Source organism: Rhinatrema bivittatum, chromosome 7, assembly GCF_901001135.1.
Source record: "Rhinatrema bivittatum chromosome 7, aRhiBiv1.1, whole genome shotgun sequence".
In the NCBI taxonomy this organism is placed as follows: domain Eukaryota; kingdom Metazoa; phylum Chordata; class Amphibia; order Gymnophiona; family Rhinatrematidae; genus Rhinatrema; species Rhinatrema bivittatum.
Genome location: NC_042621.1, coordinates 43,529,935 through 44,683,367, shown reverse-complemented (window position 1 = coordinate 44,683,367; position 1,153,433 = coordinate 43,529,935). Strand labels below are relative to the sequence as shown.

The 1,153,433-nt window shown below is 46.2% G+C and overlaps 2 protein-coding genes and 1 pseudogene across 7 annotated transcripts; 2 read left to right on the top strand and 1 right to left on the bottom strand.

Annotated features, from left to right (window-relative positions):
• Positions 1-12,118: 12,118 nt before the first annotated feature.
• LOC115095082 (cytochrome b5) lies at positions 12,119-150,253 on the top strand. The gene is made up of 5 exons (XM_029608303.1): positions 12,119-12,353; positions 107,975-108,103; positions 108,996-109,022; positions 148,237-148,271; positions 149,305-150,253. The coding sequence occupies exons 1-5, from the start codon at positions 12,192-12,194 to the stop codon at positions 149,399-149,401; spliced, it is 450 nt and encodes a 149-aa protein (XP_029464163.1). The 5' UTR covers positions 12,119-12,191; the 3' UTR covers positions 149,402-150,253.
• Positions 150,254-285,681: 135,428 nt separating this feature from the next.
• NFAT5 (nuclear factor of activated T cells 5) lies at positions 285,682-1,137,928 on the top strand. Of its 6 annotated transcripts, XM_029608301.1 has the most exons (15): positions 594,209-594,335; positions 620,216-620,332; positions 625,632-625,693; positions 626,177-626,729; positions 651,478-651,670; positions 703,199-703,389; positions 762,705-762,877; positions 789,626-789,760; positions 789,859-789,911; positions 807,455-807,587; positions 918,061-918,138; positions 941,819-941,967; positions 1,025,775-1,028,136; positions 1,099,450-1,099,696; positions 1,116,560-1,120,099. In XM_029608301.1, exons 4-14 carry the CDS (start codon positions 626,206-626,208, stop codon positions 1,099,686-1,099,688), a joined length of 4,230 nt encoding a protein of 1,409 aa, XP_029464161.1. In that variant the 5' UTR covers positions 594,209-594,335; positions 620,216-620,332; positions 625,632-625,693; positions 626,177-626,205; the 3' UTR covers positions 1,099,689-1,099,696; positions 1,116,560-1,120,099. The 6 variants fall into 6 exon arrangements, with proteins under 6 accessions (XP_029464156.1, XP_029464155.1, XP_029464158.1 ...); XM_029608296.1 differs by lacking the exons at positions 620,216-620,332; positions 625,632-625,693; positions 1,116,560-1,120,099 and adding exons at positions 285,682-285,979; positions 1,136,349-1,137,928 and having other exon boundaries at positions 594,210-594,335; XM_029608295.1 differs by lacking the exons at positions 620,216-620,332; positions 625,632-625,693 and adding an exon at positions 285,683-285,979 and having other exon boundaries at positions 594,210-594,335.
• LOC115095039 lies at positions 369,471-370,027 on the bottom strand (annotated as a pseudogene).
• Positions 1,137,929-1,153,433: the final 15,505 nt, after the last annotated feature.

Genomic DNA, 1,153,433 nt, shown 5'->3' with positions numbered 1-1,153,433 from the left:
TCTTACTCCCTCGGATTCTGTTCTCCAGACATCCTCCACATAGATACACCTTTCTCTTAGGAGGTGTATCGTTTTGGGAGTTGGGTTCCCGTTTTCGGTAATCCTCTCTGAGTCGGCTTACCATGGATTATCCACTGATCAAGCCGCCTCTATTTCTCTAATCACGGAATGAACATATATATTCTCCTTATAAGTCTCATACATTCTACGTTTGAGCCTTTCCATTCCTCTCTTCCACAGTTTGGCAAGGGAACTTCTTTCCCTCTTAATGTCATTCCTGCCAGCAGGGTCCGTGAGTTATGCACTCTTTCCATACTCACCTGACTCCGTTCCTCTGCCACTGAGTAGTTCTACGCATTCAACTTTCTATCCTTTTCAGGTAGATGTTGTATCTCCTTTCCTCAGGAAATACTCTATTAATTTTTCCTAACCTCTCTCTCTCGCCCTAGGGAGAGACTGGGTTTTCCACATTCCTGGACAGTAATGCTGCGCTTACATTCTATCTACATTGCACTGCATTCCATGTGAATTCCACTTGACTCTTTCCTTCATGCAAGGGTTAAGCTGCTACTTCCAGTGGCCACACAGACCTAATCCTTCTGATTAAGTGGTCTATATTTCCTTTCCTACCAACAAGCAGACATTTCACTACAACACTGTGGGTATCCACATACTGTTGTGTCCGTCTTAGCCTTAACAGCTTCCCTTTGGTTACTGCTGCTTGTACTTTTTTATCAGGTTGCAGCCTGGAGTCCTCTCCATACCTTCGCAGCCTATTATTGCTTACATTTGACTAGCTGGCATGCTCCATGTTTGGCCAGTCCGCCTACTCTTACTTTTTTCAATTCACTACCCAACATCCTTCCACGAACCCATTATGGTGTTGCGGATGCCCTCCGTTCCCATTTCCACCTCAGTCGTTACGCCTTTGCGCATCTGCGGTGTATCTGGTGCATTCCCGGGCATCCTCAGCTCGGTACTCACCCATTTGTGAGGACTACCATCCTGCTTGTCCTGTGAGAAAGCAAATGTTGCTTACCTGATGTAACAGGTGTTCTCACAGGACAGCAGGATGTTAGTCCTCACGAAACCCGCCCGCCACCCCGCGGAGTTGGGTCTGTATACTTTTATTTTAGTTTCGCTTGCCCTTTTTAGCTATAAGACGAGACTGAGGGAGACACCTGTGGCTCACAGGGATAATTGCAGGCTGGGCATGCTCAGTGCACCCAGTGTGCCAGTGTCAGTCAAAGCTTGTTGAAACTTTGACAGAAAAGTTTTCCGTACAGGGCTCCATCCTCGATGTCACCCATTTGTGAGGACTAACATCCTGCTGTCCTGTGAGAACACCTGTTACATCAGGTAAGCAACATTTGCTATATCAGTTATATCAGTTATTATATATCAGATATTACCAGATAATCAGTTTATGTTTCGCTACTATATTGTTTTTGTTAATTGTTAATTTTATCACTCTTCAGTTGTCATTGTTTAAAATCTCTCCTGTTTTCCCATCTCCCATGTTCTCGCTCCCTGTTTAATGTAACTTTACCTTTCCACTTAGTTGTTAAATTGGTTTCCCCCTGTTATATTGTAAACCGGTACGATAAGACCTCATCTTGAGTATCGGTATAGTAAAAGAAGTTAAATAAAATAAAATAAATACCAATGTTATTATAGAAGCTTGTTTTCGGCGTATCTCTCAACTCTCCGTCAATATGTATTATTGCGAAATGCAGTACAAATTTATCCGTCGCGGTTATATTTCCGCTAAAGATGCTTATAATTCTAAACTTCCATCCTCACCTCAATGTCAACGTTGTGGAGCGGCTTCTGGCTCTTTATCTCATGCTTTTTGGGCCTGCCCCCCAATTCAGACTTTTTGGCCTAAGGTGTCTCGTTATTTGGAATTGGTGTTAGAACTCCACATTCCCTTTTCCCATTTTTGGTTGCTTTTTGGCTGCTTTTTGGCTGCATTTCGCCCCGCCGCGTGAGAGTTTTGGAATCTCGCCTATTTATACATAAAGCTTGTTTGGTCGCTAAGAAGATTATATTCCTGCATTGGAGAACCACTGACTCGCCATCTTACTGGGCCTGGTGTAATAACTTAGACCGAATGATGCAAATGGAGGCTACGGTGATGCGACAACCGCCACGGCAAAAGAAGAAGTTCCTTGCCATCTGGGGCCCTTATGTGCAGAGACTCCCCTATCGTGCTCGCAGCCTCATATTAAACCTCCATCCCGGCCTCTTAAAAAGTATCTTCTCAACTTCAGAGTATTGTCAATCTTTTTGGGCTCGACAATATTAAAGGGTCGTCTCTATCTTTGTACTATCGGTACCTGCTATAAGGGCTGGCGACGGACTCTTACCAAATCTCGGTGTCTCGTTGGAATAGGGATGGAGTGTTTCAGGTGCCGCCAGCAGTATTCAAGGCCAGTATGACACACCTGACTAAACTCACTAGCGCCATGTACTATAGGGAAATGCAGTACAAGCTGCTTTGCAGGGCATACATAACCCCGCAATTGGCCTTTCATGCCAAGCTGACACCTACAGCCTTGTGTCCACGGTGCCAATCTCATATGGGGACCCTTTCTCATGCCTTTTGGGCCTGCCCCATCATCACTAAGTTTTGGGGGAGGGTTGTGGGCTATCTCAGACGGTTGTTAGGGATTAACCTTCCCCTATCCCCATATATGATTTTATTTGACTGTGTTCCCCGGCCACTTGTTCGGGGTCAGTGTTTGCGGGGGTTTTTGAGAAAGGCCTTTGCGGTGGGGAGGAAGGTTGTCCTTATTACCTGGCAGGACTCAGCCGGCCCCTCCTTTTGGATGTGGCGCATACATCTCCATCGCATGATGCAAATGGACAACTTGGTGTCCAGGACCGACCCATCACACCGGCGCCGCTTTATCCAGCTTTGGAATGGATACTTACAGGCCCTACCGCACCGGGCTCGTAGTTTAATTTTGAACGACTGAGAGGGGCTTTAGACTTCCGAGACCCCTTGCTTGTGGACATTATTTGGACTTTCGGCGGTACGTTGGCAAATGTTCGGGTGGGGGGTGGGAAGGGGGGGGGAACTTCAGTGTTTATTGACAATCAATGTTTTGGTTGCTACTATTGACAGTATCGGGGATATATAAGGGAAAAATATGTCTCTGATGCCGGTTTGTTTCATGATATGTGTCAATTTAATAAAACAGTTTTAACATAAATGAGTGACAGGATTGAGGTGATACTTTCCTCATAAGGTATATTTTGGACATGGCTAGGTGATCTTGTGACTGTCGGGACTTCAGACCTAGGGGTTGGGGGGGGAAGGGTATACAGGGGATTACCATAAGTATGTTAATATACGTCTGGATTTGGACGTATCTCCGGGAATGTATAAGAACCCAACACTCTCTGTATTGTATTTCTCTTTCAACTTAAAATAAAAATTGTTATACATAAAAAAAAAATTGGTCCCAACCTACCAGCCTGAAGGCCCTGAGACGATTTTTGGGGTTCACCAATTATTATAGAAGCTTTATAAAGAATTACTCCTCTTTAACTGTGCTCTTAACTGCCATGACCCAGAAGGGGGCCAAGGTTTCTAAATGGTCTGCGGAAGCCATTTCCGCGTTCGAGAAATTAAAGATTGCCTTTTCCACCGAACCCTGCCTGCGTCATCCAGACCCCAACAAGCCATTCGTCGTAGAGGTCAATGCCTCTGACGTCGGTGTAGGGGCTGTATTGAGCCAAACCGGAGACTCCAAAGTATTACGTCCCTGCTCTTTTTTCTCGCAACGTTTCTCTCCAGCAGCGAAGAACTATGGGATCAGAGATAAAGAGTTCCTGGCTATTAAATTGGCATTCGAGGAATGACAGCCTTGGCTCGAAGGTGTTCAACATCAAATTACCGTATTTACGGATCATATGAATCTAGAGTATCTCCGCCATGCACAACGTCTTAACCATAGACAAGCCAGATGGTCCTTATTTTTGTTAGGGATCTGCTGCTCGAGTTAGCAATCTGTTAGCAAATTGCTGCTGGATGCTCCTGTAAAGGGAGGAGTTAGCAATCTGTTGTGGGATCGGCTGCTAGAGAGAGTAATCGTATGGGATCCTGCTGCTGGATACTCCCACAAGGGGAGGAGCCAGTAATCTGTTGTAATACTGCTAGCGGTTAGCAATCTGTGGATCCATAAAGTCAAGAGGCCGCCAATCTGTGGATCCATAAAGTCAAGAGGCCGCCAATGAAGAGTGGGTGACTCGCCAGAATGATGGCTACTGCCTGGAGACAATACCCTTAGTCAATAAACATACACATGGTTACTGTGACTCCAACATCACTCTAAGATTCAACAGCAAGAGGAAATGTGGAAAAAAGGATTTGCACTCACAAAGACGGAGTAGCTGGCTTGTTACGGCGGTTACTACCCCAAACCAAATATCCAAATTACTACCTCCACCTTCCTCTATTCCTGATGCCTTTCAACTAGCTTGATCACTCCATTCTTATACTTCACTTTCAATGCATATCCAGCATAGTTCTCTGCTTCAACAGCAGGGGAAAAGAAAAACTGTTACTTCACACATCCAGCAGAGCTCTCTGCTTAAACGGCAGGGGAGAAGAAAAAAGGGTCGCACTCACAAAGCGGGGAGTAGCTGGCTTGTTACGGCGGTTACTACCCCAAACCAAATGTACCTGATACTTCACTCTCGACGCATATCCAGCATGGCTCTCTACTTCAACGGCATGGGAGAAAGACTGATACATCACGAATTTCCAGCATAGCTCTCTGCTTCAACGGCAGGGGAAAAGAAAAACTGATACTTCACGCATATCCAGCATAACTTCAACGACAGGGGAGAAGAAAAAAGGATTCACACTCACAAAGCGGGGAGTAGCTGGCTTGTCACGGCGGTTACTACCCCCAAACCAAATGTGCCTGATACTTCACTTTCGATGCATATCCAGCATAGCTCTCTGCTTCAACGGCAGGGGAGAAGAAAAAACTGATACCTCACGCATATCCAGCATAGCTCCCTGCTTCAACGGCAGGGGAGAAGATAAACAACCAATAAGGGCTGTATAACATAATCTGGGTAAAAACAAATAAGCATGGGTGTAGCTTGCTTATTGCGGCGGTTACTACTCCTACTACCTCTAACTAATCAAGCTAGATATTTCACTTGGATGCAGCTCCTCCACCGCTCTCTACATTAATGGCGGGGGTGGAAGGGAATTAGAACCAAGAGCTAAGAGAAACAGATAAGTATGGGAGAAGAAATGAGGGAAGCTTGCTGGGCAGACTGGATGGGCCATTTGGTCTTCTTCTGCCGTCATTTCTATGTTTCTATGTTTCTATGTTTCTATGTTGCAGGGTCTGCGATGCGGATGGGAGGAGCAAGCAGATGCGAATAGCAGTCTGATGGAATTCCCTCCCCTAAGGGAGGAATAGCAATCTGTAGTGAACTGCCTCCTATGGGTCTGCTAAGGAATGGCAATGTTAATGTAGACTGCAGAGTTGGCAATCTGTACCAGTGGAGTACTGGAGATGGTGCTCAGCTGGACAGAAAGTAAATAGGTGAATCCTTGGGCCGATGGCAGATGACAGCGCCCTCAGGAGGGAGTCCCGAGAGGGACCACCGGCTAGGCTGGAGTATGGAGACAGACACAGATAGTTCTTTATTAGATAAGCAGTATAACCACCAGAGGTGGCAGTAGTGAGCTGGTATGCCCGGCAGTGCTGAAGTCCCTCAGATACTGGAACTGCGATTCCTAGGTTGCTGAGCTGCAAAGAGACTGTAGATAGTGAATAGACAGGATATGCAGATATACATAGCCAGTACTAGATGATATCTCTCACAAGGACTTGATTTGGCTCAGTAGTTGGAAAGGGTTAGGCCCTCGAGGAGCGAGTACCTGGTTACAGGGAAAGCTCTGAGGAGAGTGGTGGTCACTCACACTAATCTGTATCTGGAATAGCTTCTAGTCAATAGAGAATCTTCAGAGTGTTCAGGAACATAGGCCCTCGAGGAGCGAGTGCCGGTTCCTATATACCATCTGAAATAGTAACTCACAATGTCTGTACCTGCGATGGCTTCTGGGCAAGGAGAATCTTCAGAGTGTTCAGGAACATAGGTCCGTGAGGAGCGAGTACCGGTTCCTGTCTGTAGTTTTGAGATAATAACTCACAATGTCCGTCTCTTGCGATCACTTCTAGGTAATGGAGAGTCTTCAGAGAGTTTAGGAACATGGGCCCTCGAGGAGCGAGTACCGGTTCCTTTCTGTAATCTGAAATAGAGAAAGAGAATGAGGCCCCCGAGGAGCGGGTACCCCTGGTAGGTCCGGAGAGGCAATGCTGCAAGAGTGAAGCGGGTCTGGAGGGATCCCGCAAACACTCCTGTGGTGCAAGGTAGTCTTTGGACAGCCGGAGCTAGTCCAATTGGAGTCCTTGCTAACTCGAGTCGTTAGCAAAAGAAAAGACCTTTTATGTTGGAAGCGGATGACGTCAATACAGGGAGACGCCCCCGAGGTTCGCCGCCCTTGGTGGTACATATTTTGGAGTGCGAGCGCCCTACGTCATCAGGAACATGGCGGAGCAGCCCTGGATGCATATTGCTACTGACTTGTAGTTGATCTTCCCCCCTCTGGAGGTATGAATACCATCTGGGTCACAGTCGACCGTTTCAGCAAGATGGCCCACTTCGTGGCGCTGCCTGGCTTACTTTCAGCCTTGGAGCTTGCGAAGCTCTTCATAAACCCACATCTTTCGCCTTCACGGCCTATTGAAGCACATAGTATCGGACCGAGATCACAATTCACGGCAAAAATTCTGGAAGGCCTTGTGCAAACTTTTCGACATCTCTCTAGACTATACATCTGCCTATCATCCTCAATCAAATGGCCAAACAGAACAGATGAATAGGACATTGAAACAGTTCATTCGGGCCTATGTGAGTTGCCGTCAGAATAACTGGGCCGAACTGTTACCATGGGCTGAATTCGCCATTAATTGTCATCCAGCAACATCCACTGGATCAACACCTTTTGAAGTGGTATATGGACGTTTACCATCACCACCACTTCCACTGAAGCTCTCAGTGATGTCCCCAGCAGCTCAATTCACTGCTGATGATATCCATCAATTATGGACTCAGACGAAAGAAATGCTACTCAAAGCGAGTGATCGAGCTAAAAGATGTTACGACGCTCACCATTCCAAAGCGCCTATCTTTGAACCTGGAGACAAAGTCTGGCTTTCCACTAAGCACCTTAGACTGAAGTTACCCTCCACTCGATTTGCTCCTCACTATGTTGGACCATTTCATATCCTCTAACGTCTTGGCAACATCACTTAGTCTGAAGCTACCACCTGGATTAAACATCCACAACGCATTTCATGTTTCACTTCTGAAACCATTCATTCTCAGTGAGTTCTTTTCCAAGCCTCAGGAACCATCTTCCATCAATGCAGAAGATGACCTAGAATACAAGGTCGAAGCCATTCTTGATGTCCGAAGACGAGGCAAGACTTGGGAATACCTTCTTTCATGGGAAGGTTTCGGCCCCGAAGAAAATTCTTGGAAGCCTCTGGCAAATATCCTTGACAAAGAGATGCTCCATCAGTTCCTTCTCTCGTATCCTTGGAAACCAAAACCTGGTACCTGCAGAGGAGACTGCCCTTTGAAGGGGGGTACTGTTGCAACCGTCGCAGCCCAATGGCTTCACTCCGCCTACCTTTCTTTTTCTGCGACTCCTCCTGCTCCCTGTGGACGTCTGGCTGCCACGGTGTCTGCCCGCTGTCCTCTCAGGCGTCCCAGACCGGCTTGGGCGCTACCTCCCACCATGCTCCTCAGGTACCTTAGGGCGCGCGTGCTGCGCGGCCCTCATTCTTATTTCCTCTATGGCACGTACCTCAGGGACATCCCCCTGTGATGACATCACGCTGCCCGGATATTTAAGCCTGTTGTTTATTGCTAGCCTTTGAGTTAGCAAGGGTAATTCCTACGATGGGATTCGCTCTCCGAACCCAGCTCTCTGCCTCCAACTTCTATTTGGACTCTTTGCTGTTAACAGGGTACCTGCTCCTCGGGGGCCTCTCTGCTTCTTTCAGGTTGCTATCAGGAACCAGTACCCGCTCCTCGAGGGTCCATGTTCCCTGACTCGCTACCTGTGTCTATCTCCTCTTCTACTTGGAAGAATTCGCTGCAGACACCATCTGTGAGTACTACTACCATCTACTCCTCAGAGCTGTTTCCCTGGAACCAGGTACTCACTCCTCGAGGGCCTGCCTCTGTTCCAGCACCAGTGCCATCTTCCACGGAGAACTGCTGCGTGAGTCCTTGCCAAATCTCTGTGCCCAGGGATCTGGTACTCGCTCCTCGAGGGCCAGCTCTCCCTATCTCAGGGCTTCTCCATACTGGGGACTCTGTGAATATCTCAGTGTACTCATTTTCTCAGTTCTTCTTCCTACAGCGCTGCTACGGGAGAAGCTGCTGTTCCAGCGCCCTGAGGAGTACTAGCCCAGCCGGGCTCCATCTTCTACTCACTACCTCTGGTGGCTTCATAAACTGTCTAATAAAAGATATAATCTGTGTTTGTGTGTCCGGAGCTGAGCCTGACCTGTGGCCTCTCACGGGATTTCCCCCCTTGGGCGTGGTCAGCTGCCACAGTGTCCAAGGGTCAACCCAAACCCTACAAAATATAACACTTCCATCTTTGTAGAGCAAGTTATTAGCCCGTTGGCAAGGACCCTATGAAGTTTTGGAGAAAACAGGGCTTGTGGATTTCAAAATAGCCTAGCTGGATAAACGAAAGAAAAGTCAGATCTACCATGTAAACCTTCTGAAGAAGTGGGTTCCACAGGTATGTGGAGTGATACAAGAAGAGTTTGGTCTGAAGGTCAGATCTGAAGTGGATCAACCCCAGATTCCTTTTGGAGAGCAGCTGTCCACCACACAGACAGCTGAAATAAAGTAGCTGGTGAAAAAAATCTTCTCAAACCTATTGTGTCATATCCACCTGGTGCAGCATGACATAATTACGCCTCCTTGAGTAGTTGTGCAGCAACGACCTTATTGAATTCCTGAGGCCAGGTGCCACATCATTGAGACTGAAGTGAAGGAGATGTTCCAACTCAGAGTTATAGAGGAGTCTTATAGTGATTGGTACTCACCCATAGTGTTGGTGCCGAAGCCAGATGGGAACATGAGGTTCTGTATTGACTTTGAAAAGGTCAACGAGGTCTCAAAAGTTGATGCATATCCAATGCTTCAAGTTGATGAGCTGATTGAGGGGCTGGGATCAGACTAGTTCATTTCTACCCTGGACCTTACAAAAGGTTATTGGCAAGTGCCTCTCACGCCAGTGCCGGAGAAGACTGTGTTTTCAACACCTGGGAGATTTTTCCAGTTCATGGTCCTCCCTTTTGGACTCCATGGTGCCCCTGCAACATTTCAGTGCTTGGTCAAGGGTATGGAGCCACCTAGGTTGGATGACATCTTGGTATACAGCCCAGTTTGGAAGACACATCTAAGCTAACTCCAGGCAATGCTAACCAGCCTGAGGAAATCAGGACTGATGGCCAACCCTAAGAAGTTATTGCTGGGAGGGCAAAAAGTCCAGTGTCTTGGCTACACCCTGGGGAAGGGCAAGGTTCATCCGCAGACTTATAAGATCAAGGCGATCACCTGGGTGCCAGTCCTGCAAACAAAGGTGAAAGTGAGAGTATGTCTAGATCTCATGGGGTATTGCAGAAGGTTTATCCCCATTTACTTAGAGAAGGTGGGGCCTCTCACAAGGCTGTTGTTGAAGAAAGCACCAGAGAAGATCCGGTGGTCAACCGAAGTAGAGGAGGCCTTCCAGGCTCTAAAAGAGGCATTATGCTCTGAACTGGTCCTGATAAGTCCGGACTTCAACAAACCCTTCACAGTGTAGACCGATGCCTCAGAAGTGGGCTTGGGAGAAGCCTTAGTCCAAGAGAAGGATGGCCAAGAACATCCTATGGCATACATTAGCTGGAAGCTGATGCCATGGGAGAGGATTTACTTAACAGTTGAGAAGGAGGCCTTGGCAGTCAAGTTGGCCTTACTTGCTGGGAAGACAGTTTACACTTGTAATGGACCAACCGCTCCTATGGATAACTAGAAATGAGTTCAATGCGAGGGTGATGAGATGGTTCCTAGCCCTACAGCCCTTCGACTATAAAATATAACATAGGGTAGGAAAGGAAAACTTCAATGCAGATTTCCTGTCCAGAGGAACAGGCAGGCACTCGTCCAAATAAGAATAACCTGATGGGGAGGGTATGTGAGTGTACAAGAGACTCCCTCAAACCACCTTCAGGGACTGGCAACAGCTATCCAGCCTGGTCTTCCTTAAGAATCAGCCCCACAAGGGATTCTGGGTGAAGGGAGGCTTCAGGGCCCAGAAAGGATAGACAGGCCCCAGGGAGCAGGCAGGATCCCAGTTTATGCAAAGACCTGCTATGTGTAAGATGAGCTGCATTTATTTTCTGTTTTGTTTTCTCACTCTAAGTAAATTTGCAGAGTCTGTCTCCTTATTCTTTTTGGTTGTTTCCTAAGCCACAACTGGCCACATTGTCACATAGCTGCTAGTGTGATGTACAACAATCGAGGATGAGGCTGCACAGATGTGCAAAGATATTGGCAATGTGATTGCTAAATAACAATGCATATTGTTTTGACTAACAAATTTATTTTTGTATGAACTCCATCCCCAGGTTTAGATTATTTATATCTATCCGTATCTGCGGATCCTGTCCCTTTCCCCTCTCTATCTCCAGACCTCATCCCTGTTTCCCTCCTTCTCTATCTCTTCCTACAGACCTTGCCCCTGTCCCCTCTCTCTCTATCTGCACATATTGTCCCTGGATTATCTCTCTATTTCTATCTGCAGATCCCATCACTGTCCCCTATCAGTGGTCATGTTCTCTGTTTTCTCTCTATATATCTGCAGATATCATCCCTGTCTCCTCTTTCTATCTGCAGACCCCTTTGCTGTCCCTCTCTATCTGTGGTCCTTCTCTCTGTCCCCTCTCTCTTATTCTGAGGACCCCTCATCCCTGTCCCCTCTTTCTGTCTCTACCTGTGGACCCTGTTCCCTGTCCTTATTGTCCCTATCTATCTATGGATCTCTTCCTTATACCCCCTATCTATGGTCCTCCTTCCTATCCCCCCCCCCCCCCCCAATATCTATTTTCCATCCTCCTTCCTATCTCCCCTCTCTATCATCTGCGGTCCTCTTCCCTGTCCCCTCTCTTTATCTGCACACATTGTCTCTTGTCTTCTCTCTCTAGTTCTATCTGCAGATCCCAGTCCCTGTCCCCTCTTTATTTGCAGTCTTTCTCCCTGTCCCCTCTCTCTATTTGTAGATCCTGTCCTCTTCAATGTCCCCTCTCTATTTCTATCCATGCTTTTCCTCTCTGCCCTCCTACTCTATATATGGTTCTTCTTCCTATTCCCCTCTCTTTATCTAAGGTCCTCCTCCATCTCCCTCTTTTTATCTATTTGCGGTCCCCTTCCCTGTCTCTATCTCTGATCCTCCTCCCTGTCCCACTCTATGTCTGAGGTCCTCCTTCCTGTAACCCCTCTGTCTGGTCCTCGTCCCTTGTCTCCTATTTCTATCTTTGGTCCTTCTCCCTTTCCCCCCTATTCTATATATGGTCCTCCTTCCTATTCCCCCCTCTCTCAAGGTCCTCCTCCGTCTACCTCTTTTATCTATCTGCGGTCCTCTTCCCTGTCTCTCTCTCTATCTCTGGTCCTCCCCCCTTTCCCCCCTCTCTATATCTGAGGTCATCCTCCCTGCCTCTATATGCAGGCCTCCTCCTCCCTCCTGTCCCCAACCTCTCTATCTCTGATCCACTACCCAATCACGCTTTCGGACATTTGGAACGTAATGAAAGTTTGCCAATAAATCCGGACAGAACATTATTAGGGGTGTGCGGGAATCTTACATGTGACACACATGAAGACATTTCAGGCTATGCACGACGCTTGCGTCATACCGCCCATTTCCTATTGGTTGACATTGTAGGATTGCCTGCAAACTCAGGAGTTGATTTGGCTGTTGCTAGGAGTCAGGTCGGCGCCTTTCAGCTGTTTGCTGTTCGATAGCATACGGAAGCCGATGCGAGGCGTATGACGTATGCGGCGTTACGTGGAGCGGAGGCAGCGGCATGGCGCAGGAGGAAGGCGGCGGAGCCTCAGATGGGGAGTGCGGCCTGGACCCGCAGGTTACCTATTACAGGTTGGAGGAGGTGAAGAAGCGGAACTCGGCCCAGGAGACATGGCTGGTCCTGCACGGGAGGGTGTACGATGTCACCCGTTTCGTGGAGGAGGTGAGTCCACTCGCTTGCACTTCCTCTGGTCTTGCTGCTGCTCCGGGAATGAGACTAGGCCTCCGCCTTGCAGCTGTTGCTGCTTCTTATTAATTGTATGGCGCATCCCAGGTGTACGCAGCACTGTGCAGACCCATATGTTGGACAGTTCCCACTCCTTGGAGCTTATAGACAGACTGACAAGACACAGACTAAAACCGAACAAGAGTGAGGCCGTGATCAGGAAGAATTTTACCAGGTGTTATAAACATGCGATTAATTGAGGAAGGACAACTGTACCCATCTGTAGATTCAAACGAAATCCCAGCCACACTGATTTATCAGTATTCAACCTTCCTGTGCGCTCACTTATTGTAAGGTCTCTGGGGCAGGCACCAGTTATGGCATGTTGTACTGTGAGGCTGGTAAAGTATATTACGATGCAGCAACATTATAAGCGTTTGGGTTTTTCTACTCCAAACGGGAACAATTTTTAGCTAATTTTCTAAAGGGAAAAAGAATTATTGGATCACCCTGTGTCTGTGTGTGTCTGTCTATCCGTCCCTGTGGTGCCCCCTAATTTAGTGCTTGGTGTCCAGTCTGCATCAGATTTTCAGGCTATATTGGGGGAGGAGGGGGTCCAAAATGAACCTAACTGTTTTGTTTTGTTTTTTGAGGGATCCATGTACATGTGTGGATCCTTGAAATAAAGGGTCAACAAGTGTAAGTGTTACCATTTTATTGGACTAACTTTCAGAAGTTACACTTTAATTGGGTCAGTCGTATTCCATACAACAAAATCAATAAAATGACAGTTGCATTGGTAAACATAAGTAATCCTTCTAATTTTCCCCAGTTTTTGAGCCAAAGGAATATTACAAAGCTAGAAGGAGAAATAGCAAGCAGATATTAGGATAGAGCTCTCATCCAAATTGACACACATATGCTCAAATAATTTTACCCTTAGGAATTGGAGTAATGATCAACAAATAATTAGTTGCCAGAGCTTAACAAAAACTTGAGATTTCTTTCATCTCTGCTCTTAGGGTCTGATTTTTTTTTTTTGTAACTTATATCTTGTATTTGAATTTATTTTGACCAGGATTTATTTAGAAATATTTTTTTTAGTTGCCTACTTTCTGAAGGGAAAACACTTTGACTTATGAGAGCGCTTTGTGTGACCCCTAATAACTTTTGTGTTTAATATCCTGGTCATACTAAATTTTGCGGACATGTCAGGAGGGACATGAGGACTTTGACAGGGTTTTATTTTCAGATCCCACACATCTATGGTCTTGTGGATGCAAGTATCCTAGAAACTGGGCTTGTTTTCAGTAGAGATGGGCCGAAATGTAATTTTGGGCACAAACTTAACCAGATGCTTATTGCGGGGTAGCATTTATTGTATCACATGAAAACAATTACTGAAAAATAAGTGTCCCAAATTTGATTGTTGTTTTTACCCTAATGTTTTGTGGTGGTGGTTTCTTGTGATTTTGGGTCACAGTTCCTGCGATTTAGTAAGTACTGAGGTGATTTATGAATGCAGTCTTTTTACTCATTTCTGGAATCCAGTAGGATTTGTGAGTTCCCTTGAATTTTGCTTACATCTGGCCTATTCACCTTTTTCTATTTCTCCAAGCACATGGTGGTATATTCTGAGAAAGGATGTTAAATGTTAAAATTTGCTTGGAAAAGAGCCATTTAAGGTCTCATGTGGACGATATAAGAAATCTGATTAGTTATCTATCTTAAAGCACAGCCAAGAGCTCAATAATTTAATTCTACCAGATCTCCATGAGAGTATTTATTTAGCCATTTTATATGTTGTTGTTCCAAATAAAGATCACAGCAGTTTACAGCATGGCATACATATACATTGACAAGTATAATGAATTAAGGAGATCAACAAAGATCACAACTCAAACTCCTCTAGCAGGTGATTCATGATCCAAGACTTTGTTCCACAGATACAGATATCGGAATGTTGGCCAGATTTCACCAGATCTCTGCACCCCTGAACCAAACCACGTCAATTTGGAGATATTTAGGTAGCGGCGTAAAATCCAGGGCTGGTCAAGTACTAGGTGGTATATGCTTCACTAGGGTAGCTGGAGCTCAAAGGGGGGGGGGGGGAGTGCACATCGGAAAACCCGATTGTCTTTTCAGAAGTATTACCTCTCCACGGGAAAATGAAGAGAGAGGCTAAACCATATAAACAACTTCAATACATGGCTTAAAATCTGCTGTAAAAAAGGAACATCATTGAACACTTGCTCAACCATGAGATAGAAGGAAAACATGGGTATTATGTGCTAGGGACCCATTCCCTAATACAGTAGTTCTCAACCTTTTTTCTGTCGGGACACACCTGACAGATGGTTCTCACATGCATGACACAGTGGACCCATTATCGTCACAGGGCTAGATGTAAAGTACAATTTGCATCCACGGGAATCCCCCTGACCCACAATAATGGATGTAAAGCAGAATTATGACATTCCCCATACAACTCACCCTACAGAAAGATATTCTGGTTCTGGTGTCATCGCAGTAACAGCAACTCAAACTCCTTAACTCCTTCTACTTTCCAGGCTCAATAGCCCTACTATGAAAAGACAGCAGTTTACCACCAATGCATGTCCTCTTGAGAAAGCACAACAAATAAGACTGATACAAATGCTTACATTGCTAGTAAAATATCTCATCTCGGTAACAGACACAGAACCGACCTAATATACTCCCAGGATCTGTAGTAATGCACATAAAATAATCCGCACACAGTTACACCTGTATTATGGAATATTTATTTATTTTATTTATTTAGAAACTTTATATACCGGTATTAGTGGGGACATCATACCGGTTCACATAATAACTGAAAGATTGGGAAAACACATTTCAACAAGGAGAATACCATCAAACAGGAGCAACCCTATCTATGAAAAGGCAACACTACAAATATTAAATCAGGCCCTTAAAAACCAATACACCTCTTATTAGGAAAACAGAACTAGCAAGCAGCTATAGATCCACACACAGAAATAATTGTAAACCTATACTAATACGCAGAATAAATGTTTCAAAACAGCTATGAACAGAATAACATCCAACAATTAAAAACTATTAAAAATTCTCCAAACACCAATAAAATATTTTAAAAAAGCAGACACATCACATAATATTAAATAATTAAAATGGCAGTCAATCAAGAAAAATAAACTTAAAAAGCCACCTTTACTTACCCCCTCCAGCAGCTCTCCTACTCCTCTTCCATGCAGGCCGTAGCACACACCAGAAGCAGCAGTAGAGGCTAAGCTCTATACTCATGGTCCTCTTTCTTAGGGCCCATGTCTCTCGCACACACACTATACCAGTCATGCCCCCATGACCAGTTTCTGTCTCTCACACACCTATTATCTCCCAGTCTTTGACACACACACACCAGTCACCTTCCAGAACAGTTTTTCTCATGCCGTACACACACACAGGCTTCCCACTCCCGTGTTCTACTTACATATATGGGCTTCTCACTCTCATAATCACTTTCTCTATCTCACACACACTCACCAGTCTCTCACTCCCATGCTTGTTCTCTCCACATGCACAGACTTCTCATGCCCATAATCACTTTCTTTCTCTCTCTCTCTCTCTCACACACACACACACACACCAGTCACCTGATCTCTGTCATGCATACACACACACACACACACACACACACAGGCTTCCCACTCCCATGTTCTTCAAATATACAGGCTTCTCACTCCCATGCTCACTCTTCACATGCACAGGCTTCTCATTCCCATAATCACGGACCAATGGTCGATGCGACGGCATCCCGGACCAGGGTCGATGTGACGACATTGGGAACAAGACGTTGACATGATACAAAGCCTGATGCAACGGCATCCAGGATGAGAAGAGGAACTTGACGAAGTTCAGACGAGAAGCTGGGCGGAAGGACATGGCGGGACTGGCCGACAGACCGCCCTGTCCCGCTGCGCGCCTTACACAGCACGAGGAGGCTGGTCACAGACCACGCTGAGAATGGGACAAGCGCAGGGAAGAATCCAGTCGAAATGGGACTCCGACGACGAAGCCAGATGTCGCCCGAAGCACCACAAAGGCTGGCAGGACATGATAGCTCAGGAGCACAAGACATCAGTCCCGCCTGCCGGCCACTCCACGCTCGGGAAAGACGTCATCCAAGGGAGTCTGGCCTGACAGGACCAGAAGGCTCAGGAGCGCTGAAGCAAACACCAAGAAGGGCAGAAACATCAAGGAACCTGGGACATCAAGAAGCAGAAGATCAAGACAAGACACCTGGACGGGGACCTTGGGCCTACGAACATGACTTGACATGACAAGAAGATGAAACGAAGAGGAGCTCCACGAAGAAGACCTGACGGAGTTTCTGGCAGGCAGGAGCCTCCAGAGTGAAGTAACTCCGATGCAAGGCGAAGACTGAAGTGATGGAGCAGCCCTTTATAGGGCTGGAGCAGGAAATCAGTCCCTTAGGTGGGGCCAGCACGCTTCCTGTGTCTGGCCCTTTAAATTCTGTAGAGAGGCGCGCGTCGGCGCCTAAGGAAGGAAGCAGGAGCTTGTGCAGGACCACGGACAGCTGCCTGCACCGACGTCTTCGCAGGGCTGGCCTGAGAGGCGGGCCTCGATGACGGGCAGCGGCCTCCAGCTCCCAAGACACTGCCAAAAGTCCCTGGTGGTCCAGGGGGTCTGGGAGTGATCTCCTGCAATTGGGCCGTCGGCTGCCAGTAATCAAATTGGCGCCGATTGCCCTTATTATGTCACAGGGCTACCAGTGCCATTGGTCGGCCCGTCACATGGTGGGAGCACCATCGGCGCCATTTTGATTACTGGCAGCCGATGGCCTGAGTGCAGGAGATCGCTCCTAGACCCCCACTGGACCACTAGGGATTGTTGGCAGGTCTTGGGATGGTCAGGAGAGTGGGGGGATTGTAATTAATTAAATTTAAAGGGTTGGGATGGGTTTTTTTTTTTTGGGGGGGGGAGGTTTCCACAGAAAGAGAACGATTCAAGTTTTCTGATCTGGGGAGTGGGCTGAAATGGCCCTCCCCGACCCAAAACGAAATGGGGACAAAAAATTTTTTATGCACTCTCCTAATTTGCTCCATAAGACGCCACAGACGCCCGGGAACAGAGCCGGTTTAGCACACCATTATATTTTATTTTTTTAAATTGTCCCCCTCTGAATCCTAGGTGCATCTTTTGGTCAGATACGTCTTATGGAGCGAAAAATATTTCACCCTGGAGAAAAGAGATATACCTTTTCTTCACCCAGACACAACATGTACAGTGGAATAGATTGTTTTTTTATGTTCTCCAAGGTTGATCTTTAAAAGTTGAAAGCTGTAATTTTTCTAATTTCCTCAATATGTGATCACCACCCAGTACTTCTCAATTTGGACTTTGGGATTGGGTCTCCAGAATTAGCTCATGGAGATTTAATACATCACTGTTGGGTGATAGGAATTTCACTGAGCTGTTGCAAACTACTGTACGCTGCTTTAATTTAGATAATCCAGAACATAATTATACACCAATTTTGCGCTGAGAAACATTTTAAGGCTTATCTCTGGGGAAAATAATTTCTTATGCAAGCTTTTAGAAAAAGGAGAGAAATACAAAATATCGAACGGCTTTTCATAGATATAAGAACCCTTGAAGTGCATCATAAGCAAACTTGCTCCAGTAGAGTGTTAAGGCGCTTGGAGTCTGTTAGGGCAGAACTAGCTTCCCTTGAGGTGGAGGGGATTGAGAAGGCTTTAGAATATACGAGACTCAACTATTATGAGCACGGTAATAAAGCAGGAGTGTTTTTAGGTAGAGCAGTTAAACAAAAAAGGCTAAGGCCCATATTTTGCAAATATTTATTTATTTAAAATTCTTATATACCGCACGAATAAGGCAGGTATCTGCCTGTCTAGGCGGTTTACAATATTACATCATAAAAATAGGACAAATCCCGCAAAATTGAGCGTCCGGTTTTCAACCCGCGAGCCGTTTTCAAAAAGAAGTGTGCCGTGGAAGCAAATACTCAAAACCTTTTTCAGGTACATTCGAAGTAAATAGCCTGCGAGGGAGTCAGTTGGACCAATAGATGATCGCAGGGTAAAAGGAGCACTTAGGGATGATAAAGCCATAGCAGAGATGCTAAATGAATTCTGTGCTTTGGTCTTCACTGAGAAGATTTAAGAGAGAGATACCCATGCCAGAAAAGATATTCAAAGGTGGCAATTGAGAGGAACTGAAACAAATCTCAGTAAACCTAGAAGGTGTGCTAGGGCAAGTTGACAAACTAAAGAGTAGCCAAATCACCTAGACCAGATGGTATACATCCCAGAGTGCTGAAGAACTGAAAAAATGAAATTGCAGACCCGCTATTAGTAATTTGTAAACTATTATTAAAATCGTCCATGGTACCTGAAGACTGGAGGGTTGGTAATGTAATGCCAATTTTTAAAAAGCGATTAAGAGGCAATTCAAAAAACTATAGACAGTGAGAGTCTGACGTCTGTGCCAGGCAAATGGTATATAAACTATCATAAAGAACAAAATTGCCTAAACTAAAGATAGGCATAATTAATGGGACAAGTCAACATGGATTTAGCCAAGGGAAAGTCTTGACTAACTAATCTGCTACTTTTTTTTGTTTTTTTTGAGGATATAACAAACAAGTGGATAAAGGTGATCCAGTTTAAATGGTGTATCTGGATTTCCAGAACGCATTTGACAAAACTCATCATGAGATGCTTCTAAGAAAATTAAAAAGTCATGGGATAAGGGGCAGAGTCCTATTGTGGATTGTGAACAGACTAAATGATAAACAGAGAATAGGGCTAAATGATAAATTTTCCCAATGGAGAAAGATTAATAGCGGGACCACTGTTTCTAATATATTTATAAATGACTTGGAAATGGGAACAACAAGTGAGGTGATCAAATTTGCTAATGACAAAATTATTCAAAGCTATTAAGAAGATTGTGAGAAATTGCAAGAGAACCTTGCAAAACTGGGAGAGTGGGCGTGCAAATGGAAAATGTCCATTATGTTCAGTATGCAAATTATATCCAGCTTTTCTTTCCTATACTGAATAACTTAAATCAGATGTTAAGTGAGATAACAGATAGACATTCTCATCTAATTCACTCATGGATGTCATGTAACCATCTCCTGCTAAAACTTTAGAGAAACCCTGAGGCAATTTGTTTCTCCAAACACTGATAATTTCTCTACACAGCATGCGCTGCATTCTTTTTCTTTTCTAGGTTTCATTGATACTGTTTATAAAACTTTGGCACCCTGTTTGATGGTTAGCTTAATTTCAAAACTCATATTTCTCAAGTTCTTTGATCTGGATTTTACAAACTTGTACATCATTTGAAATTTATTATTAGATCAATCAAATTTTCATATTGTTGTACAATTGTTTGTACTCATGGTTCTAGTTATCACAATTCGCTGAATATAGAACTTCCAAATGCTTCTATTCGTGCCCCTCAGATCCTATAAAATGTAATTGTTAGTGGCCATCTTTGGGATCACATTACACAGATACTAAAAGAGCTTCATTGGCTGCCAATCAAACAGCAAATTGAATTTAATTGCTTTCAGTTAGTTTTTAAATCATAAAATAGGATTGGCCCCAAATTACCTTTCTTCCTTATTAAAATTTTTACCAACATCTCATGTTTTACGTTTCCAAGGGAAGTTTCTAATGGAAGTCCCTCCTATTATAAGGGTGCGGCTAAGACAAACTTGTAATCAAACTTTGTCTTTGGTCCTTCTCATTGGAATTCTTTGCCGGATTCTCTTCGAGCAATTGATGAATATAAAAGTGTTTCATAAACAGCTGAAGGCTTTACTATTTCAGTCAGCTTTTTTGCTATGTTTTACTGCTTGAGTTGTATTTTACTGTTAATTTTAATTAACTTGTTTGTTTACTGTTTAAAATTAGCATTGTATCTCATAATATTTATTTATTTATTTATTTAAGGTTTTTTTTTATACCGGCATTCATGAACTCGTTCACATCATGTCGGTTTACATAAAAAACAGGGGTGCGAAGAATACAACCAAGAACATAAATAAACGTGATGAAGAGATGCAGTTACAATTAACAGGGCTGATGAACTGGGGTAGGAGGAAATAAAGAGAGATAGAGGAGGTTAATTATATACAAGTGTACAATATATATATGGAGTCCAATATATACAGCTTCTGTGTAGAGAATTTATTGGTGGTGCGTTGTCAGGTGGAGTTCGGGAAGGCTTGCCTGAACAGCCATGTCTTGAGTCTTTTCCTAAAGGTTAGGAGGCATGGCTCATTTCTGAGATCTGGGGGGATGGAGTTCCATAACTGTGGGCCTGCTGTGGAAAGGGCTCGGTCTCTTAAGGTGCTGTGACTAGTGGTTTTGGTGGGTGGAACAAGGAGGCATCCTCTGTAGGCTTCTCTGGTCGGTCTTGTGGATTTGTGTAAACGGAGAGGAATTTGTAGGTCGATTATGGTATGTTGGTGAATGATTTTGTATATCAAGGTGCTGGCTTTGTAAATGACTCTGAAATGGATTGGTAACCAGTGGAGGTCTTTTAGGACTGGGGAGATGTGGTCTCTTTTCCTGGAGTTTGTTAGTAGATGGGCTGCTGAGTTTTGAACCATTTGGAGCGGTTTTGTATATGAGGAAGGGAGGCCAAGTAAAGTAGAGTTGCAGTAGTCTAATTTAGAGAAAATGAGGGCTTGGAGGATGGTTCTGAAGTCTTTGGCATGGAAGAGTGGTCTTATCCTTTTTAAAACTTGCCAGTTTTATAGAAGCAGTCTTTGGTAGTTTTCTTGATGTGGGCTTTGAAGTTCAGTTTATTGTCGATTAGCACACCTAGATCCATCACATGAGTGGTTTTGTAGGTTGGTTGGAGGACAAGCGGAGAGATTGTTATCAGGAGTTATGAGTAATACTTCAGTTTTGGAGGAGTTTTAGTACCAGATTTAGGCTATTGAGGAGGCTTTTGAATTTCTAGGTGACAAGATTCCCAGTATTCGAGGGTTTTTTGAGTATGATTTCTTTGATGGGGATCAGGATCTGGATGTCATCTGCATAGAGAAAGTGTATTAATTTGAGGTTGGTAAGGAGTTGGCAGAGTGGTAGGAGGTAAATATTAAAGAGTGTAGGGGATAAAGAGGAACCTTGTGGGACTCCAATGGCCGAGTCGTGGCGTGATGATTCTTTATTCTGGATTTTTACCTTATAACCTCTGTTGGTTAGAAACGATTTGAACCAGGAGAGCGCCAATCCTGAGATTCCTATCGCAGCTAACTGGTTGATGAAGATAGAGTGATGGACTGTATCGAAAGCTGCTGAAAGATCCAGAAGGACCAATAGAAAGGATTGGCCTTTGTCTGTACCTAGGATGAGGAGGTCTGTTAGGGAGGTAAGTAGGGATTCTGTGCCCAGATTTTTGCTGTGAATCCATGTTGTGAGGCGGATAGAAGTTTGTTTTCTTCAATGTAGTCCGATAGTGGGAGTTCACAAGCCTTTCCATAATCTTAGCTATGAAAGGGAGATTGGCTATTGGACGGTAATTGTTGGGGTCTTTTAGTTCCAAGTTGGGTTTTTTTTAAAAGTGGTTTGAGTGAGGCCTGTTTGAGGTCTTCTGGGAAGGAACCGTGTGAGAGCGAACAGTTGATGATGTCCGCCAATGTTTTGGAGATGGTGTCTGGGATTGAGAGGAGAAGTTTTGTGGGAATATGGTCCGCTGGGTGTGAAGATGGTTTCATTCTTCTAAGGATGGTTTGGATTTCGGAGGAGGAGGTAGGTTCAAACATTTCGAGGTGAATGTTTTTGATGTGAGGCATTAGAGCCGATGGTGGGGGGGGCGATCTTAGAGGGAAGTTGAGTAAGAAGATTCGTGACTTTGTTTTGAAAAAAGATAGCGAGTTCTTCTGCTTTAGCTTGAGCTTGATTACTAGGGCATTCTGGTGAGGGTACTTGGGTGAGGGTGGAAACATAGTTGAATAGAGCTTTCGCGTCAAAGACCAAGTTGTGAATTCTGGAAGCAAAAAAGTCTCTTTTTGATTTGGAGGTGCAGGCCTTGTACTGTTGTAGCGTGAGTTTGTAGGCCGAGAGTGTGCTGGCACTTGGAGTTTTCCGCCAGTTAGATTCCTTTTGTCTTAAATTTTGTTTGAGCCTTCTAAGATCGTTGGTGAACCAGGGTTGTTTTTTGGAGGCGTCTGGGTGGGATTTTTTTGTTGTTAAAGGGCAGAGCTTGTTGGCTATGGTTTCTGTGATTGTATTCCAGGAGCGGAGGGCAGTATTGGGATCGGTGAGAACTATAGCGGGAAGGTGTTTGGTCAAATGATCGGTGAGGTCATCAGGGTGGCAAGATTTCCTGTAGGGAAAGGAAGGAGAGGGTGTATGAGGGGCACTAGATTTTTCCAGCAAGAATGAGGTGGAGATCAGGGAGTGATCCGACCAGGGTACCTTCATATTTTTCGGTGGGGAAGGCGATTTTATGCCTTTGTTGATAAAGATCAGGTCCAGCGTATGACCTGCTTTATGTGTAGGATTATTGACTATTTGGGAGAAACCCATTGCTGAGAAGGCTAGGAGTAGTGTTTGGCAGCTGGGGGAGAGAGAAGGGTTGTCTATGTGTAGATTGAAATCTCCTAATATTATTGCTGGGGTGTCCAGGTTGAGGAGTGTTGTGGTTATTTCGATGATGGGTGAGACATCAGATTCTATGAGTCCCGGGGGGGCATAGACGAGAAGGATTTGAAGTTGGTGTGATGTGAAGAAGCCAATTTCAAGTTTGGTATCGGAGTGGACTGGTTGGTGTGAGAATCTGAGGTCTTTTTTCGTTGCAAGGAGGATTCCCCCTCCCCTCTTTTTCAGTCTAGGAAGGGAGAAAATGTCGTAAGTTAGCATCGGTAATTGGTTTATTATTGCGGTATCTGAGGGTTTCAGCCAGGTTTTCTGTTGTTGCGCAGATGTCTGGCTTAGCGTCAGTGAGGGTAGTCATTGAGGATTAGTGATTTTTTTGGTTTATAGATTGCGCATTGAATAGCGATAGGGTTAAATAGGGTGAGGCCCTAGTAGCTGGGTTATCGGAGCTATTAGGATTGGTGTGAGTGTTTTTAGATTGCAATGGTATGCTTGTCTGGTTAGATTTTTCTGTGAGAAACAGTGATTTGGGATTGGGAAGGTTGGATGCATTTTAGAGGCTTGATCAATTTTAAATGTTGGCGTCGTCAGGGAGGATGCTGTATTCGTCTGAGAAGTTTGGTTGTCTGAGTGTGGAGTTGTTGAATGGATGCTGGAGTCCTGGTGAGTCTGGAGTTGTTGAGTGGATGCTGGTTTGTTGAGTGGATGCTGGAGTCCTGGTGAGTCTGGAGTTGTTGAGTGGATGCTGGTTTGTTGAGTGGATGCTGGAGTCCTGGTGAGTCTGGAGTTGTTGAGTGGATGCTGGTTTGAGTGGATGCTGGAGTCCTGGTGAAATGTCAGAGTCAGTGGTTGTCTGAGTCGTCGGTTGTAGAGTGTGTGTACTTCCGGGGTGCAAGAAGGGGCTAACGTGGCCCGCCTGGGTTGGGGTGAGAGTAAAAAGGGCCTAGTGAGAGCGCCTTACCCCGATGTGCCTAGCGTCTGCTGCGAAGCTCTTCCCCTCAGCTCCCTTAGCGGGTCATCCTTCAGTGGTAACGCCGCGTGAAAGGCCGTTGGGTTAGTCGGAGGTAAGAAGATCTTAAGTTGTTCCAATTCTAAAAGGGTGGGCCCTGGACCTGGGGCACTCCAAGGGGCGCGCTAAGGGGCAGGCCCCTTAGGTCGCGCTCCTTAGGTCGCGCTCCTTCGGGCGCGCGATGCTGGGTGTGCGACGCCGCCGTGAGTAGCTTATATTTAAAGGGCTTCAGCGAGCCTTCTGATAGGCCTGAGCCTTGCAGGGGGCGTGGTTAACTCACCGCGTGGTGTAGGAGGCTTCCCTTCACGGCGTCTGGCCTTTCCCTTCTGTTCTCTGATTTAATTGTGGATTGGCGTTCCCGATTGCGTCTCCTCTGCACGGCTCACCTTGGAAAGGTGAGCGGGCTCTTGCCCCGAATGGGCGGCGCCGATCGCGCGAGCCCCGGCAGAGGAGGGGAGAGGAGCTGGAGACGTCGGGCGAAGGAGCGGAATATTAAATTTTATTTATTAAAATATTTATGTGGACAAGTACAAAGTGATGCACTTATGGCCAAATTTTAAATGCCTGGCGTGCATAAAAATTGGTACTTATGCACATGGCCGGGCCCTGCGCACATTTTCAAAAGGGCCCAGGCCATGTGCGTAAGTGCCAGGCCTTGAAAAGGGGGAGGGCCTGGCATGATCTGGGCAAGGAGGACCCAGAAAGCAATAAGGAATGCGATCTATAAAAGCAGAGAGGAAAAACAAAAGTAGAACAGATGCCAAATGTCCTTAAAAGGTACTTTATTTCAATGGAGACGAATTGCATTAAAAATGCCAGACTCTGGCCGAGTTTCGTCACCATATATGTGGCTGCCTCAGGGGCTGTATACGTATAAAATTGGAGTAACAACTTATAATCGTGCTTTATGTAGGACACCTTTGGAAATGCTCAAAAAGGAAACAGTCTTCACAGTATATATCATATTTTAAAATATGGTATATACCGTGGAGATTTTTTCTGGGCGAAGAGGGGCAGGATGGAGGCTGGCTGGAACAGTATGCACCAGCAGCCGACCAGCGTGTGTAAATTACTTCTGTTCCTGAGGAGCAATAAGTAATAAAATAAAAAAATTGAGGAAAGGTTTAAGGGGTGGGGAGTAGAGAGGAAGGGGGAAGGAAAGTTAGTCAGGGGGTTAGGGAAGTTCTATCCCAGTCCACTCCTTAATTGGAGCAGACTGGGAGGGAAATGGGGAAGGCCTGATTGTGTCACCCCCATGGACTTTGCAAAAATGTAACACCCTTGCGCGCCACCTGCACATGCACGTGTGGATTTTATAATCTACGCATGCATGTGCATGCGGCCAACAGATTTTATAACATGCACGTGCCAGCGCGCACATGTTATAAAATCTACCCCTTAGGGGAAGGGTAACCCAAATTATAGCTATACCATGCAAGGTTCCACATTAGGAGTCACCACTCAGGAAAGGAATCTAGGCATCATTGTTATGTTGAAATCTTCTAATTGAAAAAACAGTACAAAACAACTGTCAAACCACTTAGAAAGCAATAGCATTTTATATCTTGCACAACATGGATTCCGCAAACACTACAGTACAAAGACTTTACTACTAGCGCTATCAGACAATATCTTAAGAGGCTTTGATACAGGAACACATTACATTCTGGTTCTATTAGATCTCTGCAGCGTTTGACACTGTAAATCACAAAATACTAATAAATAGACTAAAAGAAATAGGACTCAATAACAAAACAATAAATTGGTTTGAGTCATACTTAAGCAATAGATGTTTCCAAGTACAAATCAAAACACACTTTCAGACAAAGTCAAACTACAAACAGGAGTCCCAAAGGGATCAGCCCTGTCCGCAACACTATTTAACATATACGTACTCCCAATATGTCACCTACTCGCAGGACTTGGAATCATACATTACGTATACGCAGACGATATACAATTACTGTTACCGACCGTAAACACCATTGAAGAAACAATGAAACTAGCCAATATGTATCTTGAAATAATCAAACAGCTCCTAAACCAAATGGAACTGGTAATAAATATTGAGAAAACTGAATTCTTACACCTAGAATGAAAAAATATACACCCTATACAACCTATAATCACAATAAAAAATAATCAAGCCGTGGAGTTAGCAATAAAAGTATGGAACCTAGGGGTAATAATTGACCCCGAGCTAAACATGGAACACCACATCTCTCAGGAATTAAAAGAAGGTTACGCCAAACTAATGATCCTCAGAAGACTGAAACCCCTGCTAACGCTAAACAATTTTCGCACAGTTCTACAGGCAATGATATTCACGAGCACAGACTACTTTAACTCCCTGCTACTAGGGCTAACTCAAGCTACCATTAGACCACTCCAAATATTGCAAAATTCCATTGCTAGAATTTTGACCGGCAAAAAGAAAAGTTACCACATTACAGGAACACTTGCTGAACTACACTGGCTTCCAATTGAACAAAGAATACAATATAAGGCACTGTGCATAATTTATAAACTAATCCACGATGAAAAAGCCGACTGGCTCAACACAGCACGCATGTACATATCCCGCACAGAAACCTGAGATCTGCTAATAAGGCTCTAACTGTCCCTTCTGTTAAATCAGCACACCTCACTCAAGTAAGGGAGAGAGCACTGTCGCTGGCTGGACCTGTTCTATGGAACTCCATGCCACTCGAAATAAGGCTGCAGAGAAATTTGAAACTATTCAAAACTAATCTGAAAACCTGGCTCTTTAAACAAGCTTTTTATAAAGACAAAGAGAAGGAGAAAAACAGTTGATAGATAAGGACGCACCAAGCAATCAGCTTTTTTTCTTTATTATCTACAAATGCATATTAAGGTTAGATTTGAACCGTTTAATAGTTTCCTAACCAACATATAGGCTTAAATGAACACATAGTTAGTGTTCATTTAAGTAACTCCCATACACTTAAGACAGGTTTCAGTTGTAGAATCTCATTACCAAATCATAATCTTTGTAAGTTATACACCATACAATATGCACCATGTAAGTTATGCAATATGCACCATGTAATTTATACACCATGCAATATGCACCATTTATTTATTTATTTAACAGTTTTATATACCGAAGTTCTAGCAACAAAGTTACTAATCAATTCGGTTTACATTGTAACAATAAAAAATTGACAGAATGTAGAAAAATGTCTTACAGAGAACAGGGAAGATTTAACTTGGAAAAATAAAATAACTTAATGAGAGCAATAAATAACTTCAACGGAGCAAGGAGAGTGCAATTTAAATAACAATATAATATAGGAGAATATATGTTCGGAATTGAATGAGTCGGGCCTGAGGTCGAATATTGAAAAGTTCAGAATAGTTATTGGGATTAGGAGAATGCTTGATTAAACAACCAAGTCTTGAGTCTCTTTTTAAAGGTGGGAGTCGATTGTTCCAATCTCAGGTCAGGAGGGAGAGAGTTCCAGAGTTTAGGTCCAGCGGTGGAAAGAGCTCTTTTACTAAGTGAAGTTTTGAGCGGATGGGCCTTTAGCGTGCCTCTCTGGGCTAGCCTCGTTGGACGGGAAGAGGTGTGAAGTTGAAAAGGGATGGTGAGTTCAATTGGAGAAGAGTTTTTGATGACTTTGTGGATTATTGTTATGGTTTTATAGAAGATTCTCTGATTGATGGGGAGCCAGGGAAGGTTCTTTAAGATGGGTGTAATATGTTCCCTTTTGTTGGATTTGGTTAGAATCCTCGCAGTGGCATTTTGTAATAATTGTAGAGGTTTCAAAGTGTTAGCGGGTAGACCAAGCAGTAAAGAGTTACAATAATCTATTTTCGAGAATATTATTGTTTGTAGAACATATCTGAAGTCTTGGAAATATAATAGTAAATATAAATATAAATGTAACATGACTTCCAGATACTCAGCCAGGTTTCAGTTATAGAATCTCACTATCTAATTGTAATCTTTGTAAGTTACTCCCCAGTTCCTTGATCCAAGTTTATTCTCCCAGTTTGATGTAATCGCATTCTTACATGCTTGTTTCTGTTATAATGTAAACCGAAATGATATGTAACTTTGCTACATGAATTTCGGTATATACAAATGTTAACTAAATAGTTACTCTTATTAAAAATATGTTACCGTACTATAATGGCACATGTTTAATTTGTAACCTCTGGGGTAGATTTTCAAAAACGGCGCGTTGGCGTACTTTTGTTGACGCTCCAGGCGCAAACAAAAGTACGCGGGATTTTAGTAGATACGTGCGTAGCCGCTAAAATCCTGGATCGGCGCGCGCAAGGCTACCGATTTCGTGTAGCCGGCGCGCGCCGAGCCGCGCAGCCTACCTCCGTTCCCTCCAAGGCCGCTCCGAAATTGGAGCGGCCTCGGAGGGAATTCGCTAATTCCCTCCCCTCACCTTCCCCTCCCTTCCTCTACCTAACCCCCCCCACCTTTGTTGGGGATTTACGCCTCCCAGAGGGAGAAGTAAATCCCCGCGTGCCAGAGGGCCGCTGGCGCGCCTAGACACAACCCGGGGGCGGTTCCGGAGGGCGCGGCCACGCCCCCGGGCCCGCCCCCGAAACGCCGCGTCCCGCCTCAAAAATGGTGCGCCGCTCAGCCACGCCCCCGACACGCCCCCCTCAGAAAACCCCGGGACTTACGCGAGTCCCGGGGCTCTGCGCGCACCGGTAGGCCTATTGAACATAGGCGCACCGGTGCGCAGGGCTCTGCTCGCTTAAATCCGGGCGGATTTACGCGAGCAGGGCTCTTAAAATCCGCCCCTCTATCAATTATAGTTTTTCCTTATTATGCCTTTCTGTAAACCGTTGTGATGGTGAACTAACTTAACGACGGTATGGAAGAGTTTTTAAATAAATAAATAAAGGAGATAGAATGATTCCCCTGTGAGGAAAGGCTAAAAAGGTTAGGTCTCTTCAGCTTATAGAAGAGATGGATAAGGGATCTATAAAATAATGAGTGTAGTAGAATATGTAAATGTTAAATTGGTTGATTACGCTTTCAAAGGGGACACAAAGTTATTAGGTGATAAATACTAATGGAAAATATTTGTTTACTCAACACATAATTAAGCTCTGGAATTCATTGCCAGAGATTGTGGTGAAAACCATAAGCATAGCTGCATTTAAAAAGGTTTGGACAGTTCTTGGAGGAAAAGTCCATAAACTGAAGAAAGCTAAGAAGAATTAATAAGGCATAAATTACAGTACCTTGATATTTTCTAAGGGTTCCACTTTATCTTTCAGCAGCATCATTTCTATGATTATCTCCCCAAAACTTGTTACTGCGTTGATCTAATCTTGTTTAATATTTATTTCAATTCTTTTCTCTGACTTTAGCCAATACTTCTTCCATTTTGAAAGGCTTATTTTGCCTTTGCCCAGAAAGAGGCTTTCCAGTTCCATCGACTGCTTCCCAAATTGTCTCTAAGATAAATTGCTTCAGATGCTGCAAAGAAGAGAATCCAGAAGAAAATCCCATTTCTAATTTTAAACCTGATGCTGATATGTTTGACATCTCTCCCAAGTTCAGCTTCTTGAAGCAAAAAAGGATCATCCAATCTGAATTGGAACCTCTGTGTACCGAACGTCATCCTTTGCTGTTTCCACTCCTGCACTGCTCTCACCCCCTCCAACTGCTCTGAGATCGCCAGCATCATCACTAAGTGCAGGAGCAGAGGAACGTATGGAGAGGATCTCCATTGCTGGATGAAATGGGAAGGGCCTGTTTCTCAGGACTTAATGTTTCTGTGCCAGGAAGTACCAAAGGCCTACCTGTCCCCTATCGGCAATTCCAAAGGTGAGACTCCAGAGGCCAAGCCCTAGATTCCTGCTTGCTCATGAACCGATTGATGGAGCCAACAAGTGCAGTAGATCTGGGTTTGAAGGGTAAAATTGGAGCCTTACCCTTGCATTTAACCATGGGGCAATTTTTAAAGTAGATAAGCTGGAAAGGTAAGGCAGCACTTGAGAGCATGTAAGGAAAACACTTCCATACTTCTGCTGTGTTCCATGCATTCGCTACTCTTTCCATAAAGGCATACTTTTAGATTTCACCTCTGTCTTCTCCCTTTCACTCTCATCCCATGACCCTTTGTTCCAATGTTTCCTTTCTATTAAAAGAAGATCATTTCCTGTATATGAAAACCTTAGTGTGATTTAGATGTCTCTGTCATATCTCTCTATCTTGCCTTCCTCTTGAATATATAGACAGCCAATCATTTTACTATCTGGACAGATTGCATCCTGTTTATAACCTTTTGAAGGTGCAGTCTCCAGAACTGTACACAGTATTCCAAATTAGGTCTCCCAATGAGTGTTATAAGGGCATTAACACCTTTCCCCCCCCCCCCCCCCACCCCCCACCATTCCTCTTGTGTACCAAAGCATCTTCTGGCTTTTACTGTTAGCCTTCTCCACCTGTTTGGCTACCTTAAGATCATCATAAGAACATGCCATACTGGTCAGACCAAAGGTCCATCAAGCTTAGTATCCTGTTTCCATCAGTGGCCAATCCAGGTCACAAATAACTGACAGGATCCCTGGGATAAGCACTGAGATTTCCCCAAATCCACCTTAATTATGGTTTCTTCAACTATGTTTAAAAGGTATCAATGTTTGAAGATATCATTCCAGAACATTCCACCAGTATCTAGAATGTTATGTCTCATGATTTAAGAAAAAAAGCAGAAGTATGATTTGATTCATCACAAGCAATGTATTTACTAAATTTAACTGATTTCCTGGAAAAACCAGCTACCAATTTGGGAATGCCATTTACTTTGCTGGTTTCTTTGGCATTAGACTGACAGAAACTGGTTACTCCGGATTTATTTTTTCTAAATTTAGAGATGTGACCTATTTTTTAATTGTAAAGAAAGAATGCTAGGAACACGCAACAGAAGCAAAAAGAACTTGTACTGATGCAGTATGGCGTGTTGTTGATTGGGACTCTTTTTAAAAGATCCCTGTAAATGTACATTTAAATACCAATCTATTATTAGCCGCTTGGACAATTACCTGAGGTTGCCTGGGTAAGCCTCCTTATTCTCAATTACTCTGCTAGCTCCGTTCCGGCTTAAGAGGGAGGAGTCTGGAATATAAATTTGCCACGGTACTGCTGGGACGCGGCCGCTTGGACAATTACCTGAGGTTGCCTGGCTCCATTCCGGCTTAAGAGGGAGGAGTCTGGAATATAAATTTGCCGCAGTAGCGGAGCGGTGCGACGCGACCACCAGCGTGACGCCAAAGCCGCGCACAGCTTTGTCCGGCTTAGCCCAGTGAAGACCCTGGAATGATTGATTTGTTTTTCTTTTCTGGTAAAGATTCGCGGCCCACGGAGACACTACTAACTTTTGAGGGTAACTTTGTTGTTTTCTTAAAGCAACTCATTCGTGGCTCTCATTGACTAATTGAGTATTGAGATTTGGTCCTATTATGCCACATACAAAAAAGGAAAGCTCGTTTTAAAGAAATTGCCTCTACCCCTACTTTAAGCATGAGTCAGCCGCGAATTGAAGATTGCTTTGGAAGAACCTCATCAGCTGTTTCGGAACAGCCCGCTGGAGCTTTCAGTTTGGAGCTGGAACTGAGTTCGGGCAAACTGAAACATCATTGAGTCCCGGTTGCCCCAGGGAGACCAGAGCCTCCAATGGGTAGGATTGAAAAAATTAATTTTGAACATTTACCTCTATCTCCAGTACCTGGAGCCCAGAGAGAAACAGATAGGATTTCTGTTTCCTCGGTGGACCCAGGAGAAGGGAATTCTCCCCACCAAGTACGAGAGGCAGCTATGGGAAAGAGATGGGAATGTCAAGGTTGTAGTCCCTACAGAGTTATCTTTGACTTCAAAAAAGTTCTCCTTGGAAGATATAGGAATTATGATTCATAGTATGCAAAAATCTATTAACGATTTAACATTCAAAGTTCAAGATGTTTTAAATCAAAATAAGGAAATGTATCAGAACGTAGAGAAATTAGAAATAACTGTGAAAGTAACTGAAGAGAAAATGACTGAATTTGAAAAAGTTCAATTAAATTTGGTTAGGTCTGAAAAGATTTATTCAGATAAACTTGAACTATTAGAAAATCAAGTGAGAAATTTGAATCTTAAGAGTTTTTAATTTCCCTAAGATTCCCCTTATTCCCCCAAATGATTTGTTTAAAAGTTGTTTGATAAACGTGTTAAAATTTTCTGAATCAGCTATTCCAGTATTTGCTAGGATATATTATTTACCTCAGAGGGAAGGGGCAGGGGGAAATCAGCAATTAGATCAACAAGGTGAATCAGTATTGAACTTAACTGATATACCCTGTTTCCACGAAAATAAGACAGTGTCTTATATTAATTTTTGCTGCCAAAGATGCACTAGGCCTTATTTTCAGGGGATGTCTAATAGAGCTGCTGGCTGCCCCTGCGTCAGCCATGTCCCACCAGTGGCTGTCAGAGAGAGGTAAGAGTGTGCAGCATTCATGGTAGTCAGCTTGGGCTGACTCTGCTGCTTTTGAACCTCTGCACACTGCTTGGAAGGGGTCCCCCGACTGGTACTGCCACCATCCCCAGATGTCAGTGCCACTGTCACTGCTGCCACATGGCTATTGGGGAAGCGCCGATTGCTGCTACTGACACTGAAGCCCATTCTGCTGCCTCCTCTGTGCAGGCCCCGTGGGCTTCCACTTTCTCCATGCTGATCTCGTACATTGTGAGATCTGCATAGAGAAAGTGCTATTCTTGCACATTCCCAAAGATTACATGTGCCAATCACTAAAAAGTAATTTTTTTTTTTTTTTTTTTTTTTTACCTTTGCTGGCTGATGTTAGTTTTCTAATCGGTTGGTCACAGGCTTTTTTTTTTTCCACCTACCCTTTCTTATTTTTTTGCCAATTCCTTTTATATTGTCCTTTTTTCTTCCGTATTTCTTTTCTCTCCATCTTCTTCCCTCAAAACACAGTCAGGTTCTCATTCTCACATGCATTTCTCTCTCTCACACACACACACACAGGCTCTCACTGTCACATGCTGTCTCTCATACAATCATTCATACACACACACAGTCTCTCACTGGCACATGCTGTCTGACTCTCACACACACAGGCTCTCTCTCACTCCCACATGCTGTCTTGCTCAAGCATAGGCTCTCACCATCACACGCTGTCGCTCTCACATGCTTGCCTCTGCAAACATTCAGATCCTCACTCCACCAACCACAATCTCTCAACTCATCTCATACACGCACGCACACACACTCTACAGACCCTCAGCCTCTCTCTCATCTCTGGGCCTCCTCTTCGCGGGTCGCCGCAGGATGGGCTCTGCAGCGGCCCTGACCTTCTCGGGCCGCGGCAGCCCTGCTACCGGGCCTCTTCCTCTCTTGGGCCACTGCGACTTGGGATTCGCAGCAGCCCGCGGCGGCTCCTCTTCTGCACATGCTGATGCTCTTCCTCCTTCCTGCCCACGCGGCTACGGCAACGTTTACTTCCGGGGTCGCACAGGCAGGAAGGAGGAAGAGCATCAGCGCGTTTGAACGTGATCTTTTTCTTCGGGCAAGGAGGCCTCAGCGGGCCGCATGAGCCCTCCTTGCGGCCTGGGGGCATTGGCTCCCCTTGGGATACCACTGTCGCGTCTGCCCCTAATACCTTGGAAACTTTATTAAAAAAAAAAAAAAAAAAAATTGACGTCACAGGATTGCCCAGCCCACCGGCAGAAGCCCGATCCCCCGATAGGTCAATCAGCCCCTGTTTACAAGGGATGGCTTACTTTCGGGGGAGGTCTTATATTTAGGAATTCAGCAAAATCTCTACTAGGTCTTATTTTTGGGGGATGTCTTATTTTCGGGGAAACACGGTATTAGAGAAATCTATTGAAACCAATGTGTCTACTAGGGCTACATTAATTGTTCAATTCGTATTTCTGACTGAACGAGATGCGGTGTTAAGGTTATATTTCAGGAATCATAAATCACATTTTTATGGACAACCTCTTATGAATTTTTCCCGATATTGCCCGCTCTACACAGCTTAGGCGAAGAAAATGTATTTCATTGAGAGCTGAAGCTCTGCAGAGAGGAGCGAAATTCATTCTTAGATTTCCTTGTCTATGTCTAATCCTTTATCAAGGTACTAGATACCTGTTTAATTACCCTGAACAGTTAAGACAATACCTAGACTCCCACTCTTGAAATGTCCCATAGAATTAAAAATTGGGTTTAATAATGGATTTATGATGAGGTATAACAACAAGTTTTACTAAGGAAGACTATTTTAAACCTAAATCACTGCTTGGAAATATTGATATGTATTGTCTCTTTTTCTTTGTATTCATATGAGCATAGAGAATGGGTAATACCCTTCTCTTTATTGTATCTTGTAAATATTGAAACTTCTAAATAAAAAAATACCAATCTATTAAATATTTTTTTGAACCACCCTAGCTTTTTCGAGTGCCAAAGAGGAGCTGAGATCTTCATTTGCTGAATCTTCTGTTATTGAGTTAGCCAATGCAGATCCAGCAAAATACAACAAATGGCTAGATTAGCCACAAATGGTCTTTTTCTGCTGTCATGTTTATTTATTTATTTTATTTATTTAAGTTTTTTTATATACCAACATTCAAGACAAAAGTCCCATCATGCTGGTTCACATGAAACAGGAGTGCAAAATAAACTTAAACTTGAACAATAGTGCGGAAAAAGCAGTACATGTTAAACAAGGAAAAATAGAACTTGGAAGTGAGAAGGAAACAAGGAAAGCAAAACCAGCTAATTACATATAATTACATTGTAAGAGGTAGCTAATAGTGATATTGATGGTGATGTGTGTTGATTGTTAGGAGTTAAATAATATTGGAGTTAGGAAAAGCCTGCATGTTTCAGTCTAGTCTGTGCATCATATCAAGTGTTCGATTTTAATATCCCTACCACTCCCTCAGAAGTCCCCCTGTGTTTATTCCACGCTTTATTGAATGCAGAAGAAACAGTTCTAATCTCCACTATCCTCACTGAAAGGCTGTTCATGCATCCTTTTTTAAATTTCAACAAACATTTTCAAATCTAATTGAAGCAGAAATTGGCGAAATACATAATTTGTTACTTTTGTTCTTATTTTATATCAGGAAAAACAAGATTTTCTCAAAATTTGCCAAGAAATCCGTATTTATGGACATAAACCACAAAAATATCACGTTTAAACTATTTAAACTATTTAAAACCAACATTTTGCATAGGGATAAGCAGCTTCAGTTCTGTGGCCTTGGAAGAAAATTATTCTAATTTACAGTTGTTTGAACCTTTGAATAATCACAAAATAGTTTTTGAGTGTCAGTAAAAAGGGTCAGCCCAGCAGCTCCATGCAGAAAACCTGGGTCAGCTGGGGCTGCTGCAGTGGCCACCTCAGCCATCGCTCAACACCTCATGGCTAGACTAAGGTCCACATTGGGCAGGTTATCGAGAGAGCTGCAGCCTGAGGCCTTTAGTCAAGGACTCCTGCTGCGATGGAAAGGGGAGGTATAAAAACAGGGGGAAATACCCGAGTAATTGTGAATGAAAGCACATGCTTCCGTAGACCAACAGATGCCAGTTCCGACTGAGCTGGAAGGCCAAAGAACCACTGGAACAGTTGGGCAGAAACAAAAGTCAATAAACATCTAAAGAAATTATTTTATCAGCTGGCATACTTGTCATCTGCCTTGTCAAGCACGATGCCATTTTACACTAATTATTTTAATTGCATAAAAGTTCTAAACTGGATTTAAACCTGTTTACTAAGCAAAATCTAATCAAAACACACAAAACTCCTGCCAAGAACAAAGCTGTTTGTTTCTGCTATTTACAGATAACCTTTTAGACACATGCAGGGACAGGACAATCCAACAAGAGCTGACCAAAGCTGCCAGAGGAATATGTAACAGGAGCTGTATCACAGCCACTAACCTTGTAATAAGGCGCGCTCAGTAGAGCACACAATTTTACCCACAGTTGTGCACACATTTTTCTGAGTTTTGTGCACAAAAAAAATGTGCACGTAAATCTGTGCACGCTGCTTTGCGCCCTCACATGGAAATTCCATGATCATGAAGACATTATCCCCAATGCAAAGTGATTGTACTGGCTTTACTTAGGTTTTCTTGGCGCTGGAAATAATATTGTTCGTCAGAGGTGGAATAAAGTTTCAAGTGCTAGTATCAGTCTATGAGTGGAAGCAGGAGTTCTGATGCCGGATCCTGTAGTCAGAATTGCTGCACAGAAAACTTGCTTTAGTGCTCAGCTTCCTGTATTGGCCTGCTAGTTAGAACTTGGAATCATACATTACGTATACTGCTTCAATTTTTTGAAGGGGTTAATAAACATGTGGATAAAGGTGAACCGGTAGATGTAATGTATTTGGATTTTCAGAAGGCTTTTCACAAAGTCCCTCATGAGAGGCTTCTAAGAAAACTAAAAAGTCATGGGATAGGAGGCGATGTCCTTTCGTGGATTGCAAACTGGTTAAAAGACAGGAAAAGGAGAGTAGGATTAAATGGTCAATTTTCACAGTGGAGTGTCTCAGGGATCTGTACTTGGACAGGTGCTTTTCAATACATTTAATAAATGACCTGGAAAGGAATACAATGAGTGAGGTATCAAATTTGCGGATTGATACAAAATTATTCAGTGTAGTTAAATCACAAGAGGATTGTGATACATTACAGGAGACCTTGCAAGACTGGAAGATTGGTCATCCAAATGGCAGATGAAATTTAATGTGGTTAAGTGCAAGGTGTTGCATATAGGGAAAAATAACCCTTGCTGTAGTTACACGATGTTAGGTTCCATATTAGGAGCTACCACCCAGGAAAAAGATCTAGGCATCATAGTGGATAATACATTGAAACAGTCAGCTCAGTGCTGCAGCAACAAAAATCAAACAGAATGTTAGGAAGAGAATGGTTAATAAACGGAAAATGTCATAATGTCATGGTGAGACCGCACCTTGATATCTGTGTACAATTCTGGTCGCCTTATCTAAAAAAAGATATAGTTGCGATGGAGAAAGTACAGAGAAGGGCAACCAAAATGATAAAGGGGATGGAACAGCTCCCCTATGAGGAAAGGCTAAAGAGGTTAGGGCTGTTCAGCTTGGAGAAGAGACGGCTGAGGGGGGGATATGATAGAGGTCTTTAAGATCATGAGAGGTCTTGAACGAGTAGATGTGAATCAGTTATTTAAACTTTCGGATAATAGAAGGACTAGGGGGCATTCCATGAAGTTAGCAAGTAGCACATTTAAGACTAATCGGAGAAAATTCTTTTTCACTCAATGCACAATTAAGCACCGGAATTTGTTGCCAGAGGATGTGGTTAGTGCAGTTAGTGTAGCTGGGTTCAAAAAAAGTTTGGATACGTTCTTGGAGGAAAAGTCCATTAACTGCTATTAATCAAATTTACTTAGGGAATAGCCACTGCTATTAATTGCATCAGTAGCAAGGGATCTTCTTGGTGTTTGGGTAATTGCCAGGTTCTTGTGACCTGTTTGGCCTCTGTTGGAAAAGGATGCTGGGCTTGATGGACCCTTGGTCTGACCCAGCATGGCAAGTTCTTATGTTCTTATTGACCTTTCTTAACCACTTTACTGTTTAAAAAATGCCCCAAATGATATACAGTCATAAAATATACAATTCAATACAATACAGCATACCATAAAATATTACTAACACAGAATTAGCTGACCAGGCAGTTTCACAGATTTTTTCCTTTCATCTTAACAAGATTATTTAACAAATACTATAGGCATTATATAGCTGGATAGCCTTGCATGACTGCACTTCCCACTTCTGAGACTCAGAATGGCCACTGTTGGAGACAGGATGCTGTGCTTGATAGACTGTTGGTCTGCCTTAGCTTGGCACTTCTTGGGGCTGATGCAATATAGTGTGCTTAGCCTAGCACATAGCTGCTTGTGTGCTTGGACATGCGTTTTGGACACTCTGGAATAACTTCAGATACAATAATGGTATTAGCATGTCCAAATTGCACATTCAAACCAGCGCACAGCTAATAGCGCTCTTCACATGTAAATGCAATGTAGATGAGGCTATTAACTAATACCCCAGATGCAAAAAATCACTGTGTCCCCAAGGCGCACATTTTAACATGCGGCCCTGGAGCTGGCGTTAAGTCTTCACCCACTCCAAGCTGCTACAAAAAAGTCAAAAATACTGCTTTTCTGTGGTTCCTCCTATTTAGTATCAATTCTAAGTAGGAGGAACCACAGGAAGCTGTATGAAAAAAAAAAAAATCTTGAGGGCAGTCAGGTTAGGAAAATGGATGCTCATTTTATGAGCGTCCGTTTTCCTAACCCCTGGTTGTGCGTGGGTTAGGTAAACAGACGCACATTGATTGAGCATCTGTTTTCCTAACCAGCACACAGCCACATCTCCTGGGTGGCCGTTGCCATGGATGCGCTAGGCATGCACAATTTATCCCTAGCATGTCCTTTTTAGTGAGACAGCTCATTTGCCTATTGCATCGGGTGCCCAGGAGAGGGGGATATGCACGTGTTGAAAACAGTGCGCCCAGTTTGAATGCACATTTTTTCGCATTTGATATTGCATTGGCTGCCTTATGTTTTTATATCTGTCTTGAGAGATCTTAGCTTTTTGTTTTCAAGGTATTTGTGAAAGATAGACAGACCTCCAGCAGCATTTTCCCCTTCTCAGTAGATCTGTGGATTACACTGGTAGCCATTAAAATCTTTGGGCTGTTCTAGGTATGGATAAATCTGTAATCCTAATGTAGTTTGTATTGCAGCATTTACAATTTGGCCGTCTATTGAATTATAAGTGGAATATGTTCCTGCTTTTGTATACTATGCTATAAATAGGTCTTGGCTCTTTGAGCATTTGCTTGTGATTCTTTGGAATTCAGTTTGAATGAGTGGTATTAAGCAGCTTGATAATACTGATGGTTGAGCTCTGTACTTGAGTTGGAAAGGAGCCATGGAGCTGCAGGAGCTGGTTGAGATTTTGAAGACTGATTTATTTCTGGCTATTGTTTGCTGTATAGCCATTTAGTTTATTCTGTGCTGTCTGTGAACTACTTAATTGCAAGTTGAAATGTCAAGACATGAGTTCCTTTTTAACAGAGACCAAAACAGACACACTTACACGCATACAGCGCAAACCAAGACGTTTGAAGCCACTATGTTTTATTGCTAGCATATGACTCTAACTGCCTATGAGAGCTGGAGATCTAGCAGAGCGTTAGATGTGAATGAAGACCTCTTTAAAACAAATACCTACAAAAGATTCTTGGAATTGGCTGGAAGGACTAAGGCCAGTGAAGAAATCTGAAAAACCAACATGCAGCAGCTTGTCTACACTGGTTAGGCACATTTGTGATTGTTACTCCTGGGGGAATCTGTGCAAAAAAACTTAAATTCTGCAAACTTAATATTGGTCAAAATAACACAATTTACATGACAGTCTTTAAGTAATTACATTTTAAATTAATACAGAAAAAAGTTATTACTTAAAGATGCAGAATTTTTAATATTTTGAGCAGAATTTCCCTAGAAATTCCCTTCCCTTCCACTCGCTCTCCCTACTCCTCTGGCCACTTTGCCCTCTCTGGCCCCAACTCCTCCACCTGCCATTATCTCTCCCCTCCACCTCTAGGCTCAACCCCTTCCACTCTATTGCCAGTCCCAGAGTTTGACCCCGTTCTCAGTACTGCCCCTCACACAGGCTCCCTCTGTCCCTCCCTCCCTCTCTCACACACATGCTTCTTCTCTTTAATACACACACACCCTCATTCAGGCTCCCTCACTCTCGCGCGCACACACACATCCCCTTTTTCATACACATGAGCTACCAATCGCTCACACACAAACACTCCTAAACAATTTCCTCATATAGGCTCCCTCTCTCTGAAACCCACACTCAAGCATCCCCCCCTGCTTTTCTTACCTTCCATGCTCTCTCTCACTCTCCCATCTCACACCCTCCCCTCCCCTCATATAGGCTCCCTCTCTCTGAAACCCACACTCAAGCATCCCCCACCCCCCGTTCTCTTACCTCCCATGCTCTCTCACACCCTTCTCTCTCTCCTTCCATCTTCGCTGTGAGCGGAGCACGTCCTGCGGCACACACGGGACATGCTCCGTTCGCAGCATGCCAGGGTCTCCTGTGCTATTTTCTGTGCAGGGGGGGAATTCTGCGCTACACAGTAGCGCAGAATTCCCCCAGGACTAGATTGTGTATGGATGCCAACTCACAGACCCTATCTGACTCAATCTAGTAGAAACCATTTGATAGAGAGTAACAATGCATCTGAGAAACCTTGAGAAGGAGCATGGAAGAGCACCTTAACTGTTGATGGTGACAGTGCAAGAGAGAAGTTTCCAGTTTCCGCCCAGTATGAAGTTTGAATAAATGAGATAAGCTGTGAAAAAATAATTCTATATCCTCAAGTTTGAAGTATATATCAGAGCGGAAAAGGACATCTAAATTGTTTTTTAAACTGTTATCTAGAACATTTTTTGCTAATACTGCATCTTTACATCAATCAGCTCCCTGCTCTCTGACAACCACCTTGCACTCAACTCCACTAAAACAGAGCTTTTAGCCATTTCACCCTGCAATATATATCTGAACCCTCCCTCACCCAACACAATGCCTTCCTCCCATACATTCGCCCCGCACGTTCGTAGCCTTGGTGTTACCCTAGACAATCAATTCAACGTGAAAAAGTTCATCAACGCTACCCTAAAAGACTGCTACTTCAAACTCCATACTAAACTCAAACCCCTTCTACATCTCCATGATGTCCGCACTGTTCTACAAGCTACCATCCTATCCAAATTAGACTATTGTAATTCCATCCTCTTAGGCCTCCCTAAAAATGCTATCCAACCCCTGCAGATGCTCCAAAACTCGGCTGCCCGTATCCTTACTAATGACCACATTACTCCTGTCTCAAACATTTGCACTGGCTGCCAATCTCTTCCAGAATACTATACAAGACCCTCAATATTATCCACAAATCCTTACATACCAAAAACATGCTCGGGTTTAATAAACACCTCCAATTTCGCACCCATAGCAGACCCACCAGAACCCAACAGTTGGCAACCCTACACACGCCCTCTCATAAAATCGTAAAGCTCAAATGCACCACAGACTGCGCCCTCTCCATAGCAGGTCCTACACTCTGGAACAAAATGCCACCCAGCCTTCGCCATGAACCTTAAGACCTGGCTTTTCAAGCAAACATACACATGACCCTTAACTGCCCTTTCCCCTTTCGACCTCATTTCCCCTGTCCCCGCAGCCTTTACCCTGCATCCACCCTCCCACTTCCAATCAGCTTCCACCCCTCCTCCACCCTCCCCCCGAACTTGACTCCTTAGCCCTTGTCCCACCCTACCTTCCTCCCTTCCTGCTCCCTCCTTCCTCTTCCCCCCCTCCTCATATCCCTCACCTCCCAATTGTAAATACTGCAAAAGTCACATATAACCTCTATACATATGTCATGTATGTACCCGAATCTTTATCAGTACTTAATTTATTTTATCTACTTGTTGTTTTTGCTCCTTGTCCCAAATGTTTCTCCTAGCATTGCTTCCATGCGACTGTTTCAAATGTTCCTGATAAAGTTCTCAAGCGACTGTTCTATATGTACAATTGTTTCAAATGTTCTCTGCATCGTTCTTAAGCCACTGTTTTAAATGTACCTTGTATTCACTGCCTAGCGGCTGTTGTTTCAATGTAAACCGGTGTGATTTGTATTCTATACAAGAACGTCGGTATATAAGAATTTAAAATAAATAAATGTATATTTGACTGTATACTATAGCCTCTGTACATTTGTCATGAAGACTTGACCTTATCCTATAGTAATCTTGATGTTATCCTACAGTTAATGTTGATTTTGATCTTATCCTATAGTTAATTCTGATTCTATCCTATAGTTAACCCCCTCCTTGTCTCTTGCTACCAGCATTTGTATTATTATCCAATGTTCGATGTTTATTGTAAAGCCACTGGCTACATTCCGTGTTCTGTAAATTGATTAGATGTTCCAAACGATTATCGGTATATAAAAAAACTCTAAATAAAAATAAATAGTATTGTTAATGCAGATTATTGCTATTTATTAATGCAGTACATATTTTTCAATGGCGGAGAGGAGATGGGGGAGGAAAGGAGAGAAAGATTTGAGATGGAGGATTCTTGACCAGGGAAAAGAGCAAGGGAAGGAGGATTTGAGATAGAGGAAGGACCGGCAGGAGGAGGGTGGAGAGAAGATCCCCTTTCTCTCTTTCTCACACACACTCTCAACACATACACACCCCCTTATCATACACAACCATATATAACAACCCCAACCCATCCATTCCCTTTATTTCTCACCTACACAAACCCACATTGCCTGTCTTGAGTTGCCCCTCCAGTGCTGAGCCCTTTTTGCACTCATCTAGTCAGCATTTTTCAACCCCTTTTACTTCCCTTTGCCTTGCTGATTCTCATCCTCTTTCTCCCATTTCCCTGTTGATGCTTCTGGTGACAATCTGGACAGGCAGGCAGAATGAGGATATGAACTGCTTACCTTCTCCTAGCTGCTAGCTCAGTTTGGGGAGGAGGACTGTATCACCACGTATGTACTCCTGGCCCCCAGTTCACAGTTCTGCGGGCTATACGGAACTCTTTGGCAAAGGCTGGGTTTTGTGAGAGACTAGGGTGCTAGTCATTCTAATCAATACGTTGTTAGCAGTTCTTTAGAGTGTTTTATACTGTGCAATGCCCTGTCTGAGTGACCATGTGTAACTTTTTAACACAAGTGTCAGGCACTTGAGATGCTCCCCAGTATCAACCTGATGGGTAAAGAAAGTTTTTTATATATGTATGGGGAAAGACTGGTGCCTAGTTCTGAGACAACCTGGTGGAGCCCATTCCTTTAGTCTGAAGCTTGCCAACAGAAACCCCCCACCCCCATTTTCTCTGCTGCTGATTAGGCTGGCAGGAGGAGAGTGGCAGTATATCGGGTCTTGCCCTTCTCCCTTACCATCTGGAGCCTGACTGGCACTTTGAAGTCCATAGCAGTGCAGCGTCCTGTATGGCTTAACGTACCTGTTGGGCCTCAAGCAATAAAAGAGGAGGATGGGGCTCGCTGCACTGCTGCTCTCCACTTGCTGGCTCCGTGGGGGGGAATGAATAAAGGGGGAAAGGGATTGTTGGAGTGGAGAAGCGGAGAGATCAGCTGGAGTGAAGAGGGTTGAATGGAAAAAGGGGTTGAGAGAGAGGCTTAGAGAAGTCATGTGAGAGAGGACGGTTTGTGTATGAGCAGAAGGGCTTGGTGGTAGGGGTTGTGTGTGCAAGAGTGCATGTGGGATTTGGCAGGAAGAGTGGTGATGGAGGAGCAGGAGTAGAACTAGGGCAATGACACGTCTCTTCCCACTCCTCATTCCTCATTCTGTCCCTGGAATCTGCACCCTTTTCCCAGATCCTCCTCCTCCCCCTCACACACATGCACACTTTCATCCTTGGTTCTCTCCTCCTCTTCCCCTTCCCAGGTCTGTCTCTTCCTCCGTACATCCCCTGTGGAGATCCCTCTTTTAAGACAGACTACAGTAATATTCGTGTGTCGTGTGCCATGACAACACGTCAAAGTGGCAGATTTTTAAAATTTGATGTCACTATTAAGAACACCTTTAGAAACTGTTTATTGTTTGGGGGCTCACCTTTCTTGTCAGTTCCTGTACTTTGCAATTACTGAATGTGTTAAAGGGAGCAAAAAGAAGCAGCATGTTAATGAGCAACTTCGGTCTATTTTTACAGTGTGACCTTTTTATTGCCAGAAACCCTGCTGCTTTAGAGGACGTGTGAGTGGTGTGACAGCTTTAACAAGCTGAACTCCTTGCCTGCTGTGGAGTTTAATTACAAAGATTTTATTCTTGATCTCAAAGAAAATCTTTATAAATGAACCAGGTGGCTCAGTTTCACAGCACATCCCCTCTCTTGAGTTGTCATTATGCCAGCTGTACAGTAGTCTCTGCTTTGCTGGGTCTGGACTGTGCCTTGAAGGTGTTCAGTTCCTTTGTGCATCGAAGAAACAGCAGTATAGTGACATGACCGGCTGTCCCAGGCAGGGGAAGGTAATGGACGTCCTGTCTCATGAAGAACAGTAATGTCAGGCTTGGTGGCACCTTGTCAGAAGAGTAGCTACCATAGGAAGTCCCACTGAGTTCAGGTATAGTTTGGCGTTAGCTGCCAATACATAAATATATTGGGATTCAGGATTTCAGAGGGGCATCCATTCAGCAACTCTTTAACTTCCAGGGTGTACCAACGATGGGAATGATTAAGGCAGGCTGGCTGTCAGATTAGTGATTTTGTAATAATGATCCTTGACCCTTTGTATCTACTTAGTAGCCTTGCGATGTTACTCTTTCCTAACTCTCAAGGCAATAACTTCTTCCTTCAGCTCTCAGCTTCATGTGATGTTTGTACCCACAGTGTTCTGGAGTAACAGCTATTGCATAATCCCTGTTGGCCTTCTCCATGTCACTGCACCCTGCTGATAAGGGAGATGATTTGGCTTTCTTCCCTGCTTTGCCAGAGGACAGGAACATGCTGACACATGAAGGCTTGGTGACTGTGTGTTGGATTTTCAGTATGTTTTGGTACAGCTAGTGTGTGTAATTTTAGAACATCGTCCATAGTCATCATTGTGTGATTCCAGTGAGTGAGTTCAGAGTGGAGGGGGGGTCTACAGAGACCATCAAACAAAACAAAAGAGTAAGAGCAGTAAATGAGCATGTCTATGAGAACATGCATAATGTACAGCAGCAAAGAAGATCAGCTCATACAAGAACATATGTAAAAAAAACAACAAAAAACCCCCAGTAATAATAATGCAATTAAATCTTCCTAAGATGGCAGGAGAGACGAGGCAGTCCGTAGAAAATCAGAGGCAACTGGTGCATGGGAGGCAGTATATATAAGCCAGTTTGACAGCATAAACAGTTATGGGGAGGATAATGTTTGAAGCCATTTCTGCAGGTTAATAACAAGTTACTCAGGTAAACTGGGTCTCTAAACATTACCCTCCATTAGTACTACTGAAAATGCATGTGCAGGGGAGGCATTGCAGGGGCAGACACACATCATTCCAAACCATTCGCTTCTGAGCTACCAACGGCTTTCCCCCATCATCTATATCTTTTATTTAAACAATAGACAAGATTCAACAGGATGTAGATTCCAGGATGTCCCTAAACAATAAAAAGTTTTGTGACATGAATCCACGCATCTTATACAATTCCTTAAAAATAAATCCCTGCCATTAAAAAAAAAAAAAAAAAAAAAAAAAAAGCAGCAAACCAACCATCAACCCACTGCATTAAGTTGCCCTTCCCCCCTCTAAATATCTCCAATAGGGGCCCTGTACTCTATCATAGATTTTCTTTTTTTCAGTATGTGTATATAAGTTTCTCTAGCACTGCAATGTTTTGAATCTGTGCAAACCACTGGTCCAAAGAAGGCACTAATTTCCAGAAAGTTGCAACAGCAAAACGCACTGCATGTATAAGATGGTTACACAGTTTATGCAAATCTTTTCCAAGAGCTAGGTCAGACCAAAGTCCTAAGAGAATGTGGGCATGCGGTGAAACCTTCCACCTACTGTTATCCAATTTCGGTCTCCACCCTTCCCCAGAATTCAGACAGTGGTCTACAAGTCACCACACGTGCATGTAAGTTCCAGCTCACCACACCCCCTCCAACACACTCCAGATGCTTGAGGTGAGAAGGCAGTATAGAATGTGGGGTATCGATATGTTCTCCAAACCAATTCATACATTAATTCGAAAGTATTTGGCACCCAGGGTATATACTTCCTTTGCCCCCTCTTGCCCAGTGATCTCTGGTTCCCCTCTCCCCTGCACAGGCTCGCTCTCTCTTGCACACATTTTCACACAATCCTGCATACAGGCTCCCTCTCTCACTCACAAACATACATCCTGACTCTTACACAGATACACTCTCTCTCACTTCTACCCTGCTCCCCATCAGAAGCACAGCAGCAGCTTCCTCCTTCAGCCCCCACGACAGACGGGAACTCTTCATTTTTCTTGAGGCAGCACATGGCTGGTGCGGCTCTACTTCTTGGATTTGCAGTGGGGAGGGTGGGGGGACAGCGCCGTTGCTCTTCCTCTTGCTTCGGGCCGTGACTGCATGATCTTTCCTTCTTCCCGCCCGTGGAGATTCACCATTTCCTCTTCCAGGGGGGCGGGAAGAGAAAAAGTTATGCAGTTGCCAGCTCTAGGCGGCCGCCCAGTGCTCCCACCGCTCGTGCCTTGAGGCCTCCCTCTTCTATCAAGAGCAGGATGGGCTCTGCTCACAGCCAACCTCCTGGCTGTCACCTGGGGTGGACTGCACCCCCGCTTAGTGTGCCACTGCCTTGTGCACCTTTCTTCACATATCTTTCCCCCGCCCCCCCACTCTCTGTCTGTTAGCTGCAAGCTCAAGTCAGCTTTCCATGTATCCATCAGAGCATGAGTGGTTCTTTATCTTCATATGACAATTTGATAGCCTTGTATAAAGGAGATGATATTTTACACCGTATTCCCACCCCTATCAGTATCTTCTCAATCTGCATGGGTTCCCTGCATGTCCATAATGCCCCTTCCCCCTTGGCCAACTGCATTTGGATTCTAGCGTGTACCTCCCTCAACTTTTATGCCATTAAGATCATTATATGAGACCCACCCCTCTGTCTCCCATTCAGAGAAACCTGCATGGAAGGTAGCAATTGATATGCTCTGATTATTTTTTAATACCTCCTCTAATGGGGAGTGGAGGCTCTGGGGTATTTGCAAGTACTTACAGAATGCATACCAGGTCCTTTACAACAATGGCACTGGATCTCAACACACCACAAATTCTTCGGGAATCCGGAGGCATAAAGAGCAGGGGAAGATCTACGCCCTGCACTGCACCCAGGGCTGGTCTGAGGCATGATGAAATCAGAATGGCAAACAAGCCAGTCTAGCCATCCAGTAATAACCAAGCAAGTTCGGCAAAGTAAATCCCACCTACCCTCCCCACCTCCATTTAGTTCACCAAAGGGTACTGAACTTAATGTGGGTCTTCCTGCCCTGCCAAATGAACTGGGAAATAGACCCATTCATATTAGTAAAGAATTGATTGGCAAATGTTGGAACATATACATCAGTTTGAGCAAAATATTAATTTTCAAGAATCCTATCCCACCTGCCCAAGAAATTATCAACCCTGACCACTTCTGCATGTCTTCCTCAATTTTCCTGCATAAAGGGGAATATTTATTTTTATATACATCCTTCCATTATTTTGAGATGTAAATCCCTAGATACCTAAACCCATCTTTGTAAAGCTGGAAATGAGACAGACAGGTATAGAATGCACCGTTGCTCCCCCTATCAGAAACAGTTCTGATTTTTGGTAGTTAATCTTATCTAGATACACTCCCATAGTCCTCCAGTATCTGTAAAAGCTGGGGGGGGAGGGGGGAACGGATTTCGGTACCTGTGTAAGAAAAGTAACATGTCATCCGCAAAAAATAGAAATTCCTTGTGAATGACTGTTAAAGACAAAGCCTTTAAGGTCTGCATCTCTACAAATCATTTGGCTAGAGCTTCGATTGCAAGATCAAAGAGCAGAAGAGACAGAAGGCACCCCTGCTTGGTTCCCTGCCTAATTCGGAAAGGGCACAAAAGGGACCCATTGTAAGAACTCTTGCCATAGGTTGAGAGTATAAAGCAATCACCCAACTATTGAAATCCCCATCAAAATTATAGGACTGTAACACAGCAGAAAGGCCAAGCTCAGCCTATCACAGGCCTTTTCTGCATCCAATGACACTAATAGCCCTGGGGTCTTAAACCACTGGGCCAGCAAAATGTGAAAAGCACGCCACGTGTTGGTGAAGGAAAGTCTGCTCTTTACAAACCCTGTCTGATCTGCTTGTACCAGCTGTGGTAAGAGAGTTTCTATCCTCAGTTGCATTATTTTAGCCATGATTTTTATGTCTGCTTTCAAAAGGGAATGAGCACAATGGCCTCTGTTATTCTATGAGTAGTCTCTGGGTGTGACTTCACTTGTTCAAAGCTTTTGTCATAGGCAATGCCAATTCTAAAAATAATTTTTTATAAAAATCTACCTGGAAGCCATTGAGACCCAGACTCTTTCCCAACAGCAGCATCTGTGTCCCTCTTTGCATCTCCTGCAATGAGATATGTTGTCTAAGCTTCTTATTCTGCTCTGGTGTTATCTTAGGCAACTGAGCCCTAGCTAGAAAAGCGGCGTTGGCCTCCTTTGTGCTCAGGACCTCACCAGCATATAAAGATTCATAAAAGGCTTTAAAGGCATTATTTGTGTCTAGGAGATTGAAAGAGTCTGTACCATTTCCCATGCGAATACCAAGAATCAAGGTACTCTGGTGCTTTTCCTCAGAAAGGTAGCTAAATGTGTCTCCACCTTGTTGCCCTGTTCATAAAATATTTGCCGCATGTACCTTAAAGATTTTTCAATTTGATCTACTTGGAATGCCTCTAATTCCTTTCTATGTATTACCAACTCCCTCCGGAGAACAGGTAACTTTATGAGCATTCTCTAAATGTATGATTTCAGATACAAGAGGTGCCTCCTTAGCCATTTTAATCCTCTTCTGATGGCTAGAATAACAGACTATCTCCCCCTCCCCCCCAAGCACCGCTTTCAGTGTTTCCCAAAGCGTAACAGAGTTGTAGGTGTCTGTGGCATGGATTTCCCCAAAGTCCTTAATCTCCTTCCTAACTATTTCCTGAAAATCATCTCTAACTGATAGATTTAAGTGCCAAGTACCCGCGGCAGACTGCATCAGGCAGAAACCCAGCTCTTCTGGACTGTGATCTGAGATGTGGCACACCAGAATGTCTGCAGACACATCCTTACCCACCAGTCTCTCAGAACAAAAAAACATATCTAACCTGCTATAAGAGTGATGAATGGGGAAGAGAAAGGTATATTCCTACAGGTTGGCTCCCTAGATTGCCAAATATGCACCCATCCAAGACAGTGAACCAGATAGGGTTCCCCCTGATCCCGCCGCTTATCTGATCTTTCTAACCCTGGATCTAAACGTGTCCAGTTCCCTCCGGCAATAACAGAGCACGAGATAAAACCTTTTATAGTGAGCTTGAGGGTGTTGTAGAAAGGGAGATGGTCTTTTTGTTTTGTACCATAGATATTTATTAGCGCTTTTCCTTGTCCATAAAGGGAACCTTCCAGCAGGATAAACTGACCCTTTGGGTCTTTACAGACCTTGTGAATTACTAAGGGTAGGTTCTTGTGTATTAAAGTACAAACCCTCCTACTCTTAGAGCTGAATGAGGAGTAGAAAATCTGTCCCACCCAGTCTCCACAGAGCTGCTCATATTCCTGATCGGTTTAAATGCGTCTCCTGCAGCATTGCATGTGCACTGATTGTTTTTGTCTTTAAGGAGAGAATTCTCTGTCTCTTAATAGAGGAGTCAACCTTTCTAACATTCCAAGAGGTAAGGGTCACCTGTGATTTAACCATAAACATCTGCAATAATCTCTGCCATCTGTTTAGTCATATCAGCAGATACCTTTCTAACCAAGTCTGGGACACAAAACCAACATTGTCACTCCCATCATTTTTAACATTTGCAAACCCCAACTCAAACTCCCAACAAACAGTATAACCCACCAAAACTCCACCCTCATGTCCCTTTTCCCAGGTATGTGAAAAGCTAGCCAGAGCAGCATGAAAACTACCTTTTCCCGTCGATAGCAGGGCTGAATTAGCCATGCTGTTATGGGATCTGTCAATCAGGCCCGGGAGGCGGAGCTTGTCAAAGCAGAGAACAGAGCTTTGCTCTCTGCGGCTGCGCGTGTGTTCCCGCGCAGGAAAGTAACGGAATCTCCTCAGTCTATTTTTTCCGCGAGCGGGATCGCACGCGGAGCTGATTTCTCCTCAGTTTAAAAATAGAATTAAAATGTCAAAACCGGGGTTCAAACCCTGTCAATGTGGGAAAAGAATGTCGGTCACGGACGGACACGACCGATGTTATCAATGTCTCGGACCACATCACAATAGAGAGAATTGTGAGTTTTGCTCTAAGATGTCACCTAGAGCATTAAAACAAAGGGCCTATAGGCTTCAGGAACTTTTTGCCTCACGAGATCCATTGGAGGCTCATTCATCGCCTTCATCGGCTCCATCGAAAAAGAAAACTTTGCCATCTGATCCTAAGTCCTCCACTCTAGGAGGTAAGGGGAAAGCAAAAAATCAAAGGCCAGTGGGTTCTCGAAAATCCCCAGTGCCTATAGAGCCGCAACATACCTCATCGGAGGATGAACCCTCCACGCCGAAGACTTCTGCGCCTATGGCGCCATCGGCGCCGAGGACGGAGTCTGCGCACAACCTACAGCTTCCAGCGCGCATGGCGCCGGAGAAACCTGCGCATAAGGCGCCGGAGAAACCTGTGCGTACGGCGCCGACTACTAAGAAACTTATGTGCACGGCGCCGAACACATTGGCGCCGATAACCCATGTGCGCACCGCATCAAAAATATATGCGCATAAATCTACAACTGCGCACAGATATACAAGTGCGCATAAGTCTACCGTCGCGCATACCTGCGCATAACTCTACATCTGCGCGTAAGCACATATCCGCGCATAGATCTAACTCAGCGCATAGATCAAAATCTGCGCGTGAAAACCATAATTATTCAATCAGAAGATTAACAACGAGCTTGAAGCGGAAACGATACCCTTCACACAGCTCTGCTCCAGACACTGAAACCACGGATACTGATACATCATCTGATGACTATCACAAGTATTCAAGTCACTCCCACCGTAATAAATTACCAAAGAGGAGTGCTACATGGGAGATAAGTCCTTTGACTTCTAAATCATCTCGTAAACCTACTGCCTGCTCAAAAAGAGAAATAGTACAAATATTTTCCTCTAACACCTCTTCAGATTCGGAAGATTTAAGGAATACTTCAGTCAATAGACTACACAAAGATAGGGAAGTTCCTACAACTTCACCTCAAACAAGTATCAAACAACAACAAGACAGTCGTATGGTAATGCCATCTCATACAAGAGAAGCATTTTTTCAACTGTCTCAATCTTTAGCAGGCTTTTACGAGACGCTGCAGTCATCATTCAAAATGAGTAATATTGCTGATGACAATGCTATGAAACATAAAGCACAGTCTAATCAAGAGCAGTCGGCAGAACCACCGACATCTCCCATGATAAACCAACTAGCCTCGCCAACTCATATCCATGAGACATCTTTAGATTTTCCTTCAATCCAAACATCCCCAGCATCATCGGTGGGATGTCTCTCAGATCTGCAGGACCACATACAGGAGCCGTATTCCCCTCCTGAAGCTTACATACCCAAAATTCCTAGAAAAAATGGGTACCATTCTACATCTAGAAGTCCAAAAAGAAACAGACCCTAGGGCAGAAACCCTCGGTCTTCTAAAGATTTTTGATACTCAGGTGGAACCAACTTCTCTTCCACCACAAGATATCCTGCATTCAGTCTTACAAAATCCTGGGAGGCCCCTTATACAATAGCAGCCGTTTCCAGGAAAACAGACATAAAATTTCGTATGAAGAAAACATCACTATACACTGTACCACAATTGCCTCATGCATCAAATTGTAGTAGAGTCGGCGATGCAAAAGTTCAAGAAAACAAAGTTGCATACAACTTTCCCACCGGGGAAAGATAACAAATATTTAGATGAGTTTGGCAGGAAAATATACCAGAACTCAATGTTAACTGCACGAATTATGCAACATCAGTTCTACATGGTACAATACCTCTATGAGTGCATGCAAGCTATGAAAGGTATACATTCCTCCGTTGCGGAACATATACCTCAGCCTCTTCATGACATGGAAGAGTGTTCTCGACACCTCTTGAGGTCAATCTACGAAGCACATGAAACATCATCCAGGGCATCTGCAACAGCCATTGCAGCCCGCAGACTAGCATGGTTACGTTCAAGTTCGATACGTGAAGACATACACGTGAAACTGACAAACCTCCCATGTACAGGAGATAACCTGTTCGGAGAGAAATTCCAGGACGCAGTAAGTAAATTAAAAGACGAAGCTCTAGCAGTACAATCGCTAACATCAAATCCTATTTACTCGACTACACGTCGTTATGTGGGATCTATTCGTAGGCAACCATATGCCAGAAGACCCTATAGATCTTATCAATCTTTTCATACGCAGTCATACCCTGCCTACCAGCGTCCTGCTCCACTAAAACAATACCTCAAATCAACGAAGAGGTAAACCACGTAACCAGAGACAGCAGGCACAACAGCCAACTACTGCAGCAAAAGGACGTCATCTTTTTTAGTTACTCAGCCACCACCACAACATCAAGCTCCTCCAGGCAGAATTCGTGCTTGCCTGAAAGCCTGGGAAAGAATAACATCGGATCAATGGGTTCTGGAGATAGTACGTCAAGGCTACCAACTCCAATTTGTAACAAAACCCATATTGCCTCATCTTTCCACACTCAAGATTTACAATTCCCATCCACAAACTGGGGGAGGGAAATTGCTTTACTTCGCAAACAACAAGCAATTCAACAAATCCACCCACACTCCAATTTAGCAGCATTTTATTCCCCGTACTTCCTCATACCCAAGAAGTCGGGGGGCCTTCGACCCATACTAGACCTAAGGGAGTTGAACAAATTTCTCACCAAGGAGAAATTCAAATGGTATCGTTGAAGTCAATTCTTCCACTCATTCAAACCAACGATTGGATGTGCTCCATCGACCTGAAGGATGCTTACACACACATCCCAATCCATCCATCCTCGTGGCGTTACCTGTGCTTTCGCTACAGACATCAACACTACCAGTACAAAGTTCTTCCCTTTGGGCTATCTGCTGCACCCAGGGTATTCACCAAATGCATGATAGTGGTGGTGGCTCATCTCAGGAAACAAGGTATAACCATTTTTCCATATCTGGACGATTGGCTCATACTAGCCTCAACTCCAAACGTCTTACTGGATCACCTCCATCGGGTGATACACTGTCTACAAGAACTAGGGTTAGTGATCAACTTTCAGAAATCACACCTACAACCAACTCAACAGTTGCAAGTTCATAGGCGCATACCTTCCAGTCGACAGAATATCACATTTCCGTCAACTTCTACACACCTTGAAACATACTCAGAGGCCGTCGGCAAGACGAGTCTTGGTAATTCTGGGCCACATGGCAGCAGCGAACTTCACGGTTCCCAACACCAGGTTACACATGAGACGCCTACAATGGGGTCTAAAGCGCCAATGGAAACAGCATTCACAACCATTGATGCAGAGGGTATCGCTGACCGCAGAAATGAAAAAAAAGATATAGCATGGTGGCTCCTAGATTCCACCCTGTCCAAAGGAGCGTTGTTCAACCCCCCCATCTCACAATGCAGTTCTAACCACAGATGCGTCTCGCAAGGGATGGGGTGCTCACCTCGAGATTTACGAAACCCAAAGGGTTATGGTCACCCTCAGAACAAGAATCTACAAATAAATCTATTGGAACTGAGAGCGTTCGCAATGCATTGCGAGTCTTCCAAGACCACCTGAAGGGACGCAGGGTCATGATCTACACAGACAACCAAGTAGCAATGTTTTACATCAACAAACAAGGAGGGTCCGGCTCATGGTCCCTCTGCAAGGAGACCCTGGCAATCTTCGAACACGCTCACAAGAATTGCATACATCTCCAAGCAACTTACCTACCGGGAGTTGCAAACACAAGAGCGGACAGGCTAAGCCGCAATCTTTCATCCCCACGAATGGACACTCAATACAGAAATAGTACAGGACATATTTCTGCATGTGGGGGACACCTTCCATAGATCTCTTTGCAACAGAGATCAATTCTCAAGTTCCCAATTCTGCTCGATAAGACCAAGCCAATTCAGGATCGCTCAAGATGCCTTCCTCATTCCGTGGACGACAGGCCTTCTGTATGCCTTTCCTCCCATACCTCTCATAACAAGAATAATTCCAGACGTGCATAGCTGACAAAGCTCAACTGATACTCATAGCCCCGGCATGGCCGAGGCAACCATGGTACAGTTTCCTACTTCAACTATCCATCAAGGATCCAATTCTATTACCGAATCGCCAAGATCTTCTCAGTCAAGATCAAGGAACACTACTACACCCACTACATTTATCTCTACACTTGACAGCTTGGAGATTGAAAGGCTCCTTCTGACAGAACAAGGAGTTTCCACTTCACAATTCATTTTGTTACAATCAAGGAAACTCTCAACCAGGAAAAATTATATAAATGGAAACGCTACTCTGCCTGGTGCACTTCCAATGGTGTACCACCATTGGACTGCTCCCCGGAATTGCTCATTGATTATCTTCATACACTATGGGGCGGATTTTAAGAGCCCTGCTCGCCTAAATCCACCTAAATCCGGGCGGATTTAGGCGAGCAGGGCCCTGCGTGCCAGTGCGCCTATTTTACATAGGCCTACCGGCGCGCGCAGAGCCCCGGGACTCGCGTAAGTCCCAGGGTTTTCTGAGGGGGGCGTGTCGGGGGGCGGGCCCGGTCGGCGTGGCGTTTTGGGGGCGTGTCTGCAGCGTTTTGGGGGTGGGCCCGGGGGCGTGGTTACGGCCCGGGGCGGTCCGGGGGCGTGGCCGCGCCCTCCGTACCCGCCCCCAGGTCGCGTCCCGGCGCGCAAGCGGCCCGCTGGCGCGCGGGGATTTACGCCTCCCTCTGGGAGGCGTAAATCCCCCGACAAAGGTAAGGGGGGGGTTTAGACAGGGCCGGGCGGGTGGGGTGTGTTTAGGTAGGGGAAGGGGAGGGGAAGGTGAGGGGAGGGCAAAAGAAAGTTCCCTCCGAGGCCGCTCCGATTTCGGAGTGGCCTCTGAGGGAACGGGGGTAGGCTGCGCGGCTCGGCGCGCGCCGGCTATACGGAATCGATAGCCTTGCGCGCGCCGATCCAGGATTTTAGCGGATACGCGCGGCTACGCGCGTATCTACTAAAATCCCGCGTACTTTTGCTTGCGCCTGATGCGCCAGCAAAAGTACGCCAAATCGCGCTGTTTGAAAATCTACCCCTATATGTAGCTGGTCTAGCAACATCATCCATCAGAGTTCACCTCAGCGCCATAGGCGCCTATCATAGACCAATCAATGACATTCCTTTATCCAATCACCCATTGCTGACTCGTTTCATGAAGGGTTTAACACACATTCGTCCTCCGGTATCCAAACCTCCAGTTCCATGGAACCTCAATATAGTTCTGGAACAGCTCATGCCTTATCCTTTTGAACCCATGGACTCGGCACACATTAAATACCTCACCTGGAAGGTGGTATTCCTGGTTGCAGTAACTTCAGCACGAAGAGTTAGCGAGTTACAAGCTCTGGTCCATTATCCTCCGTACTTGCAATTTCATCAACAGAAGGTAGTTCTATGAACTCACCCATCCTTCCTACCGAAAGTAGGTACCCCATTCCATCTCAATCAGACAATGGAATTACAATTATTTTTCCCTAAACCTCATGCAAACGATAGGGATAGGGAAAAACTACTGCACACACTGGATTGTAAAAGAGCTTTAACACACTACAAAGAAAGAACGAACTCGGACTCCCGTGTTTCTCAACTCTTTGTCTCCTTCGACCCGAAGGCACCTGGATTACCAGTGGCTAAACGCACCATCTCCAGTTGGATAGCACAGTGCATAAAATTCTGCTATGACAAACAAAATTTACATTTACAATCTACTCCTAAAGCTCACCAAGTTAGAGCAGTAGCACCTCCTTAGCACACTTGAACGAGGTACAACCCATAGACATTTGCAAGGCAGCTACATGGTCATCACTGCATACCTTCACATCTCATTACTGCCTTGACCAGCAAGCAGCCACTGATGTGAAGATAGGGCAAGCAATACTGCACTCTCTATCCTCCAACAAACTGTGACTGCCACACTGTCAAAGATCACGTCCAAACACTTATATCACTACTGACGTGATCAAGAGCTTGGGACTCCCATAACAGCATGGCTAATTCAGCCCTGCTATCGACGGGAAAAAGCAAGTTTGCTTACCGTAAACGATGTTTCCGTAGATAGCAGGATGAATTAGCCATGCTGACCCACCCTCCTCCCTGGCAGTCACCAAGTCTTCGACTACAATACAGCTTAATCACAGACTGAGGAGATTCCATTACTTTCCTGCGCGGGAACACACGCGCAGCCGCAGAGAGCAAAGCTCTGTTCTCTGCTTTGACAAGCTCCGCCTCCCGGGCCTGATTGACAGATCCCATAACAGCATGGCTAATTTATCCTGCTATCTACGGAAACATCGTTTACGGTAAGCAAACTTGCTTTTATCCTAACTAGCTTTCCTAGCCATCATGTCCCTCCAAACAATTCCAGATCCCTTTTTCCCTCCAGAGAGGAGCCACTTTGAAGGCCTGAGCTCTGCCCTATCAGCCCTTTTCCCTCCCCCCCCCCCCCCCCCCAATATTGACCTTCTGTGTACACCCCCAATCCCACCGACCCACCCTCATTTAGAACTGTACCTAAAGTCTCTCCAGATCGTTGCCAATTGTCTGTGTCCAAGGCAGCATCATATCCCTATTCCCCTACCACTTCACCACTCACCCCAACACAGCCTTTTTCCAGTCCCACATTCCCAGGTCCATCCGGGCCCCCTGACCCTCCAGTGTCTTTCTTCCATACTTGGCGATAGTGTCCTCATGCCGTGCAAGTCCAGATGGCTTTAAATCTCTTCACTCTTTCTGTCCCATAATGCACATCACTACCTTTCCCTGTGGTTGGAGATGTCATGTATAAAAGAAACAGGACAAGGAAATACACACAAAATAATACTGTACATTCTAAACCTACCCCCTCCTTTCCCTTCCCCCCCCCCCCCCAAGTCACGCACTATCCCCCCTCTCCCCTTCTGATTAACCAAAACCACATCCCGAAACAACCTACTATATACCCTCTCAGGCCAGTTCCCCGATATCTTTCTCTCCTTCTACCAATCTGTTTTCCTAGAGTGTAGCAGATGGACTCAAAACAAGTGGGTATAGTGTGCTCGTACTAGCAGTTGGAGACGGATCTGACATCAGCACGGGTACATATACCCCCGCAGGAAGTGCAGCAATTCAGTAATTTCCGTCTCCAAAGCAGTTTGGAGCTTCCAACGCTCGCTGAGCGTTCATCCAAATTCTACTCGACTAAATTCTTGAAGACTTCCATTTGAAGATCGAGCCCCGCACTCCTGCGGTGATACCCTACAGTCCCTCCCCCAGTTGAGTTCCCGAGGTGATTTCCGTGGTCCCATCGGAGGTGAGAGCCTCGGTCTGGTGGCCGAATCGCGGCAGGGCACCTAGCCCCCCGGGTGAGAAGGGCTCGAGGCGCGGGGTGTGTAGGCGGGCCTCGGTCCCGACCCATGCGCGGTGAGGACTTAGCCCCCGAGTGAAAGGGCTCGGGCGCGCTTAGAGGCAGCAGGTGCACTTCCTCGAGCGTGGCGGTGAATGGGGTACTTACCCTCTCCCCCCGCGGCCCAGAGAACGCCCGGGTCACAACCGGGAAGCGCCGAAGATCAGGTAAGGCGTACATCTTTCTTTGGTCTCCGGATGACGAGGATCAGCGGGGTCGGCCTCTGTGGCGGCCCGCCATTTTTGCCTGCCTGTTCACTTCACGTGTTACGCGCACGTTGTACGCGGCAACGGCTGTTACCCGTACATCCTTACGCGCAGCGTTTTGTTAGGCGCAGGCCGTTAGAGCGCACATAGTTACGCGCACGCTGTTACGCGCACGTTGTTACGCACATGTTGGGCGCACGTTACTAGCATTACGCGCACGCCGCTAGGTTAGGCGCTCGCTGACAGGCGCACATTCATAGGCGCACAGCTTTCGCGCATAGTGATACGATACGCAATGGAGCGTATGAGAGCCCAGGCACCCACGGAGCTGGCGCCTCCAGAATCAGGCATTAGAGCTCTAGGCCTCTGCTCAGCATGCCATCTCAGAGCTACGCAGAGCGAGGAAGCAGATTCCCTATGTGCCCAATGTGAGGAGGCCTTGGGAGTTCCAGGGCAGGGCCGTTCCCAGCCCCTACTAAGTGCCAGTTCCTCAGGGAACACCCCGGACCTAGCAGGCTGAAGTGAGCAGCCGGGGAATCCTAGAGACCTGGTGCCCCTGAGACCAGACTCTGCTTGGACAAAGGATTCATGCCTTTGTCCAAATGCAGGCTGCTCCTCGACTGGATCCATATGTACCTGCTGACCCCGGCCTACTGAAACCTTCCAGGCCTAGGCACTCGCCACCCGGGAGCCCCATTTATAGGGATTCAGATTGCTCTGAGGAAGAAGGTGAGCTTCCGAGCACGGTGAACCTCCCTCGGAAACCGAGCCGTATCGAACCATGAGACGCTTCTTCATTAAGGAGGATCTCCCGGACCTGGTCTCTCAATGCCTGTCTGAGTTGGCTATCCCGGGCCAGGGCACCCCAGGGGAACCGAAATGAACCCCCTGCTAGAGGGCCTTCGTCAGACTACCCACCATTTTCCCCTCCTCCAAGCAGCACAGCAGTTAATCGATCTGGAGTGGAATGTGCCAGAGGCCTCATTCAAAGGGGGTCGGGCCTTATCCGGCATGTACCCCCCTGGACCCGACAACTAAGGAGCTGCTGGCGTGCCCTAGGGTAGACGCCATAGTCTGCGCAATGGTGAAGCGCACGGCCATTCCAGTTGAGGGTGGGGCGGCCCTCAGGGATGCGCTACGACCGGCGCCTGGACGCCATCCTGAGGCAAGCTTTGAGGTGCCCACTATGTCCCTACGAATCGCGACTTGCTGCACCGTAGTGACGCGTTCCTGTTTGTCACAAGCCAGGAACAACACCCGGGGGAAGAGATGGAATCAGCTCTCTCATTCCTCACTGACGCTGCCTCCGACTTAGTGCATACGGCGGCCAAGGAGTGTCCTCATCAGTGGCTGCCAGGAGACAGCTCTGGCTACGGAATTGGGCAGACGACTCTTCTAAAGCACGCCTTACCAGAATGCCTTTCAAGGGTTCTCTTCTGTTCGGCAGCGACCTCGAGAATTGGGCTACCAAGTGGGGTGCCCTCCATTGCCCCGTCTGTCAGAAGACAGGTCAAGAAGGGGGGGCGCTGTTTGCGGCGCATGTGTGCGGACGTGTGAGAGCAGAGCTCCGTCCTCCCACCCACCAAAAGTCCCTCGAAACGGCTCACAAACAGCGCACAAACCGGCGAAATTTCCCCGAACAGTGAGTTCTCACGCGGCGCTCCTCGGGGCCATGGCTACCAAAAGAAAGACAGCTGACTTGCGGCAGTTCTCATATGAGAAGTCGGCAGGGAGAGACAGGACAAGATGGCGCCGCGACGGAGAGCGCTGAGGTGAGCGCTCAGGGGAGGGCCGTTAGAGCAGCAAGCTGAGCAGACAGTGGCTTCCCGGGGGACTCCCAGCCGGAGAGATTATTACTAGGTCTGAAATTAGAACCTGGTTTATGGAGTTAAGGGCTGACATGAAACAACACAGAGCAAGATATTATGGCGTCAGTGGCAGACCTCAAGGAAGATCTAGCTGCACTCGGAAACAGGGTGGACGACGCTGAAAACAGGATAGATTGCCACGGGGAGTCCATTAACTCTATCATTACTAGGCAAGCATCCCTGTCCACCAATTTCACGGATCTGCAAACCAAGGTAGAGGATCTGGAGAATCGGAGCAGGCGTAATAACCTGCGCATCAGGGGAGTGCCGGAGGTGCCTGAATATGCAGAGGCCGCAGAGATCGCATCTCAAATTTGTGCTCATATACTGCTACAAATTCCTGCGACAGAGTCAGTGAATGCAAGTCCCCGTGACCAAAGAGGAACATAAAATTTGAGAGAGCGCACCGGGCGTTGGGGCCTAGAACGGATCAGAGGCCCAGGGATATTGTATTGTGTTTCTCCAGTTTTCCTCTCAAAGAAAGGATCTATGCTGCCGGCTCGCACTTTAAAGGATCTTAAATGGCATAATCATCAGTTAGCTGTCTACCAGGACCTCTCCCCTGTTACTCTGAAGAAGCGCTATGAGCTGCGAGAGGTTACTGCGCAATTGAGAGAGAGGAACATCAAGTACCGGTGGACCTACCCCTTTGGGCTTTCTTTTCAGGGTCCAGGGGGGTGGGATACAAAATCACATCGCTGGAGGACGCATCCGCAGTTTTTACTAAGGCCAGATCCCGGTCTTATTTCAGAAACCCAAAGAGCCCGCCAAGCCAACTCAAAATGGACAATGCTCCCCAGATGGCAAAGGGCGGATAAAGGAGGAAAAAGGCTCAGACGCCATGCAGAAGCACGCGGCTCGGGGCTGCCGGACCATGGGTGACTTTACTTTCTGCGCTGAGTCATGTTGATTCCTTGGTATTTTCCTCTACGCGGAGACGGAGGTCCATGAACCTGCATTTTTTCACGCTGATTTGGACATTTCTGGTTTCCAAGTACTGGCGATCTCGGGGGTTTACCTGAATCGGAAGAAACCTACACAGAGTTTGTTTTCTCAGAAGGGACTTTTGCAGTTTTCTATTTGTTTTCTCAGAAGGGACTTTTGCAGTTTCTATTGCATCTGGTATATTGAGGTGGGTGGGGAGATCACGGAGGGACTGGCACACATTGCATGCGCTACAATAGTCCTCCGGAGGAGATGTATCCCTTTATGGATCAGCGGGATACTGATGGACTAAATAGGGGTTGTCCTGGGGATCCTGGTTGTTTGCAGTGGACTATACGCTTTCTTAAGGGGAAGATTGATGGTGTTGATCTGGGTTTGGGAGGAAACAGTGTGGGGTTGCTCCAGGTGTTGGACTTTCTCGGTTCTTGGGACGCAGACATGATGCTTGCACTTTTATTTGGGATGAATGGCGACTAAGATATTGTCACTTAATGTGAAAGGACTTAATACCCCGAGGAAACGTACCTTATTGCAGAGGGAAATGCAGAGACAAGGGGCAGGGGTGGTATTTGTCCAGGAGACACACGTGAGGCGGCACCATCAGCGGCTCTTGCACTTCCCCCAGTACCCTGTTACACACTGGGCAGCCAGCACAAAAACCACTAAATACGCAGGGGTGGGTATATTGTTTGCCTCCACTTTCGTGCATGAAGCTCTACAGCACGTGTATGACCCACAGGGGCGGTTTGTGCTGGTTAAAATTAGGGTAGGAAAAAGGGTCTACACATTGGTTAATGTTTATTTCCCTAATGTACAAAAAGTTCAGTTTCTTGAAGAACTGGACGCTTTGCTGCACCGCCATCTTGAGGGAGAGCTTATCCTAGGGGGGATTTCAACTTTGTGCAAAATCCGGCGTTGGACTCTAGCTCTGGGAAGATCGCTGACCCTCAGACGCGTCGGAGGTGGCGATCGTTCTTGGAGGATTGGAGCTTGGTAGACATTTGGAGAGACAGATATCCCTTATCACGCGCCTACACTTATTTCTCTCCTGCTCATACCACTTACACTAGGATAGACTGTTTCTTTATACACACAGCAATTCAGAACATGATTTCTAAAACGGATATTGATAACATTACATGGTCCGACCACGCTCCCCTTTGGATGTTATGCCACTTTAAAGACACTGATAAGGGGTTTAGGCCGTGGCGCCTCAATGATAGCCTGCTCAAGGATGGCGCCTTTGTTAGTCGCCTGGAGACCTTCCTACGAGACTACTTTAAGGATAATCAGACGGAGGGTATGTCCCATTTATTGGTTTGGGAGTGTTCCAAAACAGTGGTCCGGGGTGAGTGCATAGCTAGAGCGGCTCATTGCAATAAGGAGCGGGAGGGGCAGAGGCAAGCCTGGCTGAAGGAGTTAACTGCCTTGACCCAATTGCATAGTCGAACTCAAGCCGGCGTGACCTACCAACACATTTTACGGCTTAAGGACAAGCTTCGTTCTCTAGAGGATGCAGCCATTAGCCACCAATTGATGCTGCTTAAACAACAGCATTTTGAGGGGGGCAATAGGGCGGGCAAATATCTGGCTAAACAATTAAAGGCGGCCCAGGCTAGAACAGTGGTCTCTAAGATCCAAAACTCTCAAGGACAAATGGTTACGTCGTCGGAAGGTATTCGAGAGTCCTTTACTGTCTTTTTCTCTACCCTGTATGCATTAGAGCCTTCCATCCGACCGGGAGACATTGAGACGTATCTGAGGTCGGTACAGTTGCCAGCTCTTGCCCCTACCCGGCAAATTCAACTAGATAAGCCCATAGCCATCGATGAAGTGTTGGCCGCTCTTAAACAGCTTAAACCTGGTAAAGCACCCGGGCTGGATGGGTTCACGGGAGGTGTACTATCGTAAATTTTGCTCACATCCTGGCTGAACCCCTGACCGGGGCTTTCAATTCTCTCCTTGAGGGAAAATCTTTTACTAAGGAATCTAACACTGCAGGGATTACCGTTCTGGCTAAGCCTGGTAGGGACCCCTCTAAATGCGGCTCGTACCGTCCCATCTCTCTCATTAATATTGACATGAAAATCTTGGCGAGGGTGTTGGCGGCCAGACTTAATGTAGTCCTCCCGGACTTGATACATAACGATCAGGTGGGTTTTGTGCCCGGGCGTCTGGCTGCGGATAATGTCCGGCGGATAGTAGACATAGTGGACCTGGTACATCAGAGCCAGACACCGGCGATTCTCCTAGCATTAGACGCTGAGAAAGCGTTCGACCTCGTCCATTGGGAGTATTTATTTAAAGTACTGGAAACCATGGGCTTTGGGACTGCTTTTATGACTTGGATACGGAAGCTTTATGAACACCCGTCGGCCAGAGTAAAAGCCAATGGGGGGTATGGGCTTTCCTTTGACATACAGAGGGGTACCAGGCAAGGGTGTCCGCTTTCGCCACTTTTATTTGCTTTGTTCCTTGAGCCCTTTGCTACCAGGGTGCGAGAGGCTATCAATATTAAGGGGGTGAGGGGGGGCAATACACACTCAAAGATTTCATTATTCACCGATGATGTTATGTTAACCCTTTCTGAACCTCAGTCTTCCTTACAAGGCGTTATGGACGAACTGAGGAGTTTCTCAGCAGTATCAGGCATGCGAATTAATTATGACAAATCGGAAATTCTAAATTTGACTTTGCCTGCTGTAGAAGTACAGGGCCTTAAACACAGGTTTCCCTTTTTGTGGGCATCTTCACACCTGAAATACCTGGGTGTTAAGATTGGACCTCGCCCTAGCCAATTGTTTGACCTCAATTATAGCCCCTTGGTGACTAATATAAGGGAAAACTTAAGACGGTGGGATCGCCTTGCATTTTCCTGGTTGGGCAGACTGGCCATTGTTAAGATGAATATCCTTCCTCGCTTTTTATATTTCTTCACTACCATCCCTATCAATATCCCTAGTGTTTTTCTTCAAAAGTGGCAACAGCTCATCTGCAGCTTTATTTGGCGGAAGCGGCCGCCTAGGGTGGCTCGGTCTACCCTCTATTTACCCAAAAATAGGGGAGGCATGCATTTACCCAATTTAGCCTGGTACTTCTATGCTGCTCAACTACGGGCTTTAGTGGCCTTGCATGGGCAGCGGGACACTCCTCAGTGGGTCTCAATTGAACAGGGGTTACTGGGGACTCCCCCTATCGATGCCATGCCATGGCAACCTAGGTCATCCTGGGGTACGCTCGGTTTCTACCCTTATGCCCTGCGCACTACAATGTGTGTGTGGCACCGGTGGAAAGCTGTCTTGATGGGTCCTGAGAGTCATTCTTTAATGACCCATTGTTTTACTAATACAGTAACCCCAACGTTGGAACGGTCTGCGGCTATCCGCAATTGGAGGGCCACTGGGGTCTTTCGCTTGGGCCATGTTCTCCAGCAGGGCAAGATGCTCACGAGACAACAGTTGAGCGACCTTTATCCCGGAAGGATTATAGATTTCTTATTGTATGCTAGGGTCTCCTCGTTCATCCACACAGGGCTGAGACGGAGAACGGTGAGGCCCACCAACACTTTATTGAGACACTATGCCAACATGCTTCCATTATTAAGGGTGTTATATCTAAGATATACGCTATGTTGAGCAATGCAACACCGGTTACTCCCACACACCGGGCAAAGTGGGAACTAGATTTCTCTAAACACCTGGGGGATAGTGATTGGGATCTCATATATGTCATGGCTCATAAGTGTTCTATCTCCACTGGCTTACAAGAAAATTGTTACAAATGCTGGTACCGTTGGCACTACACCTCCGGTCGCGCTGCATAGATTTTATCCGGCTGTGTCTGACAATGCTGGCGAGGCTGTGACCAAGCAGGGCACATACATGCATATATGGTGGACCTGTCCTAGCATTCAGGATTATTGGCAAGGAGTGACCCAATGGATCACGCAATTACTTGACTTACCATGCACTGCTGAGCCATGGCATGTATTGCTGGGTCTTCCCATGACTGAATATAACACTCCCACACAGAAATTGGTTTTACAAATCTTTATTGCTGCCCGGACGGAACTGGCGTTGCACTGGACTCAAGCCACAGCTCCAGCGGTGGCCGCGGTGCAACGCCGACTCTTCTCTTATTTTCAATTGGGTAGACTATCTGCAGTGCACCTGAATCGATTGCCTTCTTTTCAAGCCATGTGGGCCCCATATACCAAATGGTTAGACGCACACAATACCACACCATGATCATAGATTTCACTGTTCCACGGAGGCTAGCCGCATCCCAGATCACACATTATTCCACGAGTACAGAGTATTTATTCCCTATGATATTGTAACAGGACTCCAGTACGGGGTGGGTGGGGGGAGGGTTAGTACTGTTTGTGTAATACTTAGACAACGTTACGTATATGTTCTGCCTATAGCTTTCTGTTTCTGTTTTTATTATCGGTACTGCTTGATGCTGTATAATGGTTGCGGCCTGTCGCTTACCAGTTTAGTGTTTATTGTACTAAATGTTTTCTTTTGGCTTGCAAATAAAAACAGTTTAAATACAAAAAAAAAAAAAGAAGACAGGTCAAGAAGGACCCAGCGCCCTCTGCCTAGGCCATCCAGAGATGGAGGATCTCAACGCTTCAACCCCTACAGGACTCGCTATCAAGCACCTCGTTCTCAGACCAGGAACCAGTCCTTTCGGACCAGGCACATCAAGAAGAGAACCGGCTCGAGTTCCGGCCCCGGCCGCACCCCACAATGACAATCAGCCGACCCATCCGGGGGTAGCAGCCATAGGGGGCAGGCTAACCCTCTTCTACCGCAGGTGGGTCGAGATTACCTCGGACCAGTGGGTCCTCGCCATCATCCGAGAAGGGTATTACCTGGACTTTCTTCGGCTCCCGCCGGACAAGTTTGTGGAATCTCCTTGTTCCCCCCTTCAAGAGGACGGCGTTAGAAGTTACCTTGCGGAGGCTCCTGTCCCTAAAGGCCATAATCCCAGTGCCTGCAGGGGAGATCAATTCTGGGCATTATTCCATTTATTTCATAGTACCCAAGAAGGAGGGCACTTTCAGGCCTGTCCTGGACCTCAAGTCAGTCAACCGACACCTACGGGTCCCCAGCTTTCGCATGGAAACTCTGCGGTCTGTCAAAAATGCAGTACAGCCAGGGGAGTTCCTCACATCCCTAGATCTGTCGGAAGCCTACTTGCATATCCCAATCCATCGGGATCACCAGCGTTATTTACGCTTCAAAGTCCTGAACCAACACTTCCAGTTCCGAGCATTGCCCTTTGGGTTAGCCACCGCACTGCGGACCTTCACTAAGGTCATCGTAGTAGTGGCGGCGTCCCTCAGGAAGGAAGGAATCCTCGTCCATCCCTACCTGGACGATTGGCTGATAAGGGCGAAGTCACCGGAGGAGAGCCACCAGGCAACCAACAGAGTTATAGCTCTTCTGGAAAGCCTAGGATGGGTAGTAAACCTGAAAAAGAGTTCCCTACAGCCTTCTCAGTCGCTAGAATACCTAGGAGTCCGATTCGACACCCAGGAAGACAAGGTCAGTCTGACCTCCAAGAGAAGATCAAAGCTCCGGAATCGTCTGCAAGCCCTGCTGAGTGTCACCCAGCCCACAGCTTGGGATTACTTACAGGTCCTCGGCCTCATGGCATCCACTCTGGAGGTGATACCATGGGCGCGGGCTCATATGAGACCGTTACAACGCGCCCTCCTATCTCGGTGGAGCCCACGATCACAGAACTACGCCACTCACCTACCTCTACCAGCCAGAGTGCGGACTCAGATACAGTGGTGGTTGCAGCCCGGCCATATGAGCCGGGGGTCAAGAATGTCCTCCCCAACCTGGATCCTGCTCACTACAGATGGTCAAGGCTCAATCTACCAGAGCGCAAGCAGCCTCTTGGGCAGAAACTAGGATGCTGTCGCCTGCAGATATATGTAAAGCGGCGACGTGGTCCTCCCTCCATACCTTCTCCAGGTTCTATCGTCTGGACGTCCAGGCCAGGGAGGACACAGCATTTGCGAGGGCAATCCTGAACGGACCTCGTGCAGCCTCCCTCCCAGTCCGGGAGTAGCTTTTGTACATCCCACTTGTTTTGAGTCTATCTGCTACACACTAGGAAATGTTGAGATTACTTACCTGATAATCTCCTTTTCCTTAGTGTATGCAGATGGACTCAGCATCCTGCCCGGCTGCCGGTATACATGGGAATTCACCGACTCACGATAAGCCATGTTTTTCTTATAATAGGGCATCCACTCTGCCGGGTGTCGACGCCTTCCGGTTGAGAACACTGGCGGTCTCCAGCTACTATCAATCGGTCAGGGTAATCCTGTTCATTTAATCGATCGGTCAGCTACAGCTTTTGCAAGGAAGATTACGTCAGATCCGTCTCCAACTGCTAGCACGAGCACACTGTACCCACTTGTTTTGAGTCCATCTGCATACACTAAGGAAAAGGAGATTATCAGGTAAGTAATCTCAACATTCCTCCCCTTTCCTAACTGACCTCCTTCTGACAGCAGTAGTTCTTTATCATATTAGAAAAGATGTGTGGCATCTGAAATGTTGAAAGTCCAGCTGCTGTCAGTTCAACGATCTCCCCAGGAGCCACTTAAGCAAACAAGTCCAAACCAAAACGAGCCATGATATCTTCTTCAGTTATTTGGTTGCTCATCAGCAGCCTAGGAACTTGTAGAGCCACCTGTGATATGCCTTGTCGCGTACCAAGCTAGTGCTTGCAATAAGAGAACTGGCAGAAGCTGACGGGCATGGCTAATCCGCTGCATTCAGGTGTAATGGGATTTAGCAGAACTCACTTGGGGAGTAGCATGCGGTATAGCACTGCTTATGCCACATTCACCTCCAGTCTCTATATCAAGCCTACCACGCCAGTCCCCTTGTCCCGAACTCTCATTGCTGGAAGGAGAGACACTGTTTTGGCAACGTGCTGCCGGAAACACTGAGACTTCATCCAGAGAGTTGAACCCCTTCCACATCCCATCAGTCCAGATCAGAAGTTAGGTAAATTATCTTAAATTTCATATTTTTGTCATGAAGCTGTTTCTTTATTGACACAAAGTCCGCCTTTTTTTCTGCGTAGTCACGCTGTAATCGGGGGGTGGGGAGGGGGATATGATCACAGTTCCCTCGATAGGACAACTGTCCCAGTTATGTGCCTTTCGCGAGACTCATTCTTTTGTTTGAAACTTAATAAATGCTCTGGGGAAATTCATCCCTGGATTCTGATGGCCTGCCACTTGATGATCCCCAATCAATCTCCTAGGAGGGGATCACTGCTTCCAGGCTGCAGCAGATCTTTAAATCAGAGCTCCAGGAACCCTCTCACATTCTGTACTTCTGCCTTCCCTGGTATTCCCAACACCCGTATATTCGACCGCTGGGACCTGTCCTCCATATCAATGACTCTAAATTCCACAGCCTTCACCTGCTTCTTCAATCCAGCAGGAGAGTTCGCTGCGGTCGACTCCCAATCTTCCACTGCTGACCCACAATATTCCACCTCCTCCACCTTCAGGAATAGGGAGTTGATTTGGGCCTTAATTTCGCTTACCGGTGTGTTCATAAGATCCATTTCAGAGTGAAGGCCCCTAATTTTGGCTATAATCTGCACCATCGTATCTTGTGTTGCCACGGCAGTGGCTCCCTCATTTCCCGGCGGGTTTTCCTTGCCTCCGTTAGGTTGTCGGCCTCCTGATAAAAAATCAGTAATGGGCCTGTCTTGTGAATTTCATGTGCACCAGAGACTCAGCACCATTTAGCAAGCCCCCCCCAGATCAATAGATCAAAGTCTTTTTACCTTATGGGGGTCGTCGTTCCACTTAGAAAGTCATATATAGTAATTATCAAAGAAACAACAGGGGGAATTGGTCCAAAAGTGGATGGAGCCTCACAGAGGCACTTCTGTCTCCATGTACAAGCAACAGCCTGTGACCAGATTTTAACTGCTTGGAACATCACATTCAGGAAAAAGGCAAGGCATGGCTCTTCGGCCTGGCTTCCCCTGCAGAGATTCCATCCACTCTGTTCAAGGACTGCAAACCTGTACTCTTTTTTTTTTTTTTTTAATCCAACTGTATATTGAACACCACCGTAATTTGTTTCAGTTGCAGTTTCTGTCCCTAAATTTTGATTGCAGTCCGCCTTGAGGCCATTCTTGGTAAAAGGCAGAATATCAAATGTCTGTAAATGAATTAGCCTATGGTGTTCTCATCCAGACTGCTCTCAAGACGGCATCCACTACGGATGAGGCACATCAGAAACTAGATTCCAGGCTCCTTCGAATTAGTTTCCAAGATTTATCTGTAAACTATATTTGAAGGATTTTAAAATGTATATTATTCTATGTAGGAAGCTTATGTATTACATATTGAGTAATTCGAGTCTGAATCCTGTTGTTTTTTGATTGACCTTAAGATTTGGCCAGAAGGTTCTCTTTCCTTACTTTGCAACTGTGTTACATTCTGGCCAGCCACGGGAAGGCCTTGTGACTAGCTGCACCTGCCTAGAATGCAGCCAGGAACTCTTTGCGGCATGGACACCACCATTGTACTCCGGACCCATCATGCTGCACCTTCTAGGCATGTACACTTGGGTCTCCTTTCAAGGCCCCATGATAGGAAAGTAGGGCCGGCACTCTCTTTGACATCAGCGCGCTGGGGTATTTAAACTCCAGCTGCACTCCTGTCCAGGCCATAGCAACAGGTCTCCTGCCTTGTGAGCAGAAAATGTTGCCTCAGTGTGTTCCTGTATCCTGACTTCATCCAGCCTTGCCCAGCCTGTCTCATTCAGTGTCTTCTCGTGTGTCCTTGTCCACTCCTGGTTTGATCTCCTGGACTCGACTTCTTACATTGAACCTGACCATGCTGCCTGCCCCAATCCTTGGCCTGTCTCCGGTATCTCCAGTCTGCTGCCTGTCCTGACCCCAGTGTGCCTTTCGACGTTTGCTCTCTTTTCCACCCTAGGGAAACACCTAAGTGATGCCAGCCACCAGAACCCAAGAGCTCAATCTGCGGGGGAAGTGGCTGGTATAGGTGAAGCTTCAGACTGTGCTGCCTCAAAGCATGTTTGCCAGCTGTTGCCAGTGTCAACTACACAAACTACATGGTTTAATGGAACAAAGTCAGTATGGCTTTACCCAAGGCAATAACCAAAACTGAAGTCACATATATCACGCAATTCATTGAATAAGGTATATCCTCATAGGTGGGCCGATGTACACTTCTGCTTACCAGTGTTTTTAACTTTTATGCACTGATGCCAATGTGGCTGCCCATTCAAATTACAATCATAGGGTAACCTTTTTTTTCAAACGCGTGATTAATACTGCCGCTTATTTTTTAAGGCAAAACTTTATAATGCCGTTGTTTCTCAATCTCAAATTTAACATAATTTTTTTCAAGAAATTTTTTTTCCAATAACCTCCAACTTGAAATTGTATTCTTGGCAAAAGGTATTCTCATGAATGAATAACTTATCTTTTTCCAGTAGAAGAAAAGCTAGAGTCCATCGAGCTCATCTGCTTGCTCTGCTAACATGCCCGACACCGCTGGTGTTTCGAAGTTTTTCTTCTTTAGGGGCTTGAATGCTGAAAGGGTGGAAAAAAGCATATTAAACACGACTTATAGATGTTTATATCAACAGTCCAAAAATTGAAAACTTACAACGCTGGAGAGTAGTACAATCTATGCGGCAAAGGACCCGCCATCTTGACGCTGACATTTTTAAAGCCACATTTGCATTCAAAACTGACCAATCAGAGAGCTGGCAGACCGAAAACAGACAAAGATTTAAAGGGCTATGGTAATAGCCTTTTAAATAGGTGAAGGCCAATCAATGACATCATTCATGCCCCGAGGCGATTCTGAGCCGAGTTTGAAGATCCATTTCTGCTCTTTATAATTAAGGGTGGAATGAACATCTCCTCTTCTGATGTTCAAGGGAACCATATCTAATATGGTCCATTGTAAATCAGTGAAGTTATGACCTTCTGATAAACAGTGTTTTACCATAGGCGCTTCCAAATTGCTCGTGTTTAGTCTGCTTCTGTATTCTCTGAGACGAATTCTGATAGGTCTGGATGTTCGACCAACATAAAGCATGGGGCAGTTACATTGAATGACATATACGACATGATGGGAGTTGCAGTCTGTTATAAATTTTTTCTTATAGTCAATGTTAGTACATCGGTCTCTCCAAACTTCTCCAGTGATCGCTATTTGGCACATATCACATTTCCCACATGTGGAGTGTGAACCAGTGGATTCTAAAGTAGGGAAAAAAGGTAATGCTGCTCTCACTACATGATTTTTAATATTTAATCCTCTCTGGAAAGAGATCAGTGGAGGTTCTTGAAATGTAGGATGTAATTGGAGAACATGCCAATGTGCATGTATGCTTTTAACGATATCCACAGCTCTGTTAGTATATTGCAACACATAGACATCTTAAGAAATTGATTTCTTATCACGGTATGTTAATAGGGAGTCTCTAGGAGAGTACAGTGCTCTTTTATAAGCTGATTTTACAGTACTCAACGGGTATCCCCTATCAAAAAATCGTTTAGCTAGATTATAGGCTTGACATTTAAAAATCTGTTACTGAGGAACACAAACGTCGCAGTCAAAAAAATTGCCCAACTGGGAGGCCATTTTTAAAGGCCCTCTGATGAAAACTTTGGTACCTCAATAGGTTGTTTCTATCAATTTCTTTACGATATAGTGTTGTCTCGATTGTTGAACCATTTTTGATAATCCAATATATCCAGAAAGGGTAATTGTTGGTCGGCAATTGAGGATGTGAATTTCAAATCATTATCAATCTCATTCAACCATTTTAAAAAACTTTGCAGTTGGATCTTATCTGATTTCCAAAGAAAGAAGAGGTCTTTTATGTATCGAATCCATAAGCAAACTTCTTGGAAAAAAGGAGATTTATAGATGAATTGTGTTTCTATCCGGTTCATGACTAAATTGGCCACCGCAGGGGCAACTGAAGACCCCATGGCGATGCCATGTATTTGAAGAAAAAATTTTTCATTGAAGGAGAAGTAATTTTGTTTCAGTACTAGCACTGTTAATTGTAAAAGAAAAGACTTTGGAATGCGATGTGTGAAAGTTGACAGTTTCTTGTATCACGTCAATCACCACTGCATGGGATACATTTGTATAAAGAGAGATGACGTCCATGGAGACTAATTTCACAGAGTCAGATGGTAATGTTATGTCTGAAAGTTTTTTTAAAAACTTGAGTAGTATCTTGGACGAAAGATTGTGTGTTTCTAACATACGGTTGGAGAAATTTGTCCAAGAAAATTGTTAAAGGTTCCAGTAATGAACCATTACTGGAAATAATGGGTCTCAAAGGTGGGTTAATAAGAGCTTTATGTACTTTAGGGAACCCATATAGTAATGGTACTCTTGGATGAAGAACGGTAAGGAATTGCCGTTCTTTTTTTAGTTAGAAATGGTGTTTTTGCTTCGGTGAGGATAGACTGGATCTGGTCTTGTAATTTTGTCGTAGGATTTTCTTCTAGACGTTGATAGTATTTAGAATCATTCAACTGTTCTTGGAGACTCTGTATGTATTCTTTGGTATCTTGAATGACAGTGCTTCCACCTTTATCCGCCGGTTTTATTGTTATTTCCTGGTTCTTTGACAATGATTTTAACGCTAATTTCATTCGAGAAGAAAAGTTGACAAAGTCATTGAAATTAGAATTCTCAATTTTGTGTAAGTCATGAAGCACAAGATCTCGAAAAGTTGCTATATGATGATCTATAGGGCCTGGGGGGACCCATTTCGACTTAGGACGTACAATAGAAATTTCATCTGACTGCACTTCATTTTCGGTGCAAAACAATTTAATTTGAAGTTTTCTAATAAAGCGGTATAATGAAATTCTACTGTTAAAGGCATCATGAGTACAATAGGGCACAAAGGTGAGACCCAGATCTATGACCTGTTTCTCATCATCAGTGAGGGCTGTATGTGAGATATTAACTATGTTGCTTCTAGTTTCATTTTCAATCTGATCTGAAAAAAGGCAAGTCTTGCCTCACAAATTTGCTTCACTTTTTTGAAGGAGTGCGGATAAAGGTAAACCGGTAGATGTAGTGTACTTGGATTTTCAGAAGGCTTTTGACAAAGTTCCTCATGAGAGGCTTCTAGGAAAAGTAAAAAGTCATGGGATAGGTGGCGATGTCCTTTTGGGGATTACAAACTGGCTAAAGACAGGAAACAGAGAGTAGGATTAAATGGACAATTTTCTCAGTGGAAGGGAGTGGACAGTGGAGTGCCTCAGGGATCTGTATTGGGACCCTTACTTTTCAATATATTTATAAATGATATGGAAATACGACGAGTGAGATAATCAGATTTGCAGATGATACAAAATTGTTCAGAGTAGTTAAATCAGAAGCAGATTGTGATAAATTGCAGGAAGACCTTGTGAGACTGGAAAATTGGGCATCCAAATGGCAGATGAAATTTAATGTGGATAAGTGCAAGGTGATGCATATAGGGAAAAATAACCATGCTATAGTTACATAATGTTAGGTTCCATATTAGGTGCTACCACCCAAGAAAGAGATCTAGGCGTCATAGTGGATAACACATTGAAATCGTCGGTTCAGTGTACTGCGGCAGTCAAAGCAAACAGAATGTTGGGAATTATTAGAAAGGGAATGGTGAATAAAACGGAAAATGTCATAATGCCTCTGTATCGCTCCATGGTGAGACCGCACCTTGAATTCTGTGTACAATTCTGGTCGCTACATCTCAAAAAAGATATAGTTGCGGTGGAGAAGACACAGAGAAGGGCGACCAAAATGATAAGGTGAATGAAACAGCTCCCCTATGAGGAAAGACTATAGAGGTTAGGACTTTTCAGCGTGGAGAAGAGACGGCTGAGGGGGGATATGAAAGAGGTGTTTAAAATCATGAGAGGTCTAGAACGGGTAGATGTGAATCGGTTATTTACTTTTTCAGTTAATAGACTAGGGGGCACTCCATGAAGTTAGCATGTGGCACATTTAAAACTAATCAGAGAAAGTTCTTTTTCACTCAATGCACAATTAAACTCTGGAATTTGTTGCCAGAGGATGTGGTTAGTGCAGTTAGTATAGCTGTGTTTAAAAAAGGATTGGATAAGTTCTAGGAGGAAAAGTCCATTACCTGCTATTAATTAAGTTGACTTAGAAAATAGCCACTGCTATTACTAGCAACAGTAACATGGAATAGACTTAGTTTTTGGGTGCTTGCCAGGTTCTTATGGCCTGGATGGGCCACCAGGATGCTGGGCTTGATGGACCCTTGGTCTGACCCAGTATGACATGTTCTTACACCACAGCATCAAGAGATCATTTCTATGCCACTCATCACAAGCTGTTCTATTTCCTGTAGTGAACTTTCAATTGGCTCTGTAGTTTTAAGGCCTGTGTATCTAACAAGATTTTGTTTTGTCCTGAGCAGTTCAGTGATCCACCCTTCTTCATTGCCAGTGCAATTTCCCTTCCTAGGTTAGTCTTCAAGTTGGAAAAGGGACGGCTGAGAAGGGAACATGATAGTTTATAAAATCATGAACGGGGTAAATGAAGGACTGTTTTATCTTTTCAATCCAGGGACAGCGGAACACTGTTTGGGGGAACATGCAAATTGCCCCCAACTCCGCCTTCTATTTATAATTAGTTATTCTCTCTACATAATTCACTTAAGCCATATAAAGTATAATAGTTTATCCTGTTGCGGAGCGCGCCCTTAGACCCGGTTAGGAGCGTGGAGGCGTGGTCCCATCTAAGGTAGGATGTGAGCCCTTGGGTCACGGTGCGGCTCAGGGAGGAGCCCCAAGACACACTGCAAGAGGTGAGCCAGTACGAGCACGGGTGGAGCCAAGAGCAAGGCTGGAGTGAAGACAAGGCGAGGATTATCCGGATCAGGAATAGGCAGGCTCAGACCTCCACTGGACCTACATGCACCAATGAGATCCAGCAACGCAATGCTGATCTTGAGAGTAGCCCTCCGGCCACTCGATAGCCCTTCCGGACCCGCCGCTTGAGAACGACGAATGCGTGAGGCCAAACGGAGGCTGAGAGCTGGAACATGAAGACTGAGACGAAGACTTGGATACTCCAACAAGGTCTCAGGATACTCGGAAGTTTCAGGCAAGGATTCAGAAGTCAGGCGAAAGTACTGGGTGAGAACTGCATCGTAGCGCATCCTACACAGCCACCCATGGCTGGTCGCGGACCACGCTGAATGCGAAGCAGACTCCAGGCGAAGACGTGGAACTTGAGGCTGGAACATGACGAAGATTCAGTAGAAGCCTGCACCAGGGCACGCCCTGCACAGCCGCCTGTGGCTGATTGTGGACCACGCTGGAGCAGAGCAGGTTCTGGCAGAGTCTTAAGCATGGACGGAAGCAGGCACAAGGGGACTCCGTAGACCGGGACAAGATTCAAGACTCAAGATACTCAGAAGCAAAGCATTAAAAGCAGAAGTCTCCTGAAGGCTTGCGCTGCAGATGAGAAGAAGGCCTTGTACCATGACACAGCCTTCCCATGGGCTGGTCATGGACCATGATATGGCATGCCAAGAAAGGTGGACAGATGAGGGACCTGGGAACTGGACGAAGAGCTGAAGATGAGATGGACGAAGTCAAGACAGGAACATCGGACATCAGGAACAAGGAACATGGCACCTTAGGACATGGGACATCTGGACACGGAGCATCAGGAACAGAAGACAGGTGATGAGGGAGCTCCAATGAGGGACAAGACCAGGAACATCAAGGAGACGAAGTTCAGGAACACGAAAAACATGGAATGAAGATCCATCAAGGCACAGGAGACCACGGAAGACCTGGATCGGAAGGAAGATCACAGACACTGTGTAAACCCGATCCGAAGGCCCTGAAGAACTGAAGCAGGGCCCTTTTATATGGCTGAAGCAGGAATACACTGATGATGTCATCGAGGGCCGCGGGGGCTTTTCCCACCGCTAGCCCTTTAAATGTTGGAGAGAGGCATGCGCCTATGCATAAGCTGGATGAGAGCAGGCACGTCAGTGGCGTCCCTGCCATGTGGGAGGCCCGAGGAGAAGCGACTCCCTGCTGCGAAGACGGAGGAAGAGGCAGGCACTGGGAGAGACTGCTTCCCTGCCGCTCAAGAACCCCAGCAGTGGCTCCAACCCGAGGAGGAAGCATCGGGCGGCTCAGTCCTACCGCACAGAGCAGGAGACAGCTGCGGCGTCCGGGCCGCGGAGGACAGTGTGGGGAGAGGAGCAAGAGGAAAGGGCTGGTGGCAGGTGAGAGAGAAGGAATGGGGGTAGGAAAAAAAGAAGAGGTGACTGAGGGGAGAGAAGAGAGACCTGCTTTCCCCCCACTCCCCACAATAAAAATGATGAAGGCTCTGCAGCCCCAACATAATACTCTCTCAAGAAAAAATAAAAGGTTGGAGGTCCCAACATAATATGGGTAGCCTATTGGGGCTGCCAAACCTTTGTCCTTTTTCTTGCGAGAAGTAGAGCAAGATGAGGGGGGGGAGGGTTGGGGAGAAAGAGAGGGGGAGGTGTGGCAAGAGAAGAGGACTGAAGTAAGAGAATGGCTGGGGTTGAGAGCAAAAGGAGGTGGGGACAGGAGGAGAGAGAAGACAGGTTTGGTGCTGAAATGGAGAGGCCAGGGAGAGGGGTGAGGGTGCTGGTGACAAGGGAAAAGTCTTCATCTCTTCCCCCCTTCAGCACCCCATCTCTCTCCACTATCATTTTATTCTCTCCCACCCTTGCTCTCTTCTACTGCCCCTTCCTCCTCCTTCAGTCTCCCTCTACCACCTCTCCCCTGCTGCAGCTTCCTTGCTGTTCCATTTCCCAGTTTGTACCCCTTCCCCCTACTCTTGCTGTATCCCTCCCTTCTTCCTCTCTTCCAGCCAGTTCCCACCCCCTGCTTCCCAGTCCTCTGTCCACCACCATCCTGTTGGTGTGACTCCCCTACCCCCCATTTCAGAAGAGGCAATGCAGGTCTGGCATTGGCAGCAGCAATCAAGGCAGCTCCTGCAGCTCGGGGCCGCAGCAGGAGAAGGAAGTTCAGGGTGCGATGGCGGCGGCAGCAGCAAGGGAAGGAGCTCTGCCAGTGAAGAGAGCCTATGTATGCACTGCTGCAGTTTAGTTAAGCTTGCTCATGGTAGAGGTTGTGTGTTCCAGATGTAACTTCCACTACGAGCAAGTTGCACACAAGGAAGATTAGAGCACTTGATTACCAATTAACAGAATAGGGTTGGGGAAGCAAAGGGTCACTGCTGCAGCCTGAACAACACAGCTTAGAAACTGCATTTGTCGGCCAAAGTTGGTGGGACCATGGCCTCTTTGGTCATCGCATTCTGATGCCTATGTTCCAAACAAACCTAATTCAAAGAGACACGTTATGAAGCTAACAACCAGAAGATCTACGACAAATTACAGAGAGTACTTTTTCACTTAACACACAATCTAACTGTGGAATCTGTTGCCAGAGGACATGATCAAGACTAGCATAGCAGGACATTTGGACAAGTTCCTGGAGGGAAAGTCTATAATACATTATCAGGCAGGTAGACTAAGGAAAGTGAGTAACAGGAATCAGATCTACTTTAGGGGGTATGCCAAGTACTCGTGAGCCGGTCTGGCCATTGTCAGAGACAGGACGGTGGGCTCGATAGCCCTAGGTCTTGACCCAGCATGGCATTTCCTATGTACATGCATTCTTGCTTTTTTAGCATATTCAGATCCTGGGGAACTATGTAGTTTTGATTTTTTTTTTTTTTTGTTATAAGAAAACTGAAAGACCTCCTGATTTTTTCTTGTTTGTATGCCTCGGTAAAAGAACGATGTTAACGAGAACTTGTTTTGCTTATTTTATTTTATTTATCGAGTTTTATATACAGTCGTTCGGTTTCGCCATCACAATGGTTTACAAAGTTTCGATGATTAACAGAGTTTCCAAAAAGTACATATAGTTGCTAACATAAAAAGATATCAATTTATAAACTTAGTTTAAATGTTACTCTTTACACATTTCAGTTAATTGTTGTTATAATATCATCTTGTGTTGAGTTCACTAGTTTTTTAGCGTTGGAGTTCGAATCATTGGTTGAGTTGATAAGCTTTGGTAAATATCCATGTTTTTAGCTGTTTTTAAAAAGTTTTTAAGTTTTCTTGTGTTCTGAGTTCGATTGGGAGGGTTTCCAGAGTTTAGGGCTTCCTAGAGAAATTGCCCCATTTTGCGTTGAGGTGAGTTGTTTATAGCGAGTAGGTGGAATCTTTAAAAGACCTTTATTTGGGGATGGTTCTATTAGAAATGCCAGTGTGTAATAATCTCCGCAATTTCTCTCTTTCCTTAATTTTCGGTTTGAAAATATACATTGTATGACTGCTCTAACTTCACTTTGTTCTCCCTATTACATAGTAATCACAGGGAAAGTCAAAATATGTGTATACCACTTTTTGGATTGTTTATTGGAGAATGTAAGTAATGATATTCCCTGGAAATTCTCAGACATGTTAATATTGTCTTGTTCAATATAAAGATTAAAAAAAAAAAAAAAAAAAAGACCTTTATTTGCTGATCTGAGGTTTCTGTTTGGAGTATGCAATTTTATGGATGAATTTAGCCAGTTTGTTTGTTTTTCATATATTATTTTATGTATTATGGATAGTATTTTGTATTCTATCCTAAATTTTATTGGGAGCCAGTGTAGTGATATAAGTGTAGGGGTAATGTGATCGTGTTTTTTAGATCCAGTGAGTATTCTTGCCGCTGTGTTCTGCAGGATTTGGAATGGTCGGATGGTGTTAAGAGGTAAGTTGAACAGGAGGGAGTTACAATAGTCCAGGTTGGAGAAGATGAGTAGTTGGAGTACTGATCTGAAGTCGTTGGGGGTGAGGAAAGGTTTTAATTGTCATAGTGTTAGGAGTTTATGATATCCGTCTTTGATTTTAGTTGTGATGTGGTTCTTGAAGGAAAGTTCCTTGTCGATTATGACTCCTAGATTGCGGGCATGATTGACTGGAGAGAGAGTCACATTTTGGTTTATTAGGTTGAGTGGTGGAAGTTGAGGAGTGTTGTTCTTTCTATCCAATAAGATTATTTCAGTTTTATCGAAGTTAAGGATGAGTTTCATGTTGGTTAGTATTTGTTTTATTCTGTTTAGGTAAGTGGCAATTTTTTTGTAGGTTTCTTCTAGTGAGTATATATATGAAGTGTGTCAGATTAAGGTTTGAGAGGAAGTGGCATATCGGAAGGGTCATAATAAATAAATAAACTTGTTTTGCTGAAATACCAACTGTGAGGCAGAAGTGACGGTGGAAGGTTTTGATTTTTCTGCACTAGCAGGGACACTAGCAGGCACACGAGTGCAGAAATATATATATTTTTTTGCAAAGCAGGATGATTGGTCCCTATCAGATTGTTCTAGACTTTGATTGGCAATGTGCAGCAGATTTAAACTTCTAGAGATTGGCCCTGAAGTCTGAATGATATGTGATAAAGTAATGTTCCCAGGACAAGAGTCCTGGCTTGTATCTTCCCATTTAATAACTAATGTGGCAAAAGGCATTTTTTTTTTTAAAGTTAACTGGTTTAGTAATGTAGTTTGAAACATCAGGTAAAGGTATGAGATAATGGCATAAATAGTTTACATTAGGTAAGGCACATAAAACAATAGCATGTATAGATACAGGAATACAAATAATAATAATACAGTATAATTATAAGTGCCCCGTGTAGGGCTAAAATTTGCATTCTCAAAGTACCTGCGGATTTTAGACTGAATTTTCAAAATGGACTTTTACACATAAGTCTGCTTTAAAAATTCTTGGTTGTGTGAGGAACCAGTGCTGACGTATGTGCAGACAATCATACAAGCTCCTGAGCAGGTGCAATTCTGTCAGGCTGATGCAATATCATTCGCATAAAAAAACATGCGTCCAAAGTGGGGACACGTTTTTGAACATGCACACATCCAGCTCTGCTGGGCCTCAATGCAATGCACAAATGAGCTGCTGCGCTAAAAGGGATGCGCAATGGATAATTTTGTGCGTCCCTAGTGCTCTACATCTGGCACCCAGGAGAAGTGGCTGTGCATCCACAACAGCCTGGTCAGAACTCCCTCCCCATCCCCCTGGCAGGGCTGTTGCCAATTGATCCTATTCAAAGGACTAATCCACTTTCAGGACAGCCTTCTGAAAGGGGATTGGTCCTTTCTCTGACATGTGACAGTGAATGGACCAATCGGCAGTAAGTGAAGCAGCGAATAGAGGAATTTTAAGTGCCCTGGGTGCTCAATTTATGAGCGTCTGTTTTATCCTGCAGCAGCTAATTTACTAGTGACTGAAACATCAGCCAAGTATGGCAATTTTGCTAACCTAGGATAAATCGCCAAAACAATCTGAATACTGAAACTTGAAGTCCAGTAGACAAACTCTCATTTTATCATGAAATTCAGACGTGTCAGTACCATCCCTCAAGAAAGCCAGCAGATCTCTGTATGCAGAAGTAGTTGTTGTCGGTGGTCACTACGCATTTCAACACACAGAGCAGCAAATATTTGTAAATTCAAAGGACAGGCGTTAATGAATGTAACTGTTTTCACAGATTCCTCCAAAACAGGCTTCAGGTCAGCAGGCATTTTTTTTTTTTTTTTGTAGCTAGTGCCTCCCCATGGATGCTACAGTGTGTTTTGACTGAAGGAGCCACAGCCTTAATTTGGGCAACAACTCCAGTGTGTTGTCCTAGCATAACACATTTTGTTCAGTAGATGCCATTGTCTTGCATGAAATTATTCTGCACCTCAGGATAGCCCCTGCTGTTGCATGGGTAGGCACTGACTTGCAAAACAAAGTCCTCCTGTATCTCTCCATTGAAGTCATACCTGATGAATGTGAAAATTTGGAAGATTTTGCAATGTTGGTGGACTCATCCATTTACAGAGCATAGTAATAACTTTTGCATATTTGTGACATCAGCCACTTTTCCACCTGGTCAGCCATTTCTTCTGTCCTGCGTTAAACTGTGTTAACTGACAGCGATATTAAATTTATTAGCTTACAGGCTTTCTCTCCTAGCATGGTACGCACCATTTCCTTTCCAGCTGGCAATATTAACCGTGCCACAACAGTGTAAGATTTCCCTGTCTTTATAATCAATAAAGACACCCAATAAGATGCTTCCACAGCCTTTGTGTTGTCGCTGCCTGTGGCCGTATATGGTTTTTGTTTTTTTTTGTTTTTTCTTTCATTGAGTTCCCTCAGTTGTTGAAAAACTCAAGTCGCTTGCCCACAAACTCACTGTGTTTTGTTTCTGTGTGATGACAAAGATTAGCTGGCTTTAAGCTTTCATTTGACAGAACTTTGTAGCACAAGACACACAGTGGTCATGGCTCTTCTTCAGTACCAGTCCAGGCAAATCCCAATTCTAAGTATGTGTCAACTGTATTTTCACATTTTTCATCTGCCTTGCTTCTGTTGCAAAGTGTCACTTGACATTTCACTGTCACTTGGTTCATTTTCACCAGTTTTCCTCTTTAAGGAGCTTGTTTTAATCCATCGATCCATATCTGTTCCTTTCCTGAATACTTTAGTGATTACATTGCCACCTTCTATGTGTGTAATTTTATATAACAGTAATTTATAATTGGTAGTTGCAGATGAAATAATCTGAAATGCCAGCAAAAACCAAATGTTTTCAAACCGATCCATGGCTGACATTTTTTTTTGTTTTTCTTTATTTTTTGTGGTTAGGTTTGAAAACCTCACAGAATGGGTGAGAGAGCTTAAATATCTTTACTTGCATTTATTAGCTTCACCTAACTGGCTAGGTTAGGTTAAGAACATAAGAAAATGCCATACTGGGTCAGACCAAGGGTCCATCAAGCCCAGCATCCTGTTTCCAACAGTGGCCAATCCAGTCCATAAGAACCTGGCAAGTACCCAAAAAAAGTCTATTCCATGTTACCATTGCTAATGGCAGTGGCTATTCTCTAAGTGAGCTTAATAGCAGGTAATGGACTTCTCCTCCAAGAACTTATCCAGTCCTTTTTTAAACACAGCTATACTAACTGCACTAACCACATCATCTGGCAACAAATTCCAGAATTTAATTGTGCGTTGAGTAAAAAAGAACTTTCTCCGATTAGTTTTAAATGTGCCCCATGCTAACTTCATGGAGTGCCCCCTAGTCTTTCTACTATCCGAAAGAGTAAATAACCGATTCACATCTACCCGTTCTAGACCTCTCATGATTTTAAATACCTCTATCATATCCCCCCTCATTCGTCTCTTCTCCAAGCTGAAAAGTCCTAACCTCTTTAGTCTTTCCTGATAGGGGAGTTGTTCCATTCCCCTTATCATTTTGGTAGCCCTTCTCTGTACCTTCTCCATCGCAATTATATCTTTTTTGAGATGCGGCGACCAGAATTGTACACAGTATTCAAGGTGCGGTCTCACCATGGAGCGATACAGAAGCATTATGACATTTTCCGTTTTATTCACCATTCCCTTTCTAATAATTCCCCAACATTCTGTTTGCTTTTTTGACTGCTGCAGCACACTGAGCCGACGATTTCAATGTGTTATCCACTATGACACCTAGATCTTTCTTGGGTTGTAGCACCTAATATGGAACCCAACATTGTGTAATTATAGCATGGGTTATTTTTCCCTATATGCATCACCTTGCACTTATCCACATTAGATTTCATCTGCCAGTTTTAGGTGTCCAAATTTTACTTGGCTAGATTTATAGCAGCTGTTTGTGCAAATGGAGCTGTCTGGCTAAATTTAGCTAGGAAGGCTGAATATCAGCATTGAAAGACTAAACTGGTGGAAAATAAGAGAGTAAGTGACTGGTGAGGATGAACTGGTGGAGAGAGAAACAGACAGGGCTGGACTGATGGGGATAGCCTACAAAGAGTGGCAGTTACAACCCTTTAACACCTTGCTGGGCAGATTTGATGGCTCACTGGCTGCCGGAGACGACATTGAAAGTGGACGTGGTAAGGGTGGTAATGGTGGTCGTCCGTAACCCACTTCAAATGATGTTGATGGCGAATTCAGCCCAGGGCAACAGTTCAGCCCAATCATTTTGGTATGTACCCACATAGGCACGAATGAACTGCTTGAGTGACCTATTCATTCTCTCAGTTTGCCCGTTTGACTGAGAATGGTATGCAGAGGTGAAGTTGAGAGAGATATCAAACTTCTTGCACAATGCTTTCCAGAACTTCGCGGTAAATTGGGCTCCTCTGTCAGAGACTATGTGCTTTGGCATGCCGTGTAGGCGAAAGATGTGAGTGATGAAAAGCTTTGCAAGCTCCATGGCTGTGGGCAAGCTAGGGAGAGCCACAAAGTAAGCCATCTTCTGGAAACGATCCATTGTTACCCAGATGGTATTGTTACCTCCCGAGAGTGGTAAGTCTACCACAAAGTCTGTAGCAATGTGAGTCCAGGGCTCATCTGGCACTGGCAAGGGTTGGAGTAGGCCCCAAGGATGTCCAGGCGGCAGTTTCTGTCTGGCACAATTGGAACAAGAAGCAGCGAGGAGAACGTGTCTTCCTTCATGATGGGCCACCAGTAGTACTTCTGTAGTTTAGCCAGAGTTCTGCATTGACTAGAGTGTCCAGCCAGTTTTGAATCATGAGCCCATGCTAAGTTTTTTTTCTTAGATTCTTGGGTTCAACGGTCTTACCCACAGGTACTGTAGGTAAGACCGTTGAACCCAACTCTTTTCGGGTCGATGATATGTTGGGGTTCATCAGGTATGTCCTCAGAGAGAAATGAGCAATATAGGGCATCTGCTCTGACGTTCTTATCTCCAGGGTGGTATTTCAGCACAAAGTCAAATCTGTTAAAGAACAAGTACCATTTCGCCTGCCTATGGTTTAGGTGCTGTGCGTGACTGAGGTACTCCAGATTTTTATGATCCATAAACACAGTGATCTGATGTTGTGCACCTTCAAGCCAAGGGCGCCACTCCTTGAATGCTATCTTTATTGCCAGTAGTTCTTTATCCCCTATGCCGTAGTTCTTCTCCGCTGTCGAGAAGCATCGGGAGAAATAAAGAACATGGGTGTAAAGTCTTAGTCACCGGACTTAGTCACCGGACTGGCTTAGCACGGCCCCTACGCCTATGTCTGAGGCATCGACCTCTACGATGAAGGGCCGGGTCGGGTCCGGGTGACGGAGGCATGGCTTGCTTGAGAAGGCGTCTTTCAGTTTCTGGAATGCTGTTACTGCCTCCGTAAAACAATTGGCGATGTTGGCACCTTTCTTGGTCATTGCAGTAAGCGGAACGGTTAGTGAGGAGTAGTTCTTGATGAATGTTCTATAGTAGTTGGTAAATCCCAGAAATCGTCTAAGAGCCTTTAGACCTGTGGGTTGTGTCCATTTCTGAATGCTCTCCAGCTTCTGTGATTTCCATCTGGAAACCTTGATTGGAAACAATGTACCCTAAGAAAGGCACTGATTCCTTGTGGAACTCGCACTTTGACAACTTGGCGTATAGGCTGTTCTCGCGGAGTCTTTGCAGCACCCTTTTGATATCCTCCAGATGAGTGTTCATATCTTGGGAGAATATTAAGATGTCATCCAAGTACACAACGACACATTTGTAGAGTAGATCACGCAGAATGTTGTTCATCATGTTTTGGAAGACAGCCGGGGCATTGCACAAGCTGAAGGGCATCACTGGATATTCAAAGTGTCCATCCTGGGTATTGAAGGCTGTCTTCCATTCATCACCAGAGCGAATGCGTACGAGGTTATAGGCTCCCTTGAGGTCAAGTTTGGAGAAAATCTTGGCTCCCTGTAGTCTATCAAATAGCTCTGAGATGAGTGGTAAGGGTTAGCGGTATTTCACAGTGATCTCGTTTAGACCTATGCAGTCAATGCATGGACGCAATGTTCCATCCTTCTTCCCAATAAAGAAGAAGCCTGCGCCAGCAGGAGACTTGGAGGGCCTTATGAAGCCTTTCTGAAGGTTCTCCTGTATGTATTCAGACATAGCTTTATTTTCTACCACGGAGAGAGGGTAAACCTTTCCTTTGGATGGCTCTGTGTTAGGCTTCAAAATTGATGTGCAGTCAAAGGATCTATGTGGAGGTAGTACGTCTGCGGCTTCTATTGGAAAATACATCTTGGAAAGATCATATTGAGGCGGCAACCCAGGCATCAATGGGGTAGTTGGCATGCAGGGTGTAGGAGAAACCTCCATCAGACATTTACCATGGCAATCTGGATCCCAACGTGAAAGTTCCAGTGTAGCCCAATTGAATTGAGGCATATGTTGCTACAGCCACGGTAGCTCCAGTACTACAGGGTGCATGGCCTTCTCTAGTACAAAGAAGGAGTCTCTGAATGGAGAGTACCGGTCTGCAAACCCACTGGTCCGGTGAGCTGGGTTACTTCACCTGGTAAGGGCTCTCTGTGAATTGAAGATAGGAGTAGTGGAGACGTCATAGTGGTGGTGGGAATCTGCAAGTGCTCCACTAATCGTTGCAAAATGAAGTTGCCCCCTGCCCCTGAGTCCACTAGGGCAAGAGTCTGGTATTCTAAGGGTCCGCAGACCAAGAATACAGGAAGAGAGGGTGTAATTAGACCTAAGAAGAGTCCTCCCGCAGGACTTAGGTCTGCCAGTTTCCCAGACATATAGGGCATGTTTTGCACAGCATGCCCAGCTTGTCCACAATACATGCATAGTCCCAACCTCTTCCACGTTCTTCTCTCTTTGGACGTCAGGTGACTGCGGCCTAGTTGCATTGGTTCTTGTTCGCCCGCAACTGGACCCGAGGGAACAGGCCTGGGTGAAGACTTAACTCTAGTTTCACCCTGAAGGGGTCTTCTAGGAGTCTTGGTCTCTTGAACCTTGTCACGAAGTCGGTGATCAATCCTTGTAGCCAACTTCACTAGTTCAGCCAAGGTCTTAGGCATCTCACGAGCTGCCAGCTCGTCTTTCAAATGAGAGTTCAGTCCTTCAAAGAAGAGGATCCTCGGGCATTTAGGGTCCCAATGTAATTCAGACGCCAGTGTCTTGAATTTTATGGCGAAGTCAGATAAAGGTTTACTACCTTGCTTCAGGTGAATCAACGAAGATCCTGCAGTTGTGTGCCGGGCAGGGTCATCAAAAACTGATCTGAACAGTTCAAGGAACCCGGCAAGATCATGTAGGATAGGGTCATCACGCTCCTACAGTGAAGAGGCCCAAGCCATCGCTCTTCCATCTAGATAAGACAAGATGTAGGTGGTCTTGGCATAGGCTGTAGGGAAATGATTAGGTTGCAGGGGAAAAGTGGCATGTAACTTGGTTGATAATCCTCTACATTTCCAAACTTTTCCCTGAGAAGCTGTTGAAGCAGATAGAGGTACATTGTTTTGACTGTTACTACTACTACTTCCGCAGTGTAACTTCTTTACCTGTGGTTGTTGGTGAATTCATCTGTGAGTGCAGCTGGTTGAATGCAGCAGTCAAATTCTCCAGCGCATTCTGTTCGGATATTCGCTGGGCCAGGCCTGGAATGGCCTGCAATGCGGTGAGCTGAGCCAAATCCATGGAGTTAGTAATCTGTTATGGTTTTGAGGCGTTTGGGTGGATTCTCGGGTACTGTGGAAGATGACCATGCCCACGGGGAGGAGCCCCATGGGGAGCCACCAGAAGTGGCATTAGTGAGGTGATTCAGAGAGAGCAGTCCAGGGACCCTCGGCAGAGGGAACCCGTCTCACCACAATGGTAAAGAGAGATCTGGTGTAGGTTTCCCAGCACGGCAAGCTATAGATGAGACACTGAGAATTAGATTACTCACTAGATGGTAGCTGTAAGGTTGGCGATTCCACCAGGCAGAAGTAGATGGTAACAGGGAGAACAGGCCCTCGAGGAGCGAGTATCTGATCCTAGTAAGGCACCTGAAAGAAAGCAAAGGGCCCCTGAGGAGCGGGTACCCAGGTTAGCGAATACCCCGAAGGGCAGAGAGAGGGCTTCCAGCGGCAGCTAGGAAGCAGCTGAGTAGCGTAGACCGGACGAGTCCAATCTGTGTTCCAGTCCTTGCTAACTCGATTAGCTAGCAAGTAAGGGCAGGCTAAATACCTGGATGGCGTAACATTACTTGAGGGGGACGCCCCCGAGGTTCGCGGCATAGCTGGAATAAAGACGTGGGTAGCGCGCACGCATCCTAGGAGGCCCTTAGGAGAAACATGGCGTGAGGCAACGCCATAGCCGTTCCAGGGACTCCGGAGAGAGCGGCTTGCAGACACGGCAGTGGCCACCTTCCCAAGGCTAGCGGGGAGAGCAGAGAAAAAGGTGAGGCACAGGGGTCAAAGCTGTCTGAGACTGGACACAACAATCAGCATGGCTTTAGAAAGGGCCACAGCACTGAATCCTTGCTCCTATCTTCTGTTGACTCTATCTTTAGAGGATTTGACTCCAATACTGATTATATAATAGTCTTCCTAGATATCTCTGCAGTGTTTGACACACTAAATCACAACGTACTATTCTCCAATTTACAGCACATAGTTATCTCTGGTTGTGTGCTACAATGGTTTAAATCATTTCTTGCCAATTGCCCTCAAAAAATCACATATGGTAACTCTAATTCTGATTGGTATTTCACACACACAGGTGTCCCTCAAGGTTCTTCACTCTCCGCCATTTTCTTCAATATTTATCTACTCCCCCTCTGTCATCTTCTTTCTGGTCTTAACCTAGAATTTAAAATTTTCACAGACTATATCCAGTTTATCATTCCCTATGCTGACTCCTGGACAAAAACCTTATCACTGATACAACTATATTTAAATACCATAAACACCTGGCTTTCTCATAATTGTCTAAAATTGAACATAGCAAAAACAGAACTCCTATTCCTTTCCATTATTCCTGAGTCAACTCGCTGCCCACCAGCAAACTTTATCTTTCATAGCCATACTATTTCAATTACAAACTGTGCCCGAAATCTAGGAGTACTGTTAGACTCCAGATTATATATGACTTCTAACATTTCTGCATTAGTTAAAAAAAAACAAAACAAAAAAACTTATTTCAAATTACACCTACTCAAAAACTAAAGCCTCTTCTTTTTCCATCTGATTTTCGCTTAGTTGTACAGGAGCTTATCCTATCAGGTTTAGATTATTGCAACGCCCTATATTTAGGTCTTCCAGCAACCACCATTTATTCGCTTCAACTCATTCAAAACTCCGCCGCTTGTTTAATTTCCAATACCCCATGCAGAGAGCGCATTACTCTGGTCCTACACTCGATCCCTCCATTGGCTTCCTATACACTATCGCATCTATTTCAAGGGACTATCTATTATTCATAACTTAATCTACAACCCCTCAATCACTTGGTTATGTCCCATTTTAAGACTGTATCAGCCACCTCGTCAACTAAGATCCATGGACAAATGCATGTTAGAGGTCCCAACAATAAAAACAGCCAGACTAGACATAACTTGCAGGCGTGCCTTTTCAATTGCTGGACAGATATTATGGAACTCCCTCCCAGACCATATTCGTCTCATCCAAAATTACAAAGATTTCAAAAAGGCTCTTAAGACACATCTCTGATCTATGGCATATGGCAAACTTGAAGGTTCTTAAATAAAATTTTCCTCTATTTTGTTATCTTTTATCTTAATTATTCTGACACTGAATTTTTATTCATTTTTGGTTTTATCTTTATGTATGTACTCTCTGTAAACCACTTAGATCCACCACAATTGTATAGGCGGTATACAAGAACTTTTAAAATAAATCCTATAAAAACACATAATTGGACATCACACAGTCCCATGCAGCTGTCATCAAGGAGTTATCCTATATGACCTGTGACAGGGAAACTACCCTGAAAGTTCAGTCCTGGTGAGATGGCTATTTCCATACCTACCTCTTAATAGATTTTGTCCATGCAGAGACAGAACACACACACACTCATAAAGCAAGAGGCACCACTACTATTACAGTATTATCACACAGTGCTGAGCATGCATGTCAGTGGCGCCTCTAGACAGATCAGAAGGACCTTCTAAGTAACAAAGAAATCCCTGGCCAGTTTCATCCATTCTAGTAAAACTACCACTCAAATTATTCAAAAGCATCAATCAAAATTATTTTATAGGTGTGAAGTCTGAAGTCTATACAAGATAGGACAGAATCTGAATATAAACCCTGTATCTCAAGTTCTACAATACTCTCTGGTCACAGAAACTCCCCCAACAAAGAGTGCAGAGCAGAACAAGTATATTTACCCTTATTACTCACCATAGAAAAATAATATTCAAATTCTGGTGTCATTTCAGTAACAGCAACCAAATGCCTTCCAGCAACACTGTATAATTCAAAGCCCTGCAAAAAAATGTTCTTGGAAACTATAGCAAACTTGCCATAACATAACACAGTATCTGCCAGACTCCCTACTTATGAAAGGCAACAGTGCAAATAATAGCCCATGCCCTAAAACCACAATAAATCTTAGAACAGAACAAATCAGGTACTATAAATCCCTAGGTAGAAACCATACTCTAGCTTGTAAGAATCCCTCACCTCAGTCACACATGCAGAACACAGACTGACTTCACCAAATATAGAATAAAGAGACCATAAAGAGACCATAAAGTAGAAATACAAATGTACAGATAAAAACTGGACTGGAATATGCAGCAAGCCATGCAGAGTAACAGTGGAAAAACAGAAACATAACTATTCCTCATAAAAAATTGAACACAATTGAGAAATCAAAATAGTTAAACCATACTAACAAAAAGAATACATATTTCAAAGCAGCTGATGAACAGAATAATTTAAAGACTTGTATAAAAATGTTTGTGTACCATTTATCAATAAAATATTTCAAAACAGCCAGCACACCAAATAACACCCAATAATTAAAACTAATAAGAATAAACAAATCCCTAGCTCTCCATACCTGGGAACTTTTGATTTCTAGTCATCTTGAGGTTGTTGTGGAGTCGGGTGGGGGAAGCTGTATAAACTTTATCCGCTCTCTGTTATGTACAGAATTCTTCTCTCTCTCTCTGTCTCTCTCTTTCTCTCGCACACAGCGCTCGCTCATTCCAGGCCTTCCCCCTCTCTTCTGGGCTGCTTCTTCAGCACCACTGGGCCTCTTCTTTGCTGCAATAGCACTACTGGGCCTCTTCTTTCCTGGGCTGCTGTGGGATGGGGTCTGCAGTGGCTCTGCTGGGCCTTTTCTTTCTAGGGCTGCCACAGGATGGGGTTTTTTATTCATCCTGGTGACTCAGTGGCCTGAGAAAAAGACTCAGGGCATGGGCCCTGTGCCCAGAGCTGATAACGCCCTGTTCCCTGTCCTTTCCCTCCTGCTCTTTCCCTATGGCTCCTTCCCTTTTGCCTGCATCCTCTTACCCATGGACACTTCCTGAGAGTTACTGACTCCCCAACTTCAGCAGTACTTTCTCTCTTCTTCTCTGCCCCTTTTCCACACCTGCTCCCTCCCTTTGTCCAATGTGGCCCTTTCCCCCATCCTCGTCCCTCTTCCCCCTGTATTCATAATAAAATTCATGTACTTACCTTCTTTGTAGTTGGTAGTCTACTCCACACTCGCACCGCAGCTGTCCTCTTCTCACAGCAGGATTGGGCTTCCGAGTTGCAGCTCTTCCAGGCTCTGGATAGCAGCTATCCTACTTCTGGACCCAAGGGGTACTTTATTTTCTAGCGACAGCAATGCTGCTCTAGACCGCGTTTTGTGATGGACCTCCTGCCCTGCTTCTCACGATGCTCCTCCTTTTGGTGGTTCTCTTTGTAGCCACAATCTGTTTGTCTGTCACTGCAGTGCTCCTCCTTGGTTATCATCATGGTGGTGTTCCTCTTCTGGCTGCAATGATCGACTCCATGCAGCTATCCTGCCTATTCAGACAATGGCAGCGCAGTCCAGTCTGTAGGTGGGATAACTGGCATGGATTCCCAGACCCCTAGGGGTGAAAAGGCCACGACTGGGAACCCCTGCACTAGGCTACTTCTACACTCCTTTAGTGGTGAAGCACCATTAGGCCTGTGACAGTGACTGCTGAGAACAGGAAGGAATAGAAGGATTAAGGCATATAATTGTAATTCCAGGAGTACATTGTACTTTAATTTTGTAGTTTAACACATTCTCCCCACACATGATTGAAGCGCTTAAAGTATTTAAGTGCAAACTCCACTGCCATCTTCGTCCTGTTTGAAATAGTGGACTAGGAGGGTGAATGGACTCCCGGAAACCCAGCACTATTTGCTAACATGGGCAGGCTGCTGGATTAGGCCTCCGTAATGCACAGAGCTTCAGTGAGAGAAAAAGTGAAGCAGCAGTAGGATCCTTAAAGCACTGACAGGCCTGGTTATTGAATCCTTTTCGAGTAGATACCATTTCTTGGAAAAATAGGAAGTTCTTGATATCAAAATCCAAAGGTGCCAGCCAAAATTACTGAAGACTGAGGAGAGAAAAATATTTTTTAAATTCTTTTGCTCTCCTTTATCTTGCTTTATTTTCCTTTTATTTCCTTTCTAATGCTCCCCATCTTTTCTTCTGCACAGCCTGGTGCCAGGTGACCCGCTGCCCAGTGTTTTTGAACCGCGGTCCATATTAGACAAGTTCCACTGACCTGGTGTGATCCATGTCTTGTTGCATCCATAAAAGATCATTTCCTAGTCTGTGTAGCAGCTATTAGGGAAAGAAGTTTCCAGAATACTTGTTGGAAAATGGCTCTCTTATCATCCTTCATGCTGCTTCTGTGTAGTGTCTGTTGTACACACAGAAGCACACGCCATCTGATTTTAGCATTAAGTAGGATAAATCCTCCAAAATTCCTTCCCTCCATGAAGGAGAATTTCATAATCAAAGTTAACCCTGAGAAACCAAAAAATAGTCTTTGAGAGAAGTTTCAAAGAAGCAAAGTCTACTATGGTCTGCCATTCTTGCTGTACAAAAAGATGGCTTTCCCAGTCAGAGTATGCAGTTCAATTCTAATTTTGCTTGGAGCAGGTTATTTTTTTAAAAAGAGACCTGAAAATCGAATGCCCTGGAGATACAGGACTTGAGCTCCTGCAAAGCACAGCCGTAAGAATTCTGGTAAGAGCCAAAGCCACAGATCATATCAAACCAATTGTAGATCAACTTCACTGACTCCCCATCAAAAGCAGGATTAAATTCTCATCTTTAAGTGCATGAATAAACAGGCCCCAGAATACCCACCTCAACTTCTTCTTTCCTACACCCCTACCCTTACAAGAGAGCTACAATCCTCTCAATTGGCTCCTCTGGCCTCTGCTAGATTATCATGTTTATTTAACCAATTTATATTCAGCTAGTCCACCAATCTCAATGGATTACAACTGATGTACACAATAAAAATAATAGTACATCATCAATCATGAAACAAGCTACTTGAACATAACAGTAACTACATAGACAAATTATAGAAATTGCTTGCAGTCAGAGAAACCGAATCACATACTCAATCAGGAAAAGCTAAGAGAAAAAAATATGACTTAAGAGCTTCCTAAACCAAAGCAAATCAATCTGTTATCTGCTGGGAAACTATTCCAAAGTGGTGGACCCACAATATGGAAAATCCACTTTTGAGAAACTTCTAAGCGAGCTTGGGAAATGGAAGGAATCTCTAAAAGATATTGAAATAACAAATGAAGACAGCGGGTGGGACAATATCTATGCATGGAAGAAACAATAGCCAGAGGAGCCAGACCATGGAGAACCTTAAACACCCAAATAAGTGCCTTAAATTTCACCCATCAAGATATAGGAAGCCAATGCAGGTGAGCCAAAAGAGGGGACCTGACCACGCATTGCAGAACCAGAAATAAGGCGTGCAGTGGAATAAGCTGAAGTACTTGTAAACTAAAATATTGCAATACTCCAAACAGGGCAAAATTAAAGATTGAGTTACAGTAGGGAAATCAAAATGATGTAAATAAGGCTTTAAAAGATTGCAATAGCTGCAACTTTGTAATAGGATCATTGAACTAAAGAATCAGTATTGGTCGCAGGAAAGAGAGGAAGCAAACAAACCCCTAAGTCCCGAGCCTTTAACTGAATCTGTATAACATGCCCATCAAGCGAAAAATTCTTCAGGAGTTTCCATCCTAGATAGCAATACTATTTCTCTTTTTGAATGTTGTGCAAATTTGTTGCAAGCAGTTATTCTTTAATTCTAGACAAGCAGGCTGACAATTTATCTAATGCAAAGTCAAAGTGGAAGAAACTGGGGAAAAAATTGAATATCATCATGTAGTCAGTCGCTGGGTCTTCAGCTGCTCTGCCACCAAAGATTTGGAACATGATTCCCCTAACTGCATCGCAAACCCAGCTACCTCACTTTCAGGAAAATTAAATTAAAGCAGGGTGAGTCTTAGACCTTCCCAAAAAAAAACCCTCCTCTGACCCAGACCTGCCTAGCAGTAACCTCTGTTCCATTAGACCAGGGGTCGGGAACCATGGCTCGCGAGCCAGATATGGCTCTTTTGATGGCTGCATCTGGCTCGCAGACAAATCTACTAATCAGTGTGTCGCCACACTTTCCAGTCCCCCGGCTGACCCAGCTGCTCCCCAGTCCTCCTCCGCCCGGGCTTAAAATGCTGTCAGCCCGGCGGAACGCGGCAGAATAGCTGGAGTCGGCGGCACCGGCGTGCTCTCTTCTTCCCCCCCCCCCCCCCCCCCGCGGCCTGGAAGAGGAAGTGGTGAGCAGCAGGTGCGTGCGCGGGAAGAAGAGACCACGCTAGTGTGGTCAGCGTCGGTCCGACGAAAAGAAGACTGTGCAGCGCGGCTTGGAGGAAAAGAAAGAAGAGCTTCAACCGCGGCCGATGGGACTCCTCCTCCGCGAGGGCTGAAAATGAAGGAGATTAGCGTTGGGAGGAGGCTGCTGCTGCCGCCGAGGTCCCGGGGTGGGGGGAGAGAGAGAGAGAGAGAGTGAATGAGCGAGCAAGCATGTGTGTTTGAGATCCTGTGTGTGTGAGTGAGAGATTGCATGTATGTGTGTGTGATTGAGAGTCTGTATATGTGAAAGAGAGTATGTCTGTGATTGAGAGCCTGCCTGTGAGAGAGAGAACATGAATGTAAGTTTACGATTGGGAACCTGTATGTGTAAGTTTGTGATTGAAAACCTGTTTGTGTGAAAGAGTATGTGTGTATGATTGAGATCCTTTGTGTGTGAGATCCTTTGTGTGTGAGAGAGATCATGTGTATGTATGATTAAGAGCCTGTGTGTATAAGTAAGAGAGAGCATGTATGTCTGTGTGTGATTGAGAGCTGGTTTAGGTGATGGAGCATGTGAGTATGTGATTGAGAGCCTGTGTGTAAATGAGATAAAGAGAGAGCATGTTTGTAAGCATGTGAATGAGAGTCTGTGTGTGAGAGAAAAAGACAGCATGTATGTGTGTGATTGAAAGCCTGTGTGTGTGTGTGTAAGTGTGAAAAGATAGACAGCATGTGTGTAAATGTGTAATTAAGAGCCTATATAAGTGAGAGAGAAAAAGCATGTGTATATGTGAGTGATTGAGAGCATGTGTGTATAGGTGCGTAATTGGAGAGCCAGGTGTGAGAGAGAGCGCTGGTATGTGACTGAGAGAGGAGAAAGTTCCAAGCAAACCACCCCTCCTCCTGCTAATTCAGAACAATCTCAGGACACCTGGATATCAAACGTTCCCAGGTATGCAGAGCAAAACATTTTTTGTATCCTTATTATTTTTCATTACTGGGTCCTTTGTGTCTGCTATTTTGAAATATTTTGTTGGTATCTGGAAATTTTTTTATATGAGTTTTTAATTATTGGATATTCTACTCATCAGCTGTTTCGAAATATGTTCTTTTTGTTAGTACAGTTTTACTGCTGATGATTTTATATTTCTTGATTGTTTTATAAGGATGGGTGTTTCTTTTTTCCTTGTTACACTGCATACAGAGACTCTGGCTTGTTGCAGTTTCCAATTCAGTTTTTTTTCTGCATGCTTCTAGTTATGCGTTTTGGTCTCTTTATTCTATGTTAGGTGAGGGTCAGCACGTGATTCAGGTGAGGTTTTCTGCTGGCGTGTAGTTTCTGTGTAGGACTCTATAGCAGCCTGACTTGGTCCGTTTTCCTAATAGGAGATGTATTGGTGTCTTAAGGCCTGGTGTAATATTTTCAGAGACTTATTGTACTTTAAAAGTGTGATCTTACATAAAATGCACACATTTACTTGTATTTAGTTTTAAACATATTGTATGGCTCTCATGGAATTACATTTTAAAATATGTGGCGTTCATGGCTCTCTCAGCCAAAAAGGTTCCTGACCCCTGCACTAGACTGTCTAACTATGCTGGATGCTACTGCTTTACAAATTATCAGAAGCTGGCTGAAAAGCTTTCAAACTGTATAACAACCAAAAAATGCTCATTGACTGATTACATAGTCTGCTTTGAGATCCCTTGTGGTAAAAAGCAGAATATCAAGTGCCTATAAATAAATAAAACACATGTCTTCTCATTGTGCTGATATGGACTAGGTTGGAAAATCAGCATCTTGCACTACTCATGGACTATGGAGACTGAGAGCCCCCAATGCCACTGGAGTGGGCCACACTGTAGGAAGAAGCAGGCAGGTAGGATGGACTGATTGAGATGGGGAAGAAGGAAAGCCTGGGGGTAGAGAGAGGAGAGCATAGAGGAGAAAAAAAGCAAGGAAAGGTTAAAAAAAATATATACCTCAAAGAAACAAAAAAAAAAAAAAAAGTGTTTTGTTCCCCCTGGTTTCTAAACATTTTTGTTGATGCCCAAGACATCTATTTTTCCATTTCAGGGTATGTATCTTCTTCCTTGCTCCAAAACTCCCAACAGTGTGGAAACTGACTTTCCCTGTACATCAAACCATTTGACTTAATTATATTTTGCCTATATGTAAGAAGGAAATATTTCTTTACAGAAAGGATAGTGGATGTATGGAGCAGCCTCTGTGTGGAGATGGAAGAGCTGAGGAACTCTGAAGGAGAAGAATGGAGATGAGGATGGGCCATGCAGTCTTTAATCTGCCGCCTTGTTCTGTAGTTTGTTTCCACATGTCTGCATATGATCCGCACCCTGTCCCTGGGTGGTTCCTGGGTATATGTCCACACTTGCTGTAGAATTGTTGGGACATAGGGTGGCTGCAGTTCCACACAAATGTACTGCAGAGAGAAACTCAAATTTGGTCAGGAGCCTGCCTCCCATAACCCCATGTTCCAGATCCTTTCTGTTGGAAGAGGCTTGCCTTCTGTGCATTTATGTTTTGGAGGTATTTAAACGTGTTTGTCGTATTTCCCCTTTTTCCTTCTTTTCCCTCCTTTAGATCTTTCTTTCCCCATATGCTTTATTATAAAGATGGTTGACTATTTTAGTAGCTGCCCTTTGGACAACTCTATTTATATTCTTTTGAAGGTGCAGTCTCCAGAATTGTACACAGTATTCCAAGTGAAGTCTCAGCAGAGACATAGAGAAGCAATATCGTTTTCCCTTTTCTGCTGTATATTCCTCTCCCTATGCACCTAAGCATCCTGGCTTTTGTTGTCACCTTATCTGTTGATTTGGTCACCTTTAGAACATCGGATATGTTGCTAATTCTTCTCCCAGTTGTATCTTCTGTTTTCCCAGTTCTCTGTAACCTGGTTCCTTGTAATGCCTGTTGCAATCTTGTGTTACACTGTAAACCGATATGATATGTATCTTGCCACATGAATGTCGGTATAGAAAAGTTCAAAATAAATAAATATAATTATCCCCAGATCTTACTCTTGTTTTGTGCACAGAAGAACTTCACTCTCTAGACCAGTGGTTCTCAACAGGTTTGTCGGGACACACTGGACCTGATGGGAGGCTACTCTCACTTCCTTCTCTTCTTTCTGGCCCTGTGGGAGACTGTTTCCTCCTCTACCCAGATCAGAGTGAGATATTGCCAGTTCCTGCTGTTCTGGGCCTGATGAGACACACACTTTATCTTCCCCTGCTGAGTCTGGGAGTGATGCTGCTGATCTCTTCACCCTTTGCAGGGTAGGGGAAAGGAGGTTGGGGATGCAGGGAAGATGAAGATGGAATAGAGAGGGAGTGTGGAGGCTGCTTAGCAGGGAAAGGGTGGGAAACGGGGTCGGGGTAGCTGGGCAGGCAGGGAGATGGGATGAAGGGGGTAGGGAGAGTCAGGGAAGAGGATGTGGGAGATCAGGAATGTGAGCGGATGATTGAAAGGGAGTAATTGGGGAAAAGTGAAGGTTGGTGGAGGCACGGAAGGGGAGTGACGGGGTGCAAGAGACATAATATGTCAGTTTTGGGATTGTGCATTTCTCCTAACTTTGCTTAGTGTATGAGGATATGTATTTCTGTTTCTAGCTCTCCAGTTTTGCACTACATCCAGAATAGCTTTTTGAGGTTTCCATTTCAGTTTTTGTCTCCACATTTGTAATTTGTGGTCTCTTATTCTGTATTTGGTGAAGATCCAATCTGTATGTGTGTGACTGAGGTGAGGTATTTTACTGGTAAGTAGGGATTTGTATCCATCTTCTTTGTTGCATTTTCTCATTCTCAATAGGCTATGCATTGGTGCTGCACTACTGCCTTTTCATAGGAAGGGCTATTGCTGTTTGAGTTCTTGGAATTAGTGTTACAGTGATATGGAAGGTTTGCTACACATGTGCTGAGTGTGTTTGGTTTGTTTTTTTTTGTTTCCAGGTTTTGTATATTACAATGTGCCTGGTACCAAGGGAGTTTGTGTATCTCTTACTGAGATAGCACCAGAATCAGAATATCTTTTTTATATAGCGAGTTGTATTTGAAATATCCTAGTTCTGCTCTGCATCCATTGTTTGGGGGTGGTGGTGGGGCGGCAGCAGAGGCGGCAGGCTTCTGTGAATGCAGAGTATATGCTTACGTTTAGCCCCGTGATAGTCAAGTGTTCAATGTGTCACGCCTGTAAGCATTATCTGCCAGTAGAAAAAAGGTTGAGAACCACTGCCCTAGACAGTACTGCTCCCTTGTTTTTTGCATCCCAAATGCATGATACTGCATTTTTTTAGCATTAAATCTTAGCTGTCAGACCTAGACTGTTCCTCAAGCTTCATTGGATGATCCTCATGTTTTTCAATTTTCCAGATTTTATTCTGTTTCAGATTTTGGTATCATTTTAAAAAAGACAAACTTTGCTGATTAGCCCTTTTACAATATTGCTTATGAAATTGTTGAACAGAAACAGACCGAAGACTGATCCCTGCAGTACACCACTAGTATTTCCTCCCTCCTTGGGTTGAACTCATTTATCACTACCCTTTGTTGCCTGCCATTCAATTTATGTCGCCTATGTGGCCTTACTGAAATCCAAGTACACTGCAACAAGCGCTGTCCCCTGATCCAATTCTCTGGCCACCCAGTCAAAGAAATTATTATATTCATGATGTGTATCTGGTAAAAACTATGCTGCATTGGATCTTGTAATCCATTGGATTTTGGAAACTGCACTATCCTCTGAATCAGCAGTGTTTCCATTGATTTACTCACCAGAGAGGTCAGACTAACTGGCCCATAGCTCCCAGCCTCCTGCTTTCTTCCACATTTGCCTGTCTCTAGGCCTGGAGGGTCCTGGTTGTTAGACATCAAGTCCTTCCTGTGGAGAAGGAGTTAACAGGTCTTTGTGCTGAAGGGTTTTGATTGTGGTAAAACCAGTAAAACTGGCTTATATTTGTTTACAAAGTCTTGCAGCCATTTCTCATTTCACACACTGTGATGTATGGAGGACAGGAGGCTGAAGGTCACTTGATCCTCAGATACTAAATCTGTGAGTTGAATATTTTGTTAACTTGAGGAGAAATTCTCCCAGGACAAGCAGAGATGGTAGTCCTCACATATGGGTGATGTCACTGGACGGAGCCCTATCACGGAAAACTTTTCTGTCAAAGTTTCTAGAAACTTGCACTGGCACACTGAATGCACTCAGCATGCCATGATTCCTGTGTCCACAGGGGTCTCCCTTCAGTCTCCTCTTTTTTTTTTGCTATGTAGTTTCTCACGTTCAGGAGCTCTGTGAGATTTTTCTCACAACTTTTCCTCAAGGAAATACTTGAAGTTTTACTTCACAAATAATTTTTCCCTACACGGGTCTCCCTTCTTATACAATTCATCATCGCTCGGTGAGTTCTATGCCCTCATTCTCAGTCGGTTCCTGTCACCTCACTATAGGTTCCTCCAGGTTACCAACTGAATTGCAGCCCTCTTACTCCCTATGTTTTTCACCCTCTGTCCGCCCCGCAATGCCCGCAAACGTCCTGCGACCTTCCACCGGGTTCATCGGGGTTAGAGGGATAGGGACGTCCACGACCGTTGCCGCCAGGGCTGCCGTCAATGCCATCGATTCTCACATCGATTCCATCGGTGCCTCCATCGATTCCCTTGCTGCCCTCATCCATGCCGTCACTGCCCGTATCGATACCGTCTATGTGCCGTTGACGCCCGCATCGGTGCCATCGATACTACCAAAAGCATCTATACCTCAATCAATGCTCTCGACTAAACAAAACACTCCATACTTTGGGTTCTAAACCAGAGCCCCGTGTAATCCTTGGGCGACAGACAATGCCAGGAGCAGTGGAGGCATGGTAACAGTCCGTCACCAGTGCCATCCATGACATAAGTGGCATCTTCCTCGGTGCTGGAGAATGACCAGGCTGAGCTATGAGAGAAACATCGTCGCCAGCACCGGCGTATTTCACGTTCGGTGCAGGCACTGATACTGCACCGGCATCAATGTCCATTGAGCCAGTTGCGAAGCGGGCCCGGGTACACGAGTCTCTGTGCTCTTCTGCACCCAAGGTACAGAGGCATTCCCCACAGACACCAGTGCCGGGTACTGAGCCACCACAAATAAATGTGCAAGTGCCAGTAATGCCTAGCCTGTCTCCCCTGTAGCTGCACTACCCATACCAGCTTCAGGGTGGAGCTGGACGTTTACGTCCCTCAGGCTGTCCTCGATGCCTCCCGGAATCTACTAACACCGAAGCCATCGATATTCACATCGTTGTGGCACCGCCTCGTTGTGACACCTACCAACAACAACCTAAGTCATCGCCACTGACTCGTCCTTCTGAGCTCCACCACGAAGGGCAATGGACATGCTAATCCCGCTTTGGCACAGATCCCATCGAGACTTGGTCACTAAAACAGGCCAGATGTTCTCTGAAGGTTCGAAGTTGTCACATCTTCCAAGAACCATATGGGTGTCACAATTCACTATTTACCAGTTATGTTTGACACAACACCAAGGGAACCACTTAATCAACATGGATTTAGAAAAGGTCATTCCACAGAAACACTTCTTCTATCCTCTTTTGATACTTTTTTCCGTGCATTCGACTCATATACAGACTACATTATAGTTTTCTTAGATATATCAGCAGCATTCGATACCATTAATCATCAGATACTCATTTCAGGTCTTCAAAACATAGGCATCACAGGTACAGTTTTGAACTGGTTTACATCTTTTCTCTCCAACCGACCTCAACAAGTCAATTATAGTCAGCACTGCTCTTCCCCATATATCATTAATTCCGGCGTTCCTCAGGGCTCATCTCTTTCTCCTATTCTGTTCAACATATATCTACTTCCTTTATGCTACATTCTATCCTCTCTTAATCTTCAGTTCAAAATTTATGCAGACGACATCCAATTTTTTGTCCCTTATAAATCATCCTGGTCAGACACTCTATCTTTAGTTTCTCTATACTTATCTACAATCAACTCTTGGCTCTCCCACAATCAATTAAAACTGAATCCAGCAAAAACTGAGCTCGTATACTTAACTTCCATCTCTGATTCTTCATTAGGTCCACCATCACATCTTACAATCAATAATGTTACTATCCCCATAACACGCTCTGCTATAAGCCTAGGTGTAAACATTAACTCAGATCTTTCTCTAAAACAACACATATCCTCACTTACAAAAAAATCGTTTTTCAAACTACGTCTGTTAAAACATCTTCGTCCTCTACTATTTTACCGAGATTACAGAACCATTCTTCAATCCATAATCTTCTCTGGCTTAGACTATTGTAATGCTCTTTTCCTAGGATTGTCAGACTTCTCTATACCCCCTTCAACTGATCCAAAACTCTGCAGCCCGGATACTAACCAGAACATCTTTACGTCATCATATCACCCCTATTCTACAATCATTACACTGGTTACCCATAAAGTTCAGAATAAAATACAAAATTCTCTCTATTGTCCATAGTTTAATTCATAACCATACTCATACTTCTACCTGGCTTTGTTCAATACTGCGCATATACAAACCGACGCGACACTTAAGATCACTTAACCAAAATTTACTAGATATCCCTTCTCCTAAACAAGCCAGATTAGACCTCACTAGAAAAAGAGCCTTTTCAATAGCCGGTCCAACACTTTGGAACACTTTACCAAACCATCTTCGCTCGATATCCAACCCTGCACATTTCAAAAAATCTCTCAAAACATATCTTTTTCAACTTGCATTCAACACGTCTTCTAATTAAACTCAATCATCAATACCGAACTTACCCTCTTAAACTTAGTTACACCCATTACAATCCCATTTATACTACACATAACTACAACATACCTGCTCATTCACACGTTTCCAACTATCATACTCTTCTCCCTTCTTCCCTTATCTCATATAATTTTTACGCTCTATTTCTCCCACTTCCCCTTCCTCCTCCCGTTCCCCTTCCCCCCCTCTTTCCCCTTTTCCCCCAAACAATAAGCCCATGGTTCCAAACTTTTTATATTTTTAATAACCTTATATACTAGCATTCTGTCTAGTTATTACCAATTTTTATGTAAAGTTTAAAAATTCCATTTTATTTTGATTATTTTATTTTTGGTTTTAAATCTGTGAACCGTTTTTGATAAAATTTCTTTTTTAAAAGATGGTATATAAATACTTTTTAAATAAATAAATAAATAAACCTCTCTGCCAGCAACACGGGATTGCTTAGAGACGTCCTCCCATTGCCAGTAACGGGACTCTGTACTCGATAGTAAACTGGCTTCTGGCCTCTGATTTACGGCTCGAAGTCCAAGATAAACCAGCTGATCTGCCATGCAAAAGATCTAGCAGACAGTGCCTCAATTGCGAGACCTGCGACAGCTCTCTACGTTTCTTGCACAGTAGAGAGGGATGCTGGAAAGACTTTTACCGCTCACGCTCTCGCATGAGACAAACGGATATCCAGATTACACCAGCTCCGCCAGTCGGGAAGGCTCCGGAATTTTTCAACCTTGCCAGACAACAGAGCGGCCATCCCACTGAGGACCAGGTACCGTTCCCTGGGCGCAACAAGGTGGAAGATTTTAATCCCGCTATTTCCTTCTTTCAACAGAAAGCAGACTATCTCCACCATCCTGCACCTCAGAAGCCTCAACAAATTTCTTCAGAAAGAAAAGTTCAGAATGGTGTCTCTCGGCACCATGCTTCCCTTATTACAATAAGTGGGTTGCCTCTATCCTCTGGTCCTTCTCTGCACTTCATAGTGAGTCAACAACATTATTAATACCAAGTTCTGCTGTTCGAACTAGCTTTGACAACTTGTGTATTTCACCAATTGTCTAGCAGTGACTGCCGCTTATCTACAAAGAACAGCATTCTTGCCTTTCCTTACCTGGACGACTGCCTAATAAGGAGTCAATCCAAGCAAGGAGCTAAATTCTCTAACACTCACTATAAATCTCCTAAATTTGGCTGGAATTTCTGATCAACTTTCATAAATATGTAAATAAGATACCTCTGTAAAGATTATATAATTCTTGTCTTTCCCTGTCTCCTTCCTTCCCAGTTTCAACAACCTTGTTATATTGTAACTTTTTTACTTCCTCGACACTGGTTAAAAGAAAGTTATTGCACCCCTTGTTATATGTAAACCAGCATGATATGATTGTATCATGAATGCCGGTATAGAAAAGCTTTAAATAAATAAAATAAAATAAAAATAAAATAAATTCCATATGGAGCAGTTCTGAGCACTACAGCCACAACGGACTTTCTGCCCAACAGCCGCCCAGACATCCTCTCAAATCTCCATATCTCTGCACACGTGCAACATAGCCTCAGCCCATCAGTTCTTTCATTGCTGGGCCACATGGTTTCCACTATCCACGTCACTCCTATGGCCAGACTAGCTATGAGGAGAACTCAATGGATTTTCATATTTCAGTGGCTCTAAGCAGTTCAACCGCTTTCGTCCCTGATCCATATCACCGATCCAGTACCAAATCCTCAGATGATCTTGGCCACGGTTGCATCCATTTTGGGTTGAGGAGCTCATCTCAACACCCTTCGAACCCAAAATGTGTCTACTCCGCTCCATGGAAATTCTCAGATCAACTTCCTGGAGTGTCGAGCCATGCATTATGCCCTTTATGTCTTCAAACACTGCCTCTCACACAAAAATTGTAGATACAAATAGACAACATTGTGGCAATGGGGTACTCGAACAAATGGTGACACACAGGCTCTTATCTGCTCTGCCAGGAAGCCGCGCAGTTCTGGGCCTGGGCCCTTGCACACTCCATGCATCTCCGGGCCACTTATCTAACAGTCATACCGAACGAATTAGCAGATCATCTCAATCGATGTCTCCATCCTCACGAGTGGTCTCTGAATCCATATATAGCGAGCAAAATCTTCTAGCGCTGAGGTCAACCAACCATTGACCTCTTGCGTTCGAATCGAACCACAGAGTGGACAGATTCTACTCCCTACACATGCATCCGAATGAGTTACCATGGATGCCTTTGCTCGCTTCTGCAACAAAGGCCTCCTACCGCACATAGCCAAAACTCTCGTGATGCTACAACAGGACAGGTTTCAATTATTCTCCTAACCACATCCTGCCCTCGACAAGTATGTTTCCCCATACTTCTCGACCTATCACACCAATAACAGGTTTGCCTACCCACAGGTCAGTCTCATAACACGGACTTACTAATATTCTCAGGTACTTGTAGCTTTATGACAACCTTCCTCATGTAAATCTTATCATTCGAAATGGGCAATTTTTACCAACTGGTGGGCACAAAAAGGTATTGCATCCCTTTTTTTCTGCCCCACTCCATCTCTATTAGGCTATCGAGGATACCTTTCGGATTGTGGTCCCCAGACATCCTCCACATGGGTACACCTCACTTCCATCTCAGCGTACCACCAGGGAGTAGGGGATGCCCGGTTAACAGCTCAACCCCTTATGAGTCGGCTTATAATAGGATTTCTATAACTTAAGCCTCCTTTATGATCACCGGTTACGGAATGGGACCTAAATGTAGTGCTTACAAGGCTTTGCATTCCTATAACATTAAAATTCTAACATGGAAAATTATTTTCCTCGTAGCCATCACCTCTGCTAAAAGGGTCAGTGAGTTACAAGCCCTTGTTGCATACTCACCCGACACTAGGTTCCTCCATGACCGAGTGGTCCCCTGTACTCACCCTAAATTTCTTCTTAAGCTGGACACAACTTCCCACTTACTCAGTCTATATTCTGCCCACTCTTTCCCAAGGCCCTCTCTCACCAAGGCAGGAGGGCTTTGCACACCTTGGACTGTATGCATGCACTTGCACTCTACCTAGACCTCACTGCACTCCACAGCAAATCCACCCAGCTCTTTCCTTCTTTGACATAGACGAGCTGTGAGATCCAGTGGGTAAACACTGTGGATCCATAAAGTCAAGAGACCGCCAATGTAGAGTGGGTGGCTCACCAGAACGATGGCTACTGCCCGGAGACAATACCCTTATTAAATAAACATACAGATGCTTACTGTGACTCAAACATCGCTCTAAGCTTCAACGGCAAGAGGAAATGTGGAAAAAAGGATTTGCAATCACAAAGAGGGGAGTAGCTGGCTTGTTACGGCGGTTACTACCCCAAACCAAATAAGCCTAATACTTCACTTTCCAAGCATATACAGCATAGTTCTCTGCTTCAACGGCAGGGGAGAAGAAAAGAGGGTTCGCACTCACAAAGCGGGGAGTAGCTGGCTTATTACGGCGGTTACTACCCCAAACCAAATGTGCCTGATACTTCGCTTTCAATGCATATCCAGCATGGCTCTCTGCTTCATGGCATGGGAGAAAGGCTGATACATCAAGCATTTCCAGCATAGCTCTCTGCTTCAACAGCAGGGGAATAAGAAAAGCTGAGGCTTCACGCATATCCAGAATAGCTTCAACTGCAGGGGAGAAGAAAAAAAAAAAAAAAAAGATTCGCACTCACAAAGTAGGGAGTAGCTGGCTTGTTACGGCGGTTACTACCCTAAACCAAAAGGGCCTGATACTTCACTTTCAATGCATAACCAGCATGGCTCTCCGCTTCAACGGCAGGAGAGAAGAAAAACAACCAATAGGGGCTGTATGACATAGTCTGGGTAAAGGGAATAAACATGGGTGTAGCTTGCTTATTGCAGCGGTTACTACCCCTACTACCCCTAACTAATCAAGCTAGGTATTTCACTTGGATGCAGCTCCATCACTGCTCTCTACATTAATGGTGGGGGTGGAAGGGAAATAGAACCAAGAGTTAAGAGAAAAAGATAAGTATGAGAGAAAAAAATGTGTGAAGCTTGCTGGGCAGACTAGATGGGCCATTTGGTGGTCTTCTGCCGTCATTTCTATGTTTCTATGTTTAAACAAACTCTCTCCAATTGACCTGCAGACTTTATTGCATTCTGATAACGCAGCAGGCCTTCCTCTCTATGTGTGAGTGCAGGCACATTCTGTAATGGCCAGGGTAACATCGGTAGCACACTTTCATTCAATACCAATTGCCGACATCTGCTAGGCTGCGACATGGAGCTCTCTTCACACATTCGCAGCCCTCTACTGCTTATATACGGAAGGCCGTCAAGACTCTGCCTTTCCCCAATCTGTCTTGGCAAACTTGTTCCAGTATAATCCCCAACTCCTTCCACAACCACCTGCTGTGATTTCAGGCTGCCTCATCATTGCCAATAGCACCCCCAATTATTGTGCCTCCGCACGAATTGTCTGCTATTGGTCTGTTGTTTAATGTGAGTCAGCCTGTAGCTTGCTAATCTCCCATATGTGAGGACTACCATCCTGCTTGTCCTGGGAGAAAGCAGAGTTGCTTACCTGTAATAGGTGTTCTCCCAGGACAGCAGGATGTAGTCCTCAGGAAACCTACCCGCCACCCCACGGAGTTGGGTCCGCATATGTTTTATTTTATTTTTCGCTCGCACTTTTTGCTACAAACAAGACTGAAGGGAGACCCCTGTGGACACAGGGATCATGGCATGCTCAGTGCACTCTGTGCCAGTGCCAGTCAAAGTTTCTAGAAACTTTCAGGCCGATACACAGTGTCCTGTGCGCGTGATTCAGTAAACTAAAATATTTAAATTCTGGCCCGCGGTAAAATGAGGCGTTAGGGACACTAGCGCATCCCTAGTGCCTCTTTTTCGACAGGAGCAGCGGCTGTCATCAGGTTTGACAGCCGACGCTCAATTTTGCCGGCATCTGTTCTCCAGCCCGCTGACAGCCACTGGTTCGGAAACCGGATGCCAGCAAAATTGAGAGTCTGGTTTTCAACCCGCGGGCTGCTTTTACATTTATTTATTTATTTTACTTTTTTTTAACTTTTGGGACCGCTGACTTAATATCGCCATTATATTAAGTCGGAGGGTGCACAGAAAAGCAGTTTTTACTGATGACAGCCGCTGCTCCTGTCGAAAAAGCACTAGGGACGCGCTAGTGTCCCCCTTGCATTTGCATGTTGCGGGCGCTATTAGTCTCGGGGGGGGGGCTTGGATGCGCGTTTTCGACATGTTATTACCCCTTACTGAATAAGGGGTAAAGCTAGCGTGTCGAAAACACACTGTACTGTATCGGCCTGTTTGACAGAAAAGTTTTCCGTGATAGGGCTCCGTCCAGTGACGTCACCCATATGTGAGGACTACATCCTGCTGACCTGGAAGAACACCTGTTACAGGTAAGCAATTCTGCTGAGCCATGACAGTAATTGCCCATCAAATGCTATTATACAGAGGCTTAATTTTGGAACTTTCAGAAGCTGACTGAATCTTTAAATCTAACCTTTTACTCTGCTCTTGTATCAGAGTTGCATAATTATATAATCAGATTGGACAAGGACTCGTTCTTCTTCAAACTCCCCCTGCCCCCTCGGATCATCGTTTTATGAATCTCAAAAGGAAAGCCAGGAACTTTGTGGCACTGACACTAGTTTCTTTCATTAAGGGAAAAATGTCCAGATCTGAAGAGGATGATCGTTAGAACTGCTGTATATACATTTTTCCAGGTGAATTTTAAAGCCCTTTCAACAAGTGGCAGTGCTTTGTGGATCTGCTTTGAAGGACCTGAATATAAATGGAATAAATAAATATCCTCATTCTTGGCATTCAGTGTGTGTTTTCCTATGAATGAGTTTAACATCCTTGGTGCTGATCCCTTCGTTTTAATACTTGGTTCTGATTTTGTGTGTGTTTATACAACAACAAAATATATTTCATACTTGGGGACCTTTATTATCAGTTTATAAGCTATTTTTCCCAAGAATTTATCACTGTTTATTATAACCAACAAAAACAGGAGAATATCACTGGAGAAAAAGAGTCGTTTCCTTCCACTGACTTTTCTGTTTGGTTGGTTGTAGTAAACACTGACAAATTCCCAAGAAAAATCAAATAAAAACTGAAAACGAAGCTCCTTAGTCATACTCTTGGGTTTTGTTTATCCTTTCCATGCCCAGTAGTAGTAGTGGTGTACTGTTTACCCTCAGCATCTGCCTTTCCATGTAGGTTTGTGAAATTAGGGGCCATTTTATGTAGTTTGTTCTGGATATCTGTACGACCAAACTGAGCCATGCATGCTCTGCTCAGGGAGTTCTCTGCTCACAGTTTTGCTTTTAAGGCATGCCAGCACACGCGGCCATACCTTTCAGGCAGCAGCCTGTCTTAAAATTACTATCCACACTTCTACCCAGATCCTTTTACAGTGATTGTTATAGTAAATGCAATTTGGGTGGTTGTTTAGCTTGGAACTAACTTTCTACCTTTAGTCATCAAGCTCAGATGTAACAATAGTAAGTAAATTTTCATAGCAATGCTTCACAAACTTAGGAAGATATTAGAGCATAGCAAAAGGAAAAATAAAAGTTGTTTTAATATTCTTTTTTTTGCTTCCAAAATTTCTAAAGTAAGGCCATTTGCATGTGTTGTCTTAAGTACTTGTTCTGGTTTGCTGCTTAGTGACCTGAGTGGGCAGGAAGGTTCCCTTCGAATCTCATCCAAGTTGCTGGTCATCTCATGTATTTCAGCATCCAGGTGGCGAGGAAGTTCTGCTTGAACAAGCTGGCGGGGACGCCACAGAGAGCTTTGAAGATGTTGGACATTCCCCTGATGCTCGAGAGATGCTGAAACAGTACTATATAGGTGACGTTCATCCGGTAAGAGTAGTAGGGATTTTATCCTCACTTTCCATTCCTTGTGTCTTGCCATAAGTTTCGAGCTGAGCAGGTTTGTGTGTGTGTGTGTGTGTGTGTGTGTGTATCTAAATACACACACGAGATGTTAACTGTGCTCTATCTCCCACACACGACTCTCTCTCACGTGCTCTCACACACACACACACACACACGGCTCTCTCTCTCTTTGTGTACAGGGCCTCAGCTTCCCTCTCCCCTCTGGGCCTCCTCTTCTTGGGCTGCCACGAGATGGGATCCACAATGGCCCTGCCACAGATACTGCTCCTTTTCTGCACAAGAGCCGATGCTGCTCCTCCTTTCTGCCCGCAGGGTTTCAGCATTGGCAGGAAGGAGGAGGAGCGCCTGGTTTTTTGGGGCTTCTTCTTTTCTTTAGGCTGTGGTAGAATGGGCTCCACCATGGCCCCGCCAGTCTTCTCCTCACTGTGGGCCATGCTAGAATGCAGTCTTCCCTCACGGGGCGGGCAGAGGGTTAAAAGCTGTGTGTGGCCCCACTCGCGTGCAGCTTAGAGGGAACAGTGCTTGTGATACTATCACATGACTCTTGCACAGACCCAAGAAGGGGTAATAGTGGTGCACACTTAGCCACATCAAGTTGCTAAAGAGGTGTGGACTATGCACACAGCCATTCCAGTCATCTTTCTGGCTCTGAAAGTTTGTGGCTTTAGCTCTTTAGAGTGGGACAAAGGGAGTTTGGCAGTAAAGAACAGGAACACTAAAGAGAGAACTCCTGCAGGAGCCCATATAATTAGTCAGCAAAACTGGGGCCTTTTGCTTCTAAAGATTGCATTTACATCCATTGTAATGATTTTAATAGTGTTTAAGACAGTTGTGCACATTTTTATTTTTCCAACAGGCTGACTGTGTGAATAGTAACTCCAAGGTAAGGAGATGCCTTTTTATGATTCTCTCTGTTTTTCTGGCATAAAATTTGACTTAAAAGTGTGTGGTTTTTACAGAATAGAATTTGTGTTTCTGAGCTGTTCCTGTACGTACCCGGATCAGTCCAGAGAGTGGGTTGAGCCTCCTTTCCAGCAGGTGGAGACAGACTAAAACTTGAAGGATGCCCTATATCAGGACAGAGCCTATCCTCTACCCCTTCAGTATTCGTCTGTCTCCAGCAGGTGCAGCATCTCCCCTTCGGTTCTCTCCTGTAGGCTAGTCAGCCTCTTCTTCTTTCTTTTTCGGCTCAAGCAAGTAGTTCTTTGATTCCCGCTTGTTTTAGAAACAAAGGAAAAAAATCTATGAAGGAAATTTTGCCGCCTTTTAGTGCTTTTACTGTTTTTGTGTGGGAGACATCCGTCTCCCAGCTCTTGCCCGGCTCAGGGGACTTTGCCCCTTTTGCAGGAGGGGGTTCCCTGCATAGTCCTGAGTCCATGGACGCTTCCAGATGTGGGGACCGACACTCTCTGGGCCTCGTTCCCCCTCTGGCTGCCGAGAGGGTTTTTAACCTGCTGCAGCACTCAGTAAAAAAAAAAAAAAAAGTTTAAAAGTTTCAAACTTTCAATAAGTTGCAGGTACTCACCTACCTCTAACTTATTTGCAGCAGTTGACCAGCTTTTTTATTTTTTTCTGGTCAGAGTAGGGTTAGAACCGGCAGCCAGAGAAGCTGAAGGCAGCAGGTTTCCCGCCTGCTCTCTCCTGTTGTGCAGGCTGTCAATCAAGATTTTTTTTCAGCTTTTTTTTCTTCAGCCGCGGCTTAGCTATGTCCCGGCTGGCAGCCTGCCTTTCTTGTGGGCTGCCCTCTTCGCGTTTTTCACAGCAGGGCCTCTGCACTGCTTGCCTGCCGGGTGGGGAAGGTCCCTCCTCGGCAGGACAAGCAAATTTAGCCCGGGGCTTCACTCCTCCCAGCATGGCTAGGCCTTTCCCGGGTCGGCAGAGCCCAGGAACGGCCGCCATCTTGGATTTTTCATCGGGGCTGATTTCAGTGCTCCCTGGGGCTGGGGGGCCAGATTTTTTTTGATTTAACCCCCGATTTGGCCCCCGCGGGTGACCTTCCCTCGCTCCCCCTCTTCCCCCCCGCCAAATCCAGGGTCCCTTTTTCAGCGGATTTCGTCCTCCTCATGCACAAATCTTATCTAGCTAGCCTGCATGAGCTGGACGAAAGCCCCCCCCCCCCCCCCCCCCCCCCCCGCCAAAAATCCCTCGCTCAGCGCCGTTGACCACTGGACCGGCCGCGGAGCCCCAGGGACCAGTTCGGGTGCGGGTGGTCCCGGGGGTGCCTCCCTCCCCCCCCCCCCGGTGTCTCCCGTGTCCTCGGATCCCGCTGCTTCCTCGGATTCGGCGGATGCCCCCCCCCCCCCTAGAGGGGGATGACCCTAGAGCCCTCCGTCTTTTTCGTAAGGAGGAATTAGAGCCCCTCCTCCCTTTTGTTTTGCAGGAGCTGGGTCTGGGAGAGTCCCTCCGTGGATAATCTCATGGCCTCGCTCCCTAAGGATATGAAACCTGGGTCTGGGAAGGCTCCGGGCTCCGGCCTCGGCCTTTCCCTTCCACCCCATGCTTAAGCTCCTTATCCTGCGGGAATGGGAGGCTCCTGAGGGTGCGCTTCAGGTGGGGCGTGCGATGGATAAGCTCTATCCCCTCCCGGAGGAGGGCTTGGAGCTGTTGTGATATCCATCGGTGGATTCTTATGTTTCTGCAGTGGCCAAGCACACCACGATTCCGGTGGAAGGTTCCACGGCCTTGAAGGATTCACAAGATCGTAAGCTGGAGGCTCACCTGAAGCACATCTTCGACGTTCTGGCCCTTGGGGTCCGGGCGTCTTGCTGTAGCAGTCTCATGATGCGAGCGGGCCTCCAGTGGATCCAACATTTACTCTGCGCCCGGGAGCTTCCGCCAGGTGAGGCAGAACAAGCCGAACGTCTGGAGGCAGTCACCGCTTACGTATTGGATGCCCTCTACGATTTGGTCCGTGTCCAGGCGAAGGCGATGGTTTCGGCAGTGGCGGCCCGGAGGCTCCTTTGGCTAGGCCACTGGTCAGCTGATCAGTCCTTGAACACCCGGCTGGGCACGCTGCCCTTCAAAGGTAAGATGCTCTTTGGCGAGGATCTTGAGAAGCTTATGGACTCCTTGGCTGACAACAAGGTCCATAAGCTCCCAGAGGACCGCCCTAAGTCTTCCCGATGCTTCGCGGCCTCTCGCTTCAGGGGCCAGCGTCGCTTCGCTTCTTGGGGGCGGGGCGGTTCTGCGAGGGGGTCTTCTCGTGCGCAGTCCTGGTCACAGTCCTTTCGTGGCAGATGGCCCTTTCGCGAGGGCCAGCCTGTGCGTCAGCCGACCCATTCCTCGGTTCCTTACCTTGGCAGACGCCTCTCCCTGTTCTTCGAGGAATGGGTCAAGATCACGTCGGATCAGTGGGTCCTCGACATTATCAGAGACGGGTACGCTTTTGACCTCATCAGGGAACTTCCAGATCTTTCTTTTCTCGCCTTGCGGCCGGGCCAAGAGGGACGCGGTGGTCCAGACTCTCTCCAAGCTTCTGGATCTGGGAGCGGTGGTCCCAGTCCCGGAAAGGGAAATTGGCGCCGGCCAGTATTCTATTTACTTCACCGTGCCCAAAAAGAACGGGTCCTTCCGCCCAATATTGGACCTCAAGAGGGTCAATCGGGCTCTCAAGATCCCCCACTTCCACATGGAAACCCTGCGGGCGGTCATTGCGGTGGTCCGCCCCGGAGAGTTCCTTGCTTCCCTCAATCTCGCAGAAACTTATTTTCATATTCCCATTCACCGTGACTATCAGAAGTATCTCCGATTCCACATTCTCAACCAGGACTTCCAGTTTCGCGCTCTCCCCTTCGGCCTCGCGACCGCTCCTCGCACCTTCACGAAGGTCATGGTAGTAGTAGCGGCGGCCTTGCGCCGGGAGGGGATTCTCGTCCATCCCTATCTGGACGATTGCCTCATCAGGGCCAAGTTGGAGACCTCTTGCCGGCAGGCGGTAAATCGCTTCTTGGAGCTCCTTGCCTCTCTCGGGTGGATAGTGAACTTTTCCAAGAGCAAGCTTCAGCCCTCCCAGGAGTTGGAATTTCTGGGAGCCCACTTCGACACCCGAGTAGGCAAGGTTTTCTTACCTCGGGCGCGAGCCCTCAAGCTGATCGATCAGGTCCAGACTTTGATTGCCCTACCCTCCCCGACAGCCTGGGGTTATCTCCAAGTCCTGGGATCCATGGCTTCTACCATCGACCTTGTCCCCTGGGCTTTTGCTCATATGCGTCCGTTACAGAAAGCTTTGCTGTCCCGTTGGCAGCCAGTGTCGGAGCAGTTCCACGTAGTCCTTCCGTTCTTGGATTCTACTGCCAACGAATTACAGTGGTGGCTGTCTCTTCCTCATCTTCTGCAAGGGATGCCTCTTCAAGCTCCACAGTGGACAATAGTGACCACGGACGCCAGCCTGTTGGGCTGGGGTGCAGTCTGCCTTTCTCAGTCCACTCAGGGAACATGGTCGCAGACTCAGTCGCGCTGGCACATCAATTGACTGGAAACTTTGGAGGTCCGCCTGGCGCTTCAGGAGTTCCTTCCCCTGATCCGCGGCAAGGCGGTACGAGTCCTGTCCGACAACTCCACCACAGTCGCCTACATCAATCGCCAAGGGGGCACTCGCAGTCCCCTGGTAGCCTTAGAAGCCAGCCGTCTCCTCGCTTGGGCGGAGCGTCACCTACAGTGCCTTGCGGCTTCTCACATCGCCGGAAAAGACAATGTTCAAGCCGACTTCCTCAGCCGGCAGTCGCTCGATCCGGGAGAGTGGGAGCTCTCGGACGCAGCCATGGCTCTGATAGTGGACAGGTGGGGTCCTCCTCACCTCGACCTCATGGTGACTCTGCGCAATGCCAAGGCCAATCGGTTCTTCAGCCGCTGGAGGGAGCACGGCGCAGAGGGCATGGATGCTCTGGCTCTACCTTGGCCAGCGGACGTCCTTCTGTACGTGTTTCCCCCGTGGCCACTGGTGGGGAAAGTTCTCAGGAGAATCGAGCTCCACCAGGGACCGGTGATTCTCGTTGCTCCCGAGTGGCCGCGAAGGCCGTGGTTCGCGGATCTCATCAATCTAGCGGTGGACGGGCCCCTGCGCCTCGGTCATCTTCCTCGTGTCCTCCGGCAGGGGCCTGTATATTTCGACCAGGCCGATCGCTTCTGTCTTGCGGCCTGGCTTATGAACGGCGTCGCCTGAGGCACAAGGTTATAGGGAGGAGGTCATCTCCACCCTGCTGCGAGCCCAGAAGCAGTCGACTTCTCTGGCCTATGTGTGCATCTGGAAAGTTTTTGAGTCTGCGTGTACGGAGGCGGGTGTCCCTGCAAGCTCCGCCTCGATTCCTTTGATTCTTTCTTTTCTTCAGAAGGGTCTCTCTAAGAGCCTCTCCTTCAGTTCTCTACGCGTTCAAGTCTCTGTGCTCGGTTCTCTCCTGGGTCGGGTGGACGGTCATGCCTTAGCAGCTCACCCTGACGTGATTCGTTTCCTGAAGGGCGTTAGACACCTCCGCCCCCCCTCTCGGGCCACGTGTCCGTCGTGGAGTCTCAACCTAGTCCTTCGTGCTCTCTGTGCGGCTCCCTTCGAGCCTCTTCGCCACGCTACGCTCAAGGATCTTACTCTAAAGACTGTCTTTCTGGTCTCTATTTCCTCTGCTCGCTGTATTTCCGAGCTTCAGGCGCTGTCCTGTCGGGAGCCCTTCTTGCGTTTCTCGGATTCCGGGGTTTCTCTCAGGACGGTTCCTTCCTTCTTGCCTAAGGTTGTCTCCGCTTTTCATGTCAACCAGTTGGTAGAACTCCCAGCGTTTCTCCGGAGGAGATTGCGGGTACGGCAGGTGGCGACCCTTCGTCGGCTAGATGTAAAACGAGTCTTGCTTCTCTATCTCCAGGTCACCAATGACTTCCGGGTATCGGACCATCTCTTCGTCCTTTGGAGTGGTCCCAACCGCGGTAAACAGGCTTCTAAGACCACGATTGCGGGGTGGTTGAAGGAAGCCATTTCCTCGGCGTATCTTTGTCAAGGTCGTCCGCTTCCTGAGGGTCTGAAGGCCCATTCTCTGTGTTCTCAGGCTACTTCTTGGGCGGAGAGTCAATCTGTCTCCCCGCAGGAAATTTTCAGGGCCGCCACTTGGACGTCTCTGCACACTTTTGCTCGGCACTACCGTCTGGATGTACACGCTCCGGTGTTCAGTTCCTTTGGGCTGCAAGTGCTTCGAGCGGGACTGTCTCGGTCCCACCCAGTTTAGGGAAGCTTTGGTACATCCCACTGTCTGGACTGATCCGGGTACGTACAGGAAAGGAAAATTAGTTCTTACCTGTTAATTTTCATTCCTGTAGTACCACGGTTCAGTCCAGACGCCCTTCCCTGTCTGTCTTCTGTCCTCTCAAAGCTTGTTTTCTTGCAGGTCTGCAGATTTCCATATATTTCTTTGTGCAAGATTACTGAGCAATTACACCGGAAGCCTTGGTCATTTTCTTATACCAAGTTGATGCAAGAGCGTATTGGTATACCATGTTTTTCTACATTATTCTATATTTGCTCCGTTGAGCTTTACAGTTACTTGCTTGATCCTATTCTTGGGTTGTTTGTTTTCTGCTTTGACATACATTATACTGAAGGGGTAGAGGATAGGCTCTGTCCTGATATAGGGCATCCTGCAAGTTTTAGTCTGTCTCCACCTGCTGGAAAGGAGGCTCAACCCACTGTCTGGACTGATCCGTGGTACTACAGGAACGAAAATTAACAGGTAAGAACTAATTTTCCTTTCTTTGCACCCGGGAGCTGGTGAAAGTAGAAAAGTCATCCCTTGGGTCCGTGGTCGATCGCTGGCAGTGATCTTGGGACTCATTGTGCTTTGTAAAATTTGGCCCCAGGATGGCCTCTATATTTTTTTTTTCTCTTTTAAAAACTTAATTTTTAAAGTTTTTGTCATTCAGATGTGAAAAATACATAAAGCTCAGCGGTGTCTGAGGAATATTCTAGAAAACATTGAAAAATAAAATTTTAAAGTGTTTTATATTTTAGTTTCTCCTTCACTGGTCTCCACAGAGACATGAAGGGAGAAGTCATCTTCCCCTTTCAGTGCTTAAATGCTCCCTTCTCTCCCAACTCATTTAAAAAGGAGCAGTGCTTGAAGAAGTAGAAAATCTCTAGGACTATCTAAAAATCGTATTGACCCAAACCTGTGTGCAGGTCCAGCGAGGTCTTGGAGATCTTGTTTTTTCAAGTAAGATACATTCCATACTGCCTGCCTGGATGAACGGGGGAGCAGCATGCTCTTTTTACTGCCTGCTTTTCCTGTAACTATACTGCCATTGTAGCTTGCTGCTCTAAACTAAGAAGGGTTAAAAAGCACCGGTTATGTCTGGTTCTGGTATTTCATTTTGTAATACCTGCAACTTACCCTTGTGTAACTAATGGAATTTCAAGCCAGTGCAATATGCTCTTCCCTTTTTGGAATGGTTCTTGCTTACCTTGCCTGTTTAAAACTAGTTCTCTAGGGTGAGTTTCTTTAATTCTGGATACAAGCAGAAGCAATGTGTGGGATTCCCAGTGATTGGGAGACCAGCATGTTGTGGGGCTTCGGGACCACCAACTTTGTTACAATGGAGAAATACCTTAAGGAGCTGCTGGCAGAGTGGGAAGCAGAACTGATAGGAGCTATAGCAAGGGCAGTTAATCTTTGTGTTAGGTAAATGCAAGCAAGAGAAAACAGAAACAGGTCTGGTTTTTCAAAGAGATGGCTGAAAAGTTAGGGCAATGAGATCAACATAGAAAGTGTACAAGGTATTTCAGAAAGAGCACAAGGCAAAATATCTGGTAAGGCTGCAAGTAGCATAGAAAGGGATTTAGGAGGACAAAGATGCAAGTGGAAGGAAAGTTAGCTAAGGCAGTAAAGTGAGGTGATATTTTTTTTAGGAATGTCCATGAAAGGAGGAAGTGCAGAAGTGGCATTATACGACTTGGAGGCAAAAAGGAAGACTAAGGAGAGTGTCAAGGAAAAAGCAGAAACACTAAATACATAATTATTGGCCAGGGTACATATGATAGTGGGGTAGAAGAAAACCCATTTATAGAAGAGTGGGATTTTGTGGAATTAGCACAATTGGGGCCAGATGGGATACACCCTAGGATATTAAGGGATCTCAGAGAGGTCCACTGAAGGATATGTTCAATCGATGTTTGGAAACGGGAGTGGTTCTTTAGGACTTGAGACGGGCAAAGGTATTGCTTTTTCATAAAAATAATAATGAAGAGATGAAGGAAGTACAGTTAGTTTGGCCTCGGTGGTAAAACTTGACAGCGATGCTACTGAAGGAAAGGAATTATGTCAAATCCAGAAAGTTGCAGACATTACCAGAGGGCGATTGTGTCAAAGAAATCATATTGATTTATTTGATTGGGTGACCAGACAGTTAGATCAAGGGAGAGAGTGTTTGGATTTGGTATACTTGGATTTCAGCAAAGCTTTTGATTCAGTCTTGCATAGGAGACTCATAAATAAACTGAGGGACTTTGGGGTGGTGGACTGGATTAGAAATGGATTCAATGACAGATAACAGAAGGTGGTGGTAAATAGAATGCAGTCTGAGGAAAGAAGCATAATTTAGTGGAATACATCGGGGATCTGGCCTCGGGCTAGTTCTGTTCAATATCTTTGTGAGTGTTATTGTGGTGGGGGTTAGAAGAAAACATTTGCTTTTTTAAAAAATGATACAAAGATCTGGTTGGTCCAAAAAAAGATATCCGAGCCCAGAAGCATCCAGTTTTAATCTGAAATATCTGTAAACACTTGCATACAAAGTATGGCAGATGTTTCTGTCTTTATGGTATGAAAAGAGAGAGATCCTGTGGGAAGACTCATGGCTACTTTGCTGCAGTCTTATAATAAATTTACCCTGCTCAGTGAACTCATTTTGTTAAACATCAAACCTAAAGACTCTGGAAACCATCTGGCGAACGGTAAAAGTTTAACCTGATTGCTAAAATGATGCGTAACTTTATATAAGAACATAAGATATGCCATACTGGGTCAGACCAAGGGTCCATCAAGCCCATTATCCTGTCTCCAACCTTGGCCAGTTCAAGTAAGAAGTAGCTGGCAAGTATCCAAGCATTAAATACCATGCTACTAATGCCGGAAAAGATCAGTGGCTATTCCCTATTGATTGATAGTTTATGGACTTCTCCAGGAGCTTATCCAACCCTTTTTTAAACCCAGCTACACTTAGCTGCTTTAACCACATCCTCTGGCAATGAATTCCAGTGCTTAATTGTGCACTGAGTGAAAAAGAATTTTCTCTAGTTTGTTTTAAATGTGCTACTAGCTAATTTCATGGCATGCCCCCCTGGTCCTTGTATAATCCAAAAGGGTAAATAACCATTTCATCTTTACTCGTAGAAGTCCTTCCATGATTTTTTTAGACCTCTATTATATCCCCCACCCTCGGTTGTCTCTTCTCCAAGCTGAACAACCCTAACCTCTTTAGCCTTTCCTCATAGGGGAGCCGTTCCATGCCCTTTATCATTTTGTTTGTCCTCTGCACTTTCTCCAGTACAACTACATCTTTTTTGAGTTGTGGCGACCAGAATTGCATACAGTATTCAAGGTGCAGACTAACCATTGAGCGATAGAGGCATTTTGACATCCTCTGTTTTGCCATTCCCTTCCTAATAATTCTCAACATTGTTTGCTTTTTTCGACCACCACAACAAATTGAGCCGACAATTTCAAAGTAATATCAGCTATGACACCCAGATCTTTTTTCTGGGTGGTATCTCCTAAATGGAACCTAACATCATATAGCTACAGCAAGGGTTATTTTTTCATATATGTATCACCTTGCACTTGTCCATATTAAATTTCATAATGCATTTGGACGCCCAGTCTTCCAGCCTCGCAAGATCTTCCTGCAATTTATCACAATCTGCTTGTAATTTAACAACTCTGAATAATTTTCACTTATCTACAAATTTGATCATCTCACTTGTCATACCTTTTTCCACATCATTTTTAAATATATTAAAAAGCACTAGTCCAAGTACAGGTCCCTGAGGCACTCTACTGTTTGTTTTTCCACTGTGAAAACAGACCATTTAATCCTACTCTCTGTTTCCTGTCTTTTAACCAGCTTGCAGTCCACAAAAGGATATCTCCTATGCCATGATTTTTTAGCTTTCTTAGAAGCCTCTCATGAGGGACTTTGTCAAATGCCTTCTGAAAAATCAAATACACCACATCTACTGGTTCACCTTTATCCACATGCTTATTCACCTCTTTGAAAAATGTAGCAGATTTGTGAGGCAAGACTTCTCTTGGGTAAATCCATGCTAGCTGTGTTCCATTAAATCATGTCTTTCTATATGGTCTGTGATTTTATTCTTTATAACTATTTCCACAATTTTTCCTGGCACCGAAGTCAGGCTCACCAGTCTATAGTTTCCTGAATCACCCCTGGTGCTCTCTTTAAATATTGGGGTTACATTGGAAAACCTTTCAGCCTTCAGGTACAATGGGTGATTTTAATGATAGGTTATACATTTTTACTAATAGATCTGAAATTTCATTTTTGAATTCTTTCAGAAACCTGAGGTGTATATCATCTCATTAGGAAGCCCTAAACTCTGGAACACCCTCCCAACAGAATTACGAACACAAGAAAATTAAAAAACTTTCAAAAAAGATCTGAAAACCTAGATGTTTACCAAAGCCTACCAACTCACCCAATGACTAAATCACCACTCCACCCCATTAACACTAAGCAAAAATATTTTGCACCAATGTAAAAATAACATAACAATAAATCCGAAACATGTATAATCTATCCTACGAACTAAGTTCATAAAACTTTAACATCTTTGTAGATTGTGTTTCTATGTTGACAACTATTGGAATGAACCTTTTTGAACTCTATTAAACATCGAAACTTTGTAAACTGTTGTGATGGCGATACCAAATGACAGTATATAAAACTCGACAAATAAAATAAATAAATCTGGTTCAGGTTACAAATCTAACCTACCATATCTTCCAGGTACACCATGGTTTGGTTCAGTTCATCTGAATTGTCACCCTCGATTGGGTATCTCCCCAACATCCTCCTTATAAACACCTAAGCAAAGAATTAATTTAGTTTCTCTGAGATGGGCTTATCTTTTCTAAGTGCCCCTTTAACCCCTTGATCATCTAATGGTCCCACCAACTCACTCGCAGGCTTTCTGCTTCGGATATATTTTAAAAAGTTTTGAGTCAAATTTGTTTTAAAATCTTTTAGCTTGTCTTATCAATGTTTTTCGATTTAACTTGTCAATGCTTATGCTTTTTCCTATTTTCTTCAGATGGATCCTTCTTCCAATTTTTGAAGGAAGATCTTTTGGCTAAAAGTTTTTTTTCGTCGCACCTTTTAACCATACCGGCAATTGTTTGGCCTTCCTTTCACCTTTCTTAATGCTTGAAATACATCTGGACTGCGCTTCTAAGATGGGTTTTTTTGTTTTTTTTTTAACAATGTCTATGCTTGTTCTCACAGGACAAGCAGAATGGTAGTCCTCACATATGGGTGACATCACAGGATGGAGCCCAATCACGGAACACTTTTGTCAAAGTTTCTAGAACTTTGACTGGCACCTACTGGGCATGCCCAGCATGGCACTAAACCTGCAGCCAGCAGGGATCCCCCTTCAGTCTTCTTTTTTCTGCGCAGTAGTAGCCACGAGGGTTAAGGAACTCCACAGAGATTCCTGACAGGAATTTTCCTCACAGAATTACTAAAAACTTTCATACCCCACAGGGGTCCATCCTTTGAATTTTTGACTCCGCGGTATGCCGGTAAGTTTTTACCCGTTTTCAGTTGATTCCAGTTGAGTTTGACCCTCGCGGCCTACTGGCCGTCGACCGTACCGCGGCTAAATTTTTCAAAGGCCATGGCATCGGGGTTCCGTCAGTACCCGATATGTACTCGCACCATGACCATAACAGGCCCACATAAAGTCTGTGTAATGTATCTCGGGTGCGAGCATGATGTCTTAACTTGCACCAAACGTGCCTTAATGACACCAAAAGGTTGCAAAGCCAGAATGGAGAAAATGGAACTTCTCTTCTGTTCTCAAACTCAGACGCTGTCTATTGCATCGACGTTGTCTGAACCGGCACTGTCCACTTCGCGCCAGTATCGACCACCTGGCTGGCGTCGACAACTTCTCGGCCTTCAACTACCTCTACTCCCCCTCAGGACCAAGGGGATCGTAGAGAAAAACATCAGCATCGACACCGGAAGTCTTGGACCATCGATGAAGGAAATCATCAACCTCGCCATCGTCCGAGCCGCCATCGAAGAAACCCCGTCCAGAAAAGGCACCGACCCTTTCTGCGACCGGGTACCAGGAGCTGCAACTCCGCCTTTAACGGTGGTCCCTCCGGCTATGCCTCTGCCTCCTTCTTCCCTTCCGGAGCCGGGGCTGCTTGCTCCAGGTCTCCGTGAAGAACTGGACCGGATGGTTCAGGAGGCCATCGATAAGGTGATGCACAGACTCCACGGTCCCCCGGCTCCGAAATCGGTGCCGGTCGCGGAACCAACCATCGATCCCATTCCGGCAGCATTGGCACCGCTGCTCTCGAAGATGGAAGCGCTTATAGCCGCTTTTCCACTGATGGATCTTGGGTCACCAATGGCTCCGGTGCCTTCCCCACTTACCCTGTCATCGGGAGGGGAAACACCATTCCACATTCCTCCATCGGGAGTCCTTCCAATGCCTCAAGCATCGATGCCAATGCGCCCATCAGTGCCCTCGATGCCTTCATCGGTGCCTCCAGTACTTCCATCGATGCCTTCAGATCCTAGACCAGGACCTTCAGGAATACCATCGTCCCGTCCTTCTCAGGTTCCTACAGGGACAGGTGCTGATCCCTGTGACACCTGGACTGACGATTCATCTCAAGACACCGATGATTTACCATCGCCACCTTCTCCTACTGAAAGTAGGAAGCGTTCTCCTCCAGAGGACTTGTCCTTCATAAATTTTGTGAAGGAAATGTCTGAATTGGTTCCCTTCCAATTACAGACTGAGCAAGATGATAGGCACCAAATGATCGAGTTGTTACAATTCCTGGATGCTCCCAAAGAAATAACCTCCATCCCTATTCACCAGGTTCTTTTGGATCTCCTCAAAAAGAACTGGGAACACCCTGGTTCTGTTGCTCCAGTCAACAGAAAAGCTGATACCACCTATTTGGTCCAGTCAGCCCCAGGATTCCAGAAACCTCAGCTGGATCACCAATCTGTGTTTGTAGAATCTGCCCAAAAGAGGGCAAAAAGTTCAAAACCCCACTCTTCCTTTCCCCTAGGTAAGGAACAGAAATTTCTGGATGCCATTGGCCGGCGTGTCTTCCAGGGATCAATGCTTATCTCTCAGATCGCCTCCTACCAGCTGTATATGACCCAGTACAACAGGGTCTTATTCAAGCAGATACAGGATTTTGCAGAGTCCCTACTTCAGCAATTCCAGGAACAGTTTCAAACCCTGGTACACAAGGGTTTCGAGGCAGGGAAGCATGAAATAAGATCCTCTTATGATATCTTCCACACCGCTTCCAGGGTATCTGCAACTGCTATTTCAGCAAGAAGATAGGCCTGGCTTAAGTCTTCGGACTTGCGCCCTGAAGTACAAGACAGATTATCTGATCTGCCCTGCATAGGAGACAATATGTTTGGCGAACAGATTCAGCGGACGGTGGCGGAACTCAAGGACCATCATGAGACCCTTCGCCAGCTCTCTCTGATGCCCTCTGAGTATTCCTCCAAACAACCTTTCAGGAAGGATACTAAAAAGTCATTCTTCCGTCCAAAGAAGTCCTATCCACTACTGTCTAGAACTCGTTCCACGAGACCTTTCCAAAAGGCCCAGTCTCATCAATCGCGGAAACAAAAGCCGCAGGCACTTCCTCAGCCGGGCCCTGCTTCTGGCTTTTGACTCCTGCATAGAGAGCAGCAGCCAGTTTCCACTGCCTCAGATACCAGTGGGAGGTCGATTGTGCCATTTCAATAACAGGTGGCACACGATCACCTCAGACCAGTGGGTCCTTGCCATAATCTCGCAAGGTTATCACCTGAATTTTCTCTCCATCCCACCGGACTCCCCACCTCTACCGACGTGGAGAACATCCGACCATTCACTTCTCCTGGAGCAGGAGGTCTCCCTCCTCCTCCAGTCCAGAGCAATAGAGCCTGTGCCCAACTCCCAACAAGGCCTAGGATTCTATTCCCAGTACTTTCTTTCTTTCTTTCTTTTTTTTTTTTTTTTATATGTAATTTATGCATGTAAACAGATATCAAGTGTGTACATCTCAAAACATACATGTATGGCAAATGTAACAGAGTTGTGGCTTAAAGAGTAATAATAGTAATAAACCTGAAATGTTGAATAATAAACATGAAATTTTGAATACAGTCTCGTATTGAATGCTTTCGTTTTGTGATTTTCTACCCCCCCCTTCCGTCTCCCTTCCCTACCTCCCCCCCTTCCAATTGCTGTTGTCACGATGCAAACACGTAGCATGCAGTACCAGGAAGAAAAAACATATTACTGTAGTACCTCAGTCCAGGATTACTGTAGTACCTCAGTCCAGGATTTTTTTTCTAAGAGCCATCTGAGCTCTCCCCTGCACTACTGAGAGAATTATTTGAATTTTCGCCGTAAGAACTGCACTTTGAAAGCGGATGGTCGCCGATTTCGCCGCAGTGGGGAGCGGAGCTCTGGTCTCAGGCAGCCATCTCCGTCGGTGACGTCACTTCCTCCCATTCCCGGTACTTTCTAATCCCCAAAAAATCAGGCGGTGTTCGTCCAAGTACCTCCACTGAGAAAAGTTCAAGATGGTGACCTTGGGTTCCCTCCTTCCTCTTCTGCAAAAAGGAGACTGACTGTTCTCTCAGTCTCCAAGACGCGTACACACACATTGCGATAACTCCATCTCATTGCAGGTTCCTGAGATTTCTGGTAGGCCCCCAAGCACTATCAGTACCGAGTGCTACCATTCGGCCTGGCATCTGCACCATGAGTCTTCACCAAGTGCCTCGTAGTAGTAGCAGCCTTCCTCAGGACTCAAGGTGTTCACGTCTACCCCTATCTAGACGATTGGTTGATCAGGGCTCCCACTCAGCAAGCTGCTCTGTCGTCCCTATGTCTTACTTTACACACTCTGATTTCGCTAGGATTTCTCGTCAACTACGTGAAATCCTGCTTAGTCCCATCTCAAACTTTATCATTCATAGGGGCAGACTTGGACACCTTGCAGGCAAAGGCATTTCTGCCTCGACAGCGAGCTCTCACTCTCATCTCTCTCGCACACCAGCTACAGTCTCAGCACCGCACGACTGCACGCCACTTCCTCATCCTGCTAGGACACATGGCGTCCTCAGTACAGGTTACCCCAATGGCCCGCTTGGCCATCAGAGTCATGCAGTGGATTCTAAGGTCACAATGGACTCAGTTCATCCAATCTCTATCGACCACTGTCCACATCACCGACTTACTTAGTCTCTAGCCTGGTGGCAAAATCAGATCAATCTCCTCCAAGGCCTGCCCTTCCAGGCTCCAGACCCTCAAATAATTCTCACCACCGATGCTTCCAAGCTCAGCTGGGGAGCCCATGTCGCCGATTTGCAGACACAAGGAACTTGGTCTCCAGAGGAAGCCAAACACCAAATCAATTTCCTGGAGCTGCGAGCAATCAGATATGCTCTCAGGGTATTTCAGGATCACCTTTTCAACCAGGTCATCCTCATTCAGATGGACAACCAAGTGGCCATGTGGTACATCAGCAAACAGGGAGGGACGGGCTCCTACATACTGTCAGGAGGCTGCGCAGATATGGGCGGAGGCCCTCTCCCATTCGATGTACCTCAGGGCCACCTACTTGCCGGGAGTGGACAATGTGTTGGCGGACAAGCTGAGTCGCGCCTTTCAACCACACGAGTGGTCCCTCAACCCCACTGTAGCGGACTCAATATTCCAGTGTTGGGGTTACCTCCACATAGACCTCTTTGATCACCTCAGAACCGCAAAGTAGAGAACATTTGCTCTTTCACTTGCAGCCAACACTCTCTGCCAAAAGATGCGTTCTCCCTCTCAAGGGCAACAGGTCTCCTATATGCATTCCCTCCACTTCCACTTCTCTCAAAGACTCTCGTGAAGTTACGTCAGGACAAGGGACGCGTGATCCTGATGGCACCTCACTGGCCTTGCCAAGTGTGGTTTCCAATACTTCAGGACGTCTCCATTAGCAGGCACATTCCTTTGGGAAAGGACCCGCTTCTGATCACACAGAACGACTGGTGCCTATGCCACCCCAATCTTCAGGCCTTGTCTCTGACGGCTGGATGTTGAAAGGTTAATTCTTCAGCCACTTAACCTTTCGGAGCCAGTTTCCCGTGTCCTGATTGCTTCACGGAAGACTTCCATGAGAAAATCTTATCTTTACAAATGGAACCGGTTTAAATCATGGTGTTCTTCTCAATCCCTTGATCCCTTTACCTGTTCCACCATGAAGTTTCTAGACTATCTCTGGCACTTGTCAGAATCAGGTCTAAAAACCTCCTCCATCAGAATTCATGTCAGTGCGGTAGCCGCCTTCCATAGAAGTGTCGGGGGTGATCCTATTTCAGTACAACCCCTCGTAACACATTTTCTGAAGGGCTTGCTTCACCTCAAGCCTCCTTTGTGCCCTCCGGCCCCGTCTTGGGACCTCAATCTGGTTTTGGGTCAGCTCATGAAACCACCATTCGAGCCTCTCCAATCCTGTGATCTTCGCTATCTCACATGGAAAGTGATTTTTCTTTTGGCAATAACATCTGCCCGCAGAGTTAGTGAGTTACAGGCCCTAGTTACCTATCTGCCTTACACTAAACTTCTGCTACGCGCGTATCTTATAAAATCCAGCGTACTTTTGTTCGCGCCTGGTGCGTGAACAAAAGTACGAGCACGTGTATGTTTTTAAAATCTACCTCTAAGTGTGCACACTTAGGGAAGAAAGGTGCCGGAGAAACTAAAGTGGGGAAAAAAGAAACTAAGCTGGAATGCAGAAAACAGTCATTTCAGGGTTAAATGTCTGTGCTTTATTTTCTTAAATTAAAAAAATAACTTCCTGTTGGCTTTTCTCCATGGTTGGCTAAGTTACCTGGCTTCCTAACAGAGCTGCTTTAGACTAACTGAGCCAGCCAGAGTGTTTCACAATGGGATTCCAGTGGTAATTGTGTCTGGAGTGTAAGAGCTGATGAATCCAGCTGACGGGGCGGGTTGTTTGTGATTCAACAGCTCTCTTACACTCCAGACGCCACAGACAGTCACTCTGCTTGCAGCTGACAGGGCAGTGTGTGTTTGTGAGGATGTCATTGATAAAGTAGAGTTCCTGTTTTCAGATCTGTACTTATTCTTGTTACGTCTGTTGACTATTTATAGTGGAGTCATTATGGCCAAAAAAGTGACCAGCCTGCTTGGTCAGTTCACAGATCAGTGCTATTTCCTCTCATTTGAAACATACCCATGGCAACGGGATTTTGCTTGTTTTTATAACTATTTTATAGAAATAAAAATTTAAATGGATCCCTATGGCTTGTTGGCAGTCTGTTCTGTGCAGGTTTGGGCTTTAGATATGCTGTGGCGTCGATTCTCAGGCCCTAAGAGGATGGGAGGTCACTTTATTTGGCCTCTAAGAAGGATAACTTACCACCTTTGGCTACCTTTGTTCATCCAGCGTGACCTTTAGGGAAAGGATGAAAGGGACCATAAAACAAGCATATTAACAAATAAGCCCTGTGTTTTCTTTACCATTAACTGACACAATTTTTTTGCTCAGATCCATTTTGAAAATAACTGTTAGAAATTCAAGTCATGAGATAACAAACTGACCCTAAAGTACCGCAAATTTGCTTGCCTTTCTGTAGTGATGTTGTTGTTCTTACCCCATATTCCAGCTTTCTGTCTGATGGAAGGACTGTCTTTTGTGTCCAACTAGAGGGATTACTGTTTTACAAGTAATGTTGTGTAAGATCCTTCATTGGATCCTTCACAGGCTTTGATATTTTTTATTGGATCAGCATAAGCAATATCCAAAGATGGTTCTGTATTTGATCTTTTCTCCACTGGCTTCCTATCAAATACAGAATTCTCTATAAAGTCCTTACTATAATTCACAAAGCCGTACACAATCTCTCCCATTTTGATCTTACCATCCAACTACGTCCTCATACTTCTGTCAGACCGATTAGAAGAGCCTATCAAGGCACTCTATACGCCCCTCCAGCAAAAACATCCTTAAGGAAACGAGCACTATCTACAGCAGGTCCCCAACAATGGAATGCACTCCTTCCGGACCTTCGACAAGATCCATGTCCTGTGTCATTCAAAAAAAAACACCTCAAAACATGGCTCTTCAAACTAGCATTCCTAGAATGAAGACAACTGTTTCATATTTCATGTTCACCTGATCAATTCATTCTACCATGTCTTTACTTTGTTTTCCTTCTTTTCTGGTTTCACTGATCCCACCTAGTGTCTAATTTTTAACCGAGCCCTTATTTATGAGAGTAATTTTCAATAGATCTTTATGTACCCTCAGTGCTAGACTTTAGTTCATGACCTCTGTCTAATATCGCCTTTAGTTTCGCACTCCTAGTTAAGATCCATTGTTAACGTGGAAAGTTTGCCTACACCATTTTTCCATTGGAATTGACATTTATTTTCTGGTTCAGAAATTTATTAATTGTGTTTATTAAGTATTTATCAAGTTCCAATTAAGTATTTATTAACTATTTATTGAGTAATGTTATGTTTCTCAACGGGCAAGTTTGAAGTCTCCTTATACCAGTTATTTACTTGCCTCTCCCTTTTGTTCCATGTAACGCTCACATGCAATGTTATGTTTCATTGTAAACCGGTGTGATTTGTATTCTATACAGGAATGTCGGTATATAAAAGTTAAAAATAAATAAATCTTTTATTTAATACCCTTAAAAGATCTGACCCAAATCATGTTGTTAAAAGTAATAATGGGATAATTGATTATTTGAGAGATGTGTACTATGACCCATACTCAAACGGCTTCACTCTCACAGCAGTTAAGCTAAGAGGTGATATACTGTCCTTTTTATGTGGGCACAAAGTTTTATATAACTCGTTTGACATATATTATTTACTCTAGTTTACTTTGTTCTGGTATGCCCAAGTTTGTTATGACATGCTAAATTCTGGCTGCCACTATGTATGAGTATTTCACTGTATTGATATATAAAAGATATATATATATATATCATCTGATCCATATGTTCAAGGGTATAAAATTCCTGGGTGCCGGGGACTTCCGGCGATGACGTCAGCTGGGTGGCCGCGTCGAGTTTGAGCTCCGCAGCCCTCCCCCCTAACGCGGCCAAAAAAAAGATGTAAAAAGTCGGCGAACTTGCACCCCACCTCGTTCGGAGGGACTGTACGACCGGGGGCAGCGGGGAGATCCAGTTATCTCGGGCGGGCTTCGCCGACAGGACCTCGCTGGAACGGAAGACGGCCGGGGCCTAAACGGCGCTCTGTCACGAGGTCTCTGTGGCGGCGGCTGCAGTGGCGATTTTGCTGGTGAAGCGATCCTCCCTTTTTGACTGGCCTGGGGCAACCGGAATCCGTGCTTTTCCAGGCAGGGGATGCGCCAGCGCAGCCACGGGACCGCGGTTACCCTGCGCCCCCGTGCCTCCAAGATGGCCGCCGCGGTGGAGAGCCCCAAGGTGCAAGCCACCATCTCTGAAGAGGTCATCAGACAAATCACTGGTAGTGTGTCAGCAGCGCTGGAGGTGAGCCTTTTAAAAATCCAAACCTCTATGGATGGGATTCGTGAAACCTTGGAGGGGCAGACCAGGCGCTTGGAGGGCGCAGAGCAAGCTATTTCAAATCAGGGAGACCGGTTGGCGGAGGCGGAGAGGCGGGTGGAGGAACTGCGGACTCAGCAGGCTGCTCTGCTGGCTAAGCTGGAAGATCAGGAGGACAGAAGCCGCAGAAATAATGTTAAGATCATCGGTCTGCCTGAATCCCTCAAGGAGGATGAGCTGGTCAAATTCGTGGAGGCCTGGCTCCCGGACCATCTGGGAGTGGATATCTCAGGGGATCAGCTTCGATGCGAACGAATACACCGCATAGGTCCGGCTAGGGCACCTCAGGAGAGGCCTAGACCGGTGATGGCTCGAATTCTCAACTGGACACACAAAGGTGCTGCTGCTGCGGGCTTATCGCAGGGCGGCCTCCGTGGAGTACCAGGGGCATCGTGTGCTGCTTTTCAATGATTTCTCTGCCGCCACCACAGCTCTACGGAAAGAGATGACCCCCTCCTGCACTGAACTGCACAAACGTGGAATCCGTTTCGCCCTTCTCTACCCGGCAAAATTGCGGGTGCAACATGACAACAGGGTGCTTTTCCTTCACACTAAGGCGGAGGCAACGGCGTTTTTAACCACGCTGCAGCGGGAGAATGCGGCGTGAGGATGTCTTCCTGCGGAATTCTCTTCTCCTTTGGAGCTACACAAATCGCTGAGCCCACGTTTGGGTGGGCACCTGGAGCACGAGACTGTCCCCTCTTCGGGGGGGCTTGGATTCTTTCAGGTCTTGATGCATAGGCAGTTTACCACCACCCTTATGGTGTCCCGATTTTGTATAACCTGGTTGGTTACTGGTGATTTCTCAAAAGGGTGCATATGTTATTGTTCTACTGTTATACTTTGTTGGTGATTACAGTTTGGTTGATGGTTGGGGTGCGGGGGGGGGGGGGGCTGGAGAGAAGGGGGCCCTGGTTTGCCTAGGTGTGGGTCGGGATAGGCGGGGGGCCCCGTGCTTCTTGGAGCTTGGCGGGATGTATGGGATTGTGTGGATGTTGGTATGGATGTGGGATTGGGTGGATGGGGGCAGGGGTATGGGTAGGGGGGGTGGGAGACAGGTTGGGGGTTTTCAGGAAGGGACCAAGGATATGACCACTTGCATGCATATAACTGGGGTTCTAGGGCTTTGGCTGGGAGGCTCTGGAACCCAGAGAGGAACAGCTTTGGGGCCCCGGGGAGGGGCTTAGATACTTCTTCCATACAATGTTAGACATGGAGAGGGTTAAAATTACCTCTCTAAACGTGGATGGGATTCATTCGCCTATTAAGAGGAAGAAATTGCTAACTGTTCCAAAGGGCCAAGGCACAGGTGGTATTCCTACAGGAAACGCACCTCAATGATGTGGAACATGGGAAGTTGAAACGGGGGTGGGTAGGGCATTGTTGGTTTTCCTCCTATACTACGCGTAAAAGAGGAGTAGCTATTCTAATGCACAAGCAGCTTGGCTTTCAGCTCACTCGTTCTTACCATGATCCAGAAGGGAGGTATGTGGTGGTAACCAGTACCCTTAACCAACAGCGGATAGCGTTTTGCAACGTTTATGCGCCAAATACTTACTCGCATGTTTTTTTCACTCAGCTCGTGAAGTTGTTGAGTGCCCTGTCAGGGTACACGTTAATAATGGGCGGGGACTTTAATGTCGTGGCGGATAAGCAGATGGACTGTAGCCCTGCCAAACGGGCTCATGCGTTGGATGGGACTCAGGGGATTTCCTTTTTGTGCCAGGAGCTCCAGCTGCTTGATGTCTGGAGGATCCTGCATCCCATGGAGAGAGACTACACGTTTTTCTCTAACCCCCACCAATCGTACTCCCGGTTAGACTACCTGTTAATATCTGACACAGTGTTTCCAGCAGTGGAGGCGGCAACTATAGGGACCATCGATGTGTCTGATCACGCGCCGATTCATGTGCATTTGGCTCTTGGTGAGAGACAGCGACGGATGTTTTCCTGGCGCATTTGGCCCGACCTGTGTTTAGACAAGGCTTTTCATGCACACCTCCAGGCTTGCTGGAAAGAATATATGGGGTTTAATGATGTACAAGATATATCCCCAGTGACGCTTTGGGAAGCAGGGAAGGCGGTCATGAGGGGGCATATTATTGCCTATACGGCCCGGGTGAATCGACAACGCAACACGGAAATTTTACGCCTTACGGCGGAGTTAAAGAATGCCCAAAGGCGGCATATGAGTGATTTGTCCCCACACAGCAAAGACCAGGTTGAAAAATTGCGGGAGGCGCTTAACTACTGCCTCCACCAGAGGGCGTCTAAATCTTTACGTTATTATAAGTACCAACTCTATAAGCAAGGGAACCGACCTAGTAAAATGATGGCACACCTGGTCCGCCCTAGAAACCAGAAGACAATGATTGTAGGGCTTAGGGATCGAGGGGGACAGTATGTGTCAGCGCAGGCCGAGATTGAGCGTAGGTTTCTGGAGTATTATACTGACCTCTATGGGCAGAAGGGGCAGAATCTAGATCTTACTGCTCAATTTATCCAGGCGATACAATGGCCCCGACTGTCGGTTGAGCAGCAAGTGTCCTTAAACCGGCCCATTACTGACCAGGAGGTGTACTCGGTGATTCAAGGCCTGAAACAAGGGAAAGCTGCGGGGCCGACGGGCTTGGGGCGGAGTACTATAAGATTCTCAAGTTTCACTTCCTATCCCCGTTGGCCAAATTTTATAATGACTTAGTTGATACTATGGCTTTGCCCCCCGGGACAAATCACTCGGTTATTGTGGTTCTGCCCAAAAAGGGTAAGGACCCCGCGGAGGTGGGTTCGTATCGGCCTTTCTCACAGGACAAGCAGGATGGTTGTCCTCACAAATGGGTGACATCGAGGATGGAGCCCAACCACGGAAAACTTCTGTCAAAGTTTCAGGAACTTTGACTGGCCCCTACTGGGCATGCCCAGCACGGCACTAACCCTGCAGCCAGCAGGGGTCTCCCTTCAGTCTTCTTTTTTCTGCGCAGCAGTAGCCACGCGGTCAAAGAGCTCTAAACCACGTTCCTGACAGGAATTCTTCAATTAAAAATTTCTGAAGAAAATTTGCCCCTCAGGGGTCTCCCTTCTTCAAATTTTTTCATCCGCGGAACTTCGGTAAGTTTTTGCCGTCATTTGGTCGACTACCGTCGAGTTTGGCCCTTGAGGCCCGTTGGCAGTCGACAGTCCCGCGGCTAAATTTTTGGCCTATGGCCATGGCGTCGGGGTTCCGTCGATGTCCGGACTGTACCCGAACTATGTCAATCACAGACCCACATAGAGTCTGCGTTTTGTGCCTAGGAAGCGAGCATGATGTCCTGACTTGCACCAAATGTGCCCTAATGACACCAAAAGGTCGCAAAGCCAGAATGGAAAAGATGGGACTCCTCTTCCATGCTCGGACCCCCAACGCCATCGATTGCATCGACGTCATCGGAACTGGCACCGTTGAAGTCTCATCGCCATCGACAGCCCTCCGGTGACCGTCCGCCATTGACGACTTCACGGCCATCGACTCCTGTCCCTTCCCTGATCATCAAGGGGATCGGAAGGAGAAACATCGCCATCGACGTCATAAGTCTCGGCCCGTCGAGGAATCGATGTCATCGACCTCCGTTCCGTCCGAGCCTCCGCCAAAGAAGTCTCAACCAGAAGTGGCACCGTCCACTACTGTCTCGCAGACACCGAGGCAACCCTCACTCCTCCGGGGTTTGGGAGCCGCGATTCCATCTGTAACGGTGGTCCCTCCGGCTCAGCCTCAGCCTCCCTCTTCCGTCGAGCCGTGTCTTGTTACCTCAGGTCTCCGGGCAGAACTGGACCGGCTGGTCCAGAAGGCCATCGACAAGGCGATACTACGGTTCCAGACTCCTCCGGCACCGAGAGTGGAACCGGTCACCGATCCGATTCCAGCAGCACTGGCACCGCTGCTTGCCCAGATGGAAGCGCTCATGAATGCCCTTCCACCGGCAATACCCGGATCACCGACAGCATTCTCATCAGGTGGAGAAACACCGTATCGAATTCCCCCTTCGGGGATAGTTCCATCGGTGCCTTGTCGCCCCTCGCCACCGATACATTCCTCGGGGGCGATACGCACATCAGCTCCACCGAGGATTCCGATGCCGACACCGGTTCCTTCGATGCCGGCGTCGATACTGATACCGGCATCGATTCCACCGAGGACATTCTCGATGCCCCCGGTGATTCCTTCGAGTTTCTCGGAGCCTCAACCGGGGCCTTCAGGTACACAGCCACCTCATGGTCCTAAGGGTCAGCCACCTGATCCTTATGACACTTGGGGTGATGATACCTCAACTGACACCGATGATTTGCCTTCACCACCCTCTCCTCCAGAGAGTAGAAAGCGTTCTCCCCCCTGAGGACCTCTCTTTCATAAACTTTGTGAAGGACATGTCGGAGTTGGTCCCTTTCCAGCTTCAATCTGAACAAGATGACAGGTACCAGATGATGGAATTGCTCCAATTCCTGGATGCCCCTAAGGTCATCACCTCTATTCCAATTCATCAGGTTTTTCTAGACCTTCTCAAAAAGAATTGGGAATCTCCTGGATCTGTTGCTCCGGTAAATAAAAAAGCTGACTCTACCTACCTGGTGCAGTCAGCACCTGGCTTTCAGAAACCACAATTGGACCATCATTCTGTTGTGGTAGAATCAGCTCAAAGAAAGCTAAACGAGTAAGCCACATTCTTCCATACCTCCTACTAAGGAAAATAAATTCCTAGATAGTATAGGTAGGAAGGTATACCAGGGAGCCATGCTGATTTCTAGAATAGCTTCTTATCAGCTGTATATGACTCAATATAATAGTCATCCTTAAACAAATGCAGGAGTTCTCAGATGCCTTACCAGAACAGTTCCAGCCACAGCTTCAATCCCTACTAAATAAAGGATTTGAAGCTGGGAAACATGAAATAAGAACAGCTTATGACATATTTGATGCTTCCACTAGACTTTCTGCTACGGCTATCTCTGCTAGACGCTGGGCTTGGCTCAAGTCATCTGACCTTCGCCCGGAGGTTCAAGACCGGCTCTCTGACTTGCCTTGTCTAGGGGATAACTTGTTTGGTGAGCAAATTCAACAAATTGTTGCTGAATTAAAGGATCATCATGAGACACTTAAACAGCTCTCATCCATTCCTCCTGACTTGCCTTCTAAACAGCCGTTTAGAAAAGACTCCAAAAAGTCTTTCTTCCGGCCACGGAAGTACTATTCCCCACTAACCAAGGCTAGGCCTGCGAGGTCTTACCATAAAACTCAACCTCACCAGTCTCGTAACCAACAAAAGCCCGCACCAGCTCCTCAACCTGGCCCTGCGGCGGGTTTTTGACTGCCATTTAGAGAGCACTTGCCAAACCCCTCTTCCAGCCATACCAGTAGGAGGTCGGCTGTGCCACTTTCTAGAAAAGTGGCATCATATCACCACAGATCAGTGGGTAATAGCGATAATTACACAGGGTTACCATCTCAACTTCATGACTCTACCTCCCGACTCCCCACCCCTGCAGGCGTGGAGACTCACCGATCACTCTGTTCTTTTAGAGCAGGAAGTCTCTCTTCTTCTACAGTCAAATGCTATAGAACCCGTTCCTCTCTTACAAAAAGGACTAGGGTTCTACTCCAGGTATTTCCTGATCCCAAAAAAGTCAGGGGGACATCGTCCCATCTTGGACCTACGGGCCCTCAACAAGTACCTTTACAAGGAGAAGTTCAAGATGGTAACCCTGGGCTCGCTTCTCCCTCTGCTGCAAAGAGGGGATTGGCTCTGCTCTCTAGACCTCAAAGACGCATATACCCACATTGCGATCATGCAATCTCATCGCAAATATCTGTGTTTTCTAGTAGGCCGCAATCATTACCAATATCGAGTGCTACCTTTCGGCCTGGCATCCGCACCACGAGTTTTTACCAAATGTCTCGTGGTAGTGGCAGCCTTTCTGAGGAAGGCAGGTTTCCACGTCTACCCCTACCTGGACGATTGGTTAATCAGGGCCCCAACCCAGCAGATAGCTCGGTCCTCCCTGACCCTAACCATTCAAACTCTGCTTTCTCTAGGGTTTCTTGTCAATTACGACAAATCCTACTTAGTCCCATCTCAGACCTTATCCTTCATTGGGGCAGACTTGGACACCTTACAAGCAAAAGCCTTCCTTCCTCATCCACGGGTTCAAACCCTTGTGTCCCTAGCTCGCCAGCTGCAGTCTCAACCCACAGCTACAGCTTGCCAATTCCTCATTCTACTGGGACACATGGCCTCCTCAGTTTATGTGACTCCCATGGCCCGTCTGGCCATGAGAATCACGCAATGGACTCTGAGACTGCAATGGACACAAGCTGGTTCAGCCTCTGTCCTCCATTGTTCGCGTAACCGATGCACTCCGTCTGTCTCATGCCTGGTGGACAAATCAATCCAACCTCCTACAGGGCTTGCCTTTTCTTCCACCAGATCCCAAAGTACTCCTCACCACCGACGCTTCCAACATCGGTTGGGGAGCCCATGTAAACAATTTACAAACTCAAGGGTTCTGGTCACCAGAGGAAGCCAAACACCAGATAAATTTCCTGGAACTGAGAGCAATCCGATATGCTCTCAGGACCTTTCAAGATTGCCTATCAAACCACACAATCTTAATCTTAATAAATGTAAATGTAAATATTGTGCTGTTCAATTTCTCCCCTTCCATCCCAAGTTTATTTTCCTTGTTTTTTGTAACTTTCCCTCTCCCTTTTTCTGATTCACTGTATTTAAAGTTCAAGGTTCTTATTGAAAATATTGTTTTTTACGTTACGTTATGCTTTACACTCCTTGTTATTTGTAAACCGGGTTGATGTGATGCCTATCATGAAACTCGGTATAACAAAAACAATAAATAAATAAATAAAATAAATAATTCAGACGGACAACCAGGTGGCCATGTGGTACATAAACAAGCAGGGAGGCACAGGCTCCTTCCTTCTGTGTCAGGAAGCTGTGCAGATTTGGGCAGAAGCCCTCTCCCACTCTATGTACCTCAGGGCCACCTACCTGCTGGGAGTAGACAATGTATTGGCAGACCAGCTGAGCCGTGTCTTCCAACCACACGAGTGGTCACTCGACCCCTTGGTAGCGACCTCTCTGTTTCACAAATGGGGTTATCCCCACATAGGCCTCTTTGCGTCCCCTCAGAACCACAAAGTGGACAATTACTGCTCTCTCATTCGGAGCCAGCACTCTCGGCCGAGGGATGCATTCTCCCTCATGTGGACAACCGGTCTGCTCTATGCATTCCCTCCACTTCCTCTTCTATCGAAGACTCTCGTGAAGCTACGTCAGGACAGGGGAACTATGATCCTGATAGCACCGCCAAGTGTGGTTTCCCATACTCCAGGATCTCTCCATCCGCAGGCACATTCCTCTGGGAAAGGACCCGCATCTGATCACTCAAAACGACGGATGCCTCCTCCATCCCAACCTCCAAGCCTTGTCCCTGACGGCATGGATGTTGAAAGGTTAGTCCTTCAACCGTTTGACCTTTCGGATTCAGTTTCTCGTGTCCTGATCGCTTCACGAAAGCCTTCCACAAGGAAATCTTATTCCTACAAATGGAAAAGGTATACATCATGGTGCACTTCTCAGTCCCTTGATCCCCTTTCCTGTCCAATTTCTAAATTCTTGGACTATCTCTGGCATCTATCAAAATCAGGTCTAAAGACCTCTTCCATTAGAATGCATGTCAGTGCGGTAGCAGCCTTCCATATTTCCTATTTCAGTACAACCCCTTGTTACACGTTTTCTTAAAGGATTGCTCCATTTGAAGCCACCTTTACGTCCTCCGGCCCCATCTTGGGACCTTAACCTGGTTCTTGGTTGCCTTATGAAACCACCTTTCGAACCTCTTTACTCCTGTGACTTAAAATATCTCACATGGAAAGTGTTATTCCTTTTGGCTATCACTTCAGCTCGCAGGGTTAGTGAATTACAGGCCCTAGTTACCTATCCGCCTTACACTAAACTCCTGCAGGACCGGGCGGTACTCCGCACTCACCCTAAATTTTTACCTAAGGTAGTTTCGGAGTTTCATATTAATCAATCCATCATACTACCTATCTTCTTTCCCAGGCCCCACTCCAACTCCGGGGAACAGACTCTGCATACCCTAGACTGTAAACGAGCTCTAGCTTTTTATCTAGACCGTACAGTTGCTCACAGGAAGAGCACTCAACTATTCGTCTCTTTCCATCCTAACAAGTTAGGGCAACCTGTGGGTAAGCAGGCTCTTTCCTCCTGGTTGGCGGATTGCATCTCCTTCTGTTATCAGCAGGCTGCCATTCCATTTCAAGACCGTGTTAAAGCACACTCTGTGAGGGCCATGGCGACTTCAGTAGCACACCTTCGATCGGTGCCGCTTCCTGACATCTGCAAGGCTGCAACCTGGAGTTCCCTCCATACATTTGCAGCCCACTACTGTTTGGACAAAGCTGGAAGACAGGATTCCATCTTCGGCCAATCTGTCTTGCGTAACCTTTTTCCAACATGAGGTACCAACACCCTTCCACCTTCCCGGTAGGGTGCGGATGCCCTCTACCAAATTCCACCCCAGTTGTTGTGCCTGTTGCACGCCGTTGGGTACATTTGGTGCATGTTAGGACATCCTCAGCTCGGTACTCACCCATTTGTGAGGACAACTATCCTGCTTGTCCTGTGAGAAAGCAAATGTTGCTTACCTGATGTAACAGGTGTTCTCACAGGACAGCAGGATGTTAGTCCTCACGAAACCCCGCCCGCCACCCCGCGGTGTTGGGTTCGTTTTTATTTTATTTTCGGCACTGCCTGTAGCTTTGAAACAAGACTGAAGGGAGACCCCTGCTGGCTGCAGGGTTAGTGCCGTGCTGGGCATGCCCAGTAGGGGCCAGTCAAAGTTCCTGAAACTTTGACAGAAGTTTTCCGTGGTTGGGCTCCATCCTCGATGTCACCCATTTGTGAGGACTAACATCCTGCTGTCCTGTGAGAACACCTGTTACATCAGGTAAGCAACATTTGCTATCTCCCTGCTCAACGTAGATATAAAAATCTTAGCGGCGGTGTTAGCGGCCCGGCTTAATTGCATCTTACCCACGATAATTGGAGGGGACCAAACTGGTTTTGTTCGGGGGCGCCAGGGGGTACGTAATATACGGCGGCTTATAGCAGCACTGAGCTACCATTCGATGGAGGAAGCCATGATCCTGAGCCTAGATGCCGAAAAGGCGTTTGACTCTGTGTCCTGGGAGTATATGTTCTGGATGCTGGGCCAATACGGCTTCAACAGGGCGTTTGTGGCGTGGCTCCGGGCTTTATATAACTCCCCGTGTGCTCGGCTTTTACTAAATGGGGTCATTACAGAGCCATTTCCGCTTCACTGCGGGGTGAGGCAGGGGTGCCCCTTATCGCCGCTCCTCTTTGTGTTAGCCGTCGAGCCTCTGGCCACTCGTCTGCGCGGGGAAAAGGGTTTTTCAGGGCTTAGCCAGAGTGGACACCCGGCTAAGGTAGCGCTTTTTGCGGACGATATTTTATTGTTTGTCAGACGCCCACGTCGCAGCGTGCCGGTAATTCAACTTTTTGATCAGTTCCGGGAAATCGCAGGACTCAAAATCAATTACTCCAAATCGGAGGCCTTGGCTCTCTCTCCGGGGCTCCAGCGTAGTTGGCAAGGCTCCTTTCCCTTTACCTGGGCGCCTGGGAAGCTTCGATACTTGGGGATCTGGGTCCCAAGGGACCTGCGGCTTATGTATGGCCTTAACATTACCGAAAAAACTGATGCCATTTATCGCAATTGACGGCCTGGAACCTCCTTCCATTAAGTTTTTTTGGGAGGTGTGCGCTGCTTAAAATGATCCTTCTCCCTAAACTCCTTTATTTGCTACATATGATACCCTGTTGGTTAACAGTTAGGGACGTGCAGCGGCTCCGCAGGGGGCTGTCTCGTTTCTTATGGCAGGGGAAACGGGCGAGGATAAAATATAACATGTTGGAACATGCCCGGGAGGTGGGGGGATACGGTTTGCCGGACTTCCGGCTTTACAATGTGGCCTGCCAACTGAGGTTTGTGGGGGAATGGTTAACGGGGAAGTACTGTTATTGTGAAGAAGGGTTGTTAACTTTTATGTCTGCTCCATGGTTGCCACTTTCCCTCCTCCAGGTGGATGCGAAGAAATTACAGGCTTTAGTGTATCCAAGATGCTTGCTGTACCCCTGCATCAAGGCTTGGCGCTGGCTGCGCCAGGTGAGTGGTCTGCGGGGCCTTTCCTCGCTGCTAACACCGTTGCTGGGCAACCTGGACTTTCTGCCGGGGCGTGACTGCCGAGGCAGCTTTCAGTTTTGGGCTTCCAATGGGGTGGTGTATTTGTATCACCTGTTTGACCCAGACACACATGAGCTTTTGGACTTTCAAACCTTTAGCAGAACTTACCAATTGTTGAATAAGCATTTTTTTGGATATCTACAAGCGCGCCATTATGTCCAGACGCTTCACTGGTCCAGGGCGGAGGTGGCTGCGGAACTCTCATTCGCCACTAAACTGTCTGACACTATCTGCCTCGCTAACTCCATTACACGATGGAAACGACTGTGTGTGGATTACAAAAAGATGGACCATCTTGCTGGGCTAGCCTCTAAGTGGTCGACTATTTTGCATAGTGAAGTGACCGCAGAGCAGTTGCGACATTGGTTTCAGTCCCTGCACACTCAAAATCCAGATATGAGCCTTCGGGAGTTACAGTACCGAATCTTCCACTTTTCTTATTATGATGATGTCCGGCGGTTTCGCATGGGTTTTACGGATACCCCGCTTTGTATAAAATGTGGTGTGGAGGAAGGCACCCTGCTACATCGGCTCCTTTTTTGCTCTACCGTTACTCCATTTTGGTCTCAGGTGCGGAATAGCATCGCTCAATGTACTGGCCTTCCAGCCCGCTGTGGGGGAGTTGAACTGCTCACTCATCCGTTGCGAGGATCGCGCCCCTGCCCACTGGCCAAAGCTAAATTTGCACGACTCGCGATGTTGTTGGCTTGTAGGACTATTCTCTCTGTATGGGTGGAGCCCCAGGGCGTGCCCTCAGTGGCAGCCTGGTCTACCAGAATGATGTCGGAACTGCAAATGGAACGTATGGACTGCATCTTGGGACATCGCAAAAGAGACAAACAGTATGAGGCCTGTTGGCAAGCCTATTTTTGCGGCCTCCCTGGAGGGGCACAAGCAACTTTGCTTCTCGCAGGATATGCTAATGACTGGACTTAGGTTCTTTCCTTGGTTTCGGGTTTGGGGGGAGTGGTGGGGGGGGGGAGGGAGTGTGAGTGTGGGACTGGGACGGGGGGTAAGGGGGTTCAGGGGAGGCCGTCGAGGGTGAAGTACCACACCCTGGGCGGCGGTAGCTGGTAGGGGAGGGCTGGGGGGTGTAGTTTGGGATGGGGTCTGTAGATGTGAAAAAGGAAAACGGGGGGTCTAGGGTTTGAGTGCCAAGCAGACCTTCTGGATTTCAAGTTCAGACAATGGAGATTATGCATTGTTACCACTGTTGTTTTTTTTGCTGAGCAACTGCTGATTTGTGGGGGAACGATGTTTGATGTTCGAGTTGTTTATAACCCTTGACTCAATAATTATTGTGCAAAAAAAAAAAAATTCCTGGGTGCCTCACGTTGCTGACCTGATCTGAAGCAAGGAGCCACTGCCATCACTTCAGTGAGATGCTGGCCCAGTGGGAAGTCATTACTGCCGACGTGGACTGTTCCCTGCCCCCATGAAAAAGAAGGCTATAGGGAGAGATTTTAAAAAATCGAGTGGGAAAAAAAAAATCTAAACCTGATAAACTACAAGAAAGCAAAAATGAGAAAAAGCCAAGGAAACAAAAAATAAATAAGCAAAAAGGTAACAAGGGAAAATCATATTTTGCCTTCACTCCTTAAACACATTCTGAGTTTTATAAATATTTTTTCACCCTCTACAAATGAAGAAAAATTTCTTAATAGGCACCAAGCTCCCTGTTTGTGTGTATTTATAAGACAAACTTCACTGCTTTGTTTTGTCCTCTTTTTACAGGACGTTTGTAGCTTTACTAGTGCTATATATAGCTCCAGCCTGGGCACACATGTGCTAGACATAGATCATGACAGCAGATCTCTTGTATAAAATAAATAATTGTGAAGCTTATGAAAAATGTACTGGAGTGGGGGTGGAGTTCTGGAAGTGTTTGTGCCATCAAGGTAAGGATTCAAAATATACTGATGTCGTCATTCATGAAGAAACTCATTTAGAAATTGTCAGTTTTGTTTCTTCTGTGATGCTGTTTGTTCCCTCCCATCACCTCATAGTGCTGCTGGCCCAAGGAGCAAGGCTGGAGATTGTGCCTGTGCATTGCTAAGCACTGAGCTCATCAAGACAGCCTCTGAGCTGAGCAGCTTTGTGTATGGATAATAAACTTTCTGCTTTTGGGGAAGCGGGGATTTGACCACTCCCCAGAAGAGCAGGCTGTTAGTCCTCACACATGGGTGACATCATCAGATGGAGTCCCGGCACGGAAAACTTTTGTCAAAGTTTCTAGAAACTTTAACTGGCACACTGAGCATGCCACTATCCTCGCGTCCACACGGGGTCGCTTTCAGTCTCGTAATATAGAAATATGAAAAAATGAAATAAGCACAACAAAACCCAACTCCGTGGGGTGGTGGGCAGGTTTCTTGAGGACTAGCATCCTGCTGTCCTAGGAGAACAACTGTTACAGGTAAACAACTCTGCTTTCTCCTAGGACAAGCAGGATGGTAGTCCTCACACATGGGTGAATATGTAACTATAGCCTGCTCCTGACCTCTACTAAACCCACAGGCACCTAACCAACGGGCTGATACAGTAAAAATCGCGGGAGAGCGGGCGAGCGCCCGCTCTCCCAGCGCGCGCATAGGACACTTTCCTGTGCGCGCGATACAGTAATTTAATTCATTTAAATGAGGGCCGGCGGTAAAAAGAGGCGCTAGGGACGCGCTAGTGTCCCTAGCGCCTCTTTTCGGACAGGAGCGGCAGCTGTCAGCGGTTTGTCAGCCAACGCTCAATTTTGCTGGCGTCTGTTCTCGAGCCTGCTGACAGCCACGGGTTCTGAAACCGGACACCGGCAAAATTGAGCGTCTGGTTTTCGAGCCGCGGGCCTATTTCAAATTTTTTTTTCTTTTTTCTTTTTTTTTTTTTTAACTTTCGGGACCTCCGACTTAATATCGCCATGATATTAAGTCGGAGGGTACACAGAAAAGCAGTTTTTACTTTTCTGTGCACAGAAAAGCAGTTTTTACTGCTTTTCTGTGCACTTTCCCAGTGCTGGCAGAGATTAATACCTACCTTTGGGTAGGCGCTAATTTCTTAAAGTAAAATGTGCGGCTAGGCTGCTCATTTTACTTACTGAATCGTGCGGGAATACCTAATAGGGCCATCAACATGCATTTGCATGTTGCGGGCGCTATTAGGTTCGGGGGGGTTGGACGTGCATTTTCGACACGCTATTACCCCTTACTGAATAAGGGGTAAAGCTAGCGCGTCGAAAACGCATGTTTGATTGCGGGTTAACAGTGCGCCAGCCAGCCGGTGCCATCTTTAAAGATGGCGCCGGCCATCCAGTGCGGCGCCATCTTTGAGTGGCAGCCGACGGCCCGAGAACGGGAGATCACTCCCAGGACCACCACTGTACCACCAGGTAATTTTAAAATGTTTTAGGGGGATCGGGAGGGTGGGGGAAGCTAAGGGGTAATTTTTAAAGGGTCGGGTGGGTTTGTTTTTTTATCGGGCCATCGGCGCCATTTTTGAGTGGCAGCCAATATATGGCGCCAATGGCCTGAGAGCAGGAGATCGGTCCCCGCACCCCCACTGGACCACCAGGTACTCGTAAAAAGTTTTGGGGGGGTTCGGGAGGGTGGGGGAAGGTAAGGGGTCAATTTTAAAGGGTTGGGCCTCACTAAAAAAAAAAAAAATTAACTATGTGAATCGGAACCGATTCACATCTCCACCGATCAGATTTTTTTTCTCCCTCCAGCCGAACCCAATCGTTAAGACGATCGGGCACATGATTCACATCCCTAGATCCCATGCTTCTGATGCCAGTAGTAGCATTGTCTATTCTCTAAGACAACTTGATTAATATTAGTTAATGGACTTCTCCTCCATGAACTTATCCAAACCTTTTTTAAACCCAGCTACATTAACTGTACTAACCACATCCTCTGGCAACAAATTCTAGAGCTTAATTGTGCGTTTGAGTAAAAAAGAATTTTCTCTGATTAGTTTTAAATGTGCTACTTGCTAACTTCATGGAATGCCCCCTAGTCCTTCTATTATCTGAAATAGTAAATAACCAATTCATATTTACCCGTTCTAGACCTCTCATGATTTTAAAGACCTCTATCATGTCCTCCCTTCAGCCGTCTCTTCTCCAAGCTGAACAGCCCTAACATCTTTAGCCTTTTCTTATAGGGGAGCAGGGAAGTGGCAGCGTCCTGCCACATGGCCAGTCCAGTGGCCTTGATAAGTGCACCGGCTCACGGCATCCCACGAGCCAGGAAACGTAACAGTACTCCCCCTCCACCCTTAAGCCCTTTCCTGAAAATCAGTCTTAGGTTTGGAGGGGAATTGTCTATGAAATTTTCTCACCAGAAAGTGTGCTTTGAGGTCAGTGGCAGGCTCCCAAGAATTCTCCTCTAGTCTGAAGTGTTTCCAGGTGATGAGAGATTCCAGTTTTTTGCCATATATGAGAGTCAATGAGGTGCAAAAGATCCTGATGTGTCCACTTCTGAGGTTATTACCGTAGGTGCGGGTGTCTTCCTGATGGGCCAGAAAAGGACCAGTGACTTGAACAGAGAAATAAGAAACATGTTATGGATACTTGGAGAGATGGGGAGCTTTAGTAAGTAGGTTAACGGTCCCACTTGTCATTGGATGGGATAAGGTCCAATGAATTGTGGTGCCAAGCAGAGCAAGGGAACATAAAGGCGTAAGGGTTTGGTACTTAGCCATACAAGGTCACCCACGTTGAATTGTGGTGCTAGTTGACATCAAGCATCTGCATATTTCTTCGCCTAGGCACCTGCCTGCAAGATCTGTAGATTGGTTTGGTTTGTCTCCAGAGGTCTTGAAGTTTCTCGGTTTTGAGATGGGCTGCTGGAAAGTCCACAGCAAGAAGTAGAGGAAGGGGGGTACTCAAGGGTGCTTGCCATAGACAATCTGGAATGGAGAGGAAACTGTGGCACTGCTTTCATGATTGTCATGTAAGAACTCTGTCCAAGGAAGTAGGATGGCCCAATCATCTTGTATTTTGTTAATATACAATCGGAGAAAGATCCTGAGAACCTAGTTGATCCTTTTCATCTGCCCATTGTCCTGAAGGCACTACCTTAGTTTTCATCACAGCCTGATGCTGAGCTTCTGGCAAGAGAGTCTTCCAATAGCAGGCAGTGAATTGGACACCAGATCAGACAAGATGTGAAATGGTAGACTGTGTAGCCTGAACTCATGCTGAACGAAGAGGCGGGTTAGCTAAGAGCCAAAGGCAGTCCAGAAAGTGGTATAAAGTGAGCCATTTTAGAGATTCTGTCCACTATGACCCATACCACAGTGGAGTTATATGAGAGAGGGAGATCCACAATGAAGTCTGAAGAAATGTGCGTCTAGAGTTCCTTGGGGGCTGGCAATGGCTTTAACAACTCCCGGGATCAGGCACGAACAGGTTTGTTCTGCACACGAGTAGGACAGGAATGCATGTAGTCCTTCATGTGTTTCTTGACTTGGGGCCACCAGTAGTGGCAATGCAAGAGGTCAAGAGTTTGGGCTAGTCTGAGATGACCAGCTAAATAGGAATTGTGCGCCCATTTCAACACTTTTCCTGGAGCCTCTGAGGGACAACCGTCTTCGCAGGAGGAACAGGAGTGGCAAAAGCAAGGATGATTCTTGCAGGATCATTGATGTGCTGTGGTGCTTCTGTGACATCTTCTGATTAAGGAGTGGGGGAGCGTGTCTGCCCGCAGATTATTTGCAGCCACTCAGTCATGGACTCAAAATCAAACTGGCAAATGAAAAGGGACCAGTGAGCCTAACTGGGATTAAGTTGTTGTGCTTGCTAAAGGTAATCTAGGTTCTTGTGGTCTATATAGATGGTAATCTGGTGCTTGGCACCCTCTAAGAGGAGTCTCCATTCTTCCAAGGCTAACTTGACTGCCAGAGGTTTGCAGTCTCCAATCATGTAATTTCTTTCTGCTGTGGAAAACTTCCTGTAGAAAAAGGAGCAAGTAGCAGTGTCCCTTTGGAATTGTGTTGACTGAGGACAGCCCCTACATCGAGGGTAGAGGCATCTATCTCCACAATGAAAGGACGTTTGGTGTCGCAGGCAGGGACCTTGAGGTGTGTTTTAACTCCTGAAAAATGTTGATGACTTCTGGAAACCAGTTCCTGGTGTCCTCCCCTTTTCTAGACCAGTCCTGAGTACAGTAGTGGCGTTAGGGGGAGAGGCAACCATAACAGGAAGAACTGGTTCTGGTGTCAAGACATCCATAGGGATGGCAAATTTCTCTAAGGCTGCAGTAACTTGGTTCAGGATGGGCTGCTGTTCCTGAACATGTTGGGTCAGGCCTGGAATGGCCTGGAGCGATAACAGGACCTCCAGGTCCATGGCCTCAGCAACCTATAAGGATTGTGGACCCTTGGTGCTATGGGGAGGTTGACTTAACCTACAAGGAGAAAGCCCTTGTAGGTTAGGTCAGCTGGCAGGTCTGACTTGGCGGCGGCCATCTTTAAAGATGGCACCGGCCAGCCAGTGCTCCTACCATGTGACAGGGGCCGGCCAATGGCCTGATGTGAGACTGGTCTGTGGCTTCACCTCTACCCAGCTCTGTTCCCCTTAGGTTAAGCCCTCGGGTTTCGGGGGCCAGCAGGACTTAGGCGGCAGTCTGAAGAGTAGTGCGGTGGGAAGTCCCGGATGTGGCTAGGGTCAGAGGCAGGCAGCAGACAGATGGTCCTGGTTCAGGCTGTGGTCAGGTACAGGTGGCAGGCAAAAATTGTCAAGGTCCAGGCTGTGGTCAGTCAGAGTCAGTTTGAAGAAGACAGGGCTAGGAGGGATGAGATAAGCAAGTAGGGTAGGATGCAGGCTGGAGAGACTATCAGGCAAGGTGAGCAGGCAGGTTGGAGAGACGAGCCGGGTAGGCAAGTAGACAGCAGGTACTGGAACAGGTGGCTAGGAACAGAAATCTGTGATGCAGCAACTCAGCACAGCTTAGGATGCAAGCGACCCGTTGCTGAGGCAGTGAGTCAGTGTCAGAAGAGGCTCTTTATAGTGCTAGGCAGATGACATCATCCGTGAGCACCATGGGGCTTTTCCTGCTGTAGTCCCTTGAAATCTGGCCAGGTTGCGCCCCTAAGTGCACACACCTAGGGGGCGCAGCAGGAGGCAGGAAAGCGGTAGCGTCTTGTTTCGCATCAGAGGAGCGGCAGCATCCCGCCACAAGGCCAGTCCAGGGGCCTGGGTGAGTGCACCAGCTCGCAGGGGCATCCCGCAAGCCGACAAACATTTATTTATTTATTTTAAAGATTTTATATACCGAAAACAGTTTGCACATCGTATCGGTTTACAGATAACTTAGAACAATGATAGCTTGAGTATCAAATAGGCATGGCCTTTACAAAGAACAAAAACCAATGGTATACAACAAGAACCTGAAAAAATAGTTAAAATATTCAACTGGGAGTAGCATAAATTGGGAGAGGGGGATAAACAAATGAAAAAGAGGAAAGCTATGTACAAGGTTCAAAAATATATTCATTGTAATTGCTGAATTTTTAGGGGGAAAAACAGGGGAAATTGCATGGCCTAAAGGTAGTACTGCTTAGATTTAAAGGATTTGGCATCAGGCTTAGTTTATATACAAAAAACTAGACATTTGGAGAGATTGTAAAATTTCAGGAGTGCTTTTCGTATTTTCAAACATAATGCAATGAGATTTTTAGCAGTTGGTCACAGAAGGAGTAGAATTAGCGGGGGTAGATAAAGAGGTGTAGGCTTGTAGGAAGAGCCACGTTTCGAGGTTTTTTTTAAATTTGGGTGTGGAAGTTTCAGTGCGTAGGTCAGGGGGCATGGAGTTCCAAAGGGTGGGGCCAGCAAGCGAGAAAGCTCTGTTTGTTGTGGAGATGAGTCTAGTGGATTTGATAGAGGGAATGCAGAGGGTTCCTCAGAGAGAGGAGCATGTTGGTCTTGTGGAAGTTCGAGGAAGGAGCGGGGGATTTATCCAGTGGTAATGCTCATTGGCAATGCTTTTGTGAATGAGGGTAAGAGTTTTGTAGAGGATACGTGATTGTATCGGTAGCCAATGAAGATCAATCAGAGTAGGAGTGATGTGGTCCTTTTTATTGGAGTTTGTGAGGATACGAGCAGTAGCATTCTTAAGGAGTTGCAGAGGTTTAATGTGGGTAGCAGGGAGGCCAAGCAGGAGAGCGTTGCAGTAGTCTATTTTGGAAAAGATAATAGACTGGAGTACTGTACGGAAATCAGAAATATAGTAGAGGTTTGAGTTTTTTAAAGGTTTGCAGCTTGAAATAGCAGTTGCTGAGGATAGATTTGATGAAGGGTTTAAAGGTGAGTTGGTTGTCAAGTATGACACCCAGGTTTCGTGTGTAGGGTAGGGAAAGTAGAAGAGGAGAAGGCGGGAGGGATAGGGATAGGTGAGTGTTTAGAGGAGATGAAAAGGAGTTCAGTTTATATAACACTAAGCTCCTTCTCATAGGCTTTCCTCCAGGCTACTGCCATCTTTGTTTTTGTGCTTAATGTCATTCCTAATTTTTCTCTTTATCCTACCTGTGCTCTTCCATTCTTTCCTCCCCCTTTCTTTAATGCACACATCCCTTGATGCTCTCTTCCCTACATTCACCTTTCCCCACCTCTGACATATTGCCATCCTATCGCATATCCCTCATTTGTCATCTTCTCCACCCTTCCTTCTCTCGCCCCTCTTTCTCCCCTCCTTTTCCTCTTTCTTTCCTCTTGATTTCCCCATCTCTCTCCTTCCTTTCATCCTTCCCCTTCACTCTTTCTTTCTACACATCATCCTTCCACTTTTATCAATTTATTACCCGCTTTTTTGAAAATAAAATTCACCAAAAGTGGTTTACAGCATATTAGAATAGCAGTATCATTCTTCTCTTCCCCATTCCCTTCCCTCTCCTCTCCTCTCTTCTGCATAGTCAGCAGCACAGACCATGTGGATCCAGAGCATGGGCCATACAGCCTCCCTGCTTTGAAATAGGAAGTGCACGAGTAGAGGGAAGGTGGGGCCTAAAGGACCAGCAGCACTGCCCATGCTGTGGATCTCCGTGGCCTGCACTGCTGTGGCCACTTGGTGTGTCCATTCTGCCTACTTTCCACTTTGTAAGGCAGCAAAGCTTCTGGCCAACCACACATGCCACATTCACTGCAGGGCCATAGTGCAAGTGCATCAACTGCTGTGTCCTTTTTCTTCTGGCCTGCATGGGCCCACATGATGCCACTTTCTTATTTTGGATCCGCACAGACTGATTCAGCACTAGAATATTTGAGGAGGCAGTACATAATTGGAAAAGCGGTATATAAAAACTTTTTTAAATAAATAAAATCTGCCTATTTATCAGATTGTTGCCACCTGGGTAACCGTGAGCACGTGCTGCTCTGGTCCCTCCATGTTTTAGTAACTGCTTGCAGTGTGCTGGCAGCATGGCACGTATGACTAAGGTCATATTAGCCATAGGGTCACTACAGCTCTGCCAGAAGGTCATATCAGAGTAGCTGATGGCGTGCCCTTAGCAATTTACCTTGTGATGTCAGAAATGGAAAAGAGAAGAATATGCTGCATGCTGGTAATTTTCTCTTATAGAAACATGATGGCAGAAAAAGATCATATGGCCCATCTAGTCTGCCCATCCCTCCAATTTATGTAGCCCTTACAATTCCCATCACTCTCTCATAGATCCCCTGTATTTATCCCATGCTTTCTTGAATTCAGAGATTGTTTTCATCCCTATCATAAGAACTAGAGATTCTCTGTACCTGAACTGTGCCACTGCCCATATACATATCACTGTCACAAGACGAAGCAAAGTTTGGCAGTCTCTCAAGGTGTCATTGGTAAATGTCCCCGCATTGCTTTGCATCTGACTGTTTGAGAACCCAGCAGGTCAAACTGTTCTGAGAATATGTATTTTTCTTTAACTTTTTTTAGGATCCTTTTGAAGTCGGGTCATCGAGCTTCTCAAGGTACAGTGTGCCATTAGATATTGCTTGTGCATTCTCAGCTATTTCAGATGCATGGCCATTCTGTCTAATAGGATGTAGTTCATGTGAGTCATGTCGTTGGGAGTTATTCCATGAAGTGAGTGTGTGTGCTCCACCGTCCCCAGGCTATGTAAAAGAACCCTTCTTTACTGGGAGACAGGAACCACAGTACCTCCCATACTGCCACACTTCTAGCTGCTTCCTAACTTTTATTTATGAAATGGATTGTTGCTGTCCCCTTCATGTATGGGAATGTTGTGAAATACATGCCTACTCCAGTGATCTGGAGCTGTAGCAGTGTTATTAAAGACTTGGCCCCAAACACCATCTGCCTAGGGCAGAAAATTATTTTGATGATAAAGAAATAGCTTTCACCTGGCCATTTCCAGTGGTGGTCTCATGTGCAATCTGAACAGTTGCATGTGTCTGTTTCTTCTGGAACATTGGATTGCATTTGAAGTCGGTGTTAATGCTCAGTTCTGTTGTCTTTAAATCTTCATGAAGTACTCCGCAAACAAATACTATTGTCCAAGACACTTCCACAGACAATGCAGAAAGCAAGCCTTTTTTTAATAGCAAATCTGCTAAAACCTTTTGGCATCTAGTTTGGGAAGGAGGTGAACATCATAAAGCTTATAGTGATTATGAATGGGCTTGAGAGAGATTGTCATAACATATAAAAGATTCTTAAAAATGTTTATGCAATACATGTTTTTATTCAGCAGGACATTGCTGCTTTCCAGATCTTTCCATAACCTTTTATACATGATTAATTATATTCTAATGGAACAGCTTGGGCCACTTTGCTTGTCTTTTGGGATAAGAAGTGCTCTGTCCTGCAGACAGGATTGCTCTGTAGTGAGGCTCATGATCCATGACTTTACATGGGAGCAGCTCTTACATGTGCTGTGAAGTAAAAGGAAAGAGCATAGGTAATACCAGTCTGTGTTCATCATCAAACAAAATGATTATATTAAATTACTCTAACTGTAACCTTTTTTCTTTTCTCTTCCAGCTTTAGTTCCTGCTCTAACTGGCTGATCCCTGCCATTGCTGTACTCATCATAGGCCTCATGTATCGCTATTACATGTTGGAAGGCAAATCCTCGTGAGCCTTTGACACTACAAGTGTGATGGGATGTCCTGGTTTTGGGCTCTTGCTCTTTCACTGGGTCAAGCTTACTGAGAGCTGGCAGCAATGAGACTTTCACTCATTTTTTTCCCCATCACTTCCAGGCCCTCCCTTGCTCAATGTAAATTTTGGGACCATTTCTATTGCATGCAAATGATTGTATAATGCTGTGGGTTTTTGATACTGTATAATTTTTCTCTTTTTAAATGTTGTACAGAGATGTGATGCCTTCATATTTTAGGAAACATCTAATTCCTGCCTGATTGGTTTCAAGATGCTCCTAGGCAATATCAGGGATTTAATTAATATAAAAATGCAGTTGCCCACACTGGCTCTCGTTTCTGCCTTTATTCCTTAGAAGTGGTGATTTTAAATAATTGGCCAAATACTAAATGAAATGTGGTGTTGAAAGTGTTAGCTGTAGACTTCATGCTGCTATGTCTGTCCCTTGGGGCTGGCCTGATAGCTGAGGGCCAGTGCTGCACACTGCCATGCAGACAGGCATGGTTTCTTCTCTTCAGAACAGCAGTAGCTAAGGTCACGTGCACTCAGGATTCCCAGGCATTGCACAACAGGGGACATCTGAGTGTAGGATTATGGCTTCTGAAGCAAGCCATAATCTGTGGTCTGCTACTGAGGACCATCGCTGTAATGGCTTAAGTTACAGAGGGAGGAGGGTGAGGAAATACCCACAGATGAGCGTGTGAAGGCTTATAGTATCGTAGTCTAATTTGGGCACCTACCAATTGAACTGAAAGCTCAATGGAGCAAGTGGAGGCTGCTAGGGTAAAAAAAAAAAAAAAAAAAGGAATGCTAGTTTTCTGGATAAGAACGTAAGAAATACCATACTCTGTCCAAGTCCGGCATCCTATCTTTGACACTGGTCAAGCCAGGTCATTTGGAATAAGTACCAAACAGATCTTAATGGAGTGAACCATTCTCTGTTGTCCATGCCAAGCTCCCAGCAGTAATAGGAGGTAGTTTCCTAATTTATTGGGTAGTGTAGATAATAATAATAATATAATAGAGCAGCACTAATTACAGGATTCTGTACCTCTTCCTTTAGGCACCACTTTACCAGAAGAGTGGGAACAGATTTCTGGGTTTTTTTAAACTTTCTATTTATAAAATTTCCTTATATACAAAGAATTAACTTTGCATAGAAATACATGGACAAAAATATGAATGTTAATATTAAAGAAAAATACACAATAAAAACTATATCATATCTTTATCCATAAATACAAATTTCAGCAATGGGAAAAGTCAGAAAAATGAGACTATAGAATAGAAAATACAGAAAGTAGCATAACATGTTTATAGATTGTGAATATCTCTATGCCCAAAATATTTTAAGTTGACACAGGAGAAGAGGTTTAGAGGCCTTTTGAAATCCAAAAAAGCCCTTAATTGCTCTGGAGCAAAAAAAAGAAACAATCATTTTTATTCTTAATTACAGGGGTAACAAAGGGAGAAGGAACAATCTAATGAAATAGCCTTTTGTCTAAATGCAAGAAAACCCCTTCTTTCTTGAGTTGAATATGCAAGAAAGATTGACAATAAAATAAAGCAGAAACATTCCTGAAATATTTACGCATAACATTACTTGCATCAAGTGATGATACAAAAGAAACTGATCAAATGGAATGTTCAAGAATTTCAGATGAACTCAAAGAAATTGGTCAGATTAGGAGAAATAGACTCAGATTTAATGTTATTATTTCCAGAAGAAATGGAAGGAAGAAAAATCAATTTAATGATAGATGGCATTTGATCTGACTGAAAATTTTAGTACTTCCAAGAAGTACCTTTTTAAGGTAATATCAGGAATTTCCCCTAAAACCTTTGGAAAATTTAGGAAATATAAGTTCAGATGTCTAGTATAATTCTCCAGTTGCTCAGTCCTTCTAGATAATGTATTACTATCCTTCACCAATACAGACTGAAAAACTTGGGTATCCTTTATCATCTTCAATTTTTGAGACATTATTTAGTAAAACTAGTTGACCATCATATTTGTAACCAATCCGCTCAAATTTGTTGGGTAAAATATCTGTCTTAGAGGAGCAGGCATTTAAGGATTTTCCAAAGCCTGCCATCAGTTCCCAGAGAGGATCTAGTGTAACAACTGCTGGGTGAACAGGAACTGCAAGAGTCTCCTGCTTGATGGTAATAATACTTCACGGGTCAATTCCACAAGTAAGTACATGAGTGCTACCTCATGAGCCCTTCAGTTTTTCTCTCTCTTCTTTTGGGACTGATCATTTTTGTGGGGGTTTTCCCCTCTTTTTCTTTCACTGCTGCCTTGGCAGCCCATCAACACTTGTCAGTGCTATCAAAAAATAAATAAAAGGAAGATAAAGTTAGAAAAAAGAGGAAAGATGCCCAGGCCCAAAAAGCCTACCATCAGTGGCTAAGGACTGCATCTGTAGGCGCAAAATGACTATTATCAGTGGTGCTAGAGATGCCTGGGGGCCATACCATATCTCTTCTTTTTTTTTTTGAATTTGACAATTTTTATTCATTTTAAACCAAATAACAGAGTAAAACAACATGTGAAAATGAGGAGTACGCCGACCCTTTCGGCAATCCCCGTAGCAGGATCCAATCCCCCCACCCCTACCCCAGTCCCCCCGGACAGAATAGCAGAAAACATCCTTAAGGCCATCAAATCACCAGACACATTTCGAGAAGGAGAGATGTATATCATCCTACAAACACATGGCTATGTATAGATCGAAAAACATAAGTGGTACAGAGTATCAAACATATGAAAAATCTGTGAGCATAACAATTATACACGATAGGAAGCTATCCAATGATTGAACAACAGGATAGCCGCTCAAGAGGCAACCAGATACTAGGAATAGTTTAAGACAATCCTAATGCAGCAACAAAAGGCTTCCAGGAGGCTATACAGGAGGGAAGTCGGTGATGTCGAGAGGCTGTTAAGTAGGCCAAGCGATAATATAAATGAAGTTTCCCCTTAATCTCAGTGAGTTTTGGGATGCTCCCTGACTTCCATTGGGCCGCTATAAGGCTACGGGTAGCCACAAACACCTGAGCACATACCCTGTGGTACTTCTTAGGCACATTATCAGGGAAAACCTGTAAGAGAGCTACCGTAACATCGGGGTGAATATCAATTGCTAGCAGGCCCCCCAGCCAGTTAAAAAGCTCACTCCACAAAGGGACCAACTTAGGGCAATACCACCAAATATGCAAATAAGTGCCCACAGCTCCGCAGCCACGCCAGCACCTGTCATCTATGAGGGGGTAGAATTTATGTAACTTGTCAGGGGTAAGATACCACCGATATACCATTTTGTAACAGTTTTCTTGGAGGTTAGCAGAAATCGAGCACTGGCTCGCTAGGGTCAAAATAGCACCCCAAGTGCGGGTCCCCAACTGAGTTTGTAAATCCGCCTCCCATTGTTTAACAAAGGTGCAATGCTCTAAACCCTGAGGGAAAAAAAGTTGATAGAGCTTAGAAATGGCACCCCTGAGAATGTCGCTATACATGAAATAGGACTCTAGAATGGATCTACCTGGTCGAAGCAAGGCCCTGTTTTGCAGTGAGCGAATAAAGTGAGTAAGTTGAGCATATGCTAAAAAACTTAGCGGGGGTAGGTTGTATTTAAGCGCCAACTGATCCAAGGGAAGAAATGACCCCTGCGAAAGAAAGTGCCCAATAGTGAAAATCCCCTTCTCCCGCCAGCTGTGGAAATGGGGAGAATCGTTTCCAGGGGTAAAGCAAGTATTAAAAGCCAGAGATGATTGATAAAAGTATTTAAAGTCCCCTAGTAATTGTTTACGGGTCAGACCCCAGACTCGCAACGTGGTCTCCAGAGCCCAAGGAATGCACTGCACCGGTCTCCAGACATCACGCGGTTGCCAGGGCATGGCTGTAATCGCCATCGTGCCCACCATTGCCTGCTCAAGTTGTGCCCATTGTTTAGGAGAAGTAGAGCGGTTTAAATCTAAAAAAGCCCGCAGTTGGGCAGCCTGGTAATAACGCAGAAGGTGGGGAACTCCCAGTCCTCCCTGCTGCTTTGGTAAATAAAGGAGATTACGAGAAAATCTGGGGGGCCGCCTGCGCCAGATAAAATCAAAAATCTTACGTTGCCACCGACAGAGGGTGTGTACCGGTATGTATACCGGAAGCGAGGAAAACAGATAGAGAAATTTCGGTAGAATACTCATTTTAACAATAGCTATTCTACCGAGCCAAGAATAGTGGCCTCGATTCCATCGACTCATATCGATAGTAATTTTATCAACCAATGGTGAGTAATTCAAGTGAAACAGATCAGGTATATGAGAAGATAACCGCACACCTAAATATTTAATGTGGGATTTAGCCCATTTAAAAGAGAAACGGCCTTTGATCTGTTGCACAGTCTCAGGAGGCAAATTAATATTGAGCAGCTCGGATTTGTCGAGGTTGACTTTTAGCCCAGACACAGCGCTATACGCATCGAGCTCTTGCTTGACCCCATGGAGTGACGACAGAGGATCAGTCAGGAACAGCAGGACATCATCTGCAAACAAGGACAATTTATACCTGGAGCCCCCCACCTCCACTCCCTTAACTGCCAAAGATTCGCGAATTCGAATAGTGAGGGGCTCCAGATACAAAGCGAATAATAGGGGTGATAGAGGGCATCCCTGCCGGGTACCCCTACCAATACTGAAGGCTGAACCATACCCGCTGTTTACCTTGACCCTCGCTTGGGGGTGAGTATATAATTTTTGAATCCACCGAAGAAAGTGAGGGCCAAACGCCATATTTTGTAAGGTGGCAAATAAAAACGGCCAGTGAACCAAGTCAAATGCCTTCTCTGCGTCTAAAGAGAGCAGTACTGCAGGTTCCGTAGTCTTATGGACCCACCATAATAGATCTAACACCTTTCGAATATTATCGGCAGCCATATGATGTGGTACAAACCCCACTTGATCATTATGAATAAGGGTGGGAAGATATTTATTCAAGCGGAGAGCCAGGATGCGCGCTAATATCTTGAGATCGACATTGATGAGGGATATGGGCCTATAGGAGGCGCATTGGGTCGGGTCCCGCCCAGGCTTGGGTAAGATCGTAATGCCCGCTACATTAGCTTGAGTAGCAATGGAACCCTCTGCTCGTAAGCTATTAAAAAAGTGCGCCAACGGGCCGGCTAAAGCATGAGCGCACTTCTTATAATAGACACCCGAAAGGCCGTCCAATCCTGGAGCCTTGCCCGGTTTAAGGGTCTTTATAACGGCTAGTATTTCCGTTTCCGTAATGGGAGCGTCCAGATCCTGCAACTGGGCTATAGTTAGACTCGGCAAGGCCACCCCTTTTAAATACTGTTGTATGCTTTCCGGGCAAATCTGATCGTCTGATAGGTACAATTGGCCATAAAATCTAGAAAATGCCTCTCTAATTTCCTTAGAGGCTGTTAACATTGTACCCTGGGTGCCCTTTATTTTGGAGATATTATTACGGGCCATTTTTGCTTTCAAACTGCGTGCCAGCAGTCTCCCAGCTTTGTCCCCACCCTCATAGTAAGTTTGTTTAGTAATCTCCAAAGCATAAAGCAGTTGAGCATTATCTAATTTATAGAGTTCGGATTTAGCAGCCAATAATTTTTGATAACAGCGGCTGGAGAGGGTTCTCATATGTTCCTGAGAGAGGAGGTGAATGGTATGCATAAGATCCCCCCTGGCTTTCTGTCTACGACGTTTGCACGCCGCCGCCCTGGAAATTATCAAGCCACGGGCAAACGCCTTAGAACAATCCCACACAATACCTGGATTAACATCAGGAGTACCATTAAACTGAAAATATTCAGTAAGCTGGGCTTCGAGCGTTTGTACATAGGTGTCATCCTGTAGTAGGGATTCATTTAGTCTCCAGAAGCTTTCTCCTCTATCTCCATCACTCACATCCAAGTCCAAAACCACAGGGGCATGGTCAGACCAGGATATAACATCCAGATCAGCATGCCGTACCCTATTGCCCAGTTGCTTATCCACTAGAAAATAGTCAATGCGGGAGTAGCTGGCATGTGGATGTGAGTAAAAGGAGTAGGACCGAGACTGAGGGTGGCGAACCCGCCAAATATCCATAAGGGACCAGTCGGCAATTAAGTTTTTGAGTTGTTTGCGTAAAGACTGAGGGGTATGTGAGTGCACCGTTGAGGTATCCAGGGCCTGCTGCAGTGTGATATTAAAATCACCGCCCAGAATTATAAAACCCTCAGCATGAGTTAAAAGCAAATTCTGTACATCCGTCAGAAAAGGGCCACGGGCCTGGTTGGGCGCATATACCGTGACTAAAGTATAAACCTGTGTGCCCAGCTTAATTTTCAACAGAAGATAGCGACCTTTAGGATCTGCTATAAGGGCAATAAATTCATAAACCAGTGAGGCTGAGAGTAGGATCCCCGTCCCAGTATATTTGGCACCCCCACTGCAGCCTGCATGATAAACATGGGGGAAGTATTTTGTCTCCAGGAGGCGCCCATGCCTGGGACGGAGATGCGTCTCCTGCACATACACAATGTCAGCCTTTTGGCGCTGGAGTTCCTTTCTAAGAAGGAAACGCTTCCTATAAGTGTTGAGCCCCTTAACGTTAAGGGAAACTATTCGAATCATAAGAAAAGCATAAGGGACTCGTCAAGCTTAAGAGTGATACTCTGTAATACCGCATATAGAAGTGAAGAAGAAGGATGCAAAAAACCGATCATGATGATCTCCCAACCCTGTACCAAAGTCAGAATGCACTGGGTGATCCGAGCTGGCCAGAAATAAGATTCTGTCATGTGTGGGTATATCACTAAGAGTGTCCGCTGTCTGCTCTCGCGGACCTCAAACCCCTGGGGGACAATGAGCAGTACCAGCGACCTCTCGCCAGCCCCCCCCCCCCCCAAGCCCTGCATATGTAGGTAAAAGCAAGTAATAGGTAACAATATATAACAAATTTAAACAAAACATCTGGGTATGCAGCCCCCAAAACGCAAGAATGAGCGAAAATGTCTATGATGGAAGAAAAATTAACTACCAGCCAAGCCTCGCACTCTGCATGAGGAAAAAGTCCCAACTAGTGGCAGGCACGACAACCGGTGTGCTAGACCGGCTCCAAACGAATTAGAATGCAGTCTATAGCAGACCATTCAGCCTCGATCTGTCGCGGATTGAGTGACTGGGGTGGCCTGTCGCCGCAGGCGGCCTCTACCCGTTCCCGGTCTCTGCCATCTTGGAGTTGCATCTGTGCGGAGCTGTTTGGGAGCAGGCGCCTCGGTGGCGAACGAATGCGCAAGGCCTGCTTCCTGAAAGGTACATGCCGCGTCTGCCAATGTTTTAATCTTATACGAGATCCCCTTGTGCTGGAACAATAAGGCGAACGGAAAAGCCCAACGGTACTTAATCTCCGCCTGGCGAAGGGCCGCTGTAGCCTCACGGAGTTGATAGCGTTTTTGAAGGGTGGAGGGCGCCAAATCGTTATAAAAAGCAAGATGGCAATCCTGCCAGGTCCAACCTGGATGGGACCTAGCCAGAGCGAACACCTCCTCCTTTTGCTGATAATTGAGGAATTTAATCACAATATCCCTCGGTTGGTTGTCTCTCCTTTGCCCTAGTGCGCGATGTGCTCGCTCCAGCACTATCAACGGATCCTGCTGCGGCTCGCTCTCAGGCAGTCTATGTTCAACGATAATAGCCTTGCAAATGGCCACCGCCGTTTGCATGCAGTCTTGAAATAGGTCGGATTCAGGCACCCCACGGATGCGGAGATTAGAGCGTCGTGCCCTGTTCTCGAGGTCCTCTATTTTATCCTGCATCATGTCCATGGTAGACGAGACCTGCTGCGTATGGGTGTTGAGGGAGTCCATGTTAGCACTTTGTGCGTCCAACCTGTTGTCCATATCGTCCACGCGGTGACCCAGGGAATTAAAATCTTCTCTTAATTCGGCCATGCTGGCTAGCAAATCTGCTTTGTGAGTTTTAAGATCCATGCGAATCTCACAAAACCATGACCGAATTTCCGATCGCGTGGGTATATCGGGATGTAGGCCTCCCGTCGTCCGGACCACCGGGGCATCAGAGCTGGAAGCCAATTCGGGTGCGTCCTCTAACTCGCCCCGCTGCTGTGGGGCCTGGTCACTGTCTTCATCCGGGGGCAAGTCGTCAGCAAGCTTGCTGAAGGAAAACCGCTTAAGGTCAGCAGTTTTTTTCTTCGCAGCCATCTGCCCTGTAGGTTCGGCAGACTATGGGGCTCTATTACAAAAGAAAACAGACCCAGGTAACAGCTAAAAAAAAGCAAAAATAGAGGGCTTTGGGAGAGAGCTCGGCTAACACGCGGCCATACCGTAGCGCTGCTCAATATCGCCCCCTCACCATATCTCTTCTAATTGCAACTGTTGTGGCCCGATGTCCCCCAGCACCTAAGATGGCCATGCTCCGAGGACACTGTGGACTCTGTGAAGGCTAAGTCTAGCAGAGGCTCCGGTACCAGAGCCTTACCCACCTGCATTGGGACTGAGCGGCTCATGAAAGTGTTGAGCCTCGGACCATTTGGCTCAAGCTGAGCTCAGGAAGTAGGCATGGGATTCCTCGATACCGTTGGCACAGGATATTGATGCACCGGCCAAGCAGAAGCCCATTGTCTCCAAACCACCAGTAGTGACTGTGACTGTGGTCTGTGCTGCTGAAACCAAAGGATTATGCACAATCTATGCTATCTAAGCATCAGGGCTCCATGCAATCTGCATTGAAGCATGCTGGATTGGTGCTATCAGTCAGAAGAGCCCAGTCGTAGTCACGTCTGGCACTGTCAATGCATATAGGTTCTTTGGCTCCATCACATCATCCAGCTCTAGCAGCGCCATTGATGCTGAAGCACTGGACATTGGTGGAGGGATTGCAGCCAGTGTGGGGAGGTTGTCAGCAGGAGGGGAGCAATGCAGTACTAGTCCCCTCTTTTGGCTAAGAAGTCATTTTGTTTATCTGGACCCCTATGCCTAAGGCAACCCCTTCAGGGTTATCGGAGAGGGACTTAAGCCTAGAACACCATGACTGGAAACTCCAGCTTTCTGTATGTGCCTCCCTCCTTCTAATGGCATCAGCAGACTTTACCCAACAGATTCTCCCAGGAGCTTCTCCATGATGCCCTGGGGAGGCCTCCCAGAATGATATCTCCTCCTGGTTTCTGAAGAAGATGTATTTTCAGGGACATTAATCAGAAAACCAAATGTGGACTTGCTTAAGATGTGTTTTGCATCTTTGACAAGCAGGGGATCCTGCATCCTTGGGATTAGTCCTTTGTTGATTTAGCATTGGAGGACGAAAGGCTGTCAAAAGAAGTGGACCTCACCATCCACAGGAACATGCATCCTCTAGACTAGCCAAGTCCCTATCTTCTCCCCTCCATCGGGATCCACCCTTGTCGGAGTAAAATGAGGGTTTGATCCCCTTCCAGTTCCTCTCCAATGGAAGACTTTTCATATTTGAATGATTTATTTAAAGACACCTTTTAATTTTATATTTTGTTGTCATATTATGTTAAGTTCACTGTTATATTTTGTCTGACTTATGTATGCAGTGATGTACCCCACCCTGAACATTGGAGGGTGCAGGAAAGAATTTTAAATAAAATAAATAAATTCCTGGATTAACTGAGAAAAGCCATTAATGTACTTGTGAAGTCTGAGCCAGTGGTCCTGCCAATCCATAAAATCCTTCAAACCAAAATGAGGGAGAATCCAGCTTCTGGCACATTTTCTTCGCCTCCTTCAGCGTGGACTCCACCACCACCAACTAATGAGGGGAGCTGAACCATTCCAAACCCTGGGCACTACTGTACCCTATATTTAAGATTGAAACATGACGGCAGAAAAAGACCGTATGGCCCATCCAGTCTGCCCATCCATCCAATTTATCAATTTATCTTACAATTCCCATCACTCCATCAGAGATCTTCTATATTTATCCCATGCTTTCTTGAATTCATATACCTTTTGCCTTCATCACCTCCACTGGGAAGGCTATTCCATGATTCCACTACCCTTTCTGTAAAAGAAATATTTCCTAAGATTGCTCTAGAACAAGGTCATATTATGACCTCCTTGTTCTAGCGCCTCCCTTCCATTGAAAGAGGCTTGCTTATTGTGCATGGAAACCGTTGTGATATTTGAATGTATTTCTATCATATCTACCCTACCTATCTCATCTTTCCTCGAGATACATATGTTTAGATTTTTACGTCCCCATATGCTTAGAAGGAAGACCACTGACCCTTTTAGTATCCACCCTCTGGACTGACTCCATCCTGTTTATATCCTTTTGAAGGTGCGGTCTCCAGAATTGTACACAGTATTCCAAGTGAGGTCTCACCAGGGGGCTAATACAGGGGCAATATCAGAGGCTGAAGATTGATCTCTCCCATGTTGCAAAGGGACAGCAGAAGAGTGAAGCCAGCAGACATCTGGGGATTTACAGTGTTGGTGTTTTGAAAATTTGTTTGCGGGCCCTGTGTAAATTTTAAAAATTGCTCACTTCATAAAACTGCATTCTCACCAAAGTATTATCTTGATTAAATTGGATTGAGGAAAGCCAGAGAAGATGGTTTGAGGAAATGGCATTATGTTCAGCACACTCAGATGCAAGCCCATAGGGCATGACAAAACAGCAAGGAAGGCTGCTTAATAAAGCCGTGAGAGCAGAAATACATTTGGCTGCTTATTGTGTATTTCAGCCCATAGGGCATAAAACTGCAAGTTTTCATTTCTGATCTGACTGGTCAGGCTTTCTGTATACAGAGGCTGTCAGAAAAATAAATATTTGTCTACAGTGCATCAAAAGAATTTTTGCCTTCCAGAAATTCGACAGTGATTTGATATTTTGAATACCAGTTTGATCACTCTGGACATGTCAGCAGTTGAGAGGGTATGGACTAAGTCTGCTAAAATGATCAGCTACTGATGTCTACAGAACAGGAAGGAGATTTTGAGGTGATTATATCTGATGATTTCAAGGTCGCAAAACAGTGTGATATGGCAGTACCTAGAATCGGAGGAGTGCGAGGATGGGTGGCATAATTAGTAGAAAAGAGGCGATTAGACTATTTTACAGGTGAAGTTTCATTTAAAGAACTGTATCCATTTCTGGCAGCCATGTCTCCAGAAGAATGTAGACAGAGTGCAGACAGCCTAGAGAAGGGCTACTAGAATGTTGTAGGGTCTGTTCCAGAAGCCCTATGAGATGAGAATTAGGGATCCAGATCTGTCCTCCTTTCAAGAGAGGCGAGACAGAGGAGATTTGACAGAGACCTTCAAATTCCTGAATATTATAATTAGTGCATGAAAAGTAAACCTTTTTCAGTGCAAAGGAAGATCTAGAACAGTGAGTTATATCATGGGGAAGATTCAGGAAATATTGTTTCATGAAAAGTGTGGTGGATATATGGAACAGCCCTTTGGGAGAGAGTGCTGGAAAGTAAAAAGATGACTGACTTGAAAGAAACATGAGAGAAGCGCAGAGAATAGTTGGAGAAAATTGAAGAGAATGGAAGAATTCATTAGCAGCTGGGTCTGTCTGGCAGATGAGTACAGCAGTAACTAGCTAGAGGGCCTAGCAGAACACATGCTTATGTAGTCATGCTGTTTGTGTTGACTGTATGGTGGGTTGATGGTGGCAGAGAACCGTCCTGAAAAGCCACAGGGATTTAGGAGCTGTATGTTTGGGTAACAGCCATGCTAGTGTGGATGGTTGTTTAGAATAATTTACTGTAAGACCTGCATGTTGGCAGAGAGAGGAAAGGGAAGGGGTGTTGCGTGTAAACTCAAAAGGAGAATTTACATTGGATTACAGTGGAATAAGCTGACAAAAGCTATCCTTGATCAGGAGAAATATTTTACAGGTGGTGGCGCTCTATGGATGGCAGCTTGGATAGGACAAACCGGCTATAATGCAGACTGATCCAATTTTTCAAAATATTGATTTTGAGAGGGGCATGTAAGCATTTTACAAAAAGGGTATGAGGTGAGGGGCTGCCCTTACAACATAGAAACATAGAAGTGTTTGAAAGTATGTAAAAGTTAAACTGACAAGTTGCTTATATATATTTTTGAATTTGCTACTGCAAACTCTATGAATGTAAACCGCCTTGACATGTATTTGAAAGTCGGTATATAAAGTTGAATAAATAAATAAATAAAATAAATAAGAGATGGCAGAAAAAGGTCTTATGGCCCATCCAATCTGCCGAACAAGCTCCCATTGTTATCAGTTTCCCAGACTTATCAGTTACTCAGACGCCAAGGTCAGGGCTCTTGTTGGTTACTGTTTGAGTTCAATTTCTGCCCCCCCCCCCCCCCCCCCCCGAAGCAGAGAGCAATGTTGGAGTTGCATTAGGCTTTTTGGTTAAGGGTTCACACAAAAAGCCCTAAGCATTTGGAATAAGTTACCTGAAAATGTGGTTTCTACTGGCACATGAGATCACCGGATATCTACACTGTGTTGCCAGTGATGGAGCCTTCCATCTCTAGGTGGCCCTTTGTAGGGCTGGTCCTGATCTCATGCTACAGGGGGCAGTGTTGACCCTTCATATTTGGAAGATGTGGAATGTGTTAAATTCTTCTCCTTCCTCCAGTGACCTTTGTTTCTGACACCATTCCTTTTCTCTTAACAAAGATCTTTATCCTGATGCTGGAATGTTGAACAGTAAATGCTTGTTACAGCCTTGACATACAATGAGGCACTGTAGGCGGTTTCATTTTTCTTTCTCGTGACAATTGTTCCACTGCCATGGAGAGTGGGTGTGTAAAGGTTCGTTTTCCCTAAGGTAGTATTGGAAAAGGAGAGGTTTCAGGAAAGTGCCTTTTGTGTGAATGGTATAGTCTCTTGAAGGCTGCAGTGCTCAGATTGTAATTTGGGATTGGTTTTATGATGCAGGATCACTGATAGAAGAAACTAAAAGAATAGAGAATCAATGAAGCATTCGCTTGTTGGATCAGATTGAGTCATTGTGCATTTTATTTGTATGTAAAGTGGTGCTTGTAAAATTTAAATGTAGTTATAAATTGATGTTTGGGTTTGTTTTTTTTTGTTTGTTTTTTTGAAGGGAGGTGGGGTGGTTGGTTAGCATGACAGATTGACATAAACTGAAATATTCAGGCAGGACCCACTGATAAAATAACACAGAGGCATTTCAACTGCCATGCAGTATGCATGCATCATGTGTTTTTAGTGCAGTGACTGCATGGGATTTTGATGAGGGTCAGCCAACAATCCCATGCTTTCTTTAGATTAATAGTGGGAATGGCTGAGAGAGATACAGACGTTTGAAACTGCCAATTCAATTACATAAAAAAGAGCGAAAATAGCTCTTAAAAACCTCAAGTTTAATTCTAATACAGAAGACTAACCATTCTGAAAAGTCTCTATACCGATTAAATTTATGGAAAAATCATATTTATTTCACAAAGCATACATGTATAATTTATACACAAACAAGTTGTGCTTGGATACAACTTCAAACAAAACAATCATATAGGAGAATTCAACACAGGTATACAAGATGAGCACATGGTATACCCTGAAGAAGAAACCCCACCCTGTCTCCCCCTGAAAAGTTTCTTCACTGAAATAGGTATACAGGTTCATATCTTTAAAGAGTTAATGATCATACTATGAAGTTGAGCAGTTAGTATATTAAGAAATGGATTCCAAATTTTTAGAAATGTTGCCTATGTTTTACTGTGCTTTTAAGCACAATCTTTCAGTTGTTAGGTTATGCATATGACTCACCACATCTCCAGTGTGTGTGTGTGTGGGGGGGGTGTGTGTGTGTGGGGGGGGGGGGTGTCTGCAGCCAACCATTGCGACATAATACTTTTTTTTTTTTTTTTACACCATATAGCAAGATTTCCACACAAATAATAGATATTTATTAGCCACATTATAATCATCAATATATCCAGCAACCCCATGACATTGCTTAGGGAAACCATATCATCTGCCGAGGAAGAAATAGATGCAGAAATCTTCCCCCAAAGCTGTTATATCACCAGACAGGACCATAAACAATGTACCCTCCACAGACTTACACTTAGGGCAATTTCCATCCATTGTTATCCCAAAATGTTTTACTTTTAACGGGGTGTAATATAGTCTGTGCATGATTTTGAATTGCATTTCTCGCAAGTTAGCAGTAACAATAAACCTCCAAGTACCTTCTATAGAGAACCTCAAGTATGTCTTCTTCCAAGGTCAAATCCATATCTCTTGATCAAGTACCCGTTATTCCCATCAGAGGATCTTCACTCCATTCATTTACTAAATTATGATATAGCTGAGACAGGACTCTCACCTTTAGGGTAAAGCACATAATATTTTGTTGGCATTTTTGTGTCTCGAAAAAGTTTGTTTGTATTTGTAGCAAAGATGTGTTATAATGCTGTACTTGCAAATATGCAAAGAACTCCTTATTGTCCAAATCATATTTCTCTTGTAATGTCTGAAAAGTAACTATTTCCTAGCGTGTAACAGATGGACTCAGGACCAATGGGTATAGTGTGCTCCTGATAGCAGTTGGAGACTGAGTCAGATTTCACTCTGACATCAACACTACATATACCCGTGCAGGAAGCTCTGCTCTTCAGTATTTCTCAGTCTCCTTAGCAGTTTGGTACTATACACATGCTTGCACAGTGTTAGAAAATCCAAACCAAAGAAGAAAATTCCAAAACAAAGAAGAAATAATCTTACCTCCTATAGACGAGCCTCGCTCTCCTGCGGTGATACTTAAGGGGCCTCCCCCAGTCGAGAATTCCTGAGGTGGTTTCCGAGATCCCTCAGAAGTAAGCCTCGGTCCGGTAGCCGGTTTCCGGCATGGACTTAGCCCCCAGGAACAGGAGTGGCTGAGAGGCAGCGAGTGCAATACCGAGTGCGGTGGTGAAGGTATTTTTTCCCTCTCCCCCCCGCAGCCGGAGACCGCCCGGGCCGAGACAAGGTAAGGTAGAGAACTTTCTTAAAGTCTCTGGTCTCCGAGGCTTGGTTAGCCGCACAGATCGCCAGTCGGCGTCTGTCCTATCAGGTTGATCAGCCCCATACGGGCTAGACCCTGATCCGGTACGAGGGTCCTCCCATGTGGAGACCCTCCGGGGGAGGGGGGTGGGTTGCCATCTTGCCCACATGGTCGTTTGTGCCATTTCCCCCCTTCGATCGCCATACTGTCAGCTTAACTGACAGTAGTACAATCCTCATACATTGTATAGAACTTTCATTTATCTCAAGTTTATTGTTATCTCAAGTTTATTGCTATCTCAAGTTTATTGTTATCTGTAAACACTGCTGTGACTACCTATATTGCATAGCGCTGTTGTGAGTTTTTGTTGAATGTAAACCGTTGATATTACTAAACGATTATCGGTATATAAAAGCTTCAAATAAATAAATAAATAAAACTGAGCCGTGCGCACAGCAGCGAGCCGGGCGCATAACCTACTTGTGAGCATAGCGGCGGACGCATCTGTGCGGGGCACACAGCGACACGCACTAGGGTGCCGAGCGCAGAGTGGCACGCCCAACGGTGCTGGGCGCACAAGTTAAGCCTGTGCGCATAGCGGTGCGTGCATCTCCGTAAGCGCACATAGTGGCCTGCACGCATATCATTTTCGGTGCCCACCCGCTCCCAGCTGCAACTTCGCCCCTGCTGAGGCTCGTGCGGCCCATTCGGGGCGAGAGCCCGCTCACCAAACAACGATCAGGTGAGCCGTGCAGGGCGAGACGGGAGGCTAACGGGAAGAAAAACAAACGAAAAGAAAAAACTTAGCCTTACTTCAAAGCGAATCCAACTGGGCTCCTAAGATGCCACGCGGTGAATAAGCCGCGCCCCTTAAGCAAGCAACGAGCCTATCAGAGGGCGGCTTCTGCCCCCTTTAAATTCAGACACATCCCTGTGGCGTTGCGCGTCCGAAGGAGCGCGACCTAAGGTGCCTGCCCCTTAGTGCGCCCCTTTGTGAGCCCCAGGAATCAGGACTGAGGCCCCCCGTTGGTAGACAGCCTCACCCGAACATCGCTACACGTGACCCCCCTGCCAGCATTCGTTCCTACCTCCTTCAGCAGACTCCTCCAGACTCCAGCATTCATCCAGCCTCGCCCAGCATTCACCCAGCTTCCCTCCAACATTCACCCAGCCTCGCCCAACAGATTTCTCCGGACTCCAGTAATTATCCAGCCACATCCAGCATTCATACAATCTCCTCCAGCATTTTTCTAGCACTCAACCGTCCTTGCCTGCACAACTTGATCAGAATGCTTCCGGGATTCCCAATTCCTATTCTTCACCACAGGTTCCTCAACACAGGAAAACCAACAATGCAATATCGACCACGATCCTCCAAAACCCTCATTCCAATCTTGATTTCACCCCTTACACAACTCCTAGGTCTTGCATTATTCTCCCTGACACTCTTCAACGCACAATCCATCACCAAGAAAACTCTGATCCTCAGCGACTATCTCCTAGATGCAAAACCGGACATCTGCGCCATAACAGAAAAATGGCTTAAACCAACAGATATAGCACTAATAAATCAACTTCTACACAGATTTACGACTTCTTTTCCCTCCTCCGACTAAAGAAAAGGGGCGGGGGCATCCTCCTAGCAACCAAAAAAGAGTTGAGAATCTCCCAACTCCCAGCAAATTCTGATTCGAAATTAGAAATAGGCCTCTTCAAAACAGACAAACTCCAAATCCTATTAGTTTACGCACCACCAGGTCTTCTCAACTCAGATGCTTACCCCATCGTAGAAATTATTGCAAAACACTTAAATTTGGACTCCCCCGCCTTGATCCTAGGAGATTTCAACCTCCATGTCGACATCACCACACTCACAACCAACTGCGAAGCTTTACTCTCCACATTTACAGCTATGGGCTTCCAACAGATCATCAACCAGCCCACCCACAAAGCTGGCCACACCCTGGACCTTATTTTTGTCAACTCCAGCATCACACACTCTTCTCCCCCCCCCCCCTCCCCGTATGCACACCGGTCCCTTGGTCAGATCACGCACTAATCTCCACTACCTTCTCAATAAAAGAAACCCGTAACACTCACCCCCTGCAATCTTCATTTCCCTACAGAAGATCCTGCTCTTCAGTTGATCTCAGCAACCTCCTGGCTGAAGAACTTCCACACTTAAACCTTACAGATCTCAATTCAGCCCTATTATCTTGGAGCAATATTACAGAGGAAATAGCAAATAAATTATGCCCACTATCAACAAAAAAACTTAACCCGAACTCCCCAAAGAGGCAACCATAGTTCACCAACAACTTACGAAAACTCAAACAAAACCTCAGACAGAGAGAATACAAATGGCATAAAACTCCTTCCCCCAGCACTCTCTCTGTCTACAAATCCGCCCTCAACCACTATAGGAACGCTACCTTAAAGTCAAAAAGGGATTTCTACGTTCACAAGATTCACGACCTCGCCTTCGACGCAAAAGCCCTCTTCTCCTGTGTATCAGAACTAACACAACCCAACACACTGTCTCTCCCGATCGAACAAGCTCAATCCAAAGCCGATGAACTGGCGCAGTTCTTCCAAAGCAAAATCACCAATCTCTTAACTCTCTTGCCCCAAAGCCCCACATCTCTGATTAGCTCTTACCACCTCCTCAACAAAAGATTCTCGCTGGATTTGTTCGAACCTACCACTGCTTTAGAGATCAAATCACTATTAAAGAAAATGAAACCACCTTCCCATCCCTTCGACCAAATCCCATCAAAATGTCTCCTGCTAATACCGGACACCATCTCTAAACCACTAGCAGACATCATAAACTGTTCCTTAACACAGGGAATCTTCCCTGACGCCCTAAAACTTGCCTCTCTTAAACCTCTCCTTAAAAAAACAGATTTGGATCCCAAGAATTCAAACAACTTCCGCCCAATCTCAAACCTTCCATTTGTAGCCAAGATTATGGAGAAACTTGTCAATTCGCAACTCTCTGATTACCTCGAAGATAACAAAATACTGTACCCTACCCAATATGGGTTCATCAAGGCACTGAATCCCTACTCTTATCGCTAACTGACCATCTCATCATGGGCTTGGACAAAGGACAATCATTCCTCCTAATTCTCCTAGACTTGGTGACTTTCGACACTGTAAATCATACCATCCTCCTCAACCGCCTGTCGGATATTGGAATAACAGGCACGGCCTACTCATGGTTCAAAACTTTCCTCTGTAACAGAGGTTACAAAGTTAGAATCAATAATAAAGAATCCCCCCCCGCTTCAATTCCTCACTAGGAGTCCCTCAAGGTTCCTCACTGTCCCCAACGCTCTTCAACATATACCTCCTTCCGCTCTGCCAACTGTTAACCAACCTTCAACTAAAACATTTCCTATACGCCGACGATGTGCAAATTCTGATCCGCATCAAAGAATCTACCACTAAAACACTCAAATTTTGGGAAAACTGCCTCCAAGAGATCAACCTACTCCTCATAAACTTAAACCTGATTCTAAACGCAGCTAAAACAGAACTCCTTCTCATCTCTCCGGAAATAGGTAATTCCCCATAAAGTGCTCCAGCTAATACCTTTGTTACCCAAGCAAGAGACCTAGGAGTAGTAATAGACAACCACCTGAATTTAAAATCATTCATTAACAACACAATCAAGAGCTGCTTCTGCAAGCTGCAGGTTCTAAAAAGAATAAAACCACTCCTTCACTTTCAAGACTTCAGAACAGTCCTACAATCTGTAATATTCTCCAAGATTGATTATTGCAACTCTTGTCTTACTAGGTCTCCCGTCCTCATCCATAAAACCCCTTCAGATGCTCCAGAATGCGGCAGCCAGAATCCTGACAAATTCCAGAAGAAGAGACCACATCTCTCCCATCCTCAAAAATTTACACTGGTTACCAATACACTTCAGAATTCTACACAAGTCCATCACCATCATCCATAAATCCATTCATACCCAAGCCCCTCTTAACCTACAAATCCCCCTCAGACTACACACATCATCCAGACCCATTAGAGAACCCTACAGAGGGTCCTTATGAATCCCCCCTACTAAATCCACACACCATCTATCACTCAGAGATCGGGCCTTTTCTACAGCGGGACCCTCTCTTTGGAGCACCTTACCACCAGATCTCAGATTGGAACCATGCTTATTAACATTCAGAAAAAGGCTTAAGACTCTTGGTTATTTAAGCAAGCCTTTCCCGAGTCTAAATGAGTCACTAATATCCTTTAAGAGATCCATTAAGAGACCTCTCTGCACAATGTAAATAATTACGTACGTAAAGATGTTTTTTACTCCTGTCTCCTTCCTCTCCCAGTTCCAGCAACCCTGTTTTATTGTAACTTTTTGTTTTCTTTCTCACTTGTTAAATGTATTATGTTTTGCACCCCCTGTTACCTGTAAACCGGCATGATATGATTGTATCATGAATGCCGGTATAGAAAAGCTCTAAATAAATAAATAAATAAATATCTTCGCAGTTTGCGTGCACATCTAAACCGCCCGGTGCGCGCATATAAACGCACAGACCAGTCTTGAACGGCCCTACGCGTCCAAACCATGGCACCACCGGCCAAGAAAGCCAAGTCACAAGTCCTCTGCCCAGCCTGCCACCTACAAGCTGCGAACATGAGGAAGACTCTGCCCTGTGCCTACAGTACGAGGTGGCCCTGGGGGAACCAGGACAAGCCCCCCCCCCCCCCCCCCGGGCCAGCAGAGGAATCCAGCTCCATCAACAATAGTACCCCAGACCTCTCTGTCCTGGCTCTGTCCCTTCTCAGTTGGGCCCCTTGGGGAACGCCGCTGGCTTCAATATGGACCCAGGAACTTTTTCCTGGGTAGAATTCTTCAAAGGGCTGCAAACCTTTGTCCAGGAACAATCGGTGCCACCAGCGACACAGCTACAGCCTCTACCAGAAGACCAAAATCTTCCAGGCCCCTCTCGGCCTCCCCGAGATATGCCCCCTCAAGACAAAATCCTCTTAGGGGACATGGACACCTCTGAGGAAGAACCAGACTCCCTGGAGGAAGGAGAAATCCCTCCATGAACGGAACTATTCCTTACCATGATGCGTTTCTTCTCCAGAGACGAGTTACCAGACCTTGTGTCTCTGAGCCTGAAGGAACTGGCCATCCCAAGCACAAGCACCACAGCGGAACCAAAGACGAACGCTCTTCTGGTTGGGCTCAGTCAGGCCTCACGCCATTTCCTGTTGCTACAAGCCGTACAACAACTGATCAACCTGGAATGGAATGCACCGGAGGCCAGTTTCAAAGGAGGACAGGCCCTAGAAGCCCTATACCCACTGGATCCCAAAGAATTCCTGGTGTTTCCCAAAGTGGACGTCATGGTCTGCGCTGTCACAAAGCGCACTACCATTCCAGTCTGAGGAGCGGCACTCAAGGATGTCCAGGACAGACGTCAGGAATCCATCCTTAAACAGTCATTTGATGCAGCAGCAATGTAACTACAGATCGCTGCCTGCTGTGCCGTGGTGACGCGTGCCTGCTTATCACTTGCCAGGAACGCTACCACGCTCGTTGAAACATTAGAACCAGCGATATCCTTCCTTTCCTCTCCAAGACGAAGCTCACGAGAATGCCCTTTAAAGGAGCCCTCCTGTTCGGAAGCGAACTGGAGAAGTTAGCCGACAAATGGGGCAAATCCCCAGTACCTTGGCTACCAGAGGACAAGAACAAAAGAAGTCAGCGTCCCTCTCCTTGAACATCCAAGGGCAGAGGAGCACAGCACTTTAGACCGTACAAGAATACATACCAAGCACCTTGCCCCGCAGGCAGGGGCCAGTCCTTTTGGAACAAACACAACAAGAGGGGAGCCGGTGCAGGTCCAGGCCCCAGCCGCACCCCACAAAGAGAATCAGCAGACCCATCCACAGGAAGAAGCCATAGGGGGCAGGCTTGCCCTATTCTACCGAAGATGGGTCAAGATAATGTTGGACAAGTGGGTCCGAACCATCATTCGAGAGGGATACTATCTGGACTTCCACAGCATCCCTCCAGACAAGTTTGTGAAATCCCCTTGCCACTCCCCCTCCAAGAGGACAGCAGAGGAAACCACACTGACAAAATTGCTCTCCCTAGAGGCTATAACACCAGTGCCCAAGCACCAACAAAATACTGGGAACTATTCAATCTATTTTATCGGCCCCAAGAAAGAGGGAATGTTCTGGCCCATCCTGGACCTCAAGTCGGTCAGCTGCTACCTGAGGATACCACACTTCCACATGGAAACCCTACATTCAGTCATAAGGGCAGTACAGCTGGGAGAATTCCTGAACTCCCTGGATCTGTCAGAAGCCTATTTGCACATTCCGGTTCATCACGACCATCAGCGCTTCCTGCGGTTCACGATCATGGAACACCACTACCAGTTCAGAGTGCTATCCTTCGGACTAGCCACTGCCCCTCGGACGTTCTCCAAAATCATGGTGGTAGTGGCAGTGACACTGAGGAAAGAAGGAATCCTCGTACACCCGTACCTGGATGATTGGCTGATCAGGGCAAAATCTCCAGAAGAAAGCCATCAGATGACCTAGAGAGTCAAGAACCTACTGCAAAACCTTGGGTGGGTTGTCAACACAACTAAGAGCTGTCTGCAGCCCTCCCAATCTCTAGAATACCTGGGAGGTCCGGTTCGACACCCAACAGGACAAGGTCGTCCTTTCCGTTATAAGGAAAAGGAAATTGATGGACCAGCTGAGAAAACTGTTGAACGGTGCTCGCCCCACGGTATGGGACTACTTCCAAGTCCTAGGACTCATGACATGAACCCTAGAAGTCGTACCATGGGCAAGGGCCCACATGCGACCACTCAATGTTCCCTACTGTCACAATGGAACCCGATGTCCCAGGACTACACCGTCCGCCTCCAGTTGCCGGCGGAGTTACGGACCCAGCTCCTATGGTGGCTACAAGAAGACCATCTGAGCAAGGGAGTAAGACTATCCCCACCGACCTGGGTCTTGCTCACCACGGATGCGAGCCTACGAGGGGAGCCCACTGTCAGGAACTGACGGCCCAGGGGCAATGGGACAAGGAAGAGTCAGGATGGAACATCAACTGACTGGAAGCCTGGGTAGTCAGACTAGCCTGCCTATGATTCAGTCACAGACTACAAAGAGAAGCTGTCAGTCATGTCGGACAACGCATAACAGTGACCTACATCAACCACCAGGGAGGAACCAGAAGCCAACAGGTGTCCATGGAAATAGACCCCCTAATGATGTGGGAAGAAGCAAACCTGCAAGGGATCTCGGCCGCTCACATTGCGGGAAAAGACAACGTCATTGCGGATTACCTCAGCAGCGAAAGTCTAGACCCAGGGGAATGGAGGCTGTCAACCACAGCTTTTCAGTTGATAATAGACTGGTTCTTCTGGCAACTCGATCCAACGTCCAAGTTCCCAAGTTCTTCATTCGCAGACGAGACCCTCAATCCCAGGGGATCGATGCCCTCATCCAAACCTGGCCACAGGAAGACCTGCTGTATTCCTTTCCTCCATGGCCACTACTGGGCAGGATCATCCGCAAGATAGAACACCACAGGGTGCTAGTACTCCTAGTGGCCTCAGACTGGCCAGGAAGGCCGTGGTACGTGGACATGCGAAGTCTTCTGGCGGGGAACACCCTGTGTCTACCTCCACACAGGAACCTGCTCCAGCAAGGACCGATCCTCCACGAAGACCCAACTAGATTCTCTCTTATGGTCTGGCCATTGAGAGGACTCGCCTGAAGAAGAGCAGATACTCGAGGGCAGTAATTGACACCTTGCTCCGAGCACGCAAGTTTTCCACATCTTTAACTTCTATACGAATATGGAGAATATTCGAAGCCTGGTGTGAAGACCGCGACATCCTTCCGCGGACAGTCAAAATTCCCATGATCCTGGATTTCCTGCAGGACGGCCTGAAGAAGGAGTTGTCTCTCAACTCAATCAAGGTTCAACTGGCCGTGCTGGCCTGCTTCAGAAGCAAAGTGGACGGCATCAGTCTATCTTCCCATCCAGACGTCTCCCGCTGCCTGAGAGAGGGGTCAAGCAAATCCGACCACCACTAAAGTGGCCGGTACCCCTATGGAAGTTCAATCTAGTACTCGACTTCCTAGTGGGAGCTTCCTTCAGACCTACATGTGGTCTGTTCCTACGGCTCCTGACCTTGAAGACTGCATTTCTAGTGGCAATATGTTCAGCCCGTTGCATCTCCGAACTTCAAGCGCTATCCTGCCGGGAACCGTTCCTCAGATTCACACCGGGATCCATACAGCTACGCACTGTCCCCTCCTTCCTTCCAAAGGTGGTTTCTCATTTCCATCTAAACCAAACCATCTCGCTGCCATCTCCAGATGTGAATAAGGACTCGGAAGACTCACGCCGTTTATGCCATCTTAACGTCGGCAGACTCCTAGTCCGCTACCTGGAAAGATTGGAATCCATATGAAAGACAGACCACCTATTTATTCTTCACAGCAGGAAAAGACAAGAGGAAGTGGCCTCATGGGCAACCATAGCCCGCTGGATCAAAGAAGTAATCAAGGCGGCCTACGTAGAGGCAGGCAAGCCTCCACCTCTACAAGTCAAGGCCCATTCCACAAGGGCCCAAGCAGTGTCCTGGGCAGAAACCAAGATGCTGTCACCCGCCAAGATCTGTCGGGCGGCGACGTGGTCCTCCATTCACCTTCTCGAGGTTCAGGCCAGGGAGGACACAGCATTCGCTAGGGCAGTACTAAGTGGGCAATGGGCAGCCTCCCACCCAGTTCGGGAATAGCTTTTGTACATCCCATTGGTCCTGAGTCCATCTGCTACACACTAGGAAATGTAGAAATTATTTACCTGATAATTTTGTTTTCTTTAGTGTAGACAGATGCATTCAGTATCCCGCCCATGGCTGCCTCAAAATACGGAAACCTCGGGTAACAATCCCTGAGAGCAAGACAAGCACAGATGAGCCAGACTTATCCCCAGTTAAGACACCCGTAGTTACCAGGTGTTGGCGTTTCTCGGTTGATGACATTGGCGGTCTCCAGCTACAATTCACGTCAACTAGTTCAAGTTAATCAAGTTACCCAAACACACACATATCCACTATTGCTTTTCGAGGAAGAGCAGAGCTTCCTGCACGGGTATATGTAGTGCTGCCGTCAGATTGAAATCTGACTCCGCCTCCAACTGCTATCAGGAGCACACTATACCCATTGGTCCTGAGTCCATCTGTCTACATTAAGGAAAACGAAATTATCAGGTAAGTAATTTCTCCATTTCCTGTCGAGTATCTTTCAGCATTTGACCAGCCATCATGAGCCCCTTTTCTTCCCATCTAGAAAAAACCCAATTCTCTAAACCTGGTTTGAAATTTTGAATGGTCTTTAATAGGTAAAAATACAGACACCCCTGGCTGGAGACTGTATTTACATCTCGCCCATCGCCAGGCTCTCATGATAGGTATATATAAATGAGTCTGTTGCAACCATATAGGCATCTCCAGATATTTCCCATGAAGAAGGTATGTTAAAAACCATGGGAAAAATTAAACTTTTTTTTTTTTTTTTGTAAATATTATTAAACAATTGGTAGCATGATAATATTTCAACTTGTATTCATGGAAATATATTCTATACATACAAAGATAATCAATTGCTTGTAATTGCCTCATTTTCAATAAACATATTGGTAATTAGGACAAAACCCTGGTAACTGATTGTGCAATGTGTTCTCCTATACATACCACCTAGGTCAAGATATCTTCCACAGAAAAGGTCAAGCAGCCACCTAAGACATAAATTAGGATGCAGCCTGCCATAATAAATATGGATTCCAGACCTGTAAAAACCTGGGTAATGTATGATATCTACGGGCTGTCAATTTATATAGCTCACACATCCTATCCAGCTTCAATAGGACTGCATTGAGTGAGGGTACTCTGGACATTTTCCAGTTTGCCGCTAATACACATCTTGTGCCCAGAATATTTTGATGTACCAATACCCCCTCAGTTCTTGAGCAGTCGACTGGTTCATTCATTAATGCCCTCTCAGGGGTCAGCTGTATAGAGGTATGGAGAACCTGCTGAATAAGTAGTGAAACTTCAGTCCATAGCCTCTTAGATTTAGGACACTCCCACCACATATGAATGTATGTCCCCTTTTGACCATAACCCCTCCAACATAAATCATCCTGGCAGAGATGGGCTTTATGAAGTCTGGAGGGAGTGAGATGCCATCGAAGTAATAAGAACATAAGAAATTGCTATGCTGGGTCAGACCAAGGGTCCATCAAGCCCAGCATCCTGTTTCCAACAGAGGCCAAACCAGGCCACAAGAACCTGGCAATTACCCAAACACTGAGAAGATCCCATGCTACTGATGCAATTAATAGCAGTGGCTATTCCCTAAGTAAACTTGATTAATGGCCGTTAATGGACTTCTCCTCCAAGAACTTATCCAAACCTTTTTTGAACCCAGCTACACTAACTGCACTAACCACATCCTCTGGCAACAAATTCCAGAGCTTTATTGTGCGTTGAGTGAAAAATAATTTTCTCCGATTAGTTTTAAATGTGCTACTTGCTAACTTCATGGAATGCCCCCTAGTCCTTCTATTATTCGAAAGTGTAAATAACCGATTCACATCTACTCGTTCAAGACCTCTCATGATCTTAAAGACCTCTATCATATTCCCCCTCAGCCGTCTGTTCTCCAAGCTGAACAGCCCTAACCTCTTCAGCCTTTCCTCATAGGGGAGCTGTTCCATCCCCTTTATCATTTTGGTTGCCCTTCTCTGTACCTTCTCCATCGCAACTATATCTTTTTTGAGATGCAGCGACCAGAATTGTACACAGTATTAAGAACATAAGAACATAAGAAAATGCCATACTGGGTCAGACCAAGGGTCCATCAAGCCCAGCATCCTGTTTCCAACAGTGGCCAATCCAGGCCATAAGAACCTGGCAAGTACCCAAAAACTAAGTCTATTCCATGTAACCATTGTTAATGGCAGTGGCTATTCTCTAAATGAACTTAATAGCAGGTAATGGACTTCTCCTCCAAGAACTTATCCAATCCTTTTTTAAACACAGCTATACTAACTGCACAAACCAAATTCTCTGGCAACAAATTCCAGAGTTTAATTGTGCGTTGAGTAAAAAAGAACTTTCTCCGATTAGTTTTAAATGTGCCCCATGCTAACTTCATGGAGTGTCCCCTAGTCCTTCTACTATCCGAAAGAGTAAATAACCGATTCACATCTACCCGTTCTAGACCTCTCATGATTTTAAACACCTCTATCATATCCCCCCTCAGTCGTCTCTTCTCCAAGCTGAAAAGTCCTAACCTCTTTAGTCTTTCCTCATAGGGGAGTTGTTCCATTCCCCTTATCATTTTGGTAGCCCTTCTCTGTACCTTCTCCATCGCAATTATATCTTTTTTGAGATGCGGCGACCAGAATTGTACACAGTATTCAAGGTGCGGTCTCACCATGGAGCGATACAGAGGCATTATGACATTTTCCGTTTTATTCATCATTCCTTTTCTAATAATTCCCAACATTCTGTTTGCTTTTTTGACTGCTGCAGCACACTGAACCGACGATTTCAATGTGTTATCCACTATGACACCTAGATCTCTTTCTTGGGTTGTAGCACCTAATATGGAACCCAACATCGTGTAATTATAGCATGGGTTATTTTTCCCTATATGCATCACCTTGCACTTGTCCACATTAAATTTCATCTGCCATTTGGATGCCCAATTTTCCAGTCTCACAAGGTCTTCCTGCAATTTATCACAATATTGAAGGTGCGGTCTCACCACGGAGCGATATAGAAGCATTATGACATTCTCCGTTTTATTAACCATTCCCTTCCTAATAATTCCTAACATTGTTTGCTTTTTTGACTTGCAGCACACTGAGCTGACGATTTTAAAGTATTATCCACTATGATGCCTAGATCTTTTTCCTGGGTGGTAGCTCCTAACATGGAACCTAACATCGTGTAACTACAGCAAGAGTTATTTTTCCCTATATGCAACACCTTGCACTTGTCCACATTAAATTTCATCTGCCATTTGGATGCCCAATTTTCCAGTCTTGCAAGGACCTTTATAGCTGTTTTCCAATAATAGTGCAGAGATTGAACTGCGTTTAGTATGAGCAAATATTTGATCCCATTCCTCCTCCATCAATATTCTGCCCAAGTCTTTTTCCCTAGCTAAAATAAAAGCTGGTTTCTGACAGGGGTCTTTTTGAAGAAGGCTGTAAATCTTAGATAGTCCCCCCCTTTGACCTGGGCAGCCTGCTTACACCAACATTCAAATTGAGATTTCCCCAGGTCCCTCCCAACATTCTCCTGCCAACTGAAATGGTGTAATTGTAGGTAAGGGAATGTAGCCCTGGGGGACAACTGGTGTGTGTCTCTTAAATTTTCTAATGCCATAAGCCCTCCAGGCCCCCACACTTTCCCAAATGACGAAATTCCTTTAAGTTTCCATTCCCTAAAAAGGGGAGAGTCCCTCTCTGGAGGAAACTTTTGTATTATGATACAGCGATGTGCTTAAAAAAATACCTCCTGTTACCCACTAATGCATGGCACCATTGCTTCCAGATGCGAAGGGTAGTTTGAGTGGATGGAGAGACGTCAACCTGCACAATCCACATTTCTTGGGGTTGCCAAGTGAGGGCCTGTAATGGCATCTCCCCCATAAGTGCTTGTTCTATGGTTTCCCAGCTTTGTTGCTCTCCTGATTTGTTCCAGGTAATAATAGCACTCAACTGAGCAGCAACATAGTACCAGCTCAACTGGGGCACTCCCAACCCACCCCTCAATTTATGTCTGTACATTACATACTGTGCAACCCTAGGTGGTTTCCTTTTCCATATAAATGCAAAGAGCCGTTTCTGCCAGCATTTCAAGAGAGCAGTAGGGATGTGTATGGACTGACAAAATAAAGGCTAAAAGAACAGCGTTCAAGAAATATAAAAGATCCCAAAGGGAGGAGCACAAAGAAGAATATCTGGTAGAACTGAGGGAGACGAAGAAATTAATCAAGATGGCAAAAAGTCAAGCGGAAGAGAGGATTGCCAAGGAGGTAAAGAGAGGTGTCAAAACATTTTTCAGATACATCAGTGAAAAGAGAAAAGTTCAAAGTAGTATAGTGAAATTGAAAGGTGGAAAGGATCAATGTGTGGAGAGAGATGAAGAAATGACAGAAATATTAAACGAATACTACTGTTCTGTGTTCACTAAGGAGGACCCTGGAGAAGGACCGTCCCTAGTTAACAAGAAACTGGAGGGGAGTGGAGTAGATGTAACTCCATTTACAGTAGAAAATGTATGGGAAGAGCTGGAGAAACTGAAAGTGGACAAAGCCATGGGGCCTGATGAGGTTCATCCCAGGATACTGAGGGAGCTCAGAAATGTGCTGGCGGGTCCGCTGTGTGACCTGTTCAATAGATCCCTAGAAACGGGATGGGTGCCGAGTGATTGGAGAAGAGCGGTGGTGGTCCCGCTTCACAAGAGTGGGAACAGAGAAGAGGCTGGTAACTACAGACCGGTTAGCCTCACTTCGGTGGTGGGAAAAGTAATGGAGTCATTGTTGAAAGAGAGAATAGTGAACTATCTACAGTCGGGAGAATTGATGGACCAGAGGCAGCATGGATTCACCAGGGGAAGATCCTGTCAGACAAATCTGATTGACTTTTTTGACTGGGTAACCAAGGAATTGGATCGAGGAAGAGCACTCGATGTCATCTACTTGGATTTCAGCAAAGCTTTTGATAGGGTCCCGCACAGGAGACTGGTGAATAAAATGAGAATCTTAGGAGTGAGTGCCGAGGTGGTGGCCTGGATTGCAAACTGGTTGACGGACAGAAGACAATGTGTGATGGTAAATGGAACTCTCTCTGAAGAGAGAGCGGTTTTAAGCGGTATACCGCAAGGATTGGTCTTGGGACCGGACCTGTTCAATATCTTTGTGAGCAACATAGCAGACGGGATAGAAGGTACGGTTTGTCTTTTTGCGGATGACACTAAGATCTGCAAAGAGCAGACACGCCGGAAGGAGTGGAGAGAATGAGACGGGATTTAAGGAAGCTGGAAGAGTGGTCGAAGATATGGCAGCTGAGATTCAATGCCAAGAAGTGCAGAGTCATGCATATAGGGAGTGAAAATCCGAAAGAACTGTATTCGATGGGGGGAGAAGGGCTGATGTGCATGGAGCAGGAGAGAGACCTTGGGGTGATAAGTGTCTAATGATCTGAAGTCGGTGAAACAATGTGACACGGCGATAGCTAAAGCCAGAAGAATGCTGGGCTGCATAGAGAGAGGAATATCGAGTAAGAAAAGGGAAGTGATTATCCCCTTGTACAGGTCCTTGGTGAGGCCTCACCTGAAATACTGTGTTCAGTTCTGGAGACCGTATCTCCGAAGAGACAGAGACAAGATGGAGGCGGTCCAGAGAAGGGCGACCAAAAAGGTGGAAGGTCTTCATCGAATGACTTATGAGGAGAGATTGAAGAATCTAAATATGTACACCCTGGAGGAAAGGAGGAGCAGAGGTGATACGATACAGACTTTCAGTTACTTGAAAGGTTTTAATGATCCAAAGACAACGACAAACCTTTTCAGTCGGAAAAAAATCAGCAGAACCAGGGGTCACGATTTGAAGCTCCAGGGAGGGGAAGACTCAGAACCAATGTCAGGAAGTATTTCTTCACGGAGAGGGTGGTGGATGCCTGGAATGCCCTTCCGGAGGAAGTGGTAAAGACCAGAAGCATGTGAGACTTCAAAGGGGCGTGGGATAAACAGCGTGGATCCATAAAGTCTAGAGGATGTGAATGAATGTGGAAAACAAGATTTACATTCACAAAAAAGCAGGGAGTAGCTTGCTTTTTACGGCAGTTACTACCCCAAACCAAATAAGCCTGATACTTCACTTTCAATGCATATCCAGCATAGCTGTCTGCTTCAACGGCAGGGGAGAAAGTCTGATACGTCACATATCCAGCATAGCTCTCTGCTTAAACAGCAGGGGAGAAAGACTGATACTTCACTTTCAATGCATATCCAACATAACTCTCTGCTTCAACGGCAGGTGGAATGAAGAAAAGTGGATCTATATACATACAACCAACAAGGACTGAATTACATAGTCTGGGTAAACAAATAAGCATGGGTGTAGCTTGCTTATTGCAGCAGTTACTACCCCTAACTAATTAAGCTAGATATTTCACTTAGATGCAGCTCCAACACTGCTCTCTACATCAATGGTGGGGGTGGAAGGGAAATAGAACCAAAAGGTTACTAAGAGCCAAGAGAAACAGATAAGTATGAGAAAAAAAAAAGTGCGAAATTTGCTGGTCAGACTGGATAGGCCATTTGGTCTTCTTCTGCCATCATTTCTATGACTGAAATAGGTAATTGAATTTGGGAAGAACGTTCATTTTTATGGAGGCTATTCTTCCTGTCCATGCCAGAGAGAATTTAGCCCAGTTGTCCAAATCCCAGAAGACCTTAGAGACCAGGGGGGTATAATTCAAGCCAAAGAGGTCTTCTAAGTGATTACTGATTAAAATGCCCAGATACTTTATTTTCCGGGCTGCCCATTTAAAGGGATACTGTTGTTGCAGTGGGGTTACTTGAGCCAGCAGGACCGATATATTTAAGACCTCAGACTTATCTAGATTGAGACGAAATCCAGATACTGAACTAAATTCTGTTAAGTTCTACAACTCCAGCCAAGGAGTGTTGCAGTTGAGACAGGGTAAACATTGTCTTCCGCAAAAAGTGACATCTTATAGTCAGTTTTCCCAACCTCTATGCCTGTAATTAAGGGCTGATTCCGAATCTTTATAGCAAAGGATTCTAGAAAGAGTGCAAACAATAGTGGTGATAATGGGCAACCATGCCTTGTCCCTCGTTGGATTGGGAAGGGGTCTGAGTATATCCCATTGATCTTGGTACTTGCCCGCAGATGCTCGTACAGCTTATGTAACCAATTCAAAAACAGGGGCCAAAATTCATTTTTTCTAAAGTTTTGAACAAGTAGGGCCAATGAACCATGTCAAAGGCTTTCTCTGCATCGATGGAGAAGAACACTGCAGAGATCTGTTGCTGCTTTGCCCACCAAAGAAGGTCCAGTATCTTACATACATTGTCTGCAGCCTTTCTGCCTGGGATGAAGCCTGCCTGGCCTGGGTGTATCAATTTGGCCATTACTCTATTTAGACAGTTGGCTAAAAATTTGGCTAAGATTTTCAGGTCAATGTTGATCAGTGATATGGGCCTATATGATCCACATTCTAAGGGATCGTGTCCCTGTTTAGCCAGTATAGTAGTCCTGGTGACATTGGACCCCGGGAAAAAAGATGTGCCATGGTTTATGTCATTAAACATTCCTATTAGGTGGGGGGCTAGGTGGGTTGCAAATTTCTTGTAAAAGTGACCTGTAAATCCATCTAGCCCTGGGGCTTTATTAATTTTAAATTCTTTAATCACCTGCATGATTTTCCCCTGGTGAGATTTCCGTTTCAAAGAACTGCCTTTCATCTTCTGATATTTGGGGGAGGGCCACCTGGTTTAAACATGACTCTATCCCTTCCTGCTGTATATCTGAGTCCGCCTTATATAAATCTCCATAAAATTTTTTAAAGCGGTGCTGAATGTCTTTAGCAGATGACAGCAGCGTACCATCTAGAACTCGTTTCCTGATTATTTGATTTTGTGCTATCTGACGTTTCAGCTTCCGGGCCAATAACCAACTAGCCTTATTGCCCCATTCAAAGTGCTCATGCTTCACCATAGTTAACTGTAATGAGATGGTATCCAGTTGTAGGGCACTAACTGCTTGTCTGACCCTCTGTAATTTTAGATAAACCGATTGAGACTGGTTCTTTTTGTGCAGGCCTTCTAGTTGGGCAATTTCTGCAGTTAATGCTGCTTTACGAGCTACTTTCTCCTTTTTCTTGAATGAGGCTTGTGATATATAAATTTCCCCCCTAAGAACAGCCTTTAGTGACGCCCAGTACAATGATTTATTGGGCGTTTGATCCCCATTATGTTGTTCATAATCTGATATCGCCTCTTGTATTGTGGAACAAAACAGTTCGTCATCTAGCAAAGTATTGTTTAATTTCCAATAATGCCTCCCCGTTTCAATCCCTTGTAGCTGGATACCCAACCATGTGGGAGCATGATCGGTCCAAGTAAATCTGGCCCATGTCGGCCTCAACAACCCTAGAACACAAGAGTTTGTCCACAAAGAAAAAATCGATCCTAGAATAGGAGTTGTGGGGGTGCAAGTAGAATGTATAGTTCCTCTGTTCGGGATTCCTATGTCTCCAGATGTCCAGCAAGTCTCTCCTCTGGATGAAAGTTTTAAGGTGTTTATGCATAGATTTTGCTTCCAGTCCCCCCCCCCCCCCCCCCCCCCGAGGAGTTATCTAACCGAGGTTGTATCGTCAGACTAAAGTCTCCCGCTATTATTAGGTGGCCTTCTGCTTCTGTGTCTAATAATGACCCAACTTCACCCAGAAATGTCTGCTGATCATTATTTGGAGCATAAATATTAAGTAAAGAATACACCTCCTTCGCGATTTCCAATTGTATGAACAGGAAGTGGCCTAATGGATCTTCCCGGGATTTTAACACATGGCACCGTAAGTCTTTATGTAACAAGATTCCCACTCCTGCATAGCACGCCTCCTTAGAAGCTGCGGCAAAGAATTGGCGGGGGAATAAGGGCCACATAAGTAGGCGTTCATGGTGGCATTTCAAATGAGTTTCTTGTAGGAAAATAATAGCTGCTGCTGAGCTTTGCGCCTCAGATCTAAATAGGTGCCTTTTTTGTGGGCTATTGGGTCCCTTTACATTAAGGGATAGAATTTTAATTGTCGTCATCCTGCCCAATATAGTTTAGTGAATGCACTCTGACTCGTTCAGTTGCCTGCTTCGCTTCACCTCCATTTTGCCCCAACCTAAGTGCTACAACCTGTGGTGGAATTTGATCTCTTCTGAGAATGAAGCTGCTTACTATTACATACCAAAGATATGCAGAGCTAACAAACATGCTAACCATTAACACCCCTCTCACCCCCCCCCCCCCCCTTCCCCAGAGCTGTGCTCTCTGCTATTCATCTCTAGCAGATCTGCATCTGCAGATTGGAGTGGATGCATTCGCGAAACATGCTCCAACCCTCCTCGAGCCACACTTGTAACTTATAACCAACCTTATGCTCATCACTTAGAAATCACTAGTAAACATGAAGTTATGCCTGAGTCAATGCTCTTGCACCATTTCCGTTCCCCATGCGGGACTCCCAGCTTGTCAAATCCAGATGTAAGACTGAACTACTATTTATCTCCTCCAACCCAGACAACCACCCTCCACAAACACACCACAGTTATCATCTCACCCTCACTCAAGTAAGAGATCTGGGAGTAATCCTTGACAACCGCCTTAACTTAAAGACCATGATCAATACGACTACCAAAGATTGCTTCCACAGACTACAGGTGTTGAAAAGACTCAAACCCCTCCTTTATTTACACGACTTTAGGACTGTTCTCCAATCCTTAATATTTGCAAAAATAGATTACTGCAGTGCTCTTCTCACTGGCCTTCCCAACTCATCCATCAAACCACTTCAAATGATTCAAAATGCTGCGGCCAGAATTTTAACCAACACCAACCGAAGAGAACATATTACTCCCACTCTCCGAAACCTACACTGGTTACCAATCTACCACAGAATCCTTCACAAATCTCTCACCCTGATACATAAGTCCATCCATAACTATTTTCATCTTGACCTTGAATTCCCTCTCAAACTCCATACTTCCATCAGACCAATTAGAGAAATCCATAAAGGAACGCTACAATCCCCTCCAACCAAAGCTATTCGCCTCGTCTCGACTAGGGTCCGAGCTTTTTCTTTTGCAGGTCCAAACATCTGGAATAGCCTCCCCGCAGACCTCAGGCTGGAACCATGCCTACTAACATTCAAAAAAAAACTTAAGACTTGGCTGTTCCAACAAGCCTTCTCGGATCCTTCAGACTCACAATAGACAAACAACCTATTCACGAGCTACGGAACCATGCTACTATTTTGTTGCCTATTATTATGATTATCCTAACTCCTCAGATAATATTGTTTCCTGTTTAATCTGAATCCATTACAACTTTTGTGTTTAAGTTATTGCCCTTCTTGGGCCTTCTATTCTTCTTACTTCTAAGCTGTAAAGCCTCCAAGTTTATAGTCCTTGTTTAATGTAACTTACTGCTCTCTTCTGATTATTTTGTACTGTTCCATTTCTGTTACAAGTTTTCTCTATCCCCCGTTCGATGTAAACCGATCTGATATGGTATTTAACCATGAAGTTCGGTATAGAAAAAAAAAATGCTAAATAAATAATGTCCTTATTAAAACGTTCATCCCTTCCCATTGTCCTTGTCTTGAGATGAGTCCCCAGAGTTCCGTCGCAGTCTCCAGCCTCCTTTGCGCACTCTTTGCTACCTGGGGGTATCCACATTCAATGTTTGGGATGGGTTCTTTTCTGAAGTTGTTAATTTGATGACGTGGCCTGCCTCTTTCAATATGGCCGCCGCTTCTTCCACAGTTTTCACTTTGGTTGTGGTACCTTGGATCATCATAGCGATGCCAAAAGGGAATAACCACCTGTATTTTATTCCTTCTTTCCTTAATAAAGCTGTAATGTCCCGGAAGTCCATTCGTCACCTGAGAGTTGTCTGTGAAATGTCAGCGAATACCGCAATTGCATGCGAGTCCCACATCCAAGTTTGTTGTTTTCTGGCCGCCCATAATACCTTCTCCTTCACTGTGAAATCGGTTGAAGCAGACCACTATATCTCTCAGCTTGTTACTTAGCTTGGGACCCAATGATATGTGGGCCCTCTCTAGTTCCACGTCAAGTGCGCTATCCTCCTCAGAAGCGCCATTTTGTTGGCTCAGCAGAAAACGACAAATCTTCCTGATTGTTGCCCCACAGTCTGAGAACTCCTCGGTTTCAGGTACTCCACGGAATCTCAGGTTGTTCCGCCTACTCCAATTTTCCAGGTCTTCAATTTTAGCCTGAAGGTCCCCATAATCACTGGAGATTTGGGCATAACTTTTTTTTTGTAGTGTCTCAATTTTCACTGCTTGTGCATCGAGTCTCATGTTGCAATTATCCACTCTTCTTCCAATCTCTGACACCTCCTCTCTCATTTCCGATATTGTGGAAAGTAATTCTTGTTTGTTATCTTTCATTTCTTTTCGCAAGTAGCTAAACCAGTGCCTAAATTCGTCCTTGGTTGGCAATTCAGTAAGGCTCACCGCCGTTCCACCTGTGTCGCAGTCTTCCTCCAGTTCAGTCACACTGGAGGGCGTGGGTTCACGGTCTCCCATTGGCCTGTCCTCGTTGTTCGTGGCTTTTAAGTATGAAAATTGTTTAAAGTCCGGTCCTTTTTTCTTTTGTGCCATCCTGGGTCACTTACACATAGAGGGGTGTCCGAGTGTGAGGCTACAAGGATTATTGCTGCGCGATTTCTTAAATTGTGGCTCAGAGGTAGAACTTGGGATCATGCGTCCATCTTGTTTCGCGGTGCTCGAAAAATTAAACTTTTGTCCAGCACTAGATCAGTCACCACCCCTACTCACTCAGCCAGTCCTCGATTGTATAGAACAAACAAGTCGCATTATGCTATCGTATGTCTGGAAGGTGAATGCCCCACATCCCCCAGACTCCGTTGCAGCCACAGGACACTCATATATGCCTTTTTCCTTTGCCAAATTGCAAAACCAGCTTGTTCCATAATGACATTCTTATTCAAGAACCAAATCAACAAAGTTTGGAAAATATAGAACAATTTTCGCAAAACAATCATCTTCACCAGCTGTTTTTACCCATACCAGAAAATAGGCAGGTGGCGCAACTACTTAAGAATTGCTTTGTCTTGGTCAGCAATGGGTGGTTGTTTAAGTGATAAATTTGAGAAAGATTGCAAGAAATGTGTATCCCCCCCCCCCCCAAAAAAAACCATTCTTTGCCCATTGTAAGAGGAAAGGGCCTTTCCAGGCGATCTGCAATCGCCCATTAATATCCAGTGCTAGGAACTTTTTCAAATTAATCTGGAAACCCGAAACTAACGCAAATTTCTTGCAAAATATGCATCAATGTCATTAAAGATGCGGCCGGATGCGAGAAACCCACCAATAAGTCATCAGCAAAAAGTGCCACTTTAACCTCCAACATTTAATTCTTGCTATCATCTTATCCACCAAAATCTGCCTGAAAAGAGGCTTCAGGCTTAAAATGAACAGAAAAGGAGAGAGGAGATACCCTTGGCACATTCCCCGCTCCAAAGTGAAAAAAAACAAAAAACTCAGAGATCAAACCATTAGCTACCACCCCATTTTAGGAGAAGTATATAAGATTTTTAACACTGCCACATAATCATCACCAAACCTAAAGGTTTGGTGATGATTTGGTTTGGCATTTACGTTCTTTCGATTTAATCCCCTGCTTCTTTTCTATGCTCCAAGTTGTATTACTCCCTTGTTTTATTGTAACTGCATACCTTAGCCTTCTCTTGTTTAATGTTTTATTATTATTATTATTAAGATAAATATTAGTTTTTACCTTTTTTGTTACCTATCCACTTGTTAATTGTAAACCGACATGATGCGATATCTATTGTGAATGCCGGTATAGAAAAACTTAAAATAAATAAATAAATAAATAAAGGCCTATAACACAGTAAACCATCCCATGATAGGTGATCAAATGCCTTTTCTATATCAAAACTGACCAACATAGGTCCAGCATTATGTTGAGAACGTCACGCCAAACTTGCTAATATCCTTCGCATATTTGCAGTCTCCCTGTGACCCTTGACAAAACCAACCTGCTCTGGGGAAATTAAGTTGGGTTAAAGACCCAAGAGCCTATTCACCAAAACTTTGATATACAATTCACATCTGTATTCAAAAGTGATTATAGGCTTATAAAAGTCAGCTGTTCCAGATTCTTGCCTTTCTTTGGAATGACAGTAATAAAAGTTTCCATTATCGAGTCTGGCAATGACCCCTTTTGTATAATGTCAAAAAGCGATTCCAAGGACCCATTATGTGTAATTTCAAATCTCCTAGCATGTAGACAGATGGGTTTATACTCCCCTGCCAGCAGATGGAGACGGAGCAAGCTGACATCACAGTATACATAACCCTGCAATGACCCCAGCCTGCCAGTATTCTCTGCCTCCAGCAGATGGTGGACGTGCATCTCCTTATGGGGATTGCTTTGAGCTTTTTGAAACGAAAGATTTGAAATTCTAAATTCAGGAAAAAAGAAGCCCAGCTCTCCTGTGGTGATACCTAAAGATCCCTCCCCCAGTTGAGAATTCCTGAGGCGATTTCAATGGTCCCTCAGAGGTGTGCCTTGGTCCGGTAGCTGGACTTAGCTGCTAGTTCTGCAGAAAGGCAGTGAGTACAGGAGGCAGAATGAGACGATGACGGCAGATGCCCTCTTCCCCCTGCAGCCGGAGACAGTCTCTGTAATCAGCTGGTAAGTGCTGAGCTCAGGTAAGGTTTAAAAAAAAAAAAGTTTTACCTGAATCAGACAGAGAGTTTCAGGACTTCCTTTTGTCTGTGTTTTCGGCATGCCATGTCAACATTCATGCCTGCTCCCATTGGGGAAGGGGAACTGGGCAGCTTGGTGGGTTGAGCGGCCCCTGGTGAGCTAGGCCTCGCACTTAGGCTTTTTTGTTGCATGCCGAGTGGTAGGTCGCGGCAGCCGTTTTCACTCGCTCTTGTCTGCTGCCCTCTATAGGCAGTTGGTGTGTGCAGTGTGTCGGCTCTGTGCACGTGTTGTGTGCTCAGTTTTTGGGCGCGCTTTTTAGCACATAAACTTTTTTATGCGCTTAACTTGGCGCACAGGTTGTGTGTGCGCCTTGCCGTGCTTTCTTCTAGGTACTTACTTTTTGGGCATATTTCATTTTTGAGGGTGAGCTGTTCTGATGCATATTTACCGCAGTGATGGCGCTGGTAAGCAAGAAGACTAATGGTCTTCCGCTTTGTGTTGCCTGCCATATTAGGGCTTCTCAGCCTAACCTGGCTTCTAACCTATGTCAAGAGTGCTCAAACGCTCAGGGAACGTTGTCTTCCTCGGATTTTGCTAAGCCTGGCTCTTCCCATTTTTTTTTTTTAATTTATGCATTTTTACAATCATAGACAGCAATATAAGCTTGCCAATGAATAGGTCAGGAAATCATATTCCTACAATCAGAGCAATAATTAACAATTCCAATACCAAAGTATAAATTCAAAACAAAAAATATCAATTCAATCTTGCTCATAAGAAACTTTCACCCGTTATAAAGAAATAGGGGGTTCCAGGATTTTTTAACTTAGAGCAATATAAAGAAAAAATTTTTCTAAAGTTATAAAGAAGGTTACAACATTTTTCAAATCTTATCCCGTATTTGGATCAGGTAGCGCTATATTCTGAGAAGAATGAGAATCAAGGAATACACGCAGATCAGGGGGATGAAAAAACACAAATCTTTCATTATTTAATTTGACTACACATTTACTAGGATAATAAACTACCATCTGAGCACCCAGGTTTTTTACTTCCTGGGTCCAGGTATATCCATATTTTTTGCCCGAGATAGAGCTTCTCTCTATTTCGGAGAAATAATTTCATTATAATATCTCTATCATAGCAAACATAAATCTAATACACAGTATCCCCCGATATTCAATATGTTCTTCCGAAGACTGCTCCAAAAAAGCTGTAAGATTTTCCAATTCTTGATGTTGCACATCTCTAGCCTGTTTTTGAATCCCAATTTTCTTCCTAGTATTTATGAAGAAGATCTTAGCTATAGGTGGTATAGCGTCTATGGGAATTTGTAGATTTTCCTGCATATATTTTTTTAATTGTTCAATAGGAGAAATTAACTTAACTCGTGGAAAATTTAACACCTTGTTTCGTTCTCCAGGTTTTCTATTTTCCTTGAGTTTACCGTTTCTCCATGTATTAAGCCAATTTGAATTGACTGTACTTTGAGTTACCTGGTCCTCCAGGCCTTCCAGTTTTTCAGTGTGTGAGAGTAATAATGGGTCTATTTGCTGAATTCGGCTCTGTGTAGCAGTCATAATAGAAGATCGATCTGTTATTGAAGATTTCAATGCTAGTAAGGCAACCCAAACATTTTCCAGTGTTATGTTTTGTGACTCAGTCCCACATGGAAAATCAATAGCGATTACCGCACCTGGACGGCACTCTTGCCTCAGAACTGAGGCCACTGTCTCATCTACTTGCCCCTCCGGTGTAGAGGTCAGCGGGGACCGTGCTTGGGTTTTTTCCTCCGCTCTCTCCCGCATGTTTCTGCTGTGGGTAGTCCAAAAACACCGCGTCCTCTGTGGCCTGCAACTTCGCATCGCTTTCCCCCACTTTCTCCTCAAAAAGACCTGTTACTACTGACCATGCATCGAGAAACGGGTCCAGAATCCAGGGGCTGTGCGAAGTGGGGCGGCAAGGGTGTTACGGGAGCTCCGGGGCTTAACGAGTTGTGAAAGTCCAATGCCGTCGATAACTGCTCCTCCCTGATGGGGCTCTTCCCATTCTGATGATGGGTTGGTCACGGCCGTGACTGGGGGGGATACCAGATCTTGGTTCTCCTTTGACTGGCTTCGCCGCTTGCGAGGGCAGTTCTGTGGGACCAGCTCCAGTTCCTTCTGGGCTTGGTCTGGACCCAGCTGCTTTTTCTTGGGTGGAAATTTTTTCAAGGCTTACAAGCCTTTCTTCAGGTGCAGTCCTCCGCTTCCCCCTTTTCTGTCCTCAGCTGGTGGCTGCTCCTTCTTCCAGTCCTATGCTTAAGTGCCAGGACTCACCCTGGCTCCCTGTGGGTATTTCCAACAGAATTCAGATGGCACTGATGATGTTGATCCAGATTCCCTGGAAGATGGGGAAATTGCTCCAGGGTTGGAACCGTATCAAACCATGTTGCGGTTCTTTCATAGAGATGAACTGCTGGCCCTGTTTTCAAAACCATGAAACAGCGGGGTGTTCCTGGTTCGGATGCTATGTCAGAGCCGAGGAAGAATCCCATTTGGTTTCCTTATGTAAAGCCTCTTGGTTTTTTCCCGGTGATAGATGCCATCCAGGAATTGATCTGGAATGGGATGTCCCAGAGGCAAATATTAAAGGGTATCGGACATTGGAAGGCCTGTACCCCCTGGATCCGGCTGTGAGAGAGCATTTCCATTTTCCCAAATTGGATGCTCTGGTATGTGCAGTGTCTAAGCGGACTACCCCCATAGAGGGAGGAGTAGCCTTGAAGGATGTACATGATAGAAAGATTGAGGCTATTCTTAAGCAAATCTTTGAGGCAGTGGCGATGAATTTACAGATTGCCTTCTGTTGCACCCTAGTGGTGAGATCTTATCTGCTTCTCTCTCAGGAGATTGATGAAGCTCGCCTGTTAAATTGTGGTTATTCCTCTGTGGTAATGGAGCCTGATGCCACCTTTTTGATTTGGTCCGGACCTTGACCAGAGGAGTGGCTTTGGTGATAGCGGCCAGGCATCAACTCTGGTTGCAAAATTGGTCAGCTGTCATACTTCCAAAGCAATTCTTACCAAGATGCCCTTTAAAGGCTCACTCTTGTTTGGGAGTGAGTTGGAGAAACTGGCTAGTAAGTGGGGCGAGTCTCCGGTACCTCAGTTGCTAGAGGATAAGAAACAGTTACAGCACCCTTTTGGTATGAGGGGTCATTTCCGTGGCTCGGGGTGTGTTCGTCGCTACAGACGGATGACCTTTCAGCGGACTCAGCCTTTCAGTAGGACTCAGTCCCTTCGTTCCCGGCACCCCAAGAGAGGAGCAGGCTCAGGTGGTGGACCTTCCTGAGCTTCCTAATTAAGGTTTGCCTACCCTCCTTCCGGAACAGGAAATGGGATGTCTTTCTCTCTCTCTTATCGGAGGAGGGTCGAGATCACATAAGAATATAAGAACATGCCATGTGGGTCAGACCAAGGGTCCATAAAGCCCAGCATCCTGTTTCCAACAGTGGCCAATCCAGGTCATAAGAACCTGGCAAGAACCCAAAAACTAAGTCTATTCCATGTTACTGTTGCTAGTAATAGCAGTGGCTATTTTCTAAGTCAACTTAATTAATAGCAGCTAATGGACCTCTCCTCCAAGAACTTATCCAGTCCTTTTTTAAACACAGCTATACTAACTGCACTACCACATCCGCTGGCAACAAATACCAGAGTTTAATTGTGCATTGAGTGAAAAAGAACTTTCTCCGATTAGTTTTAAATGTGCCACATGCTAACTTCATGGAGTGCCCCCTAGTCTTTCTATTATCTGAAAGAGTAAATAACCAATCCACATCTACCTGTTCTAGACCTCTCATGATTTTAAACACCTCTATCATATCCCCCCCCCCCTCAGCCGTCTCTTCTCCAAGCTGAAAAATCCTTACCTCTCTAGTCTTTCCTCATAGGGGAGTTTATTTATTTATTTAACAGTTTTTTATACCGACCTTCATAGTAAATTACCATATCGGATCGGTTTACAGTTTAACAAAGGGAAAAACTAGAGTAACAAATTCAAGTAAAACGAAAGATAACAATAAGTAGGAATAAGTCAAAGTTACAATCAACAGGGGGAGAGAACTTGGAAGCTTGCAACAAGCTGGAAAGAAGAAAGTTGTTCCATTCCCCTTATCATTTTGGTCGCCCTTCTCTGTACCCTCTCAATCGCAATTTATATCTTTTTTGAGTTGTGGTGACCAGAATTCTACACAGTATTCAAGGTGCGGTCTCACCATGGAGCGCTACAGAGGCATTATGACATTTTCCGTTTTATTCCCCATTCCCTTTCTAATAATTCCCAACATTCTGTTTGCTTTTTTGACTGCCACAGCACACTTAACCGACGATTTCAATTGTTGTCCACTATGAAGTCTAGATTTCTTTCTTGGGTGGTAGCACCTAATATGGAACCTAACATTGTGTAACTATAGCATGGGTAATTTTTCCCTATATGCATCACCTTGCACTTATCCACATTAAATTTCATCTGCCATTTCGATGCCCAATTTTCCAGGCTCACAAGGTCTTCCTGCAATTTATCACAATCTGCTTCTGATTTAACTACTCTGAACAATTTTGTATCATCTGCAAATTTGATTACCTCACTCATTGTATTTCTTTCCAGATCATTTATAAATATATTGAAAAGTAAGGGTCCCAATACAATCCCACTGCCTGCTCTCTTCCACTGCCCACTCCCTTCCACTGCGAAAATTGTCCATTTAATCCTACTCTCTGTTTCCTGTCTTTTAGCCAGTTTGTAATCAACGAAAGGACATCACCACCTATCCCATGACTTTTTACTTTTCCTAGAAGTCTCTCATGAGGAACTTTGTCAAATGCCTGCTGAAAATCCAAGTACACTAATTGGAGAAAATTCTTTTTCATTCAACGAACAATAAAGCTCTGGAATTTGTTGCCAGAGGATGTGGTTAGTGTAGCTGGGTTCAAAAAGGTTTGGATAAGTTCTTGGAGGAGAAGTCCATTTACGGCTATTAATTAAGTTTACTTAGGGAATAGCCACTGCTATTAATTGCATCAGTAGCATGGGATCTTCTTAGTGTTTGGGTAATTGCCAGGTTCTTGTGGCCTGGTTTGGCCTCTGTTGGAAACAGGATGCTGGGCTTGGTCTGACCCAGCATGGCAATTTATGTTCTTAATCAATACCCATGAAAACCTTCTCCAGTATGGGTACCTCCCCAACATCCTCTTCAGTAAACACCGAAGCAAAGAAATCATTTAATCTTTCCGCGATGGCGTTATCTTCTCTAAGTGCCCCTTTAACCCCTCGATCATCTAACAGTCCAACTGACTCCCTCACAGGCTTTCTGCTTTGGATATATTTAAAAACGTTTTTACTATGAGTTTTTGCCTCTACGACCAACTTCTTTTCAAATTCTCTCTTAGCCTATCTTATCAATGTCTTACATTTAACTTGCCAACGCTTATGAATAGTCCTATTTTCTTCTGTTGGATCCTTCTTCCAATTTTTGAATGAAGATCTTTTGGCTAAAATAGCTTCTTTCACCTCCCCTTTTAACCTTGCCGGTAATCATTTTGCCTTCTTTCCACTTTTTTAATATGTGGAATACATCTGGACTGTGCTTCTAGGTTGGTATTTTTTAACAATGACCCACGCCTCTTGCACACATTTTACCTTTGTAGCTGCTCCATTCAGTTTTTTTTCTAACAATTTTTCTCATTTTATCAAAGTTTCCCTTTTGAAAGTTTAGCACGAGAGCCGTGGATTTGCTTACTGTCCCCCTTCCAGTCATTAATTCAAATTTGATCATATTATGATCACTATTGCCAAGCGGCCCCACCACCATTACCTCTCTCACCAAATCTTGTGCTCCACTGAGGATTAAATCTAAAATTGCTCCCTCTCTTGTCTGTTCCTGAACCAATTGCTCCATAAAAGTCATTTATTCCATCCAGGAACTGTATATCTCTAGCGTGTCCCGATGATACATTTACCCAGTCAATATTGAGGTAATTGAAGTCTCATAGTACAGAAAAGTGCAGATTCGTTGTCAATCCTGACAAAGTACTCACAATAGTTTTCAAAGGTCAAAGAGGTTTTTATTCATTCAATCAGGCAACTCCACTGGTTTATACCGCATAGAACTTTACAGCGTCCCCCGACACGGTCCCGTGTTTCGCCTAGAGCTGCATCGGGAGGGCACGCCACCAGGAATTCATATACGAAATACTGAAATACATCAATAAAGAATCAGGATACAATATAGGACTTATAACCGAACAGAAGTACAGAAAAGTTAAACCACAATATTACCTGACAGCTGGTATGCTTAAATTTGGCAGGGAGCGCACTTTCCCTTAACACTGACAGGTATTTAAAGAATGACAATGGCGCCAAAACTACAGGTGAACCAATCACGTGGATCAAAGGACCCCGTTCATTGGTTCCCGTTCCTGTAGCGCACCCAAACAGCATTATACACAACCAACCTTAGTCATAACAGATCTAAGTAAATAAGAACCATTCGATCTCCCGATTGAGTCCCTTAGGAGTAACAGTGTCTAAAATTAAAAAAAAAAAAATCCAACGCTGTTCAATGCGACCAAGCTGTTCAGCATAATGACCACCGCGAACAGGCTGTGGAAACACCTCAATAACGCTGTACATAAGGTCTGAAAGAGTATGGGATTTTTTTAACCAATGGTCAACCAGAGGTTCATTCTCTCTTGAATGCCGAATGTTAGAGCAGTGCTCTATAATACGTGTTTTGACCATACGAGAGGTTTTCCCTACGTATACTAGGGGACAGGGGCAAGTGATCACATAAATAACTCCTGATGTGGTGCAGTCTGAATGTGAGCGAAGCTGAAAAACTTTTTGAGAAACCGGATGAGTAAACGATGTGGTAGAAATTGTATGGGAGCACATTGTGCAATGGCCACATGGGTGATGTCCCAGCGCGTTCACGGGATCCCGTGACTGGGAAAGATCCGCGTGGACAAGTTTGTCTCGTAAGTTTTTACCCCTCCGGTAGGTAAACCGAAGGGGGCCCGGGAACACCGTATCCAGGGACAGAGCACGCCAATGTCTACGGATCATGGTGGTAATCTGTCGGCTAAGGGTAGAGAAAGGCAGAATGCAGTTAGTAACTGAAGTATCGGAACGAGATGGTGGAAGGAACAACAAATCCCGGTCAGTGAATAGCGCACGTTTCATAGCTTGTCTGACCACCCGCCTGGGATACCCTCTAGATAAAAAACGGGATGACATTATTTCAGCTTGGTGAATAAATTCACTCCTAGTGGAACAAAGCCTACGTAATCTAAAAAATTGACCGGTAGGAATATTTCCTCTCAAGGTACTAGGGTGGCAGCTTTGAAAGGATAACAAGGTGTACCTATCCGTGTCTTTTCGATGGATGGTGGTCAAGAATTGGCCATCATGCACCAAAACAAGAATGTCCAAAAAAGCGATCTGAGATCGATGCATACAAAAGTTAAATTGTAAGTTAGGATTACATGTGTTAAGCCAGTCAATAAACATGAATAATTGTATCTCTGTACCCAGCCATACCAGAAAAACATCATCGATGTATCTCAGCCAAATCGCGATGTGTTGAAACCACTCAGAGGGATATACAAACGAGTCTTCAAACTCTGCCACAAAGAGACAGGCCAAATTGGGGGCCATAGTGGCCCCCATCGCCGTTCCTTTTACCTGTAAATAAAATGTGTCATGAAATCTGAAATAATTCTTTGTGAGAGCCAGGTTGGCAAGCATAACTAACAGTGAAATGGGAACCCGTTGAGGATCCGTGCGGGTATTCAAAACTCCTTCAATAACCCTAAGGGCAGCAGACTGGGGAATGTTGGTATACAGTGAAATGATATCAAGGGTAACAAAAACAAACGGCTCAGTAGGAAACGGTATGGAATTCAAAAGGGTAATGAAGTGTGCGGAATCCCTAATGTAGGAGCGAATCAGAGGTACAAATGGCCTCAAGAAAAGGTCCACAAATTGGGACAGAGGTTCCAGAAGTGAACCGATGCCAGCCACGATGGGATGACCAGGAGGTCGTTGTAAATCTTTATGAACCTTAGGTACTGTGTAAAAAACTGAGGTGATGGGATGGTCAGTTATTAAAAATTTGGCCTCACGGGGTGTCAAAATACGATGTTCCACTGCCTGTTCAACGATGGTTTTAATCTGCTGCAACAGCTGGGGAGTGGGGTCCTCCAATAGAGGTTGATAAAAGGAGGTATCATTGAGTTGACTCATAGCTTCCGATATATAGTGGTCCCTGTCTTGGATAACAATCCCCCCTCCCTTGTCAGCTGGTTTTATTACAATCGAATGATCCTTTTGAAGAGACAGCAACGCTTGAGATTCAGACTTAGACAAATTGAATTGAGTATAATGTCGAGTGGAGGCGAGTGCCCTCATGTCCTGGTCAACCAGCCTCTCAAAAGCTAAGAGAAGCGGATCACCAGGGCCAGGGGGAACCCATCTCGACTTAGCACGGACTAGGGAGGGGTCTGGGAGAGAGGGGACATCTGCAAAAAACTGCTTAATTTTCAACAATCTGCAAAAATGATGAAAATGCACTTTATGATCAAATAAATTCAATTTCACTGTAGGCACAAAAGATAAACCCCTAGTCAAAACACTTAGTTCAAGCGGTGAGAGAGACCGTGAAGACAAGTTAAAGACCGAAGGACGATCTAGAGCCACGGGTCGGAGGCTTGATTGGTGGCTCTGGTGGTACGTTGAGACTGTTGTGCACGGCCCCGAGAGCGGGTGTTGCGAATGGGTTTGGAAGGAATGCCTGGATCGGGTGGACGCTGACCAGAATCTAAAAAAGAGGCTGCAATAGATGCATAGCGTGACGAAGATCCATGTGTAGAGGATAAATTTGGGGGAGCAGCAGAAGAGATTACCACGGGGTCCTCGTGTGGGGGCCGTGAGCGCATGGCCTGGATATCTTCGCCTGAAGAATCGCCGGACGAATCATGTGCAAAAGTTACTTTCCTTGCAGGTTGCAGGCGAGGCTTGGACAGCTTGGTCGCATTGAACAGCGTTGGATTTTTATTTTAGACACTGTTACTCCTAAGGGACTCAATCGGGAGATCGAATAGTTCTTATTTACTTAGATCTGTTATGACTAAGGTTGGTTGTGTATAATGCTGTTTGGGTGCGCTACAGGAACGGGAACCAATGAACGGGGTCCTTTGATCCACGTGATTGGTTCACCTGTAGTTTTGGCGCCATTGTCATTCTTTAAATACCTGTCAGTGTTAAGGGAAAGTGCGCTCCCTGCCAAATTTAAGCATACCAGCTGTCAGGTAATATTGTGGTTTAACTTTTCTGTACTTCTGTTCGGTTATGAGTCCTATATTTTATCTTGATTCTTTATTGATGTATTTCAGTATTTCGTATATGAATTCCTGGTGGCGTGCCCTCCCGATGCAGCCCTAGGCGAAACACGGGACCGTGTCGGGGGACGCCGTAAAGTTCTATGCGGTATAAACCAGTGGAGTTGCCTGATTGAATGAATAAAAACCTCTTTGACCTTTGAAAACTATTGTGAGTACTTTGTCAGGATTGACAACGAATCTGCACTTTTCTGTACTATGCGATTTGCTTCAAAGTGCAGTTTGCTCTGGATTGTACTTTTGGTAATTGAAGTCTCCCATTATTACCGTACTACCAATTTGGTTAGCTTCCCTAATTTCTCTTAGCATTTCACTGTCAGTCTCACCATCTTGACCAGGTGGACGGTAGTATACTCCTATCACTATAGTCTTCCCCGACACACAAGGGATTTCTACCCATAAAGATTCAATTGTGCATTTAGTCTCATGCAGGATGTTTATGCTGTTGGACTCTGTGCCATCCCGGACATAAAGCGCCACACCGCCTCCCGGGTGCTCCTCGCTGTCATTGCGATACAATTTGTACCCCGGTATAGCACTGTCCCAGTGGTTGTCCTCCTACCACCATGTCTTTGAGATGCCAATTAAGTCTGTCATCATTCCGTGATATACATTCTAATTCTCCCATCTTACTTCTTAGACTTCTGGCATTAGCATACAAAACATTTCAAAGTTTGTTTTTTGTTTGTATTTTCATTCTGCTTTTTAATTGATAAGGATAAGTTAGAATTTCTTAGCTCTGGTGAGTTTTTCGTTACAGGCACTTGGACTACTTTTCTTATTATTATTCCTTTTTGCAATTTCCCCTTAATCCCCACATGTAATCCATGTTCAATTCCATTCTGGTTCTATATTTGTTCAATTTTGTTCATATTGTTTGCTGTAATTTCCAATTGTTGGTTCTCTGTAAACCGAAGCGATATGTATTTGTACATGATCTCCGGTATAAAAAAGTTTTTAAATAAATAAATTATTGGATCCTCAATGTCGGGATGCCTTAATTCTAATGCATCATTAGTATCCTTTGAAGATACCTCTCTCCGAACCAGTGGGTCCTGGAGGTGATACGTAAAGGGTATTCCCTGGAATTTTGCAGTATTCCTCAGGACGTGTTCATGGTATCCCCTTGCCACTCCCCGCAGAAGAAGCAGGCAGTGGAGTTCACGCTTCAAAGGCTATGGTTCCGGTGCCCACGTCTCAAGAAAGTATGGGGCGATGTTCCTTTTATTTTGTTATGCCCAAAAAGGAGGGCTCCTTTTGAATCTCAAGAGGGTCAACCATTACTTGAAGGTGACTCATTTTCAATGTAAACCTTAAGCTCTGTAATAATGGCAGTCAGGTGGGGGAATTTCTGACCTCCTTGGATCTGTCAGAGCCTTACTTCATATTCCCATCCAATTGGATCACCAACATTTTCTTCGCTTTGCAGTGGTAGTGGTGGCCTTGCGAAAAGAAGGAATTCTGGTGTATCCGTATTTGGACGACTGGCAGATTACAGCCAAGTCTCAGGAAGAGAGCTGCCTGGTGACACTCAAGGCGATTTCCTTATTGCAGGAGATCAGTTGGGTGGTGAAAGTGACCAAGAGCAATCTTAAACCATCCCAGTCGTTGGAGTATCTGGGGGTCCAGTTCAACTTAGGACAGAGTTTTTCTACCTGAAGTTCAGATCCAGAGATTGATTTCTCAAGTGCTTCAGTTGAATACAATACGCCTGATGGTGTGGTCCTACCTACAGGTATTCTGTTTGGCAGCTACCTTGGAAGTAGTGCAATGGGCACGGGAGCATATGCATCCACTTCAGCGCTCTCTGCTATCTCGTTGGAACCCACAGTCTCAGGATTATGTGGTTCGGCTCCACCTGCCGATGGAAATTTGCTCCAGCCTTCAGTGGTAGTTGCTTCACTTTTTTGAAGGAGTTAATAAACATGTGGATAAAGGTGAACCGGTAGATGTAGTATACTTGGATTTTCAGAAGGCGTTTGACAAAGTTCCTCATGAGAGGCTTCTAGGAAAAGTAAAAAGTCATGGGATAGGTGGTGTCCTTTTGTGGATTGCAAACTGGCTAAAAGACACGAAACAGAGAGTAGGATTAAATGGACAATTTTCTCAGTGGAAGGGAGTGGGCAGTGGAGTGCCTCAGGGATCTGTATTGGGACCCTTACTTTTCAATATATTTATAAATGATCTGGAAAGAAATACGACGAGTGAGATAATCAAATTTGCAGATGATACAAAATTGTTTAGAGTAGTTAAATCACAAGCAGATTGTGATAAATTGCAGGAAGACCTTGTGAGACTGGAAAATTGGGCATCAAAATGGCAGATGAAATTTTTTTTTAATTTTTAATTTTCAAAATTTCAAAAATTCTTACATAAATCAATTATGTTGAAATTCAGTACATTTTCTGGTATACATATTTTTATATCATCCAACTAGGATGAAGTAACATATAAACAGCGGCTAAGAAACTAAGAAATACTTCCAGATTATGCACTTAAATATAGGAAATTCTGGGGCAAGTGAAATTACAGAACGAAATAAGCATTTATTACTATATACTACGTATAGATAGGTAGGCAACTATTAATTTAGTCTATCACACTCCGGGAACATCTTGGGAATGGCCTACAAGGAAATCTTGCAGTTTAGGATCAAAGAAAACATAATTATTCTCTTGATACCTGACGCAGCATTTACAGGGAAATTTTAATACATAACGGGCACCCAAATCGATAACCTTTTGCTTCATAACTAAAAAATCTTTCCTGCGCTGCTGCGTTTCCTTAATTACATCAGGATAGGTCCAGATTTTGGCTCCATAAAATAGAGCCAATCTGTTTCTCAAAACATTTTTAAAACATAATTACAGTCAGAAATAAACGCAAAAGTTATCAACATTGCTTTCCTTTCTTTAACCTCTGCTTCCATCGATAACTCTAATATCTCAGACATATCCATAGAAGGTCTGTCTTCTCCTCCAACCTCAGAAGCAGCTTGTGAGAGGTAATAAGCTCTAGTGCAAACCGGTAAAGCAGTTTCTGGTATTTTTAATACATCTTTCAAATATGTTTTAAATAATTCAACTGGGGGAATCAATCTAAGCACTGGAAAGTTTATCACACGTAAATTCAACATCCTTAAATTGTTCTCCAATCTTTCAATTCTTCTTTTTGCCATGATTTCTGACTTAGCAAAATTATGCTGTAAAGACTCCATCTTTTGCAGTCTTTCCTCATGTTGCTGAATTTTCACTTTATTTATGCCAATCATTGTATCATTTTCTTTGGTTTGCTGTTTAACTTCTGTGATAGACTGAGCAATCGATTTTAAAGCTGAATCGATGGCTTTAAGAGCATACCATACTTTCCCCAAAGTTATATCTTCAGGCAGTCCTAAATTAACTTTAACTGCAGAAGATTCCTCTCGTGTTCCACCCAAATCCCGTTGTGTTTCCAGGCAGTGAATGTTATCTGCAATGGTATCAGCAGTGTAGGTCCGTAGTTCTTCTCCCGGACCCGTCTTCAGCAGTCTAAGGGGCTCCACAACTCGTGTGGCGTTCATCTCCCCTCAAATCGACCCAGTGCTCTCACGCCCTGGCTCAGGAGACTCTCGTTCGCTGCCTCATTCAAACTCGAGCGGGGACTCCTCTCCCTGCGCTGGACACGCTGGTCTCGTCGGCTCGCCTGGGGTCAAGGGGGAATGTGTTCATTCTCCCAACATCCCTCCAGCGACCTGCCCTTCAGGCGTTATGGTTGCTAAAATGGCAGGTGAAATTTAATGTGGATAAGTGCAAGGTCATGCATATAGGGAAAAATAACCCATGCTATAGTTACACAATGTTAGGTTCCATATTAGGTGCTACAACCCAAGAAAGAGATCTAGGCGTCATAATGGATAACACATTGAAATCGTTGGTTCAGTGTGCTATGGCAGTCAAAAAAACAAACAGAATGTTGGGAATTATTAGAGAGGGAATGGTGAATAAAACGGAAAATGTCATAATGCCTCTGTATCGCTCCATGATGAGACCGTAACTTGAATACTGTGTACAATTCTGGTCGCCGCATCTCAAAAAAGATATAATTGCGATGGAGAAGGTACAGAGAAGGGCTACCAAAATGATAAGGGGAATGGAACAGCTCCCCTATGAGGAAAGACTAAAGAGGTTAGGACTTTTCAGCTTGGAGAAGAGACGGCTGAGGGGGATATGATAGAGGTGTTTAAAATCATGAGAGGTCTAGAATGGGTAGATGTGAATTGGTTATTTACTCTTTCAGATAATAGAAAGACTAGGGAGCACTCCATGAAGTTAGCATGTGGCACATTTAAAACTAATCGGAGAAAGTTCTTTTTCACTCAACACACAATTAAACTCTGGAATTTGTTGCCAGAGGATGTGGTTAGTGCAGTTAGTATAGCTGTGTTTAAAAAAGGATTGGATAAGTTCTTGGAGGAGAAGTCCATTATCTGCTATTAAGTTGACTTAGAAAATAGCCACTGCTATTACTAGCAATGGTAACATGGAATAGACTTAGTTTTTGGGTACTTGCCAGGTTCTTATGGCCTGGATTGGCCACTGTTAGGAACAGGATGCTGGGCTTGATGGACCCTTGGTCTGACCCAGTATGGCATGTTCTTATTTGAATCAGTCCGTCTCCTTGCCATCCCTGGATAAGATCAGGGATGCAGAGGAATTTCACCTTTTGCGTTCCTTGGATGTTAAGCGTATTGTCGTGCGGTATCTGGAGGTCTCAGAGTCTTTTTTTTGAAAGATGGATTAACTATTCTCCATGGTAGGAGTAAGCAGGGCTCTCCGGCTTTGCGGGCTACCATAGCTCATTGGATTAAGGAGGTGGTCACAGCTGTGTATGTAGATGCTGGAAAGCCATTGCCTATTCAGGTTAGGGCTCAGGCAATGTCATGGGTGGAGGTTAGTCTGTTGTCTCCCGTCGATATTTGCTGAGCTGGGACATTGTTCTCCTTACATACTTTTTCTAGGTTTTATCGTCTGGATGTGTTGGCCTGGGAGGATGCAGCTTTTGCACATGCGGTGTTGACTGGACTGCAGGCAGCTTTCCACCCTGTTGGGGAGTAGCTTTGGTACAACCCACTGCTCCTGAGTCCATCTGTCTACATGCTAGGAAATGGAGAAATTACTTGCCTGATAATTTTGTTTTCCTTAGTGTAGACAGGTGGATTCAGCTTCCCGCCCTCTGCTGCCGCATGAGTGTCAGTCCTCCTGTGGTCCCAAGTGTTCATCCAGTCCCTAACTTGGGGTACCTAGAATCTTATGTGAGTTCAGTGTTTCTTGTTGGTTGAGTACAGTTCTGGTTACCTGTTTTTAATCATTTTTTGCTAGCTGTTCACAGTTGCTTTTGAAGAGAATACTGGCAGGCTGGGGTCACTGCAGGAATATATATACAGTGATGTCAGCTTGCTCCGTCTCCATCTGCTGGCTGGGAGCATAAACCCACTGGTCCTGAGTCCGTCTGTCTACACTAAGGAAAACAAAATTATCAGGTAAGTAATTTCTCCAATCTTAAAAAAAAATCCAAACAAAAAAAACCTGCCATAAACCATATCAGGGCCTGGGATTTTATGATTTGGAAGGTTATTTATAACATATAACATTTCTTCTTTAGTTATAGACTGACCCAGCTTTTCCTGCTGAGCCTATCCCTCTTTGGAAAAAGGGGTTTCACCACAAAAGGATGAACGAGACAGTATTTTGAGTCCCTTTAGAGTATAGCCGAGTATGGAAACAATGTAAAATATCATTTATCTGTTTATTCGAATAACACCTAAGTCCCTCTTTATCTCATAACACTGGTATATATCGAGGTTCCTCCATTGTTTTGACCCACGAAGCAAGTCCTCTGCTCACCTTATTTCCATAGTAAATCTGTTTCTAATCTAGTAAGGTGTTGGTGGTTCGTTGATGTATTAAGTTATTCATTTGGGCTTGTACATTAAAAAAAAAAAAAAAAAAAGTGGGCTTTACTTTCATCTGACATGTCTAGCCAGATTTTTCCTGGCCTGATCCAAACGTTTTTGCAGGTGCATTAACTCTATTCAATTGCTTCTTTATATGAATCGCATAGGAAATATCCCCACATAAGACAGTTTTTGCTGTTTCCCAATGTAACTGTGGGTTATGCTGATGTTGGGCATTATTGTGTGCATATTCTTCCCATTTCTTCCCATTTTTCCTGCAGAAAGACTTTAAACTTTCAACTAAATGCGCCAGCAGACACCATCTATAAATCCTATCCCGTCTATGGAAAGTATATTTCATCTGTACCGCACATGGCCTGATATGGTAAAGAGCCTAATCTTGACCAATTGAATATTGGTCATCAAATGCTCCAACATATAATCTAACCTGCTGTGACACACACATGCTTGTAGACATGTGTAAATTCCTTAACCCCTGGGTTTAGGCAGCGCCAAGCATCCACCAGTTCCAAATGTTTGCATAAAAAGGGAATCCTTTTATCATGTCCCTTCACTGTACTATACCTATCCAAAAGATTATTTGCTATACAGTTAAAATCTCCCCCCAGTATTAATGGATCATCCCCCAAGTCCCTTACCAAGGAAAAAATAAGTTGGAGAAAAAACTGATCATACGTATTAGGAGCATATACTATACCTAGTCCTATGCGTTCCCCAAATGTCTGACCCATCCAAAAGACATACTGCCCATGAACTTCTTTTATCACCCTTTTTTCTGTAATTGCCAAAGATTTATGCAACAAAATTGCTACATCAGATTTCCTAGGGATTGTAGTTGAGGCAGCATAACATTCACCTATTCACTCTTTCTTTAATTTCTGATAAGTGAGTTTATTGTAACAATACTATGCCTGCATCCTCTTTTTATGTAAAGCAATCAGTAACTTATTTCATTTTATTGGAGATCCCACAACAGTAACATTCCAAATAATTACTTTATTAACCATTATCGATATTTCCGACAATTTTTGTTCATCCAAACTGAACAACCCAAGGAGATTGTGCTCCCCAGCCCAAGCACATCCCCTTCACTATAATGAGATTCCACATTGACCATGTATCACCTATCCCATCCATGCCCTCCCCATATTCCCTTCAACCTTCCCCTCCCCCCCCCCCATTACTTCTCCCTTTCCATGCACCATATCACCCCTCAAATTTCTTTGCAGTCAATCCTACTGAAGGACCTAGGATGAAATCTAGTCCATTTACACATAACATACCAAAACATTCCACACCCCAGTCACTCCTCACACATCCAAAACATCCAGACCCACAATGTCAACATTCAGAATTCCACTTCCTTCTATTATCATATCAGATTTTTCCACCATATCAACATAGGAAGGTTAGAAGCTAGAATAATAATCATAATTACATCAAAAAGTGCATCCTCTATGAAGCTGAAAAACGTAAGAGAGAAAAAACGAAAAACAAAACAATGTCAGCCAAAAAAGATCTATCCAATATTCAGGCTTCTTCCACCCTCTCTGTAGAGCTTCATAAATGAAAATTCAAAGATTGAAGTCCCCTCCAACTGCATAGCCAAATTTAAACTTTGTGTTTCTGTGGCCAGATGTTTGGCCCATCTTCGCCTTATAAAAAAATCCTCTGCCAAAAAATACAAATTGAGGATGCGCTGATGTCTTCTCTGACAACTCAATAACACAGCAAATCCAGCTGAACAAAATTTAACTGGAACAAAGGCCATAGTGCAAACATGACTCCAACAATATAAACCAGTCAGAAACGGGGGGATTTACTTAACAGCAAAAGCATCTCCCCTTCATTCTGTCTTGAGATAAGCTTAATTCCTTGCTGCCATTAAACTGGAGTATAAACTCTTAAGTCGCTGCCCACACTGGGTCTTGACTATCGTAAAAATACTTTGCAGCACTTGCAGACTCAAACTTTTGTTGGTGAGTATCCCACTGAAAGTGGGGCATAGCTGGGAAGGATAACATGAATTGCACGTTCTTCCTCACCAGATAGGAACAAAATGGTGCCACTTAGCCCCCACTTTTACCGAGTAGTCATCAAAAAATCAGTACCCAGGTTCCTTGATATTTTAATTCTGCTTGACTTGCAAAATGCTTTTAGTATTTTCTGTTTGTTGCTAAAGTTCAATACTTTTACCATAACATGCCTCGGCCGGTCTGATGAATCTCCCTGAGCTCCCACTCAATGTACACACTCAAAGCATATTGCGGGCAGGGTATTTTCTAGTTGCAATGTTTGGGAGCAGCCATGTGTACAATAACTAATTCAAGCCAGAGTCAGGAATGTTTTCCGTGAAACCAAGCAATTTTAAATTTCTGTGGCTTCGATTCTCCAAATCATCTATTTTATCTTGCGCCACGGTGACTGAATGTTCCGGGCCCGCCACTGTAATTCCAAGGCCTGCACCTTAACATCAGTCTCATGCACGCCCGCCTCTATTTCAGTGAAACATCGGGCAAATTCTGATAGCTTCATGTCAGTCGCCTTAACCGAAGGGTTTAGCAATGCCACTTACTGTCCATGGCTGCAACAACACCATCGGTAACCTCCCATATGGTCTCCACTGTGTCAGTAACAGCTGGAGCTGGAGCGAGAGTCGCCATCTTGCCCTCAGACTATCTCGATTTTGTCGTCTTTTTCTTTATCTTTTCCATTGCCTCTAATGGGCATACTTGACCGGTCCACTTCTACAAACCTTCACTACTCCTCCCTTACTGTGTTTTGCCTCATCAAGTCCAAAATTTGTAGCTTTTAATACAAAGATGGAGACTTGGGTCTGCACGGCTCACTGCATCACGTGATCCTTCGTGATTAAGTTTACATTTTTTTTTCCATCTTTCGTGACTAGTCACTTCAGAGTGAATTACGTGGTCACGTGATGCTATATTAAGAGATGGACGCGGCTTGACTTAGCTGCTCTGGACCAGCGTACATTATCCCTAAATTACCCTTTTAAAATCAGCTGCTTACTACATTGAGAATGTCTAAGAAGTCCTTGCCAGCTTTTTGGGCAGAGCAAACCACCACGAATACAAGTGCACCTCCAGCTGTGGAAAAGAAGAGTGCAGCTGAGGAAGAATGGCTGGAGCGGACATCTGCCTCAGGTAACACTGCAGCAAATGTTTGAGCGCTTTTCCAAAAAATTATCTGCGAACATTACCTCAAAACTTTGGGTAGTGTTTGAAAAATTAGCCCAGCAGGCCTCATGGAAGAGTTGGAATTATCACTAACCTGTGCCGACAGAAAATTGATGTGTTGGAACAGTCAGAGAAAATAGATGATCTGGAAAATAAGGGAAGACGAAAGAATATTAGTTGTCTGATGCCCAGAGGCAGTGGAAGGTAAAGATCTCATAGCTTTCTTGGTAAAAATGGGACTGGACTACAGTAATGGCCTAATCAAAGTCAATAAATATGAAACACTGCTTTACTACACAAAGTCCAACAACAAAGCCAGTGTTCCGTGTAATAGCTTACTTCTGCTTATAAAAATAAATTTATTTATTTATTTATTTATTTATAACTTTTATATACCGGCATTCGTAAAAAAAAACATCATGTCGGTTTACAGACAACTGAGAAAGGAAATTACAAAGATAGATGGAGGAAGGATAGAAAGTTAAAAGGTGACAACTTTACTGTAGAGCCAACGGGCGCCACAGTTATTAAATGAGATTACATATGGTTAACCAAGTTGGACATAATTAATTATATACAAGAGACGACAAAGTGGGGGGTAGCGCGGGGGTGGGGGATGAAGCGCATAGGGGAGGCGGGGTGGGGTAGGAACTGTACAAGGGGGCAGGGGGTGGCGAGGGAAGGAGAGGTGGTGACTGAATATCAGGAAGCCATAAGTTGGATGGGGGGTGGTGAGGGAGAGGGAGGGTGTGTAGGGGGGCGGGGGGACACTGTACTAGGGAGAGGGAAATAATGAGTGTTGAGGAGAAGTCATATGCTAGGGTTGAGAGGCGTTGGGATAGGCCTGTTTAAATAACCAGGTCTTGATTCCTTTTTTGAATTGATTAAGTGAAGGTTCTAGTCGGAGCTCGGTGGGGAGGGAGTTCCAGAGGGTGGGGCCGGCGATGGAGAAGGCTCTCGTTCTGGTGTTTGTGAGGTGAGCAATTTTGAGTGAAGGGGTGTGGAGGGTGCCAGCAAGGGAGTTTCTGGTAGGACGGTTGGCCTGGTGGAAGTGTGGCATATCTTCGATCCAGGGGGAGTTATTTTTGTATAGCGTGTTATGTATGATAGTGAGTGTTTTGTATTGAGAGCGATAGGTGATTGGGAGCCAGTGGAGGTTTTGTAATATGGGAGTAATATGATCAGTCTTTCTTGAGTTTGTAAGGATGCGAGCCATGGCGTTTTGTAAGATTTGGAGGGGTTTGATTGTGGAAGCTGGAAGGCCTATTAGCAGTGAGTTGCAATAGTCAAGTTTTGATAGTATAGTGGTTTGCATAACAGTACGGAAGTCATGTGCGTGGAGGAGAGGCTTAAGTTTTTTGAGGGTTTGGAGTTTATAGAAGCCCCCTTTTAGGAGCGATTTGATGTGGGATTTGAAGCTTAGTTGTGTATCTAAGGATACTCCTAGATCTCTGACAGTGGGCGGGGGTGTGAGATTTTGTGAAGTGTTCTGTTGCAGTTGGTGGATGGATAGGCTGGGTTGATTAGTAATGATTAGGATTTCGGTTTTTGAAGTATTGAGTGCAAGGTGTAGGTTGGAAAGGAGGGCGTTGATAGATGTGAGGCATGTCTCCCAGAAGTGCAGGGTTTCGTTGAGGGATTTTTGGATGGGGATAAGTATTTGTACGTCATCAGCGTACAAGAAGAATTTTAGTCCCAGTTTGGATAATAAGTGGCAAAGAGGGAGAAGATAGATGTTAAAGAGGGTGGAGGAAAGGGAGGAGCCCTGGGGTACGCCTTGTGAGAGAGGAATGTGTGTGGATTCGGATTTATCAAGTTTGACTAAATACTTTCTGTGGTCAAGGTAGGAGGAGAACCATGATAGGGCTGTGTTAGAGATGCCTATCTCTGCTAAGCGTGATATTAAGATTTTGTGGTTCACCGTATCGAAAGCTGCTGAGATATCTAAGAGGGCTAGAATGTATGATTGGCCGTGGTCCATGCCTTTTAGGATGGTGTCTGTTATTGCAAGTAGGAGCTTTTCCGTGCTTCGGTCTTTACGAAAGCCGTACTGGGCGGGGTGGAGGATATTGTTATCTTCTAGGAAGTCTGTAAGTTGTGTGTTGACCACTTTCTCCAGGATTTTAGAAATGAAAGGTAGGTTGGAGATGGGCCTGTAGTTTGCCGGATCATTTTGGTCGAGGGTGGGCTTCTTTAGTAGGGGCTTTACGATGGCGAGTTTAAGCAGGTCGGGAACCGTCCCGAAGGTAAGGGAGCAGTTTATGATATCCGCTAACGGTCTTGCTATGATGGAAGGGATAGTGAGGAGGAGTTTAGATGGGATGTTGTCGGCGATGTGGGTGGCTGGCCGCATCTTTTTTAGGATGGAGTTGACTTCCATCGTAGTGGTGAGATCAAGGGATGTGAGGTTAATGTTGTTGGTGGCGGGTGGGAGGTCGATGTGAGTGGGTTTAGGGGGGAGACGATTGAGAATGTTGGTGATTTTGTTTTTAAAGTGATCTGCTAGTTTATTGCATTTCTCTATGCTATTATCTTCCTGGGGGGAAGGAGTGGTGGACTTTGTGAGTTCTGCTACATAGGAGAATAGGGCGGTAGGGTTGAATTTGTAGCTGTGAATTTTTGCTGCATAGAAGTCACGTTTGGCGTGGAGTGTTGCTTGTCGGTATAGGTGTAGGGTGTGTTTGTAGGCTATTTTGAGTGTGGGGGTGGGTTGTTTACGCCAGGAGCGTTCTTTGGCTCTAAGGTCTTGTTTTAATTTTTTGAGTTCACAGGTGTACCATGGTTTTCTTTCTGTTTGGTTGGGGTTTATTACTTTGTGGATGGTGGGGCAGATGTTATTGGCTATGTCAGCAGTAAGCTTATCCCATGACAGGAGAGCATTATCTGGGTTGGTGAGGTCGAGGTTTTCACTTACGTTATTGAAGGCTTGGGAGAGTTCTTCTGAGGAGCATGGTTTACGGTAGGAAATTGTCTTTTTGTGTGATTTGGTGTTGGAGGCATTTATGTTGGTGTTGATGTTGAGCTGGGCGTTGATGAGGCAATGGTCGGACCAGGGGATGGGTGTGGAGATTGGTGCATGGGGTGTAGAGAAGCTGGTATTAACAAAAAGGAGGTCGAGTGTGTGCCCAGCTTTGTGCGTGGGATTGGTGATGAGCTGTTTAAAGCCCAGGGCTTTGAGAGAGACAGGTAGGGTTTCGCAGGATGTGGTGAGGGGGTGGATGTCTACGTGGAGGTTGAAATCTTCGAGTATTACTGCTGGGGTGTGTGGCTTTATATTGTTAGTAATGTATTCAATGAGGGGGGACGGGTCCTGTTCCAGAATGCCGGGAGGGGCGTAGATGAGGCAGACCTGCAGGGTTTTAGATTTAAAGAGCCCAATCTCGAGTCTCGGGGGGGAGGGGGAGTTGGTCTGTAGTTTGAGGTTCAGGTGTTTCTTGGCGGCAAGGAGAATGCCACCTCCTCTTTTATTTTTGGGCCTAGGGATGGAGAAGATGTCGTATGTCTGTGTTGGGAGTTGGTTGATGAAGACCTGGTCTGAGTTCTTTAGCCATGATTCGGTAATGGCACAGATATCAGGGCTGGTGTCTGTGAGTAGGTCTTGTAGGATTGGTGCTTTCTTTATGATTGATTGGGCGTTGCAGAGGGTGATGGCTAGTGTGGCCAGACCCAGTAGTTGTGTGAGGGGTGTGATCATGATGGGCACTAGTGATTTATGTTGTGTGAGGGTGTGAGTGTGTGTTGGGTGGACAATCCTTCGCATGGGGTAGTGTATGATGGGTATAGTGGGGAGACACATTTCAGGAGGAGGGAGGTGGGTCGTTGAAAGGGTAGAGGGTGCTTGTACTGTGGGTAGCAGTTAAGATTCAAGTTCCTTTCAGTGGTCTGATAAGGAGGAAATGAGAGGCGATGGATTGGGTACTATAGTGGCAGGTTGTGGTTAGCGTTTTCTGAAAGAATAAAGTACAGATAGAATATGGTAAGTTACAGCGTACGTTTCTCTACACATAGGGAAGGGTTAGGTGACTTGCGAGGGTTCACATTGGTTTCAAAATAACAATTTAGGTTACTTGCTGTTAGGAGGATAATGGACGACCCAGCTATTATCATAGTCATGTGAGAAGCTGGTGAAAACCATCGAACATTTAGAGGAAGGATCCATCAATCCGGAAAAGGAATTTTTGTTTAGCCTGGTGTTGCTTGGGCTGGTCATCCGGGAGCTTCACTGTCCATTCCGCGAAAACGGTGCGTGACAACAGAAATGGAAATGCAAACAAGAACCTTGGTAATGCTTAGAGATGTCCGAGCGTGATGGGAGCCACATCTATGTCCTTCTGGGCTGTCTGCAGGGGCTGCTCGAAGGGGCGCTCAAAGGGGCAGGCCCCTCAGTACTGGAGGAAAATGCCACAGGCTAAATCCCAAACCAGTTGGTGCAGTCACCGGTCTGAAAAACCTCTTTCTCTATTTTTGTAAACACATAATTTATTTATTTTAAAAAGCAGTACTGCCATTGAATTTTAAATATCTTGCTGAATCAACTAGCTTGTTAGCAAATTTCCTTCAGCACAATGCTTTCTATTTCTCATTTAATTTCCAGTGGCTCAGCTATAGATGTTAAACAATTACTTTAACTTCACTTATCTTTAAGCCAGTCTTTATAACACCATGATTTCAATGAACGCCAATTTCAGCAAACGCTGATGCTGACAACGTTTCATAGAAAAGTTGTCAGTCTAAAAGCTCATATGTACAAAATACAATCAGGCCGATACAGTACAGTGCGCTCCGGTGGAGCGCACTGTTAACCCACGATTGGACACCCATTTTCGACACGCTAGCTTTACCCCTTATTCAGTAAGGGGTAATAGCGCGTCCATCCCCCCCGAACCTAATAGTTCCCGCAACATGCAAATGCATGTTGATGGCCCTATTAGGTATTCCCGCGTGATTCAGAAAGCAAAATGTGCAGCCAAGCCGCACATTTTACTTTCAGAAATTAGCGCCTACCCAAAGGTAGGTGTTAATTTCTCCGGGCACCGGGAAAGTGCACAGAAAAGCAGTAAAAACTGCTTTTCTGTGCACCTTCTGACTTAATATCATGGCAATATTAAGTCGGAGGTCCCGAAAGTTTAAAAAAAAATTTTGAAATAGGCCCGCGGGTTGAAAACCGGACACTCAATTTTTCCGGCGTCCGGTTTCCGAACCCGTGGCTGTCAGCAGGCTCGAGAACCAACGCCGGCAAAATTGAGCGTCAGCTGTCAAACCCCCTGCAGCCGCCGCTCCTGTCCAAAAAGAGGCGCTAGGGACACGCTCTTTTACCACCGGCCCTAATTTAAATAAATTAATTTACTGTATCGCGTGCACAGGAGAGTGGGCGCTTTCCCGCGATTTTTACTGTATCAGCCCGAATGCTTGATATTTATACAAACACAATTTTTTCATTTTTTAAAAATTTTCATAACACTTATTCTTCTTAATTTCAGCAATACTGAGTCAAGGCTAGCATTTTTTTCAAATATGTGTAAGATGTATCCAGTCAAAGCTTGCTTTCTTACTACCAATCACTGGTTATGTTTGCACTACATTGTTTGGTTCTTTATTTATGGAGCTCGCCACTTAGCTTTCCTCCTAAACAGTCAGGACTTTAACCTATTGGAATCATTCAGTACGAAATTCAAAAGTTCATTCCTACATTCATAAATACTCCAATTGCCTTTTTCTCACTTTGATTGTACAAACATGCATTGTATTTTGAGTGAAAAAAATTCTCAGATTTGTTTTAAATATGCTATTTGCTAACTTCATGAAATGTCCCTCAGTTTTTGTATTTTATAAAGTAAATAACTGATTCACATTAATCCATTCTATTCCATGATTGATTTTATAGACCCCTATCATATCCCCCCTCAGCTGTCTGTTCTCAAAGTTGAATAACCCTAACCTCTTTAGCCTTTCCTCATAGGGGAGCCAATCCATCCTATCATTTTGGTTGCCCTTTTCTCTACTTTTCCCAGTTCAGCTATATCTTTTTTGAGATGCAGTGACCAGAATTGCACACATTACTCCAGGTGCAGCCTAACCATGCAGCGTTGGAGGCATTATGACTTTCTCCATTCCTTTCTTAATAATTCTTAACATTCTATTTGCTTTTCAGAACTCCATTTTTTCATGCTCTTCCAACAGTAGAGTTCAGAGTGTCTTACAGATGGAGAGGTTAATAATAGGTAGTAATATAAATCAGTGAAAATTTCATGGTAGTAATCAAGATTGGCAGGACTCAATGAGCAATGGGGGTACAACCACATAGTGATAACAAGCATGTAGCATTAGCCATAAAGTACAACAAAATATCAAACCATAGGCATAAAGTACAACAAATCATCCACACTTTAATTGGGGATGGGTGATATAATTGGGAACCATGGGTGAAGTTTATAAATAGAAGGTGGGAGAGGGGGGAGTCGCTTTTAGTCTGGAAGAACAGTACAAAGGAAAGGTTGAGGCAGCTTGTTAAAGTGATGCTAGCCTAATGTACACTGAGAGCTAAGACCAGGAAAACATTTAGAGAAGCAACATCTCGAGTTAGCATGGTGAGCTACAAGTAAGTCGAGGATGCTTTCAGCTATGGGCCAAATGCTTCAACAAACAGTCATGAAGCATTTGGCCCATTTGGAGGGGAAATGGAACTAAGGGGTACTAAAAGCCAGGCATAACAAGTATGAGAAAAAAAAGAAAAGAGTGCATGGCTTGCTAGGCAGACTGGATGGGCCATTTGGTCTTCTTCTGCCGTCATTTCTATGTTTCTATGACTTTGATTTTTTCCTAAAGGTGAAATTAAGCATGAGCCTGATGCCCAGTGGTAGAGAGTTCTAGAGGTTGGGGAGCAAAACTAAGAAGGTTCTCTTTTTCATGCTACAGATTCTTATTTCTTTTCTGTGTTGTAGAGCAAAGTGGTCATTGCTGTGTTTATGTGGTGGATGGAATTTTCCCTTACTATTGTAATGCTGTAGACTCCGTTTGATCTCCAGCTTTCACATTAATCCGGTTTTCTTACTGTTTTTGCCTCCACTAGGAGACACTTCCATGTATCCACCACTTTTTTCTATGAAGAAATATTTCCTTATTTTACTCCTGAATCTGCCTCTTTGAGCCTGGCAGGCCTGGATTTAGGCATAGGCAATTGCCCTGGGCATCAAATACCCAGGCCAAAGAGAAGGGCAACAGTGCCAAGGAGAAGCCTGCTCTAGCAGGTTCATTTCAAAGGAGCACTGCTATAGCACTCTAGGACCTTAGGGGGTGCGTATGGAAACCAAATTCTTAAATCTGGTCTTGGAGCCCGGTATCATGACATTCTGTTCTGGACCTACCTTTCAACTAAAAAATGATTTCTTTTTTTACACAGTAATTTTTGCCTCCTTTATTCTTCTGCTATGTACTCTAGCATTCCTCTGGCTTTTGCCAGTGTTTTGTAACATTGAGATCTCGCTCTCATGTTCTTTTGTCACAAGTTATTGATGAGATGTCCAACAGAAATCACAAATTGGTAGGAATCTTGACAGAAGTCTCACGAACCCACCTCTGTACTTGCTTCTCAAAAGAAGTCATCACCTTGCTTTTTCCACATTAACTTTTTCTTCATTTGCACTTTTATGGATTTATTTCTGTGGATTTATTACTTGCCTTTCTGAATAAGAATTTCATCCAAGGCTGGGCACAACATATTAGAAATAGTAACAAATAGCCTTGATGCTCTTTTTTTTTTTTTTTTAAATGTATGCAATTTTCAAAAATGATTAGAAGAAAACATCTTGCATTGAAAAGAAAAATAAGAGAGAATTACAAACATGAGAGAGAAAATCAGGAAATACCAATTACTCTTAAACTTCCAAAGTCCACAAGAGGAGATCCCTTCACATAATTTTAAGAGAGAAAAAAAAATTCCAATGGATAATTAGGAAATAGCAGTAGTTATAAACGGAGATTTCAATTATTAGAGAACACTCAGCCAATCTTAAGAGGGTCTAGTGAAGAAACACATCTTCTGGTTGCTGTGCTACTTTATCACACAAGAACTGAGACAATTGAGATGACAAATAGAAAACATACAAAATACCCTTGAATTTTACTAAACATTTGCAGGGAAATTTTAGTAGGAAAAATGCATCAATTTGTAAAAACTCTGGGCTTCATTAATAAGAACTGTTGTCGTTTCTTCTGGGTTTGTATGGAAACATCTGGATCTATCCTGACCTTTTAACTGCAGAAAGGTATCAAACCGATGTTTAAAATACTCTTAATACCCCATCTCAGCCTGATTCTAATACAAAAGAGACCACCATAGTGGCAGATTCCACCAAAAGCGTATCTGATGTTTCGAGTAACTGAGATATCTATATTAGATGGTACTAATGGTTCAATTTCTTGCAAACCCACTTGTATTTGATTGCCCTTTTTGCAGGAGGGCACCAGCCTTGATGCTTTTTAATGCAACTGCAAAGTTGCACCCCGCTTAGATAGCTAGAGGACTGAAATGGATGGTGTGCAGGTGGGTAACTTCCTGGTGCAGCAGTTACTATCCTTAACAGATGCTCCCCACTTAGACAGCAGGGGGGAAAGAGGAATTGGATTCAAACAGAGGGCCCTGACTTTTACGGTCTGGGATACTGATAGACATAAGGGAAAAAGCACAGGACTGCTTCTATGGCCAATTCCTAAAGGAAATGAAGAAAGCGTGCATGGGAGTAACTTGCTGATGTGATGGTTACTGCCCTTAGCAGAAGGCATGGGATTACTATCCTTAACCAATAAGTTTTGATGCTTTAAATGCAACTGAAACATTGCTCCCTGCTTCCCAAAGATGAATTGGATTCCAACAACCAAGAGGGCCCCAACTTCTATGGTCTGGGGTACTGTTATGTAGACATAAGGGAAAAGCACAGGACTGCTACAGCCAAGTCCATAAGCAAAGCACGTCAAGCAACACTGAATTTTCAAGAAAGCTCATCACCCAGTAAACAGTTACTAGCTGAAATGTTTTTAGGTATCAAAAGGTTAGGCGATAACTGCACAGAGCAACAGTTACTTCCCTTAAGAGAAATATGGGAGTAACCTGCACAGAATGGCAGTTACTACTTTAAGCTTGCTGGGAAGACTGGATGGAGCATTTAGTCCTTTACTACAGAAACATAGAAATGTCAGCAGAAGAGACCAATAGATATAGCAGCCTAACTATTCTAATCAGAAGAAGGGTGGATAAACAACTTGATTTGATAAATTAACAATAGCACTAAACGTTTGCTTTGGTGTTCTGTCCTAATGCTCCCCGTTTCCCTCAGCTTCTCCACATTTTCTTGCTGCTTTCTTCTGTACATTTCCAGTGCTAACCCTTTTGCCCTTTTCAGTCATCTCTTTTTTTTCAAACCATACTGATCTCCCCTCCCCCCCCCTTACTTTACTTCGATAATTTAAAGATTTGCTTAGTTTAGTAAGATATTTTTGGCTTTGATAGGGCAAAGCCATTTCCACATATTTGACAGTTTTATGCATATAAATGGCTTTTATGAAATTGCCCAGGGCTCAGTGTGTGTGTAAGGGGATGCACAAAATGCAGTTTCAGTGTACTTTCAATGTGCATTCTAGGGGCAGAGTTGGGACTTAAGCACATACATTTTTATTTTCAAATGTATTTATGCCCAGTGTATCTTCTCCTACAGATTTCTTTTTTGTTATTAACATTTTATTGATTATATAGAAACAGAACAAAACACAGAAATAAATGTACAGTCCACATCAAAATTAGTTAAACATTCACCAAAAGGTACATTAATCATGCGAATCGTAGGTCGGTGATATACAAACATGAAGTCAGATGAAATGTTCCATTCTGAATCTTTTAAATGTGAAAACCCCAACCCCCCACCCCAATTCCCCCTTTTCCTGACCTTGGACTGCAATCAACAGCTTACAATCCTGAAGCACATAATTGACAAACAAGGTAAAGCAGGGTGGTCAGAAGACTGACCAAACATGCGTCAAATGAATACACACATCGTGGAAACTGCTGTGGTAAGTGTTATCTCCCAGATGCTGGGCACTGGAATGGCATTCGGTACCTGAAGGCGTACAGAACCAAGCGGATAGGGCCTATTGTATTTATAACATAAGGATCAAACAATATACCAAAGACAGGGTGCAGAGTGAAGATTTCCAGAAAAGAGTAGAGGAAGCAGAGAGTGTGAGGAAGCCCATTCATACTCCCTCCGTCAAGCAGAGAGACAACATAATCAACATGGACCTGGAAGGTAATTCCAGATTTTCTGGAAATGTTGGAGAGTGTTATGGCGTATGGTGTAGGTATGCGGTCACTTTTCCAGAATTTAGCCAGAAGGAGCCGTGAGGCTATCCAGACATGTCTGCTGAATTTCTGCTGATCCTTGCCATTTCCCTCTAGGGGACCATTAAGGAGCACTGTTTGACTGAGAGCTTTATAGGAGAGTGAAGTGTTTTGGAAAGCCAACTTTCTATCTCCAACCAGAACCCATGGACCGTTGGGCATGTCCACCAGATATGAAGGAATGATCCAATAGAGCCACAACTCTGCCAGCACAAAGGGGAATTTTGGGCAGAAATAACATGCAAGTGCTCTGGGACCATATGCCATCTGAAGAGTAGCTTGTAACAATTCTCCTGCAGCCGCACCAAAATCGAACATCGACGTGCAGTTTGAAATAGCCGGTCCCATTCTGTAGGTTGCAGGGATTCGCCTAAATCTTTTTCCCAGTTTTGGATATGTTTTGGAGTGGATTGATCTAAGTTGTTTAATAGGCTATATAACTTAGAGGCAACTTTGGTGAGTTTATCCGCTCAGATGCAATAATGTTCGAGAAGAGAGCGTGTGGGTCTCAGGAGCCCTTGTCCGTGTATGAGCCGTATGAAGTGCTGAAGTTGGACATACGGGAGATAATTAAACTTTGAGATGCCATATTGTTGGCTAAGCTGTGGTAAGGAGAGCAATTTGACCCCCTTGTAATATCTGCCCTATGGTCAGAACACCGGCTTGGATCCAAGATTTAAAAAAGGGCGATTCGTATCCAGCTGGAAACTGCGAGGAATGATACAGCGAAGATTGAAAAAAAAATAGGAATAGCGTCCAATCAATTTGGGTTTCCAGGCCTTCCATAATTGTAATGTGGTTCCCAATGCCCACGGAATACAAGCAATGGGCTTCCACGTGGAACGTGGCTGCCAAAATAGAGATTTGAGAGACATGGTACCAAGTATAGCCTGCTCGACTTGAGTCCATTGTTTGGGGGTGTCTTGCTTATGAATGTCCACAATCGCTTTCAGCTGTGCTGCAGCATAGTAGTGTAAGAGATTCGGTACCCCTAGGCCCCCGGTCGCCTTACTATGGTACATCACCCGCTTGGCTACCCGGGGAGGACGTCTCATCCATATGAAATCAAAGATTCTTTTCTGTAATTTCTTCAACATGGATGGGGTCAGATAAATTGGGAGAATGGAGAATAAATAAAAAAGACGCGGAAGAAAGTTCATCTTTATAATGGCAATTCTGCCCAGCCAGGAGAATGGTTTCTGGTGCCATTGAAGGAGATCACGATCTATAGCTTTCAAAAGTGGGATGTAATTTAACTTATAAAGATCCTCTAGAGATGAGTTTAAATGAATTCCTAAGTATTTAAGAGCTTTCTGCGCCCACTTGAAAGGGAAGGTTCTTTTAAGAGCCACGACTTCAGATGGTTTGAGGTTGATGTTAAGTAGTTCAGATTTTTCGAAGTTCACCTTGAAACCAGATACTCAGCTGAAAGCCTCTATTTCCTGCTGCACCGCCTGCAAGGATGTCATAGGGTTAGCCAGTGTGAACATTATATCGTCCGCAAAGAGGGAGATAGTGTATTGTTTATCTTGAAGAGCAATCCCGGTGACTTCTGGCGAGCTCCGAATACGGGTTGCAAAAGGCTCTAAGAAAATGGCAAAGAGCAGCGGTGACAGGGGGCAGCCCTGCCGAGTACCCCGCCCAATTTCAAAGCATGGTCCGTATCTCCTATTTACCTTTACCGTAGCTTTTGGGGAGCTGTAAAGTTGTTGAAGCCATTGAAGAAAAAAGAACCCAAAATTCATAGCTTTAAGCATCTGAAATAGGAAAGGTCAAAGGCCTTTTCTGCATAAACAGCTAATAAAACTGCAGGAGTTTGTTCCCTCTTGACCCACCACATAAGGTCAAGTATTTTGCAGACATTATCCGCTGCCATGCGTTGAGGTATGAAACCCACTTGATCGTTACAGATGAGTTTGGGTAAATAGCGGTTCAGCCTCAGCGCCAGAATGCGAGCCAGAATCTTCAAATCTTGATTAATGAGCGAAATGGGTCTATATGACCCGCACAGGGTGGCGTCCCTGCCTGGTTTGGGGATGACTGTAATGCCTGCGATGTTTGCCTGCGCGTGGAAGGTACCTCCGTCTCGGATGTAGTTGAAAAGAGTTACCAGGGGCCTGCCACCTCGCTAGTGAGAGCTTTGTAGTATTCGTTAGATAACCCGTCCAAGCCCGGTGATTTTCCATTTTTTAGGTGTTTAATAACATCTCGCACTTCGACCTCCGAGATCGGAGAGTCAAGTTAGTCTTTCTGTTCTCTGGTTAACATAGGCAGCAATACTCCCATTAAATAAACATGAATATCAGAGTCCATTATGGTTCCGTCCGCACCATATAGTTGAGCATAGAAATCAACAAAACTTTGGCGGATTTCTGCTGGGTTGGTGGTTAAAGTGCCGTCGGCGCCTGTGATCTTAGGGATCATGTTTTGCAGGGTTCGGATTTTCAACTGTCGCGCTAACATCTTGCCAGCCTTATCATTGCCTTCATAGTAAAATTGCTTGAGCCTGTCTAAATGGAAGGCTGTTTTGTCCGCGTGCAGTTGTAATAAGCTCTGGCGTGCATCCACCAATTCGGAGTAAATTTTCCTTGAGAGCGTTTGCATGTGTAGTTTAGTCAATTTTTCAATTTCCTCTTGCAACTCTCTGCCTTTGGCTTCTCGTCTTAGAGCAGCTGCCCTGGCAATGCACGTGCCTCTAACCACCGCCTTGGAGCACTCCCAGACCGTGCCAATGGAAATCGTCGGGTCGCTGTTAAGCTGAAAAAATTCCCGCACCTGTAAAGTGAGCTGGTCCTTAAAAGTGTTGTCTTTCAGGAGTGAAGTGTTTAATTTCCAGTATATTTGGCCTCCGGGTGCAGTGTCATCTGCAAGTTCCAGCAGAACAGCCCCATGATCGGACCAGGTAATAGGTAAAATGTCCGCAGCTAGAACACTGGGTAGGAGGCACTTGTCCATTAGAAAGAAGTCATGTGGAGTGGAGTAAAAGGTGTATGACTTCGTTGACGGATGGACATATCTCCAGACATCAAGTAATTTCCAGTATTGGATAATGGAGCGAAGAGCTGACCGTGCTCCATGACCTACACGGTGGGATCGTTGTCGCGGACAGCGGGAGCTATCTTTCTCTGGACAGAGTGTGGAGTTGAAGTCCCCACCCAAGATGAGGTATCCTTCCGCCTCCTTAGCGAGTAGGGTCTGGATCTGCTTCCAGAAGGTTGCTTGATCAGAGAGCGGGGCATAAACAGACAGTAGCATATATATAGTAGCGCCCATTTTTATCTTAACAAGGACATATCTCCCCATGGGATCTTGATTCAGCAGTAGCAGCTCAAAGGTGAGCGACGCCGAGATTAAAATTCCTGTCCCAGCATACCTGGAATCCTTATTTGCTGCAGATAAAAAGAGATGAGGGTATTCTTTGTAACGCAACAAGTGTTCATGTCTCTTACGGAGATGAGTTTCTTGGATAAATGCAAAGGTTGCCCTCTTAGATAACAAGTCTCTCAGTAGCATGCCTCTCTTCCCTCGAGTATTAAGGCCCTTCACATTTAAAGAAAAAAGCTTAACCATGACTTATTAAGGAGAGAAGAGTTTACACATTACCCTCCAGGTCCCAGAAAAGCAAAAGCACAGAAGACAGTCTAGGAGAGTCCCACAGCCACTCCCACGAAGCCTCTACCACCAAAAGTGCCTACCATAATTCCTCAGTAAAAGTAAGATTGGCCGGGAAAAGGAATCCCCAGTGTCGAATCCGTACAACCTCCCTATCGGATTCCCTCCTATTGAGTGTGGTCCCGTCCGTCAAGACACCCCGCGCCCCCCCTCCCCCTCCCGCACATATATATCAAACAGTAAAACATTTGTAAATAGCCAAAAACGTTTAACGTTGCTGGAGCAGCTAACCAGTTCAGTGGTTCGAATCATCAAAATATAAGCATACATCACCCCCGATGTATTAGGTTTAAAGAGTTAGAATTCCGGGGAACAGGCCCCTAAGCTTCAGCCCTGGTCCGAAAGATCTTCTGCCGGATCCGCCTGTCGGGTGCGGGGTCTACGTCTGTGCTTCCCCACCTGCTGCCACCGTGCCCGCTCCGGCTGGTGTGATGACGCCTTCACTGGCGGTTGGCCGGGGGGTAGAGTCAGTGGTAATCCCGCCTGGGCAAATACCGTCACCGCTTCAGCCACAGTTTTCAGGCGGTGTGTTATTCCTTGATGTTGAAAAGATAGTGCAAAAGGGAAATGCCAGCGATAGCGAAGATTGGCATCTCGAAGGGCCTGTGTGACTGCCCTGAGTTCGTACCTTTTTTTCAGTGTGCTGGGTGCTAAGTCCTGAAAAAGCGCTATATCCATATCTCTCCATCTCCAGGATTTCTTACTCCTTGCTATCTGCATAATCTTTTCCTTCTGCAAGAAACTTTGAAAATTGATAATAATGTCCCGGGTGCTATTAGGTTTTCGCGGTCCCAGGGACCTATGGGCTCTTTCAATTCGAAAATCTGTATCCGGTGCACTGGTTAAAGCAGATTCAGCTCCTGTTTCTTGTGCCAGAATGAAAGTGCAAATGTCTCTGGCTACAGAAAGACAATCAATATATGCATCAGACTCTAGCACCCCCTTTATTCTTATATTGGAGCGCCTATTTCGATTTTCTAGGTCTTCTATTTTTTCATTTAGCAGAGTTAAGTCCCCCTGTATCTCCTGCTGAGATTGCGTTAGATCCTGGAGGTTGAGCGCATGGCCCTCTACTGTGTTGTCCATTTCATCCACGCTCTGCCCCAAAGCTCTCATCTCCTCCCTAGTCTCTGCAAAAGATTTAAGTAATTCTTCTTTGTTTTGCTTCATGTCTGCTCTAATTTCCAGGAACCAGTCTCTCAGGGTGGCTTTAGTGGGGAGTTCATCGTCTTTAGGCTCGGGATCGCCAATATGCGGAGGTGAAAGAATCGGGGCCTCAGACTCGGAGCTCTCAGCCCCGTCCGCCATTTTGTCAACCCGGGGAGGCCCCATGGCCTGTAGTTCTTGCGCCGCTTTAGTAAAGGAAAACCTTTGTAACCTGCTTGATTTATCCTTGTTTGCCATCCGGGGTGCTTGCTACGTCGTGTGCACTCAATTCGGGGGTGAAACGAGCGTCGAATCTGCTCCAATTTAGTAATCGAGAGGAGGGCTGCCCGGGAGCTCTAGGTGCGCGCGGCCATCCCAGATCGCGGCCCTCCTACAGATTTCTGTCCTTTGTAGACACGTATAATTTTTCCTGCAATGATATTAATAAAAATATTGAAAAGAATATGCCTTAGCATTGAACCCTGTATCACAGTAGACTGTGAGGAATTCCAGGAAGACCTTGCAAGACTGGGGAACTAGGCATCTGAATGGCAGCTGAAACTTAGCATGGACAAGTGTAAAGTGATACACATGGGGAAAAATAATTTTGACTTTGTTTTTTTTACAATATTCTCAATTACTTGTGGAATATTTCTACAATGGTTTTTTCACAATGAATGTGTAGAGTAGGGGTATGCATTTGGCGGCCATTCGTTTCCTGTTATGTGCGTTCCTTGCAGACGTATAATACATGCATAGAAACTTATGCACGTACTCTAGTATGCAGTAGAAACCCGTGGTTGCAGCTGAAAAAACGAATCCAGTCACAATATAATTATTCAGCTGAAAAAGAAACTCTTATGAGATTGTGTTATGCAACCTTCATAAATAGCCACAGTAATTTTTGGCTTATTAGATGAAGCCTGTATGATTCTGGGCTGTTATAATCATGGGTTGCTTAAACACTTAAGTATGCGCTGACCAGCGCTATAGGTATGGCACAATCACTGGGTAATTGATATCGCTAGTGCGTGCACTTATCTTTCGCTTGGTTGAATGCAGGAAAAGGTGGTAAATAGTCCTGAAGCGTAGTCTCCAAGGTGGTAAATAGTCCTGAAGCGTAGTCTCCGACACCGTGGTGTTTCGGAGTATGTCGCTCCTTCCTCAGGGACCTTCAGGTATAACCAAACCTTTTGTGTATTTTCAGCGTCTTTTTGGTCAGTCGTGTTAAATTTAAATCAGCAATGATCTGTGCGGTGCACTTCCAACGTTGACACCTGCCAGCATAGCATTCAAAGACTGAATGCTATGTACTCTAGTATGTGCATAACAGGAAATGAATGCAACAAATGGCCGTCGAATGCACATCCCTAATGTAGTGTATGTTGTGTAAAATGTGAAAATGTGCAAGAATGTGAAGACATTTACAAGGCACTGTATGTACATAATGCTGGGTTCTGTGTTAGGAGTTATCACTCAGGACAAACACCTTGGAGTCTCTGCAGAGACTACCTTGAAATCCTTAGCTTAGAATGCAGCAGCAGTCCCAAAAGCAAATACTATGTTAGGAATTATTTGGAAAGGAATAGAACATAAAATTATGAAAATCATAATGCCTCTATTGTGCCACCATAATAGAAGCAGTTCTGGTCTCCCCATCTCAGCAACATAGTGGAACTAGAAAAGGTGCAGAGAAAAATGATAAAGGGGATAGAATGGCTCTTATGAAAGGCTAAACAGGTTTGGGCTCTTCAGCTTGAGAAGGGAATATGATAAGTTTATAAAATCATGAGTGGAATGGAACAACAAAATAGGATATGATTATTTCCCTTCCCAAACAGTGCTAGGTCTAGGGAACAATCAAAGAAACTAGAAGAATTAAAACAAATATTTCTTCAGTCAACAATTGAACTCATGAATTTGATGCCTCAGCATGTGGTCAAGATTGTTGATATAGCTAGTTTAAAAAAAAGGTTTGGACAGGTTATTTAGTAAATGTTAGCCAGTTAGGCTTGGGGAAGTGCTACTTCTTGCCACTGGGAGGTGGGGGTGAACAACAGGGAATGGAACTGCTGGGTATTACTTGTAAACGACCTCGATTGGTCACAGACTGAGACATGCTAGTAAGCTTGATGGATCATTGGGTCCTACCTAATATGGTTTTCCTTATGTTCTTAACCAGTTCCTCGCCCAGTTAACAAATTTATGTCCTATTCCCACACTTGCTGGTTTCTTTGGTAGTCTTCTGTAGAGCCTTACTGAAGGTCCAGATAGCCAGTATCCACTGCTTCGGTCAAGTACTTAAAGAACTCAGTCGGGTTTATTTGACAAAATCTCTCCTATTGTAAAATTGTTGTCTTGGGTCCTGGAATCTGTTTGTTATAGGAATCTGCACTATGCTTTAATCTAGTAGTGGTTCCATAAGGTTGCCCTCTGTTGAAGTTAGACTGATGGGTCTGTAGTAGCCTGCCTCCTCCATATTGCCCCTTTTGTGGTGTGTGACTCCAGGCCATCAGAGCCTCCCCTACCTTCAAGGGGGGTGTGGTCAGCAGTTTTTGAGCTCTTTCAGTTTTCTCAGGTGATCTCCATCACATCCTGTTGCCTTATCTGCTCTTATTTATGTAATTAGTGTAAGTACTTCCTCCTCTGCAGATGAGTTTGATAATTTCCAGTTAATTGATGCCCCCTCTTTCCTGATTTAAGTTCATCACCACCACCCCTCCCCCTTTATTCTGTAAATGCTGAGCAAAAGAACTTGGTTATATTTCTGTCTTCTGCTGCATCTTCTCCTTGCTAGCCCTGCTTGATATTTTTGGAGGTAATTTTCAAAAGGATCCTTTTGAAAATTACCTTTTTAATCTTTACTCTTCTGCCTTTAGTTTTATGTCTCCCCGTTCTACATCTAAAGAAGATTTTAATCTCCTCATTGAATTATAAGGTGATTTTCTGTTTCTTTGAGCCTTTGCATATCTAACTTACCTGTGGGTGTTAAGGTTGGTTTTATACTTTCTGAATGTCATTTAGTGCTTACTATTTCTGCTGCTTCTTGGTACATTTAGAATTCCTTGACCCTGACCTTTGCCTTTGCTTATATATTAAACCACACTGTTTGATGATCACCGGAGCTCAGGTAACCACCTACTGTGACATTAGAAATAATTTCCCCATTTTCAGGTACCAGTTCCAGTATTGTCTCATCCCTTGTGCTCCAGCATTTTAAACCCACTTGATTTCTATTCTACCTACCAAGCAAGTGCCTCTCTGCTTTTTATAATTCTTGCTGCATGGACCCTTTTCATCAAGCAAACCATTTTTGAAATCCAAGATGGTTTATTTTTTGGATTTAATTATTTGCCTTTCCAAGCCCATGATCAAGGCTAGTTACAGATTCAGGTATGGTAGGTAGGTTCCTGCTCTGGGAGGCTTACAGTCCCAAGTTGGTACTTAAAATGCTAAGTGTTTTATTGTCTTCTGTTCCAAACTCACAGTTCACCTCTTCCATCTGGCTTCTCCTTACTCCTGATTCCTTTGCACTTCTCTTCACTATCTAACGTATTTCTGCTGTAAACCTGTTGCCATTAAAAAAAAAAAAAAAAAGCAGAATGTATATTTATGTATAAGTATGCAGAGTTTGAGTGGAAGGATTTGTTTCATACTCCACCATCCAGAGAAAAATCATTTTCCTGCAGGAGAGCATTGCCTCTAGGATAGCTGCTAGATGTTCCTGCAGGAGTCTGACATTGATTCTTTGCTGTGGGGTTTTCTCTGTTCTCTGAGTTATTTATATTTTGCCATAGAAAAAAGGTTAATATTCTTCCTTTGTTGTGTTTACTTAGAAACAATGCCATTGATTTAATTTCCTTAGAATGGCTGACTGCCATATTATAAAGAGCAACAGGAAATATTATCTTGTTTCTTTAATTAAGTCCAGTGTTTTTGTTGTTGTCAGAATAGTTCCAAACCACACATAACGCATCCAGTACAAACTGCCATTTCTTCTCTCCAAGTGAAGCAAACCCCCTCTTTTCAGGGCTTACACACCCATCTGCCATGCTAGCAAACCTGTTTCAGATAATTCAGGTATTACTTAAACACAATTATATGGAGCTTCTTTTTCTATTCAAGTTTGTATTTTATTTCTTTTCCCATCAACAAGCAGGCTGAATTGGGCATTACATGTGGGTGACATCAACTGGAGGCACCGAATGGACTCATCATTCCAAAATTGCAGAACTTTCCAGTGCTGACTTTATAAAAAAAAAAAAAAAAAAAAGGGAAGGAAAACACCTACCATTGTTTTCCCTCTCTTAGAGGCCTTGCCTCCTCGACATTTTGCAAAAGAAAGAGCCAAAAATGAGTTCATTCAAGCAATGCATATGTGGAAAGATAATACCTATTTCTAACAAATGAGCTGAGCTATATCTGCTTAAGCCCGAAGCACGAGCAACAAAATTGTTATGCCTGTGGATGGATGCCCCTGTGTTCACAACTATCCAGGGCGCATCACATTGAGGAGCTGCATAAATCTCTAAGGAGTTGCAGCAGATCCTTTTCCCACCGTGCAGTGTCTGCCTCACCGAGAAAAGACTTGAGCAGAAACTCTCTGACTCCCTCCATCGGCACAGGACAGAGCCGCAGTGGTCAAGTTCGGGTAGGAAAAGGGTCATTAGTCACTGGAGTTGTTGGAGCCTGCATCAAAAAAGCATGAGTACTTGAAGTGCAGTGCATCAGCACAATCGACGCAACCATCATTTAAGCTGTTGGTACAGTCTGTTTCAACATATGTGGCACATCTACATTGAGACACACGGAGTGTCACCACACTCAAAACACTATGCATTGAAGCACTTGACACATGGTGCAGCAAAGCATTTGGAACATAATGCATCAAGGCATTCGCTGCCTGGTTACTTGATGCACCTTGCATCAAAAGCACCTTGCCTTGTCAATGCATTCTGAAGCATTAGTACTCTGTCTGCTTATTGCGCCCAGATCCATTATCTCAGGTCTGAGATGGGAGCATATGGTGCAGCAGTGATGCAGTTGGCTCTTCCATCGACTCAGATTCGATGCATCATCCTCGATCCCTCAACGTGATCAGAATACCATTCATTGAAACAAGACAAGTCTGAATCTTCAAATTCCTCAAAGCATTCTACTCTGTCAAAGCTCCTGATTTCCTAGCATGTAGCAGATGGACTCAAAACAAATGGTTATAGTGTGCTCGTGCTAGCAGTTGGAGACTGATCTGACGTCAGCACGGGTACATATACCCCCACAGGAAGTGAAGCAATTCAGTAATTTCCGTCTCCAAAGCAGTTTGGAGCTACCCCACGCTCGCTGAGCTTGTTTCCAAATTCTATCGACTAAATTCATAGAAGAAATCTACTGAAGATGAGCCCCGCACTCCTGTGGTGATACCAGGCGGTCACTCACCCAGTTGAGTTTCCCGAGCTGACTTCCGTGGTCCCTCGGAGGTAGGAGCCTCGGTCCGGTGGCCGGTTCGCGGCAGGGACCCAGCCCCAGAGTGAGAAGGGCTCGGGCGCGGCTTGGCCCCCGAGCGGTTCGGGCGCGGCCTAGAGGCAGCCTCGGTCCTGGCGTGGACTTGGCCCCCGAGTGGTTCGGGCGCGGCCTAGAGGCAGCGGGTGCACTTCCTTAAGCGCGGCGGTGAAGGTATCCCCTTTCCCCCCGCAGCCGGAGACCGCCCGGGTCGCAGCCGGGAAGCGCCGAAGACAAGGTAAGGCGTACATCTTTACTTGGTCTCCGAGGAAGTGTGGACTGACTGGGCCTGCCTACGAGGCCGCCCGCCTGAGAGGTCGCCATTTTTGCCTGCCTACTTCTCTTTTCAAATTAAGCGCTTTTGCTTGCTAGGCGCACATTGTTAGCGCACGTGATAGGCGCATGTTGTTAGCGCGCGCTACTAGGATATACATATGCTAAGCATATGTATATCCTAGTGTGCTAAGACATACATATGTATATGTATGTCTTAGCACACATATGCTAAGACGCCCGTTATAGGCGCACGTTTATAAGACGCACGTTTATAGGCGCACGTTTATAAGACGCCCCGTTTATAGGCGCACGTTTATAAGACGCCCGTGTATAGGCACACTGTTTCTAAGACGCCCGCTATAGGCGCACTGTTTCTAAGACGCCCGCTATTGACGCATGCTGTTGAGCGCCCGTGTTAGGCGCACATCGTAGGACGACACCGCATTTCAGGCAAATGGAGCATAAGAATGTCTCTGCGTCTGCAGAGCCTGCACCCCCAGAATCAGGCATGAAGGCTCTAAGCCTCTGCTCAGCATGCAACCTTAGAGCCACACAGAGCGAGGAAGCAGACTCCCTATGCGCCCAATGTGAGGAAGCCATGGCAGTTCCAGGACAAGACCGGTCCCAGCCCAGCGGTTCCTCGGGGACCACACCGGACTTAGCAGGCCGCGGCGAGCAGCCAGGGACTCCGAGAGACCTGGTACCCCTGCGGCCAGATCTGGCTTCGCTTTCCTGGGTGGAATTATTTAAGGGGATTCACGCCTTTGTCCAGATGCAGTCTGCTCCTCGGATGGGTCTTTCTGTCCCGGTTGATCCGGCCCCTGGACCCTCGAGACCTAGGCGCAGCCACTCAGCACCCAACAGCCCCAATCATGGGGTTTCGGATTACTCCCAGGTAAGTGAAGAGCCCCCCGAGGAGAATGAACTTCCCTCGGAGATAGAACCATATCGGACCATGAGACGCTTCTTTCGGAGAGAAGATCTACCGGGCCTGGTCTCACAATGCTTATCGGAGCTGGCCATTCCGGGCCAGGACCCCCCAGGGGGTCCCTGTACAGAACCCTCTGCTAGAGGGCCTGCGCCAAACGGCTCACCACTTTCCCCTCCTACAAGCAGCACAGCAGCTAATCGAGCTGGAATGGAAGGCACCGGAGGCCTCATTTAAAGGGGGTCGGGCCTTGTCTGGCATGTACCCTCTAGATCCGACATCCAAGGAATTGCTGGCGTGCCCCAGGGTAGACACCATAATTAACGCAATCGTGAAACGCACCACCATTCTGGTGGAGGGGGGAGCGGCTCTCAAGGATGCGCATGACCGACGCATGGACACCATTCTGAAACAAGCCTTTGAGGTAGCAGCCATGTCTCTTCGAATCGCGACTTGCTGCACCGTGGTGACGCGCTCCTGTTTATCACAGGCAAGAAACAACACCCCGGGAGAAGACATGGAATCGGCTGTCGCTTTTCTCACAGACGCAGCCTCCGACCTCGTCCGTACGGCAGCCAAGGGAGTGTCCTCCTCAGTGGCAGCCAGAAGACAGCTTTGGCTACGCAATTGGGCGGCCGACTCGTTCTCCAAGACTCGACTCACAAGAATGCCCTTTAAGGGTTCCCTACTGTTCGGCAGCGACCTTGAGAATTGGGCTACTAAATGGGGTGCCTCTCCGTTACCCCGTCTACCAGAAGACAGGTCAAGGAGGAGCCAGCGTCCTGTTTCCAGACCATCCAGAGGTAGAAACTCGCAGCGCTTCAACCCTTACAGGTCTCGCTATCAAGCACCTCGTTCTCAGGCCAGGAATCAGCCCTTTCGGGCTAAGCACACCAAGAAGAGAACCGGCCCGGGTTCTGGCCCCGGCCGTAACCCACAATGACAATCAGCCGACCCATCCGAGGGTAGCACCCATATGGGGCAGGCTAACCCTCTTCTACCGCAGGTGGGTCGAGATCACTTCAGACCAGTGGGTCCTCGCCATCATCCGGGAAGGATATTACCTGGATTTCTTTCGGCTTCCGCCGAACAAGTTTGTGGAATCTCCTTGTTCGCCACTCAAGACAGTGGCACTAGAAGTGACCTTACAGAGACTCCTGGCCCTAAAAGCCATAATCCCAGTACCTGCGGAAGAGGTAACTTCTGGGCATTATTACATTTATTTCATAGTACCCAAGAAGGAGGGCACCTTCAGGCCCGTCCTGGACCTCAAGTCAGTCAATCGATACCTACGGGTCCCCAGCTTTCGCATGGAAACTCTACGGTCTGTCAAGAATTCAGTACAGCCAGGGGAGTTTCTCACCTCCCTAGATCTGTCGGAAGCCTACCTGCATATCCCAATCCATCGAGATCACCAGCACTATTTACGCTTCAAAGTCCTGAATCAGCACTTCCAGTTCCGGGCTTTACCCTTCAGGTTAGCCACCGCGCCACGGATCTTTACCAAGGTAATAGTAGTAGTGGCAGCGGCACTCAGGAAGGAAGGAATCCTCGTCCATCCCTACCTGGACGATTGGCTGATCAGGGCAAAGTCACCGGAGGAAAGTCACCGGGCAACCAACAGAGTTATAGCTCTTCTGGAAAGCCTAGGATGGGTAGTCAACATAAAGAAGAGTTCCCTACAGCCATACCAGTTGCTGGAATACCTAGGGGTCCAATTCGACACCCAAGAAGACAAGGTCAGTCTGACCTCCAAGAGACAGTCAAAACTCCGGTATCATCTGCAGGTCCTGCTGAGCGCCAGCCGGCCCACAGCTCGGGATTATCTACAAGTCCTCGGCCTTATGGCATCCACTCTGGAGGTGGTGCCATGGGCGTGGGCTCATATGAGACCATTGCAACGCGCCCATCTATCTCTATGGAGTCCACGATCACAGGACTACACCATACACCTGCCTCTACCAGCCAGAGTGCGGAATCAACTACGCTGGTGGTTACAGTCCGGCCACATGAGCCGGGGGTTACGAATGTCCTCCCCAACCTGGATTCTGCTCACCACAGATGCCAGCCTGAATGGATGGGGAGCACACTGCGAGGAGCTCACCGCCCAAGGGTGGTGGACCAGAAAAGAGTCAAGTTGGAATATCAACCAACTAGAGGCACGGGCAGTCAGGCTAGCATGCCTGCGATTTGCCCACAGACTTCGCAACAGAGCGGTCAGAGTGATGTCAGACAACGCCACCACGGTGGCATACATCAACCGACAGGGCGGAACCAGAAGCCAACAAGTGTCACTAGAAATAACTCCCCTGATGATTTGGGCAGAAGCCAATCTTCAGGACATCTTCGCCGTACACATCGCCGGGAAGGACAACACTGCGGCAGACTTCCTCAGCAGAGAAAGCCTAAACCCGGGAGAATGGCAGCTGTCACCCACAGCCTTTCAGATAATTGTGGATCACTGGGGGACGCCAGCCATGGACCTATTAGCAGACAGGTCCAATGCTCAAGTTCCTAGATATTTCAGCCGCAGGCGGGATCCTCGAGCTCAGGGGATCGATGCCCTGGTACAGCCATGGCCTCAGGGGATCCTGCTATATGCATTTCCTCCATGGCCCCTGTTGGGCACCATTGTACACAGGATTCAGTGACACAGAGGTCTAGTTCTTCTAGTGGCCCCGGACTGGCCAAGAAGACCCTGGTACGCAGACATGAGAAGACTACTGGCAGGGAATCCTCTACCTCTGCCCCCATACTGGGACCTGCTACGGCAGGGCCCCATTCTCCACGAGGATCCAGCTCAATTCTCTCTTACGGTCTGGCCATTGAGAGGGCTAGACTGAAGAAAAGGGGATACTCGGAGCCGGTGATAGATACACTCCTCCGAGCTTGCAAGTTCTCCACATCACTAACTTATATCAGGATCTGGAGGATTTTTGAAGCCTGGTGCGATTCTCACAGCACCAATTCACATACCGCACCGATTCCTATCATTTTGGACTTCCTGCAGGATGGACTTCAGAAGGGTTTGTCCCTCAGCTCCATCAAGGTTCAGGTAGCAGCACTGTCTTGCTACAGTCCCAGGAGTGATGGCACTACCGTTGCCAAGCACCCAGACGTTTCACGTTTCCTGAAAGGAGTCAAACACATTCGCCCGCCACTAAAGTGGCCAGTGCCCTTGTGGAACCTCAACCTAGTGTTGGAATTTCTAGCGGGATCAGCCTTCAGGCCCCTTCGAGGCCTGTCTCTCCGCTTATTGACCTTGAAGATGGTGTTCTTGCTGGCTGTGCGTTCAGCACGCCGCATCTCAGAGCTACAAGCACTATCCTGTCGTGATCCATTTCTCAGAATTACTCCAGAGGCCATCCATCTTCATACAGTTCCTTCCTTTTTACCCAAAGTGGTCTCACACTTTCACCTCAACCAAACCATATCCTTGCCTACCAAGGAAGGTTTGAAGAAATCGGAAGAAGGTCGAATACTACGTCATCTCGACATCGGCAGACTGCTGTCCAGATACCTGGAAATGTCAGAAGCAGTACGAAAGACGGACCACCTGTTCGTCCTGCACAGCGGGAAGAAGCAAGGGGAAGCGGCCTCACGGCCGACCATCGCCCACTGGATTAAAGAAGTTATCAAGGCAGCCTACGTAGAGGCGGGAAAACCACCACCTCTACAGGTCAAGGCTCATTCTACCAGAGCACAATCAGCCTCTTGGGCAGAAGCTAAGCTGCTGTCGCCTGCAGAGATATGCAAAGCGGCGACGTGGTCCTCCCTCCATACCTTCTCCAGATTCTACCGTCTGGACGTTCAGGCCAGGGAGGACACCGCATTTGCGAGGGCGGTCCTACACGGTCCTCGGGCAGCCTCCCGCCCAGTCCGGGAGTAGCTTTTGTACATCCCATTTGTTTTGAGTCCATCTGCTACACGCTAGGAAATGTTAAGATTACTTACCTAGTAATCTTCTTTTCCTTAGTGTATGCAGATGGACTCAGCATCCCGCCCGGCTGCCGGTATACATGGGGATTTGCTGACTCGCGGTAAGCCATGTTTTGCTTATAATAGGGCTTCCACCCTGCTTGGTGTCGACGCCTTCCGGCTGAGAACACTGGCGGTCTCCAGCTACCATCAATTGGTCAGGGTAATCCTGTTGATTAATCGATCGGTCAGTACACATATAGCTATAACAGCTTTGCAAGGAAGATTACTGAATTGCTTCACTTCCTGTGGGGGTATATGTACCCGTGCTGACGTCAGATCCGTCTCCAACTGCTAGCACAAGCACACTATACCCATTTGTTTTGAGTCCATCTGCATACACTAAGGAAAAGGAGATTACCAGGTAAGTAATCTTAACATTTCAGCAGCTACTCTACCAACACAGTTGTCTACAGCCCATCATAGAGCTGGGGAAGGGGGTAGAGTTTATCCCTTCCTTTTCCAATCACAGCGGCAGCAGAGAAAAAAAAAGGGGAAATCCATAGGTTTTTTTCTTCCCTCTCTCTCTGGGGACCTCTCAGTTCCACCCGCCCACTGAAGCTGGAACAGACCAAGGGGAGTAGCCCCACCTAAGTAGTCAGGGAACAAGCAGTAAGTCGAGGCCGGACAGGCCAGCAAGGGTTTTTTTTTTGTTTTCTCTCTCTTCTATAGAGATACTCAGTCTAGAGTTGCCTCAAGGAACAAAGAGGATGGAGTAAGTGATCCAGATCCTGGCTGCAGGGCAGCAGCAATTGCAAAATGCTATGCGATTGCAAATTTATAGGCAGCAGGCGCTGCAAGAACAGTTAACACAGCAAAGCACAGTGCTGACTCAACTAGCAGAGGCTATGCAGACTGCTCTGACCAGGTTACCACAGATTTTTTTTTATTTATTTATTTATTTATTTATTTAAAAACTCTTCTATACCGTCGAGTTAGATAACCATCACAACGGTTTACAAAAAGGCATGTTAACGAAAAATATGATTGGTATAGATTACAAATTAACCATGTGCCATCATAGAACGGTAACAATTTAGTGTCAAAAACTGTGTGTGTCAGTTAAGCTTATTTGTTCGGAACATATTATGCGGTTTTAATTTAACATTAAAATGCATTTTGTAGGTTAAAAGTAATAACTTCTAGTTTGGTGCGTCCTTATCATTCAACCGTTTTTCTCCTTATCTTTATCTTTGTAAAAGGCTTGTTTAAATAGCCAGGTTTTCAGATTAGTTTTGAATATTTTCAAATTTCTCTGCAGCCTTATTTCGAGTGGCATGGTGTTCCATAGCACAGGGCCAGCCAGCAACAGTGCTCTTTCCCTTACTTGCGTGAGGCGTGCTGATTTGACAGAGGGGACAGTTAGTAAAGCCTTATTAGCAGATCTCGGGTTTCTTTGCGGTACATGTCCGCGCAGTGCAGTGTTGAGCCAGTCTGCTTTTTCATCATGGATTAGTTTATGAATTATACATAGTGTCTTATATTGTATTCTTTGTTCAATTGGAAGCCAGTGTAAATCGGCCAGTGTTCCTGTAATGTGGTCATTCTTTTTTTTTGCCAGTCAAAATTCTACAGCTGAATTTTGTAATATTTGTAGTGGCCGAATAGTAGATTGTGGTAGTCCTAAAATCAGGGAGTTACAATAATCTGTACTTGCGAAGATCATTGCCTGTAGAACTGTGCAAAAATTGTTTAGTGTTAGTAGAGTTAGTAGTCTTCTCAGGATCATTAGTTTCGCGTATCCTTCTTTTATTTTCAGTGAGATGTGTTGTTTCAAGTTTAGCTCAGGGTCGATTATTACTCCTAGATTTCGTACTTTTAATGCTAACTCAACGGTTTGAATATTATTAATTGTGATTGTTGGTTGTGTATGATGTATGTTTTTACGTTCAAGGTGTACGAATTCTGTTTTGTCGATGTTTGTTTATTACCATTTCCATCTGATTTAAGAGCTGTTTGATTATTTCAAGATACATATTGGCAAGTTTCATTGTTTCTTCAATGGTGTTTACAATAGGTAGCAGTAGCTGTATTTCATCTGCGTATATATAATGTATGATTCCGAGTCCTGCTAGTAGGTGACATACTGGAAGTAGATAAAGTCTACTTAAACAATAGATGTTTTCAAGTACAAATTAAAAATACAAAAAATACAAAAAAATTAAAAAAGTCAAACTAGAAACCGGTGTCCCTGCGGGACACCGGTTTCTAGTTTGACTTTGTCTGAAAGTGTATTTTAATTTGTACTTGAAAACATCTATTGTTTAAGTATGACTCAAACCATTTTATTGTTTTGTTAGTGAGTCCAATTTCTTTCAGCCTGTTGATTAGTATTTTGTGATTTACTGTGTCAAATGCTGCGTAGAGATCTAATAGAACTAGAATGTAATGTGCTCCTGTATCGAAACCTCTTAAGATAGTATCTGATAAGGCTAAGAGCAAGGTTTCAGTACTGTAGTGTTTACGAAAACCATGTTGTGCTGGGTAAAATATGTTGTTGCTTTCAATGTGGTTTGACAGTTGTTTTTGTACTGTTTTTTCAATTAGCTTGGCTAATAGGGGTAAGTTGGAAACTGGTCTATAGTTGTTAAGATTTAGGGGGTCGAGGTTCTTTTTCTTAATGATTGGTTTGATTATGGCTCCTTTCGAGGTATCAGGCATTACTCCTTCATCTAGTGAGAGGTTGATGATCTTTGTTAGTGTTGGTGTTATTGTGTTGGCTAGTTTTTTTAGTTCTGTTATGGGAATAGTGTCTATTACGTGGGTAGTGGAGTTCAATTGATTTATCATTTTCTCGACTTCAACCTGTGATACCTCCTCAAATTCTGACCAATTACTAACATCTCTAGTGGGCATCTTAATTCCTTGTTTAGTAGTAATAGGGATTTTTTTTCTCAATTTTTTCTTTAAAGAATTGAGCTACATCATTGCATTGGTTCTCTTGTAGGGTTAAGTGGTTGTTTGTATTGTCACTTGTTAGGTTCTTTACTATGTTAAATAGGGTTCTGGTGGTGTTTGCAAATTTTTCTATTTTTGAGCTGTAGTATTTCTTTTTGGTGTCTAAAATTATTTTTTTGTAGTATGCTAGTTGTTTTCTATACTTTGTTAAATTCTCAGTTGTTTTGTTCTTTTTCCATTCTTTTTCTTTCTTTCTCAGGGTCCATTTCACTTCTTTGATTTGTTCACTATATCATGGATTCTTTAACTTTGGTTCTTTAATACGGGCTATTTGCAGAGGGTTTAATTCGTTAGCTAAAGTAGTGGTTCTATTTAACCAGTCGTTTGTTGCGTTGGGGCTATTTGCATAGTTGATGTGTGTTAGTTCTTCAATTAGTTTGTCTTTAAGAGTATCTGTGTTGAAGGGGGGGCGGTATGAGAATTCAGCTGGTTCTATGTTTTGTTTTTTATTGTTCCTGTGTGCTTGATCTAGGAGTCAGAGGAAGTGGTCTGACCACGGGATTTGTGTTTATTCGTTTTTTATGTTTTCAAGGAGGCTACTGTTAATGAAGGCCAGCTTTGTGTGTTGGTTTTTCTGTGATTAGTTTATTTATTTAGTTTATTTAGTTTATTCATTTAGACATAATGCCGTCATTATGTCTAATAGAGTTTGGCAGGTGTTAGAAGATTAAAGTCACCTAATATTATGGTGGGTTTGGAGGGATTTAGATGAGTTGTGAAAAATTCTATTAGTGGGGAGCTGTTTAGTTCGAGGAGATTGGGTGGGCAGTAGATCCGGCAGATTTGAAATTGGTTAGTGTCGAAAAGGGCAATTTCATGATTCATAGGTGCAGTGATAGAGAGTAATTTAGTTTTAAATATGTTTTCAATAATTAGTATTAATCCGCCGCCTCTTTTATTTATTCTCTGGATCGAGACAACCTCATAGTTTTTGTTTGGGAGCTGGATTTTTAGGACTACATCTGATTTTTTTTAGCCATGATTCTGTTATTGCTATAAAATTAGGCTTTGTGTCATATAGCAGGTCTGTGATGATGGGAAATTTTTTTGTCACTGATTGTGCATTGACTAGAAGAAAGGAGATCATTAGTAGTCTGTTTAAGTTGTTACTGTTAGTACGTTTTACCGGAATTAGGTTATTTGTAGTCATGTTATTTTTTGCTTTGTTGTTGTGATTGTATTTGAGTTGTTGTTTCATTGTGTTTGCATATTTACCTTTTCCTGTGCTTACTTGGATGTTGAATGTAGAGTGCATGATTGTTGGTGTGGTCCCGTTGTTGGGTAGGTCGTGTTCTTTGTCCATTGTATTCTTTCCGGGTCTATGAGGGGCTGTACAAAGGGGCGTACAAAGGGGCATGCCCCTTTGTTGCGCGCCGCCGGTGCACAGAGCCTTCCGGGTCCCTGGTGTTCTTTTATCCCCCGGGGGTCCCTCGATGATGTCACTGAGGGGGAGGGGCACAAGCCGGAAGTCTGTGGGGCTCGAGAGAGCAGTGAAAACCTGTGCTGAGAAACAGAAAGCAGAAAACCTGGGAGACAAAAACAGGAGAAATTAAATGGAAAAAAGCCTCAGTTGGTCCCAGAGGCAGGTAGGCAGATGTCTTTGTTCCCTCACATCCTGTTTAAAATGAAGGCTGGCGAGAACTCGGAGGTCTTCCTGAAAAACTTTGAGAGGACTGCCAAAGCCAGCTGGATGTCCTACTTGACTAACTTGCTCACTAGCAGGAGTCGTGGCTTTCCAAGAAGCCAACATGGATGAGAGAGCTACCTATGCAGATGTCAAGGCCGCTATCCTGGAGAGAACTGGGTACACCTCAGAAACATACCAGCAGCAGTTTCAGCAGGTTCCCTGCAGCCTGGGGAGAGTCCTCAAACTGTTCATCGCCTGAAGGATGCTGGCTGGAAGTGATTGCAGCTGGAGGTAAAGACTGGAATTGAAGTAGCCCAATAAGTGCTTTTGGAACAGTTCCTACATGGACTTGACTGGCCCATGCAGAACTGGGTATACTGACACATAGGCCTATCATTGGAAAGAACCCTAAAATTGGCAGAAGCCTTCAACCAGGTGCAATTAACACCCGGTAGCATAAGGAGGCTAGAAAGGCTGCCCGCACAACTCCCCTGGCGAAACGCAGAGAATGGAGGTCCCCAGCAGCATTCCTCTGAGACAGTTAGCTCTTCTTCCATTCCCAGACCAAGAGCACAGTCTCTTCCACATGCTTTAACTGTGGTCGGAGAGGTCGCTTGGCAAGGGACTGCTGATCTGAGGGAAGTGGAAGTTATGGATGTTGGCCTAGTGACCCATCTAACACTAGAGGGTAAAATACACATGGAGAAAAACAAATTTCCAAAGCAAGGACGACCCTCATGTCGAAGGAAAAAAGGAACTTCGGTGAGGCTGTAGCAACCCAGGAATGCGGGTGTGAATAACCTTTCCTTCTGTGCCCTATGTACAAAGAAAAGTCATGATGAAGATCACTGCCCGTATCGACAGATAGATGATGAAGAGCACTGCCCGTATCGACAGATAGAAAATGAAGAGCCCTTAGGAGAAATGGGCAATACAAAAAGGTGACCTGCTCCGCCGTTCTGCTCTTTCTGTATGTTGGAAGACCATATAGAGGAAGAATGTCTCTAACGTAAAGACCTGGAGTTGGAACGCAAGTTGGTGGAGCAGCATAAAAAGAAACCAGAGGTGGGGATAGAGCCCCAGAATAAGAATGATGACTGGCAGTGTGAATGGGATCATACTTTGTTAAAGCTCCAAAGCAGCAACTTTGTGGATAATGCTCATTCAGAACTCAAGGATTTTGTAATCCAGGTCGAATTGGATGGAATTCCCACCCAAGCGTTTGTGGATTAAGTGAATGGCAAGACTGTTGTTCGTGAGGACTTTCTTCAGAAGGAGCACATCAGCCTAAGAGGAAAGGAACACTTGCCTGTATTCTTAGGGATAAACAGTTGTCCAACTAGTCTGGTCCTGTTAATGACCCCAGCAGGGCAAGCCATGATGGAAGCAGGAGTCTTTCCCAGTCTCCCATCTCCAATAACTCTGGATGAGATTGTCCCCAGTTTTCAACACTCTGGGGGCAGTCCACCTGGAGGGGGAATGTCCTTGAAGAGAAGCCAGGATTGAGCCCTGAGATGGCTGGATGCTTGACCTGACAAGGCCAAGCTGAGGAGGAGAGTATGTTAGGGAGTCTATAAGAAGCTCCCTCAAACCACCTTAAAGGGCCGGCCATAGTTATCTGGCCCGGCCCTCCAAAAGGACCAATACCACAAGGGATTCAGGTCCAAGGGAGTTCCCTCTAGCCTGGGTTAAGTTGGCAGGGCTGAAAGGGATTAGAGGGGCGCGGGGAAGCAAAGAGCATGCTACTGCATGCAAGGACCTTCTGTGTTTAAAGCACTTTGCAATATCTGAAGTAAAGTGAGCTGAATCGTTTATTCTGACTCCCGAAGTGAAGGTGTGCTGCCCTATTAGTTTTGAGTTTGTTTCACTATAAATAAAGTGCACTTAAGGAACAGCCAGAGTTTGCCTCCTGTTTCCTCTGGCTATTATCAAACCACTTACTGCTCAAGCTAACACAACCCCATTCTAACCTACTGGGCCTTCTACACATTCTTGATACTCCATCTGACTCAGTGGCATTATCTGTCCCTGCCATTCTTAATGCTCTACAGATGAGAAAATGGGAGGCAGCTATTTCTGGCAAGCTGACTGCAAGAAAACTAGGCCTGAAGTGCAGGGTTCCACAATTTCCAGAGTTTGGTGTAGTTCAGCTGCAGCACTATTCATGCGTGATCAAATCTGCTGTGAAAAAGGTGAAGACGCGTGTCTGTCAGTCTTTTTTTTTTTTTTTTCAATTTAAAGTTTATTGGTCATAGATCAAACCACACTTATAACCTTATGATAACAACATGAAAAGTATCAGTAATATAAAGTTGCACAAAAAAGAATAATAATCATAATAATTTCAAATCCCCCTCACCCTCCTCCCTCCCCTCCCACAGATTGCAAAAACAGAGTAGCACTCTACAATTAGGTGTAACATGGATCCATTTAGAAAAAGACCACACCACAAATATTTTGATCACTTTGACAAGAAACTGCTTTAAGCTTCCATGCTGACTTCACGTATTACCATTCACCAGTTTTATATGATGCGGTACATCCATGACTGTCTCCAAAAGCTTGAAGCCTAACCTCCAACCTGAGGAAGGATGTACCAGTTATCCTCAGCAAATTTTGAGTGCGGAAGAAGGCATCTGCCATCAATTCTGTTAGTCAACAAAGTTTTCGATTATTTTTCTAGCAGCTCTGCAACATTGATTAGAGCATGTCACATGGCATGGCTTCGGGCCAGCAGCATATGGGAGGACATTCATGAGAAACTCGCGGATTACTATCTCTGGGATAACCTCTTTGGAGGGAAGCTTAGGGAAACAGTCACACAGATAAAAGACCAGAATGTAGCACTTCAATTTCTCTCAACAGGCCTCAAACAACCATCCACACCAAGACTGCCCTTCTATCATTTTAAACTGCTGTATTTTCACAGGTGATCCTTCTGGTCTTATTGGCAGTACCATCTGTAACCTATTCCAGCTTAACCTCAACAGCTTTTTTCCATCAGACAAAGAGAACATCGCCAGCCAAAGACTTCTCAACTGGCCCAGCCTAAGCCTGCCCAATTTTTGATCCTGTGGAACAATCTATATCCATCTGTTCCATTTGGGGGCAGAATCCAACTTTAAGAAATTGCCATGCTGGGACAGACCAAGGGTCCATCAAGCCCAGCATCCTGTTTCCAACAGAGGCCAAACACCAGGCCACAAGAACCTGGCAATTACCCAAACACTAAGAAGAACCCATGCTACTGATGCAATTAATAGCAGTGGCTATTCCCTAAGTATAATTGATTAATAGCCATTAATGGACTTCTCCTCCAAGAACTTATCCAAACCTTTTTTGAACCCAGCTACACTAACTGCACTAACTACCTTCTCTGGCAACAAATTCCAGAGCTTTATTGTGCGTTGAGTGAAAAAGAATTTTCTCCGATTAGTCTTAAATGTGTTACTTGCTAACTTCATGGAATGCCCCCTAGTCCTTCTATTATTCGAAAGTGTAAATAACCGAGTCACATCTACTCATTCAAGACCTCTCATGATCTTAAAGACCTCTATCATATCCCCCCTCAGCCGTCTCTTCTCCAAGCTGAACAGCCCTAACCTCTTCAGCCTTTCCTCATAGGGGTGCTGTTCCATCCCCTTTATCATTTTGGTTGCCCTTCTCTGTACCTTCTCCATCGCAACTATATCTTTTTTGAGATGTGGCGACCAGAATTGTACACAGTATTCAAGGTGCGGTCTCACCATGGAGCGATACAGAGGCATTATGACATTTTCCGTTCTATTAACCATTCCCTTCCTAATAATTCCTAACATTCTATTTGCTTTTTTGACTGCTGCAGCACACTGAGCCGACGATTTTAAAGTATTATCCACTATGATGCCTAGATCTTTTTCCTGGGTGGTAGCTCCTAATATGGAACCTAACATCGTGTAACTACAGCAAGGGTTATTTTTCCCTATGTGCAACACCTTGCACTTGTCCACATTAAATTTCATCTGCCATTTGGATGCCCAATCTTCCAGTCTTGCAAGGTCCTCCTGTAATGTATCACAGTCTGCCTGTGATTTAACTACTCTGAATAATTTTGTATCATCCGCAAATTTGATAACCTCACTATTTGTATTCCTTTCCAGATCATTTATATATATACAAGCCGTAAAGCCCGTTAAAACGGGCTACATCCCTCTGTCTCTCACCTCCCCCTCATTCTCTCTCCCCTCACTCTTCACCACCCCCCTCCCCCACCCACTCCTCTCCACCCTCCCTCTCCTCTCACTCAGTCCCCCCTCTCCCTCACTCCCTCCCACTCAGTCCCCCCCTCTCCCTCCCTCCCACTCACTCAGTCCCCCTCTCCCTCCCTCCCTCCCACTCAGTCCCCCTCTCCCTCCCTCCCTCCACCCACCTCCATTTCCTCCCGGCGCCGTAAGCGCGACTTCCCGCAACCCTCACCCGGCTCCATTAACTCCTCCCGCTCCTGCCGGCAGATCTCGGTGGGGGGGGCGCGGGAGTGACACCCCCCCCCCCGAGATCTGCCGGCAGATCTCGGTGGGGGGGGCGCGGGAGTGACACCCCCCCCCCCGAGATCTGCCGGCAGATCTGGGGAGGAGAAGCAGCGGCACTGCGCGCGGCGCCGCTGCTTCTCCTCCCGCTCCTGCGGCCCCACCGCCATTTTTTTTTCTGATCGACATCCTTGCCCGCACATGCGCAGTAGAGCTGCGCTCTACTGCGCATTTGCGGGCCGTCGGTCACAGGCCATTTATAAGGTAGATATATTGAAAAGCACCGGTCCCAATGCAGATCCCTGAGGTACTCCACTGTTTACCCTTTTCCACTGAGAATATTGACCATTTAATCCTACTCTCTGTTTCCTGTCTTTTAACCAGTTTGTAATCCACGAAAGGACATCGCCTCCTATCCCATGACTTTTTAGTTTTCGTAGAAGCCTCTCATGAGGGACTTTGTCAAACGCCTTCTGAAAATCCAAATACACTACATCTACCGGTTCACCTTTATCCACATGTTTATTAACCCCTTCAACTTTGTCTGGACAAGGGGCACCATATAACCAAGGATCCTTGGGTCCTCTGCATAGCACTATCTAGTTACTGGTTGCGTTTCTCCCGTCTACTACCTCTTCTGCATTGTTTCGTGCTCCAGCTGGATCTATCACATCTGCCGCAGCTTTGCCTGGAAGTTCAGACACTTCTGCAGCAATGTTTGATAGAGCCCCTACTGGCATCTCGTCAAGTGCAGAAGTTTAATTCCAGGTACTTCCTCATTCCCAAGAAAGCAGGGGAGATTGCAGTCTATCTGAACAAGCACCTTCTGCAAGAGAAATTCAAAATCAAGGTGGATACTATCCAATACAGAGTGCTTCCATTTGGCTTGTCAGCTACCCAGAGAGTCTTCTCTAAATGTCTGACAGTGATAGCAGCACATTTGTGATGATAGAGGCTTTGAGTCTTCTCTTATTTGGATGACTGGCTAATCACAGCAAGATCTCAGGAGAATGTGATAAAATCTCTTCACATAGTAATCTCCTTCCTGCAGAGTCCAGGTTTTCTCATCAACTTTGAAAAGTCAAATCTAGGGCCTTCTCAAAGACTGAAATTTAGAAGGGCGTAAATAGACTTGATGTGAGAGAAAGTATTTCCACCCTCTGATCGGATGACCATTATGCACACACTGATCCGCAAATTTTTCTCTTCTCAGCAATTGACAGTGAGATCTTTGCTGGTCATACTGGATCATATGGTAGCAGTTGTGCAGATGGGTTTACTGATCCACCTGCAAATTCAGCATTTTCAATGAGGCCTATGTTTCCAATGAGATTTTCTAACCCAGCCACTCTTCAGTGTAGTCCAGATTTCCCAGGAGATGGTTTAGGAGCTCAGGTGATGGCTACAGCCTCATACCCTTCAAGAGGGTACTCCCCTTCATCAGCTCCTTACCAAATAACGTTGACAATGCCTCAACAAAGAGATGGGATGCTCACGTAGGACCGTGTCGAACCCAGGACACTTTGTCTCCCAAGGAAACACTATATCAGATCAACCTATTGGAATTAAGAGCGATAAGAAACAAGTTGATTGTGTCCACACATCTTCTTTGGGACAAGTGATTCCTGATTCAGACCAACAACCAGGTAGCTATGTTTTACGTCGAGCACAGAGGAACAAGAACATGTCCTCTCTGCCAGAAAGTGCTGAATCTCTGGAATTGGGCAGACAACAATCAGGCCATCATACATGCCTCCTAACTCCCTGGAATCTCCAATACGCTGGAAGATCTTATCAGCAGAATTTTATGTCCACACGCGTGGTCCTACAACAGTGTGTAGTAGATAAAATCTTCAGTTTGTGTGGTCAGCCTTCGGTGGACCTGTTAATGGCTGACCACACAAACCTAAGATTTTGTCTTCAGTTTATGTGGTCAGCAAACAGGAAAACAGCAAGCTAAATTGATTCTTTTCAATCCTCCCAGATGATCTCAGCCTGGGGGAGGACACTTTCCTCCTCAATTTGGAAGACGAAACTCATCTACGCTTTTCCACTATTCCCACTCATTGCCATGACCGTGCAAAAATTTCTTAAAGATCATACTCAACTGATCCTCAAAATTCCAGCATGACCCAGACAAGCACAGTATGCATATCTCATACAACTTTCCAGCAGTCTTCCATTCCTCTGAGAATGACTCAAGAGGATACAACACTGGAAGATTGGGCATCCCAATGGCAGATAAAATTTCAAATAGACAAGTGCAAGGTGATGCATGTAAGGAAAAGTAACCCTTGCTGTGGTTATACGATGTTAGATTCCACATTAGGAGCTACCACCCAGGAAAGAGATCTAGGTGTTATAGTTGTTAACACATTGAAATTGTTGGCTCAGTGTGCTGCTGCAGTCAAAAAAGCAAATAATGTTAGGAATTATTAGGAAGGAAATGGCAAATAAAATGGTGGATGTCATAATGCCTCTGTATTGCTCCATAGTGAGACCGCACATTGAATACTGTGTGCAGTTCTGGTTGCCGCATCTCAAAAAAGATATAGTTGCACTGGAGAAATACAGAAAAGGGCTCCCCTTTGCGAAAAGGCTAAAGAGATTAGGGTTGTTCAGCTTGGAGAAGATCATTTATATATATATATTGAAAAGGGGGAATATGATAGAGGTATACAAAATCAAAACAGGACTTGAACGGGTAAATGTGAATAGGTTATTTACAGGGACTAGAGGGCACTCCATGAAGTTTGCAAGTAGCTGATTTAAAACAAATAGGAGAAAAATTCTTTTTCACTCAACATATAATTTAAGCTCTGGAATTCACTGCCAGAGGATGTGGTTATGGCAGTTAATTTGGCTGGGTTAAAAAAAAATTTTTTTAAGTTCCTAGAGCAGAAGTCCATAAACTGCTATTAATCAATAAGGATGAGTAGCTTGGGATCTTTTTCTTTAATGTTTGGGTACTTTCTAGGTACTTGTGACTTGGTTGGCCACTGTTGGACACAGGATACTGGGCTTGATGGACCCTTGGTCTGACCCAGTATGGCATATTTGTTATCCCAACTTCTCAACCCTCAGCCTAACAGCCTGAATGTTGAATGCTGATTAATTGCTGATCTCCAGTTACCTATGGCAATTATTGACATTGTAATCTCATCGAGAAAACTAACAAGTAGAAGGAATTACAAGTGGTGTCTGCAGAATGCATGTGACCCTTCTCAGTGTCTGCTATGGTATGTTCTTCACCTTTTGAACTCTGGTCTCGTCACTACTTCAGTGCAAGTGCACCTCATCGCTATAGCAGCCTCCCATAATACATTAGAGAGCAAACTCATCTCATTTCATGAAAGGTCTGTGGCACGTTGAAGCCTGGTTCAAAACTTCTTGTGCTGTAGAATCTAAATGTGGTTCTTTCTCAACTAATGAAACCTCCATATGAGACTTTGGCCTTAGCTTTGCTAAAATGTTTAACTTGGAAGGTGACTTTTCTAGTTGCAACCACTTCTGCTAGAAGAGTCTGTGAACTCCAGGCCCTGGTCCACTATCCATCTCTGCAATTATTTCACAACAGAGTGGTTCTCTGCACTCATCCCAAGTTCCTTCCAAAGGAGGTCTCCATTTTCCATGTTAATCAGTCCATCATTGTGCCTACACTTTTTTCAAGGTTATATTCTTATGAAGGTGCAAAAGTCCTCCATTCTTTGGAGTGCAAATGGGCCTTGGCATATTTACAAAAGACTAAATCTGCCCCATCATCAAACCAATCAGTTTGATGATGGGCTATTCTTCAGACCTGAACCATCTGATGATGGGGCTATTCTTCAGACCTGAACCATCTGAAGAATAGCCATCTCTAAGCATATTTTATCTAATTGGTTGGCTTAGAGCATTCATCACTGCTATGCCTTAGCAGGATTACAATTTACAGACTCAGTTAAAACGCATAAACAGAGTATGGTTTCTTATATAGCTTGCCTTCATGAAGTGCCCGTTGAGGATATCTGCAAAGCTGCATCATATATTCAATTCATATCTTCGTGTCCCATTACTATCTTGATAATAGCTCAAAGACTGTCAGTAAATTTTGACAAGCAGTCTTATATAACCTGTTCTTGCTGTAATCCACTCTCCACAGTGTCCAGCCTCCTTATTAAGTAAACACTCTACTGCACCCCTCAGCTTGAGACTTCCCACATGTAATAGCTAATTTAGCCTGCTTGACAATGGCAAAAAAAACCAAGTTTGATTTTCTGTAGATAGCAGGTTGAATTAGCCATTGGATGCATAAAAGCATAAGACGTCTGGTCAAACTGAGGGCCCATCAAGCCCAGCATCCTGTTTCTAACAGTGGCCAATCCAGGTTACAAGTACCTGCAAGTACCCAAACATTAAACAGATCCCATGCTACTAAAGCAGTGGCTATTCCATAAGTCAACTTGAAAAATGGCAATTTATGGTCTTCTCCTCCAGGAACTTATCAAAACTTTTTTTTAAACCCAGCTACACTAACTGCCTTAACCACGATGAATTCCAGAGCTTAATTGTGCATTAAGGGGTAGATTTTTAAAAAGTATGCATGCGCGCGTTCCATCCCCTTTCTCATTTTGGTTCCCCTTCTCTGAACCTTTTCCAGTGCAACTCTTACCTTTTTTGAGATGCAGCAACCAGAACTGCACACAGTACTAAAGCTGCAGTCTCATCATCCCTGCTTTCCTATGAATTAACTTCATTACTAGACTTAGCTCTGATACTGACTGAGGAGACTCAGGGCGCAATGCCTGCCCAGGAATTCCAATAAATGCTAAGTAAAACTCTGAACTCTACTATTCTGCAGAGATGAGTCCACTAGATGATATCACCTAGACAGGGGCGGATTGTGGGAAAATAGTGGCCCGGGGGATTTTTCTCCATACTGGCCCATGGGTACCCAATTACACATACAATTTGGTGAGTCACCAAATACAGAATAAAGGGACCATAAAATATACACAGAAATGCACAGACAAACTAAACTGGAAATCACAACAAGTTAGACTGTATATAATGCAGCAATGGAAAAACAGAAAATACCATCATTCCTCATAAAACATCAAATAATAAAATCAAGAACTATAAAACATCACAATAGGAAAATCATACTAAAAATATATATTTCAAAACTGCTGATGAATAGAACCTCCAGTAATTTAACTCAGGGAAATTTTCAAAAATTTGTATATAACACCAATAAAATATTTCAAAAAGAGCAGACATCAAATGATATTCAATAATTAAAACTAATAAGGATAGAAAAAATCCCCGGTTCTCCATACCTGGGAATTTTTAATTCCAGTCACATTGAGATGGTCATGAATTAGTTGTTCTCTAGCACAGTGGTTCTCAACCTTTTTTCTGTCTGGACACACCTGACGGATGGTTCTTACATGTGTGACACACTGAAAACATGACCATCATAGGGCTAAATGTAAAAGTAGAGTTTGCATCCACAGGAACCCCCCTGATCCACAATTATGGATGTAAAGCAGAATTATGACATTCCCCGTACAACTCACCTTATAAAAAATATATTCTGCTTCTAGTGTCATCTCAGTAACAGCTACATAAACTCCAACTACCAGGCTCAATAGCCCTACTTATGAAAAGACAGCAGTTTACCACCAATGCATGTCCTCTTGAGAAAACACAACAAATAAGACTGATACAAACGCTTACATGCTAGTAAAATATCTCATCTCGGTAACAGACACAGAACCGACCTAACATACTCCTAGGATCTGCAGTAATGCACATAAACTAATCCGCACACAGTTACACCTGTATTATGGAATGCACTCAATCAGTAACAACCCTACCTATGAAAAGGCAACACTACAAATATTAAATCAGGCCCTAAACACCAATACACCTCCTATTAGGAAAACAGAACTAGCCAAGCAGATATAGATCCCAACACAGAAATAATTGTGTAAGTATACTAATAAGCAGAATAAATGTTTCACAACAACTATGAACAGAATAATATCCAACAATTAGAAACTCAAAAATTATTTAAAATTCTCCAAACACCAATAAAATATTTCAAAACAGCAGACACATCACATCGACGGTTGAAGAGCGCCTCACCATCAGGTGCCGGCGAGCGGGGAGGCCACCTTCCATCCTGGGCCCCCGCGAGAACTGAACACCAAACTGAATGGCAGGGGGGAAAAAAGATACGGAACCAACAGCAGGAGGTGAGGGAAATGAATGACTGCGATGCGATGTGTGACCACGCCCCCCCCCCGACGTCACTGGGAGCCCCGGCGACGGTTGAAGAGTGCCTCACCATCAGGCGCCGCGCGCCGAAGGGGCGCGACAAAGGGGCTCTCCCCTTTGTGCACCCCTTCGTGCAACCCTTGTGCTTCTAAAAAAAAAAAAAATCTTTTATATTTTTCTGTAATTTAACCTTTATTCCAATTCTTTACCTTTTCTTTTCACTTGTTAACAATTTTAATTAGAAATGTTCATTGTATTAGACTATGGAAATTTATTTCCTGCTATTCTGTTTTAATGTAAACCGGTATGATTTACATCGGATGTAAGAATGTCGGTATATAAAGATTAAAAATAAATAAATAAATAGAATAAATAATATTCAGTAATTAAAATGGCAGTCAATCAAGAAAAATAAACTTAAAAAGCCACTTTTACTAACACCCCCCCCCCCCCCAGCAGCTCTCCTACTCTTCCATGCAGGCCAGTAGCACACACCAGAAGCAGTAGTGGCTGAACCTCTGTACTCATGGTCCTCTTCCTTAGGGCACATAACCAATCTCTGTGTCACACACACACACACACACACACACACCCTGATCAAGTCTTTCTCTTATGTGCACACACACACACCCCACCCCAATCAAGTCTTTCTCTTACGTACACACACACACATCCCGATCAAATCTTTCTCTTACGTGTGCGCACACACACACACACACACACCCCCGATCAAGTCTTTCTCTTATGTGCGCGCGCACACACACACACACACCCCGATCAAGTCTTTCTCTTACGTGCGCACACACACAGGCTTCCCACTGCCATGCTGTGTCTTACATTTACCCAGGTTTCTTACTCCTATGCTAGCTCTCGCCACATGCACAGACTTCTCATTCCCATAATCATTTTCTTTTTCTCTCACGCACACATACCAGTCACCCTCACATACCAGTTTCTGTCTCTCACACAGCAGTCATCTCATGACCAGTCTTTCTCTTACACATACACCAGTCACCTTCCCGATCAGTCTTTCTCTCTCGTGCATACACACAGGCTTCCCACTCCTATGTTCTATCTTACATATACAGGCTTCTCCTATGCTAGCTCTCGCCACATGCACAGGCTTCTCATTCCCATAATCACTTTCTCTCTCACAGACACACACTGCAGTCATATCCCTGACCAGCCACTTCCATTGTCTCTCCTTTATACACACATCACCTCTCTGACCAGTTTCTCTCAATCACGCACATGCTCTCTCTCACACACTTTACATAGATGATCTCAATCAAATGCTCTCACACACAGGCTCTCACTCACAATTACACATGCCCACTCTCAATCACACATACATGCTCTTACAGACAGGCTAGCTTTCTCTCTCTCTCATTTCCTGTCCCCCCCCCCCCCCCCGAGCACAAATGGTAGCTGCAGCAGCCTCCACCTCTAGCCCCCGCATGCCAAGAAAGAAGAATCCCATCGGCCACAGGAAGCTAATTCTGCTGTCTCCTGTGCCGATTTCTGGCTGCTTCTAATTTTGCTTCGGGCCCACACTACTGCTCAGGGCCGCTGCTGCCGCTGCTATTTTTTTCATGCGGCATGGCTCTTTCTTCCCGCGCACCCCACTGAACGTCACTTCCTGTTCCGGGCTGGGGGGGCAGGTGCGGGAAGAAGAAAAGGCCCAGCCGCAGTTGCCAGCCTCCACTAATACTGCTGCCAGCCCTTATCCCATTCTTCCACCACTGCCAACCTGGGCTCTCCCATTGGCCCATGGCCTCCTTTCCTTTTCTTTGACCGCCACTGGCTTGGGTTCCGCCGGCGGCTCGTGGCCTCTTTTTTTGTTTTCCTCTCAGACGTCACTCTCCCAGGTTCTTGCAGCAACACTTGGGTTTCTCTTCACTTTCTTCAGCCGCCGCTGGCTTGGGCTCCGGTGGCAGCTCATGACCCCTTCTGCTTGGGCTCTGGTGGAGGCTCTGCCGCGGCCTTGCAGGCCTCTCTTCCGGCCCCGCATGACTGTCTTCCGGCTGTGACAGGATGGCTGTACCGCGACCCCGCAGGTTTCTCTTCGGGCTGCAGCGCCAGCAGACCCTCTTCTTGTCTTTGGCCGGGAAGTAAAAAAAAAAAAAAAATCATGTGATGGGAGCGACCGGCCCACCGGGGGAAATCTGATCCCCCGATAGGCCAATCCGCCCCTGCACCTGGACAATGTATCCTGCTATCTATGGAAAACATTTACGGTAAGCAAACTTGCTTCCTGCATCTTATGGACTTCCTACTGGAGCTATATGTGGGCTGAGCCTTTTCACATCTTCCCTTGTCCCCATCTAAGCCAACCATTGCAGTATGAGTCTTTGGCCAGGGACCATAGACACTGCCTTCTCCAGCCAGCTACCCCCACACGTTTCATTGTTCAACAACATACTAAAGCAAGTTTGTTGGTGTAAATTAGCCCCAGATGTGAGCTACAGAGACATAGCTGTAAGCAGCACATGCTGCTGCTTTCAGGGATAAGATGTTACCCTTATGTTGTAGGAGAATAAGAGAACCCTACACCTCCAAAAAAAAACCCCAAAAAAACCTACTGCAAAGATACAGGCAAGAGTGCAGGGATATTTAACCCCAGACAGTAAACATCCCTTCTCAAATGCCTTGAAAGATAAGTGCTTTTGTATTTGGCAAGGGGACTATTTCTTTGTTTCCTCCTCTTTTATAAAGAAGATAGTCTTGGTGCTAGCTCATGTATCTGTTAAGATCCACTGCACAAGCACCTCCTGTGAGAGCACAGACTGCTGAAGAACAACTTCATCAGACTCCATGCACACATCACCCTGATATATGTAAAGCATGAATGAGGCCCATGCATATGTCACATTGGAACATCTAATGCATGGGCCAGCAGGAATATTTTAAACAAGGTGGATGTGACCATATTAGAAAGTGCACCCTTTTATTTTCAAAAGATGTCAAAATATGGTAAATAATGCATAAGAGGACAGAAAAAGACACCTGTGACTGTGAAAAGAAAGGATACATTAAAAATATTGTGGACTTGAACTACAGGCTTAAGGGGTCTGGAGCCTCTAGGGGGGTCATCTTAGACTCCCAACTTACCATAAAACCCAAGATTCAAGTTGACTGTGATGGCAACAGCCTGTGTTTGCTAACCCCCCCCCCCCCCCCCCCCCCAGCACAGGTACAGAGCTGGACCCAGGAAGAGCAGGTCTTTGCAGGATAAGCCTGGCCCAGCACCCAGGATTTTCTGTCTAGACTGGCCACCTCCCCCTTGGGTTGAGCCCCTAGGTTCTGGCAGGTCTTAGCAGAAGGTGCCCACACTTGAGAAATAAAAGGTGCCCACAAAGCAGACGGGGCTGAGCTGGAGCTGAGACAGGAACTAAAGACTGACAGAACAAAGGAATAGGTATCAGGAGGCCACAGAGAAGACTAAGCCAGCTGCCCAAACAGATCAGAATAGAAGGCTACAGTACTAGGGCCAACCAGACTAGAGCAAGGTAGGGTGACAGAAAGCCATGATGACGACCAAGCTTGGAACCAAACTGCTGAATGGTAGTTGGTGTGAGGCAGGCTTCTATTCAGCAGCAGTGTAAGCCACCAGTAAGACATCCATCCTATAGTGAACAGCAGGTAACATGGCCCACTGAGGGCCCATCCTGACTGGAGGGAAGCACTGTACACAGATCCTCACAGTGACCGGAATAGCTTTCTGCCAACTCTGCCTGCTTCACCACCTCCTTTCCCTCTTGGCCAGCACAGCCTTTGCAACAGCCCTCCAAGCCATTGTGATTTCTCACCTGGACTATAGCAACACTATATGCCAGAATCCCAAACACTCCAATCCACTACCTACAACTTATACATAAGAACATAAGTTGCCATACTGGGTCAAGCCCAGTCCATCAAGCCCAGCATACTGCCAGGAAGTCCACATGGGATTCCCACCCAACCAAAACACATGCTATGCTCCTTGTAAGCATCTGGTATCTGAATCTGATGCCCCATCACATTACTTTTATTTGATATCCATTGACCACCTGTGCTCTACTCAGCTCTGTAACATAATGTATTTGCTTTAAACTGACAGCATGTTATTTAGCCTAGCTGCTCTTTTGAGCTCTGTAATAATAATGTATTTGCATAGAGCATAGCACAAAATAGCAGTTTCCTGTCGTGTAGCCAGATGGACTCAGAACAAATGGGTACAGTATGCTCGTGCCAGCAGTTGGAGACGGATCTGATGTCAGCACGGGTATATATACCCCCACAGGAAGCGTAGCAACTTAGTAATTTCCGTCTCCAAAGCAGTTTGGAGAGCCTGCACGCTCGCTGAGCGTGTTTCCAAATCTACTTTCTACTTTCTTCTTACTAAATTTCTACAGCACCATCGAGCCCCGCACTCCTGTGGTGATACCCTAAGGTCCCTCCCCCAGTTGAGTTTCCCGGGGTGATTTCCGTGATCCCCCGGAGGTCTAAGTCCTCGGTCCGGTGGCCGAATCGCAGCAGGGACGTAGCCCCCGGGCGAGGCTCGGGCAGGGTGAATGAGGCGCCTCGGTCCCGGCGTGGACGAGGCAGCGGATGCATTTCCTCAAAGCGCGGCAGTGGAAGGTACTTGCCCTCTCCCCCCGCAGCCGAAGACCGCCTGGGTTCCAGCCGGGAAGCGCCGAGGATCAGGTAAGGCATACATCTCTTACTCTTTGGTCTCCGAGGAACGAGGATTGGCGGCGTGGCCCGTAGGCGGCACGCCGTGGAAGGGCGCCATTTTGTTGGCCTTACTCAGGTATTGAGCGCCCATGATAGGCGCATGTCTATGACTAAGCCGCATGTTGCTGAGAGCATACTGCATATTGTTCAGCGTACATTGCTAAGCCGCATATTGCTGAGAGCATATTGTTCAGCATACATTGCTAAGCCGCCTATTGCTGAGAGCATATTGGATAACATTGAGCGTATATTGCTAGCCGCCTATTGCTGAGGGCATATTGGATAACATTGAGCGTATATTGCTAGCCGCCTATTGCTGAGAGCATATTGGATAACATTGAGCGTATATTGCTAGCCGCCTATTGCTGAGAGCATATTGCATATTGTTCAGCGTACATTGCTCAGCCGCATATTGCTGAGTGCATATTGCATGTCATTGGGCGTATATTGCTGCCGCATATTATTAAGCACCTGTTGTATTCAGCGTATATGGCTGCCGCATATTATTGAGCGCCTGTGGTATTGAACGCCTGTTAGATTAAGCGTATATTGCTGCCGCATATTATTAAACGCCTGTTATATTAAGCGTATATTGCTGCTGCTTATTATTGAGCGCCTGTTATATTAAGTGTATATTGCTGCCGCTTCTCATTAAGCGCATATTTTTCAATGGAACAGAACGCCTCAGCGTCTTCAGCAGGGGCGCCTCTTGCCTCCGGCATTAAAGCCCTCGGCCTCTGCTCTGCATGCCAGCTTAGAGCCACGCACAGTGAAGAGCCAGACTCCCTATGTGCCCAATGTGAGGAGGCCGTGGGACCCGCGGGCCAGGACCAGTCTCAGCCACGATTCGCTGACAGTTCCCCAGGGGCTACCCCGGATTTAGCGGGCAGTCTCGACCAACCTGGAATCCCGGGGGATCTCGTACCCCGGCGGTTAGAGACCGCCTCCATTTCCTGGGTGGATCTCTTTAAGGGGATTCATGTCTTTGTACAGATGCAAACAGCTTCCCGTCCAGGCCCTGCTGTTCCTGCTGTTCTGGCTGCGGCTGCGGCTACGGTTGCGGCTCCAGCAGATCCTGTTCCTGGACCCTCACGCCCTTATCGTCAGCGGGACCTCCCGCCGTTAGACAGTCCGGATCAGTCTGACCAGGAGGTTTCACCGGACGACTCCAAACTCCCGGACGAGGGGGAACTTCCCTCCGGGATTGAGCCATATAGAACCATGAGGCGGTTCTTCCCTAAAGAGGATCTCTCCGACCTGGTGTCTCAGTGCCTGGCGGAGTTGGATATTACAGGTCCCAGCGCTACGGTACCCTCTGCGCAGAACCCCCTGCTGGAAGGTCTTCGTCCTACAGCCCGCCATTTTCCATTCTTGCAAGCGGCACAACATAGAAACATAGAAACATAGAAATGACGGCAGAAGAAGACCAAATGGCCCATCTAGTCTGCCCAGCAAGCTTCACACACATTTTCTCTCATACTTATCTGTTTCTCTTAGCTCTTGGTTCTATTTCCCTTCCACCCCCACCTTTAATGTAGAGAGCAGTGATGGAGCTGCATCCAAGTGAAATATCTAGCTTGATTCGTTAGGGGTAGTAGCCGCCGCAATAAGCAAGCTGCACCCATGCTTATTTGTTTTACCCAGACTATGTTATTAGCCCTTATTGGTTGTTTTTCTTCTCCCCTGCCGTTGAAGCAGGGAGCTATGCTGGATATGTGTGATGTATAAGTCTTCTCCCATGCCGTTGAAGCAGAGAGCCATGCTGGATGTGCATCGAAAGTGAAGTATCAGGCACATTTGGTTTGGGGTAGTAACCGCCGTAACAAGCCAGCTACTCCCCGCTTTGTGAGTGCGAACCCTCTTTTCTTCTCCCCTGCCGTTGAAGCAGAGAGCTCTGCTGGATGTGTGAAGTATCAGTTTTTCTTCTCCCCTGCCGTTGAATCAGAGAACTTTGCTGTATATGCATTGAAAGTGAAGTATCAGGCTTATTTGATTTGGGGTAGTAACCGCCGAAACAAGCCAGCTACTCCCCTCTTTGTGAGTGTGAATCCTTTTTTCCACATTTCCTCTTGCTGTTAGAAACATAGAAATGACGGCAGAAGAAGACCAAACGGCCCATCCAGTCTGCCCAGCTTAGAGCGATGTTGGAGTCACCGTAAGCCTGTGTATGTTTATTTAATAAGGGTATTGACTCCAGGCAGTAGCCATCATTCTGGCAAGTCACCCACTCTTCATTGGCAGCCTCTTGACTTTATGGATCCACAGTGTTTATCCCACGCCCCTTTGAAGTCCTTCACAGTTCTGGTCTTCACCACATCCTCCGGAAGGGCATTCCAGGCATCCACCACCCTCTCCGTGAAGAAATACTTCCTGACATTGGTTCTGAATCTTCCTCCCTGGAGCTTCAAATCGTGACCCCTGGTTCTGCTGATTTTTTTCCTTCGGAAAAGGTTTGTCGTTGTCTTTTGATCATTAACACCTTTCAAGTATCTGAAAGTCTGTATCATATCACCTCTGCTCCTCCTTTCCTCCAGGGTGTACATATTTAGATTCTTCAATCTCTCCTCGTACGTCATCCGATGAAGATCCTCCACCTTCCTGGTCGCCCTTCTCTGTACCGCCTCCATCTTGTCTTTGTCTTTTTGAAGGTACGGTCTCCAGAACTGAACACAGTACTCCAGGTGAGGCCTCACCAAGGACCTGTACAAGGGAATAATCACTTCCCTTTTCTTACTCGATATTCCTCTCTCTATGCAGCCCAGCATTCTTCTGGCTTTAGCTATCGCCTTGTCGCATTGTTTCGCCGACTTCAGATCATTAGACACCATCACCCCAAGGTCCCTCTCCTGCTCCGTGCACATCAGCCTTTCCCCCCCCATCGAATACAGTTCATTCGGATTTCCACTCCCCATATGCATGACTTTGCACTTCTTGGCATTGAATCTCAGCTGCCATATCTTCGACCACTCTTCCAGTTTCCTTAGATCCCGTCTCATTCTCTCCACTCCTTCCGGCGTGTCCACTCTGTTGCAGATCTTAGTGTCATCCGCAAAAAGACAAACCTTACCTTCTATCCCGTCCGCATTGTCGCTCACAAAGATATTGAACAGGACCGGTCCCAACACTGATCCTTGCGGTACACCACTTAAAACCGCTCTCTCTTCAGAGAAGGTTCCATTTACCATCACACGTTGTCTTCTGTCCGTCAACCAATTTGCAATCCAGGTCACCACCTCGGCACTCACTCCCAAGCTTCTCGTTTTATTCACCAGTCTCCTGTGCGGAACCGTATCAAAAGCTTTGCTGAAATCCAAGTATATGATATCGAGTGCTCTTCCTCTATCCAATTCCTTGGTTACCCAGTCAAAAAAGTCAATCAGATTTGTCTGACAGGATCTTCCTCTGGTGAATCCATGCTGCCTCTGGTCCATCAATTCTCCGGACTGTAGATAGTTCACTATTCTCTCTTTCAACAGTGACTCCATTACTTTTCCCACCACTGAAGTGAGGCTAACTGGTCTGTAGTTACCAGCCTCCTCTCTGTTCCCACTCTTGTGAAGAGGGACCACCAATCACTCGGCACCACTCCCGTTTCTAGGGATCTATTGAACAGGTCGCACAGCGGTCCCGCCAGCACATCTCTGAGCTCCCTCAGTATCCTTGGATGAATCCCATCAGGCCCCATGGCTTTGTCCACTTTCAGATTCTTTAGCTCTTCCCATAATTTATCTACTGTAAATGGATTTTCCTCTGTTCCGCTTCCCTCCAGTTTCTTGTTGTGTAGAGATGATCCTTCTCCAGGGTCTTCTTTAGTGAACACAGAGCTGAAGTATTCGTTTAATATTTCTGCCATTTCTTCGTCTCCCTCCACACATTGATCATTTCCACCTTTCAATTTCACTATACCACTTTGGACTTTTCTCTTTTCGCTGATGTATCTGAAAAATGTTTTGTCACCATATTTTATCTCCTTGGCAATCCTCTCTTCCGCTTGACTTTTTGCCAACTTGATTAATTTCTTAGTCTCCCTCAGTTGAATCAGATATTCTTCTTTGTGCTCCTCCCTTTGGGATCTTTTGTATTTCTTGTATGCAGTTCTTTTAGCTTTAATTTTGTCAGCCACCTCCTTTGAGAACCAGATAGGTTTCATTTTTCTTTTGCTTTTCTTTACATTTCTAACATATAGAGCAGTTGCCTTGGCGATTGCTCCTTTTAGATTGGTCCACTGTTGATCCACATCTCTCTCATTTTCCCATCCATTTAGTTCTTCCTCTAGGTACTTCCCCATTTCCTCAAAGTCTGTGTTTTTGAACTGTAAAACTCGGGTCTTTGTGGTTCTTTTCCCTATTCTTTTAGTGATATTAAACCATACCGTTTGATGATCACTGGTGATGAGGTGGGCGCCCACCTTGACATCAGAGACGATTTCTCCATTATTGAGCACTAAGTCGAGAATAGTTCCTTCTCTCGTGGGTTTCAATACCATTTGTTTGAACAAAGATACTTGCATGGCATCCAGTATTGCTCTACTGTTTTTAGATTCTGCAGATGGGATTTTCCAGTCTACATCTGGCATATTAAAGTCACCAATGATCACCACTTCCCCTTTCTTACCTATCTTATGGATGTCTTCAACCAGATCTCTGTCCAGCTCTTCCTTTTGGTTTGGAGGCCTGTAAACCACTCCAATATAAATGGATGCTCCATCATCTGTTTTTAGGTCGACCCATAGTGCTTCTTCCTTGCCCCAACTACCTTGCAGCTCAGATGCTTGGATATTATTTCTGACATAAAGAGCCACACCTCCCCCTTTTCTATCCACTCTGTCCTTCCTTAACAAGTTATAGCCTGGTATTGCCGTGTCCCAATCATGAGATTCTGTGAACCATGTCTCTGTGATAGCAACGATGTCCAATTCTGCCTCTGTCATTAGGGCCTGCAGATTATGGGATTTTATTTCCCAAACTATGAGCATTTGTAGTCATAGCTTTCCAGGTACTCTCTTTACGGTTATTGCTTTTCCTGTACTCCTTATGAGACTTTAGTTGAGATTTGTTATTCACTTTACTCGTTCCTTTTGCAGTTGTGCCATTGATGACAGAGTTATCCATCTCAATGTTTTTCTCTAGAATTTCTTCAGTTAATATAGGGAGGGCTTTATGTTCTTGTTGCATATGATACTGTGTGTGTCTCCTTGTTACAGGTCTAATTCTACCAGAGCCCACTGTGATCCTGTTTTTTAATGATTTACTTGATGAACTGATTGAGTGGGAGGGTGTACTTGTTGGTTTCCCATCTGTCAAGAATGGGTGACTGTGGGACACATGTGTTATCCTACCTGAGTCTACTGTATTTCTTTTTCTTGACTCCTGGTTATTCTTTGGTGTTGGGGAATTATTTTCTGAGTAATGCAATATGGGTGTAATCCTTTTAATTGAAGCTAATTGAGCTTTAACCTCAGTCAGCTCCGTTTTCAAAGAAGAGAGCTGTGCACAGATCGGGCAAGCTCCAAGTCTCCAGATGCTTTCCCTCAGAATAAAGGCTCTACAACAGTTGCATTGGATAGTTCTCATATTGGTTAAGTTTGGGATTGGTATGTCCTTAGCTGTTAACTTACTAATTGATCTTGTTGCTAATGCTAATTTAGACAGTCTATAATAGTAATCTAATCCCAGGGGTGGGTGGGTAGAGGGGTAGGGTGCGAGGGAAACAAACAGTTGAACCTGGGACAAGCAGGACACTTTCTGGAACTTTATTAGTCCTTTAGCTATTAAAGGACCCCCTCAGCACGTCTGTGCCAATATTAACCAGATTATTAAAGAACAGCTATACAATAATAGAAAAGCAGGTATACTGGATCTTAAAAATAACAGTTTGCAAGCAACAATTACAATTATTGTATAATAACAGACCTAGAGAAAAGTATAAAACACAGAAGTTCTACTGCTCAGAGAGCCCAGATGTTAGTGCAGCACAAAGCAATTAATTAGAAGAATAGTGAAAGAAAACAAGCAGGGGTTTTTTTTTTGGTTTTTTTCTTTTTTCCCTCAAGAGCACCACAGAAAAGTAAGAGTCTTTTATCCCCCAGAGAGCACCACAAAAATGTAAAAGAGTCTTATCTGCACAGGAACAGAAGAAGGAACCTTTCTGGGACTGCCTCAAGTAATAGATTTAGAATGGGCTGCACCAGCGGCCTCATTCAAAGGGGGTCGGGCCCTGACGGGCATGTACCCCCTGGCACCGGCTATCCAGGAGCTGCTGGCATGCCCTCAGGTGGACGCCTTGATTAGCGCTGTGGTTAAGCGCACTACCTTTCCAGTTGAAGGGGGGGTGGCCCTCAAGGAGCCTCATGACCGGCGACTGGATGCCATTCTGAAACAGACTTTTGAGGTGGCAGCTTTATCTTTGCGGATCGCAACCTGCTGCACAGTGGTGACGCGTTCCTGTTTGTCACAGGTCAGGAACAACGCTCCAGCAGCGGACATGGAGTCAGCTCTCTCGTTCCTCACGGATGCTGCATCTGACCTAGTCTGGACAACAGCCAAGGAGATCTCATCCTCGGTAGCTGCCAGGAGGGAGCTCTGGATCCGGAAATGGTCAGCCGATGCTCCTTCGAAAACACGCCTCACCAGATTGCCCTTTAAGGGCTCCTTCCTGTTTGGCAGCGACCTTGATAAACTGGCCAGCACATGGGGCGCCCTCTCCAGTACCTCGACTGCCGGAAGATCGGTTCAGAAGGAACCAGCGCGCCTTTCCAAGGCCCTCCAGGGGCAGAAGCTCCCAGCGCTTCATTCCCTACAGGAGTCGCTACCAGGCACCTCGTCCTCAGGCATGGAATCAGTCCATTCGGACCAAGCAGCACAAGAGGGGAGCAGGCCCGGGCTCAGGTCCCGGCCGCACCTCACAATGAGAATCCGCCGATTCATCTGGGGGATGGAGCCATAGGGGGGCAGGTTAACCCTCTTGTACCCCAGATGGGTCGAGATTGCGTCGGACCAGTGGGTACTCGCCATCATCCGAGAGGGGTATTATCTGGACTTTCATCACCTCCCTCCGGACAAGTTTGTGGAGTCTTCTTGTCCCATACACAAGAAGGCAGCATTGGAAGCTACCCTGGCGAGGCTCCTGTCCTTGAAAGCCATCATCCCAGTACCTGCATGGGAAGTGAATTCTGGACACTATTCCATTTCTTTCATGGTACCCAAGAAAGGGGGCACCTTTCGGCCCGTACTGGACCTCAAGTCAGTCAATCGATACTTAAGGGTCCCGAGGTTTCACATGGGAAACTCTGCGCTCCGTCAAGACCGCAGTACAGCCAGGAGAATTCCTCACGGCCTTAGACCTGTCGGAAGCCTACCTGCATATCCCGATCCATCCGGATCATCAGCGCTACCTACGCTTCAAGGTTCTAGGACGCCACTTCCAATTCCGGGCTCTGCCCTTCGGGTTGGCCACGTCACCGCGGACCTTCACCAAGGTGGTCGTAGTGGTAGCAGCGGCACTCAGACGGGAAGTAATCCTGGTCCATCCCTACCTAGACGATTGGCTGATCAGGGCGAAGTCACGAGAGGAGAGCCATCGGACAACCGACAGAGTGATCGCCCTTCTGGAAAGCTTGGGCTGGGTAATCAACCTCAGCAAGAGTTGCTTACAGCCTTCCCAGTCACTGGAATACCTGGGAGTACAGTTCGACACCCAGGCAGACACGGTCAGTCTCACTACCAAGAGAAGGTTAAAACTTCAGACGCGTATCCGGTATTTGATGGGTGCCAGTCGGCCCATGGCTTGGGATTATCTGCAGGTTCTCAGTCTCATGGCATCCACCCTGGAAGTGGTACCCTGGGCAAGGGCCCATATGAGACCTCTGCAACGCTCCCTGCTCTCTCGCTGGAGCCCCCATTTCTGGAACTATTCCACGCACCTACCTCTGCCTGCCAGAGTACGAACCCAGTTACGGTGGTGGTTGCAGTCCAACCACACGAGCAGGGGGTCGAAGATGTCCTCCCCCACGTGGACTCTACTCACCACAGATGCCAGCCTGAGCGGCTGGGGAGCACACTGCGAAGGACTCACCGCACAAGGGCGGTGGAACAGAGAAGAGTCAGCGTGGAACACCAACTATCTAGAGGCTCGGGCAGTCCGATTGGCATGCCTTCGATTTGCTCACAGACTGAAGAACAGAGCAGTCAGAGTGATGTCAGACAACGCCACCATGGTGACATACATCAACCGTCAGGGCGGAACCAGAAGCCGACAAGTATCTCTGGAGATCGCCCCGCTGATGGCTTGGGCAGAGGCGAATCTGCAGGACATCTCCGCCGTCCACATTGCCGGTGTTACGCTTGGGCTCCGGTCAGGAGGCGTGAACACCACCCAGCAGGGTGGCTCCAGGTGGAGAGAGACAGGAAGATAGAAACAGTGTCTGGTTCCAGGCTGGGTCAAGGCAGGCAGCAATAAGCAGTGTCTAGTTCAGGCTGGGTCAGGGCAGGCGGCAATGAGCAGAGTCTAAGTTCAGGCTGGGTCAGGGCAGGCGGCAATGAGCAGAGTCTAAGTTCCGGCTGGGTCAGGGCAGGCGGCAATGAGCAGAGTCTAAGTTCAGGCTGGGTCAGGGCACAGTAAGCAGGGCAAGGCAGGTCAGAAGGCCTGTAGGCCACACACACACAGAAGGCCCGTAGGCCACACACCATAAGCGGGGCAAGGCAGGTCAGAAGGCCCGTAGGCCACACACACACAGAAGGCCCGTAGGCCACACACCATAAGCGGGGCAAGGCAGGTCAGAAGGCCCGTAGGCCACACACACACAGAAGGCCCGTAGGCCACACACCATAAGCGGGGCAAGGCAGGTCAGAAGGCCCGTAGGCTCCACACACACAGACAGAAGGCCCGTAGGCCACACACCATAAGCAGAGCAGGGCAGGTCAGAAGGCCCGTAGGCCACACACACACAGAAGGCCCGTAGGCCACACACCATAAGCAGAGCAAGCAGGTCAGAAGGCCCGTAGGCCACACACACAGACAGAAGGCCCGTAGGCCACACACCATAAGCAGAGCAGGGCAGGTCAGAAGGCCCGTAGGCCACACACACACAGAAGGCCCGTAGGCCACACACCGTAAGCAGAGCAAGCAGGTCAGAAGGCCCGTAGGCCAGGTGAGAACAAGGAGGAAGGAGGCCCGAAGGCCGCGCAAGGCAAGGCAAGGCAAGGCCCGAAGGCCGCGCAGGGCAAGGCAAGGAAAGGCCCGAAGGCCGCGCAAGGCTAGAGCAGGGAGCCCAGGTGAGCTCGATGCCGAAGCACCGAGGCAACTGTCAGGCAGGGTTATAAGGACACACCCAGAGCACAGAGTGGACAGATAAGATGGACTGGGCCTGTCCAGAAAGCCAGCACTAGAGGGACCCCTGGTGGTGAGGCGGTTGCACTGCAGCCAAAACTGTAACAGTACCCCCTCCTCAAGGCCTCCCCCTCCTCCTGGGTCCCATCTTAGCAGGGGGTACTCAAAGATGAGATCTGGCCCCTCCGAGGGCAACAACAGCTGGAGCCATTCAACAGGCTCAGATGGCTGAGTTAGAAAGTCTGTTAGTGGTACCGGTTTGAGCCCCTCTGGGGGTGGCAGCAGGACCGGTTTAGCAGGCTCTTCTCGGGGTAGTGCAGCAGGTTCGGGCCCCTCTCGGGATGAAACAGCAAGCTGGAACACCTCTCCGGGCGTTGTAGCAGGATCGGACCCCTCTCGGGGCGATGCAGCAGGCTTGGCCCCCTCTTGGGGTGATGCAGCAGGCTTGGCCCCCTCTTGGGGCGATGTAGCAGGCTTGGCCCCCTCTTGGGGCGATGTAGCAGGCTTGGCCCCCTCCTGGGGCGATGCAGCAGGCTTGGCCCCCTCTTGGGGCGATGCAGCAGGCTTGGCCCCCTCTTGGGGCGATGCAGCAGGCTTGGTCCCCTCTTGGGGCGATGTAGCAGGCTTGGCCCCCTCCTGGGGTGAGGCAGCAGGCTTGGCCCCCTCTTGGGGCGAGGCAGCAGGCTTGGTCCCCTCTTGGGGCGATGCAGCAGGCTTGGCCCCCTCCTGGGGCGATGCAGCAGGCTTGGCCCCCTCTTGGGGCGATGTAGCAGGCTTGGCCCCCTCTTGGGGCGATGTAGCAGACTTGGCCCCCTCTTGGGGTGATGCAGCAGGCTTGGCCCCCTCTTGGGGAGATGTAGCAGGCTTGGCCCCCTCTTGGGGCGATGTAGCAGGCTTGGCCCCCTCTTGGGGCGATGCAGCAGGCTTGGTCCCCTCTTGGGGCGATGTAGCAGGCTTGGCCCCCTCCTGGGGTGATCCAAGAAAACAAAGAGGTAGGCGATCTATGATAGCCGTCAGGATACAAAAACACAATAGATGCCTCAGTCTTATTTCAGTATTTATTAGAACAGAGATGTGCTCAAAAGTTGCCCGACTCAGGCCGAGTTTCGCAGCTCTTTGGCCGCTGCCTCAGGGGCTACAATCAAACCAAACAAGACATATATTGAATCACATCAAAAATTTAAAAGTAACAATGAATAAATAAATAACATCATTAAGATCTTATAAATATTAAAAAGTTTTTTTTAAATATTCAAAAATCTTTTTAAACAATAATTAAGATCTCAAATATCAAAAAACCAATAATCTTAATAAAAAATGACAACAACACCTATAATTAAAAAAAACACCTATAATTAAAAAACATATAAAGAATATTTTTTACCTTGAACACTTCAAATTCTCAATCGAAATCCACCCAGTGAATTTAATCAAACGTTCAGCCAATGTATGATCAACTAAAAAACAATTATTTACAATGTAAATAATTAAAACACGTTTCATCTTCTATAGTGCACATGTGGTATATAAAAAATTAGAAAACATTAATTGACAGCAGATGTAAAAAATTGATGCAATCATTAATTATGCCTGTTTATAACCAATAATGCTAAACTGAAACGAATATTTCAGCAATGACTTAATAAAAAATTTTTTTTATTTTATGTAAATCCAAAAATAAATTTATGTAAATACAAAAAATCAATTCTGTTTGTGAGTATGCTGTTCAAAAGTACATTAATAAAATGAAATCTGAATCTATCTTAATAAAATATGTATTTTTATGGGGCTTGACATGAGGTAAAGAGGGTTATAAGGACACACCCAGAGCACAGAGTGGACAGATAAGATGGACTGGGCCTGTCCGGAAAGCCAGCACTAGAGGGACCCCTGGTGGTGAGGCAGTTGCACTGCAGCCAAAACTGTAACAGCCGGGAAGGACAACACCACGGCAGACTTCCTCAGCAGAGAAAGCCTAAATCCGGGAGAGTGGCAGCTGTCACCCACAGCCTTCCAGATGATTGTGGATCACTGGGGGATTCCGGACATGGATTTACTGGCGGACAAGTCCAATGCTCAAGTACCCAGCTACTTCAGCCGCAAATGCGATCCGTTCTCACTTGGAATCGATGCCCTGGTCCAGCCATGGCATCCAGGGACTCTGCTATACGCCTTCCCTCCGTGGCCTCTGCTGGGCGCCATCATCCACAAGATTCAGAGACACCGGGGCCTAGTTCTTCTAGTGGCACCAGACTGGCCAAGAAGACCCTGGTATGCGGACATGAGAAGACTACTGCCTCCTCTCCGGGACCTTCTACGTCAAGGTCCCATCCTCCACAAGGATCCAGCTCAATTCTCTCTTACTGTCTGGCCATTGAGAGGGCTAGACCTTCTACGTCAAGGTCCCATCCTCCACGAGGATCCAACTCAATTCTCTCTTACGGTCTGGCCATTGAGAGGGCTAGACTGAAGAAAAGAGGTTACTCGGAGCCCGCAAGTTTTCCACTTCCCTCACCTACGTAAGGATCTGGAGAATATTTGAAGCATGGTGCGACACTCATGGCACCAATCCACATGCGACCACAATCCCTATTGTTCTGGATTTCCTGCAAGATGGGCTTCAGAAGGGTCTCTCCCTCAGCTCCATCAAAGTTCAGGTGGCTGCACTGTCTTGCTATGGTCCCAGGAGGGATGGCAAGACCATTGCCACGCATCCAGATGTGTCTCGCTTCCTGAAAGGAGTTAAGCACATTCGTCCGCCACTGAAGTGGCCAGTGCCTTTGTGGAACCTCAACCTTGTTTTGGATTTCCTCGCGGGATCCACCTTCAGACCCCTTCGGGGCCTGTCTCTCCGTTCTCTAACCTTGAAGATGGTGTTCTTACTGGCGGTGTGTTCAGCACGCCGCGTCTCAGAGCTACAAGCACTGTCCTGCTGTGATCCCTTTCTGAGAATCACTCCAGAGGCTATCCATCTTCGCACGGTTCCCTCCTTTCTACCTAAAGTGGTCTCACAATTTCACCTTAACCAAACTATATCCTTGCCTACCACGGCGGGTTTGAAGAAATCTGAAGAAGGGCGTTTGCTACGCCATCTCGACATAGGCAGAATGCTGCCCAGATATCTGGAAATGGCACAAGAAGTACGAAAGATGGACCATCTGTTCGTCCTGCACAGCGGGAAAAGATAAGGGGAAGCGGCCTCTCGGCCCACCATCGCCCACTGGATTAAAGAAGTTATCAGAGCAGCTTACGTGGAGGCCGGGAAGTCTCCGCCTCTACAAGTCAAGGCTCATTCTACCAGAGCACAAGCGGCATCTTGGGCAGAATCCAGGATGCTGTCGCCTGCAGAAATCTGTAAAGCGGCAACATGGTCCTCCCTCCATACCTTTTCCAGGTTCTACCGTCTGGATGTCCAGGCCAGGGAGGACACCGCATTTGCGAGGGCGGTCCTACATGGTACTCAGGCAGCCTTCCGCCCAGGCTGGGAGTAAAGCTTTTGTACATCCCATTTGTTCTGAGTCCATCTGGCTACACGACAGGAAATGTTGAGATTACTTACCTGATAATCTCCTTTTCCTTAGTGTAGACAGATGGACTCAGCATCCCGCCCAGCTGCCTGTGTACATGGGTTTCACCGATTCAAGGTAAGCCATGTCATCTGTTTCCATAAGAGCGTACACTCTACCAGGTGTCAACGCCTTCCGGTTGGGAATGCTGGCGGTCTCCAGCTACTATCAATCGGTCAGGGGAATCCTGTTTCACTATTTCACTGAGCGTCAGTACACACATCCATAACAGCTTTTGCAAGGAAGATTACTAAGTTGCTACGCTTCCTGTGGGGGTATATATACCCGTGCTGACGTCAGATCCGTCTCCAACTGCTGGCACGAGTATACTGTACCCATTTGTTTTGAGTCCATCTGTCTACACTAAGGAAAAGGAGATTATCAGGTAAGTAATCTCAACATTTTTTCTCCCAGGACAAGCAGGATGGTAGTCTTCACATACGGGTGATGTCACTGGACGGAGTCCTATCACGGAAAACGTTTGGCACACTGAGCATGCCCAGCATGCCATGAACCCTGTTTCCACAGGGGTCTCCCTTCAGTCTCTTTTCCGCGATGCAGTTTGCCTTGCGTTTAGGAGCTCTGTGAGACTTCTCACAACTTTTCCTCATGGAAACACTGAAGTTTTACTTCTCAAATAATTTCCCTTCACGGGTCTCCCTTCGCGCACATTTCATCGAAGTTCGGTGAGTACTATGCCCTGTTTTTCAGTCAGTTCTGGTCACTTCACTAACGGTTTTCCCGGGTTACCAACCGAATTGCAGCCTTTTCACCCTCGGTCCACCCCACGATACCCGCGAGTGTCCTTGCTGCGAACCTCCACCGGGGCTAGAGGGAGTGGGATGTCCACGGTTCCAGTTGCCACCAGGGCCCCCATCGATGCCGTCGGGCCCCGTCGATATTTCCATCGATGCCCTCAACTAAAGAAAATGCTCCATACTTCAGGTTCTAAACCAGAGCCCATTGTAATCCTTGGGCGACAAGCAATGCCAAGAGCAGTAGAGGCACGGTGACCATCTGTCACCAATGCCATCCGAGACAGCGAGGGCATCTTCCTCGGTACTGGAGAATGACCAGGCCGAGCACCAAGGGAAACATCGTTGCCAGCACCGATGTGGTTCTGCGTTTGGTGCCGGCACTGATACCGCACCGGCATCAATGTCCACTGAGCCAGTTGTGAAGCAGGCCCAGGTACAAGAGTCTCCATGCGCCTCTGCATCCAAGGCACTGAGGCATTCCCCCATCAACACCGGTGCCGGGTACTGAGCCACCACAGATTCATGTGGAAGTGCCAGTAACGCCTAGCCTGTCTCCTCCTGTAGCTGCACTACCTATACCAGCTTCCAGGGAGGAGCTGGATGTCCTCGTCCATCAGGCTGTCATCGATGCTTTCCGGAATCTACTAACACCGGAGCCATCGATATTTGCACCATTGTGGCACCGCCTTGTTGTGGCACCTACCAATGACAGCCTAAGTCATCGACACCGACTCGTCCTTCTGAGTCTCTATGAACCTCTATACCTATCCCGGGATCCTCGAGGGGTGATGCGCACTCTAATCCCGCTTTGGCATCGATCCTATCGAGACCTAAGTTAAGGACGTATCTGAAACCATCCCTTTCAACCTGTTTCGGGAGGTTCTAGGTTGTAATATCTTCCAAGAACCATATTGGTGTCACATATTGCAATTTACCAGCTATGTTTGACACAACACCAAGGGAACCTCTCTGCCATCCACATGAAATTCGAGCAACATGTGATTGCTTTGAAACGTCCTCCCGTTGCCAGCAACAGGACTCCATACTAGATGGTAACCTGGCTTATGGCCTCTGATTTATGGCCCAAAGTCCAAGATAATCTAGCTGATCTGCCATGCACTGCAGATAATCTCTTCGTGCATAAGCTCCAGCAGACAGTGGCTCAATTGCAAGACCGCTGCAACACCCTGCAATAGCTCTCTACGTTTCTTGCACATCCTCCCTCCTCGGCTAGAAAACCAGCGAAGAGGCTAGAAGGACCTTTTTACTGGTCCCGCTCCCACGTGAGACCAACTGGTATCCAGATCTCCGCCAGTCGGGCAAGCTCCTGGATTTTTCTATCTTGCCAGAGAACAGAACTGTCCACCCCACTGAGGACCAGGGCTCGAGATACCGTTCCCCAGACACAACAAGGCAGAGGTTTTTAATCCCGCTATTTCCTACTTTCAAAGAAAATAGGCGACCTCCGCCCATCCTGGACCTCAGAAATCTCAATTTCTTTAGAAAGAAAAGTTCAGAATGGTGTCTCTTGGCACCATGCTTCCCTTACTCCAACAAGGGGGTTGCCTCTATTCTCTGGACTTTCTATACGCTTCATAGTGAGTCAATAACATTTTCAATACCAAGTTCTGCCATTCGAACTAGCTTCGACAACTTGTGTTTTTCACCAAATACCTAGCAGTGTCTGCCGTTCATCTACAAAGAACAGCATTCACGCGTTTCCATTCCTGGACGACTGCCTAATAAGGAGTCAATCCAAACAAGGAGCTCTAAATTCTCTATAAATCTAGAGCAGATCTGGACACTATAGTCGCAACGGCCTTCCTGCCCAACGACCGCACAGACATCCTATCAAATTGTCCACATCTCTGCACTGCACGCATGCAACAGCCATTGTACCTGAAGACTGGAGGATAGCAAATGTAACCCCAATATTTAAAAAGGGCTCCAGGGGCGATCCGGGAAACTACAGACCGGTTAGCCTGACTTCAGTGCCAGGAAAAATAGTGGAAAGTGTTCTAAACATCAAAATCACAGAACATATAGAAAGACATGGTTTAATGGAACAAAGTCAGCATGGCTTTACCCAGGGCAAGTCTTGCCTCACAAATCTGCTTCACTTTTTTGAAGCAGTTAATAAACATGTGGATAAAGGTGAACCGGTAGATATAGTATACTTGGATTTTCAGAAGGCGTTTGACAAAGTTCCTCATGAGAGGCTTCTAGGAAAAGTAAAAAGTCATGGGATAGGTGGCGATGTCCTTTCGTGGATTGCAAACTGGCTAAAAGACAGGAAACAGAGAGTAGGATTAAATGGGCAATTTTCTCAGTGGAAGGGAGTGGGCAGTGGAGTGCCTCAGGGATCTGTATTGGGACCCTTACTGTTCAATATATTTATAAATGATCTGGAAAGAAATACGACGAGTGAGATAATCAAATTTGCAGATGACACAAAATTGTGCAGAGTAGTTAAATCACAAGCAGATTGTGATAAATTGCAGGAAGACCTTGTGAGACTGGAAAATTGGGCATCCAAATGGCAGATGAAATTTAATGTGGATAAGTGCAAGGTGATGCATATAGGGAAAAATAACCCATGCTATAATTACACGATGTTGGGTTCCATATTAGGTGCTACAACCCAAGAAAGGGATCTAGGTGTCATAGTGGATAACACATTGAAATCGTCGGTTCAGTGTGCTGCGGCAGTCAAAAAAGCAAACAGAATGTTGGGAATTATTAGAAAAGGAATGATGAATAAAACGGAAAATGTCATAATGCCTCTGCATCGCTCCATGGTGAGACCGCACCTTGAATACTGTGTACAATTCTGGTCGCCGCATCTCAAAAAAGATATAATTGCGATGGAGAAGGTACAGAGAAGGGCTACCAAAATGATAAGGGGAATGGAACAACTCCCCTATGAGGAAAGACTAAAGAGGTTAGGACTTTTCAGCTTGGAGAAGAGACGACTGAGGGGGGATATGATAGAGGTGTTTAAAATCATGAGAGGTCTAGAACGGGTAGATGTGAATCGGTTATTTACTCTTTCGGATAGTAGAAGGACTAGGGGACACTCCATGAAGTTAGCATGGGGCACATTTAAAACTAATCGGAGAAAGTTCTTTTTTACTCAACGCACAATTAAACTCTGGAATTTGTTGCCAGAGAATGTGGTTTGTGCAGTTAGTATAGCTGTGTTTAAAAAAGGATTGGATAAGTTCTTGGAGGAGAAGTCCATTACCTGCTATTAAGTTCACTTAGAGAATAGCCACTGCCATTAGCAATGGTTACATGGAATAGACTTAGTTTTTGGGTACTTGCCAGGTTCTTATGGCCTGGATTGGCCACTGTTGGAAACAGGATGCTGGGCTTGATGGACCCTTGGTCTGACCCAGTATGGCATTTTCTTATGTTCTTATGTTCTTATAGCCTCAGCCCATCAAATCTTTCATTGCTGGGCCACATGATTCCACGATCCACGTCACTCCTATGGCCAGACTAGCCATGAGAAGAACTCAGTGGATTTTAAAATTTCAGTGGCTCTAAGCCGTTCCACCACTTTCATCCCTGCTCCATATCACTGATCCCGTACCAAATCCTCAGATGATCTTGGCCATGGTCGCATCCAACTTGGGTTGGAGAACTCATATCAATACCCTCCAAACCCAAAATGCGTCGACTCTGCTCCATAACAAGTCTCAGATCAACTTCATGGAGCTTAGAGCCTTGCGTTATTTATTTATTTATTTATTTTAATTTTTTCTATACCGGCAATCGTGATAACATCACATCAAGCCGGTTTACAATAAACAATGGGGTAATAACCGGAACCAAGAACAAATATGTAATATACATATTATAAATGCAGTTACAATAAACAAGGAAACATGCAACTGGGAGTAAGAAGAAGAAAAGATAGTAACTTTAACATGGTGTATAAACCTGTAGAAGGTAAAGTTTTCAAAAAAAAAAAAAAAAAAAAAAAAAATTAATTGTATAATTTACAATGAGTTGTTCAGTTCAAAAATGCAGTTTTTAATAATAAAGAAGAAATCATAAGTAATGAAGATACTGGGTGTTTATAAAGTTTAGAAGAAGATTATCAGGATGGTTATAAAAGAAAATTGTTGCTTGGAATTTGAAAATCAGAGAGAATTATTTTTAGTCTGAGTCTGGGAAGGCTTGTTTGAAAAGCCATGTTTTGAGTCTTTTTCTGAATGTCAATAAGCAGGGTTCTTGTCTAAGTTCCGTTGGTATGGAGTTCCAAAGAGTGGGTCCTGCTGTGGAGAAAGCCCTATCTCTATAAGTTATGTGGAAGGAAGTTTTGGAGGGCGGTACCTGCAGAGACTCTTTGTAGTACTCTCTTATGGGTCTGGAGGAAGTATGCTTTATGAAAGGGATTTGTAGGTTGAGAGGAGCGATTTGTTGGATGGATTTATAGATTATGGTGATTGACTTATAAAGAATTCTGAAATGGATTGGCAGCCAGTGTAAATCTTTAAGGATCGGGGTGATGTGCTCTCTTCTCCTTGTATTTGTTAGAATTCTAGCTGCCGTATTTTGAACCATTTGTAGCGGTTTGGTATGTGCTGATGGGGGTACCTAATAATAAAGAATTGCAATAGTCTAGCTTGGAGAAGATTATTGCTTGTAGGATAGTCCTGTAGTCATGAAAGTGGAACAGTGGTCTTATTCTTTTTAGAACATTCAGTTTATGGAAGCAGTCTTTAGTGGTTTGGTTTATGAAAGCTTTTAGGTTAAGCCTATTATCGATTATTATAAAGGGTTATGCCCTTTATGCCTTCAAACACTGCCTCTCACACAAAACTTTGTGGATTCAGACAGACAACATAGTAGCAATGTGGTACTAGAACAAACAGGGACGCACAGGTTCTTATCTGCTCTGCCAGGAAGCTATGCAGTTCTGGGCCTGGGCCCTCACACACTCCATGCATCTCCGGGCCACTTAATCTAACTGGTATACTGAACATACTAACAGACCATCTCAATCGATGTCTCAATCCCCACGAGTGGTCTCTGAATCCATGTGTAGCGAGCAAAATCTTCTAGCGCTGAGGTCAACTAACCATCGACTTCTTGCATCCGAATCGAACCACAGAGTGGACAGATTCTGCTCCCTACACAGGCATACAAATGCATTAGCCAAGGGTGCCTTTGCTCACCCCTGCAACAAAGGCCTTCTATAGGCATCTCTTCCGATACTGCTCATAGCCAAAACTCTCATGAAGCTACAGCAGTACAGGTTTTCAATGATTCTCATAACCCCGTACTGGCCTAGACAAGTATGCTTCCCCATACTTCTCAACCTAGCACTCCAGGAACCAAATCACCTGCCCTCAGGCCAGTCTCATAATAGAGACTCACTGATATTCTCAGGTACTTGTAGCTTCACGACAGCCTTCCACACGTAAATCTTACCATTCTAAATGGACAAGATTTACCAAATGACGTGCACAAAAAGGTATTGGCCCCTTTTTTTCCTGCCCCACTCCATCTCTATTGGGCTATCTAGGATAATTTTTGGGTTCTGGGCCCCAGACATCCTCCGCATGGATACACCTCAGTTCCATCTCAGCGAACAACCAGGGAGTAGGGGATGCCCTGTTAACAGCTCAATCCCTTATGAGTTGGATTATCATAGGTTTTCTACAATTTAAGCCTCCTCTACGATCAACAGTTATGGAATGGGGCCTAAACGTATTATTTACAAGGCTGAGGCATTCTCTGTTTGAGCCTTTGCATTCCTTTAAAATTACATTTCTAACATGGAAAATTATTTTCCTCGTAGCCATGATCTCTGCTAAAAGAGTCAGTGAGTTATAAGCCCTTGTTGCATACTCACCTGACACTAGGATCTTCCGTGACCGACTGGTCCTCCGTATTCACCCTAAATTTCTTCTTAAGGTGGACACAGTCTCTCACCTTACTCAGTCTATAGTCTGCCCACTCTTTCCCAAGGCTTCACTCTCACCAGGGCGAGAAGGTGTTGCGCACCTTGGACTATAAGCGTGCACTTGCATTCTACCTAGATCGCACTGCACTCCATACGAAATCCACCCAATTCTTTGACAAAGACAAGCTATGAGTTCCAGTGGGCAAATAAACTCTCTCCAACTAGCTAGCAGACTGTATCCAATTCTGCTATGAGAAAGCAGGCCTTCCTCTCCAGGGGTGAGTGCAGGCACATTTTGTAAGGGCCATGGCAACATCGTACCAATTGCCGACATCTGCTAGGCTCTACCGCTTAGATAAGGAAGTCCATCAAGACTCTGGCATTGGCTAATCTGTCTTACAGAGCTTTGTTCCAGTATAATCCCAAACTCCTTCCACAACCACCTGTGTGATTTCAGGCTGCCTGTGTACAATTCTGGTCGCCACATCTCAAAAAAGATATAATTGCGATGGAGAAGGTACAGAGAAGGGCTACCAAAATGATAAGGGGAATGGAACAGCTCTCCTATGAGGAAAGACTAAAGAGGTTAGGACTTTTCATCTTGGAGAAGAGACGGCTGAGGGGGGTTATGATAGAGGTGTTTAAAATCATGAGAGGTCTAGAACAGGTAGATGTGAATCGGTTATTTACTCTTTCGGATAATAGAAAGACTAGGGGACACTCCATGAAGTTAGCATGTGGCATATTTAAAACTAATCAGAGAAAGTTCTTTTTCACTCAACGCACAATTAAACTCTGGAATTTGTTGCAAGAGGATGTGGTTAGTGCAGTTAGTATAACTGTGTTTAAAAAAGGATTGGATAAGTTCTTGGAGGAGAAGTCCATTACCTGCTATTAATTAAGTTGACTTAGAAAATAGCCACTGCTATTACTAGCAACGGTAACATGGAATAGACTTAGTTTTTGGGTACTTGCCAGGTTCTTATGGCCTGGATTGGCCACTGTTGGAGAGAGGATGCTGGGCTTGATGGACCCTTGGTCTGACCCAGTATGGCATGTTCTTATGTTCATCATTTCCAATAGCACCCCAATTATTGTGCCTGCTGCACGAGTTGTCTGCTATTGGCCTGTTGTAATATGAGTCAGCCTGTAGCTTGCTAATCACCCATATGTGAGGAGTACCATCCTGCTTGTCCTGGGAGAAAGCAGAATTGCTTACCTGTAACAGGTGTTCTCCCAGGACAGCAGGATGTAGTCCTCACGAAACCCACCCGCCACCCAGCGGAGTTGGGTTCGCTTACATTTTGTTATTTTATTTTTCGCTCGCACTTTTTTGCTACAAATGAGACTGAAGGGAGACCCCTGTGGACACAGGGATCATGGCATGCTGGGCGTGCTCAGTGTGCCAGTCAGTTTCCCATGATAGGGCTCCGTCCAGTGACGTCACCCATATGTGAGGACTACATCCTGCTGTCCTGGGAGAACACCTGTTACAGGTAAGCAACTCTGCTTTCTCTCCATTTAAATGCTCACAAATCAAGTTTGTAGTGCACCACACTAAAAATTTCTGTTTGTAACATGATTTGAGCTCTCTAGTTGAAAAAGTGTGTCATAAATTAACAATAATAATGCTACATTTATAAACCTCAAACCTATCCCTTCTTAGTCCTCTCTTTTCCAAGGTGAAGAGCCCTAAGCTCTTTAGCCTTTCTCCATAAGGGAACATTTCCATTGCCTTTATCATTTTTTCTCTCCTTTCTCTGTACGCTATGTTTTATGAGATGGGTTGACCAGAACTGCACACACTATTCAAAGTGCAGTGGCAGCATTGATTTATACAAAGGCCTCATGATAAATATGAGAGGGGATTAGGTTGGCCATAATCATTCTTACTTTCTTTTAGAATTACTTCTGGTAAAGGAGACGAGGAGAACCCAGCTGTATTGTAACTGAAGCACTTTGCTGCTGTTCACCTTTTGAAGGAGACAAAAAGAACCTAAACAGACAAAGCTGGAGACATGTCGCATCATGAAACTAAGCATCCAGATTCAAAGATATTTTTAAATTACCATTGCCATATAATGAAAATCAGATGCTTTCTCCTCTTGTCTTGGGCTCCTAAACCTGTCTTTTTATGTGGCTCCTGGCATTCTGCAGCAGAATCTGAGCTAAGATAAACGCATGATAAATGCCACCCTGGGGAGAAAAGCCACACTGAAAAAAAGAGATGGCCCAGTTGTAATTATTCATTTTACTTTGGGAAAAATCCCTTTGTGTGCCCTCTGTTACTGCACCATTAAAAAGAATAAGGAAGCCCAAGGGGCTTTCTCTTGAACTAACACTAGTAAACAGTAAGTTTACTGTCCTCTGCCAGTCTTTGCCAAGGCTCTGTGTGCCATTGCAGGAGATTCAGTCATTAGGTGAATGCATTAAACAGATAGCCGCATTATTTGTCTTGTGTAGTATAAAAGGGATTTGTTTCACGTATTGCTTTATTTTTATTAGGTAGTAGGAACGTCTTGTCTGTTTATTTTGGAATTAATATTTTAGAAACCATTCCAGTTTACACTCTTATTTTTGCACTCTAGATGGTTTAGTTTTGCAAATTATATACAATATATTAATCACCATCTTGATTGTGATACATAGAAAAATATGATGGCAGATCAGGAGTGCAAGACCCATCTAGTCTCCATGTTATCCTCCTGCTGCAGCACTGTAAACCCCTCCCAATCTGTCTTTACCCTTCCCTGCCTACTAATCCTCTCTGCTTATAACATGGGTTCTTGAACTCTCATACTGTTTTTGCCTTCATGGGAAGGCTATTCTTGTATTCACCACCTTATTTCTGAAGAAATATTTCTTTTAGTTACTCCTCAAGTTTACTCTCTTTGAACCACATATTATGATCCTTTGTTTTAAAACTTAGTTTCTTTTGAAAAATACTTGCATCTTATATATTATTTGTACTTTTCAGGGGTGTTAGTGCCTGCCTCTTCTCTTCTCTAGGACATATATATTTAGATCCTTAAGTCTCATTTCATAGTGCTTCTAGTTTAGATTCTGCCTCATTTTCCTAGCCCTTTTTGGTTTTCTATCTATTCTCTCCTTTTGGAGAAACAGTCTCCAGACTCGAACAGAATATGCCTTCTGAGATTTCACCAATGATTGGTGCAAAGGTATTATCACCTCCTTTTTTTCTATTTGTTGTAATTCTCCCTATGTACCCTAAAATTCTTCTGGCTGTTGCCATTGCCTTGTCGACCTGTTTTGCAGCCTTGAGATTGTTGGTACAATCACCTTAAGATCCCTCTCTTCTTTTGTACACATCATGTTCTGTATCCTTTGTTTTCTGCACCCCACATGAGTATCTGCAGGTATTTGCATTAAATCATAAGTGTCTAATTCTCAACCTCTCCACAGGCTCTCTTAGATTTGGCTCTGTTTTATCTCTGCATCTGGAATATCTCTCCAAGAAGTGACTAAGTGTGTGCAAACATTTTTGTGTGCACCGATTTTTGAGTACCAATAATAGCTATGCATTTCTGTATATAGCACAAAGAAAATAAGCATGTGCACAACCTTGTAAAACCTGTGAGTGATGCTCTGAAATGTATGAACTCACTCATGTGTTCAGCTTAGAGGGAATTATGCAGCTTGGGTATGCAACATCAGACACTATCACCCCAAGGTTTCTCTCCTAGTCGATGCGTATCAACTCTTTACCTACTACTTCATACCACTTCTGTTGATTTCTGCACCCCAAATGTCTAATTCTGCACCCTTTGGCATTGAATCTTTACTTCCAAATACTAGACCATACCTCAAACTTTCTTAGATAACTTTTTCATTCTGGCCTACTACATCTGGGAAGATGTAGTAGGCCAGATTGACAAACTAAAGAGTAGCAAATCATCTGGACTGGATGGTATGCATCCTAGGGTACTAAAGTAACTCAAAAATGAAATTTCTGATCTATTAGTTAAAATTTGTAACCTATCATTAAAATCATCCATTGTACCTGAAGATTGGAGGGTAGCCAATGTAACCCCAATATTTAAAAAGAGCTCCAGGGGTGAGCCGGGTAACTATAGACCAGTGAGCCTGATGTCAGTGCCGGGAAAAATAGTGGAAACTATTCTAAAGATCAAAATCGTAGAGCATATAGAAAGACATGGTTTAATGGAACACAGTCAACATGGATTCCCTGTACGTACCAGGATCAGTCCAGACTCCTGGGTTTTGCCCCCCCTCTAGCAGATGGAGATAGAAGTTTACAAACAAAAACTCCACCTATATCTAGGCTGGTGCCACCTACAGTCTGGCAGTATTCTTCTGTCTCCTAGCAGGTAGAGAGGGTGCAGTCTGTGTAGGGCCTAAGTGGTTAGGTGTTGTAAAAAAAAAAAAAAAAGAGAAAGGAAAGAAAGTTTAGTTAAAAGGTAGGTGTTGTGGTGCTCAGGAGGGGAAGGACCGCAGAGGCTTGCCTGCTGGTCCCAGTCCCCGCCTCCCAGGGGAAGGTAGGGTCCTGAGGGGACCGTTCCCCCTGGTAGAGGCTGCCGTAGAGTGGGGGAGCCCCATATACCGGCAAATTCAGGCCTGGGGGTGACACCAGGGTTCCCGGCTCACTCCCCCCAGCCGGCTCCAGATCCAAGGTACAGGTTTTTTTTCTGTTGTAAAAAAAAAAAAAAAAGTTGAAAGTGATTCTGTGTCTGTGTGTGGCTGCCTGTTTATTTTGTTTTTTCCTCTTGCTCCTTCGCGGTACCTCGGGACGCGGCGCGTCGGGGAGGTCTCGGGGGGAAGGTGTTTTTCTCTTCGCGGGCTTCCTCTGTCCGCTCCGCGACGTTTTCATGCCCAGGCAGGTGGCGTGCAGGGCCTGCGGGTCCGCAGCAGCGCGGCTGTCGCGAGACAGCCTGGGCTCCGGCTGTGTGGGCGGCGGAGAGGGAGGATCGGCGTTAGCGTCCAGGGCCCGGAGGGGTAAGCAGTCGCGCGCTGGGTCCTCCGCGACGGTTTCGGCCTTTTCGGAGCGTTCGTCTTCGGCGCCGGGGGCAGCCGCCATTTTGTCCGCGTTTTCGGCGGGAACGGCGGCCATTTTCTCGGTGCGGACGGCCGAGACAAGCGCGGGCCTAAGAAACAGCGGGGAGTTTGTGGATCCACCGCGTTTGTCCCCCCAGCAGGGGCCTATGGGGGGGGACAGGCCAGCAGGGGCCAGGGCACTTAGTGAAGATTCCCCCGGGGAAGGGGGGGACGAGGAGGGGTCATCGGACTCCTCTTTTAACTCTCAATTCGTCTTGCTTATGCATAAGGCGCTTAAAGCCCGGCGTTTGGCCAGAAAAAGGAAGCAAGGGACCCCTGCCTCTGAGACTGGGGCTCCGGCGGAGAAAGCACCGAAGCCCGGTCCAGGGAATGGGGTGCCGACTCGGCCCAGACCCCTTCGTTCCCGGGGGGGCGGAAAGTTGTCAGGTCTCCTCTTCGGAGTCAGAGGAGCTAGAGGAGACGGCAGAGGATCTGGAGTTTCCGTCCCAGCCCCCGAGGGGGGTTGAGGGGGACGGTGAGCCGGGGGCTAAAAGTCCCGGAGCACCCCATGGAGCTGAGGGGGATGATCCGAAGGTAGTCAGGTTAATCCGGAAGGATGAGTTAGGACCCCTCATTCCGGAGATCCTGGGGGAGCTGGGAATTCCACTTCCACAGGTTGAGTCTCGTCTGGGGCAGACGGATCCGGTTGTCCTGGGGCTCTGGGGTCCGTCTTCGGCTTTCCCGTTGCACTTCTCGGCCTCGGATTTACTGTTTAAGGAGTGGGATACTCCAGATTTGGGCCTTAAGGTGGCAAAAGCCATGGATAAGTTATATCCCCTGCCAGAGGATGTTCTGGAGCTTTTGCGCCTGCCGAGAATTGATTCAGCGGTGACAAAGAAGACCACCATCCCGGTGACGGGTGGTACGGCGCTGAAGGATATACAGGATAGAAAGTTGGAAGTTCAGCTGAAGCGTATCTTCGAGGTCCCGGCGTTGGGGATCCGTGCAGCGATTTGTAGTAATTTTTCTTTGAGAGAAGGTTTGCGCTGGGCGCAACAGCTTTTAGCCAATGAGTCCCTGTCATCGGACGAGGTGCAGCAGGCCAGTCGGTTAGAGGCGGTCATCGCTTATAGTGTGGATGCTTTTTATGATCTTCTGCGCACTTCCGCAAGAACGATGGTCTCAGTGGTGGCGGCGCGGCAGCTGCTATGGCTCCGTCATTGGGCAGCGGATGGCACCTCCAAGGCTCGGTTGGGTTCCCTCCCATTTAAGGGGAAGTTGCTGTTTGGCAAGGAGTTGGAGGACCTAATTGAATCCTTGGGGGAGAATAAGGTACACCGACTCCCGGAAGATCAACGTTACCGGGGTGCTCCAGCCTCTCGTCCTCGTTTTTGCGGCGGGCGTAGGCCACGGACGACTCGAGGGTCGAACTCTTCGTTTCGTCACAGTGCGACCCGTCAGCAATCGTATTCTCAGTCCTTTCATGGGCGCCGTTTCGGCCGTCAGGGAGCCGGTCAGACTGCGCAAGGCGGTAAACCAGCGCAATGATGTGAGGCCGGTCCATTCCCCCGTTCCCAAGATTGGCGGCAGGCTAAGCCAGTTTTACGAGGAGTGGACCAGAATCACGTCTGATCAGTGGGTACTAGAGGTGATAAACTCGGCTACGCGTTAGATTTTTCACACCGACCGTCTCGATGTTTTCTGGTGTCCCCCTGCGGTTTTTCGGAAAAACGGCGAGCAGTGCGGGCGACTCTGGCTTGGCTACGCGATCTCGGGGCCATAGTACCGGTCCCTCCCGGCGAGTTGCGGGAGGGCCGTTATTCGATTTATTTTGTAGTACCCAAGAAGGAGGGAACGTTTCGTCCCATTCTCGACTTGAAAAGTGTCAACAAGTGTCTAAGGATTCCGCGGTTTCAGATGGAAACGTTGCGGTCCGTAATTGCGTCTGTGAGGAAGGGGGAGTTTCTAGCCTCTTTGGATCTCACGGAGGCATACCTTCACATTGGCATCCGACAGGAGCACCAACGGTTTCTCCGGTTTGCGGTAATGGGGCAGCATTACCAGTTTCAGGCGTTGCCCTTTGGCCTGGCAACGGCTCCGCGCACGTTCACCAAGATTATGGTGGTGGTAGCAGCGAGACTCCACGAAGAGGGGCTGTTGGTGCATCCATACTTGGACGATTGGCTGATTCGGGCCAAGTCGAGAGAACTTTGTCATCTGGCGATTCAGCGAGTACTACAACTGCTACGCTCGCTGGGCTGGGTGGTCAATGTAGCCAAAAGCCATCTCATTCCGTCTCAATCCCTGGAATATTTGGGAGCCTTGTTCGACACGTGTCGGGGCACGGTGTCGCTTACGCAGGATCGAATACTGAAGTTGCAAGCTCAGATTCGACGGTTGTTACACAGACCGCTGCCAATAGTATGGGATTACTTACAAGTGTTGGGCTCTATGAACTCCACGCTGGAGTTGGTCCCTTGGGCGTTCGCTCATATGCGTCCGTTGCAGTCAGCGTTGCTCTCCCGCTGGCGCCCAGTTTCGGAGGAGTACTTCCTTGGCTTACCATTGACTCAGGAAGCCAGAGACAGCTTACCATGGTGGCTCTGCCAGGCCAACTTGAGTCGCGGGGTTTCGTTGGAGACTCCATCATGGACGGTGGTTACCACGGACGCCAGTCTGCTCAGTTGGGGAGCGGTCTGTCTCGGGCAGGCGGTTCAGGGGACTTGGTCTGCTCGGGAGGCGTCGTGGTCCATAAATCGGTTGGAAACGCGAGCGGTGCGGCTGGCTCTGTTGAAATTCCTTCCACTCCTCCGCGGTTGGTCGGTCAGAGTTCTATCGGACAATGCGACCACGGTAGCTTACATCAATCGACAGGGGGGGAACCAAAAGTCAGCCGGTGGCGATCGAAGCCCAGTTGTTAATGATGTGGGCGGAGGCCCACCTGAGCAGTATTGCGGCCTCCCATATAGCCGGGGTAGAGAACGTCCAGGCGGATTTTCTCAGTCGCCACTGGTTGGATCCCGGAGAGTGGGAGCTCGCGGAGGAAGCATTCCGGCTCATCTGCGCTCGGTGGGACACACCAGCGGTAGACCTGATGGCTACGTTCAAGAATGCGAAGGCTCCCCGGTTCTTTGCTCGTCGACGGGAGACGGCGGAAGGAGTAGACGCGCTGGTGGTGCCGTGGCCGACGGATGTATTGCTATATGTGTTCCCTCCGTGGCCTCTCATAGGACGGGTGCTGCGCCGGATAGAAAAGCACCCGGCAGACGTGATCATCGTCGCCCCAGAGTGGCCAAGGAGACCGTGGTTTGCGGATCTTCTGAATCTAGCAGTCAAGGAGCCGCTTCGATTCCCATATTTTCCGGATCTCCTGCACCAGGGGCCCATTTGTTTCGACCTGGTGCATCGCTTTTGTCTAGCGGCATGGCTTTTGAGAGGCAGCGGTTGAGATCAAAAGGGTACGCGGAGACGGTGGTTTCTACTCTCTTGCGTTCCCGAAAGAAGTCTACGTCCATGTCTTATGTACGTGTGTGGAGAGTATTTGAGTCTTGGTGCCTGGAGCGCAGCGTAGTGCCTACCCGCGCGGCTATCCCGGACATACTCCTCTTTCTTCAGGAGGGGTTGTCTAAAGGTCTGTCTTGTAGTTCTTTGCGGGTGCAAGTAGCGGCGTTAGGTTCTTTGCGAGGGCTAGTTCATGGTACCTCGGTAGCGGCGCATCCGGATGTGGTGCGTTTTCTTCGGGGGGGGGGGCAAGGCATTTGCGGCCCCCGTTGCGACAACCTTGTCCGTCTTGGAATTTGAACATTGTTCTTAAAGCATTGTGTGCGGCACCGTTTGAGCCCCTTCGCAGGGTCACGCTTAAGGATTTAACTCTGAAGGTGGTATTCTTGGTGGCCATGGTGTCGGCGCGACGGATTTCTGAGCTTCAGGCTCTGTCGTGTCGAGAGCCTTTTTTACGGATTTCAGATTCGGGAATCTCGTTGCGGACGGTACCGTCTTTTTTACCTAAGGTGGTTTCCTCGTTCCATGTGAATCAGACGGTAGAGTTGCCGTCTTTTGGACAGGTGCAGGCTTCGGATCCTATGGCTAAGGACCTTCATAAGCTGGATGTGCGGTGCGCACTGTTGCATTATTTGGAGGTTACCAATGCCTTCAGGGAATCCGACCATCTGTTCGTCCTCTATGGTGGTGCAAGAGGGGGTAAGGCGGCCTCTAAGACTACGATTGCTCTGTGGTTGAAAGACACCATTCAGTCGGCGTACCTGTTACAGGGGATGTCGTTGCCCACGGGGCTCCGAGCCCATTCTACTCGCGCCCAGGCGGCTTCCTGGGCGGAATGCCACCATATACCTATGGAAGAGATCTGTAGGGCGGCCACCTGGAAATCGGTGCACACCTTTGCCCGGCACTATCGTTTGGATGTGAAAGTGCCAGGGTCGACGGGGTTTGGAGAAGGGGTGCTTAGAGCAGGCCTCTCCGGCTCCCACCCTAAGTAAGGTAAGCTCTGGTACATCCCAGGAGTCTGGACTGATCCTGGTACGTACAGGAAAAAGAAAATTAGGTTCTTACCTTTTGCTAATTTTCGTTCCTGTAGTACCAAGGATCAGTCCAGAGTCCCGCCCAGTGTTGGGATTTTCTGCCGGAAGAGGATGAGTGGTCTGTGTGTGTGTTAACTAAATCAGGAAGGATTCTTGTTGGTTACCTCGAGTTCGGTACCCAGTTGGGTGGAGTTATACTTCGTTTTTGCATAGTTTTGAGGTATGTTAAGCGTTCTAATGATTATATGTTGCGGGTTGTCCTGCTGCTTTGACATTAAGTAATACTGCCAGACTGTAGGTGGCACCAGCCTAGATATAGGCGGAGTTTTTGTTTGTAAACTTCTGTCTCCATCTGCTAGAGGGGGGGCAAAACCCAGGAGTCTGGACTGATCCTCGGTACTACAGGAACAAAAATTAGCAAAAGGTAAGAACCTAATTTTCTTTTTACCGAAGGGAAGTCTTGCCTAACAAATCTGCTTCATTTTTTTGAAGGGGTTAATAAACATGTGGATAAAGGTGAACCAGTAGATGTAGTGTATTTGAATTTTCAGAAGGCGTTTGACAAAGTCCCTCATGAGAGGCTTCTAAGAAAACTAAAAAGTCATGGGATAGGAGGCGATGTCCTTTCGTGGATTACAAACTGGTTAAAAGACAGAAAACAGAGAGTAGGATTAAATGGTCAATTTTCTCAGTGGAAAAGGGTAAACAGTGGAGTGCCTCAGAGATCTGTACGTGGACCAGTGCTTTTCAATATATATATAAATGATCTGGAAAGGAATACGACGAGTGAGGTTATCAAATTTGCGGATGATACAAAATTATTCAGAGTAGTTAAATCACAAGCGGATTGTGATACATTACAGAAGGACTTTGGAATACTGGGCATCCAAATGGCAGATGAAATTTAATGTGGACAAGGGCAAGGTGTTGCACTTGGGGAAAAATAACCCTTGCTGTAGTTACACGCTGTTAGGTTCCATATTAGGAACTACCGCCCAGGAAAAAGATCTAGGCATTATAGTGGATAATACTTTAAAATTGTCAGCGCAGTGTGCTGCAGCAGTCAAAAAAGCAAACAATGTTAGGAATTATTAGGAAGGGAATGGTTAATAAAAACAGAAAATGTCATAATGCTTCTGTATCGCTCCATGGTGAGACTGCACCTTGAATACTGTGTACAATTCTGGTCGCCGCATCTCAAAAAAGATATAGTTGTGATGGAGAAGGTGCAGAGAAGGGGAACCAAAATGATAAAGGGGATGGAACAGCTCCCCTATGAGGAAAGGCTGAAGAGGTTAGGGCTGTTCAGCTTGGAGAAGAGACGGCTGAGGGGGGGGGATATGATAGAGGTCTTTAAGATCACGAGAGGTCTTGAACAAGTAGATGTGAATCGGTTATTTACACTTTCGGATAATAGAAGGACTAGGGGGCATTCCATGAAGTTAGCAAGTAGCACATTTAAGACTAATCGGAAAAAATTCTTTTTCACTCAACGCACAATTAAGCTCTGAAATTTGTTGCCAGAGGATGTGGTTAGTGCAGTTAGTGTAGCTGGGTTCAAAAAAGGTTTGGATAAGTTCTTGGAGGAGAAGTCCATTAACTGCTATTAATCAAGTTTACTTAGGGAATAGCCACTGCTATTAATTGCACCAGTAGCATGGGATCTTCTTGGTGTTTGGGTAATTGCCAGGTTCTTGTGGCTTGGTTTGGCCTCTGTTGGAAACAGGATGCCGGGCTTGATGGACCCTTGGTCTGACCCAGCATGGCAATTTCTTATGTTCTTATGCCTACTCCTTTAGAGGTATCCACTCTAATATCTGTGGCAGATTTTAGTGTCATCCACAATTAGGCAAACGTTTCTCCAAACCCCACCACAATATTGCACATAAAGATATTGAACAGAACTGGTCCCTGAGCCCTCCACTCATTAAGTTTCTTGCTTCAGAGTGAATTCCATTTACCATTACCTTCTGTGGTCTTTCACTCAACCAGTTTGAAATCTAGTGCACCACATTGATAATTACCCTCTCTGATCAGCTGCCTCCCTCTTACATTACATTACACTTTGCATTTATATGTCACCCTCATCCTAAAAGGACACAGATCTGCTTACGACATAGTAATACAAAACTCCAATAGCATATTCACACAATACATCAAAATACAATTATCACACCACTAAATTAACAACCCAACCAACACACACAAAATACATTTGCAAAAAAACGCTATGGAGCACATTTTCAAAGGGTTACGCGCGTAACCCCCGAAAAGCTGCCCCTGCCTGCCCCTGTTCGCGCTGACCCTATATTGCATAGGCTCGGTAGCGCGCACAAGCCCCGGAACGCACATATGTCCTGGGGCTTGCAAAAAGGGGCGGGGTGGGGCGTGGCCTGAGCCTCCAGGCACAGTGGCCATTTGCCTGCCGGGAGGCAGGTGTAACTTCTTCAACAAAGGTAAGGGGGGGGGGGTTAGGTAGGGAAAGGGAGGGGAAGGTGGGGTCGGAAGGAAAGTTCCCTCTGAGGCCGCTCCGATTTCGGAGCGGCCTCAGAGGGAACTGAGGCAGGCTGCACGGCTTGGCGCACGCAAGTCGCACAATTGTGCACCCCCTTGCGCACACCGACCCCCGAATTTATAACATGCGTGCGGCTGTGCGCACATGTTATAAAATCGGGCGTAGATTTGTTCGCACTGGGTTGCGCGAACAAATCTGCGCCCGCGCGCAGGTTTTAAAATCTGCCCCTATGTCTCTCAAAGAAGTTCTAAAAGGGGCCACCCTCTTTGGTTTGCTTCTTCCAGGGGCAACCCAACCTCAGCATCAGGTCTGTTGTCATCAGGGTGCGAGGCCACAGGAAACTGAAGCTGGGTTCCCTGGAGCCAGAAGGGAAGAGTATAAGATGGCAACCTGCTCCCCCCCTCATTTTGTAGGGTTATGCTCTCATGTTTTATCATGGTAGCATCCAGATGTGTATAAGTTTTTCTGGAACAGATTGAACAAGGGAAGATGGGAGGGGTGTGCAGAGGCGAAAGTGGTAGATAAATGGTTCCAGGACTGGAGCCATGTGGGAGAGAAGTTTCATAGGTGTGATATTTTAATGCCTTGTTTTTATTGTTGCTGTTACATTTCATATGAACAAGGACCATGTTTTACATGTTTTTGATGTAATTCAATTATGCTGTACGACTGTAGGCTTAAAAGGCTAAGTAAGTCAGGTGCTGTGACAGGAATGTTGAGCACGATACCATTTGGACTTTTGGTTGTTGGGTGTTGGCCTCCAATGTACAGCCTCAAGACTTCCATTGATGGAGGCAAAAATATATACTGCTAACTGGAAAGAGGATACCAACATCTATATAATGAGGGAGCAAGAACATAGAAGGCAATTTATCTGTAAAAAAATAAATAAAAAAATGGCCTAGTTCTTTTTGTTCTGGGGCGAGGTGGATGGCAGTTTCCTCCTTTTGAGCTTCCAGCTCAGTCAGCACCACAGCTACCCAGAAATTTTTCCATTATTGTGTATTCTTTTCCCATCTCGCTTGGTCCCAACTATTGCAGCAACAGTCCTTGACCAGGGGCCCTGCACCAGAGCTCCTTCTGCAACCCTGCAATTCTGGGGCCTAAATCAGCCATTACTTTATAACTAGGACTCCTCCTGCCCAAGAACTTTGAATGCTATCTTTGCAGCATGCCCTGGCCAGGCCTGGGCAGAAAATTAACTTGGGAAAAGAGGCTCTAGAATGAAAGGTAATGAGATGAAGGTGAAAGGGGGTAGACTTAAGAAATATTTCTTTACAGAGAGGGTGGTGGATGTGTGGAACAGCCTCCCAATGGAAGTGGTAAAGACAAAAACAGTATCCAAATTCAAGAAAGCATGGGATAAATATAAGGGAGCTCTAAGGAAGAGACAAGAATTATAATGCTAAATTAATTGGATGGATGGATGGGAAGACTGCATGCTTCAATGTAAACCTGGGTCCTTTTCATGGCAATGCACAACATTGCCGCTGAACTGTTGGGATGGCCCAGAACAGCGACTTTGTATGCAGTGCTGGCTAACTTGTTTGGGAAGCTTAGAAGTCCATTGCAGGGATTTTGGTAGGTAGATATGGTCACTCAGGGAATGAATGTGCATTGTACAGAAGATGAGATTATTCCAACATCTTACATAATATAGCTCACTTCTCAAGCCAGTTTGCGAGTAGCACAGGGAAGACCAAAGAGGGGATGCCATGGGTGGCTAGAGTAAAGGGCTACAAAACTCTCCCACTAATGCCCCTTGTGACCTTGGGCAAGACACCTTTTATTACCTGGTACCTCAGGTACGCACTCTTTGGGGTAAGGACCTTGTAACTGTATACAAGTTCTTAAAGGTGACCTGAGGTAAACTATATAAATGGCAAAATAAAAGGAAGACCTAACCTGTCAGTAATCATAATTATTAACTTGTGTTAGACAGCTGGTTCCAGCATCACCCATCTAGAATCATTATATTAAAAAAGCTGGGGGTTTACTTTAGCTCCAGTCTCTAACAGCAGGAGGCACTGTAGGTAGTGGTGTAATGGGGGAGTTGACAACTGCAGTTCCAGCCTTTGCCAGCAGGAGTTGTAGTTAATGTGGTAAGCACACTGGTTGTCAGAATTAGCAATGCTTTGTAAGTCAGGTTTTTCCATGTAGAAATAAGAGACAACTATTCTGTCAATTAGCCTGGTCAATATTTCTTATTATTGCTTTTCTAGTTCATTCTGTACCATGTTGGTGATTGGAGGTTAGCAGACTCCCTAGCACAGGCTCAGCAGTTCTGAAAGCTTTTTGGCACAAATACTGTTTTGCATAGAGTTAATTTTTAGCAAGGCTAAAAGGCAGAAGTGTTTAACTTGGAATATCTGAATCTGAAGGCTGCCAGGCACATAGTGCAGAGGAATTCTTTTTAATAAATACTACTGGCTCAGACTAGCTGGGTGCCAGGAGCAGGATGCCCAGTTAGACTTGCCCCCATATCTAAAGAAATTACTCAAAAGGACTCTGCTGGCTGGAGAGGAAGTTTCACTCATAGTATTGTCTGAGCTTGAGAATTTTCAAGCAAAATTTTTACTGTGCAAGACTGAAGTGTTTTAGGGTAGGGAAGCCAGACTCCCAACTTCCTGGGGTTGTAATGCGGTCCATTTCAGAAGATATCTTTGGTGCTCCACAGTTTGGCTGTCCATGGAGGCTCATCAGCTTTCTGTCGGCAAGAAACCAGTCAACAAACCACGACACTACTGTTGGAGGTAAGGCAATTTGATAGGAATGCTCAGAATGTATCTGTAAAAACTGTTAGAGAATTAATCATATCTGGGTAACTTACGCTTCATCTACCCATTGCCAGCCATTGTCCTCTCTGCTTCCAGGAGCACAAGTATCCACTTTAAAGAAATTGTATCTATTGTTTTCTTTATATGTTTATCTTTATACCTCTCTAAAATTCAGGATATGGAGTTCTCATAAAGGCTTAACTCTCTTTTATGTTTATTCCATGAAAAATATATTTATTTAAGGTTCTTTTAAACTGCCTTTTGTATCATTAAAAAAGACTGCTCAAAGCAGTGTAGACAAGTTTAAAAAATACAATACTTGTAAAATAAAAAATTATCATACAAAACAAATCACCTAAAGCCATGCACACCAAAACACAAAGTTGACAGGAACCCACCAGCAATCAATTAAAATCATAACTACCCAGAGACAATCCACTCAGGGGGACCCCCTAAAAATTAAACTTCCTAAAACGGAACCATCAAACTGACTCAAAATGCTGAATCAGATGTAACCAAACTAATATTTGCCAGGGCTTAATTTGTAGACAAAAAGGAAGTGGAACTGTGGAAGAGGATGAAATGGGAGGGGCTGGGGTCTGTGTGGGCATGAACTCGCTCTCTTACCCCCTGCCCCCAAATCAAAGCCATATGGCTGCCCTTGTCATTCCAACAACTCTCTGCTTCCTCCAAGGGCTGGCGAGGCGTGCCTCAATCTATATACTGGTTCTGTTCTGTTTCCTCAGAGGAACCAGCATTGATATACACTACTGCCACTGCTCCACTTCCTTGGATCCCAGAAAAAAGGTGGCAGAACGCCCTTCGGGGAGGATCTGCCAGAAATTAAACCCTTGGTAATGGACCCAAAAAGAGGTTGAATTAGCACAAGTTTAAAAGTTGTGAGCTGTGCATGAAGGCCAGGGTGGAAGCCTTGACAATTGGCAATACTGCTCACAAGTTTCAAACTTGTGCTAATTCAAACTCTTTTTTTTTTGTGCCTGTGGTATGCTCTGCAGTGTCTGCTTCAGTATCACCCTTCCCCTTCAGTTCCCTGCAGGGTGATCCGAGAACCTACAGACCGGTGAGCCTGACTTCAGTGCCAGGAAAAATAGTGGAAACTGTTGTAAAGAACAAGATTACAGAGCATATAGAACGACATGGTTTAATAGGACATAATCAACATGGATTTACCCACGGGAAGTCTTGCCTCACAAATCTACATTTTTTGAAAGGTTAATAAACATGTGAATAAGGGGGAACCAGTCCCTCCTGACAGGCTTCTAAAAAAAACCTAAAGTATCAGCATAGGAGGTGATGTCCTTTGTGGATTGCAAACTGGTTAAAAGACAGGAAACAGAGAGTAGGATTAAATGGTCAATTTTCACAGTGGAAAAAGGTAAATGGAGTGCCTTAGGAATCTGTACTTGGACCGGTGCTTTTCAATATATTATAAATGATCTGGACGAGTGAGGTTGTCAAAGGTACAGATGCCACAAAATTATTCAGAGTAGTTAAACCACAAGTGGATTAATATAAATTGCAGGAGGACTTTGCGAGACTGGAAGTGTGGGTGTCTAAATGGGAGATGAAATTTAATGTGGACAAGCGCAAGGTGATGTATATAGGGGAAAAATAACCCACACTGTAGTTACACAGTTAGACTCCATCTTAGGAGTTACTACCCAGGAAAGAGATCTAGGTGTCATAGTGGATAATACATTGAAATCATTGGCTTAGTGTGCTGCAGCAGTCAAAAAAGCAAATAAATGTTAGGAATTATTAGGAAGGGAATGGTGAATAAAATGGTGGATGTTATAATACCTCTGTATCGCTGCTTGGTGAATACTGTGTGCAATTCTGGTCGCTGCATCTCAAAAAAGATATAGTTGCACTGGAGAAGGTACAGAGAAGGGCGACCAAAATAATAAAGGGGATAGAACAATTCCTCTATGCAGAAAGGCTAAAGAGTTTAGGGCTGTTCAGCCTGGAGAAGAGACAGCTGAGGGGGGATATGTGAAGAGGTCTATAAATCATGAGAGGACTAGAACGAGTAAATGTGAACTGGTTATTTACTGTTTCATATAATAGAAGGACTAGGGAGCATTCCATGAAGTTAGCATGTAGCACATTTAAAGCAAATTGGAGAAAATTATTTTTCTGCCAATACACAATTAAGCTCTGGAATTCATTCCCAGAGGTTGTGGTTAGGGTAGTTAGTGTAACTGGGTTTAAAAAAGGGTTGGATACATTCCTAGAGGAGAGGTTCATAAATTGCTATTAATCTAGTTGATTTAGGGAATAGCCACTACTATTACTGGCAATAGTAGTATGGGATCTATTTAATGTTTGTAGCCTGGATTGGCCACTGTTGGAAACAGGATGCTGAGCTTGATGGACCCTTGCTCTGACCCAGTATGGCAACTTCTTATGTTAGAGATGGGGGCGAGGGGCTGGATTAGGGAGCACAGTGGTTCTTTGTGTGCATAGGCTCACCCCCTTCCCCTTCTCTTCCCTGCAGACTGCCTGGAAGAGAGAGGCTGAAGCAGAATACCCCCGCTGCTCTGCCTCCTAAACCTGAAAAGAAGTGACAGAACTGCGTTCCAGTCCTTTCCCCCACAAATTAAGCCCTGTTATTTGCTAATATGTGTTAACAGGTCCTGTAATCTTGTGTAATTTTCCAAACATGACACAAAGGTAATAATTCTCTTACTGTATATTGCTGGTATTTAGCATGGCATTCCACATATTCTATAGGTCTGAGTAGATCAGTGCCACTATTAGCAATACTCACTTCTCCCTGGGCTACTGTTTATGTAAAACAGACGTGGTCATGTTTCATTAGGTTTGAAATTTTGGCTAGGTTCACCATGCGAACAATGCTGAAACTTCTGTTAATGGCTGTGCAAGAAGCACTAGATCTCTTGTAGTACAATAGTGGCAACATATTCATTTTTTTTCCTTACATAAATATTTTAATTCTATTCAATTTAACTACATGCTGTATCATTAACTTTCAGGGTGAGTTACAATTTATAAAAACATATACAGAAGTTATATGAAACCACATCAATCATTAGAAAACATAAAAGAAAAAAAAATCAATCCTTTCCATATCTGTCCTACAAATTCTTATAATCATCTTCCCCTTAATCAATAAACACAAATATCAATTAATGAAAAAACATGGAACAGACCAGAAAGCCCAATTTGCATAAATACCTTGGAGAGTAAGGCTTTGCGATTGTGGTAGAAAAGCTGGCTAGTGTAGCTCAAGATGAAGAGCAATAGGCATTGAATGGCAGAGCTTTGGAACATAGTAACTAAATGTGTTTTGTCTCATGGACACTAGTTTCACCTGTACTAGCTGAGATAGGTAGAGCACTGCTTGCAGAGAGGAACATAACATTTTTGAAGGATGTTCTGCTAAATCTTTAGATAATCTGCGATGTAATATTTTGAACAGAAGGCAAAAGATTTTGAATATAAATATGCTTTCAACAGTGGAGCTTCTTGAGTAATGGGGCCACGTGGTCTGAACCTAGCATAGTATTTAGCAATGATTGTAATTATCTAATGGTCATCTTTGGTAGACCCTAATACAGCCCATTGGAATAATCAATTCTATTTGTTATAAAAGCTTGTACAATCATCGCCAGATCTTTTTTCTTCAAGAATGAATGACTCTGTCTTATAGTGGAGGATTAGGCTAGTGCTTGGAGCAGCGGGCTAAGAACCAGGGAAACCAGCGTTCAAATCCCACTGTCAATCCTGGTGACCTTGGGCAAGTCACTTTACCCTCCATTGCCTCGCGTACAAAATTAGAGGTTAAGCCCTCTGCTTTGAAGTGCCAAAAAGTGGAATATCAAAATATAAATATAAAATAAATAAAGCAATAGCATGTAAGTTGGAAAATGACATGTATTGTGGTTACAATTTGCTTTTCCATCTGGAAAAACAGGGTCCAACCAAACTCCCAAGGTTTTCCCAAACTCTTTTAGCCTCAGTTTGATACCCTGAATCGAGGGGGGCTCAACTGCGTTCTTTATGCTCAGCCATAGGAACACCCATCAGATCCCCAATAGTTGATTTATTTCCAGCCAGCCAGTCTGCATCTGGCATTGTAGCTGCTTGATCATTCTCAATGGTTGCATTTAGCTGTATGTTGTCAACACATAGATGATGACCAACTTTAAATTCCTTGATCATAGCAACAATCAGGCTGAAGTAGACATTGAATAAAAATGGAGACAGCACTGTGGGATATGACTGAGTGCCTCCCCCTAGAACTGCTTGTCACCTGTCCATTAGGAAAGACTGAAGCCAGATGTGTACCCATGCCTGAAACATGGTAACATTACCAAAAAACCCGCACCAAAAATGCAAACGTTTCCTTATTTCTTTTTTTGTATTTTTTGTTATTATTATATTTTATATTTTTTAAATTAATTTGTAAATGATTCTTTATTGTCACTTTTTTCTGTGTGTTTCCCACGTTATAGTGTAATAATTTAATATAATTCCCTTCATTGATATTTAAAAAAATATTTAATAGGTGTATGGTGATGTTTCATAAAACGCAAGGATCACTATAACAAAAAATACAAAAAAAGAAATAAGGAAAAGTTTGCATTTTTGGTGCGGGTTTTTTGGTAATGTGACATTTGGTTTACCCCCACGTCAGTAGATAAATTGAAACATGGTAACAGCAAGGTACGATTGCTGACATCAAATGCTGCAAAGATTGATAACAGAGGAGTTGTAGCCACATAATCAAAGCATGCCATGAAGTGAGAGAACATATATTTGCAGTAATTAGAAATAATTTTGCCAGTAATATCAAATGAAATATTAAGTAAGAGCATTTACTAAATGTTTTTCAGTTTTTTTTTGTGTGTAAACGTTTTTGCTAAACAATAATGAAATGTACAAAAGTGCCAGCTACTATAGATCAATTCAAGCAATACAATCCGTAAGAAGAAACTACAACATTTTCTCTCTTCATGTTGTTTTCCGCTTTTCATTTTAAACCCTACCCCCTCCCCTATATATCTAATTTAGGCCAGTTGTTATGTTTTCAGTAATAAAATTGTCAAGTGGCACATTTCTTTCTTATGTCCCTGTTAACGCTCTCTTCAGCTCATCTGCAAAGGACCAAAGTGGTGATTGGCCAGATGCTTGATAACTTTCATTAAAGTAGACCAATCCGCTTCAGACTTTGCCTGAATGCTGGCCACTCATGAGCCTGATCCGTAAGCCAAGCACAGGCAAGGTATTGGCATCTTGTTGGTGCTGAACAAATAAAATTTTTCCTTCCCTTTTGCTGTTTTGCCCTCTGATCTTTTCTCTCTACTGAAGTCTTCTGTTTTGTGCCTCTCTATCACGTTGTTATCTTTTTTCTTTTTCTCCTGTTGCTTCCCTCTGCTCTTTCCAGGATTTTTTGGCTTTGCATAGGAGATGGAAGAAAATAAATGAATAAGCTCCTGTCTTTGAAACATTTTACCATCCCAACCTCCATCTGCATCCTAAGAAAACTGCTGATCGATCCCTAGGATCAGGGCTAGAACCATGGCATGAGGACTGTTCCATGGCCCAGCCCCTGGAAAGGGCTTTAGGATTCTATGTGTTCTGCTCTTCCGTACAAGGGTCAGGGAGCGCTCAATGCTGGGGCCAGCTATGTCTACACCTAGAGTAGATATTCAGAATTGCACCCCTGCCCTCCCCTCACATACAGGCCGATACAGTACAGTGTGCTCCGACGGAGCGCACTGTTAACCCGCCACTGGACGTGCGTTTTCCCTTACCCCTTATTCAGTAAGGGGCCGAAAACGCGCGTCCAATCCGCCGAACCTAATAGCGCCCGCAACATGCAAATGCATGTTGATGGCCCTGTTAGGTATTCCCGCGCGATACAGAAAGTAAAATGTGCAGCCAAGCCGCACATTTTACTTTCAGAAATTAGCGCCTACCCAAAGGTAGGCGCTAATTTCTTCGGGCACTGGGAAAGTGCACAGAAAAGCAGTAAAAACTGCTTTTCTGTGCACCCTCCGACTTAATATCATGGCGATATTAAGTCGGAGGCCCCGAAACTTTCCAAAAAAAAAAAAAAAAATTTGAAGTCGGCTGGCGGCTGTCGGATCGAAAACCAGACGCTCAATTTTGCCAGCGTCCAGTTTCCGAGCCCGTGGCTGTCAGCGGGCTCGAGAACAGACGCCAGCAAAATTGAGTGTCGGCTGTCAAACCCGCTGACAGCCGCCGCTCTGGTCCAAAAGGAGGCGCTAGGGACACTCTAGTGTCCCTAGCGCCTCCTTTTGCCCGTTTTTACTGCCGGGCCTCATTTAAATACAGAATTGTGCGCACAGGAGAGTGGGCATTCGCCCGTTCTCCCGCGGACTTTACTGAATCGGCCCGTTTCTAAGTGAATTTTTAGGATTTTCCTTTTTGCAAAAGAAGTGCCTTATCCTAGTACGATCTAGTATGCAAGAAATAGGTTTGGGTTGAAATAGTGTAAGCATGCAAACAGGGCTTAATTTGTGACTCTTTTCAGACTTGAGTCAGAGCAGCAGGGGTGTGCTGCTCCAGTCCCTCCAAAACAGTGCCTCTGTGCCCTAATCCAGCCCTACCCTCCTATTCTGCAGGCAAGCAGGGGGTGGAAGAATGTGAGCCTGAATCTGACACTGCAGCGTACAAGACTCTGAAGCTTGTGAGCAGCAGTGCTAACCCTGGCCTTCATGATTCACACTACGGCATACAAGTTTCGATCTTGTGCTGGTACCCAGAGATTAATTTCTGGAGAATCCTGCAAACTTGGACCTGATGAAGTAGAATAGAGCTGGTGCTGTAAATCCTGTGTCTCCCCCGTAGCAATGTGTGTGTGAAAGAAAGAGTGGATGTTATTTTTTATGGGTGGGGGGAGAGACGAGAGTTCCCACTCGGCTTGGCCCAGCCTTGACACCCAGCCCCTGCTCCACAGTTCCACTTCATTTTCGTCTACACATTTAAGTCCTGCACGTAAATAAAAATTACAAAATAACATGCAATATAATTACCTGTGGTGGCAGCCTGAACACAGCCTCCCTCTTTCTTTTTATCCCAATCTTCCTTTTGCCTAGCAGATCCCTCTCTCTCTTCCCTCCCCCCTTCCTCCACTTTAGTTGTAGTGGCTCTGGCCCAACCTGCTCTCCTCCTGCCTCCTTTGGCAGCGAACTCCTGTGCAGAGGGCACATCTGAGGCCAGGGAACAACTTACAGCAGCCGTTTCCAACAGAAGAAAAACCTTAAGTCCCTGTGACACAACTTCTAACTTGAGTAGCCATAAATTGCTCACTATAACCACTTCACATCAAGTAATAACTACAGTTAGATATTGATATAACTTAAAACCATTTAAAACACATTATAAAATAAATAAGGTGAAAGCAGATCAAATTGTTTGACTGGCTTTGAATGTAAGGGGTGAGCCAGTCTGTTCCTGATCTCCTTTCAATCTGAGTTAAAAAATGAAAGCACTGCTCCTAGGGTGGCCAACCTTTCCACAGACCTGAGCTGGTCACATGACTGGGGTGAGGGGGATCAGAAAGTGCTCCTTCCTCTCATTGCATAAAATATGCTCTTGCTACCCCATACCATACTGAGGGTCCTCCAGTTCCTGCTATTCATGCTCTGGTCCTCACACATGTCCATTTTCTTTTTCTCTCAAGGGTAACCGGACCCCATAGAACCCGGTCAGGCAAGACCAGGGGCCAGTCAGTGGTGGCAGCCTGGCAGCGCTCCAATCACCTGCCTGTTTTCAGGGCGCAGTTTGACTCTCCTCCTCTTCTGCCTCTCCCACAGCTGTGCCACACTTGTTGCTGCTTCGCCCTGTTCTCCTGAGAGTCGCAGAAGAAGAGGAGAGACAAACCGAGCCCCAAAACCAGGCAGGCACAATCTGTCTAGGAAAAACTCCGTGCTCGATTTGAAAGGGAAAAAAGGGAGAGTGGCTGCGGCCGACCTGCCCCCCCCCTAGTGTCCGGTCCTGCTCCATGGAAAAGTTGGCAACCCTAGCGCACACACTCATGCACTCTCTCGCTCCTACTCATTCATACACATTCTCATACACTCTCTGTCACACACACATTTATGCTTTCTCTTTAATCACACGTTCTCACACACTCTGTCTCACACACACACATGTTCATGCTCTCTCTACTCACACATGTTCTCATACTGTTATGACCGTCAGTCGCAGATGGCTGCGACCATGCCTACTCACTTCTTGTACCGTCCTACTTCCTGCTCTGGGCCTGCTCGCAGTTTGGGCTAGTCTCTGCCGCCGCGTTCCCTGTGCCTCCTCGTGGCGGTCAAGTCGACGCCATTCTCCATGCTGACGCTGGGCCTTGATAGGCACGCGTGCACGCCACCAGATCCTCTTTTAAAGCCCCTTCGGCAGGAACCTCGGGAGTGTCCCGGATTGATGATGTCATTACATCAGAATACTTAAGCTCCACCTTCTCCCTCAGCTAGCCGACTTGGCAATGAGTTCCACTACTTCTCTATGAGCTCCTGTCTCTGCGGTTCCTGGTGTGACGCTGTCTTGGACTCTGGTACCCGCTCTTTGGGGGCCAGTGTGCGCACCCTACAGGGACCTTGTCTCCTGGCTAGCCCTGTGCCATCCAGTGAGTCCTATCCTTCTGGCTCTCTGCCCCTTGGGGCCGCCTCTGGGAACACCTTTACCAGTTGGGAGTTCTACCTCCGTGCTTCCCCGCTCCTCGGGGAAGTGTCTACGCTCTTTCCTGTGACTGTGCTTCCGCGCTCCTTGGGCTAGTGCCTACGTTTACCCTTAGGACTATCAGTGCTTGCCCGCTCCTCGGGGCTGCACCTTGACTCTGCTACCGGGCACCACCAGTGCCTCCTGCTCCTCGGGCTGCCCTACGTCATTCGCTGGAGACCTGACTCAGGCTTCCCCACTCTGCGGGTTGGCCTACGTCATCGCACCAAGTACTTCCTTCATTGGGTAGCTCTGCCCCTCGGGGTTGCCTCTCCGGAATACCTCTTGCACATCCTGTGTCGCACTCCCCGCTCTGCGGGCCTGCCTAGTGCCATCTCCTCCGGAGGCCTCTGCCCAGGTGCTGACCTCCAGCCTGTCCCACGATCGGTGGGAACCCCTGCCTTCTGTGTCTCAGCCCTGCTCCTCGGGACCACGCCACAGTCTCTCCCAAGAATTCTCTGCTGAGCTAGACCTCGCCTCCCAATGGTGTAGACCTGTGAGAGCCCCTCCCTACAGGTAGTAACAACACTCACCTTGGACCAAGGGTCCACATGCCCACAAACCATTACATATATGCTCTCTGTCTCACACACACTCTCCCTCTCTCATACTCATAAATTTCCTGGCATGTAGCCAGATGGACTCAGAACGAATGGGTATAGTATCCGCGTGCTAGCAGTTGGAGACGGATCTGACGTCAGCACGGGTGTAAATATACCTCCACAGGAAGCGTAGCAACTTAGTAATTTCCGTCTCCAAAGCAGTTTGGAGTGCCTGCACGCTAGTCGGCGTGCTTTCCAAGACTACTTTAATCTTTTTCTCTTTTCTTATACTTCTAGATTCTACTTTCTGGAAAATCTCGAGCCCCGCGCTCCTGCGGTGATACCAGGAGGTCACTCCCCCAGTTGAGCTGCCCGGGGTGATTCCCGTGATCACCCCGGAGGTGAAGTCCTCGGTCCGGCCGAAGCGCGGCAGGGACACAGCCCCCGGGCGAGGTTCGGGTGAGGCTCCGAGGCGCCTCGGTCCCGGCGTGGACAAGGCAGCGGGTGCAGATCCTCAAACGCGGTGGTGAAGGTAGTTGCCCGCTCTCCCCGCGGCCGGAGACCGCCTGGGTTCCAGCCGAGAAGCGCCGAGATTCAGGTGAGGCGTACATCTCTTGTTTCGGGTCTCCGAAGGAACAGAGAATCGGCGGCGTGGCACGCCAAGGAGGGCGCCATTTTGTGGGCCTCGTTAAGGTAGGGCGCCGGTAATCGGCGCTGGTTTATTCCTCCTTGTGCGTATATGGCCTTATTGTTGAGCATTTCCACTGAGTGTGTATTGCTAACCGCCGGTTCCTGAAAGGTATTGCTGAATGCCTACTGAAAGCTATTGAGCGTGTATGGCTACCGCATATTGCTGAAAGCCTATTGAATGCTATTGTGCGTATATTGCTGGCCGCATATTGCTGAACGCCTATTGAATGCTATTGAGCGTGTATGGCTCCCGCATATTGCTGAAAGCCTATGGAATGCTATTGTGCGTATATTGCTGACTGCATATTGCTGAATGCCTATTGAACGCTATTGAGCGTATATTGCTGCCTGCATATTGCTGAACGCCTATTGAATGCTATTGTGCGTATATTGCTGACCGCATATTGCTGAATGCCTATTGCAAGCTATTGAGCGTGTATTACTAACTGCATATTGCTGAATGCCTATTGAATACTATTGAGCGTATATTGCTAACCGCATATTGCTGACCGCCTATTGACTGCTATTGAGCGTATATTGCTAATTGCATATTGCTGAAAGCCTATTGAATGCCATTGAGCGTATATTGCTCACTGCATACTGCTGAGTGCATCTTGCATACATTTGGGCGGTTTTCTTGGCCGCCTATTGCTGAAAACATTATTAGTATTGTGCGCCTGTTGTATTAAGCGCCCATTGCTGCCGCATATTATTATTATTGTGCGCCTGTTGTATTAAGCGCCCATTGCTGCCGCGTATTATTATTTTTTGTGTGCCTGTTGTATTAAGCGCTCATTGCTGCCGCATATTATTATCCTTCAAAGGGGGCCGGGCTCTGACGAGCATGTACCCATTAGCACTGGCTATCCAGGACCTGCTGGCGTGCCCTCAAGTGGACGCCTTGATTAGCGCCGTGATCAAGCGTACTACCATTCCAGTTGAAGGGGGGACGGCCCTCAGGGAGCTTCATGACCGGCGACTGGACGCCATTCTGAAACAGACCTTTGAGGTGGCAGCTCTATCTTTGCGGATCGCAACTTGCTGCACAGTGGTGACACGTTCCTGTTTGTCACAGGTCAGGAACAACGCTCCAGCGGCAGACATGGAGTCCGCCCTTTCGTTCCTCACGGACGCTGCATCTGACCTGGTCCGGACAACAGCCAAGGGGATTTCTTCCTCCGTAGCTGCCAGGAGGCAGCTCTGGATCCGGAAATGGTCAGCTGATGCGCCTTCCAAGACGCGACTCACCAGATTGCCCTTTAAGGGCTCTTTCCTATTTGGCAGCGACCTTGATAAACTGGCCAGTACATGGGGTGCCTCTCCAGTGCCTAGACTGCCAGAAGATCGGTTCAGAAGGAGCCAGCGCGCCTTTCCAAGACCCTCCAGGGGTAGGAGTTCACAGCGCTTTGTTCCTTACAGGGGTCGCTACCAGGCACCACGTACTCAGGCCAGGAATCAGTCCTTTCGGACCAAGCAGCGCAAGAGGGGAGCAGGACCGGGCTCAGGTCCCGGCCATGCCTCCCAATGAAGTTCCGCCGATTCATCTGGGGGACGGAGCCATAGGGGGCAGGTTAACCCTCTTCTACCCCAGTTGGGTCGAGATTACGTCGGACCAGTGGGTCCTCGCCATCATCCGAGAGGGGTATTATCTGGACTTTCATCATCTCCCTCCGGACAAGTTTGTGGAATCGTCCTGTCCCATACACAAGACGGCAGCATTGGAAGCTACCCTGGCGAGGCTCCTGTCCTTGAAGGCCATCATCCCAGTACCTGCCTGGGAAGTGAATTCTGGACACTATTCCATTTATTTCATGGTACCCAAGAAAGGGGGCACCTTTCGGCCTGTGCTGGACCTCAAGTCAGTCAATCGATACTTGCGGGTACCAAGGTTTCGCATGGAGACTCCATCAAGGCGGCAGTACAGCCAGGGGAATTCCTCACGGCATTGGACCTGTCAGAGGCATACTTGCACATCCCGATCCATCCGGATCATCAGCGCTACCTACGCTTCAAGGTTCTAGGCCGCCACTTCCAGTTTCGGGCTCTGCCCTTCGGGTTGGCCACGTCACCACGGACATTCACCAAGGTGGTCGTAGTGGTAGCAGCTGCACTCAGGAGGGAAGGGATTCTGGTCCATCCCTACCTAGACGACTGGCTGATCAGGGCGAAATCTTGAGAGGAGAGCCTTCGGACGACCGACAGGGTAATCGCCCTTCTGGAAAGCTTGGGCTGGGTAATCAACCTCAGCAAGAGCTGCCTACAGCCTTCCCAGTCTCTGGAATACCTGGGAGTACAGTTCGACACCCGGGCAGACACAGTCAGTCTCACTGCCAAGAGAAAATTGAAACTGCAGCAGCGTATCCAGTATTTGATGGGAGCCAGTTGGCCCATAGCCTGGGATTATTTGCAAGTTCTTGGTCTCATGGCATCCACCCTGGAAGTGGTACCTTGGGCAAGGGCCCATATGAGACCTCTGCAATACTCCCTGCTCTCTCGCTGGAGCCCCTGTCTACTGAACTATTCCACGCATCTGCCAGCCAGAGTGCGGACCCAGTTGCGGTGGTGGTTGCAGTCCCACCACATGAGCAGGGGGTCGAAGATGTCATCACCCACGTGGACTTTGCTCACCACAGATGCCAGCCTGAGCGGCTGGGGAGCACACTGCAAAGAACTCACCGCACAAGGGCGGTGGAACATCAACCGTCTAGAGGCCCGGGCAGTCCGATTGGCATGCCTTCGATTTGCTCACAGACTGAAGAACAGAGCAGTCCGAGTGATGTCCGATAACACCACCACGGTGGCATACATCAACCGTCAGGGCGGAACCAGGAGCAGACAAGTATCTCTGGAGATCGCCCCACTGATGGCTTGGGCAGAGGCGAATCTGCAGGACATCTCCGCCGTCCACATTGCCGGGAAGGACAATACCACAGCAGACTTCCTCAGCAGAGAAAGCCTAAATCCAGGAGAGTGGCAGCTGTCACCCACAGCCTTCCAGATGATTGTGGATCATTGGGGGATTCCGGACATGGATTTACTGGCGGACAAGTCCAATGCTCAAGTGCCCAGATATTTCAGCCGCAAGCGCGACCCGTTCTCGCACGGAATCGATGCCCTGGTCCAGCCATGGCCTCTAGGGACTCTGCTATACGCCTTTCCTCTGTGGCCTCTGCTGGGCGCCATCATCCACAAGATTCAGAAACACCGGGGCCTAGTTCTTCTAGTGGCACCAGACTGGCCAAGAAGACCCTGGTACGCAGACATGAGACGACTACTGGCAGGGGAGCCTCTCCCCCTGCCTCCTCTCCGGGACATTCTACGTCAAGGTCCCATCCTCCACGAGGATCCAGCTCAATTCTCTCATACGGTCTGGCCCTTGAGAGGGCTAGACTGAAGAAAAGAGGTTACTCGGAGCCCGTGATAGATACACTCCTCCGAGCTCGCAAGTTTTCCACATCCCTCACCTACGTTCGCATTTGGAGGGTATTGGAAGCATGGTGCGACACTCATGGCACCAATCCACATGTGACCACAATCCCTATTGTGTTGGATTTCCTGCAGGATGGACTTCAGAAGGGTCTCTCCCTCAGCTCCATCAAGGTTCAGGTGGCTGCGCTGTCTTGCTATGGTCCCAGGAGGGATGGCAAGACCATCGCCAAGCACCCAGATGTTTCTCGCTTCCTGCAAGGAGTCAAGCATATTCGTCTGCCACTGAAGTGGCCGGTGCCTTTGTGGAAACTCAACCTTGTTCTGGATTTCCTCGCGGGATCCACCTTCCAACCCCTTCGGGGCCTGTCTCTCCGTTCTCTAACCTTGAAGATGGTGTTCTTGTTGGCTGTATGTTCAGCCCGCTGCATTTCAGAGCTACAGGCACTGTCCTGCCGTGACCCATTTCTCAGTATCACGCCTGAGGCTATCCATCTTCGTACGGTTCCTTCCTTTCTACCGAAAGTAGTTTCACAGTTCCATCTTAACCAAACCATATCCCTGCCGACCACGGCGGGTCTGAAGAAATCTGAAGAAGGGCGTCTATTACGCCATCTTGACATTGGCAGATTGCTGCCCAGATATTTGGAAGTGACACAACAACTACGAAAGACGGACCATCTGTTCGTCCTGCACAGCGGGAAGAAGCAAGGTGAAGCGGCCTCGCGGCCCACCATCGCCCGCTGGATTAAAGAAGTTATCAGAGCAGCTTACGTAGAAGCCGGGAAGTCTCCGCCTCTACAAGTCAAGGCTCATTCTACCAGAGCACAAGCGACATCCTGGGCTGAATCCAGGCTGCTGTCGCCTACAGAAATCTGTAAAGCGGCGACGTGGTCCTCCCTCCATACCTTCTCCAGGTTCTACCGTCTGGACGTCCAGGCCAGGAAGGACTCCGCATTTGCGAGGGTGGTCCTACATGGTCCTCAGGCAGCCTCCCGCCCAGGCTGGGAGTAAAGCTTTTGTACATCCCATTCGTTCTGAGTCTATCTGGCTACACGCCAGGAAATGTTGAGATTACTTACCTGATAATCTCCTTTTCCTTAGTATAGACAGATGGACTCAGCATCCCGCCCAGCTGCCTGTGTACATGGGTTTCACCGATTCAAGGTAAGCCATGTCATCTGTTTCCATAAGAGCGTACACTCTACCAGGTGTCAACGCCTTCCGGTTGGGAATGCTGGCGGTCTCCAGCTACTATCAATCGGTCAGGGGAATCCTGTTTCACTTTTCACTGAGCGTCAGTACACACATCCATAACAGCTTTTGCAAGGAAGATTACTAAGTTGCTACGCTTCCTGTGGGGGTATATATACACCCGTGCTGACATCAGATCCGTCTCCAACTGCTAGCACGCGGATACTATACCCATTCGTTCTGAGTCCATCTGTCTACACTAAGGAAAAGGAGATTATCAGGTAAGTAATCTCAACATTTCTCTCTCTTCCACTCACAATACATGCTCTCTTACACACAAATATGCTCATGCTCTCTCTTACCCAGCTTCTGCCATTCACATACATACTCTCTCACTCACAGACACACACAGCCTGCCCTCCTCATTCATTTTCCTGACTGGGGCACTGCCTATGTCCCAACAAATAGAAATGGGGAGAGAGGGGCAAGGGAAGCTGAAGAACAGAAGTATTAGAAATAATCCCCTCAACCCTCACCCCTGCAATAGCAACAGGGCTACTTTGCCTGGAGGGAGGCTGGAGCTGGATAGGAGGACAGCAGCGCATAGGCCGAGTGGAGCACGCAAAGGCAGCTTTGTAACTATCAGGCAATAGCACAAAAACCAAAGCTGCAATACCAGAACCATCAGGGAGGATTCACTTGGCTGCAGGGGATATCTCTGTCCATCATGCTTCTCACTTGCTCCAGCCCTGGCCCAGCTCCACATGATGGTGAGCCAGCAGCGCACCCCAGTCAGACAAAAAAATGAGGCAAGCAGGTGGGCCATAGCTGGAGTCTCTGGAGCTATCGTGATAAAGCCAGGCAAGCCACCAGCCATGGAGGAGGCAGGCTGCAGCAGGGTTGAGATAAAGGAACAGAGCTGTGGCAGGCCAGCAGCAGAGGTTGAGTTCAATTGAGAGAGGAGGAAAAGTTGGAAAATGCAATCGCTTAGGGCATGCAAAGCATGTGTCTCCCCTCTCGTCTGCACCTGTGCCAGAGCCACAAGGTAAACAGAAGGCAGCTGATTGGTATTACACTAGTAAGGCCACCTGCTTCCACTACAGATTGGCTACTGGACTGGCTCGATACAGACCAGTCCTTGCTGATCGGGTTTTACAGTGTCTGGATTACTGTTGTAACCGGTCACTGTATAACAAGCTGTAAAACTGGGCTGTCCGGTTAAAAACCATCAGTCGGTCACCCTAGTCTCCATAGCAAGGATCTGCTCTTCTCTCCCCTTCCCACTATCCATCCTTCCCTGTCCATTGCTTATTCTCTCACTCCCCTCCTCCCAGCATAACTTCCACTCTCCCCCACCACTGGCTCTTTCAGACATGCTGGCAGGCTCCTGGCTCCACATCGCTCTCGGTCACTTTGAGCAGCATAAGGCTAGTACTCTGATGTCTTGGCTATCATTACAAGAACCGTGTAAGAGTAAGGGTTCTGCATGCCTCCTGAGAGTCCTGCAGGGCAATGATTACAAGAGCAGAATGCTGTCCTATACAAAGTACTATTTTCAAACCATTGCAGAACAGCTGGAATGGCCAACATGATGGGTGACCACTGTGACGACACCCCCTTAGGCATTACTCCTTGGGCAGGGACCCCCCCTTCACGCATCTCTTCTCCCAGCACTGTACATGTGTCCTGCCTTACATGGTCAGAATGATGTTGGGACACGTAGAATGCAGCTTTTGCAACAACCTGGAAATTGACAAGAATGCCGAATAGGGCATTAATGAATCAAGAAATGAAAAAAGCAGCGTGTTAGATCTAGCAAGATGCAAAAATACAGGCATTAAAAAATAAAACTCGGAATAAGGGCATTTTTAATAGGTCCAGTTTTATATAAATAGGCAGAGACTCTGCCACTGTCTTCAGCTGGTGAAAGCAGCATAGGTCAGAAGCTTGAACTGTAGGCTGTAAACTGGGCAGTGTTTACGGTCCCAGTGCACAAATTAGGGGGACTATTCTGGGTACCAAATCAAGCACAAGTCATCTTCTTTCTCAGACTGCAATATGCAAATCAGCAAGTTTTATTGGGCTCTCTCTTCCTGTGCACAATAAATAGCCTTTTCCTATGCTACATTATCAAACCTTCCTCCCTGGAGTACTGTTCATTACTGAATTTCTCCTTCTTGTAGCATGGAGGAGGAGGAGGCCTAAGAGAGGCCTTAAGATTCCACTGCCTGTCTCACATCAGTCAGAAGAAGAATTTGTGACTATCCTGCAGCCAATTAGAGGGAGCTGGATTAGCTGCCTAGAAATCTCTTGTTTTTATATATGAATTGCTTATGGTCTGCAGAAAAACTCCACAGATAAGACACCTGTAAATAAAAAACAAAATCTGACTCCTGCAGCTGGAGAAAGAATCGAGGACTGGCTCCTCCAGCATCTTTCTCTCAGCTGAAGTGGCTGGAACAGGGGGGAGCTTCATCCATTCATCACAAGACTACCCCAGGTGGAGGAAGCTCCAGTATGTTGCAAGCTGGTCGTGTTTTCAGGCTGACTATTCATGAGATGCAAGTGAGTGCACTGCCTCCATTGCATGCAAATGCATCTCGTGGATATTTATTGGGGTTATCCTGAAAACCCAACTGACTCGTGGCATTCCATGACTGGAGTTGGGTTTTTTATTTAATGAAGGCTAGATTTGCTGTAAACCATTTCAACATCTGGCAGCTGAATTGCAGGAAATGTTTGGGTTTTGCTGAATAACAATTATAAAAGATGATAGCTACAAGATATTTGACACAAAAGAAAGATATGTGGAGCACATTCCATTTACATTCTCTGCTCTGCCCACAAACACTTTTTATTGAAATAACCATGAGCTTTTTATTTGCTACTGGGAAACCACCAGCTTGGAGATAGTCAGGCATAAGCATGTGCCAGAGCACTGCCAAAGACAAAAAGCTGCCATTATTTTTAATAGTAAAGACAGTTGCAATGAAACCTTCTTATTCTGTCATGTAACATCTCATTAAAAAATGTTTTAGAAACTTCCCCCCACATCTAATGAAGGGACCTGTATAGTCTTAAAAGCTCAGCGACAGTACTATATCTTTATTGTTAATCTAATTAAAGGTAGTAGGACTTAGTAGGATTCCAGCAACCTTCCTCTGTCTTTGAGCAAAGATGTAATATGTGAGCTTTTGAGACCACAGAGAACTCGTCTTCAGATGTAACTACAGGGCTAAAGGAAGGAGGCATTTATTACCTGTGTGTTGGGTGAAAACCTGAACAGTAGATGTATTCAGGATATATCAAATGATATTTAAGAAATGGAATATGCCACAAAAATAGCCAGAGAATGTGATAAAGATTCATAAAATCATGTCTGGTAGGGACCCAGTTAATAGGAAACAAGTTATTTTACTCTTTCACACACCGCTTGGATTAGAGGACACTCCATGAACCTAAATGGTAGCAGATTTAAAGCAAATTTAAGAAAATATTTTTCCCGTTGATAGCAGGGCTGAATTAGCCATGCTGTCATGGGATCTGTCAATCAGGTCCGGGAGGCGGAGCTTTAACAAGCAGAGATTAGATTTTTGGTCTCTGCGGCTGCGCATGTGTTCCCGCGCAGGAAAGTAACAGATTCTCCCCCCCCCCCCAAGTCTATTTTTTGCACGAGCGGGATCGCACGCGGGGCTGACTTCACCTCAGCGTTTATTGTTTTTTCTAAAGAAATGTCAAAAAAGTCAGGGTTTAAACCCTGTACCTGTGGCAAGGTAATGTCAGTCACGGATTGCCATGACTGATGTTACTGATGCCTAGGGCCAGAACACAATTTAAAAAATTGTGAATTTTGTGCCCGAATGTCCCCAAGAGCCCCAAAACAGCGGGCTTACAGGATTCGGGAACTTTTCAGTTTTTTTGAGCCATCGGAGGCTCATTCTTCACCTGGCCCCTCGACAACGGCTCCATGACAAAAACGAGTGTCGTCGTGGGATCCTCAACCCTCCAGGCTTGGAGGTAAGGACTCGCCGAAACAACATAGGCCATCAGATCCGAGAGGACCAACAGAGCCTCAGAGGTCGGCGCAGGAAACAACAGCACCTAGAACTTCAGCGCCTAGAACTTATATGCCCAAAGTACCTTCCGCACCTAAATCACCATCGGCGCATAAACCTTCTGCGCCCAAACCAACATCGGCGCACAAGACATCAGCACACAAGGTGCCGGAGACATCTGCACGCACGTTGCCAGACACTTCTGTGTGCTCGGCGCCGGAAACAATGGCGCCGAAGACATCTGCGTGCACGACGCCAAAAACCTATGCGCACAAGTCGACATATGCGCATAATCTACAGAAAACATCTGTGCACATGGCGCCAAAGGCATTGGAGTGCACGACAACAAGGAAATCGAAGCACAGTGAACTTCATCAGTCCAAACACCCATATATAATTCTATACCACATGGGTTAAAACGAAAACAGTCTCCAGAGGTACTGCATTCCACCTCTTCAGATTCCAATTCTGCAGAGGTGAAATCAAAACGTATAAGACTATCGCCGTCAGGAAGTGGAATCCATACAGGATGCCATCACCATAGGTGGTCACGTCACTCACATCAAAAACCTGGGAAGATGAGGGATACATGGGAAGTAAGCCCTTCTACTTCTAGGTCATCCCACACACGAAGTGCAGATAACTTATCTCGTAGAGACATAATACAAATCACTTCCTCTGCTGCCTCTACATCCTCAGATAATTCTGTTAGGACCACAGATGGCAGGAGGGGACAGAAGTATGAGGTGCCAAGTGCTTCCCCTCAAATTCCTCCGGTGCAACCTAAACCATGTGTTACTGAAACAATCTGGTCTTCAACAATGCCTCCTCAAACGAAAGAGGCATTTTTTCAATTATCCCAATCGTTAGCAGGTTTTTACAAAACACTTCAATCATCTTTTAAGATGTCTAGCGAACTATCTGTGAGTTCTCTGGAACAATATACCCCATACCTCTAGAGAACCTTCGGTGGAGCCTCCGGCATCCCCAATAGCACAACGTCCAATTTCACCAATTCAACAGCAAGATACATAAATCGATTCTCTGTCTCCGCAAACATCCCCATTGTCATCTACCGGATTCCCATCAGATCCACAGGAACAACCGCACGAACCGTATTCCCCTCTAGAGGACCTGACGTACCCAAAGTTTTGTAGAAAAACTAGGCACGATATTATATCTGGAGGTACAAAAGGAGACAGACCCTAAATCAGAAACCTTTGGTCTCCTAAAGATTTTTGACGCTCCGGGAGAACTAACATCTCTCCCCACGACAGGAACTGTTACATACAGTTTTACAGAAATCTTGGGAAACACCTTACTCTCTGTCAGCGGTTTTAAGGAAAACTGATATAAAATTTTGCATGCGAAAAACATCACCTTACTCTATGCCACTACTACCACATGCTTCAATTGTGGTAGAGCCTGCAATGCAAAGATTCAAAAAAGCAAAGTTGCATGCCTCATATCCACCAGGCAGAGACAACCGCTATTTAGATGAGTTTGGCAGGAAAATGTACCACAACTCAATGTTGAATGCCCGCATTATGCACCATCAATTCTACATGGTACATTACCTAAATGAGTGCATACAGGCCATAAAAGGTATGCTTTCCTTGATGGCAGATCAGATACCACGCCTCTTCATGAAATGGAGGAGTGTTCTCGACACCACCTGCGGTCAATATATGAGGGATTTGAAACATCTTCTAGAGTGTCTGCAACAGCCATTGCAGCCCGTAGGATGGCATGGTTATGTTCTAGTACGATACGAGAAGATTTACACGAAAAACTAACAAACCTCCCGTGTACAGGAGATAACCTGTTCGGAGAACGATTTCAAGACATAGTCAGCAAATTAAAAGAGGAAGCTCTAGCAGTCCAATCCTTAATATCACAACCTCACTACTCGACCATGCGTCGTTATATTGCATCTACTCGTAGACAATCCTATGCCCGTAGGCCTTACAGGTCTTATCAATCCTTTCGTACACAGACATATCCATCTTACCAGCGTCCTCCGCCGCAACAACACAACTCAGCTCAACGTAGGGGTAAGCCACGTAACCAAAGACAGCAGACACAGCAACCAGCTGCTGCAGTAAAATCAACACCATCTTTTTAATAACCCAGCCACCACCACTACATAAAGCACCTCCTGGCAGAATTCATTCTTGCCTGGCAACGTGGGAGAGAATAACAACCGATCAATGGGTTTTAGACATAGTACGTCACGGCTATCAACTCCAATTCACCACAAAACCCATATTACCTCACTTTTCCACTCTAAAGAGTCAAAGTTTCTAACCCCAACTGGGGGAGGAAATTGCGTTACTTTGCAAACAGCAAGCCATTCGACGATTTCCCCGAAAACCCAAAAGGCGGGATTTTATTCCCCATACTTCCTCATACCCAAAAAGTCGGGTGGCCTTTGCCCTATATGAGATCTACGGGAATTAAACAAATTCCTGACCAAAGAAAAATTCAAAATGGTATCATTGAAATCAATCCTACCTCTAATTCAACCCAACGACTGGATGTGTTCCATCGATCTAAAGGATGCTTACACACATATTCCAATTCATCCATCCTTGTGGCGATACATGTGCTTCCGCTACAGGCATCATCACTACCAGTACAAAGTTCTTCCCTTTGGACTATCGGCTGCACCCAGGGTTTTCACCAAATGTATGGTTGTGGTGGTGGCTCATCTCAGACAACAAGGGATAACAATCTTTCCATATCTGGATGATTGGCTGATAATTGCCTCAACTCAGAGCATCTTAATCGATCACCTCCATTAGGTGATAAGCTGCTTACAGGAATTAGGACTAGTGATCAACTTTCAGAAATCACACCTACAACCAACACAACAACTGCAATTCATAGGAGCATGCCTGGACACCACTCGCAACCGGGCATATCTACCAAACGACAGGATATCACAATTGTGTCATCTTCTCCATGTGTTGGACCATACTCAGAGACCTTTGACGAGACAAATCTTAGTAGTCCTAGGCCACATGGCAGCTGCTATTTTTATGGTTCCCAACACCAAGCTACACATGAGACGCCTGCAATGGGGACCAAAACGTCAATGGAAACAATACTCACAACTGTTGACACAGAAGTTATCATTAACCTCTGAGATGAGACGGGACATAACACTGTGGCTCCTAGACTCCACCCTGTCCAAGGGGGCATTATTCAGTTCCTGTCCTCACAATGCAGTCTTAACCACAGATGCGTCTCGCAAGGGATGGGGAGCACATCTCGAGATTTACGAAACCCAAGGGTTATGGACAATCTCTGAGCAGACCCTACAGATAAATTTATTGGAGCTCAGAGCAATTCAAAATGCGTTACAAGTGTTTCAGGACCACCTGAAAGGTCGCAGGGTCATGATATACACGGACAATCAAATGGCGATGTTTTACATCAACAAACAAGGAGGGTCCGGTTCATGGTCCCTTTGCAAGGAGACCCTAGCAATCTTCGAACATGCTCACTGAAATTGCATACATCTGCAAGCAACTAACCTATCAGGAGTGGCAAATACAAGAGCGGACAGACTAAGCCGCATCTTTCATCCTCACGAATGGGCACTCAATTCGGAAGTCACCCAAGACATCTTCATACAGTGGGGGACGCCTGCGATAGATCTATTTGCAACAGAGATCAACGCTCAAGTTCCCAAATTCTGCTTGATAAGACCAAGCCAGTTCAGGATCGCTCAGGACGCCTTCTTCATTACGTGGACGACAGGCCTCCTATATGCCTTTCTTCCCATACCACTCATAAGGACAATTCAAAAGTGCATAGCAGATAAAGCTCAACTGATACTCGTAGCCCCGGCTTGGCCGAGGCAACCGTGGTACAGTTTCCTTCTCAGACTGTCCATCATGGACCCACTTCGATTACCGAATCGTCCAGATCTACTCTGCCAAGATCAAGGAACGCTCCTACACCCACTACACTCATCACTTCACTTGACAGCGTAGAGATTGAAAGGCTCCTTTTAACAGAACAGGGAGTTTCCCCTTCGGCACAGTTCATCTTGTTAGAATCCAGGAAACTCTCAACGAGGAAAAATTATAGCTGTAAACGGAAACGCTACTCTACCTCGTACACTTCCAAAGGCGTACACCATTGGACTGCTCACCTGAGCTTCTCATGGATTATCTTCATACACTGTACGCAGCTGGTCTAGCAACATCATCCACTAGAGTCCATCTCAGTGCCATAGGCGCATATCATAGACCAGTTAACAATATTCCTATATCCAATTACCCCTTACTATCCCTGTTTCATTAAGGGGTTAACTCACCTTCGTCCTCCGATCTCTAAGCCTCCAGTTCCATGGAACCTCAACATAGTTCTTGAACAGCTCATGCTTTCCCCGTTTGAACCCATGGACTGGGCACACATTAAATACCTCACAAGGAAAGTTGTATTCTTCGTTGCAGTAACATCAGCACGACGAATCAGTGAATTACAGGCCTTGGTCCATTACTCTCCATATTTACAGTTTCATCACCAGAAGGTGGTTCTCCGAACTCACCCATCCTGTCTATCAAAAGTGGTTTCTCAGTTTCATCTCAATCAAACCATAGAGCTACCCATCTTTTTCCCTAAACCGCATGCAAATGATAGGGAAAAATTACTGCATTCACTAGATTGCTAAAGAGCTTTAGCATACTACAAAGACAGAACAAACTCAGACTCCCGAGTTTCTCAACTCTTTGTCTCTTTTGACCCAAAGGCGCCTGGACTACTAGTGGCTAAATGCACCATCTCCAGCTGGATAGCGCAATGCATTACGTTCTGCTACCACCAGCAAAAACTACAGCTAAATTCTGTTCCTAATACTCACCAAGTCAGAGCAGCGGCGGCCTCCTGGGCACACCTTAAGAATGTACAGCCCATAGACATTTGTAATGCAGTTACATGGTCATCGCTCCATACCTTCACATCTCACTACTGCCTTGATCAACAAACAGCCACTGATGCGAAGATAGGGCATGCAATCCTGCAATCTCTATGCTCTTCTACACGGTGACTGCCACACTATTAATGATCACGTACAACCATAGATATCATAAACAACATGATCGGGAGCTTGGAACTCCCATGACAGCATAAGAACATAAATTGCCATGCTGGGTCAGACCAAGGGTCCATCAAGCCCAGCATCCTGTTTCCAATAGAGGCCAAACCAGGCCACAAGAACCTGGCTAATTCAGCCCTGCTATCAACGGGAAAAAGCAAGTTTGCTTACCGTAAACGGTGTTTCCCTAGATAGCAGGATGAATTAGCCATGCTGACCCACCCTCCTCCCTGGCAGTCGCCATCTCTTCGACTATACTACTGCTTAATCAAAGACTGAGGAGAATCTGTTACTTTCCTGCACGGGAACACACGCGCAGCTGCAGAAACCAAAATCTAATCTCTGTTTGTTAAAGCTCCGCCTCCCGGACCTGATTGACAGATCCCATGACAGCATGGCTAATTCATCCTGCTATCTACGGAAACACCGTTTACGGTAAGCAAACTTGCTTTTTCAGCCAACACATAATTAAGATATGGAATTTGCTGCTTGAGGATCTGGTCAAGATTGGTATTATAGCCAGGGTTAAAAAAGATTTGGAAAAGTTTCTGTAGGACAGAATTATTAGACAGATTTGGTGGATCATTGCCTCTTCTCCGAATGATCAACAGGGACTGGGCTCTCTCCTTGCTGGCATCTACATATCACTACTCAAAAGACTCAAGGATCTTCAACTTATGCTTGCCACAGATGAAATGCTGAAAAATATATTCACTGAACCATATATCATAGTCTATAAATCACCTCCCAGCCTCTCCAATGTACTAATCAGTAGCAAACTACCCTCTAACTAAGCAAAAGGACTAAGTGGTGCTTTATCCTGTCAATGCATAACCTGCAAATGCATATACTGACAAACCATCACGCCTACAACATACAATAAACCTAGAGAAGTATACAAAATAATCATTGCAAATCCAGGAACATGGTACACCTCATCCAATACAAGGAGTGTGCTAAGAAAAGATATGTGGGAGAGACAAAACAGGACCCCCAACCCAGGATGACCCAGATACCAACACAACTGTGAAACATCACCACCAGGACACTCCTCCATCTCTGACATATCTGTGTTGTTACTCCATATGGGGGAAAAGGACATTGGAAATGAATTATATTGATTTATTCAGTGGCCTGAATTGGGACATTGGAGGTAGCACTCAAGAGTGGAGGAGTAGCCTAGTGGTTAGAGCAACAGGCTATGACTTGGGGAGACTAGGGTTCAAGTCCCACTGTTGCTCCTTGTGATCTTAGGCAAGTAACTTTACTCTCCATTGCCTCAGGTACAAAATTAGATTGAAAACTGGTGTAACTTATGTGCCAGGGGTTGCAAAATTATTCCCTTAAAGGTTAAGCTTCTGCTGCATGATGCTAATTCACTTTAATCCTGTCACTATTGGATACTTCCTAAAGACCACAACACTAGATACTTTTTATTGAACTGTAAAGTACATGTATCACAACTTACTAAGAATCAATAAAACTCTCACCAAAAGGTTTAAAACAAGGAACCGTGCAATAGTGCAAACTAATGGAAAATTTATAAGCTGAACCGGAGACTTTATCACCAAGACTTGTGCAATCCAAGCATAAGTTGGCTGGGAAGTATTTTTCTCTCACATTTGTTATTTAGAAATGAAATTTAATAAAAACTGTTGTTGTACTTTTTGCACAGCTTAAATGTACTTCAAGAGCACATGAAATCATACTCAAGATGCAGGATTAGAAAGAGGGGTGCAAAGACAAGAACATAAGAAATTAAAATTAAAGTGCACCTCTACATATAACAAGTTCATGGGTCCTTTTTCTTAATTGATTCCACTTTGTTTGCCAAACATTTTGGGGGGATGTCACTCTTTTGTAAATGTGCCTTGAAAGAGCTGTGATATTTTTTTATGATGTTTCTTGAATGATACTAAATATTTCCTCCATTTGGCCTTCTATATTACTGCCAGAGTTCATTCTGCCGCTAACATGAGATGCATTCTAATGCTGTAAACATTGCTATGCATGTTACGCACCACAGCATTCCGGTTCACCTCTCTCAGCTGGTTAAGTTCCTGTTTCTGTTTACACTGGGTGCCTTGCCAGTTCTCATATTCACATAGTTGTCTCAAAGGATAAGTGATTCTTTCCAGAGTATTCACTATACCCATGACACTAGCGCAGGAATATCTCGTTTTAGCCAAACACCAGGGATACATTGTTTTTGCAAGCACCACCATAATATTTTATCATATATTCTTTGAATTCCACAGCTTCTCCTATTTACCCAAATGAACATAGGTGCCAGCTCTGTGGGTGCTTGAGCACCACCAAAGTTAAGCAAACTCCTTCACTGGGTAATCACTCATTTTGAAAAGTGGGCTCCTATGGCTGAACATGGCTTCTGCAGAATGAAGCTGCTACCCTGCAGCCCTCCTGCCAGAAACAGCATTTATGCGGTCCTAGGGTGAAGAATTGCACCTCCCCACACTTCCCCTAACATTTACTGTCACGAGATTCAGTAATGGGGTTCTGATGTATGCGTGCATATAATCTTGCATAAATGGCATGAGGCGGGTGGCACCTTACAGACTAACCAACTGAATCCTGCATATTTCCCATTTCATCCTTAACCTCCTTTACTCATTGATAGAAATGACAAATATTTCTGTGCAGTTTTGTAGTACTGCATGAATTCTTGTCAATCAGTCCCCACCACGATTCGTGTGCTTGAACATTCTGCATCATTTTAATAAAAGGCAAATGCCCAGAGGTACCACTTCTAAAGGTGAAAGGTTAATTCAGTGCAGTCCGTAACCTCTCTACACAGGTATCAATAAAAGTCAAAATTGTGATGGTGCTTTCAGGGCTGTGGATACTTGTCCACAGGACTGAGACTACCTACTCATATTACAGTATCTTGCAAAAGTCTTCACACCCTTGTGCATTTTTCACATTCTGCTTTCTAAAAAGACAAAAGGGGCAACGCAATAAGGCGTGCTGACCTCAGTGCAGGTTTTTACTGAAGTTTTAGTGCATGTTTGTCCAAATTTTTCTGTTGTAAATTAACACTGGTATTTAACAGAGATTTTAACTGCAAAAAATGCACGCTAAACCAGGAGTAAAAACCAGAACTAAAATTGGCATGGATGCATGCAAATCCCTTGTTAAAAAAAGAATTAGCTGTTCCTCAACAATGGAAGGAGGTGTATTAAGGAGCAGACAGCTTATGGCACATTTTCTTAAGGTTGGAAATGTCACTCCTGGGCTAGAGCAGTAGTAAAAAGTAACTCATATTTCTGGTGGCCAGGGGCGGATTGGCCTATCGGGGGATCGGGCTTCCCCCGGTGGGCTGGTCTAGCTGGTCACGTGGTCTCGACCGCATTGCTCTTCCTCAGCCCAGCCTCAGTGCCTCCCAGCCAGCCCCTGCTGGAGACCAAGCCAGCGGGGTCTGAAGAAATAAAAATTGAGGCCGGCGGAGGCCGAAGAAAAGAAGATCAGCCAGCCCCCGTGGGAGACCAAGCCGGCGGGGGCCAAATAAATTAAAATCGAGGTTGGCGGAGGCCGAAGAAAAGAAGATGGGCGCCTCCCAGCCAGCCTCAAGTGGGGGCTGGCTGGGCAGCGCCCATCTTCTTTTCTTTGGCCCCCGCCAGCCTCGATTTTAATTTCTTCGGCCCCCGCCGGCTTGGTGTGTGTGTGCTTGGTCTCCGGCGAGGGCCGAAGAAATTAAAATCGAGGCCGGTGGGGGCCGAAAAAGTGAACACTGGTGCTGCGTGCTAACCACTGCTGGAGACCAGCTGTTCAGCTGGGGGCCTTAGATCGGAAGGGTGCTTTTGTGTGTATGTGAGAAAGGAACGGTGCTTCTGTGTGTTGTGTGTATGAGAAAGGAACGGTGCTTCTGTGTGTTGTGTGTATGAGAAAGGAACGGTGCTTCTGTGTGTTGTGTGTATGAGAAAGGAACGGTGCTTCTGTGTGTGGGTGTATGAGAAAGGAACGGTGCTTGTGTGTGTGTGTGTGTGTGTATGTGTGTGTATGAGAAAGGAACGGTGCTTCTGTGTGTGTGTATGAGAAAGGAACGGTGCGTGCGTGCGTGTGTGTGAGAAAGGAACGGTGCGTGCGTGCGTGTGTGTGAGAAAGGAACGGTGCGTGCGTGTGTGTGTGAGAGGAACGGTGCGTGCGTGTGTGTGAGAGAGAGGAACGGTGCGTGTGTGTGTGTGTGTGTGAGAAAGGAACGGTGCGTGCGTGTGTGACAGGGATGGTGCTCCTGTGTGTGAGGTAGGGAGGGTGCTTGTGTGAGAGAGAGAGATGGAGCATGTTTTTGGCTGCCTTGTGGCTGTGAGAGAGAGGGCATGTGTGTGATTGAGAGAGACTGGCCAGAGAGGTGATGTGTGTATGTGTGAGACTGATCAGGGAGATGACTGGTATGTGTGTGCTTGTGTGTGTGTGTGTGAGAGAGAGAGAGAGAAGAAGACTGGTTGTGGCCCCTAAGGAAGAGGACCGTGAGGACAGCTTCAGCAGCTACTGCTGCTTCTGGTATGGCCTGCAAGGGAAAGGAGTAGGAGAACTGCTGGAGACAGTAAGTAAAGGTGGCTTTTAAAGTTCATTTTTCTTGATTGACTATCATTTTAATTATTGGGTAGTATGTGATGTGTCTGCTGTTTGAAATATTTTATTGGTGTTTGGTAAAGGTTTCAAAATTTGCTTGAGTCTTTAATTATTGGATATTCTATTCATCAGCTGTTCTGAAATTATTTTATTAGTATGATTTTATAATTATGATTCATGATTTATATATCTTGATTTTTTGATTGTTTCATGAGGAATGGTGAAATTTTTGTTTTTCCATTGTTGCACTGTATAGAGTCTGACATACGTTTTACAGTTTATTTTTTGTCTGCACATTTCTATTTATACTTTATGTGGCTTTATTCTGTATTTGGTGAGAGTTTTTGTTCTGCATGCAAAGACTGAGATGAAGCATTCTTTTAGCATGTGGTTTCTCTGTAGGGATCTGTAGTAACTTGGCCTGTTCTGTTTTCCTGATAGGAGGTGTATTGATATTTTAGATTCTGGTATAATATTTGTGGTATTCTTTTTCATAGGTGGGGTTGTTGTTCTTTGAGTTTTGGCAAATAGTACTGTGTTGATACGGGAGGACCATGCCGAAATATAGGGGTGTGTACATATATATGTAAATTATATATGTAAATTATATTGTATATGTAATTGGGTACCCATGGGCCAGTATGGAGAAAAATCCCCCAGGCCACTATTTTCCCACAGTCTGCCCCTGCTGGTGGCCATGATATTCTATTACTGTGTCCAGTGTGGTTGTGTCTAACTGCTTCTACCATATTGGGCACAGCAATAGAATAACATCGGCCACCAGAAATGTGAATTTACTCTACTTTGGATGAAGGAGTTTAATTTCCAGTGTAATCTCTTGATGTGGGCACTTACAAATGAACAGTATGCTGGTGCTGTGCATTCTAACTATAGCATACTGTTTAGCTGTAGGTGCTCGCCCCAGAGAGTTTATGCTTTGATTTTACTTACCATGCTTTGCCAAAATGGCATTGCACGTGAGATTGGGGTCGTGCATCCCAACCTGTGGGCACATTCTCACATCCAAGGCTATTTTGGCAATGACTGGCAAATAAAATCAAAGCATAAGCTCTATGGGGAAGACACCTACAAACTAGATTAATAAAGCACAAGCTATCTGGATGGACACCAGCAGCTGAAGGGTAAGCATTTTGGCACTATACATGTACTCTTCAGGAAAAGCAAGAAACCTGTGACTGGTGCTTGCCTTAGAGATCTTATGCTGGAAATTTAACTTCTGGGTCTGAGGTGAAGTAAGCTCACATTTCTAGTGGCCACTGTTATTCTGTTACTGTGCCCAGTATAGCAGAAACAGCTATATACAACCACATGGGCATAATGACATAAAGTAAACCATACTGGGTCAGTCCGAGGATCCATCAAGCCCAGTATCTTGTTTCCAACAGTGGCCAATCCAAGTCACAAGTACATGGCAAATACCCAAACATTAAATGGATCCCATGCTACTAATGCTGGCAACAAGCAGTGGCAAATTCACTATTGATTAATAGCAGTTTTTGGACTTCTCCAGGAACTTATCCAAACCTTTTTTAAACCCATCTACACTAACTGCCTTAACCACATTCTCTGGCAATAAATTCCAGAGCTTAATTGTGCATTGAGTGAAAAATAATGTTCTCTGATTTATTTTAAATGTGCTACTTGCTAACTTCATGGAGTGCCTCCTAGTCCTTGTACTATACAAAAGAGTAAATAACCAAGTCACTTTTATCCTTTCAAGTCCTTTCATGATTTTGTACTCTCAGCTGTCTTGTCTCCAAGCTGAACAGCTCTAACCTCTTTAGCCTTTCTTCATAGGGGAGCCATTCCATGTCCTTTATATTTTTAGTTGCCCTTCTCTGTACTTTCTCCAGTGCAACTAGATCTTTTTTGAGATGCAGCGACCAGAATTGCACACAGTATTCAAGATGTGGTCTCACCATGGAGCGATACAGAACCGAGAAGATGTGGTAGGCCTGATTGACAAACTGAAGAGTAGTAAATCACCTGTATACACCCCAGAGTTCTGAAGGAATTAAAAAATGAAATTTCAGACCTATTAGTAAAAATTTGTAACCTATCATTAAAATCATCCATTGTACCTGAAGACTGGAGGATAGCAAATGTAACCCCCATATTTAAAAAGGGCTCCAGGGGCGATCCGGGAAACTACAGACCGGTTAGCCTGACTTCAGTGCTAGGAAAAATAGTGGAAAGTGTTCTAAACATCAAAATCACAGAACATATAGAAAGACATGGTTTAATGGATCAAAGTCAGCATGGCTTTACCCAAGGCAAATCTTGCCTCACAAATCTGCTTCACTTTTTTGAAGGAGTTAATAAACATGTGGATAAAGGTGAACCGGTAGATGTAGTATACTTGGATTTTCAGAAGGCGTTTGACAAAGTTCTTCATGAGAGGCTTCTAGGAAAAGTAAAAAGTCATGGGATAGGTGGCGATGTCCTTTCGTGGATTGCAAACTGGCTAAAAGACAGGAAACAGAGAGTAGGATTAAATGGACAATTTTCTCAGTGGAAGAGAGTAGACAGTGAAGTGCCTCAGGGATCTGTATTGGGACCCTTACTTTTCAATATATTTATAAATGATCTGGAAAGAAATACGACGAGTGAGATAATCAAATTTGCAGATGACACAAAATTGTTCAGAGTAGTTAAATCACAAGCAGATTGTGATAAATTGCTGGAAGACCTTGTGAGACTGGAAAATTGGGCATCCAAATGGCAGATGAAATTTAATGTGGATAAGTGCAAGGTGATGCATATAGGGAAAAATAACCCATGCTATAATTACACAATGTTGGGTTCCATATTAGGTGCTACAACCAAAGAAAGAGATCTAGGCATCAGTGGATAACACATTGAAATCATCGGTTCAGTGTGCTGCGGCAGTCAAAAAAGCAAACAGAATGTTGGGAATTATTAGAAAGGGAATGGTGAATAAAACGGAAAATGTCATGCCTCTGTATCGCTCCATGGTGAGACCACACCTTGAATACTGTGTACAATTCTGGTCGTCGCATCTCAAAAAAAGATATAATTGCAATGGAGAAGGTACAGAGAAGGGCTACCAAAATGATAAGGGGAATGGAACAGCTCCCCTATGAGGAAAGACTAAAGAGGTTAGGACTTTTCAGCTTGGAGAAGAGACGGCTGAGGGGGGATATGATAGAGATGTTTAAATTTGAGAGGTCTAGAACGGGTAGATGTGAATCGGTTATTTACTCTTTCGGATAATAGAAAGACTAGGGGGCACTCCATGAAGTTAGCATGGGGCACATTTAAAACTAATTGGAGAAAGTTCTTTTTTACTCAACGCACAATTAAACTCTGGAATTTGTTGCCAGAGGATGTGGTTAGTGCAGTTAGTATAGCTGTGTTTAAAAAAAGTGTTGGATAAGTTCTTGGAGGAGAAGTCCATTACCTGCTATTAAGTTCACTTAGAGAATAGCCACTGCCATTAGCAATGGTAACATGGAATAGACTTAGCTTTTGGGTACTTGCCAGGTTCTTATGGCCTGGATTGGCCACTGTTGGAAACAGGATGCTGGGCTTGATGGACCCTTGGTCTGACCCAGTATGGCATTTTCTTATGTTCTTATGTTCTTATCCTCCGTTTTATTTGCCATTCCCTTCTTAATTCTTAACATTCTGTTTGCTTTATTTTTAAACTCTTTATTTTTTGATTTTTAATCACCAAATATTACAGTGACAACACTTCTTTTCTATAGTACATTACTCCACAGGAATCATACAAATGTCGAGCATCCTGTTTAAACATAATCCCAACTGCTGAATCCCCCTAATAAACAGACGCTCCCTTCTTATTCTCTGTCCCCCTTTCACAACCCATTTTCAACTTATTCCTCTAGCTCTTTTTCTCGCCACACCCAATATGCTGTTTTCTTTTTTTGACTGCCACAGCACATCGAGCCAACGATTTCAATGTAATATCAAATATGACACCCAGATCTTTTTCCTGGGTGTTAACTGTTAATATGGAACCTAACATCATTTAACTACAGCAAGGGTTATTTTTTCCTGTATGCATTACCTTGCACTTGTCCACATTACATTTCATCTGTCATATGGACATCCAATTTTCCAGTCTCTCAAGGTCCTCCTGCATTTTATCACAATCTGCTTGTAATTTAACTACTCTAAACAATTTTGTGTCATCTGCAAATTTGATAACCACACTCGTCTTATTCCTTTCCAGATCATTTATAAATATATTGAAAAGCACTGGTCCAAGTACAGATCCCTGAGGCACTCCACTGTTTACCTTTTTCCACTGAGAAAACTGACCATTAAATCCTACTCTCTGTTTCCTGTCTTTTAACCAGTTTGTAATCCTCTAAAGGGACACTGCCTCCTATCCCATGATTTTTTAGTTTTCTTAGAAGTGTGGGAATGAGCGGTAATTCCCACAGGCCTGGAGACAAACTAGTTTTTTAAGAAATCAGACTTCACACATGCACATCAGTAGACTGTCTTCCCTTGAGAACAGTGTAATCTCTCTTCTCACAGTTTGTATTGCTTCATCTCAGCTTAGTGTTTGGACAGTATTACATTACAGGATCTGCCTTCCTCCTGGAAACCTGGACCTAGTCTGGTTATCCCCACCTGGATCCCAGCTCTTATTCCCCAGACTCTGCTTATATCCCCTAACCATCTGCCCTGCAGGATCCCACCCCTAGAGCATACTCTCTCTAAGGAATTTAAGGTGGACCAGATAGGGGAACACTAGGGTCACTGCCTTACAAGAAGCCTCTCATGAGGGACTTTGTCAAATGCCTTATGAAAATCCAAATACACCACATCTATCAGTCAACCTTTATCCATATGTTTTTTAACCCCTTCAAAAAAATGTAGCAGATTTGTGAGGCAAGACTTCCCTTGGGTAAATCTATGCTGGCTGTGTCCCATTAAACCATGTCTATCTATATGTTCTTTGAATTTATTCTTTATAATAGTTTCCATAATTTTTCCCAGCACTCACCAGTCTATAGTTTCCCAGATCACCTCTAGAGTCCTTTTTAAATATTGGGGGCTATATCAGCCACCTTCCAGTTCTCAGATGCAATGGATAATTTTAATGATAGTTTACAAATTATTTGTAATAGGTCTGAAATTTCATTTATTAGCTCTTTCAGATCCCTGGGGTATATACCATCTGTTCCAGGTGATTTGCTACTCTTCAGTTTATCAGTCTGGTCTACTACATCTTCCAGGTTCACTGTGATTTGGTTTAGTACATCTTAATCATCACCCTTGAAAACTGTCTCCTGAACGGGTATCTCCCCAACATCCTCCTCAGTAAACACCAAAGGAAAGAATTTATAAAGGCGTCAATTTTAAGACCCATGTGCGCACGGTTCCCAGCACGTGCACATGGATGCACTGATTTTATAACATGCGTACACTGTTGCGCGCATGAAATAAAATCCGATGGCCATGCGCATTTGCGGGCGGCCCGTGACTCTCGCACGTGGGGGGGATTTTAGCAAATTACTCGCGGTGTCGCAATTGGGCCTCCCCCAGTTCCCTCCCAGTCCGCTCCTATCCCTAACCCTACCCTTCCTATCTCTACCCCTCCCCTCCCCTCCCCTCCCTCACCCATAACCTAGCTCCACCTATCCCTAATTGTTTTATTTTAATACTTACTGCCAATGTTCCCTCTAATTTTGACATGCTATGTGCGCAAAAACTTTGTTGTGTGCAACTTTTCCGAAACTTAACTTAATGTTGTGCATTCAAACTTACAACTCAACCTACTGGAGTTAAAAAAAAAAATAAGCAAGACCAAGTGAAATGTTAACATGTTTATATACGTCTTAACTAAAGAGGCTACTAAGGTATAGCAAATAGAAAGTGTAACAGTTTATTTGTTCTATACCATATATACTGGGCAACTGTGCCTCATAACTCCGTTCACAACTTCACAGTCCATAATATTTACATTTTTTCCCTGCGGTCTTTGACATTTGTCCATTCGTGTTAGATTTCCGCCATCTAGTTGATAGTTCTTCACACACATGATCATATCCAAATGCTCCGTCTGTAACCGATTCTGCAATTTTGTTTTCATAGCATTCATTAAACTGAAGCTACGTTCACAGTCTACATTGGATACCATGAATGTTCCTCCAATATCCATCAACACAGCGAGGTCTTTGAATTGTTCATTTTGAGTTACAAACGACAACATAGATGACAAATTTGAAACAACTTTGTCTTTGATTTTCTCAGCAACAATGAATTTGAAGTCATTGTATTGATCAATTACTGTTAACTCCTCATGCAGAAACTCTTTATATTGAGCACAAAGTGATTTTATGTTATCAATTCCAAAATCGAAGTCACAATTGACAAGTGACCCAATATCAAATGCAGCCCATGCCTGTACTTCCTCTTCTGGAAACCTTTCATCCAGATGGACACACAAGAGATTGATAAATGTGATCAGTGAGCTTGTGTCGACTGCACTATTGGTTGGTACCTGTAATAGTGCTTTAACACTTTGACTCCACTGAGGTGAGCTTGTTGGATATTGACTTCTGAACTTGTTCAGTTTGCCTCGAGCTAGATGGTGAGCTTCTAGAGTTGTTAAACCCTTCTTCTGAAGAAGAAGAGACAATGAAGCCAAATCTGATAGAATATCATTCAAAATTCCCAGAGCTACCCTAAACTCAGAAGTGCTCAGCTTCTTGAAACAGTATTTGGAAATTGGGTCTTTTCCCCGCTCTTCCTCGAAATATTGTAACAAAACAGCATAGTTTTGAACTATAGCTTGCACAGCAAAATGCCTCGACACTTCATTTAAAGGTCCGAATGCCACAGAATGCTCTGAGGTGTCAATGATTTCTTGAAATTGAACTCTTTTCAAAATAGATCTACTAAACATCGAGTACACAGTTCTGATAAGAGTTTCAATGCCTTGCATCAGTTTGACTTCTTTCCTAAACCTTCACGATGTGCTACACAGAGCTGCTGAATTAGGTGTGGGATTTCTTATTTCAACTGTGCTGCTACTCCATTTTTTCTTCCTAACATAACAGAGGCTCCACCTGATGTAAACATAACCATCTTCCTTAAATCGAGCTTGTTTGCTGTATAAAAGAGTTTGATGGCAGATACGATTAAAGCAGCATCGCAATGTTCTAATCGCAAAATGCCACCAAACGATACTTTGTATCCAAAGCATTGCTAGGCCGATACCTAAAGTATTAAGCATTTGGTCAAAGATATGTCAGTGCTTTCATCAACGGTTAAAGTGTGGAACAATGCCGAAGAAATTTCTTGCATTATATCATTTTGAACAACGCTGTTGATGACTTCAAGAAAATCAACTGCGTAATTTTTACTTCTCCAACTATCTGGCAGCTTTACAAATTTGGCCATGTGTTCATTTATATCTGTAACAGCCAGCATAGAGGAGTTCAATTTGATGGCTAGCAAGACGCTGTCAATCAGGACCTTTATCTCATCTGGATTTAAATGCTTACGTTCTACAACTATTTGCCTCCTTTGCTTTTCTTCTGGAGTCTCTAGTAACAGGTTCTTCAACCCACCGTAATGCGGGCATCCAGGACATCACACTCTCGCATCTGACCTTTTACATTCCAAATAAACATAACTGACAGCAGATTTTTGGGTTAACAAGGCCGCAGCTTTAATAAAAACCCTGGAGGACCGAGCCCCTGAGTTAACATAACAAATGCAAATAACCAACCAACATAATCATCCGCCACTCCTCCAGCAAGACGATCCACGCCAGCCACACGGCTCATCCCTCGGCCCACACAGAGTTCAGACTCCCACCGCCTGCCAGCAAGGAGCCAACCCAGTGTACCCCTGCCGCCAGCCAGCAAGGAGCCAGGCCAGGAGACTCCCACCGCCTGCCAGCAAGGAGCCTGCCACCGACAACTACCCCAGTTGTCCGCCATTTTCAAGTTGCCACATAAAACCATTTATCAGATACCCCATGTATAAGCTGTATCAGCTCGGGCCCTCCGCACGCCTGCCTTCCCTCACCGCTGCGACAACAAGAAACAACACCAGCTACAATCAAAACAATAGAAGGGCGGGTGGGAGGGAAAAACGGCCTGCCGGCTCTCGGGGCAGTCGCGGCGCAGTGCAAGGCTGTCGGCGCACCTGCCCCGAAACTCCTCCCCCTACGAGTTGCTCCGTGCTCGCCGACCAATCCTGGCCGGCCAGCACCTCAGGTGCTCCAAACCTGCCAATCCCTGCTCACTGACAGCAGGAAAATCTCTCCTAGCTGCACCCCTCCCTTCTCTCTGACCCTAGCCTGACCTAACCGCCTTCGCCCCCGCCCCTCTTTATCCACGCGGTATTACCACGGGCCTAGGCAAGCTCTCCCGAGCGTGCCTGGGCCCGCATTATCTTGGCCAACCCGACACAGGGTCGGGCTGACCTCCCGTAATGCGGGCATCCAGGACATCACTCTCTCCCATCCGTCCTTTTACATTCCAAATAAACATAACTGACAACAGATTTTTGGGTTAACAAGGCCGCAGCTTTAATAAAAACCCTGGAGGCCCGAGCCCCTGAGTTAACATAACAAATGCAAATAACCAACCAACATAATCGTCCGCCACTCCTCCAGCAAGACGATCCACGCCAGCCACACGGTTCGTCCCTCGGCCCACACAGAGTTCAGACTCCCACTGCCTGCCAGCAAGGAGCCAACCCGGTGTACCCCCGCCGCCTGCCAGCAAGGAGCCTGCCACCGACAACTACCCCAGTTGTCCGCCATTTTCAAGTTGCCACATAAAACCATTTATCAGATACCCCATGTATAAGCTGTATCGGCTCAGGCCCTCCGCCATAGACACAGGCATAACATGACCCGTGACCCCCAAAGATGCGGCCCTAACTACAAAGGAAACAACTCTTCCAAGGCCTCCTGAATCGAATTAAGGAACATGTCCAACCCGATAAAAGAAAGGTGAACCCCATCCTTCCCAAAAAGCCCCGTGACCTTCCCCCAGGACCACTCATACCTAATGTGCCGTCCACCCAATAAGACCAGCCAAGAGCCAATCTGCTGGTTCGCCTTGGATCTACTTCTGTGCCATATCACCTTATCCAATTCAGCAGGCCTCACGATAATATCTGACCAGAGCAAAACAGTGTTCGGCAACAGCATGGACACCATCATCAAGTCCTTATGGACCATGCTGATGAACTGCCGGCCCGTCATTTTTCCCCAATCGTTGCCACCCAGGTGGATCACCAACGCCCGCGGTGAACCAAGTCGTTCCCGACCCTGTCGCACACAGGGGATCAGTTCATCCCACAACATTCCCAGACGCCCAAGCCAGTGCAAACAAACCCCCCTTTTTTCCAAGTCCAGGTGAGGCCCATAAGGCTGTCCACAGGCATGCCTGTGAGCACAGTAGGTGAAAGAGTGCCCAATGATCCACACAGACTGTCCTGCAGGTTCTGCACCTAAAAAGAAAACAGAGTTAGACACCGCTCAAAACTGTCCTGCACCGGGACAGACATAACCCTTGAAAGAGTCGGACCACCACCGTCCTATTCTGCGAATCACAGTCCCAGGTAACCCTGCGGAAGCTGCAGTGGTCGCTGCTCCAATCCAAAAGGAATGCGTCCCAAAACGACTAACATCCAAGCCCAAAGAGGACAAAGTAGACCGCAGGATGACCTCACATTGGTACTTTGTCAAAGGGCGCAGGTCCGCATGAACCAGGAACTGATCCGCCCCCATCACCCGATATCGACAATACTGCGCCGCATTGCCCACAGGGCAGGAACGTAGACCTGGCACGGCTCGCAGCACAACCGACAACCCCTTACCCTGCTAGTCCGTCTTCGAACGGGGAATACAAATCACCACTGACCGAGTCGAAACCATCACGTGCTTTGCCAATAATCCCGGAAAGTCCACACTCGCTGCGGACCGAGCCACCAGCTCGCTAATCCGGAAAGCCCCGAAAAAAGCAAAGAACCGTTTCATACTGCAAGACGCAAATACCCGGCAGAACGTCCAACAACCTCAACAGAATGTCATGCATGATAGGTAGACGCATGTCCACACTACGTCCTACTTCCCTGGCCCAACCTACCAATACCTGCCGCACAACAAATCTACCCGACGGGCAGCCCTACCCTTGGGCCTTCATGAAAAATAAAAACCCCGCCAGTTGCCTTGCCACCGCCACTTTCGAGCACCCCTCCGCTTTAGACCACTCGAGAAAGCGGAGAAGAGCAGCATCCGATACGGGACCCCCCGCCCAACCCGCTTCCGACAGAAAACCCACCACTTTTTGGGCACCCCCCACGTAACTTGACCACGTTGAAGGGGCTAATGAAGCCCGCAGCATTTTCCAGGCTTCGGGGAACCAAAGCTCCAAAGGGAAGATGGCACCACAGCTCCGCAGGGATCCGCCTCTGGGGCCAGCTCTCGAAACAACTCCCACTTGAAACGAGAAAGAGAATCGGCCACACCATTAGCAACCCCTGGCACATGACTGGCCCATATCGTCACATTTAATGACATGCAACACAATACCAGTTCCCTCAAGAGTTCAGATACCAGGAGGTACTTAGCAGCCCGCTTGTTGATAACTTCTACCACTCCCAAGTTATCACACCAAAATACTACCCTCCTGTCCCTCAAACGCGAACCCCAAACGTGCAACGCCACCACTATCGGAAACAGCTCGAGGAAAGTGATATTTTTTGTGACACCGGACGCCACCCACTCCTCCGGCCAGCTTGCCGCACACCAAGCTCCCTGAAAATAGGCGCCAAAACCTACCGACCCAGCTGCGTCGGTAAATAGGTCCAACTCATGATTAGAAAGCGGGTCCGATTGCCAAAACGCATTCCCATTAAAAGCCACCAAAAATTGGTCCCAGACACGCAAATCTTCCCTCATCAAACTAGTCACGCGAACCCGATGATAACTCTTCCAAACCCCAGCCGTACCGCTTGTTAACCGCCGCAAGAATACCCGACCCATAGGTATCACCCGACAAGCGAAGTTCAAACTACCCACCAATGATTGCAGCTCCACGAGCGTCAACTTAGGCCGATCTAAAGCCGACCGCACCAAACCCCGCAACTGGTCAACCTTGACCCGAGGCAGCCTCGACACCATCGCCACGGAATCGACTTCAATCCCCAGAAATACCAATCTTGTGCTTGGACCTTCCGTCTTGCCCGCCGCCAGAGGAATCCCAAACTCACCAGAGACCTCCTGGAAACAATGCAATAAAGCCACGCAATCCTCTGAACCTGCCGTGCCAACAAACAGAAAATCATCCAAGTAATGAACCAGGTTCGAGGAACCAGACCGCCTCCTTACCACCCAATGTAGGAAGGAACTGAATGCCTCAAAATAAGCGCACGCTATGGAGCAACCCATGGGCATACACTTATCGAAATAGAACTCCTGCTGAAATCGAAAACCTAACAAATGAAAACTCTCAGGATCCACAGGCAGTAGCCGAAAAGCTGCTTGGATGTCAGCCTTAGCCATAAACGTGCCCGGACCGCATCGCAAAAGCACCCACACCGCTGAATCAAATGATGCGTAACGTACCTTACACAAGTCCTTGGGAATGCAGTCATTCATGGAGCCCCCTTCTGGAAACGACAAGTTGTGAATCAAACTATATTTGCCCGGCTCCCGTTTTGGTATCGCTGCCAGGGGTGAAATCACCAAGTCCGGAATAGGGGGCGCCTCGAACGGACCAGCAATTCGACCCAAGGCAATTTCCTCCTGTAGTTTATCCCTTACCACCTGAACCAACCGGTTGACCGAAGGGCAACTCATCCCACCCCCGCTGGAACCCGCCCTAAACACGGGATCCGAAACCCATACGTAAAGCCCCGTGTCAAAACCGCCGCCATGCCTTCCTCCGGGTAAGCCTGCAACCACAGCCGCATCACCTCTATTCGGATAGGCGTGGCCTCCCTACCCAAGCCCTTACTTACCTGATCCCTTGGCACTGGGAGCCGGAGCAATCCTGTCTCCCTGTCGCTTGCCACATCTGGATGCGGGATGCCCTGCTCCACAAGTGGCACACGCGTGCCTAAATTTACAGTCGGTGAACGCGCATGTGGAACGGTTAAACCTCCAACAGACGTCCCCGCCGCCGGTTCCCGCCTTACCCGCGCCACCCGCGGGGAACCCTGCTCGAAATGGCCGATTGAAACCAGTCCCCATGGACGCCCCCGCCACCGAACCTCCCACCGGAACCTTGGACGCCATTTGCGTCAACCACAGACCCACATCCTGCATACCCCAGGACATAAATTTGTTTTACTCCATACTGTCACGGAAGCGCTAGTCGTAGTTCAACCACGACCAACCTTCGTATGTCTTACTCGCTGCCAAAATCGCATCCGTGTACAATAATAAGGGACCGTATTGCGTCGGGTCACGATGGCCAATCACACTCGCCAATCGCAAGAAGGAACGCATCCAGTTATGAATGTTCCGAGCGACCTTCACCTGTGCCCCAGGGAAGCGCTCACTTTTTCCCCTCTTCTTTTTTCCTTTCTGCTTCCCGCGACGCCCCTCCAGCAATCGAAAAATGTCAATAAACTTTTGGCACCGGATCTTCTTTCGAATAGATCTAGGCACCTCCTCCCACAATTCCGTGAGTGCAACCAACGCTGGAGTACCCCGAGCCGCCTCCCCCACCTTGGAGACCATTTTCTCTGATGCCATCGAATTTGACAAAGTGGAAGAGGATGACAACGAAGAGGACGAAGACCCAGAAGAACTGTCTCACGCCCACCGTTTTCTAGACTTGGATTTCCTCCCTCGTCCCCTGGGCCGATCCCCTCTGCCAACCTTTTTCCACTTCTCCCTCCTATATCCACCCCCACCGTGCCTCGACCTGCATCAATTGCCTCCACTTCCTCACGTACTCCATCCCCGGGAAAAAGAATAAACTCACCCTGTAGCGATTGGTCCACAGCCGCCAAGCCTGTAGCGCCGGCATCCTCTGCCGGTGCCCGCCTTCCGCAGGCGCCTCATTCCACCACGCTTCCCGACACGATGGTCCCAGCTCCTCCCACTCCTCATCAGCCGGATTCACCTGCGAAACCAGAGCAGGAGCAGGAGAAGGAACCTGCCCGGGCCCTGAGACCCTCCCTGCAGCCCACCCCGATCCGGATACAGCGACTGAACCGCCCGGCCACCCCTCAAAAGCATGCCCACCATTCCCCGAACCACTAGGCACCCCGGGGAAAGAATCCACCGAAAAGCCTCTGCCCGCCGACGTGGTCCTCGTGGGAGGAGTTCGAGAGATACCAGGCAGAACAGGACGGGAGGCTTGCAGCACCAAACCCTTACCGCACGTGCCCCCCGCATTCCCACCACGGCCCGAAGCAAAAACTTCACGCGCCACAGAGCGCCTCTCATCCCGCCACACTGAGGGCGACTGGCTTGTAGCCCCCATCCATTCCAACCAATGCCCTCCTTCATCAGGCCGCCTCAACTCCCCCAACCCTCTCCCAAGCCCGCCCTAGGCCACCCTGGCTGAAGACCCTGGCTAGGAGGCCTGTGAGGCGAAACCCCGAAAACAGGCAATCCGGAAAGAGGAGGCGGGCCTGCGTCCGGTACTGAAGCGCCTGACACAGCCAGGGGGCGAATACCCAGCTGGCCCCCGCCACCAGATACTGCGCTGCCCCCAGAGGGCCCTCCGTCTACCCCCCTTTCCTGCACTGGGGCCCCATGCCTTTTCCCAAACGCCGCTCTGACCTAGCTGACCCTACTCCTCTGCCTCTCCCCTCTCCCTGCGCACGGGAATGGGGGCAAGAAGCCCGTGGGGCCCTACTCCTGCCAGCACCCCGTGCCACCACTACAGGACAGGGCCCACCAAACCGGCAAAGGACTCCCACCTTCCACACCCCCTTTCTCCCTTGCACAGACCCCAAGCCGTCCACCAATCGCATCAGCCCCATCTGCAAGACAGCTCACCCGGTTCGCCTCCAGCAGCACACCACCTTGCTCCCGATCCGGCATGACTCCGCCCTCTTCCAGATCCCCAGGAACGCAGGCAGCCTCCTCCGACTCCATCGCTCCGCTACTGCGCCTCGCCGCCAGAGTCTCTCACCCAGTCACCGACCCTCCGCAGCAACACGCTCCTGCCCGCCGACACCGGATCCCGACAGCCAGAAGCTCCCTCGATAAGCCCGCCTGCCAGCACCTGCCCTTTCCTCTCTCCGCCTTCAAGCTTAATTATTTATTTTAGTTTATTTATTTATTTTTATGTGAAAGCCGGAGAGAAAAAACGGCCTGCCGGCTCTCGGGGCAGTCGCGGCGCAGTGCAAGGCTGTCGGTGCGCCTGCCCCGAAACTCCTCCCCCTACGAGTTGCTCCGTGCTCGCCGACCAATCCTGGCCGGCCAGCACCTCAGCCGCTCCAAACCTGCCAATCCCTGTTCACTGACAGCAGGAAAATCTCTCCTAGCTGCACCCCTCCCTTCTCTCTGACCCTAGCCTGACCTAACCGCCTTCCCCCCTCCCCCTCTTTATCCACACGGTATTACCACAGGCCTAGGCCAGCTCTCCCGAGCATGCCTGGGCCCACATTATCTTGGCCAACCCGACACAGGGTCGGGCTGATCTCCCGTGAAATAGTGGATTCATATTTTTCAATTTTGTTACACTGTCAATGTGAGATTTACTTACTAGATGTCTTTTGAGAAATCCAGTTTCCAGACCTTGTTCCAACTTTTACCCATAGAAAACTCTCCTACAGCTTTCGCTTCAGGGCAGATCAGACAAATTACTCCTTTATCTTAATCATACGAAAAAAGTTTGCGCAGGGCTACACGAGTTAGGCCATGCGACTTTGCGGCATTAGTTTCAACAGTCTCATCTAGCCATTCGGATTTAAATGATGTAGCTGTTCTCTTGCGTTTAACATCTTTACTCATTTCGGTTTTTATGCGTTCAAATCTTATTATCTTAATTGTAATTACTTAAATATTATCAACTTATTTAAACTTAACCAGTTGACACTATCTTTTTCTAATGTTTTTTATAAATGATTTATATTACTGCATGGCGTCATATACACTCAGTCATCTAGCTGCTGATGCAGAGCATAGATTCTTGTACACGTTGCTAGCATCGGCGGCACGGGACACTTAGTTTTTGGGTACCTGCCGGGCGCTTACGGCCTGTATCGGACGCCGCCGGGCTCGACGGACCCTCGGTCTGACCTACTATGGCCATTTATTGCATCCTGTTCGCGGAGCGGGTAGAAATCAGCAGGGGCTGCGGGGGATCATCGCAGGCCGAGGAGAATATCTGGGGGATGGAAAGGGATGAGCCAGGGGTGGGGACGCATGCGTGCGTACACCCAAGAGAACGGATCGGCGCCGGGTTTACGTACTCGCGCCGGACTGGTCGGGCTACGGAGCAAGACCCGGGACCGGAAGGGGTATGCGTGTGTATTGTGTAGCCTAGCAATGCTAGCATCCCATCCACACTGTGTCGCTGTACCCTGAACTGCTGCAGCTATGCCATGGCCTTGGAGGTTGGGAGCATGAACTCTCCCTGACCTCATCCCATTAATGACCTAGCAGGCTAGCAGTCAGTTCTAAGTAACAGGTGTCTTCCATCATTGCTATGCAAGTATAATGATTTTATGCCTAATAATTTACCTAGTTTTTGGAAAAACTCTAGGATTAAAAACTCAGTGCGCTAAACTTTGTACCATTTGCGCGGCCTTCACGGGCCATGTGCGCGTGCACAACTTAGAGGGAACATTGCTTACTGCTCCCTGAGAGCAGAAGTAAACACTGAGCACCGAAGGGCTGGGCCCTGGAAAAGGGGGGTCCAGGGGCATGGTCTGGGTGGGGAGGGGCACTGTCCTGGCCCACCCCCTTCACCACCCAGACCACGCCCCAGCCCACCCTATTTGCAGGGCCCAGCACTCGGGGGTTACTCGCATGGCTGGGCCCATTCTAAAATGCGCGCGTCACATGCAAGGCCTGGCCATGTGCATAACCCCTGTTTTTTATGCATGTGGCCCTTTTAAAATTGGGCCGTTAGACTTTCCATGATGGCCTTATATTCTCTAGGTGCCCCTTTAACCCCTTGATCATCTTAAGGTCCAACCGACTCCCTCACAGGCTTACTGCTTTGGATATATTGTAAAATGTTTTTATTATTAGTTTTTGCCTCTGTGGCCAACTTCTTTTCAAATTTGATCTTAGCCAAACACACACAAATTGTAAACTATTACCTACCTTTTGGTTTGCTTTTTATAACAAACATACAAACTCTAATCTATGTCTTATCTATGTTTTACATTTAACTTGCCAGTGCTTATGCTTTTTCCTATTTTCTTCAGATGGACCCTTCTTCCAATTTTAGAAGGAAGATCTTTTGGCTAAAATAGCTTCTTTTACCTCACCTTTTAACCATACCAACAACTGTTTGGCCTTCCTTCCACCTTTCTTAATGTGCAGAATACATCTGGACTGCACTTCTAAGATGGTATTTAAAAAAAATGTCCATGCCTGTTGTACACGCTTAACCTTTGTAGCTGCACCTTTCAGTTTTTTCTAACTATTTTTCTTATAAGTTTCTCTTTTGAAATTTTAGAGCTAAAGCTGTAGATTTACTTATTGTCCCCCTTCTAGTCATTAATTCAAATTTGAACATGTTATGATCACTATTGCCAGGAGGCCCCCACCACCATTACCTCTATCACCAAATCCTGTGCTCCACTAAGAATTAAATCTAAAGTACTCCCTCTCTCATTGATTCCTGAACCAAATGCTCCATAAAACTGTCATTTATAGTATCTCATTGAGGAACTTTATCTCTTTAGTATGTCCTGATGTTACATTTACCCAGTCAATACTGGGGTAATTGAAATTTCCCATTATTACTGCACTACCAATTTGGTTAGCTTCCCTAATTTCTCTTAGCATTTCATTGTCTGTCTTATCATTTTGACCAGTAGACAATATTATATTCCTATCACAATACTCTTCCTCAACACACATGGGATTTCTATCCATAAAGATTCTATTGTGCATTTAATCTCTTGCAGGATCTTTATCCTGTTGGACTCTATGCCATCCCAGACAAAAAATGCCACTCCCCCCCCCCCTCCCCCCACACACACACACATACACACAAACACCACCACGTTGCTCCTCCCTATCATTGTGATATAATTTCTATTCTGTTATAGCACTAACCCATTGGTTATCCTCCTTCCACCATGTCTCTGAGATGCCAATTAAGTCTATCTCATCATTCAATACTATACACTGTAACTCTCCCATCTTATTTCTTAGACTTCTGGCATTGGCATACAGACATTTCAAAGTGTGTTTTTATTTTTGTATTAACAACCTGCTTTTCAGTTGACAGGGATAATTTGGAATCTTTTAGCTCAGGTGATTCTTTACCAATAGGCACATGGAGTACTTTTGCTTTTATTGGAAACTCTCTGTTGGGATGCCCTAACTTTCTTGCTTCATTAATATCCTTTGAAGATACCTCCTTCTGAACCATGAGCTGCTGAGCGACTGTCAGATTTCCCCCTTGTTTTGGTTTAAAAGCTGCTCTATCTCCTTTTTAAAGGTTAGTACTAGCAGCTTGGTTCCATCTTGGTTAATGTGGAGTCCATCCCTTTGGAAAAGATTCCTCGCTTCCCCAAAAGGTTGCTCAGTTTCTTAGAAAACTGAATCCCTCTTCCTTGCACCATTGTCTCATCCATGCATTGAGACTCCGGAGCTCTGCTTTGGGATCTGCGCTTGAAGCAAGGAGCATTTCAGAGAATGCTACCCTGGTGGTTCTGGATTTCAGCTTTCTACCTAAAAGCCTAAATTTGGCTACCAGAACCTCCCTACCACATTTTCCTATGTTGTTTGTGCCCACATGCATCATGACAACCATCTCCTCCCCAGCAATGTCTAAAATCCTATCTAGGTGACACATGAGGTCTGCCACTTCGCACCTGGCAGGCATGTTACCAGGCGATCCTCATGTCCACCAGCCACCCGGCTATCTACATTCCTAATAATTGAATTACCAACTATGATGGCTGACCTAACCCTTCCCTTCTGGGCAGAAGTCCTGGGAGACGCATTCTCAATGCAAGAAGACAGTGCATCACCTGGAGAATAGGTCCTTGCTACAGGTTCACTTCCTGCTGTACCAGGATGATGATCTCTGACCAGGAGACCTTCCTCCTCCAAGGCAGCACCAGGGCTGCCAGATGAGCTCAGACTTGGCTACTCTGTCCCTGAAGCTCTCATCTATATACCTGTCTGTCTGCTTCAGCTCATCCAAGTCTTCCACTTAAGCCTCCAGAAATCAGACTTGTTCTCTGAGAGCCAGGAGCTCTTTGCACCGGGTACCCACATACAATCTCACCGACAAGTAAAAAATCATACATGTGACACTCAATGCAGAAGACTGGAAGGCTCCCCTCTTGTTGCTAGATCGCTGCCTTCATCTTAATTTTATTGAGTTCTTAGTTAAGTTTCAGTTGCTAAGGGAGTAGGAATGTGTAAATAAAAGTCCTTTAAATTTATTGGTATATTATTAATCTGCAATGGGATAATTAAACTCTTGGGGTAATGCGGTGTTTTAGATAAAAGGCTGATTGGTTTTTAATGTGAATGTGTTTCTTGCCTATAAATCAAAGGATGAGCTAGGGGATGGGGTGAGAGAGAGACAAAAAACCACACACAAACTGTAAGCCATTACCTACCTTTTGGCTTGCTTTTTATAACACACACAAACACTAAGAGAGTTCCTACTTTTTGGCTTTCTTTTTATAACACAAAAATTCTAAAATATTTCCTACTTTTGATTTGCTTTTTATAACAAACAAACTCTAAGCTATTACCTACTTTTTGGCTTGCTTTTTATAACAAACACCCACACATTAAAGAATATACCCTAATATTTTACCTCTCTCCAAAACTTTTTAAGTTTTAAAGTTTCCCAAAGCAATACTTAAGGATCCTCTTCAGCCACTAGCAAGATGATCTTTTCCTCTCCATGCTCCCACTGGATTGAGGGCTACTGAGCTCTTAGAATATCATGGCCACCAGAAATGTTAGCTTTTACTCCACTTCAGGCCTAGGAGTTACACACACTCTCACACCACACACTCTCTCTCACACACACACTCACACTCGCACTCATCCTCCAGTGCAGCTCAACTATAACACTAACCTCTGGCATTGTAGAACAAAGACTTTGCAAGCTTGCATCCTCAACTAGGTACATTCTTGCATGCAAGGTCATTTGGACAAGGTATGCCAAGTGAAATAAAGGCACAAGCTCTCTTGAGAAGCAGGGCCGGCGGAAGCACTAGGCGAACTAGGCGGTCGCCTAGGGCGCCAGCTTCCCGGGGGCGGCACTGCCCCGGTAAAATTAAGAGAGCTGCGCTCAGCCGCTGCCCCGGTAAAATGAAAAGAGCTGCATTAAGCCGCCGCCCCCCCGATAAAAATAAAAGAGCCGCTGCTGGCAGCCCGCCCCAAAAGACCCATCTGACCTCCCCCAGCGGTTCGCGTGCTCCCGGTCTCTCCCGCTGCTCTTTCTTCCCTGCTGCCGTTGCCGCCGGGCTATCAGCACGTTCAAGCCCAGCGGGAACGGCAGCAGTGCAAAAAAAAAAAAAAGCTGTGGCATCCGCGGCTGCCCTTTTCTTCCTCCCGCCCCCCCGACCCAGAACAGGAAGTGATGCGCGGGAAGGAGAAAGAGCGGTGCCGCATGAAAAAAATAGCAGCGACAGCAGCATCGGCCCCCGAGCAATTGAAGCAGCCAGTAATCGGGAAAGGAGTCAGCAGCATGAGCCTCCCGCGGCCGATGGGATTCTTCCTTTTTGGCCTGCGGGGGCTGGAGGAGGAGGCTGTTGCAGCTACCATTTGTGCTGGGGGGGGGGGAGGAAGTGAGTGAGAGAAAGAGAGAGAAGCAGCCAGCCTGCCTGTGTGTGATTGAGAGAATGTGTGTGTGATTGAGAGCCTGTGTGTAAGTGAGAGAATGTATTTGATCGAGAGCATGTGTGTGTGATTGAGAGAAACTGGTCAGAGAGCTGATGTATGTGTATATGTGAGAGACAATGAAAGTGACTGCTCAAGGAGATGACTGATGTGTGAGAGTGTGAGACAGTCAGGGATGTGACTGATGTGTGTGTGTGTGTGTGTGTGTGTGTGTGTGTGTGTGTGAAAGAGAGAAAAAGCATGGAAGTGAGAACTCTGGGTATGTGAGAAAGCATGGGAGTAAGAAGCCTGGTGTTGTGGGGGTGTATGTGAAAGAAAGCATTGGAGTGAGAAGCCTGATTATGTGAGAGAGAGCATGGGAGTGGGAAGCCTGTGTGTGTGTGCATGTATGAGAGAGAGACTGGTTGGTAAGGTGACGGTGTGTATGTGAATGTGAGAGAGAGAGAATGTGATTCAGGGAATGAGAAGCCTGTGCACCTGGAGAGCGAGCATGGAAATGAGAGAGAGACTGGTGTATGTGTGTGTGTGTGTGTGTGTATAACAGAGAGAAAGTGATTATGGGAATGAGAAGTCTGCATGTGAAGAGAGTGAGCATGGGAGTGAGAACCTGGGTGTGTGTGAGACACAGCATGGGAGGGAGAAGCCTGTATATGTAAGACAGAACAGGTGACTGGTGTGTGTTTGTGTGTATGTGAGAGAGAGAAAGAAAGTGATTATGGGAATGAGAAGCCTGTGCATGTGAAGAGTGAGCAATGGGAGTGAGAAAGCTGGGAGTGTGTGAGATACAGCATGGGAGTGAGAAGCCTGTATATCTGAAAGAGAACATGGGAGTGGGAAGCCTGTGTGTGTGTATGCATGAGAGAGATCAGGTGACTGGTGTGTGTGTTTGTGTATGTGTGTGAGAGAAAGAAAGTGATTATGGGAATGAGAAGCCTGTGCATGTGAAGAGAACAAGCATGAGAGTGAGAGACTGGTGAGTGTGTGTGAGAAAGAGAAAGTGATTATGAGAGTGAGAAGCCCATATATGTAAGTGGAACACGGGAGTGGGAAGCCTGTGTGTGTATGGCATGAGAGAAACTGTTCAGGAACATAAGAAAATGCCATACTGGGTCAGACCAAGGGTCCATCAAGCCCAGCATCCTGTTTCCAACAGTGGCCAATCCAGGCCATAAGAACCTGGCAAGTACCCAAAAACTAAGTCTATTCCATGTAACCATTGCTAATGGCAGTGGCTATTCTCTAAGTGAACTTAATAGCAGGTAATGGACTTCTCCTCCAAGAACTTATCCAATCCTTTTTTAAACACAGCTATACTAACTGCACGAACCACATTCTCTGGCAACAAATTCCAGAGTTTAATTGTGCGTTGAGTAAAAAAGAACTTTCTCCGATTAGTTTTAAATGTGCCCCATGCTAACTTCATGGAGTGTCCCCTAGTCTTTCTAATATCCGAAAGAGTAAATAACCGATTCACATCTACCCGTTCTAGACCTCTCATGATTTTAAACACCTCTATCATATCCCCCCTCAGTCGTCTCTTCTCCAAGCTGAAAAGTCCTAACCTCTTTAGTCTTTCCTCATAGGGGAGTTGTTCCATTCCCCTTATCATTTTGGTAGCCCTTCTCTGTACCTTCTCCATCGCAATTATATCTTTTTTGAGATGCGGCGACCAGAATTGTACACAGTATTCAAGGTGCGGTCTCACCATGGAGCGATACAGAGGCATTATGACATTTTCCGTTTTATTCATCATTCCTTTTCTAATAATTCCCAACATACTGTTTGCTTTTTTTGACTGCCGCAGCACACTGAACCGACGATTTCAATGTGTTATCCACTATGACACCTAGATCTCTTTCTTGGGTTGTAGCACCTAATATGGAACCCAACATTGTGTAATTATAGCATGGGTTATTTTTCCCTATATGCATCACCTTGCACTTATCCACATTAAATTTCATCTGCCATTTGGATGCCCAATTTTCCAGTCTCACAAGGTCTTCCTGCAATTTATCACAATCTGCTTGTGATTTAACTACTCTGAACAATTTTGTGTCATCTGCAAATTTGATTATCTCACTCGTCGTATTTCTTTCCAGATCATTTATAAATATATTGAACAGTAAGGGTCCCAATACAGATCCCTGAGGCACTCCACTGTCCACTCCCTTCCACTGAGAAAATTGCCCATTTAATCCTACTCTCTGTTTCCTGTCTTTTAACCAGTTCGCAATCCACGAAAGGACATCGCCACCTATCCCATGACTTTTTACTTTTCCTAGAAGCCTCTCATGAGGAACTTTGTCAAACGCCTTCTGAAAATCCAAGTATACTATATCTACCGGTTCACCTTTATCCACATGTTTATTAACTCCTTCAAAAAAGTGAAGCAGATTTGTGAGGCAAGACTTGCCCTGGGTAAAGCCATGCTGACTTTGTTCCATTAAACCATGTCTTTCTATATGTTCTGTGATTTTGATGTTTAGAACACTTTCCACTATTTTTCCTGGCACTGAAGTCAGGCTAACCGGTCTGTAGTTTCCCGGATCGCCCCTGGAGCCCTTTTTAAATATTGGGGTTACATTTGCTATCCTCCAGTCTTCAGGAAGGTGACTGGTGTGTTTGTCAAAGACTGTTTGGGAGATGATTGGTGTGTGAGAGACAGAAACTGGTCATGGGGGCATGACTGATATGGTGTGTGTGTGAGAGACATGGGCCTTAAGGAAGAGGACCATGAGTATAGAGCTTAGCCACTACTGCTGCTTCTGGTGTGTACTACAGCCTGCATGGAAGAGGAGTAAGAGAGCTGCTGGAGGGGGTAAGTAAAGATGGCTTTTAAGTTTATTTTTCTTGATTGACTGCCATTTTAATTATTTAATATTATGTGATGTGTCTGCTTTTTTTGTTTGAGCAACAAGTATAGCTTTGGTTTATGTTTATTTATTTTTATTTATTTATTTATAAAAGTTTCTATACCGTCGATAAGACAAATCATCTCAATGGTTTACATGGCATTAAAATGTCAAATAAGTGTTCTGTTATAAATACAGACTTCGTTATTTTCATTAATGCACAATGTAAGTTAATTGTGTGTGGAGGCGGAGGGGGTGGGGGGCAGCATAGCTGACGTTTCGCCTAGGGCGCCTAATACCCTTGCACCAGCCCTGTTGAGAAGGCAACTACAGCCATACAGTTTGCATTCTTTTGTGCCTCAGTCAGGATGCACAGCATTAAATTAATTGTTGTTTGGCTGTATGTGCCTTCCAAGAGACCTTATCCTTTGATTTCACTTGGCATGCCTTGCCCAAATGGTTTTGCATGTAAGATTGTGCCCAAGTCAGAATGCCCAGTGCCAGTTTTTCATGCAAATTCATTTTGATCACACTCCTTACAATTCAAGCACTTACCTCCCTTCTCCTGTTTTAAAGCACTTTCCTGCATATGTGTGGATTTTTAGGAAAACCCATATTTTTAGCGTGATTTTTTTGTAGTCCTGCTTGATTTGCATCCCATTAGCTTACTGCATTGCAAAGTACTGCTGATATCTACCACATGCATTAACCAAAATTTGTTCTAAAATTTAACTCCTGTTTTATTACATCGGAACCAAAATGTATGAAAGTAGGAATTCGTTTCACTGATCATGAACAAACAATGTTATACTTGAACTTGGTTAGTGGGCCCTTGGGTCGTGGAGAGAGCCGACTCCACCCACAGGGAGGAGCCCTGTAGGTATTGCGGCAATGAAGACATATCAGGCAGGATTCATGGCAAGAAGGGAAGTGAAGAGAAGGGCTGACCACTCCCGTGGGTCCCTTTTTATTGTACATACATCCATAGCATACAAATGTGCCATCACATCATTGGCTCCCCTCTCCATAGCATACAGACGTGTCATTACATCATTGGCTCTCCTAGCCATAGCATACAGACATGTCATTAGACCATTGGCTCAGGGGGTGTGTACAGATCATTTCATTGGCTGCTGAAGCTTATACCATATATGTGTCTGCCTTCTGCCTGCAGCTGAATACGTGGCAGCTAGATATCCTCTCCTAGGCAGTGAGGGTTAATTATAAGCTAGAGATTTAAGATGAACTAGTTTTGCTGCATTCAGTGCAAAGGTCAGAGAGAAGGGAAGTTAGAGTTAACCCCTGACATGGCCTGCTGGCAAAGCTCATAATTCCCCACAGTAGGGACTTCTCCACGACAGGTGGGGTCTCAGCAGTGATGGACACAGGAGTCAGAGATATATTTATTATACAGCAAAGAGAAGCCCGAGGAGCGGATTTGCAAACTCAGTCCTTGAGTAGGAAGACCTGAGATGGATTCTCCAGTAGTGGTCAGCAGAGCAGGGTAACCTGTGAAATACTTGCTTCTTGATAGTTCTTGTGCTTGGTAGCTCCGGTAGTGGCCCGCAGCGCAGGGTAAGCCGGAAATAGATGTTGGCAGCAGGCACAAGACAGCGTGGATCCGGTAGTGGTCCGCAAAGCGGGGTAACCCGAGGATCCGTACAGCAGAGAGAAGCAGAGTTGTAGATCAGGTCTAGTACTCACTCCATAGTGTTGCAGTAGAGATATCGTGGTAGCAGCAGCGGAGATCCGGAGCAGAAACACTGAAGAGTCGTCCGTAAAAGTAGCGAGAGGTGCTCACTAAGCTGGTGAAGGTGAGACTCGCAGAGAAGGCTCTCCAAAGAGCAGATAGCCCTGAGTGCAGCAAGGCCCCGAGGAGCGTGTACCTGAGTCACTCAGTATGGAATGCAGGAACAGCGAGGCAAAGCATCTCAGAGGAAAGGAATTGAGCAAGATGGAATCCTTGCTAACTCATTGGTAGGAAGGTCCGGTAGGCTTAAGTATACGTAGGCAGTGATGTGATGCGGAGGGGATGCCCCCGAGGTTCCCGCCATGACGTGGATAAGATGGAGGCAGGTGCGCGCACGTGCCCTAAGTTACACCAGATTCAAGATGGCGACTGGATCGCCCGTGTCATCCCGGGGATGCCAGGGAGGTCGGCATGCAGAGGCAGAGGTGGCCATCTTTGCCAGAATTGGAGCTACAGGGCAAAATGAGGTGAGCAGCAAAGGTCGCAGCCGTCCACGACTGACGGGCACAAAAACCAATTATAGAAGTATTCCAAAAGTAATTAAGAATATTTGAAAAAAAATCTTAATTGCATAAGTCTTCATTCCCATTGCTGGAAGCTCTTTTTGCAGCAGTAACAGCCGTGAGTCATTTAGGAAAAGTATCTACCAACGTTGTACAGCAGGATGGTGCAGGTTTGCCCATTCTTCTTTGTCAAATTGCTCAAGCTTTTTCAGGTTGGCTGGGGATCATTTATGCATTGCAGTCTTCAAGTCTTGTCACACATTTCTTATCAAATTCTGGTCTGGGCTTTGACTAGGCCATTCAAGGAAATGTACTTGCTGAACCACTCCATTGATGCTTTTGCTTTGTGCTTAGAATCATTGTCCTGCTAAAAGGTGAATCTTCTTGTCAGTTGTAAGTCTCTAGCAGACTGGAACAGATTTTCCTCTGGGATCTGCCTGTACTTTGCACCATCCATCTTTACAAGCCTCCTTGTATCTGTTGTTGCAAAGCATCCCCACAACGTAATGCTGCCTCCTCCATGCTTTGCTGTAGGGATGGTGTTGGTGGGGTATGTCCTGTATTTTACACCACACATATCATTGAGACCATAAACGTTCCACAGTTCTCACCAGACCACAAAATCTTCTTTCACATGTGTGCAGTTTCCATAAGTATTTCTTTGCAAATGCTATGTGACACATCATGTGACTTTTCCTCAGCAATGGCTTTCTTCTTCCTACCCTCTTACATAGGCCATGTTTGTGGAATCTTGAAATTGTTGAACAGTCACCTTTTTCCATAATCTCAATCAGAGACATTTTAAAGTATTCTTAGGCCTCATGGGAACTTTCTGTAGCAGTTTCCTTAGCCAACTGCTACTGACTTTGGATGGATGGCATCAGTGCTGGAGCAAGAGTATTTGGCACCCTAAGCAAATCTTTGGCCATGCGCCCTCTCCCAGTTTACCTATTGGTGGCGGTTCCTGCACAGCACTCCATCCTACTGGCGGCAGTGGCTCTAGCAAAACACTGGCTGGCAATGGCTCTGACAAATCCCTCTGGGACTCACACTGGTAGGATTTTGCCACCCCCAAAGATTTGGTGTTCTAGGCAGCCACCCAGTTTGCCTAACGGAAGCACTGGCCCTGGATGGCCTGATCATAGCAGTGTATTTGTGGTGCCAAACTGTTTCCACTTTATAATAACAGATGTGAAAGTGCCCCAAGGGATATTCAAACGATTGAACTTTTCTTATAGCCTTCCCGCAGTCTCTAGCTTTGAATAAAGTTATACTGGAGTTTCTTTTTTGACAGATCTTGGTTTGGCATGTTCTGACCTTTACTTCAAATTCACATCATACAACAGAAGTAGCTTGATTCTTCATCAGGGAATATTCAGATCAGATCAGCTACTGTGATTGGACACAGGTGGTTCTATGTAACTACTTATGGTCTTTCTTAAGGCAATTTGTTGAAACAGAGCTAATTTACATTTGCTATGACAAGGGATGTGAAGACTTATGCAATCAAAACTTTTTGTTTTTTGTTCTTAATTACTTTTGGAATATTTCTATAACTGTTCTTTTATAAAGCGCCTTTATAATCACCTGCCTTAACTGATGATCTGTAATAAGTGTATAGATCAGTTAAAGCATGAGGATTATAAAATGTGCTGGTGGCCCCTAAGTATGCTGCTTAGTGCTCTTGCATGGAAATCTTTAAGCAATTACTCTCCAAAGCAGAGAGGTGCGCTGGCTTAACTCGTTTCCTTAATGCTGGAAATTTGACTCCTGGCCTGAAGTGGAGTAAAGGTTTCAGTGCAAGTGCTAGGCTACCGGTGGAAACTGGAGTTTCAGTGCCAGGACCTGTAGTCAGGATTTCATACACAGAAAATATGCCTTGTGCACAAAAAGCATATTTTCTGCACATAAAATATGATGTAAGGGTACAAAAAATGTTTCCTGTGCTGAAAATATTTTTTGTGTGCATAAATCATATTTTAGGTGCAGAAAACATGATTTGTGGGAATCATGTGATGTGGTGAGCTAGGGTGGACATTTATCTAGGGGCTCCGGGTGCCACACTCTCACCATCCGTAAAGATCAGCTGTTTATAACCAGACCGCAACCAGCTTTTCACTAGATCGGGTTGGTGCATATGTCAGTTGGGCATTATATACAATGATCCCCGCAGTCGATGGCCACCAAGGGCAGAAAAAAGGAGAAAGAAAAATCTTGGGGGCCAGAGGCTAAAATGGTGGCAGGGAGCGAGATGCAATGCGAAACAGCGCAACCGGCTGTCACCATCGCTGAAATCAAAGCAATAGCAGCGTTAGATGAGAAGCTGGCGGGGATCTCTTCTCAGTTGTCAGAGGTAACAACTGAACTTACCGAGTTGGGCCCGCAGCTTGACCACGCTGAAGGCCACATCTCTGTCCTGGAGGATGACTCGTTGCCAGTTTCGACAAAAATAGGGGCATAGGAGAAAACCCTGACTAAGTGTGTCGCAAAACTCGATGATCTGGAGAATTGGACCCTCAGGTCTAACTTGAGCTTCTTGGGGCTCCCGGAGTCCATTGAGGACAGAAACTTGGGAGATTTTCTGGTGTCTTGGCTCCCAACGGCACTCAACCTCCCGGACCTAATAGAGAAGCTATGCATAGAATGAGCTCATCACATCGGGGCCAGGAAGGATTCGGACACAAGGCCACGGGTTGTTATCGCAATGATTTTGAATTTGGCTCACAAACAAGCAATATGGCAAGCTTATCGGAAAAGATCAGCAGTACTTTATAACTCCCAGCGGATCCGCATTTTCCAGGATTATTCGACCCACGTGTTGACTCTCTGACAAAGCTTCTCACCGATTTGCTCCTCACTATTCGATAAACAGATTAAATCCTGGCCAGACTTAAAGTCTGCATGAGGGCCATATAAAATTTTTCGATTCGCCAACATCCGCACAAAAATTTGTGGAAGCCCTAAGTGAGGCATAACACACTACTCAAGTCTGGGCTCTATTTTCGCAGTTTCTCTGACACAGCGCTGGACTTCACTATTGGTAGGCAAAAGAGCAGTTCATCCCGGACTCTCTTTTTTTTCTTTTCTTTTCCTCCTAAGTTTTCACCCCGTGCTGAGTCCTGAGGAGCTGCAAACCAGCAGATGGCAGTTTGTATTCAAGAGTTCTTTGCTTGTTCCAATTGCATTGGACCCTTACTTGGAGTTAAATGTTTGTGGTTTCTGGATGTCTACTGGCCCAACCGGAGCGGGCTTCGGTCTCTTTAAAGATGTCCGCGGTATAGGGGACTTTTCTATTTTTTCCAACACCTTCATTAACTTCAGAGGCATTGGTGTGGAATGCATTTTTCTTTTCTTTTTGTCCACACAAGAGGTTGCCTGTCCCCGAAAGCATATTTGAGAGTGTGTTACTCATCAACATCTAAACATGACTCCTTTCCCTCATTTTGTGAAGGGAGAGATTTGGACAGGGGGTGCGGGGATGAGGGATAGTGAGTTGGGAGGGAGGAGGGAGGAGGGGAAGGGTTATGGGGATTAATGTGTCTGTTTATCTGGTGCTCTATTCTTGAGGAAGGGGCTTGGGGAGGTCAGGGGAGTGATGACATCTGGGAGGATGCATGGTACACTGTTTTTTGTTTAGTAGCCGTGTGTCTGATATATTTGAGACTTCTTTTTGGGCAATGGGAGGCTGATTTTTGGGCAATGGGAGGCTGATTACCCAAAGCCATAATGGCTTTGGGTAATCCATAGTTGTAGGGTGACATGAATACATTAATTTCATGGAATGTTAATGGTTTAGGCTCTCTGATTAAGAGAAAAAAGGTTGTACAACATTTGAAGAGGTCACTTACTTCCATTGCTTGCTTACAAGCAGGGCTGGTCAAGGGTATTGGGCGCCCTAGGCGACCCTTGCGCTACCCCGCCCTGTTTTGGCACCGACTATATGCTTCTCAGGGCCACAAAAACCTTGCGAAGGGATTCATCCACCCCTCTACTTCTCCTGCTGGGGCAGGATTCTTATTTGTGTCCAAGAAAGATGGGTCACTTGACTATTGCGGCCTAAACACCATCACCTGTAAAGACAAGTATCCCCTGCCATTAATTTCCGAACTATTCGATCGTCTTCAGGGAGCATCTATATTCACAAAGTTGGACCTATGCAGAGCGTATAACCTGGTACAAATCCGTCCCTATGACATTTGGAAGACCGCCTTTAACACTTGGGACGGGCACTACGAATACCTGGTGATGCCCTTCGGCCTGCAGTATTCCAACGAATGATGAACGAAATGTTTAGAGATTTGCTGTATACCAAAGTCGTCACCTACCTGGACAATATCCTTGTTTTTTCTAAAGACCTGGACACCCACCGCACTGATGTTCGAACCGTCCTCCAACGCCTTTGCGAGAACCACCTGCTTGCAAAATTGGACAAATGCTTGTTCAAGAAATCTAGCCTGCCTTTCCTTGATTATATTATCTCCCAACAAGGGTTTTCCATGGACCCAGTCAAGTTAAAAGGAATCTGGGATTGGCCACAGCCCGTGGGTCTTAAAGCTCTCCAGCATTCCTGGGATTCCTCAACTACTATCGTCATTTCATCCCACATTACTCTACTCTGGCTGCTCCTATGACGGCCTTAATTTGCAAAGATCGAGATACGCAAAATTGGACTCCAAGACTGTCGCAGCCTTCCACCGCCTCAAAGAAGTCTTCCAGAAGGGGTCTTGTTTACATCATCCCAACCCGAACCATCCATTCCTAGTGGAAGTGGACGCCTCCGCTATTCGGGCTGGGGCAGTCCTGAGTCAGCGCACCACTTCCGGCACTATAGTCCCGTGCTCCTTCTACTCCCATAAATTTTCAGCTGCGGAGCAAAATTACAGCATAGAGGATCGTGAGTTACATGCCATAAAATTGGCTCTCGAAGAATGACGCCCGTGGCTAGAGGGTGTGCAACACAAGTTTACTGTGTTCACCGATCATAAGAACCTGGAACATCTGAGCCAAGCCCAATGTCTTAATGCCCGTCAAGCTTGGTGGGCTCTATTCTTTTCCAGGTTTGATTTTGAGCTTCGTTACCGCCCAGCTGATAAAAATCTCCAGGCAGATGCCCTATCACGATCTTTCGAGCCTGAAGACACTCTGGAAGAACCTAGCCACATAATAGACCCAGCCTCTATTTATCTGCCACTTACCCAGTTCCTGCTGGGAAGATGGTCATGCCCCGATGACTCCAAGAAAGAGTAAGCCGCTGGGCACATGATTCCAAATTTGCCGGTCATCCAGGACGAGCATGGACCTTGGCACTGCTCCAGCGTTGGTTCTGGTGGCCTACTATGGTCTCCGATGCCAAAGTATACATCAAATCGTGTAATATTTGTGCACAGCAAAAACCCCCGGTCGGTCGACCTTTGGGTCTCCTACAACCACTTCCAGCTCCCAAGGACCCATAGACCCATCTGTCTATGGATTTCATCGTGGATTTGCCTCCATCGATGGGTAACCATAGACCGATTTTAAAAAAATGGCCCATTTCGTCCCTCTACTGTCCTACCATCCACTCCAGAGTTAGCACGCCTCTTTTTCCACCATATCTGTAGATTGCATGGCCTACCCAAGGACATTGTTTCAGATAGAGGTCCACAGTTCGTTGCTAGATATTGGTGCGCTCTTTGCCGAAAATTCGGTATTAATATCAGCCTAACAACTGCCTATCATTCCCAAGCTAACAGACAAGCCGAGCGAATGAATCGCTCCTGGAAGGCCTTCCTGCGCGTTTACATCAATGACCGCCAAGACAATTGATCCAAACTTTTATCCTGGGCGGAGTTTTCTCACAACTCCCAATTTGCCACTGCTACAGGCACGTCACTGTTCTCTATTGTCTATGGAAAACAACCACGACCACCGCTGCCCAAACCTCTATCAGTGCCGTCCCCTGCGGCACAGGCTACTGCGGTGTTGCAACCGTCCCTTCCCGAAGGCTTCACTCCGCCTACCTTTCTTGCTCTGCTCCTCCTCTTGCTGTGGATGGATGCCTGGTTGCCACAGCGTCTGCCTGCCATCCTCTCCAGCGTCCCCAGACCGGCTTGGGCGCTGCCTCCCGCCATGCTCCATCAGTACCTTAAGGCACATGCACCATGCGGCCCTCTCTCTTATTTCCTACTTGGCGCGAACCTCAGGGGCGTTCCCCTGTGATGACGTCATGCTGCCCGGATATTTAAAGCCTACGCTGTTTGCTAGCCTTTGAGTTAGCAAGGGAATTCCTTACGGATGGGATTCGCTCTCCATACCCAGCTATTCTGCCTCCAATCTTCCATTGGACTCTTAACACTAACGGGGTACCCGCCCCTCGGAGGCCTCACTTGCTTTTCAGGTCGCTATCAGGAAACCGGTGCTCTCTCCTCAAGGGCCCATGTTCCTGACTCGCTGCCTGCTCCTACCTTCTCTTCTGCCTGGAAGAATTCGCTATCTTCAACCACCAGTGAGTACTACCATCTTCACCTCAGAGCTATTCCCTGGAACCAGGTACTCGCTCCTCGAGGGCCTGCCTCCGTTCCAGCCCTAGTGCCATCTCCTATGTGGAACCGCTGTGTGAGTACATTACCTTCAAGCCTCTCAGCTCTCAGGGATCAGGTACTCGCTCCTCGAGGGCCTGCTCTCCCTATCCTGGGGTTCTCCATACTGGGGCTTTGTGCATATTCCACTGTACTCATTATTCTCAGTTCTTTCCACTACAGCACTGCTACCGGAGGAGTCGCTGTTCCAGCACCTGAGGGATACTAGCCCAGCCGGGCTACTTCATCTGCTCACCACTGCCACCTCTGGTGGCTTCACCACATTGTCTAATAAAAGATCAATCTCTGTGTTTGTGTGTCCTAAGCTGAGCCTGACCTGTGGCCCCTCACGGGACTTCCCCCCGTGGGCGTGATCAGCTGCCACAGTGTCCAAGGGTCTACCCAAACCTCACTAATTATAACATGCGGATGCCCTCAAGACTTTATGGAAGCAGACGAATCTTCGCTTACGTCAGGCCTCTTCCCGGGCCAAGAGAACTGCTGACAGTTGACGTTACTCAGCTCCTGAATTCCTCCCTGGCCAGAAAGTCTGGTTAAGTAGTCAGTATATCCGACTTCGAATACCATCCCAAAAGTTCGCTCTAAGGTATATTGGACCTTTTACGGTCACCCGACGCATTGGACCCATTACATACCAGCTTCGGCTGTCTCCTACACTGGGAATACATAATACATTTCATGTATCACTCTTCAAACCTGTGATCTTATCCTGGCCTGCCCGAAAGACTCCTGAACCACCTCCACTTGTGGCGGAAACTGACACGACATACAAGGTACACAAAGTCCTCGATGTCCGCCATAGGGGCCGCCTGTGGGAATACCTCCTTTCTTGGGAGGGTTACGGACCCGAAGAAAATTCTTGGGAACCAGCTCAGAACATCCTGGACAAAACTTTCCTCCTGAACTATCATCGTGCCCATCCGGGCAAACCCCAACCTCCAAGAGGGGGGTGCAAAGGGGGGGGGGGCACTGTTACGTGTGTCGTCCATGGCAGACCCGCAGCACAGCCCCCTCACCTTTTCACAAGGACTCCAGCTTCTGGTTCCTCCTCGCTAGCGGTGGTGGGCTGCCAGCTCTGACCTCGGGCCTCCCCCAGTGCCTCTGGCTCTGCCATAGTCCCCAGCGTTCCTGGTCCTGCTGCTACTGTTTGTCTGGCCTCTCAGTGTGGCCCGTGGAGAGATGCCACTACCCGCACTGCGCCCCTCCCTGCGGGTGAGCGCATCACTGATCCTTATGTAGGGACCGCGGCGGGAACCTGGCCGCGGCCCCAGATGATGATGTCAACCTCTTCATAGTATTTAAGTTCAGGCCCCGCTCCATAGCATTGCCTTTGCAACAGGTCTCCTCGGTGGTCAAGTACTCGTTGCTACTAAGAGATTCGTATCTACTCTACGTTCCTGATCCTCATTGTTCCTGTTTCCTCATTCCTGCCCTGCCTATGCTTTGGATTGGTTACACAGACTTTGATTTCGCTTCGCCTGACTACACTACAGCCTATCTCCAGACCCTGACCTTCATTTTGTCCGACTATGCTATTGACTTCTCCGTGATCAGACCTCTGCATTGCTTGCGACAGTCCCTGGATTGCCGCCAGCCCTGACTCAAGCCTACCATTAGACGCCTCTTCTGCCTACTCACTGGGCGTGGACTTACCAGGCTTCGGCCTCAGTCTGCCTTTGTTTCATTGGCACCCGAGTTTCCAGAACCTTACCCAGTCTAGAGTAGGATTGCACCATCCCTCGCCTGCTGTCTCTGGGCTGAACCAACCTCTCTTGTTATTCTATATCAAGGCCCACCTAAGCCCTGTCGGCCCTGGCACCCAAAGGCTCAACCCGCAAGGAATGAGGGCTGGTATGGGGGAAGCTCCAGTGGCCTCTGCCTATCAGCCCACTCTACCTGCCAATGGTGGGGACCCGTAGGTCCTTACCTACGGGTTGCAACAACCTACCTCGGCCCAAGGGTCCACCTCCGACGAAACAGCTATTTTCTAAGTCAATTTAATTAATAGCAGGTAATGGACTTCTCCTCCAAGAACTTATCCAATCCTTTTTTAAACCCAGCTACACTAACTGCACTAACCACATCCCCTGGCAGCAAATTCCAGAGTTTAATTGTGAGTGAAAAAGAACACTCTCAGATTAGTTTTAAATGTACCACATGCTAACTTCATGGAGTGCCCCCTAGTCCTTCTATTATCTGAAAGAGTAAATAACCGGTTCACATTTACCCGTTCTAGACCTCTCATGATTTTAAACACCTCTATCATATCCCCTCTCAGCCGTATCTTCTCCAAGCTGAAAAGTCCTAACCTCTTTAGTCTTTCCTCATCCCCTTTATCATTTTGGTCGCCCTTTTCTGTACCTTCTCCATTGCAACTGTTGCATCTGTCGGACCTCTTTCTCTCTCCTTGGGCAAGATGGCTGCCTTCCGTGCAGAGTGCCGAGGGTCTCAGCGTCTCAAACCTAGCATGGGCGTTCCAGTCCGCCATGCTCATTCCCGTGGCCTCCTAGCTCTCCTACCCTCAAATACATTTCATGGTGGGAACCTCGGGGGCGGCCCCACCGCATGACGTCAATACCTCCGGATATAACAAGCCTCCATTTCGCTACCACCTTTGAGTTAGCAAGGACTTCAGTTTAGCTACTCTGACTGCTCTAAGCTGCACGCTTAGATGCCGCTTTCACTCCAAGGGTCTCGCTCCTCTAGAAGCTCTAGACACCCAGTCCTCAGGGGTTTCTTGCTTCCAACTACTCTTCGGGGCCTTTACGAACTAACACAACCGCTCCTCGGGGGGTTTTCTCTCTCTTCTCCATTTCAGGATATTGGACTATCAGGTACTCGCTCCTCGAGGGCCTATCAGCCTATGTATCCTGCACCACGGACCTTCAGTCCCACCATTTCATCATTTATTTATTTATTTATTTAAGGTTTTTTTATACCGGCATTCATCATCAGGAGGATGCCTACATTCCTGTGAGTGCTCCAGCTCCACCCACCAGCCGTGGCGGTACCCGCACTGCGGGCTCCCACCTATGGTGAACATCTGGGTGAGATTATACATCCGAGCCTGTTGAACGTATTGGCACTTCCTGGATCTCAGTGCATTACCTTCCTGCCTACATCATCTATCTACAAGCAGTACAATAAAGCCTCCATCCATACCGTGTCTGCTATTTGAGTTCAGCTTATCGCTGAGGTTCCCCACAGGGCCCCTCCCCGAGGGTTGAGTCATTTCCACAGCGACCAAGGGTCCACAATGCCACAAACACAACAGCAACTGTATCTTTTTTGAGATGTGGCGACCAGAATTGTACACAGTATTCAAGGTGCAGTCTCACCATGGAGCGATACAGAGGCATTATGACATTTTCTGTTTTATTCACCATTCCCTTTCTAATAATGCCCAACATTCTGTTTGCTTTTTTGACTGCCACAGCACACTGAACCGACGATTTCAATTGTTATCCATTATAACACCTAGATCTATTTCTTGGGTGGTAGCTCCTAATATGGAACGAAGCATTGTGTAACTATAGCATGGGTTATTTTTCCCTATATGCATCACCTTGCACTTATCCACATTAAGTTTCATCTGCCACTTGGATGCCCAATTTTCCAGTCTCACAAGGTCTTCCTGCAATTTATCACAATCTGCTTGTGATTTAACTACTGTGAATATTTTGTATCATCTGCAAATTTGATTACCTCACTGGTCGTATTCCTTTCCAGATCATTTATAAATATATTGAAAAGTACAGGTCCCAATACAGATCCCGGAGGCACTCCACTGCCCACTCCCTTCCACTGAGAAAATTGTCCATTTAATCCTACTCTCTGTTTCCTCTCTTTTAGCCAGTTTGTAATCCACAAAAGGACATCGCCACCTATCCCATGACTTTTTACTTTTCCTAAAAGCCTCTCATGAGGAACTTTGTCAAACGACTTCTGAAAATCCAAATACACTACATCTACCGGTTCATCTTTATCTACATGTTTCTTAACTCCTTCAAAAAAATGAAGCAGATTTGTGAGGCAAGACTGGGTAAAGCCATGCTGACTTTGTTTCATTAAACCATGTCTTTCTATATGTTCTGTGATTTTGATATTTAGAACACTTTCCACTATTTTTCCTGGCATTGAAGTCAGGCTAACTGGTCTTTAGTTTCCCGGATCGCCCCTGGAGACCTTTTTAAATATTGGGGTTACATTAGCCATCCTCCAGTCTTCAGGTACAATGGATGATTTTAATGATAGGTTACAAATTTTTACTAATAGGTCTGAAATTTCATTTTTTAGTTCCTTCAGAACCCTGGGGTGTATACTATCTGGTCCAGGTGATTTACTACGCTACAATTTGTCAATCAGACCTGTCACATCTTATAGGTTTACTGTGATTTGGTTCAGTCCATCTGAATAATTACCCATGAAAACCTTCTCCAGTACGGGTATCTCCCCAATATCCTCTTCAGTAAACACCGAAGCAAAGAAGTTGTTTAATCTTTCCATGATGGCCTTATCTTCTCTAAGTGCCCCTTTAACCCCTTGATCATCTAATGGTCCAACTGATTCCCTCACAGGATTTTAGCTTCAGATATATTTTAAAAAGTTTTTACTGGGAGTTTTTGCCTCTACGGCCAACTTCTTTTCAAGTTTTTTCTTAGCCTGTCTTATCAATATCATACATTTAACTTGCCAACGCTTATGCATTATCCTATTTTCTTCTGTTGGATCAGTCTTCCAATTTTTGACTGAAGATCTTTTGGCTAAAATAGCTTCTTTCACCTCACCTTTTAACCATGCCGGTAATCGTTTTGCCTTCCTTCCACCTTTCTTAATGTGTGGAATACATCTGGACTGTGCTTCTAGGATGGTATTTTTTAACAATGACCATGCCTCTTGCACACTTTTTACCTTTGTAGCTGCTCCTTTCAGTTTTTTTCTAACTATTTTTCGCATTTTATCAAAGTTTCCCTTTTGAAAATTTAGCACGAAAGCCGTGGATTTGCTTTCTGTCCCCCTTCATTCATTAATTCAAATTTGATCATATTATGATCACTATTGCTAAGCGGCCCTACCATCGTTACCTCTCTCACCAAATCCTGTGCTCCACTGAGAATTAGATCTAAAATTGCTCTTGCTCTCATCGGTTCCTGAACCAATTGCTACATAAAAATGTCATTTATTCCATCCAGGAACTTTATCTCTCTAGCATATCCCGATGATACATTTACCCAGTCAATATTGGGGTAATTGAAATCTCCCATTATTACTGCACTACCAATTTGGTTAGCTTCCCTAATTTCTCTTAGCATTTCACTGTCTGTCTCACCATCTTGGTCCCAAAAAACAGAGGTAGGCGATCTAGAAAAACCGTTAGGAAAACAAAAAGGATAGATGCCTGGATCTTTTTCAATTCTTTATTGGCGTAGAGACGTGTTTAAAATATATTGCCCAACTCAGGTCAAGTTTCACAGCTTACGCAGCTGCTGCCTCAGGGGCTGTAAGTAAATCATACAAAACATATGATTAACACAATTTAAAATCAATACATAATGGATAACAAACAAAAGCTTATGGATTATAAATAAAATTGTAAAATGGTGACATCTGTCACTATTAAAAGTACAATGTAATCAACTTTAACTTTTACCTATTAGTTAAAAAAGATAAATGTTTATTGTGTACATTAAAACATTTAAAAAAAAAAAATTTTATATAAAAAGTTTTGAAAACATTGAATTAATAGTATCAAATGCAGAATTTTCTCTTAAAAATCTATTTAACTTACAATGACAAACAAAAAAATTTAGCCAAAATCATCATGTATCATTCATCTTTACCTTGAACACTCTTTGGACTCAAAAAAGTTATTTTAGGTGATGTGGATCAAATCTCATGACCTACTATTAATTGTAGGTGAACTGCAGTGGTGATGATTCTATAAAAAATGCACATAACATTAATGGATTATGAATTGTAATTAAAACTTGATCTAACTTTGCTGTGTATTGCTTATCTCATCACAAGCATGTACCTTGTCTCAATCGAATCCAGAAATACTTGATATAATGGATCATCTCATTGCACCTATAAAGATAATAGTGATTATAAATCACTGTCATTAAACCAGTATGGGAAATATCCCGATGTCAGCCTTGAAAATTATGGGGCAGATTTTTAAAAACTACGCGAGCGCGTACTTTTGTTCGCGCAGCAGGCGCGAACAAAAGTACGCTGGATTTTATAAGATACGCACGTATCTTATAAAATCCGGGGTCGGCGCGCGCAAGGGGGTGCACATTTGTGCAACCTAAGAACATAAGAAAATGCCATACTGGGTCAGACCAAGGGTCCATCAAGCCCAGCATCCTGTTTCCAACAGTGGCCAATCCAGGCCATAAGAACCTGGCAAGTACCCAAAAACTAAGTCTATTCCATGTAACCATTGCTAATGGCAGTGGCTATTCTCTAAGTGAACTTAATAGCAGGTAACCTGTGCGCGCCGAGCCCAGCGCGCGCTGCCTGTTCCCTCCGAGGCCGCTCCAATTTCGGAGCGGCCTCGGAGGGAACTTTCCTTCGCCCTCCCACCACCTTCCCCTCCCTTCCCCCCCCTTACCTTTGTCGGCAAAGTTACGCCTGCTGAAAGCAGGCGTAACTTTGCGCGTGTCGGCCGGCTGCCCCGCTCCGCGGTCCGGTCCCAGGGGCTGTTCCGGAGGCCGCGGCCATGCCCCCGGGCCGAAACCACGCCCCCGCCGCCGCCCCCGAAACGCTGCACCCCGCCCCCTAAACGCCGCGTCATCCCGCCACACCCCCCCCCGCCACGCCCCCGACAGGAAGCCCCGGGACTTGTGCACGCCGGCGGCCTATGCAAAATAGGCGCGCCGGCGCGCAGGGGTTTTAAAATCCGCCCCTATGTGTGTAAATATTTATCTGACCATCATTGTTTATTATAAACTTTATTAAATTGATGTTGAGTGAGTCAATGTGATTCAATGCCATGTAAAGTAACAGGAGACCTCAATGTTTATTGATATCGAAATTTGTTCGGCACACGGGTTATAGCAACAATGAACTCAGCGAAGTGGATTTAAAAAATAGTTTGTACAAGCGATTAAAACATTTTTGGCAACTGGTTCAGATATCCGACATTGCATTGAATTGTGAAAAAAAACTTTTATTATTTAAGTATCAAAAGAAATGTATTTATTAAAAAAAATGTTTTAAAATTTCATTGGGCTGCTATGTACTGTGATAAACTCATATTGAACATGTGGAATCGTCTATAATATCACTACAGGGCATTCAATATGACAGCAAGTGATAATTGTTACAGAACAGTGCTCTTATAAAAATTATTATCGAGTTGCTGTCTGGGTCTACTGTTGCGGTCTCCACCGCTTCCCCTCTACCCGCTCTGCACGGCGCTTACCTACAGTGCTGGAAACGCCGCTCCCGCGGCTCTGCCGACCCTTCAGGGCGTCCGCCATTACCGGCTCACTTCCCGGCCGCCACGCGCGCGCGTGAGGACGCGCACTATGGACGCACAGCCGCCGGAAGTCTGGCCACGCCCGGCTTAATGACGCCACGCCCCAAGCCAGATTTAACCGGCGTTCGGTTACCATCTCATGGCCTTGCAACGAGGGTCGCTACTGGATAGTAGTTCTAAGTTGCGCTTCATTTGTTCCACGTTCCTGTTTTGACTTCAGCCTGTTCCTGACTCCGCTTTTGCCTGCCGCCTGCCATTGACTTCAGCCTGTTCCTGACTCCGCTTTTGCCTGCCTCCTGCTATTGACTTCAGCCTGTTCCTGACTCCGCTTCTGCTCGCCGCCGGCCACCGACCTTGCTCGTGCCTGATTCCGCTCCAGCCGGCTGCCGGCCTGTCTTGGGTTCGTCTCCGTTCCTGCTCACAGCTTGCTTCAGTTCTCTGCACGCTACAGACTCCGTTCCTGCTCACAGCTTGCTTCAGTTCTCAGCACGCTACAGACTCCGTTCCTGCTCACAGCTTGCTTCAGTTCTCAGCACGCTACAGACTCTGTTCCTGCTCACAGTCTGTTCCAGTTCTCAGCACGCTACAGACTCCGTTCCTGGTCACAGCTTGCTTCAGTTCTCAGCACGCTACAGACTCCGTTCGTGCTCACGGATTGCTTCAGCGTGCTTCAGTGCTCGGCACGCTAGAGACTCTTTATCTGTTCACCATCTGCTCCAGCATCGCTGGACCCAACTCGGCCACAGTCTACTGGACTTCCTTACCCTTCTCTCTGCCCAGGCCTTCTTCTACTATAGAGACTTACACTGTGCTCCTAAGTCCCAAGGTTCTAGGACCCTACGGGCTCCTCCTGGGGGGTTCCTGGTTCCCGGGTGAAGATCTCTGCCTGTGGCTCCACCTCCCGACCTGCCTATCTTGGGGTAGTTTGGCCCAAGGGTTCACACCTGGTCTGCAGCTTCACAGACTGCAACAGTTTGCAAGGCCATGGACTCGGCGGAGTCTCCTAGTTTACAGGCTATCCCTGGGATGGCGCAACACCTTCAACAACAGCAACATTGCATCGATACTCTTGCTGCCACAGTGGACCAGTTGGTCTCTCGTCTAGAAGCTTCCGCTCGTCAAGGGCCCCCTGCACCGGCGCCTGTTCCTAATACGCAACTGCCTGCTCCGAGCCGGTACGCTGGGGACAGTAAAACATGCCGTGGGTTCCTGAACCAGTGTCAAGTGCGGTTCACCCTGCTACCATCCCAGTTTCCTTCTGAGGCAGCCAAGGTAAGCCTATATCTTTTCCTTACTGGATGGCAAGGCACTAGACTGGGCTTCACCCTTGTGGGAACGCTCCGATCCTCTGCTACAGAATCTCCAGGACTTCCTTCTTCAGTTCCGACTAGCCTTCGATGATCCTGCGCGCCAGTCCACAGCGGCCTCGGAGCTCCTGCATCTCCGACAGGGCACACGCCCGGTGGCGGAATACATTATTAACTTTCGAACCCTGGCCATGGAACAGGCTTGGCAGGACAATTGCCTCAAGGGAATCTTTCTCGAGGGCTTGGCTGGTCGGATTAAGGATGAACTGGCAGGAAGAGAGATCCCTGATGATTTGAACGACCTAATGGACATTGCGGGTAAAGTAGACCGCCGTCTTCAGCAGCGGGACAGAGAGAACCGTTCATCCAGTAGAAGTCTGCACCGCCTGCCAGCCTCCTCGAGGTCACCTCCCCTGAGGGCTTCTACCCCTACATCCGAACCCATGCAACTAGGCAGGTCACCACTTACTCCGGAAGAGAGAAGCCGACGGCGCTCCCTGGGCCTCTGCCTGTATTGCGGGGGCAAGGGACATTTCCTGTCATCCTGCACTGAGCGTCCGGGAAACGCTCGTGCCTAGGTTATACCGAGGAGCTACACCTAGGCGCTACCGGATCAGCTCCTCTCTGCACGCTTCCTGTAACCCTCAAATACCCCGGTGGGGAGATCCAGATTTGGGCCTTCGTCGATTCTGGAGCCGAGGGGAACTTTATTGTGGCCGAGCTGGTGACGCAACTTGCCCTGCCTACCGTACAGAAAGTACCTCCTCTACGGATCTCCTCGATCGAGGGACCTTGCTTCCTGGGATTATCTCTTGTTCCACTGAACCAGTGACTTTGCAGACAGGCCTATTTCACTCCGAGGAGATCTCCTTACTTGTCCTGGAACGAGCAGTGCATCCGCTGGTGTTGGGACTTCCATGGCTTTGTCAGCACTCTCCCGTCATTAGATGGGATGATTTCCAATTAGTCAGCTGGGGTCCTGCCTGCTTTGACCGATGCCTACACCTCCCACGTCCTCCTCACTCTCTGCGTCTCTGCTCCTCGCATCTTCTGCCTGAGGCCTACCAAAGTTTCCAAGATGTTTTCTCCAAAGAGATGGCGGAGATCCTTCCTGAACACAGGCCGTTTGACTGTCCCATTGACCTGGTTCCAGGTACCACACCGCCCCGTGGCCGTGTGTATCCTCTCTCATTGCCCGAAACCAAGGCAATGTCCCAGTACATCTCAGAGAACCTCTCCAAGGGGTTCATCCGGCCATCCCGTTCACCGGCCGGTGCCGGATTCTTTTTCGTGGCCAAGAAGGATGGCTCGCTTCGGCCGTGTATTGATTACCGCGGCCTCAACGCCATCACTAAGCGGGACCGGTATCCTCTTCCGCTTATTCCGGAATTGCTGGACCGTCTCCAAGGGGCTCGTATCTTTACAAAGTTGAACCTTAGAGGAGCCTACAACCTCATCCGCATACGTCCAGGGGACGAATGGAAGACGGCATTCAACACCAGAGACGGGCATTACGAGTACCTCGTGATGCCCTTCAGGCTTTGTAATGCCCCCGCCGTCTTCCAGCACCTCATAAACGAGGTGCTTCGAGAGATGCTCCATTCCCACGTGATAGTTTATCTAGACGACATGCTCATATATTCTAAAGACATGGACTCTCACCGCCAGCATGTCCGCCAGGTCCTTCAGGCCCTCCGAGCTAACCGTCTATACGCCAAGTTGGAGAAGTGTGTCTTTGAGGCCGAGTCTCTGCCTTTCCTGGGCTATATTATCTCTGCTACCGGGTTTTGTATGGACCCAGAGAAAGTAGTGGCCATCACAAAATGGCCCCGGCCCACGGGCCTTAAAGCCCTCCAATGGTTCCTGGGCTTTGCGAACTTTTATAGACATTTTATCTCACGTTACTCTCACCGAGTGGCTCCTCTTACAGCTCTGACCCGAAAAGGAGCTGATGTTAAACACTGGCCTGATGCTGCGGTTGCAGCTTTCTCTGATCTCAAGGAGGCCTTCCTCTCGGACGTCTGCCTCCGGCACCCGGACCCTTCACGACCCTTCATCGTGGAGGTCGATGCCTCCAGTGTCGCAGTGGGGAGCGGTCCTCAGCCAGCATTCCGACTCCGGACAACTTCTTCCTTGCTCATACTTCTCCAGGAAGTTCTCGCCCGCTGAAAGTAATTACTCCATTGGAGATAAAGAGCTGCTAGCAATAAAACTCGCCTTCGAAGAATGGAGACAGTGGCTCGAGGGCTCCTTGCATACCACCACTGTTTATACAGATCACAAGAATTTAGAATTCCTGACCCAGGCTCAACGACTGAACCCTCGCCAAGCCCGCTGGGCCTTGTTTTTCAGTCGCTTCGATTTTGTTCTACAGTATCGCCCTGCGGCCAAAAACCTCCAGGCAGATGCCCTGTCTCGCACCTCCTGTGCCGAAGAGGACCATGAGCCACCTCAATTCATTTTGGACCCCGCTAAGGTTCGTCTGTCTGCCATGACTATTCTCTCGCAAGACAGGACGGTGCTCTCGCGCCGGGACCGGCTGACCGCCTTACGTTGGGCTCACGACTCCTTGATCGGAGGACACGCTGGACGAGAAAGGACCCTGGAACTTGTTAACCGGTATTACTGGTGGCCTAGCATCCGGCGTGATGTTGCTTCCTACATGGCCTCATGTCCTACCTGTGCCTGCCAGAAGCCCAGTCCTGGCTCCCCCTGCGGTCTCCTCCAACCGCTTCCGGTCCCTACTGAGCCATGGACCCATATAGCTACGGACTTCGTAGTTGACCTGCCTTCGTCTAATGGACATACGGTCATCTGGGTCACAGTTGACCGTTTTTCGAAAATGGTCCATCTGGTTCCTCTTCCGAAGCTTCCCTCTGCACCCGAGCTGGCTCACCTGTTTGCCCAACATGTCTTTAAGCTCCACGGTCTTCCCCAGGACATAGTGTCAGACCGAGGTTCTCAGTTCGTAGCCCGCTACTGGAGAGCGCTCTGCAAATGCTTTAGGGTAAAGCTCAGTTTTTCCACAGCCTTCCATCCTCAAAGCAACGGACAGACCGAGAGGATGAATAGGACCTTAAAAGCATACCTCCGGGCCTTCATTAACGAGAGACAAGACAATTGGTCGGAGCTCTTGCCTTGGGCCGAATTCGCATATAACAACCAGGTCCATGCTGCCACTGGCAAGTCACCATTCCATCTGGTGTACGGAAAGCCGTTGCGACCTCCGCTCCCGCTGGAGGCTCCCAGTGCCTCTCCTGCTGTTCAAGTAACTGCCAAGCAGCTTCAGGCCTTGTGGCACCTGACGCAAAAACAGCTACTCAGCGCAGCCGCTAGGGCCAAACAGACGGCCGATCGTCATCGCCGACCAGCCCCCACGTTCCAGCCAGGGGATAGAGTCTGGCTCAGCACGAAGAATCTGCACCTCCGACTTCCCTCTCGGAGATTCACTCCGAGGTTCTGCGGACCCTTTCGAATTGCAGAACGAGTGGGCCTGGTGTCCTATCGGCTTAGATTATCATCTTCCTTCCGGGTTCACAATGTCTTTCACGCCTCACTGCTCAAACCTGTAGTTCTCTCCCGGTACCACCGCACGCCTCCGGACCCTGCGAACACGACCATCGATGATGATCCCACGTATCAAGTGCGAGAGGTCCTAGATATTCGCTTCCACAACTGTAGATGGGAGTACCTGCTGGCCTGGGAGGGCTGTGGTGACGAAGATAACACCTGGGAGCCTAGCCGAAATATCCTGGATAAAGACCTCTTGCACCAGTTCCACCGGGATCACCCAGGAAAACCTGGTCTTCTCAAGAGGGGCCGTAAAGGGGGGGGGTACTGTTGCGGTCTCCACCGCTTCCCCTCTACCCGCTCTGCAAGACGCTTACCTACAGTGCTGGAAACGCCGCTCCCGCAGCTCTGCCGACCCTTCAGGGCGTCCGCCATTACCGGCTCACCTCCCGGCCGCCACACGCGCGCGTGAGGACGCGCACTATGGACGCACAGCCGCCGGAAGTCTGGCCACGCCCGGCTTAACGACGCCACGCCCCAAGCCCGTTTTAACCAGCGTTCGGTTACCATCTCATGGCCTTGCAACGAGGGTCGCTACTGGATAGTAGTTCTAAGTTGCGCTTCATTTGTTCCACGTTCCTGTTTTGACTTCAGCCTGTTCCTGACTCCGCTTTTGCCTGCCTCCTGCCATTGACTTCAGCCTGTTCCTGACTCCGCTTTTGCCTGCTGCCTGCCATTGACTTCAGCCTGTTCCTGACTCCGCTTCTGCTCGCCGCTGGCCACCGACCTTGCTCGTGCCTGATTCCGCTCCAGCCGGCTGCCGGCCTGTCTTGGGTTCGTCTCCGTTCCTGCTCACAGCTTGCTTCAGTTCTCTGCACGCTACAGACTCCGTTCCTGCTCACAGTCTGTTCCAGTTCTCAGCACGCTACAGACTCCGTTCCTGCTCACAGTCTGTTCCAGTTCTCAGCACGCTACAGACTCCGTTCCTGCTCACGGATTGCTTCAGTGCTCGGCACGCTAGAGACTCTGTATCTGTTCACCATCTGCTCCAGCACCGCTGGACCCAACTAGGCCATAGTCTACTGGACTTCCTTACCCTTCTCTCTGCCCAGGCCTTCTTCTACTATAGAGACTTACACTGTGCTCCTAAGTCCCAAGGTTCTAGGACCCTACGGGCTCCTCCTGGGGGGTTCCTGGTTCCCGGGTGAAGATCTCTGCCTGTGGCTCCGCCTCTCGACCTGCCCTATCTTGGGGTAGTTCGGCCCAAGGGTTCACACCTGATCTGCAGCTTCACAGACTGCAACATCTAGTGCAATCTATGCGAACAGTAGTTACTCACAAAATGATGCGGTTTGCAACTTTGTGTTAAAAAAGGAATATCTTAAAAAAGCTTAATGTGTAATGCTGTATGTAATCCATATCGCGTCTAAAAGACTGACATGGGGAACAGGACTCTTATATAGCAAACAAATGCAATTAAATTACATATCGTGTTTCTGAACTCTACAATTTAAAAAGAAAAAGAAATTACCTTGCACCGCGCCATCAAACAATAGGTCTCTACTCTTGAAAAGTAAAACTCAAAGCACTGTCAGTCACCCATTTTTAAAGTGCAATTTGGTGCCAAAACAAATCTTTCTTGTGGGAAAAACCACATTATATATCAATAAATACTGATTCATGTATTCTCAATTTAATCTCATACCTTAAAAAATGTTTATGAAAAACTGTGTTGTATTATTTTTAAAAAATTTGCTAATAATTTTTAGCAGTGTTGAACTGTGCTGTCAATCATTTAAGGAGGCGTGGTCTAAGCAAAGCTGCGAAGAAAAGAGAAAAGGTTTTTTGACAAGTGCAATTGCCAATCTGTACTACATCAGTGTTAGATGTTCCACTTATAAAGTGCATAAATATATCTAAAAATTGGCATGTTTATACTGCCAACCAGTTACTGTAAACGGTGATCGATGTAGAGAGCATGTGTGCATAAAATCTATGAAATCTACCCAAATAAATCGGAATCCATCGTGTTTGAGAAATATACTTAAAGTTTAAAACTGGGGATAAAAATGAAATGGTCCAAACTTAAAAAGAGTGTCGAGATAAAAATATGAATAAAAAATGGCATTAAGGGGTAGAATTTCAAAAAGCGCGCCTTCGCGTACTTTTGTTGGCGCATCAGGCACAAACAAAAGTACGCTGGATTTTAGTAGATACGCGCGTAGCCGCTAAAATCCTGGATCGGCACGCGCAAGGCTGCCGATTTCGTGTAGCCGGCGCGCGCCGAGCCGCGCAGCCTGCCGCTATTCCCTCCCCTCAACTTCCCCTCCCTTCCTCTATCTAACCCACCCCCCCGGCCTTATCTAGACCCCCCCCACCTTTGTTGGGGGATTTACGCCTCCCGGAGGGAGAAGTAAATCCCCGCGCGCCAGCGGGCCTCTAGCGTGCCGAGACGGGACCTGGGGGCGGTTCCGGAGGGCGCGGCCATGCCCCTGGACCGCCCCAGCCCGAAACCACGCCCCCGGGCCCGCCCCCAAAACGCCGCGTCCCGCCCCCAAAACGCCACGCCAATCCGACACGCCCCCCTTGAAAAACCCCGGGACTTACGCGAGTCCCGGGCGGATTTACGCGAGCAGGGCTCTTAAAATCCGCCCCTAAATGTATAAATATGAAAAAAATTCTTAGAGGCTTACAAATAGGTAAAAGCACAAATAATATGAATGAATCCATAATCATGGCTGCAGAAAAAATTAGTAAATCTGTAAAACAACACTATAAAAAAAAACAGTATAGTCCAGTATAGTCCATTAGGAGTCATAGTCTTAAATTCATATATATATTTTTGTTCTGATTGTAATAGAAGTCAGTCAAGATTACCCCCTCTCCAATTGAGAGTGGGTTGCTGAATTACACAAAATTTATATTCATCAAATTTATGATTATGTTGTACAGAATGTTTGACCAGCGGTTTGGATGTTACGCTCCGCTTAATATTGCTTCTATATTCTATAATTCGTTTGCTAAATTCTCTGATTGTTTTACCTATATAAAATTTGTTGCATGGGCAAATAGCTATGTATATCACCCCCTTACTTTTACAGTTAGTGAAAGAATTCAGTCTAAAATATTTCTGTTGTCCAGGTATATACAGCTTATCTGTTTTAATGTTCACGTTGCATACAGATCATTTCCCACATGGCCTGGTGGTCTACTATCACGAACTGGATTGTAAGGCAATGCAGATGGAGCCAATAAGTCCTTTACATTTTTATCTCTTTTATTGGCTACCATTAAATCTTTATCTTTAAAGGCAGGTAATCCCTGTATAATGGGCCAAAAATTCTTTAAGAACAGTGATGATGTTGTGTGACACATGGGAAAAGTTGATAGGGCAAACTGTACGATTAGTTGATTTCTTATCTTTCTTTGTAAGTAATTCTGATCTTATTTGTTTTAATGCCTTCTCATAACCATTCTGTACATGTTTAAGTGGATAATCTTTTTCTAGAAATCTTTGTTTCATCTCTATTGACCTTTTTTGAAAAGTGGATTCAGTGGTACATAGTCGTCTTAATCTTAAGAACTGTGAGTATGGTAAGTTCTTCAACAGTGACTTATTATGACTGCTCATATAATGCAGTAATTTATTTGTGTCAGTCGGCTTCCTGTAGATGTCCGTAACAAACTGACCATTTATTTGAGTAATTTGAATGTCTAGAAATGGGATGGATTCTTTATTGTAACTCATAGTAAAATTCAAATTAGGATCTAAGGAATTCAACCAAACATGGAACCTATTCAAAGTCTCTGTACTGCCTTTCCATAATAAAAAGATATCATCAATAAATCTCTTCCAAAGTATATTGTTTTCTTGGAATTCATGAACCACTAGGAAATCACTTTCGAACTTAGCTACATATAAATTTGCTATTGATGGGGCCATCGTGGACCCCATAGCTACTCCTTTGGTCTGTAGGAAAATATTTCTTTTGAAACTGAAAAAGTTTTTTGTGAGTGCTATTTCCGCTAAATTGATTAAAAACTCATTTGGAATATGTTTGTGTGTTGTACGTTTCTATAATTGGTGAGTGATAATTTCTAATGCTGCCAATTGAGGGATGTTTGTGTATAGGGCTTCTATGTCTAGCATCACCATTGTAGTTTCTTCGTGTAATTCATTAAGGGGCAGATTTTAAAACAGATGCGCGGGCGTAGATTTGTTCGCACAACCCGAGGCAGGCGTAACTTGCGCACGCCGGCCACCTGCTGGCGCGCCATGTTCCGGTCCGGGGGCTGGTCCGGCGGCCACGGCCACGCCCCCGGAATGTCCCTGGGCCAGAACCGCAGCCCCGCCCCCGGAATGCCCCCCAATGATGCACTGGCCGCGACACACCCCCTGACACGCCCCCGACATGCCCCCCCTAGGAAAGCCCTGGGACTTATGCACGTCCCGGGGCTTGCGCACGACGCCGAGCCTATGTAAGATAGGCTCGGCACGTGCAGGGGGTGGAAGGGGCAGCTTTTTGGGGGTTACATGCGTAACCCTTTGAAAATCGGCCCCTAAGTGTTTCTAGTGTAGTCATAAAATCTGAGGAATCACAAATGTAAGATGGTGCTCCTGAAACTTCTGTTTTGAGGAAGGTATCTATAAATGTAGAAAGGGGTTCCAATAAAGACCCTATTGCTAAGACTATAGGTCTACCGGGTGGAATGGTCAAAGATTTATGCACTTTAGGTAGTATGTATAAAGTTGGCATGATCGGATTATCTACCTTGAGGAAATTCAATTCCTTATTGGTAAGAAAACCTCTATTGCCTGCAATTTGTAATAAATCATCTATTTCTTTTTTAATGGTGACAGTTGGATTTTTGTTTAACTTAAGGTAGAAAGATTGATCCAAAAGTTGTCGTTCAATCTCTCTTAGCCTCTGCTCTATATTTTATCCATTGACCCTCTCCTGCAAAATATTGAGCAAGATCTGGCTATTAAGGGCTTTGAAGGTTCCACTCGGTGGTTTAAAACTGCCGTGTTTGCAGATGATGTATCCATCTTTCTTACTCAGTCTTTTTAATTTTTACCGATGCTTCTCAAACGTCAGATGCAGTTTGGGCAATTTGCAGGCCTAAAGATTAACTAAGATAAATCAAAATCCACTGATGTCAGTGATAATATTAGGCCCCAATGGCCAGGTTTTTTCCCTCTGAAATGGGTGACCAAAGAAATGAAATATCTAGGTATAAAAATAGCGATAGATACAGATACCATCTATAAGGCAAACACACAACCCCTTCTCATTGGTACGATTGACTCTCTTGAATGGTGGAGAACCTTGCCCTTATCTTTAGTGGGCAGGATACACCTCCTCAAAATGGTTATTCTTCTTAAGTGGCTTTACAATTCTCCAGCTGTCATGGTACAAGTGGGATAACCAACAGGACCATAAGGTATTTAACTGCGCTCTCAGACTTTTTCTGTGGTGTGGGAAAAAGGCCAGGATACCATGACAGTGTTGATGAAGTCTCTGGATGGGAGTGGCTTGGGGTGCCCAAATTTACTCTTATACAATCTGGCCTGCAATCTACGCTATCTGTGAGACTGGGTGTTCGCTACTTCTCAATTTAAGCCATATGAACCTCTTCTAGACTGGTATGCAGTCCTTTCCTTAAACTTTTTTCTCCAATTGCAAGCAAAATTTGTTCCTCCCTGCTTACGATCTCACTTGCTTTTTTGTACATGCCGGAAAACTTGGCTACAGATGTGTAGGGTAGCTCAGCACTGGTTGATGTCCCAATTAATTATAGTTTATAACGGAATCTTTCAGCCGGGTATGGGAGAATCTATTTTTAAAAGGTGGCACCGGCAGGGCCTCACTTACATTTATCAGCTTTTTGAGGCAGCATCGGGTATTCTTAGTTTTCAAAACCTACAACAATTTTCTCTGCCAAAGCCTGACTTTTTTGCTTATCTGCAGTTACGTCATTTTGTCCAAAGTAGGCTCCCTTCCTTCCAAGAGACCACCTCTTCTAAAAAGATATGGGAGATGATACAACTGGGGAAAAAGCAACATCCCTCAGTGGTCCTTTTTTCTAGGATGTTGATATCTATGGATGGGGCAGATTCTCTTCTGAGTTTATACAGGAAGTGGATGGACTGGACTGCATTTCGCCTCTCTTTCTCTGATTTCAAAAATGGTTTTCTTAGCATAAATGACATTACAGACATTGTACTCTTGTGGGAGACCCAATATAAATTTCTGTGGCAGATTTATATCACCCTCTTAAAGCATTTCAAGCTAGGATGAGTACGTCCATGTTGTGTTCAAAATGCTGAGGAGATGTAGGTACCTACTATCACTGCTTTTGGGATTGCAAGTAATTTCAGCATTTTGGGAGGGCGTCAGCCGACAGTGTGCAACTGTCTTAAAAAGAAAGTTACCATGTGACCCCAACCTTTGGTTATTTGAGTCTTCTATTTTGTCGAACACTGGCTTAGGAGATGAGACCCTGGCATTTATTATGAAAGCCGGGTTGGTAGGTAAGAAAGTGATCCTTGCGGGGTGGGTGGGGCATCAAGGGCCTGATAAAGAGCATTGGTTTAGAAAAATTATAAATTTATGCACACATGAATATCTGTCTGCCCGAACTAGTTCTAAAAAAAAGAGCCAATCTGCTCAGAATCTGGTCTGTTTTTTTAATATATCTCCAATAATGGGGAATGCTATTAGCACTCTGTAATCTTAAATGCGTCTCATTTTGGGGCTCTTTTTCTGAACTAATTATCCTTATGTGCCATGTACACCTACATTGGGCTTGTCTATTGGGAGGGGAGGAAAGGGGGAATAGGGGAGGAATCGTTGGCTGGGGGGGATTCTTCTAAAAACACTTATCTGATTACTGTTACAGTTGCCTGGTGAGATTGTGTTAATGTTTTTGAAAACCCTAACAAAAACAGTTTGGGAAAAAAAACATGATTTGTGCACATAAACCATGTTTTCTGCACATAAAATATGTTCTCCTGTGCGCTAAACATTTTCTCTGCACAGAGTCCAGGGTTTGTGCTCATTTTTAACTCCTAATACATTAGCCTGCCATTAGCTTATTGCATGGTGAGTTAAACAAAATGTAGCTTGTGTTAAGAAATTGTGCAGTGAATTTCAGCTTCTTACATTGGCCCCACCTTTTTTGACCTCCGTGATAAATTTTGTATAAGATGTTGTCTTACTAATTACTGCTGCTTCTCTTTTTCACTGGGATCAAGCTATTAACGTATCCAGTCCCCTGGAGTTTCCTCTTATTTTAAGTTACCAGTTGAGAAAATTACAAAAATTACTCTTACTCCCCGGAGGCAACAATGCAGTGACAGTAGATGAACTAACTTCTTGGTTTCAAACTGTCTCTGAGACTTTCTGCCCAGTTATTTTTTTTTATTTAAATGAAACTAAATCTGAATTGTCTTTCATTTCAGGTTGGATCAGTTGATTTGGTTTGTGTTAGCCATGGGGCTTATTTAAGTGGAATTACATGAAATTCACTGTATGGTGTTCCCTATTCCCCTTTCAGCTTTATGTAGGCAGATGAATTTTGTCTTAAACCAAATGTAATTTATGATTTCACTGGGTCCAAGGACTTTGGCAGCTATTTTGTTTATCAGTGAAGGCTGAGGACCAGCACATAACCCGGGGCTCAGCTCTAGAATCCAAGTGTAGCAGATGCACAAACAGAGCAGAAAGAGTGCCCATTTACCAGGAGAGAGTGGCAGTCTGCTGAGCTGCTCACACTGTGAAATCACTTCACTCTCTCTGCCATGCTAATGGGCAGACATCTATCTGCGCTCACTATTAAAAAAAAAATGAATCTTTTATTAGCATTGTAGGTGCTTTTAAATCTGTGCAGAGAAACTGAAGTGCCCTGTTCAGGGACAGCAGAATGATGATGGAAAGCCAACCGGAGGGCTGCTTCTCTTGTTCTATCAAACATTGGACCTCATTTACTAAGCATTTTTCCCCAGAGATACAAAATAGGAGAAAAGCCTTAGTGAATCAGGCCTTTAGCCTTTTAATGAAGCAAAAGCACAGCTATAGTACATAATTCACAACTGCATTTTAAAGCTGTGCTACTAACTCAAGGCCTGCATTGTTATTTTTTGCTTCTTCAGCTTTCTCTAAGAATCATATTTTTTAAATTTCCTTTCTTGTCCCAATATATTTCTCTACTGACATAGAAAAAATCGGGAAAGAAGCACTGTTGAAAGCACTGTTCATTTCTTATGCACTGCTCTTTTTTAGGACAATGATAGCTGTCCATTATTTCTTGTCATCACATCCCATTTTTTTAAACTTACTTTTTTTTTACTGAGTACAACAACAAGTAGAAACAAATATAAAAATATAAAAATCCCAGGAATTATGAGCACCTACAATCACATACAAGAGGTTTTTTTTTCTCAGTGAATGTGCTCAATTCAGCTCCCCCTTTTCTCCCCTGCCCCATTACATAAAGATTCCACCATGACCAATCAATCCCCCATGCCCTTCCACCATCACCTCTCAGTGACCATGTAGTTCCTCCAAAAATTCAAGAATCTATTTCCATTCCTTCTGTTTACTTTGAAATTTACCTCTAGATTTGGCCAATATTAATTCTTATTCAACAACTGACATCTCCTTATATCATTCTGAATTGTAGGTGAGGTAACAACATTCCATGGTCTTAATATAACCCATCTTCCACCAAAGAGTATTTTTTTTTTAAATAAGGTAAAGATGGGATTATCCACCATGCCCTGTGGCATGAAATATAAAATATATATTCTAGTATCATCAGGCAAAGTAAATTTCAACATTTGCTTAATACATTCCCAAACCTCACCCACAAAATGTTGAATAATTGGACAAATGACTAGGATATGGGACAAATCCCCTCTGTTTCCTGCACTGGTTCTAGCATTGTCCATTGCTTTTAATCTAAGGGTACTGGTGGCAATGCTGCCCTCCTGCCATCAGGGGCCCTCAGTGAGCTATGGTCCTGGCTGCTCTGTCCTCCAGCTCTATGGCTGCCTTGTTTGCAGCATGATTCAGCACTATCACTCCCATTTAAGCCTCTCTTGCTCTCAGCAGCCTTCCTTAGCTTGGAGTCTCTCTACTGCTTGTTGCCTCTCTGTGATCTTGTATCCTGACTAGGCCTCTGTATAGTGGCCTTTCTAGTCTGTTTGTATTTTAGTCCTATTTGTTTCTTCCTGATGTAATTTTAGTCTTCTGTTGTTCCTTGTACTAACACCAGTAAAGTGGCCTTCTGTTGTCTGTCTTTGTCTATTCCTGCACTGTTTGTGCACTCCATTGTCTTGTGTTTCCATATGGGCACCTTTCTGTTCTTATCTGTTTTATTTGTAGCCTTGCTTTGCCTTTGTGGGTGTCCCTGCCCCGTTTCTGTGCACCACCAGTCAAGTCCTGCCGGTCACCAGAATCCAAAGGCTTAACCTGAGGGGGGGACGGCTGGTACAGGTGAATATTCTGTACCTGACCAGTCTTGTCCTGTATCCGGGTCCAGCCTGCTCCTCCGCTGGGGGGTTACCCTGTAACTGGCCATCGTGTCCTGACAGAATCATATTGGAGTTAAGTGTGCTCTGATGAGGAGTTTCTACTGCTTTTCAGTTATAATCTTCCTGCTCAGTTTTTCTCCAACCCCTTATCCCATGCTTCCCAAACTTTTAATGATTTCATCTCTTCTCGCCAGTGTATGTATTTATTTAAAATTACTTTTATTCCGACTTTACTCAAAATGTGGTTCAAGCAGATTACACCTCACACATTCACAACTGTTGCGCTCGGTGGTTTGTGGCACGGGGCAGTGGACTGAGCCCGACCTGTCACCAGCAGACATCTGGGGAGATCCCCGAAGACGCACAAGGCAGCCTGCTGCATGCTGGCCACCTCTGCTGCTTTTGCTCTCGCTCGCCATGCTTAACCAGCCTCCGATGCTGCATCAGACCCAGGTCCTCCTAGGTGCAGGCATGCGCCAGACCTTGCCCTTCTTAAAGGGCCAGCAATGACAAATGAAAATCAGTGCTTCCTGATGACAACACTGCCTGGGGGATATATAAGGCCACTCCTGCAGTTGTTTCTTGCCTTGGCAATAGGTTGACTTCCTGGAAGTAGTGCATTTCCTTAGCATGTTCCCATGTTCCTGTTCCTGGCTTCGTTGTTCCTGGTTTCTGTATTAGCACTCTGGTCCATGTTCCTGAGTTCTCATCTTCTTTGTGGTCAGTCATCAGTCCTTTGTCTTCTTCGTGGTCAGTCTTCAGTGTCTCTGTTCATGCTCATGCTGCTCCTCGCCCCCCGTTTGCCTCTCCATTCCTCCTGGTTCCTTGGGTGGATCTTCGGCTTGACTTCTGCTTGAACATTGACTCTGACCTCTGGCTGCCACAGATGCCTGCCTGGACACCGACTCCGCCTGAGTTCTATCTGTGCTATGCTCTGCCCTGCGTCTTTCCCTTCTTGTTAGATCTTCACCACCTCAGAGGTTCGTGCCAAAGTCCAGCCAGCCCCGGCAACTGAGGGCTCAACTTAAGTGGAATGAGGGCAGATATTGGCGAAGCTCCAGTTGGACCTCTGCTTCCATCAGCTCTGCCAGCTCTCGGTGGGGACCTGCAGGGCTCTTCCCTGCAGGTTGTGCCAACTCTACCTCGGCCCAAGGTCCATGCCCTTAACAACAATAATATAATCAACAAGCATTAATATAACAGATCTCAATTTAACACCACAAAAACATAAACAATAAACAATTGCATTAGTTATATGTTTCATTAAAATACAAAGTCTTCAATTGCTTTCTAAAAATGTCATCCCTTAGACTAGCTGGTAACGCATTCCACAGTTGTGGACCTGCATATGAAATAGTTCTCATTTGTGTTTCCTTAAGAGAAGGAACTTTTAACAATTTTGAAGCACTGGACCGTAGAGCACATGTGGGCACATAAAGCTTCAACTCATTTCCTAATGAACAAAAATTCTCTGAATATAAATACCTATGCAATCATAAAATTGGCTAAACATTTAGTACATTAATGCATTGTTCATGACATCCAAACCCGCAATAAGGTACTTCCATAGTTTAAGAACGCGTGTTAGAGGCTTACAAAAAAAATCCTTGAAAAATAACCATTTCCTTGGGAGCTGGAATCTCTAGTTTGATCTCCTCTGGAGCTTTCATTGCAGTAACTATTTGTGAAGGCCTCAATGTTTTGCATGTCTTAGTATGTCACATAAGCTAGCTTCCCATTCTGTCATCTGTTAACTCAAATAACTGGTGAGGGCATTCTTTGATTATTTCATCCAGAGCCTGTTCCATAGACCATAGCTGACAAATCAGTTATTCTTTTAGTTTTTGCTGTTATGATATCTTTTGTTTTACTTGATTAATACCAGACACCCTTGCTTCTGAAACAAGTTCTATGCCTCCACACAACTCCATAGGGGCTAGCTACTGGATAAGATTCTTTGATCTTTTCTGAACAAGGTGGATTCCATCTAACACTGTGATGTCATGTACTCTTTTCTTCCGCACTCCTAAAGTCCGTGCTACTTCATTTAAATAAAGAACCCCATTGGGAGCAGTTTTGACAAGATCCATGAACTTTGGGACAGGAATACCAGGAATGTCTCAAAACGAGACCTAGGAACTTTAATGTTTTTTTTTCATGGCTGAAAATGTTTATCCTCCTCTCCTCTATGGGTTATTTTCTGTGTCTGTAAACTCTCCACATTGATGGGCGAGTGTGGGTCCTGAACGATGGCTTCCAGTTTGTGCTGCCAGTTCCCTGCATACTCCACAGTGGAGACGGACATGGCAGCATTGGCTGTGGGCTCTGTGCCCCTCATTGCCACCTTGTAATACCACTCTTGTTCACTCCCCATCTCTCCAGATTCCTTCCCTGGCAGTCATGGTGCCGCTTCCTCTTCCTCTTCGCCTCTAGCAGCGCCATCAACGTTACTTTGTAAATTCGATTAAGTTGTCCTTTGGAACGTGTATTTTGAAAAACCTCCTTCTCCAAAACCATCAATGGTTTATATTCTAAATCAACGGCTGTACCTCCTGCCTTGTTTCTAAATTCTACAATTGGAGGTAAGCAAATCTTGGGATACCCTGCAGACCAACCTTTTCACAAAACCTCAGCCATTTACAGAAAATTCCATTGTCAAGAAGTTGTGAGAAACTTTGTAAGGTAGAATTCTGAATCATATTACATATACTTGGTGGCCAGAGCGACCTAAGTTCTTCCAATGCTCCGGAAAGGACTACCATCTTTTAGTTGCAATTAATAGCCCAAAGGTTTTTTTCCTTTTATATCTCCCCCAGAGGTAACAACCACCACATAGTCCAAAGTCTTTCTTTTCAATTTCAATCCAGTGTTGATGAATAGAAGGATTACACCATTGTGAAAGCAAGCCAAAGATGCTAAATAATACCTAGGGAATTCAGGCAAATAAATACAAGTACCTAGGGAAGAGGGGTTAACAACTTTACACTGATTCTTATTGTTAGGAACTGCAGCCCTCAGCTGCTTCCTCCCATTTGCCTGACCTACTGGCATGCAGCTCCTTCCTCCCGACAGAACACTACCAATATGCAGACATGGATAGGCATACAGCAAGGACCTGGCAATAGATGCATTAGGTGTGAGTGCGCTCAACTACACACATGCACCTTGGCAGGAGAACCACTGCAGTTGCCTCGTGTGATGTCACCTGCTTTAGCTACATAAGTCTGCTTGGCCCGGCACTCCTTTCTTCGGCAACAGGTCTCCTGAGCAATCTGCTCTTCACTGCATGTTGCTTCTCCCTGCGTTGTTTGCCTGTATTCCTGGTTCTTTGTCTTCTTGTGTTCCTGCTCCTGTTGTGGTTCTGTGTCCTGGTCTGTTTGCCCTTCCTGGTTCCAGCCCTTTGTGTTTTAGTCTGTTCTTGCCTTCCCTTGTCTTGCCCTGTCTTCTCTGGTGTGACTTCCTGGTTTGACCTCTGCTTGTTCTCTGCCTTCAGGACCGACCCCTTGCTTTGGACCTGACCTTCACTTGTCTGCAGCCTATCCTGACCTTGGCTCGTCTACTGGTTTCCATTGTCTGCTGCCTGCCCCTACTATCGCCTGGGCTTGAACTTTCTCTCCTGCCATTATCCCAGGGACCCCCTCCTAAGACCTGCCAGCCAAGGGCTCAACCTGCGGGAACGATGGTTGGTATAGGCAAAGCTCTGGGGTACGTCTGCCAGTGGCCAGGGTGGGCCTTATGGGCTTGCCTGCCTGGTTATGTATACTGTACCACTGCACAAGGGTGTACATGTTTAACACTCACTTGCTTATTCAGACAGAGAAAACTTGTAATTATCTTATTTAACACCTGAAAAAACATTTAAGGTAATACCAATGGTATCATAAGAACATAAGAACATAACTATTTAAGACAATCTTCCTTAAATGCACGCAGCAGGGGCCTAATTCAAGTGATATAGTTCCTCCAAGTTAGCGGAAATTCCTGCTCCCAAATATTTTATACTTTCATTATTACATTTAAAGGGGCAATCTTTCTCTTTTCAGTGTGCATAATTCCTCCCTATTTAGAGGCTTAATCTCTGATTTATTCACATTATTCTTATATTCCGAAAGCTCCCAGAACTCTTTAAAATATCTAGCAAAGCAGGAATTGAGCGCTCTCTCGGTCAGTAAGATGCTATAATAAGTCATTGGCATACAAAGCAATCTTTTGTTCAGTTCCCTGCACTTGTATCCCCTTAATCAAGAGGAATTTCTTACGTTCCCTGCCATTGGTTGAATTATCAGAGCAAACAATAGTGGTGAGAGTGGGCATTCTTGCCTGTAAAATAATCAGAGGATATCACCTCTGCTCTAGAACACTTAAATAATGCGATGTTTACAAATAGTGTGCACAAAAAATGATAGAGAATAAAACATGAAATTTCAAAATCTTTTCCTGTCGTTTAGTAAAGTTTAAAAAAGATATAAAATGACATAGCCAATCTTGTTGATATTGTCTATGTAGTTTCAAATGATAGCAAATGTTGCTTACTTTGTAACAGGTGTTCTCATAGGACAGCAGGATGTTAGTCCTCACATATGGGTGACATCACAGGATGGAGCCCAATCACGGAACACTTCTATCAAAGTTTCCAGAACTTTGACTGGCCCCTACTGGGCATGCCCAGCATGGCACTAACCCATCAGTCATCAGGGGTCCCCCTTCAGTCTTGTTAAAAAGCTACAGGTAGTGCCGAAAAATAAAATAAAACATTACGAACCCAACACCACGGGGCGGCAGGCGGGTTTCGTGAGGAAAAACATCCTGCTGTCCTGTGAGAACACCTGTTACAGGTAAGCAACATTTGCTTTCTCACAGGACAAGCAGGATGGTAGTCCTCACATATGGGTGAGTACCGAGCTGAGTATGCACCAAATGTACTCAGGCATGCAAGGCATTAGGCCTGGGATGAAATTTGGCCGAGGGCATCCTGAACCCCACCGGGCAAGCGGAAAGGGGTTGGTACGTCACGTTGTAAATAGGTTGCGCAAGACAGATTGGCCAAAGATGGAATCTTGTCTTCTGGCTTTGTCTAAGCAATAATGGGCTGTAAAGGTATGGAGAGAACTCCAGGTGGCAGCCCTGCAAATGTCAGGAAGCGAACTCTGTGAGGGCCATGGCTACTGAAGTCGCCATGGCCCTCACAGAGTGTGCTTTAACCCAGTCTTGAAGTGGAATGCCCGCTTGCTGATAGCAAAAGGATATGCAGTCCACCAACCAGGAGGAGAGAGTCTGTTTACCCACAGACTGCCCCAATTTGATAGGATGGAAAGAGCCAAACAATTGAGTGCTTTTCCTGTGGGCAGCTGTACGGTCTACGTAGAACGCTAGAGCCCGTTTGTAGTCAAGGGTATGCAGAGCCTACTCTCCTGGATTGGAATGGGGCCTGGGAAAAAAGGTAGGTAGTATAATGGATTGATTGAGATGAAACTCCGAAACATCCTTAGGTAAGAATTTAGGGTGAGTGCGGAGTACTGCCTGATCCTGCAGAAGTTTAGTGTAAGGCGGGTAGGTAACTAGAGCCTGTAATTCACTAACTCAGCGAGTGGAAGTGATTGCCAAAAGGAAAATCACTTTCTATGTGAGATATCGAAAGTCACAGGAATGAAGAGGCTCGAATGGTGGTTTCATGAGCCGACCCAAAAGTAGGTTGAGGTCCCAAGAAGGGGCCGGAGGACGCAGAGGAGGCTTGAGGTGAAGCAAGCCTTTCAAAAAACGTGTTACATGGGGTTGTACAGATATGGGAGCATCCCCGACACCTTTATGGAAGGCGGCTACCGCACTGACGTGCATCCTGATGGAGGAAGTTTTTAGACCTGACTCTGACAAGTGTCAGATAGTCCAGAAACTTCGTGATTGGACAGGTAAAGGGGTCAAGGGACTGAGAAGAGCACCATGACGTAAACCTGGTCCATTTGTAAGAATAAGATTTTCTCATGGAAGGCTTCCATGAAGCAATCAGGACACGGGAAACTGGTTCAGAAAGGTTAAGTGGCAGAAGGATTAACCTTTCAACATCCATACCGTCAGGGACCAGGCTTGAAGATTGGGGTGGCGTAGGCACCCATCATTTTGGTGATTAGAAGCGGGTCCTTTCCCAAGGGAATGTGCCTGCGAATGGAGAGATCCTGAAGTATTGGAAACCACACTTGGCGCGGCCAGTGGGGTGCTATCAGGATCATGGTTCCCTTGTCCTGACATAACTTCACAAGAGTCTTCGAGAGAAGTGGAAGTGGAGGGAATGCATATAGGAGACCTGTCGCCTATGATAGGGAGAACGCATCTCTTGGCTGACAGTGTTGGCTGCAAGTGAGTGAGCAGAAGGTGTCTACTTTGCGATTTTGAGGTGACGCAAAGAGGTCTATTTGAGGATAAGCCCATTGGTGGAAAATCGAGTTTGCTACTGAGGGGTTGAGAGACCACTCGTGTGGTTGAAAGGTGCGACTTGGCTTGTCTGCCAACACATTGTCCACTCCCGGCAAGTAGGTGGCCCTGAGGTACATCGCGTGGGAGAGGGTCTCTGCCCATATCTGTGCAGCTTCCTGACATAGAAGGTAGGAGCCCGTCCCTCCCTGTTTGTTGATGTACCACATGGCCACTTGGTTGTCCGTCTGGATCAGGATGACTTAATTGGAGAGGCGATCCTGAAATACCCTGCGAGCATATCTGATTGCTCGTAGCTCCAGGAAATTTATTTGGTGTTTGGCTTCCTCTGGAGACCAAGATCCTTGTGTCTGCAGATCGTCCACGTGGGCTCTCCAGCCGAGGTTGGAAGCATCGGTGGTGAGAGTAATTTGAGGGTCTGGAGCCTGGAAGGGCAAGCCCTGGAAGAGATTGACCTGATTTCTCCACCAGGCTAGAGACTGACGGAGTGAATCGGTTACGTGGACAATGGTCGACAGGGGCTGAATGGATTGAGTCCATTGTGACCTTAGAGTCCACTGCATGACTCTTATGGCCAAGCGGGCCACTGGGGTGACCTGAACTGAGGACGCCATGTGTCTCAGGAGGAAGAGAAAGTGATGTGCAGTCGTGGAATGCTGAGACTGCAGCTGGTGTGCAAGAGACACGAGAGTGAGAGCTCGCTGTTGAGGCAGAAAAGCCTTTTCCTGCAAGGTGTCCAAGTCTGCCCCAAGGAACGATAAGGTTTGAGATGGGACTAAGTAGGATTTGTCGTAGTTGACGAGAAATCCGAGTGAAATTAGAGTGTGTAAAGTAAGATGCAGGAACGACAGAGCAGCTTGCTGAGTGGGAGCCCTGATTAACCAATCATCTAGATAGGGGTAGACATGGACACCTTGAGTCCTGAGGAAGGCTGCAACTATGACCAGGCATTTTGTGAAGACTCGTGGTGCAGACGCAAGGCCAAATGGAAGCACTCGGTACTGATAGTGCTCGGGGCCTACTAGAAACCTCAGGTATTTGCGATGAGATGGAATTATCGCGATATGAGTGTATGCGTCCTGGAGGTCTAGAGAGCAGAGCCACTCTCCTCTTTGTAGACGAGGAAGAAGAGATCCCAAGGTTACCATTTTGAACTTTTCTCGCTGGAGGTACTTGTTGAGGGCGCGTAGGTCCAGAATTGGACGAACACCCCCCGATTTTTGGGGGATTAGAAAGTACCGGGAATAGAACCTTAGGCCATGCTGAGAGTAGGGTACTGGTTCTATTACCTTGGACTGGAGGAGGAGGAAGACCTCCTGTTCCAGAAGGATGGAGTGATCGGATGTTCTCCACGTCTGTAGAGGTGGGGAGTCCGGTGGAATGGAGAGAAAGTTCAGATGATAACCCTGAGCAATTATCGCCAGGACCCACTGGTCTGAGGTGATTGAGTGCCACCTGTTGTTGAAATGGCACAATCGACCTCCCACTGGTATGTGGGGCAATGGAAGCTGGCTGCTGCCCTCTATGCAGGAGTCAAAACCGGTAGCAGGGCCCGGCTGAGGAGCTGCTTGAGATTTTTGTTTTCGTTTGACGAGACTGGGCTTTTTGAAACTGTCTCGTAGAACGGGTTCTAGTTGGTGGCAGGTAGAACTTCTTCGGGCAGAAGAATGACTTCTTAGAGTCCTTCTGGAATGGTTGTTTTGAAGAGTACTCAGAAGGCATCAGAGAGAGCTGTCTCAGGGTCTCATGATGGTCCTTGAGTTCTGCCACCGTCCGTTGAATCTTCTCGCCAAACAGATTGTCTCCTACACAGGGCAGGTCAGACAATCTGTCCTGAACTTCAGGACGAAGGTCTGAAGAATTGAGCCAGGCCCATCGTCTTGCCGAGATAGCAGCTGCAGATACCCTGGTAGCAGTGTCAGATATCGTAAGATGATCTGATCTCATGCTTGCCTGCCTCAAAACCCTTGTTTACTAGGGTTTGGAGTTGCTCTTGAAATTGCTGAGGCAGGGAGTCTGTCTTGTATCTGCTTAAATAAGACCCTATTATATTGGGTCATATAGAGCTGATAAGAGGCAATTCTGGAGATGAGCATTGATCCCTAGAAGACACGGCGACCAATGGCATCTAGAAATTTCTGTTCCTTACCTGGAGGAAAAGAAGTGTGAGGTTTTGATCTCCTTGCTCTTTTCTGGGCAAATTCGACAACCACAGATTGGTGATCCAATTGAGGTTTGCGAAAGCCTGGAGCTTACTGAACGAGATAGGTGGTGTCCGCTTTCCTGTGGACTGGAGCAACAGAGCCAGGATATTCCCAGTTCTTTTTGAGGAGATCCAGAATAACCTGGTGGATAGGGATGGAGGTTATTTCCTTGGGAGCATCCAGGAATTGTAACAGCTCCATCATCTGATGCCTGTCATCTTGTTCAGTCTGCAATTGGAAGGGAACCAATTCAGACATCTCCTTCACAAGATTTATGAAGGAAAGGTCCTCTGGAGGAGAATGCTTTCTGCTTTCAGTAGGTGAAGGTGGTGAAGGCAAATCATCGGTGTCTGGTGAAGAATCATCAGTCCAGGTGTCATAGGGATCAGCACCTGCTCCTCTAGGGACTAGAGGAGGATGGGGCGGTGGGATCCCTGAAGGTCCTGGTCGAGGTTCCGAAGGACTCGAAGGAATAACTGGAGGCACCGATGAGGGCATCGAAGGCACTGGTGCAGGCATCGAGGATATCGATGGATGACTCTGTGGTGCCGATGGACGGATCGGTGGCACTGATGGACGTATCTGCATCGATGGCTGAGGCATCAGCAGAACTCCCGATGGAGGGATGCGGAACAGTGTTTCTCCTCCCGATGACAAAGCAAGCAGGGAGGGCACTGGAGCCATCGGTGGAAAAGCGGCCATAAGCGCTTCCATCCTCGAGAGCAGCAGTGCCACCGCTGCTGGAATCGGGTCAGTGGTGGGTTCTGCAATCGGTACCGGTGTCTGTGCTGGAGGAACCTGGAGTCGATGCATCGCCTTGTCAATGGCCTCCTGAACCATCTGGTCCAGTTCTTCTTGGAGACCTGGAGCTAGCAGCCCTGGCTCCGGAACAGAAGGAGGAGGCAGAGGCATAACCGGAGGGACCACCGTTAAAGGTGGAGTCGCGGCTCCCGATACCCTGTCGGGTGAGGGTTGCCTCAGTGACCTGGTCGCTGAAAAGATCGGTGCTTTTTCTGGACGGGGCTGCTTCGACAGCAGCTCGGACGATGGTGAGGTCGATGATTTCTCTCCCTCAATGGTCCGAGACTTTCGATGCCGATGGCGATGTTTATCTCTACGATCCCCTCGGTCTTGAGGGGGAGTAGAGGGTGTCAAAGGCCGAGAAGTCTTCGATGCCAGACGATCACCAGCTGGAGGTCGATGCTGGCGCAAAGTTGACTGTGCCGGTTCTGACGACATAGATCAATAGACGGCGTCGGGGTTTGAGCACGGAAGAGAAGTTCCATCTTCTCCATTCTAGCCTTGCAACCTTTTGGTGTCATAAGGACACATTTGGTGCAGGTTAGGACATCGTGCTCACATCTGCGACACATTACACAGACCTTGTGAGGGTCTGTGATGAACATGGTGCGATTACAGTCCGGGCACCGGCGGAACCCCGACGCCATGGCCATGAAAAAATTGAGCTTCGGTACGGTCGATGGCCAGTAGGCCGCGAGGGCCAAACTCGACGGTAATCGACGGAAAACGGGTAAAAAACTTACCGGAGTACTGCAGCTTGAAAAAGTTGAAGGAGGGACCCCTGTGGGGTAAATTAAATTTTAGTAATTCCGTGAGGAAAGTTCCTGTCAGGAATCTGTGCAGAGCTCCTTAACCGCGTGGCTACTGCTGCATGGAAAAAAGAAGACTGAAGGGGGACCCCTGCTGGCTGTGGGGTTAGTGCCATGCTGGGCATGCCCAGTAAGGGCCAGTCAAAGTTCTGGAAACTTTGACAGAAGTGTTCCGTGATTGGGCTCCATCCTGTGATGTCACCCATATGTGAGGACTACCATCCTGCTTGTCCTGTGAGAAAGCACATCCCTATTAGCAAGCAATTTGGCGAATATTTTAATATCCGTGTTTAATGGTGAGAGAGGTCGATATGAATCACAATCCTTCCTAGGTTTCCCTTCCTTGTGCATTGGCATGATGGTGGCTTCATACATTGTCAGAAGGAGCAATCCCATCTCTAACACACTATGGAATAGCTGTGCCATTACTGGGGCTAGCTGCAAACCAAGTTTTTCATAATATTCTGTATCAGAGCCATCTCCCCCATAAGCTTTCCTGGATCTAAATGGCCTCTAATGCTTCTGAAACAGTGACTGGAGCATCAGGATTTAGCTGGATCAGACTCCCCCCCCCCCCCCCCCCCCCCCCCCCCCACCTCAGAAACCCACAGCCTTTATTAATATTCACTTCCTCTTGTGAGGTACACAGTTCCTTATAAAATTCTGAAATACTGCACCATATCGTTTGGAGAACTCACCAACTAAATATGTTTAAATAAATGGAATGGGGACTTGGATCCAAGATGGCATAGAGAGAGGACGTGTAGAGAGGATGCTCCTGTGCTGTCTTGATTTCTTTCCCTCTATTTGCCTGCTAATGGTGAAAAGGAAGGGCAGGCTGTAGGGAGTTCCCCCCACTCAGCCTTGGAGCCCTTCAAGTCTCCTTCCTTGTCGGGATTGGTATTCGTTGCCACTGCTGATGGGGGAGCATTGCCGTGGCTAGAATCCAGTGCTAACACCTCCCTGAGTCCTGACGACCAAACCTTTCTCCCTCCATGCGCCTGAGGTTGGCATCACTGTCTGATGCATGCCAGTCTGGAGAATGCCCAGATACAGGCAAGAGGGGGCCGGCAGCATCCATGAATAGAGTGCTGCATTCTATCCAGGGAGCATGTGTGGGACTTCTGTTGCCCACCGCTGGTGACCAGGGGCTCTTATATGAGGCTGGAGCATCACCGGCCAGAGCAGTCTCTCTCTCTTGACCATCTTTGGGTGAGTCTGCATTGGCTGCTGCGTTTGACCTAGCTTTGTGCCCTTCTACTCCTAAGCTTTCTCCAGTAATGTTGGACAGTATTTGGAATGTTTTATCCTCTGTTGAGCAGTCTTTAATTTCCCTAACTACCACTGTTAATTCCCTTATGCCTCGGATACAAACCCAAGAAAGTGTAGTGTCTTCTCATTTGGCTCAACTTGAGAGCCAGGACTCTGGTATGGTGAATTTAACTGATGTTCAGAATACGCTGGTTCAAGATCACACTGTGAGTCATTGCAAGCTTGAGAATTTAGAAAATTATACAAAATCTCTTAATCTCAGAATGATTAATTTTCCAGTGACTTCCCTGATTTCTCCTTTACAACTTTTCAAGACCTCTATGCGGGAGACTCTGGGGCTGCCTCAGCCTGCTTTGCCTTTGACTCATAAATCCTATTATTTGGGCCCTCTTGACCTGGGGAGGCATCCTCATTTGGATGTTTCTGTTATTCTTGAACCAGCGGCAGTTGATGAAACACACAGAGCAACACTTCTTGTGATTTAATTCACCGTTTATATTTCTGTGCTATGCATCTTCTTTTCATGGATTGTAAAGTCTATTTCCTGATTTTTGTAGGGACACATAGATATGTAGGAAGCAATTTTTATGTATGCTTTGGGAGTTCGTTTTTTCCTTCTCTGCCCATGTAAAGAGAAGTTTCACCCACTTTACATTATTCAGGAATTAATTCCCCATTACCACAGAAAAACCAAAAGTCAAGGAAAAAGGGATTTACAGTGGGCTCAGGTAGGATAAGACCTGTGACCCACAGACACCTGTTCTTCACAGCTGTGCAGCCCACAAGTCTACCCCCGACTCACACAGGGCATTAAGGAAATCAAAAAACAAAGGGATTGCAGTGGGCTCTGGTAGAATTAGACCTGTGATGCGGAGACACACGCTGTATCAAGTGACACAAGTACTAAATGCCTTCTCTGTATTAGGTAATGAAGAAGCTCTTGTGAAAGAGATTGAAGTGTTATCTGAGAAGAAAGAAGAAACCCAATGCATACAGAAATTCCATAATACAATCAGTAACCAAAGGAAAAAGCTCATTGTGCTGGGTGACTCTGTCATCAGAGGCACTAATCTGGGAACTCTTAGCGAGGGAAACACTACAGTTAAAAACCTTCCAGGATCATGGGCTAGCAGAAATGCTTTTCAAATAGTCAAAGTGATCAAAGAAGAAAGCAAAGACTCTAAAGTTGATATTATGATCCATCTGGGAACCAACGACCTTGCTAGAAACAGCATCCAAGCGGTACAGAGAGATTTCCAGTCTCTAGCGAAGCAGATTAGTCACATGGTGACAATCATTGCCTTTTCAGAAGTGTTACCTGTTCATGGAAAGGGGAAGGAGAGGCTAAGCCATATTAATAACTTCAATGCATGGCTCAAATCCTGGTGTAAGAAACAAAGTTTTGGATTTATTGGAAGCTGGGGCTGTGTATGGAACAGTAAAAAGCTCTTTGTCAAAGATGTCTGTGGCAGGAAAAAGAATCCTAAGAGATAAATTCAAATCCTATGTAATAAGGCATTTAAACTAGATGCCGGGGGTGGCAGAAAGATATTAGAATGTCATCCCCCAAAAAGAAATGCAATAGAAAAGGGTGAAGTGGATACAAAACTCAACTAAATAAGTCACAAAAGGAGTCCAAGAAAAGCAGTAATGTGAACGAGAAAAGCTGGAAAGCTATGAGCACAAATGATTGTAGTTTGGGCAATAAAATCCCAGATCTGCAAGCCCTAATGGTGGAGGTGGACTTGGACGTTGTTGCTGTCACGGAGACGTGGCTCATGGAATCTCATGATTGGGATACGGCAATACCGGGCTATAACTTGTTAAGGAAGGACAGAGAAGACAGAAAAGGGGGAGGAGTGTCTCTTTATGACAGAAACAATATCCAAGCATGGGGCAAAGAAGAAGCACTATGGGCTGACCTAAAAAAAGATGATGGGGCATCCATTTTTATTGGAGTGGTTTACAGGTCTCCAAATGAAATGGAAGAACTTGACAGAGATCTGGTTGAAGACATCCAAAAGATGAGAAAGAAGGGAGAAGTGGTGATTGTTGGAGATTTTAATCTGCCAGATGTAGACTGGAGAATCCCTTCTGCAGAATCTAACAGTAGTAGAGAGATAGTGGATGCCCTGCAAGGGGCTCTGTTCAAACAAATGGTAATGGAACCCACGAGGGAGGGAGCTATACTCTATTTAGTGCTCATTAATGGAGATAATATCTCTAATGTCCATGTGGGTGCCCACCTCAGCACCAGTGATCATCAAACGGTATGGTTTCATATCACAAATAGGATACAGAGAAGAAGCACGAAGACCCGAGTTTTGCAGTTCAAAAACACAGACTTTGATGAAATGGGGAAATACCTGCAGGAAGAACTAGAAGGCTGGGAGAACAAGAGAGATGTGGAACAACAATGGACCAAACTAAAAGGAGCAATTATCAAGGCAACTAATCTATATGTTAGAAAAGTAAAGAAAAGCAAAAGAAAAATGAAACCTATATGGTTCTCAAAGGAGGTGGCTGACAAAATAAAAGCTAAAAGAACAGCGTTTAAGAAATATAAAGGATCCCAAAGGGAGGAGCACAAGGAAGAATATCTGGTGAAACTGAGGGAGACAAAGAAAGTAATCAAGATGACAAAAAGTCAAGTAGAGGAAAGGATTGCCAAAGAGGTAAAGCAAGGTGACAAAACATTTTTCAGATACATCAGAGAAAGGAGAAAAGTTCAAAGTGATATAGTGAAATTGAAAGGTGAAAAGGATCAATGTGTGGAGAGAGACGAAGAAATGGCAGAAATATTAAATGAATACTTCAGCTCGGTGTTCACTAAAGAGGACCTTGGAGAAGGACCGTCGCTAGCTAACAAGAAACTGGAGGGGCGTGGAGTAGATGTAACTCCATTTACAGAAGAGAATGTATGGGAACAGCTAGGAAAACTGAAAGTGGACAAAGCCATGGTCCACATGAGGTTCATCCCAGGATACTGAGGGAACTCAGAGATTTTATTTATTTATTTATTTGAGATTTTTTTTTCTATACAGGCATTCGCGATGGGAATCGCATCATGCCGGTTTACAATTAACAAGGTGTGACAAAAGGAAATTAATAAGAACAATTAACAGGTGCTAAAAGAAAAAATAGCAGTTACAATAAAACAGGGACAAAATACAACTTGGAGCGGTGAAGAGGCAATAGTAATCTAACAGTGAAAAATAAAAAAGAAAAAAACCTGCCAATTTAAAAGATATTGTAAAATTAAGGAATTGGCAATGTTGTTGATTACCCTATTGGGTGGTCAGAGTTAATTAAGGTGAATTAAGGTTCAGTTGGTGTCTGGAAAGGCTTTCATAAATAACCAGGTTTTAAGTCTTTTTCTTTTTTTTTTTTTTGAAATTTAAGGTTTATTAGAGAAATATAACACCAAAAATACAAGACCATGCAGAATCTGCGAAGCATGTACAATAACAAAAGTAACAGTGAAATAAATACAATAAAAACTTACAACAGAATCTCTGTGTTTCTCAGTTATTACCCAACTGTAATCCCCCCCCTTCACTCCCCGCACCCCCACCCCTCTCCCCTACCACCCCTGGGATCTCCTTCAGAGGAAAACAAGAACACATAAAAGAACCAACCAAAAGAAAAGAAAAATCAGATCTTCGTCTGTTGTTGCTGCCATGTTAGATATAGGGTCCAAGTACGCTGAAACGCCCCTATTTGTTTCTGGCGGTGCGCCGTAATCTTACTAAGGATACAGACCTTGGCCACCCGTGACTGAATCTGAAGCAGAGTGGGTACTCCCTTAGCCTTCCAATGGAGAGCTATCTCGCAACGAGCAGAGGTGACCACCAGTCTAATAAAGCGTTGCTTAGCAATGTCAAGCTGTGGGTACTCTGAATTAAGTAAAGCAACTATGGGAGTCAAAGTAATAGAGATATGCAAAATATCTGAAAGCCACCCAGCCAACCCTCGCCAAAATTGGGAGATAACAGCACACCCCCACCACATATGGTAAAAAGAACCTAGTTCCCCGCAACCTCTCCAGCACCTATCGGAAGTTGTGGGATAAATTTTATGGAGTTTAGAGGGGGTATAATGCCAGCGATAGAGGAGTTTAAAACTATTTTCCAAAAAGGCGGCTGAAATGAGACCCTTACACCCCACAGTAAAAATAGTGTCCCAAAAATCATCACCCTGCGGGGACCCTAGATCTGTCTCCCAGGCGGACCGGAATGTCGGCCGGGTTCCCATACCCTGAATGAGCAACTTATAAATTTTGGACATTAAATGCTGGATTTTGTCAGCCGCTCGGCAGAAATTCTCAAAGAGACTAATCGGCTGAAGCAGATCCTGAGAAATATTGGACGCCCTTGCATAGCTCATGAGTTGTAGGTAGCGGTAAAAGTCCCCCTGCGGCAAGTCATATTTGGCTTGGAGCGTGGGGAACGGCACCCACGAGGGGTGGTCCCAGAAGTGGCTTTAAGTCTTTTTCTAAATGTTGGAAGGCTGGGTTCCTGTCTCAGTTCTGGTGGGATGGAGTTCCACAAAGTAGGTCCTGCTGTGGGTCTGAGAGTCTTATGCTGAAAGGTTTTGGAAGGAGGAACCTGTAGTGAATCTCTGTAGGACTCTCTGATCAGTCTGGCGGAGGTATGTTTTTTAAATGGGATTTGAAGGTTAAGCGGAGAGAGTTGGTGGATAGCTTTGTAGATGGTGGTAATGGACTTATATAAGATTCTATAGTGAACTGGCAGCCAATGCAAGTCTTTGAGAATAGGAGATATGTGGTCTCTTCTTCTTGTGTTTGTCAATATTCTGGCCGCCGTGTTCTGAACCATCTGAAGGGGTTTAGTGTGAGAAGACGGGAGACCTAATAGAATGGAATTGCAATAATCTTAGAGAAGATTATTGATTGCAAGACTGTTCTGTAGTCATGGGAGTGGAAAAGTGGTTTAATTATTTTTAAGACGTGAAGTTTATGAAAGCAGTCCTTAGTAGTTTGATTAATAAAAGATTTTAGATTTAGCCGATTATCAATGATAGCTCCTAGGTCTCTTACTTGTGATGTTTGAAAGCCGGTTGGTGGATTTGAGGCGAGGTTACTGTTTTCGGGGGAAATTGAGAAGTTCGGTTTTTGAAGAGTTTAGGATTAGATTTAGACTGGAGAGAAGGTTGTCAATTTTTTGAAGGCAATTTTCCCAGATTTTAATAGTTTTTGTGAGGGATTCTTTGATAGGGATGACTATCTGGATGTCATCCGCGTATAGAAAGTATTTGAGGTTCGGTTTGGTTAATAGTTGACATAGGGGGAGGAGGTAAATGTTAAAGAGCGTGGGAGAAAGGGAGGAGCCCTGCGGAACTCCTAGCGTGGAAGGATAAAACTGAGATTCTTTGTTATGTATTTTGACTATGTATCCTCTGTTTCCTGTTTCCTCTGCTGGCGGATTCGCTGTGTGACCTGTTCAATAGATCCCTAGAAACGGGAGTGGTGCCAAGTGATTGGAGAAGAGCGGTGGTGGTCCCGCTTCACAAGAGTAGGAGCAGAGAGGAGGCTGGAAACTACAGGCTGGTTAGCCTCACCATGGTGGTGGGAAACATAATGGAGTCACTGCTGAAGGGAAGAATAGTGAACTATCTATAGTCAGAAGAACTGCTGGACCAGAGGCAGCATGGATTCACCAGGGGAAGATCTTGTCAGACAAACCTAATTGACTTTTTTGATTGGGTGACTAGGGAATTAGATCGAGGAAGAGCGCTCGATGTCATCTACTTGGATTTCAGCAAAGCTTTTGATACGGTCCCGCACAGGAGACTTGTGAATAAAATGAGAAGCTTAGGAGTGAGTGCCGAGATGGTGGCCTGGATTGCAAATTGGTTGATGTACAGAAGACAATGTGTGATGGTAAATGGAACTTACTCTGAAGAGAAAGCGGTGTTAAGCGGAGTGCCGCAAGGATCGGTGTTGGGACCAGTCCTGTTCAATATCTTTGTGAGCGACATAGCAGATGGGATAGAAGGTATGGGTTTGTCTTTTTGCGGATGATACTAAGATCTGCAACTGAGTGGACATGCTGGAAGGAGTGGAGAGAATGAGACGGGATTTAAAGAAGCTGGAAGAGTGGTCGAAGATATGGCAGCTGAGATTCAATGCCAAGAAGTGCAGAGTCATGCATATGGGGTGTGGAAATACGAAAGAACTATATTTGATGGGGGGTGAAGGGCTGATGTGCACAGAGCAGGAGAGAGACCTTGGGGTGATAATGTCTAACGATCTAAAGTCAGTGAAACAATGTGACAAGGCGATAGCTAAAGCCAGAAAAGTGCTGGGCTGCATAGAGAGAGGAATATCTAGTAAGAGAAAGGAAGTGAAAATCCCCTTATTCAGGGCCTTGGTGAGGCATCACCTGGAATACTGGGTTCAGTTCTGTAGACTGTATCTCCAAAGGGACAGAGACAGGATGGAGGCAGTCCAGAGAAGGGCGACCAAAAAGGTGGAAGGTCTTCATAAAATGACTTATGAGGAGAGATTGAAGAACCTAAATATGTATACCCTGGAGGAAAGGAGGAGCAGGGGTGATATGATACAGACTTTCAGATACTTGAAAGGTTTTAATGATCCATGGTGAACAACAAACCTTTTCCGTTGGAAAAAAATCAGTAGAACTGGGTGTCACGATTCGAAACTCCAGGGAGGAAGACTCAGATCAATGTCGGGAAGTATTTCTTCACAGAGAGGGTGGTGGATGCCTGGAATGCCTTCCGGAGGAAGTGGTGAAGAGTAAAACTGTGAAGGATTTCAAAGGGGCATGGGATAAACACTGTGGATCCATAAAGGATGGGAATGAAGAGAAGAGCTAGGGGGCTGGCTTGCTGGAATGGAGGCTACTACTTGGTGATTATTACTCTTACTCAATAAGCCTTTGCATGGTTAATGCAACTCCAACATTGCTCTCTACTTCAACAGCAAGGGGAAATGTGGAAAAGAGGATTTGCATTCAGACAACAACCAACAAGGACCGAACTTTGCAGTCTGGGTAAACAAATAAGCGTGGAGGTAGCTTGCTTTTAAGGTGGTTACTACCCTAAACCAATTAAGCCTGATACATCATTTTGAATGCATATACAGCGTTGCTCTCTGATTCAATGGCAGGGGGAAATGTGGAAAAGAGGATTTACATTCAGACAACATCCAACAAGGCATTGATCTGTGCAGTCTGGGTAAATAAAGCATCGCGGTATCTTGCTTGATGCGGCGGTTTGTGAAGCATATTAAGCCTTGTGCTTCACCTTTGGTGCAACTCTAACATTACTCTCTGCATCAATGGTAGGGGGTGGCAGGAAATTTGAATCAAACAGTTACCAACAAGGGCCCTGAACTTGGTGGTCGGAGAAACAGATAAGTATGGGAAAATATGTGTGGGAGCTTGCTGTGTAGACTGGATGGGCCGTTTGGTCTTTTTCTGCCGTCATTTCTATGTTTCTATATAAGATTCGATTCTGCATTTAGTTTCATGCAGGATGTTTATCCTGTTGGACTCTATGCCAACCCATACATAAAGCACCACACCGCCTCCCGGATGCTCCTCTCTGTCATTCCTATATAATTTGTACCCCGGTATAGCACTGTCCCATTGGTTATCCTCCTTCCACCATGTCTCTGAGATGCCAATTAAGTCTATGTCATCATTTACTGCTATACGTTCTATATAGAAATGACATAGAAACATAGAAATGACGGCAGAAGAAGACCAAACGGCCCATCCAGTCTGCCCAGCAAGCTTCACACACTTTTTTCTCATACTTATCTGTTTCTCTTAGCTCTTTGGTTCTATTTCCCTTCCACCCCCACCATTAATGTAGAGAGCAGTGATGGAGCTGCATCCAAGTGAAATATCAAGCTTGATTAGTTAGGGGTAGTAGGGGAAGTAACCGCCGCAATAAGCAAGCTACACCCATGCTTATTTGTTTTACCCAGACTATGTTATTCAGCCCTTATTGGTTGTTTTTCTTCTCCCCTGCCGTTGAAGCAGGGAGCTATGCTGGATATGCGTGAAGTATCAGTTTTTCTTCTCCCCTGCCGTTGAAGCAGAGAGCTATGCTGGATATGCGTGAAGTATCAGTTTTTTCTTCTCCCCTGCCGTTGAAGCAGAGAGCTATGCTGGATATGCGTGAAGTATCAGTTTTTCTTCTCCCCTGCCGTTGAAGCAGAGAGCTATGCTGGATATGCATTGAAAGTGAAGTATCAGGCTTATTTGGTTTGGGGTAGTAACCGCCGTAACAAGCCAGCTACTCCCCGCTTTGTGAGTGTGAATCCTTTTTTTCTTCTCCCCTGCCGTTGAAGCAGAGAGCTATGCTGGATATGCGTGAAGTATCAGTTTTTCTTCTCCCCTGCCGTTGAAGCAGGGAGCTATGCTGGATATGCGTGAAGTATCAGTTTTTCTTCTCCCCTGCCGTTGAAGCAGAGAGCTATGCTGGATATGCGTGAAGTATCAGTTTTTCTTCTCCCCTGCCGTTGAAGCAGGGAGCTATGCTGGATATGCATGAAGTATCAGTTTTTCTTCTCCCCTGCCGTTGAAGCAGGGAGCTATGCTGGATATGCGTGAAGTATCAGTTTTTCTTCTCCCCTGCCGTTGAAGCAGAGAGCTATGCTTGATATGCGTGAAGTATCAGTTTTTCTTCTCCCCTGCCGTTGAAGCAGAGAGCTATGCTGGATATGCGTGAAGTATCAGTGTTTCTTCTCCCCTGCCGTTGAAGCAGAGAGCTATGCTGGATATGCGTGAAGTATCAGTTTTTCTTCTCCCCTGCCGTTGAAGCAGAGAGCGATGCTGGATATGCGTGAAGTATCAGTTTTTCTTCTCCCCTGCCGTTGAAGCAGAGAGCTATGCTGGATATGCATTGAAAGTGAAGTATCAGGCTTATTTGGTTTGGGGTAGTAACCGCCGTAACAAGCCAGCTACTCCCCGCTTTGTGAGTGCAAATCCTTTTTTCCACATTTCCTCTTGCTGTTGTAGCTCAGAGCGATTTTGGAGTCACAGTAACCATGTGTATGTTTATTGAATAAGGGTATTATCTCCAGGCAGTAGCCGTCATTCTGGCGAGCCACCCACTCTTTATTGATGGCCTCTTGATTTTATGGATCCACAGTGTTTATCCCCACGCCCCTTTGAAGTCCTTCACAGTTCTGGTCTTCACCACTTCCTTCGGAAGGGCATTCCAGGCATCCACCACCCTCTCCGTGAAGAAATACTTCCTGACATTGGTTCTGAATCTTCTTCCCTGGAGCTTCAAATCGTGACCCCTGGTTCTGCTGATTTTTTTTCCTACGGAAAAGGTTTGTCGTTGTCTTTGGATCATTAAAACCTTTCAAGTATCTGAAAGTCTGTATCATATCACCTCTGCTCCTCCTTTCCTCCAGGATGTACACATTTAGATTCTTCAATCTCTCCTCATAAGTCATTCGATGAAGACCTTCCACCTTTTTGGTCGCCCTTCTCTGGACCGACTCCATCTTGTCTCTGTCCTCTTCGGAGATACGGTCTCCAGAACTGAACACAATACTCCAGGTGAGGTCTCACCAAGGACCTGTACAAGGGGATAATCACTTCCCTTTTCTTACTCGATATTCCTCTCTCTATGCAGCCCAGCATTCTTCTGGCTTTAGCTATCGCCTTGTCACATTGTTTCGCCGACTTCAGATCATTAGACACCATCACCCCAAGGTCTCTCTCCTGCTCCGTGCACATCAGCCTTTCTCCCCCCATCGAATACAGTTCATTCGGATTTCCACTCCCCATATGCATGACTCTGCACTTCTTGGCATTGAATGTCAGCTGCCATATCTTCGACCACTCTTCCATCTTCCTTAAATCCCGTCTCATTCTCTCCACTCCTTCCGGCGTGTCCACTCTGTTGCAGATCTTAGTGTCATCTGCAAAAAGACCACATCAATTCCTTCAAAATTCAGCAGCCAGGATCCTAACCAATACCAAGAGAATAGAAACATATTACACCGATCCTTAAAGAACTACACTAATTCTCCCATCTTACTTCTTAGACTTCTGGCATTAGCATACGAACATTTCAAAATGTGTTTTTTTTGTATTTTCATTCTGCTTTTTAATTTGATAGGGATAAATTAGAATTTTTTAGCTCAGGTGAGTTTTTAGTTACAGGCACTTGGACTACTTTTCTTATTATTGGAACCTCACTGTTGGGATGCCCTAATTCTAATGCATCATTAGTAGCCTTTAAAGATACCTCCCTCTGAACCATGCTTTGATGAGCGACATGTCTGCTTTCCCCTTTATTCTAGTTTAAAAGCTGCTCTTTTTAAAGGTTAGTGCCAGCAGTCTGGTTCCACCCTGGTTAAGATGTAGCCCATCCCTTGGAAGAGGCTCCCCCTTCCCCAAAAGGTTCCCCAGTTCCTTACAAAACTGAATCCCTCTTCCTTGCACCATCGTCTCATCCATGCATTGAGTCTCTGGAGCTGTACCTGCCTCTGGGGACCTGCACGTGGAACTGGGAGCATTTCAGAGAATGCTACCCTGGAGGTTCTGGATTTCACCTTTCTACCTAAGAGCCTAAATTTGGCTTCCAGAACCTACCTCCCACATTTTCCTATGTCATTGGTGCCCACATGTACCACAACAGCTGGCTCCTCCCCAGCACTGTCTAAAATCCTATCTAGGTGACGCATGAGGTCCGCCACCTTCGCACCAGGTAGGCATGTTACCAGGTGATCCTCACACCCACCAGCCACCTGGCTGTCTACATTCCTAATAATCGATTCACCAACTATGACGGCCAACCTAACCCTTCCCTCCTGGACAGAAACCCTGGGAGACACATCCTCAGTGCGAAACGACAATGCATCACCTGGAGAACAGGTCCTTGCTGCACCAGGTTGATGCTCTCCGATCATGAGACCTTCTTCCTCCAAAGCAGCATCAGGGCTGCCAGTCTGAAGTTGGGACTTGGCTACTATGTCTCTAAAAGTCTCATCTATATACCCTCTTTGTCTGCCTCAGCTCTTCCAGGTCTGCCACTCTAACCTCCAGAGATCGGACTCGTTCTCTGAGAGACAGGAGCTGTTTGCATCGGATGCACACACATCTCACCAGCAGGAAAAAATCATACATTTATTTATTTTGTTGGTTTTTTATACCGACAAAATATTAGTTAAATATCACATCTGTGTACAATTAACTAATCATGCCCCATTGTAGGCATTTAAAAAAACATTCAATTAAAAGAGATACTATTCAATTATAAATGTGATAAAAGCATATAAAACAGCGATAAAAAGATACAACATTCGTTAGAAATAAATAAAATAAAATAAAAATAAAATAAGGTAAAATACAAATAACATTTCTTAAAATCTTAAAACCTAAAGGAAACTAAATTAATTGTAAAACAGAAAATTTAAGAATTAAATTTAAAGCCAAGTTTTTATGCCTTTTTTAAAGGCTTGCATGTTTGGCTCAAGTTGTATCTCTTGTGGAAGGGAATTCCACAACAGTGGGCCAGCAATGGAAAGTGCTGTCTCACGCACTGAATTTAAGTGTGCCAATTTGGGTGATGAAACAGGTAAGAAGTCATTGTTAGCAGACCTGGTGGTTCTCTGTGGAATGTGGAAATGTAATGATGCGGTGAGCCATTCCATTTTGTTATTATAGAGCGTTTTGTGAAATCATGGATAATGCTTTATATTGAATGCGGGTGAGTGATGGGTAACCAGTGTAGTTCTTTAAGGATCGGTGTAATATGTTCTATTCTCTTGGTATTGGTTTAGGATCCTGGCTGCTGAATTTTGAAGGAATTGATGTGGTCTAATTGTGGAATCCCAATAGTAGAACATTACAATAGTCCATCTTTGAGAAGATGAGGGCTTGTAAAACTGTCCTAAAATCTTGTTATGTGTAAAAGAGGTTTTAATCTTTTTAAAACATTTAGTTTGAAGTAGCCATGTTTAATAATGTTGTTTATCCAAGGTTTTAGGTTTATTTCACTGTCTAGTATGACTCCAAGATCTTTGATTTCAAAAGACACTGGATATCTTTTTGCATTTTTTATTACTTCTCCTTTTATCTTTTCAGTCCGTTGGTCACAAATTATTAAAAATTCTGGGGTTTTTTTGGGTTAAGAGATAGACTCATCTGTGTTAAAACTTGTCTTATTGCAGAGAGATAAATTTCCCATAGTTCTAATGTTGCTTCAAGCATCTTGGTATATCGGAATTAAAAATTTGTATGTCGTCTGCTTATATAAAATGGGTTAATCCCAAGCCTGATAAAATCTTGCATAATGGCAACATATAAATATTAAAGAGTGGATGATAAGATGAGCCTTGTGGAACCCCATGTTTTACTGCTAGTTGTTCGGACTCTATGTTGTTAATTTTAACTTTAGATGATCTGTTTTGAAAGATATGAGTTAAACCATTGCAGGGTTAGATCTGTTAATCCTATTTCTCTTAACCTAGTCAGTAATGTATTGTGGTTTACTGTATCAAATGCAGCCGATATATCAATTAATGCTAGTAAGTAAAAAGTATGTTTGCTCATTGTCTAGTCCTCTAAGTGTTGTGTCCATTAGGGATGTGAGCAGTGTTTCTGTATTATTAAAGTCTGCGGAAACCGAATTGTGAGGGGAGAAGGACAATTGACACTCGATGCAAAAGACTGGGAGGGCCCCCCTCTTGCTGCTGGACCTGCTGCCTTCATCTCAAATTTGTTCAGTTCCTAGTTAAGTTTTAGGTTGTTATGGGAGTAGGAATGTGTCCTAATTAGCTAGCGCCTTTAACTTTATTAGTGAATTCACTATATGTCTGGTAGTGGCCTACAGGGGAATGGTCAAACTCTCAATAAGGTGTGGGGAATTTGTGAAGTTAAAAGGCTGATTTGATTTTTTTTTTTTTTTTAGTGTGAAAGTGGCACCTGCCTATAAATTAAAGGATGAGCTAGGGGTGGATGGGTGAGGGGTGGCAGGGTTGGGAAATCAAACACTCTAACTTCTGTTTATTAGCTGCCTTACTATTAAAAGCACAAACACACTAAATAATATACCCCAATAGTTTATTTCTCCCCAATACTTAAAAACAAAATGTTTCCCAAGCAAAACTTACTGATTCCTGTCAGCCACCAGCAAGGTGATCCTTTCTTCTCAGTGCTCCCACTGAATTGTGGGTTACTGAGCTCTTCCCTTGTAATATATATTGTGCTTCTAAAGTAAATTAGTGCAAAACAATCCCTTTGGAGATTTACACTACAGTTAGTTGATCTGAGTGACTCACTGCTGTTCTGATTAACAAATGTTGGTACCTAATCAAACCAATAATGGCCTTAAATAATTGCTATATTCCAAACATTCTTTCTTGGTTTCCGCCCTTTGACAAATCCTGCTTGTCCAATTGAGATCAAATCAGGCAAAATTAACTTCAAGTGATTAGATAGGATTTTTGCAAATAATTTAATTTCAGCAGTGAAATAGGGCGATAGGAAGCAGCTAGCTGAGGGTCCCTACCAGGCTTGGGTAGCACAATAATATGTGCCATTCTCATGGTATTTGATATTTCCCCCTTCTCAACCATCTCTTGGAACAAGTTTTTCAGAGAACCAACTATTTCCCCCACGCAGTAACTTATAAAATAATGCTGTCAGGCCATCTGGCCCTGATGCGTTCAAGGGCATGAGCTCATCTAAAGCGGTGTGAATCTCTACTTCATTGATAGGACAATTCAAAAACTCCAACTGATGAGCTGTTAGTACCTGCAAGGAAATATCAGACAGGTCATCATCCCTATTAGCCACATCAGTATGGTCTTTGAAGTATAATGGGTGATAATATATATTTGGAATACTCTCCCAATTTCCTCTGAAGTAAATACCAAATTGCCCTAATCATCCTTTAAATGCCGTTATAAAGGAGGATCCCACTTTTGGTTTAACTAGCCTTGCCAGGAGGTTGCCAACCTTGTACCGAGTACATACAACTTATGTTTTTAAAGCAATTGCAGACGCAAGGACTCGTGTATGTAATTTAGCATTAGAGTTGTTATGTTGGAGACGCCTTCAAGATGGCTGCCTGAGCAGTCATGCTGTGAGAAGCTCCTGAATTTCCTCGCTATTTTTTTGATTGCCTACTGGAGTATGCCCCATACAAAAAGAAAAGCGAGGGTACGGGGAGTAGAGATTACCTCTATCCTGTTGGAATCCAGTCAACCCTGCATAGGGAGCTTCCTTTCAACGGCAACACCATTAATGCCAGGAGATCTGGTCACTGAGGGGATGGCAGAGGAGCGCAAGCGATCCTCTCTGACTTTAGAAACATCTCTTAGCCCCAGCTCGCCAAGCAGACTGGCACCACCAGGCCACGATTGAAGAAGGAAAGCAGCTGAAGACCGCAGACCCGTCGGGGGGGATCCCCGAGGAAGGGAAGGAGTGGTCTGGCAAGGAATAACATCTGTTGGACTTACCACCTCGGAGCAAACAGCAAAGGTACAGCCCCAGGGGGGTGGTAATGGAGGTATGGACTGTGTACTGCTGACATGCTGGGAATCTCGGGCCTGGGAAATGGTGCCAGTGCAACAGTGGGAGGAGGAGGCGAGGGAAAGGAACTCCCTAAGCTGGAAAGAATTCTACAACCTTACAACAGAAATAACACTTACTACTATATGGATAGCGTTGCAGTTGCTGGAAAAATTAATTGTAGGACTTACAAGGAGTTATCGATATAAAAAATCAAGTTCTCTTGAATACCAATGGTGCTTACTGAAGAGGATGTTGGGTAGGTACCCGTACTGGAGAAGTTTTTCATGGGTAATGATTCAGATGGAACTGAATCAAATCACGGTGAACCTAGAAGATGTAGTAGACCTGATTGACAAACTGAAGAGTAGTAATCACCTGGACCAGATGGTATACATCCCAGAGTTCTGAAGGAACTAAAAAATTAAATTTCAGACCTATTAGTAAAGATTTGTAACCTATCATTAAAATCATCCTTGTACCTGAAGACTGGAGGATAGCTAATGGAACGCCCAATATTTAAAAAGGGCTCCAGGGGCGATCCGGGAAACTACAGACAGGTTAGCCTGACTTCAGTGCCAGGAAAAATAGTGGAAAGTGTTCTAAAATTAAAATCACAGAGGACATATAGAAAGACATGGTTTAATGGAATAAAGTCAGCATGGCTTTACCCAAGGCAAGTCTTGCCTCAACAAATCTGCTTCACTTTTTTGAAGGAGTTAATAAAATGTGGATAAAGTGTTGAACCGATAGATGTAGTATACTTGGATTTCAGAAGGCATTTAAACCGTCCTCATAGAGGCTTCTAGGAAAAGTAAAAAGTCATGGGATAGGTGGCGATGTCCTTTTGTGGATTACAAACTGGCTAAAAGAGAGGAAACAGAGGATTAAATGGACAATTTTCTCAGTGGAAGGGAGTGGGCAGTGGAGTGCCTCAGGGATCTGTATTGGGACCCTTACTTTTCATATATTTATAAATAATCTGTAAAGAAATATAACGAGTGAGATAATCAGATTTGCAGATGATACAAAATTGTTCAGCGTAGTTAAATCACAAGCATATTGTGATAAATTAAGGAAGACCTTGTGAGACTTGGAAAATTGGGCATCAAAATGGCAGATGAAATTTAATGTGGGATATATTGCAAAGTGATGCATGTAGGGAAAATAACCCATGCATAGTTTACACAATGTTAGGTTCCATATTAGGTGCTTACAACCCAAGAAAGGATCGAGGCGTCATAGTGGATAACACATTGAAATCGTCGGTTCAGTGTGCTGCGGCAGTCAAAAAAGCAAAAGAATGTGGGGAATTATTCGAAAAGGAATGGTGAATAAAACGGAAAATGTCATAATGCCTCTATATCACTCCATGGTGAGAACGCACCTGATACTGTGTACAATTCTCGTCGCCGCATCTCAAAAAAAGATATAATTGCGATGGAGAAGGTACAGAGAAGGGCTACCAAAATGATAAGGGGAATGGAACAGCTCCCCTATGAGGAAAGACCTAAAGCGGTTAGGACTTTTCAGCTTGGAGAAGAGACGGCTGAGGGGGGATATGATAGAGGTGTTTAAAATCATGAGAGGTCTAGAACGGGTAGATGTTGAATCGGTTATTTACTCTTTCGGATAATAGAAAGACTAGGGGGCACTCCATGAAGTTAGCATGTGGCACATTTAAAACTAATCGGAGAAAGTTCTTTTTTTACTCAACACACAATTAAACTCTGGAATTTGTTGCCAGAGGATTGTGGGTTTAGTGCAGTTAGTATAGCTGTGTTTAAAAAAGGATTGGATAAGTCTTGGAGGAGAAGTCCATTACCTGCTATAATTAAGTTGACTTAGAAAATAGCCACTGCTATTACTAGCAACGGTAACATGGAATAGACTTAGTTTTTGGGTACTTGCTAGGTTCTTATGGCCTGGATTGGCCACTGTTGGATAAACAGGATGCTGGGCTTGATGGACCTCTTGGTCTGACCAGTTATGGCATGTTCTTATGTTCTAATGGAATAGTACAACAAAACTTAAAATTGGAATCAATGGAAGGACGATTGAAAGAAGTGGAAGAGTTGGAGTCTAATTTAATACAAAGTGAAATTTATTTATTTATTTAAAATCTTTTCTATACCGTCGTTTAGTAGAATACCGTCACACGGTTCACATATAGGGACATATAGTACATTGTATATGCAATTGTTCCTATATTTAGTAATTGAGGTGCCTGATGATCTCGGGTAACATTCATTTCATAGTAGTGGCTAAGAGTTTAGTGATGATTATCTGACCTGTGACTAAGATAAAGACTGTTAAATTATACATTTATTTAGAAGGTGCAATAGACAGACCATGACATACATACAAATAATGTGCTAGTGCTGTATGAAGATTTCATGTGTACAGCTTTCAGTGTTTTTTTTCTCTCTCGCTCTCTTTGTGGAAAGGCTTCTTTTAAGAGCCATGTCTTTAAGCTCTTTTTGAAAGTCTTGAAATCTCTCTGCAGTCTTTATCTCTAGGGGCATGGTGTTCCATAGTAACGGTCCAGCCAATGATAGTGCTCTTTTCTCTGACTTGAGTTAGTTTTGCAGTTTTTCCTGAGGGGATGGTTAGGACGGGCTTTGTTGGCGGATATCAGGTTTCTGTTAGGGACGTGGATGTGGAGTGCTGTGTTTAGCCATTCTGCTTTTTCGTCATGGATTAGTTTATGTATAATGCAAAGGGTTTTATATTTTATCCTGTATTCAACTGGCAGCCAGTGTAGTTCAGCTAGTGTTTCAGTTATATGATCTCTTTTTCTTTTCCTGTCAGTACTCTTGCGGCTGAGTTTTGAGTATTTGGAGTGGTCTTAATGTTGTGTATGGTAATCCTAATAGTAATGCATTGCAGTAGTCAGTGCTTGCAAATATTAAAGCTTGTAGGGACAGTTAGGAAGTTAGTTTGTATTTAGTAAAGGTTTAAGTTTCCTGAGGACCATTAGCTTGGATATCCTTCTTTGACTTTGTAATGATATGTTGTGTTTGAGGCTGAGTTTCTGTGTCTATTATTACACCGAGGTTCCGTACTTTCTTGGTTATTCCAATTTTCTGATTATTTTTTAGTAGGATCGGGATTGGATGACTGTCATGTTTTTTCGTTCAAGATGGAGGAATCAGTTTTCTCGATGTTGATGACTAGATCCATTTGGTTTAGTAGCTGTTTAATAATGTCAAGGTACATGATTGCTAGATTAGTGTTTTTTTCCAGTGAGTCTTCAATTGGTAGTAAAATCTGAATATCCATCAGTGTAATATATAGTGTGGTTAATAAGAGGCTCGAGAATATTGAAAAATTCTCTGAGGGAACATAATATGATCCTGAACTTCCAGTGTTCAGGAATATTTCTCGTTTAGATTTGCTTCAGATTATATATATTATCACAGATTTGAAAGTTCCAGACGAGGCAAAGCCAATAGTGACTAAAGCCTATTATCTCCCATGTGTTTAGTTTAATAATGAAAATATTGAGGAACAATATTGCCTGATGTGACTACATTGCTTGAGTCTTTCGCATTTCTGATGGATAAGAACAATGTATTTAACATTACTTCAGGAATAATCAAGCAGTGTTTTTGGACATAAATATGGTGTTACTTGGATTTGGTAAAATGTACTCAAATAAGAAGAAAATTATTTCTTAATATGAGATCGGAAGCATTGCAAAAGGGGGAGCGCGGTTTAAACTGCGTTTCCCCTGTAAATGTAGTATTATCTATCAGGACCAAAATTATGTTTTTTTTTTTAACAATCACAGCTTCGGTTCTTTCTAGACTCCTCGCTCCTAGATTGCTCCACTGTTTGTTTGGTAAAGGTAGGAAATAAGGTGTTCAATCTTCTTAGGCTACTAATTATATAATGATTGTAATAGTACTTATTGAAAGTTATAACGCTCTGTTACTTAGGTCTCTCCCATATTTCCTTTCCTTACTTAAGTACAGTATGATAATTAGAAATATTACAACTATATTAGTACTTTATAAATTTCTTTCTGTACTTTCAATTACAAAAGCAAGTGGATTACTGTCTGTATAATTAAAATATGATAAATAAAAATTTTTTAAAAAGTGTTATGAAGAGACCAAAGGACTGCTTGTCCACTTCTAGATTGGAATTTAAGAAAATTTTGCTTAGCTTCCTTTACTTTCTGGGTAAGCTCTAAAATATCAATTATCCAACTCCCTTCTTCTTTCGACTAGTATATCCAATATTTCCACCCTCAAAACAGCTTTTGTGTTTCCCAAAAGAGTGTTGCTTGAGAACTATCCTGAGCATTATGATGTGCAGAATCTAAGCATTTCTCTTCAACAAATTGTTTAAAGCCAGTATCTTGCAAACAAGCCACACCAGCATTTTCCAAGTAGAACACCAGGAAACCTTATTCTAGGGTACAGGATACCGGACAGTGATCTGATATTGTCAAGTTTCCAATCTCTGCCTTGGAGCAACGGCCAAATTAAAGTTTTTAGATATAAAGATATAATCCAATCTAGATGTGGAAGGATGAGATCTAGTAATGCGGAAATAATCTTTAGTGTGGAGGGTTTAAAATTGGCCAGATATCCAGGAGTTGCAGCGTATTTACAAAAAAATTAAACCCTTCAGCTACTTTGCGAGAGGACGCAAAATTCACCAGAATATCTATCCACCATGGGATCCTTGACAACAGTTTTAGGTCTCCCCCTAGTACAAGCAGCCCTGTGAAAAAAGCAGGATCATACGTTTTGGACCATAAATAGCTGCCAAGATAGTTGGTAACCCAAATAAAGAACCAGACACCACAACATACCTGCCTTCCTTATCTGTTACTGTTTTATCGGCTATGAAAGGAACCGGACTTCTGCAGCAAGATGGCCATGCCACGACTCTTAGTTGTGCGCTGGGCAGCAAATACCTGCCCTACCCATTTGCATTTGAACTTCATATGTTTTTTTATGAGACATATGTGTCTTGCAGAAAACCCTATAGTACCTTTCAATCTCTGGATATGGAACAACACCTTCTCCTTCTTTACAGGCATACCCAGAACAGCAACATTCCAAGTGATACATTTAACTACCATCCCCAATATTGATATTATACAAAATAGGTGATGGTCGCTACTATGTAGGGGAATGTTAGTGACAGGATTCTCCTTGCAACTGTGAAACTCACAGCTTCCAATTCCATGAACCAGTACTTGGATGGGGTCCAAACAATAGTTTCTTTCCAGTAGTCAGAGGTTTAGCAGGACGTGCAAGCTTTCTGCCTGCCCCCATAGCTCCCTTCCTTCATTACATGTAGTTGTTGCTCCTGCATTGGAGTAGGGGGATAAACACAGGTGCATTCGGGTACCATTCTCCCCTCACTTAAACCTTCTGCAAAATCATAGAAGCAGAACAAACAAAAAAGGTTAAGAACATAGAAATTGCCATACTGGGTCAGACCAAGGGTCCATCAAGTCCACCATCCTATTTCCAACAGTGGCCAATCCAGGCTACAAGTACCTGGCAAGTACCCAAACACTAAGTAGATTCCATGCTACTGATGTCAGTTAGGAAATTAGGGCTATTCCCTAATTGAATTGATTAATAGCAGTTAATGGCTTTCTCCTCCAAGAACTTATAAGAACATAAGAAAATGCCATACTGGGTCAGACCAAGGGTCCATCAAGCCCAGCATCCTGTTTCCAACACTGGCCAATCCAGGCCATAAGAACCTGGCAAGTACCCAAAAACTAAGTCTATTCCATGTAACCATTGCTAATGGCAGTGGCTATTCTCTAAGTGAACTTAATAGCAGGTAATGGACTTCTCCTCCAAGAACTTATCCAATCCTTTTTTAAACACAGCTATACTAACTGCACTAACCACATTCTCTGGCAACAAATTCCAGAGTTTAATTGTGTGTTGAGTAAAAAAGAACTTTCTCCGATTAGTTTTAAATGTACCCCATGCTAACTTCATGGAGTGCCCCCTAGTCTTTCTACTATCCGAAAGAGTAAACAACCGATTCACATCTACCCATTCCAGACCTCTCATGATTTTAAACACCTCTATCATATCCCCCCTAAGTCATCTCTTCTCCAAACTGAAAAGTCCTAACCTCTTTAGTCTTTCCTCATAGGGGAGTTGTTCCATTTCCCTTATCATTTTGGTAGCCCTTCTCTGTACCTTCTCCATCGCAATTATATCTTTTTTGAGATGCGGCGACCAGAATTGTACACAGTATCCAAACCTTTTTTAAACCCAGCTACACTAACTGCACTAACCAAATCCTCTGGCACAAATTTCATAGCTTAATTGTACTTTGAGTGAAAAAGAATGTTCTCTGATTAGTTTTAAATGTATTACTTGCTAACTTCATGGAGTGCCTGCAGTCCTTCTATTAAATGACAGAATAAATAACCGAGTCACATCTACCTGTTCTAGACCTCTCATGATTTAAAAGACCTCTATCATATCCCCCCTCAGCCATCTCTTCTCCAAGCTGAACAAACGTAACCTCCTTAGCCTTTCCTCATGGGGAGCTGTCTATCCATTTGATTGCCCTTCTCTGACCTTCTCCAGTACAACTATATATTTTTGAGATGCGATGACCAGAATTGTACATAGTACTTAATGTTACATGTGCTGGCTGCGGCAGACCTGCGGCCTGGCCCCCTCACCTTTCTCAGGTGAATCCAGTACCTGGTTCCTCATCCCTGGCGGCAGTGGCCGCCGGCTCTGTCCTCGGGCCGCCCCTGGTGCCTCAGCTTCAGATTCCTGTGCTCCGTGTTGGGCCTCTCCGCGTGGCCTGTGGAGAGACCCCACCATCCAGCACTGCGCCCCTCCCTAGGTGCGCACGCATCACTGATTCTTATGAAGGGCCTGCGGCGGGAACTTGGCTGCAGCCCTGGATGATGACATCACCGGAGCTCCAGTACTTAAGGCCGGGCTCGGCTTCCAATGATTGCCTTTGCAACAGGTCTCCACGCTGGTCGTGTACTTGTTGCCTCCTGGTGATTCTCCTGCGTTCCTGGTTCCTGATCCTCCGAAGTTCCCATTCCTGTTCTCCTGTGTTCCTGATTTCTAACCTTTCATCGGATTGCTTTCTCGGACACAACCTCTGCATTGCCTGATTACGCCATTGACTTTCTCCAAGCCGGACCTCTGCATTGCCTGACTACGCCATTGAAGACTCTCACTCCAGCCACGCCCGGACCTCTGCATTGCCTGACTACGCCATTGACTCTCTCCAAGCCGGACCTTTGCGTTGCCTGACTACGCCATTGACTCTCTCCAAGCCCGGACCTCTGCATTGCCTGACTACGCCATTGACTCTCTCCAAGCCCGGACCTCTGCATTGCCTGACTTCGCCATTGACTCTCTCCAAGCCCGGACCTCTGCATTGCCTGACTACCCCATTGACTCTCTCCAAGCCCGGACCTCTGCATTGCCTGACTACGCCATTGACTCTCTCCAAGCCCGGACCTCTGCATTGCCTGACTACGCCATTGACTCTCTCCAAGCCCGGACCTCTGCATTGCCTGACTATGCCATTGACTCTCTCCTCATCCAGACCTCAGCATTGTCTTGCCACCGCTTCTTGATTGCCACGGCCCTGACTCCAGCTTGATCTATGACGCCTCTCAGTCTACGTCCTGGACTTGGCCTATTCAGGCTTCGGCCTATTCAGGCTTTGGCCTGTTCTTGCTTGGGCGCCCCGTCTGACTTTGGTTCTATTGGCACCCTGGTCTCCCCTCGTCCAGTCCATGTTAGACTGTCACTTCCCGACGTCTCCACTCCGCCCTTCTTACCTCTCTGGCGACTACTCCTGCGGTTGATGGACATTTGGCTGCCGCGACGTCTGCCTGCCGTCCTCTCCGGCATCCCGGAACCAGCTTGGGCGCTGCCTCCTGCCATGCTGTTAGCTTGCCTTAGGGCGTTTGCGCCGCGCGGCCCCTGCTTCAAGTACCTTCAGTGGCGCGAAACTCAGGGGCGTCCCCCTGTGATGATGTCATGCATCCAGGATTACAAAAGGGCCCTACGCGATTGCTAGCTAAGCGAGTTAGCAAAGGTTTCCAAATGGATGGGATTCACTCTCCGAACCTTGCTACTCTGCCTCCTGGACCCTACTCTATTTGGGCGGACCCACTCCTTGGGGGCCTCGGTCTGCTCTTTCTTATCTTTCAGGTCGCTGTCTGGAACCGGTACTCTCGCTCCTCTGAGGGCCCATGTTCTGGACTCGCTACCTGGACTTCACTTCTGCCTGGAAGACACCGCTGCTTATAACATCGTGAGTTACCATCTCTATCTCTCAGAGCTGTTTCCTGGAACCAGGTATTCGCTCCTCGAGGGCCTGTCTTTACTTCCAGCTCCTGTGCTCCACACTGAGAGACCGCTGCGTGAGTACATTACCAACGAGGCTCTATTCTGAACTCTGCATATACTGCTACTACTCACTAGCAGGCCGATTCCAGTAAAGTCCGCGGGAAGAGCGGACGAATGCCCGCGGGAGAGTGGACGAATGCCCGCTCTCCCGGCGCGCGCGATTGCAGTATTCAATTAGGTGGCGCGGGTAGAAACGGGGAAAAGGAGGTGCTAGGGACAGCGGGTTGACAGCAGACGCTCAATTTTGCCGGTGTCTGTTCTCGAGCCCGCTGACAGCCACGGGCCGAATTCAATTTATTTTTTTTTACTTTTTTTACTATTCGGGACCTTCGACTTAATATCGCTTTGATATTAAGTCGGAGGGTGCACAGAAAAGCAGTAAAAACTGCTTTTCTGTGCACTTTCCCGGTGCTGGAAGAAATTAGTGCCGAACTTTGGGTCTGTGCTAATTTCTGAAAGTAAAATGTGCGGCTTGTTTACTGTCTTTTAGCCAGTTTGCAGTCCATGAAAGGACATTGCCACCTATCCCATGACTTTTTACTTTTCCTAGAAGCCTCTCATGAAGAACTTTGTCAAATGCCTTCTGAAAATCCAAGTATACTATATCTACCGGTTCACCTTTATCCACATGTTTATTAACTCCTTCAAAAAAGTGAAGCAGATTTGTGAGGCAAGACTTGCCCTGGGTAAGCCATGCTGACTTTGTTCCATTAAACCATGTCTTTCTATATGTTCTGTGATTTTGATGTTTAGAATACTTTCCACTATTTTTCCTGGCACTGAAGTCAGGCTAACCGGTCTGTAGTTTTTCCGGATCGCCCCTGGAGCCCTTTTTAAATATTGGGGTTACATTTGCTATCCTCAGTCTTCAGGTACAATGGATGATTTTAATGATAAGTTACATGTCCTTTCTTGGATTGCAAACTGGCTAAAAGACAGGAAACAGAGAGTAGGATTAAATGGACAATTTTCTCAGTGGAAGGGAGTGGACAGTGGAGTGCCTCAGGGATCTGTATTGGGACCCTTACTTTCCAATATATTTATAAATGATCTGGAAAGAAATACGACGAGTGAGATAATCAAATTTGCAGATGACACAAAATTGTTCAGAGTAGTTAAATCACAAGCAGATTGTGATAAATTGCAGGAAGACCTGTGAGACTGGAAAATTGGGCATCCAAATGGCAGATGAAATTTAATGTGGATAAGTGCAAGGTGATGCATATAGGGAAAAATAACCCCATGCTATAATTACACAATGTTGGGTTCCATATTAGGTGCTACAACCCAAGAAAGAGATCTAGGTGTCATAGTGGATAACACTTTGAAATCGTCAGTTCAGTATGCTGGCGGCAGTCAAAAAAGCAAACAGAATGTTGGGAATTATTAGAAAGGGAATGGTGAATAAAACGGAAAATGTCATAATGCCTCTGTATCGCTCCATGGTGAGACCGCACCTTGAATACTGTGTACAATTCTAGTCGCCGCATCTCAAAAAAGATATAATTGCGATGGAGAAGGTACAGAGAAGGGCTACCAAAATGATAAGGGGAATGGAACAACTCCCCTATGAGGAAAGACTAAAGAGGTTAGGACTTTTCAGCTTGGAGAAGAGATGACTGAGGGGGGATATGATAGAGGTGTTTAAAATCATGAGAGGTCTAGAACGGGTAGATGTGAATCGGTTATTTACTCTTTCGGATAGTAGAAAGACTAGGGGGCATTCCATGAAGTTAGCATGGGGCACATTTAAACTAATCGGAGAAAGTTCTTTTTTACTCAACGCACAATTAAACTTTGGAATTTGTTGCCAGAGGACGTGGTTAGTGCAGTTAGTATAGCTGTGTTTAAAAAAGGATTGTATAAGTTCTTGGAGGAGAAGTCCATACCTGCTATTAAGTTCACTTAGAGAATAGCCACTGTCATTAGCAATGGTTAACATGGAATAGACTTAGTTTTTGGGTACTTGCCAGGTTCTTATGGCCTGGATTGGCCACTGTTGGAAACAGGATGCTGGGCTTGATGGACCCTTGGTCTGACCCCAGTATGGCATTTTCTATGTTCTTATTTTACTTTCTGTATCCCGCGCGCATACCTAATAGGGCCCGCGGGTTGGACGCACGTTTTCCTCCCCGTACTGAATAAGGGGTAAGGGAAAACGCGCGTACAAAGCAGGACGTCCGTTGGAGCGCACTGTACTGTATCGGCACTGAATATCAGTTCTCTCCATTACAGCACAGCCATTGTGGGATTGCTGTACCAGAGGGCTGAGGGAATACAGCCCAACCGGGCTACATTCCAGCTCACTACTGCCACTTCTGGTGGTTCACTAATCCTGTATTATAAAAGAACTAAGTGTGTGTTTGTCTCCTATGCTGAGCCTGACCTGTGGCCCCTCACGGGACTTCCCCCGTGGGCGTGGTCATCTGCCACAGGTCCATGGATCCACCCAAAACCCTTACAAATAATAACAGTACAGACTTCTCCATTCCACTGTTATATCCATAATTTTAGTAGTGCACCCGTGCAGAATTGAGCTAGAAGTGTTTTTCAACTTCTCTCAGGTTCCTGGTTGCATAATTTTGTTTTTAAATACTGTTGTTGCTGTGTCCCGTACATATTTCATTTTATAGAGCTAGGCTGATTGATGTAGAATATCAATAGCACACATTCTTACTTGTTCTGATTTTAGTCACCTTAGTGTGTTTTGGCCATGACTTTTATATACATCTTTATCTTCTAGTATCTCAAATTGAATGAGAATGGAGTCAAAAATTTGGCAGCTTTAAAGATGTATTTCTTTCTTTAGGCTACCACTGAAGTCGTATGGTTGTATTTTTTTTTTTAAGATCCTGTGTGACATTTTTCAAAGATGAAGAGCATCCTGCTATAGTTTGTTCAGTATCAATCCTAGTTTAATTATTTTCTTCATTTTTTATGGTACCAGTCCAATAATCTGTTGTGTTGATGGAAGACTAGCTGCTGCGGCATTTCCTGGCTGTCCTCCTCCGGCGTTCCCGGACTGGCTTGACGCTGCAAGCCGCCATGTTGACCAGATGCCTAATGTACCAGCATTGGGGCAAACCTCAGGGGCGTCCCCCTTAGATGACGTCACCAGCTCCAGCTATTTAAGGTCTCTGTTTTCGTTAACAAGATGAGTTAGCAAGGGCTTCGCTTCCTCCTGGTTGTTGTGGATGGGATTCGCTCTCCACAACCCTAGCTACTCTGCCTTCTTGGACTTCACTAGAGGTACCCGCTCCTCAGGGGCCTCGCTCTCATTTTTTTCCTTTCAGGTCGCAATCCGGAACCGGTACTTGCTCCTCGAGTGCCGACGTCCCGGACTTGCTCCTGAATACCTCTTCTGCTAAGAAGTCATCGCTGCTTCAACATCAGTGAGTTCCATCTATCTCTCAGAGCTTTCCCTGGGTTCAGGTACTCGCACTTCGAGGGCCGAATGTTTACCAACTCCTGGCTGCCTTAAAAGGCTATTGTGTGAGTGCTAGCATCAAGGACTTGTTCCAGAACTCTGCATATACTGCCTACTCACTTTCTTAGTTTCTTTACAGCTCAGTCACCCTGGGATCGCTGTTCCAATACCTGAGGGATTTACAGCCCAGCCTGGTGTTACTGGCTCATTACTGCCACCTTTGGTGGTTTAATGTATTTTTTCTAAGACGTCTTCGTTGCTTAACATCAGTGAGTCTTATCTATCTCTCAGAGCTTTCCTGGAACCAGGTACTCGTTCCTCGAGGGCCTAATGCATACCAACTCCTGGGCTGTCTTAAGAGACTATTGTGGGTGTGTTACATCAAGGACTTGTTCCTGAATGCTGCATGCTTTGCCTACTCACTCTCTCTAAAGCTCAAGCCACACTGGGATCGCTGTTCCAATACCTGAGGGACTAAAGCCCAGCCGGTCACTTCCCGCTCACTACTGCCACCTCTGGTGGTTTACTATATTATCTAATAAAAGAACTAGTGTGTGTCTGTCTCTACACTAAGCCTGACCAGTGGTCCCTCGGGATTTCCCCCGAGGGCGTGGTCATCTGCCACTGGTCCAAGGATCCACCTACAACTATTCATAACAACAGCTTTAACACCAGAGCTTTCTATCGGATTGCTAATTCCCAGCTTTCACCACGGAGCTTTAATGACAGATTGCTAACTCCTAGGACAAAGCAGAACATAACATGGCTTTTTAGTGTTCTTTTTGAGCAATTTTATACTCATTTTTTATGGTACCAGTTAATTATCAGGGGCTTTGTAATGTGTGTTATTTTTTGAGTAATTAATATTTTTTAAAACATTTATAGACACGATTGATGTAATTGTTGACACTTTGATTCTTTATTTGTCAGTATATTAAGGGATATAACGAAGTGATTTCTAAAGTTCACTATATGGAATCAACCTATTTGACTACACTACCATTATAGGTAAATTATGCCACATTGTCATTTACTGTGCTTTGTATGTCATATTTTACACGTGTATCATTTTTTGGGATATATCTGTTTTGGTATATGGTTCTTCGTTAAGTGTTTGTGCAGTTGGTATGTTATTTATTTTAATTTTTAGAAAAATTTTATATATGTATTTCTGTATATTTTAAATGTTTTTATTTGCTACCTTTATCTGTTTATATTTACAATAGCCCCTGAAGCAGCTCATGCATGAGCAAAACTTGGCCTGAGTCTGGAAGTTTGTAAAGATCTGTGATAATAGAGAATCCTTGGTGTTTTTACTGATCCTCTACTTCTGGTCGCTATTTGCAATATTGGATTGGTTTCCGGTTTGTTTCTTTGGACCATACCTTGATGACATCCTTGTCTTCTCCAAGGATCTGGCTACATAACGCACCGATGTCCACACGGTTCTTCAACGTCTCCACGAAAACCATCTTTTCGTGAAATTGGATAAAATGCCTGTTTCAAAAATCCAGTTTGCCCTTTCTTGGATATATAATTTCGCAACAAGGATTCTCTATGGACCCTGAAAAACTCAAAGGAATCCAAGATTGGCCTCAGCCCGTGGGGTCTTAAGGCTCTACAATGATTTCTGGGATTCACGAATTATTATCACCATTTCAGCCCTCATTACTCAACACTGGTGGCTCCTCTTACCGCATTGACCCGTAAGGGCCAAGATACCCGGAACTGGACCCCAGAAGCCATTACAGCCTTCCAACACCTCAAAGAGGCCTTCCTAGTTGGATCTTGTCTCCACCATCCAGACCCCAAACCGACCCCTTCTAGGTTGAGGTGGATGCCTCTGCTATCGGGGCCGGGGTGGTCTTGAGGCTAACATTCAACTTCTGGATCCCTAGTTCCGTGCTCATTCTACTCACGCAAATTCTCTTCTTTAAAACAAAACTACAGCATTGGAGATCGCGAATTGCTTGCTATTAAATTAGCTCTAGAAGAATGGCACCCATGGCTAGAGGTTGCTCAACATAAATTCACCATATTTACAGATCACAAGAATCTGGAACCCTTGAACCGTGCCCAGCGCCTCAACGCCCATCAAGCTCGATGGGCCCTGTTTTTTTCTAGGTTCAACTTCGCTATCACCCAGCTGGAAAAAATCTTCGGGCAGATGCCCTGTCACATTCCTTCAAACCAGAAGATACTCCTGAAGAACCCGGTCACATTATTGACCCAGCTTGTATTTGTTTGTCTATTTCTCACCCAGTTCCGACTGTGAAGACAGTTGTGCCCCATCACCTCTGTGAAAGAGTCCTCTGGTGGGCACGTGACTCTAAATTCGCCGGTCACCCAGGGCAAGCGCGAACCCTAGCGTTGCTCCAGCGGTTCTTCTGGTGGCCCACTATGGTCTCTGACACTAAAGCATATGTCGATTCCTGCAATACTTGCACTCAACAGAAAACCCCCGGTTGGTTGACCATGGGGTTTGCTCCAGCCACTTCCAGCTTCCCGAAGAACCGTGGACACATCTCTCCACAGATTTCATTGTGGACTTACTGCCATCCAGGGGTCACATGGTTATATGGGTTACCATAGATAGATTTCTAAAATGGCCCATTTTGTTCCATTACCGGGCCCTACCATTCTGCTTCCCGAATTGGCAACGCCTGTTCTTTCTCCATATATTTCAGCTACACGGCTTGGCCCAAGGACATTGTCCTCCGACAGGGGTCCACAATTTGTTCCCTGATACTGGCACGCCCCTCTGCAATACATTTGGCATCAACATCAATTTAACAGCATACCATCCGCAGGCCAATGGACAAGCTGAACGAATGAATCACTCCTTAAAATCTTTCCTCCACGCCTACATAAATGACTGTCAAGACAACTGGTCTGAACTCCTTCCTTGGGTGGGAGTTCTCCCACAACTCCCATAATGCCGCTGCCACAGGTACATCGCCCTTTTCTATCGTTTATGGGAAGCAACCAAGACCACCACTAGCCATACCGTTATCGGTGCCCTCTCCTGCTGCACAAGCTACTGCTGATGCCCTCACGGCACTTTGGAATCAGACTAACCTTTGCTTACGCCAAGCCGCATCATGGGCAAGAAGTCTGCGGACAACCGACGCTCTGCTACTGAGTCCTTCCTGGCCAGAAAGTATGGTTAAGCACTCAGTATATTTGGCTTAAAATACCTTCCCAAAGGTTTGCACCAAGGGTACATTGGACCTTTTCCAATCATTCGTGTTGGACCAGTTCCATACCAACTTCAGTTGCCACCCACATTAGGAATCCATAATAAGTTTCACGTATCGCTTCTGAAGCTAGTGGGCCTTCACAAAAAGCTCCCGAACCATCTCCGCTGGTTGCAGAGACCGACACTACCTACAAGTTCATGAAGTCCTTGATGTTCATCATAGGGGCCACCGGTGGGAATACCTCCTTTCCTGGGAGGGTTATGGCCCCGAAGAGCATTAATGGGAACCAGCTCGTAACATCCTGGATAAAAACCCTCCTCCTTCAATTTCATCGTGCCCATCCAGGCAAACCCAGACCTGTAAGGGGGGTTACTGTTATGTGTGCTGGCTGCAGCAGACCCGCAGCCCGGCCCCCCTCATCTCTCTCTAGTGAATCCAGTGCACTGGTCCTCAACCCTGGGTGGCGGTGGGCCACTGGCTCGTCCTCGGGCCGCCTCCTGTGCTCAGCTTCAGCTACAGATTCCTGTGCTCCGTGTTGGGCCTCTCCGCATGGCCTGAGGAGAGTCGCCGCTGTCCAGCGCCGCACCCCTCCCTAGGCGTACGAGCATCACTCATAAGAACATAAGAAAATGCCATTACTGGGTCAGACCAAGGGTCCCATCAAGCCCAGCATCCTGTTTCCAACAGTGGGCAATCCAGGCCATAAGAACCTGGCAAGTACCCAAAAAACTAAGTTCTTAGGAAGGGCCTGCGTCGGGAACTTGGCCGCCAGCCCTGGATGATGATGTTGCCGAAGAAACCGGTACTTAAGGCCGGGCTCGGCTTCCAATGATTGCCTTTGCAACAGGTCTCCACACTGGTCCTGTACTCGTTGCCTCCTGATGATTCTCTTGCGTTCCTGGTTCCTGATCCTCGCAAGTTTCTGTTTCTCCTTCATTCCTGATTCCTAACCTTTCAATCAGATTGCTTTCTCGACACGACCTCTGCATTGCCTGACTACGCTATTGACTTTCTCCAAGCCAGGATTCCTGCATTGCCTGACTATGCCATTGACTCTCTCCAAGCCCAGACCTCTGCATTGCCTGACTACTCCGTTCACTCTCTCAAGCCCGGACCTCTTCATTGCCTGACTACGCCATTGACTGTCTCCAAGCCCGGACCTCTCCAGTTGTTGACTCCGCTACCGACGCTCTCCTCGTCCGGACCCTCAGCCTTGTCTTGCCACCGCTTTTTGATTGCCAGCCGGCCCTGACTCCAGCTTGCTCTATGAGCCTCTTCAGTCTACGTCCTGGACTTGGCCTATTCAGGTTTCGGCGTGTTCTTGCTCGGGCGCCCTCTGTCTGAATTTGGTTCTATTGGCGCCCAGGTCTCTGCCTCGTCCAGTACAGACTTCTCCATTCCACTGTTGCTGCCTCTGGGCTGACCTCTCTGTCCTTCTTTCGACAACGACATATGAAGGCCCATCTAAGTCCAGCTGGTCAAGGTATCCAAAGGATCAACCCGCGGGGAACAAGGGCTGGTATTGGTGGCCAGCCGGCCTCTGGCCTTCAGCCCACTCCGCCTGCCGACGGTGGGAACCCATAAGATCCCTCCTATGGGACCCAAGTGTCCACATCCACCACAACACTCAAGGTGCAGTCTCACCATGGAGGAATATAGAGGCATTATGACATTTTCCGTTTTATTCGCCATTTCCTTCCTAATAATTCCTAACATTGTTTGCTTTTTTGACTGCCGCAGCACACTGAGCTGACTATTTCAATGTATTATCCACTATGATGACAATGTTAGGTTCCTAATATGGAACCTAACATTGTGTAACTACAGCATAGGTAATTTTTCCCTATATGCAACACTTTGCACTTGTCCACATTAAATTTCATCTGCCATTTGGCTGCCCAGTCTTCCAGTCTCACAAGGTCCTCCCCTTATTCAATAAACATTCACACTGTTAATGCGACTCCAACATTGCTCTATGCTTCAACGGCAAGAGGAAATGTGGAAAAGAGGATTTGCATTCAGGCAACAACCAACAAGGCTGCACAGTCTGGGTAAACAAATAAGCATGGGAGTAGCTTGCTTGTTGCGGCGGTTACTACCCCAAACAAATTAAGCCTGATACTTCACTTCAATGCATATCCAGCGTTGATTTCTGCTTCACGGCAGGGGGGAATGAAGATAAGAAGATTTACACTTTAGACAACAACCAACAAGGATTGAATTGCCACAGTCTGGGTAAACAAGCGAGGGAATAGCTTGCTTATTTGGCACTTACTACCCCTAATCAATTAAGCCTGGTACTTCACTTGAATGCTATCCAGAGCAGCTCACTATTTCAATGGCAGGGGGGAATGAAAGAAATAGGATTACATTCTGACAACCAACCAACACAGACTGAATTGCACAGTCTCGGTTAAACAAATAAATGTGGGAGTAGTGTGCTGTTGCGGCGAGTTACTAACCTGAACCAATTAAGCCATATGCTTCACTTTGAATGCATATCCAGCGTAGCTCACTGATTCAGTGGCAGGGGGGATGAAGAAAAGAAGATTTATATTCAGACAAACAACCAACAAGGACTGAATTGTACAGTCTGGGTAAACAAATAGTGTGGGAGTAGCTTGCTTATTGCGGTGGTTACTTCACTTTGAATGCATTGCCAGCACAGCTCCTGTTTCAACAGCACCCCTTGCTGGATATGCATTCAAGGTGAAGTATCAGGCTTGATTGGTTAGGGTAGTAACCGCCGCAATAAGCAAGCTACTTCCACATTTATTTGTTTAACCAAACTGTGCAATTCAGTCCATGTTGGTTGTTGTCTGAATGTAAATCCTATTTCTTCATTCCGCCGAATGCATATACCAGCATGGCTCTCTGCTTCAGCGACAGGAGGGGAATGAGGACAAGAGGATTTACATCCAGACAAACATCTAGCAAGGCACTGATCTGAGCAGTATGAGTATACAACATCGGGGGAAACTTCTTGTTACAAAGGTTACTACCCTCAAACATTACACCTTATACTTCACTTTGATGCAGCTCCAACGCTGCTCTCTGCATCAATGCAGGGGTGGAAGGAAATTGGAATCAAAATGTTGCCAATAAGCGGCCCTGAATTCAGCGGTCAGGGTAACAGAAAGGATGGGAAAATAAGTGTGAGAGCTTGCTGAGCAGGACTGGATGGGTCTGTTTGTCTTCTTCTGCCGTCATTTCTGTGAATGCTAAACGCTTCTAAAGAGTCTGAATCGTTTGCATGCGAGTGGTTAGGCATATCCAGCTTTCAATCAAGTTTTCTGTCAATGGCTTTGTACCATGGCGTCTGTGAGAGTGGAAATCATATGCTCTGTAAAGGCCACTCCGTTCTTCTTCCCCCAGCCATCCAAATTTTTTGTGCTCTGGGGTTTCGTTTTCTTGGCTGTTTTTCACACTGGTTTGGCAGCATTCCACCCTCCAATAACAGAACCAGTTGCCATGCACTGGGATCAAAGAAAGAAAGAAAGCAGCGGAGGTCCTTGAAAGTGTAAAATAAATGGCAATTGGGGGAGCGGGTACCCGGAGCTGGATGGACTAACATCTGCTACGCTTCACAACTGTTATAGCGAACCCCGCCAGAAGGGCGGAGTTAGCAATCTGATATCGACCAACTCTCCAGAGAGGAGGAGTTAGCACTCTGTAATAGCAAACTGCTGCAAGATGCTCCTGTAAAGAGAAGAGTTCGCTATCTATTCTGTTACGCTACTGAAATAGCAATCTATTCATTCTTCCGTTATGAGAGTAGCATCTGTTATTATTATAGGCTGCTTTGGCAAGTCCCAAGAAAGAGGAGTAGCTATCCGTAGATCTTGTTAGGAAGATAGCAATCTATCCCAATCTGTTATGGAGTTAATAATCAGTACAATGCTGTTCCTCTAAGGGAAGGAGTTAGATATTATATATAATACTTCCGTAAGCGGTGTTAGTGGTCGGCCATCCCACAGAGTGACAGTCATAAGAACATAAGAACTGCCATGCTGGGTCAGACCAAGGGTCCATCAAGCCCAGCATCCTGTTTCCAACAGAGGCCAAACCAGGCCACAAGAACCTGGCAATTACCCAAACACCTAGAAGATCCCAAGCTACTGATGCAATTAATAGCAGTGGCTATTCCTTAACTAAACTTGATTAATAGCAGTTAATGGACTTCTCTTCCAAGAACTTATCCAAACCTTTTTTGAACCCAGCTACACTAACTGCACTAACCACATCCTCTGGCAATGAATTCCAGAGCTTTATTGTGCGTGGAGTGAAAATAATTTTCTCCGATTAGTCTTAAATGTGCTACTTGGCTAACTTCATGGAATGCCCCCTAGTCCCTTCTATTATTCGAAAGTGTAAATAATCGAGTCAACATCTACTCGTTCAAGACCTCTTATGATCTTAAAGACCTCTATTAACTCTAGTAACTCTCTCCTCCTTGGCCTACCAGCTTGCACCACAAAACCACTTCAGATGGTCCTGAATGCCTCGGCAAGAATTCTCTCAAATGCCAAAAAAGAGACCATATCACCCCAATCCTGCATCATCTACACTGGCTCCGATAAAATACAGGATCCAATTCAAGTCCTTAATGATGATACATAAGGCCTTACATTAATATCGCTCCACTCAATTTAACATTTCAAATTCAGCTACACACATCAGTGAAACCAAACTAGAAGCGCATATCAGTACAGAATAACCAACAACAGGCGAAATCCTCCCTGAGGAAACGTGCTCTATCCACAGCGGGCCCTTCTCTCTGGAACTCGCTCCCTCCGGACCTTCGCCTTGAACCGTGCCACGCTACATTTAAAAAGAACTTAAGACTTGGTTGTTCGAACAAGCTTTCCCATAGAGTTAATGAGCAAGAAAAAAGGCATTCATATCCTCCGTATCTTCCCAGCTTATATCTCTCTGAAGAAATTACACGAAACTGTACTTAAGCACTATGCAACACTATATTTTATCCTGTTACCAGATTCTATCAAGTTCAATGTTATTTACTTACTTACTTATTTACCTGCCTTTTTAGTTATTAACTGGTTAACCATATTATATACTTTTTCTCAAATTAACTATTTTATGTTTATATGTTTATTTATGTTTTATTATGTTTTCTCAAATTAACTATGTTCAATGTAAACCGCTAAATGTTCAATGTAAACCACTAAATGTTCAATGTAAACCGCTAAATGAAGCGCTAGTTACGGTTCCTTAGCGATTTAGTTATGTTTCCCTTGTAAACCGGTTGTGATATGTATACTATACAGGAACCCCCGGTATATAAATTCTTTAAATAAATAAATAAATATTATATCCCCCCTCATCCGTCTCTTCTCCAAGCTGAAAGCCCCCTAAACCTCTGAGCCTTTCCTCATAGGGGAGCTGTTCCATCCTCTTTATCATGTTGGTTGCCACTTCTCTATATCTTCTCCATTGCAATTATAATCTTTTTCGAGATATGGTATTGATGCTGCTAGTAGAGCTAAGGAATGACCACTTAGAGGAAATGGTTGAATCCCTGGGCCGATGGCAGATGACAGCGCCCCCAGGAGGAGATCTGAGGAACCACGGCTAGGCTGGAATATAAAATAGACACACATAGTTCTTTATTAGGCTGGAATGCTGAACTACCAGTGGTGGCAGTAGTGAGTCGATGTGTCCGGCAGGGCTGAAGTCCTTCTGATACTGGAATTATAATCTCTGGGTTGCTTGAGCTGATATGGTACTGATATGGTACACTCACAATAGATGTCTGCAATGGTCTCTATGCCACAGAGAGTCTTCAGTACATACAGGTACACTAGTTCCTATAAACAGTCTGTAATAAGAACTCACAATAACTGTATATGAAATGGCTTCTAGAGTAGAAGAGAGTCTGTAAAGGATTCTAGGAACAGGGGCCCTCGTAGAGCGAGTACCGGTTCCTATCTGCAATCTTGCCAATATAACTCACGATCTCCTTTACCTGCGATAACGTCTTCGACCAGAAGGGAGTCTTCAGAACTTTAGGAATATAGGCCCTCGTGGAGCGAGAGTACCGATTCCTATCTGCAATAGAACTCACTGTGTTTCACGTCTGCGATCGTTTCCAGGCAATGAGGAGTCTTCTGAGTATTCAGGGACGTAGGCCCTCAAGGAGCGGAGTACCGGATCCCGTCTTGGCAATCTTGAAATCAAGAAGAGAGAGCGGAGCCCCGAGGAGCGGGTACTCCTGGTAGTTTGAAAAGACCGAGCAGTGGAGAAGGATTCCCCTAGCTGACTCTAACGTTGTTGCAAGTAGCGTGGACTGCCGAAGCAAGTCCAGTTGGAGTTCCTTGCTAACTCGTTTGAGGTTAGCAAACAGACTTTTTAAATTGAAAATGGATGACGTCACTAAGGCGGGACGCCCCCGAGGTTCGTGCCCTGGCTGGTACAAAGTCTGGAGCCGCGCGCCCTCTACGTCATCAGGAACATGGCGGAGCCGGAGCGTCAACCCAGCCCGGGGACACCGGGACCAAGAGGCAGGGAGAAGCGCGGCTGCATCTGTCCATCAGAGCCGAAGGGAGTCGCCACCAAGGTAGAGAGGGTGGAGCAAGGGTGAGAAGAGGCACGAACGCAACAACATCATCACGTGACCCCCTCTTATTTATTAAATATTCTGTTTCCCATTCATTAAAGCATTATAATTTGCTTTAAGCCACAAAGCTCTTTAAATGAAGTATCGTGCTCCCCACCCCTACTCTTTATGTCCCTCTTCTTTCTATTGTATAGAGGCTTCTAACTCATCAACTTTGAATTCTCTCAATTTCTTATAAGATGCCAGGGAAATCAAGTTTCCCCTCTTAAAGGAAAATTAGTTCTTACCTGATAATTTTCGTTCCTGTAGTACCACGTATCAGTCCAGACACCTGGGTTGTGACTCCGCACCAGGAGATGGAGACAGAGCAAAACCTGTCGGGCTCCCTACATATAGTAAGGTGCCACCCACAGCCCCTCAGTCGAACGTAATGTCAAAGCAACTAAAGTGCCCGACTAAAACATCTTTAACATAGGCCCAATTCACAAAAAACACCCCCGGCTGGAACCAACCTGCCAGAACCAGAAGCGAACGGCCTTATTCCGAACTTGAATAACGCATTATTCCCAACTTGAATAAAAGAGGACTTAAATCCAACCGAGCGGACTCTCCCTCACTTCAGCGCAAAAAACAGAACATACGGGCGGGAGCCTGGACTGATCCGTGGTACTACAGGAACGAAAATTATCAGGTAAGAACTAATTTTCCTTTCCCTGTACGTACCCGGATCAGTCCAGACACCTGGGATGTACCAGAGCTAATTACCGAGGGTGGGGAAGCAGAGAGTCCCGCTCGGAGAACACTCGCTCCAAACCCCTGAGCCTCAGCTGCATGGACATCAAGCCGGGTAATGTCTAGTAAAGTATGCAACGACTTCCACGTTGCTGCCCTACATATCCCTGTGGGGAAACCTGAGAGACCTCAGCCCAAGAGTGGCTTGAGCACGAGTCGAATTGAGCCCGGAGACCCCTAGGCGCCGATTTTGCCCTGCAGAAGAATACACCGAATCCGATCGCCTCCTTGAGCCAACGTGCAATCGTGGAATGAGAAGCAGCAGACCCCCTCCTTGAACCAGAACAAAGAACAAACAGGTGGTCTGAAACCTCGGAAAGGATTCATAACTTCCAGGTAACGGAAGCAGAATCCTACGGACATCGAGTTTTCTTAAATCTTTCGACCCCTTGTCCATCTGATCCACGGCCGAAAAGGCGGGACGGAGGAGCTCCACAGACTGATTCAAGTGTGAAAGATGACACCACTTTCAGCAGAAAAGACCGGAACCGTTCTCAAGGAAACCCCGGAATCCGAGATTCGCAAAAAACTGTTCTCTACAAAGACAGGCCTGTAATTCCGAAACTCGTCTAGCGGACGTAATCGCGACCAAAAACACCGTCTTCAAAGTAGATCCTTCCGTGTCGCTCGTTTTCAGAGGTTTCAAACGGCACTGCGCAAAGAGCTGACAGGACGCCATGTTCAAAATTCCAGGATGGACAAGGATGGCGCACTGGCGGGCGCAAATGTTTAGCCCCTCGAAGAAAACGCGGCCAACATCCGGATGGCGGCCAAGGACACTCCTTGGACCTTACCTCTGAGACAACCAAGGGCAGCTATCTGGACTCTTAGGGTACTCCAGGACAGCCCTTTCGAGAGACCATCCTGGAGAAAAGCGAGGACCTCAGGCACGGCTGACCGGATAGGGTTCACTTCATGAGAACTGCACCAGTCCTCAAATACCGTCCAACCCGAACATAGGCTAAGGACGTCGACTGCTTTCTAGCTCTCAACAAAGTAGCTACCACCCCGCATCCGAGTACCTTTTAGCCCTCAAGCGTGCCCTCTCAAAAGCCAAGCCGCGAGACAAAAGTGATCCGCATCCTCCAAACAGACGGGTACCTTGACGAAAGAAGGAGCGCGTCCCCGCGAAACCGAAGAGGAGGTTCCGTTGCAAGCTGTAGAAGATCCGCGAACCACGGTCGCCTTGGCCACTCCGGCGCAACCAAGATCACCTCCGACGGATGTAACTCTATTCGCCGCAGCACCTTGCCTATCAGGAGCCACGGAGGGAATACATACAGCCAAGAAAGCACCAACGCATCGACGCCTTCTGACCCCCCGCCGACTGAAGAACCGCGGAGCCTTTGTGTTTTGAGCGGTGGCCATCAGATCCATGCGTGGCTGTCCCCACCTGACACAGATGAGGTGATAAGCTACGTCCGGCAGTTACCATTCTCCTGGGTCCAGACGATGTCGGCTGAGGAAGTCCGCTTGGATGTTGTCTACTCCGGCGATGTGGGACGCCGCGATGCCGCTGAGATGTCGCTCCGCCCAGCACATCAACCGGCTCGCCTCCTCCGCCACCTGCTGGCTCCTTGTTCCGCCTTGGCGATTGATATAGGCCACCGTGGTCGCATTGTCCGACAGTACCTGCACCGCCCGTCCCCGTATCAACGGGAGAAAGGCTCGCAACGCCAACGCTACGGCCCTGGTCTCTAACCGATTGATGGACCACAGCGACTGCTGGATCGACCACTGCCCCTGCACCAAGCGTCCCGACAGACCGCTCCCCCAGCCAGAGAGACTGGCGTCCGTCGCAACAACCGTCCAGCTGGGCATAAGCAGTGAGACTCCGCATGTCAGATGGTCGGGGAGGAGCCACCACTGCAGGCTGGACCTGGCACGGCCTGTGAGGGGGAAGAGGACGAATGATGAACTCCTCCGAGGCTGCCGGCTTCCAGCGGGAAAGTAATGCTGATTTGCAACGGTCGCAAGATGAGCAAAAGCCCAGGGAAACCAAGGCGAGCGTTGATGCCATAGAGCCCAAGACCATCAGGTAATCGCAGACTAGCGGGCACCTCATGATCAACAGACGTCTCACTGACTCTGCAGCTTGACCACTCTCCTGGGACAGCGATACCCTGGCTCTCTCCGTGTCGAACAGGGCCCCAGGTATTCCAACCTCTGAGTAGGCTCCAGCCGACTCTTGGCTAGATTGACCACCCAGCCGAGAGACCGCAAGAGTTGCAACACCCTGGAAACCGCCTGCCGGCACGCGACCTCAGATTTGGCCCAAATGAGCCAATCGTCCAGGTAAGGGTGTACCAGGAGACCTTCCCTCCGGAGCTGGGCAGCCACCACCACCATAACCTTGGTGAAGGGGTGTGGAGCCGTGGCGAGCCCGAAGGGAAGAGCCCTGAACTGATAGTGTCCTGCCCAGGATGCAAAACCTTAAGTATTTGTGATAGGCTGGCTGAATCCCGATGTGCAGGTACGCCTCCATAAGGTCCAGAGACGCTAGGAACTCGCCCGGACCGAACCGAGGCCACACCGAGTGAATCGTCTCCATTTTGAAGCGCGGGACGCGAAGACACCTGTTTGACCCCTTTCAAGTCTAGAATTGGTCGGAACGTGCTCCTTTGTCTTTGGGACCCACGAAGTAAATGGAGTACCTCCCCGTGCCAATCTGTCTTGGGGGGACGGGAAGTAATGGCGCCCAGATCTTCCAAGCGCCGGAGGGTTGCCCTTACCGCTGCGCGCTTGACTAACCCCTTGCATGGTGACACGAGAAACTTGTCCGCCGGCAGACGTGCAAAATCTAATGCGTAACCGCGACTTATTTACGCTGAGGACCCACTGGGTCTGAAGTTATCTTGGTCCATTCCTCGACAAACAACGCTAGCCTTGCTCCCACATTTGGCACGAGTTCCTGAGGCTGCAGCGAGGAATGAACCCTTCTCGTTTCATTGGGCCGACTTGGACCCTGATCCTGACGAGGACCACCCTGTTCTGTTGAACCTTCTTCCCCCGAAAGGACTGGGACCCACGAGGAGGACCTGGACCGGTAGGAAGGCCCTGCCCCGGACAATCTCTGCGGCCGCTGACGCCGGTTTCTCCCCGAAAACGGTTTCTAGATGAGAAAGAGGTTTCTAGGCCTAGGCCTGTCATCTGGCAACTTAAAAGCCTTGTTCTCCCCGAGGAACTGCATCAGATTCATCCAGCTGCTTTCCAAATAATAACTTCCCCTTAAAAGGCAAGGAGCCCAGGTGAGCCTTAGACGTACCGTCCGCAGCCCCAATTTCGAAGCCAGAGGAGGCGGCGAGCAGAGACCGCCAATACCATGGCCCTGGCCGATGTCCTCAGCAAATCATGCATAGCATCCGCGCTGTAAGCGATCACCGCTTCCAGGTGATCAGCCTGCGATGCCTCCCCATCGGAGAGACCTGCATTCGCTTGGAGATTTTGGGCCCAGCGGAGCCCGCCCGCAGCGCAAAATTACTACAAATGGCCGCCCTGACTCCCAGGGCGGACACCTCGAAGACCTTTTGAGTTGCACCTCCAGCTCTCCTATCTTGAATATCTCCTGAGCGCCTGTGGCGCCTGTGACTGGAATGGTGGACCTCTTTGTCACTGCCGACACCGCAGCGTCCACTGCGGGAGGCGCAAGCAGTTCTAAGACATCCTCTGGCAGGGAGGATACAGCTTGTCCATGGCCTTGCTCACCTTCAGACCCAATTCCGGGGTATCCCATTCTCAAAATAGGATATTGGAGGCAGAAAAGTGAAACGGAAAAGCCACCGGCGGACCGGCAAGGCCTAGCAACACCGGATCCATATTGGCCCCTTGGCGGGGATTCCACCGGTGGGGCCTCCACTCCGAGCTCTTCGAGGATGGCCGGGATGAGGGGAGACAGCTCCTCCCTCCGGAACAGGCGCACGACTTTGGGATCATCCCATCCGTCGCCTGCGCTCCTTTGCCGGCCCCCGGCTGGGCTGGACCCTCTTCATCGGGCTCCTGGGGCCCCTGAGGCCGGCTCCTCCTCCTCCGAGGAGGTAGACTCCGTGTCCGAGGCCTGCGGGACTTCCCGCGTCGGCCTCTTCTCCCTCGGAGGGCCCGGCAGGTCCCGATTCCGGGCCGTCCTCTTCTGGGGCTGAGAGTGTCCCTCCCTGCCCCCCGAAGCCTTCCCAGGCTTCTGTTTGGACCTCTTATATTTCACTAGCTTCCGGAGCAACAAAGCAAAATCCGTGGAGAACGAATCTTCTGAGTCCGAGGAACACTCATCCAAACTGTGATTTCCTGAGCCAAGCCCCCCTGGGGCCCGCTGTTGCAGCGAAAGTGGAGGAGGCTGGCCGCCATTATCGATCGCCTTTCCTCGTGGCCTCCCTGACAGACTGCAAAATGGCCGCTGTTCCTGCGCTGAGCAGGAACGGCTCAGAAACCCATGGCCTCCGACTGCACGGTGCGCGGCGGCGAACGGGGACGCCCGAGATTGGCCCCCCCCCCCCCCCGACCAACCTCCGACAATCCCTCGCCCCCCGATACACAATTTGCGCACACCCCTTCACGGGAGACCCGCACGTGCGGCAAGCCGCCCCTTTCGGCATCCCGGGCCGTAGCGCCAAAACCTCGCAGAAGCAAGAGACAACTTTTAAAACAAAGTCGTCCCCCCCCCCCCCCCCGCGAAGCGCCCCGACCGAGTGAGAGAGAGACGGCGCGGCTAAAACAAAAGTCCCGAAACTTTTTTTTTTTTATACTTATGCCGCTGGCCCAGGTCCTGAAATCTTCCGCTCCAGCGGGGGTGAGTGAACCGGGCTCCCCGGTGTCACCCCCGACGCTGCTGCCAGGCACGGCCGGGTCCTCGTCCCTCAGCAGCGGACCTCAACCAGGAGGGATGGTCCCCCTCAGGACCTCCCAACCCCCCTGGGAGGCTCCACCGACGGGAGACTTCCTTTTCTTTTTTTGAATAGAAAGATTAATTCTTATCCTATATTTATTTATTTATTTAATTATTTTAAACTATCCCTGACTAACTACCAAACTACCCCAGGGATCCCAGAGACTGTGGGTGGACCTGCCCCATCTGCTGGAGACAGAGAAAGACTTGAGGGGCTGTGGGTGGCATCTTACTATATGTAGGGAGCACCGACAGGTTTTTTGCTCTGTCTCCATCTGCTCGTGCGGAGTCACAACCCAGGTGTCTGGACTGATCCGGGTATGTACAGGGGAATCAGTTTTCCTGCATCCCATAGCATCTAACATCAACTCCTGGTGTATCAGTATGGAACATAAATCCTCTCATTTATCTACAGAGTCAGGATCCTCAAGGAAGGAATGAGTCAGACTCCATCTCACCTTCCATAACATTCCTGATCCCACTGCTTAGAAAGAATAACTAGCCGCATAATCTGATGCACCATTGGACACTTTACGCTTGGGATGTTCTGTTTAATTGTTTAGGCACTCACTGAACCATCTAAGATATTCCTTTCAGAAGATATTTGAACTAATAGATTTGGAGGGGAAAGGTACATTGCTTATAGGAGGTGATTATAATACAGTTTTGGGATGAATGCTATGATAGATGAGGTACCTTTGTACAGGGAAGAGGACAGAAGGGGGTTAAACCCTTGAAACAGCATGAATTGTGTGGATATTGGCCCAGAGTGAGCCTGCGTGGAAAGATTTTACATTCTTGCTGCTCCACATCGATCTTACTCTACAATAAATATGTAATGGGTAGGAAAGGCTGTTGTGGAGAGTTCTTGGTTGATATAGTGTCTTTCTGCTCGCCAGCTGCTTGTGCTGTAATGTACCACGTGCATGAGTATACTGGGAACTCTCCAGCTATGAACTGGAGCTGTTGGCCTTAGAACTGAAATTCCTGGTCTCTGGCAGTGCTCTAGAATTAAGTTCATGGGGCCTAGGCATGCTCTGTAGATGGTGCACTTAGGCCCACATAGGGATGGTGGCCCCTGATGGAGAATGAGTGATGCTGAGAGGGAACTCTGGAGGAGGAGCACCTGTAGCCTTTGCATCAGAAGATGGAGGAATAAAAATGTGGAATAGGTAACAAGAAAAGTAGAGACTGTACAACAAATGTTTTACATATGTCTTTAATTCTTCCTTTATTGAGCAGGGAAGGGACTGCTTCTCTAAATCCAGGATACTAGCATCTGTCCTTCACAGGAATAATCCACACTCACGATTTTACTACCACTCAGGGCTAATCTTTCCCATAACTGTTCCTCTGCCCCTGAACACCCAACACCACTGTCTTTTGACCTAAGTTTTACAACTGCTCTCCCCTGCAATTCCAGTTCTACTTTGGGTCCGGGTTCTTCCCTGACCCCTCTGTCACACCATGGGTCCAGCCTATGCTTTTCCCCTGATGATTTCTCCACTGAGATCTCACTCCATGGGTGCAGGTCCTTCTTCTGACTGCTATTCCATCCCTGGACCCAATCGCACCACGCTGGAGGCTCAAACACTTTTCCCGGAATACTCTTCCCACCCCCACCCCCCCCCCCCCCATCCCAACACAGCTCTGGGCTCAGGCTCTTCTCTTTACTGCTCCCCCCCCCCTTGGAGATCCAAATGCCACTCTATGGACCCAGGCTCTTCCCCTGACCATTCCTCCTAGCCATAGGTGCAGGGTCAGTGCTTCCATTAGGCAAACTAAGCAGTTGCCTAGAGCACCAAAATTATGGGGGTGGCAAAAGCCTGCCAATGTGAGGCCCAGAGAAGTGCTGTGCCAGAGCCAATACCACCAAAGAAGGGAGAGCACTTTGCTGAAGCTGCCACCATTAGGTTTTAGTTTATTATATTTGATCAATCACTTTTCTTGAGGGAGGGGGTGCATGACCAAATTGTTGCCTAGGACACCAAATATTTTTGCACTAGCCCTCACACTCACCTATCCCAGCATCACTCTGCACGTAGGTTCTTCTTCCCTTGTGCTCCCAGTGCCATTCTGTGGGTTCATCTTCACATAACCACCCCTCTTCTCCCCAGCCCCAGCATCACTCTTCACCTAGCTCTTCCTATTAGTGCTCCCCCCTGCCGGTGATCCAGTGTCACTGAGTCTGGGCTGTTCACGCATCCCAAACCCAGCATCACCCTGTACTCAGTTCCTTTGGAGCCAACTTTTCATAACAAATGGGAGTGCTAATCTTAACACAAACCACGCCAGGTACACATTTATCGTAATGGTAGGGGCGAAGAGCTTGAAACCCACAGAGTAGCACTGAAGGGGGGGGGGGTGAAGCCAGCTCTGTGGGTGCTTGAGCACCCGGTGGTTGCCACCCCTGTGGGTCCAGCCTCTTGCTCACCTATCATTACTCCTAATCCCAGCTTCACCTTGTACCAAACATCTCTTTATTGCTCCACCTCCGGGATCCTGTGTTACTCTGCGGGTCCAGACTTTCTCTTCATCGCTCTCTCTTCTCCAATGCCTGTAGCTTGCTGCGGCTCTTCCTGCGCTCTCCTCCCTTCGGCTTTGTTTGTGTGTTCTCTGCTGTTCCGAGGCATGCTTCTCCCCATCTCGGGAGCCGGAGGCGCATGCGTAGAGCGGAGGGTGGGCGTGCCGTGGCGCTCGGGTTCCGTCAGCCGCGCAGCTCCGGAGAGCCGTCACTCCTGAGGAGAAAATCAGGAGCCCGCTCTCGGTGCCGGTGCCTCCCGTGCAGGGCTGCGGGACGCAAGAGCCGCGGTGGAGCCTCTGCTTGGTGTTCGCGTTTCCGCAGACCTGAGCGTCCCGCCGGGCCGAGCTGCGATGCCCTCGGACTTCATCTCTCTCCTCAGCGCTGACCTCGACTGGAATCTCCTAAATCTCTCTACTCCCGAGGTGAGCGAGGGCCCGAACCGCACCCCTGATCGTACTGCGGCTTCCCGGAGAGCGCCTCCCCCAGGCCAGCTAATACCGCCGCATCCAGGCCTGCCTGCGCCCCTCCCCCCTCCATCTGTGCGTGCCGCTTTCCATAGAGAAGACTACATCTCCCAGCGTGCTGTGTTCGAAAACCAGGCCTGGATCGGGGGAGGTGGCCAGCTCTAACCCTTCTGCTAGAGCAGATAAGACTTTTACGGCTATTCCTTCAGAGATCCCTCATATCTATCCCAAACTTTCTTGAATTCAGATACTATTTTGATTTTCACCACCTTCCACGGTGGTGAAAACCATGCATCAACCCCCTCTGTTAAAAAAAAAAAAGTTTGCTAAGATTACTCCCGAGTTTACCCACTTTCACCCTTATCCCATCACCCCTCATTGTAGAGCCTCTTTTCCATTAAAAAAGGCTCACCTGTTGTGCCTGGAAACCTTTGAGGTATTTGAATGCCTCTATCATATCTCCCCTTTCATCTAGGGTATACATAGTTAGACCTATAAGTCTCTCCCTATTTGCTTTAGAACGAAGACCACAGATATTTTCAGTTGCCATCCTCTGGGCTGATTCCATCCTGTTTATACCCTTTTGGAGGTGAGGACTCCAGAATTGTACACACTGAGGTCTCAGTAGAGTCTTATACAGAGGCAATATCGCCTCCCATGTTCTGCTGACCATTTTTCTCCTTATCAGTGACCAGTAGCTAAACAAATTATAAAGACTGAGAACATATCTAAAAAAAATCAGATTTATGCAAGGGGATGACCCAAGCACATTTTTTGTAAGAATGTTTTTAAAGAAAAAATGCCCCTCCCGTTTAAAAACATTAAGAACATAAGAAAATGCCATACTGGGTCAGACCAAGGGTCCATCAAGCCCAGCATCCTGTTTCCAACAGTGGCCAATCCAGGCCATAAGAACCTGGCAAGTACCCAAAAACTAAGTCTATTCCATGTTACCATTGCTAATGGCAGTGGCTATTCTCTATATAAGGGAACATTCTCTGCTGAATTATATTGTATTTCTAATCATTTATCCCTTGTAAACCGTGAAAAGGACTTTGAAATAATTTCACAAAATTTTAAATTCCAAAAATACTGTATAGTGTCCATACTCCTGAGATCCCAAGTGTGTCCTGACAGTGATTTTTTTTCATCAGCAGAGTGCGTGTTGCCTGCATTTCCCACCCTACATCTTTACCAAAGCATTCTCAACAGCAGATCTTTTAAATCTCAAAAGGATTTTGACTCCTGGGCTCTGGACAAGCTGTTGATTGTGCTGTCTGATGCACTTGATAATTTTTCTCCCTTTGTTAATCTAGTAGATATTCTTGAATTGGGGATGCTCCATTTTTTTTTTTTAAGTATAAATCGCAGAACAAGGTAGGCAGTTGAGTGTTAAACCATTATGTGATTGATTACAGTGCATGGTTTTAATGCTCAGCTTAAAATATTTTTTAATTTGTGATACATCAGGGGTTAAAAAAAAAGTTGCATAAACTTTAAAATGTGCATTTGGCATAATCTGAAAGCACATTTTAACTTGGGAAGATGGGGAAGAAATACCTGACAGGCTATTATCTGAGTAAGTGGTGGCAGCCATTGCCACCACTTATCCGGATAAATGCTGATTTATCTGGCTATATGGCAGTGGGAAAGCAACTGCCAGATAGCTGGATACGTCATTCTTACCTGGTGCGGGTCACCGCTATTTAGCCAGATAAAGCTGCTTTCCATTATCGGGTTGCTGGATAAGTCATTACTTACCCAGTTAAATGACGGTGGCTGCTGGCACTTACCCAGAGTTTCCTGACTTTTGCCCCCTTTTTTTCCCAGGATTTTAATTTACAGTGCTAAAAAAGGTGAGCTGGCCGAATGCAATCTGTGCATTGGGGTGCACTGCTCAGTGCTCTCATTTGCATGGTATTTCTTTGCAAGGGTGATGATCAGTACTCCCATTTAGGAGTGCACATTTTCTGTACGCAAAACTCCTTGCTGCATCACTAATAATTTTTTTGCACAGAAAATGTGCATTTGGCTGAAAGGTGCACCTTTCTGCATTGGCCTATTAATGTGTTACATATATTTTTTTTCAAGCATTGTTTATTAGGAATACTGCAACAAATATTAAGTTAACTACATGTATATTTATATATGAACAGTAAGGCAGTGTTCCTATACATTTTTTTCCCTTTAAGACCCATCCTCTCCTCACCCCATCCCTCCCCCCTGGGAGCTGGAAGAAAGGTATGACCAAAAAGAAAAGAAAAAGAGAATAGTGTCTGTTGTATAGGGATTACAAACCGTCCGATTTTCCCAACTCACGCTAAGGTGTCCAGAGGAAAAAACGACTGAACATTGGCTGATAGTGTTCGATGAAATGCACCCCCAAATGTCCTTAAAGAACAACGTCGTCTTTCGTGAGAAGTGGGAGTACTGCAAAATAGTTGAAATAGTTCTAACATTAGTGATTTCCATGTCTCTTCAGATTGGGGGTGAAGGTTTAGTCCAATGGAATAAAATGCACTTTTTTGCGATTAAACAGGCTTTGGAAATATTATATTATCAACATTTAAAGAGTCCTCTCCACTGTCATTGTGTAAAATACAAAAAGAACGAGACCACTGAACCAATATAGTCGGAAACTTGTTTGCTTACACAATCCCAGAATTTTTGAACAGTTCGCAAGACCACAGACAGTGAATAAGTGTAGCATGAGAGCAGCCACATTTTAGAAATATACTAGAAGCGATTAGGTGAGCTTTGTGGGCGCGGACGGGGGAAAATATTGTTCTATGAAAAATCCTAATTTGCAATTCCCTGAGGTTGACATTAACAGTTAGTTTATTAATAAAAAGATAAGTCAGGAAGCATGATATCATCCAGCTCTCTGGAAAATCTGGTTGCTACTTCCCAAGGAGAGCAGAAAAAATAGTGCGAGATTTCGAAGTTTGATAAAAAGTATATAAGTTTGATAGAGAGCCTTGTTTTAGCTACGAATAGCCGTAATAAAAAGTCATAAGCTGACTTCGTCATTAACCCCAAATTGTTTCTCATATGATGAGCAAAAAAAGCTTTCAATTGGCCATAAAATAAAAACTGTGTGGGCTTAATACCTATTTTTCCCATTGATAGCAGGGCTGAATTAGCCATGCTGTCATGGAAACTGTCATTCAGGGCCCGGGAGGTGGAGCTTCCCAAGCAGAGGTTAGAGCTTTGCTTTCTGCAGCTGCGCGCAGGAAAAACAGAATCTCCTCAGCCTGTTTTTTCCCATGCGCGGAGCTTCATTTTCCTCAGCTTCTTTTTGATTTGATGAGAAAATGTCTAAAAAACAGATGAGACCATCAGGGTTTCAAACCCTGCCATTGCGGAAAAATCATGTCTATCACTGATGGACCTGATAGGTGTTACCGCTGCCTGGGATCCGACCACAATCAAGGAGAATGTGAGCATTGTGGCTGCATGTCGCCGAGGGCCCAGAGACATTGCGCCCAAAAATCGAAGGCTTCAAGAGTGGCATTGGAAGTTCGTATGCCCTCCATCTGAAGTGCACTCTTCACCGGGCCCCTCCAGACAGGCCTGGATCCCAAAATCTCCAGGCCTGGAGACGATGTGGGATCCACAGGTAAACGGAAGAGCCCTCACATGTCTAAGCAGGCCCAGAGGGGAATCATCAATAACGGGGCGGGAATTGTACCCGAAACATACGACGCACAGTGGCGACCATAAAGCTGATTCGCTGATGTCTATGCATCCGAAGAAGATGATACACCCGACGCCGAAGTCTACGCACTCAATACCGAAACCGGCGCTCTCAACACAGAAGAGGGTGCATTCGGCGCACAGCACGGCGCACTCGACGCATTCAACCTCAGAGAGGTCAACGCCAGCGCATTCTCGACAGCCACCATCACCAATGTTGCAGGGCTCTGATAAAACACAAAAATGTCGGTCTGTCACTAGAGGCTGGGACCAGCCTTCTGATGAAACACAGTACTGTCCCTGTTGAACGCCGACACCGGCATGCCAGCCACAAAAGGCATAGGGATGGAACTGGTGACAGAGCCAGAGGGCTAACTAGTCCAGATCTCTCACACTACTCCAGTTCATCATACGGTAAATGGACTCAGAGGGCCACTTCTTGTTCCGAGGAAGAGTGGTGCACGTAACCTCTTCCTCGTCATCCTCACAGGGATTTTCTGAGAGGTCATCTAAATCAAGACCGAGTCCCTTGGACTATGATCTACCAGAACCCTTACCAAAAAAACAAAAAAGTCACGGGTGATATCCTGCCAACGGGAAAAGGATCTGTAAACTTGGACTCTGACATATTGGGCTCAGCAGTGCCACTGCAGAGATCAAGTCTCCCGTAAATACCGCCGCAGACACAACAGGCATTCTCTCAGTTGTCCGAAGCACTGTCTGGTTTCTTCTTCGAAACTCTTCAAACGACATTTCACTTTACCTCAAGCATCTTCATCGAGTTCTCCGGGAACATCACAGCCCACAAGAGAACCATCACCAGAACCCACAAGGTCACCTCAATCGCTCCTGCCCATGTCACAGACTCCCAGGCCACTTTCACCCCGGGATACTGATTCCCCTCAATCCTCACCAAGTTCCTCCACAGGGTATCTGTCAGACCCGCCAGAAGAACTGCAGGAACCATACTCACCATCTGAGGATTTGTCCTATCCAAGATTCTTGGACAAAATAGGAGCAATACTGCACTTGGATATTCAGAAACTCCCTGAAACATTAGGTTTATTAAAAATTTTCGGTGTTCCCGGTGAGACAACCTCCCTACCTCCTCATGAAGTACTGGACGAGGTACTTGAGAAATCCTGGGAAACTCCTTTCTCACTTCCACCAGTCTCCAGGAAAACTGATTTAAAGTTCAGGAAACGTAAATTGCCTTATTAATCTATGCCACCGTTGCCGCACGCATCCATAGTGGTAGAGTCTGCTATGCAGCATGGTAAAAAATCTAAACTGCATGCCTCTATCCCGCCTGGTCATGATAATCGTTATTTGGACGAATTCGCAGAAAGAACATACCAGACCGCCATGCTAGCCTCTCGCATACAGCATCATCAATTTTACATGGTGCAATACCTGTACGAATGTATTCAGGCAACTAAGGGCATGCTCACCTCCACTGCAGACCCGATTCCACAACCACTCCAAGACATGGAAGAGGGTACCAGACATCTGCTTCACACTATTTCAAAGCCTTCACACTGAGGGCTTTGAAACCTCTTCCAGGCTTCGGCTGCGGCTTTTGCAGCTCGACGAATGGTGTGGCTCTGAGCGAGCGCAATAAGGGGAGACCTACATGATAAACTGGCCAATCTGTCATGCACTGGTGATGATTTATTTGGAGACCGCTTTCAAGAGACTGTTACCAGATTAAAAGATCAAGCGGTGGCAGTACAATCCCTAACTACTCCATCCAATAACTCGGGCTCTCTATGGTACTTCGGGTCCTCTCGCCATCAGCAGTTTTTCCTGCGGACCCTATAGGTCTTATCAACCTTATAGACTTTCAACATACCAGCTGTATCAACGTCCACAACATCAACAACAGAACAGGAGAGGCAAACCGAGAACCCAATGACCACAAGGCCAACAACTGGCAGCTTCCACAAAACCGACCCATTCTTTTTAGAGATACTGCTGCCACCACTACATCAAGTGCCTCCGGGAAGGATCACATCTCACTTTCCGGCGTGGGAAGAAATAACATCCGATTGCTGGGTTCTAGACATTGTACAGAAGGGCTATCAGCTCCAATTTACAACCAAACCCTCCCTTCCTCACCTTGCTGTTCAGACAGCAAGGATGTTACATCCCCAACTTGGAGAAGAGGTATCATCACTCCGACATCAACGGGCAATCCGAACCATCCCACCGGATGCCCGGGACAAAGGCTTCTATTCACCATATTTCCTCATTCCCAAGAAATCCGGTGGCCTTCGTCCAATTCTGGATCTCCGCGACTTGAACAAATGTCTCATCAAAGAGAAATTCAAAATGGTATCCCTCATATCCATTCTACCACTCCTTCAACCCAATGACTGGATATGCTCAATAGATCTGAAGGATGCCTATACCCACATTCCTATCCATCCATCCTTGTGGCGCTCCCTGTGTTTCAGATACAAAAATCAACACTACCAATACAAAGTTCTTCCGTTTGGCCTATCAGCAGCCCCCAGAGTTTTCACCAAGTGCATGGTAATGGGGCATGAGAATCTTTCCATACCTGGACGATTGGCTTCTAGTAGCCTCGACTCCCACAACATTCATCGAGCATCTTCAACAGGTGATCGAATGTTTGGACAAGTTGGGACTTGTGATCAACTACCAGAAGTCGACCTTGTGCCCAACTCAAGTTCTACAGTTCATAGGAGCTCGATTAGATACCACACGGAGCAGAGAGTTCCTGCCGGAGGACAGGAAATAGGAGATGTAGTGACTCCTACGCTTCCTCATGATTACGTACAAACCTTCAGCACTTCAAATCCTGACAGTCTTGGGCATCATAAATATGGCTGCTGCCATGTGACCTAACATCAGATTGCATATGTGTCGTCTACAGTGGGGGTTGAAATGACAATGGAAACAACACTCACAACCGTTAATGGTACGTCTAGTACTCACTTCCGAAATGACGAAGGATATAGACTGGTGGCTCAGCAAGTCGACACTATTCAAAGGGGGGGTGTTCAGTCTCTCCCCACATAATGCAGTGCTTATCACGATGCCTCTTGCAAGGGATGGGGATCACATCTAGATCTCTTAGAAACACAAGGGCTGTGGTATCGACAAGAGCAGAACCTACCGATAAACTTGCTAGAACTCAGAGCAATTCAAAACGCCTTGCAAGCATTCCTACAGGGCCGCAGGGTCATGGTCTACACGGACAACCAAGTAGCAATGTTCTCCATAAACAAACAAGGAGGGTCCGGTTCATGGACCCTATGCAAGGAAGCGCTTCTCATCTTTGATCAGACACATTGGCATTCGATCCAACTACAAGCAGCATACCTTCCGGGAATTGTCAATACCCGAGTGGACAGATTGAGCCGAATATTCCACCCTCACGAATGGTCACTCAACCAACAGGTGGCTCAAGAGATATTTGTCCAGTGGGGAGTTCCAACAATGGACCTCTTCGCTACAGAGACAAACGCACACATTCCTCGTTTCTGCTCAGTATGGCCCAGTCAAAAAAGGACAACGCAGGACGCCTTTCTAGTTCCTTGGATGGAGAGCCTAATGTACGCTTTTCTCATTACAAGGACAATACAACAATGCATAGCGGATGCAGCTCAACTAATACTAATAGCTCCGGCTTGGCCCAGACAGCCTGGTACAGCTATCTATTACAGCTCTCCATCGAGGAACCAATTTGATTACCAAATTGACCGGATCTTCTAGTACAAGAAGAGGGAACCCTTCTCCACCCACTACACTTGTCCCTTCGTTTAACAGCGTAGAGATTGAGTGGTTCCTCCTGACGGAACAGGGCATCTCCATTGCAGCCCAAGATGTCATATTGGAATCTAGGACCGATATAAAACAAGAGGGTGGGCGATTTAAAAAAGCCGGGAGGGCAACAAAATGGATTAGATGCCAAGAAATGTCTGTTTAGAAACTTTATTATGGAGACTCGTTCATCCAATAGAAAGCCCGACTCAGGCCGAGTTTTGCCCCCACAATGGGGCTGCCTCAGGGGCTACAATACATAAATGACAAGTATAACTAACAATACAGGACATACATAAATCAATATAAAATCATGGGCACATATAAATGGTAACATATAAAGTGTGACAAATAAATTGAAACATACACAGTGAAAAAAATTATTCCCTGTACGTACCAGGATCAGTCCAGACTCCTGGGTTTTGCCCCCCCTCTAGCAGATGGAGACAGAAGTTTATAAACAAAAACTCCGCCTATATCTAGGCTGGTGCCACCTACAGTCTGGCAGTATTCTTCTGTCTCCTAGCAGGTGGAGTGGGTTGCAAACCCTACAGTCTGTTAGGGCCTAGGTTAGGTGATTGTAAAAAAAAAAAAAAAAAAAAGGATTAATTGTAATTTGGCACAGGTAGGTGTTGTGTTTTTTCGGAGGGGAAGAACCGCAGAGGCTTGCCTGCTGGTCCCAGTCCCCGCCTCCCAGGGGACGGTAAGGTCCTGAGGGGACTATTTCCCCCTGGTAGAGGCAGCCGAGGAGTGGGGGAGCCTCACGTACCGGCTCTTACAGGACTGGGGGTGATACCGGGGGTCCCGGCTCACTCCCCCCAGCCGGCTCCGGATCCGAGGTAAAGTTTTTTTTGTTTAAAAAAAAAAAAAAAAAAAAAAGAAGTTATCCTGTGTGTTTGTTCCTGTCGGTGTGTGAGATTGTTAGTGTTTTTTGGCTTCCTTCCTCGGGGCTGGGGCTCGGCGATCCGGGGAGTTTTTTTTCGGGGAAACTTACTTTTGTTTTCTTTTTTGTTTCTTCGGGCTCTCTTCCGTCTCCGCGGCGTTCTTGATGCTCAGGCAGGCAGCCTGCAGGGCCTGCGGGTCCACGGCGGCACAGCTGTCGCAAGACAGCCTGTGCTCTGGGTGCGTGGGCGGCGGAGAGGGGGGGCCGTCAGCAGCTCCAGGGACCCGGAGGGGCAGGCAGTCGCGCGTTGAGCCCTGCTCCGCGATTTCTTCGTTTTCGGAGCGGTCGTCCTCGGTGCAGTCGGGGGCGGCCACCATTTTGATAGCATTTTCGGCGGGAACGGCGGCCATTTTCTCAGCTGCGGGCAGCTAGATCAGCGCGGGCCGGCGCGGCACAGCAGGCTTGGGTTGATCCTCGCGTTTGTCCCCCCAGCGGGGCCCTACGGGGGGGGGGGACAGGCCGGCAGGGGCTATAGTTACTGATGCTGATTCCCCTGGGGAAGGGGGTGAGGAGGAGGGGTCTTCGGACTCCTCCTTTAATTCTCAATTTGTTTTGCTAATGCACAAGGTCTTTAAGGCCAGACGATTGGCCAGGGAAGGCCGCAGGGGACCCCTGCCGCGGAGTCTGGGGCTCCGGCGGAGAAGAAGGTGAAGAGACCCGGCCCGGGGGAGGAGGGGCCGGCTCGGGTCCGGCCTCTTCGCCCCCGGGGGACTGGGGTTTCTCAAGACTCCTCGTCGGAGTCGGAGGAGCTCGAGGAGCAGGAGGAGGATCTGGGAGTTCCCATCCCAGCCCTCCGAGGGGGGTTGAGGGGGATGGGGAGACGGGAGTTAAAGGTGCCGGGCCCCATGGAGCGGAAGGGGATGACCCGAAGGTAGTCGGCTTTTCCATAAGGAGGAGTTTAGGACCCCTCATTCCGGAAATCCTGGGGGAGCTGGGGATTCCGCTTCCCCAGCTAGAGTCTCGTCTTGGCCAGACGGATCCGGTCGTCCTGGGGCTCCGGGGTCCGTCTTCGGCATTCCCGCCTACACTTTTTTGGCATCGGATTTACACTTTAAGGAGTGGGATACTCCGGATTTGGGCCTGAAGGTTTGCAAAGGCCATGGATAAGTTATATCCACTGCCTGAGGACGTTCTGGAGCTCTTGCGATTGCCACGGATTGATTCCGCGGTCGCAGCGGGTAACCAAAAGACCACCATCCCGGTAACGGGAGGTACGGTGCTGAAGGATATTCAGGACAGGAAGTTGGAAGTGCAACTGAAGCGCATTTTTGAGGTTTCGGCGTTGGGTATCCGTGCAGCAATTTGTAGTAATTTTTCGTTGAGAGCAGGTCTTCGCTGGGCTCAGCAGCTTCTGGCTAATGAGTCCCTGTCACAGGACGAGGCAAGACAGGCCAGTCGGTTGGAGGCGGTCATTAGACTACAGTGCCGATGCTTTTTTATGCATCTCCTGCGCACTTCTGCAAGGACCATGCGTCTCTGCGGTTAGCGGTGCGGCGACTGCTCTGGCTGCCGCCATTGGGCGGCGGATGGCACCTCCAAGGCTAGATTGGGCTCCCTTCCCTTCAAGGAGAAGTTTCTGTTTGGCAAGGAACTGGAAGATTTACTTGAGTCCTTGGGGGAGAATAAGGTGCACCCGTCTCCCGGAGGATAGGACACCGGTACCGGGGGGGTCCCGGGCCTTCCGACCTCGCTTTCGCGGGGTCGTAGATCTCGGGCGTCTCGAGGGTCCAACTCATCGTTTCGTCACAGTGCTACTCGCCAGCAATCGTATTCTCAGTCCTTTCGTGGGCGCTGTTTCGGCCGTCCGGGAGCCGTTCAATCGGCGCAGAGCGGTAAGTCAACGCAATGATGTGAGGCCGGTCCATTCCCCCGTTCCCAAAATTGGCGGAAGATTAAGGCCACTTTTACGAGGAATGGGCCAGGAATCACGTCTGATCAGTGGGTGCTAGAGGTTGATAAGACAAGGCTACGCGTTAGATTTTTCTTACCGCCCACCTAGTGCTTCCTGGTGTCCCTTGCGGGTTTTCCGAGAAGCGTTCAGGCGGTAAGAACGACCTTGGCTTGGCTACGCGAGCTCGGGGCCATAGTGCCGGTCCCTCCTGACGAGCTCCGGCAGGGACGTTATTCCATTTATTTCGTAGTACCCAAGAAGGATGGGAACGTTTCATCCTCCTTCTCGATCTGAAGAGTGTCAACAAGTGTCTACGGGTGCCGCGTTTTCGGATGGAAACCCTGCGGTCTGTAATCGCTGTCCGTAAGGAAGGAGAGTTTTTGGCCTCGCTGGATCTCACGGAGGCGTATCTTCACATTGCCATTCGTCAGGAGCACCAACGGTTTCTCCGGTTTGCGGGTCATGGGGCAGCATTACCAGTTTCAGGCGTTGCTGTTTGGCCTGGCAACGGCTCCGCGCACATTCACCAAGATTATGGTGGTGTGGCAGCGAGGACTCCGCGAGGAGGGGCTGTTGGTGCATCTGTACTTGGACGACTTGGCTGATTCGGGCCAAATCGAGAGAAACTTTGTCATCTGGCGGTCCAGCGAGTTCTACATCTTTTACGCTCGCTGGGTTGGGTGGTCAATGTAGCCAAGAGCCATCTGGTTCCGTCGCAATCCCTGGAATATTTGGGAGCTGTGTTCGACACGTGTCGAGGGTACGGTGACCTTAACGCAGGATCGAATATTAAAATTGCAGGGTCAGATTCAAAGGTGTTACGGCAAACCAGTACCTGTAGTATGGGATATTTACAGGTATTGGGCTCTATGACTCTACGCTAGAGTTAGTTCCAAGGGCGTTTGCGCATATGCGTCCCTTGCAGGTCAGCGTTGCTATCCCGCTGGCGCCCCGTCTTGGAGGAATTTTTCCTCAGCTTGCCATTGACCCAGGACGCCAGAGACAGCTTGCCGTGGTGGCTCTGCCAGGCAAACTTGAGTCGAGGGGTTTCGTTGGAAACTCCATCGTGGACGGTGGTTACCACGGACGCCACTCTGCTCGGTTGGGGAGCGGTCTGTCTCGGGCAGGCAGTTCAGGGAACTTGGTCGGCTCGGGAGGCGTCGTGGGTCCATCAGTTGGTTGGAAACTCGAGTGGTGCGGCTGGCTCTGTTGAATTTTCTCCCACTCGTCCGTGGTCGTTCGGTCAGGATTCTGTCGGACAATGCGACCACGGTTAGCTTACATCACTCGGCAGGGGGGAACCCGGAGTCAGCCGGTAGCGGCAGAAGCTCGGTCGTTGATGATATGGGCGGAAGCCCACCTGAGCAGTATTGCGGCCTCACACATAGCCGGAGTAGAAAACGTCCAGGCGGATTTTCTCAGTCGCCATTGGTTGGATCCCGGAGAGTGGGAGCTCGCGGAGGAAGCATTCCGGCTCGTTTGCGATCGGTGGGGCACACCAGCGGTAGAGACCTGATGGCTACGTTCAAGAATTGCAAAAGCTCCAACGTTTTTTTGCTTCGCTGACGGGAGACGGCGGAAGGGGGTAGACGCGCTGGTGGTCCGGTGGCCGATGAATGGTGTTACTATACGTGTTCCCTCCGTGGCCAGCTCATAGGAAGGGTGCGCGTCGCAAGAGAAGCACCCGGCGCATGTGATCATGGTCGCCCCAGAATGGCCAAGGAGGCCGTGGTTCGCGGATCTACTGAATCTAGCGGTCGATGGGGCCGCTTCGCTTTCCGTTTCTTCCGACCTCCTGCATCAGGGGCCCGTTTGTTTCGACCCCTGGTTCATCGCTTTGTCTAGCGGCATGCTTTTGGATGGGCAGCGGTTGAAGTCGAACGGGTATGCCTGAGTCGGTAGTATCTACACTTTTGCGTCCTGTAAGAAGTCTACGTCATGGCTTATGTGCACGTGTGGAGACTATTTTGAGTCTTGGTGTTTGGAGCGCAGCATAGTGCCTACCCGGGCGGGTATTCCGGACATCCTGCTGTTTCTCCAGGACGGGTTTGTCCAAAGGCTTTTCCTGTAGTTCCTTGAGGGTGCAAGTGGCGGCGTTAGGTTCCTTCCGTGGTCGGGGGCATGGAACTTCGGTGGTGGCGCATCTGGATGTGTGGTACGTTTTCCTTCGGGGCGCGAAGCAGTTGCGCCCTCCGTTTCGACAGCCGGCCTGTCTTGGAATTTGAATATTGTTCTTAAGGCGTTGTGTTCGGCACCTTTTGAACCTCTTCGCCATGCCACCCTTAAGGATTTGACGCTAAAGGTGAGTTATTTTGGTGGCTATGGTTCGGCGCGGCGTATTATGAGCTTCAGGCTCTGTCGTGTCGGGAGCCTTTTTTGCGGATTTACGGATTCAGGAATCTCGTTTGCGGACGGGTACCGTCTTTTACCCAAGGTGGTCTCATCGTTTCACGTGAATCAGACCGGTTATAGAGCTGCCATCTTTTGGGCAGGTGCCGGTCTTCGGACCCTATGGCTAAGGATCTTCGTATATGTTAGATGGCGGCGCGGTGTTGCTACATTATTGGAAGTTACTAAGCCTTCAGGGAGTTTCCCCGACCACCTATTCGTGCTCTATGGTGGTTCACGGAGGCGTAAGGCGGCCTCCAAGACTACGATTGCTCGATGGTTGAAAGAGGCCATTCGGTCGGCATACCTGTTGCAGGGGAGGTCGTTGCCTGTGGGGCTGAGAGCCCACTCTACTCAAGCCCAGGCTGCTTCCTGGGCGGAATGCCACCATATACCTACGGAGGAGATCTGCAGGGCGGCCACCTGGAGATCAGTCCACACTTTTGCCCGGCACTATCGTTTGGATGTGAAAGCGCCAGGGTCGTCGGGGTTTGGAGAAGGGGGTGCTTAGAGCAGGCCTCTCCGGCTCCCACTCTCAGTAAGGTAAGCTCTGGTACATCCCAGGAGTCTGGACTGATCCTGGTACGTACAGGGAAAAGAAAATTAGGTTCTTACCTTTTGCTAATTTTCGTTCCTGTAGTACCAAGGATCAGTCCAGAGTCCCGCCCAGTGTTGGGATTTTCTGCCGGGAGAGGATGTGTGGTCTGTGTGTGTTTTAGCAAAATCAGGAAGAATTATTGTTGGTTACCTCGAGTTCGGTACCCAGTTGGGTGGAGTTATGCTTCGTTTTGCATAGTTTTTGAGGTAATTTTTCAGCGTTCTATGGATTATATGTTGCGGGTTGTCCTGCTGCTTTGACATTACGTAATACTGCCAGACTGTAGGTGGCACCAGCCTAGATATAGGCGGAGTTTTTTGTTTATAAACTTCTGTCTCCATCTGCTAGAGGGGGGGGCAAAACCCAGGAGTCTGGACTGATCCTCGGTACTACAGGAACGAAAATTAGCAAAAGGGAAGAACCTAATTTTCTTTTGCATGACAATCAAAAAAATGTATGATTTTTACCTGTCTCTTGTATATGTATGAAATATGTCTTATACCATCGAGAATTTCAGAAAGTCTGTGGAATGTGCAAAAGATATGATTGATCTTCAAGACAAAATTAAAAACCATCTAATAAAACATCTGATTAAAAATATGCATCAAATAAAGAGGACTAATAGTGGTGCACTCTAAAAATGTGGAGAATCATATTAAAAACAAACTAATAGTGGTTGCCCCTCTTAAAATGTAGAAAAGTATATTTTAAAAATATTTTAAAACAGCCACACTAGAAAAAGGCGAAAAGTAAAAGCACCGGGGCCCTAAAGTGTTTAAACTGCCAAGGGTACAGATATGGAATCTAAGAAGCCATCAACTAGAAGAAATTACAGTTTTAAATGGAAGCGTTACTCTACTGGTGCACGTCCAAAGGAATTCAAGCATTAGTCTGTTCGCCGGAATTGCTTCTGGACTACCTTCATATGTTATATATGTCCAGCTTAGCAACATCCTCAATCAGAATTCACCCTAGCGCTATAGCAGTGTATCATAGACCGCATAGCGGTCAACTGATTTCCACTCACCCTTTGCTGTCTCGATTTCTCAGAGGTCTATCACACCTTCGACCACCGACCTCCAAGCCACCGGTTCTGTGTAACCTGAACGCCGTCTGGAGCAACTCGGGCTATTCCCATTAGAACCAATGGACTCAGCCCACATTAAAATACCTCACGTGGAAAGTAGTCTTCCTCATGGCTAGTAACATCTGCTTGGAGAGTTAGCAAACTACAGGCCTTAGTTCATTATGCTCCGTATCTGCAGTTTTTACCATCACAAGGCAGTTCTCCGGACTCATCCTGCCTTTCTCCCGAAAGTAGTGTCACAGTTCCTCTTGAACCAATCAATAGAAACTACCAACATTCTTCCCCTAAACCACATCACAATGATAGGGAATGCTTGTGGCACACACTGGACTGCAAAGGAGCATTGGGCCCTGCTATAAGGAAAGGACACAATCCAATTCCCGTTCCTCTCAATATTTATCTCTTTCAACCCAAATGCTCTGGGACTACCGGTGTCCAAGCAAATGATCTGAAGCTGGATTGCACAATGTATTCAATTTCTGCTATGAAAAACAAAGTTGCCTCTAGATTCCCATCCAAATGCTCATCAAGTCAGAGCAGTAGCTGCCTCAATAGCGCATCTGAGACAGGTGCAACCCGTGGACATTTGCAAGCGGCTACATGGTCCTCTTTACACACGTTCACGTCCCACTACTGCCTAGATCAGCAGACAGCTGACGATGCCAAACTAGGACGAGCAGTTCTGCAGTCTCTATCGACATAACCATGTCGACTACCACTATGACTAGATCACGTGGGGACAAAAAAACACACATTGCAACGCGTGATCAGGAGCTTGGGACTCCATGACAGCATGGCTAATTCAGCCCTGCTATCAACGGGAAAAAGCAAGTTTGCTTATTGTAAACGGTTGTTTCCGTAGATAGCAGGATGAATTAGCCATGCTGACCTTCCCTCCTCCCTGGTTAGTTGGCCTTCTATCCTGGTTCACATAAGCTTAATTACAGACTGAGGAGATTGTTTTCCTGCGCGGGGAACACATGCGCAGCTGCAGAGAGCAAAGCTCTAACCTCTGCTTAGGAAGTTCCGCCTCCCGGACCCTGAATGACAGTTCTCATGACAGTATGGGAACTGTCATTCAGGGTCCGGGAGGCGGCATCTAAAACAGCACATATATCCGCTAAACCAGCACATATATCGCTAAAAGTAAAAGAAGGCTATGCAAAACTCATGGTACTCAGAAAACTAAAACTACTAACACTAGCTGATTTCAGAACAGCTGATTTCAGAACAGTACTTCAGGCACTAGTTTTCTCCAGCACGGACTACTGTAAAGGTCCTTTTACTAGGACTCCAGAATACAACATTAAGTCCACTTCAAATACTTCAAAACACAGCAGCTAGAATACTAACCGGAAAAAGGAGGAGGAGGGACCATATAACTGAAACCCTGGTGGAATTACATTGGCTACCTATTGAACACAGAATTAAATACAAAGCCCTATGTACCATACATAAACTAATACATGATGAAAAATCAGACTGGCTAAACACAGCATTGCGAGTGCACATCCCACACAGAAACCTTCGATCGGCAAATAAAGCACGCTTAACCATTCCCTCAGTAAAAACAGCGAGATTAACTCAAGTGAGAGGAAAGGGCCTTATCTTTAGCAGGCCCCACACTTTGGAACACAATGCCTCTAGAGATCAGATTACAAAGAGATCTCAAAACCTTTAAGAAAGTTTAAAAACATGGCTTTTTAAACAAGCATTTTATAAAGAGACTGGAGAATGAAAATGTACTGGAATAGGCAAAGAACACCAGCACACAGCACTATTCTAAGAATGTGCATTTTAATAATCTATGAACTCTACCTCACAATAAACGTAATTGTAAACACTGTAAATATGATTGTTACCCGTGAAACAGTACCTTACAGGTACACTTGGTCATGACCTACTTCACTAAAAAAATTGATTGCCTTTAACGATTTATTGTAACGAACCTTTTGTGGCACCTGTTAGAATGTACTATAGTACGCATCCACCTACATTAATTTATGTACCTACATGTAAACCATTGCGATGGTATATAACTTAGCGATGGTATAGAAAAGATTTTAAATAAAATAAATATTAGATAGAAATTGGCTACAAAATATGCTGGATTATAATATCAGTCTCCAGTGTACAGAATGCCTTTTTAATTATACTCTGTACATTTCTGAGAAATCAGGTTAATAATAATTTCTGTGTGGTAATGTACTTAGCCCTCTGTATGGTGTTTGTCTGTCTGGCAAGTTGATGGGGTGCACATGCATATGTCAGCTTGCACAAGCATCCCACCTTCCACTGAAAAGCATAAACTGAGTTAGACATAGAACTTTTGAGCTATGCCCAGAACTTAGGTGGCTGGTGGAGTGGCTGAGAAAATGTATGCACGTAGGTACTGAACAAGGCATATAGTCTGGAATCTATGTGTGTATTTGCTGAGGTATGTGCATATCGCCTCCTGTGGCATTCGGTGTGGCCAGCAGAGAGAGAAGGCCCTGATTAAAGATATAAGTGGGTGGCAGGGTGGTAAGGCCCCACTGTCTGACACAGGCAGTTGGATGATAGAAGAATTTAGTGGGACTGAAATGCGGGTGGGTGGCACAACCAGTGAGGAGACTGGGATTCCACCAGCCCAAGTGGAAGTAATGATGGTTCATGTGTGCAGCATGGCTCCTGAGGAGGCCAGGACCTGTAACCTAACAGAAGGCAACATAGTAGATATACAGACATAATGCACACTCACTGACACACAAAGTGCACGTGCCCCACTCGCTCTCACACACTCTCAAACAGATCACAAACCTTCCACCTACAGATTCCGACACACTCACAAGTGCACATAAACATCCACTCACTTGCATCTGCTCATTTGCATGCACATTCAACCCACATAGCAGCTCATTCACACAAGCTGACACATTCTGACACTCAACTGTCATGACGTGAGTCCTTGGACTGTGTGTGATTGATGCAGCCCAGTGGGCGAATCTGCCAGGTTCACGCTGATAGTAGTCAGAAACACTCAGGTAGGGACTAAGACTAGGCTTCACCTATACCAGCCCCTGCAGGTTGAGCCCTTGGGTTCTGAGATCAGTAGGACTTGGGCAAGAGTCCTGCAAGAGAGCGGTTGGACAGCATCGAAACACAAAAGATATAGAGGCAGGTGGCAATAGGGCGAGGTCCATATCTGGGCAAAGTCAAGTAACGAGATCAGTCAAAGAGGGTAAACATGTGCAAAGATGAAGCAAGGACTGGAACAGGGGCAAGGCATAACTGAAGTGAGGCTGGAGCAGGACCGAGGCACAAAGCAACACACATTGCTGCTGACTGCTCAGTGGCACTTAAAACAGGCAGAGAGTCGCGACTTCATCTAGCATGGTGGCATCCAGATTGTTTGCACCAGAGGTGAATGGGGCCAACAACAGCAGCTGCACATTACAGTACCCCCCTCCTAAGCTCCTGGCTATCGGGGAAAGAGTCTGTGGAACTCCTTAGTGAGACAAGGAGCTTGAATGTTGGAAGCTGGTTCCCAAGTTTTCTCTTCTGGCCCTGAATTCTTTCCAGGAAATGATAGTGCAATTTACCTCTTATGCATGTGGCATCCGAAAGTATGGACTTCATACTCTGTCTTCCGCGATGGCCTTCATAGGCTCAGGAATAGGCTGAGGTGGTCAGGATAGCAAGAGAGGTTTTAGTAAAGCGACCTGGGATATGATATGAATCTCCATCATGGGAGGCAGTTGTAGTTGATAACCGACTGGTCCCACTTGATGGATGAACAGGAAGGGACCTATGAACTATGGCGAGAACTTCATGGAGAGAATTTTTAGATAAAGGTTCTTGGTATTGAGCCATACCATGTCTCCAGGCTTATATTGAGGTGTGGTCAGTACTTTTTATCAGCCTGCTTCTTGCATTTCTCTGCCACCTGGATGAGGAACTGGTGTGTCTTCTTCCAAAGCCCTTGAAACTTTTGGGCTGTGGCATTTGCAGCAAGACACGGGACCGTCTGGGGAATAGGAACAGGGACCTGCGGATATTGGCTGAAGATAATGTTGAATGGGGATGACCCAGATGACTCCCTGATGTAATTATTGTGGCAGAATTTGGCCTAGGGCAGTAGAGGAGCTCTGTTGTCTTGCTGGTGATTCCCATATTACAATTTACGCCCAAGCCTGAGAAGGGGGAAAATCACTAGCTACATAAGCTGCCCACTTTCACACTGCTGCCCTCCTCCACCACCACGTCAAAGCACGCCACAGGCCTCAGGACAACCTCGACTCAGATCCGAGGGGTTGGACAGGTGGCTGGTGTTCATCTCAGCGGCTTTATGCCTGGGAGCCGCTGCAACCAACAACAGGCCCCTGTGACAGCCTCCCCACTGGATCCTACTTAAGTTTCATTTTCTCTGCCACAGCACAAGCTCCCTGGGCTTGCTACCTTAGTAAAAGTCCCCTGTCCCCCCCCCCCCCCACCAGACATATCCACACATATACTTTCAGCTGCGGCAGCAGGAAACAGGCCGGCTGTCTCTCCTTATGTCTGCTGTGCCTTTCTAGGCGGGAGGCACCTAGCATACCTCCAGCTGCTGCCTCAAAAGGCCTCTACTGCTGTCCTCTGCTGATGGCCCGCTCATCCTTGGGCTGCAGCAAAATAGAAAGAATACGGGGGCCTTGCAGTCTGGAAGACCTACAGAAATATTAACTGGAAGCCTACTTATTCTCCCTGGGTACTGCCTGGATTCCCACCAATGTAAGTGAAAACTTTTTTTTTTTTAACTATTTAACTTTTTATCATTGAATCTGTGAGAGACAGTGAGTGTATAAGCACGAATATTTATTTCCCAATTTTTCAGTCGCGCACATACAGTAGGCTGATCTAGGAAGTTTATAATAATAAAATTAAAATACATCAAAAATGCATTTTTTTAAACTATTTATTAATTTCCAAGGCATACATCATCAAAAATTTATTTTAAAACAGTACCTCTCACTAACATAGAAAGAACTGATCTTCATGCCTGCTATGAAGTTGGATAAAGCTATGCCTTCACTTTCTGTGAGCAAGTCTGTGTGTGTCTATAAATCAGTATATTTATCTGTGAGCATGTCACTGAGTGTGTGAGAGTGCATGGGTGAGAACACTTACGTGTGCCAATGACAATGTGTCTCAGCATATTTATGTGAATGTGTGTGTGAGAGAGTGTGTCTGAGTGTATGTCAATGAGAATATGTGTGAGCGAGCGTATATGTCTCTAAGTGAGAGCATATTGTGAATGTTTTAGGGTTTGTGGGTGAATGTATGCAAGAGAGAGAGAAGATCAAGTTGTACACCACCACCAGCCCCCATTTCCTCCTCCCAACTAATCCATAACGATATAAGGATAGGAAGAGTGGATGATTTTAAAATCCTTATTAATTTTAATTGAGTGTTTGAGGCATCTGTTTTTTGAAAAATTTTAGTGCTGTTTGGGAAATTTAAAAAAATGAGTTTTTAATGATTGGATGTTCTATTTGTCAGCTATCTGAAATATTTTTTAGTATGGTTTTATTGTTAAGAATGATTTATATTTCTTGATTGTATTTGGTGTTATGAGAAAACATGACATTTCCGTTGTTGCGCTGCATAATACAGTTTAGCTTGTTGCAGTTTCCAGTCCACTATTATACCTGTATGTTTCTATATATACTTATGATCTCTTTATTCAGTATTCAGTGAGGATCTGTATGTGTTCTGCATGTGTGACTAAGGTGAGGTATTCTGCCAGCATGTGGCTGCAGTATAGGAATCTATATAGTTTGGCTTGTTCTGTGGTAATTGGAGGAGTATTGGTGTTTTAGGGCTGGTGTAATATTGCATTTTCATAGATAGGGTTGCTACTGTTTGAGTGCTGGCAATTAGTGCTGTTTTAGTATAGGAGGTTATACTGTAATTGTAATCTTTACTCATGCTTTGAAGGATTCTGTGTGGCTGAACTGAACTCTGAGAGGGGCAGCTGGCTGTGAAACCAGCGAGTCTCCTGGAGAGTTGCTATGCCAAGAGATGATGGGAATGGGATATGGAATGGACTGCTGCAAAGCTGCTGGAGGGCTGACAGCAAGCAAGAGCTCATACGTTTACATAATGATATTGCAGTGCTGGTTTGGGGGGCACTCAATGAGTGAGCCCATGAGCAGCAGAAAAACAGCAATATGTTTGTATGGGACAGAGTGTTTTGTCTGTCTGGGAAAAGAGTGAGAGAGGAGGTGCATGTGTGGAGGAGAGAGAGAGAGAGGGGAGATTGGAGGTGTGTGTCTGGAAAGAGAGAGGTGTGTGCCTGGGAGAGAGAGGGTATGTATTTGGGGGGGGGGGCATGTATGTCTGGAAGAGAGTGATAGTTTATGTCTGGGAGAGAGGGAGGGAGAGAGGAGTATGTGTCTGTGCCTGGGAGAGGGGAGGGAGTGTGGGCTTCGGGGGGAGTGGGGGGCATAGTGTTTTGGAGGGAGAGAGGGGTGTGTGTGAGAGAGGGAGTGTAGTGTCTTGGAGGGAGAGAGGGAAGTGGGGGGGTGTTTTCTGCTTGTGGGAGAGGGGGGCATGTGTGTGTTCCTGGATGAGAGGGGGAGAAGGGGGGGCGCGTGAGCTTGGATGAGAGAGGAAGAATGGGGGGCGTGAGCCTGGATGAGAGGGAGTGAGAGGGGGTGTGCGCTTGGGGGGGAGAATGAAGGAGAGAGAGAAGGTGTGTGTGGGCCTGGGGGAGGGGAGGGCTAGTGTCTAGGAGGCAGAGAGGGAGTGGGGGGTGTAGGTTCTTGGAGGGAGTGAGGGTGTCTGGAAGGGAGAGAGGGGGTATGTGCGTGCCTGTATGATAGTTGGAGAGGGGTCGTGTGTGTGTTCCTGGATGAGAAGCAGGAGTTGCATCTGCCTGGGAGAGAGAGAGAGGGGAGGGAGGTGCATGTCTGGGAGAGAGGTGCAAGTGTGTGTCTGGATATGAGAGTGAGAAGGGGGGGGGGCATGAGTGCCTGGGAGAGAGAGAGGGAGAAAGGGGGGGGCGTGTGTGCCTGGGAAGACAGTGAGAAAGGGGGGGGGGTATGTCTGTGCCTGGGAGGAGTGGGGGGGGGGAGATGAGGGGGAGAGGGGTGAGGGCTGGGGGGGGGGAGAGTGAGGGGTGTGGGCCGGGGGGGGGGGAGAGTGAGAGGGGGAGCATTGTGTCTGGGAGGGGGGGGCCTAGTGTCTGGGAGGGGGAGGGGGGATGTAGTGTCTTGGAGGGAGTGGGGGGGGTGTAGGTTCTTTGAGGGATAGAGGGGAGAGGGTGTGTGTTCCTGTATGATAGTGGGAAAAGAGGGCAGGTGTGTGTGTTTGTGTTCTTGGATGAGAGGGGGGAGAAGGGGGGGGGAGTCACATCTGCCTGGGAGAGAGAAAGGGAGCGGGTGCATGTCTGGGAGAGAGTGGCGTGTGTGTTCCTCTTGGGTGTAGAGAGGGAAGAAGGGTGGGGGGATCGTGTGTGTTCCTGGGTGAGAGAGGGGAGAAGGGGGGGGGCGTTGTGGTTCCTGGGTGAGAGAGGGGAGGGGGGGGAGCGTGTGCTTGGGTGAGAGAGGGAGACCGGGGGGGGGTGGTGTTTCCTGGGTGAGAGAGGGAGGAAGGGGGCGTGTGTGTTCCTGGGTGAGAGAGGGAGGAAGGGGGGGCGTTGTGTGTTCCTGGGTGAGGAGAGGGAGAAGGAGAAGGGGGGGGGGCGTGTGTGTTCCTGGGTGTGAGAGAGGAGAAGGGGGGGGGGCGTGTGTGTTCCTGGGTGAGAGAGGGAGAAGGGGGGGGCGTGTGTGTTCCTGGGTGAGAGAAGGGAGAAGGGGGGAGGGGCCGTGGTGTGTCCTGGGTGAGAGAGGGAGATAGGGGGGCGTGTGTGTTCCTGGGTGAAGAGAGGGAGAAGGGGGGGGGGCGTGTGGTGTTCCTGGGTGACAGAGAGGGAGAAGGGGGGGGGGCGCGTGTGTGTTCCTGGGTGAGAGAGGGAGGGGGGGGGAGCGTGTGCTTGGGGTGAGGAGAGGGAGATGGGGGGGAGCGTGTGTGTTCCTGGGTGAGAGAGGGAGAAGGGGGGGGGCGCGTGTGCCTGGGTGAGAGAGGGAGAAGGGGGGGGGCGTGTGTGTTCCTGGGTGAGAGAGGGAGAGAAGGGGGGGGCACGTGTGCTTGGGTGGAGATAGGGAGAAGGGGGGGGAAGAACGTGTGCTTGGGTGAGCGAGGGAGAAGTGGGGGGCACATGTGCCTGGGGGAGAGAGGGAGAAGGGGGGGCACATGTGCCTGGGGGAGAGAGAGGGAGGTCGTGTGTGCCTGGGGGAGAGAGTGAGAAGTGGGGGGGGGGGGGGAGTGTGTTCCTGGAGAGAGTGACAGGGTGGCAGCATGTACCTGGGAGAGAAAAGGAACTTCCAAGTTTCTCACGCCCTTTTCTTTTTTTTTTGGAGAACTACAATAGCCCATTATTTGATTTCCGAAGAATAAAACCCATGTTGCAAAGCATAGGCAAACTAAATTTTCAGCAGGTTTAATTGAAATTTCAAAAAGTTAGAACATTCAGTTTCTAATCTGTCAGTGCTAGGGATTTCTCAGTTTTAACTAATAGCTCGAGCTCTGTGATGGGAGCATTCAACATCCTCAAATGCTTATCAACTCTAGGCATCGGCAATCCCTCAAAAAATGAATCTCTGGCCTCACATTCCTCTTATTTACCATATAAAGCTGCATGTTTTATTTTATTTTAAAAGCATTTATAATCAGCCCTTCCTCCTTCAGGGCAGGGTACATTATGAACATACATAGATGAGAAGAACAAGATCATATAACACATTACAAATTCTTGAATGAGGGAACATCTCTTATCAAATGACAAGTCAAAGATGCTGGAGGGGGGGGGACACTATCCATTATCATTTAGGTTTGGGAATGCTTTTCTGAAGAATGTTTTTAGTGCTTTTTCTTTCTCGGAGGCCTTTGGTAAGCTGTTCCATAGGAGCATGCTCTCTGGTTTCATCAAGGTGTGTGAGCTCTGGAGATGGGACATCTAGGATCATTAGGTTTGCTAACATCAGGGACCTTGAGGGAGTGTGAATTTGTAGTATAGAGGATATCCAGGGGGGGTGTAAGTTGTAAATAGTGAGTTTATGATCATGGCGAGTTTGTATTTATATATGGTATGCAATTGAGAGCCAGTGCAGTGTTTCGCGGACAGGGTGTGTACATGGTTGGGAGTGCCAGTTAAGTCTTGCTGCTGAGTTTTGTATCATCTGCAGTGCATAGTAAGTTCTAAAAATTTCTAAAAAATTTTTCAGTATTATCACTGTACCTTGTTTAATGCACTCCGTTTATATATGATTTTTTTCTTTACTCCTTCACAAGATTTGCTTTTGCTCACCTTGTTTCCATATTTATAAATTGAAATTTATACTGATTCATTTAGTGTAGCACTTTAAGATGAATCAGTTTGTTTAAAGAAGTCTTTGTCTGTTCCAATCTCAGTTGTGTTCAAGCAACATAGTATTAACATGCATGTTCTTTAAAATTAGCAATAACATAGTAACAATGGCAGAAAAAAGACCAAATTGTCTATGCAGTCTGCCCAGCAAGTTTCTTAGGGTAGTAACTACTGCTCCATGCAGGTTACCCCCATTTTTCTGTTAAGGGTAGTAATATTTACAATCCAAAACCATGCAACTATCAAACCCATAACAAAAGTACTGCTAGCAGTATTTTTACAGGGTGAGCAGCCTTCCTGGTAATTCAGAGAATGCTGCTTGAATGTTTTTGCTTTTGGACTTGGCTGTAGAGGCAGTCCTGTGCTTTTTTGCTAAAGTCTGCATATCAGTGCTCTGGACCATAAAAGCTGGGGCCCAGCGTTGGCTGTTGTCTGAATCCTATTGCCCTTTTTGCCTATTGCCCTCACCATCGAGGGGAGGACAATATTGTAGTTGCATTAAAAGCATCAAGGCTAATTGATCATGGGTAGTAATCTTAAGCGTATTATTTGCTGCTCTGTGCAGGTTACCCCCATTCATCCTTTTCTTCACTTCTAACCTCTAGCGGTTAGGGATCCGCAGGGTTTTTCCTATGCCCTTTTGAATTTGTTTACTGTTTTCTTCCTTACCACCTCTTCCAGAAGGGCATTCCAGGCAACCACAATCTTCTCCATGAAGAAATATTTCCCGATATTGGTTCTGAGTTCCCCCCCTGGATTTTCATTTTGTGACCCCTGGTTTTCAGTTTCCTTTGCAACGGAAAAGGTTCAAAGTTTGTGCATCATTAAAACCTTTCAGTTTTCTGAAGGTCCTAATCATATCTCCTCTGCACCTCCTCTCCTTCAGGGTGTACATATTTAGATCCTTCAGCCTCTTCTCATAAGTCTTCTAATACAGACCCCACATCATTTTGGTCGCCCTTTTCTGGACAGCACCTGTCCTGACATTCTTTTGTGAGATATGGGTTCCAGAACTGAACATAGTACTCCAGGTGAGACCTCACCAAAATCTGTACAAGGGCTTCCTTTTTCCTGCTGGTTATTCCTCTCTCTATGCAGCCCAGTATTTTTCTGGCTTTAGCTATCGCCTTCTAACATTGCCTCGCCACCTTCATATCGCCAGACATTATTATCCTGAGGTCCCTTTCCCATTCTGTGCACATTAGTCTTTCACTTCCCATCACATATCACTCTTTTGAATTACCGCATCCCAGATGCATGATTCTGCACTTCTTGACATTGAATACCAGCTGCCAAATCTTTGACCACTATTAAAGCTTTCTAAAATCACCTTTCATTCTCTCCATTCTTTCAGGTGTATCTACTCTGCTGCATATCTTAATATCATCTGTAGATAGACAGACTTTACCTTCTATCCCTTCTGCAATGTCACTCATAAAGATACTTTTCTATGGGGAGGGGGTGGCCCTCTAGACTGAAATATGGTACATTGTTGAAATCACAGAGGTTTGGGGGAGTGGTTTTTCTGGTAAGTGTACTACTGGGCTGCTGTTTGACATGTCTGAGTATGGATAGGCATAAATGCTCCATAGCACTGGTTGGCCCTTGAGGAGGGATGTGTGGGAGATAGTTGTTTGGCCTCCTTGTTATACATATCTGGGGCTTCTGCCGTGTACAGAAAGGCTTTCAGAAGTAATCCTATTCTCCTAGGACAAGTAGGATGATAGTCCTCCTACATGGGTGACATCATTGGATGGAGCCCAGCATGGAAAATATGCTGAGCGTGCCCAGCATACCCTAGTCCACGCGACCACGCAGGGTCCCTCTTCACTCTTTTTTCTTCTGCAGAGCTTTCGCATCTCAGTTACTGAGCTCGTGTTCTTTTTTTTTTTTTTGGTAAAAACATTCCTGGAAAACTTTTCACCAATCTTTTTTTGGTGTTTCTTGCAATTTTTCTCAGTGTGAGTCCCTCTCCGGTTCCCTCTTTATCCCCAGTCAGGTTTTTTGGCAGTTCAGTATTTTTCTTTCACTTCTGTTCCCTGTGGCAGCGGTGCCTTGGTGCCTGCTGGCGGCGATTTCCTGCCGTCTCTGTTGTTGTTTTCGCTCCTTTCAGTTCAGGGCCAGCACCGATACCACCAGTGCTTAGGCCTCTAGATGAAGGCCGAGCACCCAGGGCCCCATCCCCTGTTGATTATAGTGAGGATGATGCCCCTTATGACCCCTGGGGGGATGACACTGCGGAATTCTCCTCAGATGACTCGTAGGGTCTCCCCTCAGAACCATCTCCTCCAGAGGAACGAAGAAGGTCTCCGCCTGAGGACCTGACCTTCGCAGGCTTTTGTAAAGGCGATGGCGGAGGCAATCCCATTTTAGTTGATGATAGAGGAGGACGCCAGGCACAAGATGCTGGAAATCCTCCAGTTTGTGGAGGCTCCTAAAGAGATTGTGGAGGTCCTGGTACATGAGATCTTTAAGAAGTTGCTGTTGAGTATTGGGAGTACCCCTTCACGGTTCCTTCTGTGACTAGGAAGGCGGACGGGGTTTTATCTCGTCCAACAGGCTACCGGATTTGAAAAGCGTGAGCTGGCACACCAACCAGTGGTGGTTGAATCCGTTCTGAAGAAGGCCAAGCGCACTCAGCCCCATTCCTCGGAGCCCTTGGGGAGAGATCACAGAGTGCTGGAAGCCCTTGGTAGGAAGGTCTTTTAGGGGTCTATGCTCATTGACCACATTGCCTCCTAACAGCTCTACAACCTTTGGAAGCAAGTGCAGGAGATGGCCGAGCGGCTGCCTCAACAGCAGCAAGACACCTTTTTGTCACCGGTGCATCAGGGCCTGAAGTGTGGAAAACGAGGTGCACGCCACCTATGATGTTTTCAAGACGGCAGTGAGAGTCTCTGCAGCAGGAATCAGCTTCTGCAGAATAGCGTGGCTGCGGGCCTTGGATCTTTGACCGGAGGTACAGGAAAGACTCGCTGACCTGCCGTGCACTGGAGAGAACATCTTTGGCGATAAGGTGAGGGACGCGGAGGCCCAGTTGCGGGATTACCATCAGACCCTCCAACAACTCTGCCAGCACTTCAAACCCACCCTCCTCAGGAGGTCAGTGAGGCACGGTCAGAGGAAGTCTTTCTACCACCAGAAGAAGTACTATCCTCCAGCCCCTCATCCCCATTTTCAGAGGGTGAGCTCTCACGGCCGTCCCGGGCAACAGTGAGCTCCCCAGCCAAATCCTGGGATGGGGTTTTGACTGGATCGCAGGGAGCATTAGCCAGCCGCCCATATCGGGAGCAGGCTACGGTTCTTCGCGAATCGGTGGCCCAGTATAACCTTAGACCAAAGGGTCTTGTCCATCGTCCGCCAAGGGTACACCTTGAGTCTATTGGGTGTCCTGCCATATTCTCCTCCCATTTTGGGGGCCAATAGTACATCAGGAGGTACTGTTAGGGAGCTCTCCGCCCTCTTAATGGCCAGAGCGGTCGAGCCTGTCCCATCAGGGCAAGGAGGGCAGGGATTCTACTCCCGGTACTTCCCGATTCCAGAGAGAACAGGGGGACTCTGTCCCATGCTAGACCACAGGGCCTTGAGCAAGTTTCTAAAAAAAAAAAAAAAGAAAACTTCAAGATGGTTTCCCTGGGCACCCTGATTCCCCTCCTGCAAAAAGGGGACTGGCTATATTCCCTCTATTTATAGGACGCATACACTTACATCGAGATCTTTGCAGGTCACAGGAAATATCTCAGATTTGTGGTGGGAAAACAGCACTTCCAGTACAGAGTGTTGCTGTTTGGGCTAGCATCGACCCCCATGCGTCTTTACAAAGTGTCTGGCCATGGCTGGAAGTGCATGTTTTCCCATACTTGGACGATTGGCTGGTCAAGAGCATCTCTCTGGCAGGGGCAGATTGGTCCTTGCGCTTGACCATCTGGATATTGGAGTCACTAGAGTTTGTCATCAACTACCCAAAGTCCCATCTCAGCCAGTTGGACTTCATAGGAGCCCTGCTAGACATGGCTCAGGCACAAGTCTTCCTGCTGCACTCCAGGGCGGTCACCTTGGCATCCATAGCAGAGGTGATTTAACAGAGCCAGCTGGTGTCAGCTCGGCACATTTTGAGGCTGTTGGGCCACATGGCTGCAGCCGTCCATGTCACTCTCTTGGCACATTTACCAATGCGCAGAGCCCAGTGGCGCCAGGCCACCCAGGATTCAGATTACATCCACATCACTCTGTCTCTCAGGGACTCCTTGTCCTGGTGGCAAATTCTCTTGAATTTGGAGCAGGGAGTATCTTTGTGGGCCTTGCTTCAATTGAAGCCTCACGTTGTGTCTTGGGATCTCAACATGCTACTTGCTCAGCTGATGAAAGCTCCTTTTGAGCTGCTGTGCACCTGTGACCTGAAGTACCTGACCTGGAAGGTCATATTTTTGGTGACTGTCACTTTAGCACGCAGGATCAGTGAGCTTCAGGCCTTAGTGACTTATCCACCTTATACCAAGTTTTATCTTGACAGAGAGGTCCTGCGTAGGCACCCTAAGTTCCTAACTAGTCAGTCGTCCTGCCAACATTCTTTCCCAGGCCCCATTCGCACCAAGGCGAATGAGCACTGTACAGTTTGGATTGCAAGAGAGCTTTAGCCTTGTACCTGGAGCGGACAGAAGCCCATAGACTGTCCACCCAACTTTTCATTTCTTTTGACAGGAATAGATTGGGAGTTGCCGTTGCCAAACAGACACTGTCCAGTTGGCTAGCAGATTGAATCTCCTTCAGTTATGCCTAGGTGAGACTGCATCTTGGAGGTCATGTCAAGGCTCATTCTGTCAGAGCCATGGCAATGTCCATGGCCCACTTGCGAGCAGTTCCCATGGAGGAGATCTGCAAGGCTGCGATGTGGAGTTCTCTCCACATATTCACATCTCACTACTGTCTGGATAGGGATGGCCGACTTGACAGTAGGTTTGGCCAGACTGTCCTCTGGAATCTTTGAGGTGTAGAACCCAGCTCTCCCTGCCTGTGGCCCATTATTTGGGTTTAGGCTGTCTCCCACTCTGCTACCAACAGCACTATGGTTGTTTTGTCTGTTGGCACCTAGTCGGTGCTTCTTGGTCCCCTTTTGTGGTGGGGAGCACCCTGTAGCTAGGGATTCACCCATTTGTGAGGACTGCCATCCTGCCAGTGGAGTTGGGTTTCAGTTATGGTTTATTTATATCGTAATTCTGTGTTATGAGACTGAAGGACTCCATGTGGATGCATGGATTAGGGTATGCTGTGCATGCTCAGTGTGCCTAGTCGATCTTCTAGAAACTTTTGACAAAGTTTTCTGTGCCAGGCTCCATCTGATGATGTCACCCATGTGTGAGGACTAACATCCTGCTGTCCTAGGAGAACACTTGTTACAGGTAAACAGCTTTGCTTTTCCCATCGATAGCAGGGCTGAATTAGCCATGCTGTCTGGGAGCGTGCACGCGACCGGGAGTAGGCGGAGTTTTCCTCAGTGAGACACAGAGCTTTGACTCTGAGCGGCTGCGCGATTGTCTTCCCGTGCGATTCCCCTCCTCAGTCGCTTTTTTTCCACGAACCGTTTCACATGCGGGGTTTTTTCCTCTCACTAATTTTTTCCCTTTTGGAGATTTTTGCGAGTTTTTCGCATCAAGATGGCTCCAAAGCCATCTGGATTTAAATACTGCCAGTGTGGCAAAGTTATGTCCATCACTGATGGACATAACTATTGTTACATTTGTTTAGGGCTGGACCATGACCAAGCCTCATGCAGAGACTGTGGTCGCATGTCCCTAGGGCCCAGCGCCAGCGAGCTGAAAAAAATGGCACGATTGAGAACGGGCTCGTACGTATATATGGATTAAATGCCAAGAAATGTCCGTTTAGAAACTTTATTATGGAGACTCGTTCATCCAATAGATGGACACAACCCAGGAGCTTGGGACTCCCAGACAGCATGGCTAATTCAGCCCTGCTATCGACGGGAAAAAAGCAAGTTTGCTTACTGTAAACGATGTTTCCGTAGATAGCAGGATGAATTAGCCATGCGATCCCTCCCTCCTCCCTAGACAGTCCCATGAAGGGACACCTAATTATTATCTCTCGCTTGGCGACAAAAAGACTGAGGAGAAGAGGGGAATCGCGTGGAAAGACGACTGCGCAGCTGCACAGAGTCAAAGCTCTGTGACTCACTGAGGAAAACTCTGCCTACTCCCAGTCGCGTTCACGCTCCCAAACAGCATGACTAATTCATCCTGCTATCTATGGAAACACTGTTTACGGTAAGCAAACTTGCTTTTTCTCGTTCATACCATTAAGGTATGGCAAGTTGTCAACAATAAAATGATTATATGTACCATTCCTTCCTTGCTGAAAAATCCTCAGCTATCATTGGCCACTTTTTCACCTGATAAGGCTGAATGGAGGGATAGAGGCCTCAAATTTCTTGGACAGCATTTGATGGACTGGCAAGTTAAACCCTTCTTGGAACTAGTAGTGGAGTACGGGGCCACAGACACACGAATTATCTATATATTCCGTTAAGGAGGGATATTCATAATTTAGTGGGCATAGATGATAGGGAAGAAAGTGATGGGATGGAAGAATTGCTTTGTTGTAAAGTAGGGGCTCCTTGTTTGATAACTGAATTATATATTTGTATACAGAAGCAGATAGGTCAAGAGGAGATGTTGCCAAATTTGATCACCTCCTGGAATTGAGATCTAGAAGTTGATCTTGATTGGAAAAATTGGCAGCAGATTTGGCGTGCATCTAAGATAGTCTCTTTCTGCACTAAAAGCCACGAGCTGCTTTTTAAATAAGTACGCCGTTTATACCACACCGCATCATTTTTTGCCAAATTTAGTACCAGTGGTAGTCTGGTGTGGCTGTGGGCAAGTGGGTACTTATCGTCACCTGTAGTGGGAATGCTATGAAATGCATGGGTACAGATTCTGGCTACTATTTAACAGATCTGTGGTTGTGCTCCCCCCTTCCCTCTTTAGACCTTGTGTCTGTCTGTTAGGTTTTTGAAGGAAAATGTCTTGTATGAGGGTGTATAGAAAGCTGACTAATCATCTGTTACATGCGGCATGTCTTGCTGTCGCACATATGTGGAAGTAGACTCCAAGTGTTTCTTGCTGGGTGATTAAAGTGGCAGACATACTATAAGAACATAAAATGCCATACTGGGTCAGACCAAGGGTCCATCAAGCCCAGCATCCTGTTTCCAACAGTGGCCAATCCAGGCCATAAGAACCTGGCAAGTACCTAAAAACTAAGTCTATTCCATGTTACCATTGCTAATGGCAGCGGCTATTCTCTAAGTGATCTTAATAGCAGGTAATGGACTTCTCCTCCAAGAACTTATCCAATCCTTTTTTAAACACCGCTATACTAACTGCACTAACCACATCCTCTGGCAGCAAATTCCAGAGTTTAATTGTGCGTTGAGTAAAAAAGAACTTTCTCCGATTAGTTTTAAATGTGCCCCATGATAACTTCATGGAGTGCCCCCTAGTCTTTCTACTATCCGAAAGATTAAATAACCGATTCACATCTACCCGTTCTAGACCTCTCATAATTTTAAACATTATTATGGAGCAAATGTGTTTTTCCCTATAGGAACAGAGTGGCCAGTATAACACAACATGGTTTGTGTATTGGGGCTGGTACAGAGAAAGGGTAGTAGATTAATATGTGCATACGCTCTACATTGTATGTTTTTAGTATGCTTGTTGCTTTTATTATTTTCATGGCTGTTTGTATTATATGTGCCTTGTTTAAATAAAACAGTTATTTAAAAAAAAAAAAGTATACCGTCTGATGATCGCTAGTGCTCAGATGAGCACCTATCCAGATATTAGAGACATTATCCTTGTTAGAGAACACTAGGTCGAGTATTGCACCCTCTCTCGTGGGTTCCATTAGTATTGTTTGAACAGAGCCTCGTGAAGAGCATCCACTAACTTTCTGCTTCTTGTAGATTTCGCAGAAGGGATACTCTAATCCCCATCCAGCAGATTAAAATTGCCAAGAAGCAACACTTCTTCCTTCTTTCCCGACTTTTGGATGTCCAGTTCTTCTGTTTGTCAGGGGCCTGTAGACCACACCAGTGTAAATGGAAACATCATCTTTTTTTTTTTTTTTTTTTTTAAGTGCAGCCCATAATACTTCTTCCCTACCCCATATCCCTTGCATTTCAGTTGCTTGGATATTGTTTTTGACATAAAGAGCTACTCCTCCCCCTTTTCTGTTCTCTCTATCCTTCCTTAACAAATTATAGCTAGGTATGGCCATATTCCAGTCATGAGACTCTGTGAACCATGTTTCTGTAACAGCAACAATATCCAAGTCTGCCTCCACCATTAAGGCCTGCAGCTTTAGGATTTTATTGCCCAAACTACAAGTATTTGTGATCATAGTTTTCCAACTTTTCTCCCTTGCGGGCCGATACAGTAAGGAGCAGTAGGAAGAGCTGCATTAGTGCCGGGCGCACCCGCGGTTGCCGCACACGCACAGTGCAGCTCAACTACCGCTCGATACTGTATGTAAATAGCTTGCAAATGCAAGCTGCGTCTAAGAAGCGTCCGTGAAGCGTTAAGCCCGTGCAACCCATTTTACTGTATAGAGCGCTATATAGTATCCTGGGTGCGCTGGCCTAACACTTCACGGACACGCTGGTATGTGTCATTTCAAATGTCATTTCAAATGACATTTGAAATGACAGGTACCAGGAAGTGGACGGTTCTCCTACGCTCGGGATTGCCAGTCCTCTCTCCTCTCCTCCCGAAGCAAGCAACAAAAGCAGAAAAAATCGAAAAAGCAAAAAAAAAAAAAGTTGCAAGAGAGAGAGGGGAGAGAGGACGGGCAATCCTACGCTCGGACGTCATGCCTTGAGCGGCCCAATTGCACGCACAGGGGCCGCTTTCGCCCGTGCGATGCGTCTATCTTCGCGGGCAGCTGGAGGCAGGGGAGCCGTGTCCGTCGTTGCCGATGTCCGTCTCCGGAGGGGGGCTGCAAAAAAAGTAAGTTGCTTCGTTGATTTACACTTCTAGTCCCTCTCTCCCCTCCTCCCGAAGCAAGGCGCAAAAAGAGAGAGGCCGGGCAATCCTGAGCGTAGGATTGCCCGGCCTCTCTCCCCTCTCTCTCTCTTGCAACTTTTTTTTTTTCGCTTTTTCGCTTTTTTCCGCTTTCGTTGCTTCGGGAGGAGGGGAGAGGACTGGGGCTGCCCCGGAGACCAGCACCCATGGACGCGGCCAGGGCAGGTGAGCGGGGGTTGGGGGAAAGTTTGCCGCCTACCTTTACCCCTGCCTCTAACGCAGGGGTAAGGGTAGGCGGTAAGTTAGCAGGTTAAACGCGCGGCAAAACGGCAGGGTAAAAAACCGATAGTCGGGGCGCGCGTTACTGTATGGGAGGGATTAGCTAATTTGATCGTTTACATGTAATATACATGCCGCGGGCGGAAGGGGTTACACGGTGATTTAAGGACGTGGTAAGAGTAGGTTAAAGGGGATAGTGTATCGCGGGTTGGACTAACGCGGCCGAAAAGTGGGTAGAAAGCGGGTTAGGAGCAGGGTAACCGCGGCCGCACTTTACTATATTGACCTGTTGGTTTGCTGCTCTTCCTAGTCACCTTTTCTGAGCTGATTGATTTTGTCATTTTCACCTCCCGCTTCCTGTATTGCTTGGGGGTGTCATGCCATTTTCATTGGCTACATTCTCCCATACCCACCCTCTAGTTTAAATGCTTAATTTATGATCTGAATTTCTTGCTAAACATCTTCTTTCCTGCCACAGACAAATATAGTAGTGACAGCAGAAAAGGATCAAATGGTTCATCCGGTCTGCCCAGCAAGCTTCTTAAGGTAGTAACTGCCACTCTGTGCAGGCCACTCCCTTGTTTCTCTTAAGGGCAGTAGCATCCGCTCCGTGCACTCCGTGTCCATTTATCTGAAGAGAGAGCAGTGTTAAGCGGAGTGCCGCAAGGATCGGTGTTGGGACCGGTCCTGTTCAGTATCTATGTGAGTGACATAGCGGACGAGATAGAAGGCAAGGTTTGTCTGTTTGCGGATGACACTAAGATCTGCAACAGAGTGGACACGCCAGAAGGAGTGGAGAGAATGAGACGGGATGTAAGGAAGCTGGAAGAGTGGTCGAAGATATGGCAGCTGAGATTCAATGCCAAGAAGTGCAAAGTCATGAATATGGGGTGGAAATCCAAAAGAACTGTATTCGATGGGGGGTGAAGGGCTGATGTGCAGGGAGCAGGAGAGAGACCTAGGGGTGATAGTGTCTAATGATCTGAAGTCGGCGAAACAATGTGACAAGGCGATAGCTAAAGGCAGAAGAATGCTGGGCTGCGTAGAGAGAGGAATATCGAGTAAGAAAAGGGAAGTGATTATCCCCTTGTACAGGTCCTTGGTGAGGCCTCACCTGGAGTACTGTGCTCAGTTCTGGAGACTGTATCTACAAAGGGACAGACAGGATGGAGGTGGTACAGAGAAGGGCGACCAAAAATGTGGAGGGTCTTTATCAAATGTCTTATGAGGAGAGATTGAAGAATCTAAATATGTACACCCTGGAGGAAAGGAGGAGCAGAGGTGATATGATACAGACTTTCAGATACTTGAAAGGTTTTAATGACCCAAACCTTTTCCGTCGGGGAAAAAAAAATCAGCAGAACCAGGGCTCACGATTTAAAGCTCCAGGGAGGAAGATTCAGAACCAGTATCAGGAAGTATTTCTTCACAGAGAGGGTAGTGGATGCCTGGAATGCCCTTCCAAAGGAAGTGGTGAAGACCTGAACTGTGAAGGACTTCAAAGGGGCGTGGGATAAACACTATAAAGTCTAGAGGATATGTATGAAGAGTGGGTGGCTCGCGGGAATGATGGCTATTACCTGGAGATAATACCCTTATTCAATAAACATACACACAGTTAATGCGACTCCAACATTGCTCTAAGCTTCAACAGCAAGAGGTAATGTGGAAAAAAAAAGGATTTCCATTCACAAAAAATGCGGGGAGTAGCTTGCTGGTTACGGCGGTTACTACTCCTAACCAAATAAGCCTGATACTTCACTTTCAATGCCTATCCAGCATAGCTCTCTGCTTCAACGGCAGGGGAGAAGGTCTGATACTTCATGCATATCCAGCATAGCTCTCTGCTTCAGTGGCAGGGGGGAATGAAGAAAAGTGGATCTATATACAGACAACAACCAACAAGGATTGAATTACATAGACTGGATAAACAAGCATGGTTGTAGCTTGCTTATTGCGGCGGTTACTATCTCTAACTAATTAAGCTATTCACTTAGATGCAGTTCCAACACTGCTCTCTGCATTATGGCGGGGTGGAAGGGATACACAACCAAAAGGTTACTAAGGGCCAAGAGTAACAGATAAGTATGAGAGAGGAGAAAAAAAACAAAGAGTGCGAAGGCTTGCTGGGCAGAGTGGATGGGCCGATTGGTCTTCTTCTGCTGTCATTTCTATGTTTTTATGTTTCTGTGCGCAATTATCCCCAAGCCTTACGATAACCCATAACAATTTCTTCTAGGAACATTTCTTACTGGGTGATGAGCTTTCTTGAAAATTCAGACAGTGCTGCTTGACTTGCTTTGCTTATGGACTTGGCCGTAGAAGCAGTCCTGTGCTTTTTTTTTTTCCCCTTACGTGTCTGTATATGAGTACCCCAGACCGTAGATGTCTGGGTCCTCTTGGTTGTTGTCTGAATCCAATTCCCCTTTTGCTCCCTTGCCGTTGAAGTGGGTAACAATGTTGTAGTAGCATTAAAACCATCAAGGCTTATTGGTTAAGGATAGTAATCTCCATGCCTTTTGCTAAGGGTAGTAACTGCTGCAACAGCAAGTTATCCCCATGTACGCTTTCTTCATTTCCTTTAAGTATTGGCCATAGAAGCAGCCCTGAGCTTTTCCCCCTTGTCTGCATATCTGTACCCCAGACTGTAGAAGTTAGAGCCCTCAGTAGTTGTTTGAATCCAATTCCTCTTTTTCACCTTGCTATCTAAGCGGGGAGCAACATTGCAGTTGCATTACAAGCATAAAGCTTATTGGTTAAGGGTAGTAATCTCCATGCCTACTTCTAAGGGTAGTAACTGCCAAAGCACCAAGTTATCCACCCCCCCGACCACACACTTTTTTTCATTTCTTCCCTCTAGTCTTTAGATAGCTATAGTTCTTATTCCATGTCCCTTTGAATTCTTTGTTTTAGTCTTTACCATCTTCTCCAGAAGGGCATTCCAGGCATCCATCACACTCTCCTTGAAGAAATATTTCCTGATGTTGGTTCTGAGTCATCCTCCCTAGAGATTAATTTTGTGACATCTAGTTCTACTGTTTTCTTTCCAACGGTAAGGGTTCAAAGTTTGCATCATTAAACATGTTTAAAGTATCTGAAGGTCGGTATTATAACTCCCCTCCTGTCTCTATCCTTTTTGAGATGTGGGTTCCAGAACTGAACAGTACTCCACCAAGTACCTCTACAAGGGCATTATCATCTCTTCTTTTTTTTTTTCTTACTAGTTATTCCTGTCCCTATGCAGCCCAGCATACTTTTGGCTTTAGCTATCACCTTGTCACATTGCTTCACCATCTTCAGATCTCCAGACATTATTATTTCAAGGTTCCTCTCTTGGTCTGTGCACATCAATTTTTCGCCCTCCTCCACAATTGCATATTTTGTATTGCCGCACCCCAGATGCATGACTCTGCACTTCTTGGCATTGAATCCCAGCTGCCAATTCTTTGACCACTCTTCAATCTTTCTTTAATCACTTTTCATTCTCTCTACTCCTTCAGGCATGTCCACTCTGTTGCAGATCTTAGTATCATCTGCAAATAGACAAAATTTACCTTCTATCCCTTCTATAATGTCAATCATAAAGATATTGAACAGAATCTGTCCCAAAACCGATCTCTGTGGCATGCCACTTAGCACGATTCTCTCTTCAGAATAGGTTCTATTTACCATTACATTCTCTCTCTTTTCAGTCAACCAGTTTGTAATGCACGTCATCACCGTGGCACTCACTTCCAAGCTTCTCATTTTATTCATAAGACTCCTAAGCAGGACTGTATCAAAAGCTTTGCTGAAATTCAGGAGATCACATCAAGCACTCCTTGATCCAATTCTATAGTCACCTAATCAAAAACATCAATTAGAGTTGTCTGACAGGACCTGCCCTTGGTGAATCCATGCTGCCTCTGGTCCAGCAACCCACTGGATTGTAGATAGATCACTATCCTTTTCTTCAGCAGAGATGTTCCGTTATTATTTGTTTGAGCAGAGCTCCTTGAAGGGCATCTGCTAGCTCTCTTATTTCTTATAGATTCAGCAGAAGGGATACTATAATCCACATCCAATAGATTAAATTCTCCAACGAGCAACACTTCTCCCTTCTTTCCCATCTGTGAGTTTTCTGTCCAGTTCTTCTGTTTGAATCTGTGCCCTGTAGATCAAACCACTAAAAATGGAAGCGCTATCTTCTTTTTTTAGGGTGGACCATAATGCTTCTTGTCAACCCCACGTCCCTTGCAATTCAGTTGCTTAGATATTGTTTTTGACATAAAGGACTACTCCTCCCCCTTTTCTGTCCTCTCTGTCCTTTAACAATTTATAGCCTGGGATGTCCGTATCCCAATCATGAGAATCTGTGAACCATGTCTCCATAACAGCAACAATTATCGACTTCCGCCTCCACTGTTAGGGCCTGCATATCTGGGATTTTGTTGCCCAAACTATGTGCTTTTATTGTCCTAGCTTTCTCCTAGGACAAGCAGGATGGTAGTCCTCACACATGGGTGGTGACATCAGATGAAGCCCAGCATGAATACTTATGTCAAAGTTTCTAAACCTTTGACTAGGCACACTGAGCATGCCACTATCCACGCGTCCACACAGGGTCCCTTTTCAGTCTCTTCTTTTTTCCCGCAGGTAAGCAGGCTGAATTAGCCATGCTATCTGGGAACACCCCTTGGTGGCCCGGAGCAGGAACTTCTCATAGAACATGCAGAGTTTTGTTCCTGCATGCCTGCGTGGTGCCTTCCTGTGCACCAGCCTTCATCGTCTCAGTTTTCTTTCTTGCACAGCAATGGTCGCGGGTTCTTCTCACTCTCACTCTTGCCTCTTCTACTTCTATTTTTTCTATAATCTTTGCTTAGGTGAACCCCAAACGGCACTTTTCAGTGCCATAATGGCCCCTAAGTCGCCGGGATTTAAATTTTGCCAGTGCAAAATAATCTCTATAACTGATGGACATAATTATTGTTATATGTCTTGGCCTGGAACATGACCAGGCATCCTGCCGGGATTGTGGCAAGATGTGTCCACAGGCTCAACGACAAAGGGCCGTGAAGATAGAATAGCTGAGTGCTTAGAAAGGTCCTTCGGGATCGTATGCCCCCAGCCAGTGTTCCATGCAGTCTTCACCGGGCCCAGCAGCCTGATAAATCGGAAAAACAGAAGTGGGTATCATCTTTGTAGCCAGCCTCCAGTAAGTCGGCGAAGGGCAAAATGGGGCATAAAATATCGGTACAGTTTGCTGGAGGCCCTGACATGGTGCACTGCGCTTACCCGGCCGCCCCTGTGTCGAATGTGTCGGCAAAGATGCTTACTACAGACTGATGCGGGAACAAGGATTCAAGATCGACACAAGATTCCAACCGATGCAGGCTAACTGATGAGCCGCGTCGACCGATGCATTCGAAGAAGAAAACTAGTACAAATCATCTTATGTCTGCACATGATATGTATCCAATGCGTACACTGAAGCCTGTAAATCTTAAGGGAGCATCAAAGCACCCAAATATCTTGACGCACCCAGCACATAAACATCATACATTAGAGGGTACCAACAGGAAGTTGCTTGAAGTGCTGTTCATCTCAGACATAGAAGGTTCTGGTACCTCTGAGGGGGATATCCCACGGATTTCCAGATGCTCTTCTTCCTTGGCTGTAGAAAAACATTCAACAGCAAAAGACCACAGGCCCGAGAGCAATCAAAAACACCTGAACGGGACCTGGAACGCTTTATAGAGCGGGTTGGGAAATCTGCTCCCTCCTTAAAAGCTTCTCTGCCAGCCAAAAAGAGGAAGGCATCTACTGTGACTCAAGGTTGCAAAATACAGGTATCCTCCAAACCTTTTTTGACACACTGATTTCCACGCAAGTGACACAAGCCCCCTCTAGCCCATCAGCTAGAGAGTCTGAGCATTCAGTCGCCTCTTCCTCTTCCCCCCCTCCCCCTCCCGGGTGCTGTCGGGGGATGAAGAGCCATTCTTAGAGGAACCAGACACTGACCATGATAAAGAACCGGTATATTCTTCTCCACCATCTTCTGGGTCTTCAATGGGTATGCCATCAGAACCATCATCTCCTCTGGAGGATCTTATGTACTCCAGATTTATAGAGAAACTGGATACTGTCTTGAACCTGGAGACTAAAAAAACTCCCGGATCCTAGAGCAGAGATGCATGGGCTACTTAAAATATTTGATGTCCCTGCGGAGCTGACTGCTTTACCTTCGCACTCTGTTTTAGATAATGTGATGGATAGAGCATGGGAGATAATACCGTTCAGTCACCCCAATTTCTAGAAAGAAAGACCTGAAATCCAGGATGTAAAAATCAAAATACTACAGTCTAGTATAACTTCCGCATGCCTCTATCATCGTGCAGTCTGCGATGAAGAAAGCCAGAAAGACCAGTATTCAAACACTCCTCCTAGGAAAGGATAGTCAATATATTTAGATGATTTTGCAAAGAAGGTATGCCAGGGTGCAATGCTTAATGCTAAAATCAAACAGCACCCATTCTATATAACGCAATATTTATAGAAATGCCTTCAGAAGTTAAAGAGCAATGGAGAACAGGGTGCCAGTGACAGACCACAGAGTCATGAAACGACTGGAAGAGGGATTGCGACACCTACTGCACACAATTTATGAAGCGTTTGACATATCGGCCTGCACGTCGTTAGCAGCTATAGTGGCCAGACAGATCGCCTGGCTCCGAGCTAGCGCAATTCGCAAGGACGTACATGACAAACTGGCAGTCCTCCCATGTAAAGGGGATAGCCTTTTTGATGAAAAGCTTTGGGAGGCTTTTCATCCAGGGTCAGATGGAACTACCAAAAGTTCCATCTGACCCTGTCACCACAGTTGAGCTTCATTGGTGCCCGGCTGGACATGGCTCAGGCCAGAGCCTATCTGCCCTGCGATTGGGCTGTACTGGTATCCCCTCATGGGTCTGGTTTGCCGGAGCCGGAAGGTTTAGGCCCACCTCATGCTCCGCCTTCTGGATCACATGGCTGCCGCTGTCCATGTTACGCCCTTGGCTCGTTGCATATGAGCAGGGCCCAATGGACCCTGTGATCCCAGTGGCAACAGGCCACCAAGAATCTCCACGTGCGCATCCACGTTACTCCACCTCTCCAGGCCTCCTTGTCTTGATGGGAGAGCCTGCCCTATTTGGAGCAGGGGGTTCCTTTCCAGTCTCCCCCTTTCCAGGTTGTACTCACCATGGATGTGTCATCCCTGGAGTGAGGTGCCCATGTGGAGGGCCTCCGCGCGCAGGATCTGTGGTCTGCTCGGGAAGCTCAGTGCCAGATCAACTTCCTGGAGCTTTTTCAACAAGGTGGTCCTTATCCAGCCCGCGGTCAGGTGGCAATGTGGTACATCAACAAACAGGGAGGTACAAGGTCGTTCCTCCTGTGTCAGGAAGCAGTTCAGATATGGTCATGGGCTCGGTCTCAGGGCATTCTGCTCTGAGCTGCATACCTCGTGGGGACGGAGAATGTCATGGCGGACCACCTGAGTTAGGTCTTCAGACCCCACTAGTGATCTCTGAATCCAGCAGTGTTGGACCGGATCTTCCGCTTCTGGGGAGCTCCAGACAGGGATCTCTTCACCTCCCCCTATAACAGCAAGGTGAAAAACTTCTGCTCCCTGTACAGGGGGGACGGCAAACCAGCCACAGACGCCTTTGCCTGCCATTGGGGCAGAGGCCTTCTGTACGCATATCCTCCACTTTCTCTGGGAGGACAAGGGAACCATGATCCCCTCATTGGCCGAGGCAGATCTAGTTCCTGCTCCTGCAGGATCTCTCTATCAGGGACCCAATCAGTCTGGGGACCTCCCACGACCTTGTCACGCAGGATCAGGACAGGCTGTGTCATCCCAGTGTCAGGGCATTGTCCCTAATGGCCTGGATGTTGATAGGCTAATTTTGCAGCCCCTTGACCTGTCGGCTGACGTCTTGTTTCCTGGTAACTTCCAGGAAGCCTTCCGCTAGGAAGTCTTGTGGCCTGAAGTGGAGGAGGTTTGCCATGTGTTGTGAGTGTCACGGCTTGGATCTGTTTTGCTCTACACGGAAACTGCTGGACTATCTGCCTCACCTGTCTGATGCTGGCTTGAAGACCAACTCCATCAGGGTACACCTGAGCCCCATCGGGTACACCTGAGCGCCATCGGTGCCTACCTCCAGGAGGTGGATGACTCTTCCATCTCTATGCAGCCCTTAGTGAGGCATTTTCATGCGAGGTCTGCTTCAATTAAAGCCGCCTCTACATCTTCCTGCTGTGTCCTGGGACCTTAATGTGGTGTTGGCTCAACTCACGAAGGATCCTTTTGAGCCACTGCGCACCTGTAACCTGAAGTACCTGATCTGGAAGATCATGTTTTTGGTTGCGGTCACTTCGGCACGCAGGGTCAGTGAGTTTCAGGCATTGGTGACATTTCCACCATACACGAAGTTCTTTCATCATAGGATGGTTCTGCGTACATACCCTAAATTCCTGCCTAAGGTGGTGATGGATTTCCATCTGAACCAGTCAGTCATCCTGCTCACCTTTTTTCCCAAGCCTCATTCGCACCAGGGCGAAAAGGCTATGCACAGCTTGGATTGCAAGAGAGCCTTGGGCCTTCAACCTGGAGCGGAGAGCAGGTCACAGGCAATCCACGCAACTCTTCATCTCATTTGACAAGAACAGATTGGGAGTTGTGGTTGCCAAGCAAACCCTGTCTAACTGGCTGGCGGATTGCATCTCCTTCTGCTATGCGCAAGCAGGACTGTAGCTTGGGGGCCATGTAAAGGCTCTGTCAGAGCCATGGCGGCTTCGGTGGCCCACTTGAGAGCGGTCCCTGTATCTGAGATCTGCAAGGCTGTGACGTAGCTCCCTCCACACTTTCATTGCTCACTACTGTTTGGACAAGGTTGGCTGGCACGATAGCAGCTTCGGCCAGTCTGTCCTCTGGAATCCCTCCCAGCTGTAGAACCCAACTCTTCCTGTCTAGGGCCCTTTTTTCGGGTTCAGGCTGTTTCCTGCTGTTACAAACAGTACCTGTGTTGTTGTGCCCGTCTGCACCTGGTTCGGTGCCTGTTGGTTTTGCTTGTGTTTGGGAGCAGCCTGTAGCTAGGGATTCGCACATGTGTGAGGACTACCATCTTGCATGTCCTAGGAGAAAGAGTTGCTTACTTGTTACAAGTGTTCTCCTAGGTCAGCAGGATGTTAATCCTCACGAAACCTGCCCGCCACCCTGTGGAGTTGGGCTTCTCCTCTTATTTATTTTATTTTTTCGTAATTCTGTGTTTTGAGACTGAAAAGGGACCCCCGTGTGGATAGTGGCATGCCGGGCTCCATCTGATGATATCTCCCATGTGTGAGGACTAACATCCTGCTGTCCTAGGAGAACACCTGTTACAGGTAAGCAACTCTGTTTTCCTGCTGCTCTTCCTTGTCACCTTTTTTGCTTTTTTTGAACTGATTGATTTTATTACTTTCTCTCCCTTCTTCCTGTTTTGCTTGGGGGTGACATGCGAAATTCACTAGCCACCTCCTGCCACACCCACTCCCTGATAATGTATGATCTGAATTTTTCTCTTTGCATCCTCTTTTCTATTATAGGCAAATGTAGGCCATCCTTACCATATAATTTTTTATTGCTCCATACATGGCCTCAGCCTCTGTTTACCTCTTTGGCCTTCCTTTCTTCCACTTGACCTTTTGCTTTTTTTACTTCTTTCTTTGTCTCCCTCACTTTAACCAGGTATTCTTCCCTGTCTTCCTCTTTTTGGGACCCTTACTACGTCTTTAATGTGGTTTATTTTTGTCTTTATTTTCTCAGCCACCTTCTTTGAGAACCAGATTGGTTTCTTTCTCAGAGGACAAGCAGGATGGTAGTCCTCACACATGGGTAATATCATCAGATGGAGCCCGATACAGAAAACTTTTGTCAAAGTTTTTAGAACTTTAACTAGACACACTGAACATGCCCTAAACCATGTGTCCACGCGGGCTCCCTCTTTTCCCCATGGAGCTATGAGCCTCGCAATTTGAGGTCTAAACTCTTGGCTTTTGCTTTGTGGAAAACTGTGTTTTTTCGCTATTTTTTTCTCTTCGTTCCATCACTGGTGCCTCTTGGTGCCTTCCTGTAGTGTCCCCAGTCAGGGTTTTTAGCAATTCGATAAGTTTTCTTTTGCGGTCAATTCTCTGTGGTAGCAGTGCCTTGGTGCCTGCTGGCCATAGACACCCACCGCCATCGATCGTCTTTTGGCCCTTTTGTTTCTCCTATCATAGCCACGTCCAGTTTTTGACAATGTTCCCAATGCCCAAAGACCCTGTTTATCACTGATCCTCATGAGGTAAATATCCTTTGCCTGGGGGCATTGCATGACATCCACGGTTGCCACTTCTGTGCCCAGATGACCCCGAAGGGATGTTAGCTTCAACTCAACAAGATGGATCAGCTCTTTGGGTTAAGGAAGTCCGAGCCATTGGTATCAGTGGCATGCTCATTGAAAGACCTCTGAGCCGCACCGATGGACACCTTGACATCGGTGGGACCGTCAGTTCCGTTGAGGTCGTTGGTGGATAGAGCTCCGAAGACTGACCCATCCATCCTCCCAGTCAGTGTTGATGTCAGCAACTTTTGAGGAGGAGATGGAGCGTCGAGTCCAGCTTTCAATGGAGTGGATGCTGCAGGGCTTCAGTTTTGTTGTACCGATGGCACTGGATCCTGTACCGCCCATCCTTGTACAGCTTCTGGAAAAGCTCAGTGTGCTCATCAGTGCGTTACTGAACCAGCTGGCGTCGATTCCCAGGATGGCACTGGTGCAGGTGGGATACAGAGTCCTCCCCTTACTGATTAAGGTGGTTATCGCTGGCTCCTCCGAGGCCAGTGGAGACACCGAAGTCTGTAGTCCCCTTTCCAGTTCCATTGGTGCCTTCACCTTGGGATGTAGGCCGAGTACTTAGGGCCCCATTCACTGTAGCTTACAGTGAAGATGAGGGTCCGTATGACCCCCTTGGGGATGATCAAACGGAGTCCTCCGAGGACTTGGATGGTCTCCCATCAGACCCTTTTCCTCCAGATGAGCGAAGGAACACTCTGCCTGAGGACTTGACCTTTGCAGGGTTTGTGAGGGTGATGGCGGAGGTCATCCAATTCCAGCTTTTGACAGAGGAGGATGCTAGGCACAAAATGCTTGAGATTCTTCACTTTGTGGAGCCTCCTAAGAAGATTGTGTCATTCCCGGTATACAGGATCCTTAAGGTGTTGCTGCTGAGGATTTGGGAACACCCCCCTCGCAGTGCTTCCCATTAATAAGAAGGTGGATGGGGTTTAACTCGTCCAGAAGGCTGGCGGATTCGATAATCATCATCTGCCTCACCAATCGATGGCGGTCGAATCTGCCCTCAAGCACTCTCGGACCTATTCCTCAGCGCCCCTGGGGAAGACTTGTAGAGCACTGGATCCTCTTGAGAAGAAGATATTCCAAGGCGCCATGCTTGGTGCCTGCATTGCTGCGTACCAGTTCTACGTGAGCCAATTCTCACGGGACATCTGGAAGCAGATGCAGGAGGTGGATGAGCAACTGCCTCAACAGCAGGAAGACACCCTCATGTCGCTGGTGCAAAAGTGCAGGAAACTTGAGGTTTGTGTGGCTTACAATGTTTTCGAGACAGCATCGAGAGTCTCTGCAGCGGGAATCAGTGCCCACAGAATGGCATGGCTGCAGGCCCCTGATCTCCGATCGGAGGTACAGCAATAACTCTCACTGATGTGCGTGTATGGAGAGAATCTCTTTGGAGATTGTGTGAGGAACTCTGTGGTCCAACTCCAGGACTATCATGAAATTCCTCAACAACTCTCTGCTAGTACTCCGGACCCGTCCTTCTCCTCTAGGAGGCCGTATAAGTCGGGGCCAAGGAATTTTTTCTTTCACCAAAGGAAGTACTATCCTCCGCCTCCTTGCTCTTGTCAACATCATCAGAGCTCCTGCAGCTTTCCCAGGTAGCAGAGAGAGCTTTCAAGCCCTAGCCAGCTCCACAGTCAAACCCAGGGGTGGGGTTTTGACTGGGCTGCAGGGAGCGAAAGCCATCGCCAGTACCTGGGACAATGGACCCTCTGATCGGGGCAGGCTGTGGTTCTTTGTGAACCTGTGGCCCAGCGTAACCTCAGACCAGTGGGTTCTGTCCATCGTCCGTCAGTTGAATCAATTGGGTGTCCCACAAAATTGCCCTCTGTGCCCATATTGGGGGCCGGTAGCGCGTCAGGAGGTAATACTAACAGAGCTCTCCTCTCTCTTAATGGCCAGCACAGTTGAGCCCATACCACCAAGGTATTTCTTGATTCCAAAGAGTACAGGTGGGCTCTGTCCCATCCTAGACCTTAGGGCCTTGAATAAGTTTCTAAAAAAAAAAAAAAGAAAAGTTCAAGATGGTTTCCCTGGGCACCTTGATCCATCTTCTGCAAAAAGGGGACTGACTATGCTCCCTCGACCTAAAGGGTGCATATATCCATAACGAGATATTCCCAAGTCACAGGGCAGTATCTCAGATTCTTGGTGGGAAAACAGCATTTCCAATACCGGGTGTTGCCATCTGGCTCGTATCTACCCCAAAGGTCTTCACAAAATCCTGGCCATGGTGGTGGCGCACCTCCACAGACTGGGAGTGCATGTTTTCCCATATCTGGACGATTGGCTGATCAAGAGCACATCTCTGGCTGGGGCCGCAAGGTCCATGTGCTTGACCATTCGGGTGTTGGAGTCACTAGGATTTGTTCTCAGTTACCCAAAGTCACATTCATTCCGTCACCTCAGTTGGCCTTAATAGGAGCCCTGCTAAGACACGGCTCAGGCCAAGGCCTTTCTGCCTCGCCAAAGGAGCATCGCTTTGGCAACCATTGCAGCAGAGGTTCAACAGAGCCAGCAGGTATCAGCCTGGCACAAGTTGAGGCTGTTGGGTCACATGGCTGCAACCGTCCGTGTCACTCTCTTGGCACGCTTGCACATGCGCAGAGCCCATTGGACCCTGAGGTCACAATGGTGCCAAGCCAGTCAGAGCCTCCAGAATTGCATCTGAGTCACCCCATCTCTCAGGGACTCCTTTTCCTGGTGGCGGGTACTTTCTAATCTGGATCAAGGGATTTCTTTTTGGAGTCTCCCTACTCAAATTGTGCTAACCACAAATGCATCTACCCTGAGGTTGGGAGGTCATGTGGATGGGCTCGGCACCCAAGGCCTGTGGTCCACTCAGGAATATTCTTGTCAAATCAACTTCCTGGAGCTCAGGCCGATCAGGTACACGCTATGGGTTTTCAGAGTTTGGCTGTCCAACAAAGTTGTCCTGATCCAGACCGACAACAGAGTAGCCATGTGGTATGTCAACAAACAGGGAGGCATGGGATGGTACCTCCTATGTCAGGAAGTGGTCCAGATCTGGTTGTAAGCCTTGTCTCATGGGATGGTGCTCAAGGTCGTGTATCTAGCTGGGACAGAGAATGTGGTAGCAGACAGGCTGAGTCATGCCTTCAGACCCCACGAGTAGTTCCTGGACCAGAGGGTAGTGAATCAGATATTCCGCCTCTGGGGGAGCCCGAACATAGATCTGTTTGTGTCCCCCTGTAACAGGAAGGTGCCTCTGTTCTCTTCCCAGTACAGATCAGATGGCAAACCAGCCTCAGACTCCCTGGCCCGTTATTAGAGCAAGGGTCTTCTGTACGCATATCCTTCGATTCCCTTAGTGGTGAAGACTTTCTTGAAGCTTTGTGAGGACAGAGGAACTATGATCCTCATTGGCCAAGACAGGTCTGGTTTCCACTCCAGTGGGAGATGTCTATCTGGAAATCTATCAGTTTGGGGACTTTCCCAGATCTTATCACACAAGATCAGGACAGGCTGCGGCATCCCAACCTCCAGGCTCTGTCGCTCATAGCCTGGATGTTGAGACGTTAATCCTGCAGCCGCTTGATCTTTCTGAGAATGTCTCGGCTTCTAGAAAGTCTTCCACTAGTAAGTCCTATGGACTGAAGTAGAGGAGGTTCTCCATGTGGTGTGAGCAGAAGGCCCTAGATCCTTTCTCCTGCCCCACACAAAAACTGCTTGATTATCTTCTGCACCTATCAGAGGCTGGCTTGAAAACCAACTCTGTCAGAGTTCATCTTTGTGCAATTGGCACATACCACCACAATGTATTGTAGTTGTACGTTTCATGCAGGGCCTGCTTCAATTAAACTCTCCCCTAAGGTCTCCCACTTTGTCTTGAGACCTCAGCATGGTGTTAGCTCAGCTGATGAAAGCTCCTTTTGATTCACACTGCACCTGTGACCTGAAGTACCTGACCTAGAAGATCATGTTTTTGGTGGGGGTCACTTCAGCATGCAGAGTCGGTGAGTTCCAGGCTTTAGTGACTTACTCATCTTATACTAAGTTCTGTCATGTTTTGTTTCACCCATCATAACCGCATCCAGTTTTCGCCAATTCTCCCAGTGCCCAAGGACCCTGTCCATCACTGATTGTCATGAGGTATATATCCTTTATCTCTGGGCATTTTGCATGACGAACAGGGTTGCCGCTTGTGTGCCCAGATGACACCGAAGGGACGTCAGCTTCGACTCGACAAGATGGATCAGCTCTTCGGGTGTCCGAGCAATTGGCATCGGTGGCATGCTCATTGAAGGACCTCTGAGCCTTACCGATGGACACCTCGACATCGGCGTACACACCTTAAGTTCTTGCCTAAGGTGGTGGCGGATTTCCAACGTAACCAGTCAATCGTCTTGCCAGTATTCTTTCCCAGGCCCCATTCACACCAAGGTGAATGAGCACTGCACGATTTGGACTGCAAGCAAGCCTTAGCCTTCTATCTGGAGTGAACAGAAGTCCATAGACAGTCCATCTGACCTTTTGTTTCTATTGATAAGAATAGGTTGGGCATTGTCGTTGCTAAACAGACACTATCCTGTTGGCTAGCAGATTGCATCTCCTATTATGTCCAGGCACTACTGCATTTTGGGGGATATGTGAAGGCTCATTCTGTCAAGAGCCATGGCAACGTCAGTGGCCCACTTGCGAGCAGTTCCCTTGGAGATCTGCAAGGCTTCAACGTGGAGTTCTCTCCACACATTGGCATCCCATTACTGTCTGGATAGGGATGGCCGACACAACAGTAGGTTCAGCCAGTCTGTCCTCCGGAACCTGTTTGAGGTGTAGAACCCAACTCTCCCAATTTAGGGCCCGTTGTTTGGGTTCAGGCTGTCTCCCCCCTCTGTTACCAATAGCACTGGTGTTTTTGTGCCCATTGGCACCTGGTTGGGTGTCTGTTGGTCCTCTTTTCTGTTGGGGCACAGAGATTCACCCATGTGCGAGGACTACCATCCTGCTTGCTCTCTGAGAAAGCAGAGTTGCTTACCTCATGTAGGTGTTCTCCGAGGAAAGCAGGATGTTAGTCCTTACGTAACTCGCCTGCCACTCCACTGAATTGGGTTTCTCTCTTTTAAAATTTTATCATAATTCTATGTTACAAGATTGAAGTGGGCCCTCGCGTGGACATGAAATATAGGGCATGCTCAGTATGCCTAATCAAAGTTCTAGAAACTTAACATAAATTTTCTATATCAGGCTCCATCTGATGTCACCCATGTGTGAGGACTCATATCCTGCTGTCCTCTGAGAACACCTGTCACAAGTAAGCAACTCTGCTTTTTCCTCTTAACTTTGTTTACTTTTCTGACATACAGATTTGTTGCCTTTGTAATAGCTCTTTAATTTGGCCCACTGTTGTTCCACCTCATCCATTTTCTCACATTTTTTCTAGATCTTCTCCAGGTAAGTCCCGATTTTGATGAAGTTCATATTTTTGAAATTCAAAACTCGTAACTTTTGTGATTTCTTTGTATCCTGTCTGCTCTATCAAACCATACTGTCTGATGATCATTGGTGTTTAGGTGGACATTAGAGGCATTATACCCATTAGTGAGCACTAGGTTGAGAATCGCACTCTCTCTCATAGGTTCCATTACCATTTTTTTGAGCAGAGCCCCAAGAGGATAATCTGTCTCTCTACTTCTTGTAGATTGTGCAGAAGGTCCGGCGGATTAAAATCTCCAATGAGCACTTCTTCTTTCTTTCCCACCTTTTGAATGTCTTCGATCAGATCTCTGTTTAGTTCTTCTGTCTGAGATGCAGGCCTGTAGACCACGCCACTGTAAATGGAAGTGCCTTTTTTTTTTTTTTTTTAAATAGGACAGCCCATAATGCTTCTTCCCTACCCCTTGCATTTTAGTTGTTTGGATATTGTTTTGGACCTAAAGAGCTACTCCTCCCTTTTTTCTGTCCTCTGCTTTTCCTTAACAAGTTATAGCTTGGGATGACCATATCCTAGTCATGAGACTCAGTGAAGGCACTAAAATCTTATTTGTTTGTACAGGCTTTTTCACAATGGATTGTTAACTAAATCAGCCAGTATATGTTTATTTGACATTTTCTTATTTGAATTTTATCTGTATTTACTGTATTTTTTGCACTATAAGATGCACCTGACCATAAGACGCACCTAGGATTTAGAGGAGGAAAATAAGAAAAAAAAATTCTGCCCCATGACGGGCTCTGGCCATCCGTGGGATATTTTTTTGGTTTTGTTTTTTATAGTAAGGCAGAGAACATCCACACTGGTACTCACACTCACTGGTTTTCTCTCCCTCACATACATACATACATACATACATACATACATACATACATACATAGGCTCTTTCCCCTCCCCACATATACACACAGGCTCTTTCACACTCACTAGCTCTCTCCCCCACTCCCACACAGGCTCTCGCACATACAAGCTCCCTCCCCACACACACACACTCACCGGCTCTCCCTCACATATACACATACCTACAGACAATCACACACTCTATCTCCCTCATACACACAGCTCTCTCACACCAATTATTTTAAACTTTTATGACTGCTCCAAAGTTCAATAATAAATAGTCAGGACTATATTACATTGATTAGGAGAGCAATTTGCTCCTAATATTTCAATAGGTAGCCACTTAATCAGCACAGGCAGTAATTCTGTTTGCTTTTCATTAATTTCAGCTGTCAAAAACTGCTAATCAGTCTGCAAATCCACATTGCTTCATATGCAAGAAACATCCTGCCACAAATCACTGAACTATACCAAAAAATGCAAAGGTCTGCACCATGTCCTCCATCCCAAGCAGCACACCACCCTCACGATTCTCCAATAAATCCAAACAAATGAGAAAAAAAATGGCCCGCCCCAACCACAAACACCGACGCCATGCATCGTTCCCCACCGGCAGAGCCCGAGCTCCCCACCGGTCCACCGCTCTCGGGACGCATCCCACCATGAAGGTCGGCGTGGCGCAGGTCAAACATCAGCTGCCTGAACCACGTGGGCTACGGAGGCCCCTCCAGTTCAAACAGCTGGTATTTGACCTGCGCCACACTGACCCCCGCAGCAAGATGCACCCCGGGAACAGACCGGCAGGGAGCTCAAGCCCCGCTGGCAGAAGATGAAACACGGCATCAACATCCACGGCCAGGGCAGGCATTCTCCTCCCATCTGCCAGGACACATCAGAAAACCACGAGGGCAATACACTGCCTGGGATACACGACACAAACCGACACACAACACAAACATCCACCTCCCAAGCTCACTGCATAGTTCAGTGATCCACGACAAAAACGTTTCCTGCATTTGACATGCACCACCATGCTGATTGGGCTGAGTTGGGAGGAGGAGGGGGACGGCGCGCGAGAGGGAGAGACGCTACATTTGCTCCATAAGACACACAGACATTTCCGCCCCACTTTGGGGGGAAAAAAAGTGCGTCTTATGGAGCAAAAAATATGGTAGCTATTTTTTATTGTATTTTAAAAAAAATTTGATTTGTAGTTTTTATTACTAATTTTTTTATTTAATCTGTATATTGTTTTGTTAGTGTTGCCTTTTTTATTCGTACATCGCTTTGTTTTACATGTGTAATTGCGATTAATCAAGTATTAATAAACATAAACTTTGTTTCTGTAACAGCAGCAATGTCCAAGTCCGCCTCCACCATTATTGCCCAGACCATGAACATTTGTGGTCATATTCCTGTATTTCTTGGAGGTAACATACCAATTTCACTAGCTACCTCCTTCCCACCCCCACCTTCTAATTGAAATGCCTGTAATGTATGATTCGAATTTTTGCCTAGCATCCTCTTTCTTGCCATAGACAAATGTTGGCCATCCTTACCATATAATCTTTTACTGTTTCATATATGGCCCCTGCCTCCAATTTATCAAAAAATAATTTCTTTATACCAGTCAGTATATGACCTTTCGTTTCCTGCTTGCCCTTGTTGGCAAGCTATCTGGTTTACAAATGAGCTTGTCAAGTAGCGTAGAGAATTTCATAGAGTGGAAAGAAGGTGGCGGAAGACCCATGGTACTGCTATAGAGCAACAATATAAATCAAAATTAATTGCATATAGGCAAAGCTGTACTAATAGGAAATGAACTTACTATTCAGTAAAACCTGAAAAATCTTTAAATCACTCCCAAGTATGCTTTGTGGTAATAAAATTACTAATGAGTAAAGGTACATACAAATAGAGCAATATCCTTCCTGTGAATCATTAGCAGTTTATTTCCAGGATAAAGTGTTGAAAATTCAGACTTCCTTGAGTGCTACTTCTGGGAATATAGGAAATGCAAAGGGTGAAAGAATGATCCTCTTTTAGTATGGTTTCCTTTAGATGAAATTAAAGCAGTGATAGGGAGGTTTAAAATCTTGCTATCTTCTGTTGATCCTTGTCCTTTCACTTCTGTAAAAGGACTACAAAATCTATCTTATGACTTCATTAAGGCCATTATCAAGCAGTCATTGCAATCTGGATATATTCCCCCTTCACTGAAAGAAGCCACTATAAGACCTGTCCAGAAAGATTCCTTTCTCCCTCTAGAGCAACTGTCAATTACTAGCCCATTTCAACTATACCAACCTTGGCCAAAATTCTGGAGAAATATGTGCTCCAACTGGATGATTTCCTGGAGGATAGTAAGTTCTGGACGAACAATAGTTTGGCTTCAGACAGTACTATAATATAGAGCTTCTATTACTTTCCCTGCTAGACTGACTTTTACAGTAAGTTGGATTGAGATAAAACAGGAATCTTAATACACCTGCATCTGTCTTCACCTTTAATGCAATAGACCTTGAAATGATATTAACACGCCTCCATAATTTGGGGATTGGTGGAATGGTTTTATCTTGGTGTAGGACTTACCTAACTGATAGAAAACAAAGTTAAGGTGGGTGACCTATATTCATCTTGGTCTGTTCTGGAGAGAGGAGTACCACAAGGATCTGTTCTATCAGCTGTTTTATTTAATATATATCTTCCACCACTAGGACAGGTCCTAGAAATGTTGGGCTTGGCCAACTATATCTATGCTGATGACATATAGTTTTACATACCCTTTTTAATTAGGGTTTTCCCAAAAGTGTATGGCATTGGCCATGATTAACAATTAGATGAGGTCTAATGTACTTTCTTCAATGTGGGTTGGAAAGAAATTCCCTCATCCTGGCATGCACAGTATGAACCATGAAGGTACCCTGTTACCTTCATGGTAACAGGGTACCTTCATGGTACCTTCAGTTTCTGAAGCCAGGAATTTGGGAAATGTTTTTAGATTCCCAATTAACTTTTAGATTAAGGCATGTGGTAAGGCTATCATTTTACAAGCTGAAAATGTTCAGACTTTTAAGATATTTCTTGAAAAAAAAAAAAAGCTTTTTAGATCAGTGCTACAGGTAATGCTGTATGGTTAACTAGATTACTGTAACTGTCTTTATTTAAGACTCCAAAAGACTCAGATTTGTGCTGCAGCAAGGTTACTCTTTGCCTTAAAACTTACTGATCATATTTCTCCTAATTTTGCTTAGCTTGCATTGGTTACCAATAAATTAGCATGTACGATTTAAGGTGTTGGTCTTAATGCACAAGCTATTGTATAGCGGGGTGCCTTGTAATCTGAGAGAGAGATTGGAGTGTTCTGCATGTGCCCCGTGCTCCACAGAGAGCCATCAATTAATGATTCCCTTTCTCCATGTTCTTAGATTATAAGAGAGAGCTTTCTCATATGTGAGACCAGCTTTGTGGAATGTGCTTCAAGAGAGGTTGCGAGGTGAAAAGGATCTAAAGGTTTTTAGAAAGAAGCTTAAGACTGTATATTTTACTGATGATTATAAAAGTTTTATTACTATTTTATTTCTTAACTTCTATGTATCTGTAGTATTGTGTTTTGATTTGTTTTATATTTATGAATGTTAGGCATGTGATCTGCTCTGAACTGTATCTTTGGAAGCGGCAGAATACAAGCCTGGATGATTAAATAAATAAAGGTTTTGAGCTATGATTTTAAATTATCTATATAGCTTAGCCTTTGCTTTCCCTTTCCGTGAACAGATAATTCTTCAGAAAAAAGCAATAGTCTTTGCCATGTATCTAATCTTCTTCTTCCCTAGATTTTGAAAGTCTTTCTGTACTGGTTGGAAATAATTTCTAGTGAGGTTATTGGTCCCCAGTTGGATAACATTGATATTGGATTCCCTACTTTTTTCCATCATTGCTTTGACTATCTAGTTTGCATTTTTACTAGCTGAGAATCCTGGAAGGCATTTAACTTTTGTGTCCCCATCAAAATGAGTTCCTCTGACTGAGTCTCCCAGCAGAAGAAGCTTTCTTCTGTGACATTTGATAGTGTTTAAGGGTTTATGGGTGCACTGGGTAACTATATCCCTCTGACATCCTTCATATTCTATTGCTGGTGTTTGTTTTCCAATGCAGAAAAGGCGTTATGCAAGGGTAAGAGCATGGAATGAGAATGTCTCTTTATCACAGTCCTAGTTCTGCCAGAGCCCTCTGTAATCCATTTTTTCCTAGCTTGTAGCCAGATGGACTCAGGACCAATGGGTATTGTGCTCTTCTGCTAGTAGATGGGAGACAGAGTCAGATTTCAAAGCTGACGTCATCCTGGGCACATATACCCCTGTACTGACCTCACTTCCTCAGTATCGCTCCGTCTCCTAAGCAGATGCGGACACTATACCACATACTAGATTAGTGTTAACATTTACAGCAAAGAAGAAACAAATTTACCTTTAAGAAGATCGAGCCCCGTTCTTCTGTGGTGAAACCTAAGGGTCCCTCCCCCAGTCAAGAATTCCTGAGGTGATTTCTGAGATCCCACAGAGGTGAGCCTTGGTCCGGTAGCCGGTTCCCGGCGTGGACTTAGTCCCCAGGATGGCTGAAAGGCAGTGGGTGCAGAATCGAGCGCGGTGGTAAAGGTATTTCCCTCTCCCCCCACAGCTGGAGACCGCCCGGCATGCGGCCGGTGTTGCAATTCTGCCCCATTTGGGCAGTATCCCACCTTTTTTTCCTCTCCCCCCCCCCCCCCCCTTTTCTCTGCCGCTTTCTCAGCGCAGCTGGAGCCATGCTGCTGCACCTCAATTGGCCCGGAGGCTGCAGACGTCATCCAGCGCAGCTGGAGCCGCCCCAGTGCAGCTGTGCATTCAGGAGACCGTCAACGGCGTTCCCTATGTGATCCGGAGATCGTAGTTTCGTTCTGCCTGCCTAGTCACCGCCGCAATTCGCAGCAGGGACTCATCGCTGCCTACCTTCTTCCCACGCGGCTGGAGCCGCGCTGCTACATTCTATGCGGCTAGGAGACTGCCTAGGGGCATCTCCATGTGGCCTGGAGGCCACCGACCTACCTTGAGTCCTCCGTGGGGAGAGGGCCATCATCCCCGGCCTTGCCTGGCACCTGGAGCTGCTCTTGGTCCATCCTTCTCAGCAGGGAAGCCGCCTGCCACCTCAGGGCCTGCCCTAAGGCCTAATTCTATCTCCTGCATTCTCCGTGTCTTCATCGCAACAAGGCCGCTGTCCAAGGTCCTGTCTCTTCTTCTTAAGGGGCAAAGCCGTGCCTCCTCTTCCTTCTTAAAGGTACAGTGAGGGAGTGGTGCTCTTCTGACATCATCAAGGGAGTTTCTTCAGCCTTATAAAAAGGGCCTAGCTTCACTTCTCCCTTGCCTTCGCAAGGAGCCAGTCCTCCTTTGGACTTCTCTACAGACTCAGCTTCTCGTTGGCACTCTGTTCCATGTTCTTCGTTGGAATTTCATTTCTCGTCTTCGTCACCTATGGTCTCATGTCTTCATCTTCACCATGGTCTCTCGTCTGGTCCTGTGTTCCCAGACCTTCCTCTTCAGATGTCGTCTTGTATCCTGACCTTCATCTTCTGATGTCTTCAATGCTTCTTCATCCAAACCTTCGAAGTTCCAGATGTCCCGCCACTGGTCCTTCTCTTCTAACCTTCTGATGAACCCTGAAGTTCCAGATGTCCCGTCACTGGGCCTTCTCTTTGAAACTTTCAGATGTCCTTTTCATTCACAGCGCAACCTCCAGAGGAACCTGCTTTTATCTTCCATGCTTCAGGTGCCATACTCTGCGTCCTACCTATGCTCCCGCGCTGAGTCCTGGGCCCCGAGTCCTTGGTTCCTGAGGTCTGTCCCTTAGGTCCTTCTCTAAGGTCCTATTTTAAAGTCCTGAATCCTGTCAGGGTCTTTGGAGTTCCTGCACCTATCTCCATATTGATAATGAATTTTGCATAAAACCTGTTCCACCCGGCATGGTCTGTGCCTTGCCTTGATTGGCTGGGAGGGTGCATCCTGGTACAGGCCTCGTTGAGTCTTGTCATGGGTCATCCTGAATCTTCAAGCAACCTGTGGCTCTTTTGGAATCCTTCCTTTCAACCAACCGTGAGTCCCGTTTCACATCTTCTTTTAACCAACTGTGAGTCCCTTCTCACATCTCCTTCAACCCACCGTGAGTCCCGTCTCACCTTCTCTTCAATCAACCATCACTGACATCTCAACTTTTCAAGCTACTTGCCTTGGGAACTTGTAGCGTGGTCCGTGACCTGCTTTGCTTGGTAGTGTAGAGTGCGTGATGTTGCATTACCACTTCAGAACTCTAAACCTTGTCTTCAAGTCCTCATCTCAACCTTCGGATACCCTGAGTCGCATCTCAGCCCTTCAAGTCTTCGTCTCGACTCTTCATGTAACCAAATCTTCGTGAAGCCCTCATGTATCCAGTGTCTTCGTCATCGTCTGATGTCTTCGCCCTTCAGCCACTGTCCGTCCTGTCGCATTTGCTGCTCCCGTGTGGCAGGACCGAAAGGGCTATCGAGTGGCCAGAGGGCTACCCCGGAGACCAACATTGTGTTGTTGGGTCTCTCTGATGCGTACATGTTCGGCAGAAGCCAGGGCTCTACCTCCAGTACTTCCAGTTTCAGCCCGTGCTTGGACACTCCTTGCCTGCCATGGTGCTTGCTGGAGCTCCTCTGCGGCGGTGTCGTGGCCCAACGGTACACGAAATCCCAGAGATGGGACCGCCTCCAGTGTTCCCACAACAGCCGGTAAGCGCCGAGACCAGGTAAAGTAAAAAATAAATCTTTTAACTGAGGTCTCTGGTCTCCAGAGCTCGGATTGCTGTACTGATCATTTCTTCCAGCAAGGTTAAAGGGACACCGATCGGGTTGAGCAGCCCTATTTGGGCTAGGCCCCGATCCGGTGCAAGGGTCCACACACGTGGAGACCCTTGGGGGGGGGGGGGGCGCCATCTTGCAAGCGGGGTCGTTGGCGCCATACTCCCTCCTTGAGCGGCGGTACGCGTGGGGCAGGCCGGGCAGCCGATGCGCCTAACTTGCGAGCTTCCAATATTGCTGCACGCATAGCTGTGCGCACAGCGATGCGCACAAACTGAAACATGCGCGCAACCTTTGCTCACGGCGTGTGCAACTGAGCTCACCCGGCGTACACAACTGGGCGCGCACAACCATGAGCACAAACTTGTAGAAAACAATGGTATCGCCGCTCAAGAAGGCCAAGGGACACTCCCTTTGCACAGCCTGCCACATAAGAGCCGAGCAGCCTGAATTGGAGTCCTGCCTATGCTAGCTCTGCAACGAAGCCCAGGGGGAGCCAAAACCTGGACCCCTACTGGCGCAAGAGGAGTCCGGAACTACGGGCAATTGCTCCCAGGACCCAGGTATTTCCGGCATGACCGCCCCTCAGGGGGGCATCTCTGGGACCCCTACTCCACCTCTCCCTGGGACCAACATGGACCCAGGGATATTCTCCTGGGTGGAATTTTTCAAAGGGCTGCAAACCTTCGTGCAGGCGCATCCAGCCCCAGCTGCACACCAGGCTCAACCCCCACCGGGAGCTCTAAACCCTCCCAGTCTGGCTCAGATGCCTCGAGACATGCCTCGCCTAACCAAGAACTTCCCTAATAGAGATCCAGACACCTCAGGTGATGAGTGACTCCCTGGAAGAAGGAGAAATCCCTCCAGGGATGGAACCATACTGAACCATGCTTTGCCTTTTCCCCAAGGACGAATTACCTGCCCTTGTTTCTCAGACCCTAAAGACGCTGGGTATTCCGGGTACGGACCCTATGGCGGAACCAAAGAAGAACCCCATCTTGGTGTCCCTTCGTAAGGCCTCATGTTACTTTCCAATGATGGAAGCCAACCAAGAACTGATTGACCTGGAATGGAATGCCTTGGAGGCCAGCTTCAAAGGGGGGGGGGGCATGGGAAGCCTTATACCCTCTGGAACCAAGAGCATGGAGAGAGTGTGTCTCTATCACAGACCTAGTTCTGCCAGAGCCCTCTGTAATTCATTTATTCCTGGTTTCCAGTATCCTAGGTGTCTGACTCTGTGAGAGTAGGGACTGATAAACAGGATTCTGCACATTTGGGGAAATTTGGTGTGTATTCAGCACAGGTCTGGTTCTACCAGAACCCACTGTAAACCATTTATTATTGGGTTTCTGAATCCATTGTGAGTTGGGGGAGATATTTAGATGTTGTAAAGAAGGGGAGGGTTGTTTGTTTGTTTGTTTTTTGAAAGCTGGGCAATTCTTCTTTCAGATAAGTCAGCTCCTTTTTTATTGTAGACAACTGAAGGCAAATTGGACAACCCTTAATCCTCCAAATGGTATGCTTGGGACATGAGCACTACAATTGTTACATTGAATAAAATACATTGTGCTAATATTGACTAGTATACAAGTTGTGAGATTGATATTTAGGTTAACTGATTAATAAGGACCTAAGTCCTTTGGAAGAACTATTTAAGAAGAACATACTTTAGAGGTGGGAGGGAACAAACAATTCTAAGATACCAGCCCTTTTTTTTCCTTTATCCCTTTAATAAAAACAGTTACTTAGACCAGCCGGTGTGTCGAGCACACTACTGTGTTGTGCACTTCCTGGTCTCCTGCTGCTCTTCCCTCCTCCTCCTCCACCCCGAGACGCACACAATTCTTTGACAAACATTGCTGCCATTCCTGCCCAGGCTATCAGCTCATTCAAGCCTGGAGAGGAACTGCAGCAGTGTTCATGGAAGCCAGCAACAGCAACATGGCCCTTTCTTCTTCTTCTTTTTCTTGCCCCTGTGGCCTGGAAAAGGAAGAGATGTTCTGCGGGTGCGTTGGAAGAAGACAGGGCCATTCTGGTACTGCTGCCGCTGCAGAGATCAAGTGTCCCAAGACGCCTTCCAACTGAGAACTTCTGATTCCTTTCTGAAGCAGTCCTTCACCGCTGCAGACCTGGGGCAGCTAATCACTGGATTTCCCTGACAGCTGCGAGGCAGGAAATCCCTGCGGCTGCATTCTCAGCTGACTGCCCCTCTGCTCTGCACCACGATGATCGCCGCACTGCTGAGTGCTGCCTTTTTACCTCTGCGGGCTGGGGGAGTCACTCCTGCTGCGGTTCCTAGCCTGTCACAACTCTGCTTTAATTGCAGCACACCGGCTGTCCTTCTCAGTCACCAGGTGCAAATCCAGGATGCTTCATGTGCCTGGGGAGTGGTGGTGGAGGTGAGTGAGACAGAGAAAGTGAGCCAGCATGTGTATAAATGTGTGAGAGAATGTGTGTGATTGAGACTTTGTGTATAAGTAAGAGAGAGAAGGCATGTGTGAGAGAGAGAAGAGACTGATTAGAGAGGTAACTGTTGTGTGTGTAAGAGAGAGAGACTGCTGGGGAGATGACTGGTGTGTAGAGACAAACTATGTATGTGTGTGAGACAGACTAGTCGTGGGCCCTAAGGAAGAGAGGACCATGAGGTCTGAGCTTCAGCAGCCACTGTTGCTTCTGGTGTGTGCTGTTGCCTGCAAAGGAAAGGAGTAGGAGAGTTGCTGGAGAGGGTAAGTAAAGGTGGCTTTTAAGTTTTATCTTTCTAGATTGACTGTCATTTTAATTATTGGGTATTATTTGTGTCTGCGGTTCGAAAAAAGTTTATTGGTGTTTGGAGAATTTTTAATAATTTTATGTTTTTTAATGATTTGATATTCTATATCAGTTTTGAAATATTTATTCTAGTTTTAGAATTATTTTTATATTCTTGAGGAATATATAAATAGAAATGTACAGACAAAAACTGAACTGCAAACAGCAAGAAGCCAAGCTGTATGCAGTGAAACAATGGAAAAACAAAAAAATTAACTTCATGCCTCAACATGACCAAAACTGAGTGCATCCTCATCAAAAAAAACAACACTGACAAAATCACCCCACTGCCGCCCTTACAAATCGACAGCACAAATATCCAACTGAAGAACAATACTAAAGACCTCGGTATCTGGATAGACAACGAAATTAACCTCAAAAAGAACATGGCAACAAAAACTAAAGACGGATTTTACAAATTACACATACTGAAACACCTAAAACCACTCTTACACCAACAAGAATTCAGAACAGTCCTACAATCTCTTATTTTCAATACTATCGATTACTGTAACTCGCTCTTGATTGGTCTTCCCAAATCGACTTTAAAGCCTCTTCAACTCTTGCAAAATGCTGCAGCCAGGGTCTTAACCGGCAAGAAAAAAACAGACCACATATCACCAGTTCTGAGAATGCTCCACTGGCTTCCAGTTGAACAACGAATCATGTTCAAGACCTTAACTATCCTACACAATGCCATCTACAGAACAGAGAACGACGCACTAGATAACATGATCCAGCTACACAATCCACAACGAACAACAAGAACAACCAGCAAACCACATCTAACAATACCCCCTCTCACTTCAGCTAAGCTCTCCAACACTAGGAACAGAGCCTTCTCCATTGCTGGACCGAAAGCATGGAATTCCCTACCAGACTACTTAATCATGATCAATGACTCCAAATCTTTCAAAAAGGAGCTCAAGACCTGGCTCTTCAGGCAATCTTTCACAGCTGGTGACGACTAAGCTGTCCACCACACTCCGAAGCCGAACGCAAGTTTATATGCATCCAGTGCCCCCATTTCCCAATTTGTCCCTGTATGTACAATGCTGTACTTGCTGTTGTTTCTACTACTATTATTATTTTACATTATTTTACTCCTTCCCTCTTCACGTTGACTTTACATAGAAAAATATTATATGTTAATGTTATCTTTTATTTATTTTATGTATTATAGTATTTATATTATGTGTTAATGTTATCTATTATTTTTTACTCCTGTAATAAGTTGTTTAAAATGTAAACCGGGGAGAAGGCAGCCTGCTATACCTCGGTATATAAACTCTTCTAAATAAATAAATAAAAACTTGATGGTCACTTTATTCTGTATTTGGTGAGGGTCTGTCTGTGTCCTGCATGTGTGACCCAGGTAAGGGCCATTCTGCAAGCTTGTAGTTTCTCTGTAGGGATCTAAAGCAGCTTGGCTTGTTCTGTTTCTAATAGAAGGTGTATTGGTGTTTAGGGCTTGGTTAAATATTTTTTCTTAACATGTGGTTAGATGGATTCAGGACGAATGGGTATGCACCTCTACCAGCAGATGGAGACTGAGCAAAATGACGTCAGTTTATATAGTCCTGCTGTGACATTAGCCTGCCAGTATTCTCTGTCTCCAGCAGATGGTATAGACATGCATTTCCCTACTGAAAGGGATTGCTTCAGAATTTAGAGGAGAATTAATAGGAGCTTTGAGTTGCCCTGCTCTCCTGTGGTGATACCTAATGGTCCCTCTCCCAGTTGAGAATTTCTGAGGTGATTTCTATGGTTCCTCAGATGAGTGTCTTGGTCCGGTAGCTGGTTCTTCAGCCAGCGTGGCTTTAGCTGATTTAAGCCTGGATTTATCAAAATGCACTAAATATCGCATGCAATAGGAAAAGGGGTGTGTTTTATGGTAATAGGCAATTTGCGCTAATACCTATGTGAAGCGCTGCGCAAATTGCGATAACTGTTACATCAATTCTGGCACTTCTCAAAGTATGAATTTCCTACATACAACCACTAGGGGGACCATGTTTAAGCTCCTGGAAAGCCAGCCAAGTTCTTAGGGCCGAGAGAGAGAGCGCCTAGCTATAATGCCCTCACACTAGATTGGTATTTATATCTCTATGGGAAGTCCACCTAGTCACTTGAGATGAGGTTTAGGTATTCGTGTAGGGGTTAGGGGCCACTTTGACATTCAAAGGGAGACATACGAACAGAATAGTGCTCTCTTGTGAAGATTTGATGACCTTCGGAGTGAGGAAACTCACCCAAAGATGAGATTTGTGCAATGTTCTCTCAACCTAGCTTGATGGACTCTCTACCTGGGTAACATCAAGCTAGGTTGAGAGAACACTGTACAAATCGTTATGGCGTTTTTTGCATGCGAAAATGCCATATAGCACTTTGATAAATGACCCCCCCCAAAGCAGCTGAAAGGCAGCGGGTGCAGGAAGCTGAGCGCGGCGGTGATGGTATATGCCCTTTCCCCCTGCAGCCGGAGACTGTCTGTATTCAACTGGGAAAGACTGAGCTCAAGTAAGTTTAAAAAAAAAAAGAAAAAAGTCAGAGACAGAGTTGAGGGGCTGTTGTGGGACTTCCTCCGGTCTCTGTGCTTGGTGTACCGTTCCGACGTTAGTGCCCTCTCCCGTGGGGGTTAAGGGAACTGGGCAGCCTGGTGGGTTGAGCAGCCCGGGTGGGCTTTTTTTTCGGTGCGCCACAGGGTAGGTCACAGCAGCGTTCTCTTGTGCCTTTTTTCTGTGCGATCGGCTGCCCTCTGTGGGACCATCTCTGCATGCAAGTGCATCCAGTTAGGCGTCTCAATCGTGTGTCTAGTTTATTTTGGGCGCGCTGCCTGTGCGCCCATTCTGAAACATATTGGTTGTGTGCCCAGGATTGGCGTGATGACAGTGCAGTTTTGTGGCACATAGCCTTGGGACTCCTAAATTTTGTGCCATAAATTTGTGTGCACTCAAATTTTTTTAGCGTGAATTCGGCTGGACGCACATCTTCAGTAGTCTAAGTGTACTGACGGACTAATGGTGCCTGTGGCTAAGAAACCTAAGTGCCTTTCCCTCTGTGTTGCCTTTCATATTCGGGCATCTCAGCCTGGCGTGCCCTCTAACTTGTGCCAGCGTTGCTTTAGAGGCTCAGGGAGAATTATCTTCCTCTAATTTTACTATGCTTGGTTCTTCCCAGCCTGATGGCCTGGTTAAGGACATGTCAGGAGGGATGCATGGCCTTGGAACTCCCTTGACTGGTTCTTCAGCAGGGGTCGGCAGCTCAGTGGGTGCCACACAGGTGCCTTCTGGTTTTGACATGGATCCTTCTGCCTTTTATGGGGTAAATATTTTTAAGGATTGCAATCCTTTCTTCAGGCGTAGTCCTCAGCCCTGTCCAATCTTGTCAGGTCAGATTCTCAGGCGGTGGCCTCTTCCTCTTCCGGTACTACTGTTAAGTGCCGGAGTTCACCTCGATTGACTGTGAGTACTCCCGATAGGAATCCAGATAGCACTGATAATGAGGCAGATCCTGACTCTCTTGGAGAATAGGGAAATTTCTCTGGCACCGGAACCATATAGAACTACGTTGCGGTTCTTTCATAGAGTTGAATTGCCGGCCCTGATTTCCCAGATGTTGCAGATGCAGGGAGTACCTATCTGAGCCAAAGAAAAATCTCATTTTGTTTTCTTTTCGTAAAGCCTCTTGTTTTTTCCCCCATTATGGAGGCCATTCAAGAATTGATTGATCTTGAGTGGGACACCCCGGAGGCAAATTTTCAAAAGGGGTTGGACCTTGGAAGGCCTGTACCCCCTGGATCCAGTGGTGAGAGCATCTGCATTTTCTGAAAATGGATGCGCTTGTCTGTGCCGTCTCTAAATGGAGACTATCTCAGTGGCGGGAGGAAGCAGCCTGAAGGATGTGCATAAGAAGATTGAGGCCATCTTTAAATAAGCATTTGAAGCAGTGACAATGACCTTGCAGATAGCTGTTTCTTGATCCTTGGTGGCTCGCTCTTGTTTGCTTCTCTCTCAGGAAGTTGATGACTCTGGTGTGAATTCCAGGGCAGTTATGGACCCGCTGCTGCCTTTTTAGCAGATATGGGCTGAGATTTGGTCCATACCTCAGCCAGAGGAGTGGCTTCGGTAATAGTGTCCAGGCATTGGTTGTGGCTGAGAAATTGGTCGGCCGATGCGGCCTCCAAAGCTAATCTTATGAAATTGCCTTTTAAAGGCTCACTCTTGTTTGGGAGCGAGTTGAAGAAACTGACTAGTAAGTGGGGTGAATCCCGGTTCCTCGGTTGCTGGAGGATAAGAAGCAGTCGCTGCACCCCTTTGGTATGAGGGGTCGTCTCGGGGGTTTCAAATTGTTCCGTCCCTAAAGAGGGGCGACCTTTCAGAGGACTTGGCCTTTCGGTATGTCTCAGTCCTTTCAGACAAGACAGACCAGATGGGTTGTGGGCTCGGGTAGTGGAACCTCCCAAGCCTCCCAATGATGGTTTGCCGACCCACCCAGGAACAGGAGATAGGGGGGACATTTCTCTCTCTTATCAGAGGTGGGTCAAAATAACAACGGATCAGTGGGTCCTGGAGGTGATACCAGAGGGGTATGTGCTGGAGTTTCGCAGTGTTTCTTGGGACGTGTTCATTGTGTCTTCCTGCCACTCCTCTCAGAAGAAGCAGGCAGTGGAGCATACACTGTCAAGGCTCCTCAGTCTGAGGTCTGTGGTTCCAGTACCCACGTCTCAAGAAAATGCAGGTTGATATTACATTTATTTCATTGTTCCCAAGAAGGAGGCCTCCTTGCGTCCTATCCTAGATCTCAAAGGGGTCAACTGTCATTTGCGGGTGTCTTATTTTCACATGGAAACTTTGCGCTCAGTCATAATGGCTATGCAGTCAGGGTAATTTCTGACCTTGGATCTGTTTGAGGCTTACCTCCATATTCCTATCTGATTGGAGCACCAATGTTTTCTGCATTTCGCAGTGTTGGGGTGCCATTATCAGTTTCAGGTGCTGACTTTTGGTCTGGCCACCGCTCCCAGAACTTTTTTCAAGGTTATGGTGTTGTTGGTGGCAGAGTTGAGAGAGATCTTGGTACACCTGTATTTGGATGACTGGCTGATTTGGGCCAAATCTCTGGAAGAGAGCCACCTGGTGACCCGCAAGGTGATCTCCCTGTTGCAGGAGCTTGGTTAGGTGGTGAACTTAGCCAAGAGCAGTCTTCAGCCATCTCAGTCGTTGGAGTATTGGGGTGTTAGTTCGACACGAAGCAAGGCTCGTATTCAGAGTTGATGACACAGGTGTGTCTCTTGATGAATACTATATGCCTGACAGTGTGGTCCTATGTGCTGAATGATCGGTTTGATGGCAACCCTGGAAGTGGTGCCATGGGCAAGAGCGTTTATGCATCCTCTTCAGCTTTCCCTGCTATCTCATTGGAACCCGCAGTCTTGGGACTATTCAGTTCGGCCCCACCTGCCGATGGACATCTGCTCTCGCCGCCAGTGGTGGTTGCAAGCAGATCATCTGAGAAAGGGAATTTCCCTTACATTGCCAGACTGGTTGGTACTCTTAACAGATGCAAGCCTCTAGAGTTGCAGAGCTCACTGTCAGGAACTAGGCACAAGGGTGCTGGAATACAGAAGAGTCTCTCTGGAACATCAATTGGCTGGAAGCCTGGGCAGTCCAGTTGTTGTGCTCGCAGTTCAGTGGCAGGCTGCAGGGTTGAGCAGTCTGGGTAATATTGGGCAATGCAACAACGGTGGCTTATGTCAATTGGCAGGGAGGAACCAAGAGCCAGAAAGTTAGCAGGAGATGGGTGGAAGTACATATTCAGGAGATCTCTGCCTCGCACAATGCAGGAAAAGACAATGTAAGAGCAGACTTTCTCAGTGGGGAGAATCTGGACCCAGGAGAATGGGAATGGTCAGATGAGGCATTTCAGCTGATAGTAGATCGTTGGGGCCTTCCATTTCTAGATCTGCTGGCGACATCTTGCAATGTGAAGGTTCCTTGATTCTTCAGTCGCAGGAGAGATCTGAAATCTTGGGTATTGATGCTCTTGTGCAGGTCTGGCCAGAGGACAAGCTGCTGTCTGCCTTTCCCTTGTGGCCCACGTTGGGCAGAATAGTTCAGAGGGTTAAGGTCACAGGAGGATGGTGCTTCTGGTGGCACCGGATTAGTCCAGAGACCATGGTATGCAGATCTGTGAAGGCTCCTGGTAGACTCCCCCCTCCAACTTCTGGTGTACAGGAATTTGTTGCAGCAGGGACCTGTTCTTCACAAAGATCCAACTTGGTTTTGTCTTATGGATATGGCTCTTGAGGGTGCTTGCTTACTGAAGCATGGATATTCTACTGTGGTGATTGCCACCTTGCTACATGCACAAAAGTTATCCACTTTCTTAGCCTATGTGCGGGTTTGGCATGTATTTGAGGCTTGGTGTGAAGATCGAGGAGTGCAGTTAAGATCCAACTCATTTTGGAATTTTGCAGGATGGGTTGAATAAAGGGTTGGCCCTTAATTCTTTGATGGTACAGGTAGTGGCTCTTGCCTGTTTAAGGGGCCAGGTGAATGGTGAATCCTTATTGGCTCAACCAGATGTGGCTTGTTTCTTGAGGGGAGTGAAACATCTTTATCCTCTCTTGTGGTTACTGGTACCCTTGTGGAGTCTTAATCTGGTGTTGGATTTCTTGGTGAGCCCTATGTTTCGACCATTGTGTAGCTTTTCCTTGCAGTTATTGGCCTTGAAAACAGTGTTTGTGGTGGCGATTTGTTCTGCGCGTCGAATCTCCAAGCTGCAGGCCTTGTCTTGCCGGGAGCCATTCCTTCAGATGACTCCAGGAGCGATACAGCTGCATACTGTTCCTTCATTCTTTCCTAAAGTGGTCTCTATTTACACTTGAATCAGTTTGTTTCCTTGCTATCCTTGGATAAGGAAAGAGATGAGGAAGAATATCGCCTGTTGTGTCCCTTGGATGTCGAGAGGCATGTCGTGAGGTATCTGGAGGTTTCTAAACATTTCCAAAAGATGGATTGCCTGTTTGACCTTCATGGTGGAGGAAAACAGGGCAAACCAGCTTCGCAGGCTACAATAGTTCACTGGATTAAGGAGGTGGTCATGGCTGGTATATGTGGCTGCTGAAAAGCTGCTGTCTACTCAGGTTAGGGTTCATTCCACTAGGGCTCAGGCAGTGTTATGGGTGGAGGTTAGATTGTTGTCTCCCGTCGACATTTGCTGAGCTGCAACGTGGTCCTCCTCACACATCTTTTCCAGGTATTATTGTCTGGATGTGCAGGCCCGGGAGGACGCAGTCTTTGCACGGGCTGTGGGAAGACCGTGAATACATCTATCCATACGTTAGGAAATGAAAAATGTATTACTTTCCTGATAATTTCCTTTTCATTAAGGTGGATAGATGGATTCAGCTTCCTGCCCTTGGTTGCCAAATGATTGTGTGATGGTCCTCCTGTAATGACTGGTAAGTGTTCATCCAGTCCCTAGAATAGCATGTATATGTTCTTGCCTGAGTTCAGTGTTTCTTGTTTGAGTACAGAAATGGTTATCTGTTTTTAATAAATTTTTTTTTTAACGTCTTTATTTTAATTTTCTAAATTTTCATACTTATAACAACAGTAATTGGAAACATACATAACACCGAAGTCTTCCTCAGAATACTTCTTTGCCTTGATAAGGACTGTCCATCTCAGCATTCAACCATGGTGATTTTCTCCTGGAAATGTCTTAAGGTCAAGAAAAGTGCTTCTGGCTTTTGCGTTCAGTGACATTATATATGCATGCCATATCCTCAGGAACTTGTTATATTTGGTAGGAGATCCTCTCCTAGCCGATAGCTGTTCAAAAACTGACATTTGATGTAGCTTTAGCTTCCAGTGTGTGTTGCTAGAAATGTCCTCCTTGAGCCAAAAGTCCAGAATCGATTTTTTGGTCAGTAGGAAAGCTTTCTTTGGCTCTCCATGGTTACCCACTTTAAATTGTCCATACACTCAAACATACATAATTGAGAGAATCAGTAATGGTGATTTGAATCCTTACACTAAGACAATTCAAAACGTTACGCCAAAGCCCTCGAATATGACTACAGCTTCAGAAACTGTGAAAAAGAGTTCCTGGTGCTATACCACGCTTTATACATAGGTCACTCGCAGTTAATTTAATCTCATATGCCCGCACCTTGGAAACATACATGTGTCTAAGGAATTTGAATTGTGTCTCCCACATTAATACATTCTGACAGTTTCTTTAGATGCAAAAAACTTGTTTTCAGTATGTTACAGGTGACAGGGTGTCTAATTTCTTGTTCCACTTATCTGCCAAAATCTGGAGCTGCCCATTAGCGTTTATTCCTTTAATAGCCTTGTTCAACAATGCATAAGAAACTTTTGCCCCTTGGGGGGAGAGAAAAATTTCATAACTTTTGAGAATTAAGCAAACTGGACTTAGAGAAGAGATCATGCTCAATGAAATGTCTTGTCTGAAGTTATGCAGAGAAATCCCTATGGGTAAGATCATATTCTTGTCTCAGATTATTGAACGTATGAATTGCTCCCGTGTACCTATGTATAAATTGGTGGAGATATTCTAGCCCTTTATCTGCCCAAACTCTGAACACTGGGTTTTCTAGTCCAGGAAGAAATCGGGGATGTCCAATTATAGATATAAAAGATGAGATTTCCCAGGTGACTCCCAGTCTGCTGCATAACCCTTGCCAGGCCATTCTGCAATATTTAAGAATAGGGTTTTTATTTATTTATTTACAAGTTTTTATATACAGTCATTTGGTGGGTTCCATCATAACTGTTTACAACATGTGCAATACAGTTTCAATTCCTAAAATCATACATAGAAGTATTATAATAAAAGAAAAAAGTAAAATATATAAAAATATTAATAGCACATAAATGAAATATGAACAAGAGTTAATATCAGAGATAAAAATAAAAGGTCATATAAAATTTTCTGTATAAAACTAATAAAATAGTTCAGTTTCTGTATTTAAATGAAAAACAATTCAATGATGAAAGGATCAGTAATCTTTTTGCTGATGGAGGGATTAACTGAATGGTATATATCGTGTTAACATGTTCAAATGTCGTTCATGGTTTACATTATTTACTTCCACTGTTTAATTTGTTCTCTGTAAAGCCTGTTGCAGTTTTAGTTATTTGTGAACCGAGATGATGTTCCCAACGTATCCCGGTATATAAAAACACCTAAATAAATAAATAAATAAATAAATATATTGCTTGAGTGAAAGTCAGTGAATTTCAGAGTATGTCTTCTTGACAACCAATTGTTAATCTCTTTTATTGAAGCTTTTATGTAAGCAAGTTTCAGTAGGTAGTGAATCACTTTGTTGAATCACTTTCAGTAGGGCACCTCCTGAAACATGTAACAAATTTTGTATTTTGAGGATTTCATAACAGGCTTGTAGAAAATTGGAAGGGAAGAAAACTTCCATTCCATACAACAGATCCTGAATATGTCTCAGAAGGCTTGCTAGATTGTAATTTTGAATGTTGGGACAGTCCATACCCCCCTCTTCCCATGGAAGCTGCATCATTTGTAATGCTAAACGAGCCCGTTTCCCTCTCCACAAAAAAATAGCTCAGGCTCCTCTCCAGTTCTTTTACAAGTTTCTTTTTGAGCCAAATTGGTAGCATTTGGAGAAGATATAACCATCTAGGCAGTTCTGTCATTTTAAACAACTGTATCCTTCCTCCCAGCAAAAGGGGTAAATTCTGCCACATATCCAGCCTTTCTTTAGTTTTTGTTAACAGGGGCAGAATGTTACAATTATATATGTTACGTATATCAGTTGGGATTTTAAAACCTAAATATTTCATTTTCCTATCCACCCATCTTAACGGGAAAGAGCCTGGCCATTGATTCCTGAGCACCCCAGTGATGTTGAGAGTCTCAGACTTATCTAAATTTATTTTTAGTCTTGAGAAAATTCTAAACTGTTCCTGATACCCCATGACCCCAGGGAGGGACCGTGTTGGATCGGTTAAAATGACTAAAACGTTGTCTGTGAAGGCAGCAATTTTGAAACTGTACCCTTTGGTCTCAAAACTCCTTATTTCTGGCACAATTACAATTTTCCTTAGTAAAGGGTCTAATGATAGAATATAGAGCAGTAGGGAAGTGGGCATCCCTGTCGAGTACCACGCTTGAGTTCGAATAATTGCGATATGGTTCCATTTTCAAGGATGTAGGAGGTAGATTCCTGATATAGTAGGGAGATATTTCCAATTATATCACCTTCAAAGCCATATCTGCTAAGGACCGAGAAAAGATATTTTCAAACCACTCGGTTGAATGCTTTTTCCGCGTCAAAACCTGCTACCAGTGATGGTTTCCCATTGATTTTACTCTGCAGCATTGCCATCCAGACGCGTAATATATGTTTGCATGGTGACCTCCCTTTGACGAAGCCAACCTGGTCCTGAGGAATCAAGGAGGGCAGAACTGTCTGTAATCTAGTAGCTAGAATTTTGGCAAACAGTTTAAGGTCAAAATTGAGTAGGGAAATCGGTTTGTAAGAGGCCACTGATAGAGGATCTTTCCCTCCCTTAGGGGGAGAATAGTGATATATGCCAATTTCGCTTCCTTGGGGAAGGATCCCTGATTTAAGGCTTCCCTGAAGTATTCCCTAAGGGCCCCGCCAATGTAATAGTCCACATTTAACCCGTCGGGCCCTGGGGCTTTGAGATGTGTTGGTCTTAATTCCATCTAAAATCTCCTGTAGCGAGATTGGTCTATTTAACCATGTTAATTGCTGCGCCGAGATCTGCGGTAGTGACAGCCCTTTAAAAAAAAATTCTGTTCTGCCACTTCCGCCTCTTTGGACTCTATTAAAAAGGTTCTCATAAAAAGACCTAAAAAATTTTGCAGATGTCATCAGCCTATGTCTTTCTCATTCCCCTGAAATCTCTAAGTACTTCAATAAGTTTGGCCCCTTTAGGCTTTAAGCAATGATATTAATTTGCCTGCCTTGTTGTCAAAGCAATATAGTTGATGGGAAGTGAGAAGTTGTTGTTTCTTTGCTTTCTGATGTAAATAGCTGTTAAGGGAGTAACGAGTTTCCCTATATCTCTTTTTTGTGGCCTCTGATTACTTATCATTTTTATTTTTGCCTTCCGTAGCTCTTTTTCTAGTTCTAGGATGCGTTGATTTAATAATTTGTATTTCCTAATCATGTAAGCGGTAATCTCTCCCCTCATGACTGATTTCCTGGCTTCCCAAAATAATAAGGGAGTAGATTTATGTTGACTGTTATTGGTTTGATAATCATTTCATTTTTCTTTAAGATAGGCCTGGAAGTCCACATCACCTGCCATGTGAGACTGGAATCTCCATCGGTTGGGCCCTCCTTTCAACTTTTCCCAGTTCACCTCTACCCATATATATAAGTGGTCAGAGAATTCAGGTTGCCCAGTCTCTGCCCTTTTCATAGTTGCTAAACTGTTTGATATTAAAATATAATCTATCCTTGACATAGTCAAGTGGCCCCGAGAGATATGGATGAAATCTGATTCTTCTGGGTGTAACTTCCTCCATATGTCAAGCAGTTGCAGATGTTTGCAAAGAAAAGGGATGCCTTTATTTTTACCCATGGCTGGGATAGCCACCTGGGAGGATCTATCCAAAATGGGGTCCACTACACAGTTGAAATCACCCATCACTATCTTGTGGCCTTCCGCTTTTGTGGGAAGCTCATTCATTAGTTTCACAAAAAATTGGTGAGAATATGTAGTTTCACGTAGATAAGCAGGATGAATTAGCCATGCTGTCTGGGACGTCCATCCCGTCCTGTAGGTGGTGGAGCTCTCAAAGTAAAGTCTTAAGTCTTGCTGTAGTGTGTGCCTGCTTGGCACCTCCCCCTCCCCTGTGTAGAGTCTCCTCAGTCTGTTTTTTTTCCGCGAGCCTAACAGCCATGGAGCTCTCGGTCTCCTCGAGATTTCCTCACAGGGAAGTTTGATTTGATTAAAAACACAGAAAAAACCTGGAAAAGTAGCTAGGCTTAGCTGCCTTGAAGGAATTCATTGAATTTCATCGAAATGCCTCGTCCAGGATTTAAATTTTGCAGTTGTGGAAAGAACATGTCTGTCACAGACAGACATGTATCTTGTTACTTATGTCTGGGGCCCCAGCATGAGCAATTGACGTGTGCTGCCTGCGGACGGATGTCCCCCAGGGCACAACGTCAAAGAACCGCCAAGATTGAAAATCTGAGGAGAGCTGTGTCAGGATCCTATGCTCCTTCAGAGGAGTCAACGATCCTCTCCGGGGCTCCCTCCTGCGTCGAGGGAGTCGGCCCGGTCACGAGTGACTTCGGAAGGTGTGTCTGTGTCGATCGCGCCGAGAAAAAAGTAGTCATCGACGCACGGAGCGGGCGACTCACCATCAGCTTCCAGAAGACCTGCTGAGTCGACTTGCGTCAGTGCGTCGACTGCCGATGCATCGAAGCATCACTGACGCGCTCATAAGACAGCCCGTACTTCGGGATCAAGGCATTCCCATTCAGCATCGACGCATCGATGCACTTCTGACTCAATACATCATCAATCGACTCAGAAGACTCAAAAACCAAAGAAGCACATATCTGGTCATAAGAAACGTAGGGAGCCATCTCCCCTCATCATCGTGGATGAAGATCCTCTTTCTTCCCCTCCTCCTTTATCCTCTTTGTCTGAACAGAAAGAACCCCTGATCAAAAGACCACGCAAGGCATCTTTAGTCACTGACCAGCCTCACAAACGCCAACCTCATCCAACAGATGTTCCACCATCTACACCATCTCAGGGAGCTTTGGCATCACAGGCGATGTCCCAAATATCTCTGATTTTAGCGCAATTTTTATCCACTGTTGCTAATCAAGGACAGCCTGAACCAGAACCTCTTCCTGAGGAGCCATGGTCTCCGACTAGTAGCCCCATCCCTGCTCCGGCTCCAACATCACCGTCTCTTCCTCCAAATGACATATCACCGATATCATCATCTCCTGGTTCTTCTACTGGTTATCCTTCTGACCCTCCAGAGGACCAGTATCATCTCCTGAGGACTTGACCTATTCAAAGTTCTTAGAAAGGGTTGGACAAACTCTAAATATTGAAACAAGAAAACTACCGGATCCTAGAGCGGACATTCTAGGCCTGTTGAAGGTATTTGAGACCCCTGCTGAACCGGTGGCTCTTCCATCACATGACGTTCTAGACACCTTGATGAAAAGAGCATGGGATACTCCTCTGACTGGCTCCTCGACGTCTAGAAAGTCGGAGCTTAAGTATAGGATGAGACAATCCTCATACTATACCCACGTCCAACTACCTCACTCATCTGTAGTTGTAGAATCTGCAATGCAGAAAGCACGCAAGACCAGGCCAAACTCCAACACCCCACCTGGTCGCAACTCTAAATATCTTGATGACTTTGCAAAGCATGCATAGCAGTCAGGCATGCTGAATGCAAAAATACAGCAGCATCAATTTGCGTTCATGCGATACTTATTTCAATGTCTGCAGAACCTGAAACCTAAGATCAAAGAAGGTTCACCTGACCTTCGTCTGCCTGATGAATTTCATCATATAGAAAAGGGATTACGACGTCTGATTCGCACGATCTATGAGGGGTTTGAGTCCTCTGCCAAGTCGACTGCAAATGCCATTGTAGCCAGAAAAATGGCATGGCTCCGCACCAGTGCAATACGAGAGGATGAGCGAGAGAAATTGGCTAATTTACCTTGCCGGCCTGATAACTTGTTTGGCGATCATTTCAAAGACACTGTCACAAACTAAAAGAACAGAAACTGGTGGTCCAGTCTCTCACTACTCCATCGCCTTTTTCCTACGGTAGAGGCTACTACTCTGGTTACAGAAAACCACAAAATCAACGCCGCCCTTTCCAGCCTTATCCTCCCTCTGGACCGTCTTACTACCCCTCGTCTCGTCCACAAACGTCTCAAGTTCAAGCTCCTAGGCAATGGCAGAGAACCCCCAAGCCTAGGACCCCTCAGGAGCAGAATCCACCTAAACCTTCACAAAGTTTTTAGGACATCACCCACCACCGCTACCAACACCAGTCGGGGGCAGGCTCCTACAATATTTGCCTACATGGGAATCCATCACAACTGACCTCTGGGTTTTAAAGATCATAAAGGAGGGTTATTCCTTAAACTTCAGCACACTTCCTGTTATACCACATTTAGTGCCCAACAGAGAACAACACATACATGCCCAACAAATGCACCTGGAAATCAATATCCTCCTAAAACATTGCATACACCAACTATCTGTGTCTCACCATCACATACAATATTATTCCCAATACTTCCTCATTCCAAAGAAATCAGGAGGGTTCCGTCCTATCTTGGATCTCCGGGAACTCAACAAATACCGTACGACGGAGAAGTTCAAGATGACATCAGTCAAAACCATACTACCCTTCATCCAACCCAGAGATTGGATGTGTTCCATAGACCTCAAGGATGCCTATTCACACATACCGATGCACAAGGCTTCCTGGCGATTCCTTTGCTTCACAGCGATGAATCGGCACTTTCAATACAAGGGTACTTCCATTTGGCCTCTCTTCTGCTCCCAGAGTATTCACAAAATGTTTAGCGGTAGCGGTGGCTCACCTACGTTTCCAGAATATTCAGATATTTCCCTATCTAGACGATTGGCTTCTAGTAGCACCCAGCCCCTCTATTCTCCCGACGAATCTCCTCACAACTATTCAGGGTTTGGAGACATTGTGACTACTAATCAATTATGAAAAGTCGAATTTCCATCTCACGCAAGCGTTGCAGTTCATTGGAGCCCACATCGACACTTTAAAGGACAGAGCATTCCTTCCCGAGCCAAGAGCTATAACACTCACAACTCTAGCTCAGACGCTAAAGCACTTAACCACAGCTCCGGCTCGTCAGGTGTTGAGACTTCTCAGACACATAGCTGCAGTGATCTGTGTGGTCTCCCCCACACGGCAGTGGGGACTGAAAGCTCAATGGAAACAGTTCTCCGACCGCCTCTCTGCTCCTGTCTCCATTACGAACAGCATGAAGCGAGATATAGACTGGTGGCTATTGGCAACACTCCTTACGGTAGGTGCTCCCCTACGTCCACTGATGCATCAAATCATACCATGGATGCCTCCACGATGGGATGGGGAGCCCACCTATCTCGGCTTCAAACTCAAGGATTCTGGTCCACCTGGGAGAGTACTCAACAGATAAATCTCCTGGAACTCAGAGCAATTTGGAATGCTCTCCGAGCCTTTCAGCTCAATCTCACAGGAAAAATAGTGATGATCCACACAGACAACCAAGTGGCAATGTTCTATATAAATAAAGGAGGAGGATCCGGTTCTTGGACTCTATGCAAGGAATCCGTATCCATCCTGGAATGGGCGACCAACAATTCCATTATACTTCAAGTCACCTATCTGCCCGGCATAGACAACACCAGGGCAGACAAGCTAAGCAGAATTTTTCATCCCCACGAATGGGAACTACAGCAAAATGTAGCCCTAAAACTCTTCCGAACCTGGGGCTGGCCTTGTGTTGATCTTTTCGCCACGGAACAGAACCGCAAAGTTCAAACCTTCTGCTTAATATTCCCATCTCTTCAAAGGATGACACAAGATGCATTTCTCATAGATTGGTTGGAGGGCCTACTATTCACCTTTCCACCAATACCACTTATTTCGCGCACAGTGCAGAAATGCATCAAGGACACTGCAGATCTCATACTAATAGCTCCAGCATGGCCAAGACAACCATGGTACGCATACTTCCTTCATCTATCAGTGGCAGTCCAATTCCACTGGGAAACAACTCTCGCCTCCTAACTCAGGACAAGGGAACTCTTCTGCACCCATTCCACTCCTCTCTAAACCTCACAGCGTGGAGATTGAAAGGACACTTTCAAAACCTGAACCTCTCTCCTCAACTGGAAGATATCCTTATTTCCTCTAGAAAGCCTTCTACCACGTTAAACTACAAAATAAAATGGCTGAACTATACCGCTTGGTGCTCAGCCATTAACATAGATCCATTCACATGCCCAGCAAAGAACTTGCTAACATATCTTCACAGTCTTTAACAAAGAGGGCTGGCGACCGCTTCGCTCAGAGTTCACCTCAGCGCTATCTCAGCTTATCATTCTTTATAAAACAATGCATCTATCTCTACTCATCCGCTCGTTTCCAGATTCATGAAAGGGGCTTTGCAACTTCACCCATCGGTATGAAAACCTCCTATACCATGGGATTTGAACCTTGTTCTAGAACAACTCATGCTACCACCCTTTGAACCACTTGAAACCTGTCACCCCCAGATACCTGGCATGGAACGTACTTTTTCTGGTAGCACTCACTTTGGCTAGAAGAGTCAGCGAACTACAAGCTCTAGTCCACTACTCCCTATTCCTGGTTTTCTACCATGATAAGGTCGTTCTACGGCCACATCCTACTTTCCTACCAAAGGTTGTTTCGACTTTCCATCTCAATCAATGCATAACTCTACCAACCTTTCATCCTCATCCTCATACTGATGAGGCTCAACGCAGACTGCATACGTTAGATCAGTGGTTCTCAACCTTTTTTCTGTCGGGACACACCTGACAGATGGTTCTCACATGCGTGACACACTGACCCATGATCGTCACGGGGCTAGATGTAAAAGTACAGTTTGCATCCACGGGAACCCCCCTGACCCACAATAATGGATGTAAAGCAAAATTATGACATTCCCCATACAACTCACCCTACAAAAAAGATATTCTGGTTCTGGTGTCATCGCAGTAACAGCAACTCAAACTCCTTCTACTTCCAGGCTCAATAGCCCTACTTATGAAAAGACAGCAGTTTACCACCAATGCATGTCCTCTTGAGAAAACACAACAAAGACTGATAAAACGCTTACATGCTAGTAAAATATCTCATTTCGGTAACAGACACAGAACTGACCTAACATACTCCCAGGATCTGTAGTAATGCACATAAACTAATCCGCACACAGTTACACCTGTATTATGGAATACACTCAAACAGGAGCAACCCTATCTATGAAAAGGCAACACTACAAATATTAAATCAGGCCCTAAAAACCAATACACCTCTTATTAGGAAAACAGAACTAGCAAGTAGCTATAGATCTCCACCCAGAAATAATTGTAAAACTATACTAATAAGCAGAATAAATGTTTCAAAACAGCTATGAACAGAATAACATCCAACAATTAAAAACTCATAAAAACTATTAATAATTCTCCAAACACCAAAAAATATTTCAAAAAAAGCAGACACATCACATAATATTAAATAATTAAAATGGCACTCAATCAAGAAAAATAAACTTAAAAAGCCACCTTTACTTACCCCCTCCAGCAGCTCTCCTACTCCTCTTCCATGCAGGCCATAGCACACAGCAGAAGCAGCAGTAGAGGCTAAGTTCTATACTCATGGTCCTCTTCCTTAGTCCCATATCTCTCACACACACCATACTAGTCATGCCCCCATGACCAGTTTCTGTCTCTCACACACCAATCATCTCCCAAACAGTCTTTGACACACACACCAGTCACCTTCCTGAACAGTTTCTCTCATGCCATACACACACACACAGGCTTCCCACTCCTGTGTTCTAAGAACATAAGAAAATGCCATACTGGGTCAGACCAAGGGTCCATCAAGCCCAGCATCCTGTTTCCAACAGTGGCCAATCCAGGCCATAAGAACCTGGCAAGTACCCAAAAACTACTTACATATACGGGCTTATCACTCTCATAATCACTTTCTCTGTCTCACACACACACACACACACACACACACACACACACACACACTCACCAGTCTCTCACTCCCATGCTTGTTCTTTCCACATGCACAGGCTTCTCATTCCCATAATCACTTTCTTTCTCTCACAGACACACACAAACACACACCAGTCACCTGATCTCTCTCATGCATACACACACACAGGCTTCCCACTCCCATGTTCTCTTTCAGATATACAGGCTTCTCACTCCCATGCTGTGTCTCACACACACCCAGGTTTCTCACTCCCATGCTCACTCTTCACATGCACAGGCTTCTCATTCCCATAATCACTTTCTCTCTGTTACACACACACATACACCAGTCTCTCTCTCATTTCCATGCTCGCTCTCCACTGCACAGGCTTCTCATTCCCTGAATTACATTCTTTCTCTCACATTCATACACACCAGTCTCTCACACACACCATCACCTTACTAACCAGTCTCTCGCTCATGCATGCACACACACACAGGCTTCCCACTCCCATGCTCTCTCTCACATAATCAGGCTTCTCACTCCCATGCTTTTTCACACACCCCCCCACAACACCAGGCTTCTTACTCCCATGCTTTCTCACATACCCAGATTTCTCACTTCCATGCTTTTTCTCTCTCTCTCTCACACACACACACACACACACACATCAGTCACATCCCTGACTGTCTCACACTCTCACATACACATCAGCCATCTCCTTGAGCAGTCACTTTCATTGTCTCTCACATATACACACACATCAGCTCTCTGACCAGTTTCTCTCACTCACACACATGCTCTCAATCACACGCAGACTGGCTGCTTCTTTCTCACTCACTTCCTCTTCCCCGCCCCTCCCCGAGCACAAATGGTAGCTGCAGCAGCCTCCTCCTCCAGCCCCCGCAGGCCAAGAAAGAAGAATCCCATCGGCCGCAGGAGGCTCATGCTGTCTCCGGCTGCTTCAGTTGCTCGGGGGCTGATGCTGCTGCTGCTGCCGCTGCTACTTTTCCACGCGGCACGGGACGGCTCTTTCTCCTTCCCCGCGCACCGCGTATCACTTCCTGTTCCGGGTCACGGGGGGGGGGGGCACAGGAAGAAAAAAAGGTCAGCCACGGGTGCCAGAGCTTCTTCTAGCGCCGCTGCCGTTCCCGCTGGGCTTGAACGTTCTGATAGCCCAGCGGCAACGGCAGTAGGGAAGGAAGAGCAGCGGGAGAGACTGGGAGCATGCGACACACCAGCCGGTGCTTGGCGACACATTAGTGTGTTGCGACACACCGGTTGAGAATCGCTGCGTTAGATTGCAAGCGAGCGCTGGCATACTCTAAACAATGCACTGCCTCAGCTTCTAGACCTTCTCAACTCTTCCTCTTCTTCAATCCGAATGCACTAGGCTTACCGGTTTCAAAAAGAACTTTGTCATCCTGGATCACCAATTGCATTCAATTTTGCTACCAGCGATGTTCTGAACAGCTATCATCTTCACATAAAGCTCACCAAGTGAGAGCAGTGGCGGCCTCTTTTGCCCACCTACCTACAAGTTGCAAAGCTGCGACTTGGTCATCACTTCATACCTTCACGACTCACTACTGTTTAGACAAACTTGCTTCAACAGATGCATCCATGGGCAAACGGATTTTAACAGCGGGCACCTCCTTATATTTCCTAACAACAAGGACTGTCCGCAGCTTACCTTTGCAACCTGAGCATACAATTCATGGAACATTTAACAAACTATACAGCTCAGGTTGCTAGCTGGGGACTCCCAGACAGCATGGCTAATTCATCCTGCTTATCTATGTGAAAAGAGTAAGTTTGCTTACTCTAGACTGTGTTTTCCGTAGATAGCAGATGAATTAGCCTTGCTGACCCTCCTGCCTCCCCGAACAGTCTTGCATTTTCTACTTGCTTTATTAAGGACAGGGGAGGGGAAGGTGCCAAGCAGGCACACACTACAGCAAGATTTAAGACTTTACTTTGAGAGCTCCGCCACCTACAGGTCGGGAGGGATATCCCAGACAGCATGGCTAATTCATCTGCTAGCTATGGAAAATACCTTTTTATGGTAAGCAAACTTGCTCTTAGGGGCATACACACTACATATAGTAAGAGGGTGGCCTAGAATTTTCCCCACAAGTATTATGTATCGGCCCATTGGATCTTTCATTGTAGAAATCCATTCCCAAGCTAACTGTTTCCCAATAAGAATGGCTACCCTGCCTTTTCTTTGTACTGCGGAGGAATAATACACCTCCCCGACCCAGTCTTTTTCAGCTTGTTATGCTCCAGATCATTTAAGTGAGTCTCCTGAATACACGCTATTTGCGCCTTGCGTCTATGTATGGAAGTCAGAAGTTTTGTATGTTTCACTGGGGAGCCAATACCTGCTACATTCCATGAGAGTAGTCTAATCCCTTCAGCCATATTTTATCCAACTATAGAACTGTTGTTTGTAAGAAAACCATTTTTTGTATAATGAGCGGAGGGTGTTCCGCTTCCCCCAGCCTAAGAGCTGAACACCCTCCCTTCTGTGACCTTTAGCCATGATGGACCTCTCCCCCAAAGTCTCTTAGAAAATTTAGCAAACTGTTTCCCATCCCTGTCCCTCCAGCAGCCCCCCCCCCTCCCAATTCACCATCCATTTGAAAACCCCAACCTGCAAAACAACACACCTCTAAAAAGAAGAGGCTTGGAGACCACATTTTTATCCATTTCAGCTCCCCCTCAGATATTGAGAATATAGTATAATATTTTAAAATTATTTTTCCTGTTCATACAACAGTCAATATGCTTATTGACCCAGGAATAACTAATCCCCACATAGAGAAGCATTTAAGCACCTGCACATCATACACAATGCTATAAATTGTTTACCACGCCTCAGGATTTTGAGATCATTTGTTAATTTGTGTATCAAGGAATTGCTGGGCGCTTGCGGCTGACTCAAATGTGCGTCATGAACCATTGTATTCCATTCTGAGTCTCACAGGATACTGTAGCGAAAACTTTAAGTGCCTCTTAAACAAGTTGGCACAGATCCCAGAAAATTCTTTCTGCTTCATCGAGACCGTGACTGAAAAGTCTTGAAAGATTAAAATCTTAAGTTCTCATGTTGTAGTGTAGATTGTTTTCTATATGCTTGAAGTATAGCCATTTTGTAGGAGTAGTTCAAAAGGCGGGCTATCACAATTCTGGGTCTGGTGCTCCCTGGTATCCGGGTCCCCAACCGATGGGCACGTTCCACAAAGCACTGGCCCTGTAGGGTTGGAAGACCCAGCTCCTCCAGCACCCAGCCTTCCAATAAAGAGTGAATGTCACGGTCTGATATAGCTTCCGAAAAACCCACAAAAAGGAGATTGTTCCTCCGTGACCTGTTTTCTAGGTCTTCTACTTTAGCTTCCAAGACCCTGTACCTGTTGTTCTAGGGCCCCCTGTTTCTGCTGTAGGGCCGAGGTATCTGTTTCCAGACCTGTGATTTTGGTCTGAGTCTCTTCGACTTGCTTTTTTTATTTCGTTTAGAGTTTCGTTGCCAGTGATTATTTGCTGGGATATGGCTTGAAACCGCGTGTCCAGAGCCACAACCAACACCTGTGTCACCTCCTCTACTAAGGTGCTGTTGCTGGAGCCTCCTTGCTGACTCGGGCTCAGCGGGCTGTTGACCATCTTGGAATCTGCTCTCTTACCCAGCAGTTTCTTCTCCCTTTGCAGTTTACTGGCTATCTCACCGCTCCCGTGCCAGAGCTTGTCAATGTGGAGTTGGGAAGCCATGGATGAAGATGTTCTAAGTCGAAATCCTTCAAGAAATTGGGAAAATACCTGCGATTATCGGAGGGGGAACCAAGAGTAAGCTAGATGTGCATGGTCTCGTTTTAATCAAGTTTTTCCTAGTCTGTCCACAGTTGCTTTTAAAGAGAATTCTGGCAGGCTGATGTCTCGTCAGGACTATATATACTAGGGATGTGCATTTGACAGGAAGAATTAGGCAATTTCGCATCGAAATTTCCTAATTTGTCCTGGTTCAGGGACCCCGAAACCTGAACGAATTTTTCCCAAAATTTCGGGAAAAATTCAGTTTTGGGTTAGTGCGCACTAATGTTAAAATGTTAGCTCGTATTAATGGGGAGTTAGTGTGTACTAACCTGAAATTCAGGTCCCCCTGAATTTCAAAGGCCCGAACCATGGGAAATATGTTATTCCTGTAGCGGGCCGAAAATGAAGCTCGAACCAAAAGGTTCGTGCTTTCCACATCCCTAAAATATACTGTGACATCAGTTTGTTCCGTCTCCATCTGCTTGTAGAGTTGCATAACCCATCTATCCACCTTAAGGAAAAGGGAATTATCAGGTAAGTAATAATTTCTTAGTAGTGTTGCCTTTTCATTGGTAGGGTGGTTACTGTTTCAGTACGTTCCATAATGCAGGTGTAACTTTGTATGGATTAGTTTGTGTGCATTATTGTAGATCCTGGGACTATGTTAGGTGCTATATTTCTGTTTCCATTCCTCCAGGTTTGCACTGTATGCAGAGTGGCTTTTTTGGGTTTCCATTCCAGTTTCTGTCTCCATATATGTAATTTGCGGTCTTTCTGTACTTGGTGAAGGTCCGTTATCTGTGTGTGACCAAGGTGAGGTATTTTACTAACATGTAGGCATTTGTATCAATCTTATTTGTTGTGTTTTCTCAATAGGACATTCATTGGTGGTAAATTACTGTCTTTTCTTAAGGAGGGCTATTGCGCCTGGTAGGGAGAGAGTTTATGTTGCTGTTTACTGAGATAACACCAGAAATATCTTTTATATGGTGAATTGTACGGGGAATGTCCTAGTTTTGCCCTGCACCCATTGTTGGGGGATCGGGGAGGTTCCTGTAGATGTAAGTATATGTTTACATGACTGTCATGTATTCAGTGTGTCATGCATGTGAGAACCATGTCAGGTGTGTCCCAACAGAAAAAAAGTTGAGAACCACTGTCTTAAACTAGCATGGATTCTTAAAATTCTGTGTAAAAAAATATAAAGAGATTTCACACAATACACAGACAATGCAGATATTAAAAACCTTTACTATAATAATGATTTGCTATGTGCCTTGTTACCAATTAATGTATGTATCCTAGCAACACTTAAAATGAGTGGGAGATGATTTTAATTCAGGTTTTTGATACTTTTACATTTTATTATGTATATTTTCATTTTTAGGTGCTTTCTTGGTGATATGTTTAAGCTTATAAGTTACTTTGAAATTTTATCTATCTATATAATAGTATTTACATCTAGTAGTATTGGATATCTCTGTTTTTAATGTATTGATGTAAGCTGTGCTTTTATTGTGATGATGTAATCCGTTTTGGGAAGGTGGTATAAAAATAAAAAAAATTAGTTTAAATTGGCTGTGTGGGACCTTTGTGCAGCATGTCAGGACTGCTTTGTCCTACCTATGGAGGGGAAAGTCTGGACCCAAAAATCAGCTACAGTCCACAGCCATTCTGCACAGTGCCAGTTGCCACAGATCTGTAAGATATACAGTGGCTGCAAAAGTATTCCACCTCCTATAAAGTCAGCAGATTTGTGTGGATTACAAATGACACTTTCACAGATTGTTCCAGACAGTATGTTCTTAAACTAAATTTTCAAAGTCACAATTCATTATTTCTTTTATGTATTTTTTTGAAAGAAAATTAAAAACTGAAAAATGCTGCTTGCATAAGTATTCAACCCCTTCAGACTTCTGTTGCAATAACAGCTTTGTCTTTTGGGGTATGTTTCTACCAAATTTGCACACTGTTTGGGAATAATTTTTGCCCATTCTTCCTGGCAGACTTGTTCCAGGCTGTTCAGGTTGGTTGGATGACACTTGTGGCCTGAAATGAATTTTCAGGTGGTGCCACATATTCTCGATTGGATTGAGCTCTGTACTTTGACTTGGCTATTGTAGAACATTCACCTTTTTTGTTGTTCAACCACTCCTTGTGTGGCTTTGGCCTTGTGCTTGGGCTCATTGTCCTGCTGAAAGGTGATCTTTTTACCCAAGTTTTAGTTTTTTTTAGCAGACTGAAGAAGGTTGCCTTGCAGTATCTCCCTGTATGTTGTGCCATCCATCGGTCCTTCAATTTTAACAAGATGCCCAGTTCCTGCTGAGGAAAAGCATCTCCACAACATGATGCTGCCACCCCCATACTTTACTGTTGGGATGGTGTTTGCTGAGGCAGTGTTAGGTTTGCACCATACATAGCGTTTTGAATTGGGGCCAGAATGCTCCATTTTTGTCTCCTCTGACCACAAAACAAAACCATTTTTTAGCTGGGTCACTCTGATGCTTTCTGGCAAACGCCAGATGTGCTTTGATGTCGTTTTTCTTCAGTAATGGCTTCTTTCTAGCCACCCTCCCATGCAGGCCAGTTGTATGCAGAGCTTGATATGGTTGACTGGTGCATCTCCATTCCAGTCTCAGCCACTGAACTGTAGCTCCTTCAAAGTGATTGTTGGCCTCTCTGTGGCTTCCCTTACAAGTCTCCTTGCCAGCTCAGGAAAGGAACCAATGAAGAGGATAAGCCAACAGTTAAGGAATTCTGGGAAAACTACAACTTGAACTCCATTGACAACATTGTTGAGTCCTGGGAGGAACTCAAAACATCAGCTTTGAATGGAGCATGAAGGAAGATATGGCCAGAGTGCGTTCACACTGTTCAGGATTCATAAAACAGAAACCATTCTCCAAATCCATTTGAACATAGTGATACTTGCTAATGTCTGATTTGAAGATGTCCATACAATTGCTACAGTTAGATGGAGAAGATCTGATACAGGGTAGGAAGAGAATGTAGAAGCTCCCCCCCCTCCCCCACACTGCAGTTGAACAAAGAACAAGCTATCTAAAGCCTTTACATACTATGAGGCAGGTTTATAGGTCCTTACAGATGACAATGCCAATTGTGAACTTAGTTGTGATGTTTCCAGAGGAGTACATATTCTCAGCTGTTACAAAGAGAAGACGAGATGTTCAGAGCAGCTGTCTTAGATGCACTTTTTTGAAGAAGAAATTGAGATGACGAACACTTATTCTTGTCCAGAAGAAGAAGAGGCAGATGTTGAACAGGATTCTGTTATCCAGAAGAAGACTAACCCTTCATCTTGTAAAACATATTTGTGGTTATTTCTTGTGCCAGTGTTTTTTGAACATAAATAAACATCTAGGTTTTTATCAAAGTCAATGAAAAAATTAGATTTTGTCATATGGAAAAAAAATTCTGAAAACGTTTCTCTTCTGTATATCAAGGGATTTCTGTATAACGTTTTAGCATTGCTAAGCTCTGATTTGAGGGCCGCCTTCTTTGAGAGATTCTCTGACAGCGATAATTTTCCAAAGCCTGCAGCAGAGTGTTTGTGTTAGTACTACTGGAGTACATCTATAAAGAAAGCATTCTTTGTATGTGTGTTTAGGAAAATACAGTATATGGTGAGAGCTAACTTGTGTAAGCTGAGCAAGCAGACCACTGTATGCAGAGTGGCTTTTTTGGGTTTCCATTCCAGTTTCTGTCTCCATATTTGTAATTTGCGGTTTTTCTGTACTTGGTGAAGGTCCGTTATCTGTGTGTGACCGAGGTGAGGTATTTTACTAACATGTAGGCATGACAAACCTAAGGAGGAGTTGCCATAAAATATATTTAAGGTTTATATTGATAGGTGCTTTGTAAATCTTTTTAAAAATTGTTTATTTAAGAACTTTTCTATACCGGTATTCGTGGGTACATCATATCAGTTTACAGATAACTTAACGTATTATAGAGAGCAAGGGTGGGGGAAACAAGGGAACGATAGAGGAACCAAAGAACAAGGGGAGTGAGGAGGGGTAAAATGGAATAGGATAAACTAATATGAACGAGGAAGCTAGAGGAAGGTAACGGGGAAAAGGGTACTAAAATACACAGGGGAAGAGGATTCAGACAAACAGTGGCGTAACTAATAAATAACGGCTAGATGATACAGGAATAACAAGGCAAAGGAAATACTGAAAAATGGGGCAAAAATATACTGAGATACAAGGCGTAAGAAATACTGACATACAAGACGTAAAATATACTGAAATTCAAAGCATAAAATATACTGAAATACAGGGGGAATAAAGTACAGGACTAAAAATGGATAATATAAAATAAGGTGAATCTAGTAAAGGCAAAAGATAAACTGAAATACATGAGAGAGAATTTACAGGACTAAAACTGGTTGATATAAGATGAATACACTAAACTATATAAAATATGAATACAGTGAAATAATGGGGATGAGGATCGGAAGGAAGGGGGGAGAGGAAGCAAGAAGAATAAAGGGAAGGAAGGGAGGGAAATGGACTCTATTCAGGGTATGCCTGTTTGAAAAGCCATGTCTTAAGCTTTTTCTTAAATTTCTGAGAGCATGGCTCTAAGCGGAGATCGGGGGCATGGGATTCCAGAGGGATGGGCCTGCCAAGGATAGGGCTCATTCTTTAGAAGAGAGGTGTGTAGTTTTCGGGGAGGGAGTGAATAGGCAACCTTTGTAGGCGGATCTAGTTGGGCGGTTAGTAGAGAGGAAGCAGAGGGAGTCATCGAGTCAGTAGATGTTGTGAGCATTTAGGGTTTTGTGGATAATGGTGAGTGTTTTGTAGAGAATGCGAGAGGAGATAGGGAGCCAATAGAGCTCTTTTAGGATAGGGGTAATGTGGTCAGACTTGCGAGTGTTGGTGAGAATTCTAGCTGCTGCATTTTGTAGCATTTGGAGGGTTTAATGTTGGTGAAAGGGAGGCCTAAGAGAAGGGAATTGCAGTAGTCCATTTTAGCAAAAATAGTTGCTTGGAGGACAGTGCGGAAGTCGTGGACATGAAGGAGGGGGTTTGAGAACCTGTAGCTTGAAGAAACCATCTTTCAAGGTTGTGGTGTTATGTTTTTTCAGATTTAGTTGTTGGTCAATAGTGGCGCTGAGATCCCGTACACTGTGCGGGTAAGGGGGAGGAGGGGATCACTGGTGAGACGTGTTATTATGTTATAGTTAGAGGATACGATGAGTAGCTCTGGTTTAGAAGTGTTTAGAGCTAGGTAAAGATTGTTGAGAAGGGTATTAATAGATGAGAAACAGTTATACCAGATTTTTGAGGGCTTTGGATAGGGATTCTTGTATAGGGATAACTATTTGAACATCGTCTGCATAGATAAAGTGTTTGAGGCCAAGTTCAGAGAGGAGTTGGCAGAGGGACAACAGGTATATATTGAAGAGGGTGGAGGAAAGGGAAGATCCTTGGGGGACACGTTGAGTTAATTGGATGGGTAAGGATTCTGAATTGCCAATTTTGACTATGTAGTCTCTTTTCTCAAGATAAGATTTAAACCAGAGATGAGCAGTGCCAGAGATGCCTATTTCCTTCAGACTTTCAGATACTTGAAAGGTTTTAATGATCCAAAGACAACGAGAAACCTTTTCCATCGGAAAAAAATCAGCAGAACCAGGGGTCACGATTTGAAGCTCCAGGGAGGAAGACTCAGAACCAATGTCAGGAAGTATTTCTTTACGGAGAGGGTGGTGGATGCCTGGAATGCCCTTCCGGAGGAAATGGTGAAGACCAAAACTGTGAAGGATTTCAAAGGGGCGTGGGATAAACACTGTGGATCCATAAAGTCTAGAGGATGTGAATGAAGAGAAGAGGCATGGGGGGGTGGCTTGCGGGAATGACAGCTACTACCTGAAGATTAATATCCTTATTCAATAAACATACACACAGTTAATGTGACACCAACATTGCTCTATGCTTCAACGGCAAGAGGAAATGTGGAAAAAAGGATTTGCATCCACAAAAAAGCAGGGGAGTAGCTTGCTTGTTACAGCGGTTACTACCCAGAATCAATTAAGCCTGATACTTCACTTGGAATACATATCCAGCGCAGCTCACTGCTTCAACAGCAGGGAGAATGAAGAAAAGAGGATTTATATTCAGACAACAACCAATAAAAATTGAATTGCACATGCTGGGTAAACAAGGGTGGGAGTAGCTTGCTTATTACGGTGGTTACTACCCCTAAACAATTAGCAAGATACTTCACTTAGATGCAGCACCAGCACATGCTATCTATATTGATGGCGGGGGTGGAAGGGAAATAGAACCAAAAAGTTACTTATAAGGGCCAAGAGTAACAGCTAAGTATGAAAAAAATAAGTGCGAAAGCTTGCTGGGCAGAACGGATGGGCCGTTTGGTCTTCTTCTGCCGTCATTTCTATGTTTCTATATTTCTGATAGCCGGTTCAAAAGGCTATTGTGGTTTATGGTATCAATTGCAGACGAGATGTCAAAGTAGGGCAAGAATGTAGGTTTGGCCCTGCTCAAACCTTTTAAGAATGGTGTCAGTAAGGTTGATTAGGAGGGTTTCAGTGTTGAAGAACTTGCGGAAGCCGAATTGGGACTGGGAGAGGATATTATGGTTTTCTAAGTAGTCTGAGAGTTGGGAATTAACTACCTTTTCCATGACTTTAGCTAGGAAAGGAAGGCTTGAAATAGGCTGGTAATTGGCAGGATCAGCGGGGTCGAGGGAGGGTTTTTTTGAGGAGGGGGGTTTGACTACAGCCTGTTTTAGTGAGTCAGGGACTTTGCCTAGGGAGAGGGAGCAGCTAATTATTTTAGCTAGGGGTTTAGCAATAGCATTAGGAATGGATAAGAGGGATTTGATAGGGATAGTGTCAGATGGGTGAGTGGCAGGTTTAGTTTTCTTTATAATGGATTCTATTTCAGTGGATGAGGTGAGATCAAGTGTTTCTAGTTTGGCGCTGTGTTTTTTTTTTTGTAGAGGGTACATGTGGGTGGTTGTAGGGAAACGGAGCAATAAGTTTTGAATTTTATTGTTGAAGTACTGGGCAAGTTCTTCACTTTTTCTTTTGGACTCCTCATCGGAAATGGGGGGGGGTTGTTTTCGTGAGTTTTGATACAAGTGAGAAAAGGGCTTTGGCGTTGTACTGGTAATCATTTATTTATTTAACGAGTTTTATATACCATCATTCGGAATCATGCCATCATAACGGTTTACAAAATATAAGGTTACAGGGATACGGGGGGGTTAAACAAGGGTTTCAAGGTACAAACTGTTATTAAGCAAAGGGGATAACATGTGTAATGTTATAGTTCAGTTTTATGTTTCACTTCTTATTTATAAAAACATAGATGTGATGTGGATTGGAGTGTAATGTAATTTTGTTGTTCATTGGGTGAGTTGGTATGCTGCTTTGAACACCCACGTTTTTAGATCCTTTTTGAAGGTTTTTAGGTTTTCTTGAGTTCTAAGCTCAGTCAGTAGGGAGTTCCAAAGTTTTGGGCTACCAAGGGAGATTGCTCTTTTTTGGGTTGAGGTGAGTTGATTTGAGTGCGTTGGTGGTGTTTTTAGGAGTCCCTTATTTGCTGATCTAAAGTTTCTTCTTGGGGTATGTAGTTGTATGTAGGGACTTAGCCAATTTTCTTGTTTTTCATATATAATTTTATGTAAAATGGATAGGACTTTGTATTCAATCCTGTATCTTATTGGTAGCCAGTGAAGTGAAATAAGTGTTGGAGTGATGTGGTCATGCTTTTTTGATCCTGTGAAGATTCTTGCAGCTGCGTTCTGCAGGATCTGGAGTGGACGAATGGTGTTTAGAGGTAAGTTGAGAAGAAGAGAGTTGCAGTTGTCTATGTTGGAGAAAATTAGTAATTGAAGGACTGATCTGAAGTTGTTGTTGAACAGAAAAGGTTTTAGATGATGGAGTGCAAGTAGTTTATAGTAACTGTCTTTGATTTTAGTTGATATATGGTTTTTGAAAGAAAGTTCTCTGTCAATAATTAGTCCGAGGTTGCGGGCAGGATTGATTGGAGATATGATCGTATTTTGGTTCATGAGGTTGAGGGGTGGTATTTGAGGAGAGTTGTTCTTTCTGTCTAATAATATTAATTCTGTCTTGTCAAAGTTGAGAATGAGTTTTAGGTTGGCTAGTATTTTCTTTATACTGTTTTAGGTAATTGGCTGTTAATTTGTATGTTTCTTCTAGTGATTTTTTTATTGGGATTAATATTTGAATATCATCAGCATAGATGAAGTGTGTCAGATTCAGGTTTGAAAGGAAGTGGCATAATGGGAGCAGATGTTAAAGAGTGTCACTGATAGAGCAGATCCTTTGGGAACTCCAGTGTTTAGGTTGATTTTCTTTGAGAGGGAATCATTAAGTAGCACTTGGTAGGATCTTTGTGACAGGTACGAGGAGAACCATTGAAGGGTTGTTTTGTTAGCTCTGATTTCAGATAGACGGTTAATCAAGATTGAGTGGTTTACTGTATCAAAGGCTGCTGATAAGTCAAGCAGGATTAGAAGGTAACTTTGGCCTTTTTCAAAACCTTTGAGTATGAAGTCATTCATTACAAGTAGTAGGGTTTCAGTGTTCAGTTGCTTTCTGAAGCCAAATTGAGCGGGTAGGAGGATGTTGTTTTCATCTAGATGGTCGGTGAGCCGAGTGTGGACAACTTTCTCAATGATTTTGGCAATGAATGGGAGGTTTGATATGGGTCGGTAGTTCAGTGGGTTTTCTGGATCTAGATTTATTCTTTTTTAGAATGGGTTTGATGATTGCCGATTTTAGGCATTCAGGGTAGTTTACTTCCATGAGGGAAAGTTTAACAATTTTGTTTAATGTCTTGGTTATTGGTGGTTCAAGATTTTTTATTGTTGTAATGGGTATGGCGTCAATAGGGTGTTAAGCTGGGTTCATTTTTTTTAATGATCATTTGGATTTCTAAGGAAGATGCTGTTTCAAAGTTGGACCAGGTTTTTGTTTGAATGTTCAGTAATTTCTGGTCTTGTGAGTCATTTTTTAGGTTATTCTTTATGAGGATTTTGATTTTTTCATTAAAGAAGTCTGCAAAGTCATTGCTATTGATCTTTGGTATTGAAAGTGATTGATCGTCGTAAGATGAATTTTGTTTGCGTAGTAGTCACGTTTGGTCATGAGGGTGGAGGGCATTTTTATATATGGCTGAATCTTTGGGGGAGGGATGTTTACGCCAAGTTTTCTCTTTTAGTCTGAGGTCAAATTTAAGTTTTTTTTAAATTCCGGGGTATACCAAGGTTTCTTAGATTTGTGTGAATAGGATATTTCTTTGCTGATAATGGGGCATAGTTCATCAGCAATATTGTTGGTGAGGTTCTTCCAGGAGGAGAGTGCGGCATCAGGACTGGTAAGGTCTAGATTATTGAGGTTGTTGGAGAGAGAGGAGGTTAGGTCTTCTTTGGAGCAGCGTTTTCTGAAGTGAATGGTATTATTGTATGTATGGATGTGTGTGGATGAAGTCTTAATAGAGAGAGAAGCTTCAACAAGGGAATGGTCTGACCAAGGGACAGGGGTGCAGTGTGGAGCATATTAGGGCTTTGTATAATGGAGTTGACAAAAATGAGGTTGAGCGTGTGTCCTGCTTTGTGTGATGGGGATGTTATGAGCTGTCTGAAGTCAAGAGCGCTAAGGGCGTTAAGTATTGTTTCATAGGAGGAGGGGGGGGGGGGGGGGATGGAGTCCACGTGGAGATTAAAGTCTCCTAATATGATAGCAGGGGTGTCATTGTTAATGTTATCAGCGATACATTCGATGAGGGAGGGAGAGGTTCTGTTCCAGAAGGCCCGGGGGGGGGGGCACGTAGATGAGGCATATTTGAGTTCTTGAGATTTAAATAGGCCAATTTCAATTCTGGGAGGATTGTTAGTGTTTAGGAGTCTAAGTTTAAAAGGTGTTTTTTGGCTGTTAAGAGGAGCCCACCACCTATTTTATTGGGTCTTGGGATAGAGAAAATAGCATAGGTTTGTGTAGGGAGCTGATTTAATAGAACCATGTCTGTGTGCTTGAGCCATGATTCAGTAACTGCGCATATTTCTGGTTTGCAATCTAAAAGGAGGTCATTGAGGATGGGGGCTTTTTTTGTTAGGGACTGGGCGGTAAAGAGTACAATGGATAGGGTGGTGAAGCCAAGGAACTGAGATCATAATTGGTATCAGGGATTTGCGGTGTGCAGGGGGATGGGGTATAGCTGGTGTGATATATCCCTTCGAGGGGTAGAGGATGCGAGGGTTGGTGAATGAGGTCATGTTGGAAGGTGGGGAAAAACACAGACAGTGGGAGCATTGCTGGATGGCAGGATAGGAGATTCTGCTGCCACAGAGGGGGTAGGCAGGTTGAGTCGGAAGAGCAGGGGCAGGGTCCCAGCAGGGGTAAGCTGGTGAAAAAAGGTTGGCTGACCTTGGCGATCTGTCGCAGATAGTGTAATCTGTGAAGTGTACAGTTTCAGGAGGAAGCTGCCAGCAAAGTCGCCTAGGGAGGGCTCAAAGCGGTGGTTAGGGGAGAGAATGGGGAAATGTAACCCCCCAAGAAGTATGTTCACGGGGTCAGGTGAAGTGCTGGCTCCTGTACTTCACCGAAGGTGGATTTGTTGAGGAATATTACATCAATGGCAGTAAGTTCAGGGTGTCAGTGTTCCGAAGAAACATAGCATGTTGCTTATGGGGAGGTGGGACAGGAATGACCTGAATAAAGTAGGGGGCAGGGCAAAAGTTAGTTATGTAGGGGCTGCAGTAAGGGGCAGGCCCCTTTGTCGCGCTCCTTAGGCGCACGATGCAGGTGCGCAATGCCTGCAGCAGAGAATATTTTAAATAGCTGAATCCAGGCACTCAATGTTGATTGCAGGAGGGCGGGGTTAGCGGCTCCGAGGTGCCGACCCGAGCGGGGGTGTGCGATACGGCGAGATGGCCCTCGTGAGCTCAATCCAGGCCCTGGACCCCGGCGGGTCTGCGCCAAATGCATGGGCAAGGAGAGCAGGGGCATAAGTCTAAAGTATGTACTCCTGCTGGGCTGTTGTACCTGTGTGGGAGTCATATTCTAGTACACTTGCCATTTCACACTAAATTGAATTTAAATAATGCCCAGTCTCCATAAAGAGCATGAGCTATGTAATGGACTGTTGTCCAGAATTGTAGGTAAGGGACTGGGGGCTCGGGCAGGACGTAACCCTGCATAGACAGCTTGAAAGGATCTATCCCCAAAGGAGCAGCAGGGATCCTAGGGGATGTAGAAACAGGACATGAAGAGGGAGATCCTGGGAGGAAGCCCTACCATCGGCAAGATGCATATTCGGGGAACTGACCTGAGAGAGTTGCTGTCTCCTGACAAAAGCTGGTGAATCAGGCATAGATAAAACTGCTGTGTGCAGCAACGCTTCAGAGGGGCATGCCCATTAGCAGCGCTTTAAATCTTTCTCCCTGGATTTGTGGCATCAGAATTAATTTTGGAAAGAAGAGAAAGGAAAGCATGAAGCCATCCCCATCTGTGTCTCAGGTATCCCCCTCTTCATCTGCATAATTGTCTCTGGAAGCTTTTAATTTCTCTAGCTAAGTTTGTCAGGTCGATACTGTAAGGCCGCGTTAGAAAGAGTGCGGCAGTGCCGGGCGCACCCTCGTTCCCCGCACGCACAGTTCACTTCACATACCACTCGATACTCTATGTAAATTGCTTGCAAATGCAAGCTGCGTCTGCGAAGCGTTAGGGAAGCGGTAGGCCCGCGCAACCCATTTTACTGTATAGGCGCTTAATACAGCGCCTATACAGTATCCTGGGTGCGCTGGTACCTGTCATTTCAAATGTCATTTCAACTGACATTTGAAATGACAGGTACCAGGAAGTGGATGATTCCCCCCCTCCCGAAGCAAGGCGCAGGGCGAAAATTAAAACAAAAGGGAATAAAGTGTAAAAAAAAAGTAAACTTACTGGCGGGAGCCGGTGGGCGTGCGTTCGATCCAGGCGGCGGCGGAATCCGGCGGGCGGGTGGGCGGGCACGGGTTAGATCCAGGCGGCGGCGGGAGCAGGCGGGCGGCTGGGCGCCTGTTCATCCAGGCGCGGCGGCGGCGGGTGCCCGTTCATCCAGGTGGCGGCGGGAGCCGGCGGGCGGGTGGGCGTGCATTCATCCAGATGGAGGGAGCCGGCGGCGAAAGCGGCCTCTGGCAGCTCCCGCCGGCAGTGAATGAATGCACGCCTGTGTACGCCCGTGCGATTTCGGCGCTCAAGGCATGACATCACGACGCTTGACGTCACGGCATGTGACATCGGCGTTCGCTAATGCACTGCCTTGAGCGCCGAAATCGCACGGGCGTACACAGGCGTGCATTCATTCACTGGCGGCGGGGGCTGCCGGAGGCTGCTTTCGCCGCCGGCTCCCTCCGCCTGGATGAATGCACGCCCACCCGCCTGCCGGCTCCCGCCGCGGCCTGGATCGAACAGGCGCCCACCCGCCCGCCTATATATATATATATATATATATATATATATATATATATATATATATATATATATATATATATATTAGTATATATGGAGGTCGTCCATGGTGCAGTCCGGTACGTAGCTGTTCGAACACCACACTAACACCAGATAGAGGGTAGGCGGTAAACTAACAGGTTAAGGACGCGGCAAAATAGCGGGTTACAAAGGAGATAATTGGAGCGCGCGTCACAGTATCAGAGGGGAATAGCTAATTCGTTCATTAAATAGCTAATTTGTTCATTTACATATCATATACATGCTGGGTGCGGAAAGGGTTACGTGTCGGTTTCAAGAAGCGCTAAGGACGCGTGAAACCGGAGACTGTATCGCAGGATCGCCCTACGCGTCCGAATTGTGCGCCCACAGCGGGTTACAGACGGGGAATCTCCAATCGCACGTTACAGTATCGAGCTGTTGACTCAGTGGAACTTGGAGCAGGTTTGCTCTCTCAGGATCCTGAAAGCCTTGTGCATTAGATGATCAAGGGTAAAAGGGAGACTTAGGGATGACAAAGCCATAGCAGAGAGACCAAGTCACTGAGGAAGACTTAAGAGAGATACCCATGCCAGAAATGATATTCAGAGGTAATGATTGGGCAGAACTAAAACAAATCTGTGTACCTGGAAGTACACAGATTTGTTTATTTTCGTTTTTTATTGTGAATCGGTTATTTACTCTTTCGGATAGTAGAAAGACTAGGGGGCACTCCATGAAGTTAGCATGGGGCACATTTAAAACTAATCGGAGAAAGTTCTTTTTTACTCAACGCACAATTAAACTCTGGAATTTGTTGCCAGAGAATGTGGTTAGTGCAGTTAGTATAGCTGTGTTTAAAAAAGGATTGGATAAGTTCTTGGAGGAGAAGTCCATTACCTGCTATTAAGTTCACTTAGGGGTAGATTTTCAAATAGCACGAATTGGCTTACTTTTGCTGGCGCATCAGGCGCAAGCAAAAGTAAGCTGGATTTTAGTAGATACGCGCTGCTAAAAAACCTGGATCGGCGCGCGCAAGGCTATTGATTTTGTATAGCCGGCGCGCGCTGAGCCGCGCAGCCTACCCCCGTTCCCTCCGAGGCCGCTCCGAAATCGGAGCGGCCTCGGAGGGAATCCTCTAACTCCCTCCCCTCACCTTCCCCTCCCTTCCTCTACCTAACCCACCTGCCCGGCCCTGTCTAAAACCCCCCCTTACCTTTGTTGGGGAATTTACGCCTCCCGGAGGGAGACGTAAATCCCCGCGCGCCAGCGGGCCTCTTGCGCACCGGGCCGCGACCTGGGGGCGGGTACGGAGGGCGTGGCCATGCCCCCGGACCGCCCCGGGCCGTAGCCACGCCCCCGGGCCCGCCCCCCGGAACGCTCCCAACATGCCCCGAAAATGCCGGTGCGGTTCGGGCCCGCCCCCGACACGCCCCCTCCGAAAACCCCGGGACTTACGCGAGTCCCGGGGCTCTGCGCGCGCCGGTAGGCCTTTGTAAAATAGGCTTACCGGCGCGCAGGGCCCTGCTCGCCTAAATCCACCCGGATTTGGGCGGATTTAGGCGAGCAGGGCTCTGAAAATCCACCCCTTAGAGAATAGCCACTGCCATTAGTAATGGTTACATGGAATAGACTTAGTTTTTGGGTACTTGCCAGGTTCTTATGGCCTGGATTGGCCACTGTTGGAAACAGGATGCTGGGCTTGATGGACCCTTGGTCTGACCCAGTATGGCATTTTCTTATGTTCTTATGTTCTTTATTTTTCCTGGGAATTTATCAGTTTATTTTAACAAGAACAAAAACAAGAGAAAATCAGTTGAAAAACAAAATGCTTCATTATTTTTCCCAGGTAAATATCAGAATTTATTTTGGTGGACAAAATCCAGCACAAAATGTTTAGCAGATTCTCTGACTCATCCACTCAACAGTATCCCCAGGTCTAACCTATCCCCTGCCTAGCATGTCCCTCTCACTCTCCCTCTCCTGCTGAGAATCCCCCTCTTCCCTCCCCTCCACCAATTGCAACAGCATTTATCCTGTACCAGTGGTAGTTTCAGGCTTCTTTTGCCACCTTCAGCAACGTACTTGTTGATACTCCCATTCTCTGCAGCAATGCATGTCTGCTTTTGTGTAGGACCAGGAAGCCTGCCTGAAAGTGCTTCTGGTGGGCAGGATCTACTTCAAATACATTTGCAGTGCCAGACAGCAGGCACTATGACTGCTTAGGGGGTGAGGAGGTGGGACTTGAACATAGCATGTGCTTTGGCGCACAATGGCTTCAGTCAGTGACTGGATGCCTTGAAACGCTACATCAGCAGCTCTAGAGCAGCTTTTTAACTAGCCTAAAATTAGGGTGAATATTGGTTTAAACTGATTGTCATCTTTTGGAAAATCCAGGAATTCATGGGTAAAAATCGGTTTAATCTGAAAACGAAGGACCCTAAAGATATAATTGGGCAAATTGACAAACTAGAGAGTAGCAAATCACCTGGACCAGATGGTATACATCACAGAGTGATGAAAGAACTGAAAAATGAAATTGCAGATCTGTTATTAATAATTTGTAAACTATCATTAAAATTATCTATGGTACCTGAAGAGTGGAGGGTTGCCAATGTAACACCAATTTTTAAAAAGGGATCAAGGGGTGATCTAGGAAACTACAGACCAGTGAGTCTGACATCTGTGCCAGGCAAAATGGTGGAAGCTATCATAAAGAGAAAAATTGCTGAACATATAGATATTCTATATGTTCTATGTAACTTGCATTCTACATGCATGTCTTGTTCAGTTATAATGTAAACCGAGCTGATATGCAATCCTGCATGAAGCCCGGTATATAAAAATGTTAAATAAATAAAATAAATATTGTTTATTGGGACAAAGCCAACATGGATTTAGCCAAGGGAAGTCTTGCCGTACCAATCTGCTACATTTTTTGAGGGCATAAATAAACATGGATAAAGGTGAACCAGTTGATAGTGTATTTGGATTTCCAGAAAGCATTTGACAGTCCCTTATGAGAGACTTTTTAGGAAATTAAAAAGTCATGGGATAGGGGGTAGTATCCTTTTGTGGACTGGAACTAGTAAAATGATGGAAACAGAAAGTAAGGTTAAATGGTAAGTTTTCCCAGTGGAGAAATGTGAATAGTGGAATGCCCCAGGAATCTGTTCTGAGCCTACTGCTTTTTAATATATTTTTAAAAGACCTTGAATGGGAAACGCAAGTGAGGTGATCAAATTTGCCGACGGCACAGAATTATTCAAAGTTGTTAATTCATGAGGATTGTGAAAAATTGCAAGAACACCTTGCAAAACTGGGAGTCTGGGCATGCAAAAGAAATTTAATGTGGACAAATACAAAGTGATGCAATTAGGGAAGAGTAACCCAAATTATAGCTACACAATGCAAGGTTGCATATTAGGAGTCACCATCAGGACAAGGATGTAGACGTAATTGTTGATTTGTTGAAATCTTTTGTTTGGTGCACAGCAGCATCCAAGAAAGCAAATATTGCTAGGGATTATTAGGAAAGGAATGGAGAATAAAACAGACAATATCATAATGCCTCTGTATCACTCCAGTTCATTCTGGTCTTATTAGATATTTCTTCTGCTTTTGATACAGTGGATCATGGCATACTAGTTTCTTGTCTAAGTGCCTTGGGGATTTCATCCACTGTTCACAACTGATTTTGGTTCTTTTCTGGCTGACTTTTCTTTTCAAGTTGCAATCGGAAACAATACTTCTGATTTATATCCACCAGTCACTGGTGCGTGCGCCTTAAGGCTCTTCATACTCTACAGATTTAATATCTATTTGGCTTCTCTCTGCTAAATTTTGGCACATTTAGACATTTCTTTTAAGTTATGTGCAGATTATATTTGTTTCTTTTTTCCAGTCTCTTCCTCTCTTGAGCTTGTACTTAAGAAATTGCCCGTTTTGTTTATCTCAGATTGACACTTGATTCACAGCCACTAAACTCGCACTGAATTTCAACAGAACTGAAATTGTGTTATTGTGGGCTCAGCTAACTAATATTTCTTCTAGCTTTACATTTAATTGTTGCTCTATTCCCATTAGATCACATGCTCTTGCCTTTGGTGGACTCATCCTTGTCACTATGACTCCACTTAAATGCTGTAGTTCATTCATCATACTTTTTTTTTCTTTCTCTGTCACTCTGTTATTTGTACTGTCACCCAGTTGATTATCCCTTTTTTTTTTTTTTTGGACTATTGCAATGCACTGTTAATAGGCCTGCCACAGTCCCACTTAAAGGCATTGCAGTTGATATAAAACTCTGCTGCTCGCTTAATCTCTGGCTCCTCTTTGAGGGAACATAGTCTGATTAATTTGCACTGGCTACCAGTAATGTGGAGGGTAATATTTAAGATCTTCACTTTCATATTTAAAGCCCTTCATGTTCTGGCTGCAAGTTCTATTCAATCTGCAGTCCAAAGATATTCCCTAAAATAGTCCCTCTGCTCTTCTTCAAACATCGAGTAGATGTCCCATGCCTCAAGAATGGGTACTTAGCAGAGTCTAGAGAATGGATATTCAGTACAGTGGGTTCTACTCTCTGGAACGTCTTACTAGAGGAAATAGATCAGAAAATGACTTCCTGCATTTCAGAAAGCTTCCTAAGATCTACCTTTTTTACATTAGCCTTCCCAGCCTGATACTTACTGATTTTTACCTATGACATTTTTGCACTTTTACCACCTAGATTACTGTTTTATTTTATTGTTATGTTTTATCTAATTTTGTTGTCTGACCTGTCTCTGGTGCATAATCTTTGTGCATTTGTTCTCAGTTTACTGTGCTTGTATGTATGTTACCTACTGAGATTGATGGATCAAAGGGCTATAACTTGTTTAAATAAATAAATGTATCACCACGATAATAGCCCTTTGTTAGAAGTCCTTAATCAGAGTTCCAGAGTGGACAGTTCTCTGGCAACAAGCCTATGGGCACAAAGGTATTAACTCCAAATCTGATTTTACAGATAAAGAACAAGCTGTCAGCCAGAACCTCCTCCAATCTGTTCATGGAACACACATTTTCTTGTCATAATTCAGAAAATTGCAGACGACCAAAGAATATTGATAACTGACAAATTTGTTACCGAGTTTGTTTTTATTACTGATCATGACTGGCTTGCAAAGACCCATGCTAAAATTTTAGGTCCCAAACTCTACAAACTAACTCTCAACTTTTCTAACTACATTGTTAAAGGTGTAACTGCTGGCAAGACCAGAATATAAAAGAAAGTTTAGAATTGTGTTGTTTGCTTTATGTAATGCTGTTTGGCCTGGAAATATTTTAGCTATAGTGCTTTTTCATTTTTAATTGATTGTTGCTGTATGTGTTATTTTTTCATGCACTGCTAGTGCCTTTATCAATTTTCCTAATATTGGTTAATTGTATTTTAAAATTTAACTTAGCTTGCTACATTTTTCCTCTTGTTAAAATTGTTAAAATGTTTAATTTTGCTAGTAACAACCATATTGGATGAAAGATGAACTAACCACCTCAATTCAGCTTTAGGCCTAATGTCTATTACAGTTTCTTTCTAGATCACTTTCTCTCCATCTTTTCCTAGCCTGTCTGGATCTCTTTCCCGTCGATCAATATTTATTCCTGGGGAAAATCTATGCAACACAGAATTTGTGCAGTATTCTGTTTACTTTGCAGAATTTGGTAGTGTGGGCCTGAAGACAAAGGAAGGGGTAGCAATCTCAGCCTGCACTGCAGAAGGAGCCTGCAGCATCATCGGCCCACAGCGTTGGAAGGAGAAAACAGTAATATCGGCCACATAGGCTGAAGACACCAGAGACTAAGGGGCAGATTTTTAAAGGCCTGCGTGTGCTGAGCATATTTTGCATAGACTTGAAGACGCGCGCAAGCCCCGGGACGAGCGTCTGTCCCGGGGCTTTGAAAAAGGGGCGGGGTGGGGGGGTGGGTCCGAGGTCTCCGGGACGGCAGCTGTGCTGGGGGATCGCGCGCTGGCCAGCATGCGCAAGTTACGCCTGCCAGAGGCAGGCGTAAATAAGACAACAAAGGTAGGGGGGGGGGTTAGATGGGGGAAGGGAGGGGAAGGTGGGGGGGGGGAGCGGAGGGAACGGGGAAAGCCATCGGGGCTCAGTGTCTGCAAGGTGCACAAGTGTGCACCCCCTTGCGCGCGCCAACCCCGGATTTTATAACATGCGCGCGGCTGCGCGCGCATGTTATAAAATCGGGCATAGATACTAAAATCTGGCCCTAAGGCTGCAGGAGTCTGCTGGGTCTGGAAGATAGAGGGAGCAGTGGGGATTGAGAGAAAGCTGAGTACCTGAACCTAGGGTGTGGAGGAGCAGAAAGAGACCTTTGGTTTGAGCCTTGGAGAAGGGGCAGCATGAGAGAGCTGGGCAGTCGAGCTTGGGGGGGGGGGGGGGGGGGAGTAAAGGCTGTGGGCAGAGAGTGAAAAGGCTGCGTGAATATCAAGCCTGGGGAAAAGGGCCAGAGAGAGAGAAAGCTGGTGCTCCACAGGGTAGGTTTGGGGGAAGAACTGGGGCAGGTTCAACCAGGTTTTTAGGAAGAGGGTGCAGAGAGCTGAAGCCTGGGGAAGGAGTTCAAGTTGAAGTGGGAAGGGTAGAGACAGCTGGAGAAGTTTGGGGGGGAGGTGACGTGTGTTGAGAGAGAAACATAGAAATATGATAACAGAAAAAAACAATTGCACCCTAGCCAGTCTATTTCTGCACACCAGCTACCAGCTTTATGATCCTTTCCACTCTCTTAGAGGTCTTCTATGCTTGTCCCATGCTTTCTTGAATTCAGATATTGTCCTTGTCTCTACTGTCTCCATAGGAAGGCTGATCCTTGCTGCTCTGTAAAGAAATATTTCTTAAGATTACTCCTGAGTCTACCCCTTTCACCCTCATCCCATGACCCCTTGAGGTTTCAGTATGGGCGAAGAGAAATTGGGTGGGTGGGAGGGAGGAGCATGTGAGCTTAGAAGTTTGAGAGAGCGGAGGGAGAAATCTGGCAGGGTCAAGCCTGTGGATATGAAGGGAGAAGAGAGACCAGGCTTAATGTGATTTGTAAGGGTTACATAAACTGGACGGATGTGTAGATAGATGGGAGAGGAGTAGCAGCTTAGTGGTTAGAGCGGCAAACTACAAACTAACAAAACTAGCATTTAAATCCCACTGCCACTCCTTGTGAGCGTGCAGAAATCACTTTACCCTTTGTGCCTTAGGTACAAACTTATGGCCTGACTTACTAAGGCTTTTCTCCCATTTCTGTATCTCTGAGAAAAATGCTTAGTAAATGAATACCTTAGATTGTAAGCCCCTCTGGGGATAAGGAAATACCTGCAGTACCTAAATCTAATTTGCTTTGAAGTGCCAAAAAGTAGAAAATAAATAAAGGCTAGATGGGCCATATGATCTTTTTCTGCCTTTGTTTCCATGTTTCTATAATGGGGAAATTCAGCACAAAAATTAAAAATTCAACTTTTTTCTGTGTTATATTTTAAATTCTTTATTTCTTAAAGAAGGTGATTGTGGTGTGTAGTTTTTGAAAAATAAACTATGCAGAATTTTACATAATGTTTAAGTGCTCTAAATTCCTCCAGGAGTCGATATTGTAGAATTTCTTTTAGAAATCATCCATTTTCTGGGTTTTTTTTTTTTTTTTTACACATGCTGTTTCTGTCATTTGTCAGAATGTTTTAATTTCTCATTCATGGAATAAATATTTAGTACTCTTCAGCAACAAGCAGGCATGAATTGGCCATAATACATAGGGTGCTATTATCCGACATCAGCTCTCAGAACTCGATAGACTTTACTGAACATGCACACTCTGGTGCACTCATGAACCCCCCTCAGTCTTTCTTCCTCTAAGCTACTGTACGTATGTGTCCCAGTTGCTTGTATTTTTTTGGTCTTAGTCTCCTTTTCTGACTCATTAGTTCTTTATTTTTTTGCTACTGATGTAGCAGACCCTCAAACAGAACTATTTTAAGTTCTAACAAAAGTAAAAAAAAACAACCCATAAGAATATAAGAAATGCATTGCTGGGTCAGCCCAAGGTCCTAGCATTCTGTCTTTGACCGTGGTCAGTCCGGGTCAGATCCCTACCAGTGTGTCTCCAGCAGGTAGAAGGAGCTTTGATCTCTCTTTAGCCTTTTAGATTCAGAGTCATGAAAGAACTGTAACATTCCAAACCTCTTCTCAATCAACATCCAGTGACGTGGGACCTCAGTGTAGTCCTAGCTCAACACATGAAATGTCCTTTCAAACCTCTTAAGTTGGTGGACTGGGTTTCTCACCTGGAAAGTGTTGTTTCATGTGGTCTTCTGTTCGTCATGAAGAATAAGTGAAGCTACAGTCTCTGGTTTCATATTCACCAACCCTTCATTTTTTTTTCAGAACAGGATGGCAATATGAACTCTTCCCAAGTTCCTTCTGAAAGTGGCATCTGCATTCCACATTAACCAAGTTCTTTGTGTTATCTGCATTCTTTCCAAGTCCACATGGTACAAAGGAGAAAGGGCTCTTCACTCTTTAGGCTGTAAGCAGACCCTGGCATATTACCTAAAGAGTATTCAACCTCACTGTTAAGCTGCTCAACTCTTTAAGCCCTTTGATTTCAATAGATTGGGAAGAGCAGTTGCCAAATGAACTCTGTCCCATCGGCTAGCGGACTGTATACCATGGTGTTACATTCTGGCTGGCTTATAGATTCTCCATCAAGGCTCATTAAATGAGAGCCAAGGTGACTTCAGTGTCTCATCTCAGGGCAACTTCTATGAAGACATTTGCAAAGCTGTTAATTGGTCATCAGTTGGTACTGAAGGTTATTCTATGGCTGAATGCATAAATCTACATAAGGTGCCATGCTTTTGAATTTGTTTTTATCTTGAGATTCATGTCTGAATCTCTTTCTAAGACAGTATTCCTTTGAGCATTGTAAAGAAGCTTGTTTATAAGGCTATCTCTGATGTAAAATGGAAGGTCAGATTGTGCTGTCAAAAGAACATGTGGTGTCAACTAAACAACCATCCAACTGACAGAATTGTCAATGGTTATGTTTTATAATATCTACTTTGCTTAAAGGACAGGACAAGTGCCCCATTGAAAAATGCAGTTGTTAGCAACTGAAGATTTCTGAATCTGGTAAGATTGGTTTGGGTTAGTCGAGTACCTAGAGGCTGTGATCTAACATTAGTGTTGACCTATATGAAAAGGACTTGATTCATTGATATAGGAGATGAAAATGAACAAGCTTCTGAAAGACTGGGTCAGGAATTAAAACATGATTGGCAAAAGTCTCAGCCTCCTGCATAGATGATGTATCACAAAGCCTTTAAAAGAAATGGAAGTACTCTGACATGTGCAGTGTGATATTTTTTGTGACACTTTTCTACATTTAATTAGTAATTAGTAAATTTACTGCAGCAATGATTCTTAGAAACAATCGGCCATTTTCAGTGGTGAATAATTGTGTTAAAAGAAAACACAATACCATTGATCAGATTTATTGTATTCATTAGCACTTTTCAATATGTCTAAATCATTTCAAAAGCACTTTTCAATCTGCCCATCTGCTTATCTCTCAGAAGACTGATTAACTTTTGTTAAAGTGGCCTAATCCTGACCGTGGTCCTGGAATTTGCTCTATAGAAATTTATTTATTAAAACTTTTATAGGCCACATTATCCTCAGTTCTAAGCAACTTACATCATAAATACAAATAAAATATACACTCACAACAATATAATCCTAGGTTGCCTGCAAAAAATAAGTGAATATGTCTCCATCTAGTATTTCCAAAAATAAACCTGAGGCCTCCCATGTTTCACTGAAATGCTTGGCCAAAAAGATAGATTTTCAATTTGCTTTTTAAAGTTTTTAAAGCAAGCCTCTTTCCGCAGAGTTTCTGGAAGGTCATTCCCTAACAAAGGCCCAGAAACAGTAAGCAATGCCTGGACTTGGTAAGCCACACTGGCCTCAGATAGAACAGCTAACAAACACTGCCCTGGAGATCTTACTTCGCTTTTGTCTGTAATTCTTTAACAAGGACCATCACTATTTAGCACTTTAGAAATCTGATTAGTAAAATGTTGAGAAGCATCACATAATCCATGACTGTATTGTTTCTCACTATCCAATTATTTATTTACTAAAATAAATGCCTCAGAAAAATGATTTGGTACTAGAAGGAATTTCTTAGCAGACGACAGCTCAGGTATTTAAGTATGGATGTGAAACACGGACTTCTGGTAAAGAGATCATGAAGTATATTCAGGAATCTGAATACTGAAGGATGTGATCTCAAATAAAAGAATGCATGATAAGAGGTGGAAGACGTGGCCTAAAGGAAAATGATTTTCAGGTTTACGTAGTGGCTATAGTGCCAGATTAGCTCATCTAATACTGGAGAGCAAAAGAATGAGTCATAGGAAGATGGATGAAACAGAGGAAGGGAAAGCTGAGCACAGAGACGAGTGTACCAGAGTTGCTGATCTGTATCAAAGATGGTACTTGGTGTGATGAATCCCAGAACTAATTTTTTCACATGAGGTAAATTATGCTGTCGAAAATATAGCGGCTCTTTAAAATTCTTGAGTACGACTTTTTAACTTTCTGTTAGAAAAACAGACCTACAACCAGTTCAGCAGGTATGGCTCTGTACGTACATGTTAATAAGAGGGTGACATAATAAAATATATAAATGATAAAGACCAACTGGCCCATCCAGTCAGCCCTGTTGTTTTGGCCTGTACTGCTATAAATATATCCCGGCTGCCAGCTGTGAAAGTTTGACCACTTGTAGGGTATCTCTCTCTATCCGTTAGTGTATTTTGTCTTCCCATCCTGTGTTGAGCTTTTAAACTAGAACAAAGGGGAAAGCTGACAGTCGCTCAGCAGCGCATGGTTCGGAGAGAGGTATCTTTAAAGGATACTAATGATGCATTAGAATTAGGGCATCCCGACAGTGAGGTTCCAATAATTAGAAAAGTAGTCCAAGTGCCTGTAACTAAAAACTCACCTGAGTTAAAAAATTCTAACTTATCCCTATCAATTAAAAAGCAGAATAAAAATACAAACAAAAAACAAACTTTGAAATGTTTGTATGCTAATGCCAGAAGTCTAAGAAGTAAGATGTGAGAATTAGAATGTATAGCAGTAAATGATGACATAGACTTAATTGGCATCTCAGAGACATGGTGGAAAGAGGATAACCAATGGGACAGTGCTATACCGGGGTACAAATTATATCGCAATGACAGAGAGGAGCACTCGGGAGGAGGTGTGGCGCTTTATGTCCGGGATGGCATAGAGTCCAACAGGATAAACATCCTGCATGAGACTAAATACAAAATTGAATCTTTATGGGTAGAAATCCCTTGTGTGTCAGGGAAGGCTACAGTGATAGGGGTATACTACCGTCCACCTGGTCAAGATGGTGAGATGGACAGTGAAATGCTAAGAGAAATTAGGGAAGCTAACCAAATTGGTAGTGCAGTAATAATGGGAGACTTCAATTACCCCAATATAGACTGGGTAAATGTATCATCGGGTCACGCTAGAGAGAGAACGTTCCTGGATGGAATAAATGATAGCTTTATGGAGCAATTGGTTCAGGAACCGACGAGAGAGGGAGCAATTTTAGATCTAATTCTCAGTGGAGCACAGGACTTGGTGAGAGAGGTAACGGTGGTGGGGCCGCTTGGCAATAGTGATCATAATATGATCAAATTTGATTTAATGACTGGAAAAGGAACAGTGTGCAAATCCAAGGCTCTCGTGCTAAACTTTCAAAAGGGAAACTTTGAGAAAATGAGAAAAATTGTTAGAAAAAAACTGAAAGGAGCAGCTACAAAAGTAAAAAATGTCAAAGAGGCGTGGTCATTGTTAAAAAATACCATTCTAGAAGCACAGTCCAGATGTATTCCACATATTAAGAAAGGTGGAAAGAAGGCAAAACGATTACCGGCATGGTTAAAAGGGGAGGTGAAAGAAGCTATTTTAGCCAAAAGATCTTCATTCAAAAATTGGAAGAAGGATCCAACAGAAGAAAATGGGATAAAGCATAAACATTGGCAAGTTAATGTAAGACATTGATAAGACAGGCTAAGAGAGAATTTGAAAAGAAGTTGGCTGTAGAGGCAAAAACTCACAGTAAAAACTTTTAAAAATATATCCGAAGCAGAAAACCTGTGAGGGAGTCAGTTGGACTGTTAGATGATCGAGGGGTTAAAGGGGCACTTAGAGAAGATAAGGCCATCGCGGAAAGATTAAATGATTTCTTTGCTTCTGTGTTTTCTGAAGAGGATGTTGGGGAGGTACCCGTAATGGAGAAGGTTTTCATGGGTAATGATTTAGATGGACTGAATGAAATCACGGTGAACCTAGAAGATGTGGTAGACCTGATTGACAAACTGAAGAGTAGTAAATCACCTGGACCGGATGGTATACACCCCAGAGTTCTGAAGGAACTAAAAAATGAAATTTCAGACCTATTAGTAAAAATTTGTAACTTATCATTAAAATCATCCATTGTACCTGAAGACTGGAGGATAGCAAATGTAACCCCAATATTTAAAAAGGGCTCCAGGGGCGATCCGGGAAACTACAGACCGGTTAGCCTGACTTCAGTACCAGGAAAAATAGTGGAAAGTGTTCTAAACATCAAAATCACAGAACATATAGAAAGACATGGTTTAATGGAACAAAGTCAGCATGGCTTTACCCAGGGCAAGTCTTGCCTCACAAATCTGCTTCACTTTTTTGAAGGAGTTAATAAACATGTGGCTAAAGGTGAACCGGTAGATATAGTATACTTGGATTTTCAGAAGGCATTTGACAAAGTTCCTCATGAGAGGCTTCTAGGAAAAGTAAAAAGTCATGGGATAGGTGGCGATGTCCTTTCGTGGATTGCAAACTGGCTAAAAGACAGAAAACAGAGAGTAGGATTAAATGGGCAATTTTCTCAGTGGAAGGGAGTGGACAGTGGAGTGCCTCGGGGATCTGTATTGGGACCCTTACTGTTCAATATATTTATAAATGATCTGGAAAGAAATACTACGAATGAGATAATCAAATTTGCAGATGACCCAAAATTGTTCAGAGTAGTTAAATCACAAGCAGATTGTGATAAATTGCAGGAAGACCTTGTGAGACTGGAAAATTGGGCATCCAAATGGCAGATGAAATTTAATGTGGATAAGTGCAAGGTGATGCATATAGGGAAAAATAACCCATGCTATAATTACACAATGTTGGGTTCCATATTAAGTGCTACAACCCAAGAAAGAGATCTAGGTGTCATAGTGGATAACACATTGAAATCGTCGGTGCAGTGTGCTGCGGCAGTCAAAAAAGCAAACAGAATGTTGGGAATTATTAGAAAGGGAATGGTGAATAAAACGGAAAATATCATAATGCCTCTGTATCGCTCCATGGTGAGACCGCACCTTGAATACTGTGTACAATTCTGGTCGCCGCATCTCAAAAAAGATATAATTGCGATGGAGAAGGTACAGAGAAGGGCTACCAAAATGATAAGGGGAATGGAACAACTCCCCTATGAAGAAAGACTAAAGAGGTTAGGACTTTTCAGCTTGGAGAAGAGACGACTGAGGGGGGATATGATAGAGGTGTTTAAAATCATGAGAGGTCTAGAATGGGTAGATGTGAATCTGTTATTTACTCTTTCGGATAGTAGAAAGACTAGGGGGCACTCCATGAAGTTAGCATGTGGCACATTTAAAACTAATCGGAGAAAGTTCTTTTTTACTCAATGCACAATTAAACTCTGGAATTTGTTGCCAGAGAATGTGGTTAGTGCAGTTAGTATAGCTGTGTTTAAAAAAGGATTGGATAAGTTCTTGGAGGAGAAGTCCATTACCTGCTATTAAGTTCACTTAGAGAATAGCCACTGCCATTAGTAATGGTTACATGGAATAGACTTAGTTTTTGGGTACTTGCCAGGTTCTTATGGCCTGGATTGGCCACTGTTGGAAACAGGATGCTGGGCTTGATGGACCCTTGGTCTGACCCAGTATGGCATTTTCTTATGTTCTTAAGTTCCCATGCTTATTCTAACACCAGTATTGTAAAACATCTTCCAGGATTTACTTGCTAGGGATAAAATATACTTTCCTAGCAAGTAAATCCTGGAAGAAGTTTTACAATACTGGTGTTAGCCAGATGGCTTCAGGACTAATGGGTATTGTGCTCTCCTGATAGCAGATGGGAGATGGAGTCAGATTTCAAAGCTGACGTCAGCCTACATATACCCGTGCAGCATGCTTAGCTCTTCAGTATTTCTCAGTCTCCCATAGCAGATGCGGACACTATCCAAAAGAGAATAGTGTAACATTTACAAAAAAGAAGAAAGAAGAAAATTTACCTTAAGAAAAGAGCCCCGCTTCTCCTGCGGTGAAACCTAATGGTCCCTCCCCCAGTCAAAACTTTCCTGAGGTCAATTCGATATCCCTCAGAGGTAAGGCTTAGTCCGCGGGCCGATTCCCGGTATGGACGTTGCACCCAGGGTGGCTGAAAGGCAGCAGGTGCAGATTTGAGCATGGCGGTGAAGGTATTTCCCTCTCTCCCCGCAGCTGGAGACCGCCCGGCACGCGACCGGTAAGCGCAGAGACCAGGTAAGGTAGAAACCTTTTCTTCTAAGTCTCTGGTATCCAAGGCTCGAACAGCCGTACTGACTTTCCTCCATGGTTTAAATCAGGTTGAGCAGCCTTCTTCTGGCTAGGCCCTGATCTGGTCGAGGGTCCACACACATGGAGACCCTCCGGGGAGGTTGCCATCTTGTTGCCGGGGTCGTCGGCACCATCTTCCACCCTCGCCATCGGTACACATGGAGCAGGCCAGAAGCTCGAGGAGCCTAACTTGGGCGCGTCTGTAGGGATACACGCTTAACTGCGCGCACATCTGGGTTGTGCACACAGTGGCGCGCATAACTAGGCCACACGCACAACTGTACGCATAACTGGGCCACGCGCACAAAATCCGTCGCATGCACGCATAACTTGTGCGTACGTACTGCGCATAACTTCTGCGCTCCAGAAGCGTACAACTAAGAGCACATCCGCGCACATAACTCTCGTAAGGACGAATTTTTAATCCCTACATGCGCACAAACAATGGCATCACCATCCAAGAAGGCCAAGGGACCCTTCCTTTGCTCAGCCTGCCACTTGACAGCTGCGTAGCCTGAATTAGAATCCTTGCTGTACCAGCAGTGCGAACAGAACCAGGGATAGCCCAATCAAGACCTCCCGCAGCCAGGAGAGGGATCCGGAACCATTGATGATGGCACCCCAGACCTAACTATGTCCAACTCAGCACCCCCACAGGAAAGTTCCTCCGGGGCTACCACTACAATCCCTCCTGGCATCAACCTGGACCCAGGAATCTTCTCCTGGGTGGAATTTTTCAAAGGGCTGCAAACCTTTGTCCAGGTGCAACCAGCCCCGGCTGCCCACTTGCCTCAAACTCTGCTGGAAGCACAAGCACTTCCCAGCACCTCCCGAGGCTCTCAAGACATGCCTCTCCTATCCAAGATCATCCCGGATGGGGAGCCAGACACTTTAGAGGAGGAATCCGACTCCCTGGAAGAAGGGGAAATCCCCCCAGGGATGGAGCCATACCAGACCATGCTCCAATTCTTCCACAAACACAAATTACCAGCCCTTGTGTCCCAAACTATGAAGACACTGGGTCTCCTAGGTACGGACCCTACATTGGAACCTAAAAAGAATCCCATGTTGGTGTACCTCCGTAAAGCTTCATGCTATTTCCTTATGTTGGAGCCCATCAAGGAACTGATTGACCTGGAATGGAATGCACCAGAGGCCAGTTTTAAAGGGGGACAGGCACTAGAAGCCCTATACCTGCTGGAACCCACGACCTGGAATTTCTATGCTTCCCTAAAGTGAACGCTATGATCTGCGGTGTCTCAAAACGCACCACAATCCCTGTGGAGGGAGGAGTGGCACTGAAGGACGCCCAAGATAGAAGGCTGGAAGCCATCCTTAAGCAGTCTTTTGATGTCTCAGCAATGATGCTACAAATTGCCTCCTGCTGCACCTTGGTGGCACGTTCCTGTTTGATCCTCTCCAGAGACGCTACCATGCCCAGAGAAGCGATGGAACCTGCGGTTTTCTTCCTCACCGATGCTACTGTTGACCTTGTGCGCCCATCATCCAGGGGTGTCGCCGCCGCAGTGGCGGTGACACCCCTGGATGATGTCTTCTGGCCGCAGTGGCGGCCAGAAGACAATTATGGCTCCGAAACCGGTCGGCTGACGTGACTTCCAAGGTGAATCTCACAAAAATGCCTTTTAAAGGATCTCTCCTGTTCAGAAGCGAACTGGAGAAGTTAGCCAACAAATGGGGCGAATCCCCAGTACCCCGATTACCTGAAGACAGGAACAAAAAAACATATCAGTGCTCCTCTCCCCGAAGAACCAAGGGTGGAGGATTGCAGCTTTTTAAACCTTACAGGAACACACAGTCCCAAGCACCTCGTACTTCAGGAAGGTTTCAGTCCTTTCGGAACAAGCACATTAAGAGAGGAGCAAGCTCAGGGGCAGGCTCCAGCCGTGCCCCACAACGAGAAGACTCAGACCCATCCACAGGAAGAAGACATAGGGGGCAGGCTTACCCTCTTCTACCAAAGATGGGTCGAAGTAACATTGGACAAGTGGGTCCTAACTATCATTCGCGAGGGGTATGCCCTGGAATTCCAAACTATCCCCTAGACAAATTTGAGATCACTGTGCCACTCCCACTCCAAGAGACGGGCAGTGGAAACCACGCTACCAAGACAGCCTGAAAGCAATAACTCCGGTGCCTACGTCTCAACAAAATACTGGTCACTATTCCATCTATTTTATCGTTCCCAAGAAAGAAGGAACATTCCGACCCATTCTGGACCTCAAGGCCATCAACAGTTACCTGAAGGTATCACACTTCTGCATGGAAACCCTACGCTCCGTGATAATGGCAGTGCAACCGGGAAAATTCTTAACCTCCCTGGACCTATCCAAAACCTACCTTCACATCCTGGTCCATCAGAACCACCAGCGCTTCCTGCACTTTGCGATGCTGGGCAATCATTACCAATTTCGAGCGCTACCCTTTGGACTAGCCACTGCTCCCAGAACCTTCAGCAAAATTATGGTGGTAGTAGTGGCTGCACTGAGGAAAGAAGGAGTTCTGGTACATCCTTACTTGGATGATTGGCTGATCAGAGCAAAGTCTCCGGAAGAGAGTCACCACACGACCACCAGAGACAAGAACTTACTACAAGAACTCAGGTGGGTCATGAACACAGCCAAAAGCTGCCTACAGCCCTCCCAGTCACTAGAATACCTGGGAGTCCGGTTCGATACCAAGCTGGACAAGGTTTACCTCCCCCCTCCAAAGAGAAGGAAACTGATGGGTCAGTTGCAAAACCTGTTGAACTCTGTTCGCTCCAAGGTATGGGACTACCTTCAAGTCCTCTGCCTCATGACCTTAACTCTGGAAGTTGTTCCATGGGCAAGGGCCCATGTGCGACCACTACAACGCTCCCTATTGTCACGATGGAATCCAGTGTCCCAGAACTCAATTCACCAGCTACTGACAGAGGTCCGGCATCAGCTTCAATGGTGGTTACAAGAAGAACACTTAAGCAGAGGGAGGCGTAAACCTATCCGCACCAAAGTGGATCTTGCTCACCAAGGACGCGAGTCTGCAAGGGTGGGGGAGCCCACTGTCAGGAACTAACAGCCCAGGGACAATGGAACAAAGAAGAGGCGGAATGGAACCCAAACAGCCTGGAAGCTCGAGCGGTCAGACTAGTCTGTCTGCGATTCAGCCACAGACTCCGAGGTGAGTCTGTCAGTCATGTCGGACAACGCCACAACCGTGGTCTACATCAACTGCCAGGGAGGAACCAGGAAGCCGGTAGGTGTCTCTGGAAATAGACACTCTCATGGCGTGGGCAGAAACAAACCTACAAGGGATTTCGGCCTCCCACATCGTGGGAAAAGACAACATCTCAGTGTATTATCTCAGCAGAGAGAGACTAGACCCGGGGGAATGGTTGCTGGCGGACACAGCCTTCCAGATGATAGTGAATCGATGGGGTCCCCCAGCCATGGACCTCCTAGCAACTCGTCACAATGCCCAAGTCCCCAGATTCTTCAGCCGCAGACGAGAACCACAGTCTCAAGGAATCAACGCTCTCGTCTAGAATTGGCCAGAGGAAGACCTCCTGCATGCCTTCCCACCTTGGCTGCTACTGGGCAGGGTCATTCACAAGGTAGATCTCCACAGGGAGTAGTTGCCCTGGATTGGCCAAGAAGGCCATGGTATGCGGACATGCGAAGACTATTGGCAGGGAATCCTTTGCGTCTACCGCCATACAGGGACCTTCTTCAGCAGGGACCTATCTCCCACGAAGACCCGGCTCAATTCTCTCTTATGGAATGGCCCTTGAGAGGACAAACCTAAAGAAGCATGGCTACTCAAAAGCACGCAAGTTCTCCACATCTCTGTCTTATATATGAATCTGGAGAGTCTTTGAAGCCTGGTGTGAAGACTGCGCCCTCCTTCCGAGGACAGCCAAGATCCCCACGATCCTAGAATTCCTACAGGACGGCATGCAGAAGGGGTTGTCTCTCGACTCCCTCAAGGTTCAAGTCGCTGCACTGGCCTGTTTCAGGTCCGAAGCGGACGGCATCAGACTATCAACTCATCCTGATGTGCCTCGTTTCCTGAGGTGCCTCTGTGGAACCTCAACCTTGTACTAGACTTCCTAGCAGGGGAGTCCTTCAGTCCCTATGCCTCTTAACCGTAAAGACTGCATTCTTGATCACAATATGCTTAGCACGGCGCATCTCTGATCTTCAAGCATTATCCTGTCAAGAACCGTTCCTCAGGTTCACCCAGGCACCATACAGCTGCGTACGGTAACATCCTTCCTTCCGAAAGTGGTTTCCCAGTTCCATATGAACCAGACCATATCCTTACCATCACCAGATGAACACAGAGATTCGGAAGATTCATGCCTCCTTCGCCACCTGAATGTCGGTAGAATCCTAGTCCGATACCTCAAGAGATCGGAATCCTTGCGTAAAACTGATCACCTGTTCATTCTTCACAATGGAAAGAAACAAGGGGAAGCGGCATCATGGGCGACTATAGCCCGCTGGATCAAAGAAGTCATTAATGCTGCCTACATAGAGGCAGGAAAACCACTACCTCTAAGGTCAAGGCGCATTCTACAAGGGCCCAGGCAGTCTCCTGGGCTGAAACCAGGCTGCTTTCGCCAGCCGAGATCTGTCAGGCGGCAACATGGTCCTCCCTATACACCTCCAGATTCTACCGCCTGGATGTCCAGGCCAGGGAGGATACAGCCTTCACAATGGCAGCACTAAGTGGGCCTCGGGCAGCCTCCCACCCGGTTGGGGAGTTACTTTTGTACATCCCATTGGTCCTGAGTCCATCTGGCTACACGCTAGGAAATGGAGAAATTACTTACCTGATAATTTCGTTTTCCTTAGTGTAGACAGATGGACTCAGCATCCTGCTCACGGGAAAATAGAGAACCTTGGATATCAATCTCGAGACTGTACGGGTAAGCCTCGGCCTACCTTTTGTTATGAAATTGAGGTGTTTGGTGGATTCTTAGGGGCAACAGTGATAGTGACTCCCACAGGGAGGAGCCCTGTAGGGAACTGTAGCACCAGGCTAGACTCAGATGCACAAACACAGAGAATATATCTTTATTATGCAGCTTGTATGTTTCGCCAGAGGTGACAGAAGAGAGTGGATTAGATAGCAACTGTCTGTGATCTTGGGTGGAGGAGACCTGTCCCACAATGGTGGTATAAGGCCCCGATGCAGATATCCAGTAAGGTGCTGTAGGAGAGACAGACTGGCAGATGTTATTACACACTCCCTTGTAGCTGAGTAGATTGAGTTCCCAATAAGCAGTAGAGAGAGGATAGGTAGCAACAGTCTGTGATCCTCGGCAGAGGAGTCCCGTTCCACAATGGTGGTGTAGGGCCCGATGCAGATAGACAATGAGGAGCTGTAGATGAACAGACTGGGAGAAGTAGTACTCACTCTCTGTAGCTGATAGGTAGTGTTCTAGAAGGTAGAAGAATTGGTAGCAGGCACCAGGATAGACACACCGGCCCTCGAGGAGCGAGTACCTGGATTCAGGATAGGCACCTGGAAATAAGCAAAGGGCCCCCGAGAAGCGGGAGCCCAAGTTAGTAGAACCCCGGAGGGTGAAGATAGCTTCCAGAAGCGGCAGAGCAGCTTCAGACCGGAACAAATCCAATCTGTTGCTAACTCAGCGAGAGTCAGCAAATGGGCAACCTTTAGTAGTCGGAAGCAGTGACGTCACTCGAGGGGGACGCCCCTGAGGTTCACGCCAACACTGCTATAAGACGTGAGGCATGCGCGCGCGCCCTAGGAGGCCTCAGGTCAACATGGCGGGACTCCGTGCCAAAGCCGCTCCAGGGACGCCGGAGGGTGTGGCAAGGAGACGCTACGGACGCCATTCTCCCGAGGCTGGTGGAGAAGGCTGAAATAGAGGTGAGGCATGTCTGGCGAAGCCGTCTGAGACCGGACACAACACCTTTATGTTAAGACACCCGCAGTTACCTAGGTGTCGGCGTTTATTGTTTCAGCGCACCGGCGGTCTCCAGTGCCAAAAAGTTTTTTATATATATATATATATATATATATATATATCAGTTGAACCTGTGCGAAGTTAATCAAGTATACTCAAGTGTAATCAAGTATCAAGCAACATATAACCACACTGGCTTTTCGAGGAGAATACTGAAGAGCTAAGCATGCTGCACTGGTATATGTAGGCTGACGACAGCTTTGAAATCTGACTCCATCTCCCATCTGCTATCAGGAGAGCACAATACCCATTGGTCCTGAATCCATCTGACTACACTAAGGAAAACGAAATTATAAGGTAAGTAATTTCTCCATTGCTGTTTAATAACATTGCCTCCACCCCCCAACTAATTTGTTTTGAAGGGGGTGTATGTCAGAAATGCATGGTGAATGCACAGCCCTCAGTCAATCCAATGCAGCCTTCTCGCTCTCTCTCTCTTCCATTCCTTACCTCACTCAGATGCAGTCTTCTTTTTCCCCTTTTCTGACAACCAACATTCACTATTTCCAAGCCCCAATAGGGGCTTAAGGGGGCCTGAAGGGTCCCAAGCCATGATAGGATCTGCTCCTTAAGGTTCCTGATTGGGGACCTGAAGTTTTATATGCCAAGTTTTGGTGAGGGGTTTCCAGTGATTAGTTTTAGACACTCTCTGGATGTCATGTGTACTTGGATGAAAAATAATTTTGTCTCTTAAGATGAACAAAACATCTTTTATGGATAGGAAAAAATGATCCACAAGTAGATCCAGCTGATCTAATATATGATGGAGTTTTATTACAGATAGTTAATGAGGCTAGGATTTCTTTTAGGTACACGATTGACTTGTCACAAATTGAGGATGGTGAAAGTAGGGTTTTTCAAGCTTAAATTACTTAATGTCCCTTAGGCTCTGGCTGGCTAAAGATTTGTTTACATCAGATCTGCATGCTGTGATATTTGGACAAATTAACTATTGCAATAGTCTGTTGGTTGGTTTACCTGCACAATTTATCAGATCATTGCAATTGTTGCAAAATGCAACTCTTAGAATTCTATCTGATGTAAAATGTACTGAGCATATAATCCCTATTTTATGTAATCTTTGTTGACTTCCTATGATGTGGAGAACTCAGTTCAAGTTTTGTCCTGCTACTTTGGACATTTAGCTTAATCAGAACTAGTCTTCAGTGAGGCTACAATACCATGAGCCTTCATTTGCAGCTACCTGTGTGATTGATCCATTACACTGTCCTTGATGAGAAGCACCCAGATTATGAGTGAAATTTTAGAATATGGTGTCTGTTTTTTGGTCGATCTCTAAATAGAATCAATGTGATCAATATGACATCTATCCTTAAGTACCACCATTGTTGTTTTTTTCCTCAGGTCTTAAGCAATACAGTTTAGTAAACATGAAATGTTTATGTGACAACCTGATATATTACAGTGCAATATTTTGCATCAAACATTGTTCAATTTGCACATAACAATGAAATGAAGTATTTTGTGTGAATCCCGAGAAACAAGAATAGAGGCTTGGAGATGTTACACATGGATTGCCTGGCAAAGCAAAATATTTAAGCTCTATTCACCTAAGAGCTCGAGCATAGATCAGAAAGCATTATTTTCATTTATAAAATGCCCATTCTATGGAGAAGAAAGTTCCCTGTGTTATGGACTGAATAAGTTCCAAAGGAAGGCTAATTTACCCAGGTTTTTTCAGATACAATTTATCTGCTATGAAGATTCAGGTTGAAAGTTCATTCGCCTGCAGAAAAATCACATCTCTGAATGAAATCTCATGTTTACAAATCTGTATTTTAGGTTGGTGAGATTTATCCTTACTTCCTTGTTTTTATATTTTTCCTGCAATGCTGTCCTACAAATAAAATGGAGAATCTGCCTGTCTTGCTTTTTCTGCAATCTCTTGTAGTTTATGAATGCTTATCTTTTTTTTTGCTTACCTTTTCAGCTGCTACTTTAGAAAACCATAGTAGCCTCTTTTTCCTCTTTCCTTTATTTACTTTCCTAACAAAATGGTTAATTCTCCTCACAATATCTCCTTTAAGGTTTCCCACTGTTCTACTGTCCCTAGATTTTCCATTCATCTGACAACTCCTTCAGGTACTTCCCATTTTAACAAAGTTTGTTTTCTTAAAGTCTTGGACCCTTGCCCTAGAATGAACCATCTCTGCCTGTGCTCTAATACTGAACTACACCATCCAGTGAGCACTGGATTCCAGATGATCATTCACTATACCATCAGAAACTTTCTGGTATGCACCAGCTCTAATACTTCCCCCTTTTGGGTGGGTTCCAGGGTTCTCCCTTCAGCGAATTCAGGATCTCCTTAGTTGTAGAAGATATTGCAGCTGGGATGTCCAAATCCATACCAGCGATTGAAATCCCCTAGGGATTGCACTCCCCATTCATAGCAGTTTTGTGAATATCATTCATTAAATCTCTATCCATTTCTTCTACCTGCGATGGAGGTCTATATTGTATGTGTACTATGACTAAATGTATTAAACCAAAGGAATCTTCATGCCCAGAATCACTGTGAGTACTTGACTCTGTGCTCATCAGTCCCTTGGTTTCCAGCCTACATTGCATTTCAGGTGACCACAAAAAAATTAAGAAATTTGTATTATCCCAGGACAAGCAGGATGCTAGTCCTCACATATAGGTGACGTCACTGACGGAGCCCTATTGCAGGAAAACTTCTGTCAAAGTTTCTAGAAACTTTTGACTGGCACTGTGAGGCCACGGAGCATGCTGGGCATGCTCCGTGGCCTCACAGTGCCAGTCAAAAGTTTGAGAAAAAACTCTAGTCTTCGTTTTTCCACGCTGCTGTAAGCATCGCGGAGACAAGAGCTCTGTGAGTTTCTTTACTCACTTTTGACTGAAAAAGTCAATTTTTTCACAGAAATTCTCCCATACAGGATCTCACTCTCCTTTTTCTCACCGGATGGTGAGAAATTGTTACCATTTTTTCACATTGTGAGAACGATATTTTTCTCTCACAAAACTTTCTATTTTCATCGACGGCTGTCGATACTGACATGGCTTCGGATTTTAAAAAATGCTCGATTTGTAATCGGACCATGTCAGTCACAGACCCACACCTAGAGTGTGTCGTCTGTTTGGGTGAAAAACATGACATTTCATCCTGCCAACAATGTCAAGAAATGACTCCGAAGGGAAGGAAACTTAGGCAAGAAAAAATGGAACATCTTTTCCACCTACAACTCCTTCCTTCACCTTCGTCGTCCACAAAATCATCCCCAGCAGGAGTTACAAAAAAAGTCCTGCTGAAAAAACGACTGGAAGGATCTGGAGGTAAAGCATCGCCAACACCGTTGACGGCATCCATAAGGTCAGTAACTGAAATAAGGCCTAAGCATCGACATCGTCATGCCTCAACATCACTGTTAGCTCCCTACCCGGGGGAACCGAGCGCGAAGTGGCAAAACCACACGGATACACCGCTACCGTCCGGGCCTACTTCGATACATCCGGTACAGGCATCGCAGGAGATATCGTCTCCTCCACCGGCGCCAGCCGTTCCAGCCATCCCACAGGACTTGTCCATGCTCATCAAAGAAGCAGTAATGCAAGTCCTAAAAGACCAGCTTCCGGCGACCACGCCGATGCCGGCGACATCGCCAATACCGGTGATGTCACCGATGCCGGTAACCTTACTGACTACAATGGCACTCTCGATACCTGTGACATCACCGATGCTGGGATCATTCCCGATGCCGGGGAAAACCCTGATGCCAGTGACGTCGATTCCACTGATGCCCTCGATGTTGATTCAAACATCGATGCCTTCTGTCTTATCAGACAATATGCCGATGTCGATGACTTCATTGGTTCTGGCACCGATGCCAATCTTCACCCTTGCACCGACACAAGGGAAAAAGGGAAAAACATCAGTGACTGCAAGACATCCATCGAAGATACCAATACCTTCGATGCCAAAGCCTTCACCAACGGTGCCACTCCTTCCTGGGGCTCCAGGATCTTCAGAGTCAGCACTGCATAGCATCATTATGAAAAGATATCAGGATTTATTAGATTCTTTACCATCTAATCCAAGAGAGGATAATCCAGAAGACTCTTCTCCTGATGATTCTTTACCAGGACCTTCTGGCCTTCCTCCACCACCTAGGACTTCAGCACCTCCACATCAAACTCAAGATTATGATACTTGGAGTGATACTGCCTCAGAGACATCATCAGAAGATTTTATGTCTGACCTATCACCACCACATCCCAGGAAACAATCTCCTCCAGAGTATTTCACCTTTACTACTTTTGTACAGGAAATGGCGGATTCCATTCCCTTTAAATTAGAAACAGAGCAGGACACCAGGCAACAAACCTTGGAGGTACTCCAGTTTGTCGACCCTCCAAAACAGGTAGTGGCCATTCCTATACATGATGTTCTCTTACAATTGCAACATCGTCTATGGGAACATCCCTGTTCTGTCCCAGCAGTAAATAAGAGAATGGACAGTACCTACCTAGTACAATCCACTCCTGGATACCAGAAGTCACAACTTCCTCACTACTCAGTGGTTGTGGAATCAGCACAAAAAAGGTCAAAAAGAACATGAATGCATTCATCAAATCCCCCAGGAAAAGACCATAGATTTCTGGATTCCCTGGGTCGCAAAGTATTTCAAGGGGCCATGTTAAACTCTCGGATTTCTTCCTATCACCTTTACATGACCCAGTATCAAAGAAATTTATGGAAACAAATTCAAGAATTTGTCCCATCTCTCCCTACTCAATATCAGGAGGCTGCCCAGGCCATCATCCACAAGGGTTTGGAGGCCGGAAAACATGAAGTCAGGGCGGCCTATGATGGCTTCGAAACTGCTTCAAGGGTGGCTGCATCAGTGCCTGAAGATGGGCATGGCTCAAGGCCTCAGACCTTAGGCCGGAAGTTCAAGATAAGTTAGTGGATCTCCTCTGCCTGGGAGACAACCTTTTTGGATCCAAGGTCCAGGATGCTGTGTCTCAGTTAAAAGAACACACGGAACCACTAAGACAGCTGTCTTCCCTCCCACAGGATCCCCCTACACAACTGGGCATAGGCCTCAACGAAAGGACACCAGAAGACCTTTTTACTGCCAGCGGAGATATTACCCTCCAGCATCTTGACCCAGGCCTTCTAGAACACAACAAAGGCCGCAACCACGACATCAGAGAGCAGCTAGGCCTCAACCTGCCCCACAGACAGGACCTGCTGCTGGTTTTTGAAATTTCATCCAGAGAACTCAGCCTTTTCTCAAATCCTCAGCCAGAACTTCCAGTGGGAGGCAGGATATCCAAATTTTTCAATTGGATACCAATAACATCAGACCAATGGGTCCTATCAATAATATATCGAGGATATCAACTCAATTTCCTCTCAATTCCCACAGATTTTCCACCAAGTCAAAGTCATCTCAGCGAAAATCACATGCTTCAATTACAAGTAGAATTATCCACCCTTCTGAAAGCCAGGGCGGTACAGCTGGTGCCCCGGTCTCAGAGAGGCAGAGGATTCTACTCCCGTTATTTCCTCATTCCAAAGAAAACCGGAGGCCTTCGTCCAATCCTAGACCTCAGAAATCTTAACAAATTTCTGAAGAAAGAAAAATTCAGGATGGTTTCTCTAGGCACCATGCTTCCACTTCTTCAAACAGGAGATTGGCTTTGTTCTCTGGATCTACAAGACACTTACGCCCACATTCCAATATTTCCCTCTCATCGCAAGTATCTACGCTTCTTGGTGGGGCAACGGCATTTCCAATACAAGGTTCTGCCATTCGGACTTGCCTCTGCTCCCAGAGTTTTCACCAAATGTCTGGCAGTAATAGCAGCACACTTGCACAAGCAAGGCGTCCATGTGTTTCCATATCTAGACGACTGGCTCATCAGAAGTCAATCTCAACAAGGAGCTCTAGCTTCTGTCAGTCGCACAATTACTGTACTCCACTCTATGGGTTTTCTCATCAATTATCAAACGTCCCATCTTACTCCATCTCGTCTACTTCACTTCATAGGAGCAGAACTAAACACCATCCTTACAAAGGCCTTTCTACCAGAGGATCGAGCAAAAACTCTGTCCCTGCTGGCAAACTCGATTCACTCAAAGAAACAAGCTACAGCTCATCAGTTTCTAACTTTACTAGGCCACGTGGCCTCCACAGTTCACGTTACTCCTATGGCAAGGCTTGCCATGAGAGTAACACAATGGACATTAAGGTCTCAATGGATCCAAGCCATTCAACCACTGTACTCCCCAATTCAAGTAACTCACCAACTACGTTCCTCTCTACTTTGGGTAAACAAGGACAATTTGCGCAAGGGTCTACCCTTTCAACAACCAGTCCACAGATAACGTTAACTACAGATGCATCCACCTTTGGTTGGGGAGCCCACATAGACACTCTCCAAACCCCACATTCCAATATTGGAATGTGGGCGTGTTGCTTCGAGTTGGACAAAACTCGAAGCAACATTTCAAATCAATTTCCTGGAGGTTTGAGCTATACGTTATGTGCTACATGCGTTCAAGGACTGCCTTTCACACAAGACTGTTCTCATCCAAACGGACAACACAGTAGCCATGTGGTACATCAACAAACAAGGAGGTACAGGCTTGTATCTCCTTTGTCAAGAAGCTGCATAGATTTGGGGCTGGGCCCTGAACCACTCAATGTTCCTCCGGGCCACTTATCTGGCAGGCATTCACTAAGTAGTGGCGGATCGCCTCAGTCGTCAATTCCAACCACACGAATGGTCCCTGGATCCCTCAGTAGTGACCAGGATATTTCAACATTGGGGGCAACCAACAATAGACCTCTTTGCATCACATCTGAATCACAAAGTGGACAAATTCTGTTTTCTACACAAACAGAAAAACCAGCCAGCCAAGGACGCCTTTGCTCGCCCTTGGAACTCAGGCCTTCTATACGCGTATCCTCCAATATCACTCATAACCAAAACTCTTGTGAAGCTACAACAGGACAAGGGATCCATGATACTCATAGCCCCCTATTGGCCTCAACAAGTATGGTTTCCCACACTTCTAGACCTCTGTCAGGGATCCCATTCGCCTGGGAGTAGCTTCCACTCTCATAACTCAGGATCAGGGTTGGTTGCGCCATCCCAATCTTCAATCCCTATCCCTAACAGCATGGATGTTGAAAGCTTGATTTTACAACCACTCAATCTTTCAACCAATATATCTCAAGTGCTTGTAGCTTCACGTAAACCTTTAACACGAAAGAATTATTCTTCCAAGTGGAAGAGGTTTACTTTATGGTGCAGGCAAAAGGGTATAGATCCTTTCTCCTGCCCTACACCTTCTCTACTAGGCTACTTATACCATCTTTCAGACTCTGGTCTTCAGACGTCATCTGTAAGAGTACACTTAAGTGCAATCTCTGCTTACCATAACAAGATGGGGGATGTGCCAATATCCACACAACCTCTTGTCAGCAGGTTTATGAGAGGTTTAACTCAAATTAGACCACCAATTCGGCCTCCAGTCACTGAATGGGACCTGAATCTGGTCTTAACAAGACTCGTGCGTTCTCCTTTCGAACCCATAGATTCCTGTGATCTTAAATTTCTCACATGGAAGACTATCTTCCTCATAGCCATTTCATCGGCTAGAAGGGTTAGTGAGCTACAAGCACTTGTCACGTACTCACCCTATACAAAAGTCCTACATGACAGAGTGGTTCTCCATACACATCCAAAATTCTTCCCCAAGGTAGTTACGGAATTCCACTTGAATCAATCCATAGTTTTACCCACATTCTTCCCAAGGCCTCATTCTCGCCAAGGAGAACGGGCCTTACATACCTTGGACTGTAAGCGTGCACTATCTTTCTACTTAAACCGCACGGCAGTCCACAGGAAATCCACACGGCTTGTTTGGATCATAAGATACAAAGGTATCTTATGATCCAAACAAGCCGGGTAAAGCAGTGGGTAAACATACTCTATCCAACTGGTTAGCAGATTGCATACAGTTTTGCTATGAAAAAGCAAGCCTTCCTCTTCAAGGGCGAGTAAAGGCACATTCAGTAAGAGCAATTTCAACCTCAGTATCGCTCAGTGCCAGTTCTTGACATATGTAAAGCAGCAACATGGAGTTCTCTTCACACCTTTGCAGCTCACTACTGTTTGGACAAACAAGGACGACAAGATTAAGCCTATGGACAATCTGTCTTAAAGAACTTATTTCCAGTTTAATCCTAACTCCTTCTACATCCAACCTGCTGTGATCTTCGGCTGACTCATTTTCAACAACAATACTTCACTGTTGCCTCAATCTGAAATGAATCAGCCTCTAGCTTGCTAATCACCCATATGTGAGGACTAGCATCCTGCTTGTCCTGGGATAAAGCGAAATTGCTTACCTTGTAATAGGTGTTATCTCAGGACAGCAGGATGTAGTCCTCACAAAACCCACCCGCCACCCCGCGGAGTTGGGTCTCATACCTTTTATTATTTTATTTTTTGCTAAAGCTTATTGCTACAATACGAGACTAGAGTGAGACCCCTGTGGCAGAGAATATCATGGCATGCTGGGCATGCTCAGTGGCCTCACAGTGCCAGTCAAAAGTTTCTAGAAACTTTGACAGAAGTTTTCCCGCAGTAGGGCTCAGTCAGTGACGTCACCCATATGTGAGGACTACATCCTGCTGTCCTGGGATAACACCTATTGCAAGGTAAGCAATTTCGCTTTGTGACCCTTCTTTTTATATATGTGAATTCTGAAATTAGACCTTGTTTTGAAAATTGTTTCTACACCAGGGACTTTTCAGAGCTGCACAAAAACTGTCGCATCCATTCTTATTGACTCGCTCTGCTCTCAGGATCATTATGTTGGCATTGGAAAAGTCTTCATACAAATTAGAATGCATTAAATAGTTTTTCCAGTGATCTACACAACATATCCTTCAGTTTCATTGTGAAAGAACAATTATAGAAATATTTCAAAAATAATTATTACAAATAAAAAAAAGTCTTGATTGCATAAATCTTCACACCCTTTCCTTTTTGGTTGGACTGAACTCTGGGGTTCAGGAGAGGTGTTTGAACTGTTTCTTTAGTGGCTGATGGGGTTAGGCCTGTAGAGGTGCTGTGGATGGGAAAAAGGAGATGACTGCCACTACTGAAGTGACCAATGTGTGTGCAAGAGCCAAACTCCTAGCATCACAACACTGATGTTCTTTCATTCAGAGAATGTGTCAAATGTGGTCCACAAACAGAGTGTTTAAATGGAAATGTGTAAAGGCATTCTGCCTTGTAGCAATGAATGGAGATGACTGGAGCATTTTATTTGGCCTTGTGGAAACTGCCAGGAATAATAATCAGCTGTGGCATGACTGATGTGTAAGTTGTTTAGTTTCAACTTTAGAAAGATGACTTCCTCCATTTGCCCTGAGAGATACCTTACAGAGGTCTGCTTATCAAGACATTTGCTAAATGAACTGGAGTAATGTGCGGTAGTTCTGATTTACAGACAGTTCTTGCAAGAGTTGATTTCAAGTACTTGTTTCTAGTTTTGATACTTCTTCCCGCAGTATATTGTTTTATCAGTAGTTCCACTAGCAGCAACCTTGTATAGCATTTTCTCATGCCTGTTACTTTGCAGAAAGGTGTTTTCTACAGACTTTGGAACAGTTCACTGACCCAGCCTGCAGAACTTAGTTTTTCCAAGCAGATTTATCAGCATCCAGTATCTTGTGCTATAAAGTATTCAAGCACAGAGCCTGTGTGAAGGGGTGCATTAGAGAGAGACATAGGTAGCCTGTATGAGGATATATGTGTGAGAGAGAAAGGGGGCTTGTATGGATGTGTATGCAAGAAAGAGGGACCCTGTATGAGGGGATGTGTGTGTGCGAGAGAGAGAAGGAGCCTGTATGAGGGTGTGTATGTGCACTAGAGAGAGGGAACGTGTGTGAGAGAGGGAGGGACAGAGGGAGCCTGTGTGAGGGGCAGTATTGAGAACGGGGTCACACTCTGGGACTGGCGATAGAGTGGAAGGGGTTGAGCCTAGAGGTGGAGGGCAGAGATACTGGCAGGTGGAGGAGTTGGGGCCTGAGAGTCAAAGTGGCCAGAGGAGTAGGGAGAGCGAGTGGAAGGGACACTCTTACAGTGAATTTCTAGGGAAATTCTGCTCAAAATATTTAAAATTCTGCATCTTTAAGTAATAACTTTTTTCTGTATTAATTTAAAATGTAATTACTTAAAGACTGTCATGTAAATTGTTATTTTGACCAATATAAAGTTTGCAGAATTTTGCAAAATTAAGTTTTTGTGCCCAGAATTCCCTAGGAGTAACAATCAAAAATGTGCCTAACCAAGTGCAGTGTAGACAAGCTGCTGCATGTTTGTTTTTCATATTTCTTCACTGGCCTTAGTCCTTCCAGCTAACACCAAGAATCTTTTGTAGGTATTTGTTTTTTAAAGAGGTCTTCATTCACATCTAATGGAATGGCGGTAGAGGAGAAGGGCACAGATAGGAGTGACTTGTCTGAGCAGAGTGCTCGAGGAGAGATGAGAAGAGCTAGTGAGGTGCTACAGATTGAAGACATTTGTAGGTGAGAGAGAGGAGCTTGAACTGTATGCAGGAGCAGATAGGGAGCTAATGCATTGACTTCAGAAGAGGGGTTATGTGAATGTAGCGACTTTGGTGAAAGATAAGTCGCCCAGCTGAATTTAGTACAGATTGCAGCGGAGAGAGATGGCTTGCAAGGAGACCTGTGAGGAGTAAGTTGCAATAGTCTAAGCAGGAAGAGATGAGAGAGTAGATAAAGGTTCTGATAGTGGTTGCAAAAAGGAAGGGACAGATTTTGGTGATGTTATAGAGAAAGAAACGGCACATTTTAGCAGAGTTTTGAATATGTGTAGAGAAGGAGTCGAAGATGACTCTTAGGTTATGGGTTGAGGGTACTGTTATCTACAGAAATAGAAGAAGAAGAAGAGGGGAGGTGGGCTTGAGGGGAAAAGATAAGGAACTCTGTCTTGGCCATGTTGAATTTAAAGTGGCAGTGGGACATCCGCGCAGTAATATTAGACAAGCAGGCCGAAATCCGGGACTGGATTTCTGGTGAAATTTCTGGTGTGGAAAGGTAAATCTGGGAGTTATCACAATAAAAATGGTATTAAAAGCCATGAGAGGAAATCAGAGTGCCAAGTGAGTTAGAGAAGAGGGCCCAGGACAGAACCCTGAGGCATATCAATTGATAGTGGAATGGCAATAGAGGAGAAACCACTAGAGGAAATGCTAAAAGTGTGATGGGAGAGGTAAGAAGAGAGAACCAAGATAGGGCAGAGACCTGAAATCCAGGGGAGGACAGAGTATCATGGAGTAGGTGGTGATCAATAGTGCCAAAAGCAGCAGATAGGTCAAGGAGGATAAGGACAGAGTAAAAACCTTTGGCTTTAGCCACAAACATGTGATTGGAAACTTTGGCAAGGGCTGTTTCTGTGGAATGTAGAAGGCGAAAACCAGACTGGAGTGGATCCAGAATGGTTGTAGATGTAAGAAAGTCAAGACAGCGGCGAACAGCCATTCAGGTAGTTTGGATGCAAAAGGGAGCAAGGAGATGGATGATAGTTGGCAGGATAACTATGAAAAGAGCATGATTTTAGGTCAGAAGTTGTGTTCACAATGCATTTATTTGAATGCTTACATTAAAGGGAATCTAAAACTTTGTAATAAATGTTTAGCTTTTTAGTGAGGATGCTTTTTCAAGGTTTCCAGTTCTGTAACTGGAGCTAGATGTGTTCTAATACCTCTCATAGAAAAAAACATTGCTATCTTTGGGAGTGAGTAAGAAGAAACATATCTACTTTTTGGGATGTGCTGGGTACTTTTTACCCAAATTAGCTACTTTTAGAGACAACATGCTAGGCTCAATGGACCTTGGTCTGACCTGACGGAAATTCTTCTGTTCTTTTAAGGATTATATAGTAAGGATTTTTAAGAGAGCGGATAGTCCCCGTTTTAGTTTCCAGTCAACACCTTCTTTTAGAATTTTGGTATTACGCTGTTACCAGCATTCCCTATGGATAGACTTTGTGAAGCTAAAGAAATGTAAAAGACATTTACTCATGCTCTGATAATTTAAATTTATTTGATTAATTTAGCAAGGTTTACTTGAATAATAATAAAGTTAAATCTACTCTTGAGTTTCAGCTGTCCTTTGCTGTTTGTTTGGTATTAATTTCAGGCAGATGTTGCTGTACATATTACCAGATTCACTGTGTTTTTGTTATGGACTTTATCAGAGCAGTATTGTATATAACTTCCAGATTTCTTATTGAAGCAGGAAGGTGGAATCCAGCAGTTAGTAACATAATAGATGACAGCAGATAAAGACTAATTGGTCCATCCAATCTGCCCAGTTATTTCTGTCCACACCGCCAAGGATGTATTCCAACTGCCAGTTTATAGAAATGTTATCACTTACAGGATATTGTTCCTTGTCCAAGTATATGTTGTCTTATTTTCTTCTTCATTGGTTCTACTGCCATCCTGGGTTCCCAGAGGCATAGGATGACGGCTGAACTTGGTGGTGATCAGAAAATTTGCTGCTGCTGTCATGTCACCAACCCTCTGAGCTGCCTCCCCAGCCTGACCTCTGTGGTGAGCAAACTAATGGAATTGCTTGTAAAACAGAGGAGAGTGCAATTTTTGGAATCCAATTGCAAGATCTGAGGCAGCATGGTTTTACCAGAGGTAAATCTTGTCAGATGAATCTGATCAGTTTCTTTGATTGGATGGCCAGAGAGTTGGATGAAGGAAGAGGGCTAGATGTAGTGTACTTGGATTTCAGCAAGGCCTTTCACACGGTTCCCCACTGAAGAGTTGATACATAAATTGTGCGTTCTTGGTATGTATCCTAGAGTGACTGACTGCGTTAGAAACTGGCTAAGTGGGAGGCGACAAAGAGTAGTGAAAAATGGAATTTTCCCCGAGGAGGGGCTTGTTACTAGCAGTATGCCTCAGGGATTAGTACTTGGACCAATTCTTTTCAACATTTTTGTGAGCAACATAACGGACAGGTTGTCGAGAAAGGTTTGTCTTTTTGCCTATGATACCAAAACCTATAGTAGGGTGGATAGCCAGGAAGGAGTGGAAAATGTGAGATTTAGCAAAACTTGAGGAATGCTTTAAGGTCTGGCAGCTAAGATTTATACTAAAAAATGCAGAGTAATGCATTAGGATGCAAAATCCCAAGGGAAAGATACAGTATTGGAAGAGAAATTCTTCTATGCACAGAGTGGGATCTGGGAGTAATTATATCTAATGATCCTAAGACAGCCAAATAGGTTGATATAGCAACATAGTAATGACGGCAGAAAAAGACCAAGATGGTCCATCTAGTCTGCCCAGCAAGCTTCCCAAGGTAGTAACTGCTGCTCCATGCAGGCTACTCCCATGCTTCTCTTAAGGGTAGTAACTGCCGCTCCATGCCAGTTAAGCTTTTTTATTTATTCCCATCCTCTAGCTTTTTAGGGATCCACAGTGTTTATCCCATGCCCCTTTGAAATCCTTCACAGTTTTAATCTTTACCACTTCCTCCGGAAGGGCATTCCAGGTATCCACCACCCTCTCAGTGAAGAAATATTTCCTGACATTGGTGACAGTAAAAGCCAGAAAGTTCCTTGGCTGCATAGGAAGATGAATGGGAGGTGATATTGCTACTGTAAAGTTCGCTGGTGAGACCTCACTTGGAATACTATGTACAATTCTGGAGACCATACCTTCAAAAGGATATAAATAGGATGGAAGAAGTCCAGAGGGTGGCTACTAAAATGGTCATTGGTCTTCATTCTAAAGCAAATGGGATAGACAGATCTAGAAAAGTATTCCCTAAAGGAAAGGCGAGATAGGGAAGATACGATAGAGACATTCAAATATCTCAAAGGTTTCAATGCACAGGCGGTGAGCCTTTTTCAGTGGAAAGGAGGCTCAACATCATGATTGAAAAGGGGTAGATGCAGGAGTAATCTTAGGAAATAGTTCTTCACAGAGAGGGAGGGGGATGTGTGGAACAACCTCCCAGTGGAAGTCGTAGAGACACAAACAGTATCTGAACTAAAAAAAAACCAAAAAAAAAACTATGGGAAAATTGCAGGGGATCTCTAAGGAAGTGATGATAATTATAATGCTAAATTAATTGGATGGATGGGCCATATGGTCTTTCTGCTGTCATGTTTCTATGTCTGTGACATCATCCGTAAAGGCCAAATGTCTCCTTTGACCTGCTAACATGCATGATGTTGAGCCAGTCTTTGATGATATCAGGCTGTGGGAGGTAGTTCAGAGTGTCAGCAGCCCAGAGAAGGAGCAGAGCTTTACTTTATTGGTAACCAGTGCCGGCAGTCAGGAACGGCTCAAGGCATTCTGTCTGAGGTGAGGTATGAGATGAGATGCTTTATCCCTCCACTAGGGTACCCAGAAGGGATGCGCACTCCAAGAGACAGGCTCTCATCAATTCACCATTCGAAAAAAAAAAAAAGATCAAATTCTGGTAATACCTCAATAATAGCCACACCAGACCAGCTTGGAGAAGAGATGGCTGAGGGGGGAAATGATGGAGGTCTTTAAGATCATGAGAGGTCTTGTGAATCGGTTATTCACAAGATGTGAATCGGTTATTTACACTTTCGAATAATAGAAGGACTAGGGGGCATTCCATGAAGTTAGCAAGTAGCATATTTAAGACTAATCGGAGAAAATTCTTTTTCACTCAATGCACAATAAAGCTCTGGAATTTGTTGCCAGAGGATGTGGTTAGTGCAGTTAGTGTAGCTGGGTTCAAAAAAAGGTTTGGATAAGTTCTTGGAGAAGTCCATTAACTGCTATTCATCAAGTTTACTTAGGGAATAGCCACTGCTATTAATTGCACCAGTAGCATGGGATCTTCTTAGTGTTTGGGTAATTGCCAGGTTCTCGTGGCCTGGTTTGATCTCTGTTGGAAACAGGATGCTGGGCTTGATGGACCCTTAGCCTCATACTATAATTGCTATGTTATTTGTTAACTGATATGCTTGTATACTTGTTAACCGATTATGATGCTTGTATCTTTTATGCTCCATTTTATTTGCACTGTTTCTTTGTAAACCCTCTATTTGCACTGTTTTTCTTTGTAAACCCTCTAATATCACTGTTTTTCTTTGTAAACCGATACGATGTGCAAACGGCAATCGGTATACAAAAACCTTTAAAATAAATAAATAAATAGTCTGACCTAACATGGAAATTTCTTATGTTCTTATGTTCCACTGCCAGAAACATTTTGAAGGAACACACAATCCTTTGTTACATTTGCCGATTGCGGGAGCTATCCATGACCTACAGAACTTGCCCCTTTGCTACCGGGGAGATGCCCGGCAAACTCGTTGCAGTAAGACACCGCCATCGCCTAATTTTCCTTTCTTCTCAGTGGGCTGCTGCTAGGCGTGTGTGCACTGCGTCACCTCTTAAGTGGCCCATAGCGGGAACCAGGACTGCCGGCGTCTGTCAATGAAGTCATGTGGCTGGATACTTAAGACCCAGCCGCGCACCCTAGCATTCCCTTATGAATGAGCCCTCTACAGTGGGAAATGCAGTGTTTCTTACTGCTCCTGTTCCTGCGTTCCAGCCTTACCCTGCCTCATCTCTCCAGCCCAGCTTTGACTTCTGGATCTGACCCTTGCCTGGGCTCTGACCACACTTGCCTGCTGCCTGCCTATGACCCTGCCTGGACACTAAACCTGCCAAACCATAACATACTCCCAGGGAGCACTGCAAATAATTACTATAGGCCCTAGAACACCAATACACTTTCTACTGAAAAAACAGAACAAGCTAGACACTATATGCCAGCAGAATCCCTCAGCACACTCAAACACACACACACAAAATAAACCGACCCTTACCTAACAAAATAAAGGCCCACAAATTAAAACAGAAAAATGCAGAAAAAACTGAGAGGAAACCCCAACTCGATGCAGTTCACCATCATCTGTACTCACCCTATCCTTGTCCCATCATCAGCCCCTATTCTGTCCCTGTCACTCATTCCTTCCCTGGCTTCTGGCCCTTTCTTCTGTTACTTACCTCCTACTGACTTCCTATTATCTCTTTTAGCACCGCCCCAGCCCTATTCCTACTCTTTATCCCCCCTTCACAGACCTGTCCCTTTTCTCACACCCCTGCACAGCCCCCCAATCCTCTTCTACAGCCTTTCACCTCTCTCTAGTCCTCCTGGACCATTTACACCACTTTTCAATCCTTCCCCACACTTCAACCTCATCTTTTACTACTATCTCACCCCCTCACTCATACTCCCTCCAGTCAGTCTAATACCCATCACTAGTAACCACCCAATTGCCATTTCCCTACAGTCTCCCACCCCTGCCAAGTCCTGACTCGGATCCCTGCTCTCCATTATTCACAAGTCCCTGCTCTGCCTGCCAACTCTGTCAAAGTTCCAGCTCTTAACCCTGCCCCAATACACAAGTCCCTGCTCTACCGGAGTCCTTTTCCCCTTCCTCTTTAGTCCCCAGATCCTATTCTTCCCATGAGCTTTTCCAGGCCACAAGTCCCATTCTTCTCATGCCCTCACTCCAGCCCCCCTTCCATTTATTCCCCTGATCTCCTCAGTACTTGCCTCCCATTCTTCCCCTGCAGTGCACCTCAGACACTGATTCCCATTCTTCTTCTGTTAGCCCCCCCCCCCCCGAGTCCCTGCTTCCCATTTTTACCTGCTGTCCCCCTTAGTCCCATTCTTCGCCTACACTGTCCCTTTTCTCTCTCTATCCCAACCAACACCTCTAAGGTGATCAGCTGCAGCCCCGCAATAAAACATTCCCTGTTTGAACCGTGGGGGCTCTGTATCTACGGAGCCCCACATGGTTCAGACATCTTTTGTTAGAACTACACAGGGCCACCCAGTTCTGACAGCAGACATATGAACCATGTGGGCTTCTGTAGAACACAGAGCCTTGCAATTCAAATAGGGGATTCTTCACTGCAGGGCTGCAAAAGGGAGTTTGTGCCTGTATTTGAGCTGCAGGGCAACAACTCAAGAGGGGCCTGTTAGGGCAGGAGAAGAATGGGATTTGGGGGAGCACAGAGGAAAATAGGAGGCAGGGGGACTGGTGGGGAGGCGGTTGGGGTGACAGCATCTAAAGTTGGTGATGCACAGCATAACAGTTTTAAAAATTGGTAGTGCCTTTGCACATTTCAAGCTTCTCCTACTCTCCTATAATTGCCTCTCCTCTCTTCTGTCCTTACTCTCCTCATGAACTCTACTCATTAGGCTTTTAATAACAGTTTTACTACTGAGCAGTAATATGTCTAAATCTGATGTTATGACGCATGCATCATTAGCTAAGTCTTTGACCTCACCATTCAACCCTTGCCAATTTTAGATTGTTCGAAGCTGTAAGGAACTTTTTGTAGACCTCATAATTGAGATTTTGAGTTCCTTTCTGACTTAGGATCTAGTGCCAGCTATGTTGAAAAAAGCTCGTGTCCATCCTGTAATTAAGAACTCCTCCCTTGATGCCAATGACTTAGTTATCAACCCATCTCAAATTTACTGTCACTGGCAAAAATGATAGAGAAACGTGTTAAATCAATTACAGGAATTTTTAGATGACAAAATATACTTGATATGCATCAGTCTGTATTTAGAAAGGATCACAGTACTGAAATCCTCTGGTTTTCAGTGTGTAGCTTCTTTCTTCATGAGGTGGACAGTAGTGGCTTAATTTTCATGCTGCTTGACATATCTGTAACTTGACTCTTTTACCTACAAACTGATACTTAATCAACTCGATTGAGATGGGAAAGGAAAGTTATTGCATTGGTTTCAATGTTATTTTTATAAAACAGAACTCAAGAAGTTAAATGGGTAGCAGTTATTCACATGTAAACCGTTGTGATGGCGAAACCGAATGACGGTATATAAAGCTCAATAAATAAATAAATAAAAGAGGTTATATCAGGTATTCCTCAAGGCTCAGCATTATCTGCTGTACCATTTAATGTTTGCGTATACCCTTTGGGGAAACTTATAGATCTATATGGGATGAGATGGAAAATTTATGTGAATATCATCAAATTAAAACATAAGACTGCCATACTGGGCCAGACCAAGGGTCCATCAAGCCCAGTATCCTGTTTTCAGCAGTGGCCAATCCAAGTCACAGATACCTGGCAGAATCCCAAGGGTAGATAGATTCCAAGCTGCTTATCCCAGGGATAAACAGTAGATTTCTGCAACTCTACCTTCATAATGGTTTATGGACTTTTCCTTCAGGAATATGTCCAAACTTTTTTTAAACTCAAATACACTAATAGCTTTCACTACATCCTTTGGCAATGAATTTCAGAGCTTAATTATGCATTGAGAAAAAAATATTTTCTGTTGTTAATTTTAAAATTACAACTTAGTAACGTCAGTGTGTCCCCTGGTCTTTGTACCTTTTGAAAAAGTAAACTGATCTACGTTTACTCATTCTACTCCATTCATTATTTTGTAGACCTTCTATTACTACTCTGTCTTATTTATTTATTTATTTATTTATTTATTTAGCTTTCCTATATCATTTTGTTTGCCCTTCTTGTAATGCCTTATCTACAAGTTGGAGAATAGTCCAGATGCTAGTGTCATGGTTAGTGGAATATATTACCAATGACAGTGAATTAATTCTTGATCTTAAGAAAACTGACATGTTGTGGTTAAGTCTGTGATTTTGGTTTTATTTTTGATTTGTCAGTTTGTAATGACAAATGAATTTAGTGGTAAAGTCAGCTTTTTATAAAATGTGCTTAGTGAGGCATCTCAAATACGTCTTCGCTGAAACTGATTTTAGAAACCTGGTGCAAGCTCTTGTATTAAGCACAGTAAATATTGTAATGCCTTGTGTGTTGGCCTCTCTATGGATCAGTTACAGGTCCTACAACTGATCCAAAACACTGTTTCTCGGTTAATCACAGGCTGTAGTGTGGCGAACACTATTCTGTATCTGAAGGATCTATATTAGCTACTGATAGTTTATAGAGTACAGTTTAAAGTATTGACCATTTTTAAAGCATTCCAAGATGACTCAAGCAGTGTATTTGAAGGCCTCCTTTAAAGTTATTATCTTGCTGTTCATTGTGCTCAGCAGGGAAGTTGTTGACTGTCCCCTTATTTAAAGATTATAAGCTGTAGGTAACCTGTAAAAGGGCATTTTTAATTGTTGGCTCTTTAATATGGACTTATCTCCCCTAAAAGATTAAAGAGGAGCTGGATTTAGGAGCTTTTAAAAAGAAAGTGAAAACATTTGTATTTAAATGGGTCTGTTCCTAGTGTATTTAATCAATGACTGTAACCATTGATGTTTTTCTCTTTTGATTATTTATTCTTGTATAATATGTTGATTTTCAACTGCCAGTGTATGTAACTGTTAGGATTCGTGGGTTTCGTGGACCCTTGGCCTGAGGCGAATGTTGTTACAGCCTGCGGGGAGGAGCTCCACAGGTCCTCACCATCGGGAGGCGTGGTCAGCCGCAGCAAGGAACACCACTGTAGTATAGCGTAGTAACAGAGTCTCTGGTATGGTGACGTAGGGGCTGCCCCAAGGAGCGGGGAAGCACGGAGTCAATCTTAACAGCAGTGACTTAGGCTGCCTCGACGAGTAGGGAAGTGCAGAGGCAGGTTTAGCAGTAGTAATGAAGGCTGCCCTGAGGAGCAGGGAAGCAAGAGCAGAGTCACTCGAGTTGAGATGTAGACACTGCCCCGAAGAGCGGAGAAGCATGGAGCAAGTCGTTGATGTGGAGATGGAGACACTGCCCCGATGAGCGGGGAAGTGCGGAGCAAGTTGCTGGTGTAGCAACATAGACACTGCCCCGAGGAGCAGGAAGGTGTGGAGCAAGTTGCAGAGGTAACGACGTAGACACTGCCCCATGGAGCAGGGAAGAGTGGAGCAAGTCACTGATGTAGAGATGTAGGCACTGACGTAGGCATGACCCCGAGGAGCGGGGAAGTGTGGAGCAAGAGTCTCTGTAAGGCGGTTCCAGGGCGACCCCGAGGAGCGGGGAAGCCAGCACTCAGGACCTCTGGAGAGGTACAGGGACCACCCCCGAGGAGCAGGAAGGTCTGGAGACAAGTCTCTCAGGAAGCGCACGCAGGCCCCCGAGTCGCAGGTACCCTAGTCAGAGTCCAGGAACCATGATAGAGATCCAGGTCAGGAACAAATGTCCAGGCAGACAGGTACAAGCACCAGTAGCGAAGGAACTCATCGCCAAGTCGATTAGTGCAGGCCCCAGGCGGTGCTTATGAATCCCAGCATTGATGTCATCAGTAGGAGATGCCTCTGAGGTTCCTGCCATAGCAACCTTAAAGGTAGACTCAGTGGCGCACGCGCCTAGGAAGACCCGGAAGAGGCTTGGAAGTCGGCAGCGTACCAGCCGCCATGAGAAGTCTCTGGAGATAGACGGCATGCGTCGGCAGCGGCTAGCCACAGCCGTGAGTTTGCCAGGACAGGAGAGCAGGGCAGCACATGACGTGAGTTGGGTCGACCGCGGCTGACGGTCATAACAGTAACTTACTTTTAAGATATTTGTTTTACTCTTATCATCTCAGAATGACCATGAGGTAGAATACAGATTTTAAAAAATAAATTGCATAAAATAAAGAGGAATCTGCATGTAGTAATGCGTATATGAGGTAATTTTATCATTGTGTCTTGACTAGATTATAAGCTCCATGTCTAGTAGTGCTATAGAAAAAAGAGGTGGTGGCAATATATGAGTTGGAACAAGACAAAGTGTTAGGTATATTTTTTGTAGCTGTTACATATATTCCTGTTTTATTCTTATGCACTTTGGACAGTTAAATTAGAATATTGTTTGCTGGCATCAGTAATTTAGAATACATACATATACAGTTTGGTATACACAGGATTTATTACAGCACGAAGAGCCAGTTCAGATAAGTCAGTTTACTTTTTTACCTTAAGCTGAATACAATAGAATTTTTCTGTAGTTAGCAACTCGCCTTCCTCCCTAGTTTGGGACCAGTCATCAAGTTATATCTTATCTGTTTATAGGGCACTTCTCAAAACTATTCACATAGGTGCTAAGTTCAGGGGTACATTTTACCTGCAGACTTTGCAGCAGTTCTTGAAAGGAAAGTATGAGTTATGGGAAACCATTCTTATGCAAACAGTGTGCCTTGGAACGTCCCCATGCAGTGCACCTAAAAGTACAGGTGGTCATTTTCAAAGGCTCTTTTACCTGGGTAAATGGCTTTGGAACGTTGACCTCTTTATAGATTCCTGTGGTAGTGGTAATTTCTTTCTCCCTATTGCCTAGAACATATTACAGTCCAGTCTATTATCTTGTTTGTTTCTCCTAAGCTGCATATCATTGGGTTCGCACATTACCTTCATTCATAGCCCTTCTTTCTTGTAGCAGGCTGCCAAGGTTAGCTACACCAGTTGTTACTTTTTCTAATGTAGTAAGCAAGAAGTTAACATTTCTGTAAGCTTTAATCAAAAGTATGGTTAAAAGCTGTATTTACAACTTCCATAGTAACATAGTAATTGCTGCTAGATAAGGACCTCGTGACCTTGCAAATTGCCACTGCTTACTGAGTCATCAGGGGCTTTACACCAGCTCCATTCACTTCCGTCTCTTCCCTTTCTACTGCCATCTGTATCTGTTCCGTCTGCTAAAATTCTGGCATATTTAATAGAAGGTGTCATAATGAATATGATCATGCAGGAAGAAGTTTGACTTGGACAAAAAAACTAAGATGATCTTAAGGAAAACAGCTAAAGGATAGCTAAAAACAAAAACCATCCAAACTTACTATTTCCTTACTATTTCCTAGCGTGTAGCAGATGGACTCAGGACCAATGGGTATAGCGTACTCCTGATAGCAGTTGGAGACTGATCAGATTTCAATCTGACGTCAGCCCTAGTACATATATCCCTGCAGGAAGTGCAGCTCTTCAATATTTTCCGTCTCCATAGCAGTTAGGGACTCTATGCATGCTCACACAGCGTTAGAGCAATTTTACCAAAGAAATCCAAATTAAGAAGAAATCTTACCTCTACAGACGAGCCCCGCTCTCCTGCGGTGACACCCATTGGGTCCCTCCCTCAGTTGAGAATTCCCGAGGCGATTTCCGTGGTCCCTCGGACGTAAGCCTCGGTCCGGCGGCCGACTCTTGGCGGGGACCTAGCCCCCGACATCGGGTGAGGCTGAGAGGCAGCGGATGAAACCTCGAGCGCGGCGGTGAGGGGAATAGTTAGGAATAAAAAGTAAGTTCAAAGTAAACATACCTTCAAACAATCTACAATATTGTACTGAAACCTCAAATATTCCTCCTCATTTTTGTAGTCTTTTCACTGATTTGTGTGTTTTGTTTTAAGTGGTTGCAATAGTATGGAGCACTAAAAGTGAAACAAATAATTCTAACAAACATTTTTTGTTAAGGGTTTATGAGGAAAAACAGATAAACTTAGGGTAGTAGATAAAGTTTGCCACAAATGGGACATAAAACTAAACTGTCAGGGTTCACCCATGGGAAATGATAGCGATTTTGATAGATGGATGCTCTGTGAGATGTGAAAGAGGGGGAAAAGAGGAAAAAGGGGGATTGACATTTGCAGTTTGGGAAAACAAGCATGGGGGTAACTTGCTGATGCAGCTATTACTAACCTTAATCAATAAATCTGATTAAGTACTTTTGATGTAACTCCAACATTGCTCTCTGCTTCAGTGGCAAGAGGTATCAGGGAATTGGACTCAGACAGCAACCAACAAGGGCCCTGACTTTGATGGTCTGGGAAACTTAAGTATGGGGGTGACCTGTATATTTATTTATTTATTTATTTTTAATTTTTATATCCCGATGTTCCTGTATAATATACATATCGCACCGGTTTACAAGTAACTAACTGACTCCTTGATAAGAGGTTTACATTGAAACATAGAAACAATAACAAAAACAAAATCAATTATCAAATACAAATAAAATGAGTAAACAAATAACATAATAATAATAACAAATAACAGGTAACAGAGAATAAACATGATTAGTTAAATTGCGATCACGAACTGATCAACAACCTTTGTACAGAAGGTGATGGTAGATCCAGGACGATTCATGTGTGGTATTCTTCCGGCTCTTAGATCTCCTGGAATGCTTGTGCAAAAAACCAAGTCTTAAGCTTCTTCTTGAATGTAATGTGGCACGGTTCACTGCGGAGGTCAGGAGGGAGCGCATTCCAGAGTGTTGGGCCGGCTGTGGATAGTGCGCGTTTCCTCAAGGAGGTTTTTGCCGGCTGATTGACTAGCATGTTCTTGTAGGCCCTTCTGGTTGGTCTCTTGGAGATGTGTAGCTGAAGTTGAAATGTTAAGTTGAGAGGAGAGATATTATGTAGGGCCTTGTGTATCATCATAATGGTTTTAAATTGTATTCTGAATTTGATAGGTAGCCAATGTATAGTGCGACAGATGCTACCATAAGCTTGCTGGGCAGTTTAGATGGATCATTTGGTCCTTTTCTGCTGTCATTTCTATGTTTGTAAGACTATCTTAAGAAAGAGGAAGCAAACCATTTAAAAACAGTTTCTGAAAAGCCCAGGGGAAGAGAATAAAGTACATACTGTGATTGACCTTTATCAAAAGTTAGATAGAGGAGAGCTTAGCTTACTTCAAGAGAAACCTGGACTTTGGGCATCTTTATGGCTGTGAGAGGGAACACCTTTCTCAATGAAAGGTTCTAAAAGGAGTCAGTCGAATGAAGCTGATTTCCAGGGTAGTCTCTGATCAAGTTGCTACTCTTTCAAATTTGAATGCTTGTTTACAGGCAGTTGCATAGTGACTACACACAAGAAAACACAAGGAATTTTGGTTTTCCCAAGATTGCTGGATTTCAACTGAAACCAAAAGAAGTGGTTGTTAGCATAATTGTTCAGTTGGATGGGCAACTGACAGTGGGGGTACAGATTTCTCAAGGGGTAAAAACTACCTCTGCTGGCCTCAAATTAGTTTGCAATTACATTCCATTTTGAATAGGAAGAATTTAACTATTCACTTTTCAGTAACTGGGTGAATTGATTACTGGATCTTGCTTTATCAGGGCTTCTCAGGGTTAAGCTTAATTGTCTGCAGCTTTTATAAAACACAGTAGCAAAGTTTCCAACAGGAAAGAAATTTGATCATGGAACACCTATGTTGCAGGTGTTGCATTGACTCCCAACTGAACAGGTAGTCCAAGATTATTTAATTAGTCTTTAAATGTTTTTATTTCTCTTTCCCGGGATATTTAGCCGAACTTCTTTGTTCCTGCCAATTATCTAGAGCGTTAAAATCTTTTCAGCAAGTAGTTTTAGAACACAGGGTCCTGGTAAATGTACCTAGCAAGATTTTTAGAGTTATAACTAATTCTCTGGGCAGGTTACCCCCATACCTTCTGTGTTATGTTTATGGAAGAATGTGAACCCTGGGCTGAGATGAGTGGTGTCTCCGCCTACAGGCGCAGACTCAGTGGCGTGGAACAGCTAGAAGTAGAGACTTTATTATAAATGGAGAAAACAATAATGTCCACAGAATAGCAGATGTAGTAGTACAGTGCTGAGCAATGGGGAATGCCCAGAGTGAAACTAGAGATGATAAGATCTGGTAGTGGCCCACGGAGCAGGTTACGCCGGGGATTCCCTCTGACGAGGGTTGGCACCTCAGTAACACAGATCCAGTAGTGGTCCGTGGAGCGGGGTACGCCGATACTGTCGGTATAGTAGATGTTGAAGAAGTGGTAGAGATGCCGGAACCTGGAAGTGGCTCCTGAAGTTGGTGTGCAGATATTCTGTAGTGCAGGAGAGCTGAATGACTTCTATCGGAGGAAGGCGGTAGTGACCCGGGGTACGGGGTACACTGCGTGGAGTCCTCGGCACAGTTTGTAGAAATCAGTAGAGGTACTCACAGAAGATGGTTCCTGGAGAGACAGAGAGACCTGAGAAGCAGGTCTGAGGCAGTAAGGAAAGTAGGCCCTCCGAGGAGCAGATAGCCGGGAACGCAGGGGAGCCCCCGAGGAGTGGGTACTCAGAGCGTCCAGATGCCAAGACCAAGTCAGGAACCAGAAGTCCTTGAAAGAGGAGAATTCAGCAAGACTGAACTCCTTGCTAACTCAATGAAGGCAAGGGCTGGTTGGATTAAATACGCAAGCAGGTTGACGTCATCGGGAGGGGATGCCCCCGAGGTTCCTGCCATGACGTCTTCAAGAGAGACCCATGTGCGCATGTGCGTGCCTAGGTGAGTCCAGGTCCAAGATGGCGGTCTGCAGTGCCCACACTGTCCCGGGAACGCTGGAGAGGTCAGCGGGGATTGGCAGAGGCAGCCATTCTTCCCAGACTTGATGGAGCGGGGAAAAAAGAGGTTAGCATGAGAGGTTGCAGCAGTCTGTGACCGACAGGCGTAACATTCTGTTTAGAATTTTAATAACCTCTCCATGAATATTACCTTCATTTCCATCTTAGGGATCCTTTATGTGTATCCCATGCCTTCTTGAATTCCAGTACCTTTTCTTCCTCTACTATTTCCACTCGGAGTGCATTCCAAGCATCCATCATCCTTTCTATGAAAAACTATTATCCCAGGACAAGCAGGATGCTAGTCCTCACAAATGGGTGACGTCACTCACGGAGCCCTAATGCGGGAAAACTTCTTGCAAAGTTTCTAGAAGCTTTTAACTGGCAGCCCTGGGCTACTGAGCATGCCCGGCATGCCATGATATTCCCTGCCACAGGGGTCTCACTTCAGTCTTCTTTTTTCCGCGCTGCCATCGACATCGCGGTCACAGGAGCCCTGTGAGGTTTCCTCACAACTTGACAAAAATTATTAAAATTTTCACTGTAAAATTTGCCCATTTCGGGTCTCATAAAGTTTGTCACCGGCCGGTGACAAACAATTTAGTTTTTGCTAAAGAAAATTCCAACTTTCCATCGACGGATGTCGACTGAAAAGATGAAATCAGGCTTCAAAAAGTGCCCAGCCTACAACAGAACTATGTCCATAATGGACCCGCATACCGAATGCGTTCGGTGCCTTGGAGGAGAGCATGACATCGCTGCCTGTCCAAAATGCCAAGAAATGACGGTAAAAGGCAGAAAACTCCGCCAAGAAAAAATGGCACAAATTTTCCAGATTCAATCAGGACCTTCACCGACGACTTCCACAAAATCATCGCCGATAGGCCTCACAAAGAAGATCCTGATCAAGAAAAGACTTCCGGAGGGTTCGGGGGATGCCTCTTCTCCAACACCCTCCACATCATCGACAAGGTCGGTATCCGAACCACGATCGAAGCACAAGCACCGACGGCATCGATCGATCCCGCCGCCGGAGGAACCGACCCCTAAGAAGCAAAGGACTTCCTCAACTGCGATGCCATCGGTTCCGGAATCGATACCGTCGACATCGCAGCAAGTATCAACTCCGATTACTGACTTGACTCCTTTAATCAAACAAATAGTCACTGATGCCTTGCAGCATCAAATTCCGGCGTCATCGTCGATGCCGACCGCCGTGTCGATGCCGACCTCCGTGTCGATGCCGGTGGAATCGCCGATGTCTGTGCCTTCGATACCGGCTTCACAGCCGATGCCGGCGACTCTGCCGATGATGCCGACACCTCACTCGATGCCGGCATATACGCCGATGCCAGAGATGTCTTCATCGATTCCGCTGATGACTTCTTCGATGACTGTTCCGGTTCCATTATACACACCATCGATGCCATCGGTTCCTTTACAATTCCCGATGCCTTCGATGCCAGCCAGACCTATATAAGAACATAAGAACATAAGAAAATGCCATACTGGGTCAGACCAAGGGTCCATCAAGCCCAGCATCCTGTTTCCAACAGTGGCCAATCCAGGCCATAAGAACCTGGCAAGTACCCAAAAACTAAGTCTATTCCATGTAACCATTGCTAATGGCAGTGGCTATTCTCTAAGTGAACTTAATAGCAGGTAATGGACTTCTCCTCCAAGAACTTATCCAATCCTTTTTTAAACACAGCTATACTAACTGCACGAACCACATCCTCTGGCAACAAATTCCAGAGTTTAATTGTGCGTTGAGTAAAAAAGAACTTTCTCCAATTAGTTTTAAATGTGCCCTATGCTAACTTCATGGAGTGCCCCCTAGTCTTTCTACTATCCGAAAGAGTAAATAACCGATTCACATCTACCCGTTCTAGACCTCTCATGATTTTAAACACCTCTATCATATCCCCCCTCAGTCGCCTCTTCTCCAAGCTGAAAAGTCCTAACCTCTTTAGTCTTTCCTCATAGGGGAGTTGTTCCATTCCCCTTATCATTTTGGTAGCCCTTCTCTGTACCTTCTCCATCGCAATTATATCTTTTTTGAGATGCGGCGACCAGAATTGTACACAGTATTCAAGGTGCGGTCTCACCATGGAGCGATACAGAGGCATTATGACATTTTCCGTTTTATTCATCATTCCTTTTCTAATAATTCCCAACATTCTGTTTGCTTTTTTGACTGCCGCAGCACACTGCACCGACGATTTCAATGTGTTATCCACTATGACACCTAGATCTCTTTCTTGGGTTGTAGCACCTAATATGGAACCCAACATTGTGTAATTATAGCATGGGTTATTTTTCCCTATATGCATCACCTTGCACTTATCCACATTAAATTTCATCTGCCATTTGGATGCCCAATTTTCCAGTCTCACAAGGTCTTCCTGCAATTTATCACAATCTGCTTGTGATTTAACTACTCTGAACAATTTTGTGTCATCTGCAAATTTGATTATCTCACTCGTCGTATTTCTTTCCAGATTATTTATAAATATATTGAACAGTAAGGGTCCCAATATAGATCCCTGAGGCACTCCACTGTCCACTCCCTTCCACTGAGAAAATTGCCCATTTAATCCTACTCTCTGTTTCCTGTCTTTTAGCCAGTTTGCAATCCACGAAAGGACATCGCCACCTATCCCATGACTTTTTACTTTTCCTAGAAGCCTCTCATGAGGAACTTTGTCAAACGCCTTCTGAAAATCCAAGTATACTATATCTACCGGTTCACCTTTATCCACATGTTTATTAACTCCTTCAAAAAAGTGAAGCAGATTTGTGAGGCAAGACTTGCCCTGGGTAAAGCCATGCTGACTTTGTACCATTAAACCATGTCTATCTATATGTTCTGTGATTTTGATGTTTAGAACACTTTCCACTATTTTTCCTGGCACTGAAGTCAGGCTAACCGGTCTGTAGTTTCCCGGATCGCCCCTGGAGCCCTTTTTAAATATTGGGGTTACATTTGCTATCCTCCAGTCTTCAGGTACAATGGATGATTTTAATGATAAGTTACAAATTTTTACTAATAGGTCTGAAATTTCATTTTTTAGTTCCTTCAGAACTCTGGGGTGTATACCATCCGGTCCAGGTGATTTACTACTCTTCAGTTTGTCAATCAGGCCTACCACATCTTCTAGGTTCACCATGATTTGATTCAGTCCATCTGAATCATTACCCATGAAAACCTTCTCCATTACGGGTACCTCCCCAACATCCTCTTCAGTAAACACCGAAGCAAAGAAATCATTTAATCTTTCCGCGATGGCCTTATCTTCTCTAAGTGCCCCTTTAACCCCTCGATCATCTAACGGTCCAACTGACTCCCTCACAGGCTTTCTGTTTCGGATATATTTAAAAAAGTTTTTACTGTGAGTTTTTGCCTCTACAGCCAACTTCTTTCAAATTCTCTCTTAGCCTGTCTTATCAATGTCTTACATTTAACTTGCCAACGTTTATGCTTTATCCTATTTTCTTCTGTTGGATCCTTCTTCCAATTTTTGAATGAAGATCTTTTGGCTAAAATAGCTTCTTTCACCTCCCCTTTTAACCATGCCGGTAATCGTTTTGCCTTCTTTCCACCTTTCTTAATGTGTGGAATACATCTGGACTGTGCTTCTAGAATGGTATTTTTTAACAATGACCACGCTTCTTGGACATTTTTTACTTTTGTAGCTACTCCTTTCAGTTTTTTTCTAACAATTTTTCTCATTTTATCAAAGTTTCCCTTTTGAAAGTTTAGCACGAGAGCCTTGGATTTGCACACTGTTCCTTTTCCAGTCATTAAATCAAATTTGATCATGTTATGATCACTATTGCCAAGCGGCCCCACCACCGTTACCTCTCTCACCAAGTCCTGTGCTCCACTGAGAATTAGATCTAAAATTGCTCCCTCTCTCGTCGGTTCCTGAACCAATTGCTCCATAAAGCTATCATTTATTCCATCCAGGAACGTTATCTCTCTAGTGTGACCCGATGATACATTTACCCAGTCTTTATTGGGGTAATTGAAGTCTCCCATTATTACTGCACTACCAATTTGGTTAGCTTCCCTAATTTCTCTTAGCATTTCACTGTCCATCTCACCATCTTGACCAGGTGGACGGTAGTATACCCCTATCACTGTAGTCTTCCCTGACACACAAGGGATTTCTACCCATAAAGATTCAATTTTGTATTTAGTCTCATGCAGGATGTTTATCCTGTTGGACTCTATGCCATCCCGGACATAAAGCGCCACACCTCCTCCCGACTGCTCCTCTCTGTCATTGCGATATAATTTGTACCCCGGTATAGCACTGTCCCATTGGTTATCCTCTTTCCACCATGTCTCTGAGATGCCAATTAAGTCTATGTCATCATTCACTGCTATACATTCTAATTCTCCCATCTTACTTCTTAGACTTCTGGCATTAGCATACAAACATTTCAAAGTTTGTTTTTTGTTTGTATTTTTATTCTGCTTTTTAATTGATAGGGATAAGTTAGAATTTTTTAGCTCAGGTGAGTTTTTAGTTACAGGCACTTGGACTACTTTTCTAATTATTGGAACCTCACTGTCGGGATGCCCTAATTCTAATGCATCATTAGTATCCTTTAAAGATACCTCTCTCCGAACCATGCGCTGCTGAGCGACTGTCGGCTTTCCCCTTTGTTCTAGTTTAAAAGCTGCTCATCGATGATTCCAACACAATCGATGTCTCTCTATACTATGGCACCGTCTACAGTACCTCTGCCAAGAAAAACATCTTCCACTAAAAAATCAGTGGCAAAATTCAAACATTCTTCACTCAAAACTGCTTCCACTCTTCCAGACCCTTCTAGTTCGGAAGCACAGTTACACAGCATCCTCACTAAGAGGTATCAAGACCTTCTGGCTTCATTACCCATAATGCCTGGACAAGAAGAAGAGGAGAGAGAGGCTTCACCGGATCCTCAAGATCCCTTGCAAGGACCCTCAGGAGTACCTCCACCTCAAAGGCCAGAACCTCCTCAGTATCACATACCTATTTCTGATACTTGGTCAGACACACAATCTGAGCCTTCCTCAGAAGATTTCTTGTCTGATGCCTCTCCACCTCAAGCCAAAAAGCAGTCACCTCCAGAGGACCTCTCATTTTCTTCTTTTATTCAGGAAATGTCTGAGTCCATACCCTTTCAACTCCAGGCTGAAAAGGATGAGAGGCAGCAAACACTTGAAATACTGCAATTTGTGAATCCTCCTAAGCACAATCTGGCCATCCCTGTGCACGAAGTGCTTTTACAGCTTCAGCAGAGGATTTGGGAACATCCATGTACAACCCCTGCTGTAAATAAGAGGGTAGACTCTACCTATCTTGTTCAAGCAGCTCCAGGATTTGAAAAGCCTCAACTTCCTCACAATTCCCTTGTGGTGGAATCTGCTCAGGAAAAATCTCACAGAACCAGGACTCATGCCTCTATCCCTCCAGGAAAGGACAGTAGATTCTTAGATCTAATGGGACGGAAAATCTACCAAGGAGCCATGCTCAATTCAAAAATTGCTGCATATCAGCTTTACATGACGCAGCACCAGAAGAATCTCTGGAAGCAGATTGAAGAGTTTTTACCCTCTCTGCCTCAACAAAACCAGGAGGCGGCACAAGTCATCATTCAAAAGGGTTTGGATGCAGGAAAGCATGAGGTAAGGGCAGCCTACGATGCTTTTGAAACATCCTCTAGAACAGCAGCATCCGGCATCAGTGCCAGAAGATGGGCCTGGCTAAAAGCTTCTGATCTGCGCCCTGAAGTCCAGGACAAATTAGTGGACCTTCCCTGTCAGGGAGATAAGTTGTTTGGAACCAAAGTACAGGATGCCGTCGCCCAGCTTCGAGAGCATTCAGAGACACTAAAACAACTCTCTATGCTGCCTCATGTCCCTGTAACCCACACACCTCGCAGGCCATCACGAAGAGAAGCGAAACGTCCCTTCTATCGGCCGAAGAGATACTATCCTCCCGCTTCTAGGCCAAGACCTCCAAGGTCTCAGCTAAGACCACAACAAAGACAACAACGGTCTGCGAGACCCCAACCACCTCCCCAAACAGGATCCACCTCCGGCTTTTGAAACAAATTTCAGAGCACAAAGCCAATATCCCAATCCCTATGCCACCTTGCCAGTCGGAGGGAGAATATCACATTTCTACAAGGAATGGACAAACATAACCACCGATCATTGGGTACTGTCCATAATTCGTCAAGGCTACCGCCTAGACTTCTCATCTCTCCCTCAGGAGTTTCCACCACAAAACTCCCAGCTAAATCACATTCCTCAATTACAAACAGAATTATCCACTCTTCTGAAAGCAAAAGCTGTGGAACATGTACCACACACTCAGAAGGGCAGAGGATTCTATTCCCGGTATTTCCTCATTCCAAAGAAAACCGGAGGCCTACGTCCCATTCTAGATCTCAGAAATCTCAACAAATTCTTAAAAAAAGAAAAGTTCAGGATGGTTTCGCTAGGCACAATGCTTCCACTAATACAAAAGGGAGATTGGCTTTGTTCTCTGGATCTTCAAGATGCTTACACACACATTCCTATATTCCCACCTCATCGCAAGTATCTACGATTCACAGTAGGACATCAGCATTTCCAATACCGAGTGTTACCATTCGGCCTGGCTTCAGCTCCCAGAGTATTCACCAAATGCCTGGCAGTGATAGCAGGACATTTACACAAACAAGGTGTTCATGTGTTTCCTTATCTCGACGATTGGCTAATCAAAAGTCAATCACAACAAGGAGCAATCAATTCTCTGCATTACACAATAGCAATACTTCACAAGCTGGGATTCCTCATCAATTATCAGAAATCCCACCTGAACCCTTCTCATCTACTCCAGTTCATAGGAGCAGAATTAAACACAAATACTGCACAGGCCTTTCTACCAGAAGATCGTGCAGTCACACTGTCCCTGTTGGCGCACTCACTTTCCATGCAACAACAAGCGACAGCCCATCAGTTTCTTACCTTACTAGGCCACATGGCCTCAACAGTTCATGTCACTCCTATGGCACGACTCGCCATGAGAGTAACCCAATGGACTCTTCGAGCACAATGGATCCAAGCCATTCAACCATTACATTATTCCATCCAAGTAACCCACCAATTACACTCATCGCTACACTGGTGGACAATCAAGGACAATTTACGCAAGGGCCTACCCTTCCAAAAACCGGTCCCTCAGATAACATTAACTACAGATGCATCCACCTTGGGCTGGGGAGCTCATTTGAACTCTCTTCAAACTCAAGGAACTTGGACAAAACTCGAAGCTACATATCAAATCAATTTTCTGGAACTTCGAGCTATACGTTATGCGCTTCATGCGTTCAAGGACTGCCTTTCACACAAGACTGTTCTGATCCAAACAGACAATACGGTAGCCATGTGGTACATCAACAAACAGGAAGGTACGGGCTCGTATCTCCTTTGTCAAGAAGCTGCACAAATTTGGGACTGGGCCTTGAACCACTCAATGTTCCTACAGGCCACTTATCTAGCAGGAATTCAAAATGTACTAGCAGACCGACTCAGTCGCCAGTTCCAACCACACGAGTGGTCCCTGAATCCCTCAGTAGCGACCAAGATATTCCAACGTTGGGGACAACCAACAACAGACCTCTTTGCGTCGCATCTGAATCACAAAGTGGACAACTTCTGTTCTCTACACAAACACAAGAACCAGCCAGCCAAGGACGCTTTTGCTCGCCCTTGGAACTCAGGCCTACTATATGCGTATCCTCCAATACCGCTTATAATGAAAACTGTAGTGAAGCTACAGCAAGACAAGGGGACCATGATACTCATAGCCCCATACTGGCCTCGACAAGTATGGTTTCCCACACTGCTAGACCTTTCAGTCAGGGATCCAATACGCCTGGGAGTAGCTCCCAATCTCATAACTCAGGATCAGGGTCGGTTGCGCCATCCCAACCTTCAATCCCTATCCCTGACAGCATGGATGTTGAAAGCTTGATCTTGCAACCACTCAATCTTTCAACCAATGTATCTCAAGTGCTTATAGCTTCACGTAAACCTTCCTCAAGAAAGAATTATTCTTTCAAATGGAAAAGATTCACTTTGTGGTGCAAACAAAACAATATTGATCCTTTCACTTGCCCCACTACTTCTCTTCTAGACTATTTATACCATCTTTCAGACTCCGGTCTTCAGACCTCATCAATCAGAGTACATTTGAGTGCAATCTCAGCTTATCATAACAAGATGGGAGATGCACCTATATCCACACAACCTCTTGTCAGTAGGTTTATGAGAGGTCTAACTCACCTAAAACCACCAATTCGGCCTCCAGCCACACAATGGGACCTGAATCTGGTTTTAACAGCATTAATGCGTTCTCCCTTTGAACCCATTCATTCTTGCGATCTCATATTTCTCACATGGAAGACTATCTTCCTTATAGCCATCACATCAGCGAGAAGGGTTAGTGAGTTACAAGCACTTGTCACGTATGAACCTTATACAAAGTTTCTCCATTTCAGAGTGGTTCTCCGAACACACCCAAAATTCCTTCCTAAGGTAGTTACAGCGTTCCACTTAAATCAAATCATAGTTCTACCCACATTCTTTCCAAGGCCTCATTCTCACCAAGGAGAAAGAGCTTTACACACTTTGGACTGCAAACGTGCGTTGTCCTTTTATCTAAATCGCACTACGTCCCTCAGAAAATCCAATCAGCTTTTTGTCTCTTATGATCCAAATAAGCCAGGTAAAGCAGTGGGTAAACATACTCTGTCCAACTGGTTAGCAGATAGCATACAGTTTTGCTATGAAAAAGCAGGCCTTCCTCTCCAAGGGCGAGTAAAGGCGCATTCAGTAAGAGCAATGTCAACCTCGGTAGCACATTTTCGTTCAGTGCCAATCATTGACATTTGTAAAGCAGCAACATGGAGTTCTCTTCACACCTTTGCAGCTCATTACTGTTTGGACAAAGAAGGACGACAAGATTCAGCCTATGGACAATCTGTCTTAAAGAACTTGTTTCCAGTTTGATCCCAACTCCTTCTACAACCAACCTGCTGTGATCTTCGGCTGCATCATTTCCTCAACAACGCATCACTGCTACCTGCATGGACAATGACTCAGCCTCTAGCTTGCTAATCACCCATATGTGAGGACTAGCATCCTGCTTGTCCTGGGATAAAGCAAAATTGCTTACCTTGTAATAGGTGTTATCCCAGGACAGCAGGATGTAGTCCTCATAGAACCCACCTGCCACCCCGCGGAGTTGGGCCTCAGACTTTTATTATTTTACTTTGCTAACGCTTATTGCTACATACCAGACTGAAGTGAGACCCCTGTGGCAGGGAATATCATGGCATGCCGGGCATGCTCAGTAGCCCAGGGCTGCCAGTTAAAAGCTTCTAGAAACTTTGCAAGAAGTTTCCCCGCATTAGGGCTCCGTGAGTGACGTCACTCATATGTGAGGACTACATCCTGCTGTCCTGGGATAACACCTATTACAAGGTAAGCAATTTTGCTGTTTCTGATGCTGATCCTGAATAACATCATAGCATAGTAATGACAGTAGATAAAGAAGAAATGGTCTAACCAGTCTGCCCAGCAAGTTCATTGTAGTAACTGCTGCTCCGAGCAAGTTACCTCCATGCCTACTGCTAAAAGTAGTAGCTGCTGCTCCATGCAGGTTACCCCATGCTCCCCTTTTTTTTTCATTTCCAACAGCCAGCATCTAGGGATCCACAGTGTTTATCCTATGCACTTTGAAACCGTTTCTAGTTTTTATTCTTGCTACCTCTTCCTGGAGGGCATTCCAGACATCTACTCTCTCCATGAAGAAATATTTCCTGATGTTGGTTCGGAGTCATTTTCCATGGAGTTTCATTTTGTGAGCTCTAGTTTATATAGTTTCCTTTCCAACAGAAAAGATTTGAAGTTTGTATATCATTAATACTTTTCAGATGTCTCCTCTGAACCTCCTCTCTTCCAGGGTGCACATTTTTAGATCCTTTAGCCTCTCCTAATTAGTCTTCTAATACAGACCTCACACCATTTTGGTCGTCCTTCTTTGGATCACCTCCAACCTGTCTCTATCCTTTTTGAGATATGGGCTCCAGTTTTGAACACAGTACTCCAGGTGAGGCCTCACCAAGGTGACCTGTACAGGGGGTGTCACCATCTCCTTTTTCTTACTGGTTATTCCTCTCTCTATGGAACCGGCATCCTTCTGGCTTTAGCTATTGTCTTGTCACATTGCTTCACTACCTTCAGATCCCCAGACACTATTACCTAAGGTCCTTCTCCTGGTCTGTGCACATTAGTCTTTCACTCCTCATCACATACAGCTCTTTTGGATTACCGCACCCCAGGTGCATCACTGCATTTCTTGGCATTGAATCCCAGCTACCAAATGTTCGAAAACTTTTCAAGTTTTCTTAAATCACTTTTCTTTCTTTCTACACTCTCAGGCATGTCCACTTTGTTGCAGATCTTAGTATCATCTACAAAAAAATAAACTTTACCTTCAATCCCTTCCACAATGTCACTCACAAATATATTGAAAAGAATTGATCCCAAAACTGATCCCTGAAGTACTACACTTACGTTCCATTTACCAGTACACACTGTCTCCCCCTTGGTGCATCATATCATCTCCCCTTGTTCCTGAACTTACTTTCTGGAAAAGATACCTTTCAGGTATTATAAGTCTGAATCATATCTGTCCTTTCTCTCCTATCCTCTAGGGTACACATATTTAAATCTTTGTCTCATCTCATATGGTTTCTGATGCAGACCTCATGCAGTTTTAGTTGCTGTTCTATGTACCATTTCTAGTTTCTCTCTGTCCTTTCTGAGATGCAGTTTCAGAACCAAACATAGTATTCCAGGTGAGACCTAACCAGTGACCTGTACAATTGTAGCATCATCTCCTTTTTCCTGCTGGTTATGCCCCTCTCTGTCTCACTGCATCCTAACATCCCTCTGGCTCTAGTTTCTGCCTTGAGGCCAATGCAATACAGTCCGTACATTTAGAGCTACATTATCTAAAATTCCAGAAAAAAGTAAAGGCATAGTTCTTTGAACTTTGTTTCACTTGCGAATATATTTAGATGTGAGAATATTAATGGTTCTGATTTTGGATTATTGATTGCTGTTTTTATGGAGAAATATAATCAAATTGCATTTCATTATATTTATTGTGGATATTGTGAGTGATTTTAAATGCCTTCTAGATTTAATTAAAAGCGGGAAAGAAAGAAAGATATTATCATTAATACATTGTGGCAAAGAGAAACTTGGCCAGGGCAAGAGATCATTGGTAGAATGTACTCGATGCTGAGTCCCAGGAATTCTTCTGACTTGTACTCCAGTGCACTAACCACTTCAATGCACCTTCCCCTAAGCTCATTGGTGCATTTTCCATCAATAAGCAGGCTCCTGGGCAAACATTCTTCTGACTGAACTAATGTTTTCCCATCAAAAATATATTAAATGGTTTTATACTATTAGAACAGTGGAGGACAAGATGGCCGCAGAGTGAGAAGCACACTAGGAAGCATCTCTCTCCGTTTACCTGCTTTCTTCGGATTACCGTTTTTCTTAATGCTTCACACCAAAATGAAAAGCCAAGCTGAGTGAGATCATTACTAGTCCTCCCTTGTTGGACTTGCACCAATCCCAGATAAAAGGGTTCTTCGCTGTGACGCCAGCTGAAATCCTGGTTGCAATGGCCGTTGCGGGGGCAGACAGTGAGTGGAAGTCGCCCCCGCTAGCCGAAGAGATCTCCCTTAGCCTGGGAGCGCTGGCGACCCCATCTCCCCCTTTCCATGGAGTGCTGCTGCCGTTGGACACATCATTGGTCTCCCCAGAGAGTCGGGGAGCTCTGGGTTTGCCGCGAGCAGCAGCAGAGAAAGCAGGAAGCTTTATTTCTTTTCCTGAGAGGGCGGATTTGAATATTGTTGAAGAGAATGCCCCTGTTGTGGGGGCCTTCGGAACGGCGGTTCCTTTGCCTTGACATCAGCCCCTGGAGGTGATGCAGTCAACGTCCTGGCTGGCAAGCTTGGATTGACCAGATCCCTGTGATTACCCTGGAAGTTTTATGGAATGCTCTAGTGACTTTGGAAGCTTCTATTTCATCTTTTACTAAGGTCATCATGGACACAAACAATCAAGCTCTCCTTAATTCAGATTTGGTCTCTTCTCAGGGAACTAAACTTGCTGCTTTGGATGCTCGTGTTACTTCTCTGGAAAAAAATTCAGCAACTCCTCTTAGTGTTTTCTGTTCAAGATCCCGTGTCCGTTATGCGAGGGGGGGGGGGGGGGAGAGGCGCGTGGGATTAGGGGAATATAATGCCTCTAGTTTATATATGCTGTCACTACTGTTGATTTGTTCAACTATTGTTTAATTATTGTTCAATTCTGTGACAATGTTGGTTTTATGTGAAAATCAAAAGATTCTTAAATGTAAAAATTCAGCAAAACCTGGTTCAGTCAGACTAGATATATTCTAGAAAGCTTGAGTCTCAGCGATCCCTTAATTTGAGGGTATTACATTTTCCTGTCTATTAAATCGATTTCCCCTGCAGATTTGTTTAGAAATTATATTTCCCAGCTTTTAAAAATTCCTAATGCTGTGATGCCTGTAATCACCAATGCATATTATTTACCTCAAGATGAAGAAGTCCCAGGTTGTAATTTGCCTCAGGACAATGTCTTGGATTTAACAGATATTCTTGAAAATTCCCAGTCTATCGATGTCCTGCAAAGAGGAAGTCTTTTGTTTATCTTTTGCCTTTTCTTCTGATCGTAACAGTGCCCTTAGGTTTTTCTTTCACAACCATTCCTCATTATTTTATGGACAAAAGTTAAGGATATATCCTGATCTTAGCAGAGTTTCCCAACTTCGTAAGAAAACATTTCTTTCCATGCATTCTGAAGTGTTGTCCAAGGGAGGTCAATTTGTTTTGCGATATCCCTGTAAGTGTTCTATAAGATATCTCGATGTAAATTATTTTATTTATTTATTTAAAACTTTTCTATACCGTCATTTAGTAGAGCACCATCACAACGGTTTACAGTTAGGCACAAATATGTTTGGTTTGGTTTCTAAATTATCCAAAAGGTGCCAGTATTATACGGTTATATAGTTCAATATACTCTAAATGGGGAATGGGTGTGGTTACCATTTATGATTGTTAGCGTTTCCTTTGAACCATTCCAACTGCGGTCGTTCTTAGATTTGTACCCTCAGTAGTCACTCTTGGTTTTTGGCTTATAAATGTGATACTGATGTTCTCACAGGACAAGCAGGATGGGAGTCCTCACATATGAGTGACATCACAGGATGGAACACTTTTGTCAAAGTTTCTAGAACTTTGACTGGTACCTACTGGGCATGCCCAGCATGGCACTAAACCTGCAGCCAGCAGGGGTCCCCCTTCAGTCTTTTTTTTTTCTGCGCAGCAGTAGCCACACGGGTTAAGGAGCTCCACAGAGATTCCTGACAAGAATTTTCCTCATAGAATTACTAAAAACTTTCATACCCCACAGAGGTTCCTCCTTTGAATTTTTGACTCCGCGGTATTCCGGTAAGTTTTTAACCTGTTTTTGGCGTCCTCAGTACAGGTTACCCCAATGGCCTGCTTGGCCATGAGAGTCATGCAGTGGACTCTTAAGGTCACAATGGACTCAGTCCGTCCAATCTCTATCGACCACTGTCCACATCACCGACTCACTTCGTCAGTCTCTAGCCTGGTGGCAAAACCAGATCAATCTCCTCCAAGGCCTGCCCTTCCAGGCTCCAGACCTTCAAATAATTGTCACCACCGATGCTTCCAACATTGGCTGGGGAGCCCATGTCGCCGATTTGCAGACACAAAGAACTTGGTCTCCAGAGGAAGCCAAACACCAATTCAATTTCCTGGAGTTGCGAGCAATCAGATATGCTCTCAGGGTATTTCAGGATCACTTTTCCAACCAGATCATCCTCATTCAGACGGACAACCAGGTGGCCATGTGGTACATCAACAAATAGGGAGGGATGGGCTCCTACCTACTGTGTCAGGAGGCTGCGCAGATATGGGCGGAGGCCCTCTCCCATTCGATGTACCTCAGGCCCACCTACTTGCCGGGAGTGGACAATGTGTTGGCGGACAAGCTGAGTCGCGCCTTTCAACCACATGCGTGGTGCCTCAACCCCACTGTAGTGGACTCAATATTCCAACGTTGGGGTTACCCCACATAGACCTCTTTGCGTCACCTCAGAACCGCAAAGTAGAGAACATTTGCTCTCTCACTTGCAGCCAACACTCTCGGCCAAGAGATGCGTTCTCCCTCTCAAGGGCAACAGGTCTCCTATATGCATTCCCTCCACTTCCACTTCTCTCAAAGACTCTCGTGAAGTTACGTCAGGACAAGGGACGCATGATCCTGATGGAAACCACACTTGGCGAGGCCAGTGTGGTGCTAATACTTCAGGACCTCTCCATTTGCAGGCACATTCCTTTGGGAAAGGACCCGCTTCTGATCACTCAGAACGACAGGTGCCTACGCCACCCCAATCTTCAGGCCTTGTCTCTGATGGCCTGCATATTGAAAGGTTAATTCTTCAGCCACCTAACCTTTCGAAGCCAGTTCCCCGTGTCCTGATTGCTTCACGGAAGCCTTCCACGAGAAAATCTTATCTTTATAAATGGAACCGGTTTAATTCATGGTGTTCTTCTCAATCCCTTGATCCCTTTACCTGTTCCACCACGAAGTTTCTAGACTATCTGTGGCACTTGTTAGAATCAGGTCTAAAAGCTTTCTCCATCAGAATGCATGTCAGTGCGGTAGCCGCCTTCCATAGAGGTGTCAGCTGTGTTCCTATTTCAGTACAACCCCTCGTAACACATTTTCTGAAGGTCTTGCTTCACCTGAAGCCTCCTCTTTTCTCAGTGGAAGGGAGTGGGCAGTGGAGTGCCTCAGGGATCTGTATTGGGACCCTTACTTTTCAATATTTATTTATGAATGATCTGGAAAGAAATACAAAGAGTGAGATAATCAAATTTGCAGATGATACAAAATTGTTCAAAGTAGTTAAATCACAAGCAGATTGTGATAAATTGCAGGAAGACCTTGTGAGACTGGAAAATTGGGCATCAAAAAGTGCAGATGAAATTTAATGTGGATCAGTGCAAGGTGATGCATATAGGGAAAAATAACCCATGCTATAGTTACACAATGTTAGGTTCGATATTAGGTGCTACTACCCAAGAAAGAGATCTAGGCGTCATAGTGGATAACACATCAAAATCGTAGGTTCAGTGTGCTGCGGCAGTCAAAAAAGCAAACATTATTAGAATTATTAGAAAGGGAATGGTGAATAAAATGGAAAATGTCATAATGCCTTTGTAGCGCTCCATGGTGAGACCGCACCTTGAATACTATGTACAATTCTGGTCGCCGCATCTCAGAAAAGATATAATTGTGATGGAGAAGGTACAGAGAAGGGCAACCAAAATGATAAGGGGAATGGAACAGCTCCCCTATGAGGAAAGACTAAAGAGGTTAGGACTTTTGAGCTTGGAGAAGAGACAGCTGAGGGGGGATATGATAGAGGTGTTTAAAATCATGAGAGGTCTAGAACGGGTAGATATGAATTGGTTATTTAGTCTTTCAGATAATAGAAAGACTAAGGGGCACTCCATGAAGTTAGCATGTGGCACATTTAAAACTAATCGGAGAAAGTTCTTCTTCACTCAACGCACAATTAAACTCTGGAATTTGTTGCCAGAGGATGTGGTTAGTGCAGTTAGTATTACTGTGTTTAAAAAAGGATTGGATAAGTTCTTGGAGGAGAAGTCCATTACCTGCTATTAATTAAGTTGACTTAGAAAATAGCCACTGCTATTACTAGCAATGGTAACATGGAATAGACTTAGTTTTTGGGTACTTGCCAGGTTCTTATGGCCTGGATTGGCCACTGTTGGAAACAGATTGCTGGGCTTGATGGACCCTTGGTCTGACCCAGTATGGCATGTTCTTATGTGCCCTTCGGCCCCTTCTTGGGACCTTAATCTGGTTTTGGGTCGGCTCATGAAATCACCATTCGAGCCTCTCCAATCCTGTGATCTTCGCTATCTCACATGGAAATGGAACTTCCTTTTGGCAATAACATCTGCCCGCAGAGTTAGTGAGTTACAGGCCCTAGTTACCTATCTGCCTTACACTAACCTTCTGCAGGGCCGGGCAGTACTCCGCACTCACCCTAAGTTCGTACCTAAGGTAGTATCAGACTTTCACATTAATCAATGCATTATACTACCTACCTTCTTTCCCAGGCCCCACTCCAATCCAGGAGAACAGGCTCTGCATACCCTTGACTGTAAACGTGCTCTAGCATTCTATCTAGACCGTACAGCTGCCCACAGGAAAAGCACTCAATTGTTTGACTCTTTCCATTCCATCAAATTGGGGCAGCCTGTGGGTAAGCAGACTCTCTCCTCCTGGTTAGCGGACTGCATATCCTTTTGCTATCAGCAAGCAGGCATTCCACTTCAAGACCGTGTTAAAGCACACTCTGTGAGGGCCATGGAGACTTCAGTAGCGCACCTACGCTTGGTGCCTCTTCCTGACATTTGCAGGGCTGCTACCTGGAGTTCTCTCCATACCTTTATAGCCCATTATTGCTTAGACAAAGCCGGAAGACCAGAATCCATCTTCGGCCAATCTGTCTTGCGCAATGTTTTTGCAACTTGACGTACCAACACCCTTCCACCTGCCCGTTAGGGTTCAGGATGCCCTCTACCAAATTTCACCCCAGACCTAGTGCCTATTGCACATCTGGGTACATTTGGTGTATTTCTCGGACATCCTCAGCTCGGTACTCACCCATATGTGAGGACTACCATCCTGCTTGTCCTGTGAGAAAGCAAATGTTGCTTACCTGTAACAGGTGTTCTCACAGGACAGCAGGATGTTAGTCCTCACGCAACCTGCCAGCTGCCCTGCGGTGTTGGGTTCGTAACGTTTTCTTATTTTATTTTTCGGCACTTCCTGTAGCTTTAAACAAGACTGAAGGGGGAGCCCTGCTGGCTGCAGGGTTAGTGCCAAGCTGGGCATGCCCAGTAAGGGCCAGTCAAAGTTCTAGAAACTTTGACAAAAGTGTTCTGTGATTGGGCTCCATCCTGTGATGTCACCCATATGTGAGGACTAACATCCCTGCTGTCCTTTGAGAACACCTGTTACAGGTAAGCAACATTTGCTTTATCTTCTCTCCATGCTTTTTTCTTAATTTCATGAAAGTATATATCTGCTTATTTTTCTTTGTCCCTCTCATTTTCCTTTTACCATATGAGGATGCTTGGGTTTATTTTTTTCTCTTTTTTATTTTCATGAAATTGTCCACCATTTTGTTGTATACCTCATGTTACACTACAAGGTATTCTTGTTGTATTTTGTATGCATAATAAAAAAAAAAAAAAAAAAAAAGAACTGTGCACTGTGATTCCAAGGTGTTAGGTAGCAAATGGGACATTATAAGAAACATACGAAATGCCATACTAGGGGACTGATGCAGGAGCAAGGGTGAAAAAATGGGGGTCCAAACTGGGCGCATGTTTTTTCAACAAGCGCACCTCCCCCTCTCCTGGGCGCCTGATGCAATTGTCAGGGGAGCTGCTATGCTGAAAAGGATGCACTAGGGATACATTGTGCGCCCCTAGTGTGTCCATGGCATCGAGTGTCCAGGAGATGTGGCTGCGTGCTGGTTAGGAAAACAGACGTTCAATTAACGAGAGTCTGGTTTCCTAACCTGCGCATAGCCACAGGTTAGGAAAATGCACACTCATAAATTGAGCATCCATTTTCCCAACCTGTCTGCTGTCAAGATTTTTTTTTTCATGCTGCTTCCTGTGGATCCTCTTTCTTAGTATCAAGATGATATTAAATAGGAGGAACCACAGAAAAGCAGTATTTTTGGCTTTTTTGTGGTGGTTTGGAGCGCGTTACGTTTTGCATGTTAAAATGTGCACATTGGACGCATGGTTATTTTTTGCATCGGAGATAATAGTCAATAGCCTCATCTAGATGGCATTTACATGTGATGAGTGCTATTAGCTATGCGCTAGTTTGGACGTGCATTTTGGACACGCTAATCCCATTATTGCATCGGAAGTTATTCTAGCGTATTCAAAACGTGCATCCAACCGTGCGGCAAGCTGTGCATGTGACTGAGCGCACTGTTTTGCATTGGCCTCAAATTCTCCCCAGCACCCTATTTCTGACAGTGACCAATCCAGGTCACAAGTAACCAACAGCTCCCAAAGAATAGATCCAATCCTTGGTTATAACCAGGGATAGGCAGTGGCCTTCCCAAATCTATATGGCTATAGTGGTTTATGACCTTTTCCTCCAGGAACTTGTGGAGGAGTAGCTAATTAAGGAGCGCACTGGGAGGGAACTTTCCTACCCCCCTACCCTAACCTCCCTTTCCCTTCCCCTCTCCTCGCCTCTCCACCCCCATCCCTATCCTATCTACCCCCAATTTTTTTTTTTTTTTTTACCTTTTGCTCCTCAATAGGAGCAGTAGCAAGCTGCGCTCAGGGTGCTGGTACGCATTTCCTTGGCACAGTGGCAAATGGCCGCTGTACCGGCCGCCTCCAGCCCTGTCCCCCAGACCACCCTTTTATCTGGGCTCGGCACTTTAGCGCTTAACGGGGGTTTCGCATGTGGCCGGGCCCCTTTGAAGATGTTTGTGGCGCATGCAAGGCCCGGCCACACATGTAACTTCCGTATTTTACGTGCGCAGGGGAATAAAAATCCGGCCGTTAGATTGTATGCCCTCTGGAAATAGGGAGAATACCGACGGTATCTGAATGTAATTCACTCTGAAGTATCACCAAAGGCAAAATATAAATACAAATTGTTATTCTTATTAAACTTTTTTTAAACCCAGCTACATTCACTGCTTTGATCACATTTTCTGGCAACAAATTCACAGCTTAATATTCAAAATACAAAATGAAGAGACATTTCCGTTGGCAGAATGTTGATTTGTAGTATTTTATTTTATTATTTATTTATTTCTTTTGTATACCGACATTCGATCGAGATATCACATCGGTTTCCAGATAACTAAAGGAATAGGGTGGTAACAGCCCTATTTTACATTATAACATGGTATTAAATAGATATAAGAATATTTTACATTATAACATGGTAATAAATATAACAAGAATATTTTACATTATAACATGGTAATAAATATAACAAGTTGTAACAGAACTAACAGGAGTACATGGAACATTAGACTATAGTATATAACATATGTACATAAATGGCTTGTTGATGAGGATAAATTATGGTAAGGAGAGCAGGGAGTGTAGAGGGGGGAGGGGAGAGGAAGGGATGTGTGGGAGGAAGGTAGTGATAGGGAGGGAAAGGGTGGTGGGAGATGCTTGTGTAGGGAGGGAAAGGTGTGGGGGCGAGATGCTTGTGGAGGGGGCATGGAGTGGATGGTGCGATTGGGCGGGGTTATGTGTCGGGTGGGAAAGCTTTTAAAAATAGCCATGTTTTGAGGTGTTTTTTTGAAGACTTGCAGTGAAGGTTCGTTTCTGAGACAGGTGGGGAGGGTGTTCCATAAGGTGGGGCCCGCTATTGTTATGGCTCGTTTGCGGGTGACGTTGAGGTGTGCAGCTTTGAGATTGGGGACGGCTAGGTGTCCAGTGTTGGTGGATCTGAGAGTTCTTTGAGTGGGGTAAGGTTGTATTCCGTTGTTTAGCCAGTCCATTTTGTTGTTGTTTATTTTTTTGTGCATGAGGGTGAGGGTTTTATACTGGATTCTTTGTGTAATGGGTAGCCAGTGGAGTTCTTTGAGCGTGGGTGTGATGTGAGGGGATTTTTTGTTGTTAGAGATGATTCTGGCGGCAGCGTTCTGTAGAACTTGGAGGGGTTTGATGTGTATTTCTGGTAGTCCGAGGAGGAGGGAGTTGCAGTAGTCGAGTCTTGACAAGATAATTGATTGGAGGACTGTTCTGAAATCATGCTCTTGGAGAAGGGGTTTGAGTTTTTTTAGTGTCTGCAGTTTGAAGAATCCATCTTTGATTGTATTGGAGATGTGTCGTTTAAAGTTGAGTTGGCTGTCAATTGTTACGCCTAGGTTTCTTGTGGACGGCGTGAGTGAGGTTTGTGAGATTTGTGGCACTCCCGGGTTGATTGAGTTTCCTGGGTGGTCAGAGGGGGTGCACATGAGTGGATAGGAGGGATGGTCATCGTGGATGTGAATGATTTCTGTTTTGGCTTGGTTGAGACATAGTGATAATTGAGATAGTAAATGGGATAAGTTTGAGCTGAGTTTGTTCCATTTTTCCATAGTGAGTTGAATGGAGTTGTTTATGGGGAGTAATATTTGTATGTCGTCTGCATAGACAAAGTAGGTGAGGTTTGCCTCTGATAGGTATTTGCATAGTGGGATGAGATATATGTTGAAGAGGGTTGATGATAGGGAAGAACCTTGTGGGACTCCATGAGTGAGGGGCACTTGTGAGGATTTAGATGAGTTCATCTTGACGATGTAAGATCTGTTTGAGAGGTAGGATTTGAACCACTTGATTGTGGTGTCTTGGAGACCAATTTCTTTAAGTCTGGTGAGGAGTGTTCTGTGATTGATGGTGTCGAAGGCGGCTGATATATCAAGAAGTATCAGGAGGAACGATTTGCCTTTGTCGCGGCCTTTGAGGATGGTATCGGTGAGGGAGAGGAGGAGGGTTTCAGTGCTGAAGAGTTTTCTGAAACCATGTTGTGCAGGCTGAAGAACATTAAAGGTTTCAAGGTGGTCTGTGAGTTGATTGTTGACTGTTTTTTCGATGATTTTTGCTAGGAATGGGAGGTTGGAGACTGGTCTGTAGTTTGCTGGGTCGGATTTGTCGAGTTGAGGCTTTTTGATGATTGGTTTGATGAATGCGTTTTTGAGTTTTTCTGGGAAGATTCCTTGTTCTAGGGATAGGTTGATGATGTAGGTTATTGGTTTGACAATAATCTCTCTGATGAGTTTTAGGGTTTTGATGGGGATGGGGTCTAAGGAGTGGGATGCAGGGTTGGTTTTTCTGATGATAGGTTCAATTTCTGTGGTAGCAACGGGAGTGAATTGTGACCATGAGTGGATAGGAGGGGGGGTGTCAATTAAGTCATTGTGGGTTTGCGGAATCTTGGCAATGATGTTGTTGACTTTATCCTTGAAGAATTGTGCTAGTTTTTCACTGGAGATGTTGCTGGAGTTTGGCGTATTGTCATTTTGGATGGGGTTGGTAAGGTCTTTGACATAGGCGAAGAGGGTCCTTGGGTTAAATTGGTAATCGTGAATTCTTGATGTGTGGAAATTACGCTTTGCTGTGTTAAGGTCAGTTGTATAGTTGTGTAGTAGTGTTCTGTATTTGTCTTTCAGATTTGAGGTGGGGGTTCGTCTCCACTGTTTCTCAGTCTGTCTCAGTGTTCGCTTTGAGGTTTTCAGTTCTGGGGTGTACCATGGTGCTCTTTGCTTTGTGGATTGTTTTATTTCCTTTTTTATCATGGGGCATAATGTATTGGCTATGTCTGCGTTGATAGATATCCAGGAGTTTGTGGCTGTGTTGGCGTCATTTAAGTTGATTGTTTTTAGTGCCTCAGGTAACAGTTTGGCGATGTCTTCACTGGAGCATGGTTTGGTGAATTCGATGATTCGGTTGTTTGTTTGTAGTGGGTTTGATTGGAGTTGAAGCTTGGCTTGGATGAGGCTGTGATCAGACCATGGGGTGGGGGTTGTAGATGGTGGTTCAGTTTGCAGATATTTTGTTGTTTATGAATATTAAGTCCAGGGTGTGTCCTGATTTTTGAGTGGGTGAGTTGATGATTTGGGTGAATCCGATGGCAGACATGGTGGATAGGAGCAGTTCGCTTGTGGGGGATGGAGGGTGGGTGTCGATATGGAGGTTAAAGTCTCCTAGTATTATGGCTGGTTCTTGTAAGTTTATGTGGGTTGTGATGGATTCAATCAGGGGGGAAAGGTTGTGCTGTAGGCAACCAGGAGGTGCATATAGGAGGAGAATTTGGAGATGTTTTGATTTGAATAGGTTGGTCTCGATAGGGGGTGGTAAGTTTAGGGAGTGGGAAGAGAATTTAAGTTTTTTGTGAGCTAGGAATAGTAGGCCACCTCCCTTTCTTTTGTTTCTGGGTATGGAGAAAATATTGTATGTGTTTTTGGGCAGTTGATTGAGTAGGACTGTGTCAGAATGTTTTCAGCCAAGATTCGGTTATACAGAATATGTCTGGTTGGTCGTCTGTGAGTATGTCATGGATGATTGGGATTTTTTTGGTGATTGACTGTGCATTAATGAGGAGTAGAGTAATGAGTGTGATTGTGGTATAGGGTATGTTAGGGTTGGGGTGAATTTTGGTGAGACGTCTAGTGGTGGGTGTGGATTTAGGAGTGTGGTGGTTGTTGTGGCGATGGGTTAGTTTGGGGATGTATTGGGCTGAGGCCATTGTGTGAGTTTTGTGTGAGAAGGTTGTTGCTTGGTTGCTGGGTGGGGAGTGAATGGTGGTAGGGGTTGTTAGGTTGTTTGGGAGTTGGATGATTACTTTTCAGAGATTCATATGTTGAGTGTTGGGAAGAATATAATGGGGCTGGTAGTTGTTGAGGGCTGTGGGGGGGGGTTGGAGGGGAGGAACATTGAAGACAGAGGAGCATACGGGAGTACACAAAGGGAGTGCACGAAGGAGCAGGCTCCTTTGGCGTGCTCCTTCGGCGCACGACGCTTGGCGCGCGGCGCCTGGGAGCCTGCTATATTTATAATTAGAGGGTTAATCAGGGTTGTCCCCTGATTGGCTGTGCGTCGGCAGCGTGTCCCTCGGAGGCGGAGGAAGGTCGGCCGATGACGTCAGCGCTTCCCGGAGGAAGGCAGGGGCTGCCTCGTGGTCGGGGTTGGAGGCGGTCGTGGGTAAGTGTAAATTAAGTAGGCCTTTCCAATCTTATGACCGTTATACTGACTTAAATCTTCCAGAATATCAGCAGTCAGGAGCTGATGATTTACTCCTTGGATTTCCTAATGTTTTTGTTTGTGCTGCTAACAAACGGGCCGATACAGTAAAGTCTGCGGGAGAGCACAGGCCACTCTCCTGTGTGCACGATTCAGAATGCAAATTAGGCCCGGCGGTAAAAACAGGCAAAAGGAGGCTCTAGGGACACTAGCATGTCCCTAGCACCTCCTTTTGGACTGGAGCGGCGGCTGTCAGCGGGTTTGACAGCCGATGCTCAATTTTGCCGACGTCGGTTCTCGAGCCCGCTGACAGCCACGGGTCTGGAAACCGGACGCCGGCAAAATTGAGGGTCCAGTTTTCGACCCGTGAGCCGCTGGCAGACTTCAAATTTTTTTTTTTTTAATACTTTTGGCAACTTTCGGGACCTCAGACTTAATATCGCCGCACATTTTGTTTTCTGAATCGCGCGGGAATACCGCATGTTGCGGGTGCTATTAGGTTTCGGGGGGGTTGGATGCGCGTTTTCGGCCCCTTACTGAATAAGGGGTAACGCTAGCGCGTCGAAAACGCGCGTCCAATAGAGGGTTAACAGTGCGCTCCGTCGGAGTGCACTGTACTGTATCGGCCCGAAAGTTTGAAGTTCTAGTTCATTTGAGTTAAAAGTAACATGAAAATATGCCTCTTTAAAAAGGATTTCAAATAATCTTCTACTGGTAAGAAGCTTTTTGTTTATTTTTCAAGTTCATATTTCAGACTTGCTGCTAAATTGCTGTTTTTTAGAGGCCGGTAAAGAGTTTTCTAAGGCATGTGAATGACTACATCTGACATTTTATGCCCATTCTGTCAGGCAGACAAATGTGCGATCCATGATTTTACCATTTTCAGGCTCAATAATTGAAATGCTCAATTGTAATGTCCCTCTTTTTTTTTCTTTGCCCCAGTTGATCTATAATCCGTGAATGACGCTATATGCATGCCCCTTTGATTGCACAGCAAGGAGGAGTGTGAAATCTTATAGGAAGAAGGAATTTTTATTGATTAGATTAAAAAGAGTACTACAGGAGAGTTCTGCCAGAATTGTTCTCCAGTGTGCTCAGTGTATCTTCAGATGTTCATATAATCACATTTATCTATGAATATTGGTATATTAAAAGTTCATAAATAAAAAAAAAAAAATATACTTGTTAATTGTACATGTGTTTATAATACTTATCATTTTAATGATCATAATGAAAGGAAGAGCTGCCTTGTGGTTGTAACACATTGTTCAGGAGCAGGAAAGTCAAAGTTCAAATCCCATTTCTACTACTTGATTGCTGCTTGTGACCTGGGCAAGTCACCTCATCCTTTATTGCTCCAGGTTTCTCTTTGGGGCAGGGATTTATTGTATCTGAATTCTTATCACCAATGTATTGTACTGTGTACGTCGAGTATTTATAGCATTGCTGTGTTCTTTTTTCCATTTTGATGGTATTTTTTAGTACATTCCAATATAATGTACATGGCAAGGAGTAATGGATCACAGGAGTAAGCATGTGCAGAGCTGACAATTTGTAAAATCCTTTAGTTCCTGGGGCAGTTATAAACTGCTGAAGTTAAGCAACGTGGGATTTCGACTTCTGAGAAACAATCAGTTGAGTAGTTTGTATCTTGAATAATAGCCTTTGGATTCCTCTTTGCCTTATACGTTTGATACCACATAGAAAGAGATGTAAAAGTGAGCTAAAAACATGGCTATTCAAAAATGCATATAACCTAACTTAAATCATCAGAAAGTAGAGCGCTACAAAAAAAAAAAAGGAAGGAGAAAAGATACTAAGTGAAGCATGAGGAATAAATTTAACAAGTGAATGTAAGAATCATTTCAATGTACTGATTAAATTTTATTTTATTCTCTGTACTACTCGTCTGTTTTCTAGACTATCAGTCAAATAGATTGAAACATTTAATTTGATAGATATTAATGCCTGTTTACGAACACTACATCTTTAACCAGTCATTATTTGTTGATTTATATCTAAGAATGTTACTTTTGTAAACTGTTGTGATCTTGACTTGGAGCAACGGTATATAAAATGTCTAAGTAAGTAAATATATTCTCTGGTGTTTCTGGCTTCCATGCATCATTAACACATACCTGAAAAAGCAAGTTTGCTTCCAATTTTTCCTTAAAAAAACTTGCAAGCTGAGGTGCCAATAGCTTCCTGAGTGACAGGACACTAGCACGGGACAGGACAGAAACAGTGATTGAAAAACAGCAATTCGAGCCGCTGTTATTGTCTCTCATGATTTTTTGTCAGATGTTGGCAGTGGTGACTGCTGGGCTTTGAGTATTTCAAATGAAGGAGTGTACAAATTTAGCTCTTGTTTCACATGGTCTATAAACGAAGTGGCAGCTTTGGACATGCATTCTGGGACACTAGAGAGAAAATCTTTCCTCTTCAAGTCTGCCATGTTATTTGGGTTATATTATGCTCATTTATTTATGGATGTTTGCTTTATGCTGGAAATGGTACAATATCAATGTCAACAAATATATTTGCAACTACTGGAGATTTTACCCCTATTTCATATCCCCTCTCTACTCCCTCAGCCCAGTCGTTGTGGTGATTGACCTCGGCTGGGGGCCATGTGCCAGAGCTGTTCCTGCTTCCCTGTAGTCATAGACCCTAAATCTCAACCCCAAGGACTGTGAGTTCTGCCTCTGCAGTATCCGAAGTTCTGGCCAACACAGGGAATAGAGCACAGTTCCCCCAGGTTTGCAAGTGAATTTAGAGTGTGTCGCTGTGGTGCTGTGACAGTGCATTTTTGAAATAGTGATGGCTATCACACTGCGAAGTACAGTTGGACTTTTCAGTGGTAAATTCACATAATTTAGCATAATACTGAAAAGCCTATTGTATTTTAGCACTATTTGTGTAAAATGGCATGGCCTACAGGACTTATAAACTGGGTTTGTTCAAACGTCCCATGGTAGAAGCTTTCACCACCCCCTTCATTGTGTACCTGGTTTGTAGATAAATGTAAGTATTGTTAAAGTGGTACATTTCGCACGCTCTAAATACACTAGAAAATAGTAATAAGCTTCCCAATCCGCCCCCTCCCCCCCAAAAACCCCCCAAAAATGACAGAGCTGCGTAATGCTTCCAAGTTAGAAGTTAACAAAAAAGCCAAGTTGATTTCTTAAAGCATGGGATAATTTTGAATCCTAAACTGTAATGAACTTTCTCCTGATGAGAAAAACATCTTCCTTTTGGCAGATCAGTAGAGCTGCTGCCTCTAGGTCAGGTTGTTGTTTCTAGTTTGGCTGAAATGTTTCTTCACAATGGGGCCCAGTTGTGAATCCTTGCAGTTCTTAATTCATTATGGGGCGGATTTTAAAAGGCGCGCGAATAGCCTACTTTTGTTTGCGCTCCAGACGCAAACAAAAGTACGCTGGATTTTAGTAGATACGCGCGGAGCCGCGCGTATCTGCTAAAAACCTGGATCGGCGCGCGCAAGGCTATGGATTTTGTATAGCTGGCGCACGCCGAGCCGCACAGCCTACCCCCGTTCCCTCCAAGGCCGCTCCGAAATCGGAGCGGCCTTGGAGGGAACTTTCCTTTGCCCTCCCCTCACCTTCCCCTCCCTTCCCCTACCTAACCCACCCGCCCGGCCCTGTCTAAACCCCCCCTTACCTTTGTCGGGGGATTTACGCCTCCCGGAGGGAGGCGTAAATCCCTGCGTGCCAGCGGGCCTCCTGCACGCCGGGCCGCGACCTGGGGGCGGGTACGGAGGGCGCGGCCATGCCCCCGTACCGCCCCGGGCCGAAGCCACGCCCCCGTACCCGCCCCCAAAACGCTGCCGACACGCCCCGAAACGCCGCGACGACCGGGCCCGCCCCCGACATGCCCCCCTCGGAGAACCCCGGGACTTACGCGAGTCCCGGGGCTCTGCGCGCGCCGGGAGGCCTATGTAAAATAGGCTTCCCGGCGCGCAGGGCCCTGCTCGCGTAAATCCGCCCGGTTTTGGGCGGATTTACGCGAGCAGGGCTCTGAAAATCCGCCCCTATGTGTGTTTTTCTTCTTCTCATGCCATCTTCTTCTCAAGGCCATCTTGAGCAATAGGCATGTAGGTGTTGTAATTTAATAATGACAATATGAAGAAAGCAGAGTTGCTTTCCTGTATCAGGTGTTCTCCTAGGACAGTAGGATGTTAGTCCTTACATGTGGGTGACATCGTCAGATGGAGCCCGGCACGGAAAACTTTTATCAAAGTTTCTAGTGTTATGCTCGTCGGCTGCGGCAGACCAGCGGCTCGGCCCCCTCACTTCTTTCAAAGTGATCCAGCACCTGGTCCCTCATCTCTGGCGGCTGCTGGCTCTGTTCCCGGGCCGCCCCTGGGGCCTCTGGCTCTGCTACAGTTCCTGATGTTCCGCATCGGGCCTCTCCGCGTGGCCCGCAGAGAGATGCTGTCCCGACCAGCGCCGTGCCCCTCCCTAGGCGCGCATGCGCACAGCTGATTCTTTAATAGGGCCCGCGGCAGGAACCTGGCCACAGCCCCGGATGATGACGTCGGCTAAGCTCCGATAAATAAGGCCGGGCTCCGCTCTCTCAAATTGCCTGACGACGCTGTTGCCTCTCTCTAGCCCCGGACCTCTGTATTGCCTGACTGCTCCGTTGCCTCTCTCTAGCTCTGGACCTCTGTATCGCCTGACCATCCTTTGATTCTCTCCTCGTCTAGACCTCAGTCTTGCTTGCCACTGCCTCCAGACTGTCGCCAGCCCTGAACCCAGCTTGCTTAAAGACGCCTCTTCAGCCTTTGTCCTGGAAGTGGTTCATTACCACTCGAATTAAGACTAATGAAAGATTTAAAACTCTTCAAAAAAAGTTTAAAAACAAGGCTCTTCAAAAAAGCCTTTCACAGTGAGGTCGATGAATAAGAACACATACACACAGTGGAAAGTCACCGAAAAGCAGAATTGCTTACTTTATTATTTTCATCATAATTAAGTATTAAATTAAGAGGACAGTATAAAACATATATGATTATCCTATTAATCATATAAATGGAAATCCCAATCCACTTTCCATATAAAGTATATTATTGAAACATGTAACCGAAAAATTTATTGGCACCCTCTGGATAATTTAGAAACCAAAACCAAACTTATTTCGTGCCTAATTGTAAACCGTTGTGATGGTGCATTACTAAATGACGGTATAGACAATTTTTTAAATAAATAAAATAAATTCAGGCTTTGGTCTGCTCTTGCTCGGGCACCCTCTGTCAGACTGTGTTCCTATTGGCGCCCGGGTCTCTGGGACTCCGCCTCGTCCAGTACAGACTGACATTACACTAGTTGTCTCTGGGCTGACCTCGATCCACCCATTGACGACCACTGATAGAGGCCACCTAAGTCCAGCCGGCCCCAGCACCCAAAGGCTTAACCTGCAGGGAACGAGGGCTGTATTGGTGAAGCGCCAACTGGCCTCTGTCAGCTCTCTCTGCCTGCCAACGGTGGGGACCTGTAGGATTCCTCCTACGGGTAGCGTCAACCCCACCTCGGCCCAAGGGTCCACCTCCAGCGCAACATCTAGAAATGTCTGACCCAGTATGGCATTTCTTATGTTCTTATAACTTTGACTGGCACACTGAGCATTCCCAGCATGCCACTATCCGCACGTCCGTGCGGGGTCCCTCTTCAGTCTTGTAACACAGAATTCACGAGTGAAAAAATAAAACAACAAAATGCTGGAGAACCCAAATCCACAGGGTGGCAGGCAGGTTTCCTGAGGACACCTGTTACAGGTGAACTACTCTTCTTTCTCCTAGGACAAGCAGGATGGTAGTCCTCACATGTAGATGAATACTAAGCTACAGGCTGCTCCTGGATACAACAATGACCAACAGCCCCTAACTGGGTGCCAAAAGGCACAAGAAACTATGGTGCTGTTGGTAACAGAGGGAGCCAGCCTGAATCCTGAACAAGGAGCAGAAGTGGCTCACTTTACTGTTGCAAGGGGAGGCAAAGAAGGCCATGTTGGGGTTTTCCACAGGCGGAAGATCGGGTTCGTTACTGTTGGATGCAGCACCCACTTGTGCAGTCCACAACCACATTCTCTGTCCCTGCTAGGTACACTGCTCATAGGAACTGAACAAAATCACTGTGAACCTGGAAGATGTAGTAGGCCAGATTGACAAACTAAACAGTAGCAAATCACCTGGACTGGATGGTATGCATCCTAGGGTACTGAAGGAACTAAAAAATGAAATTTCTGATTTATTAGTTAAAATTTGTAACCTATCATTAAAATCATCCATTGTACCTGAAGACTGGAGGGTGGCCAGTGTAACCCCAATATTTAAAAAGGCTCCAGGGGCGATCCGGGGTAACTATAGACCAGTGAGCCTGACTTCAGTGCCGCGGACTCTCAGTGTCAATGCCCCCGATGCCGGAGTAGATGGATCAGACGTTTTGGACCCAAAAAGCTTTTTCATTTTATCCAGCCGGGCACAATGGTCTTTGGGAGTCATCTGATCGCAGAGAGCACACCCCCAGATGACATGCGACTCCCCCAGGCAGAGGATACAAACCGCATGCAGATAAGTGATAGACATGGTCCGCGTGCACTGGGGGCATTGTTGAAAAGCGGACGACGCCATGAAAAACATCTGGCAAGCAGTCGATGGCTGGCGGCCACTGAAAAGCAACACACTGGGATTGACCGCAACAAGGGGAAAAATCAACCTACCGTGCCGCAGGAAGAACCCCGACGGGTAGAAGAGGGACCCGGCACAGAAAACCCTCAAAAAACGATAAAAAAAGGACTTTGAAAAACGCATGAAAGAGCAGAGCTCCACTACCGTGAGGCAAACACTGCAAAAAATAAGAGACCGAAGAGGGACTGCACATGGACGCACGGATAGTGGCATGCTGCGCGTGCTCAGTGTTCCAGTCAAAGTTTCTAGAAACTTTGACAAAAGTTTTACATGCTGGGCTCCATGTGATGATGTCACCCACATGTGAGGACTACCATTCTGCTTGTCCTAGGAGAAATAATATATTAAATGTGCTTGGAGTCAAGCACAGAGAAAAATGCGTGGTGGGAGATCAATCCGGCTTCCCCACCAGCAGGCCTTTGGGTGACTAGTAGAGATATTACTGCCTCTGGACCAGAGATATGCTGGTTCTAGTCCTAATTGAGATGTTTCTTCACAGGATGGTGATTTATTGGTGGCTATGCAGACATTTCATTACTTTCTTAACAAATGGTTTGCTTCTCTTTATTGCTAGCTTGAAGAAATTTCCATTCAGTTCAACTTTTGCTTTTATTTTATTCCATTTCTCTTTTGTTTTTTTTGTTTTTTTTTTAGAATCTGTCTATGACCTTCTCCCAAAAGAGCTGCAGTTACCACCATCCAGAGACACATCTGTAGCGCTCATGAGTCAGACAAGTGGAGGCGAGTTGGGATCGCCTCCTCCGGCTGGAGTTGCTCCTGGTATGCCTTCCATTTTACTTTCTCATACACTGTAAGGTGTAAAATACTCAAATGCTCTGGCCAACCTGAACAGTGCTGGCAAAGTTCAATGCAGATCCCCAATAAACCATTAAGGATTCATTTTAGGGAAAGTTTTAAATAGAATAACATAATGGTATCCTTCCACTTGCTGCTTTAGAAAGGCAACAGAGTGGTAAGCGCTAAACTTTTCTTTATTGGCACAGTCCCTAACCCTATGTATTATTTTAGTAAGACAGGATGACGTTTTAGAAATAACATATCTGGAATATCTTGGTTAGACAGAAAAAATTAAATTACAACTTTACAGTACCAGAAAGGGTTCAGGACTGATTTGCACGTCAGGTTCCCACCCTCTTCTAGTCTTGTATTTTACTGGACAATAAAGTTATTGTAATATATAGTTTCCTTTCTGGCTTCAAACTTGTTAAAAATATTTGAAAAATTCAGATTAATTTAGATGCATGGAGTAGAGACATTTTAAATATAAACTACTCTATAGATTCTCTTTAATTCCTGCATTCCTCAGAAACTCCATGGGGTGCTCCATGCAGCAAGGTGCTAAGATTGTAGAAGAGGAATTGTTTTCATTTGAGAATATTTAGTTTTATACACTCGTTGGGGAGCATTTCAAAACTTCATTTTCATTTCATTTCATGAAATTTATCAGTCGCTTCACACAAAAAGGCCAAAGCGATATACAATAAAACATTCATAAAATGGTAAAAGCACACATATAAAACTAAAACAAAACTATATACATACAAACATTCTTTCAACAGCGGATGAAAAATAACATCAACATTTAGATGGAAATATAGTTGACTGATTACTAGGCTTGAAAAACCTGCTGTAAAAGAAATGACTTAAGGCCACATCTGAAAGTTTCACTGCAAAGATTTAATCTTAAGACAGCCGGCAAGGAGTTCCATAAGGAAGGTGCTGCCACAGAAAAAGCTGATTCTCTTGTAGAATCCATGAAATTGAAATGACTTAATTTTGGCAAGTTCTTGTACAATGCCTGTCTTTAGAGAAAAGACTGGGAAAAGACATGCAAAACTTTTCAGCTCGAGAGTGTTTTACATAACACTGCTTATTTTAGGTATTTAAAACAATGCCTTTCATAGATTGTATTCAAGACTTGTGTTTAAAAATACCACAGAGAGAAAAATATTTGCTCTTCACCTAAGTTTGTGAGACTAGCAGTACCCTGCTCAGCATTAAAATCACATAATCGTATGCTCGCGACTCCCAGAACTGCTCGGCTGTGAATTTGGCCTTGCGCTCTCACATAGACAGAAATGCTTTCACCACCACTGAGCATTACAATTGCACAGTTGGTCCATTGCAAAAAAGATGCCGCCATTATCTCTTTGTGTGAGGTAGGATTCAGGAATAGTCCTAATGAATGGGAACGTCAGTGCAGCTATAAGAGCTTTGCCCTGGCATGTACAGTACCCAAAGCTGACTAGCACTGCAACTTTACAGCACTGCTCACTGTTTACTTGCCAGATAGTCTGAATAAGATCTGTGGATTTAATGGTGTTCCTTGAAATTATTGGTCTGAGGTTTTATTTGTGCTTACTTTTTACTGCCTCTAGTTTCAGACTATCTCTGTATATTTTTCTAAACAGTGGTAGTGTAACTTACCAAGTGTTCTGAACCTGTAAGAAAGTTATATCCACAAACGAACTCAATTAAACTTTGTATTAAAAGTTAAATTCTCACACTTTAAATCCACAGACAGAAACTAACTATTCTCTGACTGAATTTTATCAATTATTTAATTTTACTGAATTGCATAATTGGAATTAAGTCTGTTGCTTCAATCCTTCAAGCTCTAATGAAAGCCAATCCTGCTCCTCCATGATGCTGCAAGGCAGAGGAAGGCTGTGAACTAATTACATAGACCATTTTTGGAAGTTTTTAATGAAGGAAGCATCTTTCTCTTATGAAAACAAATCATTAGAGTGAACACTGAACGTAAAGTAGTTTGGTAGACAGAAAACCTTTAGAAGGATAATCTCTGGGACTGCAGTACTAAGGGCCTTTGCTCAGGCAATGTCCTTGGATGGATATTAGTATTTCCAAAATCTAGCATTGTTAAACATTTGTTAGCCTTATAAAGAAAGGTATACTGTCTCCATAACTACTATGATTTCATTTTAACTAATTCTGTTTTTGATAAACGATCACATTGCTCCTTTTTTAAAGTAATTGAACTATTCAGCTTCCTTGGAAATTTTCTGAGACGTTTGAGCTGAATGCAGAAACCAGAAAGTTGATTTTAGACACCCAGCAGTATTTCAGTACTGCAAATGTCTGATTTCTGTTTTGTTAGGTTTTGCATAAATGTTATTTTTTCTCATTTATATAAAATGCTTTTCGATAAACAGAATTAAAGATTTAACATTTTTACCATGACCTGCAGGGGTCATGAATAAAGAGATTTATTCTTATTGGATTTAGGTACACTTTTACATATTTTATGACCTTATCCAGCAAGGCATTTTCCCATAAGCATAAAAGGGGCAAAAGCTCTAAGAGTTACTAGGTGTTGTTTGACTCTGCTTCCTGCTCACTCAGAGCCAGGGCGTTTCATTCTCAACTACCCTGGGATTTTTGTTCTATTTTATATTCCCTGCTTTGGCCCCGTCATTGTAGCAGCAGTCCTTGGCCAGGCCCCATGTACCAGAGCTCCTTCGGGAATCCCACAGTCAGGCCCCAAATCGTCCCACTATGATCAGGACTCCCTCCCCTGAAGGGCCTGTGAATGCTGCCACTGGACTGGCCCTGGGGGGGTTGGCATGCTTCATCTGTTTCCACTTGGAGTCTCAGGTTTTGCTTTGAAACGTCCCAGTTTCTTGGCTGTGAAACTTGTGTTAACATGGACAAATGTTTTTAGTAATTGGAAATTTGGAAAGCAGAAATACAAAAATATATAAAAATCAAAATTGTGGTCAAATATTCAAGGCAAAATCTGCTTCGTAAATTCATAGCAGAGAATACCTTTCAGATGGAGGAGAACAGAAAGAACTAATCTATTTTATTCTTGAAATTTTCTGCCAATATTTCTGTAGATTGCTTGTGTTAATTTTGACCCAGGAATAAAATTATTTCATGATCTAATGGCCCCATGATCTTGTTTAGAGTGACCACTGATGCTGTTTAATTTTGCTTTGCTCATGAAGAGTTTAGACCAGCAAAGTGACTGGTTAGATTTAAACACATGCTGGCCAAGCTTATGTATATACATGCTTTTCTCCTAGGAATTTGCCCCACTTCAAAATGATTTAGACCATAATTATTTTAAGGAACATATCCTTCATAATTGCATCTTGTATCATATGGCCTCTGAAACCCATATCATGATAAATTTTTAGAGAGTAGTTACAAGCCAGGAGAGGTTGGGTGTGGGAGGTGGAAGTGGATGACCATCAGGAAGAGTGTTTGCTCCCTCTTTTTTTACCCCAATAAAAGTGGGGAAAGTTATTCCTCTTTCAGTCTTAGTAGTTGTAAGAGAATTCTAGCTTTTCCCTCTGACACCTGACTCATTGAAAACTTTGTTTAGATTAAGTGTTGTTAAGTGTGGCTTAATGTAACGGTAGACCAAACCCACTCCTCTGTCACTCTGACACTCCCTGCCCCTTTCCTTTCCATAAATAATGCACATTGGAGGTAGGCACATCGATGGAAATAAGTGACTGCAGCTTTTTTTGAATATTACATGGTAAATCCTTTGAAATCAGCATTTCATTATTAACATGAATATTAGCCCCTTTGAGTCAACAATAAACAATTTGTGAAGATCATGCATTCTTTGCTTGTGACTGGCTATATAAGATTGACCTGGTCGATAATCATAGCTTGCCAGACATACCTGTCTATATAAGCCTGTGATTTCCAATAAGTTGCCCACTACTACTATAGTTGCAGCCTGCTAGACAGACCTGGCTGCATTGTTTCACGTTACCACTTTGGACAGACACTGCTGACTTTGGCATGGTGAACACCCTACACTTCTTACTTACAGTGAGCACTTATTGTACCTGATAAACAGGCCGATTCAGTAAAGTCCGCGGGAGAGCGGACGAATGCCCACTCTCCCGGTGCGCGCGAGATGCAGTATTCAAATTAGGTGGCGCAGTAGAAAGGAACGGGGAAAAGGAGGCGCTAGGGACACTAGCGCCTCCTTTTTGACAGGAGCGGCGGCTGTCAGCGGGTTTGACAGCTGACACTCAATTTTGCTGGCGTTGGTTCTCGAGCCCGGCAAAATTCAGCATCCGGTTTTCGACCCAACAGCCCGCGGGCCAAATTCAAATTTTTTTTTTTTTACTTTTTTTACTCTTCGGGACCTCCGACTTAATATCGCTATGATATTAAGTCGGAGGGTGCACAGAAAAGCAGTTTTTACTGCTTTTCTGTGCACATTCCCGGCGCCGGAAGAAATTAGCGCCGACCCAAAGGTCGGCGTTAATTTCTGAATGAAAAATGTGCGGCTTGGCTGCACATTTTACTTTCTGTAATCCCGCGCGCATACCTAATAGGGCCATCAGCATGCATTTGCATGTTGAGGGCGCTATTAGGTGCCGCGGGTTGGACGCGCGTTTTCCTCCCCTACTGAATAAGGGGTAAGGAAAATGCGCGTCCAATAGCAGGCTAACAGTGTACTCCGGAGCGCACTGTACTGTATCGGCCTGTTAGTAATTCACTGTTCTTTTTTCCTTCTGATCCTGAAGTTACTGCGTTTTCCTCTACTCTTGCTCTTTCGGAGAGGGCTGGGAGGGAGTGAATCATCTTTCCCCTCTGCCGGAGTAGAGGCAGTAAGGGACCTAACTGCAGGATCCTCCTTGGCTCCTTCCCTTTGGTTCAGCCTCATTTTCCTTTGGCTCTTCCCCATCAGTCTTGTGTTCACTGGGCAAGCAGGACTGGTCATGTGACTATTTTATAGAGATGCCTTTTCATTGGCATATTCATTAAAAGTCTGATGCTTGGAGATCATGTGATGCGGTAAGCGGAGAGGAAGCATTCTCCTCGCGCACCGGGTGCCCCTCCGCTCTCACTATCTGCTACACGGCAAAATCTTGGCGTAATTTTTCCTGAGTGGCCTGGAACAGTAGAGCTAGCAACTGGGACGGTGAAACCTGAGGAAAATAGACAGTTTAAGACGGAATGCCTATTCGACCACCCAGGAAGGAAAAAGAAAAGCAGGCTAAACCAGACGCTAAGATGGCCGCTGCAATGCCCGCTAGCCCAGAAAACGCAAGAAATACCTCCTCCACAGTGTCGATAACGGCAGCGGTAGTAGCTGCTCTTAATCCTAAATTTGAAGAAATCTCCTCCCCAAATCGCCGATGTCCGCAATTCACTAGCGGACTATAACTCGCGTATGGAGGTAATGGAGGGCCGCATCACGTGGTAGAGGACGACTCCCTCGCGCTCCAAGCGAAAATGGCGAAAATTGGAAAAAACTAGTAACGGCGCAGGAATAAAAAAATTGGTGACCTGGAAAATAGGTCGCGCCGATCAAATCTGCGATTTGTGGGCCTGGACGAGCAGGTATTGTAAAGTAATATAATTAATCTGCTTGAAACATGGCTGCCGACTGAGCTGGGACTTCCTGAATTAGTGGGCCAGCTAAAATTAGTGGAAAGAACACTCTGCATAGGGGCTAAGCAACTGGAAAGAAAATCCCCTCGAGTGGTAGTGGCTCAAATATTACATTATGGGCACAAAGTACAACTTCTGCAAGCATATCACAGGAAAAAAGATCTGCTTCATGGAGGGAAGAGGCTTTTAATATTTCAAGATTTTTCCACCACCGTAGCACAGCTGACACAGGCATTCGCACCCGTTTGCAATAACATGGTGAATCGTAAAATTAAATTTGCCATCCTCTACCCAGCCAAACTCATAATATGGGCACTCGTGACCACACTCGCTCGTCTCCCTTCATTCATTTCTCAATAATTTCCAATAGACATAGTCGGGTTAAATAAGGCCGCAGCTTTATTGATCCACCGGCCCGAGCCGTCATTTAACAATATACATAACATCCGGGTTTCAGCATCCCCGCACCCCGACCATCCGCCGCTCCCGGCAGGATGGTCATTACCAGCCGTCCGGCTCACTGTTCCGGCCTCACACCCCCGGTTCGCACTCCCGCCACTTGCTTGCAAGGAGCCGAACCCGGGTGGGCTCCCGCCGCCCACTTGCAAGGAGCCAGGCCCCCGGGGTCTCCCGCCACCTTACTAGCAAGGAGCCCCCGTCGTTGACAACAGCCCCCCGTTGTCAACCTCCGTCCCGTACCAGCTGAAACCCCATAGTCTGACAACAACAACATTACGGCTCGGGCCAACCGCCCCTGCTGCGACAACACAACAACTTACCCAAACAGTTGAACATAAAGGGCGGGAGGGAGGGAACAAAATTCCCCAGCCGCTCTCCGCTGCGCCGCCGCACGAGTCTGCTCGTCGCGCGCACGCCCTCCTGACCCCCCATCTCGTCCCCTCCCGCGACTCCACCCCCCCCCTGCCAACCCCAGCCCCTCGTTCCCCTGGTAACCCCTCCACTGCCCAATCGCCGGCCCCTCCTAGGCGTCCTTTCCTAACCCCCCCCCTCCTTATCTGACCGCGAGCTGACCCTACCTTGCGGGGCCCCCCGCTTACCCCCCCCTTTCCCCCGTTCCCTACTCGCCGCGGCATGGGCCCACATTACCTAGCCCGCCCGGAAACAAGTTCCAGCCGAGCTTCCATAATATGGGCACTCGTGACCACACTCGCTCGTCTCCCTTCATTCATTTCTCAATAATTTCCAATAGACATAGTCGGGTTAAATAAGGCCGCAGCTTTATTGATACACCGGCCCGAGCCGTCATTTAACAATATACATAACATCCGGGTTTCAGCATCCCCGCACCCCGACCATCCGCCGCTCCCGGCAGGATGGTCATTACCAGCCGTCCGGCTCACTGTTCCGGCCTCACACCCCCGGTTCGCACTCCCGCCACTTGCTTGCAAGGAGCCGAACCCGGGTGGGCTCCCGCCGCCCACTTGCAAGGAGCCAGGCCCCCGGGGTCTCCCGCCACCTTGCTAGCAAGGAGCCCCCGTCGTTGACAACAGCCCCCCGTTGTCAACCTCCGTCCCGTACCAGCTGAAACCCCATAGTCTGACAACAACAACATTACGGCTCAGGCCAACCGCCATAGACACGGGCATACCATGCCCGTGCCCCCCAAAGATGCGGCCACCACCTAACGCGGGAACAGTTCCTCGAGAACCTCCTGAATGGTGATCAGAAAGAGGTCCGTCCCCAGAAAGGATAGGTGAACACCATCCTCCCGGAACAACCCCGAGACCTGCCCCCACAACCACGCATGCCGGATATGCCGGCCCCCCAGACGGGCCAACCAGGACCCGATCTGCTGGTTGGCCTTCGACCGGCTCCTGCGCCACATAACCTGGTCCCCAAGCGCCGGTCGCACAATGATGTCCGACCAACACAACACCGTGGTCGGCAGCAGGATGGACACCGTCATCAAGTCCTTCCGGACTATACTGATGAAGTGCTTCCCTGACATTGTACCCCAATCGTTGCCTCCCAAATGAACCACCAGGGCCCGCGGCGACCCCAGTCGCGCGCGCTCCCTGCGAACACAGGGGATCAACTCCTCCCAGCTCATGCCCCGCCGCCCCAACCAGTACACCCGCACCCCTCTGCATGTCAAGTCCAAGTGTGGCCCGTAAGGTCGTCCGCAGGCATGTCTGTAGGCCCAGTGCACATACGAGTGCCCCAAGATCCATACGGACGTCCCCTCGGCCGCCGCACCTGCAAGGAAACAAGCGTTAGTCTACCACCAGGAGGACCCGGGCCCCGGGCGAATATACCCCTGGAACGCCTGCGACCTCCACCTCCCAATCCGCCGGATTACCCCCTCCTCTAGCCCCGCGTGCGCCGCCGCAGTCGCCGCTCCAATCCTAAAGGAATGAGTCCCAAACCTGCTCGCATCCAGCCCTACAGCTCCCAACGCCCGGCGCATTAACGCCGTGAACTGATATCGCGTCAACGGGCGCCGATCCGGTGCCACCAAAAATGCCGCCCTGAGCGTCCGGCCGCACCTGGCAATAACTCACCGCGTTCGCCACCGGACAAGTCCGTAAGCCGGGAACCGCCGTAAGCGCCCACCGCCATCCCCCTACCTTGCTGGTCCGTTTTAGACCGCGGAATCCGGATCACCACCGAGCTACTGGTCATCACCACGTGACAAGCCAGCAAACCCAGGCTGTCCGCCACTCCCCGCTGCTCTGGCCACCAACTCGCTAACTCGAAAGGCGCCGAAAAAAAGCGAACACAAAACGCCACTCGGAACAGCAATGATTCATACTCTGACGCACACAAACCCGCCAGCGCGTCCCAGAGCTGCTCTAAAATGTCGTGTGTAATAGGTAATCTACCATCCCTCGGGCGTCCCGCCATGCGCAGCCAGCCCGCCATCAACCGCCGCACTACGAAGCGCCCTGAAGGGAAACCCCACCCGTGGGCCCTCATAAAAAAGGAGAAGCCCGCCAACTGTCTCCCCACGGCTGCTCGTGTGCGACCCCCCCTTCCTGGCCCATACCACATAGTGCACAAACGCCGCGTCCGATACTGGTCCCCCCTGCCACCCCAAGGCAGCAAAGAACCCCGCCACCGTTCTGGCGCCCCCTACATAACCTGACCAAGTCGACGGGGCTAGCGAGGCCCGCAGCAGTTCCCATGCTTCAGGGCATCAAACCTCCAAAGGGAAGGCGGCACTGGAGCTCCATACATGTCCGCCTCCGGTGCCAGTTCTCGAAACAACTCCCACTTGAAACGAGAAAGGGAGTCAGCCACACTATTGTCCACCCCCGGTACACGCCGGGCCCAAACAGTCACGTTAATCATCATGCAACATAATACCAGTTCCCGTAACAATTCGGACACCAACAGACACCGAGCCGCCCTTTTGTTAATGACTTCTACCACTCCCTGATTATCACACCAGAACACCACCCGCATGCCCCTAAGCCGCTCCCCCCAAAACATGCAGGGCCACCACTATAGGAAACAATTCCAGGAACGTTATATTACTTGTGACCCCCGCACTCGCCCAGTCCTCCGGCCATCGGGCCGCACACCATGCCCCTTGAAAGTACGCCCCAAACCCCACCGAACCCGCTGCGTCAGTCCACAACTCTAGCGTGTGATTGGCCAGGGGACTCGACTGCCAAATGGCTTCCCCGTTGAACCCTTGGAGAAACGTATCCCACAGCCTCAAATCCACGCGCATCGGCGCCGTTATCCGAATCCGATAGTGCCTCCGAACCCCGGACATCGCGTGTGAGAGACGCCGCAGGAACGCCCGTCCCATCGGGATCACCCAACACGCGAAATTGAGACTGCCCACCAAGGACTGAAGTTCTACCAACGTCGTCTTAGGCCGTTCCATCGCTACTCGCACCGTCCCACGCAACTTCTCCACTTTATCCCGAGGCAACCGTGACACCATCGCCTCCGAGTCCAGTTCTATCCCGAGGAACACCAGCCTGGTCCTAGGCCCCTCGGTCTTGTCCGCCGAAAGCGGAACCCCGAACTCCTGTGCCACCGCTTGAAAACAGCCCAAACTCTCCTGACACACACCCGATGACGCCCTCCCTACGAAAAGGAAGTCGTCCAAATAGTGGACAATATCCGCCGAACCCGTCCGCTGCGCCACCACCCAATGAAGGAAGGTACTGAACGCCTCGAAATACGCGCACGCAATCGAGCAGCCCATCGGCATGCACTTATCAAAGTAAAACTCGCTTTGAAAGCGAAAACCCAGCAGATGAAAACTCTCCGGGTGCACCGGCAGCAACCGAAACGCCGCCTCCACGTCCGCCTTCGCCATCAAAGCCCCTCGACCACAACGCCGCACCACCTGCACCGCCGAGTCGAAGGAAGCGTACCGTACCGCACAGCGCTCCCGCGGAATACCGTCATTCACAGAGCGCCCCTCAGGGAATGAAAGGTTGTGGATCAGCCGAAACTTCCCTACCTCCTTCTTAGGGATGACTGCCAACGGGGTCAGCACCAAGTTAGGAAACGGCGCCACCGCGAACGGCCCCGCGATCCGACCCAACTCGATCTCCCCCCGTAACTTGTCCCGCACCACCTGCACCAACCGCCGAACCGATGGACAATTTGCCCCCCCCGCCCTCCACCCCCCCCTCAGGACTCGGAATCTGGAAACCCGCTGTGAACCCCTCCCTCAAAAGTGGCAGCCACCCGCCCGTCCGGATACGACCAAAGCCAGGGAAGCATAGCCGCCACCCACACAGGCGTGACGGCTAGTCGCGACAGGCTACTTCCCGGAGCCTTTAGCAGCGAGAGTGACTCCCGTGCCCTCGCTGGCCGCTTACCGCACCGCACCGCGGGTGTGACTCGCTCCACAGGCGGAACACGCATGCCGGAACTTGCAGTCTGGGAAGAGGCAAGTGGCACGATTTGTAACGCCAGCAAACATTCGCTGCGTCCCGAGCTCGGCCTGGCCCCCCCCACCGCGGGCGTCCCACTCCGAAAGGGCCGCGTCCCACCTCCCCCTCCCGCCGCCACCCCCAGACCGGAAGCCCCCGGCGACACCTTGGCAGCCATCTGCGTTAACCACAGCCCCACATCCTGGGAACCCCAGGACATTGAACCTGTTCTCCTCCATGCGATCACGGAAGCGCTCGTCGTAGTTTAACCACGACCAGCCCTCGTATGTCTTACTTGCCGCCAAGATCCCATCCGCGTACGCCAGTAGCGGCCCGTACTGCGCAGGATCCCGATGCCCCACTACACTAGCTAAGCGTAGGAACGAGCGCATCCAATTATGGATGTTGCGCGCCACCTTCTGCGAACCCCCCCCCGCCTGGGCGCTCTTCTTGCGCCGCTTCTTCCCCTTCCGGCGCCCCCCACGCCCCTCCATTAACTGGAAAATATCTATGAATTGGCGCCGCTGGATCCGACGCCGCAACGACCGAGGCACCTCCTCCCACAACTCTGTAAGGGCCACGAGCGCAGGAGCGCCCGGCACCGCCGGCCCCTTGTCCCCCACAACCACCGCCGCCTGCTCGCGCGAGGAGGACGATGAAGAGGACGATGAAGAGGAGCTGGACGACGAGGAGTCCGTAGAACTCCCCCTGTCCCGTCTCCGGCGCTTCCGACCCCTACCCCTCCTGCCCCCCCTCCCCGTGGCCCCCCCCACCGCCGCCGCACCCGACCCCCGCACCTCATCGCCACCCCGCATGACCCTCGACGCTCCTCCAACCCCCACCACGCCGATAGTCGCCCCCTACCCGCACACCCCCAAGCGGACGCGGAAAAAAGAACAGACTCACCTGCCGCTCCAGGGTCCCCCAGTCCTGCTCCTGGCTCCGGGGTCCGCACCGCCTGTCCTGGCCGCCCGACCCCAGGCGCCACGTTCCGCCAAGCCTCGCGACTGGACGACCCCGCCTCCGCGAGGTCCTCCTCCGCAGCTGCCCCCTGCAATGACAGTACAGCCAGCGAGGGGGAGGGCGCCCCAACCCGCCCCATCACCCCACCCCTCCGCCGGACCACTACCTGCCCCCCCCTCCCCCTGCCTACCTGGCCACCCCCCCCCAAGGCCCCCCCACACCTCCCCCACTGGCCCCCCTCGGCACCCCCGACCATCACCAAAGCCCAGAGGGTCCGCCCTCCGCAGCCTCCAGCTGCTCCGACCACCCCTCCCTCGCCGAGCTACTGCTCTTTTCCCCTTACCCCCTCCCGCGGCTGCCGCAGCTCGCTCCTCTGAGCCAACCGCCCCCACTCTCACCACCCTGGGTCCCACGCCCCCGGCCCCCCACCATCCGCAGCCCCAAGAACACGCCGCTCTCGACCTACACGCCGCCCGGGCCCCGCTCCCGAACACGCCTGCCCAACCCTCAGCCGCGCGGCTCTCCGCGCCCAATGGCCCCCCTCGCCCCACACTCCCCAAATCCTCCCGGCCCGGCCAGGCCCCCACGCTGCACCTCTCTGCCCCGGCCCCGCGAGCGCGAGACCCGCGAACCCGGCCCCCAGCCTCGCCGGCCTGACTCCGCCTCGCACCACGGCCCCAAGCCCCCACCGGCACTAACGGCGCCGCCCCCCCCAGCCCAACGAAGGCCCATCCGGCGCCCCCCCCCGGCACCCCAGGCCTCCCCAGCATCCGCACCGCTGCTCACCCGATCCAGCACCGCCATGCCGCGCCTGTAAATTGCCACGCCGACGGGCTCCCCCTCCGACTCCGCACTGTCCTCCTCCTCGCAGCCAGGTACCCACGCCGCCTCCTCCGAATCTGCGCCGCTTGGGCCTTCTTCCACCCGCTCCCGGGCCGCCATTGCACGCCGCTCCGCCGACTCTCGACCACCGCGCCCCCAACGCCGCCCGATTCGCACCCCGGCCCGCTCAACAAAATTCCCCAGCCGCTCTCCGCTGCGCCGCCGCACGAGTCTGCTCGTCGCGCGCACGCCCTCCTGACCCCCCATCTCGTCCCCTCCCGCGACTCCACCCCCCCCCTGCCAACCCAGCCCCTCGTTCCCCTGGTAACCCCTCCACTGCCCAGTCGCCGGCCCCTCCTAGGCGTCCTTTCCTAACCCCCCCCCCTCCTTATCTGACCGCGCGCTGACCCTACCTTGCGGGGCCCCCTGCTTACCCCCCCCTTTCCCCCGTTCCCTACTCGCCGCGGCACGGGCCCACATTACCTAGCCCGCCCGGAAACAAGTTCCAGCCGAGCTTCCAAAATTTGGACTGACTCTGGTTGTCAGTTTTTTGATTCTCCTAAAGAGGTGGAAACTTCCATCCATACTATCTCAGAGAACACTTCCTAATGGAGCAAGGCTCGGTAGGTGTTAAAAATGGCTTGTGACACCTAGCAAAAGCTGAGCTCCAGGGCTGAGATCCTATGAAGGCTAGTCAGCCCGGACAAGCTGATGTCACACAGTTCAAGTTGTTTTGTATTAGGTTTAGCACTGTTTACATTCTTATTTACTTGTCGGTTTACAAACAGGGTAACTATTTGCTGATAACTATCTGTCTATGTAATGACCAGTTGCTGTTATGCTAAAAGGTTTCGGTTGCAAAATAGCTAATATTGGTAAATCTCGATTAGAGATGGGCAAGGTTATTGTTATTTAGTGGAGGGGCACCCAAGCGCTCCATGAGTGATTTCTAAAGAAGGGAATGGTTCCCTTTGGCAAATGGTGGAGGGGGGGGGGGAGGGTTCCAGGGAGGGCGGGCAGAGGATAAAAACCAATGTGGAGAGATAAAGCATAAGGGATTTAAATGCAGATCAAAGAGTTGCACTGGTGGCTGGAGGCAGGTGTCCAAGGAGACCTTCCAGTGGGGGTATCACATTGAGGGCCGGATTCCGAGCAGTCTGTACTATCTGGGTGAATATCCCAGCCAACCGAACCTTCAATGGTACAGGACCCACTGCTGGCATCTCATATTTTATTTTATTGTATAAATGAGTGATTGTGTGAAATATTTGACATGGAACATTGACGGGTTTGGGCACCCCAATCAAACGGGAAAAAGTGCTTTCAAATGTCAGTAGACTAAAAGGTACAATTCTTTTCCTACAGGAGACACATATGAAAGCAAATGCCCATTTAAAACTTAAAAAGAAGGGATTTAATCAGATTTTTGTGGCACATTGGTCCTCCCATAGTAGAGGAGTGGCAATAGTGCTTCATACATCTGTCTCCTTTCAACAACAAAAAACCTTAGTCGACCTGATTGTTGAAGGTCTGCTTTTTGGTAAATCAATCATATTAGCATTAATTTATGGCCCTAACCACTATGATCATAAAACAAATAAGGGTAAAACAAATAAGTAAATAAGTAAAACAAATAAGTAAATAAGTAAATAAGGGTAAAACAAATAAGGGTAAAACAAATAAGCATGGGTGTAGCTTGCTTATTGCGGCGGTTACTACCCCTACTACCCCTAACTAATCAAGCTAGATATTTCACTTGGATGCAGCTCCATCACTGCTCTCTACATTAATGGTGGGGGTGGAAGGGAAATAGAACCAAAGAGCTAAGAGAAACAGATAAGTATGAGAAAAAATGTGTGAAGCTTGCTGGGCAGACTGGATGGGCCGTTTGGTCTTCTTCTGCCGTCATTTCTATGTTTCTATGTTTCTATAAGATAATGTCACTTACCCAAGCACCTACAATCATCGGTGGAGACTAATTGTGTAGCAGACCCTGTTCTGGATCGAGTATCTTGCTCCCAAACTAGGCTGTTTGGCCTTAACAAGGGCATTCCCTTCCTCTGTGACTCGCTACAAGTATTAGATACATGGCGAATGTTAAACCCTGGCAGTAAAGAATTTACCCATTTGGCAAGGGCATCGAATACAAAATCTAGGCTAGACTATATTTTAATTTCTGCTTCCCCTTTCTCACAACTACAGGACTCCAGAATAGAACCCTTGGTAATTTTGGACCACAGTCCAATCTCCTGTAGTATGCGGAGAAAAGGAATAACCAAAGACCCAGCAACATGGAAAATGCCAGCTTGGCTGATTCAGGATAAAAACTTTAGAGAATTTCTGCTTACCAAATGGAAGGAATATAAGCTCTTCAATGCGGCCAACCAATCTACCCCTATTTTGTTCTGGGAGGCTGCCAAAGCAGCATTGAGAGGCAATATCATTGAATATTCAATAAGCCGTAAAAAAGAGTTAGATAAATAATCATGGATTTAACGTCCAAACTAAATGCCTGTAAAATAGAAATTATCCCGAAGGATACCCTAGCTTCCCAAAAGGAATTTAATTTAATTCGCACAGAACTTAACGAGTTACTTCACCTCTATGGCAATAAGGTAGGGAGAATGTTATCCCATCTCATAAAAGGCGAAAAGAAATCAAGTCACATAGTGCACCTCAAAGACCCCTCAGGCAAATGGGCAACTACAGCAGAGCACATAGCCAATCTATTTCATAACTACTATCGCAACTTATATAGTGCAGACAAAGAGGATGTAGGGGAGAGAGAGCGCTTTATGTAGTCCATTAACTTACCCAGACTTGCTGTTGAGCAGCTGGCTCATTTGAATGCCCCAATACGGGAGGGGGAGATTCAACAGGTGATCCAGGGTTTACAAAATCTAAAGGCCCCCGGGCCTGATGGGCTTTCTCCATTCTTCTATAAAGTCCTCCAACCTGAGCTTGGGAATATCATGTCCTCGCTTTTTAATGACATAGTGAGCAAGGGCATGATTTATTTATTTATTATTATTTTTTTATATACCGACATTCGATCTCAATCGAGATATCACACTAGTTTACATTCAGTTACAGTAGGTATTTCTCTATCCCCAGAGGGCTTACAATCTAAGTTGTTTTTTTTTTTTTTTTGTACCTGAGGCAATGGAGGGTAAAGTGACTTGCCCAAGGTCACAAGGAGCTCAAACCCTGGTCTCCTGGTTCATAGTCCACTGCTCTAACTACTAGGCTATGCCAGAATCGCTCCGAATGGCTACTATTTTAGTACTTCCCAAACCTGTTGAGTGCTGGACATGCCCTCAGCATACCGCCCAATTTCCCTACTGAATGTAGACATTAAGATATTTGCTAAAGTCTTAGTGAATGGACTTGGAAACATCTTACCTTCACTGGTCAGCTGGGCAGGCAGGATTTGTCAAGGGGCCTAGATCCAGCATCAGTATCTGTAGACTAGCTCAAACCCTTCACCTTTGTCAACAGCACAAGTTTGTTGACCCAGTTCTCGTGGGATTTGATGCAGAAAAGGCTTTTGACAGTGTCTTGGTTTTTTCTTCAAAATACTTTAGACAAAATGGGCTTTGTGGGCTTTTATTTCCAGGCCATCCAGGTCCTCTGTTCCAATCCAGGGCACGGATAATGGCAAATGGTTGCTTATCGAAACCCTTTTCATTAATGAGAGGAACATGGCAGGGGTGCCCAATTTCACCTTTATTGTTTATATTGTCACTGGAACCTTTAGTTCATACCATACAACACATTCTGGATAAGATTACCATTCACAAGGGGCTAGTGCTTCCCAATACCTTTTTGTTTGCCGATGACATACTGCTCTTTGTCCCACATGCGCCCACAATTCTCCTCAAAATTTTGCAGATCTTTACGACATTTGGCTTATTCTCAGGTCTCAAACTGAATTTAGACAAATCTGAGGTATTGGATATTATGGGTCACTTACAGGTCTCTTGGCCCGACCTCCCTCTTCGCTGGGTTAATCAGTCTCTTAAATACTTGGGTATATATGTATCGGACAATCCCACACATTGGTATGCTTTAAACATACCCCCTATCATAGAAAAAATTAGAAAATTGATGGTTGGTTGGATGGAGCTTCCTCTTTCCCTGATGGGAAGAATAGCGCTGTTTAAGATGGCTCTTCTCCCGAAACTACTCTATGTTCTACAATTATTGCTTTTAATCTTAACCAGTCTGGACACCCGTAAGATACAGAGAATTTGTACCGCCTTCATGTGGCAAAAGCGAAATGCGAGGATCGCCTTCAAGAACCTGATGGTTTCATTTGCTCTGGGAGGATGGGGATTCCCGAACATTACTTTCTACAACCAGGCATGTGCATTGCGATCGGTAGGGAATTGGTTATGTGGTAGCACTTGCTTTTCAGATGTACATTTAGACAGTAAGATAGCCCAGCCAACTAATTTAAGATTCATTCTTCATGTCTTTCAAAGACTGAAGCGGCAAGGCACTGCCACATTTGCAGACCTTATGGATCCAAGCACTTCCAAATTATATGCATTTTCTTGTTGCCAAGACTTGTTCGGCTGGGGCCCTCACGATTTTCTATACTACCTCCAGATTGCGAGTTTTGTAGCTAAAACTTTCGGGCCCAGTGTGACCAACGTAACATCTGGGCCATTTCAGAGGCTAATGGCTCTTTTCAAAACACGGAGATAATCTCTAGCATCTCTCTATAGATTGCTACAGGAAATGGTGGCCTCTGATGGGATGCGAATCCTGGCTGATCTATGGAGCAGAGACCTGGAGACTACGTTGACTGCAGCGGAACTACTAGAGGCACTCCATTCATTCAAGAAAGCTATGCTGCCAGTTCAGGGACGTGAACAATACCTGCGTATACTTCACCGAGTCACGATTTCACCTTTGCGAGCGTATCAAATGAGACTTGTTTCTCAGCCAGACCGCCCCAAATGTCAAGATAAGGCAGCTTCATTAACTCATGGACTGTGGACATATCCGCCGATCCAGGACTTTTGGACCAAGATGTGGTTATACATGGCAGAGATTCTGGGTGGATTGCCCCCCCTGGTGGCCGAAACGGCAGTCCTTGGCATAGAGCCTACCGAGGCTGAGAGGAAAGGAAACAATACCTTATTAATCGATAAGGCCTTAGGTTTGGCGAGGAAATGCATCTTAGCAAAGTGGATTCAGCAGGACTCTCCATCCCCGGATTTTTGGTTAACTGAGATGTTTACTTTATTACAGCTGGATTACTGTACTTGGATACTATCGGAACCTCGCAAATCAGGGGCATTTGCCAAAATATGGAACCCCTTTCTCCATCATCTCTCGAAGGACTGGCACGACAAATTTGCAGAGAGTTCGGAAATGGTAGCCTAACCCCTTTAGATCGGTGGGGACCGAGTGTGGTGATCTCCTCTGGAAAGTCAATATATCTCAATAGTAATCTCATTGCTCTTCATTATAATCTTTTTATGCGCATATACATATACTCTTCAACCTTGTGCAAATGTATAATTGTACATATATCTATCCTCTTGGGGGGGGGGGGGAGGAGGAGGTAGGGAGGGGAAAAATCCTGTAAATGGTTCATCCACACAAGTGTAAGCCAGAAGAATGCTGGGCTGCATAGAGAGAGGAATATCGAGTAAGAAAAGGGAAGTGATTATCCCCTTGTACAGGTCCTTGGTGAGATCTCACCTGGAGTATTGTGTTCAGTTCTGGAGACCGTATCTCCGAAGAGACAGAGACAAGATGGAGGCAGTCCAGAGAAGGGTGACCAAAAAGGTGGAAGGTCTTCATCAAATGACTTATGAGGAGAGATTGAAGAATCTAAATATGTACACCCTGGAGGAAAGGAGGAGCAGAGGTGATATGATACAGACTTTCAGATACTTGAAAGGTTTTAATGATCCAAAGACAACGACAAACCTTTTCCATAGGAAAAAAATCAGCAGAACCAGGGGTCACGATTTGAAGCTCCAGGGAGGAAGATTCAGAACCAATGTCAGGAAGTATTTCTTCACGGAGAGGGTGGTGGATGCCTGGAATGCCCTTCCGAAGGAAGTGGTGAAGACCAGAACTGTGAAGGACTTCAAAGGGGCATGGGATAAACACTGTGGATCCATAAAATCAAGAGGCCGTCAATAAAGAGTGGGTGGCTAGCCAGAATGACGGCTACTGCCTGGAGACAATACCCTTATTCAATAAACATACACATGGTTACTGTGACTCCAACATCACTCTAAGCTACAACAGCAAGAGGAAATGTGGAAAAAAGGATTCGCACTCACAAAGCGGGGAGTAGCTGGCTTGTTACGGCGGTTACTACCCCAAACCAAATAAGCCTGATACTTCACTTTCAATGCATATCCAGCATAGCTCTCTGCTTCAACGGCAGGGGAGAAGAAAAACCGATACTTCACGCATATCCAGCATGGCTCCCTGCTTCAACGGCAGGGGAGAAGAAAAACTGATACTTCACGCATATCCAGCATGGCTCTCTGCTTCAACGGCAGGGGAGAAGAAAAACTGTTACTTCACGCATATCCAGCATAGCTCTCTGCTTCAACGGCAGGGGAGAAGAAAAACTGATACTTCACGCATATCCAGCATAGCTCTCTGCTTCAACGGCAGGGGAGAAGAAAAAAGGATTCGCACTCACAAAGCGGGGAGTAGCTGGCTTGTTACGGCGGTTACTACCCCAAACCAAATAAGCCTGATACTTCACTTTCAATGCATATCCTGCTTCAACGGCAGGGGAGAAGAAAAACTGATACTTCACGCATATCCAGCATAGCTCTCTGCTTCAACGGCAGGGGAGAAGAAAAACTGATACTTCACGCATATCCAGCATAGCTCTCTGCTTCAACGGCAGGGGAGAAGAAAAAAGGATTCGCACTCACAAAGCGGGGAGTAGCTGGCTTGTTACGGCGGTTACTACCCCAAACCAAATAAGCCTGATACTTCACTTTCAATGCATATCCTGCTTCAACGGCAGGGGAGAAGAAAAACTGATACTTCACGCATATCCAGCATGGCTCTCTGCTTCAACGGCAGGGGAGATGAAAAACTGATACTACAAGCATATCCAGCATAGCTCCCTGCTTCAACGGCAGGGGAGAAGAAAAACAACCAATAAGGGCTGAATGGCACGGTCTGGGTAAAGCAGATGGGCATGGGTGTAGCTTGCTTATTGCGGCGGTTACTTCCCCTACTTCCCCTACTTCCCATAACTAATCAAGCTTGATATTTCACTTGGTTGCAGCTCCATCACTGCTCTCTACATTAATGGTGGGGGTGGAAGGGAAATAGAACCAAAGAGCTAAGAGAAACAGATAAGTATGAGAAAAAAATGTGAAGCTTGCTGGGCAGACTGGATGGGCCGTTTGGTCTTCTTCTGCCGTCATTTCTATGTTTCTATCTATGTTTCTATAAAAGCATATATGTTCTGTAATGTTTGCTGAAGTACTGAATAAACTGTTTGAACCAAAAAAAAAAAAAAGTCTGATGCTTTGAGACATGTGACAGATGCTTACAGGGTCCTGTGATCAGACACTGATGTGATAAAAATGTCCTTTTGTGCTCTTGGCAGACATATCTTAGAAGAAAACATGCAGGGGAAGTTATGGCTCTTCTTGACTCAGATTTCCCTGGGAGCACTACTGAAGGACAGTGTTTATTTTTTTTAAGGCAATTCAAAATCATCTTGTGTTCTCATTCTGAATTCTCTTGACAGGTTTGGCTGAGAATACTTTTGATGTACTTGTTTAGCTCTTTATTTTTTTATTTTTGTTTTTACTTTTGATGCTAGAAAATAATTGATTTGCTTGTCACCCTGCCTGATAGATCTCATTCAGGTGTTTATTTACTGACAGATAATCAGCTAGGTCTAGGACGTACACCTGACAATACACAGACTAGCTTGCTGGAGAGGATCAGAGTTCTTGTCCTGTGATAGTACAGCATGCTCTATTCTTCAAGATGCAGTGCCTATGAGCCGATCTGTTCCTGTTTCTCAGCAATATGGCAAAGGAGATTTCCTAATCCATTATTTGAAGTTGAAGAATTGAACCAGTTAACTAGCAAGAGGAGCAGGGAGGTTGCATTTCTTTGATAGCTTTATCCCGTTTAGCAGACATCTGAATACAAACAGATCTGGAAGCAAAGGCTGAATATGTGCAGCTTGGCTGAATATGTGCAGCTTAGAGACTCCCTAGACTTTTTATTTTATTTTGGTTAAACACTATGTTGACTATTTAACAAATTGTTAACAATTTCAGAATCTAAACCAATAGAAGGTAAAGTGGTTTTACCTATTCTTAACTGTCAGAATTATTGAAGATGGATTAATGTGTAAATAGAGTATTGCCTTAGAACAGTGATGCGCAACAAGGGTTGTGTACCCCTGGGGATACTCGGAAGCCTGTCAGGAGGTACACAGTCAGACCACCATCACCACACTGGAGAGGGGAGCCCAACTTGCCACACAAATCTGTTAGCTGCTGTGTTCTGAACTGGATAAGAAAAATGGAGATTTGTGGTAGCTGTGCTACTACCCGGGAGAGGGGACCCTGAGAATTCCATCACTAGCCCAAGAGAAGCAGGAAATACAGCTGGCTGCAGAACAGGCACCACAGAGAACAATGCAAGTACTGCGTTTCCTGTCCCCACAGCTGTCTTTTCTTCCTCCTGTATCCCTATTGTACAACATTCTTGATTGGAAATAAAGCCTATACAAGGCTAGGAGGAGGAGGCAATCATGGGGACAGAAAATGCAGCACTTTCACTGTCTCCTGCAGTGCCTGCTGCCTCTGCTTTGGTCGTGTGGCTGACTGCTTCTCCTGAGTCTCACTGCTCCCATGCTTATGGTGACTGCTCTGCTGCGGTTCTCTGATTGCCACAGGAGAGAGATCAGGATTAGGGAAGTGGAGATGGGAGCTGTGAGTTGAACAGAGCAAATAGGATGCAATGGTGAGAGAGATCAAGAGAAGGAATTTGGAAGACTGGTTGATGGGTTGCGGGGAGAGGGAGAGATTTAATTGAAGGAGGTATAAAATTTATAGGAAGAAAGGATAATGGAGGACTGGGAGGTTTGGGGAAGAAGAGGTGAGGAGAAAGTGAGCTGGAGAGCTGGCAGATGTAGGGGAAAGAATCAAAGGAAGATTGAGGGCTAGTATGGGAGAGTGTGGTGGGGATGAGAGTTGTAGAGTGGAGGAGCAGCAGGCTGCAAACAGGTAAGCTGGGGTTAAGAACATAAGAACATGCCATACTGGGTCAGACCAAGGATCCATCAAGCCCAGCATCCTGTTTCCAACAGTGGCCAATCCAGGCCATACGAAACTGGCAAATACCCAAAAACTAAGTCTATTCCATGTTACTGTTGCTAGTAATAGCAGTGGCTATTTTCTAAGTCGACTTAATTAATAGCAGGTAATGGACATCTCCTCCAAGAACTTATCCAATCCTTTTTTAAACACAGCTATACTAACTGCACTAACCACATCCTCTGGCAACAAATTCCAGAGTTTAATTGTGCGTTGAGTGAAGAAGAACTTTCTCCGATTAGTTTTAAATGTGCCACATGCTAACTTCATGGAGTGCCCCCTAGTCTTTCTATTATCTGAAAGACTAAATAACCAATTCATATCTACCCGTTCTAGACCTCTCATGATTTTAAACACCTCTATCATATCCCCCCTCAGCTGTCTCTTCTCCAAGCTCAAAAGTCCTAACCTCTTTAGTCTTTCCTCATAGGGGACCTGTTCCATTCCCCTTATCATTTTGGTTGCCCTTCTCTGTACCTTCTCCATCACAATTATATCTTTTCTGAGATGCGGCGACCAGAATTGTACATAGTATTCAAGGTGCGGTCTCACCATGGAGCGCTACAAAGGCATTATGACATTTTCCATTTTATTCACCATTCCCTTTCTAATAATTCTAATAATGTTTGCTTTTTTGACTGCCGCAGCACACTGAACCTACGATTTTGATGTGTTATCCACTATGACGCCTAGATCTCTTTCTTGGCTGGTAGCACCTAATATGGAACCTAACATTGTGTAACTATAGCATGGGTTATTTTTCCCTATATGCATCACCTTGCACTTATCCACATTAAATTTCATCTGCCATTTCGATGCCCAATTTTCCAGTCTCACAAGGTCTTCCTGCAATTTATCACAATCTGTTTCTGATTTAACTATTGTGAACAATTTTGTATCATCTGCAAATTTGATTACCTCACTCGTTGTATTTCTTTCCAGATCATTTATAAATGTATTGAAAAGTAAGGGTTCCAATACAGATCCCTGAGGCACTCCACTGCCCACTCCCTTCCACTGAGAAAATTGTCCATTTAATCCTACTCTCTGTTTCCTGTCTTTTAGCCAGTTTGTAATCCACGAAAGGACATCGCCACCTATCCCATGACTTTTTACTTTTCCTAGAAGCCTCTCATGAGGAACTTTGTCAAATGCCTTCTGAAAATCCAAGTACACTACATCTACTGGTTCACCTTTATCCACATGTTTATTAACTCCTTCAAAAAAGTGAAGCAGATTTGTGAGGCAAGACTTGCCTTGGGTAAAGCCATGCTGACTTTGTTCCATTAAACCATGTCTTTCTATATGTTCTGTGATTTTGATGCTTAGAACACTTTCCACTATTTTTCCTGGCACTGAAGTCAGGCTAACCGGTCTGTAGTTTCCCGGATCGCCCCTGGAACCCTTTTTAAATATTGAGGTTAAATTAGCTATCCTCCAGTCTTCAGGTACAATGGATGATTTTAATGACAGGTTACAAATGTTTACTAATAGGTCTGAAATTTCATTTTTTAGTTCCTTCAGAACCCTGGGGTGTATACCATCTGGTCCAGTTGATTTACTACTCCAGTTTATCAATCAGGCCTACCACATCTTTTAGGTTCACCGTGATTTGGTTCAGTCCATCTGAATCATTACCCATGAAAACCTTCTCCGGAATGGGTATCTCCCCAACATCCTCTTCAGTAAACAGCGAAGCAAAGAAATCATTTAATCTTTCCGCGATGGCCTTATCTTCTCTAAGTGCCCCTTTAACCCCTCTATCATCTAACGGTCCAACTGACTCCCTCACAGGCTTTCTGCTTCGGATATATTTTTAAAAGTTTTTACTGGGAGTTTTTGCCTCTACGGCCAACTTTTTTTCAAATTCTCTCTTAGCCTGTCTTATCAATGTCTTACATTTAACTTGCCAACGCTTATGCATTATCCTATTTTCTTCTGTTGGATCCTTCTTCCAATTTTTGAGTGAAGATCTTTTGGCTAAAATAGTTTCCTTCACCTCCCCTTTTAACCATGCCAGTAATTGTTTTGCCTTCTTTCCACCTTTTTTAATGTGTGGAATACATCTGGACTGTGCTTCTAGGATGGTATTTTTTAACAATGACCACGCCTCTTGCACACTTTTTACCTTTGTATCTGCTCCTTTCAGTTTTTTTCTAACAATTTTTCTCATTTTATCAGTTTCCCTTTTAAAAGTTTAGCACGAGAGCCGTGGATTTGCTTACTATCCCCCTTCCAGTCATTAATTCAAATTTGATCATATTATGATCACTATTGCCAAGTGGCCCCACCACTGTTACCTCTCTCACCAAATCCTGTGCTCCACTGAGAATTAGTTCTAAAATTGCTCCCTCTCTTGTCGGTTCCTGAACCAATTGCTCCATAAAAATGTCATTTATTCCATCCAGGAACTTTATCTCTCTAGCGTGTCCCGATAATACATTTACCCAGTCAATATTGGGGTAATTGAAGTCTCCCATTATTACCGCACTACCAATTTATTTATTTATTTAACACTTTTCTATACCGACCTTCATGGTTAAAAGACCATATCAGATCGGTTTACATCGAACTGGGGGACTGAACCAAAGACAATAGTAAAAACAGGAAAAAACAAAGTTACATTCAACAAGGAAAATAAAACTTGGAGGCATAGACTGCTGGAAGAGAAAAGGCCTAGGAACGCAGAAAGCAAGTATAAACGATTGGTGAGTCAGGGGAGGATCTTATTGGAAACTTGGAGGTATGGTGATACATAAAAACCTCGGCTAATGTGTATCAGGGGGATCTGAGAAGGCTTGGCGGAATTTGGTTAGTTTCCCTAATCCCACTGCTACTCCTTGTGGCCTTGGGCAAGTCACTTCACCCTCCATTGCTTCAGGTACAAATTTAGATTGTGAGCCCTCTGGGGACAGAGGAATACCCACAGTACCTGAATGTAATCTGCTTTGAAGTGCCTGAAAAAGCACAATTAAAATCAAATAAATAAATGGAGCGGTAGTGCTGGGAGGTGTAGAGGAAGAGGATGATAGGAGAAAATGGAAAGGAGGGCTGAGAGCAAAAAAGAGATGGAAGGCTCAGAGGGGTCAACAGGAGAAGAGAACGAAGTGGTAGAATAGGAAATCAATTAATCAATTATACTTAGGGAATAGCCACTGCTATTAATTGCATCAGTAGCATGGGTTCTTCTTAGTGTTTGGGTAATTGCCAGGTTCTTGTGGCCTGGTTTTGGCCTCTGTTGGAAACAGGATGCTGGGCTTGATGGACCCTTGGTCTGACCCAGCATGGCAATTTCTTATGTTCTTAAATCAAGAGATGAAGGATGAGAAATTACTGAAGAAAGAAGTAAAGCAGAGAGAAAATTGTAGAAGATGGAGAGAAATGAAATTAGAGAGAGAGATCCAAGACAGGTGATGGAGAAAGGAGACCAGCATAGAAGGAAAGAGAAAAAGACAAGAAGAACCAAGAAACAAAGTTAGAAGGCAGACGATGAAAGTGGAGAAGAGACCCAGAGGATAAATCCTTACAATCAAATTAGAGAAAAAAACAAAACAAAGTCGAGTAGTTAAATGTTTGTGAGCCAGGAGATACACAAAGCACCCGTTACAGAAAGTGAGCATTATTTTCCCCACATTGTGATGGGATAGATTATTTCCTGGAGCCTGCGTTGAACAGGTTACGATGAGAGAATTGTCCATGTCCCAGACTGGAGGCCATATGATCCAAGCATGATATAATAGCCATTGCCTCTCATTAGATTGACTTGGGTGACTCTTGGCACAAGCAATGTTCTCACAATAATGCCCACTTCACTTAATTATGGTTCAGTCCTTTCCACATGCCTTAAATTGCTGCAGCACTGCTTCAGATTACTGGGGCAGTAGGATTGGCTGGTATCAGTTCTGAGGACTGGAGGAAACAGACTTCTAGGCAGGTTTGTTGCACAAGTTAAATAGATTTAAACTTAAGTTTGCTGCCTTGCTATTGGGGTTTTCATAAATACCCTTGATGCATTTAATGTAAAAAAAAAAGTATATTTGGTTTGAGTTTTACTTAAGAATTTGATAATTTAAAAGATGGAATTATACATATATGATTTAATGCATTACTCGTTTAAAATACGCTGGATTTAAACTATTTGAACTTGTCAATTAAAATAATCAGTCTACCTAGAATCTCTATGTACTAATTGAACTGGATTGCTTATTATATTTGCTGGGATGCTAGCTGTTTTCTCTATTAATACACTTAACTTGCATTCTAGCTCCGCCATTCAGAGACAGGCATCGTGTGGTGGGTTGTGTGACAGTGTCTGTCTGTCAGTAGTGAAGACAAATAGTGCCAGAGACACTTAACCCATCCAATCTCACCCAGGGTGTAGGTCGGTCTCGTTTTCAGACTTCTTACTAAGTCTTTTTTTTCTCTCTTGCTTTCTTTTTTTTTTTCTTTTTTGTTAAAGTTTTTGAAATAGATTAATATTGATTTAAAAAAAAACAAAAAAAAACAAAACCTTTTTTGGTAAAGATTTTGACTTTGTCATTAATATTAAGAGAAGCAATAGTAGAAATCTGAGGTTGGCATGGAAAATGCTGGAAACAGGTTTGCAGCCGCTTTGTGTCTTGTGGTTCATTTTTTAATCCTGCAGGAACACAACCTGGAAATTCAGCTCAGAATGTACCTGCTTTGTTTTGAAACATCGTTTGTTAAATGTGAAAATAGTGACAAAGATACACAATATTACTTAAAATATGTCAAGAAAGCCACACAATGCAAATTCTCTTTGTATCTGAAGTGTGAAAACCTAGATTTTCTAGAGATCTTGTCCTATCCATTTGCCCACCTCATATGCCTGTAGTCTGGCAAGTGTCTTAAAAGTTGTTTGTGTGCAAGCAGCTACTGAAAGCATGGACATCAGATCTCTCTTTAGTGGTAGCAGTTGGGAGTGTGTTTTGACTAGCGCTGTATTGAGCTTGTGATAATGACACTTGTTTTTTCTGGAGGGCTTTGAAATTGCTCAGAGTAGTGAAGGATTGTTGTGAAAAAGAGCAGCAGCATGTGAGCCACAATAGCACCTCTCAATATAGCCTATCAGAGGAGAGAAAAACTTGCCCCAGGAACAATTGCCTAATAAGAACATGCCATGCTGGGTCAGACCAAAGGTCCATCTAGCCCAGCATCCTGTTTCCAACAGTGGCCAGGCCAGGGCACAAGTACCTGAATAGATCCCATGCTAGCATAGGTCTGGACCCTTTCTAGCGTTTTTGAATCCCATTTTCTCTTACTCCTGCACTTGCTTCTGGCAGCCCTGTTTTGATACCCATTAACAGAATCTGTTGCCTTGCCCTCCTCACTGCCTTCCCGTTTCTGCTTTCTGTGAATTGTGCCCTCTGCATTTATTCTGACTACATCTTGGCTGATTCAAACTTTAGAAACCAGTCAGCCATCTGTTAATGGAAAAAACTAAAGAAATTTCTCAAGCTTCATGGTAAAGGGGACAGAACGAGGCAACGGGATCATTGGGCAGCTTAGGTGTTAGAGCTAAAGATGGAGAAACCTGGTGGCCATGGCTCTGTATTATGTTACTGCTCGTTTTAATGTGTCTGTTTCTTATTTGCATTATCAGTTTATACAATTAACCAGCATGCAGAACGGCAGATCTCTAGATACCATCTTTCAGTTACCCAGGCTCCTACTTGAAAAGACATTTTGGTTTGGGGAAAGTTGAGAGCAACAGGCAGATAATATAGAACACTTAAAGAGCAATGTGGGCACTTGGAGAATAACACCTGGTTGCCTACTTGGCCATCTTCTGAGAGGGATATGATTGCCACTGCTGAAAGTAAGAAGTAGTACAAGGGCAGGAAGGTTATTAATGGGAAAGCCTGTCTTACAGCAGAAATTTCATCATTTGATGCCACTAACTGCTCAGGAAGATCCAATTTTACTTTCCTTCAAGGGTAACTTTTATGTCCCTACAAGTGAGAATGTTGCCTTGACTACCTACCAATTTACAAATAATGGACCAAAGTAAAGTGTGAACTGAATCTTTTGAAAGGGGAAGCAGTTCTCCGCTGCTTAGTTAGTTGTAATTGAGCTACTTTTCTTCTAGATTCATTTTCTCACTTGTGTTTTTGGTCCTCTTGGCTTTATTTCTCATTTCCTGACTTCTCTTCATCCCTTTTTGTTCTTTACCTAGTCAGCCCCGTTCCTTTAACCTTTCCTCTGCTCCCACAGTGGTGGTGTTTGCAGGCTTGTAGAACGTGTACATTCTATTGTGGCATGCCCATGGAAAGGCTTTTTTGCTACTTTCTCAGATACAGAGGGAGAAGTGATCGACAGGACTTGCTGGTTTGATGTTTCTTTCAGAGCCTGTTGGGGTTTCTGAATGTAGACCTCTTCATGGCCTCTGCTATCTACATCCCACTGCTAGTCCACTTTGTGTGCCTAAGTCCTCCTCTACTAAATGAACAATTTTTCAGGATTAACAGAAGGTAAAACACAAATGTCCTGAATTTGTTTTAGCCTTATCTGCAAGCCTCATATTTACAGTTTCTAAGTATAATTTCTTTGCAGAAGTAAGCTTCCTTCTCGTGGCCTAAATTAATAATCATTTGTTCTTGGGAAATGAATTGTATTTGTTTGTAGAAGGCACAGCACCTGCATGTAAATGTGTAAAATGTTAATGTTTGGTTGTACTGTTGGCAAAGTGGACAGGATGCAGCTTCCTCAGAATGTTGCCCCTTCGTTTCCAAAGGCAAGCATGCCGTCCGTGTCTAATTGCTTATCTGTTTTGGGCAAGATTCCCTGACAGAATCATATTGTGCATTGTGTTTTGCTTGATGATTGAAGTTAACATTTGGAATGTTACAACAGAATATCCACCTAAGATTAAATGTACTGTCCCTTGGGTGGTGTGAAGTCTCTGCATGTTTCAGAGCACGGCTGCAAGCAGGAAAGACAAGCTGGTCTCTTTCTTCATCTTGTCTAGGCTTTTATTCAGGCACTGTGCTGCTGGGCTACCTGACCTTGACCAACTACTAAAACTGCTTCAGAAATCCAGGTCTGAACTTTAGGATGGCTGCAGTGGAGAATCATGAGACGTGTTTGTTTGGGAACCAGGTTCATTTTGGTTTCTGTCAGAACCAGACCTGCTTAGCACTAGATCTAGAATTACTGTGTTAAGACATGATTCTCATTGTGTTAATGGAAACATGCTTAGTATGTCTGCTCTATTTTAGATTCACAAAGATGTGTTCCAGGTGAGTTGTAGGTCAGCATTAAAATCTAAAAGTTTATAATCACTCCACATAACACAACAACATAAGTCAATAAACACAGTTTTTGCTTTTTATCAAATGAAACAGAGGACAGTTTAGATACTGTTCCGTCATAGTCATTCCTAAAAATGACCTTGCATAGATTTAAAAATCAAAGCATCCACCCATTTCTCCATTTACCCATTTCTTGTGGTCTTAGTGATTCAGATACCCCCTAAGAAAACTTCTGGGGTTTTTACCCGAGCCATGACTATAGAGCAGACCTGATTACCCAAATGAATGCTGAAACAGGAGAGTTTTAACATGTTTGCTGAAGGGCAAGTAAATCCTCTGGCACTTCTACTGTATGTGGGTGGTGTCGAGCAGACTGATTAGTGCAGATGGTCTTTATCTGCTGTCACCTACTATGTTATGTTTTTACCTAGAGGTTCAGCACTATAAAATGCAGACCAGAATTTTCATCATTTAAATCTGGATATAGTGCTAAGATATTTGCTGTGGCTTGCTTAGATGAGTGTAGTATGCAAAGCTTAATTATGAGTACTGCTATGACTGCAAAATATCCAATCCTGTTTTAAATGTTTTCTGTATGGATACGGAGCCGGCCTGGTTAATCAGTGCTCAGTATTTTACAGAGTGTTTGTAATCCAAAGGGAAAAGGGTCTTATGACCTTATTTTGAATTAGCCAAGTTTACCTATGTGATACATTTTTGCTTAGTTGCTATTCATAACACCTAACTAAAAAATAAAGACAGTGTTTTTATTGGATTTTAAGAACCTTTTGCTAATGGTGGTAATATAATGACATAATAACATAAGCAGATGTTACAAGGTGGCTGAAGAGTCACCCAGTAGAGTCTAACTTAGCATTTATTTATAGTTAGCAATGCCAAGTACATCATCAAGCTCATGTTCAGGATGATGTGTGCAGTATTTGGAGTGAGCGCAGTGTTATCTTAAAATAAACAAAATGTGCCAACAACCCTCTCAACTCAAAGTGGCTGCAAACCAGTTCCTCAATCATTTTACTGACAATGTCTAGATTTAGTACTAAGAACAAACATTATTTTTAGAAAAATAGTTTTCAACAAAACTAAGCATTTATTTAATGCATGATGCAAAAGATTGAATGAGATTTTCTTTAAATGTCAATGCCATAGAAAGCAACGGGTTCCTCTGATTTTAGCCGTTGCTTTAGGGAAGAACAGAAACTGTGGAAAATGGAACTGATGCTCTCTCAGCTGCCCCCATGGGGTCATGAAGGGATAGGACATCTCATCTTTCCAGGTGGTTAGGAGCAGCGCTCATTGAAAGACAGCACTGATCGTTCACTACTCCTTTGACTGTTAAGACTGTTAGTTTATTTTGGAAGAAAACCAGTCAGGAATTGTAGTGATATATGAGTGAACTTTTAATTGTCCTTCTTATTTCTTTAGTATTTTAGCGCCTTTTCTGATATATCCTAACATGATCTTACAGTCTGCATGGTCTAAAAAATATTTTGGTTGGTTTTTCCATGTTTATTGCCAAAGTCTTACTGGAAGTTAATGAGATGAAACTGTTATGAGTTCCTGTATTTTGGATTACACGCTGCTGAGAACAAGCTTTTCAGTTCAGCGAATATAAATGTTTTAATAAACAAGTGAAGTAGAATGTTAAGCTTGTTTTCAAGAGATCTGACTTGTTGAAACCTAAATAGCCATTTCACCTGTTAAACTAATTGGATTTAAAAAGATCAATGGGAAGAAGATATATATGGTCAGTGAATTTGATGGAGGGCATTGACTGTCCAGTCCTTCAAGTATTTTCACATCATTAGTAGCAGTGATGATCAGAAAGCAGTGGCAGCAGTTCAGTCAGAGAGAGGGCCTTGTCTGTTTAGAAAGCAAATGCTGTTGAAGCATAAAGACCTGCCAGTTCAATGAGCTCATCTGCTCTCTCTAATGATATTCTAGGGTTTTGTCACTAATGTAACTTTTCTTCTTAAACCTTTTGTCCCAGGGTGAACAGCTCAATTGTTTTTTGTTTGAGATGAGACAGAGTGTAAAAACCTTTCTTGCAAAATTTGAAAACTTAGCTCTAGAAGAGTTTGCTAACTTTTTATACAGATTCCGTCCAGTGTTTGTGCATTTAACCCCTTTTTACTTCAAATTAACCTTCGAAGTCAGTGAATTTCATGGTGAGGAGCGGGGCTTTAGGCTTTTGATACCCTGCTCAGGTTTGACTTCTAGTGTCAAGCAGGTCTTGAAATCAAACCCAGGACACTGATTGGTATCAGTTCCATTTTGCCTGCAGTTCAATTTATTTTGTATTCCTTTTGAATTATTTTTCTCATTTTTAAAATTGATATCTGCAATAATCAGCAGCTGTTTCTCATTTATTTTCTCATATTTTTATTCCAGGAATTGCCTCTGAAGCAGGGAGTGTCTGCATTAAAAATGACCTGTAGTTCTCTGCTTCATAGGTTAGAAACTTACTTTAATATTTTGTGGCTAAGCACAGTCCCACCTTTTCAAAAAAAAAAAAAATAAATAAAAATTGATGAATGTTTTAATTGGCATTGAATGTGGACTACAAGCATACATTTTGCAATGGGGGTTACCTTTTTATCCTAGTTAAAAATAAAAGCCAAAATAAAATTACTGGTGGCAAAGAAAGCTCTATTATTTGCTTGCAGCCTTTAAAGACTAATTTTAAGTATAGACTTTATTTTTATAATTGGTTGCTAGACAGCAAAAATTTAAGTGAATACTGTTTGGCCCCTTTTAAACAAAACATGCATTACATAGGCTTTTTGTACTGCTTGAAGCATTTGCATTCTAAAACATACCAAATTCCAAATGTTCATTTGGGGAGAAAATCTGTTCTCAAATCACCTAATTTCAATGGGACTGCTAGCCAGTGCAGATGAAAATGTGTATATTTACTCTGAAATTGTACACCACAGATGCATCTTCATCTTCCTCCTCTTCCTCCATGGGCGGTGCTTGCAGCTCCTTTACCACCATTTCCAGCCATACCATATACTCTACCTCTGTCACCGACTCCAAAGCTATGCAAGTGAAGAGCTGCACAGCTGTGGAGGTAAGTAACCATGGGGTAAGTGAAAAGCAGTTAACCAGTCAAACAGTCCAGCAGCACCAATCCATGCCGCAGCGATGGACAGTCCTGAACATCTCACCACCACCAGAGGACTTACTGGATAACAGTCAGATGTCCTGCCAGGACGAGGGGAGTGGATTGGATTCCGAGCAGAGCAGCATGTGGATGGAGGAGTCCACGTCTAACTTCAGCAATATGAGCACCAGTTCCTACAATGATAACACGGAGGTACCACGTAAGTCACGTAAGCGCAATCCAAAGCAGAGGCCTGGAGTCAAACGCCGAGATGGAGAAGAATCCAGCTTGGATGTATTTGATGCCGACAGTGCTAGAGGGCCTCACTATGTGCTTTCCCAGCTCACCTCAGACAACAAGATCAGCTCCCAAGCAGGCAATGGGTTCGTATCCATATTTTCATATTACCTTTGACAAAACTGCAGTTTACATTCTTTTTGTTTTTATCAGACACATTCATACATATTGCTGTAGCAGATACCAGTTTTGTGATTTTAGCAAATCCAAGTGGCAATGCAAGGCTATAGTGAAAGATGTATGATAGGTCTTGGGAAAGACACTGTCAAATTAACACTGTCTAATCTCTCTGGATCTTTAGTGTAGTTTGGATTGAGACTGTAATTTTGGGATTATTTTTTAAGCATTTTTCAGTGCAGTACATAGATTCACTTTAGAAATGGATGAAGGATTTTTCAAAGCTGTCAGAGTTCATATCGAAGAGTCTAGCCATAGTCCTGCACTCCTAGTATTATGTGAGGATCTGGGCCTGTACCTCTTTTTCTAATAACTAGCAGTGAAGTTCAGATGTTGAGACTTTTCTAGCCTGAAATAAGTAATAATATTTTATTTTGAAATAACATAGACTTTTATGCCAAACCAGAGGTTCTCAAACCTGTCCTGGAAGACCCCCATCCAGTCAGGTTTTCAGGATATCCACAATGAATATTTAGGAGATCAAATTTGCATGCAGATTTATCTCATGCATATTCATTATGGATATCCTGCAAACTTGACAGGCTGGGGGTCCTCCAAGACAGGTTTGGGAGCCATTGTGTTTATGGAAATGCACTTGGTTTTTAGAACTAAGTCTCTAATTAATTTTTTGTGGGCTGTTTGTTAATTTTACTTTTTGAAAATTAATCTGTTTTATTTACTACCAATTGGCAATTCTCCTCTGGATTCTTTGCAGTGGGCTCTGATGCTTTTTGTTGGTTTGACAGAATTATCCAGAGATGGTAGATATGAGGTTTCAAGACCACTTAGATTCCTTCTTGATATGTCCTCAGAAATTTCTTCAGAAGTGGTCTGTGGGGTCTTAAAAGTGTATGTAACTCATTTTTGGAGAATTCTTAAACTAGTCCAGTAAAAGCTATCTTAATCTGCAAAGGTTCCAGGTCTTTCCAAGACCTGTATACTTCTTAGAACTCCACACTGGTGGTTTTCCTCTGTAAATAGTCGTGTGGTTGCCAGATTAATCCATGCAAGTACAAAGGAATATTTCTGTATATCTGTGTGAACCAACATAGCTTCTTTGAGGACACGCAGGATGGTAGTCCTCACAGATAGATGACATCATCAGATGGAGCCTGGCACGGAAAACTTTTGACACAGTTTCTGGAATTTTGACTGGCACACTGAGCATACCCAGCATACCACTATCCGCGCGAAGTAACTGCCTCGCGGTGGTGGAGCTACTGCTCTTAGGGGTAGATTTTAAAAGGTTGCACACGGGCGTATATGTGCGTGTGCTACCCAGCGCGTGCACATGTACACCCAATTTTATAACATGCATGCGCAGGCGCGCACATGTTATAAAATCCTGGGTCGGCGCACGCAAGGGGGTGCACAATTGTGCACCTTGCGCTCACCGAGCCGCACTGCCTTCCCCCTAGCCTGACCTTCCTACTCCTTCCCCTAACATTTTCCCCCCAGCACTACTCTAACCCCCCCCCCCCCCCAATACCTTTATTTTACCTTTTGCGCCTGCTGGCCAACTGCCGGCACGTGATCCCCGGCACAGCAGCAAATATGGTCGCTGTGCCAGGAGCCTGACCCCCACCCCGCCCCCAGACCGCCCCGCCTCTTTAGTAAAGCCCCAGGACTTACACGCATCTCGGGGCTTTACGCGCATCGCTGGGCCTTTTGAAATAGGCCCGGCGAGCGGAACCTTTTTAAAATCCGGCCCTTAGTGTCTTTCTAAACTTTTCTACCTGTTTTTTTTTTTTTTTTCCCCCGGCTTGTCAGCATCTGGTCCCTCTTCAGTTGGTGCCCCATTCAGCGGCATGGTAGGTCTTTCTTTTTCCCTTCTTTGCGCTCGATTCCCGGCGTGTCGCTCCCTGGTGGCTGCCAGCCATCTACCATCCACTCACTGGCTGTTTTTCATGGCATCGTCCGGTTTTCGATGGTGCTCCCGGTGCCCACGGACCTTGTTGATTACTGATACGCATGAGGTGTGTATCTTCTGCCTGGAGGCATTGCACGATGTCCGCAGGTGTCATTTGTGTGATCAAATGACCCCCAAGGGCCGTCATGCCTGGCTGGATAAGATGGAGAAACATTTTGGGTCCAAAATGTCTGCTCCATCCACTCCAGTATTGGAGACATTGACACCTAGGGGCCGAGGGGAGCCATTGGATACACTGTCCCTTTCCATTCCCCCCGGCGGGCCCATCTTGAGAGAGAGGGGCGGGTGATAGGCCGTCTCCAGTGTCATCGCACTCCAGGACATTGGGCTCTTTAGCTTCCTTGGCGCCAGGGAAAGACTGGGCCGAGCATCGCGGGAAGTCCTGCAAACTTCGTCACCAGTTGCCATTGGCGTACGGCTATGGAACCGGTGCGGCATCGGCAGCTGCCATGCCACCACCAAAGCGACCCCGTGGAGAGGAGGACTCTTCTATCAGACCTGGGAGACCCAGGCATTCCCCACTGGTGTCAGTGCTGGACACCAAGCCTCCGAGGAGGCTCAAATAAGCCTGTTCCTCCTCCTCCGCTGCCCATCTTAATTTCACCAGACTTTCAGGAGGAGTTGGACCGCAGGGTTCAGATGGAGGTGCGCTGAGCCCTGTGGGGTATCAAGCTGCCTCTGGCACCAGTTCCTATGCCAGTGCCGGGCCCTGCGTGCTCTCTCTTGCCGCCCTTGCTAGAGCGTCTGGATATCCTGTTAGAATATAAGAACATAAGAAATTGTCATGTGGAGTCAGACCAAGGGTCCATCAAGCCCAGCATCCTGTTTCCAACAGAGACCAAACCAGGCCACAAGAACCTGGCAAGTAACCAAACACCAAGAAGATGCCACACAATTGGCAGCCATCGATTACCTCCTCTGGAGTGATTTCCATTTTACTACGACCATCGGTGCCTTCGAGTCCGCTGGTCCCACGTCCGGAGTTTCCTGATCCTGTTCCTGGTCCATCGGGGGTCTTGGGGCCCTAGGTGCCAAAATGAGCTTGGATAGGGGCCATCCACGCCAGCCCCAGGGGACCTTAGTGAGGAAGAACCCTGGTATGACCCCTAGGGTGATGATACCACGGGATTCTTCTGAAGACTCCGGTGATGTCCTTTCGGAACCTTCGTCACCAGATGAGAGGCATCGATCTCCCCCCCCCCCCCCCCCCCCCCCCGGAATCTCTCCTTCGAGGCTTTGTCCGAGCCATGGCTGAAGCCACCCCCTTTCAGCTCCTCACAGAAGAGGATGCTCGGCATAAAATGCTGGAGGTCTTCCAGTTATTCGATGCCCCAAAGGAGATAGTGACTATCCCAGTCCACGATATTTTTAAGGAACTCCTCAGGATTTGAAAACATCCCATTTCCATGCCTCCCATTAATAGAAATGAAGATGCCAACTATCTAATCCGACAGGCATTGAAGTTTGAGAGAAGCCATCTTCCACACCAATCCGTGGTAGTGGATGTTAGGATTTGTAGGTATATGGGCCCTGGGCTGAGGTGAGAGATGGTACCACCCACAGGGAGGAGCCCTGTGAACCTCACCGTCGGGAGGCGAGGTCTCAGCGGACGTCAGACATAGCTGTGGAATAGAGTCTTTATTAGAGAGATAGAGAGGCACTGCCCGTGAAGCGGGGCATGCAGGGGAAAGACAAAGAGTCTGTGCAATGGGGTATACCCAAGGGGAATACCTCTGTAGTGAAGATATGGCAATAGTCCACGGAGCGGGGTACACCGATGAGTAGAGATGTTACGGTAGTGGTCCGTGGAGCAGGGCACACCAGTGAAGGGTCCTCAGGAGAGATGACACAGTAGTGGTCCGCAGCGCGGGGTACACCGATGAGGGTTCCTCACTAGAGATGGTAAGGTAGTGGTCCGTAGAGTGGACTACTGGGGAATGGGGCAAGCAGTAGTCCAAGGCAAAAGGCCCTCCGAGGAGCAGATAGCCAGAGACTAGGAAGGGCCCCCGAGGAGCGGGTACCCAGAGCGTCTCACGCCAAAGCAGCAGGAACTGGAACGGGAAATCCGTAGAGAGCAAAGCGGATTCAGCAATGAGGGAACTCGTTGCCAAGTCGTAGGTAGGCAGGGCCAGCCGGCTTAAATGTCCTGGAAGGACGATGTCATCCAGAGGGGGACTCCCCTAAGGTTCCCGCCATGACGTACTTAAGACTGGCCCGCACGCGCGCGCCTAGGGGATTTCGAGGGCAAGATGGCGGTCGGCAGCGTCTGCAGCATCTAGGAACGGTAGACAGGCCGGCGATAGCTGGCGGAAATCGCAAGTCTTCCCAACGGAGTCAAAGCTGCAAAGAAGGAGGTGAGCAACAGTGGTCGCAGCCGTCTGCGACCAACGGGCATAACCAAACCCCCCTTTCCAGGGGGTTTGGTTTTCTTGGGTGAGAAGTATGGAACTGTTTGATCAGCTCTTTATCGAGGATATTGACTGCAGGCTCCCAGCTGTTCTCTTTGGGGCCAAATCCTTCCCACGAGATTAGATATTCCCAATGCTTTCCGCACTTCCTTACATCCAAGATGTCCTCAAACTGATACATTATATTCTCTTCAGCAGCCAGAGGTTGGGGTTCAGGCGGTTTCTGAGAGAATTCAGATAGGATGAGCGGCTTTAATAGCGAGATGTGGAAGGCATTATGTATTTGAGCGAAGTGGGTAGATGAAGGCTATAAGTGACCGGGCAAAGCCATGAAGTACGGGGAAAAGCCCGATGTATCTGGGAGCGAAGCAATCTGAGGGCAGTTTCAGACAAATAAAGCGGGTGGTGTGCCACACTTTGTCTCCGGGGTTCAACTGAGGAGCTACCTGATGATGGGCACCATAGAACTTCTTTGTTTTCTGACCAGCTTGCTGTAGAAGTTGTTTGCTGTGTTCCCAAAGTTGTTGTAACTCTTGTGCAGAAGCCTGTGCCGTCCGTATACTATTTGGAAGGGCAAAGATCCAGTAGAAGCAGACTGGTAGCAGTTTAAGGCAAACTCGGCCCAGGGTAGTAAGTCGGACCAGTCTTTCTGCCGAGAGTTCACATATGCTTGAGCGTCTTTTTTCATGGTTGGCCACCAGTAGAATCTCTGGAGAGTGGAAAGAGTTCTAGCTTGTCCGGGGTGGCTTGCGAACAAGGAATTATGTGCCCAGCGGAGGATTTTCCTTCTGAGTGGTTGGGGAACCACTGTCTGTGTGGCGGAGAGGAGAACTCTTGTTGGGTCGATGATGTGCCGTGGAACATCTGGAACATCTTCCGTAGTGAATGAACGGGAGAGTGCATTGGCTTGGGTGTTCTTATTGGCTGGCCGGTATCGCAAGAGGAAATTGAACTGGGTAAAAAAAAGAGACCAGTGGGCCTGCCTGTGATTAAGGCGTTGAGCATGATGTAAGTTCTCGAGGTTCTTGTGGTCAGTGTATACCGTGATTTGGTGCTGCGCTCCCTCGAGCCAGGGACACCACTCCTCGAAGGCCAGTTTAATCGCCAATAATTCCTTGTCCCTGATTCCATAATTTTGCTCTGCCGGAGAGAAGCGTCGGGAGAAGAACGAGTATGGGTGCAAGGTGTGAGTGGCTGAATGCTGGCTGAGGACGGTACCAACACCAATGTCTGAAGCATCCACTTCGATGAAGAAGGGTCGTCTGGGATCTGGGTGACGTAAGCATGCTTCTCACAGGAACGCCTCCTTCAGTTCTTGGAAGGCATTCATGGCTTCAGATGACCACTGGGAGGGATTGGCTTTCTTTCGAGTCATAGCAGTGTCAGTGTTGAATAATGGGGGATGAACGACTTGTAATAGTAAAGCCAAGGAATCTTCGAAGCACCTTCAGACCTGTTGGTTGAGGCCAATCCCGGATACTCTTAGTCTTTTGTGGATCCATCTGGAACCCCTGGCTTGAGACCACATAGCCCAGAAAAGGGACAGATTCCTGGTGAAAGGAACATTTCTCCAGTTTGGCATATAACTGGTTATCCCTTAAGCATTGTAGAACGTTGGCAACGTCCAAGTGGTGGCTCTGAAGGTCTTGTGGAAATACCAGGATGTCATCCAGATAAACCACGACACAACTGTAGAGCATGTCTCTGAAGATTTCGTTCATCATTTTCTGAAATACTGCCGGCATGTTGCAGAGGTAAAATGGCATTCCAAATATTCAAAATGGCTGTCGTGAGTGTTAAATGCAGTTTTCCATTTGTCGCCCCAGTGTATCCTGACCAAATTATATGCTCCTCTGAGGTCCAATCTGGTAAATATCTTGGCTCCTTGGAGCCTGTCAAAAAGTTCAGAGATTAATGGCAAGGGGTAGCGATCCTTCTGGGTAATTTCATTTAAGCCGCAGTAATCTATGCATGGCTGGAGGGAGCCGTCTTTTTTTCCTACAAAAAAGAACCCGGCTCCAGCAGGCAACTTAGAAGGCCGAATGAAGCCTTTCATCAAATTCTCTTGTATATATTCAGACATGGCCTTTGTCTCAGTCAGAGAAAGTGGGTAAACCCTTCCTCGGGGAGGCTCAGTGTTGGGTAATAAGTTTATTGTGCAATCAAATGAGTGGTGAGATGGTAAAGTGTCCGCGGCTTTCTTGGAGAACACGTCTTTAAAGGAGGAGTACTGCAGCGGAAGACCCGGAATGGATGTTGTTGTAACTAGGCAAGGCATCGGAGACATGACCTCCAAGCACTTTCCATGGCAGGAGTTGCCCCAGTGGGACAATTGTAAGGTGCTCCAATCGAATTGTGGTGTGTGCAATTGTAACCATGGCAGTCCAAGTACCACAGGGTGTATAGCCTTGTCCAGTATTAAGAAGGAAATGGTCTCCGTGTGTAGTGACCCGGTGCGACGTTGAATGGGGACCGTGGAAAAAGTAACTTTGCCTGGTAACGGGTCGCCATGAATAGAAGAAAGTATCAACGGCGTAGGTGTCCGGATGGTGGGGATCCGAAGGTGTTCCATGAGTTGCCTGATTATAAAATTTCCACCAGCCCCGGAGTCCACCAGTGCCAGGGTGTGAAATTCCAGGGCATCAGAGTTAATTGAAACAGGCAGTGTCAACAGAGGAGAGGGTGCGGTCAGGCCTAAGAGGAGTCCTTCGGCAGAACCTAGGCCTGGGAGTTTCCCGGACAGAGTGGACAGGAGGGTACTGCATGTCCCGGTTAGCCACAATACAAGCAAAGACCTGATCTTTGCCGATGATGCTTCTCCTTTGCGGATAGATGGCTGTGACCCATTTGCATTGGTTCCTCTTCCTCGGAGCTTAGCGTAGGAGCGGTCTGGCTGGATGGTGGTGGGCGAATGTGTGGAACACCTGAAGACATCCTCTTGGATCCCCTAGCCTCGTGCAATCGCTCAGGCAGACGGCGATCAATGCGACCGGCGAGGTTAATGAGAGAATCCAATGCCTCAGGGAGTTCTCATGCTGCTAATTCGTCCTTGATGCGTGAAATTAGACCTTCTAGGAATATGGCACGCATGGAGCCCAGATCCCAGTGTAGTTCTGAAGAGAGAGTCCTAAACTCGATGACATAATTGGTCAGTGATCTGGCACCTTGTTGTAGATGCAGGAGTGTAGATCCGGCGATGGTTTTGCGACTGGGGTCATCAAATACGGAGCGAAATAGGGCAAGGAAGCCTGGCAAGTTGTTGAGGATCGGATCCATTCACTCCCAAAGGGGTGATGCCCAGGCCAAGGCTTTTCCGTCCAGGAGGGACAAGATGTACATCGGGGAAATATGCAGGTTGTAAGGAAAAATGCATGCTGCATTGGTTCAAGAAGCCCCTACACAACAAGGGGTCACCTGCGAAACAAGGAGGTGCCGGCAAGGGCACTGGAGGCTGGAATGGTGCTGCATGTGAAGCAAGGCTTGGCTTGACAGGCATTGGGACAAAGTCCAGCCGATTACTCAGTTGATTTATAGCGTTAGCCAAAGTCTCTAATACCTTTTGCTGCTCTGTAATTTACTGGGCCAGGCCAGGGATGGCCTGAATCGCCAAGACCTGTGCTGGATCCATGGACTTGGCAATCTGTTAGGATTTGTAGGTATGTGGGCCCTGGGCCGAGGTGAGAGATGTTACCGCCCACAGGGTGGAGCCCTGTGAGCCTCACCATCGGGAGGCGAGATCTCAGCGGACGTCAGACACAGCTGTGGAATAGTCTTTATTAGAGAGATAGAGAGGCACTGCCCATGAAGCGGGGAGTGCAGGAGAAAGACAAGGAGTCACTACAGAGGTATTCCAAGGGGAATACCTCTGTAGTGAAGATACGGCAATGGTCCGCGGAGCGGGGTACACCGATGAGGCTCCTCAGTAGAGATGATACGGTAGTGGTCGTGGAGCAGGGTACACTGATGAGGGTTCCTCTCTAGAGATGGTGTGGTAGTGGCCTGCAGCGCAGGGCACACCGATGAGAGTTCCAAACTAGAGATGGCGCGGTACTGGTCCGTAGCAAGCAGTAGTCCAAGGCAAAAGGCCCTCTGAGGAGCAGATAGCCAGAGACGAGGAAGGGCCCCCGAGGAGCGGGTACCCAGAGTGTCTCACGCCAAAGTAGCAGGAACTGGAACGGGAAGTCCGTAGTGAGCGAAGCGGATTCAGCAATGAGGGAACCCATTGCTAAGTTGTAGGTAGGCAGGGCCAGCTGGCTTAAATGTCCTGGAAGGAGGGGACGCCCCCGATGTTCCCGCCATGACGTGCTTAAGACTGGCCCGTGCACGCGTGCCTAGGGGATTCCGAGGGCAAGATGGCGGTCGGCGGCGTCCAGGGAGGCCCGGGAATGGTAGGCAGGTTGGCGATAGCTGGCAGAGGCCGCAAGTCTTCCCAACGGAGTCAAAGCTGCAAAGAAGGAGTTGAGCAACAGCGGTCACAGCCATCTGCGACAGACGGACGTAACAGTGGAGTCCGTTCTCAAAAAAAGCCAAGCGCTCCCACTCCCACGTCTCTGCCCCTCCAGGCTGGGATCACAAGGTGCTGAATGCCCTGGGTATGAAGGTATATCAGGGCACTATGCTCATCGCCTGTATCACCTCCTACCAATTATACATGACCTGATACAACTGCAACCTGTGGAAGCAGGTCCAGGAGCTAGCGGAACACCTACCACAACAGCAACAGGATGCGTTCTCAGCAGTGGTACAGTGGGGCCTGGAGGCAGGAAAACACGAGGTGAGGTCCACCTACGATATTTTTGAAACAGCGGCGAGGGTAGCTGCAGCGGACATTGGTACCTGTAGAATGGCCTGGCTCCATGCTTCGGATCTCAGCCTGCAAGTCCAGGAGAAGCTGGCAGACCTGCCCTGCATGGGAGAGAATCTCTTAGGGGATAAGTTCAGAGATGCGGTGGCCCAATTGAAGGACCAGCATAAGACCCTTCAGCAACTGTTGGCTAGCATTTCCGAACCACCATCCTCAGTCAGGAAGTCCTCATGGCAAGGTTCGAGGAAATACTTCTATCATCAAAGGAAATATCCACTGGCCTCTCAGGCTTGTATGCCCTGCGCTAGTTCTAGGGGTCGTTCCTGCCAGCAGCGGATCCCCAGGCCTCAGCCCGCCCCCCAGCAGAGCCCCGCTATGGGGTTTTGACTTGGGGGTAAGGGAGCGTGAGTTGGTTTGCTGTATCCTCGGCATTCTGCCCTCCGGTCGGGGGCAGGCTCAGTCGTTTCACTCCCAGCTGATCCCTAATTATGTCAGACCAGTGGGTTCTTTCTATCGTTCGCTGAGGGTACTGGCTGAATTTCAGGACATCCCGGTGGACTTTCCCCCATGACCATCATGGGTTTTGTCCGCTCCTCAGGAAACACTTTTGACAGAGCTCTCTGCCCTGTTAATGGCAAGAGCGGTGGACTCTGTTGCCCTCCACCAGCAGGGCAGAGGGTTCTACTCTCTGTATTTTCTGATACCAAAGAGAACTGGGGGTCTCCGTCCTATTCTCGATTTGAGAGCCTTGAACAAATTTCTTCAAAGAGAAAAATTCAAGATGGTCTCATTGGGCACCCTGATTCTGCTCCTAAGAAAAGGAGACTGACTCTGCTCCCTTGATCTGAAAGATGCCTACGCCCACATAGTGATCTTCCCGAGTCACAGAAATGGCATGTTCTTATGTTCTTAAAGTTTCTTCGCTTTGTGGTGGGAAAGGACCACTTCCAGTATCGGATGTTACCAAACAGCCGTCCGTCAGCCCTTTGGGTCTTTACCCAAGTGCCTGGCAGTGGTGGGGGCACAACTCAAGCGTCAAGGGATGCATGTGTTCCCTTACTTGGATGACTGGCTGATAAAAAGCACTTCCCAACAGGGAGCACTTTGTTCGTTATATCTGTCCATCCAGGTGCTGCAGTCTCTGGAGTTTGTCATCAATTATCCCAAATCCCACTTCTGCCCATTGGCTTGCCTGGACTTCATAGGAGCCAGGCTGGATACAGTACAGGCCAAGGCATTCCTACCCCGCGATCGGGCACTTGCCCTGTCATCACTGGTGAGTGTGATCCGCAGCCGCCTATGGGTTTCTGTTTGGTCGGTGCTTTGTCTTTTGGGTCACATGGCTGCATCTGTTCGTGTCACCCCGTTGGCCTGCCTGTGCATGCGCAGGGCGCAGTGGACCCTGCAGTCACAGTGGCAGCAGGCGACCCAGGACCTCGAAGTGTGTGTTTCCATCACACCACCCCTCCAGGTCTCCCTGTCCTGATGGGAGAATCTATCCAACCTGGAGCAAGGCGTTCCTTTTCAGGTTGCCCCGCCTCAAGTGGTGCTTACCACCGACGCCTCCCTCCTCGGTTGGGGGGTGCATGTGGACAACCTCCATACGCAGAGTCGGTAGACGACTCAGGAGTCTCTGTCAGATCAACTTCCTGGAACTTTGTGTGATCTATTATGCCCTTTGGGTGTTTCGAGACTGCTTGTCCCACAAGGCAGTCCTGATCTGAACGAACAATCAGGTAGCAATGTGGTACATCAACAAGCAGGGAGGCACAGGGTTGTTCCTCCTCTGTCAGGAGCCGGTGCAGATTTGGTCCTGGGCTCTGTCGCAGGGTATGCTTCTAAGGGCTACGTACCTAGCTGGAGCAGAGAATCTGCTGGCAGACCGTCTGAGTTGTGCGTTCCAGCCACACGAATGGTCAGTGGATCCGGCAGTGGCAGGCTGAGTTTTCTGCCTGTTGGGAACTCTGGATGTGGATCTACTTGCCTCCCCCCTACAACTGCAAGGTGAGCAAATTCTGCTCCCTGTTCAGGATAGATAGACTTCAGCCTCGGACACGTTTGCCCAAAATTGGGGCACAGGTCTCCTTTATTTTATTTATTTATTTATTTATTTAAGGTTTTTCTATACCGGCATTCATGAAAGCGTTCACATCATGCCGGTTTACATGAAACAGGGGTGTGAAGAACAAACCAAGAACATAACTAAACGTGATGAAGAGATGCAGTTACAATTAACAGGGGCTGTAAACTGGGAGGAGGAAAAATAGAGAGAGAAAGAGGAGGTTAATTATATACAATAGTACAGTATATATACATAATCCGAAATATATAGTTGCTGAGTGGAGTCTTTAATGGTTGGCGTGTTAAGTGGAGTTCGGGAAGGCTTGCCTAAACAGCCATGTCTTAAGTCTTTTCCTAAAAGTTAGGAGGCATGGCTCATTTCTGAGATCTGGTGGGATAGTGTTCCATAATTGTGGGCCTGCTGTGGAGAAGGCTCCACAATTATGTATCCATCTCTTCTGCTGGTCATGAAGACTCTTTTGAAGCTCCAGCAGGACCAGGGGACCATTATTCTCATGGCCCCATACTGACCCAGACAAGTTTGGTTTCCGCTCCTTCGGGTTTTGTCAGTCAGAGAGCCCATCCATCTAGGGACCTCGCCCGATCTGATAACGCAGGATCGGGGCAGACTGCGCCATCCAAATCTCCAAGCGTTAGCATTGACAGCCTGGATGTTGAGCGCTTCGTTCTGACGTGTCTCAGGAGTTGGTAGCTTCTAGGAAACCTTCCACCAAGAAGACTTACAGCTGAAGTGTAGGAGTTTCTTCATGTGGTGTGAGGGGCTTGGCTTTGATCCCTTTGCCTGTCTCACTCCGAGATTTCTGGACTATCTGTGGCACCTCTTTGAGACTAGGTTGGAAACCACCTTGGTCAAGGTCCACCTGAGTGCCATTAGCTGGTATGCCCATCTCTGTGCAGCTCATAATGGGATGGTTTATGCAGGGCCTGCTTCAACTGTAGCCCCCTCTCTGGCTTCCTATTGTGTCCTGGGACCTCAGTGTGGTGTTGGTGCAGCTCATGCAAGATACTTTCGAGCCCATGCACTCCTGCAATCTGAAGTTCCTCACCTGGAAGGTTCTCTTCCTGGTGGCAGTCACTTCCGTAGGATTAGTGAGCTTCAGGCCTTGGTTACGTATCCACCCTGCACAAAATTCTTTCATGATAGGTTGGTTCTGCAATCGCACCCTAAGTTCCTACCTAAGGTGGTGATTGATTTTCATCTCAATCAGTCTATCGTTCTGCCCACCTTTTTTCCAAGGCCCCCTTCTCACCAGGGCGAATGGGCTCTACACACGGACTGCAAGAGGGCCTTAGCTTTCTATTTAGATCGCACAGCAGGCCACAGACAGTCCACTCAGCTCTTCATATCTTTCAACAAGAATAGATTGGGAGCTGCGGTGGGCAAGCAAACCCTGTCCAACTGGCTGGCGGATTCTATTGCCTTCTGCTATGCACAGGTTGGCCTTCAGTTTGGAGGCTGTGTTAAGACTTACTCTGTGAGAGCGATGGCAGCGTCGGCCCACTTGCGGGCAGTTCCTGTCGCTGAAATTTGCAGGGCTATGACGTGGAGTTCTCAACATACATTCGCTGCCCACTACTGCTTGGACAAAGTTGGTCGACAAGACAGTAGCTTCGGCCAATCTGTCCTTCGCTACCTGTTCCAGGCTTAAACCCAACTCTCCCTACCTAGAGCCCACTGTTTGGGTTCAGGCTGTCTCCCTAAGTTATCAACAGCACCACAGTTATTTTTTATAACCTTTGGCACCCGGTTCGGTGTCTGTTGGACATAGTGGTTGTCTGGAGCAGCCTATAGCTTGTTATTCACCCATCTGTGAGGACTTCCATTCTACTTGTCCTAGGAAAAAGCAGAGTTGCTTACCTGTAACAGCTGTTCTCCTAGGACAACAGGATGTTAGGAAACCTGCCCGCCACCCTGCGGAGTTGGGTTCTCCTCTCGTTTTGTTATTTTATTTTTTCGCTCGTGAATTCTATATTACGAGACCGAAGAGGGACCCCACGTGGACACACGAATAGTGGCATGCTGGGCATGCTCAGTGTGCCAGTCAGAGTTCTAGAAACTTAGACAAAAGTTTTCCATGCCAGGCTCCATCTGATGATGTCACCCATCTGTGAAGACTAACATCCTGCTATCCTAGGAGAACACCAGCTACAGGTAAGCAACTCTGCTAATCACACTATTTAATTCAAGATGAAAAATGTTGCATACGGCCATAGAAAGAGGCAACCTAATTTATTTTCTTAAATGTGATGTATCTGGGTGCTTGCAGATTCTGGTGAAAACCATAAATCAGCAGTCATAAAAACCAGCAGGCAGACTATACCCCTCTCTGGGGGGATGTGTACCATCAAGTAATGTTGGAATCTGACTTCAAGTGCTTTTGGATAGAGTGGACCCAATTTAATAAGGCTCTACATTTTAGGGGTATTAGGGTGGGAGCAGAGTAAACAGATTAGTTTCTGTCACAATCAACTTATTCTTTTAGCTTTCTTAAGTAGTAGACCCTGCAGCAACAAGCTCCACCATTGGAGGATAATCTTATCTCCAAGAGAGAAGCACTGAACATACAGAGAGAGCATCAAACATGCAACATATCCCACTGCTTAAGGGTCTATCACATTTAGAACATGGAATTAAAAACACTTTCTTATATTCTGAACAAATCTGGTGCAAATTATGGAGCCAGCACCGACATATAGGCACCAGGATAGATTTATCAGCCACCACCCTTAAACAGTCCCCATACCTAGCTGGCAAGAGGAAGAAGAGCAACCTCCCTCCCTCCTGCTGGCTGCCATTTGCCACTTCCACTGCTGTCCAAATTTCATATTTTAAACCGTGCGTAGCTCATAGATGTAAAGCAGGAGGTAAGAGTGGCACAGTGTATTTCTAGGTAATGTGCCAATCTGACACCTGAGATTTGTCCACCCTTGATTTTATTAAATGTTTTTCTTAGTTGTAAACTGCTGCATCAATTCTGAGCTGTCATTCAGTACTGAATAAGATAATTCATGTACTTACAAGTGTCCCTATCCAAAAGAGCTTACAGAACAGGCTAAAGTTGACACATGCAGTGTAAGGGAGCTAAAATAAATGAAGGTGGGACATTAGGTTTGCAGCCCTCTGCTGCACTGTCATATAATACTCAGAGAATCTCACTACTGACTGAAAATCTGTGTTTATTCTCAAGAGGAAATGATAAATCTTTTGATTGCTGATATCCAGGTGTTTGAAGATAAGAGCAGCCTGAGGATAAGAACTTAGCATCAGCACTTCTGAAAAGTCAAATTGTTTATCTTATCGTGCAGAGATGATTAGAATGAGGCATGCCCTGATAGATGGATATTGATTTTATGACACACAGTGTAATCTTGTGAGCAGCCTCACATCCCTGGACCCAGGCATGCCATGCAGTTTCCTCTGGCAGTGTGGACACTGCCATTCTGACCCCTCGAGGTGCGCCACATGCCAGCTTAAGAAGGCTCCACAGCAGTAAAACTTAAGCCAGTGCTACCTGATGTCATCAGCATGCCTGGGTTTTTAAACCCTAGCTGCACTTCAGCAGGTGCCTCAGCAACAGGTCGCCTGCAGCCTTGCAGTGCGTGTGCTTTCTGGATCCTGTCAAGCTCCAGTTCCTTTACCAGTTTGCCTTACCTTGTCCAGCCTGCCCTGCCCCAATGCTATCCTCACCTTGCTCAGACTCCATCTTGCCGCCTTTCAGTCCCACACGTGCCTGTTCTCCTGGTATTGACCACTGCTATGAATCTGGACCTCTCTCTCTTGCTTGCTGCTTGCCACTGACCACTGTTACAGACACCGACTATGCCTTGATCACCACCTGCCCTGATCCTCAACTTGAACCTGGTAACTGTCTGATCGCCGTCTGCCCTGACCTTAGCCTAACTCTGGATTCTCTAATTTTGACCGCTCCTTGGGACATTTTCCTAAGTCCTGCTGGTACCTGGAACCCAAGAGCTCAACCTGCAGGGAATCGAGCTGGTATAGGTGAAGGTGCAGCTCGGTCCAAGCCAAAGGCATGTCCGCCAGCTGTCAGCATGAGCCTAGTGGGTTCTTCCACTAGGCTGCATCAACCATGCCACAGAACAAGGACTCACAACCACGACAGTTTGCTGAGGCCATGAACCTGGCAGACCGTCCTCAGTTCAGGCCATATCTGGATTGGCCCAGCACAGTTAGCAGTAATAGGAGCTGCTAAATCAAGTAAGTGACCTGCTCAAGTGTCTTGAGGTATATATGGATGCTATGCAGGCTCAACTATAAGCACCTGTCCTAGCTCTGGTGATTCCTTCTCCAGCCATGCCTGTCTGTGTTTTAGGGCCTATGCCACATCTTCTGTCTCCTCACAGGTATCTCAGAAACCCTAAGGAATCCAGAGGATTTATTAATCAAACAGAATGTATTTTGAACTCCAGGTGGCCCTCTTTTCATCAGACCACACTAAGATCACCTACATGCTTTTCTTGATTGGTGGTCCTGCACTTGCCTGGGCCTTTCCCCTGTGGGAACAAGACATTCCACTTCTTGAGAACTTGGACAGTTTCCTTCAACAGTTTCATCTTGTGTTTGAAGAGCCAGGTTGTGCCACCTCTGCAGCCATGGGAGCTACTGTGAATCTGCCAAGGTACCCACACCATGGGCGAGTATGCTATTCACTTCCACACCTTAGCCTCTGAACTCCGCTGGGGTGAAAATATTCTGATAGCCATTTTTGGCAGAGGTTATCAGGCAGAATAAAAGATGAGCGGACAGGTCGAGATACTCCTTCCACTTGGAAGGCTTGGTTGCCTGGACTTTCGGCTGGACCTAAGGTTCTAAGAATGTGCACAGGAAAGCAGGGCTTCCCGCTGTCCCATTTGCCTGGCTCCCAGGTTCCAGTGCTCCTTGGTGCCCTCATCTGTTACAGAATTGCCAGTCTCTTCCGACGAACCCAAGCAGCTGGGTTGTTCTAAGCCCATGAAGGAAGAGACAAGAAGACAGTAACAATTAAACCTAAGTCTCTGTTGTGCTGGCCCGGGACATTTTGCCAATCACTGCCCCAAGAAGCTAGGAAACTCACAGACCTAGGGTTGGTCAGAGAGGCAACCCTAGACTGAACTTCTCCCTCTCCACAACTACTGGTACCTGTCTGCCTCACTATCGGGGAGATCACAGTCTGACCAGAGGCAATCTTGGACTCTGGGGCAGGTGGTAACTTTATTGAGGAGTTGCTGGTTCGCCAACATAACCGGCTCATTATGACCTTGGCCAACTCCCTTACCATCTCCTTAGTCTACAGCGAACTGCTGCCCAGTCGACTGACTGTGGTTACTGTCCCCATCATCAGACAGGCCTCCTCCATACTGAAAGCATCGACTTCTGCATTTTACCTTAGGCAGTTAATCCTGTCATTCTGTCTTCCCTGGCTCCGACCTCACCCACCATAGACTGGGAGATGCTGCAAATTGCCTGTTGTGGGTTCCTCCTGTGTGGAGAACTGCCTTTCTAAGGTCTTACTCCCAGTCACCATGGCGCTAACCAGTGCCTCTGACTTATCGGGCTTGCCATCTCAGTAGGCTGCTTTTAAGGACATCTTCAGCAAACAGCAGGCTAAATCCCTACCACCTCACTAATCTTACAATTGCCCGATAGTCTTCTTACCTGGGATAACCCTAGAGGCCGGGTCTATCTCCTATCGCCACAGAGGCCATGTCCAAGTACATTCATGAGAATTTGGAGAGAGGATTCATCCACTCCTCCTCATCTCTTGTAGGAGCAGGCTTTTTCTTTGTAAAGGCAAAGGATGGTTCACTCAGACCCTGCATAGATTATATGGGTCTCAGTGGAAAAATCAGTATCCTTTGCCCCTCATCACAGAGGAGCACAAATCTTCACGAAACTCTATCTCCATGGGGCATATAACTTGATCCGTATCCAAGAGTGTGACAATTGGAAGACAGCCTTCAACACCAGGGATGGCTGTTATGAATACTTGTAACATCCCCACCCCTTTGTAACATCCCCACCATCTTCCAACTTACGGTCAACGAGATCTTTCGAGACCTTTTATACTCACACTTAATGGTTTATCTAGATGATATTCTCATCTTTTCACGAGCCCTGCCCAGCACAGTGAAAATGAAAAACATGTTTTACAGTGCCTTCGGGAGCACCACTTATATGCCAAACTTGAAAAGTGCACATTTGAACAAGAAGAACTACCATTCCTGAGTTAAATCATTTCCCAGTACGGGCTCTCAGTAGATCCAGAGACGCTAAAAAGCCATTCAGGATGGGCTGCAACCTGTTGGACTCGAGGCCTTACAATGCTTCCTGGGCTTTGCAAATTGTTACAAGCAGTTTGTGCACAGATACTCCTCCATGGCTGCTCCCCTCACTGCCCTTACTAAAAAAGGCACTGACACAAGACATTGGTCAGAAGAGGCCATCCAGGCCTTTAACTGTTTCAAACAGGAGTTCCTATAGGATCCATGTCTCCATCACCCTGGACATATCTAAGCTCTTCACCTTGGAGATAGATGCCTTGGCCATTGGGATTGGGGCTGTCCTTGCTCAACATAATGACCAAGGGACTTTCATGCCTGTGCAACCTGTTCAATAGATCCCTAGAAACGGGAGTGGTGCCGAGTGATTGGAGAAGAGCGGTGGTGGTCCCGCTTCACAAGAGTGGGAACAGAGAGGAGGCTGGTAACTACAGACCAGTTAGCCTCACTTCGGTGGTGGGAAAAGTAATGGAGTCACGGTTGAAAGAGAGAATAGTGAACTATCTACAGTCCGGAGAATTGATGGACCAGAGGCAGCATGGATTCACCAGAGGAAGATCATGTCAGACAAATCTGATTGACTTTTTTGACTGGGTAACCAAGGAATTGGATCAAGGAAGAGTGCTCGATGTCATCTACTTGGATTTCAGCAAAGCTTTTGATACGGTTCCGCACAGGAGACTGGTGAATAAAACGAGAAGCTTAGGAGTGAGTGCTGAGGTGGTGACCTGGATTGAAAACTGGTTGACGGACAGAAGACAATGCGTGATGGTAAATGGAACTTTCTCTGAAGAGAGAGCGGTTTTAAGTGGTGTACCGCAAGGATCAGTGTTGGGACCGGTCCTGTTCAATATCTTTGTGAGCGACATTGCGGACGGGATAGAAGGTAAGGTTTGTCTTTTTGCGGATGACACTAAGATCTGCAACAGAGTGGACACGCTGGAAGGAGTGGAGAGAATGAGACGGGATTTAAGGAAACTGGAAGAGTGGTCGAATATATGGCAGCTGAGATTCAATGCCAAGAAGTGCAAAGTCATGCATATGGGGAGTGGAAATCCGAATGAACTGTATTCGATGGGGGGGGGAAAGGCTGATGTGCACGGAGCAGGAGAGAGACCTTGGGGTGATAGTGTCTAATGATATGAAGTCTGCGAAACAATGCGACAAGGCGATAGCAAAAGCCAGAAGAATGCTGGGATGCATAGAGAGAGGAATATCGAGTAAGAAAAGGGAAGTGATTATCCCCTTGTACAGGTCCTTGGTGAGGCCTCACCTGGAGTACTGTGTTCAGTTCTGGAGACCGTATCTACAAAGAGACAAGGACAAGATGGAAGCGGTACAGAGAAGGGCGACCAGGAAGGTGGAGGGTCTTCATCGGATGACATACGAGGAGAGATTGAAGAATCTAAATATGTACTCCTTGGAGGAAAGGAGGAGCAGGGGTGATATGATTCAGACTTTCAGATACTTGAAAAACTTTAATGATCCAAAGACAACGACAAACCTTTTCCGTCAGAAAAAAATCAGCAGAACCAGAGGTCACGAGCTGAGGCTCCAGGGAGGAAGACTAAGAACCAATGTCAGGAAGTATTTCTTCACGGAAAGGGTGGTGGATGCCTGGAATGCCCTTCCGGAGGAAGTGGTGAAGTCTAAAACTGTGAACGACTTCAAAGGGGTGTGGGATAAACACTGTGGATCCATTAAGTCTAGAGGGCGTGAATAAAGTGGAGGCAGCAAAACACTGCACGGAGTGGCAGTAGCCACAGAGGCATTCAAACACTGCACGGAGCGGCAGTAGCCACAGAGGCATTCACGGATCGGGATGCCAGTGGCCAGTAGTTAGTGTTCCACCTTCACAGAGCGGAAGGATGGAGGGCTGCTATCTCAAAAAAAAAATAATAAAAAAACAAACAAAAAAATAAAAACAGGGGTGGGTAAGAGTATGGGGCAAGGGTGTGGCCTGCTTGTTACAGCGGTTGCTTCCCCTAATTGAGCTGGATGTCACTTGGATGCAGATACGGAGCTGCTCTCTAAATTGGTGGTGGGGTGGAGGGGAATTAGGGCTGGAGGGTACTGGAAGCCAATAATAACAGGTGGGAGAGAGAAAAAGGGAAAAAAAAATGGATAAAGTGCGTAGCTTGCTGGGCAGACTGGATGGGCCGTTTGGTCTTCTTCTGCCGTCATTTCTATGTTTCTATGCCGTGCTTTTACTTCTCCAAAAGATTCACCCCTACTGAAAAGAATTATATGATCGGAGATTGTGAACTTCTGGCACTGAACTTGGCATTGGAGGAGTGGCACCATCTACTAGAGGGGGCTAGACATCAAATCACCATTTATACGGATCACAGGAATTTGGAATACCTGCAACAGACCCAGTATTTGAATCCTTGACAGGCCCATTGTTGTTCAGCTGTTTCGACTTCAAACTACGCTATCACACAGCAGAAACGAACCAACGGGCTGATGCCCTTTCATGGTCTTTCGAGACAGAAGACATACTGGAGCCTCCTTGCCATATCAAAGATACGGCACAGATCGTGCTTGATACAGCTATACCTGTACCACCCAGAAAAACAGTGGTTCCCAAATGACTCAGGGAAAAGGTACTCAAATTGGCTCATGATTCCTCTCTGGCAGGGTATTTCGGCATCACCAGAACTCTGGAACTAACTCTCTGCCACTATTGGTGGCTTCAAGTGAAGCAAGACGTGAAACCTTTGGGGAATCCTGCACCACCTTGTGCGATGCATAAGAGTTGTCATGCTCGCCTTTGGGGGCTGTTAAAGCCATTGCCATCCCCGAGGAACCTTGGACCCACCTGGCCACTGACCTTCCCCTCTCTAATGGTCATACCACTATATTAGTAGTGGTGGATCGTTTCTCTAAGATGGCTCACGTCACACCGCTCCCCGGCCTTCTGTCTGTACCAGAAATGGCCCGTCTCTTTGTGCAACATATCTTCTGCCTGTATGTGCTACCTTTCCATATTCTATTGGTCTAAGGAGTTTAGTTCACAGCTTGATTCTGGAAGAGCCTGTATAAAAGATTTGGTATCAAGTTGACTTCACCTTTGTATACCATCTACAGAGTAATGGACAAATGGAAAGGGTCAACCAGACCCTCTAAAGTTTCTTTAGAGCATGCATTAATGAATGCCAAGACAACTGGGCTACTTTACTCCAGTGGGCAGAGTTCTGCCACAAAAATTGTTTGGAGCTCTTCTGGATCTTCACCCTTCTAGATAGTCTTCCACTGTCATCCCAGGGTACCACTGCTAGTTCCATTCTCTGTTTCCTGTCCAGTGCCACGAGTCACGACCTTAAGAACATAGGCAGAGAGCCCATTGGCTTCTTGTTTCAGTCGCCAACCAGTTCAAGAAACAGACTGACAAAAAGCACTGACCGGCATCACAATTTAAGACTGGGGAATTGGTGTGGCTGAGCACCTGAAACCTAAGTCTCAAGATGCCTTTTACAAAGTTTGCACCCAGATTTGTGGATCCATTCCCTGTCACCTGCCAGGTAGGACTGGTGGCCTACCAGCTGAAGATTAATTCCACACTGTTTTCCCATGTATCTCTTCTTAAACTAGCAGTTGTGTCTTGGCGATCAAGACCTCCTCCTAAATCTGTGGAAATAATTTCTGAATAAGACACATTATACCAAGTCCAGGAGATTTTAGACTCCAGAATAGTCAGAAATAAGTTGTAATATCTCATTTCCTGGTGGGGTTTCGGCCCAGAAGATGACGTTTGGAAGCCAGCGTCCAGCTTCCAAGTGCCCCAATTAGGAAGAGAATTCCACCAGAATTTCCCCAGAAGCCTAAATCTAGAGGAAAGGGTTTAGAAAGGTGGGTACTGTATTGTTTGGCTATTTGCAGGGTGGTCCCATAAGCATTCTCACTTACCCGGACCCTGGCATACCGCACCGCTTCCTTCAGTGCTGAGGACACCGCCGTTTTGGGTTTTCAAACGCTGGCCTTCCTAGGCACGTGCACACACTGTGCGCCAGATTAAGAATGCTCCACAATGGGAAACCTCAAGCTGGTACGCCCTGATGATGTCAGCACAGTTAGGTATTTAAACCCCAGCCGCGCTCAGCCTTTTGCCTCAGCAGGTCCCCTGCAGCTTTGCAGTGCGTGTTGCTCTCCAGATCTCATTGTGTTCCAGCCTGCTTTGCATTGTCCAGCCTGCCCTGTTTCGTTCAGCGTGCCCTGCCCCAGTGCCATCCTTGCATTGCTTCTACTCCCTGCTTTGCATCCTTTCGACCCCAAATCTGCCTGCTTGGTTGTCGCCTGCCACTGATCTTTCTCTTGGTTGTCACCTTTCTCTTGGTTGTCGCCTGCCACTGGCCACTGCTACGGACACCGACGACGCCTTGATCACTGCCTGCCCTGACCCTATCCCAACTCTGGACTCTCATTCTGACCAACCCTTGGGTCATTCGCCTAAGTCCTGCCGGCCCCTGGAACCCAAAGAATCAATCTGCGGAGATTGGGGCTTGATAGGTGAAGGTCCAGCTTGGTCCCAGCCAAGGGTGTGTCTGCCAGCTGTTGGTATGGGCCTAGTGGGTTCACCTACTAGGCTGTGTCAACCATGCCACAAAACAGGAGCTCACAACTGCGACACATGGAAATCTATAGAAACATTGTTGATGCCAACACTTAAGCATCTCTTTGCTTGGTCAGTTGCCCTGGGTAGTGTTACCACAAGCCTTACTTTATCTCTGATTCTCTCCCTTCCCTGCTTATATCATGGCCCTTTGCATCTGCCTCAAGCATATTCTTTTAGTTTCCACCACTTATACTGGTAGCTATTCTAGGCAGCTTGCATCCTCTGAGGAAAGCAATATTTCTTCTCATGTCCTCTGAGCCTTCCTCCTTCCAGCTTCATATCATCAACCTTCACCTGAGAGCTTCTGTTAAGACGGTCTTTTTTTGTTTTTAATCCAGCAGTTTGCCCTTTCAGTTCAGTGAGACCTAGGGCTTGGAATTCATGTCAGAAGTTTTTATTCCCAGCTATTCATGAATTTTCCTCCTATTTTTATCTTCCCCATTATACCTAATCTGATTATTTTAGTGACATCCCTGAATCTGGCAATGACCATACCCCGGCTGACCCTTCACCTATCTTCTCAGATTTGTTGTACTGAATATATCAATAATAACTAGAATAGAACGAGTTTTTAACAGAAGTTTTTTTTTCATTTTGTTTGTGTAAAGTTTAATACTCTTTCCTTTACTAACCAGGGGAACTTTACATACTGCCACAAGACTGTGTTAAAAATATGATTTTTTTAATGGGTTATAAGAGTTTGCTGGATTCAGAATATTATAGTTCTGTTGGTTTCAAGTTCTGTGCTTTCTGTGCATTTAAGTTATCAGACAAAATGCAGAACATTTGGGGGAGATGGAAGAGGAAAGCAGTAGGACCATTGCACCCTGCTCAAATGTCCTGGCTGGACAAGTTTGCAAGCGCTCTTAGTCAGCAGAGGTTAGCCTATGGGTTCTTATTTACCCTCATCTTCAAATCACTCTTTCACTGTCCCTGCTGCAGCCTATGAGAAGGAAATTGAAAATCAATAAGAAATAATTACTGAAAACATCTGTAGCATAATATTTCAGCGTTCCTAAGTAATTGAAGGCCACTCAGTTTTACTTTTTTGGAAATTGCATATTTTCAGAATATGCTAAAAGATGTTATTCTACAGCAGACACTATATGGGTTTCTTTTACAAGTCACTTTTAATTCATGTATCTAGTAAACATCGTTAATAGTGAATGGGCACTAAATATTCTCAATTTGTTCTGTCCAAAACCATTTAAGACAATTTGACCATTTGTTTGTAAAACCAGTAGTTACTTTCCAAATGTATATCACCATAAAGCATCCTTGCTGCCCATGTCTAGCTTTAAACGGACACAGTTTGACTCCCACTGCCATATTGTACTACTCTTCTTTCTATTTCAGAATTTATTTGATTGAATAATAATAAGAGAACAATTTTTGTCATCTCGTAGGGAATCTTTCTTTTCTCTAACAATAAGAGGTCAATATTTAAAAAAACATATAACAGCATATCCAGCTAAAATTAGCCGAATAAGTAAGTTATCAAGGATATTCTATGGGATAAACTTTACTCGAAGATATTCATTGGTAAGTTATCTGGGTATATGTAACCAGATAATTTGGAAACCTAACTGGCTATGTTTATCATCACTTTACCTTAATCAACTTTATTCATATGCTTCAAGAATATAGCCAGTTAATGGGTGATGAGCCCAAAAACAAACCTCAACTTAGCAGGCCTACTGGCCCCATTTCCTTCTCTCTTCCCCCCCCCCCCCCCATTGAAACAAATGTCTGGCCTTTTGTGGATGATCCCTTGTCCCCTCAAGCACCCCCCCCCCCAAATATGTAGTGGGCCTGTAGATACAAAAGCTTCCCCTCCCCCCACCCAAATTTGCAAAATATAAATTTGTTAGGCCCCCTACAATTTATTGCAGTTGTCCAGCTGTTGGCACATCCATTATTGCTGTCAGAGTGTTACTTTGACAGCAGCGCTGGATGTGCTGGGAGCTGGATGATTGAACAAGCTCCTGGTGCTGGTAAGGGGTTTGGGGGAGGTTCTTGGTGGGACAGTGAGGGTTAGGGGTAGAGGGGAGGCTTTTCAGGCCTATAAGCCGCTATATTTTTGCCATATTTTGGGGGTAAGATGGTGTCGCTCACATTGGTTTACTGGGGTGAAGGGGATGGGGGATCGGGCCAAAAGGCACTACATTTGTTTTAATTTTTGTTTTGGGTTGGGGGGGGGGGGATTGTTGCCACTTTTGAATATAGTCTGTTAAAGCTACCTGGAAACACTTACTATGTCAGCTCCACCCTGAAACACTTATAAGTTATCCAGATAATAATTTAGCCGGATAGGTGCAGAAGATATTCAAAACTCCACATTTATTCAGATAACTCAAGTTTTCAATGCAAATGCCTTTTTGAGTATTTTTGAGGCATTTCCACCGATGGGATCACTTGATCTGTCTCTGAATCCATGCTTCCTTCTTTATATTTCTTTCCATTGCTTTTTTTTTGTGTGCTTTCGTCTTGTTGGAAAATCTGTTAAATGTTTCCATGGTATGATTTACTATTTTTATAGAGCATCTGAAAGCCAAAAGGGTCTGGGTGGGAAGAAGAGCCCCATGCTATGTGGTCAGTATCCTAGCAAAAGTGATGGCAAAGAGCTGAAAATAATTGTGCAGCCAGAGACCCAGCACCGTGCTCGGTACCTGACTGAAGGGAGCCGGGGTTCGGTAAAAGATCGGACACAACAAGGCTTTCCAACTGTAAAGGTACGTAGTTGGGTGTGTGAGGGCCTCCCTTACATGCTGCCCAGAGAGTCCAGATAATTGTTTCACAAACTTGTCCTTGTATAAGTTCATTTGCATTCAAAATATACTTTATAGTGGTGCAAATATGAAACAAGAGAATGCTTCTCTGTATACACAGTTCAGAAGTGACACATCAGTGTGGTTAATTGCAGGACTCAAAATAAGTGAATGGAGTGTCAGAGAGCAGAAACGTTATGTGGTTCCCCATTCACTAATACTGTATAATCTGCTGACACAAGTTATCAATTGCACTAATTTTAGCCTCATGATCCTTTAGAATTCACTTAAACTTTATTTTTCATTTATATATAAAAATTAGATATTCCACCTGTCCAAACCAAATGGATTACAATCAGATTGCATTTATCAACAGCAGAAAGGTGGAATAATTTCATTTATCAACAGCAGAAAGGTGGAATTTCATTATTATCGTGAATGAAAGAACTTTGAGGACTAGGGTTCAAAGGAATTGTTCCAAATTAAGACATATTAATGACCTATTTTTCCCTCTTGTCACCCCTGCCCTAGACAACAAGATCCTTCACTGGCCAGGGTAATATCCTTCAGCCAGTGGAAGTAGCTGTAGTAGTAGCCACTGCCTTCCCGGGCTCCACAGTACACAGACCTTCACCACTTGCAGGACATTTGAACCCAAATCTCTTGCATTGCTACAGCCTAGACCACAGAAAATGTAAATGGAATTTCTTAGTGTTCAGAAAGGTGGATCCAGAAACAATGAGTTATGCACCTCTATGAGCAGTTGGAGATGGAGCAAAGCTGATGTCATGGTATATATACTCCTACACTGACATCAGTCTGCCAGTATTCTTAGTCTCCATCAGATGGTGGACGAGCATCACCCTACTGGGGATTGCATTGAAGTTTAATAGAAGGAGAAAGAAGGATAGAAGTTTTGTCCCTCCCTCAGTCGAGATTTCCTGAGGTAATTTCTCAGTTGAGTGCCTTGGTCCAGAAGCTGTTTTTTCTGGCATGGACTTAGCTGTAAAAAACAGCTGAAAGGCAGGCGGGTGCAGGAAACAGAGCGCGGCAGTGAAGGTACGTGCCCCCTCTCTCTGTAGCCAGAGACAGACTCCATTCTTGGCTGGGACAGGCTGAGCTCAGGTAAAGAGTTTAAAAAAAAAAAAAAAAAAGGAAATGAAAGAGGGGGAGTTGATTTTAGGGATTCCTCTCCCATCCAGTCTCTGTGTTTGGCACACCAGTCCGACGTCTGTTCCTGCCTCCGGGGGAGTTGTGGAACTTGAGCAGCCTGGTGGGTTGAGCAGTCTTTTGGGCTAGGCCTGCTCTCAGGCTCAGAATTTTGCCATGTGGAAGGCCATGGTGGCTTTCACGCAGTTTTCCTCGGCGTATAAGTCTGCTCTCTTCAGGACTTCGGTTTGCGCTGGATGCCCGGCTGTGCGTCTAATAGTGTGCCTAGCTGAATGCCCAGTTGAGCGTATATGGATGCACAGTTGTGCGCATAGGACACCTTCTGGAGTGCTTGGTAGTGAACCTGAGGGTGCCTAGTTGGACGCTCAACGGTGTGCTTCAGGGCGCCTGAGTTGGACGCATGGGAAATTGGGCATCCAGCTGCTTGGGTATAATGGGCGCCTAATTTTTGGGTGTCCAATCCTTTTCAAGCAACGAGCTCAGCCAGGCACACAATCATGGAGTCAGTTGAGAGTGTGTGATTTATTATGGTGCATATAGCAAAGAAGCCTAAGTGCCTTGCCCTGTGTGCTGCTTGCCATATTTGGTATCCACAAAAAACTACACAATCACAAAATACATTGGCTCGACAGCTCTCTCCGCTTCCTCTCCCCCAACCGACCCACCAGAACAGCCTACAAAGGTACACTATATGCGCCCTCCCCTAAGACCACCCACCTCAACCTCACCAGAGAGCAAGCCATTTCTGTTGCAGGCCCCACTCTTTGGAATTCCATGCTCTCTGAACTCCACTTAGAGCCTTGTACCCAAAAATTAAAAAAAAAAACAAACTAAAGACTTGGCTCTTTAAACAGGCATATCCTGAAATCACGTCAGACCAATGGGTGCTGGAGGTTACGCTCTGAAGTTTCGCACTGTTCCTTGGGACGTCTTCATGGTGTCTCCATGCAACTCTCCGCAGAAGAGACAAGCAGTGGAGTGTACATTATCAATACTCCTTAGCTTGCAGGCTGTAGTCCCGGTGTCCAGGTCTCAAGAAAATATGGGCTGATATTCCATTTACTTCATTGTGCCGAAGAAAGAAGGCGCCTATCACCCCATCCTAGATCTCAAGGGAGTCAAACATCATTTGCAGGTGACTCGATTTTGCATGGAAACCTTATGTTCAGTGATAATGGCAGTACTTTCGGGAATTTCTGACGTCACTGGATTTGTCAGAAGCGTACCTTCATGTTCTCATCCGACTAAAGCATCAGTGATTTCTACATTTTGCTGGGTTGGTGCGATACTATTAGTCCTGGGCACTACCTTTTGGTCTGGCCACCATGCTCAGAATCTTTTCCAAAGTTATGGTGGTGGTTGTGGCAGTGTTAAGAAAAAATGGCATTCTGGTTCAAATGGTTTTTATTTATTTATTTATTTATTTATTTGTTTGTTTTTATATACTGATGTTCGATCTGGCATATCACAACGGTTTACATTATAACAGTGTTCAATAAGAGTAAGGCTTCTTATTTTACATTGAAACTTTGTATCGTCTGTAACAATATAATTTAGGTTAAAAGAAGTAGGAACGACATGGCTTAGAATCAGGCAAGAGTAACAGGTAACAATTGATAGTAACAAGTAATAGTGGCAACAACATGGTTTAGGTTCATAAAAGAGTAACAAGAATTTTAACAGATTGGTTTAGGGTAGTATATACAAATTTTATAAATCGCCTAGGACGATTGCAGGGGTATCCATGTTGATGTTGGAAGTGATGGTTTCGATTAATGTGGACAGGTTGTGTTGGAGTGCTCCAGGTGGGGCGTATAGTAGGAGAATTTGTAGATATTTTGATTTGAATAAACTTATTTCTATAGGAGGTGGTAGGATTGATGGGGTGGATTTTGAGTTTGTGTTTCTTTAGAGCCATGAGTAGGATACCACCTCCTTTTCTTTTGGGTCTTGGGACGGAGAATATATTGTAAATGGATCTAGGTAGCTGGTTGATGAGGGCGACGTCTATGCTTTTGAGCCATGATTCAGTAACACAGAGTATGTCTGGGTGGGTGTCGAGTAGGAGGTTGTGTATTATTGGAATCTTTTTGGTTATGAATTGTGCATTGATTAAGAGTAGGGTTAGGGGAGGCGGAGAGGAAAAGAGACAGTGACCGTATTTAGTGGCCTACCGGGGGTGCTGGAGTCATTGGCCCTGATGGGGTCCTGCTGGGACATGCCTACGTCATCTCTGAGAGGCGGTAAGAGGCTTTAAAACCCGTCCTTCAGCAGCGCACAGCCGGCACGTCGCCGAAGCCACGCACGCCAAAGGGGCACATGGCTTTGTTCTGTTTGAACTGGAGGGTCTCTGCAAATTAGGTATTGCTGTTTAATATAATCTACGTTTTAATTTTTTGGAGATTTAATTGTCCCTGATCCTCGAAGCCTCAACATTGATTTTACTGATTTAAGTATAGTTGTTAAGCAGAGAAGGCATCATTGTCTGTTATTATTTCATATTTGTGATTAGTATAATACCTCATACCGCCCACAAATGAAGAGCTAAGGAGAGGGTAGATCCTGCTAATCTCCCGGAAGCTTTAGTTTGCGGGCCAATGGATGCCCATGTCCAGTGGAGTAGTAAATCGGAGGGGTCGCAGTTGGCTATGGAGGACGTAAATTTTCAAGCGTCCTCCTTGCCAGACCTATCGACATCTCTGTCCCCGATTTACAGGGAACCACCAGTTAATCCAGCATCCTCCAGGGCCCAAGGTTTACTGTCAGAGGGTACACAAGTGGAGGTCGCTGAAGCGAGCTCACGAGCAGCAGGTCCAGTGAATCCCGGAGAAACTGGAGAAGAAAAGCGGATAAGTCCCATGGAGGGACCAGCAAGCCTGTCAATAGGAGTGAATGGCTTGCCACCACAGGAATTAAGAATTATTGATGATAATTTTCCTTTAAAAGAATATGATCCCCCAGTTCTGACGAGGCCTGAGTCTGTTACCTTGGACACTATCTGGGAAACTATTGCTAGTTTGAATAATTCCATGGTCACACAGATAAATCCCATTGTGAATAAAATTAACAAGTTACAGGACAGGGTAATTGATTTAGAAAATTCTAGAAAAGTAACAAGTGAAATTGAAAAAGTTAAATTAGAATGTGTCAAATGGAAACCAGTACAGGATTCAATGATAATTGAAAATAAGGTTCTACAAATGAAAATAGAAAACTTGGAAAATGCTAATAGGAAAAAGAACTTAAGATTTATAAATTTTCCCATGTTACCATACATGACTCCTAAAGACATGTTCAAGAAATATCTTGTGGAGGTATTTAAAGTTGCTGAAGAAATAGTTCCCCCAATTTCAAAAATATATTATTTAACATCATATAAAAAACAAGAAGGGCCTGAACAAGGCCAAGAGGGTAAACAAGTTATGGATGGAATATCTGTAAATTTAGATATATCTCAAGTGTTACAGACTTCTGACACTGAATTAGTACAAGCAGCAACATTAATTGTATCCTTTGTTCTGGAACCAGACAGAGATTGGGTACTTAGGTTATTCTTTAAATATCACCTTGTAGAGTTCTTTAATTTAAAAGTTAGAGTGTATCCTAATGTGTCAAAACAGACACAAAAAAGAAGACAACAATTTTTGATATTAAGACCAAAGGTTACTCAGATAGGGGGAATCTTTTTGTTGAGATACCCATGTAAATGTTGCGTAAAATATAAAGGTGAATCGTACGTGTTTTTTACTCCTCCTCAGTTATCCTTTTTCTTAAGTGATAAACCACCTTTGGAATAAATGCGTTGTGGAGTCCATATTATCCTATATATGATTAGGCAACCCTGATATACATTGTAAACCGCTGTAATTACTGCTTTAACAATTACTAATTGTAGGATGATAATGTTTTTGTTAGTACATTTTTTTCAATCTTAGATTAGTATATAGTATTGTGGACTACCTTGAAAAAGAAGTAGTTTATAGAAGTATATAATATAAGAATTGCAATACTGATTTGTAAATTCTTTTTTCTATTTTGTACAAGAGTTTCTTGTAATGGTTTTGTTAAAAAACGGATAAATAAAGAATTAAAAAAAAAAAAGAGCAGGGTTAGTACAGTGAGGGTTGTGATTTGGGCATTTGGATTGATTGGGATTGTGATGAGCTTTCGTGGATTGCGTGGGTTGATTGAAGGTATAGTTCTTGTGCTTTTGGATGTCCAGTTCTTGTTGTTTGTTGTCTATCTGCATTCCATGTTGTGGGTAGGGAATAGGAAAGGGATGTTAGTAGGATAGAATTTGAGCATCTGGAAAGTGCTTGTATGTGGAGTTGTTTCTGGGGGGTTCAAGAGGGATTCGGGGGTTATTTTGAAAGGTGGGGTTGGTGCTGGCTTTTTGGTGTGGTTGATCAGGTGGGGGGGGGATGGGAAGAGGTTTCGGGAATTCTGGTAGGGGAGGAGGTAGTAGTCTGAGGGGAGACACAAAGGGGCGCACTAAGGGGCAAGCCCCTTTGGTTGCACCCCTTTGGAGTGCGGCACCTGCGGCCTGTGCTTTTGTCTGGCAGCAGCATGTCTCGATGAGCTCACGGGGGGGGGCTCGAGCTGGTCTCGGTGGCATTTTCGGCGGCTGGGTTAGTGGTCGTCGGGGGCTCTCGCGCACTCCTGATCCCGGCGGATCAGCGCCGGCCGCGCGGAGCTGCTGCGTGGGACGGTCGAGCCAATTGGACGATTGGTTGATTTGTGCCAAGAGCCTGGATGACTGCCTTCTCATGCAATGTGATCTCCTTATTGCAGGAACTAGGCTGGATGGTGAACTTGGCTAAGAGCAAGCTGCAGCCATCCCAAACACTGGAGTACCTAGGTGTTCGCTTTGACACGAAGCAAGGCAGAGAGTTCCTGCTGGAGATCCACATTCAGAAGCTAATGGCGCAGGTGCAATTATTGACAGAATCAGTGCACCTGACTGTGTGGTCTTATGTACAGGTGCTCAGGCTGATGGCAGCCACCCTAGAAGTGGTCCGTGGGGCAGAGCGCATATGTGTCTTCTTCAGCACACCCTGCAGGCTCTTTGGAGTTCTCAGTCTCAAGACTATTTGATTTAGCTTCACCTTCCAATGAAAATCAGCATACAGTTGCAGTGGTGGTTGCAAGCAGACCATCTAAGGAAAGGGATTTCCCTATGATCACCGGACTGGCTAGTACTCACGACAGATACGAGCCTCCAGGGTTGTGAGGCGCTCTTTCAGGAGTTGATGGCGCAAGGGCATTGGAGTACTGTTGTGTCCGTCGGTGCCCAACGCCCTCTCTCCGCCTTCCTTACCTCTCTGGTGCCTCCCTCTCCGCAGTGGGAAGACTGGCTACCGCGGTGTTCTCCTGCCACTTGTCCTCGGGCATTCCCGGACCGGCTCAACCCTGCAACCGCCATGTTTCCTGGAGGCCCCAATCAAAATACCGGCATTGGTGTGAATCTCGGGGGCGTCCCCCGAAGATGACATCACCCGCGACGGATATTTAAGGTCTTGGAATTTGCTAACACAGCGAGTTAGCAAGGGTTTCGCTACCTAAGCTACTCTGCCTCCTCGGACTTACCAGAGGTGCCCACTCCTCGGAGGCCTCGCTCTCTCTTTGTTTTTTCAGGTGACAATCTGGAACCGGTACTCGCTCCTCGAGGGCCCTCATCCCAGACTTACTTCGTATACTCTTCTGCCTGGAAGTTTTCACTACCAACTATCTCAGCTACATCAGTGAGTTACCAACGTTCTCTCTGAGCTTTCCCTGGAACCAGGTACTCGCTCCTTGAGGCCCTATACTTTCCAGCTCATGGGCTTCATTGGGACATTGTGTGAGTGTTACGTCTGCATAACCTGCTTACTCACTATATCTTAATCTTCAGCTCAGCCTCCAGGGTTCACTGTTCCAGTATCTGAGGGACTACAGCCCAGCCGGGCTTGCCAGCTCACTACTGCCATCTCTGGTGGTTCAGTATTCTGTCTAATAAAGAACTAGTGTGTGTTTGTCTCCTAACTCTGAGCCTGACCAGTGGTCCCTCTCGGGATCATTCCCCGGGGGCGTGGTCATCTGCCACTGGTCCAAGGATCCACCCTTAACTATCTGATTGCTCCTCCCATCGGGCATCAGATCAATAACAGATTGCTAACTCCAAGCAGACTGTTAACTCCGAAAATAACAAGTACAGAAGAGTCTCTCTGGAGTATCAATCTCCTGAAAGCCTGGGCCTTCCGGTTGGCGTGCTTACAATTTGTGGACTGATTGCAGGGTCAAGCGGTCCGGATAATTTCAGACAATGCCTTGACAGTGGCTTACATCAATATCCAGGGAGGAACCAAGAGCAGCAAGTGTCACAGGAAATAGCCCAACTCATGGAAAGGGCGGAAGTGCATCTTCAGGAGATTTCAGCCTCCCACATTGCTGGAAAAGACAAAGTAAGAGCTGATTTTCTCAGCAGACAGAGTCTGGACCCAGGAGAATGGGAATTGTTGAACAAGGCATTCCAGCTCATAGTGGACCACTGGGGTCTCCTGTATCTAGACCTTCTGGCGACATCTCACAATGCAAATGTTTCTCGCTTCTTCAGTCACAGGAGAGACAAAAAGTCCTTGGGCATCGATGTCCTCGTACTGGAGTGGCTGATGGGCCATGGGCTGTGGCCCATGTTGGGTAGAATCATTCAGAGGATCGAGAGTTACATGGGAATGGTACTTCTTATGGCGCCAGATTGGCCCAGGAGGCCATGGTATGGAGATCTACAAAGGCTCTGGGTGGACCCTCCTATCCGATTACCGTCTCACAGGGATCTGCTGCGACAGGGCCCTGTTCTTCACGAAGATCAGACTCAATTTTGTCTTATGAGAGGGCTCGAATGCTGAAGCATGGGTTTTCTGCTGCAGTGATTGCTACTTTGCTATGAACAAGAACGTTCTCCACTTCCTTAGCCTATGTGCGGGTTTGGTGAGTGCTTGAGGCTTGGTGTGAGGATTGAGGGGTCCTCTATCATTCAGTTAATATTCCACTCATTCTGGACTTTTTGCAGGATGGATTGAAAATTCATTGAAAATACAGGTGGCAACTCTCAGCTGTTTTCGAGGTCAGGTGAATGGCGGATCCTTGTCGGCTCATCCAGATGTGGCTTGCTTCTTAAAAGGTGTGAAGCTTATTTGTCCTCCCCTAAGGTTGCCAGTGCCTTTGTGGAGTCTTAATCTGCTTTTGGATTTCTTGGTGGGTTTCACCTTCCAACTGTTGCGTAGCCTGTCATTGAGGTTACTTATGTTGAAAACGGTGATTTTTTTATGGCAGTTTGTTTTGCACGAAGAATCTCCGAACTGCAGGCATTGTCTTGCCGGGAGCTGTTCCTGAGAGTGACTCTGGGGTGATACAGATACGTACTGTTCTGTCTTTTTTGCCAAGGATGGTCTCAGGTTTTCATTTGAATCAATCAGTTTCCCTGCTGTCTCTGGACAGAGAGAAAGAGAGAGATACGATAAATATCGCCTGTTATGATGCTTGGATGTTAAGAGGCATATATTGAGGTATTTGGAGGTTTCTGAACCTCTCAGGAAGATGGACTGGCTGTTTATACTCCATAGTGGGAGTAAGGGCAAACCAGCGTAATGGGCTACAATAGCCTGCTGGATTAAGAAGGTAGTCACGGCTGCGTATGTGGATGCTGAGTAGCCGTTGCCTAGTCAGGTTAGGGCTCATTCCACTAGGGTTCAGGCAGAGATTAGATTGCTGTCTTCTGTTGAGATTTGCCAAACTGTGACATGGTCCTCCTTTCATGCCTATTCCAGGCATTATCGCTCAGATGTTCAGGCCCAGGAGGCCGCAGCCTTCGCATGTGCGGTTTTGACTGGACCGTGGGCAGCCTCCCACCTTTTTTGGAAGTAGCTCTGGTATATCCCTCACTGGTTCTGGATCCTCCTGTCTGAACGTCAAGAAAGGAGAAATTACTACTTACCTGATAATTTCCTTTTCTTTAGTACAAGCAGGTGGATCCACCCTCCCGCCCTTGGCTGCTGAATGGTTGTGCTATGGTTCTCCTATGTGGCTGCATGTTCCATGGAGTATTGGTAAGTATCAATCCAGTCCCTAGATCAGTGTTATTGCACGCCTTGTCTGAGCTCAGTGGTTTCCTGTTGGTTGAGTACTGGAGTGGTTGTTTAATAATTGAGTTTTTTTTGTCCACAGTTGGATTTTGCAGAGAATACTGGCAGGTTGATGTCAGTGCAGGGGTATATATACCGTTATGTCAGCTTTGCTCTGTCTCCATCTGCTGGTAGAGGTGCATAACCCACTGATTTGGATCCACATGTCTGTACTAAAGAAAAGGAAATTATCAGGTAAGTAGCAATTTCTCCTTTATTTTTAGTATCTTTAGGTTAAAAAGAAGCTTGGATCCATAGACTCAAACTTAAAAAAAAAACATTTTCTGGGATGCCAAGATACTCACTAGTGTAAGCAGTGTTAGTATCTGAAACGGCCATGTCACGGGCAAGAAATCTGCTGGGAAAAATCTTTTGTTGCTAATCATAACGGACTATAATGTAGAAAGTCAGTGGTTATCACTGGGTTGTACAGCTGTGCTTCAACCATCCTGCAGAAGAACCAGATAATGCTGCATGTGCTTAAATCTGGATATGTAATCCTGTATTATTCCCTTGAATTTCTAGAAAAGCAGGTTTGCTTACCATAAACGGTGTTTTCCTTAGATAGCAGATGAATTAGCCATGCTGTCTGGGTACGTCTTCCGTGCCACTAGGTGGCGGAGCTCTCTAAGATTAGTAAAGTCTTTCAGCTAGGTGCTCCCTCTTGTATCTTCATGCACTTGCCTGAGGCTCCTCAGTCCGTATCAAAGCAAGTAGTATACCATGTCAGAACTGTCCGGGGAGGCGGGCGGGTCACATGGCTAATTCATCTGCTATCTATGGAAAACACCGTTTACTGTAAGCAAACATGTTTTTTTCACGTAGATAAGCAGCTGAATTAGGCATGCTGTCTGGGAGTCCCCAGCATATTGAGCATATTGATGTGAGCGTGGTCTGTTTATTTTACTCAATTCGGGAATTATAGGCGGATAGTTCCTATGAAGGCATTTTATGTGTGGAACATGTGCTCTTCTGCAGTATAGTCCACCCCATGTGTGCATCATCCGCAGTTTGTTTGTCTAAACAGTAATAGGATGTGAAAGTATGCAGTGATGACCACGTTGCCACTTTACAGATGTCTATGAGTGGCACTTCATGGAGGTGGGCAACTGAAGCAGCCATCGCACGCACTTGATGCGCTTTTGGTGTCGCAGATAGCTGTTTTGAACGCTTTTGATAGCAGAATTGTATGCAGTTGGATATCCAGGAAGATAAAGTTCTTTTTGTCATTGGACGGCCTGACACATTCGGGTTGAAAGAAAGGAAGAGTTGTGAGGGTCTGTTGGGTGAATGGGTGCACTTTTTGTAGTAGGCAAGCGCACACTTACAATCTAGAGTGTGAAGTTTCCGCTCATTGTCATTTGCATGAGGTTTTGGATGAAAGGTAGGTAAGGAGACGGTTTGGTTAATGTGAAAACTGGAAATCACCTTTGATAGAAAATTGGGGTGTGTGCACAATGTCACTTTGACATGGTGAAATTGCAGATAAGGAGGGAAGTGAACTAAGGCTTGAAGCTCACTAACTCTCCTTGCTGATGTGAGGGCAGTTAAGAGTACTTTCCATGAAAGGTATCGTAGGTGACAAGTGTTCAGTGGTTCAATGGTGGTAGCATCAGTTGTTCAAGGACTATGTTAATGTCCCATGGCATTGGCGGTTTCTTTATCGGTGGACGTAAGTGTAATACCCCTTTCATGAATCTGGACACGAGAAAATGACATGATATGGGTTCCCCGTTTAGGGGAGTATTCTAAGCTTGTATAGCACTTAAATGCATTTGGAGTGAGGCCGTGGCTAGGCCTTCGCTGAAGAGAAGATGGAGGTATGTCAGAAGGTGTTCTGGTGGGCAGGTGATTGGGTCCATGCCCGCCGTTGAACACCAGGAAGTGTAGTGAGACCACTTTCTTTTGTAGTTGAGTCTGGTCAATGGTTTTCTCGAGGAGACTAGTATGTCCTGAAGAGAAGGAGGAATGTTTAAGTTTTGGTACACAAGCCTTTCAATCTCCATGCCGTGAGGTGCAGCGAGGAGTGAAGAGGATGAAGTAGTGATCCGTTCTCCTGGGTAAGGAACTGAGGGCTGTTGCCCAGGGGAATTGGGTTGTGAATTGATAGCTGTATGAGGTAGCTGTACCATGGTTGTCTTGACCATGCTGGCGCGATTAAAATCTGATCCGCCTGGTTGTCGCATCTCTGAATCGTGCGAGAGATGAGTGGTATCGGAGGGAATGCATACAGTAGATTGTGAGACCAGCTTATGAGGAATGCGTCTTGAGCTAGTCTGAGTGAGCGCTGGTAAACTGAGCAAAAGTTCTCCACTTTCCTGTTGCATTCTGTCGCGAAGAGATAGATGGAAGGAAGGCCACAAGTGGAGAATATGTGATGTGCAACCTCTTGATGTAGTTCCCATTCGTGGGGGTGAAATATTCTGCTGAGTTTGTCTGCTCTGGAATTGCTGATTCCGGGCAAGTAAGTTGCTTGCAGAGAGATGGATCTGTGGTGGGCCCACTCCAGTATCTGGACTGTTTCCCTACAGAGGTTCCAAGAACTGGACCCTCCTTCCTTGTTTATGTAGAACATTGTGACTTGGTTGTCTGTGTGAACCATCAATGTTTTCCCTTGTAGGGGTTTTTCGAAGGCTTGAAGGGCGTTTCTGACCACTCTGAGTTCTAGAAGATTTATGTGTAGCGTGTGTTCCTTTGTGGATCATAGTCATTGAGTTTTAAGATGGTCTAGGTGAACTCCCCATCCCTTGGTAGAGGCGTCTGTGGTGAGTATTATCTGATGTCGAGGGGGTCGTAGAGGTGATCCCGTTAGTAATGTCGATGGGAATAGCCACCATTGCAGGTCTCTTTTCATGCTGATGGGAGTCGACAATGGATGGAGGAACTGGATCCATTGATTCTTCAGACTCAATTGTAAGCAACGCATGTGTAGTCGCGTATGTGGGACTACGTGGATGCTGCCATGTGTCCTAGAACTGTTAGGATTTGGTGGGCCGGAACAGTCGTACTGCGAAGTAGAACTGAAGATAGTGTGGAGAGAGCTAATGCTCACAAGTGTGGCAGGAATGCTTTGTCTTGGACAGTGTCGATGTAGGTTCTGATGAATTGTAAGGTTTGCGTTGGTTGTAGATTTGACTTTTCGTAGTTGATTAGGGGACCTAGATTATCTAGGCAAGAAATAGTTCGAAGAAGATTGTCCCATAAGAGAGTCTGATTGGGTGCTACTATAAGCCAATCGTCCATATAAGGAAATACTTGAACCCCCTGTCGACGGAGGTGTGCCACCGCTACTGCTAGACATTTGGTGAAGACTCTGGGGGCAGAGGAGAGGCCAAATGGCAGAACTTTGTACTGAAAGTGTTGGTTGTCCGTCTGGAAACAGAAGTAACACCAGGAGTCGGGATGCATTGGTATGTGAGCATATATATCCTTCAAGTCCAGTGAACACATCCAATGATTGGGTCGAAGGAAGGGAAGAATGGACTTGAGAGAAGTCATTTTGAACTTCTCTTTGTGAAGGTGTTTGTTGAATGAGCGTAGGTCTAAGATGGGACACAGCCCTCCTGACTTCTTGGGAATAAGGAAGTATTATGAGTAGAACCCTTGATGAAATTGTGGGTAAGGCAATTTCCGAGTGCACTTGTTCTTGAGGAGCATTTTGAGTTCCCGAAGGAGGGGTCCTCAATGTGCTGTTTGATGCTTCTGAGGAACTAAGTGTGGGAGGGTTGAGAGGGATGCGAAATGGAGAGAGTAACCTTGTTCTATTATTGTCAGGACCCATTGATCGGACATTATGTGGTTCCAGGCTGGAAGGAACTGGGACAATCTGCCCCAACTAGAGGTGTCTGCATCGGTGGCAATAGTAGTTCTAAAAACCCGGCTGGGTCTTTGAGGGTCAGCTTGTTGACTAGACTGACGAGGGGCTCTGGAACATTGGTGTGGTGCCTGGTGTTGGTAAGGCTGTTGCCTGGAAGGCTGATAGGTTGGAGGCTTATAGAATGAGTATGGTTTATAGGCTCTGAAGTTGGTTCTTCTGTAAGTAGAACTTCGCCAAGAACTTCGCCAAGAAGAATGCTCAAAAACTTTCAAGCGAAAACTTAAGACCTGGCTCTTCACCAAAGCATACACTTAAATTCTCCTTGCTCTCATCTATGTTCCCCCCTTCTCTGTTCCCCCCTCGACCTTGCTTTTACTAATAGTGGGTGAGTCTCCCCTCTCGTCCTGGCTTTTCACTAAAGCATACACCCAACCTCCCCTCCCTCCCTTCTGTATTACCCTACCACCCTTCCAATCTCTCCTCCCCCCCTTCTCCTCTCCTTCTCCCCCTCCCTGCACAATTGTTAAATTATGTTATTCCCTATAACTGTACATATTGTATATACCTGCAAACTTTGCCTACAATAATTTATTAATCTAACGTTTTTCTTCTGTCACTTTCCCCCCTCCTTGTTTCCTCTTTTACCCTTTTGTAAATATGTTATTTTAATTTTAGTTTAAATCTTTATTTCCCCTACCTTTCCTTTTCTCTCTAGTTATAATGTTTCAATATGTTTCAATTGTATAATGTTAAACATGTTCGATGTAAAGCGCCACCACAGGCACTAGTTTCATGTTACGCTGTGAACCGATGTGATATCATTGATGAATGTCGGTATATAAAACTTTTAAATAAAAATAAAAAATAAAAAATAAATAAGTAGTAGAAGAATATTGATGCCTGGATGTGGAAGGTTGATGAGGGAATGTGGGTGTAAGAACTGCTGTTTTTGTTCTTTGAGTTTTGTGACCATGTCGGTAAATTTATCCCCAAATAGATTATCGGGACAGCATGGAAGGTTCGCTAACTTATCATGTACGTCGTCCTGATGGCACTGGATCTCAACTATGGAAGGCGTCTTGCTGCTGTGGCATTGCAGAGGCTTTGGAGGAAATCTCAAATCCCTCATAAATTGACCGAAGGAGGTGTCGCAGACCTTCTTCTAGATTGTGGTATTCTGCAGGCAAACTGGCTTCCGGGGATCCCTGTTGCAAATGTGGTTTCAGAGCCTGTAAGTTTTCAAATAGATATTGCGCTATGTAGAATTGATGGTTCTGTATACATGTATTTAGCATACCAGATTGAAATGACTTTTTTGTGAAGTCATCGAGAGATCTATTATCTCGAGCTGGTGTTTCAGTGACGTTGTGACTTCCTTGCCTTCTGCATAGCAGACTCGACCACTATCGAATTATGTGGGAGTTGAACTGCCGAATAGAAGGAGGAGTCCTTCTTGCGGTATTTTAGGTCTATTTTTCGTGATGTTGGTGGAGTGGATAGTGGGGTATCCCATGCCTTCTCCATTAGTGCAGTCAATACCGAATGTTGCGGAAGTGCTACTGGCTTATTTGGAGTATCAAAGATTTTTAAAATCCCTAACATTTCCTGTCGTGGATCTGGGATTTTCTTTGTCTCTACATTGAGTCTTTGACCTACTTTTTCCAGAAACTGGGAATAAGTGAGGTCTTCTGGTGGAGAGGTGGGTTCAGGTGGGACCTTGGCTGGGTGGGACGGATAGCCCGTCGATGAGCCTGATGAAGAATCTGTATCTAAAAGTTCTTCAATTGGCGAGGAAGGTCCCCTCTGAAGGTCTTTTGGAGCTGGACCAGGAATAGCAGGGTCTTCTGGAGTAGGCGGTGAGATGGCTGGAATATGTCGAGGTGGCAGATATGACTGCTCCACTGACTGTAGAAACTGAGATAGTATGGAAGTGATCTGGGACATAGCTTGGTTGGCTAATCCCAAGGTAGAAGGCATAAGAGGTGGGTCCGCTCAGGTGGTAGGGCGGCCTTGAGTGTATCTTCCTGCCTTCTGTGCCTTTAGTGCCTTTAGTGAGTGGAACCTTCCCTGGAGGTCTGATAACCGGTTGAGTTACAGGATCTGGACGGTCAGAGGTGGTATGGCTGATGGAGACTGAAGAGAAGCCCGATAGTGCACCTGGGGAAGATGATGCGCTGTCTGACAATTGAGGAGGAGATATATCCGGGCCAGAGTCGATGGCTAGTAGAGGTGATACCTCCCGAGGTCTTTTATGACTGGTGGTGTGCTTCTTGGGCTTCGGCTGCGCCGGCAGCGTCAGAAGAAAGAGATATGCACCGGTGTGCGTCATTTGCGTCGGTGGTGCGTTGGCTAGACGTGGATGCAACACACCACTGTCTTTGTGTCGCGGCGCTGATGCGTCGGTGCGTTGTCTCTCCAAAGGTGCGTCGATGCCTCGGTAGAGAGTCGGTGCAATGAGCTTCGGTGCACCGGTGGGTCGACGCCGTTGATGTAGCATGCGGCTGCGATGCTACCGACACATCCCCCGCGCCCTGCGCCGATTTTTGGCGGGGCATCGACGGCAGGTGTTCTGACTGGGGGGGGGGAGGGGGGGTCAACTAAAGAAGCCCTTCTGTGAGAAGGGGACTTCTTTCTCCTCTTCGGGCCTGGGGAGGATCTTGTGGAGGCCTCCGAAGGGGCATAAGAGCCCGATGGTCTTGTTTTTAGTTCTTGGATCTCGGCAGCTCGCTGACGCTGCGCTCTCGGGGACATGCGACCAGCTGTTGTGGTACATGTGGGCACCAACGACATAGGAAAATGTGGGAGATAGGTTCTGGAAGCCAAATTTAGGATTTTAGGTAGGAAGCTGAAATCCAGAACCTCCAAGGTGGCATTCTCTGAAATGCTTCCTTTTCCACGTGCAGGTCCCCACAGGCAGGCAGAGCTCCAGAGTTTCAATGTGTGGATGAGACGATGGTGCAGGGAAGAGGGATTCAGTTTTGTAAGGAACTGTGGAAAATTTTGGGGAAGGGGGAGACTTTTCCGAAAGGATGGGCACCACCTTAACCAGAGTGGAACCAATCTACTGGCACTAACTTTCAAAAAGGAGATAGAGCAGCTTTTAAACTAGAACAAGGGGGAAAGCCGACAGTCACTCAGCAGTGCATGGTTCAGAGAAATGTATCCTTGAAGGATATTAAACAGGAGAGTTAGGGCATCCCAACAGAGAGGTTCCAATAAAAGCAAACGTAGTCCATGTGCTTGTATGTAAAAAATCACTGAAGCTAATGATTTCCAAATTATCCCTAACAACTGAAAAGCAGGTTGTTAATACAAACAAAAAACACACTTTGAAATGTTTGTATGCCAATGCCAGAAGTCTAAGAAGTAAGATGGGAGAGTTAGAGTGTATAGCAGCAAATGATGAGATTGACATAATTGGCATCACAGAGACTTGGTGGAAGGAGGATAACCAATGGGACAGTGCTATATCAGGGTACAAATTATATCGCAATGATAGGATCAACTTGGTGGGGTATGGCACTTTATGTCCGGGAGGGTATAGAGTCCAACAGGATAAAGATCATACAAGAGACTAAATGCTCAGTAGAATCTATATGGGTAGAAATCCCATGTGTGTTGGGTAAGAGTATAGTGATAGGAGTATACTACCGTCCACCTGGACAAAATGGTCAGACAGATGATGAAATGCTAAGAGAAAACAGGGAAGCTAACCAATTTGGCAGAGCAATAATAATGGGAGATTCCAATTACCCCAACATTCACTGGGTAAATGTAACATCAGGACTTGCTAGAGACATAAAGTTCCTGGATGTAATAAATGAGTGCTTCATGGAGCAATTGGTTCAGGAACCAACAAGAGAGGGAGCAATTTTAGATTTAATTCTTAGTGGAACGCAGGATTTGGTGAGAGGTAACGGTGGTGGGGCCACTTGGCAACAGTGATCTTAACATGAAGAAATTTAAACTATTAACTGGAAGGAGGACAATAAGTAAATCTGCAGCTCAAACACTAAACTTTCAAAAGGGAAACTATGATAAAATGAGGAAAATAGTTAGAAAAAAACTGAAAGGTGCAGCTGCAAAGGTTAAAAGTGTTCAACAGGCATGGACATTGTTTAAAAATACAATCCTAGAGGCGCACTCCATATGTATTCCTCGCATTAAGAAAGATGGAAGGAAGGCAAAACAATTACCGTCATGGCTAAAAGGTGAGGTAAAAGAGGCTATTTTAGCTAAAGAAAAACATCCTTCAAAAATTGGAAGAAGGATCCATCTGAAAAAAATAGGATAAAACTTAAGCATTGTCAAGTTAAGTGTAAAACATTGATAAGACAGGCGAAGAGAGAATTTGAAATGAAGTCGGCCATAGAGGTAAAAACTCATAATAAAAACGTAATTAAATATATCCGAAGCAAGAAACCTGTGAGGAGTCTGTTGGACCTTTAGATGACCAAGGGGTTAAAGGGGCTCTTAGGGAAGATAAGGTCATTGCAGAAAGACTAAATGAATTCTTTGTTTCCATGTTTACTAATGAGGATGTTGGGGAGATACCAGTTCCAGAGATGGTTTTCAGGGGTGATGAGTCAAACTAACTGAACCAAATCACTGTGAACCTGGAAGATGTAGTAGGCCAGATTGACAAACTAAAGAGTAGCAAATCGCCTGGACCAGATGGTATGCATCCTAGGGTACTGAAGGAACTCAAAAATGAAATTTCTGATCTATTAGTTAAAATTTGTAATCTATCATTAAAATCATCCATTGTACCTGAAGACTGGAGGGTAGTCAATGTAACCCCAATATTTAAATAGGGCTCCAGGGGTGATGCAGGTAACTATATACCAGTGAGCCTGACTTCAGTGCCAGGAAAAATAGTGGAAACTATTCTCAAGATCAAAATGGTAGAGCATACAGAAAGACATGGTTTAATGGAACACAGTCAACATGGATTTACCCAAGGGAAGTCTTGCCTAACAAATCTGCTTCATTTTTTTTGAAGGGGTTAATAAACATGTGGATAACGGTGAACCGGTAGATGTAGGGTATTTGGATTTTCAGAAGGCGTTTGACAAAGTCCCTTATTTATTTATTTATTTATTTATTTATTTATTGGGGGTTTTTTTTATATACCGAAGTTTAGCTAGAGGCCTTCACTCCGGTTTACAGGTTGAACAACATATTACAAATTACGAAACATTTTACTAGTTAATAAAACATCTGATAAAACACAATATTACATGTTTAGAAACAAAGGTAGCAGCATATTACAAGTTAGGAAACAACTGGGGAAACAGTATAACAGGCACAAGTACTGAGGCCCTCCTGCTTTCCCTTACAGACTCCCTCCTCATTGGCCTTGACCAGGGACACAACTTTCTCATAGCTTTCTTAGACATCTCAGCTGCCTTTGATACGATAAGCCACAATCTCCTCATCTCCAGTCTCTCAAACATCGGTATCTCCAATACTGCCCTCCTCTGGTTCAAATCCTACCTAGCCAACAGACGCTTCTCCGTGAAACTTAGCAGCTCTGAGTCCTCTCATTTCTCTCTCGCTCAAGGAGTAACCCAAGGCTCCTCTCTCTCCTCCACCCTCTTTAACATCTACCTCCTTCCGCTCTGTCATCTTCTCTCAGACCTCGGCCTCAAATTCTACATCTATGCTGATGATGTCCAGATCATCATACCCCTCCATAAAACTATCTCCGCTACCCTAAGCTACTGGGAGGAATGCCTTACATCCATCAACTCTCTACTCTCCTCCCTACAGCTTGCCCTCAACGCCTCCAAAACCGAGCTCCTCCTCGTCCACAACCATCAATCCTTTAAGCTCCTACCCCCTAACGACCCTAAGACCCTCTCCTTAACTGCTCAGCCCGCTGTCCGAAACCTCGGTGTCCTAATAGACCCCCTCCTGAACCTAAAAACTCACATCAGCTCCGTCCTAAAAGGAGGTTTTTACAAACTTAACATCATCAAAAAGCTCAAGCCACTACTTCACACTCATGATCTTAAAACAGTTGTCCAAGCCACCCTCTCATCCAAGCTGGACTACTGCAACTCCCTATACCTTGGACTCCCCCACTCCTCCATCAAACCCCTCCAGATTCTACAAAATGCCACGGCGAGATTCCTCAGCAACACATGCAGAACAGACCACATAACCCCGGTCCTTAAGGACCTGCACTGGCTCCCCATCTCATTCTGTATCCTGTTCAAAACCCTCACCATCGTTCATAAATCTATTTACAAGAGTGACTCCTCATGGCTCAGCGAATCACTCTGACTCTCCCAATCGGCACGCCCTACTAGAGCAAACCTCGCCTGCACCTTGCAAGTCCCACCCCTCAAGAAGGCCCGCCTCTCCACAACCAGGGACTGTGCCCTATCTATCGCCGGACCAACCCAATGGAACGCCCTACCTGCCCACCTCCGCCTTGAGCCATGCCCCATTAAGTTCAGAAAAATGCTCAAAACATGGTTCTTCCACCAGGCCTTCCCGGACTAGCCCCCCCCCCTCCCATTAATCACCCAGACTCCCCCCTCTTTGATGTCATTATGTTCATTCTCATACCCACCCTGAATGTCATTCTCATACCCACCCTGAATTTTTGTAAATATGTTATGATTTATCATTTTCAATTTTTGTAATTATGTTCATATCCCTCTCCTCGCCTGATTTCTGGCTCCTCCTCATAGCCCCTATTCTGTTGTTTATTGTACTCATGTTTCCCCCCTCCCCGTTCAATGTAATTTCAACCTTTCGTTATGATGTAAACCGATATGATGTGTATTTTAATGTCGGTATATAAAAGCTATTAAATAAAATAAATAAATACATATTCAGTTTATGTCATTGGCAGCAGGATGTTTATAGCTAGCTTAATAAGTAGTAGCAAAGTAAATAACTACAATAAATATCTTACATTTTAAATTGTAGTAAAGAAAGAGGTTACCGTCATCCGTATTCTAATTCTCAGTTATGTTATTTAACTACCGGGGTTAAATATGTTGTGTTGTGTGCATTTAGCCAATACCATCTTTGAAGGCTTGCCTGAAGAGCCATGAGAGGCTTCTAAGAAAACTAAAAAGTCATGGGATAGGAGGTGATGTCCTTTCGTGGATTACAAACTGGTTAAAAGACAGGAAACAGAGTAGGATTAAATGGTCAATTTTCTCAGTGGAAAAGGGTAAACAGTGGAGTGCCTCAGGGATCTGTACTTGGACCAGTGCTTTTCAATATATATATAAATGATCTGGAATGGAATATGAAGAGTGAGGTTATCAAATTTGCGGATGATACAAAATTATTCAGAGTAGTTGAATCACAAGCGGATTGTGATACATTACAGGAGAACCTTGCAAGACTGGAAGATTGGGCATCCAAATGGCAGATGAAATTTAATGTGTACAAGTGCAAGGTGTTGCATATAGGGAAAAATAACCATGCTATAGTTACACAAGGTTAGGTTCCATATTAGGAGCTATTACCCACGAAAAAGATCTAGGATTCATAGTGGATAATGCTTTAAAATCGTCGGCTCAGTGTGCTGCAGCAGTCAAAAAAGCAAACAGAATATTAGGAATGGTTAATAAATCAGAAAATGTCATAATACCTCTGTCGCTCCATGGTGAGACCGCACCTTGAATACTGTGTACAATTCTGATCACCGCATCTCAAAAAAGATATAGTTGCGATGGAGAAGGTACAGAGAAGGGCGACCAAAATGGTAAAGGGAATGGAACAGCTCCCCTATGAGGATAGACTAAAGAGGTTAGGACTTTTCAGCTTGGAGAAGAGATGGCTGAGGGGGGATATGATTGAGGTGTTTAAAATCACGAGAGGTCTAGAAAGGGTAGGTGTAAATCAGTTATTTACTCTTTTGGATAATAGAAAGACTAGGGGGCACTCCATGAAGTTAGCATGTGGCACATTTAAAACTAATCGGAGAAAGTTCTTTTTCACTCAGCGCACAATTAAACTCTGGAATTTGTTGCTAGAGGATGTGGTCAGTGCAGTTAGTGTAGCTGTGTTTAAAAAAGGATTGGATAAGTTCTTGGAGGAGAAGTCCATTACCCACTATTAATTAAGCTGAATTAGAAAATAGCCACTGCTATTACTAGCAACAGTAGCATGGAATAGACTTAGTTTTTGGGTACTTGCCAGGTTCTTATGGCCTGGATTGGCCACTGTTGGAAACAGGATGCTGGGTTTGAGGGACCCTTGGTCTGACCCAGTATGGCATGTTCTTATGACTAGGGGGCATTTCATGAAGTTAGTAAGTAGCACATTTAAGACTAATCCGAGAGAATTCTTTTTCACTCAACGCACAATTAAGCTCTGGAATTTGTTGCCAGAGGATGTGGTTAGTGCAGTTAGTGTAGCTGGGTTCAAAAAAGGTTTGGATAAGTTCTTGGAGGAGAAGTCCAATACCTGCTATTAATCAAGTTTACTTACAGGTCTATCCAGTAACGAGCGGTAGGGAGAGCTGCGTTAGTGCCCGGCGCACCCGCGATTGCCGCACGCACAGTGCAGCTCACCTACTGCTCGATCCTGTATGTAAATAGCTTGCAAATGCAAGCTGCGTCTAAGAAGCGTCCGTGAAGCGTTAGGCCTGCACAACCCATTTTACTGGATAGAGCGCCTATACAGTATCCTGGGTGCGCGGGCCTAACGCTTCACGGCCACGCTGGTATCTGTCATTTCAAATGTCATTTGAAATGACAGATACCAGGAAGTCGGGAATGCCAGGAGAGGTCGCTTTACACTGCCAGTCCCTTCTTCCCTCCTCCCGAAGCAGGGCGTGAAAAGCAGCCTTGCTCCGGGAGGAGGGAAGAAGGGACTGGCAGTGTAAAGCGACGAAGCGGTGAAGCGACTTACTTTTTGCACCCCCCTCCGGACATCGGACGACCTCTCCTGCCTCCAGCTGCTCGCGAAGATGGACGCCTGCACGGCCGCTGAAGACGTGACGTCACGACGTTTGGCGTCACGGCATGTGATGTCACGTCTTCAGCGGCCGTGCAGGCGTCCATCTTCGCGAGCAGCTGGAGGCAGGAGAGGTCGTCCGATGTCCGAAGGGGCTGCAAAAAGTAAGTCGCTTCGCCGCTTCACACTGCCAGTCCCTTCTTCCCTCCTCCCGGAGCAAGGCTGCTTTTCGCACCCTGCTTCGGGAGGAGGGGAGAGGGGACTGGCACGGGGGAAGCCACGATGTCCGGAGGGGAGCTGCAAAAGTAAGTCGCCGAGCATAGGATTGCCCGTCCTCTCCCCTCTCTCTCTTGCAATTTTTTTTTTTCGCTTTTTTTTTGCTTTGGGAGGAGGGGAGAGGACTGGGGCTGCCCCGGAGACCAGCATCCATGGACGCAGCCAGGGCAGGTGAGCGGGGGCTGGGGGAATGCTTGCTGCCTACCCTTACCCCTGCCTCTAATGCAGGGGTAAGGGTAGGCGGTAAGTTAGCAGGTTAAACGCGTGGCAAAACGGCAGGGTAAAATAGCGATAGTCGGGGCGTGGGTTACTGGATGCTAGGGAATAGCTAATTTGCTCGTTTGCATGCAATATACATGCCGCGTGCGGAAGGGGTTGCCCGGGGATTTTAGGACGCGGTAAGGGTAGGTTAAAGGGGGTTGTGGATCGCAGGAAGGGCTAACGCGGCCGGAAAGTGAGTAGAACGCGGGTTAGGAGCGGGGTAAATGTGGCCGCACTTTACTGGATAGACCTGCTAGGGAATAGCCACTGCTATTAATTGCGTCAGTAGCATGGGATCTTCTTAGTGTTTGGGTAATTGCAGGTTCTTGTGGCCTGGTTTGGCCTCTGTTGGAAACAGGATGCCTGGCTTGAGGGACCCTTGGTCTGACACAGCATGGCAATTTCTTATGTTCTTAGTCCTCAGAGTTTGCCTGGTCATGATCTGAACCCAAGCATAAATAGCAAGATATGTGGCCATCAGTGACTGACATAATCTTGCCACAGGCACAGAATTTAAATCCTGGTCGAGGCATCCCGCTGGATTGACTCTCCTGTGGTTTGATGGGGTTTTTTTGTTTTTTTTGTTACCTCTCAAAAAATTTCTTCTTAGGAGAAAAGAGCTCTGCGTGCGAACAATTACGCGGAAAAAACGGACTGAGGAGCCTCAGGCAAGCGCAGGAAGATAAAAGTGGGAGCACCTAGCTGAAAGACTTTACTAATCTTAGAGAGCTCCGCCACCTAGTGGCACAGAAGACGTACCCAGACAGCATGGCTAATTCAGCTGCTTATCTACGTGAAAAAGGATATTGTGCTTAGCCTTTTTGTTCCATCTGTGTTATTTCACACTATAGAGGAGAGATTTATAGATTAATATCAGAGCAGGAATGTGCTCTAAGAGAATAACTTTAAAACATGCGTGAGCCCACCCATATGCACAGCTATATAGATATGCATGTATTTTATATCGTGCATACAAATGCGCGCACACACTATATAAAATACACATAAATCTACCCAACAATATGTTCATGTGTCAAAAAATACGTGGCATATATTTTAAACATAGCCACATAAGCTTTGACTTACCTAGCTAAATGGCAACAAATATCTGGCTAAGTAATACTGTGGCAATTTATCTGGCTAACAGGCTGATTCAGTAAAAGTCGCGCTCTCCCGGCGCGCGCACAGGCCACTCTCCTGTGCGCGCAATTCAGTATTTAAATGAGGGCCCGTGGTAAAAAGAGGCGCTAGGGACAGTAGTGCGTCCCTAGCGCCTCTTTTTTGACAGGAGCGCGGTGGCTGTCAGTGAGTTTGACAGTCGTTGCTCAATTTTGCCGGCGTCGGTCCTCAAACCTGCTGACAGCCACGAGTTCAGAAACCGGACGCCGGCAAAGTTGAGCGTCTGGTTTTCAAGCCGCGGGCCGATTTTAAGTTTTTTTTTTTTTTGTTTTTTGTTTAATTATTTTTTACTTTGGGACCTCCAACTTAATATCGTCATGATATTAAGTCGGAGGGTGTACAGGAAAGCAGTTTTTACTGCTTTTCTGTACACTTTCCCGGTGCCGGCAGAAATTAATGCCTACCTTTGGGTAGGTGCTAATTTCTGAAAGTAAAATGTGCGGCTTGGCATTTTGGACGTGCTATTACCCCTTACTGAATAAGGGGTAAAGCTACGCGCACAACTGCGCACAGCGGCGCGCGCATCTCAGTGAGCATCTCAGTGAGCGCGCATCCCGGCCTACACGCACATCTTGGGCATACCCGTCACTCACATTAACCACACAGACCGGGGTTTCAACGACCTATGCACACAAAAACATGGCACCACCGGCCAAGAAAACCAAGGCTCAAGCCCTCTGCCCAGCCTGCCACATAAGAGCGGCGCAGCATGAGGAGGCCACCGCTCTGTTTCTACAGTGCGAAGAGGCCCTGGGAGAACCTGGACAAGGCCCTCCCCAGCCAGTACAGGAATCCGGATCCACCGATAGCACCCCGGACCTCTCTATCCCCAGCATGACCCTCCAAACGGGGTCCCTAGGGAACGCAGCGGCCTTTAATCTAGACCCAGGATCCTTCTCCTGGGTAGAATTCTATAAGGGTTTACACACTTTTGTCCACATGCAACCGCCACCGATGACACAGACACATCCGCCACCAGAGGACCCTTGCCTCCCAGGGCCCTCCAGACCTTCCAGTGACGTGTTCCCCATGGCCAAAAGTATCTCTCTAGGGGACACGAAAACCTCGGACGAGGATCAAGACCCCCCTGGAGGAAGGGGAAATACCTCCACGAACGGAACTTTACCGAACCGTGAGGCGTTTCTTCTCCAAAGACGAGATACCAGATCTCGTGGCTCGCAGCTTGAAGGAGCTCGCCATTCCAGGCACAACTGCCACAGAGGAACCAAAGACTAACCCTCTCCTAGATGGGTTCCGTCAGGCCTCCCGCTATTTCCCCTTGCTGCAAGCCGTACAACAGCTGATCAGCTTAGAATGGGATGCCCGGAGGCCAGTTTCAAAGGGGGGGCGGGGGCGGGCTCTGGAAGCCCTATATCCACTGGAACCCTCAGCCACAGATCTACTAGTGTTCCCCAAAGTGGATGCCATGGTCTGCACGGTCACAAAGCGCACTACCATCCCAGTTGAGGGAGGAGCAGCACTCAAGGATGCCCAGGACAGACGTCTGGAATCCATCCTTAAACTGTCATTCGACATATCAGCTAGGTCACTACAGATTGCTGTAACACGCGCTTGCTTATCCATGACCAGTAACGCCGCCACGCCTGGCGAAGCACTAGAACCAGCGGTATCCTTCCTCACAGATGCGACCTCTGATCTGGTACGCACCTCAGCCACGGGCGTCTCATCCGTAATGGCAGCCAGAAGGCAACTCTGGCTCCGAAGTTGGTCAGCTGACGTGACTTCCAAGATGAAACTTATGAGAATGCCCTTTAAAGGAGCCCTCCTGTTCGGAAACGAACTGAAGAAGTTAGCCGACAAATGGGGCGAATCCCCAGTACCTCGGCTACCGGAGGACAAGAACAAAAGAAGCCAATGCCCCTCTTCCCGAGTTCCTGGGGGCACAGCGCTTCAGACCCTACAAGGGTACATACCGAGCCCCTCGCCCCTCAGGCAGGGACCAGTCCTTTTGGAACAAACACAACAAGAGGGGAGCCGGCTCCGGCACAGGCCCCAGCCGCACCCCACAATGAGAATCAGCTGACCCATCCACAGGAAGAAGCCATAGGGGCAGGCTTGCCCTATTCTACCAAAGATGGGTCGAGATAACAGCGGACAAGTGGGTCCTAACCATCATTCTAGAGGGATACTATCTGGACTTCCACAACATCCCTCCGGACAAGTTCGTGAAATCTCCTTGCCACGCACCCTCCAAGAGGACAGCAGTGGAAACCACACTGGCCAAATTACTCGCCCTAAAGGCCATAACACTGGTGCCCACGCAACAACAAAATACTGGGCACTATTCCATCTATTTTATCGGCCCCAAGAAAGAGGGAACGTTCTGGCCCATCCTGGACCTCAAGTCGGTCAGCCGCTACTTGAGGGTACCACACTTCATCATGGAAACCCTGCGCTTGGTCATAAGGGCGATACAGTAGGGAGAATTCCTTACATCCCTGGACCTGTCAGAAGCCTATCTGCACATTCCAGTCCATCACGAGCATCAGCGATGCCTACGCTTCACTACCACTACCAGTTCCTGGCGCTACCCTTCGGGCTAGCCACAGCCCCCCGCACATTCACCAAAATCATGGTGGTAGTGGCGGCGATACTGAGGAAAGAAGGAATCCCCGTACATCCATATCTGGACGATTAGCTGATCAGGGCAAAATCTCCAGACGAAAGTCACCAGGCGATCACCAGAGTCAAGACTCTACTGGAGAGCCTCGGGTGGGTCGTCAACACAAACAAGAGCTGTCTGCAGCCCTCCCAATCTCTAGAATACCTGGGAGTCTGGTTCAACACCAAACAAGACAAGGTCGTTCTTCCCCCTACAAGGAGAAGAAAACTGATGAACCAATTGCGACACTTGCTAGGAGGTCCCCTCCCCAAAGTATGGAACTACCTCCAAGTCCTCGGCCTCATGATGACAACCCTGGAAGTGGTCCCGTGGGCAAGAGCCCACATGTGACTGCTACAGCGCTCCCTACTTTCACGATGGAACCCGATGTCCCAGGACTACTCCGTTCGCCTCCAGCTCCCGGAGGAAGTGCAGAACCAGCTCTAATGGTGGCTACAAGAAGACCATCTAAGCAAGAGAGTAAGGCTATCTCCACCAACCTGGGTCTTGCTCAGCATGAATGCGAGCCTATGAGGGTGGGGAGCCCGCTGCCAGGAACTGATGGCCCAGGGGCAATGGGACAAGGAAGAGTCAGGATGGAACATCAATCGACTGGAAGCCCGGGCGGTCAGACTAGCCTGCATACGGTTCAGTCACAGACTCCGGTGCAAATCTGTCAGTCATGTCCGACAACGCCACGACAGTTGCCTACATCAACTGCCAGGGAGGAACCAGAAATCAACACGTGTCCCTGGAAATAGATCCTCTAATGGCGTGGGCGGAAGCAAACTTACAAGGGATCTTGGCCGCCCACATCGCGGGAAAAGACAACGTCACTGCGGACTACCTCAGCAGAGAAAGTCTAGACCCAGGGGAATGGAAGCTGTCGACCACAGCCTTCCAGTTGATAGTAAACCGCTGGGGAACCCCAGCCATGGATCTCCTGGCAACCCGGTCCAACGCCCAAATTCCCAACTTCTTCAGTCGCAGACGAGAACCACAATCCCAAGGGATCAATGCCCTCGTCCAGACCTGGCCATAGGAAGACCTGATATACACTTTCCCCCCGTGGCCGCTACTGGGCGCAATCATCCGCAAGATAGAGCACCACAGGGGGCTAGTACTCCTAATGGCCCTGGACTGGCCAAGAAGGCCGTGGTACACAGACATGTGAAGACTCGTAATGGGGAGCCCTCTCCCTCTGCCTCCACACAGGGATCTGCTCCAGCAAGGCCCGATCCTCCACAAAGACCCAATTCGATTCTCGCTTACGATCTAGCCATTGAGAGGACACGCCTGAAGAAGAGCGGATTCTCTAGGGCGGTGATTGACACCTTGCTCAGAGCATGCAAGTTCACATCACTGACCTACATACGAATATGGAGAATATTCGAAGCTTGGTGCGAAGACCGCAGCATCCTTCTGCGAACAGTCAAAATTCCCACGATCCTGGAATTTCTGCAGGACGGATTACAGAAGGGGGTTGTCTCAACTCCATCAAGGTTCAGGTGGCCGCTCTGGCCTGCTTCGGAGCCAAAGTGGAAGGCATCAGCCTAGCATCTTATCCGGATGTCTCCCGCTTCCTGAGAGGGGTCAAGCAGATTCGACCACCCCTAAAGTAGCCGGTACCCCTATGGAACCTCAATCTAGTACTAGACTTCCTAGAGGAAGCCTCCTTCAGACCTGTCCGAGGTCTGCCTCTACTACTCCTAACCTTGAAGACAGCATTCCTAGTGGCATTATGTTCCGAACATCAAGCACTTTCCTGCCGAGAATGGTCCCCTCCTTCCTCCCATCTCAACCAAACCAACTCGCTGCCATCTCCAGACGAGCATAAGGACTCGGAAGAATCTTGCCGCCTTCGCCAGCTTAACGTTGGCAGACTCCTAGTCCGATACCTAGAAAGGTCGGAATCCGTACGAAAGATGGACCACCTATTCGTCCTTCACAGCGGGAAGAAACAAGGGGAAGCGGCCTCGCGGGCAACTATAGCCCGCTGGATCAAAGAAGTAATCAAGGCGGCCTACGTAGAGGCAGGCAAGCCCCCACCTCTACAAGTCAAGGCCCATTCCACTAGAGCCCAGGCAGTGTCCTGGGCGGAAACCAAGATGCTGTCACCCGCCGAGATTTGTCGAGCGGCGACATGGTCCTCCATTCACACCTTCTCTAGGTTCTACCGCCTGGATGTTCAGGCTCGGGAGGACACAGCATTCGTAAGGGCAGTACTAAGTGGGCCATGGACAGCCTCCCACCCGGTTCGAGAGTAGCTTTTGTACATCCCATTGGTCCTGAATCCATCTGCTACACTCTAGGAAATGGAGAAATTTCTTACCTGATAATTTTGTTTTCCTTAGTGTAGACAGATGGATTCAGTATCCCGCCCATGGCTGCTGCTATGCACGAAAACCTCAGGAGTCAATTTCCGAGAGCAAGACAAACACGGGTAAGCCACACTTCCCTTCAGCTAGGACACCCATAGTCACCGGGTGTTGGCGTTTCTCGGTTGAGGATACTGGCGGTCTCCAGCTATAGTCCACGTCAACCAGTTCAAGTTGATTAAGTTTTCAAGTTAAACAAAGTTAACCAAGTTAATCAAATTATCCAGACATACATATATCCACAATTGCTTTGCAAGAAGAATACTGAAGAGCAGAGCTTCCTGCATGGGTATGTACTGGTGCTGACGTCAGATTGAAATCTGACTCCGTCTCCAACTGCTATCAGGAGCACACTATACCCATTGCTCCTGAATCCATCTGTCTACAATAAGGAAAATGAAATTATCAGGAAAGTAATTTCTCCATTATGATGGTAACTTTCGAACTGGTGCACAGGTGCACATATACACGTGTGCATTGCCGCATGCCCAGAGACATGGCAATTTTATAACATGCCCGCACATATGCATAAATGTTAGAAAGTAGGCTAGGTACGTATATGTGTGCACCTTATTTTGCAAGTGTGTGCGCACAGCCACGCAAAGTCAGGTTTGAGCTCTGCAAGAGGAGGAGTTTTATAATAGGCGCATGTCCAGACATGACCAGTTTTACCAGTTTTTCCACCAGTTTTCCCAGTCTAGAGCTAGGTCCTCCATATTCCCCAGGTTCTTTAGCCAGCACCCCGCTGTTGTTCAGAGCCCTTAAACTCCTCAGGGATGCCTGTTTTTTGGTTTTTTTTTTAACTTGGCAGAAGTAAAGTTCTCTGAGAACAAGCAAGATGATAGTCTTCACATATGGGTGACATTAACAGATGGAGCCCGGCAGAGCCATAGCGTGCCTATGGCCTATGTGGCCATAGCCATTGGTGCCTCTACGAAAAGGTGCCAAGGAGAGCAGTGCAGCCGGCGGGTCCTCTGAAAAAAAAAGCAGCACGACCTCCATCAAAATAGACAGCATGGTCGGTGCAACTTTATTAAATGGAAAAGCAGCGTAACCCCGCTGGCAACACTGCTGATTCTGGCGGGGCTACACTGCTTTTCCACTTACTAAGGCACGCTTGCCACGCCATCAATTTTGGTGGGACTGCGCTGCTTCAGGGGAGGAGCACGCCCTGCTAAAAGTAGTTCAATGCCTCGTGGCCAGAAGTTGTTCCCTTAGCCACGGAGGCTGAAAAAGGAGATTGCTGTTGCCTGCTAAGTCAAGGAAGAAGTGAGTGAGAGAGAGAGAGCATGTGTGCTTGTGTGTGGGAAAGTGAGAGAGCATGTGTGTTTGTGTGGGAGAGTGAGAGAGTACGTGTGCTTATATGTGGTAGAGCGAGAGAGAGCATGTGTGCTTTTGTGTGGGAAAGTGAGAGAGCATGTGTGTTTGTATGGGAAAGTGAGAGAGAACAGTTGTGCTTGCATGTGAGAGAGAGAGAGCATGTTGCTTGTATGTGAGAGAGAGAGAGAGCATGTTGCTTGTATGTGAGAAGGAGAGCATGTGTGCTTGTGTATGGGAAAGAGAGAGCATGTGTGCTTGTGTATGGGAAAGAGAGGGAGCATGGGTGCTTGTGTGTGGGAGTGAGAGCATGGGTGCTTGTGTGGGAGAGAGAGAGAGCAGGTGTGCTTGTGTGTGGGAAAGTGAGAGAGCATGTGTGCTTGTGTGTGGGAAAGTGAGAGAGCAGGTGTGCTTGTGTGTGGGAAAGTGAGAGAGCATGTGTGCTTGTGTGTGGTAGAGAGAGAGAGCATGTGTGCTTGTGTGTGGGAAAGTGAGAGCATGTGTGTGGGAGAGTGAGAGAGTATGTGTGCATGTGTGTTGGAGAGTGATAAAGCATAAGTGTATGTATGTGGGGGAGTGAGAGAAAGGAAAAGTGTGTATGTGCACAACTACTCCAGTTACTCTCTGCCTGCTAACCCATGACAATTTCAGGGCATCTGGAAATCAAAAGTTCCAAGATATGGATAACGGGGAATTTTTTTTAAATCCTTATTTTCATTGTTGGGTGTTAGTTGATGTGTCTGTTTTGAAGTATTGTATTGATGTTTGGAAGATTTTTATGAGTTTTTAATTATTGAATGTTATTCTATTCATTAATTGTTTGAATTATTCTTTTTATTGGTATGGTTTTACTAATTTAATTTAATCTGTAAGCATTGACATCTTCCTATATTCCTTCAGGACCCCTGTATATAATCTCCTTCTTGGTCCCTCTGTAGATAGTTGCACCGTTGTAGATAATTTATTGTGTTTACCGTTTTACTGTTACTGTTTTGAACCTTCGGTACTACTGTACCTCTGTGATTCCTTTTACTCCTCCCCCCTCCCCTGTTCATTGTAATTTCAAATCTTTCAGTTGTAATGTAAATGGTATGATGTTTGCACACTAATGCTGGTATATAAAAACCATAAATAAATAATTTTGTTTTATAAGGAATGGTAATGTTTCTGTTTTTTACATTGTTGCAGTGCATATAGAATGTGGCTTGTTGTGTGGTTTCCAGTTCAGTTTTTGTCTGTACATTTCTATTTATGCTCTATGGTTTCTCTATTCTGTATTTGAGGGTCTGTCTGTGTTTTGCAACTGTGGCTGAAGTGAGTTATTCTGTTAGTTTGTAGTTTCTATGTAGGGATCTATAGCAGCTTGGATTGTTTTTTTTTACCTGATTGGGGAATATTTTAGGCCTGGTGTAATATTTATAGTATTAACTTTCATAGGTAGGGTTGTTGCTGTTTGAGTGGCTCTCTGAGGGTCATGCGCATGCCCAAGATGCATTACAGTAGGCCTAATACCATATGAGTTCCAAGTATCTCTTGCTTTTTTGCAGGGTTTTCTGGTTGGCACCTCAGTAGTGCATGTAAATATAATATACATATTGTAAGTAATATTTTTACCTCAGAAGACTGTGCTTTGAATGTTCTTTTTCATGTAAAATCTGTTATTATAAATGCATAATTTTTAATAGTGTGTGAGGAGAGTGTGATGGGGGTGCAAGGCTGTAAAGTTTTTCTAGGGTACAGTACCCTTGCATTGGCCATGGGCATTGTTGTACAAACATTGAACAGAGTTTCCCAGCTCGTGGTGTTATGTGTTGTGTAATAGGTGAGGATGCAGTTTTTCATTTGGCCATAGGCGCCAAATTGCCTGGCTACGGCTCTGGAGCCCAGCACAGAACTTTGATCTCAAAGATCTAGAACTTTCAAACATGCCCTACTGAGCATGTGCAGTTGTAGTTATCACCCTGCCCCCCTAGGCAGAGTCCCTTTTTTTACCCCGTGGAGCCGTATGTCTTACGGTATTCAGCTTTGCTCTCTCCGCACAGTTTTTTGTAAGTGATTTTTCTAGAGCTGCAGCTGTTTTCTTTCCTTTACCGTATGGTAGTTTTATTTCTTTTCCTTTTTCTTCTTCTTTCTCTGTCTGCCAGCTGCACAGTGGGCCTTAGTCTCTGTCTCTTTCACACACACCAGTCACCTCCCTGACCAGTCTCTGTCTCTCTTACACCAGTCACCTCCCTGACCAGTCTCTGTCTCTCACATACACCCCAGTCACCTCCCTGACCAGTCTCTGTCTCTCACATACACCCCAGTCACCTCCCTGACCAGTCTCTGTTTCTGTCAAGCACCCCATTGCCTTCCTGACCAGTCTCTGTCTCTCTTACACAGATACCAGTCACCTCCCTGACCAGTCTCTGTCTCTCTTACACCAGTCACCTCCCTGACCAGTCTCTGTCTCTCACATACACCCCAGTCACCTCCCTGACCAGTCTCTGTTTCTGTCAAGCACCCCATTGCCTTCCTGACCAGTCTCTGTCTCTCTTACACAGATACCAGTCACCTCCCTGACCAGTCTCTGTCTCTCTTACACCAGTCACCTCCCTGACAAGTCTCTGTCTCACACACACACGGACACCAGTCACCTCTCTGACTAGTCTCTGTCTCTCCCACGGACACCAGTCACCTCCCTGCCCAGTCTGTCTCTCTCACAAACTTTGCTTAGAGCCCCAACGCTTTGTTCCCCTTTAATTTCGCAGTGGCAGATTTCCCAGTGGCCCTATATGTAACCAGCGTGGCTGAGTGCCACTTTTAATTTAATTGTGGCTCTGCTGTGCCCACTGTTGCATTGCGGGGGTGGGGTGGGGAAGGAGTCCTCGGAGCAACCAATCTCTTCGTGTTTACGGCTCACTCCTGCATTGGGGAATCCCTGCTCTATTGTGGTTCCTTGTCGCTTTGGAAGTGGGAAATCCTGGTGCGGCTGGCCTCTTCTCTTTGTTGCTCACTGCCGCGTTTAATTTCAGCAAGGCCGGGCTTCTTTGCCACCACTGGCCTGGACACTGCCACTCCTTCCATTCCCCCTTCAAACCACCCCACCCCCAGGCTATGGGATGCCCCCATTCTTCCTGCCCCCGGCCAATTGGAGACTTCTTCCTTTCTACCTACTCCCACTGGCAGGAAGAAGGGAGGAGGCTTCCTTTTGGCCCACAGGGGGTAGGTAAAGGGAAGCACAACTGGGGCAGTGGGGCACTGGGAGCCGTGACACACCTGCTGGTGCTTGGTGACACACTGGTTGAGAATCGCTGATACAACCCTAGTGACTTGTGCTTACCTTGGCAGTCCAGCGGTCTGCCTCCTTGTGTCCATTGCTCCTTCCAACTTCAAGTTGGAATGTTGGGGGGAGGGGAGAAAAAGCTAAGGCATTCTTAGTATATCTTATTGTATACCTACAGGAAATGATACACCACATTTTTTTCCTATATTTTCGCCAAGCTCTGGTCAATACTGCCTTTAGCTTTTCTCACTTCACTAGGTTGCCCAAAGTGTCTTCCTGCTCACCTGAACTATCCTGTAGACGGGATAGATAGCCCTGCCCTTAACAGGGTGCAGTGTGGGTGAGCTTCAAGCCTAATATATCTCCCTGCTCAGGGGAGATTCAGGGATTGCCTTTAAGAACATAAGAAATTGCCATGCTGGGTCAGACCAAGGGTCCATCAACAGCTTGATGCTGTTCCAACAGAGGTCAAGCCAGGCCATAAGAACCTGGCAAGTACCCAAACACCAAGAAGATCCCATGCTACTGATGTGATTAAAAGCAGTGGCTATTCCCTAAGTCAGCTTGATTAATAGCAGTTAATGGACTTCTCCTGCAAGAATGTATCCAAACCTTTTTTGAACCCAGCTACACTAACTGCACTAACCACATCCTCTGGCAACAAATTCCAGAGCTTAATTGTACGTTGAGCGAAAAAGAATTTTCTCCGATTAGTCTTAACTAACTTCATGGAGCACACCCTAGTCCTTCTATTATCCAAAACTGTAAATAACCGATTCACATCTACTCATTCAAGACCTCTCATGATCTTAAAGACCTCTATCATATCCCCCCTCAGCCGTCTCTTCTCCAAGCTGAATAGCCCTAACCCTTTCATCCTCTGAAACTCTTCATGCTGTCCTGCTGGTCAGCTATGTCTGCTGTTTTGGCACGTAGGGTCTGTCACAGACCCTGCCGCTGTTGCTGATTATTCTTCCAATTGTTGCTTGGGTTTTCTGCCCCTTACGCCTATTAGAGATAAGGAAGGACCCAAAAAGCAAAGCGGTAGTTGGTCTAAAGTAGTCACGGATGTGAAAAACAGGAAAAAAGACAGACGCCTTGGAAAGAAGATTTATTCAATAGTATAGTACCCGCCTGACTCTGGCCGAGTTTCGCCCTTACGGCTGCATCAGGGGCACTTGAAATTAAATAGTTTCTAGAGTGTGAACTCGGGCGCAATGTGTGGTTTTGGAGGTATGCACTTGAGATGAATAATTTCTAGAGTATCTACTCTTGACACAAGGTGTAATTTTGGAAGTATGCACTCAAACCATCTTTCTATCTGCCGCTGAGAATGCTGTAGTATGCTGTACACAATAGCATGTTGCGCTGAAAAAATCTGCAAGGTTTTCAAGAGCATAACACGATATCAACCAAACATACCTTGCAGTTCATTACATATTTTTTCGGCGCAACATGCTATTGTATACAGCATACTGCAGCATTCTCAGTGGCGGATAGAAAGATGGTTTGAGTGCATACTTCCAAAATTACACATTGTTTCCGAGTAGATACTCTAGAAACTATTTAATTTCAAGAGCCCCTGATGCAGCCGTAAGGGCGAAACTCGGCCAGAGTCGGAGGGTACTGTACTATTGAATAAATCTTCTTTCCAAGGCGTCAGTCTTCTTTCCTTATACCTATTAGCCAAACATGGGCACACTTCTGCAGAGACATTCTGTTCTTCGGGAAACCAAGTTCCCGAAGCCCCAGTTCTTCGGGAGTTCTCGAGCCCCAGTTGGTTTTTTGGTCTTCGTCCAAGATTCCTTCTCTTGTGTACATCTCTAGACTTTTTCCTAAATCTAGGAGGTTCTAGACCTACTGTAATTGTCAGGGTTTACTGATCCAAAACCCTGCTTTCCTAGCGTGTAGCAGATGGACTCAGAACAAATGGGTATAGTGTGCTCGTGCTAGCAGTTGGAGACGGATCTGACGTCAGCACGTAGTACATATACCCCTGCAGGAAGTGCAGACGCTCAGTAATTTCCGTCTCCAAAGCAGTTTGGAGCTCCCTCATGCTCGCTGAGCGTTCTTTCCAAATTCTAACGGTTAAATTCTTAGAAGAATCCTACCTGAAGACGAGCCCCGCACTCCTGCGGTGATACCCTCGGGTCCCTCCCCCAGTTGAGTTTCCCGAGGTGATTTCCGTGGTCCCTCGGAGGTAAGAGCCTCGGTCTGGTGGCCGAATTGCGGCAGGGACCTAGCCCCCGAGCGAGAAGGGCTCAGGCGCGGCATAGAGGCAGCCTCTGTCCCGATCCGTTCACGGTGAGGACCTGGCCCCCGAGCGAGACGAGTTCAGGCGCGGCTTAGAGGCAGCGGGTGCACTTCCTCGAGCGCGGCGGTGACGGTAATCACCCTCTCCCCCCGCAGCCGGAGACCGCCCAGGTCGCAGCCGGGAAGCGCCGAAAATCAGGTAAGGCGTACATCTTTACTTTGGTCTCCGAAGAGCGAGGATTAGCGGGGTCTGCCTACGTGGAAGCCCGCCATTTTGCCTGCCTGCTCGGCCATCTGCCCTGGTTCGCCGCCTCGATCTACTGTTAAGACAACGGGCGCGTATATTAGGCGCCCGAAAGTACTTGGGCGCACATTGATTGCATTGATAGGCACACGTTGTTAGGCGCACGTGGATCGGCGCACGCTGATAGGCGCACAGTGATAGGCGCACGCTGATAGGCGCACAGTGAGAGGCGCCCGCTGATAGACGCACAGTGATTGGCGCACAGTGATTGACGCACAGTGATAGGCACACGCTGAGAGGCGCACGCTGAGAGGCGCACAGTGAGAGGCGCCCGCTGATAGACGCACAGTGATTGGTGCACAGTGAGAGGCGCACGCTGATTGGCGCACAGTGATTGGTACACGCTGATAGGCGCACGCTGATAGGCGGCCGTTGATTGGCGCACGTTGATTGGCGCACGATGATTGGCGCACATTAATAGGCGCACATTGATAGGCGCACAGCTTTCGCGCATATTACAAGGCGCATACTTTCGGTTGGGAGCACACCAGCGCATACAGATAACAGACGCAATGGAGCGTATGAGAGCCCAGGTGTCCACAGAGCCGGCACCTCCAGAATCAGGCATAAGAGCTCTAGGCCTCTGCTCAGCATGCCACCTCAGAGCCACACAGAGCGAGGAAGCAGACTCCCTTTGTGCCCAATGTGAGGAGGCCCTGGGAGTTCCAGGCCAGGGCTGGTCCCAGCCCAGATTAGTTGCCAGTTCCTCAGGGAACACCCCAGACCTAGCAGGCCGAGGTGAGCAGCCGGGGAACCCTACAGACCTGGTGCCCCTGAGGCTAGACTCTGCTTCGCTCTCCTGGGTGGAATTATTCAAGGGGATTCACGCCTTTGTCAAAATGCAGTCTGATTCCCGAACTGACCCATACGTACCAGATGACCCTGCCCCTGGACCCTCTAGACCTAGGCACGGCCACTCGCCACCCGGAAGCCCCACTTATGGGGATTCAGATTGCTCTGAGGAAGAAGGCGAGCTTACCGAGCAGGGAGAACATCCCTCGGGGATAGAGCCGTATTGAACCATGAGACGCTTCTTTCTTAAGGAGGATCTCCCAGACCTGGTCTCTCAATGCCTGTCGGAGTTGGCTATCCCGGGTCAGGGCACCCCAGGGGAACCTAGAATGAACCCCCTGCTAGAGCGCCTTCTTCAAACGGCTCACCATTTTCCCCTCCTTCAAGCAGCACAGCAGCTAATCGATCTGGAGTGGAATGCGCCGGAGGCCTCATTCAAAGGGGGTCGGGCCTTGTCTAGCATGTACCCCCTGGACCCGGCAACTAAGGAGCTGCTGGCGTGCCCCAAGGTAGATGCCATAGTTTGCGCAATTGTGAAGCGCACCACCATTCCAGTGAAGGGAGGGGCGGTCCTCAAGGATGCGCATGACCGGCGCCTGGACGCCATTCTGAAACAAGCCTTCGAGGTGGCATCCATGTCCCTACGTATCGCGACCTGCTGCACCGTGGTGACTCGTTCCTGTTTATCACAAGCCAGGAACAACACCTCGGGAGAAGAAATGGAATCAGCTCTCTCGTTCCTCACTGACGCTGCCTCCGACTTAGTTCGTACGGCAGCCAAGGGAGTGTCATCCTCAGTGGCAGCCAGGAGACAGCTCTAGCTACGAAATTGGTCGGCCGACTCCTCCTCCAAGACGCGCCTTACAAGAATGCCCTTTAAGGGATCCCTCCTGTTCGGCAGCGACCTTGAGAACCTGGCTAACAAATGGGGCGCCTCTCCATTCCCCCGACTACCAGAAGACATGTAAAGGAGGAACCAGCGCCCTTTTCCTAGGCCATCCAGAGGCAGAAGCTCTCAACGCTTCAACCCCTACAGGACTCGCTACCAAGCACCTCGTTCTCAGACCAGGAACCAGTCCTTTCGGACCAGGCACAACAAGAGGGGAACCGGCTCGGGTTCGGGTCCCGGCCGCACCCCACAATGAGAATCAGCCGACCCATCTGAGGGAAGAAGCCATAGGGGGCAGGCTAACCCTATTCTACCGCAGATGGGTCGAGATTACTTCGGACCAGTGGGTCCTCGCCATCATCCAAGAAGAGTATTACCTGGACTTCCTTCATCCCCCTCCGGACAAGTTTGTTGAATCTCCTTGTCCACCCCTCAAGAGGGTGGCACTGGAAGCTACCTTGCAGAGGCTCCTGTCCCTAAAAGCCATAATCCCAGTGCCTGCATGGGAGATAAATTCTGGGCATTACTCCATTTATTTCATTGTACCCAAGAAGGGGGGGCACCTTCAGACCTGTCCTGGACATCAAGTCAGTCAACCAGCACTTACGGGTCCCAGGATTTCGCATGGAAACGCTGCGGTCAGTCCGAAGTGCAATACAGCCAGGGGAGTATCTCACATCCCTGGATCTGTCAGAGGCCTACCTGCATATCCCAATCCATCGGGATCACCAGCGCTACTTACACTTCAAAGCCCTGAAACAACACTTTCAGTTCCGGGCTTTACCCTTCGGGTTAGCCACCGCACCACGGACCTTTACCAAGGTAATAGTAGTAGTGGCGGCGTCACTCAGGAAGGAAGGAATTCTCGTCCATCCCTACCTAGACGATTGGCTGATCAGGGCAAAGTCACCAGAGGAGAGCCACCGGGCAACCAACAGAGTTATTTCTCTTCTGGAAAGCCTAGGATGGGTAGTCAACATGAACAAGAGTTCCCTACAGCCTTCGCAGTCGCTGGAATACCTAGGAGTCCGATTCGACACCCAGGGAGACAAAGTCAGCCTGACCTCCAAGAGGAGATCAAAACTCTGGAATCACTTACAGACTCTGAGCACCACCCGGCCCACAGCTTGGGATTATCTACAGGTCCTCGGACTAATGGCGTCCACTCTGGAAGTAGTGCCATGGGCACGGGCTCATATGAGACCGTTACGACACGCCCTCCTATCTCGATGGAGCCCACGGTTACAGAACTACACCGTGCATCTACCTCTACCGGCCAGAGTACGGAATCAGTTACGGTGGTGGCTGCAGCCCGGCCACCCGAGCCGGGGGTCAAAAATGTCCTCCCCAACCTGGACCCTGCTCACTACGGATGCCAGCCAGAGCGGCTGGGGAGCACACTGCGAAGAGCTAACCGCCCAAGGGCGGTGGAGCAGAGAAGAGTCGGGGTGGAACATCAACCGACTAGAGGCACGGGCGGTCAGGTTAACCTGCTTGAGATTTGCACACAGACTTCGAAACAAGGCAGTCAGAGTGATGTCGGACAATGCCACTATGGTGGCATACATCAACCGACAGGGCGGAACCAGAAGCCGACAGGTATCCTTAGAAATAGCCCCACTGATGGCTTGGGCGGAAGCAAATCTCCAGGACATCTCCGCCGTCCACATCGCCGGGAAGGACAACACCATGGCAGACTTCCTCAGCAGAGAAAGCCTAAACCCGGGGGAATGGCAGCTGTCATCCACGGCCTTCCAGATGATTGTGGATCAGTGGGGGACTCCGGGCATGGACCTACTAGCGGACAGGTCCAACGCTCAAGTACCCAGATACTTCAGTCGCAGACGAGATCCTCTATCCCACGGGATCAACGCCCTCGTGCAGCCATGGCCTCAGGGGATCCTGCTATATGCCTTTCCCCCATGGCCCCTGCTGGGCGCCATTATACACAAGATTCAGCAGCACCGAGGCCTAGTTCTTCTGGTGGCCACGGACTGGCCAAGAAGACCCTGGTACGCAGACATGAGAAGACTGCTGGCAGGGGATCCTCTACCCCTGCCCCCTCACAGGGACCTGCTGCGACAAGGTCCCATCCTCCACGAGAACCCAGCTCAATTCTCTCTTACGGTCTGGCCATTGAAAGGGCTCGACTGAGAAAGAGGGGATACTCGGAGGTGGTAATAGATACACTCCTCCGAGCACGCAAGTTCTCTACATCACTAACTTATATAAGGATCTGGAGACTGTTTGAAGCCTGGTGCGAAACTCGCAGCACCAATCCGCATGCCGCTAAAATCCCCATCATTTTAGATTTCCTGCAAGATGGGCTTCAGAAGGGTCTGTCCCTCAATTCAATCAAGGTTCAGGTGGCAGCGCTATCCTGCTACGGCCCCAAGTGTGACGGCAACAGCATTACCACACACCCAGACGTTTCACGTTTCCTGAAAGGAGTCAAACTTATTCGCCCGCCACTGAAATGGCCAGTGCCCCTGTGGAACCTCAACCTAATTTTGGAATTCCTAGCGGGACCCGCCTTCAGACCCCTCCGAAACCTGTCCCTCCATTTGTTAACCTTGAAGATGGTATTCTTGCTGGCTGTATGCTCCGCACGCCGCATCTCAGAGCTACAAGCGCTGTCCTGCCGCGATCCGTTTCTCAGAATCACCCCAGGGGCTATCCATCTTCGCACGGTTCCTTCCTTCTTACCCAAAGTAGTGTCACACTTCCACCTCAACCAAACCATATCCTTGCCAACCATGGAAGGGTTGAAGAAATCGGAAGCAGGTCGAATACTGCATCATCTCGACATCGGCAGGCTGCTGTCCAGATACCTGGAAATGTCGGAAACAGTACGAAGGACAGACCACCTATTCGTCCTTCACAGTGGGAAGAGGCAAGGAGAAGCAGCCTCACGGGTGACTATTGCTTCGCTGGATCAAGAAGTTATCAAGGCGGCCTACGTAGACGCGGGGAAAACCACCACCTCTACGGGTCAAGGCTCACTCAACTAGAGCACAAGCGGCCTCCTGGGCAGAAACTAGGATGCTGTCGCCTGCAGAGATATGTAAAGCGGCAACGTGGTCCTCCATCCATACCTTCTCCAGATTTCTACCGTCTGGACGTCCAGGCCAGGGAGGAACACAGCATTTGCAAGGGCAATCCTAACCGTACCTAGGGCAGTCTCCCTCCCCAGTCCGGGGAGTAGCTTTTGTACATCCCATTTGTTCTGAGTCCATCTGCTACACGCTAGGAAATGGAGAGATTACTTACCTGATAATCTTGTTTTCCTTAGTGTAGGCAGATGGACTCAGCATCCCGCCCAGCTGCCGATATATATGGGGATTCACCGTTTCAAGGTAAGCCATGTTTCCTTACATAGGGCATCCACCCTGCCGGGTGTCGACGCCTTCCGGCTGAGTACACTGGCGGTCTCCAGCTACTATTAATCGGTCAGGTTAATCATGTTCAGTTAACCAATCGGTCAGTCACACATATATCCATAATGCTTTTGCAAGGAAGATTACTGAGCGTCTGCACTTCCTGCAGGGGTATATGTACTACGTGCTGACGTCAGATCCGTCTCCAACTGCTAGCACGAGCACACTATACCCATTTGTTCTGAGTCCATCTGCCTACACTAAGGAAAACGAGATTATCAGGTAAGTAATCTCTCCATTGTAATGTTTTCCGTGATGTGGCGTAGTGTTTCTTGTTGACATTCACATTACTCCCCTGCCTTAGGCACTTCTACTATGCATTAGGGTTTTGTGTCTGTTTTTTTTCTATGGTTTTCTCTTTGTAGAACCTAACTCTTTTCCTACCTAGACCCCTTTATGGGTCAGCTGCCTCACAAGCAAAAGGGAGAGAGGTGGTGTTTTCAGTACTGTGCAGTTTCCTGCTTTGTCCTGCTCGGACAAGTCTATAGCTTGGGATTCACCTATGTATGAGGACTACCATCCTGCTTGTCCTCGGAGAAAGCAGAGTTGCTTACCTGTAACAGGTGTTCTCTGAGGAAAGCAGGATGATAGTCCTCACGAAACCCATCCACCTTCCCTGGGAGTTAGTTTCTCCATGTATAAGCTATATCATAGACTAAAGCACTCTGCTTAGGGGGCAGGGTGATGACTACGGCTGGACATGCTCAGTAGGGTATGCTGAAAGCTCTAGAATCTTTGAGATCAAAGTTCCCTGCCGGGCTCCATCCGATGATGTCACCCATGTGTGAGGACTAACATCCAGCTGTCCTCGGAGAACACCTGTTACAGGTAAGCAACTCTGCTTTATGTGGCACTGGATCTAGGCATGTGTTCAGGTGCATAGTTACTTGCATGCACATCTCTTGGTCAAGCCCTGGAATGCCCATGCCCCCGCTCACCACGTGAGATGTGTGCATATTGATACATGCACGTACACCCTTGACGCTTTATAAATCTGGTGGACATGCGCAGGTGCTAGATGTGTATCTATCTTCCAATTCTGGCACTTGCATCTCTTTGAAAATTCACCTCTATATGCATAAATGTTGGCCCCCACCCTGGAACACCCGCAGCTTTTTTTATATGAGTAAATTATTCACCTACCATTACTTGTGCGTGTATGTTTGCGGTTTTTAAAATAGCCCTTGCGCGAATATGTGCTATTTGTACATGCATGTGTTATTTTTGCATGTGCAAGTCTTTTAAAATTCACCTGTTTTTGTGGGACTTGATAAAAAGAAAACAAAGCATAGTGCTTCTTATAATATGACTGACAATGGCTGACATTATGCCTGCTTAAGCTGAGCCTCTGAAAAGGAGTAACAAACTGAAATGTACCATCTGCTAAGAATCCTTAAGTCAAAAGGTGATCGTCCCAGAGCTCAGTCCTTTTACATTTTAAGTTTGGTGCACTTTTAGCCTAGAGAGGGACTTCTTAATATTCTCTGGCAGATAATTTAATAGTTTCTCAGCGTTCGAGTCTCTAACTTGATTTTCTGGCTCAGTGTTTCATTTTTAACTTTTCTGTCTGTGTTGTTTTCTTTTCCTTTTTTTGTCTTTCATTTCAGTAGCAGATATTTTAATACTTTTTCTTTTGAAAAACTATTCTTGCTGCCTACTTTCCTTTCCCTGTTCCTTGTCCTCTTTTTCCTGTCCTCCCTTCTCCATTCCTCATCTTTTATCTCCCCCACATTATCTTTCTGGATTTGCCTTGCCCAGTCCACGGTGCACACTCTTACTCTTTCACCCCCACTCATTTCCAGTTCTCTCCAACTGTCTCCCTGATACTCTTTCCCTTTCTGTCATGCTTCCCTGTCCTGGACTTCCACCTCCTTACCTTCTCCCACATCTGCAGTCCTCTCTTTCCCCCTCTTCCTCAACTTGGGTCCTGGGTCCTTTCTCCCTCTCTCAATTCTTGCTTAGAACTGTAAAGCAAGCCCTAGGTTGTCATCTCCCAATCCTGGACCCCTTTACTGAGTTTGAAATTATGATGAGAAACAAGTATTCATGCAAGATTTATTGTACAAGCTTTCAGCTCTCCTTGCTATAACCTTTGTGGCTGGTTAGGTAGCCCTAAACAGAAATATGTAATGCCCATCTAGGATTTATGTCACCTAAAATTATGCTGGTTCAGAAATCAATGGTTTCTGACTCTCTTAACCCATTATATCCCAGTGTCCTATTTAGAGGACAGTTTCTTAAAGAATTTGGGACATAATGGGTTAACAGTATGAGTTCTGCAAGTTATCTTGTCCCTCTCTTCAAGGGTCCTCCACCTCTCAGCAACTTTTGTTCTATTGTAATTTGATTTCCAAAGTTCTGGTATGCATGGTTTTATAACCCCAAAAGCAGGACAGCTTACCTTACATTGTAAATGGTTAAAAAGTGGCCTTCATTTGGCCAGATTTCTGATTGTATGTGACTAATCTGGGGGCATATCCCCACTCTTTAGCCTGTTTTTGAAAGGGGTCAACGACCTCTGTTTCTTGTGGTTTGACCATCTGTCCTGATGTCTTTTCGTGATGGTTAACTCATATTTGAGATTTCTGCTGATTATTGAAACATAGAAACATAAAAATGATGGCAGAAAAGGATCAAATGGTCCATCCAGTCTGCCCAGCAAGCTTATGGTAAGTATATGGAGCTCCGTGCAGGTTACCCCCCATGCTTAACAGATTCCCAGACCATAAAAGTCGGGCCCTCATTTGTTGCTGTTTGAATCCAATTCCCCCCTTGCTGTTGAAGCAGAGAGCAATGTTGAGTTGCATCAAAAGTATCAGGCTTATTGGTTAAGGGTAGTAACAGCTGCATCAGCAAGTTACCCCCATGTTTATTTGTTTCCCTAGACCATAGAAGTTGGGGCCCTTGTTGGTTACTGTCTGAATCCAATTCCCCTTTTCCCGTGCTGTTGCAGCAGAGAGCGATGATGGATTTGCATCAGCAGTATGAAGGCTTATTAGTAAAGGGTGGTAACCACTACACCAGCAAGTTATCCCCATGCACTCTTCTCTTCATTTCCATCCTATAGTCGTTAGGGATCCACAGTGTTTATCCCATACCCCTTTGAATTCTTTCACTGTTTTGGTCTTTATCCCAGGACAAGCAGGATGCTAGTCCTCACATATGGGTGAAATTAGTAATGGAGCCCTATGTACGGAAAACTTCTGTAAAAGTTTCTATGAAACTTTTGACTGGCACCAGAGTGCCTACTGAGCATGCCCAGCATGCCATGATATTCCCTGCCACAGGGGTCTCCCTTTAGTCTTCTTTTTTCCGCGAAGCAGTTAGCCTCGCGGATCTTAGGAGTCCTGTGGGATTCTCCACAATATTTTCCTTACGGGAAACTTAGAAAAACTTAGCCGCATAGGGTCTCCCTTCAGTAGTCATCGGGGTAAGTTTTTCGTTTGATTCACGGTTCCGTTCCGTTTTTCATAAAAAATTTTTGTACCTGAGTCAAGGCTGTCGACGGCTGTCCGGCCACAAAATGGCTACAGGATTCAAAAAATGTCCAAAATGCGCAAGAAATATGTCGATCACAGACCCTCATCAGGACTGTGTCCTCTGCCTTGGAGAAGGCCATGACGTGAGAAATTGTCCCCTTTGCGCTACGATGACCTCGAAAGGTCGACGTCTTAGGCTCGACAAGATGGAACAATTGTTTAAAATACAGCTAGTTACTGTTCCATCTACTTCCACACAATCTTCTCCGGCTGGGTCGATTAGGAAGGTCGTCCTAAAAAAACGTCAGTCTAAGGAATCAGGAGACGCTCCATTCTCCTCCCCCTCTCCATCGTCTAGAGCGTCCACATCGAGCAGCGAAAAAGGGCGCGAAAAAGATAAACATCGCCATCGGCATCGCAGGCTGCACACAGCAACCACCGCCCCGATACCCGGCGGAGCCATCGGCGGAGGACGGGACACCAATTAAGAAAGCCCGGCTCCAAAGTAAGGCTTCTGAGCCACCAACAAGCCAACCCTCGCCGATTCCGGCGGAAGGAATCGTACCTCCTCAGGGCCCTGAGGTTGTACTACTATCGCCGCCACCGCCTCCCCCCATGGGTGCTCTGTTCACATCATCCATGCGGGCGGAACTTGACAGTTACATACGTCAAGCGGTTAAGGATGCCTTTATCGAGGCGATGCCACGGCCTTCCACTCCGGTTCTGCCATCGACACCGGTCATAGGAGGATCTCCGGTCCCATCACCGATACCTTCAATACCGATGCCGAGGAAATCACCGCTCTCCTCGATGGCGCCGATTCCATCACCGGTTCTACCTAGGCCGCAACCACCGGTTCCAGCACTGCCGATTCCCCGGTTACCATCGATTCCACCACGGCCATCGACCCCGATGGCACCGTCGATGCCTTCTCAAGAATCCATTTTTCAACCATTAATGGACAAGCTGGACTCACTGATCCATTGCTTCTCATCTTTACCACAACCTATAGATGTAGATGAGAATCAAGAGCCATTACCAGGTCCCTCGGGTGTCATGCCACCCCTTAGACCTCAGACTCCACTATCCGAAATTCCAGCTAAGCCTACTAGGCCGTTGGAGCACCCTCTGGATGATAGTGACCAAGAATTCTCCTCGGATGAAGATCTCCTTTCTGAGCCTTCTCCGCCAGAAGATAGAAGAAAGTCACCGCCAGAGGATCTGTCTTTCTCCAACTTTATTAAAGAAATGTCTCAAACAATTCCTTTCTCCCTCATTTCTGAAGTAGACAGCAGGCAAAAAACCTTGGAGGTGCTTCAATTCGTGGATCCTCCCAAGGAAATTCTTGCTATTCCTGTTCACGAAGTATTACAAGAACTTATGTACAGGATATGGGAACACCCTGGGTCGGTGGCAGCTGTTAATAAGCGGGCGGATGCCACTTATCTAGTGCAACCCATCCCGGGGTTCCAAAAAACTCAACTACCACACCAATCAGTGGTGGTTGAGTCGGCTCAAAAGAAAGCCAAAAGATTAAAGCAACACGCCTCCATACCTCCTGGAAAGGATAACAGGTTCTTGGACAATCTTGGCCGGAAGATCTTCCAAGCTGCTATGCTGGTATCTAGGATAAATTCATACCAGCTTTTTATGAATCAATACCAGCGTGACCTATGGAAACAAGTTGAATCCCTGTCTCATCAGTTACCTGACCATCTTCAGGAAGGATTTCAAAACCTCGTACATAAAGGCCTAGAGGCAGGAAAACACGAGGTTCGGGCCACGTATGATTCATTGAGACAGCATCCAGATTGTCTGCATCCGGAATAACAGCTAGAAGATGGGCCTGGCTTAAATCTTCAGAGCTGAGACCAGAGGTACAGGAGCACTTGGCGGACCTGCCTTGTTTAGGGGAAAACCTCTTTGGCGATAAAGTCAAGGAGGCGGTGGCCACCATCAAAGACCACACAGAAACCCTCAAACAGCTTTCTCAGCTGCCACAAGAGGTACATCAACCTTCAAGGAGGCCTCCAAGAAGGGAACAAAGAAAGCCATATTACCGCCCTAGGTGGTATTATCCACCAGTAGCCAGGCCCAGACAACAAAGACCTGCTCAACGGTCTCAGCCTCGCCAAAGAACTGTTAGGCCTCAGCAGCCTCCGCCTGCGGCGTCCACTTCCGGATTTTGAAGTACAACCAGAGGGCATGAGTCATTCCCAAAATCCTTATCCACAAGTACCTGTCGGAGGCCGAGTTGCTCACCATCTTCAAACTTGGACCTCCATCACTACAGACCAATGGGTACTCTCAATCATATCTCAGGGTACCACTTGGACTTCCTCACTGTGCCAAGAGACAATCCCCCTATTCCGTCTGGGACAGTGTCTCATCATTACACAATCCTGCAAGCAGAATTATCTACCCTCCTGACTGCCAGGGCCATCGAAAGAGTTCCCAGGCCTCAGTGGGGCAGAGGATTCTACTCCCGATATTTCCTCATTCCAAAGAAAACCGGGGGGCTACGTCCTATCCTGGACCTCAGAAATCTCAACAAATTTTTAAAGAGGAAAAATTCAGGATGGTGTCCTTAGGCACCATGCTACCTCTTCTTCAAAAAGGAGATTGGCTCTGCTCTCTGGATCTTCAAGACGCTTACGCTCACATTCCCATTTTTCCACCTCATCGACAGTACCTGCGATTTCGGGTACAAGGTCAACACTTCCAATACAGGGTGCTACCATTCGGCCTTGCATCAGCACCTCGAGTATTCACAAAATGTCTAGCAGTAGCGGTGGCACATCTTCACAAGCAAAAAGTGCATGTGTTCCCCTACTTAGACGATTGGCTCATCAAGAGTCATACACAGAGCGGAGCTGTCACTTCTCTCCATCTCACAATAAGATTGCTTCACTCCTTGGGATTTCTCATCAATTACGACAAATCCCATCTCACACCATCTCACCAGTTGCAGTTCATAGGTGCAGATCTCAACACCATCACAGCAAAGGCCTTTCTTCCGAAAGACCGGGCTCAAACACTCGTTCTCCTGGCACACTCTATTTGCAATCAATATACAGTCACAGCTCATCAGTGCCTCATCCTACTCGGACACATGGCCTCAACAGTTCACGTCACTCCCATGGCCAGACTGACCATGCGACTAATGCAATGGACACTCAAATCTCAATGGATTCAAGCCACTCAGCCACTGTCCACTCACATTCAGATAACACCAGATCTGAAGTTTTCCCTTCTCTGGTGGACATCACCGATCAACTTGCTCAAAGGCCTACCTTTCCAGCAGCCAGTTCCACAAGTGACTTTAACTACAGATGCGTCCACCTTGGGATGGGGAGCGCACATTGCTCATCTGAAAACACAGGGCAAGTGGACAAAGCAAGAAGCCTCTTTTCAGATAAATTTCCTGGAGCTTCGAGCTATACGCTATGCTCTATATGCATTCAAGGACTGCCTTTCACACAAGACTGTTCTGATCCAAACGGACAACACAGTAGCCATGTGGTACATCAACAAGCAGGGGGGTACGGGCTCGTACCTCCTTTGTCAGGAAGCAGCCCAAATATGGGACTGGGCCCTAGCACACTCAATTCTACTACGGGCAACCTACCTAGCAGGCATCCACAACACAGTAGCGGATCGCCTCAGTCGTCACTTCCAACCACACGAGTGGTCTCTAGACCCGACACTGGCAGCCAAGATCTTCCAACGCTGGGGTCAACCATCAATAGATCTATTTGCATCCCATCTGAACTACAAAGTGAGCAATTACTGCTCTCTCCTCTCGCAGCAGAACAGCTTACCAAGAGACGCGTTTGCCCGCCATTGGAATTCAGGCCTGTTATACGCGTATCCACCAATACCGCTAATAACCAAAACACTAGTGAAGCTGCAACAGGACAAGGGGACCATGATACTCATAGCCCCATATTGGCCTCGACAAGTATGGTTCCCCACACTGCTAGATCTCTCAGTCAGGGACCCGATTCGCCTGGGAGTAGCTCCCAATCTCATAACTCAGGAACAGGGTCAGTTGCGCCATCCCAACCTTCAGTCCCTGACAGCATGGATGTTGAAAACTTGATCTTACAGCCATTCAACTTCCCATCCTCTATATCTCAAGTACTTATAGCTTCACGTAAACCTTCCACTAGAAAGAATTATTCCTACAAATGGAAACGGTTTACATTGTGGTGCACTAACAAAGATTTAGATCCTTTCACTTGCCCCACTACCTCACTACTAGATTACCTTTACCATCTCTCAGACTCTGGTCTTAAGACGTCATCGGTAAGGGTACACTTAAGTGCAATCTCAGCTTACCATAACAAGCTGGAAGATGCACCTGTCTCCACACAGCCTCTCGTCAGTAAATTCATGAGAGGCCTAACTCACATTAAACCTCCAGTTCATTCCCCAAGCATACAATGGGATCTGAACGTAGTGCTCACTAGACTTATGCGTTCTCCCTTTGAACCCATAAATACTTGTGACCTTAAATTCCTCACTTGGAAAACGGTATTTCTCATAGCCATTACATCAGCTAGAAGGGTCAGTGAACTGCAGGCACTAGTAACTTACGAACCCTTCACGAAGTTCCTTCATGACAGAGTAGTCCTCCGTACACATCCAAAATTCCTTCCTAAGGTTGTCACGGAATTTCATTTAAACCAAACCATAGTTTTGCCTACATTCTTTCCTAGGCCTCACTCTCACCAGGGAGAGAGAGCCTTACACACTTTGGACTGTAAACGTGCGTTATCTTTCTATTTAAACCGCACTGCAGCCCAAAGAAAATCAAATCAGCTGTTTGTGTCCTATGATCCAAACAAACCGGGTAAAGCAGTGGGTAAGCATACTCTGTCAAACTGGCTAGCAGATTGCATACAATTTTGTTATGAAAAAGCAGGCCTTACTCTCCAAGGGCGAGTAAAAGCACATTCAGTCAGAGCAATGTCAACCTCAGTAGCACACCTTCGCTCTGTACCTATTCTGGACATTTGTAAAGCAGCAACATGGAGTTCTCTTCACACCTTTGCAGCTCACTACTGTCTAGACAAAGAGAGAAGACAAGATTCAGCATATGGACAATCCGTATTAAAGAACTTGTTTCCAGTTTAATCCCAACTCCTTCTACATCCAACCTGCTGTGATTTCGGCTGAGTCATTTCATCGTCAATACCTTACTGTTGCTTCAGCACAAAATGACTCAGCCTCTAGCTTGCTAATCACCCATATGTGAGGACTAGCATCCTGCTTGTCCTGGGATAAAGCAAAATTGCTTACCTTGTAATAGGTGTTATCCCAGGACAGCAGGATGTAGTCCTCACGAAACCCACCCGCCACCCCGCGGAGTTGGGTCCGATACGTTTTATTATTTTATTTTTGGCTAACGCTATTTGCTACAAACAAAGACTAAAGGGAGACCCCTGTGGCAGGGAATATCATGGCATGCTGGGCATGCTCAGTAGGCACTCTGGTGCCAGTCAAAAGTTTCATAGAAACCTTTACAGAAGTTTTCCGTACATAGGGCTCCATTACTAATTTCACCCATATGTGAGGACTACATCCTGCTGTCCTGGGATAACACCTATTACAAGGTAAGCAATTTTGCTTTATCTCCTTTGGAAGGGCAATCCAGGCATCCACTACCCTCTCTGTGAAGAAATATTTCCTAACATTGATTCTTAGTCGTCCTTCCTGGAGTTTCTTTTCATGACCCCTAGTTCTACTTCATGGCTCAATCTTATGGCTACTCCAGCTACTCTCACTTACTTTTCTTCCCTTCCACCATACGTTTCCAGTTTAGCTGCAAACGCTTGCCAGAATATATTGTGTGTGCAAAGCCAAAAGAAACAAGCAAATCTGTTTTCTGCTGAAAGGAAATGAGAAGCTAACTTTGGAATATATTTATTACTCATGGCTTTAAGTTGAAATCTATATCTATATCTCTATATCTCTATATTCATATCTATATAGATATATATCTATAGATATATATATATGAAAAATATGATGACATATATGCTGCAGTGACTACTACCTTTCTTATACACAACGATATATGTTTCTCCCTTGTTCTGCTGTTTCCTCTTCTGCCCCCTTCTTCCCATCCCCTCCTTTCCTCTCCCCTCCCACTTGTTCTCACCTCTGTCTTTAATCTCACTCTTCCTTATCCTTTCTCTTCCCCCTCTCTTATTTGCTCTCCTCACTCTTGGTTTCTCTACTGTTGCCGCCCTGTTTTTCCTTTCCAATTCTTACTATCGTCTCACTCCCTGCCTTCGTTGATCTCCCCTCCCTCACCTCATCTCCTTCATTGCTGCAGTGCTAACAGTAGGAGAGGAGACTGTGTTCTCCTCTCACTCTCCCCATTCTTTCTTTCCTCTTACCCTTGCCCAGTGCCGATACCTGTGCTGTAAGGCTTGGAGACCCAGGATTTTGTCCCATAGACAAGTCTCAAAACGCAAAGACTGTGGTCTGACCTGGAGATCTTCCCAGGTATAGGCATAGCTCATTCATATTGGTAATCTACAACTTAACTCCCTTTTCTCCTCTCTGCCATGAAAGAGCCCACAAGGGGAGGAATCATGCTGTTAAATGAGACCTTTAAGTAGCTTTATCCAGGCCGATTAATGATGCAGTCTGTGTATCTCCAACAGCATTTTCCTGCAGTGAGCTGCTTCTGACAAAGCAGCGTGCTAACCCTGCCTCAGTGCAGTGGGTCTATTCACTCCATTACTCTCATTCAGGCAACATGAATTTCTTATGCTCACAAAGTGAAATGATCTCCAGAAGCCTGCATAAGCTGACATGAAGTTCCTAAATAGTTTTGTTGAATTATTGTTTCTGGAGTAGTAATGCAGTTTATCTTATTTTAAATGTTAAATTGTATGATAAAGATCATTTGGAAAGTCAGTTAACGTTATATTTCTGCTGCTTGGTTCCAGCTGGAAGGTCACAATGAGCTTGTGGTACTGCAGGTATTTGTGGGTAATGACTCTGGTCGCGTGAAGCCACATGGATTCTATCAGGCTTGTCGGGTAACTGGACGAAACACTACCCCCTGCAAAGAAGTGGACATCGAGGGTACTACTGTTATCGAGGTTGGCCTTGACGCTAGCAACGACATGACATTAGCGTAAGTGAAACAGTATCTTTGAATGACATTCTTCAAGTGGGAGGCAGGGCCAGTGCAAGAGTATATGGCATCCCACAATGTACCTATTGGTAGCAGCTCCCGTATAACGCTTCCTTCTACCAGCGGCAGTGGCTTCAGCACAGAGCTCCCTTATTTGGCATTATTAGTTTTGACACAGCAACCCTCTGGGCCTTGTGCTAGCAGGATTTTGCCATCCCCCAAATTTTGATGCTCTAGGCAACTGCCTAGTTTACTTATTTGGAAGCACCAGCCCTGAGTGGGGGAAAGAAGTATGTGTGTTTGCAGGAGGGGATGGTGGCAAAAATATGAAATGGAAAATTATTTTGCCTGTGATTTTAACTCTGTTCTCTGATGATAAAAAGGACCAACAGGAAACAGGTCATGTTACAGGTGTTGTAACATCTAAAGAACTTTTGAGAAAAAGTCAGAAACCTGAATGTTAACAAAGATAAATGCTACTCTGTTTTGATTTTGTCCGACATCTGCAAAGGAAGGAGTGTTTGTATAGATTTCTGTCTTTCGGTGCTTTCTTCATCATGATTTTTACAGTTTTTTTTCTTACTTTCTTCTTCTGGGGTCCCTAGTCGGGCTTTTTAAGCATTATGCAGGTATTAATATTTGTCATTCATTGCCACATCTGTTACTCAGTGTTGGTCACAGCCGGCTCTGCTTCAGTTATCCATATCAAACTAGGCTGCATCTCTATGAATTTTATTCCCTTCTTCAAATTCTTCTATCTAAAAAAAAAAAAAAAAAATCTATCTATCTATCTATATATTATATATATATATATATATATATATAAAACCAAAAATTTGGCAATGTCTACCTAACTAATGCTTGATATGAGCCACAAAAACCCCTTAAAAAAGGGAGAAAGGAAAAAAGCACCTGAATTCACTTATAATACTTGATACCATCACTTATTGAAGATAAAAATTCATACTTATTTATTTATTTATTTAATGTCTCTTATATACCGATGTCCGTTTGCACATCGCATCGGTTCACAGTAAACATGAACTTTATGGGCGAAGCCCTTACAAAGAACAGATAAATACAGTTAACTTTAGGGCATAGCCCTTAACAAAACCAGGGAAGCAATACACTGGAGGGGGTATTGATTTACATATTTTTATTTATTTATTTATTTATTTATTTAAGGTTTTTTTATACCGGCATTCATGAACTCGTTCACATCATGTCGGTTTACAGAAAACAGGGGTGCGAAGAATACAACCAAAAAAACATAATAAAACGTGATGAAAAGAAGCAGTTACAATTAACAAGGGCTAATGAACTGGGATTGTAAGAGTAAAGAGAAATAGAGGGGGTTAAGTATAAACAAATATATATATATATATATTTATTTATTTATTTATTATCTTTATTTATTTAATATATATATTATTTAATATATATTAAATATATATATATATATACTGTATATATGTGTATGTATGTGTATGTATATATATATATATATATATATATATATATATATATATATATATATATATATATACTGGGACCGACCAATAGCAGCGGTCGGTCCCAGTGACATAGTGAGGGCAAAGGGCCGTCGGCGCCATTTTGTTTACTGGCAGCCGACGGCCCACGCCCAGGAGATCGTTTCCGGACCGCTCCTGGACCCCAGCTGGACCACCAGGGACGTTTGGCAGGTCTTGGGGGGGTCAGGAGGGTGGGGGGTTGCAGTAAATTAAGTCGGCAGGTCTTGGGGGGGTCAGGAGGGTGGGGGTTTGCAGTAAATTAAGTCGGCAGGTCTTGGGGGAGTCAGGAGGGTGGGGGGGTTTGTTAGATTTTTTTTTTTTTTTTTAATATTCGCTCCATAAGACGCACATACATTTTCCCCCCACTTTTGGGGGGAAAAAAGTGCGTCTTATGGAGCGAAAAATACGGTATGTATGAGTATCTTGAATTGTATGTAAAGAAAATTTTATAAAATAATTTTTTCATAAAATATGAATTTTTATCTTCAATAAGTGATGGTATCAAGTATTATAAGTGAATTCAGGTGCTTTTTTCCTTTCCCCCTTTTTTAAGGGTTTTTTGTGGTATATATATATATATAATTAAAATTTTTTTATTTATTTATTTATTTATTTTAATATTGCTTTGCATATTTGTGAACAAAGTTGCACATGAAGGAGACAAGCAACTTTTAGAGAGATTCATGATTCTCTTACAAGATATCCATCATGGACTGTTATAAGAAATGTTTCACTGTTGCTTCAGGAAAGATTATAATATCTCCAACTAGTGACATCTGCTCTAGGATGTTGCCTCAAGTAGTTCAGGCCTGGGAGGAGACTCTGGGTTTACCTCATTAATCAGATAAATTGAGCTTGAAGGTAACACAATAACATAAAGTGTGATTGCAGAAAAAGACCAATTGTCCCTACAACACTGCAAAGATATATCCATGTTGCCACTAAATACTACATAGATACACGGAGCCCTACACACAGTTCCTTGGGTGGTCAGGCCACATCAAAGCAATCCTAATCAGCTTTGACACCTTGATACATGGCTAGGGCCAATAGCAAGAATCCATCCTACTCACACACCTTAAACAGTCACAAATCAAAGTGAACATGCAGAGCCTCAGGTGGAGGCCTCACAGTAACATAACAGCAGAAAAGGACAGTGAGGTTCATCTGGTCTGCTCAGTTTACTTCTTTTTGCAATGCTATAGACCAGTTGTTCTCACAGGACAAGCAGGATGGTTGTCCTCACAAATGGGTGACATCAAGGATGGAGCCCAACCATGGAAAACTTCTGTCAAAGTTTCAGGAACTTTGACTGGCCCCTACTGGGCATGCCCAGCATGGCACTAACCCTGCAGCCAGCAGGGGTCTCCCTTCAGTCTTCTTTTCCGCGCAGCAGTAGTCACGCGGTTAGAAGACTCTTAACCACGTTCCTGACAGGAATTTTGGAATTCGTTATTCTGAAGAAAATTTGCCCCTCAGGGGTTTCCCTTCTTCAAATTTTCAGTCCGCGGAACTTCGGTGAGTTTTTGCCGTCGTTTTAGTCGACTTACATCGAGTTTGGCCCCTCGAGGCCCTGTTGGCAGTCGACATTCCCCGCGGCTAAATTTTTGGCCCATGGGCCATGGCGTCGGGGTTCCGTCGGTGTCCGGACTGTACCCAAAACTATGTCAATCACGGACCCGCCACAGAGTCTGTGTTTTGTGTTTAGGAAGTGAGCATGATGTCCTGACTTGCACCAAATGTGCCCTCATGACACCAAAAGGTCGCAAAGCCAGGATGGAGAAGATGGGGCTCCTCTTCCATGCCCGCACCCCAACACCATCGATTGCATCGACGTCATTGGAACCGGCACCGTCGAGGTCTCATCATCATCGACAGCCCTCCGGTGACCGTCCGCCATCGATGTCTTCACGGCCATCGACTCCCGTCCCTTCCCCTGATGCTCGAGGGGATCGGAAGGAGAAACATCGCCATCGACGTCATAAGTCTCGGCCCGTCGAGGAATCGACGTCATCGACCTCCGCACCGGCCGAGCCACCGCCTAAAAAGTCTAGAGCAGAAGCGGCACCGTCCACTCCTGTCTCGCAGACACCGAGGCAACCCTCACCCCCTCGGGGTTTGGGAGCCGCGATTCCACCGGTGACGGTGGTTCCCTCCGGCTCAGCCTACAGCCTCCCTCTCCAGTCGAGACGGTGTATTGTTACCACAGGGTTCTCCGGGCAACAGAACTGGACCGGCTGGTCCACGGAGGCCATCGACAATGGCGATGCTACGGTTCCAGCCTCTTTTCGGCACCCCCGACTCCTGGCCACCCGACGGTGGAACCGGTCACCGACCCGATTCCAGCAGCGCTGGCACCGCTGCTCGCCCGTATGGAAGACGCTTACTAAAGCCCTTCCAACAGGTGCTACCCGGGTCACCGATGTCATCGGTGGGAGAAACACCAATATCGGATTCCCCCTTCGGGGGGTAGTTGTCCATCGATGCCTTGTCGTCCCTCGCCACCGATTACATTCCTCGGGGGCGATACGCACATCAGCTCCCACCGAGAATGCCGATGCCGACACCGATTCCTTCGACTGCCGGCACCGGCAATCGATTCCATCGAGGTTTTCTCGATACCCCCGGTGATTCCCTCCGGGTTTTCGGAGCCTCAACCGGGGCCTTCAGGTATTCAGCCTCCTCGTGATCCTTATGACACTTGGGGTGATGATACCTCTACTGACACCGATGATTTGCCTTCACCACCCTCTCCAACAGAGAGTAGAAAGCGTTCTCCCCCTGAGGACCTCTCTTTCATAAACTTCGTGAAGGAAATGTCAGAATTAGTCCCTTTTCAACTTCAATCTGAACAAGATGACAGGCACCAGATGATGGAATTGCTCCAATTCCTGGATGCCCTAAAAATCTTAACCTCTATTCCCATTCATCAGGTTTTTCTAGACCTGTTGAAAAAGAATTGGGAATCTCCTGGATCTGTTCCTCCAGTAAACAAGAAAGCTGACTCTACCTATCTTGTACAGTCAGCACCAGGCTTTCAAAAACCACAATTAGATCATCACTCTGTTGTGGTAGAATCAGCCCAAAAGAAAGCTAAACGCTTAAAGCCACATTCTTCCATACCTCCTACCAAGGAAAATAAATTCCTCGATAGTATAGGACGGAAAGTGTACCAAGGAGCTATGCTGATTTCTAGAATAGCTTCTTATCAGCTATATATGACTCAATACAATAGGGTCATTCTAAAGCAGATGCAAGACTACTCAGATGCTTTACCAGAACAGTTCCAGCCGCAGCTCCAGTCTCTCCTAAATAAGGGATTTGAAGCTGGGAAGCACGAAATAAGAACCGCTTATGACGTCTTTGATGCTTCCACTAGACTTTCTGCTACAGCCATCTCCGCCAGACGCTGGGCTTGGCTTAAGTCATCTGACCTACGACCAGAGGGTTCAAGACAGACTTTCTGACTTACCCTGTCTAGGGGATAATCTGTTTGGTGAGCAGATTCAGCAAATCGTTGCTGAACTAAAGGATCATCATGAGACACTAAGACAGCTCTCATCTATCCCTCCTGACTTGCCTCCTAAACAGCCATCTAGGAAAGACTCCAAAAAGTCTTTCTTCAGGCAACGAAAGTATTATCCCCCATCAGCTAAGGCTAGGCCAGCGAGATCTTATCATAAGACTCAACCTCGCCAGACTCGTAAACCAAAGCCCACAGCAGCTCCACAACCTGGCCCTGCTGCTGGTTTTTGACTTTTGCCTGGAGAGCACTTGCCAAACCCCTCTTCCAGCCATTCCAGTGGGAGGTCGTTTGTGCCACTTTCTGGAAAGGTGGCATTACATCACCACCGATCAGTGGGTGTTAGCAATAATTGCACGGGGTTACCATCTCAACTTCCTGACTCTTCCTTCCGACTCCCCACCTCTACAGGCGTGGAGTCACACAGATCATTCTGTTCTTTTAGAACAGGAAGTTTCTCTTCTCCTACAGTCACACGCTATAGAACCCGTTCCTCCCTTACAACAAGGACTGGGGTTCTACTCCAGGTACTTCCTGATCCCAAAAAAGTCAAGGGGACTTCGTCCGATCCTCGACCTCCGGGCCCTCAACAAGTACCTTTGCAAGGAGAAATTCAAGATGGTAACCCTAGGCTCGCTTCTTCCTCTGCTGCAGAGAGGGGATTGGCTCTGCTCTCTAGACCTCAAAGACGCATATACCCATATTGCAATCACGCAATCTCATCGCAAATACCTGCGTTTTCTAGTAGGCCGAAATCACTACCAATATCGAGTGCTACCTTTCGGCCTGGCTTCCGCGCCACGAGTCTTCACCAAATGCCTCGTGGTGGTTGCAGCGTTCCTCAGGAAGGAAGGAGTCCACGTCTACCCCTACCTGGACGATTGGTTACTCAGGGCCCCAACCCAGCAGATTGCTCGGTCCTCCCTGACCCTAACCATTCAAACTTTGCTATCTCTAGGGTTTCTTGTCAATTACGAGAAATCCTACTTAGTCCCATCTCAAATCTTATCCTTCATTGGGGCAGACTTGGACACCTTACAGGCAAAAGCCTTCCTTCCTCATCAACGAGCTCAAGCCCTTGTGTCCCTAGCTTGCCAGCTGCAGTCTCAACACACAGCAACAGCTCGTCAATTCCTTGTTCTACTGGGACACATGGCTTCCTCAGTTCATGTGACTCCCATGGCTCGCCTGGCCATGAGAGTCACACAATGGACTCTGAGACAGCAATGGACACAAGCTGTTCAGCCTTTGTCCTCCATTGTTCGCATCACAAACATGCTTCGTCTATCTCTTGCCTGGTGGGCGAATCAGTGCAACCTCCTACAGGGCTTGCCTTTTCACCCACCAGATCCTCAAATAATTCTCACCACCGACGCTTCCAACATCGGTTGGGGAGCCCATGTAAACAACCTACAAACTCAAGGACTCTGGTCACTAGAGGAAGCCAAACACCAGATCAATTTCCTGGAGCTGCGAGCCATTCGCTATGCTCTCAGGACTTTTCAAACTTGCCTGTCAAACCATGCAATCTTAATTCAGACAGACAATCAGGTGGCCATGTGGTACATAAACAAGCAGGGAGGCACAGGCTCCTTCCTTTTGTGTCAGGAAGCTGCGCAGATTTGGGCAGAAGCCCTCTCCCACTCCATGTACCTCAGGGCCACCTACCTGCCGGGAGTAGACAATGTATTGGCAGACCAGCTGAGCCGTGTCTTCCAACCGCACGAGTGGTCACTCAATCCTCTGGTAGCGACCTCTCTGTTTCACAAGTGGGGTTCTCCCCACATAGACCTCTTTGCGTCCCCTCAGAACCACAAAGTGGACAATTATTGCTCTCTCATTCGGAGCCAGCACTCTCGCCCGAGAGATGCATTCTCCCTCAAGTGGACAACCGGTCTGCTCTATGCATTCCCTCCACTTCCTCTTCTGTCGAAGACTCTCGTGAAGCTGCGTCAGGACAGGGGAACCATGATCCTGATAGCACCGCACTGGCCACGCCAAGTGTGGTTTCCCATACTCCAGGATCTCTCCATCCGCAGGCACATTCCTCTGGGAAAGGACCCGCATCTGATCACTCAAAACGACGGATGCCTCCTCCATCCCAACCTCCAAGCCTTGTCCCTGACGGCATGGATGTTGAAAGGTTAGTCCTTCAACCGTTTGACCTTTCGGATTCAGTTTCTCGTGTCCTGATAGCTTCACGAAAGCCTTCCACGAGAAAATCGTACTCCTACAAATGGAAACGGTACACATCATGGTGCACTTCTCAGTCCCTTGATCCCCTTTCCTGTCCAATCTCTAGCTTCTTGGACTATTTATGGCATCTATCGGAATCAGGCCTAAAGACCTCTTCCATAAGAATGCATGTCAGTGCGGTAGCCGCCTTCCATAAAGGTATAGGGGGTGTTCCTATATCAGTACAACCCCTTGTAACACGCTTTCTTAAAGGCTTGCTCCATTTGAAGCCACCTTTACGTCCTCCGGCCCCATCTTGGGACCTTAATCTGGTTCTTGGTCGCCTTATGAAGCCACCTTTCGAACCTCTGCACTCCTGTGACCTTAAATATCTCACATGGAAAGTGTTATTCCTTTTGGCTATCACTTCAGCTCGCAGGGTTAGTGAATTACAGGCCCTAGTCACCTATCTGCCTTACACTAAACTCCTGCAGGACCGGGCGGTACTCCGCACTCACCCTAAATTTTTACCTAAGGTAGTTTCGGAGTTTCACATCAATCAATCCATCATACTACCTATCTTTTTTCCCAGGCCCCACTCTAACTCCGGGGAACAGACTCTGCATACCCTAGACTGTAAACGGGCTCTAGCCCTTTACCTAGACCGTACAGTTTTCTCACAGGAAGAGCACTCAATTATTCGTCTCTTTCCATCCTAACAAGTTGGGACAACCTGTGGGTAAGCAGGCTCTTTCCTCCTGGTTGGCGGACTGCATTTCCTTTTGCTATCAGCAAGCTGGCATTCCTTTCCAAGACCGTGTCAAAGCACACTCTTTGAGGGCCATGGCGACTTCAGTAGCACACCTTCGATCGGTGCCGCTTCCTGACATCTGCAAGGCTGCTACCTGGAGTTCACTCCATACATTTGCAGCCCACTATTGTTTGGACAAAGCTGGAAGACAGGATTCCATCTTCGGCCAATCTGTCTTGCGTAACCTTTTTCCAACATGATGTACCAACACCCTTCCACCTTCCCGGTAGGGTGCGGATGCCCTTCCCCAAATTCCACCCCAGTTGTTGTGCCTGTTGCACACCGTTGGGTACATTTGGTATAAGTCAGGACATCCTCAGCTCGGTACTCACCCATTTGTGAGGACAACCATCCTGCTTGTCCTGTGAGAAAGCAAATGTTGCTTACCTGATGTAACAGGTGTTCTCACAGGACAGCAGGATGTTAGTCCTCACGAAACCCGCCCGCCACCCCGCGGTGTTGGGTTCGTTTTTCTTTTATTTTTCGGCACTGCCTGTAGCTTTGAAACAAGACTGAAGGGAGACCCCTGCTGGCTGCAGGGTTAGTGCCGTGCTGGGCATGCCCAGTAGGGGCCAGTCAAAGTTCCTGAAACTTTGACAGAAGTTTTCCGTGGTTGGGCTCCATCCTCGATGTCACCCATTTGTGAGGACTAACATCCTGCTGTCCTGTGAGAACACCTGTTACATCAGGTAAGCAACATTTGCTTTCTCTGCATCACACGTCTGGTAATACCCCTTTCCTCAGCATGAACTCCATTTACCACTATCCTTTGTTGCCTCTCTCTTAACCAGTTTCTAACCAATCAGTTATTTTAGGGCCCATTCCTAGGGTGCTCAGTTGGTTTATAAGCTGCCAATGTCGAACTTTGTCAAAGACCTTACTGAAATCCAAGTACAAGTGCTCATCTCTGATCCAGTTCTCTGATCACCCAATCAAAGAAGATTAGATTTGTCTGACAAGACCTACTTCTGGCAAAGTCATGTTGCTTTGAATCCTATATTCCATTGTATTCTGGAAACTGTACTATCCTTTCTTTCAGCAGTCATTTAAGGACTTTTGTTTTCATTTTTTCTGGGAATTTCAATGTTTTGACAAAAAAATCAGTGGAAAAATTACCTTTCCACTTATTTTTCTTCTGTGTTATAACAGTCATTTTTCCACTGATTCTTATTTTGTTATAAAATTGAAATTCCCAGGAAAAATAAAATAAAAACTGGGCAGAGATTGTTCTGAAGCTTCACCTCTATCAGCCATTTCTCCCTTGGTTTGAGCCTTTAGGTTCCAGGGGCCAGCAGGACATAGACATGAGTCTCCTGGGAGTTGGTATTGACATAGGTCCTGGACGTGTCTAGGGTTAGAGGCAAATGGCAATCGAGGATGGTCAAGGGCCAGGCTGTGATCAGAGGCAGGTGGCTGGCAAGAATCATCAGAGTTCAGGTTCAGGTTGAATCCGGCAGTCAGTCCGAGGGCAAGCGAGGAAGGTACTGGGAGGGACAAAGACAAGATGGCTGGAAGGATGAGGCCAGCTGGGTAGGGGAGAAAAGGCAGGCTGGGCTTGGAGAGATGAGGCAGGTTGATGGTGCTACTCACATGGTTGTTGTGCGAAAACTCCGTCCAGAGTAGCAGAGTGACCCAGTCATCTTGTCCTTTGTTAATTTACAATCTATGGAAAGTTTTGAGAATCTGGTTGATCCTCTTGGTCTGTCTATTGCCCTGAGGATGGTAGGTTATGGTGATATCTGAGGTGATGCCAAATGTTTGACTGAGAGCCCTCCAGTAACGAGCTGTGAATTGATGTTGAAGGAGGTTGAGAATTCGAGATTTTATTTATTTATTTATTTAACAATTTTATATACCGACCTTCATAGTAGATTACCATATCGGATCGGTTTACAGTTTAACAGAGGGAAAAAACTAGAGTAACAAATTCACGTAAACGAAAGATAACCAAAGCAGGAATAAGTCAAAGTTACAATCAACAGGGGGCGGGAACTTGGAAGCTTGCAACAAGCTGGAAAGAAGAAAAGGCCAGTAAAGTAATTTTACCGTAGAGTACAAGTTAAAAACTTAAGAACGGTGCTTTAATCTGAAGTCTAAGAGTCCATTTATTTTTTTTCTTTGAGAAACGGAGTGACAGGCTGGGTAAGAAGGAAGGCCAGCTAGTGATTGTCTGGTGGTTCAGGGAAGGCTTGGAGAAAGAGCCAGGTTTTAAGTCTTTTCCTGAAAGTTAATAGGCATGGCTCCAGTCTGATGTTTGATGGGATACTGTTCCAGATGGAAGGGCCTGCTGTTGAAAAGGCTCTGTCTTTGGTCGTAGCGAGGCGTGTAGCTTTAGTGGGTGGAACATTAAGAGTGCCTTTGTAAATGTCTCTAGTTGGTCTGTTAGAGGAGTAAAGTTTGAAAGGTATTTCTAGGTCAAGTTGAAGTTGATGATGGATGGTTTTATGGATTAAGGTGATTGATTTGTATAGAATTCTGTAATTTACTGGTAACCAGTGTAGGTTCCTGAGAATTGGTGATATGTGTTCGTAGCGGCTGGTACTGGTCAACAATCTTGCTGCCGCATTTTGAATCATCTGAAGAGGTTTGGTAGTGGATTTGGGGAGTCCTAGTAGAAGGGCGCTGCAGTAGTCTATTTTGGCGAACAGTAGCGCTTGGAGGACTGTCCTGAAGTCGTGGAAGAATAAGAGAGGTTTAAGTTGTTTTAAGACCTGTAATCTGTAAAAGCAATCTTTCGTTGTTGAATTGACCATTTTCCTTAGGTTTAGTCGATTATCTAGAATCACCCCAAGATCTCTAACCTGCTTACATGTGATGTGGGATATCCTGGATGTCCTGCACGCAAAAGTTGTGCATCCATTTTAATAATCTTTCCCAGAGCCTCTTGGGCACAACCATCTTCCCAGCAGGGACAGAAGTATAAAAAGTGAGGATGATTCTTGCAGGATTAATGATGTCAGGGGGTCTCCATTACATCTTCTGTTAAAAAGGAATGGGGGAGCACATCTGCCCATTAGTTGTTTTTTTTTTTTTTTTGCAGCTGGTCAGTAGCAGAGTTCAAATTCAAACCGGAAGAAGAAGAGGGACCAGCAAGCTTGCCTGGGATTGAGTATTTGGGCTTGCTGAAGGTACTTCAAGTTCTTATGGTCCATGTAGATGGTGTTCCTGTACTTGGCACCCTCTTAAGAGGTGTCACCATTCCTCCAATGCCAATTTTACTGCCAGTAGTTCACTCCGGGGAAAGTTTCCTGGAGATGAAGGAACATGGTAGAAGAGTCCCTTCAGTACTGAGTTGACTGAGGACAGCTTATATAACGAGGTTAGAGGCATCTACCTCCACAATGAAGGGACATTCAGGATTTGAATGTTGCAGGCAGAGACCTTGAGTGAAGGTGTGCTTTAGCACCTGAAAAGCATAGATGGTTTCCTGAGACCAGCTCCGAGTGTCAGCCTCTTTTCTGGTCAAGGCCATAAGTGGGACTGCTAGGGTGGAATTTCCAGGAATTAACTGGTGGTAGTAATAGGCAAATCCTAAGAAGCGCTGTAGGGCCCGGAGGACAGCCAGCTGGGGCAAGATGGCTTGCTGTTTTGCTGGGTCCATCAGGATATAGGTGTGAGAAATAATGTAGCCCAGGAAAGTAATTTGCTACTTTCAAAGAGGTACTTCTCAAGTTTTGCATAGAGGTAGTGCTCCCGTAGATGCTGAAGTACCTGTTTCACATTTTCTCGGTGAGAAGCCAAGGACTGGGAGTAGATGAGGATATTATCTATTAAACCACAACGTAGGAATAGAGGAAGTCCCGGAAAATTTTGTTGACCATGTTTTGAAACATGGCTGATGTGTTGCAAAGCCCAAAGGGCATACCGCGGTATTTGTGGTGTCCATCACAGGTATTGAAGACTGTTTTCCACTCATCCTCTTGTTTGATGCGAATGAAGTTATAGGCTCCTCTTAGGTCTAACTTGGTAAAGATTCTAGCGCCCTGCAAGCAAATGAACAGTTCTGAGATGTGTGGCAATGGGTAACAAATATTTTTGGTAATGCCATTAAAGCTTCTGTAGTCAATGCAAGGCCTGAGAGGCCCATCTTTTTTTGGCTACAAAGAAGAAACTCGCTCCTGCGGGAGACGAGGAGGGCCGGATAGACTCTCTGGCCAGATTTTCTTTAATATATTTAGAATAGTTTCCATGATTTTTTCTTGGCACTGAAGTCCGGCTTACCAGACTATAGTTTCCCAGATCACCCCTGGAACCCTTTTTAAATATCAGGGTTATATTGGCCACCTTCCAATCTTCAGGTAAAACAGATGGTTTTAATGTCAGGTTACAAATTACTTGTAATAGGTCTGAAATTTCATTTTTGTATTCTTTTAGAACTCAGGGGTATAGACTATCTGGTCCAGGTGATTTGCTACTCTTCAGTTTGTCAGTCTGGCCTACTACATTTTCGAGATTCACCATGATTTGGTTCAGTTCATCTGACTTATCACCATTGAAAACTGTCTCTGAAATGGATATCTCCCCAACATTCTCATCTGTAAAGACTGAAGCAAAGAATTAATTTAGTTTTTCCGCAATGTGCCCCTTTAACTCCTCAATCATTTAACAGTCCAACCAACTCCCTCGCAGGCTTCCTGTTCGGATATATTTAAAAACGTTTTTATTATGAGTTTTTGCGTCTATGGCCAACTTCTTTTCAAATTTTCTCTTAGCCTGTCTTATCAATGTTTTACATTTAGTTTGCCAGTGCTTATGTTTTTTCTTATTTTCTTCAGATGGATCCTTCTAATTTTGAAGGAAGATCTTTTGACTAAAATAGCCTCTTTCACTTCACCTTTTAACTTTGTCAGCAATAAGAACATAAGAACATAAGAAATTGCCATGCTGGGTCCATCAAGCCCAGCATCCTGTTTCCAACAGAGGCCAAACCAGGCCACAAGAACCTGGCAATTAACCAAAGAAGATCCCATGCTACTGATGCAATTAATAGCAGTGGCTGTTCCCTAAGTAAACTTGATTAATAGCCTTTAATGGACTTCTCCTCCAAGAACTTATCCAAACCTTTTTTAACCCAGCTACACTAACTGCACTAACCACATCCTCTGGCAATCGTTTAGCCTTCTTTCCATCTTTCTTAATGTGTGGAATACATCTGGACTGCACTTCTAAAATGGTATTTTTTAACAATGTCCACATCTGTTATACACTCTTAACCGTTGTAGCTACACCTTTCAGTTTTTTCTTTTGTCCTCATTTTATCAGAGTCTTACTTTTGAACATTTAGTGCTAGAGCTGTTGATTTACTTATTGTCCCCCTTCCAATCATTAATTCAAATTTGATCATGTTATGAACACTATAGCCAAGTGGCCCCCCACCGTCACCTCTCAGCTAATCCTGCTTTCCACTAAAAATTAGATTTAAAATGTTATGCTCGGCCGACCATGGAGTAGGGTCATGACCGGCCGCTCTCACCAAGGGCATCAGGCGGCAGGGAAACTGCCACCGCCACAACGACCTTCAGGCTCTAGGTGTGGCAGATCGCCGCACACAATGGGACACGCCACGCCGGGAGCACCACTCCGCTGTGCACGTGTCCCTAGACACGTGCGCATCTCTCTGCTATTTAAAGGGCCCGCGGCGGGAAACCTCCTGTGGCGCCCAATGGTGGCATCACCTAGGCCTTACTACTTAAGGTCCTGCCTGACCTGCATTGGACGCGTCAGCAACAGGTCGAGTTCCTTGGAGTAGTTGGTTGCGTGTTCCTGACTCCATCTCCGCTCCCTTGTCTTGTCATCCCTTTGGATTGCTTCCTGCTTCAACCCTGGTACGACTTCTGGACTTCACCTGATCGCTGTCTGCTCTACCCCGGTACGATGCAACTTCTGGACTTCGCTTGATCGCCGCCTGTCTTGACCCCAGTACAACTTCTGGACTTCGCCTGATCGCCGCCTGCCTCGACCCCAGTATGACTTCTGGACTTCGCCTGATCGCTGCCTGCCTGACCCCGGTATGACTCCTGGTCATCACCTGATTGCCACCTGCCTCGATCCTTGGGAAACCTCCACACTGCTTGTTGCTTGCCGGACATTGTGGATCCATCTCGGCAGCCTGGTCTCTTTCTTCATGGGAGTCTATTGGAGACCTGCACCTAAGTCCAGGTGGCCCCGGCACCCAAGGGCTTATCCTGCGGGGAATGAGGGCTGGTATTGGTGAAGGTCGTGTTGGGTCTCGGCTTCGACCAGTTCTGTCTACCTACAACAAGGACTTGCAGGGCTCCTCCCTGCAGGTAGCATCAACCTTCTCTCGGCTCATTGGTTCATCTTCACAACATTAAATAGATCCCTCTCTTGTCTGTTCCTGAACCAATTGATCCATAAAGAAGTCATTTATTCCATCCAGGAACCTTTGTCTCCCTAGCATGTCCTGATGTTACATTTACCCAGTCAATATTGGGGTAATTGAAATCTTCCATTATTATTGCACTGCCAAATTGGTTAGCTTCCCTGATTTCTCTAAGCATGTCATCATTTGTCTGACCATTTTGTCCAGGTGGACGGTAGTATACTCCTATCACTATAGTCTTCCCCAGCATACATGTGATTTCTACCCATAAAGATTCTACTGTGCATTTAGTTTCTTGTAGGATCTTTATCCTGTTGGACTCTGTCATCTTGAACATAAAGTGTCAACCCCCCCTCCACCAAATTGGTCCACCCTATAATTACAATGTAATTTGTACCTTGGTATAGCACTGACCCATTGGTCATCTTTCTTCCACCAGGACTCTAAGATGCCAGTTTGTCTACCTCTTCATTCAGTGCTATACACTGTAACTTTCCCATCTTAATTAGACTTCTGCCATTGGCATACAGACATTTCAAAATAAGTTTTTTGTTTGTATTAAGAACCTGCTTTTCAGTTGACAGGTATAATTTAGAATCTTTTAGCTTAGGTGGTTCTTTACTTATAGGCACATGGACTGTGCTTTTATTGAAACCTCTCTGTTGGTATGCCCTGACTTTCCTGTTTCATTAGTATCTCCCGAAGATACCTCTTCTGAACCATGCGCTTCTGAGCGACTGTCAACTTTCCTCCTTGTTCTATTTTAAAAGCTGCTCTATTTCCTTTTTAAAGGTTAGCGCCAGCAGCCTGATTCTACCCTGGTTAAGGTGGAGCCTGTCCTTCAGAAAAGACTCCCCCTTCCCCAGAAGGTTTCCCAGTTCCTTACAAAACTGAATCCCCTCTTCTCTGCACCATTGTGTCATCCAGGAATTGAGACTCCTGAGTTCTGCCTGCATCTGGGAACCTGTGCGTGGAATAGGGAGCATTTCAGAGAATGCTACCCTGGAGGTTCTGGATTTCAGCTTTCCACGTAAAAGCCTAAATTTGTCTTTCAAAAACTTCTCTGTGTCACGTGGTTCAGGTCTGTTGGCCTCTGGAGGAAGCTTTGCGCTCCATCAACAGGTTGGAGACCAGGGCCATCCATTTGGCCTTGCTTCATTTCCTCCCTGTTCTGCAGGGCAAAGCTGTCCAGGTTCTCTCAGACAACGCCTCAGCAGTGGTGTATGTCAGTCGGCAAGGGGTATCAGAAGCCGGGGAGTGTCAGAGGAAACAAATTTCTTTTTCCCTGCTTTCAGAATCACACATTGCTAGTGAGGAGAATGTGCATGCAGAGTTTCTTAGCAGGTCTCTTCTGGACTCCGAAGAGTGGGAGCTAAGTCCAGCAGCCTTCCAGTTTGTCACCAGTGAGATAGACCGCAAAAGGATCTGATGGCGACACGACAGTATGTCAGTACTTCAGTTGGATGAAAGAGCCATATTCCTTGGTATTAATGCTCTAGTGCAGCCTTGGCCCATGGGGGAGTTCTTTTATATATTTCCCCCATGACCATTCATAGGAAGATGCTTTGATGGGTGGAAGTGTTATGCAGTTGAGTAATCTTGATTGCACCAGATTGGCCACAAAGATCCTTTTATGCTGACTTGATGCATCTTCATGTAGACCATCCCTTGCATCTTTCAGGGACTCCAGGGCTGCTGATTCAAAGACTAGTGATCATATCAACCTGGCTCCATTTTGTCTTACTGCCTGGCTCTTGAGCGGAAGCGCTTGCACAGGAAAAAATGTTCTTCCTCAATAATTTCCACCCTGTTAAAGGCGAGAAAATCTTCCACTTCTTTGGCCTACGTTCGTGTCTGCTATATGTTTAAGGCCTTTTGCAAGTAGGAGCCCCCCTGGCGGGCGACAGTTCTTTCTATTCTAGCTTTTCTTCAAGGAGACTGGATAAGGGCCTGGTCTTGAACTCTCTGAAGGCTCCGGTGGCAGCTGTTTCCTGGGGAAAGCTGGGCGGAGTAGCTATAGCAACTCACCCGGATGTTTCTTTGGGGGGGGGGGGGGGGGGGGATCAAAAGATTGCGGCCTCCTTTTCACCTACTTGTGCCTTCCTGGGACCTTAATTTGGTGTTGAGGGCCTTGTCGAGGTTTCCTTTTAAGCTATTAAAACAGGTGTCCTGGAACGATCTGTCTTTGAAGGTAGCCTTTTTGGTTGCCATCTGTTCTGCTAAGCGTATTTTGGAGCTACAGGCATTGTCTTGTCATGACCCCTTTTTGCTCATTTCTGCAGATGCAGTCACCTTTTTGTCCAGTACCTTCCTTTCCTCTGAAGGTCAACTCTGCCTTCCATATTAATCAGGCAGTGTCTCTGCCAGCTTTTTCTCATGAGGAGTGTATTGGCGAATATCAGTCCCTTCAGTGTTTGGATGTTCAGAGATTAATCATCAGGTATCTGGAGGTAAGAATGCCTTTCGCAAGTCAGATAGACTGTCTTTTTTGAGGGTCCGTATAAAGGCGAGGCAGTGTCTAAGGCTACTTTGGCTCACTGACAAAAAGAGACTATTGTCTCAGCGTACATCCTGCAGGATAAAACACCTTTAGAGTTGTTTCCAGCACACTCTACCAGAGTGCAGTCATCCTCTTGGGAGGAGGTACAGGTGCTTTCACCTGTGGACATTTATAAGGTGGCCACTTCATCCTCTTCGCATACTTTTATATAGCATTACCGACTGGATGTTGTGGCCAGAGAGGACTCTGCATTCAGAGCTGGGGTTCTTAAGGTGGCCCTCGCTTCTTCCTACCTAATAGGTCGAGCTGTGGTACTTCCCACCTATATGGGACTGGACTAGTGTAACAGGATGAAGTGGAAGGAGATATTTTCTTATCTGTTAATTTCCTTTGCATTAGTCCTGCTACACCAGTCCAGAATCCTCCCAGGAAGTGGAGCCATCTCATTTCTGGGGCTAGGTTTTCTTCTGTCTGCTGCCTAGCTGTAAATGGTTTCTTTGTGTTTTTTTCTTCTTTCCTTTTACTTTCCAGTTAGGTTGGGTCGCAGGGAGTCTTCTCTAGTTCAATTTGAAGATTTATTATGTGGTTCAATTATTGAAGGGTCTGATCCATGGCTTTGACATGGGTATACTAAATTCCTGCTGTACTGCACCACCCCTAAGTAGTGGGGATGATGTCGCAGAAGGAAATCTGTGTTCTCTGCCTCCATCTGCTGGTTGGGGAAACAACCCACCTGTATGAGACTGGACTGTTGTAGCAGAACTAATGGAAAGGAAGTTAACAGGTAAGAAAAAGTCTTCTTTTGATATAGTCCAGATTTTATATTTTCCCCTTCTTTATTGTGTCTTATGTGTTGGAAGAGAGACCTCTAGTGAGGGGACTGGGAATAGTGATAACATCTAGAGAGCAAGAGAATGGTGGGAGTTGCTTTGCTGATGAGTTCCATTGGGTGCAATTATGGAAACATTCATTACACACTTAAAGCAAAAGATTACAAAGTGTGATACAGATATGAAAAGTCACCAGAATCTGCATACATTATCCAGTAATAAATACTGGCTCTGGAAGATGTTGGAGCGATTGCTGAGAGTAATGTGGCATGTCTGTTGAGTTTTTGTCGGTCTATCTTTAAAGTCCAGCTTAGTCGTCTTTTGTGATTGAAATGCTATCTCATGTATGTGTCCCAATTGTTGAGCTGGAGGTGGACCCTTGGCCTGGTGCAGGATTGGCATGGCCCTACCCGGAGAGTGCCTGCCACCAGGAGGCGGAGCATAGGAGGAGACAGAGGCTAGCTGGAGCTTCGCCAATAGCAACCCGGGGTTCCCTCAGGTTGAGCCCTTGGTTACTCGGGCCGCCTGGTCTTAGGTGGGCCTCGCAGGATCTCTTAGAGTGGAAGCACAGGGGAGTGCCCTGAAGAGCGCCTTTGACGTAAGAAGCGCAGTCGGTGTTCAGGCACGAGTGTCCAGAGGTCGCAGGAGGCCAGAAGAGTGTTCGAGTGGATAGCGAGGATCAAGGCCAAAGTATCAGTCCAGAATGGTCAGCCGAAGCAGGGGTCAGTACCTGCAGTCAGTTCAGGAGTAGTCAGGCCAGGCAGAGGTCAGGTTCCAGGCAGGAATCAGGAGTAGTCAGTGGACAGGCAGAGGTCGGTTCCAGGCAGCGATCAGGAGTAGTCAGAGAACAGGCAGAGTTCAGTACTGTGAGATCAGTCCGAAGGATACTACCAGGGATGGAGAGTCGAAGGAACAGGAAATGCTGGAACAGGAGACAGGAAGCGCTGGAACAGGAGGTGCTGGAACAGGTAAACCAGACACACCAGAGTGTACGACCCGATTGCCAAGGCAAGGAAGTGGTGTCTGACCACTTCCTTATATCCAGGAATCAATCAGGGCGTGCCGCGGAGCTGGGAGCCACCCTTGGCCCTTTAAGAGGCTGGGTGGTCCGCGTGCGCCTAGAGGCGGGGCAGACGCCACGGAGGACGCCGAGCCCCGCCGTGAGGCCTGGTGAGAAGTGGAAGGCCTGGTGAGAAGTGGAAGGCCACCACGGGACACCGAAGCGGAGCAGAGCTGGCAGCAGCAGCGGGGGAGGACGACCCGAGACCCGCCGAAGCAGGGACGAGATGAGCAGTCGCGGGCCGAGTGCGGTTGGGACTCGCAACAGTACCCCCCCTTCTAGGCCTCCTCCTCCTCGGTAGTGGCTTGTCTGGATGAGCCTGATGGAAGTCCCGCAACAAGTTCTTGTCAAGTATGTTATGTGAGGGTTCCCAAGAGTTTTCCTTGGCTCCAAATCCCTCCCAGGCAAGGAGGTATTCCCAACAGCCTTGACACCGACGGACGTCGAGGATCTCTCTTACCTGAAGAATGGCGTCAGGTTCAGCAGAGACTTGTGATGGAGCAGGTGAATGTCTGGTGGGCCACGACAGTACCAGAGGTTTAAGGAGGGACACATGAAATGTGTTGTGGATGCCCATGCTACAAGATAGCTGTAGTTGATAAGTTACTGCCCCTATGCGTCTGATGATCGGGAATTGTCTGATGTATTTGGGGGCTAGTCTTTGGGATGGAAGGCGTAACTTGGTATGTTTGGTGCTTAACCAAAACTTTTGACCAGGTCGGAACAAAGGTGCGGTGTGACGATGAGCATCCGTGGATCGTTTGGTGCTTTCAGCTGCATGAGTTAGCCTCTCTTTGACTTGATTCCACAAGCAACATATTGTCTGTGCTGTGGACTGGGCCGCGGGCGAGGGTACTAAAAGTGGCACTGGGAGAGACAGGCGTGGCTGGTGGCCAAAGACCACTGAGAAAGGTGAGACGTCAGTGGCAGATGCGACATGGGTATTGTGGGATAACTCGGCCCAGTTATTCTGTTGATCATTGACATAGGATCTCAAAAATGTTCATTTGGCTTGGCCGTTCGCTTGAGGGTGATAGGCCGACGTCAGGTTCAGGGTAATATCAAACTTTTTACACAAGGATTTCCAGTATTTGGCAGCGAATTGTGGTCCACAATCAGAGATGATCTCTCTGGGTTAGCCATGTAAGCGGAATACATTATTTAAGAAGAGTTTTGCCAACTCACGAGCCGAGGGGAGGCTCTGCAGTGGAACGAAGTGGCCCATTTTCGAAAAGCAGTCGATGATGAACCAGATGACCATGTTGCCCTTTGACGGGGGTAGATGGACGATGAAGTCAGTAGAAATGCTTGACCAGGGTTTGGTGGGGGCCGGAAGAGGTTGGAGGAGGCTCCAAGGGCGACCAGTTGGAGGCTTTTGCTGTGCACAGATGGGGCAGGAGTCTGCATAACTGCGGGAGTCCTTAACAATGCTGGGCCACCAGTAATGTCGTCTTAACATCTCAAGGGTCCGAGCCCGACCAGGATGGCCGGCCAACTTCGAGTCGTGGGCCCAATGGAGGACGCGTTCCCGGAGACGGCATGGGACCACCATCTTCCCAGCTGGCACTGTGTTGGTAACAGCGAGAGTTATGCAAGTTGGGTCAATGAGGTGCCTAGGAGTCTCTGGCGTATCCACCAGCTTGAGAGAGCGAGAGAGAGCATCCGCTCTGGTGTTCTTCGCTGCGGACGGTAGTGGAGTTCAAAGTTAAAACGTTCAAAGAACAGCGCCCAGCGGGCCTGTCTGGGGTTCAATAGCTGGGCTTCCTTTAAGTGTTCGAGATTCTTGTGGTCTGTAAAGATCGTGAATTTATGCTGTGCTCCTCCTAATCAGGGGCGCCATTCTTGAAGGGCCAATTTCACAGCTAAGAATTCACGATCCCCGATCGTGTAGTTTTGCTCTACGGGAGAAAACTTGTGTGAGTAGAAGGAGCAGGGTACTAAGACCCCCTTGAGGAATATTGGCTCAGGACCGCCCCTGCTCCAATGGCAGATGCGTCCACTTCGAAGGGGCGGGAAGGATCTGGGTGACGTAGACAGGGTCCAGTGCAGAAGGCATCTTTCAAGGCATGGAAAGCAGATTGAGCCTTGGTCCTCCAAACTTGAACCTTTCTTAGTCATGGCTGTGAGTGGAGCAGCTAGCGTGGAGTAGTTAGCGATGAAGTTCCTGTAATAATTTGTAAATCCAAGGAATCTTTGTATGGCGCGGAGGCCTACTGGCTGGGGCCAATCTCGAATTCCATGGAGTTTTTCAGGGTCCATGGTGAAACCACGATTGGAGATAATGTAACCCGGAAATGGAAGGCAAGTCTGTTCGAAGATACATTTATCTAATTTTGCGTAGAGACGATTGTCTCTGAGGCATTGGAGGACTGTTTGAACATGTGAGCGGTGGGACTTCAGGTCTTTGGAAAAGATCAGTATATCATTTAGATAGACCACGACAAATGAGTCCCGGAAGATCTCATTCATCAAACGTTGAAAGACCGCAGGTGCGTTACAAAGTCTGAAAGGCATTAGTATGTACTCGTAGTGGCCATCCCTTGTATTGAAAGCAGTCTTCCAGATATCCTCTGGCTGGATCCTTACCAGATTGTATGCCCTTCGGAGATCTAACTTTGTGAATATCTGGGCTTCCTGTAGGTGATCAAATAGTTCGCTAATGAGCGGCAGAGGGTAACGATCCTTGTGAGTCACGGCATTTAGCCCACGGTAATCAGTGCAAGGACGTAAACTGCCATCCTTCTTCACAAAGAAGAATCCGGCTCCTGCTGGGGAATTGGAGGGTCTTGTGAATCCTTTATTCAGATTCTCCTTAATGTACTCAGACATTGCTTGGGTTTCTGGCAGCGAGAGCGGGTAGGTTCTGCCCTTGGGAGGCATGGTACCTGGTAGGAGCTCAATGGGACAATTGAATTCTCGGAGTGGAGGCGGGATATCAGCATTTTGTTTGGAGAACACATCGTTGAAGTCAGAATACGGAACAGGTAACCCAGTAAGGGTTGTAAAGTTCAGAACGGTGACCGCTGGAGACACCTGTCGCAGACAGCGGTTCTGGCACTGGGGTCCCCACTGAGTTAATTGCAGGGATTGCCAGTCAAAGTGGGGGCTGTGTACCTGGAGCCATGGAAGTCCTAGGATTACTGGGTGCGTAGAACGCTTTAAGACGTAAAGGGAGATCTCTTCTTCATGGAGGATTCCCACGGAGAGGCGGAAGGCCACAGTGCAATGTGTAATGTGTCCGGGGAGATGCCCTCCCTGGATTGATGCGATGCAGAGAGGTATTTCCAGAGGTTGAAGCGGGATCTGGAGCAGTGTGATGATGACGTCCAGAATAAAGTTACCACTTGCCCCAGTGTCCACAAGAGAGGTAGTGACAAAGGAGCGTGATTCCCTAGAGAGGGCCACAGGAAGTAATAATTGGGGACCAGTAACAGTGGCGCCCAAGCTCAGGACCCCGGCCGGGCTCAGGCTCTGCAGTTTTCCGGACGTACAGGGCGGGATTGCAGAAGATGTCCGGAACCGCCACAGTATAAACATTGGACTTGCTTCTTACGTCGAAAGCGCTCTTCAGGAGACAAGCGCCCGCGATTGATCTGCATCGGCTCCTCTGGTGATGGAGGAGGTGCTGGTAAGGCCTTCAACTGGGGACTTGTAGCATGGACTGGGCGTAGGGCAGAAGGCCGGGAGACCTTTACCTCCTGGTGTCGCTGACATAGGCGGTGATCAATCTTGCCAGCCAGGAAAATCAGGTCATCCAGAGATGTGGGAATCTCACGAGCAGCCAGCTCATCCATGAGGGCAGGAGACAAGCCGTCCAGATTGCCTGTAGGCAGTCGTCTTGCCACCCCAGTTCAGTGGCTAGAGTCCTGAATTCTACCTTGAATTTGGTGAGCGAATCCGAGCCTTGACAGAGGTGGAGAAGCTGGTGACCCGCAACTACCTGTCGACCGGGATCCACGAATGTCCGCTTGAAAACGGAAATGAAGTGGAAGAGGTGACGGAGAATGTCATCAGAACGCGCCCAAAGTGGGGAAGCCCATTCCAGGCGAGAGAGGATGAAGGTGATCTTGGTGGTCTCACTGGGAAACAGTGAAGGCTGTAGTGCGAATTGCATAAAGCATTGGTTTAGGAAGCCTTGACAGAAGCATGGATCCCCGTTGAAGCGGGGTGGAGCTGGGAGGGCCAATGATGCCCGTGGAGGCGGGATGTGAGCCCAACCCCCTGAACTGGCCATAAAAGAATCCTCTAGTTGAGACCGTAGTCTCTCTACAGATGAAGTCAATGCTTCCAAAGTTCATTGTTCTCGGACATGAGCAGATAGGCCAGGGATGGCCTTAGCAATCTGTTGCGCTGGAGGTGGACCCTTGGCCTGATGCAGGATTGGTACGGCCCTCTGGTCGGACCTGGAGAACGCCTGCCACCAGGAGGTGGAGTACAGGAGGAGACAGAGGCTAGCTGGAGCTTCGCCAATAGCACCCCGGGGTTCCCTCAGGTTGAACCCTTGGTTACCCGGGCCGCCTGATCTTAGGTGGGCCTCGCAGGGTCTCCTAGAGAGGAAGTGCAGGGGAGAGCCCACCACGAACAAGGGTGCGAGGTCGGTGTTCAGGCACAAGTGTCCAGAGGTCGCAGGAGGCCAGAAGAGAGTGTCCGAGTGGATAGCGAGGATCAAGGCCAGAGTATCAGTCTAGAATGGTCAGCCGAAGCAGGGTCAGTACCTGTAGTCAGTCCGGGAGTAGTCAGGCCAGGCAGAGGTCAAGTTCCAGGCAGTAATCAGGAGTAGTCAGTGGACAGACAGAGGTCGGTTCCAGGCAGCGATCAGGAGTAGTCAGAGAACAGGCAGAGGTCAGTACCGTGAGATCAGTCCAAAGGGTACTACCAGGGATGGAGAGACGAAGGAACAGGAGACGCTGGAACAGGCAAACTAGAGACACCGGAGTGTACGACCCGATTTCCAAGGCAAGGAAGTGGTGTCTGACCACTTCCTTATATCCGAGAATCAATCAGGGCACGCCATGGAGCTGGGAGCCGCCTTTGGCCCTCTAAGAGGCCGGGCACACTGTTAACCTGCCCTTGGACGCGCGTTTTTCCTTACCCCTTATTCAGTAAGGGGCGGAAAACACGCGTCCAACCCGCGGAACCTAATAGCACCCTCAACATGCAAATGCATGTTGATGGCCCTATTAGGTATTCCTGCGCGATACAGAAAGTAAAATGTACAGCCAAGCTGCACATTTTACTTTAAGAAATTAGCGCCTACCCAAAGGTAGGCGCTAGTTTCTGCCGGCACCGGGAAAGTGCACAGAAAAGCAGTAAAAACTGTTTTTCTGTGCACCCTCCAACTTAATATCATGGCGATATTAAGTCGGAGGTCCGAAGGGTAAAAAAAGTTAAAAAAAAAAAAAAATTTTAAAATGGGCCGGCGGCTGTCAGGTCGAAAACCGGACGCTCAATTTTGCCAGCGTCCGGTTTCCGAGCCCGAGGCTGTCAGCGGGCTTGAGAACAGACGCCGGCAAAATTGAGCGTCGGCTGTCAAACCCGCTGACAGCCGTTGCTCCGGGCTAAAAGGAGGTGCTAGGGATGCGCTAGTGTCCCTAGCGCCTCTTTTTGCCCGTTTCTACCGCCGGGCCTCTTTTAAATAGAGAATCGCGCGCACAGGCAAGTGGCCTGTGCGTGCGCCGGGAGAGCAGGCGTTCGTCCGCTCTCCCGCGGACTTTACTGAATCGACCTGAAAGTCAGCATGGCTTTACCCAAGGCAAGTCTTGCCTCACAAATCTGCTTCACTTTTTTGAAGGAGGTAATAAACATGTGGACAAAGGTGAACCGGTAGATGTAGTATACTTGGATTTTCAGAAGGCGTTTGACAAAGTTCCTCATGAGAGGCTTCTAGGAAAAGTAAAAAGTCATTCGATAGGTGGTGATGTCCTTTCGTGGATTGCAAACTGGCTAAAAGACAGGAAAACAGAGTAGGATTAAATGGACAATTTTGTCAGTGGAAGGGAATGGGTAGTGGAGTGCCTCAGGGATCTGTTTTGGGACCCTTATTTTTCAATATATTTATAAATGATCTGGAAAGAAATACGACAAGTGAGATAATCAAGTTTGCAGATGATACAAAATTGTTCAGAGTAGTTAAATTACAAGCAGATTGTGATAAATTGCAGGATGATCTTGTGAGACTGGAAAATTGGGCATCAAAATGGCAGATGAAATTTAATGTGGATAAGTGCAAGGTGATGCATATAGGGAAAAATAACCTATGCTATAGTTACACAATGTTAGGGTCCATATTAGGTGCTACAACCCAAGAAAGAGATCTAGGCATCATAGTGAAATCGTCAGTTCAGTGTGCTGCAGCAGTCAAAAAAGCTTGTCATAATGCCTCTGTATTTCTCCATGGTGAGACCGCACCTTGAATACTGTATACAATTCTGGTTGCCGCATCTCAAAAAAAGATATAATTGCAATGGAGAAGGTACAGAGAAGGGCGACCAAGATGATAAGGGGAATGGAACAGTTCCCCTATGAGGAAAGACTAAAGAGGTTAGGACTTTTCAGCTTGAAGAGACAGCTGAGGGGAGATATGATAGAGGTGTTTAAAATCATGAGAGGTCTAGAACGGGTAGATGTGAATCGGTTATTTACTCTTTCGGATAATAGAAAGACTAGGGGGCACTCTATGAAGTTAGCATGGGGCACATTTAAATCTAATCGAAGAAAGTTCTTTTTTATATAATTATCCTCCTCTATCTCTTTTATTTCTTACAATCCCAGTTCATTAGCCCTTGTTAATTGTAACTGCTTCTCTTCTCCACGTTTATTTATGTTTTTGGTTATATTTTTGCACCCCTGTTTTCTGTAAACCGATATGATGAGAACGAGTTCTTGAATGCCGGTATAAAAAAAAACCCCTTAAATAAATAAATAAATAAACAATTAAACTCTGGAATTTGTTGCCAGAGGATGTGGTTAGTGCAGTTAGTGTAGCTGTGTTTAAAAAAGGATTGGATAAGTTCTTGGAGAGAAGTCCATTACCTGCTATTAATTAAGTTGACTTAGAAAATAGCCACTGCTATTACTAGCAACGGTAATATGGAATAGACTTAGTTTCTGGGTACTTGCCAGGTTCTTATGGCCTGGATTGGCCACTGTTGGAAACAGGATGCTGAGCTTGATGGACCCTTGGTCTGACCCAGTATGGCATGTTCTTATGTTCTATGAAACTAGTTCTTAATAGTCAAAAAACTGAAATCATACTGCTGAATTGCAAACTATCTCTCAGTACACCTATTTCTTTAGTAACTGATAACATGAATATTGAATTGACTACCCATGCTTGTGACCTAGGAGTAATTATTGACGGGGAATTGAATATGAAGAAACACATTATTACTAAAATCAGAGATGGTTACAATAATTGTTATGCGTGCCGTCAGCAGCAGACCCGCGGCACGGTGCTGTCGCCTTCTTGTACAGACTCCAGCTTCTGGTTTCTCCTCACTAGCAGTGGTAGGCCGCCAGCTCCGACCTTAGGCTGCCCCTGGTGCTTCCAGCTCCACCACAGTCCCCAGCTTCTTAGGTCAAGATGCCATTGCTTGTCGGCCTTTCCGCGTGGTCCGTGGTAAGACGCCACTACCCGCGGTGCGCCCCTCCCTAGGCACGCGCGCACATCACTGATCCTTATAATGGGCCCGCGGCGGGAACCTTGCTGCAGCCCGGATGATGTCAAACTCTTCAGTGTATTTAAGCTCAGGCCTCGCTCCATAGCGTTGCTTTTGCAACAGGTCTCCTTGCTACTCGAGTACTCATTGCTGTTAGAGAATTGTCTCTACTCTTCGTTCCTGACCCTCATTGTTCCTGATTCCTGTTCTCTTCGTTCCTGCCTTGTCTATGTTTTGGATTGACTACACGGATATCGACTTTGCTTTGCCTGACTACGCTTCAGCCTATCTCCAGACTCAGACCTCTGCTATGCCTGACTACCCTACTGCCTATCTCCAGACCCAGACCTCTGCTACGCCTGACTATGCTATTGCCTATCTCCAGACCCAGACCTCTGCTACTCCTGATACACTACTGCCCATGTCCAGACCCAGACCTCTGCTACGCCTGATACACTACTGCCCATGTCCAGACCCAGACCTCTGCTACGCCTGATACACTACTGCCCATGTCCAGACCCAGACCTCTACTACGCCTGACTACGCTACAGCCTATCTCCAGACCTTGACCATTGCTTTGATTGACTAATGCTACTGACTTCTCCATGATCAAATCTCAGCATTGCTTGCCACGACCCCCGCTTTGCCGCCGGCCCTGATCCATACCTGTCATTGATGCCTCTCCTAGCCTACTCCCTGGATGTGGACTTATTAGACTTCGGCCTACCTTTGCTCGAGCACCCTCAGCTAACCTCAATTCCATTGGCGCCCAAGTTCCAGTACCTCACCCAGTCCAGGGTAGGACTACGCCACCTATTGTCTGCTGCCTCTGGGCTGAACCAACCTCTCTTGCTAACCAACCTCGAGGCCCACCTGCCGGCCCTGGCACCCAAAAGCTCAACCTGCGGGGAACAAGGGCTAGTAAAGTTGAAGCTCCAGCGGCCTCTGTCTTCAGCCCACTCCACCTGCCGACGGTGGGGACCCGTAGGTCCTCACCTACAGGTTGCGTCAACCCCACCTCGGCCCAAGGGTCCACCTCCAACGCAACAATAAGCTTCACATCCTTAAATGTTTAAAGCCATTACTCCAGTCTTGACTATTTTCGTACTGTTCTTCAAACTGATTTTTTTCAGACTTGGATTACTGTAATGCTTTGCTTCTTGGGTTACCTCTAAATTTTATTAGGCCTCTACAGTTATTACAAAATGCCACTGCTAGGGTACTGATGGGGGGGGCAGTAAATTTGACCATATCACACCAATGTTAATTTCCTTACATTGGTTACCTGTGAAATTCCAGATTCAGTTTAAAACATAAATCTATTAATAAGGACAATTCTGAATGGTTAAATGCTTCCCTTCATCTTTATATTCCGCAACGAAATTTGAGATCGGCAAACAAAGGTTTATTGAATATTCCATCAATTAGATCAGCACATCTGAGCGAGGTTAGGGATAGAGCATTTTTTGTTGCTGGCCCAAAACTATGGAACACTCTTGCCAATGGAATTAAGATTACAAAGAAACTTTGCAGCTTTTAAAAAAGACCTTAAAACGTGGCTATTCAAGCAAGCATAAGAGAGTTCAATGGTTATATAACATTCTGGTAAGAAGAAATATTTTTGAAAGTAAATTGGTTGAGACTTTTTTTTATTATTTTATTATATTTTATTTCTTATTTTTATAATTTTACTTTTGATAAATTTTATTATGTAACTGTATTATCCTGTATTTCTCACTTTATGCTTTTTAATTTATTATTTTACTTGCTATAATAATGTTAGATGTTTTTTAATTGTTTATATTTGTAATCCGTTATGATTGTCAAACAGAACAGTGGTATACAAATTCAATAAATAAATAAATATATATATAAATAACTTCTAATATGGAACCTAACATTGTGTAATTACAGTTTGGATTACTTTTCCCTTTGTGCATCGGTTTTGCACTTGTCCACATTAAATGTCATCTACCATTTTTATTCCCAGTCTTCCACTCTCTCAATGTCCTCCTGCAATGTTTCACTCAAAATAATTTTGTTATCCGCAGATTTGATCATCTCATTTATTGCTCCCCTTTCCAGTTCATTTATAAATATACATTTACCTGTTCATGAAAGGGTAAATGTGAATCGGTTATTTACTCTTTTGGATAATACATGGACTAGGAGGCAATCCATGAAGTTAGAAAGTAGCTTATTTAAAACAAATCAGAGAATTTGTTTTCACTCAATGCATAATTAAGCTCTGGTATTCATTGCCAGAGGATATGGTTATGACAGTTAGTGTAACTGGGTTTAAAAAGGTTTGGATATATTTCTAGAGCAGAAATCCATAAACTGCTATTAATCAATAAGGATTAGTAGCTTGGGATCTATTCATTTAATGTTTGGGTACTTGTCAGGTACTTGGGACTTGGTTGGCCACTGTTGGACACAGGATACTGGGCTTGATGGGACCCTTGGTTTAATCCAGTATGGCATATCTTTATGTTCTTATATTTAAAAAAACACAGTACAGATCCCTGAGGCACTCCACTATTTACCCTTCTTCACTGAGAAATCTGACCATTTAGTCCTACTCTCTGTTTCCTATCTCTTAACCAGTTTGCAATCCATAATAGGACATTGCATCCTATCCTGTGACTTTTTAATTTTCTCAGAAATCTCTCACCCCCCCCGACCAAGTTGATCCACCCTATCATTGCAATATATTTTTTACCCTGGTTTAATACTGGCTAAGTTTAAGCCCCACCCCCTGAACTTCTCTACACTGGTTTTTGTTTTTTTAAAATCTGGGCGAGTTTAGGTTGGTAGTGACTTGCCCAGCTAAAACTTATGGACCTGATTTTAAAAAGTATTTATATTCTTAAAATTGGGTTTACTCAAGTAAGTGGGATTTTGAAAATTGCCACGATATAGGATTTACTCGCATATGTGTACTTTACTTGAATAAATGGCTTTTGAAAATTGATTCAATAGTATATTACATTTACATACATAACTCCTTTGAAAATGACCTCCTATGTGTTCAGGGCAGAAAGTTAAAAACTTGGCCTTTGTCCAGCTAATAGCTGGACTCTCCCTTTCAGTATTGACCTCCGAATATTCGCTGTACAATGAGATACGGTTATGGAATTCTAAAAAAGCAATTAAATAATATCATAAAGTATCAGAGCTTTTCCAAATTGCCAAAAAGTTAAAAGGGAAACTTTGACAAAATGAGAAAAATAGAAAAAAACTGAAAGGTGCAGCTACAGAGGTAAAAAGTGTGCAACAGGCATGGCCATTGTTAAAAAAAAAAAAAAAAAAAAGAATACTATCCTAGAAGCACAGACCAGATGTATTCCATGCATTAAGAAAGGTGGAAGGAAGGCAAAACGATTACCAGCATGGTTAAAAGGTGAGGTGAAAGAGGCTGTTTTAGCCAAAAGATTGGAAGAAGGATCCATTAGAAGAAAATAGGATAAAGCATATACATTGGCAAGTTAAATGTAAGTCATCGATAAGACAGACCAAGAGAAAATTTGAAAAGAAGTTGGCCATAGAGGCAAAAACTCACAGTAAAACCTTTTTTAAATATATCCGAAGCAGAAAGCCTGCAGGGAGTCAGTTGGACTGTTAGGTGATCAAGGGGTTAAAGGGGTACTTAGAGAAGATAAGGCCATCCCAGAAAGATTAAACAATTTCTTTGTTTCAGTGTTTACTGAAGAGGATATTGGAGAGATACCCGTTCCGGAGAAGGTTTTCATGGGTGATGTTTCAGATCAACTGAACCAAATCACGGTGAACCTGGAAGATGTGGTAGGCCTGATTGACAAACTGAAGAGTAGTAAATCATCTGGACCAGATGGTATTACACCCCAGGGTTCTGAAAAAATTAAAAAATGAAATTTCAGACCTATTAGTCATTAAAATCATCCAATATACCTGAAGATTGGAAGATGGCCAGTGTAACCCCTATATTTAAAAAGGGATCCAGGGGTGATCCAGGAAATTATAGGCCAGTTGAGCCTGACTTCAGTGCCAGGAAAAATCATGGAAACTGTTATAAAGAATAAAATCACAAAACATTTAATACCCAAGGGAAGACTTGCCTCACAAATCTCCTACATTTTTTTGAAGGGGTGAATAAACATGTGGACAAAGGTGAACCGGTAGATGTGGTATATTTGGATTTTCAGAAGGCATTCGACAAAATCCAATCTCTGGAGGCTAGTGTAGCAGACTTGGAGGAGCTGAGGCAGATAGAGAGGTACATTGATGAGACCTTCAGGGACATAGCAGCCAAGTCCCAAATCCAGTCTGGCAGCCCCAGTGCTGCCTTGGATCAGAAAGGTCTCCCAGTAGGAGAACATTACCCTGGTATATCAGGAAGTGATCCTGTAGCAAGGACCTGCTCTCCAGGTGATGTATTGTCCTCTCGCACTGAGGACAAGTCTCCCAGGGCTGCTGCCAAGGAGGGAAGGGTTAGGCCGGCCATCATAGTTGGTAGATTCGAATATTAGAAATGTAGATAGCAGGGTGGCTGGTGGACGTGAGGACCGCCTGGTAACTTGCCTGCCTGGTGCAAAGGTGGCAGACCTCACGCGTCACCTAGATAGGATTATAGACAGTGCTGGGGAGGAACCGGCTGTCGTGGTACATGTGGGCACCAACGACATAGGAAAATGTGGGAGAGAGGTTCTGGAAGCCAAATTTAGGATTTTAGGTAGGAAGCTGAAATCCAGAACCTCCAGGGTGGCAATCTCTGAAATGCTTCCTGTTCCACGTGCAGATCCCCAGAGGCAGGCAGAGCTCCAGAGTTTCAATGCGTGGATGAGACGATGGTGCAGGGAAGAGGGATTCAGCTTTGTAAGGAACTGGGGAAACTTTTGGGGAAAGGGGAGACTTTTCCGAAAGGATGGGCTCCACCTTAACCAGAGTGGAACCAAGCTGCTGGCACAAACTTTCAAAAAGGAGATAGAGCAGCTTTTAAACTAGAACAAGGGGGAAAGCCGACAGTCACTCAGCAGTGCATGGTTTGGAGAAATGTATCCTTGAAGGATACTAATGGAACCTCTCTGTTAGGGCATCCTAACAGAGAGGTTCCATTAAAAGCAAACATAGTCCATGTGCCTATATGTAAAAAATCACCGAATCTAATGATTTCTGAATTATCCCTAACAACTGAAAAGCAGGTTATTACAAACAAAAAACACACTTTGAAATGTCTGTATGCCAATGCCAGAAATTTAAGAAGTAAGATGGGAGAGTTAGAGTGTATAGCAGTAAATGATGAGATTGACATAATTGGCATCACAGAGACTTGGTGGAAGGAGGATAACCAATGGGACAGTGCTATATCAGGGTACAAATTATATCGCAATGATAGGATCAACTTGGTGGGGGTGTGGCACTTTATGTCTGGGAGGGTATAGAGTCCAACAGGATAAAGATCTTACAAAAGACTAAATGCTCAGTAGAATCTATATGGGTAGAAATCCCATGTGTGTTGGGTAAGAGTATAGTGATAGGAGTATACTACCATCCACCTGGACAAAATGGTCAGACAGATGATTAAATGCTAAGAGAAATCAGGGAAGCTAACCAATTTGGCAGTGCAATAATAATGGGAGATTTCAATTACCATTAGCAAAGAGGGAAACCAAAAATATACATCTATAGAAAAGCCTAAGTGACGGTGTCAGCAAGCCTGATGTTGTGATTTTTAAAAAAAAAGAACCCAACCGGTCTTCTAATCATTCACCATCACTGTCAAAAAGGAAATACTTTTATTTAACTCAAAAATATTTTTTTTTATATATATTTTTCGTTTTAATCTTTTTTATAAAAATCAACTCTAATCCTTAGGAGAAGTATGACCAGCAATCTCTCTGTAGAATGATAAACGCAGCCCTACACGGCCGGTGTTTCGCAAAACATGCTTCCTCAGGGGTGTGTGAAATTGTTATCACAAGAGTCCTTGCCTAAAAATATATCAGGAATATGAGTCCACAAACCACCAAGCACTAGAGAGCACTCTAAATAATAACCACACCAGAAGGGAGTAAAGAACACATTTTTATACAGTGGAGTTGCCGCCATAAAAAATAAAACTAATTTTTGGATTTTTGGATTTACAAATTGTTTGAATCCTTGGGACTGTGGAACCTTTATTGAGCACTCCCTTCTGGTGTGGCTAAAAATATATCAAACATAAATATATTTGATAAAGTATTATACGGTGAAAAAGCAGAGAAAATATCACTTATCTTAGACACTGAAGGCTACCGTTTCAAGATGGACACAGCGTCTCAACAGTCTTATTCATCGGAAAGAGGAAACGAGGCTGACGTGAGCGTCTTGTTAAATACCAAAGGGTATGATGTCACTAAAATGCAAATGATTTTTCAGGTGATATCGCCAAAATCAATAAAGCATTAATGTCAGAAAATCATCATCTAAGGAAAACATGTTGATCAAGATCTGTGTTAAGACCCCTTGGACTGACAGTGTCCAATTTCTAGATCCAACGTTGTTCAGATTTTAAAAGCTGTAATTCGCGATCACCACCGCGCCATTGTTCTGGTACGTGGTCAATCGCACAAAAGGACAAATCCTCAAACTGGTGTTTACAAGAAATACAATGAGGTACCAGCGGTTCATCAACCCTGGATTTTTTAATGTTTGATCGATGTTCGATCATTCGTGTCTTCAACAGGCATTTTGTCTTTCCGATGTACAGTAAATCACATGGACACCGAATTAAATAAATGATCATCGTAGACAGACAAGATATTATGTATTTTAGAGAAATCATATATCCTGTATTTAGAACAATTTTTTCTTTTATTGACATCGATACCGCACACACAGAGCAATTGTTGCAGGGTTGGTGAGACCCTTTTATGTCATTGTCCGGCATTGAAGAATTAAAGAAATCAGAATGAACCAAGAGTTGCTTCAAATTAGATGCCCGCGAGAAAGTGATTCGAGGAGGAGACTGAAACACCTCTTGCATTTGGAGCACATGCCAATTGTTGAGAATAGACTGACGAATAATGTAAGCTTCTGATGAAAACGGAAGGATACAAGTATATGCTAGAGGGTCTTCAACAGACCGTGGATGAAACAGCCACTCTCGGTGGGCAAACTTGGCTCGTAAATAAGCTTTTCGAATGCAAGAGCGAGGATATTCTCGCTGTAAGAAGCGTTTCAAAATCCGCAAGGGTAGTGCAAAGACGTCTCAGACGGATAAATTGGCTCACCGGCAGGTTGGATTTAAAGGGCTGTGGATGAGCACTCTCAAAATGCAAATATGTATTTGAGCAAACAGATTTTCGAAAAATGCAGGTCATAAAACTTTCATCTGTCATGGTAATCTGGATATCCAAAAAGGAGATCGAGGTGCATTGACCTGCATTGAAATGCAAGCAAAGGATTTGAAATGCAAGTAAAGGATTTGTCTGAACGTTTCTTACAGCGAGAATATCCTCACTCTTGCTTTCGAAAAAGCTTATTTAGGAGCCAAGTTTGCCCACCGAGAGTGGCTGTTTCATCCACGGTCTGTTGAAGACCCTCTAGCATATACTTGTATCATTCCATTTTCATCAGAAGTTTACATTATTCGTCAGTCTATTCTCAACAATTGGCATGTTCTCCAAATGCAAGAGGTGTTTCAGTCTCCTCCTCGAATCACTTTCTCGCGGGCATCTAATTTGAAGCAACTCTTGGTTCATTCTGATTTCTTTAATTCTTCAATGCCGGACAATGACATAAAAGGGTCTCACCAACCCTGCAACAATTGCTCTGTGTGTGTGGTATCGATGTCAATAAAAGAAAAAAATTGTTCTAAATACAGGATATACGATTTATCTAAAATACATAACATCTTGTCTGTCTACGATGATCATTTGTTTAATTCGGTGTCCATGTGATTTACTGTACATTGGAAAGACAAAATGGCAGTTGAAGACATGAATGATCGAACATCGATCAAACATTAAAAACTCCAGGGTTGATGAACTGCTGGTAGCTCATTGTAATTCTTGTAAACTCCATTGAGGATTTGTCCTTTTGTGCGATTGACCACGTACCAGAAAACTGGCGCGGTGGTGATCGCGAATTACAGCTTTTAAAATCTGAACAACGTTGGATCTACAAATTGGACATTGTCAGTCCAAGGGGTCTTAACACAGATCTTGATCTACATGTTTTCCTTAGATGATGATTTTCTGACATGCTTTGTTGATTTTGGCGATATCACCTGAAAAATAATTTGCATTTTAGTGACATCATCATGTGACATCATACCCTTTGGTATTTAACAAGACGCTCAGGTCAGCCTCATTTCCTCTTTCCGATGAAGAAGACTGTTGAGACGCTGTGTCCATCTTGAAATGGTAGCCTTCGGTGTCTAAGATAAGTGATATTTTCTCTGCTTTTTCAGCGTATAATACTTTATCAAATATATTTATGTTTGATATATTTTTAGGCAAGGACTCTTGTGATAACAATCTCATACACCCCTGAGGAAGCATGTTTTGCGAAAAGTGTAGGGCTGCGTTTATCATTCTACAGAGAGATTGCTGGTCATACTTCTCCTAAGGATTATTTATTTATTTATTTATTTTGAATTCTTATATACCGACATTCCTGTAAAGTATACAGATCATACCGGTTTACAGTGTAACAGAACTGTCGCGGGGAGCGATTACATAGAACATGAAACAATTAGAACATCGGAACACATTGAACGTAGAACATTAGAGCATCAGAACATTAGGAACATTTGAAACATTTGGAGCACATGAAAACATTATAAATTGAATGCGGGATAACTGTAACACATCATAGAAACATAGAAACATAGAAACATAGAAATGACGGCAGAAGAAGACCAAACGGCCCATCCAGTCTGCCCAGCAAGCTTCACACATTTTTTCTCTCATACTTATCTGTTTCTTTTAGCTCTTGGTTCTATTTCCCTTCCTCCCCCACCATTAATATAGAGAGCAGTGATGGAGCTGCATCCAAGTGAAATATCAAGCTTGATTAGTTAGGGGGTAGTAGGGGTAGTAACCGCCGCAATAAGCAAGCTACACCCATGCTTATTTGTTTTAACCCAGACTATGTTATACAGCCCTTATTGGTTGTTTTTCTTCTCCCCTGCCGTTGAAGCAGAGAGCTATGCTGGATATGCATCTAAAGTGAAGTATCAGGCACATTTGGTTTGGGGTAGTAACCGCCGTAACAAGCCAGCTACTCCCCGCTTTGTGAGTGTGAATCCTTTTTTCTTCTCCCCTGCCGTTGAAGCTATGCTGGGTATGCGTGAAGTATCAGTTTTTCTTTTCCCCTGCCGTTGGAGCAGAGAGCTATGCTGGATGTGCATCGAAAGTGAAGTATCAGGCACATTTGGTTTGGGGTAGTAACCGCCGTAACAAGCCAGCTACTCCCATCAATGTCGTAAAATAGTGTATAAGACATAAGACTTGATGATTGGATTCAGGGGAGTAAGGGGGAAGTAAAGGGAAGTGAAAGTAGAGGGAGGGATAAGTCGGGTGGAAAGGATCAAAAAGGTGGGAATGAGCGGGTGGCAGTAGCAGAGGAAAAAGGCCCCCCGATGAGGCCTAGGGGACTGTGTCGAGAGTGAGGTGTGACCAATTTATCCTTGCGCCTTAGTCCATGTCGTTCGAAAGGCGTCAGAATGAGCTTGAGTTTCCGGGAAAGCTTGCATGAAGAGCCACGTCTTTAGGTATTTCTTGAAGGTTTGGTAACTAGGTTCTTGCCGTAGATCTGGTGGAAGAGTATTCCATAGAGTAGGCCCTGCTGTTGATAATGCTCATTTTCTTAGCGAGGATTTGGCAGGGGGTGCATACAGGGAGCATTTGTACGCTCTCCTGACTGGTCTGTCTGAAGTGTGTGGACGGAATTGATTACTGAGCTTGAGAGGGGCGATATTGTGGATGTCCTTGTGGATCATCATGAGAACTTTGAAGGAGATCCTAAATTTGAGTTGATTAGATTAGATTAGATTTGATTAGAGTTGATTTTTATAAAAAAGACTAAAACGAAAAATATATATATAAAAAATAATATTTTTGAGTTAAATAAAAGTTTTTCGTTTTTGATAGTGATGATGAATGATTAGAAGACCGGTTGGGTTCTTTTTAAAAAAAATCACAATGTCAGGCTTGCTGACACCATCACATAGGCTTTTCTATAGATGTATATTTTTGGTTTCCCTCTTTGCTAATAGTTTTGTTTGGGTTACTGTATTGACTCTCTATGACAATAGATTTCAATTACCCCAATATTGACTGGGTAAATGTAACCTCAGGACATGCTAGAGACATAAAGTTCCTGGATGTAATAAATGAATGCTTCATGGAGCAATTGGTTCAGGAACCAACAAGAGAGGGAGCAATTTTAGATTTAATTCTTAGTGGAACACAGGATTTGGTGAGAGAGGTAACGGTGGTGGGGCCACTTGGCAACAGTGATCAAATTTAAACTAATAACTGGAAGGGGGAAAATGAGTAAATCTGCAGCTCTAACACTAAACTTTCAAAAGGGAAACTTTGATAAAATGAGGAAAATAGTTAGAACAAAAATGAAAGGTGCAGCTGCAAAGGTAAAAAGTGTTCAACAGGCATGGACATTGTTTAAAAATACAATCCTAGAGGCGCAGTCCATATGTATTCCACACATTAAGAAAGGTGGAAGGAAGGCAAAACGATTACCATCATGGTTAAAAGGTGAGGTGAAAGAGGCTATTTTAGCCAAAAAAAAATCCTTCAAAAATTGGAAGAAGGATCCATCTGAAGAAAATAGGATAAAACATAAGCATTTTCAAGTTAAGTGTAAAACATTGATAAGACAGGCGAAGAGAGAATTTGAAATGAAGTTGGCCATAGAGGCAAAAACTCATAATAAAAACTTTTTAAATATATCCAAAGCAAGAAACCTGTGAGGGAGTTGGTTGGACCATTAGATGACCGAGGTGTTAAAGGGGCTCTTAGGGAAGATAAGGCCATTGCAGAAAGACTAAATGAATTCTTTGCTTCCATGTTTACTAATGAGGATGTTGGGGAGATACCAGTTCCAGAGATGGTTTTCAGGGGTGATGAGTCAGACGAACTGAATGAAATCACTGTGAACCTGGAAGATGTAGTAGGCCAGATTGACAAACTAAAGAGTAGCAAATCTCCTCGACCGGATGGTATGCATCCTAGGGTACTGAAGGAACTAAAAATGAAATTTCTGATCTATTAGTTAAAATTTGTAACCTATCATTAAAATCATCCATTGTACCCGAAGACGAGGGTGGGTAATGTAACCCCAATATTTAAAAAAAAAAGCTCTGGGGGCAATCCGGGTAACTATAGACCAGTGAGTCTGACTTCAGTGCCGGGAAAAATAGTGGAAACTATTCTCAAGATCAAAATCGTAGAGCATATAGAAAAACATGGTTTAATGGAACACAGTCAACATGGATTTACCCAAGGGAAGTCTTGCCTAACAAATCTGCTTCATTTTTTTTGAAGGGGTTAATAAACATGTGGATAAAGGTGAACCGGTAGATGTAGTGTATTTGGATTTTCAGAAGGTGTTTGACAAAGTCCCTCATGAGAGGCTTCTAAGAAAACTAAAAAGTTTTGGGATAGGAGGCGATGTCCTTTCGTGGATTACAAACTGGTTAAAAGACAGGAACCAAGAGAGTAGGATTAAATGGTCAATTTTCTCAGTGGAAAAGGGTAAACAGTGGAGTGCCTCAGGGAGCTGTACTTGGACCGGTGCTTTTCAATATATATATAAATGATCTGGAAAGGAATACGATGAGTGAGATTATCAAATTTGCGGATGATACAAAATTATTCAGAGTAGTTAAATCACAAGCGGATTGTGATACATTACAGGAGTAACTTGCAAGACTGGAAGATTGGGCATCCAAATGGCAGATGAAATTTAATGTGGACAAGTGCAAGGTGTTGCATATAGGGAAAAATAACCCTTACTGTAGTTACACGATGTTGGGTTCCATATTAGGAGCTACCACCTAGGAAAAAGATCTAGGCATCATAGTGGATAATACTTTAAAATCGTCGGCTCAGTGTGCTGCAGCAGTCAAAAAAGCAAACAGAATGTTAGGAATTTTTAGGAAGGGAATGGTTAATAAAAGAGAAAATGCCATTATGCCTCTGTATGACTCCATGGTGAGATCGCACTTTGAATACTGTGTACAATTCTGGTCGCCACATCTCAAAAAAGATATACTTGCGATGGAGAAGGTACAGAGAAGGGCAACCAAAATTATAAAGGGGATGGAACAGCTCCCTTATGGAGAAAGCCTGAAGAGGTTAGGGCTGTTTAGCTTGGAGAAGAGACGGCTGAAGGGGGGATATGATAGAGGTCTTTAAGATCATGAGAGGTCTTGAACGAGTAGATATGACTCGGTTATTTACACTTTCGAATAATAGACGGACTAGGGGGCATTCCATGAAGTTAGCAAGTAGCACATTTAAGACTAATTGGAGAAAATTCTTTTTCACTCAAGGCACAATAAAGCTCTGGAATTTGTTGCCAGAGGATGTGGTTAGTGCAGTTAGTGTAGCTGGGTTCAAAAAAAGTTTGGATAAGTTCTTGGAGGAGAAGTCCATTAACGGCTATTAATCAAATTTACTTAGGGAATAGCCACTGTTATTAATTGCATCAGTAGCATGGGATCTTCTTAGTGTTTGGGTAATTGCCAGGTTCTTGTGGCCTGGTTTGGCCTCTGTTGGAAACAGGATGCTGGGCTTGATGGACCCTTGGTCTGACCCAGCATGGCAATTTCTTATGTTCTTATGTCCCGTATGAGAAGCTTCTAAGAAAACTAAAAAGTCATGGGATAGGAGGTGATGTCCTTTTGTGGATTGCAAGTTGGTTAAAAGACAGGAAACAGAGAGTAGGATTAAATGGTCAGTTCTCACAGTGGAAAAAGGTAAACAGTGGAGTGCCTCAGGGATCTGTACTTGGACCGGTGCTTTTTTAAAATATATTTATAAATGATCTGGAAAGGGGTACAACGAGTGAGCTGATCAGTTTTGCGGATGACACAAAATTATGCCGAGTAGTTAAATCTCAAGCAGATTGTGATGAATTGCAGGAGGTTCTTGCGAAACTAAAAGATTGGGCTGCCAAATAGCAGATGAAATTTAACGTGGGCAAGTGCAAAGTGATGCATATAGGGGAAAATAACCCTTGCTGTAGTTACACAATGTTAGGTTCTTTCTTAGGAGTTACCACCCAGGAAAGAGATCTAGGCGTCATAGTGGATAATGCCTTGAAATCGTCAGCCCAGTATGCTGTGGCAGTCAAAAAAGCAAACAGAATCTTAGGAATTATTAAAAAGGGAATGTAAAATAAAATGGAGGATGTCATAATGCCTCTGTATCGCTCCATGGTCAGACCACACCTTGAATACTGTGTGCAGTTCTGGTCACCGCATCTCAAAAGGATATAGCTGCACTGGAGAAAGTGCAGAGAAGGGCGACCAAAATGATAAGGGGCATAGAATGGCTGCCCTATGAGGAAAGGCTAAAGAAGTTAGGGCTTTTCAATGTGGAGAAGAGTTGACTGAGGGGGGATATGATAGAAGTCTACAAAATCATGGAAGGACTTGAACAAGCAGGATGTTAGTCCTCATGTGGGTGACATTATCCGATAGAGCCCGGCACGGAAAACTTTTGTCAAAGTTTCTAGAAGCTTTGACCAGCACACTGAGTATGCCCAGCTTGCCACTATCCGCACGTCCACACAAGGACCCCCTTCAGTCTGGTAACATAGATGAAAATACGAGCGAAAAATAAAACAACAACCCAGAAGGAGAACCCAACTCTGTGGGGAGGCAGGCAGGAGTCTTGAGGACTAACATCCTGCTGTCCTAGGAGAACACCTGTTACAGATAAGCAACTGTGTTTTCTCCTAGGACAAGCAGAATGGTAGTCCTTACATGTGAGTGAATACCAAGCTCCAGACTGTCCCTGAGAACAGGAGAGGCCAACAGCGACCAAATAAGGTGCCAACGGGCACAACGCATTTGCGGCGCTGTAGGTCAGTAGGGGACTGTCTGGTTCCCACAGAAGCACGAAGAATTGGGTTGAGGCCTGGAACAGGTTGCGCAGGTCAGATTGACCGAAAGCACTGTCCTGGCGCCCATCTTTATCCAAGTAATAATGAGCCGCAAACATGTGAATAGAACTCCAGGTTGCGGCTCGGCAGATTTCGAAGACAGGGACTGCACGTAAATGAGCCACCAACGTCGCCATAGCCCACACAGAGTGAGCCTTTACTCTGCCGGCTAGCAGATGGTCCGCCTGCGCAAAGCAGAAGGCAATGCAATCTACAAGCCAATTCGACAAGATTTGTTTACCCACCTCAACTCCCAGCCTGTTGGAATCAAAGGACACAAAGAGCTGAATGGACTGCCTGTGGTCGGCGATGCGATCTAGAAAGCCCCTTTTACAGTCAAAATATGAAGATCCCATTCCCCCGAGTGGGATTGAGGCCTTGGAAAGAAGGTGGGTAAAACAATAGACTGATTGATGTGAAAAACAGTGACAACTTTGGGCAGAAACTTAGGATGCGTACGCAGGACTACACAATCATGGAAAAACCTCTTGTAAGGGTATGTGACATGGGCCTGAAGCTCATTGACCCTACGAGCCAAAGGGATAGCCACCAGGAAAATGACCTTCCAGGTGAGGAACTTCAGGTTGCATGATTGCAGTGGCTCAAAGAGAGGGCGCATGAACTGCCCCAGGACAATGTTAAGATCCCAGGAAGCAACCGGGGACCAAAAAGGGGCCTTCAGCTGGAGGAGGCCCCATGTGAAACTGCCTACTAAAGGCTAGACTGAAACTGGTGCGCCAGCAACACCCCGATGGTACGCTCTAATAGCGCTAAAGGTGCACCCAGACTGAGTTGGTCTGAAGCCCAGACTCAGATAGATGCAACAGGTAGTCCAACAACCGGGGAAGGGGACACAAGAAAGGATCTAAATCCTGTCCCGCGCACCAGATGGAAAATCTTTTCCACTTCAAGCTGTAGGACTTTCTGATGGAGGGCTTTCGAGACGCCACCAGAACCTGGGAGACACAATCCGAGAGCGCCAAGGGCTGGAGGACTATGCTATCAACATCCAAGCCGTCAGGACCAATGCCCGGAGGTTTGGATGGCGCAGAGTGCCCTGATTCTGCGAAATGAGATTTCCTGGCGTGTAGCCAGATGGACTCAGAACGAATGGGATAGTATCCGCGTGCTAGCAGTTGGAGACGGATCTGACGTCAGCACGGGGTATATATATATCCCCACAGGAAGCGTAGCAACTTAGTAATTTCCGTCTCCAAAGCAGTTTGGAGTGCCTGCACGCTAGTCGAGCGTGCTTTCCAAGACTACTTTAATCTTTTTCTCTTTTCTTATAATTCTAGATTCTACTTTCTACTTTCTGTGAAAATCTCGAGCCCCGCGCTCCTGCGGTGATACCCGAAGGTCACTCCCCCAGTTGAGCTGCCCGGGGTGATTCCCGTGATCACCCCGGAGGTGAAGTCCTCGGTCCGGCCGAAGCGCGGCAGGGACACAGCCCCCGGGCGAGGTTCGGGTGAGGCTCACGAGGCGCCTCATCCCGGCGTGGACGAGGCAGCGGGTGCATATCCTCAAACGCGGTGGTGAAGGTAGTTGCCCGCTCTCCCCGCAGCCGGAGACCGCCTGGGTTCCAGCCGAGAAGCGCCGAGATTCAGGTGAGGCGTACATCTCTTGTTTCGGGTCTCCGAAGGAACAGAGGATTGGCGGCGTGGCACGCCAAGGAGGGCGCCATTTTGTGTGCCTCGTTCAAGTAGGGCGCCGATAATCGGCGCAGGTTTATTCCTCCTTGTGCGTATATGGCCTTATTGTTGTGAGCATTTCCACTGAGTGTGTATTGCTAACCGCCGGTTCCTGAAAGGTATTGCTGAAAACCTATTGAATGCTATTGTGCGTATATTGCTAACCACATAGTGCTGATGGCCTATTGAAAGCTATTGAGCGTGTATGGCTACCGCATATTGCTGAAAGCCTATTGAATGCTATTGTGCGTACATTGCTGACTGCATGTTGCTGAATGCCTATTGAAAGCTATTGAGCGTATATTGCTAACTACATATTGCTGAACGCCTATTGAATGCTATTGAGCGTATATTGCTAACTGCCTATTGCTGACCGCCTATTGAATGCTATTGAGCGTATATTGCTAACTGCATACTGTGATTGCATGTTGCATGCATTTGGGCTATGTTCTTGCCCGCCTATTGCTGACGACATTATTATTATTAGCGGCCGCATATTATTATTATTGTGTGCCTGTTGTATTAAGCGCCCATTGCTGCCGCATATTCTTATTATTGTGTGCCTGTTGTATTAAGCGCCCATTGCTGCCGCATATTATTATTATTATTGTGCGCCTGTTGTATTAAGCACCTATTGCTGCCGCATATTCTTATTATTGTGCGCCTGTTGTATTAAGTGCCTATTGCTGCCGCATATTGTTATTATTGCGCGCCTGTTGTATTAAGCATTCGGCGCATATTTCTTCGTGGATCAGAACGCAGCAGCGTCTTCAGCGACGGCGCCACCTGCTTCAGGCATTAAAGCCCTTGGCCTCTGCTCTGCATGCCAGCTTAGGGCCACACGCAGTGAAGAACCAGTCTCCCTATGTGCCCAATGTGAGGAGGCCGTGGGACCCTTAGGCCAGGACCGGTCTCAGCCACGATTTGTGGACAGTTCCCCAGGGGCTACCCCGGATTTAGGGGGCAGTCTCAACCAATCTGGAATCCCGGGGGATCTTGTACCCCGGCGCTTAGAGGCTGCTTCAATTTCCTGGGTGGATCTATTTAAGGGGATTCATGCCTTCGTACAGATGCAAACGGCTTCCCGTCCAGGCCCTGTGGCTCCTGCTGTTCCTGCAGTGGCTGCGACTGCGGTGGCTGCTGTGGCGGCTGCTGCGGTGGCGGCCCCTGCGGATCCCGTTCCTGGACCCTCACGCCCTTATCGCGAGCGGGACCTCCCGCCGCTGGACAGTCCGGATCAGTCAGACCAGGAGGTCTCACCGGATGAGTCTGAACTCCCGGACGAGGGGGACCTTCCCCCAGGGATTGAGCCATATAGAACCATGAGGCAGTTCTTCCCTAAAGAGGATCTCTGCGACCTGGTGTCTCAGTGTCGGGCAGAATTGGATATTACCGGTCCCAGTGCTTCGGTGCCCTCCGCGCAGAACTCCCTGTTGGAAGGTCTTCGTCCTACAGCCCGCCATTTTCCATTCTTACAAGCGGCACAACAACTGATAGATTTAGAATGGACGGCCCCAGCGGCTTCCTTCAAAGGGGGCCGGGCTCTGACGAGCATGTACCCTTGGCACCGGCTATCCAGGACCTGCTGGCGTGCCCTCAGGTGGACGCCTTGATTAGCGCTGTGATCAAGCGCACTACCATTCCAGTTGAAGGGGGGACGGCCCTCAGGGAGCCTCATGACCGGCGACTGGACGCCATTCTGAAACAGACCTTTGAGGTGGCAGCTCTATCTTTGCGGATCGCAACTTGCTGCACAGTGGTGACGCGTGCCTGTTTTTGTCGCAGGTTAGAAACAACGCTCCGGCGACAGACATGGAGTCAGCTCTTTCGTTCCTCACGGATGCTGCATCTGACCTGGTCCGGACAACAGCCAAGGGGATTTCATCCTCCGTAGCTGCCAGGAGGCAGCTCTGGATCCGGAAATGATCAGCTGATGCGCCTTCCAAGACACGCCTCACCAGATTACCCTTTAAGGGCTCTTTCCTCTTTGGCAGCGACCTTGATAAACTGGCCAGTACATGGGGTGCCTCTCCAGTGCCCAGGCTACCGGAAGATCGGTTCAGAAGGGGCCAACGCGCCTTTCCAAGGCCCTCCAGGGGCAGGAGTTCCCAGCGCTTTGCTCCTTACAGGGGTCGCTATCAGGCACCGCGCCCTCAGGCCAGGAATCAGTCCTTTCGGACCAAGCAGCGCAAGAGGGGAGCGGGCCCGGGCTCGGGTCCCGGCCGCGCCTCCCAATGAGAGTCCGCCGATTCATCTGGGGGACGGAGCCATAGGGGGCAGGTTAACCCTCTTCTACCCCAGATGGGTCGCGATTACGTCGGACCAGTGGGTCCTCGCCGTTATCCAGGAGGGATATTATCTGGACTTTCATCATCTCCCTCCGGACAAGTTTGTGGAATCTTCCTGTCCCATACACAAGAAGGCAGCGTTGGAAGCTACCCTGGCGAGGCTCCTGTCCTTGAAAGCCATCATCCCAGTACCTGCCTGGGAAGTGAATTCTGGACACTATTCCATTTATTTCATGGTACCCAAGAAAGGGGGCACCTTTTGGCCTGTGCTGGACCTCAAGTCAGTCAATTGATACTTGCGGGTACCGAGGTTTCGCATGGAGACTCTGCGCTCCGTCAAGGCTGCGGTACAGCCAGGAGAATTCCTCATGGCATTAGACCTGTCAGAAGCATTCCTGCATATCCCGATCCATCCGGATCATCAGCGCTACCTACGCTTCAAGGTTCTGGGACGCCACTTCCAATTCCGGGCTCTGCCCTTCGGGTTGGCCACGTCACCGCGGACATTCACCAAGGTGGTCGTAGTGTTAGCAGCGGCACTCAGGAGGGAAGGAATTCTGGTCCATCCCTACCTAGATGACTGGCTGATCAGGGCGAAATCTCGAGAGGAGAGCCTTCAGACAACCGACAGAGTGATCGCCCTTCTGGAAAGCTTGGGCTGGGTAATCAACCTCAGCAAGAGCTGCCTACAGCCTTCCCAGTCGCTGGAATACCTGGGAGTACAGTTCGACACCCGGGCAGACGCAGTCAGTCTCACTTCCAAGAGAAAGTTGAAACTTCAGCAGCGTATCCAGTATTTGACGGGAGCCAGTCGGCCCATAGCCTGGGATTATCTGCAGGTTCTTGGTCTCATGGCATCCACCCTGGAAGTGGTGCCTTGGGCGAGGGCCCATATGAGACCTCTACAACACTCCCTGCTCTCTCGCTGGAGCCCCCGTCTACGGAACTATTCCATGCACCTTCATCTGCCAGCCAGAGTGCGGACCCAGTTCTGGTGGTGGTTGCAGTCCAACCACATGAGCAGGGGGTCGAAGATGTCATCACCCACGTGGACCTTGCTCACCACAGATGCCAGCCTGAGCGGCTGGGGAGCACACTGCGAAGAACTCACCGCACAAGGGCGGTGGAACAGGGAAGAGTCAGCGTGGAACATCAACCGTCTAGAGGCCCGGGCAGTCCGATTGGCATGCCTTCGATTTGCTCACAGACTGAAGAACAGAGCAGTCAGAGTGATGTCCGACAACGCCACCACGGTGGCATATATCAACCGTCAGGGCGGAACCAGAAGCCGACAAGTATCTCTGGAGATCGCCCCACTGATGGCTTGGGCAGAGGCGAATCTTCAGGACATCTCCGCCGTCCACATTGCCGGGAAGGACAATACCACAGCAGACTTCCTCAGCAGAGAAAGCCTAAATCCGGGAGAGTGGCAGCTGTCACCCACAGCCTTCCAGATGATTGTGGATCACTGGGGGATTCCGGACATGGACTTACTGGCGGACAAGTCCAATGCTCAAGTACCCAGATACTTCAGCCGCAAGCGCGACCCGTTCTCACACGGAATCGATGCCCTGGTCCAGCCGTGGCCTCCAGGGACTCTGCTATACGCCTTTCCTCCGTGGCCTCTGCTGGGCGCCATCATCCACAAGATTCAGAGACACCGGGGCCTAGTTCTTCTAGTGGCACCAGACTGGCCAAGAAGACCCTGGTACGCAGACATGAGAAGACTACTGGCAGGGGAGCCTCTTCCCCTGCCTCCTCTCCGGGACCTGCTACGTCAGGGTCCCATCCTCCCCGAGGATCCAGCTCAATTCTCTCTTACGGTCTGGCCATTGAGAGGGCTAGACTGAAGAAAAGAGGTTACTCGGAGCCCGTGATAGATACACTCCTCCGAGCTCGTAAGTTTTCCACGTCCCTCACCTACGTAAGGATCTGGAGAGTATTTGAAGCATGGTGCGACACTCATGGCACCAATCCACATTCGACCACAATCCCTATTGTGTTGGATTTTCTGCAGGATGGACTTCAGAAGGGTCTCTCCCTCAGCTCCATCAAAGTTCAGGTGGCTGCGCTGTCTTGCTATGGTCCCAGGAGAGATGGTAAGACCATCGCCAAGCACCCAAATGTTTCTCGCTTCCTGCAAGGAGTCAAGCATATTCGTCCACCACTAAAGTGGCCTGTTCCCTTATGGAACCTCAATCTTGTTTTGGATTTCCTCGTGGGATCCACCTTCAGACCCCTTCGGGGACTGTCTCTCCGTTCTCTAACCTTGAAGATGGTGTTCCTATTGGCGGTATGTTTGGCACACCGCATCTCAGAGCTACAAGCACTGTCCTGCCGTGATCCCTTTCTCAGAATCACTCCTGAGGCTATCCATCTTCGTACGGTTCCCTCCTTTCTACCTAAAGTGGTTTCACAGTTTCATCTTAACCAAACCATATCCTTGCCTACCACGGCGGGTTGGAAGAAATCTGAAGAAGGGCGTTTATTACGCCATCTCGACATTGGCAGATTGCTGCCCAGATATCTGGAAGTGACACAAGAACTACGAAAGATGGACCATCTGTTCGTCCTGCACAGCGGGAGGAAGCAAGGTGAAGCGGCCTCGCAGCCCTCCATCGCCCGCTGGATTAAAGAAGTTATCAGAGCGGCTTACGTGGAGGCCGGGAAGTCTCCGCCTCTACAAGACAAGGCTCATTCTACCAGAGCACAAGCGGCATCTTGGGCAGAATCCAGGATGCTGTCGCCTACAGAAATCTGTAAAGCGGCGACGTGGTCCTCCCTCCATACCTTCTCCAGGTTCTACCGTCTGGATGTCCAGGCCAGGGAGGACTCAGCATTTGCGAGGGCAGTCCTACATGGTCCTCAGGCAGCCTCCCGCCCAGGCTGGGAGTAAAGCTTTTGTACATCCCATTCGTTCTGAGTCCATCTGGCTACACGCCAGGAAATGTTGAGATTACTTACCTGAAAATCTCCTTTTCCTTAGTGTAGACAGATGGACTCAGCATCCCGCCCAGCTGCCTGTGTACATGGGTTTCACCGATTCAAGGTAAGCCATGTCATTTGTTTACATAAGAGCGTACACTATACCAGGTGTCAACGCCTTCCGGTTGTGAATGCTGGCGGTCTCCAGCTACTTTCAATCGATCAGGGAATCCTGTTTCACTTTTCACTGAGCGTCGGTACACACATCCATAACAGGTTTTGCAAGGAAGATTACTAAGTTGCTACGCTTCCTGTGGGGATATATATACCCCGTGCTGACGTCAGATCCGTCTCCAACTGCTAGCACGTGGATAGTATCCCATTCATTCTGAGTCCATCTGTCTACACTAAGGAAAAGGAGATTATCAGGTAAGTAATCTCAACATTGGACGCCGTCCGCAGCTGGATGGGTGCCTGCACCAACGGGTCCTGCAGAAGTGGAAACCAAACTTGTCGGGGCCAAGAGGGGGACATGAGGATCATGGTCCTCTGTCCTGCTGAAGCTTCAGCGGTGTCCTCAGGAGTAGTAGAGCAGGGTACGCATATAGCGGGCCCTTCCCCCAGTGGAGGGAGAAGGCATTGCAAGCTGGACGTCTTCCCCCCCCACCCCCCCCGCACTAGGGATCACAACCTGCTCACCATGTGATTGTGAGGGGAGGCAAAGTGGTCCATATCCGGCATACCCCACCGGCGAAATAGTTTGGCCGCTACCTCCGGGTTGAGGGACCACTCGTGTGGCTGAAAGGAGCGGTTTAAGTGGTCCGCCAACACATTGAGATGACATGGTAGGTATCTCGCTCAGAGAGATATCCCTTGTGAAAGGGCCCTGCTCCACACGTGCACCGCCTCCTGGCAGAGGAGGAACGAGCCCATGCAACCCTGCTTGTTGATATACCACATCACAACCTAGTTGTCCGTCCGGATCAGGACAGCCTTGTGTGACAACCGGTCTCTGAATGCCCACAAAGCATATCAGATTGCTTGAAGCTCCAGGAAGTTTATTTGACAGCGGGCTTTGTTGGCAGTCCAGAGACCCTGCTTGTGGATCCTGTCCACATGGGCTTTCCAGCCCTGAGGAGAGGCATCAGTGGTAAGGATCACCTGAGATGGAGCAACTTGGAAGGGAAGCCCCCTCTCCAAATTGGAGAGGTTCTCCCACCAAGACAGAGATGCTCGCAGAGGGTCCATGACTACGACGGGATTCTAGAGGTCCTGGGAGGCCTGTCGCCACTGGGACTGCAAAGTCCATTGAATCCTCCACTTGCGTAGGCGGGCGAGAGGGGTCACTTGGATGGAAGCTGTCATGTGGCGTAGCAGGTGGAGCAGAAGGCAGTCAGATACCTGCTGACTGTTCCGAACAAAGGTGGCTAGCGAGGCGAGGGCGACAGCCTGATGTCTGGGCAGAAACACTTTTTCCTGCTCCGTGTCCAGCCTGGCCCCTATGAAGTCCAGCTGAGGAGATGGACAGAGATGAGACTTGGGGTAGTTGATAACGAACCCCAACGTCTGTACTGCCTGCACTGTCAGAGCCAACGCATTCACGGTCCCTGCCTGGGATTCGCTCTTGATCAGCCAGTTGTCGAGGTATGGAAAGATGTGTACTGATCAACGTCTGAGATAGGCCGCCATCACTGCCAAGCATTTGGTGAAAACATGGGGGGTGGAAGCCAACCCGAAGGGCAGCATTTTGTATTGGTAATGAGCCTTCCCCACACAAAGCAGAGGTATTTCCTGTGGCTGGGGAGAATGGTTATGTGAGCATGTGCTTCCTTGAGGTCGAGGGAGCAAAGCCAGTCTCCTCCTGAGGAGGGAGATTAGTGTGCTCAGAGAGACCATCTTAAACTTTTCTTTTGCGAGAAATTTGTACAACGCCCAGAGATCGAGGATGGAGCGCAAGCTACCATTCCTTTTCGAGATGAGGAAATACCTTGAATAGAACCCTCGACCCTGCTGGGAGCGAGGGACCGGCTCCTCTGCACCTGCTTTGAGATGGGCAGAGAGCTCTGAAGTATGACCTTCTGGGCAGACAAACCCCACGATGGACATGGAGGAGAGGTCCCTGGGAGATGGCTGAAGTTGAGACAATACCCCTGACGGATGATAGAAAAGACCCATCGGTCTGAAGTGATCTCTTTCCAGTGATGGGTGAAGCCAAGAAGTCTACCCTCTATTGGGGGATCCATTTTCAGGGGTACAGTCGACTGACTTCTGCTCCCTCACTGCCAGTCAAAAGCCCGTGGCCGGAGCTTGGCAGGGTGCCTGCTGGGGTCTAGGCGCTCGCTACAGACGAGAACGGCCCCTGGAGCTGGTGCATGGCATATGAGCCCAGGAGGCCAGAGGATAATATTTCCTTTGCCGGTAAAAGGGCTTCCAGGCTCCCGGCCTGGAGGACTTCCTGGCCGAGGAATGGGCCTTCGGAGGTGCTAGCAGACAACTGTTTATTTATTTATTGTTTTTGTTATACCGAGTTTCATGATAGGCATCACATCAACCCGGTTTACAAATAACAAGGAGTGTAAAGCATAACGTAACGTAAAAAACAATATTTTCAATAAGAACCTTGAACTTTAAATACAGTGAATCAGAAAAAGGGAGAGGGAAAGTTACAAAAAACAAGGAAAATAAACTTGGGATGGAAGGGGAGAAATTGAACAGCACAATATTTACATTTCAGCCTATTGATACATTAGAATAGCAAGTGAAAAAATAAGACTATGAAACGGTACATAGGTAATCAAATGAATAAATATGACACAGTTGTGAATGGTAATAGTATGATAAATATTCAGCAGGAATTAGTGAGAGAGGGTTTGAGGTTGGTTGATTCGTGTTTACATTCCATTATTGCATACGAGTTAGTGCTAGTGAGAGGAGGTTTTATTCAAGGCTTGGAAATGCTTTTTTGAAAAGCCAAGTTTTTAATCTTTTCCTAAATGTTAAAGAGCATGGCTCTTGTCTCAAATCAGGTGGGATCGAGTTCCAGAGAGCTGGACCTGCTGATGAGAAGGCTCTGAGACTCAAGGATTTATGTTGGTAGGTTTTGGCCTTTGGAATTTGGAGTGACTCTTTGTAGTGTTCCCTGATAGGCCTGGCGGAGGTGAATTTTTTAAGTGGTATTTGTAGGTCGAGTTGCGTGTGTTGGTTGATAGTTTTGTAAATGATGTTAATGGTTTTGTACATGATTCTATAGTGGATCGGAAGCCAATGGAGGTTTTTGAGAATAGGTGAAATGTGGTCAATTTTCCTGGAATTTGTAAGGACTCTGGCTGCAGAGTTCTGAACCATTTGTAAAGGTTTGGTGTAAGAAGCTGGGAGGCCTAATAGTAATGAGTTGCAATAATCTAGTTTGGAAAAGATTATTGCTTGCAAGATTGTTCTGAAGTCCTGAGTGTGAAACAGCGGTTTTATTCTTTTCAGGATATGTAATTTGTAGAAGCAATCTTTGGTGGTTTGGTTAATGAATGTTTTGAGGTTGAGACGATTGTCTAGGATGGCTCCTAAGTCTCTTACGTGGGTTGTTTGAAGGAGTGTGGGTGGTTTAGGAAGTGTGTTATTGTTTTCCGGTGATATGAGCAGGAATTCTGTTTTCGAAGCATTGAGTACAAGGTTTAGACTGTTGAGGAGAAGTTTAATTTCTAATAGGCAACTGTCCCAGTATTCCATTGTTTTTGAGATTGATTCTTTTATAGGGATTACGATCTGTACGTCGTCTGCAAAAAGGAAATGTTTCAGGCTTAATTTTGTTGTAAGTAGTTGGCAGAGTGGTAGCAGGTAGACATTGAAAAGGGTGGGTGAAAGTGATGATCCTTGTGGCACTCCTCTATTAGAAGGGTGGTATTGGGATTCTTTATTATGAATTTTGACTCTGTATCCTCTGTTTTCTAGAAATGTTTTGAACCAGTTTAGTGTGGCACCTGTTAAACCAATGTTTGCCAGCTGTTTTAGAAGAAGGGCGTGGTTGACGGTGTCAAAGGCCGCCGAGAAGTCAAGGAGGATTAGTAAATATGCTTGGCCTTTATCAATACCAGAGAGTAGGTAGTCCATGAGTGAAATTAGTAGCGTTTCGGTGCTTGCGGCTTTGCGAAAACCATATTGGTTTGGGGACAGAATACTGTGGTCCTCTAGGTAGTTGGATAGTTGGGTGTTTACCAGTTTTTCCATGATTTTAGCTATAAATGGTAGGTTGGAAATAGGGCGAAAGTTGTTGGGATCACATGCATTTAGATTTGGTTTTTTTAGCAGTGGCTTGATTGAGGCAGTTTTTAGGTCATCTGGGTAGATGCCATGTGATAAGGAGCAGTTTATAATATCTGCTAGGGTTTTTGCTATTGTGTCCGGGATAAGAAGAAGCATTTTGGTAGGGATTTGATCAAATGGGTGTGATGACGGTTTCATTCTTTTTAATACATTTTGTATCTCTGTGATTGTGATGGGTTCAAAGGCATTAAGCTGGATGTCTTTATTTTGGGGAAGATATGTGTTATCTGGAGACGTAGTGTTTGGAATCAGCTGATTAAGGAGATCCGATATTTTTTTGTTAAAATGAAGAGCCAATTCGTCTGCTTTAGTCTGGGCTTGTTCGGGTGGTATATCTGGAGTGATAGGTTTAGTGAGGCTGGAAACGAAGGCGAATAGAGCTTTTGAGTCAAAGCTGAGATGATGAACCTTTCGGGCATAGTAGTCTCTTTTGATTTTCAACGTGGTACTTTTGTAATCGGAGAGTGAGGCTGGTGAAGGGGCTTTGCGCCATTTTCTTTCTTTTTGCCGAAGTAATTGTTTGAGTTTTCGTAGTTCATCATTATACCAGGGATGTCGTTTGGATGTATTAGCAGACCTTGTTTTGGTTGTCAGTGGGCAGAGAGTGTTTGCTATAGATTTTGTTATTTTGGACCAGGATTGGAGGGCAGCGTTAGGGGTAGATACTTCAATGAGTGGTAGATCCGAGGTTAGAGCTTTACTTAGATGTTCCGAGTTGCAAGGTTTTCTGTATAGGAAAGAGGGTCTTGAGTTGGGTTTGGAGTCTGATCGAGGTAAGGAATAGCTGGTGGAGATTAGAGAGTGATCTGACCATGGGACTTTTTTGCAATTTGGTTGTTTTGTAAGAGAAATACCAGTGTTTGTAAAGAGTAGATCGAGCGTGTGGCCTGCTTTGTGGGTGGGTTTATTGATTTGTTGTCTGAATCCCATCGCTGACAGTGCGGTGAGGAGGGCTTCACAGTTTGTAGAGAGGGGAACTTTGTCAACATGTAAATTGAAGTCACCCAGGATTATAGCAGGGGAGTCAAGATTGAGATGCAGAGTTATGGTTTCGATGATAGGAGAGGAGTCTGACTCTAGTAAGACTGGAGGGGCGTAGACTAGCAGGATTTGGAGTTGTTCTGATTTGAACAATCCTAGTTCTAGTTTAGTTACTGTACTGATGGGGTGGTGTGAGAACCTTAAGGATTTTTTTGCAGCTAGGAAGATACCCCCTCCTCTTTTTTTTTGTCTTGGGATGGAGAAGAAATCGTAAGTCTGCGTTGGTAATTGGTTAATGAGTGTGATGTCCGTGGATTTGAGCCATGTTTCTGTTATGGCGCAAACGTCTGGGGTTGTGTCCTGCAGTATGTCGTTGAGTATAAGAGTTTTGTTGGTGAGAGATTGGGCGTTGAATAGGATTATGGTGAATAGGGTGAGGCCTAGTAACTGTGTAGTGGGGGAAATCATGATTGGGATGAGTGATTTGTAGGTGCGTGGTCGGTAGTACATTATTGTTCAGGTTGGATCGGTGCTGGATGAGTGCTACTGGAGCTTGGATGTGCTGCTAGAGACTGGATGTGTACTTCTGTAGCCTGGATGAGTGCTGCTAGAGATTGGATGCGTGCCTCTGGAGACTGGATGAGTGTTGCAGGAGACTGGATGAGTGCTGCAGGAGACTGGATGAGTGCTGCTGGATGAGTGCCTCTGGGGACTGGATGAGTGCTGCAGGAGATTGGATGAGTGCTGCAGGAGACTGGTTGAGTGCCGCAGGAGACTGGATGAGTGCCGCTGGAGACTGGATGAGTGCTGCAGGAGATTGGATGAGTGCTGCAGGAGACTGGATGAGTGCTGCTGGATGAGTGCCTCTGGGGACTGGATGAGTGCTGCAGGAGACTGGTTGAGTGCCGCTGGAGACTGGATGAGTGCTGCTGGATGAGTGCCTCTGGGGACTGGATGAGTGCTGCAGGAGATTGTTTGAGTGCTGCAGGAGACTGGATGAGTGCTGCAGGAGACTGGATGAGTGCTGCTGGATGAGTGCCTCTGGGGACTGGATGAGTGCTGCAGGAGATTGGTTGAGTGCCGCAGGAGACTGGATGAGTGCCGCTGGAGACTGGATGAATGCTTCTGGAGACTGGATGGGTGGATGTGTGATCGCTGGATGGATGGATAAGGGTGGGTAATGGCTCTTGCTCTGGGACGCTCCAAGGGGCGCGCTAAGGGGCAAGCCCCTTAGGTCGCGCTCCTTCGGGCTGTTGAAGGGTGTCATGATGATCCTTCAATTGTGCTCCCGCATCCCGGACTTTGTCCCTGAAGAGATTTTCACCTGTGTAGGGGAGGTCTGCTAGTCATGCCTGGACCTCTGGTTGGAGGTCAGAGGCTCCAAGCCACACCATCCTCCAGGCACCGATGCCTACAGCGGCTTTGAGACATTATAGGTGGATCACGCCTCATGCTTGCCAGCATTTAGACCCAGTAGAACAATGCTTTTGTTGAGGCAGGCCCTCTGCAAAGTCCTGGACCCGCTTCCAGAGGTTGTGGTTGTACTGGGTCATGTAGAGCTGATAGGCAGCGATGCAGGCCACTAGCATAGTGCCCTGGAAGACCTTCCTGCCAAAGGCGTCAAGCTCTCTGTTCTCTCTCCTCGGAGGGGCAGAGGCATGGGTGCGGGATCGCCGGGCCTTCTTCAAGGCGGACTCCATGACCACCGATTGGTGGGGGAGGTGCCGCTTCTCAAACCCCATGGTCTGCTGCACCAAATAAGTGGCATCAGCCTTTCTGTTGATGAGGGAGATAGAAATGGGTGCTCCCACATGCGGTGAAGGAGGTCCTTGAAGATATCGTGGATGGGAACCACCATGATTTCCTTCAGAGCGTCAACAAACTGGAGCACTTCCAGCATTTTGTGCCACGCATCCTCCCTGTGAGTAATGGAAAAGGAATGGCTTCAGCCATGACCCTTACAAACCCCACGAAGGACAGCTCCTCAGGGTGTGACCGATGCTCTTCCGGCGGGGAGGGCTCTGAGAAGGGGTCATCCGAATATTCAGAGGACAACTCCATAGAATCGTCTCCCCAGGAGTCGTAAGGTCCTTCTTCCTCACTAGGGCCCATGTGACGTGGACGAGGGCCCATGTGACGTGGACAGACCTCATGCAGATGCTTGTGAGGGGGCATCAGCTCTGGGCTCCGATGGCATCGGAGGCTGCACAGGATCTGTGGGCATTGATGGTTCCCCTGGCATCGAGGGGACCGGCCACAGAAGACAGGATGGGCCCGGCAGAGGCTCGGGAAATCGTGGTCTTGGAACCACGGCATTGCCTGTCTCTCCCTCCTCAGAGGACCGGGATTGCTCCAGTGGAGGGCATCGGTGGCTGTTGAGGAATTGAGGGTCCCTCGGGCACCGGTTCCATCTGTAGCATCTAAAAGGCCGTCCAGACTCTCAAGCAGGGATGCTAAAACAGGGGCTCGGGCACTGGTATGGGGGCCATGGCACCGGCAGCTCAATGCTCTGAAGCGCCTTGAGCAATGCAGACTGCACCCTGTGGTGCAACTCCTCCTGAAAGTCCGATACAGCCAGGACTGAGGGAGGGGGATGAAGTGTCACCGGCTCTTCCTCAGATCGAGGACGCGCGGTGCCCGGCACCAATATCGGTGGGGAACACCTAGGACTACCGGGGACACCAGAGGATGGGGCCTCTGATGGCCGGTGTCACTTCAGTGGCGGCCCGGCAACCACAGTTGCCACACTGGAACCAGAACCGTGTGTTGACTGCGACTGATAACAATGCTTATGTGATCTCCCTCAGTGCTCGAACCAGTCGTTCCCTGGAGCCGAGGAAGCAGAGGATCCCGAAGTGCGGGAGAATGTTGAGATCATCAAGGTTCTCTCACCATGCCTACGATCCTTTGAAGGCCCAGGGAGAGGGATAACGAGAGGAAGCATGGCGAGAGGCACCCAATGACGTTTCTGAGTCGAGGGATTCGAAGCAAGAGTAGAAGGAGCAGACTTGGCCACCTCTAAAGTTTTTCCGTCTTATCGAGGCGCGCCCGACGGCCCTTGGGGGTCATTTGGTCACACAGAGGATACCCACGGACAGTGTGCGAAGCCCCCAGGCAGAGGATACAGACCTCATGCGGATCTGTGATGCACATTTTTATTTATTTATTTTATTTAACAACTTTATACCGACATTCGTGGGTACATCATATCGGTTTCCATGGAACTAAGAGAAATACAGAGAATGGGGGGGGGGGGGGAACAGGGGTGTAATAAACATAGGATAATGTAAAAGAAACTTGAAATAGCATAACGATAATCACATGGAAAATAACAACGAGATGACATAAAATAAATTAGTTTGATAATTAATAACAAGGGTAATTAAGAGAAGCTAGAAGACCTATGCTGGGAATGCCTGCTTAAAGAGCCAGGTCTTTAGCTTTTTTATAAATTTGTACTGGCAGGACTCTGTGCAGAGATCAGTGGGAAGAGCATTCCAACAGGTGGGTCCAGCAACTGAGAGGGCTCGCTCCCTCGTGGAGGTGAGATGAGCATTCTTGAGGGAGGAGGTGTGGAGGGTAGCTTTGTGAGATGTTCTAGTGGGGCGATTGTGGAGGATGAAACGTAGTGGCTCTTCAAGCCAGTTGGAGTTGTGCATGTATAGTGTTTTATGGATAATGGTGAGAGTTTTGAAGAGGATACGTGAGGGTATGGGGAGCCAGTGAAGATCTTTGAGGACAGGGGTTATATGGTCAGATTTACAGGTATTAGTAAGGGTTCTGGCTATAGCATTCTGTAGCATTTGAACTGGTTTGATGGTGGTGTACGGAAGGCCCAGAAGAAAGGAGTTGCAATAGTTCATTTTGGGGCAGGTGGTCACTTGTATGACTGTGCGGAGATCCTGAGCACGGAGTAGGGGTTTGAGTTTCTTCATAACATGGAGCTTGAAGAAACCTTCTTTTAGGACTGTACTGATGTGTTTTTTGAAATTAAGTTGTTGGTCAATCATGACACCAAGGTCACGTACAAATGGCTGTGAAGAGGTCTTGAGAGAGGGATTGCTTGAGAGGGCAATCCTTGGATTCTGTGGATTTTATATGCTGAGCAGCTCTGTTTTGGTTGTGTTGAGTGATAAGTGGAGGTTTGTGAGGAGGGTGGTTATAGAGGAGAGGCATTTCTCCCAGTGTTTTAAGGAATTGGTAATGGATTCTTGAATGGGTATAAGGATTTGCACATCATCGGCGTATATGAAAAATTTGAGTCCTAGGTCAGAGAGAAGATGCCAGAGAGGTAACAGGTATATATTGAGGAGGGTGGATGAGAGAGAAGAGCCTTGTGGGACGCCTTGGGAGAGAGGGATTTGGAAGGATTCAGTTTCTTATTTTTACAGTGTCTATTGGCAAGGTAGGATTTGAACCAAAGGTGGGCAGTACCTGATATGCCTATGTCTGATAGCCGAGAGAGGAGGAGATTGTGGCTGATAGTGTCAAAAGCAGAGGAGATGTCAAGGAGGGCAAGAATATAACATTGACCTCGGTCTGTGCCTTTGAGGAGGGTGTCTAAGAGGGCGAGTAATAGAGTTTCTGTGTTAAAATGCTTACGGAAACCAAATTGGGATGGATGAAGAATGTTGTGGGTGTCCAGGTAATCTGTGAGTTGGGCATTAACCACCTTTTCCATGATTTTAGCTATGACGGGAAGGTTGGAGATGGGGCGGTAGAAGGAGGGATCCTTAGGGTCAAGGGTGGGTTTTTTGAGGAGGGGTTTGACCACAGCGTGTTTTAGTGTGTCAGGGACTTTGCCATGGGAGAGGGAGCAGTTAATAATGTTGGCTAAGGGTTTGGCAATGATATGTGGAATGGTTAATAGTGCTTTCGTAGGGATAGTGTCAGAGGGGTGGGTTGCTGGTTTCATTTTTTTCAGAATAGAATTAACTTCAGTGGATGATGTGAGATCCAGGGAGACTATGGAGGCATTAGCTGCGTTAGGGAGTGGGATCACAGGAGGTGGGGGTAGTGGGGGAAACTGCTAAGGATGTTATTTATTTTTTTGTTAAAGAAGAGGGTGAGTTCTTCACTTTTACTTTTGGTATCTTCGTCGGAGGTGAGGTGCGGGACAGATTTAGTAAGGTTTGCAATATAGGAAAATAGCGCTTTGGCATTGAATTTGTATTCATGGAATTTAGTGGCATAGTCGTCTCGTTTTGTATTAAGGGTGGAGAGTCTGTAGTTGTGGAGGGAGGTTTTGTATGTTGAGGTGTGTTGTGGGGAAGGGTCTTTGCACCATGTTCTCTCTTTCAGTCTGAGGTCATTTTTCATTCTTTTTAGCTCGGGGGTATACCATGGTTTTTTGGGGTTTTTTTGTGCTTGGTGAGGATCTTTGCTAATGAGGGGACATATAACCATTAGCAATTTTGATAGTGAGGTTGTTCCAAGTAGCGAAGGCTGCATTGGGGGTGGAGCAGAAGATCATTGAGAGAGCCATCAAGAGCGGAAATCAGATCCTCTGTGGAGGTGGGTTTTCTGAAGGTGAAGGTGTTACATTGTGTTTGGTTGTGTGTGGTGGGAGAGTTTTTAAGGAGATTCGTGGGTGCTGGGGGCCCACCGAAAACCGGACGATGCCATGAAAAAACCCTGGTATGCGGTCGATGACTGGCGGCCACCGCGCGGTGAGTAGTTGGGAATCAATCACAAAATTGGAAAAATGGTAACAAACCTACCACACTGAGGAAACACCATCCGCGAAGGGGGACCTGACGAGGAAAAACCCAAAGACCCGATATTTATAGAGAAAACAAGAAAAAAGGAAGAGCTCCACAAACCGCGAGGCTACTGCACTGCGGAAAAGAAGAGACTGAAGAGGGACCTTGCGTGGACGCGCGGATAGCTGCATTCTGGGCATGCTCAGTGTGCTGATCAAAGCTTCTAGAAACTTTGACAAAACTTTTCCGTGCCGGGCTCTATCGGATAATGTCACCCACATGTGAGGACTACGATCCTGCTTGTCCTAGGAGAAAATTATTTTTCACTCAGCTCTGGAATTCATTGCCAGAGGATGTGGTTACAGCAGTTAGTGTAACTGGGTTTAAAAAAGGTTTGGATAAGTTCCTAGAGGATAAATCCATAAACTGCTATGATGGAAATTAATAAGCTATAGTAGCTTGTGATCTGTCTAATGTTTGCTTACTTGCCAGGTAATTGTTACTTGGATTGGCCACTGTTGGAAACAGGATACTGGGCTTGATGGACCCTTGGTCTGACCCAGCATGGCACATCTTATGTTCTTATGAAAAATGTTTAAACTGGAATTTGACACCAGGGGTGGTGAGGTTTGCTAGTAATGGAGTTATATGCATATTTGGATTATAGCAGTTGGTTACTCCAGATTTACAACAGAATATCTTGTAATATATTTGATCTAAACTATACATTTTCAAAATTACATACTAGTGATGGCAGAGCTGTTTTTGAATTTTGTGCTTTTTTCTCTCTTTCAGCTGTAATTTATTTTTGTGTTATGTTCTTAGGGTCGATTGTGTAGGAATCCTGAAGCTGAGGAATGCAGATGTGGAGACTCGCATAGGGATTGCTGGTTCTAAGAAGAAAAGCACCCGGGCCAGACTGGTGTTTCGTGTTAACATACCTCGAAAAGACGGATCATTGTTAACACTACAGACATCTTCCTCTCCGATCCTCTGCAGTAAGGCTTATCTTTAATTGAAAACAAAAAAAAACCAAAACAAAGTACTGCACAGATTATAACAATTGTATATTCTTGTTTGACTGATTTTCAGGTTATCCTATAATGTTTCCTTCATAAGCAACAGCAGAGTTATTATTTGGCCATTTATATGGCACGTTAAGCCAGTGAGTCTTAATGCATTTTACTAAGTGCTACAAACAAAATCTTGAAAGCTGTAGAATCCTCACTTTTCTCAGCGAGGTGCTGTTTATATCCTTAAAGCTCATCTAAAATAATATTTTAATCTTTCAAATCTATTTTTTTAAAGAAAAAAATGATTTAAAATGAAGACAAGTAGTTCACAGAGACTTCTACATGGTCATGTGATCATAGTTGGCCCCAGATAGAGCTTTCTGGAGAAGGCAAAAAGCCTTTCATTGCCTATGTATAAAAGTTCCTATGGTAACTTCCCTTAGTTCATTTCTCTGCTCACGGCGCCAAGATCTGGGAGGAGTAGGAGGTTCTGCCCTTCCAGAGCAGCCACATCTGGAGGTGAATTTGGTCTGTCATGCACAGACAGTGTTGCATGAGTCTCCAGCAGTCCTGTTAGCAGCCTTAGCAACTCCCAGAGAACTGTGGAAGATGTCCACTCCTCAGTTGTTATCATTGACACCCTTTGAAGTGAAGTTAAATAGGAGAATTGTCAAAGTACACTCAGCATGCTAAGAGCATTGAGGTCTCTGCATCAAACACCTCATCTCCTTTTGGTAAGTTGAGCAATCTACCTTATAAATGGCCTGTGACCGACGGCCCGCAAATGCGCAGTAGAGACCAGCTCTACCGCGCATGTGCGGGCGAGCACGTCGCTCTGAGGCAGCTTCAGAAAGAAAAAAAAATGGCGGCGTCCAGTGGCAGCAGCGGCGGTACCCGGCAGCGGTCGGCGACGGCGGTAGCTGACGACGGCGGTGTCTGTAGCGGCGACGGTGGTAGCGAAGCGGGTGGCGACGGCGGTAGCGGGCGCGAAACGGCGGTAGCGGGCGGTAGCGAGGGAGGGAGAAGAGAGAGAGAGGGGAGGACGGACTGAAGTGGGAGGGAGGGACGGAGAGCGAAGAGTGGAGGGAGTGACTGAGTGAGAGGTGAGTGATTGAGTGAGGGGGAGGGACTGAGTGAGAGGGATGGAGTGGGACTGAGTGGAGAGGGAGAGTGGGGGCATGAGGGAGGGAGGGGGACTGGGAGAGGAGAGGGAGGGAGTGGGACTGAGGGAGAGTGAGTGGGACTGAGTGAGTGAGAGGGAGGGGGGAGGGAGGGAGGGACTGAGTGGGAGGGAGGGATTGAGTGAGGGGAGGGACTGAGGGAGGGAGTGGGACTGAGGGAGAGGACGGAGGGAGTGGGGACTGAGTGAGAGTGGGACTGAGTGAGAGGGAGGGAGAGAGGGGGGGAGGGAGTGAGTGAGACTGAGTGGGAGGGAGGGACTGAGTGATAGGAGAGGGAGGGTGGGGAGGAGTGGGTGAGGGAGGGGGTGGTGAAGAGTGAGGGGAGAGAGAAAGAGGGGGAGGTGAGAGACAGAGGGATGTAGCCCGTTTTAACGGGCTTAACGGCTTGTCTTCCTATAAACACCAACACAGGTCTAGCACGCTGAAGCTATCTTCTCAGCACTATCCACGTTGCATCTGTTGGGTTCCCTGTATGTACCCAGATCAGTCCAGACTCCTGGGTTTATTCATCCCTGCCAGCAGATGGAGACAGAGAAAAGCCTTGATGACACTGCTTGAAAACCCTGGTGCCACCTGCAGTAGCTCAGTATTTCTCTGTCTCCGCAGATGGCAGGTGCATAAACCTGAAGTTCCTTTTTTTCTTTACCCTTGCATTAGATTTTTTCTCTTTTTGAGGGAGCCTTCCTCCCAGGGACGGGGTTCCTTTTAAAGGAACCTGTCTTGTTTGGTTGCGGGGGACCATTTAAGGTCCGATTTGGTACCATGGGGTGTACATCTGGTGGTCCGATCCCTCCCATCACGAGGCCGGCTGTGCGGCTTACAGCCCTTCTACTTTTCTGGCAGGAGATTCCCTGGACAGCTCCTTTCAGCTTAGAAGGGAATCTCACTGTTTCTGTTTTTCAATTGTTTAAATTCATTAAATAAAAACCAAAGTTTGTTTTTTTTTCCTCAGACGGAAGTCGGCTGAAGGGTAAGGCTCCGGGCGATTTCTCCCCGCCCCATCCTGTGGGTCGCGCCCAATTTTATTTTGTTTTATTTTTAGTGTCAGCTGGTTTTTTTTTTTTTATTTTCTGTCGGCATGGTTCGTGGCTCGGCATGCCGCGCGTGTGGAGCAGTTCCAGCGCGACTCAGCCGGTCGGGTCTGTGTTTGGGCTGCGTTTCAGGAGGGGAAGGGCCCTCCCTTCTCCTGGGGGGCTCAAAACGCTGTCGCCTGTGCAAACGCGCAGCTGCTGCGCTTGGCCCATATTTACAGCCTCCCAAGGTCCCCGGTGCTGCTGGCTCCCCTGACGTGGGAGCGGCGGCCATTTTGGCGCTAGATTTGAGTGTGCCACCATTTTCGGAGGGGGAAGGGGATCTCCCACCGCGGTTGTCTCCGGTTCATCCTAGTCCCCCCAATGCACAGGGGTTATCCAGGGGGCAGATCAGCCAGGTCCTTTACCCCAGGGGCCTGGGGATGACCCGTCCCCATTTTGTCCCTTGTTTCCCATCCCTTTTCTGCTGATTTTATTCTCCTGATGCACCAAGCTTATCTGGCGTAGCAGGAGGGTTTAGGGGGTCCCATTTTGCCTCTCGCTCCTCAGGGCCCGGGTCTGCAGCCTGTGGGGGTCTGATCCAGGGTCGAAAGGGCTTAGCTCCAGGGGGCACCGGGAGCTTTGCAGGGTCTGATCCCTCCGGCAGGGGCAGCACCGGGTTCTGGAGTGCACGATCTGTTTTCTCCGGACCCAGATCAAGACCCCTGTGGTAGGAGGGGATGATCCCAAAATTCTACGTTTATTCCAGAGGGAGGAGTTGACTTTTTTGCTTCAGCAAGTCCTTGAGGAGCTGGGTTTAAAGTCTCCACAGGAAGCTCCACAAGTGGATGGGGCGGATCCCATTCTGGACAGTCTTCGGGCTCCTCCTTCTGCGTTTCCATATCATAGGTCGGTGCAGCAGTTGATTGAGCATGAGTGGGATTCCCCGGACTCCGGTTTGAGGTTAGGTAGGGCTATGGCCAAACTCTATCCATTGCCAGAACGGACCTTGGAGCTGTTTGCGCTGCCGCAGGTAGATGCTGCGGTTTCAGCGGTTACAAAAAAGATTACGATCCCGGTGGAGGGGTCCGCGGCCCTCAAGGATGTGCAGGATCTGAAATTAGAGCTTCACCTTAAAAGGGTTTTTGAGAGTGCTGCCTTGGGGCTCTGAGCTGCTGTGTGCTCTGGTTTTATGCAGAGGGCATGTCTAAGGTGGGTGCAGGATTGTCATGTTGCACCTCCTGGTCCTGATTCGCCCGAGGAAGATCGCATGGAGGTGTCAATCGCGTATGTAGCGGGTGTGCTGTATGACTTGGTGCGTTCGCAGTCCTGGGTTAAGAGTTCGGCGGTAGCGGCCAGACGTTTACTTTGGCTCTGTCACTGGTCGGCGGATGTTTCTTCCAAGGCCCGGTTAGGTTCTTTGCCTTTCAAGGGTCGTCTCTTGTTTGGGGAGCAACTGGAACAGCTCATCAAGCAGCTCAGTGAGACAAAGGTTCACAAACTGCCAGAGGACAGACCAAGGAATCGCCAGGCTTTTCAGTCCAGGTCCCGCTTCTGGGACACCAGACGGTCTCGCCCTCCCAGAGGTCTGGTAGGGACGCAGCCTCAAAGGACTATTCAGGAGCCGCGGGGAACAAATTGGGGGTCAGTCCTTTCGCGGCGGGTGACAACCTTTCCAAGTTCCCTCGGCGGAGGGAGCAGTGACGACAAAGCCCCCCTAATGAAGCGAAGCCGGTCCACTCCGCCGTTCCCTTTATAGGGGGCCGGCTGGCAGACTTTTACGGGGAGTGGGCCAAAATCACGCAGGATCAGTGGGTCTTCTCCGTGATAAGAGACGGCTGCACTTTAGAGTTTGTACAACCCGTTCAAGACCTCTTCTTAGTCTCCCCTTGCGGGTTCTCAGCAAAACGTCGAGCGGTTCGGGAGACTTTGCGCAGGTTGCGAGGTTTGGGGGCAGTGGTCCTAGTACCGTCTCGAGAACGGGCCAAGGGTCGATATTCCATCTATTTCGTGGTCCCGAAAAAGGAGGGAATGTTTCAACCCATTTTGGATCTCAAATCGGTCAACAGGTCCTTGCTGATTCCACAGTTTCGAATGGAAACGCTATGGTCGGTCATTGCAGCAGTCCGCTCTGGGGAGTTTTTGGCCTCCCTGGATCTGACGGAAGCATACTTGCATATCCCAATCCATCCAGAGCATCAGCGGTTTCTACGTTTTGCAGTACTGGGTCAACATTTCCAATTCCAGGCGTTGCTGTTCGGCCTAGCGACGGCTCCTCGCACGTTCACCAAGGTGTGATGGTGGTGCTGGCGGCGGCTCTCCGACGCAAAGGGGTGTTGGTACACACTTATCTCGACGATTGGTTAATTCGGGAAAAATCGTTGGAAGGCTGCCGTTCGTCAGTTCGGAAGGTTGTTCACCTGTTGGAGTCTCTCGGCTGGGTGGTCAACCGGGCGAAGAGTCATTTGAAGCTGTCCCAGGTGCTAGAATATGTCTGAGCTCGCTTCGACACAAGCCAAGGCAATGTGTTTCTCACTCAGGAGAGGTTACTCAAACTACAGTCGCAGGTTCGACGCCTGTTGGCATTGAAGATACCACGAGCTTGGGATTTTCTACAGGTTCTGGGGTCGATGGCTTCGACCCTGGAATTGGTACCGTGGGCCTTTGTGTATATGTGGCCACTTCAGAGGGCTCTGTTGGACCAATGGATTCCCCTGTCACAGGCCTTTCATTTACCAGTTTTGCTGGCTATGTCGGCACGAAACAGCCTGTCATGGTGGCTACAGTCTTCCAATCTACAACATGGAGTCAGCCTAGAGGTTCCGGAGTGGGTGGTTCTCACTACCGATGCCAGTCTCTCTGGTTGGGGTGCGGTCTGCAAGCTACAGTCGGCCCAGGAAACTTGGTCGCTGGTAGAGGCCTCATGGCCAATCAATCGGTTGGAGACCAGAGCGGTACGACTGGCCCTTCACACCTTTCTTCCCCTCGTTCAGGGTCGTTCGGTCAGGGTTCTGTCGGACAACACCACCACGGTTGCTAACATCAGTCGGCAGGGCGGGACCAAGAGCCAGGAGGTGGCAATTGAAGCACAGGAGTTGTTTCACTGGGCAGAACAGTACCTGGTTCACCTAGCGGCTTCTCATATCGCAGGGGTCGACAACGTTCAAGCCGATTTCCTCAGTTGTCAAAGCTTAGATCCAGGCGAGTGGGAGTTGGCGGAGTCCGCGATGCGGCTCTTCTGGAGAAGGTGGGGCCGTCCCCACGTTGATTTGATGGCCACTCAGCTCAATGCGAAAGCTCCTCGGTTCTTCAGTCGCAGGAGAGAGTATGGGGCCGAGGGAGTCGATGCTCTAGAATTGCCTTGGCCCCCGGAAGTCTTGCTGTATGTGTTTCCGCCGTGGCCTCTAGTGGGCAAAGTATTGCGCAGAATAGAGAAACACCCCGGGGAGGTGATCTTAGTGGCTCCGGAATGGCCCCGTAGACCGTGGTTCACAGATCTAGTCAATCTAACAGTGGACGGTCCATTGCGTCTGAGTCATCTCCCGGATCTTCTTCGTCAAGGTCCCATATTTTCCGACCAGGCCGATCACTTGTGACTAGCGGCTTGGCTTTTGAGAGGTGTCGCTTGAGGCGGAAAAGTTATCCAGAATCTGTGATCACCACGCTTTTGCAGGCTAGGCGGCAACCTACTTCCCTCTCATATGTTCGAGTTTGGAAAGTATTTGAAGCTTGGTGTACCGACCGAGGGATACTGGCGGTTCAGGCATCAATTTCTCAAGTCTTGTCCTTTTTACAGGATGGGTTATCTAATGGTCTTGCCTTTAATTCCCTTAAAGTGCAAGTGGCGGCTTTAGCCTGCTTACAAGGCAAGCTTGAGGGGTATTCCTTGTTGTCTCATCCGGACGTCCAAAGGTTTCTTTGGGGAGTTAAGAATTTGCGTCCTCCAGTGCAGAAAGTATGTCCTCCTTGGAACCTTAATCTGGTTCTGCGGGCATTGTGTGACGCTCCATTTGAACCGATTCGAAGGGCGACCCTTAAGGATTTGACTCTCAAGGTGGTATTCCTGGTGGCCATTTGTTCCGCCAGGAGAATTTCCGAATTACAAGCTTTGTCTTGTAGGGATCCGTTTCTTCAAATATCTGATTCGGGTATTACGTTACGAACGGTTCCTTCCTTTGTCCCAAAGGTGGTCCCTGCCTTTCATGTTAATCAGACTATCGAGCTTCCGGCATTTGTAGATTTGGATTCTTCCACGCAGCATGCTACGGAACTTAAACTGTTGGATGTCCGTAGAATCTTGCTTCCCTATCTCAAGGTTACTAATGAGTTTCGAAGGTCGGATCATCTTTTTGTGTTATGGAACGGTCCAAAGAAGGGTACCAAGGCCTCCAAGGCAACGATTGCTAGGTGGCTTAAGGAGGCTATTGGGTCAGCGTATATACTCAAGGGCCGTCCGGTGCTTGCCAGTTTGCGAGCTCATTCAACGCGGGCACAGGCCGCTACATGGGCGGAGGCTCAGTTGGTGTCTCTGCAGGAGATTTGCAGAGTGGCGACTTGGAAGTTGCTGCATACATTTGCAATGCCATTACCATTTGGATTTGGGATTTTTGGATTCCAGGTCTTTTGGTGAGGTGTCTTGCGAGCGGGACTCTCCAGGTCCCACCCTCTATAGGAAGCTTTGATACATCCCAGGAGTCTGGACTGATCCAGGTATGTACAGGGAAAAGAAAATTGGTTCTTACCTGATAATTTTCGTTCCTGTAGTACCAACGGATCAGTCCAGAGCGTGCCCAGGTTAGAGGGGAGAGTGGTCCGCTCAGCCATATTCTTTTCAGCAAACCTCTGTTTTGTTATGAATTTACATGTTTTTTTTCAAAGTTGTTTGACACTGTTTTTTATGTCAGTTTATTGCACATAGTGTGTTTTTTCAGCTTGGGTACAGATCAATATTGAGCTTCTGCAGGTGGCACCAGGGTTTTCAAGCAGTGTCAGTGAGGCTTTTCTCTGTCTCCATCTGCTGGCAGGGAAGAATAAACCCAGGAGTCTGGACTGATCCGTTGGTACTACAGGAATGAAAATGATCAGGTAAGAACCAATTTTCTTTTCAGGATAGGAAGTCTCTCTCCCTCTTGTCTCCTGCGGTATTGTGATGAGTGACACTGAGTTTTATGCCTCAGAGTTCTTCAACCAGGGTCACTATTTACCCTCCTAGCTGGCTTTGAAAATTGTCATCTCATGGTGCTGATCATCGCCATTGTTAAGGTTATTTGTACAAATGAAACTATTTGGAATTGCCAATAAGGAGATGAATTCTTTTGCAATCTTAACTCTGTCAATATGACATTTAAAGGCTTCGATTCCTTTGCACCAAGAAAACTTCTTAACGTATCTCAACAAGATATTAACCAAGGGACAACGTATGGAAGAAGATTGTGAAGCTTTAAAAACATTCATCCATACAGCTGATGAGGAATCTATTTAATTGACCACTTATTGATCAAAGTGGTTTACAATATCCAAAGGTTAAATAAAACATGTTCCCTGTACCATACCCAGATCAGTCCAGACTCCTGGGTTTTGCATGCCTACCAGCAGATGGAGACAGAGAAAGTTTTACTGACACTGCTACATAATCTTGAGCGCCACCTGCAGTCCCTCAGTATTTCTGTTTCCAGTAGATGATAGATGGTGCAAAATCTGCAGTTCTGCAGCTGGAGAAAAAAAGAAGAGAAATAGCCTTCCTCCCAGGGGGTTGCTAGGTCCTGGTGGGGCCATCCACCCTGGTCTGAGGCGGACGAACTGGGGATTGGTGACCCTTTAATACACTCCTTAACTGCATGGGGTGCAAATCTAGTGGTCCAGATCCCTCCCCTTCACAAGGCTTTTGAGATTGCTTCAGGCAGTGAGAAGCAGCTTGGAAGCAGCTTGTTCCCACTTGCAGCTCTGTGTTCCAGCCTAACCCAGGGAAGTATGTTTAATGTTGTTGTTGGCTGGTATATTCTTAGAGCACTTCTAGTCATTGGCATCAAAGTGCACAGGTTGCCGGAGGATAAGCGTAAGGGCAGAAGATTCTTTCAGGCTCTATTCCGATTTCGGGATAATAGAAGGTTTCGCCTGGCAAGGGGTTCTTCAGGGCCTCAGAAGTAATCCGCCCCCAGAGGTCATTTCTAGGGTCAGTCCTATCAAGGAGGTCGGAGACCTATCCGGGACACCGCAGAGGGAAACACAGCTGGTGCAAAATTCTTGCAGTGAAGCGAGGTTGGTCCATTCCTTCATTCCAGCTGTAGGTGGTTGCCTAACGCTGTTGTGCACATAGCCATCCAGCCTAAGCATCTGTGGTTTATAGTTCTGGGGCAGTATTTTTAGTTTTGAGCTCTCCTGTATGGTCTGTTGGCTGCGCCACATATTTTCATTAAGCTTATGGTGGTGGTGGCGGCAGATTTACGTCGGGAAGGAGTTCTGTTACACCTCTGTCTGGACGACTGGCTTATTCAGGCAAAGTTGGAGGACCTTTGTCGTCAATCAGAACAGAAAGTGCTGTTCCCTGTACGTACCAGGATCAGTCCAGGACACCTGGGTTGTGACCCCGCACCAGTAGATGGAGACAGATTAAAACTTGTGGGCGGAGCCATATATGCTCCTGTGCCAGTCACAGCCCCTCAGTCTTACTCTGTCTCCAGTAGGTGGTGCAGGTGTAGTCACAGCCTCTGGGTGCCCTGAGGACTGATACTTAGTTTTAGTCAGGGTTATTTTACTTATTTTGTTTATTTTAAGCTCAGTTTGTATTTTTGATTCTACTTCTGCTTAGAGTAGTTTAAAAAAGCTGTCCGTCCTGCCTCCCAGGGGGGTGGGAAAGTTCTGAGAGGACCATCCCCCCCTGGTTGAGGCCGCTGCTGAGGGTCGAGGACCCGAACTACTAAAGCAGCAGCGTCGGGGGTGACACCGGGGAGCCCGGTTCACTCACCCCCAACAGGAGCAGGAACCCCAGGACCTTGGACAGCGGCAGGTTTGATTTAAAAAAAAAAAAAAAAAAAGTGTTTTTAAATTCTTTTGTTTGTGCCGGCTCTCCGTTTCTTCTTCGCCGGGAGGGGAGAAAAGGTCCTCGGTTCGGCAAGGGGAGGGGAGTTTTTTTCGGCATTCAATTCTTTAATTTTCATTTTCATTTTTCTTCAACGTTTTCCCGCCGCGGGCCGCGAGAATGCCTAGAGGCACAACTTGCCGCGCTTGCGGCTCTGCGCGCGCGCGGCTCTCTCGTGAGGGAATTTGTTCTGCATGCGTCCCGGGCGGGGAGGGGACCGTCTAAGTCAGGTAAGGGGGGTCCGTTCCCGGTCGGTGCGGTCGCCGTCGTGCACTCCCGCGCTTCTATCGCGCCAGCTGACTCCTTCCCGCTTAGTGCAGGAGCGGCGGCCATCTTGGCATCAGTTCACGAAGTTGTGCAGGAACCTGCAGGGGTTTCTGCCGCGCCTCCCGAGTTATCTCCTCAACAACGGCCTTCGGGGGGGGCTTCCGCTGGGGGGGCTGAGTCCCCGGATGAGGCTGGCGAGGAATCGGACTCCTCAGATTTGGGGTCGTCTTTTTCGGCAGATTTTGCCCTCCTGCTGCGAAAAGTTTTAAAATATAAGGGCCGCAGGCGGAAGGAACTTCATGGACACTCTAAAAAGGATACTCCAAGGAAGAAAAAATCTCGGGATGACTCTGCGACAGGAACTCGGACACCAAGAGGTATCCCACAGGATACAGAATCAGAGTCCACCTCACAAGATGAGGTAGATCCGCCCGACGAGCCCCTGATGGGGGCCGATGGCGCGTCAGGGGACAATTCTGCCCAAACAGGACTGAGCAAACCTTCGCAAGCCGGTGATGGGGACGACCCAAAGGTGGTACACTTTTTCCGAAGGGACGAGCTGTCCCCGCTTATCCCGGCAATCCTCAGCGAGTATGGGGTTGAAGCCCCACCGACAGTCTCGCGCCCCGGAGCAACTATGGACCCGGTCCTGCTAGGACTCACTGGTCCAGCGGTAGCCTTCCCATTCCATTTCTCGGCGTCTGACATTTTGTTTCGGGAGTGGGATACTCCTGAACTAGGTCTGAAGGTATCTAAGGCAATGGATAAGCTCTACCCTTTGCCAGAAGACGCACTGGAACTTCTTCGGCTTCCAAAGGTGGATTCAGCGGTGTCGGCGGTAACTAAACGTTCCACGATTCCGGTCACTGGGGCCACAGCCCTTAGAGACATACAGGACAGGAAGCTTGAGGTGCAGCTCAAAAAGATCTTCGAGGTCTCAGCGTTGGGAGTCCGGGCTGCCATTTGTAGCAACTATGCCATGCGGGCTAGTTTGCGCTGGGCCCAAGTTCTACAGGCGAATGCAGGTCTTTCTCCTGAAGAGGCCACGCAGGCGGATCGCCTAGAGGCTGCCATTGCTTATAGTGCGGATGCTCTCTATGACCTACTACGTACTTCAGCAAGATCCATGGTCTCTGCAGTCTCGGCGCGTCGCTTACTTTGGCTTCGCAATTGGTCGGCGGATGGATCCTCCAAGGCTCACCTTGGAGCCCTGCCCTTCAAGGGGGAAGTTGTTATTCGGCAAAGAGTTGGATGATCTCATGCTTTCTCTTGGAGAGAACAGAGCTTTTAAACTCCCAGAAGACAGGTCCAGAGCCCGATCCTCCTATCCGTCCAGGGTCCCGGTTTCGAGGTAATAAGAGATCTCGTCCTCAGAGGTCCTCGGCTCCTTCTTATCGCTCGACTTCTTCCCGGGCCTCTTCGTGGGCCACAGTCCTTTCGTGGGAAACGTTACGGCAGACAGGGAGGCACCCCGTCCGGCACGGGTCCCAAAGCCTCTCAATGAGATACGGCGGGTCCATTCCTTAAGGCAACCAAGAACCTCCGTTCCAACGTAGGGGCGAGGTTGACTTTATTTTTCGAGGAATGGACCAAAATAACATCCGATCAGTGGGTCCTCAATGTAATAAGGCACGGTTACGCGTTAGATTTTGTACGGACTCCAACGGACAAGTTCCTGATGTCGCCCTGCAAGTGCCCAAAAAAGACCATGGCAGTGCTAAGCACTCTCAGGCGTCTGGAGGACTTAGGAGCAATCGTCCCCGTACCTCCCGATCAGCAAGGCGCAGGTCGTTATTCCATCTACTTCATCGTGCCAAAGAAGGACGGCACGTTCCGGCCAATTTTGGATCTCAAAGGGGTAAACAAATGTCTGCGCATTCCACACTTCAAGATGGAAACAATTCGGTCAGTGATTGCCTCAGTTCGTCCAGGCGAATTCATGGCCTCTTTAGATCTCACGGAGGCGTACCTCCACGTCGGAATTCAGCCGTCTTTCCAGAGGTTCCTCAGATTTTGCATCTTGGGCAGACACTACCAATTTCGGGCTCTTCCCTTCGGCCCTCGCCACAGCTCCGCGAACATTTACAAAGGTAATGGTAGTAGTGGCGGCTCATCTTCGACGAGAGGGGTTCCTGGTACACCCTCCTACTTGGACGATTGGCTGATTCGGGCCAAGTCCGAGACCCGTTGCCGTCAGGCGGTGGCCAGAGTCCTCCAGTTGTTGCAGACCTTAGGTTGGGTTGTCAATCTCAACAAGAGTCAGCTTGTTCCTACCCAGTCCTTGGAATACCTGGGAGCTCTTTTCGACACGAAGCAGGGCAAGGTTTTTCTGTCCGCGGATCGTGCACGCAAGCTTCAGTGTCAAGTGCGTCGATTATTAAGTCTTCAGCTGCCGCTGGTTCGCGATTATCTGACGGTTCTGGGATCTATGGCGTCCACACTGGCGTTGGTTCCTTGGGCTTTTGCTCATCTGCGACCCTTACAATTTGCGTTGCTCTCCCGATGGAAGCCGGTATCAGAAGAGTTCCACCTACCACTTCCACTCACGACTCAGGCGCGGGAGAGTCTTCACTGGTGGCTCGATCCGGGCCATCTCTTTTGCGGAGTGTCTCTGTTGGTCCCCGACTGGACAGTGGTGACGACGGATGCCAGTCTCTCCGGTTGGGGAGCGGTCTGCCTAGACAAGTCGGTACAGGGCCGATGGTCCTCCGTCCAGTCGCAGTGGTCCATCAACCGTCTGGAAACCAGAGCGGTGCGCCTGGCTCTGCAAGCCTTCCTCCCGTTGGTCCAAGGGAAGGCGGTCCGTGTGTTGTCGGACAATGCAACAACAGTATCATACATCAATCGCCAAGGAGGGACAAGAAGTCCACTTGTGGCGGAAGAGGCAAAGCTTCTGATGAGTTGGGCAGAGTGCCATCTCAACTCCATAGCAGCATCTCACATAGCCGGGGTCGACAATGTTCAGGCGGACTTCCTCAGTCGACACCACCTCGACCCCGGAGAATGGGAGCTGATGGAAGATGCCTTTCATCTCATTTGCGATCGGTGGGGGCTGCCCCACATGGACCTGATGGCCACGTGGCACAACGCGAAGGCTCCTCTGTTTTACAGTCGACGTCGGGAGCGAGGTGCCGAGGGCGTCGATGCGCTGGTTCTTCCTTGGCCAACCAACGTGTTGTTGTACGTATTCCCTCCGTGGCCAATGATAGGCAAGATCTTAAGGCGCATAGAGTTGCACCCGTCCAACGTGATCATGGTAGCGCTGGAGTGGCCACGGCGCCCTTGGTTTGGCGGATCTCGTTCAGCTGTCGGTGGATGCTCCCCTTCGGCTACAGGGGTTTCCGGGGCTTCTTCGTCAGGTGCCCCGTTTGTTTGGAGGATGCGGATCACTTCTGTCTCGCGGCATGGCTTTTGAGATGCAACGTCTAAAGAAAAAAGGCTATTCAGATGCGGTGGTAGCCACGTTACTGCGGTCCAGAAAGCAGTCTACGTCCTTGGCTTATGTACGTGTCTGGGTAGTTTTTTGAGGAGTGGTGTATCAGCCGAGGGCTAGATCCCATTTCCGCTTCCGTCTCTGATATTCTGGCTTTTCTTCAGGCCGGTCTAGCCAAAGGGCTTTCTTGTAGTACCCTTCGTGTACAAGTGGCGGCGATTGGTTGTCTGCGGGGTAAGGTTCGCGGTTCCTTTCTGGCCCTGCATCCGATGTCTCTCGTTTTCTTCGGGGGGCTAAACATCTTCGTCCACCACTACATCATCCATGTTCCTCCTGGAATCTTAATTGGGTCCTTTCTTCTTTGTCTACGGCTCCGTTCGAACCCTTAAAACGGTCTACTATTAAGGATCTTACTTTAAAGACCGTTTTCCTGGTTGCGATTACCTCGGCTCGGAGAGTCTCGGAATTACAGGCTTTGTCTTGTCGGGAGCCATTCCTGCGGATTTCAGATACGGGAGTTTCCCTGCGGACGGTTCCGTCTTTTTTGCCAAAAGTGGTGTCACCGTTTCATTTGAACCAGTCTATTGAGCTTCCTGCTTTCACAGGTGCTGAATATTCGGACCCGCAATGGAAAGAATTGCGGAAGTTGGATGTGCGGAGGGTTCTCCTCCGTTATCTAGAAGTCACTAACCCTTTCCGGGTGTCGGATCATCTCTTTGTTCTATTCTCGGGCCCAAAGAAAGGAGGTCCGGCTTCCAGGACGACAATCGCACGGTGGCTTAAAGAGGCCATCGGCTCAGCGTACGTGTTACGAGGAAAGCCTATTCCGAACGGTCTTAGGGCTCATTCGACAAGAGCTCATGCTGCGTCTTGGGCGGAATCTTCTCAGGTTTCGCCTCAAGAGATTTGTAGGGCAGCTACCTGGAAGTCCTTACATACCTTCATTAGACACTATCGGTTGGATGTTCAGGCTGCGGATTCCGGGGGTTTTGGAGAGAGGGGTACTCCGAGCGGGACTCTCTGCTTCCCACCCTCGGTAATTTAGCTCTGGTACATCCCAGGTGTCCTGGACTGATCCTGGTACGTACAGGGAAAGGAAAATTAGTTTCTTACCTGATAATTTTCGTTCCTGTAGTACCAAGGATCAGTCCAGGATCCCGCCCGTGCTGTTGTGAAGAATCGGAGAGTCCGCTCATCTCTTTTGTTAACTATTCCGGTTATTGCTTTGCTCCCTCGTTTTGGGGTTCTGTTCCGGTTTGGGGTCCTTGAATGGCTCCCTGTTAAGGTTAGTTATTTAGTTTGGTTGTTCTGTTTTTTGTCTACTTTGACATTACGTATGACTGAGGGGCTGTGACTGGCACAGGAGCATATATGGCTCCGCCCACAAATTTTAATCTGTCTCCATCTACTGGTGCGGGGTCACAACCCAGGTGTCCTGGACTGATCCTTGGTACTACAGGAACGAAAATTATCAGGTAAGAAACTAATTTTCCTTTGTGCCTAGAATCTCTCAGCTGGGTGGTGAACCTGGCAAAGAGCCACCTTGTTCCCTCGCAGTCCCTGGAGTATCTGGGGGCTCGCTTTGATACACAGGGTTGCAGAGTGTTCCTCATGGAGGAGAGGAGAGGATGCTGAACCTGCGGGGCAGATTCATCGGTTGTTGGAACTGGTGGGGCCCAGAGTCTGTTTATTTTCAGGTCCTGGGCTCTATGGCTTCAAAGTTTGAGTTGGTGACTAGGAAGAGCGTGCAAATGCGACCTCTTCAGAGAGGTCTTCTCTCCCGGTGTAATCTGCTGTCGGAGGAGTTTCATCTTCCCCTTCTGCTTGAGGGGGTCAGCAGGGACAGTCTATCATGGTGGCTCCTTTGAACAATCTGGAGCGTGGTATGGAACTAGAAGTTCTAGATTGGGTGATTCTTACCATCGATGCCAGCTTGTCCAGTTGGGAGGGTGATGTGTCAGCGTCAGTCAGCGCAGGGCTGGTGTTTCAAGGAGGAGGCTTCTTGGTCTATCAATCATTTAGAGACCAGAGTGGTATGTTTCACTTTACTTGCCTTTCTGCCATTATTGAGAGGATGGTCAGTAAGAGTCCTGTCAGATAATGCGACGATGGTGGCCTATATCAACCAGCAAGAAGGAACCAAGAGTCGGGCAGTAGCTATTATAAATCCGCTTGGGAGTTAGCAATCTGTTATAAATCCGCTCCCCCAGATGGGCGGAGTTAGCAGTTTGTTATAGATCTACTCCCTCAGAGGGGCGGAGTTAGCAACTTGTATAATCCACTAGGGAGTTTAGCAATCTGTTATGAGTCACCTCGCCACAGGGGAGGAGCTAGCAATTTGTAATACTCCGTAGGCGGAATTAATGATCTGTTGTGGGTTGGCTTCCCACAGAGTGGCAGTCTGTATGATACCACTCTAGTAGTGTAAGGAATAAACACCTAACGGAAATTGGTGAACCCTTGGGCCGATGGCAGATGACAGCGCCCTCAGGAGGATATCCTGAGAGGGACCACTGGCTAGGCTGGAGTATGGAGACAAACACAGATAATTCTTTATTGGACAGGAAGTAGAACCACCAGAGGTAGCAGTAGTGAGCTGATGTGCCCAGCAGGGCTGAAGCCCCTCAAATACTGGAATTGCGATCTCTGTGTTGCTGAGCTGTAGAGAGAGACTATAGGTAGCGAGTAGACAGGGTATGCTGGATACATAACCAGTAGCAGATGATACGCTCACAATTGTAGATATCTGTAATGGCTTCTATGCAACAGAGAGTCTTCAGTATATTCAGGAACAGGAGCCATAGGCGAGTACTGGTTCCTATATGCAGTCTGGAATGAGAACTCACAATATCTGTGTATGTGATGGCTTCTGGAATAGAAGAGAGTCTATGAAGGGTTTTAGGAACATGGGCCCTCATGGAGCGAGTACCAGTTCCTATCTGCAATAATAACTCACGATCTCCGTACCTGCGATAACGTCTTAGACAGAAGAGAGTCTTCGGAGATTAGGAACACAGGCCCTAGTGAAGCGAGTACCGGTTCCTATCTGTAATAGAACTCAGTGTTCACATCTGCGATCGCTTCCAGGCAGTAAGGAGTCTTCTGAGCATTCAGGGACGTAGGCCCTCAAGTAGCTAGTACCAGATCCCATCTTAGCAATCTGAGAGTGGGGCCCAAGAGGAGCGGGTACCCCTAGGTAAGTTGAGGAGGCAGAGCAGCAGTGAGAGAGTTATCCCCCTCGCTAACTCGATTTGTAGTTGCAAGCAAAAACCTTTTAAGTTGGAAACGGATGACGTCACTACGGGGGGATGCCCCCAAGGTTCGCACCCTTGCCGGTACAAACTCTGGAGTGCGCACCTTTACATCATCAGGAACATGGTGGATCCGCAGTGTCAGGCCAGCCCGGGGATTCCAGGGAGAAGTGGCGAGGAGAAGCCACGGCAGCATCTGTCCATCAGACCCGAAGGAAGTCGCCACAAAGGTAGAGAGGATGGAGCGAGGGCGAGAACAGGCACGAACGCAACAGTAGCCCAGGAGGCTCAGGAGTTGATTCTCTGGGCAGAGCAACACTTGGAGAGGATAGCAGTGTCACACATCGCAGGTGTCTGTCGACAACGTGCAAGCGGATTTTCTGAGTTGTGGGGTATTGGACCCTGGAAAGTAGGAGCTATTGAAGTCGGCAGTGCAGCTCATCTGCAAGTGTCAGGCCATCCTCAAGTGGATCTCATGGCAACTCATTGGAATGCCAAGGCTTTCTGGATTTTCAGTAAGTGAAGAGAGCACAGAGCGGAGGGTGTCGATGCTTTGGTTGTCCCTTAGCCTCAGAACATTCTACTTTACATCTTTCCTCCATGGTAAGCAAGGTGTTGCGACAGATAGAGAGACACCCAGGCAATGTAATTCTGGTGGCGCTGGAGTGGCTACGCTGACCTTGGTTTGCTGATCTTGTCAACATGGCCGTAGACAGACCACTATGTTACGCGTGCCATCCGCGGCAGACCTGCGGCGCGGCCCTCTCACCTTCTTACACAGACTCCAGCTCCTGGTTCCTCCTTGCTAGTGATGGTGGGCTACCAGTTCCGACCTTAGGCCGCCTCCGGTGCCTCCGGCTGTGCCATGGTCTCCAGTGTTGCAGGCCAAGATGCCATTGCTCGTTGGGCCTCTCCGTGTGGCCCATGGAGAGGCGCCACTACGCATGCCGTGCCCCTCCTTAGGTGCACGCTTGCGCACCACTGATCCTCATGAAGGGCCTGCGGCAGAAACTTGGCCGCGGCGCTGGATGATGACGTCAAACCCTCAAGTGTATTTAAGCTCATGCTCCGCTTCCTAGCGTTGCCTTTGCAATAGGTCTCCTCGCTATTCGAGTACTCGTTGCTATTAGAGAATCCTCTCTATGCCTGTTACAGATCTTCATCGTTCCCGGTTCCTGTCTTCCTCGTTCCTGCCCTATGTTTTGGACTGACTGTACGGATATCGACCTTGCTTTGTTTGACTACACTTCACCTATCTCCAGACCCAGACCTTCGCTACTCCTGACTATGCCAATGCCTACCTCCAGACCCAGACCTAGACCTAGACCTCTGCTATGCCTGACTACGCTATTGACTTCTCCGTGATCAGATCATTGCCTTGATTGACTACGCTATTGATTTCTTCGTGATCAGACCATTGCCTTGATTGACTACGCTATTGATTTCTCCATGATCAGAACTCAGCATTGCTTGCCACGACCTCTGTTTTGCCGCCGGCCCTGATCCAAGCCTGTCATTGACGTCTCTCCTAGCCTACTCCCTGGACGTTGACTTATTAGGCTTCGACCTACCTTTGCTCAAGTGCCTCCAGCAAATCTCCGTTCCATTGGTGCCAGAGTTCCAGTACCGTACCCAGTCCAGGGTAGGACTACGTCACCTATCGTCTGCTGCCTCTGGGCTGAACCAACTTCTCTTGTAACCAACCTTGAGGCTCACCTAAGTCCTGCCGGCCCCAGTACCCAAATGCTCAACCCGCGGGGAACGAGGGTTGGTATAGGTGAAGCTCCAGCGGCCTCTACCTTCAGCCCACTCCACCTGTCGACGGTGGGGACCCGTAGGTCCTCACCTACGGGTTGCGTCAACCCCAGCTCGGCCCAAGTACCCACCTCCGACGCAACACACTGTACTTCGGCCATCTAGTGAATCTTCTTCGTCAGGGCCCAGTAATTTCAGATCAGTTGGCACACTTTTGTCTAGCAGCCTGGCTTTTGAGAGGCGACGTTTAAAATGTTATGTTATTTTATTTATTTATTTATTTATTTATTTATTTATTTAAGGTTTTTATATACCAGCATTCATGAAATGATCACAACATGCTGGTTTACAAATAAACAGGGGTGCAATAAATACATCAAAAATACATAAAATGCAGGGGATATCTGGAAGCAGTAACTGCCACTCTTTACAGGCTAGGTGAAAGTCCATATCTCTGTCGTATGTGCGAGTCTGGAAGGTTTTTGAGGCCTGGTGTATCACTAATGCTGTACAAATTCTCAAAGCTATGGTGTCTCATATTTTGCTTTTCTTCAGGAGGGTTTATTCAAGGGTCTGGCTTTTAACTCTTTTAGGGTTTAAAAGCAGGTAGGTTGACAGTTATCCTCTGTCCACATATCCAGATGTCATACGTTTTCTCTGGTGGGCAAAGAATTTGCGTCTGCTGGTAAGGAGAGTTTGCCCATCCTGGAACTTTAATCTCGTGCTCAGAGATTTGTGTGAGGTTCCCTTCGAGCTGCTAAGGAGAGCAACTCTTAAGGACTTAAACCTTAAGGTAGTTTTCCTGGTGGCTATGTGTTCAGCTAAGAGAAACAGGCTTTGTCTTGCCGGGATCCTTTTCTTCCTTTTTGCCTAAGGTAGTATCAGCGTTTCATGTGAATCAGATGGTGGAGTTCCCAGCTTTTCCTGAGTTGGACTCCTCTATACCTCACACAAGGAAACTTAGGCTCTTGGATGTGCGGCGAGCCTTGTTGAAGTATCTGAAGGTGACTAATGACTTTAGAAGGTCGGATCACCTGTTTGTTTTGTGGAGTGGATTGAAGAGAGGTTGTCAAGCCTCTTAAAGCCTCTATTGCGTGTTGGCTTAAGGAGGCGATTGGTTCGACTTATATAACTAAGGATCAACTGGTCCCTGAAGGTTTGAGAGCCCACTCGATGTGATCTCAGGCAGCCTAGTGGGCCGAAGCTCAGCAGGTTTCTCCACAGGAGATTTGTAGGGCAGTGACTTGGAAGTGGCACATTTTCACCAGGCACTGTCATTTGCATGTCAGGGATCTAGCTTCCAAGACCTTTGATGAGCGTGTTCTGCGAGCAGGACTCTCCAGGTCCCACCCTGGTTAGGGAGCTTAGGTACATCCCAGGAGTCTGGACTGATTTGGGTATGAACAGGGAAAGGAAAATTGTTTCTTACCTGTTAATTTTTATTCCTTTAGTACCACAGATCAGTCCAGAACCCACCCAGTCTATGGAGAAGGAGACTCATCCACTCATTCTGTTCTTGGCGTGGAATGCAGAGTTGTCAGTTGGGTTCAAGCTATTGGTTTTGCATTAGACTTCTTAAAGAGATTACCATCCTCCAGTTCTTGGAGGAAGTTAAGAATTAGTTGACAATTAAGTGGTTATTTAGAAATATAGTATTCTGGCTTGGGTACAGGTCAATACTGAGGGACTGCAGGTGGTACTCAGGATTTTGTACCACCTCCAGTCCGTCAGGTGGTACACAATCCTGAGTACCACCTGCAGTGTCAGTAAAACTTTCTCGTCACCATCTGCCAGCAGGGATGCAAAACCCAGGAGTCTAGTCTGATCTGTGATACTACAGGAACGAAAATTAGCAGGTAAGAACCAATTTTCTTTTCAAAATTAAGGCAAACATTACAAACAATATTAAAAAACCAAGATAAAAAAATAACTTAAAACTTTAAGCAAATAAAACAAAGTGAACCAGGTGATAAAACAAAAATAATAAAAGTAAAACTAAAGGTCAGATGCTTGGGAGAAAAAGCATGTTTTTTAGACACTTTCTGAATTTTAGATACTTTTTTTTCCTTCCTGATGACCAGAGGAGGGGAGCATGGAAAATGAATGGAGGGATCTAGTAAAGCTCAAGGAAAGGTTTAAGGTCTGGCAGCTGAGCTTTATTGATAAAAAAAAAAAATGCAGAGTTATGCATTTAGATTGCAAAAACCCAAGGAAGAGGTACAATATTGGGGGTGAAATTCTTCTAAGCACAAAAGAATGGGATCTGGGGGGATTGTATCTGATCTTAAGTTGGCCAAACAGGTGGATAAAGCGACGGCAAAAATAAGAAAGATGCTTGTCTGTATGGGGAAAAGAATGGTCAACAGAAAAAGAAAGGTGATATCACTCCTGTATAGGTTCCTGGTGAGACCTCATTTAGAATACTGTGTACAGTTCTGGAGACTGCACCTTCCAAAGGATATAAACTGGTTGGAATCAGTCCAGAGGGTGGTTACTAAAATGATCAGTGGTCTTTGTTCTAAAGCATATGAGGACATATACTCTAAAGGAAAGGGAAGATATGACAGAGACAATTAAAACTTCCAAGGTTTCCAAGCCCAACAGGTGAGCCTCTTTCAAAGGAAAGGAAGCTCTAGAACAAGGGCTTATGGGATGAGGAAATATTTCTTTATGGAAAGGGTGGTGGATGCACGGAACAGCCTCCCAGTGGAAGTGGTGGAGATAAAAACAGTATCTGAATTCAAGAAATCATGGGATAAACACAGGGTATCTCAGAGGGAGTGATGGGAATTGTAAAACCAGATTAATTGGGCAGATGAACAAACTAGCTAGGCTGTATGTTTTTTTTCTGCCGACATTTTTTTTTATAGATAGGGAAGTGGGAACATCACAAATACCGTATATAAGTTTTTCTATCATGTGGATGACTCAATTGCTCCATGAAGATTACTGCAGTTTTGAAAAACTGTAGCTGTAGAATCTTGAGTGGGGAATTAGGAGAGCAGATTTGTGTATTTATAGTCTGCCTTTCAGGACAGCAAAGGAAAATTAGTTCTTACCTGTTAATTTTCATTCCTGTAGTACCAAGGATCAGTCCAGACTGCTGGGTTATGCCTCCCTTCCAGCAGATGGAGTCAGAGAAAAGCTGAAAGGCACCCCCCATATAACCTGGCGTGCCACCTGTGATCCCTCAGTATAATCAATATCAAAGCAGAATGAATGTAAAATATGGTAAACAACCAATGACTAGATCAAGTCAAACAGTAACCTCTGAAAAAACTATAAACTTGTGACAAAAAGAACTATGTCGCATAGGTGTGTAGGTTCTGAAAAAATCTGCAAAGAGAAAATGCAAGTAGCCGAGCGGACTCTCCTGCCTATGGGTGGGCGTCTGGACTGATCCTTGGTACTACAGGAATGAAAATTAACAAGTAAAAACTAATTTTCCTTTCCCTGTACGTACCAGGATCAGTCCAGACTGCTGGGATGTACCCAAGCTGCCCTAAAAGGGGTGGGACCTGGAGAGTCCTGCTCGAAGCACACTGCTGCCAAAAGAATCCACCTTCGGATCCCGAACATCCAAGCGGTAATGCTTAGCAAATGTGTGCAAAGATTTCCAAGTGGCTGCCCGGCAAATCTCTTGGGGCGAGACACAGTGGTGAACCAGTGGAAGAAATGGCACTGCGCCAAGCGTACCGCCCTGGTTTCCAAGCGATTGATGGACAACTTGGTCTGCGCCAGCGTCCAAAAGCCCTGTGCCGATCGCTACTGACAGACTGCCACCCAACCTGTCAGGCTGGCATCCGTCATCACGATTATCCATTGAGGAGGCTCCAGATCCATGCCTCGAAGCAAGTGATCCGGGATCAACCACCAATCTAGACTGGACCTGGCCGGTTTGAGGAGTGGTAACGGCAGTTGGAACTCTTCCGACTTGGGGTCCCAACAAGAAAGTAGCGCCCTCTGCAAAGGTCTCATATGAGCAAAAGCCCAAGGAACCAACTCCAGGGTAGATGCCATAAAACCAAGAACCTGCAAGTAGTCCCTCACCATGGGTATGGGAAGAGCCAACAGGCGCCGCACCTGAGACATTAGCCACTCCATCCTCATCAGAGGCAGGGAACCTTGCCCATACTGGTGTCGAAACGTGCTACCAGAAATTCTAACACCTGGGACTGCTGCGGGACTCCTGTGGCAGTCAAAAAAGCAAACAATGTTGGGAATTATTAGAAAGGGAATGGTGAATAAAACGGAAAATGTCATAATGCCTCTGTATCGCTCCATGGTTAGACCACACCTTGAATACTGTGTACAATTCTGGTCGCCGCATCTCAAAAAAGATATAATTGCGATGGAGAAGGTACAGAGAAGGGCAACCAAAATGATAAGGGTAATGGAACAGTTCCCCTATGAGGAAAGACTAAAGAGGTTAGAACTTTTCAGCTTGGAGAAGAGACGGCTGAGGGGGGATATGATAGAGGTGTTTAAAATCATGAGAGGTCTAGAACGGGTAGATGTGAATCGGTTATTTACTCTTTTGGATAATAGAAAGACTAGGGGGCACTCCATGAAGTTAGCATGTGGCACATTTAAATCTAATCAGAGAAAGTTCTTTTTTACTCAGCGCACAATTAAACTCTGGAATTTGTCGCCAGAGGATGTGGTTAGTGCAGTTAGTATAGCTGTGTTTAAAAAAAAGGATTGGATAAGTTCTTGGAGAGAAGTCCATTACCTGCTATTAATTAAGCTGACTTACAATATAGCCACTGCTATTACTAGCAGCGATAACATGGAATAGGCTTAGTTTTTGGGTACTTGCCAGGTTCTTATGGCCTGGATTGGCCATTGTTGGAAACAGGATGCTGAGCTTGATGGACCCTTGGTCTGACCCAGTATGGTATAAAATAAATAAATAAATAAACCAGCTGGCTCTTGGCATAATTGACAACCCAGTCTAGGGAATGCAGCTGACCCAAAACTGATTGTACTGCGTTCTCGCAGAGCTCTTCCGACTTCACTCGGATGAGCCATTCGTCCAAGTAGGGATGCACCAATATCCCTTCTCGCCGAAGGCTCGCTACTACCACCAACCATCACCTTGGTGAAAACCCTCGGAGCCGTCGCCAGCCCAAAGGGTAGGGCACGAAACTGGTAATGCTGCCCCAGGATCATGAACCGTAGGAACCTCTGATTGTATTCCTGGATTCCTATGTGGAGGTAAGCCTCTGTCAGATCCAAAGAAACAAAAAATTCGCCTTTGTGGACAGCCGCAATGACGGATCCCAATGTCTCCATACAAAACCGAGGGATTCGCAACGCCCTGTTGACCTGCTTCAAATCCAATATTGGTCGGAACGAGCCCTCCTTGGGAACTACGAAGTAAATGGAGTAGCGACCGGTCCGACGCTCGGCTGAGGGAACCGAAACAATGGATCCCAGAGCCTCCAACCGAGACAGTGTTTGAAGAACCACTTGCTGCTTCGTCTGAGACCCACTGGGAGATACTAGAAACAGATCGCGAAGGGGTCGTGCAAAATCCAAAGCGTAACCGTGATTTATAATGTTTAGAACCCACTGGTCTGAGGTTATCTTGAACCATTCCTCGCGAAACCGGAAGAGTCGCCCCCCCGATCTCCGGAACTGAGGAATGGGCCGGTACCCCTTCATTGGGGAGCTTTGTTGTTGGCGAAGGCATGAGAGGCTCCAGAGTGCTGAGGCCGCCTGCCACGAAAGGAATGCACCCATGCCTGAGACCTTATGGACGTCTGCCGAGGGACGTAGGAGGAAGAACCCCTGCTGGAGCGGAAACAGCGTTGCCCTCGAAAACGACCCCTAAATGTGCCGGGTGAGCGAATTGCTCTGGGCTTGTCTTCCGGAAGCTTGTAAACCTTGTTGTCTCCCAATGCCCAAATACGCTGCTCGAGCTCATCTCCAAATAGAAGCTTGCCCCGGAAAGGAAAGGAACCTAGCTGTGACTTAGAGGAGGCATCCGCCGACCAGTTACAGAGCCATAGCAGCCGCCTTGCGGAAACCGCCAAAGACATAGTGCGGGCAAAGGTGCGGAGGAGATCATACAAAGCATCTGCCATATAGGCCACCGCAGATTCCATGCGGTTCGCTTGCTCAGCTTCCCCCGGAGGAAGGTCCTGGGCCGTAAGCATCTGTTGAACCCAACGGAGAGTAGCCCTCTGCATAAGGCTGCTGCAGGCAGCGGCCTGTACTCCCAAAGCTGACACTTCAAAACTCCGCTTAAGCAAAACTTCCAGCTTCCTATCCTGGAGGTCCTTGAATGCTGTGCCTCCTGTAACAGGAATAGTAGTATGTTTGGCAATAGCCGTGACTGCCGAGTCCACTTTAGGAATTTTAAGAAGATCCAGAGACTCATTAGGGAGCGGATAAAGCTTTTCCATGGCTCTGCTGACCTGCAGGGTGGCTTCAGGGGTATCCCATTCCTGGGACACGAGCTGGAAAAGCTTGGGATGGAAAGGAAAGGTTTGAGGCGGAGCTCGAAGCCCCGATAATACCGAGTCTCCCAGTGAAAGTCCGGTATCGCCTGTGGTACTAGGATCTCTAGCTCCTGAAGCACATGGGAATTCAACGGGTCCAGTTCCTCCTTGCGGAACAAACGGAGCACCTGCGGATCATCCCCCTCCACCGGAGCGGCACTGTCCACATCATCGCTCACATCAGGAGTGGAGGGGTCCTGAGTTATCGGATCCGCAGTTGGAAGAGGAATGGATAGCCCATCCCCCAGGATAGCGCGGGATGTCCGCGGTCCAGGTCTCTCCTCGTCTGCCGAGGCCTTAAAAAACTTAGTCTGGGCAGGAGACTGGCTTTCCCAGTCAGCTTCAGCTTCTACATAAGCCTTATGTAGAAGCAAAACAAACTGAGAGGAAAATGGGTGTTGCCTCTTTAAGGCCCCCCCCCCCCCCGGTTGGCAAATTTGGGGGAGGGGTCGAGACTGGCTGCGAATTGCTCCGACTTTGAGGGCTTAATGCCCCACTGAATCCGCATCGGGGTCCGAGGGAGGCAAGATGGCCGCCGCTCTCGTGCCGGGCCTCTGCCTCCGAGCAGACTGCTCGCTCCGATGTCCCCTTGGGCACGGCGGGGCTGATCCCCAGCCAGAAATTTCCCGCTGCGAAGGCCCCTCGCCCCTGGAAATACACCGGGAGCAGAGGCTTTCACGGGAGAGCCGGTACCCCGGCTCTCCACATGCAACACAAACAGTCCCCCGCGACATACAGAAAGCGCGCAAATTAGCTGGGTGACATGCCACCCGCTCCGGAGGCCCAGGAGATCGAGGCAGGCTAGGGCCGAAGAAAAGGTGCGCTTTAAAATTACAGAAACTGCTTTTATGTATTGCTCGCACTCTCTTCCTATAAATATATATATATATATATATATATATATATATATATATATATATATATATATATAATTTTTTTTTTTTACTAGTTTTAATCAGCCCTCCAAAAACAGGGGAACAACCTCCCTGAGCCACCAGACCAATCGTCCGCCAGAGGAATTTTACTTCTCTGTGAAAGCGTTGCCTCAGAGGAATGTTACTTCTCTTAATTGGCAAGAAAGGGAGAGAGTGACCGGCCTACCGGTAAATCCTCCCCTGTAGCTCACCGGGTCAGGGAAAAAAATCTCCGGGAAAAGGCTGTAGGGCAATTCCCTGCCTCACCTGCCTGTGTCCTTTCAACAAGCTGTTTTTTGGGGGGGTTTTTATCCTTTTGAAATTGATCTAGTCAAAGGATTCTCCCCTTAGTTTTAATCAAAACTGTTAGAAGAACCCTTCCCAATTTAGATAAGATCTGCTGAAGTCAGAGAAATACTGAGGGATCGCAGGTGGCACACCAGGTTATATAGGGGGTGCCTTTCAGCTTTTCTCTGACTCCATCTGCTGGAAGGGAGGCATAACCCAGCAGTCTGGACTGATCTTGGTATGAACAGGTAAAGCGGATTACTTTCAGATTCAGAGGATATTTTCGCTGTCTCCAGAAGTTTTACAGTCTAACTTTGTACCTTGCTCAAGGTCAGATCGTTGTGAGAGGTTTAATTGTCCCCATAAAGAAGCTTTTATTTAAAAACTTTACAAGACTAAAATTGTATATTGGTTTTATTCAGGAATCCTACTTAAAACAGAGAAATGAGAAGTTAATTAGTGATAGAAAATCTTTGCAAAAATCTTTTGTTGCCAATCATGACATCAATAAAAATGCAAGAGTAGGCATATTTAATTAAAGTAAAGTTATACTTGGAGGTACAGGAAGGGAAGATATCTGATTCTTAAAGGGTAGATAAATAAGAAGGTATATGGCTGAAGAATAATGCTCTGACTCTCAATTTGGGTAAGACAGAAACTCTGTGATTCTCCAGGATCTCTGTTATTAATGGAATAAATATTGAATTCAGGCAAAGGTCCGGAATATGGGATTACACTCTGTTTTATCAGGGGGATATTTTAAACTGAGACAACTGCGCCAATTGAGACTGTTTCTAGAACAAAGTGATTTTCAAACAATTGTACAAACATTCATTTTGATGAGTGTTGATTATGGAAATTCAGTGTATATGGTTTTTCGTAAGGTCAGGTTACGAGCTCTTCAGCTCTTTCAAAACTGGTGGTGATTACTTTTGAATTATAATATATTGGACTGTACTTACAGCCAGGACTAAATTCAAGAAAAAAAAAATTCTTGGGCCAAACGTCTGTTTCTCTGTATTAAATTTTGCATTCTCCGTCTCCCTGTAGCTCAGCCTGCAGGTGTACCAGAGATCCTGAAGAAAAGCCTGCACAGCTGCTCAGCAAAGGGGGAGGACGAGGTCTTCCTTATTGGCAAGAATTTCCTCAAGGGAGCAAAAGTGTTCTTCCAGGAGAATGTTTCTGGTCAGTATGATAGCACATGAGTCCAAGGAGCAGCCTGCTCTTGTAGACGCATAAAAATGCATTTTTTAAACAGTGCCATTTCTTTTTTCCCTTTTCAGATGAAAATTCTTGGAAGGCAGAAGCTGAAATAGACATGGAGTTATTTCATCAGGTATTTAACATTGCACTATATAAAGTATTATGTCACCATGAAAATAAAGGTATACCAGTGCTATCACCACATGCATATGCACCAGCACCAGTGCCACCACCACATGCATATTTACCAACACCATATCCATTTCCATCTCCTCACCTCCGTTTCCGGTGCTGGAGCAATTGTCTGAGGCCGCGCGGCAGCAGGGAGATGCTCTCTCCACAAGCGTCCTGCCTCCTCCGTGTTCGTGGCTCCTGCCGCCAGTCTTGCACCGCGCTCCGTGGCCGTGGGGAAGAATTCCAGTTCCTCCATAGCAGCATCAGGCAGCGGCCTGACGCCATCAGCAGCCTGCTCCCGGTCAGGGCCTCCATAGCCGCTCGGCTGCACCTCCTGCCGATCCTTAAAGGGCCGTCTGCTCACTTTAGTGAGGCCTGCTGTGCTTCGTGGTTCCTGTTCCTGCCTTCTGAGTCCTGTTCCTGCCTTCTGAGTCCTGTTCCTACCTTCCGAGTCCTGCTCCTGCTCCAGTTCCCATCCTCCAGTTCCTTCGGATGGATCTTCTGGCTTCTGACCTCGGACTGGCTTCGGTAACTCTTATGGCTTCTGACCTCAGACTGGCTATCGGCGACTCTCTGGCTTCCGACCGTGGGCTGATCATCGTCACTGCTTCCAGCTGTGTTTCCACCGTTGTCACAGGGGTCCACCTAAGACCAGCCGGTCCCACGCACCAAAGGCTCAACCCGCGGGGAACAGGGTTGGTATTGGTGAAGCTCCAGCCGGCCCCTGCATTAGTTCAGCTTCGCCTCCCGACGGTAGGGACCTGTGGGGGTTTACCCTCACAGGTAGCGCCAACTCCTCCTCGGGCAAGGGGTCCACATTCTCCTCCATCAACATAACACATGTGGGTGACATCACAGAATGGAGCCCAGTCACGGAACACTTTTGTCAAAGTTTCTAGAACTTTGACTGGCCCCTACTGGGGCATGCCCAGCATGGCACTAACCCTGCAGCCAGCAGGGGTCCCTCTTTAGTCTTCTTTTTTCCGCACAGCAGTAGCCACGTGGTTAAGGAGCTTTGCAAGGATTCCTGACAGGAATTTTCCTCACGGAATTATTAAAAGTTAAATTGCCCCACAGGGGTCCCTCCGTTAACTTTTTCAGTCTGCGGTACTCCGGTAAGTTTTTACCCGTTTTCCATCGAATGCTGTCGAGTTTAGCCCTCGCGGCCTACTGGCTGTTGACCATACCACGGCTCGATATTTTTCTATGGCCATGGCGTCGGGGTTCCATCGGTGCCCGGACTGTACTCGTACCATGTCCATTACAGACCCTCATAAAGTCTGTGTAATGTGTCTTGGACAAGAGCATGATGTCTTGACCTGCACCAAATGTGCCCTAATGACACCAAAAGGTCGCAAGGCCAGAATGGAAAAGATGGGACTTCTCTTCCATGCTCAAACCCCGACTCCGTCCATTGCATCGACGTCTTCTGAACCGGCACCGTCAACGTCGCGCCAGCATCGACCACCGACCGGTGAACGTCCAGCATCGACAACTTCTCGGCCTTCGACACCCTCTTCTCCCCCTCAGGACCGAGGGGATCGTAAAGAGAAACATCGCCACTGGCATCGAAAATCTCAGACCATCGAGGGAGCGAAACCATCGACCTCGCCATTGTCCGAGCTGCCGTCGAAGAAACCCCGTCCAGAAAAGGCACCGACCTTTTCGGCGACCGGGTCACCGAGGCACTCCTCGCCAGACAGGGCATCGGGAGCCGCTACTCTGCCTTTAACGGTGGTCCCTCCGCCTCCTTCTTCTGTTCTGGAGCCGGGGCTGCTTGCTCCAGGTCTCTGAGAAGAACTGGACCGGATGGTTCAGGAGGCCATCGACAAGGCGATGCACCGACTCCAGGTTCCCCCGGCACCGACATCGGTACCGATAGTGGAACCGGCTACTGACCCGATTCCAGCAGCTTTGGCACCGCTGCTATCCAGAATGGAAGCGCTTATAGCCGCTTTTCCACCGATGGACCCCGGGTCACCGATGGCTCCGGTGCCCTCACCGCTTACTTTATCATCAGGAGGAGAAACACCGTTCCGCATTCTTCCATCAGGAGTTCTGCCTCAGCCATTGAGATCGATGCCGATACCTCCATCGGCGCCATCCACCGATGCCCTCAATGCCTGCGTCGGGGCCTTCATTGCTTTCATCGGTGCCTCCGGTTATTCCTTCGATGCCTTCGGAGCCTAGACCAGGACCTTCAGGTATCCAACTCCCCTGTCCCTCTCCAGTTCCTAGAGGGACAGGTGTTGATCCTTATGATACCTGGACTGATGATTCCTCACCAGACACAGATGACTTGCCATCACCTCCTTCACCCACTGAGAGTAGAAAGCGTTCTCCTCCAGAGAACCTTTCTTTCATAAATTTTGTGAAGGAAATGTCTGAATTGGTCCCCTTCCAATTACTAACGGAACAGGACGACAGACATCAAATGATGGAGTTGCTTCAATTCCTGGATGCGCCCAAGGAAATCACCTCCATCCCTATCCACCAAGTTCTTCTAGATCTCCTCAAGAAGAACTGGGAACATCCTGGCTCCATTGCACCAGTCCAGAGGAAAACTGACTCTACCTATTTAGTGCAGTCAGCTCCAAGCTTTCAAAAGCCTCAGTTGGATCACCAATCTGTGGTGGTTGAATCTGCGCAAAAGAGAGCCAAAAGATCGAAACCTCACACTTCTTTCCCTCTGGCAAGGAACAGAAGTTTTTAGATACCATTGGTCGCCAAGTCGTTCAAGGATCAATGTTGATCCTACGAATTTCCACTTACCAACTCTATATGACCCAATATAATAGGGTCATTTTTAAGAAGATGCAGGAGTTGACAACCTCCATGCCTCAGTCACTTCCAGAACAACTCCACACCCTAATTAACAAGGGTTTGGAGGCAGGAAAACATGAGCTCAGATCATGTTATGACATCTTCGACACTGCAACCAGAGTATCTGCAGCAGCTATTTCAGCGAGACGATGGGCTTGGCTCAAGTCTTCAGACCTTCGACCGGAAATCCAAGATAGGTTGTCTGACCTTCCCTATATAGGAGACAATCTCTTTGGTGAGCAGATTCAAAAGAGTGGCTGAATTAAAGGACCATCATGAGACTCTCAAACAGCTCTCTCTGTTACCTTCGGATTATCCTTCCAAATAAGGCTGTGAGGTCAGCTGTGAAGCAGAAGGCAGGTCGACAGGACCCTGGCAGGTCAGTGTTGAGTGCGTTGCGTAGGGCAGGGTCTAGATAGGAGGTCGACCGTCTGAGATGATAGCCCTGAGCAATTATTGCTAAGACCCAGTGGTCCAAGGTGATTGATTGCCATATGTTGTTGAAATGGCATAACCGTCCTCCCACTGGTATGTGTGGTAATGGAATCTGGCTGCTGCTCTCTACGCGAGAGTCAAAAGCCAGAAGCAGGGCCCGGCTGGGGTGCTGTCTGTGGCTTTTGTTTTCAGGTCTGACGAGATTGTGATTTGAGGAATGGACTCTAAAAAGTCTTTCTACACACCAAAGAAGTCCTACCCGCCAACAGCCAGATGTCGTTCTGCAAGACCATTCCTCAAATCACAGTCTCGTCAGACCCGAAAACAAAAGCCACAGACAGCATCCCAGCCGGGCCCTGCTTCTGGCTTTTGACTCTCGCGTAGAGAGCAGCAGCCAGATTCCATTACCACACATACCAGTGGGAGGACGGTTATGCCATTTCAACAACATATGGCAATCAATCACCTTGGACCACTGGGTCTTAGCAATAATTGCTCAGGGCTATCATCTCAGACGGTCGACCTCCTATCTAGACCCTGCCCTACGCAACGCACTCAACACTGACCTGCCAGGGTCCTGTCGACCTGCCTTCTGCTTCACAGCTGACCTCACAGCCTTATTTCAGCAAGCGAGATACTGTACACTCTTTATCCGTGAATTCATCCCAAGGCTCCCTTGGATTAATTGCTATCTGCTATTTGTGCTATCTGGTTATTTAGCTCATATATTTCTGCTTCTTCATAATGTGCTTTCCGTTTATTTAGTTTATATATTTCTGCTTATTTAGCATTAGCCTCGCTCTCCAGTAGATCTCCCGTACCTCCCCTCCCCCCCTCTTTTTTGACCCCTTTCAGCCCCACCTTTTTTGATATGTGTCTCCTTACTATACCTAGTCTACACCGCCCCTCCCTGCATAAACCTCTCCCTGTACACCTACACCCTTCCAACCATCGCAAATCCTTAGTGCCCATCATGATATCATCCCTCACACAATTTCTGGGCCTAACCACTCTAGCCATCTCCCTATTTAATGCACAATCCATCCTAATAAAAGACCCCATACTCCATGACCTGCTCACGGACTCCAATCCTGACATTTGTGCTATAACTGAGTCCTGGCTAAAGAACACAGATCATGTCTTCATAAACCAGCTCCCTCTACAGACCTACGACATCTTTTCTATCCCAAGACCTAAAAAGAAAGGTGGAGGGCTACTCCTGGCTGCCAACAAACGCCTCAGCCTCAAACTCCATACCACACATCCCCCTCCTAAACTAGAAATTGGGCTGTTTAAATCCAAATCCCTACAGGTCTGCCTCATCTATCCCCCCCAGGCCTACTCGAACATGATCCTTCCCCCATCATCGAATACATTGCTGACAACATTAAGTCAGACATCCCCACAGTTATACTAGGAGACTTCAATCTCCATTTGGATGTCTGCCCTGCCACTCCCGCCTGCGAGATCTTACTGGACACCTTCAAGGCCCTGGGTTTTAGACAGCTCATCACTGCACCTACACATAAAGCAGGTCATACCCTTGACCTCCTCTTCGTTAACTCCCATTTAATAGCACCCAATACACCTGCAGTCACCCCAGTCCCATGGTCCGACCACTTCCTCATCAACGTCCTCCTTACTACCAACACCCCCCCCTCCCGCTTCACAAAATCATAGTAAAATTATCTCTTTCCATAAACCCTGCTCCACAGAGGACCTTACCCTAGCGTTTGATAAAGTAGCCAAGAATCTTGACCTTACCAATCCTGACACTGCTCTACTCTCTTGGAACAATCTCACTACCATAGTAGCCAATGAGACCTGCCCCATTGTCCACAAAGAAATACCCTTTATGCAAACAGAAAAAAAAAACATGTTACACTGCTGATCTAAAAAAGATAAAACAGGACCTGAGATCCAAAGAACGTACATGGCGTAAACAACCTTCCCTTTCACACAAAGCAGCTTACAAAAACGCATTACACACTTACCATCAAGCCATTCTCCAAGCTAAACGAGATTTCTATTCCTCAAAAATTCATGCCTATCAATATAATTCCAATGCTTTATTCTCATATGTTGCAGAACTTACAAAATCCACCCCCTTATCCCCATTGAGGAAAATGCCAGTAATAAATGTGAAGAATTAGCGATGTACTTCAAGAACAAAATCGCCAATATCCTCCTTCGCTTCCCCACTAAGCCTTCCCCCACCTCTCCGCTCCCCAACGACAAGATCAACCTTGGGTCCCTCTACCCTACTACAACCAAGGAGATTGAATCCATTCTAAAAAAGATGAAACCAGCTACTCATATCTCAGACGCAATCCCCTCGAAAACCCTCCTCTCTATCCCCTCCACCATTGCAAAACCCATTGCTGACTTAATTAACTGCTCCATCACATCTGGAAGAGTCCCAGACCCACTTAAACTTGCTGTCGTCAAGCCACTCCTCAAAAAACCTACTCTCGATCCCACAGACCCAGCAAACTACCGGCCTATCTCCAACCTGCTCTTCATTTCCAAAATCCTTGAAAAGGTAGTTAACATTCAGCTTACTGATTTCTTAGAAGACCATAATATCCTACATCCATCACAATTTGGTTTCCGTAAAGCACGTAATACGGAAAATCTCTTACTAGCAATTAAAGACACAATCCTCAAAGGTATGAATCATGGAAAATCGTACCTACTTGCCCTCCTAGACATCTCGGCAGCCTTCGATACTGTCAACCACCAAAACCTAATCACTCGCCTAGCAGAAATAGGTATTTCAGACACAGCCTTATCTTGGTTTTCATCCTATCTCAACCATAGAGAGTACCTAGTAAAAATTGATAAGTATGAATCCTCACACATCCCTCTCACACAAGGCGTCCCCCAAGGATCCTCCCACCCTTTTCAATATTTATCTCCTGCCACTCTGCCATCTACTCGCCAACCTAGGCCTGAAGTTCTTCTTATATGCAGATGTGCAAATCCTCATCCCCATTCAAAAATCCCTCAATGAATCCATGCAATTCTGGGAATCATGCCTTGCTTCCATCAACTCCTTACTATCTAACCTCCACCTAGCGCTAAATGCATCAAAAACTGAAATTCTCATTATCTCCAATCATCCGGACTGTATATCCCACTCTACCTTTCATAATACAGCCCCAGCCCACACTCCGCTGCAATCCGTAAGAGACTTAGGTGTCTTCCTAGATCAACACCTAAACTTCAAACCCCACATCAACTCTCTCTTAAAGGGGTGCTTCTACAAATTACACATCCTTAAAAATCTCAAACCTCTACTCCACACTCAAGACTTCTGTACAGTACTGCAGATGAGCATTCTCACTAAACTGGACCACTGCATCTCCCTCCTTCTGGGCCTGCCTGTTTCCACTACTAAACCCCTCCAAATTTTGCAAAACGCCATGGCCAGGATCATAACCAACACCCGTAAAAGGGACCACATCACCCCCATATTAAAGGATCTGCACTGGCTGCCTGTTACCTTCCTCATTCAATACAAAACTCTCACCATCCTTCACAATACTTTGTACAAACACAATCTCCCTTGGCTTGAGGAAATGCCACGATTCCGTTCCGCTAATCGCCCCACCAGAACTGCCCTTGCAGGCACCCTTCACACCCCGTCCCTCAAAACCGCTCACCTTGCCCTCACCAGAGAAAGAGCCTTTTCCATCGCTGGCACCTCCCTCTGGAACTCCCTTCCTACTGATCTCCGTCTAGAGCCATCCTTACACAATTTTAAAAAAGGAATCAAGACATGGCTCTTCAAGCTGGCCTACCCCGATGCCAACCAAACCTAGCCAGTCTCCCTGACCTACATCTATCTGCCTGCCCCTAGCCACCTCGCCTTCCTATACCCCCCACTGTAGCCCCACCCCCCACTCTCGCCAAGAACTCATCTTTGTAATCTTTTGTATATTTTGTATATTTGCTTTCGGTCACTACAGTTATAATAGTTTCTGATGTACGATGTTTATTTAGTCGCTTAACATGGTTTTCTCTCAGCCTTTCTTCTTATCTTCGTTCCTATTTTTCTCCCTCAGCATTTCTCTCTCCCCTCCCTTCTTCCCCCTCTTCTTGCCTGCTCCCCTCTCCCCCTCCCCATTCATTGTAATTTTCCATTCTCTTCAGTTTATTGTAAACCGATGTGATGTGACTTATGAATGCCGGTATATAAAAGTTCATAAATAAATAAATAAATCTCAATTTTCTCTCCATCCCACCAGATTCCCCGCCTCTAATGGCGTGGAAAACATCCGAGCATTCATTGCTCCTGGAGCAGGAGGTCTCCCTCCTACTCCAGTCCAGAGCAATAGAACCAGTACCATTCCCTCAGCAAAGTCTCGGGTTCTATTTCCGGTACTTTCTAATACCCAAAAGATCAGGAGGCGTTCGTCCAATTCTGGATCTACGAGCCCTCAACAAGTACCTCCAGAGAGAAAAGTTCAAGATGGTAACCTTGGGCTCGCTTCTTCCTCTTCTACAAAGAGGAGACTGGCTCTGCTCTCTCGACCTCCAGGATGCATACATTCATATTGCGTTAACTCCAGCTCATCGCAAATACCTGAGGTTTCTCGTAGGCCCCAAGCACTATCAGTATCGCGTGCTTCCATTCGGCCTAGCGTCTACACCATGAGTCTTTACAAAATGCCTCGTCATGGTTGCCGCCTTCCTCAGGACTCAAGGTGTTCACGTCTACCCCTATCTGGACGATTGGTTAATCAGGGCTCCGACTCAGCAAGCCGCTTTGTCATCCCTACATCTCACCTTAACTACTCTAATTTCACTCGGATTTTTAGTCAACTATGACAAATCCTGCTTAGTCCCATCTCAAACCTTATCGTTCATTGGAGCAGACTTGGACACCTTACAAGCAAAGGCTTTCCTGCCTCGACAACGAGCCCTCACTCTCGTATCTCTGGCGCATCAGCTGCAGTCTCAACGCTTGACGACTGCTCATCGTTTTCTCATCCTCCTAGGACACATGGCGTCCTCAGTTCAGGTCACCCCAATGGCTCGCCTGGCCATGAGAGTCATGCAGTGGACCCTAAGGTCACAATGGACTCAATCCCTTCAGCCCCTGTCGATCATTGTCCACGTCACCGACTCACTCCGTCTGTCTCTTGCCTGGTGGACGAATCAAATCAATCTACAGGGCTCGCCCTTTCAGGCGCCAAACCCTCACATAACTCTAACCACCGATGCTTCCAACTTCGGGTGAGGAGCCCATGTGGCCGATCTCCAGACACAAGTTTCTTGGTCTCCAGAGGAAGCCAAACACCAGATAAATTTCCTGGAACTACGAGCAATTCAATGACTTGAATGGACAGGATCGCCTGTCCAATCAAGTCATCCTGATCCAGATGGACAACCAGGTGGCCATGTGGTACATCAACAAACAGTGAGGCACAGGATCCTACCTTCTGTGTCAGGAAGCTGCACAGATTTGGGCGGAGGCCCTCTCCCACTTGATGTATCTCAGGGCCACCTACTTGCTGGGAGTGGACAACGTGTTGGCAGACAAGTTGAGTCGCAGCTTCCAACCCCACGAGTGGTCTCTAAACCCCTTAGTAGCGAACTCCATCTTCCAAAAATGGGGTTATCCTCAAATAGACCTCTTTGCGTCACCCCAGAATCGCACAGTAGGCAATTTCTGCTCTCTCACTCGCAACCAACATTATCCTTCTCTCTCTCATGGGTAACCGGTCTCCTATATGCATTCCCTCCACTTCCACTTCTCTCGAAGACTCTCATGAAGTTATGTCAGGACAAGGGTACCATGATCCTCATAGCACCCCACTGGCCCCGCCAGTTGTGGTTTCCAATACTTCAGGATCTCTCCATTCGCAGGCACATTCCTCTGGGAACAGACCCGCTTCTAATCACTCAAAACGACGGGTGCCTCCGTCAACCCAATCTGCAAGCCCTGTCCCTGACTGCATGGATGTTGAAAGGTTAATCCTTCAGCCGCTTAACCTTTCTGATCCAGTCTCCCGTGTCTTGATTGCTTCATGGAAGCCTTCCACGAGAAAATCGTATTCTTACAAATGGAACAGGTTCACGTCATGGTGCTCTTCTCATGCCCTTGATCCCTTTACCTGTCCAGTCCCTCAGTTTCTAGACTACCTCTGGCATTTGTCAGAGTCAGGTCTTAAAACGTCCTCTATCAGAATGCATGTCAGTGCGGTGGCCGCCTTCCATAAAGGTATCGGGGGTGTCCCTATCTCAGTACAGCCCCTTGTAACATGCTTCTTGAAGGGCTTGCTTCACCTCAAGCCTCCACTGCATCCTCCGGCCCCTTCTTGGGACCTTAACCTGGTTTTGGGTTGGCTCATAAAACCACCATTTGAGCCTCCCCAATCCTGTGAACTTTGCTATCTCACATGGAAGATGATTTTCCTTTTGGCAATCACTGCAGCTCGCAGAGTTAGTGAGTTACAGGCCCTAGTTACCTAACCGCCTTACACTAAACTTCTACAGGATCGGGCGGTTCTTCGCACTCACCCTAAGTTTTTGCCTAAGATATTATTAGAGTTTCATCTCAATCAATCCATTATACTACCTACCTTTTTCCCCAGGCCCCATTCCAATCCAGGAGAGCAGGCTCTGCATACCCTTGACTGCAAATTGGCTCTAGCGTTTTACCTAGACCGTACAGCTGCCCACAGAAAGAGCACTCAATTATTTATCTCTTTCCATCCTAACAAATTGGGGCAGCCAGTAGGTAAGCAGACTCTCTCCTCCTGGCTAGCGGAGTGCATTTCCTTTTGCTATCAGCAAGTGGGCATTCCACTTCAAGATCGTGTTAAAGCACACTCTGTGAGGGCCATGGCGACTTCAGTAGTACACCTACAATCTGTGCCACTTCCTGACATTTGCAGGACTGCCACCTGGAGTTCTCTCCATACTTTTACAGGCCACTATTGCCTAGACAAAGCCAGAAGACAAGATTCCATCTTCGGCCAGTCTGTCTTGCGTAACTTATTTACGACGTGACGTACCAACACCCTTCTCCCTGCCCGGTGGGGTTCAGGATGCCCTACCCCAAATTCTACCCCAATTGTTGTGCCTGTTGCACGTCTTGGGTACATTTGGTGCATGTCCGGACATCCTTGGCTCAGTACTCACCCATATGTGAGGACTACCATCCTGCTTGTCCTGTGAGAAAGCAAATGTTGCTTACGTGTAACAGGTGTTCTCACAGGACAGCAGGATGTTAGTCCTCACGAAACCCGCCCGCCACCCCGCAGTGTTGGGTTCGTTTTCTTATTTTATTTTTTGGCACTGCCTGTAGCTTTGTAACCAGACTAAAGAGGGACCCCTGCTGGCTGCAGGGTTAGTGCCATGCTGGGCATGCCCAGTAGGGGCCAGTCAAAGTTCTAGAAACTTTGACAAAAGTGTTCCGTGATTGGGCTCCATTCTGTGATGTCACCCATATGTGAGGACTAACATCCTGCTGTCCTGTGAGAACACCTGTTACAGGTAAGCAACATTTGCTTTCCCTTTGACATTCGAGACTTTTGTCTTGCTGCTGCAAATCGCTATTTCTTTAATTTACCTCAGTTTCCCTGTGGTCCAGCTTACTGTCACAGTGTACTTCCATCTATACTGTGCTTGCCTTGAATTCTTTATTCTTTATAAGACCTCATGGGTAGGGTGCTTGGTAAATACTGTAAATCAGTTTCTGAATTCTGAGAAGTAACAGGATTTGGAATAGTAATGTGTTCGTGGAACTTCTTGGTCTCGCACCTCTTCTTTCAGAATCGTGTTGTCTGAAGAGATGAAGACTCTGTGATTTCTCCTAGAGTGGTTGCGCGGCCAGATATGTGGCAATTTTAGATCCTGCATGCACATACATGCGTATGATATAAAATAGCTTTGGTGGGCGTATGTGTGCTCCTTGTTTTACAGGTGTATGCGCACAGCTGTGCAAAGTCCGGTTTTAGCTGTGCAAGTTATGAAATTTTATAACAGGTGCACATCCACACCATGACCAGTTTCACCAGTTCATCCACCAGTTTGTCCACTCTACAGCTAGGTCCTCCAAAACCCCCCCCCCCCCCCCCCAAGTTAACCCAGACCCCTCAAACACTTCAAATATGCCTGGAAGTAGTTTTATTAAGACTTACACCTCCTCCATAGCAGAAGTATCTTTATGCTCATATATACCTGGGTGCGCATTCAGGCACGCAGATACTTGTGTGCACTTATCTTGGCCCTGCCCTGAAATGCCCACACCTTGCCCCTTTTTTTCCTGATGCAAGATATTTGCGCATTGGGACTTGTGCGCGCATGTGGGCGTCTTATAAAATCGAGTGAATACGCTCATGTGCTAGATGTGGATGCATTTCCCAATTTGGTGTGCACCAGGCTTTTAATATTTATATTAAAATGTCTTTAAAGTAGGTATTGTCAAGGTCATATGGAGGGAGCTGGGTTCAATTCTTGCCTTGGGTCTTCTACTCCCAAAATTAACCAGGGGTTGATGATGCTGTAAAAGCAATATTCTCTGCCCTGAGGAGGGAGGGAACAGTGACACAAGGTTTAGGGCCCGTGATTGAAGGGTTCTAGAAGGAGCTGTCTGTGCATAGTGCCCAGCTAAGGACGGTAGTACTGACCTGAGTTAAAAGGGGTTATATAAATCCCCAGGCTCACAGTGCCAGATCCCAGCCCAGATTCCAATTTGAGTTGGAAGCCAGAAGGAGCAGGAGAAAACTGCCAGGTTAAAAAAAAAGTCTAGTTTTTGTCTTCTCTGAGAAATAGTTTCCTGTTGCAAAGCTTTCTGATCATATGTTACCAACTAGGTGATCTTTGAATGTTCATATACTTGAACATTAGGCTTGTTCTGGTCTTTGTTCTCAAGATTGTTCATAGTTATCAGAATTAATGTATACACCATATTATCAGGAAGTATTTTTTATCACAGAGGAGTAGTGGAATACCGTCCTGCAGGAGGTGGTGGAGACACAAATAGTAATGGAATTGAAAAAAACAGTGAGATAAACATGGAGGATTCCTGGAGATGCGATGGTAATGAAGCATTGAATAACCTGCATAGAGCCACAGTTCAGCTCCTTGCAGCACTGGTTTGCCTGCTTAGTGCTTCCGGTGCACTGGGGTATTCCATCTGGAGCAGCAATTATAGCACTGGGCAGACTGCATAGACTATTTTGTCACTGTCTTACAATGTGATAGATCTATAGAGAATACTTGTTTTGAAGAAAGGATAATTCCTTACCTGTAAGAGTTGTCCCTCTGGTTTTTCGCCACTTCTTTGTTGCATTGTTTTGCGATTTCTAGATCCCTTTTCTGTTTGGTTCATGTCAGTACCTCAACTTTTCCCTTGGTTTTCTGAGTCCCAGCTAACAAACCTTTGACCAGTCCTCCAGCTTTCTTAATTACCCTTCTTTGTATTGCATCTAGAGCATCTCTTCTTTTTCATATCATAAATAAGCATGGGTGTAGCTTGCGTGTTACGGCGGTTACTACCCCGAATCAATTAAGCCTGATACTTCACTTGGAATACATAATCCAGCGCAGCTCACTGCTTCAATGGCAGGGGGGAATAAAGAAAAGAGGATTTATATTCAGACAACAACCAACAAGCACTGAATTGCACAGGCTGGGTAAACAAATAAGCATGGGAGTAGCTTGCTTATTGCAGCAATTACTACCCCTAACCAATTAAGCTAGATACTTACAGGTCCTTGGCTCCATGTCATCTACTTTGGAACTCGACCCCTGGGCATTTGCTCATATGAGGCCTCTTCAGCAATCATTACTGTCCCATTGGAATCCAACCTCAGAACAGTTTCATCTTCCACTTCCAATTACTGACTCGGCATGGTCCAGTCTGCCTTGGTGGCTTTCGTCCAGTCATCTTTGCTATGGAGTGAACTTACAGGTTCTGCGCTGGACAGTCATGACAGCGGATGCCAGTCTCTTCAGCTGGGGGCAGTGGTCGCCGCAGGAAGCGTTGTGGTCCATCAACCACCTCGAGACATGAGCAGTACGTTTGGCTGTCCAGGAGTTCTTACCTCTTGAACGCGGTTGCACTGTCAGGATTCCGTCCGACAATGCGACTACAGTAGCCTATATCAACCGCCAAGGGGAGACCAAGAGTCGAGCAGTGGCTTGGGAAGCAGAACAGCTTATGTCTTCGGATAGCAGCTTCACATTTAGTGGGCTCCAACAATGTGCAAGCCAATTTCCTCAGCCGTCAGCGGTTAGACCCCGCAGAATGGGAGCTTTCAGACGAAGCGATGAGCCTCATCATACACAGATGGGTTCCCCACCTGGATCTCATAGCAACTCAGAGGAATGCCAAAGCCTCCCGCTTCTTCAGTCACAGGAGAGAGCAGGGAGTCTTCCTTGGCCAACTGATGTTCTCATTTATGTGTTTCTGCCATGGCCTCTGGTGGCCAGGTTTCTCAGAAGGATAGAGATCCACCCTGGAGGCGTGATACTGATGACTCTGGAGTGGCCCCAATGGCTGTGGTTTGCAGATCTGATCAATCTATCAGTGGGACAGTCCGTTGAGACTGGGTCATCTTCCAAACCTGCAACATCAAAGTCCTGTATTTTTCGATCAGGTGGATTGCTTTTGTCTAGCGGCTTATTTATGTTTATTTATTTAAAAGTTCTTATTTTACCGCCTATACAATTTGTAGTGTATCTAAGTGGTTTACAAGCACTCAAAGAGTACATACATAATAATTAAAACATCATTATAGTCAAAAGCTACAATAGATAAGGATAGGGCTAGATAAGAATAGAATTAAATTGTAAAGGTTAAAAACTGATTAAAAGAAAAAGTTGTTGCTAAGAACCTTCGGGTTTACCATATGCATAGGTGCAAAGGTTCGTCTTAAGGGCTTTTTGAAAATATTGTAATAAGGTGAATATGGTCTGGGAGAGAGTTCCATAATATCAGACCAGTGATTGAGAACGCGTGCCTACAAGTTAGGTCCAGTCTGGCTGTTTTTGCTGTGGAAACCTCTAGCATACATTTGTCCATAGATCTTAGCTGACGAGGTGACCGGTAGATTCTTAGTGTACAGCAGTGTTTCTCAACCTTTTTTCTGTCAGGACACACCTGAGAGATGACACTCACGTGCGTGACATACTGAACACATGACCATCATGGGACTTAAAATAAGCATATGCTCTGCATCCATAGGAGTCCCTCACTCCTATGGATGCAGAGCAGAACTAAGACAACTTACCATACAAAAAAGATATTCTTATTCTGGTCTCATCTCAATAACAGCATCACAAACTCCCTCTATTACCAGGTACATTGTAAAATAAAACAAACAAACCCTACTCTGTACATGTCTATCAAACCTGCCATACCTCAGGAGCACTAACTGACTTCAAGAAATGAAACAGCAATAGCCCTACCCATGAAAAGGCAGCAGTTCACCACTAGTAAAATATCATATTGACAAAGTTGACAAAGTTCTCATGAGAGGCTTCTAGGAAAAGTAAAAAGTCATGGGATAGATGGCGATGTCCTTTCATGGATTACAAACTGGCTAAAAGACAGGAAACAAAGAGTAGGATTAAATGGACAGTTCTCTCAGTGGAAGGGAATGGGCAGTGGAGTGCCTCAGGGATCTGTATTGGGACCCGTACTGTTCAATATATTTATAAATGATCTTTGAAGAAATAAGACGAGTGAGGTCAACAAATTTGCAGATGATACAAAATTGTTCAGAGTAGTTAAATCACAAGCAGATTGTGATAAATTGCAGGAAGACCTTCTGAGACTGGAAAATGTGGATAAGTGCAAGGTGATGCATATAGGGAAAAATAACTCATGCTATAGTTACACAATGTTAGGTTCCATATTAGGAGCTACCACCCAAGAAAGAGATCTAGGAGTCATAGTGGCCTGAATGTGAGCATCAGCAGCCTCACTGCCAGGCCAGGCAGAGGAAGATAAAGTTGGTGTCTTGCCGGGCCCATATGAACAGGAGTTGGTGATATCGCGCTCTGATATGACTGAAGGAGGAGGGAACAACCTCCCACTGGCCAGGAAGAGAAGGAAGCAAGAGCAGCTTCCTGTCATACCCAATAAAAGAGAAGTCAGTTAACTCCTGCCCAGACTGGTGTCCCAAGTTCTGTCCTTTTTGCAGAATGGTCTGGTGAAAGGTTTATCGTACACCTCTTTGTGAGTCCAGGTATCCGCCCTAGCCGGATTTAGGGGCAAGATCCGTGGCAGGTCGCTAGCGGCACATCCGGACGTAGTGTAGTTCCTTAGGGGAGCGAAAAATTTGCGCCCTCCATCTCGAGCTATTTGTCCATCATAGAACCTTAAGTTGGTCCTTCGGGGCTTGTGTGCAACACCGTTCGATCCTCTTAAGAGGGCTACCGTTAAGGATCTTATGCTGAAAATGGTCTTCTTGGTGGCTATTTGTTTAGCCAGAAGGGTTTCAGAAATTCAGGCCTTGTCCTGCCAGGAGCCCTTCTTGCAGATCTCGAATTCAGGTGTTTTTTTGAGGATGGTTCCATCTTTTCTCCCTAAGGTAATGGCATTCTGCTTGAGTCAGTCGGTGGAACTTCCGACTTTTCCGGATCTAGAGTCGAATTTGCCCCGTGTCTCGGAGTTCAGGCGTTTGGATGTTAGGTGGACTTTTTTACGGTATTTGGAGGTAACCAACAGTTTCAGGGTGTCAGATCACCTTTTTGTGCTGTGGAGTGGTGTAAAGAAGGTTCAGAAAGCTTCAAAGGCTACGAGTGCTCATTGGTTGAAAGAGGCTATTGGTGCGGCTTATATTTGTCATTTGACTCAATCTCAGGCTGCCTCCTAGGCAGCCTGAGATTGAGTCTCCTCAGGAGATATTCCGAGCAGCGACTTGGAAGTCGTTGCATACCTTTGCCAGGCATTCTAGATTGGATGTTCAAGCTCTGGAAGTTGTTGGTTTTGGAGAGGGCATCATTCGAGCGGGACTCTCGCGGTCCCTTCCAGGTTAGGGAAACTTTGGTACATCCCAGGAGTCTGAACTGATCTGGGTACGTACAGGGAAAGGAAAATTGGTTCTAACCTGCTAATTTTTGTTCCTGTAGTACCACAGGTCAGTCCAGAACCCGCCCAGCTCCAGAGAGTCCACTCGTTCTGTCTGTCTTGTCTGTGTTTAGTTATCTGAAGAATTGGCACAGGTTTTTTCTCTGACTTTAATTCTGTATCATAGTTCTGTTTGTATTTTCTCTGCTCATTCAGGGGATTTTTGTGTTCTTGATTTGGTATCAGCTTGGGTACATAGCAGTACTGAGGGGTTTGCAGGTGGTACACCAGGTTATATGCTGGTGGTTCTGAAAATTTTGCTGTCTCCATCTGCTGGAAGGGAGGCAAAACTCAGGAGTCTGGACTGATTTGTGGTACTACAGGAACGAAAATTAGCAGGTACGAACCAATTTACCTTTTCTGCCAGGAACATTGTAAAAAAAAATAATAGTTTGAGGGTTATATTCTTTGACACAGCAGTTTCTTCCTGCTCCTTTGTACCTCCAGTTTGGTCAGAAACAGGATTAGAATCGGGCACCTTAAGCCTTCATTCGCAACTATGCAGGCATTTTCTCCCTGTTTGTCACCCCACCCCAATTTACCAACTCTGAGCCAGGGACAATGAACCAGTGCTCCTTCTAGATCCCTGGAATCATAGGCTCTGAATCTGGCCACCAGGTGTCACCCTTAAGCAATGACTATGACTTTCTCCCCGAGTCGCTCCAGCACCAGCCAAGCTGATGAGCAGAAGACCCAGCTTGGATCAAACTAGGGACCTTCAGTATGGAAATGCACAGCACTTGCCAGCTGGGTCACTGAGCTGTCCCTAAATAAATAGAATTTTGTAATCGAATCTGACCTACTGGAACCCAGAGCTTTCATCCTCTCACATCATGAAAAAGATTTTTAAAAGTTCAGCAGATTTCAGCATAAAATACCAATAATCTCTCAGATATAGAGCATTTACTGTCAGTTAATATCTCTCTGCCTGTCCAGTAAATGCCTTTTCCATTGGGGATTGTTGCCTAATTGAAGATGGGATTCATTTTATGTAGGAAAATGCTTTTATGTTTAATTGTAAGTAGGATAAAAAAGAGAAATCTGGGCATTTCTGTTACTTGCTAGGGTTATCTTTCTGTGTTCTTTGTACTAGAAGAACTATTGTCAGTGAGGATGTTCAGTTATAATCCTTGTTTTTCTTTCTAATACAGAATCATCTTATTGTAACGGTTCCTCCATATCATGACCAGCACATCACCTCTCCAATTTCTGTGGGTATATATGTAGTGACCAATGCTGGAAGGTCCCATGAAGTACAGCCATTCACATACACTCCGGCCACAGGTATGGAAGTGAGACCGATGCAAGCTTCTGCTGGTCTTCTACCTACTGTCATTTACATGTAATTGCATCACTTTACCTTACTTTGAAAGTATTTACCTACAAAGCTTATGTACAACCTATAAAAAGAACAGAGGAAGTAAACAACTTTTTTTTTCACCAAAAGGGGAGTAGAGGCATAGAACAACTGCCCGTGAGAGGCAAGAAAGCAAAAATTGCTTACCTTGAAATAGGTGTTATCCAGGACAGCAGAATGAAGTCCTCACATATGGGTGACATCATTGATGGAGCCCTAATGCGGAAAGCTTTCTGTCAAAGTTTCTAGAAACTTTTGACTGGCACTCTGAGCCCACTGAGCATGCCCAGCATGCCGTGATATTCTCTGCCACAGGGGTCTCCCTTCAGTCTCCTATGTAGCAATAAGCTTTAGCAACAATAAAATATAAAACGTATCGACCCAACTCCGCGGGGTGGCGGTGGGTTTCGTGAGGACTACATCCTGCTGTCCTGGGATAACACCTATTACAAGGTAAGCAATTTTGCTTTATCACAGGACAAGCAGGATGCTAGTCCTCACATATGGGTGATTAGCAAGTTATAGGCTGAGTCATTTTGTAGTGAAGCAACATTGCAGTATTGTTGGTAAAAATGAGGCAGCCGAAGATCACAGCAGGTTGGATGTAGTAGGAGTTGGGGTTATACTGGAAACAAGTTCTTTAAGACAGATTGTCGGTAGGCTGAATCTTGTCGTCCTTCTTTGTTCAAACAGTAATGAGCTGCAAAGATGTGAAGAGAACTCCATGTTGCTGCTTTACATATGTCAAGAATTGGCACTGAACAATAGTGTGCTACTGAGGTTGACATTGCTCTTACTGAATGCGCCTTACTCGCTCTTGGAGAGGAAAGCCTGCTTTTTCATAGCAAAATTGTATGCAATCTGCTAGCCAGTTGGAGAGAGTATGTTTGCCCACTGCTTTACCCGGTTTGTTTGGATCAAAAGATACAAAGAGTTGAGTGGATTTCCTGTGGACTGCAGTGCGGTCTAAGTAATATGCTAGCGCACGCTTACAGTCCAAGGTATGTAAGGCCCGTTCTCCTTGGTGAGAATGAGACCTTGGAAAGAATGTGGGTAAAACTATGGATTGGTTCAAGTGGAATTCCGTAACTACCTTGGGGAAGAATATTGGATGTGTACGGAGAACCACTCTGTCATGTAGGAATTTTGTATAGGGTGAGTACGTGACAAGTGCTTATAACTCACTAACCCTTCCAGCTGATGTAATGGCTATAAGGAAGATAGTCTTCCATGTGAGAAATTTAGGATCACAGGAAGTCATGGGTTCAAAAGGAGAACACATGAGTCTTGTTAAGACCAGATTCAGGTCCCATTCTGTGACTGGTGACCGAATTGGTGGTTTAAGTTGAGTTAAACCTCTCATAAACCTACTAACAAGAGGTTGTATGGATATTGGTGCATCTTGCACTTAGGTGTACTCTGACAGATGAAGTCTGGAGACCAGAGTCCGAAAGATGGCATAAATAGTCCAGCAGAGAAATTGTGGGGCAGGAGAAAGGGTCAATTACTCTTTGCATGCACACAAAGTAACCTTTTCCATTCGAAGATAATTCTTTTGTGTTGAAGGTTTACGTGAAGCTATAAGCACTTGAGATACATTGTTGAAGATTAGGTGGTTGTAAAATCAAGCTTTAACATCCATTGCCGTCAGAGATAGAGATTGAAGGTTGGGATGGCGCAGCCGACCCTGATCCTGAGTGAGAGAGTGGAGCTACACCCAGGCGAATTGGTTCTCTGATCGAGAGGTCTAGAAGTGTGGGAAACCATACTTGTCAAGGCCAGTATGGGGCTATGAGTATCATGGACCCCTTGTCCTGTTGTAGCTTCACTAGAGTTTTGGTTATGAGCGGTATCGGAGGATACACGTATAGAAGGTCTGAGGTCCAAGGGCGAGCAAAGGTGTCCTTGGATGGTTGGTGTTTCTGTCCTGGCAGAGCGCAGAACTTGTCCACTTTGTGATTCAGGTGGTGATACAAAGAGGTCTATTGTTGGTTGCCCCCAACCGTAGAAATATCCTGGTCGCTACTAAGGGATCCAGGGACCACTCGTGTGGTTGGAGCTGACGACTGAGTCGATCTGCCACTATGTTGTGAATGCCTGCCAGATAAGTGGCCCAGAGAAACATTGAGTGTGTTAGGGCCCAGCCCCAAAACTGTGGGCGGCTTCTTGACAGAGGAGATGCGAGCCCGTACCTCCTGTTGTTGATGTACCACATGGCTACAGTGTTGTCCGTTTGGATCAGAACAGTCTTGGGCAAAAGGCAGTCTTTGAACGCATGCAGTGCATAACGTATAGCTGAAGTTCCAGGAAATTGATTTGAAATGTGGCTTCGAGTTTCATCCAAGTACCTTGGGTCTGGAGATTGTCTATGTGAGGCTCCCCAGCCCAAGGTGGACGCATCTGTAGTTAGTTATCTGTGGGGACTGGTTGTTGGAAGGGCAGGCCCTTGCGCAAGTTGTCCTTGCTTGCCCACCAAAGTAGAGATGAACGCAGTTGGTGGGTTATTTGGAATTGGAGAGGATAGTGGTTGAATTGGCTTGGATCCATTGTGATCTTAAAGTCCATTGGGTTATTCTCATGGCTAGTCTTGCCATAGGAGTAACATGACTGTTGAGGCCATGTGACCCTAGTAAAGTTAGAAACTGATGAGCTGTTGCTTGTTTCTTTGAGTGTAGCGAGTTTGCCAATATGGAAAGTGTACGCCTGCCCTATCCTCGGTAGAAAGGCTTTCGAAAGTATGGTGTTCAATCTGCTCCTATGAATTGAAGCAGGAGAGACGGAATGAGATGGGACTTTTGATAATTGATGAGAAAGCCCATGGAGTGTAAGTAGCGCAATTGTCAACTGAGAGAAGCCAGAGCTCCATGTTGAGATTGACTTCTGATGAGCCAGTCGTCCAGATAAGGGAAGATGTGGACACTTTCCTTGTGTAAATGTGCTGCTATTACTGCTAGGCATTTTGTGAATACTCTGGGAGCTGAGGCAAGTCCGAATGGTAGTACTCTGTACTGGAAATGCTGATAACCCACCAGAATTGCAGATACTTGCGATGAGGAGGGAATATTGGAATGTGAGCGTAAGCGTCTTGTAGATCCAGAGAACAAAGCCAATCTCCTGTTTGAAGAAGTGGAAGCATGGTGCCTAGAGAAACCATCCTGAATTTTTCTTTTTTTCAGAAATTTGTTCAGATTTCTGAGGTCTAGCATGGGACATAGGCCTCTGGTTTTCTTTGAAATGAGTAAATAATGGGAGTAGAATCCTCTGCCTTCTGAGTCCGGGGCGGCAACCGCCTCTATGGCTCTGGCCTCTGGCTCTCAGAAGGGTGGATAATTCTGCTTGTAGATGGATTATGTGATTTTCGCTTAGTGGAAGAGGTTTTGGAGGAGAATCTCTTGGAATTGAGACAAAATTGAGTTGGTAACCTCGAGATATTATTGAGAGTACCCATTGATCTGTTGTTATTTATACCCAGTGGGTTGTAAAAGAGGAAACTCGGCCTCCTACTGGTAGAATCCGTTGTGGGTTGTGGAGATGGCTTTGGTCTCTGTGATGGCCTCAAAAAGCCTGCAGCCGGTCCCATCTGCGGTGGAGTTGAGGCCCTAGCAGCTCTAGGTTGCCTGGGCTGAGATCTTTGCTGCAAACGAGAAGATCTGCCCCTTGATGCTGGAGGGTAATAACGCCTCTGCCTGTAGAATGGTCTTTGAGATTCCTTCCTAGGAGGGCGGCAAGATGATGATGCAGCAGAATCCTGCGGAACTGACGACAGTTGACGCAAGGTTTCTGTATGTTCTTTCAACTTTGTCATGCATAGGTTGTCCCCTACGCATGGCAAATCAACCAGTTTTTCGTGGACCTCAGGCCTGAGGTCCGAGGCCTTCAACCATGCCCAGCGACGTGCACTTATTCCTGAGGTCACTACTCTGGAAGCAGTTTCAAAATTGTCGTAAGCGGCTCGGACTTCGTGCTTACCAGCTTCAAGCCCTTTGTGTATTATGGCTTGAGCTGCTTCTTGGTACTGCTGTGGTAACGAATTTGAGAGATCTTGCATCTGTTTCCACAGGTTCCTCTGGTATTGCATCATATATAGCTGATATGACGCAATCCTTGTATTTAGCATTGCTCCTTGATAGACTTTCCTGCCCAAGGAGTCCAGGAATCTGTGATCCTTCCTAGGAGGAGTGGAGGAATAAGGTCTTATTCGCTTAGATTTCTTTTGTGCAGACTCCACAACAACTGATTGATATGGCAGTTGTGATTTTTGGTATCCGGGGACAGTTTGAACCAAATAAGTGGTGTCCACTCTCTTGTTTATGGATGGTACTGAGCATGGATGCTCCCAGAGTCTGTGCTGTAATTCTAGCAGAACTTCGTGGACAGGGATGGCCAAGACTTCTTTTGGAGGGTCCACGAACTGTAGGACTTCCAATGTTTGTGTCTTGTGACCTCTTCTGATACCAAAGTAAATGGTATGGTGTCTGCCATATCCTTAACAAAATTTGTAAAGGATAAATCTTCCGGTGGGGATTTCTTCCTTTCTTCCGGAGGAGAAGGATCAAACATAAAACTCTCAGAAGAAGTATCCGTATGTTTGTCTTCCCAGGAATCGTAAGGATCATCTTGATGTGGAGAAGTGGGAGAAGACCTTGGTGGTCGAGAAATCCCTGAAGGACCTGGCTGTAGATCATCCAGTGTTATCCTTCCAGGGACGTCTTCCTGGGGCTTGGCTGGAATCGATGGTAGAGCACCAATGATTGCGTCGAATCTGTTCATCAGAAGCTGAAACAACGTTAATTCTGGCTGTCTTGGGGCCCTGGTGTTGGCATCGACGGAATTGGTTCCAGTATTGGGCCAGGCATCGGTGATGGTAGAGGCATCAGCATCGACGGCCGCTTTGGTGTTGGTGCAGGCTTTGGTATTGGTACCGGCATCTGTGATGGCATCGGTGCGGGCACCAGTATCAACGTCGGCGAGGGCGGCGAGGGCATCAATGGTCGCTGGTCCTTCAATGCTTGGAGCACCGCTTGACAGATAAAATCTGTCAGTTCCTCCGTGATAGCTGGTGCAGGCAGAGCAGCTACACATGGTGGCGGTGGTGGTGGTGTTGGTCTTTCCACAGGGCCCTGTGGAGGTTCGATGATCGGTGTATCGAGAGGAGGTGAAGGCCTTGGCGTCGAAGGCCTTGGTGTTTCTTTAAATCGAGTCCGTTTTGCAGTCGATTTCTCTGGGGAGAGAAGCGCCTCCGGGATCGATGGGTGACAATGCCGATGGCGATGCTTTGGTCGATGTTCTGCCGCTGACCTTGTTGATGCCATGGATGGGGTCAGCGATGAACGATCCCCCGAGCCCTTCTGAATGATGTTTTTTGAGGATTAAACGTTTCGAGACTCCAGCCGGAGACGATTGATTAGACGTCGACGGGGAAGGCAAAAGTTGTAAATGGAATAAATGCTCCATCTTTTCTTGGCGGCCTTTTCGACCCTTCACGGTCATTTCAGCACACACTTGGGACAGGCTGTTACATCGTGTGTTTGACCTAAACAAAGGACAACACTCGAGGTGTGGATCTCTAATGGACATAGTCCTATTACAATTGGGACATTTTTTAAATCCCCTGGCCATATTTTCGTCGACAGCCATCGATGAAAATGAGAGAAAAATGAGAAAAAAATATTTCTACTCGAGAGAGTAAAAAAGAGACTAAATTTACTCACTAGCCAGTGGTAACACAAGAGACCCCGATATGGGAGAGAAATAAATGTTTTTTAAATCTGATTTTAGTCAGACAGTATGTGAGAAAACTCAATCAGGCTCCTGCTCCGCAATGCCAACAGCAGTGCGGAAAAACAAAGACTGAAGGGAAACCCCTGTGGCAGAGAATATCATGGCATGCTGGGCATGCTCAATGGGCTCAGAGTGCCAGTCAGACGTTTCTAGAAACTTTGACAGAAAGTTTTCCGCAATAGGGGCTCCATCAATGACTGTCACCCATAGATGTGAGGACTAGCATCCTGCTTGTCCTGGGATAAAAGATGTTGTCATTCAGAAATACGTAAGTATAGGCACAGAGAGGATCTGTAGTGTAGGGAAAGTGGGCAAAGATGGTGTGTTGGAAGACTGCACACAAGTGCCAAATTTGTTGCAGGTTCGTTCTGTGGGTGTTGTAAGACACATATCCACTGCCCTGATACTCTCTTACTGTCTCTGTGACCCCAACACTCTTTCTCTCTCACTGTCTCTCACTCTGTCTCCCCTGCCCTGAAACATAAACAAAGCCAGTTTCCTGTGGGCTCCCTTCCTGACAGGATCTGCTACGCAGAAATACTTCACACCACACTCGCACCTTGAGTCAGCACAACTATAGATGCCATGATAAGCAGTGTTCTGGTCATACCCTGGATCAGTCCAGACTCCTGGGTTTTAATAGAAACATAGAAATGAACGGCAGAAGAAGACCAAATGGCCCATCCAGTCTGCCCAGCAAGCTTCACACATTTTTTCTCATACTTATCTGTTTCTCTTAGCTCTTGGTTCTATTTCTCCCTTCCACCCCGCTTTAATGTAGAGAGCAGTGATGGAGCTGCATCCAAGTGAAATATCTAGCTTGATTAGTTAGGGGTAGTAAGCCGCGCAATAAGCAAGCTACACCCATGCTTATTTGTTTTACCCAGCCTATGTATATACAGCCCTTATGGTTGTTTTTCTTCTCCCCTGCCGTTGAAGCAGGGAGCTATGCTGGATATGCGTGAAGTATCAGTCTTCTCCCATGCTGTTGAAGCAGAGAGCCATGCTGGATGTGCCATCGAAAGTCGAAGTATCAGGCACATTTGGTTTGGGGTAGTAACCGCCGTAACAAGCCAGCTACTCCCCTCTTTGTGAGTGCGAACCCTCTTCTTCTCCCCTGCCATTGAAGCAGAGAGCTCTGCTGGATGTGTGAAGTATCAGTTTTTCTTCTCCCCTGCCGTTGAATCAGGAGAACTATGCTGTATATGCATGAAAGTGAAGTATCAGACTTATTTGATTTTGGGGTAGTAACCGCCGTTAACAAGCCAGCTACTCCCCTCTTTGTGAGTGTGAATCCTTTTTTCCACATTTCCTCTGCTGTTGAAGCTTAGAGCGATGTTGGAGTCACAGTAAGCATGTTGTATGTTTATTTAATAAGGGTATTGACTCCAGGCAGTAGCCCTCATTCTGGCGAGTCACCCACTCTTCATTGGCGGCCGCTTGACTTTATGGATCCACAGTGTTTATCCCACGCCCCCCCTTTGAAGTCCTTCACAGTTCTGGTCTTCACCACATCCTCCGGAAGGGCATTCCAGGCATCCACCACCCTCTCCGTGAAGAAATACTCCTGACATTGGTCTGAATCTTGCCTCCTGGAGCTTCATAAATCGTGACCCCTGGTTCTGCTGATTTTTTTCCTACGGAAAAGGTTTGGCGTTGTCTTTGATCATTAACACCTTTCAAGTATCTGAAAGTCTGTATCATATCACCTCTGCTCCTCCTTTCCTCCAGGGTGTACATATTTAGATTCTTCAATCTCTCCTCGTATGTCATCCGATGAAGATCCTCCACCTTCCTGGTCGCCCTTCTCTGTACACCGCCTCCATCTTGTCTTTGTCTTTTGAAGATACGGTCTCCAGAACTGAACACAGTACTCCAGGTGAGGCCTCACCAAGGACCTGTACAAGGGAATAATCACTTCCCTTTTCTTACTCGATATTCCTCTCTCTATGTAGCCCAGCATTCTTCTGGCTTTAGCTATCGCCTTGGTCGCATAGTTTCGCCGATTTCAGATCATTAGACACCATCACCCCAAGGTCCCTCTCCTGCTCCGTGCACATCAGCCTTTCCCCGCCCATCGAATACAGTTCATTCGGATTTCCACTCCCCATATGCATGACTTTGCACTTCTTGGCATTGAATCTCAGCTGCCATATCTTCGACCCACTCTTCCAGTGTCCTTAGATCTCGTCTCATTCTCTCCACTCCTTCCGGCGTGTCCACTCTGTTGCAGATCTTAGTGTCATCCGCAAAAAGACAAACCTTACCTTCTATCCCGTCCGCAATGTCGCTCACAAAGATATTGAACAGGACCGGTCCCAACACCGATCCTTGCGGTACAACCACTTAAAACCGCTCTCTCTTCAGAGAAGGTTCCATTTACCATCACACATTGTCTTCTGTCCGTCAACCAATTTGCAATCCAGGTCACCACCTCGGCACTCACTCCCAAGCTTCTCGTTTTATTCACCAGTCTCCTGTGCGGAACCGTATCAAAAGCTTGCTGAAATCCAAGTATATGATATCGAGCGCTCTTCCTTGATCCAATTCCTTGGTTACCCAGTCAAAAAAGTCAATCAGATTTGTCTGACAGGATCTTCCTCTGGTGAATCCATGCTGCCTCTGGTCCATCAATTCTCTCGTCTGTAGATAGTTCACTATTCTCTCTTTCAACAGTGACTCCATTACTTTTCCCACCACCGAAGTGAGGCTAACCGGTCTGTAGTTACCAGCCTCCTCTCTGTTCCCACTCTTGTGAAGCGGGACCACCACCGCTCTTCTCCAATCACTCGGCACCACTCCCGTTTCTAGGGATCTATTGAACAGGTCGCACAGCGGTCCCGCCAGCACATCTCTGAGCTCCCTCAGTATCCTTGGATGAATCCCATCAGGCCCCATGGCTTTGTCCACTTTCAGATTCTTTAGCTCTTCCCATACATTATCTACTGTAAATGTATTTTCCTCTGTTCCGCTTCCCTCCAGTTTCTTGTTGTGTAGAGATGGTCCTTCTCCAGGGTCTTCTTTAGTGAACACAGAGCTGAAGTATTCGTTTAATATTTCTGCCATTTCTTCGTCTCTCTCCACAGATTGATCATTTCCACCTTTCAATTTCACTATACCACTTTGGACTTTTCTCTTTTCGCTGATGTATCTGAAAAATGTTTTGTCACCATATTTTATCTCCTTGGCAATCCTCTCTTCCGCTTGACTTTTTGCCAACTTGATTAATTTCTTAGTCTCCCTCAGTTGAATCAGATATTCTTCTTTGTGCTCCTCCCTTTGGGATCTTTTGTATTTCTTGTATGCAGTTCTTTTAGCTTTAATTTTGTCAGCCACCTCCTTTGAGAACCAGATAGGTTTCATTTTTCTTTTGCTTTTCTTTACATTTCTAACATATAGAGCAGTTGCCTTGGCGATTGCTCCTTTTAGATTGGTCCACTGCTGATCCACATCTCTCTCATTTTCCCATCCATTTAGTTCTTCCTCTAGGTAACTTCCCCATTTCCTCAAAGTCTGTGTTTTTGAACTGTAAAACTCTGGTCTTTGTGCTTCTTTTCCATATTCTTTTAGTGATATTAAACCATACCGTTTGATGATCACTGGTGCTGAGGTGGGCGCCCACCTTGACATCAGAGACGATATCTCCATTATTGAGCACTAAGTCGAGAATAGTTCCTTCTCTCGTGGGTTCCAATACCATTTGTTTGAACAATGATACTTGCATGGTATCCACTATTGCTCTACTGTTTTTAGATTCTGCAGATGGGATTTTCCAGTCTACATCTGGCATATTAAAGTCACCAACGATCACCACTTCCCCTTTCTTACCTATCTTATGGATGTCTTCAACCAGATCTCTGTCCAGCTCTTCCTTTTGGTTTGGAGGCCTGTAAACCACTCCAATATAAATGGATGCTCCATCATCTGTTTTTAGGTCGACCCATAGTGCTTCTTCCTTGCCCCAACTTCCTTGCAGCTCAGATGCTTGGATATTATTTCTGACATAAAGATCCACACCTCCCCCTTTTCTATCCACTCTGTCCTTCCTTAACAAGTTATAGCCTGGTATTGCCGTATCCCAATCATGAGATTCTGTGAACCATGTCTCTGTGATAGCAACGATGTCCAGTTCTGCCTCCGTCATTAGGGCCTGCAGATCTGGGATTTTATTTCCCAAACTATGAGCATTTGTAGTCATTTTGCCTCCCAACCAGCAGATGGAGACAAAGAAGAAAAGCTTTATTGACATTGCTACTTAACCTAGTGTGCCACCTGCAAACCCTCAGTATTTATTTGCCTCCAGTAGATGGCAGAGGTGCAAAATCTGCAGTCTTGAGATTTAAAAAAAAAAAACCCCAAAAAAAAACCACCAACAAAAACAAGAAATAAAGAGACGTGTGCTTCCGGAGGTGTTAGGTGCTGTGGAGGACCAGCCCACCAGTAGAGCAGGGCGAATAGAGGGGTTTCTGACCCTCTCTTTGTCTCAGTCCATGGACAGTGAGGAGATTGAAAACCAGTGGTCTAGTTCCCTTGTTTTTACCATGGAGATTGGACACTGAGGAGACTGAAAGCCAGTGGTCTGGTTTTCTCATTTTCCCCATGGAGATTGCACTCACTCTACCCCTCCAACAGCTGATGACAGATCAGGGAAGTATTCCTGCTTTATTTCTTCTTGTTTTTAAAAAAAAAAAGAAAAGGCAGCTGATGAAGAGAACGACGTGGCTAGGACCGCAGGGAGAAGCTTGAGGCTTAAAGCATCAGCTCCTGGGAAGGCCAGGGTCCGGTTCTTAACACCACAAATCATTTTGGGGGAATCGTGCTCAGCCTGGGTAGCATGGATGCACAGGCCGTATGCGGCTAGGGCCGTGGGTAGAGTCTTGAGGCTTTGACTGCAAGAAAAGTTGGGATCTGGTTCTTACTACCATGAGCCTTTTCAAGGGAATTTATTTATTTATTTATTTCAAGATTCTTATATACCGCGGTACGTATAATGATACATCACCTCGGTTTACAGACAACATTAATTTTAGCAACAGGCTTTACATAAAACAGTTTATACAAAATTAAACAGCATAAATATATTAATAACAGATTTTACAATTAACCGTTTTAAAGAATATGTAAACAATTCGCATCTTTAAGCTTTACATTAATCAAGTTTCCATAAACCAAAATATAACTACTGTAACTATAATAAACCAAATAGTTTAACATAATGGAATAAACCAGAATGTAATTTAAGCCATTAATCTGTTGGAGGGAACATTAAAGACAAGTTTAGGTTGCTTCACAGAATTTACAAACATGAGAAGTAGGGGGATGGGGAACAGTGGGATTATCAATGTGAAATAAGCAGAGGGAGTGGGAAGAACATGACGATAACATGGATCAGATGAGAATTAAAACAATAAAACTGAATTTGTCTGTTAGTTCTTGATCATTGATAGAAAGCTTGTTCAAACAGCCATGTTTTGAGATTTTGTTTGAAAGTTTTGTGGCAGGAGTCGAGACGCAAGTCCAACGGCATATTGTTCCAGATTTTAATACCAGCAATGGTAAAAGACCGTTCTCTTGTAGATACATGTTTGATGTGTTTGAGGGAATGGGGGGTTAGTTTTGCTTGGTTGATATTTCTTATTGGTCTATTAGAGGTGCGTAATATGAACTGATCAGAGAACCATTGCATCTCATGATTGTGGATTGCTTTATGGATGAGTGAGAGTATTTTAAAATTGATTCTGAAAGATACAGGGAGCCAATGTAGGTACATGAGAGCTGGGGTGATGTGTTCGTGACGTCGAGTATTAGTGATTAGGCGAGCAGCAGCATTTTGCAGCATCTGTAATGGTTGAATTGAGGTTTTTGGGAGCCCTAGCAGTATTGCGTTACAGTAGTCAATTTTTGGTAAAATTGTTGCTTGCAACACTGTCCAGAAGTCTTGAGCATGTAGAAGGGGTTTAATTCTTTTCAGGGTATGTAATTTAAAGAAGCCGTTTTTGATTGTGGCCGAGATGAACTTCTTTAAAGAGAAGTGATTATCTATCATGACTCCAAGGCTGCGTACATGCTGTAGATGTGGATGGGCTGCTGTTATAATTGGTGAAGTGTTGGTGGCAGTATTCTTGTGTGGCGAGATCATGAGGAGTTCAGTCTTGTTAGTGTTAATTGCCAGAAAGATTTCCATGAGGAGATTTTTTATTTCTGCAAGAGCAGAATCCCAAGTTTTTATTGCATTATCCAGCGAATCATTAATGGGGCTGTGCAAAAGGTGCATGCATGGAATCCCACTCAGCCCAGGTAACGTGAATACATGGGCTGAGGTCAGCGCTTATCTTCGCGGGAAGAAACCCTCTGAGACCAGGTATCGTTTTTGACTTGGACACATAGGCTGGGGCATGTCCACTTTGGGCGCACGGGCCGGGGGCCAGCATTTACCTCTGCAGGGGTAAATTCCTCTAAGACCAAGAGGTGCATCCATCTTAGGGGCATGTGCCCGACTGCTGAGTGCAGGAAATGCTGCTGAGCCTGTTCGGACCAAAAGGGCATGCTTAAAACATAAGAACATAAGAAATTGCCATGCTGGGTCAGACCAAGGGTCCATCAAGCCCAGCATCCTGTTTCCAACAGAGGCCAAACCAGGCCACAAGAACCTGGCAAATACCCAAACACTAAGAAGATCCCATGCTACTGATGCAATTAATAGCAGTGGCTATTCCCTAAGTAAAATTGATTAATAGCCATTAATGGACTTCTCCTCCAAGAACTTATCCAAACCTTTTTTGAACCCAGCTACACTAACTGCACTAACCACATCCTCTGGCAACAAATTCCAGAGCTTTATTGTGCGTTGAGTGAAAAGTAATTTTCTCTGATTAGTCCTAAATGTGCTACTTGCTAATTTCATGGAAGTGAAAATAACCGAGTCACATTTACTCATTCAAGACCTCTCGTGATCTTAAAGACCTCTATCATATCCCCCCTCAGCTGTCTGTTCTCCAAGCTGAACAGCCTAACCTCTTCAGCCTTTCCTCATAGGGAAGCTGTTCCATCCCCTCTATCATTCTGGTTGCCCTTCTCTGTACCTTCTCCATCGCAACTATATCTTTTTTGAAATGGGCGACCAGAATTGTACACAGTACACAATGGGGCTGTGCAAAAGGTGCATGCATGGAAAGGAAGCAGATCAAAGTTGACTGGGACAGTGGTTGTGGGCAGGAAATCCACCCATTCGGTAGCCTCTAATAAGATGATTCTGCCTGGCAGCACAGGAACGGCTGCCATTTTAGAGCCATCTCCTGTGGTGCAGGAAAGGACGGGGAAGGGGCCTTTGTTTCCACCACCATTATTCCCTGCTGTAGATAGTGCTCCGAAGGATTCAGAAAAAGATAGGAATTTAAAGGAGACTTTTCGGCAAATGTTGTGCTTGTAAGGCAAATAGCTTATTTGAACGTGCCCACTCTAACAGCCTTCTGCATTCGAGTAAGGCATGCAGGGAATCCCCTCTGGTGTGTGTGTGTGTGTGTGTGAAGCAGAGTATCCTTGCATTACGCCAACCATATTAGCAGGACTCGGATCAGTCAGAGGATTCAATAGGCTCAGGGGTGAGGGAGATCATTCGCAGGAGTCTCCACAGGAGTGGTTCAGCTTTCTGGGAGGAGGAGATGTCTCCACTGATTCCCCAGGTGTTGAATAAGGTTCCGGAGTGGGAGCTGTTACGTGTGCCGCCAGCAGCAGACCCGCAGCACACCCCCTCATCTTCTCACACAGACTCCAGCTTCTGGTTCCTCTTCGCTAGTGGCGGTAGGCCGCCAGCTCCGACCTCGGGCCGCCCTGGTACCTCCGGCTCTGCCATGGTCCCCAGCATTTCAGGTCAAGATGCCATTGTCGTCGGGCCTCTCCGCATGGTCCACGGAGAGACGCCACTATTCGCGCCGTGCCCCTCCCTAGGCATGTGCGCTTCACTGATCCTTATAAAGGGCCCGCGGCGGGAACCTGGTCACGACCCTGGATGATGACGTCAAACTCTTCGGTGTATTTAAGCTCATGCGTTGCTTTTGGAACAGGTCTCCTCGCTACTCGAGTACTCGTTGCTGCTAGAGAATCGTCTCTACTCTTCGTTCCTGACCCTCGTTGTTCCTGGTTCTTGTTCTCTTCGTTCCTGCCCTGTCTATGCTTTGTATTGACTGCACAGATATCGACTTTGCTTTGCCTGACTATGCTTCAGCCTATCTCCAGACCCAGACTTCCACTATGCCTGACTATGCTTCTGCCTATCTCCAGACCCAGACCTCTGCTACACCTGACTATGCTAAAGCCTATCCCCAGACCTTGACCATTGCTTCGATTGACCAACGCTACTGACTTCTCCGTGATCAGATCTCAGCATTGCTTGCCACGACCTCTGCTTTGCCGCCGGCCCTGATCCAAGCCTGTCATTGACGTCTGTCCTTGCCTACTCCCTGGATGTGGACTTATTAGACTACGGCCTACCTTTGCTCGAATGCCCTCATTCAACCTTTGTTCCATTGGCGCCTGAGTTCAAGTTCTTTACCCAGTCCAGAGTAGAACTGTCATTGAATATGGCAGGGTCCTGCTCTGCTCCAACCTTACCTGATTCAATTGACCCTTCTGACCTTAGGTAGAAGTTTATTGTTATAGAGATATGGATTCTAACTTTATAGAATAATGAAATAAACCAAACTTGGGTGTATTTAAAAATAATCTCTTTTTATTTCAGATAAAAAGAAATAATAATAATCTTAAAAAAAAACCCTCTAAATAGCTTTATGTGGTATTATCATGTTTAAATCTTATTCTAATTAAACAGTGCAAAGCTGTGAGTGTAAATTCTGTAACAGTGACAGAAGTTATTGATATCAAATACACATCTACCAAAGACATTTCTCTTGTGAAATAAATGCATTTCGAATACATCTCTTGCTAATACTTGCTAAAATAATAATATTTAGTTTAAGAAAGGGTTCTCATTATGCAGAAAAACTAAAATTCCTTACCAAATATCAATGAAGCAATTAGGCCCGCTATCTGTCTTGTTATGGTTAAGCAGTGTTTGGGTGGATTCTTGGGTACTGTGGCAGATGACCATGTCCATGGGGAGGAGCCCTGTGGGGAGCTACAGTACTGGGCTAGACTCAGGACGCACAAACACAGAGTTAGTTCTTTTATTATACAGCTTGAAGTATACCACCAGAGGTGGTAGTAGTGAGGTAGTCTGGATGTAGCAGTCTTAGGACCCTCGGCAGAGGGGACCCTTCTCACCCTTTGATATTGGGGATTCCGGTGTAGGTTTCCCAGCAAGGCAGTACTGTGGATGAGATAGACTCAGAGTTAGATTGCTCACTAGATGGTTGCAGTAAGTATACGAATCCACCAGGTTGAAGTAGATGGTACAGGCACCAAGGCAGGGAGAGCAGGCCCTCGAGGAGCCGAGTACCTGATCCCTGTAAGTCACCTGAAACAAAGCACAGGGCCCCCGAGGAGCGGGTACTCAGGTTAGCAATTACCCCAAAGGGCAGAGAAAGAGCTTCCAGCGGCAGCACGGAAGCGGCAGAGTAGCTTAGACTGGCCGAGACCAATCCGTTGCTAACTCAACGAGCTAGCAAAACAGTACAGGCTATATACCCGGATGGTGTGTCGTCAGTAATGGGGAACGCCCCCGAGGTTTGCGCCAATGCTGGAATAAAGACGTGGGTGGCGCACATGCGTTGTGCATCCTAGTAGGTCCTTAGGAGGAGCATGACGGGATGCAGCCTTTCTGTGGATGCCAGAGAGGGTGGCTTGTAGACGCGACGGTAGCCATTTTCCCAAGGTAAGCGGGAGGAGCCGTGAACCAAGGTGAAGCAAACAGGGCGAAGCTGTCTAGCACCGATGGATGCAACAGAACCCCCCTTCAAAGGACGTCCTCCATGCTTCCTACCTGGTCTTGGTTTCTGAGGATGCATTCTGTGGAATTCTTGAAGCATCTCTTTATCCAATATATTAGCCAAAGGTGTCCAAGAGTTATCTTCAGGTCTATAACCTTCCCATGACAGGAGGTATTCCCATACTCTGTCAAGGATAGCGTCTACCTTGTATTTGATGTCTTCTTCTGCATCTATTGGTGTAGGTTCAGGTGTCTTGTTAGAGAACTCACTAAGGATCAGTGGCTTCAATAGTGAGACATGGAATGCATTATGAATCTTCAATGTTGGTGGTAGCTTCAGACTATAAGTGAGATTGCCTAATCGTCGGAGAATGGGAAAGGGTCCAGCGAAGTGAGCTGAAGGTAGTTTTAAGTCTTAAGTGCTTAGTGGATAGCCAGACTTTACCACCAGACTGGAAATCTGGAGCCTTGCAGTGGTGAACATCGTATCTTTTCTTAGCTCGTAGTCCAGCTTTGAGAAGCATCTCTTTGGTCTGAATCCAAAGTTGTTGAATATCTTTGGCAGTAGATTGAGCTGCCGGGGACGACACGGACAGTGGAAGTGGCAGTGGTGGCAATGGTAGTCGTCCGTAAACCACTTCGAAGTTGATCCAATGGATGTTGCTGGATGAGAGTTGATGGCGAATTCAGCCCAGGGCAAAAGTTCATTTCAATCATTCTGCCGAGTGTTCACGTAAGAACATAGGAACATAAGAAATTGCCATGCTGGGTCAGACCAAGGGTCCATCAAGCCCAGCATCCTGTTTCCAACAGAGGCCAAACAGGCTACAAGAACCTGGCAATTATCCAAACACTAAGAAGATCCCATGCTACTGATGCAATTAATAGCAGTGGCTATTCCCTAAGTAAACTTGATTAATAGCCATTAATGGACTTCTCCTCCAAGAACTTATCCAAACCTTTTTTGAACCCAGCTACACTAACCACATCTTCTGGCAACAAATTCCAGAGCTTTATTGTGCGTTGAGTGAAAAAGAATTTTCTCCGATTAGTCTTAAATGTGCTACTTGCTAACTTCATGGAATGCCCCCTAGTCCTTCTATTATTCGAAAGTGTAAATAACTGAGTCACATCTACTCGTTCAAGACCTCTCATGATCTTAAAGACCTCTATCATATCCCCCCTCAGCAGTCTCTTCTCCAAGCTGAACAGCCCTAACCTCTTCAGCCTTTCCTCATAGGGGAGCTGTTCCATCCCCTTTATCATTTTGGTTGCCCTTCTCTGTACCTTTTCCATCGCAACTAGGCACGAATGAATTGCTTGAGTGTCCTATTCATTCTCTCTGTTTGCCCGTTAGATTGTGGATGGTATGCTGAAGTGAAGTTGAGAGAAATATCAAACTTCTTGCACAATGCCTTCTAGAAATTAGCTGTGAATTGAGCTCTGTGATCGGAGACTATGTGCTTAGGCATGCCATGTAGGCGGAAGATGTGCGTGATGAAGAGCTTAGCAAGCTCCATGGCTCTATGTAAGCCAGGGAGAGCCACGAAGTGAGCCATCTTTGAGAACAGATCTACAGTTACCCAAATTGTGTTGTTTCCTCCTGAGAGTGGTAAGTCTACCACAAAGTCTGTAGCAATGTGTGTCCATGGCTCGTTTGGTACTGGCAAGGGTTGGAGTAGGCCCCAAGGACTACCAGGTGGCGTCTTCTGTCTGGCACAATTAGCACAGGAAGCAACTTAAGAGAATGTGTCTTCCTTCATGGTGGGCCACCAGTAAAACATTTGCAGTTAGACAGAGTTCTGCGTTGACCAGGGTGCCCAGCCAGTTTAGAATCGTGAGCCCATGCTAGCAGCTTTTTTCTGAGGTTTTTGGGTACGATGGTTTTACCTGCAGGTACTACGTGAGTAGCTGCCAAAATAACTCTTTTCGGGTCGATGATATGTTGCGGTTCCTCTGGGATATCCTCAGAGAGGAATGAGCGAGATAGGGCATCTGCTCTAATGTTCTTATCTCCAGGGCGGTACTTCAGCACAAAGTCGAACCTATTGAAAAATAGAAACCATCTTGCTTGCCTATGGTTTAGGCACTGTGCGTGGCGGAGTTACTCCAGATTCTTATGGTCTGTAAAGACTGTGACCTGATGTTGCGCTCCTTTGAGCCAAGGGTGCCACTCCTCGAATGCCATCTTTATAGCCAGGAGGTCTTTATCTCCTATTCTGTAATTCTTCTCTGCTGGTGAGAAGCGACGGAAGAAGAATGAGCATGGGTGTAAGGCCTTGGAATCACCGGCCTGGCTTAGCACGGCCCCTATGCCGACGTCTGAGGCATTGACCTCAACGATGAAGGGCTTAGTGGGATCCGGGTGTCGGAGACACGGCTTGTTCAATAAGGCATCTTTTAGTTTCTGGAACACAGTTATTGTCTCCGTACACCAATTAGCAACATTGGCACCTTTCTTCATCATAGCTGTAAGCGGAACAGTGAGTAAGGAGTAGTTCTTGATGAAAGTTCTGTAATAGTTGGCGAAACCTAAGAAACGTCTGAGAGTCTTTAGACCGGTGGGTTGTGCCCAATTCTTAATGCTCTCCAGCTTCTGTGGATCCATCTGGAAACCTTGGTTGGAAACAATGTAGCTCAAGAAAGGCACTGATTCCTTGTGAAATTTACACTTAGACAACTTAGCATATAGATGATTCTCACGGAGTCTTTGCAGCACTCTTTTGACATCCTCCAGATGAGTGGTCATGTCTTGGGAGAATATCAAGATGTCATCTAAATATATAACGACACATTTATAGAGGAGGTCCTGGAAAATGTCGTTCATTAAATTTTGGAAGTCAGCCGGGGCGTTGCACAGGCCAAAGGGCATCACTAAATATTCAAAGTGACTGTCCCGGGTGTTGAAGGCCATCTTCCATTCATCGCCATAGTGGATACGAAGTAAGTTGTAGGCTCCCTTAAGATCAAGCTTGGAGAATATCTTGGCTCCCTGTAGTCTGTCAGATAGCTCTGAGATGAGAGATAGGGGGTAATTATCTTTCACAGTTATCTCGTTGAGACCCCTGTAATCTATACATGGACGCAATGTTCCGTCCTTCTTCCCCACAAAGAAGAAGCCTGCACCAGCAGGAGACTTGAAGAGTGTTATGAAGCCTTTTTGGAGGTTTTCCTGAATATATTCAGACATGGCTTTATTCTCTGCCACGGAGAGAGGGTACACCCGTCCCTTGGGTGGTTCAGTGTTAGGCTTCAGATTAATAGCACAGTCATAGGATCTGTGAGGCAGTAGTATGTCTGCAGCTTCTTTAGAAAAGACATCTTGAAACGATGCATATTGAGGCGGCAACCCCAGCATCACTGGGGTAGTTGGCATGCAGGGTATAAGAGCGACCTCCATCAGGCATTTACCATGGCAGTCTGGACCCCAACGTGAAAGCTCCAGAGTAGCCCAATTGAATTGAGGCATATGCTGCTGCAGCCACATAGCCCGAGTACTATAGGGTGCATGGCCTTCTCTAAAACAAAGGAGATAGTTTCAGAATGGAGAGCACCGGACCGTAGATACACTGGTTCGGTGAGCTGGGTTACTTCGCCTGGTAAGGGCTCTCCATGAATTGAAGATAGGAGTAGTGGAGACTTCATAGTGGTAATGGGAATCCGCAAGTGCTCAACTAATGGTTGAAGAATGAAATTGCCTCCTGCCCCTGAGTCCACTAGGGCAAGAGTCTGATACTCTTAAGGGTCCGCAGATCAAGGATACAGGAAGAGAGAGCAGAGGAGAGGGAGCAGTAAGACCTAAGAAGAGTCCTCCCGCAGGACTTAGGTCTGCCAGTTTCCCGGACATATAGGGCATGTTTGAACAGCATGGGCAGCTTGTCCACAGTACATGCACAGCCCCAATTTCTTCCGTGTTCTTCTCTCTTTTGAAGTCAGATGGCTGCGGCCTAATTGCATTGGTTCTTCTTCGCCAGCAACTGGACCCAAGGGAGCAAACCTGGGTGTGGACTTAACTCAAGCTTCACCTTGAAAGGGTCTTCTGGGAGTATTGGTCTCTTGAACCTTGTCATGAAGTCGGCGATCAGTCCTTGTTGCCAACTTCACTAGTTCAGCCAAGGTCTCAGGCATTTCACGAGCAGCAAACTTGTCCTTTAGACAAACACAGAGTTAGTCCTTCAAAGAAGAGGGTCCTCAGGAATTTAGGGTCCCAATGTAATTCAGAAGCCAGTGTCTTGAATTCGATAGCGAAGTCAGCTAAAAGTTTAGTACCTTGCTTCAGGTGAACCAATGAAGAACCTGCAGTGGTATACCAGGCAGGGTCATCAAAAACTGATTTGAACAGCTCGAGGAATTCTTGAAGTTCATGTAGAATAGGATCCTCGCACTCCCACAGCGAAGAGGTCCAAGTCAATGCTCTTCCGTCCAGATAAGACAAGTTCTCACAGGACAAGCAGGATGGTTGTCCTCACAAATGGGTGACATCGAGGATGGAGCCCAACCACGGAAAACTTCTGTCAAAGTTTCAGGAACTTTGACTGGCCCCTACTGGGCATGCCCAGCACGGCACTAACCCTGTAGCCAGCAGGGGTCTCCCTTCAGTCTTCTTTTTTCCGCGTAGCAGTTGCCACGCGGTTAAGGAGCTCTTACCACATTCCTGACAGGAATCTCTTCATTCTTATTCTTGAAGAAAAAATTGCCCCTCAGGGGTTTCCCTTCTTCAATTTTTACTCCGCGGTACTTTGGTAAGTTTTTTGCCGTCGTTTTTGTCGACTACCGTCGAATTTGGCCCTCGAGGCCTGTTGGCAGTCGACCGTCCCGCGGCTAAATTTTTGGCCTATGGCCATGGCGTCGGGGTTCCGTCGGTGCCCGGACTGCACACGTACTATGTCCATCACAGACCCACATAGAGTCTGTGTTTTGTGTTTAGGGAGTGAGCATGATGTCCTCACTTGCACCAAATGTGCCTTAATGACACCAAAAGGTCGCAAAGCTAGAATGGAGAAGATGGGACTCCTTTTCCATGCTCATACTCCGACGCTATCGATTGCATCGATGTCATCAGAACCGGCACCGTCGAAATCCCATCGTCATCGACAGCCTCCCGGTGACCGTCTGCCATCGACGTCTTCACGGCCATCGACGCCTGTCCCTTCCCCCGAAGATCGAGGGGATCGGAAAGACAAACATCGCCATCGACGTCATAAGTCTCGGACCGTCGAGGAATCGGAAGTCATCGACCTCCGTGCTGTCCGAGCCTCCGTCGAAGAAGTCTCGACCAGAAGTGGCACCGTCCACTCCTGTCTCGCAGACACCGAGGCAACCCTCACCCCTCCGGGGTTTGGGAGCCGCGATTCCACCGGTGACGGTGGTCCCTCCGGCTCAGCCTCCCTCTCCCGTAGAGCTGGGTCTTGTTACTCCAGGTCTCCGGGTAGAACTGGACCGGCTGGTCCAGGAGGCCATCGATAAGGCGATGCTACGGTTCCAGACTCCTTCGGCACCGATCCCGGCACCGAGAGTGGAACCGGTCACCGACCCGATTCCAGCAGCACTGGCGCACCGCTGCTTGCTTGGATGGAAGCGCTTATGAATGCCCTTCCACCGGCAACACCCGGGTCACCGACAGCCTTCTCATCAGGTGGAGAAACACCGTACCGAATTCCCCCTTCGGGGGTAGTTCCATCGGTGCCTTGTCGTCCCTCGCCACTGATACATTCCTCGGGGGCGATACGCACATCCGCTCCACCAAGATTTTCGATGACGGCACTGATTCCTTCGATGCCGGCACCGGCACCGATGCCGGCACCAATTCCATCGAGGAAATTCTCGATGCCCCCGGTAATTCCTTCGAATCTCTTGGAGCCTCAACCGGGGCCTTCAGGTATTCAGCCCCCTCATGGTCCTACAGGTCAGCAGCCTGATCCTTATGACACCTGGGGTGATGATACCTCTACTGACACCGATGATTTGCCTTCACCACCCTCTCCTGCGGAGAGTAGAAAGCGTTCTCCCCCTGAGGACCTCTCTTTCATAAATTTTGTGAAGGACATGTCGGAGTTGGTCCCTTTTCAGCTTCAATCAGAACAAGATGACAGGCACCAGATGATGGAGTTGCTCCAATTCTTGGATGCCCCTAAAGTCATCACCTCTATTCCAATTCATCAGGTTTTTCTGGACCTTCTAAAAAAGAATTGGGAATCTCCTGGATCTGTTGCTCCAGTGAACAAAAAAGCTGACTCTACCTATCTTGTACAGTCAGCACCTGGCTTTCAGAAACCACAATTAGATCATCACTCTGTTGTGGTAGAATCAGCTCAAAAGAAAGCTAAAAGATTAAAGCCACATTCTTCCATACCTCCTACTAAGGAAAATAAATTCCTAGATAATATAGGTAGGAAAGTATACCAAGGAGCTATGCTAATTTCCAGAATAGCTTCTTATCAATTGTATATGACCCAATACAATAGGGTCATCCTGAAACAGATGCAGGAGTATTGAGATGCCTTACCAGAGCAGTTCCAGCCACAGCTTCAGTCCCTACTAAATAAAGGGTTTGAAGCTGGGAAGCATGAAATAAGAACAGCTTATGACATCTTTGATGCTTCCACTAGACTTTCTGCTACGGCCATCTCTGCCAGACGCTGGGCTTGGCTTAAGTCGTCTGACCTTCGCCCGGAAGTTCAGGACAGGCTCTCTGATTTGCCCTGCCTAGGGGATAATTTATTTGGTGAGCAAATTCAGCAAATTGTTGCAGAACTGAAGGATCATCATGAGACACTTAAACAGCTCTCATCTATTCCTTCTGACTTGCCTTCTAAACAACCATTTAAGAAGGACTCAAAAAAATAATTCTTCCGTCCACGGAAGTATTATCCCCCACTAGCCAAGTCTAGGCCTGCGAGGCCTTACCATAAAACTCAGCCTCGTCAGTCTCGAAAACAAAAACCCGCAGCAGCTCCACAACCTGGCCCTGTATCGGGTTTTTGACTTTCAATTAGAGAGCAGATGCCAAATCCCTCTTCCAACTATACCAGTAGGAGGTCGGTTAAGCCACTTTCTAGAAAAATGGCAGCATATCACCACAGATCAATGGGTGATAGCGATAATTGCACAGGGTTACCACCTCAACTTCCTGACTCTCCCTTCGGACTCCCCACCCCTGCAGGCGTGGAGACTCACTGATCACTCTATTATTCTAGAGCAGGAGGTTTCCCTTCTCCTCCAGTCAAATGCTATAGAACCCGTTCCTCCCTTACAACAAGGACTAGGGTTCTACTCCAGGTACTTTCTGATCCCAAAAAAGTCAGGAGGACTTCGACCAATCCTGGACTTACGAGCCCTCAACAAGTACCTTCACAAAGAGAAGTTCAAGATGGTAACCCTGGGCTCGCTTCTCCCTCTGCTGCAAAGAGGGGACTGGCTATGCTCTCTAGACCTAAAAGATGCGTATAATCACATTGCGATAGCTGAGTCTCATCGCAAATACCTCTGTTTTTTAGTAGGCCGAAATCACTACCAATACCGAGTGCTCCCTTTCGGCCTGGCATCCGCACCACGAGTTTTCACCAAATGCCTTGTGGTGGTTGCAGCTTTTCTCAGGAAGGAAGGTGTCCACGTCTACCCCTACCTGGACGATTGGTTAATCAGGGCCCCAACCCAGCAAATTGCTTGGTCCTCCCTGACCCTAACAATTCAAACTCTGCTTTCTCTAGGGTTTCTTGTCAATTACGAGAAATCCTACTTAATCCCATCTCAGACCTTATCCTTCATTGGGGCAGACTTGGACACCTTACAGGCAAAAGCCTTCCTTCCTCATCCACGGGTTCAAACCCTTGTGTCCCTAGCTCGCCAGCTGCAGTCTCAACCTACAGCTACAGCTCGCCACTTCCTCATTCTACTGGGACACATGGCCTCCTCAGTTTATGTGACTCCCATGGCCCATCTGGCCATGAGAGTCACACAATGAACTCTGAGATTGCAATGGACCCAAGCTGTTCAGCCTCTGTCCTCCATTGTTCGCATCACCGATGCACTCCGTCTGTCTCTTGCCTGGTGGACAAATCAATTCAACCTCCTACAGGGCTTGCCTTTTCTTCCACCAGACCCTCAGGTAATCCTCACCACCAATGCTTCCAACATCGGTTGGGGAGCCCATGTAAACAATCTACAAACTCAAGGATTATGGTCACTAGAGAAAGCCAAACACCAGATAAATTTCCTGGAGCTGCGAGCAATTCGCTAAGCTCTCAGGACTTTTCAGGATTGCCTATCGAACCACGCAATCTTAATTCAGACGGACAACCAGGTGGCCATGTGGTACATAAACAAGCAGGGAGGCACAGGCTCCTTCCTTCTGTGTCAGGAAGCCGCGCAGATTTGGGCAGAAGCCCTCTCTCACTCCATGTACCTCAGGGCCACCTACCTGCCGGGAGTAGACAATGTATTGGCAGACCAGCTGAGCCGTGTCTTCCAACCACACGAGTGGTCCCTCAATCCCTTGGTAGCGACTTCTCTGTTTCACAAATGGGGTTATCCCCACATAGACCTCTTTGCGTCCCCTCAGAACCACAAAGTAGACAATTACTGCTCTCTCATTCGCAGCCAGCACTCTCGGCCGAGGGATGCATTCTCCCTCACGTGGACAACCGGTCTGCTCTATGCATTCCCTCCACTTCCTCTTCTGTCGAAGACTCTCGTGAAGCTACGTCAGGACAGGGGAACTATGATCCTGATAGCACCGCACTGGCCACGCCAAGTGTGGTTTCCCATACTCCAGGATCTCTCCATCCGCAGGCACATTCCTCTGGGAAAGGACCCGCATCTGATCACTCAAAACGACGGATGCCTCCTCCATCCCAACCTCCAAGCCTTGTCCCTGACGGCATGGATGTTGAAAGGTTAGTCCTTCAGCCATTTCACCTTTCAGATTCAGTTTCTCGTGTCCTGATCGCTTCACGAAAGCCTTCCACAAGGAAATCTTATTCCTACAAATGGAAAAGGTATACATCATGGTGCACTTCTCAGTCCCTTGATCCCCTTTCCTGTCCAATCTCTAAATTCTTGGACTATCTCTGGCATCTATCAGAATCAGGTCTAAAGACCTCTTCCATTAGAATGCATGTCAGTGCGGTAGCTGCCTTCCATAAAGGTATCGGGGGTGTCCCTATTTCAGTACAACCCCTTGTTACACGTTTTCTTAAAGGATTGCTCCATTTGAAGCCACCTTTACGTCCTCCGGCCCCATCTTGGGACCTTAACCTGGTTCTTGGTCGCCTTATGAAACCACCTTTCGAACCTCTTTACTCCTGTGACTTAAAATATCTCACATGGAAAGTATTATTCCTTTTGGCTATTACTTCAGCTCGCAGGGTTAGTGAATTACAGGCCCTAGTTACCTATCCGCCTTACACTAAACTCCTGCAGGACCGGGCGGTACTCCGCACTCACCCTAAATTTTTACCTAAGGTAGTTTCGGAGTTTCATATTAATCAATCCATCATACTAACTATCTTCTTTCCCAGGCCCCACTCCAACTCCGGGGAACAGACTCTGCATACCCTAGACTGTAAACGGGCTCTAGCTTTCTATCTAGACCGTACAGTTGCCCACAGGAAGAGCACTCAATTATTCGTCTCTTTCCATCCTAACAAGTTAGGGCAACCTGTTGGTAAGCAGGCTCTTTCCTCCTGGTTGGCGGATTGCATCTCCTTCTGCTATCAGCAAGCTGGCATTCCTTTTCAAGACCGTGTTAAAGCACACTCTGTGAGGGCCATGCCGACTTCAGTAGCACACCTTCGATCGGTGCCGCTTCCTGACATCTGCAAGGCTGCAACCTGGAGTTCCCTCCATACATTTGCAGCCCACTATTGTTTGGACAAAGCTGGAAGACAGGATTCCATCTTCGGCCAATCTGTCTTGCGTAACCTTTTTCCAACATGATGTACCAACACCCTTCCACCTTCCCGGTAGGGTGCGGATGCCCTCTCCCAAATTCCACCCCAGTTGTTGTGCCTGTTGCACGCTGTTGGGTACATTTGGTGCATGTTCGGACATCCTCAGCTCGGTACTCACCCATTTGTGAGGACAACCATCCTGCTTGTCCTGTGAGAAAGCAAATGTTGCTTACCTGATGTAACAGGTGTTCTCACAGGACAGCAGGATGTTAGTCCTCACGAAACCCGCCCGCCACCCCGCGGTGTTGGGTTCATTTTTATTTTATTTTTCGGCACTGCCTGTAGCTTTGAAACAAGACTGAAGGGAGACCCCTGCTGGCTGCAGGGTTAGTGCCGTGCTGGGCATGCCCAGTAGGGGCCAGTCAAAGTTCCTGAAACTTTGACAGATGTTTTCCGTGGTTGGGCTCCATCCTCGATGTCACCCATTTGTGAGGACTAACATCCTGCTGTCCTGTGAGAACACCTGTTACATCAGGTAAGCAACATTTGCTATATAGGTTGTCTTGGCATAAGCTGTGGGGAAATGGCTAGGTTGCAGGGTGCATGCAAGACTGGTTAATAAAACCTCTGCATCTCCAAACTTCCCCCGAGAAGCATGTAGGAGCAGATAGAGGTACAATAGTCTTGACCGTCACTTCTGGCGATGTAGCTTCTTTACCTGAGGTGGTGGGTAAGTTCATCTGTGTGTGCAGCAGGTTGAATGCAGCAATCAAATTCTCCAGCGCATTCTGCTGTTCGGAGAATCACTGGGCCAGGCCTGGAATGGCCTGCAATGCGGTGAGCTGAGCCGAATCCATGGAGTTAGCAATCTGTTATGGTTAAGCAGTGTTTGGGTGGATTCTTCCGTATTGTGGCAGATGACCACGCCCATGGGGAGGAGCCCCGTGGGGAGCCACAGTACTGGACTAGACTCAGGATGCCGAAACACAGAGTTAGTACTTTTATTATACAGCTTGAAATATACCACCAGAGGTGGCAGTAGTGAGGTAGTCTGGATGTAGCAGGACCCTCGGCAGAGGGGACCCTTCTCACCCCGTTGGTATTGGGGATTCCGGTGTAGGTTTCCCAGCAAGGCAGTACTGTGGATGAGATAGACTGAGACAGCGGTTCTCAACCGGTGTGTCGCGGCACACCAGTGTGTCGCCAAGCACCGGCAGGTGTGTTGCGCACTTCCCTCCCTCTACTCACCCCGGAGAGACGCGCACAGTTCTTCAACTAACACTGCTGCTGTTCCTGCCCGTGCTATCGGCACTTTCAAGCTCAGAGTGGAACGGCAGCAGTGTTTGTGGAAGCCAACAACAGCAGCATGGCCTTTTCTTTGTCCTGCCCCTGCGGCCCGGAAGAGGAAATGATATTTACCAGGCACGCGGGAAGAAGAAAGAGCCATGCTGCCGCTGTCAAATTAATGTCCCAAGTCTCCCCCCCCCCCCCCACGGTAAAAGGTAGCAATCAGCTGTTTGTCTGTGCTGCGATCATCGCGACGCAGTACAGTCAGCTGAGAATGTGGTCGTGGCAATTTCCTGCCGCGCAGCTGATTGAGAAATCCGTCGATTAGCTGCCTCGGGTCTGCGGCGTTTAACTTTTTTTTTTTTTTTAATATGGTCCCGCTGATGTCAGCAGGTTTAGGGCCTAAATCGTAAGCCCCCCCCCACCCCCAATGCTTTCTGCAGTTCTCCTCCCTCACCGTAGTAGCACTAGGCTCAGAAACTCATGTCCGCTCCAGCCCTTCCCCTCGGGAACACTTCCTGCCTCTCTTCAGGCTGCGATCAATTGGCTCCTGCCGATCAAAACGCAGCCTCTTCATACCGTGGGGAGCCTGTCATTGGCTTCCCGAGGCTCTGCACATCCACAGCCTACAGCCGCTATTCTCAGCCCATCCTCCCGGCACCCTCCGTACCACGTGAACTTCCCCTGGCTCCTGTAGCTAGAATCGCAGCCTTTCTGCTCTTGGCCAGTCACTCACCCGTGCAACCAACAATGGCCCACATAGAGAGACGGTCACTGACTCCCGCAGCCCTTGCACATCATGGCTACTCGACGGATTTCCCAAATAGCTACATGGCAGGAAATCCCTGCGGCCACATTCTCAGCTGACTACTCTGTGCTGCGATGATCACAGCACAGACAAACAGCTGAGTGCTGCCTTCTTACTGCTGTGGGGCCGGAGGAGTCACCCCTGCTGCAGTTCTCAACTTGTCACAACTGCTTTAATCGCAGAATACCAGCTGCCTTGTGCAATAGCTGCCATGTGGGGTGGGGGTGAGTGAGAGAGACAGAGAGTGCCTGCATGTGTGTAAGTATGTGAGAGAATGTGTGTGATTGACACTGTGTGTGTAAGAAAAAAAAAATGTGTGAAAGCAAGAGTCTGCTCAGGGAGGTGACTGGTGTGTGTGTGAGAGAGAGATTGGTAAGGTAGGTGACTGGTGTATATGAGTGAATGAGATCAGTCAGGGGTGTGACTGGTGTGTGTGTGTGTGTGTGTGTGTGTGTGTGTGTGTGTATGTGTGTATGTGACACTGTGTGTGAGACAGACAAGTCATGGACCCTAAGGAAGAGGAACGTCAGAACAGAGCTTCACCAGCCATTGCTGCTTCTGGTGTGTGCTAAGGCCTACAAGGGAAAGGAGTAGGATAGTTGCCAGTGAGGGTAAGTAAAGGTGGCTTTTTAAGTTTATCTTTCTTGATTGACTGCCATTTTAATTATTGGGTATTATATGATTTGTCTGCTGTTTGAAATATTTTATTGGTGTTTAGGGAATTTTTTAATAATTTTGTAAGTTTTTAATGATCAGATATTATTCTATTTATCAGCTGTTTTATATTTATTATTCTAGTTTTAGAATTATTATTTTATATTACTTGAAAAATATATAAATAGAAATGTGGAGACAAAAACTGAATTGGAAACATCAAGAAGCCAGACTGAGTGTATGCAGTGCAACAATGGGAAAACAAAATCATTAAATTGATGGTCACTTTATTCTGTATTTGGTGATGGTCTATCTGTGTTTTGCGTGTGTGACCCAGGTAAAGGTATTCTGCAAGCTTGTAGTTTCTGTGTAGGGATCTATAACAGCTTGGCTTGTTCTGGTTTTCCTCATAGGAGGTGTATTGGTGATTAGGGCCTGGTTAAATATTTGTAATGTTGTCTTTTCATAGATAGGGTTGGTACTGTTCGAATGAGTTCCATAATGCAGATGTAACTTTTTGCGCATTAGTTTGTGTACATTATTGCAGATCCTGGGAGTCTATTAGGTGCTATATTTCTGTTTCCATTTCTTCAGTTTTGCACTGCATGCAGAGTAGCTTTTTTGGATCTCCATTCCAGTTTGTCTCCATATTTTTTAATTTGTGGTCTTTCTGTACTTGGTGAAGGTCGATTCTATGTGTGTGACCGATGTGAAGTATTTTACTAGCATGTAGGCATTTGTATCAATATTATTTGTTGTGTTTTCTCAATAGGACATGTATTGGTGGTAAATTATTGTTTTTTCATAAGGAGGGCTATTGCACCTGGTAGGAGAGAGTGTTTATGTTGCTGTTACTGAGATGACACGAGAAATCTTTTTTGCATGGTAAATTGAAAGGGGAATGGCCTAGTTCTGGGGGGGTCAGGGTGGATCCCGTAGATACAAAGTATATGTTTACATTTAGCCCCGTGACGGTCATGTGTTCAGTGTGTCACGCATGTGACAACTATCTATCAGGTGTGTCCCGACCGAAAAAAGGTTGAGAACCACTGGACTGAGAGATAGATTACTCAGGTTGAAGTAGATGGTACAGGCACCGAGGCAGGGAAAGCAGGCCCTCGAGGAGCAAGTACCTGATCCCTGTTAAAGCACCTGAAATAAAGCAGAGGGCCCCCGAGGAGCGGGTACCCAGGTTAGCAATTACCCCGAAGGGCAGAGAAAAAGCTTCCAGTACAGGCTATATACCCGGATGGGTATATAGCCTGTACTGTCAGTAGAGGGGAACACCCCCGAGGTTCGCGCCAATGCTGGAATAAAGACGTGGGTGGTTTGCACACGTACCCTAGTAGGTCCTTAGGAGGAGCATGGCAGGATACAGCACCATAGCCGTTCCGGGGACGCTGGAGAGGACGGCTTGTAGACGCGGCGGTAGCCATTTTCCCAAGGTAAGCAGGAGGAGCCGTGAACAATGTGAGGCAAACGGGGCAAAGCCGTCTAGCACCGACGGACGCAACATGTCTCTCGTGTGGTCAGTCAGAGATCAATTCTGCCTGCCTTTTCTTGCTTTGTTGCCCGGGATTTTTATAGAAAAGCCAGGTAGGGGCTAGTCTGCTCCTTCTTGTTCAAAGAAATTAACAAATTTGCCCCCCTTCCTAAAACAAAGGGTCTGAAGCTGGAAGGTTTCCCAGTTCAAGAAAGTTGCCATCCTCCAGACGGAGGTAGTCAGGAAGAGCACTCACGTCCTTCTAACCCAGAGCAAAGATAAGAAATAAAAAAATTTTATTTTTTTATTTTTTTCTTCTGAACTTCTAAGGACACAGGTGTCCAGTTGTCTAATTGGAAAGCATCCAAAAGAGGCCCTTTTATAGTACCGGGCATATGGAAAACAATTCTTTATGTCTCAATGCTAACTTGGAATAACTGACTGCATACACTGTTCATACATGATTATAAGCACATATTATAACGTATTTAAAACACATTTTCTGACACCCCCACCCCCACCATGGAGTCAGTAAAGCAAGTTCTAAACATATCTAGATTCATATAGATCAGTGAAGCGCTAAGAAGCTTGAGGGAAAAGTGATAACTCAATACGCTGTGTATGATGAGCTATATCAGTGCTCAGCATTACATAGATACAGATTAAAATAGAAACAATATTATAGAAATGGTTACATTATCAAGTTGATATATAGAGGTATGAGCTTACAAATCCGAGTTGGTCATTAATAATAAACAGGCCTAAGGAGTTTCTCTGTATTTCCTTATGGAAAGTGCGAGAACATTTGTACCCAAGAAATGTGAAATTAAAATAAAATGCTGTTCATCCACTCACTTAAAAATGTGGATCCAAAACAGCAGCCTCTGTTGGTCAGAGGTCTGATGATGAATGCATCACGGATTCCATCATGTATAGGGATCTGTGGACAACATTTGCCAATTCTACTTACCAATTGATCGAGCAAACGAGCCGAAGTGGCAGGGGTGCATGATGAGTAAGACACATACCAGCCCTTTCAATGGTTGACAGATATTGACAGTCCTCAGTGGATCCAGCCAGATAAGAAATATAATGTACCTGGGAGGTCAGCCTGAAAAATAGTAGGTGGGGGGCCCCATTTGCTCAGACACAGTTACAGGGTCAGTCGGATCAGGATTTGGTTGCCGTGATCGTGGGATAACTGAGTAGCCACTCTCAAATGAGATTGCTTCATCCAGCCATGCCTTGAAGTCACTTCCTTCATCCCTGAAGAGTCAGCAGGAGTTAGGGGTGGCGGATCTAGTATCACTGACCCATCATCCATTGCAAGAGACCGTAGACTAGGTGCTGAAATCCAGTTCCCTGTACGTACCAGGATCAGTCCAGACGGTGGGTTATGTCCCCTGTCCAGCAGAGTCAGACAAGGCTTCGGAGGGTGCTGACATATAAGCCTGTGCACCCTCTGCAGATCCTCAGTATCTTCCTGACTCCAGCAGATAGGAGTAGGTGAGCCTTGCTCCCCTCTGTTCAGAGGACTCCTTTCTTTCCTCTTTCTATTTTCTTGGCTCTTGTGGTTGGATCAAGTGGTTGGTTCAAGTTTTCAAAAAGTTGGATGAAGTTTAAAAAAAAAAACCCACCAAAGATTATAAGGGGTTGTGAGTTACATGCACTTGCAGGCAGTGCTGTCTTGTCTCCTTACCTCTATATCTGTCTTCTCTCCCAGGGTAAGTGATTCCTTGTTCTTTCAGTTTCAGCGTTTTTGCTTTTTCAGATTCCCTTGGAGTCTCAACGTTCCTGGATTAGGGGGTGGATGTTGGAGGTTTCAACCTCTCCCCCCCCCCCCCCCCCCCCCTTGCCGTGGCCCGACCAGCGGTCCCGTGAGGCGCATTCCACGGGACCGCCTCAGCAGAGAGGTTATATTCCTCTGCTGTTACCTCCTGGGTCGGCAGGGCTAGTGGACGCGTCTTCCCCCCCCCCCCCCCCCCCCCCCGCGGCACGATCACACTCCGTTTACCAGCGGCGCAGCCTCCACCCCCCCTCTCCCGCCCCCACCAGGCATGCCGCGATTGGCACGGTGTTCGGCATGCGGGGAGCCGGGATCACGGCTCTCCCGCAAGGGGGTGTGCACGAGGTGCCTCCCTTGTGGGGAGGGCACCTCTCAGCCACCAGGCCGTTCTTCTGGGCGCGAGTCAGCGTGCCTTCGGGAGCATGGGCCGGCCCCGTTCTCGCTTCACGCGGGAACGGCGGCCATTTTGGAATCGGAGCTACACGGGCAGGAGCCCTCAGGAGATGAAGGGGAAGATTTTTCAGAGTTTCCCCCACCGATCCTCACTCCCATACCTCCGTTAAGCCTCAGGGGACATCCGGGTGACACCCCCCCCCCCCTCCTCCCCGGGCCCACCCGCCTTTTCAGCAGAATTTATTCTGCTCATGCATAATTCATATTTACAGCGCTTGGAGCAGCCTAAGGAGCCCACGGGGGGACCCCCACCTTCCAAGGTCCCCAGGACAGCGGACCCATCAGCGGGGTACCAGGACCCAGTGGGGGGGACACCTGGGGCCCCTCGGGGGGCCTCCGGGGTGCGTTTTCTACTTCCACCATCAGGGACTCCGGCATCAGATCCAGCCCCGGACCAGGGGGGAGGCGGTTCCCCTCTCCTTCAGGACGACCCCCTCCTCGTGGCTCAGGACGGCAATGACCTGAGGGTACTCCGGATTTTTCAGAGGGACGAGCTGGACGCCCTCATACCTCATATTTTGCATGAATTGGACATCGAGCACCCTCCTAGTCCTCCGGGGCCGCCCACGCCCATCGCCTCGTCCACAAGCAAAAAGGGAGATCTGGTCCTTGCGGCCTGCGCCCGCTGTCCAGGGCCTTTCCCACCCACATCACCTTCCTACAGCTCCTGGCCAGGGAATGGGATACTCCTGAGGCCTCACTCAAGGTTGGCAGAGCGATGGAAAAGCTATAACCCCTCCCTGAGGATTTCCTTGAACTTCTTAAGGTACTGAAGGTGGACTCCGCAGTGTCGGCGGTGACCAAGCGGACGACGATTCCAGTCACAGGTGGCACGGCCTTGCATGACCTACAGGATAGGAAGCTGGAAGTTTACCTTAAAAGGATATTTGAGGTCTCTGCTTTGGGGGTACGCCCTGTATTTTGCAGTTCCCTGGCTCAAAGAGCGGGTCTCCGCTGGGTTCAGCAGCTCCTCACATCACAAGACCTTCCCCCGGAGGAAGCAAGCCAAACGGATCGTCTGGAGGCAGTCATAGCCTACGGGGCGGATGCTCAGTACGATCTGCTCCGGGTCCTGGCGCGGGCCATGGTCTCGGTGGTTGCGGCTAGGCGTCTCCTCTGGCTGCGCAACTGGTCGGCTGATTCTTCCTCCAGTTCCAGCCTGGGGTCCCTCCCCTTCAAGGGTAAGTTTCTCTTCGGGGAGGATCTGGACCAGATCATCAAATCATTGGGAGAAAACGCGGTACATCGTTTGCCAGAGGATCGTCCCAGATCTTCCAGATCGTTTAATCCCGCAAGGAGCCGGTTCCACAACCAACGCCGCTATCGTACTCCCAGACAAGCGACTCATAGGACCCCTTTTTCCAGGTCGCAGTCGTGGCCTCGCTCCTTTCGTGGCCGCAGACCACCTTGGGAGAGAACGACCCAAGGGGCTCCCTCCAAATCCTCACAATGATGTCAACCTTGCCCACTCCTCGACACCCCGGATCGGGGGACGGATATCTCTCTTCTATGAGGAGTGGGCTCGCATCACGTCCAATCAGTGGGTCCTGGAAATCCTAAGACATGGTTACGCTTTGGAATTTGTACGACCTCCAAGGGACAGGTTCCTATTCTCCCCCTGCGGTTCAGAGAGCAAACAAATTGCCATCTGCCAGACGCTGGACCGACTCCTGCGCCTGGGGGCTATCCTTCCTGTCCCCTCCGGAGATGTGGGCTTGGGGCACTATTCCATCTATTTTGTGGTACCCAAAAAGGAAGGATCCTTTCGCCCAATTCTGGATCTCAAGGAGGTAAACAAGTCCCTCAAGGTTCTGCATTTTCGAATGGAGACTCTGTGCTCGGTGATTGCGGCAGTACATCGGGGGGAATTCCTGGCCTCGCTCGACCTCATGGACTCGAGGAACATCAGTGGGTTTCTTCGCTTCAAGATCCTGGGTCAGCTTTTTCAATTTCAAGTGCTTCCCTTCGGCCTTGCGACCGCCCTCGGACATTCACCAAAGTGATGGTGGTAGTGGTGGCAGCTCTTCGACGGGAGGCGATCCTTGTTCATCCGTATGTGGACGATTGGCTCATTAAGAACATAAGAAATTGCCATGCTGGGTCAGACCAAGGGTCCATCAAGCCCAGCATCCTGTTTCCAACAGAGGCCAAAACCAGGCCACAAGAACCTGGCAATTACCCAAGCACTAAGAAGATCCCATGCTACTGATGCAATTAATAGCAGTGGCTATTCCCTAAGTAAAATTGATTAATAGCCATTAATGGACTTCTCCTCCAAGAATTTATCCAAACCTTTTTTGAACCCAGCTACACTAACTGCACTAACCACATCCTCTTGAGCCCGACTCCAGCCGAGTTTCACCCTCTTTCAATAGGGCTGCATCAGGGGTATTTGCATATATGAATGCTAAATCTTCATCAAAATGTTGTAAGTGTAACCTATGAACGGTACAACATTTAGAAACAGACACGATGTTCAGCAGCACTTTTAGCAGATAAAATGCTCCGGATCTCAGCAGTACATTTTGATGAAGATTTAGCATTCATATATGCAAATACCCCTGATGCAGCCCTTTTGAAAGTGGGCGAAACTCGGCTGGAGTCGAGCTCATTGCATATATTGATTCTACACAATAAATTTTCATAGATTGGACATCTGGCTGCTTATTGTGTATTTCTGCTCTCACGGCTTTATTAAGCAGCCTTCCTTGCTGTTTTGTCAGTCACTAACCACATCCTCTGGCAACAAATTCCAGAGCTTTATTGTGCGTTGAGTGAAAAAGAATTTTCTCCGATTAGTCTTAAATGTGCTACTTGCTAACTTCATGGAATGCCCCCTAGTCCTTCTATTATTCGAAAGTGAAAATAACAGAGTCACATCTACTCGTTCAAGACCTCTCATGATCTTAAAGACCTCTATCATATCCCCCCTCAGCCGTCTCTTCTCCAAGCTGAAAAGCTCATTCGGGTGAAGACTTTATCCCACGGTCAAACAGCGGTCGCCCGGGTAGTTCAGCTCTTGCAGTCCCTAGGCTGGGTAGTCAACTTCTCCAAGAGCAGCCTCCGACCCTCACAGTCGCTGGATTTTCTGGGAGCCCGCTTTGACACAGCTCAGGGCAAGGCTTTCTTGCGACCGGATCTGGCACAGACTCTACGGGATCAGATTCAGAACTTTGCCGATCTCCCGTCTCCCACAGCGTGGGATTACCTTCAAGTCCTGGGATCCATGGCCTCTACTATCTACCTAGTTCCATGGGCCTTTGCTCACTTTGGTCCGCTACAAGGGTCGCTACTTTCTCAATGGAAACCGGTATCGCAGGACTATCAGCGGGTACTCCCTCTACCTCGGCTAGCCAAAGCCAGTCTGGGCTGGTGGCTGGACCCACTCTATCTGGCGCAGGGCAAGCCGCTGGAAATTCCGGACTGGGTAGTGGTCACCACCGATGCCAGCCTGACAGGTTGGGGGGCCGTGTGTCAAAAGAGTTCAGCGCAGGGCCAGTGGACCAGGGCCCAAGCAGTGTTGCCAATCAATCGCCTGGAAACCAGGGCAGTACGGCTGGCCCTCATACACTTTCTGCCACTTGTGCAGAATCAGGCGGTCAGGATCCTCTCAGACAAGCAACCACGGTGGCTTACATCAACCGCTAGGGCAGCACGAAGAGCCGACACGTCTCGTTGGAGACGGCCCGCCTGATGTCTTGGGCAGAAAGACATCTCTCCCACCTGGCAGCCTCTCAAATTGCGGGCGTGGACAACATTCAGGCGGTCTTCTTGAGTCGACAGCACCTCGATCCGGGGGACTGGGAACTCTCCGACGAGGCGATGCAGCTTCTCACTCATCGCTGGGGGACACCTCGGATGGACCTCATGGCCACTCTCTTCAACTCCAAGGCTCCGCGTTTCTTCAGTCGCAGAAGGGAGCACGGCGCAGAAGGCGTGGACGCTCTGGTGCTCCCCTGGCCGCGGCACCTCCTACTATATGTCTTCCCTCCGTGGCCGCTAGTGGGAAAGGTACTTCGGAGGATACAACGACACCAGGGTCTAGTCATCCTGGTAGCTCCCGAATGGCCGAGATGTCCTTGGTTCGCAGACTTGGTCAACCTTGCTCTAGACGGTCCTCTATGCCTCAGCCACTTTCCGTGTCTCCTGCACCACGGACCCGTATTTTTCGACCAGGCAGAACGCTTCTGTCTTGCGGCCTGACTTTTGAAAGGCAACGGCTTCAATGCAAAGGATATCCTGATGCAGTAATCACGACTCTTCTTAAGGCACAGAAGACTTCAACCTCAGTCAGCTATGTGAGAGTTTAAAAAGTGTTCGAATGCTGGTGCGCCTCTCACGACGCTCGATCCAGAACGGCTTTGGTTCCTCAGATTCTCGCGTTCCTTCAAGACGGTCTCGATAAGGGACTTGCCTACAGCTCCTTGCGTGTACAGGTATCTGCTCTGAGCTCCTTAGTGCCATCGTCCACACACTCTGCCCTTTCATCTCACCCGGACATTGCCCGTTTCCTTAGAGGGGCAAAGCATCTTTGGCCGCCGGTCCAGGATCCCTGTCCTTCATGGAACCTTAACTTGGTCCTCAAAATCCTGGCGGGGCCTCCTTTTGAACCAATCCGGGGCGCCACCCTTGACCTCACGCTTAAGGCGGTCTTCCTGGTGGCCATCTCGTCTGCGCGCAGGGTGTTGGAGCTGCAAGCGCTTTCTTGCAGAGAACCTTATCTACGTTTCACAGATTCGGGGGTCTCCTTGCGAACAGTCCCTTCATTTCTACCCAAAGTGGTCTTGGCGTTTCACCTGAATCAGTCGATAGAACTCCCGTCCTTTCCTGCGGATGAGTCGCGGGCCCTCCGTCATATGGATGTCAAGCGCACCTTGATCCGCTACTTAGAGGTGACCAACGACTTTCGAATTTCGGACTATTTGTTTGTCCTTTGGTCCGGACCGAAGAAGGGCTCTAGGGCTACCAAGACTACGATTGCCAGATGGATCAAAGAGACCATCGTGGCTGCATACATTGGAGTGGGTCGCACACCTCCTCTGGGGGTCAAGGCTCATTCACTCCGTTCTCAGGCGGCGTCCTGGGCAGAATCCTCCCAGGAGATCTGCAGGGCGGCCACCTGGAAATCTTTGCATACCTTTGCAAGACATTATCGGCTACATCTCCAGTCGTCAACTTCAGGGTACTTTGGCGACAGGGTTATTCGAGCAGGGCTTTCTGGGGCCCACCCTATGTAGGGAAGCTTTGGTACATCCCACCGTCTGGACTGATCCTGGTACGTACAGGGAAAAGAAAATTATTTCTCACCTGCTAATTTTCATTCCTGTAGTACCATGGATCAGTCCAGACGCCCCTCCCTAAGTTTATTGGGGTTTGGGGGTTTTCTGCCTGCTCAATCTAATTTCTACCTTCGCTGTTTCTGTGTTTCTGCCTCCGTTACTTTGAGGCTATCCTACAGTTCTTCTTGCAAGTTCAAGTTGTTGCGACATTTCTTTTAATCATTGATTTGTTTGATGATTGTTACACTTGATCCATCCTTTATCGTTGATTCTATTAGCTTTGATATTCTCTATACTGAGGATCTGCAGAGGGTGCACAGGCTTATATGTCAGCACTCTCCGAAGCCTTGTCTGACTCTATTTGCTGGACGGGGGACATAACCCACCGTCTGGACTGATCCATGGTACTACAGGAACGAAAATTAGCAGGTGAGAAATAATTTTCTTGTCGAGCTTGCAGCCTGGCTGGGGGCTCTGGAGACTCCACCGGATACACTGGGTGAGGCATCCAATGAGCCATATCCACATCCTATTTGATAATCTGCCAGAGAGCAGATATTGAAGTAACAGGGCACAAGTTCCCAAGGCGCACACTTGCAAATGTGAGCATTCAAGGCCTTTCTCAGTGATCCGTGGACGACTGATGCCAGTCTTTTCGACAATGTCCAGCAGAAAGGATATTGAGGGAAGTTAAATACAGCATAGCAATTTTTTATGCAGATAAGGCTCACATAGAACAAGATGTTTATCTGAATACATCCATTTCCCATATGCTGCGTACTCATTTATGAGATCAGGTCCCAGGCTAATAATCGGTGCATCCTTCTTAGGATTAATCGGAGGCCGTATCGTTGAGCTGCACCTGCCATCTCCGGTTCATGGCTCTTTGTTCTAATTTCTCCTAAATCAGAAGAATAGAAGGCCAATTATTACTATGATTCCCAGGATTAATGGGAATAGATTGATCCCTAAAGTCATGAAGGAGGCCACCCGCCCCTTCAGTTATAGCTGTAACTACTCCTACAGCTGTTTTTACTATACCACCCACTAATCCAGACAAGGCTCGACCCAGGGCATTAGAAAATACCTCTGGCTTCAGCAGCTTTTCCAGGATCAGTTCCCATTCACTAGCTGTTAATTCTATCATTCTCAGATGTTGCAGGAACTCATCCTTGGACATTAACCAAAGTGAAGTCAAATTTCTCAATAATACATTCACATTTAAAACGTGAGTCAATAACATTTTCAACTCAGTGAATTGTACTGGCTTAAATTCCATATATTTTACAGTTTCAGTTGACCTGGAACTAAGCATAGGATAAAATTCCCATGGTCCACACTTAATGACAGATTGTGCAGTAACTAGATATAATATTCCTGGTTGAAACCCACACTGTGCTTTATCTGATAGAAGGATATAAGATCCATTGGGAAGTTTCAAGAAAACCTCTACTAGTGGACTGGGATTCGGTTCCAGAGGGCAATCAGCCTCTCCTTCTAATGTGAGGCAGATATTATAAACCTGCACTAGGGAACTGCACACAGTTACAGGAACTTTGTGGCAACCCTGTGCTATAATCTAGTGATAACCAGCATTATTAATACAGAAATGTGTTGGTTCAAAGATTTTAATTGTCTTAATCCACTTTTTGCTACCATTACTGCTTTCAGTGTATTGTCCCCAGTTCTGAATTTCCCAGCATCTCTTCCAGACTTGTGTAGTGATTGGGAGAAAAATACATCTTACCCCTTGTACTAAAGTTGACCCCAAGGTTGCCCATGGTTCTTTTCCCATCTCATGTTTGGTGACCTGCAAAATAACTTGTGAGGCCTCCACATGGGCATACTGAATTTGTTCTGCTGCGAGGTTTATTTCCTCTAACATTTTTCCCAATTGAAGGTCTCCCCACTTAGGTTTTGGGGAAGTGAGACCATCTATAAAATGAGTTAACTGTTCTATTCTTGCTAGGACCTGTATTTTTTCATCAGTCGTGGTTATGGCTTCAATTCCTAACTGTAAGGTTTGAGCTAAATAATAAAAATACCTGATTTTAGCTGATATTCATTAGACTGAATGCCTTTAATAGCAGTTTTGATTCTATCATTAAGATTAAGGAATATTTTCTGAATTTCATGTTTCAAAACATTTCTGTGTTTTCTGCTAACTGTTCTCATTACCCAGTCGGGCAGGGGAAATGAATCATTCAGCCATTTAGTCTGTACAATGAAATCTAACACAGAAGTAACTTCAGTGTCATTCCTCCATTCTGCCAGGCCGCGAATGCACGCAGCTGTTAGATTAGTGCTAGGCCGGTCTCTGTCTGAGAAAAAATGTGTCTCCTGAGTAAAGAAAGGTTCCCATACTCTATTAGAAAATCTTTTATTACAAAGATTGACTTGATAACACCAATTAGGGCAAAATGAGCATTGTGTCTGAGTAGATGAGGACTGGGCACAAAAGAATCTATTGTTACCACAAGCATTATTCCACAAAGTTATATTACGATAAGGGATTCCCTACCAATGAGTAAAAGAAACAGGCAATTCGTCACAAAATACATGATAGTGTGTACTATTTAAAAACAGAATTTCATACCGTTTTCTACAAACTTAAGACAGAGAATCTTTAATCCGCACCCCCCCATGTGGAATAATTGTCATAAGAGAGTGTTACCTCAGGAAAGATGTCCATCCAGGAGAAAACGAGACCTTTAAGCAAACCTGAAAATCCATACATAGGACCAGATGAGTCCTCCAGAGGCACTTCAGATAGGAGGTTTTGTCAGGCACAGGAATCATTATTAAGGCATGGACGAAGGGCAAATTTCTTCTTGAACTGTTCCAGAGCCACCAATATATAAGAACATAAGAAAATGCCATACTGGTTCAGACCAAGGGTCCATCAAGCCCAGCATCCTGTTTCCAACAGTGGCCAATCCAGGCCATAAGAACCTGGCAAGTACCCAAAAACTAAGTCTATTCTATGTTACCATTGCTAATGTCAGTGGCTATTCTCTAAGTGAACTTAATAGCAGGTAATGGACTTCTCCTCCAAGAACTTATCCAATCCTTTTTTAAACACAGCTATACTAACTGCACTAACCACATCCTCTGGCAACAAATTCCAGAGTTTAATTGTGCATTGAGTAAAAAAGAACTTTCTCCGATTAGTTTTAAATGTGCCCCATGCTAACTTCATGGAGTGCCCCCTAGTCTTTCTACTATCCGAAAGAGTAAATAACCGATTCACATCTACCCGTTATAGACCTCTCATGATTTTAAACACCTCTATCATATCCCCCCTCAGTCGTCTCTTCTCCAAGCTGAAAAGTCCTAACCTCTTTAGTCTTTCCTGATAGGGGAGTTGTTCCATTCCCCTTATCATTTTGGTAGCCCTTCTCTGTACCTTCTCCATCGCAATTATATCTTTTTTGAGATGTGGCGACCAGAATTGTACACAGTATTCAAGGTGCGGTCTCACCATGGAACGATACAGAGGCATTATGACATTTTCCGTTTTATTCACCATTCCCTTTCTAATAATTCCCAACATTCTGTTTGCTTTTTTGACTGCCGCAGCACACTGTACCGACGATTTCAATGTGTTATCCACTATAACACCTAGATCTCTTTCTTGATTGGGAACAGTGCTGTAGTTTCCAGGAAGGTGATCTAAGGATCCCAGTAAGATTGACACTTTCTTTCCGGAAACCCAGGAACAAGTTCTGGTACTTGGATGAGCAGAACTCCGCACGGAAGCCATCCAAAGGGGATTCCGATGTGTTCAAAGTAAGCTGCAGGGAGGATTGCTCCAGTTGCTGGAACAGAGCAATAAGCCTGGATTCAAGACCCTTAGGTTGAGATTCCGGAGAGATGCTTTGCCAGACCTGGTGAGTGTAATACCTAAAAGGAACATCAGTATGCAAAAGAACAGGATCCTGCACCAACCAGCCATGGTAGGGAACCAAAATTACACCAGATGGCAAAGGCACAGCAAGGAGTGACAGTGGTTCAGAAAGCAAACTTTTTCTTATATGTGAATGAGAGTAACGGAGTTCCCGGGAAGCTTCGGGAAAAGAGGTGGAATGCACCTGGGTATGAGATAAGAGGTAATAGAGAGAGATGGGAAATGCAATCACCAAAAACACCCAACATGCAATAATATGCTTATAGTAAGGTTTATAGAAAAAAAATCCCGCATGCAAAAATGTACTGATTGGGAAATAAATTGCACAGCATGAACTTAGAAGCTGTTGCAGGAAGCGGGTTAGACACGGAAGGCGTTCAGATGTGGGACTAGTTACGTTGAAAACGACCTGGTCTTCATGTTCTAGGGTAGGCACAGTCATGTCACTTCTTGGAATAACATCAATTTCTGGAGCAGTGGGGGCGCTTGGCAGCGTCTGTCCCTCCTGTCTCATCTGCATCATAGGAAACTGTGGATGCAGCAGAGGCTGGGGCTCGAATGGAGGCGCTTGCACCGGAAAACCCCAGTGTCTCGGGTACCAGTTTGACATCTCTAATAGACACACCTTTTCTGTTTTCTGGATCCTCAGAGTCAGAAAGTAACAGTCCCGAGGTACCTAGAAGTTCTGTAACAATAAAGGGTTTAGACCAGTATGGTTCTAATGAGCCATGAACATGCGTTTTGCTCAATACTACGGAACCAATCGGAAATGGATTTGGATTCCATGGGACGTCGTCAGAGGTAACCATAGCATCTGAGGATCCCATGTTTTCTAGCTTAGAGAACCCAAAGAGAGACATAGCAGGCGCTTCACGATTGGCAGTTATGGTACTGTTTAGCCGGATTTGTATCTCCGGGAGATTATGGTACCAATTATTGGGACTAGTTTTTAAGGCAAAAATTTGAGACTACGCTTAACCTCACCATTCACCCGTTCTACCATTCCATTAGATTCCAGACGGTGGGGGTACGAGAACTGATGAGTAATGGAGTGATCGGCACAGAAGGTTTCAACCTCTAGATTTCTGAAGGCTGGACCGCCATCTGTGCAGAGAAACTGAAAAGGTAAAATACCAAATACAATGGCTAGGCGATTAACAGTTACCGTTGCTGTAATGCGTTTCTGCGCAAATAGGAACACGAAGCCTGAAAAAGAATCAAGGACTACCAAAATATGTCTGTACCCACGTGAAGAAATAAGTGGTCCAACATGATCCATATAGACCACCTGCCCTGGTCTTATCCCCCGTGGAAGTGTCCCTTCTACATAAGGGGGTCCAGTTCTTTTGGGATTTGTGCGCTGACATTCTAAACATTCATGAACCATTTTCTTAGCCTGACCTCTGGTTAAAACCCCATCTGCGTGCTGGCACAGAGTTGCTGCATTTAAATGTAATTAACCATGAAGAGCGAGACGTGCCCGTACTGTGGTCTCTTGCTGAGAAGCTGCCCTTTTGGTTGCTTCATTGACATTATTATTGAAACGAGCATACCAACCTACAGCCTGGTGAGCAGGCACATGCAAAACCATTACCTGGACTGTAAAGGTTTGTGAAGAAGAAAATATTAATCTCCAGTGTGCTCTGTGCGCTATTGGCTTACCAGTAACATCTAAAAAGTCATTGTTTTCCCAGACTTTCATGTGTGTGTTGTACCCAGCCACAACATATGTAGAATCTGAACAGACCATTATGGACCTTTCAGTGTCCAAAGTGGTCATGTGTTCAATATGTGTTAATGCCTTTTGAAATGCAATGAGTTCAGCCTGTTGGGCTGACATATCTCCTAGTTGCCAAGTGTGTATGTCTGACACTTTCCACTATCCTCTCTATTAGGAGTCAAAATTACATTAGCTGCTCCAGCAAAATATGCGGTAAGATAGTAGAGGGCGTTGCAGAACCATCAGTAAAAATCACTAGCTGTACTTTCTTATGGCTAGGAGGTAACAGCCTGTCCTTCACAGGTTCAAATAAAATTTCCTCACCGGCTAATTCAGTGCCCGAATCTGCCAAACCATTCTGATAATGGAATTGTACATCATCTCTATACTGATCAGCACGTCATTGAACCCAGCATGTTGCTATCGCCCTGCTCTCAGGGAAAGAATGCCTAGTTACAGCCTGCAGCTGTGGAATACCTGTATAACAGTGTATGCACTTTCCTTGTGCTAAAGTGGAAATTTTGGAAAGGCAATATCTGACAGCTGTCAATGTCCGCTCAACTACATTAAACTTTTTCTCAGGCATAGAAAAAGTGTGTGTAATATAGCAAATAGGCTGGGATTCATCATGATTACTTATTTTGGCTAAGAAATGTGAGTCAGAAACCTGAAGCAGAAGATCCAGATCCTTTACAGGATTTCTGTGTGCTAATGGAGCTGAATTTTTTATAGCCTCCTGAAGTGCCCGTCAGCATTCTGAATGTACATTAGTCATCCAATCTCTAGCCACTACTGCATCGCCTTTTAACAGATCATATAAGGGCTTTGCTAATGCCGCAAAATTAGGTACTGTTTTATGTGCAAAACTGAGACTACCCAATATAACTTGCAACTGGTGCAAAGTGCGCGGTTTGGGAAAGGAAATGATTTTTTCTTGGAGTGTGGGGGCCAGTGTACCTCCTGCCACCCCAATTAGAAAATCCAGAAACTTATTTATTTATTTATTTATTTATTTATTTAGCATATTTATATACCGTTTTACCAGTATTGATACTGACCAAAGCGGTTTACAATAATATAGTTATGAAACAAAATCATAAGAACATAAGAAAATGCCATACTTGGTCAGACCAAGGGTCTATCAAGCCCAGCATACTGTTTCCAACAGTGGCCAATCCAGGCCACAAGAACCTGGCAAGTACCCAAAAACCAAGTCTATTCCATGTTACCATTGCTAATGGCAGTGGCTATTCTCTAAGTGAACTTAATAGCAGGTAATGGACTTCTCCAAGAACTTATCCAATCCTTTTTTAAACACAGCTATACTAACTGCATTAACCACATCCTCTGGCAACAAATTCCAGAGTTTAATTGTGCGTTGAGTAAAAAAGAACTTTCTCCGATTAGTTTTAAATGTGCCCCATGCTAACTTCATGGAGTGCCCCCTAGTCTTTCTACTATCCGAAAGAGTAAATAACCGATTCACATCTACTCGTTCTAGACTTCTCATGATTTTAAACATCTCTATCATATCCCCCCTCAGCCATCTCTTCTCCAAGCTGAAAAGTCCTAACCTCTTTAGTCTTTCCTCATAGGGGAGCTGTTCCATTCCCCTTATCATTTTGGTAGCCCTTCTCTGTACCTTCTCCATCGCAATTATATCTTTTTTGAGATGCGGCGACCCGAATTGTACACAGTATTCAAGGTGCGGTCTCACCATGGAGCGTTAGAGGCATTATGACATTTTCCGTTTTATTCACCATTCCCTTTCTAATAATTCCCAACATTCTGTTTGCTTTTTTGACTGCCACAGCACACTGAACTGATGATTTCAATGTGTTATCCACTATGACGCCTAGATCTCTTTCTTGGGTTGTAGCACCTAATATGGAACCCAACATTGTGTAATTATAGCATGGGTTATTTTTCCCTATATGTATCACCTTGCACTTATCCACATTAAATTTCATCTGCCATTTGGATGCCCAATTTTCCAGTCTTACAAGGTCTTCCTGCAATTTATCACAATCTGCTTGTGATTTAACTACTCTGAACAATTTTGTGTCATCTGCAAATGTGATTATCTCACTCATAGTATTTCTTTCCAGATCATTTATAAATATATTGAAAAGTAAGGGTCCCAATACAGATCCCTGAGGCACTACACTGTCCACTCCCTTCCACTTAGAAAATTGTCCATTTAATCCTACTCTCTGTTTCCTGTCTTTTAGCCAGTTTGCAATCTACGAAAGGACATCGCCACCTATCCCATGACTTTTTACTTTTCCTAGAAGCCTCTCCTGAGGAACTTTGTCAAACGCCTTCTGAAAATAAAATCAGGTTTAAATATAAGATAGCTAAATAAGATAATAAAACAAAATTTTATCAAAGTAGGAATAAAAATACAATATACTGTATTATCAATAACGTAAAGATAAAGAGATTGGCAATTACATTTAAAAACTTTAAGAACAGAAATTAAAACAAGTAAAATAAGAGTATTTTAAATATCAACTGGTCAATAATAAAATTGTCTAAAAAACGACTCATCTAATGCTACTTACTCTGACTAAAAGGTTCACCATCCCTAAATGCTTCCTGAAACAGGTGAGTTTTCAATGCTTTTTTAAACTCCTTTCGACTGGGTATTTGCCTTAAAGGATCAGGCAGAGCATTCCATAAAATAGGGCCAATAACCAAGAAGGCTCTGTTTCTTGTCACATTCAGTGCTGCATTCTTTACTGACGGGACTTCCTCAAAGCCTATTCTAGCTTTGGCAAAATTTACCACAAATCCTTCCTCACCCAGGACCTGTATCAGTTTAACATCAGACTTCCAAAGCACCTGCAGCGTGTCGGAAGCCACATATATGTCATCAACATATGGAATGGCATTATCAATGTGATGTCGTTGAAGGAAGTCTTCAATTGCTGCTGAAAATAATACAGGAGAATTTTTAAACCCCTGGGGGAGTCTGGTATATTGATATTTCTTTCCCCTGAAGGTAAATGCAGTTAAAGGGGAAGAACACAAAGAAATACTCCAGAACCCATTGCTAAATCTAAGGTGGCTTTCCACCTAGGGCGCAGCAAGTTATCAATCATGGATGCTGGATTGAGGGTCTGCGCTGCCACAGTTTCAGAGGAGGCATTAAGGACCTGATAGTCAATGACCATACAGGTTTTCCCATTTGGTTTGGGCACTGGGAGCAGAGGGGAATTATATTCAGAATATTCCTCTCTCAAAACCCCTTGAGCTACTTTCTGAGAAACAATCTCATCTAGGTCATCCCAGAATTTCCTGTGTACAGGATACTGTTTCTGTGGATTAAATGGCTTAGTTAAAGTTATGTTTATTGGCTTAGGGATTTGAACTAAACCCGTATGTGTGGGATAAAGCTGAATAACCCCTAATGTAAGCCATTCTTTAAATCTCTTATCTAATTCTGCTTCCCCAACTAAGGTTTTGAGCTGGGGTGAAACTGAAGCCTGCCTCTAACTGCCTCTAAGCCATATGCCGGGTCTTCCCTCATCATAGAGGGGAGTACCGGTACATCAGCCTGTGTGAAGTAGACCGCATACGGGTCTTCTTTATCAAATAAACAAGCTACCTTTATGGTGCGAGGTCCTTTGTAGTAAGGAGAATAAATCTCTATGGTTGCAAAGGGAGCCTGGGTCTGCTGTCCCGCAAAAATAGTAATCGTTATATCGTGTTTTAAGTACTGTATAGTGTCCCATTCTTTTGTCAAAATACTAATTCGTAGTCCCAGTATCCACCATCCCCATATGTAACTTCCCCCGCTCCTTACTCTGGATCCACAGGGAGTTGAGTTTTGGAGCCAGTGTTGCCATGGTGTGTGGCACGCTTGGCTGGCTTTCTCAGGGTAGGTGTGGAAGGGCAATCAGCTTTAGCTGCAGCTCCAGATACCCCTGGGGGCCTTTCTGGTGCTGGATATCGTGCAGGAGTAAGTCCCTCTATTGTCCCTCACAGGATACCTAGGAGTCTACCTGGTGCTCGAAGGATTTTTCTGTGGGGGTGGGGGGTATTCCTGTCTAGAATCCATAAACTCCCTGTTTTCTCTAAGATTTCTTTCCTGGGAGGATGGATTTCTGAAATTAAAGCTTACCCTTCGGTTGTGCTTATCAGATTGAGACCTGCGGCTGTCCCTTCCTCTCTCCCTTTGTTTGTCCGACCCCTGGTGTGCCGGTTTGAATGAATTCCCTGGGATCAAAGGTTTTCCTGCCGCTTCAAAAGCCTCTTGAATCAGGAAAGGAAAGCGTTGATTCCTTTCAGCAGGAGCCAGTGTGCTTAACCTATTACTAAGATCAATGCGAATAGAGGTTTCAGGCATAATATCTTTCAGGATTTCCCATACCTGATCAAAATTATCTCAAGTTACCAACATTCCTAGCGAATAAGCAGCTGAAATGCCATACTTATGCAATATTTTCTGTAATACATCCCCTAAATTCGTAATCAAGGGTTTGCCAAATATTGCTCGATAACACCAAGCATAGTAAGACCCCTCGAGTCACAAGCAGAGGGGGGAACTAAATTCTGTGGCATTAGAGTTGAAATTATATAGTGTCTGGTGCGTGCATCGCACTGACCTGTGACTGCCTCTAAAGCTACAAGCCTAGTAGCCAAATGCTCTGGTACCAGATTAATGTCTGCAGGGAGTGTGCCTAATGCCCGCTCACCCTATCTGCTTTATGATCGATCTCACTGCGGGTCCCATAAACCGCTGGCGTCCCATGCGGATATGAGGAATTTCCATAATGGTCACGAAGAGTTAAGAAGCATCTTAGGACGGCGGTGTAAAACACATTCCTCTTCCCAGCCGGAACTTGGTCCGCCGCTGGAGCATCGTACAATAATATTGCATCTATAGGGGGGTCTAGCCTCTGTAAATGCCAAACCCCCCCCCCTCTTCTCTGAAATGGGGACTGTCAGCAAACAGACACTTACTGACGGGCCGTTACAGTAAGGAGCGGTAGGAAGAGCTGCGTTAGTGCCGGGCGCACCCGCGTTTGCCGCACGCACAGTCTGGCTCACCTACCGCTTAATACTGTATTAAAATTGCATGCAAATTCAAGCCGCGTCCAACGCACGTCCATGAAGTGCAATCCATTTTACTGTATAGGCGCTTTATACAGCGCCTATACAGTATCCTGGGTGCGCTGGTACCTGTCATTTCAAATGTCATTTCAAATGACATTTGAAATGACAGGCACCAGGAAGTGGATCCCAACTTTAACCAAAGAAAACCTAAAAACCTAAAATCCCCTCCTCCCGAAGCAACTCGACATGTAAAATATGTAAAACCTAAAAACCTAAAACCCCCTCCTCCCGAAGCGACTCGACATGTAAAACATGTGAATAAGTGTAACCAACTTACTTTTTGTTTCTTTTTCAGCCCTTTCAGCCTTCTCTGCCGTCCTCCGGAGGGGGCAGCCGGCAGCGAAAGCGGCTTCCAGCGGCCCCCGCCGGTGAAGACGGACGAACGCACGCCCGTAGTGCACGGGCGCTCAAGCCAACGAAAGCACAGGGACGGGCGTGCGTGACGTACGCCATGGCGTCACGCACGCACGTTCATGTGCTTTCGTTGGCTTGAGCGCCCGTGCACTACGGGCGTGCGTTCGTCCGTCTTCACCGGCGGGGCCGCTGGAAGCCGCTTTCGCCACCGGCTGCCCCCTCCGGAGGACGGCAAAGAAGGCTGAAAGGGCTGAAAAAGAAACAAAAAGTAAGTTGGTTACACTTATTCACATATTTTACATGTCGAGTCGCTTCGGGAGGAGGGGATTTTAGATTTTTAGGTTTTACGTATTTTACATGTCCAGTCGCTTCAGGAGGAGGGGATTTTAGGTTTTACATATTTTATATATCCAGTCGCTTCGGGAGGAGGGGATTTTAGATTTTTACATATTTTACATGTCCAGTCGCTTTGGGAGGAGGGGATTTTAGGTTTTTAGGTTTTCTTTTGGGGGAAAGTTTGCCGTCTACCCTTACCCCTGCCTCTAATGCAGGGGTAGGGGTAGGCGGTAAATTAGCAGGTTAAACGCGCGGCTAAACTGCAGGTTAAAAAGGCGATAGTCGGGACACGCATTACTGAATGGGGGGGAATAGCTAATCCGATCGTTTACATCTCATATACATGCCGCGGGCGGAAAGGGGTACCCGTTGATTTAAAGAAGCGGTAAGGATGGGTTAAAAGGGATAGTGAATCGCGGGTTGGGCTAACGCGGCCAAATTGTGAGTAGAAAGCGGGTTAGAAGCAGGGTAACCACGGCCACACTTTACTGTATTGACCTGTGAGTGAGAAAGACATCTGACAATCAGGAAGAGCAAAGGGCGTGAAATTCTCCTCCCCCCTTCTGTCTAACCCTTGAAGTCTCCCCTGCTGAGACAGCGCTTTCAAACGGCATATGTCTTTGTGAAATCACAGGGAGAAATCACTTTCGATTTGTAAATGGAGAACAAAAGACTGATTCTCCTGTATATTTTTGGACACCACCCATGTGCGAAAAGCTGCCTCCTGGTATGCCCTTATTCTATAGGGATCTGCCATTCTTTACTAATATAGAATTTTTTATTATAGGTAATATCACTGTACTGGAAATTAAAATTCCTATTTTATTTTTCCCTAGACAATACCTATCTCTTTAAAGAAATCACACATCATGGGGTGCCATGTCATTGAATATGGCAGGGTCCTGCTCTGCTCCAACCTTACCTGATTCAATTGACCCTTCTGACCTTAGGGTATAGGAGTTTATTGTTATAGAGATATGGATTCTAACTTTAGAGTAATGAAATAAACCAGACTGGATGTATTTAAAAATAATCTCTCTTTATTCCAGATAAAGAGAAATAATAATAATCTTTAAAAAAAAAGCTCTAAATAGCTTTATGTGGTATTATCGCGTTTAAATCTTATTCTAATTAAACAGTGCAAAGCTGTGAATGTAAATACTGTAAGAGTGACAGAAATTATTGATATCAAATACACATCTACCAAAGACCTTTCTCTTGTAAAATCAATGCATTTCTAATACATCTCTTGCTAATACTTGCTAAAATAATAATATTTAGCTTAAGAAAGGGTTCTCATTATGCAGAAAAATTAAAATTCCTTACCAAATATCAATAAAGCAATTAGGCCTGCTATCTGTCTCTCATGTGGTTAGTCAGATATCAGTTCTGCCTGGCTTTTCTTGCTTTGTTGCCTGGGGTTTTTATAGAAAAGCCAGGTAGGGGCTAGTCTGCTCCTTCTTGTTCAAAGAAATTAACAAATTTGCCCCCCTTCCTAAAACAAAGGGGTCTGAAGCTGGAAGGTTTCCCAGTTCAAGAAAGTTGCCATCCTCCAGCCGGAGGTAGTCAGGAAGCACACTCACATCCTTCTAATCCAGAGCAAAATAAGAAATAAAAAGATCTTTATTTTTTTATTTTTTTCTTCTGAACTTCCAAGGACACAGGTGTCCAGTTGTCTAATTAGAAAGCTGTCTGTAATTGGAAAGCATCCAAAAGAGGCCCTTTTATAGTACCAGGCATATGGAAAACAATTCTTTATGTCTCAATACTAACTTGGAATAACTGACTACATACACTGTTCATACATGATTATAAGCACATATTATAACATATTTAAAACACACTTTCAGACAAGACTACGCCACCTATCGTCTGCTGTCTCTGGGCTGAATCAACCTCTCTTGCTAACCAACCACAAGGTCCACCTAAGTCCTGCTGGCCCCGGCACTCAAAGGCTCAACTTGCGAGGAATGAGGGCTGGTATAGGTGAAGCTCTAGCGGCCTCTGTCTATCAGCTCACTCCACCTGCCGACGGTGGGGACCCCTTAGGTCCTCACCTACGGGTTGCGTCAACCCCACCTCGGCCCAAGGGTCCACCTCCGACGTAACAGGTTGCAAAGGCCATGGACTCGGTGAAGCCGCGTGCCCTCCAGGCCATCCCAGGCCTGGCATCCAGGAACAGCAGCAGTTTCTCGAGGCATTGGCGGCCTCTATGAATCGTCTTCATGCCCGGCTTGATGCCCTCACTAATAATCCAGTTTCTATTCCTGCTTCTTCTCATCCACAGCCATCTCCATCAATGCCTCGAGCCTTGTTGGCCCTCCCAGCACCCCCACGCTTCAATGGTGACTCCAGACTCTGCAGAGGGTTTATTAACCAATTTTATATGCAATTTGCTCTGCAGCCCTCCGTCTTTTAGGACAAATTGACTAAAGTGACCTTCATCTTATCCCGCCTCGAGGGTAAGGCGCTGGCTTGGGCTTCCCCCCTGTGGGAACGCTCGGATTCCTTGTTAAAAGAACTGACTCAGTTTGTGGCTGTGTTTCAACGGATCTTCGATGATCCTGGGCGACATGCCGTAGGTCAAAGAAGTCTCTTCGACTATACCATCGAGTTTCGGACTTTGGCTTCTGAGCTCGCTTGGCAGGAAGACTTCTTCCTAGCTATCTACCTGGATGGACTTTCCCTGCAGCTGAAGGATGAGTTGGCTGCACAGGAGCTCACTTCCTCTCTTGAGGACCTTATAGACCTGGCAGGCCGAATCGACCACCATCTCCAAGAGCGTCACCGGGAGAGTCAGATGCCCAAGAAGCTTTCGCGGGTTCGCTCCCATTCACCACCATTCACCACCTATTACGAACCCTGCTCCTAATAGAGATACTATGGTGGTTAAGATGGAAGAGCCTATGCAGTTGGGTCGTGGGCAGCTGACAACCGGAAGAGCGCCTCAGACAGAGACAAACCGGTCTGTGTCTGTATTGCGGAGCACTAGCCACCATCTACAGACTTGCCCTATCCGTCCGAGAAACTTCCCAAGTTCAGTAGGGGTCCTGAACTTGGGCGGCAACCTCTCCGGCTCCTCATTATCTGTACCAATTACCCTGATCTGGGATTCCCGGTCCTTTCCGGTTCTTGCTCTGGTGGATTCCGGAGCAGGAGGTAATTTCATGCTCAAGGACCTTGTTCAGCTTTTGGGTATAAAAATCTGTGCGCTTGAAACTCCCTATCTATTGCTTCTATCTACATAGAGCATGTTACCCGGCCGAATTTCCCTGACTACGGAACCTGTCCAGCTACACACTGGTGCCTTACATACTGAGGAACTTGAATTGTTCATGTTGGAGAAATCCATCCATCCAGTAGTTCCTGGGCTCCCTTGGCTTCAAAAGCATTCTCCCCAATTAAACTGGGGTTGGTTGCAACTGGTGGAGTGGGGTCCCTCCTGCCACCAGTCCTGTCCTCCAGAAAGTGATACCTCCATCCATGGTTCCTCTGGCTACCACGTCCTCTGGCATACCTGCTCCCTATGCAGCCTTTGAGGATGTATTATCCAAGCAAAAAGCCGATCTTCTTCCGCTTCTTTGAAGGATTGATTGTCCAATCGATCGCCTTCCAGGGACCACGCCTCCTCGAGGACGCACCTACCCCCTGTCTTTCCCTGAGACGAGGGCTATGACGGAATATATCAAGAAAATCTTGCAAAGGGATTCATCCACCCCGCTACTTCTCCTGCTGGGGTGGGATTCTTTTTTGTGACCAAGAAAGATGGGTCACTTAGGCCATGTATTGACTATCACGGCCTAAACTCCATCACCCATAAGAATAAATATCCCTTGCCATTAATTTCCGAATTATTTGATCGCCTCCAGGGTGCAACCATATTTACAAAGCTGGAGCTACGCGGAGCGTATAACCTGGTAAGAATCCATCCTGATGACATTTGGAAAACTGCCTTTAACACACAGGACGAGCACTACGAATACCTGGTGATGCTCTTTGGCCTCTGTAATGCGCCCGTAGTATTCCAACGAATGATGAGCGACATTTTTAGAGATCTACTGTACACCAAAGTCATGGCTTACCTGGATGATATCCTTGTCTTTTCCAAGACCTTGATACCCATTGCACTGATGTCCAACCGTTCTTCAAACGCCTTCATGCGAACCATCTGTTTGCGAAATTGGACAAATGCTTGTTCGAGAAATCCAGCCTACCTTTCATCGGTTATATTATCTCCTGACAAGGGTTCTCCATGGACCCACCCAAATTAAAAGCAATCCGAGCTGGCCACAGCCTGTGGGTTTCAAGGCGTTCCCAGCGCTTCCTGGGATTCCTCAACTATTATTGTCACTTCATCCCACATTATGCTACCCTGGCTGCTCCATAAACGGCCTTGACTTGTAAAGGTCAAGACACACAAAATTGGACTCCGGAGGCCGTCGCAGCTTTCCATCACCTGAAAGAAGCCTTTCAGAAAGGGTCCTGTCTGCAATCATCCCGACCCAAATCGTCCTTCTCCGAGTGGCAGTTGATGCCTCCGCCATTGGGGCTGGGGCAGTCCTGAGTCAACATACCACCTCCTTTGCTCTTTTTAACTCTCGTAAGTTTTCATCTGCAGAGCAAAATTACAGCATAGGGGATTGTGAGCTGCTCGCCATAAAATTAGCTCTCGAAGAATGGTGCCTTTGGATAGAGGGCACACAACACAAATTCACTGTGTTCACCGATCATAAGAATCTGGAACATTTGAGTCAAGGCCAGCGTCTCAATGCCCGTCAAGCTCTATGGGGTTTGTTCTTTTCCGGGTTCTTTGAACTTCGCTATCGCCCAGCCGACAAGAATCTCCAGGCAGATGCCCTATCACGATCCTTCGAGCCTGAAGACACTCTAGAAGAATCTACTCGTATAATAGACCTGGCCTGTCTGCCACTCATCCAGTTCCTGCTGGAAAGACGGTCGTGCCCCGACAACTCTGAGAAACAGTTCTCCGCTGGGCACATGATTCCAAATTCGCTGGTCACCCAGGACAAGCACGGACCTTGGCACTGCTCCAGCGGTTCTTCTGGTGGCCCACTATGGTCTCCGACGCTAAAGCATACGTCAAATCCTGTAACATCTGTGCAGAGCAAAAACCCCCGGTCAGTCGACCTAGGGGTCTTCTACAACCACTTCCAGCACCCGAGGAACCGTGGACTCACCTGTCTATGGACTTCATCGTGGATTTGCCCGCCTTCAAAGGTCACACCTTAATATGGGTAACCATAGAACGATTTTAAAAAATGGCCCATTTCGTCCCTCTTTCAGGCCTACCATCTTGTTCCGGAGTTAGCACGCTTATTCTTCTACCATATCTTTAGACTGCATGGCCTACCCAAGGACATTGTTTCAGACAGAGGCCCTCAAATTTGTTGTCAGGTATTGGCGCGCCCTTTGCCGAAAATTCGGTATTAACATCAGTTTAACAACTGCCTATCATCCCCAAGCTAACGGACAAGCTGAGCAAATTAATCACTCCTTGAAGGCCTTCCTGCATGCTTACATCAATGACCGCCAAGACAATTGGTCTGAACTTCTATCCTGGGCAGAGTTTTCTCACAACTCCCATATCGCCACTGCTACGGGAACATCACCATTCTCTGTTGTCTATGGGAAACAACCACGACCATCATTGCGCATACCTCTATCAGAGCCGTCCCCTGCGGCACAGGCTACTGCGGATGCCCTTAAGACATTATGGGAGCAGACAAATCTCCGCTTGCGTCAGGCCCACTTCCGTTCGAAGAAAACTGCTGACAGTCGACGTCGCTCGGCTCCTGAATTCCTCCCTGGCCAGAAGTCTGGTTAAGTACTTAGTATATCCGACTTTGAAATACCGTCCCAGAGATTCGCCCCTAGATATATTGGTCCTTTCTCAGTTACCACCCGACGAATTGGACCTGTTAAATACCAGCTTCAGCTGCCTCCTATGCTGGGAATACATAATACATTTCATGTATCGCTCTTAAAACCTGTGGTCCTATCCTGGCCTGCCTGGAAAGCTACTGAGCCACCTCCACTTGTGGCAGAAACTGATAAGACGTACAAAGTACATGAAATCCTCGACGTCCGCCGTAGGGGCCGCTGGTGGGAATACCTCCTTTCCTGGGAGGGTTAAGGACCCAAAGAAAATTCGTGGGAACCAGCGCAGAACATCCTGGATAAGACTCTCCGCCTGAATTATCATACCCAACCGGGCAAACCCCGACCTCCAAGAGGCAGGCATAAAGAGGCGGGGGGGGGGGGTATTATTACACGTGCCGCCTACAGCAGACACGTGGCACGGCCCCCTCACCTTCTTACACAGACTCCAGTTTCTGGTTTCTCCTTGCTAGCGGCGGTGGGCCGCCAGCTCCAACCTCAGGCGCCCCCGGTGCCTCCGGCTCTGCCATGGTCCCCAGTGTTTCAGGTCAAGATGCCATTGCTCGTCGGGCCTCTCCGCATGGTCAGCGGAGAGATGCCACTACCCGTGCCGCGCCCCTCCCTAAGCGCGTGCATCACTGATCCCTATGAAGGGCCCGAGGTGGGAACCTAGCCACAGCCCCGGATGATGACGTCAAACTCTTCAGTGTATTTAAGCTCAGGCCTCGCTCCATAGCGTTGCCTTAGCAACATGTCTCCTCGCTACTCGAGTACTCATTGCTACTATAGAATCATCTCTACTCTTCGTTCCTGACCCTCGTGGTTCCTGTTCTCTTTGTTCCTGCCCTGTCTACGGATATCAACTTTGCTTTGCCCGACTACTCTTCAACCTATCTCCAGACACAGACCTCCGCTACACCTGACTATGCTTCTGCCTATCTCCAGACCCAGACCACCTGTACGCCTAACTATGCTTCTGCCTATCTCCAGACCCAGACCTCTGCTATGCCTGACTACGCTTCTGCCTATCTCCAGACCTCCGCTACACCTGACTACGCTACAGCCTATCTCCAGACCTTGACCCTTGCTTCAATTGACCAACGGTACTGACTTCTCCGTGATCAGATCTCAGGATTGCTTGCCACGACCTCCGCTTTGCCGCCGGCCCTGATCCAAGCCTGTCATTGATGCCTCTCCTTGCCTACTCTCTGGACGTGGACTTATTAGGCTTCAGCCTACCTTTGCTCGAGTGCCCTCATTCAACCTTTGTTCCATTGGCGCCCGAGTTCAAGTACCTTACCTAATCCTGAGTAGGACTACGCCACCTATCGTCTGCTGTCTCTGGGCTGAACCAACCTCTCTTGCTAACCAACCTTGATGCCCACCTGCCTTCCCTGGCACCCAAAGGCTCAACTCGTGGGGAATGAGGGCTGGTATAGGTGAAGCTCCAACAGCCTCTGTCTATCAGCCCACTCCACCTGCCGACGGTGGGGACCGGTAGGTTTCAACTACGGGTTGCTTCAACCCCACCTCGGCCGAAGGGTCCACCTCCGATGCAACAGGAGCATGTGGGAATTTATCCTTTTCTGGATGGGTCTGGCAAAGTCCTTTCCCTTCCATCGCATTGTTAAGAAGCTAGTGGTTCGGGATACTCTGGAAGCCAAGCTGAAAGTTGGTAGAGCAATGGTACCATTCCGGTGGCAGGTTTGGTGACACTGAGGTACACACAAGATTGGAAGATAAATACATTTTAAGAAGATGTTAGAGGTCTCAGTGCTGGGCCTACGTGCAATGGTGTGCAGTGGCTTCATAGCATGGGCTTGCTTGCGTTCAACAGATACAGGTGGACCTTTCTTCCAGCCAGACAGGCAGAGTGACTGGAGGCTGGGGTAGCCTCTGTTGCAGATGCCTTCGATGATTTACTGCGCATGTCCACCCAGAATATGAGGTCGGCGGGGTCGACAAGGTGGCTCCTGTGGTTGTGCACTTGGTCATGTGATTCTCTTGCTTGGCAAGGACTTGAACAGTTGGTAAAACACTTGGGCAAAGGCCCAGGGAATAGGTTGCCTGAGAGTAAGCCCATAGGGAAGAGAAATTTTCCAAGCAGGCAAAGATCAGAAATGCAAGGCGATACTGCCCCAGTAGAAGGCCTCGACTCAGAGCGCACAGATTGTAGTCTTTTCAGTCATCATGTATACCTGCCTGGGAGAGCACTGGGCAAAGGGGCAAGAGGTGGTAAAGGCACAAATGGATTGCAGCTGGTCCATTCCTCTCCAGAAATAAGAGAAGGGCGGTTGGCTGTCTTTTAAGAGGAGTGAAGCAACATTATAACACATCAGGCAGGCAGATACAAACTTAGATTTCCTGGCGTGTAGCCAGATGGACTCAGAACGAATGGGATAGTATCCGCGTGCTAGCAGTTGGAGACGGATCTGACATCAGCACGGGATATATATATCCCCACAGGAAGCGTAGCAACTCAGTAATTTCCGTCTCCAAAGCAGTTTGGAGAGCCTGCACGCTAGTTGAGCGTGTTTTCCAAATCTACTTTTTTTTTCTTTTTCTACTTACTAAAACTTCTATAGCATCGAGCCCCACACTCCTGCGGTGATACCATAAGGTCCCTCCCCCAGTAGAGTTTCCCGGGGTGATTTCCGTGATCACCCCGGAGGTGTAAGTCCTTGGTCCGGTGGCCGAATCGCGGCAGGGACACAGCCCCCGGGCGAGGTTCGGGTGAGGCTTTCGAGGCGCCTCGGTCCCGGCGTGGACGAGGCAGCGGGTGCATATCCTCAAACGCGGCGGTGAAAGTACTTGCCCTCTCCCCCCGCAGCTGGAGACCGCCCGGGTTCCAGCCGGGAAGCGCCGAGGATCAGGTAAGGCGTACATCTTTTATTTCTGGTCTCCGAGGAGCAGAGGATCGGCGGCGTGGCACGCCGGGGAGGACACCATTTTGGGGCCTTGTTCAGGTATTGAGCGCCCATAATAGGCGCGGCTCTATTCCTCCTTGTGCGTATATTGACTTATTGCTGTGTGCATATGCCACTGAGCGTGTATTACTAACCGCCTGTTGATGAAAGCATATTAAATGCCACTGAGCGTGTATTGCTAACCGCCTAGTGCTGAGAGCATATTGCATGCTATTGAGTGTGTATTGCTAAACGCTTATTGCTGAAAGCCTATGGAATGCCATTGAGTGTGTATTGCTAACCGCATATTGCTAAGAGCATATTGTATGCCACTCAACGTGTATTGCTGACCGCCTATTGCTGAGAGCCTATTGAATGCCATTGAGCGTATATTGCTAAACGCTTATTGCTGAGAGCCTATTGAATACCATTGAGCGTCTATTGCTAACCACATATTGCTGAGAGCCTATTGAATGCCATTGAGCGTATATTGCTAACCGCTTATTGCTGACAGCCTATTGAATGCCATGGAGCGTGTATTGCTAATCGCTTATTGCTGAGCGCTTATTGAAAGCCTTTAAGCGTGTATTGTTGGCGGCATATTGCTGAGAGCATATTGCATACAATTGTGCTGTTTTCATGACCGCCTATTGCTGAGAACCTATTATTATTTTTGTGCGCCTATTGTACTAAGCGCCTATTGCTGCCGCATATTATTATTCTTGTGCGCCTGTTGTATTAAGCGCCTATTGCTGCCGCATATTATTATTCTTGTGCGCCCGTTGTATTAAGCGCCTATTGCTGCCGCATATTATTATTCTTGTGCGCCTATTATACTAAGCGCCTATTGCTGCCGCATATTATTATTCTTGTGCGCCCTCTGTATTAAGCGCCTATTGCTGCCGCATATTATTATTCTTGTGTGCCCGTTGTATTAAGCGCCTATTGCTGCCGCATATTATTATTGCGCGCCTGTTATATTACACATATATTATTGCCGCTTCTCTTTCAATGGAACAGAACGCATCGGCGTCTTCAGCCGTGGCGCCGCCTGCCTCAGGCATTAAAGCCCTTGGCCTCTGCTCTGCATGCCAGCTTAGAGCCACGCACAGTGAAGAGCCAGACTCCCTATGTGCCCAATGTGAGGAGGCCGTGGGACCCTTGAGCCAGGCCCAGTCTCAGCCACGGTTTGCTGACAGTTCCCCAGGGGCTACCCCGGATTTAGCGGGCAGTCTCGACCAATCAGGAATCCCGGGGGATCTTGTACCCTGGCGATTAGAGGCTGCTTCCATTTCCTGGGTAGATCTCTTTAAGGGGATTCATGCCTTTGTACAGATGCAAACGGCTTCCTGTCCGGGCCCTGCGGTTCCTGCTGTTCCTGTTGTTCCTGCGGTGGCTGCGACTGCGGCTGCGGCAGCCGCTGCGGTGGCGGCTCCTGCGGATCCTGTTCCTGGACCCTCACGCCCTTATCGTGAGCGGGACCTCCCACCGCTGGACAGTCCAGATCAATCGGACCAGGAGGTTTCACCGGACGAGTCCGAACTCCCGGACGAGGGGGAGCTTCCCCCAGGGATTGAGCCATATAGAACTATGAGGCGGTTCTTCCCCAAGGAGGATCTCTCCGACCTGGTGTCTCAGTGTCTGGCGGAGTTGGATATTACAGGTCCCAGTGCTACGGTACCCTCTGCGCAGAACCCTCTGCTGGAAGGGCTTCGTCCTACAGCCCGCCATTTTCCATTCTTGCAAGCAGCTCAACAACTGATAGATTTAGAATGGGCGGCACCAGCGGCTTCCTTCAAAGGGGGCCGGGCGCTGACGGGCATGTACCCATTGGCACCGGCTATCCAGGACCTGCTGGCATGCCCTCAGGTGGACGCCTTGATTAGCGCTGTGGTCAAGCGCACTACCATTCCAGTTGAAGGGGGGACGGCCCTCAGGGAGCCTCATGACCGGCGACTGGACGCCATTCTGAAACAGACCTTTGAGGTGGCAGCTCTATCTTTGCGGATCGCGACCTGTTGCACAGTGGTGACGCGTGCCTGTTTGTCACAGGTTAGGAACAACGCTCCAGCAGCTGACATGGAGTCAGCTCTTTCGTTCCTCACAGATGCTGCATCAGACCTGGTCCGGACAACAGCTAAGGGGATTTCATCCTCCGTAGCCGCCAGGAGGCAGCTCTGGATCCGGAGATGGTCAGCTGATGCGCCTTCGAAGTCACGCCTCACCAGATTGCCCTTTAAGGGCTCTTTCCTATTTGGCAGCGACCTTGATAAACTGGCCAGTACATGGGGTGCCTCTCCAGTGCCTAGACTGCCGGAAGATCGGTTCAGAAGGGGCCAGCGCGCCTTTCCAAGGCCCTCCAGGGGCAGGAGTTCACAGCGCTTTGTTCCTTACAGGGGTCGCTACCAGGCACCATGTCCTCAGGCCAGGAATCAGTCCTTTCGGACCAAGCAGCGCAAGAGGGGAGCAGGCCAGGGCTCGGGTCCCGGCCGCCCCTCTCAATGAGAATCCGCCGATTCATCTGGGGAACGGAGCCATAGGTGGCAGGTTAACCCTCTTCTACCCCAGATGGGTCGAGATCATGTCAGACCAGTGGGTCCTCGCCATTATCCGGGAGGGATATTATCTGGACTTTCATCATCTCCCTCCGGACAAGTTTGTGGAATCTTCATGTCCCATGCACAAGAAGGCGGCATTGGAAGCTACCCTGGCGAGGCTCCTGTCCTTGAAAGCCATCATCCCAGTACCTGCCTGGGAAGTGAATTCTGGACACTATTCCATTTATTTCATGGTTCCCAAGAAAGGGGGTACCTTTCGGCCTGTGCTGGACCTCAAGTCAGTCAATCGATACTTACGGGTACCGAGGTTTCGCATGGAGACTCTGCGCTCCGTCAAGGCCGCAGTACAGCCAGGAGAATTCCTCACGGCATTAGACCTGTCAGAGGCATACCTGCATATCCCGATCCATCCGGATCATCAGCGCTACCTACGCTTCAAGGTTCTAGGACGCCACTTCCAGTTTCAGGCTCTGCCCTTCGGGTTGGCCACGTCACCACGGACATTCACCAAGGTGGTAGTAGTGGTAGCAGCGGCACTCAGGCGGAAAGGAATTCTGGTCCATCCCTACCTAGACGACTGGTTGATCAGGGCGAAATCTCGAGAGGAGAGCCTTCGGACAACCGACAGAGTAATCGCCCTTCTGGAAAGCTTGGGCTGAGTAATCAACCTCAGCAAGAGCTGCCTACAGCCTTCCCAGTCACTGGAATACCTGGGAGTACAGTTTGACACCCGGGCAGACACAGTCAGTCTCACTTCCAAGAGAAAGTTGAAACTTCAGCAGCGTATCCAGTATTTGATGGGAGCCAGTCGGCCCATAGCCTGGGATTATCTGCATCCACCCTGGAAGTGGTACCTTGGGCGAGGGCCCATATGAGACCTCTACAACACTCCCTGCTCTCTCGCTGGAGCCCCCGCCTACGGAACTATTCCACGCACCTGCATCTGCCAGCCAGAGTGCGGACCCAATTGCGGTGGTGGTTGCAGTCCAACCACATGAGCAGGGGGTCGAAGATGTCTTCACCCACGTGGACTTTGCTCACCACAGATGCCAGCCTGAGCGGCTGGGGAGCACACTGCGAAGAACTCACTGCACAAGGGCGGTGGAACAGGGAAGAGTCAGCGTGGAACATCAACCGTCTAGAGGCCTGGGCAGTCCGATTGGCATGCCTTTGATTTGCTCACAGACTAAAGAACAGAGCAGTCAGAGTGATGTCCGACAACGCCACCACGGTGGCATACATCAACCGTCAGGGCGGAACCAGAAGCCGACAAGTATCTCTGGAGATCGCCCCACTGATGGCTTGGGCAGAGGAGAATCTTCAGGACATCTCCGCCGTCCACATTGCCGGGAAGGACAATACCACAGCAGACTTCCTCAGCAGAGAAAGCCTAAATCCGGGAGAGTGGCAGCTGTCACCCACAGCCTTCCAGATGATTGTGGATCACTGGGGGATTCCATACATGGATTTACTGGCGGACAAGTCCAATGCTCAAGTACCCAGATACTTCAGCCGCAAGCGCGACCCGTTCTCACAAGGAATCGATGCCCTGGTCCAGCCGTGGCCTCCAGGGACTCTGCTATACGCCTTTCCTCCGTGGCCTCTGCTGGGGGCCATCATCCACAAGATTCAGAAACACCAGGGTCTAGTTCTTCTAGTGGCACCAGACTGGCCAAGAAGACCCTGGTACGCAGACATGAGAAGACTACTGGCAGGGGAGCCTCTTCCCCTGCCTCCTCTCCGGGACCTTCTACGTCAAGGTCCCATCCTCCACGAGGATCCAGCTCAATTCTCTCTTACGGTCTGGCCATTGAGAGGGCTAGACTGAAGAAAAGAGGTTACTCGGAGCCCGTGATAGATACACTCCTCCGAGCTCTACGTTTTCCACGTCCCTCACCTACGTAAGGATCTGGAGAGTATTTGAGGCATGGTGCGCCACTCACGGCTCCAATCCCAATGCGACCACAATCCCTATTGTGTTGGATTTCCTGCAGGATGGACTTCAGAAGGGTCTCTCCCTCAGCTCCATCAAAGTTCAGGTGGCTGAGCTGTCTTGCTATGGTCCCAGGAGGGATGGCAAGACCATCGCCAAGCATCCAGATGTTTCTCGCTTCCTGCAAGGAGTCAAGCATATTCATCCGCCACTAAAGTGGCCTGTGCCCTTATGGAACCTCAATCTTGTTTTGGATTTCCTCGTGGGATCCACCTTCAGACCCCTTCGGGGACTGTCTCTCCGTTCTCTAACCTTGAAGATGGTGTTCCTATTGGCGGTATGTTCGGCACGCCGCATCTCAGAGCTACAAGCACTGTCCTGCCGCGATCCCTTTCTCAGAATCACTCCTGAGGCTATCCATCTTCGTACGGTTCCCTCCTTTCTACCTAAAGTGGTTTCACAGTTTCATCTTAACCAAACCATATCCTTGCCTACTACGGCGGGTTTGAAGAAATCTGAAGATGGGCGTGTATTACGCCATCTCGACATTGGCAGATTGCTGCCCAGATATCTGGAAGTGACACAAGAACTACGAAAGACGGACCATCTGTTCGTCCTGCACAGCGGGAGGAAGCAAGGTGCAGCGGCCTCGCGGCCCACCATCGCCCGCTGGATTAAAGAAGTTATCAGAGCAGCTTACGTAGAGGCTGGGAAGTCTCCGCCTCTACAGGTCAAGGCTCATTCTACCAGAGCACAAGTGGCATCCTGGGCAGAATCCAGGATGCTGTCGCCTGCAGAAATATGTAAAGCGGCGACATGGTCCTCCCTCCATACCTTTTCCAGGTTCTACCGTCTGGATGTCCAGGCTAGGGAGGACTCAGCATTTGCGAGGGCGGTACTACATGGTCCTCAGGCAGCCTCCCGCCCAGGCTGGGAGTAAAGCTTTTGTACATCCCATTCGTTCTGAGTCCATCTGGCTACACGCCAGGAAATGTTGAGATTACTACCTGATAATCTCCTTTTCATTAGTGTAGACAGATGGACTCAGCATCCCACCCAGCTGCCTGTATACATGGGTTTCACCGATTCAAGGTAAGCCATGTCATCTATTTCCATAAGAGCGTACACTCTACCAGGTGTCAACGCCTTCCGGTTGTGAATGCTGGCGGTCTCCAGCTACTATCAATCGGTCAGGGGAATCCTGTTTTCACTTTCTCTGAGCGTCAGTACACACATCCATAACAGCTTTTGCAAGGAAGATTACTGAGTTGCTACGCTTCCTGTGGGGATATATATACCCCGTGCTGACGTCAGATCCGTCTCCAACTGCTAGCACGCGGATACTATCCCATTCGTTCTGAGTCCAGCTGTCTACACTAAGGAAAAGAAGATTATCAGGTAGTAATCTCAACATTGTAAGCCATCTGGGGATAGGGAAATACCTACAGTACCTGAATGTAATCCACTTTGAAGTGCTGAAAAAAAAAAGTACGAAAAGCAGAATATATTAAAAAATAGATCAGTGGATCCTAACAGTCATAAGGGAGGGCTAAGACTTAGAATTGATGCGACCAATACGCAATGCCTGCGTAGCCTTCTCAAAAACTGTAAGCAATAGGCCTGGATCCCTGGGTAGCGTGGGGCTGCAGGCAGTTCTTAATCCATTTTTTGTTTCCAAAGAAGGAGAGACCCTATTGTCCCATTCTAGATCTAAAGATGGTGAATGCAGTCCTGCGGGTGCCTCATTTCCAGATGGAGGCTCTGTGCTCAGTTAGGGCTACAGTCCGCAAAGGGGAATTCCTGGCGTCTCTCGATCTTACAGACGCTAATTTTCATATACCATTCTAGGCAAAACATCAAAGGTTTCTGAGATTCACAGTGTTGGGAGAACAGTTTCAGTTCCATAAGCTTCCATGTGGCCTAATGACAGCCCCACATATATTCACCAAAATGATAGTGATGTTGGCCATTGCTTGTCGGAGAGAAGGCATACGAGTGCATATATTCTTGGACAACTGACTCCTTTGCATGAAGTCCAAGGAACTGTGTCAGAGCTCGGTTCAACAGGTTCTGCAGAGGCTGTGTTTTCTGGGCTTGGTGGGGAATCTGTTAAAGGGCAATTTGGTCACTACCCAGTCATGAGAATACCTAGCAGCGTGCTTCGACACCACGCAAGGCAAGTAATTTCTCATGGAGGAGATAATGTTGAAATTGCGAACGTAAGTCTGGAGGTTGTTATGGCTGCCCATACCCAAAGTCTGGGATTATATTAAGGCCTTGGGGAACCCTCTGTCAGAGGATTTTTATACTTCAACTGCCCCTGCAGGGGGAGTCCCAGTCCAGTCTCTCCCGATGGCTTTCTTGGATCTATTTTGAGCTGGGCAAGGAATTAAGAGATTCCAAATTAGGTGGTAGTGACCATCAATGGCAGTCTGACAGGATTGGGAGCCATCTGTCAGGGGCAGACTGCGCAAGACCGATGGGCAACGTAGAAAACTTTGGGGGTCTATCATTAGATAGAAAAGCCAAGCGATTCGTGAGGCGTTAAGGTGTTTGCTTCCTCTATTGCATTAGTGGGCGGTGAGAGTCCTTTTGGATAATGCAATAGCAGTAAGCGGACCAACACCTGACAGCTCTGGCAGCATCTCATATCACCAGGGTGGACAAAATTCAGGGGGATTTTCTTAGTTGCTAGGAATTGGACTCCAGGGAATGGGAGCTAACAGAGGAAGCAGTGCTCCTCATTCGTGCCAGGTGGGGTATTCTGCAGATGGATTTGATGGTATCGAGGCAGAACACCAAGTTATATCACTTTTTCATTTGCAGATGGGAAAGTGGAGCAGAGGGAATAGATGCTCTGGTTCTGCTGTGGCAGCCAGAGATCCTTCTATACATTTTCCCTCCAAGACCCCTGGTGGGAAGACTGTTTGGCTAGGAAAACACTTGGGCAAGGCGCTCCGGAATTGCCACGTTAACCGTGGTTTATAGATCTGGTAAATTTGGCAGTGGATGGACTGTTATGGTTCGGGCATCTTCAAAGGTTGTTTTGACAAGGCCAGTCTTCTTGCATCAAGCAGGTGCTTCTGTCTCTCAGCCTAGCTTTTGAAAGGAATCGTTTGAGATGGAAGGGATATTCCGAGGAGGTCATTATCACCTTGCTGCAAGCTAGACTACCTTCCTTTGCTTATATTAGGGTGCGGAGAATGTTTTAGACAAAAGGGCTGATGTAATAAACTGCACTGAAGCAGCCGTGAGTTTGTGCACCCCTATATGTGCGTTTTGTACATCTGTTTTCCTGTGCAAAGACCTATACAGGTATGTAATAAGGGTTTTATGCGTTGGAAAAAAGCGCATACAAACACGCTTACTGACCCATAATTTTTTCTGTGAGAGTGCATGCTAATGGCATGCAAAGGAAGCGGCTATCTATTCACAGGCAATGCAGGGAGCCGCGTTAGCAGGGAGATCAGGTTAGTCCATGTTTTTTATTACGGGTTTTTAGCATCTGGGTCAGGACAAGAGTTAAGGGAAAGCGCTGGTGTGGAGACCGTTTTTTGTTGCTTTTATGAGTCAGCCAAGCAGTGGATGGAACTGGTAGAGAGAAGGCAGCTTCTCAGTGAGGCAGAATCACCCATCTACATTTCACACTCTTGCCAGCGGTCAGAATTCGATCATGAAGGGGTTAGATATTGCTCTACCCACCTTCAGATCAATTTCCAGACCACTAATTTATTCATTTTTGGAAAAAGGCTTTCGCCCCAAGAATCAATCATAGGTGTTCACATGCCGATGGGTGTCCACGCGATTCACTATATAGGGCCATGAGCGCACGTTTCTGCACACATTGGGGTAGATTTTCAGACGAGCGCGAATAGCCTACTTTTGTTTGCGCTCCAGGCGCAAACAAAAGTACGCTGGATTTTAGTAGATACGCGCGTAGTCGCGCGTATCGGCTAAAATCCTGGATCGGCGCGCGCAAGGCTATCGATTTCGTATAGCCTGCGCGCGCCGAGCCGCGCAGCCTACCCCCGTTCCCTCCTAGGCCGCTCCGAAATCGGAGCGGCCTAGAAGGGAACTTTCCTTTGCCCTCCCCTCACCTTCCCCTCCCTTCCCCTACCTAACCCACCCGCCCGGCCCTGTCTAAACCCCCCTCCTACCTTTGTCGGGGGATTTACGCCTCCCGGAGGGAGGCGTAAATCCCCGCGCGCGAGCGGGACTCCTGCGCGCCGGGGCGCGACCTGGGGGCGGGTACGGAGGGCGCGGCCACGCCCCCGGGCCGTAGCCACGCCCCCGTACCCGCCCCCAAACGCTGCCGACACGCCCCCGAAACGCCGCGACGACCGGGCCCGCCCCCCCGACACGCCCCCCTCCGAGAACCCCGGGACTTACGCGAGTCCCGGGGGCTCTGCGCGCGCCGGGAGGCCTATGTAAAATAGGCTTCCCGGCGCGCAGGGCCCCTGCTCGCGTAAATCCGCCCGGTTTTGGGCGGATTTACGCGAGCAGGGCTCTGAAAATCCGCCCCATTATGTTGCGTGTGTTTGGTGTGCGTGTATTTAATTAGCATATGTGGCCGTTATTACATCCCTCACTGCAGCTGGTTTTGGCGTGCGCCAAAAAAATCCACACAGAAAAATCAGTGCGGATTTCATCTCGGGTCTTATTACATCGTCCCCATGGTGTCTTGAGCGCAATAAGCCTACTCAAGCTTCAGTTTCACATATTTTGGTATTTTTTGCAAAGGGGTCTGGAGAAAGGACTGGCTAATTCCCTCTGAGAACAGGTAGTGGTCTTAGGCTGTTTTTGTGGTAATATGCAGGGTGTGTCCCTGGCTTCACATCTGGACATTGTTTCTTTTTTTTTTATTATTATTATTTTTTAATTGAATTTTCAAAATAAAAATAAGATTTAGCTTGTACCAGAATTTGAGATACTAGACAAGAAATAGTTTCAGCATCATACATAACAAAGAAATTTTTTTTTACAAGTATCTCATTATAAAAAAAAAGAAAAATTAATAGGGGAGACCAAGAAATTTGAGTGATTAAAGGAAAAAAAGAAACATCAGTTACTAAACTACCCCCCTACATTAATTGAAAATAACTGCCGAGACCCCCACAGAAGAAAATTTAGGAGTGAAAGTCCAGGAAAGCTTGTAACTGAGACAGCTTGAAAAACAAATATTTAGAATTCTGATATTTGGGATACCTTAAACTAAAACTAGCACCCCGTGATACCACTTCTATTCTCATAGAAAGAAATTTCCTTCGCCGTTCTTGAGTAGCTCTTGTAAGGTCTGGAAAAATCCATACTTTCTGTCCATGGAACAACTGTGATCTATTATGAAAAAAGAATCTCAAAACTGAGTTTCTCTCTAATGGAAAAGCGAACGTTACCAGTAGTGTTTTCTTGAGAAAGTTCCAAAATGTACGATAAATTTAAAGAGGTATCTTGTGGCAAATCCTCCGGGTTCGTCACAATAGATGAAGATAAATAATAGATTTTTGTTATTGCAGGAACTGCTTCGGACGGAAACTTGAGAATCTGAATTAAGTAATCTCTGAATATATCCTTAGGGGGAATCAATTTAAGATATGGAAAATTCAAAACCCTCAAGTTCAGAATTCTCAAAGAATTTTCCAAGTTTTCCACCTTCTTAGAATAGATGATATCTGAATGAACTAATTTGTTTTGAACTGCTTCAGCAGAAGTCAAGCGTGTATCCAAATCTCTCAATTTTATATCTAAAGAGGAAATTTCATATTCCATTGTCTATGCCTTGGTATTAGTTTCCATCAGAAGATTTGTCAGAGAAGAAATAGCTTTCTCCAACAAGGTCAAGGCATTCCATATGGAATCTAAAATTATAATCTGTGGTTTAATCAAAGAAAGTTGTAGTAAACGAGCATACCTTGGAATCCTGTACTCCTCTTTCTGTAAGGTTCCCATTGCTCATTGCAGCCACATGTATATCCAGAACGACCAAGGGGCCCATGGAATCCTGTGAGCGAGGACTCTCAAAGCGGCATCAAAATGGCGTCCCTACTCGGGTCTTCCGAACTCAGCTCTCGGATCCATTCTGTCCTGGAGGAAATTCGCTCCATATTATTTGCACCAGGACTTAAAGATAGTTCCTCAGCCTGTGGATTCAGCGTTTTCTCCTCTCCGAAATCCAAAGCAGCTCTCTCCTCTGGTGCTGTTTGCAGGGGAGATGTGAAGAATGGCTCAATTCGCAATTGTTGCTGATTAGGTAAAGGAGACAAAGTCAAAGTTTCCTTTAATTTTGCTTTCCTTTTGGTGTGTGGCATGATTGAAATTAAAAGAAGAAGCTTTCAAGAAAATCGCAAAGAGAGTATCCAAGTGTGCAGCTTAATCGGCAGCCATCTTGGTCTGCGGACGTTGTTTCTTTTATTTCTTCAAAGAAGCATTTGTGTCTCTCCAGTGAGAATGGTGTATCCTTTGTGAAACCTTAATCTGGTGCTGTGGGTGCTCTGTGGCGCTCTGTTTAACTGTTGAAGAGGGCATCTCAAAAGATCTCATCTTGAAAGTAGTGTTTTTGGTGGCTATTTGTTAGACCAGAAAGATTTCGGAGCTTCAGGCCTTTTTGTATAGGGGACCGTTTTCTTCAGATTTTGAAGGAGGAAGTGTCATTGCAAAGGGTGCCTTCCTTTCTGTTGAAGGTAGTCTCAGTCTTTCACCTCAGTCAGATGGTGGAGCTTTCCGCTATTCCAAATTTGGATTCAGCGACGCCACATGCAAGGGAACTTCATCTGATGGACGTATGTTGGACATTGTTGAGGTATCTCAAGGTTGCCAACAGTTTTTAGAGGTCATATCTCCTGGTTGTTCTGTGGAATGGACCAAAGAAAGGGAGTGAGGCTTCCAAGGCTACTATTGCACGGTGGCTGAAGGAGGCAATTGGATCGGCATACATTTGCAGGGGTCATCTGTTTCCTGAGGGACTGCGGGCCTATGCTCCTGGGGCTCAGGCAATCTCATGGGCAAAGTGTCAGCTAGTTTCCCCACAGAGATCTGTAAGGCAGCTACTTGGATTTAGCTACACACTTTCACCAGACATTATCAGCTGGAGGTCCGGGTGTCGGAATCCACTGGTTTTGGTGAGAGTGTACTGCGAGCAGTTCTGTCACTTTCCCGTCCAGTTTATGGGAGCTTGAGTACGTCCCATGTGTCTGGACTGATCTGGGGTATGAACAGGAAAGGAAAATTGGTACCTGCTAATTTTCATTCCTGGAATACCCCAGATCAGTCCAGAAACCCGCCCATTTCTGGAAAGCCTGCTCTTGTTTCAGTGTGTAAATAGTACAGAGTTGATAGCTGATTGGAAAGCTCTATCACTCATACTTGTCAGAAGAGCTCCAGTTCAAAGGGCTCCGCCTTCCTCCTGCTCGGTTTAAGAGAGGGGTTGAAGTTAGTGTTTACAGGTAGTCTCATCTTGGCTTGGGAACAGGTCATACTGAGGGGACTGCAGGTGGAACGCTTGTTAAGTAATAGTGTTAGTAAAGCTGTCTCCATCTGCTGGTTGGGATGCAAAACCCCATGCGTTTGGACTGATCTGTGGTATTCCAGGAACCAAAATTAGCAGGTAAGAACCAATTTTTCTTTTTATTACTAATGCCAGGTCACACTCCAGAAAGCATGACAGCAAAGAAATATACAGATTAGCAAAGACAATAGTTGAGATAATGTAGTATAAATATTTTTTCTTACAATTATTAGGAGGGTGGCTGAAGTTTCAAGATTCTCTCTCTCTGTCTGTCCCTCTCCCTTTTCCTCCCATGCCTCTCTTAGTTATATCCTCTTCGTCTGCACATCTGAAACCATTTTTGAGAGACACATGCGATTTCCCAAACATGGTCCAGGGAGAGAATGAATTCCCTCACAAAAGAGTCTGTGCATCTGTTTACTTCTTCCTTTCCCACACTTATTGAATAGTCACATGAAGCAGGGGTCAGTGGTGAGAATGCAGAGTCCAATGAGGCCTACCTTCTGAATGCATCTTAAGTCAGTTTTTCAGACTTAGGCCAAGTAATTCTATTACATTTGGGCATCAGGTAGCGACCACCACTCAGTTGTGGTAGAATCGGCTCAAAAGAAAGCAAAAAGGACGAAGCCTCACTCATCTACCCCTCCTATTAAGGAACACAAGTTCCTAGACAATATTAGTCGACAAGTGTTCCAAGGGGCCATGCTCATCTCCAGAATTGCTGCTTACCAGCTATATATGACCCAATACAATAGGGTCGTCTTCAAACAGATACAGGACTTCTCTGAAACCCTGCCTGAACAATTCCAAGACCAGCTTCAAATCCTTGTCAACAAGGGGTTTGAAGCAGGAAAGCATGAGATAAGAACAGCTTATGATATCTTCGACACCTCTACTAGAGTGTCTGCAGCTGCTATTTCGGCAAGACGATGGGCCTGGCTCAAATCTTCTGACCTTTGCCCAGAAGTACAAGACAGGCTATCTGACCTACCATGGCTATCTGACCTACCATACCATGCACCTACCATACCATGGCTATCTGACCTACCATACCATGCAGCTCCCCAGCCGGGGCCTGCTTCCAGTTTTTGACTTTCACTTTGAGAGCAGCAGTCTGATTCCTCTGCCAAACATACCAGTGGGAGGTCAATTGTGCCACTTTCACAACATGTGGCAATCAATCACAACCGACCAATGGGTGCTAGCAATCATTGCTCAGGGTTACCCCCTAAACTTTCTTACTCTTCCACCGGACTCACCACCTCTGCAGGCGTGGAGAGTATCCGACCACTCTGTCCTTCTGGAGCAGGAGGTTTCCCTTCTTCTCTAGTTAAGAGCAATAGAACCCGTCCCACTCTCGCAGCAAGGCCTAGGCTTCTATTCCCGGTACTTTTTGATCCCCAAAAAATCCGGGGGGGCTTCGTCCAATTCTGGACCTACGTGCTCTCAACAAGTACCTCCAGCAGGAAAAGTTCAAGATGGTAACCTTGGGCTCGCTTCTACCTCTTCTACAAAGACGAGACTGGCTCTGCTCTCTGGACCTCCAGGACGCATGCACACACATTGCGATCACTCCAACTCATCGCAAGTACCTCAGGTTTTTAGTAGGCCCAAAGCACTATCAATATCGAGTGCTTCCTTTTGGCCTAGCGTCTGCACCACGAGTCTTCACCAAATGTCTCGTAGTTGTAGCAGCTTTCCTCAGGAAAGAAGGTGTGCACGTCTTCCCCTATCTGGACGACTGGTTAATCAGGGCTCCAACCCAGCAAACCGCTCGGTCGTCCCTCGATTTCACTCTACACACTTTAATTTCTCTAGGATGTCAATTACGGGAAATCCTATTTAACCCCATCTCAAAACTTGTCGTTCATTGGGGCAGACTTGGACACTTTACAGGCAAAAGCCTTTCTACCTCGACAACGAGCGCTAACACTCGTGGCCCTCGCTCACCAGTTGCAGTCTCAACATACAGCAACAGCTCGCCAATTCCTCGTCCTGCTAGGACACATGGCGTCCTCCGTCCATGTTACTCCAATGGCCCGCCTGGCCATGAGACTCATGCATTGGACTCTGAGGTCACAATGGATTCAAGCTGTTCAGCCTCTGTCGACCATTGTCCACATCACCAACTCACTCCGTCTGTCTCTCGCCTGGTGGAAAGATCAGACCAATCTCCTCCAGGGACTGCCTTTTCAAGTGCCAGATGCTCAACTCATTCTCACCACCAACGCTTCCAACCTCGGGTGGGGAGCCCACGTGGACAATCTACAGACACAAGGATCTTGGTCTCCACAGGAAGCCAAACATCAAATAAACTTCCTAGAACTTCGAGCAATGCGATATGCTCTCAGGGCTTTTCAGGAACGCCTATCAAATCACGTCATCCTGATTCAGACGGACAACCAGGTTGGCCATGTGGTACATCAACAAGCAGGGAGGCACAGGCTCCTTCCTCCTGTGTCAGGAAGCTGCGCAGATTTGGGCGGAAGCGCTCTCCCAGTCGATGTACCTCAGGGCCACCTACTTGCCGGGAGTGGACAATGTCTTGGCAGACAAACTGAGTCGCGTCTTCCAGCCACACGAGTGGTCTCTCAACCCCTCTGTAGCGACCTCAATCTTTCGCCAATGGGGATACCCCCAGACAGACCTCTTTGCGTCCCCTCAGAACCACAAAGTGGACAATTACTGCTTCCTCATTCAGAGCGAGCGCTCTCAGCCTAGAGATGCATTTTCCCTCTCGTGGGCAACCGGTCTGCTCTATGCATTCCCTCCACTTCCTCTTCTTTCGAAGACTCTTGTGAAGCTACGTCAGGACAAAGGAACCATGATCCTGATAGCACCTCACTGGCTACACCAAGTGTGGTTTCCCATACTCCAGGATCTCTCCATCAGCAAGCACATTCCCTTGGGAACGGCCCCGCATCTGATCACTCAAAACGACGGATGCCTACGCCATCCCAATCTTCAGGCCTTGTCCCTGACGGCATGGATGTTGAAAGGTTAATCCTTCAACCACTTAACCTTTCAGATTCGGTTTCTCGTGTCCTGATTGCTTCACAGAAGCCTTCCACAAGAAAATCTTATTCCTATAAATGGAAAAGGTACACATCATGGTGCACTTCGCAGTCCCTTGATCCCTTTTCCTGTCCAATCCCAAGGTTTTTGGACTATCTCTGGCATTTGTCAGAGTCAGGTCTAAAAACCTCTTCCATCAGAATGCATGTCAGTGCGGTAGCCGCCTTCCATAAAGGTGTCGGGGATGTCCCTATATCAGTACAACCCCTCGTAACACGGTTTTTAAAGGGCTTGCTCCATATCAAGCCACCTTTACATCCTCCGGCCCCTTCTTGGGACTTAACCTGGTTCTTGGTCGGCTCATGAAACCACCATTCAAGCCTTTTCACTCCTGTGACCTAAAATATCTCACATGGAAAGTGATTTTCCTTTTAGCTATCACTTCAGCTCGCAGGGTTAGTGAGTTACAGGCCCTAGTTACCTATCCGCCTTACACTAAACTCCTGCAGGACTGGGCGCTACTCCGCACTCACCCTAAGTTTTTACCCAAAGTAGTTTTGGAGTTTCACATTAATCCATCATACTACCTACCTTTTTTCCCAGGCCCCATTCCAATCCAGGGGAACAGGCTCTGCATACCCTTGACTGTAAACGGGCTCTAGCTTTCTATCTAGACTGTACACTTGCCCACAGGAAGAGCACTCAGTTATTCGTCTCTTTCCATCCCAACAAATTAGGGCAACCTGTGGGTAAGCAGACTCTCTCCTCCTGGTTGGCGGACTGCATATCTTTTTGCTACCAGCAAGCAGGCATTCCTTTTCAAGACCATGTTAAAGCACACTCTGTGAGGGCCATGGTGACTTCAGTAGCACACCTAAGATCGGTGCCGCTTCCTGACATTTGCAGGGCTGCCACCTGGAGCTCTCTCCAAACCTTCGCAGCCCTCTATTGCTTGGACAAAGCCGGAAGACAAGATTCCATCTTCGGCCAGTCTGTCCTGCGTAACCTATTTCCAATGTGACGTACCAACACCCTTCCGCCTGCCCGGTGGGGTTCAGGATGCCCTCTACCAAATTCCACCCCAGTTGTTTTGCCTGTTGCACGCCGTTGGGTACATTTGGTGCATGTTCGGACTTCCTCAGCTCGGTACTCGCCCATATGTGAGAACTACCATCCTGCTTGTCCTGGGAGAAAGCAAGTGTTGCTTACCTGTAACGGGTGTTCTCACAGAACAGCAGGATGTTAGTCCTCACGAAACCTGCCCGCCGCCCCGCGGTGTTGGGTTCGTAACGTTTTGTTGTTTTATTTTTTCGGCACTGCCTGTAGCTATCAAATAAGACTGAAGGGGGACCCCTGCTGGCTGCAGGGTTAGTGCCATGCTGAGCATGCCCAGTAGGGGCCAGTCAAAGTTCTGAAAACTTTGATAGAAGTTTTCCGTGATTGGGCTCCATCCTAATGATGTCACCCATATGTGAGGACTAACATCCTGCTGTCCTGTGAGAACACCTGTTACAGGTAAGCAACACTTGCTATAGGTCTAGGTGTCTTTATCTGCCTCTGTTTCTGTAATATATACTCTTTTTTTTATTTCCTAAAGCTGTTAGTGTATTTGCTCATCCTTGGATGTGGTTATTTTATAGTCTTTATTACAACTTTTGTTGCAGTTATGTTTACTAAATCCTAAAACAGGATAGAAGGGAGGAGCTTGTTTGCTATCCTGGCTAGTAGAAAACCAAAGAGGAAGATGAAAGTTAGGTGGATAAGGAGTGGTGATTGGGTAATGTCCTTAGCAGTGTAGACATAAATAACTGGACAGACTAGATGGGCTAATTGGTCTTTTTCTGCCATCATCTATTATGTTACTGTGCTGCTGTGTCCTGCTTAGTAGAGCATTTCAAGTTTCTGTCTTGGGGTTGTACTATAATTGATTTCCAAGGAAGTTGTATGTTTCTGATAAACACAGTAGTACTCATGCTAGTTCAGAGCCGAGCAACATGCTGACTGGGAGCATGTTTGTATTATTGCTAAAGTCAGCAGTACAGATACTGTGCTGTACATGCTGGTAAGTGTAGGGATTCTGAGAGAACAAGCACACTACAGATGAGGATGGAGGCTCTAACGAGTCACCCCTTTACAAACATCCATGTGGTCCTGGTGCCAGGTCATCTTCTTCCAAAGTGGTTGTATTTATTTCTGAATTATCAAATTGTTAGAATCCTGTTTGGCTTAATGACTCCACATAAATCCAGTTAGCAAACGTATTATAGAATTGGTCATCTTCAAATGGCATAAAACCCAGAGAGTGATACAAAATATAGGGATTTTTGTAATTCTTTTTCAGTCTCAGAAATCTTGCTGGGAAAGAGAGATGGGTTTGTTTCACCTCATTTTTCTGGCAGCCATGCTGGGGGGCCTCTCAATGCTGAGTTAAATGATGCATTGGAATGGCAGCCCAGGGACATGTATAATATTCTTTTGTGCTGTTCTTTTGTGAGGTTAACTGTCATGTCTGTAGTTTTTATAACCAAATTTAAAGGCCACAGATAAACATTGACACAAACTGGACACCTTGTACTGGAGTGAGCACAAAATGCAAGTCCTGGTGAGAAAAAATTTTGAGATTAACAGAAGTAGATTGGACTTTCTTTTTACTTAAATTACTATCTAGACATGGGGCAAATATAGTAACATAGCATTGATGGCAGATAAAGACCAAATGGTCCATCCAGTTTGCCCAGCAAGTGGCTCATGGTGGTAAATGCCACTGCATTCAGATTACCCCCATTAGTTCTGTTAAAGGTAGTAACTGCTGTGCTGCACAGGTTACCCCAATGCCTTCTGTTAAAGGTAGTACTTGCTGCACCATGCAGGTTACCCCCATGTGTTTTGTTAAGGGTAGTAGCTGCCATTCTGTGCAGGTTACCATGCAGAAATGTTACACCTAAAGTTAGCATAGGTTGCCCCTTTTCTTCATTACCAACCTCAAGCCTTTAGAGATCCGCAATGTTTATACCATGCCCTTTTACATTAATTTAATGTTCTCATCCTCATCATTCTTTTGGGAGGGCATTCCAGGCATCCACCACCCTCTCCATGAAGAAATATTTATTTATTTATTTAAAAGCTCTTCTATACCGTCGTTAAGTTAGATAACCATCACAACGGTTTACAGCAAGGCACGATAATGAATAAAGTAAGTGGTATAGATTACAATTAATCATGTGCCATCATAGTGCGGTAACAATTCACTTCAATAAAATATGTGTGTACATTAAGTTTGTCTGTAGGGAGCATAGTAGACGGAAAGAATTTAACTTTAATGTGCATTTGTAGGTTACAAATAACAATTTCTAGTTTGGTGCATCCTAATCAATCAGCTGTTTTTTTCCTTCTCTTTATCTTTATAAAAAGCTTGTTTAAATAGCCAGGTTTTCAGATTGGATTTGAATATTTTGAAGTTTCTCTGCAGTCTTATTTCGAGTGGCATGGTGTTCCATAGCACGGGGCCAGCCAGTGATAGTGCTCTCTCCCTAACTTGCGTGAGGCGTGCTGTTTTGACAGAGGGAACAGTTAGTAGAGCCTTATTAGCAGATCTTAGCTTTCTTTGTGGGACATGTACGCGCAGTGCTGTGTTGAGCCAGTCAGCTTTTTCATCATGGATTAGTTTATGTATTATGCATAAGGCCTATATTGAATTCTTTGTTCAATTGGGAGCCAGTGTAGATCGGCAAGCATTCCTGTAAGTGATCATTCTTTTTTTTGCCAGTCAAAATTCTAGCAGCTGAATTTTGTAATATTTGTAGTGGCCGAATTGTGGATTGTGGTAGTCCTAAAAGTAGGGAGTTTGCAGTAGTCTCTACTTGCGAATATCATTGCCTGCAAAACTGTGCGGAAATTGTTTTAGTGTTAGTAGAGGTTTAAGTCGTCTTAGAATCATTAATTTCGCATATCCTTCCTTTATTTTCAAGGAGATGTGTTGTTTCATGTTTAGCTCAGGGTCAATTATTACTCCTAGATTTCGTACTTTAGTTGCTAGCTCAGCGGTTTGGTTATTTTTAGTTGTGAGTGTTGGTTGGATGTGGTGTATGTTTTTACGTTCAAGGTGTAGGAATTCCGTTTTGTCGATGTTTATTACCAATTCCATCTGATTTAAGAGCTGTTTAATTATCTCAAGATACATATTAGCAAGTTTCATTGTTTCTTCAATGGTGTTTACAATTGGTAGCAGTAGCTGTATATCGTCTGCGTATAAGTAGTACATAAGAACATAAGAAAATGCCATACTGGGTCAGACCAAGGGTCCATCAAGCCCAGCATCCTGTTTCCAACAGTGGCCAATCCAGGCCATAAGAACCTGGCAAGTACCCAAAAACTAAGTCTATTGTGTATGATTCCAAGTCCTGCTAGTAGGTGACATACCGGGAGGAGATAAATGTTAAAGAGTGTTGCCGACAGGGCCGATCCCTGTGGGACACCAGTTAGCAGTGTGACTTTGTCCGAAAGTGTATTTTTAATTTGTACTTGGAAACATCTGTTTTTAAGGTATGACTCAAACCATTTTATTGTTTTATTAGTGAGACCTATTTCTTTCAGTCTATTGAGTAGTGTTTTGTGATTTACTGTGTCGAATGCTGCAGAGAGATCTAATAGAACTAGAATGTAGTGTGTTCCAGTATCAAATCCTCTTAAGATATTATCTGATAAAGCTAATAGTAGAGTTTCAGTGCTGTAGTGTTTGCGAAACCCATGTTGCGCTGGGTAAAATATGTTGTTACATTCAATATGATTTGACAATTGTTGTTGTACTGTTTTTTCAATTAGTTTGGCTAGTAAGGGTAAGTTAGAGACTGGTCTATAGTTATTGCTCGACTTCGTCTTGTGATACTTCTTCAAATTCTGACCAGTAACTAACATCTTTAGTGGGCATTTTAATCTCTTGTTTGGTAGTGTTAGGGATTTATTTTCTCAGGTTCTCAATTTTCTCTTTAAAGAATTGAGCTACCTCATTGCATTGGTTCTCTTGTAATGTTTGGCAGTTGTTTGTATTGTCAGTAGTTAGATTCTTTACTATGTTAAATAGGGTTCTGGCGTTATTTGAGAATTTTTCTATTTTTGAGCTGTAGTATTTTTTTTTTAGTGTCTAAGATTGTTTTTTTGTAGTATGCAAGTTGTTTCCTGTACTTTGTTAAATTATCAGTGGTTTTGTTATTTTTCCATTCTTTTTCTTTCTTTCTAAGGCATCGTTTTATTTCCTTGATTTGTGTACTATACCATGGATTATTTTGCTTTGATTCTTTGATGAGGGCCATTTGCATAGGGTTTAATTCATTCGCCAAGGTAGTGGTTCTATTTAACCAGTCGGTTGGTCTGAGTCGTCCCTCCTGCATTTTCATATCGTGACCCCTAATTGTACAGTTTCCTTTCCAACAGAAAGATGCCTTTCAGGTATCTGAAGGCCTGTATCATATCTCCCCTGCTCCAACTCTCCTCCAAGGTATACAAATTTAGACCCTTCAGCCTCTACTCATAGGTCTTCTGAAACAGACCCCACACCATTTTAGTCACCTTCCTCTGGAACTTTTCCATCCTGTCTCTATCCTTTTTGAGATACAGTCTCCATAACAGAACACAGGACTCCAGATGAGGCCTTACCAAGGAGCTGTACAAGGCATTACCACCTTTTCCTGCTGGTTATGTCTCTTTTTGCAGCACAGCATCCCTCTGGCTTTAGCTATCGCCTTGCCACATTGTTTCACTGCTTTCAGATTGCCAGATACAATCACTCCAAGGTCCCTCTCCTGATCTGTGCATGTTAGCCTTTTGCCCACAATCACGTACAACTCTTTTGGATTACTACACCTCAGGCACATGACTTTGCACTTCTTGGCATTGAATCTCAGCTGCCAAATCTTCCACCACTCTTCAAGTTTAATTAAATCACTTTTCCATCTCGTCCTGCTACACGAATTCAGGTGGGTTGATTTCCTCCTACCAGCAGATGGAGGCAGAGAATACTGTTTTCTGTATGTGACATCATCGCCACAACTTAGAGGTGATGCAGCCCAGAAGGAAGCCAGTATTTTCTGCCTCCAACAGATGGTAGGAACTGATAGTGCAGCAGGTTGTCGGTGGATCTAAAGGCTTATCAGACCTTGGTCCAGACCACTGGCTCCGGCCAGCAGTGTGAGTTCTTCCAGTCCTAGATTGAGCTTTTGAGGAATGGAGAATCTCCTTTTAATAAAAATAAAAAAAGAGTAGACTTGTCTGGTTATTTGATTGCTAGCTTTTGACTTTTGATTGCATTCCTTTCTCCCCTTCCCCCTCCCCTCCTTTATTAAAAAAAAAAAAAACAAACAAAAGAGGAAAAGGAGGAAGGAGTTGTTTTTGCTGGCAGAGCAGCAGGAGGAACAACACAGTGGAAGAAGGATGTGATGCAGTGAGTACCTCAGAAGTGGTGCGACACGGAGATAGCTGCCTGTAATCATCGATATGGTGCCTGTGGTGTTTGCCATGTGGCAGTGAAAAAGGTCCTGCTGTGTTTACTGTGTGCGCGAATGGGTGAGATACTAGAGCAGTGCTATCGGGTGGGCATTTCAGGATAGGACTCTGCCTTTTCTTCCATCGAGGTTCAACAGGCCACGGAGGCTACTGGCAGGCCTTCTGCATTGTCTTCCGTGGGAATTTCAGACAAGGCAGCCATTTTGCCTTTAGTTCCCATGAGCACCGGCCATCAGGTGGTGTAATCAGGGCCTAGTGGGGAGGCCAAGATTCCTCCCACTTTAATCATAGTAAATTTTTCTTCGGAGGAGCCATTGTTTCCTACTCCTGGCAACCTAGAGGAGTTTTCAACTGAGTTTTTTCCAGTTTCTACAGAGGACCTTATGCGTTTAAATAGCCAGGGGAGGGCTCTGTCAAGTAATATTTCAAGGCCCTCAGAAATCTGTGAGGCCTGCAGATCCAAGAGAGCCATCAAGGGTATTTCCTGAGGGAAATTCTGTTTTGTTTAGGAGGCTCATGGCTCCATCCTGGGTTCCTCTGTATTTAGAGCAGTGCAATTGTAATTATTGTGGGTTTCTCTGACTTCAGGCCTCAAGAGCCCTTTTGAAGGGTTGCTGGCACTTCCTGAGAGGGGCTAAAGAACAGTATATTTTTGCTCTGTAAAACAGTGAAATTTGCATAGAACTGAAGCAACTACTCCTATCAGAAGGCATGGTGATTACTACCTTTAACCAATTAGCTTATGTAATTTTGTTGCAACAGCAGCATTACTCTCCATTTTGATGGCGGGGGGAGAGAATTAGACAGCCAATGCTGAGCCCTGACTTTTATGGTTTGGGGTATTGAAACACAGACATTAGGGAAAAAGCGAAGGACTGCTTCTATGGCGAAGTCCAAAAGCAAAGCACATTCAAGCAGCATTGTATGAATTATCAAGAAGGCTGCTCACCCTGTGAAAATGTTATGGGTTTGCCTGATTTTGATTGTTAATATTACTACCCTTAGCAAAAGGCCCGGGGGTAACTGTATAGAGCAGCAGTTACTACCTTAAGGAACTAAGAGAACTAAAATGTCATGGGATAGGAGGTGATGTCCTTGTGGATTACAAACTGGTTAAAAGACAGGAAACAGAGAGTAGGATTAAATGGTCAATTTTCTCAGTGGAAAAAAGGGTAAACAAGTGGAGTGCCTCAGGGATCTGTACTTGGACCGGTGCTTTTCAATATATTTATAAATGATCTGGAAAGGAATACAGCGAGTGAAGTTATCAAATTTGCGGATGATACAAAATTATTCAGAGCAGTTAAATCACAAGCGGATTGTGATACATTACAAGAGGACCTTGCTAGACTGGAAGATTGGGCATCCAAATAGCAGATGAAATTTAATGTGGACAAGTGCAAGGTGTTGCATATAGAGAAAAATAACCCTTGCACGCTGTTAGGTTCCTTATTAGGAGCTACCACCCAGGAAAAAGATCTAGGCATCATAGTGGATAAAACTTTGAAATCATTGGCTCAGTGTGCTGCAGCAGTCAAAAAAGCAAACAGAATGTTAGGAATTATTAGGAAGGGAATGGTTAATAAAACGGAAAATGTCATTATGCCTCTGTATCGCTCCTTGGTGAGACCGCACCTTGAATACTGTGTACAATTCTAGTCGCCGCATCTCAAAAAAGATATAGTTGCGATGGAGAAGGTACAGAGAAGGGTGACCAAAATGATAAAGGGGATGGAACAGCTCCCCTATGAGGAAAGGCTGAAGAGGTTAGGACTGTTCAGCTTGGAGAAGAGACGGCTGAGGGGGAGATATGATAGAGGTCTTGAATGAGTAGATGTGAATCGATTATTTACACTTTTGGATAATAGGAGGAAAGGGGGCACTCCATGAAGTTAGTAAGTAGCACATTTAAGACTAATCGGAGAAAACTCTTTTTCACTCAATGCACAATTAAGCTCTGGAATTTTTTGCCAGAGGATGTGGTTAGTGCAGGTAGTGTAGCTGGATTCAAAAAAGGTTTGGATAAGTTCATGGAGGAGAAGTCCATTAACTGCTATTAATCAAATTGACTTATGGAATGGCCTATGCTATTACTGGCATCAGTAGCATGGGCTGATCTTGGTGTTTGGGCACTTGCCAGGTTCTTGTGACCTAGTTGGAAACAGGATGCTGGACTTGATGGACCCCTTTGGTCTGACCCAGCATGGCAATTTCTTATGTTCTTATGAACTTGCTGGGCAGATTGAATGGATTATTTGGTCTTTTTTTGCCGTCATATTACTATGTTTGACTTTTAGGCAGTCTCCCCTGGAAGTGTGGGTGCTTGTCCCATTATGATTTCCCTTTCTGCAGTGGTTTCATGGCTTATGCAGAAATTAATTTTGGGGGAGATATCTTGGTTTTTCAGTGGCCATTGCACTGTGACCCCTTATCTGTCCACAGATCATGAAGCCCATGCTTTTGGCATTGAGTATACTTATTCATGTTGATGTTTCTTGCATCGTGTTGGTCTGTAGCACACAATTTTGAACTCATTTGATAGTGAATGTTACACTCAGAATTCTGGTGGGCACCTTCTGCCAGAGGGGAGTGTACAAAGAAATAGTGTGCGTGCATAGTGGAGGTTTGCAAGACGATTCCTACAGTCCTCTGGTCCCATGGATGAGGCCTTTCCAGGTCATGCTTTGCTGCCCTGGATTTCCATTTATGGTTATTTATCTGGTTTATGTGTCGCAGGGGTCTGTTTGTGAGCATAGCAGCACCCAGTGGCCAAGAAGTGTGGCTGGCACATTTGGAGGACAGACTTGTTTCTAAATTTTATACTCCCCTGTGACTAAACAATATCCCTATCATGCTCCGGTCCTGTCTGGTGGGTTCCTCTCAGCAACTTTGTTCGCAATGGAGGTTGGAACTATTTTATGGCTCCTACTTATGAGGGTTTTCTGGAGTTGTGTGATAATCCTTTATCCTCTTTTTTTATGTTCCCATTTCCCACCTGGCAGGCTCCTCTAAGCAGCTTTGTTTGCAGGGAATGTTGTGCACCAGCTGTAACTCTGTGCATAGGATATCTGCCCCAAACTTGGTGGCCCTGCTTCGGATCAGCTACTGTGCTTTGGGGTAATCCAAACTTCATAAGCCGCTGAGGCCTTTCTTCTGAGCTTTGAGGCTGGTGTCAGATTGTGGACACTAGTTAGAATAAATGCTTGTCCTCAGCCCAAATTTGGGTTGGTCTCTTCATAGGACTTGGCCATCCACTAGTGTTTACTTTGGCCCCACTAGTGCCAGACGAACTATCTGGTGTGCCTTTATGGATGCCACCTTTCTGGACATGGTCTTACATTTGTTTCTGGTCAGTGAATGACCTTTGTGGCTGCGACTTTCTTTTCTTCTGCTCCAGGATGGGTGGAGTTGTTGACTCTTGGGAAACTGCTTCGCTTGCAGGTGGTGTACTCTGTGCTGTGTGTGGAACTGGCTTTTCTTCATATGTTCATAACCATAACAGCTTTTTTCTCTACAAAAACAACTCCCCCTGGCTTAAGGAAATGCCCCACTTCCAACTCTCAACCCGCCAGACAAGATCCACATCTACAGGCACCCTCCACACCCCCCCCCCTCAAAACAGCCCGCCTCTCCACCACCAGAGAAAGAGCCTTCACCATTGCAGGCCCCGCCCTCTGGAACTCCCTCCCCACCACACCTCCGTCTTGAACCCTCACTACCCAACTTCAAAAAGGCATTAAGACCTGGCTCTTCAGACAGGCCTACCCCAAACCCAACCCCTCGTAGCCAACCCCCCTGAAACCCCCCTAGTCACAGTACCGCCCACCACCCACCCACCCTATACCCCCCCCACCTTACACTTTACCGCACCCCATCTACCTTACAACCTGTACAATCTGCATGTTAAAAGTTAAAATTAATTGTCTTTCTTCTCCTGCCATAACTGCTGTAAATAAGCATATATATATGTTCCTCATAACTTGCCATAACTACCGTAAATAAGCCTCCATATATATACTCCATACAATCCATATTTCCTTCATTATCCGCTGTAACTTTGTGACAATGTTTATCCCTCATTTATTGCCTCTCATGTAAATAATGTTACGTTCCTTTTAATTTCTCAGCTGCTATCTTCTTCCTCCTTTACTTTCCCCCCTCTCCCCCCCCCCCCCCTTTTTCTCAAACCTGCTCCATCTCCCACTCCCTGTTTTTTGTAATTTCCTCCTTTCGCAAGTTTATTGTAAACCGGCGTGATGTGCTCGCACGAACACCGGTATATTAAAAGCTGTTAAATAAATAAATAAATAAATAAATAAATAAAAGAGATTTATTTTTTTCCACAGAAATGTTTGTGGTTTTAATTTTAGCCCAGACTTTCGGCTGTAGGGCTTTGGGGGCTTTCTCCCATGTTCTGAGGATGTTATCCAAGTAGTGTTTCTGGTTCCTGCCTTCTTCAACAGAGAAGGGCTTATACCCCATCTTTTGCTCTTTATGTCAAGAAAATATTATGTTGCCCTTTGAGATAATGCATTCCTTCCTGTTTTCAGGTTTCCTTCCTTGCTTAGTAGGTTCCCTGGGTATTGCCTTTATCACCAGTATCTGAGTCCCATTGTAGCCACCTTGGTTCTGATTCCCTAGGAGGGTGTTCTTGCATATTCTGCAGTCCTCCCCTCTCTCGCATGCATCCCCACAAGGTGTAGGTTGGACATGGGTCTCTCTCGCAGTTTGTTTTTAGCCATGTGGGTCCTCTTCCCTGGTGATATGCAGGGCGCAGCTTCCATTACTATCAACAGTGCTGGAGTCTCTTTATTGGTTACTGGTGTTTTTGCATCTCTTGCTGGGGGGAGGGGTTTGTCAGTATTACTATTCCCTCCTGGATTGTGGTTCTGACAGATGCAAGTCTGTTGGCTGATGCCAGCTGAAATGTGGACCCTTGACCGAGGTGAGGTGGAGCTATCAGCTAGGTGACCCACGGATCCTCACCATCTGTAGGCAGACTCAAAAGGTGGAACAGGAAATCTCCTCACCTCCTAGGATGGAATCCAGGCATGGCCCGGGGTCGGAGGCTGGCAGAAGGCAGGCAGACTCCAGAGAAATCTGAATCAGGGTAGGCGGCAAGCAGGCAGGTCAGGCAATCCGGGTCAGAGGCAGGCAGCAGACAGGCAGGCAGAGTCCAATAGTAATCCATATCAGGGCAGGCGGCAGCCAGGTCAGGCAAGCCGGGTCAGAGGCAGGCGGCAGACAAGCAGACAGAGTCCAATAGTAATCCAAATCAGGGCAGGCAAGCAGGTAGGTCAGGCAGTCCGGATCAGAGGCATGCGGCAGACCGACAGGCAGAGTCCAATAGAAATCCAAATCAGGGCAGGCAAGCAGGCAGTTCAGGCAATCCGGATCACAGCAAAAGCAGGAAGGCACCAAGGCAGCTAGCAGGAAGACCTATTGCAAGACAAGGCCGGCAGGCAGGTCCAAGGCTTTTAAGGAGGCTGTCTTCTGATGTCACTTCTTGAGGCTGGGACACTTCCTGGTCCCTGGCCCCTGTAAGAGGCGGGGCGAGCGCCTGAAGGCCCACCCGCGTTCCGCGACGGCGGTCCGGCAGGAAGAGGTGTCCCATATGCCACGTGAACAGTTAACGGCTGCGGACCTGGCCATGTCGGTAAGCCAAGCCAGTTGCATGCTGCGCGGCCACACCGCACAACAGTACCCCCCCCCCCCCCCCCCTTTTAGGCCTCCTCCCAGGAGGTCTGGGTTTCCAGGGATGGGCACTGTGAAACTGGCACAAGAGATTTTTATCAAGTATGTTGGATGCGGGTTCCCAAGTATTTTCTTCAGGACCAAAGCCTCGCCACGATATAAGGTAGTTTGCGAGAAGGCCAGGAAGGAATAAGAGGTTTCAACAAAGAGACGTGAAAGACATCATGTATCTTGAGAGAGGATGGTAGGCGCAGCTGATAGGAGACTGGCCCCATGTGCTGTACTACAGAAAAAGGGCCAAAACAGCATGGTGCCAACTTCATGGATGGAACTCTAAGGCAGATGTTATATGTACACAACCAGACCTTTTCTCCAGGATGAAATAGGGGCACAGGTCGTCGATGGCGATAAGCTACCTTCTTGGCCCGTAGGCTGGCTTTTCGGATCAATTCTTCAGTCTGTCGCCAGAGATAGTGCAGATTAACAGCTGTCAAATGAGCGGCAGGGGAGGGCACGGAGAGAGGTAAGGGGGGGGGGGGGGGTTAACGGTTGTCTCCCATATACTACCTGGAAGGGAGAAGTGCCTATAGAAGAACTGATGTGGGAATTATGTGAGAATTCCGCCCAAGGAAAGTCAGCCCAATTGTCCTGACGAGTATTGGTAAATGTCCTTAAGAAGATTTTAAGGGTACAATTGAGTCTTTCCACTTGCCCATTGGCCTAGGTGTGATAAGCACTAGTGAGATCCAGCTGGATATTGAATTTCCGGCAGAGGGATTGCCAATATTTAGCAGTAAATTGTACACCTCGATCAGAGATGATGATGTGACTAGGAAGGCTGTGTAAACGGAAGACATGGGAGGTAAACAGACGTGCCAGCTCTGGCGCAGATGGGAGGCCGGGGAGGGCCACAAAATGAGCCATCTTCAAGAATCGATCCATGACTACCTAGATGACGGTACAACCATGGGACTTGGGAAGATCCACAATAAAATCAGTAGATAAATGTGTCCAAGGTTGTTTGGGAGCAGGCAAAGATTGCAGAAGTACCCACAGTCATCCTACGGCTGGCTTGTGTTGGGCACAGGTAGGACAGGATTCTACATAGGATTTTACATCGCGAGCCATAGATGGCCACCAATAATATCATCTGAGTAGATCCAACGTTCATCGTTGGCCTGAATGTCCCGCCGCAAGAGAATTGTGGGCCCACTCCAAGACTTTCTGGCAATGCCTAGTGGGAACCACAGTTTTCCTGGAGGGTATAGGTAAGGTCACAGCTAGAAGAATCTGGGCTGGATCTATGATGTATGCCGGTGGGTCCGAGGTTTCTTTGGCTTCAAAAGAGCGAGAGAGCGCATTCGCCCTGGCGTTCTTTTTGGCCAGGTGGAAACGTAGTTCAAAATCAAATCGGGCAAAGAAAAGTGACCATCAGGCCTGACAAGGATTAAGACGTTGTGCCTGATGCAGATATTCAAGGTTCTTATGATCTGTGAAAATCGTGATCCGATGATGGGCCCCCTCTAACCAGTGCCGCCATTCCTCCAAGGCTAACTTCATGGCAAGGAGTTCCTTATCTCCTAAGCTGTAGTTACACTCTGCGGAAATGAACTTGCGTGGAAAAAAAGAACAAGGTCGTAAGGTCCCGGAATCTGCCCTCTGGCTTAGCACTGCTCTCACTCCCAGGGAGGAAGCGTCCACTTCCATAATGAATGGGCTTTCTGGATCAGGGTGCCAGAGGCATGGTTCCTGTAGGAAGGCTTGCTTAAGTCTTATAAAGACTAAGCATGCCTCGGGTAGCCAGTTCTTGGTGTCAGATCCCTTTCTCGTAAGTGCAGTTAGAGGAGCCACTAGTTGGGAAAAGTGCAGAATAAAATGTTGATAAAAGTTCACAAATTCTAGGAATCTTTGGAGGCCCCGGAGGGTAGATGGTTGGACCCAATCCTGGATGCAGTGCACCTTTTCAGGATCCAAGTGGAAGCCTTGGCAGGACATAATGTAGCCCAGGAAAGGTAGATTCTCTTGCTCGAATGCACATTTTTCCAGCTTGGTGTAAAGTCTGTGGGCTCACAAGCGTTGTAACACAGTTCGTACCTGTTGTCGATGACTCTGAATGTCACGGGAAAAAATAAGGATGTCATCAAGATAAACAATCACTGAGTCATATAGGAGATCTCTAAAAAATCTCATTTATCATATGCTGGAACCCTGCGGGAGCATTGCATAGGCCAAAGGGCATGACGAGATACTCGTAGTGGCCATCCCGTCTTCCATTCATCCCCTGGCCGAATACGGACAAGGTTGTATGCTCCATGCAGGTCCAGCTTAGAAAAAAGTTTGACAGCTTTAAGATGATCTAACAGTTCTTTGAGTGGCAGAGGATATCTGTCCTTTTTAGTAATAGCATTGAGTCCTCGATAATCTATACATGGCCTTAGGGAGCCATCTTTTTTTTGGTGACAAAGAAAAAACCCATATCAGCCGGTGACTAGCATGGTCGGATGAACCCTTTTTCGAGATTTTCCTGGATGTATTGGGTCATGGACTTGGTTTCTGCTGGAGAGATAGGATACACCCTTCCCCAGGGAGGAAGAGTGCCTGGTAACAGGTTAATAGTGCAATCAGAACTTCGGTGTTCAGGCAGGATCTCTGCTTTATTTTTGGAAAAGATATGTGAAAAGTCTCGATACTGTGGTGGAAGATCCAATGAGGTGGTAGCCAGGGTAATGATCTCGGGGGATATATGTGCTTTAGGCAAGTTTCGAAGCATTGAGAACCCCAGCTGGCGAGCTGGAGGGTCCTTCAATAAAGCACGGGAGAATGTTGCTGGAGCCAGAGTAACCCCAAAACCATGGGGTGTATTGCTCTGTCAAGGACATAGAGATCTGCTCCTCGTGCAAGAGTCCGGTGCAGAGATGTAAAGTCTCAGTTGTAAATCCGATATGCCATGGCAGGGGCTCTCCATAGATCGAGGAAATATATAGAGGACGGTCTCGAGCGCAGAGGGGTAGCTGTAGTTCCTCCACCAGGGCTCTGGTGACAAAATTCCCCCCAGCCCCAGAGTCTATTGATGCCAGCAAGAGGAACTCCCTTCCGTCCTTCAGGATGGTTACCGGAAGAGTTAGTTGTGGGGATGCATGGGTGGAGCCTAGAAGCGTTCGCCCTCCGGCGACTAGGCTGGTTCGTTTCCCGGCTTCTGAGGGCATGTATTTACCACATGTCCTCTAACGGCACAGAAAAAACATAGCCCCAAACAACATTGACGAAGTTTCTCCTCAGAGGAGATGTGGGTTCTTCCAAGCTGCATGGGTTCATTGACTTGTCCCAGAGAAGAGGCCTCCGAGCTGGTTGGGAGAAGGTGGCAAGAGAAGGAAGGAGCCAAAGGTAGGAATCTTCGTGAAGGACGCGACTCCCGAGCGCATTGCTGAAGGCGTCTATCAATTCTCCCTGCAAGATCAAAGCATCCAATGAATCAGGTAACTCCCTCGCCGCTAATTCGTCTTTGATGCGTGGTGACAATCCCTCAAGAAAGATGGCCCGCAAACTGTCCTCACGCCAATTTAACGCTGACGACAGGGTACGGAATTCAATAGAGTAGTCTATCAAGGCCCTGACACCCTGACTGAAGTGGAGCATATCTGTGCTTAACGTGGCTAATCGTCCAGGGTCCTCGAAAGCCTGTTTGAACATTCGTGGAAAACGTTGAATGTCCTGAAGCATGGGATCAGCCCTTTCCCATAAGGGTGATGCTCAGTCAAGCGTCTTGCCATCCAATAGTGAAATGATGAAAATAGTCTTGATGGCGTCGGTGGAGAACTGGGCCGGTTGTAGCGAAAAGTGCATTAAGCATTGATTCACAAATCCTCGACAGAATTTGGGGACCCCAGTGTACCTGGGTGGTACTGGAAGACGCAGAGGAGCAGGAGCTGCTAATGGACCTGGAGGTGCCAATATGGGTGGGGCTGCAACTGTTGTTAGAGCGTCGAGACATGCGTTGAGACGATCCATGGTGGCTGCCACTACCTCGTGACATTGCTGTTGCTGCTGAAGCTTCTGGGCTAACCCAGGAATGGCCCGGAGTCCGGAAAGGTTCGCCGGGTCCATGGCCTTGCAAACTGTTGGCTGATGCCAGCCGAAATGTGGACCCTTGACCAAGATGAGGTGGGGCTATCAGCTAGATGACCTACGGATCCTCACCGTCGGTAGGCAGACTGATAGGATGGAATCCAGGATGAAATCCAGGATGGAATCCAGGCACAGCTTGGGGTCTGAGGCTGGCAGAAGGCAGGCAGTCCAGAGTAATCCGAATCAGGGCAGGCGGCAGGCAAGCAGGTAGGTCAGGCAATCCGGGTCAGAGGCAGGCGGCAGACAGGCAGGCAGACTCCAATAGTAATCCAAATCAGGGCAGGTGGCAGGCAAGCAGGCAGGTTAGGCAATCCGGGTCAGAGGCAGGCAGAGGTTTAACCTGGCCGAGAAAAATTACAGTATAGGGGTCAAAGAATTCCTTGCCATCAAGATGGCTTTTGAGGCATGGCGGCAGTGGTTGGAGGGTGCACAACACCCCATTACCATATATACGGATCATAAGAATCTTGAGTATCTCTGCCACACCCAATGGCTGAACCCTCGCCAGGTGCGCTGGTCCTTACTCTTCAGCCAATTTGACTTCACCCTCCGTTACAGACCAGCCTCTAAAAATATCAGGGCTGACGCTCTCTCTAGAACATACGACACGGAGGATGAGCTCGAGGTGCCAACTTACGTTATTGATCCAGCGAGGGTGCTCCTAGCCGCAGCTCAGTCCATTCCACCAGGGAAAACAGTGGTTCCCCTTCTGCTCAGATAGAGGGTCCTAAGATGGGCCAATGATTCTCTCACCGCCGGACACCCAGGCAGAGTCCATACCCTAAATTTATTACAACAGTATTACTAGTGGCCCCATGTAGGAAGGGACGTCAAAGCCTATGTGTACTCCTGCCCAACCTGAGCCCAGCAAAAACCCCCAGCAGGTCGTCCCTGGGGTCTGCTTCAGCCGCTACCAGCTCCTAAGGAACCATGGGCCCACCTGTCTACAGACTTTGTGGTGGATCTGCCCCCTTCTAATGGCCACCGCATCATCTGGATCATCGTCGACGGATTTTCGAAGATGGCCCACGTTACTGTGCTTCCTAGACTTCCCTCGGCCCCTGAACTGGCCAAGCTCTTTACTCAACATATCTTCCGCCTCCATGGACTTCCACTGCACATCGCCTCTGACCACGGAGTTCAGTTCACTGCCAACTTCTGGTGATCTCTGTGCAGGAAGTTCAGCATTCAACTTGATTTCACCACGGCCTACCATCCTCAAGGCAATGACCAAGCTGAACGTACTAATCGAAACTTGAAAACCTTTTCATGAATGACCGGCAGGATGATTGGTCCACCCTCCTTTCCTGGGCCGAGTTTTCCCACAATTCCCATACCAACTCAGCTACAGGCTCCTCACCATTCCTGGTTGTCTACGGGAGGCAGCCTGCACCACTGCTTCCTACACCCCTCTCGGTGCCTTCTCTGGCAGCCCAGCTCACCACCCAGGAAATTTGGGCCCTGTGGAATCACACTCAGGAAAACCTCCAGGAGGCAGCAGAAGAAGCAAGGAAGACAACCAACAAGCACCGGCGACCAGCACCCTTTCTTTAACCTAGGAGACAGAGTATGGCTCAGCACCCACCACATCCGCCTCCGGGTACCTTCAATGAGGCTAGCCCCTTGCTACATCGGACCTTTCTCAGTCACTGAATGGCTCGGGCTGGTTACTTATCGCTTGCGATTACCATCATCCTTAAAAATTCACAATACCTTCCGTGTGTCTCTCCTTAAACCTCTGGTTTTATCATGGCTGTGACGAAACATTCCTGAACCCCAGGATCTCGCCTCAGAGGAGGATCAAACATAGGTGAAGGAGGTACTGGACATACAGCGTTGCCACAAAAGATGAGAATACATAATCTCTTGGGAGGGTTTCGGCCCTGACAAGAATACGTGGGAGCCCGCCTCCAACATTTTAGATAAAACATTGCTCCTACACTTCCACAGCACGCATCCTGAGAAACCCGGACCTTCTAGGAGGGAGCGTAGAGGAGGGGGTACTGTTAGGCGCCCCAGCCATGGGCCCACAGCCAGGTCTCCCCACTGTAGGGGGCCGAGGATGCGCACCTGCCCCGTCCTTTCCTTGCCTCTATCGCTGGCTCCTGCTGCCGCGGCCCGCCTCTTAACCGCGCCATGCCTCCCGACGCCGACACCACCACAACTCAGAGTTCCCCTAAGCGCACATACGCGACTGCCAGCAATTTAAGGGGCCAGTAACGGGAGAGATCCCTGCGGCCTGCAGAGATGACATCAGGCAAGGCAGGTATATATACCCTGCATTGCCACTTCCCCCTTGCCTTGGCAACAGGTCCCGCTCTGCTCTCAGCTGCTGGTTGCCCCACGTGTTCCTGCTCCTTCTCCAAGTGTTCCTGATCCTGCTCTGTGTGCTCCTGTTCCTGTTCCAGCCCCTTGTCGCCTAAGCTTGCTCTCCTGGTTCTCGACTTGTCCCATTCCTGGCGTTGTCTGCTGCCTGCCCTGACCACTTGCCTGCTCACCGTCTCTCCTGCTAGCTCCTGGCCCCGATCACTGGTACGTCCGACCTCGCTTTTGCCCTTTGCCTTCAGGATTGTCTTCGTCCGGAGACTTGCTCCTAAGTCCTGCCGGCCCCGGCAACCGAGGGCTGGTATAGATGAAGGTCCGGTTGGGTCTCCACCACTTGTATCCGCCTCCTGACGATGAGGACCTATAGGAGCTCCTCTTCTATAGGTGGCACCAACCTCGTTTTGGTCCAGGGGTCCATCACTCTGTGCAACAATTGGTACGCATATCTGATGTGGCTACAGGTGATCTATCCATCTGTTATGTTTTCCAAGGGCTCTGGATCTGTTTACTCCAGGTCCGGAGGTTTTGGAGGATCCAGCGCCATTTTGCCTTATGACTTGCCTCTTGAGTAGTGGAGGTTGCACAGAAAGAGCTTCTCTTCAGTGTTTTCCACCCTTGTGAAAGCCCAACAGACCTCTACCTTACTAATTTATCTTCAGTCCTGATATTTGTTGCGTTTTTCTCTGCAACTCGTTCAGTATCTCCCTGACGGTCTTCAATGCCATACATTCTAGCTTTTCTCCAGGGGATCTGGAAAAGGGTATAGCCCTAAATGGAAGGTTCTGGCAGCAGCCATTCCCTTTTTTTTTTCCCCAAGAGTGGTTGGGCAGTGTTCTGATGGCGGCCTTTCCTGACATGGCTAAGTTCATTTCGGGTGTTAAGGGGTTACGGCCTCTCCTTATGCTTCTTGCTCCTCGATGGAATCTTAACATCCTGCTGCGGATTCTAGTGGTCTCCCTTTCGAGCCATTGGAAGCACATCTCCCTTGAGGACCTCTCCCTAATGGCAGTCTTATTGGTAGCTCTATGCTCCGCTCATTGTATTTTGGAGCTCCCCGCCTTGTGTTGCCGCAGTCATTTCTGTGGATGAAGTCACTTTTCGGATGATACCTTCCTTCCAAATTCAATTCCACCTTCCTCAGCAATCAAGCAGTTTCTTTCTTGACTTTATCTTGTTTAGAGTGCAGACACATTTTCAGTGCCTCAGGTGTCTGAATTATCATTAGTGTGGCAGGAGGTGACTGAACTTTCCGCATTCCTCGTATGGGGGCCACATAAGGGGGAAGCTGCAGCCAAAAGCCTCTTTGGCATGCTGCTTTAAGAGGGTAAGTCCCTTCGCTTATAAGCTATGTAACAAGAAGGCCCCCAAGTTTGTTTGAGTGCACTCTATGAGCGTGCAGGCACTTTTGGTTATGGTCATTTGTTGGGCATTCACACAGTCTTCCTTGCTTACTTTTGTAAAAGTTTGCTATACTATATAAGTTTTATAAATAAATACTAACTACATGTTTGGGCCAAAGAGGATTCTAAGGTATCAGAGTTTTCAAGGTAGCTCTTGCTTTTTCCCACCTGAATTGATGGGGTTTGGTACTTCCCACCTTATATGACTAGACTGGTGTAGCAGGAAGAGAAGGAAGGAGAAATTTGCATTATCTGTAAATTTCCTTTCCATTTGTCCTGCTGCACTAATCCAAGATCTGCCCAGGAAGCAGGGCCTCTTTACCAAGGTCTTTGTTGTTCAGTGTTTCCTGTCTAAATGTACATATTTTTTTGTCTTACTACTGTCCTTTTTTCTTGGATAGTTCTTTTCCAAGCAATTTCAAGATCGCTTTGGAGACTAAAACAGGAGTGTCCTCATAGGTTTAATTTGCTGTCCAATTTGAAGGTGGTCAATTTTCATATTTCACAAACATTCTTGGGTCTGATTTAGAACTTTGTCAATGGTATACTGGCTTCCTTCTGGGCGGCACCACCCCTAAGTAGTGGTGATGATGTCATGTAAGGAAACTAGTGTTCTATGCCTCCATCTGCTGATAGGGGGAAACATCCTCCCTGTATATGACTGAACTGGTGTAGCAGGATTAATGGAAAGGAAATTGACAGATAAGAAAATTTCTCCTTCATTCTCTCTACTGTAATATCATCCTCAAATAGACAAACTTTTTCTTCTAACCTCGCCGCAAATCTTCATCTCTGTAGAATATTAAGGATCAATAGATTCAGTATGGGTTACTATTTGAGGTCTTATTTATTTTATTTATTTATTGTTTTTTTGTATACCGACATTCATGTGTACATATCATATCGGTTTACAGTAAAAGACAAATGTCAATTAAAACATTTGCAATTCAAAATTTAAAAGAAAATTATAAAGGTCTGAAATGAGCCATTAAGTTTTAGACTGAAAAAAACTTGTATGTAGGGTTCAGCTTTCTACTCTTGATCAGAATTGCTGCTATTTCACTATGGATTGCATTTATCGAGGGTTTTTTTTTCCACAGATAGAGATGTTATGTTCAATAACATCCCTTATGTTTTTAGGAATAAAGGTCAGCAAACAAGTTGTAGGCGAGACCATTTTATTGAACCAGTGTACCTTTGTAATTTACTTTTCTTTGGTAACTTTGAAACTCGACCTGGCTATCAATCTCTTTGAATGTGATTGATAGCTAGGTCTGGCCTAAAAGAGAACTTCAAAACTAATCAGCACCATGGTGGACAAGATGGCAGCGTGACTTGCCATGAAAGTGCAGCCCGATATTTCTTCTCTGATTTCTTTGGGATTTTTATTTATAATGCCTCCAAAATGTAAAGGCAAACTTTGGGCTTACCCTTTGGAATCTTCTTTGCTGCTCAGGCAGCACTTGATTTTGGACTTCGTGGCTGCTGCATCTATTGAAAGGGAGTGGTGCTGGGCTGGATGGAAGAGAGTCTGCCCCAGCTGGGGAGGAGGTTTCTCTCAGCCCCCAGCGTGCCAAGGTCCCAGATGTAGCTGAAGTGTCTGCGTCGTTGACTGCTGTGAAGAGAGGTTCCAGGGCCTTTCATGTTGCTGCTGAAGAAGTGTTCTCTCTTTGAGAAGGATTCAACTCGCCACTTACATCTGTGCTGTAGGCTGTGTTTCTTGCCTCTGAGTCTGGACAGGTTCCCTTGTTCCTACAGCCTTTGTGGCTCCTTCCAAACCAGCGGTAGTTACTATGGATGCTTTATGGGACTTAATAGTCTGTAGCTCAGGCCTGTGCTCTTCCAAGGCTAATCCTGTTTCTCTTTATATAGAATCACATATTGCGGCTTGGAATGTTTCTCAAACAATCTTTGGAGAAATTTTTGTCTCTGTAACAAAAGGTTTCCAGCATAGAAAATCTTCAGTCTGGGGAGTTCCAGAGGAGAGAGGAGTCTGGGCCCTCCCTTTACCCTGCAAAGATGGCACAGATTGAAGGGCAGAACATCAGTGTTTGCTGTTTAAACAGCTTAACCATCCCCCACTGAGACAGCTGGAGGAGTTCTGAGGAGAGTGAGTGGGGAGTGGCCTCTGGCTCTTTAAATCTTCCTGCAGGGCTGAACAACAGTAGGAGTTCCAGAGGTGAGAGGAGTCTGGGCCCTCCCTTTACCCTGCAAAGAGGGCACAGATTGAAGGGTAGAACATCAGCCTTTGCTGTTTAAACAACTTAACCATTCTCCACTGAGACAGCTGGAGGAATTCTGAGGAGAGTAAGTGGGGAGTGGCTGCTGGCTCTTTAAATCTTACGGCAGGCCGGCGCTCTGCCGCTGCCAGCGCGTTGCCTAAGCCACGTGCGCCAAAGGAGCACGCGGCTTTGTCAGGCTTCGTCTGGTTTGTCTGGCTCATTCTTTTCTGTGTCAGATTTCCTTTTCAAGATTCTTGATTATTGGTTAAAATGGGGAAGAAAAGGAAGGCTAGATTGATAGCCGCCTCCCACAACTCACAAATACTCCAAGGCCCCATGGATGCACATGTGATCTGGGTGAATGAAGCGCCATTGATGGACTGCGAAGTGGAAGCTCTATCAGCAACCTTGAGTCCAGGCGCAGGACCTTCTTTTCCCCCACAGCCAAGTGTTCCAGTTAACAGTGAACTAGAGGTAAAACAAACTATTTTTACAAGTAATGAAAGTACTTTATTTACAAATATAACACCGGTAGACCAACAAACCTTTCTTACTCCTCTATTGAGGGAAGTACAACTGTGAACATAATTAGAGCACAACCATCTGCTGAACCTCCACCTAATGTTACACTTGCTGATTTTTGGGGACTGATATCAAAACTAAATTTGAATGTTTCACAGGTGAATGAACATCTGTCATCATAAGTAAATGCAAATAGATCTGCTATTGATGAGCAAAATAGGAAAATCTCTAGTTTAGAAACTAGTGTGGGCTTAATAACTTCTAAACAGTTAATTCAAAACTCACAAAGTATGCATGTTAAAGATAATTTAATTTTACATAGTGAAATTAATAATATTGAAAACTTGATATGTTTAAAAAATTTACGCTTAGTAAATTTTCCACAAACTCGTTTGATGTCACTGTATGAAATGTTTTAAGAAATTTCTTAAGGAAATTTTGTTGTACAGTGATCTTGATATTCCTTAAATTTCAAATATCTTTTATTTCCCTAAAACTGTAGCTATGGGGGAAGTACAAAATGGGGATGTTAATAATGTATCTAATTTAGGAGTGTCCACCTTCCTAGAGGAATCGATAGATATCATCAATAATAGAACAACTTTTTTTGTTTCCTTTTTGCTCGAATCGGATAAGAATTTTTTTTTTTTTTTATATTAAAGCTTTTATTAGCATGCATAGAAAAGAACAAATAAGAATTTTTTTAAGAACAGAGATGTTAAATTTTGTGGTCATAAAAATGTAATGTTTCCTAATGTCTCCAAAGCAACACAGGCAAAAAGGATACAATTTCTTGCTGTGAAGAGCAAAGTTATGGCTATTGGGGCAACTTTTTTCCTCAAAGTTCCCTGTATGTGCCATATTACTTTTCAAGCAAAAAATGTATTTTTTCTGACCCATTGCAACTGGAAACGTCTTGAAAGACAAATCTAGTTTAAGTGAGAATACAGCTTAGATATATTTAGAATAAGGTCAAATGTGAAAAATTGATTAACTCCTCTCTCTAAGTATTTGCTGTAAGTAATTATCAGGCCGATACAGAAAGAAACATGGGAGAGCAGGAGAGCGCCCGCTCTCCCGGCGCGCACGCAGGCCAGTGTCCTGGGCGCGCGATCCAGTAAAGAAAAATATGGTAATTAGGACCTGCAGTAAAAGGAGACGCTAGGGACATTAGTGCGTACCTAGCGGCTCAATTTTTCCGGCATCGGTTCTTGAGCCCGCTGACAGCCACGGGTTCGGAAACCAGACGCCAGCAAAACTGAGCGTCCGGTTTTCAACCCGCGAGCTGTGGGCTGATTTTCACATTTTTTTTTAAAATTATTTTTTACTTTTGGGACCTCCGACCTAATATCGCCATGATATTAAGTTGGAGGGTGTACAGAAAAGCAGTTTTACTGCTTTTCTGTACACTTTCCCGGTGCCGGCAGAAATTAATGTCTGCCTTTGGGTAGGCGCTAATTTCTGAAAGTAAAATGTACAGCTTGGCTGCACATTTTACTTACTGACTCGCGCGGGAATAACTAATAGGGCCATCAACATGCATTTGCATGTTGCGGGCGCTATTAGTTTCGGGGGGGTTGGCCGCGCGTTTTTGACGCGCTATTACCCCTTACTGAATAAAGGGTAAAGCTAGCGCATCGAAAACGCGTATGAATGTTATTTTTTCCTTTCTCCCCATATTATATGTTAGCAGATCTTTTTTTTCTGAATAATGTTATGGTGATTATTGCACTGCAACATTTGTTTTACTTGCTAAAAGTGTGTAAACATTTAAAATGCAATAAAGATAAAATTATTTAAAAAAAGAAAATATTCAGTCTTCATTAATCCAAGAGAGGAACAGTCTCCGAAGGAGAGTTGAATTTCTGGAAAATAAGGCACGTCAGCTTAATTTGACTCATTAACTTTTCCAAGGTTGTGGGAGAGCTAACCAGGATGACTTTACGGCATTATTTTCTTCAAGTCTTAAAAATTCCTGAAGAGACTGTCCTTGCTCTTAATAGTTTATTTCATCATGTCTGGGAATAATCAGTCATAGGCCATTGATCTTGATTTATCTGCTTCCTAGAGTCTTCAGATCTTGAGGTTATAGAAAGATTGGTTACCTTCTTCTCAGAGTCAGTCCTTAGTTTCGTAATGAAAAATTATTTCAAGAACATTGCGATTTCATTTATGGGATCCTCTGTTCGGATATTTCCTGATTTTTCTCATGCCACTCAGATTAGGAGAAAAGCCTTTTTCGCACTTCCTAAAGATATTTTGGCATTAGGAGCAACATTCATGCTAAGATTTCTTTGTAAATGTTTTAAATTATCCAGTGAGAGTTTCATTTTTTTAATCCTGAACAGCTTCAAGTATTTGTAAATTCCAGGAAAGCTTTGACTTGTAGTCCCATAGTTTATCTATAGAAACGTCTTAATTTAGTTTTTGTATTGCACTTCATTGTCATTCAAAGCATTTCCTTAATATTTTTAGCCTTTTCTTCTCCTCTTTTCTGTCCCCCTACACTAGAATATTTATTTCCTTCATTTGTAAATTTTGTTTATATTATAATTTTTTCCTGATTTCCGTACAAAGTGTATTCTTTGTAAGTATTGTTAAAATTTATAAATAAACTAATCAGGACCATAATACCTGAAATTATAATAATCCAAAACTTTGTGAAACAGGTAACATTATCCTTGACTTATTTTACACCGATCTAATGAATGGTGTATAACTCAGACTAACCAGAAATGAATTAAGTTAGTCCAGTAAAACAATGTCACCGACATCTTTATTACATTTATTTCTACATATCTCAATGACGTAATGCAGTATGCACACTCCTGTACTCTCATGAAATTGCCCAGTTTTTTCTTCAGAATGCCATGGTGATCATGGCTCCTCGACTGCATTAGGCATAAGCTGTGTAATGGCCTGAAAGTGGTTAAGGCCGCTAGGTGGCATTATAACTCTTGGTAATTCCCACACACACAAACAGCAATATCATACACTGCACTTAGCTGATTTTCACATTTGTTACAATAAATTGAGTATATATAATAATCTGAAACTAATAATCTCAATGCACATAAAAATAAGGTATAAAGTAAACAAGGAAAAATAATACAAATAAGGAATATACAAGAAAGTATATGCATAAAATAAGTAAATAAAAAATCAGAGAATATATATATTTACAATGTAAAACTAAATCTGCTTACATCCCTGAGACCCATGAATCTCAGCAGTGAAGAAGAATGTAACCTAGGACACAGCGCTGGAGCACGGCATGTCATTGAGCATCTTGCATTGCTGACAAAATTAAGGTATTGGTCTCATAAGGTGGTTTATAAATAAAATAAAAAAATAAAATAAATATCTCATTCTTTGTCTGAATTTCCCACCAATACCCAGTCATCAATCATTCTGTGCACTTTTTCTTTCTCATGCAGTTCCAGTCCTAAGGCAGAAGGGCCCTGCCAGATGTTGGCTCAAAAAAGGTCAGCAGATGTGACCTATAGGTAATTTAATACTGCAGGTTTCTTGAAGGCCTCACAGACTAACCACTAGCACACAAAATTAAGTGATTTAGTTAACAGAAAAGAGCCAAAAAATCTTAACAAATCCTAAATATTTATATTCACAATTTATCAGCTGTCAGTGGTTCAGTTCTTCGTGGGCCTAACTGGCCCAGACCTGTAACCCCGAGTTACTTCACTTTCTCATTCCCTATCTAATATACTCCATTCTTCCTACATTGGAGAATTGAACCACGATTGGACAGAGAACAATGAGGCGTTAGAAGAACATTTTCACAATCGCAAAAGAAAAAAAAACAAACAAGGAAAGGTCAACCTAAACCAGTAGTGATATAGGTTTGAATTTTGGTACCCCAGGTTCTAATTTGTTCCCAAAGGCCTAAGAGAGGTTTACATCATTCAGGTTCATCTAACCAATCTTTGGTAAGGTTATAGGAGTCGCGAAGGGAAAAGGATATGTTACGCACTAAGGGAACATTATAGTGGATATATAAAGAACATTGTTCACCATAGTGAATTTGGAGGGTAGTACATGAGTCACCTTCTTTAGCTAAAAGAAGATCGTGAGCCAATCGATGGTCCTGAACAGTGGAAGATAAATCTTGAATTTGATCAGATAGTAAATCAAATTGGTGAGTAGTAGTGTTTTTAAACAATTCAACTATAGCCTACATTTTTTAAAATGGAGGTTGCTAGGCGAGCAGAGGAATGACCTGCTTCGAAGATAAGGGTGCTGGCGGCAATAAGACTGTTTCGCTCAGTTAAAGTAAGAAGAGCATACTATTCAGCAGAATATTCAGGGGAGGTGGTATCTACCTCCCTTTTGTACCAGGAGGGAGACATCTTGGGGAATAAATGTAGGGTAGGATAAATATAGGCAACAGCACAAGTACCTATGGGGTAGATTTTCAAACTATGCGAATAGGCCTACTTTTGCTGGCGCATCAGGCGCAAGCAAAAGTACGCTGGATTTTAGTAGATACGCGCGGAGCCGCGCGTATCCACTAAAATCCTGGATCGGCGCGCGCAAGGCTATCAATTCTGTATAGCCGGCGCGCGCCGAGCCGCGCAGCCTACCCCCGTTCCCTCCAAGGCCGCTCCGAAATCGAAGCGGCCTCGGAGGGAACTTCCTTTTGCCCTCCCCTCACCTTCCCCTCCCTTCCCCTACCTAACCCACCCACCCGGCCCTGTCTAAGCCCCCCCTTACCTTTGTCGGGGGATTTACGCCTCCCAGAGGGAGGCGTAAATCCCCGCGCGTCAGCGGGCCTCCTGCGCGCCGGGACGCGACCTGGGGTCGGGTCCGGAGGGCGCGGCCACGCCCCCGGGCCGCCCCGGGCCGTAACCACGCCTCCGGGTCCGCCCCCGAAACGCTCCCGGCACGCCCCCTAAACGCCGCGCGGTTCGGGCCCGCCCCCCGATACGCCCCCGACACCCCCCCTCGGAGAACCCCGGGACTTACGCGAGTCCCGGGGTCTGCGCGCGCCGGTGAGCCTATGTAAAATAGGCTCACCGGCGCGCAGGGCCGGATTTGGGCGGATTTAGGCGAGATTTGGCGGATTTGGGCGGATTTAGGCGAGCAGGGCTCTTAAAATCCGCCCCTATGCCTGTAAGGAGACTACCATAGAGGTGATAATTTTCGCAAAGCTGAACCCATGGAGCTCAAACACGAGTGGCATCATAGTTCCCTGCATATTGGGATCATGCTGTAGTGAGGATTAAAAGATCATACATACCGTTAAAACAGGGACTAGAGGAAACATTTAAAGGCAATAACGCAGTGACATTAAAAGGCAAACAATACACAGGATCCGATACGTTTTGGCAGCATGGAAACCCAGGAGCAATAGAGTTCATGTCTGCTTGCCAGGTAGAATTTAAAAACGAGAACCAGGAGGTTGAGTTACAACCAGACCCATCATGGGACATTGTAGCATTAGTAAACTGGATGCTATATAAGAAATATCTAAAAAAACAAAAAAAAACCCCAAATAGCCATTGTTGCTACCAGAAGTTATTAACCATGGAGTGTCCTTTGTAGAATCAAGAGCTAGCAGTTGATAGCCCATAGTGACATTGCAAGATGTGAAATGGCCAAAATCACGTGGGCCTTTTGTTAAAGTACCCAAATAAGGTCTCTGAAAACAAAGAGTAAATGTTTCAGAATCAAGTGGGGATATAAACATAGTTGCGAGAGATTGATAGTACAGCGGACGCATAGGTCCACAATATATAGGAAGAGGTAACAGACTTATTAAAACCTGAGGGTGATTACTTGAGCGAACGTAGTGTCACCCATAAATATGGGAAGTAAACTGCAAATAGAACAAGTGGAAACCTTACTACTTTTTGCCAACATCATGGAAAGATTTAGGTATGAGCTTTCACTCCAAGAAATTTTTAGACTGCATTTAGGGCAAAGAGACAAGGATGAAATACATTTATCATTGAAAGGATTACAATAAAAACTAAACAACAATTACTAAAACATGTTTAATACCTACTGGGCCCCCGAGTTAAGGAACCAATATAATCTATTTGAATAATCTGCTCCAGGATGGTACCCAATTTAGGGATGGTACCCAGTTTATCAGTGCCTGTTGTAGTATAACTAGGAAGAGTGTGTTGACAGGCAGCACAGTCAGTCACAGCTTGGCTGAGATCATTTTTGGTAATGCTAATACCCCTTTGTTTAGCCCAGTCTACACAGCACTTTATTCCAAAATGTCCTGAGGCTGTATGGATCCAGGAAGCAAGAGGAATAGTAACTGTTAGAAACTGGGTAGCTTCATTCACCGTGGTATTGTGTTGGACCTCCTCAGTATTGCTGGAACTGTGGTCATCCACATGATATACAGAGGTAAAAATGAGTTTTATCATTTCCCAGATTTCTTCCCATAATGTTTGTCCTCAAAGTGGCTTTCGATGGATAGTCCATCTCTGAGCTTTTCAAAAGCCCATCTGGTCTTTTAGGCCTTTATATACTGACCAAGAGTCTGTGTAGATTATCACATTGGAGGCCTTCAATTGGAAGGTTTGCTTCAGTGCCATGTGAGCAGCTTTTAGTTCAGTATATTAGCTACTTAGTACATCTCCTTGGTCAATTAGGAATGTTGTCTTTGGATGGTAGGCTGCAGCCTTCCACCCTCATTTACCATGAGCATACCTGCAAGAGCCATCAGTGAACTGTGCCCTCTTCTGTTGAGTCTCGTCAAGTTCATCATAAGATGGGGATTCTGCCACATTTGTTAGATATCCTTGAGTGTCTGTCAGGGAAATGGCAGTCTCATTCGTTTCAGGCAGACTTATCGCTTGTTCGTTTAGTTTAGATATGCCTCCAGGGGCAGCACGAGCCCTTGCGGTGATGTCCTATTTCCATTTTAGAAGAGAAGGTTTCAAGGCACTGCCAGCTCTTGCAGCCATTTCTTCACTGTTCACCCAAGTCATAATGGGTATTTGGGTCTTCAGGCACAGTGTTGCATGTTATGTCAACTGGTCTGTCTCTGTGAGGGCCTAATAGGTGGCCAAAAGCTGTTTTTCAAAAGGAGTGAATTTCTCTGCTGCAGGGGTCTGTTTCTTGCTCCAAAGCCAAGAAGAACTCTCTTGCCCTTCTGACATTGCCAGAGGCTCCACTCAGCCACTGACTGAGATAATGAAACCTCTAACTCAATTCTGGCAATTTCGGCTAGATACAGTGTAAGGTCACTGCTATGGCAATAGCTCTATTTGCCTCTGGGAAAGCTGTTTCCCCATTCAGAAACAGTCGTCTTTTTGTAGAGATTATACAAAGGCTGAAGCATCTGGACCAAGTGAGGAATGTGTGCCCTCCAGTGTGTTAGGAGACCACAGAATCTTTGTACGTCTTCTCAGCTTTGAGGAGTGGCCACTGGTTGTGGGATTTGGTGGGAACCTTTATCCCACTGTACGCCCAAGAACTTCACTCGCTGGGAAGGGCCTTGTACTTTGGTCATATTAATCACCCTCCTTCCTCCTGGAGGAAGGAGGCGAGGGAGTCTAAGGCTTGCTGCACATCCTTCTCCGTCATGCCTTGGAGAAAGATGTCATCAACACATTGATGAAGCTGGATACTGTTGTTTTGGGGGTTTTTTTAAAATTTTTTATTTATGCAATTTTTAGATATATTACATCATATATCAAAAGAAATAAAGGATCCAAACTTTAACATCATTAATTAGAAATATATACAAGTAATTATTCCAACTGATCTCTTAATATCAGGTAATATTGGACCAAGATTTTAAGCATTTATAGAGCTCATCACTTATTTATCGGAAAAAGAAAAAACTGGAAATAAACCATACACATAGGACTCTACCCCTACAAATTTAATACAGCAATTCAAGCCTTCCCATCTAGAAAGTCCCTTAATTGTTCAGATTGTAGGAAAATATATTTAGCCTCTTGATACTTCAAAAGACGTTTACAGGGATATCTTAATATCATACTGGCTCCTCGATTAATCACTTCACTTCTCATTTAGAGAAATTTCCTCCTTCGCTCTTGAGTACTTCGGACTAAGTCCGGATATATCCAGATACTTTGCCCATAGTATTGAACAGATCTATTTCTATAAAAGAATTTTAAAACAAGATTTCTATCCTGTTCAAAGGCGAAGGACGCCAGCAATGTCCCTCTTGATTTAATTTCAGAATGTATAGTTAACTCAATCAATTCAGAGACATTCATAGACATTTGTTCAGATGTTTCCGCAGGTTCTGCTGATGTCATTGGCTTCTTTGAAACAAAAAACACTTTAGTGATAACCGGAATAATGTCTTTTGGAATTTTTAAACAAACCTCCATGTACTATTTAAACATATCCAGAGGTGACATTTTTTTAAGAAAGGAAAATTAACTATTCACAGATTTAAATATTTTCAAATCTCCTTTCTGAAATACCTTTGGATTTAATCAAATTACCCTGAACCTTTTCAATTATTGCAACTTTTTCTTCTTGTTTTCCTATTTTCTCTTGATGTTCACTTGTAGCCTTTTCAACCTTCAACCCTCTTTTATTAAGCTCCAGAAATGCTTGTGTAAGTGTTGTAACTGCCAATTCAATAGAAGTCATAGCATTCCACAAAGAGTCTAGGGTAACAACTGGTGGTTTCTGCAATGAAAATGCCATTTTAGGTTGTAACTGTACCAAATCCTGAAGTGCTGTAGTCTCCTCATTGTTCCTTGCCGGACTGGCCGATTGGGGGTTCGGTGTGGAGGTAACCACCTCTCCCGTCGCTCCTCCAACTTCTCTGGGCATCGACCTTCCATCCTCCTCGTCCGTTTCAGGGTGCAGTGATTCTCTCCTCTCTAGGAGAGCTCACGATGTTTCCCTCTGCTCTTCCCCTAAACGAACTTTCGGCGGTGTCGGCATCTCAGGTGCCCCCAGGCTCAGCGAGATCTCATCGGCCATGGACAGCAATCCGAGCTCCTATATCGCCGTCCCTGCGGCCCTCGCCTCCGGTGCCCTGGGGATAAGATCGAAGAATCTTTCAATCCTGGGCTGTTGTAATCCTTCTTCCTTGGAAAGAATATTTTCTTTAAGTCAAACCTTACACTTCGTATGTGGCATGATTAGAAGGTAATTCAAATTAAGGCAAAAGCAAAAAGTAAAAGGACCTTAAGCCAAGGATTAGAGCAATCCTTTCCCACGTCCTATGTGTCGGCCATCTTGGTCAGCTGGTATACTGTTGTGATATCGAGGTGTTTGGTGGACTCTCAGGGGCAACAGTGATGGTATCTCCCACGGGGAGGAGCCCCGTAGGGAACTGTAACACCGGGCTAGACTCAGATGCACAAACACAGAGAATATATCTTTTATTATATAGCTTGTGTGGTTCACCAGAGGTGGCAGTAGAGAGTAGATTAGATAGCAAGTCTGTGATCCTTGGCGTTAGAGACCCGTCCCACAATGGGTAGTGTAAGGCCCCGATGCAGATGTCCAGTAAGGCACTGTAGAAGAGACAGACTGGCAGATGTTATAACACACTCCCTTGTAGCTGAGTAGATAGTTCCCAGTGAGCAGTAGAGAGAGGATAGGTATCAATAGTCTGTGATCCTCGGCAGAGGAGACCTGTTCCACAGTGGTGGTGTAGGGCCCGATGCAGATGGACAGCGAGGAGCTGTAGATAGACAGACTGGGAGAAGTTGTACTCACTCTCTGTAGCTGATAGGTAGTGTTCCAGCAGGTTGAAGAATTGGTAGCAGGCACTAGGATAGAGACACAGGCCCTCGAGGAGCGAGTACCTGTAAGTAGTATAGGCACCTGGAAATAAGCAAAAGGGTCCCGAGGAGCAGGTACCCAGGTTAGTAGAACCCCGGAGGGTGAAGATAGCTTCCAGCAGCAGTAGAAGAGGCAGAGCAGCTTCAGACCGGAACAAATCTAATCTGTTGCCAACTCGGTGAGAGTCAGCAAATGGGCAACCTTTTAAATACAGAAGCAGTGACGTCACTCGAGGGGGACACCCCCGAGGTTCGCGCCAACACTGCTACAAGACGTGAGGCGTGTGCGCGCGCCCTAGGAGGCCTCAGGTCAACATGGCGGGACGCCAAGCCAGAGCTGCTCCGGAGAAGCCGGAGAGTGCGGCTAGGAGATGCTTCGGACGCCATTCTCCCGAGGCTGGTGGAGAAGGCTGAAATAGAGGTGAGGTATGTCGGGCGAAGCTGTCTGAGACCGGACGCAACAGATACCTTCAGGCTTTGGAAACTTTCTGAGCATGTCTGCTAGTATACCATGGCAAAAGGTTGGACTGTGTAGGAAGCCTTGTGACAAACGTTGGAAGGTGTTCTGTACCCTTCCCCAATCAAAGGCAAATTGGTTTGGGGAATTTTTGGTTAATTCAATACCAAAAAAGACGTTTGTTATGTCCAATGCCGCATACCATTGTACTTCACCACTTTGAATGGCCTCTACTAAAGATGAGACATCAGGGACTACTGCATGTAAGGGATCAGTTTTTTTCAGTCAGTTTATGATGATCAGCTGTCATCCACCAGGTACCATCTATCTTCTTCATGGGCCAAACTGTTAAATGGGGATTTAGCAAGCCTAATTATACTGGCTGCTAACAAGTCATCCACTACCTGATGAATTTCTTTCTGCCCACCTCTAGACTTGTATTGGGTGCGACACACAGGTTCTTTAGGTGGATCACTAGCCACTGAGTCACCTATTGCATGGCCCATTTATACTGCTCTCATGGCACACGGTGTCCCTTGATTGCTTGTGTCAGACATTTCTAGTTTTCCTTCCTTCAAAGTCCAATTATATTTTCTAATTACATTAATACCCAAAATAATATGTTTCTGAGGTGCTCTTATCTTTTGGCAGAAAGAAGTTCCCCCTCCTATTTGCAAAGTGACTTCAGTTTCCACCCCAGGAATAACTTGACCTCCGTTCCCTTGGAGGGACAGCATATATCCCTTGAATCTATGTGGGTTGCCCTGCAAAATTGTAGCCTCTGCTGCAGTGTCTACTAGGGCCATATATTGCTGTTTATTTCTCTCTGTTTATTTCTCTCGTTCACCAAATCGTGAGAGTGAATGGGAAGAAGGGATACAGAGGCTTGACCTGCGCCCTATTGTCCTTGAGCAGTACCTACACTTTGAGTCATTGTGGGATCAAGCTCTTCTAGAATTGCTCTCAGCTGGCAATAGGGAGATTTACCTGTCCCTGGGGCTGAGTTTAATTGCCCACTCCCTGAGTCAGGTGGAGCCAAAGGGGTTACAGGGAGCCCTTCCATCTGTACATCAAGGAATTTTGCTACCAAAAACTCCAGACTTTGTCCATCAATCTTCTCTACCGGTACCCCTTTCTTACATAAATCGTGTACTCATCTGTTCTCCTCTCTTATTCTGACTTATAGGGTGTCTCCTATTTTTATTCTGATCCTGTTCTGTATAGGGTAGAAAGAGTGCATGTCTCCACAGAGCCTTCACCTTAGTGGGGGATCCCCAGTATTATTATCCCTCTGCAAATCAATCTGAGCAGTGGGGAGCTCCACCAGCTCCTGAAAGTGATTTAGAGGAACCTTCCTTACTACTAGCAATAACTGGGTGACTGTCACTTTTGTGCCAGGACCTGATGTATTCCACCACCATCTGACATAATCTGTTGTCATTTGCTGAGACATCATATCATTTAAATCCTCTTCTTTTATAATTGCATGCAGTAAAGCTATCAATTTAATGGTTTGAATATAATCTGCAAGTATATTCCACAGAGTTAATAACTACAAGATAGGAAAAGAAGTTTCATTTGGATATAATTGATGGCATACTTTTGCTAGTAGCTGTGCTAAAGTAGAACAATCAACTTCGTCTTTTTCAGCTTTTTTAGTTTCTGCTTATATACAGAAACGTATGTGAGCATTGCTTGCCAGGGGACCAATGAGACATAATTCCTTCACATCTAACTTAAATACTCCTCCATCATTTCAATTAAACGTAACAGACAGTCTATCGGCATGCAGTTCTCCAGGGGCATGCTTACAGGCTTTTGCCATAGAAACTAGCTCCTTAGGGGCATAGTTTGAACATACATAGTTTGAACATGTACATAGTTTGTACATACATTTGAAGTTTTCCCTTTTTCCCATTCGGGTTCCCCCTCATAAGATCATAAGAAATTGCCATGCTGGGTCAGACCAAGGGTCCATCAAGCCCAGCATCCTGTTTCCAACAGAGGCCAAAACAGGCCACAAGAACCTGGCAATTATCCAAACTCTAAGAAGATCCCATGCTACTGATGCAATTAATAGCAGTGGCTATTCCCTAAGTAAACTTGATTAATAGCGGTTAATGGACCTCTATTTCAACTGCTGTCTCCACCCACTGGGATGTGCCATCTTCCTGTGGGACAAGTTTCCAATCAGTACATTTATTTTTAGAACGAGCAGATTTAGCATGAATCTTTGTCTCAGTAGTAGTGAGTGGGTAGAGGGAGCGTGAAGGATGGCGCATACTCTCCCCCTCAGTCTCATAGATATCCCATCCATCCACCTGATCCTCCACCCATGTAATTGCTGTTATTTTGAAGACATTTGAGATTAAGCCTGCATGAGCCAGGGACACAATACTATTTATCTGTGCACGAGCACTCCTTTCAATAGCCGTCATGCATTGCCCCTGGGCAGTGGCCCTTTGCTCTGTTGCTGTGCTGATTAACAGGCCGATACAGTAAAGTCTGTGGGAGAGCAGGTGAACGCCCGCTCTCTCGGCACGCGCGATTCAGTATTTAAATTAGGCCCGGCAGTAAAAACGGGCAAAAGGAGGCGCTAGGGACACTAGCGCGTCCCTAGCACCTCCTTTTTGACAGGAGCGGCGGCTATCAGCGGGTTTGACAGCCGATGCTCAATTTTGCCGGCGTCTGTTCTCGAGCCCGCTGACAGCCACAGGCTCGGAAACCGGACGCTGGCAAAATTGAGCGTTCGGTTTTCAGCCTGACAGCCGCGGGCTGAATTCAAATTTTTATTTTTTTATTTTTTTTTTTACTTTTTTTACTCTTCGGGACTTCCGATTTAATATCGCCGTGATATTAAGTCGGCACTTCCCCGGCACTTCTCTGGTGCCGGAAGAAATTAGTGCCTACCTTTGGGTAGGCGCTAATTTCTGAAAGTAAAATGTGCGGCTTGGCTGCACATTTTACTTAGTGAATTACACGCGAATACCTAATAGGGCCCTCAACATGCATTTGCATGTTGAGGGCCCTATTAGGTGCCGCGGGTTGGACGCGAGTTTTCCTCCCCTTACTGAATAAGGGGTAAGGGAAAACGCGCGTCCAAGAGCAGGCTGTACTGTATCAGCCTGTAAGAGATTCTTATCTTGCAAAGCAATAGACAGTTTATCATTCTCTTTCTGTAGAATAGCAGACTGCTTGAAAGCCTCATCTCGTTCATGAGAGAGATGCCTACAAACTGAAGCGTGTAGCCAGCATGCTGTCATAGAATGTATAGTGTCGCCAAGTTTTAAACGGGATAAGCAATCTGTAACAGCAAAAAGAGACAAACTATTATTCTCTAATTCTTTGTTCCGGGGCTCATCTAATACATTTGCTTTTGCAAGGCAACTAGCTACTGGCAACCAGATGTTGCTTTCAGCCAAGCATGGAATTTACTTCTTTGTTTGTTTACTCTCTCTACCCCCTCTCTTAAATGAAAACATTGTGGGAAAAATAAAGAGAAAAGATCAAAGCACAAGATGTAATGGCCAGGAAGTGGCTAAAGCCGCTAGGTGGCGTTATATCATTTTGTAATTCCCACACACATAAACAGAATTATCTGTACACTATACTTAGCTGATTTTCACATTTATTGCCACAGTAAATTGAGTATATATAATAATCTTAGATTAATAAAAATTGCAATGCACATAACAATAAGGTATAATGTAAACAAGGAAAAATAATACAAATATAAGAGAAGATACAAGAAAGTGTATGCATAGAATAAGTAAATTAAAAACCAAAGAATGAATATATATATATATATAATTACAATGCAAATCTAAATCTGCTTACTTTCCTTAAATCGTCCAATGAATCTCAGCAGTCAAGCATCTCATCTAGGACACAGCACTGAAGCACAGCATGTCATTGAACATCTTGTGTTACCGCCAGTATTGGTCTCATAAGGTGATTTATATAGAATATCTTGTTTTTTGTCTGACTTTCCTGCCAATACCCAGCCATCAATCATGCTGTGTACTTTTTATTTCTCATGCATTCCAATCCTAAAGCAGAGGGGCCCTGCCAGATGTTGACTCAAAAAAGTTAGCATAATGTGACCTGTTGGTAACTCAGTAATGCAGGTTTTTTTAGGGTCTCACAGGCTTACCACTAGCACACAAAATTCAGTGATTTACTTTTTTCAGAAGAGACAGCTTAAGAGAGCAACCAAAAAGCTTAACAAATCCTAAATATATATGTTCAGTATTTATACAGCTCAGTCAATGGTTCAATTCTTAGGGGCCTAACTGGCACTGACTCATAAAACTGAGATACTTCATCTTTTCAATCCCTATCTAATACCAAGATGTTTTGGTAACTTAAAATTGTCCTTTGCCTTGTATGTTAAAGATATGAGTTAAGATTTCCTTGTTGTAGCACTAACATAACTAATTTATTAATTTTTCCCTGAAACTCTACTCTGAGCTTTATTATTAGCCTGAATCATCTTGAAGAAATTTTTTTCATTTTATTAACAGCTCTGTTTAAGTGCTGCACATCCTGGATTCAGTGAGAAGGGACTGGAGAACAAGACCTCTCTCAAGGAGTTAATTATCTGGCAAAAGTGCAGTAAAGCTTAGAAGCATACTGGCCTGAGGCTTTCATGAAATCGACTGGGGAGATGTTCCTTCCACTGATAAAGTCTGTTCATTATTGCTGGACTTTGTATTTAATGTTGTATAAATGCCTACAGTAACTGAATGTAATCCAGTTTGAAGTGCCAAAAAGCGGAATATAAATTAAATAAAAAATAAAATAAATATTTCTTTTAACTTGGGACTGTTTTTTCCATCAATAGGTGACTCCCTGAATATTAATGTGAAAAAAGAAATGTCTAACTCTGCACAGTCATGCTCTTTTGAAGAAACCTTGAAAGGTATGAAGTTTATTCATCTGAAAATATTCGAAGATTAGGAGAAATGGAGTGGTTAGAGCTGTGGGCTAAGAACCAGGGAATCCCAAAGTTCAAATCCCACTGCTTCTCCATGTGATCTTGGGCAAATCACTTTACCCTCTATTGCCTCAGGTACAAACTCGGGGCCTGATTTATTAAAGGATTTCTCCCATTCTCTCTCTATGCGAAAAATGCTGAGTAAAGGAGGACTTCTTGGGACAGGGAAAAACTGCAGTACCTGAATGTAATGCACTTCAAACTACCAATAAATGTGTGGGCTAAACCCAGATAAATTCTTTATTTATTAATAAAAAGTCTTATATTGCACTTCCAGTATGTTCAGCACAGAATACATAAATAACATGCATAAAAATATAAATTAACAAAACAATTGCGTTTTTGCTCCCCTTCATTTTTATCCTTTTCTGTCTGCTATGGGACAATCTGTTTGCCTTTCTACTGTGTAAGACAAGACAAGTGTAGGCATTCAGATGTACTGCAGTAGGCTCCTTTGGGATCTTGATAGTAGATCCAGTTTTGGATGTGTACACATCATTGAACTGGAATGCAAGAACATTTTAGTATTTTGAAATGAGGACCACGACAAGCAGTCCCGCTGCTTCCTAGCTGGTCTATGATGTGAGTCAGATGTTTCAGGCCACTAATAGCCTATGTGACAGCTGGATTTCCAATCCAGTTGGAACATGCCTCTCTCACTGGAAGAGTGGAATGGGTGAACGCTTGTAGCAGCCCAGGCATGGAAGTAATGATTGTCAGATTAATATGAGTGTATGGAGCAATCGTTGAAACTCACATACCAGAAAGTGAAGTCTTTGAATGCTGTAATACCTTAAAGGATCAATATAAAGAGAGAACACAGGAGCCTCCAGGCCTCTTCAGATACATGTAAGAAAGAAATCTCAAAAGCTCAATTATTGTGATATTACAAAGATTCCAGTTTTCTTCAGGGCAAATACAGCTATCAGAATATTCCAAAAACTGAACAATAAGTCTGTAAAAATTCATCCCTGCAAGAAGAGTAAGCCTGCTAACTGATTAGTTTTCCAGCTAAAAATCACATTCCTCCATGTATTTCTACACATGATAAACACCAAAGTAGAGATGAGAGAAGGAACAATATTGCAATGGATTCCTCTTCCGTGCACACCCCAAAACTATATGTTCTCCTAGGTCAAGCAGGATGGTAGTCCTCACATGTGGGTGACATCATCAGATGGAGCCCGGCACGGAAAACTTCTGTCAAAGTTTCTAGAACTTTGACTAAACACACTGAGCATGCCCAGCATGCCACTATCCATGCGTTCAAGTGGGGTCCCTCTTCAGTATCTTCTTTTCTGCAGGGCGACCATCATCTTGTGGAGGTGTAGTTTGCGCTGTTTATTCTTGGAAAACTGCCACGCCAGGTCCCTCAATTGTTCTCGGCCTTAGCTAGAGGGCATTACAATAAGTTACCCATCTTTGCATTTGATTACTGACCGTGCTGTCTCCCGGTGGCCGTCAGCCATCGACCGCTTGTCAGGTGATTTTTTTCTATGGTGACGTCTGGTTTCTACCGATCCCCCCAGACCATGTCCATAACAGACCCTCACAAGGTCTGTATTCTGTGCCTGGGGGTGTCACACAATGTCCGGGGTTGTTCATTCTGTGTTCAGAGGTCCCCCAAGGGTCGGCGCACGCGCCTTGACAAAATTCTATGGCCCCAGGAAATCTGAGCCCTTGACCTTGGCTTCGGGGACGTCTATGCCTCTGGGCTAGGAGGACCCGGTAGTCACCAGTCCCGTCCTTTCTTCTCCTTTGCCATTTCCCCAGTGGATTCTTGGGTACTGCGGTGATGGCCACTCCCGTGGGGAGGAGCCCCATGAGGAACTGCAGTACTAGGCTAGACTCTATACACGCAAACACAGAGAAGTTGTATTTATTGTACAGCTGGATGGTACTGCCTGGGGAGCAGGCAGCAGTGAAGGTAACCCAGTGAAGTAGTCCGGAGGTCCTCAGCAGAGGAGACCAGTCTCACACTCGAGTAGGATAGGCAGTGCGGCGTAGCAGGGACAGGTCCCGGATATAGGTCCAGAGCGCTGAAGATGAGACAGACTGACAGGGTTAGTACTCACTGAAATGGAAAGCTGTATAGTTAAAGGTCCTGGCAGGCAGAAGTTGTTCAGTGGCAGGCACCAGATTAGGGAGAGCAGGCCCTCGAGGAACTAGTACCCGGTATCCCAGAGTAGGTACCTAAAATAGAGCAGAAGTGTCCTCAAGGAGTGGGTACCCAGGTTAGGAGAATTACCCCGAAGGGCAGAGAGAGCTTCCTGCGGTAGCAAGGAAGTGGCAGAGCAGCTTAGACCGGAGGCAGTCCAATCCAATCCTTGCTAACTCTGTTAGCAAATGAAGGGCAGGCTAAATACCAGGATGTGATGATGTCACTCGGAGGGGATGCTCCCGAGGTTCCCGCCATGACGTGGATGGCGTGTGCACCCTAGGAGGCCCTCAGGAAAATCATGGCGAAGACCGTCGCCATTGCCGTTCCGGGGACACCAGAGAGAGCGGCATGAAGACGCGGCAGCAGCCATCTTCCCAAGGCTTGAGGAGAGAGAAGGAGGAAAGGTGAGGCACAAAAGTCGAAGCCGTCTGAGACCGACAGACGCAGCACCCAGGTCGAGTAGGTGCTGGGGATCTGCTTCTGTCTATTTCTTTCCATTCTAGGTCTGGATAATCCACATCTCCCTCTGCACCGGAGAAAGACTGGGTCAAGCATCATGAGAGGTCAAGGAAGCACCAGCATCAGCCTTCATCGTCTCATGACTTCAAGCTCAGGAAGGCACCAGCATTGGCAGAGATTCCTCTGAAGCAGCCCCATGCCGAGGAGGCGCTGCCCTCTGTTGAGACCGAGGGCCCAAGGCAGTCCCCACTGATTCTGGTGCCAGACTCTGGTCTCCCTCAGGGCTCCAAGGGGACCCGGTCATGCCTGCTCCTCTTTAAGCTGTCCTGTCATCAGTAGCATTCGAGGAAGAATTGGAGCACAGTAAGGTCGGCCGAGCCCTACAAGACATCGAGCCACCAGTCCCCTCTGGGCCACCGCCACTGCTGGAGGCTGTGCCATCGGTGCTGGCACCATTGCTGGAGTGGTTGAACTTGCTTCTCGGTGCACTCTGATGCAGCCTTTGCTGGTGCCCCAGGGACCCTCGTGTATGAGCCAGTATTCCAGGAACCTCTAGAAGCTGTTGCAGGACCTGGTGGACCGCCTCCCTCAACAGCTTCAGGAGGACTTCCTAAAGGTTGTTCAGCAGGGGTTGGAGTGCGACAAGCATGAAGTTCGGTCCACATAAGATGTCTTCAAGACGGCGGCAAGAATTGCTGTAGCGGGCAACAGTGCTTGCCACGTGGCGTGGCTTCGTGCCTCTGACTTCTGACCGGAAATCCAAGACCTTATAGCGGACTTGCCCTGTACCGAGGACAATCTTTTTGGGGATAAGATTAAGGAAGCAGTAGCACAGCTGAAAGATCATTATGAGAACCTCTAGCATCTTTCAGCCAGCACCTCGGACCAACGATTCTCTGGCAAGAAGTCCTCCCATCAGGGACCCAGATACCCTTTTTACCATCCAAGGAAATATTGCCCTCCAGTGGGTAGGTCACGGTTTCAGCGGGCTGGGCCCAGAGCTTGCCCTAGGCAGTTGCGTACTGCTAGGACTCAGCCAGAACCTCAGCAGAGTCCTGCCACAGGATTTTGACTGGCTGTGAGGGATTCTAAGCCAGCTACCCATGCCTCGATGTTGGACCTTCCGGTCAGAGGCGGGCTGCAGTTCTTTGCAGACCATTGGCCGACCGTCACCTCGGACTGGTGGGTCCTGTCCATCGTTCATCGAGGGTACAGGTTGAATTTCCAGGAGGTCCCTCCAGAATCTCCCCCTTGCCCCTCTTGGAGGTTCTGGGCAAATCAGGAAATACTGTTAAATGAGCTCTCCGCCCTCACAATGACCAGGGCAGTCGAACCTGTTCTGCCCAGACAGTGGGGAAGCGGCTTCTACTTCAGATATTTCTTCATTCCAAAGAGAACAGGGGGTCTTCGCCCAATTCTGGACCTGAGGGCTTTGAACAGATTCCTCTAATGGGAAACGTTCAGGATGGTTTTGCTAGGTGCCCTGCTTCCTCTCCTGCAGAGGGGAGACTGGCTTTGCTCCCTCGATCTAAAAAAATGCCTGCACTCACATTAAAATTTCCCATGCCTACCAGAAATACCTCCGGTTTATGGTGGGCGAGAACCATTTCCAATATCGGGTGCTGCTTTTTGGACTAGCGTCTGTACCCCGCATCTTTACAGCGTGCCTGGCAGTAGTGGGGGGCGTACCTGAGGAGGCTGCAGGTGCAGGTTTTTCCCTACCTGGACAACTGGTTTATCAAGAGCGCTTCCAGACAAGGGAGCTCTGCAGTTCCTACATGCCACCATCTGGATATTGGAGACCTGAGGTTTCTGGTCAACTACCAGAAGCCTATCTTCATATCCCCATTCATTTCTGAGGTTCATGGTTCTGGGAGAACATTTCCAGTTTCGAGGTCTTCCTTTTGAGTTGGCGACGGTGCCGCGAACGTTCACAAAAGTGATGGTGGTAGTGGTGGCGACACTCAGGAAGGAAGGTATCCTGGTACACCCGTACCTGCACGATTGGCTGAGATGAACAGTCGGAGGTGGAGTGTGGTTGCTCAGTCCAGGGGTAATGCAGCTTCTGGAGTCGTTGGGCTGAGTGACAAATCTCGCAAAGAGTCATCTAAGGCTGACCCAGTCTTTGGAGGATCTGGAGGTTGGGGAAGGTGTTTCTGACGACTGAGAGTTTTCAAGTTGCAGAGTCAGGTTCAGCTTCTGGGATTACCTGCAGGTTCTTGGTTCCATGGCGTCTTCACAGGAATTAGTGCAGTGGGCTTTTGCTCACATGCATCCTCAGCAGGAGGCTCTGTTATCCTGTTGGAATCTGCTGTCAGAAGAATTTTAGCTTCCTTTACCGTTGCCAGAGGATGCCAGGTCTAGTCTTTCATGGTGGCTGTCTCAGCGCAATCTGGAGAAAGGAATAGATCTGGAGATGCCTGACTAGATGCTTTTGACCACAGATGCCAGCCTCTCTGGCTGGGGGGTAGGGGGGTGTGCTATTTTTCAAGGGAAATCAGCCCAGAGTCAGTGGTCGCCAGAGGAGGTGACTTGGTCTATCAATCGACTGGCGACCAGAGCTGTGTGCAAGGCCTTACTGGTGTTTCTTCTGCTTGTTCGGGACAAGTTGGCCGGAGGAGATAATGTGCAGGTGGAATTCCTCATCAGACAGAGTCTGGACCCAGGGGAATGGGTGGGGCAAACCAGTGGTAGACCTCATGGTGACTTCGGCAAATGCAAAAGCAGATTGGTTTTTCAGTCGCAGAAGGGAGGTCAGTTTGGAGGGTATCAACGCTCTCATGCAACTGTAACTCACACATGTTTTCACAGTGGCCTCTCATAAGTCAAGTGCTGCAGCGCATCAAACTTTATCCAGGAAAGGTGATTCTGGTGGCACCCAGGTTGGCCGCGTCTGCTGTGGTTTGTGACCTTCTGTGACTGGCGGTGGACGGTCCCGTTCGCTTGGCTCATCTTTCAGGGTTGCTATGGCAGGGACCCGTATTTTCAGACTGGGAGGATCACTTCTGTCTAATGGCTTGGCTTTTGAGAGACGACAACTCCGTTTGAAAGGCTATTCGGAGCCTGTGATTGCAACTGGCTTTTTTGCAGAGTGGTTTAGCTAACGGGTTGACCTGTAATTTCCTTTGGGTCCAGATGGCAGCCTTGGGTTCCCTTCATGGTAGGATTCAGTGTAGACCACTGGCATCTCATCCGGATGTGGTTTGTTTCCTAAAAGAGGCAAAACATTTGCGTCCTCCGGTGTAGAAGATCTGTCCGGCATGGAATCTGAATTTGGTTCTTTGGGTACTGTGTGGCCCTCCCTTTGAACCAATACAGAGGGTGTTGTTGAAGGATCTAACCCTGAAAACTGGGTTCCTGGTAGCCATCTTGTTTGGCTAGGCAAATTTCTGAGCTGCAGGCATTGTCGTGTAAGGACCCTTTTCAGGGGATGGGGGGTTCTTTCTTTTTTACTGAAGGTGGTCAAGCTTCCGGTTTTTCCGAATTGGACAGCCGGTTCTCCGATGGCTAGGGTGCTTCACTTATTGGATGTGCATCAAATTCTTTTGCGGTATCTCAAGATGACAAATGTCTTTCGGAAATCTGATCATCTGTTTGTCCTGTTCGGTGGAGCAAAGAAGGGAATTAAGCACTATTGTGCAATGGTTAAAAGAGACTATAGCTTTGGCTTACATCTGTAAGAGCCGGTTGGTGCTGGATGGGTTGAGAGCACATTCCATTAGGGCGCAGGCGACCTCGTGAGGTGAGTGTCAACTGCTTTCTCCGGAGGAGAAAGCAGTTGACTATCTTTACTAAAGCCAGTGATACTCTCTGAGTTCTCCAGAAAAGCAGTTGGCGCTCCTTCTCACCACAGGACGTGCCAGACGAACCCCATCATATCACCGATCCCGCTAGAGTGATTCTCGCAGCCACCCACACGGTACCTGCCGGGAAGACGGTAGTGGCCAGAGGTTTAAGAAAAAGACTGTTGAAATGGGCACATGATTCCAGTCTGGCAGGCCATCCTGGACAGAGTCGTACCTTAGCAATGTTGCAAAGTTACTATTGGTGGCCAACCATGAAGAAGGACGTGCAAGCGCACGTGGGTTCCTGCGCTGTCTGGCCCAAGCAAAAACCACCACCCGGGCGTTTATACATGGGGTTTATAATGGGGTTTATTACACCACCACCCGGGGTTTATAATGGGGTTTATTACAATCTCTACCATCTCTGGATGAACCATGGACCCATATCACTACCGATTTCGTAGTGGACCTGCCATCATCCAGCGGCAATAACACCATATGGGTTACGGTCGACCGTTTCTCTAAAATGGCACACTTTGTAGCATTACCAGGATTACCCTGTGCTACTGAGTTAGCAAAACTCTTCATTAAACACATCTTCCTTTTTCTTGGGATGCCCAAACATATCCTATCCGACAGGGGAGTGCAATTTACTGCAAAGTTTTGGAGAGCATTATGTAAAAAATTTGACATCACCTTGGATTTAACCTCTGCTTACCATCCTCAGTCTAACGGTCAGACTGAGAGGATGAATAGGACGCTGAAACAATTTCTGCAATCCTATGTCAACTCTAGACAGAACGACTGGGCTGAATTCTGCCTTGGGCATAATTTGCCATCAATTCACATCCTGCTTCTTCAACGGGGTCTTCCCCTTTTCAACTTGTCTACTGGAGACAACCTTTACCTCTGCTGCCTATTCCATTGACAGTAGCCTCTCCTGCTGCCCAGGCTACCGCAGCAGAATTATCCCAGCTTTGGAGACAGACGAAGGAGCTCCTTCTTAAAGCAGGACAAAAGGCAAAGAGGACCTATGATGCTCATCATCAAAAGGCACCCCAGTTCCAGCCTGGAGACAATGTTTGGTTCCGCACAAAATATCTCCAACTCAAGCTCCCTTCTGTAAAACTTTCCCCTCGCTTTGTGGGACCTTTTGCCATCCTTCAGCGATTAGGAAACTTAACATACAGTCTCAAATTGCCTCCATCAATGAAGATACACAGTGCATTTCATGTATCTTTACTAAAGCCAGTGATACTCTCTGAGTTCTCCAGAAAAGAACTAGAGCCTACCAGCCTGGACACAGAAGATGACATTGAATATGCTGCAGACGACATCATTGATGTACGTAAAAGAGGCAAGACATGGGAGTAACTCATCTCTTGGGAGAACTATGCCCAGAGGAAAACTCCTGGGAACCACTGGCCAATGTTATTTATTTATTTATTTATTAGGTTTTTTTATACCGATTTTCCTGCATAGAATGTAATTACAGACAAGGAGATGCTATGCCAATTCCACCTGGCACACCCACGCAAGCCATACCACCTGGAAGAAGTCTTGGAGGGGGCCCTTTGAAGGGGTACTGTTGCGTCTGTCAGTCGCAGATGGCTACGACTGCTTTGCCTTACCTCTTTTTCTCCTCTTTCTCTCTCTTTGGGCAAGATGGCTGTCTCCGGTGCCGAAGGCCTCGGCATTTCCAGACCAGCATGGGTTTCCCCATCCGCCATGCTCACTCCCGTGGCCGCCTAGGGCGCGAGCGCGTACATCTCCGATGCTCAAATACACGTCATGGTGGGAACTTCGGGGGGCGGCTCCACCGTATGACGTCAGTACCTTTGGGTATATCTAGCCTCCGCTTCCGCTACCAATTTGAGTTAGCAAAGACTTCGCTTTTCTACTCTGCCTGCTCTAAGCTGTACGCTTAGATGCCACTTTCACGCTAATGGCCTCACTCCAGCAGAAGCTCTAGACACCCTCTCCTCGGGGGGTCTCTCGCTTCCAACTTCACTTCGGGGTGCTCACTAACCAAGACAACTGCTCCTTGGGGGTCTTTTCTTTCTATTCATTTCCAGGATACTGGACCCTTGGGTACTCGCTCCTCAAGGGCCTATCTACTTCATATCCTGCACCACGGACCTTCGGTCCCACCATTCTACCATCAGGAAGACGCCTTCACACTGTGAGTACCTCTAAGATCCGGCGCTCCAACTCCACCCACCAGCCGCAGTGTTACCCTAACTGTGGGCTCCTGCCTATCGTGAACATCTGGGTGAGACTATACTTCTGAGCCTGTTGAGCGTATTGGCACTTCGTGGATCATTGCCTTACCTTCCTGGTTCACCATCTATTTACAGCAGTACAATAAAGACTCTTATCCATTCTGTGTCTGCTATCTGTGTCAGCCTATTGCAGTGGTTCCCCACGGGGCTCCTCCCCATGGGCGGAGTCATCTCCATTGCGACCAAGGGTCCACAATGCCTCAAACACAATAGGTTGTTTCTTCCGTAATGTCTTCAGGTTCAAAAGACCATGATAAGGCGTCCACCCAGAGGTTCCTGTCGGCTGGGCGATAGCGAAGTTCGAAATCAAATCTGGAGAAGAATAAAGCCCATCGGGCTTGACTGGCGTTGAGCATTTGTGCTTGGCTCAAATACTCCAGATTCTTATGGTCAGTGAACACTGCAAATTTATGTTGTGTGTCCTCTAGCCACGGGTGCCACTCTCCGAGAGCCAACTTTATGGCGAGCAGTTTGCAATCCCCAATGCTGTAATTTTGCTCTGCCGAAGAGAATTTACGGAAGTAAAAGGAACAGGGAACTACAGCACCTGAGGCAGTGCGTTGACTTAGGACAGCCCCAGCCCCAATGGCGGAGGCATCAACTTCGACTATAAAGGGGAGAGTCGGATCTGGGTGATGTAAACAGGATCCCTTCTGAAAGGCTTCTTTCAGCCGATGGAAGGCGGCAACGGCTTCAGGCAGCCAGTCTCGTGTATTTTGGCCTTTACGGGATAAGGCTGTCAATGGAGTGGCCAGTGTTGAATAGTGAGGGATGCAGTGATTGTAATAGTTGGGAAATCCTAAGAAGCGCTGGAGCGCTTTGAGTCCCACTGGCTGCAGCCAATCCCGGATTCCCTTTAATTTAGCGGGGTAGAGATCACGTGAGCCAGCGGGGAAGGTGGATGTGGGTGCCCTAGCTCCGGGTCCCAATCCAAGCCCATCCTTGGCCTGCATAAACGCTCGGCACTGCTGATACACCCTCCCTGATAGCTACTACTACTCACAGTATCTCCTCAGAGCGAGACCATGGCTACCAGAACGATCCGTAAGGACAAGGAGAGAGAAAAGGTTAGGGGGGCAGAGCCGCCATCTTCCCCGGATCGCCCGCAGCAGGGCCCGCCGGTGGTGGGCCCTGATCTTGAGCAAATTAAGACGGCAGTCACGGCAGCAATTGGTCCGGAACTTAAGGCCATTGCTGAACAACTAGCTGAATTAACACAGTCGTTAACTGCATACGAGGCGCGCTTTGGGGAACTGGAAACGAGGGTGTCTGAGACGCAAGACGACCTCGTGGTGGCAAAGAAAGATATCGCGGCCCTACAGACCTCAGTGACACAGCAGGCCCAACGGCTAGAGGACCTAGAAAATAGGTCGAGGCGGTCGAATATTCGTCTAATTGGCCTCCCGGAGTCGATTAAAGACGCTGACTTACCGGCCTATCTAGAGAAATGGCTCCAGGAACAGCTGAATTTGTCGTCTCACAATGGCCCGCTGAGGGTGGAGAGGGCGCATCGCTTAGGCCAAAGACCGCTGGAGCATGCAAGACCGCGACCAGTGATAGCTAAGTTACTTAATTATGCGCATAAAATCGAGATCCTACTGGCGCTACGTGGTGGTCGTAGCCTACTGTCCGATGGGCAAAAGATTCTATTATTCCAGGATTTTTCATCCGGGGTCTCTCAACGTCGGCGTGCCATGGCCCCGCATTGTTCGCAGCTAATTAACATGGGAATAAGGGCGAACCTCATCTATCCTGCGTGGCTGAGAGTGGCGACTGCCAATGGAGTCAAGTGGCTGGAGACACCGGAGGCCGCGAAAGCCTTTGTAGAGACCACTAATGCGGGAGATCAGGCGAAAGGGTGAGCTGGCGCAGCCTGGCCCGGACGGATGGTGTGACGACCATGTGGTTAGGAGGGTGCTGGACGGTACTGCGAGCATAGACTGTTCATTTCACTTTTAATTCCGTTCTTCCCCGTTCCTAGTTGTTAGACTGTTTCTACATGCTAGGGGGGAGAACGGGGGATCCGGCGAAATGTGGAGTGGCTGGGGCGATATCAGATCGCCGCTGCCGCGGTCCTACGGGTGTGAGGCCGCCGGGAGTGACAGGGGGTGAGTGTAAGCACCCAACACTCGCTCTATAGATTTTTTTTTTTTTTCTCCATCATTTTACTCTGTCTGGCTACACTATAGCATGGAGTCTGCATTGGGACTGCACCGGGCCACTCTGGTTCTTGCATGGTGGGAAGTGACCACGTGAAATAGCCAAGAGGACCTACATTGATAGTTCGGCCATGGCCGCCATGCGATTCCTCTACAATTTTCTTTTTATTTATTTTTTTTCCTCTTGGTATGTAACGGCGAGATGGAGGCCAGGGTTGTGGTTCCTTACTGTTGGACATTTTTTTTTTCCCGTTCACCTTCTAAGGGACTGCCCGGCTGTTTTCCCGAGTCTTTTTTGTTCGTATGGTCCCGACCGGGACTTCTCTGAGTTCGGATACATATACTGTACGGTGATAACTATCAGCAGGTTTTTTTTGTATTTTTTGTATCCTATTTTTTTTGGACTCAGCGTATTGATTTCTGTTACTGGGACGCGGGGAGACATAGTTGGGGAACTACCCATGTCTTTTTATCGTTTCCAAACTAAATTATTTTTTTTCTTTTCCCTGGGACTTGTTTGCTTCTACACTGATGTGCATTTATCTGTTCTCACTCATTTTTATGCTCTGTGGTGGACATGTCTTAAGTATGGTTTTTTTGCAGCTATTCTAAAGGGGGGATGCTTTTCTAGTGAAGGCCTTAGTTGTTGCCAAGCTATGGATGCAGCGGGTAATTGGAAGGCAGGGATGGGGGCGGGGAGGGGGGACGGCAAGGTAGGAGCCCACCCGTGAAGGGAGGAGGCTACGTGATCTCCACTAATACGGCGCTGGCCTATACCAGGCTGGGTGCTGTGTGTTTCAGGGGGGGACTTAGGGGGGGGAGGGGTAGGGTGGAGGGTGGGTTGGTGGGGGGGAGGGGGGGAGGGGAACATCGTCGACTGTACTTTTATGGAGTCCATTGCTGATCTGCAATGCAATGGTTATTATCTTGTGTCCTCTGTAGTAGTGTTATGTGCCTGGGCTCCGGCTGGGAGAGTCCAGGTTTGCTCACCTGTATATGATCTGCTTTGTATGGTTGCTCATATTATGCGTTCTAGTAATTTAACCCGTATAGTGTCATGGAATGTCAGTAGAATACATTCTCCTGTCAAGCGTACCAAAATCTTATCCCATCTTAATAAGAAGGGAGCCCAAGTTGGTTTTCTACAGGAAACTCACCTCACCGATAGCGAGCATTTGAAGCTCTGCAAACATTGGGTGGGACAGGTGACTTACGCCTCGGCGACGTCCCGGTCCGCTGGAGTAGCTATATTGTTTCATAAAAATTTGCCGCTACAGATTAGTAGGGAAATCAAAGATCCAGAAGGTCGTTTTCTTATAGTGGTAGCTGACGTGTATCAGCGGCGGGTGGTGTTTTGTAATGTCTATGCACCAAATACATATAATGCCAAGTTTTTCCAGAAGATTAATCGGCTTCTACTGCCATATTTGACTGATATCATTATTGTGAGAGGTGACTTTAACACTGTAAAAGATCCTCTAGTGGAAGCATCGCAAGTAAATAGGCGAGAGACGGGGATGGGGAAAGGACTTGAGTTATTGGAATCTTCCTTACAGTTGGTGGATGTGTGGAGGACGCTTCACCCGGGTGTTAAAGAGTTTACCCACCTGTCTCGGGTACATGCGACTTATGCCCGCATTGATTATCTCTTACTGAGTGGCCAAGCTTTTCATATGACGGGCGAAGCAGGTATAGAAAACATTATTATTTCAGACCACGCCCCGATATGGGTGGATATCCAACTTGCATCAATACACACGGGGCACGGGGCTTGGAGATTTCCCTATTTCTTGGCTGAGGACCCTAAATTCCAGAGTTACCTCTTAGACAAATGGTCGGACTATACTCTCCTAAATCAAGCGCATATGGATGATCCCTCTTTATTTTGGTACACGGCTAAGGCCGTCCTCCGTGGGGACATCATTTCCTATGTGGCACATAGACGTAGAGCCATTAATGCGCAGGTTATACAACTTAACGATCAATTAAGACGGGTGAAGAATCAGCTCCTCTGTAATAATACCGGTCCACTTCGCAACCAATACTATTCTTTACAATGTAAGTTAAATAGTGTATTACACTCTCGAGCAAAACGGAGTATACTGTATTACCAATTCCAACTGTATAGATACGGTAATAAGGCGGGTAAAATGATGTCTAATTTGATCCGGGTCTCTAAGGGGGCGCGCTATGTGGCGGGCCTGAAGAATGCGTCGGGCCAGGTTGAAAACCATACTCAGACTATATTACATTTATTCCGAGATTACTATACCCAGTTATATAGAGCGGGGGAATGGAATGAGGAAAAATGCTCCAGGTTTTGCAATGCTATAGCCATACCGGAGCTCACTTTAGAGCAGAGAAGGACGCTTAATGCCCCAATCACTGATCTGGAGATTAGGGGAGGTATTATGCATTCCAAATGTCTGAAGGCCCCAGGACCTGATGGCTTTACGGCTGAATTTTATCGTTGTGTGATTGATAAAGTCTGTGGCCCCATGAAGGCGTTTTTCTTGGATTTAATTACGAAAGGTGGTTACCCCCCGCGGATGTCACAATGATTGCGAAGCCAGGGAAGGACCCCCAGAGGGTAGATTCGTATCGGCCGATTTCCCTGATTAACTATGATCAGAAGTTGTTGGCCAAGATTTTGGCTGATCGGTTGGTGGGAGTCCTCCCGGATTTGGTGGGAGAACATCAGGTGGGGTTCGTACAGAAGCGATATATCCTATCTAATGTTCGGAAAATACTTACGGCCCTTGAAATTGGTCATAGCTTGAAGACACCATCCCTTACGATCAGCTTTGATGCAGAAAAGGCGTTTGACAGGGTGGAGTGGCCATACCTGTTTTATGTCCTACGACGTATGGGATTTGAAGGGTTCTTTCTCCGGGCAGTGCAGTTGCTCTATGCGGACCCTCAGGCTTCTATATTGGCTAATGGTGGATGTTCTGCTTCCTTTCCTATTTTGAGGGGAACGAGGCAGGGGTGTCCCCTTTCCCCCATGTTATTTGTTCTGCAATTGGAGCCCCTCCTGTTGACCATACAGAGTACAATTGGAATACGTGGGGTCCGTCTTCATAATACTATCTTTAAATGTGTGGCATTTGCCGATGACTTATTGGTGTATCTCCCGGACCCGCAGGATTCTCTCCCCATTTTGTTGGAAGTCATGGGCCGATTTGGGGAATTTTCAGGGCTTCGGATTAATTGGGGGAAGTCCATGGCGCTTGCAGGCCCGGGGTCGTTGCGAGAGAATTGGCCTGGTACGTTCCCCTTACAATGGGCCTCGCACACGCTTAGATACTTGGGAATCAACCTAACGGTGAACCCGACCCAAGTATATTCAGAGAATATTCCCCCACTTCTTCAGCTGACACACGATTTGTTGCACCGATGGGTGCCGTTGCCTTTGTCTCTTAATGGCTGGGTGCACTTATATAAAATGGTGGTTTTGCCTAAGTGGCTATACATTTTACAAAATCTGCCCGTCCATTTTGCACGATCAGATAGGAGAGTGTTAGATAAGGCCCTGCGGCGTTTCCTTTGGAAGGGGGGCAAGGCTAGATTGCCCTCAGCTTGGCTGCAGAGACGCTGGGGGGCCCGGGGTTTGGGGGTCCCGGACATGCAGCTCTATAATTTGGCTTGTAATGCGCGTATTATTCGTGATTGGCTGCTCGGGGAAGCGGTTTATACGTCCTTAGAGGCGGATAGGGCGAGCACATTCCCTATTGCCCTCCCTTGTGCTTTGCAGATGGAGAGGCGCAGTTTACCCTACATGTCCACGCACTCAGTACTGGTCGCTCCAATCAGGCAAGCCTGGGAGGTGCTTACCAAAAAATTGCAACTACCCCGAGTCTGTGCTTATTTATTGTCAGTGTTGGGGAACCCTGATTTCACCCCGGGTACTCAGTCACAGGCTTTCCGGAGGTGGCAAACACTGGGCGTCATCTATTTGGGGCACCTATATCACATTGATGGTCGTAGACTCACCTGGCCCGAATTCAGGGAGCTATACGGAGTGGACGGTAAAGATATTTTTCCCTATATGCAAATAGATCATTATTTGAAATCTCTGCCGCCGGCTTTTCTGCAACAGCGGGTGTTTCAGAGGGTGGAGGAGTTGTTGCAACTTTCTCAGATTAAAGCCCCTTCCCTCTCTACTTACTATAAATGTTTAATTAAGACCAGCAGTTTGGATTTCTTTGATGTCATGGCGGCTCGTTGGAACGCAGATGGGGAGTTTCTGATGACAGCCACAGTGTTACAGACTTGCTACCGGGGGATATCCCAGATCACGAGCAATAGTGCTTATCGTGAATTGCTGTTTAAATTTTTGGGACGGGCGTACATCTCGCTACAGCGGGCGTACCAACAGCATATTGCGATTTCAGAATGCTGTCTCTGATGCCCAGGCCGCACAGGAACTTTGACTCATGTTTTTTGGTCTTGTCCTGCGGTTTTGCGGTTCTGGACACGTATTGCTAAATATATAGCTGGGATATTGGGGGTTTCCATCCCCGTAGCTCCACGGTGGCTGTTGTTTGGTTATATCCCGGAGATGCGGATCCGTGACTTGGGTACTCGCCTTTTTATCCAAAAGGCGAGCACGGTGGGGAAGAGAGCAATCCTTGGGCAATGGCGAGAGGTGGATCCACCCTCCTTTTGGGTGTGGAGAAACCTTTTGTTTACTATGATGCATATGGAATCTCTCTCTTCTAAAGGACCTCCACAGCTGCGTAAGAGATTCTTAGCCATTTGGGAACCATATATTCAATTGCTCCCACACCGGGCTCGGAGCCAAATTCTAAACGACTGACACATAAAGACTCGAACTGACGGAGTTTCTTCTTGTTCCACCTACGCTGTTGGACGCAGATTCGACCAGCGATGGTCTGGACTTTCATGAGAGACGTTCATTGGATAAAGATCGACGGTGATTTGGGGGAGGGGGGGCGGGTATTGGGGTTTCAGGGTTGCTATTGTTGTGGTTGATGTCAGTACTGCTGGGGGCGGCGGCAGAACAAACCGCGCCCAGACAAATGTATTTTTCTCTTTTGTCTTTTGAAAACTTTAATAAAATTGTTTAAACATAATTTAGCGGGGTCATGGAGAAGCCTTGTTGGGAGATTATGTAACCCAGGAAAGGCAGGCTGGACTTTTCAAACAGACATTTGTCCAATTTTGCAAACAGATGGTTTTCACGAAGATGTTGGTGGACAGTTCGTACGTTGGCGCGATGAGTGTCAAGATCTCTGGAAAAGACGAGGATATCGTCCAGATAAGTCATGACTTTGGTGTACAATAAATCTCTAAAGATCTCATTCATCATTCGTTGGAATACTGCGGGTGCATTACAGAGGCCAAAGGGCATCACCAAGTATTCATAGTGACCGTCCCTGGTGTTAAAAACAGTTTTCCATATATCATCGGGGCTAATCCTCACCAGCTTATACGCCCCACGTAAATCTAGCTTCGTGAAGATGGAGGCACCTTGGAGATGGTCAAACAATTCAGAAATCAGTGGTAAGGGATATTTGTCTTTACGAGTGATGGCATTTAGGCCGTGGTAGTCAGTACACGGCCTGAGTGACCCATCTTTCTTTGTTCACAAAAAAGAATCCCGCCCCAGCGGGAGATGTTGATGGACGAATAAATCCTTTGGCAAGATTCTCCTGAATATACTCAGTCATTGTCTTTGTCTCGGGTAAAGACAAAGGATAGGTGCGACCACGAGGATGCATGGTTCCAGGCAGGAGATCAATTGGACAGTCAAACTTTCGGAGAGGCGGAAGGAGGTCAGCTTTCTGCTTAGAGAACACGTCCTCATAAGCAGCGTATGGAGCGGGTACGCCAGAAGATGTAGTAGCCAGGGGAACCACTGCCGATGGTGTCACCTTTTGGAGGCAGGACTGGTGGCAAGCAGGACCCCACTCTACTAGTTGCAATGAAGCTCAGTTGAACTGGGGAGAATGCTTCTGTAGCCAGGGGAGTCCAAGTACTATAGGGTGGATGGACTTATCCAATACTAGTAATTCAAGTTCCTCAAGATGTAAGGCCCCAGTGCGTAACTGGACAGGTTCCGTGGACAAGGAGATGTGGCCAGGTAGCGGCTCTCCATAGATTGAAGCGATGCACAAAGACTTATCTAGCTGTACAAGGTCTTTAAGGATAAAATTCCCTCCTGCTCCGGAATCTACCAGAACAAGAACCGGGAAGGCCCAGGAGTCCCAAATTAAAGTGACTGGTACTGATAATTGAGGGGCTGGAGAAGTTGCACCCAAGTTCAAGACCCCTACTGAACTTGGGCCAAGGAGTTTCCCGGACGGATAGGAGACGTTTGTAGATGGTGGCCAGGTGCTCCGCAATACAGACATAGGACTGCTTGTCTCTGCCGGAGGATCTCTTCTGGTGTCAGCCACCTGCGACCCAACTGCATAGGTTGCATAGGTTCTTCCGCTTTGACCACTCGAACTTCACTGCAGGATGCAGGATTGGTAATTGGTGATGAGCGGGAACGAACCCGTGAAGGCTTCTTGGGCATCTGACTCTCCTGGTGTCGCTCTTGGAGAAGATGGTCAGTTCAGTAGCCAACACATCTTTTAGCTGCGGGGAGAGTCCGTCCAGGTAGATAGCTTGGAGGCAGTCTTCCTGCCAGGCGAGCTCGGTAGCCAAAGTCCGAAACTCAATAGTATAATCAAACAGACTTCGTTGCCCTTGACAAAGATGTAGTAAACTGGTGCTTGCCACAGCATGTCGCTCAGGATCATCAAATGTCTGTCTAAAGACAGCCACAAATTGAGCCAGTTCCTTTAACAAGGAGTCTGAGTGTTCCCACAGGGGAGATGCCCAGGCCAGCGCTTTCCCTTCAAGGTAGGACAGGAAAAACGTAACTTTAGTCAACTCGTCCACAAAGAGAGAAGGCTGCAGGGCAAATTGCATGTAGCATTGGTTTATAAACCCTCTGCAGAGTCTGGAGTCTCCATTGAAGCATGGAGGGCTGAAAGTGCCAACAAGGCTCGGGGCATTGATGGGGGTGGCTGTGGAGGAGGAGTAGCCCGTTTATTTGTGAGGGCATCAAGCCAGGCGTGAAGACTATCCATGGAAGAGACCAATGCCTCAAGAAATTGCTGCTGTTCTTGTACCTTAGATGCCAAGCCTGGGAATGGCTTGGAGGGCACGCAGCTCCACAGAGTCCATGGCCTTTGCAACCTGTTGCGTTGGAGGTGAACCCTTGTACTGAGGTGGTGACGCAACACCACCATCAGCAGGTGGAGTGGGCTGAAGCTAGAGGCCGCTGGAGCTTCACCTATACCAGCCCTCGTTCCTCTCTGGTTGAGTCTTTGGTTGCCGGGGCCGGCAGGACTTAGGTGGGCCTTGAGGTTAGCGAGAGGTGAATAGCTAAATAGCCCAGAGTCAGCAGTCGGTAGATGGCGTAGTTCTATCCTGGACTGGGTTTGGTACAAGAGCTCAGGTGACAAAGAAACAATAGGGAACTAAGGGCACCTGAGCAAAGGAAGGCCTGAGCCTTGAAAGTCCACGTCCAGAGGATAGATGAGGAGAGGCGTCACTGACAGGCTGGATTCTGAGCTGGCTGTGAATGGTAGTTGTGGCAAGCAACGAAGAACTCTGGACAAAGGAGAGTCTGTAGTGTAGTCGTACAAAGCGAGGGTCAGGGCACGAAGAAGGCAGGTATAGTCAATCCAGGCAATAGTCACGACATGGAGCAGGCAAACGTGGTCAGGCAAGGCAGTAGTCAAGGTGTGGAGAAGGCATGCATGGTCAGGCAATGCAGAGGTCCGGGGTTGGAGAGAAGAGGAAGCGTAGTCAGGCGTGTAGCGTAGGTCCGGGGCTGGAGAGAAGCTGAAGAGTAGTCAGGCGTAGTGGAGGTCCGGGGCTGGAGAGAAGCTGAAGAGTAGTCAGGCGTAGCGGAGGTCTGGGGCTGGAGAGAAGCTGAAGAGAAGTCAGGCATAGCAAACGTCAAGTCCATGGAGTCAATCCAACACATAGACGAAGAGGAACTAGGAGAACAGGAACTGGGAACCACAGAAAGACAGGAACACACAAAGAGATGATCAAAAGTATAGCAACAAGTACTCGAACGAGACCTGCTACAAAGGCAACGCTATGGAGCGAGGCCTGAGCTTATTATACACTGAAGAGTCTGACGTCAGCATCTGGGTCCGCGACCAGGTTCTCCCCGTGGGCCCTTTAAAAGAATCTGTGATGCACGCGCGCCTAGGAAGGGGCATGGCGCTGGTGGCGGCATCTCTCCGCAGGCCACGCAGAGAGGCCCAACGAGCAGGGACATCCTGGTCAGCAACACTGGGCTAAGTGGCAGGGCCAGAGGCACCGGAGGGAGCTGGCGGCCAGCAAAGAGGAGCCAGCAGCTGGAGTCCATCTGAAGAGGTGAGAGGGCCACGCCGCGGGTTTGCCGTGGGCGGCACGCGTATCATGCATGTAAAACCTATTGACAATTCAATGGCTTTACCCAAGGCAAGTCTTGCCTCACAAATCTGCTCCACTTTTTTGAAGGAGTTAATAAACATGTGGATAAAGGTGAACCGGTAGATATAGTATACTTGGATTTTCAGAAGGCATTTGACAAAGTTCCTCATGAGAGGCTTCTAGGAAAAGTAAAAAGTCATGGGATAGGTGGCGATGTCCTTTCGTGGATTGCAAACTGGCTAAAAGACAGGAAACAGAGAGTAGGATTAAATGGACAATTTTCTCAGTGGAAGGGAGTGGACAGTGGAGTGCCTCAGGGATCTGTATTGGGACCCTTACTTTTCAATATATTTATAAATGATCTGGAAAGAAATACAACGAGTGAGATAATCAAATTTGCAGATGACACAAAATTGTTCAGAGTAGTTAAATCACAAGCAGATTGTGATAAATTGCAGGAAGACCTTGTGAGACTGGAAAATTGGGCATCCAAATGGCAGATGAAATTTAATGTGGATAAGTGCAAGGTAATGCATATAGGGAAAAATAACCCATGCTATAATTACACAATGTTAGGTTCCATATTAGGTGCTACAACCCAAGAAAGAGATCTAGGTGTCATAGTGGATAACACATTGAAATCGTCGGTTCAGTGTGCTGCGGCAGTCAAAAAAGCAAACAGAATGATGGGAATTATTAGAAATGGAATGGTGAATAAAACGGAAAATGTCATAATGCCTCTGTATCGCTCCATGGTGAGACCGCACCTTGAATACTGTGTACAGTTCTGGTCGCCGCATCTCAAAAAAGATATAATTGCGATGGAGAAGGTACAGAGAAGGGCTACCAAAATGATAAGGAGAATGGAACAGCTTCCCTACGAGGAAAGACTAAAGAGGTTAGGACTTTTCAGCTTGGAGAAGAGACGACTGAGGGGGGATATGATAGAGGTGTTTAAAATCATGAGAGGTCTAGAACGGGTAGATGTGAATCGATTATTTACTCTTTCGGATAGTAGAAAGACTAGGGGGCACTCCATGAAGTTAGCATGGGGCACATTTAGAACTAATCGGAGAAAGTTCTTTTTTACTCAACGCACAATTAAACTCTGGAATTTGTTACCAGGGGATGTGGTCAGTGCAGTTAGTATAGCTGCGTTTAAAAAAGGATTGGATAAGTTCTTGGAGGAGAAGTCCATTAACTGCTATTAAGTTCACTTAGGGGCGGATTTTCAGAGCCCTGCTCGCGTAAATCCGCCCAAAACCGGGCGGATTTACGCGAGCAGGGCCCTGCGCGCCGGGAAGCCTATTTTACATAGGCCTCCCGGCGCGCGCAGAGCCCCGGGACTCGCGTAAGTCCCGGGGTTCTCCGAGGGGGGGCGTGTCGGGGGCGTGTCGGGGGCGGGCCCGGTCGTCGCGGCGTTTCGGGGGCGTGTTGGCAGCGTTTTGGGGGCGGTTACGGGGGCGTGACTACGGCCCGGGGCGGTCCGGGGGCGTGGCCGCGCCCTCCGTACCCGCCCCCAGGTCGCGTCCCGGCGCGCAGGAGGCCCGCTGGCGCACGGGGATTTACGCCTCCCTCTGGGAGGCGTAAATCCCCCAACAAAGGTAAGGGGGGGGTGTAGACAGGGCCGGGCGGGGGGGTTAGGTAGAGGAGGGGGAAGGTGAGGGGAGGGCGTTAGAGGATTCCCTCCGAGGCCGCTCCGATTTCGGAGCGGCCTTGGAGGGAACGGGGGTAGGCTGCGCGGCTCGGCGCGCACCGGCTATACAAAATCCATAGCCTTGCGCGCGCCGATCCAGGTTTTTAGCAGATACGCGCGGCTCCGCGCATATCTACTAAAATCCAGTGTACTTTTGTTTGCGCCTGGAGCGCAAACAAAAGTAGGCTATTCGCGCGCCTTTTAAAATCCGCCCCTTAGAGAATAGCCACTGCCATTAGCAATGGTTACATGGAATGGACTTAGTTTTTGGGTACTTGCCAGGTTCTTATGACCTGGATTGGCCACTGTTGGAAACAGGATGCTGGGCTTGATGGACCCTTGGTCTGACCCAGTATGGCATTTTCTTATGTTCTTATGTAGCAATTTTCAAATGCTCAACAGGTAAAGTGCATTTACACTTCTAAAACTGAATTTTAAGTGTGCAAAACCTTTTGAAAATTGCCTCCATTATGATCACTATGCAGCCACACTACCATTACCTCTTGCACCAAGTCCTGCATTCCCAGGTCTGAAATGGTTCCTCCTCTCGTAAGTTCCTGGACCAGCTGCTCCAAGAAGCAATGATTTATTTCCTCTAGAAACGTTACCTCCCTAGTATTTCCTGATGCATTATTTACCCAGTCGATATTTGGGTAATTGAAATCTCCTCTTATTATTGTACTGCCAAATTTATTAGGATTTCATTATCCATCTATTTATTTGGTCAGGCAGACATTACTATACTCCCACCGCTATAATCTTCCCCATCACACATGGAATTTTCACCCATGAAGATTCTACTATGCATTCAGTCTCCTGTAGGATATTTATCCTATTGAACGCTATGCCATCCCTAATGTAAAATGTCCCCCCAACCACCACTAAGTTGATCCACCCTATCATTGCAATATAATTGTACCATCTTATTGGTTATCCCCCTTCCATCAGATATCTGAGATGCCAATGAAGTCTACTTCTTCAATCAGTGCCATACATTCTAACTCTTCCAGCTTGCATTTAGATTTGTGGTATTAGCATACAGACATTTCAAGGTATGTTATTGACATGCCCAAACTCCCCTGTTATTTTAGTATCCTTTGAAGATATTTCCCTCCAAACTATGTTTGCTGAGCAACTTCTTTCCCCATTGTTCTAGTTTAAAAGCTGTTATATCTCCTTTTTAAAGGTTAGTGCTAGCAGCCTGGTTCCATCCTAATTTTATGATGGAGCCCATCCTTTCAGAATTAGCTCTCCCTTCCCCAAAATGTTGCACAGTTCTTAATAACGCTAAAGCCCTCTTCTTTGCACCATCATGTCATCCACACATTGAGACTCCGGAGCTCTATCTGCTTCTGGGGTCCTGCACATGGAACATGGAGCATTTCAGAGAAAGCTACCCTAGAGGTTCTGGATTTCAACTTTCTACCTAAAAGCCTAAATTTGGCTTCCAGAACCTCCCTTCCACACCTTCCTGAATTGTTGGTGCCACATGTACAACAGCTGGCTCCTCCCCCAGCACCTACCTAGGTAACATGTTAGGTCCACCACCTTCATACCAGGCAGGCAGGTACTAAATTATCCTCACGTCCACCAGTCACCCAGTTATCTGCATTCCTTATAATCAAATAACCAACTGTGACAGCTGAGCTAACCCTTCCCATCTGGGCACAAGCCCTTGGAGACCCATCCTTAGTGCGAGAGGATTAATGCATCACCTGCAGAGCAGGTCCTAGCTGGAGGATCACTTCCTGTTACACTAAGTTGATGCTTTCTGTCTAAGTGACCTTGCCCCTCTACAACACAGCACAGGAGCTACCAGACTGGAGTTGGGACTTGGCTACTATGTCTTTGAAGGTCTTCCTTGATAGCTATAACTTCTGCCTGCTGAGTAATTGCGTTACAAGTACCAGTTTCATATTCTCCATATACACAAATTACAATAACAGAGTAGTTTTAAAAACTCATCCAAAATTTCTACCTAAAGTAGTATCTCAGTTTCATTTAACCAATTATACTACCAGTATTTTTTCCAAGACCACTTGCTAATAAAGGCAAACAGGTTTTTCATACTTTTGGGCTGCCGGAGAGCTTTATTGTTCTATTTGGAAAGAACAAAGTCTTACAGAAAATCATCTCCATTATTCTTTTTTTTAACCAAGTCAAACAAGGTATTTCAGTTACCAATCAATTCCTTCCATGCAACCCTCAACTTGGGAGTCACCACTTGTCTGGCTGATTACTATCCTGTTTGCTATGGAGAAACAAAGTTGCTTACCTGTAACAGGTGTTCTGTGTAGACAGCAGGACAAATTCATACAATCCTGCCCTGCTCCCTTGGAGAGCTGAACTATAAAGTCTGAGGAGACGCATGGTGATGACTGCATGAGACTCTCCACTCATGCTCAGGAAGACTTTCTTATTCTTTCTGAGCTCTTAAGAGAGCCTTTCCATCTCAGCACCATCGAATGATGTCACCCACTTGTGTGGCTAATTTGACCTGCTGTCTAAGGAGGAAACCTGTTTATAGGTAAACAACTTTGTTTTACTGATGTCTAAGTAAAGTTTTCTAAAGTTTGTAATGAAGTTTTTTTCTTTATATATCTCTTTGCCTGCAGCAATGAAAGCCAGTGGCTGTAACCTAGATCAGGTGAATATTCTTCCCAGTGCCTTGGTAACACCACTTATGCCTAACAACATGGTTAAAAATGAAGATATGACTCCAATGGAAGTAACAGCAGACCAAGGATCTTCATCTATCTTCAAAGTAAGCTATAGTAGGACCTGAGATGGATCAATAGACATTTTCAGATGTCTAACCTAACAAAATTCTTTTTATACATTCGTAGAAAGCACTTCTCTCGTTTTCTTAAAGCTAGTCCAATTTGGTTGTTCTTGTCTTTAATCTTCCTGCTTGCTCTGAATCCTTGTTTCTCTTGTATTCTGAATGTTCTGGTTCTTTCAGGATGTACTTTGTAATAAGAAGGCTGGTATACATCCAAAAGCTTCTCAATGGACTTTATGGTCCATCCAATACATCACATTAAAATGCACTGTTCCTTTTCTTTCTGCTGCACCAGTCCAGAATGATTGAGTTTAATTCCTCATCCAGCTGATGGAAGCAGAGAACATTCTTTTTTTAAAAATCTTTCATCACTATTCTGTTGTTGAACCCAGACTAGATTGAGCCAGTGTTCTCTGCTCTAGCTGAGGGAAGATCTACTGATGGAGCAGATAGAGCAGCAGTATTTATCTTACTGGTCTGGCATATGATTTGAATTTAATTAAAAAAAAAAAAAAAAAAAAAAAGATATGTTTGGGCTATGCATCGATAATCTTTACAGGATAACGAGCCAGCATTTTGTTATGCTCCCATTACCATTAAAGGGTTCTTGGTTGAACCAATTTACAGCAGATGTCTAAGTCATTCAATTTGTCTGGGCCATGCTCTTGTAATTTTTTACACTGTTGTGAGCCATCATTTGGTTATGCTCCCATTCCCATTAGAGGGTTATTGATTGAGCCAATTTATAGCATATATACATATATTACAAAAAGGAGGAAGAAGATCATGTAAGAGATTTTTAAATCTCCAATACCTTTCTTTGCTTGTTTGTTCAAAAATAAATAAATAAAAGGAAGAAAGGACCCTTGAAAATCGAAAGGTAAGACTTAAGGATGTTCAGTGAATTTCTAATTGTTTAAAAATGATGCTAGCCTTCATCTCAGAGATTATAAAGCCATTTTAAACCCTATTTATGTCAGATCATTATCACCATTATGCTGCTTACGACAACAATATAGTCACGGCAGACAGTACAGCCTGCACTGCATGAAATTTCGGCAAATAAAACACTGAATGTATCGTTTTCCCCCGAAAATAAGCCCTAGCATGATTTTTCAGGATTTTTGAGGATGCCCGAAATATAGCCCTACTCCAAAAATAAGCCCTAGTTCAGTTCATTAAAAAAAGTAAATTGAAATAGTGTCCAGGCACCTATATATATGTAAAAAAAAGTAAAATCAATTGGCAATAGAATGCAGTAGGACAGATAGATCCTTCACTAAGGAAAGCAGACACCCCCAAAAGAGTCGCACTCAAAAGACCCCACGAGACCAAAAACAATAAGTATTAGCAAGTGCCGAGCTCTCATACACAGATCAGGTAGTCCCTCTGGCGTCACTCTACTCCCAAGCCCATTATATTAGTGTTTTGGCTGCTTCTAGTCACCAGTGGGAGCCAACTGCTACACTTCTGCAGTGGAATGCGGAAGAGAGCAGCTGGAACGCCAAGGGACCTGAAAGCATGCAACACGCCTGTGACGGGAGTGACATCAGCAGGACTTCCCGATCTGTGTGTGAGAGCCCGGCACTTGCTAATCCTTATTGTTTTGGATCTCGTGGGGTCTTTTGAGCACAATTCTTTTGGGGGTGTCTTCTTTTCTTGGTGAAGGGTCAGGGTTTGGAGAGTTATGGTGATGTTCCAGAATGTGATGACATGACTATATTTGAATAAATGTTGATTTTTTGTTCAAGAATAAATGTAGATTGTTGTTCATGGAAAAATAAGACATCCCCTGAAAATAAGCCCTAACGTATCTTTTAGAGCAAAAATTAGTATAAGACCCTGTCTTATTTTCGGGAAAATAGGGGTATTAAAAAGAGAATCTATGGCCTTGAACAAGCTGTAAAGTCAAGATTATTATTATTTATTGAATTTAATATACTGCCTGTAAAGCAGTTTATCCAAGCGATTTACAATAAAAGCATACATAAAATCCAATCAAAAGTACTTGCAGATAGAAAACAAAATATTGTTATATAATAATAAGACTGCCACAGAATAAAAGACATAGCCTGACAAATATTATTGACAAATTTGGCAACAAAAATTAACATTCCCTGAACATACCCAGATCAGTCCAGACTGGGTTTTGCCTCCATTCCAGCAGATGGAGACAGAGAAAAACTTGAAAAGCACCCCCTCTTAGAGTGGTATAGTACCTGCGACCCTTTAGTATTTCTCTGTCTCCAGTAGATGAAGGTGGCAGAACCTGCGGTCCTGATCTAAACAAAAAAAAAAGGGAAGTCTTTCAGTGAGGGACTTTTTGTTTATCTACCTTAGGTTTGATCAAGCAAGTTTAAAATATATATATATATATTTAAACAGAAGGCAGGAGTCTTGAACTGAGGTGCTTCCCAGGGGGTAGGTAGGTCTTGTGGAACTCTCCCACCCCTGGTTGTAGGCTGAGCTAGAGGCTGGCAGCCCAGTAGCTCCTGGACCCGGAATGCAGCAGCCTGGCTGGGGTGAGTACCGGTGGTCTGGTCCCCTCTCTCTCTTCCTTACAGAGACGTTTTCATTCCTCTGTTAGCAAAAAAAAAAAAATTACAGGCTTATTCCAGCGCATCGAACTGTCGCTTCATGGGGGTCCAGATACTAGCGCTGATGCCATGTGTGCAGGGAGCCAGCAGCGCAGCTCTCTCGCGATGGCGTGTGTTCCAGGTGCCTTCCCGGCAGGGAGGGCCCGTCGATGTCGGCAGGAAAGTCTGCAGCTGCATCCTGTGGTGCTGTAGGATCAGCTGGTGATTCGGGGGAGACGGCTGGACCCGTTCCTGCTAAGCGCGGGAATGATGGCCATTTTGGATTCGCTGCATGCCGCTGAATCACTGGCAATTGGGGGAGGGGAGATCCCACCTCTATTCTCTCCCCCTGATTTGAGCCCTCAGGGGCCCCAGACCTCCTCCCAGGGTCAGCAAGAGGATTTGCTGACCCCCAGCGGGGGGTCTCAGACATCTCAGGCCCTTTTCTCTGCTGATTTTGTGCTGTTAATGCACAAATCATATGTGGCTAGCCTTTCGCAACAGGCTGTTTCCACAGATCCAAGACTGCTCCCTCAGGGCATTGAGCCCCCCGCCTCTGAAGATTCCTAGGCTAGTAGAGCCACAGGAGGCTACCATAATTCATGTCCTCCAGGGGTCCCAGATCCACCTGACACCGTTTTTCCGGACTCATTGGCAGGTCCGGCCCCAACGATGGAGGGTGATGACCCACGGGTGCTTCACCTATTCCAGAGGAAGGAGGTGGATCCCCTGATTCCCCATGTCCTAGCAGAGCTAGGGATTTCTTCTCTCCCGTGAAACTCCGGGTAATGAGACTGTGGATCCGGTCCTTGCGGGCTTACGAAATCTGGCTAGATCTTTTCCTTTTCATTCATTGCTCCTACAGTTGATGTTACGGGAGTGGGATTCTCCGGAAGCTGGCCTCCGTGTGGGGCGAGCAATGGACAAACTCTATCCATTGCCTGAGGAGTTCTGGAGCTTTTCAAAGTTCCGAAGGTGGGTGCTTTGGTGTCTGCGGTCACTAAGCGCATGACCATCCCGGTGGCAGGAGCAGCAGCTCTGAAAGACCTAAAAGATTGGAAGCTCGAAGTCCAACTCAAGAGGAATTTCGGGGTGTCCGCGCTGGGTGTCAGAGCAGCTGTTTGTAGCAGTCTGATGCAGCAAGTGAGCCTGAGATGGGTTCAGCAACTCCTCAGTGCTAGGGATCTCTCTCCTGAAGAAGCAGCTGACGCTGAGCGATTGCAGGCCGCAGTGGCGTACAGCGCGGATGCATTGTACGACCTTCTCCGTACTTCGTCTCGGACTATGGTGTCGGCAGTTTCGGCCTGGAGGCTTCTGTGGCAGTGAAACTGGTCGGCATATGTTTCTTCGAAGTCTCAGCTGGGAAGTCTCCCTTTCAAAGGTAAATTCCTTTTTGGAGAAGATTTGGAGCAACCCATAAAGTCCTTAGGTGAGAATAAGGGTCTTAAGCTCCCAGAGGACAAGCCAAAGACATCCAGGAATTTCTTTACTTCCCGCTTTCAGGTTTGGGGTCAGCGATGCTTTCGGCAGAGCAGGGCCCCACCTTTGCGCAGTGGCAATCATCAGCGAGATCCCAGGCCTGGGCTCACTCCTTCCATGAACACAGGTCTTCCCAAGATGGGGTCACTCAAGGCCCTTCCGGATCCAAATCCGTCCAATGAGATATCGCCGGCCCATTCCTCTGTCCTGGTGATAGGCGGTCGTCTTTCCCTCTTTTACGAGGAGTGGGTCAAGATAACGTCGGACCAGTGGATTCTAAACATCATAGAACACGGCTACGCTTTACAGTTTGCTTGGCCTCTATGAGAAATGTTCCTGGTTTCTCCCTGCGGATCTCCAGGGAAGAAACAGATAGTAGAGCAAACACTCCGCCGACAGGAAGGTGTGCTTGGCGTTGCAGAGATTTCTTCCTCTCATCCACCATCGGGTGGTACGAATTTTGTCAGACAGGGCAACGACGGCGGCCTACATCAACCGTCAGGGAGGCACGAAGAGTCATCTGGTAGCCTTGGAGGCGGAAAAGCTGATGGCCTGGGCGGAACGACATCTAGTCCAGCTGGTGACCTCACACATAGCCGGGGTCAACAATGTACAAGTAGACTATCTTAAGTCGTCAGCATCTAGACTCTGGAGAGTGGGAGTTGTCCTTGGAAGCAATGACGCTCATCTCTCGTCGGTGGGGCACTCCCTACGTGGACTTGATGGCAACTCACAGGAATTCAAAGGCGCCACACTTCTACAGTCGAAGAACGGAGCAGGAGTAGGTGCCCTAGTGCTTCCTTGGCCCCACGATGTGCTGCTCTACGTGTTTCCTCCGTTGCCCCTCTTGGGCAAGAATAGAGACTCATCCAGGAATGGTGATTCTCATAGCTCCAGAGTGGTCCCGGAGACCGTGGTTTGCAGACTTAGTCAACCTGGCGGTGGACAGTCCTCTGTGCCTAAGTCATCTTCCACACCTACTACGTCAGGGACCGTTTTTTTTTTATCAGGCAGATCGCTTTTGTCTAGCGGCCTGGCTTATGAGAGGAGGCAATTGAGAAAGAAAGGGTACCCCGAGGATGTTATATCCACTCTGTTGCGGGCACAGAAGATCTCTACTTCTCTTACTTATGTCCGGGTATAGAAGGTTTTTGATTCTTGGTGTAGCAAACAAGGGGAACCTCCGCGTCTGGCTTCGGTTCCTCAGATCCTTGCCTTTTTACAGAGGGGCCTCAGTAAGAGGCTATTCTTTAGTTCTCTCCGAGTGCAGGTTGCAGCTTTGGGGTGTCTCCAAGGCAAGGTTGAAGGGACGTCTCTGGCAGCCCACCCTGATATGGTCCATTCTTTTGAACCCGCCGTTTCGTTCTATTTGTCCTTCTTGGAGTTTAAACTTGGTGCTCAGGGTGTTGTGTGAACCTCCTTTTGAGCTTCTCAGGAGACTACCTTGAAGGATTTAACCCTCAAGATGGTGTTTTTGGTGGCTATATGTTCAGCTAGGAGGGTCTCTGAACTTCAAGCCCTCTCCTGTCGGGAACCTTTTCCATGAATTTCGGATTCCGGGGTATCGCTAAGAATGGTTCCATCCTTTCTACCGAAGGTGGTATCCGCTTTTCATGTGAATCAGTTGGTGGTACTTCCGGCTTTTCCGAATCTAGAGAATTGCAGTGTCTGGATGTCAAGCAAATTCTCATGGATTATCTTGAAGTCACTAATGCTTTTCGGGTTTCGGATCATCTTTTTGTTCTCTGGAGCGGTCCTAAGAAAGGACACACGGCGTCTGAAGCTACCATTGCATGGTGGTTGAAAGAGGCTATCGCTTCCGTGTACATTTGCCACGGACAAACGGTCTGAAAGCTCATTCGCTTCAGTCACAAGATGCTTCCTGGGCAAAGAGTCAGTTAGTTTCGCCACAAGAAATCTGCAGGTCGGTGACTTGGAAGTCTCTGCATACTTTTGCCAGACATTATCGTTTGGATGTCCAGGCATCGTAAGTTGGAAGTTTTGGGAGCAGTGTCATTCGAGCGGGACTCTCCAGGTCCCACCCCATTTAGGGAAGCTTAGGTACATCCCAGCAGTCTGGACTGATCCGGGTACGTACAGGGAAAAGAAAATTGGTTCTTACCTGCTAATTTTCGTTCCTGTAGTACCACGGATCAGTCCAGATGCCCGCCGATTGTGAGTCCGCTCAAATTTTTTCTATTCACAGCATTTCTAGGTTAAATTTAAGGACATGTCGGAAGAAAATAGATTACTCCAAAATTGCTCCTTGCCTGTACTATTGTTCATTATTCTGGTTCTTGCTTGATCTAACTTTAAGTTTTTATATTGGTTATTCTGCTTTGGTAAGATTAATACTAAAGGGTCGCAGGTACAACACCAATCTAAGAGGGGGTGCTCTTCAAGTTTTTCTCTCTCTCCACTGCTGGAAAGGAAACAAAACCCAGCATTCTTGACTAATCCGTGGTACTACAGGAACGAAAATTAGCAGGTAAGAACCAATTTTCCTATCATAGGCCTGACCACGCTGTAGTTGTTTGAGTCAACAATTCGAACAGCAGCCATTTTGTATGCAGCACGAGCAAAGCATGCATGGTCACAGATAAATAAAAATCACGACCCACCAGCTTTGGATCTTATGTCAAAATGGGATCAGTCATACATGTTTATTTCATATTCTTTCATTAGCAATCTGTGCTTTGCAAGCAGGGATGAAGATTTAGATACGTTATCTCTAGAAATATAGATTCTTCAGGAGCATTTAACATTGTATCTATGCAAACGTCTTAAGAATTTTTAAATTTCAAAAGGAACTTATTAAAAAAAATACCCACCCCTTAAATAGATCTTTCTGTTGCAGACATGGAAGTGGAATTTGGGAGACCAATTTTGATTCCCTGATAGAAAAGGGAAATTTATCATGAGAAGAAAGTTTTCTTTAATTCCCCTGTTCCAGAGGGAAGTGATTACAGCTTTATTATCACAGGATAAGTCTTCCTTAAAGATGGCAGAATATAAATTAGAAGAAAACATTCTGTTTTATCTGCTTTGCGAACAGTTTGTTTTTGTCTTTCTCCATTACTTTTAAACTTTCTTTTTAAATTTGATTTATTTAAAGTATTTCAGTTTAATAAACAATGTACTTCAGTTTCAGTAAAAAAAAACAAAAAAACAGTATTGTTTCGGAGGGATGGTAACTTTAAAAGCGGCACACAGATGCACATTAACGTGTGTGCATCGGCGCAGGCCCAGGGTTGTGGTGATTTTATAACTTGCGCTCATGTTATAAAATAGCCTGGGCATGTGCACATGTGCGCCTAATTTTTGGCTTATGTGCGCCCAGCTGTGCATCTCAGTTTTCTGCAGTGTAAGTTGGGGAATTTTAAAACGGGCACGCATCCACGCCCTAACCAATTTCACCAGTTTGTTCACCAGTTCTTCCAGTGTAGAGCTAACTCCTGCAAACCCCTCTAGTTTAATAGCCTGCACTTCTCCCCAGTTACTTCTTTAAACTCCTCACGGATGGCTAGTTTTTAAATTTTTTTTTTAACTTACACCTCTTCCATAACATAAGTAAAATTATGCGGCAGAGGATCTGGATACGCGCTAGGGCGCATAAGTATTTACATGGACATCTCTTGGCCACGCCCCAAAATACCCATGCCTCACCTAGACCACACCCACACCACGCGCCTTTTTTAAATCGAGTGAGATGTACTCAGCAGGTGATATGCGCGCATCTGGGTGGCTTTTAAAATTTGGTTGGTATGCGCAAGCCCAACTTGTGTGCACATCCCCCAGTTGATGCTCATACTGGCCTTTGAAAATCTACCTTAAAGAGAATTCATATATAAAAGTTAAAGAAGTTTTATTCTGTAAAAACTGTAACCAAAACAGAGTGTATGTGTGCCCAGCTTGATCCACAGATAACTAAAATCAGATTATAAATTTAAAAACCGTAAGGGCACTATAAGTTGTAGAACTCAAAAGTTAACGTGGTGACTGAATATAATATGCATGCAGGAATCGTGATACTGAAATACCATCGGCAAAGGAGTCATACTTGTTCTAAGGAGCACAAACACCTGGAGCAATTAATAAGAAGAGGAAGTGATAGTGCAGAACATCAGAGCCAATTCACACCGCATTTCAATGCACTGAAGAGCTTGGTGCAGATACAATCAAGGCCTGAAAAACAACACATTCCCTGTACGTACTAGGATCAGTCCAGACCGTGGGTTATGTCCCCCGTCCAGCAGATGGAGTCAGAGCAAACTTCCGAGGGTGCTGACATATAAGCAGGTGCACCCTCCAGGGATCCTCAGTATCTCTCTGACTCCAGCAGATGCGAGTGGGGGAACCTTTGCTTCCCCAGTTGGTGGCTTCTGCCCCACTATTTCTATCTTTTTCTTCTCAGGACAGGATCAAGCAGGCCTGGGTTCTAAATTATTAAATAGAGTTTAAAAAAAAAAAAAAAAATATTTTCTCTTCTCCTCAGGGAGTCTCTCTGAGCCCCTGCCCAGGGTCTTGCAGCCCTGGTTAGCTTGCCAGCAGGACTAATTTTCTCATTTGTCTGCCCTTTGTTCTTCTGTTTTTTTTCCTCCTCTCTCCGGCGGTAAGTTTCTGTTGCTGTTATTTCCTTTCACAGCTTCGCCGTCGGACGGCTCAGGGGCACGCTGGTGGAGCCAGTCTCTCCCCTGTTCGGAGCGCCGCGATTCGCACCCCTCCCCCTCGGCCCTGCGACGTGTTCATTCCCCGGGGCCGCGGCAGCAGGGAAGTCCCATTCCCCTGCTGCTCCTGAGGGGAGGGTTCGCGGAGTTGAGCCTGGGCGGACGAGCCCGCTCCTCCCGCGGCGCGGTTTCCCCGGATCCGGCCCCAGGGGCGGTCGCTGAAGGGGTTCTCCCTCCCGACCGGACGCCATGCAGCGATTTCAGGGGGCTACCGGCGCCGACCCGGGGCAGGGCGGATCGCGGGATGTCTCCTCCGGCGTCGCTCTCCCCGGGGGGGAGTCCGGACCGGCTTCCCCGCCTTTTTCGCCGTCAGGCTCGGAGCGCCGCGGCTTGAGGGGAAAGGCCCCGCCCCCTTCTTTGGCGGGAGCGGCGGCCATCTTAGAGCTAGAGAGCGCTGCTGACTCGGAAGCTGAGGAGTCACAGCATGGGTTTTCGCCGCGCTTGAGGCCGATTCGAGCCTCATCCTCCCCCCCCCATCGCTTCGGGCCCCTCCACGGACCTCGCCCTCGCCGTCCCTCCACCGGCAGGGGGGTTTACGGCGGATTTTGTTCTCCTAATGCACCAGGCGTACCGCCAGAGCCTGCAGCCGGCGGGGGGGTCGCCCGGCGGTGGTCAAGCGAACCCCACGCCCGCGAAGATGCCCCGGCTGGTGGGGGTGGGGGGGGCCAATCCAGCGCCCTCGGGGGGCGGACAGAAGACGCTCCTGGCTCTTCCACCCAGCGGAGCGACCCCACCGCAGGACTCTGGGAGTGACCCGGCTTCGGCTGATGAGGATTCGCTCCTGGCAGCGCACCTGGAGTGTGACGACCCACGGGTGCTCCGGATCTTCCGAAAGGAGGAGCTGTCTGACCTCATCCCACACGTCCTCCAGGAATTGGATCTCGACCCGCCCGTCGAACCGCCTGGGCCTCCGGCTCCCTCCGTAGCCTCAGCAAGCTCCAAAGGGGACCCTGTCCTGGCGGGCCTACGTCCCCGGGCGCGAACATTCCCGATTCATGAGTCTTTCCTACACCTTTTGGTACGGGAATGGGACACGCCGGAGGCGTCGCTCAGAGTGGGCAGAGCCATGGACAAGCTTTACCCTCTCCCCGGAGACTTCTTGGACCTGCTTAAAGTACCCAAGGTCGACTCGGCAGTCTCTGCCGTCACCAAGAGCACCACGATTCCCGTTACAGGGGGAACGGCCCTCCGCGATGTCCAAGACAGGAAGTTAGAAGTCTGCCTCAAGAAGATCTTCGAGGTCTCTGCGCTGGGGGTCCGCGCAGCTATTTGTGGTTCACTCACTCAGCGTGCGGGGCTACGGTGGGTGCAGCAGCTCCTTACTTCACAGCAATTGCCACCTGAGGAAGCGGCGCAAGCGGACAGGCTGGAAGCCGTCATTGCCTACGGGGCCGATGCTCTCCACGACTTGCTGCGGGTCCTGGCGAGGACCATGGTTTCGGCTGTTTCCGCCAGGCGACTGCTGTGGCTTCGGAATTGGGCGGCGGACGCCTCGTCCAAGTCCAGCCTAGGCTCTCTACCCTTTAAGGGGAAGTTCCTTTTCGGCGAGGATCTTGACCAGATCATTAAATCCCTGGGGGAAAACTCCGTACATAGGTTGCCCGAGGACCGCCAGAGGTCATATCGTCCGCCCAATTCCTTCTCCAGGAATCGGTCCCGCTCTCAACGGCGATTTCGGAGCACCAATCCCCAGGGTCCGAGAAACCCCTCGAACAGGTCTCAGTCTTGGACCCGGTCCTTTCGTGGCCGCAGACCACCAAGGGATTCTTCGGCGCAGGGAGCTTCCGGCAAGTCCAACCAATGATGTCAGGCCGGCCCACTTCCCCCTCCCGAGGATCGGAGGACGACTAGCCGGGTTTTACGAGGAGTGGGCCAACATCACCACGGATCAATGGGTCCTGGATATTCTAAGGCACGGCTACGCGTTGGATTTGCGGCATCGCCCCAAAGACAGATTCGTCTTCTCGCCCTGCGGGGCAAGTCACAAACGCCTGGGAGTACAAAGCACGCTGGACCGGCTCCTAGCCCTGGGGGCCATCTCTCCCGTCCCCTCCGGAGAGGTGGGCTCGGGTCATTATTCCATCTACTTCGTGGTGCCCAAGAAGGATGGATCCTTTCGTCCCATTTTAGATCTCAAGGAAATCAACAAGGTCCTCTGGATACCCCGGTTTCGCATGGAAACCCTCCGCTCGGTAATAGCGGCCATTCATCCGGGGGAGTTCCTAGCTTCCCTGGATCTGACGGAAGCCTACTTACACATTCCGATACGTCCGGACCATCACAGGCTCCTCCGCTTCAAGATACTGGGACAGCACTTCCAGTTCCAGGCCCTCCCCTTCGGGTTGGCGACGGCACCCAGGACGTTCACCAAGATCATGGTGGTGGTGGCGGCTGCGCTCCGGCGAGAGGGCATTCTAGTACATCCTTACCTGGACGATTGGCTCATCCGAGCGAAGTCCCTCTCTCAGGGGCAGCAGGCGGTCGACCGGGTGGTCGGATTTCTGCAGTCTCTAGGCTGGGTAGTCAACTTCGGCAAGAGCAGTCTCCTTCCGTCTCGGCAGCTGGACTTTCTCGGAGCACGCTTCGACACCGCTCAAGGCAAAGTCTTCTTGCGGCCGGACAAGGCCCAGTCGCTGAGGGAGCAAATCCTCCATTTTGCTGCTCTCCAGGTCCCAATAGCGAGGGATTACCTGCAGATCCTGGGCTCGATGGCCTTCGCAATCAACCTGGTACCTTGGGCCTTTGCACACCTGAGGCCCCTACAGATGGCGCTACTCTCGCGGTGGAAACCGGTCTCGCAGGACTATCAGGCGATACTACCTCTGCCGCCGGCGGCCAGACTCAGTCTTCGGTGGTGGCTAGACCCCAAGAACCTGGCGCAGGGCTGTCCCCTGGAGTCGCCGGAATGGATTGTGGTCACAACCGATGCCAGTTTGACCGGCTGGGGGGCCGTGTGTCTCAGAAGCTCAGCTCAGGGGCAGTGGACACAGGAACAGGCGTCCTGGTCGATCAACCGCCTGGAGACCAGAGCAGTCCGTCTGGCGCTCATTCAATTCCTGCCTCTCATCCGGCAACGTGCGGTCCGGGTTCTCTCGGACAATGCGACCACGGTAGCCTACATCAACCGACAGGGAGGCACCAAGAGCCCGGGGGTGGCCCTCGAAGCGGCCCGTCTCATGGCCTGGGCAGAGCGGTTCCTCGACCGCCTGGCGGCCTCCCACATCGCAGGCGTGGACAATATTCAGGCGGACTACCTGAGTCGGCAGACGTTGGACCCGGGGGAATGGGCTCTCTCCAACGAGGCAATGTCACTCATCACTCGGCGCTGGGGAGCTCCCGCCATGGACCTCATGGCAACGTCGGGCAACGCAAAGGCTCTGCGGTTCTACAGTCGGAGGAGAGATCACGGGGCGGAAGGAGTGGACGCCCTGGTGCTACCCTGGCCTCCTCATATTCGGCTGTACGTCTTCCCGCCGTGGCCTCTGGTGGGCAAGGTGGTGCGAAGGATAGAGGATCATCCAGGGCAGGTCATTCTGGTGGCGCCGGAATGGCCGCGGCGCCCGTGGTTTGCGGACCTGCTCAACCTGGTAGTGGACGGACCTCTGCGATTGTCACACCTTCCGCGGCTACTCCATCAGGGTCCGGTATTTTCGGACCAGGCGGAACACTTTTGTCTCGCGGCCTGGCTTTTGAAAGGCAGAGTCTCCTGCGCAAGGGATACGCAGTAACCGTGGTAGACACTCTTCTCAAGGCACGTAAGACCTCCACTTCAGTCGCCTATGTACGGGTCTGGAAGGTGTTTGAGGTCTGGTGTGCTGGACAATGGAGCCTCCGCAACGGCGCCTTCGCTCCGTCAGGTCCTGGCCTTCCTCCAGGAGGGCTTGGAGAAGGGTCTCTCCTACAACTCCCTGCGTGTGCAAGTCTCTGCTCTAGCCTCCCTGGCTCGTACCACGGGAAATCCAAATCCTTCGTCTCACCCGGACGTCTCGCGCTTCCTCAAAGGAGTCAAGCACCTGCGGCCGCCGGTGCGACATCCCTATCCCTCCTGGAATCTCAACCTGGTGCTCCGGATCCTTGGTAAGGCTCCCTACGAACCGCTGCGACAGGCCTCCCTTAAGGACGTCACCCTTAAGACGGTGTTCCTGGTTGCCATAGCCTCGGCAAGGCGCATCTCCGAGCTTCAGGCGCTCTCGTGCCGGGAACCGTTCCTACGCTTCACGGACTCGGGAGTTTCCATTCGAACGGTTCCTTCGTTCCTACCTAAGGTGGTGTCCTCCTTCCACTTGAACCAGTGGGTGGAACTGCCGGCCTTCCCGGCAGATGCGCCCCAGGCCCTCCGGCGCCTCGACGTGAAGCACTCTCTGCTGCGCTACCTGGAAGTGACCAATGAGTTCCGGACGTCCGACCATCTCTTTGTGCTTTGGTCCGGGAACAAGAGGGGACTGCAAGCGTCTAGGACTACCATCGCAAGGTGGCTCAAGGAAGCGGTGTCCTCGGCCTACATAGGCGCCGGGAAGGCTCCCCCGGAGGGGGTCCGGGCTCATTCGTTGCGTGCCCTGGCCACGTCCCGGGCGGAGTCTCAACATGTTCCAATTCAGGAAATCTGTCGCGCGGCTACATGGAAGTCGCTACACACCTTCTCGAAGCATTACCGGTTGCAAATGCCGGTAGATGAGGCGGGTTCCTTTGGGGACAGGGTCCTCCGAGCAGGGTCTTCAGGGACCCACCCGGTTTAGGGAAGCTTTGGTACATCCCACGGTCTGGACTGATCCTAGTACGTACAGGGAAAAGAAAATTATTCCTTACCTGCTAATTTTCGTTCCTGTAGTACATAGGATCAGTCCAGACGCCCACCCGGGTTTCTTTTCTTCAGTAATGGTCAGACGCCTGCTCGTGTACGTTCTATCTCCTGTCCCTCCAACTCCTGCATTCTGATGTTTTGTTGTGGTTGCCTAGTTCTTCACAGTTCTCCTTGCAAGTTGCATTGGTTATATGTTCTGTGGTTACAATTTGATTGGCGCTTGATCCATCCTACTTTCTGTCTAGTGTTGTTTTTCGCTAGGCTTTGATATTCTCGATACTGAGGATCCCTGGAGGGTGCACCTGCTTATATGTCAGCACCCTCGGAAGTTTGCTCTGACTCCATCTGCTGGACGGGGGACATAACCCACGGTCTGGACTGATCCTATGTACTACAGGAACGAAAATTAGCAGGTAAGGAATAATTTTCTTGTAATGGCATGAAGCACGGCGCCATGTTGCAGGCATAATTGGCTATCAGTACCAAAGAATGGCGCAGAAGCTATATCTGCACTGAAGGCATGAGCTTAATTGGCACCGAGAGCAAGGTACAGTAGCCATATTGGCACCGAACGCATGGCTTAGACATACTGGTGCTGAGAAGTAGAACAGAAGCATGACTTCTGAAAAACACTGCAAATTTTAAAAAATACCAAGAAAAAATAAAACTGAGAATTTAGAAATACAAGTTCCCTTCACATTGGCAGTCAGTGCTCCAAAGAAAGAAAACACTTCCCTATTCCATTTTAAAGCCATGGAGGATGAATGCTTCCTGAATGAGTCTAGCAGCGCTATTGATATGTCATCCTTATTAAAGAGGTACTGTGTAATCACATGATACTGTGTTGAGAGATATACGTGAAGGAGTAGCTCCCCGGCTTACATTAAAAATTGTGCTTTTATTATATTCTCTCTTGTTTTTATTGCTATGCCTCTTCGAGTAAGATGTTCAAAAAGTCTATACCAGCAATGTAGGTGGAAAAAACATCTAAAAGCCAGCAGGCATTACAGAAACCGGCAGCAGAGAAAGTGTCCGTTGGAAGATTCGCGATCCGAGGAGGAATGGCTGGTGCTCCCCGCCTCAGCGGAGCACACAGCATCGCTGCAAAAAATGTTTGATACATTTTTGCAACAACTAAACAGATATTAATTCTAAATTAGTGGTTGTGGTGGAGAAAGTGGCGATCCTCATTTCATCGGTGCAAGAAAACTCGGCACAAATTAGTGAGACTGTGACTAGGAGGTTGAGATGATGTTAACTCATGCCTGATTCAAAGTGGACGCTTTGGAGAGAAAGTACGCAGCCTTATTAGAGAAAGTTGACAATATAGAAAATAGAGGTAGGCAGAAAAGCATTATAGTAATTGGTCTTTCTGAAAACGTGGAGGGGAAAGACCTGTGGCCTTCTTTTCAAAATGGTTGCCGGAGGTTCTGGGACTGGAGACTAAAAAAAGCCACACGAAAATCGAGAGAGTTCATCTAGCGTTGGCAGACCCTTCAGCACCTGGCATTAGGCCACATGCAGTAATTATCCAAATACACAGTTATGCTGATAAAGTGAGGATAATGGTGAAAGCCAGAACGCAAACAGCAACAGTACATGACACGCATAAGATTGTTTTTCCGGGACTTTTCACAATGTGTACAGATGAAGCGGGCAAGTTTCCAGGAGGTGAAGCTCAGTTTGAGGGCAAGGGTTTATTCATATGCTCTGTTCTATCCCGTACGGCTCAAAGTTATGCCAGAGGGGCAGGCATTGATATTTTTTGAAACAGTGGATACAATGAAAAAATTTGTCTGGGACCATCGGAGCAGATGGCAAGAATGGCAGCTTGCAGCAGCGCTGAAAGAAGAATGAGAGAAAGTGTTGATTCTTTCTCATCTAAATGCAGTGGAGTCTGTGTTCTAATTCATAAAAACCTTCCCTTGCAAGTACACAGGTCCTGTTGTAATCTAGAGGGACGTTATATGATTTTGGAGGGCAGTCTTTTTGGGCAGTCAATAATGTTTATGGGCCAAATGTTGGGAAGCAGAATTTTATAATCAATTGCAGGGGATCCTGGTAAGATATGATACAGAACGAGTATATATGGGTGGAGACTGGAACGCATGTATCCACCCTAATAAAGTTAGGTCGGGAGTATGAAAGGCACAGGATGAAAGTGGAAAGGGGCTTAGAGATACGATGCAAACATTTGACGTAGTGAATATTTGGAGAGAGAACAACCCAAGTGGCTGAAGCTATACATATTTCTCCCCAAGATTTCAAACTTACGTCAAATTGATTTTTTTTTTGTAGTAGGGGAATTTATTTATTTATTTAGATTCTTTTAATATACCGATGCTCAAGACGAAGGTCTTATCGTACCGGTTTACAGCGTAACCAGGGGTAACCAGTTAAATAGAAGAAAGTTACAATGAACAGGGATTTACAGTACAGGAGAATTAAGAGCGAAAGAAATTAGTTTAACATAACTCTAAAAAGTGTAAAGTGAGTAACAATCAACGTATGATACTAGCTTAGACGATGGCCTAATATGTAAAATCGAACAGTGGCAGGAACGAGGCAGGGCAGTCGTTATAGGATCCAGGAGAAGGGGGGGGGGAACTGTGAAAAAATAAGGGGTGTGTGTCTTCGCTAGTTGTGGAGTGACCCATCAAGGGAAGGCTTGAGTGAACAGCCAAGTTTTCAGTTTCTTTCTGAAGGAGAAACATCCTGGCGAAGTGCTGGGGGAAGTAGATTCCATTGATATGGTCCAGCAGTGGACAAGGCTCGTTTCTGAATGGAAGTGTGACTAGCGGATTTATTAGGGGGAGCCTGGAGAGATTCTTTGTATGCCGATCTGATCGGTCTTGTGGAAGCGTGGAATTCGAGTGGTATTTTGAGTTGGAGTGTGGATTGATGATAGATGGTTTTGTGGATGATGGACAGGGTCTTGAACAGTATTCTTTAGTTGGGTAACCAGTGTAAGTTTTTAAGGATTGGTGTGATGTGGTCCTTACGACGAGAGTTTGTAAGGATCCTGGCTGCGGCATTTTGAAGCATCTGTAGTGGTTTGGTTGAGGAGGACGGAAGGCCAAGGAGAAACGCGTTGCAATAGTCAATCTTTGAAAACAGTATGGCTTGTAGGACTGAACGGTAATCCTGAAAGTGTAGGAGAGGTCTTAGCTGTTTTAGAACATGTAGCTTATGGAAGCATTCCTTAGTGGTGATGTTAATGAACTTTTTGAAGTTCATTCTGGTGTCAAGAGTAGCTCCGAGGTCTCTCACCTGGTTTACTAATGGTGAGAATGTGTTGCTGATTTATTTTTTATTTATTTATTTATTTAAAGCTTTTCTATACCAGCATTCATGATGCAATCATATCATGCCGGTTTACAGATAACAGGGGGTGCAATAACCGAGAACTATTAACCAGTGCCGAGGAAGTAAAATGTTACAATATAACAAGGTAGTTGAACCTGGGGGCGGAAGGAGACAGGAATAGACAAGAATTATATAAACTTTACAGAGCTAGATTATTTACATTGTGCAGTAATGTCTCTTTTAGGATACTATTTACATAGTGCAGTAGGGTATCTGGATTGTGCATTAAGGTCTCTCAGTGGATGTTGCTGTAGGGTCACTCCCTGTCGTAGGATCCCTTCCTTGGCTATTAGACTCTGGAAAGGCTTGTTTAAATAGCCAGGTCTTAAGCCTTTTTCTAAATGTTAATAGGCAAGGTTCAAGTCTGAGATCTGGTGGTAAGGAGTTCCAAAGAGCGGGGCCCGCAGTCCGACCATGGGACTGGAGTGCAGACTGGGTGGGATGAGTGCTTAATGCCGGAGTTTGTAAAGATGAGGTCCAGAGTGTGGCCTGCTTTGTGGGTGGGTTTGTTGATAATCTGTTGGAATCCCATGGCTGTGAGTGAGGAGAGTAAGGCTTCACAGTTGGTGGTGAGTGTAGTGTTGTTGACATGAAGGTTGAAATCTCCCAGGATCAAGGCGGGGGAGTCCAGGTTAATGTGTTTAGCAATTAATTCTATTATGAGGGAGGCATCAGATGAGGGGGTTGTTGTCATTGGGAGAGATGACTAGTAGTTCTGTTTTGGAAGTGTTAAGAACCAGATTGAGACTTGATAGTAGATGATTGATGGAGAGAAGGCAGTTGTTCCAGAAGTTCAGGGTGCTGGAGGTGGGATCAGTGATAGGGATTAGGATCTGCACATCGTCAGCATATATAAAGTGAATTAGGTTGAGACTTTCTAGGAGCTGGCATAGGGGTAGCAGATAAATATTAAACAGTGTGGGGGATAGCGAGGAACCCTGGGGTACGCCATGATTGGAAGGGATGGGCTGGGATTCTTTATCGTTTATTCTCACCTTGTAGTTCCTATTATTGAGGAAAAATTTGAACCATTTGAGTGCCGAGCCTGTGATGCCGATTTCCGCCAGAAGGTTGATGAGGATTGCATGGTTTACTGTGTCGAGAAGGGCCAGTAGGATTGGCCTTTGTCTAGGCCCATCAGGATGTTGTCTGTTAACGAGAGTAAAAGTGATTCCGTGTTTAAGCATTTCCAGAAACCGAATTGGGAAGGGTAGAGAATGTTGTGAGAGTCTAAGTAATCTGTGAGTTGGTTGTTGACTAACTTTTCCATTAGTTTGGCGATAAATGGTAAGTTTGCGATGGGACGAAAGTTTGCGGGGTTGGCTGGATCCAGGTTGGGTTTCTTTAGTAGGGGTTTTAGAGAAGCGGTTTTCAAAGAGTCCGGGACAGATCCTTGATGAGGGGACAATTTTTTATGTCTGCCAGTGGTTTGGCTATAGTGTTTGGAATGGTAAGTAAGAGTTTAGTAGGTATTTGGTCAGTTGGATGTGACGATAGCTTCATTTTCTTGATTAAGGATTCAATTTCCAGGGAAGATGTGAGTTCAAATGATTCTAGTAGCGGTTTGTGTGTAGATGGGGATGGCTTGTAGATGGGTGGAGGCTGGGTGTTTGAAGTAGTCAGAGGTGCGAGTAAGTTGTTGATTTTCTTATCGAAGAATAATGCCAATTCGGTGGATTTGTTTTGGGCTTCTTCTTCTTCTGGGATGACTGATGGAACAGGTGTAGTGAGGACTGAGACATATGAAAATAGTGTTTTTGGGTCGTATAGAAAGCTATGTATTTTTTTGGCATAGAAATCTCTCTTCGTGCGTAATATGGCAGTCCTGTAGTGGTTCATAGCGGTTTTATTGTTGGCCTGATAGGCGGGGGAGGGATCCTTATGCCAGCGTTGCTCTTTGTGTCGTAGGTCTTGTTTGAGCTTTTTCAGTGCTATTGTGAACCAAGGTTTTTTGTTAGGATGTGCTGGATTGATTTCTTTGGATGTCATGGGGCAAAGGAATAGTGACAGATTTCAAACCTGACATTTTAGGCTGTACTATTTCAGATCACCATGCAATTTCCCTGTCCTTTCCATCGCATTGGGACAGGAGCCACAGGCAGTGGAGACTTAATATGTCTTTCCTAGGAAACAAGACTTTAGGGATAAAATCAGGAAGGTCATGGAGGACCTAGTGGTACATAAACACCCAGACAAATTTAATCCTACTCTTACATATGAGTACTTAAACTCAGTGATCCATGGGCATGGCAGCTATCATAAAAAAAAGAGAAAAGCTGAACAGGAGGAATCGGAAACCCAAATTAACTTGTTGGAAAGCAAGCATAAGATGATTGCTTCAGTAAGACATAAAAAGTTGTGTATTTTGAGGGATAAGCTTAAAGAATTGCAAGTTGATGCTGTTGAAAAATCAATGCAGTTTACAAAGCAAAATTATTACAAGCACAGTAGTAAAGCTGGCTCTCTTGTAGTTAAAGCAATACAATTGTGTAAAGGAAGTTCCTTAATTTATGGAATTAGGGATAGCCATGGGAATATTAAGTAAATGTCAAAAGATGTCACTGCTTCGTTTACTTCGTTTAAAAGCCTTTCCAGACACCAACTGAACCCTAATTCACCATTAACTATCGCTTAGACTTTTCTCAATATGATATTTAATAAACACCTTAACAGAACAATTCATTAATATTGCAAATGCTGTAACTTAGTTCTCAACATTAATTGGCAATTTTGTTCCCTATCTTTAAATCCTAGCTACTTTTCACTGCTCCAAGTTGTGTAATTCCCTTGTTTTATTGTAACTGCAACCTCCTGTCAGCACCTTGTTAGTTTTATTATTATTATTATTATTATTATTATTTATTATCTCATCAGTACTTTGTTCCTTCAACTTTTGTTAATTGTAAACAGGTATGATGCGATTTCCATCGCGAATGCCGGTATAGAAAAACTTTAAATAAATATATAAATAAATCCCATTTAAAAAGTTTTTATCAGGCAGAGCCTGAGCCGGAAGAGCAGAATATTCTAGCTTTTTTGGCTCCTTTGGGTATGCCTCAGGTAGATGTGGAGAATGCAGATGTTATGATTTTGTAGGAAATTGTGAACCCCAGGCCGAGATGAGAGATGTCTCCGCCCACAGGGAGGAGCCCCAGGAGCCTCAACATCAGTGGGTGTGGTCTCAACGACATAGGACACAACTGTGAGAGAGATTTTATTAGAGAGAAAAGATAGAGAGGAGCGGGAAATGCAATAAACACAGTTCTTGAGCACTAAGATATACCCAGGGTGGTACTGTAGATGAGAAGCTCCGGTAGTGGCCCGCAGCGCGGGGTACACCAGGAAGTTCCTGCAGGCTAGTGGAGATATCTCAGAAGTGCAGATCCGGTAGTGGCCCGCAGCACGGGCTATGCAGAGGATGACTGTACTGTAGGTGACGAGGTAGATGAGGTCTTGAGATACAGGAACCAAGTAGAGGATCTTGAGTAGCTGCAGCAATACCCTGTAGCTCAGGATATGTAGAAGCAGTAATGCTGAAGAACGGTAGTGGCCCGAGGCACGGGGTACACCATGGAGACTTCAGCAATGTTGGTATCGTAGGAAACTGAAGAAGGTACTCACACAAGGAAGTTCCAGGAGAGAGACCTGAGGAGCGGGTCAGGTGAAGTCCAAGGCAGGAAGGCCCTCCAAGGAGTGGATAGCCAAGACATGGAAGGGCTCCCGTGGAGCGGGTACCCAGAGCATCCGAATGCCACGAGGAGATACTGGAACAGTAGATGCAAGAGTGGAGCGGATTTAACAATGAGAGAACTCCTTGCTAACTCGTCTTAGCAGTGTGCTTGTCAGCTTAAGTACACCAGCGGGTTGACGTCATTGGGAGGGGACGCCCCCGAGATTCCCGCCATGACGTATACAAAAGGAGGCCCTGCGCGCGTGCCTAGGTGATTCCGGAAGTAAGATGGTGGTCGGCAGCGCCCACGGCGTCCCAGGGACGCCGGGGAGGTCGGCGTTGGTTGGCAGAGGCCGCCATTCTTCCAACGATTGACGGTGCAGGGAAAAAAGTGAGCATGAGAGGTCGCAGCTGCCTGCGACAAATAGGTGCAACAGTACCCCCCTTCTTAAAGTCCCTCTCCGGGGATTTTGGCTTCCTGGGGTGAGCCAGGTGGAATTGTCTGATCATCTCCTTGTCAAGGATGTTACTTGCAGGCTCCCAGCTATTTTCCTCTGGTCCGAATCCTTCCCAGGATATAAGGTACATCCTTGATGTTTCCGCACATCAAGGATGTCATCTACCTGGTAGGTAATGTCCTCTTCAGCGGAGAGAGGTTGCGGCTCAGGTGTCTTCTTAGAAAACTCTGATAAGATGAGCGGTTTTAGAAGAGAGATGTGGAAGGTGTTGTGGATCTTTAGACATGATGGTAACTGCAAGATGTATGTGACTGGACCCAGGCGACGGAGTATAGGGAAAGGTCCTATATACCGAGGTGCAAATCGAGCTGAAATCAGTTTGACGAATGAAGTGAGTACTGAACCATACCTTGTCCCCGGGCTGTAGCTGTGGAGCTGCTCTGTGACGGGCATCATAAAACTTCTTCGCTTGTTGTCCATCCTTTTGAAGAAGCTCTTTAGTCTGTTCCCACAGCTGATGCAGCTCCTGCGCTGAAGCATGGGTGGCCGGAGAGGATACTGATAAAGGCATCGGTAACGGAGGTAAAGGCTGGCGTCCATAGACAAGTTGAAATGGAAGCTGAAGGATGGGAATTCAGCGCAAACTGTGCCCAAGGGAGCAGTTTGGACCAGTCACTTTGTCTGGAATTGATGTAGGCCCAGAGAAACTGCTTTAATGTGTGGTTCATTCTTTCAGTCTGTCCGTTGGCTTGCGAATGATAACCTGATGTCAGGTCTAGAGCTATATCGAACTTCTTTCAGAGAGATCTCCAGAATTTGGCAGTGAATTGTACTCCTTGGTCAGAGAGGATGTGCTTAGGCATGTCATGTAAACGGAAGATATGACGGATGAATAGTTTCGCTAATTCAGGAGCAGAGGGTAATCCGGGTAATGCCACAAAATGAGCCATTTTGGAAAACCGGTCAACAGTGACCCAGATGGTGGTGTTACCACTAGACAGGTAGGTCAACAATAAAGTCCGTGGATATGTGGGTCCACAGTTCGTTAGGAGTGGGCAAAGGTTGGAGAAGTCCCCAGGGATGACCGGCAGGAGGTTTCTGTCTTGCGCAGGTAGAACATGATTCCACATAGGTCCGTACATCCTCTTTCATGGAGGGCCACCAATAGTATCTTTGCAAGGTGGTCAGAGTTGTGGATTGACCAGGGTGACCTGCAAGGAGTGATTCGTGGGCCCATCTGAGGATTTTCTTCCTGAGTGCCCGGGGTACCACAGTTTTTCCTGCTGGAACCGTGTGTGTGGCTGAAAGGAGTACCCTGGTAGGGTCAATGATATGACGCGGAGTGTCCAGGGTATCTTCTGGAGTAAATGAACGGGAAAGAGCATCCACGTGGGTGTTCTTGTCTGCTGGGCGATGTCTCAAAAGGAAGTCAGATCTGTTGAAAAATAATGACCAGCAGGCTTGTATGTGGTTCAAGCGTTGGGCATGACGTAAATATTCGAGGTTTTTATGGTCAGTAAAAACCGTTATCTGGTGTTGAGCACCCTCGAGCCATGGGTGCCACTCCTCAAACGCCAATTTGATTGCAAGTAGCTCTTTGTCTCCTATCCCGTACTTTCACTCGGTAGGGTAAAAGCGCCGAGAGAAAGAGCATGGATGTGTAACGTATGGTTGTCACTATGCTGGCTGAGGATAGCGCCAACTCCAACGTCCGAGGCATCTACCTCGACTACGCTCCTGAAGAAACGCCTTTTTTGAGTTCCTGGAAGGTGGTAACGGCTTCAGAGGACCACTGAGAGGGATTGACTCCCTTGCACATCATGGCAGTAAGAGACGTTCCCCGTTCCCTCCGAGGCCGCTCCGATTTCGGAGCGGCCTCGGAGGGAACGGGGGTAGGCTGCGCGGCTCGGCGCGCGCCGGCTATACAAAATCGATAGCCTTGCGCGCGCCGATCCAGGTTTTTAGCAGATACGCGCGGCTCCGCGCGTATCTACTAAAATCCGGCGTACTTTTGTTTGCGCCTGGAGCGCAAACAAAAGTAGGCCTATTCGCGGAGTATGAAAATCCGCCCCTTTGTATCCCAAAAAGGAAACAGACTCCTGGTGGAAAGCACATTTCTCTAATCTGGTGTACAGATGGTTATCTCTGAAGAACCTTGGAGACGTCCAGCTGGTGGATCTGGAGGTCCTGAGAAAAGACCAGTATGTCGTCCAAATACACTACTACGCAATCGTACAACATGTCTCTGAAGATTTCATTCATCATGTTTTGGAACACAGCCGGGGCGTTGCAAAGGCCAAAGGGCATGACCAAGTATTCAAAATGGCCGCCGCGGATATTGAATGCTGTTTTCCATTCATTGCCCCAGCGTATGCAAACTAGATTATATGCTCCTCTAAGGTCCAGCTTTGTGAATATTTTGGCTCCTTGGAGCCGATCAAAAAGTTCAGAGATCAATGGCAGTGGGTAGCGGTCCTTCATGGTGATCTCATTCAAGTCACGGTAATCTATACATGGGCGAAGGGATCCGTCTTTCTTACCCACGAAAAAGAATCCGGCTCCGGCCGGAGACTTTGAAGGCTGAATGAAGCCCTTTGCCAAGTTCTCCTGAATGTAGGTAGATATAGCCTGTGTCTCGGATAGAGAAAGTGGGTATACCCTTCCTCTAGGTGGTTCGGAACCCGGTACTAAGTTGATAGCACAGTCAAAGAATCGTTGAGATGGCAAAGTATCTACCACTTGTTTAGAAAAGACATCCTGGGGGAGGAGGAAGTGACATTACCTCCGTGGATGGCAGCCTAAAACAGGGGCTCCTCCAATAACATTTACAATCTCCACAAATCTAAATCATCCGTGGTTCAATATATACCCTAACCTCCTGACCACACAAGCTGATTCTTCTGATGTCCTCGAGACGAAAACAAGTGGATTTCAGGAAATTTTCCTACAAAAAATTGGGCAGAGAAGAAGAACTCCTCTCCACTGATATGGTGGACCAGGAACAGGCCCCGCTAGAATCAGGTGAAACCAATGAGGATCTGCTTATGGAAGAAGGAGACTTACCGACAAGATCTGAAATGAAGAGATGGTTTGCAGATCTTAAAAAAGAAATAACCAGCAACACACAAGATATTATGAATTCGATTGAAGTGCTCAAAAATGACATCACAGAAAATGGCTGCCGCATCTTCGAAATGGCGACGAGGGTGGATGCCAATTGCGAAGATATTAAAACAAATCGTGAACACCAGGCAGCATTACAGACAGAAACAGAACGGCTCAATGAGAAGATGGAAGATCTAGAGAATCGCTCTAGGCGGCACAACTTACGTTTTCGTGGCGGGCTGGAGACGCCTGAAAATCAGGACTGTACTGCGGTGGTGGTCCAGATTAGTGCCATGCTGCTGGCTTCAGAAACGACCTCTCCAGCATCTGATCCAGATTTGGAAATCAAAATAGACCGAGCCCATAGAATGCTGGGACCCAGATTAAATAATAAACCCAAAGATATAATCGCATGCTACCATGACTTCCCCCTGAAGGATCGCGTGGAAGCAAGCCACGTGGAATTGGCAAGGAAACGCCATAATGATCTTTGCTGACATTTCACCGATCACCAACAGAAAAAGACAGGAATTAAAACCTGTCACGGATCTCCTGCACACAGAAAATGTGAGAGATCATTGGCTCTTCCTTTTCGGGATGAGCTTCTCTTTAAAGGGTGAGACTCATCGCGTAAAAACTTTGTTGGAAGTTTCGCGAGTACTTCATGCTGCTGGGTACTCCAGATTTGAACATACCCAGGCGACATCAAAACCCAACAGCCGCAGAGAGGAGTTTCCACACTGGCAGCGGGTGAATAAAGGGGACAAAAGACTGAGATGCAATACAGAAAATATCTCCTTGGGAACCCACCTGAAGTTCTATAATAATACGTTTTTCTTTTTCTGTTCAAGTTTTCAACTAGGGGATGGAACAGTACAGTTCACTGCCTAGCAATTTAACCTTGGTTATGCTTTGGGTTTAATTATTGAGGTTATTAACATTCACGGAAGGGATTCTTCAGGATATCCATGTTCTACTGTTGGTTACATTGTCTTGTTTACAATTGCATTTTCTAAAGGGAGAATTTCAGATATACTAGTTTATATATAATGTTGGATGGTAGGATTGGGACAAACCGAGATGATTATTTCCTCCTATACTGGAGCAGCATGGGCACCAGCGGAGACCCATGCTGTGAGGGATAAGGAAAAGCGGGAGGGGGAGGGGGGAAATAGGGAATGGGGTAAATCAAAACTACATATTATGGAGACAGATTTTCCTTACAGGCTAGACATATCTATATTATTGTGGATATCTTAGATCCTCATGGCTTCTCTTATGCTGCTGATCTTTCATGCTTAAGTTACCTATTACTTTTCAATGGTAATACTGAACCTTCTCTCCCTTAATGTTAAGGGTTTAAATTCTCCTTTTAAGCGCCATTGTCTCTTTTCAGAAATGAGGACTCTGCACACCTCCATTGCTTTTGTCCAGGAGACTCATCTAAAAAAACGGCACAAGCGCCTTCTTAAACACAACTCTTATCCGGTACAATACTGGGCAGCTCAACCTCTGGGCCATAAGTATCTGGGGGTGGGAATATTGATAACTAAAGATGTGATATTTGAATTGATTTTTTCTTAGTAGCCAAAAGTTATGCTAACATGATCAAAAGTCCAAATATTGACCCAATTACGTGGTTCGATCATGGCCCCGATCGCATTACAACTAGATATCTGTTTATATGATAAAGGAAATCAATTCTGGAAGCTTAATGATAGTTTGCTAGAGGACAATGACTTTTGCCTACAGCTCCAGGCTGACATAAAGGAATATTTACAGAATAATGAAATGGAAGGGATGTCACCCATGATTTTGTGGGACTGCCTTTTAAAGCAGTGGTAAGGGGAAAATGCATAGCCAGAGGGGCATTCTTAAAAAAACTACGTATTAAGAATAAATTGGAGACCATCCATCAACTCTAAAAACTGGGACACACTCATTTCAGCACAGGTGATACCATCACTTTAGCTAAAATGGATAAATTAAGACTGCACTTAGAGGAGCTGGAAGCAGCGCAGATTGCTCATAAACTTACACTAACCAAACAAACATATTACGAGGGAGGAAACAAAGCGGGCAAACAACTGGCTAGAAAACTGAAAACACAACAAATGCAAAATAACATAGTAAAATTAAAAGATGAAACTGGTAAGATGTTAACTTCAAACGCTGCAATACGCCAAAGGTTTATCCATTTCTACTCTGACTTGTATGCCACTGATACTAAAATAAGTCCACTAGAAATAGATAATTATCTGTCCCAATCCTCATTACCACCGATACAACCAGATGCTCAAGGGGTCCTTGATAGGGATATCTCGGGTGCAGAAGTTCTATGGGCAATAAAAAATCTAAAAATTGGGAAATCATCTGGCCTTCACAGCTACACAGCCAATCTTGTACAGAAAGTTTGCCAGTTTAATAGCTCCCATACTAGTAAATCTTTTTAATTCCCTACAAGGCCCGATGTCCTTGTCTCAAGTTGCCAATTTAGCGGGGGTCACTATATTGGCAAAGCCAGGACGAGACCCTACTGTTTATGGATCATACCACCCTATCTCGCTAATCAATTTGGATATGAAACTTCTAGCCAAGATATTAGCAAATAGACTTAATAATTATCTTCCAGAGTTGATCCACCCCGACCAATCGGGCTTTATACCTGGTAGAATAGCCGCGGACAACGTCCGCAAAACAGCAGATTTAATGTGGTGGGCTCGAACTCAACACATTCCCTTCCTGCTTTTAGCGGTAGATGCCGAAAAGGCTTTTGACTACGTACACTGGCCGTTTCTCTTTAAGACAATGAGAGCCTTTCACTTCGGGGAAAAATTTATTAGGTGGATCCAAAAACTTTAAGATTCACCCTCTGCGCGCTTAAAAATAAACGGTGGGGTATTCTGAACCGTTTACTATAGGAAGGGGTACTCAACAGGGGTGGCCGTTATTCCCTTTACTATTTGCTATCTTCCTAGAGCCCTTCACCCACCACATTAGAGATAACACTAGGATACAAGGAATCCAAGTTGGTAACTTTTCTTCAAAGTTATTATTTGCGGATGACATTTTATTTATAATTTCTAATCCCGTACAATCACTGGTGGCCATCTCAGAAGAAATAACGGATTTTAGCAAAGTCTCAGGCTTCAAAATTAATTGGGAGAAGTCTGAGCTTTTGAATATTTCAGTTCCATTGGGAATAGTCGCTCAACTCCAGAAATCTCATCCTTTTAAATGGGCCAAGGAGAAAATAAAATATCTGGGGATCTATATAGGGAATGGGAGTGAGCTGTTCCAACTTAATTACCCTCCTTTAATGGCAAAAATTTATAAAAGATATGGCACCCTACAGTGCACCTTCCTGAATCTGTACAGGTAACACTACGGGTGTGGGAGAGATGGAGGACAATACTTGTAGGACACAGATCCTTTTTCTCTAGTATACATATTTCACCACCTCTTTCTGTCTGGCAGTAGCTTCTCAGGCATTTGAGACGTGGAAAGCTCAGGGCATCTATCAGTTTTCACATATATAGGAGCCAGGGGAGATGGTACCCTTAGTGAGCGATTCCAATTAGATAACAGAGATTTATTCAAATATAATCAGGTTAGACATTTTATATCACAACTACAGATAACAGGGGATCTTACAATGGGAATTACTCCTTTTGAAACTGTGTAAACACTCAGACAAAGTTTGTAAACATATTTCCAAAATTTATAGGCTACTTGCTGGTGTTTTATCAATGAATTCCTCCTCAAAATTCCTCATGCAAAAAATCATGCACCTAGTATCAACCCGAGAGAGAGCTATATCCATAGCCAGCCCATCTCTATGGAACTCCTTACCCCTAAATCTAAAGAACTCAAGTTGACACCAAAACTTTCAAAAAAGAATTAAAAACCTGGCTTTTTACCAGAGCTTTTTCGGAAGCTCTTAACTACCAACTCCAAAGAAAACTGAGACACCATCCTATCAACTTATGATGGACCAATAAAACCACGAACTCTAAAACAGACATCTAAGAACTTTTCCCTATATAATCTAACCCTCTATTACTCCCCAATGCTACCCAACTTTATCTTTAAATTGTATCTGTTAAAACTCCTAAAGTAAACCGTTATGATGGCAAAACCGAATATACGGTATACAAAACATGTTAAAATAAAAAATAAATAAATGAAGGCACCCCATATTATTGCATGGGAAAGGGACCTACAAGAAAATTGGCCATCTGATGATTGGAAAAGAGTAACCCAACAAATGGAAAAGGGCCTAATTTCTTCCCAACAAATAGAAAACGGTTATAAACTGCTTTACAGGTGGTATATGACCCCAGACCGTTTGCAGCATATACAACCCGGCACATCTGCCCTGTGTTGGAAGTTATGCCACCAGCAGGGGACCTTTTTTCATCTGTGGTGGGCGTGTGCTAAAGTACAATCTCTTTGGCAGAATATTTCACTATGGTTGACCAACATACTCGGTGAAGAGATCTCACTTACCCCTTCCCAAGCCTTGTTGAATAATGAAATACCAGACAGGTCAAAATTTCAAAATGTTTTTATTAAGTTCGTGGTGGCAGCAACTAGATGTGCACTAGCACAATTCTGGAAGGATCCTAAGATCCCAACCATTCAGGAAATACAAAAGCATGTTTTAAATATGCATACACTGGGGAAAATTACTGCTCATAAACATAAGACTATTCCTAAATTTATAAAAATTTGGCAGTGCTACGAGACATAAGAACATAAGAAAATGCCATACTGGGTCAGACCAAGGGTCCATCAAGCCCAGCATCCTGTTTCCAACAGTGGCCAATCCAGGCCATAAGAACCTGGCAAGTACCCAAAAACTAAGTCTATTCCATGTTACTATTGCTAATGGCAGTGGCTATTCTCTAAATGAGCTTAATAGCAGGTAATGAACTTCTCCTCCAAGAACTTATCCAATCCTTTTTTAAACACAGCTATACTAACTGCACTACCCACATCCTCTGGCAACAAATTCCAGAGTTTAATTGTGCGTTGAGTAAAAAAGAACTTTCTTAGATTAGTTTTAAATGTGCCCCATGCTAACTTCATGGAGTGCCCCCTAGTCTTTCTATTATCCAAAAGAGTAAATAACCGATTCACATCTACCCTTCTAGACCTCTCATAAATTTAAACATCTCTATCATATCCCCCCTCAGCCGTCTCTTCTCCAAGCTGAAAAGTCCTAACCTCTTTAGTCTTTCCTCATAAGGGGAGCTGTTCCATTCCCCTTATCATTTTGGTAGCCCTTCTCTGTACCTTCTCCATCGCAATTATATCTTTTTTGAGATGCGGCGACCAGAATTGTACACAGTATTCAAGGTGCGGTTTCACCATGGAGCGATACAGAGGCATTATGACATTTTCCGTTTTATTCACCATTCCCTTTCTAATAATTCCCAACATTCTGTTTGCTTTTTTGACGGCCGCAGCACACTGAACCGGCGATTTCAATGTGTTATCCACTATGACACCTAGATCTCTTTCTTGGGTTGTAGCACCTAATATGGAACCCAACATTGTGTAATTATAGCATGGGTTATTTTTCCCTATATGCATCACCTTGCACTTATCCACATTAAATTTCATCTGCCATTTGGATGCCCAATTTTCCAGTCTCACAAGGTCTTCCTGCAATTTATCACAATCTGCTTGTGATTTAACTACTCTGAACAATTTTGTGTCATCTGCAAATGTGATTACCTCACTCGTAGTATTTCTTTCCAGATCATTTATAAATATATTGAAAAGTAAGGGTCCCAATACAGATCCCTGAGGCACTCCACAGTCCACTCCCTTCCACTGAGAAAATTGTCCATTTAATCCTACTCTGTTTCCTGTCTTTTAGCCAGTTTGCAATCCATAAAAGGACTTTGCCACCCATCCCATGACTTTTTACTTTTCCTAGAAGCCTCTCATGAGGAACTATGTCAAACGCCTTCTGAAAATCCAAGTATACTACATCTACCGGTTCACCTTTATCCACATGTTTATTAACTCCTTCAAAAAAGTGAAGCAGATTTGTGAGGCAAGACTTGCCTTGGGTAAAGCCATGCTGACTTTGTTCCATTAAACCATGTCTTTCTATATGTTCTGTGATTTTGATGTTTAGAACACTTTCCACTATTTTTCCTGGCACTGAAGTCAGGCTAACCGGTCTGTAGTTTCCCGGATCGCCCCTGGAGCCCTTTTTAAATATTGGGGTTACATTTGCTATCCTCCAGTCTTCAGGTACAATGGATGATTTTCATGATAGGTTACAAATTTTTACTAATAGGTCTGAAATTTCATTTTTTAGTTCCTTCAGAACTCTGGGGTGTATACCATCTGGTCCAGGTGATTTACTACTCTTCAGTTTGTCAGTCAGGCCTACCACATCTTTTAGGTTCACCGTGATTTGATTCAGTCCATCTGAATCATTACCCATGAAAACCTTCTCCAGTACGGGTACCTCCCCAACATCCTCTTCAGTAAACACCGAAGCAAAGAAATCATTTAATCTTTCCGCGATGGCCTTATCTTCTCTAAGTGCCCCTTTAACCCCTCGATCATCTAACGGTCCAACTGACTCCCTTACAGGCTTTCTGCTTCGGATATATTTTAAAAAGTTCTTACTGTGAGTTTTTGCCTCTACAGCCAACTTCTTTTCAAATTCTCTCTTAGCCTGTCTTATCAATGTCTTACATTTAACTTGCCAACATTTATGCTTTATCCTCTAATCCACAATAAGTCTGTACTCTTGTTTATACTCCCTAGATATGCTATTAAGGTTGCCGGAGGATCTGACTTCTGCATCATCAGTTCTCTGGTATCACAACGGTTGGACATGAGATCCAATGATCATATTCTATGAGGTTTTCACTAACACCTTTAGACCTACAGCCGATCTAATTTCATTTTGTAATGTTTCACCATGATATGATATGATATGTAATGAATGCTTATAAAGAGGTGGGGGAGAGGGGATGGATCTGAAAGACATGCATATAAACTATTGGCGAAGTTTTACTTTGATATGCTTTATACACTTGTTACAATTGACCACAGTATATCTGCATTGACTGTGGTGGAAAAGTTGTGTTTATTGTTTGATATGCCAATAAAAATAAATGTACAAATTAAAAAAAAAAAAAAAAAAAGACATCCTGGTAAGACTGGTACTATGGAGGTAAACCCGGAAGGGAGGTGGTAGTAGTCAGGCAAGGTATGGGAGCCACTGCCTCTAAGCATCTTCCATGGCAGGCTTTTCCCCATTGGGATATTTCAAGGGTACTCCAATCAAATTGGGGTGAATGAATTTGAAGCCATGGTAGTCAGAGTACCACCGGATGTATAGCTTTATCCAGGACTAGAAATGTAATGGTCTCAGAGTGTAGCGACCCCGTGTGGAGACGAAGAGGCTGAGTAGTATAGGAGACCTCACCAGGCAAAGGATCGCCGTGTATATAGAAACATAGAAATGACGGCAGAAGAAGACCAATCGGCCCATCCAGTCTGCCCAGCAAGCTTCACGCTTCTTTTTTCTCATACTTAATGGTTTCTCTTGGCTCTTAGTAACCTTTGGTTCTATTTCCCTTTCACCCCCACCATTAATGTAGAGAGCGGTGATGGAGCTGCATCCAAGTGAAATATCAAGCTTGATTAGTTAGGAGTAGTTACCGCCGCAATAAGCAAGCTACACCCATGCTTATTTGTTTACCTAGACTATGTTGTTCAGCCCTTATTGGTTGTTTTTCTTCTCCCCTGCCATTGAAGCAGAGAGCTATGCTGGATATGCGTGAAGTATTAGTTTTTCTTCTCCCCTGCCGTTGAAGCAGAGAGCTATGCTGGATATGCGTGAAGAATTAGTTTTTCTTCTCCCCTGCCGATGACAGTAGTAGTGGAGTGGGTGTCCAAACAGTAGTGATTTGTAAGTGCTGTATGAGTTGGCGGAGTATGAAGTTCCCACCGGCCCCGGAGTCTACGAGGGCTAGTGTGTGGAATTCGAGGGCATGCGAAATAATGGAGACTGGAAGTGTCAGTGGAGGAGATGGAGAAGCTAGACCTAAGAAGAGTCCTCCGGCAGATCCTAGGTCTGCAAGTTTCCCGGACAGATAGGACAGGAGGGCATCGCATGGCCAGGTTGTCCGCAGTACATGCAGAGGCCAAGTCTTTCGATAACGCCTCTCCTTTGACGTCAGGTGGCTGCAGCCTAGCTGCATTGGTTCTTCCTTCTCGATATTGGGTGCAGGAGCGATCTGAGTAACTGGCATTGGACGAGAACAAAGAACTCCAGATGACTTCTTCTTAGGACCTTTTATCTCTTGCGAACGCTCACGCAGCCGACGATCAATTCATCCAGTGAGGTCAATGAGAGAGTCCAAGGTATCGGGGGGGGGGGGGGTTCACGTGCTGCTAATTCGTCTTTGATGCAAGAGTTAAGACCTTCTAGGAAAGTAGACTGCAGACAACCCAGGTCTCAATTTAGTTCCGAGGACAAGGTTTTAAACTCAATAAAATAATCAGTCAAAGGTTTGGTACCTTGTTGTAAATGCAGGAGCAGATCCAGCGACAGTCTTGCAGGCGGGATTATCGAATACAGAACGAAAGAGCATGAGGAATCCCGTCAAGTCCTTGAGTATTGGGTCATTACTTTCCCAGAGAGGTGAAGCCCAGGCCAGAGCTTTTCCATCTAGAAGAGACAGTATATACGTAGTTTTGGAGTCTATGTCTGGGAAGTAAGTAGGTTTAACCGAAAAGTGCATACAGCACTGATTGAGAAAGCCCCTACATAATTGGGGGTCACCTGTAAAGCGTTTAGGTGCTGGCAAGGGCACGGAGAAACGTACAGGCGTCATCTGTGGAGTGGAAATGGCCTGTGGAATTCAGCCGAGAGTTTAGCTGATTAAAGGCGTTAGCCAGAGTCTCTAATGTCCTTGGTTGTTCGGCAAGACATTGGGCCAGGCCAGGGATGGCCTGAAGAGCTGAGACCTGAGCCGGGTCCATGGAGTTAGAAACCTGTTATGGTTTGTAGGAAATTGTGAATCCTGAGGTGAGATGGGAAATGTCTCCGCCCACAGGAAGGAGCCCTGTGAGCCTCACCGTCGGTGGGCGTGGTCTGAGCGACGTAGGACACAGCTGTGAGAGAGACTTTATTAGAGAGAAAAGATAAGGCATGACCCGAGGAGTGGGAAATGCAATAAACACAGTTCTTGAGCACTAAGATATACCCAGGGTGGTACTGTAGATGAGAAGGTCCGGTAGTGGCCCACAGCACGGGGTATGCCGAGGATGACTGTACTGTAGGTGACGAGGTAGATAAGGTCTTGAGATACAGGAACCCAAGTAGAGGATCTTGAGTAACAGCAGCAATACCCTGTAGCTCGGGATATGTAGAAGCAATAATGCTGAAGAACGGTGGTGGCCCGAGCCACGGGGTACACCGTGGAGACTTCAGCAATGTTGGTATCATAAGAAACTGAAGAAGGTACTCACACAAGGAAGTTCCAGGAGAGAGACCCGAGGAGCGGGTCAGGTGAAGTCCAAGGCAGGAAGGCCCTCCAAGGAGTGGATAGCCGAGACACGGAAGGGCTCCCGTGGAGCGGGTACCCAGAGCATCCGAATGCCACAGGGAGATACTGGAACAGTAGATCCAAGAGTGGAGCGGATTTAACAACGAGAGAACTCCTTGCTAACTCGTCTTAGCAGTGGGCCGGTCAGCTTAAGAACACCAGCGGGTTGACATTATTGGGAGGGGACGCCCCCGAGGTTCCCGCCATGACATATACAAAAGGAGGCCCTGCGCGCGCCTAGGTGATTCCGGAAGTAAGATGGCGGTTGGCAGCGCCCACGCCGTCCCGGGGAGGTCGGCGTTGGTTGGCGGAGGCCGCCATTCTTCCAATGGTTGACAGTGCAGGGAAAAAAGAGGTGAGCATGAGAGGTCGCAGGTGCCTGCGACCAATGGGCACAACAGCAGAATGGTTCTCGGCAGATATTACCACACTGGAGGTCACCAGGGCGTTGAAGGCGGAAGGGAAAAGTCCAGGTCCTGATGGATACACGCTAGAATTCTATAAAGCTTTTCCAGAAGAGCTGGTCCCTATCTTGGGTGAATTATTTAATTATCTCTGGTCCCCAGGTGCTAGAGAGGGTTCTCTTACAGAAGTACTAATAGTGTTGCACTACAATGCTACTAGGGATCCACTGGAATGCTTATTGGCCGATCTCTAAGAATATAAGAACATAAGAAATTGCCATGCTGGGTCGGACCAAGGGTCCATCAAGCCCAGCATCCTGTTTCCAACAGTGGCCAATCCAGGCCATAAGAACCTGGCAAGTACCCAAAAACTAAGTCTATTCCATGTTACCGTTGCTAGTAATAGAGGTGGCTATTTTCTATGTCAACTTAATTAATGGAATTCTCCTCCAAGAACTTATCCAATCCTTTTTTAAACACAGCTATACTAACTGCACTAACCACATCCTCTGGCAACAAATTCCAGAGTTTAATTGTGCGTTGAGTAAAAAAGAATTTTCTCCGATTAGTTTTAAATGTGCCACATGCTAACTTCATGGAGTGCCCCCTAGTCTTTCTATTATCTGAAAGAGTAAATAACCAATTCACATCTACCCGTTCTAGACCTCTCATGATTTTAAACACCTCTATCATATCCTCCCTCAGCCGTCTCTTCTCCAAGCTGAACAGCCCTAACCTCTTCAGCCTTTCCTCATAGGGGAGCTGTTCCATCCCCTTTATCATTTTGGTTGTCTATGGTTGAGGCACTGAGTGTGACGGAGGTACTCCAGATTTTTGTGATCAGTGTAAACAGTAATCTGATGTTGGGCACCTTCAAGCCAGGGCGCCATTCTTCAAATGCCATTTTTATTGCCAACAGTTCTTTATCCCCAATGCTGTAGTTCTTCTCTGCTAGCGAGAATCGTCGGAAAAGAATGAACAGGGATGCAAGATCTTTGAATCACTGGTCTGGTTTAGCACGGCCCCTGCACCTACATCAGAGACATTGACTTCCACAATGAAGGGTCGAGTAGGGTCCGGATGGCGGAGACATGGTTTGCTTTGAAAGGCGTATTTTAGTTTCTGAAACATAATCACAGCTTCCATAGACCAAGTAGCAAAGTTGGCTCCCTTCTTAATCATTGCAGTGGAAACACTGAGAGGAGAGGATCACCTTGCTGGTGGCTGAAAGGAATCAGTAAGTTTTTGCTTGGGACATTGACTTTTTTAAAAGTATTGGGGCAAAGTTAATTATTTGGGAATATTATTTAGTGTGTTTGTGTGTTTGTGCCTTTAATAGTCAGAAACCAGTGAATAAACAAGTTAGACTGTTTGCATTTTTAAATAGTCAGTCATAAGGTAGCAGTAGGTAGGCAGTGAATAAACAAGTTAGACTGTTTGTATTTTTAGTCAGTCAATAAGGTAGCAGTAGATAGTGTGTTTATTTTTAAAAGTCTGCAGAACTGAGTGTTCTCCAGACTTTTAAAGAGCTGACTGTTTTAATACTAACTGAGTGCATTGTATTGAAAAAAAAAAAAAACATTAAAAAAAAAAACAACCCACAAAAAAGTAGCCAGAAGCTAGAAATAAGCTAGGAGAAGTATATACCAAAGTAAAAAAGTTGAATAGCTCAGCTCAGTTACTCACCTTGGAAAGGTGTTGAGGTAGTGTGATTGGGTTTGAATAGGGATCAACATTTGTTAATCAAGGGAGCAGTGAGTCACTCAGGCTGACTAACTGAAGTTAGACTGTTTGTATTTCCCAACCCACCCACCCCTAGCTCATCCCTTAATTTATAGGCAGGTGCCACTTTCACAAAAAAAAAAAAAAAACATCAACAAAAACTTTATTGAGAATTCGATCAGACCCCGGTAGGCCACTACCAGACACATAGTGAATTCACTAATACATTTAAAGGAAGTTAGACACATTCCTACTCCCATAGCAACCTAAAACTTAACTAGGAACTGATCAAAATTGAGATGAAGGCAGCAGTCCAGCAGCAAGAGGGGGGCTTCCCAGTCTTTTGCATCGAGTGTCACATGTATGATTTTTTACCCACCGGTGAGAAGTTGTACATGTGCATGCGATGCAAAGAGCTCCTGGCTCTCAGAGAACGAGTCCGATCTCTGGAGGCTAGAGTGGCAGACCTGGAGGAGCTGAGGCAGACAGAGAGGTATATAGATGAGACCTTCAGGGACATAGTAGTCAAGTCCCAACTTCAGACTGGCAGTCCTGGTGCTGCCTTGGAGGAAGAAGGTCTCATAATGGGAGAGCACCAACCAGGTGTAGCAGGAAAGGATCCTGTAGCAAGGACCTGCTCTCTAGGTGATGCATTGTCCTTTCGCACTGAGGATATCTCCCCAAGGCCTACTGCCCAGGAGGGAAGGGTTAGGTCGGCCGTCATAGTTGGTGATTCGATTATTAGGAATGTAGATAGCTGGGTGGCTGGTGGGCGTGAGGATCGCCTGGTAACATGCCTACCTGGTGCGAAGGTGGCGGACCTCACGCGTCACCTAGATAGGATTTTAGACAGTGCTGGGGAGGAGCCAGCTGTCGTGGTACACGTGGGCACCAACGACATAGGAAAATGTGGGAGGGAGGTTCTGGAAGCCAAAATTAGGCTCTTAGGTAGAAAGATTAAATCCAGAACCTCCAGGGTAGCATTCTCTGAAATGCTCCCTGTTCCACGCGCAGGTCATCAGAGGCAGGCAGAGCTCCGGAGTCTCAATGCGTGGATGAGACGATGGTGCAAGGAAGAGGGATTCAGTTTTGTTAGGAACTGGGGAACCTTTTGGGGAAGGGGGAGTCTCTTCCGAAGGGATGGGCTCCACCTTAACCAGGGTGGAACCAGACTGCTGGCGCTAACCTTTAAAAAGGAGATAGAGCAGCTTTTAAACTAGAACAAAGGGGAAAGCCAACAGTCGCTCAGCAGCGCATGGTTCGGAGAGAGGTATCTTTAAAGGATACTAATGATGCATTAGAATTAGGGCATCCCGACAGTGAGGTTCCAATAATTAGAAAAGTAGTCCAAGTGCCTGTAACTAAAAACTCACCTGAGCTAAAAAATTCTAACTTATCCCTATCAATTAAAAAGCAGAATAAAAATACAAACAAAAAACAAACCTTGAAATGTTTGTATGCTAATGCCAGAAGTCTAAGAAGTAAGATGGGAGAATTAGAATGTATAGCAGTAAATGATGACATAGACTTAATTGTCATCTCAGAGACATGGTGGAAAGAGGATAACCAATGGGACAGTGCTATACCGGGGTACAAATTATATCGCAATGACAGAGAGGAGCAGTCGGGAGGAGGTGTGGCGCTTTATGTCCGGGATGGCATAGAGTCCAACAGGATAAACATCCTGCATGAGACTAAATACAACATTGAATCTTTATGGGTAGAAATCCCTTGTGTGTCAGGGAAGACTACAGTGATAGGGATATACTACCATCCACCTGGTCAAGATGGTGAGATGGACAGTGAAATGCTAAGAGAAATTAGGGAAGCTAACCAAATTGGTAGTGCAGTAATAATGGGAGACTTCAATTACCCCAATATAGACTGCGTAAATGTATCATCGGGTCACACTAGTGAGATAACGTTCCTGGATGGAATAAATGATAGCTTTATGGAGCAATTGGTTCAGGGAACAATTTTAGATCTAATTCTCAGTGGAGCACAGGACTTGGTGAGAGAGGTAACGGTGGTGGGGCCGCTTGGCAATAGTGATCATAATATGATCAAATTTGATTTAATGACTGGAAAAGGAACAGTGTGCAAATCCAAGGCTCTCGTGCTAAACTTTCAAAAGGGAAACTTTGATAAAATGAGAAAAATTGTTAGAAAAAAACTGAAAGGAGCAGCTACAAAAGTAAAAAATGTCCAAGAGGCGTGGTCATTGTTAAAAAATACCATTCTAGAAGCACAGTCCAGATGTATTCCACACATTAAGAAAGGTGGAAAGAAGGCAAAACGATTACCGGCATGGTTAAAAGGGGAGGTGAAAGAAGCTATTTTAGCCAAAAGATCTTCATTCAAAAATTGGAAGAAGGATCCAACAGAAGAAAATAGGATAAAGCATAAACATTGGCAAGTTAAATGTAAGACATTGATAAGACAGGCTAAGAGAGAATTTGAAAAGAAGTTGGCTGTAGAGGCAAAAACTCACAGTAAAAACTTTTTAAAATATATCCGAAGCAGAAAGCCTGTGAGGGAGTCAGTTGGACCGTTAGATGATCGAGGGGTTAAAGGGGCACTTAGAGAAGATAAGGCCATCGCGGAAAGATTAAATGATTTCTTTGCTTCGGTGTTTACTGAAGAGGATGTTGGGGAGGTACCCGTAATGGAGAAGGTTTTCATGGGTGATGATTCAGATGGACTGAATCAAATCACGGTGAATCTGGAAGATGTGGTAGGCCTGATTGACAGACTGAAGAGTAGTAAATCGCCTGGACCGGATGGTATACACCCCAGAGTTCTGAAGGAACTAAAAAATGAAATTTCAGACCTATTAGTAAAAATTTGTAACTTATCATTAAAATCATCCATTGTACCTGAAGACTGGAGGATAGCAAATGTAACCCCAATATTTAAAAAGGGCTCCAGGGGTAATCCGGGAAACTACAGACCGGTTAGCCTGACTTCAGTGCCAGGAAAAATAGTGGAAAGTGTTCTAAACATCAAAATCACAGAACATATAGAAAGACATGGTTTAATGGAACAAAGTCAGCATGGCTTTACCCAGGGCAAGTCTTGCCTCACAAATCTGCTTCACTTTTTTGAAGGAGTTAATAAACATGTGGATAAAGGTGAACCGGTAGATATAGTATACTTGGATTTTCAGAAGGCGTTTGACAAAGTTCCTCATGAGAGGCTTCTAGGAAAAGTAAAAAGTCATGGGATAGGTGGCGATGTCCTTTCATGGATTGCAAACTGGCTAAAAGACAGGAAACAGAGAGTAGGATTGAATGGGCAATTTTCTCAGTGGAAGGGAGTGGACTGTGGAGTGCCTCAGGGATCTGTATTGGGACCCTTACTGTTCAATATATTTATAAATGATCTGGAAAGAAATACGACGAGTGAGATAATCAAATTTGCAGATGACACAAAATTGTTCAGAGTAGTTAAATCACAAGCAGATTGTGATAAATTGCAGGAAGACCTTGTGAGACTGGAAAATTGGGCATCCAAATGGCAGATGAAATTTAATGTGGATAAGTGCAAGGTGATGCATATAGGGAAAAATAACCCATGCTATAATTACACAATGTTGGGTTCCATATTAGGTGCTACAACCCAAGAAAGAGATCTAGGTGTCATAGTGGATAACACATTGAAATCGTCGGTGCAGTGTGCTGCGGCAGTCAAAAAAGCAAACAGAATGTTGGGAATTATTAGAAAAGGAATGATGAATAAAACAGAAAATGTCATAATGCCTCTGTATCGCTCCATGGTGAGACCGCACCTTGAATACTGTGTACAATTCTGGTCGCCGCATCTCAAAAAAGATATAATTGCGATGGAGAAGGTACAGAGAAGGGCTACCAAAATGATAAGGGGAATGGAACAACTCCCCTATGAGGAAAGACTAAAGAGGTTAGGACTTTTTAGCTTGGAGAAGAGACGACTGAGGGGGGATATGATAGAGGTGTTTAAAATCATGAGAGGTCTAGAACGGGTAGATGTGAATCGGTTATTTACTCTTTCGGATAGTAGAAAGACTAGGGGGCACTCCATGAAGTTAGCATGGGGCACATTTAAAACTAATCGGAGAAAGTTCTTTTTTACTCAACGCACAATTAAACTCTGGAATTTGTTGCCAGAGAATGTGGTTCGTGCAGTTAGTATAGCTGTGTTTAAAAAAGGATTGGATAAGTTCTTGGAGGAGAAGTCCATTACCTGCTATTAAGTTCACTTAGAGAATAGCCACTGCCATTAGCAATGGTTACATGGAATAGACTTAGTTTTTGGGTACTTGCCAGGTTCTTATGGCCTGGATTGGCCACTGTTGGAAACAGGATGCTGGGCTTGATGGACCCTTGGTCTGACCCAGTATGGCATTTTCTTATGTTCTTATGTTCTTATTGCTGTTAATGGCACAGTCAATGAAGAGTAATTTTTAATAAAGGTCCGGTAGTAATTGGTAAATCCCAAAAATTGTCTTAGAGCTTTTAGGTCCGTGGGATGTGGCCATTTTTGAGGGTCCATTTGGAAACCTTTGTTTGAGACAATGTAACCTAAGAAAGGTATGGATTCTTATGAAATTCACGTTTAGACAATTTGGTGTACAAGAGGTTCCCGTGAAGTCTCTGCAGAACTCTTTTGACATCTTCCTGATGGGATTGCAGGTCCTGAGAAATATTAATATGTCATCTAAGTAGACAAGAGACATTGGTAGAGTAAATCACACATGTTTTGGAAGACAGCCGGGGCATTGTACAACCATAAGGGAATCACCAGGTATTCAAAGTGTCCATCCCAGGTATTAAAAGCCATCTTCCATTCTTCGCCTGCACGGATGCGAACAAAATTATACGCTTCTTTGAGGTCAAGCTTGGAGAATATCTTGGCTCCCTGTAACCTATCAAATAGCTCCGAGATGAGTGGTAAAGGGTAGCGGTCCTTTAAAGTGATCTCATTCAGACCTCTGTAGTCAATGCACGGACATAACGTTCCGTCCTTTTTCCCCACAAAGAAAAATCCTGCACCGGCAAGAGACTTAGAAGGTCTTATGAAGCCTTTCTGGAGATTCTCCTGGATGTATTCCGACATGGCCTTATTCTCCATTACGGAGAGGGGGTAGACCCTTCCTTTGGGTGGTTCCATATTTGGCTTCAAATTGATTGCGCAGTCATATGATCTGTGTGGAGGTAACACAGCAGCAGCTTCTTTTGAGAATACATCTTGGTAAAATGCATATTGAGGCAGCAACCCAGGCAACAATGGGGTAGTTGGCATGCATGGTATTGGAGAGACTTCCATTAAGCATTTGCCATGATAATCTGGATCCCAACTTGAATGCTCCAAAGTGGTCCAGTTGAATTGTGGCATGTGTTTCTGCAGCCACGGTAGCCCAAGTACCAAAGGGTGCATGGCCTTCTCTAGCACAAAGAAGGAAGTAGTCTCTGTATGAAGAGCACCGGTATGCAAGCTCACTGGTTCTGTAAGCAGAGTTACTTCACCCGGTAATGGCTCTCCATGAATAGAGGACAATAGTAATGGAGACATCATAGTAGTGGTAGAGATCTGCAAGTGAAACTAGACGTTTCAAAATGAAATTTCCCCCTGCCCCAGAGTCTACTAAGGCAAGGGTCTGATATTCCAAAGGCCCGCAGATTAAAGATACTGGAAGAGAGAGTGGAGGAGAGGGTGCAATTAGACCTAAGAAGAGTCCTCCCACAGGACTTAGGTCTGCCAGTTTCCCGGACATATAGGGCATGTTTGTACAGCATGACCAGCTTGTCCACATTGCGTGCATAGTCCCAACCTCTTTCGGATTTGTCTCTCTTTAGAAGTCAAATGACTGTGGCCCAATTGCATTGGTTCTTCTTCGCCAGCAGCAGGCCCTAGGAGTGTAGGCCTGGGTACAGACTTGACATGAATCTCTCCCTGGAGTGGTCTTCTGGGACTCTTGACCTCTTGATCTTTGTCGCAAATTCGGTGATCAATCTTTGCTGCCAACTTCATATGTTCCGCTAAGGTCTCGGGCATCTCACAAGTCACCAGTTATCTTTCAACCGGGAATTCAGGCCTTCAAAAAATAGGGTTTTCAGGTACCTAGGGTCCCAATGTAATTCAGAAGCCAACGTCTTGAATTCAATGGCGAAGTCTGCTAAAGGTTTGTTACCTTGTTTTAAATGAACCAAAGCTGATCCTGCTATCGAGTACCGGGCAGGGTCATCAAATACTGACATAAACAGTTCAAGAAACCCGGCAAGATCATTCAGGATAGGGTCATTGCGTTCCCAGAGCGGTGAGGCCCAAGCTGCGCTCTTCCGTCCAGATATGAAAGGATATAGGTGGTCTTGGCATACGCTGTAGGGAAATAGTTAGGTTGCAGAGAAAAGTGCATGGAACATTGATAAATTCTCTACACCTCTTTTTTGCCAGTCTCCTCCTCCATGGGTAAGATGGCTGCCTCCGGTGCTGAGTGCCGAAAACCTCGGCGTCTCCAACTCAGCATGGGCGTCCCCGTCCACCATGCTCCTTCCTGTGGCCTCCTAGGGCACACACGCTCAGCCTGCCTACGCTTATCTACACGTCATGGCGGGAACCTCGGGGGCATCTCTACCACATGATGTCAATACCTCCGGGTATTTAAGCCTCCGCTCCGCTCCTAACGAACGAGTTACCAAAGACTTCGGTTTAGCTACTCTGACCGGTTCTAAGCTGCACACTTAGACTCCTCGCTACCCTCCGGGGTATCTCGCTCCTGAAGAAGCTTTGGGCACCCGCTCCTCAGGGGCCTTTCGCTTCCAACTACCCTTCGGGGTTTCTACTACTAATTTTAGATAACCGCTCCTCGGGGGTCTCTCTTCTCTTTTCAGGATTATCTGCGCTTCCAGGTACTCGCTCCTCGAGGGCCTACCTCCTGGTAGATGATGAAGGTGGGACCTCGGGTACCACCTTCATTATCTACCAGGAGGATTCCTGCACTACTCTTCAGTGAGTACCTCTATGATCCAGCTCTCCATTTCCACCCACCAGGTTTGGCTTATCCCGCTCTGCGGAACACTACCAACCTTGAACATCTGGGTGAGACTTCTACATCTGAGACTGTCTGAGTGTATTGGCACTTTGCTGGACTTCAGTGCCATCTCTTCCTGCACAATTACCATCTATCTACAGCAGTACAATAAAGCTTTTCATCTCCAGTGTCTGCTATCTGAGTCTAGGCTATTGCTGTGGTTCCCCACGGGGCCCCTCCCTGTGGGAGGAGTCATCGCCACTGCGACTAAGAGTCCACACTATGCCTCAAACCCAACAGGAATGTGTTTGTCAATGTATATGCTCCCAATGTCTATAATCATAAGTTCTTTGCTGCATTGGTGTCTGTGATATTGTCTTTTTCATCTTATGTAGTTCTTATGGGAGGGGACTTCAATGTGGTTAGCATTGAAATTGACTGCCAGCCAATGAAAAGCCCCCAGAAAAATCAAGTTGCTATTGGTATTGGCGTTCCCTGTCAGGAATTGCATCTCCTTGATACATGGCGCATGTTGCATTTGGAGGAAAGGGAATTTTCATTCTACTCTAACCTGCATAATATTTACTCTTATCTCGGTCATATATTATGCTCTGAAGAGATTTATGATAAACTACGAAAATGTGATATGATTGAGGTACCATTTTTTGACCACTCTATGGTTCTTGCTACATTTAGTTTTTCAGATCAAGGTGCTCATCCCCCTTCTTGGAAAATGCTTACTATAGTTTATTACGATAAAGAATTTGCATCATTCTTAAGAGAAAAATAGAAGGAATATAGAGAATTTAATACTATGGCAAATACTGGCCCTCTTATTTTTTTGAATGCAGCAAAAGCTGTGCTTCATGGGCATGTCATAGCCTAGCAGGCTAAGATGTTAGAACTTTCCAAGAGACTACTACACTTGAGGGCTGCTCATATTAAGCATCTGTCGCCTCAGTTGAAACAAGAGATATCTCAGACTGTAGCAAATTGAATGCGCTGCTCGAAGCAAAGGCAATGCGTAATCTCCTGTATTTTCGCTGTCGATTATTTCAATGGGGAAATAAGTCTGGCGAATTTCTTGCTAATTTGATGCGCAATGTTAAAACTAAGCCCTTTACAACCCATGTCACTTATCAGGGATGGGGTTGTACAACTTCTCCTACAATATTGGAGGCGTTCAGAGCTTATTATGAACAGCTTTATAAGAGCGAAAATCTATTGTTGGCAACTTTAGAGCGATATTTCCAAAGTGTTGTGTTTCCCACACTCTTCCCTGCGGAACAGCTAGAGCTTGATGTTCCCATTTCAGAAGGTGGGATAAGGGGGATTATTCGATCCATAAAACTAGGGTAATGTGCCGGGCCTGGTTGGTTTTGGTACTGAATTCTACAAGATTTTGGGGATGAAATTCTTGAGCCCCTCCAACACATGTTTGTGACTGCGCATGCTCGGGGGTCTTTTGTACTGGGCCAGAACATGGCTACAATTGTGGTACTTCCTAAGCCAGGTAAGGATCTGACACTCCCTGAATCTTACCGACTTATATCCTTACTTAATCAAGATATTAAAATCCACGCAGCAGTATTAGCCTCTAGAGTTGGTAAGATTATTCATTCCTTGTTCTCTCCAGACCAAACTGGGTTTATTTCTGGTAGATTTTCCTCTACAAGCCTCCTAAAAGCTTTATTGGCCATCCAGTCAGATAGAGCTAAGAAATTGGATGGGTTATTGATCAGCCTAGATGCGGAAAAAGCTTTTGATCGGGTTGAATGGGCTTTTATTTGGTGGTTTCTTAAAAAATTTAACTTTGGGGACAAATTTATTAGTCAGCTTTGGATCTCGTAAGAGCAACCATTTGCCCGGATTTTGCTCAACAGATCGCTTTCTTCTCTCTGCAGTTACACTGTCCTCTTTCCCCTTTGTTATATGTCTTAACCCTAGAACACTTAGTGCTTAAGCTTAAGGATTTTGGAGATTTTTCAAGGTATTTCCATTGGCCGTAAACAAGTAAAATTTAGTCATTTTGCTGATGACATGCTCCTCTTTTTAGGTAATCCTATTGAGTGTTTCTTGTGTATTATTGAATGTATCACTTCCTTTGGGGGTTTCTCTGGATTGAGAATAAATGATCACAAATCGGAAGCATTCCCTGTAGATCCTGGATTAGTTCAGCGATGGGTGGGCCCTTTTCCACTCAAGTGGAATGTAAGAGCCATGAAGTACTTAGGGATCTGGGTCACCCACTCATTTTTTGATTTATATAAATTGAATATTTCTGATCTCCTATCTAAACTAAGAGCAATTCTTGACCAATGGTCCGATTTTTCCTTGTCTGTTATGGGGCAATGTGCCATCCTAAAAATGATGATTCTCCCTAAACTCTTATCCTCTGCAGATGCTTCCGATTTGGCTACGGGGGAAAAAGTGAAGGAATTTAAGGCTATGGTGTCATCTTTTATTTGGGAAGAAAAAGTGCTAGGATTAGTGTTGCTACCTTAACCAACCCTAAGAATCGGGGGGGCTTAGAAATTCCTGATCTAAGGCTTTATAACGTTGCCTGCCTGTTAGTATATGCTTGATTGGGTGATCTTGCAAAATAAGTTTGATGGAGAGAATTTGATGAACAAATGGTCATGGCCATATAGAATTTTAAATTTACTACATTCTCCTTGGAAGTTAATCAGTAGGACTACCTCTGATGCGTTTTGGCTTAAATCAATGTTTAAAGTTTGGAGGTGGTGGAGGCTGTTGCAATGCGATGGGAGGAGTGCTAGGGGGTGCTCCCCATTGCGGGACGAGTGGTGTGTGCCCTTGTGGTAAGACGGGTCCTCATCTGGGAATAGACAGGAGGAATCTGGAGGCCCTGACCCTCCACCGGACCTGCATGCTTCTGTGAGGCCACCAGCGCAATGGTGATCTCTTGAGTGGTCCTCCGACCACTCCAAGCCCTTTTGGACCTGCCGCTGGGTAACGGCAAAAAGCGGCAGGCCGGTCAGAGGTCAAGGGTGGACGAAGACTTCTTGGCACAGGACGAAGAGACGAAGACTCAGACACTGGAGCTTGGAACAGATGAGACGAAGACGTGGAAGTTGGAACAGACGAGAACTCAGACAGGCTATAACTCAGGATGAAGAAGAATCCGAGGAACTCTGTGCAGCAACTTTCTTGGACTGAGCTTCGTAGACCCAGCGAAACAGGCCAGAGAAGTTGGACTGAGGACGATCCACAGAAAGGAGCCGGACCAGGACATCCAAGGACAAGACAAGCTAAAATCATGGAAGTAAAAGTCCAGAGCTCTCAAGAGAGCGCAGGGCCTCCCGCCACTCACGGACACTCAATGAAAAGCAGCACAAAGAGGTGGACGGACGACGGCCCCTCAGGGAGTCCAAGAACCAGAGGAAGGTGGACGGGCAAGCAAGGTCCCTCAGGCGCCCTACACAACGCAGCCAGGCTGGTCACGGACCACACTGTCCCCTACGCACCCTACACAGCCAGCCGGTTGGTCGTGGACCACGAGGGGAGTGGGGCTTGCCCAGGAAAGGGGCAAACATCTGGACATCAGAGACGAAGGGCGTCAGGACACGGAGGACATCTAGACATCAGAAACGAAGGACGTCAGGACACGGAACATCCAGTGAAGAGACCAGAACAAGGAGGGATCCCAAGAAGACTGGAACGCCAGGCAGGAGCAGGAATGAGGAGTCCTGAGGAGGAGAAGCTCACAAGAGGACTGGCTCCTAGTGAAGGCAAGGCAGAAGTGACAACAGAGCCCTTTTATAGGGCTGAAGAGGAGAACGCCCAGGGAGGAGTCAGAGGAGGACCACACCTGCACTGGCCCTTTAAGTAGCGAAGAGAGGTGCAGGAACAAGAAGCAGGACCCTGGACAGCGGCGTCCCTGCCGCTATGTGCAAGAGCAGGAGCTGGGCCACAGGGCAGGCCCCGATGTGGGAGGCGGCTTCCTTGCCGCACATGGAGGACCAAAGGACCCTGCTGCAGAGGACACCGGGGGACTGCGGCCTCCTGGCTGTGAAGAAGAAGATGACGTCAGCAGCCCCTGCCACAGAGGTGGGAGTGGTGTCGCAGCCTCCGGGCTGCTTGGGAGGAGCAACTTGCGGCCTCCTGGCCGCGAAACAAAGAAGGAACGTCTGTGGCTCCGAGCCGCAAAGGTAAGCGCCAGCTCGCGGCTAAGCCCGCGAGCAGGAGCGCAGCAGAGGCAGCGTGTGGTTAGGAATTCTTCTAGCTCTCCATTTTTTGTCCTTTGTGGGTAATAGGGATTTTTTGCCAGGGTTAGAGGGATCTGTTTTTCACTGCTAGGATTTGAAGGGTTTTTTCTGCCTTGAGCAATTGGTTGATGATGAAACAAATTCTCTGTATTCCTTCCAACAATTGTAAGAACAAAGGGCGATTCCCAAATCCCAATTGTTTGCTTATTTATAGCTTCAGCATTATGCTATGCACAGTTGTGGAGGAGTAATTACTCGGATATCCTTCACTGATGATAAAAAATCAATTTTTGATACAGTCCCAAGGTTTAATACGGTGTGGACCTGGATGATGCTCATAAACAGCAAATTGCCTCTCCCCATCTTGCTAAGCTTGCTTCGCTGTGGGCGGATCGTATTGGACTGGCGTTGTGTGAGGACAACTTAACTCATGCCTTTTTGTGTTTATAGGCTTCTACTCCCTGCTAATCTCAGAGAAATCCAATTCAAACTGTTACATTGCATTTACATCTCCAGAGAGAAGGGTGCCCCCGTATGAAGCTTTGGGACTCCAACCTTTGTTTAAAATGTGATGGTGAAGTGGGGATCTTGTCTCATGTTTTTTGAATGTCAAAGAATGCAAAATTTTTGGAGGCCATTTCGGCAATTACTGGATGCTATTTTGGAACAGAAACTTTGCTGGGATGGGAAGTTGTTTTATTTGCATTTATTCCCAGGTCTATGTTACTACCTATGGGGGGGGAAGTGATTTCTGGAGGTCGCTTTGGACCTAGCGAAGAAAATTGTTTTATCTGCATGGCATAATGCTGACCCACCTTCTTTTGAAAGTTGGAAGAAGGAATTGCTCTCTTATTCTGCTCTGGAATTATTATGACAGCTGGAGTTATGTGGTCACAAAACTCTCTTCCCGTTAAGGGGATACTTTAGATTGTGGGAAAAGGTCTCCACTTTGTTTTAATTCCACCTCTTCTTTTCTTTTCTCGATGTATAGCTGGATGCTGTGTGAGATTGTATGTGTATGAATGTGGAAAGAATGGTTGTGTGAATGGGTTGGAGGGGGAGAGCAAAATGGGGAAAATGTTGAAGGACAAGTGCTATGTCTTGTTTATTTTGTTCTGAGAGGATTTCTCGGTTACTGTTAATGATTCAGGCTGTGGTACTGTCTTTCGCAATAAAGATTATATTTAAAAAAAAAAAAGGGGGTAAAAATGTACAAGGCTGAGATTGCAATGGCCGTCACTTTTTAAGGAGCTCCTGAACTAGTCTGGGTCAGGCCATATGGGGGATCTGACCAAAAGATCTCTTAGCATCAGTTTCCATCATGTGAGATTCGCCAGTCATGAATTTGTCTAGGAGCTGCAGGTCTCCACACAGGGAAGTTCAGCACTATTTTAAAATAGCCAGCTATCTTAAAGTTAGCCGGCTAGGTTAGGACTGCTCTTTGGCCCACCCAGACTTTAGCCTTACATCTCTGCTCCCCTAGAAATTTTAAATCAATAACAAATCAACAAAATTATGATGCAGGAAGTAGTCCAGCAGCAAGAGGGAGGCTTTCCAGTCTTTTGCACTGAATGACACATATATGATAAACTCCCAGCTGGCGAGAGGTCGTATGTGTGCGCTAAGTGCAAAGAGTTCCAAGCCCTCAGAGAATGAGTCTGATCTCTAGAGGCTAGAGTGACAGGCCCTGGAGGAGCTAAGGGAGACAAAGAGGTATATAGAGGAGACCTTCAGAAACATAGTAGAGAAGTCCTACCCTCAAGCTTTTAGCCCCTGTACTGCTTTGGAGGAGAAAGGTCATCTGAAAGGAGTGCATCAGCTTGATTAGGCAGGAAGCAATCCTGAAGCTAGGACCTGCCCTCAAGGTTTCCAGGGGCACATGCCCAGGAGGGAAGGGTTAGGATGGCTGTTATAGATGGTAATTCAGTTATTAGGAAGGTTGATAGCTGGGCGGCTGGTGGACATGGTGATCGCTTGGTAACTTGCTTGTCTAGTACAAAAGTGGTGGACCTCATGCATCACGTAGATAGGATTTTAGATAGTACTGGAGAGGAACTGGCTGTCTTAGTACATGTGGCTACCACTGACATAGGAAAGTGCAGGAGGGAGGATCTGTAAACCAAATTAAGGATTTTAGATAGAAAGCTGAAATACAGAACCTTCAGGGTAGCTATTACGAATTGTAAGTATGTGAGCCCTTTGGCCGAGGTGAGAGGTGGTACTACCCAGGGGAGGAGCCCCGCTGTGCCTCACCGTTGGGAGGCGGAGTCTCGGCTGCGGGATAATATACAGCAGAGGTAGAGAAGGAGAAAGAGAGGGTGACCCCAAGAGGCGGGCCATGGAGCGACAGCGCAGATGCTGGAGTCAGGCAATAGCTACGGCACTACCAGAGGAGCAGGGGTGCCGGGAGGCAGTTAGTCACAGAAGTACACTGATCCGTAGAGATGGTACACAAGAGGATTCCTCGATGGAAGGTCACAGTAGTGGTCCGCAGAGCAGGATAGACCCGGAGATGGTTCCTCTCATGATGTCAAGGCAATGGTCCGCAGAGCGGGGTACACTGGAAAGAGGGTTCCCACGTAGATATCACAACAGGGATCCGCAGCGTAGTACTCACAGCGACTGGAGACAAGTAGTAGTTCCGTAGAAAGCCTCGGGAGCGAGGCAGGCAGGAGTCCGGGTGAAAGGCCCTCCAAGGAGCTGATAGCCAAGGAGACGAGGCAGGGCCCCTGAGGAGCGGGTACCCTATTGTCTCACACCATGGAAGCAGGAGCTGGAACAACGCTGAAGTGAGAGTAGGTAGATACAGCAAATGAACTCATTGCCAAGTCTCCGGCTGTCTGGGCTGGCGAGTTTAAATATCTGAGTTGAGTGATGTCATCTGATGGGGATGCCCCTGAGATTCCCACCATGATGTGGTTAAAGCAGGTCAGGGAGCGCGCACACACGCGCTCCTAGGGAACCCCAAGGGTAAGGTGGCGGTCGACAGCGTCCATGCTGCTCAGGCAGGCCCGGGAACGGAAAGCCGGTGGTAGCTGGCAGAGGCCGCGAGTTCACCCAACGGAGCCAAAGCAGTAAAAAGACAGGTGAGCAACAGCCATCTGCGGCTGCGGAGCATAACAGTATCCTCCTTCTTAGGGCCCTTCCCCGGGGGTTTGGGTTTTCTTGGGTGAGAAGTGTGAAACTGCTTGATCAGTTCTTTATTGAGACTGTTAGCTGCACAATATCAGATATTCCCATCGTCTCCACAATATCAGATATTCCCATCGTCTTCCTCTTTTCCGTATATCTAGGACGTCCTGTACTTGATAAGTGATGTCCTCCTCCGATGCCAGAGGTTGAGGTTCAGGTGGCTTTTTGGAAAACTCAGAGAGAATGAGAGGTTTAAGTAATGAGACGTGGAAGGCGTTATGAATCTTGAGTGATGTGGGCAGTCGTAGGCTGTATGTAACTGGGCCCAGACGACGGAATACAGGAAATGGCCCAATGTATCTGGGAGTGAAGCGAACTGAAGGTAGTTTCAGACGAATTAATAGAGTACTAAGCCATACTTAATCACAGGACTGAGTTGCGGAGCTGCCCGTTGATGGATATCATAGCATTTCTTGGACTTCTGAGCGGCTTGTTGTATAAGGCGTTTGGTGTCTTCCCAGATTTGAAGCAACTCTTGAGCGGTGGCTTGAGCCACAGGAGAGGCCACTGACAGAAGGAATGGAAGTGGAGGCAGGGGCTGACGTCCGTATACCACTTGGAAGGGTGAAGACTCGGTGGATGCAGAGAGATGAGAATTGAGGGCGAACTCAGCCCAAGGTAGTAACTCGGACCAGTCATTTTGTCGTGAGTTTACGTATGCCCGGAGAAACTGCTTCAAGGTCCGATTTGTCCTTTCCTTCTGACCATTGGCCTGCAGGTGGTAAGCCAACATGAGGTCCAAGGCAATGTCAAATTTCTTACATAAGGCCCTCTAGAACCTGGCCGTAAATTGCACCCCCCTGTCGGAGAGTATATGCCTCTGGAGTCCGTGGAGTCGGAATATGTGGCGGATAAACAGTCTCGCCAAGTCTGGGGCAGAAGGAAGGCCAGGTAGAGCCTCAAAGTGAGCCATTTTTTAGAACCGGTCCACCGTGACCCAAATGGTATTATTGCCGTTGGAAGGAGGAAGATCCACTATGAAATCAGTGGCAATGTGCATCCACAGTTCACTGGGTGCGGGCACTGGTTGCAAGAGACCCCAGGGTCGACCTGTCAGCAACTTCTGAGGGGCACAGGTGGGGCACGACTCCACATACGCTTGAGCATCCTTCCTTATGGTTGGCCACCAGTAGAACCTCTGAAGTGACGATAGGGTTCTGGCTTGACCTGCATGGCCCGCCAACAGGGAATCATGTGCCCATCGAAGGATTTTTCTACGAAGTGGACGGGGAAACACAGTCTTCCCAGGTGGTACGATGAATGTTGCAGAGAGCAGAACCTTGTCTGGATCGATGATGTGACGCGGAACATCCTCGGTGGTGAAGGACCGGGAAAGGGCATCGGCTCAAGTATTCTTATCTGCTGGTATTCTAGATATTCGAAATGGCTGTCACGGGTGTTAAAAGCAGTTTTCCATTCGTCGCCCTGGCATATCTGGACCAAATTGTAGGCCCTTCTTAGGTCCAACTTGGAGAATATTTTGGCCCCTTGGAGCCTGTCAAACAGTTCAGAGATTAGTGGCAAGGGGTATCGGTCCTTCTGGGTAATTTCGTTTAAGCCGCGGTAATCTGTACACGGCCGGAGGTAACCGTCTTTTTTCCCCACAAAAAAGAATCCCATTCCATCAGGAGACTTAGAAGGTCGTATGAAGCCTTTTGCCAAATTCTCTTGTATGTAGTCCGACATAGCCTTAGTTTCTGTTAGCGAAAGTGGGTACACTCTTCCACGAGGAGGCTCTGAATTTGGAAGTAAATTTATCGCACAATCAAATGAGAATTGTGGTGGTAACGTGTCTGCAGCCTTCTTTGAAAATACATCGGCGTAAGTGGAGTACTGCAGCAGGAGAACCAGGAGAGACATTGTGGTGGTAAAGCAAGACAGGGGTGACACGACCTCCAAGCAATCCTTATGACAGGAGTTGCCCCATTGGGAAAGTTGTAAGATACCCCAGTCGAATTGCAGAGTGTGAAGTTTCAACCACGGTAGCCCAAGGGCCACCAAATGGATAGCCTTGTCTAGTACGAGAAAGGAGATGGTCTCCGTGTGCATGGATCCGGTACGAAGCCGGATGGGAACTGTGGAGCAAGTTACTTCGCCAGGTAGCGGCTCACCATGGATTAAGGAGAGCAATAATGGCGTGGGAGTGCGGACCTTGGGGATCGGGAGGTGCTCCACCAGCTGTCGGAGGATAAACTTACCACCAGCCCCGGAATCCACTAAGGCTAAGGTGTGAAATTCCAGGGTACCTGAGTTGATGGAAACAGGTAACGTTAATGGAGGAGAGGGTGATGTCAGGCCTAGGAGAAGTCCTCCGGCAGAACCTAGGCCTGGGAGTTTCCCGGACAGAGTGGGCAGGCAGGTGCCGCGTGTCCGGGTTGACCACAGTACATACATAGCCCTGAACGTAGGTGGCGACGTTTCTCCTTCGAGGATAGGTGGCTACGACCCATCTGCATTGGTTCTTCTTCATCGGTATCTTGTGGAGCAGCAGTCTTCTTGGAGAGCGCTGGATGGATGTGGGAAATGCCCGTAGCCACCCTTTTAGGTCCTCTGGTCTCATGCGAGCATTCACGAAGACGGCGGTTAATGCGGCCTGCAAGGTCCACGAAAGCATCCAGGGTGTCAGGAAGTTCTCGAGCTGCTAGCTCATCTTTGATGCGTGGACTCAGCCCTTCGAGGAAGATTGCCCGCAGGCATCCCAAATCCCAGTGCAGCTCAGACACAAGGGTCCTAAACTCGATGACGAAGTCGGTAAGGGATCTGGAACCTTGATGCAGTTGCAGTAGTGTGGAACCGGTGATGGCCTTATGAGTAGGGTTGTCAAAAACAGAGCGGAAGAGGACAAGGAAGCCCGGCAGATCCTGGAGGATCGTGTCCGCTCATCCCACAAAGGTGATGCCCAGGCCAACGCTCGTCCTTCCAGCTGGGATAGTATGTATGTTGTCTTGGTAACTACGTCAGGGAAATAAGGAAAAGTGCATGTTGCACTGATTCAAGAAGCCCCTACAGGACAAGGGGTCACCTGAAAAATGAAGAGGTGCCGGCAGGGGGACAGGTGGCTGAAACGGAGGTGTCTGTGGAGTGGAGCTAAGTTTGGCAGACGTTGAGGCAGTGTCCAGCCGGTTATTTAAAATATTTATGGCATTAGCCAAATTCTCCAAAACGTTCTACTGATCTGAAATTCGCTGGACCAGGCCAGGGATGGTCTGGAGGACCGAGAGCTGTGCCGGGTCCATGGACTTGGCAATCTGTTAGGAATTGTAAGTATGTGAACCCTTTGGCCGAGGTGAGAGGTGGTACCGCACAGGGGAGGAGCCCCACTGAGCCTCACCATCAGGAGGTGGAGTCTCGGCTGCGGGATAATATACAGCAGAGGTAGAGAAGGAGAAAGAAAGGGTGACCCCAGGCGGTGGGCCACGGAGCAACAGCGCAGATGCTGACATCAGACTCAGCTCGGGTGGCTGGAGTCAGGCAATAGCTACGGCACTACCCAAGGAGCGGGGGTGACGGGAGGCAGTTAAAGTCATAGTACACTGGTCCGTAGAAATGATAACAAAAGGGTTCCTCGGTGGGAGGTCACGGTAGTGGTCCGCAGAGAGGGGTACACCGGCAAGGGTTCCTCTTTCGATATCACGGCATGGATCCGCAGAGCAGGGTAGACCCGGAGATGGTTCCTCTAATGATGTCACGGCAATGGTGTGCAGAGCAGGGTACACCGGAAAGAGGGTTCCCACATAGATATCACAACAGGGATCGCAGCGTGGTACTCACAGTGACTGGAGACAAGTAGTAGTTCCGTAGAAAGCCTCGGGAGCGAGGCAGGCAGGAGTCCGGGTGAAAGGCCCTCCGAGGAGCCAATAGCCAAGGAGACGAGGCAGGGCCCCCGAGGAGCGGTACCCAATTGTCTCACACCACGGAAGCAGGAGCCGGAACAATGCTGAAGTGAAAGTAGGTAAATACAGCAGATGAACTCGTTGCCAAGTCGCCGGCTGTCTGGGCTGACGAGTTTGAATATCGGAGTTGAGTGATGTCATCTAATGGGGACGCCCCGAGGTTCCCGCCAAAATGTGGTTAAAGCAGGTTGGGGAGTGCGTGCGCCTAGCAAACCCCGAGGGTAAGGTGGCAGTCGGCAGCGTCCATGCTGCTCAGGTAGGCCCAGGAACGGAGGCTGGAAGGCCGGTGGTAGCTGGCAGATGCCGCGAGTTCGCCCAACGGAGCCAAAGCAGTAAAAAGGTGAGCAGCAGCGGTCGCAGCCGTCTGCGGCCGCGTAGCATAACAGTAGCATGGGAAATGATCCCCGTTCCACGTGCAAGACCCCAGAGGTAGGCAGAGCCTTAGAATCGCAATGTGTAGATGAGACAGTGGTGTATGGGATAGAGTTTTAAGTTTATTTGGAATGGGGCATCATTTTGGGGAAGAGGGGACCTTTTCTGAAAGGATGGGCTCCACCTTACCCATAGTGGAGCCAGGCTGCTAGCACAAACCTTTTAAAAAATAGATAGCACAGCTTTTAAACTAGATGATGGGGGAAAGCCGACAGTAGCTCAGAAGTGCATGGTTTGGAATGATGTATCTTTGAAAGATACTAAGAGAACAGGGAAAATAGGGCATCTCAATAGAGAGGTTGCAATAAATGCCAAAGTGGACCAGGTGTCTTTAAGAAAAGTGCAGAAAGATTCTAAATTACCCCTGTCAACTGATGAGCAGGTTGTTAACACAAACAAAAACCTTACTTTGAAATGTCTGTATACAAATGGTAGAAGTCTAAAAAATAAGATGGGAGAGTTAGGGTGTATAGCACTGAATGAAGAGGTAGATATAATTGGCATATCAAGAGACCTGGTGGAAGGAGGATATCCAATGGAGCACTGAGATACCAGGATACAAATTATATCAAAATGATAGGCTGGATCAAATTGGTGGAGGGGTGGCACTATATTTTAAAGAGAGCATTGAATCAAACAGGATAAAAGTTCTGCAGGAATCAAAATGCAATGTTGTATTTTGTTAGCTTCCCTAATTTCTTTTAGCATTTCATAATCTATTAGTTCATTCTGGCCAGGTGGACGGTAATACAGTCCCACTACTATTTTATTCCCTTTTTCACCTGGGATAAAATAGTATTGGGGGTGTATTACCGTCCACCTGGCCAGAATGAACTAACAGACAATGAAATACTAAAAGAAATTAGGGAAGCTAACAAAATCAGCGGCACAGTAATAATGGGTGATTTCAATTACCCCAGTATTGACTGGGTGAATGTCATATCAGGACATTCTAGAGAAGTAAAGTTCTTAGATGAAATAAATGTCTGCTTTATGGAGCAGCTGCTTCAGGAAGCAACAAGAGGGGAAACTATTTTAGACCTAGTCCTTAGTGGAACACAGGATTTAATGTGAAAGGTAACAGTGGTGGAGTCACTTGGCAATAGTGATCACATTATTAAATTGACTTATGGAGGAAGCGCAAAAAAGAAATCTACTATGACAGCATTTGACTTTCAAAAAGGTGACTATGATAAAATGAGAAAAATGGTCAGGAAAAACAGAAAGGAGCAACTGCAAAGGATAAGAGTTTAGCTCAGACATGGACTTTGTTTAAAAATACCATCTTGGAAGCCCAGACCAGATGTATTGGCATTAGAAAAAAGTGGAAAGAAGGCTAAATGTGAATACTGGCATGGTTAAAAGGTGAGGTGAGAGAGGCTATAATATCTAAAAGAACATCTTTCAAAAAATGGAAAAGGGATCCGAATGAAGAATACAGGAAACAGCATAAGCACTGGCAAGTCAGATGCAAAGCATTGATAAGGAAGGCAAAGAGAGAATTTGAAAAGAAGCTTGCCGTGGATGTAAAAACTCATATTAAAAACTTTCTCAGGTACATTCAAGGTAAAAAGCCTGCGAGGGAGTCAGTTGGACTATTAGATGATCGAGGGGTAAAAGGGACACTTAAGGATGACAGAGGCATAGCAGAGAAACTAAATGAATTCTTTGCTTCAATATTCACTGAGGGAAGATGTAAGAGATATACCCATTGCAGTGGAAGTATCATAGCCAATGAGGCATCTTTCTCTGGTTGTTACAAGAGGTATACCTGTGCCAGAAATGATATTCAAAGGTGATGATTCAGAGGAACTGAAACAAATTTCAGTGAACCAGGAATGTGTACTAGGGCAAATTAACAAACTAAAGAGTAGCAAATCATCTGGACCAAATAGTATACATCCCAGAGTGCTGAAAGAACTCAGAAATGATATTGCAGACTTGCTATTGGAAATTTGTAAACATCTCGAAAATGGCTCACTTCGTGGCTCTCCCTGGCTTGCCCTCAGCCATGGAGCTTGCAAAACTTTTCATCACCCACATCTTTCGCCTACATGGCATGCCAGAGCACATCATCTCCGACAGAGAAGCTCAATTTACAGCAAAGCTCTGGAAAGCTTTGTGTAAGAAGTTTGACATCTCTCTCGACTTCACCTCTGCATACCATCCTCAGTTGAATGGCCAAACTGAGAGAATGAATAGAACACTCAAGCAGTTCCTTCGAGCCTATGTTGGTTCTCGTCAAAATGACTGGGCTGAACTGTTTCCCTGGGCTGAATTCGCCATCAACTCTCATCCAGCTACATCAACTGGATCTACACCATTTGAAGTAGTTTACGGACAACTACCTTTACCACCTTTACCACTTTCTCTTTCAGTTTCGTCCCCGGCAGCTCAATCTACTGCCAAAGATATCCAACTACTATGGACTAAGACTAAAGAGATGCTCCAAAAAGCAGGACAAAGAGCAAAGAAAGGCTATGATGCTCACCACAGCAAGGCTCCTGAATTCCAGCCTGGTGACAAAGTCTGGCTGTCTACTAAACACTTAAGACTCAAGCTACCATCTGCTCATTTTGCTTCATGCTTTTTCGGACCCTTTCCCATCCTCCGACGTCTGGGTACTCTCACGTACAGTCTGAAACTTCCACCAGCAATGAAGATTCATAATGCGTTCCATGTCTCGCTACTGAAACCACTCATACTCAGCAAGTTTTCCTCCAAGACACCCGAACCTACACCTATTAATGCAGAACAAGACAGAGTACAAGGTAGATGCCATCCTTGATGTGAGAAAGAGTGGCAGAGTTTGGGAATACCTCCTGTCTTAGGAGGGTTACGGACCTGAAGAAAACTCTTGGGAACCTTTGGCTAATATCATGGATAAAGAGATGCTTCAGCAATACCACAGAATGCATCCTCAGAAACCAAGACCAGGTAGGAGGTCTGGAGGGGGCCCTCAGACGGCTTCGATCTTTGTGCCTCACCTTTCTCTCTGCTCTCCCCACTAGCCTTGGGAAGATGGCTACTGCCACGTCTGCAAGCCGCTCTCTCCGGCATCCCCAGAACGGCTATGGCAAAGCCTCATGCCATGTTTCTCCTAAGGGCCTCCTAGGGTGCGCACGCCACCCACATCTTTATCCACATCATGGCGGGAACCTCAGGGGTGTCCCCCTCGAGTGACATTACGCCATCCGGGTATTTAGCCTGCCCTTGTTTGCTAGCTCATCGAGTTAGCAAGGATCGTGAATGGATGGAAAGCCTCCGGTCTGTGCTACTCTGCCGCTTCCTTGCTGCCGCTGGAAGCTCTCTCTGCCCTTCGGGGTATTTCTCTAACCTGGGTACCTGCTCCTTGGGGGCCCTTTGCTTTCTTTCAGGTGCCTTACTGGGATCAGATACTCGCTCCTCGAGGGCCTGCTCTCCCTACCTCGGTGCCTGTAACCAACTACTTCTGCCTGCTGGAATCACCACCTATACAGCTACCAACTTAGGGGCGGATTTTCAGAGCCCTGCTCGCCTAAATCCGCCTAAATCAGGGCGGATTTAGGCGAGCAGGGCCCTGCACGCCGGTGCGCCTATGTTCAATAGGCCTACCGGCGCGCGCAGACCCCGGGACTCGCGTAAGTCCCGGAGTTTTCCGAGGGGGGCGTGTCGGGGGCGGGCCCGAGCCGCGTGGCGTTTAGGGGGCGTGTCGGTGGCGTTTTGGGGGCGGGCCCGGGGGCGTGGTTATGGCCCGGGGCGGTCCGGGGGCGTGGCCGTGCCCTCCGGACCCGCCCCCAGGTCACGTCCCGGCGCGCTAGTGGCCCGCTGGCGCGCGGGGATTTACGCCTCCCGGAGGGAGGCGTAAATCCCCCGACAAAGGTAAGGAGGGGGTTTAGACAGGGCCGGGCGGGTGGGTTAGGTAGGGGAGGGGAAGGTGTGAGGGGAGGGCGTTAGAGGATTCCCTCCGAGGCCGCTCCGATTTCGGAGCGGCCTCGGAGGGAATAGGGGTAGGCTGCGCGGCTCGGCGCGCGCCGGCTATACAGAATTGATAGCCTTGCGCGCGCCGATCCAGGATTTTAGCGGATACGCGCGTATATACTAAAATCCTGCGTACTTTTGCTGGCGCCTGATGCGCCAGCAAAAGTACGCCTATTCGCGCGGTCTGAAAATCTACCCCTTAGTGAGTAATCTAACATTGTCAGTCTGTCTCATCTACAGCTCTGCTGCACTGAGAACCTGCAACCGGATCTCCCTATACTATCTCTGTGAGACTGGTCTCCTCTGCCGAGGATCCCTGGACTGCTGTCTCTGGATCTCCTCACTACTGCCACCTCTGGTGGAACACATCAGCTTTATAATAAGACAAATCTCTGTGTTTGTGTAACCCGAGTCTAGCCTAGTACTGTGGCTCCCCACAGGGCTCCTCCCTGTGGGTGTGGTCATCTCCACAGTACCCAAGAATCCACTCAAACACCTTAAAACCATAACAGTTCTGGTTTCAAGCCAGTCTTTTCCCTTTCCTTTTTTTTTTTTAATTTTTTATTTCTTGAATTTTGCAAAAACACAAAGATATCTTTGTTAATAATACAGCAAAAGGTTAACATATAAGCAAAATATTTCTACATCATATCCAATAAAAGGCAATATTCTTCCTTTTACATTTTCCAAAGAAATATTGGGAGAGAGAGAAGAAACAATTGAGGAGAAATTCAAAGAAACATAACAATTTGTAGAAAGGCTCACTGTTATTACCCTCTTTCAATCTTTACGCGACTGTATTGGATATAGGAGTGAGCTTCTTAGTGTTTATGAATTCCCTTAAATGAACAGGATTGTAAAAAACAAACATATTTCCTGAGTATCTAATTACGCATCTAGCAGGATATCTCAGCAGAAACTCTGCTCCCAGTGTACGAACCTCTGGGCGCATTTTTAAGAAATCTCTCCTGCGTAACTGGGTAACTCTGGACAAATCAGGGAATATACGGACAAGCTCTCCCAAATAGGTAATATTTAAAGCTTTAAAGTAATACTTCATAATCAATGATTTATCATATTCAGAGTAAAGTGACACAAACAACACCAATCTCTCTGTTACTTCCAGTCCTGAACTTTCAAGATATTCAGATAAGTTCTCAAAGTCACCTGTAGCCCCCACTGGGGATATCTGAACTGGACTCTGTCTCTGCTTTAAAAAGAGAATTTTCTTCGGGGTAGGTATCATTTCCTCCGGGATCTTTAAGATTTCTTTTAGATATCTTTTAAATGTAATTAATGGCGGTTCGCCCACTATCTTCGGAAAATTCAAGATCCGTAGATTTAATTGTCTCAGATAATTCTCCACAGACTCAAGCCTCCTCAATGAGGCTGCTTGTTCTTTAAAAGATATCACACTTAAATCAGAGATCTGTTTCAAGTCATTTTTAACTTGCATCAAGTTATTGGTTTGTTCTTCGCTTTCTCTTTTTAGTTGATTTTCCAAAGAGGATATTTTAAGGGAGTTCTGATCCGTCTCATGGGTGTATTCATTCACTACTCGATTCATTCCTACTATCAAGTCCCATAGGGATTCCATAGTTATAACAGCCGGTCTTATTACCTGTAAGGGAGTTCTCAAACCGCCTCCAACTCCATTTCCTCCTTCACCCGACGGTGTTATGTGGGGTGTTCTCTCGGTTTCTTCCTCCCTCCTTACCGAGTTTTCCGGAGTCGTAGGGGGAAGCGGTGAGTTCCCCTGCCCAGCCACCTCGCCAAAACTTCCACCCATTTGAGACGAAACTGCAGCGTCATCTGCAGTCGACTCAGCATGTTCGGCGGGGGCTAGAACGGTTGCCCTCGGCTGCTCTCGCGGTGTTGGCGGGGTCAATGATACTTCCCCAGGCGACGACGGCTCTCCTCTGTCGTACTCGCCAGCGGGGCTCAAGACCCGGTTTGAAGGTATCGGTGTCGCATACTGCGGGATGACTCGCTGCCCACTCGAAAGTGCAGGTTCGGGTGGATAAACCCTCACTTTACCCTTTCTCTTGTGGGGCATTTTGTTGAAGGAAATTCTCTCTGTGGTAAAAAGAAATTGGGGAGCGTCCGTAAGTGCGACCGCTCAGGGAGCCATCTTGGATCTGTCTTTTCCCTTTCCAGTGCTGGTTTATATTTCAGAAGCAAGAATTTTGGCTATCTGACTGTTGTCACCATTCAATAAGACATTTTTAGAACAGGCTTATAAAAGAAGACAATGTAATCTGAGTGCTGGAAAACATTACTTCCCCCCTGTCTTAGCTTTTCCTTTTACATTGTTGCTTTTCACTGAGATGTGCCAGGCTGATAGATACTTTGATAGAAGCAGGGATGGGATATTGACTGGAATATAATGAAATAAAAGCATATATTGAATTATTTATTCTTTCTAGTCCATAGCCACAGTTCATATTAAACGTTTTTTTCAGTTAATATGAATATTTTGTGTAAAATGTGCTACCAAGTGGTATTAGACTACAAGTGGTGAAAAAATTGCAGCATTGACAATTTAATGTTAGAGTTCCATTGTATATCTGAGCAGCGTTCATACGAAGACAGAGCTGAGCACAGAGGCTTGCTATTTTGCTTTGGATCTTCTGAATTATGAGGAGACATTGTATGCTGCGAATATCTTGAGCAATCCATATCTCAGTACCCTAGATAGGAAGGAAATCTCTAGGATGGAGTCCTTGTCATTCAAATAGGCTATATCAGCAAATGTGTAGTGGTGGTGGGCCATTTTCATATGGCAAATTATTTTTTGGGGAGGTAGGGTAGAGGAATATTTATATAAAGGAAAGGTTAGTGGTACATAAGTAAAAACATTCAAAAAAGAGCCACTCTCCATAAAGAGTATCTCAGCACTGGATGGTAATAGGTGAACAAGTCTCCAGCAAATATCTAAGGTAATCCAATCACTGGCTTACCCTACCCTCAGTTATCTAAAACTGAATTCAAGTCTCTATAATTCATAAACTAGCAATATCCATGCCTAGTAAAGTTTGCAGTTAAGCAGACTGCACTGTGATATGCATAGTCGCAAAGCCTCTCTATAGCTGGTCTATAGTGCCACTATCACAAAGCTTCCCTAGAGCTGGTCTGTAGTGCCACTATCACAAAGCCTTTCTATGGCTAGTGTGTAGTGGAGAGTTCTAATAACTGTTGAACCTTTGTGGGTTGTGATATCTTTTATTGGATCAAGAAAGAAGATGTACCTGAGTTTGTCTGTCCACATAGGTCTTATCGTTTATCTGAAGAAAGGTTCTGCATTGTCTCAAAGTTCATGTCCCACAGCATCTTTTCTGTTATGATTTTACCAGCCCGGCTCAAGTTGTACAGTGCGAATTGCTAGCTTGGCAGACCAGCATCCATTTCCTTAAGAAGAGTTCACATGGTGCCTCCTTCTCCCATGAATCCTTTTGCTGCTGCAACAGTCTTTTGCACTGGTCTGTACACATGGAGAAGTAGGATACTCATGCTGCAGGCCTACATTCTTTACGGGGTGGTGGCATTGGTTCCTGAGGTGCAGCTGAGGCCTGTTTGAAAAGCCGCAGTGATTCTGTGGTAAATCTGCTGTAGCGTATTCGGGCCTGCTGTGACTGCAGGAATAGTTATTCCAGTTCAAATTACCTCAAATGATCTTAACTGTTTTGTCACTATCCTTATTTAATGCGCAGTCTCTCACTAAAAAGTTCCCCGTTTTATTGGATCATCTTAATGAATACAAACCGGACATTTGTGGTATCACTGAGACTTGGCTCAAACCCACAGATTCCATTTTAGTAAATCAACTACCTCACACTTTATATGATGTCTTTTCTATTCCTAGATCTTCTAAGAAAAGAGGAGATGGATTAATGCTACTAGCCCATAAGAATCTACATCTAACTCAACAGAACCTTAGTATAACTCCACAATACGAGATAGCATTCTTCAAGTCTAGATTACTTCAAATTTACCTAGTTTACACTCCCCCAGGCCTTTTAGAACACAACTGTTCTCCCCTAATCGAACTGCTGTTTACTACCTCTGATCCTAACATCCCTACTATTATATTTGGAGATTTTAATTTACACATGGACGTGCTCCCTCTATCAGCCACGTGTGAGATTGTTTTAGCTAGCCTGGAAGCATTAGGCTTCACCCAAATTGTAAAAACATCTACACATAAAGGCATACATTCTTTAGATCTGGTGTTTATAAACGATGCATTCGACATAAAAGTTTCTCCAAGCAGTTTGCCAGTACCCTGGTCAGATCACCACCTTATTACATCCACTTTGTCATTCAATAATCCCCCCCGCAGAGCATGTTTCCCCTAAACTTGAAATTGAATTTAAAAAACCCTGTAAAACAGAGGATCTTATTATTACCCTTCCAGAAGCACTTACTAAATTAGACACTTCTACTACATTAACGGCTGTTAATTCATGGGAATTGATTATGTCTGAATTATCTAAAAGTCTCTGTCCCACTCTGAGGAAATGGATTACCCCTTATGCAAAACATAAAGCTCCGTGGTTCTCTGCTCAATTAAAAATCCTTAAACAGGCCTTAAGACGCCTTGAATGATCTTGGCGCAAACATCGCAATTCTACTACTTTATCTCAATATAGAGCATCTCTTCATAAGTACAGATCCACCATAAATTCAGCTAAAGTGACTTTTATTCAGAAAAAATCCACAAATTCCATTTCAATCCCAAAATTTTATTTTCTTATGTTTCATATCTCACTAAGTCTAAAAGTTCTTCTCTACCGTCTGGTAATTTAAAAGATAAAACTAATAAATTTGCCAATTTTTTCATCGACAAGATCCTTTCCATCCTAAACAATTTAGCCACTTCATCCAAACAGGTTTTCTCACTTCCTTCTAATCCATCTATTAGTTGGTCAAATTTTGACACGGTATCATCTCTAGAAATCGTCAATCTTCTAAAAAAAGATGAATCTGGCAGCTCATCCGCAAGACACCATTTCCATAAAACTGCTTCAATCTGTTCCAGATCTAGTAGCCCGATCATTAGCAGATATCATTAACATTTCCTTAGAAGAAGGTTATTTCCCTGATTCTCTTAAATGTGCGGTTGTTAAACCCATATTAAAGAAACCCCATTTAGACCCTGATAATTTAGAAAATTTTCGGCCAATATCCATCCTCCCTTTTCTAGCGAAACTGCTAGAAAAGGTAGTTAATAAACAACTAATGGATCACCTGGATAATCATCATTTGCTTTACGCATCTCAATTTGGGTTTCGAAAATCCCATAACACAGAAACACTTTTAACATCTCTCTCAGATATTATGTTGAGCGGTCTCGATTATGGAAACTCCTATCTATTAATTTTGCTTGATATTTCAGCGGCCTTCAATACTATCAATCATGATTCTATGATTTCCAAACTTCAAGAAATAGGTCTTAAAGAAGTAACCCTCGTTTGGTTTAAATCCTATTTCTTAAATAGATCCTTTAGGGTAAAAATAGGTCCAGCCGGATCCGAAACTGTCATGCTTGCTTCAGGGGTCCCACAGGGTTCATCCCTATCTCCCATCTTGTTTAATATCTACATGGCTTCACTGTGTAGGCTTCTGGCTGGATTAGGACTTGTCCATTACATATACGCAGATGACGTCCAGATCCTTCTACCGATTAAAGGCTTATTACATAACACCTTGAAACTCTGGGAAATTTACTTTCATGCTATAAAACCCTACTCACCCAAATGTCTCCCTCTTTAAACAATTCTAAAACTGAAATTTATTTATTTATTTATTTATTTCGGATTTTTATATACCGACATTCTCAATACAAGTATCGAATCAGGTCGGTTTACATATAACAAAACTTTCGCACAAAAGGCGTTACATGGAACAGCGTTTCTTAACATATAACGTATAACATATAGCATATAACCTATAACATATAGATATTAATAATAAATTAAATATTACATAGATAATAATAATAGTAACTCAACAGGACGTAGGTAAATGTTCGGCATGTTTATAGCGAGAATAAATATCTAGAAAAAATTAAAGGGTAGACTAAATTGTGATATGAGGGTACATAGACCATGTTGATGTGCAAAATATGCGAGAAATGCATGAGTTAAGGAAGACTGATGAATCAGAGAAGAAGCCTTAAACAGGTGAGAAGTTCAGATCTGACGTGGTTGGGTCTTGAAGGGGGTATAGGTGAAACTAGGATCTGGTGTTTGGGCTATTTTTCTTTTTGGCCGGTGTCTAAGTAAACTTGTGATTCTGTATATGTTTGCCTGAAAAGCCACGTTTTTAGATTTTTCTTAAAAGTTAGATGGCATGTCTCTTGGCGTAGATCTGGCGGTAGTGAGTTCCAGAGTGTGGGTCCGGCTGTTGAGAGTGCTCGTTTTGTTAATGTGGTTTTGATCGGGGGAGCATATAAGGAACCTTTGTAGTTGTGCCTGATGGGTCTTTGAGATGTGTGGAGGCGGAGATGCGAATTTAGATTCAGGTGGGCGATGCCCATTATATCCTTGTGGATCATTGATAGTGTCTTGTAGGTGATTCTAGCTTTTATAGGAAGCCAGTGTAGGCTGTGAAGAATAGGTGTTATGTGGGCTCTTTTATTAGTGTTGGTGAGTAGCCTTGCTGCTGCATTCTGCACCATCTGTAATGGTCTGGTGGATAAAGCTGGGAGACCTAGCAGTAGTGAGTTGCAGTAGTCCAACTTAGACAGAATTAAAGACTGGACTACTAGCCGGAAGTCACTGAAGTGAAGAAGAAATTATTATATTATATTACATATTATATTATATTATATTACATATAAAAAGAAATTATTTTTATATGTAATAAAGTTACAGAAAAATTTTCCTTAGATATCAGCTCAAGCCCGCCTTCTTACAATATCAAGCAGGAAGTTAGGGATCTTGGCTGTACCTTAGATAGTGAACTTAATTTACAGGCCTTTGTAAAAGCTACAGTCAAAGACGGCTTTTATAAATTGTAAATTTTGAAAAAATCGAAACCCTTGCTGCATAGCAATGATTTTAGGACAGTTCTTCAAGCTCTTTTACTGTCCAAACTTGAAAATTGCAACACCCTTCTTTTGGGCCTCCCACCATCATCTATCCATCCCTTGCAGCTCTTGCAAAATGCTGCCTCACGCCTGTTAACCAATTCTAGGAAATTTGATCATATCACCCCCATAATGATGGACCTTCATTGGTTGCCTTTCCACTTTTGAATTCAGTACAAATGTCTGATCTTAATCCACAAAACAATTTATGGTGATAACATAGAATGGCTAAACGCATCTCTTCATATTCACACTCCTCCACGTAATCTAAGATCTTTGGGCAAGGCATTACTTTCTGTTCTGTCACCGAAGTCAGCACATTTAAACGCAGTTAGGGAAAGGGCCCTTTCTTTGGCTGGGCCAAAACTTTGGAACTGTCTTCCACTTGACATCTGATTAGAGGCAAGCATAAAACCATTCAAGAAAAAGCTGAAAACTTGGTTGTTCGGCCTACACCAAGCCAGGTTAATTCCTTGTTCTTGTAACTCTCCCATGGAATTTAAAAAAGTTTAATAATTTTAGTTTTACATGATATCATTATAGTAGTTATGGTGTTTTATTAATAATGTATTTTATTATTTTGTAATGTATAGTATATAATTTATTTTATTTTAAAAATATATTTTAGCAATTCCAAAGGGCATTATTTTGTTTTATATTCATAGTATTGTTATGTTTTTTATTTCATTTTTAATATAACAGATTATCATGTTTATGGGACAAAGTAATAACAGTTTATCCCTCAATAATATTGTAAACTGACGTGAAGTGAATACAATATGTTCGGTATATAAAATGTTTAAATAAATAGTTCAGGAATCTAGTTCACCAACTTAGTTATGGTGCAGATATTTATTTACAGTGCTTCAAAGATACAAGTATCAAGATAGTAACTCACCTTGTGTCAGGCACAACCAACAGGTAAATATGTACCATCTGGGTTTATAATAAGGTTCTAGCAGCTCCCTGGGGCCCCTCAAGCCTTTCTAGTGATGGGTTCTTATGGTAGGGTGAAGGGAAACCTCCCTTTACCCAGAATCCTTTGCAGCGTTCTGCCTTAAGGAAAACTGGGTTAAAACCTTGAACCGTACTCCTTAAGATAGAATGAGGGAGTTGTCGGTATAATCCATCACATACCCTCGCCCTCAGCTCGGCCATATCCAGTCAAGCGTCCAGATATGGCCAGGATACACCCTAGCTCTGTCTCAAGTGTCTCCCCCAACACCCATGAGTTTTCTCCATAAGGTTGCAAAATAGGGATGATCTCAACCCAGGACTACTGGGTATAGAAACTCAGAGAAGATAGCCGCTTCTAACACAGCTTGTCCTGCGGTGCTCATCAAGAGGATGTGGGAAGTTGAACACTTTTGTTCGTTCCCATGTATACATGCTACTGTCTCTATTTTATCATTAATATGTCCTTGAAATGAGCATTTTGCTAGTCAGAATCTACCAAGGCCTGGGTAGAGTCTCCCTCCAGTTCCACCAGGAATATAAAGTCCTTAAGTCATGCATCTGGGACACCCACAAAATTGCAGCTTTGGAGTTTTGACAAATTGTGTTCCCAAGTGTTTTCTTCATGTCATTAACATTCTGGGACTCTGTTCCCGTTCTTTGCTCCTTCTCACGTTGTTCTGCTAACTTGCATTCGAACTCCAGGTCCTCAAGCCAAGAACATTCTTCCTTTTAATGTCCTTCTGTTTTACAAAAAGCATGCTCCTTTAGGGTCGGTCTGGTTTCTGCCATACCTGGTTCACTTAAAGACTGTTTGGTTTCCAGCTGCCTATATGGACAGCTGTCACCTTGGTGCCCGTGTTCTGCACAAAAAGAGAGGGTCTGCAGTGCCCTGTTTCTGGGTTGTTTCTGTCTTTCTGGATTCCCCTTTTTTTTTTTTCCAGGTGTGTCGTTACTGCTTAAGATTGTTATTTTTAAGTATGTGTACTTCTTCCTCAGGTGTTGGCTGGATCACCAGGCAAATGTCCATAGGTTCGTCTCAGCCATACAAGCAGTCCCTTGCCAAGAGTCCTTTCTGTCTCCATGTGGACAAGATTGGCGTCTGGAAACCAGATATGGAGGCTGAGCCCCTTATCTTGGAGATTCATTGAGAGATCCTCTATCCTCTGTACCATACCAGGAAATTGTTATGGGTGGTCTCTGTAAGCCTCTTGCTGGTGGGCATTGACTGTGCCTGGTGGAAGGCTTCCTTCACTTCTAGGGCTCTCTCCAGAGTGAGCCCGGTAGTGTCGACATACCCAATTCCACATGGATTGGTCCAGACCGTCTGGGAACTGCTCCAGGAGTATTGAAGAGCCAGTCCCAGTCTTGCCTCTGGCTGGAGCCACTTCCACCCAGCATCTTTCAAACGATGAAAAAGGTTTCTAGAGCTCTCCCTGGGCTGTAGAGCCGACTGATGGAACTGTTGCCGATAGTATTCTGGGGAGTACCCCGCTCTTTGTAGTATAGTGGCCTTAACGTCCTCATAGGAAGCCCTCCCATCTGGATTGGCGGCCTGGAACGCCGCATGATTCTTGCCGGTGAGCAAATTAGCCAAGTAAGTTGTCCAGCAGGTCTCTAGCCAGGCCGACAGGTGGGCAATCCATTCAGTTTTTTACAAAGACCTGGTTCTCTCCTCCCTTCATCTTAAATAAGATATGCAAAGGTGAAGGTGCCTGAGGAATTTTGGACATAGCCGATTGCAGGGACTCAGCTTAGTTAAGACTGCGCCTTGTTACATTAATTGGTCTTGTAGCCACTGCTGTTTATGTATTTGTGTTTGTACAGTGTTTTGCAGCTGTTGATGTCCTGTGTCCAGGACCTGTATTACCTGCTCCATTTTATTTCCCTTTGGTGCCAGTTCCCAAATGGATAACTCACACGAGGCGGAGAAAACAAAAAACACCTGCGGTGCCCACCTCTAACTTATTACTTGACCCTTGACTGCCCAGGTGGGGATAGTCCCCTTGGCCTGCTGTAGTACCATTTGAAGTAAGAAGGTCCCAGGAAAATAACTGTGCAAGCAGTTTTTTCTTTTTTTTTCTTCTTCTTGGAGACTGTGGTTTTTACTTATGATTCCCACTTAAGCAAAGAAAATCCCTGAACTGACACCAATGTAGCGTATTTGTTCTGCTGCGGCCACAGGAATGGTTCAGGACTATAATAAGACTAGACCAACTTAGTTATGGTGCAGATATTTATTTACAGTGCTTCAAAGCTATAAGAATCAAGATAGTAGCTCACCTTGCATCAGGCACAACTAACAGGTAAACATCCACTGTCTGGGTATATCGTGAGGTCCTACCAGCTCCCTGGCGCCCCCTCAAGCTTTTCTAGGGCTGGGTTCTTATGTAGGGTGAAGGGAACCTCCCTTCACCCAGAATCCCATGCATTGTTCTGTCTTAAGGAGGACTGGGTTAAAACCTTGAAGCAGGCTCCTTAAGGTAGAATGAGGGAGTTGTCGGTACACTCCATCACACTGACTGACAGGCTTGAAATGGATCATGGAACTACAATCTCAAGCCCAAAGTCTGATTGTGGCCACTTTCATCTCAAAGTCTCCTATGATTGTGGGTATGCATGAGGTCCATGGGCTGCATCTTAGGGCCTGAAATACTAGGAAGTGGCTCATGTAGTTGCTTTCATAAAGAAGAAGACTACTATCTATGATAGAATAAGCATATATCAAGTGCCAAAGTCTCCTGTACTAGCTGTAGGAGTGAATAATAAGCAATATTTGATTTTGTAAAGAGCTCTTCATTCACTTGTGGAGAAGAAATCAGAGGGCAATTCCTGCTCAGACTGTGAGGAATAGAAGTATTCCATTGGAGCTGGATAAGAATAATTGATCTGTGAATGGACAGATTCAAAGAGCGAGGATGCCAGAGAGCAGGTGATGGGACAGACGGGAGCAGATGCGATCCCAGCCGGTTGGAGTTAATAAGGAGAATAATCATGAACCCTCTGTGTTATAGACTGGCTCAATGAGCAGTTATGGACTTAAGCTCCATGGATTTTCCTTACAAGAAAGAGGAGGGCTAGTCCTCTTCATCCCTTTTTTTTTCTAGAATCACCGAAATGTATCTGTTGTTTGCAGAATTGGATAAGGCTGTTAACCAGTGAAATGAAATTTTCCAAGCAGTTAGACAAAGCATATAGGAAAGTAGATATCTTTCTGGAGAGCCTTTGCAGATCCATGAAGTCTCTCTCTGCATCAAATGGTAAAAGAGATTATAGAGAAGCAGTAAGCTCACTTAGACCATTCCTAGCTGATCGCATTACGGAAGGAAGAGGTAGACTAGTGGGGCTTGCCTTCCAAGACGGATAATGCTGCATTAGGATATCAAAGCGCATGACGATTTCTGTAAGTGGGAGCAGCATCCATGAACAATACCATTGACATGCATGAAAACAACTCGAAAATGAATTTACAAGCTAAATTGGGCCATATTACAGATTTTGGTGTCCTCAGGACTTGCAGACAGACTATGACTCTAGCAGTGTCATCTAACATAATGGTATGTGTGGTCTCTACCATGCCAAAGCAGTTATCTTTTCTTTCAAAACACATTTTTTGGGGTGTCCTTGAAAAGTAAATATTTATTTCCTAGCGTGTAGCAGATGGACTCAAAACAAGTGGGTATAGTGTGCTCGTGCTAGCAGTTGGAGACGGATCTGACGTCAGCACGGGCACATATACCCCCACAGGAAGTGTAGCAATTCAGTAATTTCCGTCTCCAAAGCAGTTTGGAGCTACCTCACGCTCGCTGAGCGTGTTTCCAAATTCTAAAACGACTAAATTCCTAGAAGAAACCTACTGAAGACGAGCCCCGCACTCCTGCGTGATACCAGTCGGTCCCTCCCCCAATTGAGTTTCCCGAGCTGACTTCCGTGGTCCCTCGGAGGTAGGAGCCTCGGTCTGGTGGCCGACTCGCGGCAGGGACCTAGCCCCCGAGTGAGAAGGGCTCGGGCGCGGCATAGAGGCAGCCTCGGTCCCGGCGTGGACTTGGCCCCCGAGCGAGACGAGTTCGGGGGCGGCCTAGAGGCAGCGGGTGCACTTCCTCGAGCGTGGTGGTGAAGGTACTTACCCTCTCCCCCCGCAGCCGGAGACCGCCCAGGTCGCAGCCGGGAAGCGCCGAAGACAAGGTAAGGCGTACATCTTTACTGTGGTCTCCGAGGAAGTGTGGATTCGCGGGGCCTGCCTTCATGGCAGCCCGCCAAGGAGGTCGCCATTTTACCTGCCTACTCGCCTTCGCCACTTAGACGCACATTGCTGTACGCACGCTGAGATAGGCGCCCGTTGCTAAGCGCAAGTTCATAGGCGCACAGTCATAGGCGCATGTTTATAAGATGCCATTGGTAGGCGCACATTCATAGGCGCACGTTTATAAGACGCCGTTCATAAGACGTCGTTGGTAGGCGCACATTCATAGGTGCACGTTTATAAGACGCCGTTCATAAGACGCCGTTGGTAGGCGCACATTCATAGGCGCAGGTTTATAAGATGCCGTTGGTAGGCGCACGTTCATAGGCGCATGTTTATAAGATGCCATTGGTAGGCGCACATTCATAGGCGCACGTTTATAAGACGCCGTTCATAAGACGTCGTTGGTAGGCGCACATTCATAGGCGCAGGTTTATAAGACGCCGTTGGTAGGCGCACATTCATAGGCGCACGTTTATAAGACGCCGTTCATAAGACGCCGTTGGTAGGCGCACATTCATAGGCGCACGTTCATAAGACGCCTGTTCTTAGGCGCACGTCCATAAAATGCCCGTTCATAGGCGCATGCAGCTAAGCGCAGGTTGATAAGCGCATATTAGTAGGCGATACGTATTGCAAAGCGTATGGAGCATAAGAGAGCCCATACGCCCGCAGAGCCGGCACCTCCAGAATCAGGCATAAGAGCTCTAAGCCTCTGCTCAGCATGCAACCTCAGAGCCACACAGAGTGAGGAAGCAGACTCACTATGTGCCCAATGTGAGGAGGCCATGGGAGTTCCAGGACAGGACCAGTCCCAGCCCAGCGGATCCTCAGGGAACACTCCAGACTTAGCAGGCCGCAGGGAGCAGCCAGGGACCCCGAGAGACCTGGTGCCCCTAAAGCCAGATCCGGCTTCACTCTCCTGGGTGGAATTATTCAAGGGGATCCACGCCTTTGTCCAGATGCTGTCTGCTCCTCAAATGGGTCTTTCTGTTCTGGATGATCCGGCCCCTGGACCCTCGAGACCTAGGCACGGCCACTCGCCACCCGGAAGCCCCACCTATGGGGCTTCGGACTGCTCCGAGGAAGATGAGGAGCCCTCCAAGGAGGGAGAACTTCCCTCGGAGATAGAACCATATCGGACCATGAGACGCTTCTTTCGGAAAGAGGATCTTCCAGGCCTGGTCTCACAATGCCTATCAGAACTGGCCATTCCGGGCCAGAACACCCCAGGGGACCCTAAAATGAACCCCCTGTTAAAGGGCCTGCGCCAAACGGCTCACCATTTTCCCCTCCTACAAGCAGCACAGCAGCTAATCGATCTGGAATGGACTGCGCCGGAGGCCTCATTCAAAGGGGGTCGGGCCCTGTCAGGCATGTACCCTCTGGACCCAGCGTCCAAGGAGCTGCTGGCGTGCCCCAAGGTAGACGCCATAGTTAACGCAATTGTGAAACGCACCACCATTCCGGTTGAGGGGGGAGCGGCCCTCAAGGATACACATGACCGGCGCATGGACACCATTCTGAAACAAGCCTTCGAGGTAGCAGCCATGTCTCTACGAATCGCGACCTGCTGCACGGTGGTGACGCGTTCCTGTTTATCACAAGCTAGAAACAACACCCTGGGAGAAGACATGGAATCAGCTCTCGCATTCCTCACTGATGCAGCCTCCGACCTCGTCCGTACGGCAGCCAAGGGAGTGTCATCCTCGGTGGCAGCCAGGAGACAGCTCTGGCTACGTAATTGGGTGGCCGACTCTTCCTCTAAGACACGCCTCACAAGAATGCCATTTAAGGGATCCCTACTGTTTGGCAGCGATCTCGAGCAATTGGCTAATAAATGGGGTGCCTCTCCATTACCCCGTTTACCAGAAGACAGGTCGAGAAGGAGCCAGCGATCTTTTTCCAGAGCATCCAGAGGTAGAAACTCTCAGCGTTTCAACCCTTACAGGGCTCGCTACCAAGCACCTCGTTCTCAGGCCAGGAACCAGTCCTTTCGGACTAAGCACAACAAGAGGAGAAGCGGCTCGGGTTCTGGTCCCGGCCGCAATCCACAATGACAATCAGCCGACCCATCCGGGGGTAGCAGCCATAGGGGGCAGGCTAATCCTCTTCTACCGCAGGTGGGTCGAGATTACTTCGGACCAGTGAGTCCTCGCCATCATCCGAGAAGGATATTACCTGGATTTTCTTCGGCTCCCGCCGGACAAGTTTGTGGAATCTCCTTGTTCGCCTCTCAAGAAGGCGGCACTAGAAGTTACCTTACTGAGGCTCCTGGCACTAAAAGCCATAATCCCAGTGCCTGCAGGGAAGATAAATTCTGGGCATTATTCCATTTATTTCATAGTACCCAAGAAGGAGGGCACTTTCAGGCCCGTCCTGGACCTCAAGTCAGTCAATCGACACCTACAGGTCCCCAGCTTTCGCATGGAAACTCTACGGTCTGTCAAGAATGCAGTACAGCCAGGGGAGTTTCTCACCTCCCTAGATCTGTCAGAAGCCTATTTGCATATCCCAATCCATCGGGATCACCAGCACTATTTACGCTTCAAAGTCCTGAATCAGCACTTCCAGTTCTGAGCTTTAGCCTTCAGGTTAGCCACCGCGCCGCGGATCTTTACCAAGGTCATAGTAATAGTGGCGGCAGCACTCAGGAAGGAAGGAATTCTCGTCTATCCCTACCTAGACGATTGGCTGATAAGGGCAAAGTCACCGGAGGAGAGCCACCGGGCAACCAACAGAGTTATAGCTCTTCTGGAAAGCCTAGGATGGGTAGTCAACATAAACAAGAGTTCCCTACAGCCGTCCCAGTCACTGGAATACCTAGGGGTTCAATTCGACACCCAGGAAGACAAGGTCAGCCTGACCTCCAAAAGGAAGTCGAAACTCCGGAATCATCTGCAGGCCCTGCTCAGCGCCAGCCGACCCACAGCTCGGGATTACCTACAGGTCCTCGGCCTCATGGCATCAACTCTGGAGGTGATACCATGGGCGCGGGCTCATATGAGACCATTACAACGCGCCCTCCTATCTCGGTGGAGCCCACGATCACAGGACTACACAGTACACCTACCTCTACCAGCCACAGTGCGGAATCAGCTACGGTGGTGGTTGCAGCCCGGCCACATGAGCCGGGGGTCAAGAATGTCCTCCCCAACCTGGACCCTGCTCACTACAGATGCCAGCCTGAACGGATGGGGAGCACACTGCAAAGAACTCACCACCCAAAGGCGGTGGACCAGAGAAGAGTCAAGGTGGAACATCAACCGACTAGAGGCACGGGCAGTCAGGCTAGCGTGCCTGCGATTTGCCCACAGACTTCGCAACAGAGCGGTCAGAGTGATGTTGGACAATGCCACCACGGTGGCATACATCAGCCAACAGGGCGGAACCAGAAGCCAACAGGTATCCCTAGAAATAGACCCCCTGATGTCTTGGGCGGAAGCGAATTTCCAGGACATCTCCGCTGTTCACATCGCCGGGAAGGACAACACCACGGCAGACTTCCTCAGTAGAGAAAGCCTAAATCCAGGGGAATGGCAGCTGTCGCCCACAGCTTTCCAGATGATTGTGGATCAGTGGGGGACGCCGGGCATGGACCTCTTAGCAGACAGGTCCAACGCTCAAGTACCCAGATATTTCAGCCGCAGGCGGGATCCGCTATCCCAGGGGATCGATGCCCTGGTACAGCCATGGCCTCAGGGAATCCTGCTATATGCCTTTCCTCCGTGGCCCCTGCTGGGTGCCATTATACACAAGATTCAGCGACACAGAGGCCTACTTCTTCTAGTGGCCCCGGATTGGCCAAGAAGACCCTGGTACGCAGACATGAGAAGACTACTGGCAGGGAATCCTCTACCTCTGCCTCCATACAGGGACCTGCTGCTGCAAGGTCCCATCCTCCACGAGGATCCAGCTCAATTCTCTCTTACAGTCTGGCCATTGAGAGGGCTAGATTGAAGAAAAGAGGATACTCGGAGCCGGTAATAGACACACTCCTCCGAGCACGCAAGTTCTCCACATCACTGACATATATCAGGATCTGGAGAGTTTTTGAAGCCTGGTGCGACTCTCACAGCACCAATTCACATGCCGCTAAGATTCCTATCATTTTGGACTTCCTACAAGATGGACTTCAGAAGGGTCTGTCCCTCAGCTCCATCAAGGTTCAGGTAGCAGCGCTGTCTTGCTACGGTCCCAGGAGTGACGGCAACACCATTGCCAAACACCCAGACGTCTCACGTTTCCTGAAAGGAGTCAAACACATTCATCCGCCACTGAAGTGGCCAGTGCCCCTGTGGAACCTCAACCTAGTGTTGGAATTTCTAGCGGGATCCGCCTTCAGACCCCTTCGAGGCCTGTCTCTCCGTTTTTTTACCTTGAAGATGGTGTTCCTGCTGGCTGTATGCTCAGCACGCCGCATCTCAGAGCTACAAGCACTGTCCTGCCATGATCCGTTTCTCAGAATCACTCCAGAGGCTATCCATCTTCGCACGGTTCCTTCCTTCTTACCCAAAGTAGTCTCACAATTTCACCTCAACCAAACCATATCCTTGCCAACCACGGAAGGTTTGAAGAAGTCAGAAGAAGGTCGAATGCTACGCCATCTCGACATCGGCAGACTGCTGTCCAGATACCTGGAAATGTCAGAAGCAGTACGAAAGACGGACCACCTGTTCGTCCTTCACAGCGGGAAGAAGCAAGGGGAAGCGGCCTCACGGCCAACCATCGCCCGCTGGATCAAAGAAGTTATCAAGGCAGCCTATGTAGAAGCAGGGAAACCACCGCCTCTACGGGTCAAGGCTCACTCTACCAGAGCGCAAGCAGCCTCTTGGGCAGAAACTAGGATGCTGTCGCCTGCAGAGATATGTAAAGCGGCGACGTGGTCCTCCCTCCATACCTTCTCCAGATTCTACCGTCTGGACGTCCAGGCCAGGGAAGACAGCATTTGCGAGGGCAATCCTGAATGGACCTCGGGCAGCCTCCCGCCCAGTCCAGGAGTAGCTTTTGTACATCCCACTTGTTTTGAGTCCATCTGCTACACGCTAGGAAATGTAGAGATTACTTACCTGATAATCTCCTTTTCCTTAGTGTATGCAGATGGACTCAGCATCCCGCCCGGCTGCCGGTATACATGGGGATTCGCCGACTCACAGTAAGCCATGTTTGCTTACAGAGTGGACACGCCGGAAGGAGTGGAGAGAATGAGACGAGATCTAAGGAAACTGGAAGAGTGGTCAAAGATATGGCAGCTGAGATTCAATGCCAAGAAGTGCAAAGTCATGCATATGGGGAGTGGAAATCCGAATGAACTGTATTCGATGGGGGGGGGGAAAGGCTGATGTGCACGGAGAAGGAGAGGGACCTTGGGGTGATAGTGTCTAATGATCTGAAGTCGGCGAAACAATGTGACAAGGCGATAGCTAAAGCCAGAAGAATGCTGGGCTGCATAGAGAGAGGAATATCGAGTAAGAAAAGGGAAGTGATTATTCCCTTATACAGGTCCTTGGTGAGGCCTCACCTGGAGTACTGTGTTCAGTTCTGGAGACCGTATCTTCAAAAGGACAAAGACAAGATGGAGGCGGTGCAGAGAAGGGTGACCAGGAAGGTGGAGGATCTTCATCGGATGACGAACGAGGAGAGATTGAAGAATCTAAATATGTACACCCTGGAGGAAAGGAGGAGCAGAGGTGATATGATACAGACTTTCAGATACTTGAAAGGTGTTAATGATCCAAAGACAACGACAAACCTTTTCCGTAGGAAAAAAATCAGCAGAACCAGGGGTCACAATTTGAAGCTCCAGGGAGGAAGATTCAGAACCAATGTCAGGAAGTATTTCTTCACGGAGAGGGTGGTGGATGCCTGGAATGCCCTTCCGGAGGATGTGGCGAAGACCAGAACTGTGAAGGACTTCAAAAGGGCGTGGGATAAACACTGTGGATCCATAAAGTCAAGAGGCCGCCAATGAAGAGTGGGTGACTCGCCAGAATGATGGCTACTGCCTGGAGACAATACCCTTATTAAATAAACATACACATGCTTACTGTGACTCCAACATCGCTCTAAGCTTCAACAGCAAGAGGAAATGTGGTAAAAAGGATTCACACTCACAAAGAGGGGAGTAGCTGGCTTGTTACGGCGGTTACTACCCCAAATCAAATAAGCCTGATACTTCACTTTCAATGCATATACAGCATAGTTCTCTGCTTCAACGGCAGGGGAGAAGAAAAACTGATACTTCACACATCCAGCAGAGCTCTTTGCTTCAACGGCAGGGGAGAAGAAATGAGGGTTCGCACTCACAAAGCAGGGAGTAGCTGGCTTGTTTCGGCAGTTACTACCCCAAACCAAATGTGCCTGATACTTCACTTTCGATGCATATCCAGCATGGCTCTCTGCTTCAACAGCATGGGAGAAGAAAAACAACCAATAAGGGCTGTATAACATAGTCTGGGTAAAACAAATAAGCTTGGGTGTAGCTTGCTTATTGCGGCGGCTACTACCCCTAACTAATCAAGCTAGATATTTCACTTGGATGCAGCTCCATCACTGCTCTCTACATTAAAGGTGGGGGTGGAAGGGAAATAGAACCAAGAGCTAAGAGAAACAGATAAGTATGAGAGAAAAAAATGTGTGAAGCTTGCTGGGCAGACTGGATGGGCCATTTGGTCTTCTTCTGCCGTCCTTTCTATGTTTCTATGTTTCTATATAGGGCTTCCACCCTGCCGGGTGTCGATGCCTTCCGGTTGAGAACACTGGCGGTCTCCAGCTACCATCAATTGGTCAGGGTAATCCTGTTCATTTAAACGATCGGTCAGCTACAGCTTTTGCAAGGAAGATTACTGAATTGCTACACTTCCTCTGGGGGTATATGTACCCGTGCTGACGTCAGATCCGTCTCCAACTGCTAGCACGAGCACACTATACTCACTTGTTTTGAGTCCATCTGCATACACTAAGGAAAAGGAGATTATCAGGTAAGTAATATCTACATTTTCACTTGCACATGGATAAGATTTTAAGAGATCTGCCAGACATTAAGAAGACTCTTCTGTCACAGGAGAAAACACCTCAGAGATCCTTTCCTTATAGACTTCTTCAAAGGCTCAATTTCAAATTTTGCAAGAATATCCAACCTCCTACCCCCTATCCAGTAGGAATTAGGGGGAATGGAAGGGAGATGAAAAGGGGAGAAGAAGCAACATCCAGGAGTCGGGCAAACTCCTTTCAAACAGTGTTGCTGACACTGTTGCCCTGAGGCAGGAATAGGGGGTGGAAGGGACTTCACTGGTAGTGTGCAGTATGTAATGTGTCAGTAAAAGACAAATGGGTGTTAAATTTAATTAAGAATGTAACAAGATAGCTATTTTATGTAATTTTTAGTTTTTATTTCTGCTATTTGGATTTGGATTATTAAGTTACAGGTGGTATGTTAAATACAAAAAATGATAAATTCTAACCCCTGCCCAGACAAAGGCTTTTTTTTGTTTTGGGTATCTTGAGAGATAAGGCAGCTGAGGACCTGAGGGAGACAAAAAGACATCTGTTAGACATTGGAACAGTGGAAGATTGAGTTTCAGATGTCTGTTCTAATTTTTTCATGGTGCTGAAGAAGTTAGTGTATTTTGCCCATGATGGGCCTGAAGAGACTGAAAAAATTTGAGGTTCAAAAGTCTTTTTACATGAAATCCTTATCATTCTTCATTCATGCAGTCAGACCAAAGGATTTTTTGTGTTCCTTGAAATTATAGGATGGATGCCAATCTTCACAGTTCAGTCACTCAGTGTCATCGGAAATACTTCTGTTTTTGGTAAATGGTCAGTATTTTCAGCACAGAGCCATCTCACTCGTCTTGACAGTGGCTTCAAGGATGTTTGCAAAGCTTCTGGGTACCTAATAGCAACTTCATTGTTTATTTAAAAACATATATTCTGCTTAAATCAATATAACCGTACTTTGGGAAATAGGGATCTTTGTGTATCTTTATCTTGACAATATATTGATAAGAGCCACTTTTCTAGCAATGGCAAGAGATCAGGTTGTAAAATCATTACAGGATCATGTCTGGATCATCAGCTGAGAGAAGCCATGTACCCAGTCATTACAGGATCTGTGTAATGTAGGAGCAAGGTGTCACCCAGTGCTATACAGTAACACTGCCAGAGGACAAGTAGTTATCTGATGGAAGATGCCAGATGCACAAGATCTCAAAGAGAAATGATGATAAAATAGTATCTACACCTGGTGGGCTTTATGGCAACGATGACTGATAGAAGGTGGTACCATGGGCTGGGTTCCATGACATTACTACATCTGTTGCTAAAGTAATGGAAACCATTGGAAGAGGCTGTGGCAGAGTTTTCATCTATCTGAAGATATTGTCTAGTCTGACATTATAGCCTTGAAGAGACAATTTAGAGAAAGGAAGGTCCTTGTCCAGAAAACACTGGATATTCATTTCAGTGAATGCAAGCTTGCTTAGATGGAGAGCTGCTATATTAGGATTCTCAGCTTAAGGACTTTGGTCTCAGGAAGAGAAAGCTACAAATGAATATTCTGGAAATAAGAGCAATGTTGAATGCTCAAGTAGCCTTCCAGCAAAAGATCTGACAAAGACAGATTTGGAAGTATCTCTCATGAAGCCATTCAGGCTGGGTCCTTCCCAACCTTATTTGAACAAAACCAGAAATCTTTGTTCCAACCCAGCATCCAGTTCCTGGCCCTAATGGTTTGGATGATAAAGGGCATATAATCAGATCTCTTAGTTTTGGATGAAGTTTCTCAAGTCCTTCTGGCTTCTAGAAAGTAATCTACTAAGCGGGTCTTATGGTTTCAAATAAAGGAGATTGGCCATCTGGTGTGTGAGGGCAAAATCCTAGATCCCTTCACCTGTCCCACGTTAAAACTGCTTAAATGCCTACTATGTCTCTCGGAGTCCATCCTGAAAACCAACTCTATTAGGATGCACACCTCATTGCAGTTGGTGTTTATCGCCAATGTGTAGAAGGAAACACTGTTTTTCTTCAGCTTTTAGTTGTCAGATTCATGTAGGGCCTCCTTCAGTGGAAGCCTCCTATCAAGCCTCCTGCAATGTCATAGGATATCAATGTGGTTCTACCTCAGCTGATGAAAGCCCCTTTTGAGTCTCTGATCTTTGGTAAGGACAAGTACCTCATCTGGAAGGTGCTGTTTTGGTGATGGTGAGCTCCCAGTCCTAATGGCTTATCCACCTTAAACAAGATTTCAGCATAATGAGATGGTGTTTTGCATGCTTTCAAGTTCCTGCCTAAGTGGTACATGTCCTCCTTAATCAGGCACTTGTCCTACCAAAATGTACTATCTATCTAGGCTGTATGCCAAATTTGGATTGCAAGAGAGCAGCTGTCTTCTATCTTGAATGGACTCAAGACTATAGAAAGTCCACCCAACGTTATGCTTCTCTTGAATCTAATAGACCTGGCAATAATGTGACAAAACCCACTATTTACAGTTGGGTAGCAGACTGCATCTCCCTGTGTTACGTCTGGATAGGATTGGCCTTGGAGGGCCAAGTCAAGACTTGCCACAGTAGGGCCATAATGATTTCAGTTGCCAATCTAAAGTCTACCTTTCTTGAGGAGTTTTCCAAGGCTGTGATGTGGGATTCAGCCCAGGCATTTGTATCACATTGTCTGGACATGGTCTCCTATTGGGATAGTAGATTTGGACCAGCCATCCTCCATAGGTTGAACACAACTGCTTCTCTGATAAGGCTCATTTTATTGTTTTGACTTGTCTTCACTTTAAAAAAAAAAAAAAAAAAAGACAAAATTCAAAAGGTGATTATCTCACAAAATTATTTCTGCTTGTGGCTGGCTCTTCTTGTTTGTCTTGTTCTTTTCCTTAAGGCAACCCTTAGGGAAAGAGTCCCTTTTGTGTGACATGGTGAACCTATTTGTCTTCACAGAAAGCAAAGCTGCTTGCATGCTACAAGTATTCCCTGAACACAGCAATTCAGCAGTCACATAAAACTCTTCCTTCTCCCCTTGGGAGTTGTTCCTTATACACTAACTAAGAAAAGCTATGGGGCTGTTGCAACACAGAAAGCCCTGCACATGCATTGAAAAGACTATTCTTTTCCGAAAAGCACTGGAATTTCATTCTGGGTTATATGACCTACTTGTGTGACTGATGAACTGCTGTCTTCAAAGAACACTTGTTACAGGCAGGCAATTATGCTTTATCTTCTCACCCAGATGTTGAGAGCAGATAGCTTGTCTAATCCTCAGTTTAGAGTTCTGTTTGAAAAAAGTAATGAAGCCACCTTTTGAAATGCTGGCCTCTGTTTTCTTCTGTTTTAAAATAATCAAAAGAGTTGTCTTAGTGACAATTTTCAAAAACAGTCAGCTGCATGCTCTTTTTTCTATTTTTCTTTGCTTACATTTTTTTAGTGAAAAGGTATTTTTAAGGATTATTTCTAGTTCCATTGATAAAGAGAATTCAACATTTGAATCAGGAGGTGGAATCACCTACTTTATGCTCAAAGTCCACATCTATATTGGAGAAAATTTTACACTGTCTGGAGCAGTTTTTGTTTGGGGCAGATGAGAAGGATAAGATAGATTTTGTAGAAGGGGAGCTTCATCGCCCAAGCTTTGCTATATCTCATTCAGTGAAAGCTGTGGCAACTTAACAGGTAGAAGCATAGGATGCATCTGTGGCAGAGGTTTGTTAGACTCTCCATCTAGAAATTGGAACATAACTTACTCCTGGGGGAACTCTTGTGTACAAAAACTTAAAATTCTGCAGACTTTATATTGGTCAAAATAACACAATATACATGACAGAGTTTAAGTAATTACATCTTAAATTAATACAGAAAAAAGTTATTACCTAAAGATGCAGAATTTTAAACATTTTGAGCAGAATTTCCCTAGAAATTCACTGTAAGAGTGTCCCTTCCACTCTCTCTCTTTACTCCCCTGGCCACTTTGCCCTCTCAGGCCCCAACTCCTCTACCTGCCAGTATCTCTCCCCTTCACCTCTAGCTCAACCCCTTCCACTCTTTTGCCACTCCCAGAGTTTGACCCCCATTCTCAGTACTGCCCCTCACACAGGCTCCCTCTGTCCCTCCCTCTTTCACACACATACTCCCTCTCTCTAGACCACATACACACACCCTTATACAGGTGTGTGCATGTGTATGAGGCTCCCTCACTCTTTCGCACACACACATCCCCTCATACAGGGTCCCTCTCTCGTGCATACACACCCACACAAGCTCTCTTTCTCTCTCACATAGGCTACCTATGTCTCTCTGTTATGCACCCCTTCACACAGGCTCTGTCTCAAACATACACAATCCCTTCACACAGGCTAGCACCCTCACATACACACAATTCCTTTTTCAAATACATGAGCTCCCAGACTCTCACACACATACACATTCCTTCACAATCTCCTCATACAGGCTCCCTCTCTTTAGCACCCACACTCAAGCACCCCCCCCCCCGCTTACCCCCCCCTCCTCCTGCTGTCCCTCACACATCCTCCCTGTCCCCTCTCTCACACCCCCTCCCCCTCCTCCTGCCTCACAGACACACCACACACTCACTCTCACCGGGGCCTTCATCTTTGCTGCGAGTGGAGTGCGTCCTGCGGCATGCCGAGACCTTCATCTTCGCTGCGAACAGCAGGCACTTCGTTCACGGCATGCCAGGGTCTCCTCTGCCATTTTCTGCACAGAATTTGGCAATTCTGCGCAGGCGGGGAATTCTGCGCTCCACAGTAGCGCAGAATTCCCCCAGGACTAATACCTTAACTAAACATTATAATATTGATAGATGAGCAAACTCTGTATTGCCTTGTAATTTTGTTGATGTAGCTCAACTTTATTGGGTCTAGGTTTTTATGGAGGAGTTCATCCCTATTATCCAAGATTATGGCCACTATGGTAATGCAGTTAATGTAGCTGGGTTTAAAAAAGGTTTGTATAAGTTCTTGGAGGAGAAATCCATTAACTGCTATTAATCAAGTTGACTTAGGGAGTAGCCACTGGTATTACTGGCATCAGTAGCATGGGATCTACTTAGTGTTTGGGTACTTGCCAGGTATTTGTAGCCTGGATTGGCCACTGTTGGAAACAAGATGCTGGGCTTGATGGACCCTTGGTCTGACCCAGTATGGCAATTGATCATGTTCTTATGGTAGTCTGCCCTATCATAGTTATTGTCACTCTAGAGGTGTTTCTAGGCCTACCTGTAATGTATACTGTTATCTGTTGAGAATTGTGGCTCAGTGGATTATATGTTTTTTAAACAAATAAATGTGACATTCCACAAACTGTGTTTAACTCACGAGTAGGATGCTGAGATAAGGCCCCCTACGTGGTGCAGACTGGCAGAAATATACCAGAAGAGGAATTTCTCTCACTTGCTAATCCTCTTTCTATTATTCACTTGCCAGTCTGGACCAAACCTGTACTGGTAAAAGTAAGTGTGTGGGAATTGTTAAGAATGTATGTGGGTTTATGCTTCAGTTTTGTGTTTCTCCTGCTATTCTTATGCCTGCAATATTGGTGGAGAAGTGCTCAGACAGGGAAGAGGAGCAATGAAGTAAGCATATACAAGGGGAGCTCTTTTTAAGATGGGCATTGGTCTGCTATGCCAGCAAGTGACTCATATGGTCCAGACTGGCAAGATACTAACAAAGAGAGAATTAGGAGGTAAGAGAAACTCTTCTTTGTTGATCTAATAAAAGGAATCGCAACCTACAAAGGTGGCAGCTAGTCGGTAAATGGTAGTGGACACTGGTTAAACATGTAATCATTATCATTCACAAGTTTTATTCTGTTAAACATGTAATCATGGTCATTCACAAGTTTTATTCTCTTTAATTTTTTTTCAGACTGCAAAAGTTGTTGGACCAGCTCAACAAACACTTGAAAACATATCAACCAGTGCATCCTTTTCTCCCTCTATTTCCCATCTTCCCTCTGAGAGCGACAAACAAATGCAAATCAAAGCAAAAGTGTATAACCCAGAAAGTATAACTTCTATCAAAACACAAGACATGTCTCAGCCTGGTACCTTTCAGGCAGTGTCTGCTTCCAGCCAGCTCCAAAACAGTGATGTGTTACTGCAGCAGACTTCACAATTTCAGACTCATGAGTCACCATCCATTGAGGGTTTACAGTCAGCTGGAACTGTAGTTACTTTGTCACAGCTGACTGAGACATCACAGCAGTCACCATTACAGGAGCAAGCACAAACATTGCAACAGCGAATTTCTTCCAGTATCTTCTCAACCACAAACATGAGTCCATTACAGAATACTGTTCATCAAATGCAAGCTGGCAACTTTCCAGCTGTGTCCAGTGGTAATAATGCCAATGTAGACCTGGTTCAACAAGTTTTGGAAGCTCAACAGCAATTGTCATCTGTTTTGTTTTCTGTATCAAGTAATAATGAAAGTGTGCAGCAGTCAATTAGACAAGAGCAGATGAATGCAGGAATGTTTCAGCAAGTTGGACAGATTCAAACAAGTGCAGGATGTGGTCTGTTTTCTTCTTCTGACCCAGCAGTCCATTCCAGGTCAGATAACATCCTGTCTGGAAGGTCAGAAAATGTTCTCCCACAAACAGAGAGTTCATTGTCAAATCAACAGCAGCAAGCAATGGAAACTGCTGCTGCTGCAGTGATGGACATGCAGCAAAGCATCCATCAAACTTCAGGATCAATACAATCAGATCTGTTCCCAGTGTCTGGCCCAGAAACTAGAAGCATCCAACAATCCTCTGTTTACCAGCAACCTTCCCACATTATGAGTAGATTATCAACAAATGAAGACATACAGATGCAGTGTGACATGTTCAGTGCTCCATCAATTTCTGGGAATGAAAATGCCAACACTGCTCAGCAACAGTTAAGCACCACAAATTCTACCATTTATCAGACATCTGCTTCTGCAGGTGGTGATGAGGCTTCAGGACAAACGGAACAGATTCAAAGCAATGTGTTTCAGACCATGGTTCAAATGCAACACAACAGAGAAAACCAAGCCCAGGTTAACCTTTTTTCTTCTACAGAAGGGATGATAGCTGTCCAATCAAGTGGAACTCAACAGCAGGGTGGCAGTCTGTTCCAGCAAGCTGAGGAAATGATGGCTCTTCAGCCTGGAAACTTTATGCAACAGTCTTCTCATTCCCAGGCTCCACTTTACCACTCTCAGAACTCTCTTGGTGGTGCTCAGAATATGACCCAGGAAACTCAAGGATCTCTTTTTCATAGTCAAAGCCCTACCTCTTCCCCAGACCAATTGCAAGCTTCTGTGTTCCAGTCTCAGAACACTCTAGGAGTGTTACAGAACTCATCTCTTCCTCCAGATTCACAACCCACAAGTATGTTTCTTTCCCAGAGCCCCTTGAACTCTCTTCAGAATAACAGTATCCCTCAAGAAAAGCAGTTGTCATTCTTTACAAACCAGAATTCCCTTTCCCCACTTCAGCCAGCTACAAGCACTGAGCAGCAAACCGCTTTCCAGCAACAAGCACAAATGTCCCACATTCAGAGCTCTATGCTCTCCCAAGAGCAGGAACAGTCATCTCAACAGACTTTGTTTCAGTCCCTCCCTTCCAGCCAAAGCCAACAAGGTACAATCTTTCAGTCACAGCATTCGCTAGTTGGAATTCAAAATAACTCTCCATCCCAAGAACAGCAGAATATTCTGTTTGGTAGTCAAAATGCAATGGCTACAATGGGTTCTCAGGACCAGCAGAACATGCTGTTTAACCGAAGCCAAAATCCACTGGCAACCCAGGATCAGCAGAACCAAGTTCTTTTTCACTCCCAAAACAACCTGGCACCGCTTGCTCAGGAGCAGCAGTCCATGCAGTTCCAAGATCAAAGCTCAGTTTCTTCACTTCCCAGTTCAGGATCCACCCAGTCTGAACAGCAGCAGTCCTCAATATTCCACAACTCACCACAAATCCAGATGGTCCAAGGCTCACCCAGTTCCCAAGATCAACAGGTCACGCTCTTTATCACTTCAGCTTCCATGTCTGCCCTGCAGAACAGTATAACCCAGCAGGAGCTGCAGCAGTCTGCTATTTACTCCTCTGCCAGCAACATGGCAGGGATCCAAGGGAGTGCATCTCCTCCGCATCAGCAAGCTGCTTTGTTTCACAACCCAGGGGGCACTATGAACCAACTGCAGAATTCTCCTGCTTCCCAACAAACGTCAGGAATATTTTTATTTGGGATTCAAAACAGTAAGTATTTAGTAAGCATTCGTAGTTCCATACTGGGACTACATTTTTTAAAATTCGAGGTTTTATAGTAATTTAAAGGGAAGTTTCATCAGAAATGCCAAGACGTAATTGAATCTTCAGACAGCTTAAGTGTCTGAACCAATTATTTGACCGTTGCTTCTTAAAATCCAATTTTCTTTTCTGTCACTGCTACCTCAGCTTGATGCATGATTACAGCTTTGGCTTTCCTGAACTGTGTTTAGTGCTTTCAGATTGGTTGTACTTTTTTCTTCAGCACATTTCTTTCTTGTTTAAAAAGCATTCTTTTGACTTTGTGTCAATTATTTTTCAAACCATGGCCAAGAAGGAATCCAGAAGCTTGAAATGTTGTCTAAGAAGTGCCACAGATCTTTGGATGACAGCTACAATATTTCTGCATATGGCTTTTGTCCCAAGATTTTTCCATGAATGGTTCAAACCCATTAGAAAAGGCTCTGAGCTTACATAACTCATACAAGTAAGTCTAGCTCAAAGCTGGTCTTAAAGCTCTGGAAATCAGCCCAGGGGCTGACCATGGTCATGCTAATGACCAGGTTTTATCAAAGCAGTCTTCAGCTAATTTGATTTTTCATTCCAAGTGTAGCACTCTCTGCTCAACCTTGAGATGTCAGTATCTCTGTGCTCTTCATCCTCCCAGTGAGGATCTCACTGGCAGCAATATAATCCTGCCTTCAGTGCTAACGTTTTTGGCTATCTGTTCTCACTTCTTCCTCTTATAACCTGTTCTTCATGTCCAAATGGCATATTTTCTGATTTTTGCCACTGCAGTGGTGGCTGCTAGGGAAGCCCTATTTGCCATGGTGAATCCTGGATGGCAAGAGAGCTCTGCAGATGCACTTTTTTCTTATTTGTATAGGTACTTGAAGAGACTAATTCTGAGGAAATGTTCTAACTGTGAAATTCAGAATATTTTTTTTTATTTATTTATTTGAGTTTTTCTATACCGGCATTCACGGGGATCCGTATCATGTCGGTTTACATAAAACAGGGGGGTGATCAATACATTATAAACGTGCATAAATATAACATGAGTATACATTTTATACAATTACAAATTATAACAAGTTATAAAAGTGCGCAGAAAAATCAGTTACAATAAAACAAGGATGGTTCTATCAAATATTTGTATTAGCAGTTGCTTTTTGCCCCCCCCCCCCCCCTAAAAAAATAAAAGGTAAAAAGCCTCAATAAAAACTGTATCATAAGAGCAGTGATTCCTTCTGGATAGGGCATTTGATGTTCATTAATATCCTGTCTGGGTTAAGGTTCTTATCTTTACCTTCAGCTCTTCCAGACAGGGCATTAATACTAATAAATGTCCAGCAGGCTGTATTACTTAAATCATAAAGTTCTGTTACTTGTCTGTGAGTAGTAGTAATAATTCATGAATGATCTTGAAGTTCTATTAGGTAAACATTAGTTGCTCATTTGGTTAGGATTTTATCATAAGAACATAAGAAAATGCCATACTGGGTCAGACCAAGGGTCCATCAAGCCCAGCATCCTGTTTCCAACAGTGGCCAATCCAGGCCATAAGAACCTGGCAAGTACCCAAAAACTAAGTCTATTCCATGTAACCATTGCCAATGGCAGTGGCTATTCTCTAAGTGAACTTAATAGCAGGTAATGGACTTCTCCTCCAAGAACTTATCCAATCCTTTTTTAAACACAGCTATACTAACTGCACGAACCACATTCTCTGGCAACAAATTCCAGAGTTTAATTGTGCGTTGAGTAAAAAAGAACTTTCTCCGATTAGTTTTAAATGTGCCCCATGCTAACTTCATGGAGTGTCCCCTAGTCTTTCTACTATCCGAAAGAGTAAATAACCGATTCACATCTACCCGTTCTAGACCTCTCATGATTTTAAACACCTCTATCATATCCCCCCTCAGTCTTCTCTTCTCCAAGCTGAAAAGTCCTAACCTCTTTAGTCTTTCCTCATAGGGGAGTTGTTCCATTCCCCTTATCATTTTGGTAGCCCTTCTCTGTACCTTCTCCATCGCAATTATATCTTTTTTGAGATGCGGCGACCAGAATTGTACACAGTATTCAAGGTGCAGTCTCACCATGGAGCGATACAGAGGCATTATGACATTTTCCGTTTTATTCATCATTCCTTTTCTAATAATTCCCAACATTCTGTTTGCTTTTTTGACTGCCGCAGCACACTGAACCGACGATTTCAATGTGTTATCCACTATGACACCTAGATCTCTTTCTTGGGTTGTAGCACCTAAAATGGAACCCAACATCGTGTAATTATAGCATGGGTTATTTTTCCCTATATGCATCACCTTGCACTTATCCACATTAAATTTCATCTGCCATTTGGATGCCCAATTTTCCAGTCTCACAAGGTCTTCCTGCAATTTATCACAATCTGCTTGTGATTTAACTACTCTGAACAATTTTGTGTCATCTGCAAATTTGATTATCTCACTCGTCGTATTTCTTTCCAGATCATTTATAAATATATTGAACAGTAAGGGTCCCAATACAGATCCCTGAGGCACTCCACTGTCCACTCCCTTCCACTGAGAAAATTGCCCATTTAATCCTACTCTCTGTTTCCTGTCTTTTAGCCAGTTTGCAATCCACGAAAGGACATCGCCACCTATCCCATGACTTTTTACTTTTCCTAATTATGAAGGATAGGAGGAGTTTCTTTAATATTTTAGTTATGGAAACATATATAAAAGAGTTGGAATGCAAAAATGAGCAGAAAGATGCATCCAAAGTGTACATACACAACCTGAAAGCATTTTTCCCCTGACCTTCTGCTACACCAGTCCAGAACACTTAGATTTGACCCCTCTTCTAGCCAATGGAGGCAGTTTTATTCATTTTTATTCTTTTGACATCATTACTCCTATATATGGAATGTTAAGCCAGTATTCTCTGCCTCCAGCCGTTGAAAGAACTTCTGATGGTGTAGCAGAATTTTCAAATATATGAAGACAGTTTTAGTCTTACTTTTTCTTTTGACATTTTTCATTGTTTGGCTTACAGTAGCTAAAGATCTAGGGCTAAACATCTGCCTGAAGTGCAGTTAAGAGAGTCTGTGTCCTATTAAGCTCTCTACCTCATAGCAAAGAATCCAGTAGAGCCTGATGTTGTATATTCCAGCAATGCACAGCAGAGAAGCTAAATCTCTGAACTTTCCTTTTCCCACTATTGGTGCTTTCTTCTGGTTGCACTAAGGAAAACTTGTTTAAAAAAAAAAAATAAGAGAAGTTTTTATTCTGAACACCAAAGTGGCCACTGGTAAGGTAGGACTTTCTCAGAAATTCAGATCTCAGATCTGATTTTAAAGATATTTTTTCTTAGAAGTTGTTAAGGCTGTGGACCCAGCTCGGCTGGGGAACCCCCATGGGAACAATCTAGGACTCCAGGGACAGGCTAGTCTAGGGAATCTTCTGCCTATACCACCCACCTTCCCCGCAGGTGACCAGAAGAACTTGAACAAAGGCGCGACCTAATGCTAAAGCTGGACTGGAATCTGGCGTGGAGGCAGAAGTCAGGCAGGACTGAAGATGCCAGTCAGGACTGAAGATAAGAGCCAGAGAAGACTTGGGATGCAGGCTGCAGGGCTGGAGGCTGATGTCTGGTGGGACTGAAGCTCAGGCAAGAACCAAGGTCTGGGATGAACACTGGAACAAGACAGGAGTTAATGATACTAGCAAGCTTGATACAGGAGACCTGGGAGCCAAGGAACAAGGCTAGAGGCAGGAGGCCTGGGAAGTCAGGGAGCAAGGCTTGAGACAGGCGGCTTAGGGAAGTCAGGGAGCAAGGCTTGAGACAGGCAGCTTAGGGAAGTCAGGGAGCAGAAGGCTGCAGAGAGCCACAAGGAATACAGGGTGAGAAGGCTTTGGAAAGCCACAAGGAATACAAGGCAAGAAGGTTTTGGAAAGCCACAAGGTAGAAGGCTGCAGAGAGCCACAAGGAACACAAGACAAAGAAGGCTTGGAAAGCCACAAGGAGTCGAGCAGACAGACTCAATGACAAGGCACTGAATGTAGACTGAGACAGGGCTAAATAGGCAAGAGATCTGCTGAGTCATGAGGGTCACCAAGGCTCGAACTGGAAAGAAGATAGAGGCAACTCCCGGAGGACCTCTGGTGGTTGGGAGGCTGCATGACAAGCAGAATTACAACAGAAGTGGAACAGAGTCGGTTTTTAAGTAATTCCCCAACAGCCACGATATTAGAAAAGTTGTGGCACTGTGCTGCTTATGGGAGTTCACTCTGCTCTGTCTGTCACTGTGGGAATAAGGAAATGAGTGAACATTGTAAAAAAAAGTGCCGAACTCAAAGACACTGGCACTGCCACAAAAAAATGAGATTTCTACTAATTCCATATCTGAAGGGGACTAGGATTTAACTGCTGAACCAGCTTTGGTGGACATTTTGAAAATTGCCCAATCTGAACCGACCAGCAAGGGCATTTTTGCATGTTCAACACAAGTCTCCTCTTATTTTCGCTAGACCCAGTTCTCAAAGACTGGGTAGTTTTGACACAGTTTCACCTAGTTCCTCACGTTATTCACTTGAATTTTTCCAGTTTTAACATCATGCTTTTTGTGCACTGCACAAGCATAATGATTCTGAAGAATCTACAATAAATTAATCCCATTTGCAACCAGCCATTGTTTTCAGCAAAGCATTCCAAAGGGCCGATGTAATAAGACCCGCAGTGAAATTGGCGATAGTTGTCTGCGCATATTTTTTTCTATCATGCACAGCAAAATTCAGGTGTCTCCATGGGATATAATAAAGGATGGCTATGAAGATGAGATGCACGCAGAAAATCAACACTAAAGTAAAACATGCTCAAGGCCCTATGCAATAAACCATGCAAAAACCCACATTAATATGGTGACCTATAAATGATTCTCAGGGCAGAAGCTTTCCTCTTTCATAAAATAGTGAAGAAGTTAGTATTCTAGGAAGGGACTGAAGGTGAGTAGCGCAGAGTCTAACCCCTTCATGTTTCATCTCCAACAGCATGGCAGTTGTACTGGTAGACACTGATAAGCACAGGAAATGCAGCAGAGATTTCTTCAGCCAACCCGCAAAATGTAGCATAGCATCCAGAAAAAGTGAAGGTAATCCATGATTACCCCAGAGCTGCATGGACACACAACCACACTAATGCCAGCAATGATGTAAACTGGCCTCCAAGCAAGCACTTTAACTTAACTCCTGCCCTGACCCAGGCACTAAAGAACCTACCTACAAAAACCCAAACTAACCGATACATGGCTCCCTGCATAGCCTGTGAATAGTTAATTGGCTCCTTTGCATGCCATTTTTTGATCCATTCTGACTCAGCCAATAGGAGAATAGCTACAGAATTATTTCAAAGAGTGGGTCCAATTAACTATAGACCAATTGGTCTTGAACATAATGTGCAATGGATATTCTTTAGAACTAGCAAGTCTAGTAAGACATTCATGGTCTCACCTTGCTCAACTCCAATAAAAAACAATGCTCAACAGATTATAACAGCTTTGTGGCATATATCCAGTATCACCATAAGAAGAAAGGTTCGGCTGTTACACCATCTATTTTGTCAGTCCAAAGAAAGATGGGACTTTCCATCCAATTCTAGATCTAAAAGAAGTAAACAAAAGCTTAATTGTCCCAAACACTGCCCAGTAATGTTGTTCATTTGAAAAGAGGCGTATCTAACTTCACTAGATCTCAAAGAGACATATTGCCACATCCCAATAAGGAAGGGTCTTCAGAAATATCTGTTCTTCTGCTTTACAAGCAAGCATTACCAATTCAGAGTGCTTCCTTTCGGCTTAGCTAGTGCTCCAAGAACTTTTACAAAGGTTATGATTGTAGCTGCGGTTTTCTTAAAAAAGGAAGGGATTGTGGTACATCCATATCTGGATGATTGGTTAATCAGATCAATGTCTTTTCAAGATGGAATCAAGGCAACTTCCAGAGTCTTGGAGGTTTTAGAAAACAAGATTGGATAATGCACTATACAAAAAGCCTACTCAAACGCTGGCAAATTTCTGAATAATGAGCCACTTATCTGACTAGATTTTAGCTGGATAAGTTGTCGTCCAGCTAAAATCTAGATGAATAAAAAAAGAGGCCAGATAACTTACTACTTAATTGGATATCTTCAAAAAACAAATAAAACAAGTTAATAGATACTCTATTGGGCTGTGCACCCCCACCCCACATCCCCTCTTAATGATTAAACATGTCCTGGAATCTGCTGCTGGCCCTCCCCCATCCCTTTACCCATTTCTATATATATTAAAATCTTATGCCGCCACCAGACCCTCCCATTCTCTCACCCTCGTCCAAAGATGCAGTGCAGTATCCCTCCAAAACGAGTAGATGTGACTCGGTTATTTACACTTTCAAATAATAGAAGGACTAGGGGGCATTCCATGCAAGTAGCACATTTAAGACTAATCAGAGAAAATTCTTTTTCACTCAACGCACAATAAAGCTCTGGAATTTGTTGCCAGAGGATGTGGTTAGTGCAGTTAGTGTAGCTGGGTTCAAAAAAGGTTTGGATAAGTTCTTGGAGGAGAAGTCCATTAACTGCTATTAATCAAGTTTACTTAGGGAATAATTGCATCAGTAGCATGGGATCTTCTTAGTGTTTGGGTAATTGCCAGGTTCTTGTGGCCTGGTTTGGCCTCTGTTGGAAACAGGATGCTGGGCTTGATGGACCCTTGGTCTGACCCAGCATGGCAATTTCTTATGTTCTTAAAATCCTCCAAAACCCAAAAAATCCCTAACAAGAGTGGGGTACAAACTTACTCACTCCTGACTCCAGTGCAGCTTCTGATGCAAAGGATATAATTTTAAAAGGAGTTACGCTTGTAAATGTAACATACTATTGTAGCAATTTTTAAAAAGCATTTATGTGTGTAAAGTGCTGTTCTTACATGTCCTGTGAACAATTCAATGACATATTGTAGCAGTTTTCAAAAGCCCACTTACATGGGTAAAGTGCATTTACACATGTAAAAGCAAGTTTGCTTACCGTAAACGGTGTTTCCGTAGATAGCAGGATGAATTAGCCATGCTGTCATGGGATCTGTCAATCAGGTCCGGGAGGCGGAGCATGTCAAAGCAGAGATCAGAGCTTTGCTCTCTGCAGCTGCGCATGTGTTCCCGCGCAGGAAAGTAACGGAATCTCCTCAGTCTGTGATTAAGCCTTAGTGTAGTCAAAGACTTGGTGACTGCCAGGGAGGAGGGTGGGTCAGCATGGCTAATTCATCCTGCTGTCTACAGAAACACCGTTTACGGTAAGCAAACTTGCTTTCTCCAGTCGATAGCAGGGCTGAATTAGCCATACTGTCATGGGAGTCCCAATCTCCCGATCACGTTGTTTTTGATATATATGTTTGTACGTGATCTTTGACAGTGTGGCAGTCACCGTGGACAGGAGGATAGAGATTGCAGGATTGCTGGCCCTATCTTCGCATCCGTGGCTGCTTGTTGATCAAGGCAGTAGTGAGATGTGAAGGTATGGAGCGATGACCATGTAGCTGCCTTGCAAATGTCTATGGGTTGCACATTCCTTAGGTGTGCCAATGAGGCTGCTACTGCTCTGACTTGGTGAGCTTTCGACTCTGAATGTAGTTGTAGTTTCTGTTTATGGTAACAGAATTTGATGCACTGTGCTATCCAGCTGGAGATGGTGCGTTTAGCCACTGGTAATCCAGGTGCCTTTGGGTCAAAGGAGACAAAGAGTTGAGAAACACGGGAGTCCGAGTTTGTCCTTTCTTTGTAGTATGCTAAAGCTCTTTTACAATCTAGTGTGTGCAGTAGTTTTTCCCTATCATTTGCATGAGGTTTAGGGAAAAAGGTCGGTAATTCCATGGTCTGATTGAGATGGAATTGGAAACCACTTTTGGTAGGAAGGAAGGGTGAGTTCAGAGAACTACCTTTTGGTGATGAAATTGCAAATATGGAGAATAATGGACCAAGGCCATTATTCACTAACTCTCCGTACTGATGTTACTGCAACCAAGAATACCACTTTCCAGGTGAGGTATTTAATATGTGCCGAGTCCATGGGTTCAAATGGGGAAAGCATGAGCTGTTCCAGAACTATGTTGAGGTTCCATGGAACCAGAGGTTTAGAGATCGGAGGACGAATGTGAGTTAGCCCCTTAATGAAACAAGATAGTAAGGGGTGATTGGATATAGGAATATTGTTAACTGGTCTATGATATGCCCCTATGGCACTGAGATGAACTCTGATGGATGATGTTGCTAGACCCGCTGTATATAGTGTATGAAGATAATCAATGAGCAACTCAGGTGAGCAGTCTAATGGTGGTACACCTTTGGAAATACACCATGTAGAGTAATGTTTCCATTTATAGCTATAATTTTTCCTCGCTGAGAGTTTTCTGGATTCTAACAAGATGAATTGTGCCGAGGCGGAAACTCCCTGTTCTGTTAGAAGGAGCCTCTCAATCTCCACGCTGTCAAGTGGAGAGATGAGTGTAGCTGGTGTAGAAGCGTCCCTTGATCTTGGCAGAGAAGATTTTGGCGATTCGGTAATCGAATTGGATCCATGATGGATAGTCGGAGAAGGAAACTGTACCACGGTTGCCTCGGCCAAGCGGGGCTATGAGTATCAGTTGAGCTTTGTCTGCTATGCACTTTTGAATTGTCCTTGTTATGAGTGGTATGGGAGGAAAGGCGTATAGAAGGCCTGTCGTCCATGGGATAAGGAAGGCATCTTGGGCGATCCTGAATTGGCTAGGTCTTATTAAGCAGAATTTGGGAACTTGAGCATTGAACTCCGTTGCAAAGAGATCCATCGAAGGCGTCCCCCACTGCATGAATATGTCTTGGGCTATTTCTGTATTGAGTGCCCACTCGTGAGGATGAAAGATGTGGCTTAGCTTGTCCGCTCTTGTGTTTGCAACTCCTGGTAGGTAAGTTGCCTGGAGATGTAAGCAATTTCGATGAGCATGTTCGAAGATTGTCAGGGTCTCCTTGCAAAAGGACTGTGAACCAGACCCTCCTTGTTTGTTGATGTAAAACATTGCGGCTTGGTTGTCCGTGTAGATCATGACCCTGCGTCCTTTCAGGTGGTCTTGGAACACTCGTAATGCATTCCGAATCGCTCTGAGTTCTAATAAATTTATTTGCAAGTTTTGTTCCGAGATTGTCCATAACCCTTGTGTTTCGTAAATCTCGAGGTGTGCACCCCAGCCCTTGCGAGACGCATCTGTGGTTAATACTGCGTTATGAGGAGAGGAACTGAACAATGCTCTCTTGGATAGGGTGGAGTCTAGGAGCCACCACGTTATATCTTTTCTCATTTCGGCGGTCAACGATAACTTCTGTGTCAATGGTTGCGAGTGCTGTTTCCATTGACGTTTCAAGCCCCATTGCAGGCGTCTCATGTGTAGCCTGGTGTTGGGAACAATGAAATTTGCCGCTGCTATGTGGTCGAGGACTACTAAAACCTGTCTCACTGAAGGTCTCTGAGTATGGTTCAAGGTATGTAACAGAAGACGGAATTGTGATATTCTGTCGCTTGGTAGTTATGCCCTGTTGCGCGTAGTGTCCAGGCATGCTCCTATGAACTGTAACTGTTGTGTTGGTTGTAGGTGTGATTTCTGAAAATTGATCACCAATCCTAATTCTTGCAAGCATTGTATCACTCGATGGAGGTGCTCAAGTAAGTTGTTTGGAGTTGGGGCGATTATGAGCCAATCGTCCAGATATGGAAAGATGGTTATACCTTGTCTGAGATGAGCCACCACCACTACCATGCATTTGGTGAACACTCTGGGTGCAGCCGATAGTCCAAAGGGGAGAACTTTGTACTGGTAGTGTTGATGCCTGTAGCGAAAACATAGGTAATGCCACGAGGATGGATGGATTGAAATGTGTGTGTAAGCATCCTTCAGGTCGATGGAACACATCCAGTCGTTGGTTTGAATCAGAGGAAGGATTGATTTCAACGATACCATTTTGAATTTCTCTTTGGTGAGAAATGTGTTCAATTCCCTTAGGTCTAGGATGGGGTGAAGGCCACCCGACATCTTGGGTATGAGGAAGTATGGGGAATAAAATCCTACTGATTGGGTTCCTAGGTAAATTTGTCGAATTGCTTGTTGTTTGCGAAGCAAAGCAATTTCCTCCCCCAGTTGTGGTTGGAAGTTGTGAATCTTGAAAGTGGAAAGATGAGGTAATATGGGTTTTGTGACAAATTGGAGTTGGTAGCCATGACGTACTATCTCCAAAACCCATTGATCGGATGTTATTCTCTCCCAGGCTGCCAAGTAGGAATGAATCCTGCCAGGTGGTGCTTGATGTTGTGGTGGCTGGGTAACTAAAAAGATGAAGTCGCTTTCACTGCAGTAGCCGGCTGTTGTGCCTGCTGTCTCTGGTTACGTGGTTTACCTCTACGTTGGTTTGAGGTATTCTGTTGTGGAGCAGGACGCTGGTACGCAGGGTAAGCCTGTGTACAAAAGGACTGGTAAGATCTGTAGGGTTTCCTGGCATATGAATTGCCTACGAGTAGATCCAATATAACAGCGTGTGGTCAAATAGTTAGGATGTGATGTTAATGATTGTACTACTAGAGCTTCTTCCTTCAGTTTACCTACTGTGTCCTGAAATCGTTCTCCGAACAAGTTATCTCCTGTACATGGGAGGTTTGTTAGTTTTTCATGCAAATCTTCACGTATCCATGCTTAGCGTAACCATGCTAGTCTGCGGGCTGCAATGGCTGTTGCCAATGCCCTAGACGTTTCATATGCCTCATAGATTGACCTCAAAAGGTGTCGGGAACACTCTTCCATGTCATGAAGAGGTGGAGGTATCTGACCCGCAGTCGAGGAAAGCATACCTTTTATAGCCTGTATGCACTCATATAGGTATTGTACCATGTAGAACTGATGGTGCATAATTCGGGCATTCAACATTGAGTTATGGTATATTTTCCTGCCAAACTCATCTAAATATTTGTTGTCTTTCCCTGGTGGGTATGAGGAATGTGACTTTGTTTTCTTAAATCTTTGCATCGCCAACTCTACTACAATTGAAGCATGAGGTAATTGTGGTACAGAGTACAGTGATGTTTTCCTCATACGGAATTTTATGTCCGTTTTTCTGGAAACCGCTGCGATTGCGTAAGGTGTTTCCCAGGATTTCTGTAAGACTGAATGCAGGAGTTCTTGTGGTGGAAGAGATGTTGGTTCCCCTAGAGTATCAAAAATCTTTAGGAGACCAAGGGTTTCTGACCTAGGGTCTGTCTCTTTTTGGACCTCTAGATGCAGTATTGTACCCAATTTTTCTAGAAATTTTGGGTATGTAAGGTCTACCGGAGGGGAATTCGGCTCCTGAGGTTGTTCCTGCGGATCCGATGGGAATCCCGTAGATGATGATGGGGATGTTTGCGGTGAAGGAGAATCAAAAGATGTATCCTGTTTATAATTTGGTGAAGCTGGTCGGTTTGCTATGGGAGATGTTGGAGGCTCCACCGACAGTTCTCTATTAGTCTGCGTCTTATGTTCCGGAGAACTGTCATCAACAATACTAGTCATTTTGAATGATGACTGAAGAGTTTCATAAAAACCTGCTAAGGATTGGGACAATTGATAAAATGCCTCTTTTGTACGAGGGGGCATTATTGTACGATCATCTGGTTTTTGTGATTCACATGATTTATGGTGCATTGGAGAATTTTGAGGTAAAGTAGTGTATACTTTATGGTCTTTCTGTTTTTTGTTGCATATTTTGTCCCTCGAATACTCTGAAGCTGTAGAAGCGTTAGAGGAAGCAACTTGTATTACCTCTCTGTGGGAGAAGGTATTTGAAGTTGGTATATGAGATGATTTTTTTTTTTAATTTATACTTTATTAATTTTTCAAAATAATACAAATAAGGATTACATACCTTACCATAAGGAATAGCATTACATGTTTTAAATCCATATAAGTAATTTCAACATTGTGTTCCATAAACTTTATCATTTATGCTATATCCTCATTTTACTATGAAAGTCTGGGAGACCATTGTAAAGTAATTGGAGCATATAATTAACCATTCTTTCAATTATTGTCATTATTAGAAAGTGGTAGGGGTAAAAAAAACATTTCTACTGAGAACACATCAGAATTAAGTTATTTCTCTTGAAAGCAAAAAATTTTCTAATTGATCTGGTTCAAAAAATACATGTCGTACTTTCTCTATTGTCATTATACACTTACTAGGAAATTTAATCAATATCTGCGCACCCAGGGCACGAGCTCTTGGACACAGATTCAGAAATTTTTTGCGACGTATTTGCGTTGTTCTAACTACGTCTGGATATATCCATACCTTTTCTCCTAAATATTGTTTATTCATATTCCTAAGGAAATTTCTTAATACATTATCTCTCTCAGCGGGGGAGGTAAAAGTAACCAGCAGTATACCCCTTTTCTCTATCTGTTTTTCTTGGGAGGTTTCTAAAAACCCCGATAGATCTTCTAAGGGGGAAACTGATGGAAGATCACTTTTAGGAATATCTCCACCCTGAATATCTTCTCCTACAAATTTAAGATATCAGATGTAAAATATGCTTTGATTATATTAGGCATATTTGTTGGGGAGAAAGTTAGTATCTCCCGGAGATAATTATTTAGTTGTTCTTTTGGGGAGATAAGTTTGCACTTGGGAAAATTTACGACTCTCAGATTGTTATATCTGAGTCTATTCTCCAGATTCTCTATTTTCTTATCTGTTCTAGATTCACCCTGGATCAAATTTGACTGAATTTCTTTTATCTGAGCTACCTGAGAGTCCAATTCTTGTAACTTATTAGAGTTAGATAGTACTACCGGATTAACTATTGCATTTTGATCTTGAAAGCCTCGAAAGGCTTGAGTTAAAGAAATCATTGTTTTTTCAAATACCGACACAGCATTCCATAAAACATCTAGAGTTACAACTTCTGGTTTCTCTAACAGTGTAACCTCAGGTATTTTAAACATAGATCTTAAGGAAACATCTCCTAAACAACCCTTATCTGATGTGACATCCCCCTCAGTGGAGGATGGCTTCAATTTGCCAGGCCCACTTAATGTCCCGATGTTTAATTCTTTCAAGGCGATTAAAACTTTCTCGCCTTGACTCTGTCCATCTTTTACATCAGCTGTTTCTCCCTCGAACACCTCTCCCAATTGTGACATCTCTGGTCGCATGGGAGCCGTAGAATCAGGTGATTTATTATGGACCGGGGGGTGAGGGAGTCTCAGGAGCCCCTGGGCTCAAAGATATTTCGTCGAAAGGATTTGGATTTTGCTCCAAAACCAAAGTCCCAGCCGACTCTCCAGGGGTATCCCCTACCGCGGCGAAGAATTCCTTAATCTTTGTTTGAGCTGGGGAAGGTAAACGTGGGGTCGAGGTACCCTCCCTCACCTTCCCCTTTCTCTTCGAGTGAGGCATAATATAAAAAGGAAATAAGTCACAAAACAAAGTAATAAGGTTCCGCTTACCGACTTCTTTCTGTTATTTCCAATGGGCTCTCAGTGAGGACTGTTGCTTCAGAGGGGATAATATCTTAATTCAAATGTTAAAAAGGAAAATTTTCCAGCCGTGGAGCAATTTCTTTACCAAGCCGCGCGCGCTGGATTTTGTAGGCAGGAGCTAGGTGGGGTGGAAGTGACGTCACACCCCTCCTCCTCACCGGGGATTCCGGGGTCCGTTCTCAATGGACCTCTCTAGCGGCGGAATTAGCCTCCTCAGCTGGCTCTCAAACCTTGCCTCCTCCGATACAGGTCAGTCCTGTCTCTCGCCGCTGCACGCTGGATTTTGTAGGCAGGAGCTCAGTGGGGGCGGAAGTGATGTCACGCCCCTCCTCCTCACCGGGGATTCCGGGGTCCGTTCTCAATGGACCTCTCTAGCGGCGGAATTAGCCTCCTCAGCTGGCTCTCAAACCTTGCCTCCTCTGATACAGGTCAGTCCCGTCTCTCGCCGCTGCACGCCGGATTTTGTAGACAGGAGCTCGGTGGGGGCAGAAGTGACGTCACGCCCCTCCTCCTCACCGGGGATTCCGGGGTCCGTTCTCAATGGACCTCTCTCTAGCGTCGGAATTAGCCTCCTCAGCTGGCTCTCAAACCTTGCCGCCTCCGATACAGGTCAGTCCCGTCTCTCGCCGCTGCACGCCGGATTTTGTAGGCAGGAGCTTGGTGGGGGCGGAAGTGACATCACGCCCCTCCTCCTCACCGGGGATTCCGGGGTCCGTTCTCAATGGACCTCTCTAGCGGCGGAATTAGCCTCCTCAGCTGGCTCTCAAACCTTGCCTCCTCCGATACAGGTCAGTCCCCATATGAGATGATTTAGAAGTCGAAGGGCTTACTTCCCATGTTGCACTGCTCTTTGCCGGCTTTTTGTGGTGGGAGTGTCGTGAGTGCTTATGATAGTGTGACGACGAGTCTGTATGACTTCTCCGTGAAGACTGTGATCGTTTTCTACGTTTTATTGTAAACTCTGTCGAATTATCTCTCGAAGAAAGGGAAGTATCCGAACGAGTTGAGGTTATTGATGGAGAGGCTGAAGAAGACCTTTGTGAGGGTCCACGTCTTTGTTTCAACTCATTTTGTAATACTTGAGATGGGTGTTCATGTGTCTTATGCGTGGATTTGGATTTATGCGCGGATCTAGACTTGTGCGCATATCTTTCTGTTTCCGTACTCGCAAGAGTGATCGGCGCCGATGTCTCCAGCGCCGTGCGCACAGGTGGTGTTGGCGCCATGTGCGCAAATGTCGACAGCGCCGTGCGCGTAGAGTTTCCTTTGGTTGTGTGCACAGACTGCTTTGGCGCCTTGCGCACAGATGTCTTCGGCGCCCTGCGCGCAGAAATCTTCTGCATCGTGCGCACAAGTGTCTTCGGCACCATGTGCATAGAAATGTTGTGCTCAGATACTTCTTCAGGCGCCGAAGTGTTATGCGCCGACACTTTTGTATGCGCATAAGGCGCCTTAGGCGCAGAAGTTTTAGGCGCCGAGATTTTTGGTGCCAATGTGTCCTGCACTGGCAATTCTGGCTCTTTGGATTTTTGAAAATCCAATGGCCTTTGTCGGCTTGCCACATCCTTACCTCCAAGATTGGAGGATTGAGGATCCGACGATGATGCCCTCTTTTTTGAGGGAGCCAGTAAAATCGCAGGGCCAGGTGATGAATGAGCCTCCGATGGCTCCGGTGAAGCAAAAAGTTCCTGAAGCCTGTAGGCCCTTTGCTTCAGTGCTCTGGGTGACATCCTCGAGCAAAATTCACAATCTTCCCGATTGTGATCTGGTCCTAGGCATCGGTAACATCGGTCATGGCCATCCATGACCGACATTACCTTGCCGCAATTACAGGGCTTAAACCCCGATTTTGACATGTTTTGTTTTATTAAAGCTGAGGAGAAGAACAGCTCTGCGTGCGATCCCGCACGCAGAAAGAACAGACTGAGGAGATTCCGTTACTTTCCTGCGCGGGAACACACGCGCAGCCGTAGAGAGCAAAGTTCTGATCTCTGCTTTGAAAAGCTCCGCCTCCCGGACCTGATTGACAGATCCCATGACAGCATGGCTAATTCAGCCCTGCTATCGATGGGAAAAACCCAGTTTAAACGTGTAAATGCCTTTTAAAATCAGGCCCAAAGTGCGCTGGAGCTGGGAGTAGGTAAGTTTGTATCTTGCTCTTGGCAGGATTATTTTTTGATTGGGGGGAGGCTGTGTGCCATGCTGTATCTTTGAACTGGGAGGGGGGGGAGTGCCTGGCAGCAGCACACAATTTTAGAAATGGGGAAGAGGCTGACGGGGAGAACCAGCAGTGGACCCCAGGACATTTTTTTTAAACTGTTTATTTATAGAAAATTTTACAGAGCAGTTAGATAGTACAGTTTGGCATACATCTCCACTAAAATAGATGAATAAAATGCACTATATATTAAGTTCTTCCCCTTTCAGCTTGCATCATAGTTTTCAATATCAGCAATTTCACAAATTTGCTTCTACCAGTATTCCATGCACGGATAGAATTTCCAAAAGGTAGCAATAGTAAATTTGGCAGAGAGAAAGAGTTGAGCTGCTAATGGTCTGTGTTTGGAATGAACTAATGAACCAACTCACTTCCCTAGCCACCCCAAGTGCGGTGACAGATAAATTGGAGTATCAATAATATTTATTTATCTATTTCCAAACTTATATTCTGCATAGTCCAAATGATCAAAACAGATCAAAAGACACATACACAATATCATCAGAAAATAAATTAAAAAAACATTTCAATAAAAACACAAATATGAAAATTAAAAACAAAATACATAAGTAAAATTGAATCAAAATAAAACAACATAAAACATGTGACATAAAACCTAAAAGCTGCATAATAGTGCCAAAACTATCCTGCATATTAGATCAAAGATTTCTTGCGACATCAGACTGATGCACTCTTGGACAGAACTACCACACATAAATATATATAACTCTTTCACTACAGTCTCAGCAACATTACATGTCAAAGTTTAGAAAAGGTTTAATGAGAAAGGGTGCTATGCCAGAACCGGATAATCCGTTCCACCCTCCAGGTACATAAAGAAATACAGTGCGCTGCCCTTCATATGCCCTGCCAGGCAGACTCATTGACTCATCTCCTCTGCATGAGTCCAAAGCACTGTATCATGGAAATTTACCGTATTTAGCATAGATTAAACCCCAATATAGGATAGAAATACCCCTGTTTGAGGAGTCTGCCTCACCTAGGAATTTTCCAACCCATTCAGTTGCAAACTGAAGTGTTTTCTCAGCACATCCCTAACGTGCAAGTACAAACCATAGGATTCAGGAGGTAAGTCATACTCCTGTTTTAATTGTTGAAAGGATTTAAATACCACATCATCCTAGTAATGCACCACAAAGAATAGACCCAAGTCTTTCCATATTTTACAAGTTGGGAAAAGGTACATGTAGCAACAAGGGGGGGTTCATGTAGACTGGAGCTATAGGGGTGAGAAACTCTGAGGTATATCCAATATATATTTGAGCCTGCTTCCAAATCCCCAATGTGCCAGAATAGGGCAATTCTCACATTGACTGACATAAGGAAGAAGGTGGGAGAAACAGAGTTAATAGCTCAACCGCAGAAGCTTGCTGCTTTTCCTAGGGGAGCCAGGAATTATCCATGTCTTCAAACCAAGCTTTTAAGCATATCAAATGCATTGCCCAATAGTAAATGCGAAGGTTAGAGAGAACAACACTTCCCTGAGCCTTTGCCAACCATAACGTGATAAGGTGATACACACCTGTTTATGTCTCCAAATAAACTTAGTCATCAGACCGTGCAGTTCTACAAAAACTTTGGCGAGAATAATACAGGGATCGTGCTGAAAGAGATACAGCAAATGAGACAGAATGTTCATCTTAAGAATACTATATCTACCCACCCAAGAGACTGGGACCTCTTCCCATATAAGTAAGTCACTCTTAACCTTGTCTAGTGCCACCCCATATTTTTGCCAATAGAATTCTATAGGTACCCAAATAATAAACACTCTCAGATATTTGAAGCCATTTCGGGCCACTCGGAATGAACTCAAACAGGCAGGCAGGGAAATCTTTCCCCCAAAGGGGTTTTTTTTCTGATTTTTTAAAGTTAACTTTGTATCCCGAACAAGTACCATAAAAGGACAAGTTCATCACAGCTGGACCTGATGTCTGAGGTTCAGTCAAATAAAGGACATCATCCGCCTATAAAAATATTTTGTGTTACCGTCTGCCCAAATGGATACCTTTAATATTCACCAGTTACTGGATGGCTTCTCAAGGGCCTCTATTGCTAGGACAAAAAGAAATGGGGAAAGCGGACATCCCTGTCTTATGCCCCTCATTATAGGGAAGAAAGAGATTAAAGAGCCATTGATAAGTAACGTCACTCATGTTTTTTGGTTTTTTTTTTTATAAAGAGCTTGTATCCAAGCTATAAAGCATTCCGATAGCCCTACCATACCCAGCACTGCAAACAGACCGGGCATCTGCAATACCTTGGCTAAGATTTTGAGATGGAGTTTAGCAATGAGATTGGACAATAGGAGCCACAGTCAGTTTCATCTATCCCTTTCTTATATATAAGAGAAGTAGTAGGTATCCGCCATGTACCCTAAGGATGCTTTTTGAATCCCTGATGGGATTTTCTTTCAGCACGATCCCTGATGGGCCAGGGAATTCTTCAACTTAGGCAGATCAAGGGACACCAAAAATTGCCGTATGGCTGACCTGATGACAGTATCCTGATAAGAGTTAAGCTCACTGTAATATTTAACAAATTCTCGTTCAGTAGCAGAAGGCTCATACTTAATTTGATCATCCCATCTCTAATTTTTAGAATGGCAGATCTTCCAGCCGCTTCTTTACAGCTCTAGCCAATAGGATCCTGGGATTATTTCCGTGCTTATAGAATTTGAGCCTAGTGCAGAGGTGACCAACTCCAATCCTCAAGAGCCACAAACAGGCCAGATTTTAAGGATATCCAAAATGAGTATGCATGAGATAGATTTGCATACAGTGGAGGCAGTGCATGCAAATCTATGCCATGCATGTTTATTGTGGATATCCTGAAAACCTGGCCTTTTTGAGGCTTTCAAGGACCAGAGTTGGCCACCCCTGGCTTTGGTGTATTTCAGAGCTTTCTCTATTGCACTTGTTTCTAAAGTTTTTAACTATCATCTTCTCTCGTCAAGCAATCCAATTTGTGTTGGGACTCCTTTTTAATTTCATTTACCAGTATATCCATTTGTTTCTTTCATTCTCCTTATTTGAAACTGGCATAAGAAATTTTTGTACCCCTAAAGTATGCCTTGAACCCCTCCCATCTAAGAAGAGATGAATAATCATGCTCAGCATTATTTGTAGAAAAGTCAGTGACTGCTTTTCTAACAAAGGTATTGAAATTTTTATCACCCAACAGCAAAGAATTAAAGCTGTATGTAGGGGACAACCCACCCAAATCAATAGACAAAACTATCAGATGATGGTCATGGTACTAACCAATATATCACTGTCCCAAACAAATGAATATCATACAAGCACAGAAAATAGCCTGACTACATTTTATGTCTTGAGGTGTAAAATGTAATGTCCCTTCTGCCAGGATTCTGTTCCTTCCATGCATCAGTCAACTTGAATGTCCCAATGATTAGAGACCATTCTCTGTTCAATCCTCCCTTACTCAGAGAGGAGGAGGATTTATCTAGGACTGGGTTCAGACAGACATTACAATCTCCTTTATGAATCAACCTCCCTGCACCAAACATTGCAAGATTATCAGCTATACTTTTATAAAAAATCTCTATTCTGTGTTAGGAGCATAGATATTCACCAGAGTGAACTTTACTCTAACATAACAAATCTGCCTTCAGGATCACTTAATGACCTAAGAACCATGAGAGGCAGATTTTTATCAATAAGGATACATACTCTTCTACTTCATGAGTTAAAGTGGGAGTAGAAAATCTGTTCCACCCAACCCACTTTCAGTTTTTCATGTTCATTCCTGGTAAGATATGTCTCCTGCAGCAGGAAAATTTGAGCCCCATTGCAGCATGACAGCTGGAGAATTTATTTCTTTTTAATGGGTGTAGAGATGCCTCTAACATTCCAGTCATATTAACGTGACTATTAGATAGAAGAAAACATAACAGTAAGTTGAAACTTCCATACAGGTGAAGAGAACATCAACAATTGGTCCATACTATCATACCAATGCATCCACGTCTTTTTGTTTGCAGAAATGATATGCCAAAATTGAGAATTTTGTATAGGCCACATCCCAGCTTAGGCCTAATTTCTTCTTTGCAAACCCCCAACCAACCCATCATCCAAAACCTCCTCATATAATATAACCCAAATCCCTCATCAAAGATATATCCCCAACCACTAACGACTCTGAAACCTTCCGGTAAGAAACAAATCGTGACAGAAAAGAAACATTCAACCCCATGCCCACCTCCCCACCTGACCACTGTTAACTAAACTTCATGAACTCAGCACAGTATCTGCATACAAGAAAATAAGGAATCAGTAAGAAACACAATTGTAAGTAGTACTGTTTACAACAAAAAACAGGGAGTCCAGTAAACATAAAAAACATCCTCAGCTTCTTGAATATCCATATATCAAAAGATAGTAATAACTTAGATACGATGATGAAAAGAACTTATAAAACAGAATGAAAACAGTCCAGTTCTTGAAAAACATCTGCAAGAAGCTGAAAGGCAGACAGAAAATTCTCCTAGGACAAGCAGGACGGTAGTCCTCACACATGGGTGACATCATCAGATGGAGCCCAGCACGGAAAACCTATGCCAAAGTTTCTAGAAACTTTGACTGGCACACTGAGCATGCCCGTCATGCCACTATCCACTCGTCAACGCAGGGTACCTCTTCAGTCTCTTCTTTTCCACGGAGCATTTGCCTTGGGGTTGTGGAACTCTGCTCTTTTTCTTCAGTTTTTCGGTCAGTCACCGTCTGTTTTTCTATGCTAGGTCCCTCTTCTCCCATCGGTTCCCCTATTAGGTGGCACGGTAAGTTTTCCCTTCTGTGCAGTAGATTCCCAGCGGTGTCACTGTATCGGTGGCTGTCAGTCATTGACAGCTCGCCGGATCTTTTTCAAATGGCGTCAGGTTTTCGTTGTTGCCTTCAATGCCCACGGACCATGTCTCTGACAGATTAGTGTGAGGTCTGTATCCTCTGCCTGGTGGCATTGCACAACGTCTGGGGGTGTCATTTTTGTGATCAAATGACCCCCAATGGCCGGCATGCCTGGTTAGTTAAGATGGAAAAGCTTTTCCGTTCCAGAAAGTCCGATCCACTGACTCTGGCATCAGGAGCATCGACACCTAAAGGCCGCGGGGAGCCTATGGACATGGCACCGTCACTGTCCACTCCCCCTCTGGGGCCCTCTCAGGAGAGAGGTGCAGGAGATAGGTTGTCGTCGGGGTCATCACACTCCAAGACAGAATCGTCTCCATCCACCTTGGTGCTGGGGAAAGACTGGCCAAGCATCGTGGGAAACCCTGGAAGCATCATCACCAGTCACCGTCGTCACACGGCATTGGACTCCAATCAGCAACGGTGGCCGCTGTGTTACCACCAAAGCAACCCCGTGGAGAGGAGGCATCGATCTCTATCAAACCAGGGAGTCCCAGGCTTTCTCCACCAATACTGGTGCCAGGCACCGAGCTCCATTGGGGCACTGAGGGAGTTCTGGTGGCGCCTTCTCCATCTCCTCCTCAGTCCGTCCTATCCTCAGTGGATTTTCAGGAGGAGCTGGACCACAGGATGCAGCTGGTGGTGCTCCAAGCCCTGCAGGGTATCGAGCTGCCAGCTCCCCCGGTGCTCCCACCAGTCTTGGAACCTGCACCTTCAATGTTGGCGCCACTGCTGGAGTGCCTCGACGTCCTCCTGGGCGTTTTGCCTACACAGCAGTTACCATTGCCTGGAGGTCCATCGATTACCCCAACGACCACCGATGTCCCCGTTTTCTGGTGCGATTCCCATCATGGGTTCCTCCGAGGAGGATGAGTCACTGCAGCCCATGGCACCATCAGGGCCATTGGTACCACATTCGGTGTTGCCCAGTCCAGTTCCCAGTCCTTTGGGAGTCTCAGTGCCGTCTGTGCCCAAACTGAGAAGCCTGGGCAAGGACCCACCACAGAGGCCCCAGGAAAACTTAGAGGTAGATTTTAAAAGGTACACATGGGCGTCCATGTGCGTGCGCTACCTGCACACACACGTAGACGCCCAATTTTATAACATGCCCGCGCCAGTGCACGCATATTATAAAATCGGGGGTCAGCGCGCACAAGGGGGTGCACCTTTATCTTGCTTTTTGCGCCTGCCTCCGGGCAGGCACAGGTTGCGTGCGCCAGTATCCTGTAGGCGCGTGATCCCCTGACACAGCAGCAAATGGCTGCTGTGCCAGGAGCCTCTGACCCCGCCCTCGGACCAACCCGCCCCTTTTTCGAAGCCCCGGGACATATGCACATGGCCGGGCCTTTTTAAAATAGGCCTGGCACGCGTTAGCCCTCCTACATGAGTAAATCTTTTAAAATCCGGGCTTTAGTGAGTAGGATGCCCTGTATGACCTGTGGGGAGGACGATACCACAGAATCTTCTTTGGATGACTCAGAGGATATTCCTTCAGACCCGTCTTCTCCAGAGGGGAGGTGCAGGTCTTCACCGGAGGACCTAACTTTTGTGGGCTTTATTCGGGCCATGGCGGAAGCTATCCCCTTTCAACTCCTGACAGAGGATGATGCCCGGCATAAGATGCTGGAAGTCTTCTAATTTGTCGACGCCCCATCTCCGTTCCTCTGGTCAATCGGAAGGCAGATGCAGTCTATTTGATATAGCAGGTGTTGTGTTTGAGGCATTGTGGACCCTTGGTCGCAATGGAGATGATTCCGCCCACGGGGAGGAGCCCCGTGGGGAACCACTGCAATAGACTGACACAGATAGCAGACACAGAATGGATAGAGTCTTTATTGTAGTGCTGTAGATAAATGTTGAAAACAGGAAGGTAAGGCACTGATCCACGAAGTGCCAGTACGTTCAACAGGCTCAGAAGTATAATCTCACCCAGATGTTCACGATAGGCGGGAGCCCGCAGTGCGGGTAACGCCACGGCTGATGGGTGGAGTTGGAGCGCCGGATCATAGAGGTACTCACAGAGTGAAGGTGTCTTCCTGGTAGTAGAATGGTGGGACTGAAGGTCTGTGGTGCAGGATATAAAGTAGATAGGCCCTCGAGGAGCGAGTACCCGATGGTCCAATATCCTGAAAGTAGAATAGAGAGAAGACCCCCAAGGAGCGGTTGTCTTAGTAAGGAACCCCGAAGAGAAGTTGGAAGCGAGAGACCCCCGAGAAGCAGGTGTCTAGAGCTTCTACTTGAGCAAGGTCCTTAGCGTGAAAGCGGCATCTAAGCGAGCAGCTTAGACAAATCAGAGTAGCGAAGCAAAGTCTTTGCTAACTCAAAAGTGGTAGCGGAGGCTAGATATACCCGGAGGTACTGACGTCATGCGGTGGGGCCGCCCCCGAGGTTCCCGCCATGACATGTATTTGAGCGTAGGAGATGTGCGCGCTCGCGCCCTAAGAGGCCACGGGAGTGAGCATGGCGGATGGAGACACCCACGCTAGTCTGGAAACGCCGAGGCACTCGGCACCGGAGGCAGCCATCTTGCCCAAAGAGAGAGAGAGGGGAGAAAAAACGGTAATGCAGAGTGGTCGCTGCCGACTGCGACCAGACGCAACAGTACTCCCCTTCAAAGGGGTGGGCTACCATGGGTGTGCAGGTGGAATTGGCGTACCATCTCCTTGTCTGTAATATTGGCCAGTGCTTCTCAGGAGTTTTCCTCTGGGCCATTGTTCTCCCAAGAGATGAGGTACTCCCATTTCTTGCCTCTTTTACATACATCAAGGATGTGTCTATGGCATATTCAATGTCATCTTGTGTCCAGGCTGGTAGGCTCTACGGCATATTCAATGTCATCTTCTGTGTCCAGGCTGGTAGGCTCTACGGCATATTCAATGTCATCTTCTGTGTCCAGGCTGGTAGGCTCTGGTTCTTTCCTGGAGAACTGTGTATCTTCATTGATGGAGGTAGTTTTAGACTGTATGTTAGATTTCCTAATCGCCGAAGGATGGCGAAAGGTCCCACAAAGCGAGGAGCAAATCTTGCAGAAGGAAGCTTAAGTCGGAGGTACTTTGTGCTTAACCAAACCTTGTCTCCAGGCTGGAACTGGGGTGCCTTTCGATGATGAGCATCATAGGTTCTCTTTGCCTTTTTGTTGCGATCCCCCCTGCTGCTGCGCTACAGGAGGTCTCTTACCTTCCTCCAGAGGCCGCTCTGAAGCCAGGGCCTCGCCTGTGTTCCATCCGGGACTTGCTCCAGGGCCTGAGAGGCCTAGCTGTGCCTGTGGCTTGCATGCCTCAGCGTTTGGACTTCCTGTTTGACGACGCCCTTCTCCTAGGGGCTGGCCCGCAGCTCTCCACCTGACTTATAGGACCAGCGATGGGCGGTCCTGGCAAGCTCCTCCCAGGGAGTTGCCTTCTACCTCCAGTATTTAAGGACTGTCTGTTCATTTGCACCGGGCCTTCGGATTGTGCATTACAGTTGTCTGTAACCTTGCCGGTCCAGGTCCTCCATGTTTCCTGATGTCTGCCTAGACGTGTTTCCTGATGTCTGCCTTGACGTGTGCCTAGTTGTTTGTTCCTGTGCCTGCCAGCCGTAAGGACTTCGGATGTGAGTATCCCAGCATCGGAGTTCCTGTTCGCCTGGGTCTTCCCCGCACCCTCCTTCTCAGCGTGGTCCGCGACCAGCCTTCCTGGGCTGTGTAGGGCGCGTCTGGGACAGGGTGGTCCGCGACTCAGTCCCACGGGTGGGCTGAGTAGGGCGCCCTGATGGACAGTGCAATGTTTCCGTCCAGCCTTGTCTACAGTGTCTGCTTCAGCCCTTGCCCGGATGTCTTCCTCTGCCAGCCGAGGGGGCTTCGGATGTGAGTATCCCAGCATCGAAGTTCCTGCTCGCCTGGATCTTTCCAGTGTCTCGTTTCAGCCCTTGTCCTGATGTCTCCGTCTTGCTTCAGCCTGCTTCTGCCCCATCTGATGTCTGCTGTTTAAGGACTCTGTCTGCCCTCGCCTCTGTCCGGCCTCCTGCCCATTGCCGTTCCCTGCGGCAGGTCCGAAAGGGCCGGGAACAGTCGGAGGACCGTTCATTAGTCAACTTCCCCGTGTTGGCTACCATGGGCACGCAGGTCCGGCTGAGGGTCGGACTCCCTGCTTCTGTACCTGCCTGCCTGGCTCACCATGCCTGCTCAGCTCACCTCCCACGGTGTGGCCTTGGGCTCCTCCTGGGGTCCTGCCGTGGCCCAAGGGCTCACCACTTGCCCGAGACGACAGCGCCCGCGCGCGCTCGTAACACTTTTGTCCTGCTTTAAGGAGGAGCTCCTTCGTCTGTCTCCAAAGTTGGGATAATTCTGCTGCGGTAGCCTGAGCAGCAGGAGAGGCTACTGACAATGGAATTGGCAGCAGAGGTAATGGTTGTCTCCCATAGACAAGCTGGAAAGGGGAAGACCCTGTTGAAGAAGCAGGATGTGAATTGATGGCAAATTCTGCCCAAGACAGTAATTCAGCCCAGTCGTTCTGCCTAGAGTTGACATAAGATCGCAGAAATTGTTTCAGCGTCCTATTCATCCTCACAGTCTGACCGTTAGACTGAGGATGGTAGGCAGAGGTTAAGTCCAAGGCGATGTCAAATTTTTGACACAATGCTCTCCAAAACTTTGCAGTAAATTGCACTCCTCTGTCGGATAGGATATGTTTGGGCATCCCATGAAGACGGAAGATGTGTTTAATGAAGAGTTTTGCTAACTCAGTAGCAGAGGGTATTCCTGGTAATGCTACAAATTGTCACAACAAAAAAATGTGTGGCATAAAGTATACTGGACAATAACAGTGTAACATCACAAAGATTGTTTATTTTACATATGCACACTGAACAATGTGCACAAAATTAAATATTCAGTAAACAATTGTGTGAATGCGAAGGACCCCGACACAGCCGTGTTTCGCATCAAGCTGCTTCAGGGGGACCGGAAATTTCCAAATCTACAAAATGAAAATTTATGCAAATACTGTGCAGGTAGGCAACCACATAGTTACAAAGAAAAATTCTTAAATTTAAACATCATGTAAGGAGGGATAACCAAGGCACGGAATATACTGTGAGGTGAAACTACAAAGCAGATAAGAGAAATAGATTCATGATTTTGTGGCTGTAGGGCTACAAAGTGAAATGGTCGACTGTAAACCATATGGTGGTGTTGCCGTTGGATGATGGCAGGTACACTATGAAGTCGGTAGCGATATGAGTCCATGGTTCATCCGGTGATGGTAGAGGCTGTAATAAGCCCCAAGGACGCTTGGGTGGTGGCTTTTGCTTGGCACAGACAGCGCAGGAACCCATCTACGCTTGCACGTCCTTCTTCATGGTTGGCCACCAATAGTATCTTTGCAACATTGCTAAGGTACGACTCTGTCCTGGATGGCCTGCCAGATGGGAATCGTGTGCCCATTTCAACAGTCTTTTTCTTAAACCTCTGGCCATCACCGTCTTCCCGGCAGGTACCATGTGGGTGGCTGCGAGAACCACTCTTTCGGGATCGATGATATGACGGGGTTCATCTGGCACGTCCTGTGGTGGTGATGTGTCCATCGGTGCCCGATGCCCTCTCTCCGCCCTCCTTACCTCTCTGGCACCTCCTTTTCCGTCCGCTGGAAGATTGGCTGCCGCAGCGTTCTCCTGCCACTTGTCCTCGGGCGTTCCTGGACCGGCTCGACGCTGCAACCGCCATGTTTCCTGGAGGCCTAGGGGCGCACACGCGGCGCGGCCCCGATTGAAATACCAGCATTGGCGCGAACCTCCGGGGTGTCCCCCGAAGATGACGTCACCCGCGACGGATATTTAAGGTCTTGGAATATTGCTAACACATCGAGTTAGCAAGGATTGACAACGGACTCGCTTTGTCTGTCTAAGCTACTCTGCCTCCTCTGACTTACCAGAGGTACCCGCTCCTCGGGGGCCTCGCTCTCTCCTTGTTTTTTTCAGGTGACAGTCTGGAACTGGTACTCGCTCATCGAGGGCCCTCATCCCAGACTTACTTCGTATACTCTTCTGCCTGGAAGTCTTCACTACCAACTATCTCAGCTAAATCAGTGAGTTACCATCATTCTCTCTGAGCTTTCCCTGGAACCAGGTACTCTCTCCTCGAAGGCCTATACTTTCCAGCTCTTGGGCTTCATTGGGACATTGTGTGAGTGTTACCATCTGCATACCCTGCCTATTTATTTATTTATTTATTTATTTATTTATTTAGAGATTCTTATATACCGCGGTACGTATAGTTATACATCACCTCGGTTTACAGTAAACAATAAATTAGCAACAGGCTTTACATATAACAGGTTATATAGGAAGTAAACAAATAACAGCCAAAGACTTTACATAAATAACGGGTTTCAGGAGAACATACTATAGCTCCTTTAACTATAAACACCAATGCATATTTAATTTCAACAATGAAGCAGGAGAGAAAATATGCCATTAGCCTGTTAAAGGCATAATCCAATGTCAAGTTAATGTCAAGTCACCGATATTGCAACTGGGGAGAGAAGGCGTAAATGGAGAACAGAGAAATTATCAGATTGAAACAAACATGGGGAGTGAAGATGAACAGGGAGCTGGTGAAAAATTAAACAGGAAAACTGTATTGTTCAGATTAGTCAATGATCATTGAGTGAAAGCTTGTTCAAACAACCAGGTTTTGAGGTTTTGTTTGAAAGTTTTATGGCAGGATTCGAGACGCAAGTCCAAGGGCATATTGTTCCAGATGTTAATACCAGCTATGGAGAAAGAACGGTCTCTTGTGGACACGTGTTTGATGTGTTTGAGTGGATGAGAGGCTAGTTTAGCTTGGTGGATATTTCTAATTGGTCTATTCGATGTGCGGAATATAAACTGATCAGAAAACCATTGCATCTCTTGGTTGTGTATTGATTTATGGATGAGTGAGAGTACTTTAAAAGTAATCCTGTAAGCTACGGGAAGCCAATGTAGGAACATGAGAGCTGGAGTGATGTGTTCGTGTCGGCGAGTATTGGTGAGTAAGCGAGCAGCAGCGTTTTGCAGCATCTGTAATGGTTGAATTGTGTTTTTCGGGAGACCTAGAAGTAATGCGTTACAGTAGTCTAGTTTCGGCAGTATTGTGACTTGTAACACTGTCCGGAAGTCCTGAGCATGTAAGAGAGGTTTAATTCTTTTTAGCGTATGTAGCTTAAAGAAACCATTTTTTATTGTGATCGAGATGAAATTATTTAAGGAAAAGTGGTTGTCAATCATGACGCCAAGGCTGCGGACTTGCTGCAATTGGGGATGGTCTGATGTTGAGATAGGAGTGGTGTTAGTGGTGATGTTCTTGTGTGGCGTGATGATGAGGAGTTCTGTCTTGTTAGTGTTTATTGCAAGAAAGTTTTCAGTGAGTAGATTTTTTATTTCAGTAAGGGCCGAATCCCAAGTTTTCAGGGCATTAGAGAGTGAATGATTGATGGGGATGAGGATCTGTACATCATCGGCGTATATGAAATGACGGAGATCCAATTTCACCAGAAGTCGACAGAGCGGAGATAGGTAAACGTTGAATAGCATTGACGATAGAGAGGACCCTTGTGGGACACCTTGTGATAGATTTCTGGGTTTCGACGTTTGGTGTCCCATCCTGACACTGTATGTCCTATCTTTCAGGAAAGATTGGATCCAGCATAAGGCAGTGCCTACTCACTATCTCAGTCTCTCTTCAGCTCAGCTTCCAGGGATCGCTGTTCCAGTATCTGAGGGACTACAGCCCAGCTCACTACTGCCATCTCTGGTAGTTCAGTATACTGTCTAATAAAAGAACTAGTGTGTGTTTGTTTCCTAACTTTGAGCCTGACCGGTGGTCCCTCTTGGAATCATCCCCTGGGGGCGTGGTCATCTGCCACTGGTCCAAGGATCCACCCTCAGCTCTCATATATAACTACAGATCTTGAACAGAGTGCTAACTACTATCTGATTGCTCCTCCCATCAGGCATCAGATCAATAACAGATTGCTAGCTCCAGCAACTCGTAGCTTCAGATCAATAACAGGTGAGAAGGAGCACGATAGGGCATCAGCCCGGGTGTTCTTCTCTCCTGGACGGTATTTCAGAAGGAAGTCGAACATGTTGAAAAACAGAGACTATCTTGCTTGACGGTGGTTGAGTCATTGAGCATGTTGAAGGTACTCTAGATTCTTTGATCGGTGTATACTACTATTTGGTGTTGTGCGCCTTCTAGCCAGGGTCGCCACACTTCAAAAGCCAGTTTGATTGCGAGAAGCTCCTTGTCTCCTATCCCATAGTTTCTCTCAGCAGACAAGAATTGCCTAGAAAAGAAGGAGCAAGGATGGAGCACATTGGATTCGCTGTACTGACTTAGAACCGCCCCCACACCAAAGTCGGATGCATCAACCTCCACGATGAAAGGACGGTGTGGGTCAGGGTGGCGGAGACACAGCTTCTTTTGAAAAGCATCTTTGAGCGTCATGAAGGCTGAGATGGCTTCTGAAGACCAATTGGCAGGATTGGCTCCCTTCTTGGTCATAGCAGTTAGAGGGACTGTCAATGATGAGTAGTTTTTAATAAAGGATCGGTAGTAATTGGTGAATCCCAAGAAGCGACATCATGCTTTCAGGCCTGTGGGTTGAGGCCAGTCCCAGATACTCTCAAGTTTCTTGGGGTCCATTTGAAAACCATTCTTAGAAACAATGTATCCCAGGAAGGGTACAGCTTCTTTGTGAAATTCGCACTTCTCAAGCTTTGCGTAAAGGTGGTACTCATGCAGGCGTCTTAGAACTTTCTTAACATCCTCCTGATGACTTTGCAGATCCTGATAAAAGATCAGTACATCATCAAGATATACTACTACGCATTGATACAGAAAGTCCTGTAAGATGTTGTTCATCATTTTTTGAAAGACTGCGGGTGCATTACTTAAACCGAAGGGCATGACGAGGTATTCAAAGTGTCCATCACGGGTGTTAAAAGCAGTCTTCCATTCGTCTCCTTCTCGAATACACACCAAGTTGTAAGCTCCTTTTAGGTCCAATTTGGAGAATATTTTGGCCCCTTGGAGTCTATCAAACAGTTCAGATATTAAGGGCAGGGGGAACCTGTCCTTGATGGTAATCTCAATCAGACCCCTGTAGTCGATGAAGGGGTGTACGGTGCCATCCTTCTTCCCTACAAAAAAGAAGCCTGCACCAGCAGGAGATTTGGAAGGTCTGATAAATCCCTTTTGTAGATTTTCTTGTATGTAGGTAGACATAACTTTGGCCTCAGCTACCGAAAGAGGGTAAACTCTTCCTTTGGGAGGTTCTGAATTTGGCTTCAGATTTATGGCACAATCGAACAGTCTGTGTGGCGGAGGAACATCAGCTGCTTGCTTGGAGAAAACATCCTGGAAGGAGGCGTATTGTGGAGGTAAGCCAGGTAATGATGGAGTAGTAGGCATGCAAATGAGCGGTGAAACTTCAGCAAGACACCGACCATGACAGTCAGGTCCCCACCGGGACAGTTCCAAGGTAGCCCAATTAAATTGTGGCATATGGTCTTGAAGCCACGGCAGACCCAATACCACCGGATGCATGACGTTTTCCAACAGTAGAAAAGAAATTGATTCTGAGTGTAGAGCTCCAGTGCGCAGGCCGTTGGCCTGGGTGGTCAATTAAACTTCCCAGGAAGTGGTTCTCCATGGATTGATAACAATAGCAGAGGCTTAGCTATTGGTGTGGTAGGAATCTGTAGATGTTCGAACAAGCGCTTCAGAATAAAATTACCTCTGGCACCGGAGTCATTGAGAGCGAGAGTCTGAAATTCGAGACCTGTGCAAAGCAGAGATACTGGTAATGATAATAGAGGAGTAGGAGAGGTGAGACCCAAGAGAAGTTCTCCTGCAGATCCCAGGCCAGTCAGTTTCCCGGACAAATGGGACAGGTTTGGACTGCATGACCCGATTGGCCACAGTACATGCACAACCCCATACGCTTGCGATAATGTCTCTCCTTAGAGGTCAAGTGGCTTCGGCCTAGTTGCATAGGCTCTTCCTCCTCTAGGGGTACAGACGGTAAGCTGGAAGCAATAGGGCACAGGTTTAGGATGGTTAACCCCCACTGTAGACTTTTGTGGACTGTTAGCCTCGAGTACAATCACGGATACGGTGGTCAATTCTCCCTGCTAGTTCCATCAGGGACTCAAGGGAATCAGGCAAATCACGAGCCACCAATTCATCCTTTATGCAAGAGTTGAGACCTTCCATGAATATGGCATGTACGCATCCAGTGTCCCAATGTAGTTCGGATGCTAGAGTCTTAAATTCAATAGCAAAGTCTGTAAGTGGCTTGTTACCTTGCTGAAGGTTGAGCAAGGCGGATCCAGTGATGGTCTGGCGAGCCGGGTCATCAAACAGACTTAAAAGTTGTAGAAATCCTGGTAGGTCATTCAGGATAGGATCTTCGCATTCCCATAGCGGTGAAGCCCAGGCCAGGGCTTGTCCTTCAAGGAACGACAGGCTGTAGGTGGTCTTTGAAGCTTCAGTGGGAAAGAGGGTAGGCTGTAATGAAAAATGCATGCTGCATTGATTAATGAACCCTCTGCACATCTTGGCTTCACCCGTGAAGCGGGTAGATGTGGATGAAGGTACAGTGGTCTTAAGGGTTACCACTGGCAACAGCAATTCCTTCACAGGAGGAGCTGAAGAGTTCAGTTGAGCGTGTAACTGATTGAAGGCAGTAGCTAGACTCTCCAAAGACTTTTTTTGTTCTCTGATCCACTGGGCTAGGCCAGGGATGGCCTGCAGGGCTGCGAGCTGAGCCAAGTCCATGGAGTTAGCAATCTGTTGTGTTTGAGGCATTGTGGACCCTTGGTCGCAATAGAGATGACTCCGCCGATGGGGAGGAGCCCCGTGGGGAACCACTGCGATAGGCTGACACAGATAGCAGACACAGAATGGATAGTCTTTATTGTACTGCTGTAGATAGATGGTGAAAGCAGGTAGGTAAGGCACTGATCCACGAAGTGCCAGTACGTTCAACAGGCTGTGAAGTATAGTCTCACCCAGATGTTCACGATAGGCGGGACCCCGCAGTGCGGGTAACACCTCAGCTGGTGGGTGCTGTTGGAGCGCCAGATCGTAGAGGTACTCACAGAATGAAGGCGTCTTCCTGGTAGTAGAATGGTGGGACCGAAGGTCCGTGGTGCAGGATATAAAGTAGATAGGCCCTCGAGGAGCGAGTACCCGATGGTCCAATATCCTGAAAGTAGAATAGAGAGAAGACCCCCAAGGAGTGGTTGTCTTAGTTAGTGAGGAGCCCTGAAGGGAAGTTGGAAGTGAGAGATCCCCGAGGAGCGAGTGTCTAAAGCTTCTACTGGAGCGAGGCCCTTAGCGTGAAAGCAGCGTCTAAACGAGCAGCTTAGAGCAGTCAGAGTAGCGAAGCGAAGTCTTTGCTAACTCAAAGTGGTAGCGGAGGCGGAGGCTAGATATACCTGGAGATACTGACGTCATGCAGTGGGGCCGCCCCCGAGATTCCCGCCATGACGTGTATTTGAGCGTAGGAGATGTGCAAGCTCGCGCCCTAGGAGGCCACGGGAGTCAGCATGGCGGATGGGGACACCCATGCTGGTCTGGAAACGCCGAGGCACTCGGCACCGGAGGCAGCCATCTTGCCCAAAGAGAGAAAGGGGAGAAAAAAAGGTAAGGCAGAGCGGTCGCAGCAGTCTGCGACCGGACGCAACAGCAGGCCTTGTGGTTTGAGAGGAAATACTCTTGACGGAGTTCTCTGCCCTAGTATTGGTTGGAATGGTCTAACCCGTTCCACTGCGGCAGCAGTGGTGGGAGTTCTATTCTCATTTTTTCCTGATTCCAAAGAGAACAGGGGGCCTCCACCCTATTCTGGACCTGAGAGCCTTGAATAAATTTCTTCAAAGAGAAAAGTTCAAGATTGTCTCTTTGGGCACCCTGATCCCACTCCTGCAAAGAGGGGATTGGCTTTGCTCCCTCAATCTAAAAGATGCCTACGGGAGGAGGTGACATCACTTCCCATGCCGGCTGCTTCTTAGCGGGGCTCTCTGCCCCCGGAGCGGTTTTTTTTTTTTGCCAACCAAACTGAAAACCCACCCAAATCGCAGCGTTTCTTCGCGCTCTGCAAGCGGACAGCAACCAGGACCATGGCGCAAAAAAAAAAACCCGTGGATTTTGCTAAGTTCTCCTACATGAAAGGGGGAGATGCCTCGGAGCTCCAGGACCCTAAAATGTCGGCGGCGGCCGCGATGGAAGACGCGGAGCATGTGGATTCCGATCCGGACTTCCCGGACTCGGAGCACCCCTTCGATCAGAGATGCGAGCGTGGTTTATGGAGCTGCGGCGTGATATTAAGGGGTTCAAAACAGAGATCACAGAAACACTACAGGAAATGAGGGAGGATAACGCAGCCCTGGGCCGCAGAGTGGACGAAGCAGACCTTCGCTTGGATGAACACAAGGAGCGATGGCAGCAGCAACAGCAGGAGGTCAAAGCCCTAAAATTAACACAAACGGAATTGGAGGACAAACTTGAAGATCTGGAGAACAGATCCAGGCGCTGTAACTTAAGATTTAAGGGTATTCCAGAAACAGAGGAATATCAGGACTGTACATTAATTATTCAAAAAATTTGTCTTTGGATTCTGGGGACTCCTGAGAGTGGACCTGGGGACACTACATCTGACCCTGGGATAGAGCGTGCCCATCGGTCCCTGGGACCTAAACCTGGCAATAAGGCACGTGATATTGTTGTCTGCTTTCATTCCTATGCTTATAAGGAAAAGCTTGCAGCAGCGGCTAGGAAGCAGCGGGTCTGGAGTTGGGAAGGGAATGAAGTTTCTATCTATGCAGATTTAGCTTCCAGCACTCTACGCAAGCGAATGACTCTTCGACCGGTTACCACTGCTTTGGCTCAGGCATCCATTCGCTATAGATGGCTGTTTCCTTTCAACCTTTGGTTCCAAGTGGATGGGAAATCTTATAAGGTCCGTAGTTTGGATGCAGCGGTGCAAGCCCTGAAGGCAGCGGGCATCACAGCGGACATACCTGTGCCAAAAGAGGTGGCTCCTTCCAGTTCCAGACCAGCAGCGCCACGCTGGCAACGTGTTACCAAGGGAGGCCGCAGACTTCGACGGAATGCCAGCGACATCGGGGTGGCGGAGACTCTCACCTGATATAACTAGACAGTTTGTTTGTTGAGGGTCTTTATGACTGTTTCAAAAACTGGTTGCTTATTCAGTTTTGCTTTAGCATATATGGTCAGTTGTACCATATGGTGGGTACATTCAGTTACTGTTATGTTTGCTATTGTTATTGGATCATTTGGTGACCGTTCCGGGGGAGGGGTAGAATCCGCTACCCGGCATGGTTTCTTCCTCCATATTCCTCTCTGGAGGGAGAGAAACCCTCCAGGATACTTGGTGGGAGGGGGGGGGGGGGGGGAGGGGGGAGTTGGGCTTCACATTGAACGGTTTCGCACATATATGGAGAGTTGTTAGGTGGGTGGTATGGTCTGGGGTTCCCCTTATATTGGATGGAGTTAAGAGCCTTTTTATGGCACCGCAGGGTTTGAATTTTCTTTTTTGGCACAAAACATGCTGGCCTCTTTGGTTCCTGACATTGGGTTATGGGTTGGGCAGAGGGGAGGAGATGGGATACTAAGAATATGGCCACAATTACTTTCCTCTCCCTTAATGTTAAGGGTTTAAACTCTGGTAGGAAAAGGAAACTTTTATTTCAGGAAATGGAAAGGCTATCAGCACACGTGGTTTATGTACAAGAAACTCACCTTCTTAAGCGCTATGAGGGCCTATTGCGTTCTGACAAATATCCGAATCAATTCTGGGCGGCAGCAACACCTGCCTCTAAATATTCGGGTGTGGGTATTTTAATACACAAAGATATTCAATTTGAGGTACAGAATATACTATCTGACCCACAAGGCAGATACCTTCTCCTTCATGTGGTTTTGGGTGGGGAGTCTTATACACTTTGTTCCGTGTATGGTCCTACTTCTCAGAAGGAAGCTTTTTATACTAAATTGCATAAGATATTAGCAGACCACATGGAAGGCAGTGTTATCCTGGGTGGGGACTTTAATTTGACGCTCAATCCTCGGATTGATAATTCGGCGGGATCCAGTTCTGACCCGGCTTTGGCTCGGAGGGCGTTTAAACAGGTGATCACGCTTATTGCCGGGGTGGATATCTGGCGTTCTCGCTTTCCTACCTCTCGTAGCTATACCTATTTCTTCTCATCCCCGCATAATAGCTATTCTCGCTTAGATATGTTTTTGCTTGATCGGACTAAACTTAATACAGTTACTGCAGTAGATATTGAGCCCATAGTTTGGTCTGATCACGCACCTATCTGGTTTAAACTAACTACTGGCCTCGCTGACTCAGGTCAACGTTATTGGCGGCTGAATGATTCGCTGCTGGAGGATGATACCTTCCAGAAGCAGCTGACTCAGGAAATTCAAGATTACATCCGTCATAATGATACCGGGGAGGTGGGAGCTGGGACCTTATGGGACTGTTTAAAATGTGTAATCCGAGGTTCCTGTATTGCGCGGGCTTCATATGTTAAGCGACAACGAGAGCGAGAACGCCAGAAGCTTTTGATGTCTTTATCTAAGTTGGAGTGGGCCCATATGAGGGATGGAGCTAGTTCTACGTCCCGGGGCCCCATTCAGGAGTTGAGGGATAAGATCATGGCGTTAGATTCAGCTCGTATTGCCCACCACTTGGAATTAGCCCAACAGCGATTTTTTGAGGGTGGGAATAAGGCAGAACGGTATTTAGCTCATAGCCTCAGACGGAAGCAGGCACAGGCCACTATTTCAAAAATTAAGGATTCTTCTGGGGGGCTCCTCACAGATAATACCTCCATTAGGAGTTGCTTTCAACAGTTTTATTCTGATCTATATTGTGGGGACGCTGACATACCGATAGCTTCGATAGAGGCCTATCTTTCTCGGATTCCCCTCCCTACTCTGACGACGGCTCAGAGACAATTTTTAGACAGGGACATTACCGCTGTAGAAGTACAGGAAGCTATCGCCTCACTTAAACTGGGAAAATCACCAGGCCTCGATGGGTATACTCCACGGTTTTACAAATTATTTGCTACAACCCTTACCCCCTTGCTGTTGAATTACTTTAACTCTTTGAAGGCGGGGTCTACCTTGTCTACACAGGCCAATTTAGCGGGGATTACGCTCTTACTTAAACCTGGCCGGGACCCCTCAGTCTGTGGTTCATACAGGCCCATTTCTTTGTTGAACATTGATGTTAAATTACTGGCCAAAATTTTGGCGAACCGTTTAAATTGTTTTATAACCCAATTGGTGGGGGTAGATCAGGCAGGTTTTATCCCTGGGAGAACTACGGCTGATAATGTTCACAAAATTATGGACACTATCTGGTATGCCCAAAAACACATAATCCCTGCCGTGGCATTGTCGATCGATGCGGACAAAGCATTTGATCGAGTGCATTGGCCTTATCTTTTTCAAACCTTGGAGTATATGGGATTTGGCTCCTCCTATCTACAGTGGCTGGGGCAGCTTTATCATTCCCCCAGGGCCTGCTTGAAGGTTAATGGAGGCTATTCAGCTCCTTTTGAGGTGGGAAGGGGGACTAGACAGGGTTGCCCGCTGTCCCCTCTACTCTTTGCTTTATTTCTTGAACCGTTTGCTATTTCTATTCGTGGAAATGCTGATATCTCCGGAGTGACTATAGGTAATATTTCTACTAAGATATCCCTCTACGCTGATGACATTTTGTTTACGCTCTCCGACCCAGCCAATTCCCTTGAATCAGTTATTGCTGAGATGGAGACTTTCGGTAAGGTCTCTGGTTTCACAGTAAATTGGGATAAGTCAGAAGTTCTCAATATCAATTTACACTCCCGTACGGTCCGTCTACTTCAAGAGCTGTTTCCCTTTAAGTGGGCCAAAACTCAAATTAAATATTTGGGCAATCAGCTCAGCGCTACGCACGATTTGCTTCCCATTAACTATACTCCGCTTTGGAACAAATTATCCAAGGATATGGAAGAGTGGAATCGCTATCAGATATCCTGGCTGGGTAGAATGGCTGTCTTTAAGATGACTATACTTCCGAAATTATTGTATCTTTTTCAGACACTCCCAGTACTGGTTTCTGTGTCTATGTTAAAACAGTGGCAAAGACGGTGTATGGCTTTTATTTGGGCAGGAAGGCGGCCCCGGGTAGCCCGCAGGGCACTCACACAACCTAAAAGTAGAGGTGGACTGGGCGTACCGGATTTGATCCGTTACTACCGTGCTGCTCAGTTTAAAAAACTGGTTGACCTGAACTCGTCTCGCAGACAGAAGCCATGGGTTCTTATTAATCAGGAACTTCTAGGTACTGTTCCTCTTGGTAGTCTTATCTGGCAGCCCAAGCACACCTGGGTGGTAGACCTGGGTGCGGTGTTACCTCCCTCTACGCTTCTGCTGCTTTATTTGTGGCAGCATTATGGTACATTCCTGGTGGGAAATAGGGAATACCATCTCAGTACACACTTATTCCACAATAAAGCTTTTCGTCCAGGCTATGAGAGCTCGGCTTTTTTAGATTGGAGGAAACGGGGCATTACAACATGGGGACATATTTGGGGTTCTGCAGCTTTACGTCCTTTTGCTGATCTTAAACGAACTTATGACTTACCTGAATCAGCGATATACTCTTATATGCAACTAGCCCATTTTGCCAAGGCCAATATGCTTTCATCTCACTTTGCTCAGGAACAATCCGACTTTGAGAAGTTATGTGAGAGGGCTCATAGCTACCCTAAAATATTATCCAGACTTTATCAATTGTTATTGGTACAAGACCCCCCCAGTTATACCTTTCAGAAAGCTTGGGAGCAGGACCTTCGGGTAAGCTGGTCGCCCCGGATATGGAAGTCTATTTTTCAAAGTATGGGTAAGGGGCATATTGCTGCTTCTCTTATTGAGAACTCTTACAAGATGTTATACCGCTGGTACAAGTGTCCTTCACAGATACACAAATTCATGCCTCTCTATCCAGATGTTTGTTGGCGAGGCTGTATAGAGGAGGGCACGTTTTATCATATGTGGTGGACCTGTTCCCAAATTCAGGTGGTTTGGAGGCAGGTCTTTCAATGGCTGAGTATTCTTTTTCCAGGGCTGCCATCTCTCACACCGGCACAGGCATTGCTGGGTCAGGCAACCCCAGGGCTGTCGCAGGACTCCAATCAGTTAGTTCAGTATATCTCCACTGCTAGTCGTTGTGAGATAGCGCGCTTATGGAAGGCTACTAGTATTCCCAAGTTAGAGGACATTCAACACAGAGTGCGTAAAATCTTTTTATTATCCAAAATCACAGCATTTAAACATAAGAAAGTCTCTCGCTTTACATCAATTTGGCATCCCTATCACACTTAGCTTTCTAGTGTATCCCTGGGTATTCCGACTTAAATAGTGAATGTGTAGCGGAAATCCTTTGGCTCCTTTAATCCTCTTGGGGGTAACCCTATAGGCATATCTATTCTCTCTGGTGTGACACCATTTATACTATGTTTGTGCAAATTTTGACATTGTAACTGTGAAGCATGGGGGGTGGGGGGTGGGGTGGATTATATAAATTCAATGTGAACAACTCCGTTGCAAACCTTTGATGTATAACCTACAGCAGATAACGGTTTTGTTTTCATATCCGGGCTGTTTCTTAAGCATGTTGTTCTCCTGCTTATATGGTCCGGTCTGTAGGTTGCTTTATGTTGTTGTTTCAATAAAAATCTTTAAATTAAAAGATGCCTACGCCCACATCGAGATCTTCCCCGGTCATAAATAGTATCTTCGGTTCATCGTGGGTGAGAGGCACTTCCAGAACAGGGTGTTGCCATTCGGCCCAGCGGGTCTTCACCAAGTGTCTAGCAGTAGTGGGGGTGCACCTCCGCCGACGGGTGCTGCATGTGTTCTCCTACTTAGATGACTGGCTGGTCAAGAGTGCTACCCAGGAGGGAGCGCTTCGCTCTCTGCAGTTGACATTCATGTGCTGCAGTCTTTCGGGTTTGGCATCAACTACCCGAAGTCCCATCTCAGCCCATCATCTCAGTTGAGCTATATCGGTGCCTGGCTGGACACTGCTCAGGCCAGGGTATATCTTCCCTGCGATCAGGTGCTTTCTCTGGCTTCTCATGCGGGTCTGGTCCATCGAAGCCGTCAGGTCTCTGCCCTTTTGCTTTGCCTGCTGCGCCTAATGGCTGTATCTGCCCATGTTACCCCCCTTGGCTCGCTTGCACATTCGCTGGGCTCAGTGGACTTTGTGGTCTCAGTGGCAGCAGGCCACCCTAGACCTTGGTGCGCGCATCTGCATCATGCCGCCTCTTCAGACTCCCTTTCTTGGTGGGAGAGTCTACCCAATCTGGAGCAGGGAGTTCCTTTTCAGTCTCCCCTGACACAGGTTGTGCTTAACACAGATGCATCCATTTGGACAGCCTCTGCTCGCAAGGTTGGTGGTCTGCTCAGGAAGCTCAGTGCCAAATCAACTTCCTGGAGCTGAGGGCATCTGCTATGTGCTTTGTGCGTTCCGCGATTGCTTGTCCAACAAGAAAGTCCTGATCCAGCCAGACAATCAGGTTGCAATGTGGTACATCAACAAGCAGGGAGGCACTGAGTCGTTCCTCCTGTGTCAGAAGGCAGTACAGATTTTGTCTTGGGCTCGGTCTCAGTGCATACTCCTGAGGGCCATGTTCCTGACTAGGTCAGAGAATGTGGTGGCGGACCACCTGAGTCTAGCGTTCTGGCTCCATGAGTGGTCCCTGAATCCAGCGGTGGCAGATCGCATCTTCCATCTTTGGCGGATTCCGGAAGTGGATCTCTTTGCCTCCCCCTGCAACAGCGAAGTGAAGCACTTCTGCGGAGATGGAAAGCCAGCTTCAGACGCTTTTGACCACCATTGGGGCGAGGGCCTTCTGTATACCTATCCTCTGCATCCCCTGGTGATGAAGACTATCCCGAAACTCCAGCAGAACAGGGGAACCATTATTCTCATTGCTCCCCATTGACCAAGGCAAGTCTGGTTCCTGTTCCTGCGGGATCTCTCCGTCTGGGGACCTCTCACAACCTGATCATGCAGGATCAGGGCAAGCTGCGCCATCCCAACCTCAGTGCATTGTCTCTGATGGCCAGAATGTCGAAAGGATACTTCTGCAGCCCTTTGACCTCTCTGATGACATGTCTCGGGTCCTTGTAGCTTCCAGGAAGCCTTCCACCAGGAAGTCTTACAGCCTGAAGTGGAGAAGGTTTTCCGTCTGGTGTGATAGCCACGACTTGGATCCATTTCCCTGTTTCACTCCGAAGTTGCTCGACTACTTGTTGCACCTTTCAGAGGCTGGTTTAAAGACCAACTCAGTCAGTATACACTTGAGTGCCATCGGTGCTTATCACCAGAGTGTTGGCGGTACGCCCGTCTTTGTGCAGCCCATAATGTGGCAGTTTATGTGGGGTTTTGCTTCAGCTGAACCCTCCCTGTGGCCTCCTGTTGTGTCCTGGGTCCTTAACGTGGTGTTGGTTCGGCTCATGCAAGATCCTTTAAAGCCCCTGTGCTCCTGCAACCTGAAGTACCTGATCTGGAAGGTCATCTTCTTGGTTGCAGTCACCTCGGCGCACAGAGTTAGCAAGTTTCAGGCATTAGTGACATATCCGCCCTTCACGAAATTCTTTCATGATAGGGTGGTCCTGCGTACTTACCATAAGTTCTTGCCTAAGGTGGTGACTGATTTTCATCTTAACCAGTCAATCATTCTTCCCACCTTTTTTCCCAGGCCTCACATGCACCAGGGCAAACGGGCTCTGCACAGTTTGGATTGCAAGAGGGTCTTAGCTTTCTACCTCGAACGGACAGCAGCCACATGCAGTCCATGCAGCTCTTCATCTCTTTCGACAAGAAGAGACTGGGAATTGCAGTTGCCAATTAGACTGTGTTAAACTGGCTGGCGGATTGTATTTCCTTCTGCTATGTGCAGGCTAGCCGTGTCAGGGCTTACTCCATGGGAGCCATGACAGCTTCAGTAGCCCACATGGAAGCAGTTCCCGTAGCAGAAATCTGCAAGGCTGCGATGTGGCGTTCATCCACACGTTCGCTGCCCACTACTGTCTGGACAGGGATAGCCGACATTATAGCAGCTTGGGCCAATCTGTCCTTTGGAATCTCTTTCAGCTGTAAAACCCAGCTCTTCCTGCCTAGGGCCCATGGTTCAGGTTCAGGCTGTCTCCCCCTGTTACCAACAGCACTGTTGTTTTTGTGCCTGTTGGTACCCAGTTACATGCCTGTTGGCTCTTGTTGCTCAGGAGCAGCCTGTAGCTTGGTATTCACTCATGTCTGAGGACTAACATCCTGCTGTCGTAGGAGAACACCTGTTACAGTTAAGCAACCATGCTCTCTGTAGTGACGAATGGTGGGACTAGAAAGGATGCACCAAGTAAAATAATTGTAAGAGAAATAAAATCAATAATACACTATGCTGATTCAAAAACAAAATTATTTTAGCAGCAGAGCAACTTCCAAGCTCCGCAAACATTACTGAAAGATTTATAGTTTTACATGCTTGCCACTGAAATATAGGGAGCAAAACCATGCCATAGTATAATTGTGCAGCAAATTGCCTCAGCCTCATGGCACACTTTTTTAGTCCTGCAGCCATTGCTTTGCTTCTTGTACAGCATCGAAAATAGGCTTCCCCTCAGTAATCAACTTCAACCTAGCCGGATACATCATAATGTAACGGATATTCAGTTGCTGGAGCTCCTTCTTAACAGTCACAAAAGCATGTCTCTTCCACTGGATCTCAGCGGAAAAGTCTTGAAATGCCATGATCTGATTACCTTGGTAAGTGAGATCTTAGGCGGACAGCGCAGCATTCAAAATGGTGCATTTATCATTAAAATTGTGCAGCTTTACAATTATGGCCTTTGGGCGCCCATCAGGACCAGGGGCTGGTGCTAAAGCACAATGCACTCAGTCTGAATATGCAAAGGGAGCCTTCAAAATAATCTTCAATATTTCAGGAAGCCATGTGGAGAAGAAATATACAGCATAATTATCCTCCAGTTTCTCAGGTACTCCAAGAAACTGAATATTACTGTTACATTCTGTGTGATTAGAACTAGTTAGTGGGCCCTTGGGCCGTGGCAAGAGCTGACTCCACCCATAGGGAGGAGCCCTGTGGGGACTCACGACAGACGGGGTCTCAGCAGTGATGGACACCAGAGGCAGTAGTTTATTATACAGCAAAATAACCCGAGGAGCAGGTTAATAGACTCAGTCCAGAGTTAGATGACCTGTAAGTTGGTCTCTCCGGTAGTGGCCCGCAGCACGGGGTAAGCCGGGGAATACTTCCTCTAGATGAAGCTTGTGTAGGTTGACCCGGTAGTTGTCCACAGTGCGGGGTAACCTGGGGAATACTTTCTCTCGTAGAGACTTGTGTAGGCTGTCTCCGGTAGTGGTCCACAGAGCTGGGTAGCGGTAGACGTTTGCCCAAGACAGTATGGATCTAGTAGTGGTCCGCAAAGCTGGGTAACCCGAGAATCCACACGGTGAAGAAGGAGGAAGTTGTAGAGCAGATCCAGTACTCACTCTGAACAGAGTAGCCAGCTGTAGTGGTAGACACCGTGGAGACCCGAGTTACAGGAACACTGAAGGGTCATCTGTGGAAACAGGAAGAGACTCACTGGGTTAGAGAAGTGAGGCAAGTAGAGATGGCTCTCCGAGGAGTGGATAGCCCTGAGTGTGGCAAGGCCCCAGAGGAGCGGGTACCTAGATCACTCAGACAGGAGCGCAGGAACAGCGAAGCGAAGTTCCAGAATGGCGGAATTGAGCAGGACAGGAATCCTTGCTAACTCGATGGTATGCTGGCCCGATGAGATTGTATATATGTAGGCAGTGACGTCATGCGGTGGGGACGCCCCCGAGGTTCCCGCCATGACATGGTTAAGACGGGGCCACGCGTGCCCTAGGTCACCCCAGAAGTAAGATGGCTGCCGGGAGCGCCAGCACTATCCCAGGAACGCCATGGAGGGCAGCGGGCAGAAGCCGAGGCGACCATCCTCCCTAGACTTGGAGCTGCAGGGCAAAAAGAGGTGAGCAGCAACGGTCGCAGCCATCTGTGACCGAGCACAACAATTACATTGGCACGATCGATTTTCTAGGTCATCAATAATCAATAATCAATATCAATAATCGAACTATGATACCTGTAGCACTAGCAAGTGATATTTCAAGATCCTGAATTTTCATGTCCTTTGCCTCAATATGCATTGCATTTATTTTGCACCGACTCAACAAGTTGAGTCACCTTATCCACAAATGTAGCCAGCCTCGAGTCACGTTTTTAGAAATTTTATCAATGTTGTGATCTTTACATGGAATGACTATATAGAAAATGTATAAATAAATAAACAAACACTTTTTTCCATTAAGTTATGCACTAAGGTGAATTTTAAAAGCCCAGCACACGCATTCATTAGGGAATATGTGATAAGTCGGGCTTGCGCACATTGAGCAGATTTTAAAAGTTGCCCAGATACACACAAATCTCTCGCAGCGCGCACATCTCCAAAGAGTTCAAAAAGGGACGTGGGCAGGGAATGGACGTTTCAGGGCGTGAATCAGAGATGTGCACATTAACGCTTATGCACCCTGGTGTGTGCAGAGGTCCCCTGCCATGTAACTACTTCTGCTATGGATGACATGTAAGTTAAAAAATAAAAGGATTGAGTCATTTCTGAGGTAGCCGGGGGGAGTGTAGGCCATCAAACGTGGGGGGGGGGGGGGGGGGGGTGAGGACCTATCTTAATCTGGTAAACTGGGAATGTCCTGGGCACACGTCCCTTTTAAAATCTCCTGATTTACTTGGTAGAAGCAGGATTTGCACGCACATGTGCACACCCACTTAAAATTTGGCACATATGTGCATGCAGCCAGACTATTTTATAACATGCACACGTCCATGGGCGTGGGCTGATGTATGTGCGTAAATGTGCTTCCACGGGCCGGTTTGAAAGTTATTGTTAATGGTTGATTTCTCACCAGATTCAATATTCTCCACACCAAGATCTTCTTCTAAATCTAAGTCATTCACATGTAGTGACCTGCACAGTGCTGTTTTCTGCACGATGTTTTCATTTTAACTGCATGATGTGCCCAAAGCAATGGTAAAGATCACTTAACAGTCTTTAGCCTGAGACACATGCTGGTCTGCGGTATCAAACAGCAAACTGTAAGCAGTAATAACACAAATTCGGCGGGAGCTTACCCAAGCAGCAGCCTGACTGCTCAGAGCCCAACCAGAAGTCTTGACCCCAGGACATTTTTATTAAGTAGGAGGAGATGTGGAGTGAGAGTGTACAGCCCAATAGGACATCTCTATTAAATTTGTGGGGCGGGAAGCAGGAACTCGGGCCACAAGATAATTAGTTATCTTTTAAAGATATCCAGTTAAGTAGCAAGTTATCCGACCACATGACTGACTGGTTATATTCAAACATAGGTGGATAACTTGTCCACTAAACAACTTACTGAATATGGACCTCGGGGAGACCAGGGCTGCCATTAGCAAATTGAGGCCCAGATCAAAAACTAAGGAGTGGGCCTAGCCAGTGCCACATATCCTGAAGCTCTGCCTCAGGAACATCACTCGGCTTTGACAAGAGGGTCCATTATGATGATAGATCCCCCAAGTAATTGCCCTGCTTGCTCCCCCACTCCATAACTGGCACTGAGGAGGACTGTTCTGTATGATGCCATCTGTGATACAAACCATCATTGTCATTTTTGCTTCTTTATTTTAGGTCCAGCAGCTTCCCTCACCTCACTAATAACTAGTTTCCTAGCGTGTAGCCAGATGGACTCAGAACAAATGGGTATAGTGTGCTCGTGCTAGCAGTTGGAGACGGATCTGACGTCAGCACGGGTACATATACCCCCACAGGAAGTGTAGCAACTCAGTAATTTCCGTCTTCAAAGCAGTTTGGAGAGCCTGCACGCTCGCAGAGCGTGTTTTCCAATACTACTTTCTATTTTCTACTTTCTATATTCTACTTACTAACTTTCTACAGGAACATCGAGCCCCGCGCTCCTGCGGTGATACCCTCGGGTCCCTCCCCCAGTTGAGTTTCCCGGGGTGATTTCCGCGATCCCTCGGAGGTCTAGGCCTCGGTCCGGTGGCCGAATCGCGGCAGGGATCTAGCCCCCGAGCGAGAAGGGCTTGGGCCTGGCTGAGAGGCGCCTCGGTCCCGGCGTGGACTTAGCCCCGAGCGAGACGAGTTCGGCGGCTTAGAGGCAGCGGGTGCATTTTCTCAAGCGCGGCGGTGAAGGTATTTCCCCTCTCCCCCCGCAGCCGGAGACCGCCCGGGTTCCAACCGGGAAGCGCCGAGAATCAGGTAAGGCGTACATCTCTTACTTTTGGTCTCCGAGGTACGAGGATCGGCGGCGTTGCCTGTATGCGGCATGCCGTGGAGGTCGCCATTTTGTCGGCCTTGTTCAGGTATTGAGCGCCCAGGATAGGCACCTGTATACCACATATTGGATATCATTGAGCATATATTGCTGACCGTATATTATTGTGCATATTATTGAGCGCCTGTTGTATTAAGCGCATATTGCTGCCGCGTATTATTGAGCGCCTGTTGTATTGAGCATATATTGCTGCCGCGTATTATTGAGCGCCTGTTGTATTGAGCATATATTGCTGCCGCGTATTATTGAGCGCCTGTTGTATTGAGCGTATATTGTTGCCGCATATTATTGAGCGCATGTTGTATTGAGCGTATATTGCTGCCGCATATTATTGAGCGCCTGTTGTATTAAGCGCATATTGCTGCCGCATATTATTGAGCGCCTGTTGGATTAAGCGCATATTGCTGCCGCATATTATGGAGCGCATATTGTATTGAGCATATATTGCTGCCGCATATTATTGAGCACATATTGCTGCCGCATATTCTTGAGCGCATATTGTATTAAGCGCATATTCTTCAGCGCTACATTCGCAAGCCACGATGGAACATTCGAATGCCCCAGCGTCTCCTGTGGCGGCGCCTTCTGATTCCGGCATAAAAGCTCTCGGCCTCTGCTCAGCATGCCAGCTTAGAGCCACGCACAGCGAAGAGCCAGAATCCCTTTGTGCCCAATGTGAGGAGGCAGTGGAAGCCTCGGGCCAGGACCAGTCTCAACCGAGGTTGGCTGACAATTCCCCAGGGGCCACCCTGGATCTAGCGGGCAGTCTCGACCAACCTGGGATCCCGGGGGACCTGGTACCCTGGCGACTAGAGACCGCTTCCATTTCCTGGGTGGATCTCTTTAAGGGGATCCATGCCTTTGTACAGATGCAATCAGCTTCCCGTCCAGGCCCTGCTGCTGCTCCGGCTGATCCTGCCCCTGGACCTTCGCGCCCTTATCGTGGGCACCGGCCTCCGAGCAGTCCGGTTCAGGCGGACCCTGAGGTCTCGGAGGACGAGTCCGAACCCCCTGAGGAGGGGGAACTTCCCTCGGGGATTGAGCCATATCGAACCATGAGGCGGTTCTTTCCCAAGGAAGATCTCTCTGACCTGGTATCTCAGTGCCTGGCGGAGTTGGCTATTACAGGTCCCAGCACTCCGGTGCCCTCTACGCAGAACCTTCTGCTGGAAGGTCTTCGTCCTACAGCCCGCCATTTTCCCTTCTTGCAAGCAGCACAGCAACTGATAGATTTGGAATGGGCTGCACCAGCGGCCTCATTCAAAGGGGGTAGGGCCCTGACAGGCATGTACCCCCTGGAACCGGCAATCAAGGAGATGCTGGCGTGCTGGCGTGCACTACCATTCCAGTTGAAGGGGGGGCGGCCCTCAAGGAGCCTCATGACCGGCGACTGGACGCCATCCTGAAACAGACCTTTGAGGTGGCAGCTCTATCTTTGCGGATCGCAACCTGCTGCACAGTGGTGACGCGTTCCTGTTTGTCACAGGTCAGGAACAATGCTCCGGCAGCAGACATGGAGTCAGCTCTCTCGTTCCTCACGGATGCCGCATCAGACCTAGTCCGTACGACAGCAAAGGGGGTCTCATCCTCCGTAGCTGCCAGGAGGCAGCTCTGAATATGGAATTGGTCAGCCGATGCTCCTTCGAAGACACGCCTCACCAGAATGCCCTTTAGGGGTTCTTTACTGTTCGGCAGCGACCTTGATAAACTGGCCAGCACATGGGGAGCCTCTCCAGTACCTCGACTGCCGGAAGATAGGTTCAAAAGGAACCAGCGCGCCTTTCCGAGGCCCTCCAGAGGTAGAAGCTCCCAGTGCTTCACTCCCTATAGGAGTCGCTACCAGGCACCTCGTCCTCAGGCCAGGAACCAGGCCTTTCGGACCAAGCAACATAAGAGGGGAGCCGACTCGGGTTCACGGCCCAGCCGCGCCTCCCAATGAGAATCAGCCAATCCATCCGGGGGACGGAGCCATAGGGGGCAGGTTAACCATCTTCTACCCCAGATGGGTCGAGATTACGTCGGATCAGTGGGTCCTCGCCATCATCCGAGAGGGGTATTATCTGGACTTCCATCACCTCCCTCCAGACAGGTTTGTGCAATCTTCGTGTCCAATACACAAGAAGGCGGCATTGGAAGCCACCCTGGCGAGGCTCCTGTCCTTGAAAGCCATAATCCCAGTACCTGCATGGGCACTATTCCATTTATTTCATGGTACCCAAGAAAGAGGGCACTTTCCGGCCCGTACTGGACCTCAAGTCAGTCAATCGATACTTAAGGGTCCCGAGGTTTCGCATGGAAACTCTGCGCTCAGTCAAGACCGCAGTACAGCCAGGAGAATTCCTCACGGCCTTAGACTTGTCAGAAGCCTTCCTGCATATCCCGATCCATCCGGATCATCAGCGCTACCTACGCTTCAAGGTTCTGGGACGCCACTTCCAATTCTGGGCTCTGCCCTTCGGGTTAGCCACGGAGCCACGGACCTTCACCAAGGTGGTCATAGTGGTGGCAGCGGCGCTCAGACGGGAAGGAATCCTTGTCCATCCCTACCTAGACGATTGGCTGATCAGGGCGAAATCACGAGAGGAGAGCCATCGGGCAACCAACAGAGTAATCGCCCTTCTGGAAAGCCTGGGATGGGTAGTCAACCTCAGCAAGAATTGCCTACAGCCTTCCCAATCACTGGAATACCTGGGAGTTCAGTTCGACACCCAGGCAGACAAAGTCAGTCTCACCACCAAAAGAAGGTTAAAACTTCAGACGTGTCTCCGGTCCCTGATGGGAGCCAGCCGGCCCATAGCTTGGGATTATCTGCAGGTTCTCGGCCTCATGGCATCCACCCTGGAAGTGGTACCCTGGGCAAGGGCCCATATGAGACCTCTACAACTCTCCCTGCTCTCTCGCTGGAGCCCCCGCTTCCGGAATTATTCCGTGCATCTACCTCTGCCAGCCAGAGTGCGGACCCAGTTATGGTGGTGGTTGCAGTCCAACCACACGAGCAGGGGGTCGAGGATGTCCTCCCCCACACGTATTCTGCTCACCACAGATGCCAGCCTGAGCGGATGGGGAACACACTGCGAAGAACTCACCGCACAAGGGTGGTGGGACAGAGAAGAGTCAGGGTGGAACATCAACCGTCTAGAGGCACGGGCAGTCCAGTTGGCCTGCCTGCAATTTGCTCACAGACTGCGGAACCGGGCAGTCAGAGTGATGTCCGACAACGCCACTACGGTGGCATACATCATCCGTCAGGGCGGAACCAGAAGCCAACAGGTATCCCTAGAGATAGCCCCGCTGATGGCTTGGGCAGAGGCGAATCTTCAGGACATCTCCGCCATCCACATTGCCGGGAAGGACAACACCACGGCAGACTTCCTCAGCAGAGAAAGCCTAAATCCGGGGGAATGGCAGCTGTCCCCCACAGCCTTCCAGATGATTGTGGATCAGTGGGGGATTCCGGACATGGACTTACTAGCGGACAGGTCCAATGCTCAAGTACCCAGATACTTCAGCCGCAAGCGAGATCCGTTCTCTCACGGGATCGACGCCCTGGTTCAGCCATGGCCTCCAGGGACTCTGCTATACGCTTTTCCTCCGTGATCTCTGCTGGGCGCCCTTATCCACAAGATTCAGAAGCACCGGGGCCTAGTTCTTCTAGTGGCACCAGACTGGCCAAGAAGACCCTGGTACGCGGACATGAGAAGACTACTGGCAGGGGAGCCCCTTCCCCTGCCTCCTCTCAGGGACCTGCTACGTCAAGGTCCCATCCTCCACGAGGATCCGGCTCAATTCTCTCTTACGGTCTGGCCATTGAGAGGGCTAGGCTGAGGAAAAGAGGTTACTCAGAGCCGGTGATAGATACTCTCCTCCGAGCTCGCAGGTTTTCCTTATCCCTCACCTACGTAAGGATCTGGAGAGTATTTGAAGCCTGGTGCGATACTCATGGCACCAATCCACATGCGACCACTATCCCTATTGTTCTGGATTTCCTGCAGGATGGGCTTCAGAAGGGTCTCTCCCTAAGCTCCATCAAGGTTGAGGTGGCTGCGCTGTCTTGCTACAGTCCCAGGAGGATGGCAAGACCATTGCCACGCATCCAGATGTTTCTCGCTTCCTGAAAGGAGTCAAGCACATTCGTCCGCCACTGAAGTGGCCAGTGCCCCTGTGGAACCTCAACCTAGTTTTGGATTTCCTCGCAGGATCCACCTTCAGACCCCTTCGGGGCCTGTCTCTCCGTTCTCTAACTTTGAAGATGGTGTTTCTGCTGGCAGTGTGTTCAGCACGCCGCATCTCAGAGCTACAAGCACTGTCCTGCCGTGATCCCTTTCTCAGAATCACTCCTGAGGCTATCCATCTTCGCACGGTTCCCTCCTTTCTACCTAAAGTAGTCTCACAATTTCACCTCAACCAACCCATATCCTTGCCTACCATGGTGGGTTTGAAGAAATCAGAAGAAGGGCGTTTACTACGCCATTTCGACATCGGCAGATTGCTGCCCAGATATCTGGAAATGACAGAAGAAGTACGAAAGGCGGACCATCTGTTCGTCCTGCACAGCAGAAAGAAACAAGGAGAAGCGGCCTCTCGGCCCACCATCGCCCGCTGGATTAAAGAAGTTATCAGAGCGGCCTACGTAGAAGCCGGGAAGTCACTGCCTCTACAAGTCAAGGCTCATTCTACCAGAGCCCAAGCAGCATCTTGGGCAGAATCCAGGATGCTGTCGCCTGCAGAAATATGTAAAGCGGCGACATGGTCCTCCCTCCATACCTTCTCCAGGTTCTACCATCTGGATGTCCAGGCCAGGGAGGACACAGCATTTGCGAGGGCGGTCCTACGCGGTCCTCAGGCAGCCTCCCGCCCAGGCTGGGAGTAAAGCTTTTGTACATCCCATTTGTTCTGAGTCCATCTGGCTACACGCTAGGAAATGTTGAGATTACTTACCTGATAATCTCCTTTTCCTTAGTGTAGACAGATGGACTCAGCATCCCGCCCGGCTGCCGGTATACATGGGTTTCACCGATTCCAGGTAGGCCATGTCATTTTCTTACATAAGAGCGTCCCCTTTGCTAGGTGTCGACGCCTTCCGGTTGTGAATGCTGGTGGTCTCCAGCTCCTATCAATCGGTCAGGGGAATCCTGTTTCACTAATTCATTGATCGTCAGTACACATACATCCATAACAGCTTTTGCAAGGAAGATTACTGAGTTGCTACACTTCCTGTGGGGGTATATCTACCCGTGCTGACGTCAGATCCGTCTCCAACTGCTAGCACGAGCACACTATACCCATTTGTTCTGAGTCCATCTGTCTACACTAAGGAAAAGGAGATTATCAGGTAAGTAATCTCAACATTATTAATTAACTAATTTAACAAATTTTTCATGAAACAGAAATACCAAGCACTTTAACAGTTGAGCATTTCCCTAGCTAAAAGAGGGATTCCCATTCGATTGTCATTAGAAATTTTAATTTTGAAAATTGATGTATTTTTTTTATCAAACTCTTCAATCAGCCAAGGAATGTGTAATACACATTAATATATTGTATGTATGTATGTTCATTAAAGAATGATTTACCAGTTATACTGCTGCTTTGTGTGAGAGATGATCCCAGGGTCCATCAGTGGACCCTGGGATCCACTGATGGACCCTGGGTCCATCAGAATAACCCGGATCTGATCCAGAACTCTGGTCCCTGCATTTTGAAGTAACTAGGGATCAGAGGCCAGCAGAGCAGTACTCCCAGCACAGGTCTAAAGTTGTTCCTACAATATTATGTGACAGTCTTTAGAAAGAGACGAATCTTGCTCTCCGAGACAGAGGAGGAAGGTGTGGAAGAAAAGCAAGAAGTCACTTGCAGTTTTTGTGTCAGAGCCTCTTAACACCGGAAGACGCAGATTTGGTCATGGTTAGAATAAATTGAAAAAACAGAGGAACACCATGTCACTTATTTTCCAGCTTTTATATATATATATATATATATATATATAGAAACATAGAAATGACGGCAGAAGAAGACCAAACGGCCCATCCAGTCTGCCCAGCAAGCTTTCACACCTATTTGTTTTCATAATCTGTTACTCTGACCGCTGAGGTCAGGGCCCTTATTGGTAACTATTTGGTTCCAATTCCCTTCCACCCCCACCATCGATGCAGACAGCAGTGCTGGAGCTGCATCTAAGTGAAGTATCTAGCTAAATGGTTTGGGTTAGTTACCGCCGTAATAAGCAAGGTACTCCTGTTTGTTTACCCTGCATGTGCAATTCAGCCATTGTTGGTTGTCTGAATAAAAATCCTCTTTACTTAATTCCCTCTGTTGCTGAAGCAGTGAGCTGCGCTGGATACTTATTCCAAGTCAAGTATCATGCTTAATTGATTCAGGGTAATAGCTACTGTAACAAGCAAGCTACACCCATGCTTATTTGTTTACCCAGACTATGTAATTCATTCCTTGTTGGTTGATGCTGATATAAATCCTCTTTTCTTCATTTTCCCTGCCGTTGAAGGAGAGAGCTATGCTGGATGTGCATTGCAAGTGAAGTATCAGGCTTAATTGATTCGGGGGTAGTAAGCGCCATAACAAGCCAGCTACTCCCTTGCTTATCTGTTTACCCAGACTATGTAATTCATTCCTTGTTGGTTGATGCTGAATATAAATCATCTTTTCTTCATTTTCCCTGCCGTTGAAGGAGAGAGCTTTGCTGGATGTGCATTGAAAGTGAAGTATCAGGCTTATTTGATTTGGGGTAGTAACCGCCGTAACAAGCCAGCTACCCCCCTGCTTATTTGTTTACCCAGACTATGTAATTCATTCCTTGTTGGTGGATGCTGAATATAAATCATCTTTTCTTCATTTTTCCTGCCGTTGAAGGAGAGAGCTACGCTGGATGTGCATTGAAAGTGAAGTATCAGGCTTATTTGATTTGGGGTAGTAACCGCCGTAACAAGCAAGCTACTCCCCTGCTTTTTTGTGGATGCAAATCCTTTTTTCCACATTTCCTCTTGCCGTTGAAGCAAAGAGCAATATTGGAGTCGCATTAACTGTGTGTATGTTTATTGAATAAAGATATTAATCTCCAGGTAGTAGCCGTCATTCCCGCAAGCAAGCCACCCCTTGCCTCTTCTCTTCATTCACATCCTCTAGACTTTATGGATCCACAGTGTTTATCCCATGCCCCTTTGAAATCCTTCACAGTTTTGGTCTTCACCACTTCCTCCGGAAGGACATTCCAGGCATCCACCACCCTCTCCGTGAAGAAATACTTCCTGACATTGGTTCTGAGTCTTCCTCCCTGGAGTTTTAAATCGTGACCCCTGGTTCTGCTGATTTTTTTGCAACGGAAAAGGTTTGTCATTGTCTTTGGATCATTAAAACCTTTCAAGTATCTGAAAGTTTGAATCATATCACCCCTGCTCCTCCTTTCCTCCAGGGTGTACATATTTAGATTCTTCAGTCTCTCCTCATAAGTCATTCTATGAAGACCTTCCACCTTTTTGGTCGCCCTTCTCTGGACCGCCTCCATCCTGTCTCTGTCCCTTCGGAGATACGGTCTCCAGAACTGAACACAGTATTCCAGGTGAGGCCTCACCAAGGACCTGTACAAGGGGATTATCACTTCCCTTTTCTTACTCGATATTCCTCTCTCTATGCAGCCCAGCATTCTTCTGGCTTTAGCTATCGCCTTGTCACATTGTTTCGCCGATTTCAGATCATTAGAGACTATCACCCTGAGGTCTCTCTCCTGCTCCGTACATATCAGCCCTACTCCCCCCATCAAATACAGTTCTTTCGGATTTCCACACCCCATGTGCATGACTCTGCACTTCTTGGCATTGAATCTCAGCTGCCATATCTTCGACCATTCTTCCAGCTTACTTAAATCCCGTCTCATTCTCTCCACTCCTTCCGGCATGTCCACCCTGTTGCAGATCTTAGTGTCATCCCCATAGAGACAAACCTTACCTTTCCTAGCGTGTAGCCAGATGGACTCAGAACAAGTGGGTATAGTGTGCTCGTGCTAGCAGTTGGAGACGGATCTGACATCAGCACGGGTACATATACCCCCACAGGAAGTGAAGCAACTCAGTAATTTCCGTCTCCAAAGCAGTTTGGAGCTCCTGCACGCTCGCTGAGCGTGTTTTCCAAATCTACTTTCTATTTTCTACTTTCTACTCACAATTTCACCTCGACCAAACCATATCTTTGCCAACCACGGCGGGTTTGAAGAAATCAGAAGAAGGGCGTTTGCTACGCCATCTTGACATCGGCAGATTTCTGCCCAGATACCTAGAAAAGACAGAAGTAGTACGTAAGACGGACCATCTGTTCGTCCTCCACAGCGGGAAGAAGCAAGGGGAAGCGGCCTCTCGGCCCACCATCGCCCGCTGGATCAAGGAAGTTGTCAGAGCGGCCCTCGTAGAGGCCGGGAAGTCACCACCTCTGCAGGTCAAGGCTCACTCCACCAGAGCGCAGGCGGCCTCTTGGGCAGAATCTAGGATGCTGTCGCCCGCAGAGATATGTAAGGCGGCGACATGGTCTTCCCTCCATACCTTTTCCAGATTTTACCGTCTGGATGTCCAGGCCAGGGAGGACACAGCATTTGCGTGGGCAGTCCTTACGCGGTCCTCAGGCAGCCTCCCACCCAGTCCGGGATTAAAGCTTTTGTACATCCCACTTGTTCTGAGTCCATCTGGCTACACGCTAGGAAATGTTGAGATTACTTACCTGATAATCTCCTTTTCCTTAGTGTAGACAGATGGACTCAGCATCCTGCCCGGCTGCCGGTGTACATGGGTTTCACCGATTCAAGGTACGCCATGTCATTTTCTTACATAAGAGCGTCCACTCTACCAGGTGTCGACGCCTTCCGGTTGGAAGCGCTGGCGGTCTCCAGCTACTATCAATCGGTCAGGGGAATCCTGTTTCACTAATTCATTGATCGTCAGTACACATATATCCATAACAGCTTTGGCAAGGAAGATTACTGAGTTGCTTCACTTCCTGTGGGGGTATATGTACCCGTGCTGACGTCAGATCCGTCTTCAACTGCTAGCACGAGCACACTATACCCACTTGTTCTGAGTCCATCTGTCTACACTAAGGAAAAGGAGATTATCAGGTAAGTAATCTCAACATTCTATCCCTTCCGCAATGTTGCTCACAAAGATATTGAACAGGACCGGTCCCAACACCGATCCCTGCGGCACTCCACTCAACACCGCTCTCTCTTCAGGGTAAGTTCCATTTACCATCACACATTGTTTTCTGTCCATCAACCAGTTTGCAATCCAGGTCACCACCTCGTCACCCATTCCTAAGCTTCTTATTTTATTCACCAGTCTCCTGTGCGGGACCGTATCAAAAGCCTTGCTGAAATCCAAGTAGATGACATCGAGCGCTCTTCCTTGATCCAGTTCCTTAGTTACCCAGTCAAAAAAGTCAGATTTGTCTGACAAATCTTCCCATCCTCAGAGAAATACCTTCCCAGGCTCCAGCAATCTTGTTCCCAGCCTGTCTCCCCTCCCAGCCAAACTTATATGCAATGCAATAATGCAAAAAACCAGAAACATAACCATTCCTCATAAAACAAATCAAGAAATATAAATCTATCATAATAGTAAACCATACTAATAAAAAAAACAATATTTAAAAACATGACAAATAGAGCATCTAATAAATAAGGGTAAAACTTTTAAAAAGCTCCCAAAAATCAGTTAAATATTTCAAAACAGACAGATCAAATAACACCCAATAATTAAAACTAATAAGGATAAAAAATGTTTCCCTTGCCATACCTGGGAACGTTGGATTTTCAGTCACCCTCAGATTGTTGGGCATTTAATTAGTGGGGGTGGAGGGGTGCAGGAGAGTAAGGAACACCCAAACTCTCCTCGCTCACTCTCATATATTTGATCTAAGCTTTAAATAAAAATATGTGGGGTACCTAAAATAGTATATCCATCAGAGAACCCTAAAATAGGGTAACACCGCTAATGTTTTAAATGATATGAGAGATGCTTAATATTGCAATCTTTATTACACAATAACAAAGAATATCAAAACAATTCAAAAACACACATATTAATCAATTGCCCTTCTCAATCATTCCTCATTTTCGCCATTTCTAAACTCTCTGTTATGACTTGTAGATGTGTGGACCCTGGGCCGAGGTGAGAGATGGTATCGCCCACAGGGAAGAGCCCTGTGAGCCTCACTGTCGGGAGGCGCGGTCTCAGTGGATGTCAGACACAGCTGTGGAATAGAGTCTTTATTATAAAAGTAGAAAGGCACAGCCCGCGGAGCGGGGGTGCAGGTGAAAGAGATAAGGTCTGAGAAGGGGCACACCCAGAGAGAAAGTCTCAAACGTGGATATCCAATAATGGTCTGCAGAGCGAGGTACACCAAATTAGCCTCTCCGAAGTGAAGATGCGGTAGTGGCCTGCAGCGCAGGGTACACCGAGGGATTCCTCACTCAAAGATGAATTTATAGTGGCCCGGGTACGGGTAAACCTGCGAGGGACCAGTGGCGATGACATGGCAATGACCTGCAGCGCAGGGTACACCGAGGTGGTTCCTCACTATAGCTGGTATAGAATAGACCCGAGACCCAGGGTACACTGGAGAGGTTTCTGTAGCGATGACGAGGCAATGACCTGCAGCTCAGGGTGCACCGAGGTGACTCCTCAGTAGTGCTGGCACGGTAGTGGCCCGAGATATGGGGTACACCGGAGAGGATCCCACAGTAGGTTCAGTACTAGTAGTGAAGTCAAGATACTCACAGAGAGAGAGTTCCAGGAGAGATCCCGGAGAACGGGAACAAGGTAGAAGGCCCTTCGAGGAGCGGATAGTCGGAGACGAGGAAGGGCCCCCAAGGAGCGGGTACCCAGAGCGTCTCACGCCGAAGTGCAGAAACTGGAACAGGAAGTCCGTACGAGAGAAGCGGATTCAGCAATAAGAGAACTCCTTGCTAACTCGTTGATAGGCAGGGCCAGGCAGCTTAAGCACAACAGAGTGTGGACGTCATCCGGAGGGGGACGCCCCCAAGGTTCCTGCCATGGCGTGCTTAATACTGGCCCGCGCGCGCCTAAGTGATCCCATGAGCAAGATGGCGGTCGGCAGTGCCCACGCTGTCCTGGGAATGCCAGGGAAGTCAGCGGTAGCTGGCGGAGGCCGCCACTTTCCCCAATGATGTCAGGGCTGCATAAAAAGAGGTGAGCATTAGTGGTCGCAGCTGTCTGCAACCGACGGGTATAACACTCTCTTTAGTGTTATTCATTTATAACATGTAAAATATCAACATAAAACATTGCCAAAATACATACAGAATTGAACTTCGAGAAAGATACTTTGTGAATTGCAGATGAATCACATGAAAGACACCTTCATTAAATAGGGGATACAGTTGAACCTCAGGCCATAAGAAAGGATACTTTATAATTGTTTCATAGGAATGTTGTATAGAATCCCATGCATATCTTTATCACATCTACCCTCTCCTTATCACCTGCCTCTTCTACTTCCTCACTCCCTCTTCCCTTTCTCTCACCTCTGTCACCACCATTCCCATCGCTGAACACCTTTTTCCTCACGCTCACCTCCATTCCCTCTGTTACTCACCCCATTCCCTTCCCTCTCAATCACTTACCCCTTCCCTCCCCTCAATCACTCAATACCCTCCCTCCCCCTCAGCCACTCACCATCCACCCCTTCCCTCCCCCTCCCTCACCTCTCTGTCCCTTGCTCTTATCCCCTTTCCTTCCCTCACCCATACTCCTTCCCTTCCCTCTGTCACCCCCTCCCTGTATGCTTTATATGAAAAATCCAATAAAAATAATAATTAAAAAAAAAAAAAAAAAAAGAGGTTCAGGTGGTTTTCTTGAGAACACTCAGACAGGATGAGCAGCTTTAAGAGAGAGATATGGAAGGCGTTGTGGATCTTCAGTGAAGTAGATAATTGAAGGCTGTAAGTAACTGGACCCAGGCGGCGAAGTACTGGAAAAGGCCCAAAGTATCTGGGCGCAAAGCGAGCTGAAGACAGTTTTAGGTGGATGAAGCAGGTACTGAGCCACACTTTGTATCCTGGGTTCAACTGAGGAGCTGCCCGATGATGAGCGTTGTAGAACTTTTTAGCCTTTTGGCTGGCTTGTTGGAGAAGTTGTTTGGTGTACTCCTAGAGTTGATGTAGTTCTTGCGCCGAGGCCTGAGCTGCAGGAGATGACACAGACAGAGGCACTGGAAGAGGAGGCAGTGGCTGGTGTCCGTAGACAATTTGGAAGGTCGAAGATCCAGTAGAAGCAGACTGGTGGGAGTTTAAAGCAAACTCTGCCCAGGGAAGCAAATCGGACCAGTCACTTTGCCTTGAGTTTATGTATGCCCGGAGAAACTGTTTTAAAGTACGGGTCGTCCTCTCTGTCTGTCCATTGGCCTGTGGATTGTAGGCTGATGTGAGGTCCAGAGCTATGTCAAATTTTTTGCATAATGACCTCCAAAATTTTGCCATAAATTGTATGCCTCTATCTGAGAGGATGTGTTTTGGAAGGACCATGGAGGCGAAAGACGTGGCAGATGAAGAGTTTCGCTAGTTCTGGGTCTGAAGGTAGACCAGGTAGTGCCACGAAATGTGCCATCTTTGAAAAGTGATCCTCGGTGACCCAGATGGTGTTGTTGCCACAGGAAAGAGGTAGATCAGCAATGAAATCCGTGATTATGTGTGTCCACTGTTCACTGGGTGCGGGGTGTAGTTGAAGAAGCCCCCAAGGACAGTCTGCCGGCAGCTTTTGACGGGCGCAGGTAGGACACGATTCCACGTATGCATGAACATCTTTCTGCATGGTTGGCCACCAGTAGAATCTTTGCAGAGTAGAAAGTGTTCTAGCTTGTCCAGGATGGCCTGTGAGCAGAGAATCGTGTGCCCATCTGAGGATCTTTTTTCTGAGTGGTCGGGGAACCACCGTCTTCCCAGCCATGTGTGTAGCAGAGAGGAGCACCCTCGTAGGGTCAATGATATGGCGTGGAGTATCTGGAACATCTTCCGTGGTAAAGGAATGGGAGAGTGCATCAGCTCTGGTGTTTTATAAGAACATAAGAAAATGCCATACTGGGTCAGACCAAGGGTCCATCAAGCCCAGCATCCTGTTTCCAACAGTGGCCAATCCAGGCCATAAGAACCTGGCAAGTACCCAAAAACTAAGTCTATTCCATGTTACCATTGCTAATGGCAGTGGCTATTCTCTAAGTGAACTTAATAGCAGGTAATGGACTTCTCCTCCAAGAACTTATCCACTCCTTTTTTAAACACAGCTATACTAACTGCACTAACCACGTCCTCTGGCAGCTGGCTGGTATCGCAAGAGGAATTAAATTTCCCTGTCACTCAACTCCTTTTCCCTCCCTCTCATGTCCCTTAGCTCCCAGTCACTCCCTATCACCCCTTGCCTCTCAATCACTCAACTTTTCCCGTCATTCTCCCCGCCCTTTCCCTCCCCTCAGTCACTCAACACCTCCCTCCCCTCTCTTCACTACCCTCCCCTCCCTCTCCCCCTTCCCATCCCCTGCCTTCATCCCCTTTCTTTCCCTCACTCATACCCCTTACCCCTCAACCCACCAGATGACTTACCTCCCCCACCGGTAGTCCTCATCGTCTTCATGTTGCCATGTGTGGGAAGCCTGCTGGCAGGTCATCATTTGGCCCACTGCAAGGTATCTAGTGCTTAGCTCCCTATTGTTTACATGCACAGGCTCTCAAAAACATGCACATTCCCTCTCTTTCATATGCATAGACTCTCACACATTACACATGCTCTCTCATATGCACAGACTCTCACACAAACACAGTCCCTCTCTCTCATACATACAAGATCTAATGCACATACACACAAGTTCCGTCTCATGTACACACAAACTTTCTCCTCACATACTCTCCAACACACGCATACGCTTTCACAGATGTTCTCTTTCTTCCACATGCAATCACACACATGCTCTCTCTTCCACATGCAATCACATATGCTCATCTCTCCCCCACATGCAATCACACGTATACACACAGAGTCTTTCTCTCCCACATGCATTCACAACATGCATGCAAAGGCAGGCGCTGGATGGCTCGGGCGAGAAGCGTATTGGTCACGTGGGGCAAAGTGGACTTGAAATGAATAGAGATGCCAATGATCTCTCCTATTACATTGTCCAGTTCATTCACTTCTTCCCTGAACGTACCCAGATCAGTCCAGACCATGGGTTATGCCTCCCTTCCAGCAGGTGGAGATAGAGAAAAACTTGAAAGGCACCTCACTTAACCTAGTGTGCCTCCTGCATCCCTTCAGTATTTCTCGGTCTCCAGCAGATGGAGGTGGTGCAAATCCTGCAGTCTTGCCCTGTTTATGGGGTTTAGGCTATCCCTTAAAATTAACCAGGAGTGAACTAACTATAAGTTGTGAATCAAGCAAGTTTAAAAAAAAAAAAAAAAAAGAGAGGAAGAAGTTCTTCTGCAGAGGGAAGTTTTCCCAATCCTCCCAGAGGGTTGTTAGATCCTGCGGGGTCATCCTCTCTGGTAGCAGGTTATTGGAGCTGGGGATGGTAACCCCGTGGGGCTCCAGCCAGGTAAGGACCTGGGGAAGAGATTACTGGTGGTCCAGTCCCTCTCTTAATCCATGGTAAGTTGAAATTTTTGAAAAATTTTCTTTTTTGGTCTGCTGCAATGCAGGACCTCTTCACATCAGAATTGCTGCATTTTTCACGTGTTTTGGGCCGTCCCCCCCACGATGTCATGCCCATCTTTGTGTGTGGCATGTGGAGAATCGTCCACGCGGCTTTCTAGGGCCGGTATTTGCTCCCGCTGCCTACCTGGTGGGGAAGGCAGTTCTTTTTCAGGGTCTGCAGCATCAGCCAAGCCTCGAGGGGCTCAAAAACGATCCGCGGGAGCTTCAGGCTGATCCTTTCCCCCTCAGTGCAGGGATAGCAGCCATCTTAAACACCTTTACTGCAGCTCAGGCAAAGGCCATGGGGAAGGGGGAGCTTCCCCCAGCACTGTCACCGGTCCCTGCCAGTTCTGAGGATACTTTAGATCAGGACCAGGATTCTTTACATGAGGATCCTGTTGTTCCAGGAGGACAGGATGTTGATTCTGATTCCTTTTCTTTGGATTTTGTCCTCCTTATGCATAAAGCATTTTTGGCTTCCCGGTCTCCACAAGATGGTGCTTTGCCGATGAGACATGCGCAGGGACTGGTACCCCAAGATAGCGAAGCGCACGGATGTGCCCGCGTCTCTGCGGATCGTGAAATTAAAAGGCACTGTGGCTTCGGGAGGCTCAGCCACTCCGGGGGTCCCGGGCAATGCGGCTGCAGATGCAGGGGTCTCTCCTCCCCCCACCCCCCACCGAGGGGGGATTGGATGATGACCAGGAGAAACAGTCCACCTTGGATGGAGATGACCCTAAGGTGGTCCGTCTGTTCCAGAGAGAGGAATTGGAACCCCTAATTTCGGCTGTGCTTTCTGAGCTCAGAGTGGAACTTCCCCCGCATGCTCCGCCACAGGATACGGTGGATCCAGTCTTGGCGGGATTGCGAACGCCGACCTGGGCTTTTCCTTGCCACCCCATGCTTCTACAGCTGATGACCAGGGAGTGGGATGCTCCGGATGCTGGTTTGCGAGTTGGGCGAGCCATGGATAAACTGTATCCGTTATTGGATGAATTTCTGGAGCTCCTAAGGTCCCCTAAGGTAGACGCTTCAGTTTCGGCTGTTATCAAGCGGACCACTATTCCGGTCGCAGGCTCAGCGGTTCTCAAGGATCTTCAGGACCGCAAGCTGGAACTACTGCTTAAACGCATTTTTGAGGTGTCGGCCCTGGGTATCCGGGCGGCAGTGTGTAGCAGTTATATGCTGCGTGCGAGCCTGCACTGGCTACAGCAATTGCTGATGTCCAGAGAAGATCTTCTTTCGGGTGAGTCAGAGCAGGCGCAGCTTTGGAAGCTGCGCTAGCATATGGGGCGGATGCGCTGTATGACCTGCTCCGCAAGTCCTCTCGCACCATGTCGTCGGCAGTGTCAGCAAGGCGGCTTTTGTGGCTTCACAACTGGTCAGCGGAAGTTTCATCCAAGGCTCCGCTTGGTGCTATTCCATTTAAAGGTGTTTTTTTATATGGGATGATTTAAGAACATAAGAACATAAGAAAATGCCGTACACGGTCAAACCAAGGGTCCATCAAGCCCAGCATCCTGTTTCCAACAGTGGCCAATCCAGGCCATAAGAACCTGGCAAGTACCCAAAAACTAAGTCTATTCCATGTTACCATTGCTAATGGCAGTGGCTATTCTCTAAATGAATTTAATAGCAGGTAATGGACTTCTCCTCCAAGAACTTATCCAATCCTTTTTTTAAACACAGCTATACTAACTGCACTAACCACATCCTCTGCCAACAAATTCCAGAGTTTAATTGTGCGTTGAGTAAAAAAGAACTTTCTCCGATTAGTTTTAAATGTGCCCCATGCTAACTTCATGGAGTGCCCCCTAGTCTTTCTACTATCCAAAAGAGTAAATAACCGATTCACATCTACCCGTTCTAGACCTCTCATGATTTTAAACACCTCTATCATATCCCCCCTCAGTCGTCTCTTCTCCAAGCTGAAAAGTCCTAACCTCTTTAGTCTTTCCTCATAGGGTAGCTGTTCCATTCCCCTTATCATTTTGGTAGCCTTCTCTGTACCTTCTCCATCGCAATTATATCTTTTTTGAGATGCGGCGACCAGAATTGTACACAGTATTCAAGGTGCGGTCTCATCATGGAGCGATACAGAGGCATTATGACATTTTCCGTTTTATTCACCATTCCCTTTCTAATAATTCCCAACATTCTGTTTGCTTTTTTTGACTGCCGCAGCACACTGAACCGACGATTTCAATGTGTTATCCACTATGACACCTAGATCCCTTTCTTGGGTTGTAGCACCTATTTTCTTCTGTTGGATCCTTCTTCCAATTTTTGAATGAAGATCTTTTGGCTAAAATAGCTTCTTTCACCTTCCCTTTTAACCATGCCGTTAATCGTTTTGCCTTATTTCCACCTTTCTTAATGTGGGAAATACATCTGGACTGTGCTTCTAGAATGGTATTTTTTAACAATGACCACGCCTCTTGGACATTTTTTACTTTTGTAGCTGCTCCTTTCAGTTTTTTTTCTAACAATTTTTCTCATTTTATCAAAGTTTCCCTTTTGAAAGTTTAGTACGAGAGCCTTGGATTTGCACACTGTTCCTCTTCCTCTTCCAGTCATTAAATCAAATTTGATCATATTATGATCACTATTGCCAAGCGGCCCCACCACCATTACCTCTCTCACCAAGTCCTGTGCTCCACTGAGAATTAGATCTAAAGTTGCTCCCTCTCGCGTCTGTTCCTGAACCAGTTGCTCCACAAAGCTATCATTTATTCCATCCAGGAACGTTATCTCTCTAGCGTGTCCCGATGATACATTTACCCAGTCAATATTGGGGTAATTGAAGTCTCCCATTATTACCGCACTACCAATTTGGTTAGCTTTCCTAATTTCTCTTAGCATTTCACTGTCCGTCTCACCATCTTGACCAGGTGGACGGTAGTATACCCCTATCACTATAGTCTTCCCCAACACACAAGGGATTTCTACCCATAAAGATTCAATTTTGTATTTAGTCACATGCAGGATGTTTATCTTGTTGGAGCAGTTGATAAAGTCCCTGGGGGAGAACAAAGTTCACAAGTTGCCAGAGGACAGACCAAAACCCTCCAGGGGGTTTCCATCATCCCGCTCTCGTTTTTGGGGGCAGCAGAGGTTGCGGCCGGACAGCAGCAGCCGTTGGCAAGGAACCAAGCCTGGTCCTCATCCTTTCGGGGGCACATAACCTCCCAAGAGGGTGGTACTTCCTCCTCTCTCGCCTCCAAGACTACACAATGGGATGGGGCTGGCCCATCCCTCAATTCCTTGGGTAGGGGGGGTCACTTGTCCCGGTTTTATGAGGCATGGGCCAGAATTACTTCTGATCAGTGGGTGCTAAGCATAATAGAACGAGGCTACGCTTTGGAATTTGCTCGACCTCTCAGAGACTTCTACTTAATATCTCCATGCGGTCCACAAGTCAAACGGCAGATTGTTTGTCAGACTCTCGAATGTCTCCTGGCTCTGGGAGCTCAGTCTCCCCAGAACACTGGAGGAAAGGAAGGTTACTCCATTTACTTTGTAGTTTCAAAGAAAGAGGGGTCCTTCTGGCCAATTTTGGACCTCAAGAAGGTAAACAAGTCTCAAGGTGCCACACTTTCACATGGAGTCTCTCTGCATTCAGTTATCGCGGAGGTACGCAAGGGAGAATTCCTGGCCTCTCTGGATCTGATGGAGGCATACTTGCACATTCCCATCCGTGAAGATCATCAAATGTTCCTTCGCTTTATGGTCCTGGGAATGCATTACCAATTCTGCGCTCTGCCTTTCGATCTCGTGATTGCACCCTGTACATTCACCAAGGTCATGTTAGTTGTGGTGGTGTCCCTCCGGAGAAAGCCTACTCATTCATCCCTACCTGGATAATTGGCTCATCAGGGCCAAGTCAAGGGATTGCTGTGTGGAAGCGATCCACAAGGTGACCATTCTCTTGGAATCCCTTGGCTGGGTAATCAATCAGACCAAGAGCAACCTTGTTCCCTCTGACATTAGAATTTCTGGGAGCCAGGTTCAACACTGCGGTCAGGAAAGTTTTTCTTCCGATGGACAGAAGGAACAATCTGATGGGGCAAGTTCGTTGCTTGTTGGTTCTTCCACTGCCCAAGGCCTGGGACTAATTTCAAGTTCTAGGTTCGATGGCATCCACACTGGAGGTGGTTCCTTGGGCTTTTGCTCATATGAGACCGTTACAACGAGCATTACTTTCCCGGTGGGATCCCAAGTCAGAGAATTTCCAATTCCCTCTACCACTCACCGATCATGCCAAGTCCAGTCTTGGGTGGTGGCTTTGCCCGCACAACCTGTCTCGAGTGGATCTGGAAGTCCCGAGCTGGACAGTGGTGACTACAGATGCCAGCCTCTCAGGCTGGGGAGCTGTCTGCCGGTATCTTTCAGTACAGGGCAGCTGGTCCCTGGAGGGGTCCGGATGGTCGATCAATTGTCTGGAGACCAGAGTGGTTTGCTTGGCCTTGCAACACATTCTTCCACACTTATGCCAATAGGCGGTTCGGGTCCTCTCCGACAATGTGACGACAGTGGCCTATATCAACCGTCAAGGAGCACCAGCTGTAGCCGACGAGGCGGAGCTACTTATGGCTTGGGCGGAGCAAAATCTTGCGATGCTGGCAGCTTCCCACATCTCTGGGAAGGACAACATACAAGCGGACTTTCTCAGTTGGAGGCACATAGATCCCGGAGAGTGGAAACTCTCGGACGGAGCAGTGGATCTCATTTCTCGAAGATGGGGGATTCCCCAAATGGACTTGATGGCAACACGGGACAATGCCAAGACTCCTCGCTTCTTCAGTCGCAGGAGAAATCACGGCGCAGAGGGGGGTCGATGCGCTAGTGCTTCCCTGGCCAACCTCCGTTCTCCTGTATGTGTTTCCTCCTTGGCCTCGGGTGGGCAAGGTGCTTCACAGGATAGAGGTCCACCCAGGGAGGGTAATCCTTGTGGCTCCCGAGTGGCCCCAACTTCCGTCGTTTGTGGACCTCGTCAATCTGGCCGTGGATGGCCCTCTACAACTCGGGCATCTTCCACAACTTCTCCATCAAGGGCCTATATATTTTGACCAAGCAGCTCACTTCTGTCTAGCGGCTTGGCTTTTGAAAGGAGGAGATTGTTGGAAGAAGGGCTATTCTGAGGAGGTCATCACTACATTACTACAAGCCAGAAAAACGTCTACCTCCCTCTCATACATTAGAGTATGGCGAGTTTTTGAGACATGGTATTGTGAGAGAGAGATTCTTCCCAACATGCTACGATTGCTCAGATGTTAAGTTTTTTGCAAACTGGTTTGGTCAAGGGCTTGTCCTTTAACTCCCTCTGAGTACAGGTGGCGGCCCTAGGCACTCTGGTTGGTAGCTCGGTAGCGGCATATCCAGATGTGGTGCGTTTCCTCAGAGGAGTAAGACATTTGAAGCCCTCGGTACGTCCGGTATGTGGAGTCTTAATTTGGTTCTTCACATCTTGTGTGATCCAACGTTTGAACCCCTTAAAACTGAAGAGTAGTAAATCACCTGGACCGGATGGTATACACCCCAGAGTTCTGAAGGAACTAAAAAATGAAATTTCAGACCTATTAGTAAAAATTTGTAACTTATCATTAAAATCATCCATTGTACCTGAAGACTGGAGGATAGCAAATGTAACCCCAATATTTAAAAAGGGCTCCAGGGGCGATCCGGGAAACTACAGACCGGTTAGCCTGACTTCAGTGCCAGGAAAAATAGTGGAAAGTGTTCTAAACATCAAAATCACAGAACATATAGAAAAACATGGTTTAATGGAACAAAGTCAGCATGGCTTTACCCAGGGCAAGTCTTGCCTCACAAATCTGCTTCACTTTTTTGAAGGAGTTAATAAACATGTGGATAAAGGTGAACCGGTAGATATAGTATACTTGGATTTTCAGAAGGCGTTTGACAAAGTTCCTCATGAGAGGCTTCTAGGAAAAGTAAAAAGTCATGGGATAGGTGGCGATGTCCTTTCGTGGATTGCAAACTGGCTAAAAGACAGGAAACAGAGAGTAGGATTAAATGGGCAATTTTCTCAGTGGAAGGGAGTGGACAGTGGAGTGCCTCAGGGATCTGTATTGGGACCCTTACTGTTCAATATATTTATAAATGATCTGGAAAGAAATACGACGAGTGAGATAATCAAATTTGCAGATGACACAAAATTGTGCAGAGTAGTTAAATCACAAGCAGATTGTGATAAATTGCAGGAAGACCTTGTGAGACTGGAAAATTGGGCATCCAAATGGCAGATGAAATTTAATGTGGAAAAGTGCAAGGTGATGCATATAGGGAAAAATAACCCATGCTATAATTACACGATGTTGGGTTCCATATTAGGTGCTACAACCCAAGAAAGAGATCTAGGTGTCATAGTGGATAACACATTGAAATCGTCGGTTCAGTGTGCTGCAGCAGTCAAAAAAGCAAACAGAATGTTGGGAATTATTAGAAAAGGAATGATGAATAAAACGGAAAATGTCATAATGCCTCTGTATCGCTCCATGGTGAGACCGCACCTTGAATACTGTGTACAATTCTGGTCGCCGCATCTCAAAAAAGATATAATTGCGATGGAGAAGGTACAGAGAAGGGCTACCAAAATGATAAGGGGAATGGAACAACTCCCCTATGAGGAAAGACTAAAGAGATTAGGACTTTTCAGCTTGGAGAAGAGACGACTGAGGGGGGATATGATAGAGGTGTTTAAAATCATGAGAGGTCTAGAACGGGTAGATGTGAATCGGTTATTTACTCTTTCAGATAGTAGAAGGACTAGGGGACACTCCATGAAGTTAGCATGGGGCACATTTAAAACTAATCGGAGAAAGTTCTTTTTTACTCAACGCACAATTAAACTCTGGAATTTGTTGCCAGAGAATGTGGTTCGTGCAGGTAGTATAGCTGTGTTTAAAAAAGGATTGGATAAGTTCTTGGAGGAGAAGTCCATTACCTGCTATTAGGTTCACTTAGAGAATAGCCACTGCCATTAGCAATGGTTACATGGAATAGACTTAGTTTTTGGGTACTTGCCAGGTTCTTATGGCCTGGATTGGCCACTGTTGGAAACAGGATGCTGGGCTTGATGGACCCTTGGTCTGACCCAGTATGGCATTTTCTTATGTTCTTATGTTCTTATGTTCTTAACGTTGAAGGACCTTACTTTGAAAACAGTGTTTTGGTGGCTATCTGCTCAGCTCGCCAAATTTCTGAGTTGTAGGCCCTCTCCTGTAGGGGGAACCCTTTTTGAGGATCTCTGACTCGGGAGTTTCTCTTCGTACGGTTCCGTCCTTTTTGCCCAAAGTGGTATCATCCTTTCATTTAAGCCAATCTTTTGAGCTTCCGGCTTTTCCTGATTTATCGAATGATGTACAACATGCACGAGAGCTACTCATTCATCAGCTTCGTCGGCTAGATATTTGGCATTCCTTGTTGCATTACTTGGAAGTCACTAATTCTTTCAGAATCTCAGATCGTTTGTCCTATGGAGCGGTCCCAGGAAAAGTTACAAGGAGTCTAAGACGATGATTGCACGATGGTTGAAAGAGGCCATATCGTCTGCATACATTTGTAAAGGGAGACCTGTTCCTGAGGGGCCCATTCTATTCATTCTCAAGCAACTTCGTGGGCCAAATGCCAGTTGGTATCGCCTCAGGAGATTTGCAGAGCGGCTACTTGGAAGATGCTCCACACATTTGCTCACCACTACCGTTTGGACATTCAGGCGCCCGGAGATTTTGGCAGTGGCGTACTGCGCGCGGGACTCGCAAGGTCCCACCCAGTTTAGGGAAGCTTTGGTACATCCCATGGTCTGGACTGAATCTGGATACGTACAGGGAAAAGAAAATTGGTTCTTACCTGATAATTTTCATTCCTGTTGTACCACGGATCAGCCCAGACGCCCACCCAAAGACTAGGAGTGGGTAACAGGGGGGATCTGTTAAGTCCGCGCACTCATATTCAGGTTATGTTTTTGCAGCATACTAAGAAAGACAGCTACGGTTACATGTTTATATGTTCGTTCTTAAAGTTCTTTGCTTGATTCATTGCTAGCCTATTTCTGCTTTGATACTGTATAAACTGAAGGGATGCTGGAGGCACACTAGGTTAAGTGAGAGTGCCTTTCAAGTTTTCCTCTATCTCCACCTGCTGAAAGGAAGGCATAACCCATGGTCTGGACTGATCCGTGGTACTACAGGAATGAAAATTATCAGGTAAGAACCAATTTTCTTTTCTAACCCCCCAGCAATCCCCAGACTGTTCACTCCTTGTTGTCGTCGTGTCCCCGTCCCCCCCCAAGCAATCCCTGGTTCATTCATTCCTTCCCCATGGTGAACCCCGGTGTGTTCACTCCTCCCCCAGTGATCCCCATTCCATTCTCTCTTTGCTGCTCCTCCCCCAAGCAAACCTAGGTCCATTCACTCCTTGCTCCCCCTCACCCACCCAAGCTATCCCCAGTCCGTTCATTCCTTCACCCCCCCCCACACACACACACACACAAAATATTCCCCGGTCCATTGACTCCTTCCCCTAGCCCCCAAGCAATCCCCGGTTTGTTCATTCCCTATGCTGATCCCCAGTTGTTCACTACTTCCCCATGGCATTCCCTGATGTATTCACTTCCTCTCCCCATGATCCCCAATTCCTTCACTTACCCGCCTATCCTAAAACAGGAAGAGGAGGAGAACGGGGCCTTGCAGCTGTTCTGGCGCCTCCCCCTTCCTTCTCCCCTGTGGGGTCCCAATGTCACTTTTTGAACCACAAGGTTCTAAGCGCCCCAGTCAGGCCCTGGCAGGGGAGGAAGCACCTGAGCAGGTGCAAGGCCCCCGTTCTCCTTTTAGGATATTTATTTATTTAAAATCTTTTCTATACTGTCGTTAAGTTATATACCATCACAATGGTTTACAGAAAGGCACATATAGAAATTTGGGATTTGTATATGTTACCACTATGTATAAGAAGTGCCATTAAAGTCTGGTAACATAGTTTCATAATAAAGACTATTTGCTGAATGTTATAAATCTTGTCCTTTTTCCTACATGTATCAGTATTAATTACATGTATAACTCTATTGGATTGTATATTTTTTATGTTAAAGGTGAAATAAAATAATAAAATAGCACATATTGGGCTGAGTGCTGTATGCTGATGTTCTGCTGCCTGCTTTCATTATTCCACTATTCTCTGTTTTCTTTGTAAAATGCTTGTTTAAAAATCCAACCTTTTAAAAAGTTTGAAATCTCTCTGTAGTCTTATTTCTAGGGGCATGGTATGGTGTTCCATAGTATCGGTCCGGCTAAGGATAATGCCCGTTCTCTAACTTGGGTCAGTCTTGCTGTTTTGACAGAAGGGATGGTTAGGAGGGCTTTGTTAGCGGATCTCAGGTTTCTATGTGGGACATGAACACGTAGTGCTGTGTTCAGCCATTCCGCTTTTTCGTCGTGAATTAATTTATGTATTGTGCAAAGTGTTTTATATTGTACTCTATGTTCTATGGGTAGCCAGTGTAATTCTGCTAGAGTTTCAGTAATGTGATCCCTTTTTTTTTTGCCACTTGCAGCAGAGTTTTGCAGTATTTGCAGTGGTCCTACTGTTGTGTATGATAATCCTAAAAAAAAAGGGCGTTACAGTAGTCGGTGCTAGCAAATATTAGTGCTTGTATGACTGTTCGAAAGTTTGTAAATGTTAGTAAAGGTTTTAGTCTCCTGAGAACCATAAGTTTAGCGTATCCTTCTTTGACTTTTAATGATACGTGCTGTTTGAGGCTGAGTTCCGTGTCAATTATCACACCGAGGTTTCGTGCTTTATCGGCTAATTCTATTTTCTGATTATTTTTAAGCAGTATTGGTGAGTGAAGGAATCCAGATGGGGAGGGGGGAGTTCTCTTACTGCCACCAATGATTTTATTTCTTCAGTTCGTCCCCTACAACACGGCACCCAGGGGCCTTGGCTCCATCCCCACCCCACGCCACTGCAAGAAATCTTTGTTAGGAAAGTACACTGAGACCAGTACAGTCTCTAAAGGTGATAGTTGTAAAAGGAAGGGCAAAAGGTACAAGGGATTTCAGTAAGGGGAAGATAAGGAAGTAAATGTAGAAAAGCTGAGAGAAGCAGGAGAGATTGTTAGGAAAACAAAGGCGCAAGCAGAAGAAAAGATTGCTAGGCAGTAAAGCAAGGTGGGAAAAGACATTTTTAGGTATGCCAGTGAAAGGAAGGACAGAGATTGAATTGTAAGACCGAGAGGAGGAATGTGGAAGATGACCAGGAAAAGGCAAAACCACTGAGCAAATAGTTCTGTACAGTGTTCACCTAAGAAGGGATTAGAGAAGCACCACCTATAGTTGGCAGGTGTGCATATGGTAGTGGGGTAGACACCACACCATTTAACAGGATTTGTGTGGACAAAACAGTGGGGCTGGATAGCATACATCTCAGGATGTTCAGAGAGGTTCTGACAGGTCTTTGGAGATGAGTGATTCTGCAGAAAGGTGAAGGTCATACTTTTTCTTGGAAAGTGGTAACAGAAAAGACTGGAAATGAAAGGCCAGTCAGTTTGAGGAACAATTAATAGACACTTTACTAAAAGGAAAAGATAGTGAAGTATCTTGAATCCAGTGGGATGCAGGATCCAAGGCAGCCTAATTTTTACATCAAGGAGATAGTCTCAAACAGTGTTCATAAAAAATTGGTTATGTCACTCTTTCTCAGCGGATTTTCTTAAATCTATTCATGATTGGTTGGTAAAAAGGGATTGGTACATGCAAACACAACAAAACATTGCGTCCAAACAAAAACTACACAATTCAAACCTATGATTCTGAACATTACATTAAGTGCTGCCATGGTAAACCTGTTATATAGGCAGAACACAAGTCAGAGATTACATTTCAGAGGATGTTTAACGCCGCGTCCCGTACCCCCCCCCCCCCCAGCTTACCCCTGCTTGTAGCCGGTCTAAGGGGAAGAGTCAATCTGTGCTGCCCATTTTAAGCACAGCATTTGTTTTTTAATTGTTAAATGCAAAACTACTTAAGGATATTACATGCAAAATGACAGCATCTGAGTTTAAAGCTTATCAGGTTATGTACAGCTGTTTCAAGACTAACAACATTTTTTTTTCAGCTACCGATAGGCTTGCAATTTCTGTGCCATATAAATCTCTCTGTTCTTGTAGAGGAATACAAAACTCTGGTAGTTTCCTGGTGTTCATTTGTATACTTTCATGATGAGGCATATGTGCCATATCCAGTTGTTCTTTCTGGGACATTCTTCCTAGAGAATGTGACTGTTTTGCAGTTATTTTATAAGATGTAAATTCAAATGTAAAGAAGAGTTATCATACTAATAGTATGCCTTTTCTCCTTCCCAGACTGTGGCCAACTTTTAACCCCAGCATCAACCACTTTGCCAGAGGAGTTGATGACATTAAGCCAAGCAGGACAGACACAGAGTGAGGGGTCATCAGTAACTACGTTATTATCCCAACAAATGTCAGTACAGAATTCTACGCTATCTTCCTCCATTGCCAGCGACCAGAACATGGAGAAGATCGATGATCTGCTGGTTTCTTTGCAGAATCAGGGGAACAGTATGACGGGCTCATTTTAATTGGACAAGTGAGCAAAATGTTACTGTTTTGATAATTAATATACATATTAATCTGGATTATACCCCTTATGTTGGTTTTTTTTTATTTGTTGTTTATTGAGAAGAGCGCAGACAATTTATAAATAAAACATTAACAATAACATATCTAGACAGATACACAAATGGCCCAACATCTAATTGTGAAAACATTAATCAAGAAGTTTAACGGGGATTTCGAAAACAAGCTAAACATCCGTCTTCTTCTCTAACTTTGTCCACCATCTCCCCCCATTGTTTTTTATCCCCATAGTTTCCCACCCCACTCCCCCCCCCCCCAGTCCCAGCCCGAAAAACATCAGTCATGAAATGATATTACAAAGTTCTCGTTTCTTGGTACCTCAAAACCATGCTCGTCAGCCATGGTTCCCTAGCCTACTTAGTTACTCCCTTAACTCCGCTGGACCCGGTCAAGGTATCTGTGCAAAGGAGACCAAATTCTAAAATACTTAGAGAGAGAGTCATGCCTAAATGCCGTGAGCTGCTCCATATAGCTTATTTGTCTCAATTTAGTGTACAGTTGGGCTAAACCCGGTGGGTGCACATCCTTCCACTGCGCTGCGACCAACAAACGGGCGGCAGTCGCAATATAAGTAAACATTTCCTAGCATGTAGCAGATGGACTCAGAAAAAGTGGGTATAGTGTGCTCGTGCTAGCAGTTGGAGACGGATCTGATGTCAGCACGGGTACATATACCCCCACAGGAAGTGAAGCAACTCAGTAATTTCCGTCTCCAAAGCAGTTTGGAGTGCCTGCACGCTCGCTGAGCGTGTTTTCCAATACTACTTTCTACTTTCCAAATTTCTCAGAAGACGAGCCCCGCACTCCTGCGGTGATACCCTCGGGTCCCTCCCCCAGTTGCGTTTCCCGAGGTGGTTTCCGCAACCCCTCGGAGGTCTATGCCTCGGTCCGGTGGCCGAACCGCGGCAGGGATCTAGCCCCCGAGCGAGAAGGGCTCGGGCCTGGCTGAGAGGCGCCTCGGTCCCGGCGAGGACTTAGCCCCGAGCAAGACGAGTTCGGCAGCTTAGAGGCAGCGGGTGCACTTCCTCAAGCGCGGCGGTGAAGGTATTTCCCCTCTCCCCCCGCAGCCGGAGACCGCCCGGGTTACAGCCGGGAAGCGCCGAGGATCAGGTAAGGCGTACATCTTTTACTTTTGGTCTCCGAGGTACGAGGATCGGCGGCGTTGCTTGCATGCGGCACGCCGTGGAGGTCGCCATTTTGTCTGCCTTGTTCAGGTATTCAGCGCCCATGGATAGGCGCCTGTTGATGGGCGCACAACGCAGCATATAGATTGCTAAGCGCATATTGTATATTATTGAGTGCATATTGCTGAACACATATTATTGAGCGCATATTGTTTATTATTGAGCGCATCTTGCTGAAAGCATATTATTGAGCGCATATTGTTTATTATTGAGCGCATATTGTATATTATTGAGCGCATATTGCTGAACGCATATTATTGAGCGCATATTGCTGAACACATATTTTTCAGCGCATATTATTGAGCGCATATTATTAGTGGGCTCATATTATTATTGAGCGCATATCGCTGACACATAAGCGCCGGTGCTCTGCATTCGCAAGACGCGATGGAACACCTAAACGCCCCGGCGTTTCCAGAGGTGGCACCTCCTGCTTCTGGCGTGAAAGCTCTTGGCCTGTGCTCAGCGTGCCAGCTTAGAGCCACGCAGAGCGAGGAGCCAGACTCCCTTTGTGCCCAATGTGAGGAGGCCGTGGGAGCCTCGGGCCAGGACCAGTCTCAACCGAGGTTTACCGACAGTTCCCCAGGGGCCACTCCGGATCTAGCGGGCCGTCTCGAACAGCCAGGAATCCCGGGGGACCTGGTACCCTGACGGCTGGAGACCGCTTCCATTTCCTGGGTGGACTTATTTAAGGGGATCCATGCCTTCGTACAAATGCAGTCGGCTTCCCGTCCAGGCCCTGCTGCCCCGGCTGACCCTGCCCCCGGGCCCTCTCGCCCTTACTGCGGGCACCTGCCTCCGGGCAGTCCGGCTCCTGCGGACCCTGATGTCTCGGAGGACGAGTCCGAACCCCACGAGGAGGGGGAACTTCCCTCGGGGATAGAGCCATATCGTACTATGAGGCGGTCCTTTCCCAAGGAGGATCTCTCCGACCTGGTCTCTCAGTGCCTGACGGAGTTGGCTATTCCAGGCCCCAGCACCATGGAGGCATCTACGCAGAACCCCCTGCTGGAGGGTCTTCGTCCCACAGCCCGCCATTTCCCCTTCCTGCAAGCGGCGCAACAGCTGATCGATTTGGAGTGGAATGCGCCGGAGGCCTCATTCAAAGGGGGTCGGGCCCTGTCCGCCATGTACCCCCTGGACCCGGCAATCAAGGATATGCTGGCGTGCCCTAAGGTGGACGCCTTGGTTAACGCAGTAGTCAAGCGCACTACCATTCCAGTGGAGGGGGGGGCGGCCCTCAAGGAGGCTCATGACAGATGCCTGGATGCCATCCTGAAACAAACCTTTGATGTGGCAGCTCTGTCTCTGCGAATCGCAACCTGCTGCACAGTGGTAACGCGTTCCTGTTTATCACAGGTCAGGAACAATGCGCCGGCAGCAGACATGGAGTCAGCTCTCTCGTTCCTTACGGATGCCGCCTCCGACCTAGTCCGTACGACAGCCAAGGGGGTCTCCTCCTCAGTAGCAGCCAGGAGGCAGCTCTGGATCCGGAACTGGTCAGCCGACGCTCCCTCTAAGACACGTCTCACTAGAATGCCGTTCAAGGGGTCTCTTCTGTTCGGCAGCGACCTAGATAAACTGGCCAGCACATGGGGTGCCTCTCCAGTACCTCGACTGCCGGAAGACAGGTCCACCTTTCCGAGGCCCTCCAGAGGTAGAGGCTCCCAACGCTTCACTCCCTATAGGAGTCGCTATCAGGCACCTCGCCCTCAGGCCAGGAACCAGTCCTTTCGGACCGAGCAGCACAAGAGGGGAGCCGGCTCGGGTTCGGGTCCCGGCCGCACCCCACAATGAGAATCAGCCGATCCATCCGGGGGACGAAGCCATAGGGGGGCAGGTTAACCCTCTTCTACCCCAGATGGGTCGAGATTATGTAGGACCAGTGGGTCCTCGCTATCATCCGAGAGGGGTATTATCTGGACTTCCATCACATCCCTCCGGACAGGTTTGTGGAGTCTCCGTGTCCAATCCACAAGAAGGCAGCATTGGAAGCTACCCTGGCGCGGCTCCTGTCCTTGAAAGCCATAATCCCAGTACCTGCATGGGAAATGGATTCTGGGCACTATTCCATTTATTTCATGGTACCCAAGAAAGAGGGCACTTTCCGGCCCGTATTGGACCTCAAGTCAGTCAACCGATACTTAAGGGTCCCAAGGTTTCGCATGGAAACTCTGCGCTCAGTCAAGACCGCAGTACAGCCAGGAGAATTCCTCACGGCCTTAGACTTGTCAGAAGCCTACCTGCATATCCCGATCCATCGGGACCATCAGTGCTACCTACGCTTCAAGGTTCTGGGACGACACTTCCAATTCCGGGCTTTGCCCTTCGGGTTAGCCACGGCGCCGCGGACCTTCACCAAGGTGATCGTAGCGGTGGCAGCGGCGCTCAGATGGGAAGGAATCCTTGTCCATCCCTACCTAGACGATTGGCTGATCAGGGCGAAATCCCGAGAGGAGAGCCATCGGGCAACCAACAGAGTGATCTCCCTGCTGGAAAGCCTGGGATGGGTAGTCAACCTAAACAAGAGCTGCCTACAGCCTTCCCAATCACTAGAATACCTGGGAGTCCAGTTCGACACCCAGGCAGACAAAGTCAGCCTCACCACCAAGAGAAGGTTAAAACTCCAGACGCGTCTACAGTCCTTGATGGGAGCCAGCCTGCCCATAGCTTGGGACTATCTGCAGGTTCTCGGTCTCATGGCATCCACCCTGGAAGTGGTACCCTGGGCGAGGGCCCATATGAGACCACTACAACGCTCTCTCCTCTCTCGATGGAGCCCACGCTTCCGGAATTACTCCGTGCATCTACCTGTACCAGCCAGACTGCAGGCCCAGCTACGGTGGTGGTTGCAGTCCAACCACACGAGCAGGGGGTCGAAGATGTCCTCCCCCACGTGGACTCTGCTCACCACAGATGCCAGCCTGAGCGGATGGGGAGCTCACCGCCCAAGGGCGGTGGAACAGAAAAGAGTCAGGGTGGAACATCAACCGTCTAGAGGCACGGGCAGTCCGATTAGCCTGCCTGCGATTTGCTCACAAACTGAGGAACAGAGCAGTCAGAGTGATGTCCGACAATGCCACCACGGTGGCATACATCAACCAACAGGGCGGAACCAGAAGCCAACAGGTGTCCCTAGAGATAGCCCTGCTGATGGCTTGGGCAGAGGCGAATCTCCAGGACATCTCCGCCGTCCACATTGCCGGAAGGGACAACACCACGGCAGACTTCCTCAGCAGGGAAAGCCTAAATCCGGGAGAATGGCAGCTGTCCCCCACAGCCTTCCAGATGATTGTGGATCAGTGGGGGACTCCAGACATGGACCTATTAGCAGACAGGTCCAATGCTCAAGTACCCAGATACTTCACCCGCAAGCAAGATCCGTTCTCTCACGGGATCGACGCCCTGGTTCAGCCATGGCCTCCAGGGACCCTGCTATACGCCTTTCCACCGTGGCCCCTGCTGGGCACCCTTATACACAAGATTCAGAGGCACAGAGGCCTAGTTCTTCTAGTGGCACCAGACTGGCCAAGCAGACCCTGGTACGCGGACATAAGAAGACTACTGACAGAGGAGCCCCTTCCCCTGCCTCCTCTCAGGGACCTGCTTCGTCAAGGTCCCATCCTCCACGAGAATCCGGCTCAATTCTCTCTTAAGGTCTGGCCATTGAGAGGGCTAGTCTGAAGAAAAGAGGTTACTCGGAGCCGGTGATAGATACACTCCTCCGAGCTCGCAAGTTTTCCACATCCCTCACCTACATAAGGATCTGGAGAGTATTTGAAGCCTGGTGCGACACTCATGGCACCAATCCACATGCGACCACAATCCCTATTATTCTGGATTTCCTGCAGGAGGGGCTTCAGAAGGGTCTCTCCCTAAGCTCCATCAAGGTCCAGGTGGCTGCGCTGTCTTGCTACGGTCCCAGGAGGGATGGCAAGACCATTGCCACGCACCCAGATGTTTCCCGATTCCTGAAAGGAGTCAAGCACATTCGTCCGCCACTGCAGTGGCCAGTGCCCCTGTGGAACCTCAACATAGTTTGGGATTTCCTCACGGGATCCACCTTCAGCCCCCTTCAGCCTGTCTCTCCGTTCACTAACTTTGAAGATGGTGTTCTTGCCGTCTGTGTGTTCCGCACGCCGCATCTCAGAGCTACAAGCGCTGTCCTGCCGTGATCCCTTTCTGCGAATCACTCCAGAGGCTATCCATCTTCGCACGGTTCCCTCTTTCTTACCTAAAGTTGTCTCACAATTTCACCTCAACCAAACCATATCTTTGCCAACCACGGCGGGTTTGCAGAAATCAGAAGAATGGCGTTTGCTACGCCATCTCGACATCGGCAGATTGCTGCCCAGATACCTGGAAAAGACAGAAGCAGTATGAAAGACGGACCATCTGTTCGTCCTTCACAGCGGGAAGAAGCAAGGGGAAGCGGCCTCTCGGCCCACCATAGCCCGTTGGATCAAAGAAGTTATCAGAGCAGCCTACGTAGAGGCCGGAAAGTCACCACCTCTGCAGGTCAAGGCTCATTCCACCAGAGTGCAGGCGGCCTCTTGGGCAGAATCTAGGATGCTGTCGCCTGCAGAGATATGTAAGGCGGCGATATGGTCCTCCCTCCATACCTTTTCCAGATTTTACCGTCTGGATGTCCAGGCCAGGGAGGACACAGCATTTGCGAGGGCAGTCCTACGCGGTCCTCAGGCAGCCTCCTGCCCAGTTCGGGAGTAGCTTTTGTACATCCCACTTGTTCTGAGTCCATCTGCTACACGCTAGGAAATGTTGAGATTACTTACCTGATAATCTCCTTTTCCTTAGTGTATGCAGATGGACTCACCATCCCGCCCGGCTGCCAGTATACATGGATCTTTGCCACTTCCAGGTAAGAAATGTCATTTCTTACACGAGAGCGTCCATTCTGGCAGGTGTCGATGCCTTCCGGTTGGCAGCGCTGGCGGTCTCCAGCTACTATCAATCAGTCAGGGGAATCCTGTTTCACTAATTCATTGATCGGTCAGTACACATATATCCATAACAGCTTTTGCAAGGAAGATTACTGAGTTGCTTCACTTCCTGTGGGGGTATATGTACCCATGCTGACGTCAGATCCGTCTCCAACTGCTAGCATGAGCACACTATACCCACTTGTTCTGAGTCCATCTGCATACACTAAGGAAAAGGAGATTATCAGGTTAGTAATCTCAACATTTGGTGTGGTTGTTCCTCCAAGGCCAGATATGGAATCCCCATTAGCCAATAATCAGCCTGCAATGGTATCTGGACCCCCAAGACCGAGCCCAACAGAAGTTGACACTGCGCCCAAAACTGTTGGATCCTAGGACACTGCCACCACATGTGCCAAAAAGTACCTGTTTGTGAGCATTTCCTCCAACAAAGGGGAGACCTGCCAGGCATCCAGCGTGCCACTCACGCCGGAGGATAGTGCCACCTATACAATAACTTATAATTGTTTTCCATCATGGACGCAGACATTGAATACCATCCCAGCATTTGAAAGCACTCCTCCCATTTATCCATACTCCACTGTGTCCCAAGGCTCTTTCCCAGAGCCGTTTTCTGCCGAGTCTTGGTAATAAGCAATTGGTAAATTTTTTAAATACCTTTTGATATCCTGCCTGTCAGGATACAGTACCCCTCAAAAGGCGAGCGAGGACTCTGATGGTCCTGTCTAAGGCCCGTCGAGGACAAAAAATGTCTAAGTTGTGCATAAGCTAAGAAATCCGTATGGGGTAGCTCATACACTGATTGTAAATCAGAAAAAGGAACGATCCCTTTATTCTAGAGTTGGCCCAAATTAGTCAGGCCACAGGCCTCCCATTGTTGAAAAATTAAATTCTCCTGGCCCATGGGGAATTCGCGGATATGTCGTATATGTGACAACACCAAATATTTCTTTACCCCTATTAATGCTGATTTCCACCTTTTCCAAATAGCAAGGGTAGTTTGAAGGCTTGGAAGTAAGGAGGCCAATTCTCTAATGTTATTGCTCATTGGCCAGAAAATAGCTTGCAATGGGACTACCCCAATCAATGCCTGTTCTATCAGGACCCACTGCTTAGGAGTTTTTAATTCATGACCATCAAGTATATATTTTAATTAATGCATTATTGTGTTTAATTATTATTAAACACAATAATGCATTAATGAAGGTAATCCTAGGCCTCCCTCTTTACGTGATTGGTACAGAGTCTGTCTCGCTACCCAAGGAGGGCATTTATGCCACACAAAAGCAAATATCTTGCGCTGAAGTGGTTGCAGTAGCCCTGTCGGGAGTAGACAAGGAAGCGCCTGAAACAGGTAGCTGATTTTAGGTAACAAGGTCATTTTGATCGCAGCCATCTGACCAAACCACGAAAGATTAAGCCGTTCCCAATTATCTAACTCCCCCTTTAGAAGAGTGAATGAGAGGGTCATAGTTTAGTCGCACCAGACGATCAGGCTCTAACCTCAGATTAATACCAAGGTATCAGATAGGACCCCGTGTCCATTTAAAGGGAAAAACCCGTTTGGCAGATCGCAATAGCTCGGGAGAAAAATGAGCCGGAAGAATTTCTGATTTATCTGGGTTAACATGGAGGCCAGATAGTCTCCCATAGCTCTCCACCAGGGACTTTGCAGCTGGGACCGATACCATAAGCTGTTGAAGGGATAAAATAACATCATCCAAAGATGTTTGGAGCCCTTCGTATTGCTTCAGCCAGGGGCTCCAAGCTAAGCGCAAAAGGGAGGGGGGACAGGGGACACTCCTGCCTGGTACCACGTCTGATAGGAAAATTGGCAGTATAGCCATGATTCACTTTTAGGCAGGCTAGGGGTTCGCGATATAATTCCCGTACCCAAGTGGAAAAGGTCCCCCCAATCCTACTTTGGCCAAGACAGCAAACAAAAAAGGCCAATAGACCCCGTTGAAGGCCTTCTCAGCATCTAATGTCATAAACACCGCAGAGCTCCTCTTCGAGTTAGTGATATAGATTAAATCCAGTAATTTCTGTATATTATCGGCAGTAGTCCGGCCTGGAATAAAACCAGCCTGATCTGCATGTACAAGCTGGCCTATTTGTCCCCGGAGACGGAACGGTAGGATCTTGGCCAGTATCTTCAAATCAATATTTATAAGGGAGATAGGCCTATAGGAGGCACAGCTGTCACAATCCTTCCCAGGCTTCGGAATTAAGGTGATCCCCAGTACATTACCGAAGGAAAGATGTTTACCCCTCTCCCGAAGGTTATTGAACATGGCCGCGAGGGGAACCCTCAGGATAGTGCGATATTTTTTTATAAAACAAGGGTGTGTATCCATCTAAACCTGGGGATTTTCCCACCTTCAGGTCTTTACTGGCCCAATCAATTTCTAAGGGTGAAATTGGTTTACCCAAGGATGCTTGTTTCGGAATAATGAGGCATGGTAACGGTATGCTGGCCAAAAGGATGCTATGTTGGCCTCCGCAGGTTCCACCTCCGGCTTATATAACTCCTCATAGTATTCCTGAAAGCATTGCCGGATCGCATCTTGATTCAAAAGGAGTTCCCTGGTATCTGACTTAATACTATGAACAAGGGCTCTTACACGCTTAGCCTGCAACCACCTAGCCAACAATTTACTATGTTTGTTCCCAAATTCGTAATATTGTTGTCGCAAAATATCCAGTGCTTAGGCTGTGGTATCCGCATCTAAAGCTGCTATCACCTCCCTCTTTTGAGTCAACCACCTTATGGGAATACCTCCAGGATTGCTTTTATGCCTCCCCTCTAGTTCGCTTAATTCCCAAACCAGTGTCTCCCGACGGGCCAGTCGTCATTTTTTACGATGCGTAGCAAAACTAATACAGTGACCTCGGATAACGGCCTTCATGCCTTCCCATACCGCTACTGGGGATTCCCCTACCATAGTGTTAGTGGAAAAATAATCCTCTAGGGCCTCATAAATCCGGTCTCCATAGATTGGTCTTTTAATAAAGAGTCATTAAGCCTCCAGTACTTGCGCCCAGCATCCTGAGATCGTAATGAAACAGACCACCATATTGGGGCATGGTCAGACCATGTGATGGGCTCTAAATCCACTTTAGAAGTATCACTGACCAAATCTTTAGTAACCAAGAAATAGTCAATTCTACTATAGGTATTGTGGGTGTGGGAATAGAAGGTATAGTTTCTACTATGTGGATAATTTAGCCACCAGTGAAACACCACCACCAAGTGAAACAAATGTAAGAGGCGAAGAAAAGCCCACCTAGCGCTCCCCAGGCCTCGAGAGGCCTGAGCTGACGTGTCTATAATGGGTGTAAGAGGGATATTAAAATCTCCCGCTATTATCAAGTTTGCGTTCGGGTAGGCGACTAAACGACGTGAAACCTCCCTTAGAGTCTCAACCTGCATTGTTGGTCTACAATATATGCTCACTAGCACCAATGGTACATTAGAAATTGTAACCTGCAATATAAGAAAACGGCCCAGTGGGTCACAATATTGGTCCTGAATTTGGACTAGCAAATTTTGCGCAAAAAGAATGCCCACCCCACTATACCGTAGAGATGCCATGGCCGGCACATATATTTGTACAGGAAAACGTCGGGAAATAAGTAAACGTTCATCCCTATGGCGAAAATGAGTTTCTTGGATGAAGGCCACCTGTGCAGAGAGCCTCGAGAGTTCCCTAAAGAGCTTCTGATGCATGACCGGGAAATTTAACCCCTTAACATTAATAGAAATACAATTAATGTCCACCATCTATACCCCTATGGGCTCCAGCTCTCACTGATCCCCCCAAAGAACAGATCCAGAACTCCCCCACCATTTCCCAACTCCATATCTGATAATGAAATATCTCTCTTGTGACTGACATCGCTCCCCAAATACCCTTCTCCCCCCTGCCCCACCCACCCATCCCTTATCCCTCCCCCAGAACCCCTGTCCCCATACCAACTCTTCCACACCCAGTGTGAACCTCTGTCTTGGATGGCAATCCCCCTCAACCTCCACCACCGTGCCTTCTACTTAGATCATTAGCGAACATTGAACAATTTAAACTCAAAATCCTAATGCAATAGTATGAAAAGCAGACCCCCTCTGCCCCCTGAACCGCACAACCTAACTTTTCAACAACCAGGGAGCACAGATAACACAGAGAGTCCTGGGTTCGTCATCTCGCTCCACTACTAGTCTCTTTTATCCTGATCAGATACTCCCTCAGATGGTGCTGAGGCTGAGTCCCCACCCCATAAAGTACAGGCAGTTGGGACCCACAGAGCGTGTGGAGAAACATCCCTACATGTCGGTATGGCCTCCCAGCACTCCAAAGTCCCAGATCTCAGGTGGGCCTCCCCTTGTCTACGTCGTCCGTATCCACCGTATTCCGAGTGAGGCGCCTTCCACCTTTCCCCACACGCTGTCACTGGGGCTGATTCTGCACTGATATCTTGACTGGCGGCTGTTCCAGGGTAGAGACGTCAATTCCCACAGTCTGGAGGACTGGAATAGCCTCCTGCATATTTCTCACCTGCATTGTAGTTCCTTTAATCGTAAAGGCTAACCCCCAAGGGTAAACCCACCGATAGCGAAAATTTTCTTTGCGCAAAAGGGCAGTGAGCGGCTGAATTTCTCTCCGACATCGTAAAGTAGCCGGCGCCAAATCAGTGAAGAGCTGCAACTCGTGACCTTCCCAACTAAATGGGGACACCTGGTGGGCACATCGGAGCAGGTTCTCTTTTACCAGATAACTATGAAGACAAGCTATTATGTTCTTAGGCGCATTCTGAGGGGCATTGCCCGGTGCACCCTTTCTATCACAACTTCAGTCCTGCGTTGGGGCTCCCCGCTCTCCACGCCGGTTGCTAACAGCGTGGCACAGATTTGGCGGGTCATGTCCATAGCATTGGCATAAGCTGGCACCTCTGGGAGGCCCCGAATGCGAATGTTTGCACGACGAGACCGATTCTCCAGATCCTCGAGCTTAAGTTGCGTGTTTTCATACTTTTGCTGCAGGTCTCTGATATCGGTAGAAATCGCCACAACTTTTAAAACCTGCCCCTCCACAATACTCTCTGCATCTTCCACACTGCGTCCTAACTTACGCATGACCCTGTGCAAATTCTCTATATTGACATTAACTTCATCTTTTAAGGACCAGATATCGTTTTTAAGTTCGGCAAACCAATTATCAAAGTCTGTTTTAGTAAGAGCATGCAGCACCTGAGTTCCCTCCTGCTCAGGAGATGGTGAGTCAGGGCGCTCGGCCCCAGTGTGCTCGACTACTTCTGTTCCCAGGGCAGCAAAGCGGGAACCGGAGGGATCATAAGAGAACTTGCCCAGATCTACTAACTTCTTGCGGCTGGTCATTTCGATCTTCTCTGTATTAAACACTTACTGTACTTCTTAGGGGTGGGGAAAGCAGGGTGGCAGAACTAAACGACCATAGCTCTCTGTGTCAACCTATCTTGATTAATTATTCAGGAAGGAATGGCACTTACCCGGGCCAATGCTGTGGTTAGGTTCTTCGTCCTGTCAATTCAGGAGTGGCGTGTAGTTGTTAGTATTTCGTTGAGATTTGAAAGTCCTCTTCTGGATTTTGTGATTGGATTTTTAAATTTTCCTTTTAGATTTTGCAATGTAGATTTTGCAGCGTAGATTTTGCTGCTTTGAAATTTGCTACTGAAACTCTTCTGCTTAGAGAATGCTGCTTGAATTTAGCTGCATGAATTTTGCTGTTTGTATTTTGCTGCGTAAAATTTGCTGCATATATTTTGCTGCTGGTATTTTTCTGCGTGAATTTTGCTGCTGGTATTTTGCTGCGTAAAATTTGCTGCATATATTTTGCTGCTGGTATTCTTCTGCGTGAATTTTGCTGCTGGTATTTTGCTGCGTAAAATTCGCTGCATATATTTTGCTGCTGGTATTTTTCTGCGTAAATTTTGTTGCTTGTATTTTGCTGCATATATTTTGCTGCTTGTAGTTTGCAGCTGAGATGGTGCTGTGTGAGTTTTGCAGCAGATAATGGATGACAGTCAGGGGGGGCCCACCGGAGAGTGCTCAAAAAACCACGGCAGCCGCGTTTCTGGACCACAAAGAATAGCTCAGTCCTGAAAAAGTGTCCTCTTGGATAATGTATTCAATATTGAAGGCCCTCTATAAAAGAGCTGCTCTCCCCCAGTTCAGGGCGATGGCTAAGTGTCTGCAGCTATCTTCCCCGTTCTTGTGTCCCTGCTGAGCTGTGCGCTGCCAAGATGGCTGCCAGGAAAAAAGCTGAGCTTATGCTGGCACTCTCCCACAGCTCCCCAGCTGCTCCACGGACCACGCTGCTGCCCCAAGAAAGTCCCGAGTTCCCTTCTCCTACTCAACCCGTCCATGCGACCAAAATCGCGATGGTAAGGACCGGGATATCAAAGACGCTCCTTATTGAAATCTTAAAGTAGAGCTTTAAGGTTTTCCCACGGGTCCAATGGCGGTCAGTATGTCGAGAAAACAGGGGCTTTGGGCGCTGGCAGCCTGCTTGTCCCTCGGCAATCAGCACTGCATAAATTTAATGTAATTGTAGTTAGATTAGTGCTATAGGCAGCTTCTCAAAGCTTTCTGCTCAGGCAGGCCTGCGTCGAGGGTTAATTTCTATTTTTGCGGCTAGTTTCGCGGCTAAGATGGCAGCCGGGAGAGCAGAGAAGCAGTAGCTGCACTTACTTCCAAAACTCCCGACCCGCAGCGAGTATCACCCTTGATGGTGAGCGAATTTTGCCCATGTTTCGTGCCCAAGCCGGTGGTGTGCTGAAAATCAGATTTTAGAGACTTTTTCACAGCAAATGTATTAATCTATGAAGAAGCAGGGCTGGAGCTTCAAGCACTAGCAGCCATCTCTTCTCATGGCGAACAGCGCCCCCCCCATACCCCTTATGTTTTAACTGTTAAATAAGACATCTAGGTTTAGTTTCCTAAGCGGGCTCCTGCTGCATTAGTAATCTGTGTTACACTGGAAAAGGGGAAAAGGAAGTGCTTTTGCAGCTAGAAAACTCGGCTAAGAGCTGGATCACTTGCCACCCCAGCTGAGCTCTGTGCTTGTGTTCTCTGCAGTTTTATCATGCAGTACCACTTGTAACCAGTAATCCATAAAGACACCTAGATCTTTGTCAGAATCCTGACTCCTGTCTTTACCATCCTGTTTATAGATGGCAACACATCTGACAGCACATTATGGTCATCTGTATCCAAGCTCATTTGTTATCTTCCTGCCCCATGCTAGCAGGCTACTCATGTGTTCGTATCGTCAGTGAAACTTACTATTTAATTTTGCATCATCTGCAAATAGAGCAACATGGGCTTGTGAGAGCACACTGGTCCCTTATCACAGTATGTGATATGCTCAGTATTTTGTCCTCTTTAAACAGTCACTTGGTATAATTCTTGTTGCCAAAGACTCTCTGAAAATTCTAATTTTTTAAATTACATCTCTTAAGTTTGTGGCCTGACCTTGAGTGCAATCCAATTCATGTCTGTTATCACCAGAGATGCTATCCAACGTTCAGCTCAGATTCTGATTTCCCCTTTCTCTCTGTTGACTGTACGATTCTCAAATATTAGAAAAATCTGTATAGGGTAGACTTGCCAGAAAGGGTGAAAAAATGGCAGGGATCTTTAAAAAATGAAGAATGCTTGAGTTTAGAAGTTTGCTTTAGTGCAAAAAACAAATACAAAATCTTGCATTTGGGTTGTAAAAATCCATTTGCCGCTATTAGGATATTTGAGAGGATAAAAGTTCAGTTACAGAGTGTGGTAATACACTTCCAAAATACTCCGTGGAGAAAAAAAGGAAAAGAGAGAATTATATAATTGACTTCAACAAAGTAAAGAAGGTGCAATTTTTCATAGAAAAATAATTGTAAGGGCAAGGAGTCATGATACAAAGTTGGAGGAAAGTTAAAAGGAAATACTTGCTTGATGTGGGTGGTAGGTGGTGGAAACCAATGTTGTGACCTAGATAGTGAGCATGCTTGGGACAGATGCGGAAGGCAGTGTTGAGAGACTGGATAAAGGCCGTGGAGAAGAAGGTTTTGATGTTTGCTTCAGTATGGGAACTTGTGTGCTCATTTACATAGAATACATCCAATGAACACTCATGCCTCAATAAATCTGTTAAGTCTGTAAGGTGTTCTGGGAATGGTAGAGTTAAGACAAGAAAACTGACTTGAATAAGGAGAGCATGCAGGCAGCCAAGCTTGGATAGCTGACAGCTGGGAGAGATCTTTAGCTAGAGCAGTGTAGATTGGAACAACTGTATGAGGCTGTTACTCCTTTTCTGTCCTAATCTACTGTTACTGTGTTACTTGCTGCTTCTCAGACCTTGTCGTTTACTTAAATACTGAGGCAAAGAGCCACACACTCCCTGAAGGTCAGATAGTATTAAAAGACTGGAGGCAGGATGCCCGTAATTGTTTTCCAGGAGCTGTACACAGAACTTTGCAACTGTGTAGAATGGGATGGTTCCCATCCTACTGCCACCACAAAGGACTCACTCTTGTCATTCTCCCTTGTTTTCTCCATCTTTCTTTTATTAGCTTCTGTATCTGTTCCCTTCATTACCATCTCTTCTCTTTTCACTCTTCTATGACTTTTGTCACATATGTTTTTACCTGCACTCCATTTTCCTCTCTCCTGGCCTTTCATTCCTTTTTCCCCATCACCACCCCTTATCTCTAATATCTCCTTTCACATCCCTCCACCTTTCTTACCCCTTACCTCCATTTCTCCCTCCTCCATCTGCTAACCTGAGTGGTGGGAGCCCTTCGTGACACTGGTTGACCATTCTGCATCATCTATGCTGGCACATGCTGCTGCCAGCACCTGTAACGGAACAGCAGGAGCATTCACAGCCACTGATAGAAGAGGGAACATTGGTTGCTGGACAGCACTGACCTAGCTTACCACCTTTTCTCCGTTCCACATTTCAAGCTGTGTGTGTGCAGGATACGGTGTCCAGGCTTTCCTTTATTTATAAACATTAAAGTGGTGGCAGCATGCTTTTCTGGTACGCATTTTATGTATTTTTTGGATGTTTCTAATTGTGATCCATTTAGGACTAAGGCTGTGTAACATAAATGTTATAAATACAATTCCATCATTTCCCAAAGTTAGTCTCAAACTGGATTACAAGAAATATAAATGAACAGAGGCAATTGATCAGCTTACAGTCAAATCAGAATTTGTCATTAATGAAGCATTGGAATCCAGCATCAGAAAACCCTTTTGTGTCCCTCCCTTATCGAGGGTTCAGGAATTCACAGATTTCATTGGGAACCTAATATAAGGTAATTGAGCTGACTAAGGCCTGGATTTATCAAAATGCGGTAAGTACCGCATGCGATAGCAAAAGGGGTGTGTTTTATGCTAATACAGCATTTATCGCAATTTGCGCTAATTACCTGTGTGAAGAGCTAAGTTATCACAAATTGTGATAAGTGCCAGACCTGTTGTATTTCCTGCATTCAACCACTGGGGGACCATCTAATGATCAGAGAGAGAGAGGCCATAATATCATGGCCCATAGGCAGGTATTTGTATCCCTATGGTAGGCCCACCTAGTAAGTCGAGGTGGGGATTAGGTAAGTGTGAAGGGGGTTAGGGGCCACTTTGACATGCTACGTGACACCTACGAACAGAACAGTGGTCTCTTGAGAAGATTTGCTGGCCTTCGGAGTGAGGAAACTCACTCCAAGATGAGATTTGGGCAAGGTTCTCTCAACCTAGCTTGATGGACTCTCTACCTGGGTAACATCAAGCTAGGTTGAGAGAAACTTGCCCAAATCTCATCTTGGAGTGAGTTTCCTCTCTCCGAAGGCCAGCAAATCTTCACAAGAGACCACTGTTCTGTTCGTAGGTGTCACGTAGCATGTCAAAGTGGCCCCTAACCCCCTACACACTTACCTAATCCCCACCTCGAGTTACTAGGTGGGCCTACCATAGGGATACAAATACCTGCCTATGGGCCATGATATTATGGCCAGTCTCTCTCTCTCTCTCTCTCTCTCTCTCTCTCTCTCTCTCTCTCTCTCTCTCTCTCTCTCTCTCTCTCTCTCTCTTCCCCCCCGGCTCTGAAGCTGTCAATTCAGCTGAAATCGGACTTACGGGAGACATCGCAAATGGCGATGAAATGTTACCGCACAGTCACGGCAGCTAACACATCTGAAAGAGGTGTTGTTAAAATCGGCATTATGGCTGTGCAATAGTTCTTCGCAGGCAGGCTAACCCAGTCCACTCCTCCTATTTTTGGAATTTGCATCGCACCATACGATATGGTGCAATCGCATGCGGTAAACACGTTTTTGCATGCGTTAAAGGCCTATCGCATGCGAAAACGGGGCTTTTCGCATGCGATAAGCCCTTAACGCATGCGAAAACGCCTTACCGCATTTTGATAAATGACCCCCTAAGATTGTAAACTCCATGGAGCAGGGACTGTCTCTTACGTGTTTCGCTGCTTAACTCTTGTAGTGCTATAGGAACGCTAATTAGTAACTGAGCAGGTTAATGCTAGAGCAGGTTTCATAAGTGGATGTAATCATTTTTATAAACATCTTTGTTCTAGGATCAGTCTCTTTGAGCTGCTAAAACAAAGTCCCATTTTGTGTTTTTAGGACTTCGGTGGGGAAGATGGAGGAGGATGGTTGAGAGGATGTCCCTCCAGCTTTGTGACTGTATGGATTAGAAGATATGTAAATAGAATTGTCTAGGCTGGAGTAGACATCTGCTAAAGTGCAACATCTATTGGATTATTCAAGGCAAGGCGGCCACAGAACTTCAAGACTCCTACAAACATCAGTGGATGAGAACTGTTACTTTGCTCTCATTTCCCAATGGATTACAAAGCATGGACCCTCGTTTGTTATCGATGTGAAAAAAGAAGTGTCCATTGTCCTGTGCATTCTCTGGCCTTGGTTCCAGGCAGCCTTTTTATTGTCTTTCTTTCTGTGTGATAGGGATTGTGAGATAGAAAACTACGTGTCTATGACACAAGCCCTGCTTGAAGAGCTTTAATTGCAAAGTGAAAGAGGTAGAGTGCAGTTGAAGATGGGACTTGCACACTGAATGGCGGTACATGTGGCTAGCACATTTCCCACGCAAGTGTCCATTGCCGAATTTAGTGCAAACTCCAGTGACCTTTCGTTGGCATAGAAAAAGCCAGGGGATGTTTGCTGACGTCATTGACTTTTTCTTGATTCCAAAATTATAGATCTTTAAAGCCCAGCAGGAGTAGTGTGTGGTTGCTATGCCTTGATATAATGTACTTGGTATCCCTTTTGTTTTGCTATGTAAATATTCTTATAATGAATGTTCATTCTTGAAACGCATATCTTGAGCAGGTCACAACAAATCCCCACAACTCTGCTATTGCACCTATCTGCAGTACAGAAAAAAAGCTGGTGAATCTTGCATACCTTTTATGCTTGATTTGCTTGTTTCCTCTGGGTACTTATTCGAGTGGTATAGAGATTTTCTAACACTGTTTCCTAGTTTCTCACTTTTACACCTCTCATGTCGTTAGGCATGTCTGTTCCTTGGCTGTCTTACTCATACACAAGAGTGGTTGTTTGTAGTAATACAGGCTTATTGTCAATATGAAGGGAACTTTTAAGAAAGAGACCAATGCTTGGTCATTTAACTTTGAATACAATTTTCAATAGTTCAGGTTTCGGATGGTTTATACCTAATGTGTGTTTCATTTTTTTTGGAAAGCTACATTTTGTATTTAGGGAACGATATCTTATTGTGCTATTAGTACTAAGTACAATAGCATAAATATTAAACTTTATATACATATATATAAATATATATATATATATTACATAGATAATATACCTATATTATTTTTGCCACATATTTTTGTGGTACATTTTGTGAGATTACCTGACATTACTACATCATAGCGGCTAATGTTGGGGGGGAGGGGGAGAGAGAGGTTATGTCTTTGCTAAGCATTTAAGTACTTTTTGCAATTTAAATGTATTCTTCTGGCCATATTCTTGATCCAGGGACTCCCAAGAGCAGTAGCTTTCTGGAAGTCATGTGTCTATCCCAGTGGATGAAGTACTGACTCAATCAGCTTCTATGTTCTCATTTTTATTGAGCGTGTGACTATTTAATTTATAAATATACAAAACTATGTTTCTAGTTCATCTATTTGTGTGAGCTTTTTCATTCTTGCTCATCTTCTTGTCTTTCAGTCTTTTATTAGGATTCACAGAATGTAGGAAATCTGTATTAAGTGACTTTGTTGTGTTTAATGCAAGACCTGCACCAACCCCCTCTTCTGCTAGAACCAGTGAGATACCCTGGGAGGATTCTCCTTTAATAGTCCCCTAGGACGAGTTGTGAGTTTAAGCATCATTACCCAAAGCATGATATTTCACTCTGCTGGGAAATACGATTTTAGATGATTCGTTATACAGTTAAAGACCACCTTTTCTCTTTCATTCCTGCAGGGTAAGTGGTTTTTAAAAACTCCTCCTCTTTACCCACTTCCAGCATGAATCTTTAGATGAGAGGTACTGATTTTATCATGATTCCAGTCATTATACTCAATCCAACATGAGGAGTGGGGTCTGCAAAAAATCTATAAAAACATAAGTTTAAAATATTTTAAAATGGGAAAAGGCACATAAACATCTTTGCAATAGAAATGAAATAGGGAATAATAGAGCCAACTGGTTTCCTGTTTTGAGGTATCAAGGCAGCTAGTACTCGCCACCCCCCAAAACAAAAACTTCTTTAGTCTAGAGTTAGGGGACACACAGAGTTGCAGGGGGGGTGTGTGTGTGTGTAAGAATGCTGTACCCTTCCCTCCTCCAACTGCTTTCTCCTAGGGTTGAGGGAATTGCACATTCCAAATGTGATTTAGTTACAAAATAGATTTGTCTTATGTCTGAAGGATTTGCTCAGTTTGGGAGGTACTGCTGCTAATCAGTGTTCACAACTGTTACAGTAAATTAGAAAACTTCAGCAACACCCTGGAAAAATGGTCCAGAGATCTCAATCATAATGTGAGCCATGTTCTTTTCTCTGCATACTGCACTAGTCTTTTTCCTGATTTTGGCCATTGGTATTTATCTTCAGCCTTTTTGTTTCCTTTTCTTTTTATGCCATGCATACCTTTAATGGCTGAGGAGTAGGTGTGGACAGGGTTGTAGAACAAGAGGTGGACACAGACAGCTGAGGAAAGGGTTGTTAACTTTACATTACATTCACTAGTGTTGTATTAACTGGCCAGATTGCAGAAAAGTCTGAATTCATTGTGTGAAAAAAGTGAGTCGTTGGTAGATGTAGACAGCTTTACAACACACCAAGTGACATTGGTTTTCTTGTCACTGTTATCTCCCTTGCCTTATTAGGGCTCAGTATACTTATACTATGCATATGATCTCAGTAATTATAACAATAGATGACTACAGACAACTACCAACCAGCCCAACCCATTCTTCTTGTCCATATGTTCAAGGATTTAGCCCAGCTGCCTGTGGTAGCAATTGCTTGTACAATTTCTCTCCTTATCCAGGCCCAAGTTTGTCTTTTGCAGCTTGGGCAGTTGAATATAAATGAGGCCACCGAAAGGGAAATATATTTTCTTTGAAGCGTCAAGTGCAAGAAGTGTTATTTGGGAAGTGATGAGAGCTTTTCTGATGCTGGATAGCCAGTCAGGCTCATGGAGCAAAGCCTTTGTTTTAACTCTTTCTAAGTCACATAGGCACACTGTACCTCCTCCAGAGTTGGTTATATGGGTCCTTTCAGGTGTGTATATAGTCAGTACACAAATGATTAAGCAAGCTCCTATTGTTTGAAGATCTTACTTATAAACCCAACAGCTTTATAGTACTAGGTTTTGCAGCTATAAAAAATAAAAGTAGATAGTTCCAGCATATGTAATTTTATTACTAATTTTCACTCAAATTATGCTATTTAAATTATTTTTGGCTCATAGAAATTTGTCTATGTGGTGGATAAAGAGAAAAAAGCCTGGAAAACTTTGGTCTAGAAATAATTTTGTCTTTCACTGTGGACTGGTAATGTTTAAGGATGGATACTGTGCAAATACCCCAAACCAATGTTTGGGTTCTCATAACAGTTTTGTTGTTAAACCATGAATTCAAATATGAATTAATAAAACCAGTTCATTGTTGACAGCAACTGGCTCATGTGTAATTAGTTTTCTGCATTAATTTCACCAATGCCCTCTGTGAATGCTAACACACTAAGTTACATTTATTTGTATTAGCATGTCTTTTTCTGATGTCCCTTCTATTCTCTTTAAAGCACACACATTATATCTCCATATACATTTTAATATTACTTCCACAGTGATGTTTGGTTAAGGTCAATTATATAGGTGTCTAAAAGCCTCCTCTTCTCCCTTGGAAAGTCTTCTGGAAAAAAGCCACCAATTTAATAAAATAGCCTGAGTGAAAAATTCACAGGAGCCTTAACTTTCTGCTTAACTGAATGCCATTATTTATTTATTTGAGTGTTTTATATACCATTGTTCCAAAAGAAGATCCAACGGTTTACATTATCGGCATTCATATTCTTGGTCAACAAACCATACTGTGAGCCAACATTCACATTCTAGGTTAAGTCTAGTTAAGAACATAAGAACATGCCATGCTGGGTCAGACCAAGGGTCCATCAAGCCCAGCATCCTGTTTCCAACAGAACCAAACCAGGCCACAAGAACCTGGCAATTACCCAAACACTAAGAAGATCCCATGCTACTGATGCAATTAATAGCAGTGGCTATTCCCTAAGTAAAATTGATTAATAGCCATTAATGGACTTCTCCAAGAATTTATCCAAACCTTTTTTGAACCCAGCTGCACTAACTGCACTAACCACATCCTCTGGCAACAAATTCCAGAGCTTTATTGTGCGTTGAGTGAAAAAGAATTTTCTCCGATTAGTCTTAAATGTGCTACTTGCTAACTTCATGGAATGCCCCCTAGTCCTTCTATTATTCGAAAGTGAAAATAACCGAGTCACATCTACTCGTTCAAGACCCCTCATGATCTTAAAGACCTCTATCATATCCCCCCTCAGCCGTCTCTTCTCCAAGCTGAACAGCCCTAACCTCTTCAGCCTTTCCTCATAGGGGAGCTGTTCCATCCCCTTTATCATTTTGGTTACCCTTCTCTGTACCTTCTCCATCGCAACTATATCTTTTTTAAGATGCAGCGATCAGAATTGTATATATACTTAATATATAAGCTGTAGGAGATATAAGCTGTATAGTTGTAGAATAGCAACTAGTTCATATTCATATATTTTTTTAGGTCGACACAACAGTAAATAGCAATTCTGATTCTGCTAACATTACACTATACTTCGATTATTACTTGTTCTCTCCACTGCTATTGTCTCTGGTATTGACATTGGAAATCAGCATATTGGTATTTTATTTAAATCATATGCATTTCTAAAGAGCCAAGTTTTCAGTTCTCGCTTGAAACTCTTTCTTTCTGTTATCTGATGTAAAGACTCTGGAAGAGAGTTCCACAGCTTGGGGTCCACTATGAAAATATTCGGTCTTTTATTTGCATTAGGTGTGTGTTCCGAGTAGAAGGCACCAATAGAAGTCCTTTCTTTTGTGATCTTAGGGCTGTTTGTGGAGTGTATTGTTGAAATGTCACTCCTAATAAACATGGGTTAATGTTGCTGATGATATTGAAAATTGGAGTTAATACTTTGTAGTGAATTCTGGACTGTACAAGAAGCCAGTGCAGTAATATCTGTTGCGCCGGAGGTCCCCACCGTCGGCAGGCGGAGAGGGCTGATGAACAGAGGCCAGCTGGAGCTTCACCAATACCAGCCCTCGTTCCCTGTGGGTTGAGCCTTTGGGTGCCAGGGCTGGCTGGACTTAGGTGTGCATCTGTATGCAGTCGAAGAGGAGATCAAGTTCAGCCCAGAGACAGCAGGAGCAAGATGGTACAGTCTTACACTGGACAAGGTAGTGTCCTGGAGACTCGGGCGCCTAAAGAACGAAGGCACACGGGGGCGCCTGAAGAAGAGCAGGCTGAAGCCTCAATTGACCAAGTCCAGAAGGTAAGCTGAAGAGGCATCGAGGAACAGGCTTGAGTCAGGGCTGGCGGCAATCTGGAAGCAGTGGCAAGCAAGGCTGTGGTCTGATCACGGAGATAGTCTAGAGGCGTAGTCAGGCAATGCAGAGGTCTGGGTCTGGAGAGAGGCAACGGCATAGTCAGGCAATGCAGAGGTGAGGCAATAGCATAATCAGGCAATGCAGAGGTCTGGGTCTGGAGAGAGGCAACGGTGTAGTCAGGCAATGCAGAGATCTGGGTCTGGAGAGAGTCAATGGCGTGGTCAGGTGAAGCAGAGGTCCGGGCTTGGAGAGAGTCAATGGCGTGGTCAAGTGAAGCAGAGGTCCAGGTCTGGGGAGAGTTAATAGAGTGGTCAGGCGAAGCAGAGCTCCGGGCTTGGAGAGAGTCAATGGCGTGGTCAGGCAAAACAAAGTAAAAGTCAGTGTAGGCAATCCGAAGAAAGATGCAAGGCAAGAGCGTAGAACGAAGAGTTAGGAACCAGGATCAAACGAGGAACAGGAAAGAGACGAATCTCTGAGGAGGCAACGAGTACTCGACCAGTAAGGAGACCTGTTGCAAAGGCAAAGCTAGGGAGTGGAGCCTTGGCTTAAGTCCGCTGACGTCATCATCCAGGGCCGTGGCTAAGTTTCCGCCGCGATCTCTACTTAAGCCTTGAAGATGCGCGCACGCGCGCCTAGGGAGGGGCGCGGCGCCAGGTAGCAGCATCTCTCTACGGAGAGGCCCGACATGAAGCAATGGACATGGTGGCTGGACCAGGGACAGCAACTACGCTGGAGGCACCAGGGGAGGCCCGAGGACAGAGCTGGCGGCCCACCGCCGCCAGAGAGGAGGAACCAGGAGCTGGAGTTACTACAGAGAGGTGAGGGAGCCGTGCCGCGGGTCTTCTGTGGACGGCACACATAACAGTGCCCCCCCTTTACGCCCCCCTCTTGGAGGTCGGGGTTTGCCCGGATGGGCACAATGAAAGTGCAGGAGGAGGGTTTTGTCCAGGATATTTTGATCTGGTTCTCACGCGTTTTCTTCGGGACCATAACCCTCCCAGGAAAGGAGGTATTCCCTCCAGCGGCCCCTACAGCAGACGTCGAGGACTTCATGTAATTTTGTAGGTCGTATCAATCTCAGCCAGCAAAGGAGGTGATTCAGGAGCCTTTCAGTATGGCCAGGACAAGACCACTGGTTTTAGAAGAGATACATGAAACGTATTGTGTATTCCCAGCATAGGAGGCAGCCGAAGCTGGTATGTAACTGGTCCAATGCATTGGGTGACTGAACATAAGAACATAAGAAATTGCCATGCTGGGTCAGACCAAGGGTCATTCAAGCCCAGCATCCTGTTTCCAACAGAGGCCAAAACCAGGCCACAAGAACCTGGCAATTACCCAAACACTGAAAAAGGCCTGATGTACCTTGGAGCAAATCTCTGAGAAGGTATCTTGAGTCAGATATACCAAGTGCTTAACCAGACTTTCTGGCTGGGAAGAAATTCAGGGGCTGAGCGTCGGTGACTATCAGCAGATCTCTTGGCCCAGGAATTGGCTTGACCTAAGCGAAGATTCATCTGTTCCTATAAAACCTTAAGGGCTTCCGCAGTAACCTGCGCCGCAGGAGAAGGCACCAATAATGGTATGGATAATGGTGGTCGTGGTTGTTTCCCATAGATGATGGAGAATGGTGACATGCCTGTAGCAGTGGCGATGTGGGAGTTGTGAGAGAACTCCGCCCAAGGAAGTTCAGACCAATTGTCTTGGCGGTCATTGATGTAGGCGCAGAGAAAGGCATGCAGACTAGCCTTTTCAGCCGTGCCAACTACTGCTCTTCCAGCCAAATAGCAGTCACTTCCAACCATGCCCTGCCCGCATGAATCCCATCAGCTTTAGACTGCACAACAGGCCTGAAATTAGCCCAGGCCCAATCTTTTCATCCCTGTGATTCTGCTGTACAGCAGGACAGAAGCAAAATTTGAGGCATAGTATCAGATACCAGAGGACCTCTAGGTTCTCCAGATTGTGGAGTCTGGATCCCATTTATGTTCTCCCAGCTATGATCCCCCCTGCATGTTGCTTAAATTTTAATCCATATCTGCCTCACTTGAAACAGGGTCCTCCCATTTACCTTATCAGCAGCTCCAAGAGTTTTTACCTGCTGCCTTAATATGGCAGCTACATGACTTCATTGCCAGGGGATTCAAAATCTTTGCTGTACCTGGCCGACTGGCTAATCACAGTACAATCCCAAGAATAAACGATTTTTTTCTCTGTGTTGTTTTCTACATGTCTGACCTAGTACCTGCTCGAGGGCCTGTGGTCAGAGGCAGTGTTTGTTAGTGAATCCAGCATACCCAGTAATATTGCTTATTAAAAATAAAAATTAAATTTTACATTTTACATACACATACTGTCCTTATAGCATGCGACAACATGAACAATTCTTGTTGCATTCAGAAGTATGGTGGCAACTGCATGGGCCCACCGTCTAACCTCTTTTGTCTACATGGGGTTCTCTGCTCTCAAGATCAGCTTGCCCAACATGTTCGCCACAGTCCCAGTTTCCACAATGAGTTTTTCTAGCAGTAAACACCCCTTGTAATTCAAGATAAGAAGCCACCTTGCACACTCTCTCTAGTCTGTTCTCACTAGCGATACATACCACTTTAATAGAGAATTTCTACACTTAGAACGAAAAAACTCGGAAATCAGTCAAACCTCAATAACTCTCAAAGACAACCAGAAAATTGAACTAACTGGAAAAGTACGTAACCTGGGAATAATTATAGACCCTGAAATCAATCTGAAACAACACATATCACTAAAAGTAAAGGAAGGTTATGCAAAGCTCATGGTACTCAGAAAACTTAAACCACTACTAACTCAAAATGACTTCCGAACGATACTACAGGTACTAATTTTCTCCAGCACAGACTACTGCAATGCCCTTATGCTTGGACTACCAAATACGACACTAAGACCACTGCAAATACTACAGAACACAGCAGCTAGAATACTAACCGGAAAAAGAAGGCGGGACCATATAACTGAAACTCTAGCAGAGTTACATTGGCTACCAATTGAACACAGAATTAAATACAAAACCCTATGTATCATCCACAAACTAATTTATGATGAGAAATCAGATTGGCTAAACACAGCATTACGGGTACACACGCCACACAGGAATCTCCGATCAGCAAATAAAGCACTCCTAACCATTCCATCAGTTGAAACAGCAAGACTGACCCAAGTGAGAGAGAGAGCCCTATCACTAGCAGGACCCATAATCTGGAACACAATGCCTCCAGAGATCAGACTACAAAGTAATCTAAAGACATTCAAGAAAAGTTTAAAAACATGGCTTTTTAAACAAGCATTTTACAAAGAGACAAAAGAATAGAGAGAAATTACTCAGGAAAAAACAGAAAGGCACAGACACACAGTAAGTAGAACTTTACAATACATTAGTCTATGAACTCTACACCACAACAAACATAACTATAATACTATGTGTGATAAAACTACCCGTGTAAGTACCTTGGTACAACTGGTCATGAACTACTTCGCGAAATGTCTATGTCTAATGATATATTGTAACCGAACCTTTAATGGCACCTGTTAGAATGTACTATAGTACGCTTTTCCCCTCATTAAATATGTGCCTATATGTAAACCGTTGCGATGGTATCTAACTTAGCAACGGTATAGAAACGTTTTTAAATAAAAAATACATTATAGTGATCCTAGGGCAGGTGGGCTCATGAATGGAGCCAATCTACCATGAATGGATCACTTTGCCAAATTAAGGGTGACCCAATATCCTCCTTCAGGTTTAGACATTTTTCGAGGATAGCATCTTGTTTGGATAGGCTACCAGGTTGTGTTATGTCAAGACACAAGGAGGCGCAGAATTGTAACCGCTCTGCCAGGAAGCGTTCAAGGTGAAGTAGTGCGCACCAGTTGTTAGCATCTCCTACAAGCCTCTTAAATCCCAAGGCTATCCTACATGCTGGCAGTTCACCACAGCAGAGTGTTCCGACCATGCAAGTGGCCCTTCCATCATTCAACCAGCAAGCTATTCTTTTTAGGAGGTTGGCTGTCATTTGCATCACTACTGGGCAGATGACTACATAGTAACAAATCAATTAAAGGGGCACTTAGAGAAGATAAGGCCATCGCGGAAAGATTAAATGATTTCTTTGCTTCGGTGTTTACTGAAGAGGATGTTGGGGAGGTACCCGTAATGGAGAAGGTTTTCATGAGTAATGATTCAGATGGACTGAATCAAATCACGGTGAACCTAGAGATGTGGTAGGCCTGATTGACAAACTGAAGAGTAGTAAATCACCTGGACCGGATGGTATACACCCCAGAGTTCTGAAGGAACTAAAAAATGAAATTTCAGACCTATTAGTAAAAATTTGTAACTTATCATTAAAATCATCCATTGTACCTGAAGACTGGAGGATAGCAAATGTAACCCCAATATTTAAGAAGGGCTCCAGGGGCGATCCGGGAAACTACAGACCGGTTAGCCTGATTTCAGTGCCAGGAAAAATAATGGAAAGTGTTCTAAACATCAAAATCACAGAACATATAGAAAGACATGGTTTAATGGAACAAAGTCAGCATGGCTTTACCCAGAGCAAGTCTTGCCTCACAAATCTGCTTCACTTTTTTGAAGGAGTTAATAAACATGTGGATAAAGGTGAACCGGTAGATATAGTATACTTGGATTTTCAGAAGGCGTTTGACAAAGTTCCTCATGAGAGGCTTCTAGGAAAAGTAAAAAGTCATGGGATAGGTGGCGATGTCCTTTCGTGGATTGCAAACTGGCTAAAAGACAGGAAACAGTAGGATTAAATGGGCAATTTTCTCAGTGGAAGAGAGTGGACAGTGGAGTGCCTCAGGGATCTGTATTGGGACCCTTACTTTTCAATATATTTATAAATGATTTGGAAAGAAATACGAGTGAGATAATCAAATTTGCAGATGACACAAAATTGTTCAGAGTAGTTAAATCACAAGCAGATTGTGATAAATTGCAGGAAGACCTTGTGAGACTAGAAAATTGGGCAACCAAATGGCAGATGAAATTTAATGTGGATAAGTGCAAGGTGATGCATATAGGGAAAAATAACCCATGCTATAATTACACAATGTTGGGTTCCATATTAGGTGCTACAACCCAAGAAAGAGATCTAGGTGTCATAGTGGATAACACATTGAAATTGTCAGTACAGTGTGCTGCGGCAGTCAAAAAAGCAAACAGAATGTTGGGAATTATTAGAAAGGGAATGGTGAATAAAACGGAAAATGTCATAATGCCTCTGTATCGCTCCATGGTGAGACCGCACCTTGAATACTGTGTACAATTCTGGTCGCCGCATCTCAAAAAAGATATAATTGCGATGGAGAAGGTACAGAGAAGGGCTACCAAAATGATAAGGGGAATGGAATAACTCCCCTATGAGGAAAGACTAAAGAGGTTAGGTCTTTTCAGCTTGGAGAAGAGACGACTGAGGGGGGGATATGATAGAGGTGTTTAAAATCATGAGAGGTCTAGAACGGGTAGATGTGAATTGGTTATTTACTCTTTCGGATAGTAGAAAGACTAGGGGGCACTCCATGAAGTTAGCATGGGGCACATTTAAAACTAATCGGAGAAAGTTCTTTTTTACTCAACGCACAATTAAACTCTGGAATTTGTTGCCAGAGGATGTGGTTAGTGCAGTTAGTATAGCTGTGTTTAAAAAAGGATTGGATAAGTTCTTGGAGGAGAAGTCCATTACCTGCTATTAAGTTCACTTAGATAATAGCCACTGCCATTAGCAATGGTAACATGGAATAGACTTAGTTTTTGGGTACTTGCCAGGTTCTTATGGCCTGGATTGGCCACTGTTGGAAACAGGATGCTGGGCTTGATGGACCCTTGGTCTGACCCAGTATGGCATTTTCTTATGTTCTTATGTTCTTAATTTCTTCTCTGTGCTCAGACACGCTTAGGGCATTTTCTTTCTTTATTGGAGGGACATGCCTCATGGCTGTTTTTTCCACCACCACTACTGCTGATTGCCAGGTCAATATGGATGCTACTGCAGGACCATGCTTCCTTACTGCCTACAGGTTCAGCATGACCTGGGCAACCATAATTGCCTTATCTCCTACAGCTTTCCAACCAGGATCCCCTGTATTCCAGGGCACACAGCTTATGTTAACCCAAAATAGAAGAATCCTCTATCATCCACTTCTTCTGTACTTCCATCTGAAGGATTTGAGTTTTGATCACAGAGTGCTTACTTATCTCTCCTTGTCTACAGTGCTTGCAAACAAACACATTTTCCTTCCAGCTGCCATGGAGTCCACTAGGAAGTGTTACAATGTCCCATGAATCAGATAGTCCAAATGATACCAACAGAAAACCTTCAGCCTATTCTCTTGTGGGCCCAAGTACTTGCTAGCATGCTTGCTTCCCCTCTCTGAGTTGGGTTTTCTGCCCCACTGCTCAAACTATCTCAGTCTTAGTGACTTCCACATTTAGGTACACATTAAATCTCTATTCATCCACAATTTGGACTTGCAAAAGACTTGTGCCACATTGACCCTCGACACAACTGCCTCCCCTATGCTGTGGCTTGAATGTTGTATTTTTCAACTTGTGGTGACTTTTTGGTTCACTGCAGAATAATTTCTTCAGTTTTGACTCAGGACTTGGCAATCCTTACATGGTTACCTCAGCTACAAGGATCTACGAACTTATTGTCTGTTATATGATTTTTTTTTTGTGAGTGGGTGGTTCTCACTCACCCAAATATTTCAACCAAGAGTTGTCTCTACTTTTCATCAGTTCATCATGTCCATGCAGGAGGAAGATTCCTGTATGGATTGGATGATAATGTCTTCGTCCACTATACAAAAAAAACTGACTCGCATCACTGAGCATCTCATCTATTAATCACATACAACACTAACTAACTTGACATCAGAGGCATGTGTTTGGCTTCGCTATGTCTTAGCAGGATTGCAGATAGACTTGGTTGAAACTCGTCAGCTCAGGGCTCTGCCTTCTGTGGTGGCTTATTTTAGAATGATACCCTTCAAATACAGTTACAGTACTGCACCTTAGTCATCCCTCACACCTTTCTATTCCATCACTCTGGCAACCTCTCAAAACCTGATAGTACCCTTGGACAAGAAGTTTGTGGGACCTTTTGCAGTAGTCTACTCTCCATGCAGGAGTCCAGGTTGCTTTCTCAAACGCTCTGCTGCAACCCTCTAGTGGGGACACCGTACCGATCTAATTCAGTCCTGCTTATCGATGGAAAAAAGCAAGTTTGCTTACCTTAAACAGTATTTTCTGTAGATAGGATAAATTAGACAGGAGTTGGAGCATCACCTACCTAGAGAGATATGCATATATTTATATTAGCTTTCCTATAGACTCTGTTGCAAATGTAGGGGATGCAGTCACTTGCTTGAGGAGAATGAACCCTTGAACCATGGCATGACCCCAGATTGAGACTCCAAGGAAAGCACCGTGGGAGGCGAGCGGTTCGGGCACAGGCTGGACTCGAAACTTGGAGAGTAGCTTGGGTCTTGGAACATAGTTTGAATATTGGAACACAGCTGGAAGCCTGGAACGTCTAACTCGAACCTCCACTGAACTTGAACGCACAGAGAGAAAACCCAGCAATGCAATGCTGATCTCAGGAGTAGCCCTCCAGCTGCTCAATAGCCCTTTCGGACCTGCCGCTTGGGAACTGCTAGCACGTCAGGACAGACGAAGGCTGAAGACAGGACACAGCATCACATGGAACTCAGATGAAGACTCGGAAGACCTGGAACTTGACACGGAGACTTGGAACTGGAGACAAGGACTCGGAAGACTTGGAACTGGAGAGAGTCAGGAATAGGAGGAATACAGCCACCCAAGGGCACTGCACCTCAGCGCACCCTACACAGCCCACCGTGGGCTGTCGCAGACCATGCTGTCCCACAGGGCACCCTACACAACTCGGAAGAGGACAGGAGTCAGGACATCACTTGGAGTGAAGAACAAGGAAAGGTGATCTGCTGGCTGGTCAAGGTCCATGAGCCCGGAACTAGGAACATGGGCAGGAACTCGAGTCTTGACTTGGAACTTGAAACTCTAGAAACAGGGTTGGACTCAGAGGACTTGATTCAGCGAAGACGGACTTCGGAGGAACGACAAGGGAGAATCCAGAAGAGTGGAACATCAGGAACTTGATTGAAGAGTCAGATGAGACAAAGATTCAGAAGACTGGACAAGGGACCAATGAGAGACCAGGAACACAGAACAAGCAAAATGACAGAGCTCCGAAGGGACAAGAAAGCTAGAGACTGGGACTGGAACTGGAACAGAAGGATCAGGAATAGCCAACGAAGAACACAAAACCATATAAACAGGAGCAGACCATGGAGGACCTCCAGGATGAATAGACCATGGACAGCCATGAAGATCCAATGCAAAGGCCCCGAGGAATTGACGAAGAGCCCTTTTATAGGGCTGAAGACAAGACGAGACGATGACATCATTAGTTGGTGCCACTGGGCTTTTCCTGCTGCTGGCCCTTTAAATATCCAAAAGAGGTGCACCTGCGCGCTTATGCAGGAGCCCAGACAGGCAGGAGTCTCAGCATCGGCGGCGTCCCTGCTGCAGAAAAAAGGTAACAGCTGCGGCAGTGGCTACCCTGGCATGCAGGAGTGAAGATTGCAGTGGCCCTCCCTGCTGCAGAGCACGGTTGCGGCGGTACCTCTGCACGAGGATGGACAGCCTCGGTAGTGGCTCCCAGCCGCTTAAGGCTGGGGCATCGAGGTTGGCGGCTCCTCACCGTGAAGAAAGGTGTCGGGCCTGGTAGCACTGGGACCGCCACAGAGAGAAGGCAGATGGTCGCCGGCCCAGACAGACAGGCCAGAGAACAGCCAGGCTGGTGTCCGGGGGAAGGTGAGAGAGCTGCTCGCGGGCCTGTCCTGCAGCAGCAAGCGCAACAGATTCAGGCTGCTCTGGAGGCAACTCCTGCCTATCCTCCATACAACAAGCTCTACTAGCTTATGGGCCAATACAGTAAAATCGCAGGAGAGTGGGCAAGCACCCGCTCTCCCGGTGCGCGCACAGGCCACTCATGTGCGCACGATACAGTAATTTAATTTAAATTAGGGCTGGCGGTAAAAAGAGGTGCTAGGGACACTAGCGCATCCCTAGCGCCTCTTTTCGGACAGGAGCGGCGGCTGTCAGTGGTTTGACAGCCGACGCTCAATTTTGCCGGCATCGGTTCTCGAGCCCGCTGACAGCCACGGGTTCAGAAACCGGACGCCGGCAAAATTGAGCGTCCGGTTTTCAAGCCGCAGGCCTATTTCAAATTTTTTTTCTTTTTTTTTTTACTTTTTTTTAACTTTCGGGACCTCCAACTTAATATCACCATGATAAGTCAGAGGGTGCACAGAAAAGCAGTTTTTACTGCTTTTCTGTGCACTTCCCAGGCGCCAGCAGAAATTAACGCCTACCTTTGGGTAGGCGCTAATTTCTTAAAGTAAAATGTGTGGCTTGGCTGCACATTTTACTTACTGTATCACGCGGGAATACCTAATAGGGCCATCAAATGCATTTGCATGTTGCAGGCGCTATTAGGTTTGGGGGGGGGGGGGTTGGACATGCGTTTTAGATGCGCTATTACCCCTTATTCAGTAAGGGGTAAAGCTAGCACGTCCAATCGTGGGTTAACATTTAATGGTCAGTCTTTTGCTTAACCAACAACTTGCATTCAGATCAGATTTTTCATCCAGCAGTTATCTTGTCTTAATATAAAAGCAATTCACTGTACGTAAGACAAAGCTGAAAAAATAGGCCTTCAAGATACCGAGGATAAGCCATGGTGAGTCACAATGCCAATTCATGCTAACCCACTGACAGAAATAATGTTATTAGAATAGCTTCCTTAACTTTTAGCTCTAATTTACATTTTGGGTATTTGTATCATTAAGAAGATAAAGGCTGCCTGGTTTCCACAGAAATCAATTTGTTAGTGGCATCAACTTTGACTTATGCTAGTTATGATTTTTGTAAATATATTTCAGGCAATAAAAATGTTTTAATTGTCATAAGATATTTAAGTGCAATAATATAGAAATAAGAGAAAATTCAACATACACATAGTGACTTTCTCAACCAAAAAGAAACTTATCTCATTATTGATCTTATGCACTATATTTTATTTATTTATTTATTTAAGGGTTTTTTATATACCGAGGCACGTTTGCAAAACATCACCTCGGTTCACAATGTAACATAACTTAGCAACAAGCTTTACAATAATAACAATTTTTTAACAGGGAGAGGGTTAACAAGGGTAGGAGTAGAACATACGAGAATTATATACATATGTACATGTTAGTTTTAGCAAGTGAGTTCATCAAAGCAATCAGAATAATTAGCAGGGGAAAGTAATAATGGGAAGGGGAAGAGGGGAGTATACCCACTGAGGGTGGAGGGTAGGGAGAGTAAATAGAAAGGGCGAGAGTCAGTCGGGTGGTCATGTCGCATCTTTGGGGGGGAGTCAATTAGTTAGTCAGGGTACGCTAGTTTGAACAGCCATGTTTTAAGATTGTGCTTGAATTTTTTGTGGCAAGGTTCCTGGCGTAGTTGGGAAGGCATTTTATTCCAGTGGGCGGTTCCTGCAATGATAAATGATCGCTCTCTAAAGGTGGTATGCTTCATGAGCTTGGGAGAGGGAGTCTGGAGTTTGGCCTGGTGTGGCGTTCTTGTGGGTCTGGTTGGAGTGTGAAGCAGGAGATGTTCTGGGAACCATTGCATGTCGTGGTTATGAATGGCTTTGTGTATGAGCGTGAGTACTTTATATACTATCCTGGAGGTTACGGGGAGCCAATGTAATGATTGGAGGACGGGAGTGATGTGGTCATGACGGTGAGTATTGGTGAGGATGCGTGCAGCAGCATTTTGTAATAACTGTAGCGGTTGTAGAGTATTTTTTGGTAAGCCTAGGAGGATAGCGTTGCAATAATCAAGTTTAGACAGGATCATAGCTTGCAGTACTGTGCGGAAGTCGGAGGTGTGAAGAAGAGGTTTGATTCTCTTCAAGGTGTGGAGTTTGAAGAATCCGCTTTTTATAGTGGCCGAAATGAATTTTTTGAGGTTAAATTGGTTATCTATCATAATGCCAAGGTTGCGGACTAGTAGGGTAGTACTAGTAGTACTAGTAGTAGGTATATCATTATAGAGGAAAATTGGAGGGCGTAATGAAACATCGAGGAGTAATTCTTACAAGAAATTCAAATCAAGTTTATAATGACCTGCCGAAGGTTACTTCTCATTTTAAATTAACCCACGTTTAAAATAACGGTAGTGGTTGGTTGTCTAGCATTTAAGAAATCCCTCAATTGTGGTATATCAAAGAAAATATATGTAGACCCACGCAAACCCACCACACATTTACAAGGGTATTTTACAATGAAACCTTGCACCCAAAGATAATACTTCGGGTTTCATCTGGAGAAAAGCTTTACGTCTAAGTTGGGTAGGCTTGGCAAGATCCGGAAAAATTCTCACCAAGTCACCACAAAAAGGTACCCTTAAATTTTTGTAATAGAAATGCATTATCAAATTCACATCTTCTGAAAATAATGTCACTAGAAGTGTCTCTCTTCCTGTGACCTCCATTCCTGATTCTTCCAAGTATTGCGTCAAATTTTCTATATTCTCCAATACATTAACTCTAGGAGTGCTTTGCCTTTGTGATAAATGTATAGTCTTTTTTATCGCTGGAATTTTCTCCTGTGGGATTTTCAAAAAATCCAAGAAATTTCTTTAAAGTCAAAAGGCTTGGCTCATCCTTAATCAAAGGAAAATTTAATTTACGGAGGTTTAAGGTCTAATAGAGTTTTCAAGAAACTCCAGTTTTCTTATTGTTGACAGCCTTTCCCTAGAGAAGGCTGCCGAAATATCCTTTAATTCTTTAACCTCCTCTTTTAATCTTTGGAGGGCAGTTCCTTGATCTTGCAGTATTTGTTGGTGGTCGTGTACCACAATATCAAGTTTTGAAGAAACCCCTTCTAATTTCAAAGTTTGATCATGTAATTTGATATCCATCCTTGCCGTAAGGTCCCACAAGGAATCTAATTTACAGCTGCTGGTTTTTCAATCCTATAGGCGGCTTCACTCACCCCGCTGGCTCCTGTGATGGAATCAATCCTCTCGACCGCCTCCAATAGATACCTTCCGACTTCCTTTCTGTTTTCTCCGGTGGTCTCTCCCAGCCTTATCAAGGTTGAAGTCGCCGCCAACCTGGAACTCACTCCCCGATTTGCCTTAACACCTCTTGCAAAATTAAACAAATCACAAGAACATGATTGTATTCACCCCAGAGTTCTAAAGGAACTCAAATATGGAATTGCAGATTGGCTCCTACTAATGTGTAACTTAAAATCTGCCACTGTATCAAAGGATTTAGCTAAATTAATTCCCAGCTTATTTTGCACCATATTAGCAAAAGCAGCATAGTTAGTTTTATTGAATTCTGTGAAATCCGACTGCTGTATTAGGTAGAGTTCTCCAACCACATCTTAGGGACTAAAGCCTGCTTAATTTCTGTAGAGAGCTTGCCCTATCAAGCCAAGAATTACAGCATCTGATATCAATTGGTCTAGAGGTAGAGGACCAAGTTTTGATCTCTCCATTGCTGTGGCTGATGGAAATAATTACTCAAACATATCACTTCTGCTTTCAAGTAGCTCTATGGCACGGCTTGGCCCCAGGTGTAGCCAAGCTGCAGATACCAACAGCTCTGCTTCATTCAACGGACAGGCCTTTGAGGGTAGCACACAGTGAGAAGGGAATCAGGGCTCAAAATCTGATCCTGTATTAGGCAAGGAGTTGGGCTACCTGCAACACTCTGCTTAACCTCGTTTGCACTGATGGTCCAGGTAATTGTCCTTCAGTCCTTAATACCACAACTATTCAGAAGCTTTTGAGAAGGGGTAGATTTTAAAAGACCCACATGCGCACACATGGACGCGGCTGTTTTATAACATGCGACGCATGATATAAAATGCGATTCCCACACGTACATGTACGCTGGATTTTAATGTCCGCACGCACATGGCCTTTTTGTTTTTCTACCTACTGCTTCTCTGGAGCAGAAGTAAATTTCATGCGCCGGCTGGATGACTGTGCACGCTTCCCCGGGACAGTATCTAATAGCGCTGTCGCGATCCGCTCCCCGCCCCTCCCCTTTCTTCAGGCCGGACACTTCTGCGCATATCGGGAGTTATGCACGTGGCCGGGCCCTTTCTAAAATGGGCTTGGCACGTGCAGGGCCCAGTCACGTGCATAATCCCTGGCATCTGGGCACGTGGGCCTTTTAAAATAGACTTTTATCTGAACAAAGGCTTTCGAGATATGTTCAGGAAAAATATTTTAGCGTATGGCAAAAAACTTCTAGGAAATTATACTCTCTAAACCAGATCTCAAATATAGTCTCCTGCTTCTATGAATGGTGCCCCCTCCGGAAGGGAGACAAAGGATATGCAATAGCCATATTGTTCTGTCTCCATTTGCTGCCCAGGAAGACAGCTCCCTGATTTTAGGCTGATTTGGGAGCAGTATCTAAACTGACATTCTCCACACTGAGGCTGAACTTTTATGTAATACTTTAAGAATTGGCACTGGGTTTGATTTCCTGGATCAGCCAGGAGTGGAGATGTGTAGACATAAGTTTTTCCGTGCTGGATCAGACCAAAAGGACCATCAAGCCCAGCGTCCTAGTTCCTATAGTGGCCAATCCAGGTCACAAAAACTGGCAGGATTCCTAAATTCAGAATCCATACTGATTAACGAAGGGACAAGCAATGGATTTCCACAAGTCCATCTTAATAATAGTTTATAGACTTTTCTTCCAAGAACTTTATCCAAACCTTTTTTAAACCCAGCTACACTAACGGTTTTTACACATCCTCCAGCAACAAATTCCAGAGTTTAACTATATGTTAGAAAATATGGTCTTAAAATGTATCACCTTGTCACTTCATTGCATGGCGCCTAGTCTTTGTATTTTTTGAAAGTCAACAACCAAGGTTACTTCTTACTTGATAGTTTAATTTCCTCTAGGACAGGCAGGCCAGTCCATACAAGTGGGTTGTGCACACCAACCAGCAGGTGGCGAGATAGAAAGACTCACTGCTGTCACCTTCATATACTGTTGCACTGTCAGCCAGTCAGTATTCCTGGAAAAGCCAACTGTGGACATGAACAATAAAGCAAATGCCAATAAACTGAACAGTTTCTTTTTTTCTTTTTTTTATTCCAGCAGAACAAGTCATCACTTGAAACAGGAAGTACAGAAGGAAGCTGAAAAAGAAAGAAGAGATTGGCTTACCCTGATCAAAAAACAGCTCTACAAGACTAAGCAAAATCTTTATTTTTGTTTGTTTTTTTGAGGGGTATTTAGAGTAAAATTAAAGGGCCCAAACCATCCAAATTACTTCTCAGCCCTTCTATTGCTAGAGGGGAGAACCAGAAGGAGAGATGGCCCAAGATTTGGGAGAGAAGGGAAAAAGAGTGAGGGAACAGAAAAATTAGCACCAATGCTGCTTATGTTCCTGGAAGTGTTCCCTGTACTCCCCAGGGGGCGAGGGCACCTGCCTTCACCACTGCAAATCCCCTGCACTGAAAAACATTGTGTGTCTGAGTGTAGCGCTACTGAGGTTGGGAGCCTTAGTTGCTACCTCAGGAGGCTGCAGAATCCCACCCAAGAGGCCTACATCTATAGAACCGATGCATGTCCAGCACCTGCTGGAGAGAGAATGCTGGCTGATGTCGGTGCAACAGAGCATGAGGGTGACAATAGTGAGAATTTGTCTCCACCTGCTGGTTGGCATGCATAATATGTGTGGGCTGGCCTGCCTGAATGAAGAGAAATTCACGTTTACTCATTCCAATCCACTTATTTTATAAACTTCTATCATATCTTCCTCTACAGTCTTCTCCAAGCTGGATTCCTAATGTCTTTACCCTTTCTTCATGAAAGAATTGTTCCATTCCGGGGGGTGGAGTTAAAGATGGCACCTTGAGCAGACGCGTTATTTAGATCTGCTCCGGCAAGTTAAATTATGCCTCCAAAGTAAAAGGGGAAAACCAGGAATTACCCCTCGGTACCTGCACTTCCCTCCGGACAGAGGACAATCTCTCAATGCATCGCGAAACCGGCAAATTTGGAGCTAGGAGGTCCAGCTGTCAGGTCACAGGAATGTGACCCGACCTCGGAAGTAGTTTCCCTTAGCCCCTTGGACGACAGACTGCCTCCGGTTGCGCGCGGGCCCTCAACAGCGATTGGGACCGAGCCCTGAAGTGGGAGACCCGGTTTACCAATCTGAGGGGGCTGTAGTGATGGAAGACCCGGCCTTATCCTCCACAAACAATGGAGAGAGCTACCTCGGAGTTTTAGACCGAGATAGAGGAGGAGACCAGACCAATGGAAGAGGTGAGAGGTCTGTGTTATGCCCTCATCCCCCAGAAGTAGCTTTGGCCATGGAGAGACCATAGGTAGTGACGCTAGATTCACTATGGAATCTATCGCTTGCCATGGTAAAGGCTTTCGAGATATGTTCAGGAAAAATAAGTACTATATCATCGCAATTGGAAACATTGAATAAGAATTTAAGGACATAAACTCGAAATTGTTGAGAAAATTAAAAATATAGAGACTGAGATTAATCAAACTAAACAAGTGCAGGCAACGATCATACAAGACTGTAATGCCATGAACAGGAAAATTGAAAACTAAGGGGTAGATTTTAAATACTTGCGCGAACGCGTACTTTTGTTCGCGCACCAGGTGCGAACAAAAGTACGCTGGATTTTATAAGATACGCACGTATCTTATAAAATCCGGGGTCGGCGCGCGCAAGGGGGTGCACATTTGTGCAACCTGCGTGCGCCGAGCCCAGCGCGCGCTGCCTGTTCCCTCCGAGGCCGCTCCGATTTCGGAGCGGCCTCGGAGGGAACTTTCCTTCACCCTCCCCCCACCTTCCCTTCTCCTCCCTTCCCCTACCTAACCCACCCCCCCCGGCCCTATCTAAACCCCCCCCTTACCTTTGTCGGCAAAGTTACGCCTGTCGGCCGGCTGCCCTGCTCCGTGGTCCGGTCCCGGGGGCTGTTCCGGAGGCGGCGGCCACGCCCCCGGAACGCCCCTGGGCCGAAACCACGCCCATGTCGCCACCCCCCCAAAACGCCCCGCCCCTAAATGCCGCGTCATCCCGCCACGCCCCCCGCCACGCCCACGACAGGAAGCCCCAGGACTTACGCGCGTCCCGGGGCTCTGCGTGTGCCGGCAGCCTATGCAAAATAGGCGCGCCAGCGCGCAGGAGTTTTAAAATCTGCCCCATAGAGAATAAAAGGAGGCATTTGAATTTGAGGCTACTCAACTTTCCCAGGGTGGTTGGAGAAATTCCCAGGCTAACAATTAAAAAATATTTCTCCGAAGTATTGGAAATTCCCTCAGAGCAAACTCCATCCTTGGAAAAGGTATATTTTCTACCTATTCATGATAGCCAGGAAACACAAGTGGCTCCTAATATGTTAGAAAATCTAACAGTTTTCCTTGAAACATCGACATGTGAAGTTGCAGAAAGATCTATTCTATTGATTTCCTGTTTTAATGAAAATGATTTGGGAATAATCATGCATGCCTACTTCAAGAAAATCAAGGCTGTGTTCTTGGGATCAAATGTGAGAATATTCCCAGTCTTAACTAAATCAACGCAAGTAAAAAGGATAAATGTTCTCGCTTTAAAACAAGAAGCATTGGCAGTGGGAGCCTCTTTCTATCTTACGTTCCCATGCAAATTCTTGTAAAATTCGAAAATAATAATTACATCGTTTTCCAACCTGAACAACTCAAAAGCTTTATTGAGGTAAAGAAAGTATCGCTGCAGTTAGGTAGCAGCTAACAGAAGTCCAATAAGAAAGTAATCGGTTTCAACAAGTCGCCTTTTTTCGAATGGTTATTATTACCTGTTATTTCTCCTTTAATTTGCATGAACTCTGCCCCCACTATTAGGGGTCTAAAGGGTTAAGATTAATAACTATAAAATTGAATTAGTTACTTTATTTGTAATTACATTAATGTGATTTCTTTTTTTTTTTTTTTTTTTGCAATTGTCAACCATATTTCTTGACAAAGTGGATATTTTGTATGTTATGTTTAAAATTAATAAAGATTAAATTAAAAAAAAATTATTCCATTCCTTTTATCATTTTGATCACTCTTCTTTGTACCTTTTCTAATATTGCTATATCTTTTTTGAGATGCGGTGACTAGAACTGCACACAGTATTCAAGGAGTGGTCGCACCATAGAATGATGAGAGGCATGATGATAATCTGTTTTATTCTCCTTCCCTAATTCTTCCTAGCATTCTATTTGCTTTCTTGGCCACCACTGTACACTGGGCAGAGGATTTCAACATATCCAAAATGATGCCTGGGTGGTGAATGCCAATGTGAAACCTTTCATCTTGTAGCTATAGTCTAGGTTCCTCTTCCCCATGTGCATCACTTTGCACTTGTCCACATTAAATGGCATCTGACGTTTGGATGCCTAGTCTCCCAAGGGCCTCTTGTGATTTAAACAACTTTGAATAATTTTGTAGCAGAAAATTTGGCCATCTCACTCATTCCCATCTCTAGATCATTTATAAAATGCATTGTAACATCAGTGGCCCAGTACAGATTGTTGGGGCACTCTACTAGTCCCCTTTCTCCAATGAGAACATTTTACCATTTAGCTCTACTCTTTTTTTCATTTTTTTAGTTTCAAACAGGCTTTATTGTAATAATGAAACATGACAAAGTTGTTGAACAGGAGTGAAAACATACCACCCAAACTACAAATTACATTGTCCAGCAGGGAAAGGCAGAATATAAACATATCACAATCCCTCATGATCCTAATGTTGTGCAAGAGGGCTGCTCTAGATAACATTGGATACACTGGAAACAGATCTCGCTTTACCAGCAAATTTAAAAAATGGATCCCAAATTCTAGGTACACTATGATGCACAAGATATGTAATTACATACAAACTTTCCCCCAAAAGAAAACCGTGCACTACGGGCATGCGTTCGTCCGTCTTCGCCGGACGGACGAACGCGGGGGCCGCTTTTGCTGCTTTCGCCGCCGGCTGCCCCCTCCGGAGGAAGGCAGAGAAGGCTGAAAGGGCTGAAAAAGAAACAAAAAGTAAGTTGGTTACACTTATTCACATATTTTACATGTCGAGTCACTTCGGGAGGAGGGGATTTTAGGTTTTACATATTTTACATGTCGAGTCGTTTCGGGAGGAGGGGATTTTAGGTTTTACATATTTTACATGTCCAGTCGCTTCGGGAGGAAGGGATTTTAGGTTTTACATATTTTACATGTCCAGTCGCTTCGGGAGGAGGGGATTTTAGGTTTTCTTTTGGGGGAAAGTTTGCCATCTACCCTTACCCCTGCCTCTAACGCAGGGGTAGGGGTAGGCGGTAAATTAGCAGGTTAAACGCATGGCTAAACTGCAGGTTATAAATGCGATAGTCGGGGCGCGCATTACTGAATGGGGGGGAATAGCTAATCGATTGTTTACATCTCATATACATGCCGCGGGCGGAAAGGGGTACCCGTTGATTTAAAGAAGCGGTAAGGATGGGTTAAAAGGGATAGTGAATCGCTGGTTGGGCTAACGCGGCCAAATTGTGAGTAGAAAGCGGGTTAGAAGCAGGGTAACCGCGGCTGCACTTTACTGTATCGGCCTCATAGAAAGTAAAGACTAACATGCTTGGATCCACCCTTCAAAAGAAGGCTTAACTGGCAACTTTCAAAATCTAGCTATAGTATTCCTCACCACAACAATCAGATGTATCATGAAAGAAGTAGTAATACCTGGTAATATTCCTGGATGAAACGGAAGTATTATCTCCATTGCCTCCTGAATCCATGATGGAACGTCCTTCCAAAATACCGAGATCAAGAGGCATGTCCACCACATATGAAAAAGGGATCCCATTCTCTCACAATTCTTCCAGCACCTGTCTGAGTCACTCAAATCTGATGCAGTTGCATAGAATGATTTTAAAGTACCAACAATACATTTTATATCCATTCTCCTTTGCAATCATACAGCCAGAGTTCCCCCGACTAATTCTCCGTACTATGTGCTCCCATTCATCCACTCCAACCTTCCTCCCTAAATCTTTGATCCAAAGATTGCTATTGGGTCAGCTTCTTCACACAGATACATTTTAAGAGATCATTTCTCTATTAATTATCTTCCCAGGAAAAAAAAATCTCTGAAAGGGTAAGATCTTTCTACTGAATGTAGATGTACACTGACCTATATTCAAAATTCCCTGAAGTTGTAAATATCTAACTATTGGGATATCAGTCCCCCTACAATTTAGTGTTGAGTTGGTCATCCTGAAGAGACGAAACAGCCATCTTCACACAGGCTCTCTTGTTGCTCCCATGTCCAGGTCATTTATAATAATATTAACCAGTGGTCCTAGAACAAATCCCTGGGGCACTCCACCTTTTAACCTATTCTCAATACACAATAGAACATTGCCTCCTATCCCATGATTTTTTTATTTCCTGAAGAGTCTGAGGTACTTTGTCAAATGCTTTCTGAAAGGATTTCAACTGACTCATCTTTATTCATGTCTTTGTTTATGCCTTCAAAAAAATGTAAATCAGTGAGGCAAGATTTACCTTCACTAAGCCCATGTTGGGCTTGTCCCATCACACCATGAGTGACTATGTGTGCAGCAATTTTGTTCTTTAATAGTTTCATTTTTCCCCAGCACTGACATCAGTTCACCAGTCTAGTCTCCTGGATCACCTCTGCAAACCTTTTAAAAAAAAACTGGGGTTACATTGACCACCCTGCAATCTTCAAGTACTGTAGCTCATTTTAATGATGGATTACAGATTAATATGCCTGCAGTTTCATTTATTTATTTATTTATTAAAAAGAGGTATACAAACATTTATATAGGGTAAACATAAAATGTGAAAATACATTCAGACTGGTAAGACCCTTTGGTCTGTTGGTCACTTCTGTGTAAGTATATTTTATACGGAGTCACGTGGGGCGATGTGCTAGGGTAGACGTGCTCTCCCTAAGCTCCGGGTCCTTTGCCTCTGCATCCACCGGCATCTGCTACCAGACACAGTGAATCTACGTACCAGTGGCTTGCACCCTGTTTGTACATGTCGATTGTTCATTTCATGAACAAAACGTCGCCAGTGATGGCTTCTAGGGGCGGAAAGAGAGACAAAGATAAGGCAAAACCCGCGGAGCCTAAGATGGCGGCTGGAACCAGCGAACCCGGCCCCTCCGGCGGCCTCCCCTTAACCGTCGAAGTATTACAACAAACCTTAGACAACACATTGGACGCAAAGTTGGCGGGCATAACACAGCAGCTGCAGGAAGTAAAATCGGCGTTATTAGATCTTAACCCGCGTATAGAACAGCTGGAGGGCCGAGTAGGCGATATCGAAGATCGGGTGAACAAGATGGAGGGCGCGACCGCTTCTCAGGCCACTGCCGTACACAATTGCCAGGACAAACTGGATGACCTGGAGAACAGGCTTAGGCGCGATATCCTCCGTTTTTTGGGCCTGCCAGAAATACTGGATGAAAACGGCTTAGGAGGGTTTCTGGAGTCTTGGCTACCCGGCGCAGTGGGGCTCGAAGATCTTAAAGGGGAATTGCGAATCGAGCGGGCGCATCGCCTAGGGGCCCGCAGGTCGTCCGATAGTCGGCCCCGAGTTGCCATAGCTAAGATTCTGAATTCGGCGGTTAAGCAACGCATCTGGCTTGCGTACCGGAAGTGTAATGAAGTGCTGTATCAAGGGCAGAAAATCAGAATTACTCAGGATTACTCTGTCTTAGTGTCACAGCAAAGGAAAAAATTTTCCCCGGTCTGCTCCAACTTGTTTGAGAAGAAGATTAAGTTCGCTCTTCAATACCCCGCGGTTCTTAAAATCTGGCGGGACGGGAAGCAACACAGCTTCATAGAGCCGGAGGCAGCGCAGAAGTTCCTGCAAGGCGCCAGTGACTGAATGCCCTTGTTTTTATTTTTCAGTGACACGAGAGCACTGGGCCCGGGGTAATAGCGGTTTGTAAGGCCTAAACCCAGGGGCGAACGGGAGCAACTACGCAGAATCCAAAAAAAAACCAAAAAAACACCTTTCTCATTTCTAAATTGTTTGTGTTGGAAGTTATTACAGTTGGTCTATGAAGAAGAGATCCACGTGAAGCAGCTAGTTTCCCGAGGGCTCTGCTACTAAGGACGCCAGACAAGATACAGCAGGGTCTAAACTATCCGCCTGCGCAAGCTAGTACAAGAGGCGGGTGGCTGAACTGCTGAGTGGCGGCCTGTCTGAGCGGATGGCGCCTTTCCTCGACCCGAAACAGCTGAACTGCTGGTGTGGCTGAGTTGCGCTCCTGGGGGGGGGAGCCCACCGGAGAACCGGGATTTCAGCATAACGGGAGACCCCATTCGTGAAGGTTTGTCCCCTCATTTGAGCGCGGTTTATTACCTTTGTTTTTGCACGGGGCCTCTCTGTACAGCGGGATACGGGGTCTTGCCCAGGCCGAGCCCAGAACTACCAAGTGGCGATGCAGAGAACACCCCGTACGACCCTAAAACAATATGCATAAGATCATTACCCGTGCTAGCAGTCAATTTGGTTGCATTTTTGGGGACACATCCCGAACGACCAACAAAACCTGACCAGACCGGACCCTGGGTTAACGAGCGCCGGGCAGCGTACCACTGATCCAACAACTCTATCCCGGTGCGTCTGGGACGCGGGACGCCCGCTGGCTGAGCGGCTGACCTGCTATCCCCATGGAGTCTTTGCAGGTTCAGCCTGAGTTGGGACAGGGGAATGACTGTGTATTGGCCTTGGGAGGAGAAGTCTAGAGGGGCGATACGGCCTGCCTATGTACCCGACTTTTGTTCATGCTGTTTTTAGTTTTGCTGTATTATGTTTATTGATAGAAAGTAGATTTTAGTTGATAGCAGAGGTGGAGAACCCGAACGCTCTAAGAGCGGCAACTCTCCAATCTACCCCTGATTGGTGGGGGGCAGATTGTGCATTCATAGGGTTCAGGGGATGGGGTTTGTAAAGAGAGAGGACAGGGGGGAAGGGTGGGAATGGAAGGGAGGGAAGGGGAGGGAGAGGGTTTATGGGGAAGGTCGAGAGGGGGGGGGGGGAGGCAGCGAGCCTGGTGGAAAGCCTTAATGTGTATGTTTAGTCTTGAAGAACGCATGGACTCACGCATGGTCCGGAGAGACCTTCCAAGTGGGGTGCAAATAGCGAAGCGGTGTAAGGGGAGTGGGCTAGGCTGGGAGCCCACTTCCTATAGATATGAAGTCCAGGTGGACCTGAACTGTGTATGGGACACTGTGTATAATATACCTTAAGAAATGCAGACCTTAGTTTCCTGGAACGTCAACGGGTTGGGTACCCCTGTTAAGAGGAGCAAGGTCTTGGCACGACTTAAACGCCTTCAGGCGGACGTGGTGTGTCTCCAAGAGACTCACCTCACAGCCAAAGAAAGTACGAAACTTAGAAGAGACTGGGTAGGTAGATGTGAATATGCTGAAGCGCGTCATCGCAAAGGGGGTGTAGCTATTTTAATCCACAAGAACGCAAATTTACAAGTCAACCAGACGCTCTCTGATGACGAAGGCCGCTATGTTATATTGTTGGGGGTCTGGAACGGTACGCCGGTGACAATTTGTTCAGTGTATGCCCCCAACGCATACTCACATGCGTTTTTTGTAACTTTATGTAACCTACTCCAACTCCATGCGCAGGGCACTTTGTATGTGACAGGAGATTTTAATATTGTCCATGACCCCTCCTTGGATAGGAGCCCCCCTACTCATGCTCCCCCTGGGGGGAGGCAGCGGGGAGTGGCTTTTCTCTGTCACCACCTCGATCTCCTCGATGTGTGGCGGACTCTTCACCCTACAGAGAGAGACTACACCTATACCTCCAGAGTTCACAATACACACTCCCGCATAGATTATATACTCATATCACAGAGTGGTTTTTTTGACATAAAGACAGCAAGAATAGAGGCCCCCTCGATCTCAGACCACACCCCCATCTCAGTAGAGATACGTTTTCATCATTCCGCACACCGTACGAGGCTATGGCTCTTTCCGGCGTTCTTAAAGGACGACCAAAACTTTCATCATTTCCTTAAAGATAAATGGAAGGCATACGCTCACAATAACCGCCAACACGCCGAAACACCACATCTTTTTTGGGATACAGCTAAGGTTGTCCTTCGGGGGGAGATGATTTCTTATGTTCACTCCAGAGCGAAACAACTTAATCAGGTGATTCTACAACTTGAAACCCTATTGCAAGCTGAAAAACAAACCATGCTGCATCACAATACAGATAAAACCCGGGAGGCTTACTATAGCACGTTGGGCCGCCTTAACACCCTCTTAGATAAGAGAGCCCAGGCGTATGATTGGAAGAGGCGACAGAGTTTTTTTCGGTTCGGGAACCGCCCAGGCCGCCTCCTGGCTAATCTAACTAGAACCCAACGCCCAAAAACATTTGTAGCCGGCTTGCTCTCCTCAACGGGTGTAGCCGCGACGACTGAGCCGGAAATTAGCGAAGTATTTCGGCAATTTTATAGTCTCCTATATTCCTCGGAGACCTCGGGGGAGAACTCTGTAGAGGAGGCGTTTTTTCAGGACCTCCCTATACCAACCCTTACAGCTTCCCAACGGGAGTTTTTGAATCGCCCCCTACAGGAATACGAGATAGACCAAGCTATCCGCGCGGCCAAGACTGGAAAATCACCGGGCCCAGACGGTCTCACGTATGATTTTTATAAAATTTTGTCCTCTTTCCTTCTTAGCCCCTTAACTAAATATTATGCGGCGGGTCTGGCGGAAGGGGCTTTCCCCGGGACATTTACTGAAGCCCATGTGATTGTCTTACCTAAGCAAGGGAAGGATCCTGCCAACCCAGCCTCGTATAGACCTATATCGCTATTAAACTGTGATTATAAACTCCTGGCCAAGATTCTAGCAGAACGACTAAACGTCTTTTTACCTCGGCTGATTTCTCCGAGCCAAGCTGGCTTTGTTAAGGGGCGCAAACCGAATGCTAACATCATAAAACTGCTGACAGCGATGAATCTTTGCCAACAATACAACATTCCAGCACTAGCCATTAGTATGGACTCGGAGAAAGCATTCGACCGGATTGAGTGGCGGTATTTGTTTTCGGTACTCCAACGGTTTGGCCTTAAAGGTGACTTTTTACGTTTCCTGACATTGCTATATCGTAATCCCTGTTCGCGCATTTTGGTAAATGGCAGTCTCTCGGGGGAGGTGCAGGTTCGTAGAGGGGTTAGACAAGGATGCCCGCTATCTCCCCTGCTCTATATATTATCCCTGGACCCCCTTTTACGGAAGCTCGCTCATAGTCCCCTAGTCGTTGGGGTGGGAGGACCTCAGCATGTGTTCAAAACAGCAGCATTTGCGGACGATGTGCTGGTTTTTCTCACCAGGCCTGAATCTTCCCTTAAAGTGGTTTTAGATACCCAGCCCCAATTTGGAATTTTCGCGGGCCTGAAAATCAACTATGCCAAATCCGAGGCCCTCGATATTACAAATGGGGTTCATCCCACATGGAAGGGTGATTTTCCGTTACGCTGGGCGGAAGACACGCTTATGTATTTGGGAATTAAAATACCTAGACAGAGCGGGGGACTTTACAAGGCCAATATCAAACCGTTGCTGCAATCTACTCTGGAGGCGTTGAGGAGATGGACGTTGCTCCCATTGTCCCTGAGGGGACGCATACACTTATATAAAATGATGCTCATCCCTAAATGGCTATACTTGTTGCAAACGGTACCACTCTGGATTACTAAAACAGACCACAAAGTGTTGCAGAGAGCCCTGCGTGTCTTTTTCTGGAGAGGCAAGAAAGCCCAAATACCTTTAACAGTTTTGATGGGCATGGGCGAGAGGGGGGGGACTGGGATGCCCGAATTTAGAACTCTATAACTTGGCCTGCTGCCTTCGGCATGTTAGTGACTGGGCCCTCGCCACCTCCTCGCTGACCCCATATTCTTGCCTACTGGAGTGGTTGAATGTGTTTTCCCTGAATCCCTTATTACAGCTCCCCGCAATATATATTCCTAAAGCCCTTCGGTCCATGGACCTTGTGCACTCGTGCCGACGAGCATGGCTACGGTTATGTACACTTCGTGCCTCCCCAACCACACCTACACCCTTGCTTATCATAGTGGGAAATACACAGTTTCCTCCGGGGGTCAAGGGAGGGATTTTCCAAAGATGGAAGGATTTGGGGATCGTATTTCTTTCGGATGTCCTGGGGAAGACGGGAGAGCATATTCTTCCTTTTACAGTCCTTCAGGAAAAATACCACCTAGCGGAGAGTGACTTCTATGCCTATCTACAACTGGCCCATTTTCTCGGGACCTCCAGGCCTTTGATAATGGAAACACAGAGTACTAAGAAAGTAAGGGAGATTCTGGAAAAGAGGAGGGGGGGAAGGTCCACAATATCTGGTTACTATAAAGCGGTGAGTGACTGCTGTGATTACCGGCCTTTAGCCTCCTTGTATCTTCAATGGCAAAACTGGCCGCTTTTCATCTTATCATATAGTGAATTTGTGTCATGTTTTACGAATGTCAATACGATAGCTGAAAATGTTTTGTTACAAGAGGTGCAATACAAATTTCTTTGGCGTTCCTATATTACCCCCGCAAGAGCTTATCAACTGAAACTTGCACCATCACCGGCGTGCCAAAAATGTCTCCACCCCGAGGGGAGTTTCCACCATTGTTTTTGGGATTGCAGCCTCAGCTCTTCCTTTTGGAAACGAATAGCACGGGCTTGTTCCCTGTTTTTGAACACGACACTGCTGCCCGACCCGAACCTCTGGCTGTTTGGCATCCCAACCTCGCTTCCGAAACCGTTGTCCACCCCTGACAGCTTGTTTCTTTTAAAGGCAGGAGTGGTGGGGAAACAAGTAATTCTAACAAATTGGCTAAATGCAGTGGGCCCCAACTACGAGCATTGGTTCAAACAAATGATGCGGCTCTGTTCAATGGAGCATGCTATCCTATCCTATAAGGAGCCAAAGAAATCTGTTCTCACCTTTCAAACTTGGAAGGCGTTTACCACTCGTTTGGCCCCCACCACAGGGGTGGCCATGGACCCCTGGGACCAGGAGCAGACTACAGTCTAGCCGGCAGAGGCAAACACTGGAAAGCGACCATGCGTGAGTGCTCTCTTGGCGGAACCACATACGACAGAGATGGCAGACAGAGGCCGTTGGCTTACCTTCAAGGCAAGAGACTTAAGTTCTATCACCAGGACAGTAGAAAGGGTGGGGGGAGGGTTGTATGGTTGTCAGAAAACTTTACATTGTTTTTGCATCAATGTGTTTCACGGTTTGTAACCAAAAATCTCAATAAATATATTTCAAAAAAAAAAAAAAAAAAGTATATTTTATACATTGGTATCTGACTCAGTGTGTTGCTAGCAGATTGCCTGCCTTAACCCTTTCTAGCTTTCCTTATGGTTATGACCCTCCCCCTTCCCTCCCTCTTATTTAAATCCGTGTGAGGCCGTGGGCTAGTTTATAGCAATCCTTTTGTCTTCTCTCATTCTTTCCATTCTGATAAGGTGCCCAGAGTCTCTCCAATTTGTGTAGTTTGTCTTGTAGAATGGCCGTTAGTTTACTCATCATGAAAATTCTTGCTAGGCGTGTATTTATGTGGTGTTTTGATGGGAGCTCCTTTTTGCGCCACCACGCAGCTAGTTCAGATCTGGCTGCCATTATACTATTTTGAAGTAGATGTGTCCCCGGTTCCCCTAATCTCCTAATTCTAATAGTAGTAGAAATATTTTAGGATCTTTTCGCACTGTATTCTCAGTTAACTTAGTCCCAATATTGCGTTGCTTTTGGGCATTGGCACCAGATATGGATGAAGTTGCCCCTTTTGCCACAATCACGCCAACATAGGTTTGAGATGGTTTGGTTAAATCTGTGCCGTTTGGGAGTAAGATACCATCTAATTAATACCATCCGCAGCCAGAATCCTTACCAATACTACCAAAAGAGAACACATCACCCCCATCCTTAAGATCCTACACTGGCTGCCCATTAAACATAGGATCCTCTTTAAAGTTCTCACAACATCTCCCCGCTCCATCTAAGCTCCCAACTGCGTCCTCATACATCAACCAGACCCATCAGAGGAGCATACAAGGGCACTCTTTATGCCGCACCCCCAAGAAAATCCTCTCTTCGGAAACACGCCATTTCTACAGCAGTCCCCACACAATGGAACGCACTCCCTCCAGACATCAGACAAGAACCTTGCCATTCGATTTTCAGAAAGAATCTCAAAACTTGGCTATTCTGCCAAGTCTTTCCAGGATCATAAGCCCCTGGTTCGCTTCCAACAAGCAAGTTCCTCCGCCTATGCTCACTTTCTGAACTAACTAAGGTCGTTCTAGACACGATGTACTCTACTAGTATTACACTGCCGCAAGTCTCTGATTGTTACTCTCACAAGCGGCATTTTTCATCTACTCCCCACTATCAATGTACAGTTTACTCTATACTGATATCTGTTTGTTTAGTTTTATGATCTAATCCATAATTTAAGCTAGAATAGTTACCCATATCCAAGTTTTTGTTCCCCCTGTTCCATGTACTGTCTCTGGGTGAATTCCTTTTTCTCTCAATGTAAACCGATGTGATTTGTATTTCATACAGGAACACCGGTATATAAAAATTAAAAGTAATGATTAGGAATTTGTACCCATTCTCCAATATACTAGTGGTGATTGAGCTTTTCCCCATCCTGTGGAAGCACATTTCTCATCTCGTGTTTCACCCAGCTCTGTCTCCCCCGTGGCTAGATGTTTTGGTTTAGACCCCAAAACTCCCAATAATAAGAATGAAGATTTTAGATATTGCCTTGGTGATTCCATCTGCTTTGTCTCAAGGGGCTTCGAACAGAGTTTTGGGGTGCCGTAAGTATCCTAGGACTGTCTTGGATTTGATAAAGGGTACCACTTGCATGTAATAGAATCGATCTTGAATGTGCTTAGTGATTTGTTCCCCCAAAGATTCAAAGGAGCATATATTCTCTCCATCCCAGATTTGACCGATCCTAGTGAGCCCTATTTTGCCCCATCTCAGTGCCCATTTCTGAGCTAGTCCTGGTTGAAAATTCCTATGATTAATAAAAGAGGTCCTGGTCCAGTACTGCTTGTCCTCTACTAACTGTTTCTTGAATTTGTACCAAATGTCCAGGATTGTTTTAGAGCACAGGGATAAACTTTCCCTAATCTCTGTTGGGCATTCCTGGAGCCATGGAAGACTCCCGAGGGATGATATACCTGTTATATCTGCTTCTGTCAATCCAAATTTTCTTTTTGGATACGTTTTGCTAGGACCGACACATAGATGTGCTGCCGCATGGGAATAGCTCAGCCTGGGGGTCACCCAGCCCACCCTGTTCCTGGAGCATGTACATTACTTTTTGGGAAATCCTCAGAGTCCTTTTTTTCCAGAAAGCTAAAAAATCTTCTTTTCCCCATCTCTTTAGGGCTACAACTGGTACTCATAAGGGTAAAGTTTGAAAGAAATAGCAAAATCTGGGAAGGATTTTCATTTTGATGGTATGGATTCTACCTACTTTCAACATCCATCCTTAGTTCCAAAATTCTCTGACGCTAATGATACATCGATGTACTGCTTAATAATGAATCATGCTATATCGATGAAGCCTAGGATGATGGTCACTCATTATTAAGCAGTACATTGATATATCATTAACATCAGAGAATTTTGGAACTAAGGATGGATGTTGGAATATATGTATAGTATTGTGAGGTCCACCTATCCATTATAGAGGGTGTTTATACTCTCTAGTTCAAATTCAATGGATTCTACCTAGCCATAATAAAATCAGCCTTTCCCATTTGTCTAGATCTGTGAAGATTATTGATGCCAGTGGTTTATAATTTAAGTCAAACATACAGGTCATGTCTGCACACAGATGAAGCCCCAAGTATTTGACATACTCTTTCGCCCATCAGAAAGGCAGGTGATGTGCTATGTTCTCCTCAGCTGCAGCTGTCAAGTAGATATTCAGGATTTCAGACTTATCTTCATTTATTTTGAAGCTGGATACAGCTCCAACTCCTTTCAGTTCACTTAGGACTTTGTTGAGGGAGACTTCAGGTTTTGTTAGTGTAAATAGTAAGTCATCCGCGAATAAGGTCATTTTGTAGTTTTGTTCCCCAATTTGTACCCCATCAATGTACCTATTTTGTCAGATCTTGAGCAGCAGCAGTTCTAGAGAGAGCACAAATAATATTGGTGATAGGGAGCATCCTTGCTTGGTTCCTCTCTGTACTGTGAATCAGTCTGAGTAACCCCCATTTATCCAACTGCTAGCCAGGGTAGATGATATAGCGCTTGGAACCATTCATAAAGTGGTTCCCCAGTCCCATTCTCTGTAAGACTTTAAAGAAAAAAAGGCCAGTGTACCCTCTCAAATACCTTTTCTGCATCTATTGCTAATAAGACTGAGGGAATCTTGTGGTGTTTAGTCCACCACATTAAATTAGTGACCCTTTGCACAATATCAGTGGCTAGTCTCCCAGAAGAAAAGCCAGATTTATCTCTGTGTATTAGTAGTGGAGTCACATGGCTCAAGCATGTGGCCAATATTTTTACCATAATATTTTTTTTTTTTTGTATAATAATTTTTATTCATAACCTTGGAACCAACAGACATACAGAACTAGAAACATGTAAAAAACCATAAGTCGAAACAAGGGTACAGCAAGAGCACTCTTGGAGCCGAGGTTATCATTTTGTGGTACTGAAGTCTCAGCACTCTATTTTTGGAGTAATTCCTTTCCCCCCCCCCCCCCCCCTTTGTCACTTTGGTATTTCCACCCCACTCTCGGGGGGACGTGAGAAGGGTACAGCACAGAAGAGGAGATAGAAAGGAAATATAATAAAATAAAATAGAATAAAAGCATCGAAATAGCCACCCACTACAGTCTCATAAATACTTTGCTGTCGTGGTAGATGATCCCTAGTCGACCGCATGAATGGCTGCTGGTACAGGGAGGTCCTCTACCTCCAGCCTCGGAAGCAGGGCCGTAAATTCGCTGGGAAGCCTGCGAACATAGTCTCGCCAAATACGAGCTGTCTGTTGCTTGTATTTGTTTGTTCTCTGATTCGCTGTTTGGTACTCCATGTGTAGAAGGATCTGCATTTTATGTTCCCATATCGATTGGTACTGCGGGTTCGGTTCCATCCACTGCGCAAGGATGGTAGTTTTTGCCATCAACAAAGCTTTGTGAAAAAAGTCTACTTTGTATTTGTCTATAACTGTATCAGAGTCGGGAACCAGCCCGAAAAGCCACAATTTTGGTTCCAGGGGAATCTGGGCACCCCATAGAGACCGCAAGCACGTTTGGAGGTATCGCCAGAAGGTCTGAAGAACCTTACACGACCAAAAAGCATGATAGAAATCCGGGTTGGGATCCATACATCGTGCACATTGTCTGTGCTCTGTAACTCCCATACGAAACGCCATGCTCTGAGAATAGAAAGCTTGATAATATACCTGATAAAGTTTGTCCCGTAAATTAACATTTTCCACCGTCTTGGGTATGTTCCGTAGGCTTTGGAGGAAATCCGGAAGCGTAATAGGTTCTGGAAGACATCTGTTCCACTTTTGAACTATAGTTCCGGAATCCACTGGATGAAGTAAACGTATAAGTTCAACGTAGTATTGTGCACAACGTTGTCGTTTCTTGTCTGAGCCTTGTATAAAATCCAGCAGCTTAAATGAAAGAGCGAATTGAGGATCCTTGAAAAGTCGATCCATTATAAAATATCTCAGTTGAAGATAGCAATAAAAATCTGTGGATGGAAGCCCATATGTGCCTTGTAGATCCATGAAACTGATAGGGGTGGGGGTACCCTCTCGCACATGGAACAGCTGTGATATGTTAACCAATCCACATTTTAACCATCTCGCAAAGGGGGGATTTTGCATACCAGGTGTAAACAAAGAGCAACCTATAATAGGCAAGCACACAGTGTATTCAGGGTTTACTTTAAACAACAGACATATTTTTTTCCAGACCTGGCGGAAGGGAAAAAGAAGGGCACTTGAAGGGATTGAGGGAGGTAACAGATGCATGGAAGACTGCAACGCCCCACTGGCTGTAAGTGGAGACAACCAGTGATTATAATGGAAGACTGGGGAACAATATCTCGTGTCAGTGATCCAGTCTCT

Coding starts and splice junctions, on each gene's coding strand:
- LOC115095082 (XM_029608303.1), top strand. CDS start 12,192: ATGGCGCAGGAGGAAGGCGGCGGAGCCTCAGATGGGGAGTGCGGCCTG. Junction 12,354..107,974: donor TCACCCGTTTCGTGGAGGAG/GTGAGTCCACTC, acceptor CATGTATTTCAG/CATCCAGGTGGCGAGGAAGT. Junction 108,104..108,995: donor ATATAGGTGACGTTCATCCG/GTAAGAGTAGTA, acceptor TTTTTCCAACAG/GCTGACTGTGTGAATAGTAA.
- NFAT5 (XM_029608296.1), top strand. CDS start 285,865: ATGCGGTCCATTTCAGAAGATATCTTTGGTGCTCCACAGTTTGGCTGT. Junction 626,730..651,477: donor AGCTCCCAAGCAGGCAATGG/GTTCGTATCCAT, acceptor CTATTTTTATAG/AGCATCTGAAAGCCAAAAGG. Junction 703,390..762,704: donor AGCAACGACATGACATTAGC/GTAAGTGAAACA, acceptor TTATGTTCTTAG/GGTCGATTGTGTAGGAATCC.